Source organism: Ahaetulla prasina, chromosome 3 (genome assembly GCF_028640845.1).
Source record: "Ahaetulla prasina isolate Xishuangbanna chromosome 3, ASM2864084v1, whole genome shotgun sequence".
In the NCBI taxonomy this organism is placed as follows: Eukaryota; Metazoa; Chordata; class Lepidosauria; order Squamata; family Colubridae; genus Ahaetulla; species Ahaetulla prasina.
In genome coordinates, this window is record NC_080541.1 from 80947309 (window position 1) to 81817849 (window position 870541).

General features: G+C 40.6%; 9 protein-coding genes and 5 long non-coding RNA genes across 45 annotated transcripts in view; 7 read left to right on the forward strand and 7 right to left on the reverse strand.

Moving 5' to 3' along the window:
- LOC131196279 (uncharacterized) overlaps positions 1–19870 on the forward strand; it is a 32925-nt gene extending 13055 nt beyond the window's left edge. The window contains exons 3-4 of the long non-coding RNA XR_009154684.1: positions 18902–19042; positions 19723–19870. This is a non-coding gene — a long non-coding RNA (uncharacterized LOC131196279). The remainder of the gene's footprint in view (positions 1–18901; positions 19043–19722) is intronic.
- A 12214-nt stretch (positions 19871–32084) lies between these two features.
- Positions 32085–70756, forward strand: LOC131194624 (eukaryotic translation elongation factor 1 epsilon-1-like). 5 transcript variants are annotated; one of them, XR_009154247.1, is made up of 6 exons: positions 32085–32243; positions 35238–35438; positions 37490–37585; positions 50379–50461; positions 51236–51365; positions 65837–65854. XR_009154247.1 is itself a non-coding variant. In XM_058175824.1 (5 exons), exons 1-5 carry the CDS (start codon positions 48357–48359, stop codon positions 66011–66013), a joined length of 570 nt encoding a protein of 189 aa, XP_058031807.1. In that variant the 5' UTR covers positions 48186–48356; the 3' UTR covers positions 66014–70756. The 5 variants fall into 5 exon arrangements, 2 of the variants coding, with proteins under 2 accessions (XP_058031808.1, XP_058031807.1); XR_009154245.1 differs by lacking the exon at positions 65837–65854 and adding an exon at positions 61242–61300; XR_009154246.1 differs by lacking the exon at positions 65837–65854 and adding an exon at positions 61247–61264.
- Positions 70757–95162: 24406 nt separating this feature from the next.
- TXNDC5 (thioredoxin domain containing 5) lies at positions 95163–125794 on the forward strand. Of its 2 annotated transcripts, XM_058175970.1 has the most exons (11): positions 95163–95665; positions 106566–106715; positions 108115–108220; positions 109386–109482; positions 113653–113768; positions 117525–117611; positions 118448–118579; positions 118883–119008; positions 119303–119385; positions 123264–123393; positions 124580–125794. In XM_058175970.1, exons 1-11 carry the CDS (start codon positions 95448–95450, stop codon positions 124700–124702), a joined length of 1368 nt encoding a protein of 455 aa, XP_058031953.1. In that variant the 5' UTR covers positions 95163–95447; the 3' UTR covers positions 124703–125794. The 2 variants fall into 2 exon arrangements, with proteins under 2 accessions (XP_058031953.1, XP_058031954.1); XM_058175971.1 differs by lacking the exon at positions 118883–119008 and having other exon boundaries at positions 95178–95665.
- Positions 125795–128557: 2763 nt separating this feature from the next.
- Positions 128558–236418, reverse strand: BMP6 (bone morphogenetic protein 6). The gene is made up of 7 exons (XM_058175969.1): positions 235345–236418; positions 147341–147533; positions 136996–137144; positions 135489–135686; positions 130971–131047; positions 129263–129373; positions 128558–128791 (listed from the first exon to the last, which is right to left on the reverse strand). Exons 1-7 carry the CDS (start codon positions 236000–236002, stop codon positions 128642–128644), a joined length of 1536 nt encoding a protein of 511 aa, XP_058031952.1. The 5' UTR covers positions 236003–236418; the 3' UTR covers positions 128558–128641.
- A 24658-nt stretch (positions 236419–261076) lies between these two features.
- DSP (desmoplakin) lies at positions 261077–309672 on the reverse strand. Of its 3 annotated transcripts, none has more exons than XM_058178995.1 (24): positions 308973–309672; positions 297641–297743; positions 294634–294782; positions 293251–293422; positions 288342–288470; positions 287673–287723; positions 285915–286076; positions 284665–284769; positions 283956–284051; positions 283145–283270; positions 281785–281937; positions 280346–280500; positions 278885–279011; positions 277374–277581; positions 276429–276601; positions 275420–275586; positions 274500–274638; positions 272744–272937; positions 271809–271971; positions 271379–271462; positions 270154–270261; positions 269792–269890; positions 268706–269203; positions 261077–264885 (listed from the first exon to the last, which is right to left on the reverse strand). In XM_058178995.1, exons 1-24 carry the CDS (start codon positions 309170–309172, stop codon positions 261694–261696), a joined length of 6753 nt encoding a protein of 2250 aa, XP_058034978.1. In that variant the 5' UTR covers positions 309173–309672; the 3' UTR covers positions 261077–261693. The 3 variants fall into 3 exon arrangements, with proteins under 3 accessions (XP_058034978.1, XP_058034977.1, XP_058034976.1); XM_058178994.1 differs by having other exon boundaries at positions 268238–269203; XM_058178993.1 differs by having other exon boundaries at positions 266909–269203.
- A 19187-nt stretch (positions 309673–328859) lies between these two features.
- On the reverse strand, positions 328860–392332 carry RIOK1 (RIO kinase 1). Of its 6 annotated transcripts, XM_058176463.1 has the most exons (20): positions 392193–392332; positions 390063–390201; positions 387837–388032; positions 384986–385076; positions 383726–383795; positions 383178–383220; positions 381146–381238; positions 379042–379154; positions 378864–378944; positions 377521–377607; positions 375641–375778; positions 373910–374013; positions 373488–373594; positions 371208–371273; positions 370374–370493; positions 368970–369023; positions 366881–367027; positions 366630–366713; positions 360335–360402; positions 348177–350233 (listed from the first exon to the last, which is right to left on the reverse strand). In XM_058176463.1, the coding sequence occupies exons 2-20, from the start codon at positions 390131–390133 to the stop codon at positions 350194–350196; spliced, it is 1773 nt and encodes a 590-aa protein (XP_058032446.1). In that variant the 5' UTR covers positions 390134–390201; positions 392193–392332; the 3' UTR covers positions 348177–350193. The 6 variants fall into 6 exon arrangements, with proteins under 6 accessions (XP_058032451.1, XP_058032449.1, XP_058032446.1 ...); XM_058176468.1 differs by lacking the exons at positions 348177–350233; positions 360335–360402 and adding an exon at positions 328860–329326; XM_058176466.1 differs by lacking the exons at positions 348177–350233; positions 360335–360402 and adding an exon at positions 344423–348170.
- Positions 392333–402542: 10210 nt separating this feature from the next.
- LOC131195769 (hemoglobin subunit alpha-A) lies at positions 402543–403719 on the forward strand. Its single transcript, XM_058177972.1, has 3 exons — positions 402543–402700; positions 402819–403023; positions 403189–403719. Exons 1-3 carry the CDS (start codon positions 402606–402608, stop codon positions 403315–403317), a joined length of 429 nt encoding a protein of 142 aa, XP_058033955.1. The 5' UTR covers positions 402543–402605; the 3' UTR covers positions 403318–403719.
- A 13174-nt stretch (positions 403720–416893) lies between these two features.
- LOC131194656 (uncharacterized) lies at positions 416894–428002 on the reverse strand. Its single transcript, XR_009154259.1, has 4 exons — positions 427889–428002; positions 422389–422468; positions 418613–418728; positions 416894–417200 (listed from the first exon to the last, which is right to left on the reverse strand). It is a non-coding gene; the product is annotated as an uncharacterized LOC131194656 (long non-coding RNA).
- SSR1 (signal sequence receptor subunit 1) lies at positions 427954–451427 on the forward strand. The gene is made up of 8 exons (XM_058175890.1): positions 427954–428153; positions 439224–439342; positions 441401–441488; positions 441611–441873; positions 442997–443073; positions 445285–445363; positions 446146–446239; positions 450390–451427. Exons 1-8 carry the CDS (start codon positions 428066–428068, stop codon positions 450455–450457), a joined length of 876 nt encoding a protein of 291 aa, XP_058031873.1. The 5' UTR covers positions 427954–428065; the 3' UTR covers positions 450458–451427.
- Positions 451428–471891: 20464 nt separating this feature from the next.
- LOC131194657 (uncharacterized) lies at positions 471892–551131 on the reverse strand. Of its 2 annotated transcripts, XR_009154260.1 has the most exons (4): positions 551108–551131; positions 521612–521743; positions 476716–476835; positions 471892–472024 (listed from the first exon to the last, which is right to left on the reverse strand). It is a non-coding gene; the product is annotated as an uncharacterized LOC131194657 (long non-coding RNA). The 2 variants fall into 2 exon arrangements; XR_009154261.1 differs by lacking the exons at positions 471892–472024; positions 476716–476835 and adding an exon at positions 494123–494352.
- LOC131194654 (uncharacterized) lies at positions 519507–526905 on the forward strand. 4 transcript variants are annotated; one of them, XR_009154253.1, is made up of 5 exons: positions 519507–519646; positions 523404–523587; positions 524121–524367; positions 525528–525604; positions 526042–526902. It is a non-coding gene; the product is annotated as an uncharacterized LOC131194654 (long non-coding RNA). The 4 variants fall into 4 exon arrangements; XR_009154252.1 differs by having other exon boundaries at positions 525528–526905; XR_009154255.1 differs by lacking the exon at positions 524121–524367 and having other exon boundaries at positions 526042–526900.
- RREB1 (ras responsive element binding protein 1) lies at positions 550250–740677 on the forward strand. 11 transcript variants are annotated; one of them, XM_058175879.1, is made up of 14 exons: positions 550250–550789; positions 551635–551688; positions 557132–557174; positions 640100–640182; positions 649317–649521; positions 664384–664473; positions 666627–666790; positions 693752–693896; positions 694855–694991; positions 709421–709610; positions 709811–712508; positions 719242–719406; positions 731918–732679; positions 739867–740677. In XM_058175879.1, the coding sequence occupies exons 5-14, from the start codon at positions 649408–649410 to the stop codon at positions 740385–740387; spliced, it is 4986 nt and encodes a 1661-aa protein (XP_058031862.1). In that variant the 5' UTR covers positions 550250–550789; positions 551635–551688; positions 557132–557174; positions 640100–640182; positions 649317–649407; the 3' UTR covers positions 740388–740677. The 11 variants fall into 11 exon arrangements, with proteins under 11 accessions (XP_058031862.1, XP_058031868.1, XP_058031864.1 ...); XM_058175885.1 differs by having other exon boundaries at positions 640104–640182; XM_058175881.1 differs by having other exon boundaries at positions 551640–551688.
- LOC131194655 (uncharacterized) lies at positions 571202–612535 on the reverse strand. 3 transcript variants are annotated; one of them, XR_009154258.1, is made up of 5 exons: positions 612154–612535; positions 595722–595992; positions 595018–595079; positions 586425–587176; positions 571202–573458 (listed from the first exon to the last, which is right to left on the reverse strand). It is a non-coding gene; the product is annotated as an uncharacterized LOC131194655 (long non-coding RNA). The 3 variants fall into 3 exon arrangements; XR_009154256.1 differs by lacking the exon at positions 571202–573458 and adding an exon at positions 583642–583985; XR_009154257.1 differs by lacking the exons at positions 571202–573458; positions 595018–595079 and adding an exon at positions 583642–583985 and having other exon boundaries at positions 612154–612532.
- An 86820-nt stretch (positions 740678–827497) lies between the features above and the next one.
- Positions 827498–870541, reverse strand: part of LOC131194652 (lymphocyte antigen 86-like) — a 46842-nt gene continuing 3798 nt past the window's right edge. Inside the window, exons 2-5 of one of the 4 annotated variants that reach the window (XM_058175895.1) lie at positions 856149–856235; positions 854408–854536; positions 846458–846510; positions 827498–827922 (exon numbers count right to left, since the gene is read on the reverse strand). In XM_058175895.1, the coding sequence (XP_058031878.1) occupies positions 827848–827922; positions 846458–846510; positions 854408–854536; positions 856149–856235 (344 nt within the window). In that variant the 3' untranslated portion in view covers positions 827498–827847. Of the gene's footprint in view, positions 827923–839225; positions 839610–841867; positions 841960–846457; positions 846511–854407; positions 854537–856148; positions 856236–870541 lie in introns of those variants that run through there. The other 3 variants (XM_058175892.1, XM_058175894.1, XM_058175893.1) reach the window with 3 other exon arrangements.

The window sequence follows — 870541 nt, forward strand, 5'->3', positions numbered from 1 at the left end:
TATTTTCAAAACTTTCACATCAGCAAAGCAACGCATTCAACTGAAATGAGACCCGGTCAAACTTACTTAAAGCAAACTATGGCAGCCACGATCTTTCCAAAGTGCATCCTGCCCTGGGGCTAACTTGTTTTGCAAGCAAACACAATAGGAAATGGAAGCCTTCATCGTTGCCCTCATTCGATATGTCTCGCTCGTTCATTCCACTTCCTCCTGCATGTTAACACGCTGGCCTCAGATAGAATGGTTTTTATAAAAAGCTTTCCTCTCTGGAAAACTGAAATTTGGAACCGGCGTCATTCTGTTACTTCCAGTTCTGAAATCCCCATGTGCTTTACTAAAAGAGGAGCATTGATCGTATGAAAGGAAAAATCCTGTCAGATGCCTAAAGCAGGGAGTCTCCAAACTCGGCTACTATAAAACCTGTGGAACTCCCAGAATTCCTCAGCCAGCTTCAATTCTGGGAACTGAAATCCACAAGCCTTAAAAGTTACTAAATTCAGAGACCCCTGGCCTAAAGAAAAACTCCCACCTGTGAGGCAAACTCCACTTGCAAAGGTTGGGATGGTTCTAGAGCACGAACAAATAAAAATATCTGTAGGTTTTGTGTGTTCTGTGGACAGTGATGGGATGTTAGTTCATTGGTCAAGACACAGCTGCTCGGCAGATAGGCTTATGACAATTGAACTTACTAGTCATTTACTTGGCGTAGATAGCGAAACTTCTTGCTAGAATAGCAAGTCGTTCAATGTGTTTTGTGTCAGAATGAATTGACATTGAAATTCATACAAGGTCCTCTGGTTAAGATGCCCTTTTCCTTATCTTGGCATTATTACCAAACAAGGTTCTGCCTTTAAGCTTGATTAAGATTTCGCCTGAATAGGAAGGGTTTATCATGAAGGTCTGATCTGGAATTAGGTCTTGTTCTCTCATCAGAACTGGCTAGCAATTGACAGAAATTACATCGTTCTCCAGCAGTCCCTCCACTCAGCCTGAAGGCAACCCCACCATGTTTTTTTCTCTCTCTCTCTTCCAAAGGTATATTCTCCCACCTGTGTTGGTGCAAGTGTACCTGTCCACTTAGCCTGGAGTGTTTCAGTTTACTGCAGGCTAACCTCAACAGTTTTGAGATTACTTTGCAACCTCAAATGGTCCTTTCATTGAACTAATGCCTGCTAGTATAAATCCTATACTTCCCTTTACTAGCACTAAGGAAATTGTGAGGTAATTAAGCTTAGCAGTATGAAGAATACCATCCTATAACCTGGCAGAAATATTTTAGTTGTTTTTTTTAATCACAATCTTTTTGGAGTAGGTTGCTTTCTCCTCTGCTTTTTAAGTAGCTCAGAATTCTACTATTTGTATTTATTTATTTAAATAGCTCAGAATTCTATTCTTTCACCATTCCCACCCTCCTCTCTAACCTGAAGAAGGTTTCACACAGAGACTTATTCACCTCCTGAGTAGCCCAAACAAACCTCTAGGCCAGGAGTCTCCCACCTTGGCAACTTTAAGACTTGTGGACTTCAACTCCCAGGAATTCTGCTCTAAGCTGCTCTAAGCTATCTCTCACCAGCCCTTTAAAGAATCTGCATCCTTGCTGGGACCCTTCAGCTAAGTTCTGCAGCTGCAGTACAATCTCAGAAAAAGCAGGCTTAGTTTTGAAAGTTCCTGCTGGGAGGTTGTGTGCATGGCCTGTGAACTTCAAAGATTTGAATCAAAAAGATTGAACACTCTCTTGAATAAGAATCCTTATATTTTGTTCCCTGGATTCAGAGATCGGTAGGAAGGATGGCAACTGTGGGTGTCTTTAAATTGTTTTTGAGGGATTGGAAACTGTGCCAGTATGGAGGTACCCAACTCCATTCCATCAAAATCCCAAAATGAGAAGTCTAATACTATTGGACAGTCCAGTTACTTCAAGCTTATGCAAGGAGGCTGCAGTTCATTCAGACACAAGGCCTTAGCTCTCACATTATTATGTCTACCCCCAAATTGTTCAAATTATCTTAATCTCATCTGGAAAGTTATATTCCTGACCAAAAGTCAGCACAAAATCTTGCTCCAAACCAGAGATGATGAAAGTAGAAAGTACCACATCTGAAGAGCAGTACATCCAATCTACACTTCAAAGAATACAATTTTACAAATAAAATAAAATCATTAAACTTCAGATCATACTTTGGACTATCCATGGATATTTTTAAAGTTTTGAGCTGGCTCAGGAAATTTTCAGAGATTTGGAAGGCATAAAAACCTATTGCAGTAATGGTATACTTATATGATTATAGTCTTCAACTATTTTGACAAGAGTTAATGACTCTGCTATGGATGGACGTAGATAAGGCATCCAAGGATCATAAACTAACATGGAATGACACCTCCCATTAGGATTGTTTCCCTCTATTCCACACATCCTATGATACTGAAGATAATTGCACTCTCTTGCCACTTCCTTTTCAAATATCAGATTTCTTGCTAGTAACAAGTAACAACTGATTGACTAAAATTATCATTCAGAAAAGGGGAAAAATGACTTTTATTTACTTATTTAGCTGTTCATAAATCTTCAATTTACAGTATTTAACATGCATTGTTAATATTAAAATGATCGTTATTGTGATTGTGGCAGATCAAAATAACCACAATGCTACCATAGATGAAAGTTCAAACAGAGTCTGTCTACTCTTCCAAGAAACTGTGGTGCTTTGCATATTCTTCAGATCCTGGAAGATCTACAGGAACCAAATCAAAGCGGGACAATAATATGTTATACTACCATTGAGTTTAATCTGTCTGCTTGGGTACTTAAATCAGAAATGCAATTTGAGAAGCAGAGAAATTTGCATTCCCCAATTTGCTGTGATGTCTCAAGAAAACAGAAGGAAAAATTTCCTGATGAAAAGGAGAAACCACCCTAACAATCAGGGATATTGATTAATCAGGAAAGAGGAAACTGTGATGCTGGAAAAATTTACAGCCCCTAAATATTCATGTGTAAAGTCTAATCTAATCTGCAGTGAAGTATATATGGATATTTGCAAGGATGTAATCAAAGAAAAAAATGCAAACTAGTTAATGAAAACTGCTTCGGTACTTCCATAGAACTAAAAAATAAATAAATCCATTTTGTCTATCTACTCTGAATAGGAAATAGGGGAAATACTCATGATTTTGAATTGAGATAAGCAATGTGATTAATCAACTATCAAAAGGATCATTACTTTGGAAGATTAAATAAAATAGATCAGTGAGAAATATTTATCAAGACCAAGTAAATGGCTACAAAATAATCAGTAAGCTTAGTAGGATTGCTTTTCAGGCTTGTGATATATGAGAACCATTTCCCAATAATATTAGGCTTTGTGCAGATAGTTTAGGACCATGATGGCAAACCTATGGCACAGTGCCCTCTCTGTGGGCATGCAAGCTTTTGCCCCAGTTCAGCTCCACCGTGCATGCGCCTCCTGCCATCCAGCTGATCATCGGGTCTCTGCTGTGTGGGGGCGGGGGCATGCGGGGGCCTGCTCACGCATGCGTGGGGGCCATTTGTGCATGCATGGTGGTGGCATGCATGCAAGGGGGCGTGTGCGCACTGCATTTGACGAGTTTGGGTGCGTGTGCCCACATTCGCGCATAAGCGCATGCGCTTTGGGCAATCTGTCCGGAAAAGGTTAGCCATGACTGGTTTAGGATGTTAGGCTATAGAAAGAGGAAATGAAGAGGCTAAAAAAGTAGAACATTGTAGACAACTCCCCAAAAAACAAATTTTCTCAAGAATCTGAGAAACGACATTTGGAAGAGATATGGAGATGAAGAATGAAGACATATTAGAGATGATCCTAAGCAGAAGTGCACAACCTTAAATTCTCAGCTTGTGTGCAACTTTCCCAAAAATTTCAAAGCATCCTTAAAACTTCCTAAAATTATTTTCAAAGTATAGTTTTTATGAGACTGAAATGAAAATTACTTAATACATGGTGTTCTGACCCAACTCCACAAACACAACAAACACTCTGATGCGAACTCAAAAGATTCCTTTATTAGGACTGCTGGTAGCCCGGGCAAAAAGTTTCTCTCGCAGGCTAACAAGTCCGGCCAGCCGGAAGATGAATAGTTGCCTGCCACACCTATCTATTTATCTCCACCTCCTGCCTTTTATCCCCAGAGCTAGGATGGGGCCTCGCTAGCAGCGGTGGCTCTTCCTTCCCCAGGATCGTCTCACAGCTTCCATTGCTCTCCTTTTCTCTGCCTTCTGTGCATCCATGCATCAGACACTGGACCCAGATATTCATCCTCTTCCTCATCAGCTATCTCCAGACCTGGAGGCTGTTGACTCTCCATCTGCAGGCTGACGTGTTGTGGCTCCCGTCCCCGAACCTGACCCAATGCCCGAAAGTGCCTTGGAGCTGGGCCTGCTGCCAGAAAGTGACTCAGAGCCGGGCCTGCTGCCAGAAAGTGATTTGGACAGTGAGGGAGAAGGGCCGTCAGGACTTACCTCGGAAGCACCGGCCTCCCTGGCTCAGCTCCAGGAGCCAGAAGCAGGCCAGGTGGAGGAGATAACGAGGCCTCCTTCTCCTGACTCTTTCCCCCCCCCAGGCCACACCTGCAGACCCAGCTGACAGCAATCAGGCTTGGCTCAATCCCAGGTTTTGTAGGCAGGAGAGAAGGGAATGACAGAAATGGGAGGGGCAGGCCTAGGAAGTGCTGAGTCATGGAGCCACACCCCAAAGGATATAAAAGGCAGCAAAAGCTGGTGTGTCTCTTTGTATCAGGCAAATCCACGGATTGACTAGAGCTGAAGGTTGTGACTCACCAGCGTCTTGGCAGCTATCGAGGGCTCTTGGCAGACGCTGATTCTTTTGCTGCCAGAGCTGATAAGAGCCGGCTAATTAAGCCATCATTCGGATGGAGGCGAGGAGGACACAACATGACGGATGGCCCAGGTGCCGCCTCTGTCTTTCTCTCTCTCTGCCAGCACCATTCCATCTTCCCCCTGGGAGCTCCCAGGTTGCCCTGATGCTGACCCTGACTCCCACGCCTCCTCCTCCTCTGAATCGGCCACTGGAGGGGCCAGCAGCCGACAGGCCACAACACATAGCTAGAGATTAACTTTAAATCTATTAAATTCTAATTGAGTTTAAAAGTACAGTAGAACCTCTGGTCACGACCGTAATTAGTTCCATAATTTTAGTCGCAAACCGATTTGGTCATGACCCAAACCTAATTTTGGAGATTTGGCGCTTACAAAAAAATGGTGCAGAAGGGGAAATCGACCACGAAAAAAAAAAAGGTGAATTTTTTGATCGGAACCCCATTTGGTCATAGTCAGAAGCGTTTGTAACCAGAGGTTCTACTGTAAATGGAATGAAGGTCAGTCTTTGTTTGAAACCGCACATCTTCATTTTTTTAGTACAGGTAGTTCTCGATTTATGACCCAAAATTTCTATCACTAACTGAAACATTTGTTAAGTGACTTTGCTTGTCTGAAGGTCACAAAAGGGGATCATGTGACCCCGAGACACTGTAACCGTCATAAATATGAATCAATTGTCAAGCATCTGAATTTTGATCACATGACCATGGGGATGCTATAATGGTCGTAAGTGTGAAAACTGGTCATGTCACTTTTTTCTGCGCCGTTGTAACTTTGAAAAGTCACTAAACAAACTGTTGTAAGTCGAGAACTATCTGTCCCGCTTTAGCATGCTATCAAGGCCAATACATTCCTCAGAGATAAATCAATTCAGCCCTATTTTAAAGTCAGGAAAAGTTTGCAGTATTAGTAGAAAGGTAGTAGACAAGAGTGGACATCTGGGGAATTTAAATTAAATTTAAATTCCCCTGAAATTTAAAGCCACAGAGAAATGATACTGATAGGCCTTAAACCTAAAACCAAATTAAACAAAAATTGTCAATCTGCAACAAGGTCATTATATGGACAAAAAAGGAAAAATACAATAGAATTAGCAGAATTGGCCAAACTGGCTTGTTTGATCAGGGTCAAAATAGTAAGTGCTTTTATTAAAGACTGGTAAACTTTTATGGACTTTCTGTTGAAAATGGAATCAAAATAATATGGCAATTCATGGATTAGTTGATTAAAAGTGTTAAATAAAGGGAAGAAGGGAAATATGCAATTTTAAAAGGGAGGTGTGAAAAAGATTTGTTTGCTCCTTTAATTGCTGCAAAAGAGATTTGGAATCACTTCTTCATATTTCCTGTTTCTATTTGCATTTTTTCTTATACTTTTCTCATTCTTTTTCTTTACTTTTTTTTCTTTTATTTAATTTTGCTTTGTATTTTCTTTTGGATCTGAGAAAAATCGTCAGTAAATGTTATTATTTAAAAAACATTCTGCCAGTCACAGCTCCTGCTCAGAATTTCAAGGGCGAAAAGGATAAGGAAAGATGAGGAAAGGATACATTTTTTTCTCATTTGATATAACCAGCCCATTCTTTGGCTGCAGGATTCTAGTTCTTAGGCCATATTGACTATTATTTATGACAACTGAATATTAGGCATATAAATTTTATGTTAGTCTCCACACCTGCTGATGCTGAATCATACTCAAGATCCCATCCTGATCAGCCCACAAATTAGTTACACTTTTAATTGTAAGGGTTTACCTGCCATGAATCGCTGTGCTGGAATCTGATTAGCGCTGCTTCTACAAGTGTAACACTCGGCAGGAAAAATCAATCTTGCTTCGGTAATGAAGGAAAACAAGTCATTTTCCAAAAGAAATATGATTATGCATTCACAGTTTGGGTAGAAGGAACAGAAGGCAGAGTAATACAGAGCAGTTTTGCTCAGAGGGACTCTCTGCTAGCTGAGACCAGCATAACAAGATTCAATTCTAGTTTAATGTGGCTGCAGCTCAAATCCCATTGGAGAGTTTGTTTGGCAATCTGACAAAGTTATCTCAAGAAAAATAGGTTAAAAAACATAAACTTGACTTGGGTAACTGCGTTTTCTCCTCAGTACGTAGAGTTTCTTCTTTTTCTTTTTTGTTTGCCTCAGGGCCTTTTTAGCCCTCAGCCCCCAAAGTATTACAACTTGGTGCTTTTGCATAAACAAGAAAATTTTAGCCACCTTTTGTTCAAAGAAAAAAAAAGGCAGGACAATGAACTTAACTAAATACACTCAAAAATGGTGATAGATTTTAGGATAAACCCTCCTATACTACCACCTCTTACAATATTAGACAACACAGTCTAACTATTTACTAAGACTGTGTTAATATTTTTCTTCTCATCTTTCCTATTACCCATCTCCTCCCACTTATGACTATAACCACGTTGCTTGTATTTTTACAATTTATATTATTCTGTTTGTTTCCTAGTATGATTTGATTGCTTATTAGTAACCTATGAATATCACTAAGTGTTGTATCTTATGATTCTTTATGAATGTATTCTTTTCTTTTTTTTCCTTTTATGTACACTGAGACAGTAGTGAAATCCAAATTATTTTATTACTGGTTCTATGGGCGTGCCTTGCTGGGCATAGTGTGGCTTGGTGGGCGTGGCTTGGTGGGCATGGCAGGGGAAGGATACTGCAAAATCTCCATTCCCACTCCAGGGGAAAGATACTGCAAAATCCCCATTCCCTCCTCACTCTGGGGCCAGCCAGAGGTGGTATTTGCTGGATCTCTAAACTACTCAAAATTTCCACTATCAGTTCTCCAAACTATTCAAAATTTCTACTACAGGTTCTCCAGAACCAGTCAGAACCTGCTGGATTTCATCCCTGCACTGAGAGCATATGCACCAAAGACAAATTCTTTGTGTGTCCAATCACACTTGGCCAATAAAGAATTATATTCTATTCTATTCTATTCTATTCTATTCTATTCTATTCTATTCTATATGAAGAAGAACTCTACATACTGACTAGAATAAAAATTAAAAGGTTATGAAACTGTTAAGTTGCCAAGGGATCTGCAAATGTGTCCCTTAACCAACTTGTCTTATGCTAAACCATTAGAATAATTTTAAAGAGATAATTATCAAATATTCTAGAAGATTTCTCACCCTTGAATGTCAAAGAACTATGTAGAATCAAGTACATATTACCCAGTGGTGAGATTCAAGTAATTTAACAACCAGTTCTTTGCCCTAATGATTTCTTCCAACAACCAGTTTGCCAAACTGCTTAGAAAGGTAACAACCGGTTCTCCCGAAGTGGTGCGAACTGGCTGAATCCCACCACTGATATTACCCTAAATTATGCAAAGGCATCTAGAATGACGTCCTAGTTTTGAGGCAAACTTAAAATATAAGAAATGATGCCTTCAAGGCATTTTGGACACTCATACAATTCCTGACTATTACTTACTCAAAGTTTGGTTTTACTTATGGATTTTTCATGGGTCAGCAGATATATACAAGCTAGTCTTTCCTACCTGGTGCTCTTTAAAGTTATTGGGATTATAATTTTGGGAATCCCTATACCGTAAACACAGCCTTTGGCTGTTTGCTAGATAGAAATTGTAATTCCCATACTGTTGGAGGGCTCCAGGTTGGACAGGGCTCTCTGGAGCCATTGTCCTCACTGCTAATTTAGCAAATAATAGAAATAGGGGAAGCATATAACAAAAAAAGATACCACCTATTGTTGGGTTATCTCTAGGACTAGAAAAGCCCAGGCACAAACCCATTACCTGTTCTTCCTCATGACTGGAAGGAGGTTATCATCCTCTCCAAATCCACCTCACTGTTGCCCAAGATTTCTCAATAAGCTCCAAAGGGCCTTCAGAGTGTGTATACATTCTGCTTTCAGACCTCTGAGACTCCCAAAGCATCCAAGATGCTCATGTAAGCCTAATCTCGCGTAGCTTCTTCTCCGGTATGATTACACTATTAACCAGAGCATACAAAACATTTGCTAGACCAATTCTTGACTACAGCTCATCTGTCTGGAACCCACACTGCATATCGGACATTAATATAATTGAGCGTGTCCAGAAATATTTCACAAGAAGAGTCCTCCACTCCACTGATCATATTTTGTTGATCGTGTCAATAAAATACCTTATGCCACCAGACTTGAAATTCTGGGTTTAGAAAATTTAGAACTACGCTGCCTTCGGTGTGACCTGAGCTTAGCTCATAAAATCATCTGCTACAATGTCCTTCCTGTCAATGACTACTTCAGCTTCAACTACAACAATACACGAGCACACAATAGATTCAAACTTAAAGTGAACCGCTCCAATCTCGATTGTAGAAAATATGACTTCAGTAACAGAGTTGTTAATGCCTGGAATGCACTACCAGACTCCGTGGTCTCATCCCCAAATCCCCAAAACTTTAACTTAAAACTGTCTACTGTTGACCTCACCCCATTCCTAAGAGGTCTGTAAGGGGCATGCGTAACAGCACTAGCGTGCCTACCATTCCTGTCCTAATGTTCCCTTCAGTTGTATTCATTTTATGTTTTCAATTTATGCTTATATATATTATTTAATATGTATTTGACAAAATAAATAAATAAATAAAAAATAAATAAATGTTCATGCTCATCACCTGTGAGGTAATAAAACTGTTTAAATACATCTATACTATTTTTAGACATGTGTTTTCCGTGCCTGATATAACAGTTAACCTGTCTGACAATTTGTCCCTTGCTCTAAAATCAGACATACTGTATCAGTAAGTAGTATTTTGATTTTTCGTGTTATAATAAATTAAGGATCCATTTTACAATTGTAGAATGTAACATCAAAGTGCAGATTCTTGTAACAAGGACAGATAGCAGCCTTGCTGTTGTCTTCTTGTACTTTTACAATAGAAAAAAAGAATTGCAATAGTTTTGTGAGTACTTAGTATATAAAAGAGACAAGACAGTTTTTAATCCAGATTTTTACCATTTTTCATCACAATTGTATATACTTTTTTGTAAATCTCACTGGCAACCATAGGATTTATTTGCAAATATTCCCACCTCGGACAGCAATTGAAGTTCATCATTAGCCAACAAAGGATGAAGAAGAGCTCTACAGAAAATCTTTATATAAAATATATGGATTGTTTGCTAGAGAAAAATGACTAATTGTCATCAGTGTGTGATACTGTACTGAGATAACGTGTTTCTTGTTTGACTTGTTTTATGCACCACTCAAGTATGCTTCGCAAGAGGTTTGACCATGCCTAATGTTTTGCTTTGCTGGGTTTTGTTTTGTTTTAACAATATATTTTCAAGCAAGTTTGCAAAAAAAGAGGAAAACAAACAATTTTAATTCCAGAGAGCTGCAGTGATGGAGTGATGGAAAAAATGCAGGATCTAATCCAGCTCTACTCACATTGTCACTATCAATCTATGCATGTTCCTTCTGAGTAAAACTCATTGTGTCCAGTAAGGTTTGCATCAACTAAGTCTGCCCTGGATTTCAGTCTTTGTTGCATTATTTGTGCATGACATGATTTGAATGCAGATACTCAAAACAGCCACATGCATCCAATTCAGTGGAAACCATGTAGACATCACTAGATTTTTATGGATCAGCTGCATGTGCCCATCTTCCTTTCTGGATGGGAATCATTCATACGTATGCAGAACCATTTTTTATCTAGTCTTAAAGTAGGTGAATCACATGTGAAAGGAATGAAGGAACGTCCACAAATGGAATTTGCACTGATACCTAATCAATTCTGGATGCCTTGCCCTGCTAACATGGGTTCATTTGAAGGTCTGAAGTGGCAGCTGCTCATGTCTATTAATATGAAACTAGAGTAAAGCTGATGTGCTCTTTTGCAATGCTGTAGCTTGCAGGAAGTCTGTTTACTCTTGCATCAAGCAATCTCCCTATTGGTCCGCACAGACTACTGCAACCAAAGAATGGGTACTTCCACAAGAAGCTTTGCTTTGCTCCTAGGTGGATGCATCATCTTCAGGTTTCTCCATTAGCATCCCAATACAGCTCAATCACTTTTCTTCTAACTCTGCTGCTTGTAAATGTTGTAATTTGAGCCCCTGGAATTTCATGGCCAATCCCCATATGCCAGCTCTATGGTTGGCTGGAAAGGCACTGTGATGCCATGGTGCCTGGGCAGCAGGCCTAATAGCTTTTCTTACCCAAGCCAACATTTTTTTTTTGCCTATTCTGAACAAGGGAGAGTATGACTCTGTCCGAAGGTTAGTTTCTGTGCTCCGTCATTGATCAGCTGAAGATACATGTGTATGTTACGGGGCAGTCAAGATCATCATCTACCATTAGGAATAACAGAATAACAAAGTTGGAAGAGACCTTGGGGATTTTCTAGTCCAACCCCCTGCTCAGGCAGCAAACTCTATATCATTTCAAATAACTGGTTATCCAATCTGTTCTTAAAAACCTCCAATGTTGAGTACCCACAACTTCTGAGGGCAAGTTGCTCCACTGATTAATGGTTTTAACTGTCAGGAAACTTTTTTTTAGTTCCAGATTGGTTCTATCTTTGTTTAATTTCCATCCATTGCTTCTTTTTCCTGCCTTTGAGTGCTTTGGAAAATTAGGAAAAACGGTCTTCTTTGTGGCAGCCCCTTAGATATTGGAACACTGCTATCATGTCACCCCTAGCCCTTCTCTTCATTAAATTAGACACACCCAATTCCTGCAGTGGACTATAAAGGCTATAAGGTTTAGGAGGATGGCAGTTCAGGCCCTGGAGAAGTCACAGGAAGAATACAGGCAACTGTTGTGACCCAGGCCCCAGTAGGTAGTAGGAAACTCAGTCAGTGTAAAAACAAACCAACTTTATTTAAACAGCTGAGAATTATTTCATTCTCAGCATAGTTCAACTAAAGTAAAGCAAATTCCTCCCAACACAAATTTCTCAGTCCTATCACCAACCTTGGGCCAATTAGGCAAACTGCCAAAGGCCTTTCTTGGCAAAAGTTCAGAAGACACCCATACAAAATAAATGCAATAAGACGAAGCTATCAACATTGTTTTCCAGCAAAGCCCAAATGACTTTGCTGGTCTTTTAAGCCTTATGGGAGGGGCCAATCATCTCTTGGCCCTACTTCCGAGTCGTCCTCTTTGCTTGAGCTGCTCTTGCCTTCTGGCAGCTCTTTACATGCGTGCATTAGGAACAGGCTCCTCCTGTTCCTCTGCCTCACTACTGTCAGCCTCTGGAGGCTCTGGAGTCTACACCTCACTCCCCGATGGCCCTGACCCCACCTCAGCCTCTGATGCAGAGCCTTCATCTGGGCCTTCCCCAGCCTCCAGGACTGGCCCACACTCTTTCTCAGCCTCATCGTTGTCCGACTCTGTTGCCAGTTCCACAGGTTGCTGGCAGACCACAACAGCAACTTAGTTCTACTTGCCAGTTTCAATATCCCTGGCAAAAGACTTATTTTCCCCCAGCCTATTGGAGCAGAAGGGCCCAGACTCTTTTTTTTTTTATTTGAATTTATATCCCGCCCTTCTTCGAAGACTCAGGGCGGCTTACACTTTGTTAAGCAATAGTCTTCATCCATTTTGTATATTATATACAAAGTCAACTTTATTGCCCCCAACAATCTGGGTCCTCATTTTACCTACCTTATAAAGGATGGAAGGCTGAGTCAACCTTGGGCCTGGTGGGACTTGAACTTGAAGTAATTGCAAGTAGCTGTGTTAATAATAGACTTAGTCTGCTAAGCCACCAGAGGCCTTTTCCCACCCAACCTCTGGATTATGGTACCCCAAACTCATCACCTCATCAACCCCTTCATGAAGCTTCAGATTGTTCATTGACACACACACACAAACATTTATTATATGAATATAATGTAATGAATACTAGTTTAACTGATAATCCCAGGAATAATACTAATAACGGTAATGGATAGTCCCATTCACCCATCATTTTGGAGAACTCTGCTTCGGATTCAAGTGAGACATGAGTCATCCCACCCACCCACCAACTCCCATCACCAAACACTTGACTCTTCAAGAAACAATTGAAAAAACTGCTCTCGTATTATCCTGGCTGAATCAAAGTCAGCAGAGACCAGAGTGACATCTTCTTAGCATAGTAGCTTTCCCCTCTAATAATTGTTCTTCTGTTCTTGCTAAGATTCTAATTTCATTTGTATAAATGAAGATATAAATTGTGGGGCAAATGCAAGCAACAGTCCTTGATGATCTTAATCATTTTTATGTGTTTTCTTTTATGTGCAATATTGGCGAGAGGATTTTTGTTACTCCAGGAGCTACAACAGGACAGGACTTTGTGTCAGTCCCAATTTATGAATTTCATGATTAATCAGCCAGAGGGAGAACTGATTGGCTGGTGTATTTGCAGACCATTGATGCTGGGAGAAATGCTAGAAGGCTGCAGTCTAACTAGTTTGTGAGGAGTGAAAATTGCTCTGCAGATGGACACTAATCTTCCAAATTAGTTCTTTTTCTTGGAACTGGTATGGCAATTAGCACAACATCATATCTGGATGTGTTTTATTAAAAGTATTTCCAAAATTATTTTCCACTGCAAAGAATATAGAGATATAGCTATATATCTATATCAAGAGATATATTGATAGGGATAGGTAGGGGGAGGGGGGAGAAGGAAAGACAGACAGACAGACAGACAGACAGACAGACTCTTTGCAGTGGAAAATAATACTGTGATGTATTCTCATTCATCCAGGCTTCTTCATATCACTTCTCTACCCAGTGACCATACACTTATTTAGCTGCTTTGTCTTATATTTACAATACACAAATAGATGACATGTGGTGGGGAAAGGACAAATGTTTTTAGGAAATTCTTTCTTTTTTTTTTTTTTCCATACGGTTTGTAAGATTGGCTTTTTTGCTTTTGTTTTTACTTTGTGTTGTTTTTTTTTAAAATAGCACAACTCCAGCTATAGGGCTGAATGGTCAGCTGGAACAATCATTAATTGCTTAGCTTGGAGAGTTTAAGTCTATCAAGTTACAAAATGGTTGTCATGGTGGAGTGACCAGCCCTTAAACAAAACAAAAGTCAACAAGGCAAGAAACCATGAGGACTCATGTTTACAAGCGCATTGGTGCCAGTTGGTGCCAATAATCTCCATTTTGAGGGTTTTCAAAATACTGTACAGTCCATTCACATAAGCATTTGTTAAAATAAAGTAAAGGTTCCCCTCGCACATATGTGCTAGTTGTTCCCGACTCTACGGGGCGGTGCTCATCTCCGTTACAAAGCCGAAGAGCCAGCACTGTCCGAAGATGTCTCTGTGGTCACGTGGCTGGCATGACTAAATGTCAAAGGTGCACAGAACGCTGTTACCTTCCCACCAAGGTGGTCCCTAATTTTCTACTTGCATTTTTTATGTGCTTTCAAACTGCTAGGTTGGCAGAAGCTGGGACAAGTAAGAAGAGTTCACCCCGTTACGCAGCACTAGGGATTCAAACCGCTGAACTGCCGACCTTTCAATTGACAAGCTCAGTGTCTTAGCCACCAAGCCACCATGTCCCTTTTTAAAATATAAATACATGTTAAATGTTATATAAATATAAATGTTAAAATACAGACCCATAAACTATCCAGATGCAGAATGAAATAAAAAATCCCCATTAAAATGTTTAGATTTTCTTTTTTTAAAAAAACCTTTATTCCGCCTGAATAGGCAAAAGGGACCCAGACAGCAACCTTGAGATGATACGTATCTGCAGCAAGGGTCACCCCAATGTTGCAGCAATACCATGATTGACAGGTGACTTCCCCAATGGCTCATGATGTGCAGAAGAAAGACAGCTAAACTGAATCAAGTAATTATTTTACTTATCGCTTGTTTATATTGGACCCACAATGTCAGATTATGTACAGTACTGAGTCAAAATAGGCAAGACAGGGATCAGCAGGGTAAACAGCAGATTCCATGCCAGTATGGCATTCTTTCAACATCAGGATGGGTGGAAAGCACTCATATTCTACAATGAAAAAAATCCCGTCTTAATCTCTTAATCTATCACTTCTTGTGCCCCTTAGAAACATTCTATAGAACCTTAGTTCTATAGAACGTTTCCATTATATGTCAAGGTTTGTTTAGATTATAAACAAAAATTCCATTGTTTTGCTAGATATGTGATTACTATGGTTAAAATAATGGAGAAGATATAGTATATAAACATAATAATTCGTAACTATACATCATATGGTAAATGTGTTAATGTAGGAATTGGTTGATATGTATCATGTAGAGTCCTCTACAATGGATTATGTTACAGATAGGACAATCGGGATGAAAGTTAATGGGTAGGGTGTCAAGGATAAGATTGACGTTGATATTTATTATGTTGATTACAGGTGTTGTTGATAATGTGGTTTCATTGTCCAACAGAAAGCACAGTGCAACCAGGCTGATAAGTAAAGTAATTATTAGAGGTTTTTATACTGACTAGACTAAAGTAATGTTGGATATGGTAGCCATAGTTACAGTAGTTGTAGGAATGCAATAAATTTTAATGAAGGAAGGAGTTTGCTAGCCACAAATTTCAACTGAATAAGAAAATATATCATTGCAGCAATTTATGCCATTTGCACAATGAGATCATAAAGCAGATGACACATATGTGTCAAAGGCACAAATCACTACAGAAATATGGTCTGTTGCATGCAAAGTTCATATTATTGAGTGCTAACTGAGGCTTTACTGGAGTTCCTTACCTTTAGTACAAGTTGACTTCACTAACCAACTAAACCCCTCCACTGCCAATTCCTTTTTTTCTCCTTTTTTTATATAGCTATATGTGAACAGATTGCCTACTGGCACAACTTCTGTTCAGGATTGCTTTTTGAGATAAATTTGACCTAAGGACATTTTTTTTTTTTTGGAATACAAAACTGACAGAAATAGCCGAGGGCAGAAGGAAAATGCCAATTTCTATTTCTTTCCCAATTTTGTTTTTGTTTTAAATAAAATCCTCATTTATTCTCCTAATTCAGATTGTTTTTCCAACAAATACATATGTGGGTTCACCATCAATTTGCAGCGTGGAACAATTACGTTGCATTCATTAACTCATCAGCTTTCCCTTAACAGTGTGAATTTGATTGCTTCATAGCCGGTAGGTAAATCTCCATCAAAGTTACAACCGTCAGTTAGCCCTCATTTTTATAAACTGAAGTAAAGATTACACTGCTGTTACCATTTCCTCCACAAAAAAAGGTGCATGTTTACCCCAAAACACTAGAAATAAAAACCATCAAGATACTTCTCTGAGAGGTGGTACCACAGTGACCTCACCTGGCCAAAGGAAAGAACAAGTAGGAGGCAATGAGAGAATCAATTTCTTGCAGTGACAACAATTGTATATTGAAACAAGTACTAAATTCAGCAAAGAAGCACGAGTGAGGTAAAAGGGCAGCCTGCCTCACCGAATGCTCTCTTGATCTGTTGGACTACAAAGTACATTACCCTGGCCAGTGCTGTACCAGATTGAGAAGACTATGATGGGCTCAGGGCTAGAATAGGACATTTCTCCCAGAAGCCTTTTTAAAAAATTTAGCAGGAATTGAGAAAGTCCCCAGGCATTTCATGTTGCAAATTCTCTCCTCTGTACAACTCACTTTCTTACTCATGCACGTGCACACACACATATTGCCCTTGTGAATTAGGGGAAGAAGCCCTAAATTCTAATGGAAATTGTCTCACTTTTTTAATTTCCAAGTATATCACAGATGAAGGCAGGAAGATTTCTGGACCATGCTATCTGTGAGAAGCCTCCCAATTTATGTCTAGGGAATCCTGATCCAGTTTAGAAATCTGTGTGATTCTTGTCACCCTTGAAGGTAGACCAAACTGGGAAACCTAAATCAGGAATGCAAATATAAGTAGTCATTGGCTTGCAACCACAATTGAGCCTGGAATTATGGTCATAAATCATTGCGGTCATAAATTCATGTAACCGGACCTGATTTTGTGACCCTGTTTACAACAGTTGTAAAGCAAACTCTGTGGTCTTTAAGAGAATCCATTTTGCCACAACAGGTGCTTTTTGCTGGGACACGAAGTCAACACCAGAAACCGTTGCAAATTGTAGTCATGTGACCACAGGACACTGCAAATGGACATAAAGAGGCGTAGGTTGCCAAGTGCCCAAAAAGCAATCATATGACTATGGGGGAATGGCCATTGTTAAGTTCAAAAATGGGTTGCAAGAGGCTCTGGAGAGATCTGTCCTAATTTTGAATGGTTACTATGCAACTGGTCATATATTAAGGACGACTACCTGAAGTGCTTCTATTATACGGTTATAGTAACCAAATCTTGCAAGTCTGAATGCACCTCTCCCCTCCCTGCCTTTATCAGTTCAGATGAAAAGGAACAGGGAGGGACAGCTGAACCATGTGCCATTGTGCCATTGTGCCACTAACGTAACACAGTGAACCTTGATTTACCAAACTGCACTACAAGGGACACACATTCAGACTGATATCATCACTTCACCATGCAAATGATAAAAAAAAAATATCATTAGTATAATGACATAAACTCCTGTGTTGATCTATTTTCCTTTTGAGCAGAGACTGATGAATAACAGTTACTCCTTCTCCTATGAGTCCTTTAAAGCAGTCAGTGCATGGTCTTTGAACCTGACTTTTAAAAACTGTTATAGATTCAGACAAGTGTGTTCATCCATACTCTTTTGCTTACATATTTTCTCTCACCAAAAATTCTAGAAAATGGCAAGTAAAACTTCCCCACTAGCTGAAGTTCTGGTTTCAAGCTTTTATGAGCTCCTTTTGTCTTTGCCCCAACATCTGTGGGATCATTTGAAGAATTTTAGTCTCTAGAACAGTGATGGTGAACCTTTTTGGCACCGAGTGCCCAAACCGGAACGCACATGCGTGCATGCACAGGCGCGTGCCAGAGCACTGGAAATCTGAAGACCAGCTGCCCGGTGCGCAGCTAGTCTTTGGGTTTCCAGTGCGCGCATGCATACACAAAGACCAGCTGGCCGGCACGTACTGGAAACCTGAAAAGCAGCTGGCGACAGCACATGCCCACAAAGAGAGCTCTGTGTGCCACCTCTGGCACGCATGCCATAGGTTCACCATCACAGCTCTAGAAAGTGTCTTGGTGTAGTGATTAAGGCATCACACTAGAAATAAGACCGTGACTCAACACTGACTCAAAGGCACATAGATACAGAAGGTGTCGATCAGCTCTTTGCTGTGACCTTAACCCATAGTGATTATTTCCAAGCTTGATTCTCACGGAATTCTCCTTTTAAAATCTATAAAGAAGGTTAAGACAGAGTTGTCCCAAGGTGCTTTTTCAAAAGGCAACTGGGCTTTCTGGTTTTCCTTTGAAGACATTTTGCTTCTCATCCAAGAAGCTTCTTCAGCTCTGACAACCATGACCTGGATGGCTAAGAATCTCTATAGACATTAAGACAGAGTGACAAGAATTCCAGCCAACGAATTATTTCCAAGTTAGAAGCCGTATCTCTCCATTTAGAGAAGAAATGCCTTCATTTTTTTTTCTAGCAGCTTTTCCACCAATAATGGAGAATCTTGCTCGTGGGTATTTGCCTAACAGTCTCCTGAGTCTTTATCTTGGAACCTTCCCTTGCAGCAATGACTTTTGTTTTTTTGGTGGGGTGTTGTTGTTGTTGTTTTGTTTGTTTTGAATAATGGTAATACAATATTGCAACCTGTTGCATTTGCAATCTATGAGTTACAGGTCAGACTCTCCAATCCACAAAAAATGTAAGAGACTCCCAAACAGATGGATGTACAAAACAACAAAATTTGGGGGAAATTCCAATGTGCCACTGCCAGAAGATGGTTGACAACCTGAAGGTGTCTCTCCAGAGACATATAAAGCGTTTTTTCCCCCTTATGCAGTACACTTCAGCATCAGAATAGTTCTTACCCAAAGGGTTTAGGATATTTGCTGTGTTCCTTGTTTATATAATCACCCACTTGATCTCTTGATATAGCTGGAAGAATGGCGCACTGAGGGGTTCAACAACACCAGTGGCATCACATCTCACCCAAACCTTCTGAAGAGAACTTTTCTTAACCAGACCTGTATTTGTGAGCAAAGTTGGATAGATGATAGAGTGTGCTATTTATGAGAGGTGAGTCTAAATCGTTTGCTCACGCAGAGCTTTTGAAAGTAGGCCAAGTGCCACATGAAATTAGGCCATAGCTTGCCAGTGGCCCTACAGCCACAGGTTCCCCAGCCCTAGAATTAAACAACAGAAACAGCCCTGCTTTTGCTCTCCTTCAGAGAGCATTGTCTTGAAGCTCCGTGGCAAGAATGACATCCCGAATTGCAACTTTCATTTTCTTATACCAGCTTTGTAGCATCGGACGCCATGTAGCCATAAATTTTCTGTCTGCCAAACCCGGCTCTGAAGTATTTAATTTCACAGTACGATGAGCAAGTCATATGCATGATTTTATGTGCGCACACTTTTAAGAAAATCATTTAGAAGCTGACTTTTATTTTACCATTCTTGTATTTGCATTGTCTGGAGACAATTCAGAGGTAAATCCCACCGCTCCGCACTATGCGAAACAGGTATTTTTTCATTCTCCTTACAGCCTGAAATCAATTCAATTCAATGCATTGCAATCTGTTTTTGACTAAACCAGTCCCATCCTTCTTATTCTTTCTTTTCTCTCAAAAAATATGCATTGGGATTATTAGTCAGGGAACCGTATCTAACTCACTGCATAGGAAATAAAAACAGTAGAAATAATAGTGCCGCATTTTCATTGCTAAGTGAATTTTTTTTCCCTCTTCTACTTTAAGGTACAGAATCTCAGCCACTGGATAGTATTACCTCAAGCTTGATAAACCTATCTCATGAAGATTGTTACAGCTGACAGCAAAGCTAAACTGTTGGTTGTCAGATAGAAGGCTGCCATTAAGGAAGCCTGATCTTCAACAGCTAGAAATCACCATCAGTATCATAATAGTTCATCTTCCTCCCAGTGCAAAAGGCTTTCCCCCCCCCCTTTTTGTTCTGTAACCGACCCTTCAGAATAAAAGCTAAATGCTCAAAAAATGTGGTACCTCTGGATGATATTAGGAAGATAATAAGAGGAAGTCTTATCACCATTAAGACAAATTCATGCACCACCAAAGCAGATCAATTGTTGTCTCTGTAAGCTTGGTTTTCAGTTATTTCAATCTTCCTGTATTTTGTGTGTGTGTGTGTGTGTGTGTATTTATCCACTCATTCATATATTCAACCATTCATTCTATATTCAAGCAATCATGATCTATAAAACGCCCCAGAGTATAAGACACACCTTAGTTTTTGGGGAGGAAAATAAGAAAAAAGCTGATTGGCAGGTGCATTGGCCTCTCAGAATACCCCCAATCAGCTGTTCCCAGAGGTGAATTTTAGCAACAGGTTCTTTGGTTGTGAGCTCTGTGCCTTGCTTTTTTTGCTTTTTTTTTTTTCTGCCTCTGAAAGCCACCAAAACAGAACTTCAGAAAAAAAGCCTCTGAAGCTCTGTTTGGGAGCTTCTTTTCTGAAGCTCTGTTTGGGGGCTTCTTTTCTGAAGCTCTGTTTGGGGGTTCTTTTCTGAAGCTCTGTTTGGGAGCTTCTTTTCTGAAGCTCTGTTTGGGAGCTTCTTTTCTGAAGCTCTGTTTGGGGGCTTCTTTTCTAAAGCTTCTTTCAGCTTCTGAAACCTCCGTTTGAGAAGCTGTGTGGGCTACATTTGGAGTATAAGACGCATCCAGATTTTCACCCTCTTTTTGGGGGGGAAGCTGTGTTTTATATTCCAAAAATACGGTAGGAATAATTCCATTCAATTTCAGCAGCAGCAACAAAAATTACCAATAGTATCCATAGGCATCCAGGTAAATACATAATCCTCCTTTGAATCTCCTCTATTGTCATATCATAGGGGAGTGGGGGGTGGATTTTTTTTGTTATAAATCCGGTAACTATTACAACGTTGTTTGTTTGTATCCCGCCTTTATTATTTTAACAAATAGCTCAAGGTGGCAAACATATCCAACACATCTTCTTCCTCCTATCTTCCCCCACAACAACCCTGTGAGGTCGGTTGGGTTGACTGACTGACTGACTCAAAGTCATGGCTGAGGTGGGACTTGAACTCAATAAACATTTCCACTGGTGGGATTATTACAAAAATGTTGCAAACTTTATGTAAAACCAATGATCAGCCTTTTTAGCAATGAACCTGCAAATTGCCTAATGTATGGTAAATTCATCCACCCCAAACAATCAAAATCTGCTGCCCCCAAAAGCTGCTTCAGTTCTTTTTCTTCACTGCACAGTCCTGTTATATAGCCACACATCCATTGAGAATGATCAGGTTGGACTTTCTGTACAGTCATATGTACGTATGTACACCGATGTTTCCATTCATGTTTCTGCTAGCTAGCTGAAAGAATGGAAGGATGAAGTATTTTATTTATTGAAATATATAAACTTTGCTTTTCAATTGGAACACCTTGAGCAGGGAACCATCTTTAGGTTCTGCTATGAAGTCATGGGCAGAATTGCAGATTTAGAGAAGATAGAAGAATATTTGAAACCCTACCTAACTATGATGCTCACTGGGGAATTTTAGACCAATCCTTTTTTTCCTTAACCTGACCTCCCTCTCAGGGTTATTGTTGAAGTAAAATGAGAAAAACCATTTGTACATCATGCTGAACTCCTTAAAGAAAAGGTAAAGAGATAAGTATGTTGTAAATTAATTCTATTAAACTATTAGTTTTACATGGCTAAATTCACATAGGCGAATTCCAGCAACTTAATTTATATTCATGTGTGCAACTTTCTAGGAACAGCTGAATTCAAAAGGGCTTGATTGTCAAGGAATACTACATTATACTGTTGTTCATAATTAAATCAATTGATATCAGTGAAAGAACTAGGTACATTTCATGTGCAATCAACGGAATTAAAAAGTTACTAATTTTTTGTTTCTCCTCCAAACAGTACCGATAAATTTAGGGATTTTTTTTTTGAAGAATTAAATAAAGTAATATTAAAATTTATTTGGCTAGGGAAGAAATCCTGAATAAAATTAAAGCTTTTGCAAGACAACGGAAATAAGGGAGATTTTGGACTCCCGGACTGGGAACTCTACTACAATGCGGCAGCCCTGACTTGGTTTAAAGCTTGGATAAATCTAAATAATAAAAAGATACTAACTATAGAAAGTCATTACCTTCAACTTGGCTGGCACACATTCATTTGGGAGGGGAAAAACAAATCAGTCATATTTCCAGAGACATCAAGTGAGAGACGCCCTGCTATACGTCTGGGAGAAAATTAAGAAAAATCATTATGTGAAAATCCCAATCTGGTTATCAACTATGGAGGCAATGATATATCCCAATGTACTAGACCTAAACAAGATAGTAGATATAAAGAATTACTGGATGAGCAAGGGAAATTAAAATCTAATCAAGAGTTAAAGGGCCAAGGAATGGAGATAGACTGGTGTCCATATTTGCAAATTAGAACAAGATACAAAAAGGATTTAGAACAATAAGGGTTCCACAAGGAACAACAGGAATTAAATAAAATACTACAGGGAACAGGGGGGAAATGATTACCATATAATTATTTCTTAAGATTCAAAATGGAGGAAGAAACAGTTAAAGAGATTGTGATAATTTCGGCTAAAAATTTTGGTTACAGTATTGAATTGAAGCACTGGGAAAAACTATGGGAGACAAACTACAAATTAACAATGGCAGCAGCCTACAAAGAAAACCTGTACAAAATGTTTTATAGTTGGCATTTATCCCCAGCAAAATGGCCAAAATGTTTCCAAATAGGTCGCCCGAATGTTCGAGATGCAATTGTAAACAAGGAACTTTTTACCACCTGTGGTGGACCTGCCCCAAAGCGAGGAAATATTGGCTCAAAATAAAGAAATGGCTGGAAGAAATCAAAAAACAAGAAATTGAGCTGAAGCTGGAATTATTTTTATTGGGCATATTAAGAGGAAACATATGTAAAAAAAACTTCAATATATAACACTTTATTTATTTATTTATTTATTTATTTATTTATTTATTTATTTATTTATTTATTTATTTACATTTATATCCCGCCCTTCTCCGAAGACTCAGGGCGGCTTACAGTGTGTAAGGCAATAGTCTCATTCTATTTGCATATTTGCAAAGTCAACTTATTGCCCCCCCAACAATCTGGGTCCTCATTTTACCTACCTTATAAAAGATGGAAGGCTGAGTCAACCTTGGGCCTGGTGGGATTCGAGCCTGCAGTAATTTCATATAATAACCACGGCCAGAATTGTCTTTGCCCAAAATTGGAAACAAGACAACACCCCCTTCAATGTAATAATAATAAGAAAGATACTGGAGTGTGCAGATAGATAAGTTAACTATGGAATTAAAGGACAGAGAAGAAATGGAACACTATAAAATATGGAATATATGGTACAACTGGTTAGAAGATAGACGTGAAGTTGTTACATAAGGAATATGTAGTATATGTAAAGCAAAAAGAGAAAATACTGTATATATCTGTAAATATTGTCACAATTTAAAAATAGATAAAGGATTATAAAATATATAGAATAATAACTATGTTAATATTAGTGATAGCGATACTGAAACACTGTAATGAGTGGATTTGTGGTTTTTAATGTTGAAATATGTCTAATAAAATTTATTATAAAAAATTTAAAAAAAATAAAAAGTTACTAATTTTTGTTTCTATTTTTCTTTCCCCAACATAATACTGACATGACTGATATTTAAAGGAACAAAGGATGTTTGTTTCTGAGATAAGCAGTTATTAGTACCAATTTATGCAAATGAGCAAACCATCATCATCAGTGCTGATTTGGATCATTATTCCTGTTTCTGGTTTATTATAATGCCAGTGTTGTATTGTAGATATTCTACTTTGTAGGAGAGGCTAGAATAAGGAGGCCTCCCACAAATGAGATAATTTATTTAGAGACAGCTGACCTAAGACAGAGATAACAGAGATGAACATTTCTTGACATTTTTATGAACTCATCATTTCTGCCATTTAATATATATACAGAGAAAATCCTATTTCCTACTGATTGATTACTTTACTGAATAAATGTAATGTACTCTCGGTGATTTGGTGGGTCAAGTGGATTAAAGCCCTGTGCTGGCAGAAAATGGACTTGCGTGAAAAGGATTTCGAGGCAGATTCATTTTTTAGACACGATCCGTCCAAATTTCAAATTACTTGGATTTGAATTCTAAATGATTAATTAATGCTTTCTGAATCTGGTGCAACAGATAACATACTTACAATATTTATTAACTCAAAAGCCTTTTCTTTCTACAGATGCTACACATAGCCATTCAGATGTTAGGCTCATGAATCCAAAGTAGGATTAATCTATATATTACTAAAACCCTGGTTCCTGTAACCATTAACTAGGCAAAATGGTGCATCATAGGGCAGCAGTTTTTGAACCAAGGTACCTCAAATGGGCTAACTTACAAAATATGTCCCAAATCTGGGACCCATGATTCCAGTGGAATTTAAATTTGGCAAATTTTATAAAACATTTCCTGTTTGACTCTGCTATACAGTTCAACAAAGGCTATTTTTGAGGCCTGATATATGTCTCTGAATGCATTCTAACTTTTCTAGTGGCAGCAGCACATTGGAAATTCTGTCAAAGCATTGACAGAGGCACTGTATTAAGGAAATATCTCTGAAAGGAAGACTCAGTAAGTCACAGATTGTCTAGTCACAGCTAAAGCTGTATGTGATTAGAGGCACATTCCTTATTAGGCATAGAATTGCAAATCATTATGCTATAATTCAAAGCACACAAACTTCACAATAAATGTAAATTTTCCAGAAAATCAACCTTGACCCCATGGCTATGTCTATATTGTTTTCCTTACAGCAAGATGGAAGTTGCTTTATTCTAGGATGTCTATGGAGATATTCAGTCATCAAGGTCATGGTTGTCTCAAAGGTGCTTTTTACTCTAGAATGTTTTTTCCCATTCCTAGTTTCGTCCCAACCTGAGATTTCCTGGGTATCTCTCATCCCAGAACTAATCAATTCCAACTCTTCAATTCTAACTAATCAATTACAACTCCAATTCAGTTTTTCTGAACTCCCTGCTACAGATGATCATATTTATTCTTTAGGATTATGACAGGATGTTTTCCTCAATCCAGGAGCATGAAAACTAAAGTGAGAATTCAGAGCAAAGGTACCTCTTTTTTTTTTGTTAAACTAATGAAGAGAGGGAAATAAAAAATAATAAACACATTTCCTTTCAATAAGCCTGTACTAGATAGCTTGCAAATTAGTTCTAGTTTAAATGGTTTTATTGTGGCCTGAGATTGCTTTAGTTTCATCACTGAGAAAACTTTTCCATATCACTGCCTGCCTGACCTATGGTGACAGAGAAGCCAGCATTTTGACAACTCATATTGGAATAAGTCAAGGAGGGATAATAGGTCCACCTCCTTTAGATATTGCTGGATTAAAAATGACACTATCTATGTCCATTGTCAGACTGGCTGTAGATAATAGAAGTAGAACTCAAACAACATCTGGAGATTCACAGATTGGTTTCCCAAATCTGGTGCCCCAGGTTCAAAAATCCCAACCGTTATAAAAACAAGGACCAGCACAGTGAATTGGACTTAGAAATTGTTGTTGTAATGCTTTCTGTTAATTATGACATGAACAAGGGGGAAATTAATGCAAGTTGAAAACTTGATAGTATGCACTAAAACTGCCTGTTTATATTTCAAAACACAACAAATCATAAACAACGCCTAGCCATAACACTAAATTATAACGTGGTTTGCTTTTGGTTTAGTATAATCCATTCCTTATGACTCAGCATCGTGTGTAAATCAACCCTACTTATCCAGATAGGTTAGTGGGTAGGCAGGTAAAACAGCTGAAGGAATAAAAATGGTGTCTGGCATTTGCTTCTTCTAGACATCTAACTAAATCGTTGAGTTTAAAGGCAGTATTAAAGTCATATCACTTTCTGGGGTAAATTCAGAGTATCAGGAAAATGTTACAAACATTTCATGACAAGCTGCCATCACTTCACATAGGGCAAATTCAGGAGCCTACTGCTGAAAATGTGCCAATAGAAGGAGCCTCAGGTGCTAACAACACTTCCTTAACACATTCACTTCTCTTACACAAGTCTTATTCACAACAGCTGCTACCAATCAAGCTGCTACTGATCAGATAGATACCTTTCTCTCTATCTGTTTCTCTTCTCTCTCACACACACACATAAATTCTCCTCACTAAAAGGCAAAAATGGAAGTGTTAGGAAGTAATAAAAGCTCCTGGTTTTCTCCATGATTTGCTATGAAATCCAAAAAGACCAAAGTGATATTCATGAGGGGGGGAAATGAAGGATCTATTATAATTTGAGAAATCTTTCCTTTTAAACTTTTCAGATTAGATTAAATTTTACTAGAGACTGACTTTGGATAGTGGAAATCAAGTTGAAGGCGATCGACTATCTGTATTATAACATAACATAACATAACATAACATCAGAGTTGGAAGGGACCTTGGAGGCCTTCTAGTCCAACCCCCTGCCCAGGCAGGAAACCCTACACCATCTCAGTCAGATGGTTATCCAACATTTTCTTAAAAATTTCCAGTGTTGGAGCATTCACAACTTCTGAAGGCAAGTCGTTCCACTTATTAATTGTTCTAACTGTCAGGAAATTTCTCCTTAGTTCTAAGTTGCTTCTTTCTTTGACCAGTTTCCACCCATTGCTTCTTGTTCTACCCTCAGGTGCTTTGGTGAACAGCCTGACTCCCTCTTCTTTGTGGCAGCCCCTAAGATATTGGAACACAGCTATCATGTCTCCCCTAGTCCTTCTTTTTGTTAAACTAGACATACCCAGTTCCTGCAACCGTTCTTCATATGTTTTATCCTCCAGTCCCTAATCATCTTTGTTGCTCTTCTCTGCACTCTTTCTAGAGTCTCAACATCTTTTTACATCGTGGCGACCAAAACTGGATGCAATATTCCAAGTGTGGCCTTACCAAGGCATTATAAAGTGGTACTAACACTTCACGTGATCTTGATTCTATCCTCTGTTTATGCAGCCCAGAACTGTGTTGGCTTTTTAACAGCTGCTGCACACTGCTGGCTCATATCTAAATGGTTATCCACTAGGACTCCAAGATCCCTCTCACAGGTACTACTATTGAGCAAGGTACCACATATACGGTACTGGTGCATTTTGTTTTTGGCCTAAATGTAGAACCTTACTTTTTCACTGTTGAATTTCATTTTGTTAGATAGCGCCCAATGTTCAAGTCTGTCAAGATCTTTCTGTAACTTGAGCCTATCTTCTGGAGTGTTGGCTATTCCTGCCAGCTTGGTGTCATCTGCAAATTTGATGAGTTCCCCATCTATCCCTCGTCCAAGTCATTGATGAAGATGTTGAAGAGTACTGGGCCTAAAACAGAGCCTTGGGGTACTCCACTGCATACTTCCTCCATGTGGATGTAGTTCCGTTGAGGACTACACGTTGAGTGCGGTTGGTCAGCCAATTACGAATCCATCTGGTGGTGGTGCTGTCTAACCCACATTTTCTACTTTATCTAGTAGTAGGTTATGGTCTACTTTATCAAATGCTTTACTGAAGTCCAAGTAAATTATATCAACAGCATTCCTCTGGTCTACTAATTTTGTCATTTTGTCAAAGAATGCGATAAGATTAGTCTGGCATGATCTGTTTTTGACAAACCCATGTTGGCTTTTGGTTATTACTTTGTTTGCTTCTAGGTGTTCGGTGATTCGTTGCTTGATTATCTTTTCCAGAATCTTCCCCGGTATTGAGGTCAGACTGATAGGTCTGTAGTTTCCTGGATCTGTTTTTTTTCCTTTTTTGAAGATGGGAACTACATCAGCTCTTTTCCAGTCCTCTGGCAGCTCCCCTGTGCTCCAGGATCTTTGAAAGATATAGTTCAGTGGTTCTGAGATCACGTCTGCCAGTTCCTTCAGAACCTTGGGGTGTAATCCATCCGGTCCTGGTGATTTGAACTCGTCTAGGGTAGACAGGTGTTCACTTACCATTTTCTTCCCTATTTTAACTTGTGTTTCTAATCTGTTTTTTGTAGTGCTGTTTTTGATAGGTTGGATCATTATCATTATAAATGATTATAAATAATTATCATCATTATAAATAATTGGTCTTGATTACATTAATATCCAATACATGTTTTAATAGTATCAAACGCAGGGGTGAAATCCAGCAGGTTCTGACAAGTTCTGGAGAACTGGTAGCAGAAATTTTGAGTAGTTCGGAGAACCGGCAAATACCACCTCTGGCTAGCCTCAGAGTGGAGTGGGAATGGGGATTTTGCAGTATCCTTCCCCTGAGAGGGGTGAGAACGGAGATTTTGGAGTATCCTTCCCCTGCCACACCCACCAAGCCACACCATGCCCATCAAGCCACGCTCACAGAACCCGTAGTAAAAAAAATTGGATTTCACCACTGATCAAAGGTACGTTTCAAAATACAGTGTTGTCTTTTTAGTAACATTCAAACTAAAAAGATGACATAAATTTCTAAATAAAATGTCAACAAATACATTTGTGTTCTAGAATAGGCTACTCATTGGCTTCAAATTTTGAGCAACCCTCCACCAAAATCCTTTCAGTAATCTATTCTTATCCTCCTTGCAGTTATCCAGCTGTTATCCTTCTGCATTTAAGGGCAGTCCTCATGACTTAGAAAGGGCTTTCTTCAAGACATTTTCTCTGCCTGAGATACTACAACTAGCATCCTCTATAGATAACCCTGAGCACCCATACGTATGGAGCCTACACACGGAAAAGTCGCATGTTTTAAGTCATGTACAAAATCCGATCACCTGAACCTTGTCCCTTTTTGCAAAAGAGGAAGTTGGAGCTTTTTTTAAAACAAAGCTGCAGTTACTTGACCAAGGCAGAAAAGCATGAGTTATTATTAATTTACTACTGCAATTAAAAATTAAAAACAATCCCAGAAACCAGTGACAATCAAATTCCTAGCCATTAATATTTCATGTCTTTGTTATAACAATGGTGTATTATATGAAGGTGATCTACTATACCAGGGCTCACCAACCTTGGTCCCTTTAAGACTTGTGGATTTCAACTCCCAGAGTCCCTCAGCCAGCAAAGCTGGCTGAGGAACTCTGGGAGTTGAAGTCTACAAGTCTTAAAGGGACCAAGGTTGGAGACCCCTGTACTATACCATATCACACCCTACTCAAAGACTTTCCTGAAGAATCAGGTCTTGATGACTTTCCACATTGCAACAGGTTGGTGGTTACCAGACCTTTAGTGGAGCAACTTCCAGGAAAAAGAGAAATTTGAGTAAATCCTAAATTTAAAAAAAAAAATTAAAAAAATTAATCTTGAGTATTTGCATTTTGTCCTTTAAAAATAAAGGTTTTACATTTAATTTATTTTTAATAAAGCATTATTTTCTTTGTCTTGTAAGATTGGTCTATTTTCCAAAGGAGGAAAGGGAATGCTATAGGACCAGAAAGTTATGCTATAGAATTTATTTCAATTTTTCTTTGCCAAAAAGGCAATGTAAGCTATGGGAGCTCTATTTTTCACATGCCAGAGTTATATAGAGGTAATTATCAGGAATATAGATTGTGGCAACATTCACTACCGAGCTACAGACCAAGGCAAATGGTAGTATTTGAGCATGTCAAATGTCACTACAATACTTTTAAGGAGAGTTGCTTTACCATATTACATTGAACTGCTTTTCTTACATTTGCCACATACTAAAATCACAGAATTGTTATTTAGAGATGCTTTTCCAGAATTTCCAATTGGGGAAATAGTAGCACTGTTTATGCACATCTCTCTAAGGATATCGTAATGCTAAGAGGAGTCTAAAATCTTAATTATTAAATAATCATAACAAAAAGAGATGAGGGTATCAGCTTCCTTAAAAACTAAAATTCAAACATCTTATTAGTTCAGGAGAGGACTTATCCTGATATATTTGTCCTTCAAGACTTTTTTCTTTTTTGCATGCAAACAACTTGGTGTCCTCTATTTATAATTAAAACTCCATTCCAAACAGAAAGGGCATGCAGACCTTTCTCATTATATTATTTAGCTTTGGCCTTAACTAGCTAAGGATACTGACATTTTTAAATTCTGCATTTTTACCTAGAAAACCTTAGGGATACTGGTTAAAAGGCATTATTGGGTATTTGATTACTTTTCTGGAAAAAAACAAAAAAAAACAAATTACTAGAATAAGGAGTGGGGAAATATTGACAATTACAAAGGGAAGATGCCCATCAATTTTCCAAGAAATACCATCAATAAGACAGTAACTGTATTATAAAAATCTTGTCTAGAAGTAACCAAAGCAACGAGAAAAACACTATGGTGCTCCTAAGAGGAATATGACACATTCAAATTCTTTGGCATGTGAAGCTCATTTTAACTGATCCCAAAATGACATCCATAAAGCTGTCAGGCTTCCTCCAAAGGACAGTCGTTCGCTTCATATTTCAAGCACCAAATTAATTGTTTCTGACATTTAACTTATAACCTAAGGAATTTTCTAGTTAAAACTTGACTATGATAACAGTAGATTAGAACTGGGTGCCTTTTGACAGAATAGATTTTTCAACTTCTTTTCACTGACAGTTCTTGACAAGGACTTTGTATATGTGTGTCCGTGTCTCAAGCATGCTTATAGATTACATACCTCTCAGCAAAGTACAACCACACCATCAGCCACCTCATCCATGCCTTCTTGACTTTGAACAGTTTCATACTATATTTGGAAGGGGAATAAACTGGATCAAGCATGAAGCGCCACCTACTGGAATAATCCAAAAAGTGGATTCTGGAAAACAGCTAAACAAGAAATAAATGAAAGAGAACAACCACTAATATTTTCAGTGGTGGGATTCAAATAATTTAACAACCGGTTCTCTGCCCTAATGATTACTTCCAACAACCAATTCACCAAACTGCTCAGAAAGTTAACAAGCGGTTCTCCTGAAGTGGTGCGAACTGGCTGAATCCCACCACTGAATATTTTACAATGAATTTACTACGATGAATTCACAGATTTAGGTAATTGAGAAAGATGGAAGTTGTATGGACCAGATTAGGGACAAAACCTCAGTGTTCTGCTTTGGAATCTTTAGAGGCACCAATTTTCTTTCAGCTTAAGACTGAACTCTTCGTGTCTTCACAAATTTCCTTATTTGCGTCTTCTCTCCCACCACCAATGAAGCCCCTTACAATTTGAGGGCATTTCTATGGAAATGTCTCCTTCAAACGCCAACTCAATCCCAACAATGATGGACTCTCCCACTGTAACAGTAACAGAGTTGGAAGGGACTTTGGAGGTCATCTAGTCCAACCCCCTGCTCACGCAGACGACCTGTACCAGGGATTGTGAAGCAATGTTGGTCAAAGCCCTGTTGAATCCTGAAAACTAATCGTAGTGGTTGTTGCTTTCTCAACTTCTTTAAAGTAGGGCAAGTTTTCAGGAACCACAATCCTCCTGGGAAATATTTCTTCCAGTTAGTGCTATAAAATCTGGGGGAAACCATTTCAAATTAAAACAAGAAAAGACCATCCCCAGGAAGGGGCTGCGCTTGTGGTGTGATGACACAACGCTGATTAACAGATTAACAGACTTGGAAGGGACCTTGCAGGTCATCTAGTCCAACCCACTGCCCAAGCAGGAGATCCTACATCTGCCACTATGTTGATGGAAGCCTTTGATTCTGGAAATAATTGTGCCGCCGTGCCAGCACAAAGCTTCTGAGCATGTTGGAATGCCCCAAAGATTTTGGAAACACAGTAAGATAGCTGGACAGGAGGAAAGTCCCTTGTTTTCCTTTGGCACGGAGCAAAGCCGGACGGCCCTTATCAAGTCCGAATCAGGCTGCTTGACAAAAACGATCCCCGCACGCGCGCTCCCCCTCCCCAACACGCGCGCCAAAGCCAACGTGGGGAGACAACGCCTCCGATTGGCCAATCTCACTCATCCCGCCCCTTCTTCCAAGGCAGCCCCGCCTACCGACGGCGAGAGAAGGTGGGAGGGGATATTCGGGGGGGCGGGACTTTAGGTGTGTCGTCATCCTCCAATCACCGCGGTATTTTGCGGAGAGTTTTAAAACGAGTTTTTCCCAGCCTCTTTCCTTGCTGCCGAAAATGGCGGCCGCGGTAGGCCCTGGTCTGGGCGTGGAGGAGCTGAGCTTGCTGGAGAAGTCGCTGGGCTTGAGGAAGGGCAACAAGTACAGCAGTCACGGCGAGCGGAAGGTGAAGTCCCTGGGGAAAGAGGCGGGAGGAGGGGACCCGGAGCCGGCGAAGGGTGGCGTCTGGCTCGCCCCTAAACCACGTTGCTGACATTTAAAGCATGTTAGTGGAAGTCTTGGGAGCCCCGAGCCGCGATTCCTTCGATAGTGAACGGAACTGGGTGTCGGTAACCTTTTCGCCCGGAGTCGCAGTGACGCATTGCGTTCGTTCATCAACCGTCGAGCTTTTTGCACAACGTGTAAATGGCAAAGCGTGGTGCTTGCGTTTATATGGTATATGCTCAGCGGGGTCCATATGGGAACGTTTTAACTTGCACCAGAAGAGTGCTATAAAGGGAAGCTTTTCATCACGGCAAAACCCCGATTCTTGGACAAGAGTCCTCTTGGTGCAATTTAAAACGCCCATTTAATCCTCCAAACTTCTGAAATGCTAGCAACTGTTAAAGTTACCGAAAAACATAAATGCTCTGCTGCCTTTAAAGCAAAGCATAAGTGCTCTTTTGCTTTGCTTTAAAAGCAAAAAGAGCATTTATGTTTTACGGTAACTTTAACAATTGCTAGCATTCCAGAGGTTTTTGATGGCTGAATCTGCATCCTACCTGCAACGGGCAGATTGAGAACCACTCGGATATTAACGTTGCAGCAAGGGAAGCTGTGCAATGCATTTCAAAAAGGTGCTGCAGCAAATGTGTTGAAGACCCTGCTTTAAAAACGGGTCCCCAACCTTGGCAACTTTAAGCCTGGTGGACTTCAACTCCCAGAATTCCCCAGCCAGCTTTGCTGGCTGGGGTATTCTGGGAGTTGAAGTCCTCCAGGCTTAAAGTTGCCAAGGTTGGAGACCCCTGCTTTAAAAGCAGCCCTTCATAAGCCTCTGCATTCTTTGAGAGCTGTCCCTGACAGCCATTACAATCACAGTAGAAGTACTGCCCTTTCAGATGCCTTCTGTGGCCCTAATTCTTACCATCTAAGAAAAATTGTGTGTTCTTCTCTCAGGTATGCTGGTTTATATATTTTTTTCTAGTGGAACATTTCAAACTTGCAGATAGTGTGAGATCAATGGGACAACCTGCTAAAGAAATGAACACAAAAAGCCACAGGTTACAAGTAGTCCTTGACTAACAACCACGATTGAGCCCAGAATTTTATGTTGCGAAGTGAGGAAATTTGTTGAGTTTTGCCCCATTTTGTGACTTTGCTTGCTACATTTGTTAATTTGTTTAATCACTGCAGTTGTTAAATTAGTAACACGGGTCTCAAGTGAAAATGGCTTCCCCATTGACTTTGTTTGTCAGAAGATTGCAAAAGATGATCACAGGACCCCAGGACACTGCGACCGTCGTAAATATGAACCAATTCTCAAGCATTCGAATATAAATTGCATGATCATGAGGATGCTGCAATGGTCAAAAGTGTGGAAAAATAGTCATACGTCATTTTTTTTCAGTGCCGTTGTAACTTTGAACGGTCACTAAATGAACTGTTGTAAGTAAAGGACTACCTGTACTTTAAAAAATAAATCACTCAGTTCAGCAGCAGAGAAGAAAAAGAAGTCTTGGAAAGGTGGCCACCTGCTCAAATTCTTGTGTGCAGAGGAGGGGATGCCATCCATCTTCTACCTGTTTGTTTACCTTTATGCCGTGATGGCGAACCTATTGCATGCGTGCCACAGGTGGCACACAGAGCCATCTCTTGAGGGTATGTGAGCCGTCACTCCAGCTCAGCTCCCCCCCCCTGCATGCACATGCCTCCCACCCGCCAGCTAATTTTTGGGTCTCTGCCACATATGCGCGGGGGGCAGGGCGCATGCGGGAGGATGGGGGCATGTGGATCGCAGCGATTGAGGCAGTTTCGGTCCCAGGAGGCTGCAGGGAAGCCTGCTAGGCCCAAAATGGGGCACGAGACAGGTTCATGTATGCACCGGGGGGGGGGGGGGCGCATTGCACACACATTACATTCTGGGTGCCGGCATGCACACACACGTTTTGCCTTTATGCAATTTCTGGAAAGAAGGGTTAGTACTTAAAGGGGCCTCTGTGGCTCAGACTGCTAATGCAGTCTGTTATTAACAGCAGCTGCTTGCAATTACTCCAGGTTCTAGTCCCACCAGGCCCAAGGTTGACTCAGCCTTCCATCCTTTATAAGGTAGGTAAAATGAGGACCCAGATTGTTGGGGGCAATAAGTTGACTTTGTATATAAATATACAAATAGGATGAAGACTATTGCTAACATAGTGTAAGCCGCCCTGAGTCTTTGGAGTAGGGCGGGATATAAATGCAAATTAAATAAATAAATAAATACAGAATTTAAATAAAAAACCTCAACTTGTGAGACCCAATAAGATACACTGGTTAAGATGCTGGACTATGAGCAGAATAGAATTGAATAGATATATTTTTTTTAATTGGCCAAATGTGATTGGACACACAAGGAATTTGTCTTGGTGCATATGCTCTCAGTGTAAATGAAAAGATTCAGGTTCTAGTCCTTCCATAGGCATAAAAACCAGCTGAGGAACCTGGGATAGTCATTTCCTCATAGCTTCTATCAATGCTAAGCTTTGTAACAAAAAAACTAAACTCTTTAGAATGCATTTGCTGTAAGAATGAGGTGACGACAGTGTAGAATAAGCAGACCCTGCAGCTAAGTGGGACAAATGTTAAGAACAACAACTCTAAAAGCATAACTTGGTATTGCTAAATGGATACCTATACAGTAAATTGAATCTATTCTTGTTGACACCTATCAAAGAATTGTGATTTACTTGGTAGGAATCAAAATTGAAAGTTAAAATTCCTTGGTGGGACAACTTGAATTTAATATATTGAGAAGCAAGCTGCCATCCTAGCTTTGTGAGCAATTTGAATTCTGTCATTTGTTTTTTTTAAATAATATTTGATCTTTTAAAAATAACATTTTTAATAAAATAAAATTTGCTAAACTGTGTTTCTAGTAGAACTTTAAATCTTGTTTCATTAAATCATTTTGAATTCTTTCTAGACTCCTGTGCTTCAGGAAAATAATGGCCCTAGTCTGACAGGCCTCACCAGTATAGCTATTCATTTAGTCAAACAAGCAAAGAAGGAACAGCTGCTTGGAATCACAGCCGAAGAAAAAGCAATAGTACAACAGTGGTTAGAATACAGAGTGGTGCAGATAGATAAACAGTCCACTAAAGAAGAAATCAGAACAAATCTGAAGGTAAGGATAATTAACACCGATTATTTTGGAATATTTCTGCACTAGTTTCAAGGGGTGCGATGACTCGGGTTAAAGATGCTGAACTTTTATCTGGAAAGTGACAGCCTGGGTTTGAGCCCTGAGCTCCTGTTACTTGCTCCTGTTACTTGTCCCAGCTCTGCTCACCTAGCAGTTCATAAGCATGCAAATGTGAGTAGATAAATAGGCACCACTTCAGTGGGCAGGTAACACCATGCACTTCAGTGTATAGTTGTCATGCTGGCCACATGACCATGGACAATGCTGGGTCCTTCAACTAAGAAAAATTCCCTGGAGATGGGCTCCAGCATGACTCAGAAAGCGCGGAAGACTGAATCTCTGGTCCCAGTGACTGACCCAGATTGGATCCTGCCACATTATCCTGGGACACGCAGATTTGCCTTCATTTGTGACAGTAATTTTATTTATTCATTCCCCATCTTACCATAGGGTTGCTTACAATGTAAAAAGATGAAACTATATAAATAAAATATTTCAATATAAAAAATAATAGCTAAAAGATGGGGAGGGAGGGAATAGGATAAATGGTGTGTGTGTGTGTGTGTGTGTGTGTGTGTGTGTGTGTGTGTGTTAGGCTCTGAAATTAATCTATCAACCACTTCCAATATGAAACCCCCAAACCAGCTGGGAGAACCAGGTCTTTAGGCTGTTGCAGAAAGTTGGACTGGACCTTACTCCGGCGAGACAAGATGCTCCAGAGGGCAGGCGCAAACCATCTGGAGTACCCTGGCCGATGGGGCCTGCAGAATGCCCCCTCTGTCGGCAGGGGTGGGGAGGGCAATCCCAGTGGTATTGTAGATAATCCAGACCCATGCCATGAAGGGCTTTAAAGGTGATTATCAACACCTTCAATGGTACTCGGAAGCAAACCAGCAGCTAGCGAAGCAATGGTATTACATGGACCACCCTTAGGGCCCCAATAATTGCCCACACCACTGCACAGGTTAAAGGTCAAACAAATCTTAAAAGTAAAAAAAAGCCCCCCCCCCGAAAAATTTTTTTGAAAATAAATATATACTTTTCTAAGCAATGCAACCCATTAAGAACAGAATACTTGATTTGTTTAATCAGACCAGAAATCTGTTTACTTCTTATAAATCCTAATAGTGGTGAAAACAAACTTTATGCAAATCATCAGGGAAAAAATCCGAAATCATATTTCTGAGTCAATAATGGCTGCTAATAATAGTTCACTAATAAAGGTAAAAGTTTCCCCTCTCAGTTGTATCTGATTCTAGGGGATGGTGCTCATCTCTTTCTCTCTAACTGTGTGTTCTTTGGGCTATTTTGTGCATGGTATTCATATGGTACCTGTGGTGTGTTGTTTCTTTCGGCTTTGCAGCACATTTTATTTCCCTTAATAGCTTCCTGCACAGCATTGAAAACTTCTTACTGCATAGCCCAGGGGTCTGCAACCCACGGCTCTGGAGCCGCATGTGGTTCTTTCATCCCTCTGCTGCAGCTCCCTGTCGCTCAAAATATGCATCACAGCTGCACATGATTTATTGAGCTTTTCAACCCATCTTTTTTTTTTCAGAGTTCAAAATGTTTTTGTTGCATGCAAAAATAAAAATGTGTTTTCTCTGAAGCAGGTCATGGATTCCATAAATGCAACACACTATAGTTTTTTTATACATAGCATAAAGGTAAAAAATGATATATCCAGCGTTATCTTCATTTTAAATGTCAAAAAGGTTCTGTGGCTCCCGGTGTTTTCTTTCCTGTGGGAAACGGGTTCAAATGGCTCTTTGAGTATTTAAGGTTGCCGACCCCTGGCGTAGCCTGTGCAGGAAGCTACCGGTATTAGGGGAAACAAAATGCTCATTTTTGCCTCTCAACTACTCACCTGCCAAGTCACTTTCTCACGTGTAAACTTTGGTACTGTCCCACCTTGAATAAATAGGCTTGGAAGACACATACTGAACCCCTCTGGTGGGTTGCCTGCAAGCATTTTGATTTGACAGGAAGAAATCTATAAATTGATAATGTTTGGTTTCTTCTGCTTCTTCTAGGACCTCAATTTATACTTTGAAGATAAAGTTTACATTACAGGAAACAATTTTACTTTAGCTGATATTTTATTATACTATGGACTGCACCAGATCATAGTGAGTACAAACTTATTACAGCAGAAAAATATATATCTTTGAAATCTCTTTTCTGTATGTATGGTACTTTAATTTGAAAATCCTGAATGCAGGTAGTCCTAGCTTAACTAGGATAATTGGGATTGGCAACTCCATCACTAAATGTCACAGTTATAAAGTGCAGTGTCATGTGGCCAGACAGACAGCGAGACCAATGCATGTAGTAGCATCCCTCAGTCATGTGATCACCATTTGCAACTTGCTGGCTTACCAATTGACAGCTTGTCAGAAATCAGCAAAAAAGGTTGCAGATGGTGACCATGTGGTCTAAGGACACTGCAACTGTTACAAGTTGAATTAATTGCAAATCACAAATTGCAGGTTATAAGTCCCCCTCATTCATCACTGTCGTAACTTCAAAGAGTTGCTGAATGAGTGGTAATTCAATAAGGGCTACCTATAAATAAATTGTCACACCTAGTACAGTGGAGGAAAATTGTCACATTCCTGACTAATTTTTTCATAATATGAATGAATTTTTATGTTTCAAACATTTAGCTTAGGATAGGAAAAAAGGCTAGAAACAAGGAATTGGAAGCAGGTAAAGGTTTTTATTAAGCTTTGAAAATGCTACTGCTTTTATAGTCTGCAGGGATAACAAAATATGCACAAAACATAGCACAGATCACTGAGTTTGGATCAATTGCAGGAATTTAAGGTAGGAGAGAAAACTTGAGTTTTTTTAGCAAAAAAAAAAAAAGCAAGAGCAAGCAAAGCAGTGAGTCATGAATTTATGAATACTGGTATGGGAAGAGAAATGGATCATGTGATAAAATGGCATGTAATTTTCTTATTTAGGAAGAAATATTTTTGAACTTGAAAAGAAATTTATCAACTGAAAATGTTTACAAATAGCTTTTTCTTCCATTCTTTAGGCTGACCTTACAGTGCAGGAAAAGGAGAAATACCTTAATGTATCTCGTTGGTTCAATCATATTCAGCACTATCCGGGTATCCGGCAGCATCTGTCTAGCATAGTTTTCATGAAAAACAGGCTCTACAATACACATTAAGCACTAAGTTAGGAATTCCAGAGAAATGAAAATAATTTTTGAAACCTTTAATGTGCAAGCATGGATTTTTGTCATTTCCATATGTGAAGCTGAACAGTTGGTACCTAAAGTAGTAAAGATGCATCTAGCAGCTATTTAGAAATATAGATACAATTAAAACAATAGTTTGGTCTATTTCAATCAAACAAAATGTCAATCGAACTTCTTCGATTAGAACATTACATCATACAGATCCATAGCTTAACTTGTATGGTATGAATGACAAAGACCTTAACTGCCATGATGTCACCTATGCTCATTGCCTCAATTGTAACATGCATAGTATGCTGTTGTATTTTTCTTTTATGGATAAGCACATTGGTTTTGTAAATATTATTATGAAAATTTTATTGTGCCAAGTATTTTGAAAGAAATCAGTGAAATATATGGGAAGCATATATTTAGTGTACAAATTATGTTAAATGTCATACTTAGATTATGTTTACTTTGAAAAAAATTCAAATTGTTACAAAATTGCAAAACCCAGAAGAGTATTTATTGAAAATAGGATAAAAAGCATTGTTTTATTTAAAATAAAATTCTCAGCCTCTCAAATGACCCAATGTGCTGTCGTTTTTAAACTTCTTAGAGTTCTATTATTTTTTTAAATTGTCCTCTTTTTTCTTTTACTTTATGTCTAGTATCCTTTGCAGATACGTAAATGAGAGACATTGGCAATTTAGGAAGATTCCTGGATGGTGTACTTTTTTTTTTAACTAACAGAGTTGGAAGTTAGAGTTTAACTAACAGAGTTAGAGTTCTTCTAGTCCAACCCCCTGCTTAGGCAGGAAACCCTGCACTTCAGACAAATGGTTATCCAATATCTTCTTAAAAACTTCCAGTGTTGGAGCATTCACAACTTCTGGAGGCAAGTTGTTTCACTGATTAATTGTTCTGTCAGGAAATTTCTCCTTAGTTCTAAGTTGCTTCTCTCCTTGATTAGTTTCCACCCATTGCTTGTCCTGCCTTCAGGTGCCTTGGAGAATAGTTTGGCTCCCTCTTCTTTGTGGCAGCCCCTGAGATATTGGAACACTGCTATCATATCTCCCCTAGTCCTACTTTTCATTAAAGTAGAAACACCCAGATCCTGCAACTGTTCTTCGTATGTTTTAGCCTCCAGTCCCTACTAATTACTGGCATTTATTTTTGTACACATTTCATTAGTTTATCCATCAACTAACCCTTGAATGGATTTTCTGGATACTCATCTAATATCCTCCATAACTGCTGCATTCAAATTCACGGAAGAGCTTTGTGTTATTTTCTCAAGTATCTGCCTCTGGGAAGTAACACTCTGCCATATGGTGTGATTAGACTGTATACAGTCTATTCAAGAGTAGAATAAAAAATATATCTGCAAATACACAGCGAGTTGTCACTCTTGCTGATTTAGCTTTTTTAGTGAGCCTCCTGACCATTATCAGGACAGCAAGATGATGCTGCAAAAGGATGAACGCAGCTTAAATTTGTTTTCCTTGATTTCATGTTTATTTTTAATATGCATAACCATACATCAGTATGAATATAATGTGGTCCATAAATAGAGTAGTGTCATACTTGAGAGAGACCAATACAACAAGGAGACATTTTTCCAGTATGATATACCAGTAAGTGCATACACCTTGCATTATTGTGGTGCCAACATATATATAAAAAGAATTTCGTCCATGCTATTTTCTTTTTCTTTTTTTGTTAAAGTACACAAATATATTAAGTTCTACTTCAGAAACAACATGGCTGTGAATTAGGGAATAAAAAAGATGGATACCATTTACTTTTTTTAAAAAAGTATTTTTTTATACTTTTTAAAATAGTCACAAAAAAGAAATTGGGAAAAAAAAACCGGAAAGATATTTTTCAAAAAGCATACATTGTCACAGGAAAAACGCTTTTAAAAAGTGAAAAAATAATGGAAAAAGAAAGAAATAATCTATCATTTTAATGGTAAATACAATTCTATACATTTAAGTAATGCAATTATTGAAGTACAGTACATATATCTACTACATTTATATTTTTAACATTGTATTTTGAATAAATGAATTCCATATTTTATTACATTTGCCCATACAAAATCTACAACCATAGGCAATCCACAATCTGATCCTTAAATCCATTGAATGAAACGGACCATACATTTTATCTTTGCTGCAAAACAGCATCAATCTTTTCACACTAATCAGGGGAAGGAGAATCCATGTTCATTGTCTAGTAGTCAAATTCCAAATACTAGATATATAGTTCAAAAGAATATTATTTGAAATTTTTTTTTTGCAGAATTACATTTATATAATCTACTTTCTCCCAAAAATCAATAAAAGTGATATTTAGAATGTATTGAACTCTGTTATTTTTTTATGGAAAAAGACTGCCCAAAAGGATTTTATTGGCAATGTAATAAGGATAATGCTTCTTTAATATACATGTTTTTATAATGTGGATGCCGTTTTTTCCCTTTAATGTATCATCAACTGAGACTTTGCAGTTTTTCTAATTGGAAGATGTCGTTTATCTAGGGTGCCATGGCTTACTATTTTGTTCGATTTTAATCTTTGTACAACCACCCAGAGTCACAGTTGTGAGATAGGCCCCAAAATAAATGACTTAAATTTTTGCAATTTGCATAGTTAACCTATTTCCAAGTATATAATTCCTTGACACAGAAGCAGGAGGTCTGAGAATCAACAGATGTCTAGACTAATTGATAAACATTTAGTACATTTAAACATTTGTTTGAGCAATCTACTGTATTTTGAGCAGAATATAGATCCTAGTCTATTATCAGAGCTTTGGAAAATTTGCAGACCTGCAAAGATATTTTATTCCCATGATCAAAAGGGATTTTTTCCCCACCCTGTGGTAGAGCAGACAATTACAGTAAGGAAAACTGAGAAGTTTATTACTATGTCTTTCACAGAGATATAATGGAAAGGACTAGACCCAAGTTCTTTGTGAGCTCAACACTAGAAACAAGTCATACATTTTGAACTAGCATAGGCTTAGGCGACATTCTGTTCTTTATTTCTAAGCCTGTATCTCTTCTTCAAAATTTCACACCAGCACCGCTTGGCTTTAGAAAATTAAATAAAAAATAATAAACCACACAATGCTGAAAAATCCCCTATGTTATGATGGTGCAAAATGCAAGCATCTTGGTTTTTCTCTCCTGCAGTTACAAAACTTTGATTTTTCCATTTCTGCATACATTGTGATGAATTTAAAATGCTATGGATTTAGCATAATACAGAAGGATATCAAACTTAAAGAGTACATTTGAATTTGCAGTAGCAATTACAGGTAGTCCTCAACTTACAGCAATTCATTATTGTCTGTTCAAAGTTACAACAGCACTGAAAAAGTGACTTACGACTGGTTTTCACAGCTATGACCTTTGCAGTATCCCCATAGTCACGTGATCAAAATTCAGATGTTTGGTAACTGGTTCATATTTATGACAATTGCTGTGTCCTAGGGTCATGTTATCCCCCTTCTGACAAGCAAAGTCAATGGGGAAATCAAATTCACTTCACAGCCAGGTTACTAACTTATTAACTGCAGTTATTCACTTAACCACGGAGGCAAGAAAGGTCATAAAATGGGGCAAAACTCACTTAATAAATGTCTCCCTGAGCAACAGAAATTTTGGACTCAATTGTGGTTGTAAGTTGAGGAATACCTGTACTTGTTATATTCCTGAACCTATGCACCTTCCTGCAGCGGTAATAACTGCAAACATTTCAGCTGCTACTTGGATCTTAATCTTCACTGCCAAGCGAAGAGGGAAGATGGTATTTTAATAAGCATTACATCTTAAGGATATCCTTTTTTCCCCTTCTGATGTTAGCTTGGCTCCCTTTAAGAAGATTTGGAACCATTAAACTTTTCCTTTTATTGGAAGAACTAAATCACTCTCAGCTTTCTTCAGCCTCGTGATCTAATGTGACAGCTCCTGGGCTACATCTATTCTACTTCAAAGAGGCAGGTAGCCTAAGGCCAGAGCTGGATTGCAGATTCCCCAGATTTGGCTTGCTGTTCCTGCTGGGTGTCATTTGTCTTCTTAGTCTTGCAATGGGTAATTTCTGTCCTCCCCTAACATCATCTGTCTGAGCAGTTCCTGCCTGGCAGGCCTGTCTGTCCAGGTTGAGCATCAAATACCATAACCATATGATTAATCTGATAAGGCAACTACTCTGAAACCATTCGGCCCCAGGCTTGCTTTAACCAGGATCAGCATTGCAGCCTGCAAACTTCTAACAATCGTGACCATAGTCTTAGTTTTCCACAGATGCTGCCCACGGACGTATTACGCTTTTGCAAAGTATCTCCTCTGCCCCACAACTCCCCTCTTAAAAGAATGTCACTCTGATTGCTTCTCTTGCCTGAAAAGTCTGCCTCAACAGGTTTGGGTTTCCCTGCCCGCCGTCAGCATTCAAGTCGTGCACCGCCATTTGAATGAAACAATCCTTTAGTGGAGTATCATTGCTAGACAGCCTGTGGGAAAAAACGGCAGGACTCTTCATGTTAATCTGAAACTTCTACAGTACAAAATGCCCCTAACGCTAATTGCAGATGGCAAGATAATCCCCAAAACAGAACATCGCTTCGATTGCAAGGCAAAAGTGACACAATTTGTTTAGTAAATCTTCCCCAAGACACTACATGATGACTACATATGTTGATTTTCAGGCTCAGAGCTCACCATTCCCAAGTTTTATGACGTGATTATTTTTTTTTTACAAAAAAACAAAAATAGACTTCGCTTTTAATATTTTTCCTAGCCCATATTTATTTAGGGAGGACACATATTTATTCTTACAAATGTTCAAGAAAGTAAAGGAGTATAATATTAATACAAATGTAAGTTTATAGAACATAGAAGAACAGATAAAGATAACAGTAGTTGAGAAAGCCAATTTAACCAGTAAAATAAGGGTGGATAGTCAATAATTCTCAGATTAAAGTATCAGAATACTATGAAATATTTCATAATATGTAGTTATAATGTCTATTGAACATTTAAAATATTTGGTTAACTCATTCGAATTATCAAAAGGAAGCTATAAATGACGAACAATACATTAATAAAGGAATTAACATATAGGCCAAATGTCACATTTAAATATAAACTCTAAAGTTCAAATTTCAGCTATGCCACAATTCTGTGTGTAAAGCTGTAATCTTAAAAAATACTCCTTTGCATGGCTATTTGATGCTAAAGAAACATTCCTCTCAGAAGTAAAGAAAAATGAAATACTATGTTGTTAAGGACATTTCAAAGGATAGATTAGTCTGGAAGATATTCTTCTATAAATACTTCATTTTCTCCACTGTTTAATCTAAGATGCTCTACTCTATTTTTAAATTTTATTTCTTTGTCCAAGGCTAGGCCTTTTTCCCCCTTGAAAATCAATTCTCCAAGTATCTGGAGGAGCATTTGAATAGAACCTCAATTATACTATCTCCTGCTTTTAAAGCTGTTTAATTTTTTTTTCAGTTCTAAGATTGCTTCTTTAATTTGTGAGATATGCAGATTTTACAAATACATATTGCAGAAGGTATCTTTCTCATGCTTTCTATCAACTCCCCAAATTTCCAAAAATCCATCCACTGATGATTAAGGTAGACTTTAAGTAAAATGAAAAAATTGAAAGAAGATATAGATCTCTTTATAAGCCTTCCTAACCTAATTCTTCTGACATGCCTCTAAATTTCAGATTGCTTTTATACAGTTCAGTTTTTAACAGTTATGGCTTAGCTCAGTGGTAGTCAACCTGGTCCCTACCGCCCACTAGTGGGCGTTCCAGCTTTTATGGTGGGCGGTAGGGGTTTTGTCCGATACTGAAGCACTTTCCCTTTTTTTAATTTAATTGACTTTTTAAAAAAATTTCATAGCATTATTTAAAAACATTTTCATTAGGTTTTCATAAAATTCCCCGTGACAATTTAAATTTCTGAAAATATACTATTTGTAAGGCCCGCGCATAACCTTAGTTCACGTTACGTAAGTGAAACTAAATGGCGCTATAGTGCGACCGCAAACAAAAGAACCTCATCCCAGAATAGCTCGCGCATCTCCCCCACACCACCCAGCTGGAACAGACAAGTAGAGCTGGTAGCCGGCGCCCCCCTCCCAAAACCCAATCCACAATGCGCGAGAGGCATGCGCAGGCAACGATACACGGTGCATTACTGTGGAACCAGTGGGTGGTTAGAAAATTTTACTACTAACAGAGATACAAAAGTGAGCGGTAGGTATAAAAAGGTTGACTACCCCTGGCTTAGCTTCTTATTTGTTCAGTTCCATCCAATGAGATTTTTGAACTAAACATGGTTCTGAATATTCAGACTTTACATCTTAAATCTCTGTATTCTAAGATTCAACTTGGGTTGCCAGTTCTATCATATCTGTCATCTATTCTTGCCCAGAGTGTATTGAAAATCGCTTGCATTTCGTGATTGTTGAAATAACAATAGTTGTTGAATTATTTTATTTATTATCTTCCATAAAAAGAACTACAGGGATTGTTGTTTTTATTTCTTCTTGAAAAATAATACGTACCACAAATCAAACCAATAGGAGTAAAAAATCAAAAATGAAAATCATTAAGATTTGATATATTACACAAAAGTAGTAAATTTGTTATACTTTGAAAAATATATACAAGAATACTTTAATTGAATTGGATAAATCATCATCATCACCAGTCAATGATATTTGTGATACATTTCAGTTCAGTTGACTGAGTTTCCTGTTTAATAAAAAGTTTATAATAATAATAATACATTCAACTTGTATTTCATTCAACTCTAACAATTTTTTTAAAAATAACATTTTTTATATTTCTCAGATACTAAAATATGTTTATTAATTTTTGCCTGACCGTTAAGCAATCTCTGCTTTTTTCATAACCATTAGTTTCCATTCATTCTATTACAAAAGTCTTCAATTAAAATTATTAAATGATGAAAAAATTCTATAAGCATATATTAAAACAAAACTCAGTGTGAAACATTTTTGAAACAAAAAGAGGATTGTGGCTTTGAATCCTACATTCTGAAATATATTTTCATTAGTTCTATGATTACTTCTATTACATATAAGAAAAAATTGAAACATTAGTCTTTTTCAAGGTAATTAATTTTATGACATTTATGGAACACATATTTTTGTACTTGCACCTTTTGCGTGGTTGTATATCTGCACCTGACATCTTCTGCATCTAACTGTTGAAAGTTGGGAAATGCTATTTCCAGAAACATGATTACTTATAACTAGTGAAACAAATTATCAAATTACGAAATATTAAATTAAAATTTGTCAGTGATCCGAGCAACTTGTGACCTGTTGGCAGATCATGAGGGACAATTTTATTTGCCACACTTCATCACCTACCCATTTTTTACTGCTGCAACTGTATATTTATCTTGCTTTTTTATTTATTGATTTATATGTGACAATTCTCTGATAAAATCAAGATAGCCTTTTTTCCCCCACAACAATCCTGTAAGTAAAAACCACCTAGTTTGGGTAATAAAACGTCTGCAAGAAAATAACCAAAGTGCACTAAGAAAGAGAAAGTTATTTACCCCATCAAGTATACAAAGATTAAAAACAAACGAAATAATGATCTGGTATTGCAAATCAAGTTAAATTAACATTAGCATTGACAAAATCACTATCAGCCAATTGCAAAAGGCAGCTTTGCTTGGAACAGCTTACATCTTGCAATACTTTTATATTATTAAACAACATCTGCCTATCCCATACCCTTGGAAAGGATTTGATAGGTGGGGAAAAATGTCAAAACCAGTCTAAACATCTAGCCAATTATGCAACTAACCATAAACAGAAGTTCAATTATTGTTCCTCGTTGTTTTGCATGATGTTATTCAGACCATACCTAGAATATTGCATCCAAGTTTTGATACTGCATTTTAGGAAATCTCCAAATGTCTATGGAGATCTTAATCATCCAGGTCATGGTTATCTCAAAGGAGCTTTTTCCAAAAGATAACTAGACTATGTTGGTGGGTTTTTTTCTTTGAAATCCTTTCACTTCTCATCCAAGAAGCTTCTTCAGTTTTTTGAGAACTGAAGAAGCTTCTTGGGTGAGAAGCGAAACATTTTCAAAGAAAAAGAAAACCAATATAGTCTAGTTACCTTTTGGAAAAAGCTCCTTTGGGATGTTTCCAGGTTTTAATAGTCAAGACAATAAGGGTCCTGAAGGGAAAATTGTATGAAGAATGGTTGGAGATGTTGGGTATATTTAGCCTGAGACATAGTAACTATTTTAAAGTACCTGAAATGCTGTCAGGAGGACAGAACTAATAACCATTGTTCCTGAAGACTGAACAATGAAACAAAAGATTTAAATAACAAAGATGATGATTTTGGTTGACATCAGGAAAATCTTATTGATTTTATAAATATTTTCAAAGAAAAGTTTAGAGTTTTAAAATGGATATTTAAAAAAGGTTTTTACCCTTTAAGGTTAAAACATACGAGAAAGTTCTTATTATTTCTTGCTGTGGAAAATAATATTCATTAATATTAGAGACAGTTAAATTGATTGTGTTATTCAAAGAAAAGAATATATCTAATTTTGTTTCAACTTGGAAGCTGCTTCTGGGTTTTGTGATGGAAAAAATGAAACTTTTAATTTGGTTTTGCTGATTAGACACGTTAGCTGTTATAGAAATGGCTAATATAGATCATTGTGTAAAAGTAAGAAGTTGAGGTTGTAATTTTATTATCTTCTACTGTGCTAAAATGAGTCAGAAGTCAAAGCCTTTTTTTTCTTTTACAAACCCTTCTTGCCCAAACTTTCTCCTTTCCCCCTTTTTCTCCCCATAGTTTCCTATTATGTCCCTTTTCTTTATGGTTTATGTTCTGATAAACTAATTTACACCACTCCAGGTGCTTAAGCAAAGACCAAATGGCCCTCCCTTGGGGACATTACTATGGTGCATTCCTTCAATAATTATGAGGTTGGAGTAAATAAGATCCTTTGACCCTTACTATGATTCTATGAATACCTTCTGGGATCTCTTAACCAGCAAAGGAACTTTCCTCATATACATCAGGGAGATTTCACAAATACTCAAATTTGCTTGTAAATTAAAGAACATAACAGTCAAGCTTCTCTATTCTTATTTCCATTTCCTGCAGGGCTAAGCATGACGTTCGCAGCATTTCACAAAAAATATGAAATAATATGTTGCTGGAATGAAGCTGATTTGCTGCGTTTAAAATGTATTGTTCCTGATGCAATATTTGTTGCACAGTCTACAGAAACTGCAAGTTAGGAAGGGAGATATTTTTAAATAGATGGAAATACTCTCCACCATCTACCTGTAGACCTAGATCTCTCTAGATTTCTTCAAAAAGATGGCCAATTCATATTCACAATGCATGCCCCTTAGCTCCCGATCTGTGACGTAGACCTTAAGTAGAACGAGCCATTCGGGAATCCTTCAATGAGACGTCAACTGTTGACGTCATAGAGGACGCTTTCTCCCTCCGGTAGTTTTGGAAACGGCTTCGCGAAGTGAAAGCCTTCCTGCTCATGCGCAGTAACCAAATGTAAATCCAGAGCCTTATGACAGTTGCGCATGCGCTTTCGTAAGGAGGAACTCCCGAGTCGTCTTGCTGCGGTCCTCCTCGGGAGGCTTTGAGTGAAATGAGCAGCGGGGCTGCCGGGACCTTAAGCATCAATAAAACTGCGGAGTCTCCGGTTTCTGGAAGCGGTAATAAAAGGAGGGATTCACTGGGGTCCGCGTCCTCATGTCCTATTTTTAAAGGTAGGAAATGCTGGTCCTTCCTTTTGCTTTCCTCCGTTAAGTTTCAATTCTCTTGCATGCTTATAGGGTAATTGCAAACATATTCCATAGTATCCCTAGAGTAACGAGGGAGTAGTTTGCTTTGGAAATAGAGCGGGCATGGTAATGGTGGTTGGCGGTGAACCGCCTTCCTTGCGATCTATTGCCCAATAACATCAGAAGGAAGCAGAAGAAGCGAAGGTCCTCAAGACAGCAAAGGTATTTGGACGAAATTCGCACAAACTATTCTAAACCCTTTGTGTATAAAAAAAAAAAACCCAATGGATTCTGAAAGGAAACAGAAAGGATAAAATAATAAATTGCCTATGTCCTAGCTAAGAGCCTTGGAATGGTCCCCTGGAAGAAAGACCAACTCTGCATGATCTGTCAAGCAAATGGAAGTTTTTCAGTGTTGGGCTAATTCAGTTGAACTTGGTTAGAGTTGGCTTATGGAAGGATGGCTTAAGAGGGCTTTTACTGTCTGAAGGCATCCTTACTTCTCTCTTGCCATTTTTGTCTGTTCTTGGTAGGACTTTTATTTTTTATGGTATTTTGCGATTCGCTTTGTTTTATTTGATTGATTATCCTGTGGATGTTTTATTAAAAATTGTTGATGGTAACCTGCCAACTACAGTTGCAGTGGTGAAGAGTACATTGTTGGAAGACTTAAAAAAACAAGTTAGGGATAGGCCATCATGGAGATAACCGTTGGGGTGTCCAGGAGTCAAAAATGATTTGATGGCACATAATCAGTCAGTCAATGAGTTAAACATGCCCAGAGTCAACAACTCTTGTACATTCCATAGTATCTTTTTGCCTTTAAATCCAGGGATTGCACGGGCCTGAGACATATTATTACCTAAAATGGAATCCTTTCAGAAAATCATTGAGATCTGTCTAAAAACAGTATTTCTGTGGATAGTTCTATTTCTGCTTAATTTTTCCCAACCTGAGCTCCTGCACACACAATACAAAATGTTTTTTTTCCAATGGGTAGCAAAGATGGCACCTTGATGAGCTAGTTGAGCTGAGTAACTATGAGGGTTTCACAGAATTGGGGTTTTTTTGGACACATCAAAACAATTGACAAGGATATAATTAGCATTTCTTTTATTTTTAAAATGTTCCATTTACTTCACCCTAAGTAGTACAATAAAATGTATAGGTTTCATATATTTAAAAAAAATCTGTTCTCAGTAAATTAGCAAGGAAGTTCCTTGACAAAATTACTCTGTAAAATGGTCTGTCTGTAGACATAATTTTGTGTATCTGCTTTAAGGTATAAAGCAATCGTTTTGCGTGCAACTCTTTATAGTCAAAAGTTCAACAAATGTTTGAGTGCCTGTTGATAGAAGGGAGTTTACTTTGATATCTCCTAAACTTTATGGAATTAAAGTGGCTTTTGTAATGGCAGTACAAACTTGGACACTGATTTGTCTATAAAGCAACATAAAAAAACCTTAATAGCAATAGCATTTAGATTTATATACCGCTTCACAGTGCTTTACAGCACTCTTTAAGTGGTTCACAGAGCCAGCATATTGCCCCCAAAAATCTGGGTCCTCATTTTATCGACCTTGGAAGGATGAAAGGCTGAGTCAACCTTCAGCCAGTGAGACTTGAACTGCCGAACTGTTGACAGCCGATAATAAGCAGAATTAGCCTGCAGTACTGCATTTTAACCACTGTGCCACCATGGCTCATATACTGTTACTTTGAAGGAATTTTCCTCTCTGTAGCTGTGGGGAAACTGTAAGGGAGAAAAACTACTATAAAAGAGAAAAGTGGACTACAGAGGAAGAAAAAAAAATCTCAGCCTACCCAAGTTTTTATATATCCCTAGTAATATATAAATAGGTTATAATTCATCATTTTTCTTGTAGATGTTGGCGAAATATATTCCCGACTTCTGGACCACAGACCAGTTATTCAAGGAGAAATTCGTTATTTCATCAAAGAATTTGAAGTATGTTAGTTATTGTTTTGAAATGAAGTATGATGGATTTGTGGAAGAAGGTGATCTCGAATTAAAAAGCAAGGCTGCACTAGCATATTATGTAAATTATAGAGAGACTGACTTTTCATTTTTTTTAAAAATATGTGAAATATGCAGAAAAATGCTTTTTTAATGTTAAATGCTCTTTCAAGGCATTTAAATATTAAATGCCCTTTCAAGGTATTTAAATATTAAATGTCCTTTCAAGGCATTTAAATATTTAATGCCCAAATTCAAGCATAATATTGAACATAATTGCCACAAGATGGCAGCAAAACTTAAATAAGAATAAGAAGATAATGTATGAAATTCTGGTAGCTTTCTATCTGCCAGAGTGATTTTCTTTCAAGACTGGATGATAAAATGAACAAATAAAATTATAAAAATGCTTATTGTTTAAACATGATGTTTAAATGACGAACAGTGAGGATATATTAACATACAATGTGGGAATATTAATTGTGCAGTTACTGCATAAGCATATATAATCAGTAATACGTTCCCCTGAGTATTGCTGAGTTATTTCCAAGTACTTATGTAGTCAAAGGGAGTCTAAGAATTAAAAATCTAGATATTTTAATCTGTTTCACAATGAAAATGTGTACATGTCTGATTAGCTGTAAATATCACTGAGTTCAATGAATTTTACTTTCCAGTAAGGGGTATAGAATTTCAGTTTAGTTCTTTTTTAAGTGAAACTGGATTTGATGTTAATAAAATGTCAACTTTCTTTTTTTCAAACAGGAAAAAAGGGGTCTCCGAGAATTGCGGGTTCTTGAAAACTTAAACAACACAATATTTGAGGCAAATGACAAGATTTTGCCAAAATGCGAAGAAGTAATGCATGGAAATCTAAATGAAATATTAAAGAGATGTAAGGGGAAATTTATATTCTTTTGTATTTAAAGAATACTGTCAAAATGTATAGATTCTCAAAACACCAATGACCTTACCCACCCTTTTGAAACTGGAAAAAAATGCATTTTCTTAGAGAGTTTTGTTGACTTGTGTAATGACTAACCTGGGTTTGGGGACTTGAGCCTGGGCAAGGTCTCCAGTGGGAACACAGACTATCTTTGTGCTGAATTGCAGCACAACTTTGCTGGTAGCATTTCACTTCAAAGAAAAATAAATGGATGACTTTTCATTTGCAAAAAAAAAAAATAGGAGAGGGAGGAATGTAAACTGCATCTGATATACAACCTCTTTGGCATTATGAGAACTGCCCTCAGGCAACCCAGCTTCCAGATGGTTTTTGGTAGCCCATAAATTGGGCCTGAGTGCTAACAATATAATTTGGCTTTTGTAAAACTATCACAAAATTGGATATATTTCTGTTCTAGGTAGTGACATCAGATCAGTCCAATAATATGCCTCATGTTTCAATGAAGCATTTGGTATTGTTTATTAATTTGTCACATTTATAATCAGCCAGATGAAACAGAGACTCTTGTCTCTAATCAAAGCCTTATAATGCAAAACAAGAATTAAAGCATCAAAAAACAAATTATCTAAAATGATAGCAAATCCAATTCTGATGGAGCTATAATGTAATATAAACCATAGTAAAATATAGACATCCATCCTAGATACAATACAGTAGTGACAGTTTAAATATCAAAGGTTTGTCCAACATCTAGAAGAGAAATAAAAGAGCTCTGACTTTAGCATGACCCAAGTAGTTGATGGCCCTACTCACATTGGGGGTGGCACTCTGGACCTGAATTTTGTCTCTGGTCAGTGGTCGAGAGATCTGGACTTAAAGGAAATAGTCACTGAACCTTTGTCATGGTCAGATCACTCTCTTCTTCGTCTGGACTTTCTCACCGCCATTCACCACCGCAGGGAGATGGAGCCGACACGTTGGTTCCGTCCCAGGCGCCTGATGGACCCGGAGGGGTTCCGGACGGAGCTTGGGCCATTTCCTGAGGGTCTGGCTCACGGTTCGGCTGAGGAACTTGTTGCGGCCTGGGAATGGGCCGCGGCGGGGGCCTTAGACCGTGTCGTGCCTTTGCGGCCTCTGACCCGGCGCAGGTCCCAACCGCCCTTGGTTCTCCGAGGAGCTGAGAGGATGAAGCGCCGGAGAAGACGCCTAGAGAGTTCCTGGAGGTCTAGCCGTTCAGAAGCTGATCGACACTAGTGAAGTCCTATACTAGGGCTTACCTAGTGGCATTGAGGGAAGCGAGGCGAGCTACGCCTCCCTCATTGCATCGGCAGATAACCGCCCAGCCGCCCTGTTTGGGTGACCCGCTCCCTCCTACACCAGGGGAGCGGGATGACCCGCTGCAGGACGTGCTGAGGAGTTTAACGGTTATCTATACGATAAAATCGCTCAGCTTCGGGATGGTTTGGACCAAGATTGCGTGATACGGGTGAGACGGCTGAGGGTGGTCTTGGTGACATTTTATGGGATGAGTTTGACCCTGTCGCCCCGAGGACATGGACAGGTTGTTGGGGAGGCTGAATGCCACCACGTGTTTACTGGACCCGTGCCCTCCTGGTTGGTGCTGGCCACGCAGGAGGTGACACGAGGCTGGCTCCAGGCGATTACGAGCGCTTCTTTGGTGGAGGGTGTCTTCCGCCGCCTTGAAAGAGGCGGTGGTGAGGCCCTCCTCAAGAAGCCTTCCTGACCCGCTGTTTTAGGTAATTATCGTCCGGTCTCCAACCCGCTCGCGAAGGTTGTAGAGAGTATGGTGGCATATCAGTTTCCTTGCACCTGGATGAAACTGTCTATCTAGACCTGCTCCAGTCCGGTTTCCGCCCGGTTACAGCATGGAGACGGCTTTGGTCGCGTTGGTGGATGATCTCTGGAGGGCCAGGGATAGGGGTTGTTCCTCTGCCCTGGTCCTATTAGACCTCTCAGCGGCTTTCGATACCATCGACCATGGTATCCTGCTGCGCCGGTTGGAGGGATTGGGAGTGGAGGCACCGCTTATCGGTGGTTCTCCTCCTATCTCTCCGACCGGTCGCAGTCGGTGTTGACAGGGGGCAGAGGTCGGCCCCGAGGCGCCTCACTTGTGGGGTGCCGAGGGATCGATCCTCTCGCCTTCTGTTCAACATCTACATGAAGCCGCTGGGTGAGATCATCAGTGGGTTCGTGTGAGGTACCAGCTGTACGCGGATGACACCCAGCTGTACTTTTCCACACCGGACCACCCCAATGAAGCTATCAAGTGCTGTCCCGTGTCTGGAGGCCGACGGGTCTGGATGGGGAGAAACAGGCTCAAGCTCAATCCTCCAAGACAGAGTGGCTGTGGATGCCGCATCCCGCACAGTCAGCTAACCGCGGCTGACCATCGGTGGCGAGTCATTGGCCCCGGCGGAGAGGGTGCGCAACTTAGCGCCTCCTGGATGAACGGCTGTCTCTAGAAGATCATTTGACGGCCGCTCCAGGAGAGCGTTCTACCAGGTTCGCCTGGTGCGCCAGTTGCGCCTTTCTGGACCGGGATGCCCTGTGCACGGTCACCACGCCTCGTGACGCCTCGCCTGGATTACTGCAACGCCTCACATGGGGCTTCCTTGAAGGGCATCCGGAGGCTGCAGTTAGTCCAGAATGCGGCTGCGCTGGTGATAGATGGAGCCCTCGTGGCTCCCGTGATAACACCCATCCTGCACAGGCTGCACTGGCTACCTGTGGCCTTCCGGTGCGCTCAAGGTTTTGGTGACCACCTTTAAAGCGCCCATGGCATAGGGCCGGGTTATTTACGGGACCGCCTACTGCTACCAGATACCTCTCACCGACCTGCGCGCCTCACAGAGAGGGACTCTCAGGGTGCCGCCAGCTAGGCAGTGTCGCCTGGCGACGCCCAGGGAAGGGCCTTCTGTGGGGCTCCCACCCTCTGGAACGAACTCCCCCCAGGACTCCTTCAACTTCCGGACCTCCGAACCTTCCGCCGCGAGCTCAAGACACATTTATTCATCTGTGCAGGACTGGCTTAGATTTTAAATTTATAGGGGTTTTAAATTGGTTTTAATATTTATATTTCCATTTTAATAATTGGGGCATTAGAATAAGTTTTTTAATGACTATTTTAATTTGTATATTGATGTTTTTATATGCCTGTGAACCGCCCTGAGTCCTTTGGGAGATAGGGCAGTATATAAATTCGAATAATAAATAAATAAGCATCTTGTGGAATAACATTAAGGAGGAGCAGATGTAATTTCTGGAGCTGGCCCACTCCATAAGATAAGAGACTCAAAAATAATGTCAGCTAGCCTTAATTTCCCTTCACAAACCTGGAAATAATAGCCTTTCTCAAGTCTTATGGGTTGACATTGTTGGAAGAGGTAATCTTGTAAATATCTAGCAAAGCCATAGACAGTTTTCTAGTCAAAACCAGCACTTTGCATGGCCCAAAATACATATCAGGTGTGTTTTTTAGAGATAGCACCATTGCATTCTGCATCAATTGCAGTTTCAGAGTAGTCTTTAGAAGCAGCAGAGTATCTTGTATTGTAGTGACAGCATCCTGAGTCGCTAGCATACTCCTCATGCTCCAGTTAAGGCCATAACTGATAACATAAGTCAGTGCCAGACAAAGACTCTCCTGGCCACAATCTGCACCTGGAAGATACCAAGTTGGGGACCTGTTCCCTCCTAATTGGAAACAGAACTGTAAAACAGTTCCTCCAAATTCTAAGCTTCATTGGTGATCCAAAACGCTACCTTTCCTTTATCTATACATGTGTGCAGTAGGGTTACATACAACAGAAAACATCACTGTAGTAACTTCTTTACAGAAAGTCCTCAACTTATGACTACAATTGAGCCCGACATTTCTGTTACTAAGTGATACAGTTAAGTAAGTTTTGCCCCATTTTATGACCTTTCTTGCCATAGTTGTTAAGTGAATTGCGGCAGTTGTTAAGTTAGTAACATAGTTGTAAAGCGAATCGGACTTCCCCATTGACTTTGCTGATCAGAAAGTTGTAAGAGGTGATCATGGTGCCAAGCTTCCACATTTTAATTACATGACTATGGGGATGCTGCAATAATTGTAAGTTTGACAGTTATAAGTCACTAAATGAACTGCTGTAAGTCAAGAACTACCTGTACTGAAAAGTTAAATCGGAAGATGCTGGTTAAATTATAAAATATAAATTACGTATTATGTTCTGTTGCTGTGATTGCCGTCTTTAAATGAGTTAAATTTGCCCATAAATTAGAGAATTAGATTTCATGATATCTGTTTGTTAGACATCTGCCTCTGAAATTAACTATTTGTTTTCCCATGATGATAAATTCCATTTTACAAATGGTGAACTGTGACTTTTTCCCCTCAGATATTGAAAGTAACTATCAATTAAGGACAGCTATAAAAAACATGGTCTCCTTCGTTTCAAGCTTGACTCTGTATAACCGTATGACATATCCATGTAATTGTTTTTGGCCATAAGTTATACCCTGTTTCCCCGATAATAGGACCTAACCAGAAAATAAGTCCTATTTTCAGGATGCTCATAAAATAAGCCCTACCACCAAAATAAGCCCCAGTTAAGATTGTCAGCCAGATGGATGCATTTAGTACCGTATTTCCCCCAAAATAAGACCTAACCAGAAAATAAGCCCTAAGGCATCTTTTGGAGCAAAAATTAATATAAGACCAGGTCTTATTTTCGGGGAAACGTGTATGTGGCTTGTCCTCTCTTTTTTGAGTGGTGGTGGTGAAGGGTGAAATATTTTTTCAATTTTCTGTCTAACCTGCAGCTCTGGAATTCCTTGAGGGCTCCTCTCCAAGGACTAATAAGGCCTTGCCAGCTTAGTTACTAAGTTCAAACCAGGTTAGCCAGCTGCTACTATTATACCCCTTTATTTGTTTCAAATGCAAAGGCAAAATGCCTGTCAATAGCAATTTCTGGAATGTAAGTTGAGAGAGTACAATTTTGTCCTGTTTCTGGGTTTCCACTTGCCAGCCAGCTGGCTCTCTTAAAACAGGATGTTTGATTAAGATAAGATTTTGCTCTAAAGTAGCACGTAGTTATTTAAAAGTGTTGCGCTACCTTTACTCTATTATTTTTCAACTTAAAATAAAGGTGATAGATGTGTTCCAGACAATATATTTTCATATTTTCCTTTCATAGAGTAAAAGCATTTAATCAAATTCAATTAATATTAAAGCTTATTTTCAATGTAAAGTAGCTAACACTTTCTGCTTGGGCTGTATTGTTATAAGCTACTTTTATAAGGGTTTAGAAATTACATTTAAACTAGACTTAGCAAATCATAGAGATGTTTTGCTTAGATTAGAAAGACCTATGAGTATATAGCACATTTTGAGTTAAAGTAGCATGAGCAGAGCCAGTGTATTTCTCACATTAAAAACGGATCCATCCATTAAAAATATGAATTATTTATTTATTTTATTTATTAATCGTATTTATATACCGCCCTATCTCCCGAAGGACTCAGGGCGGTTCACAGGCATTTAAAAACATATAAATATAAATACAGAATAAAAACAATTAAGAAACTTATTTGAAAGCCCGTTAATTAAAATATACAAATAGAACCCAATTAAAACCCATGAATTTAAAACCTAGCTCAGTCCTGCACAATTAAATAAATATGTTTTAAGCCCGCGGCGGAAGGTCCGAAGGTCCGGAAGCTGGCGGAGTCCGGGGAAGTTCTGCTCCAAAGGGTGGGAGCCCCACAGAGAAGGCCTTGCCCTGGGCGCCGCCAGACGACATTGCCTTGCTGACGGCACCCTGAGGAGACCCTCTCTGTGAGAGCGCACGGGTCGGTGAGAGGTATTCGTAGCAGTAGGCGGTCCCGTAAGTAACCCGCCCAATGCCATGGAGCGCTTTAAAGGTGGTCACCAAGACCTTGAAGCGCACCCGAAAGCCACAGGTAGCCAGTGCAGTCTGCGAGGATGGTGTTATACGGGAGCCACGAGGGCTCCATCTATCACCCGCGCAGCCACGCTCTGACTAACTGCAGCCTCCGGATGCCCTTCAAGGGGAGCCCCATGTAGAGAGCATTGCAGTAATCCAGGCGAGACGTCACGAGTGCGTGAGTGACCGTGCATAGGCATCTCGGTCCAGAAAGGGCGCAACTGGCGCATCAGGCGAACCTGGTAGAACGCCTCCTGGAGACGGCCGTCAAATGGTCTTCTAGAGACAGCCGCTCATCCAGGAGGACGCCTGTTGCGGACCCTTTCCATCGGGGCCAATGACTCGCCACCGATGGTCAGCCGCGATTGCTGACTGTACCGGGATGCCGCATCCACAACCACTCTGTCTTGGCGGGATTGAGCTTGAGCCTGTTTCTCCCCATCCAGACCCGACGGCCTCCAGACACCGGGACAGCACTTCGATAGCTTCGCTGGGGTGGTCCGTGTAGAAAAGTACAGCTGGGTGTCATCCGCATACAGCTGATACTTCACAATCAAACCACTGATGATCTCACCCAGCGGTTTCATGTAGATAAAGAACAGGAGGGCGAGAGAATCGACCCCGCGGCACCCCACAAGTGAGGCGCCTCGAGTCGACCTCTGCCCCCCTGTCAACACCGACTGCATCCGGTCGGAGAGATAGGAGGAGAACCACCGATAAACGGTGCCTCCCACTCCCAATCCCTCCAACCGGCGCAGCAGGATACCATGGTCGATGGTATCGAAAGCCGCTGAGAGGGCTAATACGACCAGGACAGAGGAGCACCCCCTTTCCCTGCCCCACCAGAGATCATCCACCAACGCGACCAAAGCCGCCTCCGTGCTGTAACCGGGCCGGAAACCGGACTGGAACGGGTCTAGATAGACAGTTTCATCCAGGTGCAAGGGAAACTGATATGCCACCATATTTCTACAACCTTCGCCGCAGCGAAGGTTGAGACCGGACGATAGTTACCTAAAACAGCCGGGTCCAGGGAAGGCTTTAAGGAGGGCCTCACCACCGCCTCTTTCAAGGCGGCCGGAAGACACCTCCACCAAAGAAGCGGTCGAATCGCCTGAGCCAGCCTCGTGTCACCTCCCGAGTGGCCAGCACCAGCCAGGAGGGGCACGGGTCCAGTAAACATGTGGTGGCATTCAGCCTACCCAGCAACCTGTCCATGTCCTCAGGAGCCACAGGGTCAAACTCATCCCAAACAATATCGCCAAGACCACCTCGAACATCTCACCCGCATCACCGCAATCTTGGTCCAACCCATCCCGGTTGAACGATTTTATCGTATAGATAACCGTTAAACTCTCAGCACGGCCCTGCAGCGGGTCATCCCGCCCCTGATGTAGGAGGGAGCGGGTCACCAAACAGGGCGGCTGGGCGGTTATCTGCCGATGCAATGAGGGAGGAGGCGAGCTACCGCTTCCTCAATGCCACTAGGTAAGTCCTAGTATAGGACTTCACTAGTGTCCGATCAGCTTCCGAACGGCCAGACCTCCAGGAACTCTCTAGGCGCCTTCTCCGCGCTCATCCTCTCAGCTCCTCGGAGAACCAAGGAGCCGGTTGGGACCCGCGCCGGGTCAGAGGCCGCAAAGGCACGACACGGTCTAAGGCCCCGCCGCCCGCTCCCAGGCCGCCACAAGTTCCTCAGCCGAGCCGTGAGCCAGACCTCAGGAAATGGCCCAAGCTCCGTCCGAACCCATCAGGGTCCATCAGGCGCCTGGGCGGAACCAACGTGTCGGCTCCGCCTCCCGCGGTGGTGAATGGCGGTCAGAAAGTCCAGGCGAAGAAGAGAGTGATCTGACCATGACAAAGGTTCGATGACTATTTCCTTTAAGTCCAGATCTCTCAACCACTGTCCAGAGAGAAAATCAGGTCCAGAGTGCCACCCCAATGTGAGTAGGGCCATCAACTACTTGGGTCAGATCCAAGGCCGTCATGGAAGCCGTGAACTCCCGAGCTGCCGTCGATGATGAGCCGGAAGATGGCAAGTTAAAGTCCCCATGACTAAAAGTCTGGGGTCTCAACTGCCACCCCAGCCAGCATCTCCAGGAGCTCGGGCAGGGCAGCTGTCACGCAGCAAGGAGCCAGGTACGTGATCAGCAAGCCCATCTGACACCCACGACCCCATCTCACAAAGAGGGATTCGCACCCGCAATCTGAGGTACAGTGGTCTCCTCGGCTCTAGACTCTCTAATCACAACCGCCACCCCCACCCCTACCCTGGGCCTCGGTTGATGGAATGCACGGAAACCCGCGGGCACATCTCACAAGGGCACGCCTTCAGTGCCCAACCAGGTCTCCGTAATGCCCATAAGGTCCGCGGAACCCCTGTATAAGATCACAAACAAGGGGGCTTTGTTCACCACAGACCGAGCATTGCACAACATCAATCAAGGCCCAGGCTCTGAGGATCCTGACCATCCGGGAACGGAAAAGTCCAGGGGTCGGAGCGCGTGATCGCCAAGACATCGAGCACGCGCCTCCCGGAATTTGATATGACCCTCGCCCGCCATACCTGCCCCTCCCACTTACCGTGTCAATAGGACCACCTCACAGATAGGAACAGACTCTCCCCATAACCTCCGAACCTGATAATAAAACCGCCATGAGCATGTGCAGGAACTGGCCTCACCCGACGGGTTACCCCATTACCCGCCTTACCCTCCCACCCCTTAAAAATTCCTCTAAAACCCCACAAGCTCTTCTTTTCGTGATGCCACCTCTGTGGGTCCCAAGACCACATGGAGGCCGCCTCGATAATGAGGAGGCCATTCCTGCGAGGCGGGGCACTCGCAGGCGCAAGAGTTCACAAGCAGTATAATGCGAGCAGCTGAGACTAAGAATCGGCAAAGTAGAGGCTCCATCTCCGGATGGCAAGATGATGACTGATGGTACTAGTCCAGAATGAAGGCATACAAAGAATGGAACAGCAATTAGCACCGAATGACAGTCAAGATGGTATTCTGTCCGTGCCTAGTCCAAACATCCTGGAACCGGGGTGAGGGAAATGGTATTCCAGTCGCTGGCTACGCCCTCCTCCGTCCTCCTCTGTCCCCAACTAAATCCCATGTCCCCCAAGGAGTCCTAATAGGACCAAAACGCCATAGTAGTCTCAAAAAGGCCGAGGGGGCATGGGTGATGTTAAAATAGTCACAGTCATAGACTGGTTGCAGGGGCAACTCCGGGTGCCTCCATCGCCTCCCCGCAATCCTCCAATAACCATCTCCAGACATGGCCAGGAAAAGAATCCTAACCACTCCAGAAGCCGGGTCTCCCAGACCTCTCCTCCAAGAGGCGAAGTCCATATAAAGGCTAAACTCTCCGAGAGGCTGGGGGTATGAAGGTTGCCAAGTCCATAATCCGCAGCAGGGGAAAGCCAAGAAACCATGGCAGCGAGGCAGATGGCAATAGGGTAGATGGAATACCTCCGCAATCATCCAGGTCGCCCACGATTGCAGAGGCTGGAGCCCAAAGGCTACCCCCAAAAGTCCGGAGTCCGCAGTCAGAAGGGGCCGGAGACGAGCCAGAGGCTAGCAGCCAGCCGCCAGACGAATCGGCAGAAAACGGCCGAAAACGCCGACTCATCGCCCCACCTCCGAGCCTAAAAACATGGCCGCCAGAAACCACCGCTTGCCTACCCGCTCGCTTCTCGGCAGCCACATGTACGAGGGAGTCCAAAGACCTCTCATATGGCTGCCCGTAAGATCTACCGGGCCGGGACAGCAAGCGGCTAAACGGACGGCCGAGGCTTCGTCAACATCGGAGGGGCCTCTCGTCGCCGGAGCCGAGTCCTCAGAGCCGCGCCATCTTGCGCATGCGCAGAGCTTGAATGATGAATTGCACAACTATAAACTTTATTTTTCAGTACAGGTAGCCAACCAGATGTTCCATACATTGCAGCAAACAGAACAGGAAGAAAGTCAGGTAAATGCTAATATTTTACATTTATAAACAAGCAACATTAAGTTTATTAAGGAAGAGGGAGGCAACTGGCTGGGGGAGGCACAAGGGACTTTAAATGGATTATTTTAGCCACAAAGGGGTATCTAATATTGGGGAGGGGGGGGTCATCCCTTCAAGATAGACCAGATTAGGAAAAGAAAGTCATGAATGTGAATACTGTACACTTTTTATTACAATGTTATAAGAAGTCTGAATGTGTTCTCCACCCTCCCCCGTTTTCTATGACAAGTAGGGAGTGTCCGATCTGAAATGCTTTCTCAAATTACCCTTCTGCTCTAACTTCAGATTTCTTTTATCTCACTGTTACCTTGGTTGCACAATATTTCTTCCTCCTGTTACCTCAGGATTTTTCTGTCTATCCATTACACTAGTTCAACATTTATAAAAGGGTATATTAAACTTGCCACTTCCATTATGAGTACAGGGAATCTACACTTAACAAGGCTGAGACTGGAAACTCTGTCAAAAAATCTTGTTTAATGACAGCAGTCCAGCCATTCAGATGCCTTCATAAAGCAAGGACCTCAATGGCCGTGATTTGCAACTTCCTGCTGACTTCCTCATTGACTTTGCTTGTCCAAAACTGGCAGGAAAGATTGTAAATCACAGTCATATGACTCCAGGGGTGTTGTGCCAGCCGTAAGTACAAAGAATAGTAGTTAAATGATTACTCCCTATAATATTCAATGGATAATTGATAGAAAATTGCCCATCTTATCTTGAAATTTGAGCAGTGCTATTTGAATGAGAATAGGATGGTTTTATGTTCACAACTAGTCCATCCAGATTACCATTTTAATACTAAGATATTTTTACTTCACATCCAAGATTCTCTAGATTTGTCTTGTGCTTCTTGCTCTTTCTTCTTGGTTGATATATTGTTATCAATGAAACTGAGTGTTTTTGTTTCTTAAATCTCTGCTGTTAAATTTTTAGGGTAGTGTGCCCACCATGTCATCTAAACACTAAATCAGTCAAAGATACTTCAGGCGATACTTAATGTTCAAAGGCTATGTACCTTCAAGCTTATTTCCCTTTTTTTTCCAGATGCATATTAAATCTTTACACTGAAGCAATATGTGATTTGGTCACTTCTTAATCTGGTGTGGCTTTCAACAGGACTATTTAGGAATATATCAGTCAAAATATATACATGTTTAACTTGCAAAATGGACATTTAATTCCCATCAGATTAAAATTGCATGTAAGAATGTGAATTAAATAACTCTGAGATTCACCAATTGTTCTGAAACAAATTTAGATTTCTTTTAAAATTGTCAGGAAGGTGAAAAGTATACCTTCTTCTGGATTAGCTACACCAGAAGTAAAAAAAAAGTCATAGGCAAACCTGCAGTTTTAATTAGACTTTCATAGTTGCTTAAAAAATAGCAAAGTTGTTATATCTTCTCGGCTTCTGTATGGGTGGAAAGTTTTTCTAAGAATTTCGTTCACAGCCAGAGAAAAGGGAAATCCCTGTTTTGCATGGAACAAAAAATACCCAACAGAATGGAAATGGAAATCTTTCCTGGTCAGTCAAAAACACTGAACATATTATGACTGCAACTTTCTGAAATGAAAGCATTTCATACCTGTGGATCTTATTTCATGAAAGGCCAGATTATAAGAACATGCAGCTTGCTAGAACCTCTCTCAGATGGCGACACACTGTTGGTTTGTAATACATATTCTTAAGCCTCAGCATTAGGAAAAACTGTGCAAGAAGTTAATTCTATATTTTTCTTCTGTGCTTCCCCTAATTAGGAGTAGGCAGTCCTTTTTTTATTTTTTCAGCCCTAATAGAGGAGCACTGTAAGCAGATTGGAGCAAATTTCATATTTCTTATTTCTGTGTAGATGATAAGGGCAAAATGCTGTCAGATGCAGTGTAAATATAACATTCCTAAATTTCCTAAATGTGCTAAGAGAGAGAAAGCGTACTACAAGTTTGCACATCTATCCTCCCCTCAATCCACATATTTTCCTTCTCTTCTGATTTTGGAGCCAAACATCAAGGCACAACCTTGATCAGCCCGGTTTCTTATAGCTGTGTTGTATACCAACAGGTGAACATTAAGATTAATTATATTTGAGGAAAGAGAAGATGTCTTAGGAAAGGCAGCCTTTCTTTTTTAACCAGTGCTGAAGATTGGGATGTATTGGAGACTCTTGATCTTCTCTATGATAGTCACTCAGAAAGCAATAAGGCCTAGTCCCCAGCCTCCTTTGCTGCAGGATACATTATGTAGTTTAAAAGAGTGTCAAAGAGTCCTAGGGCAAGTATTCATCCAGTGCAGTTCCCCTAATGCTTTGAGAACTATTTTGAGGGAGAATAGTGTTCCATACACCCTGTCCATTACTGATTGCTGTCAGTTGTTTTTCTTTAAATGTTTTAGTCAATTTTCTCTTTTTAACTTACTATTAGACCAGGGCTGTCAAACTCGCAGTCACATGCTGGCCACACCCATGCCTGGTTTAATGAAGGGGGGAAAGTTGTAATACGACACGTGACGCTGCCGTGAGCTTCACACCCCTGGGTTAGACTATCAGGAAGTTACTCACGTAGTGTGGTATATATGGGACTGCCCTTGAAAACCATCTGGAAGCTGCAGTTGGCCCAAAATGGGGCAACATGGGTAATGATGGATGTACCATATTATATCACATGTCTTCTCAGCATTCTGAAATGCACCAGTTGACTCGCAAGTGCTGTTTATCACCTATATCACCTATAAACTCTTTCATGACATAAAGCCAGGCTACTTTAGAGACCGCTTGTTTCCATATTTCTACCCACCTGATGAGGTCAGGTTAAATGGGCATGCTGTGGATTCCATCAATCACACAATGCCATCTTGAAGAACCCAGAGGCATGTCTTTTCTGTGGCAGCACATGATTGCATTCAATTTTATGACATTTATTGCCTTGATCATTAAATGAAATATTATGGTGATCATGACTTGTGACCTCCCTTGCCTATTTTCCTATTGACTTTACTTGTTAGAAGCCAGCTGGGAAGGCGATCACATAATCCTGAGGCACTGTAATCAACATTAATGCAAGATTTATGTCAACCATCTGAATTATGTTCATGTGATTGAGAGGATACTGCAATGGTCATGTGAAGACTAGTTTATAAGCAGTGGTGGGATTCAAATAATTTAACAACCGGTTCGTCCAGGGTTAGGTTGGCTGCCATGGGAGGTGCGGCCCATCCCCATCCTCGAGCTCCGTCACACATGCGGGATAAACCTCCCATGACAGCCAACCTGACCCTGGGCAAACCAGTTGTTAAATTACCCACACACACCCACTATCAAAGTGGATTCTGGGCACTGCAATGAAGAAACAGGCAACAAGGGAAGGAGGAGGAGCAGGGAGAAGAAAGGGAAAGCGGCCTTCTCTTTCCCTCGCAAACTGGCTGAATCCCATCGCTCGTTGTAGGCCATATTTTTCAGCACCATCATAACTCCGAATAGTAGCTAAATAAATGGCTGTTAGTCAAGGACTACTTGCAACAATCTCTCTCGTGTAGATCAAAATATGATTTCAGACATTGAATGGTAGAACAGCCATTGATCCAAACGAGTACAGTGAGTGAACATGTATATAAGAAAATGTTTCAGAGACACTATTCTGTATCTTTTCTTCTCAAATGGACATATGCCATCTCTTCTCTCTTCAATTCTAATTTTGAATGTTTGTTGTGTTTTTACCTTGGCCTGATTGGCTGCACTACACTCTTTGGGTTTTGTTTTGTTTTGTTTTGTTTTTTTTGTGGGGGGAAGCAATATAAAAACATCCCTTTTCAGCACTGCTGATGCCAATGTGGTAATGGCTGTGTAGAATCCCTAAGCCACATGCTCTTTTGTTCTCTCTATAGCAGGGTGTCCAACTTTGGCAACTTAAAGACGTGTGGACTTCAACCCCCAGAATTCCCCAGCCAGCCAGAATTCTGAAAGTTGAAGTCCACGGGTTTTAAAGTTGCCAAGGCTGGGCATCCCTGCTCTATAGGAAATCAAAGAAGATACATATCTCATTTGAAAGGACTACCCTGATAAATAGCACAATGTCTGACACTGCTTCTGTCTAATCAGGATCTTGCCAGGTTGCCCGATTTTGTGCTATCATGGGTTGTATCCGTCCAACCTACAGTTGATACTTAGCACAAAGTTTGGTGATTGCCACTGCTGTTTGTATTACAGTTACTCTAATGATGTGTTTTATGTAATTTTATTACATTTTTAAAGGCTTTTATAATTGGAGTTCTTTATTGTTTATCATTGTGGCTGAAAGGCCCTAGCAAAGATTTGATTGATTTTTCCTTTTTTTCTTTCTGTTTGTGAGTTTATCGATTGATTTATTGGTACAAGATACACATTTTCATAAAATAAGGAAAAATAACTTCTTTTAAACAGATATACCCATTGCAATGTACAGGAAACTGTCTTATCTCTTCATTGCTAGATTCAACATTTATTATCTGCTTTTTCTCCTCAGCTTCAGACTGAGAAACTAAGAGCTGATGAAGCCAAACGTATAGCTGACTGGGAGGAATTCATGAAGGAGCAGCACCGCCTGAAAACAGTGGTCAACGAAGAGCATACAAAAGCTATGGAGCATCTTAAAGAACAATATGCAGCTTTGGAGAAGGGCCTTCCAAAACAGGCCCTTTAAGAAACTCTCTTCTGGCATTTTCCGGCAGTTTTCAAGTTTCAGGATTTTCAGCACAGTATTGGAATTTAGATAAAAATAACGGGGACCGAAACCAAAAGTGCTAAGTTGCAATTGAAATTGGTTCCTTGCACTGAGTGATTGTTTCAAGCACACACACCATTTGGTAGCAGCAATAACAGTATTGTACTTCAACAAACCAAGTTAAGTGCACGGTTAAAGTCTATTTACGAAATGAATAATTAGGTATGTTTTGTTTGAGTTGTTTCAATGAGCTCTCCTGTTACTTTCCCTGAAGAATTCGCTTCGGTTGGAGGTAGGGAGGGGTTGTAATTATGTGCAAACATACAGCAATGGCCTGACGTGTAGAGTAATAACTGTAAAAGGCCACATAACTTGGGAGTATAATAGTCTGAAGTCTATGAATGAATTCTTTATGTTACTAAGGTTATCAGGATAAGTTTTAAAACCCTAAGAAAGAAGTTCATTATTGCACTGAATTTGTTCTGACTAGAGAAAATGGGAGGATATTAGGTTGGCTGTCTTTGAGGTATGTATTTATCCTATTAGTATTCCTGTGTGTCATACAAAAAAATACACTCATATGTTTAATGGCCTGAAAATCTCTGGAATAGGGTTGTGTAGATTCAAAGGTAAAATGCAATTTGTAGTATGCAGTGATGTGCCTATAATATCTTCAGGATCATCTCATACTTTCCCAAGATCATGCTGCAGCTCCAAATGACATTCACATGAGTCTAAGAAAAATCACTGCTTTTTTAAAATGTTCTTTTAACATTTGGCTCCACACGCACTTTGAAGGCTGTGTTGGCTTTGAATCCTCTGTAGCTTTTCACTGACAATATTTAACATTATAGGGCCCTATATAGAGAGAGATATATTATATAGAGCCCATTTGTGAACACTGCAAATGAGCAGTGTTCTTGCAGATCAAATTGTGTTTTACAAGTAAATAGTATTCTGGAGCATAATTAATTTGTGGGTGAACGCCATGATTTAATATGTATTAAGTATTTGTATACTGTGGGCAAAGTTCATGATTTAGTTCTTTGTCACTTTGTCTGTAAAAAGCATTAATAACAAGATGAAAGTTGAAGTTAGGCAAAAGGCAGGAAAATTGAGTGTTATTTTAATGGACAGTGTATAAAATAGAGAAATGTAAAACAAAATTACCTATTATCTGTGTTGCAATTGCAATAAGCCAACAATAGGTTACTTGTGTGAATGTATGGCTTAGTGTCAAGACTATCCTGACAGTCTGTTGATAATTTGATTAAAGTGAGCAGAGGAGATGGAATAAGTATTTGTGATTTCTTTCAATAACACTGAACTTCTGCCAAGCTGCTCTATCCACTACTGTATAGCTGACAGGCTTCATCAATCATCATCAGGTAGCTAGACTAAAACTCCATTTGCCAACATTGAGGTATGCTGGAATGTTGTTAACTCTCTTGTGAGTTGTAAGGGGAGGGGGGCAATAGGTGACTTTAAAATAGTTCTCTACTGGAGAAAGAAGAACTCTTAATGAAATCCCTATTCAGGGGAAAACATTTTTTCATATCTGTGGCCCCATCTTGCTCGATGGAAGAGTAAATTAACGGAGTTCAAGGTTTATTACAAAAAAGTCTTTAAGAGTTCTAGGTGCATTAATCCTCAAAGGATATATCGATGCTCTTGCTAGAATAGCATTTTGCCTTGGATATTGAATTTGGTTTTTATAACAGAATAAATTAAAGACGTAGCCCCAGAGCACCTCTTCCAATTTATAGCTCTGAAAAAAGGGTGGTGGAGAAATGCCTATCAGACCTGGCACTGACATCTTTATTTGTCAGAAGATAAGAATGTCAGTTCTCACTTGGCATGGCAGAGTTAAGTCTTCTTGTCTTTCCACTTCATGAGTCTTTATATATTTCCCATCTGTTACCTGTTTAGCAATAGCTCACAGCTTCACCTGAAAATTTCTTATTGAATCTTCATCTTCATCCCTCACCCACATACTGTACTCTGTTCCATATTCCATTTCATATTCTGACTTTCTTGCTAGCTAGGAGCATTTTTTTTCTATTTGTTATTCCTGTTAACATTTTTTACTCACCTTCTTCCCAATCTTCATTTTCTTCTCTTTTCCTTATTACTCTCTCTCTTTATTGTGGGGTTTCATTTTCTTTTACTTACCTACCTGTTTGGTTTTGGAAAATAGGGACCAAAAAAAGCATTCGGTCATCATTATTCTCTAATAACTATTTTGATGTATTTATGGTTTTATTTGTTCTTAATTTCCTGTCCTTTCATCCATCTCTTATTTACAGGGGTGAAATGCTCCCGGTTCGGACCGGATCATCTGATCCGGTAGCGATGGCGGCAGGTGGTTCAGAGAACCGGTAGCAAAAATCCCTGCTCCCCCTTGCCCCCTGCATGCCCAGCTGAGCCACGTGATCATCAGAGGGGTTTTTACTTTTAAAAGCATTTTTTCTTCAGCCGAAAATATGCTTTTAAAAGTTAAAAAAAGGCTCTGATGATCGCGCAACTCAGCTGGGATAGTCAGAACCCTTTCAAAGCATTTTTCTACAAGCTGTTCGGCCAAAGAGGCTGTAAAAAAACTGCTTTTAAAAGGCTCCTCTGGCGATCCCAGCTGAGTTGCTTGATCACCAGAGGGTTTTAAAAGCATATTTTTACAACCTTTTCGGCCGAAGAGCTTGTAGAAAAAATGCTTCTAAAAGTTAAAAAAAAAAAGTTGGCCATGCCCACCCAGTCACATTAATCCCCCCACCAAGCCATGCCCACAGAACTGGTAGTTACAAATTTTACATTTCATCCCTGCTTATTTCCCATTGTTCTTAACAGCCCTTCCTTGTTTGCTGATAATTATGTTACCCATCTAGTTGGCTGCTCCCTCTTGAAGGTACAGATCTGCCAATTTTTCAGACAGTAGGGAGAAACACCCCCCTCCCCTGCTTTTTAGGAAGAACTTCAAAAGCCATACATATTGCCTAATTATTAAACAGCACCTGGATTTGAATAATGGTTCACATAGAGCAAACAAAACTTCAAATACATATTTTAAAGATTAGGAATGAATGAACCAGAATAGATCAGTTTCATGTAATTGCCTACTTCCAGTGATCTAGTATGGATCTAGTTCCATTTTTTACTAGTACTCTGTAGGAAAAATTATCAGATTTTCTTTTTTTTTAAATGCCAGTCTCCTCTTTAGTCCAATCCCTCCATTTCCATTATGTGAGCCTTTCTAATCATATTAAGTAGGTTAATGGCTCTATAATTAACAAGGTCTACATTGAAATGGAATAGCCATACTCCCATCAGGATTTATAACAGAAATCTTTTTAATCTCTGTAAAAAACTCGTGGCCATGTAAACGCTGATGGGCAGAAGCTATCCAAGCATAGAATTTGAGATTGTGACAAAATCCCTCCTCAAAGTAACAACTTCTACTTTTTTACAAATATCTCAAAATAATTCCTTGCTGCTGAGATCATTTCTAGTAGTTTTCCTCCTAGACTTTGGGATCATCCATTTGACTTTTTCATTGTTTCCTAAAATCTTCAAAGAATCACTTGGTTTTTTAAAAAAAGTTTTATTGGATTTTTATTTTTAAATATACATCAATATCAATACATGAACAGTGTGGCCTCTGGGGAAAATTCATTTTGATATAAGTAGCAATAATAATATTTGTTACATTAATCAAATTTATGTAATCCTAGTATTAATATACATTTTTGTTTTAAAGTAATCATTCAATATTTCAATATTTCATTTTAATGGCAATGGTATTATTTAAGCATACATAGTAATACCATCATTCAGCCTCTAATCTTTCCATCTAGTTATTGTTTATATTTTATTATATAAAAATATTTTCTCTGTGGTTATTCGCCACTTTAAAAAATAGTTCTAAGAGTCTCTTTTCCTGGATTTTCTTCTTTTTTTTTCTTTTAAAATTTGGGTCTAAATAAAAAAGAATCTTCTCACCCAGTTCCAGTCACTGTTCACCTACACCGCTCCTGCACATTTCTTGTTGTCTCGGCTGTTCCAGCTTCGTGACAGCCATGATGGCTGCCTTTTCTCATTGTGGATAAGAGAGAAGCCCTGGGTCAAGCAGGAGAGCTCCGGCTCTCCATGACCTACAGGGCACCCCTCTTTACTTCACCACCCCTACGGAGAGGCTTTAGCTCCTTTTGGAGCCCTCCAACAGGGAGAACTCAGTGTGGGAGCGTGGAGACTCGCTCCTCACATCTGATCTCACCGTGACGTCAACCGGCTTTAATCCAAATCACTTTTTAATATAGTTGAATACCAATAAATGTCCAACCCTTAGTCTTAAAAATGTGTTTAACAAATATATTTGTTCACTTTTTCCTCTCCCGTCACTCCTGATTATTGACTTATTTGCTCATTTAGTTACTATAGCTGCCCATTTTACATATTAAGTGACTCACAATTTTTTTAAAAAAACAATAAGCAAATGCAAATAAGCATACAAATTACACTAAAGCCATTACTAAAAACTATATTAAGGGAGAAAAACAGAATTGAAAAATTATATGTCAGAAATTTATCCCTCTAATTTGTAAAAAATAATAATATAAGAAATATTAACAAACCATTCCCGTGATATTTATGTGGGGAAGGGAGAACAACCAAATTTAGTTATTCATATATCCTTTGAGCATGTTTCAACCTTGTTTGATTGACTTGGTGTTTTATTTTAACCACACCCCACTTGAGCTAGAAGGTAGGCAAGCTCTGATGGTGATATAGATTGTTTGGAGAGTTGCTGTTTTGACCCAGAGTGTCATGGGTTGTTGTGGTGGTTTTACCTTTTGTACCCTGTTCAGTCACTGCTGTGAGATAGGCAACTACAGACCATAAATACATAAATAAAGCTTTTTTATTATTCTAAAACCTTGGGATTTCCTTCTGCATTCCAACTCTTTTCTCTTGTTTCTCAAAAGAAACAACTTGATCAGATTACCAACTTCCTAGTACTCACCAGCTGAGTTAATTATTAGAGGGAAATGAATGCTTGTACTCAGATGTCAAAATGGTATTCATTGAATATGTAAAATAAATTCCTGGTACATTATTGTTTGTTCCACACTTTACAAGAAATAAGAATATGACTGGCTGATCTCGGACGGTTAAGCTGGGTCAGTCCTGATTAATTCTTGGAAAACTACCAGGAAATACCAGGGCTGTAGGCTAGACTGGACTGGAAAAAGATCTTGAAAATAAGGCAGTGGAAAACCACTTCCATATTGTATGAGGGGGGAAAAAACCCTACATGGGCAACATATAAGAAATTTCCAGGAATTGTGTTTGATCCAAAACTTTTATAAGGAAGCAAACCACTGATGGAACTGCTGCAGTTTGTTTCTCATCAACAGATGGCAGTAGAAGAATTTAACAAACTTTCAAAATGAGACTGAGATTATTGCTACCTGTTTTTAACAATCCTATTTTCCAATGCTATTTATATATTATATTAATCTGGTTGCCTGCACCATTTTCTTTAAAAATGTTTTGCACCAACACATTTGTGGTTACAACAATCCAGTGCAGTATCAAATTGTTTATCATGCTCAAGAAACTGAGAATGCAGAAGCCCAGAGGAAGAGATCATAAGAAGGCAAATAGAATTGTCAATCAGTTACTTCTGAACGATAAAAACCAATATAAAAATTAATTTTCTCTGAATGCACAGACTGCAGTGAAGAGAGTCACCGGGATGAGTTCCACGAATGATGCAAAAGTGAATGTGTACAACTTGTTTCACAAGTTGTAGCGAATGTGTACAACCCAACTCACTTTCCAAGGAATTGTCTGGTTTCTGCCCATTTTTGGGAAAAGCAGACCAAGAAAACATCTTTTGGGCCACTAAGAAGAGTTTGCAGTGCAACTAGAGCAAAGGTGGGATTCACTTACCTTCCTTACCGGTTTTCAAATGTGAGTGCATGTGCCACCTCTGTGCATGCACAAGGCCTTGTCAAGACCCTCACAACTGGCAATGATCAACGAAGTAAGAAATACACAGATTTCAAGTAAGGTATTTTTTATTACTAGTCAGAATTACTACAGAATCTTGGACATTATGAGTCTTCATCTCTCATTTATCATGAATTGAGAAATCTCCGACTGATGTGAAAAAAAAACCAAACATTTCTTGCCACCTGGACTATTTGTCATTTGTGAATATCTACTCACTTTCCTGAGCAGCCTCTTGATTATTGTTTATTCTCTCTTCCACTTTCTCATCCATTTTGTGCTGTGGTGACAGCCTTTCATGGACCAGTAGCCTTAATATGCATAATCAAATATGCTTTGGTAACTTCTGGATTTAAAAATTGCAATGCATTCTCCATGTGTCTGCCTTGGAAGATCATTTGGAAGGTAAGGTAGTGCAAAAAGCAGCAGTTCAGCTAGGTTGTCCACATAATGCCACTCCTTTCAGAGCTGTACCTATTTAATAGGTACAAGTCAAAGTGTTGGTTTTTAAAGCCCTATCTGAGGGATTGCCTGCTCCCAGTGGTATCTAACCTCACACAGGTTTTATGGGGAGGAGGTCCCTATTCTAGGAAAATATTGTCAGGGCTAACAAATGCCATGTTGCTCCCCATTTCTCCCTGCCCCCATCTATTCAAGCTACCAGTATTAAAACTTGGCTGATCCAGGAAGGGAACTTTAGGGAGTGACATGCAGATGCTCCCCCCTGCTCCTGTAGTGTTTTGCAGGTACATCAATATGTAGATTGATAATATCAACTTTTTAAACCATTTTAATCTGTGTTGCGATGAAGAAGTATTCACCACTTAAAGGTCAGGCTTTTTCTATCACTGGACTGTCAAGCTCAACCAGCATTTTTTTCCCCTTTCTTTTTAACTGCTTGCTCATATTACATTACACTGAACTGAATAATATCTTTGTTTTATCTGAGCAGCCCAGGAATTTCCTTTTTAAAAAAATGTTTTTAATACTGTAGGTAGAAGTGAATCTATTCTAGGATCATTTAGATTTCTGAAATACCTGTGGATCATTTCTTTTCTTTTTTTCCCAAATACTCTGGCTGATCTTTAGGGTTAATTTACTTAGCATAAATGGTTGGCATGCTAACAAATTTATCTAACAAAAACGAGGCAATTAAACTATAAAAAATCCACAATTACTCTTATAACTAACTATCTAGGTCAGGGGTGTCAAATTCACGAGGACACGTCATCACTTGACATATGACAACTTTTTTCCCCTTCGTTAAAAGGGGGGTGGGCATGGCCAATGCATGACGCATCTGGCTCGCAGGCCGCAAGTTTGATACCCCTGATTTAGGTTCACAAATACGACTATAAATTTGCATTCTTATAACTGTCATTCAAATATTCTTAATCACCCAAATTGTTATTCTTAAATTTCAGAATCTTTTTGGTGATGATCACATAGAAACGTTGTATTATCTGCCAGAAGCATTTTCTGATTGTAGATAATCTTGCCTTATGTAAATATTTTTTTTCAATGGATATCATAATAGGTTTTGTTTGGGAGTCCTTCCCCCCCCCTTTTTTTTTTTCCTGAAAACAGGAAAAAGAAAAAGAATGCTTTCAATCATGTGATCTATTTGTCTGAGCCAAAATCTTATCTACATAAAGTCTGATTTAGCTTCAGGGCTTTAGACAAAATGTCCTCACGGCCCTTGTTTCTTTTGAAATCACATATATGTTCCTTGTTTAAAAACAATTTAGGGAATAAATTGAAATTGTTTAAAAACGTTGCTGGCTCTGTCTAGGAACAATCCAACACTCACATCATTTCCTAAAAAAATATATTGTTGGAAAGCAATTATCTATTGCTAAGTAAGCCAAAACAACAGTTCCTGATGTTCTTCAGAAATATTTCAACTTCCCCAAGAATCCGGAAAAAATAGTTTCATGAGATGGCGCTATGAATGAAAGTATGACATTTTGGTTTGTTCATCAAAGGCTAATAAATTACTACGGATTTGGCACTGGTACAGAAATGCTCAGTTGGATATGGATAAGAAACAGCTAAGTGCACATTTCTTTTAGTACATGGACAAAACTTTGGCATTTATTTGTACCTTAAGGGGAGACAAATAGATTTGCCAGGAACAATATAAACTATCTTTAATTTTTATCTTAACAATATAAAATTATCCATTAAAATAGCATTATAATCCAAAGAAAAATAGCTAAAGTAAATTCCAGATTAGAAAACAAAAGCTTTTATTCTTCTTTTCTAACAATACAACAGTACAATTCTCAGTTAATGTTTTTAAATAGTTTATTCTAAAAACCTCTTTTCCAAAAATTTCACATGAAACTCAAGATATATTAGATTTTGGCTTAGCATGGCTTAGTTTCAATCTGGTATCTATGGTTTCTAACCTGTATCTGAGCATTTAGGTTAATGATTGAACCATGCCGCTGGAGGTTATTCAAATCATGTCTGTATGTGGCGAGTACCCAGGTAACATTGCATGTTGGTTATTAGTTTTTTAGAGGGCATCTTTTATAATTTAAGCAAACATTGTCCTAAGTGGTTTATTTATTGAGCATTGCAACTGTGTGCTGACTATATGGGCATTTCTATTTAAAGATAAACGGCAAATAAAGTTCTGAATGAGTTGCTCTGTTTCCTATTGTCAGTTTCTTATATCTATTTATATTTGTAGGGCATTATGTTTACTGAGCTGATCATTTGTTATCAGTAGTTTGGATAAAAAAGTACTTTTTATTGTATTATCCAATCATCATTTTCCCAATCAAAAGCAATTACATTTTTGTTGTGTTGCTGTACCCATAATATTGGAACAATTTTTTTAAAAGGAGTTTGCTACTCATCACTTTGATTGTGATTGTGTTGTTTTCCAAATGCTTTCAATGTCCTCCAATTCTTAGATGCCCTCCAATTCCTAAATGACTTTTTTTCCAAACTAACGAAATATTTTTGCTGTTATTTATCCAAATAGTTATGCAATTCAACATTCTAACCTCCTACAAAATCTATGAGTAAACACTGGAAACACTGCAAGCTGTACCTTAGGTTAGTGGTTTCAGACTATCTACTGTAATGTCAATGAGCCCTGTTCTACAAGTATATTTTGCACATCTCTGATAACCTCTTCCTCCATGATCATAATACAAAGAAATTATTATAGGGCCATGATGGCGAACGTAATGGCCCTCTCTTTGGGCACGCGAGCCATCGCCCCAGTTCAGCTCCGCTGCACATGCACACGTGCCTCCCACCAGCCAGCTGGTCTTTGGGTCTCTGCCACGCATGCGCGGGTGATGGGTGCATGTGGGGGTGCGTGGGGAGGGGGGCCCACCCATGCATGGGGACAAGCATGTGCGGGGGCTGTGTGTGCCTGCGGGGGGCATGTGCGGGGGGTACTTGTGCATGCACGGAGGTGGGCGAGTGCAGGGAGCCATGTGTGCATGCACAGGGGGCATGTGTGGGGGGCACATGTGCATGCGCTGGGGGTGGGGCACATGCACGGGAATGGGGCACATGTGCGGGACATGCACATTGCATTTTGAGGATTCAGGCATTCTTTAGGCACTCAGTCCGGAAAAGGTTAGCCATCACTGTTATAGGGAGAAGAAGGAATGGCTTTTAAGAAAGGGGAGGAAGAGGTGCTATAAATAATAGGAGCCTGAGTGTGAGAAAATATCTCAGACAAGCCTCTCCCTAGTTTGCACAAAGATAAAATCAGGAAAAGGAGGAGCACATCAGATTTGCAAGATTCTGTTCCTGTGGCGACTACAATAAAAGTAATCCTGACTTAAATGGTATTGGTTTCTTAATCTGGCCTACTTTGTTGGCTGATAATTATATTGTGGCAAAAGATTCATTAAACATTGGCACAATTTGTCAGAATCCATTTTTGAAACACACCCTATTTTCAATAGGATCAAAATCCCTTATCCTCCGTCGTCATTAGCTATGCCATCTGGGCAGGTGGGAAGCTGTATGTCCAGAGTGTTGCTTATACATTTGAGCATGGGAATTTGATCCACTATTGCCTTGTTGATGTGAATCCATGTATTCCACAATCTCAAAGGCAGTTTAAAAACCCTACTGCAGAACTTGGAGCGGGCCGGGGGAGGGGGTTGTTTCTCTGAAACTCAACCTTTTCCATTTCTTTTTAAAGAATCCAACCGTTCAGCCTCATGATTGAGGACATGTTGAAAGAAACTACAGTTTGAGACCGTCGGGGTAAATAAGGAATGTCAAAATTCAGAAGGCTACGTTGTTTAACCCAAAGGCAGCAGAGAACAGAAATGAATGGAGCAAGGTGAAGCAGTGCTTTACAGGGAAATGTCTCATGGGTGAAGACACAAAGACAGCTGTAATCCTCTCTGCCATTTTCTCCATCGTACTACAATCATACTTTCTGGTGAAAGAGGAGGCCAACCGCAGTCATGAGCCAATGAAGTCCCTAAAGGAAGTTTCATATTCTCAGGGCAAAGGTGTCAGCTTGTAACCACTGTCAACAGTTTGTTTCAAGCTAGGCCATACAGAAAAAGGATAGGGGGGAAAAAAAGGGGGGGGGGAGAACTGAATGTTTTAAGAACACCCAACATACCCAAATATAATTAAGCACAGTAAGCTGGCTCAGTTTTGGAGTTTTCTGTTTTTGAGACTCCTTTGCAGGAATGTGTAGGACATACAAGAGAATGAACCAAGCCAACCGGATGCACTGCGGTCTGCTATTTGGACAAGGCCTGCTCCCATATCCGGCCACCGGATGACAGATCAAAACTGCTACCTCCAAATGAACCCCTGGCTTGAAAAGCCATTTATATCTTTGAAAACTCTTTAAAAAGTGTACTAATCTTCTTTGTTTTTCCGTATCATTCCAGTATTATAATTCTATCCCAGCTAGCATGCCACAAAGAAGAGGGGGTCAACTTATTTTCCAAAGCACCTGAAGGCGGGACAAAAAACAATGGATGGAAACCCATCAAGGTGAGAAGCAACCTGGAATTAAGGAAAAAACTTCCTAACAGTGAGAACAATTAACCAGTGGAACAGCTTGCCTTCAGAAATTGTGGGTCCTTCATGACTTGAGGTTTTTAAGAACAATCTGGACAGCCAATTGCCTGAAATAGTACAGAGTCTCCTGCTTGAGCAGGGGGTTGGCCTAGAAGACCTCCAAGGTCCCTTTCAGCTCTATTCTGAATTCGAATTTGATAAACAACGTTGATCTTACAGATTTTAGTACCTTCTATCGCTAGCCAGACACCCACTCCCAGAAAAAAATGTTACATATAGTTCAGGTGTGTATTTCTAAAGTTGAGTTAATTCAGATGTCTGCTTTTCCTAAATTTTCCTTTAAAAAATTCTCACCTCACTTTTACAAAATCATGTCCATCCAGTTATATTTTTCTAAGTTTTCTCTTCTCTGTTAAATCTATTTATCTTTTCTTCTTGTATTTGTTTTCAATTCTCATTTTCTTTACAGCAGGATCTTAAAACTGACAGAAAAGTCATTTTTGTTTCCTCTAGTGCAGGGGTCTCCAACCTTGGTCCCTTTAAGACTTGTGCACTTCAACTCCCAGAGTCCCTCAGCCAGCAAAGCTCTGGGAGTTGAATCCACAAGTCTTAAAGAAACCAAGGTTGGAGATCCCTGCTCTAGTGATATTTCATAGGCACTCAGTATGCCAAACAAGGTCACCTTTTCAAGTATCATGCAGAAGCTAGACCATATAATGTAGACCAGCAGTGCCCAATCATTCCAGCTTTGTGGACTGGTGGGGTGAGGAGTGGACATGGTTCCACATGAGCAGCAGGTGAGCGCACAGGTCCATTTAGGTGAGCGGCAGGTGCGTGCACTTGCCATTCACACCAATGGAGCTGCTTGCATGCTCGCCAACTGTTCACACAAGTAGAGATGCACGTACGCACTTGCCCACTACTTCTGGTGCCCAGTTCTGAACATGCCATGGGCCTAGTACTGAGTTACGGCCCAGGAGTTGGGGATCCCTGATGTAGATGATACAGCTAGAGGTTATATTCAAATGAAGAATAGGAAATCATATCTAATTTTATTGCTTGTTGGTTCAGCCTACAACCTCTTGTTGTTAGTTGCAAAGTCGTGTCCAACCCATCGCGACCCCATGGACAATGTTCCTCCAGGCCTTCCTGTCCTCTACTATCTTGTGGAGTCCACTTAAGCTCATAAATCTCTAATGATAGTCAAAAGAAGAGTGCAATCAAAGACAAAAAAGGCTTATTGTTTATTCAGTTTGGAATAAGGTCAAGTACATTTCAAACTTCCATTGGAAAATGTCAAGGTATCTCCATGTGCAGCAAAGATCAAAACATTGAATCTGTTGGCTTTTTAACCCTTCAGAAAATGGAGAAGATAAAGAAAAACTTCACATTTTCAAATAAGAAAATATCTTTCCAATTAATAGTTGTTGTAAGAATCAATGTTCTGAATTACCTCAGGCTCTGAACACCATCTCCTTGCAAAATGTCCAGGGATAAATATAACACCAATAAGAGATACTTTCACTCAGTAGTGGGATTCAAATAATTTAACAACCGGTTCTCTGCCCTAATGATTTCTTCCAACAACCAGTTCACCAAATTGCTCAGAAAGTTAGCAACCGGTTCTCCCGAGGTGGTGCGAACTGGCTGAATCCCATCACTGCTTTCACTTATGCGCTTTCCAAGGATTAATTCTGCATGCCATTGCTATATTAAGTCCTGTGGAAATACAATATTTCATATGTGTCTATATTTTTTTTGTTTTTTGTTTTTTGCATTTATATCCCGCCCTTCTCTGAAGACTCAGGGCGGCTTACACTATGTCAAGCAATAGTCTTCATCCATTTGTATACTATATACAAAGTCAACTTATTGCCCCCCAACAATCTGGGTCCTCATTTTACCTACCTTATAAAGGATGGAAGGCTGAGTCAACCTTGGGCCTGGTGGGACTTGAACCTGCAATATTGCAAGCAGTTGCTGTTAATAATAGGCTGCATTAGTCTGTTGCGCCACCAGAGGCCCTAAGTTTTAAGTTCAAAAATAGACTACTATAATTTTCAAGCTATAGTAAAGAATTGGGAGAATCACAAAAGAATCTAGTCTTTTTCATAAGTTTAAGGCTGTCTGAAGAAGATACCATTATAAGTAGTGATCTTTGCAGAGATTGGGCCGGGGGAAAGAATGAATACATCAAAAGAGAGATATACTATTAAAGATGTTTTATCATTAAGAGAAAACTGCTGGACAATATTACAATAGTCCTTGAATAAATTTAATAAGGCTGTCATCATAGGAGGTTTCAATCTGGTATTCATATATATCCATTATATATTTGAAATATAACTATTACCTCTCTTTACTCATATCTTCAGGACATTTTTCAAAAAGAATACAGTTCATTTAAGTCCAAAATAAAATAAGCTATTTGCTACAAAAAAGAAAAAGATAAATGGGATATAGAGATACAATTAAAATTGCACTAGAAAGAGTAATTAACTGGTGCCAAGTGCACAATGAGAGTTACTTCAGTGAAGGAGATATGTTTGAAAGAAACAATAAAATGTGGCACAATGGGTATTTTTGTCACTAAAAAAATCTCCCTAAAGAGAGGAAAAGAATAAAACATAAGCATCAAACATGCTTCTTACAGAAAGCATATTTGTTATTTGTGTCTCCCTGCATGTGATGGTAACCTATTATTATGATACATCTTTATGATGGGTTTATTGGTAATGATATAAACTTAGGCAGTCTTCGGGGTCTTCCATATCCATAATCTACCCAGCCCTGTAGGGGCGGGTTTTAAAACCTGTCGCTACCTGTTCGCTCGTGGGCGCTCGCACACTCGCGCACAACACTTCTGCGCATGCACAGAAGTGTCCGGGTGGGTGGGCGGAGCCTCATGCCACCACCACCACTACCAGTTCACCCAATTCGGGACGAACCGGTAGCAACCCACTACTGCAGCACTGTCAAAGTAAGGACAACATACATAGATAACACTAGACTGGGAAAGGCTATTAATCAGAATAGGATTAGGCTTAGACCAACGACTGCGATTAGGCAACAATAAAGAATAGAAAATGATCATTTCTGACCCCAGCATGTGTGTCAATGAAAATGCTTAAAATATTTTCTGTGCTTATGTAATACTTCAAAACTGAAGCTGATTACATTTTGATAACCATTGACCTCCCCATTCCTTTATTAGGAAGACTGTGGAGCAAGATAAAAACCATGTCATAATGCTGAGGACAAACATCACAACATCCAGTGCACTCTGCTATGTACATATTTTGTTAAGACCGATTCCTATTTCCTTATTTGTTAATGAGTTGACTTATCCAGTTATTCAAGTCAGGTTTCCAACACCACCGAGCTAGATCTGAATATCTGCCAAGTAGGGTTGGAGGCAGAGATAACAGTCAGCTATGACAATAGCCTTCCTTAGCCCATTTGCCAAAAACAACTGGCAGAAAGCAGTTAAAGTCAAACTTATCACTTGGTATGAGGAGAATTCTGAAGTTCTGGAAGAATACAGCGAACAGTTGCTTATTACAGATAAAATGCAGGATGCGAGAAAGTCATGCTTCTCCTAGAGACTTCTACATGACTTGCCATGTTTGTATATTTTAAAAATTATAACACATCACTGAATCACAGCAACTCTTTTTCTCCGTAGTAGTACTAAGTAGGTACTGTGTAAGTTCATGGACTGCATCTGGAATGTACAATGGAATGTGAGAATGTTCTTTGGGAAATGGAGGAAGAGATACTGCCTAGGAAATAATCAGACAAGAGAGGCAGGAGCCCCCAGAGATTTAATGGTCAAAGAAAGAAATTTAGGAAGGCCCTACCCCGTGAAAGCGAACCTATGGCACGCGTGCCACAGGTGGCATTTGAAGCCTTCTCTGCGGGCACGCGAGCCATTGCCCAGCTCAGCTCCACTGCGCATGTGCGCGTGCCTCCCACCGGCCAGCTGTTTTTAGGGTCTCTGGTGCAGGGGCAGGGCACATGTGAGAGATGTGTGCACATGCGCATGCTCTCACCTGCATGCACGGAGCAGGAGGGGGTCTTGCGCATATTTGCAGGGGTGGGAGAGTGCCCCCTTGCAGCCCATTTTTGGTCCCAGGAGGCTTTAGGGAGGCCTGCCAGGCCCAAAATGGGCCACGAGGGGTTGTGCGTGCATGTGCGGGGATGGAGGGAGCATGGGGGGGGGTTGCTCGCGCATGCGCGGGGGAGCATAAGGGGAGTCATACGCACATGCGCGGGGCGTGTGAGGGGGCATTGCATTATGGGTATGGGCACAAACGTGCGTAAGCCCCCTGTGCTCTCCCCGCTTTTGGCATGCAACGGCAAAAAGGTTAGCCATCACTGCCCTACCCTAATGGATCAAGAAGTTAAAAATGACAGTGGGAAGTTTGGCACTTTCAGCCTTGCAAGATTCTCTTAATGTAGCCTCACCATAAAGTAGATTTAGCTCTTCTAGTCATCTTTCCTGTCTGGTTTGCCTGGGAGGGCTGCAATCTTGCAAGTCTGAAGGAACAAAGTTTCCCACCACCACATTTAACGGCTTTATCCACTGAGGGGAGTCCTTTCTTTCCCTGACTTTTAAGTCACTGTGGGTTCCTGCAGTGGTGAAATGCACTTACCTTCGCTACCGGTTTGGGAATGTGAACGTGCGCACTTCTTCTGCGCATGCACAGAGGGTCAAAAATGGGACCCTGAGCAAGCAGGATGAGGCCCTACTGATTGGCTGTCCCGCTTCTTAGTACAAATATCTCCTTTTTTTTGTTGTCTAGATTATTTCAGTTGATTGTCCATTTGCTGTTTTTAGCAATAGCACTTAGATTTATATACCGCTTCACAGTGCTTTACAGCCCTCTCTAAGTGGTTTACAAAGTCAGCCTATTAACCCCAACAATTTGGATCCTCATTTTACCCACCTCGGAAGGATGGAAGGCTGAGTCAACCTTGAGTCTGGTGAGATTTGAACTGCCAAATTGCAGGCAGCCAGCAGTCAACAGAACTAGCCTGCAGTACTGCACTCTAACCACTGCACCACTGTGACTCGTTTTACCTGTTTTTTTAGCTTTGTACACTAATCAGAGTCTGTTGAATTGCACAGATAATAAATACATATAAATAAATAATACACAAGAGGGTGGGGGAAGCATTAACTCCTTTTTTATTTATTTTTTATTTATTTATTTATTCATACTTTTATACCGCCCTATCTCCCTAGGGACTCAGGGCGGTGTACAGCCATATAAAAACACATAAATATACAAAGTAAAACATTCATCTAAAAAACTTATTATATAGGCCAAAATTTAAAATAGACATATAAACAATAAAACCCAATTTAAAACCAAATCTAAAATTTAGACATTTAAAATTTTAAAAAATCTAGTCCAGTCCTGCGCAAATGAATAGATGTGTCTTGAGCTCGCGGCGGAAGGTCCGAAGGTCAGGAAGTTGACGAAGTCCTGGGGGAAGCTCGTTCCAGAGGGTGGGAGCCCCCACAGAAAAGGCCCTTCCCCTGGGCGTCGCCAGTCGGCACTGCCTGGCTGACGGCACCCTGAGGAGTCCCTCCCTGTGAGAGCGCATGGGCCGGTGGGAGGCATTCGGTGGCAGTAGACGGTCCCGTAAGTAACCCGGACCTATGCCATGGAGCGCTTTGAAGATCATTACCAAAACCTTGAAGCGCACCCGGAAAACCACAGGCAGCCAGTGCAGTCTGCGCAGGAGGGGTGTTACATGGGAGCCACGAGGGGCTCCCTCTATCACCCGCGCAGCCGCATTCTGAACTACCTGGAGTCTCCGGGTGCTCCTCAAGGGGAGCCCCATGTAGAGAGCATTGCAGTAGTCCAGGCGAGATGTCACGAGAGCATGAGTGACCGTGCATAAGGCATCCCGGTCCAGAAAGGGACGCAACTGGCGAACCAGGCGGACCTGGTGAAAGGCTCTCCTGGAGACGGCCGTCAAGTGGTCTTCAAAAGACAGCCGTCCATCCAGGAGAACACCCAAGTTGCGTACCCTCTCCATTGGGGCCAATGACTCGCCCCCAACAGTCAGCCGAGGCTGCAGCTGACTGTACCGGGATGCCGGCATCCACAGCCACTCCGTCTTGGAGGGATTGAGCTTGAGCCTGCATAGATGGTTTTGGCTCTGTCTCTCCCATCCCTATCTTATCCTTGTCTACCACTTCTTGTTCTTTGAAGATGCTTTTCTCAATCAGAGCAATTTGGTAGTACAGAGACAATTCCTGGCATTGGTTTTCTGGTGGCAGAGGTTTTTCCAATGTCATACCAAGCTTATACAAATAAAGGGGAAGATGAAAGAGTGCTAATTTTCCAGTTGCTCAGGCTGTGTTTTGTTTTCCTTTACATTTTCCTTTCAACATTTTTTTTCTTTTTTTGCTTTAACATAGCAGAGGAATTTGGTCCCAGCTCAAGTTTCCCTAATATTCTTTCAAAATACATCTGAAGAACCAATACAAGTGAACTTTCAGTAGGTTTCTACGGGAGATTTCTGCTTCTCTTAGCAACCACTGAATTTTGATCTTATTGTGACATTTGCTTCTATCAAGGATGAGGACTGTCAGTCCCTGGTCCATATGTGCCCTGCATAATTTTTGAATACAACCTACAGGCTCCCTTCCTCCGTAAGACAGTAAAAGATCATGCATGCAAAAATTAGTAACAATCTTTTTTCTCTTAGAAATGATAAAAATGTACAAGAAAAACCTACAGGATGGGCAGGACCTGTTTCCCAAAATGCTGGCATTTAACTATAGGATTTGTTTTCCAAGTTTGGGGGAAAAAAGATATTTTTGAAATAACATTCCTTTTGCAAACTATTTTGATTTGCCACTTTATGTAAGAAAAAAAGATGGTTATAAATGGAAAAGAATAAATTTAGCACTGGCAGAAATGTTGGTGGAATGATGAGCTACCTGATTTTCCAAGTCCTGCTACACAGCCCTATAAGTTTTGAAAGCTTTTATTTTAATACTGAAGTTGTTGACTTCAGTATGATGTTTTTTAATGTCAGTCCCTAAGGCCTCAGGCTCTATTATTGTCATTTATTTTTGTCTACATAGCATCCTTTAAATTACAGATTGAAAACATGTTGTCTCCATCTATGTATTATAATTCTAAAAGAAACATCATGGATAGAAGAAAAAGCAGCAGACAAGATGACTGACATAACGAATACTACATTTTGATAACGTTTCCTGAAAAAAAGACTATTGTTATCTGTTCAACCAGGCACTGACAACCACACAAAAAAGCCAATAATAATATTTTGATATATGATCTTTAAATCATTAAACATCTATAGATCATTGTTTATTCATTTGTAATTTTTAATTTGCAGTGTGTATAATCTTGGATTCTCAATTTAAAACTTAATTTACAATCCAAATAAATTTTAAAGACTATGTTTTGAGCATGTAGGCCTGAGGCAGTCATTCATAGATGGCCAACCTGCTGACTTAAGATATGCCTAATCCAAATTTTCACAAGAGACCATATACCCAGCCTCTTCCTTGGTTAGAAAAAGATCTGGTCCTTTTAGAATAGAGGTCAAAATAACTATAGGCTAGAATGTGGGCTTTACTATTTCCCCAAATATCCTCTAATAAATTCCTGGAATGTCCAGGAATCTACAGGAAAGTCCAAATAATTTGAAATAGATGCAATTGCCAGCTTCTGAAAACTATTTTTGAAGTAATTTATAACAGTCTAGCCAGGAACCTGCACTAGGATTAATTTGTTTTATGGTGCTTATGGTTGAGTGTTTTTGTGGGAATTACCGGAGAACTGGTAAATACCATCTCTGACTGGCCCCGCCCGCCCCCATCTATTCTCTGAATCCCAGCTGATTGGAAGGAAATGGGGATTTTGCAGTAACCTTTCCCTGGAGTGGGGAGGGAATGGAGGTTTTACAGTATCCTTCCCCTGCCATGCCCACCAAGCCACACCCACCAAGCCATGCCATGCCCACCAAGTCACACCTACAGAACCAGTAGTAAAAAAATTTGAAACCCACCGATTTATTTTTAACAATACTTCATTTGACATATCCCCTTCTTGGGGGAATGGATGGTATATATATATTATTATACACACACACACCCCTACCTCAGAGGTATTCTAAGAAATTAAAAATGGTCAATAGCAATGGCGATAGCACTTAGGCTTATATACCACTTTATTTATTTATTTATTTATTTATTTTTCAGATTTATATACCGCCCTATCTCCCTAGGGACTCAGGGCGGTTCACAGGCAATTAAAAACAAACATATAAATACAATGTAAAATCAGACATAAAAAACTTATTCAATAGCCAGATTGATAAAAAACAATATAAATACTAAGAACCCCATTAAAACCAATAAATTTAAAAACTAACCCAGCCCCGCGCAAATAAATAGGTGTGTTTTGAGCTCGCGACGAAAGGTTCGGAGGTCCGGAAGTTGACGAAGTCCTGGAGGGAGTTCGTTCCAGAGGGTGGGAGCCCCCACAGAGAAGGCCCTTCCCCTGGGTGTCGCCAGACGGCACTGCCTAGCCGACGGCACCCTGAGGAGTCCCTCTCTGTGAGAGCGGACGGGTCGGTGAGAGGTACTCGGTAGCAGCAGGCGGTCCCGTAAGTAACCCGGCCCTATGCCATGGAGCACTTTAAAGATTGTCACCAAAACCTTGAAGCGCACCCGGAAGGCCACAGTTCACAGTGCTTTACAGCCCTCTCTAAGCAGTTTACAGAGTCAGCATACTGCGCCCAACAATCTGGCTCCTCATTTTACCCACCTTGGAAGGATGGAAGGCTGAGTCAACCTTGAGCCTGGTGTGATTTGAACTGCTAAATTGCAGGTAGCTAGCAGTCAGCAGAAGTAGCCTGCAGTACTACCTTCTAACCACTGCGCCACCATGGTTCATAAAAGACTTTTCAGGAAAAAAATAGTCATTTAGAAAATGGAGAGCACCAAGTGACTGTTGAGAACAACTTTCTAATTTGCCCTCTAATAATGATTTTTCATCTCACCACACCTATCCATCATGGGGGCCATTTTGTGGGAATGCCCATAAACCTATTTTTGAGATTTCAGATACAGTCATTTATATTCAAAGGTGAAGTTCCCCACTTTAAAGTTATTACTCTCTCAATCTTTTTTGCAACATTGTTAAATGAATCACCCGGTCGTTGGAAGACATCTGGGAAGACTGGCAAATGGCAATCACATGACCCTGAGCCATTGCAATTGTCACAAATATGTTGCCAAGCACCTGAATTTTAATCATATCACTATGAATGTTACGACTATCGTAAGTGCAAGGACTGGTTTCAAGTCACTTTTTTCAGTGCTGTTGTAACTGAATGATTAATAAATGAATGGTTGTTAAGTTGAGGACTACCCATATTTTAATTGTCCTTTTACATGACTCCATATTTCATGCTATTTTTAGCCCATTATTTTAAGAAAATTAAGATAGATTTTAGTTTTTAACTTATCACTTCATAAAATTATTCTATTAAATTGATTTATGAGCATTTTGGCCTGTTGCAGTCATTATATTTCAAGTCATCACTTTAAGCGAGCTGATCCTGAAACTCGGCTCGCACTGCTTATAAGATTTGTGACTCATTGTTCAGACTCCAATCCCATTAAATCAAAGTACTTATGTTTAGAATGATTGCAATTCATGAATGGGCTAAATGTCACCAATATGCATTTCATGCAATGACTGAAGTGACACTGCATACCCAAACTTCTTTATTTATAGCTCAAAGTCTTATTCAAAAGATAAATCTCACCAAATGTCAATGTAGTTTTAATTTAGTGTTTTAATTTAGTGTTTGGAAGAGACCATTTGTTCCAGTATAACTCCCATTAATTTCAGTAAGGATGAAATGAAAATGTGATATTTCTTAGCAAGTGTTGCTGGTTTCAAACATCATGGTAAGCCATCTAGAGAAACAATCACTTTCAAAGATTTGTGGTGCTCAGCTGTCTTCTGATGAAAAAAAAAACTGTTTTATTTACTCCTACAGAGGGTAAAAATAAGTGACCTCTTAGTAGATGTTACTATCTTTACTATTTAATTTCCTATTTTAAAATGCAGGGTCTGTTCCAGAAAAACTAAAATACAAGTGGGATGTATTTGATAAATTGTCTGGATTGGCCTTAAATTCTACTAAACACTATTAAAATGTGTTGGCGTCCCTTCGATACTTTTGTAGAAGTACATCTTAAAAAATGATTCTTCTTTATAGAACTAGCTTAAAAAATGCTACTAATGTCTATGATGTTCCACCATTACTTATGTTTGAAGGACAGTGAATAGATTTGTGAAAAAAGTATATGTATCATTTTGAACCAGACCTGCAAGATTTTGACTTAATCAGGAATGAGCCAAATATTAGTGCGCATATGGTAGTTCAGCTGGTTCAATCTATTTGGCTGCTCCTATAAACAGGAAAAAATGAACATGCACATATGTGGTATCCAAATCTAGAACTCTATCTTATTCTGTCTTATAAATCAGACTTAGAACAGTAATTTAATTTCTTAGAATACCTCTGAGGTAGGTGTGTGTGTGTGTGTGTGTGTGTGTGTGTGTGTGTGTGTGTGTGTGTGTAAAATAAAATGTATATACCACCCATTTCCCCAAGATGGTAATATGTCAGGTGAAATATTGTTAGAAATAAATGTTATATTTGAAGCTGGTCTTCATGCTAATTTCCCATTTCACTTGGAAGAGTAAGCTTAACAAACTAAATAGCACTTTTTTGCATAAATATGGCTGTCCAATGAAGAATGAACCTATGAATTGATTTTGAAATCAAATGAGCTAAGAATGAACTTGTGAATTGATTTTGAAATCAAATGAACCACTCAATGGATAGTATTAACTAAGGACGTGCAAGACATTCCATGTATGAAACAATAACATATACAAAAAAGTTGTTTTTTGAGCTGATTACACATTTTAATCCTTATGCAGAACAAAACAAAGCTCACTTCTACACACAGACCAAATTACTTTGTTCCAGTTAAGTGGGGGGAGCAGGGAGAAAGAGCAAAAGGCTGAAAGGTTTTCTTGGCAGCAGAGTGTTGAGGAGGTGTTTCTTTGAGCCAAACCCTGGAAACCAAAATGTTTCAGGTTTTGTTTCTGCCAAACCACAGTGAATTCAAAATAGTTCAGCAGGTGTCATCCATATTCAAGAGGAAACATATTTTCTAGTTTATGCACCCCCTGGTCTTAATTAATATGGTTTATTAGAAGCCAAATTCCTAGCTCAGATATGAGAATGAAGTCATGGAAAGGTCTTGCCGAATGCAATAAATATGAATTCCTTGAATTCTGGCTAAATATGTAATTCAAATTTAACTTTGAAGGACCATCCTTTCTTAAATTCTGAAAGCAATCCAATGGCACTTTTAGTTATTCTAAAAAAGTGCAGTAGGATGTGATCTTCCTTCACGTCAAAGTTTAAAGCTATAAAACCAAAAGAACGCCAAGTTTAAAACTGATTCATTCCAAGAACCAATGGAAGGAAATGATGAATTTGGTTACCAACACAACATTTAAGAGCTGTTAATCAGCTAGTTATCTGACAGCCTATTACTGAAAGTAGCTTTGTAAAGCTGCAGGTGCAGGGCAATATATATTTTATCTACAATAAATTGTTTACTTACTTAAAAATAATACTTATTGGAAAGTAAATAGGCCAAGCCTTATGACGTAACTCATTAGACTCTTTCAATATATCTTCTATCTGTGGTAAACACATAAAGGATCTCTACGTGTTCCCTCACCTATCATCCACTATTCATCAGGAAGAAAATTCCTGAAAGCATTTGTGGTACATATGGTTCTTAAGTCTAAGAGCCAGCATACACATTGCTTAAGACCTCAGTACAAATACCCATTCAATTGTAGAGTTCACTGGGTGATTTTAGGTCACTCACTCTCAGCCTAATCTATTGTACAGGATTGTTACAGCAAGGAGATAATTAGATGACAATTCTTAATATAATCCTCTTGCGTCGTCAGAGAAAGGGTAGGACATAAATACTGTAGGGAAATAAATATTACCACTGTATTAACATTTGAAATTTGTTTTTTTTGGGAAAAACCTGAGTATACCATGGACAGCCAAGAAAACAAGCAAAAAATGGGATTTGCTAACATGGCAAAAAGGTTATAAAATCAGGCTCAATTCACTTAACAGCCTTGCTTAGCAGTGGAAATTCTAGCTGCATGTTAAGGAATTGTGGTCATAAGTTAAGGAATACCCATACACTCAACTTTCTAGCTCCCATTTTTCCAGAGTGGTTTATAGAATAATTTTTAAAAAGATATTCCGAGGCACCAGTCTAAAAAGATGCAACAGATAAGGAAAAAGATATAGTGTTTTTTAAAGAGCCTGAAAATTCAGAAAGCAGTTCTCAATAGTTTGTGTAATGGTAACAATGATGAATGGGTATTGTTTTAAAGGCCCCAATGACACTATCATTTCCCACAGCCAATACTCTTCCTCACAGGAGAATTGGACCAAAGGAGTTCAGGAAGGTCCTTCAGCATAAATTTGCAGGGATTTATGAAAACCTGAACAATGACTGCATAAAATCAGAAGGGAAGCATGATTTGGATAGAAATACTCTGTGAAAAAAATTAGATAGCAGTCACTAAATATACAATGCACAGCTCAATAGCAGAAGAGACCTGAGATTTAATAAAACCCCAAATCAGTTACTTTGAGATAAGATGAGTGGCCTATATATTTTATAAATAAATAATAAAACAAAACAAATGTAGGCCTCCTAGCATTAGTGCCATTTTATGATTTAACAGAGTTGGAGCAGGGGAGAGGGGGGAGGACTCATGTATTTCACTTTCTAGTTTAGAATCTGTTTTGGTTAGTTTTCTCTAGCAGAGTTTTCCCTATCCCTGGCATTTAGTATATATGATCTTCAGCTTCTAGGATTTCTCAACTACAGTTGTGTAGCCATTGCAAAAGATATTGGGGATGTAACCTCACATATGGAGGATGCTAATATGGACCAAGTGTGGTCTAGAAACTTCAAAGTGAACTTTAATACAGGGTAAATAAAATTGTTGTATGTCCTCTTCAGCTCTAGGAAGTGGGACAAAGCAACACAAAATCCCTTTTTTGGCAACTATTAAATCTGATATGATCCGATTCTTCAGCTTATATTTCCCAAATTTATATTCTTTTGCATAGGATCAATTATGCAAGTTCTTTGTGGGGGGAGGGGGTTTAAGCCTCTTGCACCATTCAACTAAAATCCAAAGAATAGCTTAATAAAATTCACTTGAGTTTTATTTAAATAATAGTTTTTTAAGTGTGGTGAACAGATTAGACTACTGTTTTTTAGTGGCAACAGATCCGAACTCAGGGGATCACTTTTTTAGTCATATGCTTCAAAGGTTTCTAGGCAGAGTTCTTGTTCAAGTGCGACATGTTTGGTTGCTTTAAACCCCCATATTAATATGGACTTAAGGCATCCCCATCCCGAGAGAAATAATTATGAAAAGTCTCTCTTGAAATCTGCAGATGGTTTTACTCCCAAGTGGCTCCCTATACATTTGATCAACACTTCACCTGAGAAACGATCTTCTACAACTGGAAAAGAGCAAATACAATTATTAAGAGACTAGGAAGAGCTACCCAAGAGGGAAAGGCCATAGTAACTGGGGATTTTGAACGTAAATCCAAAGTAAAAGGAGATATAAAGCAAGGATTTCAACTCATAAATGATGTGAACAATGTGAACAGACATTTTTTTTTTCTCACAGACATGTTTACATTTTTAAAATCTCACTGAAATTAAATGTAAGGAGATAAATAATAATTTATGCAATGCATAATTAACTTGGGTTAATTAACTTGGGATTTGCTGCCATTCAGATGTAAGGATGAGCATCAATTTAGATAGTTGTAAAAGTGAATTGATAAATTCACACAGGTCATCAGGTATGGTTTTTGTGCATTATATTTTGTTTGCTGCTATAAAAATGGGCTCAGCTGCATCAGCAAACTCTTAACATCTTGCTGTTTCCACCAATAATCCACAGCTTCTCCAAGAAAAGTTTAATAATCTCTTTGATCTCATCACTCAGCTTTGCCAAGCGTAATTATTTTTCTAGTTGAACATTTGTTCATAATCCATGTCCAAATTATGTGAGGTTTTGCCTACTGCTATTGTTTTAAGGGAGCAATAAATCTTTACCTGGTCCACGACTGTTTAATTCAACTCTGGTACTCTGAAGTACCATCACATTTCAAAACCAAAGATGTTTTTTCCCCTCTTTTTCAATATCCAGCTTTCATAATCATACTGTAAAGATCAACTGCCTTATGTATTAAAATCTTTATTGTTAAATATTCTTACTACCTTAATGTGGTGGGAGGGTTCAGAAATTTTAATACTGTAATCCCTCAATAGAAGTCTGAACTGCTGGCAAGCAGGCCACTCTTTATGGTAAATCTGAATGAAGGACCTTCTAAGAGTAATCTACAGCTGTATTGAGAACAAATAGGGCTTTGCAAGCAAGAGGAAAACCCATCTAAGAGAAGGAACTCCAAAGTCAAACTTAGAATAAAAGAATGGTAAATTACTTCTGTTATTATGGTCTAGAAAACCGTATGGGCATGTTCACAAGTTGCACTAGTCATGTATTGCTCAATCATACGTTGTTCAACACATACAAGTCAAAGCTCTCAAGCAAGGTCTGGCAAAAATATCTTTCTTGCAACTCTACAACACTACTGTAAAAACATGAGATTCAACTAGCTTGATCAATTAATTAAATGTGAATGTACACCATCTCTCCAACCATAGTCAGCATATTTTAAATGACATAATTAAATGCTGGGCAGCAGGAAAAAAGAGCTACTCCTCTGAATTTCTTAATGATATTTGGTTGACAACTTTAGGTTTATAAATTTTAATGAGGGGGTCTATTCAGAGCAATTAACCATTGCATTAATGATTTACTCAAAGCAATTAATGAAACTTCAGCATAGGTAGCACAATCCTATGTAGATGTACTTAAAACTGAGTATGATTATCTTGAAAGGGGTTGGGGTTTAAGTTTAAGTCAGCATGCAATCTTGCACTCAGGCTCCACGGATTTGTTAATTTATTTATAATATACATATCTCAAGAACTCCAGGCAGGCAAGATGATAATTCTCTCCCATTTGATCCTCCAAACTTTTGTGAATTTTATGGATTAGAGGGATTTTGAAAGTTGTCTTTGTGATTCTACAACCCTGTTAGGATTTCCAGAAGAAGCTGGAAAAAATGGATTCCTCTGCTCAGTTGGGGATACTAATACATAAATTCATTCCTGTAATTCTTTTCCAGCACACAAAATTCAACGTTTTCTCATAGCCATTTACCGTGATTTGCAAAAACATTTTTAAATTTGTACCTGCTTATAGGCAAAGACTTAAAGCCATAAAACCAATAATTAAATCAGTGAAAACCTGGACGGAGGAATCAGAATTAAAGCTACAGGCATGTTTTGACTGCACTGATTGGAATATTTTTAAAGATACCTCTGCAGACCTGGATGAACTCACAGATACTGTAACATCATATGTCAGCTTCTGTGAAGACCTATGTGTACCTACAAGGAACTTGCGAATACACAGTAACAACAAACCTTGGTTTACACCTAAACTTAAGCAGCTACGACATTCCAAAGAGGAAGCCTACAGAAAAGGTGATAAAATGCTGTACAATCAGGCCAGAAATGCACTAACAAGGGAGATAAGAGCAGCAAAAAGAAGCTACTCTGAAAAGCTAAAGAATCAGTTTTCAGCAAATGAACCAGCAAACATGTGGAAAACTCTTAAAAATATCACCGGCTATGGCAAACCTCCTTCCCAGGCTGAAGGTAATCAACAACTGGCAGATGACCTGAATGAGTTTTACTGCAGGTTTGAAAGGAAACTACAGCCACCTATCTCCACAACCCCCATCTCAGACACACCAACAACAGCCAAGCCTCCTACAACTGACCCCATTTCATTGGGTTCACAACCCCTAGTGATCACAGAAAAGGAAGTGCAGGACCTATTTCACAGACAAAAGCCAGGAAAAGCTCCAGGCCCAGACAAGATAACTCCTTCTTGCTTAAAAGTCTGTGCTGACCAATTGGCCCCCATCTTCACCCATATTTTCAATAAATCACTAGAGATGTGTTATGTTCCTTCTTGCTTCAAACGCTCTACCATCATCCCAGTGCCGAAGAAGCCCACCATCAAGGAACTGAATGACTACAGACCAGTTGCTCTAACATCTGTAGTCATGAAAACCTTTGAAAGGCTAGTGCTTTCCTACCTGAAAACCATCACGGATCCGCTGTTAGACCCCTTGCAATTTGCATACCGAGCAAATAGACCAACAGATGATGCTGTTAATATGGCTCTGCACTACATCCTACAACATCTTGAGTCTCCAAAGACCTATGCAAGGGTCCTTTTTGTAGACTTTAGTTCAGCATTCAATACCATCATTCCAGACATTCTTCTAACTAAGCTAAACCAGCTACAGATACGGAACAGACTTGTAAGTGGATCACAAGCTTCCTAACAAACAGGAAGCAGCAGGTGAAGCTAAGCAAGATCACATCAAATACCTGTACAATTAGCACAGGGGCCCTCTCCCCACTTCTCTTCTCTCTGTATACCAATGACTGCATCTCCAATGATCCATCTGTTAAGCTACTGAAGTTCGCAGATGACACAACAGTGATTGGTCTCATTCGAGACAATGACGAATCCGCATACAGATGAGAGGTCGAACGATTAGCCTTGTGGTGCAACCAAAACAATCTGGAACTGAACACACTCAAAACCGTAGAAATGGTGGTAGACTTTAGGAAAAACCCTTCCATACTTCCACCTCTCACAATACTTGACAACACAGTATCAACAGTAGAAACCTTCAAATTTCTGGGTTCTATCATATCGCAAGATCTCAAATGGACAGTTAACATCAAAAACATCATTAAAAAAGGACAACAAAGAATGTTCTTTCTGCGCCAACTCAGTAAGCTCAAACTGCCCAAGGAGCTGCTGATCCAATTCTACAGAGGAATTATTGAGTCTGTCATTTGCACCTCTATAACTGTCTGGTTCGGTTCTGCAACCCAACAAGAAAAACACAGACTTCAGAGGATAATTAGAACTGCAGAAAAATAATTGCTACCAACTTGCCTTCCATTGAGGACCTGTATACTGCACGAATCAAGAAGAGGGCCGTGAAAATATTTGCAGATCCCTCGCATCCTGGACATAAACTGTTTCAACTCCTACCCTCAAAACGACGCTATAGAGCACTGCACACCAGAACAACTAGACACAAGAACAGTTTTTTCCCGAAGGCCATCACTCTGCTAAACAAATAATTCCCTCAACACTGTCAGACTATTTACTGAATCTGCACTACTATTAATCGTTTCATAGTTCCCATCACCAATCTCTTTCCACTTATGACTGTATGACTATAACTTGTTGCTGGCAATCCTTATGATTTACATTGATATATTGATCATCAATTGTGTTGTAAATGTTGTACCTTGATGAACGTATCTTTTCTTTTATGTACACTGAGAGCATATGCACCAAGACAAATTCCTTGTGTGTCCAATCACACTTGGCCAATAAAAATTCTATTCTATTCTATTCTATAAAAATCCCTCTTGGGGGTTTATAATCTCCATACTTATTTTTCTGGGACAGCGCCACGCAAATAAATACTATGTTCTTTCATATGCCAGATAACCCAACTCCTTAATACAATGCTACAGATGATGGAATTAGAGTGGTACCGCTTCGCTCACAGTCGGGAAGGTGCCCACCGACTTCTTGGCAATCAATGAATTAAAGCAATTCAAAACCTTGGCTCTCATCAGAAAGAAACCGGTGTATGTGTGTGTAGGTGGAGACTGTAGATCTCCCCAGGTGGAGACTGCGACCCGTCACCGCGTATTTGGGGAGGTCTGCCCATGGCCAATTTATGCGTAACTTCCTATCCGACCTGAACTCCGGAGTCCCCGGTTCTTGAAAACATAACAAGGAAGTGCTTCCTCCTCCGAGCCTTCTTCGGCCCCGGCTGATCCGCTGGGAAAGAGCAAGATTAAGACGCGCCTCGTCGTCGCCGGCCCTTTCCTTCCAGCCCCTCCCCTGATCGCCCTTTGACTCTCCGTCGAGGCGGGCTAAGGGCGGAGGCTGGTGCTGGTGCTGGAGGGAGGACGGGGCGGGCGGAAGACTGGTCGACTTTGCCCGAGCCGGTGTCTTTCTTACTCCTGCCTTTGTTAAGCACGCCCGTCATGGCTTCGGCTCTCCGTCCCGGCGCCTCCTCTCCTCCCGCCGCCTGTCTACTTCTGCTGCTCGGCTGCCTCGTCTTGCGCGGGGCTTCCGCGTGGTCGGAGGAGATGGAGGAGGACGGCGACGAGACGGACCCCCACACGCGGCACCTCTACAACGCCGAGATGCTGCGCCATGGCGTCCAGAGCGCACCGCACTTCGTCATGTTCTTCGCCCCGTGGTGAGCGGCCTGGACAGGGAGGAAGGGCGCGCCTCGCTCCTCTCCCGGCTCTCGCTATTGTGGCAGCCGGAGGGAGAACCGGTGAGGGCGGATTGGGAAAGGAGACCCTGGGAAAATCCAGGCCGGGAGTGGGGGGGGCGGTTCTCTTTTCCCTCCGCGCCCCGCCTCGATTAGCTTTCCCCCAAATCCCCTGCCTGCCCACTCTCCCCCGCTTCCCACAGCCGCAGACCGTGCCAGGAAGAGGCTGGGATTTGCTGAGATTTGGCTAGTTCACTTCCCCGCAAGCAAATCCTTTAATCTCTCCTTGGCACAAGCTAGTGAGCTAAAGTTACTGTCTTTCCCCAAAAGACGTAAAGCGGACTTCTTCCGGGGTCGCTGGCATGAATGGATGAAAAGTGGAGAAACTTGCACAAAGCGTCCCTGTTGGATACATAAACATTTAAAAGGCCGGGAGGGAAGGAGGGAGGGGGTGCCCTGTGATGTTTGTAATCACAGAAGTCATCTTTTCTGACCTTGCCTTGTTTGCAAGCTTCCCCCTTGGGAGAGAAATGGGGATGGATTTGCTGTAGGAATGAGGTAGGTCCAGGAAAGGATGCAACAGAGGAAACCCATCCTAGAAGCAGTTTCTGAAGTTCAGATGACAGTTATGACTGCATTTCGCTCATCCCTTCCTTGAACGCATACAATATTCGCTCCTGCAGAACTGAACCAAGTGTGGTCAACCCTTGCCTTATTGCAGATGGCATAGAAAGCTCAGCAACTTTTTAACAGGTGAAGCAGGGATCAAAAAGGCTACTTTAAAATAGCAACATCAGTTCCAAAATTAGATGTTGAACTAATGAAGTTAGGTGTCTAGCACTGCAGATTGATATTCATGGAACAACACCACCAACAAAAACCACCGCAGGGCAAGGGGATGGTGGTGGTGTTTGTGCGCCCATGTATGCGCACTCCTTTAAGTCAGTTTTGACTCCTGGCGACTGCCTGGATTAGGTCCTGCAGTTTTCTTGACAAGGTTTTTGCTATTGTCATATTCCTAAGGGATATGCGATAAAATGTTTGGCCAAGGTCACCCAGCTGGTTTTATTGTGTAAGGCAGTTCTAAAACTCAAGGTCTCTCATACCAAAGTTAAAACGAGCTGAAATCATGAATGTTGAGTTCCATCCCAGACTGTACTAAAGACGGGACTTATTTCAACTCAATAATTTGGGCTTAACTATGGATTGATGCTAAACATCCTTGGCAGGACCACAAAAGTGTCCTATTGATGACCTAAGTGTGAGATAGACTATATGGGAGCTGGTAGTCCTGGAGCTTAGGCTTAAACAAATACGGCTTCATACACCAGGGTGAATATGTTTCACTGGAGGTTGATGGTGCTGAATGGCATGATGAAAGCTTTGACTCAGGATATGACTGTTGTGAAATAGGCAGATTTATATTGGTGAACATTATTTGGAAAGTTCTCCAAAGTAAAACTGGCAGAACCTTATACAGTCCTGCTCACACTCAGAAAGTGATACAGAGCTACAAAAAATGCAAGAAACACTGGATAAAGTGATCGGTCATAGCTCTTCTATGAAAAAAAAGGCTACAATAGTATAATTTTTGTAGAAATCAAATATACAAAATGAGTTCTTTTGCACAAAATGTTTTATGGCATCTTGCCATAAAATACAACGATCGCCACAAACCTCTTAAAGAGGATAAGACCGAAATCTACTAATCATGATTACTGTGTGTTATCCTGAGTATGAAACGCCTGACAGTACAGTTTCTGGGAAACATAACTGTATTTGTAGATGCTTGTTTGGCCATTTTGAGAACAGAATACTGAAATGATTAAGTGTTGGTTTATCTAGCAGGCTCTTATGGTAATTGAAACTTCCAGCTCTGTTGCTAAGTGACCCAGTCATAAAGCACAACTTCACATGATTGTGCTGACTTACAAGAGAGTGGTAGTAGTCCCAGTTGCCATGATCAGGCATATCTCATGTAGTTGCAGCATCTCAGGGTCATGTGATTGCCATTTGTGACCTCCTGCCAGCTTCCCCGTTGACTTTGCATGATGGAAGCTGGCAGTGAACATCACAAATGTTGATCAAGTGACTATGGGATATTGAGACTTGTTGTAATTGCAGGATGGTTACCAAGTATCTGGATCACAATTATATGACCACCAAGATGCTGCAATGGCCACAATTACAAGGAATTGTCATAATCTTCCTTGTTCTGTGTCATTGTAACTTGGAATAATTGCTGAATGATTGCTTTACAAGAACTACCCTTAACATTCCTTTCCATTACTTTGAAGAAGGGATAATGCTCATTGCTGCAGATAACTTTTCAATGGATGTGTTCCCTGAAAACTTAATCTCTCTCACCCCAGCCCCCAAAATCTAGAACCTATTTTCAAGAGTAATGTGTAAGTTTCAGTACATGTGACTATAGGGCTTTCTGCCCCATTTCCCTGCCTTAAACTTGAGTTGGTGTTCAGTACAACTTCATTTCTAGATCAATATGCAGAATTACTTATGACGAATATAACCAAAATGGATTTTAGTTATTTGAGAAGCCATAAACTATTGTATCTCCATGCAACAGTTAGTTGCATGCTAGTTTCTCTGAAGACAGCTGTAACTTTTCCAATAAGGACAGACAACTAATTATGTACCAATAAAGGAGAACTAAAGCCAACTAAAGCCTTTCAAAGCATGCTAAGTAAACCAAAAGACCCAGCAACCCCAGAAGGGGGAAAAAAAGTCATCTACAACATACAGTGTAAGAATTGTAACAACCACTATGTAGGACAAACAGGCAGAAGACTTACAAAATGCATCCATGAACACCAACCGGCAGCCAGAAGACATGATGAAAATTCTTTAATTTCACAACATAGACAGATTTAATTGTAGTTTCAATTGGGAAAATGTGACAATCTTAGACTAGGCCAAGTCCAAAAACGCCAGGGAATTTCTAGAAGCCTGGCATTCTGACAAGCCATCAATAGACACATAGACATTAACAACAGCTATAGACTATGCAAAAGAGACAATCAACCAACCCAAAAGAGAACAAAAAGACTCCAGTACCTCTCCACCAGTAATTAGCACCCAGGTCATCATGGATTAACTCCAAGGTTAATTTCAGACCAACAATCAAGTAAACAATACCCCAATCAAGAAACTGCCGAAGTGCCATCAGTAAACAGCCCAACCAAAGACCACCTCACCCACACAGATAGGGTTAGGGGTTAGGGGTTAGGGTTAGACACCAGAATATAAACTGATAGCAAACAGCATTCCTTACTAGCACTGATGGTGTTACCCTAGTTAGGGTAATGAAACGTCAGCAAGAAAACAAGCAAGCTTAGCACCAAGGACCCTCAACTAATGTGTTCATAACTTTTCTTAGATTTGTCTCAGCAAGAATGACAATACACTATAAACAGAATTGCGATCATAATTTAAATATTATCTAGGTAACAGATTTTCTAGGATCCAATTTCCAGTAGCCATAATTGATTTTTGTAACCTGTTTAATGATAATTGTTTACAAGTTCTGAATTCTTTTATTAGTTTAAATGGATTTTATATGATATTCACTATGTTTCCACTTCAAAGTTAATTTAAAGATGGTAAAAAAGATGGAAAATCTTACTAAATAATGTGTTCAGCCAGTCCTGAGTTCATCAGTTTGACCTTGGCTACTTTTTCTGACTTCTTCCAAGGGAAACAAACCCGACTCCATGGCTCAGACAACAGACTACGTGAACCATGGAGAGAATCAACCATATTTTTCAGCTGTGCCTGTTTGTAGGCGGAGTCAATAGATGTGACTCAGAGCACACTGCTCATTTGCTTGTTTTTATTTCCAAGGGCTGCTGGGGAAATAGGAGGTGACATGGAGATGCAGTTGGTTAAGGCACATGGTAAATATTTGTGAATGGGGCTTTGGGGACATTATGGGTAACCATAATATGAGCTCTGCCCTATCCAAAATTGCTTTGAGGTGAACAAAAGAAACTTGGGAAGGAAAGAGTCAATAATATATAAATAATACTATTTGAACAGCACAGTATTTATTAGTTTGGAAGTGAGTCAGGCCACCCTAAAATAAGGGGAAAAACCAACTATGTTGAAATATACCAGTTTGTCAACTGAAATATTTCCCTAGATGGGGGAAAAATAGAGTCTACCCTAAAAGGATATTTTCTTGATGATTTCCTGGGACCTGCAAAAAGTCAGTTGCAAAACTGAAAATAGAACAGACTGAATTGATTGGGTAATGAAATGACTGCAAGCAAACAACCCAGCTCAGCGAGCACCAAGGATACCCCCCCACACACACAGTTCAACCTGAGCTACAGATTCTACTATTGACAATCCTAACAGTTTGTAGGGGTGCAAACTTTATAGAAACTCCCTTATAAAACCCTGGATAAGAGATTGAGGTTTGAAACACAGGTTTTTGTGAGATTTTGAAGGGGGGAGTGCAACCCTCACAATATTTCCTTCATAATACTGGATTTCAGAAGTGAGAAACAGAAAATGACATAGAAAGTTTGAGATGGAGGGGGAAAATGAAACTTTTTGCTTGTGGCATTATCCAGTTTGCAAATGTATGTTCCATCAGCTCTGGTTGCTCTAAGTTAATACAAGTTTTATTAACTGGATGGGTAGAAATTTATTTTGAAAATATTGATAATACCCACAAGAATCCCTAAAACACAGTTTTCTAAACCAAACTTAGCCTTCATTCTGTTTGTGATTTCCTTAGGTTTTCATAGCACAGGTAGGAAAGTGGATAGGAATGGCTCCAGAAACATTTATTTGTAATGTTATTGATACAGACACAAATAGAAATTAAAATACTGACCCAAAGTATTTTGGCATATGCGACATAATATTTCAATGACAGGCTATCCCATAACCATCTAATTGCTACTCTTAAATAGCATCCAAGATTTCCTTCTTGAGAAAAGTCATTCTAATGAGCTATGTGAGATCTACACTTCGCAAGAATAAGATAGAATGATATAGGAATGGCATTTGATTTGTCAGTATTTCTGCCTGATTCTCAGCATTGATGACTTTATAGTCATAGTATAGTAATCTAAAAAATATCAACAATGTCTTTGGGGAAATGAGAATGGTGAATCAAATAATTCAAAATTTAGGGGATGTGTAAATCGAAACAATTTTTAGATTCTATCAAAGAAATGGTCAATTCAAGACATGGTCAAATTTCCACATCAATAAAATGAGAAAATAGAGTTAGACCAGGATGAGTGTGTATGTGTGCATTTAACACTGTTGTAATTGCATGATGCGTATTTCTTCAAAGGTGAAATTTCTGCCCTAGAGGCTATATTCCATTTTGCGCAAACAGCAAAACTTTCTTCTGCTTTTGTGCCTCCTGCAACCCCCTCTGCATGACTTTAAAATCTACTGTGAAAATTGGGAGGCCCCTCTATGGCAGATTTTGGAACTCATGGCAGGTCATAGTGGAAGTGGAAACCGTTGTCTCCCCTGCAATTTTACCAACAGAAATTGCTTCCACTGAATGAAGACAGTATATTATTCCATTAGACCAGTGGTTCTCAACCTTTATAGTGCTGCGACCCCTTTAATACAATTACCCACGATGTGGCGACCCCTTTAATACAATTACCCACGATGTGGCGACCCCAACTGTAAAATTATTTTCGTTTTGAATTTATCGCGCCTGAAGCCGTATTGGCTAGCGATCTGAACTGCTTGCGATTGCCTTGAAGACGGAGGCATTAAAGTGGAGACTCCTCCCCTATTAAATTTATTGCGCTTGAAGCCAGATTAGGCTAGCGATTGGGACTGATTGCAGCTGGCTTGAGAGGGAGACATCAGAGCAAAGAATTCTCTCTTTTTTAATTCATCGCGCCAGAAGCCAAATTTGGCTAGCGATTTGAAGAGCCTGCAGCTGGCTTGTGGAGTCAACCATTGGAGCGCGATTCTTCGACTTGCAAGTATACTTCACATATTTCCGATTGTCTTAGGCGACCCCTGGCAAATCATCATTCGACCCCCAATGGGGTCGCGACCCACAGGTTGAGAACCGCTGCATTAGACCTTGTTCTTGCTAAGTTTCACTTTCCCCATGTGAAATCACAGCCATTTTGTATTAAACGTGAAGTTTTGCTTTGATTCCGTAACTTGGTTGCTATTAGAACTGTTTTTTTAAACAAATGTAACACTTTAGTAATGGGAGGATTTAATCTTCTCAGCTTCTTTTCGAAAATAATGTTTGCAAACACTTCAGTGAATTCTGATCTCTTCTGTGGACAACTTTCTCTTTCATGCTTGTGAAAAAGGTACTAGAACAGGGGTTTTGTTTTTGTATCTTGATTGTAATCAGTAAAGAACTCTTGGCTAATGATGTATAAAGCATTTGAGGAAAAAATTAAGTCATGCTAGAATTCCTGATTTCACCTAAACCTAGATATACTCAAGCATACATCCTAGACTTTTAAGAAAGTAGATTTTAATAAACTTCAATTATTGATAAGTAGAAGTCTTATATTATAAGCATTCGTAGAAAAGAAGCTCAACATTGGCCAGTGTTTCTTTTAAAAAAAGAGGGGGTAAAAGAAATACTATAAGCATAAGCATAATTACAGAAAGTTCCAATGAAGAGAAAAATGAAAGTTCACAACAATTTGGGGGTCATTGAGGAAGATAAGATGAGGTCTTCAATTGAGCTGGACTTCTGATGTCTTATGTGGCCACATCCCTGCAAAATATTCCTTAGAGATACGTGAAGAAAATAAATTTAGGAGAGGTAAATGGAGAATTCTCTTAGGAAACAATAAGTAAATGTTCAGGTTTGAGACAGATACTTATCTTGGCAAAATTACTTGTGGAAAAGAGTTTGATTATGAACTGAGTATGAGTCAATAGCATGATGTAGCCAAAATAATAAATAAATGCAGATTCAATATTTTACACAAAAATATTGTTGCCGAATCATAGAAAGTAATAATTCCACTAATCTGCATTCATTAGATTCCGCCCTGAATATTTTAAAAAGAATTCAGAGAAACTACAAGCAGTTCAGAGAAGGACAGCAAGGGTGATCAGTGGATTAAAAATTAAGTCCTGGGAAGTGGGAACACTTACCTTAAAGACAAGAACTGTTTGTTATCATAGCGCTCTTCAAGAACCAGAAAAGGAAGAATATGTATACCTGCATTCAAGTGTTTGTATACAAGTCTTCAAAACAAGAGTTCTATTACTCAGAAGAAAATCAGCACTTGATTTTTGTTGTTCCAAAGAGCAATAGAATTATGGAATTATTAGAAATATAATTATGGATCTGAAGTTCCAAGAAAGCCAGTTCCTCTTGTGCTTCACGGAACATTTTCTAACACTAAAGGCAGTTTGACAGTAATTTCCCAAGGTAGGTTTCTGTTACAAGCTAGATACAGTAGCTATCAGTTACAGATGCTTTATCTTGGATCCATTCATGGAGTAAAGAATTGGACTTGATGACATAAGTGGATCTTTCCAGTTTTGTAATTCTATGAAATACTAATACTATATTCTTCAATAGAGTTGTACCAGAGCACATCCCATTAAATTCAGTGAGACTTGCTATGATAAAGTTCTAGAAACTGTATTTCATAGTTTTCATTGTAACCATAGCTACTACTTCATTTCTTAAAATGTTGATTTTAAATTATTATATTTTAAAAATTTAATAGCAAAGACCGTGATGACTGTATTTATTTTCAAATGATTATTGAATAATTATGTTTATCAACCAAAGCATCCAGGAGTTTGTTTTTTGTAGGATTTTCTGTCTTCATTATTGCTATCATTCTTCAATTCTGTTCCTGAATAATCAATCTCATGAAGTCTTTTTTCTCATTTTGATATCCATGTCATCGTTCCCCTACCCATGACTTATAAGATTTATTTCTTTATGTTAGTTCACTATGAAAGACATAGATTGACTCAAAATAAAAAGGGCAAGCCAGCCAGAATGTTCAAGAATAAATCCGAAAAATGTTGGAAATATCATCAGATACCCGGCTTATATTACCACATGTGGTGGATGTGTGAAGAAGCGCAAAGATACTGGACTAAAATCCACACGTGGTTGAAAAAAATGATAAAAAAACACATAGACTTTAAACCAGAGGTTTTTATACTGGGGTACTTCATACCTGAAACTTATAATAGAGAATTGAGATATTTGATTGTGAATGTAGTAACAGCAATATAATATAATATAATATAATATAATATAATATAATATAATATAATATAATATAATATAATATAATATAATATAATATAATATAATATAATATAATATAATATAATATAATATGATGCAATATAATTAATATAAAATTTAGAACAATTTATATGAAATGAGGCACGAAACACTTATAGTTAAATAAATGATTAACTGATTAAAACATTTGGATATATATTAGATTGGTAAAATGTAAAACTAGATAAATCATATGTTATAAAGATGGTGAAATTGCACAAAAAATTTGTAACCAACCAACCGATGCACTGTTTGTATTTGTATTGAAGATGTTTTTATGTATTTTTGTCAAAAAAAAATTTTTTTTCAAAAAATAAAAAGGGCAAGCTCGTTTTATGTATTTTATAAACAGCACAAGTTTGCAATAACATACTATTTATTATATTTAGCAATTAAATAAAAATATGAGGTTCTAGGACAGTGATGGCTAACCTTTTTGCCGCCATATGCCGAAAGCGGGGGGAGCGCGGAGGGGTCATGCACCTGCATGCCCACACCCATAATTCAATGTGCCCTCTCCCCCATGCGGTGCGCACGCGACCCCCCTGCACTCCTCCCGTTTTTGGCATGCGATGGCACAGTAGGACCAGTAGGCCTGTTTTTCACCCTCCCCGGGCTCTGGAGGCTTTCTTGGAGCCTGGGGAGGGCAAAAATGGCCTTCCCCACTCGGGGCCTCCTCCAGAGGCCGGAAACGAGCTGTTTCCAGACTTCTGGTGGGCCTGGAAGGCCCAAAAATCCGCTGCCCGGCGCGTGCATGTGCACCGGAGCTAAGCTAGGGCAACACTTGTGTGCCATCTGTGGCACGCATGGCATAGGTTCGCCGTCCCAGTTCTAGGAGCTTCAGAGAATGGGGATGGACCTGTGGTTTTTAGTAAGATCTGCGGCTGAGTATTTCTTAAAGTTATGTCAGACTTGCAGAACCATTCCTCAATTTTCACTGGTTTAACCAGGAATGCCATATTGAACTAAAATAGCTATTACTGGCAGTTAATATGTAGGTTTTTGTAAGTGGAAAAAGAACTGCTGATTCATTCTTATCTGTCCTATGCTCAAATCACTCTTTAAACATTTTCTGCGTTCAGAAAGATCTTGCCCTGTGTAAAGGAGGCTGGGACAATTATTGTCCGTCAAAACAATAACTCCCTGAAAATTAAATACAATGGAACCAAATTTGATGTGAGGGGAGAAGCCAGCAAAATAAAGATTGGCTGAACTCCGAAATTAGGTAGATCAAACTGGGGGCTATGGAGAAAAAAAAATAAAATTATTTCTATGATTCTCTATTGGAGAAGCAATTTGGAAGTGACTCAGAATCTTGCTCTTTGCTTCATTCTAAAGGAGCTTTCAATTCATAACAAATAATGTATACCTTGAGATGAAATGGTTTGCTGCTATAATATAACTTAATAGATAATGCCTGATAAGTCAAAATGTTAAGAGCATTGTTGCAGGCCGTAGTTCTCAACCTTGGCGAGTATAAGATGGGTGGACTACAATTCCCAGAATTCCCCAGCCATCCTTGCTTGAGAAATACCAGCTCTGGGAAAGCAAAGGGCAAAATAAAAAGAAATCAAATAACTGATGCCTAAACAGCAGAAGATGCCAATAGCTCCTTAGGACAAACAAAACACATAATTTCTAATTAAGGACGTAGTAGTATGAAGTAGTAGCTATGGTTACAATGAAAATTGTGAAATACAGTTTCTAGTTTATCAACTAATGTAACATTAGCAATAAAAGAAAAACTGTAATCTTTATTTTCCTCATATTAAAAAATTCTGCCAAAGTTTGAAGGAACCTAATAATAATAATAATAATAATAACAACAACAACAACAACAACAACAAGTTTCAGAAAGCAGACTAAAAATGAACTTGGGCTACTTCTATATAGAATAGAGTAGAGTAGAGTAGAGTAGAGTAGAGTAGAATAGAATAGAATAGAATAGAATAGAATAGAATAGAATAGAATAGAATAGAATAGAATAGAATAGAATTTTTTATTGGTCAAGTGTGATTTGACACACAAGGAATTTGTCTTGGTGCATATGCTGTCAGTGTACATAAAAGAAAAGATACCTTCATCAAGGTACGACACTTACATTAAGTCATCTATGACTTAATGATAGTCATAGACTACAAATAAGCAATCAGGAAACAATATCAGTACGAATCGTAAGGATACAAACAACAAAGTTACTGTCATACAGTCATAAGTGGAAGGAGATGGGTGATGGGAATGATGAGAAGATTAATAGTGCAGACTTAGTAAATAGTTTGACAGGGTTGAGGGGATTATTTGTTTAGCAGAGTGATGGCTTTCGGGAAAAAACTGTTCTTGTGTCTAGTTGTTCTGTGCAGTGCTCTATAGCGTCATTTTGAGGGTAGGAGTTGAAACAGTTTATGTCCAGGATGCGAGGAATCTGTAAATATCTTACAGTAAATAAAATCCTATGGATAGGAAAGAAAATATAAGTTAGATATACCGTATGTAGAATTCCTCATGTCACTAATCTCAATAAAATAGAATAGTAGATTGAGAATTGTTAACAACTTTTTCACCAAGTTTTTTTAAAACTTGCAGGTGTGGGCACTGCCAGAGTCTCCAGCCAACTTGGAACAAACTTGCAGACAAATACAACAACATGGATAATCCACAGGTCTATGTTGTAAAAGTGGACTGCACTACAGATACACCATTGTGTTCTGAATATGGTGTTAGAGGATACCCAACGTATGTGTAAAAAAAATAATACTTTATGTGTTTTCCCTCAACTCTTAGGGATTTCAGAGAGCTTCTGAATGTTTGTTTTGTAAATACATGACATTGTATATTTGTATTAATTCCTTCCTCTTCTTTGAATATAGCATGTAAGTAGCAATAGCTTATGCAACTGTAAAACCAGAGTACATGCAAAAGTCTCTTAATATCTGTTGCTTTAATTATTTCACTCATGGTAGTAAAAGCAGTACAGTGATACAAGATGAGCATGCAATATTTTCATTACTGACCCTTTGCAGCATATTGTAAACAAATGTGTTTCTACCTGGTAGGCACAGCTGTGCAAATATACCACAACAGTTTTATAACTAGCAGAAAGTAGATGAATTGCTCTAACAGACTAGGACAAAAAAAAGTGTTAACCATTTTCTTACCTTAAGAAACTGTTTGTTACTAAATCAAGATCAAAACAGTGGAGAGCTAGGAAGTTTAGAGTGTAATTCCAAAGCTCTAAGGTTCTTAGCATGCGCTATAGAGTAGAGTCAGCAGAAATATTCCTCTCTAAAGACTCCCCTCTCTTTTGTAAAAGTTTTATGACTTCATCCTGGCCAAGCTGCACTTGGTGACATCATGTTCTCCATTTTGCATTTGTAGGAAATTATCCACTATTTTATTAGCAAACCACAGGTAGAAGGATTTGACATGTAGCAGCACATCACACTTAATTCTTGAGGCCTGTTTTTAAAAATCTATTATTTTTATAATTGCTAATATAAGAGTGATGTCATATAATTTCCTAATTGTAGCAGTAGTGTGTTTTTCACCTAGAGAGTTAACAGCTTAACTTCCAGTTTGGCTACCTTGCAAGCCAAATAAATACCAGAGCAGATCTGGTTTATCTCTGCCATATTTTTTCAGGCATTTTGTTCCCATTTTTTTAATATTTTCTAAGAAAGATACAAATACTGTAAGGGGAAATGCATAATGGATCCAAAGTCTGAGGGAAAAAAAGGGAATATGGATACTTTAATAAAATCATAGGCAACCATCATTTCCCCTGTAAACTAGAAATCTGAATAATTGGTTCATTTAATAGCTTAGTTTGGAACCAAAGAATATATACTTTGTTTTAGGGACAAATAAAGTTTATTGAGAGTGTGTTCATGGGAGTTAACTTGGCTTTTGTCTTTGCTTTAAAAGAGGTTTTGAAAGTCTGCAGAACAATGGCAGTTTAAATTTGGAAAGTCTTAGGCTATGCTATTGAAATTAACGGAAATGTTAGAATTAATATTAATAAACCATTGTGAGGAATGTTGTCAGAGGTCCGATATGACATGATGATTGTTTTAAAAATGTTTCAAGTTTAAATGACTATGAACCTATTTTGCTTATTGTTTTCTGAAATTTGCAGTCTAAAATTACTTAGACGACACCAGGAAGATGAAAAATATCAGGGACCTAGAGAACTTGAGTCACTAGAGAACTGGATGTTGAAGAAATTAAAAAAGGCATCTGATGTAAGTAATCAGAAACAGTCCTTATTCAAGAGACAATATATAGTTGAACTGTTAAAGGATGCCAGCAGAATAGTGTTTACATTTCTGGAAACAAAATTTTATGAGCCCAAGAATCTTATCTTTATGGAATGTGAGAAGAATATTGAAAGAGAAATTGCTTTGGCTAAAATTCAGAGGAACTCGAACACAGGTTTTGCTGTCTTCATGACAATGGGAGGAGGGCACTTAGGAATTGACATAAATAAAATGCGACCCATTGTTTTCTTTATTGGATCAAAGACAAATTATTTTTATGTACACATGAAGAAACTGCTTCCCAGAGGAGCCTTTCTTCATCTTTCTTGAAATATGGTGGTTTCTGGATTTTAACTTAGGGATTTCCACAACCTCACTCCCTATAGCTATGCCTGTTTAAGTTGGACAGGGAACTCTGGGTGATGTGGTCCCAGGACATCCATTTGTGAAAAAAATGCTTAGGGAAAGAAGATGTCTTCATTTATAATCATGTCAAAGTTTTGTGGTTTTGTTAAGAAGATATTCTCTCTATCTCTTTTCTTTTTCTTCTGTCTTCTTTTGCCTCTCTCTCTCTCTCTCTCTCACATACACACACACTCAAACAAACTAGACATCCCCAAACACATAGACACAAATGGTAACTTTATTGTTAACATGGATAGTTGTTATAGTTTTATTACGTACATAGCAATATAACTGCAGGTAGACCTTGACCTACAACCACAACAGAACTTGGAATTGCGGTCATAAGTCAAGGCATGGTGTGATTGGATGTGATTTTACCACTGTTCTTACAACGGTTGTAAAGCAGATCACATGATTGTTAAGCAAATTCATTATTCCAAATGGCCAAACTGAAAAAAAAGTTGCAAACCACAATCATGAGAACAGGGCATCTGCATCCGGTTGTAAATCTGAGCTGGTTGCCAAGTGCCCAAAATGTGATCATGTGACTGGGGGCAGGGAGTAGCAGTTGTAAGGTCCAGTATTTCAAGGATGGGTTGTAAGTACGTTTTTTTTAAAAAGTTCTTTGTAACTTTGAATAGTTGTTAAACAACCTATCGTAAACCTAGGACTACCTGTAACTCTTATCTTTTTGAAACTTAAGCATGCTGATTTCTATGTTCTTTTTCTTGTTGCTAAATATAAGGAGGAAGAACCTAAACGGAAGCCATCGAAAGCACCTGATACAAAGCAAGGTCTTTATGAGCTCTCAGCAGCTAATTTCAAGCAACATGTAGCAGAAGGTAATTTTATTTATTTATTTATCGATCAAATTAAGGAGAATATTTGTGGTTCAGGATTGAAATGAGGGATCCTTGGTGCTCTCTGAGCTTGGTTGTTTTCTTGCAGACTTTAATTATCCAAACTAGGTAACATCATGAGTGCTAGTAAAAAATGGGGTTTCCTCTCAGTTTATATTTTAGTGATTGTCCTATCAGTGTTGGTGGGAGTGGTCTTGGAAGTTCTTTGGTTAGGTCGTTTACTGTTAGCTTGTTTGACAGTTCCTTGATTGTGATATTGTTTACTTCTTGATTGTTGGTCTGATGTTGATCCCATAGGTGTAACTTTAATTTGTTGACAAGTTTATCCTTCAAAATGAAAGTATATGGTTAAGTAGAGGTTGATAAGATCACAATTTTCAAGACTCCTAGTGGAGGTTGTAATGCAGCATCTAGGGTCAATAGCAATCCCACAATTACAACACAAATATGGATCAGATATTTAGTTGACGCCATAATAAAAAATGACCACTTAAGAGAACATCCAGATCACAATCAGCATCTTCAAAGGAATCGAATTCACTAGGGAAGAAGAAAACTACTCACTACTTTACTATCTGCTGATCAGGATATCCTGATCAGTAGAGACTATGATGGCAAACTAGAAACACAAATGCCCCTAAAAATCACCCACACCAATCAATGTAATGCTCCATTACCAAATCAATAACCCAACCTTCCACAAGAGAAGCTGTGTAGGAACTCTATTTAGATGACCCCAAGCATACTACAGCAACCCTAAACAGCAGAAAAGGTAAATAGATCAGCAATACAACATCTTCCAACAAAATGGCAACTTCATCATAATGTGCCTGACCACTCAATCCAACATAGCACAACCAACACAAGCTGTAAAAAGGATGACAATGCTATATATCAAAAACATCTCCTAAACCACCAATAGTCTATTAAAACCACAGGGAATCAGCATAGCACACAAACCAACTAAAACCCTCCAAAACATCCTAAGTAAACCAAAAGACTCAGCAGCCCCAGAAGAAAAAACAGGATTCATCTACACCATATAGTGTAAAGACTGCAATTGCTACTATGTAGGACAAATAGGCAGAAGATTAACAGAACATATCCACGAATGTCAACTAGCAGTCAGAAGACATGATGAAAAATCTTTAATTTCATAACATATGGACAGACATAACCATACTTTTCAACTGGGAATGTGACCATCCTGGACCAAGCCAAGTCCGAAAACGCTAAAGAATTCCTGGAAACCTGGCAGTCTGATAAATTGGCTATCAATAGACACATAAATATAAACAACATGTACATATTGTGCAAAAAAATCAATTAACTTATCAATTACTAATTGATAATTATCAATTAAACATCTCCCCACCAGTAATTAACATCCAAATGAGCATAGATTAATACCAAGATTAACACTAGACCTGTTGCGGTCCACCAGCAGCCAACAAAGCTGGCAGCAGATTCAGACAGTGAGGAAGTTGGGGAGGAATGTGGGCCAGTCCTGGAGTCTGGGGAAGGCTCAGACGAGGGTTCTACATCAGAGGCAGAGAGGGGGCCAGGCCCATCTGGTGGTTATGTGCTGCTTCCGGAGCAGGGGTGAAATGTAAAATTTGTTACTACCGGTTCTGTGGGCATGGCTTGGTGGTGGGGAATGTAATGTGACTAAGTGGGCATGGCCAACTTTTTTTTTTTAACTTTTAAAAGCATTTTTTCTACAACTTCTCTGGCCAAAGACGTTGTAAAAATGCTTTTAAAAGCCTCTGATGATCAGGCAACTTAGCTGGGATCGCCAGAGGAGCCTTTTAAAAGCATTTTTAACAGCCTCTTTGGCCAAAAAGGTTGTAGAAAAATGCTTTTAAAAGGTTCTGACAATCCCAGCTGAGCCGTGCGATTATCAGAGCCTTTTTTTTTACTTTTAAAAGCATTTTTTCCGCTGAAGAAAAAACGCTTTTAAAAGTTAAAAAAAAAACCTCCGATGATTCGCGCAGCTCAGCTGGGCATGGGGGGGCGTAGGGATTTTTGCTACCGGTTCTCCGAACCATCCGCCGTCATTGCTACCAGATCGGATGATCCAGTCCGAACCAGGAGCATTTCATCCCTGCTCCGGAGCCTCTGGAATCTGACATCAGCAAGGCAGAAGAACAGAGAGAGCCTGTTCCCAGTGCACGCATGTGCAGAGCTAGCTGCCAGGAGGCAAGAACAGTTAAGACAAAAGGGGCAACTCGGAAGTAAGGCTTGGAGATGATTGGCCCCTCTCATAAGACATAAGAGAGGTGCAAACAGATGTGAGCCTTTTCAGGAAGCAGTTTATTCATTCTGGTCAGTTCAAACTCTGAGAAGCTCCATTTGACTTTGTGCTGTGTTTGGCCTTGCAAAACTAATTGGTGCTTATCAGCATTACCTTGAAAGACTGTGGCAAACATCTGTAGGACTCTTCACAGACTTTTTGTGAATTATTACGGGCTGTGAATGACCATAATTCCCAGACATTTAAATAAAAGAGGGTTTTTTGGGGACTAACTGTGTGATTTAAGCTTTCTCAGGGAGCCTAGGTCAGAACAAGACCAACACTCAAGAAGTAAACAATGCCCCAATCAAGGAACTGCTAAACAAGCTAACAGTAAAGAGCCCAACCAAAGAACTTCCAAGACCACTTCCACCAACATTGACAGGACAAGCCACTAGAACTGAAAGCAAACCACATTCTTTACTAGCTGTTACCTAGTTTGGATAATGAAATATTTGCAAGCAAACAACCAAACTCAGACAGTACCAAATTTATATAGTGATCGTTGATACTGAACATTCTTTTTAATGTTTCATTTTAAAAACTTTTAATTTATAGTATCCCATAATGAAAAAAAAAATTGGGCCAGACAGCAATCTGACAGAGGCCTTCCACAATCTGATTAATAGTCTTGATTGTAGCAGTTGCTCCATTATTGGAACGTTAAACAATGTTAATTCTATGAGTTGTACTGACCTGTGGTCTAACTTAGACCCATAGTGATGATTAATCCTACTCATTTCTCAGTTTAAGGCTGGAGTGGGAGCAGTGGCTGATTATTCTCTGGTGTGAATGGCAGTTCAGTTCCAAATGGTGTTCTGAAAGGCTTTTCTACTTTATCAAACCTGTGGCACATAATGAGTTATTAGTTACAACATGGTTGGAATAGATTTTATTTCCAGTATCTTCCTCCACTGAGAATTCACCAGAAATTCTGTTGTCATCCACCCAAGCAGATCTATAAGATTTAAAGAGGAATGTACGCAGGGGTGAAATCCAGCAGGTTCTGACAGATTCTGGAGAACCAGTAGCGGACATTTTGAGCAGTTTGCAGAACCGGTAGCGGAAATTTTAAGTAGTTTGGAGAAACGGCAAATACCATCTCTGGCTGGCCCCAAAGTGGGGTGGGAATGGAGATTTTGCAATAGCTTTTCCCTACCTCACCCACCAAGCCACGCCCACAGAACCTGTAGTAAAAAAATCAATTTCACCACCGAATGTATGGTAATTGGAAGTTTGGTGAAAAGTTTTAGAACTAAGCTACATCAGCAAATGTTAATTTCTGCTATTTGAGGAAACTTGACTGAGAACTTTGAAAAGATATATATTATTATAAGGTACGGGTCCCTGGGTCACGGCAACTACCGGGCCTTGAGCAATTCACAACCCAGCTGCAGAAATGTGGGCGAGCATCCCCACTTGCATGAGCTGCTAGTGATTGTGTAGCACACTCCATTAGCACAAGTGGCAGGTGCATGTGTGCTTGCCTGCCACTCACGCAGAAGCATCTCCTCTTCCCCCTCCCTCCTGGCTGGGTCACAAAGCCAGAAAGGTTGGGGAACTCTGTTACAAGTTGCAGAGCTGGAAAGGTGACTTTCAAACAAATACTCTGCTTTTACTGAATTATTAGGATGGAGAAATCCAGAGTAAATCAAGAGTATTCAGTATAAAACTAGAAGATTAGTGTGTAATGCAGGAAATCAAAGTGCAATTCTTTGGGAATGGAAATCTAACTGTGGTCTAAGCCAAAAACTTGCCTCTTCTTGAAACAGTACTGCATAAAGAGAGATACGTAATAACTAAATGAATGAATAAACACTGTTTTGTGTGAGTACTGCATTCCTTCTTTTCTCTTAAAGGCAATCACTTCATCAAATTCTATGCCCCTTGGTGTGGCCACTGCAAGGCTTTGGCACCTACTTGGGAACAGTTGTCTATGTCCCTTGAACAGTCAAAGTCCGTCAAGATTGGAAAGGTAAGTTTGATTGGCAAGGCAATTCAATCTTCTTAAGTTGAAAATGAATTACTTAGGGAGTAGCACTGACCAAAAAAACCCACACTGCTACATAGACTAAAATAAAAATTATCAAGTCCCATTTTGGAATCTTTCATGCAAGCTATTCACCCACCATAATTTCTGAGTTGTGTGTTAGTCAAAATGCATTTGCTTGTCCATTTGCTTGAGATTGATCGATTGAGTCCTGGGCCTCCTGAGAAGTAGCTTTAGCAAACAGCTTATCCTGGAGAAATTCTTACCCTTTGTAAGAAATCTCATGAGTAGTTAATACAGAGACAGGGTACCATACGCTTCTTAAAGAAGAAAAAAGTCAGCCATGCAGCTTACTTTTATGGCAGCGCTCTTGTTTTCATTGTAGGCATTTGCTTGTAGCTATTGGAACAACTGTGCAGTTATATTGTTGGCTTTCTGATGGAAAAAAACCTGCTAGTTGTCTTGAATATTCAGTTGGGTAACAGTATTCACTGTTAAAGCTGATAAAAATCTCAGCCATATTTAAGAAATGTTTACCTTTTTTAAAAATGCAGTTTGCGGCTGGTAATTTTTTAACCTTTTCTCTGCTAATTTCTTTTTCTTGTTTCATGTTGCCCTTCACCTATTTTCTTTCTTACTGAGTCACTTTTTTGAGCCATGTGTTTTCGGAATTATAGTCCCTAAGGACTGGTCTGGGGAAAGCTGCTTCAAATTTTATTGAAATCAAAAGTATGTAATTTAGTCTATTTCCATTGAGGTCAGTGGGCGTAAAAGTATTGTGTATTTGCTTGATCCTATCTCAATTCGTCAGAGCATTAGGGACAGAGAAATGATTGCCTTTAAAGTAAATGAATTAATTTCTTTTTCCTCCCTGCTTTGGTCAGATAGAAACCATAATTTCTGTACTTAATGAATTTAGATACTCAGAGTTGAGCAGCATCCCAATTTAAATGCATACACGCATACATATTGCAGCTGATAATTTAACAGTTCTGCTTCTAATATTCTCAAGGTTTAGAGTACTCCTGCTATGAAAAATGGGGTGGCTCATTTCATTTTTATGAAAGTTTTTGGTTATTTATTTTCCCCTTTCCATTTTTTTTATTTCAAAGTTAAGTTTTTTATTTTAATTCATAGATTGAAACCGTTTCTTTTCCCTACTTATTTTTCTGATTTTGTATCCTGATTTATCTTTCTCCATACTTCTAGCTCCTATTCTTAATTATTTCCTTATGTATGATTCCTTACTTAACATTTTCCCTGTCTTCAAGATTTGCTCTCATCCCTTTTTTATTCTGATAAGTTCTACTAATTACGTTTTAAATTGTATTGTTTTGTAGTTCATATCTTAACCTTGATTGTTCTGCTACCAACTTTTCTGTTCGATTCCTATCACTACTTTTGTTGGATGTCATTAATACTGAAGGATGCTGACAAAATACAATAGCCAGTCACCTTTCTTCTCTGCCCCTTCCCATCACTCATTTATAAGGAGGATTGATTCTCTTTGAATCTTTGGCAGTTTTTTATACCCTCTGCAGAAGAATACCGTGGTAGACATCTCAATCTGAGCAGAGCTTTTCAACACTGTGAAAATATTAGGTGGTATGAAATATAGCAACTACAGAAATAAGAAGAACTAGGTTTTAGGATCAAATCATCCCAATATTTCAGTGTCTCTTGGTTCATTTCAGGATCCATTTCAGGTGGAAACCTGTTAAGTCTTTCATGATTTGGGATCACAATATCGTATTTTGTATATTCCACCAAGTCCTATAATCATCTTTGGAGAGAGTCTTTTCTGTATGCCCCCCACCCAGATTGAGGTATAAGGTGCAGCTGCTAAGAATATGTATGCAGATTCCCAGAAAGGCATACTTTTTTTCTTACTTTTTAGCCCCAAGCAAAATCTATTTTATTTTCCCAAGCCCTATAACTTTAAATTAAACACTTAATGTTTACCTACTCTTCTAGATACTTTTACTTTTTATGTTTCAATTTGCGCCATTAGTTTAAATTGTTTTCTTTAATAATTTTAAGTTGTTCTTAAATATTTAGACTCCAGTTTTTTTATGGTGTTTTATGTTTTGATTGCAATTTGTCTTGAGGGAGATTTTACTCTGTTTGATGTCTCTAATTATATTAATTGTGTCACATCAGAAGAACTATTGTCAGCTCTTACACTCCTTGTTTCTTACAATTCGATATAGATTTTCATTTTTTATTTTTTTGCTTCATTTTCTGGAGTTTATTGGCATTTCCTTGGTTTCCCTCCTATCATTTTTTTAAACAAACACTATATTTTCTTTAATGGGCTTTAGCTTCCTCTCAGGGTCCTTGGATGTTGTTCTTAGTTGATTTTTTTACTTACTGTATATTTGCTTTTGATAATACAATTTCCTCTTTAGTCCTTGTCCGCTATCATTAGACAATGTTTTCCAGGTGTATTTTATCCCAGCTTCTGTATTACAAAAAACAAGCATAAATATCTGCTGAATATAGCTAGATTTTAAAAAAAATAAACAAACTTCTGTATGAAGGCAAATATCTCCAAGCATGATTTTTAGTGATATGCTGCCTATAAACACAAAAGTTTGTCTAATATTTTCCATTAAATTAGGCCTGTTTCTGCTTTGGAGGTGGTTCAATCATTGTCTCAAACTTAGTGTACACAAGACAGGATTTGTTTCCCCTTAAATTGTCACTTTCATCTTCTTTTTCTCTTTCAGTCCCAACTTCATTCTTCAGTCTTCTCTGCAAGTTGAGTTTTGGGCATATTCTCTCTGATTCTTCTTTGCCTTGCTTGGCTCACATTCCTACTCTAGCTGAGGTCTGTCTATTCTCTTTATAATGCTTTGAAATGTGTGTTTCCTTTTCCAAAAACACGCTTCATGCCATGCCGATTGCACTATTGTTTGTCTTCCAGACTGCTTGATTCTCCGCTTCAATCCATTATACTTTCTTTAACTCTTCTTCACTCATTTAATGTTTCTGTTGGTGTGTTGGTTAAATGTTACATGTAACCTTGTTTCTCTTTAGTAGCTTTTTCTATTTGGCCATATTTAGATTTTAAAAAGATCTATCGGTAGTTCCAATGTATGTTTGAAAAAATGTAAAGAATATGAACAAGATTTAGATGGCTCCTCCATTTGTACATCTCTATCAGTTTAATTTCATAATCTTTTACCTTACTTATCTTTTAACTGTTTTTCCCCTATTTCATTCCATTCACTAAATATTAAAGTTCTAAATTTCTACTATCGTTCGCTGTTTTCATTTTCTTAATGTTCTTTCTTTCCTGGTTTTCTATGCATGAAACTCTTTTTTGCTTAAGTTTTGACAAATTGATTTTTAATGATGCTTACAAAAATCTTTTAAAAAGTTAATTATGTCTTTATGCTATTTTCAACTTCAAGTCTCATGCTTGTTCTTTGATTGTGTTATCAATTTAGTTATTTTATTGGGTTTACATATCTCCTTTTTTCACTCTAGTCTTAGCCAGCAGTTTTGCTGTTTCCCCTTCTGTGGTTTGAAATTGGGAGCCTATAAGTGTAGAAATACGTATTTTATTTTAACACCATTTCTAATAAGTTTAGCTCCATACATAACCCACTTTAATTTACAGTACATCAATTCAGTAGTTGCTTCTTTTGTACAGTTGAGTGTATGGATATACTTACTGTATAAATTTACACTATAACATTGGGCTTTGTGGATTAAAGAAAAACCTTGAATCCCTAGGTGGACTGCACAGAGCATTCTACAATCTGCTCAGAAAATCAGGTGCGGGGTTATCCAACTCTGCTTTGGTTCAGAAGTGGAGAAAAGGTAAGAAAATTTGCAAATTGGGCTTATTTGTGAAATTACAGTTTTACTTTTACATGATTGCTTTGGACTAGATTATCTTTCAGCCCACTCAACTGTGATGATGGAAAACCTGGCATATAAAGTTAAATCTTTATATTATTGAATCATAACACATACACATGTTAAACAAAGATAAACTTTGTTGTAAGAGTTCCAATTTTATTGATGCCCAATTTACAAAAGCAATCCCTTCTGAACTCTGGATTTCACTAGGAAGATAAAAGGAGGTCCAGATAGCCTTCAGGCAAGGTGTAAATGAAGAGCTCCCATTGGAATAATGAAATCTTAGCTCTTTTCCTCATAAAGGCCTAATAGTAAGATTGTGCTACCAGTTGAATGCATTCTTTAGCTTTAAGCCATTTCCTTTATATCCTGGAACTGTCTTCTGCCATTTCAGATTCCTTTTCCTTGGAGTAAAAAACAAACAAACACCTCTTCCTTTTGCCCATTTGCAACTGCAGTCAAAATACTGAGTTTCTCCCCCCCCTCCCGCCTCCCCCCAAAAAACCCTCCAGTCTTGATTTTCCTAATGTCTGTTTAGACCCAATTAAACCAAATTCTGATTTCAGTATGACTCCCTCAAGTTTTGTTCAGCAAAGAATCATTGTCTAAACACATTCAGGTTTTCAAGGGTTTTAAAAATAATTAAGCTAGGAATCCAGCTAAGTCAAAGCTGTTGGTAAAATAATATATTTATCGGCTATTGTATCCTGCAGTAACTATTTAACATAATCATATCCTAATAGGACATTAGAAAATGTTTGCTAAGCTAGTAATAATTGTGGTTTGATTTTTAGGTTGACCAATACAAAGGAAAGAGAGATTTAGATTCTTTGAAAGAGTATATTGAATCTCAGTTAAAAGATTCCAAAGAAGCCATGAACGATGTTAAACCCACCAAAGCACCTTTACCAGAAATAACTCCTGAGGTAGGTCTTTGGAAGTTCTTGCATTAAAGGGATTTTTTTTTCTCTCACTAAAAATTATTTTCTAAACTAGAGTTCTAGCCCAATTCCAAATATATGCCTGTATTTGGAAAGCCAAAATAGTTCCCTATTCGCACTTCATTTAAGCTACTCATATATTGTATGTATATTTAAATGTAGTATATTTACTTCCTGTTGGATGGCAGCAAATTAAATTTCACTACTTTTTTTTTAACTCAGTCATTATCCTTGTGACATCATATTGTGTTGCCAGGTTGAGATACTCAGAAATATTTTCTGTCTTAGCATGTGACCCAGCAAGGTGACAGGGTACAAATGGACAGGTCAGACAGGTCAGACGGGATAACAATAAACAGTACTGTCCGTAAAGAAGAACCATGGGAAAACGAAGAGATCACTGGACCAAAAAAAGTAAAAACTTCATTAGCATTTCCATTACTTTAAATCCAGTTCTTTTCAACATCTGTTTAGCTGTCACACAGTTTTAACAGCAGTGGGTATAAAACAGGAAAGATGTTGCATAACTTCGACTTTAAAAATTTTGCCAGTGTGGGATCAGAATGTTCCAGAGAATTCCAGAACATTCTATTTCCCTTTGGATTATGCTGTTCCTGGAGCTACCAATGTTGCATATCCACAATAAAGGACTTATAATTAGGATCCTGGGTAAGGTAATTTGATTCTCACCTTCATTTCTTTTGATAGGGCAAAGTCCTTTCCCTGTCTGAAAAAGATTTTGATAAAGAAGTGGCTAATGGAATCACTTTCATCAAGTTTTATGCGCCATGGTAAGTTTTCAGAGAAGAAGTTTATTACAAGTATTTAACTTCTGTTTCTCTTTTTGTTGTGGAGCATATTCTACCAACCAAGCTACCTATTTCATCCTCTGGAATTGGAAGATACAGCATAGAATAAATTATTAGTTTTATATATAGTTAATTGTTTCCTATTCTTGTGATATCAGTGGAATCTTTGAGATAAACTGAAATTACCCATAGTTAACTTTTGATAGCTATGAATAATTTGTGGTTACAGTTTAGTGTTAGATATTAGGCAGATATTAGTTTAATTTTATAAAAAGTGTAATGTAGTCTTCTCTGAACTCATCCCACTGCATTATTTTAATGTGGTCCTCAGATAGTACTCTTTTCCTCATTTATTTTGTTAGCAGTTAATACACTATCTACTCAAATAGTTCTGTGTTACTTCCACCTCCTTCATAAACCTCAGTGTTGACATTTTTACTTCTTGAGTGTTGACATACTGTGTGAACCTCCAGGTTGCCTGTAACATATTTTGCCTGAAGGAGAATTAAGAATGGTTTTTTTCCTGTTATCCAGCTGCATATAACTCAGAGAATTGTTTGTTCCCTTGCAAGTATAGGATTTAATTTAATCTATATCCATGTCAGAAAGTATAGGGGTATATGAGCATTTAGAAGGCTAATTCACATGTACATTTGTAAAGGTTCATTGCTTGATCATGATAGTTTAACTTTGCTAGAAGTAATTGATTGAATCAAGACGTAGCCTTACAATAATACATAGTAGGAGTTAATTAATTATGACATTGATTTCATTGGGTTGCTTCTGATGTTGAATTCAATGCATTACTTTGATAGACTTTAACTTTGTTGCTATTTTTGCAATAATCACATATACTTGAATGATCAAGTGATTAAATATGAATCTGTAAACTGGTCTGAGATTTGCTCAGGATTCAGTGACTTCATGGCTGATTATAATGGAATCTAAATTTGTATCTGTTCAAGTAGTTTGACTCATCCTCTAATTCAGAATAGACCACTTTTGTGCACATATGTAACATTTGTGCTCATGTTCATATTGACTGAAGCTTCCCATCTGACCCATCCTAGCAATACAACTTATAATAGGCGAAGAAATACTGAACTTTGGGGAATGGGTATGTATATCTTTTACTTATAAAAGCTATGTTGGCATGAAATCCGGCCACGTCCTTCTCCGTTCCATATGAACTATTACATGTTAGCTTAAGTAGCCAAGAGTGTATGGAGGCTACTTTTGCTGTTTATTTTAACTAAATATTTACATTAAGCTGAGTAACAAGAAGTTCATCTTATCTTAGTAGCTTTCAATATATATACATGCCCGTAATGCACACACTCCATATATAGTTAGCGTATTTAAAAGGAAATTTTTATTATCTGAGATAATGATAGGGAACAGATGGCAAAAGTACATTATGGAAGAGTGGAATAAATTCTTTTCAAGCTAGATGTCATGAGCATTTAATAATTTATATGTTAAATTCAGCTTCTAACTGCTAGTTTGTAAAAATTGTTTTGTAAGAAGAATATTGATTTTATATGCTTATTCCAGTGCTATTTATTGTAGATGTGATCACTCCACAATTTATGTAGTTTAGATTTTGTGATGTAGCTCAGAGTTCATAAAACTGTTTAACATTCACTGGCGTGTACCCATGATGCAACAGTTCAAATAAGGAAATTTATAGAAAATAAAATCAGATTTTCAAGTGCCATTCTCAATAAACTATTTGCAAAATATATAAAATTGATTGAAGTATTTCTGATAAAGTTTAGTTCTAACTATACTCCTTAAAGGAAATTTACTTAGGGGAATACTGGAAAGAAATTTAGCAATCAATATAACAGACAGAATTCTCAAACCTTATTTATGGATGTATTTTTTTTATTTATCAAGCTAGTAAAGGGCAACTCGCAGCTTGAAAGAGAATAATCTTCAAAATAAATCTAATTTTACTTAAAATATCAAGTATATACAAAGTACAGTGGCATTAAAAATTTGTGAACCTTTTGAATGTTTGCACTATTATGACCTAAAATGTGATCTGTTCTTCACACAAGCCCTAAACCTATAGGTAGAGAATCCAGCAAAACAAGAGGCAAAAGCAGTATGCTTATCCATTCATTTTTGAGGAAGATGATCCACAACTATATATTTAGCTTGGTTCACCAACTTTTAAGTGCCACTTGGTTCACCAACTTTTAAAAACGTTCATTTTTAATTGCCTTTAAGCTGCTGAGAAGTTACATATTGTACTACACTGTAACTTTTAATCCTGCATTTGTATATGTAGCGCTTTACATATAGATGTACAAATGCTTTGTTTCTACCTTTTAAAATTTAGAGTTATGCTAGAGCAGAAATGGTGAATTCTTGGGGTGGTGTGTGTCAAAAATTTGGAAAATGCCTAATTTGACTCCACTAGGGTGTCATCCCCCACAACAAAAGAAAACAATCAAACTCCCCACCCACCACCCACCCCATCTAGGGCACTCAGTGGTAGCACTGAGGCTGCATCTGAAGGTAAAGGCCGGAACTTCAACTTCAGCCATTGTGCCACTGCTGCCCTTCAAAAAGGCTGCCTCGCACTGTTCCCCAGGACCCAGAAGCCTTGGGGAACAGCACGATTGCCCCCACAGCCCAGTGCTCCCCAGGATCTGCCATGTGCCACTTACCTTTAGGCAATGTTGTTTTTGTGTTGACAGGCCCCTACGTCTGCTCTGGGTTGCACGAAGCCCCTTTTCTTGAATATCTTCAGAGAAGGCTCTTCCACAGCCTCTGCAGCCATCAAAAACTGCATACACATCCCATTCTCATACAATTTTCAGAAGCTCTGGAGGTCACACAGAGCACACCCCATTCTTGTGCAGCCTCCAAAAGTAGCGTGAAAATAGGGTGTGTGCTGTTGAGAATAGTTGTCAAGAGGTAGTGAATATCGCCATGTTACCCAACACATTGTGGCATAATAATAATAATAACAGAGTTGGAAGAGACCTTGGAGGTCTTCTAGTCCAACCCCCTGCCCAGGCAGGAAATCCTACACCATTTCAGACAAATCCAACATTTTCTTAAAAGCATGTCACCTTTCACACCTCTGTCATAGGTTTGCCATCACTGTGCTAGAATCAGTGATAAGAGAAAGGTTTTTGTCATCCCATTCAGCAAAATTTAACTTCTTTTAAGGTACCTTAGAAAAAAAGTTTTGTTTAAATGCTACATTCTTTCCACATTTAAAGATTTGACAATCCTTAACTCAGATATTATATGACTACATCTGAAAGAACACAAGAGCTGTTAAAGTAGTTTACTTTTACAGTGCAACACAAAATGATAAAATACAGGTTTCCAAAAAGTTTGGCTTGTTATTAATCCTCTCCTCCCCAAACACGAAGAGGGGAGTGTGTTTTGTCTTGCGTTTCAGAAGCATCTCCAAACCTCAATTTTCCAAGAAACATTGCAAAATTAAGGCAATTGTGTCGTTCTCTCCTAAATCTGGAGAAAGACAATCTCCTTAATCCTTCATAATGAACTGATCAGATTCAAAGGGAGTAGTTGAATATTTATGAACCTTTGGTAGGATGATACATATTTGTACTCATGAAAAATGGGTGGTGATTCTTGTAAGTCTAATGAAGTAGATGTGATTTAAGTTGATTTTCTATCATCAGATATGATTGGATTATATGAAAGGCTTCATATTTATATCTGTATTTAAACTTCTTGTGTGACTACTAACAAGATTGTATTGTGATATACCCAAACTTAGTTTTCGTTGCATTTTCTTTTCTTTTTTTTTTTTTAAACGGATTTCTTACATTAGCCATCAAAACCAAAATAAAATTTACTCTTTATTTCAGGTGTGGACATTGTAAAAACCTGGCTCCCGTATGGGAGAACCTCTCAAAAAAGAACTTTCCAGGACCAGTGGATGTGAAGATAGCAGAAGTAGACTGCACTGCTGAACGCAGTGTCTGCAACAGATTTTCTGTAAGCACAAGGCTAGATGGTATTGCAGAGTTTATGCTAAACATTGAAATTGCTAGTGGGCATTAGTTTAGTTTACGGGTGGAGAGCTCTGGCCCTTTAATAACTTGTGAATTTCAACTCCCACAATTCCTGAGGCAGCTGGCTCAAGAATTTTGGGAGCTGAAGTCCACAAGTCATAAAGGGGCCATAGCTCCCCATCTCTGGTTTAGTCAGTCCTACTGCTTTATTTTTAAAGCCATACACTGCGATTTAAAGGGTTTCCTCACACCTGTTATATAAGGTTAACATGCTGGAGATCTTGAAAAGCCTAAAAATGGGAAGACCTAGTTAGTACTTGGATGGGAGACTTCTGGGTAATTTCTAGGACTATAGCATTAGGAAATTAAAACAAAGGGCAAAAGATGGTCAAGACAAACGACATGTACATTGCTGCCAAAGAAAACAACAGTGATTTAAGTTGACTTAAATATGCCTTAGACATGTACCGAATCACATTTAATGCAACGGGGGGGGGGTGTCGGGGGTTCTGCTAATGAACATATTGTTATGTCCTCCTCGCCTCCGTCCGAATGATGGCTTAATTAGCCAGCTCTTATCAGCTCTGGCAGCAAAAGAGCCAGCGTCTGCCAAGAGCCCTCGTTAGCTGCCAAGACGCTGGTGAGTCACAACCTTCAGCTCTAGTCAATCAGTGGATTTGCCTGATACAAAGAGACACACCAGCTCTTGCTGCCTTTTATATCCTGTGGGGTGTGGCTCCATGACACAGCACTTCCTAGGCCTGCTCCTCCCCTGCTTCTGTTGTTCCCTTCTCTCCTGCTACGAAACCTAGGATTCAGCCAAGCCTGATTGCTGTCAGCTGGGTCTGCAGGCGTGGCCTGGGGGGGGGGAAGAGTCAGGGCAAGGAGGCCTCATTATCTCTTTCACCTGGCCTGCTTCTGGCTCCTGGAGCTGAGCCAGGGAGGCCGGTGCTTCCGAGGTAAGTCCTTACGGCCCTTCCCCCTCACTGTCCAAGTCACTTTCTGGCAGCAGGCCCGTCTCCGAGTCACTTTCTGGCAGCAGGCCCGGCTCCAAGGCACTTTCGGGCACGGGGCCAGGTCCGGGGGCGGGAGCCACAACACATATGCTGAATAAAGGGATAAGGTTAAAACGATGGTGTTTTCAGATTTCTTTTTTTCTCTTTCTGAAGGTCCATGGCTACCCAACACTCTTGCTTTTCCGTAGTGGTGAGAAAATAACTGAACACACAGGAGCCAGAGATCTTGACACACTGCACAACTTTGTTTTGGGACAGTCCAAGGATGAACTGTAAAAATGTACCTGCTTAGTTACTGCTTCTTTAGCTGGGTCCAGTAAACTTGGAAGTTGAATCATGGTAATGTTATTGGATTTCCAATAGTGGTCATGCGGGAAACTGGATGTTCTAAAGCGTGGTATCGTCTGTTCATATGTTTGTATTTCCTGTTATCTACTCTGCTAAACTTGAGGGAAGGTTACAACAAACAGTAACTGTTCTAATTGGGAACTAGTATTTATGGTACTGGTTACATTAACGAATTTCCACTTGTCCTATGATGAAAAAAATGTGTTTGAAACAAAAATGAAGAAGAAAAAAGCTAACATCAGAACACATTGGTTTCACTGCAGATAACGCATTAGTATAATATCAGTTGCATAAAATTTGCAGAGTTTGATCTCCTTCGGAAACCAAATTAGAAGAAATTCTAAAGAAAAGCACACACAGAAGCACAAACACTTAGGAAGCTATCCCTGGCTATTTGCTTTCTGTTGTCTCCTCTCATGAGGAAGTGCAATGAAAATTAAAGGTACTGCCTAGGTCTGGATATTGGACGATGCTACCTCTCAGCTAAGCCCAACACTCCATTTAATTAAATTGCATGACTTGGCTGTCTTCACGTAGATTTGATGTTCATTTCAATTCCAAACATTATAATTAAATTTTATTGGGTGAGGGTTGTCCCCCTATTTACAACTTATCAAATTCAGATTAGCTAGGATCCATGTTACATATGAACAAGTACAACTTTAGAAGTCTATGAAAGACCTTCTCTTTCCCAGGTCCACAACAACAAAGAAATTAAACTTGCTCATAAATTTTTTTTCTAGATGATTTGTAGGTGTGTGTATTCTCCAGCCCTATTCAATCAATCCTGTTTCCAATTTAGTATGCCCTAAGAGGGGAATTAAAGCCAAAGACTTTCTTGTGCAAGTAGTGATACAAGATCAAACTATAGCAGCTAAATCTTGATCTATTTTGCATATGGATTATTGCCATCTTTCTGGGACAGAGTTACGGGTCATTATCTGCAGGTCTATACAGAAGATAAACGATGTTCATAGCTATGTCTAGATAATCTGTGTTTGTACTCTAGTTTGTCCTTCATTTTTTGAAGGCTAGAGAATTTGTCCAGAACAAAGCTGGAAAAAATCCTTGTGAATTGTGGATGTTAACTGAAAGGGCTAATCACATATGGCAGAGAAATCAACACATATTTCTGCCTTAAAGGGAGCCTTTATTCATTTAAAAAACCTAAAGAAGCACAATCTTGCGAGCTGGCTAAGTTGTAACTCATGAGTTTCTTGTACAAAATCAAGTGGTACAATTGTTTACACAATTTCTGAATAAATTTTTTTTTAAAAAAATCATGGTTTTACTAAATAATACATCAAGTTAATATATCTGATGACTGCAATAAATTATACCTTTAGTTATTTACAAAAATCTTCTTAAAATGCAAAGTAGTCAAAGGGAAGTGCACTTTGTTGAAATTTTGCCTGGACATTTATCTGGAATCTGACATTAGGAATAAGGTTCATATACTATTGAGATGTATTGTTCTCAAATTAAGAATATGCCCCATTATTACCAGTAAATGTAAAGCAGTTGTACTTCTGACTGCAGCTTTGCCTTATTTCCACCTTGTCAACTTACATTATTCTGAAGAGCAATCAGGTAAGTGTCTCTTCTTTAGTAAACTTCATTTTCGTTCCCATTTCAGGAAACCAGGTTTTTTTTAAAAAACAAAACAAAACATGTAGTTTGAAACTCCTCAATTCCTCCATATGTCCAGTGGAGTTTCATGTTTTTCTCTAAGGAATAGTGGGTTCATGTGCATGCTTGGTCGTGGTGATGCCAAGACACTTAGAAAGTCAGAATTAGCAATAGGATGTAACTGTAGAAAATGCCTTTGAAATTAACACAGAAGCATCTTCCTATCTGTCTGATAATTTTGCCTCTAAAATACCCCTTCTCCCCAAAATGGTAGGTCAGCCAAGGTTGTCCTAATCTGATTATTAAGAGGCATATGACCAGTTCTTTTATTTGAAAGGACAATGTATAAAAGCTGTCTAGCTTCTAAAGGAAGCAATTTAAGTGAAACAGTTCATCAAAATAGAAGACATTTTCTTGCAGTAGTTTCCAGGATCTCACATATTTGGTTTCTATGCCTTAACGAAGTTTCGTTAACTTCTGTGTAGTTATAATTTCAGCTTAAAATTGTGCTTTTTGTTCCTTGGACAGACTCCTGTTTTCTTCTTGAGATATTATCCAAAATGTGAGTGACGCTCGTTTAGTAAGACTGAAATGTAGTTCAAACATCAGGTTACTTTTGTCACATCTCTGTATTCACAGGATCCATATTTTATAACTTGCTCTGGCCTACTTAAAACTATCAGATCAAAAAGCATTGAGTGTGCAAATACTTAACAAGTAGTAACAGAATTCTTTGCTTTTCATTATTCTTTCTTAAGGCACAAATGCTGTTCCAGAAGGATTGGATTTTCTTTTTTGCTGCGTCTTATAAAGATACTTTTGTCAGTGACACCCACAAGCTCTTACCACCATATTCCTGTATTTTTTCAAAATGACGTTGGAATTGTCATCAAAGTAAAGAACTGAAATTGCATTAAGTTTTGTAGGAGCACAACATGGTTTAGGAACGTTCTCTGGATTCATTAGGTGAACCTGTTTAAAGAAATTGATAATATTACCTGTAATTTCAACTTGGTCCTTTTTAAACTGCAGTTTTATCTGAGCCATCTGAGATTGGGGCATGTTTATCAAGTTGACCTCTATGTCTATATAGCCACCTTATGCTATTCTTCAATTTTGCAAGCCTATACTATTATTTTTAGCTACTTAAAGTGAGGTGCAGTTGTACATTGTTATACAAAGTTAATGAAATCAGAACTTGCCCGTCTGAGGTATCCCTCTGCTTTCTATAATCCTGCTAGCATTCCCACCATTAACTTTAATGAATTAATTTATTAATGCCAAAATTATCTTCCTATTTCCATGTAAGTTTAACCAAGTCTCAGTCCAGACATGCTGGAGAAATCAGTTATAAAACAACTTCAGGAGGAAAGACACAAGTTTAAATCCTTCAAAATAATTACAGTTATGAGCCTTGCAATATATATATACACATATACTCACCAATGTTTGCACAATGGCATGATTTGTGGCATTCATATGAGCATTGAGAGGGAAAGAGCATTCTCCATCACAGTAGTTTGCTGCATAACCCTTTGGTGCAATTATCCAATCCTTAACAAGAATATTATATGGGTTAGAACAGGGACACTGAAATCAGTGTTTCTCTATGAATTTACAGGATGTTATAAAATTGTTTACTATGTCTTGAATTTTAGACAATATGACAAAATAATTTCTACAGTATATAAGACTGTCTATGTTGTTATGTTGTCTTTATGTAATATAAAAGACCAACATAAGAGATAGCAAACCATTCTTTATAGCATCCTACAAATTCATAAAGAAACACTCATTTCAGGAAAATCTTTATTGTTGCTTCTAATACTGACTTTCATTCATGACTCAGTCTTCCATCCTTCCAAGGTCGGTAAAATGAGGACCCAAATTGTTGGGGGCAATATGCTGACTCTGTAAACCACTTAGCGAGAGCTGTAAAGCTTTGTGAACTGGTATATAAGTCTAAGCGCTATTGCTATTATTAAAGTAATGTTTAATCTTATCTGACAATCCTATGGTATGAAGAGTATACTCATATACTGGTAATCCCCATTTAGTAACCACAACTGGAAACAATAATTTGGTTGTTAAATGAAGTCGCCACTAAGTGAAATCACAAGTGTGCCTTATGATCTTACTTAGCTTTTCTTTGCTTTTCATTATTCTTTCTTAAGGCACAAATGCTGTTCCAGAAGGATTGGATTTTCTTTTTTGCTGCGTCTTATAAAGATACTTTTGTCAGTGACACCCACAAGCTCTTACCACCATATTCCTGTATTTTTTCAAAATGACGTTGGAATTGTCATCAAAGTAAAGAACTGAAATTGCATTAAGTTTTGTAGGAGCACAACATGGTTTAGGAACGTTCTCTGGATTCATTAGGTGAACCTGTTTAAAGAAATTGATAATATTACCTATAATTTCAACTTGGTCCTTTTTAAACTGCAGTTTTATCTGAGCCATCTGAGATTGGGGCATGTTTATCAAGTTAACCTCTATGTCTATATAGCCACCTTATGCTCTTCTTCAATTTTGCAAGCCTATACTATTATTTTTAGCTACTTAAAGTGAGGTGCAGTTGTACATTGTTATACAAAGTTAATGAAATCAGAACTTGCCCGTCTGAGGTATCCCTCTGCTTTCTATAATCCTGCTAGCATTCCCACCATTAACATTAATGAATTAATTTATTAATGCCAAAATTATCTTCCTATTTCCATGTAAGTTTAACCAAGTCTCAGTCCAGACATGCCGGAGAAATCAGTTATAAAACAACTTCAGGAGGAAAGACACAAGTTTAAATCCTTCAAAATAATTACAGTTATGAGTCTTGCAATATATATATACACATATACTCACCAATGTTTGCACAATGGCATGATTTGTGGCATTCATATGAGCATTGAGAGGGAAAGAGCATTCTCCATCACAGTAGTTTGCTGCATAACCCTTTGGTGCAATTATCCAATCCTTAACAAGAATATTATATGGGTTAGAACAGGGACACTGAAATCAGTGTTTCTCTATGAATTTGCAGGATGTTATAAAATTGTTTACTATGTCTTGAATTTTAAACAATATGACAAAATAATTTCTACAGTATATAAGACTGTCTATGTTGTTATGTTGTCTTTATGTAATATAAAAGACCAACATAAGAGATAGCAAACCATTCTTTATAGCATCCTACAAATTCATAAAGAAACACTCATTTCAGGAAAATCTTTATTGTTGCTTCTAATACTGACTTTCATTCATGACTCAGTCTTCCATCCTTCCGAGGTCGGTAAAATGAGGACCCAAATTGTTGGGGGCAATATGCTGACTCTGTAAACCACTTAGCGAGAGCTGTAAAGCTTTGTGAACTGGTATATAAGTCTAAGCGCTATTGCTATTATTAAAGTAATGTTTAATCTTATCTGACAATCCTATGGTATGAAGAGTATACTCATATACTGGTAATCCCCATTTAGTAACCACAACTGGAAACAATAATTTGGTTGTTAAGTGAAGTCGCCACTAAGTGAAATCACAAGTGTGCCTTATGATCTTACTTAGCTTTTCTTTGCTTTACAGACATGCAAAGGTCGTAAATGTCAAAATTGGTCACTAAGTGATAGACATGGTGAATGTCTATAGGATGGATGCACAGATTCTATCACCTCAGCTTTGTGTGCCATGTCAAAGTGGGCAAGGGTACAGTGTGTTCTGGAAGGGGGTTTCAGGATTTTTAAGGGATTAAAAAAACGATCAAAAGAGTTTCTGCTTAGAGTTAGGTTGCAAACGATTTCAACCCCTCCAAGCTTTAAGTCCTCATTTTACACTTGCATGCCCAGTATAGGGAAATAAAAAAACCCTCACATTTTGGTTCTACCTACTCTGAGTATTTAGAAACTACAAAAAGGATCCTGACATTTCTTGCACCCCTTATTCTAATGGAGAGTGCATTTGTTTCCATAACTCTATAATACATGTGCACACAGCCTTCACATAGATACAAGCTACATTCTTAAATGGAAGCTTCTACAGCTAGAAACAAAGGCTTCCTTGCCTAGAACCATTTTACTACACACTATTGCATGCACCAGCAAAGCAATCAATTACAGAAAGACAGAATTTAATCCAAAAGGAAGGAAGCCATTTTAGTAAGATCTATGCAAGACACTTGGAGAACCTACATTCAGAGGGCTTTACAAGCAAATGGACAACTCTTTATAATTTTTAAAATTTAAAAACTGATAAACCAAATGACAGTTTTGCTGACCCTGTTCAAAATCCATCAGGAATGGAGAGGACTATAAATATTATAAAGTAAACAAAATATTATCAGGTATGTTCTAGAAAACACTTGAAAAAGCATTTTATTGCCACCTATAACTAAAATTTGCTCTTCAATCCAAGTGACGTTTATGACAAATATATTACTGAGCAGGATATTCAAGATTTCCTTTTCCCCCTTCGTGTACTTCTGTAGAACTTGCACAAATCTAATCTGCTAAAAAGAAAACCAGCATCAATATCCCAGATAATATTTTAAGGCCACATTTAAGACAGAAACACCACATACCTGCCATCCCAAGTCTTGGAAGCTAACATAGAGTTCATGCTTTCTGCAAGCCGTTTTTAGGTCGCTGCTGTTGTAATCTGTTAGGAGATATTTTTTTAAAAAAACTGTTGGAAATTGTAAATTGATGAAAGATGCTATAGTTCTTAAAGCAAGAGTGGGCAATTTTTAATAGGCAAAGGGGCAGATAGCGTTTGGAAGACAAAAACCGTAACAGCTACAAGATAAATGGGGCATTGCCACACACATTATTTTCTTGCAGGAATTTTTAAGAATAAAAAAATAACCACTGTTTTTAACTCTGTGAAAGCAGTTTTAAAAACCACAGCTTCAGCATTGATCAGTTTCCTCAGGATGTAGTACAGGTAAGCCTCGGCTTACAACCAAAATTGAGCCCAAAATTTATGTTGCTAAGCTAGACATTTGTTAAGTGAGTTTTGTCCCATTTTATGACCTTTCTTGCCACAATTGTTGAATCACTGCAGTTGTTTAGTTAGAAAAATGAATCTGGCTTCCCTGTTGACGTTGCTTGTCAGAAAGTTGCAAAAAGTGATCACGTGATCTTGGGACACTGCAACCATCATAAATATGAGTCAGTTGCCAATTGTCTGAATTTTGATCGTATGACTATGGGGATGTTGCAATGATTGTAAATGTGAAAAATGATCAAATCACTTTTTCAGTGATGTTGTAACTTTGGTCACTAAATGAACAGTCGTAAATCGAGGATTACCTGTACAGAGCTGACTTTCAGGTACTCAAAAGTGCTGAAAGAGAGGCTGCTTGAATTAGACTATTCACACCTGCTTTAAAATACCTTAAATTTTGCAGGTTGTTGATTGCAATTATCTGAAAGCATAACTTCAGCACCTGAACAAGACCTGTTTTGGATTTTAGAAATCCAAAATCATTTTTTCATTCTTGTGCTACTGGGCAGGAGATTAAAATTATTTCAAGGAATACTAGGCTAGCACAGGCTTGGGTTATTTTTTGTAAATTAAGGTTGTTTAATCCTGTTAAATGTGTGTAAAGGTGTTCTTATTAGCAATCTTTTGGAAAACCCAGAGATAATAGGTCATCAGAGCAATATCGATTTGTTATGATAAGCAGTCCCTTTTTTTTTGCCCTATCCTGTACTCCCATCAGCAAAGTCTTGAATGCTTTGCTGTTCTACTCTTCTACCTGGATGAAAGGACCGATTTGCTTTTCATCACTGAGTTCTGGTGACCTGGTGATGGCAGACTTCACTCAGATCAATCCTCCTACATAATCGACATAGCACCAGCACAGATTAAAAGGGAGGTTAAAAGGGAGAAGCTCTATCAGAAATCTGCCTCTCCACAGATTGGAGTTTCACTGTAGAATGAAAATGATACAACCCAACAAGAAAAACACAGACTTCAGAGGATAATTAGAACTGCAGAAAAAATAATTGCTACCAACCTGCCTTCCATTGAGGACCTGTATACTGCACGAATCAAGAAGAGAGCCGTGAAAATATTTGCAGATCCCTCGCATCCTGGACATAAACTGTTTCAACTCCTACCCTCAAAACGACGCTATAGAGCACTGCACACCAGAACAACTAGACACAAGAACAGTTTTTTCCCGAAGGCCATCACTCTGCTAAACAAATAATTCCCTCAACACTGTCAGACTATTTACTGAATCTGCACTACTATTAATCGTTTCATAGTTCCCATCACCAATCTCTTTCCACTTATGACTGTATGACTATAACTTGTTGCTGGCAATCCTTATGATTTATATTGATATATTGACCATCAATTGTGTTGTAAATGTTGTACCTTGATGAAGGTATCTTTTCTTTTATGTACACTGAGACCATATGCACCAAGACAAATTCCTTGTGTGTCCAATCACACTTGGCCAATAAAATTCTATTCTATTCTATTCTATACAAGTAGTCCTCAAGTTACAACAGTTCGTTTAGTGACTGTTCGAACAACGGACCTGAACAAAGTGACTTATGACCATTGTTCATGCTTATGACTGTTGCAGCAGCAACTGTCACGTGATTAACAACTGTCTCGTATTTAGGATAATTGCACATGTCCTGGGGTCATGTGATCACCTTTTGCAACTTCTGACAAATAAAATCAATGGGGAAACCAGATTCACTTTAACAACTATGTTACTAACTTAAAAACTGCAGTGACTCACTTAACAACTGTGGCAAGAAAGGTCATAAAAAGAGGCAAAATTCACTTACTAAATGTCTCACTTAGCAACAAAAATTTTGGACTCAACAGTGGTCGTAAGCAGTGGTAGAATTCAAATTTTTTACTACCAATTCTGTGGGTGTGGCTTGGTGGGCGTGGCAGGGGAAGAATGCTGTAAAATCCCCATTCCCTCCCCACTCCTGGGGGAAGGATATTGCAAAATCTCCATTCCCACCCCACTCTGGTGGTATTTGCCGGTTCTCCAAACTACTCAAAATTTCCGCTACCAGTTCTCCAGAACCTGCTGAATAGCATCCCTGGTCGCAAGTTGAGGAGTACTTATATTCTATGATTGTTAAAAATCAAGGGCCTATAGTACCTTTTCAAACTAATGGATTGTATTAAAAGGCATGAGCTTTTGTAAAGTATGCTCCCTTCTGAATCAGTCTCGGACTTCCCCTATCACTAGGAAATTTACGTGTTTAGGAGTATTTCTGCTTGGAGTTGAGTTACAGACAATTGAACTTGTTGGTGTTCTGCTGTCCAAATATCTTCCCTGTTTGTTTTATCCCAGAAAGTGTTTCCGTTAGCTCAGGCAAATGGTTTATGGAGAAAGCAAGATAATTTAAGGAGGAGAGCTTATTACTTTATTGACTACAGAAAAGCTTTTGTGTAGATCAGAGCAGAATATGGAATGCATTAAAGTTAATAAATTTACCAGAAAGCTTGATTATTGTTACGAGGAATTTTTAAAATGAACAAAAAGCTACTGTAAGACATGAATGTGGGCACAACAAAGTGGTCCCGAATGGGGAAAGAAGTAAGACAAAGATATTTTGTCTCCATACCTTTTTAATATATTTTAAGAATGGCACGGGTGACAGCTGAAATCAAAACTGGAGACTGAAACACTGACAATTTGAGATGTATAGCTGACAATAATTCTTTAACTGAATTTTAAGAAACTTGACTTCTTTATGAAAGTAAAAAATGAAAAATCTGAGATTATGTGAAATATTGAGATGACACAGATAATGCCATCATGCTTTGTGAATTCTGAGTTGACCAGGAAAATATGAAGATGGTATTTATTTTTGTTGGGCTCAAACATTATTAATGGAGAGAATGCTGGACGAAAAAAGGATTAATATACTAGAGATTAAAGTATGAGAAATTTATATAAATTCATGAAGAAAAAGGATATGTAACAACAAAGATCACAGCAGCTATGGTAATTTTTTCCTCAGTAGTAAGATATGAATATGAAAAATGATCATTCATTAAGACCAAGAGAAAGTAAATTGGCTTCTCCAAATTAAGAATTTAAGACAATTACCATAAGCTACAACAATGAAATTAATGAAGACAAGTTTGACTGCTCCTTTGAGGTAATTATGAGAAATCAGTCACTCAAATTTTTTAGAAAGTAATTCAAGCAGATGATAGACTAGAAAAAAATGAGTGTACTTGGCAAGATTGAGAATAAATGAAAGAAAGAAAATAAGATCTGAGACAGGTTGAGATGTCAGCATTTGTAGATAAAATCAATGGCAGGACTGAATGGAAGTTATATAACAAACAGTAACTTTGGAAACTCTTCAAAAGCAGGGGTGAAATGCTCCTGAGTCTGACTAGATCTCGCAATCAGGTAGCAATTATGGCCAGTGGTTTGGCGATCCAGTAGCGATGGCGGAGCAAAGCTCTGCCCACCCGCCTGGGTATCATTACTTCCAGGTTAAAACCAGGAAGTAATGTTTTTTACTTTCTGCACATGTGTAAAAGGTTTTGTGCATTTGTAGAAGGTCTGCGCGCGGGCACAGCATGTGCACTTCCAAACCAGTAAGGAAGGTAAGTAGATTTCACCCCTGTTTAAAAGCACACACAATTATCTAGTTCTTGTTTTTTAAAAAACCCAATATAATATAATAGTGAAAGTGCTAAGACAAGAAACAGAGAGACCTCTGTTCTGCACCTTATTTAAGCATAGAAACCTGGGTGACTGACTCAGTCACTTACTAAAGTCCTAGAATGGGAAGGCCAATTAAATCAAGGGTCTCCAAACTTGGTCACTTTAAAACTTGTGGACTTCAACTCCCAGAAATCCTTAACTCTAGGAATTGAAGTCCACAAGTCTTAAAGTGGCCAAGGTTGGAGACCTCTGAATTAAATCATTTGGGCTATTTTTTTTATTGAAGATAAATAATTGCAAAAGAGAAAGAAATAATTGCAAAAGAGAAAGAGAAAGAAAAAAATAGATATGAATAAAAAACATTTCATAAAGTGCTCAAAAATAACAGGCAATGAATAAACATAGCCCAGCAGGTATGTAAGAGGTTACCTGTGATACTGGATGTCCTGGAAACATCTTGTGGTTGTGTGGAGCGGTTTCTGCTTTGGTCCCTGCGTCTGCTGGGTGCTGACCTAACAGTCCGAACGTGAACTTCACTCACTTTAAAAAAAGCCACCATGAAAGGCTGTTTATCATAAGGGCCATCTCGACCTATTAGTCCTGCTTCTCTAGGATTTATACTGAGACCTATAAATTAAAACAAAAAAGGTAGAATGTCATATAAAGAGCACAGTGTTTCTGAATAGCTCTTTTGAGCCAAGCAGATGTTTTCATACATGCAACATCTTACTAACCTTCCTTAATTTTCCCCTGCTTGTTATTCCTATTTAATAGCTATTGTCATTTATTTAAAAATTATAACATGAATATGGCAGTTGAATCAAAATTCTTTTTATTTCTCACAATTCTTTTGTCTTGCAAAATGTTTCCTGCATTATTTTTTTAAAAGTCTTGTTAACGAATAATGGGAATCAATTAAATCACCTAGTAATTCCACCATATGAGCCTGGACATGTTGGAATTGCAAAGGGGGTAATCAATAAACCACAGTTCAAAAACATGAATAGCTGGATTGACATAGCACAGGGGTCTGCAAACCTGGCTCTTTTAAGACTTGTGGACTTCAACTCCCAGAGTTTCTCAGCCAACTTTGAAGTTCACAAGTCTTAAAAGAGCCAAGTTTGCAGACCCCTGACATAGTAGAACTAAGAACAAAACCAACTAACAACTGCATGTGGATTCATGCAATATTTTGAATCTGGCTAAGCAGCTAAAAATGGTATGCTTCTCCATCAATTGAAGCTGAAAGGCATTCTATCAACCTGTTTGATTATTAAAGATGCATGGCCTATTGCAAAAACAAAATGTAACATGAGACCCCCACCAGCATCACATAAGTTAAGTTCTATAGCAGGAGTGTCATACTTGCATTGTCATGGTCTTGTCACATGACATATAGTGCTTTCCCCCCCCCCTTCGCTTAATCGGGTGTGGGCGTGGCTAGCATGTGACGCATCTGGCCCACAGGCCGTGAGTTTGACAGCCCTGTTCTATAGCTTTATCTGATGTATAGCCAGATAGACCGATGCAATATTTTACATTATATCACCACTACAGGTCTACAGAGAAAAGTAAGCGGTGTGATTTCTGATCCAGTCAAGAGAACACATTGAATTTCCTGTCTACCTCTTAGGCAATGGTTCAATTACCCTACATCTAGTAGTCATTCCTAGAAAAAAGTACTTTTAGAGAATTTTTCAACAACCACTAACAATATTCACAAGCCAGGAATTCTCAGTATTTCATAACTACAAACATGGGATAAAATAATCAAGAAGCTTTCAATCTGTGCTGTTGGATTCAGAGCCCAGTTATCATATCACAGCTGTGGGTCTGCATGAGCCAGATACATCATAGCTTAATGCTATAAACATAGCTTCCATTTAATGACAAGGTCATCGGCCAGATGTTTAAAATATGTTGGTTTAATACCTACCATCTCTAGTCACCACACTCATCTGGAGTCCCAAATTATGCTGAGGGTTTATCACCCACATGTTGCTAGTAGCAGTGATGTCAAATTCTAGCCATCCTTCTTCTGAGGCCCATACTATTCGGGTGTCCAGCATAAACAGGTTTGAATTTCTGAAGGAGGAAAACGGGGGTGGGGGATAGTTTAGGAGTACAAAAAGGACTGCATTAAATACTGAAATCATTAAAGTAATGGGAAAAAATAATTCCATTGTGTATCACTGTTATTTTATCTGGCCCTTTAATTCTACTTTTATAAGGATGGAATCATTAACATATCTAGATTGAAAAGATTCAGAAGACTAATAATGTAGATCAGGAGTGTCAAACTCATGTCATCACGGCGGCATCATGTGATGTATTGGGACTTCTTCCCCCTTTGCTAAACCGAGCATGGGTGTGACCAGCGCGTGATGCATCTAGCCCACAGGCCAGGAATTTGACAGCCCTGATGTAGATATAAGTTCAAATTGTTTTCTGACATCTAGTGGTCAACCAGAATTTACAACTCAGATATGGTATCCCAAAATTATCTTTACTGTAACGTCCCTTCCCAACTGGGTCTCCACTTAATGCTTAGGATTATAATTATTTTAATTGGTTATATTATTGGTATAATAATATACCAATAATATTATTGGTATATTATTGGCATAATAATATACCAATAATATTGGTATATTGGTATTGGTTATATTATTACACTATATTATCTCTAACCTGGTGTGTTATTAATATAATTATTAATAATTATTATTAATATAGTACAATACATCAGGTTAGAAGATATATAATTAGCTGCATACTTTTACAAATTAAGGGAATGGGAACAATGTATGAAGCAAATGTACAGAGCTGGAACAAGACATAGCTACTTTCATGATTCAAAAAGAAATGTTTCAGATGTTCTCTCGCAAATTGCAAAGCATCTCCTTCAAACAAATTGCACAACTCAACCAATTAATAGATTCAGTTTCTTCACATTCTTATATACTAAGTGTGGGAAATATTCTTCCCATATTTTATGAGAAATGTTAAAATATCTGAAACTCATATCCTTATTCTGGAGAGATACAGTCTAAAATTCTATTACCACCTCATTACATGTCATGTAATAGTTTCTCAGTCTTGGCAACTTCTAGATGTGGACTTCAACTCCCCAAATTTCCCAGCCAGTCATTCTGTAGAGTGCTCTCCAAGCTTTGTTCTAAGGGGGTGCTTCAAGGTGGCAGCATGCTGCATCATTCCATTCCTACTTCTGACCTTACTTAACATTTCCTAATTATTTTAGATCAAAACCTTATGAATTTTAAGATATGTGGACTAACTTCCCAGCAAGTCAAGGTTGAGAAACAATGCTTTATATAAGAGCAAAAACTTGTCCTATTATAAATTACAGCAATGAAAATCTAGAGGGATTGCTAATACTCTTTTTAATCAGTTAACATGTTCATTTTACAATAAAAATGGTATGTATCAAATATCCTGGCAAATACATTTTTATATTAAGAGTGATTGCAGGAACAAAAAAAATCAAATAGTACAAAATGGTAAGAAAAGTTTATATGGGGTAAGAGAGAGGAATAGAGAAAGAGAAACAGGGTTACCATATGCATTCCACTTTGACTGAGATTGTCCCAAGTTAAATTCCAATCCACCTAGGGGTTTTTTTTGTTTTGTTTTTTGTAATTGGAAAATAGAGCTGTACAGTCCCCTGATCAAAGTTGGATTGCAGACTTAGCCATCAGCACAATGAAAAAATTTAAATGGTAGAAGAGAATACTTGTAGTTCAGGATTGATCTGTAATATCATCTGCCTTGATGATATTACCTAGTCTGGCAATGAAAATGTCTGCAAGAAAACCAAGCTCAGAGAGCACTAAAGGTAAAGGTAAAGGTTCCCCTCGCACATACGTGCTAGTCGTTGCTGACTCTAGGGAGCAGTGCTCATCTCCGTTTCAAAGCCGAAGAGCCAGCGCTATCCGAAGACGTCTCCGTGGTCATGTGGCTGGCATGACTCAAAGCCAAAGGCGCACGGAACGCTGTTACCTTCCCACCAAAGGTGGTCCCTATTTTTTCTACTTGCCTTTTTACGTGCTTTCGAAACTGCTAGGTTGGGACAAGTAACGGGAGCTCACCCTGTTACATGGCAGCACTAGGGATTTGAACCGCTGAGCTGCTGACCTTTCGATCGACAAGCTCAACATCCTAGCCCCTGAGCCACCATTCTCTTCATTTGATCTTCATTCGATAATCAGAAAGAGCATTCATTAAAAAGAACATAGCTCCAACCTCCCTTTGTCTGTACTTTTAACCATTTGCAAACATGGTAAGCTTAAGGAGACAGTACACATAAGCAATTATATCTTTTTTTTAAAAAAAAAACAACAAACAAAATTGGTTTAAAACTGCAAAAAAAAAAAAAGCAAAATGGAGAAATCTGTTATTTTCTTGACCTGTACTTCTCTTAAGCTTCACAGTAGCATTTCAATGAAAGTATGTTTCACGAATAAAGCTTCTAAGTTTGGTAAACTCCTGGTAAAACATCTTCAATGTTATATATGCATGAGAACAAGAAAAAAAAACATGATTTACTGCTATGTTTTCTGTGACTGAAAGCTGAGGACCAGTTACTGACAGCAGTTTTGTTATTAATGTGTTGAATTCTATGCCCCATCTTTTACTTTTCACAACATAGAATAGAATAGAATTTTATTGGCCAAGTGTGATTGGACACACAAGGAATTTGTCGTGATGCATATGCTATCAGTGTACATAAAAGAAAAGATACCTTCATCAAGGTACAACATTTACAACACAAATGATGGTCAATATATCAATATAAATTATAAGAATTGCCAGCAACAAAGTTACAGTCATACAGTCATAAGTGGAAAGAGATTGGTGATGCGAACGATGAGAAGATTAACAGTAGTGCAGATTTAGTAAATAGTTTGACAGTGTTGAGGGAATTATTTGTTTAGCAGAGTGATGGCCTTCGGGAAAAAACTGTTCTTGTGTCTAGTTGTTCTGTTGTGCAGTGCTCTGTAGCGTCGTTTTGAGGGTAGGAGTTGAAACAGTTTATGTCCTGGATGTGAGGGATCTGTAAATATTTTCACGGCCCTCTTCTTGATTCGTGCAGTATTCAGGTCTCAATGGAAGGCAGGTTGATAGCAATTATTTTTTCTGCAGTTCTAATTATCCTCTGAAGTCTGTGTCTTTCTTGTTGGGTTGCAGAACCGAACCAGACAGTTATAGAGGTGCAAATGACAGACTCAATAATTCCTCTGTAGAACTGAATCAGCAGCTCCTTGGGCAGTTTGAGCTTACTGAGTTGGCGCAGAAAGAACAGTCTTTGTTGTCCTTTTTTGATGATGTTTTTGATGTTAACTGTCCATTTTAGATCTTGCGATATGATAGAACCTAGAAGTTTAAAGGTTTCTACTGTTGATACTGTGTTGTCTAGTATTATGAGAGGTGGAAGTATGGAAGGGTTTCTCCTAAAGTCTACCACCATTTCTACGGTTTTGAGTGTGTTCAGTTCCAGATTGTTTTGGTTGCACCATAAGGCAGCAACAATAATGCTCCCTTCTCCTATTCATCCTATTAGATGGGCTGGATTAAGCAAGTAACAGGCCTGAAGTTCCTGAGCTAGCTTCCATGTTATAAAGCAGGGGTCAGCAACCCGTGGTTCTGGAGCCGCATGTGGTTCTTTCATCCCTCTGCTGTGGCTCCTTGTTGCTGGTCGGCTCCACAATTGATAGGGCTTTCGATTAGGACAGGTAGAGGAAAAAGGATGCTGTGCTAGGAGGCGACTCTATGGTGTGGGAACCGACTTCCAGTCACAAAGGAAAAAGAACGCCACGCTAGGACGAGACTGTGATGTGGGAACTGGACTTCTGGTCAGCTCCAGAATTGAACGGGGGCTTCCAGTTAGGACCTTTGTGGCTCTTTGGGTGTTTAAATTGCCAACCCCTGTTATAAGGGGAGCAAAGACTTTGTGTCTTCCCAGTTTTTAGTCCATCTTAACCCCTACATCAAATGGGCACTCACTATTTATTAGCAGCTGAGTCCGTAAACGAAGTCAAAGTGATGTTAAAATAATAATGCATCATGATGTCATTGTGCAAATGACACAAATCAGTGATATCACAATATAGTGAATCATTTGCCTGATGATGTCATGATACACGTCATCTTTCCCCTATATCCCGTAACTTTCCTGGAAGCATCTATGCTTTTGAATAGAAAACAGCAACTTTAGAAATGGTTTGGACTGAAATAAGCATAGCCACTTTCTGCTATTCATTAAAGTAGCATCAACTTTTAGGATTCCATGTGAAACAGAAAAAGACTGGCTGCTTTTAAGGAATTAGCTATACCCTTTATTTGGGGGGAGGGATCGCATTGAAAAGGGCATTGTTTGATTAATAGTAGAGAGGTGCTGTGCTCATATAAGATTACAACTTTTTCACAAAACGTTTTCCACGAGTGCATGTTTTCATTGTGTCACTGTATTGATTGTGATTGTAAATTACTTTAATATTCACTTACATAGAGAAAATTTTAATCATTTATTGGGATTTGATTGGTTCTCTTCAGTCCTGCCATTTGAACTACTATAGCATGCACACTTAAAACATCACTAAATGCATCTTCAGCAAGCTAGAGAAGTCAGGATTTCTTTTCTTCTTTTTCTTTTTGCCCTAGGTAAAGGTAAAGGTTCCCCTTGCACATATGTGCTAGTCATTCCTGACTCTAGGAGGTAGTGCTCATCTCCGTTTCAAAGCCGAAGAGCCAGCACTGTCTGAAGATGTCTCTGTGGTCATGTGGTTGGCATGACTAAACGCTAAAGGCGCATGGAACGCTGTTACCTTCCCACCAAAGGTGGTCCCTATTTTTCTACTTGAACTTTTTACGTGCTTTCGAACTGCTAGGTTGGCAGAAGCTGGGACAAGTAACGGGAGCTCACCCTGTTATGTGGCGCTAGGGATTCGAACGGCTCTTTTTGCCCTACAAGGTGGTTTTTGTGTATGAGCGTGCGTGTGCATGTCTGTAAACACATTTTTTACTGCAGTAAACCTCTGTAAGAGTAAATAAGGTCAGCAAACAGATGATCTAGAAAAAAACAGCGCCCAGTCTACCTAAGCAAGATAGATGTGCTAACACAGAAATCATTTATTTCTGGAATTTCCATCCCACATTTCTAGACCACAAGGCTCTCAAGAAAGGAAAAATTAGCTCCAGCTTTGAAAGAAGAGTGTTCATTTGCTTTTTTATAAATATCAACCCTACTTACTATTTTTAACCAATATATCCTGACTTTATATTTACAGCATTCAAGAGACAAGTACTTTGCAACTGATTACAGTATTTCCAACACAATCTGAAATTTCTTTTTCTAAAATACTATTTAAGGCTGTTGGAAAGAATCCTGAAGCTGTTTTATTTTTCTAGCACTGACTATGTAATAACATTTTATGTAATTAGTAAAACAGTTGGTTTTGCTGGTTTAATAAGTACACTGTCAGACAAAAATAATTTTCCTCCTTCTCACAGACATACATCACATCAAGCAATAAAAAAGTTTTAGGTATTCCCTCAAAAAAAAACAACGTTTTTTTCTTTCAGTTACTATCCAACGCTTTAGCTGGTTTTTTCCAACCAGTCAGGTATATTTCTTTAAATTCAGGGAGAATAAACAGACCATCCCCCCCCACAATCTGTTGAGTTTCAAACAGAGACCTTCTTATTTTAATTACCTTTTAAGAACTGCAGGTTTTGGCCTGTCTTCAAAGGTCACCGTTACCCAGGTGCTTAACGGGACCATTACACATCAACAGCAATTTATGGAGCTATTAATTATCCTTACTCAATAAAACTTTCCTCATGCTCAACTTTTTTTGGATGTTTACTATTCTTCAATGACACATTGACATAACAGTCTAGACTCTGCATATTGGTAACCTCAGGCTTCTTTAAAAAAAACCCTGCAGCTGTGACAGTTATATATGTATGTATCTTTCCTAATGCGGTTAGATTTGATGAGTTGATTAATTCTGTAGATATTTTATTCCATACGTCACTGATATTTTCTCCTCAATCCAATGCTATTTTATGAGTAACCTTTCATTTCAAGCAGGCCTCTGATGATTAAGTGAAATGAAACTATCCTCAAATAATACATTTTCAGAAACAGGACATTTACTTCCATCTTCCACTTCTGAGCTATTTCTGAGTTAGGATGACAGGAAAATGCCTTTTCGAGCTGAACAGTGATTCAGATATGAAAGCAAAAAGGTTCTTTGACTCAAAGGAACACAAACACAGCATCTGTCTGTAACTTGTGAAAGCAACTGTGTCTCTTTCGGAGATTGCGTAGCTTCCTTTTGCAGCTGCTGTTTCTTATGAGTGACTGAAATGCTCAAGATTAATATCAGTAATAAAATTGGTGGATAGAATAATTTTTTGAGTTTTGCATACCGATACAAACTATATTGGTGTAGCTTGCACAGGTCTTTTAAATATATATTTAATTATTTGAAAAATGTAGTTAAACAATGGTGCAACATACAATGAAACAAACCAAATAAATGCACCTCTCTTTCAAATATTTTGAGGAAATTATTTTCTAAGGAGTGAATCTTACTGGCAAACTGTATCACTATATACTTAAAACTGACCCCAAACATGTACCCCTGACTTGAATTTCACAGCTTTATCCTTTTTGTTGACTACTCTGAGGATAATTTTATAAAACAAGTCATATCACAAACTGCGAGGTATATTAGTCATGACCTTTTTTCAATTAGACATTCATAGAATTAAAAGTTCTTGTTGTTTGCAGAACATGGGAGGCAAGATGGGAGCCCCAACCCCACTGTCTTTTAGGAAGACCTTCCTCCAGGAAGCCCTGGGCAATGGGGTTTTGGGAAGTCATTAGTTTTCTCTGAATGTTTAATTTTTGTATTCTTTTTGGGCGGTGGTTGCTATTTGGTTTTTCTTTTCTGTCATATTGAGGATTAATAAATATTCTATACGAACGCCACTTTGAGTCATTTGATGGTTAAACAAATCAAGAAATATTTTCAGTATTTAATTTCAGTATTTTCAGCACTGATTTACTTTATTTATTAATAAATAAATAACATTCTTCTGCTGTGTTGCAATAGCAAGAACATTAAGGTAAATTAACATTTATGCCTTGCTATTATACATTATACTCTAACATAGCAAAAGAATATTAGTAGCAGGCATAATGTTATTCATGAATTCATTCATAGTCAGCAGGCCACCTTTTACTAAGCAGTTTTGGTGCAAAAAGGGCAACCATACAATATGGTATCTCTCTTTGATTACTGCCCTATTATCTTAATTAGTTAAGCTTCAAGTAAAAGAAGGTTAAAAACTAATATTCTGCCTGTTGTTAGGAAATGATCTGAAGATGCCTATTTTACATTTATTTACATTTATTAAATCTGTCATCTGCAATAACTGTCTGGTTTGGTTCTGCAACCCAACAGGACAGACACAGACTTCAGAGGATAATTAGAATTACAGGAAAAACAGTTGCTACCAACCTGCCTTCCATTGAGGACCTGTATACTGCACGAATCAAGAAGAGGGCTGTGAAAATATTTACAGATCCCTCACATCTGGGACATAAACTGTTTCAACTCCTACCCTCAAAACGACGCTACAGAGCACTGCACACCAGAAGAACTAAACACAAGAACAGTTTTTCCCGAACGCCGTCACTCTGCTAAACAAATAATTCCCGCAACACTGTCAAACTAGTTACTAAATCTGCACTACTATTAATCTTCTCATCGTTCCTATCACCCATCTCCTTCTTCTTATGATTGTATGACTGTAACTTTGTTGCTTGCATCCTTACGATTTATACTGATATTGTTTCCTGATTGCTTAATTGTACCCTATGACTATCATTAAGTGTTGTAAGTGTTGTACCTTGATGAAGGTATCTTTTCTTTTATGTACACTGAGACCATATGCACCAAGACAAATTCCTTGTGTGTCCAATCACACTTGGCCAATAAAAAAATCTATTCTTTCTATTTCTAAAGTACTTAGAAAGACAAGACAAGACAAGACAAAACAAGACAAGATGATGGATGGATCAGGGCAGAGCAGAGTCAGAATGGAGCATGTTCAGATTCTTCTACTTTATCTTGTGTAAATGAAAAATAATTTCCAAATTACTTCTCTCTGTCCCAAAATTCAGATCAGGGTTGAATCAGATACTTGCCTAAAGATGCAGGAAAAGCAACATGAGAAGATGTAGACAAAACTGGGTCTAACTATTCCTTTCCTGCACTGGAAGCTTTTGTGAGATGCTGGTATCTTTTAGGGTCTGTTCATCAGAATATGGTAGCAGGTAGTCCTCGATTTACAACAGTTCGTTTAATGGTATTCAAAGTTACGATGGAAAATCAGAAACAATTACTTATGACCTGCACTCGCACTTATGATTGTTGCACCACCTTCATCGTCATCTGATCACACTTTGGGTTCTTGGAAGCCAACTCATATTTGTGACCGGTTGCAGTGTCTTGCAGTGACATGATTGTGATTTGCAATATGTTTTGCAAAATTATGGCAGTAAACGTCCATTGGGGAAGCTGGATTTGTTTAATCTTCACATGATTCACTTAATGACTGTGGTGATTCACTTAACAACTGCCATAAGAACTGTCATAAAATGGGTCCGACTCGACTTATGATTTATGAAAGAAATTCTGGTTCTAATTGTGGTCATAAATTGAGGGTAGTCAGGGTAGATCTAATATTAACAATAGCAATAATACAGAAGTATTATTTGTGCTAAAAATCCCTTACAGTACACTCTCTCTTAAATTATTATAACAAATCTGGGTGGGATTTAGAGTGGTGTCCATTCCATCTAGAAGATACTTCAATGGCAATAATTATTCATGACATAATTTTCCATGGACGCATGGAAATAACCGCTGTGCTTGCTTACAATATGAGCGTGAACAACAAAAGCAAGGTATAATATTTTGAATGAAGGAGAAATATCAGCTATCTGGACAGAGATGTGTTTGCTGTCTTTTATAGCAAAGTTCTGAGTTTCAAAGGGTGCTCCCATTTCAGTTTGTTTTCTTTTCCATGTTCCTAATGGAACACAAGGCTCTGCGTAAACAAGACTGTATACACAATAAGCTGAATGGCTACCCAGTCAACTGACTCATTCTACACTGAAATATCTTTCCTTGTGGAGGCAAGTCTCCTCCTTATAACCTCCCAAAATGCCTTCTGTTTGTTTCTCATTTTCCTTCACTTTGTTTTTCCCTTTTCATTCCCTTTTTCTTACCTGCTATCCTTGGGAGAGACTACAACCATGGTTGCCATACTAAGCCAAGCTTGAAACTTCTGCCAAGTTATGGTTTGTGATTATAGCTGCCTTTACAACTGATAAGGTGATTGAAGATGTTGGTTTTGTTGCCTTTGTTTGTAATAGAAAAGTGGACTTGAAGGTACTTTTGGACTTGCAAGATTGATGGCAGCCTTGAGAGGCACTCTCTATCTTGCTCTATCTTAAGGTTACGTTTGCAAGTCTGAAAGTACATTTCTCCAGTAGTGGAATTCAAATTTTTTTATTACCCGTACGGTGAGCATGGCTTGGTGGGTTTGGCTTGGTGGGCATGGTAGGGGAAGGATACTGCAAAATCTTCATTCCCACCCACTCTGGGACCAACCAGAGGTGGTATTTGCCGGTTCTCCAAACTACTCAAAATTACCGGTTCTCCAGAACCTGTCAAAACCTGCTGAATAGCACCCCTGCATTTCTCCCCCCTCGCAGTTACAATCCAAAAACTAGAGAGGGTCATTTCTGAGGTATTTGCTATATCCCATTCCTTCTGCAGTTTCAGCTGCAGTGACCATTCCCTAGTCTGCATCTCTTCCTCCCATCTCCCATATCATTTCCCCCACATCAATACACATAGACATTCAACTACTCCCCCATTCCTCTCTACCAGGTCATCACAGGCCTTAGGCCTGCTTAGCCCCAACTCCCCCGGTCTTCCCAGGGCTTGAGCCTTCTCTCCACCACCCATCAAACATTTATCCTTTGAAGATCTCTAGAGCTCCAAACCTAAGACTTTAAGTCTTTTCTATGTATAAAATTCAGCGCAAATAGAAATAAAGATCTTTTTCAAAAAAATAAACAGCTTTAATTCCACAGAATTAAAACAAAATGGTTCAAGAAGTAGGAGATGAATTTTTATACCTATGTTGGTTTCACAGTTTTAGCAGTAAAGACAAACCTGTTCTGATATTCTTGCAATACTTGATAGATGCTAATCAGAAAGGTTTGATTTTTAAAGCCTCCAAAAACACAGTCCTTGTAGATTCGGAACTCAGCAGCAGTAACGGCCTCTCCTTCTGGAATCTGAGACAAATTAAATTTGAACTCCTTGTGATGATGCTGATAAGGCATGAATTCCTTGTCATATTCAACTGTATAAAAAACAAAAAGATGAACAATTATAATTTAACCATAAATTCTTTCCCTCCCAGTCTAATTTTCAGAAATAAATTGCATTTGTTTGTTTGTTTTTAATGACAGATTTGCCTCAGAAAAACTAAAATAAGGCAGCTGAGAAATCTAAGAAAATAATATTTTATAAAAAGAAATAATCAGAATTGGGTAATTTCATGTTAGCAAAAATGGAAACAATGTTTGTTCCATTTGGTTTTTGGCTTTTCTCCAAAGTATGCACATTTGGTATACACAGATCTATTGGTCCAATTGCCCCAAGTCTCCTACGTCTCTTTCCCCACCCTAATCCTGCTTTCCCACCACCATCAGATCCCTGCAGGCCTTCCCACCAGAGCCCCACAGGCCTTTCTGCCTCCCCAGAGGACCCTTGGACCTGCTTCCTCCTCCTGAGTTTTCCACAGAGTTCCATAGAATGTGTTAAGGAAGCATAATGGATTGCTCCATTTAACACTATGAATGTTCTAACACTTTCCACATTCTTTAGTACAGTACAGTACCACTCACCCGTATGAGTTATTATTCCCAATTACGGTACTTCTAATTCTGTCACTTCCAGGATGAATATTATGATAAATGTAAAAATCTAGTGACCAAAGGAATAGTAACTGCAGGGAGTCACTCTGCCCTTTTCTGTTAGCTACAATATTCAACTGCTACGAAGTGTTTACCTGGGATGAAGAGCAATTTAGACACTGGCACTGAAATTTTTGATCAAGATCTTACTAGAAATTACTAGTTTCTATTACTTGAAACTGGAATTCCACATACATTAAAAGTTCTTATGCCCTGGGATTCATTCATATAAAGAAATTGAAATGAAAATATAGAATAAGTATTAGCTTCTGATACGATTTGGATCAATGAGTTTGAATATTCTGCTTTAGTATCTCAACTATAAGTTAGCTGAAAAATTATGAAACTAGATTATTTGATCTTAAAATGCGGTTAATACCATACATAGTTTATGGCTGATAGATGTTTGAACATTAATTCATATGGCTTGGACATATTATCACTATAGTAACAGGGTGAACTTTATTTTTCCTTGATCACAACCTATACCTTTTTTGGATTTTCTTGTATTTAGCCTTTTTTTTTCTGGCTGGATGCCAGTCAAGATCTCCAAGGAATGCCTTCCTGATACAGCATCTCTCTGCTATGTTGGCACACTGCCACTATCCATTCTATTTTGGTATTATTTTTCTCCATATCCCTGTTTCTCATCTAAAACAAGAAATCCTTCTAGCCTTCTGTTAATGTTCAATCTGTAGTATGTTACTAAGTTTCATTGAGTTCTATGGTTCTTATTCTTAGATAAGGACACAGAGGCTGCAGTTGTATGGACCGGTATGTTTAGCCCAATTTGCTCTATGTAAGCTACGGATGGAATTATGTTGGTATTGGGCTGACCTTTTTTGCAAAAAGAAAATTAGTGGGTTATTGTACTGAGGGTTGAATACAATGAAATCTATATACACTTTCCTGGCAGCATGTCAACAACCTAAACTCTAGTGGCTTAGAGTTCCTAGGAGGAAGACTCTAGGGAATGTTGTCACCAAGGCCCAAGTAGTGATTACTAAACAAAATTCAGTCTGCAGCAACAACTTATTTTATTAAAATAGCTGAGAATTAATTCATTCTCAGCTTAATCCAAAAAAAAAATCTTAATAACCAGTCCCTCTGGCCTTATCACCAACCTTTGATGTCTTTGGCAACCTGCCAAAGGCTTTTCTTGGCAAAACCCCCACAAAGTTCAAGGGATGCTGACAATAAGCACAGAAATCAACATTGCTTTTCTACAAAGAATCCAACGGCTCGTTGCTGCTCTTTTAAGCCTTATGGGAATGGCCAATCATCTTCTGGCCTTACTCCTAAGTTGTCCTTTTTTCTTCAACTGCTCTTGCCTTCTGGTAGCTCTTCGCATGTGTGCACTAGGAACAAGCTCCTCCTGTTCCTCTGCCTCTCTGCTGTCCGCCTCTGGAGGCTCTGTGCATCGCTCCCAGATGGGCCTGGCCCCATCTCTGCCTTCATTGCAGAGCCCTCGTCTGAGCCTTCCCCTGACTCCAGGACTGGCCCATTGTCCTCCCCAGCCTCCTCACTGTGTGACTCCGATGCCAGGTCCGTGGGTCCACAACAGGAAGCACACATAGGATCTAGTTCCTTTAGTCAATCTATTAGCCTTATTTCCTCTCATTTACAAAGGATTCTGATTTTTCAGAGTTATCACTGATGTAGCAATTTCTGTGGCTGAGGGGATTTATCTACTACAGACCAAAAGCAGAGCTCAAGAAGAGCTCATGTTCTAATATACTTCGATGGAATGCAGGTAACTCTGTCCTGCCTTGTACTTCCTGCTTTGTACTTCCTGCCCACTGAACTGATTTCAATAGCATCTTCCTTTATTTTCTCTATTACCAATCACATTTTCAGAAAATATAAGATGGTACACACACTCCACCAGTCACTACTGTTTATCTGGAAGAAAAAAATACTTATATATTTCACATAAATGAAAAAAACTGCAATGCCTAACCAATATCTGGAGATGGTGAACAAATTAGTAGTGGGTTCAGTTAATTAACTTAAAAACTGACTAGTATCGGGCTCCAGTGACGTCACCGCTCCTGCTGGGTGCTCTAACAGAGCACTCCGTGTTAGAAGATTGTAAAAGTCAGTGAAACAGAAAAAAAATCACTGTTCACTGAGCTTAGCATACCCTCTGGGCAAAAGAGGGTTATCAGAGTTGTGGGAAAGTGGCAGGTCTGACAGGGGGTTTGCTCTTAAGAGCGAATTTTCCTGGATTTATGACCCCACCGAATTCCACTCCCTCCAACTTCAACACGCTCCTGTTTTTATCAGGAAAAAGGAGTGGGAGAGTCGCTTCTGCTCAACAGGACTTATTAAATTGATTGATTTTCTAAGCAGACGGGAATTTCACAAGCGTTCGATCTTTGATGTAGAATCAGCACGGCAAGTACCGACTCCCTTTTTGAAACTTGAAACCTTTCTTTGTCTTTGATTAATTGACTTTTAAAATGGCGTCTGAAAGTGAAAGTAAAATTTTTTAGTACGATAAAGTAGCGTTAAAAACTGACTAGTATCCAAACTTGTTAGACAGAATAGGAAACTTTTATGGGGAACCTTATCACAAAAGAAAAATAAGTTATCCAACTGTGCAAGCAAAAGAAATATGAAACTAGTAAGTTTGCTTTATCACAGGCACATTTATAAAATAATTTCTCTAATATTAATTAACATAAAGTGAATATATTATAAAATGATCACACTGGAAAAGATGATAGCTGGAATGAAAATTGGAGGTCCAAATAGCAGCAACAGCAGATATCTAAACACTGTCACTTCATTATTTGAAAGCAATAAAGACTTTAAAAAATACATTTTGAAAATAAAAACAGAAAGTGAAAAATATACATTAACATGAATAATAAGGATGATAAAAGTAAAACAACTTTATATACTCAATGAACTTCTACTGGATGGCAACGACATAACAGTAGTATCTATTTTATTTCTTAGAGTTAAAGTAAGATTGATGATATGCTGGCAAAGAGGCAATTAATTGTAGAGGGAGGAAAGCAATCACAAACATAAACAAGATATGGCTGTATCTAAAATAATAAATATCAGAACACTTAAATCAGTGCTCTTTTCATTGGCAATATATGACTGTGAAAGCTGGAGAGATAAGGAAAGAAAAAGAGATGGTAGGGTTTTAAATTATGGACTCCAAGTAGAACCATTATTAATTTTGTGAGAAATAAAGATTGCTTCCTTGAGTCAGGGATCCGCAAACAAAAACTGAGATGCCTTGTGCATGTGATACAAATCAATGACTGGAAACAATTATGCAAAAACCCAAATAAGAGGGGCAGGGCCAACCAGTGATGGGACAGGAATGGAAACTCCTCACTTTGACAAGTGGTAAAGTTTTTTTTGTTATGGTTCTGTGGGTGTGGCTTTGTGGACGTGACTTGGTGGGTATGGCAGGGACTGGAAACAATTATGCAAATACCCAAAAGCCACTATATCACATATGTATAGGATCCACTAATATCTGCTGCTTTGTTTTATTTCTACTTATAAAACTTACATTGTATGTTACTAATTCAATGATAAGTTACATTTAAATCAGTATATTGATGCATTAATCATAAAAATTGCCCTTTTCAATAACATTTCTATCTATCATTTAACTGTCTTGTCAGAAAAAAAATAGAATGATTATTCGTATGTAGCAATATATTTTGGGATATTTTTTTTTTAAAAAAGAGAGATGGAAATTACTCATTTTACTGTACTATTTTGGCACAAGTCACTTTGCATACATACTAACTCCGATGGTGAAAATATCAGTCCAATATAAAACATAATACAATCTCACTATAAGAAATACTAAATTTGCTGTAATTTCCATTATTCAGTGGCATAACCAATAACTATTCCAGGTTAGCAAGCCTATAGTAAGTAGTCATGATTTTGCAGATGTGGCATAAACTATGATTATCTGAAAAGAGATATAAATAAAGCTTACAGATTCTCTTTCCACACATAGGGTTTTTAAATTAATATCCCTGATGAGTTAGAACATACTTGAAATGCCTTAGTCCATCTGATAAAGAGATTGGATGCTGCAATCCAGTTCCACATACTCTTACTCTAAAATATGCAGTTAAATTTTCTTCATGAAATTTACTTTGTACAGAGAAATCCACTCTGTAAATTTAAATAGAGGAGTTCACAAAAAGTCAGGAAAAGAATACATTGTGGTTATAAAGCCCAAACTATGGGTAAATATTCTTTCTCATGTGAAAAAAGGAAATAAATACTATTCCCCACAAGTAAAAATAGTTTACTTCATTCTGACACTGAAGTACTATTGTGTTGAATATAACAAAAGGAACTGCTTATTCTAATATAGGAAACCATGAGATATTCATAGTTAACATTATAAAAAAACAGACATTTGCTATGATATACAATTTGTGTCAGTCCTGTTGACTCACTTAAGTAATCCTTAAATACTGTGGAAGTATAAATATGATTAATACTGGAGAACCATCAAAATGTACTGTACCCTAGGAAAAGGTCTAAATCATTATTGAATTGTCCCAGAGATTCATATATCTATGTATGTATGTATGTATGTATGTATGTATGTATCTGTATATGCGACATCTCAAGTTCAATGTTTCATAAGATGTAAAATGAAGAACAACATTTCAAAATATTCAGTGAGTAGGTGTATTGGCAAACAGCTGTTTTTGAATATTCCCTATCCTTGTGGTTTTTAAATACCCAAAGAAAAATCAGCAGAACAAACTAGTCTGGACCATAGATTATTATTTTTTTGCTATTTTATGCTACTTTATTATAATCAAAATGAATGAATTTCATGTTTGGCTTTAAATAATAAACCACAAATGTGGTACACGCTTTTGCATTCATTTTCAATAGAATTTTATAAAAGCGCCTTCCAGAACAGTAATTGATCTGAAAGAAAAATTTTCAGAATGCTGGTATAATTCCTCCTTGTCATACCATGTTGGTCTAAAACAGGGATGGCAATTTTAAGCCCCGTGGACTTCAACTCCCAGAATTCCCCCACCAGACTCACGTCACTTGTTGTCATTCAGAAATCTATTTCACTTCTGTATTTGATAATAAGCAAAGACCAAAAGGAAAGTTCAGATACTAGAGCAGCAGCAGCGAGGTCTCAAAAAAGTTGAATTGTGGAAGCAGCAGTAATGTTCTCTGACCAGTGACAGTGAAGCAAAGAAATTCTGACCCATGTTTTGGTGATGCATCTTTTCATAAGAAGTCATAATAATGATCACTCATCATCTCCTTGCCACCATCTTTACTTGCCCAAACTTGGGTGCTTCAACGTACCTCCAAACAATGGCGATGACTCACAACACTTATCTTCCTGCCAGAGGTTTCAAATACAGAAAATCAAAAACTATGGTGCAACAGCAACCTAATAAATTCAAACTTTGACTACATTGGAGAAGACATTTCCAGTGGAGGACAACCAAGGGTCTTTACTACTCCCCTTGGACAAAGACTAAATTGTTTATGGTCTATCTGTCAATGAAGATCTTTATTTTCCCTATTGTATGTTAGTCTCTTTCTGGGTTTCTTTTAAGCCAAAACTGTCTCCTATAGAAATTGATATTTCAGTTAGTATATTTTGCTCCATTTAAAAATAGGAGAGAATTGAGGCATAAAGCCAGAAAACCTAGACTAAAATAGTTTACCTATAATCTGCTCATAGAGCCAAGCAACTAAACGAAAGATAGGAAAAGCAGATGCTGTTTGAAGTTGGAGTTTGACAATTGTATATGCTCAGTCACAAAGTTATTTCTTTCTTGTCTGTTGAGCAGGTCCAGGGAATGGGAAGGTTATTGAATATTTCATTTTTGTGGGTATGGATGTGATCTAAGTATTCTGTTTCTTCATTTGCTCTAAATTTAAAAAATATTTTCCTGATAACTTCCATTTATCACAAGGTACAGCTAAGCGTAATCTTAGTGAATCTGTAAGCCATGCCACCCCTAGCCCAGCATAAACTATGTGTATTAGAAATTAAGATATAATGAAAATATGAATAACAGCTACTGTTTCTAGACAGACTATGAGAGATTCAGACTTTCCTTGTAGACTCACAAGAGAGAAGTGGTTGGATCGCACAAAAGCCATATTAGGCACAAGGAATTAGAACACGGCACAAGGACAAACTCTAATTGCTACTGAAGATGCATAAAGACCTCTTGGAAAGGAAAGGAAATGGAATGACAACTGTTGGGACAGAAGCAATGAGGCCAAGTAGTGGAATTATATCCCTTTTATGTTGCTTTAAACAGTACAAAAGAAACATTAAGTTCCAAGATTAATTACCTGAGAAATTATAAGTTATTGAGACAGGGTTATACTGAAGTTCCATGAATCTACAAATACAAATTGCCAAGCAGCAACAAGAACATATGACTTAAATATTTTTAGTGCTTTGCAAAGTAGGAAGCTCACATGTAGAGAAATGGACAGATTCCACATGGAGGATATTAGCCTTACAGTTGTGGTTGTTAAAATGTATATTCTATCTGACTCCCAGCAACTCTGGAGTTTACAAGGGCCCAAGTTGTAAACTGCTTGATGTTGGTTGTTTATAACCAACACTAATTTGTGTCATACCAGTACCACTGTTAAAGGGGTTATATGGCTTAAGTGGCCCTCACTCACTTAACAAACGCATCCTGCACCAACTACAGTTTCTGAGTAGTCTTCAGAGGCAGCCAAAGCAGGGCACATTACAGTAAACCAATCACAAGATGATAAGACAAGCAATTCTTTATGCATTTCAAAAAGGGTTATACCTGGCCACCTACAAAATGCTAAATAAAAGCTTTTCTGGACACAGCTTCTACCTGTGGCTCAATCAATAAGCAAACACCAAGATAATAGACTTGCTATTTCAGAACAAAATGTGATTCCATCTATAAAATTGAAATTGACACGGAGGTTGGTACTGTAGGTTTTGGGTAAACAAATGGTCTGTCACATTCACCCCCACATACCTGCTCTGAATTTCAAAGATTGACTTGGTGTGTGATCAAATTGTCTGGCAGATCATTGGGAAACCCTGCAATTTTTTTCCTTTAACGTATTACAGATAGACTTTAGAGCAGGGGTGACAAATGTGTGTCGTCACGTGACATATCGGGACTTTTTCCCCCTTTGCTAAACCGGGCGGGGGTGGGGCCAGCACGTGACGCATCCAGCCTGCAGGCTGCGAGTTTGACACCCCTGCTTTAGAGAGACCATATCAAGCTGAAGAGACAAATTTAGAAAAGCGCCCATTCTTCATGAAACACTCACATTGGAAAGACTGCAAAAGTACACAAAAAGGTTTGATGATTTGATTTTGATTTAAAAAGGGTTTATATTAACAGTATACAATCAATGGTGCACTGCTGAAATGTTAGAAAATATAATTTTGCCCAGTCTACTTAGCAACTATTCAGCTTTTAAAAGAAAATTCAATTCACAGCAGAGTTGGCTCAGAGAAAGAGTAACAACCTTTTTGATCCCCATCAATTGCAATTGATGTTATTAGATATAAAACAATCTGATTAGTAGGGAATGTATATTTTAGATTTATTCTTCGCTTTTATAGCTTCCTTATGGATGAGTTCCTCCTTTTCAGGGTTTTTCTGCTTGTTTGATCTGAGGAAGGGGACAGGCCCTGCCTCTTTAATAGAAGAAAGCATTTCCTATTTGCAAAGAAATCTCTGCCAGTTAATTTTGGTAGACTTTTGCAAATTGATTTATTTTATCCTACCTTCATTATTTTTATAAATAACTCAAGGCAGTGAACACGCATCAATTGCCAGCTTCAGAACCACCACCTTTCCATTTGCTTCTGACAATAGTTGAAAGGTAGAAATAACAATCCATGTGGTCAAGAAGCACCATCTCAATGTAAAGCCAATCATGTTCCTGCTCTTTGAATCCTCACATTCCCACGGCCTTTCAGAGAACGGTGCAGCTGCAGAACGAACTGTGGTTCCTCACACAGGGAAGAAGTTAAAGAGGTAGATCCATCCAGGAAGCTGAATTATTTCCATAAAGAGGAGAGTTGTTGGCTACCACCTCTGATGAAGTTCCCTGATGAAAAAAACTTTAGTCCTGATGACCAATTCAGATTGGATCCTGCAACGTTCTCCTGGGACACATATATTTGCCTTCATTTTCTACCACTGCAAATCTGATTCCAGGGCTTCATAATGATTTGAGGTAACTGTAGGGCTTTTACTATTTATATCTGATACTTTCTTATAATCTAACGATTCTTCAGTTTTAGGCTGTTTAGTTAGTATGATCCAAAGACTTATTCCTGAGTTCACTTGCTCTTTCTTCCTCCTTCCCTCCTTCTCTCTTTTCTGTTGTAAAAACAGTTATCTCTCCTCTCAATACCGGCTGACACACAACAGAATCAGAGCAAAACAAAAACAGCTTAACCTGAGACTCTCTGATGAAGAGTGATAAAGTCATAAAAAAAGCCATAAATAGCAAGGGGGGAGATAATAAAATAATAAAGATGCTTAAACATGGGAAAAATTAAACATTAAAAAATTAAAAGGAAATTAACTAAACTTCTAAAGTGAGTTGTGAGGAGGTCCCTAGAGAGACTTCTGTGCCTGTGTCATCTTCACCTCTACCTCCCCACTATCATCCAATTGTTGAGGAAATCCTGAAACACCTGTAGGAAGCAATTCTGACTCATTTGGTTGGTCCCCCTTCAATATACCACAATCTGCAACACAGTAAGAGAACTTTTTTTTTATCCAAAGACAGGTTTTAAAGCAAGTGTACCTTAATTTAATACTGTGGATCGTGCATAATATTTGCCATTTACAAAGATACCACGTTGGAGTGTTGAAAGCACTTTTGTACATAGTACAAATTATAACTTCAAATATGTGCATTTTGCACTTTATTTTAAATCCTCAACTCTGTATGTCAAATATATTAACCTAATGTTATATAATTATATTTCCATATCTGTTCACTGAGATGGTATCTATTTAGCTTTTAATAAAAATTGTCTCAGTATAGCAAATATAGTAATAGTAATAGCACTTAAACTTATATACTGCTTCACAGTGCTTTACAGCCCTTTCTAAGCAGTTTGCAGAGTCAGCATTTTGCCCCCAACAATCTGGGTCCTTATTTTACTCACTTTGGGAGGAGGGAAAGCTGAGTCAACCTTGAACTGGTCAGAATCGAACTCCTGGCGGTTTGCAGAATTAGCCTGCAATATTCCATTCTAACCACTGTGCCACCATGGCTCATCCTGTAGATGAGCTCAAATGTAGATGTATATTTTCATATGTTTTCACATTATCAGATTGTTTTTATTAATATGAGCCAATCTTTCACCAATGGTTAGTCCCGTTTATTAATATGACTCAACAAAATATGATTCTAAAGCTTCATGTACTATCATGCTGTGTTCATGCTGTGTGGGCGTAATCAGAGAAGCCATTGAGATAGAAAAACGCCCACACAGCATGAACAAACGAGATGACACCTCCCGCCTACCAGCCATTTGGAAACCCGCCCTTATTGACAAACGAGTCCCTAACACGAGGAATGAAACCAGACCCACACTCACGAGGTCCTCACAGGATGTCACCACCACACATCCACCCAGAAAGCAGACCCAAACCCACACTGATCATGAAGCACGACCAAGGACCAGAAGCCAGACCGCAGCTGCAACATTAGCCATTTCAAACCCCTCCAATCCATACATGCAGCAGACCGACACCCACTATGAAGATGTAGCACAACCACAAAGCCAAACAACAGCTATGCAGCTCACCAGCTCAAATCCCCCTGCAACACAGACTAAACTGAGCACAAACAAGCCCCCACCAACACAGGACACCCCCCCAGCCAATCAGAGCACAAACCCCCCCCATCCAATCAGAGCACAGCCAAGCTCGCACCCAATCAGGTTAAAGGCTCATGTATATCACACATGTAGATGTATAGAAGCATTGAAGCCTGAAGATGATTTAATGAGACTTGAAACTTTCGCCAAGACACTTCCAATTTTACACGGGAGAAACCCGAACAACCAAAGACCTATATATATATATATATATATATATATATATATATATATATATATATATATATATATATATATATATATATATATAAACTACAGCCTATTAACTTTTCAAATGAACACTGACTGACAACGATGATTTGCCTTCAACACACCTAAACAGTTTTTCAATTTGCCAATAGGGCAGCCATTTGTCAACAAACAAGTTATGTAATCCTATAATTAGTTATACAAGTGATGTTTTGAAAAAGGCATATTGAATCATAATGCTTTCTCATTTCCTCAAAACCCACTTTAGCTATAGCATAAGCAATCCTACCTTTTGAGGCTACCCAACTAGCCTTCCATAATGTTGTGTGCCTTTCCAGCTTATAACTCTTCTCTCAATAGATGGACTTATTCCAAACAGAATCTTTAGCTGCAGTGGCTGGTTTTAATTTATTTTTATCTATTTCTAGGGGTTCTAGAATCATTCTTGAAAATAGGAAATCATATTGCCACCCATGGCCACCACACTGAAAGCCTAGGCAATACAATGTTCCCCTAGGGGCTAGGCAATTACAGGCAATTATAAAATGCCTCCCATCTTCAACAGTAAGGCATGTGTTCCATCTATGAACTGATTCTATCAGAGGCTAAATATATTTGTTAGAGATGCATTCAGCAATATGGTGAGATGCAGGAATAAATCTAAAAATTTTCCCTACCGGTTCTGTGGGCGCGGCTTAATTGGTGGGTGTGGCTTGGTGGTCAGGTGACTGAATGGGCATGGCCAATAATAATAAATAATAAAAATAATAAAGTATACAAAACTTGGGAGCGCACTGATCTACCTTCTTTAAAAATAAAGGCACCGGTCTACTAATTGCATTTTTTTGGGAGGCACCGGTCTACCTTCTTTAAAAATAGAGGCACCGGTCTACTAGTTGCTACAGCGCTGATCAGCTGTTGTGCGGCCCTTTGAAGTGCGGCAGCCGGCATTGTTTGGCGGACGGCACCCTGAGAAGTCCCTCTCTATGGGAGCATACGGGTCAGTGGGAGGCATGTGGTAGCAGCAGGCGGTCCCGTAAGTACCCAGGTCCTAAGCCATGGAGCGCTTTAAAGGTCATAACCAACACCTTAAAGTGCACTCGGAAAGCCACAGGCAGCCAGTGCAGCCTGCGCAGGATCGGTGTTACATGGGAGCTACATGTAGCTCCCTCTATAACCCGTGCAGCTGCATTCTGGACTAACTGAAGCCTCCGAGCGCACTTCAAGGGGAGCCCCATGTAGAGAGCATTACAGTAATCCAAGCGAGAGGTAACGAGCGCATGAGTGACCGTGCATAAGGCATCCCGATCAAGGAAGGCGCAACTGCGGATCAGGCGAACCTGGTGGAAGGCCCCCTGGAGCGGCCGTCAAATGATCTTCAAGCGACAGCCGATCGTCAGGAGGACACCTAAGTTGCGCACCCTATCCTTTGGGGCCAATAACTCGCCACCAACAGCCAGCGCGGCTGCAGCTGACTGAATCGGGTGCCGGCATCCACAGCCACTCCGTCTTGGAGGGATTAAGCTTGAGCCTGTTTCTCCCCATCCAGACCCGTACGGCTTCCAAACACCGGGACAGCACTTCAACAACTTCATTGGGGTGGTCCGGGGTGGAAAAGTACAGCTGGGTGTCATCAGCGTACTGCTGGTATCTCACCCCGAAACCACTGATGATCTCACCCAACGGTTTCATGTAGATGTTGAACAGAAGGGGCGAGAGAATCGACCCCTGAGGGACCCCACAAGTGAGGCCCCTCGCGGTCGACCTCTGCCCCCCTGTCAACACCGTCTGCGATATACGTCTACATACAATGTAGATGTATATTTTCATATGTTTTCACATTATCAGATTGTTTTTATTAATATGAGCAAATCTTTCACCAATGGTTAGTCCCGTTTATTAATATGACTCAACAAAATATGATTCTAAAGCTTCATGTACTATAAATCTTTTAGTTGTCTTTGCAAATATACTGGGGAAAAAATCTGTTTATTGTTGTTAACCATGCTTTTCATTTGCTGTTATATTCCTGTATAATAAAATTAATTCACTAGCCACAAAGCAGGCATGACTATCTCATCCTTCTAGGTTAAAATTTCCTAGGGTTTATAGTTTTTCAATTTGCCAATAGGATAGCCATTTGTCAACAAACAAGTTATGTAATCCTATAATTAGTTATACAAGTGATGTTTTGAAAAAGGCATATTGAATCATAATGCTTTCTCATTTCCTCAAAAACCCACTTTAGCTATAGCATAAGCAATCCTACCTTTTGAGGCTACCCAACTAGCCTTCCACAATGTTGTGTGCCTTTCCAGCTTATAACTCTTCTCTCGATAGATGGACTTATTCCAAACAGAATCTTTAGCTGCAGTGGCTGGTTTTAATTTATTTTTATCTATTTCTAGGGGTTCTAGAATCATTCTTGAAAATAGGAAATCATATTGCCACCCATGGCCACCACACTGAAAGCCTAGGCAATACAATGTTCCCCTAGGGGCTAGGCAATTACAGGCAATTATAAAATGCCTCCCATCTTCAACAGTAAGGCATGTGTTCCATCTATGAACTGATTCTATCAGAGGCTAAATATATTTGTTAGAGATGCATTCAGCAATATGGTGAGATGCAGAAATAAATCTAAAAATTTTCCCTACCGGTTCTGTGGGCGCGGCTTAATTGGTGGGTGTGGCTTGGTGGTCAGGTGACTGAATGGGCATGGCCAATAATAATAAATAATAAAAATAATAAAGTATACAAAACTTGGGAGCGCACTGATCTACCTTCTTTAAAAATAAAGGCACCGGTCTACTAATTGCATTTTTTTGGGAGGCACCGGTCTACCTTCTTTAAAAATAGAGGCACCGGTCTACTAGTTGCTACAGCGCTGATCAGCTGTTGTGCGGCCCTTTGAAGTGCCGCAGCAGTCATTTAAGGCCGTTTGCAGCTATATCACCACCAAGAGCTTCAGGGACAAAGAAGAGGAACAGTGAGGCGTGGGTGGTGGTGGTGGGGCAAGGATTTTTGCTACCGGTTCTCTGAACTTCCCACCCCCATAGCTACCAGATCGTGTGATCCGGTCCAAACCGGGAGCATTTTACCCCTGGTGAGATGATATATTCAGCAAAGAAGACAATAATGAGGACATGACTTCATGGACAGCAATAAACCATGGTTTTGCAATTCTTATATAACCTGAAATGAACTCTCAGAAAAATAGTATTTTCAACAAGCACCATTGAAAACTTGTTTGTTTTAAGGAATTTACACTGGCTGTTCAATGTTAAAAATCTCTGAAGGTGACTTACAAACCAACATTTTAAAGATAAAATTGTTAGTAACAATTATTAAAATAAAGAAAAATAATCAAAACACAGTTCTGTGGACATCTAGAAACAAAGTTATAACTAGTAGTCAGCCCAGATTTTGTTAAAAACAGATCATGCCAAACCAATCTTATTTCATTCTTTGACAGAGTGACTAAATTAGTAGACCAGAAAAATGCTGTGGACATAGCAAGGCATTCACAACCTACTTTTTGGTAAACTAGAAAAATGTGGGATAGACAGCACCACTACCAGATGGATTTGTAACTGGATGACAAATGGTACTGAACAAGTAGCCCTAAATAATGCTACATTACATGGAAGGAAGGAAGCAGTAGGATACCACAAGGTTCCATTTTAGGCCCAGTACTCTTGAATATCTTCATAAAGGAATTAGATGAGGTAATAGAAGGAGAACTCATAACATTTGCATATGACACTAAGCTGGCAGGAATAGCTAACATCCCAGAAGACAAGCTCAGGATCCAAAAAGATCTTAACAGACTTGAACAATGGGCCCTATCCAACAACACGAAATTTAATGTGGAGAAAAGTATGGTTTTACACCAGGGCAGGAAAAACCAAAGGTACAAGTATAGATTAGGTGAAACCTGGTTCAAAAACAATAACTGTGAGAGAGACCTTGGAATCCTAGTGGATGATCACTTAAACATGAGCCAGCCAAAAAAGCTAATACAATTCTTGGTTGTATAAACAGAGTTTATCACTACTTTCTGCTGACATCCTGCCAGATTTAAAACTCTGGGCTACTTGAAGTATTTTATTAAGAGCAAGCAGTTCTTCATACCAATAGCCTTCCCAATAGATAACATTCCATCCATTCATACTTATTCTAGATGACTTTAACTTTGTCTTAATGGAGCTACAGAAAAGTGAATTATGTGTGTGTCATTTTTCACAGAGCACATGAGATTTCTTTTGAAAACTGCCAAGCAGGTGCAAAGGCACACATGGAGACGATTTAATACTGAAGCTCCTCTGAGATCTTTTTTCCAGATTACTTCTGATGTTTTGGTGGAAACTGCTTCATTTAATCCAACAAGCATTTTAAGAAAAACACCCCATTTTGATGCTGCTTCTCAAATATCTCTAGAAACCAGATGAGAACATCAAAATAAACCAATCCTATATATGCACATCAACTCATTCTGATTTCTAGGAGTCACCAATACAAAGAAAGGAGTATAATTTATTCCAAAAATATACTATACTTCTTGATGGAAATTTGTTTTAATTAAGATTCATGTGGCTATGGACAGGCGCGGTCCTAAGCTACAACTTCACTGCTTGCTGGGGAGCCTTTATTAGATTTCAGTGAGTCAGTCATAAACTATGAAGAAACTGATTTAAATGCAGAAGTTGTCACAGTTCAAAAAGTGAGAGGAGGGAAAGAAATAATAATAGGATTATTACAATTCTTAGGAAAAAGAGAAAACAATTATTCTCACATACAAAACATTTGCTCTTCTGAAATAGAAATTCTTGTCCTTCGGTCACTACTTGTTAATTCATATAACAGCAGGACTAACTCCCAGAATATCAAAACTGAATAATAAAAAAGTGTACTATTTAATCAGCTTTGAAAGACCTGTGGGGCACTCTCTTCTGAAGAGACCCTCTCTTGACCTGGAAATTTTAGACAACTATCAATCCAATCAGTCCCCTTTCTGTTGAGATGGTGGGGGCAGAACAACTATGAAGAATATAGACTGCAGGGGTGTCAAATTGGTGGCCTGCGAACCTGATGCGTCATGTGCAGGACACACCCACCCCAGCTCCGCGAATGGGGGAAACGTTGCGAAACGTCACATGATGGCAATGTGATGCCATGAGTTTGACACCCGTGATATAGAGGAATTGGTATTTTCTCATCTTTCCTCCTGGACCATCTGCTGGGATTAGAATCTAAAAGCACTATTCTGGGGTTCTCTGCTCCTTCAATGGGTGGCTTCAGCCAGTAGTTGTGATAGAAGATAATTGGTCAGCTCACTCTGGCCTGTATCTTGTGGAGTGCACAAAAGTCTGCCCTCTCTCCTACTTTTAACATCTAGATGAAGTTTCTGACACAGTTTGTCTGACAGTTCTAGCTATAGTATAATCAGTGTGCTGATGATATTCAATTGCACATCACGACCCTGGACTGTAAGACATAAGTGCTGGTATCAGGAGTAAAATGCTCCCAGTTCGGACCAGATCACCCGATCTGGTAGCGATGGCGGCAGGTGGTTCGGAGAACCAGTAGCAAAAATTCCTGCCCCCCGCCACCCCAGCTGAGCCGCACGATCATTAGAGGTTGTTGGTTTTTTTACTTTTAAAAGCACTTTTTCTTCGGCCGAAAAAATGCTTTTAAAAGTAAAAAAAAAAGCCTCTGATGATCGCGCGGCTCAGCTGGGATTGTCAGAACCCTTTAAAAGCATGTTTTCTACAAGCTCTTTGGCCGAAGAGGCTGTAAAAAAAATGCTTTTAAAAGGTTCTGGCGATCAGGCAACTCAGCTGGGATCGTCAGAACCTTTTAAAAGCATTTTTTAATAACCCCTTCAGCTGAAGAGGTTGTAGAAAAAATGCTTTTAAAAGTAAAAAAAAAAAGTTGGCCACGCCCACCCAGTCACATTAAACCACCACCACCACCAAGGCACGCCCACAGAACTGGTCGTAACAAATTTTACATTTCACCCCTGGCTGGTATCTACATATTTCCAGGAGAAATATTTATATAAAAGAGAATATTTGTAGCTCAGGTTTGACATGAGGGGTCCTTTGTACTCTCTGAGCTTCATTGTTTTCTTACAAATGTTTCATTACTGAAATGTACAGTGCACTGATGATTTTTGGGTGATGCAAGAAAACAACCAAGCTCAGATCTGGAGCAACAATGACCCCTTCCAGGTAAACTTTAAAGTGCCATTTTTGACCTATGAAGATCTTTATGCCTCCAATCTGAAGTTATTCACCCAGGAAAAAACTACTCTTAGTTTCCTACTTCCAGGAACTGAAGGCACAATGCATGGCTTTTCAGAGTCAGTACCAGTCCTCTGAAATAGTCTCCCTATAGAAAACAAACTGGGACCTTCCCTTGATGGCATTCAGGAGGATGCCATCATTCAAACTGCTCTAGAGAGTGTCATAACTAGCTATGGATATTTTCTCTTTATTTATTTTTTTATCTTACTGCTACCTCTTACCATTATTTTTAATCCTGGTTTACTTGGAATTGACAGTTCACTTTGTTCTCGATTGTTTATATTTTTTAAGATTTATCATGGGTGTTTTCATATTTCTATATCATGTAAGCCACAACAGTCACTTAGATTGCAACAAGATAGAAATTATATGAATAAATGAGTAATAATAGGTCAATATGTAATTTAAGTCTGCCTATCTGAGTAACACATACAGCAGATAGCAGGATTTTAACCATTTCGAGCAGGATGCCCTCAGTGGTGGGATTCAATTTTTTTAACAACCGGTTCTGTGGGCGTGGCTTGTTTTGGGGTGTGGCTTGGTGGTCATGTGACTGGGTGGGTGTGGCTAGCTGCTCATGTGACTGGGTGGGCGAGCCTAGCTGCTCATGTGACCGGGTGGCCCTGGCTATGGGCATAGAAACTACTCAGAGGGCTAAAAAAAGTCATTTCTGACCGGTCCTTGCACTTATGACCATCCTCACATTTATGCCCATTGCAGCATTTTTAACAACCATGTCACTCATTTCATAACTGCTTCTCTTCACCACGGTTACAAGATAGGGTGCAAAATGTAAAATGTGAGGACAGTTGTAGGTGTGAAGACTGGTCAAAAGTATGAGGACAGGTCAAAAATAACTTTTTCAGCCCTCTGAGTAGTCCCTATGCACAAAATGCTGCAACATTTTTCTGATCAGCCCTTTGATTGTAGAAATTAAAAGTTTGTGTTCATTATTCTTTAAATTGGCCAACTATTTTACAAATGTCTCATCTAATAACCAGTAAAACTAATAGATTGGTGAGAATTTGAGTGCTGATGCTCCTCTAAGATATAAAACACTGATTAATAAAATCTACTTTAATGCTATCAATATGCTGATTTAATCCTAAATATATTCAAGAAAAAAACATCTACCAGTAATTTAAATTTACTTATTGAAGAAGCTTGTCATTTATACTGAAATAGTACTTCCACATCAATAGGAGAAATGGTGGCCAAACAGCTCTATAGGTAGTCCACAATTTACAATCACAATTGAGCCCAATATCTGTCATTAAGTTGTGATGGTTTAAAGGAAGTTACCAGATATCTGCCCCCAATTTCACATCTCTTTTTGTAGTGGTCACTTTATGACCACTACATAGCATTGTTCACTGTGGGACGATTTTTGCCAGAAAACAAAAGTAAATGCCAGGTTCGGGCAAAAATGTTGTAAATTGTGGTCATGTGACCAGAGGATGCTGCAAATGGGCATAAATTGAAACCAGCTTCCTAGCACCCAATATGTGGTCACATGACTATGGGGGAGACAGACATTCAAACTTTAAATTCAGATTGTAAGTCCTTTATTTGGGGTCCATCGTAATTTTGAACTGTTGCTAAGTGACTGGTTATGAATCAATGACTAACTGTTTGGATTTTTTGGCACTAACACTGATAATGTTACCTAATTTGGTAATGAAATGTCTACAAGCAAATTACCAAGTTCAGAGAACACCAAGAACTCCATAGTTCAATCCTGAGCTCTAGATATACTCTTCTACTGAAACATTTCCGTCGTATGCATGTTTGTTTCCATCTTGTGAGATATATGGGGTGCTCTGGTGGAAGGGCCTGTTGTGCTATTTTTAGGGCTAATTGATCACCTTTGGTCCCCCACCTGGTACATGTTCTCACTTATGGCTCCAAGTAGCTATATCACATGCAGAAGTCATACCCTGGTAAACCGTCTTGGCAGATAAGCCCAACCAGTGACAGTAGCTGACGGGTCTTTAAACTGTTGTTGATAGGGGATTTGTCTATCCCAGCATGTGAAATCTGGCCCTGGCAGGTTGAGTGCAGGAGACTGGTCAACAGTCCAGTGACCAAGAAGGTAGGCCCAGAAGGCATTGTGGAACATTAAGATCACGACAGATACTTAAGATGTCCTGGCCATCCATTGCAAAAAAAGAGATCTCCAGATGTAACAGTTCTCTATGCCACTGGATTAAGCTTATCTGAGATTCCATCTGTTTAACGACTCACAAGATCATTTAACCACCCCAAGTGCTGGGAGTCTTGGGAGAAAAACAGACACATGGATATCTTGCTTAATGAGCTGTGGTGGTACAATGGTTAGAATGCAGTACTGCAGGCTACTTCTGTTGACTATTTGATTCTCACCGGCTCAAGGTTAGCTCAGACTTCCATCTTTCCAAGGTCAGTAAAATGAGGACCTAGATTGTTGGGTCTGTAAACTGATTCTGTAAATCGATTCTGTAAACCGTTTAAAGCACTGTGAACCAATATGTATGTCTAAATGCTATTGCTAATGGCTGCTCCACTCAACAACCAAGATACCAGTCCCAATTGTGATCATAACTTGAGGATTATGGTTTTGAATCCTGAAGTCTGTTCCAAAGATAATCAAACAACTGGAGAAATGTGCACTCTCTGTTCCACCCTCTCTATTTTTTGGGAAGACAACCTGAAAGTCTTTGATTGTGTAGAGTTCACCAGCACTTAGTCCCTGATTATCAGAGCTCAGATGAACTGGGTAGGACATGTTGCAGAATGGATGTCTCACCAGTTCCTTTATCGTGTACTAGAGTTTGGGAAGAGACCTCTGAGATAGGCCACACAAGCACTAGAAAAGATGCTGTGAAAGAGCCCTATATCACTGCGACATTCAGTGATTCAGACATTCAGACATTTTTATTCAAGGAAACTAGAAGCTGCAGTTGCTGCAGAACCCACCAGCAAGCCTTGTGCTATGAAACCTCCACCAGCTTTGTAGACGAGCAGCACCAAAACCTGACAGAAAACCACAAGCAGCATCACAAAATGACACTGATAGGTATTACAGCAATGGATTTCCAGTGCCCTCATTGTGCTAGACCAGTGATGGCTAACCTTTTTGCCGTCGCATGCCAAAAGCGGGAGGGAGGGCGGGGGGAGCGCACGCACGTGCTCACACCCATAATTCAATGCTCCCTGTGCCCTGCTCCCTGCGCATGCATGCATGCATGATCCCCCCCCCATGCCCCGTTTGGGCCTAGCAGGCCTCCCTGAAGCCTCCAGAAGCCAGAAACGGCCCATTTCCCAACATCCGGTGGGCCCGGAAGACCCGTTTTTCACTCTCCCCAGGCTCCAGAGGCTTTCCTGGAGCCTGGGGAGGGCAAAAATTGCCTCCCCCACCTCCCGGAGGCCAAAAACGCCCTCCCAGAGCTCTGTGCATGCCCTATACTTACCTGGCATCCAAAACGGGCCACATGGAGACACCTGGGTGGGAAGGGGCATGCAAAAACCAACTTGCTGGCCTGCGCATGCATGATGGAGCTGAGCTAGGGCAACGGCTCATGTGCCCACAGATATGGCTCCGCGTGCCACCTGTGGCCCGTGTGCCATAGGTTCGCCATCACGGTGCTAGACTGTATTTCCAGATTGGGACTGAGGGCTATCAGTGTGTCCACAGAGGAACTGAACAAGAATGTGTCTTTTCAAAACCGAAGGATTACCATATCTTCCATCCTATAACTTATTGTCAGCCCTGTGAACTAAGCCAGGTGACACCAAAGAAATATTAAAACTCTGCTTTATTGATCTGGACTATAACACAATCCTGAAAGCCTGATTGTGTTTCTCCTTTCCTTTCTCTTATACCCAAAGAGAACCAAGGTGGGACACCTTTTAAGTTTTTTTTTTCCCCATGCTGCCTTGTTTCTCTGAACTCATGTTTTGTTAATCTCTGCACATCTTATCTCTGTGTTCCTTTGCACTTACTCATCAGAAGTATTTTCATAGGTAATTTTATCTTCATAAAACTCTGGTTATTCTGTAATATTTGAGCATTATGGGTGGTTGTTTATTTATAATAAACCCAGTTTAGGGGAATAGCATTCATTTATAATTAACTCCTCGGATTATGGTTGTGCTAATTACCATAAAGCCTTACACAAAAAGTTACTAAACTACATATCTACCTTTAATGCAACCCTGGAATAAAAATGTTTGGAAGAAAATCTTCCAAGTTGGTATTTAACAAGACTAAGTGGATTCCAACAGAAATAATATTTCTCTGTTCAGATATGAAGAAAGAGGGAGAAAGAGAGAGAGACTGGAAGTTCTGATATATTCACATTTTCATATTCAGTATTCAGACTAATTCTGTTTTGGTTTCAGGCTTATCCAAAAAACCTCCAAATTGAAGTAAAATTAAATTGTAAGTTTACATATGGTCATATTTTTATAAATTCATTAAAAAGTAAATATTGAGGGCAAAGAGACGAGGCTGTCAACATGGAGAACTTAGCCACCAACAGCTGTCCAGCTTGGGGGAAATCCATAAGTAGAATATTAAAAGCATTTTGTTTTCCAAAACAAGACTGTGTGTTTCTTTCCTTTTTGTTTGTAATGACTCAATTTCTTTAAAACTGCCAAAATGAAAAGAAAAAAAGTTTCTACTTCTTAATTGCCATTAAATCAAACATTCCAAGGATTGAGGCATTTGATTATCTTTGCAAGCTGTACAAGTTTGGTCAAACTGTGAAAGTTCAAGAAGTGTTAAGTATTTGGAGCATTGGCTGAATAACAAAACTGAAATATTGAAATAAACAGACTTCATCTCTTTGAATTAGTGTCAATGGAAACAGGTGTTTGACATTTTGTCCATTTATGCATAATTCATTTTCTTATATTATTACTTAACAGACACATGGTCCTAACAAGTACTGAGAGGGAAACAGTTTGCTAAAGAAATTACATGATACTCGCGATTAGCAACAGAAGCTAGATAGGTTGAAAGTTAATATATTAAGGGTTTAAGTCTAAGCACCTTGCAGTCATAGCCAATAGATATCTCTTCTGTCTGAAAGTCCTGTAGAAGAGCAGTTTTTACTGTTCCCCTAAATGATAGCAACAAAATGCTATCATGGCGTTGGAGGGTAGAATGAGGTCTAAAAATGTACTCAAAATGCAATGCTGTTTCATATGGTGCAATCTTATATCATAAGGGTTCCTTTTTTAGCTAGAAGTTATCTTACATATTAATTTTGTGTCAAGAAAATTCATGTTATTTTAAACTGTACAAATCTTGTAAAAATTATCAAGGAGCCAAATGAAGCATGGTCTGCATGGTGTCATGATTGCAAAAACAAAATGATTTTGCAAGAATGTAAATCAACGATATTCTATCACAGTCTCTTTTTTCCCAATCAAATAATCTTTAATTAAGGAATTGAGAAAAAATTTCCATATCCAAGAGTATCCGTGAAGTCAGAAAAGTCATGATGGTGGCTCTGACTGCATGATCAAAATCCTGCTACTTTTTACATGCATTACACAAACATGTGTAAAAAAGGGTTGGCTCTTTGATCCTACAATCATTACCACCATTTCAGATATTTGTGAGAAGTCACTGCTGATGTTTATGTCTGTGATATCAAGACAGTCTTGAATTCAATATTCACTCATCTCTCAAGTTAATTTATTTATTTCCACAATATTATTAGTTACAGTCAGTGGTAGGTTTCAACCGGTGTTACCACTGGTTCGGTGGGTGCTTCACACGCCCACATGCCAAACCTTGCTTACAAATGCAAGCGCATTTCATTTTGGAACAGCTGAGGCGCGACAATCTGCTCTGCTGCACCTTTCAGCTGGGCTAAAAATTACTGAATATAGGTAGGTATAATGCAGGGGCGGGCAAGAGGGCCCAGCTGACAGTCAGAGCGAATCAGTTCACACTCAGCTCACCATCGCCGCTACCGGCTCACCCAAACAGAGCCGAACCGGTAGAAACCCACCACTGGTTACAGTATTTATATTAATTACATGTCAACTATAACTGCACAAAGTTCATATGAATACATTTTGCCTTTATCATAATATACATAATATTGCTAATATCAATCAATTAGTATCAACTGGAGAACTATTTTAAAATTTGGACTCATATGCTTTTGTATTTTTCCTTTTTTAAAATCTGATAAACTGACTTAAATATAAACAAAATAATGGGACAGTATGTTAAAAATATGTAAAACAGATTGAATAATCCCAAAAATGATACAACAAAAGAAAATCCTGTCTGATCCCCCCCACAACCAAACCTACAATCTCTACTCAACACACTATCAAAAAGTGCAGTCCCTTACCACCCAAAGCTGGCTCATGTTTATCAAAAATAGTATGATCATTCACAACTCAGCTATCTACAGATGACATCCTAGAACTGTGATGGCGAACCTACGGCACGCGTGCTGGAAGTGGCACGTAGAGCCATCTTTCTAGGCACGCCAGCCGTCGGCCATTGCTCTTCCGGGTTCTGGCACCAGCCAGCTGATCTTAACGCATGCAGGAGCACCGGAAACCGAAAGAGCAGTTCCCCGGCACGCATGCACACGCCGGGAAGATGAGTTTCCAGTTTCTGGTGTGCACATGTGCACCAGCCAGCTAGTCTTCATGTGCGCATGTGCACCAGAAACCGGAAGACCAAGCGACCAGCACACATGCGCATGGGGGAAGCGCATCTTCCCAGTGTGTGCATGCGTGCCGGGGAACTGTTCTTCTGGTTTCTGGCGCTCCTATGCATGCATGCCAGGGAGCTGCTCTTCCAATTTCCGGCGCTTCCCCCATCCACGTGCGCATTCCCATTTCGGCACCTGGTGTTGAAAAGGTTCACCAACATTGTCCTAGAAAGACAGATTAAGAATAGAGATTTCCACTCTATCACTGTGGTATAGTGGTGAGTGTTTCTTGAGACTAGGGAAACTATGATTCCTGTGTATCTTCAGCCATGCACATTCATCAACACTATACTCTGTCTCAGACAGACACTCAGCCTGATTTAAAAATTGCACCCAGAGTGCTCATGCTTACAATATTTGGCATCTGTCCATTCTTTCAAATGGGGATGTGATGAAAAGGTTAAGGTGCAAGGCTACAAACTGGGAAATGGTGAGTTCTGATTAAGGATGACTCAAAGGAACAACAACAACAACAAAATCAATATAAAAAAACAAGATCTTTTACTGAGATTCAGCAATGTTACTGTTTTTCATATTAAAGAAAGAATACAGCAGGTTATTTCCAGGGCAGCAATGGTGGATTATAATGAAATAAGAATTTTGCTATTTCTGATCAGGGAAAACAATTACTACTAGTAGTTTACAGATATTGGCAAGACTGGTAGGATAAAAAGCATTTAATGTCCTTTGTAAGGCAACATGCAGTTCATACTGCATTTTAAGTCACATCACTGATGACAGACCCACTGTAAAGATGTCAGGACTATTATCCCACTTTCATCTTACTCTAAACTAATTGGGCAAACTGATAAGATCCTGAAAAAACTAAGAACTGGCAGCTTTGAGTAGTCCCACAGCATTTAGGTCACAATTCAGAGCAAAAAATAAAATAAAAATCAGACTGAACACAGCTGGTTTTCTGGAATTCTGAGCAGAAAGCTTTCCTGTTTACTGCATATTCCTGCTCAAAAAAAAAAAAGTTGTTATGTACTTGTTGCAAGCAATAAATGCAGATTTCAGAAATAAAATCTCAAAATAATGTTTATTTCTTTCACTGTCACCTACATTCTACTCTTTCTATTTAGAAGCAGTGATCACTGAAGGGGGAGGGGAGAGGAGAAAGAGAGAAATGGAGAAAGAAAGAGTATTGGAGTTTCCTGTTTTAATGGTAAAAAATAAAATAATTTAGTGAAAACTTAAAACAAGATCAATCCACACCTTCATTGGCAGAAAGGGGTGTTTTTTTGTTCTTTCTTTTGCTTCTGGGACTGTTTTTTGCTTCTAGGAATGTTTCGGGCAGAAAAACACTAGCAGTGACAATCTGCTCTATTGTATAGCACAATGCATACTCCTAAATATTTTCAAGGCAGTACTGTTTGGAATTGTAGACAAGGGTATAACGACACAGCATTTAAAATTACATTTGAAAGGGATTTGGTGCTACTACTGATGAAATATAAATACAAGAATCCATTGCATCAATATTTATGAAGTTTCTCCATCATCCAGGTCATGGTTGTTTTTCAAAAGGCAACTGGACTGTTTTTCCTTGAACACGTTTCATTTCTAATCCAAGAAGCTTCATCAGTTCTGACTGGATGTTGGCAGGAATGGAAGGATTCTTATCAGAACTAATCCTTCCATCCCTACCATCATTCAGTCAGAACTAATGAGGCTCCTTAAATGAGAAGCAAAATTTCTTCAAGGAAAAACAAGGAAATTTAAGTTGCCTTTGAGACATTGATGAATAGAATTTCATAAGCTATATTTTCCAATAACAAAACTAAGGTAGCAATATATTGTCACAATATATTTCAATCAGGTAATGTTATATTAATATATAAATGGAACAGTGACAGAATATGTAGTTGAAAGGACTGATATTTACACTATGTTATGGTCTTAAAGAGAATTTTTATAAAATGATGCATTGTTAGTACATGTCACCGGAAAAGCTATCTAGAATGTATAAAAGTTCTTCAAACTTATGCTGGAAATGTAATCAACAAAAAAGGACATTATATCGTTTTTGGTAGACGTGTAAAAAAGCCAAAAAAAATTGGACTCAATTACATATAATAATACAGAAGATTTTTAAAGATTCATATACAATTGAAACCAGATATATATTTTTTTAGGATTGAGGGATAAGCAAATGGGGAAAAAATATGGAATTTTGTTTTTATATATGACAACTGTACCAAGACTGTTATATACACAACATTGACTTTACCCACAATAGAGGAATAGATGTTAAAGATGATGGAACTTGCTGAGATGATAAAGTGATTGATTTAATTAAAGATAGGTCATTTTTTAAGCTTAATGCTGACTGGAAAGCCCTTATTGCCTTTTGCAGGAAACAGAAAAAATAAAGTTATGATACATAGTTTGGATGATTGGAAGAAAAGTAATAGATTGTAAAAAATGTAAACAGTGCTGTAGACATAACAATAAGAGTTAATTTATATTTACACTTATAACTGTTCCAAAAGAAAATTGGAAATCATTTTTATAATTCTTTTTTCTTTTCTTTGTTTTCTGTACTCTTGTACAGATTTGCTTTGTATCTTTGCTCTTTTCTTCCTTTTCCTCCTAATTTCATTCTAAATATTAGTTCTTGTTAGTTTTTATTCTGTCTTCAAAACACTAATAACATTTACTAAACAATCGGTAATTGTGTATGCAATAATTAAACCATACAGGTACTTAAATACTGTAATTGTATAACTTCAATGCCTTTTTCCATTAGAAGCTACAGCAGCTAATAATAGAAAGTGAGGGGACAAAAGAGGCCAGCTAGACCTTATGAACTGGCCAGAAAAAGTGCAGGTGTAAGTAGCTTAAGATCTCTTCCCATTTCACCCAGCCAACAAACTCACCACAACTACTACATGGTCTGGAATTATAGACCTGAAAACTGGCGTGGGCTTTCACTTCTACCAGCCAGGAAAGCAAGAGGAAAGGAAAGAGAAAATGACTTTGTGTTAGTCAGCCAATTTATAGAAATATGATCTGAGAGCACACAATGAATGATGCACCACTTAGAAACCTGATGTGCTCATTCTTGAATGGCATAATGAAAGCAACATGAAATACACTTATATAGATTATAGATATAGGAGGGAGACAGTTTAGTCCAGAGTTCAGATACTGAGTTTTAGTCCTGCTTTAGATACAGAAGCCAGTCAGGAGATTTTTTTAGCTAGTTACTTTCTTTCAGCCCTAGGCTAGCAAGAAGGAAGCCACTTCTGAAAACGTTGCTAAGAAAACTGTGGATATATACATGTACTCATAAATAAAAATAATACAAATAATATGAACCCTAACATTTTTGCTCGAAACTGTCCATCCAAGTATCTTTATGTTCTATCTGGGAACAAAAGGTGCTTTACAAATACATGATTAAAAATTATCATTTATTTAAATAAAATAAACAAAGATCAGTTTTCAAAAATCCCAATAAAACTTTACCTTAAAATTACCTAAGCAAAAATTCAATCTGTAAAGCTAAAGCCATTTCTAAGCAGAAAAGCTTTCACCTGCCAGCAAAAAGCCATCACAGAAGAGAAATTAGGAAAAGTATGTCAGAAATGTGGCCCAGAGTAATAAGACATGTTCCTAAATCCCTGTTAAGTAGAGTTTGGTGATACACACATAGAAGGACACATCTATAGATATAGTACTCTACAAGAAAACTTGGTATAGCAGAATATTCCTCCTCTCCAATACATGTATTTCCCTTGGCTTATGTCAACAAAAGGAAAACCAAGGACTTATCTGGCCAATTACAGAAGGAACACAAAGTAGTCCAGAATTACTATTTCTGGCCAGCTTGTAGGGAGCCTTGAGAATCTACTTCTTTTCTGTGAAAACATAGGTAATTGTAGCCAAGGCGAGGTTATTAAAAGTTGAGTAGTAAGAGCTATTTAAGATTGGAGGCAGAGGACACACTCCCAATGGGTAAGGTATATAACAGGATATCTAAGTGCATTACGGTTTCTGTCCTTGTTAAAGCATAGGATTCAAATTGCAAGGAGAATAACAATGCCAACAAGGAAACTTAGATACCAGAAACAAGGATACTAGAAAAAGTCAGGCATGCTTCCCAGACTTTGGAGAAGGGAACTGGCAGTAGTTATTTTCAGTGTACCTAAAATTATAAAGACTTCCTAATCATGCTTGCCATATATTTATTTAAAAGAAAGGAGCAAGGCAAAATAGACAAAATCTCTGGTCCAGTAAAGGAAGAAATATGGAAAGTAACACTTTGCTCTGCTGTTGCAAAGTCATATATGCACCAAACTTTTGAACAGTGCAAGATTTGGCTTGATTAAGACTCTTCAAATCATGCTTTGGGACAAAACTTTCTTTTCCCCTGCATAAGAATATTGCCAACAGTGTAATGACAGCAAAACACAAGCAGCAACTTAAAGATGATACAACAGAAACATTTCAAGGGGTGCCAGAAGCATTATTTATTGAGAAATAGCATGGGTTATGTCAGGAACGTTTCAGTTCTGAACAAAGCCTGTCTTTAGTTTGTCTGATCAGTTTACAGTCTTCATTTTCAAGGGCTGCATAGATATTTGACTCCAAAACAGGAATTCAACAAAATTCCAGAGAAAGTTCAGCTTAGCAAAACAGCTTTTCTCAGCAACATAGCAATAGTGCAACATTAAAAGACAACCCCCAAAAGCTACTGTCCTCTATTTATTTTAGATGGATCAAAGCAACACAACAATGAAAATGGAACATGTTAAGTAACAAACAAAATCCGTTTTCCTAAATAACATATGAAAGGAAGGGACATGGTGCTTCCAACCTTCATTTTAAGAGTCATTCCACTCTTTTTCTTCTTTCAAATATTTTTTCCTAATTATAAATTAAACATATTAGGCAAGTCAACTGAAATTGATTCCCAATCTGTGAGATAATAATTGGTACAAGGCCATTCTCATTCAGGAGCCTATAATTTTTAAAGACCCTAAGTAAATAAGACAACTGCCCCCGCCTTGCTTGCCACCAATACTGAAGTTTTGGAGTAAAATAATTCTATTAATGTTTCTTCTCCACATGAAAAAGATTTATACTCTCCCCAAATGTTTAATTAACTATTAAATCAACATATTTTCAAACTCAAAAATTCTCCTCTTGTCCAGACTCGGTAAGTAGATATTAGTTTTGCAGGATCCCAATCTTTGGCCAGTGGGACCAAAGATTCAGATTGGATCCTACAACATTATCTTGGTGGGACACATATATTTGCCTTCATTTGCAAGATAATAATTTTATCTACATATCAGGTATAAACTTCATACAACGCAAGATAACTTTGATTAGACCTGTCGTGTCCCCCTCCCCCTCCGACGACCGGGTCTAGGAAGTCCGTATCAAGCGTGGCCACGAAGCCTCTGCAGCTTTGCCAAATTCCTTTCAGGTTTCTCAGGGCAGGCAGGAATCCAAGTTGTGACTTCAGCAAACGAAAGGAGACTTTGCTTGACTTAAAGTTGCTTGACTCAAGCTGATCCTTTATATAGGCTGTGGGGTGTGGCTCCATGACTCAGCACTTATCCAGGCCTGCCCCTCCCTTCCTTCTGCTGATGTCGCCTCTCAGATCTCCGGAAGCGGGGGTCCGTCCACTGTGAATTCCCTTCCTCTGGATCTGCTGCCGGTAATTCTAGCACGTGGCTGGCTCCCTGCTCACACGCTGTAGGAGTGAGGTTTGTTTGTTCATTCCTGACATTCTGTCCGGGCATGGGCCAAGGCTGGGGGCTGGAGGCATGCCAGGCCATTCCTCTTCATTATCAGACTCTGAATCTGATAGCAGGCCTGGGAGGCGACAGGAGGGGCCCAGCTAAGGAGAGGAGGGGGGACAAGGCACAACAAGACCTATCCTTATATGATTTTTTTCTATTTAAGAGACTATGGACAGGATTTGAGTTATAGGTCTGAGACAATGCATTAACTATTTCCCCTTATACCATTCTCCCAATCTAGGTATCTTTCTTCTGAACATGATAACTATGGTTTGGATTTTAAGAATAAATTATTTGAATTTTTCTTTATGTGCTTACATAAGCATATATGTTTAGGTGAAAATAAATATCATAATAAACTCAAGCTCTCTCCAAAGCAACAAATCCTGCAACAATTTATTTATTTATTTATTTATTAAATTTTTATACTGCCCTTCTCCCGAAGGACTCAGGGCGGTGTACAGCCAGCGATAAAACAAAATATATACAATTAAAACAACATTTAAAACAAAGCAAATTATAAAGGCCGATAAATTAAAATTTAGATTTTAAAATTTTAAAATATTAATAAACCCCAAATTTAAAATTCTACATTATTATGCCAGTCCTGCTTGAAGAAATAAGTGTGTTTTAAGCTCACGACGGAAGGTCCGAAGATCAGGCACTTGACGTAGGCCAGGGGGAAGTTCATTCCAGAGCGTCGCTGCCCCCACAGAGAAGGCCCTACTCCTGGGGGCCGCCAGCCGACACTGTTTGGCGGACGGCACCCTGAGAAGACCCTCTCTGTGAGAGCATACGGGTCGGTGGCAAAGGGTAACAGCAGGCGGTCCCGTAAGTACCCGGGTCCTAAGCCACGGAGCGCTTTAAAGGTGGTAACCAAAATCTTGAAGCGCACCCGAAAAACCACAGGAAGCCAGTGCAGACTACGGAGTAGTGATGTCACGTGGGAGCCACGAGCGGCTCCCATTACCACTTGCGCAGCCGCATTCTGGACTAACTGTAGCCTCCGGGTGCACCTCAAGGGCAGCCCCATGTAGAGAGCGTTGCAGTAATCCAAGCTAGATGTAACCAGAGCGTGAGTGACCGTGCATAAGGCATCCCGGTCAAGGAAGGGACGCAACTGGCGGACCAAGCGAACTTGGTAAAAGGCCCTCCTGGAGACGGCCGCCAGATGTTCATCAAAGGACAGCCGTCCATCCAGGAGGACGCCCAAGTTGCGAACCACCTCCTTTGGGGCCACTAACTCGCCCCCAACAGTCAGCTGCGGATGCAGCTGACTGTACCGGGGTGCCGGCATCCACAGCCACTCCGTCTTGGAGGGATTGAGCTTGAGTCTGTTTCTCCCCATCCAGACCCGTACAGCCTCCAAACACCAGGACAGCACTTCGACTGCTTCGTTGGGGTGGTCCGGGGTGGAAAAGTACAGCTGGGTGTCATCAATAATGGGTGTCATCAACAATAGTGTACATGTACCAGTTTTACCAATTTCCATTATGAGGCAGAGGGAAAGATTATACCAGAATTTGTGCTTAGAAGTTTACGAACAGCACTGCTGGTGAAATAACCTTATTTTTTCTTTATTCTGATCAACTAGACAACAGGAGAAGTTAAGAAATACATATTTCAAAGAAATAAAACTAAGACTAAATTACACTATGTAATTTAGACTCAAACTTTCAGGAAACAATAAAATAAATCCCCTAATTGAGGCCTTTTAAATTGGTGTGCTTAGATTCCCAGATGAGGGGAATCAGCCTTTGATGAAAAAACCAAGCAGCTTTTTTTTCTCCATATACCGTATTTCCATTTCTCTCCACTTTGTTTTATGGAATGCTAGATATGTCAGGGAGGGATGGCAGCTTTCTTAATCGGATGGAATTTGTGAAATATTCCTGCATATACCTTCTCCTTCTCTCATATGGGTGCAAACATTAATCCCCGATACTCCTGACAACAACCTGTTAAAATTATAAACCCACTGAGAAACAGGTGCTACTTATGAAGCATTCTTTCTGTGCAGCTTTCAAATATTTTCACTGAGAAGGCAACTGCCAAAGTTTCAAGCAGACAGACTTCCCGTGGGATTTGATAAATAAGGAAAAACAGACTAAAGAAAGGGAAGGCAGCTGTTTGGAAATGAACTATAAAACATCTGTACTGCACTCCTGAGAAACTTTAAAGGAATACAGCTTCAAAAGAAAGTTCAGCCTACTGGAAAGCTCACACTCAGATATGAACAAAACCAAAGAAGTGTGCCACAGAAGTGCCCTTGTGGTGTGTTTGTGCTAATCAAGCTTCAACATATATGAATGGAAGTTGAGGAAACAATTATTAAAAATTCAGCTGGAACACTGTAGTGTAGTTGTCGAAAGCTATGTGTTGTGACCAAGGCCCAAGTAGTGATTACTAAACAAAATTCAGTCTGCAACAAACTTATTTTATTAAAACAGCTGAAAATTCCTTCATTCTCAGCTTCATCCAAAATAAAATTCTTAATAACCAGTCCTTCGGCCTTATAGCCAACCTTTGATGTCTTTGACAACCTGCCAAAGGCTTTTCTTGGCAAACCCCCCACAAAGTTCAAGAGACACTGACAAGAAGCATGGAAATCAACGTTGCTTTCCTACAAAGAACCCAACGGCTTGTTGCTGCTCTTTTAAGTCTTATGGGAGTGGCCAATCATCTTCTGGCCTTAGTCCCGAGTTGTCCTTTTTTCTTCAGCTGCTCTTGCCTTCTGGCAGTTCTTCGCATGCATGCATTAGGAAGAGACTCCTCCTATTCCTCTGCCTCTTTGCTGACTGCCTCTGGAGGCTCCGGAGTACGCGCATCGCTCCCAGATGGCCCTGGCCCCATCTCTGCCTCCGATGCAGAGCCCTCGTCCGGGCCTTCCCCTGACTCCAGGACTGGCCCATTGTCCTCCCCCGCCTCCTCACTGTCTGACTCCACTGCCAGCTCTGCAGGCTGCTGGCGGACCACAACACTATGGATGTGGCTACACCCAAGTGCAAAACATGTTGAGGAGTACAATTAATGAACATACAAAAGTGTTAAATGGCAGCACCAAGACTATAAATCCAGATCTCAATTACATAGAAAATGGAAACTAATTTTTAAAGTAATTGTTTTCGAAATTCCAGTGTTGCAGGGTGCTACAGGGAAAAGCCTGTTTCTTACCCTTCCTTATAAATAATTACCCCAAAATGAGTACTCACAAAGGAAAGGGGGGGAAGAAAGAAAACCCTTGGGTTTCATGGTTACAACCAATATTACATGGCAAGAAAAACCTGAAAAGCATCAGGGAGATAAACTTGCTCCTTTGATTTTGAAAGTTAGATCTGCACATAGAAGGACAGACTAGCATTTGAACATATATAGGAATGCTGTACATGTAGTCCTTGACTTACAACCGCATTTGGGGTCGGAACTTCCATCACTAATTGATATAGTTGTTAAGTGAATCATCATATGACCATTTATTAACAGAATGAAGGCCATCACTCTGCTAAACAAATATTTCCCTCAACACTGTCAAACTATTTACTAAATCTGCACTACTATTAATCATTTCATCGTTCCCATCACTCATCTCCTTCCACTTATGACTGTGTGACTGTAACTTTGTTGCTGGCAATCCTTATGATTTATATTGATATATTTACCATCATTTGTGTTGTAAATGTTGTACCTTGATGAAGGTATCTTTTCTTTTATGTACACTGAGAGCATATGCACCAAGACAAATTCCTTGTGTGTCCAATCACACTTGGCCAATAAAAAATTCTATTCTATTATATTTTATTCTATTTTATTCTATTCTATTCTATTATGACCTTTTTTGCCACAGTTGCTAAGCAAATCTGGCTTCCTTCACTGACTTTGTCAGAAGCCAGGAGGGATGGTCACAAATGACAATCATGGATTCCCAGGAAGTTGCAATCATAATAAATACATGCCAGTTGCCAAGCGCTTGAACAGTGATCATGTAATCTTGGCGAAGTCTTGGTGGCTGTAAGTGTGAGGACCAATTTTAAGTCACTTTTTCAATGCCATTATAATTTTAAATGAATGGTCATAAGTTGAGGAGCGCTGGTAATACATTAACACTTATGGGGCAATTGTAATCAAATTTCTTCAGAAATAAATTCATTTGAGTACAATTAAATGTTATAAACTCGTGTCAAATATATGAGTTAACCAGAGATTATAGGATTGCCAAGAAGATTTGACCTCAATATTAATTTAAGCTATGAGATCAATGTTGGGAACAAATTCATGTTCTCAGCATGTGTAAATTAATTGAAAGACAGAATTTTGTCCGCTATGGAAAAAAGATGTTGTGAAAGTGTACTGAAAAAATGTACCCAAAATTTCAAAGCAAAAAATGATTCCAGTCTCTTTTAGTACAAACAATAATGATAGCCAGGAAAAAACAGTGGATGAAAGCTTTAAGCAACACGGAGGACTTATTCTAGCTGAAGGAAGACTTATAAAACAAAGATTAGGAAATATATCTCACTTCAGAGTGTTAAATTGAGGAAAACAAGAAAACAAGACAGCATTTTCAGGAAACAATTCTGCTAAAATTGAAGTATGTGGTCAATTATCAATAGGCGAGTAGAAATTCCTTCTGAACTGCAGGAGGAAAGAAAAAGTCTTAACCAATTTCTTCCAATAAATATGGAACGATAATGTGTGATCTAAAAATAGGAAAATATGGCATATGCTACCACAGAAAGATGATGTAGGAGCATATGCAGATTAATGAAGTATTATATCATTCTTTCCTCATGCAAGGATGTTTTGCTAAGTTTTTACAAAAATAGAGTTAAATGTGTAGAGAGAAACAGGTAGAAAAGGCAGAATTACATGATATAAGGGAGTTAATGTAAGACAGATAATGAATATGACAAATACAATTTAAGAAATACATTTACCTTTCTTACTATTGCAATAGTAGATCATGTCAGAATATAAAATATATTAACTTTTAACAAGTATGACAGAACACATGGTTCTTATTTTAAGGGATCTTTACAATGAACGAAAAACTATTATTAAGAATAGAATTTGGAATAGTTCAGATTGAGAGATAAAGATGTTTATTCTCCTTGTGTCTGTTTAAAGCATAGAGCCAAAATATTTTAAGAATGGCAGGACTGAAGAAGAGCTCACAATGAAAGTGAAAATGAAACAACTGAATTAATGTTAAATATTAAGAGAAAAATAAAACTATCTTGCTTATTAAATTACACTTGACACTGCAGCTGAGAAGTAGGTTCTTCGGGTTCAGAAATAGAAATAGACAGTGGGCTGGGGAAAATAACATGAATCTTATGCAGGAACATAATGACAAATTTGGATAAGTTCATGAAGGATAAGGACATTGCTATAACAACAAAGATCAGAATAGTTAAAGCAGTGGCTTCTCCTTTTGCAATTCAGCTCCTGCAAAAAATAGAGAAAACTCAGAGAAAGATAGATACCATCACATTATCTGATACAGGTAGTAAAAGTACCATACACTAAAAAAAGAACCAATAAATTATTCCTGACAAAATAGAGACTGACTGCTACCTAAGTCAACTCATATACTTAAGGCATGTAAGCGAATGAATGATGGACTAAAAAATTCCTATGCTTGGCACTATAATGGGCAATGGAAGAAACACATATAAATAATAAATAAGATGAATGGTTGGGATCGAAGAGATCACTGGAACATCTTGGGAAGAACTATGGATTGTCACCCGGAACAGGTCAACAAGGTCAACATTTGTTCCTATAGTTGCCAGCGGACAAACTTGTTTGATGACAACTAACTTACTCATAATTTGTTTCCTGCTTGAGCAGGAGATTGCACTAGAAAACCTTTCTTTCCAACTCCATTATTCTGTTATTCCATTAGTATATAGCAGTATACTAATACTGGAAGGAAGTTAAAGCAGTATTTCACAAGTCATGTATGCATCTTCATTTCACCACAAGTCAAGCTTGAATCTTCATATATGTGCACAAAAAGGATGTTTAAATGCACTACATACATTCTGCCATTTTTTAAAAAGCAAAAGCAATTAATTGATGAGATTTCATTCTAGATCTTTATATCCTATCACAATTCCTGTATAACTTAGATGAAGAATGGCACAGCATAAAACTTAACTTCATCATCATTATTATCCTTGTGTTTTCCCCATAAGTGCAGAATCTACTTTTCGGGTAAACAAATGCCATCTTATGTGATCAAACGTAGCATCCAGGTCCCACTGGGAATTTTTCATGCCTGCATTTATTACATCTTGCCATTTTTGCTTTGACCATCCATGCTTGCCATCTATATTAAAGTGGAAGGTGATGTAGGCAATGGTGCAGATGCTGCTTTAAGAATATGGCTGTACCATTGTCGGCATTTCTCTCACATTTTCTATTTATATTGGCACAGTGCTCATTTAACTTGATATTTGATAAATTATATCCTGGTTAGGTTCCTATTATTCCACTTTCCTTTCCTTGTTCTTGTTTTCTATGAAACTCAAAAATATAATGCTATAATACACTGCATAATACTTTTTAGGTTCTTTTTACTTCTTTGGGAAAGATTATTGAGTTATTTGGTAAATGTGGACATGAACTACCAATATTTTAATTGATTGATTGATATGCCATAATAAAACATGGCACAGTGCCTTATATCAAAATTTTAAAAATTAAAGATATAACTTAAATATATATATAAGCAATCAAGCATTTCTCAATAAGGTAAAAAAAAAGACATCACAACAAAATAAAATGTTCAGTGTAAGAACAAAAATAATCCGATATCATCAAAATACAATTAGATTATAATAATTTATACTTGTCACACATAATAGCATAAAAGAGAACCAGCAAAATCATATCAAGGACTAGACTCTTTGGAACTATTTGGTTTTCAAGGCTTTCAAAAATGCCATTTCATTAGGAGTTCATCTGATAATTAAAAGGTCACACAATATAGCAGAAAATTTTTTCCTTGTGAGTAATCTACATGCACATTGTATCACTTTATTATTTTCAATAACCTATTTTGATCCTCCAAAGCTGTTTCTTAAGTTTGGTCATTAGCAAGGGCTATAAAATGTGTAGCCAGATTTAAGTAAAAACTTAACACATCTATAAAATATGATCAAACAGTAGATGGAAATTTAAAAATATTTCCCCTATTGTCATCCAGCATTGCTATTAGAACACGCGTAACCAAGTTCCATGATTACTAGTAAAATTTTATTTTCCATTCTATGCATGAGCTTAAATTTTGGGATATTTAGAGCAAGTATCAAGATTAAGTAGCTCAATTTATTTTTAAGTAACTAACTTACTCAAAAGTTGTAGTGGTACTTATTTTTTGAATGAAAATCCAAGTTGGCTAAAAGGTATTTGGAATTTCTGCATATTCCGCATATTCTCGTGATTTCAGTGTATGGAGATTAATTTAAAACCTGTTTATTTATTTATTTTTATTTATTTTGTCACAACAGTATAAGCATAAGCATGAAGTAACTATATCATATATAAGCATATATATGAGTATAAGTATGAAATAACTATATAAATTGGATATAATGAAAGAAAACAGTAGGACAGGAATGGTAGGCACGTTTGTGCTCTTATGCACGCCCCTTACGGACCTCTTAAGAATGGGGTGAGGTTAACAGTAGACAGTTTTTGGTTAAAGTTTTGGGGATTTTGAGTAGATACCACAGAGTCAGGTAGTGTGTTCCAAGCATTAATAACTGTTACTGAAGTCATATTTTCTGCAATCAATATTGAAGCGGTTAACATTAAGTTTAAATCTATTTTTTGCTCTTGTATTGTTGTGATTGAAGCTGAAGTAATCCTCAACAGGAAGGACATTGCAATAGATGATTCTATGAGTTAAACATAGATCCTGTCGAAGGCGGCTGAGTTCTAAGTTTTCTAAACCCAAGATTTCAAGTCTGGTAGTATAAGGTATTTTGTTATATTCAGAGGAGTGGAGACCTCTTTTTGTAAAATATTTCTGGACACGTTCAATTGTATTGATGTCTGAAATATGGTATTCCAGACAGGCGAGCTGTATTCAAGTATTGGTCTAGCAAATGTTTTATAAGCTCTGGTTAGTAGTGTAGTGTTTCTGGAGAAGAAGCTACGTAAGATTAGGTTAACAACTCTTAATGCCTTTTTTGCGATGTAGTTGCAGTGGGCTTTGGCACTTAGATCATTGGATATGAAGACTCCAAGGTCTTTGACTGGGTGGGGGTCATCTGTAAGGTAATGTCTGTCGAGTTTGTATGGAGTGTTTGGATTCTTTTTCCCAATGTGTAAGACAGAGCATTTGCTGGTTGAGATTTGGAGTTGCCAGGTTTTAGACCATTCTGACACAAAGTCAAGGTCTTTTTGAAGAGTAGCTGTATTATTGGTAGTGTTATATTAAATATATAATATTAATATTATATATTAAAAGGGAAAACAAAAAAAATCTCAAAAATAGAAATGAAATAATAAGTTGCTGTAGCTTTTCTCGTCTATCTTTGTAGTAAATACAAACTATCTTAAAATGTTGGTTTTTCCATATTATACTATCAAAATAATTACCATTCAATAAATAGTTGCTTGTACTACTTCAATTATTTAGCTTTTAAAAATGTATGATGGATAAAGTGGACTTCAGAAGTATTATACTTACACTGTAGGATAGGATTAATTATAAGACAATAGTATTTTCACTGATAATTTTCTAAAAACTTTTTACAAAGGCATATTCTATTTTCAAAAGAACTTTAAAGAGCAGGGATGAAAAACATTTGTATAGTGTCCATTTAAAAAGAAGGCAACTTTCATACTTATTTATTATATTTAAACTGAAGCATAAAAAAATAATAGAGAGTTCCTTGTAATGTTTAAAGTCATTGGCTAGAAATAAGGAGACTGGGAGTTCTAGTCCAGCCTTAGGCATGAAACTGCCTTGGGAAAGTCACACCTTCTCAACCCTAAGATGAAAGCAATGGCAAACCACTTTGAAAACTTTTGCCAAAAAATTGCGGATTATGTCCATGTAATTTCCAGGAATCAAGACGGCCTTGAAGACAGTTTCCCCCCACCCCTGTTCCTCTCCCACACACAGACATAAAAGTATTAAAATCATTAAATATTTTAGAATACAAAAAATAAATTAAAAGCAAGCTATCATCACATTGTGACATAACTTGCATACCATCTCTATGAACTTGGTACATGTATATGCCAAGACATCTGTTTTTTTCCATTGTACTTACTGTGTTATTCTTATCCAAAAAAAGAAAGAAAGAAAAATCTTCCAGCTGCCACTTAATTTAAAAAACAACACACAATCCTGACATTTTGGAAGTGCAATAAAACTCTGCATATTTTATGTTATTGCTTGCTTAAATCAAACCATTGTAAGAACCTGTAATTCTCAAACTTTAAGAGAACTCTTCCCATGTTGCCTCTTCTCCTGAATTATTTCTATAGGTTTGATAACCTATAGAAATTCTTTAATTCTACCAAGTGGAACACCATTCTTCCACATATCTGGTAGGCAGAGGTGGGTTTCAGCAGGTTTTGACCAGTTCTGGGGAACCGGTAGCGGAAATTTTGAGTAGTTTGGAGAACCAGTAGTAAAAAGTCTGACTGGCCCTGCCCCCATCTATTCTCTGCCTCCCAATTCCCAGATCGGGAGGAAATGGGGATTTTGCAGTAACCTTCCCCTGGAGTGGGGAGGGAATGGAGATTTTACAGTATTCTTCCCCTGCCATGCCCACCAAGCCACACCTACAGAACCGGTAGTAAAAAAATTTGAAACCCACCACTGCTGGTAAGCCCCAAACCTTTAAACTGTTGGAAGGCTTTGAAGACCTGGCTTTTCCCCCAAGCACTGGGATGGGTTGAGATTCGATCCAGTAATAATGTTGTTATTATTGAGGAGTGTTATTTTAGCATTGGACACTGTTATTTGGATGATTTTTTTCATATATGTTGTTGCTGTGGACTATAGTAAGGGCCTCTGGTGGCTCAGCAGACTAAGTCTGTCTGTTATTAACACAGCTGCTTGCGATTACTGCAAGTTCGTCCCACCAGGCCCAAGGTTGACTCAGCCTTCCATCCTTTATAAGGTAGGTAAAATGAGGACCCAGATTGTTGTGGGCAATAAAGTTGACTTTGTATATAATATACAAATGGATGAAGACTATTGCTTAACATAGTGTAAGCCGCCCTGAGTCTTCGGAGAAGGGCGGGCTATAAATTCAAATAAAATAAAAAAAAATAGTAGATGAGAGGTGTAGCCAGTAGTGGGATTCAAATAATTTAACAACCGGTTCTCCCAAGGTCAGATTGGTCGTCTTGAGTGACGTGGCCCATCTCTGTCCTCCAGTTCTGCCGCACATGCGGGACAAGCTTCCCGACCCTGGGCAAGCCAGATTGACCATCCTCCAAACCTCCCCCCCCCCGGCTGTCAAAGTGGATCCTGGGCACTGCACTGCAATGGAGGAATGGGAAATGGAGCCGCTGGTGCAAGGTAAGGCCGCTTTCCCTCTTTCTTCTCCCTGCTCCTCCTCCTTCCCTTGCCTTGTACCAGCTGCTCCATTTCCCATTTCTCCACTGCAGCGCACAGAGCTTGCCTCACCCACCACCACCCAGATGCCCCCGCTTCCCCCAAGCATTTCTTTGCTAACCTGATTTCCAGCTCCGTCACATTTCTCTTTTTCGTTTCTCGCCATGTGCCGTTTGTGCGACTAAAAAGAAAAAGTTCAATCAATCAATTCCAACTTTGCCAGATTTTTTTTTTTTTTTTGGCGAGAAGTTGGAATTGATTTAACTTTTTTTTTTTTAGTCCCACAAACTTTTGTTTCCCTGCACAAGAAACATGAGCGAGAAATGTAATGGAGAAACGTGACAAAGCTGGAAATCAGGTTAGCAAAGAAATGCTAGGGGGAAGTGAGGACATCTAGGCGCCAGGTGCTGAAACAGGCCTGTTGCTCTCCAGCAGCTGCCCAGGCCCGCCAGAAGGAAGGCCGGCATCTACCAGCACTTAAACACAGTGACATTCCAGCTCTAGCAGGGAAGGGGCAGCCACTTGCTTCAGCATCCCCCCTGAACCCTCTGGCACTCCACCAGCACTTTGGTCCTGGGCTTCCCCCTTATGCACAGGCCCCGCCCCTGACTTTTGGGCAGGTTTTTTTTCCCCCGCCTGGAAGGAAGTTGAACGAAAACCAGACATGTTCCAGAAAACACAGATTTTCTGGAACACATGCATCACCAAACTCAACAAAAAATTAGGTATCCATTCTGCCGAACCAGTGGGAATCAGCCGAATCCCACCACTGTGTGTAGCCATATAGATTTCCTTCATAAAGAAACAAACAAACAAATTATATTTACTTTTAGGCTTCTTTTGAAAATTAAAAAGACCCAACTATGATTCACTCAGAGGAAAGTTGTTCCAAATCCATGATTTTTTTTGGTTATTTTTCATACAACTGTTTCACACAGGATGTCTACCCATTCAATTAGATCAGAGGTACAAACGATGGCTCCTTTATTATTCCCCACCCAAGCACTAAATAGAACAAGGTAGGGTTAAGTCCAGGTCCCTCCATTGAGAGTTGTCACCTGCTGGGACCTCGATAACTGTACCTACCTTCTTTGCCTTCTTGAAGACCATTCACTTACAAAATTTGACAAATTTCGCCTAAGTAGTTATCAGAATGTGGGCCTATAGATACCCCGAAGACAAGTTACAAACAGCTTAAACTTTACTTTAAAACCTACCAGTAACTAGCACGGAGTAAGTTATATGTTTCTAATTTTGGGAGCTGATAAAAATGTAAACCACTGTATTCTGAACCACTGTAAATTCTGAATATTCTTCAATGGCAGCCCTGTTAAAAATGCACCACAGTATTTTACTGGGTAGTGATATGGGCATGGATCAATGTAGTTACATAGATATGGGAGTTATAGTTTGTATTCAAACTGACATATTCATACATAATATAACCTCCAATGCTAAACATTCTCCTTTTAAGAATGATGAAATCTTATGAATCATAATTTTTAGAAGAAAAATAACATGTCAAATGATTATTTATTGTAATCCAGCACAGAAATTCACAGAAAACAATGGAACATACCTGTTCAAATCTACAGAATTAGTGAGGTAACTTAATCCTATGTTTCCAACAGTGAATTAATGCAATGCAATCAACAGGAAGAAACATTGTGAGTAAAAGTAGGAAAATAAATGTTTAAAAGTATTAATTATATGCAAATACCATAAAGCTTCTGTTATGTTCTGGGCGAAGAATGGAGGTGAGGCCGGAATGATTTCTAACAGTTCTTTATTCAATACTGCCTGTGAGGTAACCAAACTCCCTGGCTGATCCAGCTCCTTTTATATGAAACTGATCAGACAAACAACCAATCAGGAGAGAGTATTTTCCCGCTCCAACAGAGGACCAGAATGAGAACTTCAACTGACAAGTATACACTATAAACAATACATAACATCTTCCACAGATCATTATGGTCTGTCCCTTTTAGAAGCTCTCCACAGCATAGTTGAAGTTTGACTTGCTTGAATTTATCCATCACTTTTCCTAATTCTTCCACATAGTTACTTGCATAACGAAGTTATGAATGAGTGCATCTATTCTTTGTTCTGTAACACTTTTTGTCTCTCCTACTCATTTTACTCATCTGTTTACTATTTCTGCCAACTCAAACACATAACATACAGAGAGATTTCCCAGTCACCCACCTGGACTCCAGATCCAAATCCTGAACACAATGATCCTCTGTCTTTCTTGTCATGCTTTTCCGTTGTAGTTAGAGGGGTGAGAGTTACTGCTTGTGTTTTTAAACGCAACATCTGAATGGCAATTTCCTGTGTGGGCAGTTCATCATTGTAGTGTGCAACTGACAGGACGGGAAGCATCTCCGGAAAGGTCAAATCATTATCCTTCCAGAGTAACTCTGAATTGGCCCAAGGAATCAGGTTGCTTAAAAGGCAAATCTGACTCAGTTTTCCCTTTTTATTATATATATAGTATTAGCAAGAATTAATTGCTAATTAACTAATATTAGCAGTATTAACAACACAAAAAAACTGTCCACGGGCCTGTATGGCAGGCCTAAATAAAATGATATCAATTTCCTTTCCTAACTGAGAATAGCAAAGAATTCCCAGACCATATTGGAATACATTTGCCTAAGAGGAGAGACAACTAGATAAGTGCATAAAGCCTTATCAGGATTCACAGTTAACTGAATGAAGTCTGTATGTGATATATCTAAAATCCCCCCAATGCTCAAAACAAGAAGCAAGATTTGAAATAATTCCCATGTCCATATTCCTTTTTTTGGGGAGGGAAAAAAACATAAAATCCTTCTCCCACCCCCCACCCCCCAGCATTTTCCTTAGATTTCTATTTTTTGGCAGAATTGCAATGTTTCATACCCTAGAGAGGAAACCCTAGAAGCCAATAAATGTACAGTACTCTTAGGCAGCAGTATTTTTTCTCAAATTATCAAAGAAGCCAAAGCATTTTTGGCAGATATTATCAGGAAATCCGTGTTAACAGCATCTAAGTTATGCTTTCATGCGACTCTCATTAAATTGGCTCCTAGAATCACCACAAAGAGAATATCATCCTATTATACTACACCATAAAGTATCTCTCTCTCTTTTTCTGTCTGAAAATTTACAGCTCTAAAGCCAGACAGGGCACGCAGGCTTGAATAAGACAAGAAGGTTGTGAATGACATGTAATGAATTATTAGGTTGAGGTAACAAAATAAATACACCAGCAGGAAAAAGGAAATCTATTTTTCAACTGAACGGTTTTGAGATTTGTGTCCTTAAAGATAACTTCACTGTGAGGGAGGAGAGAAATGTTTTATTACAGTCTTTGTCTAGATTTTGACACTGGACCATATTCTTTACAAAACAAAAACAAGGAAATGTCTGTAAATGACATACCTCACATTTTTGTTCATTGTTTGGTCTCATCAGAATTCATTCTCAGCAGTAACCACTAAAAAAATACTCCTCAACTCTAATTGTGTATTCAACAAAATATGTTGAATGCAGCATTTTTACAGAACTCATTTAAACATTAGTTCTATTTCATGGATCCAAGACGGGTAAAACCCCAAAGAGTGAAGTACACGTGCTACACAGAGTAGGTACATTCCTCTGCCCAGATTTGCAAGTCTTGAGACATACATGAATAGTCTGATTGCATTTATTTGAGAAACATCTACTCAGGAACCATATTTTGTTCATCGGACTTTTATATTTTGTCTTTCTTACTTACACAGTTGAACCTTTCATAAAAATGAAAGTTTTATCTAGCCAATAGCATGCGACAAATTAAGGAGAAAAGGGAGGGGAGAGCCCATTCTATCTGGGAAAGGTCTGTGGGCAATAGTTATCATTTGCTGTCATAATCTATAGTATGGTAAATCTGATAAGTATGACAAGCAATATTTCACAAATTTCATGTGACAGTTGCAATTACATGTTCGCTGGAACCAGTTCTTTGAACCTGCTAGTTAAATTGGCTAATTTATCTTTTATTTTCAAGTCTGGAGCCTATATACCACTGAACTTCATTAGCAGGTACTTGTTTAGACTCTACAAACTGGCGTCATTCCTAATGCTATCTGCCTTAACATGCAAGAAAAATATGTAGTAAGAAGCATATATATGCTATTTGTAGCAATTTTTCTTCCTGCTTTTGTGAGAAATGCTTTCAGGTGAGGATTTTATTGTTTCATTATTTTTTATATTTTCGATATACTGTATAATCCACATATAATCTAATTTCCTTTTTTTTTCTTAAGTTTCCCTCTCTTTAATGAATTTTCTACAATTATCTTTTGATTATTAACTTTAGGAACCCACTTACACAGAAAGACCCAATGTTCAGAGAAGTTTTGAAAAAACGTACACCCCAGGATATCCAATACCTGAAACTAAGTTGTCAGAAAGCCACAAAGTTCCCCTACTCACTATTCATTCACAACATCCCTCACTCTGATTTGCCATTACGGTATTTTAAAATATTATTGTAAAAAGCCCACAGTATTTGTCGTAATATGTCTATGTGCTTTATAAAAAAAAGAGCATCTCTAGACATTTCTTCAGATTGACTTTAAAAACAGGAAATTACATTTAGTGACACAAAATTTACTTTGTTTCTTCAAGGATTAGAGGCTTGCGAAATCTTACACATTTGTAGATTATATAAAAACTGCATAGCATATGAAATCAAAATTTAGTGTGCTAAAAAGCCAGGCTAGTCTAGTCTTCTATAGCAGTGGTCCCCAAATTTTTGGCACCAGGATCCAGTTTTGTTGAAGATAATTTTTCTACAGACTGGGGAAAGGGGGGAGAAGAGCGTGCAACCTAAATCCCGCTGATGCGATTTCGCTAACCCATCACTCACTTCCAGCTGTGCAGCCTGGTTCCTAATAGGCCAGGGACCAGTACTGGTCCATGGCCCAGGAGTTGGAAATCCGTGTACTGTGGAGTTCTTGCCTAAAAATGTTTTTTCCAAGGAAAATTTAGAGCACAAAACACTTTTATTAAGTGTCCACAGTTTATATTTTTAAATCATGATGGACATCAAGTGAGATCACCTAGTTCCATGATGGTAAACCTATAGCACATGTGCTATAGGTGGCACGCAGAGCCATCTCTGCGAGCACGCAAGCTGACACCTAGGTCAGCTCCACTTCACATGCCCGTGTGCCTCCTGCCAGCGAGCTGATTTTCGGGTCTCTGTTGGGAGACGTGTGCACATGCACAGGGGGTGGGGTTGCATGAGAATGCATGGCGTGTGGGGTTGCATGTGCATGCACGGGGGGGGGTGTGTGCAGTGCCCCCCTGTGCCCCATTTTTTGTTCCAGGAGGCTTCAGGGAGGCCTGCTAGCACCAAAATGGGGAGTGGGGGGGACAGCGCCCCCCATCCCCCGTTTTTGTGCTAGCAGGTCTCCCTGAATCCTCCTGGGACCAAAAACAGGGTGTAGGGGATGCAGCATGCCCCTCCGTGGCCTTTGTTTTTTGTCCCAGGAGGCTCCAGAGAGGCCTGCTAGAACAAAAATGGGGGTCATGCGCACATGCGCAGGGGAGAACGGGCGGATCATACGTGCATGTATGGGGCGGGGCCTGCAGGGGGGCATTGTATTATGGGTGTCAGCACGCACACGCGACACCTGAGGAAAAAAAGGTTCGCCATCACTGGTCTAGTTACTTTCATTCAATTACAATGTACTTTGAGGAAAACCTGCCTGCCTGCCTGCTAATCTGGAGTGCAGTTACATGAATTTGTTTCTTATTTAGCCCAGAAATTTGATTCCTTTCAGCCGCAGGTATATTGTTCTTCAGGTCATATAAACAGATTATAACAAAGCAAATATATTCATTTTTGTTAAAAGAACACACCATGGTAAATGAATGAAATGATAAGTGCTTCAGCAAAACAGTAGAACATAGAAATAAAATATTGAAATATTACAATATATTTTCTGAACTTTATAGGAATTTAGTCATCACATGGTTGTAATTTCATTCGTAATACAAGATTATATCCAACTGTAGACAGCATTCAAAGGGAATTATTTTTGTTGATATAATATGTAAATGATGGTGTCTTTCAAATTTTATTAAATAATTCTTTAGTAATGGGGATTAACAATGATTTTGAACCAAACTCTGGAGTTTGGTCCTTTTAATAAGGGGCATTGCTATATTTTCAAACTTCCTGTTTTTTGTGGTTATCAGCACCTATATTTCAGGATGAACTCATTTCTGCCCTTTTTAATTCTGGCCCTTTTGGCCCTCCTTGTAATTGCTTCTGCTACAGTTATGTTCATTATTTTAAACGTAGACTTACTTCAATAACCTTGTTAGATTGTTGGAATGCTTTATCATTAAACTCTTACTAGATACAGCTTTTATTCTTATAAACAGAAACATCCAACGGAATTAATTTGTTCTATTCTAATATGTAGATGGATCCTAGGGTAATAAAAGATAACAAAGATCTCACAACAAATTTGATCTTACCACTTGTATGTGATTGTATCTCAGCTATATCCCAGATCCCTGAATCTTTCATATTCTACCTTAAACTGATAAATTTTGGATTTATTTTCCCCTTGTTATACCAAGAAAAGAAAGCATGAAAATTAAGGTAATAAGTTACATTTTAAAAAAGCACAGAATTCCCACAGATGTTTTAAGTTGAAATCATTGCTCTTAAAATGTGATTTTTAAGAGTTTGTGTATTACTGGAATCTCTGTGTGGCCTTAGGAAGGCATTCGGACAGTAAATGCTCAGTTCCATCCAGTTGCTCTGACTCTATCCTGAATTAAGGGATTACAGGGTGGTAAAAAGTAAGTGTACAGTATTACTAGAACAGTGGTTTTCATGCTTTTATTTTTCCAGTGGTATTTATTAAGCATATTGTCTTTACTGATTTAAATAGCTGTGGTAGAAGGATAGGCAGAAACAAAGTCTCAATAAGAGATATATTTCTGCCGTAGCTCATTCTATCTGGAAGTTACTCCATTGTATCTCTGCACCAAACAGAGCAGGGGTGAATGCTCCCGGATCGGACCAGCTCGCGCGATTCGATAGCGATGGCAGCTGCTGGTTCGGAGGACTGGTAGCAAAAATCCCTGGCCCCGCGCCCCCTGCCTCTGCTGAGCCACACCATCAGCAGAGGGTTTTTTTTTTACTTTTAAAAGCCAGTTTTGCTTCAGCCGAAAGATGCCTTTAAAAGTAAAAAAAAAAAACATTTGAGGATCCCGCCCCTCAGCTGAGATCGGCAGAGACTTTAAACTTTAAAAAAAAAATTAAAGTCTCCTCTGGCGATCTCACCTGAGTTCCTCATCAGCAGAACCTTACTTGTTCTCTTACTTGTAGAAAACATGTTTTCTACAAGTAAGAGTAGAGATTCTAAGGCACTTACCTGATTACTGATGAACACATGGCTTTTTTTCCAGCCGGAAAGCAGTTTCACTTTCAGCCAGACAGAATCAATTGCTTAGCTAATCTATTTCCTCAGTGATCAACTGGCTGGCTTTGCTGGCTGAGGAACTCAGGGATTTGAAGTCCACAATAAAATAAATTAAAATAAAATAAAATATTTGTGCAGCTTTCTGAGATTTGGTGTGTTTCTGTAGTGTTTCACTCTAACTACACAAACACACAAAATCTCAGAAAGCTGTATGTGGCATTTTGTGTGTGTGTGTGTGTGTGTGTCAGTTGTGTGTGTGTAAAGTGTGAAAGTTGGTTTTTGAGCTTTTTGTGGCTGTGTGAAGTGCAGCTGCTTTTACATTGTGTGTGAGTCAGTTGTGTTGTGTTGTGTTGTGTTGTGTGTGTGTAAAGTGTGAAAGTTGGTTTTTGGTACCTCTTATTGTTTTTTATACTTTGTTTATTATTTTTATTATTTATTGTTATTGGCCATGCCCACCCAGTCATCTGACCACCAAGCCACACCCACCAATTAAGCCACGCCCACAGAACCGGTAGGGAAAATTTTTAGATTTCACCCCTGAAACAGAGCTATATTATCTGGCTTTGGGAGATGATGGTGATTTCATTTCTATACCTATAACAGATTCTTCTGACCAGTTTCAGTAAGCAAATTCTGCTTCAGTTTTCCCTCCAATATAAATCACTCCCAATGAAAAGTTGCTGTGGAGAGTTTGGTATTTTTTTGTTGTTGTTGTTGTTTTTGGCTAGCTAAAGCTTCTTGTTTTTATTTTTCTCACACTAACTTTTGTATTTTTTCATGTATATCTATACCCCTCAATCAGGGCTGGGTTCTACTTACTTTTACTACCAGTTTGCATCATGCCAGCGTTTTGATGACGTTTGAGTCAGTGGGCAAAGCCTCTCGCCGGTTATACTACTGGTTCTATAGAACCGGTCCGAACCGGGGGCAACCCACCACTGCCTTCAATGCTCAGAGGTCTTACTTATTTTATTTTAATAATAAAATTATTGATGAATAATTATTGATTTTATTGATGTCTTACTTATTTTATTTGAAAACAATCGTACCATGGCCTTACACATTTTTATGCCTAATTTTATAACTAATGATACCAGGGATCCATCACTTCTCACTATTCCAAATTTGTCTCCTTCCACTGAGTCTCCCAGAAACAAAGCTATGGTTCCTTTGATGAGAGGACATGCTAATTCTTATATGCTGAAAGAAATCCTTTTTGAAGGCAAGAGACAGGTTTCTACTGTTTCAGTTCAGAAAATACATACACCAGAGCTGTCAGAAATATTGCTTAAACCTTATATTTTCATTAAAACATCTTTATCTATTTATGGTCTTTCCATGTGTTTTGGATTCCAGTTTCATTAGATCTATCTAATAAGGTCCATGGTCAAAAATTACTATAGAAATGGTAGGTCAAATTACTCAGAGAGACAACATTTAACAAGTCTTGGGATTCACTGCCAATGGAATGTGAAAAAAATAAACTGGACACTTATGAAAAATGGTACAAATAACCTTCCTCCCGCACACCACAAAAACATCATTTTACATTTACACAAAGACATTCAGTTGTTAGCCATGCAGCCAGCCACAAACACTAACAACACCAGTAAAAATTACTAAGTTATTTAAACTATTTTCAGATGGGAAAAGCCATATGCTGCAATTGGCTTCTGCAATGAATTTTATAAATTCATTTGGCACTTTTCTTGGCAGAGTTCTTCTATTGGAGTGCCTTTTTTTCTCAGAGTTTAGCATTCTGCAGAAGGAATGCTAGAAGGCCAGTAAAATTTTCCCATCAATCTCAGTGGACAAAACAGTTTTCTACATAATTATACAGTAATTATACAATGTTATTGATTGTTGTTGAAATACAGTACTATACTACATAACAAAGTTACTTATTGTCTAGTCATATATACACATTTACTTAAGAGAAAATCCCACTGAACAGTTCTGAGCAATCATATACAAATTTCTACAGAGTGAAGAACTAAATTATCTGAAAGTTCAGTTCCTCTATTTATTAAATAATGCCACATAATTTGGCTTATTTGATTTTTAGATACCTATGCAATCCAAATTCCTTTTTGATTTTGCTGATATAAAGCTTCTAATATTTCTTTGACAGAATTTTACAGACCAATGGCATTTCTGTTTTCAAAGTTATACCAAATAGGCAGGCTACTACCCTGAGGGTGAAGACAATAAGCAGAAAGTAACACATTCTGATTTTAAATGGTAATTCTGGGTTCACACCTACTGTAGATGAAGAACTGAGCAAAGTGAATTAGAACTCTGGTACATAACATCATGGTTATGTAAAAGAAATAATGTTTTAAAAGTTGTAGAATTTACTCCTATTTATTTTGTAACTGATACCATTTTATTCTTTAATGCTGTGAAATGAATATTTCTGATGCTTTTTGTAGATTGAACATCAGTGGCCAGATGGCATACAATGATAGCAACAAACAAGAAAATATATATATACACAGCAATACAAAATTGGAAAGAAATTGTTCTGAAGCTGTTGTTAATGATGTGTCCCAAGAAAATTACAAGTAGTAATTGACTTATGACCACAATTGAGCCCAACATTTCTGTTGTTAAGTGAGACATTTGTTAAGTTTGTTTTGCCCCATTTTATGACCTTTCTAGCCAGACCTGTTAAATGAATCGTTGCGGTTGTTAAACTAGTAACATGGTTGTTAAGTGAATCTGGCTTCCCCATTGACTTTGCTTGTCAGAAGGTCCCAAAAGCTGTTCACGTGATGAACCAGTTGCCAAGCACTCGAATTTTGATCACGTGACCATGGGAATGTTGCAACAGTCATAAGTGTGAAAAATGGGCACAAGTCACTTTTTTCAGTGCTGTTGTAACTTTGAACAATCACTAAACAAACTGTTGTAAGTCGAGGACTACCTACATTGGACAATTTTTCTTCCCTCTAGAAAAATAATCACTGTTTATATATAAACCAAGATATAGATATAAGCTATTCTTACATTCAATCTTCCACAAACAGGTTAGATCATTTCTGTCCATATAGTTTTCTTGGTAACAGTTTATAAATTGCATGCATTGTCTTTTTTCTTGGTAAGACATCAACTATGAATGAATGCAGAGTAGGTTTTTCCTCCCCATCCAGTGATCACATCCAAGAGTCTCTCTGAAGGAAGCATTCTCAAGATAGAAACTATTACTTCCCTCTTAAGTGCTGGTGCCTAAAAATATGATTCTTAATATAGTTCTCTGAAAAAGTATCTGACTCCTTTTGGATATTCTGAATGTTTGCTTTGGGAAAAGCAAAATGCATGGCCCGACACTTAAGAATCACGAAACCAATTTGATACCAATTTTTCTCATATTTTTTCAATTATAAGAGTTAATTTATCAAAATAACAAGAAACTTTAAATTTTCTTAGTTCATCATGATTAAATCAGTTTCTTACAGGTAATGTTTAATTGTTTAATGTAACAATTTATGTTTAATGCCATACATTAATTATAAATAAATTTTGTTTTAACAAGAAATAAAAATGCATACAAGACTTAAATTTATCAAATATATTTAAAACTTTATATGTATAATGCAATAACAATTAATTCTGCTTTCAATTAAGCACTGAAATTTCTGTTTACAATTAAGCAAGTCTTAGTGATCTTGCATTGACAATAAAAATATGGGAGCTTGAGTACTTGCATGCAGCTGATTTACTCTTCCTTTTTCATGGAGCAAGTAAGGAAGCAACAGTTAAATGTAATTTTTCATTACACTACATCAGGGGTAAAATGCTCCCGGATCGGCGATGGTGGCTGCTGGTTCGGAGTACCGGTAGCAAAAATCCCTGGCCCCGCCCCCCTGCCTATGCTGAGCCGCACCATCTGCAGAGGTTTTTTTTTTTTTAACTTTTAAAAGCCGGTTTTGCTTCAGCCGAAACATGCCTTTAAAAGTAAAAAAAGCCTTTGAGGATCCCGCCCCTCAGCTGAGATCGGCAGAGATTTTAAATTTAGAAAAAAAATTTAAAGTCTCCTCTGGCGATCTCACCTGAGTTCCTCATCAGCAGAACCTTACTTCTACTCTTACTTGTAGAAAACATGTTTTCTACAAGTAAGAGTAGAGATTCTAAGGCACTTACCTGATTACTGATGAACCCATGGCTCTTTTTCCAGCCCGAAAGCAGTTTCACTTTCAGCCAGACAGAATCAATTGCTTAGCTAATCTATTTCCTCAGTGATCAACTGGCTGGCTTTGCTGGGATTTGAAGTCCACAATAAAATAAAATAAAATAAAATAATAAAATAAAATATTTGTGCAGCTTTCTGAGATTTGGTGTGTTTCTAACTACACAAACACACAAAATCTCAGAAAGCTGTATGTGGCATTTTGTGTGTGTGTGTGTGTGTGTGTGTGTGTGTGTGTCAGTTGTGTGTGTGTAAAGTGTGCAAGTTGGTTTTTGAGTTTTTTGTGGCTGTGTGAAGTGTGTAGTGCAGCTGCTTTTACATTGTGTGTGAGTCTGTTGTGTTGTGTGTGTGTAAAGTGTGAAAGTTGTTTTTTGGTACCTCTTATTGTTTTTTTTATACTTTGTTAATTATTTTTATTATTTATTATTATTGGCCACACCCACCGTCATCTAACCACCAAGCCACGCCCACCAATTAAGCCACACCCACAGAACCGGTAGGGAAAATTTTTAGATTTCACCCCTGCACTACATCCTTAGTTTAATCTCCCTTTAGCAGACATTGGATAAATCTCCTGGATCTATGTGTTGAAAAAATGCCCCATTCGTTGCTTAGGATTTCACTTAGTTTGATGAATCTGGTTCAGATATGCACAAGTGAACATAGGATTGCAGTCTGAATTATCTTTTCATTTCTGAGATCCTGATATTTTTATTGGTCAAGAAATGAGTTAAGACTATTTAACTAGTGGCTTAATTTTCCCACTAAACAAATATTTCATGACTGCAAGCATAGTAACTACCTCAGGTATGTTTTATTGATTAAATAATATTTATTCTAAATATGCTGCACAGCTAGAAAATGTAAGCTCTTCATTAAATATAGAAAGCTAGTATGGAATTTCATGATGGCACTGATCAACAACTTTCAAATTCTCAAAGTATATTATCATTCAGTGTGAAATTTGCCTAATTTGAAACGTTATTGTTTTAGGATGATTCTAACTAATATATTGTACAGTATTGTTATATACAGCTTTTTAGTATATGTAACCATGGCTATCAGATACAGTGACTATTCCCTTATTTGTAGACTGTTAGTTTGTGAATAGCCATTCTAGACTTAATCTCTCTCAAGCTTTAACATGTATGTCAAATAACAACTTGTTTCTTAAGATGTTAATTTAGCAAGAGAATAAGCAACATTTGGTATTGGAAAAAGATAAGGCATAACATGAATTTTCAGGAACTGTAGCTCTACAGAATTTCATTCCAGGCATCCAGAAGAAATTCCAATCGTCAGTTATTCATGGAGCAGCTCAGAAATCATGAAACGATACTACTGATAAGTATTGTAAGATCATCTTATCTTCTTACATCTTGCATCTTATCCTACCCTACCCTATCCAATCATTAATGTAACTCTGAATGTCCCTCCCTCTTCCTGCTTTTATCCTAAAAAAGAACTAGTCTGAAACACTTTCTCACAGTAAACAACTAGAACTATCTCTGCGGTGGTCATTTCTCTGCCACCATTGTTTGCCTTCATTGTCTTATTTTTTAAAAAATCTAGGCTTCTATTTTCTTTACTTTTAAAATATGAAGTGATAAAATATACTAATGGTCACAACCACAATATTTAAAAATTACAATAGTTCTACTATATAAAAATAGTATGAAGGGGAAGTAGGAGTTCTGCTGTAAAATGTATAACTGATGGCAATGTAATTAAAATATGATTCTGCTGACGCATTAAACATCTCAATAATGACAAAACATGCAAAATAACTGCTATAAGACAAACTTACATAGCTGTAAGATAGCTTAGAGTTTTCTGTGTAACTTACTAAGGTGGCTTAATGTCTTCTGGGTAACTTATTCAGGATACAGTCAGTGGTGGATTCAACCGGTTCTCACCACTTCGGCCGAACCGGTTGTTAAATTGCTGACTGGCCCCGCCCCACCTGGCCTCGCCCCCTGGGCGTGCGCACAGGAGGAGGCGAGCATGCAGGGCCTGGCGTCCCTGGTTTACGTCAAGTGCCTGATCTTCGCACTTTTCGCCGTGAGCTGAAAACGCACCTATTTATTCAAGCGGGACTGGCTTAGAAGTTTTACTAATTTTAACTGGGGTTATTTATATTTTAGTATTTTAAATTGTTTTAAATTTTGGCCATTCTGTAATATGTTTTGTTTTAGTTTTGTTTTAAAGTGTATATTGTTGATTTTTAATTGGCTGTACACCGCCCTGAGTCCTTCGGGAGAAGGGCGGTATAAAAATCGAATAAAATAAATAAATAAATAAATAAATACTGCTTGCTGAATGTTGCCTTCACCTAGGACGCCAGGCCAGCCCTCGCATGCTTGGAGCCTCCTGTGTGCACGCCCAGGGGGTGGGACCAAGGTGGCAGCGCAGATCTAAGGGTGGCCCGGGTGCCTCTATGCTCCGCTTGCTGGCCTTTCCCTGGGACCGCCCCACCCCCGCCTGGGAAAGCAACGTGCGTGCAGGAAGGAAGAGGTGGGAAGGAGAGGGCATGGGACTCATGGGGCTTCTGCAATCGATTGCAAGCCGCAGGGCTCTGGGGGCGACGTGGAAGGCATGAAGCTTCTGGCATTGCAGGGGGGGAGGCGGAAGTGTACCTGATTTCCAGCTCCATCGCCTTTCCCCGTCACGTTTCTTGTGCAGGGAAACAAAAGATTGTGGGACTAAAAATAAAGTGCAGTCAATCAATTTCAACTTCTTGCAAAAGAGAAAAATCTCACAAACTTTTGTTTTCCTGCACATGATAGCAAGAAACGCTATGGAGCTGGAGGAAATCAGGTAAGCAAAGAAGTGCTTGGGGAAAGTGAGGGCTTCTGGCGGGTGGTGGGTGGGGCAAGCGATGGCAAACTCTTCTCCCTGCTGCATCTCCTTCCCTCGTGTTGTCTGCTCCATTTCCCATTTCTACATTGCAGTGCAGCTGCAGGGTCCACTTTGATAGCGAGGGGGGGGGATAATTTGCCTGGTCAAACTAACCCCGCAGTCTCCCCTACACTGGGATCAGCTTCGATCAGGTCACTCAGTGGATCTGTTGGTGGCAAATAAAACAGCACACCTCTTCCTGCTACGAAGCGCAAATGGGGTATCTGTGTGCACACGGGCTGCTTGGAGAGAGACAGAACAAGAGAGCTCTCCAACCTCTCTGTGTGTATGTGTGTAGCTTTTTTTCTCCCCCTCTTCTCCCTTCCTCCGATTTCTTTTTTTCTTGGAAACAAAGGAGGTGCGGTTGGGGGTGGGTTGTCCCAAAAAGCAAGACCACAAAGTTAAAAGAACAACTTTTGAAATCCTTAAAAAGTTACAGTGCCGACCCTGGGCCAGCAATTTCTTTTTTTCTTATGGGAAAAAACAAGCAGCAGGTATCTGAGCAAGCATCCCTGGCTCTTAATAAGGGTGACATTTAAAAGTTGGGGGCGAAATAAAGAAATAAAAAGGGAGGAGAAAGAAGAAAGGAGATGGGAATAAAAAGGAGAGAAGGAGGAAACGGAGGGATGGAGGAAGAAAGGAAGATGATAGTGAGAGACAGTGAGGGATAAATCCTGCCTTAGCACTTGGCTACCAGCAGCCCTGCTGCCTTTTGACATGTGGCTTCTTGGGGGTGCATTTTGGAGAAGTGTCAAAAGAAATGCTAAAAGGGTAATCATTTTGGGATTAAATTCCAAATGAAATTGGGTCTTCAGGGTAAGGAGGCATGAAAAACTTTCAACTGCAGGTTTCTAAAAATCTTATTGAAATGATTGTTTAGAGGCAGCTCAGTTCCAGAGGGAGCAAAAGAGATAGGGCCCCAATGAGGGACTTAGCTATTTAGCTCAGGAATAACAGAATAATAGAGTTGAAAGGGACTTTGGAGGTCTTCTAGTCCAACCCCCTGCTCAGGCAGGAAAACTGAGGATGCCAAAATCTGAGTAGAGAGACTGGGAAAGATGTCGGAATAACAGAATAGCACTTAGAAGGGACCTTGGGGGGGATGAACCCTATACCATTTCAGAGAAGTGACTTTCCCGTCTCCTCTTGAAAACCTCCATTGTGGAAGCACCCAGAACTTCTGGAGACAAGCAGTTCCACTGGTTAATTGTTCTTACTGTCAGGAAGTTTCTCCTTAGTTTTAGGTTGCTTCTCTTTGTTCAGTTTCCATTTATTGCTTCTTGTTTTGCCTTCTGCTTCTCTGGAAAATACATTGCCCCCCCTCCCCATTCTTTCTGGCAGCCCCTTAAAAACCTGTTGCCTATCACACTCTTGGGCAAAGCATGTGAGCCATTTCTATCTTTCAGTGGTCTATGAAAGTACAGCTATGGTATGTAGACAATAAAGTTGAAAAAAGATGAACAACATTTTTACAGAACTATAGACATATTGAGGCCATGTGTGACAAGGAATGACTGGGAGAGTAGAGGCCAGGCGAGGCACCCCTTAATATGAGTGACATTGAATTAGCCACGCCCACCCAGTCACATGACCACCCAGCCACGCCCACCCAGTCACATGACGACCTAGCCACGCTGACAGAACCTGTTGTTAAATTATTTGAATCCCACCACTGGATACAGTGTGTTATTACAACTACACTGCAGTTAAGGTTTAAAGAATCAACCAAATATCTAATTAACATAAAGAAATCTTGAATCAATAACATAATTAAAAAGGCTCTTCACTTCCCAAAAGAGATTGTGCATCATTTTAGAAACAGAAAATCTAAGACCATTTTTCCAATTTTGGTAGCATCAACTGAATAGAGTAAATTTCTGACTGCCTTCATGCATGAGCTGTTCAGGAATGAGAACAACTTGCTCATGTTAACTGTACCCTATAGTGTCATAAATATGTGGACTAAAGACCAATCTCAGTTGAAGGTAGTCTTCAGTCCTTACGCAGGACTGTGCATTACATATTTTTTGAAGTGATCTCACTACCAATTTTTACTACTCTTATTCACTAATTCTACACTCAGCAGCTGTGTTTGTTTACAGAGCTAGCAACTGACTCAGGATAATGGAGTTCATCCAGCAAATTTTTGTGGCATTTTCCACTACATGTTACAATATATTGGTCCTCTTAGTCCAATTAAACATTGGTCACTTGTGTTACTCAACTTGAGATCTTGTTTAGGAAAAGGCTTTTTCCAAATTATACAGGAAAATCTTGGTCCCGAAAGCTGGACCTACCTCATATATATTTTAAAAGGCTATTGTGACATTTCAGCACTTGACATTTTGTCATAGATACAAAGAATGTCCATGACTCTAGTGTGCCACTTCCGTAAAAGTTATGAAATCTAGTGCAGAACTTACCAGTAGATCTGCACTGCAAGCTGCATTAGTTTCTAGTTTGCTTCCAGATCCAATACAAGGTGCTGGTTCTGACCTTTAAAGTCCTCCATGGCATGAGTTGGGTTATCTGAGGCAGGGGTCTCCAACCTTGGCAACTTTAAGCCTGGCGGACTTGAACTCCCAGAATTCCCCAGCCAGCAAAGCTGGGGAATTCTGGGAGTTGAAGTCCGCCAGGCTTAAAGTTGCCAAGGTTGGAGAGTCCTGATCTGAGGGACCACCTCTTTCCAATTACTTCCACCCATCCTATCATGTCCAGCGGAAGAGGTATCTTCCATCTGCAAAGGAACTATGTTTGGAGATGGGCCTTTTCTGCCATGGTACCCATCTGCAGATCCATTATTCCTCCCGAGGTGAGACTGGCCCCCTTCTTGATGTCTTTCCTAAAGTCCCTTAAAACCAGGTTATGTCAACAGCTTGGGGTTCTTGCGGAAATGGGCACTTAAGAGGTGGCTATATTGCATGTAATACCTCTGCTCTCCTACCCTTTTTATTTTTATAATTATATTTATGTTTTAATTTCAGAGTGTTTCTGTTATTTGTATTTTATTAAAACTTTTAAACAAGAATATAAAAGCTAACACAAAGTAATAGAAAGGAAGAAAAAAGGAAAAGGAAAAAAGGAAAAGGTGCTAGAAAAGGAAAAAAGTTAAAGAAAAAAAGGAAAGAAAAATATGAAGTGAAGTGGCTTCTGATATTCTTCACAAAAATTAAACATTAATACACTTTAACCTCTCTAAAGTTACATCATATTACTATTCTTTCTATAATATATCCTATCTAATCATCAAAACTGTAAATCAAAGGTTTATTTTTTATTTTCATGCAAAAGTCCATAAGAGCCTTCAAGTCAGTAATAAATGTAATGGTGACTACATTTCTCTAATCAAAAAAGTTAATTTACCCATTTCAGCCAAATATGTTAACTTCACCAACCATTCCATAGTGGATTGTGTTGAAACTTTCCATCTCTGTACATACAGTAAGAATGCATGATAAAATGGGCTAAGAATTTTGGTTAAAATATACAGTTGGATCAATGGGAAAATATGTGGTTAAAAGGACTGAAATTTAATTGTGTTATGCTTTCAAAGAGAATTTTTATAAAATGATGTATTATTGGTACAAACACCAGAGAAATTATCTAGAATGTATAAAAGCATTTCAAGTGTATGTTGGAAATATGAACAAGATGAAGGGATATTTTATAAGAGACTGGTGGTGTAATGGTTAGAATACAGTATTGGGCTAACTCTGTCCACAGTCTGGAGTTTGATCCTGACAGGCTTAAGACTGACTGAGCCTTCCATCCTTTTGAGGACAGTAAAATGAGGACCCAGATTGGTAAAATGAGGATCAAATATGCTGACATTGTAAACTGCCAGGAGAGTGCCATAAAGCACCATGTGGCATTATGTAAGTCTAAGTGCTATCACTATTCCTATCATGCCTGGTTCTTTTTTAAGATGGCTGCTTTCTATTTTAGTAAATAGATTAGTATTTAAGCATTTAATATAAAGAGGAAAGAGCAAACAAATGCCAAGAGATTTGATTCTTGTTATGGGCTTGAGAGTTGGCTAAAATTTTCAGATTCAGGGGATCACTTTTCTTTCTGCAAATCTTGACTTTATATTACTGTCAGCTGTATAAAGGGTGAGAGCCAGTAATACTAGCAGTAAGGGCCAAGATTGCTTGTTATGAATGAATCTTTACAGCAGTGAAGTAATAATAATTTAATAATTTATTGAACTTGTATCCTGCCCAACCCTCAACAACTCTGGGTGGCTCCCAGAATCAAAGAATTTACAATAAAGTAAATAGAAGATAAAAAGTAAAAGGTAAAGATAAAAGAAGGCCAGTGCAACAGATCTGATGGAATGAAGCCAGGAGTTTCATTTTCCTTCACCAAAGATTTGGGAGAAGAGTCAGATTTTCATGGCTCTTCTAAGCAGTAGCACAGTATAGAGGCAGAGTGCATAAGCGCACCAGCGTGCCTACCGTCCCTGTCCTAATGTTTTCTTTTATTCATATCCTTTATATTTATTTATAATTATGTTTACACTTGTATCTGTCATAAAATACATGCTTGACAAAATAAAATAAAATAAAATTTAAAAAAATTAAAAAAATAAATAAAAATAAGGATTGTGCATATGAAAAAAAGGAGCCTGGGAGAGAAGCAAATAGCTTTTGGCAAGAGACTTTACTATGTAATCTGATGAAGATCAGGTTGTGAAGACTATGATATGGTATGATATGATATGATATGATATGATATGGTATTTATGGTACTATAAAATCTGATGAAGATCAGGTTGTGAAGACCAAGGTTGTGAACCTTCATATTGTACTTAACATGTACAAAGCATAAATACAATTATAGCACAAAACTCTCCAACAACCTATTGTGTTTTTCTTCCAGGAAACTGAACCATGGATAACCACCAACTTATGCCTGAAACTTCCCAATGTTAAGTCATTGACTGCACATAACAGCAGACTAAACCAAAAGGAGCCACTGCATCATCAAACAGAAGTTCTTGAGATGGTAATTGGCTAAGATATCTGAAGAAGATCAGACACAAAGTCCAGTCAGCTACTCCTTAACTAAACAGTGATAATACACAGCTTGATTATATATATTATCATTATGAGCTACCACACACATTACATGGAACTTCTATAGCAATTATCAATTGCATGAAATTTTCTTTTACTCCATTTAATTAACAGGAAAAGAAGTTTATCATTAGATAATAGAATTCATATGTAAAACTAAATGTCAGCTCTATAATCATAGTTAGTGGTGAGATAATGTCCAAAAATCATAATAAGGCAAATAGGGTAATTTACTGCATTTTTTTCTGTGTAGTTATGTTATGTTGGAGCACAACAGTGGAAAGTTAGTATAATCATTAGCAAAGTGGTGAATGTTTTGATTGTCAGACAGGTTGTATATGATGCAAATATATGACTCAGAAATGATTTCACATAAACATTTTACTTAACAGTAATCTGACTCATAACCTCCTGCATAGAAAATAACAAATCCCGTAAAACATCTGCGCACTACAAGTATTTGAAATTTGTAATAAATTAAATATTGCACAGAAAAATAGGAAGAAAATAGGATGTAGAAATAGAAATAAAAAAGGTTTTTAAAAACTCTGTTAACTTGAGTTACAGAGTTGCTAGCAGTCTTAAGTTTTTAAATATTTTTAAAAATTCTTTTCAGATAGAGGGTTTTTTTGTTGCAATGTTAGAGACACTTATTTAAGACCACTTGATGTACTCACAAATCAAAAAGAGACTGTGCTATTGGTTAATCAAAGCAAAACATAATCCCATCAATAACTGATAAATTTTCTAACTAAATTTGTAGTGTAATGATGTAATTTAATATTAGGAAAATTACTTCTCTGAACAGAATTGATGCCTGTGAATGTAAAAATCTTACAACATACTTTCCAAAACTCAGCCTGTACCCAACGCAAAGAATATTTATCACCAATTTATCCTCATATATTTCTTTTATTATGTATGACCTAAACGAATTACCTTTTGTAAATGGAGGTTCTTCTTATTAGCAATAAGATAGGAGGCCAATTGTTTTCAGATTTGGATTAATGACTTAGCTCTTAAGCACAATGCTTTGTGTAAATCACAATTAGTCAAGGGGAAATTGTATATTTTTTTAAAAAAAGAATTAAGTCCAGAAAACAAGAGTTTCACTTATCATTCTCATATAAAAGCAAATATAGTGTTCTGTTGATGTGATTAAGAGTATACTTTGTCCAGAGAAGGAACAATTAGCTACTTTGGGGAGGGGGGTGGAACGCAATAATATGGCAATTCTGAATTCAATAACACTAGCATTGACTAGTAAAAAAGCACAGGAACCGCTGATATATTAAAATATAGCAAACAATGGAACGACTTAAAGTGGCTTCAAAAAAAGCCATCAAAAGATTAAGCTATTCATGTAATTAATGTGAGTTGCTTTCAAAAAGTAAACACCAAGCAGGAGAACATGGTCCAGATTGGCTCCTTAAAAAACCAGGCAAAATCCTTAAGAAAGTTGGCAACCTCTCTCTCCCCACCCACCCATTTGCATGGCAAAAAGCTATCCCATACATGCTGATCTATGGGGTTTTTCTTCCAATGTACCAATCAGATGATGAGAATTCAGTCCATCTAGGACTGAAAGGGGAACAATTAATTAAAACCTCTAACCTCAACCCAGAGAAAAAGCCAGGTTTTGTGCTACAATTTTAACCCATGCACCTACTGCTAATTGTATTAATGGCATTTTTCTAATTTAGAAAAAAATATTTTGTTTTTATTAATATGTTTTATGTTGTCACTACTATTCATATTTCAAATCGTAATGCAAACATTTCTAGCAATACATTAAAAGTTGGTCTGTAAGTTAGATAGGAGAGTTACTATGTATGTTGCTTAATAGACTGGTCCCTGACTACCTGAGTAAATAAGAAATACTGCAAGAACATATTGTACCAAAGCATTCTGTATTACCATGCCAGAAGCAAATTGCTAGGTGTTTCATTTTTGAACTGGCAGCAGTTAAACTATGGCAATTAATTCTAAATTAGTTGTTATTGGTGTTACAGTTTATTGGCCAGAAGTCCAGCAATAACTAAATGACAGGTAGGCCAAATTTTTGGAACTGGACATCTGGTCCTATTAAGAATAAGTTACAGTTTTATAGCTGTCAGTCCATAAGGCCACCATATGCAATTAACAAAAACAAACAACTTGTTAAAAAATATTCGTTTTAAAAGCAGAAACCTAGGAAGATTGTAACACATAAACAAAACTGGCTTTAATTCTGGCTTCCTTGCCTCAGCTGCTAATTTGTTTCTGAACCTAATTCAAGATATTCTTACTTACCTTTAAAAGCCTAAACTCTCAGAAAAATTATCCTTTATGTCTGTGTAATTAGTAACATTAGTAAAAGCCACTTTAGTAGTATGTTTCAAGTTTAGCAACTCTTAAGATATATGGGCTTCAAATCCCAGAGTGGCTGTGGATGCCGGCATCCCGGTACAGCCAGCTGACTCCATCGCTGACTGTTGGGGGCGAAGTCACTGGCCCCCATGGAGAGGGTTCGCAATCTAGGCGGCCTCCTGGATGTACGGCTGTCTTTAGAAAAGCATATGACGGCCGTCGCCAGGGGAGCTTTCTATCAGGTTCGCCTGATACGCCAGTTGCGTCCCTTCCTAGACCGTAATTCCCTATCTACAGTCACTCACATCCTCGTCACCTCCTGCCTGGACTACTGTAATGCTCTCTACATGGGGCTTCCCTTAAGGAGCACCCGGAGGCTCCAACTGGTCCAGAATGCGGCTGCACGGGTAATAGAGGAAATAACTCGAAGCTCCCATATAACACCTCTCTTGCGCAAGCTGCACTGGCTTCCGGTGGTCTTCCGGGTGCAATTCAAGGTGCTGGTTACTACCTTTAAAGCGCTCCATGGCATAGGACCGGGTTATTTACGGGACCGCCTGCTGCTACCAATTGCCTCCCATCGACCCGTGCGCTCCCATAGGGAGGGTCTCCTCAGAGTGCCATCAGTCAAACAATGTCGACTGGCGACCCCCAGGGGGAGGGCCTTCTCTGTGGGGGCTCCTGCCCTCTGGAACGAGCTGCCTCCGGGGATACGACAACTCCCCGACCTCCGGACCTTTCAATGCGAGCTAAAGACATTTTTGTTCCATCGCACAGGGCTGGCTTAATTTAGTTTTAATAGTGATTTTATTAGAGTTTTAGTTTTTGTGGGCCTAATTAAATTAGTTTTTAAAAATGTTTTTAATTTTTGTGATTTTTGTTTTTACTAGGCTGTAAACCGCCCTGAGTCCTTCGGGAGAAGGGTGGTATATAAATCCAAATAATAAATAAATAAAATAAATAAATAAATCAGCATGAAGGCCACATATCTTAAGAGTTGCCAAGGTTGAAAAACATTGAGCTATAGCAGTGATGGTTAACCTTTTTCTCTTCGGGTGTCAAAAGCACACATGTGCCAGCACCCATAATGCAATGAGTGCGCTCCCGCGCATGCATGCATGACCCCTATGCCCTGCATGCGCACGTGACCCCATGTGAGCTCCGACCCCCCTCACACATGCACGAAGGGTAGGATTCAAAAATTTTAGCAACCTGAATCACAGGGGAGGGGTGTTTTCTCCCTCCCTAGGCTCTGGAGGATTTTCTCAAGCCTCCAGGAGGGCGAAAACAGCCTCCCCTGGGCTCCAGAGGTCCTCTGGAGGCTGGAAATGGGCCCTTTTTCGGACTTCCAGTCCGTTTTTCTCCCTCGCTAGGTTCTGGAGGTATTCTCTGAGTCTCCGGGAGGGTGAAAACAGCCTGCTCCAGAGGCCCTCCGGAAGCTGGAAACGGGCCTGTTTCCGCACTTTCAGAAAACGCATGCCCCTCTGCACTCCCACCCCCTGCGCATCCCAAAAATCAGCTGGCCAGCAGGAGGCACGTGCACACATGCGCAATGGACGTTAGCTGGGCAATGGTTCGCATGCCCGCAGAGTGGGCTCTGCATGCCAGCTGTAGTACTCATGTCATAAGTTCGCCATCACAGAGTTATAGGAATCAACTTTGCTTTCCTTCTTTTTCCCATACAGGCCTGATAAGAACCAGGTATTGGTTTGCATTTTTTCAAAGGATAGCTGCTTTACTTAAACAAAACATCTTTCTCCAGATTTTGATGCATTTTTATATTCATGAGCAGTTATCTACAGATTCAAAATAAGAAAATACAAAAGCTTGTGTACCTTTTCAACCAGTACTTTGAAACACTTTTTATAACATGAATCTATTTTTGAGATATTTTTTTAAGGACTTCTCATTTTATATAATATTCAGATCTGAAGTACGGGCCATTTCAAATCTTTTTTGTTCATTCTTGAAAATATGTTTTTGGTTGATTTAAAAGTATGTTTCCAAGCATTGCTTTGCTGAAATATATAACTTCCTTTTAGATATCCTTTTGATTGTAAACATGAATTTTTAATTAAATAATTTTGTGTTTGGGCTTTGCCATTTTATTGCATGTGACCTCTGGCCAACGTGTAATTCTCTATAATGGATGTGTCACACTTATTACTGGGGCAAAGTTCTCCAGGACTGATTTATTTTGGAATAGGCAACTCTACTTGATAGGAAATATAGTGCATGGGATTTTTGTATATGTTTATAGCTTCTTTCTCTCTAATAATTCTTTCTTTCAGTATTGCCCTTTCTTTAGATAAATGCAATAGGTTGCCTCTGAAGTAGGCAGCTGGAGAATCTCCTTCATATGAGTGTGATTATCTATAAAAATGACTTGCCAGTAGTGATTTAGTGACTTGCACTACCAAGGTGCCTTTCAAGTAAGAGACCAGTAGTTGTAGCAATAAAGATATACTATTCAGATTTAAAGAACTTAATCTGTATCCGTCCCTTCCAACTCAGTTCTTATGTTATGTTATGTTATGTTATGTTATGTTATGTTATGTTATGTTATGTTATGTTATGTTATGTTATGTTATGTTATGTTATGTTATGTTATGTTACGTTTCGTGCAAGATTGCAAAACTCCAAAAGAACAGCAGTGAAAGAACAGGAATGGTACTGAAAACAAACACACTCTCACGAGAGAAAGCTACAACAGTGTTGCACACTGCAGAACACCCCTCCCATAGAAGTATCTCAGCACTAAAATCCATATAAAATATAAATTATATCATATAATTTCTAAAATGTCAATTTCTAAATTCACCTTCCCAATTGTTCTCCAATCACAATACATTAAGATCTATGCTAGAGCTTAGGCCACTAAGCTACTCTTATAAACATGATTTTGGTAGTATTTTTCTATAGCAAAATATAGAGCAGTCTTTCAGCATTGATTGAGTTGTTTGAGTACTCTGGATTCTGTTCTCTGCTACAGGGGTCCCCAACCCCCAGGCTGCACAGCTGGCGGTAAGGAGTGTTGTTGTTAGTTGCGAAATCGTGTCCGACCCATCGCGACCCCATGGACAACATTCCTCCAGGCCTTCCTGTCCTCTTCCATCCTCTGGAGTCCATTTAAACTCATGCCTACTGTTTCAGTGACTCCATCCAGCCACCTCATTCTCTGTAGTCCCATTCTTCTTTTGCCCTCAATCTTTCCCAGCATTAGGCTCTTCTCCAGTGAGTCCTTCTTTCTCATTAGGTGGCCAAAGTATTTGAGTTTCATCTTCAGGATCTGGCCTTCTAAAGAGCAGTCAGGGTTGATCTCCTTTAGAACTGACTTGTTTGTTCGTCTTGCAGTCCAAGGGAGTCTTCTCCAGCACCAGAGTTCAAAGGCCTCAATTCTTTGGCGCTCAACCTTTCTTATGGTCCAACCTTCACAGCCATACATTGCAACTGGGAAAACCATCGCTTTGACTATACGCACTTTTGTTGGCAGGGTGATGTCTCTGCTTTTTAATACGCTGTCTAGATTTGCCATAGCTTTCCTCCCCAGGAGCAAGCGTCTTTTAATTTCTTGGCTGCAGTCCCCATCTGCGTTGATCTTGGAGCCCAGGAAAATAAAATCTGTCACTACCTCCATTTCTTCACCATCTATCTGCTAGGAATTGAAAGGGATGGATGCCATGATTTTAGTTTTCTTAATGTTGAGTTTCAAGCCAACTTTTGCACTTTCCTCCTTCACCTGCATCAAGAGACTCTTTAGTTCCTCTTCACTTTCTGCCATTAGAGTGGTATCATCTGCATATCTGAGGTTGTTGATATTTCTTCCGGCAAAACCCCATGGACAGTACAAAAAGGTAAGGAGTAGGTGAATGAAATTATCCGTTTGTGGGATCTAGGTTGTGTATTCCTCCCCCCTGACCATGGAAAAACGGTCTTTCATGAAACTGGTCATTGGTACAAAAAAGGTTGTGGACCACCGGTCTAATACATTTGGAAGACACAGAGTTAGAGAATATTTATTCAGAATATGTATTTTGATTCGCAAGATCATCATGCAAATAAATTACTAATTATAGCATTTTTTTAAAGATGTAACTGTTGAACACACTGGCTATCAGACAAGGCCATAGGAAAAAGATGGCCAAGAAGACATCTTCAAAGTACAAGATAATTGAACACAAATTTTCAACAAGAGGTGAAAAGAGATAAAGATATATATTTGAACTCTATAACTGACCAGTAAAAACAAGGAACTACTTAAGAAAATACGGAACACAGGGACATTCCAACCTCATATCTATATCATAAGATCAAGTTTAGGAAGAAGTTAATGATGGACTATCATATAAAAAGAACGTGGAGGGGATACATGGAATATTTGTACACAAAGATATATTCAATGACACAATATTTGAGAGAAATGAATAGTGGGAAGAACTGATGGTGTCTAAGGAGAAATTAATGCAGTTTATAAAGAACTTGAAAATAGGAAGCAGCTAGGTGAAATCCCCACAGGGTGCTTAAAGGTGGCTGGCATAGAAACTTTAAAGATTATGACAACCCTCTGCTAACAAAAACAAGAAAAAGCAGCATAATTCCAAATTAGAAATTCCTAAAAAGGGAGAATTAGAGGAACATACTAATTACAAGACAACAGACCTAATACAACAGGCCAGCAAGATGGTTTTCTTTTTTAAAAAAATTCTACACCATATGGAGGGAGAAGTGGCAATTGAATAAGCAAGTTTATTCCTGTTTTATAGACCTTAGTTTTGATAGTGTTGATCATTCAAGACTTTGGAAGTCTTTCAAAGCAATCAGTATATTCCAGTATCTGATTCTTCTGATAACAAATCTATAATAATTAGGAAGCCACCATAACAACAAAATATAATAAAACTAAATGATTTACCACTAAAGGAGGAGACAGACAGGGCTGCATTATATTACTACATCTGTTTGTTGTAAACTTCACATGGATCATAGGTCTGGAAGAATTAAAGGATGGAGTCAGAATCAGTGGAACTAATGTCAGCAACCAGACTTATGCAGACAATACCACCTTCCTTGTTGCAGAAACTGAACAAGTGCTAAAAATGATCATTCTAAAAGTAAAACAGGACAACTAAAAAGTAGGGCTTCATTTGAACATCAAGAATATATCAACTGAAAAATTAGAATTTAAAAGAAACAAGGAGCCTATAGAAGTAGTTGACTATTTTCTAGGATCGAGTATTCGAGTATTCGTAAAAGTGGGTGTTGAGAACAAAAAAGATTCAGAGAATGGTAATAATAGCCAAAAAAAAAATCATGGAGAGGAAATGAAAGAAAACTCTTTTTTTTTTAAATTTGAATTTATATCCCGCCCTTCTCCGAAGACTCAGGGCGGCTTACATTGTGTTAAGCAATAGTCTCATCCATTTGTATATTATATACAAAGTCAACTTTTATTGCCCCCAACAATCTGGGTCCTCATTTTACCTACCTTATAAAGGATGGAAGGCTGAGTCAACCTTGGGCCTGGTGGGACTTGAACTTGCAGTAATTGCAAGCAGCTGTGTTAATAACAGACTGCATTAGTCTGTTGAGCCACCAGAGGCCCATTTTCTAGAAAACTCATGAAAAATCTAAACTTCTCAATCAAGACAAAAGTTAGAACAGCCAGATCAATGGCATTTGCTGTTACGATGTACAGATGTGAAGAATAGACTTTATGCAAGAGTAAGAAGATAGATTCCTTTGAACTATCAACTTAGATTCTTTGGGCAGGCAAGAGAATAAACTGTCCAATAATACAGGAATTCAAATTAAAATGTTCAACAGAAGCAAGGATAATGAAACAAAGACTATCAGGTTTTGAATTTTACTATTTTTTACGTATTGTCTCAACCTATTCAGTAAGTACAATAATTCTCATAATATATTATTTCTACATAATGTTAAATGCAAAGTTACATCTTTAAATATTCACCTTCATACAGTTTGTTGTCAACTGTAGGCGCTTTATAATTACAGCACATAAAGGAAATTTATAATTAATATTTTCCAAGTTAGAGAAAAAATAGGCTGAATATAGAATGAAATGTTTTGTCTCAATTTTTTTTATTGAAAAAGTTTTAATCTATTTACCTACATAGGATTATAACCAAATGAATTCAATCAGTAGATTAGACTGCACTACTAAATACTTTTAATAACTGAGGAAAACAGCAAAGAGAAATGATTCATCTTGTGTTAAGAAGAATATTTTTCTGCAGAAATACCTTTAATTTGTAAGAGAAAACTCATTGCAAATATGAAATTCTATTTCTCTTCCAGTTTAAATGGGAAGAAGGGAAATATATTGATATTGTTGACAAGGCCCAGATGTACATTTTTTGTTATACCAGTTAAATATTTTTTTTTTAAAAAAAGAATTCCCTTTGTAATCTACTGCTTATTTCCTGGTGGTTACGTGAAAGTCTTTCTATAATTAAGCAATAGAGTTCCATATTAGCAATGTGAGATGCAGAATGTTTGTGGGTAAGAAAGGTGTTTATATCTGCTGCATGTTTGGCAGCTCTAATTTTTCCTTTCTTGGAAAGAAGAGAAAGGAAACAAAAAGTGAAATATTATGTCCCACCCCAAAAATCACAAAACAGATAATGGTGGAAAATATTTACAAAACAACAACAACCCTGTAATGTATCTTTAAAAGTTTTGGCGGGAGTTTTGGCGGGAATTAGCACGTTGCTGATTGGTTGAAGCCACCGGCTTAACTGTATATAAAGAGAGGGTTTTCCCCAGTACTGGCTGCTGGGTTCACCGTATATTAAAGAGCTGTTGTCACTATCCTGGGTCTCCCGCCTCGTTATTGCCCAAACATAACACTGGCGACGAAGGTGGGATATCGAGGCTAAAACACCAGGAAAGAGCTGAACGCACTACGAGGGCCGAACCCAGCAAATTCAGGGCGGAACGCAGCGATGGCCAGCTACACACCGCCCGCGCCGTTTGACCCATCCAAGGAGAAATGGGGGACATACATGACCCGTTTCGAGAGTTTCCTCGAGGCGAACGAACTGCAAGGAGTTCCAGACAACAGAAAAAGGGCGTATTTCCTGAGCCACTGCGGTCCCGAGGTCATCGACATCGCAGAAGCCCTGGCAGAGCCAACGCCGGTACAATCGGTATCGTGGCAAACTCTGCAGAACCTATTGAAGAACCATTTCGCGCCAACACCGTCCAAATATGTGCAGCGTTTTGAATTTGGAGAGCGCAGACAGCAAGAGGGCGAGTCCATCAGCGAATACATGGCCGCCCTGAGGAAAGCCTCCAAATATTGTGGGTACCGAGATTTGGATGAGGAACTGTTGGAGCAACTCATCCGTGGGGTCAGAGACATTCGTTTGCGGAGGCGGCTGCTATCCAAAAGCAACCTAACGCTGGCAAACGCTCTGGACGAAGCCAGAGCTCATGAGATGTCCACCCAAGCGGCGGAAACCCTACAAAAGCCGCTCACACCAATGGCGAGCGCGAAATCAACTCCGGTCCACAACGAAGAAGTCCAGACCGAATCAGACGGCGAGGATGAGGAAGGAGTTTTTCACACCGGGAGACCGAGAAAAGAAGACCGGGATGAGTGCGGAAGTTGCGGAGGGCAACACCAGCGTCATCAATGCAAGTTCAAGGACGCTACATGTCGGCGGTGCGAGAAGAAGGGGCACCTGGCTCAAGTTTGTCGAGCACCTCAACCTTCCCGCCGAAAATTCAAACCAACCAATCAGGCGCGGGATCGGCAAGGCGACCCGTGATTGGTCAAGACAAAAGGGCGAAGTCAAATCGAACGACCGTGATAGTGGGTCGTGCAGCGACCCGCCTAGAGAAGAAAATCTTCACAAAACCAAAAATTGAAGGAGTGCTGTGCGGCTGGAGGTGGACACAGGGTCAGCGATCACAATCATGTCCTGGGACACTTTTAAAGCTTTGCGAACATCGCCAAGCGCAAACTGCAAACACAGCGGCTAAAAGTTCAAGACTACCAAGGAATCGCATCCCTGTTCGAGGGACAACATCCGTCCGCGTCGAGTACGGACCACACAAGAAAACCCTGCCCATCACGATAGTCGAGGGACCCTGCCAAGCTTGTTGGGACTAGACTGGTTCCGAGCATTGGGCATGGGAGTGACTGGCATCTACAGAAACGACTTTAACCTAAAGGACACACTCATGGACGAATTCGAAGATGTTTTCAAGGACTGCCTGGGCAAGTACAAGGGGACCCCTATTTCTTTCAATTTAGACCCCCAGGTAGCCCCCATACGGTTAAAAGCAAGGAGGGTCCCTTTTGCCCTTAAACCCAAGATTGACAGGGAGATAGACAAACTAGTCAGTCAGGGGATACTAGTGCCAGTCGATCATGCAAAGTGGGAGACGCCAATCGTCACCCCAGTGAAACCAGATGGGTCAGTTAGAATCTGCGCTGACTACAAGGCAACTTTAAACAAAGCCTTGCAAAAAAGCGCTTACCCGGTCCCAGTGGTGCAACACTTGCTGCACTCGCTGGGGCAAGGGCACGTTTTTGCCAAATTAGATTTGGCCCAAGCCTATCAACAACTGCCCGTAGACGCCAACACAGCCGAAGCCCAGACAATTGTAACTCACAGAGGTGCTTTCAAGTGTACCCGGTTACAGTTTGGGGTGAGTGTGGCACCTGGTCTATTTCAAAATTTAATGGAGCGACTTCTGCAAGGGCTCCCGGGGGTGGTCCCCTATTTTGATGATGTATTGGTATCAGCCGAAAATTTAGACGAATTGGGGGAGCGTTTGAGAAAAGTTTTGGGCATTTTCCGGTCAGCCGGTCTAAAAGTTAAAGTGAACAAATGCCAAATAGGGGTAGAATCCGTAGAGTTCTTGGGCTACAGAATAGACAAGGAAGGAATTCACCCCACTGAGAGCAAAGTCAAGGCAATAAAAAAGGCTCCAGCGCCCAGAAACAAAACAGAGCTACAGGCATTCCTGGGTCTAGTGAATTTTTACTCGGTCTTTTTGAAAAATAAGGCAACTGTTGCCGAACCGCTACATAAGTTACTGGGAAAGAATGCTGTTTGGTCTTGGGGAAAGACAGAAGCTAGGGCATTCGAGGCAGTAAAAAACCTACTCTCGAGCGATAGTTTACTGATCCAGTATAATAGTACAATGCCATTGGTATTAGTTTGCGATGCATCCCCCTATGGGGTGGGGGCTGTGCTCAGCCACAGGCTTCCAAATGGCACAGAAGCCCCAATAGCGTTCTACTCCAGAACAATGTCTTCGGCAGAGAGGAACTATAGTCAGTTGGATAGGGAAGCCCTAGCTATAGTTTCAGGAGTGAAAAAGTTTCACGAATACGTTTTTGGTAGAGGTTTTGAAATTGTTACAGACCACAGACCACTGTTAGGGTTGCTGGCTGGCGACCGCCCAACGCCCGTGGCACTCTCGCCCCGATTTACCCGATGGACTATCTTTTTAGCTGCCTACTCCTATAAACTGCGGCATCGGCCAGGAAAGGAGTTGGGGCATGCGGACGCGTTAAGCAGATGCCCACTGCCAGGGGCGATCGAGGACCCCACTCCGGGGACACCCATACTGTTAATTGACTCTCTGGACTCTGGCCCAGTCACGTCTAAGGAGGTGGCTCGGGCGTCATACCGGGACATTACTTTAAGAACTGTAATTGGTTGGGTCCAAAGAGGGTGGCCCGCTGCGCCGGGCGAGCGTTTCAAAGAATTTGTTAAGAAAAGCGGGGAATTATCAGTGCAAGGGGGGTGCCTGCTCTGGGGGGATAGGGTGGTAGTTCCGGAGAAATTGCGGGGAAAAGTTCTGGAACTTCTGCACGAAGGTCACCCTGGGATCGTGAGAATGAAGGGTCTAGCTAGGAGCTATGTGTGGTGGCCCCTAATGGACAAGGAGATTAGCGACAGGGTTGGCAGATGCCAAGGGTGCCAGGAGTCCAGACCACTACCACCAACGGCCCCAATCCGGGAGTGGGAGAAACCCCAAGGCCCTTGGTCCCGAATACACATAGACTTCGCTGGCCCTTTCCATGGCCAAACGTTTCTAATAGTGGTGGATGCATTCTCCAAATGGCTGGAGATCATCCTAATGAAATCCACAACCGCTGAAGCTGTCATTTCAGCACTAAGGCACCTTTTCGCCACGCACGGGCTGCCGGACACTCGTGTCAGACAATGGGCCACAGTTCACCGCGACACTTTTGAGGGGTACTTGGCAGAAGAGGGCATCCGACATGCCCTCTCAGCGCCTTTCCGCCCTGCGACGAACGGCCTTGCTGAACGCGTTTCGTCCGGAGCGCGAAGAGGCATTGTCAAGAAGCGGCCCGGCGATTGGCAATCACAAATTGACGCATTCCTGATGGTACAACACAGAACCCCTTGTGTAGCTACTGGCGCAGCCCAGCGGAGCTACTGATGGGCGAAAACTAAGATGCCCTTAGACCGGTTAAACCCGAATTACCGCCAGACGGGTACAAAACAATATCAGGCAAAACAAGGGAACTGACCATAGGGAGTTCTGTATGGGCGCACAATTACGGTGACGGCCCAAACTGGTTAAAGGGAGCAATCATTGACACCACGGGCCCCAAGTCTTATCTTGTAGAGATAGAGGACGGCCGAGTGTGGAGACGTCACATAGATCAGCTGAGGAATAGGATTAACACTAGACCAGAGATAGACGGAACGGGCCCTGACTACTCATTGATTGAGCCCATAGCTGACTCCAGCCGAGAAAAAACGGGGGACTTATCTGGTTCAGACGAGGTCCAGCGACACCCTCCGGTCCTTCCCGAGGACAGTAGGCACGACTCGGCAAGTAATCCAAAGCCGGATGGCCGGGAGGAGGAGCTGAGAGGAACGGGCAGTCCCTCCGGTCAGCTCGACTCAACCCCAGAAAGTGAACTGCGCAGGTCCGGAAGGGTTAGGAAACGCCCAGATTACCTGCGTGACTACGTAGAAAAATAATATGCTAAACTCATGTAAATAATGGTAAAGTGCCTTCTGGGAGGGAAGGAGTGTAATGTATCTTTAAAAGTTTTGGCGGGAATTAGCACGTTGCTGATTGGTTGAAGCCACCGGCTTAACTGTATATAAAGAGAGGGTTTTCCCCAGTACTCGCTGCTGGGTTCACCGTATATTAAAGAGCTGTTGTCACTATCCTGGGTCTCCTGCCTCGTTATTGCCCAAACTTAACACTGGCGACGAAGGTGGGATTTCAAGGCTAAAACACCAGGAAAGAGCTGAACACACTACGAGGGACGAACCCAGCAAATTCAGGGCGGAACGCAGCGATGGCCAGCTACACACCGCCCGCGCCGTTTGACCCATCCAAGGAGAAATGGGGGACATACATGACCCGTTTCGAGAGTTTCCTCGAGGCGAACGAACTGCAAGGAGTTCCAGACAACAGAAAAAGGGCGTATTTCCTGAGCCACTGCGGTCCCGAGGTCATCGACATCGCAGAAGCCCTGGCAGAGCCAACGCCGGTACAATCGGTATCGTGGCAAACTCTGCAGAACCTATTGAAGAACCATTTCGCGCCAACACCGTCCAAATATGTGCAGCGTTTTGAATTTGGAGAGCGCAGACAGCAAGAGGGCGAGTCCATCAGCGAATACATGGCCGCCCTGAGGAAAGCCTCCAAATATTGTGGGTACCGAGATTTGGATGAGGAACTGTTGGAGCAACTCATCCGTGGGGTCAGAGACATTCGTTTGCGGAGGCGGCTGCTATCCAAAAGCAACCTAACGCTGGCAAACGCTCTGGACGAAGCCAGAGCTCATGAGATGTCCACCCAAGCGGCGGAAACCCTACAAAAGCCGCTCACACCAATGGCGAGCGCGAAATCAACTCCGGTCCACAACGAAGAAGTCCAGACCGAATCAGACGGCGAGGATGAGGAAGGAGTTTTTCACACCGGGAGACCGAGAAAAGAAGACCGGGATGAGTGCGGAAGTTGCGGAGGGCAACACCAGCGTCATCAATGCAAGTTCAAGGACGCTACATGTCGGCGGTGCGAGAAGAAGGGGCACCTGGCTCAAGTTTGTCGAGCACCTCAACCTTCCCGCCGAAAATTCAAACCAACCAATCAGAGCGCGGGATCGGCAAGGCGACCCGTGATTGGTCAAGACAAAAAGGGCGCGAAGTCAAATCGAACGACCGTGATAGTGGGTCGTGCGGCGACCCGCCTAGAAAAGAAAATCTTCACAAAACCAAAAATTGAAGGAGTGCCGTGCCGGCTGGAGGTGGACACAGGGTCAGCGATCACAATCATGTCCTGGGACACTTTTGCGAAAGCTTTGCCGAACATCGCCAAGCGCAAACTGCAAACACAGCGGCTAAAAGTTCAAGACTACCAAGGGAATCGCATCCCTGTTCGAGGGACAACATCCGTCCGCGTCGAGTACGGACCACACAAGAAAACCCTGCCCATCACGATAGTCGAGGGGACCCTGCCAAGCTTGTTGGGACTAGACTGGTTCCGAGCATTGGGCATGGGAGTGACTGGCATCTACAGAAACGACTTTAACCTAAAGGACACACTCATGGACGAATTCGAAGATGTTTTCAAGGACTGCCTGGGCAAGTACAAGGGGACCCCTATTTCTTTCAATTTAGACCCCCAGGTAGCCCCCATACGGTTAAAAGCAAGGAGGGTCCCTTTTGCCCTTAAACCCAAGATTGACAGGGAGATAGACAAACTAGTCAGTCAGGGGATACTAGTGCCAGTCGATCATGCAAAGTGGGAGACGCCAATCGTCACCCCAGTGAAACCAGATGGGTCAGTTAGAATCTGCGCTGACTACAAGGCAACTTTAAACAAAGCCTTGCAAAAAAGCGCTTACCCGGTCCCAGTGGTGCAACACTTGCTGCACTCGCTGGGGCAAGGGCACATTTTTGCCAAATTAGATTTGGCCCAAGCCTATCAACAACTGCCCGTAGACGCCAACACAGCCGAAGCCCAGACAATTGTGACTCACAGAGGTGCTTTCAAGTGTACCCGGTTACAGTTTGGGGTGAGTGTGGCACCTGGTCTATTTCAAAATTTAATGGAGCGACTTCTGCAAGGGCTCCCGGGGGTGGTCCCCTATTTTGATGATGTATTGGTATCAGCCGAAAATTTAGACGAATTGGGGGAGCGTTTGAGAAAAGTTTTGGGCATTTTCCGGTCAGCCGGTCTAAAAGTTAAAGTGAACAAATGCCAAATAGGGGTAGAATCCGTAGAGTTCTTGGGCTACAGAATAGACAAGGAAGGAATTCACCCCACTGAGAGCAAAGTCAAGGCAATAAAAAAGGCTCCAGCGCCCAGAAACAAAACAGAGCTACAGGCATTCCTGGGTCTAGTGAATTTTTACTCGGTCTTTTTGAAAAATAAGGCAACTGTTGCCGAACCGCTACATAAGTTACTGGGAAAGAATGCTGTTTGGTCTTGGGGAAAGACAGAAGCTAGGGCATTCGAGGCAGTAAAAAACCTACTCTCGAGCGATAGTTTACTGATCCAGTATAATAGTACAATGCCATTGGTATTAGTTTGCGATGCATCCCCCTACGGGGTGGGGGCTGTGCTCAGCCACAGGCTTCCAAATGGCACAGAAGCCCCAATAGCGTTCTACTCCAGGACAATGTCCTCGGCAGAGAGGAACTATAGTCAGTTGGATAGGGAAACCCTAGCTATAGTTTCAGAAGTGAAAAAGTTTCACGAATACGTTTTTGGTAGAGGTTTTGAAATTGTTACAGACCACAGACCACTGTTAGGGTTGCTGGCTGGCGACCACCCAACGCCCGTGGCACTCTCGCCCCGATTGACCCGATGGACTATCTTTTTAGCTGCCTACTCCTATAAACTGCGGCATCGGCCAGGAAAGGAGTTGGGGCATGCGGACGCGTTAAGCAGATGCCCACTGCCAGGGGCGATCGAGGACCCCACTCCGGGGACACCCATACTGTTAATTGACTCTCTGGACTCTGGCCCAGTCACGTCTAAGGAGGTGGCTCGGGCGTCATACCGGGACATTACTTTAAGAACTGTAATTGGTTGGGTCCAAAGAGGGTGGCCCGCTGCGCCGGGCGAGCGTTTCAAAGAATTTGTTAAGAAAAGCGGGGAATTATCGGTGCAAGGGGGGTGCCTGCTCTGGGGGGATAGGGTGGTAGTTCCGGAGAAATTGCGGGGAAAAGTTCTGGAACTTCTGCACGAAGGTCACCCTGGGATCGTGAGAATGAAGGGTCTAGCTAGGAGCTATGTGTGGTGGCCCCTAATGGACAAGGAGATTAGCGACAGGGTTGGCAGATGCCAAGGGTGCCAGGAGTCCAGACCACTACCACCAACGGCCCCAATCCGGGAGTGGGAGAAACCCCAAGGCCCTTGGTCCCGTATACACATAGACTTCGCTGGCCCTTTCCATGGCCAAACGTTTCTAATAGTGGTGGATGCATTCTCCAAATGGCTGGAGATCATCCTAATGAAATCCACAACCGCTGAAGCTGTCATTTCAGCACTAAGGCACCTTTTCGCCACGCACGGGCTGCCGGACACTCTCGTGTCAGACAATGGGCCACAGTTCACCGCGACACTTTTTGAGGGGTACTTGGCAGAAGAGGGCATCCGACATGCCCTCTCAGCGCCTTTCCACCCTGCGACGAACGGCCTTGCTGAACGTTTCGTCCGGAGCGCGAAAGAGGCATTGTCAAGAAGCGGCCCGGGCGATTGGCAATCACAAATTGACGCATTCCTGATGGTACAACACAGAACCCCTTGTGTAGCTACTGGCCGCAGCCCAGCGGAGCTACTGATGGGGCGAAAACTAAGATGCCCCTTAGACCGGTTAAACCCGAATTACACGCCAGACGGGTACAAAACAATATCAGGCAAAACAAGGGAACTGACCATAGGGAGTTCTGTATGGGCGCACAATTACGGTGACGGCCCAAACTGGTTAAAGGGAGCAATCATTGACACCACGGGCCCCAAGTCTTATCTTGTAGAGATAGAGGACGGCCGAGTGTGGAGACGTCACATAGATCAGCTGAGGAATAGGATTAACACTAGACCAGAGATAGACGGAACGGGCCCTGACTACTCATTGATTGAACCCATAGCTGACTCCAGCCGAGAAAAAACGGGGGACTTATCTGGTTCAGACGAGGTCCAGCGACACCCTCCGGTCCTTCCCGAGAACAGTAGGCACGACTCGGCAAGTAATCCAAAGCCGGATGGCCGGGAGGAGGAGCTGAGAGGAACGGGCAGTCTCTCCGGTCAGCTCGACTCAACCCCAGAAAGTGAACTGCGCAGGTCCGGAAGGGTTAGGAAACGCCCAGTTTACCTGCGTGACTACGTAGAGAAATAATATGCTCAATTTATGTAAATAATGGTAAAGTGCCTTCTGGGAGGGAAGGAGTGTAATGTATCTTTAAAAGTTTTGGCGGGAGTTTTGGCGGGAATTAGCACTTTGCTGATTGGTTGAAGCCACCGGCTTAACTGTATATAAAGAGAGGGTTTTCCCCAGTACTGGCTGCTGGGTTCACCGTATATTAAAGAGCTGTTGTCACTATCCTGGGTCTCCTGCCTCGTTATTGCCCAAACATAACAAACCCTGTTTTCCAATTATGGAAAATCAAGTTAATTGTCAAATATTATATTTCCCATAAATCCAATTCTCATATGTTCCACCTGGAACTTTCCAACGTATTCAAAAATGTTCATATTCAACTTATTCACCAATGAGAATTAACAACATTTTGACTTACTGATCATGTTTACGGCTTTCAAAACGATTCAAGGAGGAGTATAGTAAGGTTCCAGACCTTACTATGAGAGCACTGCACTTCTGTTTAAGGAGCCTGACCTTTTTCAGGCTTCAGCCCAAGTCTGAAAACAATATGCAGCAATAACTTTATTTTAGACTCATGCAAAAACCTGAAAAAAGGTAATGCATAGCACAGAGGTATTGCACTCATGCAATATCAGAAGCATGCGTTTTAAAAGTTTCTGAACTTTTCAAAACCTAAGTAATTATAGCATAATTGCTCTGCACCATTGCAACTTTAAAACAAACTGCTTGGTCAGTTTTACCACACTCTGCTTGACCAGGGGGAGCCTTGACTGGCTGGTATTCTTCTCTAACTTTATTAAAATGTCCAAGAGTGAAGATGATTATACAACCAGCTTAAAGTAGTTTAGAAGGAAGAAGAATAGGTAGAATATAGCAGCCTGCTCTTTTTACGGTTTCAACTCCTGGATTCTGCAAACAGGCAAATAAGTTGCTTAGTTAGAAATAGAGGGTGGGGGAAATACAAGGAAGGTACAAAATTATTCATATCACTTTGTGGGGTATATATTCAAAGCAGCTGTTTAAATTCAAGTAATCCATAAGTCTAGAAAAAAGGTCTTTAGAAAACTACAGACACATGTTCTCCCTTTTCCCTCCTAGTTGAGGAAAGAACCACACAGAATGTTGCCTATGCAGCATGAGCCCACATTCATCATTGTCAGTAAAACATTTTAAATAGTTAATTATTATGGATTCAATTTTTTCATTTATGGTGTTCATAAATTCACATCTGCCAAATCCTAGACCCTTATTTTAAATAATTTTCCACATTAGCACTTGTTAAAGAGTTTCTATGGTGGGACGCAGTGGCTCAGTGGCTAAGACGCTGAGCTTGTCGATCAAAAAGTTGGCAGTTCAATGGTTCGAATCCCTAGTGCCGCATAACGGGGTGAGCTCCCATTACTTGTCCCAACTTCTGCCAACCTAGCAGTTTGAAAGCACGTAAAAAATGTAAGTAGAAAAATAGGGACCACCTTTGGAGGGAAGGTACCAGCATTCCGTGCACCTTTGGCATTTAGTCATGCCAGCCACATGACCACGGATATGTCTTTGGACAGCGCTGGCTCTTCGGCTTTGAAACAGAGATGAACACCGCCCCCTAGAGTCAGGAATGACTAGCACATATGTGCGAGGGGAACCTTTATCTTTACCTTTAGAGTTTCACAGCTTTTTCAAGTCATAGAACCTATTAGTTAAAAAAAAACAACCACCACCTTGATCCATAAAATGGAGGCCATGGATTGTTTTTCATGGAAGACCAAGTCAAACTCTTTCCATTACAAATGGACTGAATTTTGACTGAATTCAAATGAACTTTGTTATTCCCTTAGTGTGTGTCATGGAACCCCATCAAGTTCTTATGCAGATTAGATGATCAGGGGACCATGGCTTAGCTATGAGGTGTGAATTTCAGACACTACTAATTGCTACTTAAGCATGATGGAACTGGTCTTCCGTACTGTTTAATGACTTTTATTTAGTTCTTATATTAAAGTACAAATATCCAATGCAAATCAGAATCCTTTCTTCATATTCACTTAAAATTTCGCTAGTGGAAGACTTATCTTTGCTTGAAGAGACATTTTCTCTAGCCCTTGTGCAAATACAGCATTTAACCTTTTTATAACTAGGAAGAAACTATTTTATAGCCTTTTTATCTTATAAATAATTACAGAAATATAATACTAATTTTATAAGTACTACATTAGTTCTACATTGTAGAATTTGCATTGAAGTCTTCCTGGCTGATTCATCATAATTGCTCAAATCATCTAACATTTTGACTTAATGAATATATTTCTAATACAATCTTAGCATCCTAGAACTAACTCCCTATTAGACAAACAAATATGGTTGTGAAATTCCAAAATCCTAAATAATTGTAAAATATTTGTGCATATATAAATAAATACCAGGAAAAATTGGAAGTCAACCAGTAAATGAATTTTTAAAAAATTATGCTGGTAAAATAAATGGTCAACAATCATTTGGAACTAAACAACAGAGTTTCTTAAATAGAACCAAGGACATTTTTATCCACTGGGTCAATGGTGAAATCCAATACTACCGGTTCTGTGGGCGTGGCTTGGTGGGCATGGCGTGGCTTAGTGGGCATGGCAGGGGAAGGATACTGCAAAATCTCCATTCCCATCCGATTCCAGGGGAAGGATACTGCAAAATCTCCGTTCCCTCCTCACTCCTGGGGGGAGGATATTGCAAAATCTCCATTTCCACCCCACTCTGGGGCCAGCCAGAGAACGTATTTGCCTGTTCTTCGAACTGCTCAAAATTTCTGTTACCGGTTCTCCAGAACTTGTCAGACCTGCTGGATTTCATCTCTGCACTGGGTCCATGTACATTGCTCAGAAGACAGACAGAAAGAGAAAGAGAAAAAGAAAAAGAAAAAGAGAAGGGTGGGGAGAAAGAGAGAGTCATGTGATACTGATACTCCTGGCCAAGCAGGAGGTGACACGAGGCTGGCTCCAGGGGATTACTAATGCTTCTTTGTTGGAGGGGGTCTTTCCTGCCGCCTTGAAAGAGGTGGTGGTGAGACCTCTCCTCAAGAAGCCTTCCCTGGACCCAGCTGTTTTAGGTAATTATCGTCCGGTCTCCAACCTTCGCTTTGTGGCGAAGGTTGTAGAGAGTGTGGTGGCACGTCAATTACCCCAGTACCTGGATGAAACTGTCTATCTAGACCTGTTCCAGTCCGGCTTTCGGCCCGGATACAGCACGGAGACGGCTTTGGTCGTGTTGGTTGATGATCTCTGGAGGGCCAGGGATAGGGGTTGTTCCTCTGCCCTAGTCCTACTAGATCTCTCAGCGGCTTTTGATACCATCGACCATGGTATCCTGCTGCACCGGTTGGAGGGATTGGGAGTGGGAGGCACCGTTTATCGGTGGTTCTCCTCCTATCTCTCTGATCGATCGCAGACGGTGTTGACAGGGGGGCAGAGATCGACCCCGAGGCACCTCACTTGTGGGGTGCCGCAGGGGTCGATTCTCTCGCCTCTCCTGTTCAACATCTATATGAAGCCGCTGGGTGAGATCATCAGTGGTTTTGGGGTGAGGTACCAACTGTACGCTGATGATACTCAGCTGTACGTTTCCACCCCGGGCCACCCCAACGAAGCTATCGAAGTGCTGTCCTGGTGTTTGGAAGCCGTACGGGTCTGGATGGGGAGAAACAGGCTCAAGCTCAATCCCTCCAAGACAGAGTGGCTGTGGATGCCGGCACCCTGGTACAGTCAGTTGCAGCCGCGGCTGACTGTTGGGGGCGAGTCATTGGCCCAATGGAAAGGGTGCCCAACTTGGGCATTCTCCTGGATGGACGGCTGTCTTTTGAAGACCATTTGACGGCCGTCTCCAGGAGAGCTTTTTACCAGGTTCGCCTGGTCCGCCAGTTGCGCCCCTTCCTAGACCGGGATGCCCTATGCACGGTCACTCATGCTCTCATGACGTCTCGCTTGGATTACTGCAATGCTCTCTACATGGGGCTCCCCTTGAAGAGCACCCGGAGGCTCCAGTTAGTTCAGAATGCAGCTGCACAGGTGATAGAGGGAGCCCCTCGTGGTTCCCATGTGACATCACTCCTGCGCAGGCTGCACTGGCTACCTGTGGCCTTTCGGGTGTGCTTCAAGGTTTTGGTAACTATCTTTAAAGCGCTCCATGGCATAGGGCCGGGTTACTTACGGGACCGTCTACTGCCACCGATTGCCTCCCACCGACCCGTACGCTCTCACAGAGAGGGACTCCTTAGGGTGCCGTCCGCCAGGCAGTGCCGACTGGCAACACCCAGGGGAAGGGCCTTCTCTGTGGGGGCTCCCACCCTCTGGAATGAACTTCCCCCAGGACTCCGCCAACTTCCTGACCTTCGAACCTTTCACCGCGAACTTAAGACACATCTATTTATCTGCGCAGGACTGGACTAGAATTTTAATTCTAAATTTAGTTTTTAATGCGGTTTTTATTATTTTAATTATAATTTTAAACCTGGCCTAATTCAATAAGTTTTTTAAATAGTGTTTTTATCTTGTATTTATTCTTGTGTTTTTATCAGGCTGTAAACCGCCCTGAGTCCTTCGGGAGATAGGGCGGTATAAAAATTTGATTAAATAAATAAATAAATAAATAAATACTCCCAGTCAATATTTCAGAAGTTAATTTTATCTCTTTAGCATGTTAGTAGCATTCTAGAGATCATTTAAAAGATGCAACATGATCATACAGAAAATAGAAATGAAACGAATGTCACACTTCTTGCTAGAACAATGTTAGTTACCTATTTTCAAAGCTAGTAACCTGGATGATACTGGGAAGATTCTGTTTCTGAAGTTAAATTAGTATTTGAAATGCCCATATAATTTTTTCTTAGACCATTTGCAGACACCAAACTTGCATTAGATTACAAACAGAGCAAAAATTGAAAGTTTTCCAAGGTGGGGGGGGATAGGGGTGGTCAAGAATCAGTTCTTAAGATCATATATGATTGGCTTCACCTACGAATGGTAGAAACACACATGCAGAACATGTTTCGTATTTATTCCTATTCTTGCTATATCTTTTCTATTCCAAGTTAAATTTTCATTTTCTCCAATATCACCATGTAGAATTCCCACTACAATTAAGAAATCGAGGTGGATAGTACGGAAGAAGTGGCATAAAAAGATTGAAGTATATAGCTTGTCTTTTTTAAATATGGCAAAACTGATCCAATCAACAACTGCATAATACATGAATGAACAGCAAAGAAAAGATGCATGCTTCGGAGTTTTTATTTCGGTTTTCTGGAACATTGACAGTTTTAAGACATGAAGGTTTAAACTAGACAAACTAGACATTTTTGGCCACATGCATAAAAATCCTATTTATGAGAAAAAGAAGCACACACTGCTATTTTGTAATTTAATCTCAAATATACTAAGAAATGAAATCTCCTACTTATTGAATTCTGAAGTGATAATTGAGAAAGAGTTTGCTTACTACAAGGAAAACACTAGGACATGAATGTAATGCAATCCTGGCACTGGTATTCTATTGCTCCCCACAGCAAAATGCTATATGCATAGCAGTTCCTAGGCTTTTTTGAAAATAAATTCACTACACAAGTTAATGAAACTAATTAACAGTCTCCTTTAAACATGTCTTAACACAACAGTCCTTTTGCTGCTACTTTGGCTGCCAGGTAAACGTGTTTTGTTCATTGCTACAATTATAACATTGGATCGTATTTGAAAGAATGGAGAAAATTCACAGACTATTTCATCAATCATTAAAGATACTATTTCCCGAATAGCTATCATTTTTATTGAAATGTAATATCAGTGATATTACCATTGAAATAAATTTTAGTTCTTTTGCTTCTTCTCCAGCAGCACAAATTACTCTTCAGCTACATTATTTTTTTTTAATTCAACATTTTAAGCAGGTTACATTAGTAGATTTTACATTTGTCTTTCTAGATTTTCTAGCAGTCATTCATTTTGTTAGTTTTGAGTTAAGAATCACAATTAGCAAGTACTTTCACCCAGATTTAGCACATTTTCTATGTGCTGAAATCTTTAATGAACACACAGATCAAGCCAGGTAAATATTCACTGGATCTATATCATAATGCATAACCTAAAGATCAAAACAATAAAAATAAAATTATTAACCATGCAGCAAATGTCATAGTATTATAGCCATCACATTAACCTAAGCGTGAGTGCACAAAATGCAGCTTCTATGATTATTTTGCACTACTTTATGTTGACTAAGAAATACTGGATTGTACAAATGTTTCCATTGCACTGCACATACAAGAAACATAGGGATAGCATGCTCAGTGTCTATTATTGGAGATGTCTGGACAAACCTCTTTATACCAAGAACACAAATATTCAAACTGTAGTTTGAGTCTTCTGAGATTACTATAACAATGTTCTCCATCATCAAAATTACTCTCCAACTAAATAATCTCTAATGCTTACCAGTTGAAACTATTGTAATATTTGTCTTCAAAAATAATGTATACTTCTAGGTTTTGTTATTTTATTTATGTTACGTTATTTTATATAACTGTAATATTACTTGGAGGTGGCAAGATAAATACATTCAAACGCAGGTAAGTATCTATGAAGATTTTCAGTCATCCAGATCATGGTTGTCCCAAAGGTGCTTTTTCAAGAGGCAACTGGACTTTCTGGTTTTTCTTTGAAGAAGCGAAACGTCTTCAAAGAAAAACCAGAAAGTCCAGTTGCCTCTTGAAAAAGCACCTTTGGCTCAAATATACATACCGTATATACTCGAATATAAGCCGATCCGAGTATAAGCCGAGGTCCCCAATTTTACCCCAAAAACTGGGGTAAACTGGGGACTCGAGTATAAGCCGAGGGTGGGAAATGAGGCACCTACCGGTTGGGGAAACCCTCCCTCCCTCAGCTGAGAAGGCTGGCGGCTCCCCCGCCCCGCCCTCTCACTGCACCGGCAGGGCTTCAGTCCGGTAAAATGTGAAAAAAAGAAAAAAAAAAACTCGAGTATAAGCCGTATAGACCCGAGTATAAGCCGAGGGGACGTTTTTCAGCACAAAAAATGTGCTGAAAAACTCGGCTTATACTCGAGTATATACGGTAGTCCTCAGCCTACAATTGTATTTAAGCCTGTAATTTTGATTGCAAGTCATGATGGTCATAAAGCAGGTCATCACATGGCCACATCCAATTTTACAACCAGCAGTCATTAAGCAAATGCTGTGGTTGTTAAATGCTGCAGTGGTTAAGCAAGCCTATTGTTTACTATGGCTTTTTTTTTTTTTGCTGGAAACTGAAAGTAAACACTAGTTTCCAGAAAAAATATAAACCGGGGCCCCATGACCACAGAATATATAAATGGCTGTAAATATTGGTCTGTCTACTGAACACCCAAAATGTTGTATGACTGATAGAGGCAGATATCAGAATCTGGTACATAAGTCTGTTTTTCAGAGTCCATCAGAACATATATCTAATTTGCTTAAATCCTATTTTTAATACCAAAAAACAACTGCAAAAGTTCAATTCACATCGGGAAAGCTGAGAAGGAAGTTACCAAGTTACTTTCCCGCATCAGGAAAGACCAGTTATGTTTTCCCAGATAGTGAGCTGGTCCTTAATTGCACAGGGCAGTCACTGACATTTTAAATACTTTTTAACAATAAAGAGTAAGGCACAATGCATTCTGGAATGTAGCAGGATGTATGACAGAGAAGAAAGGAAGACTAACACAAGATCATAGTTTAGTGGCATTTTACATTCAGAAATCTTAGATGTAGTACATGGTAGTACACGTTTCAATTAGTAGATCTGAGAAAAAATTCACTTAAAACCTAGGACAGTAACTTTCATTAGGATAAATAATATTAGACAAATTAGAGTTAGACCAATAATTTCACACTACTTCAAAAGAACAGGTAATCCCCAGTTTAAGAAGGAAGTCTATTTCCAAGAGGTCTGTATCCTGTTGTCCTTGGTCGAATTTGTTTGTAAACTAGAGCAGCATTATTGTATAATACTGTATAAATTGTATAATAACCTTGAATTATTGTGTGTTTAATTTGAATCATTGTGTTGTTAAAGTTGTTAAGATAGGCTCTGATCTCAGCTCTGGGTTGCCCTTAAACCAGGGCATTCTTAACCACAGGGACCTGCTGTAGTATCAAATACTTTTCATTCTGAAAAAACACAAGTAGTGCCCATTGCTTCTGCAGGATAATAAAGCAAGTCCTATTACATTTTTACTCAGAAGTAGGTCGAACCGTATACAATGGCTACTTTCTCCAAGTCAGTTATACGCAAGTTCATTACTATACAGATAGAGAACAATCCCTTCTTTGAATTGTACCTGAATTTGTTTTTGTTTCCACAACCAAACAACTAGCAGAAGATCTGTTGAGGAAAACAGCATTCACAACCAACCCCCTCCCCAGCATTCTAAACCTGCCCAAAGCAGCACCAAAACAGTACCATGGTCAGTACCACAGAAGCATGGAATGTCAGCAATCCATAATACCGAAAGGTATTATGTGCAAATATATGTGTAAAGGCTACAGAATTATGCAGAGAATTTAATGATACTCAGAATCAGTATGAATGGAACCCTAAATTAAGTATATCAATTTTCCTTCAATAAGTACTACACTCCACCATTTAAAATCAATAACTTGCTGGTTTAACAGGCATTAGGGACTGAATTTAGGATACTGTGCATACACAAGAATTTTCAAAGTTTAAGATATACTGAATATATCTCTCATGATTATTTATTAAATTTATAAGCCACCCATCTTGCCAAATGTATCTATTAATCAAATTGATATAGCCATCCATTTTACTGGAGGCAACTCTGGGCAGCAAACAATAATCAAATAAAACAGAAGCAAAAATGTAAATTCCATTTTAAGCGTATGATAAAATCTTGAAATACAAACTCCAGATGAGGAAGGATAAAAATGATCATCTCACTGGTGGAGCCATCTAAAGCAAGCCTCCGGTTGCTTGGTAGCTGCAGGCTTGAGAACACAAACAGGTCTTAAGGGCTTTTTGGAATATCAAAATGTAAAAATGAGCCTATAATAAAGATGAAAGAGAAAGAAGAACCAAAGGCCCATTCTAGATAATAACAGTCTATCAAGAGCAATTAGAGGCTGCTTAGCTTGAATACGGGTTAGTTTAAGAATGAGGTCCATTCCCAAGATCTTGCCTTGTCCTAAATTTCTACGTGAACCAAAAATATCTTTACTTCAAATTTCTACAGTGTGTGAACGCTGAATACTGTAAGTAGGATTGTGTAGTAAACTTGAACCATTAGCTTGAATTGTTATGTATTTAACTCAAATTTTGCTACAGTAGGCTTAACTATGGGTCATCATTAAGTTGGGTGTTCTTAGTAGGTCTTGCTGTATATTAATATTTTGTGGGCACTAGTCCAAATGATAGATATCACGTAATCTTTGAAATAAGAGATGTGTCTTCATGCAGCAGGATCCCTATCAAGCTCAGATACATAACTTTCTGTTTGCTTGGTTCCAGGCCAATTTCATAACATAATATGCAGTTACACGAAGGAATGCAGTTTGACTATATAATTTAGATCTTTATTCTGCGTTGTGAACTGGAGGTCATTAGCATGTGCTAGAGGGAAGGGGGTCATTGCAAGTAGTTTTGGCATAGCAACTGGAAGGAGGGGGATGAGGGTGGTCATTGGAGGAAAAGATAAAAGAAAAGTTTACAGCCAAATAGCTGTTAGTATCTTGTAGTACAAGAGCATATACTGCAATAAATAGAGTTTGGAATTCCTCAACACACTTCTACAGGTTTTAACAGTACAAATAGTCCTCAACTTACAGCTGTTCAATTAGTGACCGTTCAAAGTTACATCGGCACTGCAAACAGTGACTCATTACCATTTTTCACACTTACGACCGTTGCAGCATTCCCATGGTCACGTGATGAAAATGCAGATGCTTGGCAAGCGGTTCATACTTACGACTGTTGCTGTGTCCCACGTGATCCCCTTTTGCGATCTTCTGACAAGGAAAGTCAACGGGGAAAGCAAGATTCACTGAACAACCAGGTTACTAAGTTACCCACTGCAGTGAGTCACTTAACAACCGTGGAAAGAAAGGGCGTCCACCCTGACAAAACTCCCTTAGCAAATGTTACACTTAACAGCAGAACATCGGGCTCCATTGCGGTCGTAAGTCGTAAAATAGCTCAAATCTGGATTTTTTTCCCCTCTCAGTTGCCTGCCTTAAACAAGGACCACCCAGGGCATCCACTCACGGGTGATCGGCGCCACCCACCCTTCCTTTTTTTCAACCCCACCTCTCACTCACCCAGGTTGACGAAGCTCATGATCATGTCGGCCTCGTTGAGAAAAGTGCTGTCCTGCGAGCTCGCCAGGCTCGGATTGCCGGAGGAGCCCAGGTTGTGGGTCAGGAGCGTTTTGCGCTGCAAGGGTCGCGCAGTGGAGATGTGCCGGGTGCCGCCGTGATGCTCGGGCTCTCCTTTCTCCGCCGCCGCCGCCGCTTCCTCCTCCTCCTCCTCCTCGCCGGACAGCGTGTTGTAAAGATCCAGCATGAAGAGGGGCGCGGAGTTCAGCCTGCCCAGCGGGGGCGCTGACTGCTGCTGCTGCTGCTGCCGCCGGCGCTGCTGAGGGAGAGGAACTTCGGGCTCTCCCGGCTGCTGCAGCTGAAGCCCGTGCGAGGGCCGGGGCCGGTGAGGCAAGCCCAGCACAGACAGGATTTCCTTCTGCATCTCCCGCTTCTCGTGGGACTTGAGGCGACGGTAGAGGAAGCCCGCTGGGGAGGAAGAGCTGGAGACGGGCGCCTGAGGCTGAGGCTTACCGCTCCCGGGGCCGTAGCCCACGGCACTCCTGCTGCCCAGGAGAAGCGCCCCCGCGGCGGGCAGGAGAGGCAGCCCAGGCAGGGCGCAGCAGCAAGAGCTGCCCCACACCGCCGCCCACCACCAAAACCAGCCCAGCCTCGACTGCATCGCTTTCCTCGCTTCTGCCTTCCGCCCTTCGCGTTAACTTCAGAGCGGAGTCTCGCCGCGGAAGCCGGAGCTCCTTCGCCTTCTGCTTCCACTCTCCCCCGCCTTGCCCCGTCCTTTCCCTCGGGGGGTGGCAGCGGTGCTAATTCACGGGAGGGGAAGAGAAGCGCTCGGAGCTGCCCTCCTTCTCCACGACCCCATCCCCCGCTTCCATCCAGGGGCCGGGGGCACCGCCGCAAAGGGGTCTCGCCTACTGGCCCCTTTCCTGCGAACTCAGGTGCAAACCCTCTGGATCGCGCGCCCGGGTTACATCTCCCGCTATTCCTGCGCGGGGGTGTTTAGACCGCTCAGCGATCTAATTCCCCGGCTCTCTCTCTCTCTCTTTTTCCCCCCCACAGAGTCCGGTAGCCGCCAGCAGCTTTTTTGCGCCTCTTCCGCGCCAAAACCAAGTGAGAGCAGCCCGCGCAGCCCCTTCCCCCCCCCCCCTCACAGGAGTGAAGTCCTCAGGTGGAAGCTCTCGACGGAGACCGAGCGGTGAAAGGATCGGAGAAGGCAAAACGGAACAAAATCCCCAAATCCCAAACTTCTATTCATCCAACTCCTTCCTTTCTTTCTCCCTCTCCCCCGGGAAGAAAAAAAAAAGCGTGGCGAACTCCGCGGATGGTTCCCCCCCCCCCACGCAGAAGTTGCGCGAAAGATGAGGAAGCTTTAAAGACCAATCCTAACGGCGCGCTCTCTCTCCTCGCGTCAGCCCGGGCAGCTCTTTTTGGAGTCAGTCGCTTCTGCGAGCGCGGCTGCCGAGCCTCGCAGGTACCGCGCGGATCATCCAGCTGGCAGAAGCGGCCCGCCTCTTTTTCTCTCTTTTGACGGGCGGCGGAGGAGGCGACTTATTAAAAGCGGCTCCCGGTCCTTATCCGTCACTGCTTGGAACCTCTCCGCCCCGAGAAGAGGCGTTGCCTCCTGCGGACGCTTGTTTGCTGCCCCTCGTTTAGGGACCCAGCTCAGCTTGAGATAGGCGGGTAGAGTTTAAACACCGATGAGAAGAGTGTGAATGAGGGCGGGTTCTCTTCTGATACGCAGGTGCATGGCAACTTGGCTTGGCCACGTTTTGAAGGCGGGCGGGGAATTCTTCGCTTTTCAAGAATAAAAGAATAATTTCCAATGGATATGATTTGTATTTCTATCTCACTATTTTAGGCATTTTTATGCATAATCTCACATTTTTACTTCCTAGACTAGAGCAGTATGATAAAGTTTGGAGGAAGACACTGATTTCTCAGGAAGTACTCTGTTGCTGAATTAAAACCCAAATGAACAATCGTGCAGTCCTCCAGATTTCACAAAACTCTTCGCAGGAGCTCTTCTATTTAGAGCAGGGGTCTCCAACCTTGGCAACTTTAAGCCTGGCGGACTTCAACTCCCAGAATGCCCCAGCCAGCAAAGCAAAGCAAAGCTGGCTGAGGCATTTTGGGAGTTGAAGTCCGCCAGGCTTAAAGTTGCCAAGGTTGGAGACCTCTGAACTAAGGAGTACTTGCATTCCAGTGCAATTTGGACTTCAACTCCCAGAATGCCCCAGCCAGCTTTGCTGGTTGGGGCATTCTGGGAGTTGAAGTACTCCAGGCTTAAAGTTACCAAGGTTGGATACCCCTGTATTAGAGAATCACCTTGTCTGAAACAGGAAGCTCCTTATAAACTCAAATGTAGTATGAGTTTGAGTTCTTGCCCAAAGGAGGGAGGGAGGGAGGGAGGAGGGATATAGTTAAAGAACAATAAAAACAACAATCTATAAAGAAAATGTTTCCCCCTACACCTCCAAAAGCATAACAAGAAAATGCTTTCAAGTCACTGTATAGAACTACATATACTACAGATATCCCTGCACTACCAAAATTTGGCAGCATAATCTTAGTGGATTTCTCAGTTTCTTAGTTTTAACTTACCCCTTACGCTGTGTAACATTCAAGTTTCAGAAAAAGCGGAATCAAAAATTATTTGTCATCTTTTATTACTTTTCTTCCTAGTAATTACATAATGTCCTAAATTAGTTTTAATACAGTTTTTAAATAAACTCTATTTCCTCTCCCCCAAAAAGGAAAGAAAAAGTATCTGTAAGGAGAACTTTCTTTGTGAGACAGGGACATTGACTGAAAATTGTATTTTAAGAATTTACAAAAACCATCAAGTTGCGGGAGCTAATCTGGTGCCAGTGACCGACTCAGATTAGATCCTGCAACATTATCCTTGGACACATATATTTGCCTTCATTTGGGATCATCAAGTTGCTCTATAGAGCCCTAAGTGGAAGGAAAAATGCTTGGTATTCATTCAGAATTTCTGAGACTGTGCATCCTCTTTCCCATTTCTGTTTTACTTTGTATCACTATTCTTATGAAAAATAAGTAGTTCTCAATTAATGACCATTCATTCAACAACCATTTAAAGTCATAGTGGGGCTGAACAAATGATAGTTATGGCCAATCCTCAAAATAATGGCCATTGCAAGCCTCCCCATCACCTGATCAAAATGTCAGTGCTTGATAGCCAGCCCTCATCTATGACCGCAAGGGTGCTTCAACTCCCACCACCTAGCTATCTCCCCATCCCCAATCTCTGCCCTTATGGATGTCTTGCACTCCACTGCCCCCAGATGAACTTTTTCCTCCTGATGCTGATAAAGCGTGCTCACCCTGGCCCTTCACAAAGCAGCTTCTGGTTCACCAGGCCTTCTTCCCAAAAGCGTGCACAATCTTGTTCAAATCACATGCCGCCTTTGCACGGGGAATCCTTCTTGTGAGATCTCTGGATGGAGCACATGGTGGCAGGCTGAAAGGGGCCAGAGGAGTGCAGGCTGGCCAAAATGACAGAGATGGGGGAAATAGGTAGGAGGGAAGAGTCCCCTTACCTTACCAAGGCTCTGGGTTGGGAGGAACCAAGCTGGGAACAGTGCGGATTGGGGTGGATCCTCATCCAAAGACTTGGTTAGAAACGGCAACTGGGACTGCTGGAATTGCTATCGCTAAGTGATGCAGTCACATGACACTGCACCTTACAACCACATCACTTAGCATGGGAAATTCCAGTCCCAGTAACTATTAACTAAGACAGAGGTGCAGGTGCAGGCACAGTACTTTACTAAACTCTGACCCTCGTTTAATCATCACTACAAGTCACATCCTAACTTTTTATGGATTTGTGTAGCTCTTTAGAAGGTCACAGAAACTTTCAGCCAGGTCAGGTCTGGTTAGCATTTGGATGGCAGAACACCATGGAATATTATTAGGGCTGGAGGCTAGACTTGGAAATAAAACAGATGAATAGAAAGCAATTCCATTCTGTTGCCAAGCAAATTACATGGACATGCCCATTAAGTTAGCAGAATCAAGCTTGACTGAATAGAATTTTTTTTTATTGGCCAAGTGTGATTGGACACACAAGGAATTTGTCTTGGTGCATATGCTCTCAGTGTACATAAAAGAAAAGATACGTTCATCAAGGTACAACATTTACAACACAATTGATGATCAATATATCAATATAAATCATAAGGATTGCCAGCAACAAGTTATAGTCATACAGTCATAAGTGGAAAGAGATTGGTGATGGGAACTATGAAACGATTAATAGTAGTGCAGATTCAGTAAATAGTCTGACAGTGTTGAGGGAATTATTTGTTTAGCAGAGTGATGGCCTTCGGGAAAAAACTGTTCTTGTGTCTAGTTGTTCTGGTGTGCAGTGCTCTATAGCGTCGTTTTGAGGGTAGGAGTTGAAACAGATTATGTCCAGGATGCGAGTGATCTGCAAATATTTTCACGGCTCTCTTCTTGATTCGTGCAGTATACAGGTCCTCAATGGAAGGCAAGTTGGTAGCAATTATTTTTTCTGCAGTTCTAATTATCCTCTGAAGTCTGTGTTTTTCTTGTTGGGTTGCAGAACCGAACCAGACAGTTATAGAGGTGCAAATGACAGACTCAATAATTCCTCTGTAGAACTGGGTCAGCAGCTCCTTGGGCAGTTTGAGCTTACTGAGTTGGCGCAGAAAGAACATTCTTTGTTGTCCTTTTTTAATGATGTTTTTGATGTTAGCTGTCCATTTGAGATCTTGCGATATGATAGAACCCAGAAATTTGAAGGTTTCTACTGTTGATACTGTGTTGTCAAGTATTGTGAGAGGTGGAAGTATGGAAGGGTTTTTCCTAAAATCTACCACCATTTCTACGGTTTTGAGTGTGTTCAGTTCCAGATTGTTTTGGTTGCACCACAAGGCTAGTCGTTCGATATGGCTTTAAAAAAATGGCAATCCTATTTGGAAAAAAAAATCAAAAGAGCAGATATACAATAGGGAAAAATCCCTAGACAAATGATTATATCAAAATATAATGCAAATGTGTGTTTCCTTCTATTCTTCAATTGACTTATGGAGGCTCTCATACTAAAAACAATGTATCTTATTTCACAAGTGGAGTAGTTAACAGGAAGCCTAATAGCTTGTAAATAACTTAAACAGGAAGTCCATGAACTCAGAACAGTTTTTTAAAATAAACTAAGTAATAAATCTTTGTTCATTCCAAAAGATTCCTCAAGATATCAGGCATATTTTCCTTTGGCTGACAAATAAACCAAATGCAGACGGCAGAGTAATTTAACAGTTATTAAAAACAGTACATCTAAAGTGTCAAAAAATGTAATATATTCCATAACCATGTGGCTGCCATGAAACATTGTCTGTTTTTGTACATTGTGCTAACCTATGATCTTCTTAGCTTTGATTTCATAAGCTACAATGGGTTGGGATCACCCAGCAAACTAAACGAGAACAATCCAAACCACTTTAAAGATTAGCTCAGGGTTTAAACTTAAGCCCAGGTTTGTTTAACTCTACCTTATATGAAAGCTGACACATAAATCTCACACACTTTTTCTCCTATAAGGAACTGTGATCCGAGTTCAAACTTAGGATTCAAAGTGCTGTATTATACTGTGCATCATACAGTTTATGTCAATAAAGATACAGAGATGATAAAATGGTTGTAAATTGCATTAAAGCAGCAAGATTCTAATGATCAGCTGTCTCCAGATGAACAGAAATAAACATTATGTCTATAACATTGTAAATATTGTTATTATTGAAAAGTGTTTACAGAATTACAAATAGGCTTCCGTCAAAAAATAATATAAGGGAATGAGTGACACGAGCAAAATTTGCTATTTGCCCTGTCCTCCTTATGCTGACTTTTATCTCAGCCAAAATGTTTTGGTTCTGTGACATCTTAGGCCAGACTCTACTGCTGTGTTGTAATCCTTCTCATAAACCTGAATAAAACAATCCTCTGCCAGCAAGATATTTGCTATCCTTATTGCTGATCTATTTCCTAGCTGTATTGCCTCCGTTTCAAGTCAATGCAATCACCTGTCTAGGAAGGTCTCACTTTGAATTGAGAAGCTGGAGAAGTATTTTCTTATTCCATGATCATTTAGAAGAGGTAAAAGGTGCTGTTGACGCCCAATCCCAGATATTTGGAAAGTACTGCAGGACAACAGGCTTTGTATTTAGTTCTGAGGTTCATATAGAACGATCCTTTGTGCTGTATGTAGCATCCATGCTAGGATCCAGACTCAGAGGATTAGAAATCTATTCTCTTTCTCCTCTCCTGCGATAGCGAGTTGTTGTCGCTAGTTGCGAAGTCGTGTCCGACCCATCGCGACCCCATGGACAATGTTCCTCCAGGCCTTCCTGTCCTCTACCATCCTCTGGAGTCCATTTAAATTCATGCCTACTGCTTCAGTGACTCCAGCCAGCCACCTCGTTCTCTGTCGTCCCCTTCTTCTTTTGCCCTCAATCTTTCCCAGCATTAGGCTCTTCTCCAGTGAGTCCTTCCTTCTCATTAGGTGGCCACTAAGTATTTCAGTTTCATCTTCAAGATCTGGCTTTCTAAAGAGCAGTCAGGGTTGATCTCCTCTAGGACTGACTTGTTTGTTCGCCTTGCAGTCCAAGGGACTCGCAAGAGTCTTCTCCAGCACCAGAGTTCAAAGGCCTCAATTCTTTGGCGCTCAGCCTTTCTTATGGTCCAACCTTCACAGCCATAAATTGCAACTGGGAAAACCATAGCCTTGACTATACGCACTTTTGTTGGCAGGGTGATGTCTCTGCTTTTTAGTACGCTGTCTAGATTTGCCATAGCTTTCCTCCCCAGGAAAGTCCATCCACCTTGCCCACTGCAAGGTGGATGGACTTCATCTTCCAGAGCTTCCCAACCAGCAATGGTCCACACTGTAGCTCTATAGATCAGTGTGGTATCAAATTGTCTCTATTCAGTTTCTCAGGTATGTCCCTCTCTCTTATCATTATTTGGGAACTGGGAACTGGGATATACATTTCCAAATCTCATTCCACTTTCTTAGCTTACTGTTTCTATTGAAGTTGATTTCCAAAATAAATACTTAAAAAATGTACATCCCCAAAAACAATTCTCCCCTCCCCAAATATCCTAGCCTAACAGCCACCTAACAATTGTGGGACTGCACCTGTATGAAGAAAATGTTGACTGTCCTCATTATCTTAGTCATCCACACTAGCAGCCATAATGCTGCATATATCATGAAGTCATTGTATAAGTAACATGAATTAGGTAAATTGCATTATATAAGTGACATAAATTAGGTAAATCACATCATGGCACACAATATGTAATTCATATCATATGTACGGTGATATCCCTTGTACGGTGATATCCCTTGTCCCCCTTGTCCTCTCTTGCCAGGACATGCTGGCTGTGTTAAGTCAGAATATAGTTTGTTTCCTTTGGTTTTAATGCAGTACTTTGTATAATGTCAGACGCTGTGATGATAGCTCAGCCTCATTCCCTCTGAGCAGCTGGGTGGGGTGTGTCTTTTCAATAATTATTTTGCTGTGAAATTTGGAACAGAACTTTTCAGACCCCTTTCATTGCAATTTGTTCCTAAATCCCATTTGTGAATTAAAGCTATATATTGAATTGAACTTCATTTATATTAAACATTCTGGAGTTTCAGTGCTGTTAGAAACTGTTTTCATTTAGGTTCACTTTACTTTAATTTAATTTAAAAATAATTTGGATGTTGCTCAGAAATTGATTTTTAAAAAATGGACTCCATGGTCCTATTATAGCTTTTCATACAAAATTAAAGTTTTTGTTCATTTTAAATGTTTATATTAAAATATCAACATTTTAAAACCTATTCTCAAAAAAGGACCTGAACTTTTACCTTGGTGATTGAAAGACAAAGGCCTTTTGTGAAGTGTTTAAGGATACACAATCACACATTAATACTATTAAAAGAATGTTTCACCTCCTAATGTTTGCTCTCTCTCTTTCTCAAACTTTCCTTTCACTCCTCCACCTTTAAAAATGTTATGAATTCAGAATCGCTTTAGAAAAATCATATTTTCCTACTCAGGGATGACATCTGGTGGTGAACCAGAATCAGCTTTTAAAAATAATCCTGTAAAAAAAAAATGGCAGTTTGCTTCTTGAATTAGTTTTTTTTAATTCTTGCCTCAAGCCAAGATACAGTCTATCGTGCTTATGGTATGTCAGCTCTTTGTGGTGAAATAATGTATTTAATTAATACATTAAACTATGAATGCATCTTCTGTTATCATCAGAAAAGCCTAAAATGTAAGCATATATTTGTAAAAAAGCAAAGCATGCTTCATTTTTTTTGGCACTACATTTGTACCTGGCATTCCCCCTGCTCCCATAATATTCAAGTTATTTCTGATGGAACACATCATAATCCTATGTTGTAGGTCAGACTGCAGTGTCATCTTCTTGTCTTATAGGATGTATCTAATATTCAACCCAGGGATGAAATCCAGCAGATTCTGACAGGTACTGGAGAACCAGTTGCGGAAATTTTGAGTAGTTCGGAGAACCGGCAAATACCATCTCTGGCTGGCCCCAGAGTGGGATGGGAATGGAGATTTTGAAATATCCTTCCCTTAGGAGTGGGGAAGGAATGAGGATTTTGCAGTATTCTTCCCCTGGAGTGGGGTAGGAATGGATTTGGGGTAGTAATAAATTTTGCAGTATCCTTCCCCTGCCAAGCCACACCCACCAAGCCACACCCATAGAATCGGTAGTAAAAAAAATTTGGATTTCACCACTGGTTCAACCCCTTTCATCTGAACATTTTAACACTGAGATCAAAATCAGCTAAAAATATTATTCCCTCTTCTTTAATACAAAAGTATTCCAATCTTAAAAAGCTTATCCACTCAAATCAGTATATAAATATGTAAGAGTCTAAGTCAACCAGAATTCTGGAGGCTTCAAATTCATTCCGGAGAAATTGTATCTACAGTTCAGATTCATTCCATGTTCAGAAATAAAAATTCCAGAGAGAAGAAAATACGCCCAAAATGCATCTGAACAAGAAATGGGAAGCCCCTTGACATGTATACTTATTCATTCATTTTAAGCCATATATACAGGAACAAAGCAATTCATCAAAGAGGATGTATAGCATGGGTCTCCAACCTTGGCCACTTTAAGCCTGGTGGACTCCAAGCAAAGCTGGCTGGGGAATTCTGGGAGTTGAAGTCCGCCAGGTTTAAAGTGGCCAAGGTTGGAGACCCCTGATGTATAGGATTGTCCAACCTGAACCACAAATCATCTTCTCTCTTCTCTCTTCCGTAACCTCCAAACCTAAGAAATTATGTACACACTTTCAATATTTACTGGGTGTGGGCATAAAACATTTACTTTGGCGAATAATTTGGTTTTAGCTACTGCCAGAGGACAGGCGATCTTTTCTCTTTACCTCCATCTTCTTCCTGACAAATGTCTAAAATGTGCTACCCATTTTCACAATGCAGTAATGCAACCAAGGAAGTGGACTTCAGTTTCAGACAACCCTTAGGTTTTCTCTTCAAACTCTTTCCAGGAACATCCATGGGGCCTGCGTCTTTGATGACATATTGTTCCACTTTGATTGAGATTGGGTTGTGGGCTATTCCTTCAAATCATAAACAGGGCAGAAATTGCCTTCTGCAAAAATACCACAAAGGACTGAGGGGAAAATGTTAGATTACAGAAAGAGAGTTTGGTGTCAGTTCAGCTACTCTTTTTAAGACTGTAAAATCTGAGTTATTACAGATGTCTTTAAAAGAAGGTGCCTTTTTTAAAATACTGGAATGTTTTTTTTTTCAACTCTAAAGAACTAGCTTATAGCTATTGACAGTGCACAATCCATTCCATAAATATACAGAGGAAATGTACTGAATGCTGAGGACAAAGAAGGGTATTTATTACCATCAAACCTAATTTAGGAATTTCAGCACAAAGAGGCTAGCAACTATTCGACGCATAGTCAATGCTTAAGGACTATACTTCCTTGCCAAAAACCAACCTTTATATGGGTAGTCCTCATTTAGTGACTACAACTGAGATTGGCAACGTGTCATTAAGCAAAAATATCACTAAGTGTTAATGCCAACTGTGCTTACAATCTGACTTCAGCTTTACAGACCTGGAAAAGTTGGAAATGCAAGCATTAATCACAAAGTTACGTTTTCATCACTGGTTATAACTGAACAGTTGCTAAAAGAGCCAGTTGCTAAAAGAGACAATCTCTAAAGGAGAGCTACTTATATTCTTTTCTTATCTTTTCTTTTTATAAAGGTCCACTGTACACATTCAGTGTAATAATATCATTTTATGATACTGGCAAGAATCCTTCTAATGTAACACAAGTAGCTAAGCCAAACTGTGTGCCTGGAAGGTGCAGCAAAGATGCATGATCTGCAGTAGAACAATTTCTTACAAAGAAGACATAAAGAGAGACCATGTTGAGAAAGTATTCTAGAGTAAGCCCTTTAGAAACTAGCCATTTCTATTGATAATTATTTAGCAGAGCCTTCCTCAACCTGGTGCCGTCCAGATGTATTATGACTACAGTTGTCAAAAAAACCCAGATTTCAACTTTGCAGCCAAGAATTTCTTCAAAATGCATTACAAAGTAAAGCTCTCAAAAGCATATACCTGACTTCTGAACATCTGTTGCCTGTTGTACTTTCCCCTGACAATACCGTTCCACTTATTTTGGACCAAGGATGTGATATGGTTTGCTCTATTTTTCTTCTGGTTCTACTGTTATTGAGCTCCATAGGAGCTTCCAAGCATACCATCCAATAGAAAACAGTATGCATCTCCTTAAAGATTTCCAAGTTAAGAAAATGTGATGGGACAGAACAATGGGAAAATATGGGAGAATTACAATTGGAAAACAATCAAGCATGGAAGCCCTTTCTGAATACCTTTCTCTGAATGGGGAAAGGCACCTACATACAGTTGTTTAATATTCTGGCCCATCAATTTTCCACCCCACCGCATTTTTGCTCAAGAGCTGTCATACATTTGAAATGGCAGCTTTCAATTGCTTTATGATAGGGGTAGGGAACTATGGCCCTTTTATGATCTGTGGACTTCAAATCCCAGAATTCTGGAGGCTAAAGTCCACAAGTCATACAGGGGCCATATTTCCCCACCAAATATCGGCAGATCTAAAGGATTAGAATGCTTTAAGGCTTTTGGAAAGAAGTTTGTGCTAATATAATTTCAAAGTGCCATTTTCAAAGACCTTTTTGCCCAGCCTTAAATTTAACAAATACCGTATATACTCGAATATAAGCCGATCCGAGTATAAGCCGAGGTCCCCAATTTTACCCCAAAAACTGGGGTAAACTGGGGACTCGAGTATAAGCCGAGGGTGGGAAATGAGGCACCTACCGGTTGGGGAAACCCTCCCTCCCTCAGCTGAGAAGGCTGGCGGCTCCCCCGCCCCGCCCTCTCACTGCACCGGCAGGGCTTCCGTCCGGTAAAATGTGAAAAAAAGAAAAAAAAAAACTCGAGTATAAGCCGTATATACTCGAGTATAAGCCGAGGGGCTTTAAAAAAAAAAAAACTCGAGTATAAGCCGTATAGACCCGAGTATAAGCCGAGGGGAAGTTTTTCAGCACAAAAAACGTGCTGAAAAACTCGGCTTATACTCGAGTATATACGGTATGTAAGGCAAATTTTGCTATCGATGTACCACTGCATCTATGGCAAATAAAATACAAGCCAGGTGTTGTAGAAATATCCTTCTGGTTCAGTTCCAAGCCGGGAAAAAGGCACTGGAGACAAAATGGAGGCTGGAGGCTGATTGGAAAGATGGTTTAATGATGAAGCAGAACCACCAAGTATATGGTTCTGTGCAGCTGACCACATGGAGTTGAGAGTAGGCGGCTTTTATACTTTCTCTTCGGCTTTGCACTTGAACTTCCTTTTCCTGTGCAAGAACATGTATTCTATTGGCTGTTGTAGGGGTCATAGCAGAGGTGGTATTCAGCAGGTTCTGACCAGTTCTGGAGAACCGGTAGCGGAAATTTCGAGTAGTTCAGAGAACCAGTAAATACCACCTCTGACTGGCCCTGCCCCCATCTATTCTCTGCCTGCTGAGTCCCAGCTGATCAGGAGGAAATGGGGATTTAGCACCCCTGGAGTTGGATGGGAATGGAGATTTTACAGTAACCTTCCCCTGCCACGCCCACCAAGCCATGCCATGCCATGCCATGTCACGCCCACCAAGGCACACCCACAGAACTGGTAGTAAAAAAAAAATTGAATCCCACCACTGGGTCATAGCTGGCTCTGTAGGTTGTCTGAGCTCCCAGGTTTGGTTGAAGTTTCTGAGGGTGATGCAATTTAGTGAGCTCTTTGTTTTAGTGGGTTAATACTATTATGTCCTGAACGGTCATGTATTAATCCCTTCACCTGGAGCTAAAAGTCTTTTGTTTTGTAGATAGGCTGGCCCAGTCTTTCTTAATGGGCACAAAATATCTTCTGGGGGCAGGGAGTGTTGTGGTCCGCCAGCAGCCTGCAGAGCTAGCAGCGGAGTCGGACAGTGAGAAAGCTGGGGAGGACAATGGGTCAGTCCTGATGTCAGGGGAAGGCCTGGACAAGGGCTCTGTGTCAGAGGCAGAGATGAGACCAGGGCCATCTGGGAGCAATACGTGGACTCTGGAGCCTCCAGAGGTGGACAACAGAGAGGCAGAGGAACAGGAGGAGCCTGTTCCTAGTGCACGCATGCTCAGAGCTGCCAGAAGGCAAGAGCAGCTAAAGCAAAAGGGACTCAGGAGTAAGGCCAGGAGATGATTGACCCCTCCCATAAGGCTTAAAAGAGCAGCAACCGCTCTTGGGTTCTTTGCATGAAAGCAATGATGCTACAATTGTTTCTCGTCTCCTGTTTCTGACCTTCGTGGGGTTCTTGGCAAGAAAAGCCTTTGGCAGGGTGCCAAAGAAGACAAAGGTTTGTGATAAGGCTGAAGGACTTTTTCTGAAGGACTTTGTTTTGGACTTAATTTGGACTAAGATGAGAATGAAGTAATTCTCAGCTGTTCTAATAAAATATGTTTGTTTAGGACTGATCGTGTCTGGTAATAACTACTTGGGCCTAGGTCACAACAGGGAGCTGGGGCTTGAGTTTCTGTCTCTCTTAAGATTTTTTTATTTCTCTTTTAGGGGAAATATTTTATCCTGCCTTTTTAAAAATATTCCTCAAAATATTTCATTCTTCTAGGAAGGGGTGGGTTTATTTATTCAAATCCACAGCACAAACCTATCCTACCATAGGGCGGTACTAGATATCATTTATTTTTGTCTCTCAGATGTACAACCCAACATTTCCCCAGAAGATTAAGACTACAATTCTCCCACATTTATTTTTCCCTCTTTCTTCAGTGTGGTTCAGATGTATGTGAGTGATTGGCTCAAAGACATACAGTAAGGGCAAATTTGAAATACGGTTTTAAGGTCCTATTCCAATACATTAACCACAGCACTGCACTAGCTCTTTCCATTTTATTGTGTAAAAAAACAAAACAAAACAAAATGAAATTGGTATGTAGAAAGATGCGGTCCGACTGACCCTTTTAGAATACCATTTCAATTATCTCTGATACAAATTGCCAATAAGAGCAAATGATTCCTTTAAAGTATTTTAACCACATCCAACAATTTCGTTCCCAACAGTATGTGCCTGAACCAACATATCCTCCACATATCCTTCTTATCACCACAGCCATGTCTCCTTCCTCCTCCACTACAGATGTAGCTAATTCCAGCCTTTTCTATTGTGGCAGAGGAATCATAAATTTTGTATGTACTGGAAGCAGAAAAAAGCACTGCGTTGGCTGCACCACCATGATGAAAACCAAAACGCTGATGCCCACATTATTTACTTTAATAGCCAGCTCTGCAATTCTGTATTGAGTTTATTCACTGATTCCAATGCATCAAAGGCCACAAAGCAGGCATCACCCAGATATGGTTTTAAGAGGCAGGATCTCCATTCCAGATTTCAGCCTCAATGCTGTAATTTTCAATCAAATCAGCATTCTATAAATAACCTTATGTATATACATCCTTAAGGGGGGGGGAAACATAATGAATAAATATACATACATCTTTTTGTGTCTGCTAAGTTTCCAATTGTAATCGCAATCTTTTTGTATGCAGCTGCTTTTGATTTCAGATGAATACTGTTTTTGGTCTCCATGTAAATAGAGCCAATTATAAAAGAGACTATCAATTGATGAGCGGAGGGGGTGAAAAAAACCAGCTTCCTTTGTTTGCTTTCCCAAAAGTTCTGTTATGTTCTCATTGTTAATAACTGTAATTGCAATGATCATATTATTTAAAACACAGAACTTAATCACGACCCAGATATCATTGAATTGTGATATTTCTATCATGCTCAAGTTATACCAGGTTATTTTTCTGGACCTATTTTTTTTCCATCCGTCCATTTTTTTTCCACCTCTGCCTGTTTTTATGACAAGGCAGGTTGATCATGGCTTATAGAGTATGCCTGTCACCTGGGCCCAGGAAGAAGCGTTCATCTGAGATAAGATAAAGTCCCCATTGAATCAAGCTCGAGTCTTGGTGACTTCATGGACATTTCATATAAAGTTTTTGCCTAGGACTACAGTTGGGACTAGTTGCTAAGTGACACAATTGCTAAGTGAAACATAACATGACTGCAACAGGTACTGTTGTGATCCAGGCCCCAGTAGGTAGTAGGAAACTCAGTCAGTGTAAAAACAAACAAACTTTATTCGAACAACTGAGAATTACTTCATTCTCAACATAGTTCATCTAAATTAAAGCAAATTCCTCCCAACACAAATTCCTCAGTCCTATCACCAACCTTGGTCCAATTAGGCAAACTGCGAAAGGCCTTTCTTGGCAAAAGTTCAAAAGACACCGATACAAAATAAATGCAAGAAGACGAAGCTATCAACGTTGTTTTCTGGCAAAGCCCAAACACCGTTGCTGGTCTTTTAAGCCTTATGGGAGGGGGCAGTCATCTCTTGGCCCTACTCTCGAGTCGTCCTCTTTGCTTGAGCTACTCTTGTCTTCTGGCAGCTCGTTTCATGCGTGCATTAGGAACAGGCTCCTCCTGTTCCTCTGCCTCACCAATGTCAGTCTCTGGAGGCTCTGGAGTCCGCATTTCACTCCCCGATGCCCCTGGCCCCACCTCAGCCTCCGACACAGAGTCCTCATCCAGGCCCTCCCGAGCCTCCAGGACTGGCCCACGTTCTTCCTCAGCCTCATTGCTGTCTGACTCTGTTGCCAGCTCCGCAGGCTGTTGGCGGACCACAACAGCTACAACCTTATTTTAAGGGTTGTTAAGCAAATCACTGCGGATTGTTCAGCAAGACATCATATAACTGCAGCTTGTGATTTTCAGTGCCAGCTCCTCCATTGACCTTTTTTGTTGGAAGCAAGTGTAAAGCGTATAAATGGTCATCATGTGACCACAGGATTCTGCAAAGGCAAAAAAGCCCCCTATTTGCAAAGTGCCAGGATGCTGGCCATGGCGATATGACACCTGTAAGTGTGAGGAATAGTCATAAAATTGCCTTTTCAGCACTGTTATTTCAAATGATTACTAAACAGGTTTAACTGTAGTTTCTTCAGCATCACTAGGCTGTGCTTTCTTAATGGTGTCTCAGTCACATTTTAACCAAGTTGAATCTAGTCCATACAAGGTGAACCAGATGCTGTTTACAGCAGAAAACCTAGAAATAATATTTTATATGTAGCTCAATGAGATTATATTCAGTTACCAGAGAAGGCAAACCAAGTCCTTTTAGAACAAAGCTAACATTTCCCAAACAAATCATGAAGAAGGACCACAGCTGAATATTTTGCATGAAAACTTTGCAAGTTCAATAGTATTGACTGGGATAAACCCTGCCAGTTAGCATCAGCTATACTGAGCAAGGAGAAGTATTAACATAGTATGAAGCAGCATTTCACCCAGCAGGTGGAATCAAGCTCGCCAAAATCCAAGAATTTCTGATAAATAACCCTTTACTAAAGAAAGGTTAGGGAGCTGTAATCAAGGGAAATATGAACTGTTGTTTAAAAGTAAACCCTGTTATATAAACAATATCCAAATCCATTTGTGTCTATTACATCCCGTGTAAAAGGGTGTTTGGTTCCCTGTTTTATGCAGGAGGGCCAGTTTACATCTACCCCTTGTTACTACAGTACATGGTTAAGATTTGCCATTATGTTACTTTTGACTGACTGTAAGAATTCCCGTATTATGTTTCTATTGTCATCGCAGCTTTATCGGGAAGAGAATGGAAAAGTTGTTACTCAAAGTAACACTTCATCAATGAGCAAATTTTTCTCAAGTTTGCCGAAAGGAGAGGTGACCCTTGGCTTTTGATGAATGGTTACAGGAATTTTCCCCCATTTGACATGGAATTCCTCAATATGTTGTTGCATTTATCTTCCGCAGTCAGGGTGAACATACAGGAAGGGAAGGGAAGGGAAGGGAAGGGAGGGGAGGGGAAGGGGAAGGGGAAGGGGAAGGGGAAGGAAGGAAGCATACAAGGCAATAGGAACAGAGAGAGAGAAAAGTTTGATATAAAAAATTTTGAAACAGGGCAAATATACAGTTTATTGTAAGCAACCAAACTCTCCCATTTTCATAATGGTTATTCTTCTGTTGCTTTGGGAAGTACACCACATTGGGAATATTGTACAAGCTGTATGCATTCTTGAACAAGACGTATATACTCCTTGTTGTGTTGTATTACAATCAACCAACCAGTCAGTACTAGTCCTCCATTGTGGGAAAGGGAAAGGAAGAACAAAGCTGTTGAAGGTTCTACATCTCCATGGCTCCTCCACCCTTTCCCTCTGTCACTAACATCACATTTGTTCAGGAACTCTTTGAACTCCATAATTCTGAATAAGTCCATTCCTTTTCTATAGTTCTGATTCAACAATATTCAATATTTCAAATTTGATGTCCAACTGGAAAAAAAAATCTATTGGTAACAACTTGCCAATGACACAATAATGCTACAAGGGTGTATGAATACAGTGCTCTGGCATTGTTTTGCTTTATCTCCACAACAGCTTTCAAGAGCAATTCTCTTTCAGCACGTGGATACAATTATGTTCCTTTTATGAGTGAATTTCACCACAACTTTCATATACATTTTCATTTTATGAAATGTTCATCCCTATCGGATACATGGGAGTATTTTTCTATGTTCATCCAACAATTTTTTCCTTTCTAATGTTTTTTCCAGAAGTCAGGTCCGCTTTTCTCAAATAACTCAGGTGTTGACCCATTGGTTACAACAGGAATTGACTACGCAACTTGACACCAAAGTCTGACTTCATGGCTGAGAAAGAACAACTGGCCTAAAGTCACCCATCCAGCTTTCATGCCCAAGACAGGACAGGACTAGAACTCACTCTCCTGTTTTCTAGCCTGATGCCTTAACCATTAGACACAACTGTCTCTCAAATCAACTTCCAACAAATGGGGAAAGAAAATTGACATCTTTGTACCTATCATGTAAGTAAGCTGAATATACCCTAAATTGCAGATTTTTAAAAGCTGGATTTCATTAAACACTGGAATATAAAAACAAGACAGTTTAATAAGGTCTGGGAGTAATTAACATTAATCAAATTTACAGCATATAATGCTCTGTAAAGAAGTATTGAAATGTAATTCACACCCAAACATATGGTCACGTGCAAACTAAAAAGCTTCCATTCTCAAGTTCGAGAGAAATTGGAGAGATTTCATCTGAATGATACCCCTATTGTCTCAATAACGTATGCAGGAAGGGACATACTGAAAAAAAAAGTATTATGTTAGTAATGCATTTAAGTCAAGGAATCCTATTTTTCACAGATTAGCATATATATATATATAGCATATATATATATATGCTATATAATATATAGCATATATTAGCATATATATATATATATATATAGCTCTTTGTCAGAAAACAAATATAGCTCTTTATATATATATATATTTCTACAGTCTCTAGTATTATGTTAGTTATAACAGTGGATTGGTAGTCATTACTGCTGAGCAGAGGGCAATACCTGAAAATTTAAAATGTTGGGCTTTGTAAAAATCATCTGAGACAAAGGATGTATTTACTAATCAGAAAGACCCTTAGAGTTTAAACTATTTCTGTATGATATTGTCAAAGAACCGAATGCACCTTTTCTTTTAACCTTATTAGCACGGAGGAACAGAGTGCTGGATCTAATTCATTCTCACCCTTCTCTTCTTCTTGTGGTTCATTCCAAAGCTAATTTAGAAAAGTCTTTTCTAATTTCTTCTTCTCCAACTGCATAGATTTGGAATTGGCTAAAAAGTGCCAGTTGAAGAAGGCTATATTTAACATACCATTCATTTTGCTGAAAGGTGAAATAATAATCTGTTTCACGTTCACCAGCATTTCCTTTTAATGTAAGTAAGTAACTTCTTACACATCTCAACACAAAGAAAAACACACTTTCCAAATTATATTAGAAGACTCATAATAAGCACAAGTAATTCACATTTTTAAATAGTTCATGTATAGGGAGTGCTGATAGTTAAAACTAGAACTTCACATACAATTTGGCTGACTTCACATATTAAACTAAGGCATAGTGTCATACCGTTTGAAAGAGTGCAGTCTCTCACTGCATCAATCCAAATTGAAGATTTCTAGGAAATGATTGTATGAAGACATCTCCAGTAGTGAAAAACACACTTTCTGATAGGTAGTTACACACTGCTGAACTGTTGTTATAAAACTTTCTTAATATTCAACTGGAAGTGGTCCATTACTGTGTCTTGCTATGTCTTGTTTTTCTTCCATGTTAAGCGTAGTTAAAGAATGCTACTGTTTCACAAAGTATTCTCAAGGCTAAATAGCCTTCAATCTCTCTTCACTTAATCCTGGTTGCCTGATCAACCTCACTGCCCTCTTCTGAACCTGTTGTAATTTATCTGAATGCTCTCTAAAATTTGGTGGCCAAAACTGGAACTCTTACTCAAGATGACCAGTACAGAATAAAACTGAAGCATTATCTCTGGGTATTTAGACACTAGACTTCTCTTGAAGGAGCCTAAAATTGTATCTGTCTTTTCTGAAGGCAAATAATACTGCTAACTCATACTGTAATAAGTTTGTAATCATCTACTGCTGTAGTCCAAGATCTTTTCCACAGGGATTATTGGTAGGCTAGATAACCTCCATTCTATAACTGCATATTTGATTTGTTGCTTCAGTATATAATTCTGGGTTTGCCCTGGGCTTAAATATGAATGGCCGATTTCAAGTTCAGAATATGACATTTTCTGACAGAAATATAACATTCTTAAATTTTTCTAGTACATTATTACTTTCAGGGAGACATTCATAAATCTTTTTCCCCCCCAAACAAACATGCTGATCACTTTGTTTTTCTTAACTAGGGCCTTGGTGTCAACTCTAAAATATTTCCAGCCATTGTGTCAGAAAACTAAGATTTGCATCTGTTTATTCATTTGCCACACACAATAGTTCAAAGATACAAGAGCCCCTACAAGAAAAAAGGGGTGAGTTTAACCATGGCAGTAAATATATAAGCATTTGCAGCAAAGCACATCGCAAAACCAAGAGCCAACATGTCAACCCTGCTTTTTAATGTTTTAACTGTTCCTCCGAGAAGGGAAAGTTTCCAACTTTTTCTAACAGTAAAAAGTTATTACATTTGTGCTTTTACAGGAGCACAAAGTGAGTGGCTGGAGCTTCTTCTAGCTTCTTTAGCAATTTACTTAAGACAATTAGACAACTCTCCACAAAGTGGTGTAACTCTGAAAGTGTCCTAAGTCAGTTGGATTTCTTAAAGTCCCTTTTCTTCCTTTTTGCAACCATGGACGTTTGGCCTGACCATGTTACTGTGAAGCCCACAGTAAAGCCCACTGCAACTACATTGTAAAAAAGGCCTTAAGAGTTGTAAACCTAATCTTGCGTAGCTTCTTCTCCAAAAACACTACACTACTAACCAGAGCATAAAGAACATTTGCTAGACCAATTCTTGAATACAGCTTGACTGTTTGGAACCCATACCACATTTCTGACATCAATACAATTGAACGTGTCCAGAAATATTTTACAAGAAGAGTTCTCCACTCCTCTGAATACAACAAAATACCTTATGCCACCAGACTTGAAATCCTGGGTTTAGAAAATTTAGAACTCCGCCGCCTTCGACATGACCTGAGTTTAACTCATAGAATCATCTATTAATGTCCTTCCTGTCGAAGACTACTTCAGCTTCAATTGCAACAATACACAAGCACACAATAGATTTAAGCTTAATGTTAACCGCTCCAATCCTGATTGCAGAAAATATGACTTCAGTAACAGAGTTGTTAATATTTGGAATACACTACCTGACTCTGTGGTCTCTACCCAAAATCTCCAAAGCTTCAACCAAAAACTGTCTACTATTGATCTCATCCCATTCCTAAGAGGTCTGTAAGGGGCGTGCATAAGAGCACAAACGTGCCTATGGTTCCTGTCCTATTGTTTCCTTTCATTATATCCAATTAATATAGTTATTACGTACCTATCCTTATATATATGCTTATACACTGTATAGTTATTTCATGCTTATGCTTATATATACTGTGTGACAAAAATAAAATAAATTAAAATAAAATAAATAAAAATAAATAAATAAGCTGCAAAAAACAAACGTCCACATTCAATATGTCCAAAGCCAATTGCACTGACACGTTTATTCCCTGAAATCCTTTTTTAAAGCAAAAACAAAAAACAAAAAACCAAACAAAAAATGCCACGTGGCTCAGCTTGCTTACACATTTGGCAATACAAGAACATCGACCAGCAGGGTGTCCGGACACGCAAGGAGCTCTTCTCAAATAGGAAAGAAGAAAAAAACCAGCCAGCAGAGCAAGGCTTCTCTCACCTGATGCTAGCGCTGATTTACAAACGATACACGGGAGCAATGCCTTTGCAGCGCCTACCTGAAATTTTCTGGTACCCAATTTTGGAAATTCATTAACAGGACTCCAAGACAGAATTCAATTCGGCCGCGCCTATTATTGCTACTACGCTTGCGCCAAGCTGAATGCTCTCTTGTTGACGGAAGCGGCCGGCGAGCTCTCCCGCGGAGTGCGGACTCCCCCTTCAGTATGCCATGAGAACTGCGATTTTCTGTGGCTGTTGCGATAAATTTTACTTCTAGTTTTGATGTTTGCTTTCTGTCTTTCTATAACTTGATATGACTAATAATTAACTGGTATAAATTCGGGTGTAAGTAGTTGGCTTCCCAAAGCAAAGATTTGTTTCTTGAAACCTTTTGGACTTGTAGGACAAAGAGCTAGTTTCATAAATCAGCACCTGGATCTACTCCTAGCTTAGCTTCGTTTTTCTGATCCATACAAAATAAGCTGAGGGTTATTTAAATGCATCGTGCATAGCCCAAGTAGTATCAGCATCATATGCAGTCCCATCAAATATTTTTAAAGTATTTCTGAAGTAAAACAAATAATCAACAAGGCTATGCAGTGATAATATGTCAGAAAACAGAAAAGGAGGAATTAGTGATGAGATGCTGGAAGAAATATGATTCAAGCTAACATAGAAGCTGCATATAGATTGATACTATTAATATCTGTCCATCTGCCAATCAAATTTTATAAATATATATGTATATATATTGAAGTTTGTGTGTGTGTGGACTTTAAAATTTATACCATTATCAAATTCCATTTGAAGAATATAAAATAACTTATATTTCCTAAGAATCTATCATACCAATATTAGAAAGCTTCCAATATGTAGGAATACTAAACTTCAGGCAACTAACTTGAAGTACATTTTGCTTCTATCAAGTACAAGATTTAATCTCTGACATATCTAAATACCAATCATATGACACTATGTCTGTTATACACCATAAGACAAGATTTCTATTATGGTTGTTTTAAAAAAATAAGAATAATTTCAGTGTATTTATATATTGTTTGTGAGAATACAGATACTATCTATTTTAGCACATAGCTTTCATATTATTTGTTTTGTCTGATTTGTAACCTGAAGGAAAGGGACAGAACTATCTTAAAATACAGCCTGGATGGATACAAGAATATATGAGATAAATTTATAAAATTGTAACTCCTATGTTTTTGTTTTGGAATAATTCTGTAGAGATTCTAAGTCATCCAGGTCATGGTTGTCCCAAAAGCACTTTTTCAGGAGGCAGCTGGACTTCCTTGTTTTTCTTTGAAGATGTTTCACTTCTCATCCAAGAAGTTTCTTCAGCTCTGACTGGATTATGGGGAATGGAAGGATTTATATTCCTTGCAGACAGCTTAAAGCACTTGGAGGTTTATCTATGTCCTCAGGGTCACTTGAGTAGTGCTAATGGTGCCTGTAGTCTGCAATTTTTTCCCCCTGAAAATCAGTTCATACTCCCACGCCATTCATTTGAAGGGTGTCCATCCCAAATTACTGTGGTTAGAATATTCAGAGTGGTACAAGCAAAAGCCAAGTCTTTCTTGTCTGCTTTCTCTATATAGTTTTCTCTCAAGTTGAACTTAATTCTTCCTTATCATCCATGATGAATTAGTCCAGCATTACTTTTTTTCCTCTCCTGGTCTAGCCAACAGGGAATTATTCCTCATCCAAGTGCTAAACAGGGCTAATTTACATAACTAAAGATCAAATAAAATAATGACGATAGTAATAAAAGTTAAATAATGAAGATTAATTTTCTATCTCTAAAAGTAAGCTTTGCCCACAAATGGTTGATAATAGTTCTTGTTGTTAGGGGATAGTTTAATGCTGTTCAGTTTATTGATTGTCAATTGATTGTCATTTTATTATAGGTCAATGATCAAAATAAAATTCTGCCTGTTTGACAAGGTACAGCCTAAAACAAATAAGGCGCTTCCAAGTTATCACTAGATTGATAATTCTTTTCTCATCCTTCCAATAATGTTTAATTTTTCCTGACTTCTCCAACCAATAGATACAGAATATGCTTACATTTTAATTACAAATGTATTTATTTAGTGGATTTATATTGACATCCAACTCAAAGAGAAATGTATGTGACCTGGGTGGCATACCAATTATAAATAAAATATGAAATTGTACTCTTTTTTTTTAGAGTGATTTATCTTTTTGAAGATGAGCATGAATTTATTCTGATATACTAATCCAGTCCCAAAATGTTTTTATGATACCTACTCATAAAAGGTTAATTCATTTTTAGGGATGGCCTACTGTTTGGAACTATCGTGCCAAACAGAGCGGACAATACAGAGCTAAAAAAAAGTCTTATCAGTTAATTATAAAGCTGCGATCAGGAGAATTTAAAATAAATATCCATAATAATTTGAGAATACTTGGGTATTTTAAGGTATGAATCAATATCTCTGAAAAGTGCTTAAGAATCAAATGTTCACATATTCCTACTAATCCAACTCTACCTCTTCATATATATCACAAAATTAACAAAGAAATGCACTCTGTGCTTAAAGAATGGTAAACATATTCTTCTCTATCCCAGGCTGAGCAAGTGTATTCTTTCCTAGAGTCTAAAGGCTGTAGTAGTCTGGTTGGAGAAGACATTTCAGTTCAACCCTAGCAAGACTGAGTGGCTTTGGGTTTTAGGGATCCACAGATATATATTTTTTTCATTTTCTATTGAGTAGCATTGCCCCAGACAGAATCAGTGCATAATGTAGGAATCTTCTGAACTCTTATCTCCTTTTGAAGAAGAGTGACAGGCATGACCATGGCCTTTTCACTAATCCATCTTGCATGCCAATTGTTCTTTCCTGAACCAGGCATCATAATTCATGCTTTGATCGTCTCCCCAATGGATTAGTGCCTTGTACTCTAAGGAGTCTGCCCTTGAAGTTTATCCAAATGATGCAATATATCCAGAATGTGGCAGCACAAGTAGCTACGTGTACACTTCAATACACCCATGTCATACCACTGCCTTCATAAGCTGTACTGTCTTTCAACAGGCTTCCAGATGCATGCTACTATCAAGGTGCTACTATCTCTAAACCCTTTCATGGCAAGGGCAAAGATTGTTTGTGAAATTGCCTCTCAAATCGTTTCTGCCCATTTCCATAAGGGTGGGCATGCTATTAAACAGCACCAGTTGATAGAACCCAAGGAATATCCTTGGTCTGACATGAAGCACATCCTCTGAAAAACTATACCCTTATAATTCTCATGACTCCACACTGAAAGTATTTGAAACCTTTGTTCCCTCAGGCATTGGGCCCAGAGATGGTCGAGGGCATCGCTTTGTGTTTTCTTGTGGTTTGAGTTGGGTTTGTTCTCAAGCACCATTTATATGTAGTTTAGGAGCATATAAACATTAAAATGGGGGTTAGAGAGCTCATTATAGTGCTACCTAACTTTTATTACACCACGTTTGTTTTTAGTATTTTATACATCATTATTGCACATTCTAAAATGTTGGAAATAGAAACTCATCCTCACCTTACCCCTAGCTCAGGGGTGTCAAACTCACGTCATGTTGTCGTCATGTGATGTATCGTGACTTTTTTCCCCTTCGCTAAAATGGGGGTGGATGTGGCCAGTGCGACACATCTGGCCCGAAGGCGAGTTTAACACCCCAGCCCTAGTTGATGCATACATTTCACCAAAGTACAACTAATGTTGTTGGGATGCTAACACTCCTTTTGCCTGCTATACAGCTGCAGGTCCCCTGCCTTCTGGTCCTTCAGCACCCCTCATCCATGGCCATTGATGCTTGGACAGTAGGAGAAAATAGAAATCTGGCTTCTGCAGAAGACTCTGCCCACATAACAACTGGTCTAAAGAATTTGTTTTCTGGGCTTTTTATACGAACGGTTGGTACACAGGTCAGTTTAAGCCAAGAAAGTAAGACTCTGACAAATAGATTTTACCAAATTGGTCATCATTCTGCTGACAAGGGATTTTTCAGAGTTGTTCATATTTTGGTAGTGGTGTGCAAGTAGCACGTTTCTGCCTGCTATGGCAGATCTGGAATGGGCTACTATCTGGAATGGGCTATTTCCCGGTCCTGCTAGTCACAAATGTTTCCTGATAACACTGGCATTTCCTTGTAGCAGTAGTTGAAGATGGAGTTTGCTCATTATCAGTTGCTCATTCATGCTTTGACCCTCTGCATCAGTGACGTACTGGCGAGGTTACTTTGTGACGTGTTGAATAATTTGACAGATGGATATTCTACCTACCCATCCACTTCAAAGGACTTGCCTAAACCATAGCTTTGCCTCGTGTGTTAAGAAGAGCAAATAGTGGTTATTTTTTCTACCAACCATCACATTTGGAAGGAGGAGAAATCAATCCAAGGAAAGTCATATGTCACTTTCTTTAACTACTTCTTCATTACAACTGTAAGGAAAGCACTTTTCTCTGGGCTTCAGCTAGTAGGGCAGCTTGATCCCTAATAGTGAACTGTGCATAGGATGCCAAGGCTGGCAGGTTTCTGTACTCAGTGAAGCAGAAGATAGAGATGAATAACTATTCCCCCAAACAAATATATTTGGGTCTCTATTAAACCTAGTCACAAGTTTTCAGTCCAGGACCAAAGAAATCTCCAATACAAAATATTTACTATGCAGCATAGCCAAGTAGTCCAGGAAGATGACCCATACCAAAAGTAAACATGTTGATACAAATGAGTTAAAAATGGTTACACTTTTATTGCAAGAATAATTAAGTTCATGTAGTCAGGCATCTATGGTGTTACATGGAAAACAAGCCACAGAAACAGAAAAGCATTGTTGACTCCAAATAAGCCTGAAATGACTGAGAAAGTTGCTCAATCTAATGGAGTATAACATCAGTTGGAGGCTATTATCATTATGCAGTGAAACATATACTGCACAAAAGGAGAAGTGGCTTTAAAAAAACCTGACAAATGATACAAAAACATGGATGCTAGGTTAATATTCTGCAGGGATGCACAAGTAATAAAACAACAATAAAGAGACAAAATGCAACATCTTTTTTCCGAGGCAGGTGTTGCTTTCTTACAGTTTACAAACCACTCATGAGCCAAATTAGACAATTTTTTTTAAAAGGAAAAATATAGCACCCCCTCCTTCCAGAAAGCATTTTTGCAGCTTGTATTTGGGTTTACATTTCTATGCTGTAGCTTAGCTATTTCACCCAAGCAACTACCTTACCAGTATTACCACTAGCCCATGTGTGTATGTAAGTTTGATCTTTTTTGTGTTTTTTTTGTTTAAACAAGCAGACATATAGAACAAAAGTTAGACACACCGATGAATTTCTAGCGCCCAAAACTGCTGCTGTTGCTGACAGCTGTGTAGGAATAAGAATATGAAGAACTTGTGCCGGCATCAAAACTTCCTCTCCTTGACCCACTGCGTGATCCTGAGCGAGATCCTGAGCGCGACCCTGAACGCGACCCTGGTGCTGAAGAGACATTATACGGGCTGGATATGCCTTTGGATGAAACAGAAGATGCTTCAAGTAATCTGAGCCCAGTTTGGTCTTCTACCATCGAGCGATTCATTGCCTCTCTGTAGGAGATCTTCAGCTTTGTTTTGGGGCAGGTCAAAATCTTTGCATAGTTGCCTATGTCTTGCAACCTTTGGGAAGTCCGGCCATCAATCAATCCTTTCCTAATAGCTTCTTCTGTACTTATTCTCCCATGTACTTCAGGGTCAACAAGGCCTCCTGTGATGAACTGGAATTCAAGGAAGCGTTGGCCAGCCTCATAGGGCAACCATTTCTCCTTCACTGCCTCTGCTGCCGACATTCTCTTTCTCCCCTTAATACCTTCAAAGCCAAGGAAGGCTTTCTGAGCTGGCTTCAGACGTGTAGCCATCTCATGGTCAATGATGCCCTGGGCAACTGCATCCTGGAGGGTAAGACGCTGGCCCGTGGTAGGGCATATGATACCTCCTGTACAAGCCTGGGCTTCGAGCAAACGTTGGGCAGTGATGGTATCAACAATCCCCCGTTGTACAGCTTCTGGAATTGAGATCTTTTCCAAATTTTCCGTGTCAAATATGGCTGCAATGGGAGTGGCTTCTTCTGGAGAATCAGAAAAGGAGCCAGAACTGCTTTTTAGCAAAATGGAAGAACTCTTGACGCTCAGTATAGTAGGAGACCGAATAACGGATTCATGTCTGAAGACTTCGTCACCTCCATTTCTATTAGCAATCATGTCTGCAAACTGTGTGAGGCTTAAAGATCCAGACCGGTACTGATCAAAAAATTTTCTATCCACAAGACCTTTATCAATGGCATCTTCAATGTCATATTGGTGGCCTGTTTTCCTATCTACGAGCACAACTCTTGTGCTCCCATCTGATCCAGTAGTAGTAATTTCTTCCCATTCACATTCTTGGTCTGAAAGCTCCATATAAGTGCTATAATCTATGAGGCCTTTATTATAGGCCTCCTGGACTGACATTTCTTTGTTTGTGTCAGGATCTACAATGACAACCCTACGTTTCCGAAGTGTATTTTTCTGTGAAGTCTGCACCACCTTCTTCTTCTCTCTCAGGGGTAATAGACAGAGCCCAGTTAATTCATCTATTTTACATCTTCCCTTCAATTGCAAGTAGGTCAGATTTTCTTCTGTGTTAGGATCAAAAAAGCCTTTGGTATCATCACTTGGATCAGACAGAATACCATTCAATTCTTCATTAAAGTAGCCTCGTTGATACGCTGTGTGCACTGGCAAACGATGGCTTTCCTTAGGATCAATGATTCCACCGGTAGCAATCTGGGCTTCCAGCAAACGAACACCGTGGCCTTTCTCAATAAGTTCCTTGTTCATCGCTTGGAACAAGGAGATGATATTTCCTGTTTCTGGATCTCTGTACCCAGTGACTGCTCTTTCGGCAGACAGAAGTTTTTCTTTAAATTCTATTCCAACAAGGCCTCTCTTGTAAGCTTCTTCCACAGGAAGCCTTAAATTATTTACGGGGTCCACAATGAATCCAGTAGCTGCCTGAGCTTCCAAAAGCTCAAGAGCTGTCCCTGGTCTCACCAAGCCTATTTTCATGGCCTGATAAACACCAAGCTTTTCTCCAGTAGCCTCATTATAAATACCAGCTATGCAACTGGAACCCTGCAGGAAATCTTTGATTCGATCGGTGACTTCTTCAACAGTGATTGCTCCAGTTTCCAGTTCATTTGCTGTTGACTCCCGAATTATGCCAGAATCAACCAATTCCGAAACGGTGATAAGCTTTCTGATTCCTTGGAAGGACATGCTTCTCTTTTGCACAGGAAGGAGAAGTAAACCTGTGTGTGGTTCAATTCTACATCTTTCTCTGAGCTTCATGTAACTTATAGCATTCTTACTAAGAGGATCAATTAAGGGCTTTGATGGATTATTCAAAGCTCTATACAAATCTCGATCAATCAGCCCACGGGATAAAGCAATATCCTTTGGCAAGAAGATACTATTGATAGGATCAACAATTCCTCCTGAAGCTAACTGGGCTTCAAGCAGACGCATCCCAGTCTCTCTGTCAACCAAATTTTTCTTGATGGCTTCTGCAACAGACATTGTTTTTCCCGAGAAGGGATCTTTAAACCCAGTGATAGCCTTTTCAGCCATGTAGATTTGTTCTCTGTCATCAAAATCAACCAGGTCTCTAGCAACAGCATTGTCCACAGTCAATAATTCATTCCGATGGGGATCAATTACCCCTCCAGTGGCTGCCTGGGCCTCCAAAAGCAGGATTGTGTTCTCTGGAGTAAGAAGCTGTTTACGTTTGGCCTCCACCAGAGAATACTTCTCTTTGGTGTTGAGTGAAGCCCCCGCTATAGCCCCAGCTCCTCTAAGATATGGTTCCAGTTCAGCAGCAACTTCCTCCACTGACTTCTGTCCTCTCAACAACTTATCCAGGGTGCATTTATCTATCAGCTGACACTCATACAGCTGAACTGCTGTGATTTTTTTCCGCAGACCATTGAAAAGCAATTTAGAAGGATCAATCATCAAGTGTTCTTCTGTCTGGGTGCCTCTGTGCGCCCCATATGGACGCTTTTTTAATTTTTCAATTTCCTTCTCCAATCGCTCCCGCTCCCTCTCCATTTCTGCCTGGCTCTTCCTGCTTGTCTCTTCTAAACGGCATCGATACCTTTCTTCAATCCTTTTGATCTCTGCCTGCAGCCTTTCAATTTCTATCAACAAGGAACTTTTCTCCCTCTCACTTTTGTCTCGTTCACATTCGGTTATCCTGATTATCTCTTCCTTCCGGGAAAATTGGCTTTTCCACTGATTTAAGTCATTCAATATCTGCTGCTTCTCATTTTCCAGCCGTGCTTTCAAGCGAGATTCTGATTCCAACATGCCTTTGGTACGATTCAGATCTTCCTCTAATCTAAGCAATCTCGCTTTGTCTTGTTCCAGGGTTTTTATTTTCACAAGCAGGGTTTCTCGTTCTTGCATGATATGATTGCACTGGCTTTTGGATTCTTGAATCCTGTGGGATGTCTTAAAAAAAAAAAGAAAGAAATAGGAACAAAATTAATGGTTGTGCTAACATCCAGTATTTATTATTTATTCTCTACTATAGAGTATATATACCACCTTAAGAGTAGTGGATTGGTGCAGTCCTGAGTAATGTAACACTGTATATTTTGCACAGTTTTGTGTCCAATTTTACTATGGATTGACTTACTGATAGAAATGTTTCATTTTTTTCCAAATAAAATGGACTGGGTACAGTCCTATTATAAATAAGAATATTAAATCTCATTTCTGTACAAGCTTGTGCAGAAGTTTGCATCCTTAAGTTAATGAGACTTACTAACAGTAACAGCAGCTGAACTTTCTTACTATTACTTTATTTTAAAAAGCCTTAGTGCAATCAGTAGTATTGTTCTGAATAAACAACTTTAGGAGAGAATTGTCATTTTAAGAATGAAAAGTTTTAATTTGAAATACAGAACATTCTCCTGGCATTTAGTGCTTCCTTTTTAACCTCTTACAATGTAAAATATAAATTGCAATGTCTTGATTTAGTGCTTTAGCAGTGACTGGGTTACTTTTTTTCCCCTTTGATAAAATTAGATTCGTTGAAAGAGATAAGAAAATTCTTGAACAATGCATTTTAATAAAATATTTCAAAAGAATAGTCAACTGAATTTTCTTAATACAGAACTGTTAATATAAGAATATTCCTATCAATTTCAGGGAAAGGTATTTTATGAATATGACTCAGGTGTGTTTAGTAAGTTTATTTATTCTGTAAGTTTACTCACAGAATATATTTAGTGAAATCTTCATTTACCTACATTTATATAAATGAGTGACTGCAAGAATGTATATAATGCATACACGTTGTATGCATTTGGATTCCCTCCATTACTTTGTTACTTAAATATATCATCGTTCAATTATTATTTACGAGCTTTTTCCATTCTTTCTAAAATTTCTTCCAACAAATGAAACTTGCACTTTAGCGATACATGGAGGATCATCAATGTTGCATCAATGTTTCAGAAACGAAAGAAAGATAGTGGAAAAAAGTAATTGGGGAATGTGTGATCTGATTTAAAAATTAAGACCTAATTAGAAAAGGCTAATAGGCCACAATGCAACATGAGGCACATTTAGCTATATATGTCTATGCTGGATTCTACCCTGCCTATTTAAAATGGACAATATGTATAGTAAGCTATACATAATATGAATATACATTAACGTTCATAAACATGTATATATGTTTTTAAACAAAGGCATATATACATTAACAGGACAACAGATAAGAGAAATAATAAGCAATGTTATAGTTCTTAACATTATGAGCATGTGATGTGTGTGCATGTGCATATATTTTATGTATGATTACATGACCATAGACACACAAATGCTCTTGTAAAGAACAGGAAAGCAAAGCAGTTCAGGTGACACGTCAATATGTAACTGCATGAGTTATATATTGTGCATCTCATCATACCAAGCAGCTCAGAGAAAGTAAGATTGAAGAATTTATGGAGATATGCATTTGGGGGATGAAATGGAAAGCAAATGAACTACAGATACAGTCTGTTGCAACAACTTTTAAATGCATAGTATGTTCAACAGAGGAATCTTTAGGATATTTTATATCAAAGTCCAAAGGTTTTTGTTTTGTTTTAAAAAAACAGAACTACAAAAAAATCAGTATAAAGTTAGAGTCTACAAAGTCAATAGTCTGGGAAATAGGACCAAATGGATTAACTGAAGTATGGCAGATGCTCCATCTTTCCTTCAGAATATCAAAATAGGGAAAGGAAGAAATTCCTTTAAATTGAGGAATTCGCTGCCATTTAATTATGTTTTATACCTCATTTGAACTTATTCCCAGAAGGACCTTAATCTGATCCTAAATCAAATTAAAAGAGCAGGGGGAGGAGAGACTGGTCAAAATTAAGATGCGCACACATTTAGTATTCACTGATTGAAAATGCATTGGGTGTTAAATTATAGAATCTGAAGGTGAATAAAGGTGTGATCAAATATTAGTGAATACCTCCACAGCCTGCTTTTGGAATTTTTCAATTTCCTGTCTCAAATTTTCCCTTTCTTTCTGTAAACCATTTATCACACCCTGAAGTTCCAGGGCATGCTTGTTGCTTGTTTGTAGTTGATTCTTTAGGTCAAGAATTGTGGCATTTTTTTCCTCATTAACTTCACTTCTGCCCCTTCTTAGATCATCATACTCCAACCTTACATTTCGCAACTCTTCCTCTAGCATCAAGTGTTCTTTTGTTAGATTCTCAGTAAGGCACTGAAGTCTTTCAATTTCTATCTTGCACTCATTGAGGCTTTTGCTCTTATCTTCAATAGCCTTCTGCAAGTGCTCATTGCGAATATGGGCCTGTTTTAAATTCTCCTGCTCTTGAACCAACTGGCGCCGCAAGGCTTCAATCTCAGAAGTGTATTTCCTTATCTCCTCCATGTACCGCTGTTTATCTCTCATCTGGTTATCTAGCACCTCCCTTTGGTGCCTCAAGTCATCTTCACTCCGTTTCTTTACAATCGAGATCTCTTCTATCTGCTGAGTGAGATTAGTGATTTTAACAGCCTGCTCTCTCAAAGTTCTCCTCATAGCTTCTAATTCTTCTTCTGCATTTTTCCTTTTGGAAGTTTCCTCAGCCGCAATTCTAGACTGCCTATTAAGTTCCTCCTCCAGCATGTGTTTTTGATGCTGCATTTCTTTTATGGTGCTCTGGAGTCTTGTGCTCTCTTGATCTTTCCCTTTCTTGTCTTGTGCAAGCCTTTCATATTCACTTTTTAGACGTCCCAATTCCTGCTCTTGAACTTTTAATCTGCTAATGGTTTCTGTTGCATTGATGTTAGCTTTCTCCAGGTCATACTGGATCCTTTGCAAGCGAATATTTTCTTCCTCCATGGATTTCCTTTGGCATATTTCTGCATCTAGCAATTTTCTGTTTTTTTCAATCTCTTTATTTTTCTCTTTCAGTGTTCTTCCTGCTTCATCGAGGGACTGTTTGTAATGTGCAATCTCCTCCGTGAACTTCTGAACAGTCTGTTTTAACTCTTTTTCAAGATGTTGTTTCTTTTGTGAGATCTCTGAGCCAATTGCTTTTTGCTGGTGAGCATTTTCTTCTACTTTTCTAAGATTGTCTGTTGTCTGACTTAGTGTGTTCTTCAGTCTCCTAATTTCCTCACACAAGCTCCTATTTTCTCTTACAGCATTGTCCAGCTGGGCTCTGTAATTACTGGCTTCCTCTTCTTTTTTCACAGTCACCTGATTTATTGTGGTCTTTGTGATATTAATCTCAGTTTCATACTTGTTCTTTAAACTAATAATTTCCTCATCATAACTGTTCCTTACCTTAGCCAACTCATTTTCAAGTTCCCATCGGCTTTTAGCCTCTTCTTGCAGTTGAATCTTTAACCTTTCAAGCTCTTTGACTTTTTCATGGATGGTCGAAGTTGCATCTTCAAGGGCCTGCTTGTATCTTGTATTGTCGTCATTTCGCAACTGGATGATCTGTTTCAATTCCAACTCTATCTGTTGTTTCTGCTGTATCACCTCTGAGACACAAGCCTTCTGCTGAAGGACATTTTCTTCTTCCCTTCTTCGCTGCTCTGTTGTGTCCAATATGGTCTCGTTGAGCCTGACGATCTCATCCTTCAGGTCTCTATTCTCTCTCTGCAATCGATCGATCTGAGTGCGGAGGTTCTTAGCATCATCTTCTTTCTGGGCAGCTATCTGATGAATGGTGGTCTTCTTAATATTAATCTCTGTTTCATATTTGTTCTTTATATTACTCATCTCCTCATTAAACTGGTTTCTTACCTTAGCCAGCTCATTCTCACATTCCCTCTTCCGTGTCCCCTCGTCCTGGAGAAGAACCCTTAACCTTTCTATCTCATACTCCTTCTCTTTGATGATTTTCTCTGATTCTATCTTTTGCCAACCAAGGGTTTCTTTTTCATTTTGCCTTGCCTTCTGCAACTGTTCAAAATCTGACTTCAGCTGGTCATATCTGTCTTCCAACAGCTTCCTTTTTCTCTTCTCATCTTCAATCTCATAAGTCAACCTTGTTATCCTTTCATTCAGATCTTTTATTTGCGCATAGCATTTGTCTAGGTTTTGCTTGGCTGTACTGCCATCCATCTCAACTTGTCTCTTCGTTTCTTCCAAACTTATGAATTTAGCTTTCAGTTGAGAACATTCCACCTGATACTTCTGCAGGTTTTGTTCCAGGAACTTGTGCTTATTGTTGCTATCAGAATTGGCATCTTTGGCCAATCTCAGTTCTTCTTCCAGTAGTTCTATTCTGGTGCTTTTCATCTGCAGAATCAAGAGACGGACAATTTGATCAACCTCATGCAAAACAATGCACAATGTTGCAAAAGAGGAAGCAAAAAGTTGCACATGTATTATTATCATTAATACAGTAGATATAATATAAAATTATTTAGGGGAAGTTCCTCTGTATTTTTTTCTTAGCATGCTAGCCTTTTATTGTTTACAAGTTGAGCCTTGTTTTATGAAAGCTGCATTTACACACACAAAATCTGTAGATGAACTAGTTTTATTTTCCCACAAACTGGTATCTATAGATACAATGGGATACAATTCACACAATATTGTGGTTACACCACATGTGTACACTGGCAGGTCACGGAAAGTGGGTCTTGCACACAAAAATCTTTATCACATAATTTTACCATTTGACTAGATTATATCTCCAACCTGAATATGCAATATTAACTATAACAGCAACAAAAATCAACAAAGTAACATTCTTAAAAGTGCTAGGAAATTTTTTTATCATTACAGCAAGGCATTACTTCTAATCTAAAGTTTACTTTGAAGCATTTAATATTTTGAGATACTGTAAAATTTACAAAAGGTCTATGACCAAAGAGAAATTACCTTTATATCTTCCAAGCTTTTTAACATTTCACTCAAGAACTTGTAATAATCTCCTGATCTTGTAAGAAGCTCAATGTATCGGGATTGAATCTCTCCAGCCTGAATAAGAATGAAAGAAGAGAGAAAAGTACAGTATATTGACATCCTATCTCAAATATTGTTTAGTTTATTTGAACAGATATTTGATTCTCATAAAACAAAATTGCCTAATCTTAAACTTGAATAATAATTGTCCTAAATTAGGGACAATTAATATGGAAAAGTAATGGTCTTGTACTATATATGATCTCCAAAACTGGTGCCTCCCACAACTCCCATCACATTGCTGAAATTGCAAATAACTTGAAATGGGGGACATGTACCTCTTGTAGAATAAGGCCTGAAGGAGACTGGACCATGCTCCTCTTGACAGGAATGTTCAGCAAAGTTTCTAGTCCTGAACTATAAGCTGCAGCCTGGAGTTCATAATCCTGTAAGCGCAAAGCATTTGTATTGGTGTACAATAGTTCCTACTGTGAATTTCAGTATTATTTTTTTTTAAAAGCAATATATTTCAAAGCTTGTGGAAAAATGAATACAGTGAAGTAGAAGGGGTGAAGCTGGAAGAAATTAACCAAAATAAGTATTGCTCTTTAAATCAACAATATATGGCGATACCCAAGTAGAAATAGTTGGACAGACACACGTCATTCTTTTATATTGTATGTGTTTAAACAGTCAAACTGTTTTATGAAAATGTTTCTGAAATAGTTTGATCTTACAATCATGTCAAAAGGAATTAAAGAGGAAGTTTTCACTCTCCCATTACCTGTTCTAAAATATACCAGAAAAGCATGAAGCAGACAGGACTCATTTGATTTGACTGCTATCTTACTCAGCTACATGGAGACTTATTTAAGCTGAGTGTAGCTGAGTCAATCCTATTGTGCTAAACCATGTTTTGTCTCAACCATTGTTTTCAAACAAGTCAACACAGTTAGTCTTGAAGATAAGTAAAGTAATTGTGTTTCCTTCCTATTTTTTTTTCTTTTCTTTTTATGAGATTTTTGTTTTACTGCTCATGCACTGATCCTACATAAGTTGGTTAAAGACTTAGAGAAAACACAAAAGCAAAGTATAAATAAATGAAGAAATCCCAAACAAATCATGCATGACCATTCATGAATCATGGTATGTATATCAACTATTGTTTAAAACTGTTTTACCATGTTTAAACTGAAACAAGCCAAAGTAGAAGCATACAATAGCATAAAATAACTGGTAAGCTCAACCATTTATTTAGATAAATGAAATTGATAAGTGCATTGAAATTGCACTTAGTTTTATTTCTAGTAAGTAGTTATTATCAGATTAAAGATGGAGATAATGATGTCTGTCTGCTGATGAAATAAGATCTGATAGTAGTAGTAGTGGGAGGAGAAAGTCATTCTACTAACACTGAAGCAGATTTGGAGCAGAGGCGGAGAAAGGAGGTCAAAGAGAAGTCTTAGCCCTCGCTCTGATTTATTGATTTTACAATGTGTACTAACAGCGCTTAAACCCTTGTTGTGAAAACATATTCTGAGAAAACAGTTTAAATATCTTTACCTTGATTGCAAGTGAGCACACTTCTGCATTCTTGACCACTTCTTCTACTCTGTCGCGCTTGCTTGTAATTTCACTGTGTAAGTTCTGCCAAGAAGAGAAATGAATGAATTTTAATCAAATTCTTAGAATTCTAAAGAGTAGGCAAGCATCTATCCACTTATATAACTGGATCCTCAAAGATACAGTGATAGTGAGAATGTTTAGAATAGTTTATTGTAACTGGTTGCCCCCAGACGTATAGTCCAATAACTAAAGAAGCCCAGGATAAGAGACAATTTTGGCATATTGCATATTTGGCAAATTGGATTGAAGTCTGATTTTAAGATATTATGAGCTCTTACTAACATACCAATACACATTAGAATGAATTACAAACTCATTTCATGATAGTTCTGAAGATCAGTTTGGTGTATTTAAGGCAAAACAATACCTTTTGCTCCTGCAGGTATCTCATGACAGTGCCAACATCTCCCAATTTCATGGCTTCAATGGTGTCCTGTCGGCGCCTGGCATCACAGATCCATTTATTGAAAGCCTGGTAAAGATCCCGATAGACCCTCAGCTGCTTCACTTGTTTTTCTAAATCCCACGATCTGGGGGGCGGGGGGGGAAGCAACAAATATACATTGATCCATTGAACCTGATTGATGCTGATTTTTATGACTGTATCAATGCAAGAAGTGAAGCAAAGGTCCCTTCTAATAGTTTCTAACAGTTCTGCTATCCAAGAACCACATTTGCATTGAGGATGCCAGTGATTATCTCTATGGGCATATACATAAAACACAATAAAAACAAAATATTTCCTACCATTGAACCATAGTCCCTTCTCTAAGAATTAGAATATCCAATTCTAAATCACTTTTTGTGACACTCTAAATTCACAGCCTTTGCTTATCTTGTAATGCCCATTAATCTCAGCTAAGCCACAATTGCAAAGAATGCAATTATATAGCAATATATTTACCAAAAAAAGTATGTAATGACGCTTGCAACAATATATGCAACACTATTTTTAAGTTTAACACAGCTCCACAAATGCAACTTTCATTTGTAAAACACGACTAGCTGACATGGAAGTGCATATTCAGCTACCATGATGACAATCGTTATTTCTACCTCTATCAGCCAGAAAAGATTATATACAAATACCACAGGATCAAATTTAAGCTGGAGGTTTATATCTAAAGTAGCCTAAAAATCACTTTTCCAGAAAACCTGTTTGTAAGAAATAGCACAATCTAATTAAAAAGAAAGTTCTTTCACTAGAACTTGCAATGTTGTATTTACAGCGAATGTAAAATTTACTGCAAAGCAATGATGCCCTTATGAGAAAACCAAACACACTGCTTCAAAGAAACAAACCTGTCATCCAGCTGTTTTTCCAGCCTTTGCCAACGGTCTCTTAGTTGGCTGACTCTATCAGCAAATTTTCCAAGATCTAAGTCATAGTGAGGGTATGTTTGAGAAGACTGGGAGTGAACCTGGAGAGCTTTCTGCAGCTCGGCTTCCAAAGTACCAAGCAACGACTTCTTCATACTAAGGTCTGCTTTCATTTTCTGCAAAAATACAGGCAAAAAAAAGAAAGAAAGAAAGAAAAATTAATTATTTAAGCATCTACGCTCTAAATATCAACCAATATTTTTTTTAAAAAATCCTGACCAACTTAAAAACTAGCAGCAGCATATCTTGCATCTGATTAGGCTTCTGCATTTGATAATCTGGAGGTGGCACTATAAAGATATAGACTAAATCTTACCCATGGAAAATAGACTGTATTTTTATTACACTGTCTAATCATGATATAGATAATAATATAGATAATAACATTTGACTTTTTGATGAAGTCAACGTATCATATAAAGCTATGGTTTGTTTAACTATTGTACTGAACAAACAATTAATTGGGGTCATTCATTAGGTGAAGGCAACTTTGAACAGTTAAGTCATAATTAGCTGTGCTCACATCAGTGATAAACCAGAATTCCACAGAACTCCAATTTAAGCAGATTGAATTGTGCTCACAGTTTCTCAAGGAAAATGGCTATAGTATTGAGATAATGATGCAAAGGAAAAAAAATAACAAAAGTTGGGAAAACCAATGTCCAATTTTCACTTATTTGTGAAATGAACAATTAGTATTACCCTATTAATTCTTCAATTCACAAGCAACTCTGAAAGCGGACACTGGTTTCCCCAACTTTTGCTCTTTTTTTTTCTTTTAATGTAAGCTTTCTTATATTGTACTAAGTATACTTAATATGTAAAGTTATAAAGTATATAGGATATAAAGTACCATAAAGTTATATAAGTGGCAGTAATAGTTTTCTCCCATTGACAAGTTAGTGGTTATTTTGGCTATACTCAGGGGTGAAATGCTCCCAGTTCGGACCGGATCGCTCGATCCAGTAGTGATGGTGGTGGTTGGTTCGGAGAACCAGTAGCAAAAATTCCTGCCCCCCCTCCATGCCCAGCTGAGCCACGCGATCATCAGAAGCTTTTTTTTTTTACTTTTAAAAGCATTTTTTTCTTCAGCTGAAAAAATGCTTTTAAAAGTTAAAAAAAGCCTCTGATGATTGCGTGGCTCAGCTGGGATCATCAGAGGCTTTTAAAACCTCTTCGGCCAAAGAGGTTGTAGAAAAAATTCTTTTAAAAGACTCCTCTGACGAGCCTAGCTGAGTTGCCTGATCATCAGAGGCTTTTTTTTCTTTTAAAAGAAAAGAAAAGCTTCTGACGATTAGGCAACTCAGCTGGGATCATCAGAGGAGCCTTTTAAAAGAATTTTTAAGAGGCTTTTAAAACCTCTTCGGCCGAAGAGGTTGTAGAAAAAATGCTTTTAAAAAGTTTTTTTTTAAAGTTGGCCACGCCCACCCACATTACCCCACCACCACCAAGCCACGCCCACAGAACCGGTAGTAACATTTCACCCCTGATATAGGATATAAAATACCATAAAGTTATATAAGTGGCAGTAATAGTTTTCTCCCATTGACAAGTTAGTGGTTACCTTGGCTATACTCACTAAATAAAGTTCAATTCATAACTTCATGTAACCCATTAGTAATCTAATCCTACATTTTAAGAAAAAAAAAGAAAGACAAACCATCTTTTACTTTCTCACCTTTAGGCAAACTCGGTAGGCTTCTACTTTATCTGGGTCCAAAGAAAGAGTGTCCTCTTCTGTGAGCCTAATTTCGAATACTCGGATCACATCATCTGTCTGGAGAATTGCCTGAAGCAGCGATCGCAGGGCATTTAAGCTGTAAGAAAAGGGACATAAAGAAATCAGGTACTAAAAAAAGGTTCAGTATTTAGCATTACTAATATTTAGTATTACTAGATTTAATATCACCTTAGTGCAAGACTCCACTAGAAAAAGATTATTTCATGTGCCCCCAATTCAAGTATTCTCACACTGCTAAATGTTCGTTCGCTTGTGGGCATTCCTATTCATACAAATGCTTGGGTGTTTAAGTGTTGCAGAATAATTGTACTGCCTGCTCCCTTGACTGGAAAGCTGTACACTTCGTTGCATTGTTCTATTCTATGTTAATAAATAGTGTACCGTCAACTTCTGAAAAATTTGGAAAGGATAAGGAAGAGCAAACAAGTATCCTGATCTAAGGCAGGATAAGGAAAAGTAAATCCTTTATTCTGTATGCAAAACCATTTGATGCACATATTTATATAAGAAATGGACATATTTTTGAAAAAACATGGGTCAACTCATTGCAAAACGTAAGTTATTCATTTATGAATAAGCCAATTACATGGTTTTCCACTTCCCTATTTTAGTCACAGTGAAACCTTGTGTGGCAGGCAGGGATAATACAAGTTCCCTAATAGCTACCTGTCTTGGAACAGACGACGGTAAACATACTTTGTCCTTTCTCTTTCTCTACAGAATATTTTCAATCTAGAATATATGAAGGCTTTCAATCCTCTTAAAACATATGCTTGGTTAAATAAGAAAATTAGCAGCTGAAAACAAAGCAGGTTTCTAGAATATCGTTAACCAGGAGTCCTTTACATTGTTATTACCTGTCCAAGTAGCAAGCAGAAACCCCATTAATATTTTCCAACTTCTGAAACAAAGCACTGATTTCAGACTGCAAATAGTGATACTTTTCAGAGCCTCTAAAATTTGGAAGGTAATCTTGTTGCCTGTTGAGAGCTTCTGCCATTGACTGGGATTCAGTTTGTATACTCTGAAAAGAAAAGCAAATATCATTTGCATGTACGCACATTTCTTGTATTCAAAGAAACAATCTGAAACTCACTCTTTGATTCTAACTGGAAATGCAAGAAACTAAATTTGGGGTCCTCTAAGAAAGCTTCAGGGACTTCTCCAGGCAGCTGCCAGGAATCAACACTAACTTGAACACACATTATACAGACACACACATATGGACACAGTGCAAAACAAAACATCTAGCACTGCTTCTCCCTGAACAATATTGTAACTGATGTATATAGAATTGTGTCACAATTACACCAGAAATGGTGTAATGGCCCACTTCCAGGATAGAGAACAGCCTAGGGATGCCACAGGGCAGAGTGGCCTGCTCTCCCTTCCCAACATGAACTCTGGAACTCCAGAGATCTTCCAAAGGTAAGTGCGCAATCAGTGTGGGGAAGAGGGTGTGGGAAGAAAGAGGGGAGCAGACTCAATGTCTTCAGGAATCCAAAGGGGCAGGAAGCAGCACATGAGGTGCCTCAGGGAGTGAGAGAGGCTTGGGAAGGCAGATCTGGGCCTGCACTAGGTCTCCCAAGGCACCCACTGTTCTGCTTAACAATTACATCAAGGAGAGAAGGAGTAAGAGAAGGCTCACGTGATCACTCACTTAACAACCATCATGACTTACGACTGTCATGGGCAGGCTCCATTATGGTAATAACTTGAGGACTTCCCACAATCCCAGGCCACTAACTTCAGTAGTATCAGAATTGAAAATGTAGGCCTTAAGAATATGTCAAATGTAAAGAAAAGTAACAGGGGGTATAGGGAGAGAGGATATGGATAAATTTATTCATTGCAAATTACATGTACCTCTAATTCACTGATTCGGACAGACAAATTATGAGACGCCCCTTGATCCAACTGGAAGGGAGTACGTTGCACCATCCTGAACTCACAGTTTTCAATCTGGCGACGCAATTTCTGCAGTTCCATGAGCAGCCATGCCTCCTGCTTTTCCTTCTCTATAGTTATAACTCCAGTTACTGGAAATTGGGAGAAAAATGGGAGAAAAAAGAGAGAACTGGGAAAAACAAGTTTTACACTGAAGGGAAAAAAAAGCTGTTTTGAAACACATTTGAATATATGGATAATAAGACAAGTGTCACATTTTCATCAGCAGTATGGCTTGGAAAGGCAATCAGGTATAATTTGAATAGTATGCTGAATATCCTTGTCCTTCTCTACCATTCAAAAAATGCAAGAGAAAACATTAGGCGGATGTGAGAAACCACCATATAGAATTAAAATATATTTTCCTATAGTTGTCAGCATTCCATCATTCATTGCAAATGCTTTTATTGACAAGTCTTTTTGCTTTTTGCATGAGGCCTATTTGTGAAGGCCACACCTGCCTAAGCTATGATACTCCAAGTTATATTCAGCTCTCCAATCATACACAATAGGCTAACAAATCTTTGGGAAGCTTACATAATCTTATTAATACAATGAAGAGGTCACTCAACCTCAGATGACTCTTGGCATTCTATATTTAAAAATAAGAACATTTTTTTAAAAATCAGAAGGGTCCCAAAGGCAAACTATATAACAACAAAACAACATAAAGGGGCCAAACCACCACTCTGCCGCAAGGCCTGTGAAAGGAAAGTTTTCAATGACTTTCTCAACATTTCTCAACCCCAAACAGAGGAAACCTCAGGAAAATGCATAGCTAGCAGATGGTCTGTGGCTGGATTACTGAGTCACCAGCAGATGTGAAATATTACAACAGGTACAAGTATTTATTACGTCACTAACCTATGGGAGGTCCTGTTGGTTGTTGACGTGGAAGTGTCATTACCAATGTCTGATAATGCTTTTGAGCATCCGTGATCTGAGTCTGCATATTCCTCTTATCATCATCGCCAAACATCTCTGAGCCTTGGCTGTTCCTGATAAATTCTTGGTAATGGATCTCCAAATCAGTAATTATTCTTTGATAATCTTCTCTGCGCATTGTCTTCAGCTGCAAAAAATGAGTGCGAACAATTTCAGGAAAAATAACCCCAACATGTTGATGGCAAATTTATCGCTATTTACTGCATTGCTGTAGATGAGAGGAAATGATTCAGAGAATGGGGGGTTGAAGACTAGGGAAGGGGGGATGACTAAAAATGACAAATGGCTTAAACATGTTGATTTACATTAGTATAAAGGGTCTAAACTAAAGACTATAGAATGGGCAGATAAGAGAACACAGAACGTTTGTGTCAATAGATACAGGACTGCTTGCAAAATTAAGAGCTATCAGTATAGACAAGGGCTGAGAAAAGGCAGACAGTTTTTTAAACATCTGGAATGCTTGTCTTGTAATATATTAAGTCAGTTCAAAGAATCAAAAAATGGTTGTGGAAAGCGTGGAAGCAGATCCTTCAATACAATAGTCCCAAGCCTTCTATGCCAGAGGGCAACCTGATGTGGATAAGGTTGTAATTACATCCAGCAGTCTGTAATTGTAATTACATCCAGCAATCACCAGGTTAGGAAAAGTTGATATATTTGATTAGCTGAAATGTTTCGCTGTAGCTTTACTGACAATTTCACCATAAATCAGACCACAGTGGACTGCAGGGGAGGCCAATAACGTTGCAGCAATGCAATGGAAGCCCTGCAATATTGGTGCATGTATAAAAATGAGTGAGCTTCCATCACATTGCCACAAAAGCCATCCTGATTTTTTATAACCTGGTTCCACCGTAGACATCACAGAATCAGATTCCATAAACTCCTTCTATCACCTTGAAAAGCCAATGGTTTAGATCTGTACTTTATATATGTGACTAGAGCAGAGTTCAGCTTTAGTTTCATTCAACCCATCTTCCTTCTTGCAAAACTCCTCAGCCCAAAAGCCTGCCCCTGTTGCTTGGTGTCTCTTAGGAATGGTAGGCAACTTGTCCCAGGAGTGCAGACAATGTGGAGAGCTGATGAGAAGCACTCCAGCCTTCCCCAAGTGCAATTTGCATACAAACTCAGTTATTGCATTGTTCAAATGCATTGCCCGGCAATAAAGAAGTATGGAATGACTACAAGCTCTATTGAATATCAGAATATCAAGCGCTGATTATTTTTTCTTAGCCTATCACACTGAACATATTGTTTGTCAAACTGTATACACACACATATCACACATCTCCGTAGACTCAGCAATGGCATAAATGAAACTTCAACCATAGATTTTCAAAACTAGATACCCTGGATCCCCTGTCCAGAAAGAAAATTGCTAATTATATGTATACCATAACAACAACTACATAACATATGATGCCTACCTTAGCAATAGTCATCGCCCTGATTTTCTCAATGTCAATCATACAATAATGCCAAGACACCAAGCTCTTCATGTTGATGTAAAGTTGATTCCAGAGAGCCATAATAGCATCATAGTATTGTTCAATTCTAAAGAGTAAATGAAAGGGTTATTTACATTCAGAAAGCAAGGTATCTCTCAATAATTGAGTGTCTTAGGGACCCCCACACATAAAAGCTGTAGTATTTCCAACACTAAATATTTTTCAATTCAAAAATCCAAATGTTTCTCATATTTATATTATACATTTATATTATTTGGGAGGGTGGGTTTTTAAATGGATGGGTAGATGGCTGGCTGGCTGGCTAGATATTCAGGGATTGCTCACAGACTCAACTCCAATTATAACAATTTCTGAACTCTGTGCTAAATGAAAGATGGGAATGTGTCTGAAAAAAGAAACATCCACATTGGATTCATTCAAGATGCAAGCCTCTTGGGCTTTGAAGAACCTGGACTGTACTGATTTGCCAGTGAACCAACTTTATATTTTACAAGTGCGCCATATCATCCATGCCTATATAGATTGAAGGCAGGGTTAGGGATGCATAAGAATCCCATAAGCCACACTGATACCTAACTACTCCAACCTCAATCTTTATTATCTGGAATCCCAAGACAATATATTGCAACACCTTGAAGGGGAACTTTGCTTTGATGGAGGTTTGAGCAAAGCACTTGTTTGAAACAGAAGTATCATGGCACCCTCATTCTATGAGGAAAGTAACCATACTGCTTTGTTCATGCAAGGGACGTGACATATCATCTGGAACAGCTCCTCCAACAGCATAAACCCAACTCTGGCAAGCAATGCCATATGATATGCTGCTTAGTTTCTCCAATAGGGTTCTCCCAATATCAGAAAAGGTTTCTGCTCAGGCAGAAGATTTGAATATGTCTTCTAATTTTGTTAAGTGACAGGTAGGACAAAGAGAAGTATCAAGGCAATATGGCACAAACTTGCACAGGGCTTGTATTAATTCGGCATTCTTGTAACTACTGGGAAAGCGCTTGCTCATAATACTAAAAAGTTGAATGAATGTGGGTTATATACACACCCCTTTATAAAATATGTTTGAATCCAGAAACAGTGCTCCGGATCTCCTCAGTCTGAGAAATGCATGAAAATACTAAACTATTGTATATTTCTTAGTAATTTAAAATATCTTTTATTATGTTTCTATTCTAACTGAAAAACACACAAAAAAATTCCGAATAGTGTCTTTTATTTATAAAACTAGCAGGTTCTTATAACTGCATAGGAAAAGTAAATTTTCAAAGAATATTTGCACCATGAGTCCAAAGCAGGTTTTCCCACCCAAGACAAAATCACTAATTTTGCTCATTGGCTTTTGATGAGGAAAGGGTGGGATTTTCGTTAGGAAGTCTTGCCTTATACTTCAAGCAATAATTGGAAACTTACTTGGTTGCCAGATCCACAGCTAACGGGTTCGGAGGTGGGATAATAAGACTAACAGATGGCACTAGCATATCTAGCCCCCCTGGTCCGGTCACATGCCATTTGCTACGTTCACTGTTGTCTTTTAAAATGCACTCGTCTCCTTTGCGCATTGTTTTCTGTGGGAAAAAAAGGGAAATGACTGCAGCTGGAAATAAACTACAACTCCCTGGTTTTTTTCCAATTTCCATTATTTTGTAAAAAAAAAAAAAAAAGGATTTAAATGGAGTAACATTCAGCCCCTCCAAATCCCATCAGTATGGCTAACAGTGAATATACCAGTGGCTCTGAAACAACTCAAAGATCATGACTTTTTCAGGTCTAGAATTAAGGCTTGAATGTTTGCACCTGGCATAGGATTATAGAAGACTTTCAAAAATGGTTGAATATAGATCTGATAAAATTATATTACTAGAATATGCTTTACACCAGGGATAGTCAACCTTTTTATACCTACCGCCCACTTTTGTATCTCTTGTTAGTAGTAAATTTTCTAACTGCCCACCGGTTCCACAGTAATGCGCCGGGTATCATCATCTGCATATGCCTCTCATGCATCGTGGATTGGGTTTGGGGTGGGGCCACCGGCTACCAACTCTGCTTGTCTGTTACAGCTGGGTGGTGTGGGGGGAGATGTGCGAGCTATTCTGGGACGAGGCTCTTTTATTTGCGGTCGCAGTATAGCGCCATTTAGTTTCACTTACGTAACGTGAACTAAACTTATGCGCGGGCGATACAAATAGTATATTTTCAGAAATTTAAATTGTCAAGAGGAATTTTATGAAAACCTAATGAAAATGTTTTTAAATAATGCTATGAATTTTTTTTAAAAAAGTCAAATTAAAAAAAGGAAAGTGCTTCAGTATTGAACAAAACCCCTACCGCCCACCATGAAAGCTGGAACATCCACTAGTGGGCAGTAGGGACCAGGTTGACTACCACTGCTTTATACTCTTAAATCATTTTCCAGAATCGTAGTTAATGAAGAACACAATAATGTGCTACTCAATGCATCCTTGCTTACTCTAGAACAGTTGGTTCATTCATATGAATGACTCTCCACCAACCTCCAGAATTTGCTAAGAGAGATCTATGATGTTATTATTTGTGACTGAAGATCTAGTTTTATCATTTTTGAAACATTTTGCATGATGTTTAGAAGGACAGCAGTTGCATTTAAGTCACATAATTAATAGCAATAGCACTTAGACTTATATACTGCTTCATAGTACTTTACAGCCCTCTCTAAGCAGTTTACAGAGTCAGCATACTGCCCCCATCAATCTGGGTCCTCCTTTTACCGACCTTGGGATGATAGATGGCTTCTGCCACAAAAATACATTTAGGCCACAGAACGTTCTATGTGGCATTAACACGAGGAGCCCTAATAATGGGATTCTTACCAGATCTTGTTTGTAGTCACACAGAGCCCTGAGAATGATGGGCTTATTGGACTTATAATCAGGGTTACGTGGTTTCAACTGTACTATCTTCTTCGACTTATTCACCAAATTTTGCACCTGCCTCTTATATTCCAGGATTTTCTCTCGCTCAGCCTAGAAGGGGGAAAAAAAGTTGCAATTAACAACTTTAAACATCAAACTGTCATTGTTATTGTGTCAAATTGGATTTTAACTGAAATTATAGGCAGATAGCAGTATTTCATTGACAATTCTAACATAACAAGCTTTCAATCTAACATTATCTTTAGGAATACCCTCCACGAGTATATTATCAGTGTATAATTAAGATGGCACTACTCTGATTTCCTTTCAAACACAGAACCTTTTGTATGAGGACAGAGTGATGTAATATAGAACATCACAGGTAGTCCTCATTCAGTGACCATAATTGGGATGGGCAATTCAGTTGCTAAGTGAAGTGAAACTAAGTTGCTAAGGGAAACTGCAGCTATGTTTGTTATCTTACTTCAGCTTTCATTTGCTTTACAGACCAGTGCAGTTACATTTTCATCACCACTATAAGTACAAACAGTCACTCACAAGGTAAATACTTGTGAGGTTTGCACTTATAGTGGTGCAAACACTAAACAGCGCTAAAGAGTGATGGCACTGAACAAATGATGATTACAACCGATTCTCAGAGTTCTGGCCATCCATGCACCCTCATGGTCACACTACCACAACATGCTTGGCAATTGGTTCACATTTATGACTGGGTGCAGTGACTCTCAATCATGTGATTGCCTTTTATAATCTTTCCTGCCAATTTTCCCAGAAAGTCAGTGAGGAATGTAACAGGGAAAGTGACAAGTCACTAGAGTAAGTGTGCCTTATCCATGCATCCTGTTCTAGCCCGCCTGCGCTCATGCAACGCTGACTATTCACACATCTGCACCGCCTCTCCAAGTCTTCTTTCTATCCAAGCATCCCCTCCCTAACTTGCATCTCTCACATACCTCCTAACACCCTCAACAACCCTCCCCTGCAACCTCATGCAGCCCCTTGCTCCCTTCCCTATCTGGCAACAGCCACTAACCTGCCTGCCAGCCTAGGACTTGCAACTTCCTGCTGGCTTCCCTGGTTGTGGGAAACCAGCAGGAAGTTGCCTTGCCAAACGATATAGGATCCAGTTAATGATGTCAACTATGACCACCAATGCGAAATGGTGCAGTTGCACTTTAATAACATCCCTTAGTGACAGAAATTCTGGACTGAATTGCCATCGTAAGTTGAGAACTATCTATATAGACTGTTAAGCTAAGAGAGTTTATGGTACAACAAGAGACAATTGCATCCATACCTCTAATTCTTTAATTTGCTCCAGCAGAACTTGCAAAGACATATTTTTATCACAGATGAACTTCTTCCTGATGGCATCCTGTAAGTTCTTCAAGTAATTCTCAGTAGACTGGGCTTCCTCAAAAAACTAGAAAAACATAGAACAAGCAAACACATTTAACAGTCTCTTTCACATATTGGGTTTTCATGGGATATATAGAATGTTCCAAAAGTCTTACTGCAGCGCAGATTAAAACTGCACTAAGACTTTTGGGATGCCATATTTAAAATGTGACAGTTAAGAATATCAATGCACTGCTTTTTCAAGAATATAGATGTATAAGAACATAGTACTTAATAAGGTTATTGAAGACAATCTATGTTCAATGGTACCTCCGTACTCATTGTTAATTGTTCTAGGAGGCAAGATGACTACCAATAATGATGAGTTGTAAACAATTTCTCCCATAAGGAATAATGTAGTCAGTCACAAGGCAGATGACAACAAGAAGTTCTAGCTTGTATGTTGGGTACTAAACAAACAATGAGTACTAGGATGAAATTTTCATGTCAAAATGTGTTAAGTACCAAATTCGATAGTTTCAAGCAGTTGAGTACCAAGGTACCAGTGTATAATCTTTAAGAATGGAATCTAAATTTAGATGCTTTATGCCACAAATTATGCTTATTTTAAAACAGTAAGCATGCACAATTATTGTTTGGAATTTAATTTATCTGCATTATTCCAACTACACATGGTAAATAAAATATACTTTTAAATGATAAAAAGTACTTTTATAAATTATTTATTGCTTCTGTACACCAATACATACCTGAAAGTAGGCTGCATTTTCTTTAAGATGAACATCAATGCACTTGGTGATCTGAAGAATCCAACTCCACTGAGTTTGTAATGTATCCATATAGGCCTGCACATTTAAACAAATTGCTATTGGTTCTGAATTCTGATAATGTAATTTGATCTATTTTTCAGCTAGCAACTCATTTTTTTAATCTTCAAAACTATCTACCCTAGCTTGGAGGATCCAAGAGTCAAAAATCAAGTCTACATCAATGATCAAATTTTTGCTTTGCCTACTAATAAAATCCAATTTGTCCTTCTCTCCTAGTTTGCTTACAGCCCCACTGAGGAAAGGCAATGAAAACCAGGATGCGCAAGCAAAGGAAAATGCCTTCCTCTTAGCATTTTTATTCTATTGTTCATCTCATGCTTTCTAGTTGGTCACTATGTGGAGAATGTAAGCCTCCTCTACAAATCCAAAATGGCCCAACATTAATGATCCCTGTTGATTATGATTTAATAGGTTAACGTTTTTTGTTATAGTAGCTTATTCTAAAGTATGCTTTTGAAAATTAGCACTGGGCCCCTTGCATTTGCATTTAGCTTTGCATATTTTCAAGATTACTTGTTGTTCAGAAGAGGCTGTCTGATAGTACAGTTCCTGGTACAAGACTTCAATGAAATGTCATATTGTTCCAAAAACAATGTCAGGATAAAAATATAGGAAGTTGAAAACATACCTCAATTTTATCAGAAGCAGGGTGCTGGCTGAGCACCAACTGATCGCATTCTTGCTTAAGTTTGTTGAGTTCCTTTTCTTTAACTTCGAGCTGGCTCATGCGTTTCTGTAAGTAGGCAAGGACTTGGATTTAAATTCAGTTTCAATAGGAAAAAAGGATCAGTACATTTAGCATTTATTAAGTTTAGTATTTATATAGTTGTGTCATAAGACTTGTCTGTTTGCAATCCCAGAAGACAATTTCTTCTTTATGACCATAGGAACACTTTTGTTGAAACATCCCATATCTATCAATTATGTTCAGTTATAAGTTGCATCCTATCTGTCTCCTATTCAGTCCTAGAAGAGATCAATCCTGACTGCTCTTTAGAAGGCCAGATCCTGAAGATGAAACTCAAATACTTTGGCCACCTAATGAGAAGGAAGGACTCACTGGAGAAGAGCCTAATTCTCAGAATGATTGAGGGCAAAAGAAGGGGACAACAGAGAACGAGGTGGCTGGATGGAGTCACTGAAGCAGTTGGCGTGAGTTTCAATGGACTCCAGAGGATGGTAGAAGACAGGAAGGCCTGGAGGAATGTTGTCCATGGGGTCGCAATGGGTCAGACATAACTTCCCGACTAACAACAACATTTGTCTCCAATCCTATGTTTAGGGCTCATTTCTCTCTCCCCTCATTCATCTCATTTCCTTCACTTGGCTTTCTTTTATTTCACTGTGGTATCCCTTCTATTTTGAGACTGAATACCTGTATCCAATTTCTCCTAACATTAGAGGGGAAGTTCCAAATGAAATTTTAATTAAAAAATTAAAATCTCCTTTAAAACCACAATATGATCATCACACTAGCATGGACAATAAAGTTGAATGGACTTATGCTGATTCCCAGATTGACAATTTCTTCTCCTAAATTTTTTCATTTTCCCTAAAAGAAAGAGAAGCATATCTCCCAATGAAAGCCTTGACATTCCCTAATGCTAGAAAGGTCATATTTTCTGAGAGAAGCGTGTAAAAAGGAAGTATCAATCATCACACTCCTTTTCTTATAAACTCTCAGAATGGCTAAAGACGTTTTCCATCTTGAAACTAGTGAACCTTCCTGAAGTATTGCAGAATTTAAAACTTCTACCAATACCAGCTTTTTATATTCTGCATTTTAAAAGGCAAAATTGTTTGCAATCTTTCAAAAAGAAAAATAACCAAACCGTAAGTTCTTGAATGAGTTTTATTTGTGAGTTATCATTAACTCACAGAGAAGGCTTCCTGCTTTCTTGCAATGTCAGTGTTCCTGTCACTCCAATCATAGAGAAGTTCTTCCTCCTCACAGTCATTGATCCACATGATTTCCCTGCTAGTGGCTTGGATGATGTTCTGCAACTGACGCAGCTGATCCATTCTTTCAAAGGAGAACCTCTACAAAACAGCATCAAGGAAACAATAAGCCTTTTCATTGGATGATCAAAGCATAAGAATACAAGGCATAGTACAGAAAATGTGGGGTGGGGCAATGAAACTATCACACACTGAAAAACAAATGGCCAAGATGCTTAATATACCTCTACAACCTCTACAAAACAGCATCAAGGAAATGTCACCCAGCCATGTCTAAACTGTGAATTCTTGACATTTTACAAGAAAAATCAAAATTCTGCTCCATCTTTCCAAGACAGGACAAGGTGCCAGGTAGAAATTTCAGCAAGTATTGCTATCAGACTTTAGAGACAGAGTTGCTATATTTATAGTAAATGAGTTAAATGGGATTCTCCTCGCCCCTCACATGAATATATTTGTTTTGCTGGTCAGTGATTGAAATAAAATGACTGACTGACTGGACTTGTTACAGTATATCATTTTTGAAGTTTGTTTTTTTAAAGAAAAAGCTTTTAACAAACTCTTCTTTCTGGAGCTCAAAAAAAATATGAAGATTTCTGTTTAAAAAGCTTCCAGTCTACCATGAAACTGATTTACCATATTTTTGGGAGTATATGACACACCTTTTTCACCCAAAAAAGAGGGTGAAAATCTGGGTGCATCTTATACTCCGAATGTAGCCCCACCCAGCTTCTCAAATGGAGGTTTCAGAGGCTGAAAGAAGCTTCAGAAAAGAAGCCCCCAAATAGAGCTTCAGAAAAAAAGCCCCCAAATAGAGCTTCAGATACGAAGCTCCCAAACAGAGCTTCAGAGGCTTTTTTTCTGAAGTTCTGTTTTGGAGGCTTTCAGAGGCAGAAAAAAAAAAGCAAAAAAAAGCAAGTCACAGAGCTCACAACCAAGGAACCTGTTGCTAAAATTCTCCTCTGGGAACAGCTGATTGAGGGTATTCCGGGAGGCCAATGCACCTGCCAATCAGCCTTTTTCTTATTTTCCTCCCCAAAAACTAAGGTGCATCTTATACTCCAGTGCGTCTTATACTCCATATATATAAATGTAATAAGTACCATATATAAAAATACGGTACTTATTACATTTGCTTTATGTCTTTTACTTAGAAAGATAGGGACATATAGATGTTGTCCTCCTCCTCCATTTTATTTCACAATATCCGTGGAAGATTAGCTTTGGCTAAGAAATATAAATAATGGACACTGGAATACATCTTACTCTAGCATTACATTTGCTAAACTATCACTTATAAGGGTAAAAGATGGCAAATAATGAATCAGAGTATATTTCTAAAACCATTTTACATCGTTGGTGATAGAAAAAAGCAATTATAATTTTCATTTGTACATAGCTCTTCTTTCCAAAAGAGGATAAATTGGATATTTTCAGCACATGTAGTTGCTCTCATTGCTGGACTGCAGGGGAGGAAAAATATATCCAACACTGTATTCCTATTTAACTCCAATATTTCTATGGAAGTCAAATGATGTCACGGTTTTGGAATCACACATCGTGTGAGAAAATTTATGAATCTTCCTTCCTAAACTTAAATGCAAACCTAATGCTGAAATTTACCTTAATAACTAAGCAAAGCATGTGTTTTAAGAATAAAATAAAAAAATAGCTTACCAAGAGATATTCATATTCTTCTTCCAGCTGATGAACAGCAGCCTTCTCACGCTGTTAAGTAAAGAATAAAGAAAACATGTGTCTAGCAAACAGGGAAACCAGATGGAAATAGGGGATTTCCATTAAAGATAGGAGAACTTAAGGCAGTAGTATTTGAAACACTCTTTTTACGATAAAAGAAAAAAGAAACAAATACAGATGAGTGCTGAGTTAAATGCAAAACACAGAAATTATCCAGACTTGATTATACCATGTTTTTTTTAATCCAACCAACATCGGACTATCCAATGGCCATATATGAATCCAACAAAAATCTTTTTTAGAACACCATTCAATTTATCCATCATGATGAGAACCCAGGAGAGAATGGAACTGGGAGAGAATGATGGGTATAATTTGGTAGGATACCAGAATGTCTAAAAGTTGGTTCTGCACCCCTTTTCCATTAATCTCAAACTCTCTGTTTAATATAAAAAAATAGACAAAAAAAGTATGCATCACCATTTATGTGTGAGGAAAAATGTGTTGATGGTAAAGAAGCTACAGTTTTTTCTCAAAAGTGAAGACTTAGATTTTAGCAATATTTATTGTTAAATAAGTTAGCAATAATAGGCACTTGATAATTATAGAGTCAACAGTTTAAAAAAAGAAATACCCATAGTAACCTACCAGATCAGTTTTCACCTTATCCAAGTGCCAACGATAGTCTCCAATAGAATTATGGAATCTTCGATGCTCAGCAATTTGTTGTTCAATGGCTGCAGCATCAAATCCCCATTTTACTAACTCCATTTCAGTCTGAAAAGAAAAGTGCATTAATCGATACTTCATTCATAAATGCACCAACCAAAAATTATATAAGTCCCATAATTACTTTCCAAACGCAATTTGATTCCCTAACTTCCTGCTGATTGTGCTCATGCTGACAGAGTTGTTAGTTACAATTTGTTCTTTAAATGTAAAGTGATGCAAAATCACAGGACTTTAAACTGTGAAGCCTCTTTTGCTTCAACACCAAAACAGACCTAGATCGTATCTTGTTTCCTTGCTACAATGTGATATATGCACTGCACCTTATATTAAGCAGCTCAGCCAATACTTCATTGCTGGTAATGCTGTAAGCGTATTATAATCTCATTCTTTTTTATGCCAACCTACACATGGCTTTTTTTTAAAAAAAAAATTAGTACAGTTTTCTTGCTAGTAGGCAGAACTCAGTACTCAGTACATTCCCAGTAAACATCTCCTTGGGATGACTGCAGACTTAGAATTTGTGCTTTGCAAGGAAGAGGTGCTCTTTCATATAGGTGGCGAGAGATTATCCTCTCCCTCCCATGCCAGAAATGGAAGGTTTTATTCCTTTTTAAGAACAGATGCAGGACTGAAGGAGGGAACAGAAGAAGTTGTGAAAAACACAAGGCAAAGATCTGAAACCTCAAATTAAAGTCTGGAATTTTCACAAAAAAGAGAAAATCAGGAAGGGAAGCAGAGAATTATTTTGCTTCTGGAAACTTGCTTCTGTGGATGACTGAATGATCAAGAACCACTGTACTTATTATTCTGTATAAAATAGGAAAGTACTTTAGATCAGCTTTGAATCATACTTCAGGCACATTCCAAAAATCTAGTATTTTTTTCTTGAAAAACCTTCTTCTAATAAAAAAAATATTTAGAATTTCCCCATCTCTTTACTATGACTTTAGGCCAGAGAAATCCTATCTGTAGCAGACCAACAGCATATTGCAGTCTGCTAAAAGGATATAAAACATTTTTATCTTTTATTTAATCAATCTGTAAGTAGCTCTGTAACTGATCACTTTCATTTTTGATATTTATAGTTAAAAAAAAGAGTTACATTTTATCTGTCCTGTTTTATAATAAAATTTTACTGTTTTCCTTTTGCAGGCAAGAAAATAGGATCAAACTCTCTAGCCACATGTCTCTACGTTACATAGCCAGGGAGTTTCATTACAGGAACTATTTCTTTGTTTACATTGCAAGAGCCTTATCTCTTTCATTCACCTGGCTAATGCCAGATAACAGAAGGGGCAGTAGGAACTACCTTGCTACTACTCCTAATCAGGGAACAGAGTATAAAGAATCAGAGGACTTCTGGGAAAAATAATTTGAGATCTCTGGCCTTCTACCCTTCGGGTTCAGTCAATCTGCTACAACAGCTTTTCTCAACCTCAGCGACTTCAACACACTGGCAGAGGGAATTCTGGGAGTTGAAGATAACACAACTTAAAGTATGGTTGTCAAACATGTGGGACGTGGGCCAAATCCAGCCGTGCAGGCCACGCCCATCCCGGCTCCGCAAGGGCAAAAACAGTCCCAACATGTCACAATACTGCCTGTGATGCGATCAGGTTTGATACCCCTGTCTTAAAAGTTGCAGCAGTTGAGAAACACCATGCTATAGGAACAGAAAAGAATAACAGAGTTGGGGAAGGGACCTTGGAGGACTTGTAGTCTAACCCCCTACTCAGGCAGGAAACCCTATACTATTTTAGACAAATAGTTGCCCACTCTCTTCTTAAAAACTTCCAGTGTTGGAGCACTCACAACTTCTGTAGGCAAGTTTTGGCAACACAGGTTAATTGTTCTAACCGTCAGGAAATTTCTCATCTCTAGGCTGCTCCTCTCTGAACAGATGCTTCCATTTCCAGTGCCATCCAACAAATCAAAGATCTAACTAGTATGAGAACAATTACTCCAATAATTCTTAGTCTTCAGTTATTTTGAACTTGTTTGTGAGAACAAGAAATACAGTTCTGAAAAAACAAATACCCCTTTAGAGTTTCTGAATTTTTGCAAAACTTTGCTGCTGAATATTATCAAAACTTCATGAGGATCAACTTCATTGAGATGAGCATCCATGCTCTTAATGAGCAATGGCTTCTACTCTCCAATAATCATCATTTTAATGAGAACCTTCTGGCTTTAACACTGGCTTTAGCAAGGGTAGAGAGAGGATTGCAATCATTGGATGTCCTTTTTGTTTTTGTGATTTCCTGAGTGATTTTATGCTCTTGATTTGAAGAAACAGTCAAACTTGAAAAGATTTGTTGTTGTTGTTGTTGTTGTTGTTGTTAGTTGCAAAGTCATGTCCGACCCATCACGACCCCATGGACAACATTCCTCCAGGCCTTCCTGTCCTCTACCATCCTCTGAGTCCATTTAAACTCATGCCTACTGCTTCAGTGACTCCATCCAGCCACCTCATTCTCTGTCGTCCCCTTCTTCTTTTGCCCTCAATCTTTCCCAGCATTAGGCTCTTCTCCAGTGAGTCCTTCTTTCTCATTAGGTGGCCAAAGTATTTGAGTTTCATCTTCAGGATCTGGCCTTCTAAAGAGCAGTCAGGGTTGATCTCCTCTAGGACTGACTTGAAAAGATTTGCCATTGCCCAATTTTTCTCCATTTCAAGACTATGTCCCTTATTATATAGCTCTGTGTTGCTCCAAAGTTTTAGAAATTTTTGGTCAGCTTTTCTAGACTGATGGGCATTCATTAAAGGTAGTCCTGTAGTTGATTTGAGTCAGTACTGGATCTGGGTCAATCTCATATATTTTGATTGATTGTTCAGTGAAGAACTAGAGAACTTCATGAACCCTACTAGTTACAGGCATTTCTTACTTTAAATCACAAAAATAGGGAATGGTAATTTTCTTATATTGGCATATCATATTGTTTGATCATTTTATTTATTATACAAAAAAAATAAAACACAAAATGTTGGTATCATTGGCCCTATCAGACTCCTTTAATATATTGCTATGACCACACTTGGTTTTGATAACATCCACTGTCAAAGGTATGCAAATATTTAAAGAAATCCAAAAGCAGATGTATATTCTTTTTCCATAAATTATATTTGGAGGCCATTTAGAAGATGCTGTTCTAGAATGATACATGAGACATCATGCTAGTAGTGTAATACTACAATATTCACCCTCTTGAGCCACACCTGTGCTTAACTCATGCTGGCACAATTACAACAAGCAATGCCAATTTAGGTTATTAGCGTCCTGAAAGTTACACTTCTTCTTTTCAGCTTTGTTTTAGTCAAAGTAGCAGCAAGTTAAAACAAGCATCACTGCAGAACTAGAAAAGGGTGGCTCCATTCCAGCTTCCATTCCTCCCAGAGAAACCTGATCCAGCTGCTTAGCGCAAAGGTCTCCTGCAAACCAACTGAAAAGTAAAACTAAACACTAGCAAGCCTGCTAGATGCTAAACATTAGCAAGCCTGCGTTACAAGAGAAAGTATTACTTTGGCTCACTGGAGCTGAGCTTTGCAGACAGAATATTAAGCCAGAGAAGGTCAGTACGAGATAAGATAAGGAAGCAACATGCAACCAGTTCAGAATGCCTATTTATAACAGGCTTCCAAACACTAGGAAAAGCAAAGTCTCCTTTTGCTACAAAATTTGAAATGCTCCAATAAATTGTTAAATACATTTCCCCATTTTTTTCTCAAAATTTTAAAGTGAAGAAACGAAGATTTTTCTTATGTATCAACTTAATGTTTTCTTCTTTTAAATTTTAGATAAAAATTCTCATACACACAAAGTTGAAACTGTTTTTCTTTTTCCTTCATCAAGAGTATCTTTATAAGAATGTAAGAAGAACAGATGGTAGAGTTTTATAAAGATGAATTAATGCATCCTTTCATTAAAGAGATTTCAGATTAGTGTGGGAACACTTATTTCCCTATCTCCAGCCATTATATTAATGTACATGACTATAGTTCAGGAAAACTATAATTATATCAGAATTATATCTTAACAAAGCAGCAACAAGAAAATCAATGTTTTACTACTACCTCTCCTGTAAAGACTATTTAGATTATCAAAAACATCATATTTACTTAAATCTAATGTTTTATTTTAGCAGATCTCTACCTTGAACCAAAAAGGCAGTTTCTAAGCAATGAGCATCTTTTAGAAAATTGCTAAGTCACCTTTTCTTTGGGAGACTGCATTTTTGAATTTTTTCTTCTTCTTCCACTATGTTGTAATCATTCCAGAAGAGTTTCTGTAATTCTTCTCTTATCAAAAGCCCCTCCTTCTCTGCAGCGTCTCTGCAGTTTCTTGACATACCAACTTTCTTTCTTTACACCATCTAGCTAGCATATCTACATCCTTCCCTCATCCCCCGCTTGCACTTGACCAGAGATTCCATATTCAGCTACTTCCAATCTTGTAGAGAATTGGCCGCAGTGAAGGAATGAATAATGATTTTTAATTTGCTTTTCATACACACACTGTGAAAAGCAAGCTTTTTGATTAAGGCATTCCGACAACCCTTTTTTAATATTCAGTATCAGGCACCATGAAGGTTCAAGTTAACTGATTTATTGCTAAATAAATCAGTTAACTTTACAAATTTATTGATTTATTCCAACGCACAGGAATCGTCTTAACTAACAGTCAGTACCTGGTTAAAGTTAGATAAGGTTCAACAACATTTAAGGGGAGTTGACTTAGCTCACTTGTGTCTATATAAGGATTCTAAACTGATGCCTCTTTTAACTCCTCTCCCTGGCTCTCCCAGTCCTTCTATATTCATTCAAGTTTACCTTCTGCTGTCTCATCCAGTTCAGACATTCACTGGTGACACGCCTAGTGTATTCATCCCAACCTGAAGCACTCTGAGAGCTGTAACCACCACCTTTGGAACTAGCCCTTCGGACACGAGGTACACTGATGGCCTTGTAGAGGGCACGCATCTGCTCTTGAAGCTGAAGCAGTCTAAAGGAAAAAAGTAACAATGAGGAAGAAGAATATCAAAGGTTGGAAGGGAGGGGTGAACTTTCAGGTTCTGAGCTATCTTAGCTAGAAGCTTGAAATAAGTAAGAGAATAATAATTCATTATTGAAGAATTCATAAAGAATATTCGGTGGAACAGAGCCTTCTCTATGGTGCCTACTGAAAAAAATACACTAATTACCAACTTTATTAACATGTTGATTCCTAGATAAAAATTTAACTGTACTAATGACATTTATGAATGCTTAAGAGCTGTCGTAACAAATACAGTTTGTTTGCCTCTGCTGATGATTAGTTTACACCTTTTTTTAATTTATTGACATTTCTAGTTGGTTTTACATTTGGGTTACCCATCGGTGATAGCTTTTATCAAAGTGAAAATAAACAGGTATAATCTTAGAAGTGGATTTGAGGCCCAGCTTCATTGCATCCTGTCTTACTGAAGTGTTGATATTTATACAAATGTGAATGATCTTAGGGGGTAAGGGATAGAGTTCTTGCCTAGGGAATGACCAGACAAGAGAGGCACTTAATGATCAGAGAAAGAAACTTAAGAAGGACCTGTGTCCTAATTGATCAAACAGTTAAAAATAATGGAGGAAATTTGTATCCTTCAGACTTGCAACATTCTATTAATACAGCCTTACAATCAAGTATATTTAATTTATCTAGCTGTGTTTTCTATCTAGGAAGGCTGACATTAGATGAGATCTGAATTATTTACTATTCATCTAGCACAGGAGTGTCAAACTTGATTTCATTGAGGGCCACATCAGGGTTGCGTTTGACCTCGGGGGAGGCCCACGGTGCCTCTGCTGGTGAAAATGGGCTCCCAATCTCTGTTTTTGGCTGGGATGGCCTCCTGCAACCTTCTGCCAGTGAAAACTGAGCATGTGGCCCTCCTGAGCTCCATTTTCACTGGCAGAGGCTTGCAGGAGGTCTAGCTGAAAATGGATATTGGGAGCCTGTTTTCACTAGCAGAGGCACCGTGGGCCAAATCCAGTCCGCGGGACTTGAGTTTGACACCCCTGATCTAGCAAAATAAAGGTTGCATCACATGATTCTAGATGTACATCACCTAGAATAACTCCCATCGTCCATATGTAATCATCCATACACATCTACTTGTTTATACAATGTGACAGAGATTACTACTTCAGTACCCTAGTCGTACTACTTAGGTACAAATATACCTTTTCTGGTAGAGATCACATGGCTGTCCCATTTGTCTCATTTCTCTGATCAACCCATCAAGGATGTCCATGTGTTCATTTGCCTGACCAAAGCAGTCCTCTAGCTCTCGGTTCCTGCTAATTTGGATACCATCTCCATACTTCAGTTCCTAAAACAATTAAAATAAAGCATAAACCACGTTATTAACACACAGAGAGACACAGATCAATTTATCAATAGTACTGAAAAATAAAAAACTACTATGACATCCTTTACATGTCTTTGGTAACAGAATTTGGACAACTACAGCTACTACAGTTTGCATTAAATACTTTCCAAAATATACACATAAGATCAGAAACTAAGAGATAGCAAAAGGCTCCAGATACGTGTGTGTGTGCTGGGGGGTGGGGATAGGATGTTTCCAAAATGAAAAATATAATTCGGTGCAAGCAAGTGTAAGGCTGCATATATGTTTCCCTATTCTTTTTCTTTTCTTTCTAATTCTTTATCATATATTTTTAAAAAATCAACATATTGAGTGCAACACAATTCCATACATGCAATTATAATGCAAGAACAGTGTTCAATTCCAAATGAATTCCACATCAGATATATATATTTTTAAAAAAACAAAACAAAAACAAAGCTATTTTAGACAATGAGACATACTTCCACAGTTTCATTTCCGATTCTTCCAAAGAAGGAATTAACTGACTTTTTAAAATAAAAGGCATATAAAATTTCTGCAGCTGATTACATATATAATGCTGCTTCAGTATGTTTTGGTATATACTGATTTGGTAAAATTTAATAAAAATATCTCGGCTTGGAATTGGATTGCAATCTTCAAAATTTGTTCTACTCCGGGGTGAATCAGTTTCCAATAATGGCACACTGTGCAGCATTGCCACCGCATCCAAAAAACAGTTCCAGCTATGATGCATGTCCAACATTTTTCAAGGAAAATAATTATTCATTTCAGCAATCAAGACCAGAGTGATTTGCCAATGGAAAAACTTGACAATAGAAAATCAATTCTAAGTATAAAGTTTGAAGTCAATTCTTTTTCCATGGAAATCCCCACCATTGTATGTCTGTAACTATATTCATGTTCCATATCCCTTTAATTATGTAATCATTAACTAGTTCAGACTTGGAGCAATATTTTATTAGTAATTTATAAATCATGCCTAGCAAATGATCAGTATTTTGTGTAAGAAATTAGATCAAGCTTCTCAATATTTCTTTCTGCAATTTCTTGTTGCTACACTTGTTATTTGAAGATACTGAAACCAATTAAAGGTAGAACAATGTAGAGAGCAGGAGTGGGCAACTATGACAACTTAAGTTGTGGACTTGCTGGCTCAGGAATTCTGGGAGTTGAAGTCCACAAGTTGTACAGTCGCCACCCCTGTAATACAGTAACAGATTTTGCTCCAATCTTAACTTCATAAATATATAGATAGGCTGAAAGCTAGCAGGGACTGATTAGGAAAGTGATCTTGGGTTTGCATGGAGAAAATGAGAAACTCAAGACAAAATGTAGCGAATACTGTAGGAAAACTAGTAAATACAGTAGGAGACTGGAAATAATGTCTTTATACAGGTAGTCCTCAACTTACAATCACAATTGAGCCCAAAATTTCTGTTGCTAAGTGAGACATTTGTTAAGTGAGTTATGCCCCATTTTATGACTTTTCTTGCTACAGTTGCTAAGTGAATCACTGCAGTTGTTAAGTGATCAAATTTTGATCACATATCCATGGGGCTGCTGCAATGGTCATAGGTGTGAAAAATGGTTGTAAGTCACTTTTTTAAGCTACTGTTGTCACTTTAAACAGTCACTAAATCAGGGGTCTCCAACCTTGGCAACTTTAAGACTTGTGAACTTCAACTCCCAGAGTTCCTCAGCCAGCAAAACTGGCAAAGCTGGCTGAGGACCTCTGGGAGTTGAAGTCCACAAGTCTTAAAGTTGCCAAGGTTGGAGACCCCTGCACTAAATGAACTGTTGTAAATCAGGGACTACCTGTACAAGATTGTTTTTGCCACTGTGAAGACAACTGGGTCATATTTAGCTTTCCTACGTAAGTTTTTATTCTCATATACTCTCTCTCTCCCCACCCTCCACCTCTCCCTTCCCACCCACCCTTCTCTCTCTCCATTCATTGGAAATGCTAATTGGCAGAACACTGAATTCAGGGGACAAAAAGAAAGAAAATGAGACATGAAAAAAGGATTCTGTATACAATGAAGGAAGTTTCAAAAAAAAAAGCCACACCTAAAATTTTTATTGATGATACATCTCTTGAATAAAATTACTCTTCTTAAGAGCTTAAGAGGTATTGAATAAAATTACTCCTCTTAAGAGCAGCTATCAAAAGATAAATATATGTATATGCCATGACAGATTGGCATGTTTAATATTAATTAATGTAGGAATCAAAAAAAATTAATGTTTAATATAGAAAGCAGTCGATAGCAAAATAATTTGTGACTAGTTTCGCAAGCATGAAGTACAAGCATTGTTCACCACTTTGTGCATTATATGAACTTATACAACTCAGGTTTATTCAATAATAGAGCACAAGCATGCTACATAACCAATACTGTGTTTCCCCGAAAATAAGACCCTGTCTTTTTTTTTTTTTTTAAACCCTGAAATAAGCACTTGGCTTTATTGCCATGCGCTCAAAAGCCCGATTGGGCTTATTATCAGGAGATACCTTGTTTTGGGGGAAACAGGGTCCATGAACCCAACCTACTTCTCTATTTGTGGCCTATTTGACTGGCAGTAACACTCCAAGGTACCTCCCAATGGGTATTATTCCAGATCCTTTTAAAACCCAAAATGAGCAGGGCAAGATCTGGCTCCTCTTTGTGTGAAAATGAACCCTAAACTCTTTCACTACAAAGCAAGTGTTCTATCATTTTATGCATCCTTATTAACATGTTGATTTACTTTCTGCAATATGTGCCATTGTTCACTTATTAAAAATAGTGAAGCAACACCATCTCCCAACTTACAGGCTGCACTATGAGTTCAGCGCGCATGAGACAATCCGAGCAAGCTTGCAGAAGGTCCTGAATGGTGTTCTGACGCCGGGACACTGTAGCAGTTCCATTTTGACTGAAAGAGCAAGAGTGAGAAAGAGAATACCAATTACACTGCTGAAATCAACCATTAATTATAAATGTGTTTTCCGAAAGAACAGAACACACCTTATTTAAATTAAAGTGTTGTAACCTGCTCGACTTCAGAAAGATCTTGATGATACTTGGGTCACTCCTTTTTGTGGTATTATAATGCTGAGTCTGCACTCTGTGAAACTACTGTGGGAACATGCCGCAGCAGCTAACCTGCTGTGAATTGGATTTTTTTTTCAATAGATCAAATCTATACAAATGATAAGAAAATTTAAGAGAAAGTTCTTAAAACAGCTTTCGCCATTGAATGGGCATCTTTACGATGCGTTGAACTTTAACTCCTACTTGGCCAGTTAATGTAGCGAGAGAATTGCAAGGAATTAGAGTCTACAGAATGCTGGGTTGAAGAAAAATGTGTTAAGTATTAGCCTGGGGCAAAGGTGAAATGCTCCCGGTTCGGACCTGATCACCCGATCCAGTAGAAATGGCGGCAGGTGGTTCGGAGAACCGGTAGCAAAAATCCCTCCCCCCACCATGCCCAGCTGAGCTGCGCAATCATCAGGTTTTTTTTTAACTTTTAAAAGCATTTTTTCTTCCACCGAAAAAATGCTTTCAAAAGTAAAAAAAAAAAGCCTCTGATGATCATGCAGATCAGCTGGGATCGTTAGAGCCTTTTAAAAGCATTTTTTCTTCCACCGAAAAAATGCTTTTAAAAGAAAACAAAAGCCTCTGACGATCAGGCAACTCAGCTGGGATCGTTAGAGCCTTTTAAAAGCATTTTTTCTACAACTTCTTCGGCCAAAGAGGTTGTAGAAAAAATGCTTTAAAAAAAAAAGTTGGCCACGCCCACCCAGCCACATTACCCACCGCCACCAAGCCACGCCCACAGAACCGGTAGTAACAAATTTTACATTTCACCACTGGCTTGTGGGGTGGGGGGATGGACTGACATATAGGGTGTGATAGCACAGCTAAATCCCTAGTATAAAATACAGTTTTCTTTGCCCCTCTTCCTAAAAGCTTCATTTTGGAAATCCCTTCCAGAATATTTCCAGCAGTCAACACTATCTCAAAAGTTGCATTTTTGCGAACCTTTTGGCTGGAGCTGTTGCTTTTCATTTCAAATACATATACCTTGTTACCCATGATAGTTTTTCCTTTTTTCTTGTTACTCATTCCCAATGAACTCAATTAAAGCTACCCATAAAACAATATGTAATTAGTCAATGGAGGATATTTCAACTTCAAGGTCACACAATCCAAAGTACATATTTGACAAAAGGCCCAGATGGGAGACAAGTTTATATATACTTTCAGATTCCTGAATAGTTTGCAGTTTATCGATTTTCCTACTCCCAGTTTTTTCCTGAAAGCATGTTACAAAAGGGAAAGGTGTGGAACCAGGAGCAAAAGTTTCATTTGTTCCATTACTGCAAATGAATTTTTAGTTTGGCCATGTGCTCAGATACTCTCCTTTGGGTGCATATGTGCCCTAAATGTCAGGGACAAAATAGGTATATTATAAACCTCAGGTCATATGATGGAAAATCAGATCAAATCTCAAAAATCTCCTAAACTTTTTAAAAAATATTATCTCATCTGGAAATTTGTCTTAAGGAATCTCCAAAATCAGACTGCCTTTCCAGACTCTGATAATTGATCTTTTCGTGAGAGTACTTTGTATAAGAGACTAAAGCTCTATTACAGTGTTGGCGAATCTTTTTGGCACCGAATGCTAAAACGATGCACACGCACAGGAGAGCCAGAAATCGGAAGAGCAGTTCCCCAGCGTGCACGTGCAGAAGCACCAGAAACCGGAAGAGCAACTCCCCGGCACACACACACAAGAGCGCCAGAAACCAGAAGAGCATCTCCCTGGTGCATACGCACGGGAGCACCAGAAATCGGAAGAGCAGTTCCCCAGCGCACCTGTGCGGGAGCGGCGGAAACCAGAAGAGCAGTTCCCAGACCGCATGTGCGCACCAGGAAGCTGAGCATCCAGTTTTCAGCATGCGCATGTGGGCCGGTCACCTGGTCTTCCGGTTTCTGGCATGTATGCGCATGCAAAAACCAGCTGCCCGATGCACATGTGGGCGCCGGAAACCGGACAAACAGTGGGTGACGGCTGGCATACCTGGGTGCCATAAGGTTCGCCATCACGGCTCTATTATAATGTTTGGTTATAAAGAAAAAGGCATCAGAAATTTGCCAACACTGAACACACACACACACCCGGTGCAAGCTCACAAAATAAACTGATGGTGGAATTTTTAACGATCTATAGATTGTTTTGGATTTCATTTGTTAGTGAAACAGACATTTGGTGGAGATCATTTTACGAGGAACTTTCTGTCAGTCATTCTTTTCTAAAAATGAAAGCCTTGCCTATTCAGGAAGTAAAAATGTAATATATAAGCCAGCAATTTCTCTTCCTAGAATTCCTTGCCACCAGCCATGCTAGCTAGGGAATTCTGAGAATTAAGATCCAGAGAGCTTAAGGGACTCCAATTATGAAAAGCTGTATTAGGAGACCAAAGCACCATCCAGAAAGTTGTGACATGAAGGAGATTCTGAAGGGCACAACATAGTTTAAAATGTTTCTGAGAGGAATGTATATATTCATACAGATTAAAATAACATGGAAAGGATTTTACTGTACGCTATTTCCCAGGTAAACTGACTTTGACTTTGACAGTCAAATTTGCAAACAAGAGTTGTAGTTGTAGGCCTGTGCCCAAAATTCACCCAACTGTGGATCCTAGCTTCAGATTCATTCTACCATATTGTACAATTGTTATATATGCAAATGCTGGAGTAATATTAATCTTTTTCTTAGGCTTTACAAAGCAAAGGAGATAAAATAGAACAGCATGTTTGCAAGAGTGCCATCCTTTGGAATTGTCCACTAGAAGCTTAAAAATATATTTTGGATGCCATTCTAAATTTTTATTTAGAAAAGTTAAAGTAGAATGTTATCTAGTACAGTAACAGTGGCAAAAAGACACTAGCTCTTTTATTTAAATCTATATTTTGTTGTGCTCAAAGAACACTTGCTTGAGCTGCTTTTCCACAATATAGTCATCCAGAGTTGCAAGTCAGCACTAGCTGAATGTAGGCGAGGTTGCTCCAAATGACAAACCATATAGTATCTCCATGGTAAGATCAGAGCTCTCAAACAGGCTCAGGCATCTCCCTAATGGAAGAATTTGTTATTAAAACATTTAATGCAGGAAAGTGCCCTGCAACTGGCAGAAAAATTCTCTTTCATACAGATGATATAGTTCTGTTTGCCCAAACCTATAGTAACTTAAAAAGAGCATTGAAGATCCTGGCTGAATACTGCCACTCGATACTGCCACTAGAAATTCACTATAATAATCCAAGATGCTAGTGTGTGCTAAGCACCCTAAAACATATGTTTGGAAAGTGAACCATCATCCAATTGATGATGGTTACTTACTCATTGAAGTGTTACAGTATTGTGTTTCCTGTCACAGTCACATGTAGGATGTATATATATATATGGATCACAGCATGCAAAAAGCCCAAAGGTCTGCTATAATCCTGCAAACTTTATTTTATAAGTATATTCCTACTTCATTTCAAAAACACTCAGGCCAAGACTAAGAAAGAATTATTATTTGGCATCCAATTAGATCCATATATTTCTTCTGCCACCTTGGGAGAGATTCAGACTAAGTTCTTTCAGGCAACATTTTAAATCTCATGTTGTATTTCAAATATAGTCCAATATCACCAGGTTGGGGTCAGTAAGATTAATTCCAATGCCTGAGTACACATTTTCACATAATGATTTAAACTTTTCTTCTCCCTGGCAGATCTAACTCCTCTGGTCCTTTCTGATATTTATTTATTATTTATTTATTAATCGTATTTGTATACCGTCCTATCTCCCAAAGGACTCAGGGTGGTTAACAGGCACATAAAAACACATAAATACAGAGTAAAAACAATTAAAAAACTTATTCTAAAAGCCGAATATTTAAAACAATATAAAAATAAAACCCATTTAAAACCCATAAATTTAAAATCTAATTCAGTCCTGCGCAAATAAATAAGTGTGTTTTAAGCTCGCGGCGGAAGGTCCGGAGGTCCGGAAGTTGACGAAGTCCTGGGGGTAGTTCGTTCCAGAGGGTGGGAGCCCCCACAGAGAAGGCCCTTCCCCTGGGCATCGCCAGACGACATTGCCTCGCTGACGGCACCCTGAGGAGTCCCTCTCTGTGAGAGCGCACGGGTCGGTGAGAGGTATTCGGTAGCAGTAGGCGGTCCCGTAAGTAACCCGGCCCTATGCCATGGAGCGCTTTAAAGGTGGTTACCAAAACCTTGAAGCGCACCCGGAAGGCCACAGGTAGCCAGTGCAGTCTGCGTAGGATAGGTGTCATGCGGGAGCCACGAGGGGCTCCCTCTATCACCCGCACAGCCGCATTCACTTCTTTCGAGCCAAGGCAATAAATTAAAAACTGCTACTCTTCTTTTAATACAATTACATATGCTAGGGCGTAAATGTACAGTAAAAGCAACCAGGGAGTGCCTCAAGGTAACTTGATAGCCACTCAGACCTGAGGCTCCTCCCTAAAGACATATTTCTATGCAATTTTCACATATGCTAGATATCTAAATTAATTTACTAAGGTGAATGTTAACATTGGCATGTTCATTGAACTCTCGTCAGTGGTTTTACAGGGGATTCAAATCAAGACTATGCTATCCAAATCAAGACTACCACATTCAAATCAAGACTATACCAATGTAAAGGAGCCATTGAAAACATCAAATGTGTCTTATTATAGTGTTACACTATACGCTGTATACACTGACACTATGAGCCCTTAACTTTATATTCAACTAACTTCCCTGGTCATTCTGAATACTTTTATTACAACTTCTTATTTTCAGACACAAATGACTCCACTGCATTAAGTGTAGCCAAATTTTGTCATGTATTCACAAGATATGTAGCAGTTTGATCGATATCTTCACCTAATTAATATTTTTTGGGTATGCAATGTGTTTTATGAATAGGTCGATGATTGTAATAAATAAACTTTCCCTCTATCATAGAAAAGTTCTCCAATTTTTAAGAGAGTATTTACTTTCCAGATCTAATTCAGCCTGTTAGTCATCATATTCATTTGTATTATTAAGCGACATTGTAATTTATTTATTTTTTGTTTACATTTATATCCCGCCCTTCTCCGAAGACTCAGGGCGGCTTACAGTGTATAAGGCAATAGTCTCATTCTATTTGTATATTTTTTACAAAGTCAACTTATTGCCCCCCCAACAATCTGGGTCCTCATTTTACCTACCTTATAAAGGATGGAAGGCTGAGTCAACCTTGGGCCGGGCTTGAACCTGCAGTAATTGCAGGCTCTGTGTTCTAATAACAGGCTTCTTAACGGCCTGAGCCATCCCGGCCCTATTGGGACTAAAAATAAAGATTCACTTTATGAATGGCAGAAGTCGGGAATTCGGTTAGTTCCAAACAACTGGAAAGCATTGGATTAATATACGTTGGATATTTTTTTTTAACCAGAAAACTTCTTCAATGAATCTTCAGCCTTTCAGTCAATCAGAACAATTTTATCTAGAGAAAGTACCTGAGATCACATATTGCATTTATTAAATAGACATCAAGTGATAAATGGTGCAGGTGTAACACCTGTTGCAGATCTACTACCACTTTATCTGCCATCACTTTAGTACAAAAACTTTTAACCTGTTTTAATATTTATTTAATATTTTCATCGTATTTTGCATATCATACAGAAGCCATCTCATTACAACTACAAGCTAATCACATTATCTACAGTACAGTACTAAGCAAAAGTATAAGAGGCGGCATCATGAAAGATAAATGGATAAAGGTGAACTTGTAATTTACTCAAAAGCCTGAAGGCAAAACATTAATTTTGGGAAGTGCCACTGGTTGGCTGTAGAAAGCTGTCTAAAAGCATAGTCTCTTGACTATTTTAGTACCAGGCAAAGACCTTCTTCACCCCATTTCCTGCAAGACTTTAACATCCTTTCATAGCTTATAAACTGTTTACTTATGCTTATTCTTGGTTTGTTCTTTTAAATTTCAGAGTTTGTTACCCTGCATATGCAAATATGAAATAAAATCAGTCTCAACTTTGGAGTCATTCAATACTGTACTTATTCTCATATTTTATATATATTATTTATCTCAATATATTTCTTATTAAGTTTCCTGCATTGCCATCCATACCATTATCACAAATAGAATTTCTGAATTTGCAACGAGGAGGACTAGAACCTTGCTTCCTTTTACAAATGCAAGATGACATTATCCAGATACCTGAGATTGCCAAAACAGAGTCTAATAGCACTAGTCCCAGTCAACGTTACATATTAAGAACTTGCAATCATGGAAGCAAGTGTTAAGTTTTTTGAAGCAAAAAACAAAGTCTAATAACCGTACGCTTATGAAAATGATAGGATAATTGCTGAAACATAATTATTTTTCTAAAGACAAATAGATTAATTTTCTAATTAATAGAAGCTGGAAGTAAAGTACATTCTGTATTCAGATAATATACCAACAGAAATTGCTAGCTGAAGCACTCAGTAGGGATAAAAAAAAGGAGGGGGAATTAATTACTCAGAATTAAGCTATGACCTGGCTCGGAATGACATGCAATCAGACTCAGAACCTTCTAATATTAGCCAAGATTAGCACCGAAATAATACTGAACCAGTATCATTTTTGAAATTTGGGAGAATTTATGCTATGATAACCTTTGACCCCTTAACCATGGTCTAAGCTCAGCAGACTAATATCTGGGCATGACTTCTTTGCATAGCAACCTAATCAGCTATAGCACATTTGATTAATTCATTTTGTAATGTGCCACTTGCACAACTCAATTTATGAAGGATCAGCACAGCTATTGGGGTATGACATCTGTACTTGCTCAGATGTGCCAATTCTGCACACCAAACTGTACAATATCTCACTTATCTCCTAACTCTCTCAAAGAGGAGTAAAGTAGCTTTACTGTTTTTAATGAAAAGCTGAAATAACCTAGTTCTTTATTTACTTTTTAATTGCTTTTAGACTCCCCTACCTGCACAAACCCACCTACAATTATTAGCTCTTTATATCTTGGCAATCAGGTTGCATGCTCTGTTTTTTATCAAGTGATCTTTTCATTAGTCATGGTATTATGGGGCACTCCTTATTCTCATCTTGGAATTGTGATGGTGTAGCAGTCATTTTCATTAACATACTGGTTGCATTTGTTCACATAGTCTGCAATGCCCTGCCCTGCCCTGCCCCAAGAACAAGCTTTTGGAAATAAGGAAAAAAAGAAATAACAAGGATTTTTTTTTAAAAAAGAAGAAGTTGTAATTCTAGTCTTTGTATGACTATACAGACTACAAGTATTCTACTTGTCTCTGCAAGTAAGTTCACTGATAGATTTAAATGCGTAAGTATATAAAAGACATTTAAAAAACAGCCTTGTCTTATAATAATTCTTACCTTATTTTAAACATTGATACATTAAGGAATTAGAAATTATGTTTTTGAAACAAATGCAGCCCAAATTTTATCCCAAATTAAATCTTACCACTACTTCTCCCACACTTAATAAGCAATATGAAAATGGCTTTGCATATATAGGTATAAAAATTTCAAAAAGCAACATCCAATATTGCTTGAAAATTTTTTACTTATGTGATACTAAATTTCCCCTGCCCCCTCCTTTGAGAGCTCTCAAAATCTGTTCCAGAGGGCTTGATAGACCATATGAGATTTTTGTAGGCAAACACAAAAAACAGTAATTGAGGAGAAACAATCCTCTTCCTCTTGATTCCATCAATGGAAATTGTTTCTATTGGCAAATTCAACTGGCTTTCTGAGGGTTGATATAGGTAAGGAGAGAGTGCCAATGTTGCCTGGAAGGAAGCTTGTACTCCCTGTTCTGCACAAGGAAAAGAAAATGATAGGAAAAGAGAGAGGAAAGGGGAAACGTGCACACCAACCATCCCTCATGTCTGATACTGGAGAAAGCAAACTAGATAGTGGCTTCTCTGAGATAAAATGCTTTACAATGAGTGGAAAAAGAAAAAAAGTGATAAAGGAGCATTGGCTGGCGAATGTGTGGAGTTAATCACTAGCCATTTCATTTGCATTCTCCATTCCTTATCAATGAAACTGCCACAGAAACCAACTTATTCCTAGATTCCCACAACTGAGAAGCTGAGAACAGACAGCTTACCCTTGGGGGAGGGAGAGGCTGGCACTGTCATTTCAGTAAGTTACAGGCTGGAAGATGAACAACCAAAAATAAACAAAAAATTAAGAAAACCAGACCTTAACCTCACAGGCAAGTCTGCTGAAACTTTGATGAACAAATAGTTTGCATTCAGAAATATATGTGCCAATACTTCTATATTTCAATATGCAAACTTTCTCAAATGTTACAACTATTTGTAAGTGCCTAATGTTGAAGAGTGATACATTCCTCAGAATTGAACAAAGTATGGTAGCCAGAGAAGATGAACACAGTAACAAAAACTACATACTGATATTTCTGCAGGCAAAAAAAGCATTTAGGAAAATTAAGAAAATAACCAGAAAGAAAAAAAAAATCTAACTTAACGTCTGAAATAAGGCTATATTACTGTATACACCTAAGCAATTCCGTTCATTTTTGCATGAAAAAAAATTGTTCAAATTGCATTTTAAAAAACCGGTTTCTCCTTCTAGATGCCTCCATTCTCAACTTCTGGCATCTAATTTTAATTTAATTCACACAATTTCTGCAGAGCTCTTTTGGTTTTTAACAATTAAATGACAGAAATTCAGCAGAGAAAAAACTTGTCTCCACTGTATCTGAAACTGGAAGGATATTAAAGCTATTAAATTTCTACTTATTCTGAATCCATGGAAATGAATGTTTATAAAATGAATTGATTTTGCTGAACGTTTCTGCATAATAGTTTCCAAACAAGGCTGGGTTAATATTCTGAAGAGTATTAAATATAGAGCACAGCCATAAATATTATTGTACCAATGATAGGGCTATTACCAATGATGATTAACTAGAGTAAATTGTGTGTGTTTGTGTATGCCTTCAAGTCAGTTTTGACTCCTGACAACTGCCAGGACTCTTCCTGCAGTTTTTCAGAAGTTGCTATTGTCTCCTTTCTAAAGCAGAAAGAGAATGACTAGTCACTAGCCCAAGGTCATTCAGCTGGCTTTGTGCCTAAAATGGGAGTAGAAATCACAATTACTCCCCCTCCCAGTTTCTAGCCTGATGCCTTAACCTTTACACCAAATCTAAGATTTCTACAAGGTCTCAATATGCTCAAACATAATCAGAAGAGAATATCTCAATAACCATACTATCAATGTATACCAAGGTAAGTATTCAATGCAAGATAATATATGGTAAATTAACAATAAATCTAGAGTCTACATAGTTAGTAAATTGTCCACACCCAGTCCCATGGAGGGAAAAAAAACAATACTGAGTACTAGAAATAAATTTTACAAAGAAAAGGAGGGATGGCTGAGAAAGGAATTACTTCCCAAACATTAAACACAGTTAAGAGATTAAAAACAAGCATGTTTTATCAGTTGCCTTTGAATGTATGCCATCCACAAAGGGAAAGTTAATTTTGAAATATAAATAGGTCTCTTTTAAAGTGGACTTTGCATATTTGTGTTTTAGTGGTTCACACAGTTGGAATTAAGAATCAACATTCTTAACTTCCTTTAATAGTTTATCAACACTGCTAGAGCACTACGTCATGTAATAAACCACAGCAATGCTATGAGATAGACAGGATACAAAATGGAAGTAGCTAAAATAATCTTTCCAGTTTTATTATTCAAAAAAAGAAAGAAAAACTCTACTAAGCCCCATCAAACAAAAAAGATGGTGGTTCTGAAAAGAAACCTTGATGACAAAATCAACTACTAATTTGGAAAGGCAGAAGCCAAGATTCACACCTCTATAAAAGGCGATCAATTTTGAATCTTAAGTATTATTTGCTAGTTTTGCCAATGTGTCACACCAGTGAAAACAAGCCCTGCTAAGCAAGTGAAATAAGTAGTTCTTAAACCAGATAAATAGGCTACTATTCATGATAATCTTTCTCTAGAAAGTTTGGGTGTTGGCTATCAGACAGAATCTCATATACTTGACATATATGTTACTTAAACATGCACACGCAAGCCACACATGCTTGCCCTCTCATACGCATGTAAACGCTCCTTGTGATCATATAATAACTATCTAGAGAGGGTAATATGTACAAAGTGTACAGTCAAGGAAGAGCCAAGGTCAATAACTGTTCCTGCTAACTAGGATATTTATGTTTGTTTGCAACACAGTCTGTATTGTGCTTTTCAATTATACATGGTTTATAACTGCATGCAGCTTCCTAGCCAGCATGCTGTCTCCACAACAGGAAAAATAAGGCATGTGAAGCAGTGTTACACATTTTGTTTCTCAAGTATACAAATAATTTTTAAAAATCCTTCTTAGTGGATCAACAGAAGTGGAACTATTCTTTTATATAACTCTCTCTTGAAAGCAGGAAACAATTTTCAGGCCTTAAACTTAAGAGTCTGGGTGTTTGACATAAAGGCTGCAGCAATTCCATTATCAAAAGGATAGTAATCACAAGGATGCAAACAAAAAGGACATTACTCATCAGAAAACTTTATGCTCTCCACAAAGTTAAAACTATTAGTTTTAATTCCACAAGATACTGTACTGATGGGTGAATCATCCATCTGAGCCCTCCTTTATCCTACAATTCAATAGCCATAACCCAAAACTACAGCCTGCTAAGAGCCATTATATTATCAAAAGTTGCAACCAGAACACCTCTGAACTCTGTCCTGAGCATTTTTTTAAAGTTATGACAGGAAATAATCTTCCCCATACTCTAAATCCAAACGCAGAGTAAGAGGAGTGCGTATACAGAGCATACAATGAATTGCAACTAGATCTTCTTTCTACACATAAGATACACAACTTAATCAGCACGATAATTTATATTCCAGGAAGCAACGGCAAGTTTCATGATGGGACGTGTTCCGTTCCTCCTTAACAGGGCGACTCTTTATTTATTTGCAAAGAGAAAGAAGAAAAATCTCGACATAGGTACACACCAGGAGAGGTAGAAACGGGAGCTATTGTTTTGCACTTACGTATATCCTTCCGAGTTGATGTCCCCGACATAGCTTTTCTGGACGTAATACATTTTATGAGTATGGCTGCTTCCCCCGCCGCCGCCGCCGCCTCCCATCATCATATGGGAGTTCATGTCGTAGCGCATATCCGGGCCGGACTCCGCTCGGACCATCCTGCCCAAGGTGTTGAGCCTGGGATGGGATCCATTTATGCTCATCTTGAAAAGATTGTGTTTAACTCAAGCCTCGGAGAAGAAAGAGAAGAGCCAGATCACAAGGAAAGCATCAACTCGGCACCGACGGAACTGAAGAGAGCTGTCCTGGAGAAGGGCTGTATTCTAGTTGCTTTTTTTCCCCTTTCTCTCTTTCTTCCTTTCTCCCCACTTCTGGCAAAAGCAAACGAGCGAGCAGCGCGAAACCCCAAATTAGTTCCCTTTTAAGGAATACAGGAGGAGAGGCAGCTGGTCTGAAAGGCGGGTTTGTGGGGAGAGGGGCGGTCAGGGTGGGAGAGAAAGGAAGCCGGGACAGGTATACAAAAAGCGGGAGGGGGTGGGAAGCTAAAGGCAAAGGAGAAGTAAGTTAAAAATAGCTGTTCGGGGGAGAAAGAGAAGAGAAGGCAGGTCCCAGTGGCGTTCAAGCAGCAGCGTCCAGGTGAGAAGAAAACCAAGCGGCGGCGTTACTGGTGGTGGTGGCGGCGAAGGAGGAGGAGGAGATCAGCCAGTCTCCTCCCTACAGGCACAGGAAGGACGAAAGCCGCAAAGTTTGGGAATCTTTTTGAACTAACAAGCCTGGGCGTGGAACCACCGCCCTCCAGTTCATTCCGGTCCTCTTCCCTCTGCCCCCTCTCCCCTCCCCTCCCGTCGAGCCAGACACATAAAACTAAAGGCTGCCGCAGAGAAAGAGAGACTCCTGGGCCGCCGCCTCTGCGCCTTTACCTGGCTTGCCCAACCCAAAGGCTTAGGTGGAAAGCCAACGCCCCGCGCGCAGCTACGTCCTCGCTTTTGTTTGCGACTTCCCCCTGGTGGCCTTCTGCCCTTGACGACACAACAAGGGTGTCTGGCTTGGGAGGGCCGAGTGAGGAGCGGTGGGCTCCCACGGGAGAAAGCCTACTTAAAAGTGGGGGCTCTTCCCGCTGAGGGTTGAAGTTGCCGGTGGGAGGGTGGGGAATAATGGCTCTGCCGAGCGTCTGGCAATACAACTTGGGCTTCCGGGCGGAGTGTGTCGCCCTTTGGCGCGCATTTTTATCCCGAGGCGAAAGTTTCACCAAAAGCTGAGAACGGGTAGGGGCGAGCAGAAGATGGTGGAGAAAATTCCTGTCCGCTTCACAAGGAAGGGAGCGGGATTATGAACCACCGGCTGGTTAGATCCCCCGCAGTGGAAACGGGGGGCTCTCATCTACACAGCTTCTTTTCCTCCTCTGCTGCAGCCTCAGCAGCTTTCCCGCGAACACGTGTCCGCTGTGTTCCTGCCCGCATCTCGAGGTCAATAAAAGGAAATTTTATCTTGCTACTTACTCTCCGACCATGCCTCGATCACAAAGATCCCATTTGAGGCACAGGAATGTGGATTCCTTATCTAGGAAGTAGCTGCTATCAATATTTTCTTGAGGGACGCTTAGGCGTTTATTTTTAAATTGTAATATCGTCCCTATTTCCTAGGAATACGCTGGACGGGAAAGTGAGATAAATGAAGGAATAAAATACTGTGTTCAAGAGTCTGTGCTTCACAATAAAAGGAAAATGGCCTCAGGGTCATTCGCTTGCAATTTACAACAGTGCTTGTGCTTAACTAAACAAAGACACTTCTGGTTTCCCCATTGACTTTGCTTTGAAGGCTTATTTGTTACTCAGTTCTTTCTTCTCTTATAAACAATATGCACAACTATAAATGTTTGTTTGTTGAAGCCTGTCAGTTCATACGAAGCAGTAAAACATTGCCATGTGAAACTAGTTGGGATTTTTGATTTTAACTTAGCTAATTATTTTTCCATATAAGAATTACTGCTGTTGCATTAACCCTCCTGAAGTGCTTTAAAAACCAGGAAAGTGTTCTATTGGAAGAGTGACTTCTCATGTTTTTTCCATAATCTAAATTGTTCTTGAAATTTGCAAATAACATTAGAGGATTGGAAGGAAATATGGACTTAGAGCAATAAGAGGTCTTAGTGATTGTCTAATTAGAGGCAGAATTCAATACATGGAAATTTTGCAATATTAAAATTTTATACAAGCTGATTATATTTCAAAGTAGCTCAGAACAAATCTTATTTTGTAAATTAAATTTATTTGTAACTGATATTTTTATACCACTCTACTCCAAGTAATATAGAAAAATTCTAAAGACCATTTTTTGCTTTGCTAGACAGCAAATGTTTATAAACTACCAGTAATTTGATAAATTAACGAAAATGTAAATCTTTTAATTAGATCAGTAACTGCCCGCTATGAACAGTCTCTGGTCTTACATGCAATTGTCTAGTTACATTATTTTTTGACAGGCTTTTTTCTATGTAGAACAAACAAAGAAAATCCAACTGAAACAAGTTAGCTGAGACAAGGTAAGAAATGCTAGTGATGTAATGCAAATGTTGATGTTATAAGTTACATTAGTGATGTATGTGATCTATTTACCCATAGTTTTTCAAAGCACTATAGTAGAAACTTGCAGTATTTTGAAATGAGCAATTCTTTGTGACTGACTTTTTCATTGATATCTGTGTATCTTCATACACAATTCTGAGAATCATCACATTAACTCCTGTATTCACTGGGAGAGGGATAATAGATACATGTAGTCCTCACCTTACAGCACAATTGAGCCCAAAATTTATGTTCAGTGAGAAATTTGTTGAGTTTTGCCCCATTTTATGACTTTTCTCGCCATATTTGTTAAGTGAATCACAGCAGTTCTTAAATTGGTGACACGGTTGTTAAATGAATCTGGTTTCCCCATTGACTTTGCTTGTCAGAAGGTCGCAATAGAGGATCACATTACTCTGAGGCGCTGCAGCCACCATAAATGTGAGTTAGTTGTCAAGCATCCAAATGTAAATCACATAACCATGGGGATGCTGTAACAATGGTCATAAGTCACTTTTTTCAGTGTCGTAACTTCAAACAGTCTTTAAATGAACTATTGTAAGTTGAGGGCTCCCTGTAATGTAGGATATATTGGATAATACTTATCCCTTAGAAATGAAAAGGGGGTGCACAAGTAAATCTTCTGCACAAACTTTTGCAGACATTTGGACGCAAGTTATAGACTGTATGAAATTCTACCCTTTTTCTTGTTTCTGTTGGCGCTATAACCTTCCCTATGACAAGACTGTTTTAAATGTTTTTATTAAAGCTCCACAAGTTTTAAGTATATTAGTCCTCACGATTGCAAGTGGGATTAGGAACTCTCTTGCTACTTGACACAGTCATAAAGTGAATCATCACATGGCTTTATTGGCTTATGATGTCCGTTCTGATTGCAGTTGTGAAGCAAATCATCTGTGATTATTATGTGTGGCATCACATGATCAGGAATTTGCGTTCCCACCAGCTTCCCTATTGACTTTGCTTGATGAAAGCTGGTAGAGAAGGTTGCAAATAGTGATCGTCTGACTGCAGAACATACGTGGTTATCATAGATGCATCCTGGTTGCCAAGTGCCTGAATCACAATCATGTGACTACACAGGGATGCTGTGTTGGTCACAACTTCAGGAATCACAGCTTCTCTTTTTCCAGCTATCATAACTTTGAACAGTTGCTGAATGAGTGGTCAGTAAACGAGGACTAAGAGCTGTGGTGGTGCAGTGGTTTGAATGCAGTATTGCAGGCTAACTTGCTACTCACTGTCAGGAGTTTGATTCTGACTGTGTCAAGTTTGACTTAGCCTTCCATGCTTATGAGGTCAGTAAAATGAAGACCCAAATTGTTGGGAGCAATATGCTGGCTCTAGAAAACCGCTTAGAGGGCTGTAAAGCAGTATAGAAGTCTAAATGCTATTGCTATTCTAAAGAAGTTCTAATCTAAGGGAAGGTTCCATCATGTGTTTAACTCTCCTGTTGCAGAAAATAGGATTTAAATTGATATGATTGTTTTTATTTTTAAATGTTAGAAGATGAACAAGAGGGTTTAAATATATTTTATTCATAAAAGTTCACAGTATAAAAACAGCTCATTTTTAGCATGATGAATCTTGAAATTGCAATTATATTTAACAAAATAACAATACTAATTACAAGCAGCACTTTTTTACAATTCATAGCTCTTTACAAGCTACAAACTCAAATGATAAAATTATAAAATATAGTCTTATGATATACACAGCTATCCAAAAAACTTCTAAACAGTTATGCAACTATACATTTAGAGGTGACGTGAGTTGTTTCAATTATGAGGCATCATGGAATTCAGAGGTGTATAGAGAAAGAGCTATACTACTGTGCCTAAAACCGCTGGACTTTATCGCAAAGCATAGGCAAACGAGTTGATCTGAAAAAAAATCTCTTAAGGATCTAAAACTAGTTAGGATTTTAACGTTTGAATTGGGTACCAAACAATGGAAGCTGTTTTATTTATAGCCAAACCACTGTTTAATTCTAACAGATATAACTACACATTTTTTGTTTGTTTCTTAGAGTTATATTCTTCTTCAGGAGATCAGGGTGGTACACATAGTCTCTCCCCATTTTTCTCCACAACAGTCCTGTGAGGTAGGCTCAGCTGAGGTAACATAGGCAACCTATGAACTTGAACTAGCCCGTATGCTACACACTGGCTTACAGAAGCATGATTTGAACAGAGGTTCTCTAGAACTCTCTGGAGATGCTGCTTGCTGTACCTGGGGAACAAACCTTATTACTAAGTCACAGATATCCCAAACAAATTAGGTGTCTTATGTCCACTGCACTTTTAGTCTAGTCAGTATGTTGGCTGTTGGTTCCTCAGGAACCATATCTTATCTAAGATTGACCACAAATCATCCACCATTGTCAGTTTCCCACCAACAACAATTCCATTTTGCAGGGATTAAGTCTCAACATGCTTCAACGAAACATCCAAAAATGTTTCTCACAGAGGGTGTGGCAAATCATGCTCAAAGCCTGCCAGACCTGATTGACAGCTCAGCTGAAAAACTTGAAATGCTTAGCAATTTTGCTTCAGGTGGAATACAGCAACGCAACAGGCACTTTTCCCCAAAGGGATATGTTACTTATCTCACAACAGAGCCTTTCAGCAGTGAGACAAGAAACATAATTAATTGCAGTTAAATTCTTTGCTTTTCTTGGTGTTTTCTTGAAGTCTTCTCTGTTATTGATGATAGATTTAGGAACAATTCCTACATGCAAACAATGTATTAAACCACCCAAAAAGCAAAGCCTACTGTGCCTTCATGAAGAGAAGTTGTGAAGAAGGCTGCACAAAACCATCCATGGATATGCTGAAAGCTATACTCCAAAACTGACCAGGGCTTTTAAGAAATTAAACAGGCACCTTTAAAACTTAGGTTGCCAATGTTGCCCTTAAAACTCAGTACTGTAAAGATTTATTTATTTATTTATTTCAATTTTTTTTATACCGCCCTTCTCCCGAAGGACTCAGGGCGGTGTACAGCCTAGTAAAAATACAATGTATAAACATTAAAAAGAAGTTAAAAAGAAATATTATAACGTGGCCAAAAATGCAGAACATGGCTCAATTATTAGTATAAACTATAAATTTACTGGTAGTATCTGACATATAATGGTGACTCACTATATACTGCTAAGCATCTGATCTCTAGAGCATGCTGGGGCATTGAACAAGAGTTAAAAAATTATGGGTTGGGTCCAGTCATTTCTCACAAATCTATAAAACCTCAAATATACGTGTAACAGTTTTAATGTCATTACTGTTTTAGACTATAGCAGTAGCACTATTATCAGTAGCTAAATTAAAACTTTTGGTATTTTCATTGCAACCAGGTAAACAATGGGTGTAGTGATTAAACTATAGGATGCTTTAAGTAAGAAATTCCTTTTCCTCATGGGAACTGATCATGCTGTATTTATATGACTAAGCTGAAGTCTAAGTGCTTCTCCTTGCTTACATGATTTTTACCTGGCTGCTTTCTGAGGAATTGCTCTCTTCAATTTCTCTTTTTAGCAATTTGCAAGCACCTGATTGCGGTGTTGAAGAAAACAGAAAGAACCAGTATATGGATTCATGCCATACAGTAAAGTTAAATACGCAATTGCATTTAAATAGGCCCCGAGAAAACTTTTCAAAATAGAACAAAGCCACCTGAAATCTTGAGAGGCTACCAGCAATTTTATTTGCAGAACACTCGTTACTTTTTGAGGGACAATAGCTCATTTTCAGTGTATTGGTTCTTCATATCTTCCAGGTCTAGTCCATGAGCTTACCACATCTCCACTCATTAGTTTCAGACATTCTCCTCAGATGTGTCACTCACACTGCTGCAGAGCTGAGGAACAGGACAAGGACTCGGTGCAAAAATGTCCATTTCTCCTGAAGTGTGTGTGTAACAGATTTTAAAACCTCATTCTTGAACTTGCTAAATAGCAGTAGCAAGGTGTTTCCCCTCCTTTTAACAAAAAACTACCAAATTACTGATGGTGGCAGAAGAAGCTATCACTCATTATATCTCTCAACTACATAATAGCATTTATTTTTGGGCTTTCCCAACTTGCATCTAATGAGGAAACAAGAATGTCCTGGTAAACCTTTTTGTTTTTCTGTTTCCATGACATTGCCTTCATTTACTCCCCAAATAATTATTATGTATATCAGTATTGTTTTCCTTTTTCCGCCAACAGCAATTCATGACATTTTCAAGGTGTTTCATGTGATTCACCGACCATTCCATTGGTGGTGTGATCAAATAGTCTGTCTAGCGCAGGGGTGTCAAACTCGTGGCGTCATGTCATTACGTGACGTGACGTATCATGACTTTTTTCCACTTCGCTAAAACGTGGCCAGTGCATGATGCATCCAGCCCGCGGGCCTCGAGTTTGCCACCCCTGGTCTAGGGACTACTTCACACTGGTGGATAGGCCTCCTTCCCTCTTTTCCCCTTTCCTGACTAATTAATTGATTAATGCATAGAAACTGCAATTAACATCCATAAAAAGTTGTCAAGAAGTGGAGGAAAGCAACATCCAAGCCAGCATTAATAGAATAGAATAGAATTTTTTATTGGCCAAGTGTGATTGGACACACAAGGAATTTGTCTTGGTGCATATGCTCTCAGTGTACATAAAAGAAAAGATACCTTCATCAAGGTACAACATTTACAACACAATTGATGATCAATATATCAATATAAATCATAAGGATTGCCAGCAACAAGTTATAATCATACAGTCATAAGTGGAAAGAGATTGGTGACATTGGAAGCCATCTGCAAATAAGTCAGATATTGCTGTTTTGAGAGGGAGAATATAGTTTGGCTTTTAGACCAGTGGTGGGTTGCTACCTATTTGCCCCGATTCAGGAGAACCTGTAGTGACAGCGTGAGGCTCTGCCCACCCGCCTGGACGTCTCTGTGCATGCGCAAAAGCTTCATGTGAGCACGCGCGCACCTACAAGCGAACCGGTAGCAGCCAAAATTGAAACCCACTACTGTTTTAGACTCATTTAACCATATTACCCATGTGCTGTTTCTTATTGAAGGTGAGAAAATAAATTCTAAGGCAGCTTGGAAAAAAGCCTATATAAATTATTAGACAACAACTATTTGGACCCAAAGACATTTCTTTTTGACTAGTTAATTATTTCCCATGACTAGAGGATTAGCAAGAAAGCAAAGATTGCAGAGTTTATAATATTATAAAGTGAGGAGCAAAGAGCAAAGTGAACCAGAATTGATGTTTAGAAAAGAATGATATAAACTAGAGGTATTGCATAGAGAGAACACTTCACAACTTAGAACTTATAAAATATGTAAAAAAATAGGAGAAAGGTAAAATAGAAAGACAAGGTGGTAATCAATGTTGAACCATCTCTCCCATAAGCCTATAAGTCATTAACATGTTGGCAGGAGCTGGGGGAAGGTAGCTGTTAATAAGCAATACGTACTTTGTAAAAAACAATCTATTTCATGTCTTTTTGAAAGACTATTTATTTATTTATTTATTTTGTCACAACAATATATGTAGGTATCATACAAAAAGATTATATAGTATATAAACACATATATGAGTGAATATAGGAGGTATAAGCATATATATATATATAGGAAGAAGAAAAGAAAAACAATAGGACAGGAACGGTAGGCACGTTTGTGCGCTTATGCACGCCGCTTATGGTCCTCTTAGGAATGGGGTGAGGTCAATAGTAGAAAGTTTTTGGTTAAAGCTTTTAGGATTATGGGAAGAGACCACAGAGTCAGGTAAAGTATTCCAAGCACTGATGATTCTGTTACAGAAGTCATATTTTCTGCAATCTAGATTAAAACGGTTGACATTAAGTTTAAATCTATTAGTTGCTCTAGTATTATTGCAATTAAAGCTGAAGTAGTCTTTGACAGGAAGGACATTACAATAGATGATTCTGTGAGTTAAACTTAGGTCTTGTCGAAGGCGACGGAGTTCCAAGTTTTCTAAGCCTAGGATTTCAAGTCTGGTGGGATAAGGTATTTTGTTGTTTTCAGAGGAATGGAGAACTCTTCTTGTAAAATATTTCTGGACACGTTCAATTGTATTGATGTCAGAGATGTGGTGAGGGTTCCAAACAGACGAGCTGTATTCTAGAATTGGTCTAGCAAATGTTTTATATGCTCTGGTTAGTAGTGTGGTGTTTTTGGAAAAGAAGCTACGCAAGATTAGGTTTACAACTCTTAAAGCTTTTTTTGCTATGTAGTTGCAGTGGGCTTTGGCACTTAGATCATTTGACATGAAAACTCCAAGGTCTTTAACGGGATGGGGGTCATCTAGTATCTGTGAGGTAATGTCCATCAAGCATGTACTTAGTGATTGGGTTCTTTCTTCCTATATGTAAGACTGAGCATTTGCTGGTTGAAATTTCAAGCTGCCAATTTTTAGACCAAGCGGTTAGATGATCAAGGTCGTTTTGAATGATAGAAGTATTGTCTGTGGTGTTAAATAGTTTGACATCGTCAGCAAAGAGAACACAATTACTTGAGATATGGTCACAAAGATCATTAATGTATAGTATAAAGAGTGTTGGTCCAAGGACGCTGCCTTGAGGAATGCCACTCTTGACAGAAACAGGATTTGATAAAGCATTGCCAATTTTGACCACTTGTTGTCTGTTAGACAGAAAAGCAGATATCCATTTGTGAAGGGGTCCTGAGATGCCATAGGATATTAGTTTTAGGAGAAGTTTATCGTGTACTACTGAGTCAAAAGCTTTACAGAAGTCTATGTAGATTGCATCTATTGATTTGCCTTGATCAAGATTTGTAGTCCATATGTTTTTACAGTGGAGAAGTTGTAAGTTACATGATAATTTTTTCCTGAAACCAAATTGTTTATTGGAGAGTAGGTTGTTAGTTTCTAAGTATGAGGTAATGGATTGGTTGATGATTGATTCCATGACTTTGCAGGTGACGCAGCAAAGAGAGATCGGTCTGTAATTTTCGACTAAGCTGGGGTCTCCTTTTTTGAAGATAGGGATGACCGTAGCTAGTGACCAAAGTTTGGGAAGGGAACTGGTAGTGAAAGCTTTATCAAAGATAATACTTAGGGGTTCTGCTATATTAATGGAAAGTTTTTTTAAGAAGTATGCACATAGTCCATCGGGTCCAATAGATAGCGATGGTTTTAAGTTATGAAGAGCTTTTCCAACGTTATCTTCTGTGAAATCTATATGAGTTAAGTCATCATAATCATTGCTGGTACATTTGTGGAATGTCGGATATGTGTTATCAGAGTTAACAAAACTGAGCCAAAGAAAATGTTGAAGAGGTTTGCTTTAACTGTTTCGTCATTGCATTCTTTGTTGTTAGAACTACCACCAAGATCAGGAAAAGCAAACTACCCATATCAATAAAAAAGCTTCAATCTAAAAAAAAATCCCTCTGGAAAAGAAACAAAAAGGGCTATGTAGCAAATTTTAAAAACCGCTACAGAAATATATGCAACCAAATAAAAATCGAATGCACAAATTACCACAACAAGCAAGAAGAGAACTTTCTGCGCACAAATTCCAGTCGTGCCTTCTATAATTTTGTTAACAATAAGCTTAAAGACTCTAGATCCATCCCACCACTAAAAGATTCTAACGGCAAAGAATACAATAACGAAACAACTAAAGCAAACCTCTTTAACAAATTCTTTGGCTCAGTTTTTGTCAACAGTGATGACACATATCCGACATTCCCAAATCGTACAAGAAATGAGTATGACGACTTAACAAATATAGATTTTACTGAAGATAATGTTGGAAAAGCTCTTCGCAACTTGAAACCATCTCTATCCATTGGACCTGATGGACTTTGTGCCTACTTCTTAAAAAAACTTTCTAGTAATTTAGCAGAACCCCTAAGTATAATCTTTAATAAAACTTTCACAACCAGTTCCCTTCCCAATCTCTGGTCACTAGCCACAGTCATTCCAATTTTCAAAAAAGGCGACCCCAGCTTAGTTGAAAATTATAGACCAATCTCCCTATGCTGCGTCGCCTGCAAAATAATGGAATCCATCATCAACCAATCCATTACCTTGCACTTAGAATTACACAACTTACTCTCAAATAAACAATTTGGCTTCCGAAAAAAATTATCATGTAATTTACAACTTTTCCACTGTAAAAACCTATGCACTACAAATCTTGATCTAGGTAAAACAATAGATGCAATCTACATAGACTTCTGTAAAGCTTTTGACTCAGTAGTACATTATAAACTTCTCCTAAAATTAAAATCCTATGGTATTTCAGGACCCTTACACAACTGGATATCTGCTTTTCTGTCGAACAGACAAGTGGTTAAGGTTGGTAGTGCTATATCAAATCCTGTTCCTGTCAAGAGTGGTGTTCCTCAAGGTAGCGTTCTTGGACCAACTCTCTTTATAGTATTCATAAATGATCTTTGTGATCACATCTCAAGTGACTGTGTTCTCTTTGCTGATGATGTCAAACTTTTTAACACCACTGACAATACATCTACAATTCAAAAAGACCTTGATCATCTAACCGCTTGGTCTAAAATTTGGCAACTACGAATCTCAACCAGCAAATGCTCAGTCCTACATATTGGAAGAAAGAACCCAATCACTAAGTACATGCTTGATGGACATTACCTCACAGATGACCCCCACCCAGTCAAAGACCTTGGAGTTTTTATATCTAACGATCTAAGTGCCAAAGCCCACTGCAACTATATAGCAAAAAAGGCTCTAAAAGTTGTTAACTTAATTCTATGTAGTTTCTTTTCCAAAAAACACCACGCTACTGACCAGAGCATATAAAACTTTTGCTAGGCCAATTTTGACCACTTGTTGTCTGTTAGACAGAAAAGCAGATATCCATTTGTGGAGGGGTCCTGAGATGCCAGAGGTTATTAGTTTTAGGAGAAGTTTATCATGTACTACTGAGCCAAAAGCTTTGCAGAAGTCTATGTAGATTGCATCTATTGATTTGCCTTGATCAAGATTTGTAGTCCATATGTTTTTACAGTGGAGAAGTTGTAAGTTACATGATAATTTTTTCCTGAAACCAAATTGTTTATTGGAGAGTAGGTTGTTAGTTTCTAAGTGTGAGGTAATGGATTGGTTGATGATTGATTCCATGACTTTGCAGGTGACGCAGCAAAGAGAGATCGGTCTGTAATTTTCGACTAAGCTGGGGTCTCCTTTTTTGAAGATAGGGATGACTGTGGCTAGTGACCAAAGTTTGGGAAGGGAACTGGTAGTGAAAGCTTTATCAAAGATAATACTTAGGGGTTCTGCTATATTAATGGAAAGTTTTTTTAAGAAGTATGCACATAGTCCATCGGGTCCAATAGATAGCGATGGTTTTAAGTTATGAAGAGCTTTTCCAACGTTATCTTCTGTGAAATCTATATGAGTTAAGTCATCATAATCATTGCTGGTACATTTGTGGAATGTCGGATATGTGTTATCAGAGTTAACAAAACTGAGCCAAAGAAAATGTTGAAGAGGTTTGCTTTAACTGTTTCGTCATTGCATTCTTTGTTGTTAGAACTACCACCAAGATCAGGAAAAGCAAACTACCCATATCAATAAAAAAGCTTCAATCTAAAAAAAAATCCCTCTGGAAAAGAAACAAAAAGGGCTATGTAGCAAATTTTAAAAACCACTACAGAAATATATGCAACCAAATAAAAATCGAATGCACAAATTACCACAACAAGCAAGAAGAGAACTTTCTGCGCACAAATTCCAGTCGTGCCTTCTATCATTTTGTTAACAATAAGCTTAAAGACTCTAGATCCATCCCACCACTAAAAGATTCTAACGGCAAAGAATACAATAACGAAACAACTAAAGCAAACCTCTTTAACAAATCCTTTGGCTCAGTTTTTGTCAACAGTGATGACACATATCCAACATTCCCAAATCGTACAAGAAATGAGTATGACGACTTAACAAATATAGATTTTACTGAAGATAATGTTGGAAAAGCTCTTCGCAACTTGAAACCATCTCTATCCATTGGACCTGATGGACTTTGTGCCTACTTCTTAAAAAAACTTTCTAGTAATTTAGCAGAACCCCTAAGTATAATCTTTAATAAAACTTTCACAACCAGTTCCCTTCCCAATCTCTGGTCACTAGCCACAGTCATTCCAATTTTCAAAAAAGGCGACCCCAGCTTAGTTGAAAATTATAGACCAATCTCCCTATGCTGCGTCGCCTGCAAAGTAATGGAATCCATCATCAACCAATCCATTACCTTGCACTTAGAATTACACAACTTACTCTCAAATAAACAATTTGGCTTCAGAAAAAAATTATCATGCAATTTACAACTTCTCCACTGTAAAAACCTATGGACTACAAATCTTGATCTAGGTAAAACAATAGATGCAATATACATAGACTTCTGTAAAGCTTTTGACTCAGTAGTACATGATAAACTTCTCCTAAATTAAAATCCTATGGCATTTCAGGACCCTTACACAACTGGATATCTGCTTTTCTGTTGAAAAGACAAGTGGTTAAGGTTGGTAGTGCTATATCAAATCCTGTTCCTGTCAAGAGTGGTGTTCCTTAAGGTAGCATTCTTGGACCAACTCTCTTTATAGTATTCATAAATGATCTTTGTGATCACATCTCAAGTGACTGTGTTCTCTTTGCTGATGATGTCAAACTTTTTAACACCACTGACAATACATCTACAATTCAAAAAGAACTTGATCATCTAACCACTTGGTCTAAAATTTGGCAACTATGAATCTCAACCAGCAAATTCTCAGTCCTACATATTGGAAGAAAGAATCCAATCACTAAGTACATGCTTGATGGACATTACCTCACAGATGACCCCCACCCAGTCAAAGACCTTGGAGTTTTTATATCTAACGATCTAAGTGCCAAAGCCCATTGCAACTATATAGCAAAAAAGGCTCTAAAAGTTGTTAACTTAATTCTATGTAGCTTCTTTTCCAAAAACACCACGCTACTGACCAGAGCATATAAAACTTTTGCTAGGCCAATTCTTGATTACTGCTCGCCTGCCTGGAACCCATACCATATATCTGATATCAATACAGTTGAGCGTGTCCAAAGGTATTTTATGAGAAGAGTTCTCCACTCCTCCGTAACCAATAAAATACCTTATTCCACCAGACTTGATATCCTGGGTCTAGAAAACTTGGAACTTTGTCGCCTTCGACAGGACCTGGGTTTAGCTCATAGAATCATCCATTATAATGTCCTTCCTGCCAATGACTACTTCAGTTTCAACTACAATAACACAAGAGCTACCAACAGATTTAAACTTAATGTCAACCGCACCAGTTTAGATTGCAGAAAACACGATTTCTGTAACAGAATTATCTATGCTTGGAATGCATTACCTGACTTTGTGGTCTCTTCTCATAACCCCAAAAGTTTTATTAAAAATCTATCCACTGTTGACTTCACCACATTCCTAAGAGGACTCTAAGGGGCGTGCATAAGAGCACAAATGTGCCTACCGTTCCTGTCCTATTGTTTCTTCCCCTATATATATATATATATATGCTTATACTACCTTGTTTCTCCTCATATATATGTTTATATATTATATAATCTTTTGTGTTATGATTGTTATGCTTGTGTATATTGTTATGACAAAATTAAATAAATAAATAAGAATGTAAGAAAACTAGCTCACTATAAGTGTAGAATTATATGTGCGTACATATTTTCTTTTTGTTTGTACATTCACCATTAAGAAATCCTCTCTCAGAAATGACTGATTCAGGTAGGCCTTCTCCAACAACTCTTTATGTTAAATCTGACAATATGGTGTTAAAATATCCTTACATTATAAAAACATTAACAAAAAGAAATGTTTTAAAAACAGAAAACATTGAACCAAAAGAGCAGCAAAATCCTACTGTATACAAATATTTCCGATATATTTACACATAGAACAAGAAGAAAGTTTATGATACTTCTTTAAAAGTTGTGGCCTATATCTGAGCAATCTGTGACAATGTAATGACATTAATCTTTCAGTGTTATTTGTATTCCTTTCCAGTTTCAACTCTCCTTCATTTGCAGTTATTTACAGTATAGCCAAGGAAGTCCAGAGAATATTTTGAAGACTTTTGGCATATTGACAATATTTTCTTTATTTACCAAAATGGAGCTAATGATTTAGTGAAATAAACCTTATTTTTTATATGGATATGGGTCCTGTAATTGGCAATGTATATTTTTTTCACTTGCTTAAAAATGTGTCAGCTGCTACCTTATGCTTGCTGTGCTGTTAGGTGGTAACAGACTTCCATGAACTTGAGGAGGAGGAATGCTTGGGAAATCAAAAGTAGGTTCTTTACCTTCTCAAGATGCTGCCTCAAGGTCACTCAGCTGGAAGGAGGAGAGAGCCGCATACCAAACGGCGCTTGGACTGACCATTGTGAAAACATCTTGCATGGACTTGATTGGTTACATGGAGGCGGGCAATGAAAGGCCAACAGAAGGGGAAGTAGAACTTAGAGTTTTTGGCGTGTGATTCTCAGTTCTGGCTATGTGATGCTGCAATATACTTGATGACTAATAAAAATTTACCTTTCTTAACTAATGGAGCCAAGGATCATTTCTATTTAGAGGTTCAAGTTGTGGTCAGTCCAACAAAATGTGACCAAGCCATACCTGCTACATTTCTTGTATTTGTACTGAGTACACCTACAGTACTCTGCTCATCTTGCTGAGATGGGCATCAATAGAGCTCTGCTCAAATGATTCTGCTGGAATCAGAAGGTATGTAGTAGAGAGGCAATAGATGTTGTAACCCAAGGGCTCTTTCTTCAGGCAACTCCCAGTTCTGGTCCCTTCTGTACATTCTCATTCTCAAGGCAAAAACTGTGGTTTGTTCCAAGTATTCATCTCTTCCCCTATTCCACTGCTGTAAGAGAACTGCCCATTCAGGAAAGTCTACTCCTCCCATGCAGGTGAATAACCCATTCAGGAAAGAGCCACATGCATGAAAAAGCTATTTGATCCAAGATTCGGCTTCCTTATCAGGTGTCTTTCTCAGAATAAAACATAAAGTGTAACTCACTCATGGTAATCATTCTGTAAATGGTGTATATGCTTTACTGTCAGGAATCCACAGAGCTGCTAGTTGTAACATGAATTACATTTCTTCACACAAGCAATTTTCTGTTTGGCATTCAGAGCTTGTTTCCAAGAGGTGTGTCTTTTTTAAAACAAGTATTAATGAGTCACACCTACAGTACTTGGATAGTTAAGCTATGGGTCCTGCCCTAAGGAGTGCCAGTGCTTCTGTTTTGTTTTTTTTCCTTGCTGCATATAAGTCTTAATTACAGAACCTTTTTTTTCTAAAACAGTTTCATCCATAACTTTACCACTGAAACAAATCCTAATCAAAGCGTGCCAGCAGCTTCTGTTATAATGCATTCATATGTTGTCAATATTGTTACTGTGGCTTAAAGATTTAAGATCAAAGCTGTGCTTTGAACTCATTTGTAACATGGGATAGATAATTTCCAGTCTTGAGTAACATCAGCTTGCCAATTGATTCTGGGCAACTTCCCAGTTTTAATTAGATGTCAGGTGTGTCTTTCTTAAATTGATAAACAGCATGGAATTCAAAGTTGGAAGCAGCTAACTTAGAAAGTGGTTTTTGTATGCCTCCAATCTGCACATTCAGATCCAAAGTTTTATTCAACCCCAAGACATTGCAGATAGAAATGATGTTGCCTGCAATCAAGTTTTCTGAAGGCACGAATGGGTGTAAACAAAGAAAGAATCTGGAAAAGGCAGATGGAAAGTGTGATGTAAGCCATGCAGACCCCCAGGGGTGGAAGCAATTGGTAAAAGAGGCAGCAACAAAACACACTGATACTTTGCCTAGGCTGTTGTTGAAATATTTTAAACTCTGAAAAAATTATAAATGACCTGCATGCATAACCATCTGAAGAAACAGCAGATAATTTGGGTGAAAACAAAACCCACCAAGTTTTAAAAGATGTAAAGTTGAAATTTTCATTAACAAGTATAATCAGTCCTCCCTGTAGGATATGCCTCCTCTCTCCTCTGAACACCAATCATGGGAAAGGCAAAGGAATGAAAAGTAAGTGAGGAACATCAAGAAATTAAGCAGGGTGGAGCAACATCAAAGTCATCCACAGAACTCTTGAGGTTAAGCTCTGCAGTTTAAAGAAAAATCACAGTCTTCCAGAACAACAAAGAGATAGTTTCAAGCTGAGGGGCACTAATTTTGGGACAAAACATGGAGGCAATTGGAGGAATGAGATAAATTTGGAGGATATTGCAGAGATTTAAAAATCAGAAAATTCTAAGGCAGAAAGTTGTCAAAATAGAAACCAAGGAGCATGCATAAATATTTTCAGGAAGGAACGGCTGCATGAGCTTACCATAAAAAATATAGCTATATATCTACTGCATCAATGAAATCTTTCCCCAAAATTTGAGCTTGAGAAAAACCAGTTCCATATCCACACTAATGTCCCTGGAGCAATTTTTAATTTTTTTTTTAATGGATGGGTGATTTGCGTTCTTCCTTGCATCATGTACATTAAATTAGGCAAAGGAGCAAGGCATGTTTTAAAAAAAAAAACAAGCACATTCCTTTTGTTTTTATTTGATCAGCCCTTTAAGTCAAGAGTAAGTCAAGTCATTTTTGAAAAATGCCAGATGTCCAAAAGTTTATCCCACTGTTCCACTCAACTTGCTAATAGCCAGAAACCATCTGGAGGGCATCAAGATCTTTGCCTTTGACTAACATTGAGTGGAGGGATGACCCAAAAACAAACATTTCGGTCTATAGTATTTGAAAATGTAAGGTGGGAAAAAGATTATCAATTCAGCATTCAATAGTGAAATATATATACCTGTCAAAAGCATTCTCCCCCCCCAAAAAAAACCCCAAACCCCACTGTGAGTCTCCTCTTTAAATTTGGACTGGATTTGCATTAATTCTGAAATTAACCGGCTATAGATACAAAGAATTAAAATGGGAACAAGATCATGGGAAACTAAAGTTTTAAAACCTTCCCATGCTGTCCTTTTTATCCGAGGTCTGCTATTCGTCTGGTTGGAATTTGGCATGATGGGGCGAGTGGACTATGGGTCCTCTGTATAAAAGTGCCTGCTATTTGAAGGTTTATGTAGTCCAAGTTTTTAAAAGAGTGTTAGAAAATAGGGGCCTTGGGAGTTGCCAGTCAGTAATTAGCAATATTTGGATAGCAGACATCACCAGCTCAGTGGTTTTCTATAGTAGTTGTTACTACAGTTGTCTTTCTTATAAAATTGCATATAAAGATAGTATGAAAATATGGCACCTCTTCTCTAAAGTGGTCTATGAGGCCAGGCTCAGGATAATTTTAAAAAGTAGGGAAGGTAGAAAGTGTAAAAATCCTAGGGGGGAATCTGTTGTTGCATTCAGATGCAGCACAAGCCATAAGTGGATTTCTTTAATTTGGCCAAATATGATGTACAGTATGAACCCAGCCATTGAGCTCACCTAACTGTGTTTATTTAGCTATGGTTAAATAACTTGTATTTCAACACAACATATAAACCAAGTTTATAACTACAGTACTACTTTACCTATTTAATGTATGATGTGCTAGATTCACACATACTATGCCAAACCGTGGAGTCCAAAATCCAAAACTGTATTCACTGGAGAAGAGCCTAATGCTGGGAAAAATTGAGGGCAAAAGAAGAAGGGGACTACAGAGAACGAGGTGGCTGGATGGAGTCACTGAAGCAATCGGTGTGAGCTTAAATGGACTCCAGAAGATGGTAGAGGACAGGAAGGCCTGGAGGAACACTGTCCATGGGGTCACGATGGGTCGGACATGACTTCGCAACTAACAACAACAATGCCAAAGTGTGCTTCACCCATTTGTGGCTTAGTGCAGGGGTGAAATCCAGCAGATTCTGACAGGTTCTGGAAAACCGGTAGCGGAAATTTTGAATAGTTTGGAGAACTGGTAGCTGAAATTTTGAGTAGTTCAGAGAACCAGCAAATACCATCTCTGGCTGGTCCCAGAGTGGAGTGGGAATGGGGATTTTGCAGTATCCTTCCCCTGGAGTGGGGTGGAAATGGAGATTTTGCAGCATTCTTCCCCCACCACGCCCACCAAGCCACGCCCACAGAACCAGTAGTAAAGAAAATTGAATTTTACCACTGGCTTAGTGTATTAGCCGATCTCTTGTAGTAGTAGGTACTGGGCAAAAAAAACTAGAAGATTGTAAGTTTTGCTTTACCTCATGACATGAAAGTCAGCTGGGCCAGGCACTCACTCTCTCCATCCAACCCACCCAAAAGGACTGTTGGGGAAAATAGGAAGAGAGAACATTATTATATAGACCACCTTTAGTTGTACAAAAGGAAGGTAGAAAAGAAATATGTGTGAATTTAATGTAAGCCCAGTCAGTCTGGTTTTCAATAATTTTATAGTTTAATACAGGGGTCTCCAACTTCTGGGAGTTGAAGTCCACAAGTCTTAAAGGGACCAAGGTTGGAGACCCCTGGTTTAATATATGAAGACACAAAATAGTTGCTTGTTCAGTAAACTGTGTTTTTCATATAGTTGACCTTAAAAGTATAATTTGGTCATTTTCAGCTGTTTTATAAGTATAAAAAGGAATCCTGTCGGACAATTGCAAAGAAAAAGGTAACTTTAGTTCACACTGTGGGCTGAGGCTGCAATCTTGTCTCTGAGGAGGGGGAAAATAACCTTGTCCCCTCCAGACATTTTAATAATAACTCCTCATTCCTTTCCCATTGGATCACTCTGGCTGGAGCTGATCAGTGTCTTTAAAGATTTAAAGGACACCTATAGTTGCTGCAAACATTTACAGTTCCTATTAAACATAATGAGATACTCTGAGTTAATGAGTGATATGAATGTTGCACTGCAAAACGAATTCATTTCCCCCCACCCACTTGAACAATGTAGGGATTACCTAATCCACAATGTGAATTAAGGCCAGGAAACTTCAATAAGCAGGCCAGGTGTAAAGGGAAATCTGCAAGTAGGGCAGTGATAGTAAACATTTTGGGCTTGGCAGGTCAAAAAAAAATTGGAAAATACCTAATTTAACTCTGCTGGTGCATCACTGCCCCCTCCTCCCTCCCTGAACTAAAGAGAAACAATTCTGTACATATTCATTTGTAATTCAGTGCAGTTTTTTTTTCATACAAATGCAAACACTGCTTTTACACAATCGCTCATACAGATAGTACATTCATTTTGGAGATTGCAATATGTTCTGCACTTGCACTTTAAAAATGAGGTTTGATGTCCAAAAACCACTTTATGCAGTGACTGGAAGACAACTGCATTGTGTGGCTGCCACAATCCTATAACATTTTGCAAGTTGCTCTCTCTTTCATGTCCCCACAAACCACAATTCTGAAGATGACAAAAATCACATACTGATACAAACAGTGAGAATCCATTTTAAGTTTTGGATGGTGCAGGGTCGCGAATATCTTATATTTTTGTCCTTCAGTTTCTTTGGTAACACAAACAGGGAGAACAGTTGTTGTCAGGAGTTGGTGAATGTTGATGAGTCACCCAAAATGTTTGGCATGTCACCTTTGACGTTGCTAAAATATGTGGAAAAAATCAAGATAGCAACCACAACTATGCAATGCACATTTAACAAGGAGCAGGATTTTGATTGTAGAATTCTGGCCTTCATCTCAATTTTTTTTCTTTTACACCTCTTTGCATTCACTCCTGCAAATGTAGAAGTGGAGAGGGTTCTTGCAATTTTATTGTTGGCTAAAAAGTATTCTACATAACTTTAAAGGTATAAAAGCCCCATCATTGCTTTTTTTTAAATAATATAATAATAATAATAATATTTTAATTTGTATACCGCCCTTCTCCCGAAGGACTCAGGGCGGTGAACAGCCAAATAAAATACAAACAGAAACATACACAATATTAAAAACAACCCTTAAGAAACTTATTCAATTAGCCAGAAAATTTAAAATAACATTACACCCTATAAAATTACAGAAATTTAAAACCCATTAAATTCAATTAAAATTTAAGAATCAGGCCAGTCCAGCCATACGAAATAAATAGGTTTTAAGTTCGCGGCGAAAGGTCCTAAGTAAGGTCAGGTAATTGTCGAAGCCCAAGGGGAAGCTCGTTCCACAGGGTAGGAGCCCCCACAGAGAAGGCCCTCCCCCTGGGGGCCGCCAGTCGACACTGTTTGGCTGACGGCACCCTGAGGAGTCCCTCTCTGTGGGAACACACCGGACGCTGGGAGATAGAAGACGGCAGTAGACGGTCCCGTAAGTAACCCGGTCCTAAGTCATGGAGCGCTTTAAAGATGGTAACCAATACCTTGAAGCGTACTCAGAAAACAACAGGTAGCCAGTGCAGTCTGCGCAGGATAGGTGTTACGTGGGAGCTCCGAACCGCTCCCTCAATAACCCGCGCAGCCGCATTCTGGACTAGCTGAAGTCTCCGAGTGCTCTTCAAGGGGAGCCCCATGTAGAGAACATTGCAGTAGTTCAAGCGAGAGGTAACGAGAGCATGAGTGACCGTGCATAGGGCATCCCGGTCCAGGAAGGGACGCAACTGGCAGATCAGGCGAACCTGATAAAAAGCTCTCCTGGAGACGGTCGTCAAATGTTCTTCAAAGGACAACCACCCATCCAGGAGCACGCCCAACTTGCGTACCCTCTCCATCGGGGCCAACGACTCGCCCCTGACAGACAGCCGCATCTGCAGCTGACTGTACTGGGGTGCCGGCATCCACAGCCACTCCGTCTTGGAGGGATTAAGTTTGAGCCTGTTCCTCCCCATCCAGACCCGTACGGCTTCCAAACACTGGGACAGCACTTCGACAGCTTCGCTGGGGTGGCCTGGGGTGGAAAAGTACAGCTGCGTGTCATCAGCGTACAGTTGGTATCTCACCCCAAAACCACTGATGATCTCACCCAGCGGCTTCATATAGATGTTGAACAGGAGGGGTGAGAGAATCGATCCCTGCGGCACCCCACACGAGGCACCTCGGGTCGATCTCTGCCCCCTGTCAACACCGTCTGCGTCCGGTCAGAGAGGTAGGAGGAGAACCACCGATAAACGGTGCCTCCACTCCCAACCCTCACCAACCGGCCCAGCAGGATAGCATAGTCGATGGTATCAAAAGCCGCTGAGAGGTCTAATAGGACCAGGGCAGAGGAATAACCCTTATCCCTGGCCCTCCAGAGATCATCCACCAACACGACCAAAGCTGTCTCCGTACTGTATCCGGGCCAAAAGCCGGACTGGAACGGGTCTAGATAGACAGTTTCATCCAGGTACTGGGGTAGCTGACATGCCACCGCACTCTCTACAACCTTCGCCGTGAAGCGAAGTTTGGAGACTGGGTGGTAATTTCCTAAAACAGCTGGGTCCAGGGAAGGCTTCTTGAGGAGGGGTCTCACCACCGCCTCTTTCAAGGCAGCGGGAAAGACCCCCTCCCACAAAGAAGCATTTGTAATCCCCCGGAGCCAGCCTCGTGTCACCTCCTGCGTGGCCAGCACCAACCAGGAGGGGCACGGATCCAGTAAACATGTGGTGGCATTCAACCTACCCAGCAACCTGTCCATGTCCTCGGGAGTCACAGGGTCAAAATTATCCCAAACCACCTCAACAAGACGGGTCTCGGAACTCTTGCCTGGATCTACCCAATTTTGATCCAATCTGTCCCGAAGCTGAACGATTTTATCATATAGATAACCGTTAAACTCCTCGGCACGCCCTTGTAGGGGGTCCTCCCGCCCCTCCTGTTGAAGGAGAGAGCGGGTCACCCAAAACAGGGCGGCCGGGCGGTTATCTGCCGACGCAATGAGGGAGGAAACGTAGGAACGTTTCGCATCCCTCAATGCCACTAGGTAGGTCCTGCTATAGGACCTAACTAGTGTCCAGTCAGCCTGGCTGGATCTCCAGACACTCTCTAGGCGTCTTCTCCGGCGTTTCATCTCCCTCAGCTCCTTGGAGAACCAAGGAGCTGGTTGAGACCGACGCCAGGTCAGAGGCCGCAAAGGCACAACACGGTCCAAAGCTCCAGCCGCAGCCTGTTCCCAGGCCGCGACTAGTTCTTCAGTTGTGTCATGGGCCAGATTCTCGGGAAATGGCCCAAGCTCCGTCAGGAACCTCTCTGGGTCCATCAGGCGTCTGGGACGGAATCAACGCATTGGTTCCGTCTCCCTGCAGTGGTGGGTAGTGGTCAGAAAGTCTAGACGAAGGAGAAAATGATCTGACCATGACAAAGGTTCGACAACTAAATCATTTAAAACCAGATCATTCAACCACTGGCCAGAGATAAAGATCTAGGGTGCCTCCCTCAACGTGGGTAGGGCCATCAATTAATTGAATCAGGTCCATGGCCATCATGGAAGCCATGAACTCCCGAGCCGCCGAGGATGCCACGCCGGTTGATGGCAGATTGAAATTCCCCATGACCAACAGTCTAGCGAGAAGTAACGAGAGCATGAGTGACCGTGCATAGGGCATCCCGGTCCAGGAAGGGATGCAACTGGCGGATCAGGCGAACCTGATAAAAAGCTCTCCTGGAGACGGTCGTCAAATGTTCTTCAAAATACAACCGCCCATCCAGGAGCACACCCAAGTTGCGCACCCTCTCCATCGGGGCCAGCGACTCTCCCCCGACAGACAGCCACATCTGCAGCTGACTGTACTGGGGTGCCGGCATCCACAGCCACTCCATCTTGGAGGGATTAAGTTTGAGCCTGTTCCTCCCCATCCAGACCCCTACGGCTTCCAAACACCGGGACAGCACTTCAACAGCTTCGCTGGGGTGGCCTGGGGTGGAAAAGTACAGCTGCGTGTCATCAGCCTACAGTTGGTATCTCACCCCAAAACCACTGATGATCTCACCCAGCGGCTTCATATAGATGTTGAACAGGAGGGGTGAGAGAATCGATCCCTGCGGCACCCCACACATGAGGCACCTCAGAGTCGATCTCTGCCCCCCTGTCAACACCGTCTGCGTCCGGTCAGAGAGGTAGGAGGAGAACCACCGATAAACGGTGCCTCCCATTCCCAACCCCTCCAGCCGGCGCAGCAGGATACCATGGTCGATGGTATCAAAAGCCGCTGAGAGGTCTAATAGGACCAGGGCAGAGGAATAACCCTTATCCCTGGCCCTCCAGAGATCATCCACCAACGCGACCAAAGCTGTCTCCGTACTGTATCCGGGCCAAAAGCCGGACTGGAACGGGTCTAGATAGACAGTTTCATCCAGGTACTGGGGTAGCTGACATGCCACCACACTCTCTACAACCTTCACCGTGAAGCGAAGATTGGAGACTGGGCGGTAATTTCCTAAAACAGCTGGGTCCAGGGAAGGTTTCTTGAGGAGAGGTCTCACCACTGCCTCTTTCAAGGCAGCAGGAAAGACCCCCTCCCACAAGGAAGCATTTGTAATCCCCCGGAGCCAGCCTCGTGTCACCTCCTGCGTGGCCAGCACCAACCAGGAGGGGCACGGATCCAGTAAACATGTGGTGGCATTCAACCTACCCAGCAACCTGTCCATGTCCTCGGGAGTCACAGGGTCAAAATTATCCCAAACCACCTCAACAAGACGGGTCTTGGAACTCTCGCCTGGATCTACCCAATTTTGATCCAATCTGTCCCGAAGCTGAACGATTTTATCATATAGATAACCGTTAAACTCCTCGGCATGCCATTGTAAGGGGTCCTCCCGCCCCTCTTGTTGGAGGAGAGAGAGGGTCACCCGAAACAGGGCGGCCGGGAGGTTATCTGTCGACACAATGAGGGAGGAAATGTAGGAGCATTTCGCATCCCTCAATGCCACTAGATAGGTCCTACTATAGGACCTAACTAGTGTCCGGTCAGCCTCGGAACGGCTGGATCTCCAGACACTCTCTAGGCGTCTTCTCCGGCGTTTCATCTCCCTCAGCTCCTTGGAGAACCAAGGAGCTGGTTGAGATCGACGCCGGGTCAGAGGCCGCAAAGGCACAACACGGTCCAAAGCTCCAGCCGCAGCCTGTTCCCAGGCCACGACTAGCTCTTCAGTCGTGCCGTGGGCCAGGTTCTCGGGAAACGGCCCAAGCTCCGTCAGGAACCTCTCAGGGTCCATCAGGCGTCTGGGACGGAATCAACGCATTGGTTCCGTCTCCCTGCAGTGGTGGGTAGTGGTCAGAAAGTCTAGACGAAGGAGAAAATGATCTGACCATGACAAAGGTTCGACAACTAAATCATTTAAAACCAGATCATTCAACCACTGGCCAGAGATAAAGATCTAGGGTGCCTCCCTCAACGTGGGTAGGGCCATCAATTAATTGAATCAGGTCCATGGCCATCATGGAAGCCATGAACTCCCGAGCCGCCGAGGATGCCACGCCGGTTGATGGCAGATTGAAATCCCCCATGACCAACAGTCTAGGGGTTTCAACTGCCAACCCGGCCAGCAACTCCAACAGCTCAGGCAGGGCTGTTGTCACGCAGCAAGGAGCCAGGTACGTGATCAGCAAGCCCACCTGAGTCCTACGACCCCACTTCACGTAGAGGGATTCACACCCAGCTATCTGAGGCACAGTGGTCTCCCTCGGCTCAAGACTCTCCTTAATAATAACCGCCACCCCACCACCCCTACCCTGGGCCCTCGGCTGATGGAATGCTCGGAAACCTGGTGGGCACATCTCCACTAGGGGAACCCCCCCTTCGGTGCCCAACCAGGTTTCCGTAATGCCCATAACGTCCGCGGTCCCTTCCTGAATTAGATCTGAAATCAGGGGGGCTTTATTAACCACGGACCTGGCATTACATAACATCAGCCGAAGGCCCAAGTCCCGAGTACTCTGGCCACTCGGGGCACGGGAAAATCCTGGGGGGCCGGAGCACGCAATCGCTCTTAAACAGCGAGAGCGAACCCCCAAAACCTGATGTGGCCCCCCCTTCCGTCATACCTGCCTCTCCCACTTACCGTATTAATAGCTCGACCCTGATAAACTGGAACGACACCCCTCCCCTTCGGACCTGTTAAGTTACCGCCGCGAACACATGTGTTGTGACCCAGGTTCCTGGACCCGGACTCCTGGACTCGGATGATTCAGAAAGTGAGGGAGAAGACCTGGCCAGCCCTGCTTCTCTTGAGCCCTTTCCCTCCCTGGCATCCACTCAAAGGGAGGAGGAGGGGCTGGCAAAGCCTGATTCCATGGAGCCTCCTTCTGATTTGGCAACGCCCCAAGAACAGTTTTGGAGTGATGCAAGGTTACGTAGACGTGATCGGCGTGCGCAGCAGCGGAAGAGTTGGGACAAAGCCAAGTCATAATTGTCATGCAGTGACATCTGCAGAGACTATAAATAGGAGGCGGGACTTCCTGGTTTTTTGTCTTGGACAAAGTAATGAATTTGGGCGGGCAATCTGTATCAACGGAGGGAAGAATATATTCGTGAGTAATTCTGGCCTTATCTGTAATTTCCTTGTTATCTCCAGAAACTTGGCAGGCCCGTGGGTAGACGTAGCCAGGACATTTATATATATGTAAATAAATCAGAAAAGGAGGCCTCTGACTGACTCTTTGCTGGGAGTATTGGGGGAAGGGAAACAGAACAACATGATGGACTTAGCACCCTCCCTGATGGGTTTCCCCCCCCCACCCATCCACCCCCCCGACCCAAACCCGTCAATTTCCCTCCCCCCCTTAAAATTTCCATTAAAACTCCCCCGTAAAAAACGATTAAAACAGTTAGTTAAAAATCCCCTAAGCCTCCTAGATTTAGCATGCCAACTCTCGGGGTTCCAAAACCTGTCCTCAAGATGTGCCCTCGATAGTGTGGAGGGCCAAACCTGTGAGAGAGGGGAATCTCGCAGGGCAAGAAGGTCCGCAGTTGAAAATCTTCGCATAAACAAAAAGTACAGTACGATTAGCAGTCCATCCAAGCCGGTCAAGATGTCACTACAGCAGGACTAGGCTCCCTGGCTGGCGAGATAGACCGTGGACTTCCAGGACTCCGTGGGGCCGTTACTCTACCCCCAAACCCAAACGGCCACCACTTGCCCCAGGTCCAGATGAAACCAGCCATTCTCCTCCGAGCCAGTCCATTCGGCCTTGATGTTAAAAGTCGATATGGACCTTGATGTAAAAAGTTGATATAGGTCAGGGACTCCATACCCGGCAACTCCGGCTCTTCAGGCCTAACCTTCGTGAGGGCCTCGACCCTCCAGAATAAACCCAACAGGCGAAAAGGCCATCACGCCGCCGCCGGCCAGGACTCCAAGCCGCCACCGCCGCCGCCATCTTGGGCAATCCTGGGCCGAAATGCAGAGGGTCTGAAAGAGGGCCAGCCTCGCCTCCAACTCCTTCTTCGATGGGCCGGACCCTCCAGATGACTCGTCCGACCCTCTGCCTCTGCCTCTCAACGACCGATCTTCTCCTCTCTCCTCTCCTCTCTGGCGTTGATGGAAAAAATCCCTCAGGCGTTGATAGAAAAGCCCTCAGCCCCTGGGAGTGGGGAGGGGCGCCGCTGCCGCCAGAACCCGGAAGCCAAGCCGCGACTGCCGCGGCCATCGCCCCAACCAAAGGCCCAACAGAAGGCCCAACAGAAGGCCGAAGGAAACGCCGAGGGAAGCGCCGAGCACCGAGGGAAAACGTCCGGCCATTCCCTCTCCAACGTCGATGAAAAAGCCCTCAGCCCCTGGGAGGGGCTCCGCCGCTGCCAGGACCCGGAAGTCATGCAGCATCCGCCGCGGCCGCCGCCCCAACAGCAGGCCGAGGGAAACGGCGAGAGAAACGGCGAGCCTACCGCACGTCCCGAGGCTCTCAACTCGGCCGGCCTCATCCTAAGCACTGCATCTGATGTTCCCCCGGCAGGGTCTGGGACCAGAAGGACCAAAAAGCAAACCCTCCCAGTCCCAGGCCCCAGGAAAGGCCGCCAACTGCTCCGACGAAGATCTTCACCACGCCATCTTGGCGCATGCGCAGTGATCTTTAATTATTAATTATTAATTATTCAGTCACACTCATATAAGAAGCAAATGTTGAGACTTTGCATTCAAGTTTAGTTCTGAGGGGGGGAAAAGTGCTGGCTCAGTTCTGCAGTTGATACAAAAGTTTCAGCTCCAAATGTAAAAAAAACTATTTGCACATGTTCTTTAATGTCCATAGAGGGACTAGCTTATCCAACTCAAGGACAAATGTTTGCTCTCTAAGGCTGGCACAGTGAAAATTAAATATGCTGACAAAGGTATTTGTTTAATTAGACTTTCTCAAACTTTCTGACTTATTAATCTCCAGTAAACCAAACAGAAAAATGAGGGCATGAGCAGGTTTTTTTCTGGAGGCAGGCAACAGCCGATGGAGGAAGGAAGCCTATGTCATGCTGGGTTGAAGCCAAGGTTATGTTAGTCCTGGCTGCTTCCTGGGTGAAAGTCCCTATTTTGGTGCTGTATCTCAGATAAATCAGTTCTTTCGCTCTCTGGTAAAAAATCTTCCTTAGATTAGAAAAGCTGGTGTATGTGAGGGGAATGATCAAAGTTAAAACCATTTGGTTTTACACCTTGAGTGGAGCTCCTCTGACGTTTTCTAGACCTATTTTGAATGACTGAGGAAAGCTCTGAATTATCCCAGTATAATTTAAGATGTTCAATGTTTTTGAGCAAAAGCAGCCTGCTTTCCCACTCGGCTGCATCCAGTGCAACGAGCACATGTTTATATCAGAGGTGGTATTCGGCAGATTTTGACCAGTTCAGTAGCAGAAATTTTGAGTAGTTCAGAGAACCGGTAAATACCACCTCTGACTGGCCCCATCCCCATCTATTCTCTGCCTCCCGAGTCCCAGCTGATCGGGAGGAAATGGGAATTTTGCAGTAACTTTCCCCTGGAGTGAGATGGGAATGGAGATTTTACAGTATCCTTCCCCTGCCACGCCTACCAAGCCATGCCACACCCACCAAGCCACGCTTACAGAACCAGTAGTAAAAAAAATTGAATCCCACCACTAGTTTATATGGATGCAAAATAGCTACCGCAAGGGAGGACAGAAAAAAAGTTCTAGAAAGAAAGACCACACAATTGTGCCTGCAGTGTCTTTCATTTGGGGTTGTGTGTGGAGAAAGGAACCCCTCCCACTTGGCTTGGTGCTACAATGCAGCTGCTACTGGTAAAAATTGTGTCCGTTGCCTCCTGGCCTCTTCTGTGACTTTATGAACTAACCATTAAGAATTCTTTTAAGTTTTACAATAGCTGTGGGAGGTCTTGTTCAGAACAGCTGGAGAAGGGAGCATTTATTTCCCCCTTCTCATGATATTTTCCACACCAAACATCTCTCCTCATCAAAAGCTGTTAATATATAAGCACAATAAAACACCTGCCTTTATTAATTGTGTGTTGTCCTCTGCTTCACAGGCCAACACAATTTTAGGAGGTCAAAAATCAGGAACATGAACTGGAGAAACGGATTAAACATATGTTCCTTAACCCCGTTGCTGAATCCTGTAACAGTTGCTTTATAGTAACAGCAGTAGCAAACCTCAAGAGTGAATTGTAAATTTCCCATATCATGTGAAGGTTGGAAATTGCAACTGAGTCCTACAATTATTTTTCCATGCCCTCCAGTTTAAAATGGTGAATGCATTTATGAGGGAAGAGTGGTTATGTTCGCTTTAAACAGAAAATGGTCTAGCTCAGGGATGTCAAACTCCAGGCCTGTGGGCCAAATCCACCTGCGGGGTACTTAGATCTGGCCTGCGGGGCTGCTCTGGAAACAGCAAAGGACCAGCCCATGGTGCCTCTGCCAGTGAAAATGACAGCCCTCCCAAGCTCCGTTTTCAGCTATTACAGCCTCCTGAAACCTTCTGCCAGTGAAAACGGTGCTCGGGAGGGCCGCACTCAGCCCTCCCGAGCTCCATTTTCACTGGCAGACCACAAGGGCTACCACAGGTACCCCCACATGAGTATCAAGCTGGCCATGCTCACCATGGCGACGCACTCCTGCACCCTTCCCCCCTGAGGTCAAACACAACCCTGATGCGACCCTCAATGAAATCAAGTTTTGACACCCCTGGTTTAGTTCCTCCTGAAGAAACTTTATCTGGATATTGGACAATTTTCCTCCTGTCTTCAGCCTTCCCTTTCTAAGGAAGCTGTTTAGAACCTGCTTTATAATTGCAGAAGATCCTGGAGGAAATGAGTTATCTGGACTCTTTATCTGGACGGGGAAGAACAGAAGGCAAGTAGCTGTGAATTTTGACCTCTCCTCCACATACAAACACACAGATCTGGGGACTTCCCATGTTTAGTTCTGGATGGGTACTAAACTTCATCAGACAGGATTAGTGTGAACCTAAGTGGTCCTCTTGGTTCCTACTTGAAGACTGGTTGGTTCATATTTGAATAGCAGCCAATCACACATGAAAGTGACTATGGGCAGCCTTTGCACAAATCCCTCTTCCTAACTCAGGAAACCCTGTTCAGACTCATTTTCTTGCTTGGATTATTGCAATACATTCTGTATAGAGCTGCTCTTGAAGACACCTAGAAGCTACAATTGATCAAAAATGCATTTGCCTGTGTGGTTATGGGCACACCACAGTGTATCCCCTATACATTGTATTCATATCAGAGAAGTGTTAAAGAGAACAAAGTTCTTTCCAAAATGATATCTTAATAAACAGCATGTGACACAAAGTCTCTTTATAATCTGATTTATACATCCATCCTTTTTATACATTTTGTTTACATTTTCAGCACATTATTATTAGTAAATAGTAGAGAGGCAAGATTCAGATGACCCTGGCACCTGGAAACCTGGTTTCCCTCAAGTTGCTGGATGAGCCTTTCCTGAAGTTCTTTTAGAGATATTGATATGATTGGCCTTAGTTGGTTTATGTTGTGTTTTTTTTGTTTATTGGCCCCTTTGTTTTGTCTTTTTCATCCAAGGTCAGCTGCCCAAAATCTCTATTTGCAACTTGGGCAGTCACGTAAATTAAACAAACAAACAAAAACAAGTCAAGTAAGAGACCATGGATTTCCATTTGTGGTCTACTATATTAGAGGGGTATATTACACATAAGTGTTATCTGTGTGTCATAGTAAAGTGTATATGTTTCATAACATGGAACATCTCTACTTCTTTCTAGCAAAGAGTATGAACTACAGCAAGTGGCACATTATTGCTTAATTTATCCCACTTGCCAAGGAAAAGGAAGAACACCAGCTTCCTAAAATCTTCTTCCTGGTCCCTCTGCAAGGGCTACTGCATCTTTGAACAGTGGTCTAAATCCAAGCCTGCCATAGTAAAGGATTTCACTTCAGGGATACCTGCAGGGACTGGTACAAAAATTAAAATGCCAACCACAAAACCCTGATCAAAACTCTGGGCGTGCATATAAAAACAGGAGAAGCTTCAGGCACACTATTGCAAGCACCCTTTTGACTTTTTTTTTAATCATACCCTTTTAACCATGACATGATAAAAATGCATTTATTATTATTTTATTATTATTTATTAAATTTGGGTGGCGTGGTGTCTAAGTGGTTAAGGCGCCAGGCTTGTCAGCTAGAAAGCTGGCAGATCAGGTTCGAGACCCGAGCTCCATGCAATGGGGTGAGCTCCCATCCTCACCTCAGCTCCTGACAACTTAGCAGCTCGAAAGCATGCAAATGTAAGTTGATAAATAAGTACCACTTTTGTGAGAAGGTTCCAACACTACGTGATATCATGCTGATCACATGACTGCAGAAATGTCTTGGGATAATACTGCTCAGTGGCCTTGAAACAGAAACAAGCACCACTCCTAACAGTCGGCAATGACTAGTGGAATAAAATCCAGAGAGACTCTTTTATCTCTTTCTATTTATTGAATTTATAATATGTCACCCATCTTTGTCAAGTAACTCTGGGCAGCTTGCAACATTAAAACATCAAATATTAAAATCAACCAAGATTAAATCAATTAAAAACCAAGATACCATAGGGTGGAGCACGGAACATGGAAAACATGTTCATGGAAAAACATGAGCATATTTTTGTCGAAGCATGGAGCATCACACTCAGGGGTGAAATCTAAAAATTTTCCCTACCGGTTCTGTGGGCGTGGCTTAATTGGTGGGCATGGCTTGGTGGTCAGATGATTGGGTGGGCGTGGCCAACAACAATAAATAATAAAAATAATAAAGTATAAAAAACAATAAGAGGTACCAAAAACCAACTTTCACACTTCACACACACACAACACAACACAACTGACTCTCACACAATGTAAAAGCAGCTGCACTTCACACAGCCACAAAAAGCTCAAAAACCAACTTTCACACTTTACACACACACAACACGACACACGCACACACACACACAAAATGCCACATACAGCTTTCTGAGATTTTGTGTGTTTGTGTAGTTAGAGTGAAACACTACAGAAACACACCATATTTTATTATTTTATTTTATTTTATTATTTTATTTTATTATTTTATTTTATTTTATTGTGGACTTCAATTCCCAGAGTTCCTCAGCCAGCAAAGCCAGCCAGCATTAGTTGATCACTGAGGAAATAGATTAGCTAAGCAATTGATTCTGTCTGGCTGAAAGTGAAACTGGGGCTTTCGGGGTGGAAAAAAAGCCATGCGTTCATCAGTAATCAGGTAAGTGCCTTAGAATCTCTACTCTTACTCGTAGAAAACATGTTTTCTACAAGTAAGAGTACAAGTAAGGTTCTGCTGATGAGGAACTCAGGTGAGATCGCCAGAGGAGACTTTAATTTTTTTTTTTAAATTTAAAGGCTCTGCCGATCTCAGCTGAGGGGCGGGATCCTCAAAGGCTTTTTTTTTAACTTTTAAAGGCATGTTTCGGCTGAAGAAAAACCGGCTTTTAAAAGTAAAAAAAAAAACCTCTGCTGATGGTGCGGCTCAGCAGAGGCGGGGGGGCAGGGGCAGGGATTTTTGCTACCGGTCCTCCAAACCAGCAGCCGCCACCGGATCGCGCGAGCCGGTCTGAACTGGGAGCATTTTACCCCTGATCACACTTGATTTAAAAGCTCTATACAGGGTGCTCTGCTAGAAATGAATGTATGGCAAGCCCTGTATTCAAGTCAGTAGCATTAAGCTGGTTTCAGTCCATGCATTCTGGAAGGATACTTGCAAAACAGGATGTGAAATGATGCATTTATTAAAGAACCTTCTGAGACAAGCTCCTTTTTGTCTTTATTCTGCCCTGTAATTTGGAGTGAAAGGAATCCCTCAGTATAAAGGATGAAGGAGGTAAATGTAGAATTAAATAGTATATATTTATCAGATCTAAAATCAGCACCTGTTGTCTTCTTCCCATTACTAAAGGATGTCTGAATAATCATATTAACTTTTTGGATAAGAGGGTTAGAACTAATGTACCTTTGAATAATGGTCTATATTCAAACCTTCCGTGTTTTCCTGAAAATAAGACATGTTCCAAAAATAAGGTTAAGCCTGATTTTTGGGGTGATTGTAAATATACGCCCTCCCCCGAAAATAAACCCTAGTGAAGGGGTGGGTGTGGCCAGCACAGAAGGCAGCCCTTCCCTTCCCCGGTAAGCTAATGGAAGCTGGGCCCCTTAATTGCGCATTCCCAGAGCGGCCACTGCCAGAAGACTCTGCGTCAGCAGCAGCCACTCTGGGAGTGCGCTTCCTGTTCTATGGTTCCAACTCCATGTGGCTGCCCCGGTTCCCAGAAGACTCAACAGCAGGCAGCTGGCCCGACCACCCTCTTCTCGGCTTTGGAATCCACAGAGGAAGCCATCCTCAGTGCTCGGATGGCAGTGGTGCGGTCTCCCCATGTGGGACTGTGGCTCCCTTCACCCTTCTCTGCCTGTCCGCCCCAGCTGCCGGAAGATTTGGCAGCAAGTAGCTGGCCTGACCGGTGTCTTGTCCATTTCCAGTGGCTTCCAGCCGGGTGCTCACCGGCTTCCCCCACATCGACGTGGTGAGGCCTGGGAGGTGTGCAAGTGGGGGAGGAAAAGGCACTCGTACGGCTTGACACCTTCGGGCCACTTGCGTTCTCCCCTCACAGGAGGAGCAGGGCTTGATGGCACACGGAGGGAGCCTTTCTCTGCCGGATACCCCCCAATAATAAGGCCAAGGCCATATTTTGGGGGTCAAAAGAAAATAAGCCCCTCTTATTTTCAGGGAAACACGGTAGCATATTAAAATGTGTCAAAAGTGTTTCAAAGTGTATCAAAGATGTCTACAGGTTATGGTAAAAAAAAATCAAGACTGGGGCTGCAATATGGTATATGTTATTGCACAATTTTAAAATATATGTTAATGATTTATCTACAGGTCACGCCAACTGATATCACACCAGACGGAGTAAGAGAATGGCCAACTTTCTGATCACAGAGTGTATCTTTATATTTTAATAGTTTCAGGAAGAACTTTAGCATCATCTTTCGGTGTGCAAAAAATTAACGCTTGAGCAAAAATAATGCTCGGTGTTACAACTTCATTGAAAAAAGTGACTTACAACCAATACTCACACTTAACAACTGTTGCAGCATCTCCACATGACCAAAATTCAGGCACTTGGAAACTGGCATGCATTTACAAAGGCTGCAACTTTGCAGAATCCTTTGATCGCTACTTTCAACCTTCCGAGCTGGCGTCTCACAAGCAAAGTCAATGGGGGAAGTCAGATTCACTGAACAACCATATGATTCATTTAATTGCTGGGATTCATGTTAACAGCCATAGCAAAGAAGATTATAAAATCGGGGGTGACTCACTTAACAACTACCTTGTTTAGCAATGGAAATTCTGTTCTCATTATAGTCAATTCAATTCTACAATCCAATTCTACAGAGGAATTATTGAGTCTGTCATCTGCACCTCTATAACTGTCTGGTTCGGTTCTGCAACCCAACAAGAAAAACACAGACTTCAGAGGATAATTAGAACTGCAAAAAAAATAATTGCTCCCAACCTGCCTTCCATTGAGGACCTGTATACTGCACGAATCAAGAAGAGGGCCGTGAAAATATTTGCAGATCCCTCGCATCCTGGACATAAACTGTTTCAACTCCTACCCTCAAAACGACGCTATAGAGCACTGCACACCAGAACAACTAGACACAAGAACAGTTTTTTCCCGAAGGCCATCACTCTGCTAAACAAATAATTCCCTCAACACTGTCAGACTATTTACTGAATCTGCACTACTATTAATCTTCTCATAGTTCCCATCACCAATCTCTTTCCACTTATGACTGTATGACTATAACTTGTTGCTGGCAATCCTTATGATTTATATTGATATATTGATCATCAATTGTGTTGTAAATGTTGTACCTTGATGAACGTATCTTTTCTTTTATGTACACTGAGAGCATATGCACCAAGACAAATTCCTTGTGTGTCCAATCACACTTGGCCAATAAAAATTCTATTCTATTCTATTCTATTCTATTCTATTCTATTCTATTCTATTCTATTCATAAGTTGAAGACTATCTGTAAGGCAGTTGAAAATAATTGCAAAACAATTATGAAGACTACTTTGTGTACATTGCTTATCTCTAACTATTGGCAATTGTGAAACAGGTTACATATTATTTATATATTTATAAATGAGGGATTATGGCTTCATCCGGTTTATTCAGTAAACCATTAAACAATGGCTCAGCTAGGGTTACCTGATCTGGGCTTCAAAAATCCAGGTGGCGCCAGTTATTTAACTGTGGTTCATTAAATAAACAAAACTAAGTCATAATCATGACTTTTAAATATATGGATTACCACAATATAATAGACAAAACCTAAAGAAATAATGCTTTACTATGATATGTGAACTCAGCATGAATAAAGACAGCATTTGGAAATTTCTATTTATTTATTTATTTATTAATCATACTTTTATACCACACCATCTCCCGCAGGACTCAGGGCAGTTCACAGGCATATTAAAATACAATAATCTAATAAATACCAATTTAAAACCCAATTAAAACAAAATATTATAACAGCCAAATCACTAAAATGATAAAAACCGATTAAAAACCCATTAAAATATTTTATTCTTAGGCTAGTCCAGCTCGTTGAAATAATAAAGTCTTCAGTTCACGCCTGAAGGTCCGGAGGTCAGGGAGTTGCCGTAGCCCTGGAGGAAGCTCGTTCCACAGGGCCGGTGCTGCCACAGAGAAGGCCCTCCCCCTGGGGGTTGCCAACCTACATTGCTTGGTCGACGGCACCCTGAAGAGGCCCACTCTGTGGGAGCGCACTGGTCGTTGGGAGGCAATCGGCGGCAGAAGGCGGTCTCATAGATATCCCAGTCCTAAGCCATGGAGCGCTTTAAAGATGGTGACCAAAACCTTGAATTGCACCCGGAAGGCTACCGGCAGCCAGTGTAGGCCGCGCAGGATGGGTGTTATATGGAAGCAACGCGGTGCTCCCTCTATCACATGCGCGGCCGCATTCTGGACTAACTGGAACCTCCTGGTGCTCTTCAAGGGGAACCCCATGTAGAGAGCATTGCGATAGTCTAGGCGGGAAGTGACGAGGGCATGAGTGACCGTGCGTAAGGCGTCCCGGTCAAGGAAGGGGCGCAACTGGCGAATCAGGTGAACCTGATAAAATGCTCCCCTGGCGACGGCCGTCAAATGTTCCTCTAAGGACAGCCAATTGTCCAGGAGAACGCCTAAGTTGTGCACTCCTCCCCTGGGGGTCAGTACTTCCCCCCCCCCAGTCAGCAATGGTGTAAGCTGACTGTACCGGGACGCCGGAACCCACAGCCACTCTGTCTTGGAAGGGTTGAGTCGGAGCCTGTTCCTCCCCATCCAGACCCGCACGGCCTCAAGACACCGGCCCATCACCTCAACGGCTTCGTTGGGGTGGTTCGGGGTGGAAATGTACAGCTGTGTATCATCAGCGTACAGATGATAATCCACCCCGAAACCACGGATAACCTCACCCAGCGGCTTCATATAGATGTTGAACAGGAGAGGCAAGAGAACAGACCCCTGAGGCACCCCATAAGTGAGGTGCCTCGGGGTCGATCTCTGCCCTCCTGCCAACACCGTCTGCGAACGGTCAGAGAGATAGGAGGAGAACCACCGATAAACAGTGCCTCCCACTCCCAAGCCCTCCAACCGGTGCAGCAGGATATCATGGTCGATGGTATCAAAAGCCGCCGAGAGATCAAATAGAACCAGGACAGAGGAACAACCCCTGTCCCGGGCCCTCCAGAGGTCATCCACCAACGCGACCAAAGCCGTCTCGGTGCTGTATCCAGGTCTGAAACCGGACTGGAACGGGTCTAGATAGACAGTTTCCTCCAGGTATTGAGGAAGCTGATATGCCACCATACCCTCAACAACCTTTGCCAGAAAGCGAAGGTTGGAGACTGGACGATAGTTCGCTAATACAGCCGGGTCCAGGGTGGGCTTCTTAAGGAAGGGGTAAGGAGGGGCCTCACCACCACCTCTTTCAAGGCAGCGGGGAAAACACCTCAAACAAAGAAGCGTTGGTAACTCCCAGGAGCCAGCTTCGTGTGACCTCCCGTGTGGCCAGTACCATCCAGGAGGGACACTGGTCCAATAAACATGTGGTGGGATTCAACCTACCCAACAACCTGTCCATGTTATCAGGGGTCACAGGATCGAACTCAGCCCAGATAACATTTTCAAGACTCGTCCCCGCCATCCCACCCGGATCTATCCAATCAGTGTCCAAGCCATCCCGAATCTGAGTGATTTTATCAGACAGATACTGTACAATATCCTCAGCACGTCCCTGTAAGGGGTCCTCCCGAGCCCCCTGTGTAAGCAGGGAGCGGGTCACCCTAAACAGGGTGGCTGGGCGATTATCTGCCGATGCGATGAGTGCGGAGAAATAGTTATGTTTCGCTGCCCTGATCGCCACTAGATAGGTCTGAATATATGACCTAGCTAGTGTTCGGTCAGGTTCGGAGCGGCTGGACCTCCAGGCGCTCTCTAGGCTTCTTTTCCGGCGCTTCATCTCTCTCAGCTCCTCGTTATACCAAGGAGCTGGTCGAGTTTGTCGCCGGGTCAGAAACCACAAAGGCACGATGCGGTCCAAGGCGCCAGCCGCCGCCTCCTCCCAGGCGGCCACCAGTTCCTCGGCCGAGCCATGGGCTAAATCCCTCGGAACTGGCCCAAGCTCCGTCAGAAACTTCTCTGGGTCCATCAGGTGCCTGGGACGGAACCATTGAACCGGTTCCGTCTCCCTGCGGTGAGGTGTAGCGGTCCGAAAGCCTAGCTGAAGGAGTAAATGATCTGACCATGACAGGGGATGAGATATTAATTCCCCTAACTCCAGATCATTTAGCCACTGTCCCGAGATGAAAATCAAGTCCAGTGTGTTACCCCTGGCGTGGGTGGGGACGTCAACTACCTGGGTCAGGTCCAAGGCCGTCATGGAGGCCATGAACTCCCGAGCTGCCATTGACGATTCACCCACCGACGGCAAGTTGAAATCCCCCATGACCATAAGTCTGGGGGTCTCACCCGCCATCCCGGCTATCATCTCCAGCAGCTTGGGCAGGGCTGCCGTCATGTAGCAAGGAGCCAGGTACGTAATCAGCAAGCCCACCTGCACCCCCCGGCCCCACCTCACTAAGAGGGATTCACAACCAGCTATCTGCGGGACAGCGATCTCCCTCGGATCCAGACTCTCATTAATAACAACCGCCACCCCCCCACCCCTACCCTGGGCCCTCGGCTGATGGAATGCACGGAGGCCTGGTGGGCACATCTCGGTGAGGGGAACTCCCCTTTCCATGCCCAACCAGGTCTCCGTAATGCCCATTAGGTCCACTCCCCCCTCTTGAATAAGATCGAATATGAGGGGGGCCTTATTCATGATGGACCTGGCATTGCATAACGTCAGTCGAAGGTCCAGGTTCCGGGGGATATCACCACTCGGGACACGAGTAAAGCCAAGGGGCCCGGAGTGCGGTATCGCTTTCAAACAGTGAGAACGCACTCCCCGAACATGATACGAGCCCCTGCTTCTGCCATACCTGCCCCTCCCACGTACCGTGCAGATGGGAATGCCCATATGTCGTCGAGCCTTAACCTCCTCCAAGACCTCCAATTTATAGACCTCCAGATCGTGAACTTTAGAAGGGACTAGCCTAACCCCCTGTGGGCGCGCCCCCTCACCCACCCCACCCCATAACCCATTATTTGATTTAGATAAAAATTTACAAAAAGATGAATTTAAAAACCTCCTTAACCCTCTCTTAGAAGCATGCCACCTCTCGGGATTCCAAAATCCATCATCGAGGTAGGCCCTCGATAGAGAAGAGGGCCACACCCGCGAGAGGGGGCCATCTCATAGTGCAAGAAGCTGGTTAGATGAAAAAGTCATCAGAGTCTGAAGAAATGGTGGTATCCTGGTTTGTCGAGATCTTAAACGACAGTCGTTGGGCAAAGCCACCAGCTGAGAAACGAAGAGATCTTAAAAAGTGCATGGTATAGACAGCATAGCTCTGGGTGGAATGAGATGCTATGGATATTAATTCAATGTAGTAGCCTCCAAATATCTTGGATTGCAGTTCCAATATTTCCCAGTTCGTGGTGTCTTCTAGTCATTCTGTCCAATATATGTCTAGATGTCCCAAACAGAAGAAGAAGAAGGTATCAGCTTCCAAACTGAACTGCTTCAGTGTACTTGGTTCATTCCATAGGCTTGGAAGGATCATCAGAGAGAGAATAACAGAATAACAATAGCAATTAGACTTACACTGCTTCACAGTGCTTTGCAGCACTCTCTAAGCGGTTTACAGAGTCAGCATATTGCTCCCATCAATCTCGGTCCTCATTTTACCAACCTTGGGAGGACGGAAGGTTTGAGCTGGTGAGGATTGAACCCCGGATAGTCAACAGAATTAGCCTGCAATACTGCATTCTAACCACAGCACCACCATGGCTAATGGATTTGGAAGGGACCTTGAAGGTCTTCTAGTCCAGCAGTCACCAAGTGGTGGTCTGTGGACCACTGGTGTTCCATGAGAAAATTTTGGTGGTCCGCAGAAAAATTATTTGCATTTTTTATATTGCACTTAATCACAAGTCCTCAACTACAGCCCCTGGACTGGATACATGCAATGAACGTTTGTGTTGCTGCAGAGAGTCTCCCCATTCGGGGTCTTCTTATGTCAGTCAGATGGGGGAAGAAATTCCGACTTGAGGTCTGCTTCAGCCTCCTGGTATGGGGCTTTGGATGAAAGCTGGAAGGAAGTGCTGCTGGTGGCAAAGAGCTGGACAGTGGGACTGTATCATGGCCTGGAACTGACTGACCATCTCAACCCACTGAACCTCTAGGCCCCAGTATCTGGCCTTGTACTCCCGAGGTCTTCCCTCTGCTTGGAAAGCCTATGCCATAGTCCTCAGTGAGGTGCTTCTGCTGAGCCGCCTCCTTGGTCAGATCCAATTTGAACTGAGCTCTTTTGCCAACTCTTTCTCGTGGTGGCTGCTTAACTCCAACAACTGCTTCCTGTTGAGACCCTAAGGAGCCTGGGTGGGGAGGCGAGGAATGGCTGGGAGGGGAGAAGCGAGTAGAGGCCGGCGAGGTGCCCCTCAATGTGAGTGACACCGAGTTGACCATGTCCACCCAGTCACATGATCACTTAGCCACGCCCACCCGGCCAGTCATTAGGCAGATCATATTAGTGGTCCGTGGAATTTAAAATTATGAATTTAGTGGTCCCTGAGGTCCCTGTTCTAGTCCAACCCCAAGAAGGAACAGGAGCGCTGATAACCAGTTCATTTCATGCTTGGTGGGGAACAAATGGTCAGGATCATTCATAATAAGACAGCATAAGGACAGCATAGGTAGAAGTCTTCAACGGGCTGGTGATCTCAGTGTCTTGCAATTCCTGCCCCTGGCACTGGACTCCTTCGAGAACCACACCCTCATTCCAAAGAAAAAGCAGCTCCCAGCCCTTCTCTTTGCTGCTGTAGCTTTCAGCAGCTTCTTATCTCTGCTGTTCCCACAGCTGAGCTCCATACCGTAGATATACAGAGAATACAGACAACTTCTGGGCTCTTTCTTCCAGCAGCAACACAAAATGTGGACATTTTTTTCCTCCCAGGTTGCAATTTGCTTCTTGTGGAGGTCTGCCTGTTCTCAAGTTCCACATTGTTTGAAGGCAGCTAGTGATAATTATTGAAACAGAGCATACAGGCGGTTCTATCTATACATTGTTATCTAACTCATTGCCGTAACAAAAATTCCCATTTCTTCACATTAGTTGAGAATTAATTTTTTTTGATGGATTTTATTTAAATTATCTTATTGCACCTTATCATCATACTTCATCCGATTCGCCTATTTGGTTGGCTTGTTGTTTGATTTAAGGTAATGTGTAAACCTAGACATGGTGGCTTGTTCAAGTCATTATGAAAACCAACCAGGGCTTAGCCGCATGGACTGAGCCGCAAACTATGGAGAGTTCTCTTAAATGCTTTCATCTGAACAGAGGCTGAGCGTGGACTTTCAAGTCCTCACTGGAAGACTGTATTGGTGAGCAAAACCAGATGGCCTTGCCCATCTATACAGGCCTTCAACAATCATCCAGTTTGCCTGGCCCCCACTTCCTGCTTTCTCTCCCTTGAGTTGTCTATGCTGGTCAGTAAGATCCAAGCTGCACTTCCGAGTCTTCACAGTTCCTGAAATGAAGCAAATGGGAACAAAAACATGCCTTTATTGCTGATCTCCTGACATCTTTTCAATGTCAAGCATACCATCTTACCAATAAGTCTCAAAGATGCTTTTCCCAAAAGGCAACTGGACTTTCTTGTTTTCTTTTTGGAAACGTTTCACTTTTCATCCAAGAAGTTTCTTCTACAATGAGAAGCAAAACGTTTTCGAAGAAAATAACAAAGCCCAGTTGCATCTTTGGGACAACCATAACTTGGATGACTGAGAATGTCTGTAGACCTCTTACCAATTTGTTACACAAACTATTTTTAGAGAATGAATCTGCTGATATTTTTATTTCTTGACTCTGTGATGTTGACTTCTAAGAGTTAAATGCTAGATTCGGTAGCGCACTTAATTACATTGCCTTTGGTGAGCCAGCCTGTTTGGTTTTTTTTAACTGAAGGGCAGTACAGCTGCATTTTCAAAGTAAAATGAACTTCTTTAGACCAAATGAGTAATCTGTCAGATTGCAAAAAAAAAAAAAAAGTGTGTAGGAGTATCCTGGGACTCGCTCATAAATGAGGCTACTTTATCTCTTTAGCCGACTCTCTTTGACCTTTACTACATAAACAGAGAATAGCAGACATGGCACATTGTAAGCTAAGTGGCCCATTCAAAATACATGAATGCAAATATGCCTGAGCTTCTGAGCTTTAATTTAAAATTAGTCCCAGCTCTAATTAAATATGTCAAAATGTTAATTTTGATCACAGGTTGCCAGCGAGACAAACAAGAGAAAATGCCAACAGGAAAACTCTTATTGTTGTCACTTGCAATTTTATCCGGTGCCACCTTAGTATGTTTTAAAAATAGTTTACTGTTGTTAAATGGAACCAAGGAAATGGTTTGCCTTGGTTTGGAAAAAAAAAGGAAATAATTCAAATGTTTTTTCAAATATTAGTATAATTTGGTTTGTATGAATCTAGCTGTTGTGTATTGTAAACAATTGTTTACGTCAGTGTATTGTGTGAATCAAATCAGTGTGATTTCTTTAAGAAATTATGGTTATGTAAGTTATGGTTTAGGTACAATGTGTGAACATAGCCAGAATTTTCTGATTAAAAACAGCTGTTTTCTGATACCTTTGTGACGAACACAATTGTCACTGGAGAAGCTTGTCTGGATTTGAGTTCTTTGCATAGAATTATGGCATAATTTCTTTAGCCTTTAACATACTAAATGTAATTTTTTCTACAGAAAATATATTATTTTATTTTAGATTAAATTAAAATTTTATTTTAAATTCCTGTTTCTTCTGAAAGGTTTGTCATGGTTTTGAGTTCCTGCCTACCTATTCGCTAAGCTTTTTTAATGCTTGTTTTTCTTACCTCTTTGCAAATTACTTGTATTGATGGATACATACATATGGAAGAAGGTAGTTTGTGAGGGAATCTGGTTCCAAGCTAGTTAGGACTTTGAACCATCACATTAAACTGGTCCCAGAAATAGTTCTAAAAATAGTATTTTTTTCAGTACACCTTCTTATCGCACCAGTTCGTTCAGAAAAAGATCTTGGTGTGTCTACATTTGAAAATAATTTCCAGGACTTGTTGGTGTTGATGGGATGTAGCATCTACTTGTCAATATTTATGATAATAACAAAGTTTTTTCAATACAGATTAAGGCAGGGGTGAAATGCTCCCGGTTCGGACCAGATCGGGCAATCAGGTAGCGATGGGGGCGGGTAGTTCGGAGAAGCAGTAACAAAAATCCCTGGGGGCCCCCCCCTGCCCATGCCCACCCAATCGCCTGGTCCCCACTTGCCTACTTGGGAGCATCCTGCTTCTTTTGGTCTCGCTTGCTATTCCTGTCTTGCTTCGGCTGCTGTAATCAATTGCATCAGCTAGCAACTCAATCTGCCTGCCGGCAATCCATCTCATCGGTGAGCAACTCAATCTGCCTGCCTTGTCCCTTGAATTGGGTAAGTAAGGGGGAGGAGCTTTAAAAAAATAGTTAATTGGCGTTTTTTAGGAGTTTTTTTTTTTAGACATAGCAATTTAAAGTTAAGGAAGTTTTAAATTAAGCTGCTTTTATCTAAAAATATAAATAAAATAAAATAATAAAATATTTGTGCAGCTTTCTGAGATTTGGTGTGTTTCTGTAGTGTTTCACTCTTAACTACACAAACACACAAAATCTCACAAAGCTGTATGTGGCATTTTGTGTGGGTGTGTGAGTCAGTTGTGTTGTATTGTGTGTCTGTAAAGTGTGAAAGTTGGTTTTTGAGCTTTTTGTGGCTGTGCGAGGTTCCCGCTTGCTGCAGGGGCCATTTTGGGTGAGATGCAGCTGCTTTTACATTGCGTGTGAGTCAGTTGTGGTGTGTGTGTGTGTGTGAAAGTGTAAAAGTTGGTTTTTGGTACCTTTTATTGTTTTGTGTACTTTATTATTTTTATTATTTATTGTTATTGGCCACGCCTACCCGGTCACCTGACCACCAAGCCACGCCCACAAATTAAGCTACGTCCACAGAACCGGTAGGGAAAATTTTTAGATTTCACCCCTGGATTAAGGCCTCGTTGTGTCAGCCTCAGGCCCTATACAAACAAGGTACAAAATCTACAGTAGCCAAGTCTGCAGCCTCAAGAAACAGTGGCCTATCATTAGGTGACACAGTAGCCTCCTACAGCTTGAAATTAACCACAAATATTTCAGATAAAATTTACATTAAACCATAATGTAATAGTTTATTGTTTCTTTTGGAGGAGTCAAAAGGCAAATGGAGTCCCTTACTATTGATTTTCCATCTTATGAATCAAGAGTCAATATTATTATTCCATTTTTAATACTAAGAAGGAAAAGATTGCAGATGAGCGTTTCCTGCTTCAGGTCCCAAAACATTTTGATTGGACTTAAGTATTAATCTACTTTTAGAGTAGATGAATTTTGCTTCTTCCCTTCAGGCACCAAAATGCCTTGGGCCAACCTTGTCTCAGTGAATTATAAGCTTCCTTTCTAGACAAAGCAGTCAGGTAATAATAGGGAAGAGCTAAAGATGTCTCACCAAAACACTTTATGACAATAACTCAACATGACTTAGATATGAATACCAACAGCAGACCCTCCAGGCTGGATGTTAGCCTGCAAGCTACCAGAGAAGAGCAAGGGCTAGCCTTTACGTCAAGATTTTTATGATGTTGTTGGAGGAAAGCCTTCAGGAAAGCCTTCAGGGCCGTGGTGGCTCAGGCTGTAAGAAGCCTGTTATTAAAACACAGCAGCCTGCAATTACTGTAGGTTCAAGCCCCACCAGGCCCAAGGTTGACTCAGCCTTCCATCCTTTATAAGGTAGGTAAAATGAGGACCCAGATTGTTGGGGGGGCAATAAGTTGACTTTGTAAATATACAAATAGAATGAGACTATTGCCTTACACACTGTAAGCTGCCCTGAGTCTTCGGAGAAGGGCGGGATATAAATGTAAATTAAAAAAAAAAAAGGAAGCCCAACAATTGACAGCATCCATGACGAAAGAGGTTGCCTACGTTGTACAAAGTTATATCAAATTGGAACATGGAATATTAGAGACATGTCTCTTGGGAAACTTGAAATTGTAAAAAGAGAAAGAATTAGAGTGGACATAGAGATCCTTGACATCAGTGGGTTACACTGGAAAGGCAGTGGTCAATTCAAATCAGACAAGTTTCTGATTTATTTTTCTGAAAACGATATCAGAGGAAAAGGTGTTGCATTCTGTGTAAACAGAAATGTGGCTAAATGTGTTGAGTCACAGTGATCGTATAATATCTATCCAAATTCGAGGCAAGCCATTCAGCAACACCGTACTACAAATCTACATTCCAACTGTAGATTCAGATGATGATGAAATTGAACTTTCAAGGACCCCTCATTTCCACTCTGAGCTACAAATATTCTCCTAAATTGAACTTTTTACAGCGAGCTTCAGTATGCACTCAAGCAAGTACCAAAGGGATCTTTTGTATATTACAGGTGATGTCAATGCAAAAGTAGGCCAAGGAGAAGTTACAAGACTTAGTAGGCAAGTTTGGACTAGGCGAATGGAATGAAGCTGGTGATCACCTAGTGCAATTTTGTCAGGAAAATTATCTCAGTATAGTGGACACATGGTTTATTCAACACAAGCAAAGTTTATACACATGGACAGTACCAAATGGACAACATCAAAATCAGATGGATTTCATTTTATGGTGGAAGTGTTCAGGATTACCTCAGGCTGCATTGCAATGGTTAACATAAGATCTGGGAAAGCAGAGATATTGATATTAATACAAAAACCAGGCTACTTAGAGCCGTAGTCTTCCCTATAACAATGTATGGGTGTGAGAGTTGGATACTAAGAATGGCTAATTGAAGAATTGATGCCTTCGAACTGTGGTGCTGGCGTAAATTATTGCATATACCATGAACAGCCAGAACAACCAGCAGAGAGGTGCTGAACCATATAATACCAGAAACATCATTAGAAGCCAAAATCAGAGGACTACTTCTGATTTAATTTGGCCAATGTCATGTGTACAAATTCATTGGAGAAATCACTGATGCTAGCAATGGTTAGTGAATCAAGAAAAAGGGCAAGCAAAGAACTCACTGGCTTGATTCTATTAAAGCTGATTCAAAGATGAACATCCAACATCTGAAAGAAGCTTGAGAGGATAGCATGGAGAACGCTTGCCTCTAAAATTGCCAAGAGTTGGCCATGCTTGAATGGTGGAGAATGAAGGAAGAAAGTCTGGAGAAAGCCTAATTTTTAAAGCTCTGTTCTTAGTACCCTTCACCTGCTCTTTGACCACCTGCTGTTTAATCATTGGGCCTGTTGGTTTATTTATTGCAGTAGAGAAACAAAACCAAAGCATGACTCCAGTACCGTTAAATCTAGGACAGATTACCTTAGTAAGTAACCATGATGGTTTTAACCAGTCAGGGTAGCAGTTGCAGTGCTCATGTGTGAGTCTTCAGAAGAAATAAACGTAATGAACAAAGTCTCTTTAAAAATCTGCATAAAATACCCTGTCAGCAGAAAACATAGAAAATTGTAATGTAACCAGTGGTGACAGAATTAGCAATACACAGCTGGCACAATTCAGTCGCCTTTCCTGGTGAGAACCTATCTTCTAGGCCAGAGGTCTCCAACCTTGGTCCCTTTAAGACTTGTGGACTTCAACTCCCAGAGTCGAACTCTGGGAGTTCGAACTCTGGGAGTTGAAGTCCACAAGTCTTAAAGGGACCAAGGTTGGAGACCCCTGTTCTGGGCAGCCCAGGACTAGCATTCTTTCCTGATTTATAAAGACATGTCTACTGCTGTTCCAGACAAGTGCTAAAACTGTGTTTATTTTTTTAAAAAAAATAGATATAGTGTTCTAACCTGGGTTTATAAGAAGCTTGACTACAACTAGAAAATGCATTGGAAAGTGCCAGTCAGATGCCCTGCAGGCAGATGCCTCTGTGAAAGCCAAAGATCCAATCCCCCTCCCTTTTTTTTAAATTTACATTTATATCCCGCCCTTCTCCGAAGACTCAGGGCGGCTTACAGTGTATAAGGCAATAGTCTCATTCTATTTGTATATTTTACAAAGTCAACTTATTGCCCCCCCAACAATCTGGGTCCTCATTTTACCTACCTTATAAAGGATGGAAGGCTGAGTCAACCTTGGGCCGGGCTTGAACCTGCAGTAATTGCAGGCTGCTGTGTTCTAATAACAGGCTTCTAACAGCCTGAGCTTTTGCAGTCCATGCTAAATTGGACATGGAAGGCAGTGGCCACTCCTCCCCACTCCTTCTCAGCAGGGAAGGTTGTGTGAATAGCAGCCACAGGATCTTAGCCGGTCCTTATCTCTGTCAGCATACCAAGGTTCCTATCCATAGTAAATAATGTGTTGGGAGAAAAGGGCACTGCAATTTCTAAGGTCACCTTTAAGCTCTTCACTGATAAAACTAGAGATGAGATGAGGATATAGCAAAAAAACATTATCCAGTATGTGCAGGGCCCACTTAGGAAAACTGTTTTGTTTTCAAGATTTCTATTACAATATTACCAGAATTTTCAAAGTTATTCCCAGCCAGCTCTGATGCAGTAGAACACTTTTCATGAATCAGAATCTTCACAGGCCATACGATGAGCGCGATACAGGGCACACCTTGTCCAGAGCTGCTGTACCAGCTCATCTGGTGTTGCCCAAAACTACTTAGGCAGCAATTTTAATTCAAGCAATTAACATAGCTTAGGGCACACCTACACCTGGTGTTCTGATGAAACTGTGAGTGAAACATTGCAGATGGGGAAAGCTATTACTAAAAGAATTGCATGCAGCCCTCAGCACAGCTGCTTGTGCAAGCAAGGAGATTAAAAAGAAAACGAGCAATGGGGCTATAGAATAGGGGTCCCCAACCTTGGCAACTTTAAGCCTGGAGGACTTCAACTCCCAGAATACCCCAGCCAGCTTTGGACCCCTGCTATAGAAGGCTTCTCCGATTCTGCATCACTCTAGGTTTTGGTGTCTTCTGTATTCAGCAGCCATCTTGATTTAATCTCTCAGGTGTAAATATATCCCCAGCTGCAAGAAAGCTACCTTACCATTTGCAGCTGTGAAGTTCTGCAAAGCTTGTGAAGTTCGGGTTTTCTTATTGGGGTGATCCCTTCTCACTTCACTTCGTAGGCCCCCCAGGTCTTCGCAGGGGGAAAAGTGGCTTAAACTATTTTGCAGATAATCGTCACATCTCTTATTCTACTTTGTAAGGCAATCACAGTGGATCTGAGCTGTTTGGTAGCAAGTGCCTGCAGTTATGCCTCCACCCACAGTACTTGGGAGCTGGCAAGAATTCAGACAGCTTTCTCTTTCTCATCCGCAGGGAACCTACCCATTGTAAAGAACTGGGCTGTTGTTGGGAGGATTTGTTTCGGGGTTTTTTTTTTATGACTCCTTTGTGGATTGAGGAGATGTATTAACACTATTTATTTTCTACCTTTTGTACAGAGATTTTTTTATTTTTTATTTTTGCTGCTGCAGGATGTTTCTCTCCCCTGCCCGATGAGTTACTTCAGTATCTCATTCCTGGTGTTATCTGGATGTTTCCAAAGCTCTCTCTCTCTCTTTTTTCTTCTTCTTTATTTCGGCAACCTTAATATCTCCCGAAAGCCACAACTCATTGTAAAATGGCCAGCATGCAATCTTCTCAACATCAGAGCTTGCAATAGGCGATTTAAATGCAACCGAGGAATGATGGCATGACAAGCAACCCTTTTCTATCCATTTCCTGTTTTGCTTTTTCCACATTGCCAGACAAATGTACACAGTACATTTTGGGAATGGGTGTGTACGTCTGTAGGAGAGAGCTTAGCAATTTTGTCTTGTTTCTGAATACTTGAAAATTAATAAGTGGCAGATATCAACTTCAGTCAGTTCATTCATTCACTTGCAAATCAGCCCTTCGCTTTAAAATTATTTCCAATCTTTAACCATCCACCTATTTATAAGACTTGATACTTGATATCGTCATTAGCCAATGATCGTTCTAAACAGCCAGGTTTTCTAATCTGATTATGTTTAGGCACCAAAATAAGGTATCTTTGTACTTAATACACTCAGGACTCTTTCCTATTTCTTTCAAACTATCTTTTGTTATTTTGCTTTTTCATTAATCATTATTCTGACATGTCCTATGTTATTGCAGGGGAGTAGGAAATGTGAATCCTTCAAAGGCGAATGACACATTGGATCTCTCTGTTTGCTCCATTACCAGTAGAGGCTGCCCACATTTTCTTGAGGGCAAAAATTGAGTCTCCCCATCCTAGCCAATTACAAATGTAATTATGGCTGCATTTTGAAGCTCCAATTCAAAAGTGGCTCGTGTGGTTAGGATGCTGGGTTGGAGGTTGGCAAGATGTATGTCAAACTGACACAACTCCATAGTTGTACCTTCTGTCGCTCCGCAGTTTGTCAAACTGCAACGGGGGTGAGTGGGAGAATTCTTAAGGAGGGAGGGATGCTCTGGAATGCAGGAGAGCTTTCTGTTGCCAGCGGAGACATTTAAATACCAACGTCAAGTTACCAAATGTTTGAGCAGCACTGACAATCTTTGCTCAAAAGAACCGAACCCAACTTTATTTTATTCTTAAAAGTCTTCCAATACATGTTTTGCCTGCTTATGAGGTAAATCTCAACATCAGGCTTGAATTTAAATTTAAGCAAGAAGAAAAATTCATAGATTTTCTCATGTGCAAGTCCAAACTCATGGCATAATTTGACTTCCGTAGAAATATTGGAGTTGAATAGGAATACAGCGTTAAATATACTTTTTTATCCTCTGCAATCCAGCAATGGGAACAACTATATGTGCTGAAAATATCCTATTTATCCTCTTTTGGAAAGAAGAGCTATGTACAAACAAAAATAATAATCGCTCTTTTCCATCTTCAGCAATGTAAAATGCATTTAACAATTTACTCCGATTCGTTATTTTTCTTTTACCCTTATAAGTGCTAGTTTAGCAAGCATAATGCTAGAGTTAAGATTGGGAAAATTTGTATTCCAGTGTCCATAATTTATATATTGCGAGATAAAATGGAGGAGGAGAACATCTATATACCGTATCCCTGTGCTTCTTACATAATGTCATAAAGCAGATGCTTTCTTAGTAAACTCTAACCATTTTAAACAGAAAGCTGCATTTTGCAGTTTAAAATTTCTGTTTAAAAACAGAATGCAGTTTTCTGTTTAAAAAATACTGAATCCAGCTGGTGAACTCTGAACTGTGGGTGGCCCGGGGGGGGGGGGGGAAGGGGTTTTACCTATGTGGGTTTTTGTGGCAGAATCCCAGAACTGACTTTGCTTCTGCTGTACATAGATGGATTTTTCAATAAAAATCCACTCTTGGTAATTTAAAAGTTTGATCTAATGTTGTGACCTAGGCTTATTGAGTCATTACAAGACACAATTAGTCCCAAACAAACCTATTTTATTGCAACAGATGAGAATTATGTTCATTCCCAGCTGAGTCCCAATTAGTTACAAAACAGTCCTTCGGAAGAATCACCAGCCTTTATCTTCTTTGACACCCTGCCAAAGGCCTTACTTGGCAAAGCCCCACAAAGTTCAGAAACAAACAAGAGATGCGGACTGGAAACAAAGTTAGCAATGTTGCTTTCCTGCAAAAGGCCCCCAAGTGCCTTTGTTTCTCTTTTAAGCCTTATGGAAGGGGCCAATCATCTCCTGGCCTTACTCCTGAGTTGTCCCTTTTGCTTTAGCTGCTCTTGCCTTCTGGCAGCTCTGCGCATGCATGCACTAGGAACTGGCTCCTCCTCTCTGCTGTCCGACTCTGGGGGCTCTGGAGTCCGCACATCACTCCAAGATGGCCCTGGCCCCATCTTTGCCTCCGATGCAGAGCCCTCATCTGGGCCTTCCCCTGACTCCAGGACTGGCCCATGTTCTTCCTCAGCCTCCTCACTGTCTGACTCCACCGGCAGCTCCGCAGGCTGCTGGTGGACCGCAACATCTAATGGTTAAGGCACCAGGCTAAGAAAGCAAGGGATTATGAGTTCAAGTCCTGCCTTAGCTATGAAAGCCAGCTGGGTAACCTTGGGCCGGTCACTTCCTCTCAGCCCAACTCACTTCATAGAGTTGTTATTGTGAGGGGATAGGAGGAGGAAGGGGTGATAGATATGTTCACCACTTTGAATTATTTGTAAAAATAATAAAGGTCGGATATAATAAATAAATTAAAAATCTCTCTCCATAAGCCTTTTTTCCTTCCCCCATCCAGAGACTGCCTTTCTTCAGAGCTACCTCCATTTAAAACAAATAAAGGAATAATAAATAAGCTAACTATCTCTCAAGGTAATTTTGCTAGTTCAGACAAGATTGTGAAGCAATCTTGATCTCTTGATTCTAAATTTTCTGATTCTACTCCAATTTCTTTTCTCGCCTAACACATAAATAATATGATGATTCTTCAGTTTCTCACATGGAAGAAAATCATTCACAGATTTTCTCAGGGCGTTTTCTGGAAAGCAATATGAGAAAACATTTGATGGCTCGTTAAAAAAATATCATCAGCCCAACCTTGTGCATAGCTTCCAAAAGGTACGTTTCAGTGTTACCTCCAGTTAAGTGCCCATAAGGTTCCTTGTTCACTGCTTCCACAAAACTGCTGTCCTTGGTATGTTGGCTGTGGATGGGAAAAGGAAGGCAGATTGCAGAACCACTAATAGCCTAAGAAAATGTTCTCCAGCTAAAGCAGACATCAGTTTGGTCTCAAGTCTTTGAGAGTTCAGTCAGTAGCAGCCTAATAAAAGCATGACAAAGGCTCCACCTACTGTGTTTCTGAAGATCACCAGCTTGCTAATAAGAAAGTTAGATCAGGTTAAAAAATGTGTGTATGGCTAGTAAATAATACAAGCACGTTCATTTAGGTAGCCTTGAAACAGAAGGACTACTTGCGCCTCAGGAAAGATAAAAATCATTCTTATTGGGTTAATTAATTAAAGTCCTCTATACTCCAAAGTTCACTTTATTTTAATCCAGTCCTTTTCATAAACAAAACAGGAGAGTATGCATGGGGGAAAAAAGGAGAAGTTCACCATAGATGCATGGATTTATGGAAAAAATACCCTGTTTCCCCCAAAATAAGACATCCCCTGATAATAAGCCCAATCAGGCTTTTGTGTGCATGGAAATAAGGCCAGGCGCTTATTTCAGGGTTCAAAAGAATATAAGACAGGGTCTTATTTTCGGGAAAACACAGTAACAGATGCAAACAGGTACAAAGTAACAATATACATCAGCAGTCCCCAAACTTTCCGGCTTGGCGAACTGGTGGGAGGAGAGAGGGGATGATTCTGTGAGTGGCAGGCATGCGCGAGTGCCTGCAGCTACACTTGCACAAGCGGCGCGCATGCACGCCTGTCACTCACACAAATGGAGCTTCATGCATGAGCATGTGTGCTCGCCATTCACACAAGTGGAGCTGCATGCATGAACTTGCTCACCCTTTGTACGGCCTGGTTCCGAACGGGGCATGGCTCAGTTCCAAATGTGCCATGGCCCATGGGCTGGGGACCCCTGGTATATGTGGAATTGTGCAGGGGTGCACAAAGCATACCAGACTGAACAGTTTGAGTGCAGTAGTATTATTCTGAATACGGAACAAAATGTTTTGTTTCACTGATAAGCCTACAATTAAGGTCTGTAACGTCAATTTAGTGTTCTATATCAATCAGTCCAATTTCACTTTGATAAACCATGGTTAACCTTCCCTCCATCGTGATATAGTAGACTATCTGAAGCAGGGGTGGGTTCTAATTTTTTTTACTATGGGTTCTGTGGGTGGGCTTATTTGGTGGGCATGGCTTGGTGGTCATGTGACTGGGTGGGCATGGCTTGGTGGTCATGTGACTGGGTGGGCGTGGCCAACTTGATGTCACTCACGGCAAAGGTTAGGGTTAGGGTGCCTGGCCTCTTCTCGCCTCAAAGTTCTCAACGAGATATAATTTCCCTGTCTATTTATTTACTACTACTGAACATCCATTTATTTAATCCTATGTATATATATGCCATATGTGTACATATATTACATAGTATAGTGTGTATAGGCACACAAAAAGATACATTATCTACTATATATACTGTATACACACACACACCTCTTGTAAAACTATACACATTCAACCTCACTTACTACATTTGAAAAAACACTCAGAGTCCACTTTCTGCCACCCATTTAACTATAATTTCTGTACATTTAGAACATTACACACACATTCAGATGTTCTTCCCTAACTTGCACATGACTGTTAGAGCCAGGAGAGAACATGGATTGAGTAAAATGTGGTGAAACTCACTTACCAACACTCTTGCTTAGCAACCAAAATTTTGGACTCAATTCTGGTCATAAGTCAAGAACTATCTCTGCCTTCCTCTGCATGGCAGCCTTGTCCTAGTAAACTCCTTCTCCTTTCTGGCAATTTTCCTCTGTTAGAGGCACCAAAATAATCCAGATGATGTAAGGTTTCCTGCTGGAGCAGGGGGTTGGACTAGATAGCCTCTAAGGTCCCTTCCAGCCCTAGACTGGTGTCCTGTTTCAAAGCGTCTTCTAAAGCCAAGTCTAGTGCCAGGGTTTGTGGTCCTTCATTCCTCTTCTCTCTCTCTCTGTCTCCCATCTTTCTTCCTCTTTCTTCTTTCTTTCTCTCTTTTCCCTCTCCCACCCTCCCTCCCTCCCTCCCTCCTTTTCTCTTTCTTTCTTTCTTTCTCTTTCTTTCTTTCTTTTTCTTTCTCTTTCTTTCCTTTCTTCCTTCCTTCCTTCTTCTTTCTCTCTCTTTTCTCTCTCCCTCCTTCTTTCCTTCCTTCCTTCTTTCTCTTTCTTTCTTTCTCTCTTTTTCTATTTCTCCCTGTCTCTCCCTCCTCCCTCGCCTTCCACCTGAAATGCCAGCAAAACCCATGACTTTGCTCCTAAAGTGGTCTAGGTCAAGGGTTTCCAACAGGGGTGAAATGTAAAATTTGTTACTACCAGTTCTGTGGGCGTGGCTTGGTGTGTGTGACTGGGTGGGCATGGCCAACTTTGTTTTTTACTTTTAAAAACATTTTTTCTACAACACTGTAAAAAAGTGATTTTAAAAACCTCTGATGGTCAGGCAACTCAATTGGGATCACCAGAGGAGCCTTATAAAAGCATTTTTAACAGCCTCTTCGGCAGAAGAGGTTGTAGAAAAATGCTTTTAAAGGGTTCCGGTGATCCTAGCTGAGTCAGAGCCAGAGCCCTTTAAAAGCACTTTTTTTTTTTTACAGCCTCTTCGGCTGAAGAGGTTGTAGAAAAAATGCTTTTAAAGGGTTCAGGCGATCCCAGCTGAGCCGCGCGATCATCAGAGGCTTTTTTTTTTTACTTTTAAAAGCATTTTTTCTGCCAAAGAAAAAATGCTTTTAAAAATAAAAAAAACCCTAACTTCTGATGATTGTGCGGCTCAGCTGGGCATGCAGAGGACCCACACGGTATAAGTGGGTGGAGGGGAGCAGGGCGAGCGAGTCTGCAGCTGGGGTGAGCGAGCAGAACCAATTCGGGGATGTGGCCAGCCAGCAATTACTAACGGTTCTCCGAACTAGCTGAAATTACCACTACCGGTCCTCCCGAACCGGTGCGAACCAGTAGCAATCCACCACTGATCTGAAGCCAGGTTCAGAATAATTATTCTCAGCTTGTCTTCTAAAGTGAAAGAGGAAAGACAGAACAATTAACAGAGGCGACAAGCAATCTTCTGACAAGGAGGAATGATGACCCTGCTGTATGATCCAATACCATTCAAATGAGAGATTTAGCAGAATTACTGCCAGCAGAGGCTGAGAAGAGGCAAAAGGGTTGAATTTGTTAAGAGGAGATATTCTAGTTGGCAATTTAATTCAATGGCATTTAATACACGTGTATTAAATGCCATTTAATACACATGTGTATTAAATGCCATTTAATACACATGTGAATCATACATGATTCCTGATTGCCATAAAAACATACGTTCTACTTTATGGAGGACATGGCATAATGGAATGTAGTAAGAAGGTGGCTCCCCAGGAGGGAGGGGGCACATTCCAGAGGAATAAGTGGAGGCAGAGCCCAGTTATTTATGTGCGAGAGAACCAGGGTGAACACAGCCCCTCTAGTTCACAGAGGTTTGTATTGTAGTTGCAATTAGTAAAATACTCTAGAATTTGTCTAGAGTGCGAAACAATAAAGAACTCAATTTGGAAGAAATAACATTCTCAGTTTTGGTTCTGACACATGGCCAGTAAAATGAACTGAATACGAAATTTGGTTAAAACATTGAATTGGAAAGATGGTTCTAGCGGACAGCTTTTATTATATGCAGGCTACATCTGGGCTGCAAAAATCTGGGCTGCAAAAATCCAAAGCATCACTTCCCATAGATCAGGAGTCAGCAACCTGCGGCTCTGTGGCTCTTTCATCCCCCTGCTGCGGTTCCCTGTTGCTGGTCAGCTCCACAATTGATAGGGCTTTCAGTTAGGACAGGTAGAGGAAAAAGGATGCCGTGCTAGGAGGAGATTTGTGGTGGGGGAACTGACTTCCAGTTGGCAGAGATAAAAGGATGCCGTGCTAGGAGGAGACTATGGCAGGGGAATCAGACTTCCGGTTTGCTCCAGAATTGAACAGGGGCTTCTGGTTAGGACCTTTGTGGCTCTTTGAGTGTTTAAGGTTGCCAACCCATGCCATAGATGGTAGGAAACTTAAAATATCTCTATCTCTTTGCTGCCATCTATTGGTCCTCTGGAATTTTGCCTGGATAAACTATTCCTATTATTGTTCTGCAAATTGGATACTTATTCAAAAGCTACACCAGGTACCCATGAAATAGAAGAATAGGTGCAGCGTTAATTTCAGAAGGGTCAAATGAAATATGCTGCAATAGTTTTAAACCAAGAATCTCTAGATATATTTAGTTATCTTTATTAGCTATATTTATTTAACAATAATCTATAATAGCAAAAGCACTTAGACTTATACATATCACTTCACAGTGCTTTACAACCCTCTCTAAATGGTTTATAGAGTCAGCATATTGCCCCCAACAATCTGGGTCCTCATTTTACCGACCTCGGAAGGATGGAAGGCTGACTCAATCCTGAGCTTGGTGAGATTCAAACTGCCAAATTGCAGGCAACTGGCAGTCAGTAGAAATAGTACTGCATTCTAACCACCACGCTTATTATGACTCAATGTTTTGAAATAATATTCTTTGTCACAAGTTTCACTATTGTTTTTGTTTGGCATCACAATTACATTATGCTAGTTTTAAAAAATGAGCAGGATACCTGATATTGGTGAACTAATTCTCAGCATTCCGTTGAACTGGCTATGCTGGCTGCTGGGTTTCTGATAATTGTTCAACATCAACATCCAAAATGCCACAGTCCCCCATATTTATTCTCAAACCAGGGGATTCAAACTTTTTAAAAATGAAAACAATGCTGTAAAATATATCTCTATATGAAACTTCTTTGTTATTTTTCCTATAAAACTGGGGAGAGAGTGATAAGGGTTTTTTTTTGTAATCAACACATAAACATAATGCAATGTTTGAGTTTTATTTTCAAAGAAAATGACACCATTTCACCAAATCCATGGCAATGGATTTATATCATTGACAGTGGTTAAAATATTGCTGCCCCTTAAACATCTGAGCCAAGAATTGTAGTTTGTAGTTTTTAATCAGAATAAAACCAATTTGATAAAGTTCAGTGATTCCATTAATAGTTCAGAACATTAATTAATAATGTTTTGGAGATGGCAGTGCCCTGTCATTGAACTTGATTTCAACTTTTAAAAACAATTGAGTAATGAATGGAATTTATTGATCTTTGGTGTCAACTCAGTTTGTAAGTATCCTTACAATGCTTCATCCATAGTGAAGCAAATTGAACTCAAATCAAGAACAGTTACAGAAGTATTCTCTTGATCACAGAAAGGTCACTCTTACTCATAAACTTGCACAATGAAGAAAGAAAGATCACATTTCCCGAAAGAGAAGGAGAAATCTTTTAGCCTGTTACCTAGGCAACAGGACTCTACTGAAGTTCCCTTGCCAAACAGGCAAGACTGACTGACAAACAGAATCCAAGAAGTAACATGTGGAGCATTGTGCCACAAATCCAGATAGAGATCAGAGTGACAAAACCCATGTTATTTATAAGTGTGGTTTTCCTCTGAAAACAACCCACCACCACCATCACTTCCCAAATGTAGTGTCAATGCTGCAGAGGGACAGAATGAGAAGGAATATATTTGCTAGCAAGACCTCATTAACTCTTCTTCTTTGTACAAGATGATCTTTCATGCAGACAATTCACTGAAATTGAATGAAGAGTTTTCATCACAAACAGGCTACTGTTTGGCCTTCTAGGTGTTGCTGACCTCCAATTCCCATCAACCTTCATCAGCATGGAAAGAGAAATTTTAAGAGGTGGGGTCCAATGTCCGCAGGGCCATCCACTGCACATCCCTGGCTTAAATGAAAGACTATGTAAACTCCTCCCACACATTATTTACCTATGTATCTACCCAAATAATTGATCATGGAACAAGAAAGGAATTATTTACATGTTGGTGCCACTATGCAAGTACAAAAAATGCAATTGTATGTTGCATCAATTTCTCTGGATTTCTTTTAAAAAACACGTTTGTGGAATTGTTTTCATTTCTCCACACGAATACATTCTTAGTGGGAGCTTCTGATTCCGCAAGAGCACACAAGATCAAGTCAATCTGGTAACAATTCATCCCATCACGGGTGCTCTGTTAAAATGGACTCTGCTCCAAAATAGCGACTCACTAAAACAAGAAAAACTCTTAAAAACGATCACCAGAATTTATTTGCCCTTTTTCATTTTTGCTACCTTCTCTTTTCGCTTCTTTACGTGCTTTGGAATCTTGTGTTTTCTCTTCTCCCTTTGAGCTTCTTTGACTATTTTCTTCCTTTCCTGGAAAAATAGACCCAAGTAAGGAAACATCAATTGATCAACTTTTTTCTGTTTTTAAAGAACAAAAAAACAGCAAGGACGTTTCTATAGCGATGAACATGGCACTCATAGCAGCTTCCTTTCACGCAAAAATATTTTCTCCAATTGAAGAAAGCTGTCCCACTAACCTTTTTGTCTACACCTGTTTCAGCAGGTTGGTCTTTAAGAAGCCCCGAGTCTTCCTGTTCCTTACAACATGAGTCTGAATTGTCAGAGCTATCATCCTCATCGTTAGAATCTGCCTCATCGTTATTATTTTCAAGGAGTGCAGGAACCTACAACAAACCAAAAGATTCATTTTTTTTCTTAATCTTGCCCTCCATCAGAAATTCTTTGGATACGTGAAGGTCAGCCTTCACAATGTTCTCCGACAGCTCAATACTACTGGAAATCGATGTTCAAGACATGCAAAGAATTCCAAAAGGTTGCTCTAAGTTGGATTTTAAGAATGTAAGGACTGTCAAAGGAGAATCTGTTTCAGTGATGGGGAATCTTTTTGACACCGAGTGGCCAAACCGGAACGTGCATGCGCCAGAGCCCCGGAAACCCGAAGACTAGCTGGCCTGTGTGCATGCCCACGTTGGGCAGCTGGACTTCGCGCACGGAGCCCTGGAAACTCAAAGAGCAGCTGGCCAGCACGTGCATGCGCACAAGCCAGCTGGTCTTTGGGTTTCTGGGGCTCCGGCATGCATGAAGATCATCTGGCCAGCGCGTGTGCATGCGCCGAGAACCAGAAGAGCAGAGGACGACGGCGCACGTGCCCACAGAGAGAGCTCTCCTGTTCTGTTTCCCTTCCCCCAATACTCCCAGCAAAGAGTCAGTCAGAGGCCTCCTTTTCTCCTTTTATTTACATAGATATATGTCCTGGCCACGTCTACCCACGGGCCTGCCAAGTTTCTGTAGATAACGAGGAAATTATAGATAAGGCCAGAATTACTCACGAATATATTCTTCCCTCCATTGATACAGTTTGCCCGCGCCAATTCATTGCTTTGTCCAAGACAAAAAACCAGGAAGTCCCGCCTCCTATTTATAGTCTCTGCAGATGTCACTGCATGACAATTATGACTTGGCTTTATCCCAACACTGCTTCTGCTGCGCACGCCAGTCACGCCTGCGCAGCCTTGCATCACTCCAAAACTGTTCTTGGGGCGTTGCCAAATCAGAAGAAGGCTCCAGGGAATCAGGTCTTGCCGGCCCCTCCTCCTCCCTTTGAGTGGGTGCCAGGGAGGGAAAGGGCTCAAGAGAAGCAGGGCTTGCCAGGTCTTCTCCCTCACTTTCTGAATCATCCGAGTCCAGGAGTCCGGGTCCAGGAACCTGGGTCACAACACCTCCATGACACCTCTGGCACGCATGCCATAGGTTCGCCATCACGTATCTATATGTTTGAACCATTAACATAGCTAACAAAATTCTTCTATAAACTCAAACTCCCCAATATTTTATCAATATTATTGATGTAAAGACGAGATATTTTGGCAGCAAAACAGCTTTAAGATCTTGTTCTAACTAGAAACATGGAGCAACAGAATCATAATCACGAAAGTTGGAAACCAGGAAGAAAATCCAATGTGTAGCTGTCAATTAAAGTTTCTGTTACATCTGTAGGCAGGTGACCAGCAAGGATATTCCAAAATCATAGTTAAAAGAATTAAAAATAGCCAATCATAAGCCTAGATTTACAAACAAAGATTATATCTGCACATCATTTTAAGTCATACTAAGGTTGGGCTTAGCATGATCCTGAATCTAAACTTTAATCAGGAGAGGTTTAACCGTAATCTCAATACAGGTAATCCTCGATTTACAACAGTTTGTTTAGTGACTGTTCGAAGCATCAATGGCACTGGAAAAAGTGACTTACGACCATTTTTCATATTTAGAACCGTTGCAGCATCCCTGTGGTCACATGATCAAAATTGAGACACTTGGCAACTGACTCATATTTATGACGGTTGCACTGTCTTGGGGTCATGTGATCTCCTTTTGTCAACAGGGAAGCCAGATTCATGCAACAACCCTGTTACTAACTTAACCACTGCAGTGAATCGCTTAAAGCCTGTAGCAAGAAAGGTCGTAAAACCTTACTTCATAAGGGGCAAAACTTACTTCATAAATGTTTCACTTAGCAACAGAAATTTTGGGCCCAAATGTGATCGTAAACTGAGGACTACCTTTGTTACTGAAGAACACAGCCCTGAAATATCACCATCTTACCTTTTGAATACCAGATAAATCCTTCTTTAATCCTGTCACGGTCTGGTAGAGAATCTGTGCAAAACAAAGAACGATAGCAAAACAATCTGAATGTGGATTTTTCAAATCTTTGGTCTATGATCGTAATAAAGATCTGACTTGTATACAGCATTACACTATATTACATTCTAGTGAGACAGAAAGCACCAATTACTTCACCCAAAAATTATTTATTGCTGTTACCATTCAACATGCTTCTGAGGTTACAGCCATTGCATTCTGAGCTTCTGTCCAAAAAAACCCTCAAATTATTACTCTAATATTTTTATAGACCAAAGGATTCTTAAAAAATGAGAAACAAGAAGAGATTAATTTAAAACTCCTAATAGCAAATTTGCTGTTTTCATTATCAGTATTAAAGTGACTCCAGTGGGATGTTCGGAGGATCTCCACCCAGGAAGAAAAGAAAATGGTTACAACTCTTCCTCATCCCACAGCTTTGTATGCCTCATGAAAATCTCTACACTGGGACTCTTTGGAGCAGCAAGAGAAACAAATACAGGGAACACAGGGAGAAAGGAGACTTTTCCTCCAGAAGGAAGCCTCTTTGTAACACGTATATCCTGCAAAATCCAGTCTAAACATCTGCCTGTTGTGGTTCGCCAGCAGCCTGCGGACTGACAGCAGAGTTGGACAGTGAGAAGGCTGGGGAGGACAATGGAGTCAGGGGAAGGCCCGGACAAGGGCTCTGCATTGGAGGCAGAGATGGGGCCAGGGCCATCTGGGAATGATGTGCCGACTCCAGAGCCTCCAGAGGCGGACAGCAGAGAGGCAGAGGAACAGGAGGAGCCTGTTCCTAGTGCAAGCATGAGAAGAGCTGCCAGAAGGGAAGAGCAGCTGAAGTAAAAAGGACGACTCAGGAGTAAGGCCAGGAGATGATTGGCCACTCCCATAAGGCTTGAAAGAGCAGCAATGAATCATTGGGTTCTTTGTAGAAAACCAACGCTGATTCCAGAGCTTCTTGTCAGTGTCTCTTGAACTTTGTCAGGTTTTTGCCAAGAAAAGCCTTTGGCAGGTTGCCAAGATAACAAAGGTTGATGATAAGGCGCCTAAGGACTGTTTATGAAGAATTTTGTTTTGGACTAAACTGAGAATGAGTTAATTCTCAGCTGTTTTAATAAAATGTTTGTTCAAGACTGAATTGTGTTTGGTAATCACTACTTGGGCCTCAGTCACAACACTGCCTGTCTCTATGGCCAACCATAATAATTTCTATGCTGCCTGATTCCCAACAACTCGGAGCATAGCCCTTATGTTCAGGCCAGCCTGAATCCAACCCAATATGTAATGTGATACACTAATCAATTCCACATACATAAATAAGCATATTTCTTTAGATGTTCCACTCAATCCAGTATTGCTTACATTATCTTGCTGCACACTGAGGGCTGAATCGTCTTCCTTCAGGTTCATCATTATGTCCACATCTCTCTCATAGTTCTTAACTTCTGTCAGAGTTCTAGGGATATAGGCTTTCCGGAACACCTAGAAGGCGAATTAAGCATAATCTGATAAACTATAAATCACTTGTTATATTTTCTCTAGTTATTACTGATCAGCTAAGAGAGGAGGAGGTAATAGGTCTTTCTCTCATATGCTTTCCCAGGATGGACTAAAGTCGAAATGAGATTCATTTTTGAAAAAGCAGAAACATATTTAAGAACTGAAGAAGCTTCTTGGATGAGAAGCGAAACATCTTCAAAGAAAAAAACAAAGTCCAGTTGCCTCTTGAAAAGTACCTTTGGGACATATTTAAATGGCTTTTTTCTGAAAAAGCCTAGTATGGCTTCCAAAGCTGACAGTAAGTGTAGTTGGAGCCATTCTGATATAAAAAGAAACATCCTGTATTAACCATATTACACTCTTTCATTTAATCATGTTAACTCTATTACAAATTAAAGATATTTTCTTAGAGCTAAAAAAAGACCACAAAAATTATGGCGTTCAAGAAGAGACTTAACTAAAATATACTTCCAGGATGGAACCTTTATTGCACTTTATTAATTGTTTAAACATAAAATTTATAATGGTGGAATAAATTACTGCAATTATTTGAAGGCTATAAAAATACAGATTCTGTTAAAACCTTTGATGAATCATCTGAAAATAAACATATTCCTGAGTATTATCAAAATACAGAGGAATAGTTCAGGTTGTTTCAAAAGAGACATGGTGGATTTATTTAGTCCACTGGCTTACCTCTTCATCTACATTATTCTGATTGGATCTTTCTTCCACTGTTCTCTCAGCTGTAATTTCCATTACCTACAAAATATTGACAAATAGATTCTTAACATCAGAAAACTCGTTCAAAAGATCTAGTTAGGTTCTTTGACAGTTGCTTTTACTAAAGTTTTTTTTCCTAAGCACAATTTCCACCAAGTTCTTTTTAGCAAGATTTATTGAAATGGATGGGTTAGAAGAATTCCCAGCAACTAATTTGGGAGCAGTATATCTCCATGAACACTGGGATGGAGATACTCTACTTTTCTAACTGCCTTCCGCAAGGAGACCAATTTCCCACCCACCCCCGATAATAATGAAATTTGCAACTGGTTGTTTATCAGTCTGGGAACCAATTCTTAGAGAATGACACATATTCTTCCATCCAAGTGTTAATGCCACTTTTAAAAAAGCTCTGATGTTGTATAGCTCACTGCCACTAGATCATCATTGGTTCCATGATGGACCTGGAGAAACAGGACTTTGAAAGGTATTTGAAGGAATCTGCTGCTTCATTTATGGGGTGGTGCCATACATATCAGAATGCTCAGGATACAAAAGCCAAAACTGGCAAATGGAAATCAATTGCTCAGACTGAAACAAATGAACATGGATCTTATGTTTGCAGAAAGGACAGATTGTGTGTGTGTGTGTGTGTGTGTGTGTGAGCTGGCTTGCAATTACTGGAGAATCTAGTACTCTTAATATGGTACATGACTGGGAGTGCACTGTATTAATTTGAGTTGACTTGCCAACTGTGTCTTTTCTGAAACAGACAGAAAGGACGTCACCCAACCATGCTTATCATTTCTACACTAAAATATTGCAGTACATTAAAAGCGGTCGGTGAACTTCAACTAGCCTAAAATGTGGAAGTTAGATCTTTTCTAAAAGCGGCAGATCAGGACGCATAATTTAAATTCTATACCAGATTCATTGGATCTTGCCCAAAGTGGCTTTTGCTTAATAGATAATTCCACTTTTGACCTTTAAAACTGTTAATGTGTTGTATTCAGTACAATGCTCATGGGCACCAATGAGCTACTGCACAGCTTCCTTAAGTCCACCAGACTGCCTGACCCGCTGCAGTTAACTTAATTTCACTTAATTTTAAATAAAATGAGAAGCGGGCAGGCTGTAGCTCATCAGTCCTCTAAATCATCTTTATCTCCAAGAATGCCCCTGGATTCCAGCTAGCCTCATAAGCTTTTGATAAAGTCAGCAGCTACAGATGGTAGATAGATTGGTACCACTTTGGTGGGCAACTTAATGGGGACACGAAAGGAGCCCCCAACGGGGCGTCCCCCGGGCAATGGTAGTGTCACCATTCAATGCTTTCAACCCAGAAATGCTTTGGTCTCCCAAAGTGACTGTAGTAATAGTAGCAGCTGTCGACATGTTTCATTACTGTTCTTACACAATGGCTTTGGTTGCAAGTCAAAAAGGACATTGTCAAAAGACACAATGGCTTTGGTTGCAAGTGAAAAAGGACATTGTCAAAAGATTCACTTCCTTCGAATCTCATAAACAAGATGGGGAAATCAGTTTTTATAGCATGTTATAGAAAGTCTCAAAGGAGCCAGCTCCTCTTACCCACAATAAACAAATACTTTCCCTTCACAAATAGTGATTTAAGTACAATATCAATACAGATAGTCTTATTTATTTATATCCTGCCTTTATTATTTTTACAAATAACTCAAGGCAGCAAACGTATAGTCCTTGTTTAGAACTGTATTTAGTTATCATTTAGTTATGACAGCGATGAAAAAGTAACTTTATGACCAATCCTTGTAATTATGAAATTACAAGGCATGTAAAACAAAGGAACTCTGAAATAAGATCATGAGAATGGTTTCACTTAGCCACCCTTCACTTAATGGCTAAATTGCTGCTCCCAATTGTGGTTGCTAAGTGAGGATTATCTGCCTGAACCTTCAATATATATTCAATAGGGGCCTCTGGTGGCTCAACGGACTAAGTCTGTATGTTATTAACACAGCTGCTTGCAATTACTGCAAGTTCAAGTCCCACCAGGCCCAAGGTTGACTCAGCCTTCCATCCTTTATAAGGTAGGTAAAATGAGGACCCAGATTGTTGGGGGCAATTAAGTTGACTTTATATATAATATACAAATGGATGAAGACTATTGCTTAACACATTATAAGCCGCCCTGAGTCTTCGGAGAAGGGCGGGATATAAATTCAAATTTAAAAAAAATGAATATATTTTCATAGAAGATAAACCAAGCCCTACCTTTTCAAGATAGGCATCCATATTCTCATTCGTAATAGATGGATCCGTGACAAACTCAAAGAGCTCTCTCACTGTCATCACCGCAACATTGTACTTGTAAAAGAAATCTGCCAGAAAGGACAAAGATGACATTAAAGTTACTATTACTTACAAAAACCTTTGATGGCTCCAGTTCAGCTTCCAAACTTTGTCCCACAAGAGTTAGAAGTTCGTTTATGTGGCAGAAGCTTTGGATGGCACTACTAAAAGCTTTCCTGGATAATCCATCTTTAAGCACCCCCCACTCCAAGCATATCAGAATTACTATCTTAGTTGTAACCATCAGGATTATTTTTAAGATTGAAATATCCAATTATGCAGTTTAAATATGATCAATTCTATTGAATAGCTAAATCACACGAGGAATATTATCTCCTTCTTACCGTTGATATTGGCACAGTCTTTCCTCAGGAATTCCAAAGCATGTGGATGATCATGCTCCACAGACTGGGACACATCTATAATATATACCTGACCGCTGTGATACCTGGAAAAAGGGAAACCATCAATACCACGATACATTTATTTCCAAATAACGTATCTTATATCTGTAATGGCATTTTCAGAAAACATCAGAGTCTTTGGCAGACATCTGGATGAATGAATGCCACAGAGTTTTAATTGCTGTAATGAAGCTGTCATTCTAATTAAATAATGCCAATTTAGTAAGTCAGTTTGAAAGACGTTAAGACATTTAAATTTAGCAGCTTTTAACTATACCTTGTGCTTCTTCCGGGAAGTCAGGGGGGAGGGGGGAGGGATCAGTGAAGGGAGGGAGGTTGGGGGGGAAAGGGGGGGGAATTTTTTTGTAAAACTTTCTGAATAAAAAAAAAAGACATTTAAATTTAGCAGCTAGAGCAGCGGGGTTATGCAATGCGCTACAACACAGAGTTGTAGTTGATAGGTTGGAGAGTGCTGGCTCCTGTGTGAGGCAATCTGCCTTGTGATTAGTTGCTGTAGGTATGGAAGAGACGTTTCTCTGTTTTCCTGTCTTTTTCTTCTGTGTGCTCAGTATGATCTGTGGTTTATCTCATGAGGCTCCCGTTTGCCCGACTGTCTTGTCTGCTGTAAATATTGATGTAAAATGTATTTATTTATATAAAACTACAGGTACTCCTCGACTTATGACTACAATTGAGCCCAAAATTTATGTTGCCAAGTGAGAAATTTGTTAAGTGAGTTTTGCCCCATTTTATGATCTTTCTCACTACCGTTGTTAAGCGAATCACTGCAGTTGTTAAATTAGTAAAACGGTTAAGGGAATCTGGCTTCCCCATCGACTCTTCTTGTCAGAAGGTCGCAAAAGGTGATCACATGACCCCAGGACACAGCAATGGTCATAAATATGAGTCAACTGCCAAGCATCTGAATTTGATCACATGATCATGGGGCGGCTACAAAGGTCATAAGCGTGAAAAATGGTGATAAGTCACTTTTTTCAGCGCAACGGTCACTAAGTAAACTGTTGTTAAGTTGAGGACTACCTTGTACAAGTTTGTTTCAATGTCTCTGACTTCATTTGGATACCTGCTGCACAATTCCCTGACAGAAAAAGCGGACAGACAGGAGGCAAATATGTTTGACAACCACGCATAGTTTCAACTCTTCAACTCTTATTTCCCTGTCTTTCTGTTCTGCAAATATCCAGTATGTGATTTTGAAACCCCAGGCTAGCTAGATTTGGAGTGACTTCCAAAATTTTCCTGAAAATTGAGATTTTTGCAAAGTGAGATGGTGTACAACTTGATTGGGCTGGATAAATAACAAACACTTCTTCATTTCTGCAACAGTTCAGTTATCAACTGTTCTTCAACCCTGCAATGCAAGAACTAATTCTGTGCCGTCTTGTCTGGGCAGAGGAAAATATGCCATCTCTCAGGTCAGAAGGCATCCAGAGAATTTACAACTCAGCAGCAGGTGGCTTAAATTTCACTGGGAATCCAGAAAGCGTCCCAAAGAATAGCCCTAAGAGGTCCCCAGAGTGATACTGACAGGAGGATATGCTTTCTGCTAAACAATACCTATCTTAAGGGGAGGATTGTAACCCCCACATAGGCATTATTCAAATGTCTCATGTCCCAATGTTAAAGATGAAAAACAAAAATAAGACATACAGCATATTAAATTCACTGAGATCTGCATGAACAAGCTTGGCGTCCTGGTACATTCTTCTCATGTATTGTATGACTTGCAGGTACAACTCTCGGGCTTTTGACTCTGATAACTGGGCATTTTTCAACAAAGGAGCGGGCCTTAGACCAAAGGAAAAAAGAAACAAAGAATACAATATTTAGATATCTCTCCAACTGTCCATTTCCTTAAATACTGCAATCACTGTCTTTCCGTAAGGCCAAAACAAACTCCCACATTAGCAGAAATATGAATCACAAGGGAAAAACAAAACATTTAGGAGGAAAAGTGAAAAACTCTTTTGTTTTTCTCAATTTTCTCATCCCTGCATCTAAGCCTGGTGCATCAGTCTATCTGATTTGCACACTGTACAAGGCATCTTGCCTTCTGATCAAACCTCCCAAATATCACAATTAGAGCCTTACAAGTACCTCATTAAGCTTATGCACAGTGAAGTCTCAATTAAACAGTTACCCTCTTATGAACTTCAGATGCAACAGATAAAACGGACACCCAAACGTATATCTTACACCCAAAGTAATCCAGACGTGCACTTTAAAAAACCTGCTTATATGTCATAATTTAATTCATGCGTGTGAAGATCTTATTACACAATGTACAACAAAATGAAGAAAGTAATTTATTAAATGGACATCAAGGATGAACTCCCCCCCTCCTCCAAAAGACCTGTCAAACTGATATTTCAACTAGCATTTTAATTTAAAAGTAAGCATTAGCACTATTTAAGTGAGTGTTAGGTAGCCTAAAAGACAAATTAAAAATGTTCAGCTGCCGAGGTCAATCTAGTTTCCAGGACAAAAATGTACTTCAGCAACTGAGTATCCTTGATTTGTTTTCTTCGGCTTCAGGAACAAATAACCTGTGGTGGAAAGGATTGCAATCTTCCTGCAGAGAACAAAGCTTAATTTGGGGTGCTCAAATTAAATCCAGTCACTGGAGGCTCAAATATATTCTGTTGTCCAGATAACAATAATCAGCTTCAAGCTTTCCATGACATGGATAGCATTACAACAATAATCCTCCAGCTGAGTGCAAAATGTTTCAAACTCAAAACATCAGGTTTCAAGTTTGAAAAAAATATTTCAAGCAAAAAGCAGCTCTTTCCCATTAGAAATTTAATAATTTCAGAAGTGCTTCAGGCTGACTGAATCAACCTATTTTGCTTTTGAAAATAACACTCTTAAATTTGAAGCAGAATGTTTTCAATTTGAGACAACTCAGAGTCAAAGCATTTTACACACTGCTACTGCTTTCCCACTGACTGTACTGTACTGATCAGCCATCTAACTAGTTTTGCTAGAATTGAGAAATGCACTAGAGCAGGGGTCTGCAAACTTGGCTCTTTTAAGACTTGTGGACTTCAACTCTGGGATTTGAAGTCCACAAGTCTTAAAAGAGCCAAGTTTGCAGACCCCTGCACTAGAGGAACAATTCTTCTGAAGCTTTGATTCTATAAACTTGTATCAGTGTTTCCAAATTGCAGCAATTTTAAAATACGTGGACTTCAACTCCCCAAATTCCTCTAGCCAACATGCTGGGAGCTGAAATGCACACATTTTAAAGTTGTTGAGGTCAACAAAACATTGACCAATGCAATGGAAGACACTAATACATTAGTACTTGACTTCCTATATAGCCCTTTCCCATGCTATATTTTTTAAGTAACTCCTATAGGAGTATGCAAGAATGTGTTTAAGTGTGTGAATCTATAAATCATAAATATTTAAGCTTACTATTCTGTGTGAGTCTGGCCACTATGATTTGCATAGTATATCATAATTAAAATAAATCCTGGCTTAACACAAAATTTGAACCCAGCCGCACAGCACTTGAATATACTTACATATCATTTTTGCCAATAAAGCCCATCACAAGAACATGACTTCTTAGCATAATGGGTTCTGGACATGGGATTTGTGCTGTATGTAACCTACCAAGCAAGAAACCGAAAAGACAAAACTGCTGTTATTTGATATATCTGATACCACCTATTTTTTAAAAAAGTCCTAAGTGCAGAAAAGAGCTTCAGAAATTCAGAAGATCACTTAGTCCAATAATATTGATCTTACCTTCATAATTATTTAGTCAGGAAATACTGTATATAAAGCAAGAAAATATATAAAGAAAGCCTCACAAGCTCTCCCAATCTTGCTGACATCTTTCATTTTCATTTTCATTCTCATTTCTTGAGGCCAAATGTTAATTATTGTATGTAAATTATTAACAAATAATTATTTTCTTCCCAAAGTCTTTGATAGAGGTGCCTCTTTTCCTTTCAGGGTAAACTATTTTTAAAATCTCAAATGGGATATGTGCTTCAATTTAAAAACAGAAACAATCCTTTTGTTTCAAGGGTTAACGTGAATTGACTGAGCACAAATATTCTGTGAAAGAAACTGGCCAATTTAAATTTGGAACCCAGATACTTACTCCAAATTAAAGCCCTCTACTCAGACATCCACTTGAGAACTAAATTAAAATACCCATCGTTAAGTTTTACACAATTCCTAATAAGGGCCTATTGTAAAACGATATTGTGTAACTATCCATCACTTGTCAAATAGAGAGAAAACACATCTATGTGGTTCCCCAGTCAGTGAAGATTTTGTTCATGTTTTGTTTGTCAACTGTATGCCCCTTTAGGCTTAGATGTAAAAAAAACCGGGGAATATCTTCTTCCTTGTTCTACTTTTTGAGACTGCTTGACTGTTAAAGATCAAAAGCTCTCCTTACTCTGGGAAAGAGAGATTACTGAACAATGCATTTGCCTGGAGTGGTTTGTCAGATATCAGTTTTTGAAGATGAGTAACATACGAATGTGATCACTCAATATGTACATTTTCCTGTTTTCATTGCCATATTTTTGATTCTGAACATGGATCATTTGTACATGTTAGAAAAGAAAAACAAAATTCATGGCTTTCTTTTTTTTTTTTAATGTTCTAAACCTGGAAAAATGAGTATTTAAATTATTTTGCTTTTAAAAGAACAAATTTGTTCTTGAGTTCAGCAGGAATCCTCAACCAAGGCACTCCGATGTTGGTCCTGAATGAGAAGTTGACAGAATTGCATACATCTCCTGAACATTTTGCTTCTTAAAAACTTGCAATGCTATTATTTAAACTTCCAGAGGATTAAAATTATTCCCTGAAGTCAAGCTGAAAATGGAAGAATGTCAATTCTCACCTGGTTAAATTCCTCATTTCTTTTTCTGCCCATGTCCTAACCATCTTTCTTGGGTTTCCTTTACAGTATCCATGACGAAACCTTGGAATGGCAAGAGGGAGGTTGAATGTTTATTTTATTAAAAAAAAAAACCAACTGAAAAGTGAAATCCAGAAGCAACTACGCAATACAGACTCACCTGAATTCTCCACTCACATATTTATCCCGATCTTTAAACATCAAAATAGAAGTTTTATAAATCTTTATTGCTCTATTCTCGCCTTTTGCAGTGCTGGCGTGATACACATTAGCCTGGAAAAAATGGAAAGAAATATAACAAAAATGTGTCAATATATAAACTGATATATTATATATTATTTGAGAAGTCAACCGTTTTAAAATTACTTTGTTTTAATTAACTACTACATGACACAGAGTTTAATACACATAATAGAGTTTATTTTGGATCACTGGCTGTGGTATATCTGAGTTTAATGAACCTAGCCACTATAGTTTATTAAACATGATTTATTATTAGGTTTAGTATTAATTTTGAGATCTACTGTATATGGTACTCTGGCTACAAAAATGAATCCAATAACTGTCCAGGCTAAATCTACAGATCACAGGGGTACAAACCACACTCTGTTAATACTTCAAATTGCCTTTACTCCTTTCCAAGCAGGTGAACCATGAACAGAATGAAAAAAAAAAGATGCCCACACTTTGAATCATTTTGCATAGAGAGATACCACTCCTATAATAATGATACATAGCATTAATGACCTGAAATAAATACTTCTTTATCATGCATGGTCTATGTGCGGAGGGAAAAATGGCTCTCTGTATTTGTAAGCTTATTTTCACATGTACAAAAAGTTGTTTGGATTGTGTCCTCGATTTGGCGCAGAACTGCTTGAATGAAAAGAGGCACTTAATGACACACTGCAAATTGTAAGTCTGCAAATTATATCATTGCATTCCACATCGGTCTTCTCAAGCATTATGTCAATACCTATTGTTTTTGAAAGGGACAGCCTGCCTGGATAGCCTTTAAGTCTAATCTGACAACAAAAGCAATATTTTTGATTTTAAAAAAGCCTAGAATACACAGTCAGGTTACATTAAGCTGTGGCTTAGAGGACTCAACCCAGGACCCAGCTCGTGAAACCATAGTTACCATATTTTTCTGAGTATAAGACGCACCGGAATATAAGACACACCTTAGTTTTTGGGGAGGAAAGTAAGAAAAAAGCTGATTGGCAGGTAGATTGGCCTCCCAGAATATCCCCAATCAGCTGTTCCCAGAGGTGAATTTTAGCAACAGGTTCCTTGGTTGTGAGCTCTGTGCCTTGCTTTGTTTTGCTTTTTTTTCTGCCTATGAAACTTCTGAAACTCTGTTTCAGAAAAAACTTTTATTTCTGCCTCTGAAAGCCTCCGAAACACAGCTTCAGAAAAAAAAGCCTCTGTTTGGGGGCTTCTTTTCTGAAGCTTTGTTTCTGATGCTGTTTTCAGCCTCTGAAACCTCCATTTGAGAAGCTGGACGGGGATACATTCTGAGTATAAGACGCACCCAGATTTTCACCCTCTTTTTGGTGGGAAAAAGGTGCGTTTTATACTCCAAAAAATATGGTAAGTGCTAAGAAAAAGAATTATAGCAAAACCTGCTTGCTGCCTGCTCTTCTACAGTCACTACTAGAAGTGATTTAGGTGGTGTTTAATTAATCACAGGAAAAGTATGGAGGTAGAAAATTTGCTCTCCTCATGTCAGTCTTGTGAAGTAAACCAGGCAGGAAACATGGTCAGATGAGCTAATTCTACTTTATTATATTTCTTTATTATTACTGTACATTATAAGATTAACAGATTCTTTCAAGTGTTAAAGTACAGTATCTCTCCCCCTCTCCATGCCGCCCCCTTTACAGCCTAAAAACTAGGGTGGGTTTCTTCTGAGCCTTTTGACTCACCCACATTTCTGCCATAGGATAAGTTGCCACCTGATTGTTCCCTTGGCTGTGTCTCTTTGCCCTATCTCCCAAGGACATTCCTACACATCATTACATCTGACAACTGAAACAGAAACTGAAACTGAAACTCAGTCATTCAAGTCCAAGCCTTACTGCATCTTGGCTTTTCAAAGCTAAATCTTAGGTAAATCCTTGCCAGTCTCGATGCAGAAGAATGGAGCCTCTTTGTTCCAAAATGACCTTTCAGAAAAATTATAAAAAGCATGTAATACAAATCACAAGACTTTTTAAAATGCATTGCAAGATTACTTTTAGCAAACTATAGGTTCAGCCAACCTCTTTTCCAGTGCTGACACAACCGTTGATCTCGGATATCACTCCTCTGCTAAGCATCTTGAACAGAATCATTCGTGTTCTTGGGTCCAGGACCTTAGAAAGACAAATCGCCATCAAATCCATTACATACAAAGATGTAGATAAAATCACTTTCAAGTTTAAAATCTAAGAAAGTCCTATTTGTTCAAAGCCAAGATTTTTCTCCCACAATTTTTTTTTTTAATTTACATTTATATCCCGCCCTTTTCCGAAGACTCAGGGCGGCTTACAGTGTATAAGGCAATCGTCTCATTCTATTTGTATATTACAAAGTCAACTTATTGCCCCCCCAACAATCTGGGTCCTCATTTTACCTACCTTATAAAGGATGGAAGGCTGAGTCAACCTTGGGCCAGGCTTGAACCTGCAGTAATTGCAGGCTACTGTGTTCTAATAACAGGCTCCTAACAGCCTGAGCTATCCACGGCCCTTATACCAATTCTTTTTCCAACTTGTTTTCTTTTGCAATTTTTTAATCTGCAAATGCTTTAAAGTTTAAATGTAGGAGCAAAACGTGACTACATCATAAGCCTTTATAGAATGAGGCCAACACTGCTGGATTCATGAAGCATCAGACAAATATCAACTTTATGAAATGAATATGTGTTTCTATCCATTATTGTCTGATTAAGAAATTACAGATCAATGCAGGCAGTCCTCATTTAATGATCAATCATTCAGTGACCATTTAAGTTTATAACAACACTGAAAGGATAGTACTTATGAACTGTTCTCGTAATTGTGGCTGTTGCAGTGACCCTGCAATAACATGATCACAATCTGCAACTTCACTCCCAGCTATCAAGAAGCAAAGTCAATGGGGAAGCTGACAGAAGGCTACAAATACAACCATATGACGTCTTTGCTAAACAACCTGTGGTGGTTTGCTTATGACACCATAGGACAACAGGAAGTGCCATAACTGCCATCAGTAAGCAACACAGTCATGTGATATTGTGCTTTAAGATCACACCGCTTAGTGCAGTGATGGCTAACCTTTTCTGGACCAAGTGTCCAAAGCGTGGCCAAACCCCCAAAATGCAATGCATGCACAGCCCCCATGCATGCCCCTGCCCCTCGCATGTGCATGGGCTCCATGCACGCGCCCCACTCCATGCATGCGCATGAAGCCCCCTGTATGTGCCCCAGCTTATGCATGTGTGCATGCCCCCCCACGTGCCCTGCCCCCCACGCGTGCATGCATGCCCCCCCCACACCCCACTCCCGTGCATGTGCAGCAGAAACCCGAAGACCAGCTGGCCAGTGGGAGGTGCGTGCGCATGCGTGGCGGAGCTGAACCGGAGTGGTGGTTTGCGTGCCCACAGAGAGGGTGCTATGAGCCACCTCTGGCACGTGTGCCATAGGTTCACCATCACGGACTTAGTGACTATAATTCCAGTCCAAGTAAATGAGGGCCACTTGTACAAATATACATATAAATGTGTTGGTCTTAAGGACTACCTTATTTCTTTAAAGAATCCAATTAATCATGGTTTATATTACTGGAAGTCTGCAATTCTCTGACCTTTAACAGAGCAACTGAAATCTTACTGGGTTTTTTTTTCCTCTGAAGGCAGAGAGATACAATCATGAAACTGGAGAATACTTCATTTCTGAGAAAGCTTATATTATTATTATTATTCTACCCATATAACAATTAACTTGGACAAAATATAGTCCAAAAGCATCCATCAATGTGATCTGGAAGCAAACACCTCTCCACCTATATTTTGCCCTCCCAACATCAGATCAGTAGTGCAGTAAAAGTTTCTAAGCATTCTCAGATAGGATTTTGGAATAACCTGATGAAATGGAGAAAACCCATCTAGATAAAGCATTACTGTATAATGTAAAAGGAGGATTTCACATTGACATTACAATGTTATGCACTGCTATTTCAGAACATATCTGGCTGAATAGTTTCCTTTTAAAGGATAAATGCTATGAATTCTCACAATACATTTTTTTACAACTGATAATTCATATCACTTACTTGTTCTACTGTTGCCCTGTCTGATTTATCTTTTACCCGGTACCTAGAAGAAACAAAACATTGTATGATCCATTGTACAGGAATAAAATACAAATATCTCAACACTTAAGCTACAACAGCAATATGAAAATATTCTGGGCCAAGAAACAGAACAGAAAACCTAAAACATTCTCCAAGAATTAAAACCAGGGATCTTCATAACGCAACTTACACAGACTTCAGTCAAGCAACATTAGGGTGGTTTTCAGGAACATAAAATAGTATCACCATTAGATAAGAACATGCCAAAACAAAATTGGAAATAACTAAATTTACCAAACCAATCTTAACCTCACTTTTTAGGAATGCATGCCTAGTCCTAAATGATCAGGCAAAAAATTCTAAGGAGGCATCTGCAGGACTGCAATGTTAATTTTACAAGGTTCTCTTAGAATGTAATATTATATAAAAACATAATGCATTACTATATTAATTGTACTACAAACCCATGCCAATCAATTAATAGCTATATATTCTCTACAACATTTCTGCACATCCATATTACTTACATATCTGCTTCTCTTTGCCTAGACTTCTCTGTAACTTTATTTATAACAGAATCAGCAAAACGCAGCTTGTCTGGAAAACACACATACACACATCCCACTCTTTAAAAATGGCTTCAACACTGCTGTCCAAAAATAATGTGCATAATTTCATTGTGAATGTGCATAATTTCATTGTGAACATACTTCTAGAAAACAAGCAACACGTTTACATTTAAAGTAAGCACAATATACTGTATTTCTGTCAACTGTTTTTCCCCCTTATATTTCTGAAGCCACTCAACTTCTCAATGTCTCTGGAAAACGTGCACAATTAAAAACCACAAAATATATGTGTGAGAGACAGACAGACAGACAAAGAACCAGTGAATCATCCTGAGGGAACAGCTATAACACCATCTTAGAGGAATTTTCTATTCTCCTTCCTATTTCCTATTTTCCTCCCCAAAAAATAAACTGTGTCTTTACACTCCGAAAAATACGGTAGGTCTGTTGTGTATTCTGGAGTTGTTTTTGTATGACATAGTAATACTGCATCTACCAAGGAGGGGAAATCTGTAGTTAGAGACCCAGCAAGAGCAGGCAGGACCTGAAAGAAGGGTCTGTTTAGTTAGTTGGCTGGCGGAATGGTGTCTGAGAACAGACTAGATGATAGCGAGGACAGCTTGGTAATGGTGGTACAATCCAGGAAATCCAGGTCAGGAGTCTCCAATCTTGGTCCCTTTAAGACTTGTGGACTTCAACTCCCAGAGTCCCTCAGCCAGCAAAGCTGGCTAAGGAACTCTGGGAGTTGCAGTCCACAAGTCTTAAAGGGACCAAGGTTGGAGACCCCTGATCCAGGTGGGCTTTGTTTTTCAGCTACAATTTTCAAATCGTAGTGTTTTCCTAATCCTTCTTCCTCTTGTAAGGAAAGATATGGCTGACAGAAAAAAAGAGAAGCTGAGACACATGTCGATTGGCCTACCCTGAAAGGCACCTGTGCAGGATGACCTTCACCATTTCATAATCTTATACTCCTGCTATAGTTGTTAGTAAAATATGATTTGAAATGTGGAACAGGGGGCTACAAGTCTATTTTTGATGAGCCAAAACTTTATTTCAAAACAGAAACAAATAAAATCAGAGTTTTTGTACATCTCCCAGAGGCATTTTAATAGTTTCCCATGAAAGATTAGCACATTAATCCATTGAATTTCATCTTTTAAAAACTATCACCTGATTCAGTCCCTTTGGAATCCCGGAATTCTACATGGGTCCACTTACCTAGATTGATTTTATTTTCAAACTTTCTTAATGCTTTATCTGTAGGTGTAGACATTTTGGCTGCATTGCTGCTGGGAATCTGTTTGTTTGCCTGAAAAAAGATGTTATTAAGTAAACTCCATTTTAAAACCATTCCAAAGGCACACTTTTACAGATCCTTAATCTGAAAAACGATAAAAAAGGCAATTGCATGATTACGTCCCCCAGTACTATCCGTATTATGTACAAATTCCCCAGGCTTGCAAACACTAGTTAGCATGTATAGTCAAGTGCTCTATAACCTTATCCATGAATAAGTTTCATTAGAGCAGGGGTCTGCAACCTTAAACACTCAAAGAGCCATTTGGACCAGTTTCCCACAGAAAAGAAATCACCGGGAGCCAAAAACCTGGGTGGGCATGGCCAACTCGATGTCACTCACTCCCACCCAGTCACAGGACACACACACCCAGCCATGCTGACCCAGGTTTTGTGGCTCCTTTGTGTGCGAACAGATATATTTCTCTCTATATATATATATCTTTCTTTCTCTCTCTCTCTCATCTCCTCCCCCTCTCTGCCTCGTATATGTGTGTGTGTTCCCTCTTGAACCATTTCCAAAAACAGGCAAGGATTGGTGGGTTGTGTTTTTTTGGTTGATATTGTTCTTCCTTCGTCTTTGGGTGCTTTTTACCATATTTAAATTAAGAGTCATTTCAGGATCTCAGATAAATTAAGCTCTTTTGTCCCCCTGATGTGCCTCCCTGTCAGCTGAACCCACCACTGGCTGGCCCCTCCCCTCCCTGTCACTCCTCGCCTGAGAAGGTAAAGGCGACGGTAGGCGATGGAGACTCGCTTCATATTCCAGAGAGGGGGCGAAGCACCCCTGTACTTGCCATATCTCACAGGCGCTTCTTCGGGCCCTTGTTGGTGCTGCATACACCTTGGTCGCTCAGGGAGACGCGTGACTTGCTCTCTGCCCCGAGACACTGGCTCGGCCTGGCTGTGGCCGATTCCAGTACTGTTGCCACCTCCTTAGCTTGCCCGCTGCTCTCACAGCGCCTTGTGCAGCACAGTTCAATTTAGCATATTTCACAACAGGGGAGACGGTGTCCCCCTCCTCCAACTGGAGCCCATTATGATGCAGAGGATCGCCCGCAGCCGGGCTGGGCCAGTGTCTCAGGATGGAGAGCAAGTCGTGCATCTCCTCGAGCAACCAAGGTGCGCACAGCATGAACAAGGGCTGGAAGAAGCGCCTACGAGATATGGCAAGTATAGGGGTGCTTCGCTCCTGCTCTGGAATATGGAGCAAGTCTCCATTCCCCACCGTCACCCTTACCTTCTCAGGCCAGGCGTGGAGTGATTGGGAGGGAAGGGCGAGGGGCGGGGCCAGCCAGTGGTGTGTTCAGCAGACAGGGAGCCACAGCAGGGGGACAAAAGAGCCGCATGCGGCTCCAGAACTGCAGGTTGCAGATACCCGCACTAGAAAAAGAGGGAATGCAGAATTCTGTGACCCATTCCAAATGCATCAATCACAATTAAGGCCACAGGAGCAAAAGCATATATTTGTTGTTATATTTGTTAAGCATATACTCAATAATAATAATAATAATAATAATAATAATAACAACAACAACAACAACAACAACAACAATAATAATAATAATAATACCAGCTAACCTAAAAAACACATTTCATCAAATGCAGGAAGTATAGTAAGACATGAAACTTGACTTTGGGAAGGCTAAAAACAGTGGGAGTTTTGCATTGAGTTTAGTGAGGAGCAACAGCATAATGGGATGCACCCAGTGAAAAAGAACCCAAAGATTTTAACAGATGCACCTCCTTTCCCTTTTTTAGTCCTTGTGTGACCAGAAAAAACAGATCAGAATTCCATTTGAATTAGTTGGTGGCTTAGCAATGCATGCACATCAAGAACTGAGGTTTAAAATAAAATATAGGCCCATACACTAAATCACCACAATTCCTAGATTCTTTAGCTGGCTAGAGTTTATTTTAAACTACAACTTGGTTTGTGCATAACAAGCTGAATTAGCTAAAATGACACGGAATTCTGGTTTACTCTTCCTCTGGGTTGTGTGAATGGAAAAAAAAAGGAAATGCTCAAGCTTCATATGTTGCATGCCTGTCATTTATGCAAGTAGCACTAAGCTATGGCTCACCATCACACATTAAGACAGCAATTAACCTTAGGTAGTATTAGGTGCTAAAACTCCTGAAACTATCAGCTAGTCTCTACAAGAGGCTAGGACATTTTTTTGTTATTCAAAACAAAATGGAATACTTAAGCATTGAGACTATTGACTTTCCCAATGCACTGAGACTACTTTCCTATAAAATAATTGTAAAGGTTCAAATTAAAATGCCCGCAAGTGTAGTTTACAGCCAAACATATTGTCACATAAAAACTAAATCCACACATTGTGGTAAGCCAGGATCGTGGCCTGGTTTTATACCGTGTTTCCCCTGTCTTATATTTTTTTTGAAGCCTGAAATAAAATAAGCACTTGTCCTTATTGCCATGTACTCAAAAGCCTGATTGGGCTTATTATCAGGAGGTGTCTTATTTTGGGGGAAACATGGTAGTCATGTTATACTACAATTTGCTACTAGGTCAAAACAAGATATACCCACAGTCATATAATTTGATAGTCTATAGCAGGGGTGTTAAACTCACATTGTCACGGCATTGTCATGTGACGTATCAGTACTTTCCCCCCCCTTCGCTATACTGGGCAAAGGCGTGGCCAGCATGTGACGCATCCAGACCGCAAGTTTGATAGCCCTGATCTTATAGGAATCAGGGCAAATACATCTAAAAGTAACAGATAAAAATCCACTTATTACACACCTGTAGGTTTCTTCCCCCAGCCATTGGATTCCGTTTTGTCAGCTTTCCCATATCATCATCCCAATCCCATCCATCTTCCTCATCCTCAGAGCTCTCATCAGATTCATCTGCATCGGCTTCCTCATTCAAATGGGACTGTTGCATTTTAATCACCACCTTTTCTTCCTGAGATGGCTGAGCAACCTGCGCGGCTTCGCTATTTTTTTTAAAAAAAGAATATTTAGTAAACCCTTAATAGGCTGACTCCATAGAGGTTTCAAAACAATGGAGACAGCATACATTGGACACGCTGCTATAGTGAGCATAACTAGTCAGAAAACATCCATTTACTAAAAGACGCTAACTCTCCCGGGATACTTTCTACAATCCCAGTGGGAACTTTATTAAACTCCTAAGTATTGATGCAAATACATAGAGTGATATTGATTTTTACAGTATATTTGTCTCCTTTTTATAAGGGAAGTGGCGGGTCAGTGGCTAAGATGCTGAGCTTGTCGATCAAAAGGTCAGCAGTTCAGCGGTTTGAATCCCTAGTGCTGTGTAACGGGGTGAGCTCCCGTTACTTGCCCCAGCTTCTGCCAACATAGCAGTTCAAAAGCACGTAAAAAATGCAAGTAGAAAAATAGGGACCACCTTTGGTGGGAAGGTAACAGCGTTCTGTGCGCCTCTGGCATTTAGTCATACTGGCCACATGATCACGGAGACGTCTTCGGACAGTGCTGGCTTTTTGGCTTTGAAATGGAGATGAGCACCGCCCTCTAGAGTCAGGAACGACTAGCACATATGTGCGAGGGGAACCCTTTCCTTTTTACTTCGTTTTAGCTAAAAACACATTTAAAAGGACAGATAAGTCATGGTGCCTAGAGGTCACCAAAGGATGGGTCTGAAGGTGCGTGGATGTATCAGGCCAACAGTGTAACAGAATTCTCCAGACTTGCTGGAAAATAGGTCTCACTCTCCAACCTTTAACTTGGGTAAGGCTGATGGAAGTTGGGATGTGATGAACTCTGCAATTCTATGGTACATAATAATATGAATAGCATTTTTTCCCGTTTAATTTACCGTACCATGGCCCGGTACATATTTTAGTGGCAACTTTTATAAATATCCAAGAGTTTCAGGAACTATATGCCAACCTAGACTTTAAGTTGTGCACAATTGATCTATAAGAAACTGCTGGAGGTAGTCATTTTAAGATTTGGAACAAGATATCATTTGTATGTTATAGTATCCATCCATCCCTCACTTACTTTCTTTCCATTCCACCTGAATCAAGTGAGTACATGGACTGGATCAGTATTTGGATGACAGTCAATAACCTAAGATTGAATTCTGACAAGATGGAGACACTGTTGATTGATTGATACTCTAAGATCTAATGACATCCTCTTTACATAATTCCTTAGCTTTGATGGTGTATCAGATATTAAAATTCAGTTCAGTTGACTATTTAACACAGGGGTATCAAACTTGCTGCCCACAGGCCGGATGTGTCACATGCTGGCCATGCTCATCCCCGGTTTAGCGAAGGGGGAAGAAGTCACGATACATCACGTAACGTGATGTCACGAGTTTGACACCCGCGATTTAACACATTCTCTTCATATAGGTTTCTGGGTTCTTCTAATGGAAAGGAAGTTTGTATTCTTTGTTTTCCAGTTCACTCCATTTGTATCTTCTATTCGATGTATAGCTTTATAGCATTCCATTTATATAGTTCATTCCATGTATAGCTCAAATCTGATTGGATTTATAAGAGGTGTGGATTTCAACTCCTGAAAATTGCCGGCTGGGAATTTGGGACTTGATGTCCACATCTATTAACAGAGGCTAAGTTTAAGAAACACTGATTTAGGGGATTTTATTTGTGTACGCATTATCTCTGGTTGGTTATGAAAAATAGAACATATTAATAAAGAGCTGAGCAATAATTAACTTCCTCACATAAAGGACGAAAGAGGCAAATGGCATGAACACAGAGATGACAAGTGCAAACATTTTTGATTATTAGATCATTTTTTCAATCATAGTATTTTTTTTATCTAAAACCACTGTAATAATACTTTGCAAACATGGCAAATCAAGTAATTATTTTCTTAGATGCGTACAAAAAAATTGGGACCTGTTTCTGATAATAAAGGGCCAGAATAACCAATAGAAAGTGAACAAGGTTTATCTGAAAAAGCTCATTTGCCTTGTATAACCTGAAAAGCATTTCTGCATTACCTGTCTGAAGTGTCAGCATCATCAAATTGTCCTGGGACTATCAAACTCATAATTTCTTCTCTGTAATTCATTACTGTTGTTACAGGATCTTTGATACTGTACTCCCAGTCTTCTATAAAGTATTTTTTATAGATGGATGCTATAAAGAGAAGCATATTGTACATTATAATGTATATGGTATATGGATATATATGGATTACACAACATTGCAAGTGATGCCTTACATAGCAGATCCTAATTATGCATGTTCTGAGTTATGTGTAACTACAACACAATATCTGTGGATAACCAGTAGAATGTAACTTGCTATATAAGCTGTCTATTAGGCACGAAGTTTAACACAAAACATTTAATATGTTTAATTTGTACTAAAGAGGATTTTATACAAGCAAAATTCAGGCATATTTTTCAGGCAATAAAATCACTTACCCTGGCTATGTTTAAACTTTGTCTGCGATGGCTTCATTCTTCAAGGGGGAAAAAAAACCAACATGAAATTCCCCCCTCCCTTCCAACCAGCCTTTGGGGTCAAAAACCTCTGATTCTGGAAGTCATTCCCAAAGAAAGCATAGCAGATATTGGTGGGCAGGATATGATAATTAAGGAGCTCAAGGACTCTATTAAAGAGTTCCAGTTTTTCAGTGTCCATTGCATTTGGGTGAAATAATAGCAGTAATAATAATCTGCTGCCAAGCAAGAGATATAGAGATGATCACGTTTTCCCTTTATTTTTCATCAACTTTATTCCAACATTGGAAATACTTATTCTTCCTTCATCTTTTCTTCAGGAAGAATAAATGTTTCTGTTTCAATGCTAGTATATGCTGAAATCATACTAAAGCAAGCATAAGAATTATTTTTAAGTAAACCTGAAGGAGAAGCAACATAAAACACCTTTTCAAAAAATTAATTTCTTTTTCTCTGGCCTACAATATTCCATCTCCTTTCTAAATCTATTCCAACTTCAATCATAGTTCAAGCTGGCCAGCTTGCACTGATTTCAACAAAGTTCAGCTTTTGTCTCTGCTCCCAATACGCAACGTGGATCTTCAAAGAATTGGCATTATGTCCCAAAGGCAGTCTTGTCATTCCTTTTAATACAAGCCAATGCTTAATATCCCCAGCAGTGTACAATGGAGACCTGTATCATAAAACCTATATGCCATTCATATCGTTTGCACCTGGATAAAATGGATAAAAATGCATTTCACAGCATAATGTGTGGAACAGTGTTAACCTGCATACAATATTTGGAAGTTGAGGTTCTCTGCACTGGTGATTTATAGGCCATTGTTATTGTGACATGTAATTAGCCAGAGTTCTTAGTATCACAGCGTATATATGTATATATATCATCATGAAGTGTTGTATCAATAAGTGTTAAATTTGTACCCTATTACCATCAAGTGTTGCAAGTGTTGTACCTTGATGAACGTATCTTTTCTTTTATGTACACTGAGAGCATATGCACCAAGACAAATTCCTTGTGTGTCCAATCACACTTGGCCAATAAAAAATTCTATTCTATTCTATTCTATTCTATTCTATTCTATTCTATTCTATTCTGTGTGTGTGTGTGTGTGTGTGTGTATGCGCGCATATGTATATATATGTATATATGTATGAATTTATGTATATATATGTATATATGTATGTATCTTTGTATATACACACACACACACATACATATATACATACATACATACATACGCTTCCCAATTTAGTATCAGCCCTGGGATCCTATTAGAGGATCCCCGGGCTGAGACTAAATTGGGAAGCAAGGGAGAAAAAAACATTCTGGAAGGCAGCAAATCACTTCCGCCAGTAAGACTTGTCACCAAGAAATGATCGACACAGTATTATGTTTATTCCGCTTTTCAGGACGTGGGAAGGGGGGAAGCTTTCCAGGGGAGTTCAAATAAGAAGTTAAACTACAGAGTAGCATTCATTCATTTCCAATGAATGGAAAAGCTTAATAGCGACCCAAAATAACTTATACAGTCCAACAGATCACAAAGTGTCAAAGCCAGTGAGACCATTCTCTAAAAACAGACTTCCTGCACCCTTCACACTGCCGAGGAGGCAACGTGCCAAATATTTTAACCCAGCGCTAAAGCGCATTGTACTCACCAGCCTCGGGACTGGTTCGCCCGGAAAGATTCCGACCCACGAGGTCGGAACCAACACGCCTTTCGGGCTCGAAGCGTCACAAGCTGCGAGCTACGGTTCCTGCAGAGGCTCACGCGCAGTCGTTTGCGAACGCGTTTCCTGAACGGCGGCTGGGACGCATCGGATGCTTTCGTTGAATTTGCGGATGACAAATTCACTATTTTTGGCGAGAGCCTGGAAAGACCCTTCATTTTGGATTACTTAAAATTAGGGAGCTTCCTTCCCACAATGTGGATTGCAAATATCCGAAGGAGCGCGAAATGGACTAAAGGGTTGTTTCTTGCCATCTCGTGGTCATCTGGGGCTTTGCAATCCGAGGTAATTCGGATGAAGAATGTAGATGCCTGTTATTAAATTATTATTATAATGACACTTCGATATTTTTTTAAAAAAAACGGAAAAACATTTTAACGAAACTTCGAGTACTTTAATTTTTGAATACTCAACGGAATTTAGGATTACATTATTTTGGGTATAAGTGCAGTGTGAAATAAATATATTTTATGGATGATAAAATATAAATTATACCTACATACATATTTACTATAAGGGATGTGGTGGCTCAGTGGCTAAATTGATCGAAAGATCGGCAGTTCAGCGGTTCAAATCCCTAGTGCCATGTAATGGGATGAGCTCCCGTTACTTGTCCCAGCTTCTGCCAACCTAGCGGTTCAAAAGCATGTAAAAAATGCAAGAAGAAAAATAGGGACCACCTTTGGTGGGAAGGTAACAGCGTTCCGTGCATCTTTGGCGTTTAGTCATGCCAGGTACATGACCACAGAGACATCTTTGGACAACGCTGGCTCTTTGGCTTTGAAATGGAGATGAGCACTGCTCTCTAGAGTCGGGAACGACTAGCACATATGCATAAGGGGAACCTTTACCTTTACTTTACATACATACTGGGTGTGTGTATATACACATACATATATAAAAATATATTTAATATACACCATAAAATATTTTTTGTTGACAATAGTTTGGCCATCATGGTATATGTCATCTGTGATGTTAATATCCTTACTGAGCCATAATTTATTCAACCCTATTTGGGGGTTTACATGACACTCAGAATTATAATTGACAATAATGATGGACTGGATTCACTTGATTTCATTGTAGTTTAGGGAGTCAAAGCTGAACACATGTTGACACTTCTGTTTTTGGCATAGGAAGCAGTCAACTGTTGTTTAGTCAGATAATTGGCTGTACTATCTCTTGGAACACTACTGCAGAAGTAACTGGAAATTTACAATTTGGAAACTTTTCTCAACATGGTTTAAGAATTCCATGCACCCCTCATTTTAGAAACCCTTCAATTCCCCCCCCCCCGAGTTATTAGTAAGCCCCAGTAGAGCAAAGTTGAATATATAGCATAAAACAGTATGGGAAATTGCCAAGCATCAAAACTAATTTTAAAAAATGTTTTAAAAAACCTGTGTTTCCTATCTGGTAAGGAGGCCAAATTAGAGCAACAAATACGGGTAAATAGGAATAGAGGATTGTGATTCCAGAGAAGCTCCTTCTTAACTTAGACCTGTGATGGTGTATATCACAGGTGGCACATGGAGCCATATTGGTGGGCATGCGAGCTCAGCTCCGGTGCTGCTGGGCCCACCGGAAGTAGGGAAACAGCCTGTTTCCTTCTTCCGCAGCGTCTGGGGTGGGGTGGGGAAGGCCCGTTTTCGCCCTCCCCAGGCTCCTAGAGAGGCTCTGGAGCCTGGGGAGAGCAAAAAATGGGCCTACTGGGCCCACCATGCCATCACATGACAAAAGCTGGGGGAGCATGGTGGAGTCGCGCACAAATTCAGGGGGCACATAGAATTCAGGGGGCACATAGAATTATGGGTACCCACCCAGACTCCCCACGCTTTTGGTACGCAATGGCGAAAAGGTTAGCCATCACTGACTTAGACAGTCCAGCTAAATATATGGGTTAAGAGAGAGAGATTTCATTGCTATGGCCTAAACATAAACTAGAATGGTGAAATTCTGGGCTGCAAAAAATTCGGAATATTAGATGGCAGAAAAATGGTACAGATTACAGAAGCCTCAATCTAAACTTTTATTTAGGGGTGATTTGATAGCCTTATAAAAGCACCTCAAAAATTAAGCAACAAACATGTTCTCTATTTGCTACCATGAAATGTAGTGCTAACTATCACTTGGCTGGCATCAAAAAAGGGTTGGACCAATTCATGGAGGTGTGTAGCTCCCTCTGAAGTCCATGTGCTGGAAGACTTAGTAGGCTTCCCTATGCAGATGGTTGCCTACTGTGAGACAGACTTCTGGACTAGATAGGCACCTCTCCAGCGGGGCATTGCTTATCTTCTGTTCTTACAAATTTTATAGCTTCCAAGCAGCCACTGCTTCAGCCAGGGCTCAGACCTTAATTTCAGAGTTAGCTTGGTCAATATCGGGAATCATCATTATAATGTTTACCTAATCCAGGCACTACAATGATCTTCAGGGTCTAAAAGCCCATTTCTTGATTGCATCCCGCTGATCTTGGCTGACTTTGAAAAGCTCAACGAAGTCAGACCTCAGGGCTATGCAAATAGAAAATCAACAAGAAATTCTAAACTTATAGCCAAGATTGGGAAATCAGAATATATATATATATCCAGAAGCAATAATTTCTTGATTGCATCCCGCTGATCTTGGCTGAATTTGAAAAGCTCAACGAAGTAAGACCTCAGGGCTATGCAAATAGAAAATCAACAAGAAATTCTAAACTTATAGCCAAGATTGGGAAATCAGAAAATATATATATATCCAGAAGCAATAATAGCTTAGCATTTCTGCTAAGAATTTTACAAGGTCCAATGTCTTTGAAGTCATAGGAACCAGTTTTGGCTGGAAAGAATCCATTTATTTAATCATTTATTTAGTGTTTATTTATTTGGAGGAAAAATAGCCTGAAAACTTCACAGTGTTTTGCAAATTTTTGGCCTGGATGAAAGATAGGATATATTAAGGATGGTCATCTGGATAGCCAGTTGGGTGATTTTGAGCTAGTCACTCTCTCTCAGCCTGGCCCACCTCACAGGGTTATTGTGGAGAAAATAGGGTGAGAAAGGTATATTGGATATGTTTGCCACCTTGCGTTATATGTCTAAATAATAAAGATAGAATACAAATAAATAAAATAAAAATAAGCAGGTGATTTGGATAGCCAAAGATGTTGTTTAACCAGAAAGCCTCTGTTCTTACTTCAATGCATTTTGAGCAAAAATAACTAAGTGTTCCATACTGGAGTATAATTTATGCTGAGGTGCAGCCCAGCCACATTCAGGAGAGTCTATGGAGCTTGTGGGTGCATGATTTGGAGTGGCCCTGAAGCTAATTGTGCAAAACAATACCTTGGCAAAGATTAATTGATCTATGGATTGACTAGAATGAGATTTTCCTGTGCAGAGAACAATCATTTTTATTTTCTTTCATTGTTGTTTCTTTTGGTGGGCAAAATGTCCTGATCAGAGAAACAGTTATATTCTATGCTTAATTTTAAATGTTGTATTATATTAATTTTAAATTGAAACAACTTAGAATATGTACCACCTTCAGCATTTTCTGCTTCAGGATGGGACCTGCCCTCCTTTGTCTTTTCTCCCTTCTCCAAAATGGAGTAGGCAGAACTGGAGTTTTGTCTAGACCAAACACAAAGTCTAAGCCTTAATAATTTTGAATCTCATTCTGAGGCTCTCTCAAAGTATAAATGGTGGGCTTATTAGGGGCTCTGCTCCATGGCAAAGATGCCCCACTGATGCTACTGCCCCAAAAAATGGGAGAGAGACTCCTTCTCTTATCTGCTCACAGCAGCAGCCTGGAACACAGCTACTCCTGGGCAGTGGCTCTGGGTGGGGCAACTGAGCCATTGATAAGCAGATGGGGCCTGAAAGTATCTTTCTTACTGCCTGGAGGCCCAAGAAGCCAGGTTTAGACCTATTTGCCTAACTTAAAATAAAAGCCACAATTGACTGGTTTCACTCAGCACAATAACCCTAACCCACAGTTTATAAGTCAAATAAGACGTTAAGCCATGGAAACATGTCAAATACATCATAACATCATTTAGGTTTAATTGACTAAATCACAACTGGCTGGATTGACCAACTCGTGCCTGCAGAAGGTGGACAAATCACTTTAATCCTATTCCTGATGAGCACTGTTATTTTCCCCTTTTCTGTTTGGTAGGCATAATCTCTATCTAGTTGATAGAAAGGCAAAAAGTGGCCACTATCTCAAAATAATCCCAGAATTGTCTTGTGCAACAATAGTCTGCAGATTATCTGAAGGGATATTAAGAAGGGGACTTGGGATTCCAGAGGAGTTTCTGCTCAAGAAAAATTACCTCATAAATATGTCATTTCTACATTTGTTACCATTTCATTATTTTACAATCGTCCAATGCAAGTTTTGCTCTTAATTCTTTCTGTTTCTCATTATTTTTTATTTTATTTTTATTTTATTTGATTTTTATACCGCCCTTCTCCCGAAGGACTTGAAACGGTTGCACATTCTGGAATTTATCCTGACGGTGGTTTTGCCTAAAAAACTATCCCTCAGGTACAAGTAGGACTAGCAAACCTGGACTACAAAAATCTGGAAGATACTAGATGGCAGTAAGACTAGAAAAGAGTAGATCAATGTTTCTTAAACTGTTTGAACCAATGACCCATTTTCCCCAAGGTGAAATAATGTTATTATCACACACACACAACACAACATCACAGTCTTTGTTATTTTACACAAGTGGCTTAGCAATAGCATCCCACCTGGATCCTAGACTTAGAAACAAGCACAATTACAAATTATATCATTACTGTCAGGAGAGGTCCAAATTACCCCCAATTTAAGAACCACTAGAGTAGATGATAGCAAAATTTTCAGTATCTCTGTGTTCACCATTTAATGGGTATTTAGATTTTTGCAATCCAGAGCTAGGTGGAACAATTTAAGTAAAGACACTGGTGGACAATTAATTTACAGTCCAAGATCTATCTTAGGTCACTTGCTACACCGACATTAGCTGACCATAAAAGATGTCAGAAATGTGCAATGTAAAATGTTCATTATGGTACTGGAGTGGGTGTTTTAAAAATATAACTGTTGCAATAAAATACAATTTAGCCTGCCTTTCTGTAAATGTCAGGAATCTTCAAATTCTCCAGAATTCAGGAGGTCATGAAAATATTTGCATTATTGTCATTAGGCCTATAGACAATTGTTAATATTATGAATACAAAGCATAGAATTTATAGAATAGAATAGGAGCAGGAACCCAGCACAGCTACCACGTCCCACTGTTTGACCCTCACCATAAGTGATTTCCTAGAGCAAGGGTCTCCAACCTTGGCAAATTTAAGCCTGGTGGACTTCAACTAACGGAATTCCCCAGCCAGCAAAGCTGGCTGGGGAATTCTGGGAGTTGAAGTCCTCCAAGCTTAAAGTTGCCAAGGTTGGAGACCCCTGTCCTAGAACAACTGCAAAGCTAGAAAAGCACAGGAGAAAGCCATATTTTGTTAGACAGCTTTGACACTGGTGGTGCCTAAGAGAAAGCAAACAGAAATATCAGATAGGCTGATTGGAGAAAAGATGACACTTTGGAAGCAAATAGGATTCTTTTTTTATTATTTTATTTTTGGATAAGGTCAGCAAATGAAACAGAAATCCTAGGTATCCCCAGAGGGTAATCCAGTCCTTAAAGAGTACTTCTGACCATTAGTTTCCATTGGACTGAAACAGGGTGCTTCAATAAGTGCTAAGAATGTTAAACTTTTCAGAAAGAAAATTTAATCCAGGATTCCAACTTCCAACCCCAATGTAGGTTTTTTTTCTCATAGTTCCTCTCCCTGACCCCCACCAAAAACTGTGTTCACTCAATATACTGAGATGTACCATAAGGTTTAATCTAATACAGGAGTGTCCAATCTTGGCAACTTTAAGACTCAGAAATGCTAGTTGGAGAATTCTGGGAGTTGAAGTTCACAGATCCTAAATTTGCCAAGGTTGGAGACTCCTAATCTAATCTAAAGTATAGTTCAGGATTACTGGGTATAATGAACCCAGCTAGCTGTAGTAAATGCTGGAAACAGCAAAAGCCACCAAAACTCAAGGTCACATAATTGCAGGATGCTGCAAACGGCCATAAATGCAAGCTGGTTGCCACGCACCGAAACGCAATCATGGAACCATGGAGGGTGCAGCCATCAGAACTTTGAAAACAGGTCATAAGTCACTCTGGGGAGATTCATGGTAACTTCCAATGCTCGCTAAGCAGCAAGTTGTTAAGTGAGGACTGTCTGTAATGTTTTGAAGGAACCAGACCAAGGAGAGGCTTTTCAAAACTTGTGTCTACCCTCATTTTCTTCTGTAGTGTCACCATCTTCTAGTCATTCTTAGGTATTGCTGTCTTCTTCCTGGGAATCTTATGCCTGCTGTCAATCATCCTGACAATCTCTCCATTATACAAAAGTGGCTATGAGAATAAGGAAGCCTTTTATGATAGCAAAAGAGAACTAATTACTGATTAAAGTGCTGCCAGAAACCAGGAGACTGTGAGTTCTAGTCTTGTTTTAGGCATGAAAAACTACCTAGGTAACTTTGGGCTAATCACTCTCTGTCTACAGGCTTGTTGTTGTGTGGGGAAATAGGAGAGGAAGGAATATTATACAATTTGCTACCTTACTTATCAAGTAATAAAGGTAGGATAAAGATCTAATAATGCATTAATCTTGAGGAGAGGAATTAATAATAATGGCTGAGAAGAGCCTCACTTATCCTTTTTGTTGGCACTACAATGATTTCTGAGAGCAGCCTGCAGAGCAGCAGAGCACTGCAGGTAAATGCAGGTAACCTTCAGCTCGGATGCAATTTTCCTAAATCATGGTTTGGATGGCAGGCTTGAATGCAAGTCAGGGAGGTGCTGAATAGTCCACTAAAATTTTCCCATGAAATGAAGCACCTAGTTGTAATGGCCATATATATTTTTACAACATTGTCCCTCTTTTCATAAACTAAATTAAACACTTGTTTTGTATTTCTTGGACTTTCCATTAGTTAATTGAGTACCAGTTTTAAGAGACAGATAGGATATAAATTAACAATACCTAGGGTTCTTTCATCAATCTAATGCCAATTTGTAGCTTCCAGTCTCTTTTATGCTCTTCTCTCTGAATACACAGAAAACTACTTATGTACTACTTTGTACACGTAATAAATAGCCTTCTCTAAGTTCTGTGTAGCTGCATGCCATTACAGAGATAGCATAAAAGCTGCTGTAGGAGAGATGGGGCAATCTACCCCAGAAAGAACTTGTACCCCTCTACTTAACAGCAGATAGCCATATACAGTATCAGAGTCCCCTTCAGTCCTTAATAATTGCACTGTAACTTCAAATCCACTATCTATATTTTCCTTTTTAAAAAAGCTTATCAAGAAAGAGCAGTTCTGGCTCAAGTTGCAAGTTTGTCACCTATTCTTCTTCATCTTGAAATGGACGTAACAATGCAGGTTTTGCTTTAAACTTCAGCTTCCAGAAAGGTAATATCTTTACACTATTATTATTAGTGTAGCTGGAAATCTGGACATTATAAATGATCCGTTATATGAACAGGTCTTGTAGATTGTTTGCAGTCAGTGACTAGTCAGAGCCTTTCCCTCCAGATCAGGTAAGACAATGAGATACATTTGGTAAAAAGAGGAGGATGCTGACATTCAGATATGACAAAAATAACAGAATTGGAAGGGACTTTGGAGGTCTTTTCTAATCCAACCCCCTGCTCAAGCAGAAAACTCTATACCATTTTGAACAAATGTCTGCCAATCTTTTCTTTAAAATTTCCAGTGCTGGAGCACATACAACTTCTGGAGGTAAGTTGTTCCACTGATTAATTGTTCTAACTGTCAGGAAATTTCTCCTTAGTTCTTATTTATTTATTTATTTATTTATTAATTGAACTTATATACCGCACCATCTCCCGTAGGACTCAGGGCGGTTCACAAGCATATTAAAACAGTACAATAAATAAACATTAAAACCCAATTAAAACTAGATAATATCATAGCCTGGTCACTAAAAAATAAAAAAACCTATAAAAACCCCATTAAAATATGCTAAAACCTTTTATCTTAGGCTAGTCCTGCACGCTGAAACAATAGAGTCTTCAGTTCCCGTCTGAAGGTCCGGAGGTCGGGTAGTTGTCGTAATCCTGGAGGAAGCTCGTTCCACAGGGCTGGTGCCGCCACAGAGAAGCGCCAACCTGCATTGTTTGGTTGACGGCACCCTGAGGAGGCCCACTCTGTGGGAGCGCACAGGTCGTTGGGAGGCAATCGGCGGCAGAAGGCGGTCTCGAAGGTATCCCGGTCCTAAGCCATGGAGTTCTAGGTTGGTCCTCTCCTTGACTAATTTCCATCTATCGTTCTTGTCCTGTTTTCAGGTTCTTTGGAGAATAGGCTGATCCCTCTTCTTTGCGGCAGCCCCTTAGCCTTATATATTGGAACACTGCCATCACATCATCCCTAGCCTTTCTTTTCATTAAATTAGACATACCCAATTGCTGCAACAATTCTTTGCATGTTTTATCCTCCAGCCCCTAGTCATTTTTGTTATTCTTCTCTGCACTCTTTCTACAGTCTTAACATCTTTATATCGCGGTGACCAAACCTGGATGCAAAGAGTGCCTAGGTTCTAAAGGACTCAACCCAAAGAGGATAAGATGTGTGGGCCATTTGAAGTTATACAAGCAAGAATGCTAAAAAGAAACAGCTGCACATTTCATTTCATAGGCTGCTATAGAATAGGAGGCAAAGAGAAGCAATTCTCCTTTAGTCCTTCTAAACTGGGCTCTGGAAGTTCTGTAGTGTAAAGTTTCTAAACCATGTTAATCATGGAAGCCCACTACTAATTCAAGGCAGATTGCTGTATTTGGAAGTAATGGGGCATGTCTGCTTTGGCAAAAGTAGGGCTACCATACCTGGGATGCAAAAATCCAAATGACTCTTAGATGGCAACAAAGAAATAGGGTTTCTTTGCTGTCATTTGGTAGTTGTCAGCATCTCAGCAGTCCAGATCTGGTAGTTCAAGTTGCTATTTCCACCACAAATGAGCATTTGTTTTCCTCCTAGGTTCACCCCATCAAGTAAGGTAGCCCCTTCCAAAGAAACGACCTGACTTTTCCACTGAGGGATGTCAAGTACCTAACGATAAAGAAACTTCTTTCAACATGCCCCCCAACACATTCATCATGGCTTCATTCATGCAAAATGCTGAACCATAATGTAACTGTTTGGGTTTTGTACTCAGTGTTATGTTGCTTGTAACTTACTGAATAGGGGCATTGTATTCAGTGAGATATATTTCTATTTGTGGTGACATAACTGTACAGTATACGAGGCAATCGATGCTGGTTTCCATACTATAGGCGAATCCAGCCAGTGGCATCCATTCATTCTGGGTTTAGGATTTAGAAAGAGGCTTCAAGGCTGCTGTGCTGCTTATCAGGCTCAGCTGCCCCACCCAGAGCCACTGCCTAGGGGCAGCTATGTTCCTGCAGCTGCTTTGTATAGATAAGAGGAGGAGCCTCTCCCCATCTTTTGGCTGCTGCTGGAATTGGGCATCTTCATCACCCACAATGAGCAAAGCCTCCCCCCCCCATTGAAGGAGGGGGGATGAATAGGGATTCCCTACTTTGAAAAAAAAAGCTCCAGGAGGAGATTCCACGCCCCATCATTAGTAGAAGGACCCATACTCAATATACAATGTGTCAATAATTCCAGCTCTGCAATAGGTGGTTGTAGAATACTTGAAGATGGAGATGGGGGGTGGGGGTGGAGGCGGAATAGAATAATTGTGTCCAAACTAGACATTCGTCCATACCCCTCCAAACTGGATTTGCCTTCATGGTCTGAACTCACGTCACCTGTCCCTCTCTTTGAGAGAGACAAAGGCTCTGTCAAACCTGCTCTCCTCCATCTCCCTCCCACCCCTAATTTCCCCATCCCCAAAAACCCGTCCTCCAGCAACTCCCCATCACGGTCTCTGACGGGGCTTCCTAATATCTTCTGACTTGTGGTGGGGGTGGGGGGAGAGAGACTTCAGGATAGACACGGGAGCTTCCCTTTTGGGAAAAACCGCACCATTTCCAGGCAGTCCAGGCACGACGGGCGGGATGATGGCCGAGGACAAGGTGGAGGACGAAGACCAAGCGAGAGGCTGCGATCCCCTCCGGAGGAAGCTCGCCAGCGCTTTTACTCCCCACCCCGTGAGGAAGGGTGTGGTGTCTTGGGCGGGAGGGGGGAGGCGTGCTCGGCTCGGCCTCCCCCGGCCTGATAAAAGGGCAGCCCGGCTGTCGAGGGCACGAACCTGTCAAGATGGTGCTCACCGAGGAAGACAAGGCCAGGGTGCGGGCCTGCTGGGTCCCTGTGAGCAAGAATGCCGAAGTCTACGGATCTGAGGCCCTTACTAGGTAAGCCCCCCCCCGTTTCCACTTGCGGCTTGCGCGAAGCTGGCCTGGGCTATGGTGCTGGTGCTGCTGCCCCCGGGGCTTCCCTTCACTTTCCCTTTTCTCTCCCCCCACCCCGCAGGATGTTCACCGCTCACCCAACCACCAAGACCTACTTCCACCACTTCGACCTGACCCCCGGCTCCTGCGATCTCAAGGCTCACGGCAAGAAAGTGATCGAGGCGATCACCGAAGCCGTCAACAACCTGGACGATGTGGCGGGAGCCCTTTCCAAGCTCAGCGACTTGCACGCCCAGAAACTCCGCGTGGATCCCGTCAACTTTAAGGTGAGTCTCGCCTTCTCCCGGCGGAGTCGGGGCGAAGGAGGGCGCCCGCCTCCTGCCTTTCTCGCCTTTCCCTTCGGGGGCCGGGGGAATCCTTGTAAGCCGTCTCTCCGCCCGACGGCTCGGGAAGTTCTGCCTCTCTTAACGGCACCCCTCTCCTGTCTGCAGCTGCTGGCCCACTGCCTTGAAATAACCATCGCCGCTCACAACGGTGGGCCCCTCAAACCCGAAGTGATTTTGTCCCTTGACAAGGTCCTGTGCCAAATCGCCAAGGTGCTGGTGTCCAAGTACCGCTAAAAGGAGAACACACGCCCTGCCTGTGCTCGGAAATAATGGCCCTCTTCCTCTCCGGTCTCTCTTCTATTTCCTGGATAACCTTGTCAACATCTCTTGCCTGCACGTCTTCTGCTCTGTGGGGTTCGCTTGTGGAATCCTAATTTGGGTGTCTCCTTGGAGCCTGAATTGCTAGTTGCCCTGCAGCTGAATTGACCAAGCCAAGGTCTGAGCTTTCTGCAGTGCGACTGAGCAACTGAAGATCTAAAAGTGTGGATGATTTTTCAACCATCCTAAAATCATCCACCACCATTAATTTCTGAGCTGGTTCTACTTCTGCTGTTGTGCAAACTATTGTTTCCATTGCTTTCTCTCCCTTATTGAATTTTCATTATTACAACAAATTAATAAAAGCACAGGAAAAGAGGTGCAATAGCCTTTTTCGGTGTCTGTCTAATGTTCCAAGTTGTTCTGCTGCATTGTTGTTAGTATTGCATGTGCTTCTGAATTGGGCAGAAAACATTTGACATCTTGGTGTGGGTGGGCAGTTCATAGGAGAGGGGTTGTTGCTGTTTTTTTCAGGCAGCAATTGCAGAAAAAATGTGTCAAGTATGAATGAAATGGCTCAAATATATGCCATTCATTTGGGAATGTGCATGGCAACTTCTTAGAGAATTTGGGAAAAGCTTATGCAAATTAAGCCAAAAGCAATACTTGGTTTTACATAACACTGTAAAACTTAAACTCAGGTTAATCAGAGTAAATAGTTGGAGTCAGGGATGAAATCCAGCAGGTTCTAACAGGTTCTGGAGAACCGATAGCAGAAATTTTGAGTAGTTCAGAGAACTGGCAAATACCACCTCTCGCTGGGCCCAGAGTTGGGTGGGAATGGAGATTTTTCAGCATCCTTCCCCTGGAGTGGAGTGGGAATGGAGATTCTGCAGTATCCTTCTGCTGCCACACCCACCAAGCCATGCCCACCAAGCCACACCACACCCACCAAGCTACTGTATGCCCACAGAACCGTAGTAAAAAAAATGGATTTCACCACTGGTTGGAGTCAAATAACAGCAATACTCAAAGAAAACATATCATGGTTCATGCAAAATGGTAAGATGATGACTGAGTTCCTATAACTTCCCATCAACTTATTGTTCATAATAACAAATTATCAAAATGTAGTTTTTGATCAGCCTAGTTAGCCCAACAACAGTATGTTTATCTCAAGCACATTACTTATAATAGCATTTTCTGGAATATCCAGGCAAAGCTATCCAGGCAAAGGACTGTAGGGACTTTTAACCATCACTTTTTGCAGTTGGACTTTAAATAACAGGCATACCTCTAAGCAGGGCTTATACTAGAAGACCTTCTCCCAATGTTCCTACATTGATGAATTCTAATTATTTGGAACATGGAGCTCATGTTTCAAAGATGTTCAAAAAAAAAAAAGAAATTTTGAATAAGAAAATATGTGGCAGTTAGAAGTGTTTGTATCCATTTTATAACAGTACGCCTAGAATGAAGGTGTTGTAGTACAAATCTTTTGTGAATCAGCTGGGAGAGCCTACTATTAGACTTGGTGCATTCTAGAATGGGATAGATTACAAGGTGGAAAGCACCAGTGGAGTGCTAGCAATATCTAGACATTCCTGAAGATAATTCTTTAAAAGTCTGTTAGAATTATATCTCACCTTTCCTCCAGGAGTTGTTTACACAGAGATCTCCCTTCATTTTATCCCACCATAGTAGTGATGCTGTGAAATAACCTGGGCTGAAAAAGACCAAAGTTACACAGAGCTTCTGTGACAATGTGGAGACTTCAACTTGGATCTCGCTGATCTTCCTCCAGCAATTTAACTACTGTGCCATTTTTAGGAGTTGATGTAGTGCAGTGATTAGAACAGCAAGTATTGCAGACTAACTCTGCCCACTACCAGGAGTGCGATCCTGACCAGCTCACAATTGACTCAGCCTTCCATCCTTCTGAGGTTGGTAAAATGAAGAGCCAGATTATTGGGGGCAATATGCTGACTAACCTGCTTAGAGAATGCACTATGAAGCAGTGTATGGGTCTAAGTACTATTGATATGTGTCACAAGAGAAATTGGAAGCAGGGAAAGGGGGAAGTGTTGCTAGTTCAAACAGAGAAGCAGAATACAATGGAGATGAAAAACCTACAGACTTCTGTATTTTCAGCTGTATTTCCAGTAGGAGACATATTTCAAAGACTTCATAATTTGTAACACTGATCAGTTTGGTGCTAATGAGAATGGTCAGAAATAAATTTCATGGAGATGAGGGGATAGGAGAGTATCAGGAGGAAATGGCAGAAATGGCTTTTGAAAGGGAAATTTTATCGGACCTTTTCTAGAACTCTATGAGTTGGCTACAGTATACCAGCTACAATACCAGTTTCTATACAAATACCAGTTTCTATACAAAATACCAGTTTCTATACAAAATACCAGTTTCTATACAAAAAGGCTTTAGGAGGAGCAAGAAAATATCTGTATTCCCAACAAACCTGTAATCCCACATCTCATTATTCTCAAAATCTTTCCGTAAAAACTTATAATTAGAGGGCTATTACCAGCAAAGATAATACCGTAATACATATAGATTTGGTTGCAATACTCCAAGAAAAAGGGAGTCAGTTTTCAATGAATGTTTTTTAGATAGAAAGGGAATTTTTATATCACAAAGAAATGAAAGGCAGTTTATTGACATGGAAACCAATTAAAGAATTAAGCAATTTCTAAAACTTGTTTACTGAAACAATTAAAGGCAGCCTATTGATATAGGAACCTTTGACGCCAAATTAGTATCTTTGATATTCATTCATTCCATAAAGCTAATTTGCGATCGACAATTTGCAAACATCGGGAGCTGTCTATGGAGATTCTCAATCATCCAGGTCCAAAGGTGCTTTTTCAAGAAGCTTCTTGGATAAGAAGCGAAACGTCTTTAAAGAAAAACCAAAAAAGTCCAGTTGCCTCTTGAAAAAGCACCTTTGGGACAACATCGGAATTTAAGCAAGCCTAAAAAGAAAAAGCAGTTGCCATTACTGTAATATGATGGCGATGACGCATCCTCTGCACGGTCAATTTATCTATAGTGTACAATTTAGGCTATAGAAAGGATGCAAAGTAGGATTTCGGGGGTCCGCCAGCCCACAGATTAAATGGATCGGAGGCGAATGTTTCCTTATGGCCGGATGCTGGATTTCCCTGATGTTTCTCCGACGCTTTATAGATACACCTCTTTCCTCACCTCAGCTGCGAGAGAGAGAGGGGAAGTTAGCCAAAGAGAAATAACTCGGTTGAACGGTCTTTGAATATTAGTCGCTCGGGCTAATAGACATCTTCAGGGCGCCCTGAAGATATCTCCTCGAATGGAGACGAAACGTTTGGAACCAAATCGCCAAGTTCGGAGCTCAAACCAAGAACACAACAGAAATAACTGGTGGTGTTGGTGGTTTTATTGTTGTTCGCGGGGACGGTTACCCAGATGCCGGGGCCAAACTTGTGCCGAGAGGAAAGCGTTGGAAAACGAATCGGGAGACGGTCCAGCCGCCTATAGAAACTGGGAAACCCCGAAGAGGAAAAGCAGCGCAGGGCTGGAAGCGGGGCCCACCCACCAGCCTACATTGGGAGAAAGTGGTTCCCAAAGTGAAGGACGCTGGAGGTGGGTGGGTGCTGGAGGTTTGCTAACTTTCACTGGGATAAGCTTACTGAGGGAATCGGACACGGCCAGCCATGCATGCTGGCTGGGGAATTCTGGGAGTTGAAGTCCACCATCTTCAAGTCATGAAGGTTGAGAAACACTTGAGGCAGCAGAGCCATTTGGCCGCTTTGGCCTTTACGCCGCTGTAATTGGCGTCTAAATCCGAGTGAGAGAAGTGGGTCTTGGCGGACGGGTGAGCGGCGGATCGCTGGAGAAGACGCGAGCGGGGAAGGAAGCCCGGCAGGCCTCGCGCAGGTAGGCGAGGCACTCTCAGGTCCCGGGAAGGCTCGCTTGTTAAAGAACTTGTGGCATTTTCCTGAGCCCGCTGTTCGTTCTCAATTTTCCAGGGCAGAAGTCTGCAAACTTGGCTCTTTTAATACTTATGGACTTCAATTCCCAGAGTTCCTCAGCCAGCTTTGGGAGTTGAAGTCCAAAAGTCTTAAAAGAGCCAAGTTTGCAGACCCCTGTCCCAGGGCAACTTTGAAGCGGTGGGCGTGTTGAGTTGAGAGCCCCCCTCTAGGTCGCCCGAAACCATACCGATCTACCTCGCGGAGCCTGGAAAAGAGAGAAGCGGGCCGGCCAGGAAACATTGGCTATTAGGTAAAGAACGGCAAGCCCCGCACAGAAGCCCCTCGGGTCTTGTTCCGTCCTCCAGTTCCGCCCTTAACCTCCGTCAGGAAGTCTCTGGAGGTGAATCCGTGTGTTTTGTGGCATTGTGTTGTGCTTTGCCGAACAATACCCCAAGATCCCAAAGGAAACTCCCCTGCCCCGTTTCCACTCTCCTGTGGAAATATTGGGGTTATAATGTTGGCCTGTATTACCAAGAGGTTGTTCTAATGGTGTATCAGGCCCTTAAATTTCCAGTAGAGTAGAGTAGAGTAGAGTAGAATAGAATAGAATAGAATAGAATAGAATAGAATAGAATTTTTTATTGGCCAAGCATGATTGGACACACAAGGAATTTGTGTTGGTGCATATGCTCTCAGTGTATATAAAAGAAAAGATACGTTTATCAAGAATTCTAAGGTACAACACTTAATGATAGTCATAGGGTACAAATAAGCAATCAGGAAACAATATCATTATAAATCATAAGGATACAAGCAACAAAGTTACAGTCATACAGTCATAAGTGGAAGGAGATGGGTGGTGGGAATGATGAGAAGATAAATAGTAGTGCAGATATAGTAAATAGTTTGACAGTGTTGAGGGAATTATTTGTTTAGCAGAGTGATGGCATTCGGGTGAGGGGGGGGGGAACTGTTCTTGTGTCTAGTTGTTCTGGTGTGCAGTGCTCTGTAGCATCGTTTTGAGGGTAGGAGTTGAAACAGTTTATGTCCAGGATGGGAAGGGTCAGTAAATATTTTCACAGCCCTCTTTTGACTCATGCAGTATACAGGTCCTCAATGGAAGGCAAGTTGGTAGCAATTATTTTTTCTGGTTTTTGCAGGTTTTACAGCTTTTGAAGCAATGATAGTACAGATCTAAATAAAAGAAAATAAGCAATAAAACCCTTCCTCTGCCAGCTTGCTTCTCACAGATTGATTTCATGGCAAATCAATATTTAATTTTTGTAGACATTTCCTTGATATATCCAAACATACACATCAATAAAAACTGGACTCCCTTACTTTGCATTTTAAGATAGTATAGGTTTTACACACTTGAAATTATAATAGGACAGTAATGAAATTAGAAAGGAAATACCACTGTTATACTGGTACAGCTGATGATTTAAGATTGTCTTACATAGGATGGGAATAAAATAAGAGCAACTTTGTGCAACCAAGGATTTATCAATCTACCACCAAACTGGGACAAATTATATTGCCTTGAAATGTCACTGTCCCTTTGTCAGTCCTTATCTTGTTTCTACTGAGAGTCTTTGGCTGCAGTCCCTCCAAAGATTCTGAATTAAAAGGTCTAATGGTGAAAGAAGGGGTGGGAACTTGGTCTTTGTACTAGGCAGCTACAGAAGAACTAAAGGAATCTTTTTACTTGCACACTTCAGAGAGAGTTTGGCATCTGCATCTCCCAGAATTTACTGGCAACACCAAGATTTATCCATCCTCATAATGCTGGTTCAAACATGATTTTTAAGTTATCCACCACACCATGGATAGAATTAATGGAGCAATTTTGGAAGGAGCTATTTAGGTCACTGAGCGTGTAAGTGCAGAAATCCACATATTAGTATCTCTGACAAAAGATTTCCATTTGAGCATACCAGCAAAAGGGAGCCCACCCCATCATATAAATTACCTTTGCTGCTGAACTGCCTATTGTTAGGAAGTTTTTCCTACCATTCAAGTAGAATCCACCTTCTTACAACAAAAATATTTAGCATTCTGGAACACTGAAACATATTTTTTTATGATGCTCTTTTTGTGATACTTAATATTATCGTAGCCCCCTCAGTTTTATTATCTTAAACATTAAATATTCCCAGTTCCTTTACACCAGCGGTCACCAACTGATGGTCTGTGGACCACAGGTGGTCCACGAGAAAATTTTTGTGATCCGCAGAAAAATTATTTGCATTTTTTATATTGCACTAAATCAGGGGTCCTCAAACTACAGCCCCTGGGACAGATATAATAATAATATAATAATAATATTTTAATTTGTATACCGCCCTTCTCCTGAAGGACTCAGGGCGGTTTACAGCCAAAATAAAATACAGCAACACATACAATACTAAAAACAGACATTAAAAAACTTATTAAATTTGGTCCAATTTTAAAATACAAGCAAACCCTAAAAATTAATAAAAAATTAAAACCCATAAAATCAGCTAAGAAATTAAAATTCAAGCCAGTCCAGCAAGACGGAATAGATAAGTCTTAAGTTCGTGGCGAAAGGTCCGAAGGTCAGGTATTTGTCGAAGTCCAGGGGGAAGCTCGTTCCACAGGGTAGGAGCCCCCACAGAGAAGGCCCTTCCCCTGGGGGCCGCCAGTCGACATTGCTTGGCTGACGACACCCTAAGGAGTCCCTCTCTGTGAGAACGCACAGGTCGCTGGGAGATACAGGATGGCAGTAGGCGGTCCCGTAAGTATCCCGGTCCTAGCCATAAATGCAATGAACATTTGTGTTGCTGCAGAGAGTCCCTTCAGGGTCTTCTTGTGTGGGTCAGAGGGGGGCAGAAATTCCAACTTGGAGTCTGCTTCAGTCTCCTGGTGCAGGGCTTTGGGCAAAGGCTGGAGGGAAGTGCCACTGGTGACAAAGAGCCAGAGGGCCTTGTTCCAGTGGAACTGCCTCATGGCCTGGAACTGACTAACCATCACGGCCCGCTGAGCCTCCAGGTGCCGGCACCTGGCCTTGCACTCCTGCAGGTCTTCTCTATGCTTGGAAAGCCTAAGCTTGTAGTCCTCAGTGAGGTGCTTCTTCTGAGCCTCCTTCTCAGTCAGATACAATTTAAACTGAGCTGTTTTGCCAACTCTTTCTCATGATAGCTGCTTAGCTCCAACAACTGCTTTCTGTTGGGACCCTAAGGAGCCCTGGCGGGGAGACGAGTGGCTGGGAGTGGACGGGTGAGTCGAGGTTGGCAAGGCGCCCCTCGATGTGAGTGACTAAGCCTAACCTTCGACGTGACATTGAGTTGGCCCACCCAGTCACATGACCACCTAGCCACGCCCACCCCTCCGGTCATTAGGAAGATCATATTAGTGGTCTGCGGGATTTAAAATTATGAATTTAGTGGTCCCTGAGGTCCGAAAGGTTGGTGATCCCTGCTTTACACTATCTTTGTGGTACTTGGTTTTCAGACCTTGGCCATTGTCATTTTTCTTCTCTGAATCTAATCCAGGTTTTATTAATGGGGAGACTAGAAACAAAGTTCTAATGCAGAATGAAGTAAAAATAAATTGTCTCTCTCTGTGTGTGTTTCTTCCTCTAGTTAAAGACCTGATAATGTCTTACGTATTTTGCAAAAATACCTAGTAGATGATAAAACATAGTAAGAAAGGCCACATTACTGAACAATGACTTGGCTGCTTCTGATATAATGAGGGCATCTTCAGGTTCCTTTAATGAATTGCTTCTGCCTTCTATCTGGAGCAGTGCATCTTGTATCTTGAGCCCTAGTTAAATTAGGTGACCCAGTGCTTTATAAACTAGTCAATGCATTTCCTAAATAAAGCCACATATATGTAGCAAAGAATGAGATTAATGTTCTGAATATTTCACAGAACATTATGTAGACTTTTTGGGAGGTTCTAATCAGGATAAATAAAAAAGCCATATTCATATGTAACAAAATGTAAAAAACAAATGTAGTGAACATGGAAAACATATGGAAGCATTTTTGAAAAAGTATAATGGTTTATAGTTTAAAAGGAATTTTATTCAAAAGGAGGTAGGAGTGCAGTTTAGCAATGTTTTCAGAACCCATTTAGCATAGCATAGCATTTCAGTTTTCTCGGTCAGTTTGCTTCTCAGCGTAGCTCTCAATTCAAGCGGTAAGCGGTAAGCAATAAGAGGAACAAATGGAATAACTAAGTTTGTAAAGGCTGATATTTCTTGTAATATTTACTCATCTGATCCTACTGATCTCTTCTTTGTCTATGAAAAACAACAGTAATTACTTAATATCTTACTATCTAAATATCTTAGATTTAATATCTAAATACTTAATTCTTTTCTTCACTTTTCTCAGATTACATTCTAGAAATTATTTATATTCTAAAAAAACCCCTCTTACTTAGCATGAAGTGAATTTTAAATAATTGTATATCCTACATATTCTGTCAGAGAAGGACTGAACAGAACATAGAGGGTGGAGGTGATGGGGAGAATTAAGTCACTGTTAACCAAATTCATCTACCAGCAATCCTAAATCACTAATAACAATAGTGTAAGGTGTCCTGTTGAACAATTCTTCAGCGTTTACAAGAATGGAAAGAAAGTAAAGAATTAAAAAAGAGCATTTTTATGATGTTAAGGCCGTCATTCTAAATAAACAAGAGACAATAATATGGAAAGAAAGAAAGCTATTGTAGTTGGAGGGATAAAGTTAAACTTTTACAGAAGAAAGAAAACGACAAGTGACTTTTAAAAGCCACAACATCAGTGAATGGAAGTGGAATGACTAGAAGGCTTTTATTTTTTGTAATGGCACTCAAGCATGTGGTCAGGATATGTCTTAGTGGTTGGATAAACATATCAATATGGATATGCAGAAATTGCAAAATCCTAGGAAGATTTGGAAAGTCTTGGAATCCCCTTTGGACAACCTATTGATACAGCAGTTTTGTTACAGCTGAAAGAACTGTGAAGAGTGGGACTTCCACTTCAGCCAAGGTAGAAGATGTTAGATCTGGTCTAAACAGGGTATAAATCCAACTATCATTACCTGGAAAAAGTTTGAGCCTCTCAGTTCCAAGAAAGTGGTCAGAGTCCTCGGGGGTTGTAATTATGGCCACCTTTCTATTAAATTCATGTCTCCCTTGGCTGTTTAATGCCTCTCAGGTGATGACATGTAATTGGATCCAGGGGGTAAAGGATGTATCATTGAAGGAAGGAGCCATTTTGCTGGATCTTAAAAAGATGGTAGTACACTCCTTCCTCAAGGAACCATCTCCACATCCAACAATTCTGTACAATTTTTGTTTTGTCGAACATTTCTTTTTACTTATAGATGACCTGCAGCAGGGCAGGTGATATATCCATCCAGGCCTTCCTCAACCTCTTAGCAGCTTTAGCATCATTAATTATGGCATTTTTCCTGGATTAGTTTCTAGAATTGGGAGTGTAGGGCATAGTGCTGAAGTGGTTCTCTTCATTTATCTATGGCTAATTTGTGTTGAGTTTTGTGGGGGAGGGGAGAGAGATTTAGCTCTAGACCCCTACTTGGGTGGGTTCCCTCAGGTTTCTACTCTCTTTGCTATTATTTAACTTCTATAGGAAGCTACTAAATGAGGGCCCATCAGCATGGGGCTAAGTATCATGAGTTATATGTAACCTTTATATTTCTACACCAGAACAATCATATGATGCAGTCAGAGTTCTTTTCCAATGACTGGTTGTGAATCTGGGTCTTAATGGGAAAGTATAGATTTTGATTCAATCCAAGCAAGACAGACTGGCTACTTTACTTCTGAATAGAGCAGCACTCTCCCAGATGGATCTGGTGTACAATTAGGAGTCTTAATCCATTTGTTTGAAGAACTGGTGGCAACTGAAGTCAAGAGACCCTTTTACCCAGCCTCATCTTGTTATTCCTAGATGGAGAGTTTCTGCTTATGGTCACTCACTTCCACACAGAGCATTTGCATCACACTGTATGGGGATTATTTTTTAAGACAAGGTGGAAGTTGTAATTGCTTCAGAATGCAGAGGTGCGAGTAGTACCATACCATTACTTTGTGAGATGCACTGTCTTTCTATAGGCTTACAGGTGCAAGTCCAGTTACTGATTATTATCTATTAAGCCCTTCATGGTACAAGGCCATGAGCTATAGTTTCTATTCAGGGGTGAAATGCTTCCAGTTCGGACAGGATCACTCGATCCGGTAGCGATGGCGGCAGGTGGTTCGGAGAACCGGTAGCAAAAATCCCTGCCCCACCCCCACCCCCGCCCATGCCCAGATGAGCTGCACAATCATCAGAAGTTTTTTTTTAACTTAAAAGCATTTTTTCTTCAACCGAAAAAATGCTTTTAAAAGTTAAAAAAAAGAGCGTCTGATGATCGCATGGCTCAGCTGGCATCATCAGAACCTTTTAAAAGCATTTTTACAACCTCTTCAGCCGAAGAGGTTGTAGAAAAAATGCTATTAAAAGTAAAAAAAAAGTTGGCCACACCCACTCAGTCACATTACCCCCCACCCCCACCAAGCCATGCCCACAGAACCGGTAGTAACAAATTTTACATTTCACCACTGTTTCTATGTCTCCCATCCCACAAGATCTGACAAACAGAATATACTTTAGACTCCTCTAGAAAATAGTGCCATCTAATGGGATTTAAGAAATGTATCTTCATTCTTCACTTTGGATGGTGTGTCCTTGCTGTCTTTAAATACTTGGTGGTTTGTTTGTGTTTTTGGTTCCCCGGGTTAAGATCAAAGTTGACCCCAACTGGAAAATTGCTTTTAGGATTGTTAATATATTTTGGCCCCTGTTGGGGCCCTGTTTTCATCCTGTATTATGGTTCTCTTATGTTTATTATTTACCTTTTTTGCTTTTAACCATAGCATAGTCACCCAGAGTTATATTTTGCAAGTGGAGCAACCATACTGTACAAATCATTTAAATACATAAGTAAATAAATATTCTGAAATAATGGGAATCCCTCATATTCGCTCTTAGATGTATAATCTTGATTGCAGAAAATATGACTTCAGTAACAGAATTGTTAATGCTTGGAATAAACTACCTGACTCTGTGGTATCTTCCCAAAATCCCAAAAGCTTCAGCCAAAAACTCTCCACTATTGACCTCACCCCATTCCTGAGAGGTCTGTAAGGGGCGTGCATAAGAGCACAAGGGTGCCTACCGTTCCTGTCCTATTGTTTCCTTTCATTATATCCAATTAATATAGTTATTACATACTCATACTTATATATATATGCTTATATATTGTATAATTATTTCATGTTTATGCTTATATATACTGTGTGACAAAATAAATAAATAAATAAATAAATAAAGGAAACTAAGCAATCTTGAGTAAGATGTCTTTATCCAATTTTGAGTAAGATGCTTTTACTGTCAGCTTTGGAAGCCATATTAGGAGCTTTACCCAATTTCATTCATTTAATGTAAAATAGAATCAGACTATATTGCACAGCTGTTGAAGGAAACAATAACTGAGTTCATACATTTGGGCTAAATCGTGGTTTAACTAAAGTTTGCCAAGTAATCCCCAATGACTGAGTTCACATATAACCCATGCTAGCTAGCTAGCTAGAGATAGAGATAGAGATAGCTAGCTAGCTAGCTAGCTAGCCAGCTAGATAGAAAGATAGATAGAATTCTTTATTCGCCAAGTGTGATTGGACACACAAGGAATTTGTGCATATGCTCTCAGTGTACATAAAAAGAAAAGATACAATAGCCCATAGTTTATAAACCAAACTGTCCAGGTTTACATAATGCATAAACTAAAACTAGACAAATCACATTACCATTTGGCAGAATGCATGAACTTAGTTCTTTCCTTGTGTATTTGAAGCAGAAAGATGAAAAATAATCTTTACCATCAACAAGTTTATGGTTCATTATAGTTAATATTATAACTTCTGCTAAACAGTGCTGAATTGTGTTAATAAATAAAAACAGGTACTCAGACTAATCTTTTGTGTGAACAAAAAGACTATTTTTAAATTATTATATATTTTTGGAAAAGTTCAAAACATGAAAATATAGTTATAGGAAATCAGTTGGCATATAAATGTAACAAATAATAAAGTATTAACTTAAGAACATTGTTTTTTTAAAATTATCAATTATAATAGAAGGGCAAGTTCTTCAGCTTTGTCTCTTTATTTTCCCAGCATACTGTCTCTTCTATGAATGCTTTTTTCATCACTTTCTTCAATCCAATTACTGTATTTGATAATATTCTAAACCACCTTTATAGTTGGTTTACCAAATCCTCTGAACTCAGATAAAGGGGTCAAGCTGCTGTTAACACAGAATACCTTATTCACTAACAAAAACCTTGTTTTTCAATATTCAATATAATATATCATCATGGCTAGTTGAATCCTCTTAGAAGATTGCACAAACTTCCACAAAGTAGATTTGTTTTGCTACAGCATCTCTGCTGTTTGCTCCTACTTTTTTGCTCCTTATTTTAAAAAAAAAGATCTGATTTTGAAAACACAGAGGCTGCAGTGTCTTGTTGATTTTTACAAAAACAATCATCTATCTCTCACCTCCCATCTATCTATCAGGTTAAATTTTGCATATTGTTAAACAGAAATCACATCCCAATCTTCTCTGGTTTTCCTCTATTTTGTTTTTTCATTAAATATACATTATGAACTCACCTCAAAATCATGATCTTCGGATGATTTTATATTAATAATCATCTCTCTTAGAGTTGCTATCTCTTTTTTATGTTCTTGTAACTAGAAATTAATAATGTTATACATAAGAGAATGATCAGAATAGTGCAACCATTGGTTTTCCTTGGGATATTCCATGGAAGCAAAAGTTGGCGAAGCAAGATAGAAAGTACTGATGTTTTGAACTTTGGTGTTGGAGAAAATTCCTGGGAATATTGCAAACAGCAAAGTAAACAAGCAAACAGACCATCATATAAATCAGAATTGTCACTCAAGGTGCAAATAACCAGGCTCAAATTATCCTACTTTGGACACACTAAGCCAAGATAACTCTCTGGAGAAGGACATAATGCTTGAAAGACAGAAGGAGCTTGCTGGGGTACTTTCTAATAAACAGGCAAAGCCATAATATAGAGATGGTCTCAGGACGGCCAAAATTTGATTTAATCTGAATTATGATCTAAATTAAGCTAATTACAAATTAATATTAACTGCCATGCATTTAATACATTTCTGACTTCAGTGACATTACAAATTAGAATTTGGTAGTGAGTTCTGGAAGAGTTCTGGAGGCTACAATCAAAGTGTTAGAAGACACATGTGGACATAAGGTATCAATTACAGGTAGTCCTCAACTTGATCATAATTGAGCCAAAATTTATGTTGTGAAGTGAGACATTTGTTAGGTGACTGTTGCCCCATTTTATAGCTTTTCTTGCCACGGTTGTTAAGTGAATCATATCAGTTGTCAGTAAACCAGTTGTTAAGTGAATCTGGCTTCCCCATTGACTTTACTTGTCAGAAGGTCGCAAAAGGTGTTCACATGATCTGGGGACACTGCAACCTTCATAAATATGAACCAGTTACCAAGCATCCAAATTTTGGTCATGTGATCTTGAGGGTGCTGCAATGGTTATAAGTGTGAAAAATGGTCATAAGTCACTTTTTTCAGTGACATAACTTTAAATGGTCACTAAGCGCACTTAGTTGTAAGTCGAGGGCTACTTGTATGGACCCAGACCACTTACCATCATACGTAACAAATACCCCTACCTCTTTTGCCAATATATATTTTTTAAATATCAGTCTCTTCATTTTTTCTTTTAATTCCGCTTCCAAAGAGGTCGTCATCATCTTCTCTACATAAGGCATAGTTCTTCCCTGACATTTTTCCTATGAAAAACAATAACTCATATTGAAACACAAGACGGTACCAGTTCTGAGAGCAGGTAATTAATTTAAACATTCAGAGATGGTGTTGCTGTGTGTTTGGTGCCTGATAAGAATTCAATAGCAGCAGAAAACTACATTCCCAAGCTGAGCTGCCTTTACCCATTCACAAAATAGCTGCCAGAAGGTTCATTTGTGGACTATAAACTAGTTCACTTTACCTCTGACTTTTTTTCTGGACACTTTTGTTTAAAGTATTGGGCTACGTAGTTATTTAGAAATTTAATTTCCTAAGAATGTCTGTGGGACCAATAATATGCCCTAATACTTCAGGGAAAAAAAAGGATATTGAAAATAGGTGCATTGCAGGATTCTAGAAATGTATTATTTTAATGTATGCTGCTTTGGAAAAGGCCACCCCTTGTCAGTTTGTCTTTCTCATCATTGTATTGATAAAATTTATAATGCAGATAACCAGTGGTGGGATTTGCACCACTTCGGGAGAACCGGTTGTTAACTTTCTGAACAGTTTGGCAAACTGGTTGTTGGAAGAAATCATTATGGCAGAGAACCGGTTGTTAAATTACTTGAATCCCACCACTGCAGATAACCCTCAACTTACAGCAGCTCAATTAGTGACAAAGTTACAACGGCATTGAAAAAAGTGACTTATAACCATTTTTCACACGACAGTATTCCCATGATCACATGATCAAAATTCAGATGCTTGGCAACTAGTTCATATGAACACTGCTGTATTCCAAGGTTAACTTTTGTGATCTTCTGACTAGGAAAGTCAATTGAGAAGCCTGATTCACTTATCAACCATGTCACTAACCTATCCACTGTAGAGATTCACTTAACAACTGTGGCAAGAAAGGTCATAAAATGGGGCAAAACTCACTTAACAAATGTTTCACTGAACAACAGAAATTTGGGGCTCAATTGTGGTCGTAAATTGAGGACTACCTGTAATAAAAAAAAATGACCTGCTAGTGTATCCAAGGTCTTAGAAGTTTCTTATGCTATTTAATGTATAGATTTGTAGATTTAATGTAACCAGATCTTAGGAACTGGATATTGGGAGACAGAATATAATATGCCTTCCAGTATAGATCTCACATTGGAAACCAAAGCAAGATTTTTGCTATTTCGGCATTCACAGTAGGAAACAGGATGTTCTTAAATAAATTGCAACCAAAATGGGGACATGCTACAAAGTACTAGAATAATAAGTGCCTGGTCATGGGGTTATCCAGTCAGTGAGGGAGTCATCTCAGTCCCTTATTATATCTATATTCATCTGGAAGAACAATCAACTGAGGATCAAGTAATATGTATAATCCATTATTTTCTAACAGCCCTAAAATACTCATCACTTTCATTTTTAAGCACACAATGATAGAAAAACTTACCATATTACTTTCATCACCACCAGACCCTGTAGTAAGAAAACTTGCTATCATTGGTGACTCCTTTACAATGGACTCCAATAATGACTCCTCCAGAATGTTAGGTGTATCTTGCATTTCTGCACATGATCAGAAATAATGTTAAATAAGTCCTTTAATAACCAATGCATTTTTACCAGATCTGTAGACTTTTTCAATAGTTTCATTTTTTTGCAGTTCTGTCCAAGGCACTTTTAGGACAAACTGAGCTCCAGTATTCAAGGGTTACTTCAACATTAGTTATTTACTCTGGAATTTGAATAATGCAGTTGCGATACTACCAGATATAGTACTACCTGTTGGCCTCTAAAGTCCTTTTAGGGCCACGATCTCTATCGTTAGAAATTTTCTTCTAATTAAATCATTGACTTCTCTTTTAGTGAGCATTTAATTGTCCTGTTCTCATCATTTACTATACAATCAAAATATTGTAGTACATTATTGATTTTATCTTTTGATATTTTACATCCTCTTTAAGGTACAGTTCATCATTGTAGTGATTATTGCCAAAAAGAATACTAAGAAATTTATCCATGGAGAAAGAAATCAGAAACTAGTATAGCACTACATTAACTGCCATGTTGAATTGAAAATAGCTAACATTAATTTCTTCAGCATTAGGGAACCTCCAACTATGGCTCATCTAGTATACTCACAGTATTAATGTACTAATTATTTCTGTCATGATTTTCAAGTGATGAAGGAGTAGCTTTCTTTTTGCCCACCCAACATACAAAGCATTAAAGTTCAGAGACTAAAGGCTGGATCCAAATCAAGACTTTTAAGTGGGTACGGGGTGGGGGGATCCTGTTGCCTCCACTTGTTTGCAATTTAAAGTAGACAAAAATCACTAATATGTTTTACTGTGAGAGGGTGTTCCCCCCCCCCCATGCAAATTGTGAGTATACTGGACTTCCTCCAGGTCAAGAGCTCAGGGAAGGGCAAAATCTTTAAATTCTTTCTAATGCAAAATGGATGTCACCCAGATTTGGTGACATCCTATTCCTATTTGCTTATACTTAATGTCCTGAGGGATCAAATTGGAGATTTATTTCCAGACAAATTATTTACAAGTATGATGTTTCGAAATAGTTAAAACCCACACAACATCAGAGAAACATATGCTTTAGAGAGTCAGAACAAGAGTAGTGAAAAGCAGAAGTACAATTTTTTCTTTTAATTCAGTTTCCAAAGAGGTAGTCATCATCTTCTCTACATAAGGCATAATTCTGCCCTAACATCTTTTCCTGTGAAAAACAATCAATAACTCATATTGAAACACAAGAAGGTATCGGTTCTGAGAGCAGATAATTAATTTAAACATTCAGAAATGGTGTTGCTAGGAAATCTATTGCTGTGTGTTTGGTGTCTGATACGCATTCAATAGCAGTAGAAAAGTAAATTCAGTTTACCTCTGACTTTTTTTCTGCGCACTTTTTGTTTAAAGTATTGGGCTATGTAGTACTTTAGAGAGTTGGAACAAGAGTATGTGAAAAGAAGATGTACAATACACCTATGTTCTTTGTGTGGACAAAATATAGCAATATACCCTCTGTTCACTAGATTCCACTTCCAGATATTGGTTGTCAAGATGCTGTCTACAAGTGTTACCATAACGCAACATCCCTTACGTAGTTTTTTATCTTTTAAACAGTAATTACACAAAGGGGTTTTAACTTGTGGTTATATCAATGAGAATTACTCAATATTTCAGGAGTTGTGCAAGTCAGACAAAAAGAAAATTCAGCCACTGTCCTTTCTCCCTAAGCAACAACTAATAACCGAGGAAGGTGTGTCAGTCTTCATATGATAGTTTAAGGTTTGAAAATGATTAAAACTTGCATTTTTTACTTTTCAAACATTTGTGAACAATACGCAGATGAGATTTGGAATTAGGAACCCATCATGTTCAACCAATTGGTAATTTTTTAAAACTAACCCAATTTTATTTCGCATCATAAGAATTTCTGAAGAGAGGGGTCAGAATTGTATAGAGCTGCCTCCATGCTTAACCTGATGACTGAATTAACAAATTTTCTGGATCTACACAATAAGTTGAACCACAATTTAACCACTGGACTAGATTTTTCACTAGATTAAGATACAAAAAAACCAATATTAACCTAATGTGTTTATAAATGTGGCTATCACTTCTTAATTGATCGTAATTGATTAAGCATACTGTGTGAGTACCAAGTCCCATGAAATTTACTGCCACTTAATGCATAAAGCACTAAGCTCAAACATACTCTACTTTTTCCTGAAATTTTTGTCTTCATGTGTTCCAAATTCTAATTATAGTTGATCATTACAGAAATGGGGAGGTGAATGGTTCATGCCCTTCCATAGTTTTCTTTTTTATTGTCATTATTTCTAATGGTTTTAATACCAAAATGTAGACTGTTTTCTGGATCCATTGAGATTGTCCCAGGTTTTTCAAAGGAGTCTGCTAACTATCACTCTGTCTCCTCTTGTGTATATACTTTTCTTCAGAAGAAGTAACCAACTGATTCTTTTAAAAAACCATGACTGTCATGGTTTGTGACATCACAAGGAACTTTTGTCACCACAGGAGAACACCAAGAAAATTCATCCTATCTAACAGAATTGACTTGACTTAAATTGGCTTGACTTAAAAGCCCGGAAGAAATAGTTATCTTCAACAGAGAAATAAAATCCCTCAGGGTCAAGCATTTCTAGGAGAAAACTGACGTAAAAGTAATTTCTCTACTGGGTCAAAAGTGAATCAACTCAGCTGCCAAAGAAAAAGAATGGAATATGGGTTCACACGGATGAAAAGCTAATCCAGGAGTGATGCAAATGTGACATGTGGTAGTGTTCATAGTTAAAAGTCTAGCTGTGTGTGAAACATTCTGGTTTAAATAAATGAATCCAGTATGACAATTTTGAGGTTTGTTACATTCTAATACATTTTCTTGAATTTAACAAGCTCCTGTCTCACAACTCATTTGTTTATATTTTTTATCCCATTCGTTTTTGTTTGTAGTTTTTCTGAAAGATTAAGTTAGTTTAAAAAATGCTGTGCTTCAAATAACGAACATATATTCCTCCAATAGTAACTGAAATTTTTCTTTTTTAGCTATAGTATTTTCCTTTGTTTGGGTTTGTTTTGCCATAATGGATGGGTTAAAATTTATTGGTATTCTGAAGAATATCTAGAACAATCTTCCATATTTGAATCTGCAATGCCAAAAAATATATTGAGATATCATTGTGTGTCTATTAAAAGTGTGTCCGGAGGAACTGGATGTTCAACTGTGAGGGATGAAAATCTCATATTCTGAATAGCTTCTGACTGCAAAAGGTACATCCTGAGAATTGCTGATTGTTCATTGTAAATGACTGAATTATTGCTGAAGATCAGAGGTGGGTTTCAGCAGGTTCTGACCAGTTCTGGAGAACCGGTAGCAGAAATTTTGAGTAGTTCAGAGAACTGGTAGTACAAATTCTGACTGGCCCCACCCCCATCTATTATCTGCCTCCCGAGTCCCAGCTGATTGGGAGGACATGGGGATTTTGCAGTATCCTTCCCCTGGAGTGGGGAGGGAATGGAGATTTTACAGTATCCTTCCCCTGCCATGTCCACCAAGCCATGCCCACAGAACCGGTAATAAAAAAATTTGAAACCCACCACTGCTGAAGATGGTAAGAGGAATACAAGATAGATTGGTATTAATAGGGGGGAAAACCTTACATAACAAGCAAATAGGGTAATTTACCTGGAGTCTATTTGTAGAGCTTGGTAAGAGACTTGCAGTCCTGATAAAATGTTCTAAATTAATTGCTTATACTTGGTTAACTGAAGAGACAAAAGTAAACAAGAGGAAAAATAAGAGTTTATACAGTGATAATCCAAGAAGATGAATTAAAGATGAATCAATGACCAGCAAAACCTGTGGCATGTTTGTTGTTTTTTTCCCCTGATATGTACTCTGGCGTATATTAGCAGTTGCTTACACTTACAAAACCTAATCCTTTTTTTTAAACAGGCAACAAACTGAAGCAATTGGTGTCCACACATTAACCAGGGGTTAAATCTACTTACCTTCCTTACCAGTTCGGAAGTGCACGCATGCGCAGAAGGTAAAAAAACACATTACTTCCTGGTTAAAACCAGGAAGTAATGACACCCGGGCGAGTGGGTGGAGCTTTGCTCCACCATCGCTACTGGATCGCCGAACCACCAGCCATGATCACTACCGGATCGCACAATCCAGTCCGAACTAAGAACATTTCACCCCTGAAATTAACTACTCATTAATTTTCAAGCTGTAAGTGTCAATTTATCAAGCCCAATCACATATTTCATAGTGAAGCACGGGTATCCAGCTAGTGTGTATGTATGTATGTATGTATGTATGTATGTATGTATATATGCATATATATATATATATTTGTTTTCTGAGGTTTTCGCGGGTGTTTGTTCATGCTGTGTGGGCGTTTTTCTATCTCGATGGCTTCTCTGATTATTCTGTTGTTAAAGTGTTCAGTTTTGGCGATAGTTCTGGTCTTTTTAAAGTCAATATCGTGTCCTGTGGCTTTAAGGTGAATGATCAGTGAATTTCATATACTCCTTGATTTTCTAACTCAATTTTGTCCTAGGGCCACACCATCTACCACACACATCTACCAGAAAAAAACACACACAAACCGCTATCTGCACGCACTCTCACACCATCACTCAGCACAGATCAACTCCGTAGCCAAGACACTCATCTCCAGAACAAAACGCTTAGCTGACGAACAACACCTAAAAACCGAACTACACACTCTCACCAACGTACTAATTTCCAATGGATTCCAGAGAAACTAATCCAAAACCCCCCCCCCACTAAAATCCAAGACAGAGAACAAGAAAACGCACTCCTCCCATATATAAAAGGCACCAGAGACAGAATCAGCAAGATCCTCCACAAACACAACATCAAGACAGCATTCTGCACAAACCAAAAAATATCCACCATCCTAAGAAACCCCAAAGACAAAATTGAGTTAGAAAATCAAGGAGTATATGAAATCCCATGCACCGCCTGCCCCACCACATACATTGGACAAACCAACAGAAGAATAAGTGCACGCATTGAAGAACACAAGAACTCAGTCAAAAAAGAGGAACCAACTTCTTCCCTGGTCCAACACCTTAAAGCCACAGGACACGATATTGACTTTAAAAAGACCAGAACTATCGCCAAAACTGAACACTTTAACAACAGAATAATCAGAGAAGCCATCGAGATAGAAAAACGCCCACACAGCATGAACAAACGAGATGATACCTCCCACCTACCAGCCATTTGGAAACCCGCCTTTATTAACAAATGAGTCCCTAACACGAGGAATGACACCAGACCCACACTCACAAGGTCCACACAGGATGTCACCACCACACATCCACTCAGAAAGCAGACCCAAACCCACACCGATCATGAAGCACGACCAAGGACCAGAAGCCAGACCGCAGCTGCAACATTAGCCATTTCAAACCCCTCCAATCCATACATGCAGCAGACTGACACCCACTATGAAGATGTAGCACGACCACGACCACGAAGCCAAACAACAGTAATGCAGCTCACCAGCTCAAATCCCCCTGCAACTCAGACTAATCTGAGCACAACCAAGCCCCCCCCAACACAGGACACACCCCCAGCCAATCAGAGCACAAAAAAACCCCATCCAATCAGAGCACAGCCAAGCTCCCACCCAATCAGTTCAAACCCCCACTAGCAGTTAAAAAGGAAGAAACAGCTGCAATCACACATTGCTCCCAGAAGCATGAAGCTGAAGCCTGAAGATGACGAATGAGACTTCGCCGAAACGTCGCCAAGACACTTCCAATTTTACGTGGGAGAAAACCCGAATAACCAAAGATCTACATATATATATATATATATATATATGTATGTATATATGCATATATATATATATTTGTTTTCTGAGGTTTTCATGGTGTTTGTTCATGCTGTGTGGGCGTTTTTCTATCTCGATGGCTTCTCTGATTATTCTGTTGTTAAAGTGTTCAGTTTTGGCGATAGTTCTGGTCTTTTTAAAGTCAATATCGTGTCCTGTGGCTTTAAGGTGAATGATCAGTGAATTTCATATACTCCTTGATTTTCTAACTCAATTTTGTTCTAGGGCCACACCATCTACCACACACATCTACCAGAAAAAAACACACACAAACCGCTATCTGCACGCACTCTCACACCATCACCCAGCACAGATCAACTCCGTAGCCAAGACACTCAGCTCCAGAACAAAATGCTTAGCTGACGAACAACACCTAAAAACCGAACTACACACTCTCACTAACGTACTAATTTCCAATGGATTCCAGAGAAACTAATCCAAAAAAACCCCCCACTAAAATCCAAGACAGAGAACAAGAAAACAGCATTCCTCCCATATATAAAAGGCACCAGAGACAGAATCAGCAAGATCCTCCACAAACACAACATCAAGACAGCATTCTGCACAAACCGAAAAATATCCACGATCCTAAGAAACCCCAAAGACAAAACTGAGTTAGAAAATCAGGGAGTATATGAAATCCCATGCACCGCCTGCCCCACCACATACATTGGACAAACCAACAGAAGAATAAGTGCACGCATTGAAGAACACAAGAATTCAGTCAAAAAAGAGGAACCAACTTCTTCCCTGGTCCAACACCTTAAAGCCACAGGACACGATATTGACTTTAAAAAGACCAGAACTATCGCCAAAACTGAACACTTTAACAACAGAATAATCAGAGAAGCCATCGAGATAGAAAAACGCCCACACAGCATGAACAAACGAGATGATACCTCCCACCTACCAGCCATTTGGAAACCCGCCTTTATTAACAAACGAGTCCCTAACACGAGGAATGACACCAGACCCACACTCACAAGGTCCAGACAGGATGTCACCACCACACATCCACCCAGAAAGCAGACCCAAACCCACACCGATCATGAAGCACGACCAAGGACCAGAAGCCAGACCGCAGCTGCAACATTAGCCATTTCAAACCCCTCCAATCCATACATGCAGCAGACTGACACCCACTATGAAGATGTAGCACGACCACGACCACGACCACGAAGCCAAACAACAGTAATGCAGCTCACCAGCTCAAATCCCCCTGCAACTCGGACTAATCTGAGCACAACCAAGCCCCCACCCAAACAGGACACACCCCCAGCCAATCAGAGCACAGCCAAGCTCCCACCCAATCAGTTCAAACCCCCACTAGCAGTTAAAAAGGAAGAAACAGCTGCTATCACACATTGCTCCCAGAAGCATGAAGCTGAAGCCTGAAGATGACGAATGAGACTTCGTCGAAACGTCGCCAAGACACTTCCAATTTTACGTGGGAGAAAACCCGAATAACCAAAGACCTACATATATATATATATATATATATATATGTATGTATGTATGTATGTATGTATGTACAAGGCAATGAAAAACTATAGATTAAAAGTTAGGATGGGAAATGCACCATTTGTCCTTTAAAGAGGGGGAATAAATAGTTGGTGATTGGGACAGATTGTCAGGAAGAATATCTATGTGGCTGCTAGCAATCAAAAAGGATTTGATGGCACATAATCTATCAATCAGTGAACCTCCAATATTTTATTATTTATTTATTTATTTATTTTGTCAAGAACGTATTAGGTAATAAGTATAAGCATGGATTGGATATATAAAATAGATACAAATAGAGGAAACATTAGGACAGGGATGGTAGGCACGCTGGTACTCTTATGCATGCCCCTTAGGAATGTGGTGATGTCAACAGTAGCCAGTCTTAGGTTAAAATTTTGGGGGTTTTGGGATGAAACCACAGAGTCAGGTAGTGCATTCCAGGTATTGACCACTCTGTTGCTGAAGTCATATTTTCTGCATTTGAGTTTGGTGCAGTTTACCTTAAGCTTGTATCTATTGTGTGCTCGTGTATTGTTGTGGTTGAAACTGAAGTAGTCATTGACAGGTAGGATGTAACAGATAATTTTATGAGCTACGCTTAGGTCATACCGAAGAAAACTTAGAATTTCAAGTCTGGTGGCATAAGGTATTTTGTTGCAGGCAGAGGAGTGGAGGACTCTTCTTGTGAAATATTTCTGGACACGTTCAATTGTATTAATGTCTGATACGCAGTGCGGATTCCAGACAGATGAGCTGTATTCGAGAATTGGTGTAGCAAATGTTTTGTATGCTGTAGTTAGTAGTGTGATATTACCGGAGAAGAAACTACACAAGATTAGGTTTACAACTCTTAACGCCTTTTTGGCAATGTTGTTACTGTGGGCTTTGGCACTTAGATCATTTGATATGAGTACTCCAAGGTCCTTGACAGAGTGAGGGTCATCTACAAGGTCGTGTCCACTCAGCTTGTATTTTGTGTTCTGGTTCTTTTTTCCAATGTGTAAAACAGAGCATTTGTTGGTTGAGATTTGGAATTGCCAATTGTTTGATCATTCCAACACAAAGTCAAGGTCTTTTTGAAGGGTAGCCGCATTGTTGGGAGTGTTGAATAGTTTAACATCATCGGCGAAGAGAACACAATTACTTATATGATCACAGAGGTCGTTAATGTATAATATAAAGAGTGTTGGTCCTAGAACGCTTTCTTGGGGGACACCGCTATTAACAGGTGCAGGATTTGATATCGCTGTACTGCGTTTCACAGCCATGTCACTGAGGTCTGATGAAAATAAGTCCAATGGAGGATCTGGGGAATGACCAGACTGTGAAAGAGTGGTCATGAGGTAACATATACATGTGTGTGTGTGTGTGTATTCTATTAAACTTTTTTTCTTCCTTTCAAACGCAGCTTACACGATATATATACACCAGCATGTAAATAAATGAATACAAAAATAAATATATTTTTCATGGAACAAATCTGCCAGCGTGGTTGTTCCCCCACCCCCCAAAAAACCCCCCCAAAAACCCCAACAACCCTGACATTTAAACGCAACCGCGACCTCTACAGCACGGCACAGGGCAAAGCTACGCGCGTGCGCTGCGCGAAGATCGCAGAGGGTAAAGAAATGCGGCGTAAAGGAACCAGCAAGCGCTGAGAAAGATTACGAGAGAGCCCACTGCGCATGTGCACCTGCGGACAGCCACGCGTTCTTGAGGAAGCCTCCTACCGGGGGAGGGGCGGGGGAAGACTGAGTCACGTGCCTCTCCCTCCTCCTTCCAGGGGAAGACACGTCTACCTACCCCGTTCCGTTGGAAGAAAAAGGCGGGGCTTAACCGGCCTTGCGTGCCTGCCCGGTGGCGTCGGGACGTCGCGGCGTAAGAAAGGCGGGACCTCGGCCGGATGGAAGCTTAGCGCCATTGCTTAGTGGCAGGAGAAAGTAGAAACTGCTACCAAAGGGCGCTAGTTGGTTCGCGACCATGAGGCGGTCCCTGCCCCAACTGTTGGTCCTTGTGCTGCTGGCCTTCCCCGCTGTCCTCCTCCTCGGCGGCGCCCGATCTGGCCCAGGTGAGAGACAGAAGGAGCGAGGGCTGAACCGAAATGCCTGTCGGAGGGCGACCGTTGCAGGCTGCCGTTGGCGCGTGGGACGGGGGGGGGCAGGAGAGGAGGGGGAGGTCGCCCGTTTGAAATGGAAACGGCGCGTGAGGAGATTTCTCGAGTCGGTGGATAGTCGGAAAGCGGGAGAGACTCCGCTCCGCCTCGGTGCTCTGTCCTTGGTCTGGGGGTGGTGGCGATGGTGGTCTGCCCTGCACCCACCCCTCCCCCGCTCGGGGCTGACGTGTCAGATCTCTCCGCCGACACCCCTGATTTTCTTGAGTGACTTGGGACTTAAGTGTACTTAAAAGTGCGGTGCGGCTTCTCCTCGCTTGTTGAGGGCTGACAAAAGTGACACGTGCGAAAGCCGAAGGCGATTTCCCCCCCCCCTCCACACACACAAACACACTGCTTTAGTTATTGACAGGAGTGTGTGTATGTGTGTTGCTTAACGCCCCGATATTGCTGTGATTGCTTTTTCCTTCCTTCTCTTGAAACCGCATGCAGTTTCTCTGAAGTCATTGTGCTCATCTTTAGCCCGAGATCGCCCCAGAAAACTTAAATGGTAATTCAAGTAAAGGTACCGTTCTGGCTATTGAGCGACTATCAAATCGCTTCTGTCGCTTTTTTTAAAACATTAAAAAGATTATGAGAAGAGTTGAAATACAAACAGCAAAGAGAAATAATGTTGTCAGGATTTTAGCTAACAATTTGTTGGGTAGGTATTAAGTATCCATGCAGTTTGTTAAATTCTTTTCATCTTAATAGAACTTAAAAAAATATGCTAACTTGTACTTTCTGGAGCATTTGCATTGTTCAGTCCAGTTTTCTTGAAATAATTTTAATAACTGGCACCAATTTATATATTATGGAATATGGCAGTCTTAAGAATTCTGTTCAGAATCAGCTGAAAAGCAGAACTGCTGCAGGTGCTTGTAGCTAATATCCTAGGCATGCTGTGAGGTAGCCTGGGCAAGGAGGTAAAATTTCAGAAAAAGTTGCTGAAGTTATGTGAATTGGACCTGATTCCAGTACTAACTCATATTCGCTCTTTGATAGTTTGTCATTCTCCAGATCTTTTGGACTGTATTTTCACTTTACTGGGCTAGCATACCGTGACTCCATAACATCTGAAGGGAAAACAAAGTTGGAGGACAAAATGTCTTTGCCCTGTTGTCAGAGTTAAGCTCTTTTTGCACATGGTTACAGTGTCAGTTGCTATGTGTTGCTTACCTAAAAATGCTGACAACATGCTATGTGTAGTCTCTTAAAAATTATCTGTAGTTACCTAAGCAATTTGTTTAAAAACAGTAAGTAAACCATACAGCTGCTGTAATGTTGAATAGTTGAGTTGACTTTGTGTTATATATGTATACGCATATGGAGAAGCAAAAGAATAGTATAACACCATAGTATAGTATACTATGTATACTATACATAGTATACAAAAGAATAGTATAACACCATTCTGGAAGCAGTAGTAAATGGTTGAATGAGCTAAACCAATGACTAATAAAGCAGTAGAGTTGTTTCTTCTTATGACATAGCAACTCTGCATATTATATGATCTCATTATTATTTTTTAGTAAAATGCTCTTAAAGTTGAACTCAAGTCCTGGTGACAGTGTTGTTTTTTTGGTAAAGGTGTCTTGTTCCTTTCTCTGCGGATATTTTGTTTTTCAATTTATCCTCCAGTCTTGGATTTTCTGGCAGTCTCCCATCTAATTCTGATCTTTCTGTTTTTCAAGATCAGCCAGGGTTGTGTGTAGCTGCAGGTGTCTTATCATGAATATTTTAACTTTTTGCTGAATTATATATCTTGTAAACTATTGAAAGCTGTTGGATTGCAGCAAGATATAAATGCAATGCAATTTTACATAACAGTAATTGTCCAATTACTAATAATTGGACAATTTAGATGTCCTCTGTGTCCATCATTTGCTTAACTACAATAATAGGCCACCTCTTGAAAACAAATAAGAAAGGCATAAAAACCATAGTTCTGTCGCACTGCTACTGAAATTGTTAATCATAATTTAACATCAATTTAAAAATATTTGTAGGGTAGGTGTGAATTCCCTGAATGTGAAAACTTGTATTTGCTTGTTCACATTGTCCTAATTTCTACTGAAGTATTGGAGAAAAGAAAAAAAATACCTTTGCTCACTTTTCTAGCATGCATATTTATAAATTTCAAGCTTTTTATTATTAGGCAATTACCGTATATACTCGAGTATAAGCCGACCCGAATATAAGCCGAGGCACCTAATTTTACCACAAAAAACTGGGAAAAACTATTGACTCGAGTATAAGCCGAGGGTGGGAAATGAGGCAGCTACTGGTCAATGTAAAAAATAAAGATAGAGCCAAGTAAAATAACATGAATATTTATTTGAACGAAAAACAATAAAAGTGCAAAAGGGGGAAGGAGGATTCCCAGCTCTAAACAAAGGGAAATCCCGGAATGCCAGCGAAGGCGGTGCTCGCTCCTCCTCCCTTGCTCAAAAGCCCCAACATGATATTGGAATTGGATGCCATTATATACCTGCTGAGGGATAATTTGAATAACTTGAAAGATATAAAAGCTCTAAACATATTTGTTTAAAAATCTAAAATCTATACTTAAAATAAATGAATATAAAGTAATAAAGTTCTTTAAAGTTGTAATTCACTTTGCTGCTGAAAAAGAAAGGAAGCTTAACACCTTAAATGGTATTTATTAACTGAAATATCATCAAATCAAATATATAATGAGGTATATTATAATGACCTTTGTTTTCAGAAAGAAGCATGATGGAAGTTTTTCAATAAAGGGGGAAATATAGAAAAACTTAGTGTCATGCTCATATATCATCTTTACAGATGTTGTTAACACTATACTATGGCAGCATATGATGGTACAATGTTTCAATCAATTTCAGGATGAAAAACTCATCAATGAGGAGGAGGAGTATAATTTATTAACCTTGTATGATATCAGTTTCTCAAGGACTCTAGAAGGACCCGAGGAAGAAATCTCTGCCCCCTCCCCACTTTCCCTTTCCAACCCAGCCTTCCAAGGGGACCCGAGAGGAAGAAATCTCTGCCCCTCCCACTTTCCCTTTCCAACCCAGCCTTCCAAGGGGACCTTGAGGAGAAATCTCTGCCCCTCCCACTTTCCCTTTCCAAGGCAGCCTTCCAAGAGGACCTCTCGAAAAGAGCGAAAGCTTTCTCCTGGTCGCTTTACCACCACCATACCCTCCACGCCGCCATCCTAGGCTGGGTTAGAAACAAGGAGGGGAAGTTCAAGGACCACATCGATGGCACGAGCTCAGATTGCCGGCTGGGGATGATGGGCGCTGCAGTGCGATCTCGGGAGAGACTAGGGGAAGAAAGAATGACTGTTTCCCACACCCTAGGATTGGGAAAACATTGACCCCCTTAGTTGCGGGAGAAGGGTTGCGCTCAAAGCGGTCGCCCATCCATCAATCCATCCTTCCTTCCTTCCTTCCTTCCATCCTTTTTTTTTTCCCAGCGAGCGTGCGTGTGTGACATGCAAGCAAGACGCCTCACGGGCATGTGAACTGGGTATGTCTAGTTTAGGGGTGACATGATAGGAACATTCCAATATCTCAGGGCTGCCACAAAGAAGGGGAATCAAACTATTCTCCAAAGCACCTGAGGGCAGGACAAGAAGCATGGGTGGAAACTAATCAAGGAGAGAAGCAACCTAGAACTAAGGAGAAATTTCCTGACAGTTAGAACAATTAACCAGTGGAACAACTTGCCTCCAGAAGTTGTGAATGCTCTAACACTGGAAGTTTTAAGAAGATATTGGATAAGCATTTGAAGTGGTATAAGGTTTCCTGTAAGCAGGGTTAGACTAGAAGACCTCCAAGGTCCCTTCCAACTCTATTATTCTGTTTTTTGTTCTGTTTTCTTTCTAATCTATCTATCTATCTATCTATCTATCTATCTATCTATCTATCTATCTATCTATCTATCTATCTATCTATCTATCTATCTAATTAGCTAGCTAGCTAGCTATCATTATCTCGCTCAAAAGACAAAACCTAAACACGAAGTTGTAGCTGAATAGCCCTACATAATTTAGCTTTTTCCAAGCTGGTGATTTCCAAAGGCTTTGAAATGCGACTTTCCTCATCCTCTGCCAGGATAAGCTGATGTGCTCAGAAGGCTGGGAATGGTGGCATTTCCTACATTTCTTGTGGGCAGAAGGTGGACCCCTATGTTTCCTTGAAAACACCTCCCAATATTTATTAGAGTGACTTCTCTCCCCAGAAGAAAGGTGCGGCGCTGTTTAACAATCCGTCAGCTAAATCCTATCGAGTCAAAGGCCAGTCAATGGGGCTAGGATGAATTCTGGGTCACCAGGGACCCTTTTTGTGCCCGTTCCCCAACCAGGGCGGGCCAAGCAGCCGCTCTTTAGCGGCTCTGGAATGGATGTTGAGGTAACCCAAGAGGCAGCCTCTTTTCAACTCCCCGCCTTTTTAAACGCCTGCCGGGCGGCGACAGGGACGCGGACACCAAAAGCGGCGCCTGCTCTTCTCCGCTTTTATTTTATTTTAGTATTCAATCGGCAGCAGAGGCTCGAGCCTTCTGGGGCGCCGGAAAAGGAGCCGAGGAGCTGCAGCAACGTTGCAAGAGAGCCGAAAAGAGGGGTGGGGGGGGGAGAGAAGCAAAAAAGAAGAAGAAGCAGCAAGCTTTCCAGCCGACTTCGGTGTGGCGCGAGAATCCGATCCACCGCCTCCTTCCCCCGGCCGACAGGGCTGAACTGCCGCTGCACCACCACTTCCCAAAACAGATTTCCAGACTTGGAAGCAGCCCGCCACGAAAGGAGGAGGAGGAGGAGGAAGGCGGCGCCGGCTGCTCCTGCTGCTGTTTCGCTCTCCGCCCCTTCCAGCGCCTTGACGCAGAGCGAGAGAGAGCAGAGAAAGGAACCGCGCCGTCCGACCGGCTGTGTGTGTGTTTGTGGTGGGGTCTCGTCCCAGCCACCCACCACTCGCTCCCTTTCCTCTTCGGAGCGTGGGCTGATCTTAGAAGCCGCTGTCGGCGGGGCCGTCGCCTCCTCCTCTTCCTCCACGCTCGCTCCTCTTGCACGCCTCAACCCCCATCCCCACCCTCTCCGCGTGAAGGTCACCTCCTCCCTCTTCCAGGCGGCGGCGGCGGCTCGGCGGGCGCCACAGCCGGCAGCTCCGCTTCCTCCCACCTTCCTCCTTGCTAAAGGGCCAAAGTCGGCTCCCCGCCCGCGCGGGACCCGAGCAAGCCGGTCGCAGTCCAGCGAGCGGTGAAAGCGACATGCCGGCGCCACTCCGCTTTCACCGTTCGGCTGGACTGCGATCGCTTGGCTCGTCCGCAGTAACTCCGCCAGGCTGTGCCGCGAAGAAACCATTTAAAAGCCCGCCAGGCTTTCTTTCTTCTCCTCCGTGCTTCAGAAGTTGGGCTTTTAAATGGTTTCTTGGCGGCACAGCCTGGCGGAGTTACTGCGACCCGAGCCAAGCGGTCCCAGTCCAGCGAGCGGTGGCGACATGCCGGCGCCGCTCCGCTTTCACCGTTCGGCTGGACTGCAACCGCTTGGCTCGGGTCGCAGTAACTCCGCCAGGCTGTGCCGCCAAGAAACCATTTAAAAGCCCAACTTCTGAAGCACGGAGGAGAAGAAAGCCCTGGCGGGCTTTTAAATGGTTTCTTCGCGGCACAGCCTGGCGGGAGTTACTGCGACCCGAGCCAAGCGGTCGCAGTCCAGCCGAACGGTGAAAGCGGAGTGGCGCCGGCATGTCGCTTTCACCGCTCGCTGACTGCGACCGGCTTGGCTCGGGTCCGCAGTAACTCCGCCAGGCTGTGCCGCCAAGAAACCATTTAAAAGCCCAACTTCTGAAGCACGGAGGAGAAGAAGAAAGCCCTGGCGGGCTTTTAAATGGTTTCTTCGCGCACAGGACTCGCGCGCCAAGAAACCATTTAAAAGCCCGCCAGGCTTTCTCTTCTCCTCCGTGCTTCAGAAGTTGGGCTTTTAAATGGTTTCTTCGGCACAGCCTGGCGGAGTTACTGCGGACCGAGCAAGCGGTCCCAGTCCAGCCGAACGGTGAAAGCGGAGCGGCGCTCGGCATGTCGCTTTCACCGTTCGGCTGGACTGCGACCGGCTTGGCTCAGGTCCGCGCGGCGAACTGCTCAGCCTTGGGCAAATTCCGCCGGACGATCTCGCCGCCTCTTTGGCGTCTCCTGTGCGGGGTTCCCGAAGTACATCAAGACGTAGACTCGAGTATAAGCCGAGGGGGCGCTTTTCAGCACAAAAAACGTGCTGAAAAACTCGGCTTATACTCGAGTATATACGGTATATGTATTATTGTGTGGGAATAAGCTGCTACAAATAAAATATTAATAGAATTGTGTGCCATGTCCCCTTTTCTTCTTTAAAAGGTCCAAAGCATAACTCCAAATGATGAGAAAATTATTCACATCATTTTAAGTGTGTATTCTCATTCTCCCTCCCTCTCTCTCTCTCTTTCTCTCTCTCTCTCTTTCTCTCTCTCTCTTTCTTTCACACACACACACACACTGTTGAAAGAGAAAATTATTACAAAATTGGGATTTATATATACGTATTTTTTTACTATGGCCAACTTGCCATGCAGGTTAATATTTTAATTAACCTATCCATCACAGCCCAACATCTTTTCTATTTATTATATGTACATTTATTGGTTCATTATTTTTTATGTCAAGGTTATTGGCTGTTTTCTGAGTCAGACTATGGGGTCAGAACTTGGGAATAAAGAAAGACTTAAGGGAGTAGAAGTCACATTTAAAAAAAATCTTAGTTTTGCCCAGGTTAAGTAGAAATGCTGATAAAATTTTCTCAGGTATTTGCTTGAATCACTGTAGTTATAGTAGAATACCTATATTATGTCCTTTTGTTATTTTCCAAAGCAAACTCTTCTGATAGAGAATTAACTTAATACAAATGAATGCTAGAGGATTTCATTTTCTTTTAGCCATCAAACATTATTTAAGCTTTTTTTTCCTTGACAGTAACTATTTATATCAGAAGAATAGAAGTTACCAGAACCCTAAATTTTTGAGACTTGTCTCGCTGCCTTAATAGATGTTCAGTATCCTCCATTGTGATGCCACATCATCATTCTTTCTAAAATACATACTTGAGAGGGTTTTTAAAAAAACCTGAAATGAGCTGAAGTTTTAGATGCCTGTTCTGCTACTTTTTAGAGAAAACATTAAAGAATATTTGGTTTAAACAGTAGCTAGAAGTAAATAAATGAAATAGTTTAATCTGGGAAATAAAATACTTTACATATTTCAATATATTTCTGTTCTTTAATGCTTTATTAGGGGTTTTATAAAAGTTCAGCATTTTGAAACTACTGCTGATATATGTTAGGTGCTGTAAACAGCCCAGAGTATTTTCCAAATGAGATGGACAGCAAATAAATTAAATACTTAAATAAATAAATGTTCTGCTCAATACATTGAAAATTAAATTATTGATCTTCAGATTTTATTAGTCAAATTGAAATGTACTGAAATTTTTCAGCAGTGCTTGGTGGACTAGTTTTTTTTTCCAAATTAATGTCATAAGAGAAAGGGAAATTTGATTGTTTCTTTTCCCTATAGACAAATTTGCTTTTGCCCTTCTTATTTGGAGATGTCTTGAAATTCTTTATTGCATTTTTTTCATTTAATGCTATGCCCAATTTTGGCAAACAAGTTCGTAGGAATCATATTTTTCCGTACATTTTGAGATCATGAAAAGGGCACCCTCACAAAATAGTTATCATTGGTAGCTAATATACCTAATTACATGATATGTATATAATAGAAAGTTTTAGAAACGATTGAGCTAGAATTTTTATATTAAATAATTTTTATTTTCAAGAAAACGTCTGGATTATATGGTGCTTAGAAGCACTATTGGTCATTTGAGCTGTGCTTGAGGCTGATCTGAAGAGGTGATGATTCATCCCCTGAAAAAGTTATCCTTGGATCTAACAGTTCAGTACTGTACAACTTTTTTCTCCAGCCTTCTGTAGGGAAAGTTGTTGGGAAGGTATTAGGTGCACAGTTTAAGGTCCTTGGGAGAAGCAGATTATCTGGAGCCTTTTTAGTCAAGATTCACAGTGGATATGATGTCAAGATAGCATTGGTTGCACTGGTGGATGAGCTTTGGTGATATAGTCATCTTTGTCCTCCTGGATCTTTCAGCAGCTTTTGTTATTATTTACTGTATTCTTCTGGACTGCCTTAGAAGGTTAGAGTAGAGGAAAGCAGAATAGTGTGTTGCTGTGAGTCTCCTCCAGGGCCAGTTCCAGTCAGCATTGATTGGTAGGGGCAGATATTTCTTACATGGGTGCCTCAGAACTTTGTTTTCTCCCCACTCCTGTTTAATACTCAATGAAACTTGTGGGTGAGGTCATCCTCTGGATTTGGTTGAGGTTTGTTCAGCTTTAGCTCTCAATGGATAATGCCCTCTCTGAATAGAGTGGGTTATAGTTACAACTTAGGAGTCCTCCTGAATTCATGGCTCAGCTCAAAGAGCACCTGGCAGTCTTGGGGGGTGCGGAGTGGAAGCTTTAGCACAAATCCATTTTCTGCACCAGTTGTGTCCATTCATGGGCCAGAAGACTATGTTTGCTGACTCTCATGCTTTACTCACTTCTACATTGAATTATTGCCATGGGGTTGCATAGAACCTACCTTGAAAAATACTCTGAAGTTTCAGAGAATGCAGCTGTTCTGGGCAATGTTAATCCATGCTACATAGCTATTGCACAAACTGCATTGCATCCCACTATATGCCTAGGTGGAGTTCAAGATGCTGGTTGTTGCCTTTAAAGCCCTAGCTGACAAAGGACTAGGTTACTTGTGGGACTGCCTATTTCTGTGCATTTCACTCTGTTTCATCAGATCTGACAGGCTAGATATACTCTAGCTCCTTTCTATTAGACAATGTCATCTGGTGGGACCTGGGAGACATGCCTGCTCTTTGGAAAAACCACCTCCTTGAGATTAAGGTCTTCCAGAAGGCTTTGAGAGGTCCTGGCTATTCCTCCTGGTCTTCTAGAAGGTTTTGAAGACCTGGCTATTCCTCCAAGTACTGAGCTTGGATATCAGAGGAGGCCTATATAGGTATCGTTGTGTTATGAATACCGTTTGGGAATGGTATCTCAGTTACTGTATCATTACTATAGTCTTGCTTTTTGTTTGTTGCTGGAGATTTTATTAGGTAATTTTGTGGATTGTTGTTTGCTATCCAAAGTTGGATATGTAAAATGGGTAGCCCATATAAAGTTTCCAATAATAGTACTAGTAACAGTACTGTGTTTTTCCAAAAAGATGACCCAACTTAAAAAGAAGCCATATCACATTTTTGAGCGCATGCAATCAAATTAAGACCCACTCACAAAATTAGCCCTAATTAAGACCCTACCCAGGGTGCAGGGGGTGGGGGTGAGACCCGGGGTGCAGGGGGTGGGGTGAGACACAACGGTAAAAAATAAGCTAGGGTATGGTTGGGGGTGAAGGCCCCGGCTGCGGTGAAAGCGGGCGAGACACAACACAGCCCCAGAATAAGTGGGTGAGCAGCGGGCTCCTGCTGGATGGGGCTGTTAGTGCCGCCACCGCGAGGTGAGTCAGTAATTAGAGCTCTCCAAAAAGAAGGCCTAGCCAGTGTTTGGGGGTCAAAAGAAAATAAGACCGGGCCTTCTTTTTTGAGAAACATGGTAATAACAACAGAAAACACCAAAGAACATTTTAGAGAATACTTTATACCACCAGGCTTTGCAGTGTGTTATGATTAGGTAACTTGTGACATAAACCCTCACTTGGTTGTTTGCTAAATTATATCAATGCTTCCAAGTAAAAGTTTAAGTACTAATTAAAAAATTAGAATTTTTTAAACTCTAGAAGGTGGTTCAGGTAAAGTAATTCATTTAATTTAGGATTGTGTTTTTTTTAGAAAAGCTGCAATTGCTCTTGGAAGTCTCATCAATCCTGGCTGGCCTGGCCCTGCAGTGCAACACAAAACTACCATGGCCTGGGAAACCTCGGCCACCTGTCTGGCCCACCAGCACTTAGAACAGCAGGGGTACTGCAACTCCCCCCACTCATTTATCTCATCCCCATCTATATCTTTTTGACCACTCTGCACAGCAGCCTTTCAGCAGTTTCAGCCAGCCTCAACTTTCTCAACTTCAGCCCTAGTGCTGCTGCTGCTGCTCACAGCCAGCCATGCCAGCACCATTCTGCCAGCCCCCAATTGCTCCCACCACCCTGCACTTTACAGGACCTGTGTGCCCTGCTCAATTTCAGCTGTTTTTCTTCTGCTACTGAGAAATGAGCATCATTCTCCATTCTTCTGTAGAAAGGCTCTTCTGCAAGTCGAACAATTTATGTGCACTGCTGGGCCTTGTAACTGGCTGAAGTATCCCAGGTCTGGTGGGGCAGGGAGTAAGCCGAGGCTCAGGGCTGTGACAGGTTTCTGCATGCCAGTGGGCCCTGTAGCTTGTGCTGGGCCTCCCAGGGTCCTCCCCACACCCTCAGGCACCTCCATGCTTTGCTTAAGGATTCAATTCCAGCATTCCTGGTTGATGTCATTTATGGGAATCTGGCAGGGAATGTCAGAAATCATGATCTCATGACCATAGTATAATTATGAGCTGGGCACCAAGCCCCCACATCACAAACATGTGACCTTGGGATGCTGTGATAGCCAGAACTCTTGAGCTGTCATAAGCCCCCTTGTTCAACATTGTTGTAACTTTGAATGATTACTGAACAAATGGTCCTAACCCAAGGACTATCTGTACTGTGAAGTCATTTCAGTACTGTAATTTCAAACTGCAATAGATCTACAGTAACATAAACGAAATAATGTGGTATCTTGTATAATAATTACTATATAAATATATAGTAATTGTTGCATACTTTTGAGAGTAGCTTGATTTAAAAAAATCTGGCTCCTTTTGAATTGTTTTCTAGTGCTTTTTCCAATTGTTTTCTAGTGCTTTTTCCAATTCATTCTCATTTCTCTAGGTTCTGGCTTGCTTGTGGCTGCCCAAGATGCTACTGAAGATGAAGAAGCGATAGAAGATACAGTAGTTGAGGATGAAGATGATGAAGCTGAAGTTGAAGAAGACGAACCCACAGAATTGGTATGGCTACAACATTTTTTAAATTTCATGCTGATGTTTCCTATCAGCACTATTTGAACAATGGATAGGTTACAATTGTGATGTTTGTGGGCCGCAACTGAAATAGAATATACTGTATACTAAGTAGTTTCCCTAGCTGAAATATGTCACTTAGTTATTAAGAAGCATTATGCAGCTATAGTGAGACAAATGTAATTATATATATAATGCCAAATGTTATAATGTACTGAATCTAAATAAAAGTCTGATTTGATGAAACAGCATTAAATATGCTTTACAAGCTTAACTACTTGGGTTCAATTACTTTACAATGATTTCTGATACAGAGGTAGGCAGTACTCATAAAATTAATACCTCTTAATATAGTTAAATATAATTAACTTGATCCCATTTGGTTCAGGACATCAATACATTTTTTAGACCACTGGCTTCTCAATTTGGATTACAACTGAGTTTTAAGGAACTGCTCAATTAAATGCTAATATATTCAGTGATGAGCTAACTGCAGCAAATTTTCAGTTTTAACAATCTCGCCATCTTGTGTAGGAGTATCTGATCAATTTGTTAAATATATTTGACTTTGTTATAGTCTATGCCTGTTTCGTTACAAAATATGTACCTAGTACATCATCTAGGGCTAGGCCAAGGGTTTTCAAACATTCTCCAAAGAACCTGTTAAAAACAAAATTTCTCAGAATCTCTGATGACCAAGTAAAACACTGCCATTAAAAATTTTTGGGTAACCTTCCTTTGGTTTTCACCAAACCCAGTCATATTCTTGTGGAAATTTTGTGTTGTCCAGAACACAATTTGAAACACTCTGATCTAAATATCATTTTTGTAATTACCGTTTTTTCACAAAACCAAGTCCTCTCTGGATAATAAACCCAATCAGGCTTTTCAGTGCATGCGATAAAATACCCCCCCCCCCATAAGACATACACCAACTATTTACATGCATGCACAGCTAGTCCCACCATTTCCTCTGGTTGTTTGCCGCGCAAACAACATGTGAGGAGGCGAGGCCAGAGGGGGAGGGAAGGGGGGACATGCCTTCCCCTCCCTGTTCTTCGTGCCGGCCGAGTGGCCCAACATGTCCCACCCCACCCCAATGGCAGCAGCAGCCTGGCTGCTTCCCTTCCCCGCCATCTCTTTATCGAGAGGGGTGGCAGGTGGAGCAGGGGAGAATGTGTGGAGCGAGATGTGGCTCCCCTTGCTGTCTTTTCTCCCTGCCCTTGCCAGGCGTGGCATGGCTCCTACCCCTCACTTAGCCACCTGCCCCCTTTAGGGATGCAATTTGGGGGTGACAGGTGGGGCAGGCAAGAAGCGGGACGCAGGTCTTACCTTTCAAGCTCCGTCGCATTCCTCGCCGTTGTATCCATGGAAATTCGCTGAAAAAGAAAACCTTCTTGTGAGTTCGATAAGTTTGATTGAACTCGCAAGAAGGTTGGTTTTTCTTACAACATGTTTCCCTGGACATAACGGCAAGGAATGCAATGGAGCTGGAAAGGTAAGATGCATGTCCCGCTTCTCACCCATCCTACCTGCCACCCCCAAATTGCATCCCTAAAGGGGGCAGGTGGCTAAGCAAGGCGCAGGAGCCCTGTCATGCCTGGTGAGGGGGGGAGAAGAGATGATAAGGGGAACCGCGTCTCGCTCCACGCGTCACGCTTCTCCCCCGCCCCACCTGCCACCCCTCTCAATAAAGAGATGGCGGGGAAAGGAAGCAGCTGTTGCCATTGGGGTGGGGTTGGACATGTTGGGCCGCTCGGCTGGTGTGAAGAACAGGGAGGGGAGGCAATGGCAGCGACGGGACATCCAGTCCCACACTCGCCGCCTCCTGCACCCCCAAAATAATAAGACCTCCCGATAATAAAGCCAAGAAAATATGACCCTGTCTTATTTTCGGGGAAACACAAAAACCCTAGGTTTGGCGGAAATTAATGTGTTTGTATACTGAAGTACTTTTATGTGGGAGTTTACAATAAAACTTACATATTCTGGCTATTCATTGCTTCACTGTTTCTCATAGGCTTTTCAAACATTATTTTATATTAGACAGAAGAGAAAGAGGAAGATGACCTATCAGGAGAACCTAAAGCATCACCTAATGCTGATACAACGATCTTGTTTGTGAAAGGAGAAGGTAAAACATACTTTGAATTCTACATCATGCCTGCTTATCTTACCTATTTTGTTTTTTAAAATTACACTTTAAAAATGAAACACTAAAAATTTTCATTCTCTCCCCCCCCTCCTCCCCCCCAGATTTTCCAGCAAACAACATTGTGAAATTTTTAGTAGGTTTCACTAATAAGGGTACAGAAGACTTCATCATAGAATCACTAGATGCTTCATTCCGGTACCCACAAGATTATCAGTTTTTTATTCAGAATTTCACTGCTCTTCCTCTGAACACTGTTGTTCCACCACAGAGACAAGCCACGTTTGAATATTCCTTCATTCCTGCAGAGCCTATGGGTGGCCGTCCCTTTGGACTGGTTATCAATTTGAATTACAAAGATCAAAATGTAAGTGAGGATATGGGATTTGGCTATCTGTAAGATAAAGATATTCATTTAGTATTGGTCTGTGTTTTTGTGGCAATGTCACCTGATATTAATGTAGAAATTGGTTGGCTAGGTAGTCTCTCTTAATCCTTGGGGAGCTGTGGTGCTAGTTCTGTTATCTTGTATAAAGATTTGCGCTGCTAGTTCTGCTATCATGTATTAGGATGATTTTTGAATGTTATAGATTATGACTTGTTTTGTAATACAAAATAATAGGACAATGCATTTCAAAATTCCATGTTTGCCTCATCCAGTAGCATCCATGTCAGTTTATCTTTATGCTTGCATATTTCATATCTTCTTTTGATCACTATGGAGGCATATTTTATTGAGAGTATTTACTGAATATTTATTGCTTCTTAGTTACAGTATTTTCCTCACCTGATCAGTATTCCAGTAAAAGGTTAATTGTTTTCTTAATCTTATCCAAAGCAATTTCTAAGTAACTGCTTTGGCTTGAAGAGAAAGACTGTTTTAAAAAGTCAAAATCTGAGTTATTAAGAGCTGCTATTATGATAAGACAATACTGTACACACCTGTAAGCCTCATTCAGCATTCAGCACTCTCTTCAGGCTAAAAAATACATCTCTAGAATTTGATAGTAAACTGCTAAATAATGTTCAGTCTTCCACTAAATTAAGAATGCTAAACATCTACTAAGGTCAGTGTAGTTATAAACCTATTCCATTCACCAAAAATAACTCTTGTATCTTGATATTTTGGGGAAATATTAAAATGATCTGAAAATCTCATCTTCTATAGTGATATGAGTAATTTTTTCATTTATTGAAACATTTGACAGCTGAAAAAATAACTTTAAAAGTTTGATTGCAAAAAGATTGGCAATCTCAAATAGTTAACAAATACCATTTATACATTGTATCTGTATCTGTCTGTCTGTCTCTCTCTCTATCCAAGTATAAATATAGGTGTATTTATACTATAAATATAGGTATACAGTTTATTTTGCAGAAAAACTAGAAACAAATGCAAGGAATAAACTTTTTTTTTCTGGAATCCTCTGTAACATTAGTGCCATCTGATGGCCTGAATCTAATAGCCTTTTTAATATGTTTCATTTTAGGGGAATTTCTTTCAAGATGCTGTTTTTAATCAAACAGTTACAATTATTGAAAAAGAAGATGGATTAGATGGTGAAACGTAAGATTAATTATTCTGCTAACTAATTTTTGTAATGGTGATAACCAGTCTTTTATAAAAGAACATACGTATTCATTTAGGTTTTGAAAAGGTTAAGATTTTCCTTGTTTTTTAATCACCAACCCTGGAGACAGAGAGAGAAAAAGCATCTTGCTATCACGAACACTAAGAAACTATATCATATTGTGCATCCTTCATTATTTGTATATTAAATCAAACACTGATTGCGATTAGCAGCTGGTTGTCTCACCAAGGTTATTTAGATAATGATATCATATATTAATTTATTATAGAATAATCCAGGCATTCCAAGTATAATTTGAACTTGTTGGACCTAAGAAGTGAATCAGGTCCTTAGGACTTTGAGTTCAACCACTTGCTCCTAAGATCCATGCTCCTCCTGTTTTGTGAAAGCAGTCCAGAGGGTATTATGTGAGTGAATTGTAACAATAGCTGATTTTTCTTCGAGTGAGTGGGTTGTTCCTCTTAAGGGGATCTTAGGTTGCCCCCTGCTCAGGAAGCCATTGCTTTATACACACAGACACACACACCCCTGATACGGGACAACTTTTGCCCAATACCCAACTTCCCCTTTTGGTGGAAGGTGATTAAAGAGATGGTTGTGCAACAGCTTCAGAGGACTGTGGATGAAATTGATTATCTAGATCCTTTTCAATAAGGTTTCAGACCTGGATATGGAACAGAAACAACATTGGTTGTACTTTTTGAATTATCTCTGGCACAGATAGGATGGTGATAGTGCATCCATCCTTAACTTATTTGACCTCTGGAGGCTTTTGATACTATTGACCATGGTATCCTGGTTTGATTCAGGATTGAGAATGGGCAGCACAACGTTAACCTGGTCGCCTCCTTTCTCCTGGTTAGTTGATTCTAGTTAGTATCTGATTAGGGAGAAAAGATCTTGCCTTCAGCCCCTTCTATATGGGGTTCCATAGGGGTTGGTGCTGTTTCTCTCCTATTCAACATTTACATGAGATAGCTGGACAAGCTCATCCATCACCACGGGGTGAAGTGTCATCAGAATGCTGATGCTATCCAATTGTTCATCTTTGCTCTTAGTGAATTAAGCGATGTTGTGGATGTCCTATCCCAGTGTTGGAGAATGAGGGTCTGGATGGGGAACAGGAGGCTTTAACTGAACCCTTGCAAGACTGAGTAGTTTTGGGTTCGTGGGCCTTCTGGTTCTAGGTCTATAGTATCTTTGGTGCTTGATGTGGCTGAATTGCCCCAAATAAATCCTGTGCACAATATGGGGTTCCTCTTGGACTCAAGACTGTTGCTTGAAGAGCAGGTAGTCGTGGCTTGGACGACCATTCATAACTTCATATTATGTGCCAGTTATATCCATTTCTGGATCAAGGGGCTTTATTCGTCACTCATGCTCTAGTCACCTTCTGATTGTACTACTGCAATTCACTCTACATTGGGCTGCCCCTGAAGAGAATCTGGAAACTTCAATTGGTGCAAAATGCAGCGGAGTGACTAGTTATGTGTATTTCTGATAGAGCACACATGACACCTCTGCTGGTTGGTTACCAATTTGCTTCCAGATCCAACACAGGGACCTTTAAAGCCCTATATTGCTATATGGCTCCAAGTTATTTGATGGATTTCCATCTGCCTGTCCTATCAAATCCAACATAATGGGTTTGTTATAGGTTCTGTCATTTAGGGAACTATATTTGGCAGTCTATAGGTTGGGCCTCTTTTGCTATGGCAGCCACATTGTGGAATTCGTTACAAAGAGATTAGGTCAATTTTGTCACCCCTGAGCTTTCAAAGGTTTCTTAAGACTTGGTTATGCCAGCATGCTTGAACCCAAGAAGACAGGTGAATATGTGAGGGGGATCCATTATTATTAATATCCCTTGGCTAATTTTCTCTTTTTTTGTTTTAGTTCTGATTTTATAGTTTTGTGTGGTCTTTTAATAATTATTATATAATAGGTTTTGGTAATAGTTCTTTTATTTTACTGTTTTATTGGATTGTTATATGCTACCAGGGTCACTTTCTGTAAGATGAGCAGCTATATACTGTACATTTGATTAATAAATGCATAAAATAAAAACATCTGGGGACAAATCCTTGGATTATTATGCATAGTTTTTATGACCGTCTAGAGGGTTTTTTAAAAAAAAATGTTTGCCTTAAAAAATCTTACTAGACTTTCTCATCTTTCTAAATAAGGATCTTTATGTATATGTTCCTGGCGGGACTTGGCCTACTTGTCATTGTTGGTCTACATCAATTGTTGGAATCTAGGAAGGTAAGTAGCTATTTTTAATTAGTCTTTCCCCTGACTATAGAATACTGCCATTGTTTCTTCTAAGCTGAGAGGATGGCTTCTAGCGTTATGTGGATTGGTGTAGGACCGTGAAATTTGTATGCCTTACTCCAGGGTCCCCAAGCTGTGGGCCACAGCCTCCTAGTGGGCTGTGAGGGGTTTGCAACTGGGCCGTGGAAATGGCCAGCAAGCGTGAGTGCACGTGCATGTGCGCATCCTCACTTGTGCGAAGCTCTCCCCCGCCCCTCAAATTCGCAAAGCTGGAAACATTGGAGAACTCTGCCTTATTCTAAATTCCATGGAAGAAATAGGAGGTCATCTGGCTTGCCAGTGCTTTTCTTAACAAATCTTTAAAAAATGTACATACAGGAAAATCAAGATAGGCTTAATTAAAGAGCTAATTGTATCTATGCTGCTCAGTCCTGAAAATACTGAAAAATTCAGTCAACACCTTTGAGTCTAAAAATTGACTACTAGAATTGTAACAATATTACAAGTTGAATATCTTCCACAGACATCAGTAATTTAATAACCACAGCATTTCAAAGGAGCCTTTCTATATTTGAAAGATATTTTAAATAATAAAAAAGATGATTAATAAAATAGCTATTGTAAAAGTGGATTTCTAATTAATATATCTGTTTTAATGATTAGATAATGCTTATTTTATTTATTGGGTATCATGCCCAAATAATTTAAGTCTTCTTTTGTGACTTTATAGATGATAATATTTTATTTATTACTTTTGTTTTTAATCCCCTCAGAGAAAAAGACCAGCTCAAAAAGTAGAGATGGGAACCTCTAATCAGAATGATGTTGACATGAGTTGGATTCCTCAAGAAACTTTAAATCAGATCAGTAAGTATCAAGGCAGGTTGTCTGTAGTAAATTTATTTACATTGTAAAAAAGTGTATCTCTCAGTGGAAAATTGACTTTTTCCAAATTGACTTTTTAAATACATTAGGCTGTTTTCAGTAAATTTATTTAATGGCAAGTGCAGTTAGACTATTGAAAAAATGCAACAGAATTTCCTGTTTTCCTCCCCTTTCCTTTCCTTTGTGTTTTGGAGATTTCCCTTCTGTCAAGAGCAGATTTAGAATATTAAGAGCCCATTAGTCAGAACAGCATCATTAGTGGCATTATGTCTATATCTGTAATTCCACGTCTATTGATGATGTTAAGTAGCCTCTATAGATTTGAGGACATTGTGGGATGTTAAATTTGCTATTTCTATTTAACTCAAAAATAAATTCAAATACATTACATTTTAAAAATTCTTATAAACTTTGTTAACATCTTGTTTTGTTTGTTTTTCTCTGCCTTCAGTGCAAAGTAGAAGAGGTGAGATACACTTTACTGGGTTGAGGCTTTTAAAATTTCACATAGAATTTGTTCCTGGTGATTGATTATATAATAACTGCATGCAGTAATAATACTAAAATTTGTTGGATTTCACCAGCTTTAATACAAACTTTTTGTAGGAGTATTAAATAAATCTTCTTATCCAATTAGAAGTTGAAATACTTTGACCTTAAAGTAGATCGTTCCCACTTCCAGTCTAAAGTTGGACTACTTTCAGCATGCTTGGAATATCCATCCCATTCTTTCGGCTTCAAAATTATTTCCATTCTGTTCATTCTAGAAGTTATATAATGTTATGAGATTTATTTCTTGTGTTTTTTTGAGCATGGCTATGAAACATGCTTGATATATGCCACTCCACTAATTTCTGATTACTTAGGTAAGCCTCTTGCTTATTTAAGATAGAATTATATTTGCCAGACCCATAGGTGCCTTTTCAAGAGGCAGTTGGACTTTCTTGTTTTTCTTTGAAGACATTTTGCTTCTCATCCAAGAAGCTTCTTCAGTTCTGAGCTGAAAAATCATCTTTGGGACAACCGTGACCTAGATGACTGAGAATCTCCATAGATATATTTGTCAGACTCGCACCAGAAATTAATATGATGAAGGAAAGGGCCAAGAAATATATAGGTTAATAACCCAGGGATGTAAAATATAAGGCTGAAATTATAGTCCACTACAATTTTTTTCTCAGCTGTATTAAAACTACACTCATTGAGATGTATCAATTACATCCAAACTATTTTGCTTTGGACAGTGTTGGATTTCTAACATTTTATCAGCAACTGCAACTGGCATTTTCAGAGGCACCTTGCTTATGTTGCTGGTGAGATATCAGGAAATTTGTTGTCTAGAACAGGGGTGTCAAACTCAAGGCCCAGGGGCCAGATCCGGCCCATGGAATGCTTAGAACTGGCCTATAGGGCGCCCTGGAAAAAGTGACGGACTGGGTGCCTCTGCCAGTGAAAATGGGCTCCCGAGCTCCGTTTTCGGCTGCAACGGTCTCCCAGCGAAAACAGAGCTCTCTTCTCACTGACAGAGGGTTGCAGGAGGTCATCGCAGCCAAAATGGAGCTCGGGAGCCCATTTTCACTGGCAAGCACTTGGGCCACCACAGGCGCCACTGACATGAGTGACATCGAACTGGCCACACACACATCCCCCCCCCCAGGTCAAACAACCTTGATGTGGCCCTCAATGAAATCGAATTTGATACCCCTGGTTTAGAACATGGTCACTAAACCTTGAAGTCTAACAGATATCAGTAAATGAAAGCCTACACCAGTATTTTATTTTGCTTTTCTCTGAAATTGTACATAGTAGGAAAATTGCATACTTCACTGGATAACAACCATGTTCTTTCTTTATTTGTATTTTAAAAAACAAATTGTATAGTTCAAAATGTTATCTTTACAGGTAGTTGTCAATTTACAACTACAATTTTTGCCTGGAATACATGGTTGTGACATTGTGGTCATTAGTTGAGTCACCATGTACCAGACTTGATTTTATGACTGTTTTTATGATGGTCATTAAGTAAGTCATTGTGTCTGTTAATGTGTGATTGTTAAATGTGTGATTGTTAAAGTGAATCACATGGTCATAAGTCTGAATTGGCTAATCCAGTGGGCATTTTTATTGGAAAACAGAAAATGGTAAAATACATTGCAAAATGTTAGATCTCTTTTCTAGAGGAGGTAAAGAAACTTAAAAATAAGTGCAGTATATCCCCTGAATAGATTGTTTTAAAATATAAAATATTTTAAAATAGACTGCTATATGCTTTCATTCAGTGCAAAGCTTATAAATGGTATGCATTAATAAAAGTATCTCTTAATGTAGTCTTTCATTTCTGAACTCTACATACTGTACTGTATTAGAATTTAAATGACAGAGAAGTTGTTATTTCTGCAGGGAAAGTAAAATGTATTGCTGTAAGACTTGCTGTTTCTTAAATAAAGTATAAGCTAACTAAAGGGATGATAGCTTAGTGAAGGTTTCACCAGCAATGCTCTTCACATGTATTTAATTACATTTCTTGTTCTGACAGAAGTGCTAAATTGTAGGAGTTGGAGGGCACCAATTTAGGGAAGGCTAGCTTAGTGATACTGGCAAAATAACAGAGGCAGGATTCCCTTATTTAACTTTCAAGTGCATTAATCAGAATCAGAAATCCCCTCTGTAATGTTTTATTTAGTTTGCTACAGTGTTTAATATATAATTTCCTAAAGAAAATTCAAGATTTTCTTTTTAAAAAACCTAAATAAAATCACTAACAATTTTCAGAAATTTTGTGGCATATTTAACATTATTATCTTACATTAATTCTATATTATGAAAGCAAAGGTCTTAGTGTGTAGAAATTTATTATGCATTTTGAAAGGAGATTATAGAAAATATTTAGGTTGATTGAACTTGGTATTTGTTTTTGTTACGGCTAGTATGTGGGCAATTAACACAGAAGAAAAATCTCTAATGCTGCATTAATTGGTGCAAACATCGAATAATTGGTTGCTCCCAGAACTAAATTAATTAGCACGGCATTGTTAGAATCCTAACAAGCAGTGATTAAGTTGATGATGTGGCTAGGCAAAATACTGGGTAATAGATATGATAGGATTGTAAAAATCAACAGAATGCAATGGAGAGTCAAAGTAGGTTTGAAGCAATTTGGTTCTGGGAGTTAACAGATGGAATAAGATTGCTACTTCTGCAGTATGCATCAGCTTCAGCTTTATCAGAAAAAGACTGCTATCATATTTAGTCAGCATGATTTATTCTGCTAATTACTGATTATTACAGCACTGAATTGCCAACTAATTGTGGCTAAATAAACAAAAATACAAAATTATAAGCTGATTGGTTGCATTCAGACTTCTGTTCAAAATGTCATGTGGGTTCTTGAATATTGTCCCAAAGGTGCTTTTTCAAGAGGCATCTAGACTTTCTGTTTTTTCTTTGAAGACATTTCACTTCTCAGAGCTTTCAGCTCAGAGCTGAAGAAGCTTCTTGGATGAAAAGTGAAACATCTTCAAAGAAAAACCAGAAAGTCCAGTTGCCTCTTGAAAAACAACCTTTGGGACAACCATAACCTGGATGACTGAGAATCTCTATAGACTCCTTGAATATTAATTTGGCTTTTCAAAAAAAAGTGTAATAAGTTAGTGTAAATTTTGTTTACTCCAAGTGACTAACATATTTTGCTGTATTATAGCATCCTTTCTATTTAGTGCAAAGTATAGATAGGATATTCTCAAACATGTAAATATGAAGATTATTTTTAGAACTGGCTGCCCTGAGCTACAGAAGAAAATAGGGCATCATGCATTCTTCTTCCTTATAGCCACTTACCATAGAGTGCATTAATCCTGTTGAAGGTAGAGGAAATGAATTGGGCAAAAAGACTCAACTCCATGCTGTCCCATTTCCAGACCAGAGCAAGCACTGGATATCTGGTTTTAGGTATATTATTTTAGGTACATATCAGATAGCAGTTGCATGTTCCTAACTAGCGCATACCATATTTTTGAGTGTGATGTTTGCATAATAATTTTTTAAATAAATACTGTATCTTTTGTCTGCCAAAGAATGTTTCTTTAAGACATGGTGTTAAGTAAGGGCTGTTCATTTTTTTAAAAAACTACAGATAAAGCTTCCCCAAGACGGTTGCCACGCAAGAGGACACAGAAAAGATCAGTGGGCTCCGACGAGTAAATTTTATTAGCCCAGTCAACCTTTACTAACCCAGCCATCAAAACCCTCCCTAGTGTTTGGCTTGAATTGGGAGTTGAAATATGCTGAAAGCCATATTGACTGAGGAGAATACTATGAAATATTTGGACTAAGCATTTAGTTGTGTTCAGAGAACATTGCTAAAAATGCACTTCAAGTTCCTTTAAAGAAACTTTTAATTGCAAATCATTGTGCTTTCTGAAACGTGCCTTCAGAGTCTCTTCATAATGCTGATTTGTCATTTGCATGCTTTTGTTTCTGATTCTTTGTCACAAATGAAAATGTCATTTCCCATCTTGTTCTAACTGTGTCCTGTTCTACAAGGTCTTTATGCATTTTCTTATGTAGTACTTGAGTCATTGATCTCACTCTTTGCTACATGTATGTAACTATTTTTAGTACGCATGTTGAATCTCTCATAAAGCACTGAATCACAGTTTTGTATTCTAAGGGCACAAGCAGGAGTAACTGCTGTTAGCAGTATTTTTTTAATGGCTGCTGATGTGATAAAGTGCACAGAATCTGAGATCCCAAATGTCCTTGCATATATGTCCAGTACTTTCTACAGCACCTGCAGTTCTGAAATTTGGGTTGTGTGCTCGTTTTTGACATCTGTCTTCTTTTGATTGCAATATAACTGTGCATTTGTAAATGTTGGAAATATTACTTCAGTCAAGTGTTTGACCAGGTGAGTTTTAAATGCTAGTTCAAATTGTTTAAAATGGAGCCTCATCAGTATAAATTCAGGGATTCTCCCACCATTCAGAAACACAATCATGGATAACAAAGTCTGTCAAATTTCATAGATAAAGCTGGATATAAGGTTTGACATACATGAAAGTTTCTTTGGATAACAACTTGTAAACCATTCAGCAGAATTGTGTTCTTCTGTTTCCCATATTTGATTGTATATGAAAAAAGTTTTGAAATGACAGTAAAAATGTAACTTACATTTTATTTTTGTATTTTGTGGTGCGTCTTCTCTTTTGAAGTCTTAATTTCCAGTTAGCTTGAGTATTTGAGAATCAGAAGCTATATTAATTCCATAACTTATATTGTTTAATTTTGATCACCTTGGTCTGTAATAACATGAATACTGCTAAAATATAATATTAACACCAATACAATTCAGTACCTAAAAGTAGGATAGAAGATTAGAAGCAGTATTAAAGCAATGTGTTAATTCCTAATATAATGGTACCTCAGTACTCATCATAAATTGGTTCTAGGAGGTATGATTGGTACCAAAAACAATGAGTATCTAAACATTTTTTTCCATAAGGAATAATATAGTGATTCACAAGGCAGCTGACACTGACAAGTTCTTGCTTGTGCATTGAGTACCAAACGAAACGAGTACCGGGATGTTCACATCAAAATGCATTGAGTACCAAATTTGATAAGTTTCAAAACAGTTGAATACCAAAGTCCCATTGTATTTGATTCTTTTAACCTTGGCCATGAAGCAAATCAAGCAAGAAAGAAAGCAAGCAAGGATTCAGGATATGACACTGAGACCTAATACGTTTGTATTATCTTCTCAGAAGATACTTCAGGAACTCAACTGAATCTTGGAAAACTAAGTTATTTCATCATTTACATAAAATAACCCCTGGCTATCCCTATTTTACTCTTCTCTGAAGAGGTGCTTACTTTAAAACTAATAATTTGTATTGCTCAGTGTTCCATTTAGCAATATATTTTCTCTATCCCTCAGAGAAATTTACTGAATGGACTTATGATCATGAAGGTTTCATTTTAAATATATATTATCAAAATGCTTCTAATTATTAGAATAATTATCTGTATTAATAAAACTGTTCACCATGCATAGTAAATAAGATGAACTAAGGATTATTGAACACAGATGACAGTTCTATCAAATTAGTAGTTTTCGCAGAGGTGGAGAGATGTGTTTATCATTCTCTATTGCTAGCAAGGAAGTGGTAAGGCAAATACAGGAACGAGAGAGCTCTCCTGACTAGAAACTATGCATTGTCCATCTCTGAAATAATTACTCGTGAAGGAATAGGACAACATATTTTCAAGTTCCTTTTTGGTGAAAAAACTGAATTTGTAAGATAGTTTTCTGTATTAAAAATAGTTATTATTAACCACACTAAAATGTAGAATTATTTATTTCTCCATTAGTAGAAAGCTTTTGTGGACTATAATAACAAAATTACGTGTCCAGAATTTTGCAAGATTGTCGGTAAGAAGATCCCACTCAAATTTAATTGAGTGCACATTGCACTAAGCTGAATTGTGGTTCATTTGTTTTTGCATTAATATGATCTGTCAATTCACTCTAAGCTGATAATAATCTAGTCTAGGTCTGGGTGACATTTTGATACTTGGGACAGCAATTTAGTCAAGCATGTATGTGAAGTGGATGAAAGTGTGGCATATGGACAGTGTCTTGTTTTACAGGTTTTTTAAAAAATCTATATGAGGTCTACACATTTATATGAAATTTTGCTGCTTTTCTTTTCAAAAAGGATAAACTAGGCTGTCACTTATCCTGGACAGAAGGGATTGAATGTTTTAGTCTCATTAAAATCAAATCAACTGTCCCATTAGTCTAATTAAAATCAACATATTTATTGATTTTAATGCAACTTAATCTGGATTTATACAAATCTACTTTAAACAATCTTGTTTGTCAAATTCTTCTTGCTGTTTTAGCAGTGTTTCTGCAGTTGAAAGCATCAGGCAAAAATCATAATACATTAGTTAATTTGTTATTATACCAGAGTGAACTATTAAGCATAGTTTGAAAGAGTTTTACTTGTGGAATACTGGTAGAAGTTTTAATTTATGGTTCACATATAAAATGTTTCCTTATTTAAGAGCATATTTAGAACAGTCTTTTTAACCCTGGTTTCTTAATGTTTCTAAATTGTTTAATCTTTTTTGAACAACACTGGTAACTTACATGTTCAAAATTGCACTATAGTTTTAAACACTATTAACTTGAAATGAATTGAGATAAGTAATAGACAATGCCAAAAGTTGTAGCTACTTTAAAAGTTATATACAAGTATTGCTTTTACATCATTTTGGGATTTAGTCTGAAGCCTTACCATGAAGTAACTATATTTAAGCTAGAGGAATGCCTACTTACGGTGGTGTAAGCTTGACATGCTCCTATTTCCAATATCCTTTGTGTACCCTACATCCAGGCTAGAGGTCAATATAACTTACTAATCAGCTGAATCTTGATCTGTTGACACCAGTAGTCTAATGGCTTTAAATGTTTAAATCTTTTCCAGATGATTCCCCTGGCTTTAATTACACAAATATGACACAGAAATTTCATACAAGCCAGATGTTTTTTTTAAACAATGTGCTTGTACTTGGAAGAAATCAAATATTCCTAATATTGTACTCTTGTTCTTATTAAGGTTTGTCCCTCTGAACTACCACTTAACTGGAGTTACAAAATGGCTCTATGGAGTGAGATTATTTCACAGTGTGAAGACTTTAATAATAGCGTGTCCCACATAGCTTCCCACAAGAATTTGTATCTAATGCATGATTATCATTGCTGCTTTCTGGTTCCCATAATTAGCTACTGATGCAAGGTCCTGTCAGGAATGAAGAATGGTAATAAGATACGCACAGGATATGTCTTGTTGTTTAATACTGTGGAGCCTTACTTTGGATACAGTTTTACCAGCATAAACCAAGTTCCATCCAAACTTCCATTTTGGATTTCTTTGCTCCTTTGTGCATAGAGAAAATGATTTGCTCCATATCTTTCTGTGTGTTAATGAAAGAACTCTGTGGATACGTTTTATTCAACAGGTGGAATTTTCCCACTCAAAAGTCTTGCCTACTAATGCCATCTGCCTCCACAATGCCCTGTATTCATATGTGGACAATTTAATGTGTGAGCTAAATTAGGTTGTCTATTCCTAGAGTTAAATTTTCCCTCTAGGTGTACAAAATAGATAACTTTACTGAAAAAGTTGATGTAACAATTACATGTAAAGATTACTCCTAATGAAAACCAATTAATTGCATGTACAACTCTGGTCTGTTGAACCTGTATAGATTGTGTTGGTGGAAAAAGTTAACATACTTCCTTGACACTAGACAAGTATCTGTACAACAAAGTCGGGTCTCTAAGCCAAGCCTGATTCCTGATGACTTCATAAATACCCAGCAAGCCATGGATATTCATGAAGTCCATATAGATTTAGCTACAGTATGCAAATTCTTTTCCATTTCTTTCAGGGCTTTTGCTTTATAAAAAAAAAATTCCACCAGTCTAACCTATACCAAGAAATACCAAAGTTAACCAGTTCTAACTTTCCTTAGGTGTTTTTTGATATCACCCATCACTATCAAAATAATTCCAGGGATCATTCTTCCTCAACCTCTGATGCCTTTTCAGCTGTATTTGTGTCATAATTCCCATGACTGTCTACTTGGGGCAACTGTTGACTATGTTGGCTGAGAAGTATGGAAAACCTCACATATCTGGAGAACACCAGGTTTGGGAAGGTTGTGACCTACAGTAAATGGAAAGGAAATGGGGAAGAGAGTCTTGCTGATCATGTTTTGCTGCAATTACTGGGAACAGCAAAGTATCAACAGCAACCACATGGTGGGGCTATCTAGAAGCAAACTTGAGTTCATTAAACCAAGTTCAAAGAGTTAGAGCAGCCTGCAGGAGCGGACAGGATTACTTCCTCTAGCATGGCAGAAGTGATTGGTTTAGAAAGAGAAGGGCAATGAGCCAGGCTACTTGTTTGGGGTTGGGTTTCTTGAAGATAGAAACTTACTCAAATGCTCTTGAGATAATAAGATTTAATATTGCAGACTACTTCAAATGTATATATATATATGTGATCATAATAGTCACATCCTTATATGTTTGCATCTTGAACCAGTAAGCATCAATTTATTCTGACCATTTTTTTTAACTCCATCTGTTTAAATTATCAAGAAAGCTACTGTCTTGTTTTAGATATGTGGGATATGCTGCCAGCCTGAGGCCTTACAAGTAGGAATCTCTACAAGGGAGCGTTTCTTTTATATGTAGCTGCTTTTATCAGACGGCAGCTGGTAGCAGATTTTGGCAGAAAGGTTTTTTTTTTTTGTTAAGAGTAGGACATACACTTTTCTACAATGAAAGTATTCACAAATCTAGACCTACCAGTTCTCCAACAGATGCTCACTTCATATATAATATTGCGTTTCTATTGATGCATCTTTCCATTGCAATCAATTAACAGGAATGTTTGAAATCATTCTTCTGTTGCCACAAATCTGTATTTCCAAGGCCAAATTATTTAGCAAGATGGGTGGCATAGAAGTTCAATAAATAAAATAAATATAAAGTCATGCCATAAATTTTCAGAAGAACACATAGCATTAGTAATCACTCTTAATTGAATCATCTATAGGGGAAAGGTAGGTGGCTCTAAATTGCATTTCAATATATTTCTCGGCTGTTACTGGCTTTCCTGAAAAACAGATTGCTCCCCCTCCCCAATTGCCACATTTTGTTTTGGGTCACAAATGTTACTGAATATTATACATTAATTACAAAAAACTTCCTTGAGGCAGCATGTAATATTGTAAACTAATTATCTGATGCAGAATGTAAGTAGGTTTTTTACTTCGTAGCTGCCCTTAGCTAAGAAGGAAACAACAGGCAGGGTACATGTCAACAATTGCAATATAAATCTATATGTTACACAATAATGATGTTAGAAGAAAACACTGCCTCCTCCCTACCATGCATCACCAGTTTTGTTGGCTGGCACTTCTACCCCCATTATTCTCAAAATGACATTTGCTTGGAAGTCATGTTACAGGAGAAGGAAGAACATCTTAAACTGGTCAAACAATTATTGAGCAAACTGTTTGGTTTCGGGGGAAAAAATAAAAGATTTTTCTTTCTGTAATCTGTGACTTGGAGTGAAGTAGGGATCAGAAAAGTCCTTTTGAAAGACATAGTCCATAAAAACAGCTATCTTAATTCTTGGCTTGCGGTACCACTACATGCAGGCATTTCTCTGCATCAAGTTCTGCAGGACAGACAAAATAAATAGAATTTTCTCCTTTATTTTTGCTTTTACTTCTCAGCAAAGCGAGCCTGCTTCAGATACAGAGTTATTCATAGAACTTGTTATTCAATATCTACTAGAGCTAGTATGGTCTATTGGTTAAGGAGCCAGTCTAGAAACCAGGAGATGGAGTTTTAGTCCCATTTTAGGCATGACTAGAACTCACAGTTTCTAGCCTTGGTTGGGTGACTTTGGACCACTCACTCTCCCAGCCCAAATCACCTCGCAGGGCTTGTAGGGAAAATAGGAGGCAGGAGGACTGTTACGTATTGTTTAGTGGCTTGAGTCATTTATAAAAATAATAAAGGTGGGATAAAAATTTAAAAACGCACATCATATGGTTGATTTGTTTCTCTTAATCTTTCCACGTCTCCTTAAGGACTCAAACATGGGCGTCAGAAGCTTTACTGAATTGAAACAAAAGTTGTGCTTTCACTCTAAAATCTCACTGAATTTAGGGTTAAATTCACTAAATGGACATGTGCTGCACCCTTTGCAAGGATCAAATGTACCAATGTACCAATGTCACCCTTCATGAGATGGGTGGCAATATAAAAATGGTTAAATAAGTAAGCCTTTCAACCGCTGCTTAGGAATTACGGGAGTTGTCCACAGCTGAGGAGAGTAATAGATTGAGGAAGGTTGACGTACAGAATTGGGTTTTCAGACAAAAGAGCACAGGATCCCTTCTCTACACCAGATGAAGTCACCTATCCATTGGCTCCATTGATAAATGTGATTAATGATATAACACTCTTTTACATAAAGTTTGGGTACTCTAGATTCTTTTTTGTGTAAGAAAAATCACATTAGGTTTTTAAAATATTATTCCAATAGTATGACTGTTTCAAAATGGTACAGTATCCAATAGCTTCTGCATCTCCAGAGCATGTTAAAGGGACATCTATAGCAAATAAAAAAGTGTTTCTTTTTGAATAGACCCGATTAAGTGATCTGAGTTATTTTAGTTAAAAAGTCATGACCTATAATTGACCCCATATACCGTATACAAGGGAAAACTATACAAGTAGTCTTCAACTTACGACCACAATTGAGCCCCAAATTTCTGTTGCTGTGCAAGACAATTGTTAAATAGGTTTTCCCCATGTTATGACCTTTCTTGCTACAGTTGTTAAGTGAATTACTGCAGTTGTTAAGTTAGTAACAGTTGTTAAGTGAATCTAGCTTCTCCATTAACTTTGCTTCTCAGAAGGTTGCAAAAGGTGATCACATGACCCTGGTAAAGGGATCAAACTTTGGATGTTTGGAAACTGGCATGTATTTATGATGCATAAATACATGCCAATTTCCAAACATTCAAATTTTGATCACATGACCACGGGGATGCTACAATGGTCATAAGTGTGAAAAATGGTCATAATTCACTTTTTCAGTGCTGTTGTAACTGTGAATGGTCACTAAACAAATAGTTACAAGTCGAGGACTATCTGTAAAAAGTACAGAAAAAAGTGCAGAACTTGGTTGATCTAAGAAGCTAGTTAGGGTTTGACCTGCTTAGTATTTGGAAGATAATGCCAACTAACTCCAAGATCCAGAGGCTGAACTCAAGGTTAGGACAGTTTACAAGAGAAAGAGTAGTCCAGAACCAAAATCTTACTATATAACAACAGGCACATTCCACATTTTGCTCTCTAGCCATCTAATTATCTTTGTTCCTTGAGCTGCCTGGATCAGCCTTGTGTCTGAACCAAAGCTTTAAGCATCTTACATGCATCTGTTCCATCTAATCCCCAATAACTGGGGCCTGTGTTTCAGAAGAGTGGGGGAGGGAGAACGCTGGTAGCTTTCCCAAATATGCTGCCTCCTAACAAAAGGGAAATCTGTGCCATAAAAATTCTTTGTATACGCATTTAAAATTGTGGAATTGGTCAGCAGTGACATACTATGGAAAATTCACATGGATCCATAGTATTTTTATAGGACAAAGGTGTAGAGAGCAGGAACCATCTAAAACCCAAACCATAGAAACTCTCTGAGGACCCTCAATGTAGTCCTGGAGTGGCCACACTGTAATTTTTAATGTACGACAGAAGAGGGAATCATAAAATCCTACTGTAATCATAATTATTGTTGTATTTAATCGTAATTTTAAATAAGAGCAAGTTTAAAATGCAAGGCTTTGCCTTCTGTTCAGTGGATTCATTCTCAAGAAAAAGATGTATGATTGTAGTCTTAGAGTATAGCTTAATAAAATAAAGGTGTATTTATTTGGCTCCAAAGAATAGAGTGTGACTTACAAACAAATATGTAGAGTAGTAGAATTATAGGCAGGGAAAGAGATCAAAGAGTCTCTTCCTGTTTTATCTCTAATTCAGTTAAAATAAAGGGAAGACTTGGGCTTAAATTTCTTAGTTGCTTTAAACTCCAGTGTCCTCTTTGCTGTAATCCTGACTTTGGTATTAAGAAAAACCTTTTAAGAACAATTAAGTCTCAGAAGAAAATGCTTGCAAATTGTTTGTGTCATTTAGAACATTTTTAGGAACAAGCCATTCAAGAGGCTGAGTATCAATGAAGAATTCAAGGGGAATGTTTTCTGAATATAAGGAAACATGGTTGGAGTTTTCAGGGAATTCTAACAGTGGGAGCAATTACGTATGCTTGCCGGTACGGTGACACATCTGGAATTTCTTCACACACAGTAATACTTTAATTCTTATGCCTGATAATAAAATGTGTTAGTGGTTTAAGCTGTTGGTTTTTTTGGGATACAGGAATTAAGATGGAAAGATCCCAGGGTAAGAAAGGTACATACATATCCCCTTATACTAGCATAATCTTTTCTCACATATGAATGTGCTACATTTCAGTCTCATCATTTCTTAGTTTTTGTAAGATTGGGAGCTGCATGGTTGTATACAGCACTAGCTGAAATCTTAACCTAGATTTTGAATGGAATAGAAGAGCAGTAAACCACCACTTACATGCAGTAAAACGATGCATCCCACCAGGTCCATAGGGCTCAGCTGTTTATGCTTGCAAGTATCTGGGATTTTCCTTGCTAGACAGGGGCAATAACATTTCAGACAGAGACTAATGACAGGTCCACACCAGAACCAAAGTTCAAATAGCTTCTTCTGTCTGAGTCCTCCTTAATCAGCAACAGCAAAGCACAGTATTTTTCAAGGCTCTTTTAGTTCCCTTTGAAAAAGATCAGCTTATTTAACTTCTTAATCAAGGAGATGTCTCTGGGCTGTGAAACCTGTATTCAAAATGAGTGGAAAAGGGGCAGCTCAGGAAACCTTTATTTCTCAAAAGATTCGTGAGCTCTGTCCCCAAAGGGAGCTTGTTTTTATCTGATATCTGTCAGCCCTAGTCAATACATCAAAACACACAATTCCCAATTCTTTCAACAGCAATTGCATAGCTAGAATGGATAAGCATAATCAGATCCAGCAGGTTTGATCCCTACGGCTCTGAGCAAGACGCACACAGGAAATCTGTCACAACCAAAGAAAAAGTGAGGACTGATGGAAGCATTTTCCCCTCACATTCTGCCCATTTTCAGTCTATCACACATTAATCTGAAAAAGGACAAACTAGTTGCAGCTTAACCTGGTGCTAAACATTGGATCTGAAAGTTTTCCTTGTATTGCAATCCTTTCCGTGTTGCACAATAAATTCCATGGTGTAAAATGGTGTTTTATGCAAGGTAAAGGATTGCAGCCTTACTGCAACAAACTTGGTGCTATCAGAGAGAATTAGAATAACTAGACAACCCATGTTCTGCTGGATCATCGTTTCAGATATATTTCCTTACCTAAACAGAGAAACAGAATGACTGGGGTGGGGGGGAAGCAGGAGAAGGAGAGGAGAAACTTCTGGCTTCCTTCCCCATTGAATTTCCTTGTTGGAATTTGGCAAGGAGCATCAGAAATCTGCTTACCTTCCCTGCACTGCCCCGCCCTGGTAAGGGGCTACTGCTGACCGGTGTGTGTGTGTGTGTGTGTGTGTAAATGAGGGATTGTGAGATTGGCTAGGAAACTGTCATGGAACATTGAAAATGAAGATCATGTGACAACACCAGCAGCACAGAAGCAGTCAGTAACACTGAAGCAGCGACGTTTCCAAATTTCATTCCCTTGGTACTCAAGGATCTCTGATTTTGAACACATTCTGTAAGTTAGCTCATTTGAGGTACCTTGGTTCAAAAATTGTCACTCTAAGATGCACTGTTTTTGAACCCGTTAAAGGTCATGACAACAACAGTTTTAGCAGGATATAGATGCAAATTTTGGGTTGTATTTAGCTAGCATCTAAGCCAGAGACATATATCATAGATTTGAGGGCCTAAAAAATACAGAAGAGGACTGGGGCCATCCTCAATCACCCTGGAGGTGCAGGGTGATCTTCAGTTAATCACTGACTGGGATCATGTATTGCAGTGCATCGCAGTAGGTTTTGATTACTTGCAGCTAAGCACAAGGTATGAACCCAGTTTATGGCTTTGTGCTGAAGTGCAGAATTTCCCCAAATAGGAGATTTTCAATAAGCTTTGTGCAATTTGTCTCCGGCCACATTTCAAAAAAGAAATTCTGAATCTGAACATTTTTATTTTGCGGGGGGAGAGATTGGGCCCTATCCAAATCTTACTTTCCAAAAAGTGCAGAAGAAAATAAGTAAATCTGGTCAAATTCTTAAAACAGAAGAACATGATCTGTAAATCATATTTTACTGTGTAAAGTGATTTTGAAAGCAGCCAACTATGGTTTATTCCACAAGTGCGATTAAATCATAGTTTTGCCATGCATAAACCCAGCCTTTCTCTCTCCCTCCATCTGTCTATTACTTTCAAGACTCACATCTATTCTGTCAGCTTTTACTCTAAGCCCCATGGTCCTGGACTCCTGTTACTCTCCGCACACTCATATGTACGTTCAAGCACTGGAAAATATAAATAGGATGTAAATTATATGACCTACAATTAATTTTTCAAATGCATTTAAGTGCAGAATTGGAGCCGTCATGGTACCACATTCTTTCTTCCATTCTATTTTTCTGTTAAAAAGCTGCCTACATCTGTTGAGTCCAGGAAACTTAAGAGTTCTTGGCCAGGCCCAGCACGTCATTCACAATGAGGCTGAATTTATGAGCATTGCAGCTGATGCTCACAAATCTGACCTCAGGAACAGCCTTCAACATAGCTTACTCCCATCTGTGAGTATGAAACTGTATGAGCTGCTGCTGCCAAGCCAACCATCTGTCTGCCATCCATTTAATGGCAGCTCTGCATATCAAAGATCTGTTAAAGGGATAGAAATGGAATTGACTGAAAAACTGGACAGGAAGTTTTAAGGCTGGCATCTTTCCTGTGACAGTTTTTAATCTCACAAGGCCTCTGTTTCTGGACAAGAAGCTGCTCTTATTATCCACCCAAGCACAGGCCCACACACAAGGGAGAAAAATATCAGGAGAATTAAACGATGCAGCCCTGAACACTGTATATGATTTATTTTAAGAAGAGAATTTGCTTGTCCTGGTTGCAAAAATGATTTCTTCCTTTAAATAGCAGCCTTCTGTGGAGTTGACTAACTTTTCAATCATCTTGTGAAGTTGAAATCTGCTTATTGAACTTCTACTAAAAGGACAGAAACAGGTATGTATGACTATTTTGCAGAGACAGATTATTGTTCTTTATCTACTGTAATTAGAAACAATTCCATCTTGGACCAGTAATTTAAGTTAATAAACAATTTGATGTATCATAAAGATACTATTCAAAAGTATACTGCTGCAAAGTAAGACATGTGATGGCTTTTAAGTCTGTCACAGGAAGGAAATAAGGAACATAGCAATTCATGTTTGCTTTATGGAGCAAGGCCCTTAAGATGAGAAGGAAGCAAAACAATAACTTGATTGTATGCCACAATTAAACATCCAAGAGCTGGTGGAAGTTTCTTCCTCTGAATTCATAAAGCCTGTTGATTTTTCTGAGTTTCATTCTTGAAAGTAACTGCTGGATGCTCATTATAAATGGCAGAGACAGAACTGGTTCTCTCTTAAATTATCTGCCAAGAAAAATTCTGGGACTAATCTAAATTAAATTTCACTATACTTTCAAGACATACAGGGTCCTTCCTTAAAAAAATGGATTTCAGTATTATATACAAACAGTACCATTCGCAACAATAAAATTAATGCAATTCAGAAGAATAGTAAGTAAAGCAAGACTTAATCTTAATAGAAAATTTAGCATACTGATAAATAATATTAATACAGCTGAAGAAGAAAAAAAGGCATTGGAAGAATATCTGAAGGATAGTAAAGAAGATGCATTGAAGCGAGTAGTATACAATGAAGGCTTACTGAGTATTGGAGAGACCAAACTGGCCTACAAGAAAGACCAAACAAAGAACAGAAAAGAGACATGGCAAGCTAAAGTATTATATGGCATATACCAGGGGTCTCCAACCTTGGTCCCTTTAAGACTTGTGGACTTCAACTCCCAGAGTTCCTTAGCCAGCTTTGCTGGCTGAGGGACTCTGGGAGTTGAAGTCCACAAGTCTTAAAGGGACCAAGGTTGGAGACCCCTGGCATATACACTACAAAAACAAAAAATAAAAAAATCCACCAGCTAGCCAAGCAGATAACAAAAAGAGCTGGCAATGGCTAAGTGCAGGAAAGTTGAAGAAAGACACAGGGGCTAATTCTGGCTGCATAAGACCAAACCTTAAGAACAAATGCATACAAAATTAGAATTGAGAAGACAGCAACAGACAACAAATGCCCCCTCTGCAAAGAAACCGAAGAAACAGTGGACCTTCTAGTTAGCTGCAAACAAATTGCACAGATGGACTATAAATAGCGTGATAAAGTAGCAACAATGGTGCACTGAAATATCTGCAAGCAAGATATTTCTTCAGACCAGAAAATGGACAAAGTCATAGAAAATGAAGACACTAAAGTGCTCTGAGATTTTAGAATTCAAACAGGCAAGGATTTGCCACACAGCGTTCCAGACTTAACAATTGTCCATAAGTCTCATACTGGACGTGGCAGCACCTGGAAACAGCAGAGCAGAAGAGAAAGAACTAGAGAAAAACCACAAAATACAATGATCTGCAAATAGAAGTAGAATGACTATAGCAAAAGAAAGCAAAGATGGTATGGATAGTGATAGGTGCCTTGGGCGCAATCCCAAATGATCCGGAGGGACCACTTGAACCCCATCAATGTTGACAAAATCACCATCAATAAATTGCAAAAAGCAGCTTTCCTAGGAACAGCTTACATTCTATGATAACACCTTTAACACCATCAAGCCACAATCTCAACAGTATAATCCAATCTGTAAATGTGGAATGTAAAAGAAAACATCATAATGTTACTGCCTAGAAAATATCCTTGGGAAGAGATTTAGGAGTTAAGATTACCACAGAAAAGATGATCATCTTGGCCTTCATAAAATGCAGTTCTTACCCAAAGTATCTGAAAACCTCATCTTCTGATCTTAACATACACAGGTTAGTTGATTTAAGAGGTAATGCTACTTGGGTTATTTAAATGATCAGGTCCATACTCACATCATTGTATTCTATAATGTATGAATTAAAATTAGATAATGTTGAGTAACCCCTTGCTCAGTGCAGGAACTCTCCCTTGTAGCTGGCCATTCAGCCATATTTGAAACCTTCAAGTTAGGGAGAGTCCACCATTTATGTAGACAGGCAGATCCACTGCTTAACAGCTGTTATGGTCATAAAATTCCTTGTAATGTCCAGCCCATATCTTTTTTTCTATTCATTTCAAGTATTGATTGTTGTCCTCCTGATTTCAACAAAAAACATTACAGGACATCTTTTTTTTTAGACCACATTCACCTTTCACCACATTCATTAGTCTTCTCTTTTGCAAGCCAAATTGTTTCCAGTTCCCACGTCCTTCATATATTTGGTTTCCAGACCATCTAGTAGTTCTTCTCTGAACTCATACCAGTATCTCTGTGCTCCTTTTAAAGGGCATTGCCCAATACTTGATAGTGCCCGAAATGCAGCCTAACCAGAACAGAATACAGTAAAATAGTTACCAGAATGCAATGACTCTATCCCAATTCCCAATTGCATTTGCCTTTTTTCGTTGTTGCATCACCCTACTTGCTCATGTTCTGCTGGGGATCCAGTAGCATTTCTAGGCCATGCACTCTCCCAAGCCAGAATATCCCAGTCGCATACTTAAGCATTTGATTTTCCTACCCTGAGGCAGGAATGTAACTATCACAATTAAACTTCATCCTGTAAAATGTGGTCTTGTGTACAAGAATGTCAAGATCATTTTGAATTGTGATGTTCTCTTTATAAGTATTAGGACAGTTTATCAGCTGCTCACCTGCCCAATTACTCTTCCAGTCCAACCCCTAGATAATTTGTAAAGATTCTAAGTAGCAGCAGGCTGAGGAAGGAAGTCTGGGGTGCTTCACTTTGTTTTTAATTTCAATGCAAATTAGAATGATTCTTAAACTAGAACCATCCACGGAGACTGTCAGTGATGCCAAAATGCAACTGGGTGATTTGTGTGTTTTTAATGTGGACTTCATGCATCATATTCACATAGAAAGGGGCAGGGCTTCAATTGTCTGGGGATACCCACTGTTTTTATATTATGGACTATAATTGCAGATGCCCCATTTATGCCCTGTCTATACTATGATCAAAGGACCATGCTTTCATAAAGTCTACCTGTTATGTATTAACAGTTGTACCTTTAAATATTTGAGCGGGAAATCAGCACGTTGCTGATTGGACGAAGCCTCCAGCAGAACTGTATAAAAGGAGAGGTTTTTCCCCCAGCCTGTTGCTGGGTTCACCCTATATTAAAGAGCTGTTGTCACTACCCTGGTCTCCAGCCTCGTTACTTCCCGAACGTAACATTGGCGACGAAGGTGGGATCTCGAGGCTGAGGAGAACCAGAACCGAGCTGAAGCACGATAGACCCGAACCCAGCAAATCCAGGGCAGAAAAGGCGAGATGGCCAGTTATACTCCACCCGCACCGTTCGACCCGGCTAAGGAGAAATGGGGAACGTATATGACCCGTTTCGAAAGTTTCCTAGAAGCCAACGAACTGCACGGAGTTCCAGACAACCGAAAAAGGGCTTATTTCTTAAGCCACTGCGGTCCGGAGGTCATTGATATCGCGGAAGCCCTGGCAGAGCCAACGCCGTTGCAGTCGGTGTCGTGGCCAACTTTACAGACTTTACTGAGAAATCACTTCGCACCAACGCCGTCCAAGTACGTGCGGCGGTTTGAATTCGGAGAGCGAAGGCAGATGGAGGGCGAGTCCATAGGTGACTACATGGCCGCCCTAAGAAGAGCGTCCAAGGACTGCGGATACCGTGACCTAGACGAGGTGCTCCTCGAGCAACTCATCCGAGGGGTCAAAGACATCCGTTCTGGCGGTTGCTAGCAAAGAGCAACCTCACACTGGCCAACGCTCTGGACGAAGCCAGAGCACATGAAATGTCATCCCAAGCGGCAGAGACGCTACAGAAGCCGGTTCCACAAAAGGCGAGCGCGAAGGCAACCCCGGTGCACCAGGAGGAGGTTCAGACCGAATCCGACGGTGAAGACGAGGAAGGGGTCTGCCGCACCGAAAAACGCGACAAAGGGGACCGAGACGAATGCGGAAGCTGCGGGGGTCAACACCAGCGCCAACGCTGCAAATTTAAAGATGCGATATGTCGGCGGTGCGGGAAGAAGGGACACCTAGCTCAAGTTTGTCGAGCGGCCCAACCTTCCCGCCGAAAATTCAAATCGGCCAATCAGAGCGCGGAATCGGCAAGGCGACCCGCGATTGGCTCAAACAAAAAAGGCGCGGATTCCAACCAAACAACCGTGGTCATAGGCCGCGCCTCGACCAAAGTGGAGAAGAAGATCTTCACCAAGCCAAAAATAGAGGGCGTGCGGTGCCGGCTTGAAGTAGACACGGGATCAGCGATCACCATCATGTCCTGGGACACTTTGGCGAAGTCACTGCCGTCCGTCGCGAAGCGCCACCTGCAAGCACAACGACTACGAGTCCACGACTACCAGGGGAATCGCATCCCTGTTCGAGGGACCACCTCCGTCCGAGTCGAGTACGGCCCTCACAAGAAGACCCTGCCCATCACGATCGTCGAAGGAACTCTGCCCAGTCTGTTGGGACTAGACTGGTTTCGTGCCCTGGGCATGGGAGTGACTGGCATCTACAGAAGTGACTGCAATTTGAAAGACATTCTCTTTAACGAATTCGAAGATGTCTTCAAGGACTGCCTGGGCAAGTACAAGGGGACCCCTATTTCCTTCAACTTAGACCCCCAGGTAGCCCCCATTAGGCTTAAGGCGAGGAGAGTCCCTTTTGCCCTAAAACCAAAAATCGATAAGGAGCTGGACAAGCTCATAAATCAGGGGATTTTGGTGCCAGTCGATCACGCAAAGTGGGAGACGCCAATCGTCACCCCCATCAAACCGGACGGGTCAATTAGAATTTGCGCTGACTACAAGGCGACGCTTAACAAAGCCTTACAGAAAAGCGCGTACCCGGTTCCCGTAGTGCAACACTTATTGCACTCTTTGGGGCAAGGGCAAGTCTTTGCAAAGTTAGACTTGGCCCAAGCCTACCAACAACTGCCAGTAGACGCCCGCACAGCCGAAGCCCAAACGATTGTGACGCACAGGGGGGCCTTCAAGTGCACCCGATTGCAATTTGGGGTTAGCGTGGCACCAGGGCTGTTCCAAAACCTGATGGAACGACTACTGCAAGGGCTCCCAGGGGTAGTTCCCTACTTCGATGATGTCCTAATTTCAGGGGAAAACATGGAGGAATTGGGGGAGCGGTTAAGAAAGGTCTTGAGCATTTTCCGGACAGCCGGATTAAAAGTCAAGACAAATAAATGTCAGATAGGGGTCGAATCGGTCGATTTCTTGGGTTACCGGATAGACAAGAAAGGAATTCACCCTACTGAGAGCAAGGTTAAGGCAATTAGGAAGGCTCCAGCGCCCAAAAACAAAGCAGAGCTGCAGGCATTCCTGGGATTGGTTAATTTTTACGCGGTATTTTTAAAGAACAAAGCAACCGTTGCGGAACCGCTGCATAGGCTCTTAGGAAAAAATACTGTTTGGTCTTGGGGAAAGTCAGAAAATAGGGCTTTTGAAGCAGTAAAGAACCTGCTCTCAAGTGATAGCCTGCTCATCCAATATCACGACTCACTACCCCTAGTGCTGGTTTGCGATGCATCCCCTTATGGGGTGGGGGCTGTACTCAGCCATAGACTTCCAAACGGCACAGAAGCCCCTATAGCGTTCTACTCTAGAACGATGTCCTCCCCAGAGAGGAACTACAGCCAATTAGACAAAGAAGCACTAGCCATTGTATCAGGGGTCAAAAAATTCCATGAGTATGTCTTTGGGCGGAACTTTGAAATCGTGACTGACCACAGACCGCTACTAGGATTACTGGCTGGCGACCGCCCAACGCCTGTGGCACTTTCGCCACGCTTGACCCGATGGACTATATTTTTAGCCGCTTATTCGTACAAGCTGCAGCATCGACCGGGAAAGGAAGTGGGGCATGCAGACGCGTTGGGCCGATGCCCACTGCCAGAGGCGATCAAGACCCCACTCCGGGACACCCATCCTCCTTATTGACTCGTTGGACTCTGGCCCAGTCACATCAAGGAAGTGGCTCGGCATCATACCGACATTGTGTTAAGGACTGTACTCGGTTGGGTACAGAGAGGGTGGCCCGCTGCGCCGGGCGAACGGTTCAAAGAATTTGTTAAGAAACGAGATGAGCTCTCGGCTCAAGGGGGGTGCCTGTTATGGGGTGATCGTGTAATAATTCCTGTTAAGTTAAGGGGCAAGGTATTGGACCTCCTCCACGAGGGTCACCCGGGCATCGTAAGGATGAAGGGTTTAGCTAGAAGCTATGTATGGTGGCCACTCATGGACGCAGAGATTGCTGAGAGGGTAGGGAAATGCCAAGCTTGCCAAGAGTCCAGACCGCTACCCCCAACAGCCCCTGTCAGAGAATGGGAAAAGCCCCAAGGGCCTTGGTCAAGAATCCACATTGACTTTGCTGGCCCCTTTCACGGACAAACGTTCCTAGTGGTGGTGGACGCATTCTCCAAATGGTTGGAGATCATACTCATGAAGTCCACCACGGCCGAAGCAGTAATCGCAACCCTGCGCCACCTATTCGCAACTCACGGGTTGCCGGACACTCTGGTGTCCGACAATGGGCCCCAATTCACGGCAGCCCAGTTTGAAGAGTACCTGGCAGAAGAAGGCATCCGACATGCCCTCTCTGCGCCGTTCCACCCTGCGTCGAATGGCCTTGCAGAGCGTTCCGTCCGGAGCGCTAAGGAGGCATTGTCCAGGCTCAAGCCAGGTGACTGGCAAACAAAAATAGACTTTTTCCTAGCCGTCCAGCACAGAACCCCAAGCACGGCCACTGGGAAAAGCCCAGCCGAATTGCTAATGGGTCGGAAACTCCGGTGCCCACTTGACCGTTTGAACCCCCATTACACGCCCGAGGGTTACAAGGGGGAACTAGAAAAGACAAGGGAAATGAGCATAGGCGACCGGGTGTGGGCCCGAAACTACGGGGACGGCCCGAGTTGGGTCGCAGGACAAGTAACAAAGATAACCGGCCCAAAATCGTACGTGGTAGAGCTACCAGACAACCGAGTGTGGCGGCGCCACATAGATCAGTTAAGGAAACGAATAACTGACCAAACCAAACCAATAGAGACAGGTAATGACCAATACCACTTTGAATCCACAGCTGACAGTGACCCGGGGGAGGCGCAAGACTTAGCTGAGGTCCCAGAGTTCCAGCGACGCCATCAGGTCCCCGAGGGAAGCAGCAGGGAAAATTCCAAAATTAATCCAAGGCCGGATGGCCAAGAAAAAGAGTCGGCCAATAATCCGGAGCCCGATGGCCCAGAGAAAGAGCTGGGAGGAGAAAACAGCCCCTCCGACCAGCTCACAACACCACCCAGAACTGAACCGCGCAGGTCAGAAAGAACTAGGAGACGCCCAGGTTATTTGCGTGACTACGTCAAAAAATAACATGTAAATAAATATGTAAATAGAGACAAAGTGTTTTCTGGGAGGGGAGGAGTGTTATGTATTAACAGTTGTACCTTTAAATATTTGAGCGGGAAATCAGCACGTTGCTGATTGGACGAAGCCTCCAGCAGAACTGTATAAAAGGAGAGGTTTTTCCCCCAGCCTGTTGCTGGGTTCACCCTATATTAAAGAGCTGTTGTCACTACCCTGGTCTCCAGCCTCGTTACTTCCCGAACGTAACACTACCAAATAGTAATCTGTCACACCGTCCCCACATTCATTAGCCACCATCTGCCTCAGCTTCCCCTCCTTTTATTCATCACCAGCTACTCATCATTATTTATTTTATGTATTAAATTTTTATCCTGCTTTTATTATTTTTATAAATGACTCAAGATAGCCAGATACCTCTTCATACTCCTATTTTCCCCACGACAACAACCTTGTGAGGTGGGTTGGGCTGAGGAAGAGTGATTGGCCCAAGGTCACCCACTCAGCTTTCACGCCTAAGATAGGACTAGACTTCACAGTCTCCTGGTTTCTAGGCCAACATCTTAACCCCTACACCAAACAAATAGATGCCAATTGGTGGGGACTACCCTTATACATTTGCAAACGTGGCTGAAAAGTTAACTGAAGTGTACGTGTGACAAGGCAAATAGGTTTAGGAATGTTAAACTTCAGCAAACTGACAACAGTGAGCAAGCTTTGAGTTAAGTTACTGACTGAGAGAATTCACATCTGCTGTACTAAATAGAACTGTCATCTCTTATGACGTTTGTGCTAAGAATTGTTTTTAATATACAATACCAAGTATATTCAACTCAGAGAGCCAGAGCCATGATGACTCGGCTCTTCAACCAGGTCTTTGATTAGGGAGAGTGACACTTCATCACGCTTGCCATTTTTTATCTTTTTGCATTGTATTGGTTTTATTATCTTTATTGTCTTTGATTGATGTGAGCCACCCAAAATCATTGAGAGCCGAGCAGCATACGTATTTAATAAACTATTAATATTTATAATTAAATGCAACTATAAACATTGTCTTATTTGCCAAAAATGGTAAACAGTCATGCTTGTAAAGATGAACAGCAAATGGCTTCCAAGTCCTGAACATTTTAGACTTTTTCCCCATGTACTCAACCAGCCTCTGAACAGGCCCTAGCAAAACTATTTTCTGCTCCTGGGTCTGTGTGGTGTTGTCTTCATGTTATCCCCGGCCCATAAGTGAGAAAAGTTTATGTCATCTTTAGCTATGCCTGCACGACAAGTACTATTTTTCCTCTTATTCTGGCAGCAACTAACGGCAAATAAAAGAGGTGAAAAATCTGTTATACTTTTATCACTCATTGTTCTGGAAGGAAGGCAGTCGACTCCACGAGAGGCGGGAGGCAGACTGACGTCCAATTTCATGCCAGTACAGTTTTTTGCCAACTCCAAGATGGGTGGGGAGTTCTTCTCAGCAATGAGGAAAGGCCCTTAAAAGAACAAAGAACCGTATAAACAGTTTTCAAATTTTCAGTGAAGAACAAAAGGGCAATTGATTTATCTGCACTTATCTCAACAAAGAGTCCCAGGCACTGGATTATTATGTTTTGATGTTTTAGAGGTTACCCTAGACTCCTGAGTGTTTGTTAATGAATGGCAAAGTGATATCCTGATTGCATTAGAATGCAGGCAAATTCGGCATCCAGGAGTTTCTTAACCCAGTGGATATAAAATCAGGGATGCTCTTGAGGATGGCAACAAGCCCTGCAAGTATATTTTGTCCAGGCTAGCCAAGTTTTGCCAAGTATTCTTCTCAGACAAGATGGAGAGTGAAAAGCAACATTGGAACCATGGGGGACAAAAGATTGTCAGACTCAGTTCCCTAAGAACAGCATCTGGGCACTCCTTACCTTTTTTCCATTTTGCATTCCAGTTGACACAGTGCACATGCCCAAAATAAAACATGGTATTTTGGGTTTATTCCAGAGCAATGATTCACAGATTATTGGGGATTAAAGGAGATAGACACTGGGTATACAGGAAGAGAAGACCAACTATGGTGCCATCTATAGAAGGGGTTATCATCACATTACCTAGGTGGCAGAAAAGTTTTCCGCATCTCTTTTCTGCCATCGAAATGATAATCTGGATTTGGGCAACCCAGAAATGGTAGCCCTACATGTGTGCAAACTAAACCTACTTGGATGTATATTTGCACTTCAAGAAATAGTCAGGTCCCCCACTTTTAGTTTTCACTCACTCCAATCTTTATGATTCTCAGTAAATTGGATCTATTTTGAGATTATGACCAGAGATGACCCAGTCCCTCTGCAGATGGAGCTTGAATTTGTCAAGCTGGGCTTCTCTGTAACTTCAGTATCCCAGTGGATATTTTCAGCTTATGATCTTCTCACACTGGAAAAAAAAAATACAACTCTTAGAAGAATGGCAGGAACAGGTGCCTGGTTAATTCAGCAACTGCCTTTCATTTGAGTTGGGGAAAGAACAGGCTGGGAACTCCACTTTGTCTGATGCTAGAACATCCCATCAATGTTACTCATCCGGTTGCACAATTTAATTATCACTTTGCAAGCCACGCAATAAGGGTCAGATGACTCCGCCAGGGAGTGAGCCAGCAGTTCTGAGAAACGCCTTCTTTTAGTGAAAGGTCAAGGAAACCACCTCTTCCTCATGAAGCAGCCTGAAGGATGAGCTGGTCCACTCGGCATTTATCAACCACAGAGATGGAGACCCAATCAGTTATCAGGGCTATGTCAGCACTTCCTGTCAGACAGGAAACCGTCAGAATCCTGTATCAGGGGACCCATTCTACAGGTGAAGTTACAGACTCACATTAAAATATGCCTGCGTTTCCTAAAGCTTAGCTTGAAGCACAACCACACTTCTTATAAACAGGGGCAGGGGAAACAGGGTCAGGAGCCAGGTCTAATCATACATCCCAGGAGATGGCAATTTTCGGGATGCCTCCAAGATCTCAACTTGTACTGTTTGGCAGATGTTGAAGGATAGAAGAGCCTGTTTTGGAGAGAAAAGTAGAAGGGACAGTCTTCTTTTTTCAGTCCTGTGATTCTGTGCATCGACCTTTTGTGCCCTCTTGTACAATGTTTTAACTCTTTGGCTGGCGTCCATGTATTTAACAACAGCCCTTGGTCCTTGGAATAAATACAGTGTACACTTCAGAGGAGGGTCTCTGAGCAGCTTCACTCGTTAAACAAATCTACTTCCCTGCCTGCCTGCAAACTGCTTTTTGCATTCTTTGAGGAGAAAGGTGGTTAGAAACATAATCATAAAACAATATTTGATAACCAGCATAGCCAGTGATGCCGTTAGATTGTCACCACACCCATGTGCCGTTTCAAGCATTCCAGCCGCTTGGAAACCAGTTTAGATAAGCCCCAAGCAAACATTACACGGCAGCGTTGCTAAGGAATTATAAAAAGATACATCAAGGTTCAAAACCTATTGGAAAGTCACACACTCTAGCCTGAAAAGATTTCAGGCCTGCGGGTTAGCAATAACAAACCAGTGAAAGGAGCACTCTGCACATGGACATGCCGAACAGATTGTTCACCACATGTGAAGTGCAGTAAGGATTGCAGAAGGCCATCCTTGGATACTGAACAAAGTGCAATAAAAATATGATTCAGCTGCAACTTTTGAAGATCTGCAGGTCTCTGTGGAGGGTTGGTACTATGTGTGGCTTTGGAGTGTCAGTTGGGGCAGCCAGCTATATACTCTTGGCCATATCTTAAGATCATCTTCAGAAGCCCTCTAATTTCATCGGGTATCTGCTGTCCAACACAGCTGATGACATAGAGCAGACCCTTCCTCATGATAGAGCCACATATGTGGAATATTCTCCCTAGAGAAATTTAACATGATGCCTTGGTTGTTTGTTGTTGTTATTATTATTTTATTTGTAACCCACCTTCATTACTTTTACAAATAACTCAAGTCTACGAACATATCTAACAGACCTTTCACTCCTTTTTTTCTCCACAACAACTCACTGTGAGGTGAGGTGAGATGGGGCTGAGAGAGTGACTGGCTCAAGGTCACCCAGCTGGCTTTCATGCAGTGGTGAAATCCAAAATTTTTTATTACCGGTTCTGTGGGAGTGGCTTGGTGGGAGTGGTGTGGCTTGGTGGGCATGGCTTGGTGGGCATGGCAGGGGAAGGGTACTGGAAAATCTCCATTCCCACCCCACTCCAGGGGAAGGATACTGCAAAATCCCCATTCCCTCCCCATTCTGGGGACAGCCAGAGGTGGTATTTGCCGGGTCTCTGAACTACTCAAAATTTCTGCTACCAGTTCTCAGAACTGCTCAAAATTTCCACTACCGGTTCTCCAGTAAGAACCTGCTAGATTTCATGCCTGCTTTCATGGCTAAGACAGAACTTGAACTCACAGTCTACTGCTTTCTAGGCTGATGCCTAGAAACCTTTAGCCAGTTTGGTCTAATATTATTATTATTAGGATTTGTAGATGTTCAGACTGGATTTGGTATTTTTATCCACCTGTCGAGTCCTCCCCAAGGACCTGAGATAGGCAGATGTAGATGTTTGATGGTGTTACAGATATTGTCTAATATTACTATAAAACTATCAAATATCTACATCTGCCTATCACAAGTCACAGCTTCCCACAGCTTGGGAAGGACTTGATAGGTGGATAAAAATGCCAAATCGAGTCTGAACATCTGGCCGATTGTGCGACAAACCATAATAATGTTATTATATAATATTATTATAATATTAATATTATTAGGTTAAGAGCAGTGGCGGTGCAGTGGTTAGAATGCAGTTCTGTAGGCTACTTCTTCTGCCTGCTGGCTGCCTGCAATTTGGCAGTTTGAATCTCACCAGGCTCAAGGTTGACTCATCTTTCCATCCTTCCCAGGTTGGTAAAATGAGGACTCAGATTGTTGGGGGCAATAGGCTAACTCTGTAAATCACTTAGAGAGGAACTGTGAAGCGGTATATAAGTCTAAATGCTATTGCTACTGCTAAAGACCTTTCCATTTTCCAAGATCTAAAATGCCCCTGTTTTATATTAGAGTTGTTCTCGGAATTTGATTGTCTGACTTCTAATTCATCCTATGAAAGGGAGGCATGTAATTCCTTTTCTCAGAAGTAAAATTATCCAGTCAAAATTCTTTAGTGCAGACCCATATGGATGCTTAACTGGGAGACAAATGGTCTGGTCTCAGCTTGTTGTTTATATGGCCTCTGGCAAGTGATTTCTTGAAATGCTTATGTATACAACTTGTCGATTAAATTGGGCTCTTCTGTGGATCACATTTTGAGACAATAAGGTCGAGTCTGAAAGCTTAGGAATCCAGCCCAGGAACAGATAGGGATGACATCCATCCAATTAACCAGAGGCAGAGCTAGGCTGTGGAGGGTCCAGGTTAAGACCTGACTAATAAAGCTCCCTGAAAGTCAAAAAACATGCGGCCACACCAAAGCTTTAATAGCCATCTTTACTGCAGTTACAGTAATAGTCTCGATGGCTGACAACGCAATTTAAACACTTTTATCTGGGAATAGTCCATTGAGTTGGATGCAATTCTGCCTAGGGATAAACTATGAGAGTAACTGAGAGAGTCACTCTGTGATTTCAGGAGACAGGAGCATCCGCTGTGTGTAAAAAATATAGACAGCAGCTGCAAACGTTTTCATCAAAGCCACACTTTTTCTTTTTTTTTTTGCATGTGTTACATGCAATACATATGGAAAATATACTCGGACTTCAATTGACTTGTTCCAACCACCATCTTGACTTTTTAAATCTCCTTTGCTGGTGCCCTACCACAAAAGGATATAAAGTGATCTTATAATGCTCCCTGATATCATTCATATATTTATCCATTTGTATGTGGACATTGCAAATCATGGCATTCCTCCAAAAGTTGCCACCAGAAGAGATAATGTACTACATCTATGAGGCAGTGGTGAAATCTGAACTGGTTTACTACCAGTTCGCTGGCCGCGCATGTGTGCCGTGTGCCAAACGCGAGCTGTGCAGGGGTGGGTTCTACTTACCTTTACTACCGGTTCGCAACGGGAGCGCACGTGCACTGATGATATCCGGGTTGGTGGTCTGAGCTTCCCGCCGATTTTACTACCAGTTCTTGTGAACCGGTCCGAACTGGGGGCAACCAGCTGTGCGCATGGGCGCAGTGCACACCAAATGGAGGCTTGGGAAGGGAAGTAGAACATCATGGGGATGGTGGTAATCAGCTGTGGCGTGTGATCATGGGAACTTTTTAAAAAACTTTTTAAAAGCATTTTTTACTACCGGCTCGGGCGAATAGTTAGTAAAAAATGCTTTAAAAAAAGTTTTAAAAAAGGCTCTGACGATTGCGCGGCACAGCTGTGATCGTCGGAGCCTTAAAAAAAAATTTTTTAAAGCACTTTTAACTACCGGTTCAGGTGAATATGTAGTAAAAATGTTTTAAAAAAGTAAAAAAAAAAAAGTTCTGATAATTGTGCGTTGGTCAGCTGATCGTCGGAACTTTTTTTTTTTTTTACATTTTTTTACATTAAACCAGTAGCATTTTTTACTACCAGTTCGGGTGAACTGGCCCGAACCAGTAGTATTTCACCCCTGCTATAAGGATTAATTACCTGGACTGTAATTAACTGGATCTAATTGGCACACAGGTAGCCCTCGACTTACAACAATTGGGGCCAGATTTTCCATTGCTAATCAAGGCAGTTAAGTGAGTCGCATCCAATTTCATGACCTTTTTATCCTAGTTGTTAAGTGAACCATGCAGTTGTTAAATGAATCTGGCTTCCCACATTGACTGTGCTTGTTGAAGCCAGCTGGGAAGGTCACAAAGGGTGATCGAATGATACTGGGACATCATAAATACATGCCGGTTGCCAAGCGCCCGAATTCTGATCACAAGATCATGGGGAGGCTGCAATGGTCATAAGTGCAAGGATTGGTTATAGATCACTTTTTCAGCGCTGTTATTACTTCGCATGGTTGCTAAACTACTGATTGTAATTCAAAGAAAACCTGTAGTGGTTAAAGTGCTGGCGTATGAACCAGGAAACTCTGACCTTTAGTCCTACCTTAGCATGAAATCCATCTAGGTGACTTTCTTTCTGAGCCCAATTCACGTCACAGAGTTGTGATGCAAACAGGAGGAAGAGAAGGAAGGAGTAATATGTACATTCACCACCTTAAGTTCCCTGTAAAGTAATAAAGGCAAGATTAAAAAAAATCAAAATCAAAAAACCGATTTCAATTTTAATTATATGTGAATTATATAACCTATAACTGAATTTGGTCCTGTGCGCGCCCATTTCTGGCACTCCACTCAAAAGCCAAGTATGCTTCTAAGTCTGAAAAAATGCACTCTTGCCATACGCTGTGAATTCATTGTTTGTCTGAGGAAATAAATCATTGACAAAGAGAAGGCATTGCCAGGTCCCAAACTGTTTCGAAAAAAAGAAGCTTAAAGCAAAAACAATTAAACACCCCAACAAGGAGGACTAAAAATATTTGGCAGCCACAGCATATAAACTGGTGTGTGTGGAAAATTGGGAGTGGATTGTAGCTTTGAGGAATAGGCCCAAAGGGTTTTAACTGGGATGATCATGTAGAGAGAAATCCTGCCCAGTGCACATTTGCTTCTGGGCCCCATCTTGAAAATGGATGGTTTTTGTTTGAAGAATCCTGAAATTCCAAAAATGATCTGACAAATGTAATTAAAGGGCTCAAGGAAAAACAGGCCTGTGTACCGTTTTTCCTCAGAACCTGCTTAAGAATCCAGCAGCCAGGAGAAACTCATAACTTTGAAAATAACTTCTGAAAGGTATTCTAATCACCGAATATAGAGCGGAAAAACATTTCCATGGCCTAGAATTCATTTTTTCTTTTTCTTTCCTCACACTCAAACACACAGAATTAGAATAGAATAGAATAGAATTGAATAGAATTGAATTTTATTGGCCAAGTGTGATTGGACACACAAGGAATTTGTCTTGGTGCATATGCTCTCAGTGTACATAAAAGAAAAGATACGTTCATCAAGGTACAACATTTACAACACAATTGATGATCAATATATCAATATAAATCATAAGGATTGCCAGCAACAAGTTATAGTCATACAGTCATAAGTGGAAAGAGATTGGTGATGGGAACTATGAAACGATTAATAGTAGTGCAGATTCAGTAAATAGTCTGACAGTGTTGAGGGAATTATTTGTTTAGCAGAGTGATGGCCTTCGGGAAAAAACTGTTCTTGTGTCTAGTTGTTCTGGTGTGCAGTGCTCTATAGCGTCGTTTTGAGGGTAGGAGTTGAAACAGTTTATGTCCAGGATGCGAGGGATCTGCAAATATTTTCACGGCCCTCTTCTTGATTCGTGCAGTATACAGGTTCTCAATGGAAGGCAAGTTGGTAGCAATTATTTAGGGGCAAGCAATTAATTAGGGGCAAGGGGTGGTATTTTTGCTTTGGGTTTGTCATATAGAAGAGACTAAATGTAGAAATACATCTCTTCTTTAGAAAAAGAAATGCCGGCTCCCTTCTGCATGGCTGACTTTGCAGTTTTAGCAATCAAGCCCTTATATAAATCAATTATAATTAGTATTTACTTCAAGAACGTCTAGGGTGTTTTTATTGTCGCCAAAACAGGATCCAAAGGGATGCAAAGATATTAAAATATCTATATAACTGCACCTCATAAAATCATTTTCGAGCACTGACAACAGCTGTTAAAACATGGTCATAAAAAAACCATGCTTATTAAAGCAAATATGACGGAAATGGTAGAAAAGGAAACCAAATCATAATCACCATTTGGGAGGACCCGCTACCTAAAACATTAATCTTTAATCCTTCAAACACCGAGAGAGGGGGCTAAATACACAATTGCAGGCAACTTTTTCTATAGCACGTAGCCTATTTGGAATTGACCCTTCCATGCCTCATAAAATGGCCCTCCGTTTTTTGTTTTGTAATACTCATTTTTATTAAAGTCAGGCACAAAGGAGCCCATTTTCCCAGCAGTAAGGGTAGAGAGAACAGGATTTACTCTGAACAGGAGGTCAGTACCCAAAATGTGCCTCAAAGGTACAGGAAGCCATCAAACCTCCTTTTGTGCTCCTCTCACAATTGCCAAAAAGCAGCACTATTATTCTTTTCCCATACTGAAACGAAAACTATAGAAAAATGATTGTACAGGTAGTCCTCGACTTACAACAGTTCATTTAGTGACCATTCAAAGTTACAACGGCACTGAAAAAAGTGACTTATGACCGTTTTTCACAAGTTACAACCTTGGAAAGCATCCCCATGATCATGTGATCAAAATTCAGAGGCTTGGCAACTGATTCATACGACCATTGCTGTGTCCCAAAGTCACATGTTAACCTATTGCAACCTTCTGACAAGCAAAGTCCATGCGGAAACCAGATTCACTTAGCAACCAGGTTACTAACTTATCAACTGCAGTGATTCATGCAACAATTGTCGCAAAAAATGGGACAAAACTCACTTAACAAATGTCTCAGTTAGCAACAGAAATTTTGGGCTCAATTGTGATCATAAGTCAAAGACTACCTGTATAAGCCGTACAATAATCTTGCATAGTTTGAACAAATTAAACCTCCAAAAACACAAAAGGGGAAAAAGGGAGAGAAAATGCTGTCCTTGCCTTTAAGCAAGGCACAACCACTCGGCAATATGCCTCCATATACTACAAAACTTATCCCCTATTTTTTTTTTAATGTGGCCTTTGGCCATCACATGATTCCCTGCCTCTACATTAGCGCATTGTTGAAAACAATAACCAGCCAGTCCTTTTAACTGAGTCTTGGAGCACTGAAGCAGCCAAGGCAGTTGTGTCACCCCAAGAGAATCAAGTAAGTTCCTTCCTCAATGCTACCCTCTCCCACCATGTTTGGGGAGGAGATCAAGGTTTGTTGAAAAAAGCTACCAGTCACAAGAACAATTGTTATTCAATCCGGATTGAACAAAGTTGACCCTCCTCATCGGCCACGTTATGCCGTTGAGAGAGCACAACTACCTGCAACTGGGAAGTCAAAAGATCTGAAGGCAGACTGCAGCCATTTCTTTTAAATATGCTGATTGGCCACTGTAAAATGCCCTTAAGGCACAGATCCTCTCCCCCTCTCCCTCCACCCCATAACTCTCTCTGAGATGATTAGAGACAGATGGTCAGGCGATAAGATATTTAAAAATTGACTAGGTCACCCACAGAGCTGTACATCTCTGGGTATCCCGGCCAACAACATTCCTTTAAAGTCAGAACTGGCTTTTCCAGATAGGGCAGATGTAGATAGCCATGCAGGATACTTCTGCATGATGCAGAGAAGAAAAGAAAGGGCAGGATGGAGCTGAGGAAAAAGACGGTCGAGGAAATAAAAATGGAGCCCTGAAGAGAATAAATTGTCTCCCCCTCTATCCTTTGTTTAAAAAAGGGTCTTCATCTTGGGGGTTGGAATTCGCCATGGGAGAGGAACCAGCAATTAGGGATCCTCAAACCTATTTCATACTCACAATAAATAAGAAAAATGTGCCCATGAAACAGATCTTTGCCCACCCTGCTGTATATGTGTTAGCTTCTCTATTTGAGGCAAAGGTGTGATGGAGCTCAGAGTGTTGCACAGCTAGGAGCCTCTCAATAAAAATCCTATTTTTCCCCCCTCCAAAAGGCTATTCATTTCCATCACAGTTCACGTGGCAGACTTTGAAACCATTTAACTATCTCTGTGTTTACCCCCTCAAGTCCTCCTTAGTAAATCAGTCTACAAGGCCACGTTAATGTTCGCTACCAAGCATGCCTTGGCCAACACCTGCTTTTCACATCACACTCCAGCATGCACAACTCTCTCAAATGGATCACATAAGGGCAGATGTTGATCACACGGCATCACAAGAGCTGCCCTGTTCTCAGATCGGCCTCGCAGCACACTTTCCACTCCAGAATACCCTAAAGCAGATGGCCTGAGCCTCCCCTCCTTAAATGTGTTGGATATGACCCACTATCCCAAAACAGCACTACCCTGGATAGGGAGGATGCAATTTTGATCTGACATATAATAGGGAGATGCCAAGGTTGGATAAAATTGAAACAGAGGGCAAGTTGCGGCACTGATAAGGGGAGGACAAAGGTTTCAGATGGGAAGGGAAAAAATTCACAATACCTAGGCCTGCTCTTAAAATTAAATTAAGGATTTAATCTGCATTTAGCTGCATTTGTTAAAACAGCAACAATGCACTTCGAGACAATTCGAGAAATGTTTATTAAAGCAGGTCTCAAAAGCAATTCCAGCATTGCCTAGATTCCACAAACCCCATTTCAGAATTTCAGGAAAAATCTCACAACACCCCTAGGAGGTAGGCTGAGATTGATACTATTAGCATCGGCCGTGTATCAATTACAAGTATGCTGTGGCTGAGAAAACAAGTGGAGGCCATCTGAAGAATTTGGGATAGATGCAATAAGGTCTTTGTGACCTGTCAGTCATATTTTTAAGCACTGCATACTGCTTTTTGCGCCTCCTTTTACTCAGGGGAATTTGTAAGCTTTGCATGTATCCTTATAATTCAGTTACGCCTATTATGAATAACAACAATATTTAAAAGGTAGAATTATTTAGGGCTACAAAAAGAGGTAGAAAAATTAAAATAAATACATTGGCACACATTTGCCAGAATTCTGGGATCTGCTAAGAAACCATCACATATGTTCTGAATTCTTGCTGACCTTCCCTAATTGCAGCAAACTCTTTGACTTTCCTTTCCCGCCTTTCCCTAAAGGATTGCCAGGTTTGTGTAGTGGTTAAGGAGCTGACCTAGAAACCAGAGGCCTGCTAGTTCTAACCTCACCTTAGGCCTGAAAGCCAGCTGGGTGACTCTTGGGCCCAATCTCTTTCTCACCTACCTCAAAGGATTGTTGTTGTGGAGGCGGGAAAGAGGAGGAGGAGGAAGAAGGAGTATTATGTATGTTCCGTGCCTTGAGTTACTTATAAAGCAATTACAATTGAACTACACATAGTAATAAAACATAACAAACTAATAAGTAAATAATAAATTACCTTCCCGTAAGGACGCGGTGGCTTAGTGGGTAAGACGCTGAGCTTGTCGATCAAAAGGTCGGCAGTTCAGCGGTTCGTGCTAGTGCTGCGTAATGGGGTGAGCTCCCGTTACTTGTCCCAGCTTCTGCCAACCTAGCAGTTGCAAAAAATGCAAGTAGAAAAATAGGGACCAGCTTTGGTGGGAAGGTAACAGTGTTCCGTGCATCTTTGGCGTTGAGTCATGCCGGCCACATGACCACGGAGACGTCTTCTGACAGCACTGGCTCTTCGGCTTTGAAACGGAGATGAGCACCGCCCCCTAGAGTCGGGAACAACTAACATGTATGTGCGAGGGGAACCTTTACCTTTACCTTAAATTACCTTCCACTCAAGTACATCTTAAACTCTATCCACAGCATCAACCAGATGCAGAAAGTGGAGGGAGACATTCCAAATAGAACAGGGATGTTTGTTGGGACCAAAGGATTTAGCTGGTGCTACTGGGAATTGCGATCACATCCTCTCTGGAGGGTACCAGCTAATTCTCTCCAAGCTCTCCAGGCCTTGTCAAAAGGAGGTCAGCAATCAGAATGTCCCTTTTGCTCGTATACATTTCTGGGTGCAGTCCAAGAGGTTAGGACCACCATTTAAGGCCCAGAGTTCTTTTGGAGCATAGTTATTCCTAAAATGTTAATTCATCTCAGTGCCCAGCCAGTCAGCTCAGCTCAGCTCACAGGCATGTGCTGCCAGTAGCAGCATTTCTCACCCCTCGGCATGGATTTACCTCTGAAGACCTGGGCCTTCACAGTTTTCTCTTTTGGCTGACAGCCAGTCCTTGAGGGGAATGACCTTAAGAACACACCATGCAGGTCCCATTCATGTAGTTAGCATCTGATTAACTTTGGGGTTTTTGATTTAATCCCTAGTGTGATCTTCCTGCAGAAATACAGAGACGTTTGCTTCACGTTATGCCTTCTCAAGCAGCAGAGTAGCTATTGGGTCTCTGTGTCCTTGATTCCTGGCATAAGACCGTAGGACTTTAACCGGTGGATCAGGAAAAGCAGCTCACAATATTTTAGCCTTTATTGAGATAGCCAAGCCAACAGGAATAATACAACCTTTCCAAGCGATTTCACACAAAACTGGTAGTTTTGTAGGAATGGTGGGAATACTTTCTGAAGGCTGGGAGTTGCATCAGACAGCTGAATTCTCCAATGTCCGCAGTTTCACTCCCCCTCTAGATGGTGCAGAAAGATCAGGTGCTGGGAAGGCTTGGCAGAAGAGCAGCTGTAGCCAGGTCACCTGTTCTATGCTTGCTCAGACTATCTGTAGCTTTAACCAATGCATGCCATTTAGCCTTTATTTCCACGTACGTCCAAGCTAGATCAGGATATTGCACATTGGGGTAGGGAGATTTTAAATCAGAGATGTCTAATCAGATCCCGCTCCCTACTAGTGGGTTTCTGAAACTTTGAATTTGTTAAAATTTCCTGACAGAACAATTAATCAGTGGAAAGGCTTGCCTCCAGAAATTGTGGGTGCTCCGACACTGGAGTTTTTAAAAAAGAGATTGGAGAACTATATGTTTAAAATGGTATAGAGTTTCCTGCTTGAGCAGGGGGTTGAACTAGAGGAACTCCAAGGTCCCTTCCAACTCTTGTTTTGTTATTCTTCCAAAAATGTTCATTCTCTAAGCTTTAAGGGCAGAAAATTATTAAATGCAGGGCAAGCAATCGTCCTAAAGTATTTAATTAACTGAACTTCATTATAATTGCACTTACACTGATATGAATTCAATTTGATTTTTGCCCTGGCCCCACCTATATTTTTGGAGATTGACTCTGAACTAAAAAAAATGACTCAATGGCCAGCACAGCCTTCAATCCTGGAATATTTTTGGTTTTCTAATGCAGATTGATTCCTTGTGCCTATTATCTGCATTGCCAATAGGTGATCTTTTGAAGTAACTATGCAAAGCATCTGTCCTACTCTCAAACTGCAGCCCTTCCCCTGGGGGTTAACTGAGGCAGCTCTCCTCTATTCCCCCTGGTGAAGGCTCAAACCACTGTCTCCAATTTCCCCACCCTGTGCTCTGTGCAATGAACCAATGGAGCCTGCTGACCTTGTCATTGTAATAGGTCTTCAATTGATGGAATGCGAAACTTGCTGCTGAGAGGGATGTGCTGGGTACAAGGGTAGCATTATTCACCACTGTTAGTTTTTATTAAAGACGGTCCATATGTCAGACCTTGAAAGCACAACTATATTTTATTTGAAGAACTACACCAAGGGATGCACCAAAGGGCTGAAAATAGGGATTGCTTCTAATTACAATTACTAAAGGGCATTACTGAAGCAGAGCGTTGTATTAGGCATTGCTCTACTACTACTAAATGCAGTACATCTCTGCACTCTCCATGTGTGCAGTACACTGCATTCTCCATGTATTTTCCAACACATGGAGAAAAGAGCTGCATTTTCCCAAGGCCAGCTTTCAGAAATTATATAGAAATTATATAGAAATTTATAGACTTCTACAAGCTATATGCATATGGATCTATGAAGGGGGATACTATAAGCTAAATTAGTGTCTGGCAGCTCACAGCTTACATCTATGCAAAATAAGTGCAATGTCCTTTCACAGTAGCAGGTAATCATTTCAGCACTGCAAAGAAAATTAACATCTGTCGTAAGAAAGAACAGCATGGCCTCTCTTGATAGCCCCGAAGAATAGATTGAAGCCTCAGTATTAGATTTAATTCAAGAACTAAAGACATCATGGCCTTTGAAGATGATGGCATTAAGCTGTTAATCATCTGGGCTGGAGTGATGGAAGCAAACAGGATGGCCACCAACAGCAAAAAAGGAAGTCCAGAAACTCAAGGCCGGAAGCAGATAATCAGGCAACATATTCAGAGTAGACATTAACTTATCCAGATTAAAGTATCCCAGATAAGGACCAGGAACCTAGGAACTGAAAAAAAACTGCAAGATGAGAGGATCAGCAGTGAATAAATCAAGAAGCCCAACAGTATTTGAATGCAAAGATCAGTTGAGACAACTAGTTTTAATTTTCCCCTTTCAGTGACACTGTACTGGAACTATTTATTTATATCTATTTTAAGGGAACCGATTAAAATAAGTGGAAGTTCAAGACATCCCTTCTTTTCCTTCTCTACTTTTTTAGTGTTGGGAGAAAGAATATCTCGCTTCTCCAATCTTGGAGAAATAAGCAGATGAGAAGACTACATTTGCAATTTCTATTCAGTGGAAAGAAAAAGAGAAGAAATAAAAGAACTGATGGATTAAGAGTCTGACCTTCCATATAGACCTCACATGGTAGGAAGTAACACCAAGCTGACGTTCGCTGGATTCCAAAACTAAGTACGGGCAGATTTAGCTAACTTATGAATAAGGACCGAGTAGGAATGCTAGATGAAGAATTTGGAAAGTATCCGAGAAGAAAGCAGTGATAAACTAACATTTGAGCTGCTCCCAAGATTACGTGGTTATCTTACATTTGAGCTTTTCCTTGAAGAGTTTATTTTCATCTTATAAAATACTTTCCTCAAACGATGAAGGAGTAGTTATCGGTAGCTTATTTACTTTTGTTCTAATGACTTTGACATTTCTAGAGATTTATTTCTCAAACGCTTAACATGTAACAAGTTTGAGTTAGTGCCATTTCTTCAAGTTCTTCTTTCGGATGCTTGGTTAAAAAGAAAGCCCACTAGCATATTGGTTCTTGCATGAATAAATTTATCTCAATAACAGCTAACTAAGAAGGGCATCAGGGTCTGCCTTGCCAGATAGATTTAAGGAGTTAACCTAACAAAAGAGTATGGCTTTTATTGGGCAGCCATAGCTGCCATCTTGACTTTTTTGATCCTTATAGACACTTCTGCCATCATGACCACTTCAAAACAGAGAACCACCCAGATAATGCTGAAATTTAGTGGTGCAATCTTCTGGTAGCATTTTCAAAAGAAAGAGGAAAAATTTAAAAGGTGTGAGCTAAGCCTAAAATGTTTAGTTTACTTCAGTAAGCGAACGTATGTTTACCTCACTCTACCTAACCCAGGAAAAATCTAAACCTTCTAAATCTAGCCTGTTCATCATATTTTTATTGCATATACTGCAATCCTCTTGACTGCCAGAAAAGAAATTTATTTTAGAAAGAAATGATGTTGATGGAATGATGTTGCCATTTGTCGTGTCCCACTCCTCCGCTGACGGCCGGGTCAGGGAAATCCGAATCAGGCTTGCCTCTGCAGCTCTGCCCAAAGTCCTAGCAAAGTCCTCAGAGCAGGCAGGAGACCAGTAAGTGACTTCAGCAAGATAAGTTCGACTTTGCCTGACTCAGAGACTGCCAGAAAGCAGATCCTTTATATAGGCCATGGGGTGTGGCTCCATGACTCAGCACTCATTAAGGCCTGCCCCTCCCTTCCTTCTGTTGCCTCCGCCTATCCAATCTTCTGATGCGATGGTCACTCCAATCAGCTGTTGGAAGTAAACTTTCCTCAGGCTCACATGCTGTGGAGGAGGGGGAGGGGTCTAGCTGCTCCGTTTGCCTGGGCATGGAGCCAGGGCTGGGGCCGGGGGATGCTCCCTCCTCTGCAGCCTGCTTGGGCATGGAGCCAGGGCTGGGACTGGAAGGTGCCCCCTCCTCTGCAGCTTGTCTGGGCATGGAGCCAGGACTGGGCCCGGGAGGCAAACATTCCTCCGTGTTCGGGAGCAGATAAGCAGACCCCGGCTGCGGTGAGAGCGGACAAGACACAACACCATTAGCTATCTGGTCTCAGTCTTCTCCATTATAGTGGCAAGTATTGCATTTCCGTTTAAATCATTATTTCAGTTCTGAAATAATGTAACGTATAAACCAGCACATGCACATGTTATGCAGATTGGTACTATATGTGCCATTTGGGTAATATTTTTCTTCTTTTATCAGTTCTCTTGTCAAAATTATGTTAATGGCACAGAAATGCTGTCTTTTGCAATGGGTAAACCCCTCCCCCAGCTGAAACATTTTTTCTTAGCTCATAAGTACGTAAAGAGTATGGACTGCATTCATTTATTTTTAGTGGCCCAAACATGAGCCAGCCACTTTAAAAACAAAGGATCATATAATCAAATTCAAGCATGGCAACAGTTCAGCCAACCAGTCTATTTGTTGGATCGGGCGATTGAGGAGGCAGGAGACAGGTCATGTGTAACAACAGATCTTTATTGTGTGGTGTGAACTCAGCAAATAAACCACAGGAGAAGCTCTCCTTATATACTATTCTGGCTGAGGCACCAGCCAATCAACAACATGTATTTTCCCTCCAAAAGTTCCCTCCAAAAGTCAAATACATTACACCCCTCTCTTCCCAGAAAACACTTGGTCAGAAATTTACAACTATTTACATAGATAACCAGGACATTCCCCTATGTCTGTGGACCTACGCAACTCAGTTCTAGGTGGGGAGTTGTGCTGGTTGGAGGGACTTTCTGTTCCTCCCAGCTTGTCCAATGGGCCTTGTTGGATTTGTTTGTGGGCAGACGGTTCTTCTATTGGGAGTGGCTGATCGGGAGGGCAGCGCTGGACACCGAAGTCCTCAGGTAAGTCCTCCGAGCACTTCGGGTTTGAGATAGCTGTTGGTATAGATGATTGGTAGTCAGGGACTGGTTTTTCTGTTTGTGGTACTGGTTCGGTTTCTAATCGTTTGCATAATTGATCGATATGTCTTCGCCAGACCCTCCCGTGACCCATGTCCACCACGTAGGACTTTGGGCTTATTATATCGGTTATGTGCCCAGCTAACCAGAGTGGCATAATTCAGCATAATTCCTAGCAAAAACTGGAGTTCCTACTAGAAATCCCCTCGTTTTGGTTCCCATTCCCTGGTACCCGTCTGGGGAATAGTTGGGGTTGAGCCTGTCTAATGGGCAATAGAGTCTTTGGCCCATTAGTAATTCGGCCAGGCTTCAACCTGTGGCCATGCACGGTGTGCCGTGTTGGACTGATAGAAACATGTCTAGTCTAGCCTGCCAGTCCCCGGGCCCTAGCCGGCCTAACACTTTTTTGGCGGATCTCACAAAGCGTTCCACAAGGCCATTTGAGGCCGGATGGAACGGGGCAGACAGGGCATGGCGAATTCCCAACCCGGCGAGGTACCCTTCAAACTGGGTCGCAGTGAACTGAGGCCTGTTATCGGACACCAGGGTGTCCGGTAACCCGTGCGTTGCAAAGAGTTTGCGGAGGGCCTTAATGACAGCCTCTGCTGTGGTGGATTTCATCAGAATGATTTCCAACCACTTTGAAAAAGCATCCGTGACTATCAAAAACATTTGGCCATGATACAGACCAGCAAAGTCTATATGTATATGTGCCCAGGGGCCTTGGGTTTTTTCCCTCTCTCTAACCGGGGCTACCGTGGGTGCTGGCCTGAATTCTTGGCATGGGGGGCATCTGGCAACCCATATCACTATCCATGTTGGGCCACCACACATAGCTTCTAGCAAGCCCCTTCATTCTAACAATTCCGGGGTGACCAACATGTAGCATCTCCAGAACATTATCCTGTACAAGAGTGGAACCACAATATGGTCACCCCATAACAAACACCCTCTCTGGGTAGATAATTCATACAGTTTCATTAAAAAATATTTGAATTCCGCGCCAATCGAGCTGCTCGGCCACCCCATTTGCACCCAGCCCATTACAGTTTTAACAATATAGTATTTACAAGAGGCCCTCATCACTTCAGCAGAAGTGAGAGGTCCAGAGTCCAAAGAGTCTATCAGCAGCAAAGGGACTCCGGAGGTTGGGTCATCAAGCAGTTCTGGTAGTGGGCACCTGCTTAATGCATCAGCGTGTCCCAAGTCTTTGCCCGGTTGGTAAGTCAAGTGGTAAGAGTAGGCAGCCAGAAAAATAGACCACCTAGACAGTCTTGGGGATAATGCCATGGGAGTGGGGCAATCCCCAGCCAGCAGCCTAAGCAGGGGGCGATGGTCAGTGACCAGTTCGAATGTCCTTAAAAAAAGATACTCATGACATTTTTTGACCCCAGCTACGAGAGCCAGGGCCTCCCTTTCCAGCTGGCTATAATTCCATTCAGCGCTGGACAGGGTGCGAGAGTAATAGGCGATGGGCACCTCTGCCCCATTAGGTAGTCTATGGCATAGGACTGCACCTACACCAAAGGGGGAGGCATCGCATGCTAGCACAAGGGGAAGCGTTCCATTGTACTGGAGAAGGAGGCTATCCGCAGACAGGAGTTTCTTAACGGCAGCAAATGCCCTAGATTCTGCTTTTCCCCAGACCCACGGTGATTTTTTGGCAAGTAGCTTATGTAGGGGCTCCGCCACGGTCGCCTTGTCCTTCAGGAACATCAAATAGAAGTTCAAGAGTCCCAGGAAGGCTTGCAGGTCAGCCTTAATTTTTTGGGGTGGGAGCCCTCTTTATAGCCCTAATTTTACTCTTGGTGGGGTGTATGCCTGATTGGTTTTAGGGTTATTGTACCCTAAAAATTCCACTGCTGGCACAGCAATCTGACACTTATTTAGTTTGACCTGTAGCCCAGCAGCTCTAAAAACTGACAGTACTCTCCTCAACTGGACCCCCAACTGTTGATCGTCTGCTGAGGGTATTAGTACATCATCAAAATAGGGTACTACCCCAGGTGTTCCTTGTAGCAGACGTTCCATTAAAGACTGTAAGATGCTGGGGGCCACGCTGACTCCAAATTGGAGTCTGGTACATTTAAAAGCACCTCTGTGCTTTACGATTGTTTGTGCTTCTGCCATAGCGCCATCTACCAGCAGTTGCTGATATGCCTGTGCAAGGTCTAACTTAGCGAATGTCTTGCCAGGGCCTAATGAGTGCAGGAGGTGCTGTACTATTGGGACTGGGTACACGTTCTTTTGGAGTGCCTTATTCAAAGTCGCTTTGTAGTCCGCACAGATGTCGACAGACCCATCTGGTTTTACCGGGGTCATTATTGGCGTTTCCAATTTGGCATGATCAATGGGGACTAAGATGCCCTGCTGTACTAATTTGTTGAGTTCTTGGTCGATCTTAGCTTTGACAGCGAAAGGCACCTGTCTGGCTTTTAATCTAATTGGGGCTACCAAAGGGTCTAAATTAAAAGAAATAGGGGTCCCCACATACTTGCCCAGGTGTTCCTTGAAGACATCCTGGAATTCCTGGAGGAGGTTTTCTTTCAGGCTGCTTCCAATGGTGTGCACGCCAATAACCCCCATCCCCAAGGCTCGGAACCAGTCTAGTCCCAGGAGGCTTGGGAGGTTTCCTCTGACTATGGTGACAGGCAGGTTCTTTTCATGGTGGCTATACTTCACAAGGAATGTGGCTATGCCTTCGACGGGGATTCAATTCCCCTGATAGTCTCGGACCCTCAGCCGCTGTGGTTGTAGCTGGTTCCTTTTGAGGTTCGGCAATGCTGTTTTCAATTTGGCCCAGGACATAATCAAGATTGATGAGCTGGTGTCTATTTCCATTGTACATGGGGCACTTTTTATCTCAACAATCGTGTGCATCTTTTCTTCTGGGATGGCCATGGCTTGGCCAATCCTCGTCTGGAAAGTCCCAGAGTTGTTAAACTTCTTGGCCTTCTGTGGTTGGCTCCTTTGACAGGCGGCGGCTGGTTGGCTGGCTTGGTGATAATTCTATTCTTTTGGCAAGAAGGTTGGTTTGCCCGGCACACCTGCGCCATATGTCCCTTTTTCCTGCATTGCCTACATATAGCGTCTGTTCTGTTCTCCTTCCCCACTTCAGACCCACGAGCTGGCCTTCAGCCAGTGGATTCACAGCTCTTATCAGTCCTGGCAGAGAAATCGTGGTTTCCTGCCAAAGTTCAAACAAATGACTCACATAGCAAGACTTTCAGCTCTTTTTGAAACGGTTCACCTAAACTTTTACTTCCCGTGGAGTGAGAGCAGTCCCAAAGCTCCTTTCTCTCAATGCTTCCTTTTGATGACGCCGCCTCTCTAATCTTCTGAAGCGTGGGTCAAGCCAAGCTTGATTATTATTATCAGCTGGGTCTGAAGGCGTAGCCTGGGGAAGGGAGGAATCAGGGGATGACGGCCTCATTACGTCCTCCGACTGGTCTGGTTCTGGCTCCTGGAGCCGAGCCACAGGAATCGGTGCTCTCGAGGTAAGCCTTACCAGCCCTTCCCCCTCACTCTCGGAGTCACTTTCGGGCATGGGGCCAGGTTTGGGGGCTGGAGTCACAACAGCATCCTTGAACCGGCATGTGCTTCATGGGTGGAGTCCTCCACAGCCAACACAGGTGATCTCTGCATTGCGCCTGGGTCTCTCAGTTTTAATAACATTTTTTTCTTCCTCTTCGTCCTCGCTCTCGGGTTGGGCTTTCTCTCGATGCACCGGAACTGCTTTTGAAGCTGATTGTTGTGGTCCTAGTCTCTGCAGGGTTTCAGCAGCTTTTGTAGATAGTTTGTGTGCTCAGCCTCATCTAGAGCTACATGGAAAGTCAAATTAGACTTGGCTAATAGTCGCCTCTGTAGCTGAATGTTTCTCACTCCGCAAATTAGTTGCTCTAGGAGCGCATCATCGAGATCTTGGTACTCAAAATGCATGGCGGCTTTGCACAGGGCGGCCATGTACACGCTGATCGGCTCTCCCTTGCGCTGTAGTCTTTATCTGAATTTGTACCTCTGCATGAATTTTGAGGGGACCTGTGCGTAGTGTGCCTTTAGGGTCACCTGGAGGACCTGCCAGGGCACCAACTGTACCGGGATTGGCTCGGAGAGTGATTCCACAGTGTCAAAAATGTCAGGGCCACAGTGGCTCAAGAAGTATGCCTGTTTGCGGTTGTATGACAACCCCTGGAAATCGTTTGCTTTGAGGAAGCACTCAAAGCGTGCCATGTACGATCCCCATTTCTCCTTGGCCGGATCATATGGTGCTGGCGGCGTGTATACAGACATCGTGGTGGTCTGACTAAATCATTGCCGCTCTGACACTGGGCTGGGTTCCAAAGCTGTCAGCTCTTTTTGGGGTCTCATTGCCTACCTCGATTCCACCTTCATCGCCAATATTGGACAGGGCGATTGAGAAGACAGGAGACAGGTCGTGTGTAACAACAGCTCTTTATTGTATGGTGTGAACCCAGCAAATAAACCACAGGAGAAGCTCTCCTTATATACTATTCTGGCTGAGGCACTAGCCAACCAACAACGTGTATTTTCCCTCCAAAAGTCAAATACATTACACTATTTACACTTGAAAAAGCTGCTGCTGCTGCTGCTTTTCTTGCTGGGCTAAAAGGGTTCTTATGAGGCATTCAACTAAAAGCCAACTGCTGTTAAATGCCCATTTGTCAGTGTGTTACAATATAACTAAAACCTTGGGAAAAGCTGTCCAAATTATAAAAATACAGAATATATTTTATGAGGTTTTTTGAGGGGGTGGAGGATATCTTCAAGTTAATACTTGACTCCTGGTGACTGCCTGGACTACTATGGTACCTGCAGTTTTCTCAGCAAGATTTTTCAGAAGTTGTTTGCCATTGCCTTCTTCCTAGGAGGAGAAGCAGTGAGAGTGTGTGACTGGCCCAAGGTCACTGTTAGATCGTGGGAGGCAGTGAAGAGGCAGGATGATAGACAGTAATTTCAGCTCTTTATTTAAGTAAGTGACTTCTGCAAAGGCTTAGCCGGCAGCGCTCCCTTTTAAAGGGAGCTGTCCCACCAATTCAGCCACTGACAACACTTTACTTTTCCCTCCGTTTGAATCCACCAATCAGTGGTGGGCCCCGTTTGAATCCACCAATCAGCGGTGGGCCTGCAAATGTCCAGCTAAAGCTGGACCTGAGTGAAGACTACATCCCTGGCTTCACTCGCTATTTACATATGTAACAGTCACCCAGCTGGCTTTGTATCTAAGGCAAAATTAGAACTCATGGTCTCCCAGTTTCTAGCCTGGTGCCTTAATCACTGCACCAAGCTGGCTTAATTTAATAGTTGTTTAAAGTATTCTAAAGAACAGGTGATCTCTGGCATGAAAACCTGGCCTACCTTTATTCATTTAAAAATGAAATTGAATATAGCAGTAAAAAACAGCATTATACTATATAGGTGGGGGATCAAACTGCAATGTGTTGTGGCAGTATTACTCAATATTTTCTCTATTATTCCTGATTAAACTGATGACTTTATGTTCAGGATTTTCAATATGCCACTGGATAGCATATAATAATTCCTACGAACTCAGTTCTTTAAATAGGACCATCTCCCAATTGTCTGGAGGCATGACGGGATTTTTATTTTATCCACTTTGCAGTTTATCTCCCTGCTTTGTCTACTCCTTTTGCCATCAACTTTCTGGAACAGCTGTCTGGGCATGCAGGAAATAGGGATGGGGAAGGAGGAGTTTGTTCAGTAGCTACCATTTTTTCTACTGATGGAATTGCACTGGATTCAGATTTCCTTGGATAGTTGGATTAAACCAGGGGTGAATTGCTCCCGGTTCGGACCAGCTCGTGCGATCTGGTAGCGATGACGGCTGCTGGTTCAGAGGACCGGTAGCAAAAATCACTGGCCCCGGCCCTCTGCCTCTGCTGAGCCGCACCGTCAGCAGAGGGTGTTTTTTTTTACTTTTAAAAGCAGGTTTTTCTTCAGCGAAACATGCCTTTAAAAGTTAAAAAAAGCCTTTGAGGATCCCACCCCTCAGCTGAGATCGGCAGAGCCTTTAAACTTAAAAAAATTTTTTTTTAAAGGCTCCTCTGGTGATCTCATCTGAATTCCTCATCAGCAGACCTTAAAAAACATGTTTTCTGTAGAAAACATGTAGAAAACCTCCTTTTAAGAGATTCTAAGGCACTTACCTGATTACTGATCAAACACATGGCTTTTTTCCCAGCCCGAAAGCCCCAGTTTCACTTTCAGCACCAGATAGAATCAGTTGCTTAGCTAATCTATTTCATCACTGAGCAACTAATGCTGGCTGGCTTTGCTGGCTGAGGAACTCTGGGAATTGAAGTCCACAAACCTTAAAGTTACTAAGGTTGGAGACCCCTGATCTAAAAAATATAAATAAAATAAAATAATAAAATATTTGTGCAGCTTTCTGAGATTTGGTGTGTTTCTGTAGTGTTTCATTCTAACTACACAAACACACAAAATCTCAGAAAGCTGTGAAAGTTGGTTTTTGGTAGCTCTTATTATTTTTTATATTTTGTTTATTATTTTTATTATTTATTGTTATTGGCCACGCCCACCCAATCATCTGACCACCAAGTCACGCCCACCAATTAAGCCACACCCACAGAACCGGTAGGGAAAATGTTTAGATTTCACCCCTGGATTAAACACATTAAATGCGTTCCATAATCATTCTGTCAAAAAAAGCATACAACAATTCTAGAAGGTAAGTTAATTTTATTAACTTTGCAAATGGGACCTATAAAACACTGGAATATTATATGCTCCGGTTCCATCTGTTGGATACATCCTCACATTTTCCTTCTCCCAGGATTTCTGATTTTTTCCATTAATCCTCAAATGGTCCTCTCTAACATGAGATGCAGGCCAGCCCTTTGTGTTTTGGCTTTGGTTCCCAAACTTCTTTGTTCTGTTCTTGATTTTTAATAACTGTATTCACAAATATTGAATATATCTTCCAGGTTGCTGCCATCTTCCTGTGTGCAAATGGTAGTGTTTATATCACAAGAGAATCAAATTTCCTTATAAGGTAACAATAATTTGCCTTAGATTTAACTGGCTTGATGGTCCTTGGCCAAGATGATTGGGAATATTTTGAATCATAATCCAGCAACATCTGAAAAATCACAGATGTGAACCATAACTACAGCACGGAGACAGCTTTGGTCGCATTGGTGGATGATCTCTGGAGGGCCAGGGACAGGGGTTATTCCTCTGCCCTGGTCCTATTAGACCTCTCAGCGGCTTTTGATACCATCGACCATGGTATCTTGCTGCGCCGGCTGGAGGGATTGGGAGTGGGAGGCACCGTTTATCGGTGGTTCTCCTCCTATCTCTCCGACCGGTCGCAGACGGTGTTGACAGGGGGGCGGAGGTCGACCGCGAGGGCCCTCACTTGTGGGGTGCCGCAGGGGTCGATTCTCTCGCCCCTTCTGTTCAACATCTATATGAAGCCGTTGGGTGAGATCATCAGTGGCTTTGGGGTGAAGTACCATCAGTACGCTGACGACACTCAGCTGTACTTTTCCACCCCAGGTCACCCCAATGAAGTTGTTGAAGTGCTGTCCCGGTGTTTGGAAGCCGTACGGGTCTGGATGGGGAGAAACAGGCTCAAGCTCAATCCCTCCAAGACGGAGTGGCTGTGGATGCCGGCATCTCGATTCAGTCAGCTGCAGTTGCAGCTGTCTGTTGGAGGCGAGTTATTGGCCCCAAAGGATAGGGTGCGGAACTTAGGTGGCCTCCTGGGTGAGGGGCTGTGGCTTGGCGACCATTTGGCCGCCGTCTCAGGGGCCTTCCACCAGGTCCGCCTGGTTTGGCAGTTGCGCCCCTTCCTTGATCGGGATGCCTTGTGCACAGTCACTCACGCACTCGTTACCTCTCGCTTGGATTATTGTAATGCTCTCTACATGGGGCTCCCCTTAAGGTGCACTCGAAGGCTTCAGCTAGTCCAGAATGCAGCTGCGCGGGTGATAGAGGGAGAGTCGCGTACCTCCCATATAACACCTCTCCTGCGCAGACTGCACTGGCTACCTGTGGCTTTTCGGGTGCACTTTAAGGTTTTGGTTATGACCTTTAAAGCGCTCCATGGCTTAGGGCCTGGGTACTTACGGGACCGCCTACTGTTACCATATGCCTCCCACCGACCCGTACGCTCTCACAGAGAGGGACTTCTCAGGGTGCCGTCCGCCAAGCAATGTCGGCTGGCGGCCCCCAGGGGAAGGTCCTTCTCTGTGGGGGCTCCCACACTCTGGAACGAACTTCCCCCGGGTTTACGCCAAATACCTGACCTTCGGACCTTTCGCCGCGAACTGAAGACGCATCTTTTTATTCGCGCGGGGCTGGCTTAAATTTTATGGATTTTATAGTTTTTATTATTAATTTTAAACGGGGTTTTAATTTCTATATATTTTAAATTTTTAGGCAAATTATAATAAGGTTTTTAATGTTGTATTTTATAGAATATTGTCTTGTCTGTTTTTATTTGCCTGTACACCGCCCTGAGTCCTTCGGGAGAAGGGCGGTATAAAAATCAAATAAATGAAATGAAATAAATGAAAATAAATTAGGGATTTCTTTCTTCATTTCTTTCTTTCAATTTCTCTTTTGTGTTTCTTATCACCACTTGTCGATGCTTTGGAAGGTTGTTAGTTTTTGTCTACTGAAGACATGAGATACAAATGTGATAATAAACTGTTACGATCAAGGGAAATTAGCCTCTGTACATACACACCTGCAATTTGTAGTGTAAATTATCTGCACTTTGTTCATGTGGAGTGATCCTGGGAGGGACAGTGGCAAGAGTAAATGCAATCAGAATGAGGTAGAAGTAACTTTATACTTAAGAGTACCATCAATATTCTGGTATCTTCTTTGGGCAAAATTACAAAACAGAGCTGAGTGTCCTAAATATGAACAGAAGTTTTTATTCCTCCTTCATTCCAAAATAAATTTTGAACTTTCTCTACCATACCTCTATGTACTATGTCTTACAAACATCCCTACATGCTAACTTAATGCTCCCTGAATTATCTTAGTCAAAAACCAAAGCCATCAGAGGTGGGTTTCAGCAGGTTTTGACCAGTTCTGGAGAACCAGTAGTGAAAATTTTGAGTAGTTCGGAGAACCGGTAGTAAAAATTCTGACTGGCCCCACCCCCATCTATTTTCTGCCTCCCAAGTCCCAGCTAATTGGGAGGAAATGAGGATTTTGCAGTAACCTTCCCCTGGAGTGGGGTGGGAATGGAAATTTTACAGTAGCCTTCCCCTGCCACGCCCACCAAGCCATGCCCACCAAGCCACGCCCATCAAGCCATGCCATGCTCACCAAGCCACGCCCACAGAACTGATAGTAAACATTTTTGAAACCCACCACTGCTAGGCATCCTCATCATTTTCAGACTTTTACATCATATTATTGTTTTTGAAAAGTCACATCTTAAAACCCTGGTAATATTTTTTTTTAATTTACAAGGTCAGAGAATTCACATCTCAACCAGGAGATAAAGTGCTCCTCAACCAGTACAATGTTAAAGGAATAGTTATCAGCCAAGAAACGTGCACACATTTTGTCATGAACAGTGTGTTTAAAAACATGAAAATGACATACGTGTAGCCTGCCTGTAAATAAATGATTCCAGAAGACCTCCTGGCATATGACAAACACAATTTAATGGTTTCACAAACAGAATTTTAAATGTCTGCTGCAGTCCTAAGTAGTGGAAAATACTGTATGCATTTTACTACTTTTTGTCCAAGTAATAGTTTGTGTTCTCTTAGCCTTCGATAGCAGTTTCTCACCCTGAAATATAACAGGTGGTGCTTTTTCTTGGCTTAGGGACAGAGTGATACAAAGCTGTGGAACATTTTTTATTATATCTGTATCTTTGCCTCCTCCCTCCAAGGTCAGGGCCAAACCCATGGGCACGTTCTTACAACGGCCCATGTGGTAAGTAAAGCTAAGAGATAATGATGAGTTCAAGATCACTTTGAGGCTTGTAGCTAGTTTTTATGGTGATGCTGTTTTTGTTGTATTGTGACAGATTTGTGGTCTAGGTCCTATTATACAACACCTTTATATTCTAGGAGGATTATGGCAGGTTAAAACAGGACAGATAAAATGCGATGATTCCAATTATGTTCGCTGTAATATGTGTCCAAACTCTTATGGAAGAATACTGCTTTTAATGGTTGTGTTGGATGATTCTCATCCTGCTTATAATTAAGCCATGTTTCTCATTGTTTCTCTATTAAAATTGATTAAAGAGTTTATTGGGAACAGATTATTGTCTACTTCCAGGATGGGCTGTTTTCTTTTTCATACTCTCAAATCAATCAATCTTGTCCCTATTCATTCTGCACATTTAAATTCATGCTGTTTTCTGCTTCACTTGATAAGCTCAGCAAAAACCGGGTTGGGTTGCTGAGCCCCATCTAGAAGCATCTATCTGTGTAGCAGGTTCACAGCAACTTCTCCAACTGCTCAGAGCATGCTTTTTAGGAGGTTTTGCTGATTTGTTTATTATCTTTTTCCTGGGAAAATGTGTTGGAGCTCCGGAGGAAAATAGATGGGCAGCAGAGAGGTGGAGAAGTAGATATCTGAGGCTGGAGATAAGATATTCTGTACATCAACTACATAAGGTCCATGGCTGATGTAATAGCACATACGCAGTTTAGAATAGAAGGGTTGCCGTACTTTATTTGGAAATATGTGCTTGGTTTTGGGGGATTCTGGACAAAGGGTTGTCTTTAGGTTTGGAATGTTCTGCTGAAAAAGTAAAAGAAGGCTGCCAGTGTGAATGATTCAGAAAAGCAGCTGCCCACTATCATGTTACCCTGGGTAAAACAGGACTAAAGCAGAGCTGAGAAAGGGACTTGATGAGTGAAGGCCCAGACGAGGATGTCATGCTTGCCCAGAGCTCCTTAGCTAATTGTAACCGTTCAGCCCAAAATAAAATAAACTGAAGGAATGGAGATTTGGCAAGGTTTTTTTTTTTAACATTTCAGAATTCGGTTTGTTTGTTTGTTTGTAAGAATTTTAATCCTTTTAAGTCATTTTTGTTACAAATCAGAGGGAGATTTTTGTAACTGCCTAAGAGAAGCAGAAGTGCACACCTGATGCATATCGGGGGATTCAGCGGTTTATCCTCTTTTTTATGAAACCAGAAATGTGCATAGCACAGAGTAGATGGCTGATGAAATGTTGTGATGCTCTCCGTTTGGAATTGTTCATCTAAGTGGTGCCTGGCTTTAATCTCAGTGATGAAGTCTTTCCACAAATTAATCTCTGTTAATCGTGATTCATGATACATTCACAGAGTTGCACAAACGACTGTAGCAAAACTGGGGAACCACGTTAATTTCTCAGAGCCAAACAAAAAGTCTCTTCAAACCTTAAAATGCAGCCATTTCTCATACCATCAGGTTTCTTGGGCCAAAACCATATCATTTGGTGATGGTGGAACATCGACAATTAAAAAAAAACAGTAGGTAGTTGGGATAGGACAAAGGGAGAGAAAGTTACTCCACAAAGTTACCAGCAACACAGGAGACCAATGTGTTATTTCAATCTGCGAAGCACATAACCCTCGTCCCCGCTCCCCAAAAAGACAGCGATCTAGTCAAAAGGATAAATTAGCCGATAAAAATTGAACTGGATGGTAAAGCTAGACCATCAGAGCATGGACTCCAAAGGGGACAGTCGCTTTTTTGTGGCAAATGCAAGCCGCTCCCGAGCCTTGACTGAGCTGAAGTCTCACCCTGTCTAATCTGCAAATTCCAGTTTGCTGTAGAAATAGCTTCACGCTTCAGCAAAGTCAGTCATGACTAACCACCAGATGCTGGGTAGTATTTGCTCCCTCCCTCCCTCCCTCCCCACCCACCCCCTGCAAAAAAATACCAGCGCAAATGATTTCCAAGTGAGTGTAGGAGCGATTCCATCTGAAAACAACAGCTGTAGCCCTGCAGATGCAGAGAGGTGCACTGCATCATGTGAATTCTCCCTTAAATTATTGCACATGATGCTTCGGCGAGACGGGACGTTTTGATGTGGTGGCTTTAGGGTGAACGTTCACCCTCTCTTCTCTACGGGATTTACAAAGCTTCACGGGTGCAACTTCACGGGGTGTGTATTGTTGTCCTTTTCCCCTATTAGATCGGCCTCCCGATTTTTAGAGTAGCTTTTAGAAAAATCAAGAGCAAGAACAATGACTCTGCTCATATTGCTTGTAGGGGGGAAGGAAGCAAGTTCCTATGTTTTCTGAGAACCTGCTTAGCTATTTAAAAACCCCATAGTGTATCATGGTTTGGTTGAAACTGGGGAATTGTTAAAACTGTCCACTCCCCTCCACCTCTTTTTCTTTAACTGGAGCACTGATATGTAATTAAGCTGTTATAGTTTGGGGGAGTGTTTACATGGCTTGAAAGCTCAATTGTTTTTACGTACCACGCCAACCTACTCTTAGTCTTCCATTGTTAAATATTTTACCACAGATACATTTTTCAGCCTACAGATAGTACTCGACTTGCAACCATTTGTTTAGTGACCATTCAAAGTTGCGAGGGCCCTGAAAGCGACTTATGACCGTTTTCACACTTATGACCGTTGCAGCATCCCCGTGATCACATGATCAGAATTCAGATGCTTTGCAACTGGTTCAAATTTATAACGGTTGCAGTGTCCTGAGGTCACGTGATCCCCTTTTGCAACCTACTGACAAGCAAAGTCAATGGGAAACCCAGATTCATTTAACAACCTTTTTACTAATTTAACAAAAATGCAGTGATTCACTTAACAACTGTGGCAAGAAATGTCGTAAAATGGGGCAAAATTCACTTAACTGTCTCGCTTAGCAACAGAAATTTGGGGCTCAGTTGTGGTTGTACGTTGAGGACTACCTGTATTTGAAAATGTTTTATTTTATTCCTTTGGTTCTGCTCCAGGCACTCTGGAACACTTAGCAAACTCTATTAATTTACAAAGGGTGCTATCTGTCCTGCATTTACAAGATGTTCTTTTAAAAAAAGAAAAGCTGATTAAACATTAAGAGAAAATTTCTGCATACTGAAAATACCAAAAGTTTATCTGATCACCAATGGACAGGATTTAGAACCATCAGTTAAAGCTGCAATGAAGGACCACTGTTTTAGCTGCTTCTTATAAAACAGAAATAGATTCCAGGTTGCAAATGATTCCCTCTGAAGTAGGTGTGTGTCATTTTTGTTCCATTGGGAATAATTCTTCCCCGCACTCCCCCCCCCCAAAAAAAAACAACTAATCCAGCAAAGGCTGAATGCCACTGGTGCAAACCCAGTCTCTGTGGGTTTCTTAAGGTTCCCATCTCACTATTTCTTCTCAACGACTATCACCTGTGGGAAAAAAACTTGTGTACTTGATGTGGGAAGCCATCTTGTCAGTAACCCCTCCCACCATAGGCAATTTGGTGGCAGCTTCCAACAACGAGCCCAAAACTCCTCAGCACCTTTGCTTAAGAGAGTTCTTTGCTGCGGAAAACTCCTCTTCCTACACTTGTCTCTGGCTTTAACTTAGCTGGTAACTTAAAAACAGCAAAAGGTGAACCTTGAACCAAGAGGTCCACCTTAGCCTCCACAGTGGAAAGCTTCCAGGATGAATGTCTATGGAGATTCTCAGTCATCCAGGTCATGGTTGTCCCAAAGGTGCTTTTTCAAGAGGCAACTGGTAATTCTAGGTAACGAAGATATTTTTTTCCCAGTCCACCACTAACCACCCATATATGCCATCCTCTGATAGCCTACCCATTTACATTTTTCTCCCCGTTCTCCATCTTCTCCCATTTGCAACTGGGTAGACCATGTAGATCTTCAGGGATAGACCCCCCACTAGTGCCACAATGCAAGAGAAAAGTGGGGAGGAAACAGGTGCGCACCACAAAGTTGGCTTTGCGACTTTCTTTCTCAAGAACATAAAGTATGGTAACAGTTGCAGTAGTTGAACTTTTAGAAGATGATGATGATGATAATAATAATAATAATAATAATAATAATAATAATAATAATAATAATAATAATAATAATAATAATAAAAATAAAAATAAAAATAATAATAATTTAATTTGTATACCGCTCTTCTCCCGAAGGACTCAGGGCGGTTTACAGCCAGATAAAAGTAGCATACATAAATACAATACAATAAAATCAGAATTAAAAAACTTATTTAAATTGGCTGATAATTCAAATATAAAATACATAACAACATAAAACCCCATTAAAATCCTAATAAAACCCATTTTATGCAAGTCCCGCGCGGAAGAATAGATACGTCTTCAGCTCGTGGTGGAAGGTCCGGAGGTCAGGAAATTGACGGAGTCCTGGGGGAAGCTCATTCCAGAGGGCAGGTGCCCCCACAGAGAAGGCTCTCCCCCTGGGGGCTGCCAGCCGGCATTGTTTGGCTGACGGCACCCTGAGGAGACCCTCTCTATGGGAGCGCACCGGTCGGTGGGAGGCATGTGGTAGCAGAAGACGGTCCCGTAAGTATCCTGGTCCTAAGCCATGGAACGCTTTAAAGGTGGTAATCAACACCTTGAAGTGCACCCGGAAGACCACAGGCAGCCAGTGCAGCTTGCGCAGGAGAGGTGTTATATGAGAGCCACGAGTGGCTCCCTCTATCACCCGGGCAGCTGCATTCTGGACCAACTGGAGCCTCCGGGTGCTCCTCAAGGGAAGCCCCATGTAGAGAGCATTGCAGTAGTCCAGGCGAGAAGTGACGAGGGCATGAGTGACTGTGCATAGGGCATCCCAGTCTAGGAAGGGGCGCAACTGGCGAACCAGGCGAACTTGGTAAAAAGCTCTCCTGGAGACGGTCGTCAGGTGTTCCTCAAAAGACAACCGCCCATCCAGGAGAACGCCTAAATTGCGCACCCTCTCCACTGGGGCCAGTGACTCGCCCCCAACAGTCAGCAGCGGTTGCAACTGACTGTACCGGGATGCCGTCATCCACAGCCACTCCGTCTTGGAGGGGTTGAGCTTGAGCCTGTTTCTCCCCATCCAGACCCGCACAGCCTCCAGACACCGGGACAGCACTTCGACAGCTTCGTTGGGGTGGTCAGGGGTGGAAATGTACAGCTGGGTGTCATCAGCGTACAGCTGGTATCTCACCCCAAAACCACTGATGACCTCGCCCAGCAGCTTCATATAGATGTTGAACAGGAGAGGCGAGAGAATCGACCCCTGTGGCACCCCACACATGAGGCGCCTTGCGGTCGATCTCTGCCCCCCTGCCAACACCGTCTGCGATCGGTCAGAGAGATAGGACGTGAATCACCGAAGAACGGTGCCCCCCACTCCTAAGCTCCCCAACCGCCGCAGCAGGATACCATGGTCGATGGTATCAAAAGCCGCTGAGAGATCTAAGAGGACCAGGGCAGAGGAATAACCCGTCTAGATGAAGGCTACAGCTAGATGCTGTAGCCATCATCTTCCATGGCTGGGCCTCCAACCTTCTGTGTGTTGGGTGATAAAAGAAAGCATGGAAGGTGCCAGGAAATAGTTAAAACATCCAACAGGAGGCTGAGGACCATGTGGGAATCATGCATTGCTTATTGCCCTCAGTAAAGAATAGATTATTGCTTTCATGATTGCACACTATTAATGTACCTGAAATTTGCATCTGGGAGCACAGTTGAAATGTATTAGATGTAGTTGTATTTTACATAATTAAAGGTAAACGTGCTAGTCGTTGCCGACTCTAGGGGGCGGTGCTCATCTCCGTTTCAAAGCTGAAGAGCCAGCGCTGCCGAAGACGTCTCCGTGGTCATGTGGCCGGCATGATTCAATGCCAAAGGCGCATGGAACGCTGTTACCTTCCCACCAAGGTGGTCCCTATTTTTTCTACTTGCATTCTTAGGTGCTTTCGAAACTGCTAGGTTGGCAGAAGCTGGGACAAGTAACGGGAGCTCACCCAGTTACATGGCAGCACTAGGGATTTGAACCGCTGAGCTGCCCACCTTTCGATCGACAAGCTCAACATCCTAGCCCCTGAGCCACCATGTCCCCTTTTACATAATTTTAATTTACACAATTATTTACATAATTATGTAAATTAAATTTATTACATAAATTTAATTTACATAATTTTAATTGACATAATTAGGGGAATATTAACCATTGAACAAAGATCAGGATGTACATCACTATTATTACAAGATATACAATCAGAGGTGGGTTTCAGCAGGTTCTGACCAGTTCTGGAGAACAGGTAGCAGAAATTTTGAGTAGTTCGGAGAACCGGTAAATACCACCTCTGACTAGCCCCACCACTCTGCCACCTGAGTCTCAGCTGATCGGGAGGAAATGGGGATTTTGCAGTAACCTTCCCCTCGAGTGGGGAGGAAATGGAGATTTTACAGTATCCTTCCCTGGAGTTGGGTGGGAATGGAGATTTTACAGTATCCTTCCCCTGCCATGTCCACCAAGCCACGCCCACCAAGCCACACCCACAGTAAAAAAATTTGAAACCCACCACTGTGTATAATATTATCCAAATCTGAATTATTGTGAGATTGGCTAGATTCATCCAGTTAAATTTGGATAGCTAGGTATTAAACTAGACATAGTACTAGGCATGAGTGACAAACAGTGGCAGTAGTGAAGAAGTTACTGTGGCTGAATAAATGTATGAAGATATATAGATAACTCTAAGCAAAGGTAGAGTGTTAAGAATGGATTTAGGCACCAAAAGAGGCAGAGCAGAGCAGTCACAGCAAATTGAGATAGAAAGAGAAGCAGGTAGATATTTATCTTCAGAGTAGAGAGATTATAAAAAATGGGTCAGAATACTCTAAGTCTCCGTTCCACTGCCATCGTGGAATTGGAAAGTTTGCAAACTTTGTGAGACATCAGGAAGGGCATCTGGCCAGTAAATGCTCAGCTCTGTCCAGTCACCCTGACTTTACCCCAAATTAAGAGATTACTGGGTCATAAAAACGGGGGTGGGGGGTGGGGGTGGGGAGAATATATACAATTGGAAAGTAGAAGTTAGAGACAGCTCTTGTATCTAGACTGCCATTAGATGGCAGCAAAGAGCTAATGTTTTCTGACATCTAGTGGTCATTTGGACTTTTGTAACCTCAATACAGCAAAGCTTTTTCGCATCTCATTAACCTTTGTATGTACTAATGCAGCTTTAAGAGGAAAGCAGTTTTCTCCAAAGCCTTGAGCAGACTAATAGTAAAATAACATACAGAAATGCAGCAAAAGCAGAGTCCAGCAATTGCCTATAAGCAAGGGATAACCAAATATAAATAGAATGTGTTTCCAAGAGTCCTTAAAATAAATGTTATCCTTGGAAAAAAAGTGTCTCTTGTATTGACGCTGAATTGTAAGCTAGCTGATCCTGCAAGCAGTTACAAAAGAGGCATTATGTGTAAAATAACCCTTAATGGCTCTTTATCCTCATTAGGATTCTAGATTGTCTAAATGAGGATAGACTTTGGTTAGAGTATTGATTCAGCTAACAGTGAGGCATTTAAAGGTTCTGAAGTTCCTAGGCTTTATATAAGAGCAAAGGTTATTCCAAAGGGATGTGTTAGGTTAAAAGTCAACAACTGTGACTGATGACATTCTTGTCCTGGATGATTCTGAGCTCTTGCTTAATTTGCTTCATCAATCAATCTCCCAAAACAAAATGGAGATTCTAGAGACAAGAATCTTGTGTTTAAAACAACCTCAATGGTGTAGACAAAATTTGGGGGAACGATGTACATTCTATCAGTTCAGAGCAGTGATTTTAAATCCTTCAAAACTCACAAAAAAGCTTTCCATTTTAGTTGTCAAATTCATGAGGAAAGCCCTGGTATTTACGAATACAATGATCAAAACTCAAAAACGATGTAAATATACAATATTCACGAAGTATTCGCGAAAGAATCTCTTTCACGAATACTTCGAGCTACAGGATGCCACTCAAGACAAAACATCCCAAGAGCAGATTCATTTCAAATGTTGGTTCAACTCCCCCCCCTTTTTTTTAAAGCTGAGCAATCCTGAGTAAGAGTAACAGAAGTTCTGATCTAGTCATGAGATTCTAGTGAAAGAGAAGAAATGAGATGACTTAAATCACGATGTAATCTCTCTCTCTTTTTTTGCACGGAAGATGAGCAAGTTGCAACAGGAAGGCCTGCCTTTTTTGGGGGGGGGGATTGATGTGCTTTTGAACAACTTGGGCAACCTGCCATCAGCATCACTGCTGGGAAACGTACAAGAAAAATGTAATTAATAAAATCAACCAACCTCCCGTGCCTATTCAGCATAGTGTTCTAACAAGCACTGGAATGAGGTGAAACTAGCATTCACGCCATTAACCCTGTGAATGCGAACTTCCCTTCTAGACAACAGTCATAGATTTTAATTTCCACACGCACACCTCGAGGAAACTTGTGCGTTGAAAACCCTCAGAAGTGCCAATATTATTAAGAGCATTTGAGGTTCTTTCTTTCCAAGTGATCTGGAATTCAGGGAAGCTTTTTTGGAGTGAATTCCAGGGAAACATTCAGTTCCAGTTCTTACCTTAAAGAAGAACAGCAGTTGTTGCTTCCCTGCAGAACAGCCCCAACTTAAAAATAATAATAATGCAGAAACCTGGTGGGAATGTGGAAATACATGAAAAGATTTCTTAGGATCCAACTTCTCCAATCTGGGAATCAGGTATGTTTATACTGCAGCTCTCATTATTCCTGGCAGCTTGGTGAGTGTGGCGAGTGCCAAACTACTGAGAATTTTCGGAGCTGCAGTCAGATCTAGAAAGGCTGTCCTACACTTATCACACATTTGGATTGATTGAGACAGTGATAACTAGTTTAACGATGGATCAGGAGCCACGACGTTCATGGAGCAGGCAAATGGGTCTTCCAATGTTGGTATTGAAATCAAGAACTGAAAACCCAAAGTCAAGCAGTTTCTCCTGTTGGGTCTTTTTATACGCGTCGTGATTGATCACTTCAGACCCAATCTTGGGATCTACTTTTCCAAATTAAGGAAAAGAAAAGGAGCAAGCAGTCAGGAGCATTGTCAATTTCTTTTTTATTTAGGTTTTTTTGGTTCCGTAGATATCATCTACTACTATTGCAGGCAGCACGTGTCAGAATTTATGCTTTTAATTTGCTTCTGCCCAGTCCCCCTGAGACTATTCCAAACTATTTGGGTAAATGAAAAATAGCAAGCTCTGGATTTGATTTCTCAGAGGTCCCAAGTACCTTACATCTGCCAAACAAACTTGCAAAGACTCTTGTGCAAATTAAGGCAGTGTAATGCAGAGAGAAGTATAGGGATTTTTTAAAAAATTAAAATCCTGATGTTATTATCAGCTCAGCAGGAAAGTAATAATTATTTTCATTAAGTAGTGTGCAACTATGTCTTCCTCCCTGTGGTTCTAATCAGAACTCCTTTGTTTTCAGTGCTCCTTATAAGGAGCCACATCTGCATTTTATACAGGGGAAAAGTCTCTTTTATTTTCCAATGCAAAATGAAGGTATACGAGACCCAATCCGATTTATAATCAGGATGAAGGGGTGAGCATCCCAATCCAAATGGATATTCCCATGCTTTCATTAGGATAAAAACCACCGAAGTAGTTGCAATGGTATAAGAAATATTGTGTTGGCAATAGGACATCTCCTTTGATCATAGGTAAAGTATCCTATCAAAGATGTCTGGAGTTATGATAATACAGATAGTCCTTGACTCAACCATTCATTTAGCTCAAAGTTAAAGCCATTTCATTTAGGTTTCACAAATACCATATCCTTAGAGCCATAAAATTCAGGTTGCGCAGGTGTTATCTATGAGTACTGGAGAGATCATGTGCCAATCCATACTTTGACAAAAAAGCAGGACTAGGATAACTTTTAGAGCAGGGGTGTCAAACTCAAGGCCCCGCAGGCCTCAAGGCCTGATCCAGCCTGCAGGATGCTTAAATCTGAACTGCAGGGCCACCCTGGAAACAGTGAAAGACCAGCCTGCAGTGCCTCTGCCAGCGAAAACGGACTCCCAATCTCCATTTTCAGCTGGGATGGCCTCTTGCAACCCTCTGCCAGTGAAAATGGAGCTCTGGAGGGCTGCATGCAGCCTTCTCAAGCTCCGTTTTTGCTGGCAGAAGGTTGTAGGAGGCTGTCCCAGTTGAAAATGGAGATTGGGAGTCCGTTTTCGCTGGCAGAGGCACTCGGGCAACGACAGGCGCCCTTGACACGAGTGATGTCAAGTTGCCCCCCCCAGCCACACCCCTTACCCCGCCCCGCCCCTGAGGTCAAACACAACCCTGATGTGGCCCTCAATGAAATCGAGTTTGATACCCCTGCTTTAGAGAGTGGGTAATTCAATACCAGAACACAGGCTCTTCCAAGTTTCCCAGTTAAAGGATCTCAGGCAGCACAACGCAACAAAGATCTTTGCCAGGACATTTTAAAGATCTGATTCCAAGACCCTAGAATCCTACTAGTGGAGTAGATAATACTGAGTTTGATTAATCAGTTGCTCCTTTCAATAATAGTTTATAATAATAATAGGAACATTCAGGAAACCGTTGTACTTTATTCTTCGATTTTCTCCTATTTGGTTTGGAAAACCTGTCAGGCTAGCGATGACTCAGTTATGTGTTCATTGTTCAGTAATTTTGAAAGACACTCCCACCAGTCCTGAACTTCTAACGCCAGCTCATGTGCTGTTCACCCTGCCTCACTCCCTCATACTCCTTACAACACTGAGACTGGAGCATAGCTAGGGAGACAATGAAGTTGGGGAAGAAGGAGAGTCACTGAACTGGCCCTGTTGTGGACCATCATTTCAGGTGTCTAGAATGCCTCGAGAACGACCAAGCCCTCTCTATTCTGCTCATCAGGGGAAATGCATTAGTTTCAGCAGAATCAGGGCAGGAAGAGGGAGGAAAGGTGACATTTAACGCTTCCTGCCCGCCCAAACTACTCAGCTGTTCAAAAAAGTATAGCTAGGCATTACCTGAGGTCTTTGTGATTTGTGTGTGCTTCCTTATAGTAACTTCAATTTAAAAAAAAAACCCTCTCGTCAGTTTCAGGTGCTCCCTTCTGTGCAAATCACGAGTATGCCTAAGTTAGCATATCTGCAAAAATATCTGCATGTGTTTGTTCACATCCCACCTTTATTTTTAGAAATAACTCAAGGTGGAGAACATATTCGACACACATTCCTCCTCCTCCTCTTTTCTCCACAACAACCCAACTGTGCGGTGCGTTTGGCTGACAGAGAGTGACTGGCCCAAGGTCACCCAGCCGGCTTTCATGGCTAAGGCAGGACTAGAACTCAACAGGCTCCCGCTTTCTAGCTTGGTGCCTTAACCACTAGCCCAAACTTGCTCCCAATGTTTGCAGGTGTCCTTGAATGAGAAGGAGGAGCTACCATATTCGGGCTACCAAAATCCTAACAATAATTAGATGGACAGCAAAGAGATATACTAGATTTACAGCCTATGTAACTGGGGAGGAGAGGGGAAATAGAGAGAGACTACTTGCCTAGTGTGTGTTAAAAGAAGGGTATTTGCCAACATAATATGAGTGCGCAACTAAATTGCCAGCTTTTGCCCTGGCTCCATTTATAATTGGTCCTCCTCCCTAAATTATAATTTTCTATGCAACCTTGTTGACTTTCTAGAAGTTGGTCAAAATGGAGCTCTTCTGGAGGGCTTCTTGAAATTGTCAGGATAACACCATACATTTTTTTTTATTGTTATTTTTCTACTCTTCTGATTTAAAAAAAACTATATATCTTTACTTATGTTACTTTGCTTAACTTATTTTGCTGCTGCTATTTTTATTTTGTAAAATACCAAGGGTCACAAGATTGCTGTGGTAAAAAAACTGAACCAATAACCATTTCTATATTATTAATACAAATGTTTATATCCACTTTTCCACAACTGGCATCAAGACAGTCTACAGAAATCAGGGGGGAAAAAATCTCATAGGAACAAAAGTCCACCAAACTCAATGTAAACTTAACAGCCATTACAATATTGATAATATAATGGGGGATATTCACCATCCAAATGTTTAAATCTGGACCATCCCTAAAGGCAGTTTAATGAGACATAGGTCTACCCTGTAAAACATTAAAGTAAACAAAAGATAGCCTTAAATTCCTCTCTTCCTCACCCCTACATATGACAGATGTATTTACGCATTTACTCAAGCATGGACAACTTACGGAAACAAGACACAGTATGTTCTACCTAGACCACAATTTTCCCCAAATTCTCTCTTTGCAGGGCTGTGGCCCTTTGATTATGGTTAATATAAACTATTTAGTAACAGAAAACACATGAAAACTAGTACTATAAGGGCTAAAAAGAGCCACGGTGGCTCAGTAGTTGGAGTGCAGTACTGCAAGCTATTTCTGCTGATCACTGGCTGCCAGCAGTTTGGCAGATCGAATCTCAGCAGGCTCAAGGTTGACTCAGCCTTCCATCTTTCCCAGGGTGGGTAAAATGAGGACCTAGATTGTTGGGGGGCAATAGGCTGACTTTGTAAACTGTTTAGAGAAGGCTGTAAAGCCCTGTGAACAGTATGTAAGTGTAAGTGCTATTGCTGTTGCTAAAGAAAGGTTTAAAAAATCCCCCTAACTTTTTTGATACAGCCCCATCTACATAGGAGATACAATTATTGTACCCATTTTACACCATCGACCTGTCCCCAAATTAAACCTGCAACCCATGGCCATGAAAAAAAATGGCCTGCCTCCACATTAGCCACATGTAACTTAATGAATCGATGTACATGTGCCTGATTAAATCTTCGATTTCAATTAATCTGTGCTTAATTTTGCAACGTTGGTCGATTCAGCTGGACAATGATGGTCAAATCTTATCCCCGTATGAGTTGATACCTTTCCTTAAATAAGTGTTTGTTAGGGTAAACTGAACCCATTCATTTTATTCATTTTCCCGGAAAAGGCACTTCCCTTTATGTCACACCCTTGAAATAATGCTCGACACACCAAAGTAATTGAGAACTTTGCCCAGTGGCACTGCTTGCATGGGCAGGTTGTTGCTTGCGATGGGTTGACAACCCTTGCACTGAAAGCAACACAGGAGAGTCAGTGTGTCAGTATATAGGAATTTCTTCTGCTGTGATTCACAACCGTATATATAACACCTAGGCTACCAGTCTTCAGATATTAAGCTGTACCGGCTGCTGCTAAAGCTATTTGAGATATATAGACAATGTTGTTAAGAAGGCTATAAATGAGGTCACAGCCATTTTCAGCAGAGGCAAAGCTGAACGATGTGCATCCCATATCCCATTGCTACATAGCAATTTTTAATCCAAGAGAACATATTTTAATATGGACAGTACTATTACATTTCAAAACGATTTAATTAAAGAAAATGTAATTTTTATCTTGGCCCTCCTATCTTTATCCCGACCTAACAACTTTTTAAGTGCAGCCTCTAGCACAAATAATGTATGTTCGTGGTAGTCTTCAGCCAAGGATTAGTTGCATGTCCCTGATGTATGGCTGTGCAGGCTTTTAACATATCTTCTTACCTAAATAACCCTCCCAGAATTCTCACAACCCAAGGGTTAGCAACTATGCCCCTTTACGGCCTGTGGACTTCAGCTCCCAGAATTCCTTAGCTTGGTGGCTCAGGAATTCTGGGAGTTGAAGTCCACAGGTCATAAAGGGGCATAGTTGCCATCCCGGCTCACATCTCAGTTCTAAATAGGCACATCTATTCTTGTGAGAGGGAGCTGAGAGCCACGACAGCAAAATTGATTGTACCATTTTAGACACTACCTGGGGATATCCGTTCTTTCAATACAACGTTAATTCTTTTTATTTAACTCTTCCCCCTTTCTCTTATATTAACAGGTGTCTTCTTGCTCAAGGTAGCTGAATACAAATGAGCCTTCTTACCTTTTAAGATCTAAATACAAAAGGTACATTTACCAAAAGCCAAGAAAAATAAGGAAGTACAAATATGTGCCTGATGAAACTTTGCCCTTGGAAGAAACTTTTGAGATTAAATTTACCATTTTCATTCTTAACCATTACTAAAACTTTTGTCTTATTCCTGTCCTCCTGAAAAAACCTTAGCAGAGTAGGATATAAGAACAGATGCTACCACCCATGGAATCACTTGTGTATAAGCAATTGTGTATAATTGTGCCATGGTGGCACATGGTTAGAATGCAGTATTGCAGGCTGACTCTGCCCATAGCCAGGAGTTCGATCCTGATCCACTCAAGATTGACTCAGCCTTCCAAGGTCGTTAAAATGAGGACCAGATTGTTGGAAGCAATATGCTGACTCTGTAAACCGCTGAGAGAGTGCTATAAACATTGAGGAGTGGTATATAAGTCCAAGAGCTATTGCTATAACTACATTTTCCTGCTAAACGTAGTTATAGCAGTAACCGTTGACCTGAAATAAACTGTCGGCCTTTTAATCACTCACTACTGGTCCAGGAATGAGAATGCATTAGAAAGTTTCCATATTTGTAAGAAATATACAGAACACGAAAACAGGTACCCCAAAAGTTATTCCTGCCTGATTTTCAAACAGTAATCCTTACATACCCCACAGTTCCATCCTAATTCCAGGTAAGATGTTCTATCTTTCTGCTAAATTCTACATTATGTTTCTCTGCCTGCCTGTGTCCCACCCATCTTTTTATCCAAAAAGATTTAGATAAAATATATCAGTACTCAAGGAACATCAAAGCCTTTTTTTGATCTAAATAGGAATCAGGGATTTAACAAATGAGACTGGAGGGGTGAAATCTTTTAAGATCCCGAGTTAAACTGGAAAATTGTCACAAAAACTATACCTGGCAAGCAGACATCCAACTGTGCAGATCTAGCCACAGTGGTTTCCACTTGCATGATAACCTTTTCCTAAAACAGAGTATATATTGGAATAATAACTAAGTAACATTCATGGTCCCCTTTCCTTCCCAAGTGTTGTATCCAAATCTGTTTGTTTGCTAAGGTGCTTGGACATAGCAGGGAGAAAATGTTCAAAACGCTAACAGGGAGAGCTGAAACGCCAAATAAATAGTAGCAATGGGAGTCTCTGAAGCACAGATGGAATTTGATCTGCTCCAGAAACTGACAAAGTCTTTTTAACTTCAAGAACAGCAACAGAGCTGCTTTAGAGAAACAGATCCACTCTAGAGATTAACGACGTCAAAGAAATAATGAAGACTCTGAAGATCAGAAAGTTCTCCAGAAGCCTTTGAACTGCTTTCAAAAATAACCTGCCAGAAATAACCTGAAAGTCAAAGCCCACAGAGCATGGGGTTTCTGGTATAATATGCAAACCAATTTTAAAACAATCCTCCCCAACTCCGAGATAAGGCGTTGTGGAAAGGTATGACATATAGGAAATCTTTCATGAGCCCACGTGCTCATGTGTCATGTGCTGGATTCATCTTGTGGCGAGATACTCACTACCCTTGTTAGAAATACCTAATGAACGACCCATTCTCTCTAAACAGTCCCCATACAATCATTTCATTAACACAAGTTGGGCTTCCATTCATATTAAATAAACTATACGTTGTGCTACTGAATTTAAGGGAATCTAAGATGAGTTCCTTGTTCATCTTGGCATCAAGCCTTATCTAAACAAGTATAAGGAAATCGAAGCAAACTGGCTGTTTTGCTTCTTTCAAGAGGACAGGGATAAGTTTGACTAGTTCACTGGGTACTGAATTTTTATTCATTCCTCCTTTTTGAGTCACAGTAATTACCAAGACTTTCTCCTTGGATATTTGAATTTTTTCAAAGCAATAGCTAACTTGCAATCCAAAGAAAAGCAAGAGACAAATTAACCTATTGTAGTTAGACTTTGGCCCTTTCCTTCTTTAATAATGTGATGTGCTTTGTTTTATAGTCTTTGAAGCTATAACATGAACCAGTAACAGAGAATCTAAAGTTAACTCATTCTGAAGATAGATCTCTGCATATCTGAAACACACTTTAGTTTACTACCTCCAACCTTGTAGGACTGAGCCCTCCCACTGCAGTCAAGTTACAGAATAAAACCCAAAGACAGAAAGAGATGGATAGCATTCCTGTTAAAAATAGCTTGAATTTCAGATATCTATAGATTCTTGGCCTCATCTGCAGAATTTCTGCAGCATGCATGTTAGAAGGCTTTCTGATATTTGCTTATCAGGCAGTTGATATTTTAGGGATAGGAAGATGCAAATGTTAGATGAAGCAGTACATTTTTAAAGAGAGAAATGTAGCCTTGATGATGTTTATTTAAACCATTGACAAACTTTTGAAGTGAAGTCTACTCCAGTTAGTTTACATAACAGAAAGCTTAAAACAATAGTAGAAGGCATATGTAACCTTGCATTTTAATACGAAAACAACACTATCAGCCATTCTTAAATCTAGGTTGTCAATATAGCCCAGCAATATGATTCAATACTTCTTATGCAGTGGATCTTTGGGCCATTTGCACTATACACAGTCAGGCTCCGAAAAGACCAATCCTTTGGTCCTTGAAAATATGTTTAATTTAGTAACAATCCTACAGCAGTCTCAGGATTACACTGTGATGGAACATATAGGGCTACCAAGAATGACAGTAAAATAATTATTCAGGAAATCTGATGCCTTTTAATGACATCTGAAAAAATGCTACCAAACTTCTGCTTTTTGGCTACCATATACCAGTACATACCTCAGAAAACAAGTATACATACATATATATACCAGTACATGTATATACAGTACATGGTACTGGTATATGCCTTTCCTCCTATGATGTCAAGAATAAATGTGTGTAAGAAAAAATATGTAAGAGAAAAAGAGAAATGTCATCCAGAGAACATAACACTGTGCAAAAGGCAATATACATTTAATTTTGATCTAATCCGATACAAGTTAGATTGTATAGTCCAAAGAAATAAAAGAATTAAGATCTGAATCTGGGTTTGAAAAAAGTTAAATGAAAAATACATACACTTATAGGTGTTTACTACCGTAATTATAGAAAGCATTCAGCTAAAATTAAACTTCAGAACTATCTTACAATTGAACTCTTAACTGTTTAAACTTGACATTGTTCCATTAAACATTGTTCCAATGCCTCATCTGAGGTCAAACTGAGTTGAGCAAAACAAAACACAAACTAGTTAACTTATGTTTGAAGAAAAAATACTATCCAAGGCTGGCAAGTATATGAATGAATTATCATGTTCACCTTCCGGACCCCTTGGGATGGCCGCTGCTTTTATTCATGTACAGTACTTTATTTATTAAATATTTATATCCTTGTCTTATTTGCTGTTCCCTTATCCATCTTTTTCCTTCTGGCTTTGCCCATTTTCCTTTGGCTCAACTGGTTTCTTAAGTTCAGGTCTTTGCATACTACCCACAATGGAGCATCTACAATCCAAAACAGGTTACTTAACTTTCTTTAAAGCATGATTTAAAGAACAAAGGACCCCAATCTTTTGAGTCAATGAGCAGACCTGGAATTTTAAGAGCATGTTCAAGTATATTGCCAGAAAATGTTCTATGATGGTCATTCAAGCCATGACAAAAGAAAAACAGTGATTGGCTCCAATCACTGGCTATTTTATTTTGTCAGTGTGCCTCTGGGACCCACAGATCACTGAAAAATGAAGTTATTTTATGGTTGATATTTTGCTCTGCAACATGTTGGCTTTCCATTTTTATTTTTAATTAAAAGAATCACCCACGAACATGTTATGGGCTCATTATTACTATAAGCAACATATTAGGGAACCAGAATATGACAGCCATGTACCGAAATCTCCAGTCCCCATGATGATACATATTTGTAATCTTTTACATATCACTAAATATAAAACAAAAGATACCGAAGAAGAGATGCCAGGAAATTATAGTTATATAGCTATGTGGCCTGTTCAAATACTGACTAAAACTAGCCCTACAATTTGCTTTTATTTTGTAGATTTTCACTTTAAGGGATGTTTTCATTTACAATGAAATAAATTAATCTTATCTGTCTCTGCACTCTAGTGAATGTTCAAAATTAACATTTCCACCACAAAAATTCTCCTCCACATGGTGGTGCTCCTCTCAGCAGCTACAATGTTCAAAGTGCATAAAATGAATGGGGAAAAAAAACACACAGTAAACAAACAAGCAAACCACAGAGGTGAAACAGGCACCAAATACAGTCCCATATACTTCATGTGGAACAACCAGGGTATGGCAAGGGGGAACTTCTGTTGTGAACTAGGCACATTTACTTAAAAATAATACCTCCAGTGTACAACAGCCTAAGACTGCAATCCTAGCAGTAACAATGGAACAGAAAGAGGAAGTCATTGCTCGTTAAGGTACACTGGTTTCCAAAGCCCTACTGGTGACATCCTCCTGCAGCAATGTTGTGTACTTTAATCAGCAGCATGGAATAAAATATTCTCTGGTTTTCCAGTTCTTCAGGGAAGCTTCCATCTGAGGCTTGGAACCTTCAGGTGACAAATAAAATGAAAATAAAGCAGCAGGTTAAATGCCACTGTTCTTTTTACACTTGACATATTTTCATATACACAGGCATCAATACACCTTCAACACTACACTGAATGCAGTGGGGCTTATTGCTAATTAAGTAAGATTTAGAACTGGAATCTAACCTTCTCTCACACTATTTAGGCCATATGTATAAACACCCTTTGTTTGGAATTACTTATGAAAAGAATTAATTTACTTCTGGATATTTACTTTTCGAATATGCACTGCAGATCCTTTTAGAGCAAATCTTATTAAAATGCCATGCATAAGAACACACCTTAACATGCTAATTGAAATGGTTCTTTGTAAATAAGCCCAGAACTGTGCAGAGTAACCTTTCCTTCTTTTAAATCTCAGCTGCAGCTTAACCATCTATGGAAGAGATTGCCTTTTATCAGTTGAGGGTGGCAGGAGCCTAGTTGATCTGTAACTGGATGTGACCAGTCATGAGACCAGCTTAAAAATAATGTTATTTGCTAACATGGACTATCTAGGGTTCTTTCGTTTGCTCAAGATTTGGAAACAATTGTCACAGGATTTTCACTGGAAAAACCAGTGAACTCTTAGTTGTGATTCAGTATCCAACTGAGTGATCAGTTCATACATCCTGCTCCACCAGCCTGATTTGGTTTTAACAATTTTACCATGAATGGGTTAGAGGTTACATCACATATAGTGACTCCATTACATGGATGTCACAATAATGTAACCTGTGTCAGTTGCGACCTGATTTATGCAGTAATATGACACATGTATAATGTCACTCTGATGTAGTCATAGTTTCTAACAGCGTTTATTGAATAGTACATTATATAAACCTAACCATAGCAAGTGTTTGTGAACCATGCATAGTAGCTTCATCAACACAATTCAGTTAAAATAAGTTACAGCATGACACAATATATAAATCCAGCTTTTATATACAGTAGATAAATGGAATTATGTGTCAAGTGCCTTTCCTTGCAGCATAATCAAAGTCCAATAAATTGTTTAGCCTATGAAACTTTTTTCCTACTGAGAACTTCTTTCTGGAAGAGAAAGCATAACTACATATTTTATACAAAGTTTCCAAGCAAAATAGCTGTTTATATTACTAACTCTAAGGACAATATGAAATTTATGTGATAATCTGGCCACAAGACATCTTCTATGGGAAAATGTAGGATCAAGTCTATGGATGGAAATTCTGGCTTTGGCTCAATTCTAGCTCATACTGTATGAGGCATAGTCCTAGCATGGTATTTCTACCATCCCCTATGAACTTTCTCAAATTTGCTTGATTTGAATAATAGAAGCTAACGTTCACATTAAAGTTATAGATAGTCCTTGATTTATGACCTCAACTGAGCCCAAAATTTCCAATGTTGAACAAGACAGGTGTTAAGTGAATCATTGCAGTTAAGTTAGTAACACGGTTGTTAGTTAAGTGACTCTCCTTTCCCCACTGAATTGCCAGAAGGTTGCAAAAGGTAATCACATGACCCCAGGATACTGCAAACTGTCATATACATGCCAGTTGCTAGGCAGCCACATTTTGATCATGTGATCACATGCAGTGCCATGTGATCAAAATTTGACATGCCTGGCAACTGACTCATATTTATGATGGTTGCGGTGTCCCAGGGTCATGTAATCCCCTTTTGTGATCTTTGGGCACAATTGTGGTCCAGGACAACCTGCACTGTACTCCCGAGGAACTCCTAGGACATTTTTGGTAATAGTTTCCCTCACTATTTTATAAGTATCTGTAAGTTGAGAAAATTATAGTCCTGAAACCAAATTGAGAAAGGATCTAAGAAACTAGAATTTAGGTAACTAAACTGAACTGAACTAAACTGATTGCGAGCTGAAGACAGAAGAGTGGCATGAGGCCCATTAGCAGTTACTGTCTCCTAGTTCTCCTTCCTTGTATGAACAGCTAGATCTGAATGAGACCTGTCTGCATTTGTCACCATGTGACTGGGATCCCAATGCAGGCAGGGCTTCCTGGAATTCAAGAGAATTCACTCAGTACAGCAAATTGGGAGGACATTGGCCTGCATGGCACTTTCCCATCATCCACCTGCACCTTCACTGTTTAGGGCTGCAGGCTATGTGTGTGTGTCTGAATTAGTATTAGTTTCTAAATTGAATCAAGGACTAAGGCATTGGGGGGGGGGAGGGAAGGTGCAAACAATGGGAGAAAATTTATTTGCTGGAAGCAAACTACTGTAGGTAACCTAGCATATTCCAGATATTTTTGGACTACCCCCCCCCTCAACCTTTGCTATAGGCCATGAAGGGGTTGGAAGTCCAAAACATCTGGAAAGCATCAGGTTGCCTGTTCCTGATATAGCAGTACAATATTTTGAAAGGAGGTGGATTAAGGAGGGTTATGCGTGCTATGAAATTAAGATATGCACCCTGCACAGAAGGGGAAGTTTCAGAACAAAACAGAAAAATGATGAGACTCTTTTCCTACCAGAAGAATTCTGTGTAATGGTAAAACATGCCAATCCATGGGACTATATAAGGCAACCCAAAACAAGAAAGAAGAAGAAATGCAATTCCTACGGTTTTGTACAACTCTGCTTGTTTCACAGCAACGACCAGGTGCCGCTGACACTACTGTGAAAACTACCTTCACAATCAATAACCTGCAGCTGGGGCTGCCAAGATCCATAAGACAAGGCTCCAATACTTCCGTGCAGAAAAAAATAAAGACATTTGAACAGGTGTAGCTTATTGTGCAAACAACATCTGCTGAAATTCTCAACCCTGAAAACGTAAGGTGCCCTGACTTTTTATGTCTAGGCGCCTAAACTCATGGAAAAAGACATCTCTCGACAGATCGTGATGTCACTGCAAACCATCTGCCATAAACCAGACTCTGCCCCGGTGTCAAAAGCACCACTGCAAGCACCAGCACTAACCACGCTAGCAATAAGGCACACGCCATAAAAAGAAAAGAAATTCACATACTTTCTATTAACAAGAAATTTACGCATTTATTACTGGTTCCCAGATAGGGAATAAAGCTATTTTACATAAGGAAAGCGTCGTTGATTATTTTTTTTAAAGGCTAATTATTTCCTTTGAAGCTACGTGCAAGTAAGGCAGAATTATCCTTAACCAGTCTTCTTCCTAAAAGTCGTAACGTTTTCGGCACACACGTTGGAAGTTTTGTTTTTTTAAAAAAAACACAAGAATCCTCGCGATCCTTCTCGTCGGAGCTGCCACTCTGCGGAGCCAGACCTTTCGATCTTTTTAGCATCCAGGCAATCAAAACACGTTGTCTAAATAAATAAGTAAATAAAATCAAAGGGCGCTTTCCTTCAATCCGTTGCCTTTGCAGGCGAAACAGGCACCTAGCGATGTAACCCGGCTTGGCAGCAGTTGTTGGAGGGACAGGCGTCCCGCAGAAAAACCGAGGATTTCCCTCCTAACTCCGCTGCTGCTGCTGCTGCAAGGGAAACGTCGTCCGTCTCTTTTTCCTGAAGGGAAAACGGAGCGCGTCTCCTCTCCCTCGTCAAAGGATAACGAGCTGCCGCTCCTTCTTGCAAGGCTGCCGCTCCTGCTTGCAGTCGCTAGGCCGAAGAGGAAACGGGATTGCCAAGCAGCAGCAGCTGCTGCTGCAGGCTCCAGCTCGCGCCGCCTTCCCCGCTCTAAGCTTCGCCGCGCGCCTTGGTCGCGCCCGGCCATTCAGCGCCGCCGCCGCTGCTGCCGCCCAGCCCGAGGCGGGAGAAGAGGGGAACGGCTCCCGCGGGTAGCTGGTGAGCACCGCAACCGCAATCCAGCTGTGGACGGCGGAACCTTTTTTTTTTTTTTTTGGTGAAGGGTTCTTCTTCTGCAAAGCGGCGCTCCCCGATGGTTTCCCCGACGACGCGGCGGCGGGAAACCGAGAAGACAGAAAAAGCCGAGGAAGGGAGACGCGGCTGGAAGTGGGGGGGGGGGAGGGGGAGGAGGAGGAGGTGGAAGGCTGGCTTGTGCACGCCGCCCACGCCCGAAGCGGGAATTAAAGGCAGGACCGGTGGCCCCAGCGTGGCAGACCGGGACTGCGAAAACGTGAACATTTGCAGCCTCTCCTGGGACGGGTTTAATCAACAGAACAACCTTTGGAAGGGACCTTGGAGGTCTTCTAGTCCAACCCCCTGTTCAGGCAGGAAACCCTATACCATTTCAGACAAATAGTTGCCCAATCTCTTCTTAAAAACCTCCAGTTTGGAGCATGCACAACTTCTGGAGGCAAGTCGTTCCGCTGATTAATTGTTCTAACCGTCGGGAAATTCCTCCTTTCATTCTAGATTGGTTCTTCCCTTGATCCGTTGCTTCTTGTCCTGCCTTCAGGGGCTTTGGAGAATTAGCTTGACCTCTTCTTTATTTTAGCCTCCAAATTCCTTTTAATTCGGAATTCAGAGAGACTTGCCCTATCCACGGGACGGAAATCTCCCTCTTTCGTGGTGGGTGGGGTGTCTTGCTCCCGAGGATGTGGTGGTGTTTTTGTTTTTTTTTGAGTTGCCGCGCTTTGCAGCCTAACCTCCCCCACCCCGCCCGAGAGGCGCGGGAATTAGTTGCCTTTTTGAGAAGCGCGGGAGTGCTAAACTCCTGAGAGAAAGTCTCTCAACGGAAGGAGTTCAGCAGCCTCGCTGCGTCGAGGGTAATTTTGAGAAGGGGATCTTCCCCTCGCTTCTAGTGGAAAGCGCCAGAGCTTTACTTTTTGCAAGCCGTTGCAGGATTGCAGAACGGTCGCGGTTGTGCAAACTGCAGAACCGCTAGTTCTGGCTCTCTCCCCCCCGTCCCCGCCAGGAAACCCCCGCCGCCGCATCGGGATGTTGGGTCTTCTAAACAGCTGCATGACGGGCAGAAATTAAACGGCTGCTGTTTGCCTCCCCACCCTAATTAGTGCCTTTCCATGTTGGGAAATCTTCAGCTGTTAAAACTTCTCTCATACAACTGCTAGTGGCTCAGGAATCCTGCCAGCTAATAAAATAAGCCCCATTTGTTTGCAGACTCTGCCTCACTTTTTTGGGGGTGGGGGGTGGGGGTAACGTGTTTGCCGGATTTGAGCCTGAATTCAAGCGCTGGGGCATTATAAATTCAATAATGATTTTAAAGAGTTCTTCCGTGCCAATGCTAAACACATTTCTCGGGGCATCATCAAGTCCTATCCCTACTGGTTAGACGGGCGGTCACGTTTTATAGCCTAAAGGACGAGACTTCCAGGCATCTTTCGGTTTCAAAATAAAGGAACGTCATTGCAACAGTTTTGCTTTTCTTTTTGCAGAAGGCTTTCCCTTATAGGAAATCACCCGCCTCAACCAGGATGATATTTTAATTTCAGTATGCTGGTGGCATTTTATAAAGAAAGTATCTGGCTCCAGAGCTGCAGGTTACCTGCTCCTACTCTAGAGTAAAGACGCAAATAGCTTGATCTGTATGTGATGGTGATGAATTGGAATCCTCTTGTCTCATATTTTACAAACATTTCTGTGTGTGCACCAACTGTCCTAGAGTAGTGTGCCCAGAAGTATAGACATTTTAAAAATATTTGGGACTTTTGAGCTGTAAAGAGCATATGCAGGAATACATCCAGGTTTGAGGATCCAAGGTATGTACTGTATTGTGGACATTTATGTAAAAACACCGCCCACTTGACTTGGAAAAAAAACATTTTTTTGTCTGTTCAAAGTTACAAATGACACTGACAAAAAGTGACTTACGACCTTTTTCACACTTACGATTGTTGTAGCATCCCCATGGTCACATGATCAAAATTTGGACACTTGGCAACAAGCATGTATCTATGACAGTTGTACTGCCCCGGGGTCATGTGATCTGATGAGTCAATGGAGGAAACCAGGTTTGCTTAACTGGCAAAAAAAAAAAAAAAGATTGTAAAATGGGGCACAGCTCTCTGAATATCTGTCTTGTTTAGCAACTGAAATTTTGGCCTCAATTGCAATTGTAAGTCATACTGTACAGAATCTCTATCCAGCGTTTCCATCTCCCCCATCTTCTGTGGGTTGCAAGTGATTTTTATTTGTGCATAGGATCTACACTGTTGTATCTACACTATTGTACGCTACACTATCATAGGATCTATACTACTGCCTGACACTTCACATTTGTTTGTATAATTTGTCCTCATTATGCGGCATGTTCTGAAATGAATTGTAGCTGGAGAAGGAACCTGCTAAGAGGCATCTCCACAGTTGAGAACACACACCACCATGGATCTCCTAATCAGAAAGGGCACTCCTACAGCTTGGACTGGTTGCTCCCTGAGAGAGGAGGAGGGAAAAGGAGGGAATAAGAAAGTGGGTCAGGAATGTAACTAGACTCTATCCACCTCCCCACTTGGTTTTAGAGACAGGCGGCGGCACTGCCTTCCAGATGGAAAGCAGGCCTTATGCTGCTGATGTTTCCCACCAACCAGGCTCCCTGATGGTTACTAAGGCATATTGAGGGATGTGATTCCTTGTGACTTGGGGGGTGGGGAGGGATGACCAATTTTTTGGATGCAATCAATGACCTTAGTTGAGTTTTTCTAAATTGAGGAGAGGAAATCTGCAAAAGGCCTTAAGCAGGATGGAAACCGCAACGTTCTATTCAGAAGGCCGTAAGCCAGAAGGCCTTAAGCCTCAGCATGTGAACGGTCCTTGCAGTTTTTAATTTCCCCACCCTGATCTTTTCTTTTTCTTGATGGGTGAATACTTTGCCTTGAAAGAAATACTGCTTTCTATACCATGGACATAAGCTTCAGAGTTGGCCAACTGGACAACTTTCCGTTTAGGGCCTTGAACATTTAAATAAAAAACTTGTTAGCAGCTGGACAATAGCTTCTAGTTTGTGCTTAGCATTCGTTATAGTCTCACCAGGGCTCAGGTGTGCCCATCAGAGCATTTTATAGTAGTTAATACTCTTTTATATCTGTCCACAGAACAGTCTTCCAACAACCAAGTGGCTTATGAAACTGTAGATGGGCAAAAAAAAAATTTTTTTTGAAAAGTAGTGGCTTTCTCTTATTCTTGTGCATATTTATTCAAAAGTAATACTGACTTTGGTTCTTATTTGAAGTCATGCATGCTGAGGAGAGCAGCTTGTATTTGAAATCCACTTGCATATTTGAGTATATTCCCATTATGGTTTTCTTCTGCCACTTTGCCTCAAACAAAAAATCAAATAAATCTTGGTATCTGGCAAGCAGGCAGGCAGAGGAAGCCTGTTTGTATCTCAGAAGGTTTGACTCTCGTCTGCCTGCTTCAGATTCCAAGACAGGCTCTCTGAGATGCTTCCAGATATAGATAGAGATCACACCCGGCACCTGCACAACAGGTTTGAAGGCAGGCAGTAGAAGGATGTGACAGTGGTCCAGATAACAGCATGTGAATCTTGTACAGTAAAGAGTTTCTGTTCACATTAGAAATGGGCAGATCATTGTTCTAAAGCTTAAACGGTGTCATTCTTTTGAAACTGAACTTCATAAACAGCAAGTGGAAGGAAGGATTATTTTGCCTCTTTGTTTTTCAGAACTACTTCAACGAACTCCTGCTTATCAGTCTTGAAAAGATGTGTTGAAACCAGTTAGACTACTTTTTCATAACACCCATCTGGCTAGAGGGCCTTGAGAAAGGAGTTGTGTAACACTGCTGAAGTTCTGAGACCTGAAATATTTCATACGCAAATGATGTTCACCCACCATGATTCCTTAAAGGTGTTATTATTTCTGATTTCTTTTAAAATAGGTATTGAAGTTTTTCAATACGAAAAGGCATTTGATTTGATTAAGTAAAAACTGTAGACTGAAATCATGTTTGAAGGCAGTTTTTTGCATGAAAAGGATACTTCAGTTTTTAAGATCCACTGTGAAGTCATACTTAAATAACTATTTCAACTACAACAGTAATCGAATTCTATAATTCACAAAATTTCAGCCAAAGTGCTAATGGTGGGTTACAAGCAGTTTGCTGTCAGAAATATGCCTGAATTAGCTTACAGTCTCCTCTCTTCACACGTTTTCTGTCTTCTTAATCTAGTCAAGCCTTCCTAATCTAGTCAAGCCACTGTTACCAATACACTTTGGTTGCCTGCCTTATGGATGATGGGGAGGCAAATATTAGCATCTGAAAAGCCAGTGCTTGGGGTACAGGAACAGACAAGTTGCCACCCTGCTACTTATCTAAAATTGAGTCTGGCCTTTTTTGTGGTTTGAAGCTCATCTATACAATTTTGTTCTTTTTCACTCAGAGCCACTGCTGCAAACTACTGCACTCTTTGGAACTGCCTCTCTGTTGGCACAATCAACCTAAGGATAATAGAAAGATAAAATTTCCCAAGCCAGATCTGTAGGTTCTATAAATAATATTTTTAAAGGTAACTTCCATTCCCCTATGCAAGCAGCTTCAACACAGTTGGTATCCTGAAAAATCAAGTGGGATTCTTGCAAATAGCCAGGCCGGCTGGCCATTATGGCACTCCGAACGCCGCCATTTCAGTAAGTTGTTAGGCTGGAAAAGGTTGTCATGCCTTCTTGGTGATGACCCCTCCACCCATATGAAAGAGTGATTCTGATCAGCTTCAGAGCTGTCTATGAAAATGCATTAATCCTCTTTTCATGAATTGGGAAGCTTATAAGGATACAGCTTAGTGTGAAGGAATGGTACTTTGATTAATGAGGTTGGTGGGTAACCTTGGCCAAGCACAATTTTTCAAGCAAACCAGATTTTACATTCCACACAGACCACATTGCAGTGAATGGAAAGAGAAAAGCAATAGAAATGCGATGATTAAACAACATAAGAATTGGTCAGAATCGAACTCCTGGCTGTGGGCAGAGTTAGCCTGCAATGCTGCATTCTAACCACTGCACCACTATGGCTCCTTCTGTTATTCAATAGTAATGTGATTTTTAGCAAAAGCAACTTCCCAAAATAAAAATTGGTGTTCTTGAAGCAATTGTACACAATACTTATATTCACAACCCTCATTTATTTATGCTTTAACTAATGGTTTAATCTTGTAGCATGAAGGAAAAAACATGCCTCGCAGCCCCAGAAGGAAAGTAATTCAAGGCGAAAGATGCTTTATTTATTATCCATATTTCCGGACCCTTTTCCTCTATGGATTCCCTTGACATCACTAATGGATCATCACTTTAGTAATCAGAGTCTGTCAAGTCTACTGGCATCATGCTAAGATCCCAAATATGTATCAGTTAGTAAAGAATGAGGGTGTATCCCAAATGAATGTTTGGGATATGTCAAATCCTATATCCAGAAGATAGCAACTTGGTGCCTCTTGACACCAGTGTTTGTCCATGTTGATTAATTTAAATATTTTGAAATAGTTGTTCATACAAGGGTTTATTTGATGACAGGGGATACTATTTCTAGTACACTCTGCCAGATTAAAATCCTTTCAGATTAAAACAGATGAGAAGAAGAAATATTAAAATGGTTGTTACTCCATGGTAGGCAGTTAGATAATCCTCAAATTGATTTGTTTTTTAAAAAAATTATGGGCACAATAAAAAAGGGTATTAGCTTTCGCCATTAATATCTTGGGAAAGATTTGGTTCCTCTTCTAGCTATACATCAGCTGGGGGAAGAGAGGTGATTACAAGTGATTTTAAAAATATTTATTTTTTCAATGTAGTCTGAAGAAAATGGAAAATGGCGGACAGAATGGGCAATGCCCAGCTAAATCCAAAAAATGCTACAAACTGATAAAAGGTAACTAAGAGGCAGAAAAACATTTCATGGCCCTTTGTCACCATGTAATAAATTGTCATTATGAATATAACTTGAACATACGCTGTAGCAAAATAAATATTTAGATTTCCAATATGTTTATTCATAAAACGGGTATGGCCACAGCCATGACTGATTATTTTTATGTTCTGAACGCCTATTTATCCAGTATCATTTTGCACGCACTATCATATAATTGGCTGGTTTATCTGGGAGTTTTTTCTTTGCCCTTTGTGATGGGTAGAACATTTTTAGAGGCAGCATCTTGCCCTGTTTAGTGACCACTTTTAAATCATGCTCTTGCATGTGTATTTGTATTTAAAGAAATTAGTGTGTCATATTACATCATGCATATACAGTACACATGCTTTGTTTTGTATTGCTATCTATATCAACTTTAAGTGTATTTTATTTAATAGGCAAAAGCCTAAGAAAGCATCCATTTGAGAAATACTCATCATTGTATAAAGGTAAAGGTAAAGGTAAAGGTTCCCCTCGCACATACGTGCTAGTCGTTGCCGACTTTAGGGGGCGCTGCTCATCTCCGTTTCAAAGCCGAAGAGCCAGCGCTGTCCGAAGACGTCTTCGTGGTCATGTGGCCGGCATGACTCAACGCCAGAGGCGCACAGAAGGCTGTTACCTTCCCACCAAAGGTGGTCCCTATTTTTTCAACTTGCCTTTTTACGTGCTTTCGAAACTGCTAGGTTGGCAGAAGCTGGGACAAGTAACGGGAGCTCACCCCGTTACATGTTTTAATCCATAGTGCATGATTTGGTTAAAGATCCTGAGTTAATTAGGCACTAAAACAAGGAATGTTGAAATCCCAGTATCCCATGGTAGGAGATGCTGGAGGTTGTAGTACACCACATAAATATTCCCATCCCAATAAGAAACGAAATAGGCTAGCCAAGTAAGCCTGCTTTTTTTTTCGGAGTATAAAATGCACTTTTCCCCCCTAAAAGGGGCTGAAAATTTGGGTGCGTCCTATACTTGGAATGTAGCTTTTTCGAAGCTTTTTGTCAACCCTAACGAGATACTAACGAGTGAATCATTTTCCAAGCTTTGCCTGCTTTTCTTATTGCTTCTCTCTCCGAAGTTTTTTATCCCCAGCGCTCAAAACCAGTGAACTAATGTGCTGAAGCTGACCAGACTAAGGACGCTAGCCAGATGAATACCTTGTAGGCAGATTTTTTTTCCCTATTTTCCTCCCCAAAAACAAAGGTGCGTCTTATACTCTGAAAAAGACAGTATTTAGCACTCACAGATTTTACTATATAGAAAGAGTTGAAAATCAAAATAAAATTGATCTTTAAGACAATTGTAGAGGAATGCAGAGATGGCCCTGAAGATAGAATTTAATGGCCATTAAATCAATCATAATCATATTATTATTATTATTATTGTTATTATTGTTATTATTGTTATTATTGTTATTATTATCAGATGTTATCTTAACAGCTCTTAGATTCTTGGTTAGGACTTAACTGTTAAGTTTTTACGAGTCCCAGACTGTGAATCAAATTGAAGATTAAATCAAATAATAATAATAATGATGATGATGATGATTACAAAGCTAGACATGACCAAGTTGCTAAATTAATCCACTGGTCATTATGTAAAAAATACGACTTAACTATATCCAAAAAGTCATGGGAACAAGAGAATTGTCAAAAATGAGAAGGTGGAGAGCTTTGTGGGACTTTTGAATATAGACAGATCGTCATTTGGAACACAACACACCAGATATCGCAGTTGTCGAAAACTGAAGCGTACAATTTATTGATATCACTGTACCAGGAGACGCCAGAGTCAAAGAAAAAGAACTGGAAAAAATCATGAAATATTGCGACCTGGCCATTGAAACTACGTAATTATGGATGAAACATGTAACAGTGATACCCAGTGTCATCGGGGCACTTGGTACCATGTCCAAGAATTTTACAAAATACATCAATAAATTGCAGCTTCTTACAATAACACCAGCAGAACTGCAAAAAAAAAACCTGCGTTACTCGGAACAATGTATATCTTAAGAAGGAACTTGGCTGATACCTAGGATGCTGGCAGCAACCCATATCAACTTAGCGCCACGCAATAATATTTGTGATACATTTTTAAATGTTCAGTTGACTTGAGTTTCATGTTTAATGAATAAAAGTTTATAATAATAATATAGTACCAATAGTGATAGGCACCTTGGATGAAATGCCAAAAGACTGGAGATCTGGAGCACCAGTTCACATCACTGAAATTGATAAAATCACTGTCTGTTAATTGTAAAAAGCAGCTTTACTTGGAACAGCTTTCATCCTCTGACAATACCTTTAACTCTATGAAAGAAAAATATCTGCCTAACCCAGGTTCTTGGGAAGGACTCGATAGCTGAACAAAAAGGCCAAATCCAGTCTGAATATCTGGCTGACTGTGTAACGAACCATAATGTATTAAACTTTTATGCTGACCATTTGTGAGCCATTCTGGGCAGCTAACAACAATCAAACGAATCACCCAAAAAATCAAACTACAAAAAAATAAAGATAGCAAGCATGATGAAGTGAAGGTCGCATTCTTCCTTGCTAAAGGGTTGGGTGAAGAGTCAGATCTTCACAACTCTTCTAAGCAATAATAGAGTGGTGGTCATCTGGATCTTCAGGGGAACTTTGTTCTAGAAGGCAGGCAATTCTAGAAGAAGGTGCATTTCTGGATCTCAATAGATGGTATTGTTCAATAGAAGAAATGTGCCAACTTGCAGAATTGAATCAGCTAGGCAGATGTTACGGGAGATAGGAGATCCACAAGTAACCAGGGCCTATGCCATGTAAACATTAATTTAGCCTTGATATTCAGAAGAGGCTGAGGAAAAGTCAAGATTGCTTCACCTTAATTTTCTTTAGTGTAAGATGAGAAAGGCAGAACATCTGTCAGTTTCAAGATTCTGCTAAACACCCTATAACAACAAAGTAGAGTTCTTGTAGTTCATATGGTGTCTGTTTCCTAAGATCATGGTGCAAACGTATGGTTGAGGAACAAGAAAGAAAATAACAAATAAGAACGTTATATGAAAACTGTGTATATTCTGTTGCTAACTGAAGCGCCAGTCTAGAACATGAACCATATGATGGCAGTTGCATTCCATTACAACCAAAGGTGTCAGATTGGAAAATACTGCTTGCACATAACGGTGTATGAAAGTTTATGGCAGCACACAAATCAAGGGGAAGTATTATGCACATGTGTACTTCTAAAACATTGCAAATATTGGAGAACTATACCCAAGTCAGTGATGTTTCAATGCTCTTTGATTACAGATCAGTAGTGGGTTTCAAATCCTGTCGCTACTGGTTCGTTTGTGGATGCTCATGCGCTCGCGCGCAACGCTTCTGCGCATGCTGCCGCCACTATCAGTTCACCTGATCCGGGGCAAACCAGTAGCAACTCACCACTGTTACAGATCCTTAAAAACACATCAATCAGGGGAATAATGTTCAGGCTTAATTATGATATACAATAGGAGTCCCCAATGCCCGACTGTGGCCTAGGCTATGAGCCCTGTGCACTCATCTCCACTTGTGCGAGCAGCAGGCGAGTGCATGTCCACATGCTCCATTTGTGTGAGTGGTGGGCACGTGTCTGCTGCTCATGCAAATGGAGCTGCGCACGCATGCTTGCTGGCCACTCCCGCAGAACACTCTCTTCTTCCCCCCGTCCCGTCCCCCTGCCCGTCCACAAATCTTGAAAGATTGAGAAATCTGATACACAATATGCCACATGAAAATTTGGCAACTGATATGGCTAAAGAGGCAAAGGACCACTATTGAGATTATTCTATATTATTTTATATTTCAATATTCTGCCAATATTTTGCATCTCAACTGCATTCAAGTCCCCATTCTTTTGTATTTTAATCTTAAAAAGTTAGCTTGCCAGCAACACACAAAAGGCCCAAAAAGAAACTGACTGTTTTTCTGCATTTTCCTCTATGATTTTGATCCTGGGCCAAGTGAAAATGCGCCACCTGTCACGGATGGTCCCTGACTTTGTTTCCTACTTGGTGGATCACTGGTGAATTTCAAATAGTATTTCAGGGCAAACTAAAATGTAAAGTTTCCAGTTGAAGTGAATAGAAAAATGATGGATACCCAAGAAAAGTGTCCACTGTATAATATGATACCTATAGCCTCTGAGCAGATAAAAAATAGATCGCTCTGCCAATGAATGGTTTTAGGCAATATACCGTATGTAAAGTCCTGTTAGGTTTAGGTCATTACAAATTTAGGAAACCAGCCATACAACACCCATTGTACATCCTGGCTCATATTAAGCCATGAACATGGTTCAGAAATTGCAACGTCTAGATTCACACTTTGCATTGACCAATAAACAAGCAAGGTATTTTGTCACCAAGTTCTCATTACTTTCATATATTGAACCATGATTTTCTCAATCTAGTTTTGGGAGTTCATATAGCAATAGCAATAGCACTTAGACTTATATACTGCTTCATAGTGCTTTACAGCCCTCTCTAAGCGATTTACAGAGTCAGCATATTGCCCCCAACAATCTGGGTCCTCATTTTACCGACCTTGGAAGGATGGAAGGCTGAGTCAACCTTGAGCCTGGTGAGATTTGATCTGCCAAACTGCTGGCAGCCCGTGATCAGCAGTAGTAGCCTGCAGTGCTGCACTCTAACCACTGCACCACCACAGCTCATAATGATCCACTGGTTGGATTCACTTAACATGCTGGGGCTATATATAGTTAAGACTTTAGAAATGAGTAAAAGCTAATAGCTTAACAATCTTTTGGTTTCAGATGATCTGAATTAGAGCATCTATCATAAGCAAACTAGAATGATACTGTTTGTTCATTCTGTAACTGTGTGTGTGTGTGTGTTGTTTTACACTGCCCAAAATCCTTCAGAAGTGGGACAGTTTATATATACTGTAAACAAGCAAGCAAATGCATAAACATGTCTGTTAACTATTGGGTAGACCCTGTCATAGTTAGTTATGAAAACAAGAAGCCTGATTTTGGGAGGTGGTTGTTTCCACAACATTCAAACCCATGGCTAACTGATCCATGTTTAATGACTTCACCTAATGATCTAGATGTGGCAAGATATGGAACCATAAGTAATCATACTACCTGTGGGTTGTGTGGCTCCAAACTTCTCTGTTCCTAGAGCCACACAGTTTGTGATGCAGTAAAACAAGAGTGCCTGAAAGCAGTGAAGCAGGGATTACAGATATCTGATACAAGTCGGTGATATCATATACATCTTTGTACAAATGATAATTATGTAATTTGCCTCCCTTGTGTTTTACAACTGAACCACACAACATTAACTGTGTCGTTTGTGGAATGACATCAAAATACTTGTGAGATTGCTTGCCCCTTTTCTCTCCTATGGATGGTCCTGACATGAATGGTAATCAGCAAACCTCTTAATTGTATTGCATGTCCAATGCTGCTGAAGTAGAGAAATATACACTGTTTCTTAGTTACATCTTTCACCTTTATTTCTTCAATTACAGCTTTATTAGCCAGTGTCCTATCCAAGTATTGTCCAGATATAAATGTCTTTATTGTTAATCGTGTACTTGGGTCATGTTTTAAGACAGTACTAAAACAATATTCTTGAGTTGTGGGCACACTTGAAGTGGAAAAAGTGTGTGGGTGTTTATATGTGTCTGATGATCCCAAATCACTTTCTCCACATTTTTCTTTGCAAAACAAGCAAGTAGCTTAGATGCATATACAAACTCCTACCACTGGCAGGAGGACCAAGTGAGGACCTGTTACATTTCAAGAACAGGAAGGATAAAACAAAGGTGGGGAGAGAAATACACATATGCAGTCTAAAACAATCAGTATGCTGCATGACTGTATCTAAGGTAGCCATCGAGTTTAACAGACACTTCCTGTTTCCTGACTTCCTCCTAAGTTCTCCCTGGAGGCTCATGGATGCAGTATGGTTGGCCAATCAGACATAGGGAACTATTTCTGTAGATCTGTCTGCTCTATGCTTACGGTATTCTAGAAAATAGTTTCTGTTGTCAGCTGCTGTCTGTGATAACATACTCAAGAGTTATTCATTTGGACTGTATAGTTTTAGATTATTTAAAAAAAGCAATCTCCCAGTTCTTGACAGCTGAACATATCTGGATCATTTTTATTAAAATGTGTTTGGATCATACTGCATTTGATCGAAGGCTTAATTATGGAATTTTTAAAAATCATCTCAAACAACATATATAGATCCACTCTGGACATTTGTGGGTAAAGAGGGCACAAACAAAAATGCAAGTATCAATTCCAAACATCAAAAAATGGTTGTTTTGTGGCTATATAGTTTTTTAATAGCAACTGAATAGTAGATTGTTAGAATATTGGATTATTTTGCAATGTCATGATGTTATGATCTGGGAAGAAGTAATTACATATATGAATTTGATTTTGAAACAAAGATTAATATTTTCAGAAGCACACAGGACTTTGTGTATATTCTAATTTATTTATTTATTAAATTTTTATACCGCCTTTCTCCCAAGGGACTCAGGGCGGTGTACAGCCAAAAGATAAAAAACATAAAAAAATATACAATTAAAACAACAATATAAAACCGAGCATATTAGAAAAATGGCCAATTAAAAGATTTAAAATTTAAAATTACAAACCCTAAAATAATAAAACCCCGGTTAAAAAATTTAAAAATATTGGCATTGCTAATGAAATTGGCAGCTGAAAACTGAAAATGGTGTAAGGTCCCAGAAGTTTCCCTTACAATGGGTTCTCCATACTTATTAATGCCAAGAGGATAGTTACGTAAAAATTATTTATATACAGTATATTTACGTACTCTTTCTCGTGTACACACACTGAGCCCTCATATGCATGAGAAACCTTTATAAAGACAATTTATTTTAATGCTGAAGTTTCTTATTTTTTTCTATTGCTATCCTGTTTTATTATAAGAATAATAATAGATTGTTAAATTATGCTACAAATCATTCCAACAAAAAAGATTCTTTCTCCCATGCAGGTGATAAATAATATAAACATATATAATATTTACTAAATATGGAATATCTATGCCTATTTTTAAAAATATTTTCATTTAATTTCTGTATCACTTCTTTGCACCTGTCTTTTGATTTACTTACATGCTTTAAGCCATTATTAGACAAACAACATCATGGCTTATCCCTTTTTCTTTTTTTTCCTTTTCTTTTTTGGTTCCATAATTTGTCGCCATTGGGTCAAGATGATAGCAGATTGCAGAGATTCGAAGAGGAAAATAAAGCTTGTTTGCTGTCATTGTAAGCTCATTCTAATAGTTTGAATAAAGTGCTTTGAATCTTATCTATATAAAAGTTACAATATGGTATTTCCTACATACATCTATTTTGCGTGATTACTCCAGGTCCATATGATTGCTAAACTTTAAACTTACTAAACTTGGACCAGGGAGAAATTCAACATACCCGGTACTCCCAAGGCATCATAATCCTTTTTTTTGTTGTTTTTGTTTACAATTGCCACTCCTTTTCCTACTTTTCATTTGGTATGTAATCTGGTACTTCAAGGATCATTATGTGCTTAACTCCACCATGCCAACAGAACAGCTGAACATGAAGAAAACCGAGAACCCACCATCTGAACTTGCTCTTCTATTTCTGCTGCCAAGGAACCTCAATCACAAGCTCTGATTAGCAGAAAACAAATCACTGCTGACCTGCTGGTCCATATGCAAGATGAGACTGGGCCTACCTTGCTTGCCGTTTTTGGACATTCCTTAACCAGACACAGATTCTTAGAACTTAAAAAAAGACTTTGTACATTTAAATTACTCAAATTTGCTTAGGTGCCTGCCTGAGTTAATGAATGCTGTTTTAATGCATAAAATTTAAATTTCTGAATCCCAACAGTGATTCAAAACAAAAACAAAAGGTCCCTCTTTAAAAAAATCATGGCAGATATTGCCATTATTTAATAAAAAGACTGAGTGCTCTTAGTGTGTGCTATTACACGTGTGTAATAATATGTAATATTACATATTACAGATGCACACATCTCTAATATGTAATATAGATGTGTGCATACACATAGACACAGATCTACCTAGTTTCTTTTAGCAGGCACAGGTGCTCTTCTTTTTCTCATGCAGCCGTTAGTTGGAGTTAGGAGAGAATTCTCAAATGTACAGTATTTTTTGCTTGCATTCTTAATCAGGCTTGGAATTCATGTTTCCAGGGACTACTCTATTGCTACTCCTGATTTATCCAGCAATTCACATCCTTAAGCCAGCTCCCTCTCCCTCCAATTCTTTCCCAGATTTGGCAGAAGGAAACGCTTCTGCTGACATTTATGGCATGTATAGTTAACTTTAACTGAGAAAATGTAATGAAAAAAGTGCTATGGTTAATATTAATTAGCAAGAAAATATGGGCCATGAGGTAATATATCCACATTTTGGTGAGGCTATGAATACTGAGAAAAAAGGAAGTCATTCAGAAATTGATTGTATCTCTGCATCACCATTTTTGTTTTATTTGTCCCCACTGATATATACTAGTGGCTAAAATCACTTCACAGACAATCCATTCTATGCAACACATTTTATGCCATCAAAGAGGCATCCCTGATAGGGAGTGCCAAATTTTTCAGCTTTCAATTTCCAAAGATTAGGGGGTGCTCAAAAGTTGTGACGTGCCTGGGGGATTGTAAATTATTTTCATTACATTAATGTAATTTAGGTGTGCTTGGTAAGTAACTACAAAAATGTAACTTCTTAACATTTTGTTTCATTTGAAGCAATAATAGCACCGTCATCTTTTTCCCTCTGTTGCATCGAACTTTGCAAATATTTATTTTTATCCTGCCCTTCTGCCAAGGTACACATTTATAAGGTCTGTTCTGTGGACAAGATGCTTACAAAACCAGTTGTAGCGGATCAGTGGTAGGAGATAGCTACATCACCACTGCCATCTCCTGCTTGCAAGCACCTCAGAGGTATGAGAAAAAAGATAGGCCTCAGCCTAATCCAAAAGGGCTATCATTCAAGACACGATTATCTCACTTCTTCACTATAGGTAGTCTTCGACTTATGACCACAATTTAAGCCCCAAATTTTTGTTCCTAAGCGAGACAGTTGTTAAGGGAGTTTTGCCCTATTTTACAACTTCCTTGCCACAGTTCAGTGGTGGGTTGCTCCTGGTTCTGTCCGGTTCTATAGAACTGTTAGTAAAACTGCGGGAGGCTCCGTCCACCCGCCCCGACATCATCAAGGGGCTTTTGCGAGTGCTTCCGTTGCGAACTGATAGTAAAGGTAAGTAGAACCCACCCCTGCCACAGTTGTTAAGTTAGTAACATGGTTGCTAAGTGAATCTGGCTTCCCCATACACTGTGTTTGTCAGAAGGTCGCAAAAGAAGATCACATGACCCCGGGATACTGCAACCATCATAAATATGAGTCAGTTGTGTCTGAATTTTGATCATGTGACCATGGGGATGCTGTAATGGTCATGTGAAAAACGGTCATAAGTCATTTTTTGTCATTTCAAACAGTCTCTAAATGAATTTTAAGTCTAGGACTACCTGTATTCTATAATAACCTAGTAATTGGCTCTATGTCAATGATTCAATGAAGACCACAGCTAAAGTTGACGTTTGATATGCTGAAGATACATTACTTCTCACAGATTTTGGATGGCTTTCCACATCTATTTATTTATTGCTTGCTTTTATATTCAACTTAGTTTCAGAAACTAAAGGCAGCATGAAGCAATTCTCTTCCCATGTTACCCTATCAGTCTGTGAATGAGGAAAGTTAGTTTAGACATGATGATGATGACTGAGTGAGATCTGAGCCTCATTCTCTCCAGTCTTTAACTACAATGTCATATGAGTTAAACTATGAAATTACCAGCCCTTGAAAATAGACCAGGTCAAGAAACAAACATAATAGGGATTCTAGGAATGCTACTTTGTTGTTGTAAAGTGCAATAACAAAATCTTGAAAACATGTTCAAGTTTCTTTCCTATCTTATGCTAAACAAAATCAAGGCTGGGTTATTTTGAATTATTTCCTCACACTTTCTTCTATCTCTGGTGTGTACAATAGCTTGTCCAAAGCTCTCCTTCCTCCTCCTTTAGCAGTCATATGTTTCCCAGGTCCAAATTCCTTGAAATATGGTACCTTCAGAAGTAGCAATCGCCATCATTGTAGAGCGTTTGAAAGGGGACAAAATAAATTTGTGCAGAGTTAAATTACTACTGAATATTAGTCTTGATCTGGCTTCTGTTCAAATGTGAGAGATTCCATACAGAAAGATACACTGAAAGAAATATAAAAGAAACGAGAAAGAAAAAGTACAATATCGAAAACAATAGAAAATGAGAAAGAAGAGCAAAAAAATACTTAAAGAAACAATTTGTTTAAACCAGTTTGCTCCAGAAGTTAAGGCAGCAGGTTAGAAACCAGGAGACTGTGAGTTCTAGTCCCACCTAACGCAAGAATGCCAGCTGGGTGGCCTTGGGCCAGTCATTCTCTCTCAGCCCAATCTATCAGAAATGGTTCTTGTGGGAAAAATAGGAGGAGGAAGTATTATGTTTACCACCTTGAGCTATTTATAAAAAAATATAAAGGCAGGATAAAAATCAAATACATTTCTGGTCTTCTGTACAGCAGTTATAGACATACCGTATAATATCATCTTCCCCTTTCAAAATTTACATGATACAGTTTCCTTTTGCTCATATATGCCCCATAATTTAATTGGTAGATCTAGAAATCACCTGTTTATTTTTATCCATTTTCAGCAAAAAGTCCAAAAATGGTTTTCATTCTTTTAGAAAAGTAGTGGTTGTTCCCTCCCTGATCAAACAAGTCAATTTAGCCATTTCTACAAGCTGTATCACTTTCACAGTCCATTCCTTTGTGGTGCATATTTCTGTATTCTTCCATTTTTGTGCAATTGCTCGCTGCAATTGCCATATAGAAAACCAATCATCCATGAATCTTTTCAAATTGACTTTCTGTAAGTTCTAAGTCCTGTAAGTGTTTTCCCGAAAATAAGACCTACCCAAAAAAACAAGCCCTATTAAAAGTGGGTGGGCATGGCCAGCACAGGAAGCAGCCAATAATGTCCAGCAGTAGCCACAGCCCGCACAGTGCAGGTTAATTACCTTTTGAAGAGCAGCTGGAGGCAGAGACCGGGGGGGGGGAGTCATGTGATCTGGATGCGCTGCAAGAAAGCTGAGAGTCATTGGGCCAGAGCAGCGGGTGGTCATGGGAGGTTCATCTTCACATATCAGGATCGCCTGCCTTCCATCCCATGCCTCTGTCTCTGGCTGCTGCTGGTTCCACCGCACGAAGACGAGCCTACTGCAGCTGCCTGCCCATTCCAGCCCACTGACTCTTGGCTTTCCTGCAACCCACGCAGCATATCCGGATCACCTGCCTCCCACCCGCCGTGCCTCTGCCTGCTGCTTGGGCAGGGAATCAACTCACTTGCGCTGCACGGGCTGTGCTACATGGGCTGCCCCAGTGTGTGGGGCAGCCCATGCAGCAGCCAGGGACAGCTGCAGCTGCTGCCAGATACTGTTGGTCTGTGCACACTTGCGGTCTCGTGTGCACACTGGGGGGCAGGACGCCCAGCCTGGCTGATCACCCTGAAAGCGTGTTTCCTCAAAAAAAAGCTCCAGTGCTTATTTTGGAGGCCCCCCACCACCACCAAAAGAAATATAAGACCTGGTCTTATTTTCGGGAAACACAGTAGTAAGAAGTATTCTGATTTCATCTGAATGTTGATCAAATGTGAGAGATTTCTAGTGACCTTGTTGGCCATAAGGTGATACAGAATGCTGGATTAGAGAGACCCTTTATATATTTTGAAGGATTTTTTTTTTTTACTTTTTGAACCATCAGAAATATTAGATTATAATATCTTGGATGGATGGACTGAGACAGATACTAATGAAAACCTCAGGCAGGCTTTGAGTGTGTTAGTGAAATACTCTTTACAGCAGCCTCATCTTCTATTGGAATTGTAGGAGACAGATGCTAGTTTCACACTCCTGTCAGCTCACTAGATCTTTGGGATTGCAATTGAAAACTGCATATATGAAAGATGGAGCAAAAGATCTATGGATTTGGTAATTAGCCTTATGTATAAAGCCAAAGTCCTGACTTACTTCAGCTGTGGATATCTATCCTGCATTGGTGCACAGCAGAGATAGGTTTCAACAGGTTCTGACCAGTTCTGGAGAACCGGTAGCAGAAATTTTGAGTAGTTCGAAGAATCGGTAGTAAAAATTTTGACTGGCCTTGCCCCCATCTATTCTCTGCCTCCCAAGTCCCAGCTGATCGGGAGGAAATGGGGATTTTGCAGTAACCTTCCCCTGGTATGGGGTGAGAATGGAGATTTTACAGTATCCTTCCTCTGCCACGCCCACCAAGCCATGCCCACCAAGCTATGCCACACCCACCAAGCCACGCCCACAGAACTGGAAGTAAAAAAATTTGAAACCCACCACCGGCACACAGCCTAATAAGAAGGCTCTTGCTGAATATTTTGCCTTTACATTTTGATATTGCCCTCTTAGTGTTTTTCATTGTTTGGAAGCTGCTTGTTCCTTCCCTTAAGGAAAGGCTTACATTTTATTACTATAAATATGTAATGGTAAAATAATAAAAAGAACATTTAGAATCAGTTGACTTGAAATTTATTCCTGTGGAACCTGAAACCCTGAGATAAGGCAAACATCTTTTTTCCCATTGTGAAATGCCATCACAGGGCCCAATGCTGCTTGTTCACAACATAATTATTGCTGGGTGGTGTTTTTTTTCAATGGCTTGTGGCTGCACAAACGTACTAGCTTACCATTTGGTTAAAAGAACAAAAATGTGCCAAACTGGGTGGAGTTAAAACACAGAGTGGAGATACACAGTGATGTGAACATTATTTCTAAGACGATGTGGCTGAAACTGTTATCTTCTTTGCTGCCTGGGATAAAAACTAAATCAGGTAAAGTTGTTTACCACTCACCTAAACCATGTCTGTGGTTTAAATGCCTGGAAGTCATCGTTATTCACCTGAAATGAATATGCAGGTAGCTAAGGGCAAGGCTATACTTGTGAGGAGTCATTAAGATCCACCACACCCTCTTTTCGCCTCCTTTCCTTCCCACAGGGTGCAGGTAGTACAGGACAGCAACATTCTTCCCGCAAAAGGTCTAAAGATCAGGTGAAGGTAGACTTGGTGAGGCAGATAAAAAGGAAGTTCTTTTCTTCCAAACTGGTCCATCCAGAAACAGAAACAGAAACTCTCACCCAGACAGAAAGTTGACTTGGTTTAATGATAATTAAACTGATGTTCAAACTCCTTCTTTGCAAGTGAGTGTTTCCGGGCTAATCACCATTTCTCAGTCCAGCCAACCAGAGAAGAGAGTGAAGAAGTAAGGAACTTTTTATGGTAGAGTAACAGAATACTAAGAGTTGGAAGGGACCTCAGAAGTCTTCTGGTCCAACACTCAGCTCAAGCACGAGAACCTATAGTAGTGGCCGCGAATCTATGACATGCGTGCCAGAAGCAGCATGCAAAACCATCCCTTGAAGAATGTGTGGCCTCACTGGCTCCTATTCTGTGTTCCTATGATCACACGCATGCCGGTCAGCTGGCAGCGGAACCTGGAAGAGCGGTGTTCCATCACACATGCGCAGGTAGGCACCTGGCCTTCCAGGTTGATCTTGCGCGCATGCGCAATGGCCAGCTGTTCGTTGGGCGTGCTTCCATGCTGGTATCCGGGTGTTCGGGTGCTGGCTCGCGCATGCGTGATGGATGACTGCTCTTCCGGGTATTAGCGCTCCTGCATGCGCGAAGGCCAGCGGGGCCACGCATACCACACGGGATGGTTTCGTGTGCCACTTCTGGCACACAGGCCGGCACGTCAAAGGTTCGCCATCGCAGACCTATAGTATACCATTCCAGACAAATGGCTGTCCAATCGTTTCTTAAAAACCTCCATAACACCCACAACTTCTGGAGGCAAACCTTTCCACTGATAGTTCTCTGTACAAGAAATTTCTCCTTAGTTCTAGGTTGGATCTCTCTTTGATAAGTTTCCATATGTTACTTCTTGTCTTGCCCTCACGTGCTTTGGAGAATGGTTTAACCCCCTCTTCTCTGTGACAGCCCCTCAAATATTGGAAGACTGCTATCATGTGACCCCTAGTCCTTCTCTTTGTTAGACTAGACATCCCCAGTTCCTGCAACCGTTCACTGTATGTTTTAGTTTCCTGATCCCTAATCATGTTTCTTGCTCTTCTCTGTATACTTTCTAAAGTCTCAATATTTTGGATTTTTTTGGTTTGGTATGAGCAAAACTGGATGCAGTATTCCAAGCGGGGTCTTACCAGTGCAGTATAAAGCAGTACTAGTACTTCATCTTGATACTATCCCTCTGTAACACTAGAACTACAGAAGGTCAATAAAAAAAAATTCAGCACATCATACATATATAAATTAATTCTAAAAATACATGCAATCAAGATAGCAGGTTTTTTTTGAGACAGTATTAAGTTAGTAATGAGAAAAATCACAACTGTTCAGTCAACATCCCACTATATTTAATAGACAGCCTTTTCAGACATTTTCATCATGCCTCAAAAGCTGTTAGACCTGTCAGAGTAGAAATTATAGCAGGGAGAAGAAATAAATGGGGGTGAACCTCAGGCAAACACATTTGGGTGCAATGTAGAGTGCTCCTGAATTACACACAGAGTTGCCCAACGGTGATGTGAGGATGGGCAAAACCATCACCTTCAGCTTACCTTTGCAATACATTAATTAGGGCCCTACTTTACTCAAGCAGTGACTTTTCTGTCTCCGTCCTCACTCTGGAGTAACGAGTTGGCCTACAGCCAGTGGTTACACGGCTCCTATCAGTCCTAGCCAAGAAAATGCAGCTGCCTGCCAAAAAGTTCAGACAGATTAAGACTTCAGCTCACTTCGACACAGTTCAGCTAATTTGCTTCCCGTAGAAGTGAGAGCAGTCCCAAAACTCCTTATATATCCTGTGGGGTGGGGCTCCTGCCCCACCCTTCCCTTTGATGATGCCGCCTCTCTAATCTTCTGAAGCGCGGGTCGGTCCAGGCTTGATTAGTATGCTTAACAGCTGCGTCTGTAGGCGTAGCCTGAGGAAGGGAGGAATCAGGGGATGTCGACCTCATTACGTCCTCCGACTGGCCTGGTTCTGGCTCCTGGAGCCAGGCCAAAGGAATTGGTGCTCCTGAGGTAAGCCTTACCGCCCCTTCCCCCTCATTCTCAGAGTCACTTTCAGGCATGGGGCCAGGTTCGGGGGCTGGAGCCACAACAAGTGACCCACCTAGGAAACAAGTCAACAACCCATTCAGAAGAAAGCCAAATTCTTGTGATGAATTTTGAGATGAATCTTGTGAGTGGATGAACTGAAGGAAGGTTATCAGGCTTACTCGCTTTTAAACTAAAAAGCAGGGAAAAGTATGAATAGGTAGAGCTTTTCCAGTCACAAACTCGATCAAACACTGGAATGAAAGGGGTTAATTGGCCTCTGGGAAACCTACGTACAGGAGAGATAGCGTCTTTAACAATGCAAATCTAAAACAACAGTGTTATCACTGGTGAATAAGAGCTGGGCTATTTATACCATTGGGCTTTAAATGATCAAGACTGTGCACCAATGAAAATAGGATCCACTCCTTACTGTTTTCCTCTCTAGAACTGTGCATTTGTATCCACACATTCTTACTTTTCAGTTGAAGACACAGATCTGATGAAATGGATTGTAGTTCACACAATACACTGGCTAGCCTTTATCGTTCTTAAGGTACTTTTGCCATCATGGACTAAGAGAATTGCTGTATATTCTGGAACTTATTTTATTCTCAGGCTTTGAAATTCCATCCAGCTTGTAGTCATAGACCATTCCTCTACAGAGTTGATCTAATCATTCTGAAACACCATCTGCCCAGCAGCCATTCCTTTTTTTTGGTCTGTTAATGGATTCAGATGTCCTGATTAATAACTCATTTGCATAGTGATAACGGTATCAGGAGGAGACCCTCTTTCACTGAAAACTATTGTTTCTCTAAAGACGGAGTGATACTACTGATTGCCTTCTTGTGAAATGTTGAGATGACCTTATAAATTCAGGGCCACTCTTTTCTTCCTGGAGGGTGAGGCAAATGCTCGATGGTGCTGCTGAGAAACTGATGCCATGATTCTGAAGGACAGCATCCTATGGTTCCCCCCTTAACTCCACCCTGCAGAAGCTTCGGAGGATTCTGCTCATCAAAGATGTCGAAGCAGATTGGCAGCCCAGTTGGCTATTTTTACTTGAAATATGTACCCATCTTGAACTTTACTGCGAGTAACAGCATATATCATCTAACATCCGCACAGTTGTGTGACTAACATGTGATTAAAGTACTAAACATATATTCCATATATCCTCCTCCTCCTCCTCCTAAATGAATGCATAGTAGGATGAAGACTTCTTCATTAAAGGTTATGGGGTGGATCTACCACATTCTGCAGGTTAATAGATAAGATGTTTTTGAGTTATCCAATCTAGGCCTGAAAGATAGTGAGTAGTTCAAAGTTACCCAGCCAGCTTCTGTTTCTAAGGGAGGACTAAAACCTGGGTCTTTCCACTCCTAATCCAGCATTCTAACCATTAGATCATACTGGTGATCGTCTATCTATGCATCTGTTGGGTATATAAACATAGATAGGGACATTTGCCTTTTGAATTAATAAATAAGTTTATCATTTATATTTTACAAAAATAGATATTTCAATAGAAAGCTTTCACTTATACAGTGGTACCTCGGTACTCATTGTTAATTGGTTCCAGGAGGTGCAATGAATACCAAAAAGGATGAGTACCAAACTATTTTTTCCCATAAGGAATAATGTAATGAATCACAAGGCAGCCAACACTGACAAGTTCTAGCTTGTGCGTTGAGTACCAAACCAACAATAAGTACCAGGACAAGATTTTTGTGTCAAAATGTGTTGAGAACCAAATTCAATGAATTTCAAAGCAATTGAGTACCAAGGTAACACTGTATATGGCAAAATATATATTTTAATATTCATTTTTATTTTAAAACCTTTATTAAATTAAACTAACTATGCAAATACATTTGTAATGTTTGGAAACTGTTGGGCTGGGAGTGACATTCCAAGGGAAAAAAGCAATTCTGTTGCAATACAATTAGATGCATTTTTCTCCCAAGTGTGGTACTAAATGAAGCTGCAAAGGAATAGGGAACATATGGGAGCTGTTGGCCCATATCAGTGTTCCCCCTCCTTCCTTTCCTGCAGGCTGATTATAGGTGTGTCTGTTTCTAATGTCTAAAGGTTGAATTGGCATCCCAAGCTGTAAATACTTATTCACACGGTAGCAGATTGCATATTGTATATAGCCGTTTATAAAGACTTTGTATTATCTTGTGCCAAAAAGATGGCTATGAGAGGTTAGGAATTTGGAAGGTAGAGTGAATTTAGAAGCCCATGTGTATTTGATTCAACATGAAGTTCCAATGGGACTTATTCTTTGGTAATAAGTCCCATTGCCTTCATCATGAAAGCCACTGTTCGGTTTTAGAAAGAGACCTTTAAATATTATTTTCCAAATGCTCTTTTGCAGTCATTCCCCAGACCTAAATCGGCTCAGCTATCAAAATATGTCCTCGGTTTTATGAGATCACGAATTACGATTGAGTACCAATTAACTTGCTAATTGCCAATTAACAACTTTTGCTGGTGAATCTGTCATAAGTCAAATCTTGCTGCAATTTCTAGAGCTTTTTGCATGGATTTGTGTAGATTTATAGGTGTTTCCATCCACAGTTTAGGGCAGGTAACAAAAGCAATAGCACCATCACAAGATAAAACTTATTCCATTTTTAAAGTGGCCCAATTGTTTAAATTCTGGTTTTTTTTTAACCTGTTTAAAACTGAGCTTGAAGTTTAACATTTTGGTTTTCATTTGTTTCAAACCATGAAAAACTTTGTTGGATTATACCCCTGATTCATCCTGTATAGAATCTTCCTTCCAATTAATGACAAATCAATGACTGGGATCTATGGATTATAATGGGAAAGTGTGGTTTTGAGCCATAATTTAATGCCTACATTTAGCACAGTTTACACAATCAGTTAAAACCAAGACAATCAGATTATGGTTTAGTTTAATGTGTGAATTCCATCCACAGTAAAGAACTATGGGACAGCATTTGGGTACAGTATCTACTTCCTAAGGGTCACATTGATATCTAGTTTCCTGAGACACTAGATGGATGGCCCCCACCCCCATGTTCCCAATCATCCCCATTTATCTTGTTTTCTAAGCAAGTAAACAGACTTTACAAAACCATGCATGTTCTAAGAATAGGTGTGGAATAGAGAGATTCTGCAGAGATAGTCAGAGAGAAAAAACACAATACTGAAAATGGAAGCCTTGAAGTCCGTCAGCTTCCTATTTTATTTTGTTTAATTAATCCATTGCAAAAAAATACTAAAGAGTTGGACTGGATCAGATTGGTTGGCCCAAATGCTGCAGATTGCTTGTCCATGTTTACAGGGGTGGATATGAAATGTAGAAATCTTACTCTTCAGGCTCACTGTGGGTATCTGATGTTAAGGCAATATCAAGGGCTTCTTAACACTCAAGCTACAGAGTTATTCGTAACTTTTTCAGGAGCATACAATTGCACCAAGATAGGGTAAAACCTGATGCTCCACTGGCAATCCCTGTGCACAGGCACAAGGCTGCCATCTATACTGTCCTTGTTTATAGTGTATGGGATGCTTCAAGGACAAGTATAGGTGTATAGTATCTCTAGCTCTATTTCCCTCTCCTTTTACCAAATGTCACTAATCAGTAGGAAAACAATTGACTGGTCACACAATAGGATGGAGATAGTAGGATGGAGATGGAGAAGAGACTAATTCTGATAATTACTAGACCAGTGGATTTAACTCTTGTCAAAAATTGCTCTGGTTACATGCATCTTGCACATGTATGTTTAGAAGGACTCTCAGCTGAAATAGCACAATTCTAGAATAAGACATTCAAGAGTAGTCTGCCAGATGTAGCTGACAGGCATAGAAAGAGGTATGTGAAGCAGCAGGAAAAGAAGACTCTTCATTTTCTTACTATACTGTGTCGTTGTCTATCTTGTGACTGCTAACCAACTGTTGAGACTGATCCAAATATCTGAGCTTCGGGAGCTGGCGGAGAGAGAGAGAAATGCCAGCTTTGAAAGAACTAAATTATGAAGTGCCCAAGCATATCTGAAAGACAGTACACAAACATGCCTTCAACAACCTAAAATACCCAATAAATGTTGATTGAACCTTTGACTGTGGCATTTTTTTAATTTGCATTTATATCCCGCCCTTCTCCGAAGACTCAGGGCGGCTTGAACTATGTTAGCAATAGTCTTCATTCTATTTGTATATTTATATACAAAGTCAACTTATTGCCCCCAACAATCTGGGTCCTCATTTTACCTACCTTATAAAGGATGGAAGGCTGAGTCAACCTTGGGCCTGGTGGGACTAGAACCTGCAGTAATTTCAGGCAGCTGCTGTTAATAACAGACTGCATTAGCAGTCTGAGCCACAGAGGCATTGACTTGAACGGCCAGTGAAATATATCAGATTGCACCCAGGACAGAATTGCCATACTTTCACATGCTTTAAATGGTCAAGTACTGCTGTAATACCAGAACAGTGAAGGGCAACTTTTAAACTACATCAGGTATTAGTTGAAGAGGAGATGAAGGTAGTATTTTGAATACATGGCATTAAAAAGACTGTGGGTGCAAATAGAGAAAGGCCTTCAATCCTGCCTCTTTGGCCCCAACATAGAACTAACACAGTAGATCACTATTTCTCAACCTGGGCAACTTTTAAGATGTATGGACTTCAACTCCCGGAATTCCCCATACATTTTAAAAGTTGCCAAGATTGAGCAACATTGCAGTACTTCACCGAGTAATTCAGAGCTGTATCTATTTGAAGATTTGTGTTATCTGCTGCCTTAGAGTCCCTGTAGTGGTTCCACAATTGAAGGAACTGGCATTTATGTGATTCCTTTCCTACAGGCATTTAACCCATTATTTTATTAGTGCTTTCCTCAAAGAGAACCGGGAGCTTTGTAATCCAACTTTACTTATGTAGGTAATGCCATGCATTTTCTTTGTAACATATTATTGTTCATTTGTTTCCTGCACATCATCTTGGCAAGGCTTTGCATTAGTATGTGGTTTATGAACGCCTTACATAAAGAACTAATAAGCATACCCTCTATTAGTCAGCATCGCAGATTTCACTAGCTCAGCAATCTAAGAAGACATTTTAAAACAAGCACTGTCAAATCAGTTGCTGCAATTATTTATTTACTTGCTAAATTTATACCCCAGCTTTGTTTTGTAAATTTAAGGTGGTGTACATAATGTTTTCTTCTCCTGTTTTCACACAGAAGGGACAGGTGTGAGGTTGTTGCACTGAAAGAGAAACAGTTACCATCTGTTATGTAGAACAGGGCCCTCCAAATTGGTAACTTTTAAGACTTGTGGACTTCAATTCCCAGAGTTCCCCAGCCAGCATCACCGGTTGAGGAATTCTGGGAATTGAAGTCCACAGGTCTTCAATAAGTTGCCAAGTTTGGAGGCCCCTGATGTAGGACAACTGGAACTCAGTTATTTACTTCTGTATCTAAGAAATTTCACAAAACTTTGGGAAGAGCTGCAGTATGTCTTAACATATAAGATGACCTACTCACACCCTCACTCTTGTCTTTTTGTGCTACTGGGAGCAAAGAGTTAATGATAAAAGAAACAGAGTTTCTAGATGAGAAAAGCTTTCCTTTTCTGCAATCTATCCCCCCCCCCTTTTTTTTTCCCTGAAGAAATCAAATAGGGAGAGAAGATTCTGAAAGGAGAATCTTGCATTGTAATGCAATGGCTAAGCTTGGTTTCCTAAGAACTGAAGGAAAAAGGGAAGGAAGAAGACTTCTCAGATAGAGATGTCATCTTTCTCTGCCTAGCATTTTCCAATTTTGCTTGTTTCTTCTTCCTGGTATAGCTTGGAATCTGAACTTTCTACCCCAGCATCTTCAGAAAGAGCTTAAGTGGCAAAAGAAAACTAAACATGCCAAGTTTCCATCGTTCTTTGCCTTTGAGGTTTAAAGAAGGCTGAATATAATTTGGCAGCTGACCTACTGAGGACAGTCCTGTTTCAAGACCAGTCAGTGGACAGTCTTCTATCTGAAGGCTTCCTCTGTCTGGAAGATTCTTCAAATCTAGTTGGAAGATAAAGAACCCTAACAAGAGACAGCAGGGTCCTTAATTTACCTATTAAAAAGCGAAGCACATAATTGGCAGGACATAAATCTTCTGCATTGATGGTAAGGAATGTTGTACTTTGTTTAATTCATAGTAAACATTTCTAAATTTAAGTCATTGGGATCAACACAAGTACATTTTATCCAAATGTATTCAATTTTTGTGGGAATCCGTTTTCACTCTTTTGGAAATGCCACCTAAATTGGTCACTCTGCGCTATGGTTTGGGGACTGAATTAGCCTTTCTTATGTAGTTCATCAGTTTCCATCTCTGCTTCCTGATTCAATCAGAAAAGGTCCTAAGCATCAGGAGGCACATGGACAAATGACAGTGCTTTATAGTGAGACAATCTGTTGATTACTGGTAATCTTAAGAATTGCATGAGTTTGAACTTAAGGCCTTTTCTCCCATAGATGAATTATGGATTCTCTCCCTTTTCTTTCTGAATACGAATATTCGCAGAATTAGCAACTTCGTTTTTTTAAATACTAATCATTTCTGAAACCACTCAGTGATGAACAAAATAATAGTATCTGCAGGGGAACCGAAAGGCTTGTCAGAGTTTTAACACCCACTCCCAAACCAGGAGCATCTCAGAGAACACAATGAAGGTTAAGTGTATGCAGTGGTTCCAAAATACTGATTTATGGCTGGCTGGGGAGAGGAAGAAAGGACAAATACACTGTAATGCTTGGACATTTGAGCAGGAACATTTTTTTCTTCCGTTATTATTTGGAAGGGTTTGTACCAGGTCTGTCTGGATAATCTTAGGTTTGCAAGGCCTCTCCTTTCCAGATGTTCTCTGTGATCACCAGAAATAAAGGAATGAGGAGGAAGCCTGACTCCGTAGTGAACAGCTGTATTCACAGGACACAATGAACCATCTTTTAACAGGGTGTGTGAATCCAAGCAGTGTGGTTAGTTCATGCTTCAGTGTATGCTACAAACTGTGTGAATATTTTACGGTACTTATCACGTGAACATAGCCTAACTGGATGAATGTAAGGATGCAAGAGCTTATGTCAGTTGTATGAATTTGAGTAGAAATTGTGTGTGCAGGAATAGCACATTGAATTGGGTGTCTGAATGTGTCCATGTGATTCCAGACCAGTGTACTGCAATTACAGTAGAGAGCCCTCCTCCCAACACACTTGCCTAAAAACAGTTCAATAACGGCATCATAAAAATCCCCATCCAGTTCTGTAAACTAGATTTATTAGTGTAACCCAAAGAGATTCTTTGACTCTTGTTGAATACGGCACTCTGGCAAATGTTCATTTTAAAATTATTTTGCAAATCAAATGTGCTTCCCTACTATAGGTGATGTTACTATATGCCAGTGATGGCTAAACTTTTTGCCATTGCATGCCAAAAGCGCGGGGAACGCGGGAGGTCGTGCATGCGTGTGCCCACACCCATAATTCTATGCACCCTGCCCCTCACGCATGTGCACGTGACCCTCCCATGCTCACCCCGCTTTTGGTACACAATGGCACGGTGGGCATGGTAGGCTTGGTTTTTGTTCTCCCCGGGGCTCCAGAGACTTTCTAGGAGCCTGGGGAGGGCGAAAACGGCCTTCTCATCCGGAGGCCTTCTGGAGGCCGGAAATGGCCCATTTGCCAACTTCCGGTGGGCCCAGAAGGCCCAAAAATCAGCTGGCTGGCACGGGCATGTGCACCGGAGCTGAGCACGGGCATGTGTGCCGGAGCTGAGCTCGCGTGCCCACCGATATGGCTTCACGTGCCACCTATGGCACGCATGCCATAGGTTCGCCATCACGGCTATATGCTATCTGTTGTAGTATCCCCAGTACACATTCATTGGAAATCCTGTTTTACTCACCAATTCTGGTCATCCACTTAGCAATCTTTTGAGCTCTTGAAGGCCTAATACAGATAGTCCTCAAGTTACGACCACAATTGAGCCCAAAATTTATGTTGCTAAGGGAAACATTTCTTAAATGAGTTCACCCCATTTTATGACTTTTCCTGCCACAGTGAAGTGAATTATTGCATTTGTGAACTTAGTAACAGAGTTGTTAAGTGAATCTGGCTTCCCCCATTGACATTACTCTTCAGAAGGTTGCAAAAGGGGATCACATGACCCCGGGACAATAATAAATATGAATTAGTTGCCAAACATCCAAATTTTGATCACGTGACCATGAGGATGCTGCAACGGTTGTAAGTGTGAAAAATCGGTTGTAAGTGTGAAAAGTCACTTTTTTCAGTGCCGTTGTAACTTTGACCAGTCACTAAATGAACTGTTGTAAGTCGAGGACTGCCTATATTCTAGTCTGGGACAATAGATGCAAACCACTTGTCCCACGAATAGTGGAACTTTTTTCATCGCTAGTATAGACCAAAATTTCTCCTCTGTGCAGGAGAAAAGAAAGTGCTATTTTATATTATTCACATACCCCTTCCTCATGGACCTTTATCATGCTTCTTATCATGCTCTGGAATTGCCCCCAAATCCTGCAATTCCTGCACTCCCATTTCCTTTCTCATGGCCTCCATGTTTGACAGACTGGGATTCAAACCAATAAGAAACTATTAAAGTATTAACTTGGGTACCTGAGCTGAACCAAAATTAAATACTTTTAAACCCAACGATTACATTAAAGGAATAAACAGCATGTCCTTAAGGCTACATTCTAAAAATGCTTACTTGGGAGCAAGTTCTGCAGCTATCTATGGAACTTACTTATGAGCATCCAAAAAGATCAGACATCAGGAAGTAATAAAAAAAAACAAGTTAAGGGCACAGTGCATTTGGACATAAGGCCTGATGAACTTAGAGGTAATTATGTTCAAGACTGAGCTATGCTGGCATGCAAGTTATCCTTGGGCACGTAGGTTTACAAGGCAGCTAAGAAATTAATTAAATTACAGATGATCCCACCTATCTTGGCAGAACCAAGATTTTCAATCAGTTTGTCAGAGATGACAAAATGCTCCCATTGGCACATCATGCTAAAATAAACCCTCATGAAAGAGTTCTCATTTTATACTATGCCCCAACCAAGCAAATTATACTTTCAAAAAGTGAATTAACCAGATGACATCCCGCTTAAAAATTGACATAATGAGACTACTGAGATACTACTTTGTTAAGATTCCCAGAACAGGATTTTATTTCAATAAATAAATAAATAAATGAAGAAGCAAGTAACATAAGCCTGATAAAAAATAAAGCTTACAAATTATAATTAAAGCATCCTCTGAAAAACATCTCTTTTATGTTCTGGCTGCTAAAAAAAAGAAAAGAAAAAAAGGAATCCTGGGTGAATAACATCTGAAGTAACATGGAGGAGCCTTTCCTCCTGTCCATTTGTCTGGATGGCGCAAGGGATGAGAAAGCCTCTTGCGAGCCGCCCTGAACCTAGCTTACATATCGGAGCTTGCAAGCCCTATAGCTAATTGCGCTGACTTGTTGCTCCATCCAACCTCACGGCTTGGAGTAGAGCCACAACATACACGGGGCTTCTTCGCCTTTCTGGTTAATTAGATGGGGAAAGGGGGGGGGGAGAGAAAGAGAGATGAATGCGTGGCACCTGGCTGACAATGGATTAAGCCGCTAGAGAGACAAGGAGCCGGGCAGCCCGAGATCCCTTCAAAGCTGATACTGCCCGGTCTGCATCCCTGACGCTTTTATCAGTCGCTAACACCCAACGGCCTCTCTCGGCGCAGCAGCAAGCGCTTCCTCCTTACAACTGGAAGTCTGTGTAATGGAGGGGAGGCAGCAGTCGCCACCGCCGCCAGATGGTACGTTACCGCCAAGAGCCTTTCTAGTCTGCACACTTCCTCCTTCGTATCCCCACCATCCTTCGAAGGAAGGGAAGGGGAAAAAGTTATTTATTAATACGCGCAACGCTGCAAAGTGGGGTGGGGTGGGGGGCTGGGGGTGGGCGGCAGAGCAAGAGGCTGAAAGTTGTCCTCTGATGCTTTTGGCAAAGTGTCGCCCAAGTTGCTAAGTAGGACGCTTCCTGGCTCAAGACGACCGGGGGGGGGGGGAGAGTAAAGAAAGAAAAAGAGAGAGAGAGAGAGAGAGAAAGGAGGAGGAAGGAGAAAAGTTGTACTCACTTCTCTTCTTGGAGGAGGAGCCCCTCCCAGCCAAAGAGAAGGAGAGAGAGAGAGAGATAGGGATGCTACCGCTCGCAACCAACAAGCGAGCAGCAGCCTGGCTGAGTAACACGTCCCCTGGAGACTAGCAGGAGCAACACGTGATGTGTCTACTTAGGGTGAGAGGGGGAGAGCGGCTGAGAAGTGGGCAGGGGGCGAGGACGGGGGCGCATTCGAAGCTCCGCTGTAGAGCCGAAGGTCCATAACTTTGTCCATCTTCTTCCAGCGGGGAAGAAGAAGAAGGGAACTTATCGTAGAGTTGATGAACTTTGCACATCCATAGAAACGCCATTTTGAATTTGATTCCTCTCTCTCTCTCCTCTCTCTCTCTTCCTCCCCCCCCCCACTTCTCCCTCCGGAACAAACTTCGTTTTTCTCTCTCTTGGCTGCCTCCCTCTCTTTTTCCCTTCCACCTCTTTTCTCCCCTCCCTCCGTTATTATTATTTTTTTTTAAAACCGAACCCACCACTCGACCGCACCATCGCCAGTCCAGCTTTCCATCATGGCTCGACCCAAGCAGCCCAGTCTGGAGCAAGTCAAACGTAAGTCTACGGCCAGAGCGCAAGGTCAAATTTCTACCTGCGCCTTGGAAAGAAAAGGGGGGTGCGGGGGGGGGAAAGGGGAGGAAAAAAAGTTTCGGTGAAGCCGATGATTTAGAAAGCAAGCACGGCGGGGAATGCATTTGCGGGTTGATGAGACGGAAGGGGGGGGGAGGAGGAGGAGGAGGAGGAGGAGGAGAAGTCGCGTAGGGAGCTTTGACCGTTTTGAGAGTGACATGACTTTTTTTTTTATCGTTGTAATGTTTGCATCGTAGCTTTTTACGGAAGGGAGGAGAGGAAAAAAAGTTTCGAAAAAGTTGTCTGGCAGCAGCGTCGATGATGCTGAAAAGTCCATGCAGCCTTTTCTGCTTTTCCACCCCCATCCCCCGCTCCTCCTGGCCTCCCCCCGCCACTTCCCCCCCCCTTCTTCCGTGTTGCAAACTGTACCAACCAGCAACACCCGTTGCAGACTGTTGCCTGCAGGACCTGATGCTCATCCATATTAAACCGTCTGAGCTCAGGAATTCATCCAGATCATCTCTCTCGCCTCCCCTCCTACAGCAAAGTTTATTTTTAACCAGCGAAGTTGGAAAGGGCCTGCGAGAAGCAGCATCTTTTAACCCAATTGGCCTCGCTCGCGTCAAGCACATCCCTCCTCTGGCTCGTTTGTTCGCTTCCCCCTTTCTCCAGTTGGTGAAGTTTTTATGATTTGTTGACAAAGATGATGGGGAGTGAGATGGCGTTGGGCTCCCCTCTTTTTATGTGGAAGTGGAGTCGTCTTTTTCAAGGTAGAGAAGCGGCCGGAGTGGGGTGGTGGTGGATTGAAAGCGGGGGTGGGCGGTTGTGGGGGGGGGGGGAAGAGAGAAACTCGTTTGGGGTTTTTGCTCTTCCCGGGCATCTGTTGCTGCTAACTTTTCCGCCTTGTTTTAGGGCGCTCGCTGGAAGCATCTGTGTTATGTGTGTGTCTTTTTAATTCGCAGTTCGGTACTTCTCGTTCCCCTTCACTACCCTCCCCTCCACCCTGGGCGGGGAAGTGGGAGGTAGGAGCTTTTACCGAGATCATGCCAGCTTCTCTGACTTTTTCCTTGGCCTTCCAGGGAAGGTGCCAGGCACCATCAAGAGCCCTTAACGCCCTTTCTGAATTTCCCAGAAAGTTTTTGGGGAAGAGAGAAAGAGGAGATCGCCTCCTTTCCCCCCTCCCCCCCACGTATGCCGTGTCAACTGGACAGACATCTCTCTCTCTCTCTGGGTATGGATCATAGAAGGAAGCGCACATTCGCATTGTCACGAGTACAGGAAAAGCGCCCGAATGTATCCGAAACCAGGAAAACGGGTCGCGCGTTCTCTTTCTGCTTTTTACTTAAACGAGCGAAGTTTTAACATCTTAAAAGAGTGGTCCAGATCTGTGGTTCCTTACTCACCGCCTTTCAACCCATCGCCGAAACGGCCCCCACCCCCTCACATCTTTCCGATCGCTACATCTAAAACGAATTGCAAAAAACTCCCCCTCTTTCCTTCTCCCTCCCTCCCTCCCTTTCCCCCCCCCCCCAGTTCTGGTACGTGTTGATGCAGACTAGTCGGGACTCGTCTCTTAGGAAGCTGCGACCTTAAACGTTGCTAAGAAGCGGGGGAAAGGCTTTCCTCTCCCACGCCCCTTGCAGATCGGAATATCCCCCCCCCCGCCACACTTCTTGACTTGACAGACAGGGATACAGTTCCTCCTTTCTTTGAGCGCTTAAGCGAAAGGTCGGCCTGATCCTTCGTTCTCTACAGACCCCACCCCACCCCTTCGCTCCCTTCCAGTTTGTAAAAGCAAACAAAGTGAGGCTGCAAAAAAAAAAAAATTGCTGCTGGCTGCTTCGGGACGCTGGATCTTAAAACTTCGCCGCCGCCGCTGACTTTTGCTGCTCCCTGCCCACAGTTAACGAGGGGCGGCCCGGGAGAGAGGGAGGGAGGGAGGGAGGAAAGAACAGCAGCCGCGGGAAACGTGGTTGCTGCTCCTGCTGCTGAGCTTCTCATCAGTTCCTCGTCCGTTTCCAGCAGTTGTGCAACAGGCGAAACGCATCTCGTTGCTGGGCAGAGGAGGCGAGTTGGAGATGCTGAAAACTTAGTAGAGGGAGGAGCCGCCTGCTGCTGCTGCTGCTTCTGCTTGCTAATGCTGCTGTAGCGGCAGCCTGTTGATGGTGGAGGTGGATTGAACTTTGTCATGTCCGTTGATAAGTTTGTTCTGGCTCCCCCCACCATCTCCCTCCCTGGCTTCTGCGCTTGCTCTCTTTCCCACCCCCTCTTACCTCCCCGTTACACTATCTCTCTCCCTCTCTGGAGTGCTCTGCAATGCATCCTTGATAGGTTATAAAAGGGGAGGGCAGGCGTTTCTCCTGGCTCAGCAGATTTTGCCCTCTGTGGCTCCTTGTGGCTCAGTTTAGAAGATAGAGCTAGAGGCCAGATCCTGATGAGCAGCCCCTATTCCACCGCAACTTCACAACACATAAAACCAGCACCGGAGGACACACTTCTGGAGGGGGAGGGGTAGACATAAGTTTTAAAAAAACTCACTGGCCTGTCCCAAAATCTTGGCTTACATCTCTGCCATTTTAAAATATATATGTTTTTTATGGGGGAGGGAAAACAATTATGGGTGGAGGAGGGAAGGGACAGATTACCAGTGTATTTTCAGTAAATCTGGTGCTCTTTTTGCACTGAGTAGATCTATGATGTGGCAATTTTGGTTCACTTGTCCTATTCTTGTGACTGCTTTGCCTTTTAAACAAGCTGAGTTGCAGTGAATGTAGTTGGTGAATGTGAATTGCATCGGTGTGAATGTTGTAAACAGGACCAGAATGATTTCCTTTTGATCTGAAAACCAGCCTTGGTGGTATTTTGGGTAACTCATTAAATTCTTCTGATAGCAGTTGCCTCACCAATTTTAAAGGCTTTATCAGTAAGATGGCTATTAAAATTGTATTTTTGGACAGCCTAGAAGAGTTTGGAAAAGGTTAACAGTGGTCCCAGTTCTCAAAGATCAATGTCTGTGTGCATATACAAGAGAAAGAGTGAGGTACCTAGTGACTCATGATCACACAAGCCATATTTGTTTTATTTTCCTGTTTGAAGGCTTAGGGGTATAGTCTTTTCTTGATGTGTGTATGTAATGCCCATTAGCATTAACTGGTGTTATGTACATCCTTTAGAAAAGACTCTTTTGTGTGTTAGAAACTCAGAAACAGCATGGCTCCATCATCCAATCAATCAAGTTACCACAACATTTCTTTTCATCCTTTGCTTTAAGATGCACCTAATGGTTTTATTTGTTTTAGTGCAATTGCCCCCCCCCCAAACTGATGTTTGGTGTGTGTGTGTGTGTGTGTGTGTGCATGTCTCAGTTCCAGCAGTATATTTAAGCAGGAAAAATACAGTTTTGCATATCATTTTGCTTAGGAAAATAATGCATGCCATTTCAGTTACTTGCAATTTGTATGAACTTGCATTTTAATTGCTATTTCACTCTTAACTCTTACAATTTCTATTTTAAAGCAATATTTCAGGATAAGAACACTTTTGATTTTGCTCTCTAAAAGTCAAGTAGTTTGAAAAAGTTGAATGTAGCTTGATTCTAATTCATCTTGAGCAGGAGATGCTTTCATCCCTGCATTGTTACATCACTTATTTTGTATTTTGAGGGCCGAGAATTCTTTGAAGTAAAACTTTCAGATGCAAAAACCAAAAGTCCTCCTTGTATAGCTGGTGGCTTTGATAATCTTGTTTTGGCCTGGGGCAGAAGGTGTGCTTAAAAACTCCCTCTACCTTTTTCAGGAGTTTTATGGGTTTTCATCACTTACTTGATAAGCTTACATTCCAGTATCCCCTTTCCATTATTGAAGAAATATATTGTTCAACAACATTGGTTTTTTTCCCCTTGTAGTGCAAAGTGATGTTTATACTGGTCACAGCTAGTGAAAACTAGGTATCCTTGCTAGATCTCTCAGGTTGTACTTATTATCCTTTGTGAAAGTAGGTGGTGCATAGAAGGTCATAGGATAAGTGTTGCTAAGCAGCTAAACAGATGCTAAAATTAACCCAACTGCATCTATCAGGGTTTCACTGTCTTGCTTCTTTTTGTCAATGAAATGCAATTGTCCAACATTTTAATTAATTGAATTGTATAATGATACATCTACTGGAAGAGCTAGCAAAACACCACCCAACATGGCAATATTTTACATTGGAAAGTCATTTAGGAATCAGAATAATAACAGTTGAAAGGGACCTTAGAGATCTTCTCGTCCAACCCCACTACTCAGGCAGGAAATCATATACGATTTCGGTTGTCTAATTTCTTTTTGAAAACTTTCAGTGCATTGGAAAATTCATTGGAGCATTGTTCCAGTATTGGAGCATTAGAAAATTCTAAATTACTGTAAATAAATGTACAAGGGGGTTTCTTATATGTAGTGAGTGTATGACCTGTCTTTTGGTTCCTGAAATGAGATTTTTTTTATTTGGAAAGCAATGTCAAGAGAAAGTACTATACTAAAAAAGAAACAAGGGATACTTCCTTGCTTAAAAATTTGCAATGGTATGACACACTTTAAACAATGCCTTTATAAAAGAAAAATCTTATAGAAACTTGACATCATGAACCTAATATTAGAAGACTGGGTAGTGAGTACCTTTTTTGGACCAGGCTCTGTTGCCTCAAAGTGAGGCCAGAATCCTAGGTGGGTGGGGGAGCATATTGTTTCTGTCTTAACTTTTTATTCGCCTTCCCATCCACCCCCAGCAGATGGCTGGAGAGGAAAAAATTCCACTCTTGATCTTGCAGAAGATTTCTGAAGGGCTTTGTATGGGCCTGCTAGGGAAGGTTACCCACTCCCAATTCCAGAAGATAGTTAGGACAGAAGACTTTGGTGAAGCTGTCTCTCAAGGATTTGTGAGATAGTTGCCCTAGTTACTAGGGTAGTAGTTTCAATGCAAACTGCAACTTGGCATGCTTCCATCCAAGAACAATTTTGGAATACTGGGGATCACTTATCAGAAAAGTCTAAATATGTCTTTGAATGGGAAGTTGGTGTTTTCCAAATGCTTTTTTTAACAATTAAAACAACAAATCTTATGAAATTCTTGGGTTTTTGTTTTTTTTTGGTTCTGTCCTCTAGACTCCTTGACCCACGTGAGTTTTGAAGCACAGGTGGGATATAATTTTTCTCCCTCAACCAGATGTAAGATGGGTGGAGAAAGTAAAACGGCAATATAGTAGTATTTTGGGTTCTTCCCATTTTTGTGTATGATTTAAGTCTGTTCTTTTGTATTGCTTGATCTCCGGCATTCAAACTAAAGAAAAATAAGTTGGTTTTCTTAATTCTTTTACTTTTGCCCAGTTGGTTAACAGAATTTTTTACATTGCACCTGACTATTATAACTTGATTTTTTTCTTTCTCTTTTACAGATATAAAGTGCTTTTCTGAAGAGCAGTTTGAAGTTTAGAAAGGGTAGGAATTGCTTTAAGTTTCTATTCATCTTTTCTTAAAGATCTTTCTAAAAATGAGTATATAAAGGAGAAAACATGTAAGAGGGATGGAAAAAAAGGGATTCTCCATTCCTCCCTTTGAGAATGGCAAAAGTGAGAATTTGTAAGAAAATATTATGGGGACCAGTAATTCTGAATGAATAGATGGTTATGGTATATGACAAAGTCTCTTGCGTGTTTTTTAAAATGACTTCATTCTTATTGATGTTAACATTTTCTGTATTGATATTTATTAATGCTGCAGTCGGTTGGCCACTGTGAGAACAGACTACTAAACTAGATGGGCCAAGGGTCCAATCCAGCAAGGAACTGCTTATATCTTTTAAACAAAACATTATATGGCTCTTTAATTGCCTACAGAATTTCCTAAGAAGTTGTGGGGCTTCTAGCCCTGATGGCAACGATAAAAACAATGAAAACGAGATTTGAAACAGTGGAAGACCTAGCAAAGTAATTGACAATTTCATATGATAATGGTAGAGGAAAACATAATAGAGACCAGATTTATGCAATGTTTAAACTACTGTTTTTACTTTTAAATATGGTTTAACTTGAATAAAGAAGTGGGGAAAATGTTGTTTTTTTTTTTTTTCCTGTGTTAGTAGCATTTATATACCGTGGGTATAGCTGAGAAATTGCCATTGTTGCACATAAATAAAAAATGCCCCTTTTTTATCTCTTTTCCTAAAATACGTGCTACTTTTACCTTCCCCTCTCTAGCTATTGCCAACAAAAATAACAATAATGTATAGAGTGTTTGTGAATTTCTTTCAAAATCATAACCTGTCAAATAATTTGCTGGATTGGAAAATATTATTTGGGAGTAGGCACGAGAGGATTGATAAAAGCTAAATCGTTTATTTTTACTGCGCGGGGTTAAGGATATTTGGAATTTGCTTTCTTGCTGTTACCTGGGTATGGAGATATTGTATGAAAAGGTGCTGCTATATAGGAAAAAGTTAGATGTGTGAAAGATGAGCTTTTAATTTGTTCAGGAAATCAGCTTATCTGAAAGATGATGAACACAAGTGTAGTGTTTGGGGCAGCCTTAGGGGGCAATTTATGTACAGGTGGTTCTCGACTTACAACAGTTTATTTAGTAACCGTTTAAAGTTACAACATCAGTGAAAAAATTGACCGTTGAAGCATCTTCATTGTCGTGTGATAAAAATTTGAATGGTTGGCAACTGACTTATATTTATGATGGTCATGTGACCACCTTTTATGACCTTCTGACAAGCAAAGTCAATGGGGAAGCCAGATTCACTTAACAACTGTGTTACTAACTTAAGAACTGCAGTGATTCACTTAACAACTGTGCAAAGAAAGGTTGTAAAACAGGGCAAAACTCACTTAACAAATGTCTCACTTAGCAACAGAAATGTTGGGCTCAATTGTGGTCGAGGACTACCTCTAGTTGTAAAGAAAGCATCCATGTGTGTTAAAGATTCACTTTTGAATGAAGGCCATTAAAAACCAAGAGTTACTGGAGTAACTCAAGAGTTATTGGAGTAACTGAACATGGTTGCAAAAGCCATCCCTGTTTCACTTCCTTGTTGGTATTAAAAGGACAGCACTTTGAAGGTAGCAATTCATAAGATGGCAACAGCTGTGGTGTGGTAGCTTAACTGAAGCAACCTTGCCTTTGTTCTTTATGAATCTTCTTGAGGCTGTTCTGATCAAAGTTATGGAACTTCAAGCTCTCCTGAAATATTACAGAGTTTTGCTAGAGATTGAGGCCCAAGCATTATTGATGTGCTGCACTGTGCATTTGTACACACGTATATACGAGGTAGGGTATTGTGCAGTTTGGATTTAGTGCAGTGGAAAATGACTGAGCATAAGCTAACTGAGAAAGGTCAGGCTTGCTAGTTGAATCACGCAGATCCATGTCTCCTGGCGAGGGCAATGATTCTGGAATTACACCCAATCTCTCTCTCTGTAGCTGAAGAACCTGTGGATTTTGTTGCCTCCAGCAGGATGGAAGTCATTCTAGTGCATCTGGTTCTAACTACCTCTCCAGTTTTTCATGCAAACCTGCTTTGCAGTCAATAAAGGTAGTTCTCTGAATAGGAGCTGTGGACAAAAGAAGTAGGTGATGGGTGGGGATTGTTTATTCAATGTTATTCAAGTAAGTCCTGTTAAGGGAATTGGAGGGCCTCTGAGATAGGGTAGCTGAATAGTTTTAAGAAGGATTCACCTCCAGACTTCCAAGGGGGTAATACCAACAAGACCCAAGGGTAGCAATTGAAACCCCCCAGACAAGCATTGTTAGGTTAAGGACACCCAGAAGAGGATTATGGATTGCTTTGAAGCTATTTTCTTTCCCTTTGCTTTAGGCCAGGGTCTGCATTGCATCTCCCCACGCAAATGGTTATTTGTATTAGGGACAGATTCGTAGTTTGCGAATTTAAAAATAATCACTTTTAATTCAGCATCAGATTTTGCTATGTCTCCGGTATGTCTAGTAAATCTAAGGAAGTCTTTTGAAAGCATGTTCCTTTTTTTCTCACCCATGTTCAGTCATTCACAAATTTATACTATTTGGGCAGCAAGCCACAATGGTTTTCCCCAACTAGATCACCTCCAGGTTAAAATTCTTACTCTCTATAGTTGGCCTGGCAATTTATTTGGGGTAATGAAATTATAGGCCAGGACATCTGCAGGTATCAGCTGTGGAATGTCATATGTAACATCCTTAAAGTTATTTTTTAAATAATTTTATTAATGTTTATAAGTACAAAGGCAAAAAACTAATACAAATTAAAAGAAAGTAAAGACAAGTATGGGAAGTGAAAAAGAAAAAAAGAAAAGATTTATAAATTTGACGCCTCCCTCTTTCCTCAAGTATGAAAGTATTTCAGTGACTTAATGCCTTCACTAATATTTCACTTTTTTTAAAAAAAATCTCTTCTTCCAATATCTCATCCTTTATCAAAGTGTAAAAATTCATCATTCAATATTAATCAGCAAAAGTCTACTAAGAGTTACCAGAAATAGTAACATAACGTGCTTAAAAGCTATTTTCAAGATTGTAGAAATTTTGTTTCTCTAGCGGATTTTTATATTAACAGCCCCATTCTGAGAAATGGTCCTTTATTGGGGCCAATCTGAATAAATTTCCATATGGGAGGTAACCTCAGTATTAGTTTTTGCTTAGCTAGGATATTTATCCAACAATTTAAAAGGCTATTTCATAAGTAGTCATATGAAACTAATATTCATATGACTACTAATTTCTTCCTTTGTGTATTATTTCAAGAGTAACTTTTATTAGAAGTTCTCCTTTCCTTAGAGAACATCTTTGTGCATACACGGAAGTGGGTTGCCCTTGTTAGTGTGAAAAGCTTGACTGAATTCCCATATTCACAATGAAGTTGCTTGATTTTGGCTTAGCATGTAGGGTGATCCTAAAGCATTGTGGTTTGTAAATCGTTGCTTATGACAGCTGTTTCCTCCACAAATCATGGTTAGTAAAATTGTGGTTTGGTGCTGTACAGAAAGTAGACCATTACATTCCTCAATTATAATTAGCAAACAAATTCTATAAATGGAGTGAGAACAACATGGCTAAAATAACATTAGTTCAGATTTAAGTTTCAGCGGAGATTTGGAAACTGGGTGCTAATTGTTAATGCTGTCTAGCTCAAAAATGCATCAGAGGTTTCCACAGGAAGCAGGTCATAAAAGTCAAGATGGCAGGCAGGACCAGGTAATTGGAGCCTTGTCTCTTTTTATTTTGACTTTCCCAGATGTTGCTTGCGTGTTATGTTACACATTTAAAGAAAGGGTGGGGCTTTGATCATACAATTGCAGCTGCCATCTTGATTTTTGGCAGTCTTCCCCTTGTGGACATTCCTGGATGCTCCATTAGAGGCATCACTACTGCTTATCAAAACCGACAACTATCCGGTTGGTTTGACAGCTGCATTTGCACACAGCAGTTTTGTTTTTTCTGTCCTCCTGGTGACTTACTATGCGGGATTTTCAACTGTAGTTGCCAAGATTTGAACCTTGGTGCTTCTGCTATCAGAGCAATGATCTTTTCAATGGCTTGGTTCTCTTACAGCCTCCATTACCCGCTTTGCAGGCTCTGATCACTTCCTTTCCTCCTCTTAGATTTGGGCACTGAGGTGAAGGATAATGATGCATTTCTCCTGGGAGAACACAAAGCATAAAACAATATGCTTATCCTGCGTGGCCTGCACTGGCTGCCGGTAGCCTTCCAGGTGCAATTCAAGGTGTTAGCGACCACCTTTAAAGCGCTCCATGGCTTAGGACCGGGTTATCTACGAGACTGCCTTCTGCCACCGATAGCCTCCCAAAGACCTGTGCGCTCCCACAGAGTGGGCCTTCTCAGGGTGCCGTCGACCAAACAATGTCGGTTGGCGGCCCCCAGGGGGAGAGCCTTCTCTGTGGCAGCACTAGCCCTTTGGAATGAGCTGCCTCCGGGGTTATGCCAACTCCCCGACCTCTGGACTTTCAAACGTGAACTGAAGACTTTATTATTTCATCGTGCGGGACTAGCCTAAGTGTATTTTAATTGTAATTTTAAAGGGGTTTTATGTCGGTCTATGACCGTTTTAGTTGATTTGACCTACTAAATATTTGTTTTTAATTCTTTTTAAATTTGTTATTTATATTCGTGCTTTAATATGGCTGTAAACCGCCCTGAGTCCTTCGGGAGAAGGGCGGTATAGAAATTAAATTATAAATAAATAAATAAAAATAAATAGTGAGCTGAGATACAACCAATAACAATAAATCTTCAGTAGTATGGTATTGTACTTACAGGTAGTCCTTGACTTACAACCTTTTGTTTAGTGACCATTTGAAGCTACAACGGCACTTAAGGTGACTTGTGACCATTTTTCACACTTACGATTGCTGCAGCATCTGCATGGCCACATCCTCAAAATTTGGATGCTTGGCACCTGTCTCATATTTATGATGGTTGCTGCATCCCAGGGTCATGTGATCACCTTTTGTGACCTTTGGAGAAGCACAGTCAATGGGGAAGAGAAAATTCATTTAAGAACCGTGTCACTACCTTAATAATTACAGTGATTCCTTTAATTACTGTGGCAAGAAAAGTCGTAAAACGGGGCAAAACTCACTTAACAATTGTCTCACTTAGCAACAGAACTTTTTGGGCTCTGTTGAGGTTGTAAGTTGAGGACTTACCTGTACATCAGACAAAGAAGTAAATATAATATAAAGCCATTCCACAAGACAATAAAGATGGCAAAAATTAAAATAAGGGTCTTTTCTTGCCCTGTGGCCATAAAATGCCGGCTGAAAAAATTGAAAAGGTGGAGGTAAGTCTTGTATGTGCAAATTGATAATCGTTTTCCTAATTGTCAAAAGGATGATTAAGCAGTGTTAATGCTGCATTACCTCAGACAGCCTCAGTAGCTTGTCCGTTACATGGGGAAAATTTTGTCTTTCTTTTGCGAACATCTTACAATAATTAATAAGAAAGGGAATGGATAATGCCAAGGCCTAGACTAATTGGTCCGTGTTTCTGAATTTTGCATTTTTTATATTTAACCAAACGTATAGGTAAAGTCATACTTCAATGTGCTCCTCTCCCTGACTTCTCTAGCTGATTTTTTTTAACCCTTTTTTATAAATGCTTTTCTGCAGCTTTGTTGCTGAAGCTGAAAAAAACTGCTACGATAACTTAAGAGTGGATTGGTTCCTATACTTGTGCCGTGGCATTGGAAGATGAACTAATTCAGCCAACAGTCATCTCATGAGTCCTTTACTATTATTTTAATGAATTTAAGTTCAAGGCTACAGAGATGAGCTGAACTGCTTGATGGAAAAAGCAAAACAAAAATTTTTAAGCTGCAGAATGTAGCTTCCTGGGAATTAATAGGTAAATTGGTTAACATATTAGAGATGTAATTGTCCCTCAACAAAGACAATTTGCAAGTTAATGATGCTGAGTTTCCTCTTAAAATATATGGGAAAGAGTTTAGAGGATTTGAAGCACATGACTTTCATGTGTCCAGGTTCTGTTCTTTTGTTTTGCATCGATAGGCACAATGCTGTATATCTTTGGATTTTTCATATTGTGCATGATTTAATGAAGTTCACAAAAATTACAGGGCATTTATGAACTTGGCAGTTGGTTGCTGGGAATATGCAAGGCACTTCTGTTTCCATCCCAAATCCAGATCATGGCTGGACTTGTTTTTGCTTGTCAAAGTCAGGCTGGGATACGAGCTTATATCCCTTCTTAGGTGGTTGCAACCTGTGTAGACACATTGTGGTATTGGTCTGTTCTGGAAGAATTAGTAATGTAACCTCATGTTATAACACTTTGTCAGCACTGGACCACTGCAGCCTTGTTTAAGAATTCAAAAAAATTCATGGAACAAGACACATTATTCTTTTCTGGTTACCATTTGAAAATGATTTCATTTGCAGTGCAAGAATGTATTGTCTGAGTCTGAAAGGCAATATGGTAGCATCCTATTTTTTTTAAGGACAAATTAGGTATTGCAGGTTATTTGGAGCCTCTTGTATTAAGGTCACAGTGTATTAAACCATAATACTCATTGCTTAGCATAACATACTGGCTTAGATTTTTGTGGCTTATTCAGTAGACCGTGGTTAAATCATGAGTTAACCTGGTGCTTGAAGTCACCTACAGGTAGTCCTTGACTTACAACTGTTATGTGACCATTCAAAGTTATAACAGCACTGGAAAAAGTGACTTATGACCATTTTTCACAATTGAGACCTTTGCAGCATCCCAATGACCATGTGATCAAAATTCAGATGCTTGACTCATGTGACTCATATTTATGATGGTTGCTGTGTCCCAACTTCAAGTGATCCCCTTTTGCAACCTTCGGACAAGCAAAATCAATGGGAAAGCCAGATTCATTTAACAAACGGGTTACTGATTTATCAACTGCGGGGATTCACTTAACAAACGGTGGCAAGGAAGATCGTAAAATGGGCCAAAGCTCATTTAACCAGTGTCTCACTTAACAACAGAAATTTTGGGCTCAATTGTGGTTGTAAGTTGAGGACTACCTGTATCACATTGGTCAACGGGAACCTCACATCAGATGGCAATGAAGACCAAGTTTCCATTTAGGCCAAATGTTTTGAAAACCGCTACACCAACTTGGATCCTCGGTTGCTTCAGTTTTTGTATTTTGTAAGAGGTGTCGTGGTGGTTGGAGGAAGCTCTCATCCCTAATTTTAGAACTGTAGTTCCATATGATCTATTGGTTCCAGATGACTCACCGAAATTTAATACTCTGTCTATTAACTTCATGATTATGGTGGTTGCTTCACATAATCTATGGAACATTTTGTAATTGATTGCAGTGGGACTTGCAGAGTATTCCTGCACAGAGATGAATGAAGGTATTATAGTTGTGCTTGGTTATTTACTTCCTTCAATAATTGTGCTTTATTTCTCTTGACATCACTGAGATTTGTTATTTCCAAATAAAGGTAACCCTCTATAAAGGCAAAAGCAAGGGAGAATTTTGTTTATGTTGTTCCTCCTATGTGCCCACTCTTCTAAATAGCTATTAAAGGCATCACAGGCATTCTTTCCATTTGCTCAGTCTAGACTACAAGTTCCATAATCCCTGATTATTGGCCAAACTTGTTGGGATGTGCCAAGCCCTACTGAAAAAAAAAAAAAAGAATTGTCACAAAGGGATTATAATTAAAACTGCTGTGTTCTGCTTGGCATTTAAGTATTCCATGTCAGTTCATGGAGGATGGCTGTCTCCTTTAATAAGGTTGCTCTCTGTGTATTCTCTCTAAACCAGTCTTTCTTAAAGTGTAGACCCCCCCCTCAAGATCCACTCAGGGATCTACAAAATGAAAATTATTTGTCAGCCTATGTTGAAAAAGAATATAATATTAAAGTCCCCTCAAACACTTGTGAGAAGCATAGTGGCAGCTAATGTGTCAAATGTAATTTTCAATGTGATAAATGTCAATAAATATAACTCATAAACAAAACTCTTTGTGGGGGGTCTTCCCTAATTTTTAAAAGTGAAACAAGGTCCTGAGAGAAACTTTTTTTTACACTGCTCTAAACAGTTTGCTTTCCTGGAAAATATTTTTGTTTTGCAAACAACAACAGTGGTTAGTATTGTATTTTTGTGCTTACAGTTTTGTTCTAAGTCTTTCCCAAGTCATATAGATGTGTTGTATTATAATTTCTAGCTAGCACAGCCATGGACTATACTGGCTGGGAAAAATGATACTTTTAGACCAGTGTTTTAGATCAGTCTGCTATGTGCAACAAGATAACAGGAAGTATAAAATCGAAGTGAAAAGATGGAAGAACTCTGATTAACAGAACATTTCCGATGGCATTTTTGCTACCTTTAATCCACTGGAGTTTTATTTAAGAGTGTAATTCTGTAAATGAGGTTCAGCAATAAGAATGCTTTTTGTTCTTGCTTTGTGGTTGTCAGCAGATGCTTCTTTTCCCTAGGGGAAAAAATCTTGTACCAAATTGTTTAATTTGGGGGGGGTGGGGGGAAGAACACCAAATAACACATGTCTGATTGTTATATTAATTCCTAGTATGTAAGCCTTCTCATGGCTGTAGCAAATTTAATTCTGAATCTGCTCAAGCATTTACTTTGTGTGTTCCGCCCTCATGTATATTAAACCTAGGAAACTACAGACAGGAGTTTTATAGTTTTAGAAGCTTGGTCTCCTGTTGTATGAAGCTGTGATGGCTTAACTATGGTTTATCATTGGTTGGAATCATGTTCTAAGTTATAGCAAAACAGACCATGTTATGGTTTAGTGTAATGTGTGAACTAGATGAGGGGTATCAAACTTGTGGCCCGTGGGCCGGATGCGTCATGTGCTGGCCTCTCCCACCCCCAGTTTTTCCCCCACGAAGGTCCACACTGTGATAACACAGGTTTGACACCCCTGAACTGTAGCTACCACCCCTGATAATACTGTAGCTACCACTTTCATAGCTGGGTAATTTTTCTCTGTCTCACTACTTTTTGCCTTAATATCTGTAAGAAGTGATACTAATCTCCTTCCTCTTTTTATTGATTGATTTGCAGTTTTATTGATCCACCATTTTCTTAGTTTTGGCTTATCAAATAAACTACAATCCACTGGATTTCTTTCCTGTAAAGGCCTAGTGTTACAGCAGCAGGTGGCTACAACTCACCAATCTTGGCTGATTTCAAGAAAGCTAAACAAAATTAGATCTAGAAAAAAAAATGGGAGGGAGCAAGATGGTTGACTAGATTGGGAAGTTGAAAAAAACCAGAAAAAGAAAAGTACATAGAAGTACCCATGTAATTGCCCCAAATCAAGCTTGACTCCAAGGATTTTTTTTTGGTCATTGTTGCAACTAGTCTTTAGTTATATGAGAAAAAGGTTCTTACATACCCAAGTATGCCCTCCAGTTTAGAACACATCTTGATTTCAGCACATGCATTAAAGTAGGGCATCCAGTGTAAAGATTGTGGGCAGGTGTGGAAGTTGTTAAGCAATCCATGTTGTAGACATTTGATGGCCTGCCATACCCTGCATATACCTTTCAGATTCGCTTAAGTATGTCGGTCGCTGAAAATTCTGCTGTAGAACCAAAAGGCAACAGAATGAAATATTTATATCACTATGTAGATTTGGAATTCTCTATGCCATTGTGTGTTGATTATTTATTGCAGGTATATGGGCTATGCTGGTCACCTGGTTTACACTTTATATTTTGTTTGCTAATGGAATATTATTCATCAATCCCTTCTGCTGCATTGAGTTCTGTATGGACACTTGGTGGTGCAGCTGAATCCAGCAATACTGTATGTTATCAGTTGCATTTCTATAATGAAAAAAAAATTCTGAAGTGGAAAGAATATGGCTACATAAAGGATGCCAAAGCTTAAGATTTTGGCAATTTGGTTTTGAATAGTTGTCATTGCTATTCTAGTTCTAGTGAGATCCTAACAGTTAACTTGATACAAAATGTTTGGATTCAGTTCAGTCTACTTTCTGACTAGATTTTGAGGGTAGAAAAGACCTTGAACACAAGAGTAGAAGACTTAATGTAGAAAAGTGGAAGGTGGGCAGCTGTCTAGTTCTCCTGCCTTTAGTATCATCTCTTAACATATCCTTCTCGGTCAAGTGATACTGCATGATACAGTATTAAAATGGTTTCAGTAGTTCCCCAAATGCAGTATGTTAAGGGTAATCTATTGAGCAGAGTACCCTTTGAGATTACGCATGAAAACAACTGAGAATGATTATGGACAATAACAGTTAATATAAAAACAAACTGGGGTTTGATAATATTTTACTTTAGAAGCTGAGGCTAGAGCTCAGTTCTGCAGCTTTGAATTGCCTTGAAGATCCATCCTATTCTTTTGTTACCACAAACATCAAGGGTTTAAAATATGTGAGTAGCCCTCATCTATACTTCAGAGCTCCCCCCTGCACAATTGGGCTAATTTTATGCATTTGGGAATTTGAATTGCTTTTTTAAAAGGAAAAATGGATACATTTAAGTTTTGCAGAAGTATAAAATTCCAGTGTCATCCTTTAAACCAAGCTTAATTTGGATCCTTTGTTTGTCTATTTTGGAAGTATGACCCTAAGCACGCTATGCAAATCCAGGTATGGTCTTTGAGCTGATGAACATTGCATATTCCTGATCTGCCGGAAAGTAACTTGAGCAAGTTCTTCCATTTTCAAATTAGAAATCCTAAGTAGAATCCTAGCATTCTTCAACAGATTTTTGGAGGCTATTTTGGGTCAGATGAGTATTTACAAGCTGAAGTTTAATCCAGGCAAGACTTACTCTGTGAGTCAGGAAATCTGCTATTTGGATAGAAATGTTGAGTGAGATTGAAGTTTCTCTGAAGTATCAGGAGTGTAGATTCTTGGGAATGTAGTTGCAACCCCCTGTAAGCCTTGTTGAAGACTTTAGTTCAGTGGTTCTCAACCTTTATAGTGCTGCGACCCCTTTAATACAATTCCCCACGATGTGGCAACCCCTTTAATACAATTCCCCACGATGTGGCGACCCCTTTAATACAATTCCCCACAATGTGGTGACCCCTTTAATACAATTCCCCACGATGTGGCGACCCCAACTATAAAATTATTTTCGTTTTGAATTTATCGCGCCTGAAGCCGTATTGGCTAGCGATCTGAACTGCTTGCAATTGCCTTGAAGATGGAGGCATTAAAGCGGAGACTCCTCTTCTATTAAGTTTAACGCGCCTGAAGCCAGATTAGGCTAGCGATTGGGAGTGATTGCAGCAGGCTTGAGAGGGAGACATCAGAGCAAAGATTTCTCTCTTTTTTAATTCATCGCGCCTGAAGCTGAATTTGGCTAGCGATTTGAAGAGCCTGCAGCTGGGTTGTGGAGTCAACCATTGGAGCGCGATTCTTCGACTTGCAAGTATACTTCCCATATTTCCTATGGTCTTAGGCGACCCCTGGCAAATCATCATTCGACCCCCAACGGGGTCCCGACCCACAGGTTGAGAACCGCTGCTTTAGTTGATGTCTATCAGTGTAGCATCAACGACTGAGAGATAGTTTGAGTTATCTTGTTGAAATAACCTTACTGTCTACACTGCTGCCTATACCAAAATGACTGCAATCCAAGGAGATTTGTTTTCTGAGTGGGTTCTCTGTACATAGTATATTTCAAAGAACTTTCTTACAAGAAATTTCTTCCACAAAATTTCTAAATTGCTCTTAAACAGTTCTGAGTTTAACAAAATCCAAAAATTCATGAGGCCAGCTGATGATAACTCAAACTTTTAGAGGCGTGATGGCGAACCTATGGAACCATATCAATGGGCATGTGAGCTCCTCCTGATTTTGGGGCCTTCTGGGCCACGCAGAAGTAGGGAAACGGACCTCTGGAAGGCCCATTTTTTGCTCTTCCCAGGCTCCAGAGCCTCTCTAGGAGTCTGGGGAGGGCAAAAATGGCCTTCCCCACCCCCCTGGAGGCTCCCCGGAGGCCCCCTGGAGGCTCCCCATTTGCCAACTTCTGATGGGACTGGAAGGCCCGTTTTTTGCTCTCCCCAGGCTCCAGAGCCTCTCTAGGAGCCTGGGGAGGGTGAAAACGGCCTTCCCCAACCCCCCGGAGGCCCCTGGAGGTGGGACCGCAAGTCGGCAAATGAGCCATTTTCACCCTCTGGGGGTGGGGGGTAGGGAAGGCCTTTTTCGCCCTCCCCAAGCTCCTAGACAGGCTCTGGAGCCTGGGGAGAGCAAAAAACGGGCCTACCATGCCATCAAGTGCCAAAAGCGTGGGGAGGTTGCATGCAGAACCGCGGGAGGTGGGGCGCATAGAATTATGGCTGTGGGCACGTCTGCGCGTGCCCCCCCCCCCCCGCTTTTGGCACACGACGGCAAAAAGGTTAGCCATCACTGTTTTAGAGTCTTGTCAAATTATCATGAAATCAGAATGCAGGTAGTCCTCGACTTACAACAGTTCATTTAGTGACCGTTCAAAGTTACAACAGCACTGAAAATAGTGACTTGTGCCTGTTTTTCACAGTTGCAACCTTTGAAGCATCCCCATGATCAGGTGATCAAAATTCAGATGCTTGGCAACTGGTTCATACTTACGACGGTTGCAGTGTTCAGGAGTCATTTTGCAACCTTCTGACAAGCAAGGTCAGTGGAGAAGCCAGGTTCACTTAACAACCATGTTATCCAATTTAACAGCTGCGGTGATTCACTTAACAAACGTGGCAAGAAAAGTCCTAAAACGGGACAAATTCACTTTAACAAATCTTTCACTGAACAACATAAATTTGGGGCTCAATTGTGGTTGTAAGTAGAGGAGTATCCGTATAAGATTTTGGCTAGCTGTGTAGTATGGCTTTGTGGCCATTACAATGCTGAATCCTTAATCTGACTCAGTTCAGATGGAAAGACTTGATCATCTTCTGCCCATTCCTTTTTACCCTTATCATTTCAATGCCGCCTTTTGCATTTGGTGACTACTGATTTCTTTTCAGAATGAAAAACCTTATATTTGCTCTCCCACTGAAACAAGTTACTATTATTATTATGATCCAACTTATTAAGGTTGGATTCTCTGGGCCAGCATCGTGTTCTAGAAAGTGATGTAGGTTGTAATGCTATTTTGAACCTGCATGTGGAGTTTGAACTACAGAATTTATTAAGAGATATAATAAGCATAATTTATTAGCACTGGGATGGAGTTGGATGCTAAATATATTGAGGATGATGATGATGTTATTTGTTCAGTCGTGTCCTGCTCTTGGTGATTCTATGGACCAGGTCTCTCCACACCTTTCGACCTTACACTGATTATCTAATATATGATCACTAATCAAATGCATTGGAAGATACATACAATATGGCAAGGTGGCTATGAATCAGTTGCTTTGAATTGGATTTTACTTTGGTTTCAGACATTGATATAGATCCGCATTTTTGAAACAAAGAATCTTACACAAACAATATCTCAATTGAAAATGAAATCATAATAGTGGTATTTATAGAAGGTGAATCACTACATAGCGTGACAAGTCATCAATATATGAGAGAGACAGAGAGACAAGTCATCAATATATGAAAAGGTGTTTTGCAACTTAATTTGAAAATAATCTCTGTATTGATCTTGTTGAACTAAGGTTACACCATGGTGGGTTTCAAATTTTTTTACTACCGGTTCTGTGGGTGTGGCTTGGTGGGCATGGCATGGCTTGGTGGGCATGGCATGGCTTGGTGGGCATGGCATGGCTTGGTGGGCGTGGCATGGCTTGGTGGGCATGGCAGGGAAAGGATACTTTAAAATCTCCATTCCTTTCCCACTCCAGGGGAAGGACACTGTAAAATCCCAATTCCGTCCCCAATCCAGGGAAAGGTTACTGCAAAATCCCCATTTCTTCCTGATAAGATGGGACTTGGGTGGCAGAGAATAGATGGGTGCGGGGCCAGTCAAAATTTTTACTACCGATTCTCCAAACTACTCAAAATTTCCACTACTGGTTCTCCAGAACTGGTCAGAACCGGCTGAAACCCACCTCTGCAATTCAAAAGAGTTTGATATGTCTAGGTCTTATTCTCAAGAATGCATGTAGATATATACTTTCCCAAATTAAAATGATGTGGTGGTTAAAGTCATTGTAGAACCTGGAGGCCTGTGAGTTCTAGTCTGTTCTTGGGCATCTGTGTGATCTTTGGCCACTTACTCTCCGTCAGCCATAGGAAGCAGGCAGTGGGGAACCACTTCTGAAAGCTTGCCAGATAACTGCAGAGACTGGTCCATGCAGTCATCAGGAGTCAGTACTGACTCAAAGGCACAAAACAAACACATTTAAAATACTTTGCCATATTCTAGTTGCCAAAATTACTCTGGCCAATACATACTGTTTAACAAAAGGAAGTACAAATCTTTGCTGAGCGTGTTTTAAAATTTGGACAAACATTAAACGTGAATCTTCATTAGAGAAAATGGAAGTATGTTCATAAAACAAGTTTGGACATGGTTCCTGTCTATGGTACACTTCAGAGGTGGTATTCAGCAGGTTCTGTCTGGTTCTGGAGACTGGTAGCGGAAATTTTGAGTAGTTCGGAGAACCGATAAATACCACTTCTGACTGGCCCCACCACCATCTATTCTCTGCCTCCCAAGTCCCAGCTGATTGGAAGGAAATGGGGATTTTGCAGTAACCTTCCCCTGGAGTGGAGAAGGAAGAACCTCAATTCTGAGTACCTACTCAGAATTATAACTTGAATTGTACCAGATCTGGTTCATCTTTTTTTTTTGTATGCAGTGATTATGATTTAGCAGAATAGTGTTGAATGCAGGTGGTGAATTATGGTATATATGCTGCTACTGTATATATTTATTCACTATAGGAATTGTGTTTCTATCATAATTGGGAATTTTGATTTGGAATGTTTACTCGAGATCATTTCGCTCTTAAAAACATTGTGTCTGAACTCTTTTGGATACAATGGCAACTTTTGCTTATTTTTTACAGAAAGAGTGCACAATGGTTATATCATGTATGGTATCAGCAGTTCTATGATACTTTCCAAATGCCTAAGGGTGGCCTCTAGACCAAGCAGAGGTAGGGAAAAAAGGGTTGTGCATATATCCATCACAAAACATTGGACTGGTTTATGTATAAATTTTCATTAATTGATTATGTGCCATTGAGTCATCTTCATCTCTTAGTGACCACATAATTTCTTCATGAATAGTTTTTCCTAGTAACTAAAAATACAACAATTACATGAATATATTCTTTTATAAATATTGCATTGAGTTGGAAAAACCAATTAATATTCCACTGCCATCAGTAACTAATTCATTGTTAAATTTCTTCAGAATAAATGTGCATTTATGATTGATTATAGTCTAACATAGTGGGAGACTTACTAACCTTTGGGGTCTGATTTTCTTCAGTAATTTCTATTCTTCAAATTGCTGTGTATTGACTTCTGATTTGTGATTAACTACATCCAGGCTACCTCTGTCTACAAGCTACCATCTTGAATATGTATTATTGGCTTGTGTATTTATAAGGTACTGAAAGTAACTTTCTGTGAGAGTTGCCTATCTCTTTTGGGCCATATTCTTTCTTTGCACAACCCTTCCCTTCCTAATTGTGTTGGTGTTTTGTTTCAGTGTCAGATACTTTTCTTGAGGAAACAAGCCCATCCGTTATTTACCTTAATTCATAATGGCAGATAAGTATGAGACTAGATTGCTGGTTTTGCAACTGGAAAGAATGCTAATGTCTCAAGTTATTGTTAAAGCAAGATAGAGAATAGAAGATGAACTGTGTGTATATTTTAAAATAATGGAGGATTAGTGAGGTAGTCACCTTCTAATAGCAGTTCTTTGTTGTCAATATGTACTGTTTGAATTTGTAATGCAGACATTTGTTTGTCCAAGAGCAAATAGCATAATTCTTGGTACAGTCACTGTAAAAACTGTTGATAGGGTCTATTTGTCATTGGCTGCCCTTAAGAAAACACAATGTTGGTAGGGTAAGATGTTTGCCAACAAATTGTTACATTTTTGGAAGTTTCAAACAACACAACAATCCTTTTGAAAGTTTTGTGGTCTTCTGACTGTATTTTTTTTAGTTGTGCTCAATTTTAAAACAATTTTTATTAAGATGTTGCTTATTATATAAGACTGAATCTTGCAAATGAGCAAAGTAATTGTGGGTTCTTCAGCCAGTTCCTGGTTTGTTATGTCCATTTCTGCTGCCAAGAGCTAAGAAAAAAAGAGTGTAAAAATCAGGTACAAACTGAAATTTGGGATTCAGATCTAAACACTATTTCAATTTATAGTTTGTTGCAAAAAAAATAAAATTGCTTCTTCCTAGAGATGAATTTCATATCCCTTTAAACCAGAAACAGACAAACTGTATTTTGGCTTAATAATATATGTAAACTTCTCAGTTTAAATTCTTGTCTTTGTAAATTTAGCATATATAGGTATTCAACTGCTTTGAAATTCATTGATTTTGATACTGAACGCATTTTGTCGTGAAATTTTTTTCCTGGTATTTATCGTTTGTTTAGTACTCTATGCACAAGCTAGAACTTGTCAGTGCCAGCTGCCTTGTGACTCACTACATTATTCCTTATTGGAAAAAATTGTTCAGTACTCATCGTTTTTGGTACTCATTGCATCTCCCAAAACCAATTAACAATGAGTATCAAGGTATCACTGTGTACAATAAATAACTACATGTATTTCATTTCAGATTTGAGTATTGAATTTTGAATCCAAATGGGTAACTTTACATATCCAAATTGTGCAGTACAGTAATGTTGAAGCAAAGTGATGGTACAAGAAATTCAGGAAGAAGCATAGACACACAGACTATATGTGATGGATTGGGTAATTTTACCCTATATTATGAAAGCCGTTTATTTGGAATGAAAACAACTTCCACTAGGTAACATGCCCATTTTCCTTTGTGACAGCGGGAGAGCCCAGAATGGGATTCAACGATTTTCTTTCTGCCCAGAGACTGAGTCATCAAAATTCAGCCACGCCCAGTTGCCTCTCTTTCTCTGGCTCCAGTTTTCGACTCAGTCTAGCCCAAGAGAGATGCAATTCTGGACATATGGACATCGAAAACCATTCCTGGACTTTTGGACTAATTTTCTTGCGATTACCGGCTATTTTGGAGCAAGCAGAAGCAGCAGGAACTCTCGCTCTGTGTTCCCACCACCGGAGCTCAGCTCCGTTCTGAACATTGCACTGGCCAATCCAGGTGCTCTGGCAATCCCTCCGACCTAGAAGCCCCTCAATTAGGATCCATGAGGATCGCGCTGGCTAATCCAGTCAACCTGGCACAGCTGCCGACCCACGGAATTTCCTTGATTGCGCCCTGCCTACTTTCTCTGAAGCAGCCTCCGGCACTGCCTCTGGCTTTACAAGCCGCCTGTGAGTGTGCTGGCTAGCTCGGTCCATCGCCACAGCCGCCACCACTCTTTTAGATGCTGTCAGCTGGCCTGACCACCCATCGGAGTCCCTGCCTTTCCCAGCATACTTCGCTTGTCCTGTTAGAGCCCGGGCTGTCAAAATGGTGGAGTGCTCCTTCAGTGACAGAAACTGAGCTAATGGTTGCTCCCCAGCTTTGCTGGAGCCCACCAGTAAAGGCTCAGCTAAATCGAGGCTGGTTTCCAAGAGGGCAGCCAACAAGATTAAGACTAAGGCTCTCAGATCCTCCAGGAACACTCAGCACTGAAGAGCCGACACCAGGAGCATAGGGACCAATGCCCTTCGCAGCCCTTGGCCCAACAGACTATTGTATGCCTTTCCACCCCTTCCTCTTATTCCGGGGGTCATCAGGAAAGTGCTAGGAGAAAGGGCAGAGGTACTGCTGGTGGCTCCTCACTGGCCCAGACGTCTTTGGTATGCAGACCTGGTGAGTCTGTCTCAGGGTTGAAATCTACTTACCTTACCAACCAGTTCAGAAGTGTGCGTGCGGACCCTCTGCGCATGCGCAAACCCTTCTGCGCATGCACAGAGGGTAAAAAACAGGTTACTTCCTGGGTAAAACCAGGAAGTAATGACGACCGGTTGGGTGGGTGGAGCCTTGTGCTGCCATCGCTACAGGTTCTCTGAACCACCAGTCACCATTGCTACCGGTTTGGCCGAACCAGTCTAAACTGGGAGCATTTCACCCCTGGTCTGTTGGTCTCCTGGCCCTGGAGGATCCTTCAGGAGAAGATTTCCCTTAGCCAGGGGGTCTTGGTACACCCGGAGCCTCAATGGCTCCAGTTGACCATCTGGCATTTGAGGGGAATCTCTTGAGGGAGGTCAAGTATTCCTCCAGGGTAATACAGACTATCCAGGCCTCCAGGAGGCCTTCAACTACCCAGATTTATAAAAACCTGGAAGGCTTTTGCCACTTGGTGTTTGAAGAGACCCACTGACCTCATTGTGGCTTCAGTGCCACAAGTACTGGACTTCCTCTAGGATGGTCTGGATAGGGGTCTATCACATAACACCATCCACAGGTAAGTGGCGTCCCTCTCCACGGTGTTGATTACTGGGGATCGGGACTCCATCTCTCAGCATCCAGTTTTCTCAAGGTGCGGCTAATTTACACATTTAGATATCCCACTTGGGATTTGACTATGGTATTGCGGGCACTCACTTCGGCACTGTTCGAGCCGCTAAGGACTACTACTCTCTGTTATATGACCCTTAAAGTCTATTTTTAGTGACCATCACATAACACATCAGAGTTAGAGGCCTTGTCGGTTAGGGACAACTTCTGCATATTCCATGTGGACAGAGTGGTCCTCAGACTAGATCCCTCCTTCATACCAAAAGTAAACTCCTGGTTCCATTGGGCCCAGGAGATTATCCTGCACAACTTCTGTCCAAGGCCTTCCCATGCTCTAGAAAGACAATGGCATACATTTGATGTACGGAGGGCTCTCCGGATTTTCATCAAGCAAATGGCCAAAGATAGGAAGACAGAGTCTCTCTTTGTTTCGTTCCAACCATCCTCCATGGGATCTAGAGTAACCCCATCAAAAGTTGGCAGATGGTTGAGAGCTTGTATAGCCAAGGCCTACCAATCTAAGGCCCTGCCATTACCTGAATGGGTAGCAGCTCACTCAACTCGGAGTGCAGCCACGATGACAGCTTGTGCTTCCCTTTTCTGTGTTACATTTTCCCTTCCTTTTCTCAGTTTACTGGGCTTCTGAGATGGTTTCATCATTACCAGGTAGACCATGCAGGAAACATGGCCAGATAAGCTAATTCTGCTGTACTGTAAAGCTACATTAACAAAACCTTGCAAGCCTGAAACTGCAAGTCTCCTGCTCTTGCCCCAGTTAATTAGGGAGCCTCTTGCTCTGTCCATTATGCAGTAATGGGCTATACTTCCTCTTATCTGACTGTTCCTTAGGTAGTATCTCTTCCCCTGACTCCCAAGGTCATTTCCCCATTACAGAAAATAACAGCCCCTTTTTGCCAGTGACCTGAACCCTTCGCTTGAAACAATCTTGAGAATTGCAAGTTGAAGAGAGAGAAAAAAGAAACCTCAATTTTGGTTTTGTTGATTAGAAAGATGTGATGTTACAGAAATAGTTATATAGTAAGGGGATATAGTGGCTCAGTGGCTAAGATGCTGAGCTTGTTGATTGAAAGGTCGGCAGTTCAGCGGTTCGAATCCCTAGTACCGTGTAACGGAGTGAGCTCCCGTTACTTGCCCCAGCTTCTGCCAACCTAGCAGTTCGAAAGCATGTAAAAAATGCAAGTAGAAAAAGAGGGACGACCTTTGGTGGGAAAGTAATAGCGTTCCGTGCGCTTTTGGAGTTTAGTCATGACCACGGAGACATCTTCTGGCAGCGCTGGCTCTTTGGCTTAGAAACTGAGATGAGCACCGCCCCCTAGACTAGCACATATGTGTAAGGGAAACCTTTACCTTTACTTTATATTAATATGTAAAAGCAAAAAGTTGAGGTTGGAGTGTATTTATCTTGTACTGTGCTAGGAAGAGTTGGAAGTCAATGCTTCCCTTTCTTTTTCTCTTCCTCCTTGTATTTCACACCCCCTTTTCCCATTCCCTTAATTTCCTATTTTCTTTTTTTGTATTTTATACAATAAAAAAAGAAGAGAGGATCGCAAGTTGTACAGCCTTGGTATGGACCAGTATGCTTTCTCATATGAATGTCTACCTAATCTTGAGATGAATCCTAGTGTTGAAAAGTTGTATATCTCTGTACAACTTTTCTTAGAAAGTGGTGCAAAGTAGTGTATTTTGTGTGCAGGGACCTATAAGCAAATGTGTGCAGATGTTGCAGTTTCAGGATGGAGGTGCTGCGCCCCAAGTGTACTGGTGCGATAGGGCACTGTTTTATCTTGGATAAAGATGGTGAAGGCCAACAAACTAGGATGCGTCACCTAGTAGGGCTAGGCCTGTGAACCAGGGTTAGGGATATTTAGGTTCAGTTGATATTTTTCTGTGTTTAAGTCTTATTACCAGGTGCTAAAGACAAGTTATGAAGCTGAAAGTGTGTCATTGCTATTATAAATAGCAGATTAAATGGTAAGAAAAAGTTCATAACGGGTACCTTTTGAGTGGCAGTGTACTATTCAAGATCAGGCAGACAGTCTTTTCCATAAATTGCTACCAATTGATGTGCTCGCCATTAGTTCCCACTACTGAGATTCAGTCCACAATGGTAAGCAAAAAGCTGGACTTGAATGTGACAGACATATCCTGTGTCATCCATGGAGTCACTTGGGCAAACTATAGTGGATGTAATTTGGAAAATGAAATGAAGAAACCAAGTGCCTATGTATTTCAAACTGGAAATTACAGCATTAGACTGTAATTTAATACATGGATTGGTAGCATACCCCAAACTGGATTGAATTCAATGCAATAAATTGATTAAAATGTATGATTTTATTTGATAATATACATTGTGTTAAGCATCATTTTCGACATTCATTTTTAGCTGAAATTTAATAGTTTTTAACCTTTTAACATGATTATATAATTCTCTTTCTCCTCCCCTTTTTTCTCCTCCCCCCACCCTCAGAAGAGATTGGACAACTGTTTGTCTAAAAGGTATAGGATTTTCTGCTTGAGTAGGGAAGTTGGGCTAGAAGACCTCCAAGGCCCCTTCCAGCTCTCTTGTTCTGTGAAAACACCCTTAACTATTTACAATAAATGAATGGTATAGATAGCTATTATCTCCATGATGTTTTTAAAATCCCTGGTATATTCAGCTGTTTTACATTCATTTATCCTTTGATGTTTATATATTTTCTTTAATATGTTCAGTTAAAAAGGCACATCAAATATTAAAATTTTGCCTGCTGAGTGAGAGATATAGGCTGAGAGGTTTGGCTTTTGAGGATATGGCAAATCTAATGCATCTGGTTAATTAATCTGGTTTATACGATTCCATTTTGAGAAGGTGTTCTGACTAATGCTGCTGTAATTAAAAACAGAGAGGGAACTTTGGGCTTTCCAGTGACTCTGTTTTCTATTTAATTATTAGATTTAATCTGTTTAACTGGGTTATTAATATATTTCAGTATATATTATATAATATATAGAACGATTTCATAATGCTGGCTCTTCAATATAATCTATTGAGCAGAAGCAAACAAAAATATCTCTTAATAATGCCAAAAAAGACTATTCTCTTAAAGGCTTTCTTTAAAGCAAGTTTAGATTTGTCTTGGGGTTTTGTGCTTTTTTCCCACAAATTAAAGCTAAAAATAATATTTGAAAACAAATGAATCTTTGTAATAGCATGTTGAGCTGTGAAGTGTTCCAAATTAACCATAGTTCTTACTAATAATTAAGGTGGATTTTTAAGCATACTTGAATCTGTAAACTTTTGCTAAATTCAGTGGGGCGTGTTCGAATAATGCTATATTTGATATCTAGGTGACTGGTTTGTCGATGCTTGCCATGGTGAACAGGGTTCATTTGTTACTTCTTTGAGAACTGCCAACTTACCAGGAGAAAAATCTTGTCTCACCTGTTTTTAGTATCTTGTAACAAGAGCTTGCTATGTAAAAAAAACAAATAGGTGAAAATGTTTGCCTCATAAAGACACAGTTGTCTGTATATCTGCTAATAATCCTGAAATCAGATGAAAAGTTAGCAATCTCATCTGGACAGTATCTGTGTAACTAATGTAAGTGAATTGTGCTTTCCAAATCTTCTCCCATTAGGTCATCCTGCCCGTTTTTAATATCAATTATTTTGACAGTGTTGGTGAATGTTTAAGGTGTTTGGACTAGAAGAAAAAAGACCCACATCCATGGAAAAGCTTCATCCATGGAAGAACACTGGATAATTTTGGACCTCTCACGGTTTTTCAGCTCAGCCTACCTTCCAGGGTTGTGTTGTAGTGAAAGATAGGAGAAGGTTGCCATCCTGACCTCCTGCACAAAAAACAGGATACAAACCTAATAATAAACAGAGTTGGGGAGCGAGTGAGTCTTCTTTTCGCTAATACCTGTCTTTTTTTTGTGGGGGGGGGGGAGGAGAGAATGAGAAACACAGTATTTTTATATGTCTATGGAGATTCTCAGTCATCCAGGTCAAACTGTCTCAAAGATGCTTTTTCAAAGGCAACTGAACTTTCTTGTTTTTCTTTGAAGACGTTTCGCTTCTCATCCATGAAGCTTCTTGCTGAAGCTGAAGAGGCTTTTTGGATGAGACGTGAAATGTCTTCAAAGAAAAATAAGAAAGGCCGGTTGCCTCTTGAAAAAGCACCTTTGGGACGTAGTGTTTGTAATTTGATAAGAAATGGCCTATCTCTTTTTTCCTTTCATTTGCATAAAAAGAAGTTGAATGAAGAAAAGAACAAGACCCAGATGGAGGTGAATATTTGCCTACCTGCCTGCTTGCCTTGAACAGCAAGGCTCTAGATGTACGACTGTCCATTTAACAATGAAATTAGGATGGCCTCAGAAAAAATGACTTACAACCTGTCCTTGAAGTTACAAGTTTCACACCACCACTGTGGTCTTGTGATTGCAATTTGGAGCTTAGCAACTGGCTTGCATTTATGATAGTTGCAGGGTCTTGCGGTCATGTGCTCCTGATTTGCAACCTTCCCAGCTGACTTTCAGCAAACAAAGTCAATTGGGGAAACAAGATGATGCAATTCACTTAACAACCAAGTGATTCACTTAATGACCATGGTGATTTGTTTGATGGCCATGGTAAAAATAGTTATAAAATCTGGTTCAGGCAAATGATGATTTGCTTGATGGCTGCATCGCTTATTAACTGGAATTCTGATCCCAATTGTGATTGAACATTGAAGATTATCTGTAGTACCTTTAATTGCTTTTTTTTAAAGCATAAATTTTGCACATGTCTTCTTGCCATATATCTACCATTGAACAGTGGGCTAGCAAGGCTCTGATACCTTTGCTTTTTTTTTAAAAAAAAAAGGAAGCACAAATTTTGCAACAAGTTTTCTTGCCATGTATTTGCAATGAAAATGGAAGCTTTCCCTGTTGGACTTCCGTTTTGTAGGTATGAAAAATAATTTGATCCTAAGCATCCTTTCAGTCTGGTAATGTGTATATAAGTCTGTGCTGAGTAAGGAACGTATTCAAATCTAAGTCAGTGAATATAAATTACAGGTTACCTTGCACTTACTTGTGAATAGTTTGAGAAAACGTACAATATAAAGTTGCCAATTGTTTGGAAAACCCTAGCTTGATGTGTTTTTGCACCAGACAGGAACATCAACTGCAGAAATGGGTAAATTTCTTCACAGCAGAGGAGTTGGTAAAAAGTTGGCAAAACCTCTGGTTCTTTAAAAACAGCATTATGAGAGAAGTATACGAAAAGTGCCTGAGGGAGGTTAGACTAGAAGAATGAGTACTGTAGGCCGCATGGTTGGCAAGTAGAATTGGGGAGGTCTTCTTGCTTAGCTTGAGAAGGTGGGATCTGGGGTGGGGAGGACACCTCTGTTCACATACAAAAGAGGCTGCAGGAGTTTAGATACTGTTACGTGCAAAGCAGCAAATAATCATTGCTTTGCAGAAACAGGGAGGGGTTCCACAGAAGTGGAGGATGTTCATTCATTGGTGAAGGGCAAGGGCAGTGAAGAGGCACAGTGGAGCTGTGGGGCAAAGTGGGGGATTGCTGGCTGCAACACCTCTTCCCTCTCCCTGCCCTATAAACAGTCCTCCCAGCTGGCAGCCTGAGGATTTGTGATAGTGTGAGTGAGAAGGGGGAGGTGGACAGATTTCTTCAGTACCTCTGCTGTGTAACCGTGGCTTCAGCTTGTCAGGCTTCGCAATTCAGAGGTGTTTTTTCTGTGGGTGGGGTTTTTAAAGGCGATGAAAAAATTTCACTTTTGGTTTTCTTTGCATCTCAGTGTGTGTCTCCCCTTCGGTTAGTTTCTTGTTTTCTTTCCTTAGTGCCCTTCTGCCCAAGAAGATCAAAGGCAGGGGGGGGGAAATGATGCTGTGAAATCAGAGTTCAATCAGAATAGAGCTGGCAGGGACCTTGGAGGTCTTCTATTCCAACCCTGTGCCGAAGCAGGAGACCCTATATCATTTCAAACAAGTGGCTCTCCAATCTCTTCTTAAAAATCTCCAGCGATGAAGCACCCACAACCTCTTGACGGCAAGCTGTTCCACTGGTTAATTGTTCTCACCGTTAGGAAGTTTCTCCTTAATTCCAGGTTGCCGCTCTCCTTGATTAGTTTCCATACATTTATGTGTTTCCACCAAATATGTGTTATATCAGTTGCTGATACAACACACATTTGGTCCTCAAAAGTACACCTTGTTGTATAGGAGCAGCAATCTTTCTCTGTTTTTCCTCGGGTGTTGTCTTTGTGTGCCATGGCTGTCAAGTGTGACTTTAACACTTTACACTCACTTTTAATTCCTTCCTCAGCCTCTGTGGGTTTGCTGAGAAAAGGGGTACTTGAATTGACTTTCTAGGATTGTGGTGATGAGGGCAACTGGGTGGTATCGTCTTTTAAAGTTGCTTTGTTTCTCTGCAACAAGGAAATTGACACAGTAGGAGTTTGCCAGAAGTAATACTTTTCAGGAAGGGATAACCAGGATTTCAGAGTAGAGTTGTTTGGCGATAAATAAAACATCAGTATGTTCCACCCAGATGGCCTATGTGGAACGTCAAAAAAACTTACTTCATTGGTTACTTCTTCCATCAGGGAAAGCAAATATTTTATTTACCAGATTGTGTATTCAGGATGCTTTAGCAGAAATTTTGGCATTATTAGGTTTCTGGGTGTTTTTTCTCTGTTCATTTTTTTTTAAATGTTAATTTTTGTGCATGTCTATCAAGCAGCAACTATTTTTGTTCACCCTGGAACAACAATATACTTTCATCCTATTCATTCTAGAGATAATTAGACATTTATCATTAAATGCAAAGAAGGTATCAAGGACAGCTAAGCCTTCATTTAATCAGCATAATCCTTTCTCTGCTACCTGTTATTTCTTTTATGCAAAAGGGTTCATTTTGTATACATTAAGGATTGAGGACCAGCATATTATCACTATTTACAGAATGCCTTTATATTTTTCTTTTTTCCAAGTACAGCGGTTTTGTTTTCTTTTTTTATTAGAGATTAAGTAGCTGCAGCTCTTTAAACAATCTGGTTGTCTGGTATTTGACACTAGCGTTGTGACCTGAATTCTCTGTGTGTACATCCAAGATACGGTTTTGAATCCCTGTTTTTGTCAGCTGAATACAGAAGCAAGTGTCTGGTTCATAATATATCTTCATGCACATTTTTACATTATAAAAATGTGCATGAGCTTTGTTGAGCTTTTTACCCTCAACTTGAAGAACAGTCGGCAATCAGAATGAGAGAGTTGGAAGGGACGTTGAGTCTTTTAGTCCAATGTCCTTGTTCAAGCAGGAAAATCACCTTCGTAGAAAGGATTTGTGAATTATACAATATATTTTGTATAGGGGATTCAAATCTGTGTGTGTATATGTATGAAGAATAGGCTAAAAAAATTAACCATCTGCATGAGGCATTTAGAAATAACACTTGGACTCAACAATGGCATAAAGATTGCGTACACATTGCAAGTCTGGGCTGATCTTCTCATCGTCTTGTCTGGCTGTAGTTTCCAGCCAAAGATTCACTCTTTTGGAAAGAATCTTTCTTTTGGTGCTGAAGTATTTTTTGACTTGGTGAATGAATGCAATATGTTAACACTCCTGTAAACCCTAGAATTGCTTGACTGCCCCTTGCCCTGCCTGCTTCGTACTGGCTAAAAAGGTACCATTGTTTGTTCTGCAAACACTGGGCAATGTTTGTTTCCAAGGTGACTGTAGTTCTATTGCTGCTGTGTAGGGAAGGGGAAAAAAGTTGGTTTAAACACCTGGGAGCATCTTGCTTGAAGAGGAGTAATGTGGGAGAGCAGGAAAAAAAGGCACATTTTTCCCCACCACTGTTTAGACGTCCAGATTATTTCCTTTTTAACTTTCGTGATCAAGTAGTCTCACATAAATAAAAGCAATAATGAAGGCGGATATATATTTATGTTACCTTAATAGAGAAGTGTAGAAGACCATTACTGGATTGGTAGTGCAAAATACGATGGCATTCGGCGTACAATGCTTTCATTCTTTACGGTTTCTTCGGATGAGCAACAATTCTCTTATGGGAATATCCTCAGCAGTTGCACGAAGTGCTGATCGATGTATAAAGTTATGCTGAATGTAATATGTGAATAATTTGAATTGGGCCTTCTCTTTTGATGTGCTTGCTTAATAGCTGACAGCATCTGTTAGATATGGATGAAGAATTCAATAATTTTGTGACCCTGATCCTTGATCTTTGGCTTGTATCTTTGATGCTCTTGCAAGGATGGCAACATGATACACATTGCAAAATGCAAGGTTTGTACCTTAAAGCCATGTTCTTGTGCAGTTTAAAATGCGTATTTTAAAGCAGTGGATGTAGCACTTGATGCCCGTAGCCCCTTTATAGGAGCGACCTTGTATTGATTTGGACCATGGGACCATCTGATCCAGTATTGGCCACCATTAGATGTGTTGCAGGATCCAATTCGGTCACCAGGACCAAAGCTCTTACAAGCTTTTGGGCTCATGCCCATCCTCAGGGAACTTCTTTCTCTCCAGAATACGTGCACTGGACTGTTCTACGTGTTGTATTTATATGGTGCCTCGTTGTGTGTAACAGAGTCAACGTGTGTGGCTCACTAGAATTTAGGGAAGGAGTTTCTGCAGCCTTTCTTGGGAATTCTGAGAATATAATTTGGGATCTGCACCTGTAATTTGAGCCTGTGATTAAACCTCTATACAGACAACTGTTTCTTGTTCACTTGCACACATGTGATGAGTGCTGTCATTTCTCACTTTCCTCTGACATAATTATCTACAGTTAAAAAAAAAGAGTTGCACGTATTTGTCCATACTCAGTGACTGGGTCCCCATATCCTTTTTGTACTTCCTCTTTGATAATGGTTAGTTAGAAAATCATAATTTGCCCATTTTTAAAAATGGTAATAGGTGCTGTAAGCAGAACTTTGACTTTTTCTTTTTAAAAAAAGTTCTATCAGGTCTAGTACAGTTCATGCACAGGTTTCAGTAAACATTAACTTCTTTTATCAGGGCTCACTGTGCCTTGAATGGTTTAGTAAAGAGACTTTGCTGAAAGACACCCAACGAAATGAACAAGTCCAAGGTCAGAAAGATGGAAGACTTTGTATTTTTGATTTCAGTGAAGAAACTTAGAAATCAGGCTTCATACTTGTTTTTCTCCACATGTTGGTGTAAATTTTTTTTGAAGCAAAGAAAGAAGCAACACACCTCAATCCCAGCATCCCAGGATTTCCCCCCCTGCATTTAAATTGATCTGCACCTATAAATGTCCTTGTCAATGATATGTTAACAGCAGACTCTTCAGGTATATGCTGCTATAACTTACGCTTGAGTGAAAACATTTAAATGCAATTTTTAAATTGGATCCTGGTTTCGGTGAGTTCAGATTTAACAACTCTGAAGACTGATTCATAGTATTTATACTCTGCCATTTCTAGAGCCTCATGGCCTCTCTAATTTTGTCCTCACAATTGCCCTGTGAAGCAGATTAGTTTGAAAAGGGAATACAGGTAGACCTAGTTCAGTGACTGCCTCATTTAAAACAGAGAAACAGAATGCAGATTTGGAAGGAACATTGGAGATCTTCTAGTCCAACCCCTTGCTCAGGAAGGAAGCCCTGTACCATTTCAGACAAATGTTTCTTTAACCTTTTCTTGAAAACTTCCGGTGTCGGAGCACATACAACTTCTGGAGGTATGTCGTTCCAATGATTAATTGTTCTGTCAGGAAATTTCTCCTTAGTTTTAGGTTGGTTCTCTCCTTGATTAGTTGTGAATGATTTAGCCATCATTTGCAGGCTATGATGGTGAAGAACAAATAAGTTTTTGAAAAATTTATGACCTTTGCGTTTCTATACTGTAAAGCAAAGCACAGTTGCAGTTTTACTTAACAACTGTTTTAGCAACCAGGTGTGCAGTCCAATTGTGGTTGCTAAATGAGGACTACCTGTTAACTAGCCCAACTCATCAAGTGAGTTCCATGATTGCCTTGGAAACTGAGTCTGTTTCCTGGCTCACTGGATTGCAAATCTTGGAATAGAATTGTCGCGAGTGGGTTGCTTTGCAGTCTTGAAACAAGAGGCAAATTTAGTGCAGAATAAACAGGCTGGTTGGTCACTGTGTTCTTTCCTCTTTGAGTACACTCTGTAATCCCGCTGCTATTTCATCATATTTTCTGCTCTGGGATTTTGCAGGATTTTGATTGGAAGATTGTTTTAAATTGTTCAGAGATTAGTGTCTCTGTGTTAAATTTTGAGTGACATAATACTAAAGTCGTGGGAGGGGAATATTGTACAATGCAATCAAGGTGGAAATCCTGGGCATGAGATTAGTAGCATTCATTCAAAGAAATAATTGGAGCCCAAAGATTGAGTACACCCACCCACCCACCCCCTTAGGAATATTCCTTATGTTTTTGCCGTTTGATTAATCTGTTAGTTCTCCATATCTAAGTTATAAAATAAAGAGAAATGAAAGCTTATGAAAAAGTTTGTGGGTGCATCTTGGATGCTGTTAATAGATTTAAATGTTTTTTTAAAGGTACTATATAACATAGGAAAACATAAAATAGGAGTAAAACGTTAGGAACTTCATACATACCTTTGTTACTTGTGCGCATACAAGTTCAAAGTTCACGCCCATGCATGTAATTAATAATTTAAAAATACACGTTCTTTAGAGAAGTTGGAAGAGTCTTCAGATTAGAAGTACCACCTGCCTCACTCCATAAGCAGTTTGCAAAGTTTGGTCCCAAAATTCTCAGCAAGCCGGCATTCTCTAGGTATATTTTTCATTTTGCCACATTATATTTTATTTTTACAGTGGCATCAATTGAGAGACATGTTAACAATTCGTTGAATTAGCTTTCACCTGGCCCTTTAAAATGCTGGAGGAAAAGAAGCCACATTAACTAAAAACTTGCTGGCAGGCACTTATATTGTTTTGGGGTTTTGGTAAGTGAAAACCAGCTGTCTTGACAGAAAGTTTCATGAATGTTTTGATTTTTTTTTCTGTTTATTCTTCTGTGTGTGTGTGCATTTTCTGAACACCCCCTCCTCCCAATTTAAAAGAGTGCCTTGTGAAAGGAGAAAATGCAGATGTTAAGATGGATTTAAGCTGTCTAAAGTTTCTGGTACACTGCAAAGCTCTATTTCTCCATTGATGGATGACACCTTCTGCAGTAACAGTGCACTGCTGTCAGTCATTGGATGCAGGCGCAGAGCAGAACAGCTGGGTGTAGCATAGTGATTGGCCCAGATATGCCACATGGGGCAGGGAGGAGGTGAGCCTCTTCAGCTATGGTTGGCTAAATTTTCTTGCTTGTACTTTGGCCTGCATCTTTAGCTGCGGCACTGAAAAGGAAAAGAGAGGGAGGGAGGGAGAGAGAGAGAGAGAGATTATATATAAAGGCAGTCATGCAATTTCAGCCTTGATAGAAAGACACGGTGCAACTAAAAATACAACTAAAAATGTCTGTTTCAGATTGGTTGATGCAACGAGTACTTGACAAATTATTTTGAAACCAGTAAATAGAGGATTTGTAAAGGTTAAGAACCGGTTTGAGCAGCAGTCTCTCATAAAACTCCATTTACATTTGTGTTCCTTTTTGTTCAAACTATTTTTTTCTTCTCCACAAAATAAAGCCTCTTCTCAAAAACTTCACTGTACACTAATTGTGGCATATGTTTTACTTTGCAACTGAATTAGTTAATTTGCATTGTTTTATTTGGGGAGCTTTGTAGTTTTGTCATAGTACTCTGTTAAAAAAGATATGGCCATCCATTTTCTTTAAATTATCTTGTTAAATACATGTTTGTATTAATTATTGTGTTAGGGAGTGGGGACAAAATTGCTGGCATAGAATACTGAAGAGATTTTTTGTATGCACTGTTTACAGGAAGAGCAAGTATACCTCTGCTAAAAATACATTGCTTGCAGAGTTGTAGATGTACCCATCACTTCATATGTTTCAAGAGTTTGCTTTGAGAAACTATCCATTTTATCTCTGGGTGAGTGATTTTGGTGTTGGTTGTGACCAGCTGTTGTAAAACTGACCATTCCACTGCAAGGTTTTCCAGTGGCATCAAAAGTATCAGCAGGATATTGTCCCATATGGCAAGTCCTTGAATATTTGGAAAAGGGCATTCTCACTTGACTTGGCCATTACAGCCAGATAAGCAAAATATAATACTATGTCAAAATGAAAAATGAAAGGAAAACAAGATTTTGTTATGCCACGCTGTGCATTTCAGTTCAGTGAATCCATGTGATATATTTAAATTGATGTAGAATGAGTAATGTGATTGATGTGTTTGTCTGCTGAGGGGATCAGCTTGCTGTTTTTGACTGGCAAAGTTGTGTCTTGATTGCATTGGGGGGCAGAATGGAACTGGCTCCAGATTTGGGGATTTGTTTGTGGTCCCCTCCCCATTAATAGCAGCAAGCTATAACGTTGGTTCAAAATATCAATTTTCTTTGAAGCATCTGTAGTAACTGGCATCAAGCCTGCAGAACTGCACTGTTCAGGTCAGGTGACAGTTCAAAGTGGATGGGGTGAAGTTCTCCATCTTTGAGTGTGAGCATGATTTATTGATAAGTTAACAGCGGAAACCCGTTTTTTGTGTGTTTTACACAAAAACAGCATTTCCATTTTTCAGTAGTCTTCCAGTAAAAGTAAATGACATGATTTCATTTGGGCCATACTCTGCATTGGGTAGTTCACTGCATGAATAAGCCTGAAACTTAGATCATCCCTGTACCTTTGTGGGCTACTAAGCAGGAGTTGCGTATGTGTGTGTGTGTGACATATTAACAATACCTAGGCCACACAACTAGTCTAGTGTGCTGGCTATTGTATACCACCCTGGATTTCTGCTTGGTGCAGTTACCATCTAGTTAAACCGTGTCACTGGCAGCAATAGCAACGGTCCCTGGCATTTGCCCAGCAAGTTGAGTACTGAAGCAGTGCCTTGAGCCGAAGAACAGGTTGTTCTTCCTGGTGCTGCAACTGTCCACCTTGCAAGTCTTACAAGTCCTGCTCCTCTGTCCTCCTAATCATGAGGTGCACCCATTCTGTCTGCCTGTCAGGGTTAGATACGGGAAGGAAGCGATCACACAGGAACAAAATGCTCATTGCAGCAAGACAGCTGCAAAATGGAACCATTTGAGGGGAGGGTGTTGTGAGACAGAGTGCAGCTGCGACACACTTGAGAGTTTTCCATGCTTTTCCAGTGGGCTGAGAATCAAAACTGTCAGGTTTGTTTCCCCAGCAGAGCACAATCCTTGCAACTACCTGCCTGCTTTGATACACAAAGCACTTCGGATAAGCCAGTTTTTGATTGTTAACTGTGTTGGATGATAATAAAAGAGAACTAGGTTCTTGCCTACTGTCAGACGTGACATCGGATAATTTTGAACACCTTTCCCCCCCATTCCTTTTCTCAACTCAATCTATTTTACACCCTACCTAAGCAATGCTGAGCTCAAGGAAGGATACGCTAACCTGTATTGTTGAATCATTTGGAGCAGAACGTGTTAAACGGATGCTGCATTTTATTATACAGCAGTTGCACCTTTTGTACACTGGGTGCTGAGACCGTCTGACCAGGCCAAGCAAGGGAGGGGGGTTAACAGACCCCCGTTGCCTAAAGAATTTCAGTTAGTGGGATCTAGGAAGAAAGCCGTCTCTGCTGTTGCCTCAGCCCTATGGAATTGCCCCCCCCCCGAGGTGGGGCAGCCCCCTCCATTGCCAGTCTTCCAGAAAAGCATCAAGATATTCTGCCAACTGGCATGGGGGAGGGATCCGAGTGTGGCATGCAACCACACTTGGCTTCAGGACACTCCCTCTGCTTTTTAAAACGTTTAACTTTTATAATTCAATTTATAATTCTTGCAAACCAAAATAAACAACCTCTTGAATGCTGTTCTTAACTCTGTTGATTTTCGCAGTCACTTAGGTGAGATGGGTGGTGTAGAAATTTGACAAATAAATACATTTGAAAGGATGCACAGATCCCTTTAAAACTTTGAGGATTCATTTCCCAACCGTTGAATGCTTCTTAAAAATTGCTGAGGAAGCTGTTCTTTGGATCCCTGTGATAGCCATTAGAGTTATATACCGCATCATGGTGTTTTACAGCCCTCTCTAAGCCGTTTACAGAGTCCGCATATTGCCCCCAATAATCTGGGTCCTCATTTTACTGACCTTGGAAGGATGGAAGGCTGAGTCAACCTTGAGCCCGGTGAGATTCGATCTGCCAAACTGCAGGCAGCCAGCAGTCAGCAAAAGTAGCCTGCAGTGCTGAATTCTAACCACTGTGATACCACGGCTCTTAACTCTGCATTCTAAACAACATCTCAGCCAGGCATCTTAAAACAAGTGTCTTTTAACCAATCACATCTTCGTTTCTAAATCCTGACTTCCAGCAATCCATATAGTTGACCAGTGCAGTTTTAAAATTGGTTTTATCTGCTATTGCTATTGCTGTTGCTTGAGAGCCGTTGTGGCACAGTGGTTAGAATGCGGTACTGCAGGCTACTTCTGCTGACTGCCGGCAGCCAGCAGTTCGAATTTTACTGGCTGAATGTTGACTCAGCCTTCCATCTTTCTGAAGTCGGTAAAATGAAGACCCAGATTGTTGGGGGCAATGTGCTGACTCTGTAAACCTCTTAGAGGGCTGTGAAGCACTGTGAAGCAGTATATAAGTCTAAGTGCTATTGCCTATTGCTTTACTTTTGGGGATAGATTTCTGTTGCTTTAGACCAGGGTTTCTCAACCTTGAGAGCTTTAAGATGTGTGGACTTCAATTCCCCAAATTTCTCAGCCAGCACCACAGATAGAGGGGAGGCCTCTTGGATGGATTATAGTAGTGTTGAAGATTAGATGTTGATACTGAGCAAACTTTTTTTGATAGCTAGCATAGAGAGATGGTTAAAGAGAATATAGTCTGTGAACAAGGAAGCAGCTGATTTAAGCTTCACCTCTGCTAATAAACACACAGACCTTTGGCAAACAGCTGCTTCCCAGATGCACTCCCTATGTTTGCCATACAGAGAACAAGGAGAGACCATGTGGTGTAGGGATTAAAGTGTTTGTGCTAAGGAGCTAGAGATCCAGGTTTTAATACACTGTCAGTCCTGGAAGCTTATTGGGTGACTGGGGTTTTTATTTTATTTTTTTAGACTCTTAATATTTTTAAACAGTTTTTTTTTGGTTAAAAATGGCATCATAACTAATAGTTCATTTAAAAAATAGGGTTTTTTAACTATAAATTTAGCAAAAAAATTACATGATGTATAGAAAACAGTAACAATTTAAAATTGCAACATGTATTAAATACAAGGGAAAAAATCAAATAATTGTCTGTGTGTTTATAAATGAATGATATTTGTGATTTTGAGAAGTAAAAATCTATTAGTTTTTCATGCCCATTATCAATCTTAACTGAAATTTGAATAGCTAACTTACGGGACCGCCTGCTGTTACCCTATGCCTCCCACCGACCCGTATGCTCTCACAGAGAGGGCCTTCTCAGGATGCCATCCGCCAGACAATGTTGGCTGGCGGCCCCCAGGGGCAGGGCCTTCTCTGTGGGAGCTCCTACGCTTTGGAACGAACTTCCCCCTGGTTTACGTCAAGTGCCTGATCTTCGGACCTTTCGCCGTGAGCTGAAAACGCATCTATTTATTCAAGTGGGACTGGCCTAATTAAATTTTAATCCGGGGTTATTTATATTTTAGGGTTTTTAAACTATTTTAAATGTTTTAAATTTTTTAAATTTTTGGCCATTTTGTAATATGTTTGTTTTAGTCTTGTTTTAATGTATATATTGCGCTTTTTTATTTGGCTGTACACCGCCCTGAGTCCTTCGGGAGAAGGGCGGTATAAAAATCGAATAAATAAATAAATAAAATAAATAAATACAACCTGTTAGGAAAAATATTAATATCCTATATTAATATAATTAATTCTAATATAATTTTAAATACCATTGATCCACTGAAATATGCAAAATGAAAAATTGAATTATATACATCTTTTTGGTATGTCTTCCTCATGCAGAGAACACTGAATTGCAAGTAGTCCTTGACTTACAACAGTTCATTAGTGACCATTCAATGTTACGATGGCACTGGAAAAAAAGTGACTTATGACTGTTTTTCTCACTTACAACCATTGTAGCATCCCCATGGTCATATCATCAAAATTCAGATGCTTGGCAACTGACTCACATTTATGACTGTTGCAGTGTCTCGGGGTCATGTGATCACCTTTTGTATCCTGCTGCAAAGCAAAGTCAATGAGGAGGCCAGATTCACTTAACAACCGTGTTACTAATTTAACAATGGCAGTGATTCACTTAACAACTGTGCCAAGAGAGGTCATAAAATGGGTCAAAACTCACTTTACAAATGTCTTACCTGTTTCTCATGTAGCCTGTAAACACTATTGCAGAGTGGGGCTTCTGTAGTTTGAGATAGAGCATTTTGTCTAAATTACCTTTAGTTTACAGGTAGCTCTCAGCTTATGACACAATGGGAAGGCCACAAATTGCAATCATATGAAAATGCTGTAAATTGTTGTAAATGCAAGATGGCTGCCAAACGCCCAAATGTCAATCTCTTGACTTGGGGGTCGTAACTTCTAGGATGGGTTTTTAATTCCTGTTTACAAGGCCGTTGTAACTTTAAAGCTTTGTTAAACAAATGGATGTAAGGCGAGGACTACCTTTAATAGTTACAGTTCTAAAAAGGGATGCCCACAACAGCATTTAATTTGTACCAGATGTTTCCTTTTTGATGGAGGTTTGGATGAGGCCTAGCTAATAATGCACTAAACCTGACATCAAATAGTCCTTTGACTGATCAAACTAGGAATCTGTTTTGGGAAGGGGGTCTTTTAGAAGTCTTACTTTTCTTTAAAGATAAAATGTGTGCCTTGCCTCCCTCCCCCGCCAGAACTTTCCTTCTTTATTCCGTCTTTATCCAGCCTTCTCTCACTGCCCTTGCAAGCCCCCATCCTAACTTTCCATGTATTATCTATTATGCTATGCTTTGTGCCTTTGGGCAACATTTCCTGCGTTGCCAACTAAGTCAGTAATGGGTGACAGTGTGCAACAGTAACTCTTATTCATCTTGTGTGTCTGTGGGTTTTTTAAATTGGTATTTCTTTTGCATATAACATTTTCTGCAGCTGAGGCATCTCTCTCTTTCTGTCTTACCCCTACCCCTCGGTCTATTTTTTTTTTAACACTCCCTCATAAAAGCATCAGCAGTGGATTGTTTCATTTGCAGAACTTAAAGCCTCAGAACAGAAGCTCTTCCAGTTTTTTTATGAATGCCCTATTTGTTGCTGGAGCACAACTGTTCAATATAACAGACTGCATCCCACTCTGTTTGGGACCAGTTTGAGCTGCAGAAGGTCTTTGCGTAAACCAGATTTTTGTATCCCAACAGCATTTTGTCTGAGATAGTTGGCTGCTGGTTTTTTTTTTTTTTTGAAAGATCTCTTTTTCTTAAATTTGCATGCATTCTTTCAAATGCAAGCTTAGCTGAAGCTGAAATAATCTTTTAAAAATACAGCTCCGAAGGTAAAAACTGCTATTTAGCAGACAAGGGTGATGCTGTGTGGGCTGGAATCTGGGCATTTGTGGGCATCTTAAATAAAAACACCTAGGGATGATCACTTGGCGATTTGCTGAGGTTACTCTGTAAGACACATTGGTTGACATGAAGCATCTGCTAAGCCCTACCTCAGATTAGAGATGGAGCTGTCTAATCTAATAGGCCAGGTTGTCATTCTTTATATATGAACCTTCATGGCTTGGCTGCTACTCCAGTGTTGAAATGTCTGTATTATTTCACTGAACCTATACTTAAACATGATTCTAATATCGTATTCGCTTTAGCTTAAGAAAACTGAGGGAAAAACATAAAGCAGACCACTAAGGAGACTTTATACCATGATTTTTCAATTCCCGCAATTTTGAGTTAGTGATGAAATGTTGGCAAGTTAGGGGGGATTGCTCATTTGCACATCTGAACATTGCTACAAAGATGTTTTAAGTACAGGTAGTCCTTGAATTATGACCACGATTGAGCCCAAAATTTATGTTGCTAAGTGAAACATTTCTTAAGTGAGTTTTGCCCCATTTTATGACTTTTCTTGCCACAGTTGTTAAGTGAATCATTGCATTTATTAAATTAGTAACATGGCTGTTAAATGAATCTGGATTCCCCATTGACTTCGTTTGTCACAAAGGGCGATCACATGATCCTGGGACACTGCAACCATCATAAATATTGTCACCATAAATATTGTCACTGGCCACTGAATTCAACTGAACTTTGATCATGTGACCATGGGGATGCTGCAAGATTTGTAAGTGTGAAAAATGGTCATAACTCACTTTTTTCAGTGCTGTTGTAACTTTAAACAGTTACTAAATGAACTGTTATAAGTCGAGGACTACCTGTATAACCGCAGTAGTTGCTGTGACAAAAGGGAAGAATAGAATTAGGTTGGTAGTTATCCAGTAACATTGGATCCAACACTTGCCTCTTGAGAGGCGGCAGACCAAGTGTCTCTTTGAGGTAATCAAAACCTTTCCTTCCCTCATGGTGGCATTGATCTAGATTCAGATTCTTGTCCTATCTGTGGTTGCCTTAACTAGCCAGTTCAAATAAGAGGACCAGTCTATGTTTGGCAGAATGAACATTGCAGAGAGCCCAGCCTGCTTTCTCAAAATTCGTAGGCTCAGACACCTCCCAGATAAACCTCTATCTATACAACTTCTATCAGCTCTCCCCACAAACTGCTGGCAGAGGTAATGAGAATATAGCAGTATCTGGAAGTCATTATGTTGTCCATTCACCCGTCTTAAAATATAACACTGATTAAAATAGTTTACGTTCACAGTCTTAAACTATTAGCCTGTAGGATGTCTTCTGTATACTTTCTCTGGTTTGTTAGGGAATTTATACAAGTCTGTTTTTTTTTTTCTAAATTAAAAAGCTTCACAAACAATAATGTGTGTTTATGTGTATGTATCAGTGCGTACATGTGTGTTATCTGTGAGACTTTAGGGTTTTTTTCCTTCCTATTGCGGAAAGAGAATCCTGGGTTCAGACTAATATATTTAAGAACTGAAAACGATTACATTGGCCTATTGAGATTAAAGATCTTCTGCTGTACCTCCTATAAGTTGCCAGACTGTTTTCACGTCTAAGCAGAGAACCACGCTTCTTCCTTTACACCTGTGAGGATATATATCAAGCATATTTTAGTTGCATAGAACTTCTTGATTGCCAAATAGAAAGTTCATTTCTTGGAAGAGCCTAAGTATTTGCCTGGAGAAACCCGCTGGCTCTTACTGACTTTCTTCCCTTTTCTTTATTTGCCTTGATTTGGAGTGACAGGTGTCAATCCATCTAAATCTTGAAGGAATCAGAAAACTGAGCAGTATCACAGCCACGTTCTGGTTTTGGTTTGGTATTAGAGATAAAGATAGGGATCAGTGAAAGGAATATAGGAACTATACTGAATATGTTGGACTTAGTCCATATAATACATAAGATAGTAATGCTTCTCTGAAGCAAGATTTTTTTCTTTTCCTTTTTCCTGGAGAAGGCACCAAAGAGGTTTTAACAAAAGCTACGACAAGAAAAGGGTTGAGTAATTCAATGCGGAAAATACAGATGCTGTGTGTTGATAATGCAGGTCTTGCCAGGTTGATATACTTAGTGTGGTGCTTCTTCTAAAGTGTCGCCTTCTCAGAGGCCTGTGTTTTGTTAATATGTGGAAGAGAGGAAGGAAAAGGGGCTGTGATCTTCTTGCCAAGAAATGAGAAGAGAGGGAGGGAGCGAGGGAAAAAACACATACAGTTAAACAGTACATACCGCAAAACAGGTTAGACAGGACTCTAAATCCAGTTATGAGTTGGTTCTCTGTGCTTTGAGGCATCTTCACTAAATTTTTCTTCCTGCCTCTTTCGAGACCCCTCCCCAAATTTTCTTTTAAATGGTCTTATGAAGTCTATCCTTGCTTGCACTTGGGATGGGCGAAGATCAGCAGTCTTCTTTGCTGCTCCCAGCAGCAAAAGAAATTTTGAGGAATCTTGAGGAAATTCTACGTCTTGTGTTCTTACCCTCTGTTGAAATTGTCTTGTGACTATGTAGAAAGGAGGAAAAAAAATGGCATGCAGGGTTACAGCTAACACTACTGTGGGTTTCACTATTCATCTGTTTTAATAGTTGAAAAAAAGCTCCAACTTCAAGGAAGCTTTTCAGTTATTGGCAATTCATATCTAGTATCAATGCATGCATTCAAGGAATAATGGGGGAAGAAATTGTGACCAATTCCGGGAAGTCAAGTTTATTTTATTTCATTTATTTTGAAGATTTGTATAGCTGGCTGCCCATCTTAAATACAACCCTGAGTGGCTCACAACAATCAATAATATAAGTACAAGTAGTCTTTGACTTACGACCAGAATTGAGCCCAGGATTTACATTGCTAAGCGAGAAATCGCATGCATAACTCAACAGTGAGTTGTGTCCTGTTTTACAACTTTTCTTGCCACATTTGTTAAGTGAATCACTACAGTTGTTAAATTAGTAACATGGTTGTTAAATGATTTCCCCATTGACTTTGCTTGTCAAAAGGTTGCAAAAGTTGGCCACATGACCCAGGACACTGCAACTGTCATTAATATGAACCAGTTGTCAAGCATATGAATGTAATTCATGTAACCATGGGGATGCTGCAGCGGTCATAAGTGTGAAAAATGGTCATAAATCACTTTTTTCAGTGCCATGCTAAGTTTGAACAGTCACTAAATGAACTGTTGTAAGTTGAGAACTACCTGTATAAAATCATGAACCATAACAGCCAGAAACAAAAAACCCGGTGCTTCAGTCACCTCCTTAGGACAGTGATGGCAAACTTTTTTGGCACCGAGTGCCCAAACTGGAACGCACGTGCATGTGTGCATGCCAGAGCGCCAGAAACCCGAAGACCAGCTGGTCAGCGCACACACGCTGGTTTTTTGGCCATTTTTCAGGCCATTTTCAGGCTTTTTTCTGGGACATTTTTCGGGCTATATTGAGGCCATTTTTGGGCAGTTTCCAGACTGTTCTCGCCTCCCCCCAAAATGGCCTGTTTTTTTGCTGTTTTTTGAGGTGTTTTCACGCCATTTTGGGGGCCTTTTTCGGGATGTTTTCCAGCTCTTTTGGGGGCTATTTTCTCCAGTTAGGCAGGAAAACGGCAGTCAGGCAAGGGTTAACTTGTCTGTCAAGCTTCTAGGACCGAGTCTGCAATTCTTTCAAGCCCCGCCTCATCCTATTGGGCTCTCCAGTTTTTGACTCAGTCCCAAGCTGGACAAACGTGTCTTTCCTTGGCTCCTGCTTTCTGACTTCAAAAAGTACACTACTTCGGCACTCTCATCATTCCAGCATGAAGGACTACGAGTCCGATCCCGCAGAAGGACAGTCACGGCGTTCGGGCTGCCGGTGGGCAGATTCCCGGCATAGCAACCTCCTATTACATCAGAGAGGTCTGCTTCACTCCCCGATCGTCTCTGTCAGGTGGAGTTCTAGCTGCGTTTCACAGCCTTTGCTTAGCAGTGTTAATTAGCGCTTCGGATTGCAGCGCCTTATCTTTCCGATCGCTCCAATGCCTTACGAAAGACTCGGCAACTGGTGCACCTTCTCGGGCAATTCCAATCCAGCCTATTCCCCATGAGCCATCTGCTGGTGGGGGGATAAGGGAGGTGGTTTTTGCCGCTAACTGAGCCTTGACTTAGTGGCTAACCTCGCCCTTCAGCAGCGCCTGTTTAATTTGGTCACCATTTTGGATCAATCCTTTGGGCAAGATGGCCTAGCGATCGTCAGGATCCAGTCCCCACTTGCATTTCAAGTCCTCTTCCATTACTTCTCCGCTAACCTCCTGGGACGTGAATTTTAAAAATATCTCTGAGTACATTGTTGCCACGATTCAACAAATTCTATTTTAATGGCGGACACCAGAAGACATTGCTCAATGAAGAAGGGTTCATCTTGCGCCCATTCTCCTCATCGGGACAATCCTGGGGAGAGCAATCCTGGAGAGGGCACATCACAATCTTCCAGGGACAAAGGGACAAGTTCCCAATTGACCACATTGACCGTGGTGGAGAAGAGGAGGCATAAAGCCCGTGAGAAAGCTGTTTCAAAAGCCCAACAGCAGGTTTCTCCCAAATCCAATCCTCAACCTAATTAATCACAGGCCAAGGATAGGCCAATCCTGCACCTAGGGAGGAACCAGTTCTTCAACAGCAACCCTGCACCTCCACTCCTCCTCCTCCTAACTGGTCTCCAGACCACCCCACTACAGGATCTCCTCGTATTCCTATGGACAGTGGTCCATTGTTCCAGGCATTACCTGAAACTCCTTCGGAGATGGCTCCGAGTGCAAATCCTGATCCTCCACCTCAAGCTGAGTCTACCCCTTCGAATTCTAAAAATTCTGGGGAATTACAGCTGCCCCCTGGCTTTGGATAACTTATTGCTGACACTATTCAGTCAGGCCTTGTGCAATGTTTTCAACAGACACCTAGGTCCTCACCTTCTGCAGCCCAGACTCAGCAGGAACCTCATGGTTCTGAATACTCCTTATCTGAACATGATCATGCTAACTCTCCGGACCATTCAGACCACTCAGAGGAGGATGTTCTTTGGGATGATGCTCTGTCGGAGGATGAGGGCCTCGAACAAAAACAACCATCTCTCATTGGCCTCTTTAAGCCTCAGGTCTTCAAGTTGCTACTTTACAAAGCCCAAATGACTACCCGCTTGGGAGAAGCTTCTACATCTAAGGGCCACAGTCTTACGGGAGATGATCCCTCTAGCTCATTTTTTCTGAACCATTGGTTACTACAGACATGGTTCGTGCTCCTAAACTTCTCACAGACGTGGTCCAACACCAATGGGGGGTCCCGGGCTCAGGACCCTACCCTAGTGGTCTTGATAAACGTTTATAAAATATGGCTCCGGATATGACCAACCTACTACAAGTTCCATCTGTCGACAGTCCGATAGTATCTCTTTCCTTTTCATCTCACATCACGGGTCCTCCTGAGGAATATCTCTGCCCCGAGGACAAGAGAGCTGAAAAAGTTCTGGTCAAGGGCCACCAGGCGGCCTCCTGGTCGGTCAAGGCAGCTGCTTCTGCTTCATTCTTCAATGAATGTGGATGCCGGCACCCCGGTACAGTCAGCTGCAGCCGCGGCTGTCTGTTGGGGGCAAGTCATTGGCCCCGATGGAGAGGGTGCGCAACTTGGGCGTGCTCCTGGATGGGCGGCTGTCTTTCAAAGACCATTTGACAGCCGTCTCCAGGAGAGCTTTCTATCAGGTTCGCCTGATCCGCCAGTTGCGCCCCTTCCTGGACCGGGATGCCCTATGCACGGTCACTCATGCTCTCGTTACCTCTCGTCTGGACTATTGCAATGCTCTCTACATGGGGCTCCCCTTGAAGAGCACCCGGAGACTCCAGCTAGTCCAGAATGCGGCTGCGCGGGTTATTGAGGGAGCAGTTTGGAGCTCCCATGTAACACCTATCCTGCGCAGACTGCACTGGCTGCCTGTTGTCTTCCGGGTGCACTTCAAGGTGTTAGTTATTACTTTTAAAGCGCTCCATGGCTTAGGACCGGGATACTTACGGGACCGTCTACTGCCAACGTCTATCTCCCAACGACCGGTGCGCTCTCACAGAGAGGGGCTCCTCAGGGTGCCGTCAGCCAAGCAATGTCGGCTGGCGGCCCCCAGGGGGAGGGCCTTCTCTGTGAGGGCTCCTACCCTATGGAACGAGCTCCCCCCTGGACTCCGACAAATACCTGACCTTAGGACCTTCCGCCGCGAACTTAAAACCTACTTATTTCGTCTTGCTGGACTCGCTTAAATTTTATATTATTAAATTGATTTATGGGTTTTAAATTTTTTTAGTAAATTTTAGGGGGAATATTTTTATCTATAAGTAGCCAAATTAAATAGGTTTTTTAAGGGTTGTTTTTAGTTTTGTATTGTTGTTTCTTTCTGTATTTTATTTGTGGCTGAGTCCTTTGGGAGAAGGGCGGTCTATAAATAAAAATATTATTATTATTATTATTATTAATAGAGCCACCATTTTATGGTTGAAACAATTACAAGTCAGGACCCCATCCGCTGATACAAGGTCCCACCAAGACCGTAACAAGATCTTTTTTTAATATATATATATTACATTTTTATTTCATAACAATTGTGCATATTCAATAAAGCTGTGACATTATTGTATATTTCGGATCTACCTTCCATATAATTTTGATATACATTATATACATCTAATCATCAATAGCCTTATATATATATGTTTTCTATTTCTATTGATTGTCTATGCGTACCAGTTTTCCCAGACTGCATAGTATTCTGAATCTTCTTTGTCTTGTAGTTCTGTGGTAAGCCTGTCCATTTCTGCACAGTCATACTTTTTGGATAATCAGACTCTCTGGTGGTATGATACTAAGTTTCCAATATTGCGCGAACACAATCCTTGCCGCTGTTAGAATGTGCAAAATCAAGTATCTTGTTTTTTTATCTAATTTTGTTTTAAACATTCCCAAAAGAAATGTTTCTGGATTCAGTTCAATTTGGCATTTTGTTATATCCAGTAACCATCCCTGTATCTTAATCCAGTACTTTTTCACTTTGGGGCACGTCCACCAGGCATGAAAAAGGTACCTTGATGTTGATTACATTTCCAGTACTTTGGACTTAGGTTCCCCGAACCTATCTGGTGCTAGGTGCCAGTGGTAAAGCATTTTACATTGATTTTCTTTGTAAGCAGTAGATTTGATTAATTTTAAATTTTTATTCCAGATTAATTCCCAATTATCTAAATCTATATTGTGCCCTATATTCTTCACCCATGCAGTCATCGGTTCTTTCACCACCTCTTCCATTCCATCAAACTCTAGTAGGTATTTATATAATTTAGATTTTAATTTTCCTTCTGGGCAAGACCTTAACAAGATCATCGCAGCACTCGAATATTCTGCCGACGCTACACTCAATGCAGCCCGTTTCACCTCCAAGGCCTTAGGTTCATCAGTCACAGCACACAGACTTCTCTGGCTCCACCACAGGCAGGCAGACGTCAAAAACAAGTGGATACTCGCATCAGCTCCCTTCTCGGGAGACAAATTGTTTGGTGAAGCTCTCGAACCCATCCTGATCGAGACCAAAGACAAACGGAAGATTCTCCTGTCTATATCCAGGAGATCCGATACACATTCGACTCCGTACCCCCATAATCAGTCCTTTCGAGGGTCCGACTCCAGTTTCTACCAACCACGTTATCCCTGGACGTTCCAATCCAGAGGGAGTTTCCAATAGGATGCACAGGTCAGGCCTTCTTCCAAATTTTCTTCCAGAAAGCCCTTTCACCGGGGGAGGGGCAGAGGGTTCCGCAGATCAAAATAGCACACCCATTTCTCCTCCCATTGGAGGGCGTCTCGCCCAATTTACCGACCAATGGGAATCTTCCATATCTGATGCATGGGTACTTCAGATGGTCCGCGAGGGACTCTTCTTAGAATTCCTCTCCACTCCCCCGAGGGTCTTCGTTACTTGCCCACTATCTCGCAACAGGTTTAACTGAACAGTTATGGAGGTGGCTATTGCCCATCTTCTCCAGATCAAAGCAATTCAGAGCATTCTGTTTTCTCAATGGGCCTGGGTTTTTATTCATGCCTGTTCATAGTACGAAAATCCTCGGGGGGATGGAGGGCAATTCTTGACCTCAAATCCTTAAATTGTTATGTTTCCTACCGTAAATTCAAAATGCAGTCCCTACACTCTATTTTAGAGGCTATTCGCCCTGGAGATTTTCTATCATCCATAGATTTAACAGAGGCTTACCTACATGTTCCCATTGTTTCTGGCCCCAGGAAGTTCCTTCGCTTCTGTTACAATGGCCAACACTTCCAATACACAGCTCTCCCCTTCGGCCTGCCTTCTGCTCCCAGAGTATTCTCTAAAGTTATAGGAGCATTAATTGGTCACATCTAATCTCATTCCATTTGTATCCAATTCTACCTCGATGATATTCTTATCATATCTAAATTGGAATCAGTGGCTCGACAGGACTTAACCACTACCATCCAAATTCTCCAAGACCATGGGTTTTACATAAATTGGTCCAAAAGCCACCTTTTGCCCACCACGAGAATCCTTCATCTGGGGGCTGTCATTGATTCCGTCCAGGCCATGGTCTATCTCTTCCAAGAGCGCCAATCCAGTCTCAGAGACCTGACCAGACAAATCATTAATTCACAATCCACATCCTTGAAGACTCTATCTCAGTTGCTGGGTAAAATGGTATCCACATTCGGCATTGTACCCTGGTCTTGCCTCCACAGCAGGGATCTTCAATGGACTTTCCTTCCACACCAGCGAAACGGGCAGGCCACGTCTCTATCCCAGATTCATCTTTCCCAAGCGACTCTATCATCGCTCCAATGGTGGACTTCAGATGCTATCACCAAGGATAATCGGTTGTAGGGGCCAGCCTACAACCGTGGGGGAGGGTGGCTACTAATTGTTTCTCATTTCAGAAAGACACGTTCAGTCTGCGACAGCTTCCTCACCAAAAACTAGAGAGCCCAACAAGATGAGGCGGGGCTTGAAAGAATTGCAGATTCGGTCTTAGAAGCTTGACAGACAAGTTAACCCTTGCCTGACTGCCGTTTTCCTCCTTCCTGAGAAAGGACGTGTCAGGCAAGTCCAACGTCCATTCCAGCCGTTTTTAGCCCATTTTCAGGCTGGTTTTAGGGGTATTTTCTGGCAGTTTTCTGGCCGTTTTTTAAGCTGTTTTCAGGCCATTTTTCAGAAACCAGAAGAGCAGCGAGGACGGTGTGCGTGCCCACAGAGAAGGCTCTGCGTGCCACTTCTGGCACATGTGACATAGGTTTGCCATCATGGCCTTAGGATGTCCCTCAACCAACTCCAGATATCCTCACTCTATCCCAGCACCTGAGTCTTGATCTGGGTTTTAAAAAGCTAGAAGGGTTGGGGGCCTGTCAGATCACCTGTGGGAAGGTATTCCATAAGATAAGGGCAGCCACGGAAAAGGCAGACACAGCATCTCGCCTGAAGTGCTTGTTGTCCATCTTTTGCAATCTGTTGATACCAGATGGTTTAGTAAACACACCATATATATTCTGAGTTTTGGTTTGCTACAGCTTCCAGCTGCCAGGTACTCTCCTAGAAGTACATACACACAGTTGTGTTTGTGTATACATAAAACTACACCGGGGGCTATATACTTACTTGCCATGGTTTTACGGCAAGTAAAGAGGACACACTGCCCTTTTTTGATGTCTGCAGCGTTCTGCTTAATTACTAGAACTTGGATTCAGGCTAGTTTCAGTAAAATCACACATCTGGCAGGAGATTCTTCAGTGGGTAGAGTTTCTAACACCATCCCCTTTAAGATCTTCCTTTCTCTTTTTTCTTTCTTAATATATACTCCAATATCTGGCAGCTAACTGCCTTTCCTTTTGGTTAGTCCACATATATGTTCTTTTACTCTTGATGGCAGTGAATGTGAATGTCTGAGCCTTCATCATTTGACTGACTGTTTGACAATGAAGCCTGTAGTTTCACTGCATGGTTTTTGACCTGAAACTGGTGTATGTGAGTGGAAGGAGTAACTTATATTTGGGGGAAATTGGCTCTGTCACTATGGAAAAATGAGCATTCTGCTTTATTCAACCTAGAAGCTGCAGTTTTAGCTATTGCTGTGATCTTTAGGTTCCTAATGATGAACACTTTCAGGGCAAATGTCTCGCAGAACAGCATTGGTGAGCAGCTTTCCAGAGGATTAAGTCCAGTCTGTTTCTCCCTAATGTTTTATAGTATTTGGATATGTGTTTCCTGGTAACCAGTTCTGGGATTTTGTGGCCTATCAAATGGCTTAGCACAGGGGTGTCAAACTCAAGGCCCGTGGGATGGATCTGGGTGCTTAAGTCCAGCCCACGGGGCTGGGCTGGAAATATCAAAGGACCCACGGTGCCTCTGCTGGCCAAAACGGGCTGTGTGCGGGCCCCCCATGGCCCATTTTCTGCCTCCCTGGCTTCCTGCAACACTCTGCAAGCCAAAAATGGGCCGTGCAGAGGGTGTCTGCACAGCCTGTTTTTTGGCTGGCAGAGTGCTGCAGGAGGCTGGGAATGCCAAAACAAGAACCCACCCTCCCCTGCACCCCATTTTGGCCAGTAAAGTGCTGCAAGAAGCTGTTCAAGCCAAAAACAGGGCATGGACCCCACGTGTGCATTCCCGCGCCCCGTTCTGGCCAGCAGGGTGCTGTAGGAGGTGTCCATCCCCCCCCCACAGCTCCCTGTCCCTCTCCTGCTGGCCCACAGAGGAGGACTACAATGCTGATTCAGCCATCAAAGAAATCCAGTTTGACACCCCTGGTTTAGCGTTACGCTGTTTTTAGGTACAGGAAGTCCTCAATTTATTGTATGCCCACAATTGGGACCAGAATTTCTGTTGCTAAGCAAGGGGATTGTTATATGAATCATACCTGATTTTACAAGCTCTTTCGCCACAGTTAAGCGAATCACACAGTTAAGTGACTCTTGCTTCCCTCATTGACTTTGCTTTGTTGGAAGCCAGCTGGGAAGGTTGCAAATGGCCCTGGGATATTGCAACTATCATAAATATATACTGGTTGCCAACCCCTGAATTTTGATCATGTGACTGTGGAGATGCTGTGATGGTTGTAAGTGTGAGGACTGGTTATAAGTCACTTTTTTAATGTTGTTGTAACTTAAAACAGTCACTGAATGAATCGTTATAAGTTGAGGACTACCATATTATATAAAACAAACTGTCTTGCTATGTGGTAGATACTGAATTCTCATTTCCCCCTTTGTCTATTTTGGAATAAGGGCACTTACCGGTATATCTGTAATTGAATATTGAAGACATTTGTCTTATGATATGTATATTATAATTGCAACTGGCACGTTCACATATATATATATTATAATTGCAACTGTCACACTCATAATGTCTCATAGTAGTTGTTAATACTTAGCCATTTTTGTATATATTTTTTTCTCACACCAATAATATTGTAGGTGAACACTTCTTGCATGACAGTTTGAGGTAGTGTGGGAGAAAACTGCCCGATGGTTGTGGTGAGCCACTGTGTGCACACAGTTCATTGCATAATAATTTTGGCGTATGCTGCAACTTTTAAATTGGGTTTCTTGTGCCAGTTCTAACGCTAAACAGATCATTGCAAAAATAGTGAAAGAGAGGAAATTTTGATATAACAGTCCTGAGTTTTTGAATATTCCTGTCAAGTCAAAGTATAAATTCAATTCAGATGATTAGTTTTAAGAAATGGCAGCTACAAGCAATAGTTCATGAATCCTCTAATGTTATTGTAGATCAGGGGTGGAGAATGATGACCCTTTTATGGCTTGTGGACTTCAACTCCCAGAATTTCTGAGCCAGGAATTCCGGGAATTGAAGTCCTCAAGTCATCAAGGGGCCATCATTCTCCACCTCTGTTGTAGATGATGAAGTCCTTATTTATCTCTATTAACAGCACATAATTCCCAAGATATGGCAAAGACTGAAGAATTTCAAAATATAATGCCAGTTATATTATCTGTGTCTCTCTCTGGCTGCTAGCATATCACTTGTTACCACAAACAAATCAGTTGAAGTCACAGATGAAGACACAATATATCATAATGCCTTTTTTCAACAAATGTTTGTTCTCAGGAACGGGGGCATGCTGCTAGCACCCCCAGACAGCAATATTGGACGAAGTGAAAAAAATCTAATACAACTCCCCAAACAGTTAATATTTTCACATTTTGGGTGTTGGAGAGTTCCACTGGGTTCAGTGACTGAACTGATATTTAGAAACTTTTCATAGTCAGGATGGAAGCAAAGCATTGGGAAAATATTTATGTTATTTGGGATTCATAGCTTTCAAGTGGATTATTTTTCTCCACAAAGGTAGCAGAACCTCACTTCGACCCATTTTCGTGTAATTTAGGAAAAGGTGTTGCCTGCAATATTATATGAGTGGTTGAGCTTTGCATTTCCTCCTTGTCTTCTTTCATTGGCCTCATCAGGGTGAATTATGTCTGACTGCTTGGTAGTTACTTGGACCCTCTTTCCCATTCACTAAGCTGATAAGTCCTTCTCTGTCTGCCTTCATCAAGCATCTTTGTTTGAGAAGTTGCTGAAGCTGAAGCAATATAGCAGACGTAGGGAACTGTGGTCCTTTTATGACTTGTGGACTTCAACTCCCAGAAGCATGGCTGGCTCAGGAATTCTGGGAGTTGAAGTCCACAAGTCACAAAAGGGCCATGGTTCCCCAACCCTGCAATACAGAATAACTACTTTCTTATTTGATGTCCTAAATGAAGGTAGTTCTGTGGTTTCTTTTAATAGCGGCATTTTTCCGTGTGCGACATCCTCCAGCATTTTAACTTTCCCAGAAGACCTTCCGAATTAACCTTCTGTTGATTCTTTCAGAGCAAGCTGTCCAATTACCTAATACACGAGGTGAAGGAGCAGTCTTGTATAGCTGATGGGGCTTTCTTGGCAGCTTGTAAATAAAGGTTTGTGCAGTCATTACAAACCTTTTCTCCCCATTTCACTGTTGTGTTTGATTCTGCAAAATGCTCTGGAACTTCCTAGAGGCTCCCATTTAAAGCAGTTGATTGTTTTGCAGATGCAAAAGAATATAGGAATTGAATCCAAAGTACCTTGTTCCAAGTGTAGAAATTTAATGTGGACTAGTCCGCATGTGCTCTAGACTTGGAGCACATTTTAAGTTCCCATAAGGAAGAGATACTTGAGTTTCTTTATCCTGCTCCCTGTTGGAAGCCTTTTGACTGGTTAGGCTTTTTGCCATGTCATTATAATAGGACTGTTTTTTCCTCCTCTTTCCTGAACAGCTCTATGCCTCAGCTTTTCCTGTTCAGCCCTGAAGCCAGTGAGTTTAAGGGCTCTTCAGTGGTAAACACTACAGATTTGGATTATCTTCTCTGTAATTAACCTGTGGAATTCATCACCACAAGGTGTGGTGATGGCCATTAATTTGGATGGGTTTAAAAGAGAATTGGATAGGTTCACATAGGACAAGTTGTTACCTCTGCTTTGAGGACAGCTTGCTTCAAACCAGTTGCAAGAGAATGGCAAGGACCGATGGGCATATCTTTGTTTTCTATTTGTAAGCATCCCACAGCCATTTGCTTGGTTATTGCAAAATCCAAACTGATAGAGTAAGATGCTTCTCAGCCTCCAGCAGCTTGATCTTCATGTTCCCGGAGTTCTGGGACTGGACTGGACTGTCCAACCACGCCTTATGATATGGCATTCCTTTATCTTTAAACAGCAGGGAAGAGTAAATTTTATGTTATGGCTTGATGATGAACTTTATGTTATGGCTGATGATGAAAGGGTAAGAAAAGTTGTATTTGCATCAGCACTGGAAATAAAAGCATTTGTTGTGATTGCAGCCAGCCTTGCTGTGTTTATTGCAATTTTGGAATTCCACACATCTACCAGCTTTCTGCTAGCCTGACCTTCTCTCCATACATTTAAGGTGGAGAGGTCATTCTTCTGGGCAAAGTCAAATTTTACACATAACTCAGCCCCTACAAAATAAAGATAATTATTTGGAGATGCTAAAATAACTTGAGCTGCCTCTGCTTTTTGAATGTTCCAATTGCACAGGAATGAAAACACATTCAGTGTACTGAAGATTTTTATGCCTGCTTTTGGAAGCAATGTCTAGTTGTAAGCACTTGGGGGAAGAATTGAACAATTTTATTCCTCAGTTGATGAACTTTAGATGCCTGAAGGCAGTATCAAATAAATTACCAATAAGTTTTTTGCCATGAAATTTATCCAGGGTTATTTTATTTTGTAATTATTCTGACTCCTTAGTGTTAAAAGATTATATTTGTTTTTAATTGTTAGTTGCTTCAAGCTTTTAGCTACTGTTCAAGTGAGAGGGCTTTGGAAAATATATTGATATATTTTCAATCTTACGCTTTAGTTAATCCTCATTTAACTATGTTAATTGGGACCAGTAAATGTATTTTTAAATAAGCCTGTTGTTAAATGAAACCACAACTGTGCTGATCATACGTCGGCTTTCCTTTGTTTTGACTTGCAAAGTTTGTACATGTGAAAATTGGTCTTAAAATTACGTTTTTCATCCTCCTCCTAATTGTGAATGATTGCTAAATGGGGACTACCTGTACTGGTTGCATTTGATCATTAAAGAGACGTTTTTATGGTTCCCAAGCTTGACAAAACTGAATAATGGTACAGTTACATTTTCCTTATGATAACAGAAGTCTGTTCTTTTTTTATATATGAAAAAGTTAACCTGTTCAGCAAAGCTAACTTAACTGTACCCTCCCGAAACGGAATTTGTTGCTGAGATTTTGGCTGGTTTGAGAATGTGGGTCAAGAGTAAGAAGAGTAGTAGTTTCCTTCAAGAGGCTTCTTGTACATATTATTTCCCTCCCTGCCCCAAGGAAAAGCATATGGAAAAATGTCAATTAGTACTCCCCACCCTCTGCAGCCCTGCTAAAGGTCAAGGATTGAGTTATGACCCCAATCCTTTCAACAGTATGGAGGATTATAAAAACCACTCCTTTTTGCAAAAGTCACTGCTATGTACAACATAGAAAGCATTATGCTCCTATTGCTTGAACATGTGTAAATACTATCAAGAGCCTGTCATTTATGATTGTTCTTTTGTTTCTTTTCTTTTTTTAAAGCTGTATATTTGGCCGGCAGCTCTGGATATAATCTGTTTGCTTGAATCTCCTTAAATTTTTGTAGGATTTCAATGGCCTAGGAATAGAGAAGCAAATATGCAAGCTTGTGATTATGTTCTTGTTACTGATAATTTTTGGTGAATAGTGAGATTTAAAATGTTTGTATAAGATTTTTTTGCTGAAGTCAAACTAGAGCAGGGGTGTCAAACTCTTATTTCATTGAGGGCCACATCAGGGTTGTGTTTGACCTCTGGGGATGGGGTGGGCGTGGCCAGCTCGACATCACTCGTGTTGGGGCGCCTGTGCTGGCCCGAGCGCTCTGCCAGCATAAATGGCTGCAACAGCTTCCTTCAACCCTTTGCTAGCAAAAATGGAGCTCGAGAGCTCCGTGAGCTCGTGAGCTCCATTTTTGCTGCCAGAGGCAGTGCAGGGCGGTCTTTCGCTGTTTCCAGGATGGCCCATGGGCCAGATCCAGGGGTGAAATGTAAAATTTGATACTACCGGTTCTGTGGACGTGGCTTGGTGGTGGTGGGGTAATGTGATTGGGTGGGCGTGGCCAACTTTTTTTTTACTTTTAAAAGCATTTTTTCTACAACCTCTTTGGCCAAAGAAGTTGTAGAAAAAATGCTTTTAAAAGGCTCCTCTGATGATCCCAGCTGAGTTGCCTGATCGTCAGAGGCTTTTTTTCCTTTTAAAAGCATTTTTGTTTTGCCTTTCGCGTGATCATCAGAGGCTTTTTTTTTTACTTTTAAAAGCATTTTTTCGGCTGAAAAAAATGCTTTTAAAAGTAAAAAGAAAAACAACAATCTCTGATGATTGTGCAGGTCAACTGGACATGGGCGGGGAGTGGGGGGAGGGATTTTTGCTATGGGTTCTCCGAACCACCCGCCGTCATCACTACCAGATTGGATGATCTGGTCCGAACCAGGAACATTTCACCCCTGGCCAGATCTAAGCCCACAGGCCTTGAGTTCGATACCCCTGAACTAGAGGAATAGTTTGAATCCATAGTTGTGGGTTAATAAAATTCCTTGTCAGTAATAGCATTCTAATACATATATGTTTGTTTTTATTATTTATTAAATTTGTTCGCCACTCATCTCAATGCAAGTTAACTTTTAGAACATGATCAGCATTACATAGGCTTTAAGACATGGGTGTCAAACTCGCCACGTCACATTGCTGTCACGTGATATTTCATGACGGTTTCCCCATTCGCAGAGCTGGGCATGGGCGTGGCCTGCGCGTGACACATGGGCCATCAGTTTGACACTCCTGCTTTAAGACATTGTTTCTTAAACCTGGCAACTTCAAGATGTGTGGACTTGAACTCCCAGAATTCTCCAGCCAGCTATGCTGAGAATTCTGGGAGTTGAAGTCCATGCATCTTAAAGTTGCCAAGTTTGCAAAACACTAGTGTTCTTACAGCATCTTCTATAATATATGAATATTGTTATCGCCACGGTCTATTGTAGATTGGGTTGTGGCATACAAGCTATGGCTTGTTTAAGGATCTTGATTTCATATCTATGGGAACTTCCTGATTTACACAATTTCTTAAACATAATAGCTCCTATATTCCCTATCTTAGGATCAATTAATATAAAGTATAATGTTTATTTAAAGCCAGCCTGTATTGATCCTTGATAGGAATAGGCGTGCCAGTGATTAGACAATCTGGATTTGGGAAGGAACCCTTTGGAAAATTTCAGATTTAATCCTTGACATGCCTGATGAAAAAAAAAAAAAAGCCCTCTTGAGTTGATTCCAGACAAAAGTTGATTGTGGAATCAACATGACTCATTAATTGAACTCAGCAATGGGAGGGATATGTTGTTCATTTAGTAAGTCTCCTGTATTTTGCCAGTGCTGCTGATATCTTTTTTTTTTAACCACAAAAAACCTGACTACTTGGGGAAAGAGGTAGATGCATTTTAGATATCTCTCCTGTCTTTTTTTAAAGACATATGGTTTTGCAGTGGGCAGATTAAGTTATTCTAGCTTACCACCTGCGTATTACTATATTTGCGGTTGATGTTGTTTTAATTTTCTATTTTTCTGATAGCTCTTGGAAAGAGCACTGAAGTCTTTTTCTATCCATTTATTTTTAACCTCATGAACTCATTTAACATGTGACTTATTTTTGTTGCTGTTTTTAAATTAAACAGTTTAAACTACCCAATATTGAAGGTTTATAATATAATACAATACAATACTATACTATACTATTCATTGATTTAAAATATTTGATTGCCCATCATTCCTAAGATACAAGGCACTAAACAAAGAACCAGATATGCCAGAAATGTAATAAAGCAATTTAAAATCTCAATCTATCTCTCTTTCTCACTCTCTTCAAGAGATAAATAAATGGGGGAAAGGGTGTCCATTCACGAGCAGTTTAGCAAGATCGAGAGGAGGTTGAGGTAAGTTCAAGATGATATCCTAATTAACTAAAAATAGTCCTTGTTTAGCTACCACAATAAGGACTGGCAACTTGGCCATTAAGCAAAATGGGGCTTATAATCTTACTTTAGCATTTCTTTGCTTTACCAGACCTATGCAAAAATTGGTAAATGCAAAAAGAAAATTACTTTTTCCACATCATTATAACAAGGCAGTTGCTAAATGAACTACCACAATAAGGAATAACTGAAAATAATACATATATGGATAGATAGGGAAATGTTGCTGATAACATTCTTCAACGAAGTGTTGCTACTAACTATCTGATTCAAATGGTAGTGATTTGCCATTTATTTATTTTGAGACCACATTATCAGGCTAATTTACCTCAGCCGTCCTATGATGTAAGGGTTGTTTGTACCATTGTACCATTTCTCAGTTTTAAGACACTGATTAAAGAAACAGGTGATAAAAGAATGGAATCCACTCAGGTTAACTTAAGGAACACATGAACTGGAGTGAGTCTGGCTGTTGGATAAATCAGCATCGTAGAAGAAAGGCACAACGGGTGTTGAGAGCCTTGATGTGAATGAAATACAGATAGTCCTCGACTTACGACCACATTTGAGCCCAAACTTTCTGTTGCTAAGTGAGACAGTTAAGTGAATTTTCCTCATTTTATGATCTTTCTTGCCAGTTGTTAAGTGAGTCACTGCAACTGTTAAGATAATAACATGGTCGTTAAGTGAATCTGGCTTCCCCATTGACTTTGCTTGTAAGATCACAAAAGGGGATCGCACCCTGCAACCGTCATAAATGATGAGTCACGTTGCCAAGCATCTGAATTTTGATTACATAACCAGGAGGATGCTGCAAGGCATATGTGAAAAATGGTCATGAGTTCACTTTCTACAGAGCTGTTGTAACTTTGAATGGTCACTAAACGAACTGTTGTAAGTCAAAGACTCCCTGCATTTGCTCAAAAAAGGCTATCGTCCTCCCGAAATAGAGAAAACCCATCGCAGTTCCACAAACAGAGCAGGCCCAGTTGTTTATGAGGGCAAGGAACTGTAGACGCTCCTCACCTGGCAGATGATGAGAAAGAGATTTCTGTCCCTCTCCTTCCAGGAGAGGCACCAAGGTTGAGGACAACGCAGCCCGGCCTTGTGAAGGATTTGGCAGCAAATAGAGTGAAACCCAGGCAATTTCCCTGCAAGCGGGAAGTTTTCACCTTTCTTGGAGATTAGAAAAAAGAAAAAAGAAACAAGGAGTGGCTCTGCTTTTGAGAAAGAATTGGGTGTGGTGGGAAGAACAACTTTGAAAGCATTACATTTCCCTTTGGAATTACTTAGAAGGAAATGGAGGCAGTGTGCTGCTGTGTGGTGACAAACAGAAGTTGCACGTAGCCGTTGCCTCTCAGCTTCGACTTGAAAGTCTGTGTAGGTTCCATCTGAAAGACGGGCTGGATGAATGCTGCTTCTGCCGCTGCCAAAAGCAAACCTGTCATTTTGGCTGGAATGCTTGTACAGAAATGGGCCTAGCTAGGGCTGTGCAAAGAAACAGCGGCGCTCTCTCTGCCCCTCCCCACAGCTGTTTTTCGCATGTTTTCCTGGATGGTGCCAAGTGAAGTTGCTGTCTGTCCTTCTTTCAGATTCAATAAATCATGAAAAGGGGGTTCTGGATGGAAGGCTTGCAATCTGGATATGAATATGAATTACTTGGGCCCTTTAAGTCCTTTTTTTACTTCTTCACCACAGTTATGGAGAGTGCATTAACGATCCACCCTCCTTCACAACTCTTTCTTTTCTTCTGTTCTTGCACCTCAATTTTAAGACGGTGTCAGCTGCTGTAAATAAGTCTAAAATCTAAATACATCTGCCAAAGCTGCTGGTCTGCTTTTTTAAAAAGAAAACAAGAGCAGAAGCGAGGTTTCGGAGAGCCTAGTTACTAGTAGCTTCTCTAGCTGTGGAGATGAAGAAGCCTTTTCTTCATGTCATCTTGGAAATTGAGCACAGATGGAAATCGTGTTCCTCCTCAAGCCAGAGGCCCATTTTGCAGCCTCAGTGAATTTCTGCATCCAAATCTGCTATCAGTAGCAATTCTGAATTGTGATGATAAAAGGGGAATTTTTCCACTTTCTACTTTATAACTTATGTCGGTTATAAATTAAGCAATACAAAGGGAAACGATTTTAAAATCCATCCTTTAGTATTGACATGGGAGATTATAGAGCAAAAGCAGCCTTTAAAGCCACACTTGTTTCTAAAACTTAAGCCCTGAATTTATGGTAGTTTTATTTAAAGAAAAGTCTTCTATGATTTCAGGCAGCAATCTGTGAATCTTTTAGTTCCCCAAGTCAAAATCATCTGCTACCTAAGCTCAAATTTTCCACAGCTACCCTTTCCCCCCCAAAATAAGACATCCCCTGATAATAAGCCCAATCGGGCTTTTGCGTACATGGCAGTAAGGCCAAGCGCTTATTTCAGGGTTCAAAAAAATATAAGACAGGGTCTTATTTTCAGGGAAACACGGCATTTATCTTTTCTGCTGGATGATGTGAAAGAGGAGTCTAAATTATTGTCTGGCTATTGTGTTCATATGTAGCAAGCACTTGTGGTGATGTACCGGTAGATCAGTGTTTCTCAAACTCAGCAATTTTTAGATTTGGGAATTCTGCATATTGAGGTCGGCACAGAGTCAAAAAGAGTCATTCCAGAATTTGTTGGAAAAGGTAGGGTCTTCCTATATATCTTAACAATTTCCTGCACCCCCCGCCACTTCCAGTTATTGAAAAACTAACATGGCTTTTGGAAAAAAATAAATAAATTAAACCACTTTTAATTTTGTTTCTAATTTCTAAGGCAGCTGCTTCCATTTTTCTCTCCCTTCCTCCCTTCTTCCTCTCAGTTTTTTTTGTTTGAGTCATTACTGAGTCCTGGACTAGTCCATGCAATTTCCTTGCAAGGTTTTTGAAGGGGTTTGCCATTAATTCCTTCCTAGGGCTGAGGGAGGGAGTGGCCCAAGGTCACCAACTGGCTTTATGCAGTGGTGGGATTCAAATAATTTAACAACCGTTTCTCTGCCCTAATGACCAGCTGGGTAGGTGTTGCTCAGTGGTCATGTGACTGTGTGGGTGTGGCCAACTCAACATCACTCACATCGATGGGCGCTTCACCTTATCTGTTACAATGTAATAAGGATTAACCAGAGAGGCAGTTTCTGTAAGCAGGGCAATAAAGATTAGGCTAGAAACAACACCAGAATGTTTCCTTCCTGCTTTCCTTACAGGATTAGCCCTGTAAAGTGGAAAAAAATAAAATAATATTTCTTCCAACAGCCGGTTCTCCGAACTGCTTAGGAAGTTAACAACCGGTTCTCCCAAACAGGCGCGAACTGGCTGAATCCCACCATTGGATTTGTGCCTAAGGCAGGATTAGAAGTCATAGTCTCCCGGTTTCTAACCCAGTGCAGCATTGCACCCAACTGGCTCTCGCTTTTGTTCTAATGACTCCAAAAAATTTTAGATTTTGATTCTTAAAATTGGTTGTGAACTCTGTGAACCAAAACCTATGGAAGTTTAACAGTGATAATGTCTCTGAGAATGGGACAAGTTTGACACAGATTGATAATTGAAGGTGTTCATTACTCTTCTTAGGATCCCACTGTGATCCACACAAGGCAGCAAGTCATTTGACTTAAAACAAAGTTGGGTTCTGGATGAAATTACAGTGCCTTTAATAGCTAGCTGGTGAGAGGGAGTGCTGGTTCTTCTGTAACATCCTTCAAATTATTCTGTCAGGCTGTTAAGGCAGGGCAGTCCTTCCTAATAGGGTTTGGCTCACTTACTATTCACTGAGTTATATAATCCACTGATCAAACATGTTTCAAACTGCCTTGTTCGGTTATAGGCCTGTTTTATTTTCCTTTTACAAATATGACCAGAGCTATGTGCATTTTTAAAGTTTCATTACATGGGGAATAACTTTTTTTACAGGAATGACACTATAGCCCTCAGAAAGGCATTTTGTCTATGATAGTGAGTGCAGTTCAGTGAAATTCAGAAAAAATAGGGTAGGCGTTTCCATCTTCTGATATTTCTAATGAAAATGTAGCTGGTAAGCTGCTTTGCAAGATTTGTAGGAAAAAAAATATTGATAGAAATAGTTTCCCCACTTATGGCGATTGCTGAACAGGATTTGGTAATTTGGCACAAGGATATTTGTTCTTCACCTGACAAGTGTCTCAGTTCCCTCTTAACTGGAGCAAGCCACTTGGAAATTTACGTGTTCCTTATCTTTTGAACTCCACAATTTTTAATAGTAATTATAAATATATATTGCATTATTATCTCTTTGAATTATCCCCCCTTAAGGTTTTATATGATTGCCAAAGGGCATCAATGTATTTCAGCTGCAAATCTGATGCTCCATCTTTTTTTTTCCCCAAAAGACAAAATGCATGGCTAATTATGGATTATGTGGAAACATTATTACTCAGTGCCTTCTTTTGGAAGGAGCTGCCTATTTCTAATCTCATTTAGGGTGAAGAAATTCTAATATAATTTAGAAGGACCTATTTACTTACTTACTTACTTACTTACTTACTTACTTACTTACTTACTTACTTACTTACTCACTCACTCACTTACTCACTCACTCACTTGCTCACTCACTCACTCAATATCCAAATGACTCTGGGCAGTTTACAACTAACCCTTCCCCCACAACTGATGAAAAGAAAAATACAACAGAACAGAAGAGCAAAGTACAAAAACAATAGAAACAGAGCAAACCAAAATAAAAAAAAAATAAGATAAAGGAAAGGAAAACCAAACCAAGAGGGATTTTTACAGTAACGGTATACCTCCAAATTTGGGTAGCCCAAACAGTCAAAGCTGCTTGGTCTTGTCAAAAGATGCAGAGGGAACAGCCTTGAAGGACATGAGAAGCCAAGCAGTGCTCAGATAAAAGGAGCCTGAGTCTGGAGCAGGAATGTAATGTGAGTAACCTCTCAGACATCCCTCCCTTTTTCACACAAAGATAACGGGAGGGAAGTGGGAAGCACATTTCTAGTCGTACCACAACTAATTACAATGATCTACTACATATCAATTTTACAGAACGTTGAAAAGGCACTACGCAGCCTAAAACCATCTCTATCTATTGGCCCTGATGGATTATGTGCCTACTTAAAAAAGCTTCCACTGCCATAGCAGAACCTTTGAGCAAAATCTGTGAAATACCTTTCAGAACCAGCTCCTTGCCTAACCTATGGTCACTAGCCACTATCTTCAGTAGTTGTCCAGGAGGGTTAAATCCAGTGATGTCTTCTTGAGGAGAGGGTGTACCACATCTTCCTTCAGGGCTAAGCAGATCATCCCTCCCTCAAACAAATTGACACCTACTGCATACTACACATCACCTTGTGGGTAATCTTAATCATCCGGGAGGGACCACAACAAGTGGCTGAGTTAATAAATTGGAAAACAGTTATCAGTTTCTTGGGAATCACAGTTGGAGTCAACCAATTGATTTTATCTGCCAAATAGTGAGAACATTCCTCACAATGACCTTGCATATGGTGCGGCAGCCCATGCCCCAGCAAGGAACGCGTCACCATAAATGGGACCATTGAATATCTGCTGGCAGATGCAACAAGGGCAGAGAAATGAGCATGTTTTGCCAACCTTTTTATCATGGTGTAATTCCTAATATGGCTTCTTACTTGCACTTGATCAGGTTTGTTCTTCTTATTTCCAAAACCAAGCTGGATCCATTAATTGCTTGGGATAGACCAATCTAACAGACCTTGATCCTTTGAAGTGTGGGGATGACACCAACAAGCCAAACAGCAATCATAAAATGTTCTTGCCACAGTAATAGAAATAGTTATATTCTCCAACACCAGATCACGTTTCAACTACCTCAAGGCAGAACCAAGGTCTAATTTTTAACCTCTGGTAGGCATCACCCTCATGACCTGAAACAGATCCAAGATTTCTCCTGAGCCACCCCAAACTCAAATATTTCCAGTGGAAGGTTGAAGTCCCCAAGAACCATAAGCTCAGGATCTCAACTTTCAGCCCAGCGACAGGATCCAGCAGTTCAGGAAGGGTACAGCAAGGAGATGGTAGAAAGTAACAATCCCATCTGCTCCCTGAGCCCAACTTTAACCAGAGAATCTCATACCTCCTTATCTTTGGGATGAAGCCTCTGAAAGCCCACAATGACTCATAGATGACAACTTCTAAACAGTCAATGATTTGGTATTTGTTTGGAACCCTCTTTTCCAGGCCATCAGATGCCAAGGTACTGTGGTGGAGCCATGGAAAATAGTTGCATCAGACTTGGGATAAGGCATTAGTTTTTACAGTACTTCAAGATCACTGGGTTCTCAGAAATAAATTTCCAATAAGCTTCCAATAAACTTGTCAAGGCATGGTAGCTGTAGTGTAGTTTCTTCCCAGGCTGCTCAAGTCATGTCTGAAAAGGCCTAAGCTCAGAAGGCAGAGAAACCTCTGTTTCTGGCTGTTTTATTCTGCTGTAAGGATGAGTTTCTCGGATTGTCTTTTCCCATGTGGTCCATCCCATGTGGTCCTTTGCCAGAAGTGTTCAAAAGGAAACTTGAAAATAACTGAGAACCTCGAGGTTCCATATTTCACACGACACAAGCGAATGGGTTTGTGTCATTTTAAATGTTAATGCTTTCCTTATAGGGAAAAAAAATTCTGTGTTAATTTTTGATTTACAAGGAGATAATTGAGCTTAAAGCATTGTTTCCTAGTGTAGGTTCTTTTTCCTCAAGAGGGAGTAAAAGTTGTACCGTTCCCGAGGTGGAGTATCTACAATCTCGGAACTTAGCACCTCCTTTGGTTGCATCTGGCCCAAAGGATTTGTGTATCAGTCAATACCCATGACTTTTCCCTTGTGAAATCTGCTGAGGATGTAATTCTTATATTGCTCTTACTCCTTGTTTGCTTGACAGACAGTATCTTCATAAAACAGACATCTCTATGCACAGAGCCTATTGCAGCAATATTTACATTCTCTTATGCACAGCAGGAATGCTTAGAAAAAGGAATGTGGCACACCTAGAAGCTCTGAGTCGTTTCTTGGAGGAGATTTAAGAGTTTGCTACATGGAAACGAGATCTTTGGGAGCAATCAATTCCATGCTCACCCCTCCCTTCAGATATATCCATAACTGTTAAGTGAAGTGTACTTTAGGAAGTGCCAGGACTAAAATGGGAGTTCGACAAACCTGGGGATGCTAAAATTACAGATAACTTATAAAGGATTTTGTGTGTGTGTGTCTTTAAACAATATTTGTTCAATTCTCAGTCAATACAATAGCTTCCAAACTACATTCATAATTGGCTTGTGCTGTTATAGCTTGGCAAATGTATTCCTATGGGGATGAAGTCTGTGTTCATAAAGAGTAAGTGATCTTAATTTTATATGGGGTGATAATAGTTGCTAAAATGCTGCACACGAATTTCCTGTGTGCAGTGTAAGAGGGAAAGCCCTTGTGACACAGTTAGCTTTTCAACCAGATGTATAGGTTGCGCATCACACTTCACTGACAGTTACAATGCTGAACTTATCAGAATCCTCATGTTCCAGGAAACATTGGGATAGACAAAGTCTTGTACACAAATATTTTCAGTAAATATTGGGAGGGTGTGTGTATGCTTGTGTGGGTGTTGTTAAAGGGACAGTCTTTCTTTCTTTCTTTCTTTCTTTCTTTCTTTCTTTCTTTCTTTCTTTCTTTCTTTCTTTCTTTTTTTGCAAAATTGAACAAGGATTTGCATATAAAGCTTCTACAGTAAGCCTGAAATTCATAAATAACAATTGATGTTAAATTGTTGAGTAAACCCTTCGTAACTGCTTAGTTGATAGTGTCTATTAGTACTAAGGAAAGTATGATCATAGATTTCAGCTACTGAAGAAGTTGCAGTAACCACTTTGATTGATTCTGGGCAGTTAAACATACCGTATTTTTCGGACTATAAGATGCTCCGGACTATAAGATGCACCTACCTTTTTTGGTAAGGAAAACAAGAAAAAGTAATCTGCCTCTGCCTCCCAGAAATTTTGCCTCGTTACAGCAAACAGCAAATAGCCTGCTTTACTTTCATTTTCATTTTCAGCATAGCTTGATTAGCACAAGAAAAAAAAAATCTGCTCCCAGCAATTTACCTCTTGCAACAAGCAGCAGAGGCCCACACAAAACAGCTGACAGTTGGGAGGCCGATCCAACAATCAACTTGTGCTAATTAGGCTGTGCTGAAGCTGAATTGGGCTGTTTCTTCATACTGCAAGGAGGTAAATTGCTGGGAGGCAGAGGCCAAAGGGTGGGCAGGGATACATTTGATACACCTAAATTTTCACCCCCTTTTAGGGGGGAAAAAGGTGCATCTTATACTCCGAAATATATGGTACATTAGCCAATTTTCTTTGACATCCACCCCACAAGAATAGTGATTCTGCACTGTAGCCTTCCCCAACCAGCTGTTCTCCAGATATGATTGGCAACCGCTGGTAATATCTCCAGCCATGTTGTCCATAAATTGTGGGTTATGTCACTTGATACAGCTGAAGAACATCGTATTATAGTAGCTATTATACGACAAAGAAAATGGTACAGCAAGGTGGGAGTTGTAATTGAACTAGTGCAGTTCAATTGGCGAACCTTTTCGGCACTGAGTATGTATGTGCGCATACCCGTGTGCTGAAAGCCGGAAGAGCAAATGATCTGGTTTCTGGTGCACATGTGTGTGCAAAGACCAGCTGTTGGGTGTGCATGTGCTGACTCCGTCTGGCCTTTTGGGGGTCCTTGCGCCTCCCTGCCCACCTGCCTGCTCACCCCCTGGTCCCCGTCAGGGTGGCGGAACATCCCAGTTCCACAGCCCCATACAGAGAGAGAAAGTTGGGTGGGGAATGCCACCTCCCTCCACTGGAAAGCTGGAGCCCCTTCCCAGCCTTGGAGAGAAGGGGCATCAGTGTTCCCGGGGCTCAGGTTGGGAGGCCAGGTGGGAGAGTTTTGCCCCAAGTCTGGCTGGGATGAAGCACCCCCCACCAAGAACAAGCCAGCGCAGCCCCCCACTTCTGCCACTTCTGCCAAGGGAGCACAACCACTTCCTGATTGCCACGCTTCTTTCCCTGGCACCAGACAGACTTCCTACGTGGACTCGACTCCTGCGCAGCCCCATTGCCCCAGAAGAGCAGCAGCAGCAGCCACAGGGCAAGAGGCAGGAGCGACTGGCTGGCCCCTGCAGCTGCTCCCCTGCTGGAAAGCTGGGCCCTCAGTGATATCTCCATGCCTGAGGAGGCTCCTCCTCCTGGATGGTCTAGCATCCTGCTCTCGCCCTGGTGGCTGCAGGAGCAGTGGGCGGGGCAGCTGGCCGCCCAACCAGCAAATAGTGCCCACTGCCCAGTGTGCCTGAGCCAGCCAGGTGCTCCAGACTGTGGATGTGCGTAGGTGCCATAGGCTCGAGGGCTGGGCCACGCAAGAAACCCGCTTGGGTGGGGAGGGAGGGAAGCCCCGTCCTGGCTGGCAGCTCTGCTCCCTTGTTCTTCTGGGTTCCGGCGCGTCGGCCAGTTGGTCTTCATGCATGTAGGAGTGCCAGAAACGCATTCACGTGCTGGGAAGACAATCTTCTGGTTTCTGGCACATGCATGCGCAGCAGCCAGCTGGTCTTCACGTGCTCTTCTCTGGAAGACCAAGTGGCTGGCGGGTGCTCTTCTGGTTTCTGGTGCTCCTGCGCACGTGAAAACCAACTGGCCGGTGAGCTGGAACCCAGAAGAGCAATGGGTGATTGCTTGTGTCCCCAGAGAGATGGTTCTGAGTGCCACTTCTGGCACCCGTGCCATAGGTTCACCATCATGGAACTAGTGTAAAGTGATACATTTTGAAAATTAATTGAATTAAATGCTTTTATTAGATTTGTTGCTATCACAGTTAAATGATGCTTTCCTGCTTAAAAATTGTCTAATATATCCAGAATCTAACTTAATAAAAATGGAAAAAAACTGAAAAAAACCTCCTAACATATAGCAAAAAGTACAGAGACCATTAAAATAAGTAAGAAAAACCCAACAAATCTTAGATAGTAGCAACCTCAATTCAGATCTTCTTCTAAATATTTCTTTTTGGAGCAACTTCAGAAATGCTAAGTGAAGTGGGAGTTGATTATATTTCGAGGAAGAGATATTTTACAAGGCTAGCGGAACAACTGAGATATAACAGTTAAGAACCTCCACTTTGCAAAAGTTGAGGGACACTAGGAAGTTCTTGAAGCACACCTGGCCCCAGGTGTGTTCAAACTGGATGGGAAAAAAAAAACAATCTTGGAAAATACTTTAGTGCTAAGCCAAATAGCACTTTAAAACTCAAAAGCAGCACTTTGGATTCCTCTCAGAAGTTAATACTGTAGGAATTTAGCTCAGGGCGTAAAGCACAGGTCGAATATATTGATGTCAGTGGGTACTCACTGGTAGCTAGAATACTGCATTCTAAACCAATTGAAGCTTCCAAATGATTTTCAAAGTTAGCTTTTTCATTGCGGTAGGCCAAATGAATGGTGATGAGGTCGTTTGGTTTCAAACAGGGCTGCAACCAGTATACCAGTGGATTTGTGCAACAGTTCTGGCCATGGCCTGTTCCTACCAATCTAGCAGTAGCCATGAATCCAGGAGGTTTTGCCAAAAGACACTGAGGAACTTTCAATGAACAAACAGGATCTCCGTTTGCTTGAGTTCAAGATTATCCTGTTTTGTGTCAGCTGGACCCTGAAAGCCTCCAGATGCTGGGTCAAAACATTGACTCCATCTCTTGTGCTTCCCAGGAGGTAATATCATACCCTGAACTGACAGAGGGCATAATATTGTTCCTTGTACTTTTGGAAAAAATACTAAAGAGCAGGGAAGGAACCCTGCAGCACCCTCCCAAGTAAGCAACTCTTGGCTTAATTCTTCTCCCCAACCTAATTGGAACCACCTACTGAAGAAGAAGTAGAATAGTGCCTTCAATTCCCAAAGCTTGCAGTATTCAGATGTGGCCATTCTGCATGCCCACATCCGAATACTGATTGGAAAGGGTGAAGTAATTCACTTACAACTCGAACAGGGGTGTCAGACTCAAGGCCTGAGGGACAGATCCGGCCTGTGGGGTGCTTAAATCTGGCCCATGAGGATTCCCTGGAAACAGCGAAGGACTGGCCTGCAGTGCCTCTGCAGGAGGCCATCACAGCCGAAAATGGAGCTTGTGAGGGCCGTGGGCAGCACTCCCAAGCTCCGTTTTCACTGGCAGAGGGTTGCAGGCCATTACAGCTGAAAACGGAGCTCAGGAGCCCGTTTTTGCTGGCAGAGTGCTCAGGCCGCCACAGGCGCCTAGGCATGAGTGATGTTGAACTAGCCACACCTACCATGGCCACGCCCCCCCTGCCCCCCCAAGGTCAAACACAATCCTGATGCAGCCCTCAAAGAAATTGAGTTTGGCACCTTTGCTCTAGAACAGTGATAGCTACCTTTTTGCCGTCGTGTGCCAAAAGCAGGGGGAGCATGAGGGTTGCGTGCACGTGTGTCCACACCCATAATTCAATGCTCCCTCCCCCCCCATGTATTCGCATGCGACCCACACACCCCGCGCTCCCCCCACTTTTGGCACGCAATGGCACGGTGGGACCAGAAGGCCCGTTTTTCGCTCTCCCCAGGCTCCAGAGGCTTTCTAGGAGCCTGGGGAAGAGTGAAAATGGCCTTCCCCAGAGGCCCTCTGGTGGCCGGAAACAGCCTGTTTCCTGACTTCCTGTGGGCCCAGAAGGCCCGAAAATCAGCTGGCCAATGCGTGCAGGCACGCTGGAGGGCAACGCTCGCGTGCCCACCAATATGGCTCCACGTGTCACCTGTGGCATTCATGCCATAGGTTTGCCATCACAATTCTAGAATGTTCAGAGGTCATAGGCTGACGCAATCTCGGTGATTTTCCCTAAAAAGAGGAGCTTTTAGTCAAAGTGCTTAGAGAGCTAGTTTGGTTTAGTGACCAGGCTAGAAAGCAGGAAACCGTGAGTTAAAATTCCGCCTTTGCAACGAAAATCAGCTGGGTGACTTTGGATCAGCCACTCTGCACTCAGCCCAACCCACCTCACAGGGTTGTTGTTGTAGGGAAAATAGAAGAAGGATGTTGTGTTGCATATATTCACCACCTTGAGTTATTTGTAAAAATAATGAAAGTGAGATCATACATACATACATACGTCAAATATAGATGGATCAAAGGAGGTATTTTTTTAGGAGAAATTGAACCACAAACTCTTTCAGGACTGTTGGCTTTAATCCAAGTGAGGCATTGGTCATTTCCACAATTAAATCTGGATCCCTGAAGGAGCCAGGAGGTGCAAGAATCAAGCGGATATGTGGGCAGGGATTTATGATGGAGAATACTGTCTGTTTTATCAAAGTCCACAGGTCAGGAGCAATTTCAGATAACATGGCAAGATGTTGCTGCAATCACTATACTGGGCTGTGCCCAGGAAGACTCCGTTAATCTGAGTGATGTTATTGGAAAAATATTCTGCTAACCAGACAAAGCAGCCAGGCAGGAGATTTCCCTTTTGCTTTCTAGAATTGTTCCTCTAGATCAGGGATGTCAACCTCGATTTCATTGAGGGGCCGCATCAGGGTTGTGTTTGACCTTGGAGGGGCTGGGGACTGGGGGCGTGGCCAGCTCCACATCATTCCTGTCGGGGGTGCCAAGTGCTCTGTCAGTAAAAACGGGTTCCCCAGCTCCATTTTTGGCTGCCATAACTGTAACCCTCTGCCAGTGAAAACGGAGGACCTTCTCAAGTTCCAAGTTCTCAAGGATACTGAACATGCTGCTCCAGTTTTTCAGAACTTTCCTTTACAGTAATGAGGAATTGTGGTTTTTTTTTTAAAGTTATAAGATGAATTCAGAGATATATTAGGCCCACTAATTCTACATTGCAGAGTAAGTTATTTTGTGACTTGGCTTGCATTGTTGGATTCCATGCTGGAACGCATAGTCCCACACTTGAGAATTCCAATGTGGAACGATAATAGACTATAGCAGCTTTAAATCTAAAACTGAATGTGCTGCTTTCATATAGGAACTGATGCGGGGGGAGTGGGACACAACTTTTTGGATCAGCTGTGGCGTCAAGTCTCCTAGCATAAAACTCAGGATAAAAAAAATATTTTAAAATATTCATATCTAAAGCAGAGTGATTTCTTCTGATGCTAAACGGTTTGCTTTTTATGGCTAATGAATATGGATTTTCTGGATAATTAAATGTAAAATTACAATCTTGAATAATGCTCTGTAATGAGCATGCTGGTATGTTGGCATTCTAGGCAGCAGGTTTGAATATTTGGTAAAATGGAATTTACTATTTTTGAATAGTAGCTTTTTTCTTATTCTTAGAAAGGAGGAGGAAAAACAAATTTAACTTAAGGGAGGAGGATAAAGATGGGGGCAGGATAGAGGAAGAACATCATAAGATTCAGGACAAATGAGCTTGCACTTTCTTGTTCCCTATTTTTCTCTGCAGCAAAGCTTTGAGAAATTGTTGTCTCTCTTTATTCTCTATTCTAGCAGCGTTTGATCAAGAAGATTAGCTGTTGATTTGCAGCTTTAATTGTTGTTGGCTTCACAGTTAGCCAGATGTTAAGACTGGATTTGGCATTTTTATCCACCCATCCAGTCCTTCTCAAGGACCTCAGATAGGCAGATGTTGTTTGATGGTGTTAATGGCATCGTTGCAGGATGGAAGCAGTCCTACTTCCTCTTGCAACTGAATGATGATTTTGTTAACACCAGTGGTGTTCAAGTAGTGCTTCCCATGTTTTGGGATTGCACTGGTACCTATGTACTATTTTTGTTCTGTCACAACAATGTGAAGTCACAGCTGCCAGTCCTTTAGCTGGTGTTGGCCTTCAAACATATCCATTTCTCCCCAAGAACCTAGGATGTTGTAATGCATTGGCGTACTATATGTGCAGATCTAAGTAATGTGGACATTTTCTCACTGAACAGATTTTCTCAGTACCATGCTGGATTTTTTTTTGCTATGGCACCAATTGTGCCAACAATCCCTGGGACCACCATAAACATAATCTTTCAGTTTTCAGATCTTGATTCTTTGTGATCTTTAGATCTCGATTTCTTTGTGCTCTATTTTATTAACCTGGATATTGTCACATCAATTGTTCACACTTTCTTCTTTTCATCCACAGTTATATCTGGTGCGTTATGAGCCAAGATTTTATCTGTCTGTATTCGAAAATCCCAAAGCATTTTAACTTGTCCATTTTCTACTACTTTTTCAACTCTTATGTTCCCACAAATTTTTCATTGCTGGCATATGATCATTTTCAAAGGTGTTCGAGTAAATCAGTTTAGCAACTGTGTATTGTCATTGTTTATAACCAGTTTGTACAAACGTTTTGCACAAGCTGAGCATGTGATCTACTTTTTCTCCTGCCTCTTTGCACAACCTTCAATTTGAATCATCTGATGATTTTTCAGAGTCGCCTGGCTGTAAGATGGGTGAGATATGAATTTAATAAATAAATAAAAATTTCAATTATGGCCTTAATTGCATTAGTTCAGTCAGAGTAATCATTTTGCATGCTGGATTGTATGCATTATTTTAGATGATGCTTTGAACATGTGATTATTATAATAAAGATTTAGTACATTACTACTATAGTTTGAATTGCTGACTCTAGTGTTGGAACAAATTGTGTTACTGAAATAATAATGTGTACATTTGTTAAAACAATACCTTTATATCACTTTGTTAAACTCCATTGGTATTTCATTGTTTCTTGCTACAAATCCATTAAAAGACATTTTGTGCCTCTATGCTGTGTGAAATCATTGGCTGTTGTTTTTGTTGTTTTTACGTGCCTTGGTATTTTAAGGCCATAGTTAACTCAAAGTTCCTGATGGAGAAAAGTATGTAGCCAGGTCTGCTATATTCCATTTACAGATGACATTGGTCTGGCAAAACTAAAAGCAAATGTTTTTAGTTTAATAAGTGTCAGCTTAGCTATGTTACTGTTAATAAATATATTTGATGCTTTTTAAAAAAAACCATGTTATAGACCAGGTCTCTGTTACTTCATTTTTATAAAGTGGTAGTCAGGATTGAAAATGGGACTGTATTACCACATTTTGAACCAGAACATGGAGAGACCACATTTTGGTGGTCTCCCCATGTGGAGCAACTTGTGATAATTCTGACGGGAGAGGATCCAGGCAAGATATTTTTAATTCAGGAATGAGTGCAGTTGGGGGACATGTTATATTTGTGCAAGGCCCTCCTCGCCATGGCTGCCCCAGGAGCTGAAAGTCTTGGAAGACCGTCAAATTAACTGCCAGTTTCTTCTGTGGGTCTGTAATTGCATTCAGAAACAATGGTGGAAAATCTCCCCATTTAAGAGCCTGAAAATCCCCAGACATTTGGTTCTGTTAGAATTGAACCTGTGGTTGTTTCTCTTCATCCAGCCCGCCAAACACTGAACAAAAAAAAACTTGACTTGGTCGACCAGGGATCAAGATATACAATTGGGTATCTGCAGACAAACTGTTTGATGATATAGTTAAGGGAAGAAACTGGGAGACTGATTAGTAATTCTGCCTTGGGCACTAGCTATCTGAGTGACTTTGGGCCAGTCTCATCAAATGATTGATGGGACAATCAGGCAGGATCAGGATAGATTCACCACCTGCATTTTGGTCCAACCAGAGGTAACTACATAAGTGCAACCAATGCTGTCTCAATACAATACTCAGGAATGAAATGCAACCAAAAGGGATCCAAATTATTGGCTTTTGCCCAGGTTCGCTGTAGCCTGACTCCGTTCTCAATAACTTCTTTGGCCCTCCACCTCCCACCCACCCCCCAATGGGGAAGGTTGAAAACAAAAGAGGCAGTTTGTTGTAGTGGATAAGATGCTGGCCTGGGGACTAGGAGACTGTGAGTTCTAGTCCCACCTTAGGCATTAAAAACTGACTGGATAACTTTGGGCCAGCCTAACTCACCTCACAAGTTTGTGATGGGGAAAATAAGGAGGAAGGGTAGGTTAGCCACCGTGAGATCTGTGTGAAGGAAATGTGGGATTAATATCTAAAATAAAAGATGAAATATGTCTAGTACTGTTAACTCCAGTGATATCTACTTGATGAAAATATAAACCACCACTTTCTAAGTGCAAGTAAGTCTACTTCCTCGGTCAAGAATGAATTTGCTACTACTTGGACCTAATGACATGTTGTCTCTTGGGGCCTCTGACCAGTTAGCAAGAGATGAATTTACCAGCAGTGGTCCAATCATAGCCTCAATAACATATTCATTTCCTTAGCACTATCAAGCTTAAATTTCTTCCAGGTAAAGAAGCCAGGCCATACTTCAGCCAACTCCATAGTATAGGCTAGTCTCCAAGTAAGAGCAAATCTGAGGAACTTTATTAGATAGATGCCTTGAATAGTCCTCACAACAACACTGCATATATTCCATGCCCAGAGGGGCTGGATTATTTTAAACAGGGCCACCTGTTGGCAGTCTGTAGACTTAATAAGAATGGAAAAACACCTTAATTTTGCCTAGACTTATTGCCATGAGACAATCTTTAAGAAAGTCTTTTGCCCAGATCAGATATATTTGATTTGCTCTTCATCCTCCTCTGTGACACTTTAGAGGTGTCTCTACTCTTGTTTCATTTCCTAGAGTTCCTATGAAACCCAAGGGGGTCTCCAAGTTCATTGTTACTCTCTAATTCCAAGTGATGACTAATGTGTCACTTGCATCAGACAGATTTCCTCTGAAGCCTGACAAGGGTCCATCAGTGCCTGGAGCAGACCAATTGAACATGGAGAACTCCAGGGCAATCAAAGAGTGATAAGACCTTGACAAGGGACTAATACAAACATCAATATCCAGATCATGCTACTATTGCTGAGAAAAACCTCAGATCACACTTCCGTGTGTTGGATCCTTAATGAATAAGATCAGGGTCATGGTAGCCATGAACTCCCAGGCCATCTCTGATTCCACACACCCAAAAGGTAGGTTGATGTGTGTGTCCCAGTACACAATGTAGCCACAAGGTCAGAGAGTCCAGCCAGGGAAGCAGCCACACAGCAGACAGAGCCTGGCAAACCCCCTCCTCCCCATCCTTAGACCCAGCTTCACAAACAGGATCTCCAGTTATCTGTGAGTCAGCATCTCTGAAAGTCACCAGAGCCCCCCAAATGACACTTACTCCTCCACTGAATTGAGTAAACTCCTAGTATCTTGAGCTATTTATAAGACTTATACAAGAATTCTGATTAAGTTTTGGATTCAAGGCATTTTGCTATTGTCATCTGCTTAGGAACAATACTTAGATAGGTGGCAGTTAATTTTAAGGTGATCTGGTCTGATGTGTTGGTTAAGGGGTCAGGAGTCACATGCCTCTTTTAGTTCTGTAGCAAAAAATAGTATTCAGAGGGAAAAAATAGAGCTTATAGGTAAGTCAGTTAAGTCTAATGGCACCAGGCCCTTCCCTTTTGTGAGACGATGTGCGGTTGCATTAGAGAGGCCTGTGCAATAACACTGCTTGGGCAAAACTCCAAAGCTCTCAATATGAACAATATTTACATAAGTTGGACCGGCCTCCTTTCGGAGAGCTAGCAGGAAATCCAAAGACTGCTGAGTGGTCAGTAAAAGATAAAAACAGACAGGACTTGGGCTGCTGGGGACTCCCTTGTACTGCTGGATGTAAACTTAAGCAACGACCGACTGGAACTTTCCTGCATTCATGGATTCAAAATAGAAAGAGACGTGCCTGCTCTTAATTTATGCTGACTCAGTAGTGTGGTGGTGTCAGGAACACCGAGAATGTGTTGAACCCTCAAACCATTAAATGCAGTTTGCTTTGCATAGAAACGACACATGTAACATTCTGTTCTATAGTTCATGGGTTGACTTTGTCTTTTCTTTTCGAAGGATTGGTAATAAAAATATATATTGTTCCCTTCGCAGTCCAACCCTCCGCATTCATTTAATTTTGTATGTTAACTTTCCCATTGAGGACAGCTTTTCTAAATGATTAATGCAGCTTTGACAATTTTATGGAACTGCTAGGCGAGAGACATCTGATCTCTTATTCATTGCATCCTTTCTTTAGTTTTTTTCCCCCTCTATCTCTCCCTCCCTTCGTTTTTGCTCTCTTCCTCCTTCTCATCCCTCGTGCTGCTGCTTTATGAGAAGGGGAGGATGGGAAACTCCAGCACATTTGTTACCAATTAAGCGGCAAGTACATTCTCAAAACGTAGTAGGTCTCACGAGTTGTGGGGTGTGTGTGTGTGTGTGTGTGTGTGTGTGTGTGTGTGTGTTTTGTTTTTGTTATGTTAGTGGGTAAGTCTGCAAATGAAAAAGAAAATCATCACCCCTAATTTTATGTGACTCAGACTGGCATGGCCATTTTTTGTTTCAATAAGCCAGTTAAGCAATTAGGCACCCCGGGGAATGGGTTATTATGAACTAATCATTCCCCTGAGTTCAGGAAGGTATGAAATATAGCCAGGATACAAGTGCTTTGACATCTTCTAAGTGTGGTAATCCTTAGAATCAAGCCACATTCTTCTGAATTGCCCTACTACCATTTTAAAGCCTTTTGCTCCTCAAGAAAGGAAATTTAACAAATGTCTTTCAGATCAGGATCTCTAAAACTCAGGAGCGATCTGCAGATTGTTCCAGTTCGACATAAGGAATGTGGAAAGGATCTCTATGTAAGGGAACAGCTGTTTTACTCTGGGGTAGGGAATAATCAGAGGGAATCTGGCAGTACATTTTCTAACTAACCCATCCTGTTAAGAGGCATCAGTTTTCAAGAGTTGCAACTTATTTCTTCATATGTTATCAGATGTCTTCGGATTATTATTATTATTTTATTTACACAAAATGACAGTATACACAGGAAACGAGATAACTATGCTGGATTTCGTATCACAGATCACTAGTCGAACACTTCCCAAGCATTTAGCACTGGGTGATGTATCGGCGAATTATGCAAGCAGATCCCAGTAAGGTGGCCTTCTGCAGCTGATCAATGGTGATCTTGTCAGCACCAAACGTTTTTAAGTGCTTGCCTAGGTCTTTAGGATTATTTATTATTATTTATTTTTATTATTATTATCATTATTGGAAATACAGGTAATCCTTGACTTACAACAGTTCATTTAGTGACCACTCGAAGTTACAACACCACTGAAAAAAATGACTTATGATCATTTTTCACACTAATGACCATCGCAGGGTCCCCATTGTCATGTGATTTACATTCGGACGCTTGACAGCTGGTTCATATTTACGACGGTTGCAGTGTTCCAGGGTCATGCCATCACTTTTTGCAACCTTCTGACAGATGAAATCAATGGGAAAGCCAGATTCACTTAACAATGTTACTAATTTAACAACTGCAGCAATTCACCTAACAAATGTGGCAAGAAAGGCCGTAAAATGGGGCAAAACCCACTTAACAAATGTCTCAGTGAGCAACAAAAATTTTGAATTCAATTATGGTCGTAAGTCAAGGACTGTTTTTACAAGTTAAAGGCAGCGATAAACAAAGAAGAAAGGTCCTTAAAGGTATTAACTCTGTCAGACCAATTGAAATTCTACAACATTTCTACAAGCTTGGAACTCAAGAGCTTACAGCAATTTTGTACAATTACAGTTGACCTAACAAAGGTATTGCCTTTTGCTAGTTTTATTTACGGTTGCTGGCTCTTGGATCTGCCTCATTTGAGGAATATAGTCTGGAAATCATTTGAGCAACATTATTTGCTTAGCTACCTAAAAATGTAGTGCTGAGGCTAGGAATTCCAGAAGACCATCAAAAGTTTTTGGTTTTTTTTTGCTTTCTCTGTTCTCTGCTCCTCCCCACCCCAGTGCCTTTATTTATATTCAGAGATCCTTGGGTGAATAAGTAAATTGTTTCCGAGTAAGTAAAATAGGATTTTGTCTTCTCCCACAAATACTGATCTGTGCTGGAGTACAAATCATACACTGGAGCAGGAGGCTTGCTCGTTGTTTCTTGTTTCTTAATTTAGACATTGATCCTATGAAATTTGACTGCTGGCTTCAGTTTAATACTCAGCTAGTATGTTGTGCCACCTGTTTGCAGTGATTAAGATTCACCAACTACTTCACAATGTCATAGTGAGCACTTGGAGATGATGGCTTCATCTTTCTCCCACATCTTCTCCTGGTTAGCACCTTGTAAAGCCAATCTGACCCCCCCCCCAAAAAAAAGGTCCCCTTATTTTGGCTTCAAATAAAAAACACAAGCAGTAACAAAACAAAACAAGCCTGAATTGAATTTTCTGAAGTTCTTTTGCACCATTGTCTAAAAATTATCCCTGGGTGAGTGTCTTACTTGAAAGTTTTTTTAAAAAAAATTCTATAAATAATGATTTAATTTTTAACAGCACTCTCAAAAAAACAATGCATTGGGATTTGTGTTTGAATGAACTGAGGATATTTCTAGGTAATGCTTTACATGCTGTAAAGCCTATAACTCTGAGAGAAAAATGGCACAAGAGTTCATAACATTAAGAATTACCCTTTTAATGGTAAACTTTTTCTTTTTTTAAAAAAAGAAAAGAATTGAAAGAATAGGCCCTGGCTTGCCACAATTGCTTATAGTAGAAGAAAGCTATTCGACTTCTCAAAATCTCAGATATGATGGAAATTACCGACACAACTAAGGTAGCAGGTTACGGAAGGCTGAAATATGCCTTGTTAGACATACTGAGACATACTGAGATTGTAGAAGTAGATTAACTGAATTGAACAATCAGGCTAGGGAAACAATACGTTGCATTCCTGTGGTGTTCAGCACGCATTGTATTAAGTGCAGGTACCATAAAAGTGCCAGGTTTGTTTATGTCCCTTTCAAAGTAGAAGTCCGTAACTTAGCTCACTTCCTGTGGAGAGTCTTCCTTTCTGAGGATGCTTCCTCCTCTATCTTCTGCCTATGGTTGTACGGTGGTACCTTGGTACTCAACTGTTATGAAACTCATTTAATTTGGTACTCAACGCATTTTGATGTGAAAAATTTGTCACTCATTGTTTGTTTGGTACCCAGTGTACAAGCTAGAACTTGTCAGTGTCAACTGCTTTGTGACTCACTACATTATTCCTTATCGGAAAAAAATATTTGGTACTCATCATGTTGGTGCTGATCGTGCCTCCCAGAACCAATTAACGATGAGTTCCGAGGTACCACTGTAACAGGAGACTCATAGAATTAGTGAGAAGAGTGAACCCATGGTCTTCCACTTCAAACAGTAGAGAAAGGCTGGAACGGTGCCTTCTGTACACTGTGTAGCATGAGTGATCTGTGCTCAGCCTTCAGGCAATCCCACTTCCCCAGTTTACTCAGGTTAATCATCCCTAGAGTTGTGCTAGCTTTCTGAAATCCTGAGAAGTCCAGTGCAACCATCAAGATCTTACAAGCACACCAATCCAGTTCTCCGGTTCAATATGGGATTGTCCCTGGCTTCGAAGCATAAGGCCTAGGTTCCAAGTACCGGTGTTTCTCACTAAATTAATATTAAGAAAGAGTGCGATAATTTTGTGGAGCTAGGAATGAGCCTCATTTAAGTTAATGACTTTTATTGCAAGGAGATGCATTTTGTAGTGACGTAAGTGGTTAGGCTGTGGCCAGTGCCGCAACTGTGTATGTGCAATGTGTGATGGGCAATTGCTTTGACTCTTTTTCATACTGTTGGGAAGCGGGACAGGATGAGTGGCAATTACCCATCTTAATGAGTTGACTTTTTGCTCTTTCGGAGACCAGAAGGTTAGCCTGGCTTACAAGAAATAGAAGCAATCTTGATAATTTATTCAGCTAATTAAAAGCAAATAAAGCTGTGCATATATATATCTTGCTGGTATCTTAAACTATTTTCCCAGTGAAACTCATCTTCAAAAGGTGGGAGACGTCTGTAATAAGAGACAGCAGACTGGATCACTGTGTGTGTTGGAAGTGTGATGTCAGGGAGCTGAAGACAAAATGATGCGGATGATAAGAGGGGGAGGGGAAGTTGGAGAGGCATTCGTTTAGGAGACGCCTAGTCACTAAAGCCGTCCAAGCAAAGAAACCCCCAGGGATAAAACAGCTGAAAATAAGAGGGTCTGTTTCGCTCTTGACTTGAGAGGAGTGGTGCTTCGTAATAAATGACTGTGTGGCAGCTGTCTCCCAGCTTTGTCCCTTAATCCCGACAGTAAGAGCAGCCAGGATTGCAAATGCTGCTTTCAAGCAGAATTCATGGGGGGGGGGGGGGAGAGAGAGAGAGAGAAAATAGGTAGTGAGACGATGACTCTCATATGATCAGCAGGTTTATATCATGAACTTCTTTGGTTATTTTGAAAGTTTCACAGGATTTTCCCTCAGCCGCCATTAAAAGGATAAACACCAAGAATAAAATATTCCCACATTTTAAGTTGCTTTTTTTCCCTTTTTTTTCCAAAAAAGTCAACATCAGTGTTACTGAAAGGTAGATGTGATGGGGAGGATTTTAAAAAGCCATAATCCTAGATTAGGCTCTTTTTTTTCCTTAAAGCAAATGTTAATTGGGAATGGCTTGATTTTAAGACATAATGAGGTTTATTAATTTCTTCTTAATGAGCTGCTACTCATTTAAACAAGCCAATCATTTCAGAGATATCCCTTTAACTAAGATGATATCCCTTTAACTAAGATGTATCTGGAATATCAACAAATGGTTGTTATTGATGCTGCTGTTTCTTGCTTTTCATCCCCAGGTATTTTCTATCTAGAACTTGTAAGGGTGTTGTTTACTTTGTTTACATTAGATACTAGAGATAAAGCCTCACTCAGGTTTGTTTGTTTATATAGCCTGATGTAACTCTGGGCAGTGTACATAATTAAAATGAACACTAAACAACCAGTATAATTCATCAAGTTAAAAAACAAACAAACCGTTAAACAAAAAAGACAGGGAAGAATTCAGTCATATTTATACCAGCCATTTGATGGGTTCCATGCTTTCTGATGGCAAAACCAAGTTCTGAGGGCCTTCTGGAGAGCCAATAGGGTTGGGGCCGGTAGTGAAATGTAAAATTTGTTACTACTGTGGGTGTGGCTTGGTGGGGTGGTGGTGGTAATGTGACTGGGTGGGCATGGCCAACTTTTTTATTTTTTATTTTTAAAAGCATTTTTTGTACGACCTCTTCGGCCGAAGTGTTTGTAAAAAAATGCTTTTAAAAGGCTCTGATGATCCCAGCTGAGCTGCACGATCATCAAAGGCTTTTTAAAAAATTTTTTATTTTTAATTAAAAAAAAATTATTTTTTTCGGCCGAAGAAAAAAATGCTTTTAAAAGTAAAAAAAAAATCCTCTGAGGATCGCGCGGCTCAGCTGGGCATGGGGGGCATGGATTTTTGCTACCAGTTTTCTGAACCACCCGCCGCCATTACTACCTGATGATCTGGTCCGAACTGAGAGCATTTCACCCCTGGTTGGGGCCAACTTCACCTTGGAGGAGATGATGCTCCAAAGGGAGAAGGCATGGCGGCTCTCCTCTTTGGTCTCTCCAAGGTCCTTTGGCAGGACCTGATGGGATGGGTGGGTGTAATTGGGGCCAGGTGGCCCCTCAAATAACCTGGCCCAAGTAATAGTGATAATACAGTATAGTCCTTGGCTTACAACAGTTTTTTTTTAGTGAAAACAGTGATTTATGACTGTTTTTCACAGTTACGACTTTTACAGCATTCCCATGATCATGTGATCAAAATTCAGAGGTTTGGCAGCTGACTTATATTTGTGACCATTGTAGGGTTATGTGATCCTTTTTTGTGACCTGACAAGCAAAGTCAATGGGGAAGACAGCTTGATTTAACGAACTGGTTACTAACTCATCAACTGCAGTGATTCACTTAACAACTGTGGCAAGAAAGTCGTAAAATGGGTCAAAACCCACTTAACAAATGTCTCACTTAACCACAGAAATTTTGGGTTCAATTGAGGCTGTAAGTCGAGGGCTACCTGTAACATGGAAATTATTTGCTATTTTCATCTTCTGCAGTTGTTTTCCACATTTCTTAGGTTTTCGGAGATCAGCCGGCATTGGCTGAGGGGCTACCTCTTTTGACTCTATGATGTGTTTGTCTTGTTTATTGCAATTAATTTCTAAATTGGTGTGAGGGAAGCAAAGCACAGTAGAAGTAGAGTGGGAATTCAAGTGTCAACTAAAAGGCAACTGCTGTACTCTTCTTATTAAATGCCAAAATACACATCTTTAAAAAAGAGGATGAAAATGCCCCGAAGGATGCTGAACTTCATAACTGAAAGCCTCTGTTTTTTTTCACAACTTGAGTTCATGTGCTGTCTCTCCTTTCGACTTAGGAAACCTTGACTTTCTCCTTTATTCCAGTCAGTCCCATATTTGTTTTTGGAGTGAGTCAAAAATTGGATCACTGGCTATTGCCACATGAATAGCTTTGCGGTCAGCCATTGGTCACTTGATTTGTATTTGGATGCTATTTGTAGTTCCTGGGTTGGAGAGATTTTTATTTTGGGTGGTGGTGGTGAGGTTTATGCATTGTTAATGAGCTTAAAGAGGCTTTTGATCGGGATTCTGGAGAAAAATCACAAGTTAGAATAGCATGCAGAAAACATTAGAAGCAGCCTTGTTGCTTTCTCTTTGGGGATCCCTGAAAAAATTTTCAGCAGAAAAAATTGTGGTTGAAAAGATAGGCAAAAAAGATCTTGAAGATGGTTAAAAGTCATAAAAGCAGCGAAAAGTGAGCGTTGATTGGTTAACTCACTGCTGTCCGTGCCTGAACACTGTGCGCTTTAAATCCTCCCCTGTCAATTAGTGAGGAAAAAAGGCCTTAACTTAGTGTGTAAGTGGCTGCGTAAATATGCTCCTTCATATTGCTTCAGTATATAATTGTGGGGGAAAGCATCTTTGGCTATGAAGGTCAAAGTCAACCTTCCTCCCCTTGCTTGCCAGGCTCCTAAGACAGGGGTGGGAAAGGAGATTCCCTGCCTTTCTCCTATTTAACAGGTGCAAGGAGCAAATGCCCAGAGACATTTCTGACATCACTGAATTGTAGCTTTTCCTTCATCAGGGCATTACAGCTTCTTCAGTTTCCACTGTGGCTTAGTAAGAATAGCCACACTGATCATCCCTTGGCTGTCCCTTGTGTTCCAGATCTTGGCATTTGCATAACCAATTGATGGTCAAACTGGGACGTGAAAGCCATGAATATGGCAGGGGCTGCCATTACATGGCCTGTGGCAGCCCCAGTTTGTCCACAGTTGGGGTGCAGTCTTTTTAAAGCTATATAACCAGTGGGTGGGATTCAAGCAATTTAACAACCGGTTCTCTGCCCTAATGATTTCTTCCAACAACCAGTTTGCCAAAAATGTTCAGAAAGTTAACAACCGGTTCTCCCGAAGTGGTGTGAACTGGCTGAATCCCACCACTGTATATAACTATAACTATAAGAATTAGACTTGTGATTCCATTGTTATGGTTCTTCATCCTGCTGTTGTGTTCCCTATTCTGTAGTCTAGCTATTTACTTACTTACTTTCTAGAATTATCTGAAATATTTCAAAGTTGGGTCATCTATTACAGGAAGATTATATCCTTATTTCAAATCCGTATGTTCAATGCAGAGATTATTTTCAGGCATGGCATCTATTATTTTTGTTTAGTTTTCCTTTCTTTCTTTCTTTCAAAGTTTGCTAAAATATTTTTGGGTCTTGATTGCTCAAATGCCACCTAGCTAAGGCTGGAAAGGGCTATTGTTAGAAAGATTCTGACTTAGCTTGTTTTGTGGATAAGCTGTCTCTCTAACACACAATGTTAACATTCACTATCCTGATGTTAGCTTTTGGTATATATGCTATTATTGTTGAATGATCTCAGGATGAAAAATTAGTTATTTAAACATTGTAACCTTCAACAGTCCAGTAAAGAAAATTTGGCTAGAGACACCTGTTGATTTGCATCTTTCCTTCATTTTCCTGTTTTTTTGGCTTCAATCTTACTGCCCCTGCTACTCCAGTCATTAGAGTTGAGTGGCTGAAACAGCTGCAAACCTCCCCTTGCTGTGTATTTTTTTGTTTTTTTTTTGTTTTTTTGGTATTGCAAACTTCAAGAGATCCTGATTCAAGTTGTAGATAAATCCAGGTGGGTTTGCAGTGAGAAAGAGGAACTCTGCAATAGTGATAAAGAATAAACTTTTAAGGAATCTCTTCTGGATTAGCATTTTTGACATCAAATCTGCCTACTGGGAAAAATAGCATTATGTAAACAGCAACAAAAAATAGATGTGTTTCAGGATAGTAAGCAAATGTTGCTAAGGAGCAATGACAAAAAGTTGCAAATAATATCGAAGTATTATTGCAGTAATAATACTGCAATATTATTATCAAAGTATTATTGCAGTAATATCGCAGTAAGTATTATTGCAGTAATATCGCAGTAAGTATTATTACAGTAATATCGAAGCTGAGTTGACAGTGCAGAAATCTGAAGATGTTAAGGCTCAAGTCCAGCCCAGATTTCTCCTCTCAAAAGGCGGGGGTGGGGGGGGAGGCTGTATATTGGTTTTTGCTTCAGGAAACCAGGAAGCCTTAGAATTAAATCCCAAAATAGTGTGTTCACTAAAAGCCTTTGTAAAGCATGTAAACATTTGTAAGCAAACTTAATCCAAGGAATTGTTTCTTTTCAAAGAAAGAGGCAACGTTAAAGAGGATAAGTCTGCATGTGGTTACACCAAAGGAACAAAATATAATGTGTAAGGAGAGCGAGTTCTTTTATATGTCCTCATTAATTGCTTCTAGTCTGGAGTGAAAAGGACTAGGAGAACGGAGTGTTTGACTTTGATAAGTTGTTGCCTGAAGTAGTGGTGTGTGCATTTGAAATTCTAGTGCTGTTCTAACTTGTGCAGTCCATGATGCTGCTAGCAACCCTACAAACTATCTCTCTTTGAAAACCTTGATTTCTAGTTTGCCTGGACATGTTCTTAAAAGCAGGCTGAAATGGGCCAAACCCTTGTTTTCTGGCATTCTCTTAGCAGATAAAGATAAGTCTGACAGCTGATTGAACAATACAGGCTGTGAAGCAACATGTTGAGTGGAAGTAGCGTTCCTTTATGGACTCAAGGGAGGGACTCTGATAATTGGACTGCCATTTCATATATAAGGTCTTAATGTTCATTTTTTATTTCTTTGATTATGGGATCATTGGTAGTAGAACTCCTTTTGTTTTGGAAACAATACAGTGTTCTCTTCAAACATATTGGGCTACAATTTCTGCCATCATCTATAAATCCTATGGATGAGGGAATCAACATTTGTATCATTTTACTTAGAATTTCCAATTGAAAAAAAGGCTCATTTTTTAAAAAAAAAATCTCCTGAGTTCTGTCAGGTTAATGTAGGTATTGCATGCAAAATCATATGTAGTAATGTTTTACGGTAAATGACTGTTTTTGTTTTAATCGTAATAATACATGCGCTAACAACCGCTTTAAATTCAATGTAAATCGTTCTAAACTTGACTGTAAAAAATATGATTCTGTAATAGAGTTGTCAAAGTTTGGAATGTTCTATCTGATTCAGTTGTTTCCGCTACAAATTTTCACAGTTTCAGTCACAAATTGACTTCTGTGGACCTTAAGTAAAGGTAAAGATTCCCTTCACACATATGTGCTATTCGTTCCCGACACTAGGGGGTGGTGCTCATCTCCGTTTCAAAGCCGAAGAACCAGCGCTGTCCAAAGATTTCTCCGTGGTCATGTGGCCAGCTTGACTAAATGCCAAAGGCACACGGAACGCTGTTACCTTCCCACCAAAGGTGGTCCCTATTTTTCTACTTGCATTTTTTACATGCTTTTGAACTGTTAGGTTGGGAGAAGCTAGGACAAGTAACAGGAGTTCATCCCATTACGAACCGCTGAACTGCCGACCTTTTGATGGACAAGCTCAGCGTCTTAGCCACTGAGCCACCATGTCCCTTCTGTGGGCCTTCCAACATACTTAAGTGGTCAGTAGAGGGGTGTGTGCCTATCATCCCTGTCATTGTATTTGTATTCTTTTATTCTTGTTCTCATTTTCATTTGACAAATTCAAATAAATAAATAAATAAATAAAATCATCAAGAAATGGAATCTAGGCTGACACACTGCATCAGAAATATTAATCAATTCAGGAGCTACTTTGAGAGGATGGCATAAAATGGTTCAAAATGAATAAACCAAATACTGTTTTTCTTTAAAACCAATAAGAACAGGGATATGATGCTATCTTTTGCCTCTTTTTCAAATCACGTGCTGAAATTTTTTGAAAATGTATATTGAAGATATGAAAATTTCTGAATTTCAGAGGTGCACTGTGGGGTTTAATTTGTAAAGCCTCTTACGATCCAAGTTACTGGTGAATTTACAATGTCAGTGAAAAATATTTTGCATGTTTTGCTTGTACTCTTCTGGTACAAAAATGATGCATCAAGTACCAGGCACTAATATTTCTCAAAATTTTTTTGGCTTAGATTATCAAGTTTTGTTTTCCATCACATTGTAGGTCTGCCCCAAAGGCTGTAAGCTGTTCAGTTTTCTCTACATATTTGTAGTGCTTGTATATTACATCCTTATATGGGTGTAAGCTTTACAAATTGCTGTTGTAGATTTCAAAGTATGAACTCTGGTAACTGATTTTTTTTTTGCTAAGAGAAAAACAAATCATAAACATTACGTGTGGTTCTGAGGCAGGTGTCAGTTTCCTGCGGGCTTTATTCTGAGAGGTTTGCCAATACTAAATTAAAACAAATCAATTTAATTTTCCTACAAGTCTGAAGGAAAATGGCCTGTGTACTAAAAATACAGATATCATGTCATCCGCTGACAAAGAAGTGACAGACATGTAATACAATTAAAAAAAAAACAGTTGTGGAAGACCCTTATTTTATTCATTTTCTCTTTTCTAGGCAGTTTTTGTACTAATCCTTCATTTGTGCTGACATCATCAGGACTCATCTTACACCAGCAACTCAGAATTCACATTTAAAAGGTTAGTTTGGATCAACATGGCTTCTTTCTCATCTCTCCCCTGCCCGCCCTCCTTTTTTTTTTTTTGTTGAAGTGCCTGTATCACTCTCTGACGTTATCCTTAATCCTCAGAGATCAGCAGAATGTGGAAGCAACCCAGGCTGCTGAGTGTTTGCTGCTTGGATTCAGGTGGGAAGGGAGGAACTTGACTTGTGCATTGGGAAAGAAAGTCTATTTTTGTGCTGCCAGGGATCACCAAAAACACAAATAGAGAAGAGAAGGGATTGGGAGTGTGTGTGAATGGATGGAGAAGCGATTTCCATGGATTAACTTGTAAAGCAACATGACTAAGGAAGACTCATTGTGAAAACACTCATAATTGCCAGCTAGTATAAAGCGAGAGATAGCCCCCAGTACTTCTAGAGGGCACTAGATGGAAGAATTCAAACCTATACAGGGAGGGGCGTCTATGATAATTTGCCACGGCCAACTCACCACAGGGCAACTCGCTGCGGGACAAGAGTTACACTAATATCAAAGAAATGGTGGAATAGAATCATTAAAGAAAGGATGCAAAAGGAGGGACAGAATAAAATGTGAATGGCAAAAATTAAAATATTTTTTATTTATTTTAAATAATTACATAGAATTGTTACATTGTCCCACAGAGAGTTGGCTGTGATGAGTTTCCTGCAACAAGTTGGCTGTGGTGAGTTGGCCATGGTGAACTGGCCTCAGCAAGCTGGCTTTGGCAAGTTGTCCCATTCCCTATACAGGGTGAATCCCAAATGTATACGGGCCTCTGTGGCTCAGGCTGCTAATGCAGTCTGTTATTAACAGCAGCTGCCTGCAATTACTGCAGGTTCTAGTCCCACCAGGCCCAAGGTTGACTCAGCCTTCCATCCTTTATAAGGTAGGTAAAATGAGGACCCAGATTGTTGGGGGGGGGCAATAAGTTGACTTTGTATATAAATATACAAATAGAATGAAGACTATTGCTAACATAGTGTAAGCCGCCCTGAGTCTTTGGAGAAGGGCGGGATATAAATGCAAATAATAAAAAAAAATCTCCATCAGGCCAGAAGTAATATACTAACAATAGCTATTCCTCTTGGCCATATAATTTCTCAGTCCGATGATCCAAAGGTAATATATCATCAATAATTCAATATATTCATCAATATGATCAATATTATTCCTCTTGACCATATACAGGTAGCCCCACGGCTTACAACAGTTCATTTAGTGACCATTCAAAGTTACAACGGTACTGAAAAAAAGTGACTTATGACCATTTTTCACACTTATGACCTTTCCAATATCCCCCATCGTCATGTGATCAGAATTCAGGCATTTGGCAACTGACTTTTATGTATGACCGTTGCAGTGACCCGGGCAATTGTGATCACCTTGTGACAAACAAAGTCAATGGGAAAGCCAGATTAAGTTAACAACTGTGTTACTAATTTAAAAATTGCAACAATTCACTTAACAACTGTGGCAAGAAAGGTTGTAAAATGGGGGCTAAACTTAACAAATGTCTCACTTAGCAACAGAAACTTTGGGCTCAATTGTGGTCGTAAGTTGAGGACTACATGTACATTCTCCAAAGGGTAGGTTCACTTCTAACTCATGTATAGCTGTGAAGTCTTTTATGTATAATTGGAGGTAGTGGGATTTTCTGTTTGCACACACTTTCCCTCTATGGCCAACAGTGCCTTGGATCAGGCAGATGGGGGAGGACTTGTAGACCACAATGGATGTGAAGCTTTATGAGGAAATGCTCCTCTCTCTTTTACCAAAAGTCAACATTTTCTCCTGAAGGGGACACTTATTTGCATATCACTTTTCCATTGACTGTGAACAGAATTCAGCAATTGGTTTTCCTACAGTTGTTTTTTTAATCATGTGGGAAGAAGTGGTAGAAGTCTAGAACAAATGCTAGTAAAATTGTTTGTGAGAAAAAGCATTTTGCTCAGGGTTTTCTTGGGTTGCTGAGATTGTACACCAGGCCGCTCTCTTCCCTCCCTTGGTTTAAAGTTGGTTGAATAAAATAATAATATTCATAGATCATCCAAATCAACAAATGGAAAAGAATTTCAGGAAAGGATGTAATATGGTTCAATGTACAATTTGGTTTATGCAAACATATGGAAGCAATAAAGAGAAATAACCCAAACTATTTTAGTTGCATTGAATGGCTTGAATGGTTGCATTGAATGGCTGAGACAAAACAGCCATAGTATCTGAGATTGCTGGGTGCTGATCAGATAAAAATGATACATAAATACAGGTAATCCTTGACTTACAACAGTTCACCTATTGACTATCCAAAGTTACAACAGCACTGAAAAAAATGACTTACGACGGTTTTTCACCTGATCATTGCAATATCCCCACAGTCACATGATCAAAATTAAAACACTTGGCAACTGATTCATATTTATGATGGTTGCAGTGTCCCGAGGTCATGTGATCACCGCTTGTGACCTGACAAGCAAAGTCAATGGGGAAGCCAGATTCACTTAACAACTGTGTTACTAACTTATCAACCGCAGTGGTTCACTTAACAATTGTGGCAAGAAAAGTCGTAAAATGGGACAAAATTCACTTAACATCTGTCTCAGTTGGCAACAGAAATTTTGGGCTCAGTTGTGGTTGTAAGTCAAGGACTACTTATACGTAAATCATAAATACAATTAATCAAATACATAAATACATTTTTTAATTTCAAAAAAGGAGAGGAACCAGAATTTGCTCTTTAGAAACAAATCAAAAGATAAAATATCCCCTCACACAAGATATTACCAAGATGTTGAATTATATGTGCAATATGAAATTGTTTACTTATTCCCTTCTGGAAATACTTAATTTCAGCTAGAGCCTAGAAAGCCAAAGGTAAGATACAGTGTGAATTTGTATGACAGTTAATTCATTTCTCTGTGCTTCTTTTCGAATAGCAATAGTGTTAGTCCAGTGGCGTGAATTCCACACTTTTCTAACTTGTATCACATCATCACCATTCAACATCCAACACAGCATGATGTTTAACTAAATGTACCTTGTATACAGTATCATAAGGAACAGGAGCCTGGCAATGGGCTTCCAATCAATTGCAATATTGAATGAAAACATTAATTGCACTATGATGTGTAGCCAGATTCTCTGCTTTTTATAACCACGTTTGTTAAACAGGACTTTAAGGAAAGACATACACGAGCAGACAAATAAGGATTGCAGCAAAGAGCTTGATCACGATGCCAAAAGTGTTGTAAAAAAAGTGTGAATGGTCACGCTTTGGTCTCACTTTTCAAGTATTGAGAAAATCTGGATGTCTTTGTAGTATTGTAATCATTTTAGTCACAGATCTTGGCAAGTTCGTACATTGCTAAGTAAGTAAGAAAAGTTATAGAAGAACACACACACACACACACACACACACACACACACACACACACAGAGTGATGTCACATGGCTTGATCAGATTCACAAGCTAAAATCTGGTTTGTAAAAGTTGATTAATAGTTTAATATTTGGGAAAATAAGCCAAACAATAGTTTAATCTGTGGATTTAGCCAATTAGCATTAATATTATTAATAAAATATTAATATTACATAATTATGTAGATGTTGATTACTATTAATAGGCCAGTTTGATCTAGTGATTAATGCATTAGACTGGAAACCAGGCAACTGTGAGTTCTAATTCTGCTTTAGGTATGAACGTCAGCAAGGCAACTTTGGACCAGTCCTCTCTCAACCCAACTCATATTTAATTAGTTATGATACATATCTTTTGTGAGATACTTTCCTGGTTTGGATACCCTAACAATAATAGAGTTGGAAATATTAACAGTGTTTTCTTTGGCCTAATTTGTACAGATTTGGAACTGTTATCACCATTATTAAGTAAGGATAGGGGGCATAATTAGAGGAATAACTGGGCCTTATAATCCTGTTGCTTCTTGCTCTGATCTTTCTATTGGAGGATTTGCCCAATCTGTGTATCCTCCATTGTTGGATTATAACCTCCAATCATCTTTGTGTTCTCTTGCAAATATTGCTGGGAACAATGGAATTTTACATACAGTCATGCATATCCATCTTGCTGTTTTTTTAAAATCCAGCATATACTTCATGGGGAAGGCAGTATGAGAGAAATCATAGTTGGGGCTTTTAATTTTTTTTTAAAAAGCATGAAGGGAAACAAGAGGAAAACAAAGACAGTGGGCCATGGTCTTTGGAAATAGGCTCAGGGTAGAAAAGTTTAATTTATATTAATGAGCCTGTAGTTCTGTGAAGATGCATTTGGGAGTAAGTCACACTGAACTCTAATATGACTTACTTATGAGTCTGTGTGTGTGTGTGTGTGTGTGTGTGTGTGTGTGTTATCTATCTATCTATCTATCTATCTATCTATCTATCTATCTATCTATCTATCTATCTATCTATCGGATTAAAGAGTGGTTAGTATAAAAGTCTGGTGTTCACTTAGCTAATTACCTCTTTCCTCAGGTTTTTTTTTTAAATCCCAACAGAGGAAACAAATTTAGCAAGCTTCTTCCTGTTGAGACTGAATGAGAAACAGCAAGCCTTGGTTTAATTTTATTTCTTTGTTTTTGTATTGTTGTTATTTAAATCATGTCTCCTTTTTTTCATGGTATTTGGGCTGACCACTCTGACATTGCCTCTGAGCTGGCCTTTGTCAAAAGTCCACTGATTTGTTTGCTGTTGGTAGCTTCTAGTAGTCTTATTTATATGTGTTAATGCTTTTGAGTCTTGCAGCTATTGCTTGCTCTTTTTCCTCGGAGGGCCTGGATCCAAATGGAAGCGAAGGGAGCATTCCTGTGAACTTTAACCTGTGATAATGCTTCCTTTTTTACCCTTCATCTAAACAGGTCCATTTTTTGACAGTGCCACTGGCCAGTTTGTGTGTAGCTTTCATTAAAACTACATCAATGTCCTGGGAACTCGCTCCTTGAGGGCAAAGATCATTTTCCTCAGGGAAACATTTCATGAGAATGTGACCATAAAAAATTAACTTTCTGCTGCATTGTTAGTCTTCTGTTGACATTCTAACTGGCAGAAGATGCCATTGAAGGTGTGGAGGCTTTAAGAGGCAGCTGATCTTAACATTTCTGTGAGACAGCCCAGTGTCTCCAAAAGATGTGTGAAAAATGCTGCGTTTTCTTGAAAGCAAACTGAACTGTAGTTTTACAAAAAGCTGTATCTGTTCTTATGAAAATATCGAAGCAGCTGTGTCGTAAGGAGTATTCACGGTCCAATTTCCAGTGCTCCTGTGCTTTTTAAAAAAATGTGTACTTTTACGCCAACTACAACGTGGGATCGCACATGTAGCATGACAGTAATTGCAGATTGTAAATTTGGCTTCCTTTATTTTCTTGATCACATTTTTTTTTATTTTGTCACGACAGTATATACAATCATCAACATAAACAATAACCCATCATGAGAGAAAAAGTATATATAGGTAAAAGTATAAGTAAAAGTATGCATATAATACTATAATGAAGAGAACAATAGGACAGGAACGGTAGGCACTTTTGTGCTCTTATACACGCCCCTTATAGTCCTTAGGAATGGGCTGAGGTCAGTAGTAGACAGTTTTTGGTTGAAGATTTTGGGGTTTTGAGAAGAGTCTTTAGAGTCAGGTAGTGAGTTCCAAGCGTTAACAACTCTGTTACAAAAGTCATATTTTCTGCAATCTAGTTTGAAATTGAGAAGATTCACCAGGCATGATGGGCTCCTGACCTATAGTGCTTGATCCTTTCTCGGTATACTGGGTAGCAGGTCTATCTAGCCTTCTTTCTGTCCTTGAGGTAAATCCTTTTCTGTCCACTGCTGTTATTTGTGCCAACATTTTATTTGAAAAAAAAAAATGTTCTGAGTCATTCTTCTCCTGCTGAGTTTTCCTCTTCTAGTTTCCCATCATAGTCTTCCTTTTATGTTATTCTCTGCATTATCTGCATCAGGATTCTTGAAGCAGAATTCTGCAGAATTCTAATGCATCATGAGATTTTGATGGGATTCCAAAAGGCACTAAGATTTCCCGCCCACTCTTCAAATACATCCATTTTTTTAAATCACTAAGGCTTTGCCCCCTGATCAGGAGTTGTGGATTTTTTTTTTAATTAAGTGGTTCCATGGTCTGAAAGAGTTTGATGTTCTATGATGTGGAAAAGTCTACATCATCAGTTTGAAACGTAGATACAATTCTGTATCTGAATTCGTTTGAATTGCGATATGCTGAAAATAAATAGGATAATGATGAATCAAGATGGCTTTATCAGACTTGATACGATACTTTAATAGCTGCTGCTTTAATTATGCAGAATAATTACACTTCCCGAATTATTAATTTTTTTCTTTGAAAATGTTGGGATACGTTTTGGATTCTTCCATTAAATGCACCCTGCCCTCTTAAAAATAGAGAATTTGTATGAAGCCTTTATTTTTAAATTATCTACTTTCAAAATGTTATATAATAAAGGAACCCAAGTTGGGGACATTTTGTTTTTTATTCTTTTTTCATTCTCATTGTGGCAATAAAATATTACAATTTGCCTTTCTTAACAACAATGATGGTGAAGACATTTTAATAGTATAAAAATATTAAAATATGGTAAAAATATGGTAAAAAAACCCCAAAACATTACTGTATAATATATACATGCTAAAATCTGCCTTCAAATGGTTATAGAAAGCTGTGGGGGGGAAGTACCATATGCATTTGTGTCAGACTTAATCTTTATGCTAATAAAATTAGCAATAGTAAATGTCATAAAAGAAATAAAAACTAAAAAGTGAAGAATTAACCATAGAACACAACACAGTTATTTAGAGCAATGATTATGGATGAACAATACATAAAGATCTTAGCTCAGTGACAAAATTAGAGAGGATGCAAATCATCCTTTCTAGGTAGATGTTTTCCGCCTGCTGTTACCACATGCCTCCCACCAACCCGTGCGCTCTCACAGAGAGGGTCTTCTCAGGGTGCCGTCCGCCAAGCAGTGTCAGCTGGCGGCCCCCAGGGGAAGGGCCTTCTCTGTGGGAGCACCTACTCTCTGGAACGAACTTCCCCCCGGTTTACGCCAATTGCCCGACCTTCGGACCTTTCGCCGGGAACTGAAAACTTATTTATTTATCCAAGCGGGACTGGCCTGATTTTTTAAAACTTTAAATTTTAATTTTTTAAATTTTAAATTTTATTGGGTATTTTATATGGTCAATTGGACGGTTTTAATTTCGGCCTTTATTGAATAAGTTTTTTAATTGTTATTTTAGTGTGTATATTAATTGTTTTAATGTAGGCTGTACACCGCCCTGAGTCCTTCGGGAGAAGGGCGGTATAAAAGTTTAATTAATTAATTAAATAAATAAATAATAGATAATAAACCACCATTTACAAAACAATTCTAGGCTCATGGATTTTTCTAAGACAAAGCCAAACTAAGTCATGTTGTGGTTTAGTGTGATGTGTAAACCTAGGCAATAAATCATCATAGAATTGCTTAAATCTAAAACCCATTCCAAGACTTAGAAATTTATATCAATACTTAATCGAAAGATCCTTGAGAAGATGGATTTGGGCAGTTTTTAAGAAATGAAGAAACAGATTATTTTGAGTATTTTGAATATGAATATGTATGTATATATGTATTGAAGAAGCAGATTATTTTGAGTCATTTTCATGTAATTTTAATCATTGATTATTATACCCTGGTTATCAACAGCAGGGAAATTATCTGAGCAATTTTTAATACCTTCAGTCATAGTGATCATATTGGCACTTGGAATTGGGGAACATGGCGAATATGTTTATTTACATTATGTTATTTGTACAAAATGGTATGGTGGAACTTACGTTTGATTCTAGGTCTTCTGTTTTGTCTATAATAGTGTTAGGTGAGAGTCAATTAATTTTATCTCATAGATGTACTATGGATAAAAATTTTCAGGTCTAGGAACTCAGGTTTCAGAACTAAATGACAGTACTTATTCAGTTCTGCCATCAGAGTGACCTTACTGAAATAGACTGATATGGTAATCAATGTTCATCTATAAGTTGTATTATTTTAATGCAGTTTATATGTCTTGAATCTAAAGCCAAATTTTTCTTCTATTATGTGACGAGGACTACAGCTAATCCTCAATTTAACAGTTCAGTACCCATTCAAAGTTCGTTTAGTAACCTTTCAAAATTTAAACAGTGGTGAAGAAAGTTCATCACTGAAAGTTCACATGATCACAATTAGGGTACATGGCAACTGGTGTGAATTTATGACGGTTGCAATATCGTGGGGTCACTCAATCATCATTTGCAACCTTCCCAGCTGGCTTCCAACAAGTAAAATCTAGAGGGAAAACTAGATTTGTTTAATGAGTCTGTGATTTGCTTGTTGACCACACAATTCTCTTAAGACCCATGGGAAAAAAGATAAAATCAGGTGTGGTCATGTAGCAATAGCACTTAGACTTCTATACCGCTTCATAATGCTTTATAGTCCTCTCTAGGCAGTTTACAGAGTCGGTGTATTGCCCCCAACAATCTGGTTCCTCATTTTACCCACCTTGGAAGGCTGAATCAATGTTGAACTTTTCAGAATCGAACTCCTGGCAGTCAGTAGAATTAGGCTGCAATGCTGCATTCTAATCACTGTGCCACCACAGCTCATGTAAGGACTCAATGATCGCATTGCTTAGCAACAAAAGTTCCAGTCTCAATTGTGATAGTAAAAAAGTACAATACAGTACTTGCCTTGTGGTTGTTGAAAAGGTTTTAAAATTCATGGGCTTATTGATATGGAGTGGAAAAAATGAGCAAGAATGCAAGAAGTGTACATATATTTCACCTAGGGGAAAGATGGGATAAAACAATTTACAATTTAACATTGTAAATAATAATAATAATAATAATAATAATAATAATAATAATAATAATAATAATAATAATAATAATAATAATAATAATATAAATCTAATCAATAAAATACTTGCCTTCCCATTTGCCTCATTAGTTTTGTCCCTTCATTCTTAAAGGAAGTGTCATGCAGTACATATAGGCGATCATAGTTTTGAATTATATGGTTTGGTAAGACACTACATTATCTATATGTCTGTTTATAATTCCAGAGAACAAACTCCAAATCTTAAGTGGTTGTACAGCAGCACCAAGATTCTCAACTGTTTTGAGGGTGCGTATTTGCCCTTTCAATACACAGCAATGGCAGCAGTTATGAGCTTGGGAAAGATTGCTGAAAATGGCAGTATGGCATCTCAAAATGTCAAGTCCCCGTCAAAATCTCTTACTCCTAGTCGGATTGGCAGGAGAAACCAGGTAAGGAATAATAATTTATTTTTATTTTTCAGAAGAACACCTCTCCACTTTGCCTCCTCCTGGTTAGCTAAATTCTATCAGTCTTCCCAACTAATGAGAAATGTATATATTGTATATCCAAAAGCCAGTCTATATATGCCTCCTCTTTTATTATGGAGCAGCTCTTGAGCTTAAGCATTTGTGAATAAGTAGCTTTTGAGCAAATTGGAAATAAATGAACTCCACTAATCATGATTGGTTGCAGTGATTACAGTACTAGGTTGGAAAATTGCAGTCAAGCCACACATGCTTTTTATACATGCTCTCATTCCTCCTCTAGTGTTTTCTTGCTCCATTTCCCTTGCTGCTTCCTCTATTGTTCACTTTCCAGTGCTGGAAGGGGAAGCTGTGTGGTTTCTGTTTCCCAGATATCTTATAGGCAAGTGACTTGACTGTCTTCTTGCCTTTTTGGTGGGTTATTATCAGGAAAAAAAAGAATGTTTGCAGGGTTTCTTTTATCTATCTGAGCTTTTATTGGGCTACTTTTTGTTGTAAAAGATCATATAATCATAAGATTGGAAGGGATCTTGGAGGATGAAACTTTGAATGACGTGTTTAGTTGTTAAGCAGCTGTGAAAGAATATAGAATATAAATTTTATTACGGTCATCGACCAGCAATAGATATACAATAAATTAAAAATAATACTGACATTAATTGTGAATAATAACATCCCTGTTATAAAAATACATGATGTCAAACCGTTAGGGTCACTCCCTAATTTACATGAGTGGAGAGCCGATAAGTATGTGGGTAAATGTATTTTTCTCAAAAATTGTCATAGATATCTCCAGAAAATTGGCAAAAGTTGACATTTATAATTCTGTAACCAATTTTTTTCTTGTGGACATCACAGCAACACAGAATTTTGCCACTGCACATGTTGTAGCCAGGTTTGAGTCTTGGAGGAGAATGCCTACATAAAAGTCGTCTGTCCTCCCTGGCAATCTCTCTAATAAGGGAAGAATATATATTGACCTACATAATCTGTATAACTCACAGTACAATAAAACATGTGAGATATCTTCGACTTCTCTTTTACCACATATACATAACCATTGTGCTATTGGTGTTCTCTTATACCTACCCTGGAGAAATGTTGAAGGGAGAATATTAAGCAGCTGTGAAAGGAGCTCCAAAATCAAGATTTCTAATTAGCCAGGCTTGGTAATAAGCGAAGTACAGAAATTGAACCATCCTTTTTTATCTCCAATTTTTGTAAGGGTTTCAGATGTCTCTGTACCTTCTTCTGTGAGAACAAGAAACAATTTAGGAGTAAATTGGCCTGCTTAGGAAAAAAAAATGCTGCAATTTTTAAGGCGTCTTTGAAGCATAGCGAACATTTATTGAGAAATCAATGTGACTTGGCAAGGCACATATGCCTTGCCAGTTTCCTAAAGCTGGGGCGTAACCAGCATTGGATCACAAGATGTTTTAGATCCTGCAGCATCAGGCTACTAACTATTCTGCAGTGAACTTCAAAGCAGCGTTAAAATGTTGAAGCTATCAATGGCTTTTTTGGTAGCCTTAGTTAGCACAAATCTCATAGATCTAAGAGAAGAAGAAGAGGCGGAGTGTGGAGAAAGAGTCAAGAGAGGAATCAGCCTGGACTTGTTATGTTGCTACAAGTTATCCAAGTCCGTTTGAATTCTGTTAACTCTTACCTTTAACTGTTATCTAATTTAGTGCTGACCTTAGTTGACTAGATTCTTGTGTATAAGCTTGGGCATTAAATCTTCTTAATTGGAACTTGATGTATGGTCCCATTCCTGTCCTTTGCACCTGATACAGCTCATGCTTAGAATTTGGATGGATGACAATAATTTTAGTAGGGAGGATACAATTCTAGCATAGGCTCACTTGACCTCTCCTCCTCACTATTGATGGGGGTAGTTTTCCTTTCTGTAATCCAAACTTCTCTACAAATTGGGAAAAGTATGGTGTTGCCACAGACAGCAGGAACTGCCCTTGGCAGCTGTATTTACAGGAATGCCTGGCAAGGGCATCTCTGCTTCAAAGTAATTCATGTTTTCTCCCAGTCAGAGAATGTACAAGAATGACTTAAGATATTAGGCAAGACTGGAAGTGAGGGCACCCTGCTTGGACCACATTTCTTTGTGCAGGATGTTAGCAGAAACTGTGGTTGCATGGAGAAACTAGTAGTATAAGGCGTTTGCAGGGGAAGCAATGTTTTCTTGAACATTATGCCTGTTCTGATGCAGCTTTCTCAAGCAATGAGAAACCACTTACTCATGAGTAACACAAACCCCTTTTTTCTTAAAACGGCACGAGCAGTCTTTAGTCACGTTGGATAGACAAAACCAAAAATAATCAGTCACAAATGAAAGTCTTTTCCCAGCCAGGGAGGGGCTGGCTAGGATCTACGACTTCTTTTCCCTGAGAGCCAGCTTATTGCCTTCCTCTTCTCTCCCGTCCCCTCCTCTCCTCTCCTCTTCTCCCCTCCTCTGGGCCACATCTGATCCTTCCCCTCACTCACTCAGCTCAGGCCCCAAAGACAGTTGCCTCTCCCCCTGGGGGCAGACAGAAGGCCCTGCATCTACCTCTGCTTCTGCTTCCTCATCAGAGCCTTCCAAAGGCTCCAAAACTGGCCCAGGCTTCCCCTCCCCCTCGTCTGAGTCTGCTGCTAGCTCTGCTGGCAGCCGAGGGGCACAACAACACTCCAATTTTTACCTAGTCTGCCAAGGTTTGAGGTATGTGTGATAGAGCCATTGGGCTGGACGATATTTCCTTCCCTTTGGTCCATTGTGTAGCACTTTGTTGGAAAAGCAGGAAGAAAGTGGATATGTTTGTGTGAACTTTACTTAGAGCCATTGGCCCTTTAATCGCACCAACCCTTTCACTGGGCATTGGATCAAGACAGTAAATGCGACAGGATTAACATAAATACTTGCACTGTAATAAATAAACAAATAAATAATGAAGAGGGGCTATGAGTGACTTTCCTATTAATCAAAATAGAAATTGACATTTAAGTAGGTTTGCTGTTTGGACTGGAGTACCTAGAATGGTATAAGCAGATGAGGCTTAGTCATTATTTTATTTGCTAGTGATCCTTGCCACAAAGCTGCTGTAGATAGGCAGATGTAGACTATCCGATGGCAATTCCTGCTGCATTGAGAGAGCGCAACATTTTAAAGATTGTGTTGAAGTTTAAACATAGCATTCTGAGTGTCTGACACAAGGAGAGAAGATGGTGGTGGGGGGAACTGTTTGATTCCAGTCTTGTGCTATTGAACTGAATTGCTCAATTTTACTGGGAGGAGGCAGTCCTCCAAGGGAAAGAAATAAAATCTCCATATTCACAGGCAATATACGGTAACTACACTGGAAAGCTGTTGCTTCATGACGCTGCTTATAATATTTTGGTTGCCAATGGAGATAAAGTCCTGGACCAGATGAATTATTTTGAATGCAGTTTGCATAATGCTAGGTTATTTCGTGGGTTAATGTGCTTTTTTTTTGTTAAATCTTACAGGAGGAAATATTTGAGTTGAAGTTACATGTTGGACTTAACATGTTGAAAATGCTTTTAAATCACTTTGTAACCGGGAATTGCAATTTTCATTTCTTTATTAGTAAGAGACAGCAGCATGGTGGCTCAGTGGTTAAGATGCTGAGCTTGTCAGCTAGAAAGCCAGGTTCGAGACTCCTGAGTGCCACATGATGGGGTGAGCTCTTTTTTCATGCCCCACCTCGTGCTAACCTAGCAACTCAAAAACATGCAAATGCGAGTAGATAAATAGGTACCACTTTTTATTATTATTATTATTATTATTATTATTATTATTATTATTATTATTAATAATAATAATAATAATAATAATAATAATAATAATAATAATAATAATAATTCAATTTTTATACCGCCCTTCTCCCGAAGGACTCAGGGCGGTGTACAGCCAGGTAAAACAAACAATGTAATATACAATTAAAATACGAATTAAAAAACTTATTTCATAATTGGCCTAAAAACTTTGGAACATGAAAACTAAAACCCACTAAAAATTACTAGTAAAAAATTTAAAACCAATAAAATTTAAGCCAGCCCCGCGCGAATAAATAAGTATGTTTTTAATTCGCGGCGGAAGGTCCGAAGGTCAGGTATTTGGCGTAAGCCCGGGGGAAGCTCGTTCCAGAGGGTAGGAGCCCCCACAGAGAAGGATCTACCCCTGGGGGCCACCAGCCGACATTGCTTGGCGGACGGCACCCTGAGAAGTCCCTCTCTGTGTGAGCGTACAGGTCGGTGGGAGGCATGAGGTAACAGCAGGCGGTCCCGTAAGTACCCAGGCCCTAAGCATGGAGCGCTTTAAAGGTAGTAACCAAAACCTTAAAGTGCACCCGGGAGACCACAGGTAACCAGTGCAGTCTGCGCAGGAGTGGTGTTACGTGGGAGCTACGTGAAGCTCCCTCTATCACCCGCGCAGCTGCATTCTGAACTAACTGAAGCCTCCGAGTGCACTTCAAGGGGAGCCCCATGTAGAGAGCATTACAATAATCCAAGCGGGAGGTAACGAGCGCATGAGTGACTGTGCACAAGGCATCCCGATCAAGGAAGGGGCGCAACTGACGAACCAGGCGAACCTGGTGAAAGGCCCTCCTGGAGATGGCCGTCAAATGATCTCCAAACGACAGCCGTCCATCCAGGAGGATACCCAAGTTGCGCAGCCTATCCTTTGGGGCCAATAACTCACCTCCAACAGTCAGCTGCGGCTGCAGCTGACTGAATCGGGGTGCTGGCATCCACAGCCACTCCGTCTTGGAGGGATTAAGCTTGAGCTTGTTCCTCCCCATCCAGACCCGTGCGGCTTCCAAACACCGGGACAGCACTTCAACAGCTTTGTTGGGTTGGCCTGGGGTGGAAAAGTACAGCTGAGTGTCGTCAGCGTACAGCTGGTATCTCACCCCAAAGCCACTATCTGCCCAGCGGCTTCATATAGATGTTGAACAGAAGGGGCGAGAGAATCGACCCCCGTGGCACCGCACAAGTCAGGCACCTCGCAGCCGACCTCTGCCCCCCTGTCAACACCGTCTGCGACCGGTCGGAGAGATAGGAGGAGAACCACCGATAAACGGTGCCTCCCACTCCCAATCCCCCCAGCCGGTGCAGCAAGATACCATGGTCGATGGTATCAAAAGCCGCTGAGAGGTCTAATAGGACCAGGGCAGAGGAATAACCCCTGTCCCTGGCCCTCCAGAGATCATCCACCAACGCGACCAAAGCTGTCTCTGTGCTGTATCCAGGTCGGAAGCCGGACTGGAACGGGTCTAGATAGACATCTTCATCCAGGTATTGGGTTAGCTGCCGCGCCACAGCACTCTCTACAACCTTCGCAACGAAGCAAAGGTTGGAGACCGGACGATAATTACCCAAAATAGCTGGGTCCAGGGAGGGCTTCTTGAGGAGGGGTCTCACCACCGCCTCTTTCAAGGCGGCAGGGAAAACCCCTTCCAACAAAGAAGCGTTGATGATCCCCTGGAGCCAGCCTCGTGTCACCTCCTGAGTGGCCAGCACCAGCCAGGAAGGACACGGGTCCAGTAAACGTGGTGGCGTGGAGCCTCCCCAACAACCTGTCCACGTTCTCGGGAGTCACAAGATCAAACTCATCCCAAACAGACTCAACAAGACGTGCCTCCTCCCTCTCGCTTGGATCATCCCAATTTCGGTCCAGAGCGATTTTATCGTATAGATAACCACTAAACTCCTTGGCACGTCCCTGCAAAGGGTCATCCCGCACCTCCTGATGAAGGAAAGAGCGGGTCACCCGAAACAGGGCGGCCGGGCGGTTATCTGCCGACGCAATGAGGGTGGAAGCGTAGGAACGCCTCGCCTCCCTCATTGCCACTAGGTAGGTCCTAGAATAGGACCTAACTAGTGTCCGATCAGCTTCGGAACGACTGGATCTCCAAGTACTCTCTAGGCGTCTTCTCCAGTGTTTCATCTCCCTCAGCCCCTCGGAGAACCAAGGGGCCGGACGAGATCTGCGCCAGGTCAGAGGCCGCAAAGGCACGACACGGTCCAAAGCCCCAGCCGCGGCCTGTTCCCAGGCCGCAACTAGTTCTTCAGCCGTGCCGTGGGCCAGATCCTCAGGAAATGGCCCAAGCTCCGTCAGGAACCTCTCAGGGTCCATCAGGCGCCTGGGACGGAACCAACGTATTGGCTCCGTCTCCCTGCGGTGGTGGGTGGCGGTTCGGAAGTCTAGGCGAAGGAGGAAATGATCTGACCATGACACCGGTTCTGTTACTAAATCATCTAATTCCAGATCATTTAACCACTGTCCAGAGATATAAAGTAGGTCCAGCGTGCCTCCCCCCATGTGCGTAGGGCCATCATTTACTTGAATCAGGTCCAAGGCCGTCATGGAAGCCTGGAACTCCCGAGCTGCAGTCGATGACAAGCCGGTCGATGGCAAGTTGAAATCCCCCATGACTATAAGTCTGGGGGTCTCAACTGCCACCCCGGCAAGTACCTCCAGCAACTCAGGTAGGGCTGTAGTCACGTAGCAAGGAGCCAGGTACGTGATCAACAAGCCCAACTGATTCCTATGACCCCACCTCACAAAGAGGGATTCACAACCGGCAATCTGAGGAACAGTGGCCTCCCTAGGCTCTAGATCTTCCCTAATAACAACCGCCACCCCCCCACCCCTACCTTGGGCCCTCGGTTGATGGAATGCTCGGAAACCTGGAGGGCACAACTCGATCAGGGGGACCCCCCCCGGGCCCAACCAGGTCTCCGTAATGCCCATAAGGTCCGCGGACTCCCCCTGAATAAGATCACAAATCAGGGGAGCTTTATTAACTTTGGTGGGAAAGTAACAGCTCTATATGATGTTGGACAGCACTGGCTCAATGGCTTTAAAACGGAGATGAGCACGGAACCCTATAATCGGCAATGACTAGTGAAATAAAATCTGCAGGGACACCTATTAGTAAGAGAAAACCATGATAAGATGAAGGATCTTAATCCAATTCAGAGAATATGTCCTTTAAAATCATAAAATGCTTATTCCCCTCTTTATAATTGGTTTCATGATGTGAGAGATCAAGAATTCCCAGGGGTGCTTTTTTCCACCTGTATCAGAGATCAGCTAAAGACACATCAGACTTCTTATCAAATTGGCTGCTTTTTGTTTGGTGCTTTGTTTGAGAGAAGAGTTTTTCCCCCCCATCAGAAATACTCCAGCCTAGACAAGCAGTATTGCCACAGTCCAAATTCTTCAGCCAAACTTAAAAAAAAAAGATCCCAAATACACACAAAGTTGTATTAAAACTATTACATTGTAAACCAAATCCAAACAGATTCTTCCTTTTAGCTAGCCCAGGGATGTCCAAACTTGGCCCCTTGAAGAGTGGTGGACTTCAACTCCCAGAATTCCCCAGACAGCAACTTGCTTATATTTATAGCTCATGCTGGCTGGGTAATTCTGGGAGTTGAAGTCCATACTCTTCAAGGGGCCAGGTTTGGACACCCCTGAGCTAGCCTGTTTCAGGGTATTGAGCCTGTTTGGTTTATCTCCACCAGCTGAGACCCAGGGGGAGTGGGGGAGGTGCTGTTTGAAAGCAAAGGAAGCACAGGCCTGGTAGTTGCACGGACTTGAGCTAATATTAAATCTGAAGTTTTGTCCTAATCAGTTCTGACTGAGTTGCCTGGTGTATCTTGCTTTTTGCTTTCAAGGTGACTAATAATCACTCTTCGGTAATTTGCTCGTGTGAAAGGGGCAGATGTTAGAAAACAAGGCTTCCAAACAATTAATCACATTGCACAGAGGGATAGATAGGCTTTGTTCAGCAAGGGAACCATATATTTCACAGGAAAGCCTGCACAAACACATTTCCTCCCCATATGTTTGTTCTGCTGAGACAATATTTAGTGTGGTGGAAGAAAGAGATGCACCTGAAGGTAATTCTGTGAGCCAACTAGAATTTGAAGGTTTCAAATTGAGATCTTGAGGAAAAACAGGTAGTCCTTGACTTACAACATTGCATTTAGTGACCGTTCAAAGTCACAAAATGGCACTGGAAAAAGTGACTTATGACCATTTTTCACATTTACGGAAATTGCAGCAGCCCCATGGTCAGGTGATTTAGATTCGGATGCTTGGTATAGGATGTGTTAACAAGTGTTTTAATAGGAACACATGAGCACACAAACTTTGTGTTACTTTAGCCATGGATAAGGAAAATATAGGGTGCTTATCCATCATCTCACACTTATTTTTTTTAAGAGAAAGGCAAAAAGAAGGATTTCAATAACTGTTTTATTTGTGGTGCACACTCCTATATAAATTGCAATGGCTAGTAGGAAAAATGGACTACTAAAGAAAAATCTGCAGATAGCAAAAAAATGTAAATGTAAATGTAGTTTTAAAAAAGTATAAGAAAAATATACTCTAGTAAGCGGTTCTCAACCTTTGGGTCGCTACCCCATTGGGGGTCGAATGACAATTTGCCAGGGGTCGCCTAAGACCATCGGAAATATGGGAAGTATACTTGCGAGTCGAAGAATCGCGCTCCAGTGGTTGATTCCACAAGCCAGCTGCAGGCTCTTCAAATCGCTAGCCGAATTAGGCTTCAGGCGCGATGAATTAAAAAAGAGAAATCTTTGCTCTGATGTCTCCCTCTCAAGCCAGCTGCAATCACTCCCAATTGCTAGCCTAATCTGGCTTCAGGCACGGAAAACTTAATAGGGGAGGAGTCTCCGCTTTAATGCCTCCATCCTCAAGGCAATTGCAAGCAGTTCAGATTGCTAGCCAATACGGCTTCAGGCGCGATAAATTCAAAAAAACATTTTGCCGCTTCCACCCCCCTTCTGTGGCTGCTGAGGCGCGCTGAGATCGGTTGGGGTCGCCACATCGTGGGGAATTGCATTAAAGGGGTTGTAGCACTATAAAGGTTGAGAACCACTGCTCTAGTAAAAGATATACTAGTAAAAGCTCCTAAGTATAAGAAAAGGGTTTAACAGTGAAGTGATACTACAGTTAAGTCATTTTAAAATAAATTTACCTGAAGCATCTGCTGAATATTTTGCTGGTGGAATTTCCAAAATCCAATATAAAATATTCTAACAAAGTTCTTTAAAAGTATATTCACTTTTTCTGGGAACTTTTTTGACCTGAATGAATATTTTGCTGTCTTAGTTTTGATGGGTTTGCTATAATAATTGTGAGGAAAAGAACAATTCAGGAACAGCTAAGCACTTAAGTATCTGTAAAGCCTTAGGTACAGTCAAAGCTCTCCGGAGTCTAAATGTGCTTAATTCACACTCCTGTCTTAATGAATGGTATTCCATGTTCAGATCAGGGGTGCTAATCAGCAGGTTCTGGAGAATCGGTAGAGGAAATTTTGAATAGTTTGGAGAACCAGCAAATACCACCTCTGGCTGGCCTCAGAGTGGGGTGGGAATGGAGATTTTGCAATATCCTTTCCCCAGGAATGGGGAGGGAATGAGGGTTTTGCAGTATCCTTCCCCTGGAGTGGGATGGGAAGATTTTGCAGTATTCTTCCCCTGCCACGCCCACCAAGCCATGCCACCGAACAGGTAGCAAAAAAATTTGAATTCCACCACTGGTTCAGATGTCTTTGAAAGTAACTTAAAAATATATAGTTGCATTTCCGTGTGTGATGTGGTATACACACTCGCGCTCATACACATTGCCAAAGACCCAGCTCTTCAGAAAGGTTCAAATCAGTGGTGAAATGCTCCCAGTTCGCACCGGCTCACCCGATTAGGTAGCGATGGCAGCTGCTGGTTCGGAGGACCGGTAGCAAAAATCCCTGGCCCCGCCCCCCTGCCTCTGCTGAGCCCCACCATCAGCAGAGGGTTTTTTTTACTTTTAAAAGAAGGTTTTGCTTCAGCATGCCTTTAAAAATAAAAAAAAAGCCTTTGAGGATCCCGCCCCTCAGCTGCGATCAGTAGAGCCTTTAAACTTTAAAAAAAATAAAATTAAAGGCTACTCTGGGGATCTCACCTGAGTTCCTCATCAGCAGAACCTTGTAGAAAAACTCCTTTTAAAAGAGTCTAAGACACTTACCTGATTACTGATCAACCTCATGGCTTTTTTCCCAGCCGAAAAGCCCCAAGTTTCATTTTCAGCACCAGACAGAACTGATCTAACTTAGCTAATCTATTTCATCACTGAGTGATTAAAGTTGGCTGGCTTTCCTAACTGAGGAATTGTGGGAGTTGAAGTCCACAAACCTTAATAATAAAATAAAGTATTTGTGCAGCTTTCTGAGATTTGTTGTGTTTCTGTAGTGTTTCACTCTAACTACACAAACACACAAAATCTCAGAAAGCTGTATGTGGTATTGTGTGTGTGTGTGTGTCAGTTGTGGTGTGTGTGTGTGTAAAGTGTGAAAGTTGGTTTTTGAGCTTTTTGTGGCTGTGTGAAGTGTGAAGTGCAGCTGCTTTTACATTGTGTGTGAGTCAGTTGTGTTATGTCGTGTTGTGTGTGTGTAAAATGTGAAAGTTGGTTTTTGAGCTTTTTGTGGCTATGTGAAGTGCAGCTGCTTTTACATTGTGTGTGAGTCAGTTGTGTTGTGTTGTGTGTGTGTAAAGTGTGAAAGTTGGTTTTTGGTACCTTATTATTGTTTTTTTATACTTTGTTTATTATTTTTATTATTTATTTTTATTGGCCATGCCCACCCAGCCATCTGACCACCAAGCCACACCCATCAATTAAGCCACACCTACAGAACCGGTAGGGAAAATTTTTAGATTTCGCCCTGGTTCTAATGCTGGAAAAGGGTGAAGGAAGGAGAAGACAATCAACAGCAAGGTAGATGGATTCAGTTACAGTGATGAGGAGAACATTATTGGAAGATTAGAAAAACCAGGTTAGGGTAAATTGACTTAGAGAAAATCTGTGTTGTTGCTAAGAGCCAAATAAGACTTAATGGCACATAATCAATATGTGTATGCATTTATAAACTGTTTTGGCTGACCAACTTTTAAGTGGTGTAGATGAAAGGAAATAGCTCAGTAACTTTGCCTTGTAAACTATTAACAAGATGTTTGGCAGGTTTTTGGCTCAGTCTCCAAAAAATGCATCTACTGGAGTTAAAATTCAGTGCTGTGCAATTGTAGAGATGTGACATAGAGGCCTAGTGTGTAAAGGAGAAGATTGAGACGTCCTCTAAGTGAACTATCAAGAGTTAGAAGGGGCCGGGATAGCTCAGGCAGTAGAGAAGCCTGTTATTAGAACACAGAGCCTACAATTACTGCAGGTTCGAGCCCGGCCCAAGGTTGACTCAGCCTTCCACCCTTTATAAGGTAGGTAAAATGAGGACCCAGATTGTTGGGGGGGCAATAAGTTGACTTTGTAAAAAAAAAATATATAAATAGAATGAGACTATTGCCTTATACATTGTAAGCCGCCCTGAGTCTTCGGAGAAGGGCGGGGTATAAATGTAAACAAAAAAAAAAAAAGTACATCAGAATTTGGTGTTGAAAGAGACTAAAAGGGGCTAATTCTGGCTGCACAAGACCAACGCTTAAGAACAAATACATATATAGAGAGCCATAGCAACAGACAGCACATGCCACTTCTGCAAAGAAACTGAAGAAACAGTGGACCACCTAGCTAGTTACTGCAAGAAGATTGCACAGATTGACTACAAATGATGGCATTGTGAAATAACAACAATGTTGCATTGGAATATCTGCAAGAAATACCATTCGCCTTGCAAGCATTGGTGGGACCATAAAATAGACAAAGTAATGGAAAGAAGCTAAAATGTTCTAGAATTCAGAGGGTCACCTGCCACATAATACCCCAGATTTAACCACTGATGATAAGAAAGGTTAAAAAACACACCTCTGGATAGTGGATGTGGCAATACCTGGAGCCAGCAGAATAAGAGAACTGGAGAAAATCATGAAATACAATGATGTGCAAATAGAAGTATGACCACAGTGGCAAAGAAAGCAAAGATAGAATCAACAATAATAGATGCAATCTTGGATGCAATCCCAAAACATCTGGGGTGTCCCTTGAAAACCTTCAACATTGACAAAGTTACCATCAATCAATCAATTGCAAAAAGCTTGCAACAACTTATATCCTGCAACAATACATTTGACAGTACATTTACCAGTACCTGCCTATCTCAGATCCTTGGAAAGGACTTGATTGATGGATAAAAATGCCAAACCCAGACTAAACATCTGGCTGATATAAAAAAGTTTTAGAGGCAGCAGGAGAATAATTAATTAAAATGCCCCTAGTATTTTGAAGGATTTAAAACTCATGGAAATTTACACGCACACATATATCTGGAGCAAATTTAAATTATTTAGGATTTCATTCTACTAAAATGACTGCAGTATTTTTTTCATAATATATCAGGAAATATTGGGTAGTTCATTTCAGAATGCTGGAGACAGTTTAGACTTTTTTTTTAAAAAGTGTGGACAGAACCTGAGAAAGTTAAAATAAAACTAGATGTGCTCTGTATGATAGAACGGTGGATAATTTGACTCTTTCAAGCAGTTGGGTAAAAGAAAATTATTAACTTGTTTCCAGTCTGTCCTTTGACAGAAATGTTGCTGTCTGATTCAGTATCCCAAAGGCATTTTGAAAAATACCAATGAATGAATGGATGTTCTGGGTAGACACTAATTGTTTTGTTTCTTGAGCAGTGCCCATCATACCTATAACTAATCAGGAATCATTCTGTTCCCTAGCTGTTTTCTTTGCTTCTTCCCCCAAAACAGCAGGACCAGTTGAAGTTTTCCTTTTGTTTTTTAACTCTGATTCTGGATTGCCTTACAAGCTGGGGGGGGATGGGGAGAATGCAGCAACAAATAACAGTAACAGAAAGTAGAATGAAGCAGTTGGCTAATTCTCCTTAGAACTTCTCTGTGGCTGAGCATTGGTGAGGCTGCTACAGTTCTGTGTTATGCAAAAATGATGCAAAACATATATTTGCCGGGTTCTAATTGAGCAGCCTGTGGGTCCTTAAAGTGCTTTTTGCAAAAGACAACTGGACTTTCTTGTTTTTTTTTTCCTTTGAAAATGTTTTGCTTCTCGTCTAAGAAGCTTCTTTGAACCATGACCTGGATGATTGAGGCTCTCCATAGATATTTAGTCTTTTTTTCATTTTTTAAAAAAATGTTTCATGTGAAATGCAAGCATCGTTATCAAATTTTAATCGGAAAAGCTAAAAAACGAATCAGTTATAATTTTGCTAATCCCCCCCCCTTTTTATGATGTATTACTATACCTTTTTTTTTGGTGTTTCCCATCTCATATTCTTATATATAACTTGCTCTGTTCTTAAGGTTTAGATTAGAATGTACAGCAATTTTCTTTTCTCTCTATTGTTTTCAGTTTGGGGTGATTTCTGTTACTGCAGATGGGGAAAACCGAAGGATATCATTGTACTTGATCAGATTCTAGGAAATCTACAGATTATATCCCTCATACTACCCATGGTAGACAGAAGAAAATGCTCCTTTCATGCAGCAAGTAGTTTAGGTTGTATATTTTGTAATATCATGATATTGTGAAAGTTTTCAACATATGTAAGTTTTTATTAAAAAATGCCAGGAGTTTCCATTTTTTCTAGCTGGGTGTGGCATTTTGGGTATAGCAAGGAGCTTGTTCGTTCAGGGAATGGGTAGCATGAGGGATATAACCTACCTTTCGCTTTCTCTGACCCCATCCTCCTGCCTCAGCCTATGTATGTTTCATTTTCTGGGAAGCTAGGCAAATTTCCAGAGAACTGCAGCTGTCCATCATTTTTATTTTTGAAGGAAGTTTCTGGGCCCAAGGACATTCCTGCAAGTAAAGGTGATACTGGAGGCCAGTACTTTGCTTTGCAATATGCCGTATTTCACTTGTTTAATTTAAAAATAGATATATTTAAAATATGAAGTATCAGATGGGATAAGGAGGCTAGCAATCAGCAAGAGAGATTTGGCAGGCACAGTTGCTTCCCCCAGGCTCTGTGTTGGTGACCCTGGATTAGACAGCCGCATGAAGGCTAAGACTATTAATACTTTAATATTTGAAACTACAGGCCTTTGTTTATTGCTATTACCTTTATTTATAGTCTCTTTTAAGGTAAAAAAATCTTTTAAAATGACTTACAAGCAAGATAAACAAAATAATAATAATATAGTAAATATTATTTTACCACAAAGGAACTATAAATTTGTATGATCAGAATAGTAGCTGGCAATGACTCTGTGGGGAGGAAGAGAAGAATCCAGTTGAAAGTCTACTGTCTAGGTCAGGGGTCTGGAAACTTAGCTCTTTTAAGACTTGTGGACTTCAACTCCCAGCTCCCAGCAAAGCTGGCTGAGGAACTCTGGGAGTTGAAGTCCACAAGTCTTAAAAGAGCCAAGTTTGCAGACCCCTGGTCTAAGTTATTCCTGATTTCTGTCATTGAAGAGACAAGGCAGAAAAATTTCCAGGAAGTTTCTCTACAACATAGCTGATTATAATGAACTTTTGGGATCCATGTTGAGGATTAAAACTATTGGTCTTGTGTTCCTCCTCCATAGCTTTTTATAATCCGGTTGGTCAAATCACTTCCATAATTTTAGATGTTACAATGGGACTCTTCCACACCCTTGGTTGAAAGAACCGTCTTTTTTCTTTGATTGTTTTTTTTTAATAAAAAAAGCCTTTTTAATAATATTTTTCTCATGTTAACACTGCAAGACTTCACTATATGTGAATATGAGGGAGTATCATCGTTACCTCACTGTAACATTTTCTTTGTAAATATTTACAATGATAATTTGGCTTTTAAATAACATTATGAAAAACGTATATTTTTTCCCCTAAAAAAATAGGAAACAAAAGATGAGAAGTCTTCCTACATCTGCCCTCTGTGTGAAAAGATCTGCACTACCCAACATCAGCTGACTATGCATATTCGTCAGGTAAGTTGATAATTTTACAACATAATATTTTTAATCTGGAGATCTATCGATGAATTTATAGTAACATATACTAGTTTCTCCCTGCAAAACCCAAAATTATGTGTATCCTGAAGCCTTTCCCTCTTCCAGCTGTGAACCATTTTTATTTTAAAGATAGTTATGATTCACAGTCTTTGTCCTTCTGTTGCTATTGCTTCATTCTTCCCCTCTGCCTCCTTTCCCTATTGATGCCAGACCAGAAATTTCAGAAAACTGCTGTAGTTTCAACTAGGGTTGGGCAGAAGTTTACTTTTTTGCTATTCAGGAATATGTGTGCTTGGATCTATTTCAAATCTTCCCAAGATTTAGGGGAATTCTGTGTCACAGCAATCATAGCTGTTTGCTTTATTCCAAAACATCCTAATTCCTTGGGCATTGGCTGCTATTCAGGTAGTCCTCGTCTTACAATAGTTCATTTAGTGACCATTCAAAGTTACAGCCGCAGAGAAAAAAGTCATGTAGGTCTGTTTTTCACGGGTAACGACCTTTGCAGCATCCCAATGGTCATGTGATCACATTTCAGACATTTGGCAACTGGTTCATATTAATATGACTGTTGCAGTGTCCCAGGTTCATGTGATCACCTTTTGCGACCTGATGAACAAAGTCAACCGGGAAGCCAGATTTACTTAACAATCATGTGACTGACTTACCAGTTGCAGTGATTCACTTAACAACTGTGGCAAGAAAGGTTGTAAAATGGGGCAAAACTCATTTAACAAATATCTCATTTAACAACATAAATTTTGGGCTCAATTGTGATCGTAAGTCGAGGACTACCTGAATTGCCAAAGCTCCCACTAGATAATCACAACCAAGTTATAGTTTTGCTTTTTTGCCTCCCTGTTTTTACATACTGACACTTAGGAAACTGCTGGTCCAAGAATCCAGTTTTTGTAAATAATGTCTCCTTGATCACTCCAAAATACTCAGCATTTTCCCCAGCTTTAGATCCGACAATATTATGCTTTGCCATCGGTGCATAAGTGTGCATGTCATTTTTCTGCATACATTTTTTTTGAAGGAATATGAAAAGAAGGGAACCAAAATACAGAGATCCATTGATCTAGGTCAAGTGATTTAGTTATAACTATAGAAACAAAAATGAGTTTGAAGAAAGAAAAGGAAAAATTGGGATGGGACATGGTAGCAGGTTAATAATCTTCCAATAACTCCATAACAAAGGAGATGGATGAATATTCATTTATTGTAATAGCACGAAGGATAAAAACAGTACTTTTCAGGAGTTCCTATGGTTGAATAGCAAAATAGAGCTCATAAAAATAGATTTCCTAAAGGACACTGTATTGCCTGGCAGTAGGAAGAAAGTCTAAATGGGAAAACCTATTCTGTGTTTTAAGCTTTACCTTTAGATAGCTGTAGGAAATGATCTTCTGGGAGTCTGCTGGCCCAACTGGGACAAATGTATGCATGTGCGCACACATGTATGTACATTTTTTTTTCATTTGAATTAGTGTTTTTTATATGGATCTTCTGTGAACTGTGAGATAAAATAGACTTATTTTTCTTTGGTGATTTGTGGGGGATGAGTAATAACCATCTACAATTTGTGATGGTCATACCAGGGAAACCTGCCCTAAGACAGTGCATTTAAGACCAGTTATATCTCTGATGTACTCTCAAGACCTTAATGGGAATGAACCCACAGAGTTTGAATTGGCCCATAAACCACATTTTTCAAGGCTGTTAGAGGCATTCCATAGAAGCACGTGGTACAGCTCATTCTATCTCCTTTTGGTCAACATCTCAGTAACTTTTCTGAATGTTTCCTGGTTCAGAACAGAAATTAGTTATGCAATCTTTATGCAACATTCCAGAGGGGAAGAAAAGCTGTTTATCGATGTTTTATATGGTGATCAATTCAAGATGTAAAAACAAACAAACATATATTTCCCCCAGTTTTTGCCTTTTTTCTTTCCTGCTTCCTGCGATGTATTTTATTTTTAGGCTGAGTGATAACTGGAATGATTACCTCATGCTAACTTGAGTCTGTTGTATTGAACCTTCTTAGAACGATGATGGTTGCAATTGACTAGTATGTCCTTGACCCTGAACAGGACGAACTCAAAAGAAAAATCTGTTGCTTCCCTTAGCATAACACTGACACTGGAGGAACAGACCATTCCTGCAGCATCTGTGGAAAGTCTTTGAGCTCTGCAAGCTCCCTCGATCGCCACATGCTAGTGCATTCTGGGGAGAGGCCTTATAAATGCTCAGTATGCGATCAGTCCTTCACCACCAATGGAAACATGCACAGGTGAGAGCCAGGAATGAGATGACAGCGTGCAAAAGGGTGATCAATATGTATGTTTGGAAGATTTTTTACAGCATGTCCTTTCAGGGCTATAATCCAATGTGTCTCTTTTTAGCATGTATAATCATCTGACAGCAGTTCCTTCCAGTGCATGATCAATTGCTTTAGTATGCCTTCTTGTTGGAACAGCTTAAGGGAAGATGGGACTTAATTAAGTCTTGTACACACAAACTTTCCGAACCAAAGCCTTCTCCTCTTATAAATGGAGACAATGGAGCACTGGTGGGTTGCTACCGGTTCGCACCGGATCAGCAAACTGGTAGCGGCAGCGGCGGGAGCCTCCGCCCACCCGGCTTCTGCGCATGCATAGAAGTGCCGCGCGCACACAAGCAAACCAGTAGTGATGGGATTTGGAACCTGCCCCTGCATTGGAGGCCATTTCTCAATGTAGATTTGCCTTTATTTCTGTCCCAAAATACTAGCCCGGCCTGAGCTTATTAAATAGAATGATATAAATACTGTTGAACATAACAGTCTTTGCCAAAGACTCAGAAATACTTGAAAAAACACTCCCACAGTGGAATATTAGTTGCACTGATCAGTTTTATCTTATCAAAATTCTTCCTAATATCATTAAAGTTTGATAGGTAGAAGAAAACAAATGTATCCTAATGAAGGAATTCATTCATTTCATCTTTCAATACAGGTCGTCCTTGATTACAACCATTCATTTAATGACTGTTTGAAGTTACAGCGGCACTTTAAAAAATGGTTTAAGACTGTTTTTCACATTTACCACTGTTGCAGCATACCCACAGTCATGGGTTCAAAATTCATATGCTTGGCAACTGGCATGTGTCAGTGTCCGGGTCATGTGACCTATTTTTGCAACTTGACAAGTAAAGTCAATGGGAAAATCAGATTGACTTAATAATCATATTACTCAACTGCTGCAGTGAAGCACTTAACAACTGTAGCAAGAAACATGGTAAAATGGGCCAATATTCACTTACCAACTGTCATGTTTAGCAACAGAAATTTGGGGCTCAATTGTGACTGTAAGTCAAGGACTACCTGTATAAATTTATGTTTAAGTATATTCATGTTTTCTTTTTGAGACAACCCAAAGGGGAGGGAGGAAAGTGCCAAGTTTTTCAAATCTCTTCTAAATAAACCTACAGTGCTATTGTCAGGGACAATCTCATTCTGATTTACTGTTTCATTTAATCTAATATGCATTCTGTGAACCGTGTAGCTGAGAGATTACAGCCGGCAGGTAATTTGTTCCTTTAAAAGCGCCACTGTAGAAAGAAATGATATCTCGTGTTTCTCCGAATATAAGACCCTGTCTTTTTTTTTTTTTTGAACCCCAAAATAAGTGCTTGGCCTTATTTTCAGGAAGGTCTTATTATTTTGGGGCGCGTATAGCAAGATGGGGCTCCTCTTGCCGTCTTACCTGATTTCCAGCTCTGCATTTAAATATTTTTGGGGAGGACTTATTTTTGGGAGGAGGCTTATTTTAGCGCATGCGCTCAAAAGCTTGATTGGGCTTAATATCAGGGGATGTCTTATTTTCAGGGAAACAGGGTAGTTGTGAAACAAACAACATGCTTAGCAGACTATCTTTTCAGTGTGATTTTTTTCCCATTATGGTAGAAAGAATGGAAATGATGTGTGTTCATTTTCCCCAAACAGCCAGCGTAGAACCAAGCATTTTAATAAAGCCCTGTTTAGAGTTAATTAGGTCATAATATCTTCTACATAATCTCAGGTCTGCATTGAGTGTGAGGATTAACCGTATTTTTTGCACTATAAAACGCTCCAGACCATAAGACGCACCTAGCTTTTGAGGAGGAAAAAAAAATCTGCCTCTGCTTTCAGCAATTTGCCTCCTTGCAGCAAACAGCCTGACCAGCTTCAGCACAGCCTGATTTAGCACAAGCATCTGATTGGCGGTTGAATCGGCCTCCCAGAATACAGCTGATCAGCTGTTCCAGGCGGTGAGGATCGCTGCTGCACATTGTCGCCACCGCCACATATCACTGCCTCTGCGAGCCCCATTTTCAGCCTCTGCACATCCCAGTTTCAGCCTCTGTGTGCCCTGTTTTCAGCTTGAATCGGCCTCCCAGAATACAGCTGATCAGCTGTTCCAGGCGGTGAGGATCGCTGCTGCACATTGTCGCCACCGCCACATATCACTGCCTCCGTGTGCCCCATTTTCAGCCTCTGCACATCCCAGTTTCGGCCTCTGTGTGCCCTGTTTTCAGCTTGTTCCAGGTGGCGGGAATTCCCACTGCCTATTGCTGCCGAAGGGCGGTGGCAATCACTGCTGCCTGGAATGGGCTGAAAATGGGACACGTGGAGTCCAAAAATGGAGTGCCCGGAGGCCGAAAATGGGACGTGTGGAGGCGGCGATGGGTGGCGGCGATCCCTGCAGCCTGGAACAGCTGATCGGCGGTATTCCAGGAGGCTGATCTAACCACCTATCAGATGCTCGTGCTAAATCAGGCTGTGCTGAAGCTGACCAGGCTGTTTGCTGCAAGGAGGCAAATTGCTGGGAGACAGAGGCCGAAGGGTGGGAGCCAGTGGCTGGGCGGGGCTTCTGCAACATTCACATAAGACGCAGAGACATTTCCACCCAGTTCTTTTTGCGGGTAGGGGGGAGTGTGTCTTATACTACAAAAAATACTGTACATTCATTTGGCCAAAAAAGTTACACCCCCAACTCAAAACCAGAAGACAGTGTTGTGTAGTAGTTATATGGTGGATTAGAAGCCAGAAAAGAAAACCCCTTAGGCATGGAAATCAACTGGATGCCCTTGGGCCACTCCCTCCCTCTCAGCACTAAATCAACATAAAGTTGTATGACAAGCCGGCTCAAAAACAACCCCCTTGTTGCATCACACATTGATAAGCTTTGTTATAAGATCAAGGCAGCACTGTGTGCAAAGCAAGCAAAGCCAACAATTATGTAGGACAAGCTTAATTTTTTAGTACAAAAAATAGCTATATTTTTCTTGCTGCTCCATAAAACATTTGCCTATGGATGGGATGCCTGGTTTGTTACAAAAGAGCGTTGTCTATTGCGTTGTTTTTTTATGGTTAATGGTAGCTTTGGGTAAAAGTGGGGTTTAAATAAAGAGTCTCAATCTGCTAACTGCTTGTGTGGTCTATATTAATACTGTATCTTGGGCCTCTCATGAAAGGTAACCTTCAAAAACACAATTGTTATAGGCACTAAGTATACAATAGACATGAAAACTTTGCAAGATTCTCCATTTTATTGGTATATATAACAAATACCAAATTCAAAACTTTAAGTGTTTTAGTATTTTTTTTAACAGTGATTTTACAACTGAAGATATTTTTACAATTAAAATTTTGGTATATGTTTGTTACGGTAGAATTATGTAGTAGAGCAAAGCCTAATGAAATCTCCATTGCACAGCTATTGGCTAAAAAGAAGATAGATAACTTCAACTTCTCATTAATCTGCTTCCTCTAGATCAGGGGGTCTGCAAACTTGGCAGCTTTAAGACTTGTACTGGCTGCGGAATTCTGGGAGTTGAAGTCCACGGATTTTGGAGTTGCCAAATTTGAAAAAAAAAAACCTGCTGTAGAGGAACATGGTTTGGTGAAGGAATATGCAAAACTTTGTGTCTATGCACAGACACTGGTATTTCTTTTTCCATAGTTTTCAAATGTGACTGCCCATAGATATGTACATCTTGTACATATCTAGGGACTATTTCCCAAGGTACAAAACCTGACATCTTTCTGCTAAGAAAGCATAAGCAGACACTTTTGAATCGGACTAAGACTATGTCAAATTCAGCTCCCCCCCGCCATCCCTCCAGTGGTGGTCAGCCTGGTAAGGCAGAAGTATCTTCTGTTTGTCCAGTTACCTGATAATCAGAGTTGTACTGCTGTTCACAAGGACATTCTGTTCAGCTTCACAAGTCTAATAACTATTGTTGACAAGTTTGTTTAGTCTTTTCTAAAGCTGCCTAAGGTCATCCTTATTGTGTACCCTTTTCAGAAAATAAATTGTAGTGCTGCAGCTATTCCAATTTAACACTTTGGTTCTGACAAGTTCTGGAGAACCGGTAGCAGAAATTTTGACTGGCCCCGCCCCCATCTATTCTCTGCCTCCCAAGTCCCAGCTGATAGGGAGGAAATGGGGATTTTGCGGTTTACTTCCCCTGGAGTGAGGTGGGAATGGAGATTTTACAGTATCCTTCACCTGCCATGCCCACCAAGCCATGCCACACTCACCAAGCCACATCCACAGAACCAGTAGTAAAAAAATTTGAAACCCACCACTGATTGGTACTGACCTATAAAGCCCTAAATGATTTTGAACCAAGTTCTCAGTAGAAATGCTACATCTGCATATATTTGCCTTTGCCTTAAAATAAGCATCCTAGATTCTATTCTTTGGCTGGGTTTTGGCAAGAGTTAGACTGATGAATGCCAGGGATAAGGTCATTTTTCAGATTGGCTGCATAGTCCTAGAATATCCTCTTTAAGGCAGTCCATCTACCTCTTTTCTCTAATCGTCCTTGGCAGTTAATTTTCCCGCATTTGAGATGCTTAAAAACTTCTTTATTTGCTAGTCTTTAATTCTTTTTTTTTTAATCGTTTAAAGGGCGCTTAACTGATTTGCTGTAGCTCACCTTAGTAAAGGGAGATTATAAAATCTCCAAAATAATACTTGTTCTCTGATTATATATAACAACCTTGTGACAAATTCTAGCTTGACAAAGCATGTCAATGAATGCCCTCCTACTTCTGTTTTAGCCCTGTTGAAATGAACTTCAGGCTTACGAGATTCAAGGGAGGCAGCCCTGTTGACGAGTAACAAGCAGTCTAGCTCAAGAAACAGCATGTATGAAATTTATGTTGGCAACACTTGAACACGCTTCTCCTTTGCAGGGTGGCAGAATCATGTAACTCAAAATATTTATATTTGATCCCTGAAGCAAGCCTGGCCAAACAGGTTCTCGAAGTGCTTGCTAACGTGCTTGACATATCAGGCCATTCATGTTGGAACTTAGGTGTCCATTGCACTATGATTTTCTTGATTGTATGGGAGGAATTAGGCAATTTTCTGCAAGGCAACGATTCTTGTTTAGGAAAATGTGGATCGTGAGTGGTATATAGGTTAAAAACCGTTTCCTATGTTGTTTTTCCCATCTCTGTTTTGACCATCTCTTAGATACCTGCTAAATAAAAGAGGTGGACTAAAGATGAGAATGCAGTTACCCTGCATTCTCATTCAGTGGGGACTGAATATTTTTAAAGGTTCTGGTGATGAGGAACTCAGCTGGGATCGCCAGAGGAGCCTTTTAAAACCTTTTTTTTTTTTTACAACCTCTTCGGCAGCCTGTCTTTTACAACCTGTCTTTTACAACCTGTCGGATATTATCCTTTTAGGAACTCCATGTAGTCTGTAGATGTGTTTCACGAAGAGCTTTGCTAATTTTCTCGCCGATGGCAATCCGCTGCACACAGTGAAGTGGGCCTGTTTAGAGAACAAATCCACTTCGGTCCATATCACCGTATTTCCCCCACTAGGTGGGAGTTCAACAATAAAATCCATGGCAATCTCTTCCCAGGTTCTGGTGGGTTCAACCACGGGTTGTAGGAGTCCAGGGGGCTTCCCTGGTCTGGACTTCATGGTGGCGCAGGTAGCGCAGCTCCGCACATAGTCTTCGACATCTGATTTCATTTTTGGCCACCAGAATTGTCTTCTAGCCAAGTGGAGAGTTTTCAAAAATCCAAAGTGACCTCCTAGGCGAGAGTCGTGGCTTCTCTGTAGTATAGGCAGCCGCACAGCGACGGGTACATAAATCTTGGTTACCTTCCAGGGTAGTCCATCCCTTAAGGTGAGGTCTGGCAAGTTTTCTTTAAACCAAGCATCGTCAGCGAGTGCTGATTTTAATTCGGCTAGTAGTTTATTTGGTGGGATGTTAGTACCACGGCGTGATCGCGGTCGAGTAAGTGCTTGGCTGGCTGGTTCGCTATCGGGAATCATCGCATGTATTACCTCTTCGCGTTGGCTGTCAAATTGCGGTTTCCTAGATAGGGCATCAGCCAGTAGATTTTGGTCGCCGGGGATGTATTTGAGGGTGAAATGGAACCGTTTGAAAAACTGAGCCCATCGAACTTGTTTGGGAGAAAGCTTTCGAGGGGTTTTTAAGTATTCGAGGTTTTTGTGGTCCGTCCACACCTTGAATGGTTCCTTTCCCCCTTCAAGGAAGTGTCTCCAGGAGAGGAGTGCCCAGCGCACTGCAAAGGCTTCCTTTTCCCAAACTGCCCATCTGCGTTCAGTGTCCATCAGTTTTTTAGAAATGTACGCGCAGGGCATAAATTTTGTTGTCGGTATTCTGTTGTAATAAGACAGCGGCTACTGCTACATCACTTGCGTCAGCTTGGACCACAAAAGGTTTGTTTGGTTCCGGGTGTTGAAGAATTGGTTCCATCGAGAATAGGCGTTTCAGGTGTTCAAAGGAACGTTGGCAGTCCATTGTCCAAGGTAGGGGTTGATTAGGTTTGGGTTTGGCGGGTAATGGCCCAGTTTTTAGCAATTCTGTTAATGGTAGAGCTACTTCTGCGAAAGAAGGAATGAATTTGCGGTAAAAATTTGCGAATCCCAAGAAACTTTGAAGTTGTTTACGTGTGCGTGACGGTTGCCAATCCAACACCGCTTTCACTTTTTCTGGGTCCATTTCGATACCTTTGTTTGATATCCGGTAACCTAGGTAGTCTAGGGATTCCTTAGGGAATTCGCATTTGGAAAGTTTGACATATAGCTTGGCCGCTAGGAGTTTTTTAAGGACTTGTCTGACCAATTTGATGTGTTGTTCGATATTGTTTGTATAGATAAGAATGTCATCTAAGTAGACAAGAACCCCATTGTAGAGATGGGGGTGCAGGGTTTCATTAATTAGTTGCATGAAAACAGCTGGAGCCCCCTGGAAGCCAAAAGGCATGACACGGTATTGGAAACTGCCCAAGGGGCAGTTGAAAGCCGTTTTCCATTCATCACCTTCCCTGATGCGGACCTGGTAATAGGCTTCCCTTAAATCCAATCTGGTGAAAATTTTGCCTTTTGATAAGTGGTTCAATAAATCGTGCATAAGTGGTAAAGGGTATGTGTTTTGTATGCAAATTGCATTGATATTTTTGAAGTCAATACACAATCTAAGCGAACCATCTTTCTTTTGTTTAAATAGCACGGGCACAGCTACAGGTGATTTTGCTGGTTCAATGAACCCTCTGGCTAGGTTAGTGTCAATGTATTTCCTTAGTTCAGACATTTCGGCTGGCGTCATTGAGTACATTTTGGGTTTTGGTAATTTTGCCCCAGGGTGCAATTCAATTGCGCAATCAGTTTGTCGGTGGGGGGGTAGGAGGTTACATTCATTCTCGCTAAAAACGTCTGCTGAACTTGCTGGTTGCCATTGGTATTGGATCCATCCTTGTCCAGGATAAAATGCCCAACCGGGAGGAATAGAAGCAGCAGGAGGCAGCGTAGGCCTCTGTTGGCGGGAAAAGTCAGTGGGGGGGGGAGTTGCGATTCCCCCCAAGTCCCTGGTGCTGCCTGAACTCCCTGCCATCTGAAGGAGGGAAGGGAGGTCCTCCTGCATTCATCGGAATGGCTTCGAGCTTCAGTAATTTCTCCCTCTCTGGTGGGAGGGAAGGTGAATTTAGGCTGAGCTAAACTCAAAGGCTCTCGAGGTGGGTGAGCTGAGCTTATACGAGGTCTCACTTCCAAACGCTCAAAAGTTTCCGGGAGGTCCAGTAGGGACTGGGATTTCAGGGGGTTTCTCAGGTCCCAATCCAGTGACTCTCCCGATTCTCCGGGTTTTACTGTCCTCCATTGAGGTTGAGAAGAGGGAGGGGGTTCTCCATTCCGCCTCGGTGAAATGTTTTCTCCCAGGGATCTCACTTCTTGCAATTGATGGGGAGGGGTTTGGCCGCTACGACAGCTTACCTATGAATTGGAGTCTTTAGGCCGTGCACCAAGCTGACAAGCAGGCTCTACCACTTCGGATTTTTGAGTCATATCTTCTGATGGGAAGTAGTGATTTCGACCATGTCCTCAGATTCCAGCCTTTGCGCCCCTTCCACGCTTTCAGCTTGCTGCCCTTCCATCTTCGCTGGGTCTTTGCACCACTGTGGAGGTTGCGGAGGCTGGGGCCCAGCACCCCCCTAACGGGGCCCCCCCTGAGCGGAGGAGAGGGTACCGTTAAGCAAAAGAAAGGAATTTTGGAATACTGTCAAGGTTCCAGAAAAACCTTTTCTGCATTAAAAAAACTCAGAAGCCATTGTCTTTCAGACTTCTTTACTAGCATAAGGAAACTGGCACACAATGAGTGAAATTCCAAAACTGAACTTCCGGATTCTTTTTCCAGTTATACAAACCCCAAGAGTCCCACCCCCCTAACCCCTTTGCTGGTCACATGGTCCCACGTTCTCCCAGTTCATTCGAATATCTTCCCGCCACTCCTCCTGCAGATGTGAACACCATCCGACCTTGACCGCTTGAAGAATGTTACCATACCCCTCAACCCCCCTTCTTTCCCTCAGGGGAAAAATGTGGCAGAGTATGGAACCCTAAGGCCTAGTATGGGTTCCAGGCCTGACACAGGATCCATCAGGTTCAGAATGCAAATTTACAGAAGACGTCCATTGGGAAAAGTTAGGTGTGTGTTGTTGTTTTTTACCCAGGATGCATTTTGTTCCTTAGTCAAAAATGAATGGTAGAAGATCTGTCTCCTGAAAAAGCGGGTGGGTGGGTGGGCTTTTCAAGATATTCTTACCATAGTTGAAGTATATCTGGAAGAGTCTGTTTGTCTTGTTGCACTTTTAAGGAAAGTGCACCAAATGTAATATCTTGAAATTACATTTCCTAAGTGGCATTTTATAGCAGGGGTCTCCAACCTTGGTCCCTTTAAGACTTGTGGACTTCAGCTCCCAGAGTCCCTCAGCCAGCAAAGCTGGCTGAGGAGCTCTGGGAGTTGAAGTCCACAAGTCTTAAAGGGACCAAGGTTGGAGACCCCTGTTTTATAGTATCTTCATGTGCACTTTTCAGAGTATCTTTTTCTCCAGTTTCAGTTCCAGCTTGGAACTGATTGGTTTACAGCAGGGGGTGTCCAACCTTGGCAACTTTAATACTTGTGGATTTCAACTCCACAAGACAGCCAGCTAGGGAATTCTGGGAATTGAAGTCTACAAGTTTTAAAGTTGGACCCCTCTGGTTTACAGATTGAAGATACTTTTTTTTCTGACAATACAGATAGTCCTCCACTTATAACAGTTCATTTAGTGACTATTGAAAGTTACACTGGCAGTGAAAAAAGGGACTTATGACTGTTTTTCACATTTACAACTGTTACAGCCATCCCCAGGTTCATATGATCAAAATTCAGATGCTTGGCAGCTGATTCATACTTACGATGGTTGTATTGTCCTGGAGTCACATCATCAACTTTTGCAACTTTTCTATCAAGCAAAGACAGTGGTGAATCCAGATTCACTTAACAGCAGTATTACTAACTTATGAACTGCAGTGATTCACTTAACAGCTGTGGCAGGAAAGGTCATAAAATAGGGCAGAACTCACTTAACAAATCTCTCACTTAACAACATAAATTGTAGACGTAAGTCTACCTGTACTTTCCCTTTTCTCAGGAAGTCACCAGAGTTGGTGCTAATTTTGGACATTCCAGCTTCTAAGAGTGGCAAGAACTACATGTTAGGATCACAGATAATCCTTGGTTTTATGTCCACTTGTTCTATAAAGTGATGCTGAAAACATGGACATATGACCTATCCTCCAGGTTTTGGCCATTGCAGTCTGGGTGCTTGAGAACCTGGCTCATATTACAACATTGCAGGGCGATATTTGGGATCTTCCCTGGCTTCCAACAAGGAAAATCAATGGGAAAGCCACCAGGGAAGGTCACAGGTCATTCCCACTTTTTTTCTTGCCCTTCACACCAGCCCCTTCATGCTTTTTCTGGCCCACTCCAAACCTCCCTTTTACACCCCCCCATTCTCCAGCCCCACAGCAACCTAGTCTCCCTCTTCTTTCTGCCTAATGACTTGGTAACCACCTTTAAAGCGCTCCATGGCATAGGGCCGGGTTATTTACGGGACCGCCTACTGCTACCGAATACCTCTCACCGACCCGTGCGCTCTCACAGAGAGGGACTCCTCAGGGTGCCGTCAGCGAGGCAGTGTCGTCTGGCGACGCCCAGGGGAAGGGCCTTCTCTGTGGGGGCTCCCACCCTCTGGAACGATCTACCCCCAGGACTTCGTCAACTTCCGGACCTCCGAACCTTCCGTCGCGAGCTTAAAACACACTTATTTATCTGCGCAGGACTGGATTAGATTTTAAATTTATTGGTTTTAAATGGGTTTTATTATTTATACTGTTTTTAATAATTCGGCCTTTTAGAATAAGTTTTTTAATTGTTATTTTAATTGTATTTATATGTTTTTTATTTGCCTGTGAACCGCCCTGAGTCCTTCGGGAGATAGGGCGGTATATAAATGTGATTAATAAATAAATAAATAAATAAATAAATAAATATTCTGTGATTACAATGGCAACTGGGATTGCCGTTGCTAAGCAATGCGGCACATTTTAGAGTACATCACTTAGGGATGGCAATCCCAGCCCCGTCGTAACCCGAGGACTACCTGTACCTTAATTACATGTGCTCCATAGTTCAGAGTACTTTTCAATCTGATCCCTATTTATGCAAAACGATATTGGGTACTTCTGGTTCACGTCTTCATTAATTTCCCGATCATTACGGAGCAGCAGAAAGTTTATAGTTGTGATTAGTATCTTCTTTCTGACAGGCAAAATAATAAGCTGTTCTGTTTGAAACAAACAAAGCAAGAAATCTTCTAATCGAATTCTGAGAACTCACTTTCCAATTCAGAAGAATTCTTCTGAGTTTCTGCTGGGTTAAATGAGTGACTTTTTCTTATTTAAGGCACTTAAAATCTCCCAACATTTTACAAACCACACTATGTTGTAAAGTGCGACCCTCCTGTTCAGGTTGATAGAAATATCAATATTTGGGGGGGAAAAGCTTTAGTGTGTGCCGGGAGAAGAAAAGGGCTATACAACGCACTGAAAAAAAATAGGCACCACAAAGGAAACACTAGTTGCCAGGTAAACAAAATTAATTTTATGATGAAATACAGGAAGTCCTCAGCTTACAACCACAATTGAGCCTCCAATTACTGTTGCTAAGCAAGCGGTTGTTAGGTGAGTTTTGCCCCATTTTACAACCTTTTTCTGCCATAGTCTTTAAGCGAATCACTGCAGTTATTAACTGAATCTGACTTTTCCATTTGCTTTGCTTGTTTGGAGCCAGCTGGGAAGGATAGGGCATGCCGGGGGGGGGGCAAGTGCCTGAATTTTGATCATATGACCATGGAGAACAACAGTTGTAAGCACGAAAATAGTCATAAGTCATAGTTTTCAATTCCTTGTAACTTTGAACGGTCACTAAGCAAATGGTTGTAAACAGACAACTAACTTGCCTGTTAGTTTAAAGATGTTTATGCACAAGGGTGCCTTGTATGCTAGTGCTGCTGCTGGAGGGGAGATACATTTAATAGTAGAAATTGGTTATTATGAGATAAGCTCTTCTCGGTGGTGGCCCCTTTTCTATAGAGTGTTTTTCCCCCAGAGGTACAATTGGCCCTCAGTTGTCTTTTTCAAAAAGACATAAAATGTGGTTTTGTCCTTGTTTTTTTATGTAGTGGATTTTTAAATATTGTAAGCTGCCTCGAGTCACCTATGTTTGAGTTTGACAGCTATATACATTTCTTTAATAAATAAATACTTGAACCTGCCTTATTTATGTCATATTCGATCTCTGATCTGTATGTCCACTCTCAAACTTAACTACCTTGGTCCCCATCATTAATTAGTTCCGAGAGGTGTGATGAGTACCAAAAATGTTGAAACATATTTTTCCTGTAAGGAAAAATGTAGTGAGTCACAATGCAGATAACACCAACGATTTCTAATTTGGAATAAGGTGGCTTTTGAAAATCAAAGCAATAAAATAGATAGTTTTCGCTTGGAAGTCACCAAGTAACCAAAAAACCCCAAGCATTCAGCTGCCACCACCATGGAGTGGTTGGATGCTTTGTTAGACTTTAAATGAAAGCCAATGAGAAGCTACACTGGATTCCCAAACCCTTAGAACAAGAAAATGTGCATCATTTAACATTATTTTGTACTCCTGGTTAGATTAGGTGCTCTGCTGTTTGCTCTAGGTTATCTTGCTTCGGGCTGCAGTGGTATCTTTCCATCATGATACTATATTAAATTGTCCCAGAGGCTTTGCCTGTACATTAACAGGCCATTAATGAGAAGGTGCGGAAATCTGTTAACGTTGAAGGTAGCAGAGTGAGGTCCTTCTGGGGATTACTAACTGTCAGCCAGGATAAAATGTTAAATACTGCATATGCATCTGACAAAACTGTTATCAGCTGTGGATAAAGATATTGGGTTTTACTTAGAAAAAGTGCTTTTTAAAAATCATTCCTTTTTGTAGTGAGGAGAGAAACTGGGATATCTCAGGTTCCTTCTCTTGACTAGCTGGAATACTTCCTCACTGTGTATATTTTCAAGCACCATTTGTGTCCAGTTTTGTGGTTGACAACTTACTAGTCCCATTTGCAAAGATTCTACCAACCTAAAATGGAATGAATGAGTGAGGTTGTGGATGCAGGTTTTCACATGCATTTTAATAAAGTGCTGCCATATCGAACCAATTTCTTTTCTGTTTTAGATTTCTTTTAAGAAATAAGTCCTTCACATGCAACTGGGGTGTCAAACACGATTTCATTGAGGGACGCATCAGAGTTGTGTTTGACCTCGGGAGGGAGGTGTGGGGGGGTATGGCCAGCATGACGTCACTCGTGTCAGGGGGCACCTGTGGTGGCCCGAGTGCTCTGCCAGCAAAAATGGGCTCCCAAGCTCTATTTTCAGCTGTGACAGCCTCCTGCAACCCTCTAGTAGGAAAAATGGAGCTTGAGGGGCCACATGTGGCCCTCCTGAGCTCCGTTTTCGCTGGCAGAGGCACCGCAGGCCAATCCTTTGTTGTTTCTAAAGTGGCCCTGCAGGCCCGATCTAAGCACCCCATGGGCTGGATTTGGATCCCAGGCCTGGAGTTTGACACCCCTGACATACAATGTATGTTCTGAAGATAGTACTGTTAACAACAGATATATCTTGCTCATCTTTTTCAACTGATTTTCTGTCTTAATATTGAGCATGATATATTCATAGCCTCCTGTGAAGTTTTTCTTTGGGCTGCTGCATTGCAGTGAGTGGTAATAACTCAAGAATTAAAATATGTTCTTAGGTTGCTCCCTTTCATTTCAGTGGGACTTCTACAGAGGAATTTCCTTGTGTGTGTTCTGGTCTTAGGTTTCTGTTGAATTACTCAGCGTTGCCATCCTGCTTCCAAGAATTTAATTTTGGTTATTGCATCAATTCTAGAGAACTGAGCTTGAAGAAATTAGCATTTAATAGGTGGTTCTTGTCACACTGTAGGTTGGCTGATGCACAGCTATCTCTTTTCATATTACTTTTTATCCTTTTTTTCCCTCACGTCTTATTAAATGAATGGTCTCTTTGCTTTGGAGTACTTAGTTTTAGAGATTTGTTTTGGACTTCATAGGGAGGAGTAGGTCCAGAAGTGAAGGATCTTGCCATGTCTGTAACAGAGAATATTGATTTTTCCATCACATTCCTGCTTGCTTTGGTATTTTTAGAGAATTTTTATTTGATCACCATGAGATTAATCTGATCATGGTTTGGCTGTGCTGGAGCTAGAGGAAAACCTGTAAAGTAGGGTTATGTACTTGTTCGAAAATGATTTGGAAGTTCTGTAGCCTTTTGAACTTTCTATAAACATAGCACCTCTCTATTTACGAAAGCAGCTGGTCTTTCTCCAGGTTACTGAAGAAGCCTGAAAACAAGATGTGCCTTCTCTAATTATAATAGGTCAGCTGCTTATAGCAGCCACATCTTTTTCCAGGCTCGTACAAGCAGCCTGAAAAAACAAATTGGCTGCCTTGGTGAATAGCAGAGATTTTACTCCGCCATAAGCTGTGCTCATTTCTTCTAGAAGATCATCCTCCTAGGTCAAAACATGCAGTGTAATTTACTAGTCAGAAATTTGAAAGTGGGAAAGGTATTAGCTGAAGGAATGCTGCTGCCAATGTTAAGAATTTTGGCAGCTATTCTTTTTCCAGAATGGGTACAAGCAGATGGATGATGATGATGATATCCTTTATACCATCCATCATTATGTTGGATGCATGTAGTTTTATACTCGGAGAAGATTTTGCTTATAGGCTTATTTCTCAGTTCTGTACAGGTAGTCCTTGACTTAAAAAGATAAAGGTTCCCCTCGCATATATGTGCTAGTCGTTCCCGACTCTAGGGGCGGTGCTCATCTCAGTTTCAAAGCCGAAGAGCCAGTGCTGCCCGAAGACGTCTCTGTGGGTCATGTGGCTGGCATGACTAAGCGCCGAAGGGGTACGGAATGCTGTTACCTTCCCACCAAAGGTGGTCCCTATTTTTCTACTTGCATTTTTATGTGCTTTCAAACTGCTAGGTTGACAGAAGCTGGGACAAGTAACGGGAGCTCACTCAGTTACGTGGCACTAGGGATTCAAACTGCCGACTTTTCTGACTGACAAGCTCAGCGTCTTAGCCACTGAGCCACTGCGTCCCACGTACTTACAACAGTTCATTTAATGACTGTTTCAAGTTACTGGAAAAAATGACGTAAAACCATTTTTCACACTTACGACACATGACCATCCCCATGGTCATGTGATCAAAATTTAGATGCCTGGCAACTGATTCATATTTTTGACGCTTGCAGGGTCTGGGTGTGTGTGTGTGTGTGTCACATCCCCTTTTGACAAGCAAAGTTAAATGGGGAAGCCAGATTCACTTAACAGCTGGGTTACTAATTTAACAACTGCAATGACTCACTTAACAAGGTGGTAAAAATGAAGCAAAACTCACTTAGCAAATGTCTCTTAACAATATATATTTTGGCCTCAATTGTGGTCGCAAGTCGAGGATTACCTGTATAGAGAAATTCCTGGACTTATATAACCTCCTTTCAAAGATTCCTAGATTTGATGTCTGCTGTCTTTCACTTGTTGGTTACTTGAATCTTTTAACTGAGAACACTTCTGCTTGAGATGCTGAGAAAATCATCTGACCTGATTGATACAAGGGAATTTTCTCAGCACCTTGTGTTTCATATTCGATCTGAGAGATGGGGAAAATCTGTTTGCACATAGAAAACCATACGCGCTAGGAAGGGCTGTGACATCATGAGATATCACAGCATGCATGGACTGGCCTTTTGTTATTTCAGCGCAAGCTTTTACTTGCACCTTTAACAGTTTCAGTTGTGTAAACTGCTCTTTTTTTTTCTTTTCAAAATTGCTCCATTCCGGCCCACACTGCATCTTCCAAGGGTTTTGATCTTAAATCTGAATATTGATTATTTGCAAGTGAGTGATGGCATGTGTCTGCTAACGTAACGTAATGGAAAAGCCAGATATGGAATAAAAATGAAATGATTTTAGTGTTTGAATGGGTATGCTAACCCAAGCACGGAGCATGCAAATAGCCACAAGGCAGTTGGTGTTCATTTCAGGCCCTTCTCATCAGAATCCTAACAATGTCAGTTTACAGTTTTCAAGGTTGTAGAGATAAGCTTGCAGGCCTGGTGCTGATTTCAGATGAAAAGCGGAGCACACTAGTAAAGATGCACAAATATCCTCTGGTCCTTTTTAAATAGACAACCAAGTCCAGATAGTCTAAATTCCTTTTCTAAGGGTAGCATGTTTTGCTTGACATTTTACTGACACCTTTTGGGGGGTGGGGTGGGTGGGCTTCATTTTTTACTCTCAGAAATTCACTTTCATCACGGCTTTTCATTTGATCTCGTTTAAAGAAGACATTTTTGGAAAAAGATTATATTATTCACCAGTTATCATCAGCACTCTGAACATATTTACAACTGATGCTCCAATTTATTTACTATTTTGATTATTTTTATATCCTTTATATGCCTTTCCTTAGCGTTGTGTATGTATGTTCATGGAGGGGAGAGAGGTGCTGGCCAACTTGATAGGGGTCATCATATTGGGATTTGAATATTCTGAATATTCTATAATGTAACACCTTGAGTATTACACTACACTGATCCTACATTACCATCAAAACTATATCTAGCGTGAAATATACAAGTATGTTAACTGTTGTTTATGATTACTTTGACACTTCCCTTATTAAGTTATCCCAGTTTTCTGTAAGTTAAAATTTCTTAGATTTTGTGCTGTGCTTGAGCCTTATATTTTGTCCTTTTCCCTTTTCAACATTTTATTCATAGCATAATTTTTGTTGCCTCAATTTCTCCAACACTTTTTAAAATCCAACTTCAAACACTAGATGCAGGCCTGTTAAAAATCTGCTGATTTGCATGTGCTTAAAGAACATTGCCCCAAGTAACCGTGCTTTGAATCATAAATTTGATCTTCCTAATTACAGTAGATAATATTCCCTTTGTCTTCAAATTCATCCCTGAAGAGATGAATAATATGGAATGTCAGTGGGATAATTTGCGGGGGTGGGGGTGGGGGTGGGGGAAGAGGAGCACAGGCATATTACATGCAACTATTTCATCTTTCCGTCATTACATCATTCCTTCCCTAATACTTTTCCTATTTTTCATAGTGCTATGGACAGGTGGGGAATGGATGCCATCTGCATTACCAGTGCCTATTGCTTATTATCATCATAGGAACGACAGTCTGGGAAGAAAAAAGTTGCTTGCTTGCTGCAGGTTGCTTATGGCATCAAGCAAATATTTGGAACTTTAAGATACGTTAGACATCAATCACAAGTCTCAGTTTATGGTTAGTAATGATAGTCCAGCACTTCTGAAGAGGTTTGGGTTGGGAATAATTGCTCTCAGCAATGTCCATTTGCTAAAAGGTTGAATCATTTGACTATAGATGTTTGTCTTGCCTTTATGTGAGATGGTTAAAGGCTTGGCTGAGGCACAAAAATCAATCAGGAATAAGTGAGAAAACCGCAAACAAACCAGATATTCTGGTTCTTACTACACAGGAAAGTTTGCAATGAGTTAGCCAACAAGAAACTCTGATGTCCTGCAGTAGAATAATCTACTCATTATTTCTTCAGTCCAGTCCACGTATCATGCTAATAAGCAAATCACATTAAACAGATGTAGTGTCAGTGCAGAATGTTTCTGTAAGCAACAAGTGAGCAATTCAAAGCATGCCAAAATCCTTAGTTCTTGTTGACCGTCTCACCACTTCCTGCACAGTTATCATTATATGCTTAGAGAGGCTGTTGAGCACAACACTGAATTTATTCTGTCTCCGGTGAACATAGGAGCCAGCTGCCTAACACATGGGCTAGAGTGTGGAGGCAAGTGCATGCAATGAGAGAACGATTGACAGTTTAGTTCCAACTCCATATGCTATATTTCTTTGTTGTCAATGTTGTTTTTTAAAACATTGGTCTTGTTTAGAAGAGAACTGATGAGAAAGGTACATTCTGATAGTTGCTCATTCTTGCATGGCAAAGCAGAACCAGTTGGATATGATGGTAGTGGTGGGGAAACATTGGAGTTGATCCTTCATCTGGTATCCAAGCGAAACAGCAACAGCTACCAAAACGAGTGTTCCAACTGGATTTTCCATCCTTCCCTTGTCAAATGTTGTACTTCCTTGACAAGCATAGTCGTAGAAATTGCTTTCCACCTATAGACTGCTGGACAGTTTTTTTCCTCACTCCTCACCATCAATAAAATCTTTTAACTACAAGAGTCTTTACAAATTTATAAGGATTCTTTTATTGCAGCTGTTTGCGTAAGGTGATACGTAAAAAAAAAAAAAGATGTGCAAAGCAGACCAGTAAGAAAAGCTGTTCTTGATGGCAGGGAATGCTAACTGATTGGGGAGGGATGAGAACAATAGGGCATTCTGCATAAGGGCAGGGCTGGCTGACAGTTTCAAAAAGAGAATTATGCATTTACTGTGTTACCCATTCTTAACACAGTTGATTGGAAAATGTTACTTGGTTTTTAAAAGAACAGGGAATTCCATTTTGTGAGCTCAAAAGTAGGTATAACTTGTGCATTACAAAGGTTGATAAATTGTTTTACAAGAATGTGTAACCTTTAAGAAAAAGAATACCAGACGTAAAAGGAACGTATATGGAATGCCCGGTAGAATTTGGAAATACTGTCCTAAAGACCATATGAGCTAGAAACCAGAAAAAAACAAGAACCTGCTGAAATATCAGAAAATACCAGAATACTTCAAGCCCTTTTCCAGCAGAAGGTTGCAGATTCCATGACCACTAAAGTATGTGACTTTTTTAGTGGCATGATTTTAAGAACTTTTTTGTTGTTAAGTTAAACTCTAAATAGCTATGGTAGACTAACGGACATAATCCTGCTATTCAAATAGGTCTTGTCCTCTTCGGTGGTGTCATCACATCATTTCCACTCCCTCTGGGGCTGAAAAAAGTATGTGAAAAATGCTTGCTGGAGGGGGAAAATTTACTTTATCTTACCATTTAACAAAATGTGGATGGGGAAGAGGTGTCTGTGTGTGTGTGTGTATGTGTGTGTGTGTGCACGCGCGTGCCTCTCTCTGGTGCTGTTTGAAACCTTTCAAGGTAGAGACTTTACTGGTTTCAAACCCATGTCATCTGGACTTTTTTCTTTGTAGCCCATTGAGGCCAGGAAGCTTTCAGTGTAAGGTATCTCCATCTGAAAGAGGGCTTGAAATACAGTTTTGCTTAGGATCAATTCTGTACTCCTTTTCCCTGCTTATCGTGTGCAAGCCGACATGCACTGATTATTTTCCTCTGCTTGCAGTTTTGTTTTAAATGTGTCCTGCAATTTCCCCAGATCTATGGACTCTTCTATTTTTTTTTAATGCTTCAGCATTGCAGGTTTGACTCAGTGAATATTAGGATTCCCCATAAATCTTGGGAACAAGGGAATTTTCTGTGAACATTGCAAATCAAGTTCAGTTAGTGCTTGCCTCTTTACATGGGGGATGGGAGGAAGACTGGCCCAGAAATTCTGGCAATTGAAGTCCACAAGTCATAAAAGAGGTGTCATTCCCCACCCCTGCTCTAGACCAGTTCCTGAAATTCTCGGCTATAATTATGCTGGCTGGGGAATTCTGGGAATCAAAGGCTACACAACTGTAATCACCAAGGTTAGAAAGATTTCTCTGTGGCAGCTGTAAAAAGGACAGACTCCCTTATGTAAATGGCCAGCAGAGATAGAAGGTGTCAGCTTTGGAAGCCAAACTAGGCCGGAAGCTTCCGTGCTGCCACTTTCTCATGTAGTAGGGGGGGGTGTTAGTAGAGGGGTTGTCTTTAGATATAATAACATTCTTCTTGTAAGTCAAGGTCAGGCCGATCCTGCATCTGGAGAAGGAGTGGTCAGAGTGCTGCCTCGAGATGGGACGGTTGGCGATTGGAGCATGTGATTAATTGCGGAGTCAGGGGATGGTTTTGGGGTTTTTGATTTATTGAGGGAAAACCCGGACCTCTCAGATTCAGGTTTTCCCAGATGTGCCAGTTTACCTATCCTAGTGAATAGAACTTTGAAAGATGCTTGCTTTGGAGTTTTTACTTGGAGTGTGGTTTTTTTTCCTGGAACGCTGACAGAAGGATGTTTGATTCTATCAAGTTCTCTCCTGAACTGATGTGTAAATTAGTCCCAGAGAAGTACAGTATCTATAATCAAAACCAAAAATCTGGATAATAATTTTGTTGGGGGTATTATTATTTTAATCAACAGCTTTTAATTAACCCACAGCTCCTTAGAGGTGGTGGTGTATGCTTAGGCTGATCCAGTTTTCTCACTCAAAATCATTTTCTTTCTAATTTGGTGACATTTGTTTTATTTCCAACTCCCATTAATTATGAGCCAAAGCAAGAACACTTAGCTCATTCTCTTAAACCCAAAATTCAAAGACTAGAGTCTATTTCAAGAAAGAATATTTTGTGTGTGTGTGTGTGTATGTATTGTGTAATCACCAGGATTCTCCTCTCACCTGGAAGCCCTGAAGGAAGATGATTAGGATACTTTTTCATTGTAGGGTGTGGTAAAGTGCAGTAAAGAAGTTGGAAAATGCCTTTTTTGCTAAAAGGATGAGTCAGGAGATCCTAGTAGATTTGACTGTGTAAAACAGCACTCCACCCCCAAATTTGAGCACTTAAACCCATGAGGTACTTGCCACACATTCTGGCTTTCTAGAGACATACTGTAAGAAGTTCTTGCCACTCACGTCCCTTCTCCTCATATGCAGAGTCTCATATACTCTTCTGGTTTTTTATAGCAATAGCACTTAGGCTTATATACCACTTCACAGTTCTTTACAGCCCTCTCTAAGCAGTTTACAGAGTCAGCCTATTGCCCCCAACAATCTGGGTCCTCATTGTACCCACTTCGGAAGGATGGAAGGCTGAGTCAACCTTGAGCCTGGTGAGAATCGTATTGCCGAAATGCTGGCAATCAGCAGTCAGCAGAATTAACCTGCAATACTGCATTCTAACCACTGTGCCACCATGGCTCTATGTTCTAAGAAATGAAGTTTTCATGATTATGACTTCTGACAGGTAGTCCTTGACTTACGGCCACAATCACGGCTAAAATTCCTCTTGCTAAGCGAGACAGATGTTAAATGAGTTTTTGCCTCATTTTACTATCTTTTGCCCCAGTTGTGAATTACAGCAATTGTTAAGTTAGTAACATGGGTGTTAAGTGAATCTGACTTCCCCATAGACTGCCTGTCAGAAGATTGCAAAAAAATAATAATGATCACATGATCTCTGGACACTGCAACTGTCATAAATATTTGGCAAGCTCCCAAATTTTGATCATGTGACCATGGGGATGCAGCAACAATCATAAGCCTGAAAAATAGACTTTAAAAAAATATAAGTCTCTTTTTCCAGTGGCTTTGTAACTTTGAACAGTCACTAAATTTGGTATAAAAATTTAATAAATAATAAAATAAATAATAATAAATGAATGGTTGTAAGTTGATTGTAAGTTGAGAACTTCCTCTACTGCTAGAAAATCAGAAGAATTTGGGTGTGATTTAATACTCTGTTACAAAAGCTCTCAGACATAGTTGAATAATTTTGGCAGTAGCTCCCCTTCCTTTGAAAGTTTGGGCCTGCAAAGTGGGTACAACCATATACAGTTGGTTTTTATTTTTAACGGTGACATGATTATTAACACAGTTTTAAAATGGCAAGAAGTAGTTCTGTTTTTAGCAATTATGGTCAGAAGAGAACCGAGCACAAAAAGGAACGTGGGGGCTAAAGATAATTTTTCTCTCCTTTCCCACACAAGGAGCTGGTTTGAAGATAGTTCAGCGAAGCAGTTAAGTACAGCAACCATTTTTGCCTCATAATAAATAAGTGTACTAAGTTCTTAGCATTAAAATACAGGTGCAGAAGTAGAAAGAATGATTTGATGAAAGATTCATGGAGGATAAATTTATCAATGGCTGCTAGTCGTAATAGCTATATTACTCCTGACCTTTGGGACAATATGCTTTTCAGCATAATTGCTGCAGACTCCCCTTGGGAGAATACTATTGTATTTATGTCCTGCTGGTAGACATCATAGGCCTCTGGTGGGCCACTGTGGAAACAGGATACTGGGTTAAATAGGTCTTTGGGCTGATTCAGCAGGGCTTTTCTTATGGTTTGACAGATGTGAAAATAAACTCGCATGTGAACAATAACCTCCAAACCGGTCACACCTTTGGTTTATATGAAACTCTTCAGATGGCTTTAAAACAAGATTACTTTTACCACAAGACTTAATTATTTCAAAGCGACAAGTGTTCTTATTCAGACCTACTGGAAGAGATGGGGGAACTGCCTAGTGTTTCCATCAATTTTTAATAAGTTTGTCTCCATTTAGAACTGTAGAAAGTTCTACTTATTACTTGTTTTTCATTGCAGTTATTTTTCATGCTTAGTAAGGAAAGCATACACATTATGTTATGCTAAGGGCAGAGATGGAGAAGCAAGACATTTTTGCTTTAAGGTTATATGTGCTACGGATGCTGAAAACCTACCTCATTGTGATGAATTGACAGAATAATAGAGTTACAAGGGACCTTGGAGGTCTTCTAGTCCAACCTTGCTCAAGCAGGAGACCCTATACCATTTCAGACAAATTATCCAATCTCTTCTTAAAAACCTCCAGTGTTGGAACACCTATAACTTTTGGAGGCAAGCTGTTTCATTGATTAATTGTTCTAACTATCAGGAAACTTCTCCTTAGTTCTAGGTTGATTTTCTACTTGATTAGTTTCCATCTATTGCGTCTTGTCCTGCCTTCAGGTGCTTTGGAGAATAGGTTGACTCCCTCTTCTTTGGGGCAGCCCCTCAAATATTGGAACACTGCTATCATGTCACCCTTAGCCCTTCTTTTAATTAAACTAGACATACCCAATTTCTGCAAGTATTCTTCATATGGTTTAGCCTCCAGTTTCCTAATTGTCTTTGTTGGTCTTCTCTGCACTCTTTCTGGCATCTCAACATCTTTTTTTATATCGTGGCAATCAAAACTGGATGCAATTTTCCAAGTGTGGTCTTACCAAGGCATCATAATGTGGTACTAACACTTCATGTGATCTTGATTCTACCGCTCTGTAAATGCAGCCTAGGGCTGCACTGGCTTTTATAGCAGCAGCAACATATGTCTGGCTCATATTTAAATGAGTCTAGGACTCCAAGATTCCTCTTGCAGTTACTACTATTGAGCCAGGTCAAACCTAGTCTATACCTGTGGATTTGAGTTTTCTTGCCTAAATGTAAAACCTTATTTTTCTTAATCACATAGTTTATAGAAGTGCGATTGAGATGTGCTTCTGTAAATTATTTGTATTATGTATTTCTAATATACTTGAAAAATATGATTCTTCTATTTTGGAGCATCTTTCCTGTGATAATAAGTAGTTCTTAGGGTGGATGAATTTAGACTCCGGGGTTACACAAAGCTACAAAAAGCTTTGAATAAAATTCCAAGAGTCCCTTCTGAACTGTTATTAAATATATTGGAAGTTTACTCTGCATTAAATCAGTGAAATCAAATGCCATATTTTTTTGTTTTTAATTGCCTCCAACATTTTTGAATGCCTTTTGCATTCAAAAGGCAAAGGCATTTGCTCTCACCCCCAAATGTATAGCCCTATTTTGTGCACTCAGGTTCAAATTCTTGCATTTGAAATTACTATAAGGCTGGGTTTTCCTGATAAACCATGTACATTTATCACTGCCTGAGCATACAAATTTAGATAAACAGGATCATCTCTATTTCTCAGGACAATAATTAATTTGTATATTAAACATTTACAACACATTCAATTTAAGTAGTTGCTGGAATGAAATACAATAATAACCATGTAAAAGCAATATGACAAAAACAATAACATCACAGTATGACCTAAATAGGCAACTAATGTACTGTAAACTGCTGGTGACTTCAAGTTGATCTGAGGTCACTAAAACAGGTTAGAATTAAAATTAATATTTTTGGTCAGCACCGAAATGAAATAATGTTGGTGTTAGACTGGCTTCAGAATGTGCTTATACTTAGGGTGTTAGAGATCACACACAATATTTCAGTAGTAACCTGGCAACATTAATCACAGTGTCTTAACAGAGTTATTAGTCTTTTATTGGTTCATATTTAAAGTGCTGTGAGATACTTAAACTGCTGTCCCACTGGAAATGAATTAAATTGTGTCTGTTGGGATTCAGGCCTTCTGTGAAAAGAGAAGAGCAAATATGAAAAACTAGGATTGTAATTCTATAAATGTCTGTTCCAAGTAAATCCCTTTGAGTTTAATTGTTTATATTGACCATCAATTGTGTTGTAAATGTTGTACCTTGATGAAGGTATCTTTTCTTTTATGTACACTAAGAGCATCTGCACCAAGACAAATTCCTTGTGTGTCCAATCACACTCTGCCAATAAAAAATTCTATTCTATTCTATTCTATTCTATTCTATTCTATTCTATTCTATTCTATTCTATTCTATTCAGTTTAATTGGATTTAAATGCATTCTGATGGGTATCGGAATGCATTTTGATTTCATTTAAACTGTATTTTCTAAATCCTTCTCCTAAATTTCTCCAGAAAATGTTAATTTTCATTTGTCATTACATAAAAATGATTACACTGATTAAGAACATACATAGGAACATACTGTTTAATTACAGTGCCTTTTTAGGAATATTACCATGGCCAATTCAGCAGCTAAAATATTTCAGTTGTTTGTGGGTTTTGTATGCTGCTTATCAAGTCTGAAGAAGCAGAAGTCATCTAATACTTATTATCTAAGATTCTAGCATACTTTTGTGATGCAGAAATGTGGAGTGAAGGAGCAGAAAAAATGCCATGTTTTATGCTGTTTGTACTTTAATTATCTTTTTGTACTTTTATTTACTTGGGTATTGCTGGTCAGTTCATTTCTTCCTTATTTGAAAAAAAAAATTATCCTGCCTTGCCAAAATTATAAATAAATTTAGTTGCAAGTACAAATCCAAAACCTGCAAGGGGAGTGGGGTATGGGGAAGAGGGAAGGGGAAAGAGGGAAGAATCTGGTTTACAGCAGATGTATTATATATTTTTGTAAAAAAAAAAAAAGGAAAAGAAAACAACAGTTTATGTCTTGCAGAATAAATCTCAAATATGAAAATAGATAGTTTTCTTAAATTTCAATAAGTGAATAGGCTTCTCTTCTGTTTTTCTAATAGGATTAAATGATACCATTTCTTTATCATCTGAATTTTTCTCTTTGCTGTTACTTAGTTAATTGTTGGAGCCTGGGTATTCAGTTAACTATGTGAAACTCTCATTGAGAAAATCTCAATGCCGCAGATATTACTAACTCTCTTTTGATATAATCTTGGTCAGTGTGGTTGAATGTCCTGTCTGCCTATATTTTTTTCCCATCCCATATAATCAGGTTTCGGTCCAGGTGGAAAGTTCAATTATATCCCTATCCTCAGCTACACTCCTTCAAGTCCCCACCCCCTTTCCTATAGTACTCCCATCCTCCCATTTCCTTAATCCGTTAAGTCCCTTCTTCAATCTTTAGTTCTGAGGAATTGGAGCTACACATTTTAGAATTAGGAGTTTCCCCTTAAAAAATGACAAATTGATAATTTTGCTGACATCATTTTCAAATGGATGGTTTCTCCATCCTGGTTTATTTAACTTTAAATTGAAATGTACGTAGCTAATAATTTATTTATTTATTTATTTATTTACATTTATACCCCGCCCTTCTCCGAAGACTCAGGGCGGCTTACACTGTGTTAAGCAATAGTCTTCATCCTATTTGTATATTATATACAAAGTCAACTTATTGCCCCCAACAATCTGGGTCCTCATTTTACCTACCTTATAAAGGATGGAAGGCTGAGTCAACCTTGGGCCTGGTGGGACTTGAACCTGCAGTAATTGCAGGCAGCTGTTGTTAATAACAGACTGTTTAGCAGTCTGCGCCACTCAAGGACCCTAATACGTTTTATACACAAGTATTTTACGAGGTCTGTAAGGGGCGTGCATAAGAGCACCAGCGTGCCTACCGTTCCTGCCCTAATGTTCCCTTTGATTGTATCCAATTCGTATGGTTATTTCATGCTTATGCTTATATATATATGCTTATATATCGTATAGTTATTTCATGCTTATGCTTTTATATATTGTTGTAACAAATAAATAAATAAATAAAAATAAAATAAATTTTTCAGTTTAAGATTGCCTATGAATTCTGAGCTTGCTTTATCAGTTGCATTATTTATCTATTTATTAAATCAGTACCGGTATGTCCCAGGGCAATCAGCCTGTGGCTGTACAGTTTCATGAAAAGTAAGCAGCTCACTGTAGTGCTTGGATGCATCTGGATTTGTTTAAAGTCATTATTGCTGAACTGATTGCACTTTACCAAATGCAGCCTGGACCTTTTTTTTTGCTGCTCCCTTGTTGGCATGAATATTTCCATTTTCCTCAGTGGAGATCAATGGTGGGATTCAGCCACTTCGCACCACTTCGGGAGAACCGGTTGTTAACTTTTTGAGCAGTTTGGCAAACTGGTTGTTGGAAGAAATCATGAGGGCAGAGAACCGGTTGTTAAATTACTTGAATCCCACCACTGGTGGAGACCCAGAATTTTAGCACGCTAAAGTATTTTGGGACACCCCACCGAGCCATAATGGAACAAGCTTTCATCAACTCAGACTGTATGAGACAACATGCAAACAACCACCCTGACCAAATGCCTCTCCTTTTCTCTTTCACCTCAGTTTCTGGGAGAAATGACTTGACACATCATTAAAAAATGGGGAAGTTAAACAGGGAAAAGATGCTTTAGTGAGTCAGTTAACAGCTGTGGGTTTTGCACTGACTACATCCTGTGTTCTGAAATGAGGGCTCATAATAAAACACTTTCAAATCATGAAGGATTAAAGATATACTGGTGGCTCTCTTAGGAGTGGTAGTTGGAAAATGTGGCCTCAGTTTAGCCCCAAAGTTCTTTTGTTGTCTTTGGCTTGTCAGATAATGTGCTCTTTTGTATACTTCTGATATCTTAAATTGGTGTTGAAAGTTTAAATTAGTAACTAGCATATTTTTTTAAAAAAGAATAAACTCTTATTCTTATGATTGAGTTTCCTTAAACAAGAAATTGGCTTCTTTCCAAGTCTAACTTTGATTAGAACTATTTTCCAGTTTAGAACCTGTAATGAACATCTTCTTTTTTGCCTTCTCACTCTTTTCCTGCTTGACTTTAGACATATGAAAATCCACGAGAAGGATGCAACGGGTGCCACAAGTACAACCCCTGTCTCTCCACTGAAACGCAGGCGCTTGTCCACCAAACGAAAACTCAGTCATGAGGCCGAAGCCGACAAGGAAGAGCAGAGTCCAGCAAAGAAGGTCCTCTAGCAAAAAAAAAACCCGCTGGTTGCTTAAAATGAGAGATTATGAATTCAGTTAATCACTTAAAAATGGAAAGAAGGCGAAGTATAATAGATACACAATAGCCAGTTTGTAATTTTAGACACACAGCATGCTTTAGAAGTTGTGCATACTTCTTATGAAAGTATTTTGGAGTATTTTGGATAAAGATATATACTTAACAAAGTAACTAGTCAAGACAAGAAATAAAAACATTGTGGGTTTTTCTTCAGCTCCTCTAGTTCCCAGCCAACAGAAGATGTTGTGTCTATTTATCTATGCTGATCTCCATTATTTACCTCAAGGACTGGTGTTAAATAAATGATAGTGTGTAAAATAGTGTAACTTTGGATTATCTCCAAAGATTCAGGATAAAATATTAGTGAAAAGCTTCTCTGTCAACATGGCAACTTCAAACAATGTTTTGAGTTCTGCATTTTGATTCTTTGTACTTATTATTATTATTTGGAATAATTACATTGCTATACTGGATTTGTTTTGAGTGAGTGACGATTGATTGTGATCAAATTGTTTTGCCTGATAACTTTGAGAAATGAAGTAATTTCCTCCATATGTTCATATTCTGTGTGATGTGGAATACCTCTTAAAAGGATAAAGGGAGTGGAATGAGAGAAATATCCAAACAGGTCAAAAGAGCTAGTTAAACTAAATTGCTTTGTAAGGAAACATTCACATTCCTTAATGTTGAGGACTTTCTTTTTTAAAAAACAGATCTCCAAATATAAAAAGAAATTCCTGGTTAAATTTTGGGTTTATCCTTATTAATCCATATAGTCCCTTTTTGTAACATTTAACCAAGGGATAAAGCAGTGAATTATTTACCAGCTGAAATGTATTGCTTTCAGAAACTGTTACTTGAATTGCAGCCTGGGTTTGAAAATTTATCCTTTTTTTTTTTTTTTTTTACTATGAACAGGTTGTGGAGGAACCACAAAATGGTGAAACTGAAAAAAGGGCTGATGAAATTTATCGATGTCCAGTCTGTTTCAAAGAATTCTCCTGCAAGTATGGGTTGGAAACCCACATGGAAGTACATCCAGATACCTCATTGAGGTAAGAAGAGTGGCGTGAGATAGTTTGTGAAACACAAGATATTTCAAGTTGATGTAATGTGCAGCAAATTTGAGTCATGTTTGAACTCTAAAGCAGGGGTCTCCAACCTAGTCAACTTTAAAACTTGTGGACTTCAACTCCCAGAATTCCTCAGCCAGCTTGCTGAATTCTGAGAGTTGAAGTCCACAAATCTTAAAGTTGACATGGTTGGAGACTCCTGCTCTAAAGGGGCCTGTTTGTAATGAAATGGGCTCTGCAGGCATTTTTTAGCATTATTATGAGATTTCATTGCTGTTACCATTACTTTTACTATCTTCGTGACAAAATAAAATACAGAATTTTATTTTAGGCAGAATTTTGGCCTAAGGGAAATCTGGAAGCCCATACATCTTACATTTGCCTAGTTTGGGAAATAGTGGTTTGGATCGGGGTGAAATGCTCCTGGTTTGGACCGGATCGCCCGATCCAGTAGCGATGGCAGCGGGTGGTTTGGAGAACCGGTAGCAAAAATCCCTGCCACCCCCATGCCCAGATGAGCTGCGCGATCATCAGATCGCACCCTCACCCACTCCGCTCTGACGTCTCTCACCCACTCCGCTCTGACGTCATCCCCGGAAGTCAAAAAATGCTTTTAAAAATTAAAAAAAAAAGCCTCTGATGATCGCGCGGCTCAGCTGGGATTGTCAGAGGCTTTTAAAAGCATTTTTTCTGCAACCTCTTCAGCCGAAGAAGTTGTAAAAATGCTTTTAAAAGGCTCCTCTGACGATCCCAGCTGAGTTGCCTGATCTTCAGAGGCTTTTTTTTTTCTTTTGAAGGTAAAAAAAATGCTTTTAAAAGAAAAAAATCCTCTGACGATCAGGCAACTCAACTGGGATCGTCAGAGGAGCCTTTTAAAAGCATTTTTTACAACCTCTTCAGCCGAAGAGGTTGTAGAAAAAATGTTTTTAAAAGTAAAAAAAAAAGTTGGCCATGCCCACCCAGTCACATTACCACCCCCCACCAAGCCACGCCCACAGAACCGGTAATAACAAATTTTGCATTTCACCACTGGTTTGGATGGTGTGATCTTTGTGCAATCAGGTTCCTAATCTGTTCTTGTTAGGTTTGCGAGTAAGGAGTTCGAGGCTGGATTCGTGACAACAGCTCTTTTTATTTAGAGTGAGACTTCAGCAAGAGATGCAGGCAGGATGCTCACCTTATATACACACCTGGGTCAGTTGGTCACCAATAGGATTCAAATGTTTTTCCCGCTGGAATTTCCCGCTGGGATTTCCCACCAATGGGATCATACACAACACTCCTCCCCCCCTGAATTTCACTTCACCCAGGTTTGCAAGTTTAGCAATTGTAATAATATTCATAATAGTCTCGTAGATAATTCGGGCGTTCCCTGTTTCTACTTGACCTACGCAGTTCAGGTTTGGTGGGAGAAACCTGCTCAGCTGTGGCGGGGGACACATGCTGGTTGGAGGTGCCCTCCCCACTTCCCAGCTCTTCCATTGATTCGGAGGTGTTTCCTGTGCCTCCCCTCTTTTCCAATGGGTCTCTATTTTGTGGATTGTTTGTGGTTGTTTCTTCAAATCCTGGTGGAATAATCGCTGTTGGGTTGGTGATGGGGTCAGGTGAGTCATCCAGTCCTCTTAGGTTTGAGTCAACTGTTGGAGGAATTAGGTGATAGTTAGGGCTGGAGTTGTTTTCTGTTCGTTTACGGAGTTGATCGATATGTCTCCGTTCCAGTTTTCCATTCCCCAAGTCTACTTTATAAGATTTGGGACCGGTTCTTTCTACTATGTAACCGGCTAGCCATGCTGGACCCTCTGAGTAATTCCTTGCGAATACCGAGTTCCCTATTTCGAATTCTCTAATTCCCTCTCCTCCCCCTTGGTAATTATCTGGAGAGTAGTTTGGGTTTAGCCGGTCAAGCGTACACCGAAGTTTGCGCCCCATGAGGAGTTCGGCTGGGCTGAGGCCTGTGGCCGGGCAAGGTGTAACATGCTGTGAAGTCAAGAAAATGTCAATGCGCTCCTGCCAGTCCCCTGGCCCCAATCGTGCTAGTGCTTCCTTTGTGGATCTCACAAATCTTTCAGCCAAACCATTTGTCGAAGGTTTGTGAGGAGCAGAGAGTGCGTGTCGGATTCCCAAACCCGCCAAATAACTTTCAAATTGTAGGGCTGTAAATTGGGGACCATTGTCAGATACTAGGGTGTCGGGAAGCCCATGTGTTGAGAATAGTCTCCGAAGAATTCGGATGACAGCTTCCGATGTTGTAGATTTCGTTAGGAATACCTCTAACCACTTCGAATATGCATCAACAATTATCAAAAATGTTTGGCCATGAAAAGGGCCGGCAAAGTCAATGTGGATCCGGGACCAGGGATTTCGTGGTCGTTCCCATTCCTGACTGGGGCGGATGGAGGGCAGGTCTGGACTCCTGGCATGGGAGCACTGTGGAATCCATTTTTCTATGTCCTTGTCAAGTTGTGGCCACCAGACGTAACTCCTGGCGAGGCCTTTCATCCGCACTATGCCAGGATGACTCTCGTGCAACATCTCTAGAACCCTGGATCTTAATGCTCGTGGCACCACAACCCTGTCTCCCACAATAAACAACCCCTTGTGTGGCTAGCTCATTTTCTTATTTCCAAAATCCTTGAATTCATCTGCCAACCTACTAGTGGGCCACCCTCTCTGTACCCAACCCATGACTGTTCTTATTTGCAAGTCGCGCGTGAAGCTTTTGCAAGGACCGTTGAGGTCAATGGGCCTGTTGAGGTCAATGGGCCTGTTGAGGTCAATGGGCCTGTTGAGGTCAATGGGCCCGTTGTCATAAAGTCAATGAGCAGAGCCGGTGTACCTGGGGTTGGGTCCTCTACTAGCTTTGGCAGTGGGCATCTGCTTAGGCGTCAGCATGTGTTAAGTCCTTGCCGGGACGGTGGATCAGTTTGTAGTTGTAGGCTGCCAAAACAATGCCCATCTCGTGAGCCTAGGGATAATGCAATGGGAGTGGGTCGGTCCCGGCCAGTAGTCCAAGAAGGGGCGGTGGTCGGTAACGAGTTCAAATTGTCTCCCAAAAGGTATTCATGAAATTTCTTAACTCGGAGACTGCAGCCAGGGCTTCCTTGTCCAGTTGGCTATAATTCCTTTCTGGGCTGGACAGAGTTCGGGAGAAATATGCGATTGGTGCCTCGGACCCATTCGGCAACCGATGGCTCAGTACAGCCCCACTCCAAACGGGATGCATCGCAGACTAAAACTAACGGCAGAGTGTGATTGTATTGGATTAGGAGACTGTCCTCCGTCAGGAGTTCCTTAACTTTAGAAAATGCCTTTGCTTCCTCCTTTCCCCAGAACCATGGTCTTTTGTTAGTCAAGAGTCTGTGAAGGGGCTCTGCCACTGTGGCTTTTTGTTTTAAAAATACAGCGTAAAAATTCAGGAGGCCAAGGAAGGCTTGCAGTTCTGTCTTATCCTTGGGGGTGGGTGCCTCCTTAATTGCTTTAATTTTCGACTCGGTGGGGTGGATGCCCATCTGGTCGATTTTGTATCCCAGGAATTCAACTGAGGCACCCCTATTTGGCATTTCTCTCGTTTCAGTTGAAGTCCTGCGTTTCTGAATACCGTCAAGACTTCTCTTAGTCTAATCATTAGCTGGTGCTGATTGTCAGCAGAAATTAGGACATCATCGAAATAAGGCACCACCCCAGGAATCCCTTGTAACAGTCTCTCCATCAGATTTTGGAAAAGTCCTGGTGCCACACTGACCCCAAATTGTAAACGGGTGCATTTGAATGCTCCTCTATGGGTCACTATTGTTTGCGCTTCAGCTGTGGCATTGTCAACAGGCAACTGCTGGTAAGCCTGGGCTAGATCAAGTTTTGCGAAAATTTTCCCCGAGCCCAACGAGTGCAATAAGTGTTGCACGACCGGCACTGGGTAGGCACTCTTTTGTAGGGCCTTATTTAACGTTGCCTTATAGTCTGCGCAGATGCGGACAGACCCATCAGCCTTGATAGGCGTTACTATGGGGGTTTCCCATTTAGCATGGTCAATGGGGATGAGGATTCCCTGCTGAACTAACTTATCCAGTTCCTTATCTATTTTTTGCTTAAGTGCGAAGGAACCCTCCTTGCTTTGAGTCTAATGGGTGCTACCCCTGGGTCTAGGTTAAAGGATATAGGTGTTCCCACATACTTGCCCAAGGTTCCGGTGAACACATCTTGGAATTCACGAAGGAGGTCATCCTTCCTATATTGGCAGTCAGCGTTGATCTCGAGTACTCCAAATAACCCGATCCCTAATTTCCGGATCCAATCCCAACCCATGAGGCTTGGGAGGTTGCCTTGCACGATGGTGATAGGCAGCTTCTCTTTATATTGCCCATAGACTACGTTTACGGTGGCCGTGCCTTTCACGGGAACTTTGTTGCCTTGGAAATCACGGATGCGCAGGTATTGGGCTTGTAGGTGATTTTCCTTAATGTGCGGCAACAACTTTTGAATTATAGGCCAGGATACGATAGTGATGGGCGATCCGGTGTCGACCTCCATCTTGATCTTTTCCCATCTACTGTGACCATGGTGTACGTTTTTCTTCTGGTTTTGTGATGGCGCTGCCAATGGTGATTAGGTTTGCATACGCCCTTCTGTTGGCGGCCATTTTGTTCGCGCCTGCGCGGGATGTCTGCTGGCTAGCTGGCCGCCATTCCCCGCGATTTCTCTGGCGGGAAACTTGAATCGGCGATGTAGCCCTGCAGACGTGAGCCAAATGGCCTTTCTTCTCACAGCGACACGTTGCATCACGGAAACGGCAGTTGTTTCTCTGATGGTTTCCCCACAGCTAGAGCAGGAAACTCAAAACTTTTTCCGGGAGAACGCTCTGTTCGACAAACTGTTGTCGCCTCTTCTTCCTCCCCTCTTGAAGGAGTTGGAGCTTGAAGTGTGGGCTTGGGCGGACTCGTAATGAACCGGTGCCTCTCGATAGGCTGGTGGAGCCCTACTCACCCCTGGCTGCTGCATCTTTAGAGCTGCTCGGTGTGATTGCTCGTATACTGTAGCCTCATCAATTGCGGTGGTTAACGAGAGGTTTCGTCTAGCCAGTAGCATCCTTCTCAGCTGGCCGTCCCTTAAGCCCCAAATGAATTGATCCAGCAATGCTTCATCTAGGTATGCCCCAAACTCGCACATGGAGGAGGCTTGCGAAGGGACGCGATAAAGTCAGCGATAGGTTCCCCCTCTAGCTGGAGACGCATGCGGAAATCAAAACGCTGGGAGTATTTCGATGGAGTCGGTTCATAGTAAGCTTTAAGTGTCTCTTGCAGGACGGACCAGTCGACTTGGTGGACTGGCCTTGGAGACAATAGGTTCACCGCCATCCGGAATACTTTCGAGCCGCAGTTGGTGAGGAAAAACGACCGTTTTTTATCATCAGGTAGTTGGCTATTGTCGTTGAAATGGAGAAAGCAATTGAATCTTATCATGAACATCTCCCATGACTCTTCCGCTGGATCAAATGGTTCCAGTTTGTTGGCAGAGTTGGCCATCTTGGGAGGGCTGGGTTCTTTTTCTTTGTCCTGATCGTCGCCAGTGTTAGGTTTGCGAGTAAGGAGTTCGAGGCTGGATTCGTGACAACAGCTCTTTTTATTTAGAGTGAGACTTCAGCAAGAGATGCAGGCAGGATGCTCACCTTATATACACACCTGGGTCAGTTGGTCACCAATAGGATTCAAATGTTTTTCCCGCTGGAATTTCCCGCTGGGATTTCCCACCAATGGGATCATACACAACAGTTCTCATTTCTATTCTCTAATCTACATGATATTGTTGCACTCAAATTATACTGTGGTGCAAGGCCGGGAATTAATCTAGCATAGAGTATCAATCAGTAGTTGAGAGACAGGTCTAAGTTGTGTCTCTTGGTAAGTCTCTTTGTGGCATTCAGAGACCGAGTTCTCATAACATTGTAGATCATGCTAAAAATGAGGTTGGGCAGTTTGAAGTTCAGATGTTGTAGGAACTTGGCTGTTCTTTTAGCAGGCCATATGAACCAACTTGTCACACGTTACGATTTAGCAGTTTATGCCTAAACTGTTATGTGAACCTGATAATTGTGTTCTGTTACTCTGTTTGATTTTGCATGGAACTTCATCATTTGTAGCATTGTATAATTCTTCTAAGGTTCCACTTTCTAGTTTTTTTTGTTAAGTTGGCTCTTAACAACAAAAAAATTAAAGAATTCTCACATTTGAAAGTGCTCATATGTGTATGCTGATATATATGTCCTGTGTGTATACGCTCCCTGTCTAGAAGCACCTTTTCCTGAAAACTAATTACTTTAGCTCTTTTGATAAAGTTAATGAAATGAAATGGATCAGCTTTATTGGCATAGTAAATCTGATGTTGAAGGGAGAGGCAAGTCCGTAGTAATTTATTTTTAATTGCATTGTTCTATGAAGCCTCCCAAAACATTTTTGGCAGAATAAGTCCTTGGGATTCAAGTGCACACAGGATTATTGTACAAATCAATAAAGTCTGAGGAGTGGCTGCTAGTCTTGCCTTTGAAACTGTGCAAAGAGAGTCTGTAAGTGACCAGGTGGATTCAAACCTATTCTGCTATTGTCAAATTAGCAAGTGAATAGGAAGGGGGTGGTCAGTCTGATACTTGGCTGAGTGAGCAATACACTGCTGTCTTTTGAATGTAAATAAACATCTCAAAACACATGCATTGATTAGGTGAGAGACTTCTCTTTTGAGGGGGAGGGCAGCCTCTTCTGATGATGTGACACCTTTAAATTATGCATTTTTGTTAAGGACAGCCCTCTCCATAAGTGCTCTGTGTGTGTGTGTGTGTGTGTGTGTGTGTGTGTGTGTGTGTGTGTGTGTCTGTATCCAAAATAATAGGGTCCTTTGTTGCATTGACAATTGGCTGCAAATGAGGCACTTACCCTAGAATTTACTCTTCAGGTCTAGACTCTTGTTCTATTGAAACAACTTGAAGCTAGCCACACTGGCTAGTTAAGGCAGGGCATCTCTGACTGATGTCTTCTAGGGACCATCATCATCACTAGGAGGTGGGCACAACACTGCCCTTTTCATCCTGGCTTCCCTCCTGCTAGGATTAGTTAAGACTCTAGTTTTCTCTTCAGTCAGGCCAGCCAGCAGGGCTCCAGCTATTTTGGTGCATTTATATAGGAGCGATGATATAATTAGCCGAACTGGGAAATGCCACACGGCCAATAGGGAAAAACAAGCAGTCTTTCACATGTTGGATTTTTCTCTTCTGAAACTGCCCCGTGCCTGGTTTGGTTTTTTTACTGGAGTTATAAATGTTACTTCCCCTCAGCATTCAACAGCTTCAGCAGTAACAAAACTAAATTACTCAAAAAGGCTTTTTGATGAACGAGGATTTAAATCACGGAATTAAGATTAAAGCCACTAAGACCATTCTGTGTAAGTGGATGACTGTCTAGCAACTATTTAAGCACAACCAGCAAAGAGGAACGTATCACTTTTCCGGTAATTTGTTCCATTGTTAAAGTTTTTTTCCCTAATGTTCAGTCGGAATCTCCCTTCAATTTAAATCCATTATTCCGTATTGTTTATTTTTTAAGCAATGGAAATTGCTTAAAATTGATTTTCTTCTGTGTGATATTCTTTTTGGCAGACTCCTAAATTCCATTTACACACACACACATGCACGCAGGCACGTCCAGTACATTTTCCTCCTCCTATTTTCCCCCTAACAACAACCCTGTGAGGTGGGTTGACTGAGAGAGAGCGTGACTGGCCCAAAATCACCAGCTGGTTTTCATGGCTAAGGTGAAACTTGAACTCACGTTTACCTAAAAGGATGCTGCATAGAACAAGATTGGTACTTGGGATACCACATTCTTGTTCTTTGTTCATCCTTGTTGCTTTCATTTGAATCTATTTCAATTTCACTGAATGCTTCTTAAAGTGCAGTGCTGGGATCTGGAAACTTGAAGAGAGATCTGACGAATGTTAAAGGTATTTTGTCCTGTGGTTTGGAAATGACACATCAATTGATGTCGTTTAAAATTGCAGTTGCTTTTCTTTCTTTCTTTCTTTCTTTTTCTTTCTTTCTTTCTTTCTTTCTTTCTTTCTTTCTTTCTTTCTTTCTTTTTTTCCTTCCTTCCTTCCTTCCTTCCTTCCTTCCTTCCTTCTTTCTTTCTTTCTGCGGCCATCTCACATTGCTGAGTCATACTGATTTTTCAGCCATCTCCTATTCAGAAAACTTCTTCGCACCTAATATTGCTTAACTTGGTATCCTCTATCATATTCCTGTTCAAATTATTTCAGGCCTCTACATGCATCACTTTTAGATTTGTCTTTTAAAATTTTCATTCAACTTATCAATCTTTTCTCTACCTTATCAAGTTCATTCCTGAATTGTATTTTTGTCTTCTTTGGGTATTAGACATCCCTTCCACTTTTGTGTTATTTTTAAACTTGATAAGCATTTGCTTTACCTCATTCAGTTCCTTAATAAAAACTTGTTCAAGAATTCAGGGTCCATGATTGAATCTTAACACTCCACTCATTTGATTAAAAACTGCTCTTTCAGTATGATTTTCAAATCCACCTATATGATGAGTTTTGTTACATGAGGTTTAGTGTGCCTTTAACTAGTCTGCTAGTCAGTATGTCATGAAACACTTTATTAAAGTGCTTTGCTGAAATTAAGATTTTTCTACAGCAGTCTGGTAAAGTAAGATTGGTTGTTGTTGTTAACAAGCCCATGTTGACTTCTGGTAATTGTTACATTGTTTTTTAAAGCAGACCAAGATCATTCTCTTTGTGGTCTATTTTATAATCTTACCAGGCATCAGGGCTGGATTGCTCAGTTGTTCTTTGGATTTTCATTTTTGTCCTCCATTGTCTGGTACTTTACCCCTTCTGGATTTCTGGAATTTAATACACGAAAGTTTGGCCAAATCCTCAGCAGTTTCTGGGGGTACCCCAGGTTGCAATCAAAACTGTTCTACTTACGTAAGGTGTTCCCTGTCTGTGTTTCTGTCACCCTTCAATCCAGCTCCTTCATTCTGCTTTTCAAAGTTGCCTAAGAGAATATAAACCCTCTTGTGACAACCGAACAAAAATACAAGTTGGTTTCATTGTTGGGCAGTTGATTGGAGGTTTGTGCCTGACTCTAGTTTCATTCTTCTTTTGTCTTTCTTTGACAGCCAGCATACTTCTTAGGTTTCTGTCCATCTTCCTATCTGCCCGTTGTCTTCATAATAGCTCTCTAAGAACTTAAAACAATGGTTGGTTCACAGTAAACCAGTGTTTTGTGGAATGTTGGGGTATATAGCATTGCACATCATTCTTGAAATGATATTTTTTTTAAAACCAACTGAAGATTCCTGTCTTCATTGCTTTGATGTTTGTGATGTGAGATTGGGGAACTGGAAGCAACTTGTGTGCACTGAAGATGGTATCCCTTCACACTAAGTTCTGTAATGTATGGCATTAAATGTCTACCTGAGTTTAAAAGGGAAAAGAGCTAAGAATGTGTCAAAGCTTGGTTTAGATGTTATGGTTGGTAGGAAAATACCTGAGGGGATAGGGTTAGATCATTTGCTCCTATTCTGCTTCTTGAAGGTTTGGTGCTGAAAATATGATGTGAATAATCAGGGATTTTGCAATCAACTACACTTTTGAATACAATTAGGCAGAAAGAGAGAGAGAGAGAGAAGAACCAACTTTGATGAATATGAGCTTTTAGATCTGAATGGGCCAGATTTTTGTGAACATCTAACCCTGTGAAGTGAACAGCTAAGTCTGTGACATATGTTTACTTTCAGTTTATTACTTTTATTAGCAAATATTGACTCCTTTCCTCCAATTTCTACCTCCTGCCCTGTCTCCTCCCTGTTCTCTCCTCAGCAGATTCTAAACTTGTATAAATTTGCTTAGTCTTCTCTCAGACCTTACTCCTTCAGCTGCTCCTCAGGCTTTATTTATCAATCTCCTCCTTGACCATTATCAAACCTTTCCCTTGGAGGCTCTGTTTTCACTTCAGCTGAAAGCCAGAATGGGAATCTTAATTTGAAAATGCTGAGAAGTTCCCAGAGCTTCCCGGTTGCAACCTAAACTTGTGCACGGAGTGTTCTTCTGCCTTCTAGAAGGAACAGCAAGCCTATTAATGCAGGGTGAGGAATATTATTTCCATACAGCAGCTGGCATGATATACTGGGGGATTAATTGAGTCCTGTCGTAGTATAGAACCTCTTTTCTTGCAGCTAAAAGCTCTTGATTGTGTTTATAAGCTGTTGAATAACAGTTGTCTTGTCCTGCTATCTGTTGGTCAGATTTTCACCCTTGGCTTTTTTCCCTTCAGTATTAATGCCAGCTCCTCTAGTGCCAGTAACTGGGGATTAATGCAGCTGTTTGATCCCATTTCTCAGAGACTTCTGGGCAAAAGACTGGGCTGGGGGTTGTCCTGAAAGGCAATCAGTGTGGCGAACTGCTAATGTTAACAGGGATATAAACCAGTGCACATTTAATAAAGGTGAACATTGAAATCTTTTCAACAGCGAATAAGTCATTTGCTTTGAAAGGCTACTTAGTGCTTTTTACTTCAAAGCTGGGTCTCTTTAAGAAAAATAAAAATAAAGAGTTTAGGGCCGTGATGGTGAACCTATGGCACATGTGCTAGAGATGACACGCAGCGCCCTCTCTGATGGCATGGGAGCCGTCACCCCAGTTCCATCGCCCCAGGTTGCGTGCACGCTTCCTGCCAGCCAGCTGGTCTTTGGGTCTCTGCCGCAGGGGGCGGGGCATGTGCGGGGTCCGCACATGCACGGGTGTGGGGCGCATGCAGGGTGCGTGCGCATGAACAGGGTGGGGCATGTGCGGGGGAGCACATGCAGGGGGCCATGCACGCATTGCATTTTGGGGGTTCAGGCGCGTGTGCTTTGGGCACTCGGTCCGGAAAAGGTTAGCCATCACTGGTTTAGGCCTAAAGTACTGCATGCACCAAAGTACTAACATAGGGCACATTTCAAGAAAAAGTGAAGCATTTCTCTGTTGCTTTTGATTTCAGTGTGAATAACCTTACCTAGATCTTTAAATCTGCCCACTTAAAAGTTATTAATTTGGAATTAAAGTGAAAATAATCAGAGGCTTGTGCTGTCCTTCACCATACTCATTTATCATGTTCAGTTCCCTCTTTCATTTGTGACTCTTTGAGGGGGTGGGGGGAAGGAGGTGGATAATAAAAATACCTCTGCATGTGCGACAGAATGCCTTCCTTTGACACCAAAAATCACAAGAGACTCAGAGTGTTCAAGTCCTTTTTGAATATTCTTTTTATGCGGTAGCTGACAGAAAGGCTTTAAAATGTAATTTTGTACATTATTGCAAAATCCTGTTGGAATGCCTGGTGCAAGAGAATTTATGTTTTGCATGCATGTAAATGTGCTGTTACACAAATCTGACTCTTGTTGGACAGCCTGATTTTTTTGTTTTTGCTGTTATTGAAAAAAGAAGTGGAAGTTAAGTTCTGTTTGCAAATAACTACAAATGTTAGTTTTCTGATGCTAAGATCACAGCTTGCATCACACTATCACTGAAGAACAGCTGGAAAAATGCCTTGCTAGTACAGCAGCTTTAGTTGTCACTCTTGTTAATCATTCTACTTTAAATCCCTCTGTCTGCTTCAATCTCTGCTTTATGTAACCATCCTATCTGTATTTAGCTTGACATTATGTGTTAGGTGTTCACATTAAGATTGCAAGTTTTTCGTTTTCTCTTTTTTTTGATATCATTATGTTCAAGGTATTATCATATGTTTTCTCCATTGACACAGCCAACTTGTGTATAAAAAGGTACTTCTTTAAAATTCAATAGAGTCTCAAAATTGGTCCTTAAAAATACTGTCCATAAATGCTTATGAATAGCCTGGTTTTAATTATATCCTTTTCACGTCTATTGCAAGAATTAATAGTAGAACTCTGTACAAAGTTGTTTATATTTCCTGGCCTTTATTGCAGTTAGTATGACATTGATTCTTACTGGGAATAGGATCATAAAATTCCATCAAACGGCATTTAAGCTAATTCATCTATATCCTTAGTGGTAACAGAGACATTTCACTGCTCAAAGTGAAATCTAAATGTTGACGAACCCATTGTTAGGCGCAGTACTTCGGTACAGATATTTGGGAGAATTAAACTAGTAATTTGAAAAGTCATCCTGGATTAAGATTTCTGTGGATTTATTTGCAAAGCTGAAGTGTTGTGTTCAGGATGAGTTTATAATTATTTCTCCTTGGTCAATCTTAGCATTAGTGTGAAAGTAAGAGCCCCCTTTTTACAGTATTTTCAGTATGTCTCTATCAGCAGAGAAGATAATTGGTTAATATTTCCCTGGTGGTTTGCTATCTTCCTCTAGCTGGCTGCTGTTACATAGTTTATTGCTCTTTTCTCTGGAATGGCCTCGTTCCAGCTGTTTGATGCTCCCAAGTGGGATTCTCAGGAGAGACCTTAAAAGCCCAAAGGCTATATCCTTGTTTTCATCTTTCATGCCTTTGGAGTCCACTCACAATGACCCTTATTGTTTTTCGGGTGAGATGTAGAAACAAGGTGCCAGAGAGTAAGTGGGAGGTCTTGGGAGGAGCCGTGTGTTGAAATGAAGTGTGTCTGGTTGATGTTTTTGGGTGACTACTTCTCGCTCTGCAACTGTGACTTCAGGTTTCCATCTGCAATCATGGCAACAGGTGTTGAGTTTAGAATGCTGTTTTCTGACCTGATGTGATTGGATTCATGTAAAACATCGCACCATTAAAACAATTGAATTTAACAGAGGCAGGAACAATACCTGGGTGGGGTCAAGGCAAAAAATCTGTATTTTAAATTAAAACACATTAAAATTAATTGTAAGTTAATTGACATGTTGAATACAGTTACCGTGATTTCTCCCTATTTTTTAAATTTATTTATTTTATTTATTTATTTATTAGATTTTTATACCGCCCTTCTCCCGAAGGACTCAGGGCGGTTTACAGCCAATATAAAACAATGACAATTTACAACTAAAACAGAGATTAAAAAACTTATTAGATAATTGGCAAAATTTAAAATATTTAGACCTAAAAACCCCTAAAATTTGTATTAAATATAAATTAAAATTCAATCCCTATTAAAATATTAAAATTTAAAATTTAAGCCAGTCCCGCGCAAATAAACAAATACGTCTTCAGCTCGCGGCGAAAGGTCCGAAGGTCAGGCAATTGGCGCAAGCTAGGGGGATTGGAGCCAGAGGGTAGGAGCCCCCACAGAGAAGGACCTTCCCCTGGGGCTGCCAGCCGACATTGCTTGGCGGACGGCACCCTGAGAAGTCCCTCTCTGTGTGAGCCTACGGGTCGGTGGGAGGCGTGTGGTAACAGTAGGTGGTCCCGTAAGTACCCTGGCCCTAAGCCATGGAGCGCTTTAAAGGTAGTAACCAAAACCTTAAAGTGCACTCGAAAGACCACAGGCAGCCAGTGCAGCCTGCACAGGAGTGGTGTTACATGGGAAACGCGTGCGGCTCCCTCTATCACCCGCGCAGCTGCATTCTGAACTAACTGGAGCCTCCGGGTGCACTTCAAGGGGAGCCCCATGTAGAGAGCATTGCAATAATCCAAGCGAGAGGTGACAAGAGCATGAGTGACCGTGCATAAGGCATCCCGGTCAAGGAAGGGGCGCAACTGGCGAACCAAGCGAACCTGGTAAAAAGCTCTCCTGGAGACGGCTGTCACATGATCTTCAAACGACAGCCATCCATCCAGGAGAACACCCAAGTTGCGCACCCTTTCCATTGGGGCCAATGACTCGCCCCCAATAGTCAGCTGTGGCTGCAGCTGACTGTACCGGGGTGCCGGCATCCACAGCCACTCCGTCTTGGAGGGATTGAGCTTGAGCCTGTTTCTCCCCATCCAGACCCGTACGGCTTCCAGGCACCGGGACAGCACTTCGACAGCTTCGTTGGGGTGGCCCGGGGTGGAAAAGTACAGCTGTGTATCGTCAGCGTACTTTTTTAATTATTTTTTTATTATTTTTAATAATTTGCACTCTATATCATATAAACTTCACAATTTGGTAACCACTTTTAGACAGGACTTATACATAGCCTGGGGATCTCTGACTGAGCCTCACTGCCATAAACCAAGCATGGCATGAATTATAGATAGATTCACATGTCATGCTAAGTCAAAGCCAACAAATCCTGTTGGGAGATGATCATCTTGGTTATCCAGAAGCAACGGTTACTTGCCTTGGTTATAGGAACTTTTTAGCATCTGGTTTTCCATTATGATACTAGCTCTGTTTTTACAAGGAAAGAGAATGGTAAGAAACAGTGTTCTGTTTGGACTGATACCAATGGTGTGATTATGTATCTTTTTCATAAGTAATTGTGCTCTTTTCCTCCTCTAGGTGTGATGTCTGCTGCATTACCTTCCGCACACACCGGGGGTTGTTGCGGCATAATGCAGTTATTCATAAACAACTTCCAAAGGACTCAACTGGAAAGCCTTATATTCAGAACAATCCTTCAATTCCTGCCGGCTTCCATGATTTGGGCTTCACGGACTTTTCTTGTAGGAAATTTCCTCGCATTTCTCAGGTAATTTGTTCAATTGACCTGGCTGATTGTGTAATATCCATACTTCCTTTTCTATTTAATTTAGAAGCGAATTGGGAACTAAATATTTGGAGCATCGGTCGCTTGGAATCGGTTTCAGTTGCAGAAAAAACTGGCTGCTGTTGACCTTTGGATTTTGTGGATAATTTAATGCTCATGTGTGTTCTTGTGATGTCTCCTAGGTTTGGTGTGAAACAAACCTGCGGAGATGCACCAGTGATTATCATCGCTATATCTGTGATGTATGCAACAAGGCATTCCCCATGCTCTCAGCGCTCAAGCTGCACAAAGACACCCACGCAACCGATCAGGGAAGAGAAGTGCACAACCTGCACTCAGAGGACGCAGACCTAAAAGCTTACATGGCATCCTTGGGGCTGCAGCATACCAAAGACATTGAATCTGTCAAGCAGGAGGATCTTGTGCTAGATGATGAGGTCCAAGAAATGCAGCTACGAACACTGAAATGTAACCTACCTCAGGAACCTGGAAGTGATAACCAGTTGAACCTATCCCCTCTGGAGGGTGCTTCTGTGGGAGGCCCCTTTTCAGTCCTTCCCCCTACAAAAGAAAATATGAAGCTACTCTCACTACAGCCTTTCCAGAAAGGCTTCATAATCCAGCCTGACAATAGCATTGTTGTTAAACCCATTTCTGGTGAATTAGCAGATATCCAGCAGATCCTAAAGATGGCGTCCTCAGCGACTCCACAAATCAGCCTCCCACCGCTGTCTAAGGCATCTCATATCCCCATCCCATCCATATTCAAACATATGCCTCCATTAAAGCCAAAGCCATTGGTAGCCCCTAGGACCGTTGTAGCAAGTTCAACACCACCTCCATTGGTCAACACTCAGCAAGCCTCGCCAGGATGTATCAGCCCAAGCCTTCCTCCAGTACCACCCAAAATGGTCAAAACCCCAGACCAAGAATCAACTTCAGATTCTTCCCTCACACACAATAAATCCAGAACAAACTCCAGTCCTTCTCCCCAGGCTAAGCCGGAATCTTTGGGTCAACATGAAATGAAAACTCAGCTGGAGCAAGACAGCATCATAGAAGCCCTTTTGCCTTTGACAATGGGGACAAAAATAAAACAGGAGGTGACCGAGCGAGACTTCAAGGCCATCATGACTGGAACCCCAAACAAGAAAACCCCAGCTATGAGGAAAGTTTTGTATCCATGCCGTTTTTGTGAGCAAGTGTTCCCGTTCTCTGGAGTCTTAAGAGCTCATATCCGTTCTCACTTAGGTATCTCCCCTTATCAGTGTAACATCTGTGACTACATTGCAGCCGACAAGGCAGCACTGATCCGGCACTTGAGGACGCACAGTGGGGAGAGGCCGTACATCTGCAAGATCTGCCACTACCCTTTCACGGTGAAAGCCAACTGCGAAAGGCACCTGCGCAAGAAACACCTCAAAACAACTAGAAAGGAGATCGAGAAGAATATTGAGTATGTGGCCAGCAATGCGGCCGAGATGGTCGATGCTTTCTGCTCCCCAGACACGGTGTGCAAATTCTGCGGGGAGGACCTTAAACATTACCGTGCCCTCCGTGTCCACATGAGGACACATAGCAGCTGCCAGAAGAAGAAGCCATTTGAATGTAAGGAGTGCGGCACTGCCTTCTCAGCCAAGCGGAACTGCATTCATCATATCCTCAAGCAGCATTTGCACATCCAGGAGCGGGAGATCGAGAGCTATGTGCTGGCCGTGGACTGCACTCCTCCAGAAAGCCAGCCTGACCCTGTGTTACTGGAAGAAAGCACTTATCTGGATTGCAAATCTGTGTCACCTTTCCTAGAATCGCAGAATGGCTTTTTAAGGGGGGCTCCCTCTCATGCATCGATCAAACTTGAAACTGCAAATAACTTCCAGATGGATTTTGATGAGCCTTTAGATTTCTCACAAAAGAACAAAACCCTGAATTCTGTACTGGTCAAGCAAGAGAACCCATTCGGGTCCTCTCTCTACGACAGTTCCATGGAGCCCATTGATCTGTCAATTCCCAAGCCTCCAAAAAAGGACAGTGATGAGGGTAGAATGAGTGAGGATAAGAAGCAAGAGCTCCATGATGGTCACGACGAGAAACTGCAAGGCTGTCTACCGCCTCCTCCAGCTAACGGCAACCTGGAAAACACAGCTCTCAGACATTCCCAACCACTGAAGGGACCACTTCATTTGACTGTCCCAATAATTTCTCCAGGACTCTTGGGGAACTCGGTTTTGCTGAGGCCTTTGAGGCCCAAACCGCCGCTTCTCCTCCCAAAACCTCTCGCAACGAAAGAGCTGCCACCCCTCGCTTCCATTGCACAGATTATTTCATCTGTGGCTTCTGCTCCGGCTTTGCTCAAAGCAGAAGTCTCAGACTCTGTCCCCAAGGTGGCCATTGGCAGCTCTACCACCTCTGAAAAGTTAGGAAGTCCCAGTCCTAAAGCAACTCTCCTAGCCGCTATCCAGACAGATACTAACACTCCCAGTGACTTAACGAAGAGCACCAGCAGTCCAACGGGGTCCCAGAAATCCTCGAAGTCTGGATCGGTAAAGAAAAGAGGCAGAAAGAAAGGCACGAAAAACAAGCCCAAAGCAAGCAGCGGTCTGGACTTGGAATCAAGTGGGGAGTTTGCCAGCATAGAGAAAATGCTGGCAACCACAGACACCAATAAATTTAGCACATTTCTACAATCGACTGCAGACTTTAAAGAAGCGGCTGATAAAAACGGAGCTAGCGAGGAAGAGAGAGAGGCTGTTGAAGACAAACTCCTGCGTGGAAAGCGAAATGCCTACTCAAACTGCATTCAGAAAATCAAGTGCCCCCACTGCCCTAGAATTTTCCCCTGGGCAAGTTCTTTGCAGAGGCACATGCTCACTCATACAGGTAAGAAAGCTCTTACAAAATGGCCGGGGGTGGGTGGGTGGGAAGGTGGGTGGGTTAGGGAAGAGCAGATTACGCTTCACAGGAATCTTAGCTGACTGACCGAGAGGGATCTAGAGGGAAAACCATCATTCATTCGTTACATCCAAAAGGAATTGCCAGGAAAATCTGCCAGCTTTAGTGTATTGATAAGTTTACCTTCTATTACACCATTCCGGGGACACCCTGTTTTGTTTTGTTTTTAAATTGGAAAATGTATGACTGCGCACTATATTTGTGCACCACATCATTTAATTTGGTAAATTTATATAGCCGTCCATCCCTTATACATGACTCTGGGTGGCTAACAGTTAAAAGAAATAGAAACAAATGTGTGAAGCCCAGCCTGGTGGTGAAAATCGTAGGTAACTTCAACTGTTATAGAACAGCAGCAGAACATAACTGAACTACACACAATCAACCAGACAACACGCTCCTCCTCCCCTCTATTTGCATGGATTAACAGCAGCTGACCTCATGCTAGAGGGTTGTTCCTTGTACTTGTAAGATCAAATCCTGATTTACAGCCCAGTTTTCTATTTTGAGCATGACAGACTATGATTTGCGGCAGCCAAACAGGGTAGAGTGTATTGGGGGTGGGAGAACCCAGGACTCATGGCTACAGTGCCAAACTCTACTGTGGCAACTTAATCTCTTAACCTCTAACTACTGCTCTGAGTATAAGGATTTTTGTTTTCTGACAAAATGCAAAACTGGAAGGTCTACAGTATTGCAGAAGTAGTTTTGCTATGCCCTAAATTCATTCTGTAGAATCTTCTTTTTTTTTTTTAATGATAGATAAGTGAGGATTTCTGACTTAATTCTCCCTCCTTGTCAACTAGAGTAGCTATAGGGTTTTGACCTCTAAGACACATCTATTTATTTGCGCAGGACTGGACTAGAATTTTTAATTTTTAAATTTGGTTTTAATGGGGTTTTATTATTTATATTTCTATTTTAAATATTCGGCCTATTGAATAAGTTTTTTAAATTAATGTTTTATTCTGTATATATTTATGTTTTAATTTGGCTGTAAACCGCCCTGAGTCCCTAGGGAGATAGGGCGGTATAAAAGTACGAACAAATAAATAAATAAATAATAAATAAATAAATAATTGACTCTAATCCACTCCATAACTTAGTTTCATCAGGCGTTAGAGATAATGGGAAGTATATGCCAAGGTTATCTGGAGGATCCAGGTTGGGAAAAGTTGGGAAAGCAAAGGTTGGGTTAAATAGATTGGGAGGAAAGAAACAGCAGAAGGGAAGAGTACATCTTCTGTTTTCCTGCTGTCAGATTTGTTTCCCTTATCAGTTTTTCCATTTGTGAGGCTTAAACATTGCTTCCTTCTACACTTCAATACAGTGGAAAAAAGAAAAATATTGAGCAGCATTTGGAATAACAATACAGGAAAGAAGGCCAAGTGCTGCTCCTTTCTGCTCCTCCTGTCTTCATTGCCTTCATTAGAAGTTGCTTATCATGGCTCAGGAATTCTGGGAGTTGAAGTCCACAAGTCATAAAGGGCCATCATTCCCCACACCTGTTCTAAAGGAATTGCTGACAAAACTTGCATTAACTTTTAATATCTATGAGGTTTGCAGAAAATTACTAAAAAGAATATTCTGCCCCATGCAGAATATCTAAAATTTGCTCTCACTCAACGACTAGACGTGCTCTGATTTTTGATGTATCCAATTCTTGAATTGAAAGCCACAGTGAGGAAAAAAATGCCTTTCTATTGACTCTCCTTAAGCATAGATGAAAGGGAGAAAGAGACATACATCTACTTCTTTTGTGTCTTTCTTTATATGGGTCTCTATTTTAATAAATAGCATCAGAGCTTTTTGTTCATTTAAACTTAGCTTCCAAATTCTAAGATAGGGATCTTTCTTTATTACATTTGGCTTTGGTAAAAGAAAAAAAAAATCACTATTGTGGTTAAGAGTGTGTGAAAAATACACTAACTAGTTTTGTTTTTGCAAATCTGTTTGCAGTTAAGTAATGTTGTTAAATTTCTATGATTCATGTATTGCTGGCAAATGCTGCCTGTTAGCTTTATGAATATTGTTATGCCCTTTTCCACCTATCTCCCCCCCATACTTCTTATCTTGCCATCTTAAATATATTCCCTCATCTTATTAATTCTGAATTCAAACAGTTGTTTTCTGTTTTGATATTTTAGAGCATTCAGTGTTAGAGGCAACAGGGACACTTGTGGATTGACTAGGCTGTTGAAATTTGCAAATAATAAAGGGCAACAGATTGGTATTGAAGACAGTGATTAATTATTAAAATGCATTGCTCATACATAGTATTTCTCCCACCATTTTCAAGGACAGCTGTGTGGGGCAGCCAGAGCAGTTGGCCTGCTTAAAGCACCCAGTGTAGGTGCTTGCTTTGTCTCAAATGAGGGAATCACAGAATTAGCATCTTCGCCAATCTTGTTTCCTTTTATGGTGCTGTCATAGAGAAAGGATAAAATCTACAGGAAGGAATTAAACCTATTTGCAAGAATGGGAGAAGTTTAGTGTTGGGTAACAGCAATAGGAGAATAATACTAAAATATTTGTCACCAGTAGTGGCACAAAAGACGAAATTCCCAAATTGGAATCAAGCCAGGATGATTAACAGTCCTTGACTCAAAGTAGCTGCTTACTCCTGAATGAGATGAATCACGCTAACCAAAAGTCTTAGCCTTTTCCTTGAAAAATATGGCTTCACCATTCCTGATGTTTGGCTTTGTTTAGAGGCTGAATAAAAAAGGTGCAATTTAATAGCAGCAGTTGTCTTTGGGTTGCCTGCTCAGATGATAACTTCTGCCAATTTAGTCTTTATCACTGAACTCATAGACGACCGAGGTCATTTTTAAAAACTTAATTACAGCCTCCTTGAATAATCTCTTTGTTGATTTAACTCATTGTTTTAAACTGTATTGTCTAGAACTTGTTGGCTGGCTCTGTCACTTTAAAAAAAAACCCCATAGTTCATACTTCGACGTGCATTAAAAGGGCTAAGTATTAGTAGACTTTCTCATAGCATGAAACACCCTCTGGGATGCAGTATAGCAAAGGAAGGGGAATATGAACGGTTTATTGTTCATGGGTGAAGCTATTTTTCATAAATACCTATTTGCTTTAACCTAATGAGCATTCATTTAGATTGTGTTGAGATATAAACTTGATAAAAATGAACACTATTGCTAATAATAAGTGTATAATGTGTAATAGTAGGTGTTGAGCATTTGGAAAAAATCTGAACTGAATTTATTGAGTAGAAATATATTCTGTACATTAGATGTTACTGTAACATGCTGAATCTATTAATACCATTCAAATTAGGAGAACTTGGGTATTGCAATGCTTGGCAAGCTGGTGAATTCATTCAGCTGGGTCAACGCTGCAATAGCAGGCTTAAGAACAGTATGAATCCCTCTTCTTGGCTTTGCAAACAATCCCTCCTATAAGCTCCATGTGAATATTTGCTTTGTGTGATTTTTCCCTCCTTTTCAGAAGCCCCGCCCCTCAAAAACAACAACAACAACAAAACAACAACAACAACAACACCAGGTATAAATTCAATGTTCATGCCAAAGGCCCAGAACATTCAGAAGAATGCTTGTCTGACAAAGGGAAGGGACTGTCCACACTACATACCAACCAAATCTTGATAATATGTACAATTGATGAATGAATTGAGCACTGCCATATATTTGTGTTATTGTGTCATAATGTGTACCACATTACCTGTGGTAACTTCAGTATTAACTGCTACTCACCGAAGCTGGGATTTCATACAATTACAACAAAATACAGTACATTAACTTTCCCTCCATCAATTTAATTTCATTGTTTCCCACCTCTTTTTATTTGTTTCTATTTTTTCTTGTAATGGTGGTGTAATGATGAATAAATCAGAGCAAGCCCTCCATGTCTACCACACAGCCTGGATTATCCTTAAATATCTGTCATTGACTCCACTGTGGTTATGATCACCTATTTCTCAGTGTTGATTCATTTGCTTGTGCAGCAGAATGGGGCGGGGAGGAAGAAAATGACAAATTCAAACTTAGAAAACATTTCTAAAATGTCACAGTGCAATGAGAAAATTCCCACAGTAGCTCTTGCTCCAGTATCAAGATTTTGTGGGTGGTTTTTTTTTTTTCCTTAAAGGAAAAAGCTGTTAAACGGAAAATAAAAAGGCTTTGATTTCTGGTTCACAATCTTAGCACTTTCGAATTGTACAAAACCAGTTCCTTTAATTGCCAATGGAAGATTATGACCGTTTAAGGCCACCATGTTTAGAGACCAGCCAAAGCCTTTTGGGCTCAGTGTGTCAAAAATTCAGAAAATGCCTAACTTGATTTTGCTGGCGTGTCTTGCCCTCCCCTCCCCTCCCCTCCCCTCCCCAAACAAAACAAACAATTCTTTATTTCTCCGCCCCCCCCTCCAAATCTAGGGTTCCATGAACAGCAGCAATTGGTGGTAGCCCTGAGGCTGGGCCTAAAGTCAAGAACCAGGCCTCAGCTTCAGCCCTAGCTCCACTAATGCCACTCAAAAAGCCACCCAGTACTGTTCTCCAAGGCATGATTATACCCATGGCCTAATACTCCACAGGACCTTATTTTTAAATGGTGTTCAGGCCTGTGCAATCTCCCCAAAAGCTGCTCTGGGTTGCACAAGACCTTCATTCTTGAAGCAACTTTCGGGAAGACTTTTCCACAGCCTCTACAGCCTTGGGAAATTGCACAATCCACACCCCATTCTCGTGTGATTTTTGGAGGCTTCAAAGGCCATGTAAGAGCATGGCCTTCTCGCACAACTCCTAAAGGTTCCAGAGGACATCTCATCCTTATGTGGCCTCTACAACCTTCAGAAAATTGCAGAAAAATGGGGCATACTTTTGAGAATAATTGTTGTTGGATGTAGGTGAATGCTGGCGTAGGTTTCTCATAATTGGCCTCATGCCATGATGGCGAACCTAGGGTACATGTGCCAGAGGTGGCACACACAGCCTTCTTTGGGGGCACACGCACCATCACCAGCTGCTCTTGTGAGTTTCTGGCATGCATTTCCGGCCAGCTGGTCTTCGGAAAACAGCCCCCAAAAACGGCCTGAAAATGGCCCCCAAAACAGCCAAAAACCAGGCATGCGCATGCCAGCCAGCTGGTGTTCAAGGTCCGGCACTCTGGCATGCGCACATGCACACACATGCACGCACATTCTGGTATGGGCACTCGGTAGTGAAAAGGTTCGCCATCACTGGCCTAATGCATTATTATTTAATACAGACCATACTGAGACTTTTATTTGGACCTATTGCACAATATGGTAACATGGGCTTTTTTGAGATTAAATAACGTAGTATTTATTTTCTAAAATTATCTGTTCCCAGAGGCTTATGTGCGTATCTGAAAAAAATGTCCATTAATGAACTGTGAAAATTCCTACTACCCGAGTAGTGATTAGGAAGACTCTTGAGAGGTTGTAATGCTTGAAGTACACCTGAAAAAAGTATTTTGACACTCTGACTCATTCCTGCTTTCTGTTTTGTGATATTCCACTATTCTCTTTTTCTTGCCTCATGTTCTTTTGGGGTTTCAAGATTATTAGAGGCTACCTTTATGCATGGTTGAATGGCATGACTAGTTGTATGTTTTTGTACTTATGAAGCCCAGCTGGCATTGCAAATTGTATTTTGATGACTTGACTAGGAGAGAATTTTGTTCTGCCCTCTAATGTTTGTTTTTATAGCTGTGTGTGTATTGATTGAAGCTGCATGCAACTACGAGGAATTGTGTCCTTCCTTAGGCAGCTAGCTTTTAAGCCTTTTACTTGCTGTAGAAATGGCCAGAGGTAGTAACAATTCTGATAGTTAACTTTTCTGAAGCATCTTGTTTCTCCGTGCCCTATGCCTTATTTTTTCCTCTATCACATACATTATCTCTTTGGAATTTTACTTTATAAAATGAATTAATCATGTGTTTGTATCGCCTTGTCTCTAATTTTGTCATGAACATTTTTTTTCCCCTTGAGCTCAGAACTCATTCCTTGCAGGTAGATTGAATAGTGAGGTTTACCCTTTGATATTATGGAGTGTTCTAATTAGACACATGGCACCATGGAAATTATATTGGGGACTTAAACGTGTGAAATGAAAGAATCTTCCCTTTACGTAACTGATGGAAGCTTGTGGATGAGTTTAAATGCCAAGGGAAGGTTGCAAGCCAGTTCTGTAGTTGCCTCTTATTTTATCAAGCCCATGACCTTGTAGATGGCCATAGAAGCTATGATCATTTGCAGCTAATCATATATTTCCTTTTGGATTTGTGTAGTGTGAACAACTGATTACAGTGTATTGCACTGATACCAAACATCTCAAAATAGTTATTTGCTATTAAGTCCATATGATTTTTCAGGCAATTATATTGAAGAACTCTCAGAGTTTTGGGGTTTCAGAGTCAGTCTATCTTTCTTAGGTTATTTTATGTATGGCTATACTGGAATCTTGAGCGTGCTACTTGGGAAGTAAAGTGCTTCAGAGTTATTAGGGACCTTTTTTAAAAAAATGAATCGATTTAGGACTGAGCTGAGTCAAAGTTGTTCAAACTAAGTTGAAGGAATAGGAAAACACAAGGAGCTCCTCTGATACATTAGAAAAAAAAAAGATAAATATGTTTTTTTTCCCTGCTTCATTCAGGTCAGAAGCCCTTCCCTTGTCAAAAATGTGATGCCTTCTTTTCTACCAAATCTAACTGTGAACGCCACCTCTTACGCAAACATGGAGTTGCCAACTACTGTCTGAGAAGAAACGGGCTTATCCCCCAGTCTAAAGAAAGTGATGCTGGAGCTCATGATAGCACAGGTAGCTTTTTTAGGTTGTTCCAGAATTTAAAGATAAGTTGTGTTCCTTTTTGCTTTGGGCCTTTAGAGGAATCAGTGAGGCTTTAGAAGACTTTTCAGGACCTGAGGAATTCAATTAGATGTCCCAAAGTGCTTTTTTCAAGAGGCAACTGGACTTCCCCACCAGCCAATCCTCATCATCCAGTCAGAGCTGAAGAAGCTTCTTGAATGAGAAGCGAAACATCTTCAAAGAAAAACCAGAAAGTTCAGTTGTCTTTGAAAAAAGCCTCTTTGGAACAACCATGACCTGGATGACTGAGAATCTCCATAGACCAATTCAATTAGATGTTAACACCTTGACTAACTTAAGTCTGTTGTGGGAGTTTCCCTCCTATTCAGGAGAGGTGGGAGCATTGAAAGTCTCACAGACAGGCAAGAGGGTTCTGTGTCAAATCTTGCTCTTTCTCATCTTACCTAATTTTTGCTTCAGGTGAAGTTCTCAGATGAAATATAATATTTCCCTAGCAGACAGCAAGGGACAGAAAAATGTTCAACATTCTTGTCTGCCCAGTGCTGGGATTTCAGCGGCTTATCTGTTCAGCATAGGAAATCACAAGTTTTGGATTCGGTGATGCATAGGTTGTGTTGCTGCAGTGTTTAGTTTGGCCTTGAGAGGAATTTGTATTCAGCAATTAACAAGGAGATAGGGACCAAGATAGTTGTCATTGGTTCTAGATTATCTATCTGATTAGATAGGTGATCAAAGCAGACATGCCTGATAGTAGTTTACAAATTTTAAATTGTAATGAGATTTGTTGCAGCATATATGTACAATAATGAGGACTCACTTAGTGTTTTCTAAATGTCTTGGATCCCACTCATCCTATTTTTCTAATTTTATTAGAATTACAATTCACAATGATGCAAACCCTAAAAGAAAAAGGAAAAATAGGTATGGAGAAAAAAGGAAAGAAAAATAGAAAAGAAAGAAAAAAATCCTTAAAATCTTGTCATTTCAACCCTGATCATTACGTGTTAGATCTATTTTAACCTTGATCAAATAAACCAATTTTATATTCTTTTCATTTTCTTCTAAAATCTTTATAATCAAATAACGGCCGAGAACTTGATTTCTTTTCATTTTTTCTTTCTCACAAGATTCTTCAAAGTTTACACAAGTCTCTTTTGAAACTTATCCATGTCACTCTCTTGGTTGTACATTCCTTTTAATTATTAAAATAATTAATAATACACCCCCTAATACATGATCTGATTCAGGGGGGTGCCGCGGATATTATAGGCGTTACGGAGACCTGGTTGGGCACTGAAGGGGGTGTGCCCCTGGTCGAGATGTGCCCACCGGGTTTCCGTGCATTCCATCAGCCGAGGGCCCAGGGTAGGGGTGGAGGGGTGGCGGTTGCTATTAAAGAGAGTCTAGAGCCGAGGGAGACCACTGTACCTCAGATTGCCGGGTGTGAATCCCTCTTTGTGAGGTGGGGTCATAGATGTCAGATGGGCTTGCTGGTCGCGTACCTGGCTCCTTGCTGCGTGACAGCTGCCCTGCCCGAGCTCCTGGAGGTGCTTGCCGGGGTGGCAGTGGAGACCCCCAGACTTTTAGTCATGGGGGACTTTAACTTGCCATCTGCCGGCTCGTCATCGACAGTAGCTCGGGAGTTCTTGGCCTCCATGACGGCCTTGGACCTGACTCAAGTAGTGGATGGCCCCACTCACATCGGGGGAGGCACACTGGACCTGATTTTTGTCTCTGGTCAGTGGTTGAGAGATCTGGACTTAAAGGAAATAGTCATTGAACCTTTGTCATGGTCAGATCACTCTCTCCTTCGCCTGGACTTTCTGACCGCTACCCAACACCGCAGGGAGACGGAACCATTACGGTGGTACCGTCCCAGGCGCCTGATGGACCCAGAGAGGTTTCGGACGGAGCTTGGGCCACTTCCTGAGGGTCTGGCTCACGGCACGGCAGAGGAACTAGCTGCAGCCTGGGAGCCGGCTGCGGCTGGGGCTTTAGACCGTGTCGTGCCTTTGCGGCCTCTGACCCGGCGCAGATCCCAACCGGCTCCTTGGTTCTCCGAGGAGCTGAGGGGGATGAAACGCCGGAGAAGACGCCTAGAGAGTTCCTGGAGGTCCAGCCGTTCAGAGGCTGATCGGACACTAGTTAGATCCTATACTAGGACCTACCTAGTGGCACTGAGGGAAGCGAGGCGTTCCTACGCCTCCTCCCTCATTGCGTCGGCAGATAACCGCCCAGCTGCCCTGTTTCGGGTGACCCGCTCCCTCCTTCACCAGGGGGGGCGGGATGACCCGTTGCGGGGACGTGCTGAGGAGTTTAACGGTTATCTATACGATAAAATCGTTCAGCTTAGGGACGGTCTGGACCAAAATTGTGGCGATTCAGACGAGGTATCTGAGGCGGTCTTGGTGATGTTGTTTGGGATGAGTTTGACCCTGTGACTCCCGAGGACATGGACAGGTTGCTGGGTAGATTGAATGCCACCACGTGTTTACTGGACCCGTGCCCCTCCTGGCTGGTGCTGGCCACTCAGGAGGTGACACGAGGCTGGCTCCAGGGGATTACGAGTGCTTCCTTGTTGGAGGGAGTCTTTCCGGCCGCCTTGAAAGAGGCGGTGGTGAGGCCCTCCTCAAGAAGCCTTCCTGGACCCGGCTGTTTTAGGTAATTATCGTCCGGTCTCCAACCCGCTCATGCGAAGGTTGTAGAAATATGGTGGCATATCAGTTTCCCCTGCACCTGGAGGAAACTGTCTATCTGGACCCGTTCAGTCCGGCTTCCGACCGGTTACAGCACTGAGGCGGCTTTGGTCGCGTTGGTGGATGATCTCTGGAGGGCCAGGGATAGGGTTATTCCTCTGCCCTGGTCCTATTAGACCTCTCAGCGGCTTTTGATACCATCGACCATGGTATCCTGCTGCGCCGGTTGGGGATTGGGAGTGGGAGGCACCGTTTATCGGTGGTTCTCCTCCTATCTCTCCGACCGGTCGCAGACGGTGTTGACGGGGGCAGAGGTCACCGCGGCGCCTCACTTGTGGGGTGCCGCGGGGTCGATTCTCTCGCCTTCTGTTCAACATCTATATGAAGCCGCTGGGTGAGATCATCAGTGGCTTCGTGTGAGGTACCAGCTGTACGCTGATGACACCCAGCTGTACTTTTCCACACCGGCCACCCCAATGAAGCTATCAAGTGCTGTCCCGGTGTTTGGAAGCCGACGGGTCTGGATGGGGAGAAACAGGCTCAAGCTCAATCCTCCAAGACGGAGTGGCTGTGGATGCCGGCATCCCGGTACAGTCAGCTGAGTCCGCGGCTGACTGTCGGGAGCGAGTCATTGGCCCCGATGGAGAGGGTGCGCAATTTGGGCGTTCTCCTGGATGCACGGCTGTCTTTTGAAGATCATTTGACGGCCGTCTCCAGGAGAGCTTTCCACCAGGTTCGCCTGGTGCGCCAGTTGCGCCCCTTTCTAGACCGGGATGCCTTGTGCACAGTCACTCACGCCCTTGTGACGCCTCGCCTGACTACTGCAATGCTCTCTACATGGGGCTCCCTTGAAGGGCATCCGGAGGCTGCAGTTGGTTCAGAATGCAGCTGCGCGGGTGATAGAGGGAGCCCCTCGTGGCTCCCGAGTGACACCTATCCTGCGCAGGCTGCACTGGCTACCTGTGGCCTTCCGGGTGCGCTTCAAGGTGTTGGTGAACGTCTTTAAAGCGCTCCATGGCATAGGGCCGGGTTACTTACGGGACCGCCTGCTGCTACCAAATACCTCTCACCGACCCGTGCGCTCTCACAGAGAGGGACTCCTCAGGGTGCCGTCGGCGCGACAGTGTCGTCTGGCGACACCCAGGGGAAGGGCCTTCTCTGTGGGGGCTCCCGCCCTCTGGAACGAACTCCCCCCAGGACTTCGTCAACTTCCGGACCTCCGAACCTTTCGCCGCGAGCTCAAAACTTACTTATTTATCTGCGCTGGACTGGGTTAGTTTTTTAAGTTATGGGTTTTTAAATGGGTTTTACTTCCAAATTTTAATTATGGCCAATTTAAATAAGTTTTTTATTAGTATTTTAATTGTATGTATTGTGCATTTTACTTGGCTGTGAACCGCCCTGAGTCCTTCGGGAGAAGGGCGGTATACAAATTTAAATAATAAATAAATAAATAAATAAATAATAAAACATTAACTAGTTTCTTTTCTGTGTCTGGTATAACACCTTTTTCCATGTCATTCTTTTAGCTAGTCATTTTTAAATGCACTTTCAAATCAGTTTCAATCACATCAGATAATATTCGTTTCTCCATAGCAGCTTGAATACATAGTCTACCTACGAGGCAGATGTTCTTAAAATTAACTTCTGAGTACATTGTTCAAAAATTCCTTTCAGTATGTCCAATGTTAAAATATTTGCTTCATTCTGTATGAGTTTTAATGTTGAGTTTTAATGTTCTTTTCCTTTAATTGTAATCCTTAATTGCTTCTTGTTTTCTGTGATGTCCAATTTTTAAAGTTGGATCTTATTGTTTTTAAGAATTAAAAACAAAAACATTTTTCCAAAAAGAATTCCTTATAATTAATTACAAAATCTTATTTCAAAATTACCTTCACCCTTTATAAAGGTGGGTGTTTGCAACTTTCTAAAATTAAAATTTTAATCATCCCCGTGTTGTTTATCCAGATTTTTAAAAAGTCCTTTTTTAAAAAATTTGAATTTATATCCCGCCCTTCTCTGAAGACTCAGTGTGGCTTACAATGTGTTAAGCAATAGTCTTCATCCAATTGTATATTATATACAAAGTCAACTTTTATTGCCCCCAACTATCTGGGTCCTCATTTTACCTACCTTATAAAGGATGGAAGGCTGAGTCAACCTTGGGCCTGGTGGGACTTGAACTTGCAGTAATTGCAAGCAGCTGTGTTAATAACAGACAGACTTAGTCTGCTGAGCCACCAGAGGCCCCTTAAACTTTGTATTTATAAGTTATTTCACTAAGGATTTAAGGAACCTCACCCAGTACTGTTCTTTGATTCAAAAGTTCTGAATATCTGAAAAGCAATTAAAAAGCAATTTTCAAAAGAGATCAGAAAGGGAAGAATGTGAATCTAGTATCCTTTTAAAGATACCACCTATGGTTTGGGCAAAATAGTTTATTCCCTTGTCAACTAGAGCTCTAAACCTGCTGGAGACACCTATCTTGCAGTCTCCTCATGAAGAGAAATTGTGTGAAGCATTTTTGGGCAATCCCTAAGTTCTCTCCTTGTCCATAAAGAATTACAAAAAGCCAGTCTGCCCACGGTCTGCTTTTTGTTCTGCTGCATCTTCAAGAGCCATCTTCAGATTGCCGTTTTTTCTTCCCTGGCATTCCAGATCTCCATCAGCTGAAGATAATACATGATGAGAAATCCTATATTTGTATTATTAAGAAGATGTTTTTGGCTTTTGTAGCGTTTTATATGGAAGTTGGAGAAAATTATTTGGATTAAAGCTATTATTGATTGTTGGGAACTATGGTTTTAGTATCATTAACCAGTTATTTATATTTGATTTGGTTTGTTGAGTGGTAGAATGAAATTAGAAAGCTGACTGGGAATCTGGTTTTGGGAGAAAAGGCTATTTAGTGCAGTCACCTCTCACTCGGCTTGGTGAGAGTGTTCTCAGGATTCTTGTGAAGAGAAGCAGTTATAGCATGCCACGGTTTCCTGTAAGAAAAGCAGAGGATAAATGGAAATAATAAATAGAAATAAATTGACAGAAAATGTGAAAATTTCATAACTTAATAATAGAAATTGTAAATTTACCCCTTGGTTCTTTTTGATTCCTTTGTATCACTTGAATTGCGGTTGTTTATGCTTCATCTATCTATACAGGTAGTCCTCAGCTTATAACATTTTATTTAGTGACTGTTCAAACTAACAACAGCACTGAAAAAAGTGACTTATGACAGTTTTTCACACTTATGACATGCATCCCCATGGTCATGTGATCAAAATTCAGAGGCTTGGCAACTGACTCATATTTATGACGATTGCAGTGTCCCAGGGTCATGTGATCAGCTTTTGTGACCTTCAGACAAGCAAAGTAATGGGAAAGCCAGATTCGCTTAACAATCAGGTTACTAACTTAACAAGTGCAGGGATTCATTTGACATCGGTGGCAGGAAAGCTCGTAAAATGGGACAAAAATCACTTAACAACTGACTCACTTAGCAACAGAAATGTTGGGCTCATTTGTGTTTGTAAATCAAGGACTACCTGTATCTGGAATTCAGTGGATGTACATATAGAAATATGTTAAAGACAGGAGGAGAGACCTTTTCCCATTATTAGAACAAAAGAAACAACCTTCTGAATATGATGTTTGCAGGTTTGCAGGTTTTTAGCTGCCACCCGTGTTCTTGTTCTCAGCACTGGATAATTTAGGAATCTGTGTCCAGTTCTAACCATGTGTGTTTAATTTTGAGGACTTTTTCTCTCTACAAGACAATGCATAAGCTAGAGTGAACGTACTGCACCCCTGCCATAGAGGGGAGGCAGTGGTGGGATTCAGCCAGTTCGCACCTATTCGGGAGAACCGGTTATTAACTTTCTAAGCAGTTCGGAGAACCAGTTGTTGGAAGAAATCTTATTTTGGTTTTTTCCACTTTACAGGACTAATCCTGTAAGGAAGGCAGGAAAGAAACATTCTGGTGGTGTTTCTAGCCTAATCTTTATTGCCCTGCTTACAGAAACTGCCTCTCTGGTTAACCCTTATTACATTGTAACAGCTAAGGTGAAGCGCCCATCCACGTGAGTGACGTTGAGTTGGCCATGCCCACAGGGTCACATGGCCACCGAGTCACGCCTACCCAGCTGGTCATTAAGGCAGAGAACTGGTTGTTAACTTATTTGAATCCCACCACTGAGGGGAGGCACCGTCTGCCTATCAAGGGATAAATTTAAGTACATCACTGAAAATTATTTAAGATAAGTTTAATCAGCATTTGATATGAATTATTTTGTTTGTATGAAAGCGATCTTACCAAAGTGTTCCACCTAGTGGATGCTATTTAAGATTGGAACATTAAAAAAAAAACAGGATAATTTTTTTTACTGTTGAGAGAAATTAGAAATGACTGGAGATGAAGGAGGTGCATACTTCAACATTTTAGGCTTACTATTTGTTTGAGTTGGGTATAAATTACAGTAAGGTGCCATGTTCAGATAGATGCAAATTCAGACAAACAAGTGTTTTGCCAATGTTGTGAGGCCAGGGACAGCTCACAAATTAAAACTCATACCAGAACTAAACTCATAAGTCTCTTTAGATAAAATCTATTCCCACTTCCTCCATTCAAACATTCTTTATCACCATCCTCAATTAGGGAGGATCAAATGGTTTTGGATGCTGCTATTGTTAGATAATTGGGAATTAGGTATACAATTTAGTGCAAATCACCCTGAGATCTAATAGTAGATCCTGGATTAATTTCTGCCTACAGTTGGTATGCTGTGCTTCTTATTTTACAAATAAAGTTATGAGCCAACAAAAGAGAATCAATACAGCATGATGTAAATAACTTGAGAAATATATGAATTAAAAACATGTTCACACCCCCTTCCCACTCCTTCTCCCCTTCCAAGCACAGCAGCTCAGAGTTTGCTTCTTTCTTCTTAGTTATTTACTTAGCTATTATCTTACGGTTTCTGAAAATGTTTGTTTGCATTATTTGCGCATCTTAAATAGTGCAGTCAGGAGCATGTGTCATTAGATCTTCACATTCTTGAGTCAGATTTAATAAGCTAGTGACCTTTCAGGTCCTGCTTGCTGCTGTTTTCTCCCTGTTTGGTGACAGAATGAAAAGGAGTCCTTTAGGAACAAAGTGCCAATGGCTTATAACTTAAGCCTTTGAAAGCTGGTATGTATGCCTTATATAACAGACGGTTATGCAAATCATAAAACGTGCTGGCATTTCTGTTAAGGCCTGTAGGTTGTGCTTGAGAATCTCCACTCGGTTGGAAACTTGGCCTTTACAGTTTTAAATAACGAATTGCTGTTTCCACCCCACCCAAGAACAGTTACCTGTATGAAGAACAGGGTTTAAACTTGGCTTTCCAGTCCGATAGAATTTCTATCATGCCATCTATTCTTTTTACTAATAGCAGTTTTTCATGTGACTCTCTGTGCTTACTGAAGGGAGGACAACACAATGGACATGTATTTATAAGGTCTCTGTGAAAGATCAGGGTGGGGTTTTGCTCAAGTCATCGTAAAAAAGAAAAGAAAAAGATAAAACAGGCTAAAGTGCACATGATTATAAAGCGAGGAGTATTAGGGAGTCTAGCTGCAGATTTATGAGGTCAGCAGTCCATGGCAACCTGCAAAATGCTTAGAACATACAAAAGATAATTGGATTAGGAAGATACCTTAAAGTCTGGTGACTGTATATATAAACCCTCAACTTCCCCTTAGGTTTGGTGCATAATGTTTAATCGTGCCATACTATTGTGGTGTAGGTTATAGCTCCCAGGAAATGGTTTACTGAAGTTGTCATTTCCCACATACAAATTTGGTACAATATATACGTTTTGGTTCTACTAACCCAATGTTGGATTTTTCCCATGAAAAGATAAGTAAAATATGGCTCTGGGAGTGGTTGGGCAGCAGAGAAGGAAGATGTGTTATATTTCTGTTTGGTCTTACATTACTTAGTTGTCTGGGGCCAAGTATGGATTTCTTGGATTTGTCTTTTTAACTAGAACCCCCAAATCTATGAACTGGAATCAGTAATGCAAAGCAAGGGGGTTGGCTCTGAGCCCCCTTAAATAATAAACTTTGTACCAAAATTTCATATCTGATTAGCCAAACTTTATTTGTTTCAACATTCTAATTTGGGTAGAAGTTATTGCTCTTAATGATACATAATTGTACATTACTGAAAATCACTCAGATGTGGTAGTAAACCTCAATCTGTTTTCTGTCTACCAGTCTGGCTGAAACTCTGTAAAATCAAAACATCTGTAATCTCAAAACATCCTTAATGAGGGAGGAATTAAGGAAACCTGGAAAATGTTATTCAAAAATTGAGAAATAACAGAATCCATATCTGAAACGATATATTAAAATCACACTTTAATGGGGAGACAAATGGGAGTGAGGGCTTCAACTTCTTAGTAACCAAATCTACTTTTTAAAATCTCATTTATTAAATAAGGCTTTTCGAGTTTTCTGTTGCATTGGCCTGCAAGATGTATACAAAGCTTTCGTTTTAAGGAAGAAAAAATAGGTGTCAAGCACTTTTTCTATTGAAAAGAACGGAAAGTTTCAGTTAATCAATACTGGCTGGTTTATAAATTGAAAAACTTTTTGGGGACTTAACTGCCCTTTATTTTGCAAGATGGATTCTTGGCTATTGATATCATTTATTAGAGTGTAATATTTTCATTGGTGCAGCACAGTGCCATATAGAGAGCCAGTTTGGTGGCTAAGCAACAGTTTTGAAACCAAGAGACTGTAAGTTCTAGTCCTGCCTTAGATATGAAAGCCAGCTGGTTGACTTGAAGCTGCACACTCTTTCAACCCAACCTATCCCACAGAGGAGGAGTTGTGTGGAAATTAGGAAGAGGAAAGAATATTGTGTATGTTTCGTGCCTTGGGTTACATATAAAGTCATAAAAGTGGTATAAACTCAGTACATACATACATATGTATATACATACATATTTGTTTTCTGGGGTTTGCGCGGGTGTTTGTATGTAGGTCTTTGGTTATTCGGGTTTTCTCCCGAGTAAAATTGGAAGTATCTTGGCGACGTTTTGACGAAGTCTCATTCGTCATCTTCAGGCTTCAGCTTTGTGCTTCTGGGAGCAAGCCTGAAGATGACGAATGAGACTTCGCCAAGACACTTCCAATTTTACGCGGGAGAAAACCCGAATAACCAAAGACCTACATACATACATATGTATATACATATTTTCAGTCCCAAGAAATAGTGCAAAAAGTTATTTTTCAGTCTGGAGAAGGAAGCTATATTGATCCTGCTGAACTGCCAAAGAGCATTTGTGCAATTATGGAGTTTCTTCTGCAGATAGTCCTTAAAGGTGAGGACATTAGGGGATGCTGGGAAATTTTGAGCAAGCTATCAAATGTTAGCTTCAAGGAAGAGTTGCAGCACCCTCATCCCTACCCCATTCCCATTGCAAAGACAAAACATGCTTAAATGCCTGCCCACAGGTTACTTGAATAAAGGTTTCAAACATAGGCTCTTTCCTCCGTCAATCAACTACGGTTTTATTGCTGATACTTTGTTCAGTACACATGAAAGATCAGGTATTCTGTTATAAAATTATTGTTTTATTTCCGTAGCCTAGTTTCTCCCCCCCCCCCTTTGTTTTGAAATTTGAAATGCCTGCATTTTATTTTTCATGTGTTTAAAACTGTGTGTATAGCCTCTTGATTTTGTGGCCTGTCTTTGTTTGGTCTTTCAAGGTTGTCCTGTTGTCATTCACAAATGCAGACTCGATGAATCAGCACAAATAGGATCTAAAAGGTTATTTTATCAGCATTCCGACATCCCTTTAATTTCTAAGCCACTATTGAGCTTTCAAAAAACTCAAGGGTACAGACTTTTTATCTAGAGACTGTTCGTTCTTGTAAAACATATAGAAGGCATTCTAAAAAACATAATGGCTATCAACACCAAATCTAATCAGGATTACATAGCCTATTATGCTGCAACATTAGCTAAAGTTTGGCGGGGTGGGGAGGCGAGAATTGGTGAAGAAAAAAAATCCACAGCTAGCTAGAACTTTATTAGAAACAACCAGAAAGTTACAAAACAGTGTGCTCATTTTGTACATCAAAGTAGGTATTCTTTTGTTCCATTCATCATTCCTCTACTCTTTATGTCCAGCCAGATGAAGTGTGCTGAAGATAAAAAGGAAATGGTTAATTGGCTAGGTTTGTATCCCATCTTTCCTTCACAAAGTCAGGGTGACACAAATAGCACTTCCTCCTTCAGTTTTTCCCAACAACCGTGTGAAGTGGGTCGGTCTGAGAGGGAGTGACCAGCCATAGTCACTCTGCAAGGCTGAAGGTGGACTTCAGCCTGCCTTTTCCCAACCTTGGTCTAACTACTTAAACCACTACACATACAGATAGTCCTCGAATTACCACCACCGATGAACCCAAAATTTCTGTGGCTAAGAGAGACAGTTAAATGAGTTTTGCCCCGTTTTATGGCTTTCTTGCCCACAGTTGTTAAGTGAATCACTGCCATTGTTAAGTTAGTAACATGGTGGTTGAGTGAGTCTGATTTTCCCATTGACTTTGGGAATTTGAAGGTCGCAAAAGGGGATCACATGACCCTAGGAGACTGCAACTGTCATAAATATGAGTCAGTTGCAAAGTATCTGAAATTTTGTTCGTGTGACCATGGACCATGGTGGATGCTGCAATGGTCATGAGTGTGAAAAAGGGTCATAAGTCTCACTTTTTTCCGTGCTGTTGTAACTTTGAATGGTCACTAAACGAACTGTTTTAAGTCGAGAACTAACTACCATACTGACTCTCCATTCTGACTAAGCTTCTTTGCCCCTCCTCTTCCTTCCCCCAAAAGTGAAATATTTAAAAGGATGACTTTGTTTAGACAAACTAAATATATAATCCCTGGGATTTTGGAAGAGATATAATGATGTTGCTATGTGTCTCTCTTTGGGAGTACCAGAAGGAATATAGGATTAGCTTGTAAGGATAGGGAAGGAGCACCAATGCTAAAAATAGTCTCTCTGATGTAGTTCAGAGGACAGAGGCATGCTAAAAGGGTGCCTGCATCATGGTTTCCATGGACTGAAATTTGATTCAGAAGCCTCTAGTGAAAGGCACTGATTAATTCAAGGACCTTCAGTCAGATGTTGATGAATAAATAGTCCAGGTGTTCAATCAAAACTTTGCAGAATACTGTTTGTTATGCATGCTTCCTTCCATTAGATTAAAGGAAATAGTTCATGAACATGACAAAAAGTTAATCAAAATTCCAATAACTTTGCTAATAGTATATTCTGCTTTTTTTCCTCCTTGATATCTACAGATAAATCAACAACAATTTAACTATTTGGAACCAGGATTTCTTTGAGCCTGATCCCATTAATTAAATAGTTTTGTTTTCACATTTCTATCATGTCGCTGAGGGAAAAACACATTTGGATTTATTAATCTTTCCAGAATGCCATAGCATATGAAGTATTGCACATGAATTGATGAAATTTCTGCACAGGGCTCAAACATTATACACCAGGTTACTGTTTGTGCATTTTTTAATTAAGCTGACATATTTGGCATCACACAATGTATATATCACATTTGTATTGAATTTGGAATATAAGAATATTGTTATTATATATTGCTGAATGTCCTACATGCAAGACACAAAAGACTAGAGAACAGATAAACATAGTTGACGATGGCATTACAGAAAGTTGATGTTGATGGGGCTTCTTTGAGTGTTAAAGAAGTCAATATTTCTCTTTTCTCTCTTGCAGATAGTCAGTCTGATCAAGAAAATACAAGTGTGGGAAATGAAGCACTCGACTTGACCTCTGGGGAGAGAGACCACCTAGAGGAAGCAACTGAGTTTCTAGAAGAACCTGAGTGCAGTCCCAAAGAAGAGGAGAAGATGGATTTAACCCAAGGCGAGGAGGCTGCACAAAGGAAATTAAGTGAGGGGGAAGATGAGCCAGAAGAAGATTCAGTCAGCAACAGAAGCCTGGACCTCAATTTTGCTAGCAAGTTCATGGAATTCAAGCTGGCTGAGAACGATCAAAACCCAGGCAACGGGGCTCAGTCTGAAAATAAACACACCTGTGATACATGTGGGAAATCCTTCAAATTTGCTGGTACTCTTAGCCGGCACAAAAAAGCCCATGCACATGACGACAGGAAAGATGAAAAGAGCAGTGAGGATGAAAGTAAACATGTTCAAAGTGGAGACCAAGCCCACGTCCCTGTCATTCAAGAGGACCCATCTCTTGAACAGGAAGAGCCTGGAAAGGACAGTAAGCGTGTTGAGTCTCCCACAGATGGTGAGGCAACAGGAAAGGAAAATGAGGAGAGCGAAAGCATCTCCGAGGAAGAGAGCACGGAAAGAAAATCTTCTGAAAAGAGCGATGAGGACCGGAAGCCAAAGCCTGGTGCGGGCACTAAGAGTGAATCCAAAGCAGACAAAAGGAAGAAAGTCTGTACAGTGTGCAACAAGAGATTTTGGTCTCTACAAGATTTGACTCGGCATATGAGATCCCACACAGGTACATGGGGGCCACTGAGGATTATTTGCAGTAATGTAATTACTCTGTGATAGAAAATATTCAGAAGTTCCAGATAGAATCCATAAGATGTTTAGTTAAACTGAGGGAACTCACTGTTTAAAAAACTGGCTGTTCAGAGACTGCTGAACTACAGTAGGTGGGACTGTCAGATTGTGCATAAATAACAACAACAACAACAACAACAGAGTTGGAAGGGACCTTGGAGGCCTTCTAGTCCAACCCCCTGCCCAGGCAGGAAACCCTACACCATCTCAGACAGATGGTTATCCAACATTTTCTTAAAAAATTCCAGTGTTGGAGCATTCACAACTTCTGCAGGCAAGTGTTTTAAGTGTTTGATTTGCTTTGCGCACTGAGTAATACTTAGAACTAACTTCAGGTTTCCAGCCCTGTTCAAGTTTGAAATATTTGGAGTAACATAAAAACGGAAGGTGGCAACTTTCCAAAACACTTATTTTAGCATCAAATCATTTAGCACGAGCCCACTTTTGCAAACTTAGGTTAGGATCCTGCATAAATTCTTAGTACCTTGAACAGTAGGACATATAAGTTTAGATGCATATTCTACTATAGGTAGTTTACCTCAACCTTTACTTTGCAGTCTGTTTGATTTCCCCTCAGAAGTTCAGTATTTACTAGCAAGTTATGTCTGTATTTCAAGAGATTTGCAATTTTGTACAAAACGACTCGGTGTGAGATTCCATGTCAAATGATGGGAGCTCAGTTGGAATTGAAGCAGTGATGGGATTCAAATTTTTTGAAGCAGTGATGGGATTCAAATTTTTTTACTACCAATTCTGTGGGTGTGGCTTGGTGAGTGTGGCACGGAATGGCATGGCATGGCTTGGCTTGGCTTGGTGGGCGTGGCAGGGGAAGGATACTGTAAAATCTCAATTCCCACCCCACTCCAGGGGAAGGATACTGCAAAATCCCTATTTCCTCCTGATCAGCTGGGACTCGGAATAGATGGGGGCAGGGCCAGTCAGAGATGGTATTTACCGGTTCTCCAGATCTGGTCAGAACCTGCTGAATATCACCTCTGAACTGAAAGCCACAAAATATGGGAGAGAAAAGCTTCTGGCCTGACAAAATCCCAAATACAGTTAATCTTCATCTTACAATCACAATTGAACCCCAGATTTATGTTGCTAACTGAAACATTTGTTAAGTGAGTTTTGCCCCATTTTACGACCTTTCTTCCCACAGTTGTTAAGTGAATCACTGCAGTTGTTAAGTTAGTAACACGGTGGTTAAGTGAATTTATTTAATCATTTATTTATTTAATCAAATTTGAATACCGCCCTATCTCCCGAAGGACTCAGGGCGGTTCACAGGCCAATAAAAACATATAAATACAGATTAAGATCACAATTAAAAAACTTATTCTAAAGCCAAAATAATTAAAATGATATAGATACTAAAACCAATTAAAATCAATACAAATTTAAAACCTAGCCCAGTCCTGCGCAATTGAATAAATATGTTTTATTTATCTGGCTCCTCCATTGACTCTGCTTGTCAGAAGGTCACAAAAACTGATCACGTGACTCCAGGAAACGGCAACCGTCATAAGTACGAACCAATTGCAAAGTATCTGAATTTTGATCATGTCATGTGACCATGGGGATGCTGCAATGGTCATAAATGTGAAAAACGGTCATTTTTTCAGTGCCGTTCTAACTTCGAATGGTCACTAAATGAACTCTTGTAAGTCGAGAACTGCCTGCAAGTACTTTCTCTGGGTTAGTTAATTTGCAGCCCAACTATCTGATTTGTCACACACGTTCAAGCTAAGGGAGAAGGAATAGAGCAGAGAGACAATATTGTCGTCTTTGCTTAAAGTGTCTTCAGATTTCTCATACCTTCAATGGTTGGGTTAAATATACGAGTGCTTTTGAACGCTTGCATGAGTGGTCATGCCCAATCTTGGCTCTTTGCTGAAGGCAGCAGAACGCCAAGATAAGCCACCCTTGCAGGTGCTGTAGCTTAGCTGCCTGGAAATGTGTCATGGGCAATCTTGGCAGAGAGGGGCCTTGTTTAAAGCTCTGTTAGGTAAGATTAAGCTCATGAGCCATGATGGGTTTCCCTCCTCTGTTCTAAGGAAGACAAACTAGGTGGTTCTCTAATCTTCTCAACTACCAGTGATCCAGGCTAGACGTGGAGGTGATGATTGGTCCAAGAGATGGTGATTATCCAAGGTCACTTACTAAATTTCGTGCGCTTCAGTCTGTCAGTCATTCAGGGAGTTCCTGAGTTTAGCAATCTAATCACATTGACTCTGAATTAAGCAAGAGCTCTTGCAATAGATAGCTGTGGGTTTTTGAAAGACCGACAGCCTTTATTTCAGTCTTTTTCTAGCCCTTCGACTCGGAATTAAACTTAGCAAAAGAAGTCGTTTTTCTGCAAATATGTCATTAGTCGCTCATTGATCTATCTGGAACAGCGAAGATTTTATGTAAGATGATTTAAAAACAAGGTTTGTCTCTCCCACGTTGTAACAATTTGGCATGTTGCTTAAAAATGAAGGCTAAACTGTATGAGGTATGATAGTTGCACATCTTGTAAGCTAACATAGATTCTGTAGAAAGTTTAAGTCAAATTTAGTGAAATTCAGGTAGCAATGATAACAAGGCATTTTTCTTTGCAGCCTCAGGAGACTCTCTTTAAAAAGTAAAAAGATAAAATTTAAGGTGAATCTAGGGAAAAATGAAAACGAGTCGTAACAACTCATGAAGTGGGACTTCCTTTGCGATCTACCATTGCAGACCAAATACTTTATACTTTGATAAAGTGGAGTGCTTCATTCTTACTTCCCCTTTTTTTTTTTAAGGGGGAGGGGGGAGCCAAATGAGGCGAAGATAATGGAAACTATATTTTCCCCTCTATGAATTCCTTATCTTTCCTTATAAGAGCTAATTTTCCAATTTCCTGTGTATTCAGTAGAGTCAGTCTGTCAGTCAGGTCTGTCTGTCTGTCTCTATCCATCCATCCATTTTCTATCTAAGCTTATCTATCTATCTAAACTCCGTCTATCTATCTATCTATCTAAACTCTATCCATCCATCCATCCACCTACCTACCTACCTATCTAAACTCTATCTACAGTATCTATCTATCTATCTATCTATCTATCTATCTATCTATCTATCTATCTATCTATCTATCTATCTATCTATCTATCTAAACTCTATCCATCCATGCATCCACCTACCTACCTACCTATCTAAACTCTATCTATCTATCTATCTATCTATCTATCTATCTATCTATCTATCTATCTATCTAAACTCTATCCATCCACCTACCTACCTAAGTATCTAAACTCTATCTACTCATCTATCTATCTATCTAAACTCCGTCCGTCTGTCTGTCTGTCTGTCTGTCTGTCTGTCTGTCTATCTATCTATCTATCTATCTATCTATCTATCTATCTATCTAAACTCTATCCATCCATCCACCTACCTACCTACCTATCTAAACTCTATCCATTCATCTATCTATCTATCTATCTATCTATCTATCTATCTATCTATCTATCTATCTATCTATCTAAACTCCGTCTATCTATCTATCTATCTATCTATCTATCTATCTATCTATCTATCTATCTATCTATCTATCTATCTATCTATCTATCTATCTATCTATCTATCAGAACGCCAAGATAAGCCACCCTTGCAGGTGCTGTAGCTTAGCTGCCTGGAAATGTGTCATGGGCAATCTTGGCCGAGAGGGGCCTTGTTTAAAGCTCTGTTAGGTAAGATTAAGCTCATGAGCCATGATGGGTTTCCCTCCTCCGTTCTAAGGAAGACAAACTAGGTGGTTCTCTAATCTTCTCAACTACCAATGATCCAGGCTAGACGTGGAGGTGATGATTGGTCCAAGAGATGGTGATTATCCAAGGTCACTTACTAAATTTCGTGCGCTTCAGTCTGTCAGTCATTCAGGGAGTTCCTGAGTTTAGCAATCTAATCACATTGACTCTGAATTAAGCAAGAGCTCTTGCAATAGATAGCTGTGGGTTTTTGAAAGACCGACAACCTTTATTTCAGTCTTTTTCTAGCCCTTCGACTCGGAATTAAACTTAGCAAAAGAAGTCGTTTTTCTGCAAATATGTCATTAGTCGCTCATTGATCTATCTGGAACAGCGAAGATTTTATGTAAGATGATTTAAAAACAAGGTTTGTCTCTCCCACGTTGTAACAATTTGGCATGTTGCTTAAAAATGAAGGCTAAACTGTATGAGGTATGATAGTTGCACATCTTGTAAGCTAACATAGATTCTGTAGAAAGTTTAAGTCAAATTTAGTGAAATTCAGGTAGCAATGATAACAAGGCATTTTTCTTTGCAGCCTCAGGAGACTCTCTTTAAAAAGTAAAAAGATAAAATTTAAGGTGAATCTAGGGAAAAATGAAAACGAGTCGTAACAACTCATGAAGTGGGACTTCCTTTGCGATCTACCATTGCAGACCAAATACTTTACTCCTTTGATAAAGTGGAGTGCTTCATTCTTACTTGGGGGAGCCAAATGAGGCGAAGATCATGGAAACTATATTTTCCCCTCTATGAATTCCTTATCTTTCCTTATAAGAGCTAATTTTCCAATTTCCTGTGTATTCAGTAGAGTCAGTCTGTCAGTCAGGTCTGTCTGTCTGTCTGTCTCATCCATCCATCCATTTTCTATCTAAGCTTATCTTATCTATCTAAACTCCGTCTATCTATCTATCTATCTAAACTCTATCCATCCATCCATCCACCTACCTACCTACCTATCTAAACTCTATCTACTCATCTATCTATTTATCTATCTATCTATCTATCTATCTATCTATCTATCTATCTATCTATCTATCTATCTATCTATCTAAACTCTATCCATCCATCCATCCATCCATCCACCTACCTACCTACCTATCTAAACTCTATCTATCTATCTATCTATCTATCTATCTATCTATCTATCTATCTAAACTCTATCCATCCATCCACCTACCTACCTAAGTATCTAAACTCTATCTACTCATCTATCTATCTATCTAAACTCCCTCCGTCTGTCTGTCTGTCTGTCTGTCTATCTATCTATCTATCTATCTATCTATCTATCTATCTATCTATCTATCTATCTATCTAAACTTTATCCATCCACCTACCTACCTACCTATCTAAACTCTATCCATTCATCTATCTATCTATCTATCTATCTATCTATCTATCTATCTATCTATCTATCTATCTATCTATACTCGGTCTATCTCTCTCTCTCTCTCTCTGTCTGTCTATCTATCTATCTATCTATCTATCTATCTATCTATCTATCTATCTATCTATCTATCTATCTATCTATCACGTTTCCCCGAAAATAAGACCCTGTCTTATATTTTTTTGAACCCTAAAATAAGCGCTTGGCCTTATTGCCATGTGCTCAAAAGCCCAATTGGGGTTATTATCAGGGGATATCTTATTTGGGGGGAAACAGGGTATATATCTGGATTATTTTTTAGAAAACCACAACAAAATGCAGAGTTTTGTATATAGATATGATTAGATAGACATTTATGAAGCTAAAGTGTGCTATTCAATTGAGGGAGCAGAGCACTTTCCCCCTGTTCCTATCAGTAGGGACAAATGCATAGATCTTTCTCCTAGCAGCATTGTCAAGGAACTTCAGCTCCTATCATCAGCAGATCCTGTATCTGAAAGGATTGTAATGAAACAATCAGTTTTTTGAAGTAGTCATCCATCTTCTGAAGATCTTGATATTTAGTAAAGAATGGAAATACTAATTCCTGATGAGGCGCCATGGTGGCACAGTGTTTAGAATAGAGTATTGCAGTAATTCTGCTCATTGCCAGGAGTTCGATACTCACTGGCTCAAGGCGTTGACTCAGTCTTCCATCCTTCCGAGGTTGGTAAAATGAGGACCCAGATTGTTGGGGTCAAAATGCTGACTCTGTAAACCGCTGTGAAGTGTAAGTGCTCTTGCTATGAGCCTCTGCATGTTCCATTGTTTCAATTATTTGAATTTTAATTATTGTCTACCGTGTGGTCACAGTCTTTGTTCAAAGGGCAACGTATAGTATTGTCCTTCAATAACTGCTGCTGGGAAGGGGTTGAATCTGGCCAAGGATAAAGCCATTTTGGAATTTTTATGTGAAGAGGATTGTGATAGCTGTAATTGAAAACATTTAAAATACCCCATGTTGCTTTCGCTGTTAAAAATAAGACAAAAAGGATGGTAATGGTGGGATTTCTACTACTTAAATTACAGCGTGGATTCATACAGTATGTCACAGAAGTGAGTATACCCCCTCCCATTTTGTAAATATTTAAGTATATCTTTTCATGTGACGACACTGAAGAAATGACACTTGGCAACAATGTAAAGTAGTGAGTATACAGTTTGTATAACAGTATAAATGTGTTGTTCCCTCAAAATAACGCAACACACAGCCATTAATGTTTAAACTGCTGGCAACGAAAGTGAGTACACCCCTAAGTGATAATGTCCAAATGGGGCCCAAAGTGTGGGGCCCAAAACACAAAAAATATTTTGTGCGTTGTTCAGTAAAAATTCAAAAATTTTTACTACCGGTTCTGTGGGCATGGCATGGCTTGATGGGTGTGGCAGGGGAAGGATACTGTAAAATCTCCATTCCCTCCCCACTCCAGGGGAAGGTTACTGCAAAATCCCCATTTCCTCCTGATCAGCTGGGACTTGGGAGGCAGAGAATAGATGGGGGCGGGGTCAGGCAGAGATGGTATTTACTGGTTCTCCGAACTACTCAAAATTTGTGCTACCGGTTCTCCAGAACTGGTCAGAACCTGCTTGAATACCACCTCTGGTGTTGTCACATGAAAAGATATACTTAAATATTTACAAAGTGTGAGGGGGTGTACTCACTTCTGTGATATAGTGTATGATATAATTGTTAGGTTTGAGTTAGTTGGCTAAAATATGGCCATTTAAGTATGCCTCAGGGGAAATGGATTAAAAATCACAATATTGGCCCAGTGTTCATGGTAGATATTTCTCTTTTGCCCCTAGTCAGCCTTGCTAATTCTGTACACTATGTCCCTGGTCATCTCAAGCAAGAAAGGAAGGACCCTCTCAGGGATGAAGGAATGTCTGACCTTTGATTTTGTCTCTTTTTTCCCTTGATCCCAGGTGAGCGACCATACAAATGTCAAACCTGCGAACGGACCTTTACGTTGAAGCACAGCCTGGTTCGTCATCAGCGCATCCATCAGAAGGTAAAAAGTGCCAAGAATCACGAGAAGGACAGTGATAGAGAAGACACCCGTTCACGAGGGGAAGAAGACAGTGAGAACGAGTCTCTCCCCAGCAGCACAAACCCCATCTCGGAAAACGAGGGCGATGCCCTCGTGGGGCCTGGAAGCCATTCTCCAGTGACCAGGAGCCGCAAAGAAAGCATGGCCAACGCCACCAAGGATCACACTTGTAAGGAAGATAAGCCAGCTGGGAAAGCCTCAAGTTTAGGCCTTGCCGAGCCAAGCAAGAACGTGCCGAAATCGACAGCGAAAGAGCAGGAGTCTCGAGGAAAGGCTGATCGGGAGAGCTCCTCTGACTTCATTCAGGACTTGCTGGAGATCCAGAACAAGAAATCCTCCATGAGTCATATCCTCGCCTCTGCAGAGAGTGGGCCTCAGCTCTTGGAAGTTGAATGACAGCTATGGCTTCAGCGGCACCCCAGCAACCTGATCCAGGACACGGGATTAAAGTTGACAGAGCAAGCTTTCCTTTGCTGCTTTGTGTCAACCTGCTGTGGTGACCCAGGAGTGGGCGATGGGTGGATGGGATCGGGGAGGATGTATGGCAGTCTGGATTCAGTGCCATAAACCCTTCAGTATAAATAATGCAAAAGACTACAATTATATACTGGTCTGAGTGCCTTACTACTTTATTAGGTCTTTTGGTATCGTAGATATTTTTTAAAACAAATTAGATGATTTTTTTTTTTAAAAAATATTTTAATTATTTGGAGAGGACCTTTTTCATTTAAGCATTAATGTTACTTTTTTTTTTTATTCGGGTGTGTGAGTTTGTTCTTGTATATCTGTGATAGCCGCTTTTGTGTATTCTCTGAGCTGGAAACAAGGTGGGGTGGAGGTCAGTGATGCAAGGAAAGCCCTAAAAAAACTGCAGCCAATAACTGGAAGAAAAATTTAAAAATCCCAAGCAGAAGAAGTAGATATAAAAGGTTAACTTGTTTTTGGTTTGTCTTTTCAGACTTTTTTTTTTAATCACATGAGGGAGAGTTAAAGCAGTTCAACATATTAATATAAATTAAGGTTTTCAAGCTTGGTTCAGGCTAAAAGCAGGAAGCCACAATTACTGTTATCTTCATTATTTCTTCTATTTCTTTCTTCTCCTTTTCACATGATCAGTGATGGCATTCTAGCTACTGTCATTTTGTATAAGGCCCTTTCTGACCGTTGTGGACTTAGAGAGTATACAGAAAGGGTGGCATAGTAACTTAAAAAAAAACCTATGGAAATAGGCGCCCACTGTTTGTGTTTATATATGTATGTATGTGTATACATACACATATATATGCATACAGTTTGTGTGCGTGTGTGTGTGTATATATATATATATATAAATGTTTGATTTGTGTTTCAATATATTATTGTTTTAATATTTTATAAAAGTTGTTAGTTTGCTAATCTCTGCATTCTGCAGAAACCAATGGACAATATTTGTCCACGGAGATCTACAACACAGCTTGGATTGCCTGCTTAGATATTTCTGCCTAATCTCTCACTGATGTTTCTTCTTTTGGGTTTGACGCTCTTTTAATATATATATTCATAGAAACCTCTTAGCATCAAATGGAAAACAGTGAAAGGCCCGTTCATAATTCAATCCAGGTGGACGTAGCATAAATGTACATGAAGGGAATAGAAAGAGTGAATTCTAAAGCAGTGGTCTTTCCCCAATTCATCCTGATGATACATAGGTAAGAAGTGTATGTCTGATAAATGAATTCAGAAAAACGAGAGCCCTTGCTGGAATTGAAAGTTCATGTCAGAGGGGGTTGTTCCTATGTCTCCCACACAAACACACACACACACAACCATTGAATGCATGTAGCATATGTAACTTGCTACTGTGTGTCCACTTCTGTTTTCCCATCCAATCATACATATGCCTTCAATTTCTCGGGAACGATTGTATCAAATGAACCTCAGCAGATAAAGGGGGTTCAGTGTAAGTTAATAAAAGAGAGAAGAGTCAAATGAATTAATGGCAGGCTGGCGTGAAGATAAATGAGTTAGAAGAAGGCTGTCCAGATTTCATGTGAAAGGCACTGCAAATGCAGTTGGCGTAGTTTGGAATTTGCAGTAGTTGCGATTAAAAAAACCCAAACAACTAAGGTGATTTAGTCTTCCAGAAACAATAGAGAAAAGTGAAAACTTTTGAAGCCTTAAGTGATCTTACTACCTTAATGTGCTTTAAAGCAAGGAACTAGTCTACTACTGGCAATAAAATTTCCAGATGGACAAAAATACTTATTCCCCAAAGTTTCTAGAGGTTTCCCCAAATGTTTAACTCTGTTCTGAATTGGGAATGGACTATACATTCCTGTTGCTGGCAACAGGAGATAAGGCAAGTCCTCCAACATTAAAACTGATCCACTGACCCAGTTAAGCTGGTGTGTTAGGTTGTAAAGTTCATTTTCTACTACTTTGATGTGTGGCCCATTTGTCTTGAGAGGGAAAAAAATAACTGATTTCAGTGGGATTGCCCTCTCCATGTATGTGTGACTTGTGTGTAGGTGTGCAAATACCGCTGCACTGCTACATTCCTGTATTTCAGTTTTAAAGATAACAAACGCAGAATTGGATGTGAACAAGACAGCTGACAATTTCACTTGTAGTTCTGTTGCTACTAATGCGTGACCCAGAGGATGCTATGTGGCTAAGTCTATGTCCAGTGTGAAAAAAGCTTGTCTTTTGGGATGGCTATCCTAATTCTGTACCCTCATCTTAAAGATGGAGGAAATTTACAATTATTTTCCAGTTCTACATGGTTGTGAACCCAGTTCTCAAAGCAATCTCTTTTCTCTTCAAGGAGCCTTTGGCAAAAGATGATATGTCTGTGTGTGACTGATGCTCTTTTTATAAGAAACCCTGCATATGTGGGAGTCTGCTGAAATTTGCTTGGGGTCCACATATTCTGATTCAGACTGAGTTGTGGGTCAGGGATGACCATTTACTTAGTTGTGGGGCATATATATGTGATATATAATAGGGCAAAGGCATAATATTTCTGGTTCATTTTTTTTTCCTGCCCTCTAACTTAAAATTGTTAATCCAGGATGGAAAAAACAGTGGAGTTCCAAATTGACTGGCTTAAAAACACCCACCATTCTTAATCAGTGGCTGTTGTAACTTGGAACATTAATTTAACAAGTTCTGGAAAACCAAATTTTATCCACCTTGCCCTAAAGTGATACTCCGTGCAAATAGCACTGAAAGCAAATTAGAAACAAGTTGATGTTACGTAGAAATAAAGTAATATATCCTGAATTCTCCGTCAAAATTGGGAGTATTATACCAATCTATTTCATGTTCAGTTTTTTGTTTTTTTTTAGAGATTCAACTTAGACTTCAGAGGAAGAGCAAGGAGATCATTTTGGGGTGATAGTATTTCATACAGAATATTAAGCACAGATTTTATTGTAGTAGAGGGTGTATAAAACAGTTTTGAAACCAATCCTCTGGGTTATTAAAAATAAATACCAGTTGTTTCTTTTAGAATATAAAATCATTTGCTAAATGATGCTTTCCATCAAAGTCAATTTCAGCATCCCTTAATATAAATTGCTATTATATTATTATTATTATTATAATTATTATAATTATTATAATTGTTATTTGGGAATATTTTGTTATTAATTTGAGGGGTATATATTTTTTTTGTTTGCAGCTCCCCACACTAAACTGCGCAATATTGTGGGGGAGAAGCCATTAGCTAAATCAGGAATGTCAGAACTGCCCTCAGGCTGAATGGGTCATTCTGCAGACCTGTTTAATCTCTTGGCCTTTGTCTGGGGAGGGGTGCAAGTCTGACAGATCTGAACAAAACTTTATGCTGCAGAAATAATGTAGCAAATAATATCCCAGCACCCTGCCGGGACATCTGCTAGCAATAATCACTATTGATTTAAAGCTTTATTTAGTCTTTATGTATATCGTAGTATATTATAAAATCTTGCCACATTTTACTGGTGTTTTTATTAGTTGCATTTGATGGAAGAAAAAAAAGTGTTCCCTTTTGTTGTTTCCTCTCCTCACATTCACAACCCCCCCCTTTATTAAAACTGTGAACTTTATAATGTGTTTAAACTATGGGTGAATCTTAGGCTTAGTTTGCATGTTGAGCTAGTTCATTTCTCTGCATCTTCATGATTTTTCTTCTCCCTCCCCTTTCCTCTCTCAGGGCTTTTTTTTTTTTTTAAATCTGAAAATCTCTTGTTGGACTTGTAAAGGAGCTAATGGTGAAAATTCAATCACTACAATAAGCACTTGACTGTGAAAGTATAAAAAGAACCAAGAATAAAAATAGACCTGATGCGTGCAGCAATAACGGCACTACTGATGTAGAGCTAGCTCTCTTGATGGTTTAATTCCAGCTTCCCCATGATTTTTTGTTGTTGTTTTCTTTCTACAACCTGATCCTCAATCCTCCATCAACGCTATAATCGCTGTTGGAGTACCTCCAAGTCCCAGGATGAATCTGCGTGTTGCTGCCTGCTGTGTTGGTCGGAGGTTGAATTGTGAAATAATTTGAGAGTAGAGCCGACACTGCCTTAAATCTTCTGGTTTCTCAAAGCCATTAAGTCGGTGAAAAGATCCAGAAAGGAAGTCAGGGCAATGAGCTTGTATGAAGTGATAAATCCCTTACCTCTGTGTCCTTCAGCCCAAGGTTCCACTATCATGGTTTTGAGGAGGTAACTTATCCATTGAGGATTCTCCCTTCTGGTAATGCAAGTTTGGTTAGTATTGATGGGATGGGGTGAGGGGAGGGGAGTATTTCTCTCTCTTCACCATTCTCTCTTCACTTAAGATGGATGTTTTAATTCTAAAAGTTTCAGCCCGTGCAAGGAGATAATTAGTGTGTACAATTTATATATAGAAATATAGATATATATATATTTTCGAAAGGGAACGTTTAAAAACTGCTGCTACAAGTTGTGTACAAGACTGATTTATGCCACATGAACAGAGAATCACACTATTTCTTTGGGTACTTCTATTCTTCTCATTCAGTTGTATGTTACTTCCAGATTCAAAGTGATGAAAATAATGCTGTTCTGTATCAAACGATCTACGCAATAAAAGGTTATATTTAAAAAGAAAATCGTACCTTTGGAAGTTGCAAAACAATGATTTTTTTGTGTGTGCATTTGGGAGTCTAATATGCTTTTGTGCATTTTCAGTTGGGATTATTTTTCAAAACCAAAAAAAACCCAAAAAAAAATCAACCCAAATATTATAATTGCTCTTTCTCTTAATCTTTGTCCCCCTCCAAAGATTTGTATTTAATAATAAGCTGAATTGATTTTCTCCCTTCATATTTGCCCACACTTAGTGCAAATAGTTACCTTGCTAGTGCAAATGCATCAAAGAGGGAAGGTCTTTTAATTCTTGAATTGAAGAATACATCACAGAGGGTATATCACTCTCTTCCAAAGATGGAGGTGGGAAGTACAATAACCTCTCATAAATGGGGTCATGATCTAACGTAACAGCTGCGTGTCTCTCAAAGCTTAAGGGAAGGTGGATTTGTACGTATCATTTTGATATTGTAGCTGTGTTTCGCCACTGGGTGGCACAGTTGTAAGAACATGGTACCCTGGAGAGATATTAGAAGCATCATCTCGGAGTGATTACTTTTCTTTTAAGATCTAATGACTGAGTAAATACTTGCAGTATTCCCTAAGCCAGATTCATTTCAACATCCAAGAGAGACAAATGGGCAGATTTCCTTACTCAAAATGATTTGACACAAACACAGGCAGGAGTATTTTATTAGACATATGTTTCTAATCATTCCTGTGATTGGGAGCTGCCCTGAGCTTCAACGCTGATGGAAAAGGAATATTTGAAAGCTGCATGGGGAGATAAACAACAAGACAAAAAAAAAATACGGGACATCTAGTACATGTATACGTTAAACTAGATGGAAAAGCAGGCTGTGGAGAAAACTGGGCATTTGAAGTCTTGGAGTCTTAATTTGATAATGATGAATAATGCATTATTGTTCCTAAGAGGGGTAACTATAGAAGGAAATGAGATTTTCCAAGGGGAAAAAAACCACTTGTGAATCAATGTTTTTTTATTCAAAAAACTGCAGCATGAAAACCCTGCCATGAAAAATCGTATAGCGTATCTTTCGTTTTTCCAACTCACTAGTGAGTATGAATTAAGCAAAGCAGTGTGTATCACGGTAATCCTTAGGACATTTCTAAGGGTATTTTGAGAATATCACTGACCACTCTAATGGAGTAGATAAATAATTTCTTTGTGAGGATACTGTGGCTGTATTTCAGAGGAAACTGGCAGCTGCTGCATAAAAGATTTCTATGAACTTTAATCTGGTCACTTAGATGCTGTGGTCCACCGGCTTTTAATCCCAGTGCCAACATTCCCACAATTTTTGTTAAACAGTATATAGAAGGAAGTGAGAAGGCACCTGCAGGGCCAAGAGTATCACAGATGACACTTCCAATGTTTCCAACAGCTGCATTCTCTTGCTTTTCTTATTATTATTAATCAGGGTTGAAATCCAGCAGGTTCTGGAGAACCGGTAGCGGAAAGTTTGAGCAGTTCGGAGAACCAGCAAATACCACCTCTGGCTGGTCCCAGAGTGAGGTGGGAATGGGGATTTTGCAATATCCTTCCCCTGCCACGCCCACCAAGCCACACCACATCCACTAAGCCACGCCCACAGAACCAGTAGTAAAAAAAATTGGATTTTACCACTGGTATTAATATTCAGCCCGACAAAAAGTTTGGTTGTCAGTTCTATCAACAACCCTGGCCCCAAGTTTAATGATCCTGGTTTACGATGTTCTCTCTTCTAGTTTCTCTTAAGAGGATATAGTCCCGTGGAGTCAGTGCTGAGTTCCCATCAAACTCCAAAGCCTGGTTAAATTGCTTAAGCAGCCCTCATTCTGCCTGGAGCAGAATTTTAATTTTTAACATTGCTTCTGATCATAATACATGTAGATTGCAAAATAAATCCCCATTTCACAAAGCTCCAACACCCATTGCCTCTTCTGTTTCTTGTGGCATTTGCTGGGATGTGTTATTCCCATAGTTGGCATGCTCACCATCTTCAAAGTCTCTGGAACCCATTATGGATTTCCTGATAGGTTCAGCGCATTACAGGATTCTAGGATATTGGGGGGACGGGACGGTGGAGAGAACGGAAATAGATGTGTGACTTCAGAATGCACCCCCCTGCTTTTTCGTACTTTTGATATGATTTCCAAAGATAGTATTTCTATCCTGTTAAAACAAATGGCCGACGTGTCATTAATGCTAAAATAAGTTTTACATTTAAAAAAAAAAAAACATCCACCCAATAGTTGAAATAAAAAATAAAAAGTATTAGAGCTTTGCAAAATGGAATAAGATCATTTTCTTTTTGGAACCATTGCATTTTTGCCAGGCCCTTGTCAGACATACAATATAGATGACCAGGCTGAGCCCAAATGCATCATCAGTCGTGAATCTCTTTGTGCCCACAGGAGATCTAAGTGCAGCCCACTGTGAATTCCTGTGACTCTTACCTATTGCCAATTTGCTTGGACTGTTAATAGTTCAGATTCTGGTAGAGAGCTTAGGCTTGCAATAAATCTATATACTCATTTGAACTGGATCTTCCTGATATCTCCAGCACTTCATTCACAGTTACCTCCAATCCTCAGACACCAGAAGATGGCCCAACCTGTTGCAAGGAAGTACACTATATATTTTTAAATGGCATATAGTAAATGTCCAGCTATTGTTTGAGATTGACATTAATTATGCCACTGGGTTCCATATGGAATATACACTCGGGGGGGGGGGAATGGAAATATCCTTCGCCTTCCATATAAAAATGTATGGACATGGCATAATATAACATCTCTGGCTCTCTTCTGTGAGAGTTTAAAGGAAGATAGACTCTGTACAGTGTAGCATTCTGATACACTGGTTTAAATATAATGAAAGTGTATGCTTCTTACTTAAGTTTGGGTCTTGGAAGAATGTCACTATCAATATGGAAGACGCTTGCCCTGGCCAGTATTTCCTTAATGTCTACAATGATACTGTTAAACTTTGCTGTTATCAAGTTTGTGCCAATGGGTTGATATTGCAGAGGACCTTTACTGATTTTGTCCTTGAGGTAAAAATTGTAATACACAATTTTTATTATCCCTAACCATCATGATTGACAGTAAATGGGGATTGAAGTCTGGCAAAAGAGGAGTCCTGGGTGGGGAAGCACACAAGGGAAAGAAACTTGAGGGGTTTGGTAAGCAGCCTCAATGGATATAAGACAGTAAAAAGAAGCAGAATTAAAAAAACAGTAATCCAACAGAGAATAAACTGCCTGAAATATGATGATTGGATAATAAAACGTGCTACATTAATATATCACTCGGGACGAGCCAGTTTGGTGAAATGATTAAGGCAACAAGCTAGAAACCAGGAGACCATGATGTCTAGCCCTTCCTTAGATATAAAGCCAACTGTGTGACTTTGGGCCAGCCCCTTTCTCTCAGCCCTAAGAAGCAGGCAATGGTAAACCACTTCTGATAAATCTTGCCAAGAAAGCAGGGATTTGTCCAGAAAGTTTCTAAGAATTCAACATGATGAAATGGAAAGAAAAAAAAATCATATTGGGAAATCAATGGGTAAAGGGCAATTGAGAAAAAACTTCTAAGTCAACAACTAAATAAATGGAAGGTCAGATGGGTGATAAAAGAAGCATGTGGTCAAACAATACAGTTATTTTGGATCCTGGGAAAATCAGTTTCTTTCTTGTTCTTATTGGGTTGGTTTATTGAACAGGTTTGTAGAAGTTAGTACATCCTTTGCTTCAATTTAGTGATTCTTCAAAGATGAAGATCTTGCCCTTTGAAAAATTAGCTATTATTGAGGGGAATCATATAGTCTTATACCTGTAGTTTCTTGGGAGGCCAATAGCTGGGTCTTTATTGTAATCACCCTTCTCTATATTAATGGCATAGTTGGCCTGGCTAGTACCTTTGGATTGTTAATATCAGGAGTTATTCATGTGAAAACAGCCTGAGAAGAGGAAAAGGTAATATCCATTGCAGCTTACATTTTTAGGGTATATCAATTCTCCAAACTTCCTCCTCCTCAATTATCTGAGTATTTCCACTTGTGGTATATATTTAGTATTCGTTTGCCTACATGAAGTATGAGCGTAGCATCTCTAAATATCTCTGTAGGCAGATTGCAAGCTAGACTGATTGTATCGTAACTCCTATTTTAAGCATTTCTTCTTTGAAAGTTATTCAGTATCAGTTCTCATTATCTTCCAGATTTTGTATCAAGAATTAATGTGACTGACTGCAATGCAGTCCACGTAAGTGTACGTCACTTTCATGAGGAAGTCCCAACTGTGCACCATCATTGCCAGTCTGTATTCTCCTTCCCATTATTTAATTCTTAATGTGGAATTAAATAACTGCACTGCAGTTTACACTGAACCCGAGTATTGTGCTATTGGCAGTTACTTACACATGATGAAATGTGAAAGCTAAGCCACAAAAGTCACTAGACCACAAAAAGATTTAGTAATCTGCCCACATATGTAGCTATTTTATCAATTTAACAGAATAACAGAGTTGGAAGGGACCTTGGAGGTCTTTTAGTCCAACCCCCTGCTCAAGCAGGAAATCCTATACAATTTCAGACAAATGGTTGTCCAATCTCTTCTTAAAAACTTTCAATGTTGAAACATTCACAACTTCTGGAGGCAAGCCATTTGACTGATTAATTATGCTAACTGTCAGGAAACTTCTCCTTGGTTTTAGATTGGTTCTCTCCTTGATTAATTTCCATTCCTTGCTTCGTGTCCTATCTTCTGGTGCTTTGGAGAATAAGTTGACTCCCTAATTTGTGGTATAATGAATCCGTACTAGATAGCGCTGGCACTCAGTTTTCGAAAGATCTCTTGCCTCGTTACTTGGGAAATATGGTTTTTATTTTCCAAAGGTAAACAAACAGCTAGACGCAAGTTAAAATGAAAGTTCATGATTTGTTGTGCTGTTTCCCATTAAATACTTGAGAAAACAGTTCATGTCAAGATATGAGTTAAAAACCAAATGAATGATCTGGTTGTTTTTACACAGTGCCCTGGTAGATGGTAGCACCTGGTTAATCTGATTGCTTTTTTGAAGGATTAACCAGTGTAGCTGAAGCTAGAGTTGGGATGGATTTATTACAATTGTCTGCTTAGTACAGGATCCATTAAAATAGGGGTGTCAAACTCGCGGCCCGCAGGCCAGATGCATCACATGCTGGCCCCGCCCGGTTTAGCGAAGGGGAAAAAAGTCCGATACATCACGTGACACTACCATGACACTGCGAGTTTGGCACCCCTGCATTAGAACATTTTTGATCACCAGCCAAGTTTTTCTGTTTGAAGATTTTCAATGAAGCAGCACTTAACCATGTTATGTGGCAAAAATTTCTCTGGTTGAAAGCTCACATGGTTTTGAAATTTCTCCTGACGTCTAGTCTGAACCTACTTCCTTTTAGTTTCAACCCATTTATTGAGGTCCTTCTTTCTGGGGCAATAGAAAGAAGTCCACTTCCTCTTTGTGATATTTGAAGACTGATCATATCTCCCAATAAAGGAGACTATTTGTAGCTTAGGGTTGACATGAAGGGTCCTTGGTGCTCTCTGAGCTTGTTTGTTTTCTTGGAGATGTTTCATTACCCAAACTAAGTACCATAATCGGTGCTACTAGCTACTAACACTAATGATGTTGCCGAGTTTGGGTAATGAAATGTCCGCAAGAAAACAAGCAAACTCACCAAGGACCCCAATCATATCTCCCTTTGATTGTGTCGTATTTATTTTATTTATTTATTTTTGTCACAACATCATATAAAAAGGATTATATAGTATATAAACATATATATGAGTAAATATTAGGAGGTATAAGCATCAATATATATATAGGAAGAAGAAAAGAAAAGAAAAAAAAGAAAAGAAAAACAATAGGACAGGAACGGTAGGCACGTTTGTGCGCTTATGCACGCCCCTTATGGTCCTCTTAGGAATGGGGTGAGGTCAATAGTAGAAAGTTTTTGGTTGAAGCTTTTAGGATTATGGGAAGAGACCACAGAGTCAGGTAAAGTATTCCAAGCACTGATGATTCTGTTACAGAAGTCATATTTTCTGCAATCTAGATTAAAGCGGTTGACATTAAGTTTAAATCTGTTGGTTGCTCTTGTATTGTTACAATTAAAGCTGAAGTAGTCTTTAACAGGAAGGACATTACAGTAGATGATTCTATGAGTTAAACTTAGGTCTTGTCGAAGGCGACGGAGTTCCAAGTTTTCTAAGCCTAGGATTTCAAGTCTGGTGGGATAAGGTATTTTGTTGTTTTCAGAGGAATGGGGAACTCTTCTTGTAAAATATTTCTGGACTCGCTCAATTGTATTGATGTATGCAAGCTAAACATAGACAGGGTTCTTCAATCATTCATTAAAAAGTTTAAAATCCATCCAGCTCCCTTACATTCTGGTAGCCTTCCTGATAGCTTTCTTCTGAATTTGCTCCAATCTGTCCCTCTTCTTTTTTGTATATGTTTTATTTGCAGTTTTCTTTTAACAACCAACATATCTTGTGGATAGTGTAATGACTGGGTCAATACATTTTTTACACAGTGCTGACAGCAATAATACAATTACATATACATAGTTTTTATCTTCCAACTTCTAACCTTAATATGCTCATTATAATTATAATATATTCTTTTATATATCAATATATATAATACTTTTTTCCCAATTTGTACTTATTCCCCCCCTTCATATTCACCTCTTTATCTTTAAACAGTACTATTCTGTCTTTATGATACTTTATCGCTTTCTCCAAAATATATATTTAAACATCAATTACATTTCTTCATACAGTGTGTTTGTTGATCCCTGTTAAGTCATCAATATTTTAAGTATTACTCAATTTCCACCATATTTCCAATATCTCAGTTTTCTATAAATGCTAATAAAACCAATTTTTAATAAAATTTAATCGATCCTGGGATTCTATCTCTAAGTCCCCTGAATTTGTAATCCTTAAAAGCTATGGATTCCAATATATTATTTACATCATTAGTCATAATAATACATTTAAATATGCCTCCTAACTGTTTCCCACCTCCTAACCTTAGTATATTTGTAGTTATAATAAATTCTATTATATATTTATATATATGTTACTGTTTTCCCAATTTATACTTTCTATTTGTTTCTAGGTGTTCGGTGATTCGTTGCTTGATTATCTTTTCCAGAATCTTCCCCGGTATTGAGGTCAGACTGATAGGTCTGTAGTTTCCTGGATCTGTTTTTTTTTCTTGTAGCTTATTTTGATTTGCCTCCTCCCCTATTCCTTCTGATTTCTCATCTGTCTTCTGAATATTTTGTTCCCACCATTTGCTGAGGGTCTTCTACACTCACTTCTTTATCTTTGAACATCTCCTTATGATTCTTTGTCACACTTTCATAAAAACTTTTAGCTATCATTAACATTTCTTCATAGAACTTTATTGTCTACTGCTGAGTCATTTTGTGCCAAATTAATATATTAAAAATTACTCAGTGTATCTCTAATATTCCAGTATCCTAATATCTAAAAACTCCAACAAAGTCAATTATTAATAAAATTTAATCGATCCTGGGATTCTATCTCTAAGTCCCTGAATTTGTAATCCTTAAAAGCTATAAATTTATACTTTTTATTTGTTTCTATTAGTTTTTAATACAATCACAATATTACAAAATATTATGTCTCTATCCGTCATCTCTCAGCCTTTTTAGAATTTAATCATTTATTGACTTTTTGGTGATTCTTTTATATTTCTCACTTGGGATCCTATATTTCTTTCTAACATTTTTACACAGTGCCCTGGTAGATGGTAGCACCTGGTTAATCTGATTGCTTTTTTGAAGGATTAACCAGTGTAGCTGAAGCTAGAGTTGGGATGGATTTATTACAATTGTCTGCTTAGTACAGGATCCATTAAAATAGGGGTGTCAAACTCGCGGCCCGCAGGCCAGATGCATCACATGCTGGCCCCGCCCGGTTTAGCGAAGGGGAAAAAAGTCCGATACATCACGTGACACTACCATGACACTGCGAGTTTGGCACCCCTGCATTAGAACATTTTTGATCACCAGCCAAGTTTTTCTGTTTGAAGATTTTCAATGAAGCAGCACTTAACCATGTTATGTGGCAAAAATTTCTCTGGTTGAAAGCTCACATGGTTTTGAAATTTCTCCTGACGTCTAGTCTGAACCTACTTCCTTTTAGTTTCAACCCATTTATTGAGGTCCTTCTTTCTGGGGCAATAGAAAGAAGTCCACTTCCTCTTTGTGATATTTGAAGACTGATCATATCTCCCAATAAAGGAGACTATTTGTAGCTTAGGGTTGACATGAAGGGTCCTTGGTGCTCTCTGAGCTTGTTTGTTTTCTTGGAGATGTTTCATTACCCAAACTAAGTACCATAATCGGTGCTACTAGCTACTAACACTAATGATGTTGCCGAGTTTGGGTAATGAAATGTCCGCAAGAAAACAAGCAAACTCACCAAGGACCCCAATCATATCTCCCTTTGATTGTGTCGTATTTATTTTATTTATTTATTTTTGTCACAACATCATATAAAAAGGATTATATAGTATATAAACATATATATGAGTAAATATTAGGAGGTATAAGCATCAATATATATATAGGAAGAAGAAAAGAAAAGAAAAAAAACAAAAACAAAAACAATAGGACAGGAACGGTAGGCACGTTTGTGCGCTTATGCACGCCCCTTATGGTCCTCTTAGGAATGGGGTGAGGTCAATAGTAGAAAGTTTTTGGTTGAAGCTTTTAGGATTATGGGAAGAGACCACAGAGTCAGGTAAAGTATTCCAAGCACTGATGATTCTGTTACAGAAGTCATATTTTCTGCAATCTAGATTAAAGCGGTTAACATTAAGTTTAAATCTGTTGGTTGCTCTTGTATTGTTACAATTAAAGCTGAAGTAGTCTTTAACAGGAAGGACATTACAGTAGATGATTCTATGAGTTAAACTTAGGTCTTGTCGAAGGCGACGGAGTTCCAAGTTTTCTAAGCCTAGGATTTCAAGTCTGGTGGGATAAGGTATTTTGTTGTTTTCAGAGGAATGGAGAACTCTTCTTGTAAAATATTTCTGGACTCGCTCAATTGTATTGATGTATGCAAGCTAAACATAGACAGGGTTCTTCAATCATTCATTAAAAAGTTTAAAATCCATCCAGCTCCCTTACATTCTGGTAGCCTTCCTGATAGCTTTCTTCTGAATTTGCTCCAATCTGTCCCTCTTCTTTTTTGTATATGTTTTATTTGCAGTTTTCCTTTAACAGCCAACATATTTTGTAGATAGTGTAATGACTGGGTCAATATATTTTTTACATAGTACTGACAGCAATAATATAATTACATATACATAGTTTTTAACTTCAAATATCTAACCTTAATATACTCATTATAATTATAATATATTCTTTTATATATAATATATATAATACTATTTTTGCAATTTGTACTTATTCCCCCCCCTTCATATTCACCTCTTTATCTTTAAACAATACTATTCTGTCTTTATGATACTTTATCGCTTTCTCCAAAATATATATTTAAACATCAATTACATTTCTTCATACAGTGTGTTTGTTGATCCCTGTTAAGTCATCAATATTTTAAGTATTACTCAATTTCCACCATATTTCCAATATCTCAGTTTTCTATAAATGCTAATAAAACCATTTTTTAATAAAATTTAATCGATCCTGGGATTCTATCTCTAAGTCCCCTGAATTTGTAATCCTTAAAAGCTATGGATTCCAATATATTATTTACATCATTAGTCATAATAATACATTTAAATATGCCTCCTAACTGTTTCCCACCTCCTAACCTTAGTATATTTGTAGTTATAATAAATTCTATTATATATTTATATATATGTTACTGTTTTCCCAATTTATACTTTCTATTTGTTTCTCTTAGTTTTTAATACAATCACAGTAATACAAAATATTATGTCTCTATCCGTCATCTCTCAGCCATTTTAGAATTTTATCATTTATTGACTTTTTGGTGATTCTTTTATATTTTTCTCTTGGGATCCTATATTTCTTTCTAACATTTTTACATAGACTAAATGTTCCCTCTGCCTTACTCCTAATCTCCTTCTGCTGCATCATTTGGATACCCATCCATAACCCTTTCATTATTTTTGCGAAGTCTTCCTTTTTCTTTCTGTGCTATTGTAAACTCTTAAGGGATTATCTATTTGATTCTTAGTATTTATTGTTATTGTCTTTTCACTGTTTTTGTTTTCTTGTAGCTTATTTTGATTTGCCTCCTCCCCTATTCCTTCTGATTTCTCATCTGTCTTCTGAATATTTTGTTCCCACCATTTGCTGAGGGTCTTCTACACTCACTTCTTTATCTTTGAACATCTCCTTATGATTCTTTGTCACACTTTCATAAAAACTTTTAGCTATCATTAACATTTCTTCATAGAACTTTATTGTCTACTGCTGAGTCATTTTGTGCCAAATTAATATATTAAAAATTACTCAGTGTATCTCTAATATTCCAGTATCCTAATATCTAAAAACTCCAACAGTCAATTATTATTAAAATTTATCAATCCCAGAATTATTCCTCCAACTTTGTAGTCCTTAAAAGCTATAAATTTATACTTTACAGTCTTTATAGATTCCAGTTTACACCTTCCCAATTGTCCAAATTTTAGAGTCTTATTTGTCTTTACTTCTTTTTCTCTTCTTTTTTTAATCACTTTTCTTCTTTTTCTTCTTCTTTTGCCTTGTAGTATTATTATTATTATTATTATTATTTATTATATTTGTATACCGCCCATCTCCCGAAGGACTCAGGGCGGTTCACAGTCAAAAACAACAGAAAAACATATAATACATAAAAAGCTAAAAGAATAGACAGTTAAATTCAATTGATGCTCTAACTTTTAAATACAAATTTAAAACCTCATTTAAACCCTTTTTTTTAAAATCCCAAGTTTAAAACTACGTTCAAGCTAGTCCTGCTCTTCGAAACAGCAGCGTCTTCAGCTCACGGCGGAAGGACTTGAGATCGGGGAGTTGACGAAGCCCCAGAGGAAGCTCGTTCCAGAGGGTAGGGGCCCCCACAGAAGGCCCTCCCCTAGAGGTCGCCAGCCGACATTGTTTAGCTGACGGTATCCGGAGGCCTCTCTGTGAGAGCGCACTGGTCGGTGAGAGGCTAATGGTGGCAGTAGGCGGTCCCGTAAATATCCCGGTCCTAGGCCATGGGCGTTTTAAAGGTGATAACAAGTACCTTGAAGTGAACCCGGAAGACCACTGGGAGCCAGTGCAGATTACGCAGGAGGGTGTCACATGGGAGCCAAAGGTGCTCCTCTATCACCAGCGCAGCCGCATTCTGGACCAGTTGGAGTCTCCGGGTACCCTTCAAGGGAGCCCCATGTGAGAGCATTACAGTAGTCCAGGCGGGATGTAACCAGGGCATGAGCAACCGTGCATAAGGCAGCCCGATCCAGAAAGGCGTAACTGGCGTATCAGGCGAACCTGATGAAAAGCTCCCTGGTGACGGCTATCATATGATCTTCAAAGACAGCCGTGCATCCAGGAGGGCCCAGATTACGAGCCCTTTCCGTGGGGGCCAATAGTTCGCCCCAATGGTCAGTGATGGAATTAGTTGACTGTACCGGGCGCCGGCATCCACAGCCACTCGGTCTTGGTGGGATTAAGTCTGAGTCTGTTCCTCCCCATCCAAACCCGTCGGCCTCCAGGCACTGGGACATCATTTCAACAGCCTCGTTGGGGTGGTTAGGGGTGGAAATATAGAGCTGGGTATCATCAGCGTATAGATGACAACTCACCCCAAAACCACGGATGATCTCACCCAGCGGCTTCATATAGATGTTGAACAGAAGAGGCGAGAGGACCGACCCTGAGGCACCCCACATAAGAGGCGCCTTGGGGTCGATCTCTGTCCCCCCGTCAACACCGTCTGCGACCGGTCGGAGAGGTAGGAGGAGAACCACCGATGAACAGTGCCCCTCACTCCAAGTCCCCCGAGCCGGCGCAGCAGGATACCATGATCGATGGTATCAAAAGCCGCTGAGAGATCTAATAGGACCAAAACAGAGGAACAACCTCTGTCCCGAGCCCTCAAGAGATCATCAACCAATGCGACCAAGGCTGTTTCCGTGCTGTGACCAGGCCGGAAACCGGACTGGAATGGATCAAGATAGACATTTTCATCCAGGTACTGGGGCAACTGTCGTGCAACCACACTCTCGACAACCTTTGCCACAAAGCGAAGGTTGGGGACGACGATAATTTGATAAACTAGCTGGGTCAAGGAAGGCTTCTTGAGGAGGGGCCTCACCACCGCCTCTTTCAAGGCGGCAGGGAAAACACCCTCCATCAAAGAAGCGTTCACAATTTTCTGGAGCCAGCCTCGTGTCACCTCCCGGGTGGCCAAAACTAACCAGGAGGGACACGGGTCCAATAAACATGTGGTCGCATTCAATCTCCCCATTAACCTGTCCATGTCCTCAGGAGTCACAGGATCAAACTCATCCCAGATAATAACATCAAGACCTGCCTCCTCCACCCGTCTGGATCCACCCAGTCTGTGTCCAACCCTCCCGAATTTGAGCGATTTTATCAAACAGATATTGTCCAAATTCCTCAGCTCGACCCTTTAAGGGTTCCTCTACCGCTCCCTGATGGAGGAGCGGCGGGTCACCTAAACAGGGCGGCTGGGCGGTTATCTGCTGATGCAATGAGGTTGGAAAAATACTCCCGTTTAGCCAGCCTCATCGCCACTAGATAGGTCTGAACTTGAGACCTAACTAGTGTCCAGTCAGATTCGGAGCGGCTGACCCTCCAGATACTCTCTAGGCTTCTTTTCCGCGCTTCATTTCCCTCAGCCCCTCGGAGTACCAAGGGGCTAAACGAGATCGGCACCGGGTCAGAGGCCGCAAAGGCACGACTCGGTCTAGGCGCCAGCCGCCGCCCGATCCCAGGCGGCGACCAGAGCTTCAGCCGAGTCGTGGGCTAAATCCTCAGGAATAGCCCAAGCTCCGTCTGGAACCCTTCAGGGTCCATCAGGCGCCTGGGACGGAACCAGCGAGTCGGTTCTGTCTCCTTGCGGTGGGGTCAGCGGTTCGAAAGTCTAGTTGAAGGAGCGAATGATCTGACCATGACAAGGGTTTGATAACTAACTCCCCTAATTCCAGATCAATCAACCACTGTCCAGAGACAAAAATCAAATCCAGAGTGTTCCCCCCGATGTGAGTGGGGTCGTTCACTAATTGGGTCAGGTTCAAGGCCGTCATGGAAGCCATGAACTCCCGAGCTGATGTGGATGCTATCCCCACCGACGGCAAATTGAAATCACCCATGACCATAAGCCTGGGGATCTCCACTGCCATCCCGGTGATCATCTCCAACAGCTCAGGCAGGGTTTCTGTCACGTAGCAAGGAGCTAGGTACGTGATCAGTAAACCCACCTGAACCCCACGGCCCCACTTCACAGGAGGACTCACATCCGGTTATCTGTGGTACAGTGATCTCCCTCGGCTCAAGACCCTCGTTGATAATAACCGCCACTCCCCCACCCCTACCCTGGGCCCTGGCCTGATGGAATGCACGGAAACCCGGTGGGCACATCTCTATCAGGGGAACCCCCCCTTCCGTGCCCAACCAGGTCTCCGAAATGCCAATCAGGTCCGCACCCCCCTCCTGTATAAGATCGGAGATGAGGGGGGCTTTATTTATAACGGACCTGGCATTGCATAACATCAGGCGAAGGTCCAGCTTCTGAGGATTTAAGCCACTCGGGGAACGGGAAACTGTCGGGGGACCGGAGTGCGCAATCGCTCGTAGATAGCGTGGACGCACTCCCTGAACTCGATATGGGCCCCCGCGTCCGCCATACCTGCCCCTCCCACCTACCGTGCAGATATAGTTATCCCCAAGACCATGAGCTCTAGCCTCTTCTTCCACCTCAGAATCAATGATGTTTATGCCGTGAGCCGGCACAGGATCTAGCAATGGCTCAGATAGGTATCCCCCTGAACCTAACTTCGCCGTCCCACCCTTCCCCTTGGATAACTTATATAAGAATTTATTATAACACTTAGTTAAAAAACCCCTAAGCCTCCTCTTAGAGGCATGCCACCTCTCGGGATTCCAAAATCCGTCATCAAGGTAGGCCCTCGATAAAGTGGAAGGCCATGTCCGCGAGAGGGGGGAGACTCGCAGGTTAAGAAGCTGCGATCGCGAGTACATTTCGGAGTTTATAGAGGGTGGCAGATGGTAAAAGTCTTAATCTGGCCAATCAGATGGTCACAATAAGTTCCGGACAAAAGATGGAATTTAAAGCTCCTCCGGTAAAGCAATGCTATCTGATGACAAACGAACGTAAGATGATAGGACCCCATCGCCGCCGTTGTCATAACCAGAACAACGTCGGTCTCGATCGGGCCCCCATCATAACGTCTGTCGTCTTTAACCGGGTTCGGTCATTCAGACTCTTCCAGATGAGGTCAACTCCGTTGATGTATTAAATTGAGCACGCACAACTGGCGCCTGAGTGCCCTGCCTCCCGTCAGCCAGTTCTTCTCGGCTGAGATGGTCTCTGAGGAGAGGAAGCTCAACCAAAACGCTGCCGCTGCTACTATAGAGCGGCTAAAAGCCAACTGTAGCAAATCCAGCAAAGAGCTCCCTGCACTCCAGCCAGCCATTCACCTTGGGGTTAAGAGACCCCTTTCGGATGAAAGAAGTATCTAAGGAGAAAGGGAGGTTCTTCCGATGATGTCAAGATCAAAGGGCGCCGTCGCTGCTGCAGCTGATGAAGAACAGCTGAGAACACCAACCGTCGGCTGAATCGGCAGCGAAGTTAAAGAGGACACCCACCCAGTCCTCAGCCAGCCAGATCTCTTCGAGGGTCCAACGACCCCATCTTTGGCTGGGGTGGTCTTTAAACAAGAAAAGGGTGGTCTCCATAAAGGAGGAGAGCTCCAACTGACGGCGCTGGATTCAAAAGCGCCGTCAACGATGCCGCCGAATGGAAAGCGGCAGGAAAGCGCCATTGCCTACCGCCCCAAGCCGTTGGAGCCGAACGGACCTCATTTAAGCCAGCCAAGTTCTTCCCGGGAGTCAAAAAACCCCTTAATCGGCTGGCAGAAAGGTCATTTTGCCGAAAAACAGGGGGATAGTAATGGAAAATCCCCCAGCTGTCCGGGACTGGCCAGAAAGAAACGCCAGCCCCCTGCCGAAATTTTTATCGCACCGCCATCTTGCGCATGCTCAGAGGATCTTTTTTTCTTAGTATAATCTATCCAATGATGTTAGTGAATCAATTCCAGTTTGGCCCACCAGGTTTCCTCAAATCTTTCAAATCCACCTTTCAATAAACCGTTCGATACATTTTTGGTATTTATAGTTCAGTTTGCTTTAAAAATCTTCAAATAGCTCAGTAGCTATTTCCAAGCCTCCAAATCCCCTACTAAGATGTAGTCAAGGTCAAATAGTCTTCCAGGTGTTGTTTATTTTCTCTCTTCCCACTTTCATTCAAATTTCCCACATTGCAGTAATCTTCCTCCAGTAGATGGTTCCCCTGCTCCCAGTTCCAGCATTCAACAGAATGTAAAAGTCAAAACAGCTGACTATCATCCATTCAGGGGGGTTAAAGATAGAATTTAGAAAAGCAATTTCTCCCAATAATCACTTTTCACAATGTTATTCATCTTTTTCCAGGCTTGCTATGGTTTTAAACTTTCTTTAAATATTTCTTTTGCATCTGAGTCTTTAAGCTTTAGTCTTCCTCTTTAATTTTTAGTCTTTAATCCTTCTCCATAAATCCAATCGCCACTTTTGTTTTTTGTAATTTTAAATTTGGGTTAAATCTTTGGGGTAAAAGTTGGAAGTTATCTCATCCAGTTTCACTGCTCTGTCCATACATTGCTCCAGCACAAAATCTTAGTGTCTCAGTTGTCCCAGCTTGTGACAGATCAAGATGGCTGTTGTCCAGTGATGGGATTCTGCCGGTTCTAGGCAGTTCGACCGAACCGTTTGTTAAATTGCCAGTTCGCCCCGCCCCCTGCCCCTCCCCTCCCCACCATTACTTATTGGCCTGCCAGCACCGTTGTTGAATTGCTGGCTGGCACTCTCCTCCCCACTGGGAGCACAAGGAAGAACCGCTTGTTAAATGGCTGGCTCAGCCGCCCCATGCCCGGCCCCGCCCCACCACTATTTATTGGCTTCGGAAGTTCGGAACACACCGAAGCATTTTTTAAATTGCTGGCTCGCCCGCCCATTGCCCCGCCCCACCACTATTTATTGGCCTCACTTGCAGAGTTTGCCTTAGGCATAGCTGTAGCTATCCCTATCCTTTCCTCGTGTCCCAGCCTTTCATACTTTTGCCGCCGCCTACCACTGTTTCCCATCTGGCCGACCCATCTCGGACTGACCCAGCAGCAGAAGGCAAGTACAGCCAAATGCTGCCCCTGGGAAAGCGGGACTGGGGAAGGTAGTTGACCTACCCCCATCCAAGTGCCTCACTAGCCACCGATCCAAGCACCTCGCTGGCCACGTGGCTACCAACCGCGGCCTACCCCCATCCAAGTGTCTCGCTGGCTAGCAAGAGGCTTGGATGTCAGCTGTCCCCCCTATCTATGCACCTCGCTGCGCTCCCAATCCGAGCGCCAAGCGCCACGCGGCTGGGGTCCGAGGCCAGGCTGGGCCGTGGATGGAGGCAATGGAAGGCTATGCTGGGACAATTCCCCGCGCCGCCTGCCTTCGCGGAGCCTGCCTTCGACCATGGAGCCATAGCAGCCGCAGCCCCCCGCTGCCATTGCTGCCGCCGCCGCTGCCACACTCACTTGGCTTCTTGGCAGCAACAATGGAGCTGGGACCGGCCACCGGGCAGCTGGCGCAACAGTATCCCCACCATCCCCAGGCCCTGTTGGGCGGAGGTCCCTGCCCAGGGATGCTGCAAGTGGCCGAGGAAGCTTTCCGAGGCAGCTGCCCACCCCCCGATCTATGCACCTCGCTGTGCTCCCGATCCGAGTGCCAAGCGCCAGGCGGCTGCCGTCCGAAGCCTGCCTGCATGCAAGCGTTGCTCTTGCCTCTCTAGCCAGCCCGGTTGGCTAGAGAGGCAAGAGAGACGCTTGCATGCAGGCAGGCTTCGACCGGCAGCCGCCTAGTGCTTGGCGCTCGGATCGGAAGCGCAGCAAGGTGCATAGATCGGGGGGTGGGCAGCCGGCGCAACAGTATCCCCACCATCCCCAGGCCCTGTCGGGCGGAGGTCCCTGCCCAGAGATGCTGCAAGTGGCCGAGGAGGCTTTCCGAGACAGCTGCCCACCCCCCGATCTATGCACCTCGCTGCGCTCCCGATCTGAGCGCCAAGCGCCACGTGGCTGGGGTCCGAGGCCAGGCTGGGCCGTGGGTGGAGGCAATGGAAGGCTATGCTGGGACAATTCCCCGCGCCGCCTGCCTTCGTGGAGCCTGCCTTCGACCATGGAGCCATAGCAGCCGCAGCCCCCCGCTGCCATTGCTGCTGCCGCCGCCGCCACACTCACTTGGCTTCTTGGCAGCAACAATGGAGCTGGGACCGGCCACCGGGCAGCTGGCGCAACAGTATCCCCACCATCCCCAGGCCCTGTTGGGTGGAGGTCCCTGCCCAGGGATGCTGCAAGTGGCCGAGGAGGCTTTCCGAGGCAGCTGCCCACCCCCCGATCTATGCACCTCGCTGTGCTCCCGATCCGAGTGCCAAGCGGCTGCCGGCCGAAGCCTGCCTGCATGCAGCGTGCTCTTGCCTCTCTAGCCAGCCCGGTTGGCTAGAGAGGCAAGAGAGACGCTGCATGCAGGCAGGCTTCGCCGGCAGCCGCCTGCGCTTGGCGCCGGATCGAGTGCAGCAAGGTGCATAGATCGGGGGGTGGGCAGCCGGCGCAACAGTATCCCCACCATCCCCAGGCCCTGTTGGGCGGAGGTCCCTGCTGCAAGTGGCCAAGGAGGCTTTCTGAGGCAGCTGCCCACCCCCCGATCTATGCACCTCACTGTGCTCCCGATCTGAGCGCCAAGCGGCTGCCGGCCGAAGCCTGCCTGCCTGCATGCAAGCGTCTCTCTTGCCTCTTTAGCCAGCCTGGCTAGAGAGTGTAATTGACAATTACTGTGATGCATTTTAAATAAAAAATCGTACATAACTATTTGATTGGGAAAACAGTGTCATTTTATGAGACTCCACAACAGGATTCATATACAGGAAATTCTCAGGCAAGAAATGTTAGAATACCAGGGCAGGGCCAGCCTACCCTACCCCATTTGGAGAAAGAGTGATGGAGAGAAAGAGGGGGGCAGAAAATGATGAAGGAGAGAAAGAGAGATGAAGGATAGAAGGGGGAGAAAGATGAAGGAGAGAAAGGGGGGGAGAAAGATGGAGAGAAAGAGAAGGAGGGAGAAGGAGAGATTAAGGAGAGAAAGATTGAGAGAAAGAGGGGGGAGAAAGATGGAGAGAAAGAGGGAGGGAGAATGGATTTGTTCTGGTAAGTGGTTTAACAAGCATGGCACTGAAAAAGTGACTTATGACCGTTTTTCACACTTATGAACATTGCAGCAAACTGTCATTAGGGCAAAGAAGCTATGTTACATGACCACCTGGCTACACCCACCCGGTCACATGAAGCACTGCAATTGTGACATGAGTGACATGGCTATTAAAAATGCTGCAACAGGCATAAATGATGACCGGTCATAAGTGTGAGGACTGGTCAAAAGTGCGAGAACCTGTCAGAAATCACTTTTTTCAGCCCTCTGGGTAGTCCCTATGTGCAAGGGACTACTCAGAGGGCTGAAAAAGTTATTTTTGACCTGTCCTTGCACTTTTGACCAGTCCTCACACTTACGACTGTCATCACATTTTACGTTTTGCACCCTATCTTGTAACCGTAGTGAAGAGAAGCAGTTGTGAAATGAGTGACACGGTTAAGAATGCTGCAACAGGCATAAATGTGAAGATGGTCATAAATGCGAGGTCTGTTCAAAGGTGTCAGAACCTATCAGAAATCACTTTTTTCAGCCCTCTCGGTAGTCCCTATGCACATAGGGACTACCCAGAGGACTGAAAAAAGTGATTTCTGACAGGTTCTCACACTTTTAACCAGTCCTCACACTTATGACCGGTCACCATTTATGCCTGTTGCAGCATTTTTATGTGCATAGGGACTACCGAGAGGGCTGAAAAAAGTGATTTCTGATAGGTTCTGACACCTTTGAACAGACCTCGCATTTATGACCGGTCATTTATGCCTGTTTGCAGCATCTTGTGCATAGGGACTTCTCAGAGGGCTGAAAAAGTTATTTTTGACCTGTCCTCACACTTTTGACCGGTCCTCACACCTACGACTGTCCTCACATTTTACATTTTGCGCCCTATCTTGTAACCATGGTGAAGAGAAAAGTTTTGAAATGAGTAATAATAATAATAATAATAATAATAATATTTTAATTTGTATACCGCCCTTCTCCCGAAGGACTCAGGGCGGTGAGCAACCAAATAAAATACAAGAAACAAAACACATATAATATTAAAAACAACCCTTAAAAAACTTATTCAATTGGCCAGAAATTTAAGATAAAATTACACCTTATAGAATTACAAGAATTTAAAACCCATTTAAATCAAATTAAAATTTTTCTTTTTTTAAAAAAAATCAAGCCAATGACATGGTTGCTAAAAATGCTGCAATGGGCATTAATGTGAGGATGGTCATAAGTGCGAGGACCGGTCAAAAGTGCGAGGACTGGTCAAAAATGACTTTTTTTAGCCCTCTGAGTAGTTTCTATGCCCATAGCCACACCCACCCAGTCACATGACCAGCCAGCCACGCCCACCTGGTCACATGACCAGCTAGCCACACCCCAAAATAAGCCACGCCCACAGAACTGGTTGTTAAAAAAATTGAATCCCACCACTGCTGTTGTCCCTGCTGTTGTTCAGGAGAGCTTTCTTCAGAGCAACAAGGAAATTGTGATTTCCTCATGCTCGACAAAGTGCCTCTCCTTTCTTCACCACCCCTCCAGGGCAGCTTGACCCCTTGGGTCTCCCGGCAAGCAGTTGCTGGCTGCATTTCACAGAGCCCAGCAGAACTCTGCTATTTTCCAGCCGTTCCTGCTGTGACATCAACCGGAAGTCCCGTCCCTCTTCTTTTTGAACCATAGGGCCCAGTACTCATGTTGGTGCTAGAATGGAAAATACAAGGAAATCACAAAGTAATAAACTCATGGAAAGCTGAAAAAAGCACTCTGGAAGAAGCCAATGACAAGCTATTTGTAAATTTTTCAGGTCTCCAGGAATCTGGCTTGAATTGCAGGAGATTTTCTTTTTATTCCAAAATACATAAGCATGTAGGCTTTCATGGCTAGGCAGTTTGGGTTTTAGGGTTCAGGTACCCAACAAAGACGCAATCAGAGACCAGTCCTCACCAACCTGCACCAATAAGAAACCAGTTAGCTAACGACCAACCAGCGTTTAGGACTCCTGATTCTAAAAACAGGAGCTCAGTTGCCTGGGACCATCTTGCCTCTGAAGAGATTCCAACAAATCAGGAAATCTATAGCTGGCTCAGGAATTCTGGCAGTTGAAGTCCACAAGTGGAACCATTTTCTCCACCCTGCTCTAGGCCATGATTACTAAATCCCAAAGCCCAACAATGTTATTAGTTAACTGGATGTATCAGTTTTGTCTTTGGGGTATGTAATTATGAGGGAAATACCTGTCCCTTTAATATTTCAAGGCCCTCATTGACTTTGTAGCATCAAGGAGAGACTAATTAGTTCAATGCACTGCTCTGCTAGGAAAGAAATATAATCTTTTAAAGGATATCTTCTGGCCAGCCCAGATTTTGTTTTGCTGGAGAGCTGCTTGACAAGAAGCAGCAGTAGGGATGAGGAATCCTTTTCAACCAAGCCAGGAAAAAAAATATGGTAACTAAAACAAGAAGATTTGGGATCCCCATGTCCTTTATCTGACATCTTTCAAATAGCTTAATGCTATAGAGAAATATTGGGGTTCAGGAAGACCCTTCGTTGAAACCTGGATTTATAATTTAAGCCCAAATTAGAATTTTAAAAAATGTACACTAAAACGTCCATTTAGTTATTTATTTTTTGTATTACCTATGTATTCTGTCCTGCCCCCAAGGAGCTTTATTATCTTCAGAGAATAAATAGGATTAACTTATCTCACTAATAAATATCCTCTTGTTTGGTTGAAGGTGCACTATGTATGTTAAGTATGTGGAAAGGTAGCTATGTATCATGTTGGAACAATTCTGTAAGGTTATTTGGCCTTTTCCTCAGCCAGAGGGATGGGTCTGCCTTGCCACAAAATAAAAAAATTCTTACAGGGTAGCCCTACTGATCAGGAAGGCAGCCTGTGTCCAAATGATTTTGATATGAGAATTTTTATTTTTAAGCATATTTTAATTCATACTAGAATGTACACTCTGTATCCACAAGGACTCAAAGCACCTGAACTACAATTTGAAGATATAAAATATAAAGGATAACAAAATCAATGGAATGAGAATCAAAACTAAAATTTAAAGCTTACTTAAAAGTTGAAATTAAAAACTTTATTAAAATAATTACATGGATTTTTGCCATTTTCCTAGACACTTGGAGGGCAGAGACACAAACACATTCTTAAATTATGCCAAGTAGAATAAAGGTAAAGGTAAAGATGCCCCTCACACATATGTGCTAGTCGTTCCTGACTCTAGGGGGCGGTGCTCATCTCCATTTTAAAGCCGAAGAGCCAGCGCTGTCCAAAGACATCTCCATGGTCATGTGGCCGGCATGACTAAATGCCAAAGGCGCACGGAACACTGTTACCTTCCCACCAAAGGTGGTCCCTATTTTTCTACTTGCATTTTTTATGTGCTTTTGAACTGCTAGGTTGGCAGAAGCTGGAACAAGTAACAGGAGCTCACCCCGTTATGCGACATTCGGGATTCGAACTGCTGAACTGCCGACCTTTCGTTTGACAAGCTCAGCTTCTTAGCCACTGAACCATCGCATCCCTTCCAAGTAGAAGCCAATGCCAAGTAAAATACTGGGAGCCAATTCAGATCTTTCAGTACAAAAATCATATACAGTAATCCTTCTGCCTTGCACCAGTTAGCAGCCTATTACACCAACTATAATTCCGAGACACTTTTCAAGAGTAGTGCATAAAGTGCTTTGTAGTAGTCTAGCTTGGTTGTAATCAAGGCAAAGCACTGATAACTATCAATAAATCTGATCAACTCACCAAGTCTTGTAGTTGATACACTAAATATAATTGTCCAAACATATACCTCCATATAGCTCCTGGGATTTTTACAAGAAGAAGAATTCGAACTACCACAAGATTCATTCTTGCCTAATGGCCAAGAAGGATAATAAAGCTAATAGTGTGGAAAGACATCAGATATTGGAACACTGTTATCATGTCACCCCAGTCCTTCTTTTCATCAAACTAGACATTCCCGATTCCTTTAACCGTTCTTCATATGTTCTACCTTCAAGCCAATCATCTTCAAATTCTTTATAAATACATTTTTTAAAATCACATTTAAGGCAAGAATGTACAACCTTGCAGGTCCTAGGTCCTACAGGTCCTAGGCTCACATGCAATCTGTCACCCACAGATTTTGCTCAGAACTCCAAAAGTTGTCCTTTCATTAAATAATTTTATGAGAGAATATCTGTTTGTTTGTTAAATTTACAGTATTTGTTGCTTTTTTTTTTAAATTTACATTTATATCCCGCCCTTCTCCGAAGACTCAGGGCGGCTTACAGTGTGTAAGGCAATAGTCTCATTCTATTTGCATATTTACAAAGTCAACTTATTGCCACCCCAACAATCTGGGTCCTCATTTTACCTACCTTATAAAGGATGGAAGGCTGAGTCAACCTTGGGCCTGGTGGGATTCGAGCCTGCAGTAATTGCAGGCTGCTGTGTTTTAATAACAGGCTATCTTACAGCCTGAGCCACCACGGCCACGGCTTTCTCACAGTTGGGCTACTTAAGGTGACTTACAATAATAAAAAAGAAAATAAAACATAGCAGAAGTAAAATAATAGAACAATAAAATAAACAATGAAAAAGAACACCATGGGGATACCAAAAAGATGGACAGGTGGATCTCTCTCTCTCTCTCCCTCTCTCTCTTTTCATCTATTTTTAATATTTAATATTTTTAATAGCTGGAAACTGAGCCAATCCTATATGGTCAATAGATCTAGTTGGTTTAGTTAGTGAAACAAATTAGTTAAGATGAAGGCACTGATGCTGGGTTGGATCATATGAATCAATGGCCTTGCAAATCTGATATTTGTTTATAGGATTTATAAATATCACTAGTGGCTTCCATATCGAGCATGCTCAGTATGCTTAGTTACATACCGAGCATGCTCATAAGCAAGCCACACTCTTGTGGGGAGAAGGTTTTTTTTTCCATAGAGTTAAAGCCAGCAGAGTGGAAATGTTGGTGCCTGAAATGCACTTCCTTAACTGATGACCCATCCTGTTTGCAAACAGCCCTGCTTGCTGTAAAGCTTTCCTGAGGCTCGAGGCAAGTTTATTTATCCAGAATGGGTATCTAATTTTTGTTTGTGTTCTCATCCTGTTTTTCTCTCATAAACAGTCCATGCATCAAGTTCCCGAGGTTGAGAATCCCTATTTTTAGAGAAACTACTAACTGCTATAAAGCCTGAGTCAGCACAGGGGATGCTGAAGGTTATATATATGCTTATATATCGTATAGTTATTTCATGCTTATGCTTATATATAATGTTGTGACAAATAAAATAAATAAAAAAATAAAAGAGGGGAAGGGTGTGTATGTGGGGAGGAGAAGGTCTGTGTATGCATCTGTTGGAAACAACATCAGGGGAAGATTATGCACGTCAGTACTTCAGGATCTCCTTCAGTTTGTCCTTGAAACTGTTCAAGGCCCCTTTTGGAGGCCATAAAGAAGAGCAAATTATAGTGTTATTCATTATGACTGCTAATTGAGGCCAAAGAAAAGGAGAGAAATGTGCAGACTGTAATGTTTCATGTGGGGTTGAGGTATTAAGCTAGAAGACGGGTGATTATTTTTTTTTGTCCACCTTCAATCATGAAAATTCACCGGGTGTAAAATATCTAGAAAATTCTGGATCCCAAAGCATATGGTGATAGAAGATTAATGTTCAGCTGAAACTAGAATTTATTTTTGTTGAGTCCTGTGGACAGTCCATTAGAAAAGACTCATGGAAGATTGCTTTTGTATACAGTATGGTAACTGCAGCGAAATTACGATATGAGCAAAGATGGAAAGATTTCCAGAAGAATGCTTGGTGAAGATGACAGAATTTGCAGAAGGGGCAAAATTGACTATTTTGATTAAGGAAAAGACAACAAGTACATATATTAGTGATTGGAAACCCTTTACTGAGTTTTTGGTGACAATGGGAAAATTGAATTGGTGATATATGGATTTGATGGTTAGAAAGGGTAAAATATGGAAACACATGAATGTAGTGATATAATCCTAAAAAGGGAGGATAGAAGATATATTTATTTGTAATCATTGTGAAGAAGATTGGAAGCTCCTTCTTTATACTATAATAATAATAATAATAATAATAATAATGATGATGATGATGATGATGATGATGATGATGATGATGATGATGATGATGATGATAGGAGAAACAACTTGAAAAAGTCACCAGATATCAAGATTTGAGAATCAAATTGCAAAGACTCTGGCATAAACCAGTGCAGGTGGTTCCAGTGGTACTCGGCACATTGGGAGCTGTGCCTAAAGACCTAGGCAAGCACTTAAAAGCAATTGGCGCTGACAAGATCACCATTGGTCAGCTGCTGAAGGCCACCTTACTGGGATCTGCTTGCATAATTCGCCGATACAGCATGCAGTCCTAAACGCTTGGGAAGTGTTCGACTAGTGATCTGTGATATGAAATCCAGCATAATTATCTCGTTTGCTGTGTATACTGTCATTTTGTGTAAATAAAATAATAATAATAAATAATACGCTGTGTGACTTGGGGCCAGTCACACTATCTCAGCCCAACTATCTTGAGATTGTTGATTGGTGGAAAAACTGGAGGAGAAGCGGTACCTATTCTTCCTTGAGTTTCTGTACATAGAAAGCCAATAGAGCCAATGAACAAACAACGAAACAAACCTACCAATACAGAATGAAATCGCTGTCATGCAGTTATTATGCACCTTTTTTTCTTTAGATTTGGGCGGAAGGGGCAGCCTGAGTGCATAGCAAGATATTTGATGACGTGATCTACCCTTGAGTGCAAGGTAATCCTTTTGAGAACATGCCAAGTAGGCAGCTCAGGGCCAATTGGAATCCAAGTACGGATAGTTCTTGACTTACAACAGTTTATTAGTGACCGTTCAAAATTACAATAGTGACTGAAAAAAGTGACTTATGACCAGTGGTGGGCTGCTGCCGGTTGTAACAACCTGTTCGCCTGGAACTGAAAATGTGAGTGCGCCTTTGCTCACGCACTTTGCTTGCAAGTGTGCCTTTTGCGCATGCACACAGCATTGAAAAACTGGTGATTATATAGGTTGTGATAGCACCAGGGCGGGTGGGCAAGGCCACCCACTGGTCGGAACTACTGGTTTGCACATACCGGTCTGAACCAGCAGGTAGCCCATCACTGCTTATGACAATTTTTTACATGACCATTGCAGCATTCCCATGGTCACATGATTAAAATTCAGATGGTTGACAACCGGTTCATATTTATGATGGTTGCAGTGTCCTGAGGTCATGTGAAGCCCTTTGATGACTTTCTGACAAGCAAAGTCAATGGGAGTCCAGATTCACTTAATAACCATGTTACTGATTTAAAAAATGCAATGATTCACTTACCAGCCGTGGCAAGAAAAGTCATAAAATGGGGCAAAGTCACTTAACAAATGTTTCATTTAGCAGCCTAAATTTTGGGCTCACTCATGGTTTTAACTCGAGGATTACCTGTATGTCTTCGTATATGGGAAGGGTAGAAACTTGAGCCCTGAGGTTAGCATGGTGCCAAACAAAAATGCTACCCCAAATTTGTATTTAGCACTGCAGAGTTGGGGAAGAAGTTATTTTCCACCTCAGCTCGATCATAACTATCCTTTACATCCAGGTTTGTTTGATGAAAGACTTTTGATATCAAAGAAACTGGTGTTGTGACCCAGGCCCAAGTAGGTAGTAGGAAACTCAGTCAGTGTAAAAACAAACAAACCTTATTCGAACAGCTGAGAATTACTTCATTCCCAGGGTAGTTCAACTAAATTAAAGCAAATTCCTCCCAACACAATTCCTCAGTCCTATCACCAACCTTGGTCCAATTAGGAAAACTGCCAAAGGCCTTTCTTGGCAAAAGTTCAGAAGACACCGATACAAAATAAATGCAACAAGACGAAGCTATCAATGTTGTTTTCCGGCAAAGAGCCCAAATGCCGTTGCTGGTCTTTTAAGCTTTATGGGAGGGGGCAATCATCTCTTGGCCCTACTCCCAAGTCGTCCTCTTTGCTTGAGCTGCTCTTGCCTTCTGGCAGTTCTTCTCATGCGTGCATTAGGAAGAGGCTCCTCCTGTTCCTCTGCCTCACTATTGTCAGTCTCTGGAGGCTTTGGAGTCCACACCTCACTCCCTGATGGCCCTGGCCACCTCAGCCTCAGCCTCCAATGCAGAGCCCTCATCCGGGCCTTCTCCAGCCTCCAGGACTGGCCCATGCTCTTCCTCAGCCTCATCGCTGTCCGAGTCCGTTGCCGGCTCCGCAGGCTGTTGGTGGACCACAACAACTGGTGTTTATTACCAAAAGCCCCCCAAAAGCTCTCTTGTCTTGTGCTCTTCAACTGTGGTATGGGTGCCCTTAGTGAAAGGGAGATGAGTGTCCTCTGGAGGTACCAAAACGCTCCCAATCTCTGGAACTGTGGATAATGATGCGTATTGTATACTTATGATGTTATTTCCATTACCTAGAGGTTTGGTGGGCTGTCCTTAATAAAAAGCCTTCAGACAAAAGGAAGACAGCTATCAGTGGGGATACCCTGGCTGTATCAGGTACAAAGAATCAGGACCATTCATTTAGGTCACAGCCTACATGATTTATTGAAGCCTATAAATAAGAATCTGGTCAACTAACCATCAGCACTAAATTGATAGATAATGGAATGCAAGGGGGATGGACCTGGGTCTTCTGTAGCAAGGCAAGAATTCTAAACTGATGGTGCATTGTATTCTGCCTCCAGTTCTGCCTCCTCTTCTCCTGCAAGCTCCTTATCTCAACTGAATAGGGTTTGGATTAGATGTCCAGCCTATCACGATTCTGATGTATTCAGCTTCTGTCCCTTTTCACTTTCTAGCTCTGATAGTAAGGCACATTCTGTCCCAGGGTCAGGACTCAGGCTGTAAACTGTTTGCATTTCAGCAGCTGCTAACCTGTTGGATGTGTGGCTTGCAGAATTGGTTAGCATTTCCCAAGACTAGCTCAGGTCCCAGCCTTCCACCAAGGAACCTTGGTATACTTTGGAATACTATTTTCTAAAGATCTAAGTGCCAGAGCCCACTGTAACAACATTGCCAAAAAGGCACTAAGAGTTGTTAACCTAATCTTGCATAGCTTCTTCTCTGGTAATATTGTATTTATTTATTTATTAATTTAATTTATATACCGCCCTTCTCCCGGAGGACTCAGGGCGGTTTACAGCCAAATAAAAAAAACACAGATTCCACAAAAATTAAAAAACATTTTAAAAAACTAATTCAATTTGGCCGAGAATAGACTAAAACTATACTAAAATCTTTATTAAAACTACATTAAGCCAGCCATGTGCAATAAAACAAAAAGGTCTTTAGCTCGCGTCGAGAGATCCGGAGGTCAGGGAGTTGATGTCGTGTCCCACTCCTCCGCTGACGGCCGGGTCAGGGAAATCCGAATCAGGCGTGCCTCTGCAGCTCTGCCAAAGTCCTAGCAAAGTCCTCAGGGCAGGCAGGAGACCAGAAAGTGACTTCAGCAAGATATGTTTAGATTTTGCCTGACTCAGAGAATGCCAGAAAAGCAGGTCCTTTATATAGGCCATGGGGTGTGGCTCCATGACTCAGCACTTATCCAGGCCTGCCCCTCCCTTCCTTCTGTTGCCTCCGTCTATCAAGTCTTCTGACGCGAGGGTCACTCCAATCTGCAGCTGTTGGCAATTGACCTCCCTCAGGCTCACATGCTGTGGAGGAGGGGGAGGGGTCTCATGTTTGCCTGGGCATGGAGCCAGAGCTGGGGGCTGGAGATACTTCCTCCTCTTCAGCCTGTCTGGGCATGGAGCCAGGGCTGGGGCCGGGAGGCATACTAGGACATTCCTCCGTGTTCGGAAGCAGATAAGAAGGTTCCGGCTGTGGTGAGATCGGACGAGACACAACAGTTGACGTATCCCCGGAGGCAGCTCATTCCAGAGGGCAGGAGCCCCCACAGAGAAGGCCCTCCCCCTGGGGGTCGCTAGTCGACATTGTTTGACTGACGGCACCCTGAGGAGACCCTCCCTATGGGAGCGCACGGGTCGATGGGAGGCTATTGGTAGCAGCAGGCGGTCCCATAAATAACCTGGCCCTATGCCATGGAGCACTTTAAAGGTGGTAACCAACACCTTGAATTGCACCCGGAAGACCACCGGAAGCCAGTGCAGCTTGCACAGAAGAGGTGTCACATGGGAGCCTCAAGATACTCCCTCTATTACCCGCGCAGCCACATTCTGGATCAGTTGGAGCCTCCGGGTGCTCTTCAAGGGGAGCCCCATGTAGAGAGCATTACAGTAGTCCAGGCGGGAAATGACGAGGGCGTGAGTGACCGTGCATAGGGAAACCCGGTCTAGGAAGGGACACAACTGGCGTATCAGGCGAACCTGATAAAGCTCCCCTGGCGACGGCCGTCATGTGCTCTTCTAAGGACAGCCATACATCCAGGAGGACTCCTAAATTGCGAACCTTCTCTACGGGGGCCAATGACTCACCCCCAACAGTCAGCGAATATTGTACTACTAACTAGAGCATATAAAACATTTGTTAGACCAATCCTTGAATACAGCTCATCTGTCTGGAATCCGCACTGCATATCGGACATAAATGCAATCCAGAGAATCCAGAGATATTTCACAAGAAGAATCCTCCACTCCTCTGCTCGCAATAAAATACCTTATGCCACCGGACTTGAAATTCTGGGTTTAGAAAATTTAGAACTACGCCGCCTTCGATATGACCTAAGCATAGCACATAAAATCATCTGCTAAAATGTCCTACCTGTTAATGACTACTTCAGCTTCAACCACAATAATACACAAGCACACAATAGATACAAACTCAAAGTAAACCGCTCCAAACTCGATTGCAGAAAATATGACTTCAGTAACAGAGTGGTCAATGCCTGGAATGCACTATTTGACTCTGTAGTTTCTTCCCCAAACCCCCAAAACTTTAAGTTTAAACTGTCTACTGTTAACCTCACCCCATTCCTAAGAGGTCTGTAAGTGCACCTGCGTGCCTACCGTCCTGTCCTAATATTCCTTTTTACTTATCCTTTTCATGTATCCAAATTATGTTTATACTTTTACCTATCTTATATATGACAGACAAATAAATAAATACAAATAAAATAAATAAATAAAAAAGAACTGTTGGAACAGCTCATGCAGATAGCTATACTTTCATAGTGTTGCTGTGGTTTGGTATCTTTCTCCCCTCAATGGGAGGAGCAGCTTTTGTGCCACATGTGCTTGGCTTTTTGCTCCAGAGAGAGGGTTACAGGTAGGCACTAAGCCAGCAGAAAGAATTTTGAAGAGTTGATGCAGAAAGGAAATTACCAGCTCCAATTCCCTTTGCCAGGCCCTTACATTTGAATACTAAAAGCACACAAGAAGAAGCCAAGGCTGGTTTGATCCTCGTGGGAAGCTAGCTATTTATGTTCCTAGACAGTTGAGCACAGACAAGAAATTCTGGGCTTCTTTATATTCGTTTATATTTGTACCTCTGAGGTTTGTATCCCAGCTTTCCTTTCAGGAACCAAAAGAAGTATATATGGCATTTCCCTTAATTATTCTTTTTAATCCTCAAAACAGGTCATGTGTTGTGACCCAGGCCCAAGTAGGTAGTATTAAACGCAATCGGTTTGAAAACAAACAGACTTTATTAGAACAGCTTAGAATTAACTCATTCTCAGCGTAGTCCAAACTAAATCAAAACAAATTCTTCATAAAACAATTCTTCCGTCTTATCACGAACCTTGGTCTAATTAGGCAAACTGCCAAAGGCTTTTCTTGGCGAAAGTTCAGAAGCAGAAAATGCCGACAAGAAATAAATGCAGCAAGATAAGAAGCAAGTCTATCAACATTGTTTTCCGACAAAGAGCCCAAGAGCTGTTGCTGATCTTTTAAGACTTATAGGAGGGGCCAATCATCTCTTGGCCCTACTCCCGAGTTGTTCTCTTTGCTTTAGCTGCTCTTGCCTTCTGGCAGCTCTTTTCATGCGTGCACTAGGAACAAGCTCCTCCTGTTCCTCTGCCTCACTACTGTCAACCTTTGGAGGCTCCGGAGTCAGCACATCATTCCCAGATGGCCCTGGTCCCATCTCTGCCTCCAATGCAGAACCCTCATCCGGGCCTTCCCCAGCGTCCAAGACTGGCCCATGTTCTTCCTCAGCCTCATCACTGTCCAACTCCGCTGTCAGCTTTGCAGGCTGCTGGCAGACCACAAAATAATCCTGTAGGCTCCCCAGTCATGTGATAGATTGAACCTTGGGTCTCAGTTCAACAATCAATATGCCACCATGACTATTTCCTTTACGTGTAGATTTAAGATGTGCAAAGAAAGAAATGCAAAAGAATAATAATAAGGGAGATGTCCTCAGTAGATATTATTTAGTTATTGCCACAAAAGCAGAGCAGGGAAACCACTGAAATGAGTTTCATATTAAAAGAATCTAGAAACAAATAAAGTTATAACTAGAAGCCAGCATGGCTTTGTTAAAAACAGATCATGCCAAACCAATTTTATTTTATTCTTTGACAAAGTGACTAAACTAGTAGACCAGCAAAATGCTGTGGACATAGTATATTATGTATACATCCGCAAAGCATTCAACAAAGTAGACCACAATCTACTTCTTGGTAAGCTAGAAAAATGTGGGATAGACAGTATCACCACCAGATGGATTTGTAACTGACAAACTGTACTCAATGAGTAGTCCTTAATGATACTACATCTACATGGAGGGAAATAAACAGTGGGGTATTACAAAGTTTTGTCTTAGGCCCGGTACTCTTCAATATCTTCATAAATGACTTAGATGAGGGAATAGGAGGGGAACTCATCAAATTTGCAGATGACACTAAGCGGGCAAAAATAGCCAATGTCCCAGCTCAGGATCCAAAAAGATCTTAACAGACTTGAACAATGGGTCCTATCCAACAAAATGAAATTTAATGGGGAGAAAAACAAGGTTTTACACTTAGACAAGAAAAACCAAAGGTACAAGTACAGTTTAGGCGAAACCTGGCTCAAAAACAGTGAGTGGGACCTTGGAGTCCTAGTGGATGATCACTTAAATATGAGTCAGCAGCCAAAAAAGCTAATACAATCCTTGATTGTATAAACAGAAGCATAGAATTAAAATCACGTGAAGTATTAGTACCACTTTATAAAGCCTTAGTAAGACCATGACTGGAACATTGCATCCAGTTTTCATCACCACAATACAAAAAAGATGTTGAGTCTTTGGAAAAAGTACCAAGAAGAGCAACTAAGATGATTAAAGGCCTGAGACTAAAATATATGAAGAACAGTTGCACGATTTGGGTTTGGCTAGTCTAGAAAAAAAAGGACTAGGAGACTTGTTAGCAGTATTCCAGTATTTGAGAGGCTGCCATAAAGAGGAGGGGATCAACTTATTTTCCAAAGCACCAGAGGGCAGGACAATAAACAATGGATGGAAATTAATCAAGGAGAGAAGCAACCTGGAATTAAGGAGAAACTTCCTAATAATGATAACAATTAACCAGTGGAGCATCTTGCTATCAGAAGTTGTGAATGCTTCCCTATAATTGAAGAATGGACACTTAAAGTATCAAATCTGGCAGAAATGGCAAAAATCTCTGCTTATTTGAAAGACTATACACAAGAAAAATATATTTTAGAATGGAAAATGTGGATTGATTATATTCAGAATAAGTATCAGATAAAAAAATATCGAATAGCATATGAGTAAATTTAGGAAATATTTTGTATTAGATATATTTCTGAAAGAGAGGGGAATTGAGAGTGTGATTAAGTGTGGAGAGACTAGAGATTATAATTTAGGAATTATTTTAGATTATGATTGTTAGTTTTGATACCCTGCATTTTGTTCTGGGAAGTCGGGGTGGGGCGGGGGTATGGGGAGGGAATTGGGGGTTGAGGCTAGAGAGGGAGTGATGGTTAATGTACAGGGATTATTGAAGATGTATAAATATAATTAATGTAGGGTCGGGTCTGCCCAGTTACCATTTTAGAACGGTGGGGAGGGAGAAAAGAGAGAGTAGGAGGTAGGAAAGAGGAGAAGAGGAAGGAAGAGGGGTAGAAGAGGGAGAAGGAAGGTGTAGGGTGGAGGGAGGAGAGGATGTAGATAAGAGAAGGAGAGAAAGGTTTGGATAGTAAAAGGTAGAAGAGGGGAGTGTTAAAAAGGGGTGGTGGTGACTGGGCAGGCCCGACTAAATGTATATAACTGTACATTGAATGAATTGTTTGACATGATTGTAAAAATAAAACTTTTTTACTAAAAAAAAAAAAGAAGTAGTTGTGAATGCTTCATCACTGGCGGCTTTTAAGAAAACACTGGACAGTCACTTGTCTGAAATGGTATATTGCAGTGGTCACCAACCGGTGGTCTGTGGACCATTGGTGGTCCATGAGAAAATGTTGGTGGTCCATGGTGCACCAGGGTGGAGGAGCTGCTCCCAGATAAGCAGTGGCCAGTCCTGTGACTAGAGCTCTGGAAGATGGGACTGGCCAGGCAGCTCATGGTGGGGCTGTAAATCTCCACTGTTGAGGGAGGTTCGGACAATTTGTAACTTTGCAGCATAGCCCTTGCTGGCTGGAATGAGATAATGGTGCAAGGGGCAGTAGCAGTGCAGGCGGGCCGAAGCAATAGGTGGCGGGAACCCGGGCTGTTTCTTACTCCTGCTGTAGTTTCCTGTTGGCTGAACCCACCAGTGGCTGTCCCCGCCCCTCGGCCTCCCTTCCCAGTCACTCCTCGCCTGGCAAGGGAAGGGGGGGAATGGAGATACGCTCCATATTCCAGAGCGGGAGCTGGATCTCGCAGCTGTTTCTTCTGGCCCTTTTTGGTGCTCCTGCACCTCAGTCTCTCGGGAAGACGCTTGACTTCCTCTCAGCCCCAAGACACTGGTTGGCCCATGAGATGACAGAGAGAGAGAGAATGAGAGAGAGAGAGAGAATGAGAAAGAGTGAGAGAGAATCAGAATGAGAGAATGAGAGACAGAGAAAGAGAATGAGAGCACCACCTTCTTTGAAGAAGTGCGGGGGTGGGCCCAAAAGAGGATGTCTTGCATTAAGTATCGATCCCCCCACCTCAATATCACAAGGTCAACGCAGCAGGCAGCGGTCCTTCCCGGTGCGCCTTGTTTCTCTGGAGCACTCCTGCTTCTGCCCGCCTCCTCCTCCCAGAGTCTCTGGGCTGCTTACTCAGCCGAAGGGAAAACTCGAAGGGTGCTCCACCGCTTGGCTTGCCCGCCTCCCCAGGGATGTTGCCCGGGGGGCCGCTCTCTTCGCAGCTCTTGCTCGAAGCCACCTCGCTCTGAAAGGGATGTGCGGAGGATCAGAATCAGAGAGAGAGAGAGAGAATGAGAGAAAAAGAGTGGGGGGGGGAGAGAGAAAGAGAGAGAGAGAGAGAGAGAATGAGTGGGAGAGAGGGGGAGAAAGAGAGAGAGAGAGAAAGAGAGAAAGGAGGGGAGAGAAAGAGAGATGAGAGAATGAGTGGGGGGGGAGAAAGAGAGAAAGAGAGGAGGGACAGTGCTTAAGGACCCCATCTCGTCACTGGGAGTCCTGGCGCTTCAGCAAGCTGTGCGCTGGATTCGTATTAGTGGTCCACGGGATTTAAAATTATGGACTTGGTGGTCCCTGAGGTCCAAAAGGTTGGGGGCTCCTGGTATATTGAGTAGGAGGTTGGACTAGAAGACCTCCAAGGTCTTTTCCAGATCTATTCTGATTGATTGATTGATTGATTGATTGATTGACTGATTGATTGAATAGATGTATTGAGAATCATTGCTGTTTGCAATTGAGCCTTATAACATGCTCTGAAGTTTGATGTAGACCAAGAGTGCCCAACCTTGGCAACTTTAAGATTTATGGACTTCAACTCCCAGAATTTCCAAACCAGCATGGCTGAGAAATTCTTGGAGTTGAAGTCCACAAGTCTTAAAGTTGCTAAGGTTGGAATCTCTGATGTAGACAAAAGTGCTCGTCGTACTATATTTTACTATATCTAGAGCTGATACATATACATTTCATATCTCCCTGGCTTTGATGTTCTCTCATCTTCTTGCTCTTAGTAAGTTAGTAGCAGATCTTCCAATAAGTCCTGTTTGAATAATAATTTGAACCTAAACTTTTGCCTACTTGGACATTCTAAAAGTGATTTTCAATCTTTGCCTCAATTCAGTAAAACAGTTTTTCTACCACACCTTAATTTTTTTCTTCACAAAGTGTAAATTCTGATGGAACCTTTTATATGGGTAAATCATATCTTCCTTGTGCAGTATAAATAAAATAGAAACGTTCACATAAATAAAATATAAGACTTCACATAAATAAGTGAAAAAAGCAAATTACCAAGAATAAAAATATCAGAAAATCAAGCTGTTTTATTATCCAAAAACCCACCAGAAGACAAATAAAAGTACATCATTATCTAGATATTCTCAGTTTATGACAACACAGACAATAACTGTGTGAACAGATACAGTATTTTAATAATATCACTTTCACAGTCTGTACCATCTTATGCAAATTCTTTACAAGTCCTGGTTTTTCAACTGAGTATGTCACTGTTTATAGTTACAAAGAAAGAGCCCGGAAGTTCTGGAGAGTGCATCTATGTTCAAATATCATCATGTATTTCTCTATGTCCCTTATTTAACTACCCTCTTGAATTACGGAGTCACCACTTCACAATGCCTAGCCAAAAATGCAGGAAAAGAATAAAGGAAAAATAATTTTGAGGAGATGGTGGCTCAACAGGGGCCTCTGGTGGCTCAACAGACTAAGACAGTCTGTTATTAACACAGCTGCTTGCAATTACTGCAAGTTCAAGTCCCACCAGGCCCAAGGTTGACTCAGCCTTCCATCCTTTATAAGGTAGGTAAAATGAGGACCCAGATTGTTGGGGGCAATAAGCTGACTTTGTATATAATATACAAATGGATGAAGACTATTGCTCAACATAGTGTAAGCCGCCCTGAGTCTTCGGAGAAGGGCGGGATATAAATGGAGAGGATGCGCAACTTAGGCATTCTCCTGGATGGGCAGTTGTCATTTGAAGATCATTTGACGACCGTTTCCAGGAGAGCTTTTTATCAGGTTCACCTGATTCGCCAGTTGCGCCCCTTCCTTGACCAGGATGCCCTATGCACAGTCACTCATGCTCTTGTTACCTCTCGCTTGGATTACAGCAATGCTCTCTACATGGGGCTCCCCTTGAAGAGCACCCGGAGGCTTCAGTTGGTTCAGAATGCAGCTGCGCGGGTGATAGAGGGAGCCGCTCGTGGCTCCCATGTAACTCCCCTCCTGCGCAGGTTGCACTGGCTACCTGTGGTCTTTCAGGTGCACTTCAAGGTGTTGGTTACTACTTTTAAAGCGCTCCATGGCTTAGGGCCGGGTTACTTACGGGACTGCCTACTGCTACCGACTGCCTCCCACCGACCCGTGCGCTCTCACAGAGAGGGACTCCTCAGGGTGCTGTCCACCAAGCAATGTCGGCTGGCGGCCCCCAGGGGAAGGGCCTTCTCTGTGGGGGCTCCCACCCTCTGGAATGAACTTCCCCCAGGACTCCGTCAACTGCCTGACCTTCGGACCTTCCGCCGTGAGTTGAAGACATATCTATTTATACACGCAGGACTGGCATAGGAATTTTTTGAAGTTTTTAATATTTTGGATTTAAATTTTATTGGGTTTTATGGTTTTTAAATGGATTTTAAATTTGGCCTTACATTTAATAAGTTTTTTAATTACTGTTTTATTGTGCATTTTTTACTGTTTTATCTGGCTGTGAACCGCCCTGAGTCCTTCGGGAGAAGGGCGGTATAAAAATTTAATAAATAATAAATAAATAAATGCAAATTAAAAAAAAAGATGGGAATTACACACCAGGAAACATAAGAATGTGTGACATAAGACTGTCTATTGAATTTTCCTTTAGGATATCCATTTATATAAAAAGAGGAAAATCATGTTTGGAGAAGATAAGATACTGAGGTGCATGAAATAGACATACGCTAATTTAAAAATAGGGACTTGTAGTGTATGAATAATTAATGTATTTTAAAAATAATGTATTTTATCACAGCAGGGAGACCCTGACCCTTACCAATGTAGTTGCCCAAGCCTTTATTCCTTATATACTATCAGAGATAGCGATATAGATAGAGAAATCTATGAGACAATTAATTTAATACTCCCTTTTCTTCTTATACATCAGAAGTAACTAGTTCCATGGTGATTATAGTCATAGCATAGAGAGATGTGCTATCACAGAGTTTGAAGGAGCCCCAAATATCAAGACCAACCTTCCCCTCTCACTGTACTCCCAACACCATCCCCAATACATAAATCAGAATTAAAACATCCTTGACAAAGGGCTAGAATCGGATTCTATCACCCTTTTGGTATTTCAGAGAATGATGATTATATTTTCAAATGTTAACATTCATAACATTTTTGTGTCAATTGTTTTAGGGCTGTGTTTAATTAAGATGTTTTATTCATTCATTACCTTCTTTGATCCTGTCTTTCTGTTACTTCTACAACAGATCAAAGAGTAGCAGATGCCTTTTCGTCTCTCTATTCACCAGCCTCTTTCTTTTTAATTTCTGGGGAAAATGGGGAGAAAGGGAAGAGAAAAAGAGAGAATCTCAAGGAGTAAAAATGGCATGATTTCTGTTTCCATCCACTTTTCTGTTTTGATCCTGAAGGAACAGAAGGACTATTGACTGGATTGGAGCATTGGCACACAATTGAGTCATACTTTTTATTTATTTTTATTTATTTATTTTTCAAATTTATATACCGCCCTATCTCCCTAAGGACTCAGGGCGGTTCACAGGCAGTTAAAATACATATAAATACAGATTAAAAAATAATTAAAAAACTTATTCTATTGCCCCAAATTTAAAATAGTATAAATAATAAAAACCCCTTAAAACCCATAACTTTAAAATCTAATCCAGTCCCGCGCAGATAAATAAGTGTGTTTTAAGCTTGCGACGAAAGGTTCGGAGGTCCGGAAGTTGGCGAAGTCCTGGAGGGAGTTCGTTCCAGAGGGTGGGAGCCCCCACAGAGAAGGCCCTTCCCCTGGGTGTCGCCAGACTGCACTGCCTAGCTGACGGCACCCTGAGGAGTCCCTCTCTGTGAGAGCGCACGGGTCGGTGAGAGGTATTTGGTAGCAGTAGGCGGTCCCGTAAATAGCCCGGCCCTATGCCATGGAGCGTTTTAAAGATTGTCACCAGCACCTTGAAGCGCACCCGGAAGGCCACAGGTAGCCAGTGCAGTCTGCGCAGGATAGGTGTAACACGGGAGCCACATACTTGCTTGTGGTATGGGTAAATATGCCTAATATTCACCTTATATATAGTGTAAGACACGTTATCCAAGGAATGAAAGCAACAATGAATAGTGGCACACTTATTGTGACTAAAATTTTTGAAGGCTACTCTGTCAGATGCATGTGCTAATAGGCAGACATGTTTTCTATACATATATGCTACATAGTTTTTCCACCTCTTGGAACTGATGTGGTACATTTTGGAATTTGAAAAATTCTAGAAGGTATTTCAATATACAGTATAGGTAGCCCTCGACTTACAACCACAATCGAGCCCAAAATTTCTGTTGCTAAATGAGACAGTTGCTAAGTCAGTTTTGCCCCATTTTATGACCTTTCTTGCCAAGTGAATCCCTGCAGGTGTTAAGTTAGTAACATGGTTGTTACATGAATCTGGCTTCCCCATTGACTTTTCTCGACAGAAGGTTGGAAAGGGTGATCACCAGGCCCTGAAACACTGCATCTGTCATAAATACTGTACACACCAATTGCCAAGTGTCCAAATTTGATCACCTGGCCATGAGGATGCTGCAATGGCCGTGAAAAACGTGAAAAACGGTCATAAGTCATTTTTTTCAATGCTGTTGGATCTTTGAACGGCCACTAAATGAATGGTTGTAAGGACTACTGGTAATGCTGGTAAGAAAGCTTACTCTGTCATAAAATGTCTACCATAGTGGACTGGGCCAAGACAGAGTATTGTAACTGCAGAAAACATTTCTATCACAGCAGAAAGAAGCCAGGACCTGTCATGATGGAAAATCCCCAGTGATACCATCAACTGAGTAGTATGGAGCTCAGTTTGCTTCCTGTAAGAATCCAAAGCCATGTCTGGAAATACTCATTTGAACACTGTTGTGAAGATAAGAACTCTTTTACCTCACACTAAAAGTTTAGGCCTTAGGAAGGAGCTGGCACAACATCTAATTTTACTAGGGAAAACTGGCAGGCACTACCGTTTTGTCAGATAGAAATAGCAACGGGGAAAAGAAAAATGAAACCAGATGTTTCCCCTTATAATTGCTTCATATTTAGGTTGGGGTGGAGGGAAGTGAAATGGACTATTAAAATGTTACAAACATTTTAATTTTCAAACTTCAGAACGCCACCGTAGAAACCAGAGTTATGCATTGTTTCTTTCATTTGCTTCTTACACTATCAAACTTTTTTATATATATATCTGTGTCCTAGTATTAGAAACTGAGAGAGAAAAAAGACCTACAGATGAGAACAAAAATATGTAGTTCTAATTTCTTTAGAGGGAGAGGGAGAGAGAGAGAGAAAGAGAGTGGGGAGAGAACACACTGGTAGAATCTTGTAGATTAAACTTCATCCATTATATCATTTTTAGAGGATAAACTTCCATAGAGATTAAATCAGTGAAGAAGATGGATGGCCACTAGTCAAGTTGGAATTTCGGTTTGAAAAGATGTAAGATGATGCTGTAAGAAAACCACCAGAAAGCTTTTCATTTTGAAAAGAGCTGCCCGAAAAAGCTTTTCTATTTCACATACTGACATACCGCTCACCCTAACAGTCTCCTGGGGCCAATTAGCTCTACATCCTTTCGCGGAGACAAAGGAATGTCATCCTTGATGCAGTTTAAAATGTGTCCTGTAAAAACAATCCATAACTTAGTGATGAGACAAAGCTAGCCTTCCTTCTGCAAAATGACAGGTGCATGACCATCAGTTTCTGAACTCTTCGAATAAAAAGACTGCTCATGTTCCATTATGAACATACCCTCACAGGGAAGAAAAATTGGGTAGAGGAAGCAAAATTGTCTGGACATCCTTAGAATGCATCGAAAGGAGTAAGAAATGGGAAATTTCTGGATTTGTTTCTTCTCTAGTTGAATAGCAGGGAGGTGTGTTTATACAGGAAGTGTAAGATCACTGTATATTTTGAAATATTTCTAAAATCTGGTTGTGATTATGCTTACCAATTCAGTGGGACTTAGTTACAGGCATAAGACAACAGGATTGTAGTTCTAATGGATCAAGTCAGGATATGGAGAACCTGTCCCAATTCAAGGTTTGGTCATATTTCAGTGAGTCTTTCTATAGACTGGCAGGAAATCTATGATAGTCTATGACAGGCTTAAAGCTGGACTTCTGTTTATTAAAAAGTTTTTTTTAAAAAAACACACACACTAATATTTCTTTTAAAATTATGTTTCCAGATCTTAATGTGCTAATAAGCAAATTACCTTGGTATGTAGCAAATAATCCATCAGTATAGTGACCATGGATTTTTAAGAACCATGGTGGCGCAGTGGTAAAAACGCAGTACTGCAGGCTACTTCTGCTGACTGCCAGCTGGCTGCAATTTGGCAGTTCAAATCTTACCTGGCTCAGGGTTGACTCAACCTCTGGAGGGCCAGGGATAGGGGTTGTTCCTCTGTCCTGGTCCTATTAGACCTCTCAGCGGCTTTCGATACCATCGACCATGGTATCCTGCTGCGCCGGTTGGAGGGATTGGGAGTGGGAGGCACCGTTTATCGGTGGTTCTCCTCCTATCTCTCCGACGATGGTTGACAGGGGCAGAGGTCGGCCCCGAGGCACCTCACTTGTGAGTGCCGCAGTTCTCTCGCCTTCTGTTCAACATCTATGTAAACCGCTGGGTGAGATCATCAGTGGCTTGGTGTGAGGTACCAGCTGTCGCTGATGACACTCAGCTGTACTTCTCACACGGGCCACCCCAATGAAGCTATCGAAGTGCTGTCCCGGTGTTTGGAAGCCGTGCGGGTCTGGATGGGGAGAAACAGGCTCAAGCTCAATCCTTCCAAGACAGAGTGGCTGTGGATGCGGCATCCCGGTACAGTCAGCTGAGTCCTCGGCTGACTGTTGGGGCGAGTCACTGGCCCGATGGAGAGGGTGCGCAATCTGGGCGTTCTCCTGGATGAGCGGCTGTCTTTTGAAGATCATTTGACGCCGTCTCCAGGAGAGCTTTCCACCAGGTTCGCCTGGTGCGCCAGTTGCGCCTTTCTGACCGGGATGCCTTATGCACGGTCACTCACGCCTCGTGATGTCTCGTCTGGATTATTGCAATGCTCTCTACATGGGGCTCCCCTTGAGGGGCATCCGGAGGCTCAGTTAGTTCAGAATGCAGCTGCGGGTGATAGAGGCCCTCGTGGCTCGTGTTACACCTATCCTGCGCAGACTGCACTGGCTACCTGTGGCCTTCGGGTGCGCTTCAAGGTGCTGGTGACAATCTTTAAAGCGCTCCATGGCATAGGGCCGGGCTATTTACGGGACCGCCTACTGCTACCAAATACCTCTCACCGACCCGTGCGCTCTCACAGAGAGGGACTCCTCAGGGTGCCGTCAGCTAGGCAGTGCCGTCTGGCGACACCCAGGGGAAGGGCCTTCTCTGTGGGGGCTCCCACCCTCTGGAACGAACTCCCTCCAGGACTTCGCCAACTTCCGGACCTCCGAACCTTTCGTCGCGAGCTTAAAACACACTTATTTATCTGCGCGGGACTGGATTAGATTTTAAAGTTATGGGTTTTAAGGGGTTTTTATTATTTATACTATTTTAAATTTGGGGCAATAGAATAAGTTTTTTAATTGTTTTTTAATCTGTATTTATATGTATTTTTTTTTTTTATTAAAATAGTTTTACAACAATTAAATTTTTCCCCCTCCCCCCCTCCCTCCTAAACCCCCCTCCCCCCCCCCGGACTTCCCGGAGCAAACACAAGGTATAGTTCCTTAAACAAAACAGTCATACATTAAATTTTTAAAAATCTAACACAATTATAATCTTTCTCTCACATAACCTGACTTCTTCCATTAAAATCAAAATAACATCCTTCATTCAAAAGCAATCCGAAATTTCTTAATCTGATATCTATTTTGAATATAATCAATCCAGTTCTTCCATTCATTTAAATATTTTTCTTGAGTACTGTCTTTCAAGAAGGCTGAGATTTTAGCCATCTCAGCCAAATTGGAAACTTTCAATATCCATTCTTCTATTGTGGGTAATTCTTTTTTCTTCCAATATTGTCCAATCAACAGTCGTGCTGCTGTTATTAAGTTCAAAATCAACTTAGTCTCAATCACTGTACAGTCCGTTGTTATTCCCAAAAGGAAAAATTGCGGTAGGAACTTTATCTTCTTCTTCAGAACATTCTGCATAATCCACCAGATTCTTATCCAGAAAGACTTAATTTTCTTACAAGTCCACCATACATGAAAATATGTAGCATCATCACAATTACATCTCCAACATTTCGCTTGCATATCTGGATACATACATGATAATTTCTTAGGATCTAAATGCCATCTATAAAACATCTTATAAAAATTTTTCCCTTAAATTCTGCGCTTGCGTAAATTTAACATTTCTAACAAATTTTTCCCATGTTTCCAACATTATTGGTTCTTGAATATTCTGTGCCCATTTTATCATACAATCCTTTATTAAATCTCTTTCAGAATCTATTTCTATCAACACAGTATACAATCTCTTTATATGCCCCTGAGTTTGATTTCTAATTTGTTTAACCAAATTTTCTTCATTTTGAATGATACCAATTTTCTGATCTTCTTTCCATCTAGCCTTTAACTGTCCATATTGAAACCAAGTATAATTCCTCCCTTCTTCTTTTAATGTATCCAAAGATTTTAGTTGTAAATTTCCCTCTCATTGTATAAAAGATCTTTATAAGTAATCATTTCTTGTTCCTGTTCTATATTTATATTCTCTACTGCGTGCCTAGGACATGCCCATATAGGAATTTTGTAATTTAACTTATAATAATATTTTTTCCAGACACGCAGAAGAGAAATTCTCAACACATGATTCTTAAAAGCTTTATCTACTTTCTTATCATACAATAAATATGCATGCCAACCATATAATAAATCATAACCTTCTATATTCAAAATCCTTTCCTCCGTCAAATTAAACCAATCACTTATTACCGAAAGAACAACTGCTTCATAATACAATTTTAAATTAGGCATTTTTAATCCTCCTCTTTCCCGTGTATCTTGCATTATTTTCATTTTGACTCTCGCTTTTTCCTTCCCATATAAATTTATTAATTCCAATCTGCCATTCATCCAAATTTTATCTTTCTTAATTATTGGTATCATCTGAAACAAGAACAAGAATTTAGGCAAAACATTCATTTTATAGCTGCTATTCTCCTAACAAAGATAATTGTAATTTTTCCAAGTATTCATTTCCTTCTGAATTTTTTCCATAACACATCATAATTATTCTTATACAATTTTCCATTTGATGAAGTAAGAAAGACTCCTAAATATTTAACCTTTTTACAATTTCAAATCCTGTTATTGCCTCTAGATTTCTTTCTGATTCTTAATCATATTTTTGGTTAACACTTTTGTTTTATTTTGATTCACTTTAAACCCTGAGACCCTTCCATATTGATTAATTACTTCCAACAAATATACACTCGAATTTATAGGCTGAGTCAACATAACAACCAAATCATCTGCAAATGCTCTGACTTTATATTCATATCTTCTAATTCTAATACCCTCTATCTCCCTTAACTCTCTTATCTTATCCAATAAAGGTTCCAAAGATAAAATAAACAATAAAGGTGATAAAGGACACCCCTGCCTTGTTCCTTTCGCAATTTTAAAACTATCTGTCAAACTACCATTAATTATTATCTGAGCTGTTTGCTCTCCATAAATTGCCCTAAGTATTCGTATAAAACCATTTCCAAATTGCATTTTGTCTGTTAATTTAAATAAAAATTCCCAATGCAAACGATCAAAAGCTTTCTCTGCATCCAAAAATATAAACGCTGCCGGAATCTGATTTTTCTTTTCCAAGTATTCCAATATATTCACTATCTGCCTAACGTTATTCCTCATTTGTCTCCCTTTTATAAAACCAGACTGGTCAGTGTGGATCCTTTGTTGTACAATTTCCATTAACCTATTTGCCATTATTTTTGCAAAAATCTTATAATCATTATTCAAGAGAAATTGGTCTATAATTCCCAGGCTTAGTACAATCCTGATCCTCTTTTGGTATCAATGAAATAAAAGTAGTCCTCCATGATGGTGGTACTCCTCCTCCCTCAATATCTGATTAAATAACTCCATAAGTGGACCAACTATCTCATCCTGTAACTTTTTATAATATATTGCTGTAAGTCCATCTGTGCCGGGATTTCCTATTTTTAATTGCTTTATTACCCAAATAATTTCCTCAGAAGTTATAGGCCGATTCAACTCTTCCCTTTGTTCATTAGTTAAACCTTTAACCTTATATTCTTTCAAATATTTATCAATATCCATATTCAATATTGTATCTCTGGCATATAAATTTGTATAATATTCCAAGAAAGCTTTTTTAATTTTATCCTGTTGAAATCGCACTTTACCCTTGTATTCAATTCCTTCAATAGTACGTGCTTTCTGTCTTTTTCTTAACATATAAGCCAACCACCTCCCTGATTTATTGGCATTACAAAAAGTATTATGTTTAGCATATTGTATATTGGTTGCCACCTGATCTGCCATTAACATATTAAATTGACTCTGTAATATCTTTATCGCCTCAATAGTTTTTAAATCATGTGGATTATATACCAATAATTGTTGTTTCCTCTGAATTTCCTCTTCTAAATCCCTCGCTGTTTTTGTAGTTTTCTCCTCTGTCTACTATTAATATATATCAAGTTTCCTCTCATAAAGGCCTTGCTCGCGTCCCACACCATTTCTATCAAGTTCCCTTTCCCAAATTATAATCAAAAATTCTTTCATTTGTTTTTACATTGATTTACATTATCCTCATATCTAAACAAATTTTCATTTATTCTCCATGATCTTCTTCCACCTTCATATTGCAACTCCATCCATACCGGACTATGATCAGTTAAACACCTTGGAAATATCTTTGTTTTCCTAACCCTAGAAAGCAAGTCATTGGTAAATAATATATACTCAATACGTGAAAAGATTGATGCCTATCCGAAAAATAAGTATAATCTCTATCATCAAAATTCTGCCTTCTCCATATATCTTTCAACTCAAAATCTTCCATCAAATCAAAAAGAACAACGAGTTGGAAGGGACCTTGGAGGCCTTCTAGTCCAACCCCCTGCCCAGGCAGGAAACCCTACACCATCTCAGACAGATGGTTATCCAACATTTTCTTAAAAATTTCCAGTGTTGGAGCATTCACAACTTCTGCAGGCAAGTTGTTCCACTTATTAATTGTTCTAACTGTCAGGAAATTTCTCCTTAGTTCTAAGTTGCTTCTTTCCTTGATCAGTTTCCACCCATTGCTTCTTGTTCTACCCTCAGGTGCTTTGGAGAACAGCCCGACTCCCTCTTCTTTGTGGCAACTCCTGAGATATTGGAACACAGCTATCATGTCTCCCCTAGTCCTTCTTTTTATTAAACTAGACATACCCAGTTCCTGCAACTGTTCTTCATATGTTTTAGCCTCCAGTCCCCAATCATCTTTGTTGCTCTTCTCTGCACTCTTTCTAGAGTCTCAGCATCTTTTTTACATCGTGGTGACCAAAACTGAATGCAGTATTCCAAGTGTGGCCTTACCAAGGCATTATAAAGTGGCACTAACACTTCACATGATCTTGTTTTCTATCATTGTGGCATTTGTGTTTTGGATGTGGCTTAGTGGCTGTGCTAGGAAAAGTGAAAATGTGCAATGCCTCTTAACAGGTGCATCAACCAAAATTTCCTTTGCTGCAAATGTTTTACTTGCAATAGGCTTTTCTTCTTGTATTTGATAACTTTAAAGAGAAAGCTGGTGAACAGATTTTTGTGGTTCCACATTGCACATAAAAGAACACCCTGGATCTGAAATGTTGAGGAATGGTTCGTCCCTGCAGCAGTTTCACAACATTATATCTGTTAAACCAGGAGATACTGACATTATGTGTGTACTTCTGTTGCTTTGCTTAACATATGCAAAACTCTGTTTACAAACTGGCATTGTATCGCAAAAAATAAATTTTCATCACTTTTTGTGACACTTGGAAACCTGCTAGGGACCCCTACAAATAAAAGCTGATCTTCACACCCATCATATGGCTGTACATTTGTGTGCTATATATGAAAAAGTTTAGAATAAAAGATGAAACAGCATTTGTGTTTCCCAATAGCTTACCAGATGCCCATGAGAAATTCACAAGTACAATAACTCTCTCCCACAGTTGTTCCCAGTGACTGTTGTTCAGAAGGAAAAAACATGGATAAACCAGTTTTGCTCTTCTTTGTTGCCAGTAAACATCTGTTAGCCATTCTGGCAAGAAAACACTAGGTTTTCATCAGATTTTCTTATATGTTTAACCGATAACAGAATAACAGAGTTGGAAGGGACCTTGGAGGTCTTCTAGTCCAACCCCCTGCTCAGGCAGGAAACCCTATACCTATACCAAATGGTTGTCCAATCTCTTCTTAAAAACATCCAGTGTTGGAATAGCCACAACTTCTGGAGGCAAGTTGTTCCACTGATCAATTGTTCTAACTTTCAGGAAATTTCTCCTTGGTTATAGATTGGTCAGTGTGGATCCTTTGTTGTACAATTTCCATTAACCTATTTGCCATTATTTTTGCAAAATCTTATAATCATTATTCAAGAGTGAAATCGGTCTATAATTCCCCGGCTTAGTACAATCCTGATCCTCTTTTGGTATCAATGAAATAAAAGTAGTCCTCCATGATGGTGGTACTCCTCCTCCCCTCAATATCTGATTAAATAACTCCATAAGGGGACCAACTATCTCATCCTGTAACTTTTTATAATATATTGCTGTAAGTCCATCTGTGCCCGGGGGTTTCCTATTTTTAATTGCTTTATTACCAATAATTTCCTCAGAAGTTATAGGCCGATTCAACTCTTCCCTTTGTTCATTAGTTAAACCTTTAACCTTATATTCTTTCAAATATTTATCAATATCCATATTCAATATTGTATCTCTGGCATATAAATTTGTATAATATTCCAAGAAAGCTTTTTTAATTTTATCCTGTTGAAATCGCACTTTACCCTTGTATTCAATTCCTTCAATAGTACGTGCTTTCTGTCTTTTCCTTAACATATAAGCCCACCACCTCCTGATTTATTGGCATTACAAAAAGTATTATGTTTAGCATATTGTATATTGGTTGCCACCTGATCTGCCATTAACATATTAAATTGACTCTGTAATATCTTTATCGCCTCAATAGTTTTTAAATCATGTGGATTATATACCAATAATTGTTGTTTCCTCTGAATTTCCTCTTCTAAATCCCTACGCTGTTTTTGTAGTTTTCTCCTCTGTCTACTATTAATATATATCAAGTTTCCTCTCATAAAGGCCTTGCTCGCGTCCCACACCATTTCTATCAAGTTCCTTTCCCAAATTATAATCAAAAATTCTTTCATTTGTTTTTTACATTGATTTACATTATCCTCATATCTAAACAAATTTTCATTTATTCTCCATGATCTTCTTCCACCTTCATATTGCAACTCCATCCATACCGGACTATGATCAGTTAAACACCTTGGAAATATCTTTGTTTTCCTAACCCTAGAAAGCAAGTCATTGGTAATTAATATAAAATCAATACGTGAAAAAGATTGATGCCTATCCGAAAAATAAGTATAATCTCTATCATCAAAATTCTGCCTTCTCCATATATCTTTCAACTCAAAATCTTCCATCAAATCAAAAAGATTTAGGCAATTTTGCATGCATAGGAATTTTCTTAGAAAGAGATCTTTTATCCTATCTAATGTCCATTACACCATTCCAATCCCCTAATATAATAAATGTTTTATAGTCCCAAAAAGTCAATTTTTCATGTAACAGTTTATAAAATTTTTCTTGTTGTTGATTAGGTGCATATATGCCAATCACAAGTGTCTTTTCCTTCTAAAATCAATTCAATAGCAATATATCTTCCTTGAATGTCCGTTTCAATTAATTTACTTGATATATTTTTCTTCAAATATATAACTATACCATTTTTCTTATTCGAGCAGAAGAAACAAAATGTTTACCTAATTTGAATTAATCAAATATTTCTGATCTGATAATTTTATATGTGTCTCTTGCAAACATATCACATCATTTTAAATTGTTTCAAATAATGGAATATTTTTCTTCTTTTCTGTGCTGAATTTAAACCATTAACATTCCATGTCAAAATTTATTTGCCATCTCTGGCCTCTTGAAGCTTCTGAGCAATTAGCTGAAGACCCTCACTCTTGACTTGGCTCCTCCCACAGCTTCAGTAGTAGAATCCGTTCTTGTCTTTGAAGTCGTTCCTCCATCTCCTTCGCCTAATAGCTCCCTTGTCACTCTTTGTTCTTGAGATTGTTCTTGAGGACTGATATCACAGGTGCAGTTTCAGCTTCCCACTCTGTTTCTCTTGAAGACTTTTATCCACTGTTTCTACATCCACTTTCAATACATTAAAAGAAAATCTTTTGCTTTCAATTCAGTATCAATTCGATATCTCCTGCCTTGAAAAATACTGTTAAACCAATTGGAACCTCCATCTATATTGAATCTGATGCTTCTTAAGCTCTTGTGTAAAAACCTAAAATCCCTTCTATCCTTTAACATTTTAGCAGTCGCAGCATACTGCTGGCTCATACGTAAGTGATTGTTCACAAGAACTCCAAGATCTTCTTGCAGTTACTACCGTTGAGCCAGATTATTTATTTATTTATTTATTTATTTATTTATTATTTATATTTCTATACCGCCCTTCTCTGAAGACTCAGGGCGGTTTACAGCCAGAATAAAATAATTACACAAAAGTTGAAAAACAAAATAAATCTTTAAAAATCTAATTCAATTGGCTGAAATTTAAAAATAGTGAATTAAAATTGTAAAAAACAAGCCCCAATAAAACCCCCGTTAAAATTACCATTAGGCCAGCCCTGCTCGATGAAACAAAAAAGCCTTGAGCTCAAGGCTAAAGGCCTGGAGGTCAGGGAGTAGATGTAGCCCCAAAGGTAGTTCATTCCACAGGGCAGGTGCCCCCACAGAAAATGCTCTTCCCCTGGGAGTCGCCAGCCGGCATTGCTTAGCTGACGGCACCCTGAGGAGGCCCTCCCTGTGAGAGCGCACAGGTCGATGGGAGGCTATTGGTGGAAGTAGGCGGTCCCGTAAATATTCCAGTCCCAAGCCATGGAGCACTTTAAAGGTGATAACCAACACCTCCTGTTCTGCTATTTGCAATTTCTTTTGGTATGTAGCAAATAATCCATCAGTATAGTGACCATGGATTTTTAAGAACCATGGTGGCGCAGTGGTAAAAACGCAGTACTGCAGGCTACTTCTGCTGACTGCCAGCTGGCTGCAATTTGGCAGTTCAAATCTTACCTGGCTCAGGGTTGACTCAACCTTCCATTCTTCTGAGATCGGTAAAATGGAGACCCAGATTGTTAGGAGCAATATGCTGACTCTGTAAACCACTTAGAGAGGGCTGTAAAACACTGTGAAGCGGTATATAAGTCTAAGTACTATTGCTGTAAGAAGGTGGCGGAATTTTCAGGGCAATCAGAAGTAATAATGGCAGATCAATCACAGCCCTACTACTTTTTAATTCCTGTGTATGTGAGATGGATTATTAGGTTTCAAGGAGAGTTGGATAAGTTGTCTGTTGCTGCTTTAAAACTTCTCTATGCTAGAACCATTGCCTTAGGAAACATAGAAATATGTTTCTAATAGAATTTCTTCCCTAATAATTCTTTGGAAATAACTGCAGAAAACATTTCTATCACAGCAGAAAGAAGCCAGGACCTGTCATGATGGAAAATCCCCAGTGATACCATCAGCTGAGTAGTATGGAGCTCAGTTTGCTTCCTGTAAGAATCCAAAGCCATGTCTGGAAATACTCATTTGAACACTGTTGTGAAGATAAGAACTCTTTTACCTCACACTAAAAGTTTAGGCCTTAGGAAGGAGCTGGCACAACATCTAATTTTACTAGGGAAAACTGGCAGGCACTACCGTTTTTTCAGATAGAAATAGCAACGGGAAAAGAAAATGAAACCAGATGTTTCCTTATAATTGCTTCATATTTAGGTTGGGGTGGAGGGAAGTGAAATGGACTATTAAAATGTTACAAACATTTTAATTTTCAAACTTCAGAACGCCACCGTAGAAACCAGAGTTATGCATTGTTTCTTTCATTTGCTTCTTACACTATCAAACTTTTTTATATATATATCTGTGTCCTAGTATTAGAAACTGAGAGAGAAAAAAGACCTACAGATGAGAACAAAAATATGTAGTTCTAATTTCTTTTAAAATTATGTTTCCAGATCTTAATGTGCTAATAAGCAAATTACCTTGGTATGTAGCAAATAATCCATCAGTATAGTGACCATGGATTTTTAAGAACCATGGTGGCGCAGTGGTAAAAACGCAGTACTGCAGGCTACTTCTGCTGACTGCCAGCTGGCTGCAATTTGGCAGTTCAAATCTTACCTGGCTCAGGGTTGACTCAACCTTCCATTCTTCTGAGATCGGTAAAATGGAGACCCAGATTGTTAGGAGCAATATGCTGACTCTGTAAACCACTTAGAGAGGGCTGTAAAATACTGTGAAGCGGTATATAAGTCTAAGTACTATTGCTGTAAGAAGGTGGCGGAATTTTCAGGGCAATCAGAAGTAATAATGGCAGATCAATCACAGCCCTACTACTTTTTAATTCCTGTGTATGTGAGATGGATTATTAGGTTTCAAGGAGAGTTGGATAAGTTGTCTGTTGCTGCTTTAAAACTTCTCTATGCTAGAACCATTGCCTTAGGAAACATAGAAATATGTTTCTAATAGAATTTCTTCCCTAATAATTCTTTGGAAATAACTGCAGAAAACATTTCTATCACAGCAGAAAGAAGCCAGGACCTGTCATGATGGAAAATCCCCAGTGATACCATCAGCTGAGTAGTATGGAGCTCAGTTTGCTTCCTGTAAGAATCCAAAGCCATGTCTGGAAATACTCATTTGAACACTGTTGTGAAGATAAGAACTCTTTTACCTCACACTAAAAGTTTAGGCCTTAGGAAGGAGCTGGCACAACATCTAATTTTACTAGGGAAAACTGGCAGGCACTACCGTTTTTTCAGATAGAAATAGCAACGGGAAAAGAAAATGAAACCAGATGTTTCCTTATAATTGCTTCATATTTAGGTTGGGGTGGAGGAAGTGAAATGGACTATTAAAATGTTACAAACATTTTAATTTTCAAACTTCAGAACGCCACCGTAGAAACCAGAGTTATGCATTGTTTCTTTCATTTGCTTCTTACACTATCAAACTTTTTTATATATATATCTGTGTCCTAGTATTAGAAACTGAGAGAGAAAAAAGACCTACAGATGAGAACAAAAATATGTGGTTCTAATTTCTTTTAAAATTATGTTTCCAGATCTTAATGTGCTAATAAGCAAATTACCTTGGTATGTAGCAAATAATCCATCAGTATAGTGACCATGGATTTTTAAGAACCATGGTGGCGCAGTGGTAAAAACGCAGTACTGCAGGCTACTTCTGCTGACTGCCAGCTGGCTGCAATTTGGCAGTTCAAATCTTACCTGGCTCAGGGTTGACTCAACCTTCCATTCTTCTGAGATCGGTAAAATGGAGACCCAGATTGTTAGGAGCAATATGCTGACTCTGTAAACCACTTAGAGAGGGCTGTAAAATACTGTGAAGCGGTATATAAGTCTAAGTACTATTGCTGTAAGAAGGTGGCGGAATTTTCAGGGCAATCAGAAGTAATAATGGCAGATCAATCACAGCCCTACTACTTTTTAATTCCTGTGTATGTGAGATGGATTATTAGGTTTCAAGGAGAGTTGGATAAGTTGTCTGTTGCTGCTTTAAAACTTCTCTATGCTAGAACCATTGCCTTAGGAAACATAGAAATATGTTTCTAATAGAATTTCTTCCCTAATAATTCTTTGGAAATAACTGCAGAATAAATCATGAAACAAACATGTCACTACTGAGTAGGAATGATATTTCTACTCATTCTTCCAAATTTTTGTTGTTGCTGTTATCCAATATAATATTTTAGGGTACAGAATATGAAAGCTGTTCTCACATATTAGAATACAAGAGTTTTGGTAATAATAATCTGATTAGGGGTGATGAAAATAATGGTTGCGAAAAGGATAAAGGGAGCAGACTGTTCTTTTCTTTTTGAGGAAAATGATATGTTACTGTAGACCTTATTAATCCAGCATCTGCTTCTTTTTTCTTAGCAAACAGCTACCATTTTGTGCCCAATTGGGCATTTGTGCAGCTGTGGTTGTTAATCTTGATTTGTGCTGTCGGATTAAATTATAAGCGCTTCAATTCATGATCCAATTGACATGGATTAACAACATACTGTGTTTGGCAGAGATGCTTTGTACATGATGCACAGAAATATTTTGATGTTGCCATTGTATATATGAAACCTCTGTCTCAGAGATATATTCAAAAAGGAGTGACCTATTGAAACCATCGAACTTTCCCTTAGGGAAGTTTGCTCTTCCCCCATTAGCACAGAGTAAAATTCTTCTTTCATCGGAGGACTGGATTAAATTGGAATAATGAGCTTTGGTGGTATAGTGATTAAAGGGCAGTATTGCAGGCTAGCTCTGCCCACAGCCTGTAGTTCGATCTTGAGGGGGCTCAAGGTTGACTCAGCCTTCTATCCTTCTGAAGTTGGTAAAATGAGGACCCAGATTGTTGGGACCAATGTGCAAATAATGCTTACATTGTAAACTGCCAGAAAGTGCTGTAAAGCACTATGGGGTGGTTTAGCTCTGCCTGGTAAGGCCTGTTATTAAGAACACAAAGCCTGCAATTACTGCAGGTTCGAGCCCGGCCCAAGGTTGACTCAGCCTTCCATCCTTTATAAGGTAGGTAAAATGAGGACCCAGATTGTTGGGACCAATGTGCAAATAATGCTTACATTGTAAACTGCCAGAAAGTGCTGTAAAGCACTATGGGGTGGTATATAAGCCTAAAATGCTATCGCTACTTCTCAATCTTCACAATCCGTTGTTCTTTCTCAAAGGTTGACTCAGCCTTCTATCCTTCTGAAGTTGGTAAAATGAGGACCCAGATTGTTGGGACCAATGTGCAAATAATGCTTACATTGTAAACTGCCAGAAAGTGCTGTAAAGCACTATGGGGTGGTATATAAGCCTAAAATGCTATCGCTACTTCTCAATCTTCACAATCCGTTGTTCTTTCTCAAAGGTTGCATTTCAACATAGGGTATGGGTTGATTGAAGCTATGGTCACACCATATTGTCTGCCATCTTGCCTTTTTTTTAATCACACTCTGAGGACATCCCTGACTGAGGGCCAATGTATATCCAGCTCAACATTTAAAAGCTCAGCATTTATATGCCTCTGTACACATAATTGCTCTGGGAATCATTAACTCAGAAATGAGCAATGCAGGGTTTGTATTAAGCCTTTCACTGCTCAATCTCCAGAGTGCCACAAAAATGCTAAGGGTCAACCTTTTGGGATCACTTTATTTGGGAAGGGATTGAGGAGTTGCCCCATAAAAGTCACCCTAAATTTCCTGTGACTTTGGGAGTTGTTAGAACATCATTACCATACCCCCACAGTCCTTAGGTCAAAAAGAAAGAAAACATGAACATTGTTATTCATCTTAGCAATAGAATTTCAATTGACAAGTAGATCTCAACTTAAGTGCGCTGCAACATCAAAGGTATTTGAAGGAGAGAATGGTTGTATCGTTTAATAGTTGCATATAAAACCATTCACAAACCTTATGGGAATCTTAATAACAACAACAACAACAACAACAACAACAACAACAACAACAACTACAACAACAACAACAACAACAGAGTTGGAAGGGACCTTGGAGGCCTTCTAGTCCAATCCCCTGCCCAGGCAGGAAACCCTACACCATCTCAGACAGATGGTTATCCAACATTTTCTTAAAAATTTCCAGTGTTGGAGCATTCACAACTTCTGCAGGCAAGTCGTTCCAGTTATTAATTGTTCTAACTGTCAGAAAATTTCTCCTTAGTTCTAAGTTGCTTCTTTCCTTGATCAGTTTCCACCCATTGCTTCTTGTTCTACCCTCAGGTGCTTTGGAGAACAGTCCGACTCCCTCTTCTTTGTGGCAACTCCTGAGATATTGGAACACAGCTATCATGTCTCCCCTAGTCCTTCTTTTTATTAAACTAGACATACCCAGTTCCTGCAACTGTTCTTCATATGTTTTAGCCTCCAGTCCCCAATCATCTTTGTTGCTCTTCTCTGCACTCTTTCTAGAGTCTCAGCATCTTTTTTACATCGTGGCGACCAAAACTGAATGCAGTATTCCAAGTGTGGCCTTACCAAGGCATTATAAAGTGGCACTAACACTTCACATGATCTTGTTTTCTATCATTGTGGCATTTGTGTTTTGGATGTGGCTAAGTGGCTGTGCTAGGAAAAGTGAAAATGTGCAATGCCTCTTAACAGGTGCATCAACCAAAATTTCCTTTGCTGCAAATGTTTTACTTGCAATAGGCTTTTCTTCTTGTATTTGATAACTTTAAAGAGAAAGCTGGTGAACAGATTTTTGTGGTTCCACATTGCACATAAAAGAACACCCTGGATCTGAAATGTTGAGGAATGGTTTGTCCCTGCAGCAGTTTCACAACATTATATCTGTTAAACGAGGAGACACTGACATTATGTGTTTACTTCTGTTGCTTTGCTTAACATATGCAAAACTCTGTTTACAAACTGGCATTGTATTGCAAAAAATAAATTTTCATCACTTTTTGTGACACTTGGAAACCTGCTAGGGACCCCTACAAAGAAAAGCTGATCTTAACACCCATCATATGGCTGTACATTTGTGTGCTATATATGAAAAAGTTTAGAATAAAAGATGAAACAGCATTTGTGTTTCCCAATAGCTTACCAGATGCCCATGAGAAATTCACAAGTACAATAACTCTCTCCCACAGTTGTTCCCAGTGACTGTTGTTCAGAAGGAAAAAACATGGATAAACCAGTTTTGCTCTTCTTTGTTGCCAGTAAACATCTGTTAGCCATTCTGGCAAGAAAACACTAGGTTTTCATCAGATTTTCTTATATGTTTAACCGATAACAGAATAAGAGTTGGAAGGGACCTTGGAGGTCTTCTAGTCCAACCCCCTGCTCAGGCAGGAAACCCTATACCTATACCAAATGGTTGTCCAATCTCTTCTTAAAAACATCCAGTGTTGGAATAGCCACAACTTCTGGAGGCAAGTTGTTCCACTGATCAATTGTTCTAACTTTCAGGAAATTTCTCCTTGGTTATAGATTGGTCTTCTCCTTGATTAGTTTCCTAACATTGCTTCTTGTCCTGCTTTGGAATAGGTTGATTCCTTTAGATATTGGAACACTGCTATCATGTCACCCCTAGTCCTTCTTTTCATGAAACGAGAGATACCCAATTTCTACAACTGTTCTTCATATGTTTTAGCCTCCAGTCCCCAATCATCTTTTTTGCTCTTCTCTGCACTCTTTCTAGAGTCTCAGCATCTTTTTTACATTGCGGTGACCAAAACTGAATGCAGTATTCCAAGTGTGGCCTTACCAAGGCATTATAAAGTGGCACTAACACTTCACATGATCTTGTTTTCTATCATTGTGGCATTTGTGTTTTGGATGTGGCTAGTGGCTGTGCTAGGAAAAGTGAAAATGTGCAATGCCTCTTAACAGGTGCATCAACCAAAATTTCCTTTGCTGCAAATGTTTTACTTGCAATAGGCTTTTCTTCTTGTATTTGATAACTTTAAAGAGAAAGCTGGTGAACAGATTTTTGTGGTTCCACATTGCACATAAAAGAACACCCTGGATCTGAAATGTTGAGGAATGGTTTGTCCCTGCAGCAGTTTCACAACATTATATCTGTTAAACGAGGAGACACTGACATTATGTGTTTACTTCTGTTGCTTTGCTTAACATATGCAAAACTCTGTTTACAAACTGGCATTGTATTGCAAAAAATAAATTTTCATCACTTTTTGTGACACTTGGAAACCTGCTAGGGACCCCTACAAAGAAAAGCTGATCTTAACACCCATCATATGGCTGTACATTTGTGTGCTATATATGAAAAAGTTTAGAATAAAAGATGAAACAGCATTTGTGTTTCCCAATAGCTTACCAGATGCCCATGAGAAATTCACAAGTACAATAACTCTCTCCCACAGTTGTTCCCAGTGACTGTTGTTCAGAAGGAAAAAACATGGATAAACCAGTTTTGCTCTTCTTTGTTGCCAGTAAACATCTGTTAGCCATTCTGGCAAGAAAACACTAGGTTTTCATCAGATTTTCTTATATGTTTAACCGATAACAGAATAAGAGTTGGAAGGGACCTTGGAGGTCTTCTAGTCCAACCCCCTGCTCAGGCAGGAAACCCTATACCTATACCAAATGGTTGTCCAATCTCTTCTTAAAAACATCCAGTGTTGGAATAGCCACAACTTCTGGAGGCAAGTTGTTCCACTGATCAATTGTTCTAACTGTCAGGAAATTTCTCCTTGGTTATAGATTGGTCTTCTCCTTGATTAGTTTCCTAACATTGCTTCTTGTCCTGCTTTGGAATAGGTTGATTCCTTTAGATATTGGAACACTGCTATCATGTCACCCCTAGTCCTTCTTTTCATGAAACGAGAGATACCCAATTTCTACAACCATTTTTCATTTTTTTTTAGCCTCCAGTCTCCCTAATCATCTTTGCTGCTTTTCTCTTCATTTTTCTAGAGTCTCAATTTCTTTTTTAGATCATGGGGATCAAAACTGGATGCAATATTCCAAACGTGATCTTTACCAAGGAATTATAAAGTGGTATTAACATTCCCGTGATCTTGATTCTATTCCTCTATTGATGCAGCCTAGAACTACATTTGCCCTTTTAGCAGTCGCAGCATACTGCTGGCTCATACGTAAGTGATTGTTCACAAGAACTCCAAGATCTTCTTGCAGTTACTACCGTTGAGCCAGATTATTTATTTATTTATTTTTTATTTATTTATTATTTATATTTCTATACCGCCCTTCTCTGAAGACTCAGGGCGGTTTACAGCCAGAATAAAATAATTACACAAAAGTTGAAAAACAAAATAAATCTTTAAAAATCTAATTCAATTGGCTGAAATTTAAAAATAGTGAATTAAAATTGTAAAAAACAAGCCCCAATAAAACCCCCGTTAAAATTACCATTAGGCCAGCCCTGCTCGATGAAACAAAAAAGCCTTGAGCTCGCGCTTAAAGGTCTGGAGGTCAGGGAGTAGATGTAGCCCCAAAGGTAGTTCATTCCACAGGGCAGGTGCCCCCACAGAGAATGCTCTTCTCCTGGGAGTCGCCAGCCGGCATTGCTTAGCTGACGGCACCCTGAGGAGGCCCTCCCTGTGAGAGCGCACAGGTCGATGGGAGGTTGTTTGTGGCAGTAGGCGGTCCCGTAAGTAACCCTGTCCCAAGCCATGGAGCGCTTTAAAGATGATAACCAACACCTTGAATTGCACCTGGAAGACCACCGGCAACCAGTGCAGGCTGCGTAGGAGAGGTGTTATATGGGAGCTATGAGATGCTCCCTCTATCCCCCGCACAGCCACATTCTGTACCAGGTGAAGCCTCCTGGTGCTCTTCAAGGGGAGCCCCTTTTGTAGAGAGCATTGCAGTAATCCAGGAGGGAGGTAACGAGGGCATGAGTGACCGTGCATAAAGAATCCCGGTCCAGGAAGGGACGCAACTGGCGAATCAGGCGTACCTGATAAAAAGCTCCCCTGGCGATGGCCATCAAGTGCTCTTCTAGCGACAGCCATACATCCAGGAGAACGCCTAAGTTGCAAACCAACTCCCTGGGGGCCAACGACTCCCCCCACACAGTCAGCGATGGGACCAGCTGACTGTGCTGGGATGCTGGTATCCACAGCCACTCCGTCTTGGATGGGTTGAGTCGAAGTCTGTTCCTCCCCATCCATACCTGTACGGCCTCAAGGCACCGGGACATCACATCGACGGCTTTGTTGGGGTGGTTTGGGGTGGAGATGTACAGCTGAGTATCATCAGTGTACAGTTGGCAACTCACCCCAAAACCACGGATGATCTCCCCAAGCGGCTTCATATAGATGTTGAACAGGAGAGGTGAGAGAATCGACCTCTGTGGCACCCCACACGTGAGGCGCCTTGCGGCTGACCTCCTACCAGCACCGTCTGCGAGCGGTCAGAGAGATAGGAGGATAACCACCGAAAAACGGTGCCCCCCACTCCCAAACCCCCCAACCGCCACAGCAAGATACCATGGTCAATGGTATCAAAAGCCGCTGACAGGTCTAATAGGACCAGGACAGAGGAGCAACCCCTGTCCCGAGCCCTCCAGAGATCATCTACCAACGCGACCAAAGCCATCTCCGTGCTGTACCCAGGCCGGAAACCGGATTGGCACGGGTCTAGATAGACAGTTTCCTCCAGGTACCAGGGAAGCTGCCATGCCACCACACTCTCGACAACCTTCGCTACAAAACGAAGGTTGGAGACAGGACGATAATTAGCTAACACTGCTGGGTCCAGGGAAGGCTTCTTGAGGAGGGGCCTCACCACCACCTCTTTCAAGGTGGATGGGAAGATGCCCTCCGTCAAAGAAGCACTAATAATTTCCAGGAGCCAGCCTCGTGTAACCTCCTGTGTGGCCAGTACCAACCAGGAGGGACACGGGCCCAATAAACATGTGGTCGCATTCAGCCTCCCCAGTATCCTGTCCATGTCACTTTTGAGCTCAATTGTGGTCGTACATTGAAGACTACCTGTAGTTATCATCTTAACAATTTGTGTTAAAATACTTGAAGCGTGAGACACCTCTCCAGCAGCCAAGCTAACATATTTAGAGTCAGATTCACATAAACTGAAGATTGTATCCAGGTGGCAGGGTCGAATTTTCCTGTTTCATCTGTGCTGGTATAATGTCATGGCCACAAAGCATTTGCATAACAAGATGTTTCCGTTGTTCTTTCCTGAGAGTGAATTGTAGAGCAGGATATATTTTGCTGAAGGACAATCCCCTCTCCTGATTCAATTGGCAGTGCAAATCTCCCATTTGCCAACAGTCTATCCTCAGAAGCCAATTACAGGGAAAAGAGAAATAACAGCATGCTAAAGATCTGCTGTTTATACTTGTTTAATAAATGCCCGGGAACATAATCCCACAATAAACTCATGCAATCCCAATTGTTTACCTTTCTCTCATTGGCTGATCCTAATCCCCAAACTAATCCTTCCTTTTCTCTTTAACTCCAGATCCTTCTCCACCTTAAATCCTCTCTGCTGCTCCTCTCCAGTAATCATCCCAGGAAATGTTCAACTCTGATCTCCACAGCCATATCTTAGCATATGATTTCACTTCAAAATGTGAAGTAAATCTACCCTTCCCTGCCATGTTTAGAGAATATGGTTTCATGCTAGGAAATTGAGCCATACTCTGATGGCCTTTCCTGATGGTACTTCTTTTTTTGATTTTAACCATCTTTTCTTCAATGTTCTCTCACAGAAGCGTCTCCTTCCCTTCCCTTCCCTCCCTCTTCCTCTCCTCTCCTCTCCTCTCCTCTCCTCTCCCCTCCCCTCTCCCCTCCCCTCCTCTCTCTTCTCCTTTTCTGTCCTGTCCTGTCCTGTCCTGTCCTGTCCTCTCCTGTCCTCTCCACTCCACTCCACTCCACTCCACTCCACTCCACTCTCTTCTCCTATCCTGTCCTGTCCTCTCCTGTCCACTCCACTCCACTCCACTCCACTCCACTCTCTTCTCCTATCCTGTCCTGCCCTCTCCCCTCTCCCCTCTCCCCTCTCCTCTCTCCCCTCCTTTCTCTTTCCTCTCTTCTTGCTTCTCATCCTTTTCTCAGGCCCCCTGCCCCTCCCTTTCTGCCCCCTCCCCTCCATTTTTCTTTGTTTTACAGAGGCTGATAGGACCCTCAGGCCTTGAATTTTGTGGTGCATAAAGTGACCAAGCTTCAGTCCTACTGATTTTAGGGGGATAAATTTAAAATGTGAGATCTAGCTATTGCTTCCATAGTGACTATACCACAGGTTAAAAATAATTGAATATGTTTGACAAGAATGGCTTCAAATAGACAGCATTTGTTCAGAGGGGATGACTTGGTGCTATTTCAGTGTAATTGAGCCTTAACCCCTCTTTCTTTCAGTGTCCTTAATGCACATTGCCACACAGAGCCACCATGAGTTGGGAGGCCTTATAAATTTCACTTATAAATAAATAAACACCACGATGGTGACAAACTACACCGACTGTCCTAAATGGAGTACAAACAATATTCTTGGCATAGGATGCTTTAGAAGCAGCGCTGGCATGATTAAGATTGCAATCTTGTATTGTCTGAGGGGAATTTATTATATTAAAATGAACATAAACATATAAAACGGTTGATAAATGTGCTTCTTATTCAACAATGTTAATATTAACAACCTCTGAAGTCTACAGTTAGAAAAGAATCTATTTTTTTCTGCTTTCCCTTCCATTCTTAATTATGTGGACATTCTGAAACAAATATAATCTTGAAATAAAACCAGTCTGTCCATGATGAATAAATCAGCTAAAGAGCAGTTGCCTAGGGGGGTTTATGGATTAATTTAACTAATTAAAGATAACCCAATAACAATGTCTTTAATCTGGGATTCAGTGCTCTCTCTCTCTCTATTTTAAATCCAGCTACTATATGAACCAAACAAATTAAAACAATTAAGAACATGCTGCCCTCTAATGGTTTGTCCCTCTGGATGCTCTTATAGAATATACTTTTCATGACTGAAATAATTCCTGCCACAAGCACTTTCCCCCCACAAATTGAAAGGAGATGGCCAGTTCATTTACACAGAGAAGGAGGGAATATAATTCCAGTTTTTCAACTGCATCATGAAAGAACGAGAGACACTAGTCGATGTGTTGCAATTGCAGGTCTCAAATTGTCAAATTAGGATGAGGCTTTAGGAATATCCTTGTTCTGAAGAGTAACATATATACATTTAACATTAAAATGAATTGTTTCTCGACAACCCTTCAAACAGAGTACTTGTGGCTAGTAAAGTATGACGCATAAGCACTTCTTTCCCTGTATTTATTAATTGTTGGATATGTTGCTTAGCCCAAGGGTTTCCAAACTTCGCAACTTTAAGAGTCAACTGCTGGCTGAGGAATTCTGAGACTTGAAGTCCCCAAGTTAAGGGTAGAGTTGCCAAGTTTATAGACCCCTGCTTTAGTCTGTCCTTGTATAGTTGACTCCTTTATTTCCTTCATCAAACAGCAGATCTTTTAATGCACTGTGAAATGGTAATGATGGAAAAATGTAATTACTCTAGGAATTGTTGGGAGAATGACTCCGCCAAGTGAAGTTTTTCCAGAAAATTGATACTCAGCTTGAAATTAACCAAATAGTTAGTTTAGGCTTAGTTGAGGAACTGGATCTAGCATTGGAGAAAGAGACTATATAATGTTCTTGTTATTTTTGGAAAACCTGGATGTGATTTGTTATCCATCTTCCTTTAAAAAAGGGAATTCTAATGATCTTTCCCCAATCATAAATAAGGCTCCATATTATGAAAAGCTAGTGGAAAAAGAGGTTCAAGATATGTGGGAGTTCTCTAAAAAAGAAGATCCTAAAAGCACAATTGCAGTGAGGAAAAAAAGAATGGAAGAAGCAGAAGTCCATATAGCTGCACAACATACTTAGTGAAGATCTGAAGAAATGGACATGTAAGAGGGGCATCACAGAATGATACATGGAGGTAACCTGAAATTTAATGTCAGACTAAAGCACAGAATAAATTGAAGTTGGCAAAAAAAAAAAAATGCTTCAAACAACAAAAATGGCTGAAGAGAAACTAACCAGTATGTTCTCTTCTCAATGAAGAGATCAAATAGTTAAGCATTGAAAAAGTAGAATTACTAAATTCCTATTTTGTCTCAGTCTTTTCTGAGTATATGTTCCACAAGGCAATTATGAAGAACAGAATGAAGGATTAAAGTGAGAAATTAATGGAAAAATGAGCATCAAATAACTATTTATTAGAATGAGTTTGAATCTCATAGTTAAGGTATTGAAATAACTTGCTGAGAACTTGTTTTTCTCTGGCCAAGAAATCTTGGAGAACATATCAACCACCATAAAACCTGAAGAGAACCAATGTCCATATCTTCAGAAAGTGGCAAAAGGAGGATCCAGCAAATTATAAACCATCAACATTTGGAGTTTTGAAGATTCATTGTTGGCAGATATGTACATATCCTTCTATTTTCCCTGCTTTGCACATGATAGGATGGGATGTGCAAGTGAGTAATACTTGTTAGTAAAGTACTATCAGGCTGATAAGGTGATGGTTCTGTCTTATCTGTCTGTTGGCTGCTTCCGGTGTATTGTGTTAATAGCTGTGTGATGATATTACACATTGGAAGGATGTTCTTTTTCTGTGATTGTTGAATTATAGGTGTTTTGATATTAGGGTTGATAAGGAAATTATTCTACTTTATCTGCATGTTGGTTGATTGTTATGTGATGGTGGGATGTGGAAAGTTACTGTGTGTTATCCAGTACAGTATCACAATGAGTCTTCAGCACCTCCAACAATGCAACATGCCGACACCCTGAGCTACAGATACAGTATTCACTACCTTAGTTACTTGTGAAAAAGAATTTGGAATAGTGACTAATTGTAAATTGTATATGAGTCAGCAATGTGAAGTCCTCCTAAAAACAATGCAACTTTTAGCTGAGTCAACAGAAGTGCAGTTTCTTAATAATGGGAAGAAAGAAACTGTTCACTTTATTTTAAATCAAACCCTACCGTGGATGCTATGCTCACTGCTGGGTATCGTATCTTAAGATGGATTCAGACAAAGACAAAGAGAATGATCAAGGGATTAGCTACATAGTCCTAGACATACTGATGAAACTGGAATGTTTAGCCAGAAGACAGAAGGGATGACTAAAGAGAAATACAACAATGGACGTCAAGTATCTGAAAAGATGATACCCAGAAGATCTCTGTCAAGGAATGGAATTGATGTACTCACGCTTTAGAAAGACTGAATATAAAGGAAAAAATTCTACTGCCAAGAGCAGTTTGATAGTGGAAACAGTTCTCAGAGAGATAATGGGTTCCCATTCCCTCCAGTTGAGTACATTTAAGAAAAGACCAGATAGCTGTCTACCATGATTCCATTAATTTGGGTTCCTGGATGGACCAAGGGATCAGACCAAATGCTTTCAATGGATTCTTCCAATTGTTTAATTCTAGCACATCATGTAGAAAAGTTTACTTGGAAATTTGATATATCTTATGGAAAAAATGTTCTTAGCTGATTTATAGTTTCTAGAATTTCTATTGGAAGTTTCATTAATTCATTAGAAATTCTTCCTGCTAGTGTATATTGCCATTGAAAAAAAAAACCACCAAGAATTCTGTTGTTTTGAGCATGTTTGCCTTATTTTGTCTGCTATTCTGGTACAACAAAAATGAACCCATAGGTAATAGTCTAGGGCTCAGAATCCTAGATGACTGGATCAATACCGTGGAAGAAAACCGGTTTATTATTATCCATTTTATGCTTTTTGAGATGGGAGTTGTTCAAAAGCTGATTTAACGAACATTCAACGAATAATTTATTTTATCCAGAAACATGATGATAAAAATAAGACTGGATATACAGAAATTCTCAGTAAGCTATCAGATCCCTTCTCGCTTAGGTGAGCTGAGTCACAAGGGTTTCACACATACAAATCTTTGCTAAAGAAGCTGCTCTTATTGGAATAAGGTACCATCTATAACCACAAAGATCATTTGTCTGTGGAAGGGAGCGTCTCATGCTCTTTTTCTTGGCAAACATCAGACTTAAGACGTCAAGGTGATTTTTAGGGCACAGCGTAAACTGAAAAGGAAGGAAACTAGAAAAACCAGTTGTTGGGTTAATGACTAACGAAATGGAGAGAGCAATGACCAGATATAATCTAGTTGTCTTTGGCAGAAAAATCCAGGATGCTGCTTAGGGCAAAGGTTTAGGGGCAAGAGAGAAATAATATGCTTTTAAAGCAAAGATGAGCAACGTAGTCTTTAGCTGTCATTCCATTCCCATTACCCTAAACCATAGTGACGATCAGTAGCCCACAATATGCTATCCTCATATCACCTTTGGTTTTTTTATATATGTGCTTTCTAGGGAATTCTGGGAGTTGAAGTCTATGCATCTTAAAGTTCCCAAAGTAGAGAAACACTATTTTAGAGGAGCAGCCACCTGCAATTTTAGGAAGAAATTATTGTAAGGTCTTGTTACGGATTCACTTAAGAACTGTTGTTGAGGTTTTAATATTTTTTTGGTTATCTAAGTTATTTAAAACTTACTTACCCTAGTATCCTAATATGTTGGTGGCATTAGCTAGGCTAGTATGCTCTCTTAACAATGCAGTACTCATGATGGAAGGTTAGTCCCATCGTGCATCGTGCGCTATTGATATGACTTCTCAAAAAAAGTATGCCGAGGATTGGGATGGTTGAAATCGCCACATTGTTGTTGCTCAGAAAAAGTATTTCCAATGCCCCATTTCTACCTAGCCACCTACTTTCACATTGTTCAGAAGTTAAAATAATTTCCTGATCTGCACAGGATTGCATTGCATCACCTTATATACACCAAATCAATAGGAAGCCCCAAACAATTTTCTTCCTAAAACAAAGAAGATAATGGTCTCTTCCCATTCTACTTTCATTAGCTGAGGGCCTGTTAGTGATGGGGGCTCAAAACAGGCCAAATATTTGGGATTTATCTAGGGGTGAAATGCTCCCGGTTTGGACCGGACTGCCCGATCTGGTAGTGATGGCAGCGGGTGGTTCAGAGAACCGGTAGCAAAAATCCCTGCTCCCCCCATGCCCAGCTGAGCCGCCCGATCATCAGAGGTTTTTTTTTTTTTTTACTTTTAAAAGCATTTTTTCTTCGGCCGAAAAAATGCTTTTAAAAGTAAAATGCTTTTAAAAGTAAAAAAAAAAACCCTCTGATTATCGCTTATCTGGATAATTATCGATTATCTGGATTTATCTCTCGCTCTGTCCATCAATAGAGAGGAATTTTCAGCAGAAGTAGTCATCATCTAACCCAGATTGTTGACCCAGATTGCTGACTCTGTAAACTGCTTAGAGAAGGCTGCAAAGCCCTGTGAAGCGGTATATAAGTCTAAGTGCTATTACTATCTGTCTCAGACCATTATTTCATTTCATCAAGTGACAGGATTGCCCCTAAAATGATCCAAATTTTCATTTATTTATTAAATTTCTTTGCCACCCACCTCCCCTACAAAGTGACTCTAGATTAGCAAAATGCTTGCCTTGGCGGGATAGCATTCAAATGCTTTCACAATGAATTTAAAATCAGATAAGATAAAGGATTCTCTGGAATGGGGTGGGTGGGTTGGGGAAATGGACGGGAAAAAGCTTGCAACGCAGCGTGGCAAAGCCCAAGATCAGATGGAAAGCAGAACTGACTTGGGTTCTGTAAGCCACCCAGCAGGAATGCCATCCTGCCTTGCCAAGGAAACAATGGCAGCAATAAACTGAATGCAGAGATGATACAGGAGTTAAGCCAAGAGTTTCTTGCCACCGTGTGCTCTGTGGCTGGGCAAAGCATGGGAAGGGGAGGATGTGGAGCAACACCATGGGCTACTGCTGTCTAAATTCTCAGAGTAGCTGTCTTTTTTTTTTTTTTGGGTTACTCTTGCATACACTCTGGTCCTCTAGCCGGATTGTGTTACTTGCTGTTTTGCAAGCCCAGCCAATACTGCAAACAAAGGCAAGAACACTCTTAAATCATGTGCCTGTAAAGCCTATAATTAGGACTGGAAGGTGCTTATTTTACCCGCAGAAGCCAGCAATTCAGGCTACCTGAAGGAACAAATCCCTCAGCAGTTCTTTCAGAGAGGGGAAGGCTGAGACTGTGTGAAATAGCTATTTGTGCCATGGCTGGCTGAGGTTTTCCTGGAGTCTTTGTGCTCAGGCTCAGTTCCCAAATAGCAGGCTCACTGCTTCTCTGGTAGGGGAATTAGTAATGACTGTTTTAAACTGGAATTGTACTCGCTCTGTGGTAAGATGTACTTGAAAAGAGGTCTTAAATGAATGCAGGAAGCCTCTGGTAGATTAAGGCACACTCTTTTACTTAATACCAACAACTCTCACTCCCTCCAAAAAAGGGCCAAAACTTTGCAGGACCTGGCACATCTTGGGAATGTCCTGGTATGCAAGCAAGCTGTCCCAAAAAGGCTTCCCTAGATCACCTTCTGTGGCCATTGGAGGCCATGATTTTGCAGATTCCATTGCAAAATCATGGAGCCTGAAAGGGCCATGGAGGTCTTCTGTTCTACTCCCATTCTTCAGGATATTATTCCCTATCTATACAGGTTGCTCTCCTTTCCCCTCCGTGCCACAATGTTTGTCTGGATGCCACCGGCAAAGGGGTGAGCTCCTGGAATAGCACACTGTACATTCCTGCAAGAACGTGAGCATGAAAAGGGTCAGACCAGAAGGTGCCCTAAAGGGGAAGTCTGACTGGGATTGCAGGTTTTGATGGAGAAGCCTCACAATTTCCACAAGAATGATACGCAGACGATGAAACCAAGTCATTCCAAATCACAAAACCAGTTCCTACCTATGAGGACCATAGGGAAGTGAGATCACACTGAGTTACAGTCTGGTTCTTAGAGACAGGAGAGAGAAAGATTCACAGCCAGGTTGTTTTCAATAACCTGTCTAGGAAACCCAAGTTTTTATATTTACTTCCTTGATGGTGCAACTTCACCCCAGCCCAGATAGTCTTAATTAACTCCCCAGCTATACAAAACTACCACTTAAGCAAGCTGATCTCTCAGCTTCTGCGGTTTCTTTGTGGCTCAGCAGGTTGCATGGCCACATGATGGCACCAAGCTTAGGGTGTAGGGTTTGTTTCTGCAGATATGCATGCCTGGAGACTTTCTTGCTAGGAGAAGTGATTCGCAGAAGTGTTGTGTTTTGAGAACCATCTCACAGGCAAATGTGGTTATCTCCTAAAGAGGTTGTGATCTCTTAATTTCTCTTCCTCATTCTCTGAATTGCTCCTTACTACACTGATCTAGCCAAACTGCTTCCTGAGAGTTTAATGCTGAGGGGAGGCAAAGAGTTAAGCTTAAATCATGAAGTGTCAGCAGATCAGGGATTTCCTGTCAAGTCCCAGACACGTTCTCAGCTTTATTCTCTCATCAATACTTACATTGCTATGAGAGGTTGCCTAGTGTCAGCCATTCAAGGAAACAGGCAGGGTAGAGATCTCAGGAATAATCTTTATTGCAGTGCAGTAGAGAAACAACATCTTGAAAAGTTTTGCAAGTTTCTGTCTGTCCTATCTTTTATACTAAACATAAAGCAAGGCAGCATTCTGAATTTCCTTTTCAGAACTGAGCAGTCTTTTCTCAAAATCCCCTCTTAATGGTTTACTCATTCCTTCAGTATCTCCAAAGTTATCTCTACATCCCTTTATAACTTCTTTAGGGATCAAAGAGCAAAGAAATGGTGGTTATTGCCCCCTCCAACCATTTTATCTCCCAACCAAGGTGTTGCTCCAATCTCAGAACAAAGTGGCAAGACCAGTTTGCCCAGGCAGTGAAATAGTTAGTCAGCAACCAGTGGTCCTCATCTCAATCCCAGGCCTAGGACTATGGAGCCATTGCTGTACCATCTGTACCCTTTGATGCTGACTCCTTGTCTGATGAATACAGTTGTTCAAGAAAATTCACAACCTTTTTCAATGTGAGTCAGTGGTGGGATTCAAATAATTTAACAACCGATTCTCTGCCCTAATGACTGGCTGGGTGGGCATGACCATGGTGGGCATGGCCAGTGGGTGCGACAGGCAGCATTCAGCCTCCTGCACCGCCCTTGGAGCAAAAATGGGCTGTGTGGGGCCCATGCTCCACTCCCCACGCCCCATTTTGGGCCTAGTAGGCTTCCCTTCACTTACCTGGGTGCCAAAACGGGGCATGGGGGGGGAACTCCTGGAAGGGGTGAGGCAGGGAGGGGAAGGGCCAGCAAAAAATTTAACAACCAGTTCGCCCGAACTGGCTGAATCCCACCATCGGTCTGAGCCCTTTGCCTCCCTGAGAGATTTCCTCACCAACCAAACCTGTACAGATAATCCTCAATTTACAACAGTTTGTTTAGGGATGGTTAAAGATACAGTGGCAATGAAAAAAGTGACTTATGACCATTTTTCATTCTTATGACTGTTGCAGCATCCTCAGAGTAACATGGTCAAAATTCAGACACTTGTCAGTTATTTATGATGGTTGTGGTGTCCTGGGGTCACCTGATCACCTTTTGCAAACTTCTGGCAAGCAAAGTCATTGGGAAGCCATATTCATTTAACTGTGTTATTAACTTAATAACTGCAGTGATTCACTTAACAATTGCTGGTCACATCTACCCAAGAGAGAGGAGGCAAGGAATGTTGCGGGTCCCATCCCCTAAGGAAATACATCTGGTGGGACCCAGACAAAGGGCCTTCTCTGTGGTGGCTCCTTCTCTCTGGAACACCATTCCCCAAGAGATTAGTTTGGCCCCCACTCTAACACTCTTTCGGAAGGCCCTGTAGATGTGGTTCTGCCAGTGGGCCTGGGGAACCCAGAATGGGGTGGAGCCCATTAAATGGCTAGTATGTGTGTTGTCGCCGGGGTTTGGGGGATTATTTTCTTACTTTTCTTTCTTTATTATTATTATTATTTATTATATTTGTATACCGTCCTTCTCCTGAAGGACTCAGGGCGGTTCACAGCCAGTAAAAACACAGTACATACAATACAAATTAAAAAACTATATAAAAAAACTGATTCAATAACGGCCTAAAAATTTAAATACAATTTAAAATCCCGTTTAAAACCCTGATTAAAACCCTAAAATTAAAACTATGTTCAAGCTAGTCCTGCACGTCGAAACAACAGCGTCTTCAGCTCGCGGCGGAAAGTCCGGAGGTCGGGGAGTTGACGAAGCCCCGGAGGCAGCTCATTCCAGAGGGTGGGAGCCCCCACAGAGAAGGCCCTCCCCCTGGAGGTCGCCAGCCGACATTGTTTGGCTGACAGTATCCAGAGGAGGCCCTCTCTGTGAGAGCGCACTGGTCGGTGTGAGGCTACTGGTGGCAGTAGGCGGTCCTGTAAATACCCCAGTCCTAAGCCATGGATTGCTTTGAAGGTGATAACAAGCACCTTGAATTGGACCCGGAAGATCACTGGGAGCCAGTGCAGACTGCGCAGGAGAGGTGTCACATGGGAGCCACGAGGTGCTCTCTCTATCACCCGCGCAGCTGCATTCTGGACCAGTTGAAGCCTCTGGGTCCCCTTCAAGGGGAGCCCAATGTAGAGAGCGTTGTAGTAGTCCAGGCGGGATGTAACTAGGGCATGGGTGACTGTGCATAAAGAAGCCCGATCCAGAAAGGGGCACAACTGGCGTATCAGGCGAACCTGATAAAAAGCCCTCCTGGCGACGGCTGTCATATGTTCTTCTAAAAACAGCCATGCATCCAGGAGGACGCCCAGATTGTGAGTCCTTTCCGTGGGAGCCAATGACTCGCCCCCAACGGTCAGTGATGGAACTAGCTGACTGTACCGGGCCGCTGGCCTCCACAGCCACTCGGTCTTGGTGGGATTGAGTCTGAGTCTGTTTCTCCCCATCCAGATCCGTACGGCCTCCAGGCACTGGGACATCACTTCAACAGCCTCGTTGGGGTGGTTAGGGGTGGAAATATACAGCTGAGTATCGTCAGCGTATAGGTGACAACTCACCCCAAAACCATGGATGATCTTACCCAGCGGCTTCATGTAGATGTTGAACAGAAGAGGCGAGAGAACCGACCCTTGCGGCACCCCACATAAGAGGCGCCTCGGGGCCGATCTCTGCCCTCCTGTCAACACCGTCTGCGACCGGTCGGAGAGGTAGGAGGAGAACCACCGATGAACAGTGCCTCCCACTCCAAGTCCCCCGAGCCGGCACAGCAGGATACCATGGTCGATGGTATCAAAAGCCGCTGAGAGATCTAGTAGGACCAGGACAGAGGAACAACCTCTGTCCCGAGCCTTCCAGAGATCATCAACCAACGCGACCAAGGTTGTTTCTGTGCTGTAACCAGGCCGGAAACCGGACTGGAACGGATCTAGCTAGACGGTTTCATCCAGGTACTGGGGCAACTGACGTGCAACCACACTCTCAACAACCTTCGCCACAAAGCAAAGGTTGGAGACAGGACGGTAATTTCCTAAAATAGCTGGATCCAGGGAGGGCTTCTTGAGGAGGGGCCGCACCACCGCCTCTTTCAAGGCGGTAAGGAAAACACCCTCCATCAAAGAAGCGTTCACAATTCCCTGGAGCCAGCCCCATGTCACCTCCCGGGTGGCCAGTACCAACCAGGAGGGACACGGGTCCAGTAAACATGTGGTCGCATTCAGTCCCCCCAGTATCTTGTATATCCTTGTAAGCCGCCTTGAGTCACCATGTGCGAGTAGGCAGCAATATAGCTTTTCTAAATAAATAAATAAATTGTGGCAAGAAAGATCATAAAATGGGGCAAAATTCACTTAAGAAACATCTCACTTGGCAACATAAATGTTTGGCTCAATTGTGGTTGTAAGGACTACCTGTATTAGAATTAACTTAACAGCTTGTACAGGGGACAATTCTCTTTATGATTAAGAACAGCATGGATCTGAGAAACTATGTGAATTGGAGGACACATGTGAGAGCTAACTTGAAGAATCCTTTACCCAAGATCCAAGATCTTGTGAACCACATTACTAAATATCATATGCAGAATTAACCTATGTGTTGGAATTTAGTGACAAGAATTTGGATATGCCTTTTTTCCCTTGTCTGTTATGCTCCTATTTTATTTTTATTGTTTTGCAAGGCCAAGGATCATTTCCTACATGTAGTCTTGTGATTACTCGCTCCAGAACTCCCTACCCATTAGAAATCACTACCCTCTTCTAATTTACGAACTCTTGGAATGTTACAAAAACCCAGAATGGATCTCAAATATAATTTACATGGAAGATATTTAATTGCCTTTGATTTTAATTTGAATACTTTAATCATTGATCTTTATGAAGGTCAATGATGAAAGTATTTAATTTAAAAAAATTATGAATATATTTCTACAATTTTTTGCATAAGCTCTTGATATTTTATTTAGATGAACTGCTTATTTCTTCTGAAGATTCTGCTTTCCAATGTTTATGTTTAAGCAGTTTTTTAAAGGTTTTGTAGCTAAGTTAAAGAAATATTTATTTGAACTGCCTATGTTAGACTATCTGGGCTACTTCATTTCCTTTGAAAGGAATTCAGGTGGATCCAAATAAGATACACATCAACTTGGAGGCTCCCTCCATTTATTGGACATATGCATTTTGGATGCTTTACCAATGTTTATTGTTAATTTGTTCCTTATTTTGGTTTACTGACTACACCATTGACTCATATTTGTAAGAATGGACTTCTCTTTAATTGAGATTCTGATCCCAGTCCATCAAGCCTTCCTCTAGTATAAACAGGCATTCACTTTTTAGCCCATCCCCTGTCACCCAGATCCTGCCCTCTCCTTTGTGGACATGTATTCCTTACCTGTATATTTTTTTGGCAGCTCCTACAAGCCAAGATAAATTGTGATGATTTTAACAAGGAGCTGTTGATCATCAAGGAAAACTTGCAGTATTGATACCATCTCCTTGGAAGTTCTAGATACTGTCTAGAAACAGACCACAAGAATTTGAATTTCTAACAAGTATATACAATATCATTTTCTTAAGTTTTGAATCTCTTATATTTCTAAGTCCAAACACAAGAGCTTGATGTTGTATGCTCAAGTTTTTCTTATCTTATGTCCTTCCTCCAATGTCCATGATAAGCCCAGAAAACTTTGGCCTCCCCTCTCTCACATCTACCCTGCCCTGTTGACTTCACAGGGTAGCCTACAGTCCTGGGATTGCTAAGTACTAAATACATCCATAACTATTTACTTTTTTCTAAATTAGCCCCAGATGTCCTGAGGGTTCCACCAATTTTTATCATGCCCTAAGAAAGGATGTTATTAAAACCAAGAAATATCTCCATATTATGATTATTTATATGAAAAAATTGATGTTTGAGCTTCAGTTCTTTTTGGTACCACTTAGCTCTGCCCTACTTGCATTTAGCAGCTGTTTCCATGATGGCAGTCCTCAAACAGAAGAGAACCCAAACTTTTCTGCCCCCTGCCAACAACAGGAGGTGGAGAATCACATTTTATGGGTCTTTGACCATTGCTATCCCTCCGCCTACCTACATGCTTCACGCTAATGATTATTGATGGCTTGCATCACTGAAACCTGGTTGGGAAATGTGGCTTCTGGGGTTTCAGGTGTGGCAGCAGACAAGGATATGGGTGGAGGAGTGGCTGTTATCTGGGACTCTCAGAAAGCCTTTAGGCATTGTCTCAGACATGGCCGGATGTGAGATTCTTCTTGTAAGGTTGGTTTGTTGGGACCAGTCTGGAGGGCTGCTTGCTTGTAGTATCCCTGCTCAATTAACTTGACGTTGTGTCTAAGTTGCTATTGGATTTCCTCAGACATATTGTTCTGTGTTAGCTCCGGTAAATACACCAAACTAAGAAATCAACTCCACCGGATTGTTAGAACTATTTTTATAAGAATTTTGTATTGCTAAGCAAGTTAAATGAGTTTTGCCCCATTTTAAGACCTTTCTTGCCGCAGTTGTTAAGTGAATCATTGAGCTGTTAAGTTAGTAACCTGGTTGTTAAGTAAATCTAGGTTCCCCATTGAATTTGCTTGTCAGAAGGTCGCAAAAAGTTGTAAATCGAGGATTACCTGTGTTTGACTTACTGCAACGTAATAGACAGGACTGCCCTTAAAGAGCATCTGCAAATTGTAGAAAATGATTGCCCATGTGCTAACCAGCCTTACCTGGTAGAGTGAGGCAGTGGTGAAATCTAATTTTTTTTACTACCGGTTCTGTGGGCGTGACTTGGATGGTATGGTGTGGCTTGGTGAGCATGGCTTGGTGGGCGTGGCAGGGGAAGGATACTGCAAAATCGCCATTCCCTCCCCACTCCTGGGGGAAGTACGCTACCGTATTTTTTGGATTATAAGACACACCTTTTCCCCTCAAAAAAGAGAGTGAAAATCTGGGTGCATCTTATACTCCGAATGTAGCCCCACCCAGCTTCTCAAAGGGAGGTTTCAGAGGCTGAAATAAGCTTCAGAAAAGAAGCCCCCAAACAGAGCTTCAGAGGCTTTTTTTCTGAAGTTCTGTTTTGGAGGTTTTCAGGGGCAGATAAAAGTTCTTTCTGAAACAGAGTTTCAGAGGCAAAAAAAGCAAAAAAAAAGCAAGGCACAGAGCTCACAACCAAGGAACCTGTTGCTAAAATTCATCTCTGGCAACAGTTGATTGCGGGTATTCTGGGAGGCCAATCCACCTGCCAATCAGCTTTTTTCTTATTTTCCTCCCCAAAAACTAAGGTGCGTCTTATACTCTGAAAAATATGGTATATTGCAGTGCTTCTCAATTATTTTCTGACATGCCCCCCTAGGAAGAAGAAAACATTTTCTGGATTTTACCCCTGGAGTGAGGTAATTATTTGGTTTCCACATAAAATTCAAGTGCTAGCTATGGCCTTTCAAGTTCTATGTGGCTTGGGACTTACCCCGTTGGCTGCCAAAGGCTGCCGAACGTTTTGGCTGGAAGTCCTTGCTAAGAAGGGAGGAGACTTGAATTTTTCTTCAGGGGCTTTCCTTCTGCAAAGCATTCTTCCCCAAGATGTAAAATCTGGAGCCTCTCCCCCGACATTTACCAAGTTGCCAAAAAATTACTTATTCCAGAGAGCATTTGGGATGCTTGTTGCAATGTTGAAGAATTGTAATGCCATTGATACAAATATGGGATGTGACTATGCAGAGGATTTTTGTCTGTGATATTTTATTGATCTTCTTTTTTAGATGCTATTGATTTAGTTTTAAATGATCTATGTCAGTGATGGCTAACCTTGTTGCCATCACGTGCCAAAAGTGAGGGGAGCGTGTGTGTGTGTGTGTGTGTGTGTGACGTGCGTACGTACCCACACCCATAATTCAAAGTGCCCCACTCCCCTGTGCATATGCACACGACCCCCCCGTGCTCCCGCTGCTTTTGGCACGCAATGCATGGTAGGCCCGGTAGGCCTGTTTTTCGCCCTCCCCAGGCTCCGGAAGCTTTCTTGGAGCCTGGGGAGGATGAAAACAGCCTCCCCCACCCAAGGCCCTCCGGAGGCCAGAAACGGCCCATTTCCCAACTTCCAGTGGGACCAGAAGGCCAGAGGCTTTCTAGGAGCCTGGGGAGAGTGAAAACAGCCTTCCCCACCACCCCGGAGGCAGAAAATAGCCTATTTCCCTACTTCCGGTGGTCACGGAAGGCCCGAAAATCAGCTGGCCGGCGCGCACATGCGCACTGCAACTGAGCTAGGGCAACGCTCGCATGCCCACTGATATGGCTCCACATGCCACCTGTGGCACGCATGTCATAGGTTCACCATCACGGATCTATATTGTGTGAAGATATTGCTGCAGGCTGCTAGGGACTTTATGAGGCTGGCAGAGAGATTTAAAAATGGTCAAGATGGTGGCCACAATCAAATGATCAAGGCCCTGTCCCCTTTTACATACCTAAACAGTTATGGTTGCCATCTTGGCCTTTTTTTTTAAACCCTCCTTGTGGGTATTACCCCCTCCTCTTGGCCGGGAGTTAAACAGGTAACCCTACTTTGCTTTAGCAACAAGGTGAGCCTCTTGTGCGTTTCAGAATCTACAGTTTAGGAGTTTAATTATGCTGAATTCTAATTTTGCATTTTTACCTTAAGAAATGTAACTCTTCAGTGGGTTTGTGTTTGTGTGTGTGTGTGTGTGTGTGTGTGTGAAATATGTGCGCTCTAATATTTCTGAAAGGTTCTCTTTTCATTCCATTTTTTTACTTTAGCTTCTGTCCGGACTTAGGACTTGTCTTTGCATACAAAAAACAATTGATGGCTGCCTCAAGCCCATGTGATTTTTGGCAGGTTAACACTGCCACCTGCTGTGAGGCTTGAAGGAGAGTAGTTTAGGCAAGAAGCAAGAGTACGAAAGGAGGGAGGTTGATTTTTTGAAGTAGAATAAGAAGAGGATGACTTCAAACTGACAAGCGAAGGTGGAGATGGCCTGCTTTGGAAATGGAATCCAAAAGATTTCCTTTTTAAATATAATATTTATTGAAGACAGTTTTTAACAAGATAAAATATTAGAACAACAACAATAAGGAAAAACAGTGAAGAAATAAGAAAAAAATAGAGATAGAAAGAAATAAAAGGTTATAAAGAAGTGACGTCCAACTTTGTCAGAGTGGTTATAAATGTATTTGTTTTTTGCCCTCTCTATCACTCTCTCTCTAAGGCTACATCATAATCTCTTTTTTTTCTAGGCCGGCAATTCTGTTGAAACTGTTGTGTCTTGCCCGCCCTCAGAGCAGCCGGGGCCTTCTTACCTGCTCCCGCACACTGAGGAATGTATGCCTCCCGGTCCCAGTCCTGGCTCCATGCCCACACAAACTGCAGAAGGAGAATCTCCCTGCCCCAGCCCTGACTCCATGCCCAGGCAAACGGAGCAGCTAGACCCCTCCCCCTCCTCCACAGCAGGTGAGCCTGAGGAGGGTTTATTACCAACAGCTGATTGGTGTGACCCTCGCATCAGAAGATTGGAGAGGCGGAGGCTACAGAGGGAAGGGAGGGGCAGGCCTTAATGAGTGCTGAGTCATGGAGCCACACCCCATGGCCTATATAAAGGATCTACTTTCTGGCAGTCTCTGAGTCAGGCAAAAGTCAAACTTATCTTGCTGAAGTCACTTACTGGTCTCCTGCCTGCTCTGAGGACTTTGCTAGGACTTTGGGCAGAGCTGCAGAGGCACGCCTGATTCGGATTTCCCGGACCCAGCCGTCAGCGGAGGAGTGGGACACGACATCTTGCCTGACTCCTCACACATCTACAAGATGGATCAGCAACAGCTGGCGCTGATTGTGCAGCAGCTACAAACAGACAACCAGCAACTGCAACAGCAAGTCGCCCAGCTGACTGCTCAACTGGCTGCTGGGAATGCCCCAGCAGTCCAACCTCCTCCTCCTCCTCCTCCTCCGCGCCACAGCCCGGTACGGTGCGGAGAAGTTCTCAGGACGGATGGAGATGTTCCCGGCCTTCATGGCCCAGTGCCAGACCTACATGGCAATGCGGCCGGGGGACTTTCCAGATGACCGGGCCAGGGTGGCCTTCGTGATGAACCTGTTGTCTGGCCAGGCTGCGCAGTGGGCCACGCCCTTGGTGCTCAGGGACAGCCCCTTGCTGGCGGACTACCAGGGGTTCTGGGGGCAACTACGCCTGATGTATGAAGACCCTGTGCGGGCCCAGCCGGCTGCCTGGCGCCTCGGAGAGATCCAACAAGGGCCCCGCCCCCTCCGGGAGTACATCGCGGAATTCCGGTTGCTGTGCCATGATTCGGACTGGAACGACACGGCACTAGCGGACGCGTTCAAGAGGGGCCTTTCGGAAGAGCTCCAGGACGAGCTGGCTCGGGTGGGGGCGCCGCGGACCCTCGTTGACCTGGTGCCCCTCTGCCTGCGCCTCGACACCCGTCTCCAGCAACGCCCGTCCTGTCGCCGCCCGCAACCGTCAAAGACCGTCGCCCTCCCTCGACCCGTGCCGACCCCGTCCCGGGCCACCCCGCGCTTCGTGGCCGCCGCCGAGCCCATGGAGTTAGGGCGGCCAGGCCTCGCCTGACGGCCCAGGAGGCGGGCGGGCGCCAAGGGGGGGTGTCCTTGTACTGTGGGGAGCCCGGCCATTTCGCCGCCGCATGCCCCAGGAAGCGCGGCGGAGCACGTACGCCCGTCCCCGAATCCCGGCCTGGCCAGTCGGGAAACGGGGCAGGCCCGGGCCCGGGGGAACCCTAGGCCGGGCACGGGCCCAGCCCCGCCAGACATGGCGGCGTGGACCGGCCCCCTCGGCACCTGATTTTGGACACCCGGGTGTGGGTGGGTGACCGGCCGGAAGGGATCCCGGCACACGCGCTGGTGGATTCAGGGGCCACCACGAACTTTATGGACCGGGCCTTCGTGGACCATTTTGGTGTCCCCTTGGTTCCGGTAGACCCTCCGATGAGCGTCGAGACCATCGACGGGAGGGAGCTGGTGGCGGACCCATTAACCGCCACGCAGCCCTTGCGCCTCGCCATCGGGGACCACGAGGAGGCGATTCGCTTCACGTGACAGCGGACCTCCACTTCCCAGTGATCCTCGGACTGGCCTGGCTGCGGACGCACGACCCTCAGGTGGCCTGGTCGCGGAAAGCCATCTCGTTTCCCAGCCTGCAGTGTGTCGACCACATCCGCCACACCTGCGCCGGCCAGGGCGTCTTCACCCCGGCCGTCGCCGTGCCCCCGGAGCTGCAGGACTTCGCTGACGTCTTCAGCGAAAAGGAGGCGGACCGCTTACCCCCGCACCGGCCCTACGACTGCCCCGTGGACCTGCAACCCGGGGCCCCCCCGCCCACGGGCGCCTGTATTCCATGTCCGAGCCGAGTTGGCGCCCTCAGGGACTTTCTGGACAAAAATCTGGCCCGAGGTTCATCGGGACTTCCAAGTCCCCTCTCTCGGCCCCGGTCCTCTTCGTAAAAAAGAAGACGGGGGATTTGCGCCTGTGTTGCGACTACCGCCGGCTGAACGCCATCACGGTGCGGAATCGCTACCCCCTGCCGCTCATCCCGGAGCTGATGGACCGGCTGCGGGAGGCCTCCATCTTTACCAAGCTCGACCTCCGGGGGGCCTACAACCTGGTGCGGATGCGTGAAGGGGACGAGTGGAAGACGGCGTTCGGCACCCGGTACGGACACTATGAGTACACGGTCATGCCGTTCGGGCTGACCAACGCCCCCACCGTCTTCCAACATTTTATGAACGATGTGTTCCGGGACATGTTGGATCGGTTCGTGGAGATCTACCTAGACGACATCCTGGTCTACTCGGTCCAGGAAAGTCACCTCCAGCACCTCCGCCTGGTCCTGCAGCGCCTGCGAGCACCAGCTCTACGCCAAGCTGGAGAAGTGTTTTTTCCTCCGGTCGTCCATTGAGTCCCTCGGGCACATCCTCTCACCCGAGGGGATCGCCATGGACCCGCGCAAGGTGGAGGCCCTGAGCAGCTGGGAAGCCCCGCGTCGGGTGAAGGATGTCCAGCGGCTGCTAGGCTTCGCCAATTACTATCGGACCTTCATCCCGGGCTTCACCATGCTGACGGCTCCGCTCACCCAGCTCCTCCAGAAGAAGGTCCCGTTCGGTGGGGTCCCCGCGGGAGGAAGCCTTCACGGCTCTCAGGAAGGCTTTCGTCACGGAGCCCATCCTGCGACATCCCGACCCGCACCGGCCTTTCGTGGTGGAGACGGACGCCCAACGCCGCCTCGGAGCGGTGCTGCTACAGGCCCGGCGGATGGCGGCACTCTTTTCCCTGCGCGTACTACTCGCGGAAGCTCAACCCTTCCGAGCGCAACTATACCATCTGGGAAAAGGGTTGCTGGCTATCAAGGCGCGTTCGGCGTGGCGGCACCACCTGGAGGGCCCGGCATCAGGTGGAGGTCGAGCGGACCATCGGAACCTCGAACATCTCACCACGGCTCGGAAGTTGAACCAGCGGCAGATCCGGTGGTCGCTGTTCTTTGCCGGTTCAACTTCCGCGTCACCTATATCCCCAGTGGCCACAACCGAGGGCGGACGCCTGTCCCGTAAGCGGAGTACCTGGCGCCCAAGACCCTCTTCCTCCACGGACTGTACTGCCGGCGGAAGCCTTGGCCGCCGCCCGGGAACCGGTGGACTTACGGGCCCGGGTGCGAGAGGCGCAGCGCCAAGACGCCTGGTCTCAGCAGCGGCGAGCGGAGGCGGGCCCCACGTCTCCGTGGACATTGGAAGACGACGTACTCAAGTTCCGGGGGCGGTTGTATGTGCCCACGGGGCCGCTCCGGTCCCTCGTCCTGACCCAGTGCCACGACAACCCTGCCGCGGGCCATTTCGGGTTTTTCAAGACTCTCAACCTGGTAACGCGGACCTTCTGGTGACCCGGGTGCGGCATGATGTCCATGCCTATGTGACGTCCTGCGTGCCGTGCCGGCAAGCCAAGGCCGCCACGGGGGCCCCTCCCGGTCTCCTCCAGCCCTTGCCGACTCCTGACAGACCCTGGGGGGCGATTTCCATGGACTTCCTGACGGACCTGCCGCCGTCCTCGGGGTTCACCACGGTGCTGGTGGTGGTGGACATGCTCACCAAGATGGCACACTTCATCCCGTGCCGCGGGCTGCCCACCGCCACCAAGACAGCCCGTCTCTTCTTGCAGCACGTCTTCCGCCTCCACGGCCTGCCGGACAGGGTGGTGTCGGACCGTGGGGTGCAGTTCACGGCCCGCTTTTGGAAGAGCCTGATGGCCGCATTGGAGGTGCAGGTGTGCCTGTCGTCGGCGCACCATCCGGAGACCGACGGCGGGACGGAGAAGGTCATCGGTGTCCTGGAACAGTACCTCCGGTGCCGTGAACCAACAGCAGGACAACTGGGCGATTACCTGTCCCTGGCGGAGTTCGCATTCAACAACTCCCAACACACCTCCACCCAGACCACCCGTTCCTGGCCAACTTGGGGTACCATCCGGCTCTTCCTCTGGCGCCCCGGACTCCCGGTTCCCGAGACACAGTCCTTTCTCTCCGAGTTGCAGCGGTCCAGCAGATGGTGCGTCGGCAGCTGAATCGGGCGAAGGAGGACTACAAGCGGTCGCCGATCGTTCCCGACGGGCAACACCCCGCTGGTGGTCGGAGACCGCGTGTGGCTCTCCACAAAGCATCTCCCGTCCGACCGGCGGCGAAGAAACTGGACCACCGGTTCATCGGTCCGTTCCCGTCGGCGGTCATCAATCCGTGGCCTACCGATTGACCCTGCCGCGTTCCATGCGGATCCATCCGTCTTCCATCGGTCCTTGCTGGTCCCTGAGGCCCGCCGTCTCCCCTCCGGCGCCGGCGCCACCCGTCGCTGTCGGCGAGGACGGGCGGAGGAGTACGAGGTGCACAGCATACGCGACTCCCGCTGGCTGAAGGCGCTTCCAATACCTGGTGGCGTGGCAAGTGCGGGACCGAGTTCACCTGGGTCAATGCCTCCGACGTCCACGCCCCGGACCTGGTGCGGGCCTTCCACGAGCAGAACCCGGCCCGACCGCATCCCGATCGTCAGCCCCGGGGGAAGGGCCCTGCGGTGAGGGATAGTGTTGTGTCTTGCCCGCCCTCAGAGCAGCCGGGGCCTTCTTACCTGCTCCCGCACACTGAGGAATGTATGCCTCCCGGTCCCAGTCCTGGCTCCATGCCCACACAAACTGCAGAAGGAGAATCTCCCTGCCCCAGCCCTGACTCCATGCCCAGGCAAACGGAGCAGCTAGACCCCTCCCCCTCCTCCACAGCAGGTGAGCCTGAGGAGGGTTTATTACCAACAGCTGATTGGTGTGACCCTCGCATCAGAAGATTGGAGAGGCGGAGGCAACAGAGGGAAGGGAGGGGCAGGCCTTAATGAGTGCTGAGTCATGGAGCCACACCCCATGGCCTATATAAAGGATCTACTTTCTGGCAGTCTCTGAGTCAGGCAAAAGTCAAACTTATCTTGCTGAAGTCACTTACTGGTCTCCTGCCTGCTCTGAGGACTTTGCTGGGACTTTGGGCAGAGCTGCAGAGGCACGCCTGATTCGGATTTCCCGGACCCAGCCGTCAGCGGAGGAGTGGGACACGACAGAAACCTTTGTGGTGCTGTGGAAATTCAAGATCATGCAGACCACTGATGCGCAGTCCTTCTGATTTTCAGAGGACTTGTATGAACGGTAATGCAGACTGCTTTGTTAGGATATTTAAAATTTAATAACTGGAGCAGTGAAGGGTTGAAAAATGAGTAAGAACACACAGTTATAGCTAATTGGTTAAAGGGAGCTGGCCATTGCATGAGAAAAGCTAAGCTGTGATTGGTTGCTGTGAGTGAAAAGGGGAGTTTTCTTGTTTCCCAAGTTTTTCCTCTGTGTGCTAGGTGTGCTCACTGTCATTTGCTGTTGCTCCTGCTGTGTTGATTTACCTAATGGTGATCCTCTTTGCCTATCTTATTTATTGTAAATATATTTACAGTGAAACTGGTTTATGCCTGTGTTTCTGACTCCATTTGGACACCGGCTGCGCAATTCCCTGACATTGTGAAATGGCTGGAACAGAGATGGTGGAAATTGAGGTACGAAGCAGCCAGTGATGGATGACAACCCACCACCCCATTCATAATGTAGCTCTAGAAATCTTCTAGAAATCTCAAATAAGACCATTCACAATATAGCTGTAGAAATCTTCTATAAATCTCAAATAAAACCATTCATACTGTAGCGCTAGAAATCTAGAAATCTCAAATAAGACCATTGATAATGTAGCTCTAGAAATCTAGAAATTTCAAGTAAGACCATTCATAATGTAGCTCTAGAAATCTCAAATAAGACCACCTGAGGGTCAGTCAGCTGAGATGGAACGTTAGCAAGAAGGAGGCATTGTGAAGAGATAGTTCTTTTCTATAGGAATTAGGTAATCATCTGCTTTGTACTTTCCCTGAAATGGAATCTAATTGTACATAGCTATAGTCGCTCTGAACAAGGATAACCTGACAACAGTGATCCATGCATTGTTGTAACTGCAGTGCATTGTCAGTGGGGCTATTTCTGAAAGATGTAGCTAATAAAAGATGCTGCAGCAAAATATTGTGTACGCACTATCATTGTTCTGAACACACTGCATTGGCTGCCTGTTGGCTGTCAGGCTAACCTTAAAACACTTGTGATGACATATAAAGCCCCCAATGGTTTAAGATGGGGATATTTCTCTCTTACACATCAGCTTAACAGCTAGTGGAGATGCATTCTCGAGGGTATAATATTTGCTAGCGTGGTGCTAAGCAGTAACCTGAAAGGGCATTCTTAATAGAAGTGATGCTAGTTTAAAACCCAACTGTTCAGATAAATTCAAGTTTAGTGTGCATGCCACATCATTCCCTCTTATTGATAGCCTGTGCTAGCATTTTTGTAGCTTTCAAGTGTAGGCAGCAGTTTTCAAGTTTTAAATACATAGAACTATTTTAAGTGAGGCTTTACTGGAACACAGATTAAATGTGTTAAGTTATTTTAAACTCTTTTAAATTACTCATTCTCTGCTTTAGGATTGCTTTTAGCAGGTTTTAAATTGTATATATATATATATATATATATATATATATATATATATATATATATATATATATATATATGTAGATCTTTGGTTATTCGGGTTTTCTCCGCGTAAAGTTGGAAGTGTCTTGGCAACGTTTTGAAGTCTCATTCGTCATCTTCAGGCTTCAGCTTCGTGCTTCTGGGAGCAATGTGTGACTGCAGCTGTTTCTTCCTTTTTAACTGCTAGTGGGGGTTTGAACTGATTGGGTGGGAGCTTGGCTGAGCACAACTATATATATATATATGTTTTCTGAGGTTTTCGCGGGTGTTTGTAGGTAGGTCTTTGGTTATTCGGGTTTTCTCCCGCGTAAAGTTGGAAGTGTCTTGGCAACGTTTCGACGAAGTCTCATTAGTCATCTTCAGGCTTCAGCTTCGTGCTTCTGGGAGCAATGTGTGATTGCAGCTGTTTCTTCCTTTTTAACTGCTAGTGGGGGTTTGAACTCCCACCCAATCAGTTAACTTTCATTAGGGCAGAGAACCGGTTGTTAAATTAGTTGAATCCCACCACTGATCACAACCATCTGAGAATGAGCACATTTACAATTTTGGAAGGCAGGAGCCTGCAAAAAAGCAAGAATTGTCAGCTCTCCCAGGTAACCAGGCAGGAAACACAATTAGATTAGCTAATTTGACTTTACTGTAAGGCTACATTAACAGAACCTTGCAAGTCTGAAGGTAAAAAATTCCCACCACGATTTTTAATCACCCAAACAATTAGGAGGTCTATGACAACTCGCTGCGGCCAATTTGACATGGCTAACTCACCACAGGACAGCTTGCCATGGGATAATTCAACATGGGATTAATTCTTTTTATTATTCATCAAAGCATTACAAAAGCTGGTAATCATAGGAATGATTTCCTTTGATACAAGAGATAAAATAATTTTGATGAAAACATAATCAACAAAAATAAAAGTGAACCCAACAGTGAATTGTCCCATAACGAGTTGTCCTGTGCAGTGGTTGATTTCAAATTTTTTTCCTACTGGTTCTGTGGGTATGGCTTGGTGGGGATGGCATTGCTTGGTGGGCTTGGCAGGGGAAGGATATTGTAAAATTTCCATTCCCACCCCACTCCAGGGGAAGGTTACTACAAAATCCCCATTTCCTCCCTATCGGCTGGGACTCAGGAGGCAGAGAATAGATCGGGGCAGGGCCAGTCAGAATTTTTACTACCGGTTCTCTGAACTACTCAAAATTTCTGCTACCGGTTCTCCAGAACCTGCTGAAATAATAATAATAATAATAATAATGGGCCGTGGTGGCTCAAGGCTATAAGAAGCCTGTTATTAAAACCAGCTGCCTGCAATTACTGCAGGTTCAAGCCCCACCAGGTCCAAGGTTGACTCAGCCTTCCATCCTTTATAAGGTAGGTAAAATGAGGACCCAGATTGTTGGGGGGGCAATAAGTTGACTTTGTAAATATACAAATAGAATGAGACTATTGCCTTATACATTGTAAGCCGCCCTGAGTCTTCGGAGAAGGGCGGGGTATAAATGTAAACAATAATAATAATAATAATAATAATAATAATAATAATAATAATAATAATAATAATAATAATAATAATAATATTTTAATTTTTATACCGCCCTTCTCCCGAAGGACTCAGGGCGGTGAACAGCCAAGTAAAAACAGTACAATATATTACAATAAAAGCTATTTAAAAAACTTATTCAATGTGGCCTAAATTTAAATATAAAATACATAATATAAAATATAAAATAAACCCCATTTAAAACAAATTAAAAACCCCTATCAAGCCAGTCCTGCTTGGAAGAATAGGTACGTCTTCAGCTCGCGGCGAAAAGTCCGGAGGTCAGGAAGTTGTCGAAGTCCTGGGGGAAGCTCATTCCAGAGGTGCCCCAACAGAGAAGGCTCTCCCCCTGGGGGTTGCCAGCCGACACTGTTTGGCTGACGGCACCCTGAGGAGACCCTCTCTATGGGAGCGTACCAGTCGGTGGGAGGCATGTGGTAGCGGAAGGCGGTCCCGAAGATATCCCGGTCCTATGCCATGGAGCGCTTTAAAGGTGATAACCCAACACCTTGAAGTGCACCCGGAAGACCACAGGTAGCCAGTGCAGCCTGCGCAGGATTGGTGTTATATGGGAGCCACGAGTGGCTCCCTCTATCACCCGCGCGGCTGCATTCTGGACCAACTGAAGCCTCCGGGTGCTCCTCAAGGGGAGCCCCATGTAGAGAGCATTGCAGTAGTCCAGGCGAGAAATCCAACTGTGGTCCTGTGGCAAGTGGGCCGTGGCAAATTGGCTGTGATGAGTTGTCCCATTTTGACAATTAGGGTAGGTCTTTCCTAAGTTTCTTCCTCTAACCATTAATCTATTGGTGGCTCCTACCTCTCTTATCTGATTAACTCCTAGGCAGCATCTCTTCCCCACTTTCCTCAAGGTCATTCCTACATTCCATTGTACCAATGGAACAATAGTTGAGCACCGAGAACTGTCAGTATTTTCTTAATTGTTGGCCAATAATGAATGTCTAATCTTTCTCAAGTCTTTGCTCACCCTATGTTGAAATTCAACTTTGCACCCATCAGCTTTGTATAAACATATTGACCACTAAGTCAATAGACAGTAATACTTAGCAGAGGAACTTTGAACTTCTACATCCTTTTCTTTTTGAAAAAGACTTAATGTTCATGTCTCTGTGTAACCATGTTTCCTATTGGTTCAGTTGATATTCTTGAGACTTTCATCATTCCCTTCAGTTTAGTTCTCCTTTGTCTTCTGTCTCCAACTTGTGCTGTACGAGGTGGCTACAATGCCTATAACATCAACTCCTCTTTACTAATCTGTTAATAGTAAACACTGATGGATGTTTTAATTGCAGAATGTTTTTTTAATATTTATTTTATCATTTTTTTATTGTATGCCATCCAGAGTCACTTTTATGATATGGGTGTCTATATAAATTGAATGAATAAATAAATAAAAACTTGACTCATACTCTTTCCATTAAGAAGGAGAGCATATTACAGGCTCTTAGATATAGAAAGAAGTAATTTAGGCTTTTCTATCATGTTATTACAAATTATTTTTTATATATACTAAATTTAGTGTTTATCCATTTTTTTTTCTGTTGCATCTGCTATCTATTACTCACTCTATTCAGAAAAATAAAATAAATACAAATTGCTCTTAATGCTGATTTGATGCATTTGGGCTGCTGTATCTAATCATGTCAGCATGCTGCGATCATGGGATCTCAGGAGTTGAATGGTAGGATGAGCCAAGAATCTCATCCAAGGAGAGCACAGATCACTCTTTTGAGCCATGTTTACTGAAGACAATTCACTACCCTGAAATTGGAGCTCCTTTTCTTGTTGACAGAATGCCACCGGCTCACAAATGGCTCAAAATGGTTTCTAACTGCAAACTCAAAATTATAACACCACTTAGTCATTAATAGGGCAAGACTTAATGTTCTGTCTTCCTCTGGAACAACTCCAGATCGAAGATTTTTTTTAAAAAAATTGTACAATGTTCCATGACTTCAGGGGAAATAAAAAAGATAGCTTGTACACATTCTCCCAAGTTCCATTTGATGCTGCCTTGGAGCATTGCTGCTCATCATTGCTATTGCCTGGTATTCTCTCAAATCTGGAGTAAATTCATAATTATTGCTAGGCATTTTTATCCTTGTTCCCTCCCCTCCCACTACTGCTCCATTCTTGTCTCTCATTTCTTCCAGTTTAGAAGTGGTGACCACTGCTGTAGTGATTCTATCTTCTTTACATCATTCCTTCAGAAGGAAACATTTGTTCAATGGAAATGGAATATAGAACATAGAATAACAGAGTTGGAAAGGACCTTGGAGGTCATGTAGTCCAACTCCCTGTACAAGCAGGACAGTCTATACTATTTCAGACAAGTGGCTGTCCAGTTTCTTCTTGAAAGCCTCCACAACTTCTGAAGGCAAGCTGTTCCACAGGTTGATTGTTCTCGCCGTTAGGAAATTTCTCCTTAATTATAGTGTGTTCATATGTATGTATATAGTGTTGGAAGAAATATCCATCTGGGTTCAGTTCCAAGTGGGGACAAAGACACTGGAAACATGGAGGCTGCTTGGAAAGATGGTTTAATGGTGGTCAGGATCACATGGCTTGAGTTCCTGAACAGAAAAGGGCTGAGATCCTGTGTGCTCCCTGGCTTTATGCTTTTTCTGAGCTTTGAACTTTCTGGGGCACAAGAAGAGTACCCTGATTGGCTGTCAGACTCCCAGGGGGTGGGGGTCTTAGCTAGCCTTGCTGGCTGATGTAATCTTCCCAGGTGCCATGTGGTGAGTTTCAGTTGCTAGATGGGTTCTATTATGATGCAGATGATGGCCCATTGACAAAGGTGGGGGGTGGCAGGAAGTTGCAGGGAGCTGCTTTGTCTTTAAAACATGTTTCTCCATTTCTCATCCAGGGAAATATATTCTGCCTTTTTAAATATTTTCTAAAATATTTCATTCTTCTAGGAGGGGGGTGGGTGCTAAATTCCTACAATAGTTATAGTGTTATAGTTATACTATAGGATTCCTCCTAGAGGTTATCTTGTTGGTCATTGATAGGAGTGAGTCAATGCCTTATCTATCGGGAATTTGAAGGAGACCTAATCTTCCCAACTTTTAATTTCCATTGTACTATGCATAACAAATTTCCCTGGTTTTGCATTCAGACCATAACTCCTAGAATTTCCACTCTGAAAGGCATTGAAAAGATTATTCACCCATTATTATAGAAGGTATTGGAATGGCCTAGAACAGTGATGGTGAACCTTTTCGGCACCAAGTGCCCGAACTGCATGCTTGTGCATGTGCGAGTGCCGGAGCACCGGAAACCCGAAGACCAGCTGGCCGGCGCGCACATGCTTGTTGTTTACCATTTTTTTAGCCATTTTCAGACCAAAAAACAGCCTGAGAAATGGCTCCAAAAGCCTGAAAACAGCCTGGAAAATGGCCTGAAAGCACCCCTTCAAAATGCCATGAAAATGCCCCCAAAATGACTTGAAAACTGGTCTGTTTTTTGCCTATCTTTCGAGCCATTTTCAGGCTGTTTTCTGGCACTCCGGCACCTGTGAAGATCAGCTGGCCGGCGTTGGAAACCAGAAGAGCAGCTGGCAATGGTGCACGTGCCCACAGAGAGGGCACTGCATGCCACCTCTGGCACGTGTGCCATAGGTTCTCCATCACGGGCCTTGAAGGCCAGGAGGAAGAGCTGCTACTAAGGCACTGACAGATAAAGTAGGCTTGAAAATAACACGAGAAAACATCTCAGGCAAGCTCCTCCCTCGTTCACACATGAAGATTAAATGTCAGAAGGAAGAAGGCTATTCAGACTAGCAGGATTCTGTTACTATAGCTGTTACTGTAAAGATACTGAAGCTTTGACCCATATGGAAGAGGGCTCTTAATCTGCTCCATCTTGTACGACCTTCAATTTCTCTACTGCCCTATTCAAAAAATTTCACAAAAGAACAGAATGAGACACCACAAAGAATGCTCCAAAATTCAGTAGTACCTTTAAAAACAGCCTTAAAGATGATAAAATTTAACTCCAAAAATCCCAGAGCCAAGAAAAGCTTTGAAATAAAACACCTGCACATTCAATACTCTCTCCAGATCCAGATTCCATGTTTTTAGGAAACTGGAGGTAGATGATCATAGATCTCCTTCCTGTAAAAGTGTTTCCCTTCCTCCAAGATCTATGTGTCACCCAAGGATATTGTTCCTCTTGAGAACTGTTAAGTTGCTAAGACCTAGCTGTGTTTGATATTATTATATGTTCTATTTTAGACTGATACAGTCATAGCTAAGTGAGATCTAAATCAGGATGAATCTACATGTCACCTTGGCAAGTGTGTGTTCACACACCCACGTTTGTTAAAATAATATGATTTAGTGCATTTTTAGGGGAGAACTGGGAGGAGGAAACTGCATTTAACCCCACTGATATTTGCTGATATTCATCGGCAAATTACTGATATTTTAACTTCTCCTGCTTCCAGGTTAGTTTTCCCATGCTATATTCCCGTTTTCTTTCACAGACTCATTAGAGTTCCAATCTGTTTTGCAACCTAGTTCAGCTTTCCCAGGGGTCAATCAGATGTCTTTGGGAAGCCAAGGAAAAGCTCGTGAACCTATTGGCTCCCTCCCATACATTTTCTCCAGCCTTGGGAGACAATACACAGGCATCTGATCACACTGAAAATAGCAATAGAAATAGCACTTAGACTTATATACTGTTTCACCGTGCTTTACAGCTCTCTCTAAGTGGTTTTACAGGGTACAGCATATTGCCCCCAATAATCTGGCTCCTCATTTTACTGAACTCGGAAGAATGGAAGGCTGAGTCAACCTTGAGTCGATGAGAATCAGATTCCTGGCAATCAGCAGAATTAGCCTGCAATACTATATTCTCACCACTGTGCCACCAAGGCTAGTGAAATTAAGAGTTTTTCCCCCAATGTGGATCATACTACAGTTAACATAGTCACTTTAATCCCCTTTCCTCCAATTCCCAGGGAGTGGTTTGGAATCTTTTGCCATCATTCTTTAAAATTATAATTCTGTTATTTGGTTGCATCACATTTGGTGATCTCACTGTTCATTCCTAACTTCAGATAATTTCTGAACTGGTTTAAAAGCACTGTGCCAATACGGATTCTTCTGGGATTCCACAGTTTAAACCCACTCAGTACAGACATTGCTATGTATTCTTTCTCTCCAATTGCTCTTCTTTAACCTGTTATTGATCTATAATAGAACTTCTTAATAAATTAGAAAACAGGGAGATGGCCAACTATTTTCCCATCCAAGCAATGATAAGAGTTAAACCTACCTAACACTACCCCTTGAAGGAACAGCTGGTGGAGGATAGCTGGTTCTTGTCCATTCAATCAGTTCTGAGTCTTTGGGATATCATTTTGTGAGGATTTTCTGTCAGAAAGAAATCTTTGATATTGGAGAGCTTAGATAAGTGAGGCCAGAGGAAAGCAATTTTGGGGGCCAGTGGGAATCTTTTCTTTGAGCATGTTATGTGTGCTGCCATGGTGAAGCTTGACTCTTAATAGAATTGCTGCCATGATGCTTGAGATCTTTTATAAAATTTGCAGTTATCAAATGATGAACCGATGGGCTTGTTTTTTCTATTATTCAATTTGTATTTTAGTACCCCAAGATACTATACTCCAACCCACCCACATTTATTTTTTGTTGGACAAAACTAAACACTTCCAGACAAAGCTCTACGCTGTTGATAGCCTTATTTTTGAGAAATGATTTTTCAAACTCATTTTGGGCCCAGACGTATTCTTGGGAATGTCAGGCTATGGAACAGTCAATTCATCAAAAAAAAATTAAATTCTTCCAAGCAAAATATCCATGGTGCAGAGGTGGGATTCACATACTGTAGAAACCAGTTCGTCCAGCACCAGAAATGTGAGCACGCAGGAAATGTGAGCACCAGAAATGTGAACACGTCTACACATGCATGCGGCATCACAAAACACAGCAATTTGCTCGCGCGCTGCCACACATGTGTGCAATGTCAAAAACACAGCGATATAGGACGGGATTGTGCCTGGGCAGGTGAGCAGGTGTGGGCCCACCCCACCGGGCCCACCCACAGACTCACCACTACCGGTTCGCCTGAACTGATCTGAACTAACTGAATACCACCTCTGCCATGGTGTCTTCTTTAACAGGATTTATGGAAACAGAGTACTAAGAATTTCAGCAATTGAACTATTTCTAATTTTGAATCAATTCATTTCACAAATATAACTGGGTGGAAACTTTCTTAGTTTCATTCCAACAGCTTTCTATGAACCAATGAGAGATTCTTTTACTGATAATAAAGGAACTTGCAGGTGGATGTTTACAAAGCTATCTCCTTATCAGGCTGTAAATTGACCATTACAGAAAATAATCATGATGCTAAATGCTGTGCTTTATTTTGCTGCATTCCAGATTTCTATTTAGCTATTTTTATATGAAAATAAAAAAAATAAAATAAAAAAAGCAGATGGGCACAGCGAGCCGGATTAATAATTAAATCAGTAAACTCAAGTATTAATGAACTACTATTCTTCTATACCAGGGGTCCCCAACCTTTTGGATCTCAGGGACCACTAAATTCATAATTTTAAATCCCACAGACCACTAATATTATCTGCCTAATGACTGGCTGGATGGGCATGGCTAGGTGGTCACCTCTCTCCTGCCAGCCACTCGTCACCTCCCCGCCCGAGCTCCTTAGGGCCCCAACAGGAAGCAGTTATTGGAGCTAAGCAGCTACCATGAGAAAGAGTTGGCAAAACAGCTCAGTTCAAATTGGATCTGACTGAGAAGGAGGCTCAGCAGAAGCACCTCACTGAGGACTAGGAGCATAGGCTTTCCAAGCAGAGAGAAGACCTGTGGGAGTGCAAGGCCAGGTACTGTCACCTGGTGACTCAGTGGGCTGAGATGGTCAGCCAGTTCCAGGCCACGATGAGTCCCAGAGGAACAAGGCCCTCCGCCTCCTTGCCACCAGCAGTGCTTCCCTCCAGCCTTCGGCCAAAGCCCCTCACCAGGAGACCCCAAGTCAGAATTTCTGCCCCCTTCCAACCCACACAAAAAGACCCCAAAGGGGGAGACTCTCTGCAGCAACACAAATGTTTATAGCACATATCAGGCCCAGGGGGCTGTAGTGTGAGGACCCTGATTTAGTGCAATATAAAAAAATGCAAATAATTTTTCTGCGGGCCACCAAAATTTTCTCTTGGACCACCAGTGGTCCACGGACCATCAGTTGGCGACTGCTGTTCTATACTTTCTACCCAGCCCATATAAGGGATCCAGGAGTTCTCCCAATGTGCTGTCTTCATGATGAGATCATATATTTGGGCTTGAAAAATGTAGTTCTATTTTCAGATGTTCTCTTGCACCATGTGGATAGACTTGGATTTTGTTATTTCTGATTTAAAGAACCTAACGGCAAAAATGTATTAAGAAGATAGATTTGGGTTATAATAAGCCACCATGCTGCTCGAGTTCTATGAAATGCTTCATCATTACACAGACATTACAAGAAGTGGATGAATTTTACAAGCATTTAAGTCCCTACTATGTTGTGGATATGAATACCATAATTTAGAATGTAGAGTTCATAAAAATCCATGCTTTGCATTCAGGCATTCATGAAAGATTTTTCTAGTCCATTGTAAAAAATGTGATGGTTTTGCAATTTATTAAAGGAAGGTTACGTTTGGAAGGTTTTACTATCATAAGTTACAAAAGGAGTAAGCAAACAGTAGCACAGAAGATACCATTCTAACCATCACTAAAGAACTTGCGTTGAAAAGTTTCATTAACGGACAGAGTGTTGTTTTTCATCTCACTTTATTACATACAGCCTTCCATCCTTTATAAGGTAGGTAAAATGAGGACCCAGATTGTTGGGGGGGGCAATAAGTTGACTTTGTAAATATACAAATAGAATGAGACTATTGCCTTATACACTGTAAGCCGCCCTGAGTCTTCGGAAAAGGGCGGGATATAAATGTAAAAAAAAACAAACAAAAAAAAAAAACAAAAAACAAAAAACTTCTGATAAAGTGTTTAGTAAGTTATATATAGTATTAGCTTTACTTTCCTATTTTAATGTGCTGCGAAAGTAAAATTCTTTCAAGGGACACATTCATATAATTCATTGATCTTTTCTAGAGGCTTATTGACTTGCTAGTCAAGACAAAACCTTGGGTGTTTTTTTTTATTGTCTCTCATACAAGTATTAACCAGGTCAAACCCTGCTTAATTTGGAGGATTAGACAAGGCACACTGTACAGTCCATCAGCTGTCAGACAGTGAGGTTTGTGAACATGTAAAAGGGCTTAATCACTCCAGTCAATAAACCACAAGACTTAACCCTAAACAGACTCAGTCAGACACAAATAAATTAATTTGATCCAATCGCTTGAAGAATAGGGAATAATGTCAACTGACTTACTTGATTTACTCTGCATCTCTAGTCCTTTAAGAAAAAGATTTGAAGAAGAACAGTTGAAAAAAACCAAACTTTGTCTTCATAAAAAACATGCTGCCAATGTACAAAATGTACCTCCCAAATCTTGATTAGCTGCAATAGCAATAAGCAATAAGACTTATATACCACCCCATAGTGCTTTACAGTACTCTCTGAGTGGTTTACGAATGTCAACACATTGGCCCCAACAATTTGGATCCTCATTTGACCTTGATCTCAGAAGGATGGAAGGCTGAGACAATCTTGACCCGTTCAGGATCAAACTCCAGACTGTGGGCAGAGTTAACCTGCAATACTGCATTCTAACCACTGCACCAGCAGAGTCATCTCTACTGCCATTGTCTGCCTGGCAAATGGAGAAGGGCTACATTAACATAAGAATTTGTCAGTCCTCTCCAAAATCAGGATTCAAGGGATAGTATTAGGCACTGTCATGGACTCTTGTGTTCTAAAAATAATGGTTTTTGATCTAGATCAGGGTCCAACCTATGGCCCAAGGGCAGCAGGTTGCTCTGCATGGCTAGTAACGCAGCCCCACAAGATAATGAAAAATATAAAAAAGCAAGGAAGTTTGTTATTTATATACATTAACTTATATATTTTATATGCAGCCCAAGACAATTCCTCTTCCCTCAGTGTGACCCAAGCAAGCCAAAAGGTTGGGCAATCATGATCTAGATGCTGTAAGAACATTATCACTGAGAAATTCAACTGGGTTAATAGTTGACTGCTGTGAGAATCAAGGTGACCTGGAATTTGCCCTTCTTGGTTTGCTTTCTCCCTTGGTTTGCTGATACACGGTTCAGTCTCAAAGCAACACAATATTTTGGCATGCTTACCTTTCAGTAGTGCTAATGAACCGATGTATAAGCCCTTCAAATTCTGCTGATAACAGAAAAATAAAGAAAACCCCACTTTAAAGGTTCCAAACCAGCAAGAGAATATGCAGCTCTGCTGGAGTGGCTCACAATAGTACCTATACGTTTTGCACAGACAAAATCCTAATTTCCACTTTCAACATTTCCACTAGGGAACAGTAGTTTTTAAAACCTTGGATTGCTAGTGTAAACCCGCATACACAATCGAGAGTTACAGTACATGGATCAAAGACTCAAGTTGGAAGAAGATAACTTTTCGTGATTCAAAAACAGTGCTGGGTCTCCTGTAATGTTCCTTTTTGCTTCTGAAATCCATTTTGCACTTCATTAGCAGTGTTAATTTTGTTCCTTGGAGGGAGCAGTGGACACTGTTCATTGTGCTAAAACATGCTATGAAGCTGTTATAAGAAAAGGATTTTCTCCTTAAAAGGCTCTCAAACCAACATGTTCAGTTAGACACTTTTCCTCAGAAACTGATTGTGGGGGAAGAAGGAAACCACGAATCAACAAAATATGTGTCACCATTCGAGTGTGCAATGTAACAATTAAGGTGTGTGGGTTGACACCAAGAGACTCAGAATGAGCCCCCCCCCTCCCCAAGCTGGAAGTTCATTATATGACTGAACCAGTTTCATTTTGTCAGCCAAACCTAGCTCTTGTGGTGGAGGAAAATGGAAGGAGAAAACACTACATGTACCACTTTAAACTCCTGAACTAAAAGCTGGATATAAATACTAACATATTTTTTTTAAAAAGCATGCATCTCCAAAGCAAGAGACTGGCATTTGTCAAATACAGATTTACATTATATAGACCATAACCCCAAATGAAAACTATTTCATAGCTGTGAACACTTTATTAAATCTAACTAACTTTTTATATAAAGTTTATATATATTGCTTAACTCTGAATATGTACTTCTCAAAGACAGAGAGCTTATTTTTTATATATATTCTTGTGAATGGATTCCTTCCTTTAGCTGATATATTTATTTATTTGTCCATGAGATTTGACGGAATACAAACCTTTCCAGAATAGAACCTTTTATTCAATAATGTGGCAAGGTACTAAATTGTAGCTTTTGTGTTGGAGAAACAACCAGAGTTGATTTCTAATTTTGTTCCGCCCAAGAAACCTCACAACAAAACCAGAATAAAATTACGGTAAGTAGGTAAATTCCCCTGATATCTCTTGAGCAAATGGCAGCCCTCCATCTGACTAAGCTGATCTCTTGGCTGAAGAGCATGTTCAGAGGGGGGCCAACGTTGCAGTGGATTTCCAAAATGGCATTCCCTCCATGCAAGCACAGCTGAGACCAGCTTGCTACGCGGACTTCTCTTTTTTCCTGGAAGAGAGTGAGGGCAAAATTGCTCGTTTATTGATCCAGCTGGCTGTGGATAGCAACAGTTGCCCATTTGTGGCTTCATTAGCTTGCTTTGTCCAAGCCTTGTTTTTCAGTGCAAGATGTTTTCAGTGCAAGATGTTTTCAGTGCAAGATGTTTTCAGTGCAAGATGTTTTCAGTGCAAGATGTTTTCAGTGCAAGATGTTTTCAGTGCAAGATGTTTTCAGTGCAAGATGTTTTCAGTGCAAGATGTTTTCAGTGCAAGATGTTTTCAGTGCAAGATGTTTTCAGTGCAAGATGTTTTCAGTGTAGTGCCGCAGACTCCTAGGAGTGTGGATCTCAGTCATTCTTACTCTTCCAAGAGACTCAGAATGAGCCCCCCCCCAAGCTGGAAGTTCATTATATGACTGAACCAGTTTCATTTTGTCAGCCAAACCTAGCTCTTGTGGTGGAGGAAAATGGAAGGAGAAAACACTACATGTACCACTTTAAACTCCTGAACTAAAAACTGGATATAAATACTAACAATTTTTTTTAAAAAAGCATGCATCTCCAAAGCAAGAGACTGGCATTTGTCAAATACAGATTTAGGTTATATAGACCATAACCCCAAATGAAAACTATTTCATAGCTGTGAACACTTTATTAAATCTAACTAACTTTTTATATAAAGTTTATATATATTGCTTAACTCTGTATATGTACTTCTCAAAGACAGAGAGCTTATTTTTTATGGATTCCTTCCTTTAGCTGATATATTTATTTATTTGTTCATGAGATTTGACAGAATACAAACCTTTCCAGAATAGAACCTTTTATTCAATAATGTGGCAAGGTACTAAATTGTAGCTTTTGTGTTGGAGAAACAACCAGAGTTGATTTCTCATTTTGTTCCGCCCAAGAAACCTCACAACAAAACCAGAATAAAATTACGGTAAGTAGGTAAATTCCCCTGATATCTCTTGAGCAAATGGCAGCCCTCCATCTGACTAAGCTGATCTCTTGGCTGAGGAGCATGTTCAGAGGGGGTCCAATGTTGCAGTGGATTTCCAAAATGGCACTCCCTCCATGCAAGCACAGCTGAGACCAGCTTGCTACGTGGACTTCTCTTTTTTCCTGGAAGAGGGTGAGGGCAAAATTGCTCGTTTATTGATCCAGCTGGCTGTGGATAGCAACAGTTGCCCATTTGTGGCTTCATTAGCTTGCTTTGTCCAAGCCTTGTTTTTCAGTGCAAGATGTTTTCAGTGTAGTGCCACAGACTCCTAGGAGTGTGGATCTCAGTCATTCTTACTCTTCCAAGAGACTCGTTTTCACGCAAGGTTGTCTGCATTGGTGACATGGTCAAAAAGACCAAGATGGCAGTCTTAATCACACAGTGGTGGCCAAACATTGACTCTTTTGACCACCCTTGGGTGTCCCTGCACAAATCCCAAATGAGCAGGACTGATGAGGGGGAAAAGGGCATTCAGTCTTGCTTTGAGGGGAATGGGAGTTAACAGGAAAATGAACCTCCAGGGAGAGTTACAACAATTTGAAAAAGGAATTTCTCTGGGAAATTCATTTTTGTGAATAAAGCTAATAGTGGCACAACACTTACAATTTTAGCAAAATGTTTCATAAAAGGAAGCAGAAAGTTTACAGAACGTAAAATTAAACGTACAATGATGGATCATTTTGAATATATCAGGTCCATTCAACTTTTAAAAAAGCAACTGAACTCAATCAGCCTCCTTTTTCATTGTTTCAGTATGTTATAATGGGTAGATTGAAGTAAGCGCTCCTTGAATTTCTAAAACTTAGGCTGATTTTAACTGTGTAGACTAGTTCTTCTCAAAGCTAGGTAAATTACAGGTTTACTTATGAATTATGTAAAGTTGAATTCAGTAGTAAATCATGCTTGTTGTTAAGTGTCCAGAATGCAATCATGTGACTTGGGGGGAAGGCTGGAATAAAACTGCGTTCTAAGTACCTATTGGGTCTGTCATAACTTTGAATGGTTGCTAAGTGACTGGTCGTAAGTCAAGATCAGTGGTATCACTGTATCAGTGGTGGGATTCAAATTTTTTACTACTGATTCTGTGGGTGTGGCTTGGTGTGCGTAGCAGGGAAGGATACTGTAAAATCTCCATTCCTTCAGTGACCATTCAAAGTTATGATGGTGCTGTTCAATAAGATTTTTTAAATAAATGGTTTTGGGTATTGAAGGAAAAAGTTTGGGAAGCCCTGGTCTAGGCAATGCTAGCTCGAAAAGCAACAAAGATCAATTTCTCATTGATTGTTGATATAAAAATCAGCACAAATAATTGTATGATGGTCTTCGTTGAAGAGCTGAACTGTTACATTAAATTCTCCCTGTAAGAAAAAGAAAGGAATGAATATGTTCTGAAAAAATTAATTAATTTGTGGAGACTACCACTTCTCATCCAGAACATTACTGTGGCTGTTTTTTAATTAGTTAAATTAGTCAACAACCCAATATATGGCAATTGTCAAAAACAATCCTGCAACTGAGGCTGGCATTGAAATAAACTGAAAAATAAAACTGTCGAATGACTTGTGAAAGACCAATAAGATGAGATTGTTTTAACTGGGCGAAAGGGCCTTTTTCCTGATGCTGCTACAGCATAATTCCTTGAAGGCTGCAAGCAATAAATTCACAGGCAAAAGGAAGATCCAGTTATTTGTTTTAGCAAAGGGATCTGAGGATCCTATTGTTTGAAGATTCATTATTTGCATTTGCTGGTTTTCTGCACTTTATGAACCTTAAAATATCAGGATAATATTGGGACTGTTGGGGTAATAAATGTAATGATAAGTAGCAGTCTGACACATGCACTTCCTGCATTTTTCTCTTCCTCCTTGTATCATACTTTCCTACATAAAGTTGATTGTTTTATGTATTTATTTTCAACAAGCAGTGGTCTGCATAAGTCTTTCTACTAACACAATTCTCCCGGTTTTATATTTCATTGCCTGTACTTCAGGGCAGGACAGACAGGACAGTCCCCTAATTGCTGCTGAAAAAACTTTCCAGTTTCGCTTACTACTTGGCATGCTAGTTGTCACTGCTAGTATTTTTTTATTTTTTTATTTACATTTATATCCCGCCCTTCTCCGAAGACTCAGGCGGTTTACATTAATGTAAGGCAATAGTCTTCATCCTATTTGTATATTTATATACAAAGTCAACTTATTGCCCCCCCCCCAACAATCTGGGTCTTCATTTTACCTACCTTATAAAGGATGGAAGGCTGAGTCAACCTTGGGCCTGGTGGGACTCGAGCCTGCAGTAATTGCAAGCAGCTGTGTTTAATAACAGGCTGTCTTACAGCCTGACTCAAATATAAATATGGACATGAGCACATGAAATGAGTATGAATAAATGGGGACAGTATGACAGGGACGGTAGGCACGCTGGTGCTTATGCACACCTGCAGACCTCTTAGGAATGGGGTGAGGTCCATGGTAGACAGTTTAAGGTTAAAGTTTTGGGGTTTGAAGATGTAACAACAGAGTCAAGTAGTGCATTCCAGGCATTGACCACCCTTGGGTGTCCCTGCACAAATCCCAAATGAGCAGGACTGATGAGGGGAAAAGGGCATTCAGTCTTGCTTTGAGGGGAATGGGAGTTAACAGGAAAATGAACCTCCAGGGAGAGTTACAACAATTTGAAAAAGGAATTTCTCTGGGAAATTCATTTTTGTGAATAAAGCTAATAGTGGCACAACACTTACAATTTTAGCAAAATGTTTCATAAAAGGAAGCAGAAAGTTTACAGAAACCTGAAGTAAATGCCAGTCTCTGGCAAAACATAAATTGCAGTCATGTGACTGTAAACAGTCATAAATGCGGACTGGTTGTTAAGGACATCGCTATGTGACTGTGGCCAATTTTGCAGGTTTTTTGGGACAGTTGTTGGGTGAACACGGCAGTCGCTTAGCGAAACCGCTTTAGCCAGTGGGTGGGTTTTTTGCCAGAAACCTGAAGTAAATGCCAGTCTCTGGCAAAACATAAATTGCAGTCATGTGACTGTAAACAGTCTTAAATGCGGACTGGTTGTTAAGGACATCGCTATGTGACTGTGGCCAATTTTGCAGGTTTTTTGGGACAGTTGTTGGGTGAACACGGCAGTCGCTTAGCGAAACCGCTTTAGCCAGTGGGTGGGTTTTTTGCCAGAAACCTGAAGTAAATGCCAGTCTCTGGCAAAACATAAATTGCAGTCATGTGACTGTAAACAGTCTTAAATGCGGACTGGTTGTTAAGGACATCGCTATGTGACTGTGGCCAATTTTGCAGGTTTTTTGGGACAGTTGTTGGGTGAACACGGCAGTCGCTTAGCGAAACCGCTTTAGCCAGTGGGTGGGTTTTTTGCCAGAAACCTGAAGTAAATGCCAGTCTCTGGCAAAACATAAATTGCAGTCATGTGACTGTAAACAGTCATAAATGCGGAATGGTTGTTAAGTGTCCAGAATGCAATCATGTGACTTGGGGGGAAGGCTGGAATAAAACTGCGTTCTAAGTACCTATTGGGTCTGTCATAACTTTGAATGGTTGCTAAGTGACTGGTCATAAGTCAAGATCAGTGGTATCACTGTATCAGTGGTGGGATTCAAATTTTTTTACTGCTGGTTCTGTGGGTGTGGCTTGGTGTGCGTAGCAGGGGAAGGATACTGTAAAATCTCCATTCCCTCCCCACTCCACGGGAAGGTTACTGCAAAATCCCCATTTCCTCCCAATCATGAGGCAGAGAATAAATGTGGGCAGGGGCAGTCAGAGGTGGCATTTACCGGTTCTCCGAACTACTCAAAATTTCTGCTACTGGTTCTCCAGAACTGGTCAGAACCTGCTGAATACCACCTCTGCCCTATATCCAAAATTGGGTAAAATTGGGCCTTTTTGGGGTAATAATATACAAGCCCATTCCCCATCACAAGAGGAATATTTAAACTGACTTAAAGATGGTTACGTGTACTAAAATATATTCAAAAATCTCCCAAAGATTCCCATTAAGACAAAAATTGATGAAATTGTGAATAGTAATCTGTTGAAATAATATGAATTGTTTTAACTGGGCGAAAGGGCCTTTTTCCTGATGCTGCTACAGCATAATTCCTTGAAGGCTGCAAGCAATAAATTCACAGGCAAAAGGAAGATCCAGTTATTTGTTTTAGCAAAGGGATCTGAGGATCCTATTGTTTGAAGATTCATTATTTACATTTGCTGGTTTTCTGCACTTTATGAACCTTAAAATATCAGGATAATATTGGGACTGTTGGGGTAATAAATGTAATGATAAGTAGCAGTCTGACACATGCACTTCCTGCATTTTTCTCTTCCTCCTTGTATCATACTTTCCTACATAAAGTTGATTGTTTTATGTATTTATTTTCAACAAGCAGTGGTCTGCATAAGTCTTTCTACTAACACAATTCTCCCGGTTTTATATTTCATTGCCTGTACTTCAGGGCAGGACAGACAGGACAGTCCCCTAATTGCTGCTGAAAAAACTTTCCAGCTTCGCTTACTACTTGGCATGCTAGTTGTCACTGCTAGTATTTTTTTATTTTTTTATTTACTTTATTTTATTTTATTTACATTTATATCCCGCCCTTCTCCGAAGACTCAGGGCGGTTTACATTGTGTAAGGCAATAGTCTTCATCCTATTTGTATATTTATATACAAAGTCAACTTATTGCCCCCCCCCCAACAATCTGGGTCTTCATTTTACCTACCTAATAAAGGATGGAAGGCTGAGTCAACCTTGGGCCTGGTGGGACTCGAGCCTGCAGTAATTGCAAGCAGCTGTGTTTAATAACAGGCTGTCTTACAGCCTGAGCTACCCACAGCCCTCAAATATAAATATGGACATGAGCACATGAAATGAGTATGAATAAATGGGGACAGTATGACAGGGACGGTAGGCACGCTGGTGTGCTTATGCACACCCCCTGCAGACCTCTTAGGAATGGGGTGAGGTCCATGGTAGACAGTTTAAGGTTAAAGTTTTGGGGGTTTGAAGATGTAACAACAGAGTCAAGTAGTGCATTCCAGGCATTGACCACCCTGTTGATGAAGTCATATTTTCTGCAATCGAGTTTGGAGCGGTTTACCTTGAGTTTGTGTCTATTGTTTGCCCGTGTATTATTGCGGTTGAAGCTGAAGTAGTCATTGACAGGTAGTCATTGACAACACAAATTCCCCACAATTGAATTAGAGAGTTCTCTAAATAGAGAGTAAATCATTTGCTCATATGCTTTCACTGATCTCCTATGAAGTGCTCTGCTGATCAAACTAAATTTTCTTTAGTTTGGCTTCTGTTCTTACCATTTTCTAATATAAAATTCCAACCATTCCTTTTTTTTTTTCAAGCCAAGAATTCTATGTTATTGAATTCCACACTTGGAGCCACTCTTCACAATTTGTTTGGACAAGATCTACATTTAATTTGCTTTAATTTACACTGAAACTTAATGAAAGCTTAAAATTGTTAATGATTCTCCGCTGCTGTTTTTAATTATCTTTGTCTGCCACATTAAAAATTACAATGCGCAGTAGTAACAGTTATCTCTAGAGTATTCAAATAACCCTGGGAGTCAGGCTATGTACCTCTATCCTGAGCAGTTGTCGAGCAATGATATCAATTGCTCCCAGGCTGTCATATGAGAATACATGATCCTTATGCATGACATTTTACTAGATAATGTTGCAACAACCACATTCCTCTTTAACATATCTTACTTCTCCAGTACATTCATTTCTAAAAGTAGCATTACTGCACCCTATTAGACATTTAACAAATAATGTTTTTTTTTTCCTTTATAAAATTATAAGGAAATAGGAAAAACTTACCTGTGGGATGCTGTCCATGTTCAGGGAGACGGGCCCTGTGTAGTAAATATATTCTGCAAAACAAACATTTCCAGTGATAAGGAAGAAAACTGGGTGAGACAGCACCTAATTTATACAATGAATGCCATGAATAACCTCTATGATTAAAACACCCCATATGCATACACAGTGAAACATTCTCTTGGATGGAAACCAAGAATCAGGTCCCTGCTCAGTAATTAATTTAGATGCAACATTACTGTTCTAATACAGACTTGACACATTGTCTTTAACTCTTTGAAATAATGAGCTGCTGAATTTTTTAAATAATACTGTTCCTGTCTCTTTGTGTAAGGTTAATAATATTATTTATTAACAAATAAACATTATTTACAGTGGTTTTTTATATCACAGCCAATAGCCCATGACTCCATTATATCAAAATTTCCAATCCTTAAAAAATAGTAAATACTTAATTCTTTGCACATGTCAGACAATCTTAAAAGGCGATCCCTACTCCACACAACCCTTGAATGACCCTGCAATAAGTCAACAAAGAGGTTACTGAGAACATGCATTCTTTGTTTTTGTCTCTTTATTACATAGACACAATAAAATAATAATCCTCCCAATCAATTGTATTATCCCATAACATAAAACATGAATCATAACATAAGTCAAAATGTCTAATGAAGTAATAAGGCAGTTCAATACTACCACCATTGCCCCAGTGTCCATCTTAAAGGAATAGTTTTTGTCACTCAATGAAACCCTACCACTGTGACACCAATACATCTTTGGTGAGCTATTTTATAATGTCTGGACCACTATTGAGGTCTATGTCCAACCTCTCATCCTCTTAGTCTTTATTGTTTTTCACAATAGCCTAATCACATGGTAGAAGGGCCCGGATCTCTGTTGTAAGACTTTCCAGTCCAAGCAAGCTATAAAAGGTGCACCAGTTGAAACTGGGATATAATACCCCTAGCTGAACTCTTCCTGGAAGGGATTCAGATAATCCAAAAATATTTCTGATCCTCTGTAGTTGATGCTCTAATGCCATTAGCATCCTGCAAGGATCAGAGCAAGGGCCCTACCAAGATGCAGAAAATGGAGGAAAATATAATGAGGGAAAACTTTATGTGCCGCCTTCAGCCCTTGAATGAAAAATTAATAAATATAAAAGGAATAATTGTAGGTGTGGAGTAATAGAGTCATAATACAGTCACTGAAAGTAAGTGGAGTCGGATAGAATATTCTAGGAAATGAAAAAACTGCAAACACATTGCTTAAGATTTCTAAACGGATGAATGACAAAAGAGATATAATTCTGGTGTATAATTCTGGTGTAGGTCATGCTGCATATGGGCTCAGAAGTTCCTTACATTCCCCGCCCAAATGTTCTTGTTTATCTTTTTGATTTTTTCCATAGAGAAAGAATAATAGCAGAACTATGCTGCATACTTTAAAGGCATCCTGAAACAACAACAACAAAAGGCAGAATGTCTACTAGCAAAAAACCTCTTCAAAGTTTATGTTATGTTTCAGTCCTATCAGTGGCTTTCTACCAGCCGCCTCAGCTTGGCTGAGCGCCAGACTCATTTTGGTTTCCCTTCAGTGTTTGGCCAGAGCCAGGGTGGGGCCAGGATTTCCTTTACAATCTTCTGCTGGTTCCCCAGAGGGCTGGTGTGTGTGTGTGTTTGAAAGAGAGAGGGGGGGGAGGGAGGGAGGGGGAGATGCTGTTCACCTCCAAATGTGGTACTTCAGAACTGAAGGATGTCAGGGAAGGGGCTGGCTCAACTCTTAAGGTTCTTTCCCCCTATTATAATTATACTTTTGTCAGTTTTCTATCTTTTCAAAATCTATGGTAGCTAACATTTTTTTCTCCCCCCCCCCCGATCTTGGAAATATGGTCCGTCCACCAGTTTCATGGAATATTACAGATGTTTCCACGATATATATGATTTTCAGTCTATGTAATCACTGTGTAAGTTTCATGGAATATTACAGATGTTTCCAAGAGGCAAAAAGTTAACCAGACTGGGTGCTATAACACTAAAATTGCTTTAAAAAATATTAATATTCTTCCTGAAAAGACCCCCATTTTATCTGGAGGATCGGTTGTCTAGTACAGGTAGTCCTCAACTCACGATCACAATTCAGCCCAAAATTTCTATTGCTAAGCAAGACATTCGTTCGATGGATTTTGTCCCATTTTGCAACCCTCTTGCCACAGTTGCTAAGTGAATCACTGCAGTTGTTAAATTAGTAACATGGTTGTTAAGTGAATCTGTCTTCCTGGTTGATTTTCCTTGTCAGAAGGTCACAAAAGGTGATCACATGACCCCGGGCCACCCATCCCCCCTCTCTCTCTTCCTCAGAATGTCAACATGGAAGATTTAAGATACCTTTGAATTTGTTTGATTACCTTATTATGCTATAAATGATGCTCATTTTGCATTTGCTCCACTATCTATGTATCCATATAGGTGAAAGAGAATTATTAAGCAGAGCAAGTGATATTAATCAGCTGTTTAACCAAGCAGCAGATCAGTCAATTCTAATTCCTAAATCTGTTTATAAAGCCTTGGGGGGGGGCTATGGGTACTTTGAGCAGAGATAAGCATCTGAGTTCCCCACTCCCACTTTTGTTACCCCTTTCATTTGATTTGGGGCAAGAAAGCAAGTAGCAGCTAAGAAGTAGCACACATCCTGCAGAAAAGAGAAAAAGCACTTTTTCAACATTGGCTGATCTGGAAAAAGCTCAGCAGGGTCAGACACAGAACTGATTATTACTCAAGTGGAAAACCATCAGGAAAGCCCAAGAATAAGAAGTTGAAAGATGTCCTGGAAGAAAATAATGCTAATTACTTCTACATTATTGATAAGAAAATAACACAGATGTTATTTGACTTTGTTATTAATCTCCAGGGAGATTATAATTTTTTATTAATATGCAGTCCTCTCCAACTTTCTAACAATGAAAATAGACCAAAGTTTATAATCTTATTTCTGATTTGGTTTTTTGTTTAAGTCCTCTGCCTCCTCTTCTTTTGTACCTTCAAATCACTTTTTAAAAAAACTTCTGGTGACTGCTTAAACAAGTCCCTGCATTTTTCTTTTTCTTTTTTTTAATTGCATTTTTTCTCTTTACATATCTCTATTACATATTTAACAGATCTATGACATTCATAAACTAGAACCAATATTCAGAACATTATATACATTCTATTTCTAAACATTCTATACTTTTATGTACATTTCCATTCCTGATTTCTATTATCTATCCATTCATACCATTTCTCCCATACTGCATAATATTCTGAGTCATCCTTTCCCTTTAACGCTAATGTGAGTTTATCCATTTCCATGCAATCAAATATTTTTTGAAAAACTAATCCCTCTGGTGGTATACTATCTTTCGTCCAATACTGCGCAAAAGCAATCCTTGCTGCTGTTAATATATGTAACATCAAATATTTTATCTTTTTTAAATATTTCGCCCTAAACATCCCCAGAAGAAACAATTCCGGTTTAAGTTCTATTTGACACTTAGTTAGATCCTGCAGCCATTTTTGTATCTTTGTCCAATATCTTTTCGCTTTGGGGCATGACCACCATGAGTGAAAGAAGGTACCTTGTCCCTATTTACATTTCCAACATTTTGGATTTAAATTTGGATACATCTTGGCCAGTCTTTCTGGTGCTAAATGCCAATGATAAAACATCTTATACTGGTTTTCCTTATAGGCCATGGATTTAGTTATTGTATAATTTTTATTCCAGATTTTTTCCCAGTCTTCTAATTCTATATTGTGTCCTATGTTTTTAGCCCAGGCGATCATTGGTTCTTTCACCACTTCCTCCGCTCTATCAAAATTTAGTAAATAATTATATATTTTGGTTATTAGTTTTCCCTCTGGACCCACTAACACTTTATCTAATTGTTATGGTTCTATGTCAAATCCATATTCTTTTGCGTCCTTTTTATATCTAGATTGTAACTGTAACATAGGCCACCAATCTATAAATATTTCCTGTTCCTTTAATTCCTGATTGTTTTTGAGTTTTCCAAGTCCTTGCATTTTTCATGACGTCATTTGCCATTGCTTTCTTCTGGGGGCTGAAAAAAAGTGATTGGCACAAGATCACCAGCTGGCTTTGTGCCTAAATTTTCAGTTATGTATTCAATTACCGTATATACTCGAGTATAAGCCGAGTTTTTCAGCACGTTTTTTGATGGTTTGATGGTTTCACTGATGGTTAAAAATTGCTATTAGCATAATATGTTTTCAGTTATGTATTCAATTATGTATTAGTATTATCCAAATGTGACATTCCTTTGGGTAACACAGAATTGCATTTGGTTTAACAGGAATATCATTTAGTAGCTAGAACTTTCACGTGCCTCTCTTAAATCAACCAATATTTTTGCTGACAGCATTTCCTTGAGAATATTTCTTTAGGATACATAACTATCTGAAATTTTCTACTAACTATTTTCTTCACTTTTCATTATTTACAGAATTTCCAGGCTATTCTTTGTTACAACCGATTCTGAATAAGGTGAGATAAAAACATAACAAAGACAGTATAACCACCACGTAACACAAATCAATAAAATCACCTATATCAAGATCCCAGAATAAAACACAGTCAGCGAAACACAAATAACAACTTCCAATAAGTGAAAAAACAAGCATTCAGAAACCAGGACTGGTTTCTTAATAGACTTTTGAAATGCCAAGAGGAAGCATTCTGGCAGCCATTATAGGAAATGGTATGCTTCTGCACATGTGCAGATCATTTTTGATGACATCTGGGTGGGTGGGCGGAGCCTCCGTCGCTGCCACTACCGGTTCGCCCGAACCAGGGCGAACTGGGAGCACTATCTGGCAGCCATTATAGAAATGGTATGCACACCTCTCCTGGTAGAAGCTAAGGGCAGTAATATCCTGGGCAATATCCTGGGAGCACTTTGTTTGCGAGTCAAGAATCCAGCTTGGGTCTGCCACTGCCAAGTCACTTATCTCAAAGAGCAGAGTTGGGGTTTTTTTATGGAAGTACAGGTCTGTTCTGTTTCCCTTCCCCCAATACTCCCAGCAAAGAGTCAGTCAGAGGCCTCCTTTTCTGATTTATTTACATATATATAAATGTCCTGGCTACGTCTACCCACGGGCCTGCCAAGTTTCTGGAGATAACAAGGAAATTACAGATAAGGCCAGAATTACTCACGAATATATTCTTCCCTCCGTTGATACAGATTGCCCGCCCAAATTCATTACTTTGTCCAAGACAAAAAACCAGGAAGTCCCGCCTCCTATTTATAGTCTCTGCAGATGTCACTGCATGACAATTATGACTTGGCTTTGTCCCAACTCTTCCGCTGCTGCGCCGATCAAGTCTCGTAACCTTGCATCACTCCAAAACTGTTCTTGGGGCGGCCAACTCGGGCTCCGACATGGAATACAGGCGTCCCACAGGCAGTGGCGCGTTGGGCAGAAGGTCCACGGGGCAATCGTAGGGCCGATGCGGGGGTAGTCGGTCCGCCTCCTTCTCGCTGAACACGTCGGCGAAGTCTGTCAGCTCAGGAGGCAAAGTGATGGCAGTGGTGGGGACATTCTGGCCGGCACAGGTGTGGCGGATGTGGTCGCCGCACTGCAGACTCGGGAAAGAGATGGCATTCCGCAACCAGGCCACCTGAGGATCATGGGTCCGAAGCCAGGCCATCCCAAGGACCAAAGGAAAATGAAGGTCCGCCGTGACATAAAACTGGATCGCCTCCTCAGGGTCCCCAGTAGCCAGGCGCAAAGGCTGGGTGGCAAATTTAATGGGGCCGGACACCAGTTCTCATCCATCAATTGTCTCTATCCGCATCGGAAGGTCCACTGGAACCACGGGGACCGCAAACTGGGTCACAAAGGCCTGGTCCATAAAGTTTGTTGTGGCCCCTGAGTCCACCAGCGCATGCACCTGGAGCCCGTCTGACTGGTTCCCCAACCATATCCGTGTGTCCAGAATCAGATGCCGAGGGGGCCCAGAGTCTACTTCCGCAACGTCCAGTGGGGGCTTAGTACGTGCCCGACCTAGGGTTTCCCCGAGGTCGGGCCTGCTCCTTCCGATTGGTCACGCTGTGATTCGGGGACGGCGTCGTGCCGCCGCTTTCTGGGGCAAGAAGCGGCGAAGTGGCGGGCTCCCACAGTACAGGCACAATCCTCCTTGGCGCCTCGGTTCCGCTCCTGGGCTGTCAGGCGAGGTCTGGCCGCTCCCAACTCCATGGGCTCTTCCATGCGGTTACAAAGCGTGGGCGACCCGGGTGCTGGTGGTGCAGGAAGTGGGGGTGCAGATGTCGCGGCGGGTCCCGGGGTGCGATGGGACGGTCGCCGTTGCAGACGGGCATCGAGGCGGAGACAAAGGGCACCAAGTTGTCGAGGTCCGCGCGCCTCCAGCGGGCCAGCTCGTCTTGCAATTCCTCTGAGAGTCCCTCCTGGAGCACGTCCACCAGCGCTGCATCATTCCAGTCAGAGTCCTGGCACAAAAAGGCAAATTGGCGATGTACTCCTGCAGGGGTTTCCCTTGACGGAGTTCCTTAAGGCGCCTGGTTGCCGTCAGCATTGACGGGTCCTCATACATGGTGCGCAGGTGCTGCCAAAACGCTGTTGGTCCGCCAGCAGGGGGCTGTCCTGGAGCAAGAGGGGCGTGGCCCATCGAGCAGCCGAGCCGGAAAGAAGGTTAATCACGAAGGCCACTTTAGCCCGGTCGTCTGGGAAATCCTCTGGCCTCATAGCCATGTAGAGCTGGCACTGTCCCAAGAAGGTCGGGAACATCTCAGGCTGCCCAGAAAACTTATCCGGCACGGTTATCGGGCACTTGCGACGAGGAGGAGGAGTGGGAGGATGGGGGGGGGCTGCAGGCACATTCCTGGCAGCAAGTTGGCCTGCCAAGTGAGCCACTTGCTGCTGGAGCTGTTGATTAGCTGCTTGTAGCTGCTGTAACTGCTGTTGTACCTGCTGCTGGTCCATCTTTGGTAGAAGATGTTTTAGTCAGGTCTTGGACAAAATGTTCTGTTTCCCTTCCCCCAATACTCCCAGCAAAGAGTCAGTCAGAGGCCTCCTTTTCTGATTTATTTACATATATATAAATGTCCTGGCTACGTCTACCCACGGGCCTGCCAAGTTTCTGGAGATAACAAGGAAATTACAGATAAGGCCAGAATTACTCACGAATATATTCTTCCCTCCGTTGATACAGATTGCCCTTCAAATTCATTACTTTGTCCAAGACAAAAACCAGGAAGTCCTGCCTCCTATTTATACTCTCTGCAGATGTCACTGCATGACAATTATGACTTGGCTTTATCCCAACGCTGCTTCTGCTGCGCACGCCGATCAAGTCTATGTAACCTTGCATCACTCCAAAACTGTTCTTGGGGCGTTGCCAAATCAGAAGGAGGCTCCATGGAATCAGGCTTTGCCGGCCCCTCCTCCTCCCTTTGAGTGGGTGCCAGGGAGGGAAAGGGCTCAAGAGAAGCAGGGCTGGCCAGGTCTTCTCCCTCACTTTCTGAATCATCCGAGTCCAGGAGTCCGGGTCCAGGAACCTGGGTCACAACAAGGTCGTTCACAACTTACGGCCACAATTGAGGCTAAAATTTCTGTTGCCAAGCAAGACAGATGTTAAATGAGTTTTACCCCATTTTATGATCTATCTTGCCGTAACAGTTGTTAAGTGAATCACCACAGTTGTTAAGTTAGTAACACGGTTGTTAAGTGAATCTGACTTCCCCATTGAGTTTGAGTGTTGGAAGATCCCAAAAGGTGATCACATGAGCCAGGACACTGTAACCGACATAAATACATGCAGTTGCCAAACATCTAAATTTTGATCATGTGAACATTGGGATGCTGCAACAGTCAGTGTGAAAAATGATCATGTCACTTTTTTTCAATGTCGTTGTATAAAGAAAAAAATTACCTCCTTTTTTCTTTCCACAGAATTGAAACTGGGGCTGATTTCGTTCACAAACTTTTTTGCTGTAAAGTGGCGCAATCTGTCCATTAATATTAAGACTGAAATCCACAGAGAGTTCATTGATGGCGTGCCCTGTAGAATAGATGTAGTATGTTTCTTATCAGGAAGTACACAAGAACACTTTGCTTAGTTCTCATAAAAGGAGAGAGAGTGATAATGCATGTGTGTGTGTGAAATGTGGTATATACAATGTGTCTCACCTATTGTGAATCCCCAAATTTAAAGCAAGTGGACATTTGAACTTACATTCAATGACTCAAGAGAAATATCTACATTGGGATGTAGTGGGAGTTTGTTTTTCATTTAACAAGTACAAAATCCATCCTCAGTAAGTTTCATGTTTGGGACAAAATTATAGTGTGGTTCAGACTGGCTTAAAAACCTATTTGATGCTTGCAAGACCAGAGTTGAACAAAACTGAAATCTGGTAAGTCAAGGTAGGAGGTATAGCTAGATTAAAAAACAACAACCAGTCTCCCTGTAGGTGGCCTTCAGAGGCAGTCATACTACCAGGAAGACTAATAGCCATTGATGCCCATGACTTCTATGAATTCAATGTGCAAGTGATGCTCTTCCTACAACTGTGTCTTTGTCATCATCATCCACAGATTGAACTCTAAAAATTAGCGGGGCTGGACTGTTTGAGGAAGGGGTTTCAGGTATATTAATGAGTGAAATAGATTACCTAAACCAACGGTCCCCAGCCTTTGTTGCTTGGCAGCTCAGTTAAGGTGAGGGGAGAGGGGATCTGGGCCACATGAGTGGCAGCTAGCACACACATGCATACATATGTGAGCCAGCCCACCACTTGTGCGAGTCAGGATGTGGGTTTGCATGTGTACACCAGTCTGCGGCCCAGTTGCAAATAGGCTATGGCCATGGCCCGGGGGTTGTGGACCCCTGCCCTAAACCTCTGTGAGTTTTAAATGTGGCAGTGTATCCTTTAAATTCTCCTAAATTAGAACTTGGGGAAAATCACAAAAAGAATATTGCTAGATCATATTTGCAGTCCTGGCTTATACAGCAATCTGTGATCTTCCAGATCAGTTAAGCTTTGAACCTCCTTATCCTACAACTTGGCCATATGGTGGAGATTTGATGGGAGTTGTCCTCCTCTGCCCTACAGAGAAGGTTGAAGTAGTTGCAAAATCACACCCATGAGGTGCCACAGGGAATCTAGGAAAATATTCACTGCTGACACTTTTCTTTCAGAAATATCCTTAATAATAAGTCATGTAACATTAATTCATCACAAATAAGGGGTGAAATGTTCCCGGTTCGGACCAGATCCGCGCAATAGTGGCTGGTGGTTCGGTGATCTGGTAGCAATGGCGGAGCGAAGCTCTGCCCACCCACCTGGGTGTCATTATTTCCTGGTTTTAACCAGGAAGTAATGGTTTTTTTACCTTCTGCGCATGTGAAGGTCTGTCCGTGCATGTGACGTGGCACATGCACTTCTGAACCGGTAAGGTAAGTAGATTTCACCCCATCACAATTCCTTTATTGAATTACTCAGTTAAGTAATCAGCAAGTGAGGATACATATACTATAATATATGGGGCAGTTATAAGCTTATTAGAAGTATATATATCTGGTTAAGATATTTCAGGGTGAGTACCAGTCTATGCCTTTCCAGAAGTAAGCTTACTTAGCAACACAATTAGCAGTGAATTTCTATACTTACTTAAAACAGTTGCTAATCGGATGGTAACATCTTTGTTGGTGACATACGTGCAACTGTCAACACTCAAAGCAACATCTTGCAGAGGATCTGCAGAGAAAAATAAGATGCAAACCAGGAGTGATTGATCTTACAGTAGTCTAGATAAGAGTTATAATAATGTAGATGATAAAACACAAGAACGATATTTCCTAAACTTGCTTTCAATTCAATCATCTTCACAGTTCCTGTGGACGTGATCTCTGAGGATCACTCTGCTTTCTGCCTGGGAGATTCAACAGGGAAGGAAATTCAAAGCCTGCGGCCCTTGTCCTTTTGACATCATAACTCGATTAAGCAACCGAGCTTCCTGAGTAGAAGCAAATGCGGAGGACCAGACTTTTCTTTGCAGCTTGCCCTGAAATGCCACTTCTGCAATGCCACTTCTGCAATGAAATTTAAACAGGAAGCACCTTACTTCTTCAGGATGTGACCGGACCACCAAAGAAGCCCTCCAACTTTCCAGCTCTTCCTCAATTTCTTTTTGGCAGACCCTCCAGGGATAGTTAGCCTTCTCAAATCTCCCTTTAAGTATCAGCCCCATAGATCAATCTCAGAAATTTCTCTGACTCCCTTACACAGAATAATTTTATACCTGTATGTTTTGTAGTTTTTTCTTCTCTGTTATTCTGTGGGGATATAGATGCTATGTTTAATTTTAGCAGACTTGTCCACAGAACAGTGACAAACTGTTCTGTGGCATTCCCCTTTGCGTGTGGACAGTGTAGGTAAATTTGCAGCACCAGCAGCCTTGTTTTCTTCAAAATGAGTGGCCTTTTTTTGTGGCTACATGGCACATAGGATGAATGGAGAGAAAGAGATCCCAAATAGAGCAGAGGTCTCCAACCTTGGCAACATTAAGACTTGTGGACTGCAACTCCCAGAATTCCTCAGCCAGCAAAGCTGGCTGAGAAATTCTGGGAGTTGAAATCCTAAATTGCCAAGGTTGGAGATCCCTGAAATAGAGGACACCAGCTCAATATCTTTACAAAATATTCATCTGATAGTTGAAAACAGACCTAGCACATATAACCTTGTGCATCAGAAGTTTTCTTTATGCCTTTAAAAATATATTTTTGTGATCTCTCACCAATGGATGCAGTAAGAACTATTTTAATAAAAATGTCTGCTTTGATTATCAAAACAAAGCCAAAGGTAACAAGGAAGCTAGTATTATAAGGAAACAGGAATAGAATCCTTTGTGCTCTCTTCTGTACCTATCAAAGTCAGTTTTGTTTTCGTTTTATCATTATATGCTAAGAGAGCATTGTTTAATATTTTTGCTTCTTTAACACTTTTGACAATTATTTTGCAATCCCACCATCACTGAGATATCATAAGTAGGTTATGAAACCATTTTCTAACACCAACCTCTTGACATCTCTTTTCTGTGCTATCAGTTCCCCTTTTTGTCCTCAGCTGGTTTTTTTAGATTAGCTGTTTGACTTTGCACAAAAATGTTTCTCCCTTTTTTCCCCCTATTCATGCCTGCAGATGGTACAGTATAGAAAAAGATTTATAAAGGGACCTGTTTGCTATAGGTGCCACTTGTAGCATTTTCAGCCTTTGCAGTCAAATCTTCAAGGGTAAATTAGTAGTATTCCTGCAAAAGGAACAGATGTGCAGCAGCTGGTATTTTGTTGGTTGGTATGTTTCTTAGATAGAGTAAAAAAGTTTTTTGGTTTTTTTTAGAAAAAGGCAAATTGTTTCCTATGTATTTGCAGTTTGTGTTTTTGTTTTTTCCCCCTCCTTCCAATGATGTTGCTGGTTTGGATAATTTGAGCCTTTGCAGGCACATGATTATGAGCTTGGCAGGTGTTGGTGGTAGCCAGTTGATATAATGATTTTATAATCTTTCTAAAATAATAGATGTTGATGGTGTTAGTCTGGGTTTTACAATATCTAACTTGTCAGCCAACCTTGTTTCACGAGTTGTCTGAATAGCAGGTTGTGGGGTGGGATAAATGAGTTGATAAAAGGAAAATGCCCTACACAGACTATAAAACTCTCTCTCCTCTTTATTGTCTCACCAGTTCCAAAAACTGGTGCAGAATAAGTTGTGCAGGAAAAATCCACAGATGTGAGGGATTGTGTGAGGTCCAGTTTACCGCTTGCTGAGTTACTCTGTTCCACCCATCCATCCATCTATCCGCAGGCTGAAAATGTACCTGAATACTTCCTGAATTCTCACAGAGTCAAAATGTTTATCTTCCTTTCCCAGGAGGAAATTATGCTGTACTTCAAGCTCTCATTTCCCCTCCATCCTTGACAGTCCTGTTGAATTTCTAGATTTCTCTCTATGCATCTTTTTTTCAGAACCACTTATTTTATAAAATCCCCCTCCCGATGTGTTCGTTCTTGAATATTTGATTTGATAATTCAGTTCAAAGGCAATTTGATTGGATTTCTAAAGTGAAGTATATTTCCAAACAGAATTAGCAAAGTGATCTGACTCAAATCAGGCATTCTGATGCTAGATTCTGTGCCTTTAGAAATACTGTCTCCAAAGCAGTTCAGATGTCTGAATCAAACTGCACTGATGATAGTTTGATTGGAAAGAATGAATTGAATTGCACCGCAAATCTAAATTGAATCAAATGTTCAAATAGGAGTTTATCTCATTTGTTTATTTGTTAGATTTATATTCTGCCTTTGCTTTAGAGATTCAAGGCTATATATACAATACTCCTCTCTCCCTCCCTCCCTCCCTCTCCCCTCTCCCCCTCTCCCTCTCTCTCTCCCTCCGTCCCTCTCTCTCTCTCTCTCTCCCTATATATATATATATATATTAGACTGGCTGGGGAACTTGCATTGTGTTGCTGCCTTGCATAGTGACAAGAAACCTATGGCTGAGTCCCCCAAAGTTCCACGAGACTTTCTCTGGTTGTTCCCAAGATAAGGTAAGCAGCCTGGAGAGATTCTGGTGTATTATTTAGGCAAGAAAACCAAAATGCACAGGTACAGTATATGTGGTACCTTGCTCAGTAGTGGTGACTGTGAGGGGATCTTGGAGTCCTAGTGGACAATCACTTAAATATGAGCCAGCAGTGTGATGCAGCTGCCAAAAAAAGCCAACACAGATTTAGGCTGCATAAACAGAGGGATAGAATCAAGATGGCCTACGTCAAGTGCCTGATCTTCGGACCTTCCGTCGTGAGCTAAAAACATACTTATTTATTCAAGCGGGACTGGCATAATAGTTTGATTTTAAATTGGGGTTTTATTAATATTTTAAATATTTTAAATTTTAATTTTAATTATCAGCCGTTTTCATAATTTTGCTATATTTTAATTCGTTTTTAACTGTACATATTCTGTATTTTATTTTTGGCTGTACACCGCCCTGAGTCCTTCGGGAGAAGGGCGGTATAAAAATTTAATAAATAAATAAATAAATAAATAAATAAATAAATAAATAAATAAATAAATAAGTTCATGTGAAGTGTTAATACACTTTATAATCCCTTGGTAAGGCCACACTTGGAATACTGCATCCAGTTTTGGTTGCCATGATGTAAAAAAGATGTTGAGAGCCTAAAAAAAGTGCAGAGAAGAGCAACAAAGGTGATTAGAGAACTGGAGGATAAAAACATATAAAGAACGGTTGCTGGAACTGGATATATCTAGTCTTATGAAAAGAAGGACTAGGGGTGACATGATAGCTGTGTACTGATATCTCAGGGGTTGCCACAAAGAAACTATTTTCCAAAGCACCTGAGGGTAGAACAAAAAGCAATGGGTGGAAACTAATCAAGGAGAGAAGCAACTTAGAACTAAAGAGAAATTTCCTGACAGAACAATTAATCAGAGGAACAACTTGCCTCCAGAAATTGTAAATGCTCGAACACTGGAAGTTTTTATGAAGAGATTAGATAACCATTTGTCTGAAGTGGTGTAGAGTTTCCTGCCTAAGCAGGGGGTTGAACTAAAAGACCTCCAAGGTCCCTTCCAACTCTGTTATTCTATTCTATTCTATTCTATTCTATTCTATTCTATTCTATTCTATTCTATTCTATTCTATTCTATTCTATTCTGTGGCTCTCAACTTTTTGGGCACCAGGGACTGTTTCCGTGAGGAGGGGTTTTTCTGCGGACTGGAAGGGGCGTGGTTTCTCCTGCATCCCACAGATTGGGCTTGGAGTTTTTCTGTTTTCATGCTTTTAAATTTCCCTGAGAATCTCTGTCTTTGACATTATTACTATACTTTGATCAATGGTGAAATCCTGCCGGTTCGGACCGGTTCTGCTGAACTGGTAGTGATGGTGGCCTGCGGTTCAGACAACCGGTAGCGACAGCAGCATGAGGTTCTGCCCAGTCATTGTTACTTCTGGTTTTAACCAGAAAGTAACCTCTTTTTTACCCTTCGCGCATGGGGCGCCTACACTTCCGAACCAGTGGGGAAGGAATGTAGATTTCACCCCTGACCTTGATATTCCTCTCCTTAGTCATCCTCACTTGTAAAGCTAGAATGTGTTAGTCTTTGTGCACTAAGAAATTGTAAATTCTTCCTTTACATTCTGTTTTACTTGAACAGGTAAGTTTTTCCAAGTAGTGGATATTCCAATGAATATCTGATGTTTCTATGATAACAACACAATAGGCCCCAACCATCGTATTGAAATCACAAATGAAATATTTCATTTTCCTTTCCCCCTTCTCGCTCATTCCCATGCTATTCCAGGTTTAATATTTTTGGACAGTTAGTTGATAATTTTCTAACAAATTATTGATTTAAATGATTTGTGGGAAAACAAGCTCGAGTAGATTAATGGCATATGTTCCCAGACATTGATCTGGTTGAGTACACATAGTTTGGTGGGGGGGGGGTGCCCCATTACTCTGCAGAATGCATCAATGCTTTTGGCCGTTCCTTATTCCACTCCTGGGAATAGTTAAATAATGGGAAAGCGGTGGATTATTTTAGCTACTGTTTTTCCAGGTTCTTGCTATAATAGAGCAGAATTGAAAATGAAACACAATAGACTAATTCTTTGCATTTCCATAGTGCTTTCTGCCTCCAAAGACCTAAATAAGATACCCTTTTATTAATTCTATTCACAGTCCTGGTGTGGAAATGACTATAAACAATATTTTTTTAAAAATTCACAGCTAAAATGTTTTCTCACCACTGGTATGCCAGTTAGGGAAATAAATTACCTCCAGTGTTCCCTAAATTTATCATAGTGATATCTCATATTGTAATGTATTTTGAACTTTGAGAGGGAATTTTGGGCGGGAAAATTGCACGTTGCTGATTGGTTGAAGCCTCAACCAAAAGAGTATTTAAAGAGGGGTTTTTGCCAGTTGTCCTTGCTGGGATCACAGTAAACTAAAGAGCTGTTGTCACTCACTGGTCTCCTGCCTCTTCATTGCCCGAATTTAACATTGGTGACGAAGGTGGGATGTTGAGGCAGTGAGATCGGTAAAGAGCTGAAGAAACCAGGAATTCGCGAACCCAGCCAGTTCTCAAAGGTGGAAAATAGCGATGTCCAGCTACACGCCGGCAGCGCCATTTGACCCAGCAAAGGAGAAATGGGGGTCGTACATGGCTCGCTTCGAGTGTTTCCTCGAAGCAAACGAACTACAGAGAGTCTCGGATAATCGGAAGCGAGCGTACTTCCTGAGCCACTGCGGTCCAGAGGTCTTCGATACGGCGGAGTCACTCTCAGAGCCAACGCCGGTACAATCGGTACCGTGGCAAACACTACAAACAACACTTCGAGTGCACTACGCACCGGTACCCTCAAAGTTCGTCCAACGGTTCGAGTTGAGGCAACGGGTACAGCGAGAGGGCGAATCGATAAGCGTGTACATGGCCACATTGAGGAAAGCCGCAAACCACTGTGAGTACAGAGATTTGGAGGATTCCTTACTCGAACAACTCATTTGTGGGGTCAGGGACATCAGACTACAAAGGCGGCTGCTGTCTAAAAACAACCTGACTTTGGCGATAGCCCTGGACGAAGCCAGAGCTCACGAGATGTCTACCAAGGCGGCGGAGACCTTGCAAAAGCCAAACGCGCAGGGTGCCGGGACAAAGACTACACCGGTCCACAGCGAGGAAGTCCAGGCCGAATCGGAAGGTGAGGAAGAGGAAGAGGTGTTCCACACCGGGAGGCTGGAGAGAGGTGACCGGGATGAATGTGTGAGTTGTGGAGGCCAATAACAACAGCAAAACTGCAGATTCAAGGACGCGGTTGTGAAAAAAAAGGACACATAGCTCGGGCCTGCCGAGCCCCCCAACCTTCCCGCCAAAAATTCAAACTGACCAATCAGAGCTGGAGCAGGCGGCCCGGGATTGGTCCATTTAAAAGGGGCGCGAAGTTAAACCAGACCACTGTGAGAGTGGGCCACGCATCGACACGACTAGAGAAGAAAATATTTACCCAAGTCTACATTGAAGGGGTGCAGTGCCAAATGGAAGTAGACACTGGGTCGTCAATCACAATTATGTCCTGGGACACCATCGTGAGAGACTTGCCAGCCATCGCAAAACGTCAGCTACAAACCCAGAAGCTGAGAGTGCAAGACTACCAAGGGAATCGGATCCCTGTTCGAGGAGTCACATCCGTCCAAGTCAAATATGGACAATTCAAAAAGACTCTGCCAATCACCATAGTAAACGGAACTCTACCGAGTTTGCTAGGGCTGGACTGGTTCCGAGCTTTGGGCATGGGAGTGACCGGGGTCCACAGGAACGACATCATCCTCAAAGACGAACTACTGAAGGAGTTCGAGGACGTTTTCAAGGATTGCCTGGGCAAGTACGTGGGGACCCCTATTTCTTTCAACCTTGACCCCCAAGTCGCCCCCATCCGGTTAAAGGCTAGGAGGGTCCCATTCGCCCTAAAGCCCAAAATTGACCGAGAATTAGACAAGCTAGTAAGCCAGGGAATACTAGTCCCCGTCGATCATGCAAAATGGGAGACACCCATAGTAACCCCAGTCAAACCGGACGGATCGGTCCGGATTTGTGCTGACTACAAAGCAACGCTTAACAAAGCATTGCAGAAAAGTGCATACCCCGTTCCAGTGGTGCAACATTTGCTGCACTCATTAGGGCAAGGGCAGGTCTTGGCCAAACTCGATTTGGCCCAAGCCTACCAGCAGCTACCAGTAGATAGCAGCACAGCTGAGGCGCAGACAATTGTCACGCACCGCGGGGCTTTCAAATGTACGCAACTTCAGTTCGGAGTTAGCGTGGCCCCAGGGCTCTTCCAGAACCTAATGGAGCGATTATTACAGGGTCTACCAGGAGTGGTACCATACTTCGACGATGTATTGGTATTAGCTGAAAACTTAGAGGAACTCGGGGTAAAACTAAGGAAGGTATTGGGCATTTTTAGGTCTGCTGGGCTTAAAGTTAAGCTCAACAAATGCCACATTGGGGTGAAATCTGTAGAATTCCTAGGATACCGAATAGACAGGGAAGGGATCCACCCCACGGAGAGCAAGGTACGGGCCATTAGAAAGGCCCCAGCCCCCAAAAATAAAACAGAATTACAGGCATTCTTGGGGCTTGTTAATTTCTATGCGGTATTCTTAAAGAATAAAGCAACAGTAGCCGAACCGCTACATAAGTTGCTAGCAAAGAAAGCTGTGTGGTCCTGGGGCAGAGAAGAGGCTAGGGCATTTGAGGGGGTAAAAAACCTTTTGTCCAGCGATAGCCTCCTCATCCAGTACAATGGCACGTTGCCACTAGTACTAGTTTGCGATGCTTCACCATATGGGGTGGGGGCTGTGCTCAGCCATAGGTTACCGAATGGAACAGAAGCCCCTATAGCGTATTATTCCCGGACAATGTCCTCTGCGGAAAGGAACTACAGCCAGCTAGATAGGGAGGCATTGGCCATAGTCTCCGGGGTTAAGAAATTCCACGAATACTTGTTTGGGCGAGATTTCGAGATATTCACGGACCACAGACCCCTTCTAGGACTCTTAGCGGGTGACCGCCCAACACCCGTGGCACTTTCTCCCAGGCTGACCCGATGGACTATTTTCCTAGCGGCATACTCCTACAAATTGCTCCACCGCCCAGGAAAAGACTTAGGGCATGCGGACGCTCTGAGCAGATGCCCTTTACCAGAGACAATTGAAGACCCAACCCCGGGGACACCCGTCTTGCTAATTGACTCTTTGGACTCTGGCCCAGTCACATCCAAGCAAGTGACTAGGGCATCTTACAGGGACATTACAATACGGACTGTAATCGGTTGGGTGCAAAGGGGTTGGCCTGCTGCGCCGGGCGAGCGTTTCAAAGACTTTGCGAAAAAACGATCAGAATTGTCGGTTCAAGGGGGGTGTCTGTTATGGGGGGATAGGGTGGTTATCCCAGAAAAATTGCGCGAAAATGTGTTGGAACTGTTGCATGTGGGCCACCCAGGGATTGTGAGGATGAAGAGTTTAGCGAGGAGTTATGTATGGTGGCCCCTAATGGATAAGGACATCAGCGACAGGGTAGGGAAATGCCAATCCTGCCAAGAGTCGAGGTCGCTACCCCCTACAGCCCCAGTTAGAGAGTGGGAGAAACCCCAGGGGCCATGGTCCAGGATTCACATAGATTTTGCGGGGCCGTTCCATGGGCAGACCTTTTTAATTGTAGTAGATGCCTACTCAAAATGGTTAGAAATCATCCTCATGAAAAGCACAACGGCCGAAGCAGTAATCACAGTCCTAAGGCATCTATTCGTAACACACGGCCTGCCCGACACCCTAGTCTCTGACAACGGCCCGCAATTCACGGCAAACCAGTTTGAGGGGTATTTAGCGGGAGAGGGCATCAGACATGTCCTCTCGGCGCCTTTCCACCCGGCGACGAACGGACTTGCAGAATGTTTCGTTCGGAGCACCAAGGAAGCGCTATCTAGGATAAGTCCAGGTGACTGGCAAACAAAAATAGACACTTTCCTGGCCGTCCAACATAGGACCCCTTGTGTAACAACTGGCGCAGCCAGCGGAACTCTAATTGGACAGGAAACTCAGGTGCCCAAAAGACAGTCTAAACGCAACTTCTCCCCCATGAGGGTACAAGGGAATTCATGGTAAAACCAGGCAAATTACAGACGGTGACCCAGTATGGGCACACAACTATAGCGAGGGCCCAACATGGTTAAAGGGGGAAATTCTGGGCATAACCGGACCCAAATCATACGTAGTAGACATGGAGGACGGCCGGGTATGGAAACGCCACATAGACCAGTTAAGAAAATGTATACCAAACAAACTAGAAACCAAACAACCAGGCCCTGACTACCAATTGTTTGAATCTGCAGCTGACTCAAACCCGAGGCGGGAGGACTTATCTGATTCGATGAAGTCCAGCGGCGCCAACCGGTTCCTCCTGAAGGCAACAGGGCGACTCAGCCAATAATCGAGGGCCGGACGGCCTAGAGGAGGAGCTGGGAGGAACAAACAGTCCCTCCGACCAGCTCGACTCTCTCCCAGAGAATGAACTGCGCAGGTCAGAAAGAGTTAGGAGACTCCCTGTCTACCTGCGTGACTACGTAGAGAAATAGCATGCAAATATTATGTAAATAGAGGTACAAAGCGTTCTGGGTGGGAAGGAGTGTAATGTATTTTGAACTTTGAGAGGGAATTTTGGGCGGGAAAATTGCACGTTGCTGATTGGTTGAAGCCTCAACCAAAAGAGTATTTAAAGAGGGGTTTTTGCTGGTTGTCCTTGCTGGGATCACAATAAACTAAAGAGCTGTTGTCACTCACTGGTCTCCTGCCTCTTCATTGCCCGAACTCAACACATATCTTATACTTTTAAAATTTAGAACTGGAAGCACATTTCATTTGCTGAAGACAAGAGTCCTTTCAATGGACAGGGTGAAATAATGGAATTAGTTTTAAGTTATTTAAGTTCTAGCTGATCTAGGCCCCTTAAACCAGACTGCTTCCTTCTTGAACCTTTTTATCCCAATAACTACTCTGTAACACCTCATGGAAGTACCAATGAAGTGGAAAGAATAAAGACGAGAGGAAAAAAGCCTACTTTTTCTGAAAAGACAGTATATATACTTACAGGAAATTGTTCTATTTATTGGTTACAGTAAATTTTAAATCCTAAAATGCCAATACTACTGTTGAAAATAACACTGCAACTAAAAAAAAAAACAAGTGAGAAACCCATAGGGATTGCTTGCTATAATACAGGCAGCTTTGCTCAAAATCAAAGCCAGAAAAAAGATACTCAGATAACAAGAAGCCAGCAAACTTTAATGCAAAACTATTTTATATTTAAATTAAATTAAATTAAATTAAATTAAATTGGCTCCTGAGACCAAAACTCTCAAGTGTTGCTCCAATTCTGGATATCAATAAATGAATAAAATAAGCTCTCCTGAGATATTACTTCCTGGCAGCTCTGACTTCTGTTGCTGTTCTTCTCCCTTTGTATTCCAACTTAAAAAGGCATTATTTCTCATTCTGGTTAGTTTAACATGCAACAGTTACTTGTGTACTTGTGTACACTGGTTGAGAACAGTAGAAGGCAGTATCCGATCACCAATGCTTTGACTTTCTAAATGGAAAGGAGAAGGCACATACAATTTTGTCTTTTGCCTCAAGGATCAAGTGGTGTGGGCAGGGTATCCATGGGTAGAGAGACCCAGGGGTGACCTTGGAGAACCTATGCAGAGATGGTTAGAACAACATGTACAAAAACATGCTTAAGTCTGGGAAACAAAACATTAGGAAGAAACTCAGTCTGTTTCTGCCCAAATTCTTTGTGATATAAGGAAAAACACAGTTTAGGCTTTTGAGATTCTGTTCCTAGAATGTCTATCTATAAATATAATTCTTAAATTAGCAGACTTGGTTTCCTGGTCAAGACTACCTCAAAGTATTGACATCAGAAAAAGATGGGAAAAAAATGTCTAGATGGTGGCCGTAACTTCATGATTGAAGCCCCGGCTTCTTTTTATGTTCATTGCATGCAGCTTTGACTGTGTGGCTCTGGCTGCCATCTTTATTTTTTTTTAAATCTCCTTTTCTCCCTCAAAGAACTTTTGAAAAACAGAATTCAACTGAGAAATCATGCTTGGATTACAGTTCTATAAGATGAACTGTGACTTAAGATGAAATGTGACTTTAAAATTTTTGCTTATCTTTGATTTGCAAAATAAGAACAGAATTCTTAGGTTAGACATAATTTTTTTCTGTCTGCAGTTGTTAACTGTTATATAACTTTTAATAATGTTCTGAATTTATAAACGGATATGTTATTTTAATATACATATTGCCTTTTTTATTTAATCTTGCAATGCTTATAAATCTCATTTTTCTTTGTTTTTCTTCTTTTTAAAAAATCTTTTTAAAGATCTTTTAAAATTAAAAGAATAATCATAAGAAAGGAGACTTGTAACTTTATAAGCAGATTTAGGGAAACCTTGCTTATGTACATATGATGGCAAGATATTAGCAAATTGAATTCTCTTCTCTGACTCTGTTAAATTGCTCTCTATAGGCATGCCCCATCTTTTGGCTTGCCTGGGATGCATTGAGTAAAGAGGAATTGTCTGGCCCACATATATAATATATAATATAATTAATGTATATTTATATATAAATAATATTAAAAGTTTACAATCTTGTGGGGGCCACATTAATAGCTGTCCAAGGCCGCATTGGCCCATGGGCCACTGGTTGGACACACCTTTTCTATACTGTCACAAGAGCAGGACTTTGGAGGCAAACTCTCCACTTAGTCATGTGAGTCGGGATGTTCTTGCTTGTAGTTCACTCATGATGGTAATCCTTTATTTAGCCACGATTGCCCCAGATTGCCCCATTGTGACAGTTACTGTAATTAAACAGACTTGTCTATGAGCTAGTGTACCAAATGCAAAAATCTTTTTTCATTTATTTATTTATTTATTTATTTATTTATTTATTTATTTATTTAGATTTTTATACCGCCCTTCTCCCGAAGGACTCAGGGCGGTGTACAGCCAAATTATAAAAACAACACAATGTACAATTAAAACAAAAACTTAAAACAAGCATATTCCATAAAAGGCCGAAATTTAAAACAATCAAATTTAAAATCCTTAAAATTCATAAATAATAACCCCAATTAAAATTATTTATGATTAAAAATTTAAGCCAGTCCCGCTTGAATAAACAAATGCGTTTTCAGCTCACGGAGAAAGGTCCGAAGGTCGGGTAATTGGCGCAAACCAGCGGGAAGTTCGTTCCAAAGGGTAGGAGCTCCTACAGAGAAGGCCGGCATCCACAGCCACTCCGTCTTGGAGGGATTGAGCTTGAGCCTGTTTCTCCCCATCCAGACCCGTACAGCCTCCAGGCACCGGGACAGCACTTCGACAGCTTCGTTGGGGTGGTCCGGGGTGGAAAAGTACAGCTGCGTGTCATCAGCGTACAGATGGTAACTCACCCCGAAACCACTGATGACCTCACCCAGTGGCTTCATGTAGATGTTGAACAGGAGGGGCGAGAGAATCGACCCCTGAGGCACCCCACAAGTAAGGCGCCTCACGGTCGATCTCTGCCCCCCTGTCAACACCGTCTGCATCCGGTCAGAGAGATAGGAGGAGAACCACTGATAGACGGTGCCTCCCACTCCCAAACTCTCCAACCGGTGCAGCAAGATACCATGGTCGATGGTATCAAAAGCCGCGGAGAGATCTAAACAGGACCAGGACAGAGGAACAACCCCTATCCCTGGCCCTCCAGAGGTCATCCACCAACGTGACCAAAGCTGTCTCCGTACTATGTCCGGACCGGAAGCCGGACTGGAACGGGTCTAGATAGACAGCTTCATCCAGGTACCGGGGGAGCTGCCATGCAACCACACTCTCTACAACCTTTGCCACAAAGCGAAGGTTGGAGACTGGACGATAATTTCCTAAAATAGCCGGGTCCAGGGAAGGCTTCTTGAGGAGGGGTCTCACCACCGCCTCTTTCAAGGCGGCGGAGAAAACCCCTTCCAACAATGAAGCATTTATAATTCCCTGGAGCCAGCCTCGTGTCACCTCCTGTGTGGCCAGCACCAACCAGGAGGGACACGGGTCCAGTAAACGTGGTTGCATGTAGCCTCCCCAGTAACCTGTCCACGTCCTCGAGAGCCACAGAATCAAACTCATCCCAAATAACCTCAACAAGACGCGTCTCCGTCATCTCACTTGGATCATCGCAATTTTGGTCTAAACTATCCCGAAGCTGAACGATTTTATCGTATAGATAACCGTTAAACTCCTCAGCACATCCCTGCAAGGGGTCATCCCGCCCCTCCTGATGAAGGAGAGAGCGGATCACCCGAAACAGGGCGGCCGGGTGGTTATCTGCCGACGCAATGAGGGTGGAAACGTAAGAACGTTTCGCCTCCCTCAGTGCCACTAGGTAGGTCTTAGAAAAAGACCTAATTAGTGTCCGATCAGCCTCGGAACGGCTAGACCTCCAGGTACTCTCTAGGCGTCTTCTCCGGCATTTTATCTCTCTCAGCTCCTCAGAAAACCAAGGAGCCAATTGAGATCTATGCCGGGTCAGAGGCCGCAAAGGCACGACACGGTCCAAAGCCCCAGCCGCGGCCTTTTCCCAGGCCGCTACTAGTTCTTCAGCCGTGCCGTGGGCAAGATCCTCAGGGAATGGCCCAAGCTGCATCAGGAACCTCTCAGGGTCCATCAGGCGCCTGGGACGGAACCAATGCATTGGTTCCGTCTCCCTGCGGTGGTGAGCGGCGGTCCGAAAGTCTAAGCGAAGGAGAAAATGATCTGACCATGACACAGGTTCCTTTGCTAAATCTCCTAATTCCAGATCATTAAAACACTGTCCAGAGATATAAATCAAGTCCAGTGTGCCACCCCCAATGTGTGTAGGGCCATCAGTTACTTGAATCAGGTCCAAGGCTGTCATGGAAGCCTGGAACTCCTGAACCACCGTTGATGACAAGCCGGCCGATGGCAAGTTGAAATCCCCCATAACCAAAAGTCTGGGAATCTCAACCGCCACTCCAGCAAGCACCTCCAGCAGCTCAGGTAGGGCTGTAGTCACGCAGCGGTTTCGGATTCCACGTTCCGAGTTCCGAGTTCCGAATTCCGAGTTCTGCATTCTGTCTTCCGAGTTCCAGATTCCAGATTCCGAGTTCCGCATTCCGCACTCCGAGTTCTGAGTCCCACATTCCATGTTCCGCATTCCGAGTTCCGAATTCTGCGTTCCGCATTCTGAGTTCCGCATTCCGAATTCCGAGTTCCAAATTCCGAGTTCCGCACTCCAAGTTCCGGACAACGATGTTCCGAGTTTCGCATTCCGAGATCCGCATTCCGAGTTCCGAGTTCCGCATTCCTCATTCCATGTTCCGCATTCTGAGTTCCGAGATCCGCATTCCGAGTTCGGTT

What these genes read in the sequence shown, in the direction of transcription:
- LOC131194624 (XM_058175824.1), top strand. Translation starts at nt 48,357, where the DNA reads ATGAGCAGCGGGGCTGCCGGGACCTTAAGCATCAATAAAACTGCGGAG. An exon ending in CTCATGTCCTATTTTTAAAG is followed by an intron (nt 48,478 to 50,378) that starts GTAGGAAATGCT and finishes TTTTTCTTGTAG; the next exon opens with ATGTTGGCGAAATATATTCC. An exon ending in CAGAACAGGAAGAAAGTCAG is followed by an intron (nt 61,301 to 65,836) that starts GTAAATGCTAAT and finishes TTTTCTCCTCAG; the next exon opens with CTTCAGACTGAGAAACTAAG.
- TXNDC5 (XM_058175970.1), top strand. Translation starts at nt 95,448, where the DNA reads ATGGCTTCGGCTCTCCGTCCCGGCGCCTCCTCTCCTCCCGCCGCCTGT. An exon ending in GTCATGTTCTTCGCCCCGTG is followed by an intron (nt 95,666 to 106,565) that starts GTGAGCGGCCTG and finishes TAAAACTTGCAG; the next exon opens with GTGTGGGCACTGCCAGAGTC. An exon ending in TACCAGAAATAACTCCTGAG is followed by an intron (nt 118,580 to 118,882) that starts GTAGGTCTTTGG and finishes TTTCTGTCTTAG; the next exon opens with CATGTGACCCAGCAAGGTGA.
- BMP6 (XM_058175969.1), bottom strand. Translation starts at nt 236,002, where the DNA reads ATGCAGTCGAGGCTGGGCTGGTTTTGGTGGTGGGCGGCGGTGTGGGGC. An exon ending in TCCAAGACTTGGGATGGCAG is followed by an intron (nt 129,374 to 130,970) that starts GTATGTGGTGTT and finishes ATTCTTGTTAAG; the next exon opens with GATTGGATAATTGCACCAAA. An exon ending in ATGCCATTGTGCAAACATTG is followed by an intron (nt 128,792 to 129,262) that starts GTGAGTATATGT and finishes TTCTTTAAACAG; the next exon opens with GTTCACCTAATGAATCCAGA.
- DSP (XM_058178993.1), bottom strand. Translation starts at nt 309,172, where the DNA reads ATGAGCATAAATGGATCCCATCCCAGGCTCAACACCTTGGGCAGGATG. An exon ending in TGTGATCTCTACCAGAAAAG is followed by an intron (nt 293,423 to 294,633) that starts GTATATTTGTAC and finishes TTTTTCCTTTAG; the next exon opens with ACTGCTTCAGCTTCAAGAGC. An exon ending in TCTGCTTGCTACTTGGACAG is followed by an intron (nt 274,639 to 275,419) that starts GTAATAACAATG and finishes CTTTTCTTACAG; the next exon opens with CTTAAATGCCCTGCGATCGC.
- RIOK1 (XM_058176463.1), bottom strand. Translation starts at nt 390,133, where the DNA reads ATGAATTACAGAGAAGAAATTATGAGTTTGATAGTCCCAGGACAATTT. An exon ending in GATGCTGACACTTCAGACAG is followed by an intron (nt 388,033 to 390,062) that starts GTAATGCAGAAA and finishes TAAAAAAAATAG; the next exon opens with CGAAGCCGCGCAGGTTGCTC. An exon ending in ACAGGGCAACAGTAGAACAA is followed by an intron (nt 381,239 to 383,177) that starts GTAAGTGATATG and finishes TGTCTTTCTAAG; the next exon opens with GTCCTGGACCCAAGAACACG.
- LOC131195769 (XM_058177972.1), top strand. Translation starts at nt 402,606, where the DNA reads ATGGTGCTCACCGAGGAAGACAAGGCCAGGGTGCGGGCCTGCTGGGTC. An exon ending in GGATCTGAGGCCCTTACTAG is followed by an intron (nt 402,701 to 402,818) that starts GTAAGCCCCCCC and finishes CCCACCCCGCAG; the next exon opens with GATGTTCACCGCTCACCCAA. An exon ending in TGGATCCCGTCAACTTTAAG is followed by an intron (nt 403,024 to 403,188) that starts GTGAGTCTCGCC and finishes TCCTGTCTGCAG; the next exon opens with CTGCTGGCCCACTGCCTTGA.
- SSR1 (XM_058175890.1), top strand. Translation starts at nt 428,066, where the DNA reads ATGAGGCGGTCCCTGCCCCAACTGTTGGTCCTTGTGCTGCTGGCCTTC. An exon ending in GATGGATTAGATGGTGAAAC is followed by an intron (nt 443,074 to 445,284) that starts GTAAGATTAATT and finishes TTTCTAAATAAG; the next exon opens with GATCTTTATGTATATGTTCC. An exon ending in AGAAACTTTAAATCAGATCA is followed by an intron (nt 446,240 to 450,389) that starts GTAAGTATCAAG and finishes AAAAAACTACAG; the next exon opens with ATAAAGCTTCCCCAAGACGG.
- RREB1 (XM_058175879.1), top strand. Translation starts at nt 649,408, where the DNA reads ATGGCAGCAGTTATGAGCTTGGGAAAGATTGCTGAAAATGGCAGTATG. An exon ending in TGACTATGCATATTCGTCAG is followed by an intron (nt 664,474 to 666,626) that starts GTAAGTTGATAA and finishes TGCTTCCCTTAG; the next exon opens with CATAACACTGACACTGGAGG. An exon ending in GCATATGAGATCCCACACAG is followed by an intron (nt 732,680 to 739,866) that starts GTACATGGGGGC and finishes CCTTGATCCCAG; the next exon opens with GTGAGCGACCATACAAATGT.